At 42.5% G+C, this 1,049,029-nt stretch overlaps 3 protein-coding genes and 1 pseudogene across 5 annotated transcripts; 2 read left to right on the top strand and 2 right to left on the bottom strand.

Moving 5' to 3' along the window:
- Positions 1–6,941: 6,941 nt before the first annotated feature.
- On the bottom strand, positions 6,942–126,185 carry LOC126284852 (phosphatidylserine decarboxylase proenzyme, mitochondrial). The gene is made up of 8 exons (XM_049984084.1): positions 125,862–126,185; positions 112,121–112,233; positions 96,231–96,394; positions 79,767–80,003; positions 72,741–72,870; positions 57,088–57,249; positions 21,851–22,011; positions 6,942–7,314 (listed from the first exon to the last, which is right to left on the bottom strand). Exons 1-8 carry the CDS (start codon positions 125,900–125,902, stop codon positions 7,084–7,086), a joined length of 1,239 nt encoding a protein of 412 aa, XP_049840041.1. The 5' UTR covers positions 125,903–126,185; the 3' UTR covers positions 6,942–7,083.
- Positions 126,186–154,332: 28,147 nt separating this feature from the next.
- Positions 154,333–214,563, bottom strand: LOC126284849 (uncharacterized). Of its 3 annotated transcripts, none has more exons than XM_049984078.1 (5): positions 214,422–214,563; positions 213,783–213,982; positions 173,660–173,767; positions 173,442–173,583; positions 154,333–155,491 (listed from the first exon to the last, which is right to left on the bottom strand). In XM_049984078.1, exons 2-5 carry the CDS (start codon positions 213,932–213,934, stop codon positions 155,270–155,272), a joined length of 624 nt encoding a protein of 207 aa, XP_049840035.1. In that variant the 5' UTR covers positions 213,935–213,982; positions 214,422–214,563; the 3' UTR covers positions 154,333–155,269. The 3 variants fall into 3 exon arrangements, with proteins under 3 accessions (XP_049840035.1, XP_049840033.1, XP_049840034.1); XM_049984076.1 differs by having other exon boundaries at positions 155,025–155,491; positions 214,136–214,559; XM_049984077.1 differs by lacking the exon at positions 154,333–155,491 and adding an exon at positions 155,529–156,915 and having other exon boundaries at positions 214,136–214,556.
- A 110,777-nt stretch (positions 214,564–325,340) lies between these two features.
- On the top strand, positions 325,341–988,714 carry LOC126285146 (uncharacterized). The gene is made up of 9 exons (XM_049984462.1): positions 325,341–325,465; positions 748,419–748,594; positions 770,310–770,457; positions 850,747–850,997; positions 887,026–887,444; positions 925,730–926,099; positions 936,943–937,206; positions 962,281–962,487; positions 982,339–988,714. The coding sequence occupies exons 1-9, from the start codon at positions 325,348–325,350 to the stop codon at positions 982,753–982,755; spliced, it is 2,370 nt and encodes a 789-aa protein (XP_049840419.1). The 5' UTR covers positions 325,341–325,347; the 3' UTR covers positions 982,756–988,714.
- LOC126285468 (5S ribosomal RNA) lies at positions 350,533–350,650 on the top strand (annotated as a pseudogene).
- Positions 988,715–1,049,029: the final 60,315 nt, after the last annotated feature.

Genomic DNA, 1,049,029 nt, shown 5'->3' with positions numbered 1-1,049,029 from the left:
TAAATTAGTCAAACCACATCCTGAATCTCTACAAGAGATTGGATTGTGCAACTTATGCTTTACACATTGTCTGATCTTATAGAAATATGGAAACCATTAAATCAACTTAATATGATTACTTTTATGCCATTATGGGATATGGAATCATATTTTGGGGAAATAAGTCACTTGCTACGAAAGTGCTATGTGCACAGAAATCAGCCATAATTCTTATCAGTGGAATCCACCCTAGAGCCACAAGCAGAAATCTTTTTTAAGGAACTTAATCTTCACGCCCACTGCACAATATATATTCTCGTTGATGTGTTTCATAAAAAGTATTACAGTTGTGATACTAGAAGAAAAGATGTGGCTGTAAGATTTTTAGTGCCCAGTCTTCACAAATTAACAATTTAGAAGAGTTCTCCTTAAAACAAATTCAAGGCAACTCCTATTGCAAGGGTAATTTTATACTTTAGAAGAGTTGCTGAGCCACAGTGAATAGTACACATGTACCTGTAACTTTCAGATACACTCCCAGATCTTTATTTGTGATATTGTCTATTTATCACTGTAAATGTACATATTTTCCTATAAAATATTTTCTCTAATATTTAACTGCAAAATTTATTTTTCTGTGATAGAACCAAAGCTGTAGATATTTAAATATGGGTAATAATACCAACAAATTTGTAAAACTGGTAAGTTTTATATCAGGTGATATATTTACAACATGGATCACCAGAACACACAATAAATAAATAAATAAATCAAACATCAAAAACACGTCTGGTAAGTAAGCTCTTACTGTAACCATGAATAGATAATAACTGGTTTTTCAAAATTGGGTCTTCTTTGACAGTCTAATCAATTTTGCACTGCAAATAATATACAGTCATCAGTAAATAGTACTCATAACTTTTGTAGGCACCTATTCAAGTAACTAGAAATGTTTCCAAAACCAGTCTTTCCTTCTGCAGTGAAGTAAATTCTGTTCTGAAATTTCCTAGTTAATTAAAGCTGTGCACCACACCCACAAGGACAGATCGAATCAAAAGAACTTCAGCTGTCTAAATTTCCTGTTGCTATTGTATTTGAGCAACCTGTTTCAGTGCTACATTATACTGCCTTCAGGCAAGTGGTGGTGATTGAAGGAATCACTGTATTAAGAAGAAATATACAGATACCAGTCCCTGAATGCTAGCCCCTATTTTGACTGGAGCAGAAGAGGGATTCTTCCCACACGTCAGTCAGGGGAGTCTGAAGACTGCATAATACAGTGCTGACACAGGTTGATCAAATGAAACTGGAAATTTAGGCTACTGAAGGTGTTTTGATTCAACATTTTATGTTGAACAGCTGAGGTCATGCAATTATCTGTATAAAGATGGACTTATAGAAACCCATAGGAACCTTCTCTTTTGTCAGCCACGCTCTTATTGGTGAATGTCTAAGCTGTAGCCAATTTTTTGTGCAATATCCTTTCTTTCAGTAGTATTAGACCAGCAAGGTACACTGGAGAACTTTTGCGAAGTTTGGAAAGCAGTAGAGAGATATTGGTGGAAGTGAAGCCATGAGGGTGGATCATGGATTGTGCCTGCATAGCTGTCAGTACGATCATAGCCCGTGTTTGGCAAAGTTCTTAGTTTTAGTCCCGAAGTGAGAGACAGTTTTGAACTGCCACAAAGTTGCAATTAGTAATGTTGTTAACAGTATTAAATTACATTTATTCTTAGGTAACAATAATTAATTACAGTTTGAAAATAGTTTTTATTCTTCAGTAAATGCTAAGAATTATATACAGGCTTCACTAACATCCACTGAATATATATTTTTGGGAAGAAATTGAGACACAGCTTCAAACTCTGGCAGTCCACTCAGGAAAATGAAATGTTCAACAAATTACACAGGAGTAAAGTTCTTTCCTTGGCATCTCATATTTTCTAAATAGAAATAAGATCTGGAAATTAACACATGCTTATGGTGTGGGAAGGTTGGCACTGGTTCAGATTTGAAGTACCAGAAATACTATTGCACACTTTTGCTCTTTCAACTTTTTCTAGCGAATCATATATTTCATAATTTTTTTTGAGAGGACCTGGGATATCATTAACTCTTTTACTGATATTTCAGTTCAAAAGCTTTCAACCTTTCAGCTTTTTTCAGTGCATCACTTACCAGATTTTTAAAGCACTTTATATTGTGGAGTAAACACCCATGTGTCAAAGTTAACACTGTTGACAACAGGAGTGTCAGTCACAGATAAAACTTTAGGGCACTAAGAGTAAAACAGAGCAAGAACAGAGTTGGTGAATCCCCAGTGCTGGTTGATTATTATGGATGGCATATACTGGTATGTCATGCAGTGAAGATCTACAACAATATTTCCTTAGAAAGCACAGGTGTGAAATGAGGGGTTTCCATCACTTGTTGATCTGAAAATCCTTGTCTTGATTGAACAGGTTGACTGTTAATTGTATTTCCACAGCATCCTTGACCACTGAATCACAACAGGGTGAGACTGTGGCCAGTATCTTAACTTTCCTGTAATCCATGAAATAGCCAGTGGAAGTACAATATTTATCCACTGCAGTCAAGATGATGGCCACCTCCTCATCCTTCTGGGATTCAGTGGTCAAGGAAGCCATGGAAATGCAATTAGCCGACAACTTGCTCAACCGAGATGAGGGTTTCCAGCTCATGGAAACTCCTCATTTCATATCTGTGCTGTCAAAGGAAATAATATTCTAGGGCTTCACTGCCTGGCATTCCAAAATATACCATCTATAACAATCAACTACACAATCATAAGCACTCTGGATTCACTGAGTCTGTGCTTGTTTTGTTTTACTCTTAGAGATACCAACAGTGTTATCTTTGACATAAGCACATTTATTCCACAGTGCAATGTGCTTTAAAATCTTGCAAGCCACAAACCATGAGGAGAATGATGGCATATACTATGCAGACTCACTTCTCCTGAAATAACTTCAAAAAACTCACCTCCACCAAATAGGGAAGCCATCCAAAAGTATTAAGGAGGCATTGAAAAATCCAACTGAGTAACTGATATAACCCATTCAAACACATACTGAGGTATGAATAAAACAGATGGATCTTAATATGGCATCCCCATTGTTGGATATTGATTTCCACCTTCAAGTTTCTTCCATGTCGTCTTTGCTGAAAAGACTTCCTATGAGGAAGTAGTGCGCAAATTCTTTGTTCAGAAAATTTTTGTGTATTGCTCAGCAGCCTTGGCCCCTTACTAAGTAGGCTTATGTATTGTGAAAAGTCCAGTTAGTAAAATTAGAGAAACTTCAGAGTTAACAGCATATATTGAGACCTGTGATTAGCCAGAGTTAGAAACAGCAACCAGGGTCATACCTTCACAATATCCATTTCCTGGATATCAGTTTGAATGGAAGCCTGGAAGAAAATGAATCCCATAACAGGTGGTGTTTGTAAGCATTTGTGCCAAACATCGATCAACTATAAACAAGTTGTTTTTGTGAATACATGGTAGAAAAGCAGTGAATTCGAAATTTTATGCATGATGCTTCATGAAATTATGTTTATCAGTCCTCATAACATGAAGGTGACTATCTGGCACTACAAAAGACTTTATGATTTAGAAGCCAATTTTTAAAAAATCATTAACACACTTTACTCATTTCTGTTTCATCTATGTCATATACTATTTAGTTTGAACCACTAATTAAGATATTAATGTCATAAAAGCAAAGAAATGTAATTCACCCATTCTGAATTTGGTCTTATCCACACCTATTATATAAATAACAGGAAATTTATTGATTTGACCAAAAAAGATGGCTTAGAAACAGCAGGGATCTGCTAATATTGCTATGCATTTTTTTAGCAGTGTATTTAACATAAGGTTTTATAGTGTATTTGGGTATTTATACCTAGGAATACTTTCCTTAGATTATCTTCTCAGTGGCAAAGCATGGATTGTGGCCTCCTCCTGTTCAATCGCCCGTCAGACGATGACAACATTTGGTTTGCAGGGCACTCAACAATGCGGTTATCAGTGCCCATACAAATTCCCAATACTTGTACAGTCCAGTCTTGTTATTTTCCCGAATCACGATGAAACAATGAGGACAACACAAACACCCAGTCCCCGGGCGGACAAAATTCCCAAACCTGCCAGGAATTGAACCTGTGATCCAAAGGCAGCAACGCTAACCACTAGACCATGAGCTATGGAAATCCCATCAGTCCTTTGAGTTTAACTGTCAAACTATCAATTTTCACTTCTGTCACCTCTGGCAATGTTTGTTAACGTTAAATGTTGTGTTTTGCATCGTGGTTTGGAATCATTTTTAAATGGTAGGTCCTATAATGGACTGGATAAATCAATTCAAAGGTCATAGTAGGCCAACAGCATACACCCTATACTAGGACAACGTTTAGGGAAACACTGAGGTGTTCAAACTATCCTTCGGTTGATAACATCTTTATGTTTTTTATCATCACAAATAGTGCAACAGAAATAAACTGAAATTGAAACAACATTTACTGTAACTTATTTACACCATTAAGTTTTTCAAGTGTTTTGTTAGCACTGAAAAATCATCACATATTTACTTTTGTACTGTGAAAGCAACCTTACAGTGTATGATAAGAGTGGACATGTTTATACAGTTCATCTGTGCAATGTTAAACTGATTAAAATATGAGCACAACATTATTAATAATCCTATTACAAGAAGGCAGAATGGCTGGTCATATTCTACCTTCAGGGGGTAAAATTTCCTTCTGCCAATGAAAGAGAGAGAGAGAGAGAGAGAGAGAGAGAGAGAGAGAGAGAGAGAGAAGGGGGAACATGTCTCCTCATCCAAGCCCAGCTCAAGCCATAATCAAACTCCAGTCCAGCAATTCACAGTCCCAGGCCCAATTCCATCCCAAACCTTTTAAGCAGGCTCTCTCTGATGCTGAAGAAATTCTTTCTTCCCAATGGACCAGTCCAACACACACTCATTCAATCGCACTTGCTCTAGTGCTCCCTGGGGATGGGACTAACAGTTCTGAAAGACAGGATCATTTTATCTTACTCGTGTTTATTGGCAGTACTTAAAATTTTGTCTCTGGAAGATAAGTATTGGCTTGCTATTTTCAGTTTCATAATTTTACAGTTTTCTGTAGTGAATTTTCCTTTTGATATACTGTTCAATGATGGAGAAGTTGTCTTTATATACTGGCTGAAAACTTTTACTATACAATTTATCAGTCAATATTGCCTCAGCTGTTGCTGTCACAGTTTTGCGTAAAAGAGGAATGAAGGAAATGGGATACATCTATACAGCAAGTTTTTGTGTGCCTTTTGTTAATGCAATACCATTTGGGCAAACAGAATGTTCATGTGACAACATGAGACAAGGTCTGTCTAAAAAGTATCTGACCTTTGATTTTCCTGCGCAAAATAGAGACAATAGCGTGGCGCCACTGTACACAGTAAAGGAAGAGACCTTTATGCGCATGTGTGAAGTTCGTCCCCATCTTCCAGCACACCAGTCGCTGCCTGTCGGACACTGAATGTGGTGCTACACAACACGTTTGTCGGATTACCGATTCTCTCTAGATGACTGAATGTGTTGAGCAAAGATATTGCATCAAATTTTGTCAAAAGCTTGGTGATTCTCAAAGCGAAACAATTCATAAGATTCAGATACTATAGGTGTAACACAAATTATGGAGTGGTTCAACCAATTCAAAAGTGGCCACACATCAGTGGAGAGTGACCAGCATTCTGGCAGGCCCCAAACTGCTCGGAGTGCAGCTGTTGTTGAGAGGGTGCAAAATTTGGTGATGGCAGATCGTCATTTGACTGTGCGGGAGATTGCCCAAGAGGTTGAATTGACTAAAGATTCTGCACAAACTTTGCATAATGATTTTAACATGCTCCGAGCGGCTGCGAAACTCGTGCCCAAGTTGTTGTCACCAGAACAAAAAAACCTCTATTTTGACACTGCACAGGACCTTCTTGACACCACCAACACTGATCCTGGGTTTCTGAACACCATAACTGGAGAGGAGTCATGAGTGTACAGGTAAGACTCAGAAACAAAAAGAGCATCGTCGCAATGGAAGCATACCGAGTTTCTAAGGCCAAAGATCACCATGAATATGCGTTGGAGGGGCAAACAGTGACAAAGGAATACTATCAAGATGTTCTCCGGTGACCCTGTGATGCAGTTCGGCGCAAAAGACCAGATGTGGACAGTGAAAAACTGGCAACTGCATCATGACAACGGCCCCGCATATTCATCCCACCTGGTCCAAAATTTCTTGGCCAAACATGGAATTATAGGAGTTCACCAACCTCTCTACTCTCCAGACGTGGCTCCTTGAAAATTCTGGCTGTTTCCAAAATTGAAGACGCCACTGAAAGGCTCCCATTTTGATACTAGAGAAGAGATAATGCGGGACATGACAACAGAGCTGAACACCATCCCAAAAGACGACTTCCAGAGGTGTTTCCAGCTGTGAAAGGATCAGTGGGCTAAGTGTGTACAAGCACAAGGGGTATCCTTTGAAGGGGATTAGGGTTCCAATCCTGTTGGGTCTTCGAAATATTTTTTCTGGCCAAAGGTCGGATACTTTATAGACAGCCTCGTATATGGCACTTTTGGCTGGCTACATTAAGAGAAAATATCAGTGTACGAACAATGTTGTCCTTTTCACTTACAAATTTGGTGATAGTTGTGATAAAGGACAAATTAGGGGGTGGACACTTAAGCAATAAGATGACTTCGGCAACACTGGTCAGGGTTGCCAATACATAAAATTACCCAAGTGCACTGCGAAGCAGTTTGTGAGAAAAGAACAGCATGGACCTCCCAACAACCCAGAAAACAGTGGTCCACTTGAAATTTTAAATTCAATGGCTGTTTTCACTGCTAGATATATAGGTAACAATAACTAAAATAACAATCCAGTTTCACTTTTATCATCAATTTATAAACCACATACAAAAATGTTTTCAGTTATATTTCATATACAAAGATATATATATATCTTACAAAAAGGAACTAGAACAGTCACAACAAAATAAATAGCACATATATATATTTTCTGAATTTATGCTAGGCATTCACTGATTGCTTCACCAACAAGTATCCTCTGACCATGTTCCACACGAAAAGTGAAATCTGGTGGTGCCTCAAATAGAACAACAATGGTTGAGCCCATACGAAATTCACCAAAAAGCTCTCCCTTCTCTATGTGGACTGGACCACCACCCTCACCAGACAGGAAGAGGTCTCTTCGCTTTTCGCCGCGACGCCACTTTCTCTCATTTGTTTTAAGGCTCTATCAAAAACAAAAAATATAAATGTAAAACAGACTTTCCTTGTTGGAATGTGATCAAACTGACAATACAGGTGAGCAGTAAGGCAGTGAGCACCACTTAAGCCACAAGTCAATGTTAATAATATTTTCAATTAAAGACACCGCACAGCTCAGTCAAATTATGCATATTACTGGAGAACATGGCTAAGGATGATGGGATAAGCATACACAATAAGCTGTACAAGATGTTAATCACTCATCATTTGTACAGTAAGATGATGTTCTTCCCTAAAAAATTTAGTGACAGGGAGAGAATTTCTGTCTTACATGGAAGTTTGCTGGCAGAGTTTTCTTGAAGCAATGCAGTAGCTTCAAATGCTGACAGCTGTGCTATACTATTACTTTTTTATACAAGTGAATATTTGGCATAGTGAATTGCAAGTATTTGTAAAATGTAATTTAGAAATACACTAACAGAAATAATGAGATGGCCCTTTAAAACTAGTATTGCATTTTGCACTAGAAGTAACTGCATATATAGATATGTATAAATGAACAGTGCTAATATACTTGCTTTTTTTTGTCAGAAACACTATACTAAAGTAATTTTACATCTTAGATTCAGCACGACAAAATAAATTTTACTACAGTACCCAGTCAATTTCTAGAGCCACAGTATAACCTTATAATCTTTCCGCACACTCAGCAGTTTATAAGATAATAGTTTTACAATGCTTAATTTTGCAAGTTTTATCTACCTCTTGTATACAAGTGAGTCATCTATGCTGTTAATGTCAAATATTTCAAGAACTGTTTAAAATATTGTAGTTCTTTTTTCACTCAGATAAACTGTTTGAAAGTTCTCACCAAACAACATACTGTCTCCTGACTTAGTAATATTACATAAATATTTGTATCAACTTACTTTATCTTAAATGGAATTATAGTACTTGGGCTAACAACACTGCTAATCTGAAAGAAACAACTTTGACGGCATTTCACTCCAAGAAATTTGATAGATAGTATCTGAGAAATTAAAGTATTTAAAACTTAGGTTTTGTCTGTACTGAACAGCAAACAGATAGCTGTCTTACACGAATCAACTGTCATGCCTGGCGGATAGATCATTTCGGCTTGATGCAGTCGGATTATACTAACTGCAAATTCAAAACAGTAAAGAAAAGCTTCATTTAAGCCTCATACTTATCTCCCAGATTCAACCAAACTGCCCTTGTCAAAGATTTACTGTCCTACACTCGTAGTCTCTGCTGGAAATATCACTTAGCCACGAAGAAAAATAATCCTGATCCCACTCCTAATGATCCAACTCCCCAAGACACTATCCACATTGAACCCTGCCTGGAACAGTTCTGTCCTCCATCAGAGCGGGACCCACCTCCTCTTCCTCAAAATCACCCTCTCCAAACCTTCCAGGAATTTCTCACTTCCAGCCTTTCCTCTGAATCTTTCTTGAAAAACCTTAATCCTACTCCCAACATCACCACAGCAGAAACCCCGGCTATCCGTGATCTGAAAGCTGACCGATCCATCATCATTCTTCCGGCTGACAAAGATTCCACAACCGTGGTACTTGATCGTCGGAAGTATGTGGCTGAGGGACTGCGTCAGCTTTCAGACAACTCTACATACAAAGTTTGCCAAGGTAACTCCATTCCTGATGTCCAGGCGGAGCTTCAAGGAATCCTCAGAACCTTAGGCCCCCTACAAAACCTTTCACCTGACTCCATCAAACTCCTGACCCCACCGACACCTCGCACTCCTACCTTCTACCTACTTCCTAAAATTCACAAACCCAAACATCCTGGCCGCCCCATTGTAGCTGGTTACCAAGCCCCCACAGAACGTATCTCTGCCTACGTAGATCAACACCTTCAACCCATTACATGCAGTCTCCCATCCTTCATCAAAGACACCAACCACTTTCTCGAACGCCTGGAATCCTTACCCAGTCTGTTACCCCCGGAAACCATCCTTGTAACCATTGATGCCACTTCCCTATACACAAATATTCCGCACGTCCAGGGCCTCGCTGCAATGGAGCACTTCCTTTCACGCTGATCACCTGCCACCCTACCTAAAACCTCTTTCCTCGTCACCTTAGCCAGCTTCATCCTGACCCACATCTTCTTCACTTTTGAAGGCCAGACATATCAACAATTAAAGGGAACAGCCATGGGTACCAGGATGGCCCCCTCATATGCCAACCTATTTATGGGTCACTTAGAGTAAGCCTTCTTGGTTACCCAAGCCTGCTAACCCAAAGTCTGGTACAGATTTATTGACGACATCTTCATGACAGTGAAGAACGACTCCTGAATTTCCTCTCCAACCGCAACTCCTTTGGTTCCATCAGATTCACCTGGTCCTACTCCAAATCCCATGCCACTTTCCTTGACGTTGACCTCCATCTGTTCAATGGCCAGCTTCACACATCCGTCCACATCAAACCCACCAACAAGCAACAGTACCTCCATTATGACAGCTGCTACCCATTCCATATTAAACGGTCCCTTCCCTACAGCCTAGGCCTTCGTGGCAAACGAATCTGCTCCAGTCCTGAATCCCAGAACCATTACACCAACAACCTGAAAACAGCTTTCGCATCCCGCAACTACCCTCCCGACCTGGTACAGAAGCAAATAAGCAGAGCCACTTCCTCATCCCCTCAAACCCAGAACCTCTCACAGAAGAACCCTAAAAGTGCCCCACTTGCGACAGGATACTTCCCGGGACTGGATCAGACTCTGAATGTGGCTCTCCAGCAGGGATACGACTTCCTAAAATCCTGCTCCAAAATGAGATCCATCCTTCATGAAATCCTTCCCACTCCACTAAGAGTGTCTTTCCGCCGTCCACCTAACCTTCGTAACCTTCATCCCTATGAAATCCGCAAACCACCTTCCCTACCCTCCGGCTCCTACCCTTGTAACTGCCCCCGGTGTAAAACCTTTCCTATGCACCCTCCCACCACCACCTACTCCAGTCCTGTAACCCGGAAGGTGTACACGATCAAAGGCAGAGCCACGTGTGAAAGCACCCACGTGATTTACCAACTGACCTGCCTACACTGTAATGCTTTCTATGTGGGAATGACCAGCAACAAACTGTCCATTCGCATGAATGGACACAGGCAGACAGTGTTTGTTGGTAATGAGGATCACCCTGTGGCTAAACATGCCTTGGTGCACGGCCAGCACATCTTGGCACAGTGTTACACCATCCGGGTTATCTGGATACTTCCCACCAACACCAACCTATCCGAACTCCGGAGATGGGAACTTGCCCTTCAGTATATCTTCTCGATATCCGCCAGGCCTCAACCTCCGCTAATTTAAAGTTGCCGCCGCTCATACCTCACCTGTCTTTCAACAACTTCTTTGCCTCTGTACTTCCGCCTCGACTGACATCTCTGCCCGAACTCTTTGCCTTTACAAATGTCTGCTTGTGTCTGTGTATGTGCAGATGGATGTGTGTGTGTCCGCGAGTGTACACCTGTCCTTTTTTCCCCCTAAGGTAAGTCTTTCCGCTCCCAGGATCGGAATGACTCCTTACCCTCTCCCTTAAAACCCACATCCTTTCGTCTTTCCCTCTCCTTCCCTCTTTCCTGAAGAAGCAACCGTCGGTTGCGAAAGCTCGAAATTCTGTGTGTCTGTTTTATTTATTGTGCCTGTCTACCGGCACTTTCCTGCTTGGTAAGTCTTGGAATCTTTGTTTTTAATATATTTTTCCCACGTGGAAGTTTCTTTCTATTTTATTTACATCATACTTATTACACTTAGATACAAGAAGTCTAGGGATTATTGATCAGTTAACCAAGACAACAGTTCTGGTTTTGTTTCTGCCAGAACCTTGAAAGAAAAAAAAAGACTGTTCTAAATTGTGTCAATATGTAACGCGAGATACAACTTCTTTAAATAACAATCTCAAATGCGAAAAAAAGTTAATGTGATTTTAATTTTGAGACATGTATTTACTTTGTAGAAATTACATAAAGAGGTTCTTAACTCCCACTACGGTGGAATGTAGTTGAATTAAATCAGGTGATGCTAAAGGAAGCAGATTAGGAAACAAATGAGACACTTGAAGTAATAGATGAGTTTTGCTATTTAGGCAGCAAAATAAATGATAATGGTTGAAGAAGAGAGGATAGAAAATGTAGACTGGCAATGGTAAGAAAAGCATTTCTGAAGAAGAGAAATCTGTGAACATCGAATATACATTTAAATGTTAGGAAGTCCTTTCTGAAGATATTTGTCTGGAGTGTTGCCATATGTTGCTGTTGTTGTGGTCGTCAGTCCTGAGACTGGTCTGATGCAGCTCTCCATGCTACTCTATCCTGTGCAAGCTTCTTAATCTCCCAGCACCTACTGCAACCTACATCCTTCTGAATCTGCTTAGTGTATTCATCTCTTTGTCTCCCTCTACAATTTTTACGCTCCACACTGCCCTCCGATACTAAATTTGTGATCTCTTGATGCCTCGAACATGTCCAACTAACCGGTCCGTTCTTCTTGTCAAGTTGTGCCACAAACTCCTCTTCTCCCCAATCCTATTCAATATCTCCTCATTAGTTATGTGTACTACCCATCTAATCTTCAGCATCCTTCTGTAGCATCACATTTCAAAAGCTTCTATTCTCTTCTTGTCCAAACTATTTAACGTCCACGTTTCACTTCCATACATGGCTACACTCCATACAAATACTTTCAGAAAAGACTTCCTGACCCTTATATCTATACTTGACATTAACAAGTTTTTCTTCTTCATAAACGCTTTCCTCGCCATTGCCAGTCTACATTTTATATCCTCTCTACTTCGAGCATCATCAGTTATTTTGCCTCCCAAATAGCAAAACTCCTTTACTACTTTAAGTGTCTCATTTCCTAATCTAATACCCTCAACATCACCCGACTTAATTCGACTACATTTCATTGTCCTCGTTTTGCTTTTGTTGATGTTCATCTTATATCCTCCTTTCAAGACACTATCCATTCAGTTCAACTGCTCTTCCAAGTCCTTTGCTGTCTCTGACAGAATTACAATGTCATCGGTGAACCTCAAAGTTTTTATTTCTTCTCCATGGACTTTAATACCTACTCCAAACTTTTCTTTTGTTTCCTTCCCTGCTTGCTCAATATACAGATTGAATAACATCGGGGAGAGGCTACAACCTTGTCTCACTCCCTTCCCAACCACTGCTTCCCTTTCATGCTCCTCGACTCTTATTACTGCCATCTGGTTTCTGTACAAATTGTAAATAGCCTTTCGCTCCCTGTATTTTACTCCTGCCACCTTCAGAATTTGAAAGAGAGTATTCCAGTCAACATTGTCAAAAGCTTTCTCTAACTCTACAAATGCTAGAACCTAGGTTTGCCTTTCCTTAATCTTTTTTCTAGGTCGTAGGGTCAGTGTTTTCTTATGTATTACAACATTTCTATGGAATCCAAACTGATCTTCCCCGAGGTTGGCTTCTACCAGTTTTTCCGTTCATCTGTAAAGAATTCGCGTTAATATTTTGCAGCTGTGACTTATTAAACTGATAGTTCGGTAATTTTCAAATCTGTCAACACCTGCTTTCTTTGGGATTGTAATTATTATATTCTTCTTGAAGTCTAAGAGTATTTCACCTGTCTCAAACATCTTGCTCACCAGATGGTAGAGTTTTGTCAGGACTGGCTCTCCCAAGGCTGTCAGTAGTTCTAATGAAATATTGTCTACTCCTGGGGCCTTGATTCGACTCAGGTCTTTCAGTGCTCTGTCAAACTCTTCACGCAATATCATATCTCCCATGTCATATTCATCTACATCCTCTTCCATGTCCATAATATTGTCCTCAAGTACATTGCCCTTGTATAGACCCTCTATATACTCTTTCGACCTTTCTGCTTTCCCTTCTTTGCTTAGAACTGGGTTTCCATCTGAGCTCTTGATATTCATGCAAGTGGTTCTCTTTTCTCCAAAGCTCTCTTTAATTTTCCTGTAGGTAGTATCTATCTTACCCCTAGTGAGATAAGCCTCCACACCCTTACATTTGTCCTCTAGCCATCCCTGCTTAGCCATTTTGCACTTTCTGTCAATCTCATTTTTGAGATGTTTGTATTCCTTTTTGCCTGCTTCATTTACTGCATTTTTAAATTTTCTCCTTTCATCAATTAAATTCAATATTTCTTCTGTTAATAAAGGATTTCTGTTAGCCCTTGTCTTTTTACCTACTTGATCCTCTGCTGTCTTCACTACTTCATCCCTCAGAGTTACCCATTCTTCTTCTACTGTATTTCTTTCCCCCAATCCTGTCAATTGTTCCCTTGTGCTCTCCCTGAAACACTGTAAACCTCTGATTTAGTCAGTTTATCCAGGTCCCATCTCCTTAAATTCCCACCTTTTTGCAGTTTCTTCAGTTTTAATCTACAGGTCATAACCAATAGATTGTGGTCAGAGTCCACATCTGCCCCTGGAAATGTCTTACAATTTAAAACCTGGTTCCTAAATCTCTGTCTTACAATTATACAATCTATCTGATACCTTCTAGTATCTCCAGGCTTCTTCCATGTATACAACCTTCTTTTATGATTCTTGAACCAAGTTTTAGTTATGATTAAGTTATGCTCTGTGCAAAATTCTACCAGGGAGCTTCCTCTTTCATTTCTTAACCCAATCCATATTCACCTACTACGTTTCCTTCTATCCCTTTTCCTACTATCGAATTCTAATCACCCATGAGTTAAGTTTTCGTCTCCCTTCACTATATATGGAATAAACAGTTTAGATAAAAAGAGAATACAAGCTTTCAAAATATGCTGCTACAGAAGAATGCTGAAGATTAGATGGGTCAATCCCATGACTAATGAGGAAGTACTTAATAGAACTATGGAGACAAGAAATTTGTGGCACAACTTGGCCAAAAGAAGGGATCGGTTGACAGGACACATTCTGAGACATCGAGGGATCACCAATTTAGTATTTGGGGGAAACATAGGGGCTAAAAATTGTTGTCGGAGATCAATAGATGAATAAAGCAATCACATTCAAGAAAACGAAGGTTGCAGTACTTATTCAACCAGTTTTTGGACTGAAGACCACAACAGTCTGGAGTTATCGGTACTTGTGCATACATTTCATCTTTTAATCCACGAGAGAGAAAATTCCTGTGGCATCAAATCAGGCAAACTCCAACATCAAACATATGTGCTCCATTGGCTATCATACTGAACTTTGATCTGGCAGTGTGGGTTGTCAGCAGTCCTCAAAGCACATTTTAGATTTTCACAATTTATAAACATTGCGTCATTGGTAACAGATAATGCTCTGATTGGTGAAATGACACATGATATGGATAAAAAGATTTATGTGCAAAATGCAAAAACACTGCAATAGATTGTTCCAGATCCACTTGCAGCTTCTCTACATTTAACATGTAGATTTCAGAAAAAAAATGCCAGAACATCTACTTCATTTATTCTGATCATTACAGCCATTATTCTATGCATTTTAGTCCATTGTCCTTGCCATAACAATATTTTGCACATTTACAAAACTGTCAGAACACCTTTGTGTTTACAACTCAATTTATTTCAACATTATTCATAAATAGCAGAATAGGTAATTTATTGTGATTTGGGAAAGTTTTCATTTTATTGCCAAGACTGCCTGAGAAAGAGGTTGAGACAGAGAGAGGAAGAGAATCTTAAAATCGCTTATCTGCCTTATGCTGGGCCAATATCTGGAAAGATTGGCAGACTCATAATTAGTGTGAGCAGATAACTTGTTATACAGTCCAATGTAACAATGATGTAAATTTTCACAGAATGATTGGCTGTCATGTGTAATGTACACTGTAATCATATCTACCACATTATGTTATTCTAAAGTAATGTAATAAGCAGTGACTGTTATGGTCTCTGTAGAAAGAAACACTAGAAACTAGTACTACGTAACCTTGATATGAACGGTGTGTGTTTCTCTTTTGCTAATGAAGGCTGTGGCCGAAAGCTTTGTATGTCTTTTAATTGTGCCTGTCTGTAATTTAATGTGTCTCCTTTATGGTAAGTAGCACTCTATCTTTTCCTACATTGTTGATATTCCTAGCTGGAGTTTCCATTGTTTGAATACAGTCTTCCCGATACCAACCGGTTGCAATTACAACTTTCACAACACGCCATGTACGACAAAATGTTACCAACTCTCACAATGCGCCACGTAGGAAAAAATGTTACTGACACCTAGTTTACTAGTCTTTGCATATTTCTTTAAAGGCATACTATCAGCTGCTACCTTATGCGTTGTAAAATGCAGCTCTGATCCTCCTCCTCCCTCATCACAGTAAAGTTAGAACTATTGTGAAATGCAAGTACAATGACTCAAAGAATTAACTGCTACCCTGAAATGAAATGACAATTTTGATTAGTGTCATTTAATTAGTTAAAGATATTCAGCACTATACATTTTTAAAAGACAATAATTCTGGTACATGAATAGTTCCGAAGTATTACGTTTCTGTAAGTCATCACAGTATTAGCTAGCAACACCATTTTCCTAATATTACGTTTTTTTTATTTATTTTCAAAATTAGCAACATTAACTTTTTTGCACACTTAATAATAACCTTGTGTGTGTGTGTGTGTGTGTGTGTGTGTGTGTGTGTGTGTGTGTGTGTGTGTGTGAAGTTATTACATAAATGCAGCACTGATAGTTCTTACTATAAATCTTTAACTGCTTCTCTGTCAACCTTGCTTGAATCATATGATTTCATTTCAAAAACATACACGTGAAGGTATAGTACTTTTAATATGCTCGCTTGACATTTTGTTGTTAACACAACATTGGGTGTCCAATTAGCCTACACTGAACATTTGTTATTAACAAAAGTGTTTACACAGTAAAACTTAGAAGGCTGTGTTGTTAGATGTATGTTTCACAGGATACCTGCACAGTTGGAAGGAAACAGACCTGTATCAAATGCCATAGCACGCACTGGCAATCTAAACATATCAAGTTTAAGTCATCAACTTGCTTGTGACATACATTACCTAATATTAACTGTATATTTAATATTAGTTTTGTTGAAGCACATTATGCTTTAAAATTTTTGAGCCCTGTGAAACTTAAAGATTACTGTTTTGTCGTTCTACTTCTTACTGAATTTAACAACATGACTGTATTGACCTAAATTAATGTTTTAAGTACGATAGCAAAACTTCACACATTTCAATATGTGCTAGAGATACAAACTAAAAGTGAGGGCATGGAAAGTCCTCTTCAGTAAAGAGATTTCTATTACAGAAAATAGTCCTAATTTATTACATTACCTTTACAAAACACCTGCAGTTACGAACTACTGTCACACTTTCAAAAGATACACCATAATTTATAAATTTCTTCCATTCTGACTATTTTGCAGATCATAAGGTGCATAACCAAATTTTTAACGTTCACAAATACTAGTTGATCCTGCCAAAATTGGCAGCATAAAAGATGCAGTGACACTACATGGAGACCAGAAGGTATTATCTACAGGCAATACCTATGTAAAAGAGTGATGACAAGAGTTATGTTGAAATGTGCAACTATGACTAAAATGAATGGTTAATGTAAAGGTAAATGCTGGTATGTAAAATTTGCTAAACTGGATATGAACGAGTGCCTGACATAAAACAGTTCCACCAACCTGTGTATACTATTAGAAATTAGATGAATAGTGTCAACAGTCCCAGACAGTAGCAAATGAGGCACATAAACATTAAGAAAACATTTTGCACATCTGACAGCACCCAAGTATTTTTCAGTATCCATAATTAAATAAAAAGGTAAAGCTTAACTTGAGGCATAGTGCCTTCGCATCGCTCCTGTCACTTGTTAGGATGATATTGTTATAGGCATGAGTCATCGGCAGATACCACCAGCTGACATGGACATGAGTTACAGAGCTGCACGTAGTTGTACTAGTAGGTAGCAGAGGTCAGCAGTTGACAGACAGTGCTAGCAGTCGTAGTCAAAACAATGTTGTTAAGTTATGTTTGATAAATATTTAATGTATTTGTATAATTCTAATAGTTTAATATGTGTAGTAATTAGCAATGTGAGTGTTGTATGAGTGAAGAAGAACAGAAGTAAATGAAAATTGTTTTGTTATTTCACGAAGTACCAGTTAAACTATACAGGGGATTTACTATAATTAAATGTGCAGTCCGTTTATGGTACTAATAAATAGTGAGTAGGACACAAATTAATCGGTAATTTCAAAAGGAGTAATTTTATGTTTGATACTTTTCTAAATTTATTTATTTAGCAGTTGCTATAGAAAGAAATATTTTACTATGATTGGTCATTGAAGTAAAGTGCGGGTTAGCACAGCATAATACTGCAACCTGATTTGCTGTTTGTGATATCAGTCAATCAGAAAAATGAAGGCTTGTGCCAATCTATGCTGGGAACAAAGCCTCTGGTGTGATCTAGGGAAGTCGGGGCTGAGGGTTCGAACTAGTAACATCTCGTTGAAAGCAGCTCCGACGAAATTACTGTAAAATCACAGACAAATGCTAACGACGAGTTCGCGAAGTAGTACAATGTGTATTTAAGTGAACAGTATAGCGAAAGTCGTGTGGAGTTTCGGATGGAATATCAAAATTATTGCTTTTGACTGTTACTTAAAACCGCATGGCATGTTGTGCGATCACTAGAACAGGTATTACGTGTAGAGCAGAGTGCACAATATTTGAGTCAGCATTTTCATAACTAAACGATTCGGTGAACTCTATTAACTTCGGTAACGGGTGTAAATACCATAAACTGGCTACATGTGTGACTGTGGATTGCGTGTGAACTTTACATTGTGTTTCACTTAGTACGGACTTGGCAGTATTAACTGTGATCTTTATCGTAAAAAGACACCTGAAAATTTACATTGCCAATTTAAAACTCTTTATTTCAGTACTAGCCACATCCCGTTTACCAGACAATTCTATGTATGTTGCGACCTGCAAAAGACAATAGTGGTCTAGTATTTTCTACTACAGCTTTTAGCTAGACAAATGAACATTGCTGGACATTGGCAGGGCGGTGAAAAGAAACGTGCTCCACCGCAAACTGTGTGAACCTTTATGAGAAATCTTCCCCATGGAACATTATATCTTGGAAGATGGCGCTAAGGTACCGAGAGAACAGTTAAAATGAACAAACTCTAAAATATTTAAACGTTGAATTAAGCTATAAGTAGCACCATGACATGCAGATTATCTCATTACTATATGTGAGTGTTTCCGTAACACTGCATAAAGTTGCATGAGAAGACATAATGAAGGTGAAAAATACTGAATTTTAAACCATGAACTATGTGGTAAATGCACTTGCAAAAGTGCCCAAAAACACTCTTCAAGAAGGTGCAAACAAAATTATACTTAGGTTACAATGCGGACGCATGCATGCGCACGCACGCGCGCACACACACACACACACACACACACACACACACACACACACAGACTTCTACAGCTACTTTGTGCTGCTTAACATACAATGCAGTTTTGTGTGTGTGTGTGTGTGTGTGTGTGTGTAAGGATCCAACCAAAAGTCACTCAATGTTTCTACATTTTGTCGAGTTGTTACCTTTACTCCTCAATGATTTATCACGTGCTACACTTGCAAGGACATGTTGGCATACTACTGGTATAATTATTCTGCAAGTGTGTTAAATGTCGCAATGCCTAGTAAAACTGTCAGATGGTCAGCAGAACATCAGAATACGACGACACAAGAGAACACTCAGTTTACTTGCTGAGTATGTGAATTTTGGCCAGCTAATGCAATGGAGTAAGCAACAGCATTGGTAGATATATAATTCCTTTCCATGTAGTGCTTTGAGTCGTGATGGTAACAAGCCAGTCTATTATGACTTTTTGAGTAGTAATGAAAGTTGTGGTGAATATCATACAGGAGATAATGTGCACCTGACACAACATTGGTAAGCAGTAACTTTATTTTTATTATCACTGGTGTATGAGAAGCTTGGAGTTTTGATTCCCAATACCCAAAATGCTATCTTTTTCACTGGTTCAAACCAGTTTAACAGGCCCCATAACAAAGGTGCTTACACAGCAAAGATTGCCTTCAATGTACCCTTGTTACAATTATTGAATAATTCCCACGCCCACATCAAAGAATATCTGCTACTGATGAAACTCGCAACACAAACAAATTCTTGAAGTTTGGTTTCAGCTATAAACAGATTTATAGTGTGGAACTATGTAACGATAAATTTTCTTAAGGGAAGTTAAGCAGCCGTGGTAGACAAGTAATTCTCTAAATTATTATGAAAGAGATGCAATCCACTACAGTCTGCCATTTTTTAAACCAATTCACTCACTTTGTTCAATATGCCTGTCACCTGCTGCTTCAAAAATTAAGATGCAGAACATCACAAATTCTACGACTAGTTAAGTGATACATTGAATTCTAGTCTGAGAAAGAACTTGTTAATTTACAGGAGATTAAAAAATGAGATTAAGAGGCTAATAACCTTTTCCTGAAATAACGAAAAGTGTGAGGTGATCCACTTGAGTTCCAAAAGAAATACATAGGAATTCGATTACTCGATAAATAGTACAATTCTCAAGGCTGTCAATTCAACTAAGTACCGGGGTGTTAAAATTACGAACAACTTCACATGCAAAGACCACATAGATAATATTGTGAGGAAGGCGGGCCAAAGGTTGAGTTTCATTGGCAGGGCACTTAGAAGATGCAACAAGTCCACTAAAGAGACAGCTTACACTACACTCGTTCGTCCTCTGTTAGAATATTGCTGCGCGCTGTGGGATCCTTACCAGGTGGGATTGACGGATGACATCGAAAGGGTGCAAAAAAGGGCGTCTCACTTTGTATTATCCCATAATAGGGGAGAGAGTGTGGCAGATATGATATGCGAGTTGGGATAGAAGTCATTAAAGCAAAGACGTTTTTCGTCACGGTGAGATCTATTTACGAAATTTCAGTCACCAACTTTCTCTTCCGAATGTGAAAATATTTTACTGAGCCCAACCTACATAGGTAGGAATGATCATTAAAATAAAATAAGAGAAATCAGAGCTCGAACAGCAAGGTTTAGGTGTTCGTTTTTCCCACGCACTGTTCGGGAGAGGAATGGTAGAGAGATAGTATGATTGTGGTTCGATGAACCCTCTGCTAAGCACTTAAATGTGAATTGCGGAGTAATGATGTAGATGTAGAAAGAGTAGTTGTCAAATCATATGGAACTGTGTGTCATTCTACATAGACAAAAACCATTTTTACTTGAAAAAGGGGAGTAGTGAGTTTCATATGAAATACGCAAGAGAAAATATGTTATTTCCTTAGGCAGACAATCTAACCAAAAGAGAACTAGCAAAAAGATGCTGCCTTCTTTTAATTAAAAGGTTAAATTATTGTTGTCGTGGTCCTCAGTTCTGAGACTGGTTTGATGCAGCTCTCCATGCTACTCTATCATGTGCTAGCTTCTTCCATGTCCCAGTACCTACTGCAACCTACATCCTTCTGAATCTGCTTGGTGTATTCATCTCTTAGTCTCCCCCTACGATTTTTACCCTCCACGCTGCCCTCCAATGCTAAATTGGTGATCTCTTGATGCCTCAGAACGTGTCCTACCAATCGATCCCTTGTTCTAGTCAAGTTGTGCCACAAACTTCTCTTCTCCCCAGTCCTATTCAATATCTCCTTATTAGTTATTATATCATAAATAAAAAGAATGTTTAATCAAAAAATAAAAATAATTAAAAAATACAATCACAGTAAGATGGAAGGAAGACTTTTAATTTATTCAGGCCAGTGTTTCAGAAAATATTGTGCTTAATACGGCAATGACATTGAAGTATTTTTGTCAGTGCAAATCAGTCAGCTAATATGCAGTATAAGCCTCAAATTCTTGAAATCGATGCGAGTTTGGTGTTCGAAAAGGGATTATAGTAACTAACAGTGTGGAAAGTGAATCAGTACAGAAGGGTCATTTGAAGGATTCCCTCTTTTCCCTGTTTCTTCTAACACATTTTTAATTTTCTGATGAAGTTATTTGAAATATGACACAACTTTTATCATTTATTGCTTTTATCCCTATACATTATGAAACAATTAAGGGGAATTTAATACTAACTGTATTGTCAGAACAGTGTACACAACTTTAATAACTGATTTTCCTGTAATTTAGTATAATATGTCTAATTTCTCTAAAAACAGCAGAAATTTCAGTTTAATGGCAGAGAATTCTAGTTTTCAAGAAACTGGCTCTAATTTTGAGTACCATCAAAATGAGAAATATAATACAAACATTATTTTCTAACTTGTGATATGTTTTCCTGGAGACAATCACATAAAATCATGCAAAAATGGAGGAATCTCACTAAGAAAGTCTTAAGTTTTTGTTATCTTCTCCACACAACTATTGAGTTTACTTCAGTATGTTATTAAAATAAGTATGAACACTTTATCTTGCAGTCTTTGCAGCTCATTATTTTCATTTTATGATGCAGTATGACAAGTGACACACACTTACCGGATCACAGTACACTCTGATGCAACCCACATTAGTGGCCCCAACTGCAGTCATAGAGAAGAAACCATGCTTCCACTGTCCTATGTAGACAGCTCGCTCATTTAGTGAGAAGAGCTCTGGAACAACCTGAGCCACTACTGGGTTAACACTCAAGAGTTCTCCTGCAATCAAACACAAGAGGCAATAAAATATTTGCTTTTGAAAGAAAACAAGTAAGAATGGTGTGGTTCCTGCAGTAACATTTTGAAAAGCTGGAGATTAAAAATAAGTGGATCCAACAGATTAGTTATGTTTAAAGAAATCATAATGTAAAAGATTATCAGTATTATAGTTGCGGCAAATTACTGTTGTTAAGACCATAAGTATTTTCTAAAAGGTCAAGGTGGAAAATTCTCAGCTCAGCAGCGAAACATTGTTTTCAGGTCGAAACTGTAATTATTTATTGTCTGATATATTTGTGGCAAATATGTTATACTACTCAAGTGCTAATAGTAAAGTCATATGGTGTGATTCATTGGGAGACCTCAAAGGACAGGTTCAGCTACTCAAGTAGAAAAGATATTTCCTATCCTTTGTACACATTGGCACCTTTCCTCCGTGAAATGTGAGCTTGTGTGTTAAGTGTATCTGATACGTGTAGATGACTGTAACACTGTCGACAGATAATTTACATGTAAATTCTGCAGCTTGTCACAGTATCCAAAAGTTTCAGATATGAAAACTTTTCCACTTTCAATAGAATTTTTGCATATACATCGAAAACATAGAATTTAAGAAAGCTGTCACTGAAACAATGAAACTTGAGTGAAACCAGTTTTACGAAATGCAGCACACTAAACTACTGTTTAGCTACTGGACATATCAAGTTGTGCATATCATTTGCTGCTAGGGACACTAAATGATCTGCCACAAACTACGAGAGTTGGAATTTTAATAGAGGCAACTATTTATTTACAGCTCGTACAAAACAGATGTGTGTTTCAAAGTTTTACTGACCTTCAAAGTAGTCACCAGCATTGTGTATAACACGTTGCCAGCAATGTGGAAGTTGTAGGATGCTCTTAACAGTGCCAGTTGTATTGACAGTATGAGTGGCGTGGTGTACTGCCCAACGAATTTGCAGCAGTTCTGAAGCGAATGCCATGAAGTGTTTCCTTCAGTTTAGAAACTGAGTTGAACTCACGAGGGCTTAAGTTAGGGGAATGTAGTAGCCGGTATAGCACTTAGCAGTCCCAACAGTCAAACAAATCAGTAACAGATTGCACTGTACGTGCTTGAGCGTTGTCCTGCAAAACGATAGTCAGGTCCTGCAGAAAGTGTCATCTCTGTCTCTACGCTTGTCATAGGTTGTGTTCCAAAAATGAACAGCATAGAAACAGAAGTGATGACACTTTCTGGAGGATCTGACCATCATTTTGCAGGAAAATGCTCAAGCACATACCGTTACTGATTTGTCTGACTGATGGGGCTGCTAATTGCTATACCAACTACTGCACTCCCCTGACTTAAGCCCCCTTGAGTTCAACTCCATTTCTAAACTGAAGGAAACACTCACGGCACTCGCTTCAGAACTGCTACAAATTCGTTGGGCAACAGACTGTGCTGATCGAACTGTCAACACAACTGGCATTGCTAAGAGTATCCTGTGACTTCCAAATCGCTGGCAATGGATTATACACAATGCTAGTGACTACTTTGAAGGTCAGTAAAACTTTGAAACATGCATATTTCATGTGTGTTGTAAATAAATAGTTGCCACTACTAAAGGTCCAACCCTTGTACATGGTAAGTACAATTACAGCACCTGCAGAAGTCTTCGAAACTCTCTCCAAGAAGGTACAAAAAAACTATATCTTCAAGTTACAATGTGATATTTATATAAGTGTCTCACTCACTCTCCCACCCCCCCCCCCTCCCCCCTTTCCACTCTTACACACCCCTATATAACTACACTGTGTAATCAGCTGCCACAATGTTGCTGCTCACGACTCCCCCTTCCATTCATCCTAGTGTTCTGACAACTGATATCACTATTTAACCCTCCCTCCTCCTCCAAGCTTAAATTAAACCTTAATTATCAAAGCTTTACTTGCAAATGTAAGACAGCCCTTGTCTTAAGCTATTACACAACGTAAAAACTTTGATCTCAAAAAATAATTGTTTCACCTTAAATATAAGATAATATTGTATTTTTCGAATGACGCATTTGGAGGAAACAACTCACCTTATTCTTAGATAAATATGGTGAATCATTCAATATGTTTTATGTGACTAACATTTCAACAAAACTTAATAAATACTGATGTGTTACTTCATGGCATATCACTTCCCATTTCTGTCAGTGGAATACAAATAATTTAGAGTAAAAGGCACAATACCTGCATTTTGATAGCTATCATCCCTTCTATCATGATGAAGGGGTTACAAAGGCCTTCACAGACAGGCAGCATCAGCGTTAGACTGCAGACAAATCTCCCACACCATACTCCCACTTCTGCCTCCCCCCTCCCAATCCTCCACCAACTGCCAAGAAGCAGCTGTGACGTTCCTTGACTGGAACAGTTTCCCATATCCTTTGCCATGTATCTGACTACATATCACCGTGCCCCAAAGTGAGGAACATTCTACTCACAATCCTTCCCAAAGAAGTACCAGGGGAGACCCAAAAGAAACCGGACTCCGAGGGCGCTGCCACTAGCGTAGATATAGTGCAGGGTTCTCATGCTAGATGGCGTTAGTAGAGACCATCATGATACAACTGTGCAGACGCCGTCAGTGTAGAGTTGAACGTGCGAGTGTGGTATTGTGTTTCTCTGACTGTTGGCGGGTTACCTCTGCGAAGTCATTATGGCAACTTTAAAAGAACAAAGAGTGTGTGTGAAATTTTGTTTCCTGCTTAAAAAAACTGCAACGGAAACACAGCAAATGCTTCAGAAAGCTTTCCAGGACGCTATGAGCCGCACACAGGTTTTCGAGTGGTTTAGGTGCTTTAAACATGGTGAAATGTGTGTTGAAGACCAAGCTCATTCTGGAAGTCCTTCAACATCGCGACAAGAGCAGAACATTGAAAAGGTCCGTCAATAGAGCAATGAGGATCGTCGCCAAACAATCGACCAAATTTCAGCAGAGACAGAAATCAGTTGGAGCTCGTGCCAGCGGATTTTGAGTGAGGATTTGCACACGAGACGTGTTGCTGCTAAATTTGTTCTGTGTCTTCTCACACAGGAGCAAAAAACCATCCACATGAATGTGTGTCAGGACTTGAAAACAGAGATTGCATGTGATCCGAACTTCTTGAACAAAGTCATTACAGGGGATGAAAGTTGGTATTATGGGTATGACCCAGAAACCAATCAAGTGTCAAGCCAGTGGAGGACTTCCAACTCCCCCAGATCAAAAAAAGCTAGGCAAGTGAGGTCAAATGTAAAGACGATGATTATTGTCTTTTTTTATGTTCGTGGAACTGTGCATCTGGAATTGATACCCCCTGGCCAGACTGTTAACCAGCACTTTTATTTGGATGTTTTAAGGCGTCTGCAAGAGGATGTGAGGAGGAAACGCCCGGAACTTTGGCGATCAGGTGACTTGTTTCTGTATCACGACAACACTCCGGCACACACGGCCTTACGAGTGACCCGGTATTTGGCATCTCAGAGGTGGTCTATTGTTCCTCATGCTCTGTATTCGCTGGACCTAGCCCCATGCGACTCTTTCCTATTTCCACAAATGAAAAAAACACTAAAAGGGGAGTGTTATGACGATGTGGAGGCAGTAAAAACAGCTTCGCAAAGGGCACTGGACGATATCAAACTTGAAGAGTTCCAAACATGCTTCCAACAATGGGAAAGGAGACTTGACAAGTGCATCGCATGTAATGGAGAGTATTTTGAAGGTGACTGAAGTAATTTTGTAAAAAGGTTCATCAAATTTTTTATGACAACAAACCGGTTTCTCTTGGGTCCCCTCTCGTATTCTGCTCCACATCTATCTATGCAATATTCTAGTTCACCCTTATATCGTACCTACCCACACACCTTGTCACATGGGCCATACCACTGTGGAGCATCCAGCTGCAGGACCTATATAGTAGACACACACACACACACACACACACACACACACACACACACACAGCATATCCTCCTCATGTCCTATCACAGGCTTATCCTACCTCGTCAGAGCCAGCATTTTATGTGGGTATGACCACCCAAATGAATGGCCACTGCTACAGTAACCAGGTTTATTTCACTGGTTGCTGTGCAGCTTATGACATCTGGATTTCTCCAATAACAGCTTCTTTAAATTATGTATATGGGAGTTTTCCTTAAAACACAATATTCGGTCCCATAATACTCTTCTGGTGTTGCATATCATTCCAAAAGAGTGATGTGTAGTGTTAGCTCTATCTTAGCAATGAATGATACTCCAGAACTATACAAAGACAGAATCATTTAATACACTGAAGAGTGTGACTGTTATGCATTTACTTCTAGGTGGTAAATACCCTGGAGGGATAATGTGTATCTTCACAGTTGAACGACAACTGTGTTTACTACGCAAGTGGCAATATCTACACAGTCCATGAATCATGGCCCCCCAGGAAGGGGAACAACACTGGCCCTGGAGCAGGAGCTAAAGATGACAATAGGGAAAGCAACTAAGGCAAACAAAAGAATTTGAAATGTGTATTCATTCTATGGAATATCCAGGATGGATGTAACAATCTTACGAAGAGGATAGTTTCTACTCAGCATCTCCGTTATATGATGAATAGCAACTATCCTTTTCATAATACTGATTCTATGGTTGTATTTTGAACTGTCAACTCAGTATTTACACCAAGACTGAGAGTTAATCAATTATTGTAATGTTCAATGTAAAGAAATGTTTAACATGAAGAGTTACTGTACTTTAGAGTAAGAATATATGGCACATAATCTGAGAAGTGTCTTATTTATTTATGTAATTGGATATTGTACTAAATTCTTGGCTTGCAGTATTTACTGCTGAATCTGAAGACAAAATCGAGCTTCATCCACGGTCAACCATAAAGATGAGCTTCAATCATATTCAGAATCACTACTCAAGAGAAGAGCCATACTTCTACAAAACTAACAATTAATGTTGGAAACATTATATTTTGGTACCCTAATGAAAGGACACAGAACAATCACTGATGGATGTGAATTAAACTGATGAATAAAAATAATAATAGCCAGAAAATAGAAGATCTGGGAATTTTAGTTGAAGATTTATCCAGAAATTTTACAGTTGGCAAGGACAATTGGGTCAATTCGAGGATATTATGAAAACTGCATGAGTAATTACAAGCACTACAAACGAAGGAATTTGAGTAGTAGTAGTAGTAGTAGTTTCGGAGTGGGGTACAATTTTGCACATAAAGTAATTTAATCATTAATAACTCCTGGTTTAAGAATCATGAAAGAAGGTTGTATGTGGCAGAGACCTGGAGACACAAGAGGGATTCAGACTGAATATACATGGAGAAGAAAAATTTGCGCACTCTGACTTCACAGCATGATTTCTCACATTGTAACTACCTCTGTCACGATATAGCAGGAGTGCTGTGCAGTTGGTGCAGTGGATAGCATTTTGAGTCACAATGCAGGAGGTCGAGGGTTCAATTCTGGGTAGAGGTTTATTTGGTTTCATTTACTAAAAGTAGTCTGCTTGGTACAGTATCTGACAACTGAATCATCATACAGCGACTACAGTGGATCTTCTACAAAACACTTGCAGATATGTCCTACAAACACAGGAATGGAAATACAACTGGCATCATTGGTCAAGCTTTAAAGAAATCTCTTGCATGTCGTGGACGCGAGTTGTTTCGCACCACTGCATCTACTAGATTCCAAACTTTTTTTGGGTGCACCTTCCCACAATGGTCCCACCGATTAACTATTACTGCCAAATTCAGGTCTACCACATTTTGTTAGGGCTTTATGTCACCAGTACGTCTAGCAATGTGCTTTGAAAATAATTTGCATGGGACCATGAGGGAAGGGTACATAGAAAACAGATTTGGAAAACCAGTAGATGAAGTGGTGCGAAACAATTGCTCCCACAATGTGCAAAAGGCTTCTTTAAAAGCTAACCAATGAAAACAATTGTACTTCCAGTACTGTGTTCGTTGTACACGATTGCAAATGTTCTGTAGAAGACCCACTGTAATCACTATATGACGACTAAGATGCCAGGTACCATACCATGCAGACTATTTTTATCAAATAATAAAAGACTAAGCCTTGACCCAGAAGCAAACCCTCAACCCCCTGCATGCTAACCCAACACCCTACCCACAGCACCAAATGTGTAGCAATGGTGTTTCTACAGACAGAAGTAGTTACTGTACATGTGATTACAGTGTTGCCAGATTGCCAACCTCTAATGTCCAATTTTGAAACAGATTTTTTGTAGTGCCAGTATGTCACGAATTGTGCTGCGAAGTCCAAGTGCACGAATTTTTCTTCACCCTGTATAGTGGTAACACATTTCCAGTAGCAGATGTGGAGTCTGATCACAATTTATTGGTTATGAACTGTAAATTAAAGTAATGAAATTGCAAAAAGGTATGAAACTAAGTGGGGAACGGGACCTGGATAGGTTGAAAGAACCAGAGGTTTTTGTGAGTTCCAGAGAGAACACTAGGCAATGGTTGACAAGAATAGGGGAAAGGAATGCAGTAGAAGAATGGGTAGCTTTAAGGGATGAAATAGTGAGGGCAGTAGAGGATCAAACAGGTAAAAAGACATAACACAGGAGAGAATGAATTTCATTGATGAAAGGATAAAATATAAAAATGTAGCAGGCCAAACATAATACAAATATCTAATAAATGAGATTGACAGGGAGTGTAAAACAGCTAAGCAGGAATGGCTCGAAGCCAAGTGTAAGGTTGGTTGGTTTAAAAGAGGGTGAAAGGGACCAAACTATGAGGTCATTGGTCCCTTCTTCTTAATAAAACAATGCCACAAGTGTGAGAATAAAACAGACGAGACATATAACACAAAACAGAGATGAAGGAAAGACCACAAGAATGAAGGAAAGACCACAAGAATGAAGGAAAGACCACAAGAATGAAGGAAAGACCACAAGAATGAAGGAAAGACCACAAGAATGAAGGAAAGACCACAAGAATGAAGGAAAGACCACAAGAATGAAGGAAAGACCACAAGAATGAAGGAAAGACCACAAGAATGAAGGAAAGACCACAAGAATGAAGGAAAGACCACAAGAATGAAGGAAAGACCACAAGAATGAAGGAAAGACCACAAGAATGAAGGAAAGGCAACGAACACTAAAAGGAACAAAAGAACAAGAAAACAGGAGAGAGATGCAAGAAACAGTTACAACAGAGTAAAACAAGAAAGCAGATTACAGTGGCTGGCTGACCACGAAAATAAAAAGGAAAAGCCAGCCGCCCTGCAACACATTAAAACCTCCACCCTAAAAGCACTAGGGTGGAGGACACACAGCGACAAAGAACGTGCGCTAAAACTCAGATCGAATAATAAAACCCACCCTCAAGGATGAAATGTAAAACCAACCCACCCTCAAGGATGAAATGTAAAACCAATCAGCTGATGAGGCATTGTCTGCTAAAATCAATGATAAAGAGTCTGACAACCAAAGATGAAGTTGCAGGGCAGCCAAAGAATGACAGAGCAGAAGAAGAATATGGGTCATTGTCAACCGGGCGGTGCACCGACACTCATGAGGGTCTTCATGGCGCAGGAGGTAGCCATGGGTCACCCAGGCATGGCCAATGTGGAGGCGGCGGAGAACCACGGAGTCCCTGCAAGAAACCCTCATCGAGGACTAACACACATTTGTGGTCCCCTTAAGGGCTTGTAGTTTGTTGTTCATACTGAGATTTTGCCATCCCGTCTCCCAAAGCTGATAAACCTTGCGGCGTAATAACGAACACAAGTCAGTTGCAGGGATGACCATCTCCAGAAGTGGTTTCTGTGTAGCCTGTTTCACCAGCCTGTCAGCAAGTTCATTTCCTGGGATTCCGACGTGACCATCACTCCAGACGAACACCACTGAACGACTGGACCGTTCCAGGGCATAGATGGACTCCTGGATGGACACTACCAAAGGATGATGAGGGTAGCACTGGTCGACAGTTTTCAGTCCTCTCAAGGAGTCAGCACATAAAAGAAAAGACTCCCCAGAGCATGAACGGAGATACTGAAGTGCACGAGAAATAGCCACCAGCTCTGCAGTGAATACACTGCATCCATCGAGTAAGGAATGTTCAATATGGCCGCCATGAACATAGGCAAAGCCAACATGATCATCAGCCATCAAGCATTGGTGTAAACCACTACAGAGCCTCGGAACACATCAAGAATCGAGAGGAAATGACAGCAGAGAGCCGAAGGGTTAATGGAGTTCTTAGAACCCTGTGAAAGGTCCAGACGAAGCTGCAGCCGAGGTGTACACCATGGAGGCATACGTGAATGGACCGCAAGTAGAGGTGGTGAAGGGAAGAACTCCATTTCAGAGAGAAGGGACCGCATGCAAACCGCAATCGTTAGCCATGACCTGGGCTGCCGACGCGGGTGATGGACAGCCGTGGGCAGGAAAAGGAGACGGTAATTCAGATGCTCAGGAGAACTAAGAATGTGTGCTACGTAACTGGCGAGCAGTTGTGCAATGGAGGGAACCCAGCCTCCACCCGTACACTGGTCACCGGACTCATCCTAAAAGCTCCTATCGCCAGTCGAACCCCACAGTGGTGTACAGGGTTGAGTAAAACACTAAGGGCACTGCTGAACCATAAACCACACTCCCACAGTCAATTAGGGACTGGACAAAGGCTCTGTAGAGCTGCAGTAGTGTAGAGTGATCTGCACCCCAATTTGTGTTGCTCAGGCAACGAAGGGCATTGAGGTGCTGCCAGCACTTCTGCTTAAGCTGACGAAGATGAGGAAGCCAAGTCAATCGATCACTGAAAACCAGCCCTAAGAAATGATATGTCTCCACTACAGTGAGTGGATAGTCATGAAGATAAAGTTCTGGATCTGGATGAACAATATGACGACGACAGAAGTGCATAACATACGACTTTAAGGCTGAAAACTGGAAGCCATGGGCTAGACCCCATGGCTGCACCTTGTGAATGGCTTCCTGTATGCGATGCTCAGCAACTCCACTACTGGACCAACAGTACAAAATGCAGAAGTCTTCGGCATACAGAGGAGGTGAGATGGAGGACCCGACACCTGCTGCTAGACCATTAATGGCCACTAAAAATAGGGACACTCAATACAAAGCCCTGTGGGACACCACTCTTCTGGATGAGGATGGAACTATGGGAGTCACCAACTTGGACACGGAAAGTAAGGAGCGATAGGAAGATTTGGATAAAAATCGTGGGCAGGCCCCAGAGACCCCACTCATCCAATGTGGCAAGGATATGATGTCACCAGGTTCTGTTGTATGCTTTACATAAGTAAAAAAAGATGGCAACCAGGTGTTGCCGGCTGGAAAAGTCTGTCCGAATGGCAGACTTGAGGGACACAAGATTACCAGTGGTAGACCGACCCTGGCGGAAGCTGCCCTGACATGGAGCCAGTAGGCCATGTGACTCATGGACCCGATCCAACCCAACCGCTGACATACCATACGTTTCAGCAGCTTACAAAGAACATTTGTAAGGCTGATGGGCCAATAGCTATCCACATCAAGTGGGTTTTTACCGGGTTCAAGCACTGGAATGATGGTGCTCTTCTCCCATTGCGATGGAAAGACGCCATCGCACCAGATCCAGTTGAAGACGATGAGAAGATGTTGCTTATAGTTGGATGAGAGATGTTTAACCATCTGGCTGTGGATCCGATCAGGCCCAGGAGCTGTGTTGGGGCAAAGTGCAAGGGCACTGAGGAGCTCCCACTCTGTAAATGGGGCATTATAGAGTTTACTGTGGCATGTAGTGACTGAGAGGAAGTTCCCTTCTAGCTGCTGTTTGAGAGTGCGAAAGGCTGGAGGGTAATTCTCTGATGCAGAGGCTTGAGCAAATTGCTCAGCAAAGTGCTCAGCAATCGTGTTTGTAGATAACATGCCGTTTATGGTAACACTGGGAACACCTGCTGGGGTTTGGTACTTTTGATCTTTGCCCAGACTTGGGAAACTGGTGTATGGCACCCAATGGTCGAGACATCTCTCTCTCAACACTCCTGCTTCTGTTGTTTGATAAGTTGGCGAATGCGGGCACGGAGCCATTTAAAGGCTATGAGGTGCTCCAGGATAGGATGCTGCTTATGCTGCAGTAAAGCTCTTCAACGCTCCTTAATTGCTTCAGTGACTTCTGGCGACCACCGAGAGACTGCCTTACGCCTCAGTCACCCTAAAGAGTGAGGGATCATGTTTTCTGCCACAGAAACAATTGTTGTTGTCACCTATTCCACCATCACATCGATGGTACCATGTGAGGGAGATTCAACGGTGACAGCAGAGGTGAAAGTTTCCCAGTCCGCCTTATTTAATGCCCATCTGGGCAGGCATCACTGGGCCAGACGCTGGAGCAGTGACAGGAAGATGGGGAAGTGGTCACTACCATACAGGTTGTCATGTGCTCTCCATATGATGGGAGAAGTCCTAGGCTGCAAATTGATAAATCAATGGCCGAGTAACTACCATGAGCCACACTGAAATGTGTGGCAGCCCCTGTATTTAAGGGGCAGAGGTCGAACTGAGACAGTTAAGTTTCGACATCTCTGCCTTGGCCAGTAATCACAGTGCCACCCCACAAGGGGTTATGGGCATTAGAATCTCCCAAAAGTAGGATAGGTTTACGTAGTTGATCAATCAGTAAAGCTAATACATTCAGGGGTACTGCACCATCTGGAGCAAGATATACATTGCAGACAGTTATTTCTTGCGTCATCCTTATTCTGGCAGCCACAGCTTCAAGAGAGGTTTGAAGGGGCACAGGTTCCCTACAGACTGAGTTTAGAACATAAACGCAAACTCCAACTGACACTCGATTACAGTCGCTAAGGTTCCTGTAGTATCCCTTATGGCCACAGAGGGCAGAGGTCTGCACTGCTAAAAACCAGGCAATGCAGATAGCAGGTGTAAAGCTTAACACTTGCCGTAGCTCACACAGGCAGTGAAAAAAAACTGCCCTCGGGTTTCCCTGGCTGGGAGGACTTCACTGGCTTAGTCTCCAGGACTTAGGATGAGTGTGAAGCCCTATGACCAGCTGGTTTTGGGCTTTTCAGCCACTGGAGGGTGTCATCTTTTCCACTAGCAGAAACCTGGGAAGGGAGTGACCCACAGGATCCCTTCCTAGAGAGAAGCCAAAGAAGACTTACACTTCTCCGGCTACGTGGCAGCCCCACCACAACGGACTGACTACCATGCTGGATATCAGGTGCAAAGAAGTCCATCTTCATCATGATGCAGGAAGCGACACTGCACAGTGCATAGTGAAAAAGCACACTCGCCCAAGAGGTGGAGAATGGGTGGGACTGCGTTGCAACTACAAGAAAGTGGTCTATAGATCTCAATGCACAATGGACACAATGCACCATGTAAGGCGCCCTTCCCCAATTGGCTTGCTCTTCAGGAGAATTTTGAAAAATAGAGGCCAACCCTACAGAGGACAATCACATAAAGGCCGAAACGTGTGAAACTCCTTTTAGGCGCCTCTTACGACAGGCAGGAATACCTCAGGCCTATTCTTACCCTGCACCCGCAGGGGGCAAGGGTAAGGATTCAGAAGTATATTTCACTAGGGGACAGACAGATATCGCCTATAGGATAATTAAAGATGCTTCTGAAGAAAAGATACACAGCTGTGCGAATATCAAGAGCTCATATGGAAAACCAGTTCCAAGCAAAGATGGAAAAGATGGAAGGAGCATACAGAGGGTCTATACAAGGTAGATGACCTCAAAGGCAATACTACAGAAATGGAAGAGGATAAAGATGAAATGACATGGGAAATACAATACTGTGAGAATAATTTGACAGAGCACTGAAAGATCTAAGTCAAAACAAGGCTCTAGGAGTAGGCAACATTCCGTCAGAACTATCAACATTTTCGGGAGAGCTAGCCATGAAAAAACTCTTACAGCTGGTGTGCAGGATTTATGAGATAGGCGAAATACTTTCAAGAATATGATAATTCCAATTACAAAGAAAGCAGATACTGACAGGTGTTAATATTACTGAACTATCATTTTAATTAGTCATGGTTGCAAAATACAGGGCTTGAAAATGTTAGTGAAAGAACAAGTAAAAGAGGTGGCAGAGTGAAGACAGTGCATACTTCCGAGAACGGGGAATGTATAAGAATTGCAGTGGGAAGAAGCTCCTGAAGATCAGTGCACAGAAAGAGTGTTGCGTTTGGAATTTCTGACGGGACTGTGCAAAGGATTTTGAGGTTAGACTTACATCACCACCCCCCTTCAAAATCCAAGTGGTTAACATCTTGAATAATAACGACATCGTGGTCCGACAGCATTTCTGTGAAAGTTTTTCACAAATGATTGAAGAAAATGAGAAGCTTGTTCACAACCTCTGGATGAGTGATGAGGCAAATTTTCACCTCAATGCATATGTAAACAAACAGAACTTTAGATATTGGAATGATGAGAACCCTTACCAACTCCATGAAAAACCCCTGCACTCAACCAAGGTAACAGTTTGGTGTGCAATGTCCTCATCGGGACTAGCAGCTCCCCCCCCCCCCCCCCCCCCCCCGAATTACCTGTTTGAGTTTTTTCAGAGTCTCACAGTACCTGTAAGCATTAATTGTGCTCACAGTGGGCACAAAGTTGACCAACAATACCCCTTTCCGATCCCAAAAAACAGTTGACATGTCTTTACCGACAGACAGTGTTTGTTTGAATTTCTGTGGCTTTGGCGAAGAAGGATGCCGCCACTGGCGTGATTATTGCTTGGTCTCAGGTGTTAAGTGGTATGCCCAGGTTTCGTCACCCATGACAACTGAGTCCATAAAGTTTTCCTGTTTGGCTGCAAGGCAGTGAAGAAATGCGCGGGAAGCATCAACTCGTTGCCGCATGTGGTCCTCAGTCTGCACGCGTGGCATCAATCTTGCACACCCCTTCCGGTAGTTAAACGTTACCATTAAAATTCTGTGAGTGGTGCTTTCGGAAACCTTAGGAACCAACATGTAGAGATCATTCAGGATGATCTGCCAATCTTTACGCATGCTTTGCTCAACCTTCAACACCGTCTCCTCAGAAACTGACAGTCTACCACTCCTTTGTTCGTTGTGAATTCAGTCCGACCAGCTGCAAACTCCCTACACCACTTACGAACATTTTTGACATCCATGCACGACTCACCACACACTTCCATCAATTGGTGATGGATTTCAATTGGCACAGTTCCCTTTGCGTTCAAAAACCAAATAACTGTGCGCAATTCGCACTTGGCGGTAACATCCAACGGGAGCTCCATTCTCAATGTCTGCCAAGCCAAGACTGAGTGCCTCAGCTTGGTGTGGGCATGTTTACACACTGTGCGTGAAGCACTCTTCATAACAGTGTGACCAACTGCCACACAAACAGAGTTCTGTACTTATAAAAAAATTGGTGACCTTACTTATGGGATTACCCTCATTCAATTGATGCATTAACTTCCTACCAGACATTACTAGCAGTGCCTAAATTACACTTAGATGTACTATTAGGCTTGGACTGGCTAATTTATAAAAAGATATTACTGGACTTCAACAGATAAAGAGTTGTATGGGAAAGAGATAATATGTTATTTAGTAAACATCTGCAAAATAATCTAATATGTTTTAAGCAAGAATAACAATTAGTGAAGCACATTCATTAAGTACCTTCTACTAAAATTATTTTACTGGATGAAAATGAAGATGCTAGAGAAAAATTATTAGAAAATATAAAATTGAACTCTCAGGAATGAGATATATTGACGAAGGAACAGAAGAGTCAACTAGAAAGTATTCTATTAAAGTAATAAAATTGTATTTTCAGGTATAATTGAGGAATGTGTGTGTGTAGCTTTAAGGCAAACCTTACTGTATACTTATGGATCGTATACCTACAGTAACAGAAAAAACACAAATGATGATTGATATAAAAATTATTTAAGTCGTGGTGTTTACAATAATCCATTATTCATTGTTAACAAGCATGCAGGAGCTGTTTGCTTAGTTCTGGATGCATGGATACTAAATAGACACAGATACTAAACTGTATTGACCTGTCAGTAATGAAGATAAATTGTCAAAGTTTGAGGAAGCCGAATTCTTTGGTTCAATGGACTTAATGATGTGATACAGACAAGTGTTGTTATATAAAGGATCAAGATAATACACAGCTTTCTTACTTGAGGATTAGTCTTACCAGCTGAAAGTATTACTGTTTGGTTTGAACAAATTTCTATCTGCTTTCATTCACATTTCAGACAAATCTTTAGGATATGAGTTTGTGCAGCAATTAATAATTTGTGTAGATGGTTTATTATTAGTTTCTAAGACTTGGAAAAACAATGGTAAGCTACTGAGACAAACTTTAAGCCAATTAGAAGAAAATGGAATAACAATCAAACCTTCCAAGTCATATTTTACATGATAAAAATTAACGTTTTTGAGTCATGTTGTAGGGGTAAATGGAATATAACCTCAACTAGAGAGAAGAAAAGGTATGAAAGATTGTCTGGAACCCAAGAATGTAACACGATTAGGGTTGCTCCTAGGTTTAGCTGGTTCCTAAAGAAGATTTATAATGGGATAGGCCATGGATGATTGTCATTTACTAAACTTACTGAGGCAAAAGATGGGATGGTGGTACAGCTGAAGCCTATAGTTACACCAAGCAATCTCTTTCAGAAGTTGAGATTTTATGTCCTAAAATGAATCACCTATTTAAACTAACCACATGTGTTGTGATGTGTGTTGTATTGTGCATTGTTCCTAAGAGAATGGAACTTGGGAAATGGTGAACATCCAACCATATCCTTTGTCAGTCTGAGTCTTAGTAAGTATGAACTGAGGAAGAACTAAGGATTATGGACACTTTGCCATCCATAAGTGCATTAAAATGGGTTTCCACAGGCATGAATTACTTACATGCGCGTTCCAAACTGCCATTCGTCGAAGTCAACTTACATGTGGAAACACAATACTTACACACTGTCATGCCAACTTAAGCACAGGCTACAAAAGTAAAAAGGTGTTTAACTTTTTCAGCTGCTACGACGCTCAAAAGCCGTTACCGCTGACAGGCAACAATTGGCCACCATTATGCGGCAGATTCAAATATTAAGTTATTTTGCAGATTTCATTCATTATAGTGGCTATTAAATCATTTTAAATCATTATTTACTTTGAATTTGAGGATTTTAGTAATTCTCATTTACAATAGTTCAGATATTTTCAGTGGTATCAGTGAAGGGAGATCATTGAACTCTGGCCTGGACTTCATTTCATGAAATTATTAACTTGTAGGGAGCTTGGCGCTCATCTAAAATAAAATCAAGCATTTATTTGGCCTCCTACGAAGTATTCAGCTTATATTGGCCCTGTCTAAGTAATGGAAATAATTAGTGTTAAAGTCTCAACTTACCTAGTTTAAAGTAAGGGACCAAAATAAATGTCGCCCAGTAATGGTTGGGTGTGAAGAAGAAGAAGAAGAAGAAGAAGAAGAAGAAGAAGAAAAAAAAGGTAGTCATGGATACATATGTGTATTAATTAATTGTGCATGTGCACCAATACAATACAAATTTTTATTTCATGTATACCCGTGATGAAAACGTGTACCAGAGAAGAACCTTGATATACCCTGAGAGGATAGAGGAACATATACAAACAGAAAAGAAAAAAAAGTTAACGACCACTAGGCATCAATTCTTTCTGCATAGGATTGGTATCATCAAGGTACAGGAGAGTAGATGGTACATGGTGCATAGTGGAGTAGGAAATAGTTTGTATTTGTGGAAACAATCGTTAAGCAAGTGATAGCAGTGTGAGTTTAGAGATATTAAACATTTTTTACAAAACATAGGCTGCCACTGTACATCAAAACCAGTAGTAGGTATACTGTAAAGCGGTAGCCAGTGAAAGTGTATACTCTTAAAGCAAGTGAAGCAATTTGAGTGAATTTCTTGTTAATATGGGTAAAGTTGGCTGAGTTATGGAGCCACAACAGAACCAGGATACATATATGCAGGATAATGTTCTGTTATTAAGCGCTATTGATCGTGATATGGAGATGGTAGACGTTAATAGTAAGCATAGGAATGATAATGGTGATAAGCTATTTTCAGGTGAATCACCAAGATCTAGTCAGTACATGGAAGTACCAGAACAGATAGCCGCTACTAGTGCAAGTAGCAGTATCACAATGAATAGATTAACGATGATGCCGGTATGTTCGCCGCTACCCGACCCGTTCGCAGAATCTCTCAGGAAGTTAGAAGAAAGGGACAGGTTACGGGAAGAAGCAACGAAAGCAAGAGACAGAGTCATGGAGTAACGAAACAACCAGCTAGTTAAACAAATAAGGGAACAAGTCGAAGGAAGAGAGAAAGCATTAAAGAGCAAGACAAAGCATTAATAGAGAGCATAAAAGAACAGTCGAAAAAGTACAGTCAGAGATAAATGAAATGAAAAAGGCATACACCGAATTGCCAAACACAGTCAGCTACATGGCACAAGACATGCAAATGTTGCAAATGGCACATACCATTAAAAAAGACGAAGTTGAACAACTTACAAACTGTAAGGAAAAGCTTGAAGTAGTGCAAAAGGAAACTATAGCCCAACATTTAGTTGAACAAGCAAAGAAAGTAGAACAGGAATTCCAAGATTGGCTAACTGAGAAGGACAATCAAATATTGGAACAAATAGAGAATAAAGTAAAGGCTGCTATGCAGAAAGTAACCAATGGCTTAGCTATTTGTAAACAGAGCGCAACCGAAGCATGTCAACTTTCAGTCGAAAAAACTGAAGCGAGTTACAAATCTCCAGTGCCACTGGGGTAATAAGAGATCACAAAATGTATATCTGAACTAGAATGTGCATGTTCACAGGCACAGAAATATGATAACGGAAACACACTGGGCGAAAATACTTATGGCAACACAAACGGCACATATGGGTCATATCAGCCCCTATTGAATTCTAATAGATTAGACATAAATGTATAGGGGATTATGCCAATGCATAATCATATGGGGGTAACTACTACTCCTGTAATTACCACTATTGACAAGAGTCTAATCAAACACCATCAGTTTCGAGTTTACAGCGCAGAAAAGAAATCGGTGCACCCAGTGATATTTATAAATGGGTTTCGGAATATTTTGCGCAGTCCGTGGAACAATTGACAAAAGATTCAGTTTATAATATTGCATATCCAGGGTGACGCTGCCCTGTGGGTGAATAAAATTATCGATAATTGTCAGAGCGTTGTACAATTTGAAAAGGCATTCTTAGACCGATATTGGTCAAAGGCAATAGAGGACCACCTTAGGACTTAAGTCTATAGCCCACAGGTGTATAATTCAAAGCAAGGTACCCTGCGGAAATATTTTGAAATGTACATTAATAAAACGAGGTATTGGAATGAGCCCATATCTGCATAGGATGTGATATGTATTTTAAAACTTCGCATTCCAGGTCACATTCGTGTTAAATTAATCAATGTTGCAGAAGATGATCTGGAAAGATATTTATTGGTATTAGATGAGATAAACCTATCACAAGAGGAATGCCAGACAAATCGTCACTGAGAAAACAGGAACTTTTCGCCGAGAAAACATGGAAACCAGAATTCTAAGCCCAACTTTGGGAACAACAACAACAATAAAGGAGAACAACATAATGAACATAACAGGAGGAATGGTGGTGATCAGATGCCGTATAGCAGAAAACATCGCTATGAAGAACGATACCCATCAGGATATAACAACAACAATAATGGAAGTCAGAATCAAGGAAGTAGGATGAATAAAGGGCAATGGCCTAATCAAAACAGCAGTCCGAATAATCATAAATATCTGGTGCAGTGGATGCACAGTTGAACGCAGCCACCAACTACAGTAAACAGTAATAATTACCACAGTGACAACTGAAATCTGATGCCAAACACAAATGTGATACCACAGCCTTGGCCGGATAGTAATAGCAGTGTGAGGATAGTTGAAATGACGGGCGAAGAAAGCAATAATATTTCGCAAATGTCAAACAAGACCCAACCGCAATAAGCTCCCCATTGTTGGTCAACGGACGGAGCGGGGGCACATCTCAGGACAGTTTCCAAAACGATATCAGCATGCTGAGATACCAAGAAGGCAACACCATGCAACAGGTCTTGTTAACGGAAACGAATAAATGCGATAATAAGGAGAACGAGATAGTGCAATCCTTATTAAAAGCATGAATAAATAACATCTTGATAGATGTACCAGTATATGTAGACACAGGAGCTCAGCTAATGTGCTGAGCTATGATCTTTTCAGAGCTTTAAGTCATAACCGCAAATTGCCTACTTACCTAGTGCAAAACTGTCATGTTACTGGAGCCATTAGTGCACAGACGCAAAACATTCAGTACCAGTTGTGGGTGGAATTATGTCTGGGGAAAGAAACTATAAATAGTGTGTTTTTAGTGGTAAAAAAATTACCTGTGGCCTGCATCCTGGGGTGCGACTTTCTTTGCAAGAGAAAGGCTAAAATTGATCTCTCAATTGGTAAGGTTAGCACGTTGAATGAAAATAGAAGGGTCGTACTGGATTTAGTACACTCAGAAATGATACACGGTAAATATTGCTGAAGTATACAAATTATATGCGGGGGCCTGCAGATATTACAAATACGCAGCAACTTAAAGGGACAAGAAGAATATTACTCAGACACAGTTCAAAATGAGACACTTAGCTGGACAAAAATTATTGACAGCAAAGTGCGAGAATCGAATTATCCAAAAATATCTCAGCAACAACATCTCACTCAGCTGCTAACTAATTACCAAGATGTGTTCTCAGAAAAACTGGGAAATATGAGAGGGTATGTGTACAACAGAGGTTGCCCCCGACAAAACTTACTGTCATGCACCACATTCTGTCCCGTGGACCAAGAAAGAAGCAGTAAATAAAGAAATCCGGAAGACGTTGCAATCGGGAATAATTGAACCATCGATAATAAAGAAAGCAGTAAGTAACATAGCAAATTGCGCTCACCAGATAAAATTATGGTACGACAAGGATGTATGTAAAGCCATAGAATATCAAGTAGATGAATTAGTCTTGGTAAGGAGCCACCCAAAATCTTCGCTAATTGCTAAGAAGGAAAAAAAGTGGCAAAAATTATACACAGGCCCACACAAAATTGTGAAGATACTGCACACTTGCAGATATCTTGTAGCAGATGTAAAAACAGTAAAAATAAAAGGATTATATCCCTACAAAGATTTAAAGAGATTTATTAAATGAAACATTGTACTGTAGCATAAGGAATTTCATGTGTCACATGTCTAGTATATAAGTAATTTTGAAAGATTTTTATTGTAGTTATAAGTAACTATTTAACATTTTGTGGCTATTAAATAATGTATTTATTCATTTTGAAGTAAATACTTTAAAGTCTTGGACATTTGACAAAGTCAGTAATAAGATAATAATCAATATAGTAAACCTGAAGGACGAAGTCTTCACGCGTTGTCTGGCGAAGATGATGGAGATGCATTCCATCGAAACGTTGCTATGAGACGACGACGCTATTCGGCTGATAAACCGTGAAGACTTCATACATGAAATTTGCCGCGAAAGCCTGCACTCACAAAGAGTCCACTAGTAAATTTTTTCATTTGATCATGATTTTTGATTACCTTAGTTATTCCATTTGATAATAGATTTAGTACATGTAAGATTTTGTTGGGTTTATTGTACATATTTAATTGATGGTTATTCTGAGTATTTTAATGTGTCAAGTGAGAATATATGAGAATACAAGGATGTGTGTTGTAAGCAAACACCAGGTGGCATGTATGACGCTGTACTTTGAAACAGAGAGTAAAGTTCAGTTGTCAGATCATGCCATTTGAGTGCATGATGTTGCTCATTCTTGGCTTTTGATCTAAAATTTAACTTCAGTACAGGAGTCGCATTTTCGAAACTTGTTTATGGAGCAAGAACATGCATAGCGGTCCTGATAAAAGTATAAATTAGTATTGAGAAAGTATTCATTGGCTATAGATATGAGAATATTGTGAAGTCAGACCAGTTGGTTGCAAGTCAAGTGTATCCAATGTTTGGAAAAGCCTTGGAATGAGGTGCATAATACACATTAACTTCATTGTAAAAAGATTATGTTTATATAAGTGCATGGACAATCATGTTGCTGTTATCCCAAGATCATATAATACACTGTTATCAAAGTCATATTACAAGCTAAACTGACAAGAATTGTGAAAAGTGTGCTGGTATTAGCAACTGATGTGAGAACTTTGCCGACTGTATTTGTGAGAAACTTGGATAGTGAACCCGCCTGTGTAGTGCAGCATTAGTTGTACAATGTACGAACAATGGTAAAATGTTTATATACGCAGTTGGGTGAAACACAGAAACTGTGACAAGTGTGTGTTTGAACATGTAAATGTGATATTTTTGATTTGGACACTACTCTTGGTGAGCCAACAATCCGATGCTACCAACAGCGTAGTGGGACGTTCCAATAACGACACCTACTGTGGGACTGCATTGCCTAAATAAACTATAAAGCATTAACATTTGCTGTGAACTGATTTCATCAGATATGTGATTGTTTAATTAGACCTTCTATGTACTGCAACCTTCAGCACCACGTTTCATGCACATACGAAGAAAATGACTAGTGACAGAACCTGTGCCTCGACAAAGTAATATTACATATTAAAAACAAAGATTCCAAGACTTACCAAGCGGGAAAGTGCCGGTAGATAGGCACAATGAATAAAACACACAAACACACACATAGAATTTCGAGCTTTCGCAACCGGCGGCTGCTTCGTCAGGAAAGAGGGAAGGAAAAGGAAAGATGAAAGGATGTGGGTTTTAAGGGAGAGGGTAAGGAGTCATTCCAATCCCGGGAGCGGAAAGACTTACCTTAGGGGGAAAACAGGATAGGTATATACTCGCGCACACACACACACACACACACACATATCCCAAACACAGACACACACACACACACACACACACACACAGACAGACAGACACAAGCAGACGTATTTAAAGGCAAAGAGTTTGGGCAGAGATGTCAATCGAGGTGGAAGTGCAGAGGCAAAGATGATGTTGAATAACAGGTGAGGTATGAGTGGCGGCAACTTGAAATTAGCGGAGATTGAGGCCTGGTGGATAACAAGAAGAGAGGATATATTGAAGGGCAAGTTCCCATCTCCGGAGTTCGGATAGGTTGGTGTTGGTGGGAAGTATCCAGATAACTCGGACGGTGTAACACTGTGCCAAGATGTGCTGGCCGTGCACCAAGGCATGTTTAGCCACAGGGTGATCCTCATTACCAACGAACACTGTCTGCCTGTGTCCATTCATGCGAATGGACAGTTTGTTGCTGGTCATTCCCACATAGAAAGCGTCACAGTGTAGGCAGGTCAGTTGGTAAATCACGTGGGTGCTTTTACACGTGGCTCTGCCTTTGATCGTGTACACCTTCCGGGTTACAGGACTGGAGTAGGTGGTGGTGGGAGGGTGCATAGGACAGGTTTTACACCGGGGGCGGTTGCAAGGATAATATTACATATTAATCCATTACATATTAATCCATTTCCTACCCACAGCTTTAACGTCTGATATCAGTCAACTATAACCTATGTACATTTGTTGCACAGACTGTTCGAGACTGCATTCCGTGTGATGCTGAGAATGTGAGTGGACGGTGCATGTCTCCTCAACAATGCTGACGCCCCAGGCTAGCAGAACTATGATGCTCCCAACTTTGATTGCTGACTGCGGATTCCACCTGGGCATTCAAGAGGGACAACATCGGTTTCCAGCTGATGCTTCACCGCTACGGGCACGAGATGTCGCGACGGTGCGAGACGACGCCACCAACGCAGCAGCGCAACGAAGAATTCGTTGTCAACAAGATAATTTAATATTGTGACAGGGTCACGAACTAACACAACACAACAAAGGAAATAAGCACTATTATGTGATATTTATGTGTTTTTTCTCTTTCTCAGTGAAATACTTGTCTTTTATCTATGTCCATGTCATAATATCGAAGGTATAATCAATCTGCATCAATCAATGCACAGGGTATAGTTTGTTAGCTCTGCCAAGGTTTTCTGGGGTTTCCTTGTGGCCCTAGTCTGAATGGAGGAGCTTAATACCAATTTTAGTCCCCAGCTGTTAGAAACAGACTATATCATATTAGAAAGTTATGTAAAAGTCAGGTACAACATACCAAGAAAATCAAGTGAATAGAAGTTCTAATTGAACAATCTTACAGTGACACTTGTGGACTACAAGGCTCAAACATGGGAAAAGTGTGTTCCTTGTAGCCCATGGGGGAGTGTAGTGCCCCTTAGGCAATTTTTACTTGCAGTGCATGTGCAATGAATATAAAAATAGTGAATAACATAAAATAGACAAGACTTAAAAAGGCATTTCTGAAGAACTATATTAGGAATATTTATGAAAGCCTGTAACGTAAATACTTTATCGCCAATGATTAATATTGTAGTGAAAAATATATCGAAATAAAATAATTGTATCTTTGTGTAATTATATATACGATGGACAGAACAAATCTTTTTCTGCTGCTTTTTTTGTTCGTTAGAGATTGTGGGTAGCATTTAATGCTTTCAGATGTTCGTATTGTTCTCTCTTCTAGAGGATGTTAAGGTGTGTATATGAAGTATTACCTAAATTATATGTACAAAAACTAGCTCATGTTATTATTTCAAGTTAACATAAGCACCTCATCTCAATATTTCACTTGCAGAGAAAGATTGATTAGTATTTTTCAGCTGCTATGATGCCCAAAAGCCGTTATTGCTGACGGGCAACAATTGGCCGCCATTACGCGGCAGATTTCATTCATAGCAGTGGCTATTAAATCATTTTAAATCATTATTTACTTTGAATTTGAGGATTTCAGTAATTCGCATTTACAAGAGTTCAGATATTTTCAGCGATATCAGTTAAGGCAGATCAGTGAGCTCTGGCCTGGACTTTATTTCAAAGAATTTATTAACTTGTAGGGAGCCTGGAACTCATCTAAAATAAAATCAAGTATTTATTTGGCCTCCTACAAAGTATTCAGTTTTAATTGTCCCCACCTACGCAATGAAAATAATTAATGTTAACGTCTCATCTTATGTAGTTTAAAGTAAGGGACCAAAATATCACGTATTTGTAATACAGTGACACAGTATCATATAAAGTGGTAAAATAGATTAAAAAATATTGTAACTGGAAGTATGAACCTGCTGAAGTTCACATTACTGCAGAACAGTCAAGACTGTAGAGGTACTTTTTATTTCAATATAATGATCAACATTTTCAGCCAAGTCCTATACTGCATTACTTGGCATGTATCAAACAGATATTTCTACTGCCAACAACTGGTGAGGCATCAAAGAATCAAGTGCACTGATATGAAATTGCATTCATGAACTTTTTACTTTACAAACACATTCATAAGCAGATTATGTTTCCAAACTGGGCTTTGTCAGACAATGTGTGATATCATTAACCGCAAACTGGTTACACTTTCAATATCTATAAGCAAAAAATAAAGCTATTCCAAAGTATCTCTGATAAAATAGTTCATATGGATAAAATTCACTATGAAATATCACTTATTAACTAATTTTGTGTTTTTGAATATTGAGGCAGAATTCACATCAACCAGATGTAGAAGTATGAACCAGAATTTCCCTATAGATGGTGCTAGCTGTCAGTGCAAGGCCCGTGAGACCACGTCTGCAGTGCCATATGCTCCCTGTTTGTTTTAGGGTGCAAAAACAACTGGGGTCATATGCATCAATGTCAAAACTATAGAACACAAAGGCAGAGAGGAGTCCTACTACACGTCAATCCCAATCGATGTAAGCAGAAAACAGCTAAAAACAGGGACATGGAGAAAGGGCTATAGAAACAGGTTCAGAACTAAAAATTAAATGGCCTTCGCCATGTTGCTACGATGGATAAAAAGTAAAACGCTGTCGACAGCCCGCGGGTCATTCACTAAAAGGCCGATAACTCAGAAGTCAAACGCAAGTGGAAACGCAAATGGCCAAAAAATGGGCATTATGTCAAGAAGTGGCAGACATTAAAACTTGGACACTGGACTCGCATTCAGGACGACGACGGTTCAATCCTGCGTCTGGCCATCCTGATTTAGGTTTTCCGTGATTTCCTTAAATCGCTCCATGCAAATGCCAGGAAGGTTCCTTTCAAAGCGCATGGCCGACTTCCTTCCCCGTCCTTCCCTAATTCTATGAGACCGATGACCTCGCTGTCTGGTCTCCTTCCCCAAAAACAACAACATTAAAACTTCAGCGCAATGTGCACAAAGTGGTGTGGGAGCACCACTTAACAAATGGTGATGGGTAAATAGGCAGTGCCCTTATGCAACCTAGTTAAAATGACCTCCTCCCGGCAGGAGGCGGCTTAATAATCTGGAGCCTCTTCTCATGAAGGGAGGACCAATGGCGATCCAAAGTGACACCACCACCTGACAGAGAGCAACACAGATCTCATTGGAGGGAATATAGGAACTAGTGGGCTGAGGTACGAGGACTGCAGCCTTGGCAGCAGCATCAGCAGCCTCGTTTCCTGGCAGACTGATATGGTCAGGAACCCACATAAACATCACATTCACTCCATCAAGAGTGAACAAGTGACAGCTTTCCTGGAACAGTTGCATTACAGGATGGGCGATGTACAGCACAACAGAGCCTTTGAAGGGACCTGAGAGTGTCTGGGCAGAGGACACAATTCAAAAGCCTGTGTTGCCAGATGTACTCCATGACCTCATAAATGGCAAGGAGTTTGGTTGTAAATAGTGAGCAGTGTGCCGGAAGCCGATACTGAAAAATGTTGGTGCCAATGATGAAAGCACACCCACACAGTCAGTCCGAGAGCCATCAGTGAACAGAAAGGTACTATTGCAAAATTCCATGGGAAGGTCGTGGAACTGAAGGCGGTAGAGCGAGGCTGGAGTAGTATACTTCAGTAGCGAATGAAGGCCAATGTGAACATGGGCCACTGCAAGAAGCCAAGGTGGTGAAGGTTTCACACCCATTGGGAAAGTTGCAGGAAGTGTGAAGTTAAGCACCAGAGCAAGTGCCAAACACGGACACTCCAGGAGTTAACTGACAAGAGGGATGCACCCCATACTGGAGATCAAAGGAGTCATCAATGAAGGAAGCATAGGATGGGTGGCCACACATAGCAGACAAATGGCATGCATGCCTGCTGAGGAGAAAGTAGGTGGTAAAACAGTGGTAGTTCAGCAGCTTCAGCATACGGACTGTCAACCGGGCTAGTGCAAGAGGTGCCAGTGGCCAAACGGATGCCACGATGATGGATAGTGTTGAGACATCATAAGAGGGCTGGACGTGCAGACGCATAAGCAAGTCTAATTCCGAACAGACAAGGTACTGGTACAAACGGAGGACGGTGGTTCGATCTGCACCTCAGGAAGTTCCATTGAGGACACCTAGGACATTGAGGGACCGCGTACAGCGGGCTGCCCGGTAAGCAACATGGGAAGACCAAGAGTGTTTCCTATTGAGCATGAGCCCCAGGAATTTTGTAGTTTTCAATGAACAGAAGAGCAACAGGTGCAAGATGTAAAGGTGGTGGGAGAAACCAATTACGCCGTCAGAAATTCATACAAATGGTTTTGTCAGTGGAAAAACAAAAGCCATTGTCAATGCTTCATGAGTAAAGACGATTGAGACGTTGCTGAAGATGCCACTCAATGACACAGGTCCATGGAGAACTGCAATAAATTGCAAAACCATCAACAAAAAGTATCTGGAGATACCTGTTGGACGACAGGCCATTATAGGGTTAATGGCTAATGGCAATAGCAAAGAGGTCAACCCTCAGGATGGAACCCTGAGGAGCACTGTTTTCCTGTATAAAAGTGTCCGACAAGGCAGAACCATCATGCACCTTGGAAACTAGGTCCTTTAAAAGTTCCTCAATGAAACGGAGCAGGAGGAAAAGGAAGCCCTACATGTAGAGAGTATAGAGGATACCAGTTCTCCAGCAGGTGTTGTAGGCCTTCTCCAACACACATCAACAGTCTTGGATTTTTGCATAAAACCATTCTTATGAGATGGTCAACCACACAACGGCGTGCTCAAAATACACACTGACCAGCAGTTAATAAATTGCGAGACTCGAGGCTCCACACCAGTTGGGCATGACTCATACATTCCATCACCTTGCGAACATAGCTGGTAAGAGAGATGGGGCAGTAGCTAGAAGGGTATGGGTATGATGGTAGCTTCACACCATCATCTGGGAAACGTGTCCTCTGACCAGATGCGGGTGTACATATGAAGCATGAAGTGCTTGCCCACAAAGAGAGGTGTTGCAACACCTGAATGTGGGCAGCGACTGGCCCTGGGGCAGAGGATTGGGATGAAGTGAGAGCATGATCCAGCCCCCATAGAGGCATTGTAGCACTCATGATTCTGAGAAGAGTGAGTCTCACCTTCTCATTTCCAATGGAAGAAACCAGGGTGACTGTGGGAAGAGCTTGAAATTTCCACAAAATGGCAGACCAAGGTGCTGGAGATAGCAATAGGGGCCATGATGACATCATCTGCTACAGTCAGGACAGAAATTGGGGAATGGATCTTGGTCCTAGAGAACCCTCGGAGGTTGGCCCACACGACAGAGGAAGGGGTGGAACTGGTAAAAGAACTAGTTAATGAAATCCAGCAAGCTTTTTTTCCTATCCTGAAGAACACAACGGCACTGTGCACACATCCGTTTATAACGAATGTAGTTTTAGGATGATGGTTAGAAACGTGGAGAGCATGTCTGCACGCACAAATTGCATCACGGCAAGCCTCAGTCCACCAAGGGACTGAGACACTGTGTGGTAAAGGGGAAGTGCAAGGAATGGAATGTTTAGCAGCGGTAAGGAAAGTTCGCCAGGAAGGAGTAAAGCTACCAGTCAGCCGTAGTAAGCTGCCATTTTGGTGAGCGTGCAGCTGGGACAGGAGTCAGCAAACGGATAGCTCATGATAAATCATCGCCCGAGTAGGTGTCAGAAAGAACGGACCACTCAAGATGATGGGCAAGCTGGGTAGTGCAGAAGGATAGATCCAAATGGGAATAAGTGTGCGAGGAGTCTGAAAGGAATGTGGATGCTCCTGTGTTAAGGCAGAAGAGGTTAAGTTGATTAATAAGTCAGCCAATAGGGCACCTCTCTGACTAATATAGACATTTAGTTTTTTTCAGTAAATGTAAAATTTTACCATGAGTGAGAAGTGTGGGCTCTGTCGTAGGTTTGTGAGTAGTGGGTTATGGTGTGATATTTGTTCAAACTATTTTCATTCGAGGTGGGGAAGCCAGTGAGCATTTTAGTGGGATCCTCTCCCGGGAATGCAGAATATGTAATATAAATTAGTTGATAGAGAAGCAGAAGCATAAGATCTGTGCCCTTCAGGTGCAGTTACAATACACAAATTAGGAACTAGGTAGGTTGAGGAGGGTGAAGGGTGCTGAGGAATGGGAACTGGCAGTTGGCAAGAAGGCAGCTGGAAGGAGGAGGTATTCAGGCAGATGTACTTTGCGTAAAATGCAATACATTTGACCAACTGTCAGAATTGAGTGGAGAGGAGACTATTGTAGCTGTATGTGCAGGAAACATACAGCACTCCTCAGCAGTTAAGAGGCCTAACTGTTGCAAAGTCTAACAGAAAGAAGGTTTTGTTGCTAGGTATAGGTGTGGGCCAGCGAAGTGTTGGAGAGTGAGTATCAGGTCACCAGCATTATGAAGCTCAGGGGACTGACAGCATAGGGGAGTTATGTAGGACTTTTATGAAGGAGGATCAAATAGTGATAGAGAGTGCAGAAGGGAATAGCCTCGATTGGGACGGGGAATACGATGTAGGTGGTAACCTGGTAAAGATAACTACCCAAACTGGTGGCACTAATGTGCTTTTCGTGCAACTGTTTCAGCGTCATGATTGGCCTCATTTTAATGCGGCTGTTACATGTGTTAACATGAGGTTTGAGAAGCCACTGATGGCAGAGGGCAAGGGTCATATTGCAGTGGTGCCAGTGAGTCTATCAGTAGATCAGGTTTCACTAAGCATGGCATATGCCTGCACCTCAATAGGTATGGGAAGGGGAGGCTGGCAAAGCTTATAGGTGACAATTTAGTGGTTGGTGGTGGGTTCACGCATGGAAAAATTCCTGTAGTAGTTGTTGTTAGAGCTGCACCTTTTTTAGATTGAAGTCAGCTGATAGGTGTACCTGCTGAATTCACAGGATAAAATTAAAACTATATGGTCAGTTGGAAAGAAAGTGCCTGGTCAGTAGCACAAGGTCATTCCTTTCCGACTCCTCGCACACTTATTCCCATTTGGATCTATCCTTCTGTACTACCCAGCTTGCCCATCATCTTGAGTGGTCCGTTCTTTCTGACACCTACTCGGGCAATGATATAAAGTCAGTTCGTAATAAAAATATTTCTGTTGCTTATAAATCAGGTATATGTACAGTAGTAAACAATCATTATCTGAGCACTGCTGATAAATTAAATAAAAATTTAGTTTCTACAGGGAATCATATAACTCTCATGACAAATGCCTTTCCGAGATTGATGTCTCAAATACTTCTCTGTGATATGCACGAGGGGGAGAATGGGTCAATAATTAAATCACTGAAGAGTAAGGACTCTCATGGATTTGACGGAGTGCCTAATAGAATATTAAAGTGCTGTGATGCACATGTTAGCCCTGTATTTAGGCATATTTGTAATTTTTCCTTTAGGAATGATGTACTCAGTGGTAAAGCCACTTTATAGTAAGGGATAATGTGGACAATTTTAGACCTATTTCTACGCCTTAAGTGTTTGCTTAATTTACTGAAAAGGCTGTGTATGTAAGGATAATTGATCATTTTCTTTCATGTAATTTGCTATAAAATGTACAGTTCCTGCTTTGCAACTCATTTAACAACTGAAAATGCAATATTCTCTTTTCTCTGTGAGGTACTGGAAGGGTTAAACAAAAGGTTTAGAACACTAGGCAATTTTTTTTTTAATTTAAGTTATGTGTGTGTTTGTGTTGATCACAAAATATTGCTCCAGAAGATAGACCATTACGGAATACGGGGAGTAGCTCACAATTGGTTCACCTCTTACTTCAATGACAGATAGCAAAAGGTCATGTTTCACATTATTGAGAATGGGGTATGGTCAAATGGAGGGTGCCCCAGGGATCAGTGTTGGAGCCACTCCTGTTCCTTATTTATATAAATGATATGCCCTCTAGTATTACGGTAACTCTAAAATATTTCTTTTTGCTGATGACACTAGCTTGGTAGTAAAGGATGTTGTGTGCAACATTGGCTCGGTTTCAAATAGTGCAGTTCACGACATAAGTTCATGAGTTGTAGAAAATAAACTAACACTAAATCACAGTAAGACTCAGTTTTTACAGTTTCCAACACACAATTCAACAAAACCCAAAGTTTTAATTTCACAAAATGGGCATATGATTAGTGATACTGAACAGCTGCAAATTTCTAGGTGTTCAGATACACGTAAGTTGTTGTGGAAAGCCCATGTTCAAGATCTTGTTCAAAGACTTAATGTTGCCATTTTTACTATTTGAACGATATCTGAAGTAAGTGATCATTTGACAAGAAAATTAGTCTACTTTGCTTATTTTCATTAGCTTATGTCACATGGTATTATATTTTGGATTAACTCTTCCCATTTTCAAAGGATATTTGTGGCTCTGAAATGGGTGTCCGGGCAATAAGAGGTGTAAGTTCGTGAACCTTTCATCAACCCCTGTTCACTGGTCTGGGTATTTTAACATTGGCCTCTTAATACGTATATTCTTTACTGTCATTTCTTGTTAACAATATCAGCTTATTCCCATGAATTAGCAGCTTTCGCTCTTAACACTTGGCAGAATCCAAACTGCAATTGGATCAGACTTCCTTAACTCTTGTGCAGAAAGGTATGCAGTATACTGCTGCATCCATTTTCAATAATCTGCCACCACCACAGGAATTCAAAAATATTCGCAGTAATCCACATGCTTTCAAATCAAAACTTAAGAGTTTCCTCATGGGGCACTCCTCCTATTCTGTTGATGAGTTCCTTGAAAAATTAAGCTGATTCTTATATTATATTGTTGATTGCTTTTATTTGAACTTATGGCTTGACGTTTTTGGTTTCATAAATATTTTACTTTTATCTATTATTACTTTTATGTTGTAATTTAATGTACTGACACGTTCCACAACCTTTGAGATTTCCTCCAAAATTTGGTCCCATGGAACTAGTTTTGTAAATAAATAAATAAATAAGGAAGTTCTGGAAGAACCTCAAAGGGAATAATGTGCATTAAAGTCACGGGATAGCAGAATAGGGTGAGGTAGGAAGTCTGCCCTCATGACATCAAAAGACGGAGGGATATAAAGGGAAAAAAGTCTGGTGAGGGAGGAAAAGGCGAACTGCAACAGCTTGAAGGTGGGTAGTCAGGGAGATGGGTTAAGTATGAACATCATCCCGAATGAGCAGCATGACTCCCACATGAGATGGAATGCTGATGTCAGGCGGAAGGTCAAAATGGACAGGGAAAAAATGTGAAAGCTCAAAACAGTGGTGAGGACGCAATTTTGTTTCCTGAAGTCAGAGTAGAAGGGAATGCTGCGGTTCTATAAACAGCCATAAATACTCTTTGTGAGATCGAATGCCACGAATGTTCCCTTGGAGTAGAGTCATGATGAAGAAAAAATGAAGGGGAGTCACCACAGAGGCTGCTGAGTACCAGCCTGGGAAGACTTGCTGCTACAGGGCACGGAGGCAGGAGGATCCTACTCCATGAGGTCCACAGATGCATCGGCTGTCTTGTGCTGTCAGTCTGTGGAGTACAACGCAGAAAAATGGTTGGTGGTGCGCACCTGCGACACGAAGGCCAGCCGGGTGAAGGTATCATGTGGCGACACCGTCAAAGAGGATATTTCAGTTGGCAAAGGGGAAGACCATTTGCCTTTGTTGGACTTCTTTGAGCCTTTCTGGTTGGCAGAGGATGACTCAGGTGTTGGTTGGCTGGAGGGACGTAGGAAATCTTCATGGAAGTTATACTCCAGTCCTTTCCAGCCTGCTGGTTGTGTAGCTCGTGGCTTTGCCCCTTGAGGTGAGAGTTTGATGGCTTGTTGAAAAGCTGGTCGATGGGATGGCGATGCTACCTTCACACCGGGTGATTTCATGACCTCAGAACTGAAGTTGAGGTCACATGTCTACGTGGCCATGTCCTTCAGGGAGTGAGATGTAGCAAGAGCAGAACTACAAGTGTCAGACGATAGAACACAGAGTTAAGTACTAGTCAATAATTTGCAAGTGACCAGGTAAGGCACTTTCTTCTTTACCTGGATCTCCTGGACAGCCTGCTCACCAAGATACACGGGACAACATGGGACAATCACGAGAGGAGGCAGCATGGTCACCACTGCACTTGATACAGTGGAGGAGGAGGAGGCTGGTGTCGACAAGATGTTCTAGTGTGGTTGAAACTATGACACTGGTAGCAGCACATTGGGTTCTAAATGTATCGTCGGACTGTGATAACTTCATAACCTGCTTTGATCTTTGATGGAAGCACCATTTTATCAAAGGTGAGAAAAAAAAAGAGGCGTGTGGGCACTAAGGAGGAATCTACCTTTTTCATCACCCCATGGATGGCAATGACACCCAGATCAGAGAGACAGGATTAGATTCCAGCCTCAGTTAGACAGTCAAGCAGCCTAGTGTAAATAACACCATGGGAAGAATTCAAAGTGCTATGGGCCTCAACACAAACAGGATAGCTGTGCAGAAGTGAGATGGCTAGCAGTTGTTGTGCTTCAGAATCAGAAGTAGTCACCAGAAGCATAGTGCCATTACGTAAAAAAGTGCAGGATTTCACAAGGCGGGTAATGGCATCAACACCTTTTTGAACAATGAATGGATTTACCATTGCGAAGGACTGACCGTCTTCAGTACAAGAAACCATGAGGAATTGTGGTGCAGCTGGAAGGGTCTTTGAATTGGTAGCCTCAGTCCACTTACGTTTCACAGACGTTGATTGTGAAGATGATTGGCTGACTGCGAGAAAATCCCCCAAGATTGCCAGCATCTCTGAGGAAAACATTACAGCATGCAGCTTATTCTCCAGATTTAGCTCAGTCCAATTATCTATTTGCATCACTGGGACACAGTCTCGCTGAACAACACTTCAGTTCATATGAAAATGAGTGCTGACTGGTTCTCTTCAAAAGAAGATTATTTTATTTTATTTTATTTTATTTTATTTTTTTTGCATGGCATTCACAGCCTGCCAGAAAGATGGGAGAAATGAGACTTGCACCCAGTGGCCAAACTTCCCCAGATGGGGGCTCCCAGCCAACAATGCCACATGATCACTTTTTTTAGTATTAAGCAATTTTTGCTATGTTCTGTGTAAAGAAATGTTAATAAAAATAGTTTCTGTGTTTTAGAGCAATATGTAGCGCACACACCCGAGAATGCCATATTTATTGACACAATTGGATACTGAACCGAATTCTTAGCTTCCGGCATTTACTGCCAAATCTGAATATGAAGACAAGCTTTATCCAAAGTTAAGCATAAAGATGAGCTTAAGTCGTAATTTGAATTACTAACCAAGAGAAAAGCTGACCTCCCACAAAACTAATCATTACCATTGAGAACATTACACTCCGCATTTCAAAGAAAGCTTTGTCCAAAACCAGCAAAGTTTTCAATCTCACCTACAGGTTTTTCAATGACGCAATGCCTCTGCTATGAGTGAGCCTTTATCTTTGCTCCCGAATTTTGCATCTTATTTTGCGTAGATACCATGTTTCATTAGTTAAGATGGCAAGTAACAGTAAACAAAGACAAAAGTGCACAAGAATTTAAAGATTTCTTTAAAAGCTTGTATCACAAAAGAGAGGACTCGGAACCATAAACAGTTAATAAGGAAAACAATTGAATTCTGGAAGTAGTGGAAGATGAAGTGTACAAGGGGAAGAAAGATGTTGATTGCACTCCAGTAAAAACAGTTCAAGATTTAAAAAAACAGAAGGACAATTCCCCGCAAATGGAAATAGACTGGAATTATTCAGCTTCACAAGAAAGTAGATAGGTGATACATTAAAAACTACAGACCTGTAGTGTACAAGTGTTATTTGTTGAGGAAGAAGGAGCGACAAAACATTAACCATTTGTACATAATTGACAAACTTGTAGAACACGGCAATCTGTACAAACTAGCAATATGTTTGGGATCTAGTTATAGATTTTGACAAAGTTTAGACTCCGTTTCAACAATACCTGTGCTAACGGCCATTTGAAAGGAAGGTATCAACTCCACCTATGTTAGAATACTGAATAATTTATATTACTGCCAGAGTTTCTATTGGATTTAAGAAGAATAGTGGAAAATTTAGAATTGTAACAAGTGCTAGACAGTGACATCCCCACTATCTCAGCAGCTCTAGAGGTAGTTTTCACAATTTTAAACTGAAAAAATAAAAGGAATATCTATTAATGGAATAAATCTCAATCACATTTGTTTTGTTGATGACAAATTTTTCAGTTCACATCCAATCAGAGATACTTCAACAAACAATGGAAGAACTTAAATGAGAATGTTTGAAATTAGGCAGAAAAAGCATTATAGTATGACAACAATAAAGAGTAACCATCATGCCAAAAAGAGAATAATACAAATTAGCAATGAATTCATATAAACAGTTGGTAAGTTTTTGTATTTAGGACAGCTGAAGATGACTATACTCAGATAAAAATTACTTGTTATTTAACACTTCAGGCCTAGAAAATTAGCTCCTCAATTCAGAACTCTCAATATCATGCACGGAACAGTTGTCATCATGCTACAATCAAGAGTTAGTTCACTTGCAGTATTAGAGTGGTGCATGGTACATACATGATCATTATCAAGCATACACAGAAGTCTATTTAACAGTCATAACCTCAGCAGTCAAGAATGTGCTCTGTGTATGTTGCAGGCTTGCTCCTTCTGGTCTGTTCTTAACAGAAGCACAGCTGACAACCAATGGTGTACTGCTCAAGCACCATGTGATGAATGTCAAATAATAAGAAATTTTAATGAGAGTGTAGATGGACAGTATAAGAAATAAAAAGGGAAGTAAACTTAATAGTTTTCCAAGCTAAGCTTCCAATATGACTGAAAGAGAATGTTTAAAACCATTGTTAGAGGGTATTACCAATATGACTTACAAAAATTAGACTGGAGCTTTTAAATCAAAAACTCTTCAACATTCGGTGTTTTGCTAGTTGGGATCTGTGGAAGTATTTCTTTAGATCTTATAACACTACTTTGGAGTGTTTTATAGCTGCTGTTGTGGGACTGGCTAACTATGTTACGTGGGTAGCAGTTCTGATGTGCAACTCCTCTATACATTTATTCAGGCCAACAATAAAAGTCATTTTCAAATGAACTGTGATACACATGAACAATAAAAAATTAAAACAAATAATTTCCATGTTGGCTCTGCAGCTCTGCCTTGAGTACAAAATTAAGTTCTTTATTGATATTTTTCTTATCCAAAAATAAAAATTAATATTAAGAATTTTAATTCAGTGTAACACTGAATGAGATCATTGACACAGAAGTCATTAGCACAGTTTGAGGTAAAATTCTAACACTGGCATCCCTTGTGTGATTCACTGACGAAGTGTCCCGGATTTCAATCCGTAAATGTAAAATAAGTTGTGTACATGCACACTACGAACTGGATTAGACTATTTTCATTATACTGTAAAAACTTGTTGGTTATTCTAATGGGGTTATCCATTTGAAATAGGTTTGAAACTACAGTGGACTGGTTTATGACAACAGCATATGTATTTCAGTGCACATGTAATTATTACTTGACAAACTTTATGCTGAAGAAATGCACCACTGAGGAACCATAAAACTAAATAATAAGAAAACAAAATCTTCACATATCACTTACCTTGAAAATGTCTCCTAAAAATGACATCCCAGTCAACAGGCGAATGAAATCGGTGATAGTCTCCAGGTGCTAGGTATACAACATATTGGTACAACACATTATTCTTATTGTGCAGCAACGATTTCTGATACTCCTGATCAGCGGTGCCACCTCCATTATCCTCTGCAAGTGATCAAATTTACTGCAATTTAATATGATGGAAATGTCATTACATAAATAACAGTTGAAATGATTATCCCAACTGTAGGCACAACCACCACATTTTCAAACACAATAACAGTTGAATGGAGGATAAATTCTCTCAGTCTTGGGAAATACAAGTACTGCAGTATTTTTAATTGATTTTAAAAATAGCACTGTGTAAGTGGCAGGTGTAACAGATCATAAAAAATCATATTGCTTATTGATGAGGCGTATTTTCATCCGTATAACATGATTAACAATCAAAATTTTTTTGTGTTAGCTGCGAATTTCACAAAACACCTGTAATACTGCATCCATACAACTGTATAGTGTCCTAAGCAGAAGGTGCAGGTGGCATCTTTATTGTTACTGAAGGTGGCGGTCTGATATTAGCAAGACGTCATGTATAAACACTGTGACATGCTGATAAAACTTTTTGAGGCCTGAACTGGGCTGGGCTGAAATGAGTAGATGGTTTTAACAGGACAGAGTCACTGCCAACAGTTATTGTCATTTACTCTTCATTTTCATCCTCGCTCATCATTTGAGCTTTCTGTGTGGTGACACTGCTTAAACTCCTTGCTCATCTTATTGGATCCCACAAGATATTTGTCCTTCACGGTTGCATAAATCCAAGGTTTATGCACACTACACTCAAACATTTGCACATTTGAAAGAAGCAGTATGTCACAAACTTACAACTATTCCAAAAATGATAACCAACAAAGCTATGGTAAATGAACATGAGAGGCAATAACACTGTATCATCAATAATGGATTCTTCACAAGGACTATTTTAAAACCAAGTACAAAAGGAATTTTATCGCATGAGAGTTTGCAAAAGTAATACACCTCTGCAGATGCCTATTTTAGATAACCATTACTTTTCAAAGTATGGGAGACAGTTACTTACGTACAAATTTTTATCAAAACAAATTTTTATGTTAGCAATCTGTTTCCTAATTAATCTGCTCATTATCTGATCCCTCAGGTTTTCTCGGCATGGCTGGTTAATAGCGAGCTTCTGGGTGTTCTGCTGAGTAGTTGTTTCCATTTTCTGCCCAATATTTCAGTGACTGATACAGCATCTCAAGTTTAAATAATGTTCAGGGTATGGCATTCAATTTATTAAAATCTTTCTGGCAATAACATCCATCAGAGCTGAAAAACACTGAGAGAATTTGTGGTTCACCGAGTATCAGTGTGGCCTCTGCAAAACAAAAGAGCATCAAAGGCTATAGTGGACATCAGGAATCAGACTTGGCTATAAATAGTGGCATGAGACCAACAACAACTCACTGTGTGGTTGGAGTCCAGGCAATGAGTACACATAATAGCATATCTCACAGCACCTGAAGATGGTGGCGGGGTGTATCACCGAAATATTGTGCAGAAAATGGGAACAACTCAGCATAACACCCAAAAGCTCATTATTACTCTTCATTATTCATTATTTCTTTGGGTCATGGATGTATGAAGCTACATCTACATCTGCATCCATAATCTACAAATCACCACGAAGTGCATGGCAGAGGATACATTCAATTGTACTAGTTATTAGTGTTTCTTCCCATTCCATTCACATGTGGAGTGTGAGAAGAATGATTGTTTGACTGACTCTGTGAGTGATGTAATTATTCTAATTTTGCCCTCATGATCCATATGCGAGTTACACAGGGACATTGTAGTATATTCTTAGAGTCATCACTTAAACCCTGTTCTTGAAACTTTGTTAAAAGACTTTCTTGGGATAGTTTCAGTCTACCTTCAAGAGTCTGCCAGTTCAGTTTCTTTAGCATCCCTGTAGCATTCTTCCATGGGTCAAACAAGTCTGTGACCATTTGTGCTGCCCTTCTTGGTATACATTCAGTATCCCCCCTCAGTCCTATTTGGTAAGGGTCCCACACACTTGAGCAATATTCTGGAATGGGTCACACGAGTGATTTATAAGTAATCTCCTTTATAGATTGGTTGCACTTCCCCAAGTCGTCGTCATCGTCATGTGTTCTGCCAAAAGGCAGATTTTTCACATGGTAGTTCTCCAGGCCTGTCCGGTCTTCTGCCATCCTCTTCAGGTCTGCATAATTTACTCTTCCCTTTATGTCATCTATCATCATGTATCTCCTTCCTCTCAGTCTCCTCCTACAAACCAATCCTTCCAAAGCATCTACTAGCAAGCACTCCCTTCTCAATGAATGTCCCAACCGGTTCTTTTTCCTCTCTCTTACAACCTTCAGCAGACATCTTCACTCACTAACACTTTCCAATACTCTTTCATTACTCACTCTTTAAATCCAGTTTATTCTCTCCATTCTCCTCCATATCCATATCTCAAATGCTTCTAACCTTTTTCCACCCTCTCGTCTCAGCGTCCATGTTCCTGCCCCATATATTGCCACAATCCAGACAAAACATTTGCCAAGGCTTTTCCTTAGTCCTTTATCTAATTTGCCACATAAGAGTCTCCTCTTTCTGTTGAATGCCTCCTCTGTGATGGCAATTCAAGTTTTCACCTCCTGGTGACATCTCAAGTCTTCAGTTATTGTGCTTCCAAGATATTTAAATTCACTTACTTGGCTAATGGTAGATTGTCCTATTTTAATATTGGACAGTCTGCATCTTGTACTGATGACCATACTCTTTGTTTTTGCTGAGATTATTTGCATTTACTTGGAAGCAGAAGTAGAAAAGGTGCTGAAGGAGATGAAGAATAGGAAGGCATATGGAATTGATGATTTGCCAACAGAACTGTTGAAGAGTCTGGGAAACAAGGCAAGAAAAGAAATAGTCTACCTCTGTAATGGGATATATGACAAAGGGGAATGGCCTGAGGACTTCATTGCAACAATAATGATACCAATAGAGAAAAAGAGATACACTAAAAATGTGAAGAGCACCAGACCATCAGTCTAATTTCTCATGCAGCTAAAATCTTGCTGAGAGTGTTGAATACAAGGTTATATGGCAAGCTGCATAGAGGGATTGCAGAGGATCAGTTCAGATTTAGAAGAGGAAAAGGAACAGGAGATGCTATTGGCCTGTTAAGATCTATAGGGGAAAGATATATGGAAAAGGGTAGAGAACTCTTTGCTGTTTTTACAGATTTAGAAAAGGCTTTTGAGTTCAGTGGAACAAGCTGATGGATATTTTGAAGAGGAAAGGAGTAAAAACTTCCTGACAGATTAAAACTGTGTGCCCGACCGAGACTCGAACTCGGGACCTTTGCCTTTCGCGGGCAAGTGCTCTACCAACTGAGCTACCGAAGCACGACTCACACCCGGTACTCACAACTTTACTTCTGCCAGTATCCGTCTCCTACCTTCCAAACTTTACAGAAGCTCTTCTGCGAAACATGCAGAACTAGCACTCCTGAAAGAAAGGATACTGTGGAGACATGGCTTATCCACAGCCTGGGGGATGTTTCCAGAATGAAAGCTGTGAGTACCGGGCGTGAGTTGTGCTTCGGTAGCTCAGTTGGTAGAGCACTTGCCCGCGAAAGGCAAAGGTCCCGAGTTCGAGTCTCGGTCGGGCACACAGTTTTAATCTGCCAGGAAGTTTCATATCAGCGCACACTCCGCTGCAGAGTGAAAATCTCATTCAGGAAAGGAGTAGATTGGTAAGAGAGACTGATACGGAATCTATATTTACACCAGAAAGTAAGGATAAGGATTGGAAATAAAATGTCAGAAGGAAGCAACATAGGACGAGGTGTTAGACAAGGTTGTTGCATTTCCCCACTGTTGTTCAATGTATACCCTGAAGAGATTCTTGCGAAAAGCTTAGATGGGAAAAGAGGAATATGTATTGGTGGAAAGAGAATAGAACGTATAAGATTTGCTGATGACATGGTATTAGTGGCAGAAAGTGAGCAGACAGTCAATAACATGCTGAAAGATCTGATCTGAATGTAGCTCTTGTGTGGAATATGGGATCGAAATAAACACCTGCAAGTGAGCCTATATAATAATTCCATTTTATACCTCTATGGAGTGTTACATACGGGTATTTGTATGAGTTGGCCGATTCCAACTGTGGCTCATTGATTTCATAATCTTAAGATACTACTATTGAGTATCAGTCACTGTGTAAACATGTGTCTGTACACAGACTGGGCAATGATCCCAAACGAACTGCACAATGTCAATGAAAGGGTATAAGCCTCCAGTGACCTGTAAGCATTCACATCTGCTAGTCATTCTGTAGAAATATTCATTTCAAGTAGAATCATCCATCCAACATATCTTGCTCCATGAATGTATCTTTCACTTTTCTAACCACATTTCTATGAGACAGAGTCAGTAATAAATTAAATAAATGGCCCCATGATATAATTTATGCAATGTCCAAGAATATTATTGTACAGTTATCTATTGTTGACTACATTTTATATGTATTACAGTCCTCAACTAATTTACAATTCCAAGACATCAAAGACTTGAAAGACATAGAATAAGGAGGGGGAGGGGCGAGGGGTAAAAAATAATTATTCTTCAGACAGAAATTGAGGGATGTAGATTAAATTCACGCGAGAATGGAAAGGTTTACCAGAGTAAACAAAAAACATCTTGCAAAACATAGTTTACAAACACACAGATGTTTAATAAAAGTATTTTGCAAGCAGAAAAAGAATTTGCAAGTACATAGAAAGAAAAAGCTAAGAAAATGGAATGAGAAATTTATTGAAGAGAAGGTCCAAACAACAATGGGCGGTCCAAACAACAATGGGCGCAAAATGGAATATGCCAAATTATACAGTATCTTTTTGAAAACGTCTTCTGAGGATGTGAAAACATAATGAAAATTTGGTATTACTTGGCAAAGTGAACTGGTTACTCTTGTAACCTCACCAGTAGATTGGTGTCACATGCTATAAGTCTACATGTGCACTGAACAAAGTGCCCACTTGGAACAACAACCGACAGCGTGTAAGTATATCTCACTTTGGTTGCTCATGATGTTTCACTGGCAGTGTCCATACCACCACCTTCCATGGCAATGCTGCTATTTCCCACAGCTGTATTATCCACTCTTTCAGTCATAGGTGATAATGCTGACACTCTGTTTGAATCTATGCTGACTGTTTCAGTTTCCATATCTGTCAAAATGTCTCTTTCCCCAGTAGTCATCACACCCTCTATTGGCATTATACACAAGCTCCATAGTCTTCTAATCTCACAACAGCAAAAATAAACTGACAGTGTCGTCTAGTGGCGTATGACTTCTGGTAGGTCCCAAGTTTGATTCCTGGTGACCACTTTAATTTTTTCTCAGGTGGAAAGGTCTGGAAGGAGGTCCTTTCAGCCATGTGATGTTAAATGAAAAGCTGCTTGAATGTAAAAGCAGCAAAAGTGACACGCAAGTCATTGAAACAGTGTTACATTAAAAGTCTTTCCTCAGGCTAGGTGGCACACAATGTTCATTTATTAGCAGCAAAAGCATCAGCTGTTTTATTTTTTTTATTTTTTGGGTAAAAAGGTGGATATATTATGACAAGGGATCTTATTCTTTACAAGAGTCCAGACTAGTTTTATAGGATTTGGGTCTAGATGGTAAGGCAGCACTAGGAAGAGAAATATATTCTTGCAAACTTTTGTCAATGGAATGAACAGGAGGAAGCTGATTCTCCTTAATTAATGCTAAAAGCCCAGCTTTCCTTATCTCTAGGTTTTGTTAATTTTTTTCTGCCCATTTCTACATGACCGTTTGAAGTTTTCCTGTTGTAGTCACATAAAATAAAGAACTCTGCATTCACAGCAATGAAATTTTTTGGTGCTGTTGTTGTTTGACAATATTATTTGTGCACTGCACTCATCCTCCGCAAAGTTTAATGACACTGCAGAGTGTACAAATCAGCAGTTTATCTAAGTAAACCACTGGGTGCTTTAATTCTGATGCTTCATTTTGTTGTGTGCTCATTCTACAAGCATGAAACAATGGAAACTTTAGGTTGTAATAACAACAATATTAGGTAAAGGACAGACTGCTACACACCGTAAAGATGATATGTTGCATTGCAGATAGGCAAAAAGAAGAGATTGTTACACATTATAGCTTTTGGCCAAAGCCTTCTTCAACAAAGAAAACAGACACAAATTTACAAAAGCAAACACACCTCAATTCATGCATGACCACTACCACCAGCAGCTCTGACTAGAGTTTGACTGTCACGTGAATAGCAATATGGAGTGGGGTAGGGACTGGGAGGGATAGCAGTGCACCAGGTGGGGGGAGTGAAGAGTGCTGTCTGGCAGAGTGAATAGACACTAGATTGCAGCCTGACGAGACTGTCAGGTGCAGGACTGGGAGATGGGGTATGGGGGGAAAAATGGGGTGTAGAAAAGCAGTGGAGAAGAAAGGGGATGGAAACTTGGGCGAACAGTGTGGGGACAGTAGGTTACCATATGTTGAAGGCAGGATTTATTTCCGGAGCAGAGAATGTGTTGTAGCAATAACTCCCATCTGTGTAGTTTAGAAAAGCTGGTGCTGGAAGGGAGGATGCAGATGACCGAGGCTGCGAAGCAGCCATTGAAATCAAGCACATTATGATCTGCTGCATGTTGTGTCTCAGGGTGGTCTACTTTGCTCTTGGACACAGAGTGGCGGAGGCCGTTCATCCTGGTGGACAGCTGGTTGGCAGTCATACCAATATAAAAAGCTGTGCAAACGTTGCAGTAGAACTGGTACATGACATGGCCTAGCCAGGACTGGAATAGGCAGGGCTGGATGTGTGCATTGCCCACTCAACCTCTACAACATCCTAGCCTGCCCTAGGCCACTACGAAACCCAATCCTTGCCACAGGTATCATAACCCAGTGGAAGACTCAGATGCAATACCTGGCCAATGCACCAATCCAGGACCTCCTATTCAATCCTGTCACAGCCTTATCTTACTCCATCAAAGGCCGGGCCACCTGTGAAAACAGCCAGGTTTTGTACCAGCTCTGCAAGTGTTGGACAGCTGTTTATATTAGTGTGACTACTAACAATCTGTCCACCAGCAGGAACGGCCACCGCCGAACTGTGGTCATGAGCAAAGTAGACAACGGTGTGTCACAACATGCAGCTGAATGTAACATGCTCGATTTCAATGGATGCTTCACAAACTGGGCCATCTGGATCCTACTTCCACAATATCCCCTACCCACATTGTGTGTCACCATCTGATCTGCAAATGCACCCACCTACCCTTTCCCCTTCCCTGCTCCTCCGTTTTTCCCATGCCTGCCACTCCCACTCCCCCCTCTCCAAACCCATCTCCCAAGGCACTCCTGCAGTCTCACTAGGCCATGATTTCATTCCTGCACACCTGGCCAGACAGTGCTCTTCTCTCCCCCTACCAGGTGCTCTGCTATCTCTCCCCTTCCCTGCCCCACTTCCCTGAATGATATTCATGTGACAGTCCCATTCCGGTTGGAGCTGCTGGTGGTAGCAATTATATGTGCATGAGGTTTGCCTGCTTTTGTTTACACTTGTGCATTATCTTTTCTGGAGAAGGCTTCAGACAAACACTATAATGTGTAACAGTGATTTTGTTATACCTGTCTGCAACTCAATGGGTCTTCTTTTCACAAGTATCTTCTCTTGTCCGCCATTGTTTCTGGCATTGTTTAAAATCAAGTCCGATAGATGGAACAGTTGTTTTTACAGTTTCTTTGCTAGCCTGTGAGTCCAGATTTGCACAGCAAAAGCTGAGAAGTTTTTGAAACGATGGTATTTCCTTGCACTGTTCATAATATTGCAGAACATTTAGTCTAATAACAAATTTGTCTATATCTTAGCTGAAATGTTTACTGTAGCATTTTTCTTATTCTGCTTTCGGGCTGATATCCGAATCCTGCTTCACTCAGTATCATCTCTCTTTGAAATTTAAAATAATCTACTTGTTCAGAGCTTTGATCTGATGTTCAAGGTTTAATACAATAAGTATTACAATTAGAAATGGTGCTTTTTACTGAGGCAATGCAACTCATACAATGGAAATTACCTACATCATATTCACCCAGTGTTTGAGGATAAGAGCACAAGAAACTTTACATAGAATTTCAAACTTCTGCGAAATCTTTACACACTGACAAGGGCTCCCCTCCCTACCCCTGCCCTCACTCCACTTCATAAAATGAAGAAAGGAAAAAAGTTAATCACTACATTTTCATTGTTCATTTCTGCTACAACTTTAAATTCCCTCGTACACAATGCAACCTCAAGATAGTCTGTTTATATCTAATTTAACCCCCCCCCCCCCCCCCCTCCAACAGCCCAATATGATGACAATGCAATTTAAATTTAATCTCTATCATTATCATATCTATTCTATTTTACATTCACATCATCATCATCTGCATTTCATTTCATTTATTTTAATCATGTTTACTATTTTCATTTTTTTCACTGCATTCTTTCTTTAACATTACTGTTATTTTAGGCCTATCATCACATATCAAAAGGGAAACAAGTGTCAACTTTTCTGGACCCACTGCACTAAGGGATGGACAGTGTAAATTACACAGAGGCTCTCAAGGGCACAGAGAGTCAGAGCAGATGATGCAATTGAAGAGCCTGTGTCGCCGGATGTAATGTGTGGCTCGATACAGGGCAAAGAGCTGTGCTGTAAATACTGAGCAATGTCCGGAAGATGATACTGAAAATCGTTGGTGCGAATGACGAAGGCACACCTGACACCACAGTCAGTCTGAGAGCCATCAGTGTACAGAAAAGTACTATCGCGAAGTTCCATGCGAAGGCTGTGAAACTCATGGCGATATAGCAATGTTGGAGTAGTGTCCTTAGGAAGTGCATGAAGGCCAAGGTGGACACGAGCCATCGCATGAAGCCAAGGTGGTGAAGACTTCACATCCATCAGGAAAGTGGCAGGTAGCACGAAGTTAAACTGTCTGAGCAAGAGCCGAAAGTGAACTCAAGGAGGTAACAGAGAAGAGGGATGTGCCCCATACTGGCAATCAAAGGAGTCATTGACAAAGAAGGCATATGATAGGTGCTAGGCATGGCAAACAAGCAGCATGTCCAACTGCATACCAACACTCTATTAGGCTAATGTCAAAGGCACCAGTGGCCATACGGATGCCATAGTGGTGGTCAGTATTCAGATGGCATAAGAAGGATGGATGTCCAGATGCATAAACGAAACCGCCATAACAAATGGAGGACAGTGGTCCAATCCGCTCCCCAGGAAGTACCACTGAGGACACACAGGATATTGAGGGATCATTCACAGTTGGTGGCCAATACGACATGTGGGAGGACCAGGAAAGTTTCCTATCGAGCATAAGCCCCACGAATTTCGTAGTTTCAACAAACGCAAGAGCCACAAGCCTAAGATGTGAAGACTGCAAGATACCAATTGTGCCACCAGAAATTCACACAAACGGTTTTGCCAGTGGAAAGTGAAAGCCATTGTTGATCCTCCATGACAATAGATTCACTGCTGAAGGAGACAAGTCTATGAGAATCATAATATATCACAAAATCCTCAATGAAAAGGGAACCGGAGATGTCCAGTGGGAGACAGGTCATAACAGGTTTAATGGCGATAGCAAAGGGGATGAAGACACTCGGGACAGAACCCTGGGGCAGACCGTTTTTCTGGATAAAGGTGTCCAACAAGACAGAAACCACATGTAACTTGAAACTCGGTCTTTTAAAAATCCCTGAAGGAAACATGGCATGCAGCGTTTGTAAAGAGTATGGAGGATACCAGCCCTCCAGCAGGTGTTGTAGGCTTTCTCCAAACTGAAAAAGACGACCAGAGTCTGGTATTTCCGCAGAAAAACATTCATGCCATGGGTTGACAAACTGAAGAGATGGTCAACTGCAGAACAGCATGCTTGAAATACATACTGTGCAGTGGTTAGCAGATTGCGAGACTTGCGCTATCATACCAGCCAGGCATGAATCATATGTTCCATCATCTTGCAAATGCAGCTGGTGAGTGAAATGGGGTGATAACTAGAAGGAACGTGTTTGTCCTTACTGGGCTTACGTATGGGTATGTTTGTGGCTTCACATCAGCATCTGGGGAATGTGCTCTCTGCCCAGATGTAATTGTATGTATGGAGGAGAAAGTGCTTGCCTGCAAGAGAAAGATTCACATCCAAATGTGAACATCATCTGGCTGTGAAACAGAGGATCGGGGTGAAGTGGGAGCGTGATCTAGCTCCCTCATAATACAGGTGGAATTGTAGCACTCATGATTCTGAGAAGAGAAGGGTAGTTCCGGAGCCACCTCCAATCATTTCTGGTGGAGGAAGGCAGAGTGATAGTGGGTGAAGCTCAAAATCTCTGCAAAATAGTGGCCCAAGGTGTTGGAGATAGCAATAGGGTCCATTATGACTTCTCCTGCTACTGTCAAGCCGGAAATTGGGGAGTGGAACAAGGTCCCACAGAGCCATCAGAGGTTGGCCCACACAATGGAAGAGGGACTGGAACTGTTATAAGAACTGCTAAAGGAAATCCAGGTACCTTTTTGCTATCCCCAAGAATGTGATGACACTGTGCATGCAACTGTTTACAAAGAATGCAGTTTGCCATTGTAGGATGATGGTTAAAACTGCAGAGAGCACGTCTCCACATGCAAACTGCATCATGGCACACCTCAGTCCACCAAGGGACCAAGTCATGGCACAGTAAAGAGGAAGTGCGATCAATGGAAAGTTCTGCGGCAGTAAGGATAATGTTTGTAAAATGTTCTACCTGGTCATCACAACTGGGGAAATGTTGTTCATCAAAGGTCACCAGGGATGAGTAAAGCCTCCAGTAGGCTTTAGAAAGCTGCAATTTGGGTGTGCACATTGGTGGGGTAGGAGTCAGAAAATGGATAGCACATGGGAAATGGTCACTTGAGTACGTGTCAGAGAGAAAGGGCCACTCTAGACAACGGTTAAGCTGGGCAGTACATAAGGAGAGGTCTAAATGGGAATAGGTGTGCATGGAGTCTGAAAGGAACGTGGGTGCTCCCGTATTAAGGCAGATGAGGTTATGTCGATTGAGATGGTCAGCCAAGAAGGCACCTGTCAGGCAGGTTCTGGGGGATATCCCAAAGGAGATGGTGTGCATTAATGTCACCAAGCAGCAAAAAGGGGTCAGGGAGTTGCCCAATAAGCGTTGACTATGAACGTCATCCTGGATGAGCAGCATGACACCCCTATGAGATGGAATGTCATTCTCGGGGATAGGTAAAAGCGCACCGGAAAGAAACGCGAGAGCTCAAAGCATTGTGAGGATGCAGTTTTATTTCCTGGAGGCAGATAACAAGCAGATGCTACGATTCCAAGAGCTGCAAATGTTCCATTGGAGAGAAGCAAGTAGAAAAATAAAGAGATCATCTCGGCAGCTGGCAAGTACCACACTTCGAAAGCTCACTGCTATAGTATGCAGAGGCTGAAGGATCCTGTTTCATGAGATCTAGAAAGGCATCGGCATTCTCATTCTGTCAGTCTGCAAGAGTCCTGAACAGAAAAATGGCTGGCGGTGCACGCCGACAACACGGACGTTGGACAGGCAAGGGTATCACGTGGCAAAACCATCGAAGAGGATCTCAGAGTCGGTGAAAGAGAAGACTGTTTGCTTTTCTTTGGTTTCTTGGAGCCTTTCTGGTTGGCAGAGGAAGCCTCAGGTGTTTGTTAGCTGGAGGGTCATAAGAAGTCTCTGCAGGAGTATTCCAGTCTGCTGTTTGTGTAGTGAGTGTTGCCCCGTGAGATGAAAGTTTGGTGACTTGCTGCACAGCTGGATGAGGAGATGAGGATACTACCATGACACAGGGGATTTTACAACTGCAGTGCTGAATTTGAGGTCACATGTCTGCGTGACTGTGTCCTTCATGTAGTGAGTTGTAGCAAGAACAGTACCGTAAGTGCACGATGGTAGAACACAGGGTTTTCAACTAACCAAAAACTTGTAAGTAACTAGGTAAAGCATTTTTCCTTCACCCGGATCTTCTGGGCTACCCATTCATTGAGATACACAAGGCAATTTCGGGAGGAGTCAACATGGTTGTCATTCCAATTGACATAGCAGGGAGAATGTGGGGGACAGTTGCCCTTGTGAACATCCCTATCACATGTTGCACATTTATCTGGATGTCAATAGGACATTCGAGTGTGGATGTAACAATGACACTGGTAGCAGTGTATCAGGTTCAGAATGTACAGTCGGACTTTGATAACTTCATAGCCTGCTTTGATTTTTGATGAAAGCACCACTCTATTGAAGGTGAGAATAAAAGTATGTGTGGGCTCCAAGGAGGAATCTACCTTTTTCTTCACCTGATGGATGGCAATGACACCCTGATCAGAGAGGAATACTGAACTTTGGCCTTGGTCAGACCATCAATCAGCCTACTGTAAATAACACCAGAGGGAGAATTCAAAATTCTATGGGCCTTGACACGAACATGATAACCGTGGAGAAGCGAGGCAGGAAACAGCAGTTGTGCTTGAGAATTTGAAGTAGTCTCCAAAAGCAAAGTGTCATTCTGTAAACAGGAGCAGGATTTAACGGGGCCGGCAATGGCATCAACACCTTTTTGAATGATAAACAGATTTACCGTATCAAAGGACTGATTGTCTTCAGTACGTGAAAGCACGAGGAACTGTGGCACAGCTGGGAGGATCTTCGAATCATTAGACCTATTCCATATATGTTTAGTGTATGTTGACTGTGAAGATGATTGGCTCATTGAGAGAAAATCTCTCATGATTGCTAGAGTCTCTGATGGCGTGCTCCTTTTCAATTGGGGGCTCCCCTCAGAGGGGGCGCACCCACCTTAGGTGATCGTTCACGCCTCAGGTCACACCTACCCAACACCTGCCAGAAGGACCAACTGTCAATTTGGTGAGGTAGCAGCTCAGGCAATCACCCCTCCCTGGGCCTGACCTATACCAGAGGATACATGTGCACCCTAACCCTACCTGTTGATCCGTGGCTGGGAATTACGCATTACCCAGTCACCCATGTGGGCTAGTCTATAGAAGAGCACAGGGAAGAAGAAGAAAAAGAGGAACCTTTAACACTGGAGAAGGGGAACGAAGAAAGAAAAAGAAGGAATGAAAGACAGTGATGAGATAGTTCTGATATTGGCTACAGAAATTGTTGAACACATTTCCAAGAACATCCCAAACATGTTCCCCAAGGGAGGCAAGAGGATAGTCATGCAACACGGAAGGGAAAAGATACAGCAAAGGCTGGGGCCCTGTGGTAGCCAAGCACTAACATGCCAAAAAGTGAGCCCCCTGGGGGGAAGAGAGCGAGTGGCTGAATGTGTATTTTATTACGCGTATATTTTATTAACTCTCTGACATGAAGTTAATCCAAAAACTCAACTGCCAGTGAGTCTTTTCTACACGCCAATGTGCTGCGCATTCCAACTTCACACAGTGATTCTTTTTCACTCATTAATTTTCTTTCAAAACTTTATAAAATATATGACTATTATACTTCATCCATCTTCTAAGTTCATTGTTGACTATGTAAATATATTAACTATGATAACTATTTCATGTTACAGTTAAATCTACATTGGAAAAAAATAGTGGCTCAGTCATGGGTAAAGCAGGTGTAGACTTTGGTTTATTGGTAGAATACTGGAGATGAGCACCCAGCCTACAAAGGAGATTGTTTACAAATCATTCACACAATCGGTTCTGGAATATTGCTCAACTGCATGGGACCCAAACCAAATAGGACTAACAGGGGCTATTGAAAATATACAGAGGAGGGTAGCACAAATAGTCACAGGTTTGTTTGATCCATCGGAGCATGTCACAAAGATACTGAAGCAACTGAACATAAGACTCGTGAGGAGCGACATAAACTATCCAGAGAAAGTTTATTAACAAAGTTTCAAGAACAGGTTTTAATACTGACTCTAGGAGAGTCAGAGAGATTGTGAGTATAAGATTAGAATAATTACTGCATGCACAGAGGCATTCAATCAATCATTCTTCCCTACAGTCCATACCTAAATTGAATAGGAAGAAACCCTAATAACTGGTACAATGGGACAATGTCCTAAGCCTCATGGTGGTTTGCAGAAAATAGATGTAGATGTAGAAGTACTAGGGTTGCCCAGAAAGTAATGCATGACATTTTTTTTCTTTAAGAATTCTTTATTGAACATAATGAGAATTACACACACAAAATAAAATAAAATAAAAAAATATTTGTCCATGTAATCTCCATCTTCTTCTGGGGCCTTCCACCAGCACAAAACAAAGGCGTGTGTGCCCTGTTGGTACCAATCCTTCACTGTGTGAATCACCTCCTTGTTGGCTCAAAATATCTTCCATGAATGGCATCCTTTAATGGCCGAAACAAGTTAAAGTCTGACGGGGCAAGGTCATGTCTGAAGGGTGGATGGGGTCAGCAGTTCTCACACTTGCGTGGGGCCGAGCGTTATCATGTTGCAGCGAAACATCTCCTTGGTTGCAGTGGCACAGAAGTCACCAGAAGTACATCTTGAGTTTTGTTAATGTGTTGACATAAGCTTCTGAATTAATGGTACAGCCTCTTGGCATCACATAAATGAGAATAACACTTTCACAGTCCCAGAACATGGTGATCACGATCTTAACAGCAGAGGCATTTGCTTTGGATTTTTTCTTCTGTGGGGAGTGGGAATGCCGCCATTCCACTAAATGTCATTTTGTTTTGGGCTCAAAATGGTGAACCCAGGTTCCATCACTTGTCACAATCCAGGACAAGACACCCTCCTCCTCATCTTCAAAATGTTGCAACAAATCAAGACAAATGGTTTTTTCTGTGCAATTTGTGGTCCACTCTTAGACAACATGGGACCCACCTTCCACATGCTTTTGAATATCCAAGAGTGCAGATAATTGCATCCACACTTCCTTTACTGATTGACAAATGCAGTGCCAACTGCCAAGTCACAATGTGTTTGCCCTCACGAATTAAATCATCAGCTCGCAGCAACATGTCAGGTGTCACAGCTGTGGGTGGTCTCCATGATCGCTGCAAATCGTGGAGCTCTGCCAAACTGCCTTTTGATAACCTCACCCTCCATGCCCAGCAACTAACTGCACTTACGTCAACAGCAACTGCTTCATAGACTTTGCACAAGCGTTTTTGAATATTTCCCACAATTTCTTTCTCTGCAGTGAGAAATTCAATGGCGGCATGTTGCTTGTAACGTACATCATTACAGACACCATTTTGAAACTGTCCTGCAGCTACAATGTCTCCCTGAAGAGACAGAAACTTGGCGTGATTACTCAGGAGACTTCAAATAATACATATGTAACATTTTGCATTTGTAGCATTGTTTCTGGCTACGAAAAAAAATGCGGTGCATTACTTTCTGGGCAACCCTTATAGTTGTAGATATCAGAAGGAGGTTTCAGCCCAGTAACAACAATTCAGCGTTCAAGGTCTGGTGCTTTTTATTCTCCTCCTCAGAATCAAACATCACACATAGAAGATCGATATGTTACTATACCTTGACTTACTGGTTTCCATGTATGTGGTCCAAGGAAAGCTTCAAGTGTGTATGTGACACCCTTGACTTGTTCCACTTTGCTAGATGAAACACGTCCTATATTTACCACACTCCCATCTGCAGGAGATACCTGTTGATAGGAAACCATATGGGTATTGGTAGTAATTACTTTCTTCTAACATCGGTGCTTTTTCTTACATGAATAAAAAATCTAATATAAAAAATTTCATATGTAATCAGTTGTACATTTATAAGACATGCACAGCTCGCTAATTGAATGGAATTTTTACCAGGACTAAATATGTTAGCAACCACTCAATTTCTCCATTACAAGCTCCAATTAGAATTGAGGACTCTGTTCTTACTTATATCTGGGTGTAGGCACTGTCACAAGGTACTACATCTGTATTACAAATGGTAGTTGCTTCTGAGCAATTCTGGTCTGGTAACTTCAGCTATTGCCAAATTTGAGAGTTATGGAGTCAGTGTGTGTGTGTGTGTGTGTGTGTGTGTGTGTGTGTGTGTGTGTGTGTGTGTGTTTTGTATTTTACATCTTTACATTGAAAGATTTTTTTGTCATTCTTGGAGTATTTTTTAATATTCATTTTTGCATTTTATATTCAGTTTTGCTTTTAAGCAGCCATTATTCCATATTTCAACAATTTCATACTTACAGACGTACATCAAGCATCCATTTCAGAAATGAACAGAAGGAGATGTTACTGTGGTCTATGTGGATGGCCAACCAAGTAGCCTTTACTACATTTCTTATTTACCGTTTTTCAGATTCAGTTTTTCCATTTTCCCGTTTATGTCTATTTCAGTCTGTCAGCCAAAAGTAGGGCATCAGTAATATAAAATTTACGAACTTTAAGGAAATGAGACTATATAGACATGAAATCACACAATTCAATTTTAATTTACTGAATTAAAAATAAAATAAACAGTAATACAGCATGATTGGCTGGGAGTCAGGCAACAGGGATGTTCAGCAATGTGGTGCAAGTCTTTCGATTGGATAACACTTTGGCAACTTGCACATCCCTAAGCTAACCCAGTAATCCTACTGATGAAAGAGGATCTGCAGTTTAACATTGAATCCAAACCACATTTCATTCCTGGCTTATCTTCACGCAACTGGAAGGTGACAGCTAGGGTAATGCCAGACCTGTTGGTTTCCAAACATGTTTTACCACCACACCATTAAACATGACATTTGGTAGACTATTCTGTCACATTTAGATGTGATATGTAAGACTACCACAGCATGTACATAATTTCTTGTCACCGAGGCTGTGGCATATATTCTGTGGTGCTTGGTAACAATACACATAGGATACCCATAAACTAAGTATTGCTGTCTTTCATGAGTTCCCAGAATACAATAAACACCCGAGCAGCATTTTCTGGGTGAATCTAACAAAGATCAGAGAAAATTTTTTAAGGGCAGTACAATGGAAAAATAAAAAAGGGGAAGTTAGGATGAAATAACAGCAACAAAAGGTCTGGGAAGGTAGCCGTACCATGTAGGAAATTGCATTTGAAAGAAAACAAGGTTAAGATGATTTGATGAAAGAGATAAATAAGTTGTGACATTTCTGTGAAAACTCAAGTTTATATATTTTTGTCATTCTGAACTCATCTTTTTAATATTATACTAAGAGCTTTTGCTCTTCAGAGATACAAGCAGGTAGTTATGTAAAGTTGGGATACAGCATAAAATTCTAGTCCTGTGATTAGTGTAGGGATTTTCTGAGCACAATCAGATACAAACAACACTGAAACCAGCAACACAGGATTGGTGATTAATGAATCCTATCTTATAGCTCAAATTGATTCTCATTAAATAATATGGTGGAGATTAGAATGAAGGAGATGGATCTGGGAATAATTATGTTCTCTCACCTGATTGTGATATTATTAAATCCAATAGCTGGATCGTGTTTATCATACATAACAGGGACAACATGTCCACTGAAACATAAGAAGATGGGACAACTCCATCTGCTCTGATACCACTCACTCATAACATACAAAATACTTTTTTCCTTCTTCCTTACATAACTGATACATATAACAAAAATATGAAATACCATAGAATAGTAAGGCCTCTCACGCCTCCCCCTCTCAGTCTTTCAAGAGCCTAACTCCCATGTATAAAATGGTTTCAAATGTTCAATTAATTCACAAATATATTAATGTGTTTACACATTTGACCTTAAGAATGTAAGTGGGAAAAAGTTTAGAAAAGATCTGAAATTGTACTTGATGTTTGTTTGAAGTCTGTAGGTGCTCTCATCATCAGACAGTGGATGAGTATACACCAAGTAATTTCTAGTAAGAGGTAACTCCTCACACGCTGCAATGTTCCTGGCACAATATCTCCTGAACTATGTATTTAACAATGATATAATTTTCCAGCTACATTTAGTGGTATATATGTGGACACTATCTATAAAATGTGTTGCAAATAGAATTAGTAATAAAGAAGTAATAAATTAAAACAGAATGCCTTATACTGAGTGATAAACTAATTTCCTTTCATTATTTTGTCTGGGTGTGCCAGAAAGAAAAGATTTTCTAAAGGTTTGAACTTGTGTGTAAAATGTTTTTAAAGTCACTAAAACTTAGCTACAAGATGTCCTGAAATTCCTGGACATGCCTTACATTTCCAACGGTGTCCATATGGTAGTCTGTAATGGGGTTGGGGGCAAGACCTACGGGTATGGAATATTTTTAACATTTCGGAGGACGAATGGCGACTTGCAGGTAGCAACAAAACCACTATAGTTCCAACTCTGTTAAAGACCTATGTAGTATCAATTTTTAAATCATTTTCTTGAAAGAAAAGCACCTGACTACCCTGTATTTTTTCCTTTCCCTAAGAGCTACAGGGAGATCATGTCATGCATCTCCCCGCCCCCCTACCCACAGGTATGCGTGTCCTTGCTATATTGTAACAGCTTGTCTGGCTTCAAATGTCTCACATTTTCAGGAAGAAGCAGCGATCTTTAGAAAATGACCTAGCAACTGGGAAAATAGAAATGAATAATTGGTTATTACTGCTGTTTTATATGGCTACAGTTACAGAGCTTACTCATGCATTAATAACACTGAATGACAGATGTGGCAAAGCAGCATTTACATTCCAAGGCAAAGCAAAGTGAAGCTTTATTCTCACTGACCCATTTGAATTTTGGCTACTGAAGAATAAGCAAGTGGAAAGTTAACATTTAATTCACAGTACTTTTGTTATAAGCCACAATGCTGAAACAAAAATGCAAATTCAATTATGCATTGCCATTAAAGTATAACTGTTTCAATGCAAGAAGAAGCGAACTCAAAGCACAATGCCATAATTGGCATCCAGCAACATATGTTTCTGTTGCATACAAAGGTAAGGCTATAAAATAGTTTTCTTTTTCTTTTTATTCTTTTGTGTGTTTGACTTGGACCAACATAATGCTATGGTGATTATTTAAAGAGTTTTAATCTATAACTGCCAATTCTCATAAATTATCTTTATTTTAATACAACAAACTTTTCTCTTGCAGACGCACAAGATTTGGAAGTACACCTGTCTTCTAAGAAATCAAAATTTCATAAAATTCCACTGGTGCTTAAGATATTGAAGATTTTTTTGATCAGCCCACACAATCAGTGTGTTGTGTTAGCGCTACAGAGGTAACATGTACTGCGTGCTGTTTATCAACAAGCATCATACAAATCCACTGACTGCACATAAACTAAATACAAAACTATACTGCAATCCTGATATTAAAAAGAAAGCTTCATGCCCAAGAGGAAAGACCGAAGTGATCATGAACAAAGTTCTTGCGCCACATGCTGTTGCTGTGACAATACATTTTCATTCTAATTTCTTGTTTTGGGGTTGGCACCAACAACAGTAATCATGGTTCCCAGAAAGCATTTCCTATTTTAATATAATATTTTGACCTCAAAGCTGGTGTTATACAGACAAAGGTAGTCAAAATTGAAACTACTCCAAATGAAAGTGCTGAAACAATGTCATTGTATGTTTGAGATACTTTAATAGGGTTAGAAATAGAAAAGGAAAGAGTAGCATTTGGAGCTGACAATACAAACACAAATTTGGTGACATAAGTCTACACAACTGTAAAAATGTATTCACTAAACTAATGTCATATCACAAAACTTTAGTTTGAGTGGGGTGCCCAACTCAAATTCTCAACAATGCCATTCAGCATGGGTTGCATAGTTTAAGTGAAGATTGTTTTCAAGTTGTACAATTACTTTTCTACATACACAGTAAGTAGTAATGAGCTTAAGTATTATTGTGAATTTTTAGAAACTAGTTACAAACAGCTTCTTAGTTACAGTAAAACCATATGGTTATTTCTGTATCCTGCACTTGACAGAATAATTGAAATATACGAGGCTTTAAAATCTTACTTCTAAAGACATTCTTTGAAAACAGTTTGAGTAAGCCTTATTTATAACACTTACATTCATTGATGCCTGTGTTTCATCTTGGTATAGAATAACTTGAAAGTGAACTGACATCCATTGTTCAGATCACTGCAATGTTAGAAAATGTGTGTTCTCTTTCTTAAGAACAGGTTAGGGAATAATTTCAATGTCATTAAAGATGGGGGAGGGGGGAACACATTGATAAGTGCTAGGGAGAAGGGCCTTAATAAAGAACTTGACAATTCTGAGCAGGAGGCTGTTCCGTTGCATGCCAAACGTCTCAACTATTTAGATAAATGGTGTGTCAATTTCAGAACTAAAACATTTTGGATGGTTAATCTTAAATGATCCAGTATTTATAGCTAATGTACAAAAGTGTGTACAGTTCGTGAGTGATAAAGTTGGCGTAACAGTTGATGTTAATTGTTGTGATGAGTTATGTAATGTGAACTAGGTTCTGCAACAGCATAGCTCTGAACTTTGGAAACTGTCCTATAATAATAATTATATATATATATATATATATATATATATATATATATATATATATATATATATTAAAAATATCTCTGCCCTTAACTCTTTGCCTTTAAATATGTCTGCTTGTGTCTGTGTATGTGCGGATGGATATGTGTGTGTGTGTGTGTGCGAGTGTACACCTGTCCTTTTTTTTTCCCCTAAGGGAAGTCTTTCCGCTCCCGGGATTGGAATGACTCCTTACCCTCTCCCTTAAAACCCACACCCTTTCATTTTTCCCTCTCCTTCCTTCCTTCCTGACGAAGCAACTGCCAGTTGCGAAAGCTCGTAATTTTGTGTGTGTGTTTTGTTCATGTGCCTGTCTGCCGGCGCTTTCCCGCTTGGTAAGTCTTGGAATCTTTATTTTTAATATATTTTTCCCATGTGGAAGTTTCTTTCTGTTTTATATATATATATATATATATATATATATATATATATATATATATATATATGAGGATCACCCTGTGGCTAAACATGCCTGTTGATCGTAGAGGCCGTTGTGTTGGCAGCCTGCAATTGAGTTTGGGTGATGGTGCACCAGATTGTTGTACACACACACACACACACACACACACACACACGAGTGCATGCATACTGGGCACTAAGATTGACTGCACTGAGAGATAACAGTGTTATTAGTGTTCGCGAGCATGGGAGGAGGGAGGGAAGGGGGAGGGGTGGTGGGCATGCACGCTCCTGCCTGCATGCATGTTTACTCTACATCTGACAAAGGGCTTTTCCATAGCTTAATCTACTTTTAAATTTACTACTTTGCCTCTCAATGCCTTTTCTACGTGGTGAGTAGCAATCTGCCCTAATTAATTGTTATCCCTTCCCCAACTTTCCATTGTTTGGATACATATGTATTATTAGATATACATAAAATATCAAAAGTCTTTGTAATGTTGTAATTTTTTAAAATTTTCTTACACAGGGTATAATATATGTGTGACAGGTGACAACAAAATAAATATTTCACATATAAACATTTTATTTAAACAAATATTCAAGATTGAAGAATCATGAAAACCAAGTGCCCTTTAAGTCAGAACTGATTATTATGACTTTGACAGTTAAGAGTTTTAGTACAGCAGCTGATACGTCCACTGTGTGTTTTTTTGCTGGTTGGAACTGTGGTAGCTAGCAGTTTTAGTACAGCAGCTGATACGTCCACTGTGTGTTTTTTTGCTGGTTGGAACTGTGGTAGCTAGCAGTGGTGCCCATTTCATGTTTTGGCAGAGAGCATAAACTACTAAATTAATGGAACTTTAAACTAAAACAGGCGCAATACACACTGGGTGGTTTGATTCCAAGAATTCAAAAAATTTGAAAGTTTTATAAAATATGAATGAAACTCACGACAGAGACACAATCTATGCTTAAAACTAATTCAATTGCATTAAAACAACAAAATGGCTATGAGAACTTAAGTAAGAAAAATGCAATGAAATGACATGGCCAGTTAAGGTATGATGGATTTGATTCCTTACAGTTATATAAACATAAAATAGATAAAACTGTGCACTGGTGGTGCTGCTTTATTGGAATTACAGCTCATCAAGGAGGCCACCATTCACCAAATTCATGATTTGTCTATTAAAGTTTTATAACTTAAATAATTACAGACTTTAGCCACGTCCCAGAAACACAATCAAAGGCCTCAGAAAGGTCACAGAAACACAAGATTAATGTTCTGCTAGTTTAAAGAATGATGAAGGTTTTTTTCACTCTCATACTTCATAAAAATGAAGTAAAATGTATCTTCAATGGACTGCTAACAATAGGGCACAAATCAACAACAAGCCAGCATCTCAAACCATATGTTAGATAACTGTAACTGTTTCTACTGCTACATTTTATAATAAAAACTCAAGTTTGAATGCTTAGCTTAACTGTAATGACTATTTTTTCCCTATAGATGCTTACTACTACTGTGGCTACCCAACTACCTGTTAGCTTATTGTTTCCATCTCTTAACATTCAAAGTAGCTTCAATGAGAAGGTAGAACAGTAATAATAATCAGTAAAATGTTCTGCTTTTGCAAAAATACTTACAAGGCAATCAGTGGCAGCAATCGGACGTGCATCATGACGCAGTTCTCGACAGAAGAAATCTGCTAGACTACGATATGCAGATAAGTTGGTAACTGCTGCCTCCTCCAAGTTGCAACCAAATTTCGTAATGTAAGCAGATATGAGTCGAGTCCGGAGTGGTTCAGGTAGTTCCAGATTGCTAAACCAGCCCCAGCTCCGTGACACAAGGCGCAATGGAACAGATCGGTAGCATGTCACCTACAACAACAGTGTTATCGTTGTCAACATTCTTCATAGACTTTCCCATCAAGTTCAACATAAACAGTTCATAACACACAAACACAAGTTACTGAGTCACCATGACTGAGTAAATATAAACTTTACAGGAGCAGCTAAGAGATAAACGATACAATGAACAATTATAGGTAATAAAGACATTACAAATAATAATTTTGTCCTAATATTTTAATAAAAAGAACCAAAACATATCTAAGAGGGTCTTTTTTTCTCCATCTCCTGATCACACAGCATAAATGCCACACAAGTGGCAGGTGATAGTGTGTGCCGTAAAGATCTGTGTATCTCCCGCATGGCACATTCTTTCAGTCTGTACTGAGCTGCAGCGACATAAACACAGCTGTTTCACTTGATTCTCCTGTCAACTGTGAATTGTGAAGCTTTATTCATTTTCTGCTAGCAGAAGCATGTAAGAATGAGCCAAGTGCACGGAGAAAACTTTATCAGGCAATGTTTCCTTCTGGAATTGTTTTCATGTGTGACAAGGTCATTCCTCATGGCACTGGTGCAGCTCAATGGCACCTTGAGAAATTTGAATGGGACATTACCATCACTTGACCTACAGTCCCAACCTAGTTCTGAGTAACTTCCATCTCTTCCATGAACTGAAGAATTTTAATATAGCATGGATGTAGACCAACAAATGTGAATGTGATTTCAGGGCAATAAATGACAGTTTCTGCAACAGTGCAATGTTGAACCCTGATACATCTCATACATTCTGTCGTACCATGTGCAGTTTGGACTACATATTCACAACTGAACTGCTCTGTAAGAAGACTGTGGGAGAGAGAACAGATCATGGAAGTTTATCATTTGCTAACTGCATGTTACTGAAACACAAGAGTTGCTACAGTATACCTGAGAAGCTGCTGTTTGCAACTGTGCTTGGTTTTCAAAAGTTTTGAATTTATCTTGAGAGAAACAGGGTACTGGTGCTCTCTGACCACAAAGCTCTTCGACTTTTGGCATGAGCGCTGTTTCTGCAACAGTTTGACTACACAACCCAAAATATTAAGGGCATCGAGAATACTGTCACTGATGCTTTATCTGGACTGTTGGTCTCAGGAGGAGACACTACTGGGAAGGAATCTGTTGATGAAGATTTACATCTATTGTATACAAAGGAAGTAGATCGGGAAAAGGAAATCCTTGCAGCATGCAAAGATATGCATGGACCACGGAGCAAGGATCCAATGTTGAAATTAGTGAAGATGAAATCCTATATCAAAGGATATGAGAACTCACCCAGATTATACAAAATGCATAGAGAGATTCAATTAAGGAGGCAAAATAAGCAATCAGACCATTCAAAACTGTGTTTCCCTGGCAATCAGAGATTATGTTCTTCTAAGTCATGTTCACTACAGAGAACAGAGGTTTATAGACATACTCAATAAGCACCCATTTATTAATAATTTGTCAAGAAGAGTGCATAGGCAGTTTGCTGCATGTGATAAATGCCAGAGGGTACAACACACAGTACAGTATCTTGTCAAGTGGAAATGGAGAGTTTACTCCTCTTGAAGCACAATCATTGCTCGCTGTGGATATTTTCAGACACCTTCCTACCTTTAGAGATGAAATTAAATACATATTTGTAGCTGTACATGTGTTTTCAAAATTTATAAAATGTACCAGATACAGAGTGTGACCAGAAAAACTATGATTGTCAACTTGGAAAAAGATTACTTTAGAAAAGTGGTATTTACGGAGATGGTGTTGCCAGACAATGGGTCACAGTTCATCCCAAGCTTGTAGGAAGACTGTATGCAATGTAACCACATAAAATACATTAAAATATCAACTGATCACGCAGCCAGCAACCCTACCTAGAGAGATGTATGAGAAATTGGGCACCTGTGCATGACTTATATCACTTCAAAGAACACAAGGGGGGAGAATACATGCAGTTAACAGTTAATTGAAAATTTACTCAACAGTTTAAGAATAGCACATAAAATTCTGAACTACTCACAGTCTTGTGTCTCTGAGATACGACATTAATGTAGTGCTGTTTCAGCAAACTCCAATATTCTTTTATGATTCTCTGATCTGCTATTCTTTATATTGTTGATGTTACGTTTAGTCTAAGATTTCCGTGTCATTTTGTAATAACTTCTTTCTTGATACCGTAATTACTTCCTTCTTGATGCTTCAAGTTACCACAAAATATTCATACTTAATGGTCTCACCTATGTCCTACAATCGTAAACAGCTTACCGTAATGGTTGAGACATGACTTGGTGCTACGTAAAATGATTATTAACCAGGTAAGAGCTTGAATGGGTCTTGTAACATAACAGATGCTAAGGAAGCACACAGGGGTGCTTGTTTTTAAATGTGCTTGCCTGTCCAAATGGGTGGTGATAGCCCAGCTCAAGAAGTGGACTTCAAGCGCAGCTCCAGGCTAAAAGCTATACGGCAAGGCATGAGAGACATGGAACTCATGGTGAATTTCCCTGCTGCCAACATGCCTCAAATCCACACACATGAAACAGAAGGGATGCCATGGCCAGAATGCTCACTTAAATGTGTAAAAATCTTGGATATCTAGTGTCATATGATCCAGTTGTCCTACATGAACTGCAAAGCTATCAAATTGAGCGTGTTGATGAGACAAGCCTACCACCACTTTTGGCAGCTAAATGAATTAAGCCACAATATGCAACTTCCAAAAGTAACATATATTATGAAGTCAGCGCAGTGTAGGAGCATCCGTCACCTGTTTCCTGTCTGAGAATTTTTGTACAATATTCAGTGTTTTTAATAGAAATATTAAATTTATTTAAACTGGCAACCAATAAAGTTCTTGCAAGTATGATGCATATTCTGTAAATTATGAGGGCACTAGGTGAAAAATCGCCTAAAGACAATTCGAATAATTGGCCACTTCATTTTTCCATTTATTTACAAATGTTTCCTTTACGTAAATGAATGTCGCACAAGGTTTCAATATTTATTTCATATATAACAAGGAACCAGTAGACTTGTAATGTAGTTTGTAATCAACAAAGAACTGTAAGAAAGAGGACTGTATGTATGTATAGTTTTAACAAACAAGGCAATGTGACATCAGCAATGCTATATAAGTGATATATGCGTTTTCTGTGGTGTCAGTGATGCTACGTGAAATGCACATGTTCTGTCATGTTTGCGACACTATACAAGCGAGAAATGCCTATTCTGTTGAAACTTCTCTGCTTCACTCACGATTGCGGTGTCAGTGATGAGTTCTGCAACAGGCAGCGGTGAATAGAAATTATATGCAGCGTATCAGCTACGCCAAATGTGAAAGACTTAAAATTTTATGCTCTGTGTTGAACTCTATCTTAACACAAGAACGGCAGAAAGTGTCAAATGACACCATCATACATTTTCTTCGGTGTCATATCCAATTTTTTAAATTAATTCTTGAAATATTTTAATCATACTAATTTTTTCTCTTCTTGATAATCATGAAATTGGCTTTCCAAAATACTTACATTTTCTTGAACATTTTATGTGATATGCCTGAATGGTGGAAACGGTCAACTTGACACTGCTTCTCTTCTGAATATTTGTAAATAATCCAACAATTGAAGCAGCAATAACCATCAATCCACCAGAATTGTTGCTGCTCATTGTTGGACCTTGGAAGACGCACATCCCAATCTGCCACAGTATATTGTATAATTCGCGTAATATTCTTTGTCCACGAAAGACATTTACAGATTTGTCAGCATGGACTTTCTGACGAGGAAATGTTATGTCTCTGGGAGAATCGTGATGCTGAATCAGGAACTGAATTTATTGATGAAGATAAAGATTTTATACCTGAGGCAAGTGAAGATGAAGACATTGTGAATGAAAAGGGATTAGTGGAGGAGGGTCTGATGCTGATCTATGATGACCCTCACCTCATCCATCATAGCAGGTCAAACTGCTTGTCGAAAAGATTGTCACTAGGGATGGAACCTAGTGAGATTTTCAAATTTTCATCTTCTGGAAGGTGGTGAGCTGTGTACATTATAAAGGAGAGAGGAGATCCCACTACTTACGCTTGCTACTGAGTAGATGACTGTCATCAGAACTTTGTGTCCTATTTCTGACGAGACAGTGCTAATAGCTCATTAAGAAATACACAGAATGAAATGCTAAAAAAATTACTTTAATAACAATGATTGGACCACAGCATTTGAGTAATTGAAAAAAAAAAAAAATACTAGCTGATGTATGCTCATGGTGTCATTTGTGCAAAAGATATGTCTGCAGACAATCTGAGTTCAAATTCTTTGGGATCTGCTTTCATTGAGGACATTATGCCAAGGAACATATTTCAGGAGCTTCTCAGATTCTTCCATTTTGATGAAAAATGAGCAACAGCTGAGCACTTGCCAACCAAAAAATTCACTCTTGTACCCAAATTTGGGGAAGGTTCATAGAAAACAATATTCATTATTACAAGCCTAGAGACAATATAACCACAGACAAGCAACTATTACCAAGCGAAACAAGATGCAGATTCACTCAATTCATGCCAAACAAATATGGCTTCAAATTCTGGATTTCTGCTAATGTTTCAATGAAGTATATAAGTAATGCTTTTCCATGCCTCGGACAAGATCACATCCATAGAAACAAGCAGTACGACGCTAAGAGTTTTTTGAAGCTATTTCTAAATTTAGAAAGAAAAGGGGCGACAGACAACTACCCCATGTCTCTACAACTTGCTAAGAAGCTTACAGGAAAGTATATTTTATTAGTTGGTACAATCAACAAGATCTTTAATGAAATATCTGATGAGGTATAAAAGCCAGATGCTGAAATACAGTCTGCCACCATTCTGCACCAAACTGGAAACAGATTGCACCATGATTGCATACAAAAGAAAGAAAAATAAAAATGTCACTCTTCTGAGTACACTGCATGCTAAAGAAGCAATAAGGAAAGAAGAAATCTGCAACCATAACATTCTAAAATGCAATGAAATGTGAGATGGTCATGGTTGATCAAATTACCCATAAATATACTAAAAAAGTTGTACATAGGAGACAGCCAATGCATACCTTCTGCAATATCTCAAACGATGGCAATACATGCATGAGTCACCTACAAAACAGTACCGAACAAAAACATGAAAGGAAGGTGTTTGTACTTCAGCTGGTGAATAAACTCAAGGTAACAAAAGAGGAGGAAGAAGTACATACAAAAGAAGAAGATATGGGACAAAATCACCTAGAAAATAGAAGCAGAGCCAAATTAGACTTTGCAAGATTACAAGACCGTTGCCAACTATGTGAAGTGTCAGAAAGGCATGTACGGAAAATGCAGGCATAAAACACAAACCACCTGAGCTAAATGAATCTAGCAGTTGCCAACTGAGTAAAAAGTACAATAAAGTCCTGTGTATAATATATGGGAGTATAATACAAAACACACATACAAAATGTCTCACCTCAGCAATGTCTATGGGTCATGGGGCAGAGAAGGATCTATAAATAATTGACCAATGAAAGTCAACAGTATAGGAAACTTGTTAGCAAGAGCAATGATAAATCAGTAAGATATTTTTTGTTGAAGTAACTATTGTGTTAAATAATTGTTGCTATAACTCAGAAAAAAGTATGGATTCGCAAACAATAAAATAAAGCACTTGTTTAAGTCAGATATGAAAATATTTTATGCAGGATCAAAATGACCCTTTTCCACTGTTTTAGGAATGTAGGGACTGCACCTTTCTAGTGTTAATTCATCAGTCACAGATGATAGTTGTTCACAGACAGAGAGAACCTTAACTTTCAATTGGTGTTAGACACTCAAGTGAGTTGAAACATTATGTTTTGCAGTGTGTCACAATGTACTGTAATGAACTAAAGCCTGTTTAAATTAACAGCTCAGAAACTGACAGCACTAATGACAAACTAAATAGATATTATTGTACAGTTTGATTTTTAATTTTAAATCACAACAGGATCATGTAATGAACTTTAATTACAGATTTTCATCAAGTTACGGCTCTTTCGAAATCTGAAATTGAGCACCCAAATGTGACGAGTGCTTGGTATGGGAGTTTGCTGTGTTCAGATACAAATCTTCACTGCACTGTTCATGCTGAAACTTTTTTTTAATTTATTTATTTTATTATGAGGCCACAATTTGAAAGTGAATTAAATTTTATTTAATAAAATAAACTTTATTCCATTTCAGTTGTAAATACTTGTCATTTTCAATTACATAACTATCCTACTTTATCGAATTTACTCATGATGGTTTTATCCTTATGATACATGTTGAGTGTCAAGCCACCGAAAACTTTCAGTCCATGCAGTCTTCAGCTAGTGCACAGCTGGTGGGAAAATGTGGGTCTTCTGTGAATTGCACCTTTTAGCACCTCTTTCTGGCTGCAGTATCACTGGCATTTCCCATAGGGCTTCATGTGAGGCATATTTCCAACTGATGCTGTGTTTTGCAATCCTCATCAATTGCTAGGAAACATGGAAAGGATCTGAAGATTTGACAGTAAAGTTGGCCAAAGGGTGATAAATGGACAGATGTGTAATCACCTGTTAGATATGTTCAAGCTAAAATTTCTACTATGTTACACATTTACCCGACATAATATTATTTCAAACACACCTTTTAACACTAATTTTGTGAGCCAAAAGAGACAGGGGCTCCCAACTGGAAGCTCATACAAATAAACTTTGTGATATCTCACTTCAGGAGGATGATGGTTCAAACCTCCGTCCAGACAACCTGATTTAGGTTTTCCATGATTTTCCTAGATAACTTCAGGCAAATGCTGGGATGGTTCCTTTGAGAGGGCATGGCTGATTTCCTTCCCTATCCTTGCCTCACGACAGAGCTTGTGCTCCATCTCTAATGACCTTATTGTTGATGGGATGTTAAACACTAATCTTCTCCTCCTCCTACATCATTTCCTTTGAAACTACTCATTTACTTTTACTGTTGATCTGACAATTTACACATCAGGTAGATGCTACCACATCAATTCTCAATACATCACTCACATATCTGTTTATGACAAATAATTTGGCAGACATTTCTACTACCATATGATTGTACCGGAGACATGAAATGAGAGCAGACAATATTTTTCTGACTCAGCTTAAAAGTGCCAGAGATTCAGGTTTACAGTAGTAAATTGGCACCAAATGAGAAATTAGTGGGAATCGTGCATCATCACTTTTTCCAGTGTCATTTTTGTACAACCTTTTAGTGAAACAATAATACGAAAAAGGTTTCATTACTGGAAAGATCCCTAATAAATATATTGTAATCTGAAACAAAAAACCGGCACCATTCTAATCCTTTCTCCACAAAAGAGGTCTGTTTGAAGAGGAGAATTCAACCATCCAATATCTGCACACTGCAGCTCCCAGGGGCAATGTGGCTTCAGAGTTGACTTTGCGGTGGTTTCATAAAAATAATAATTTGGTTTGTGAGTAAAGAAACAATGTACACACTATTATAGTAGTGATATCTAGTGAGCTGACAAGTGTTGTTACTGTAAGAGCATGGTAGATGGAAATCAAATCCTACTCTGTGACTCATTTGTCATTATTCAGTAACAATCAATTTGAAGGTTAGTTTTGTTGAATGATGATTTTTAATTGTTATTCCTCCTCTGTGACTGGTGTTTCTCTGCCCATAAGGCTAATTTTTTAAATGTAAGTACAATATGTCATACTTCAAATGTATCATGCAGTTCTAAAGGTGAAAACATAAATAGTACGTTGACAGTTGACAGTTAGGCGAACTTCAATTATACATGTACTGCTGCTAGAAATGAGGAACAGTCACAGAGCATCATTTGTTTAATTTCCTAGCTATTGAAAGCACATCAATTAAAAAAAAAAAAAACAGCTGCTCTGGACATGGTATCTATTATGATAGGTGAGTCAGCTGCCAGACAACACTTATTCGTTGAATGCTTGATGTGGGTGACAACATGAATGATTAACTGCTTGAAAAACTTAAAAGTAATGGCAACTTCACTCTTCAGTTGGATGAAGCTGCAGACAACCACAATGATGCACATCTAATTTCTTATGTGCGATTTATCCATAAGAATAAATTTCATAACAATCTTTTTTTCTGCAGAAAAATAACTCTTATAATAAAAATGACAGACCTCTTTGAAATAGTACACTCTTTTATAGAAGAAAACCACATTAACTGAAAATTGTATGGATGCCTGTTATCCATAGAAGGCTGCTTATGCTATTTAAAAAACATGCACTCGCATCGAAAAGCATGAGTGCTGCCCTTCATGAAGTTGTTCTACCAGTGATCAAAGTGGTAAATTTCATTAAAAGTCAGCCACCAAAGTCAAAAGTTCAACAAATGTGCACTGATACGGGGCTGAGCACATTTCCCTAATTTGTTACGGTGAATCGCTTCCATGTGCGAGTATCTTGAAAAGGGTGTATGAACTCAGGAATGAATTTTACTCATACCTTGCTCGAGAGAAACACTTGAATTCCAAAAAGTTCATAGACAGTGGCTGTTTTGACTGGTATAGCTTTGTAACATCTTTGAAATACTCAATTCATTATCCCTTCAAAGCAAAGAGTCCAACAGCCTGCATCTGCCAGACAAAATTCTTCACCCTTCAGAAAGATGCTACTACTATGGAAGAAGAAGTTGGATGGTAAAATATATTACATTTTCCCTGCTCTTAACTCAGTTTCAGAAGATGACATCTTTCCACTGAGTGAAGAATTGAAGTATGTTTGTGGACCATTTAAATGAACTCACTGATTACTTTTTGAAGTACTTTCCAAAAGAAGATGATGCACAAGACTGGATCAAAGATCCTTTCATTACTTAACCATCCAAAATCAACTTTTACTATTGAAGAACAAGAGCAACTGACTGATATTTCTCCAGGCTCCAAATTGAAATCAAAGTTTGTTTCTTCTCATCACTTCGAGTTTTGGAGCTTGGTGAGGTGAAAATAATTGCAAGTATGTAACAAGCCCTACAAGTTTTTACAACTTTTTGTTCTGCAGCAGACAGTCATCAACACGAAATGTAGACCCCAAGGGAATGTGGAGAAAGAGATGAGAGTCGCAATTTACAACTTTGCTGAGACTTGAAGAACTGGCGATGAAGAAGCAAGCTTACCCTTTCCGTGGATTTTGTTGCAAAAATAACATGTAGTAACATTAACAGTTGATTAACATTTTTTAAAACTTTTATTTACCCTACACTTCAAATGTTCCGTGTGAAAGGAGCTGCATACGGTTTATGTTCCGATAAAGGTTTTCAAAAAGTTTGAAAACCACTATTCCAGGACTATGGTGCTTATGTAAGGGCTTGATCATCTAAAAGAAAATTTCTGAACACAAAAAAAAACTGTCAAGTGGTATTTGACTGTATTTATAAGGCACTGAGTTACCACTTTAGATGCCACTTATCTTCTCTGGCATAAAAAGGTAACATTTGAGCAACTATGCGCAACGATACCAGTGCTGAGGAAATTTCTACAAGGTTCAGTAGTAGTCATCACATCCTCTTGGATCAGTGGAGCCACACTGTCAGATTCTCCTCTCATTTCTACCAGGACATAAATCCTGTTCTATTTCATGATATCACAGTCAAAAGTGTGAAGGCTGTTCAATAAATGACACCCATAAAACGTACTTAAAAATCTTTAGTGATCAGCAGGGGGGTTGCTATTGGTGCTGTCGTCACCATCATCATCATCAGTTTGAAGAGTGGTTTGATGTAGTTCTCCGCATTAATCCAGCTTTTGGAAGCCTCTTCACCTCTGCATAATCACCACAACCACATTCATATGAACTTACTTATTGAATTCAAGCTTTGGACTCTACAATTTTTACCCTCTCACACTTATTTCCATTAGCAGACTGACAAATCCTATATGTCTCAAAATGTGTCCAATCAATTGATCCCTTCTTTTAGTCAAGCTCTGCCATAAATTTCTTTTCTTCCCAATTCAATTCATTATCTCCGTTAGTTTTTAAGTCTACACATCTAATCTTCAACATTCTTCTGTAGCACTACATTATAAAGCTGTTTTTCTCTACTTGTTTAAATTCTTTGTCATCCATATAAATCTAGAAAAATACTTTTCGAAATTCTGTTATCACTACCTATCTGAATTTTACATCCTCTCCACTTCTACCATCATCAGTTTTCTTGACACCCAAATAGCAACACTCACCTACTACTAAAAATGTCTCATTTCCTAATTTAATTCTCTTGGCATCACCTGATTTGACTATATTCCATAACCTTCTTTTACTTTTGTTGTGCTTGTCTTCTATGTTCTTTTCAAAACACTATATATTACAATCAAATGCACTTACAAAGACCTTTGCCATCTCTTCACAGAATTAGAATGTTATCGACAAACATCATTGTAATTATTAAAAGAATTTAAAACAGCTATTAGGTCATGTAATAATGGTCATTTGATTTTACTGGAACCTTTTAGTTTTTTCATCGCAGTTTCGGGTCCTGCCAACCTTCACATGATCACTGCAAATATGGTGAATGCAAACCTTTAAAACTGTTGTCAGTTGTGAATAAACATAACATGGAGACACATGATATTCATAGAGAAAAACTTAGAATCTAAATTGTACGTACTTGTAGATGACTTGTAGCATAATTTATTTTGAGCCTTAAGGAAAAATTGTGGAAATTCTTGAGGAACTAGAAATATAACAAGGAGCATCTTCATTTATCACCAAATAGCATAATCAGTGAACAGTAGTGAACAAGTTGCTAGTAGCAGACAGTGGTTTTTCAATATTTTTTTTAAATTTGTTACAACAGAAGGGGGGAACTGGTCTTTCATCTTTTGCTCAAGTATCACAATCCTATAATGTACAAATAATTTCATGTCATAAGAGAAAATAGTATCTTATGACATTTGCACTATTCCTGTTTTTAATAGTTTTAGCTGGTTTTTTAAATGATTATTATTTTTAATTATTCATTGTGTTTGCCTGTGTGTGAGCATGAAAGGTACAATTTTTTAGACATTTTATATAATTTCATGTGTAAAAAAAACCATGTCCTTTAATTATTATAGCTGCAGTCTTGTTATTGCAAACATTGTAGATTGCTCTTTATTTCCTGTATTTTATCCTTCCTGCCTACATAATTAATTGCAGTGGAAAATTCACCAATCCACAATGTTGGTAGTTCAATGGCATACAACAGTCAACAGTGGCAGAGCCAATGGTAAACACAATTTGAAAAATTGTCAAGGGTTATTCACAACAAACTGAATGAACTGTCAAGGGATTTGGCGGTGTGAGCGGGTGGGGGGGGGGGGGGGGGGGGGGGGTGAGAGGCGGCTGAAGCAAACTCTGCCCATTAACTCCCAGGGCATAGGCAGCTGTGGTGGGAGAGTGTGATGGTATATGTTGCAATACAAGGTGGCAGCATGTCCCACATCCTTTCAACTGTGCTGATGAAAGAAGGTCGTTTAGAAACCTTGATTTATGGTAGTAGTGCTAGAGGAAGGACTGCATATGGTGCAGGAATCTTCTATTTATGTGCAGATACAAAACACAAAATAAGCACAGAACCGTCCGCCTGGCACGCTAACAAACCGTCCGCCTGGCACGCTAACAAACCGTCCGCCTGGCACGCTAACAAACCGTCCGCCTGGCACGCTAACAAACCGTCCGCCTGGCATGCTAACAAACCGTCCGCCTGGCACGCTAACAAACCGTCCGCCTGGCACGCTAACAAACCATCCGCCTGGCACGCTAACAAACCGTCCGCCTGGCACGCTAACAAACCGTCCGCCTGGGACAAACTGTGCCTGGGATACTAACAAACTAACTGTCTATGAGTATAATCATTAACACCTTAAATGTGAATGTTTAACTGATATGCTGAAAGTGCTATGGTGACTGTTAAATACAGAAAGATTTTAAAAAGGAGTGGTTACATCACTTTGTAGCCAGTTGGTAGCAAACAATCTTCAATTATCACAGGGCTTTCCTCCATGTGGTGAAGAAGTTAGATATAGCTATCAGGGGCTATGCATCGCAAGACCACATGTTCAAGGAGTGACACAAGTGCAGAAAACAAAAGATTTAAAGGTAAAGGGAAGTATGAACATATAAGTGACAGATCACACTCTGGAATTGGTAGCCTTGTTAAGTACTCTCCAGCAACGAATACTAGCAGTAACATTCCATGCGGCGACCAAGGAATGAAAGAAAAAGGCACTGAGATAAGGCTGTGGTGATACAGAGAAAAATTTCAGCATAAAATTTTTTGTACCTGAAATGTGAAGTTATAATAGGCGAGAAAGATGATGTGTTGGGATGACAACCAAATATCTAGATAACAGCAAAATTAACAAAGGAAACAAGGTTTGCTGAAGAGAGGAACGTTTCAACATTAAAAATGGTTATCGTGTGTGAGTACTGGCTCAGCATGTAATACGAGACATATTAAGTCACCTAAATGGAAGAGTCAGTGAAACATTTCTCTCTCTCTCTCTCTCTCTCTCTCTCTCTCACACACACACACACACACACACACACACACACACACACACCTGATTCACGCTACAGGACAATATACAATGAATTAGGTGAGCTCTGTAATGTGGACTGTCTACAGTTATGTTTCACATTGTGATTAATTTTATCAGTAGTACTACATACTTTTTCACGGTGATAAAACATTCACTCAATATAACTAGCGTAATTGAGTGTGTAATCTTCACACTTTAGCATATGCCTATCCTAGGAGCATGAATAAAAAATGTTAAGCGAGATTTTAGATAAACTGTAATGGTGCAATCAATTAGACGAACTGTCTCACAATATAACAACAATATCAAATCATACGACAACACACAAAACGGACAGTGAAACTCACACAGATAGGTTGAAACAGTTGGGTAGGCTAGAAGATACTATAAAATGATTACAAAATATAACTACGAATGATTTCAAAACTGTAGAAACCAAATCTCAGATACACAAAACAGGGTCGAAGTGTTGGAATTAAATAGAAATCTTATTGAAAGTGAGAGTGATCCAAACACCTTAACTAGTCTGGAAGCTCTAATGTTACTCCAACTGTTGTTCTGATTAAAATACTTCTCATTCATTGTAGCAAGAGAGTGATGTAGTTTTTGAGTGGAATACTTAGCTTTGAACTGCTGAATTCTCCTCTACTAATAATAAAGTCCATTAGAGATGTACATTGCAAATTTGCCTGGATTTCAGACACGATGAAAACTATGTTAAAATAATATTTTCCAACACACTGATGACTCCTTTTAACAGCAGATGCATTTCCCATAAGCATTTACAAAGATGTTCATACATAAACTGTTTTCTAATAACATGACTGACAAAGCATCAACTGCTACAGATTTTGTGTCATTATATTGGCCAAACAGCAACTGACTCCCAGTGCTTTGCATCACTGAATAGATACCCTACTTAACAATGTATGTTTTTTGGCCTATTGTCAAAACAATTACATTTAATGATTTACAACAAACTGTTAGTACAGTTTTAAGGACATGAAATGATGTTTCATTCTGAATACATTTGGAAATATTGTCCTTCTCACTTTTATGTGGAAATTTGGTTATGAAGTTACAACAACAATACCTATAGTAAAATCATGAATTACATCTTCATTTCATATTGGATTTTATTTCTAACATTAACCGAGGTACAGCACAAAATGCCAAAACGCAATTTCACGTTAAATTTCTGTATGAAAATAATGAAGTATCAAAATGACTGAAAATCAGCTGTTTACATCAGAATGACCAAGAGTTGTTAATGAGGAAGTTAATTACAGCTGATCTAATTGGTTTATCATTATTGACATGATACATAAAATGCACAAGTCACATTAAATACATCAGATGACTGATAAATGCTCCCAAAGTCTTTTTAGTTAAGTTGGAATTTACAAATTTTGTTAATTAACTATTGGTTTAATTATGACAGATATTTCTCCTAACATTTCTATGGGGATGTAATAATGCAATCACGAGAACAAAATTTTAAATTTTGCTGAAATTTGACATTATGTTAATTCACAATGTCAGGTTTTTAACTAGTTACAAATTTCTATTAATTACAACAGTTAAATGATCTGAAATAATGTTAATGATGTTGATTTTCTTTATAAATGAACCATACAGTTTAATTTGCTGACACAAATTAAAAAAAACTATACTTTCTAACTTTTGTCCACTATGTATTGTGATCGGGTAATATACAATCTGCTAAACTTTTGGTGGTATCTAAGCATTCATTGCCTACCCTATAACTAGTCCTACTAAAAGACACATATACAGCTATTACTAGAAGAGAAAGCATATGAAAAGTAGACACAACTAGCCACTAGTGGAAATTCTAATTCTGTGGAAGACACTGTTGATCACCAGAACGAATTTCAAAAATTGTGAGAAGAGTTAAATAACACTAAAAAGGAACTTTGGAGTAAAATATCTGCATCCAATACTGAGTTATCTACAGAGGTATTAGAGGAATTGCAATTAGGAAATGGATTAAACTGATCAAAATAATTCCTCAAGTTTAAACCTGAAGGTCATGTACCATACACTCAATAAAATTCTTATGGGTATTTTCCTGATCTATGCCCCAGAAATGAGATGGCTAAGAAAATGGTTTTGTACTGGGGCATTTAGCAGCTGACACAGCAGATAACTTCAAAACTATTAGACTGAAAGCACTACACTGAAGCACCAAATAAACTGGTATAGCCATGCATATTCAAATACAATAATATGTAATCAGGCAGAATATGGCGCTGCAATCGGCAATGCTTATATAAGACAACAAGTGGCTGGTGCAGCGGTTATATCGGTTACTGCTACTACAATGGCAGGTTTCCAAGATTTAAGTGAGTTTGAATGTGGTGTTATAGTCGGTGCATGAGCAATGGGATTTTCCCATATGACTATTTCATGAGTTTACCGGGAGTATCAGTTAAAACATCAAATCTCCACTATCGGTGAGACAGGAAAAAAATCCTACGAGATCAGGACTAGTGACAACTGAAGAGAATCGTTCCAACATGACAGAAGTGCAACCCTTCCACAGATTGCTGCTGATTTCAATGTTGGGCCACCAACAAGTGTCAGCATGTGAACCATTCAACGAAACATCATAGATACTTTTCGGAGTTGAAGGCCCACTTGTGTACTCTTCATGTCTGCACGACACAAAGGTGTTCACCTTGCCTGGGCCCATCAACACCAACATTAGACTGTCGATGACTGGAAACATGTTGCCTGGTCAGATGAGTCTCATTTCAAATTGTATCGAGCGAATGGACATATATGGGTATAGAGACAACCTCATGAATCCATGGATTCTGCATATCAGTAGGGGATGTTCAAGCTGGTGGAGGCTCTGTAATGGTGTTGGGGATGTGCAGTTGGAGTGATATGGGACCCCAGAAAAGTCTAGATACAGGTTACATGTATGTAAGCATCCTGTCTGATCACCTGCATCCAGTCATGTCCATTGTGCATTCTGACAGACTTGGGCATTTCTAGTAGGACAATGTGACACCCCACACACCTACAATTCCTACAGAGCGGCTCCAGGAACACTCTTTTGACTTTAAACACAGTATCACTGTTCAGTCCAAACCTGGTACTGGAAACTCTTTCTGGTACTTCAACATGACTTTCAGCTCCACAGACGATTTATGTGTATGAAAAATTACAAGTTGCACAATGAAAACAAAAGATACAGGTTTAATTCCTGTTGACGACAGGTCATTCGACATGGAGTATAAGCTTAGATTGGAGAAGATTCAGTCAGGTCCTTTTCAAAGTAATCACCATTGTATTTGCCATAAGCAGTTTAGGGAAAGCACAAACTTCTAAATCTAGATGGTCAGATAGGAATTTGAAATACCATCTTCTTGAATATAAGTACAATGTCTTACCATTGTATCACCACACTCAGTCAAATTGCATCATGGCTTCAGTTCAGAAGTAATGTGTGTTTAGAACTCAAAATCTACATTTTTGGCAATGTTTGCTTGATACTACTTGAATAAACTTTACCATTTTTTGCATTTTAATACCCTTTAACACAATGATAGACAGACAAATAATTACTAAAAAAATAATACTGAGTGCAAACTCATTAAGGTTCATTTAAAATATTCACCAACCTCCCAGTCCTTTGCCTCTTCTACAGGTTCCTTCATGTGTTTCTTTTTTATGTAGTTCCACTGAACCACACCAACAGTTGCAAACAGGAGACTTAAAGGAAGAGGCCTCCAAACACGTTTCAGGTATTGCCATCGCTGGTTACCCTTACTGACATCTGCATACTCTATATATATATAAAAAAAACTATTAAAAATGAAAATACTGCCCAGTAACTATTGGTTAAAAGCAATATTTCACATTAACAAAGTTCTCACTCTTTCACATCAATACCCTTGCGTATAAGACACACATTTATCACACGAACTGAAAGCAGAGAAACAAATTCAACACACAAATGAAATCTTAAAAGGCAATCACTTGGTATAATAGAGTCATATCTAATAAAGGGTGTCCCTGGAGAAATATACAATATTTAGGAATATGACACAAATGATCATTCAAACCATAAAAGTCCAGTAAACATAGCCTCTAAAATGCACATCTTAAAAGCTATGTTTCACAGTAATGAAGATAAACAAGTGCTCATAGCTTTTAAGGTATGCATTTTAGAGCCCATGTTTACTAAATTTTCTGTATTGTATTGTATTTTATTTGTATTCATCTCATAAAGTACATTTTACACGTCTATGATCACATTGTACAGGACACACATTGCTTCGAATGATTGTTCCTGTTACATTCCTGAATACTTACCATTCCTCCTGGAACATCCTGTAGAAGAAAATGCAGGAAGAAAGGCTATTTGAGATTACAGTCTTATTGACTGGTCACTGGTGACATAACATTTGCTTAGTTGACGATGAATGAGGAAGAAATCAGCCTTATTGAATAAAACATTCTAGCATTCATTTGAAGTGATTTTGAGAAAACACAAAAATCTAAATCAGGGCAGCCAAATATGTATTTGAATCATGATTCTCCAGAATATACACTACTGGCCATTAAAATTGCTACACCATGAAGCTGACGTGCTACAGATGCGAAATTTAACCGACAGGAAGAAGATGCTGTGATATGCAAATGATAAGCTTTTCAGAGCATTCACACAAGGTTGGCGCCGGTGGCGACACCTACAACGTGCTGACATGAGGAAAGTTTCCAACCGATTTCTCACACACAAAAAGCAGTTGACTGGCGTTTCCTGGTGAAAAGTTGTTGTGATGCCTCGTGTAAGGAGGAGAAATGAGTACCATCATATTTCTCACTTTGATAAAGGTCGGATTGTAGCCTATCGTGATTGCGGTTTATCGTATCATGACACTGCTGCTCGTGTTCATCGTGATCCAATGACTGTTAGCAGAATATGGAATCGGTGGGTTCAGGTGGGTAATACGGAATGCCGTGCTGGATCACAATGGCCTCGTATCACTAGCAGTCGAGATGACAGGCATCTTGTCCACATGGCTGTAACGGATTGTGCAACCACGTCTCAATCCCTGAGTCCACAGATGGGGACGTTTGCAAGACAACAACCATCCGCACGAACAGTTCGATGACGTTTGCAGCAGCATGGACTATCAGCTCGGAGACCATGGCTGTGGTTACCCCTGACGCTGCATCACAGACAGGAGCGACTGTGATGGTGTACTCGACGACAAACCTGGGAGCACGAATGGCAAATCATCATGTTTTCGGATGAATCCAGGTTCTGTTTACAGCATCATGATAGTCGCATCCGTGTTTGGTGACATCGTGGTGAACGCACATTGGAAGCATGTATTCAACATCGAAATACTAGCGTATCAGCCGGCATGATGGTATGGGGTGCCATTGGTTACACGTCTCGGTCACCTCTTGTTCATATTGATGGTACTTTGAACAGTGGACATTACATTTCAGATGTGTTACGACCTGTGGCTCTACCCTTCATCTGATCCCTGTGAAACACTACATTTCAGCAGGATAATGCACAAGTGCATGTTCCAGGTCCTGTATGGGCATCTCTGGATACAGAAGATGTTTGACTGCTGCCCTGGCCAGCACATTCTCCAGATCTCTTACCAATTGAAAATGTCTGGTCAATGGTGGCCGAGCAACTGGCTCGTCACAATATTCCAGTCACTAACCTTGATGAACTGTGGCATTTTGTTGAAGCTGCATGGGCAGCTGTATGTGTACACGCCATCCAAGCTCTGTTTGACTCAATGCCCAGGCGTTATTACGGCCAGAGGTGGCTGTTCTGGGTACTGACTTCTAAGGATCTATGCACCCAAATTGTGTGAAAATGTAATCACGTCATCTCTAGTATAATATATTTATCCAAGGAATACCTGTTTATCATCTGCATTTCTTCTTGGTGTAGCAATTTTAATGGCCAGTAGTGTATTTCCAGTTATTTCAAGTTAACCCTTTTGGCACAGCACCCAAGTTTGACTTGGGCACTAGTTATGCCAGTGGATGAGTGAGATTTGGGTGGCATCTCAACAGTGGTCAAGAGAGCTATGGAAATGGAAACACCTCCGTGCATCACAATGAGACTGCCACGCCAAAAGAACAAAGTGGGTGACTGTTACAACACATTTTCATGTAAACATCAGTCTAGCTTCCAAAGTGACATCACCTCTTACTAAGTTTTCTCTTCTTCCACAGGATGACCACAGCATTTATGAAAAGACTACGTAACATCAACATGGCCTTTTTGTAAAGTTGTTTTTGTAATGCCACTTAGCCTGAAGATTAGGTATTCCCTCGAAACATGTTGCTAAATACATATGTAATATAATAGTTGACAAACTTTGTGACCGGTAGCGGTAATTTAAAAAAAAAAAAAAAAAAAAAAAAAAAAAAAAAAAAAAAAAAAAAAAACGCTTTACATATTTCTTGAGACAGTCACAGTTGATAAATAGTCCAAACACATTGAAGCTCATTAGCATATCTGCTGGTTCACGACATAGTCTTCAGTCATATAAAATCTTCAGAGCTTCAAATGTGAGGTTCACATTTTCCTACCAGAGGGCTTAGAAGAGAAGCCAGATGTTTTTCCAGGTACTATGTTACGGCTCCCATATCGATCATGATGGGGCAAGAAAGAAACCCCTTCCTTATGCAAACCATAAAATTGTGGTGGAACTGGTGCTTCTACGGTTAATCTCTTTTGAAGATGTTCAGGGAACTGACATGATTTGACGAGTGAAGCCATTGCAGCAACATGTTGGTAAGCACCTGAAGATGACAAGCAGCTGTCTCATTGAAATAGTGTGTAGCTTTCACAACATTACCCAATGTGATGCCCATGAAGCAGTTACAATGTTGCGAAGTCTCAAATAGCACAAAACTATTTGTTACAAATCACAAAACTAATACCAATTTGGCTGTATTATTTAACAATTTATTTTTAGCAAATTGTAACATCACCAATTTGTTACTTTTTGATGAATGGCTTGCATCTTGTTGGTGTGGTCTACAGTCTGAAGACTCGTTTGATGCAACTCTCCATGCTACTCTATCCTGTGCAAGCTTCATCATCTCCCAGTACCTAGTGCAACCTATATCCTTCTGGATCTGCTTACTGCACTCATCTCTTTGTCGCCTTCTATTGATGACTTAGAATATGTCCTGTCAAATGATCCCTTCTTATGGTCAAGTTGTGCCACAAATTTCTTTTCTCTCAAATTCTATTCAGTGTTTCTCATTAGTTACATCATCGAACCATCAAATCTTCAGAATTCTTCTGTAACACCATATTTTGAAAGCTTCTATTCCACTTTTCTCTAAACTGTTTATTGTCCATGTTTCACTCCCATACACGGCAACACTCCATACAAATGCCTTCAGAAAAAGCCTTCCTAACACTTAAATTTCTATTTGATGTTAACAAATTTCTCTTCTTCAGAAATGCTTTTCTTCCCACTGTCAGTCTACATTTTATATTCTCTCTACTTCAGCCATCCTCAGTTAATTGATACCCAAAAAGCAAAACTGGTCTACTATTTTAAGTGCCTCGTTTCCCCATCTAAATTCTCTAGCATCTCTGATTTTATTTGACTACATTCTGTTATCCTTGTTTTGCTTTTTTTGATTTTCATTTTATATTTTCCTTTCAACACACTGTCCATTCCATTTAACTGCTCATCCAAGTCCTTTGCTATCTCTGACAGAATTAAAATGTCATTGACAAACCTCAATGTTTTTATTTCTGCTCTGTGAACTTTAATTCCTACTCCAATTTTTTCTTCGATTTCTTTTACTGCTTGTTCAACGAACAGATTGAGTAACATCGGGGATATGCAAAAACCCTGTCTCACTTCCTTCTCAACCATTGCTTCCCTTTCACACCCCTAGACTGTTATAACTGCCGTCTAGTTTCTGTACAGGTTGAAAAAAGCCTTTTTCTCCCTGTGTTTTACCCCTGCTACCTTCAGAATTTCTATGACGGTATTCCACTTAACATCGTCAAAGGCTTTCTCTAATGCTACAAATGTAGGTCTCTCTCTTTAACCTATCTTCTATGAGAAGTTGCATGCATGTATACCTACACCAATATAAGTGTTTCAGAAGTATTGTGAGTGACTCAGTTGAACAAACAGAGAAACATGAATGTTCTCCTACAAATACTAGGTGTGGATCAATGGTTTCATTTGCAAGAGAGCATTAAAGTTTGTGATTTTCACGATACATTACATCATTGATGTATCTATTTGGGGAGGAAGGAGTGTGGAGGAGGAGGGGGGGGAAGAGCCAGCAGGATATCTGGTGGGGAAACATTATGCTAAGTACGAGGCATGCTGAGAAAGTAAGTAATAGTTATTTTATTTTCTTAGGAAAAGTATGTTCAGGAAGAAAAGAAAGGATGACTGAAGAGAGGGGAAAGATGGAGAGGGGTAGAGAGGCGGCAGGGGCGCGGGCAGGGCAGAGGATAAGGGGAGGGAGATAAGGGGGAGAGGGGGGAGAGAAGAAGAAAAAGAAGATGGAGGAGGAGGAGGAGGAGGAGGAGGAGGGGAAAAGAAGAACAAGAAGATGGAGGAGGAGGAGGAGGAGAAGTAAAAGAAGAATACAGGAAACTGTTGGTACACATGTTAACTTTTTTTCCACACATCAGCATCCTGCTGAATGCTTGTGGTGTGATGTGGCACAATGGCACAAGCTCCTTTATGTGCTGCTTGAAGAACTCTCCTACCAGCTCCTTCTTCCAATTCAGAATCTCTTTCTCCACCTCCCTTCAGAGAGGTGAAAAGATAATACCCTGAAGGTGCCAAATCAGGGAACACAGGGGGGAGGGCGTAGTACAAAACATTGCTACCAAATGAGTCCAAGACTGAGTGCCTTAGTGACAGACTGCGGTAGAACTGGTGTTGTCATGCAACAGAACAAGCACTCTCCTCTTGTCAGCTATGCCTTCTTTTTGTTTGAATTGCCCCTTTGGAGGTTTTTTTAGGGTCTCAAATATTGTTGTGCCTTTGTGGTCTCCCTGAGACAGTCCCAGAAATTCGACCAAAATCACACGTTTTCTGTACCAGAACAATGAGGCTGTGTCCAGAATGAGATTTTCACTCTGTAGCAGAGTGTGGGCTGATATGAAGCTTCCTGGCAGATTAAAACTGTGTGCCGGACCGAGACTTGAATTCGGGACCTTTGCCTTTTGTGGGCAAGTGCTCTACCAACTGAGCTACCCAAGCATTTCTCACACCCCATCCTCACAGCTTTACTTCTGCCAGTACCTTGTCTCCTACCTTCCAAACTTTACAGAAGCTCTCCTCGTTTCAATGAGGGTGTGGTTTTTTTGCCTGTAATTGTGGTTTTGGGTTGTTTTGCAGGTGGGGAATTGGTGTGACACCATTATGCTGACTGTCTTTTCGTCATCAGTGTGTAATGAGCCACCCATGTTTCATTTCTAGCCACAACAGAGCTCACAAAATCCTGACCTTCCTATACAAGTTGCTCAAGAAACTCACGGGTACTATTAATCATACTTTTCTTGTGCTGCTCTCTCACCTGTTTTGGGACCTATCTTGCCCACATTTTTCAGTATTCCAACATTTCTGTTAGTGTCTTGTGTATGAGAGTCTGGACGGTTGTGCAAACATTGCAAAAATTTCAACCACTGTCAACGGGCAGTATTCATGAACAGTTTCTTGATTTTTGGCACCCACTTATCAGTCAAAATGGAAGGTCTTCCACTCCTCTGTTGGTCATGAACATTTGTTGTGCCTCCACTAAACTCCCTACACCACTTAAACACACTCATTATGTTTATAACACATTGGACATAAACCATTTCGAGTCACTAAAAACTTTTGTTAACTGCTGTTCCTTTCGTGACTAGGAAGTGGATCACAACATGTGGCTCACACTTAGTGGGTTTTGTTACCAAGATCTTTCACACAGCTCGTCACTACAACATGAATTTACATATTCCTGCTATACTCACTCTGGTCAGGGGATACCCCTCTACCACTCAATGCTGACAACCTTAAAAAATGTAATGGTCACAGTACACTTACTTTCCAAACGTGCCTCATAGGTTACATTAATTGTAGAATCTCTATGTTCAAAGTTAATGTATTTCCCTTTAGAAATACAGCTCAATGCTACCCTTAGGTTTAATGTGCCACTTATGTCTAGCATTTTAATAACAATATCTATAAATTACATGAATGTTTAAATACTATAACAATTTTTATTTTAAATCAGTGCTTAGTATACCATTTCGTCATAGCTTCCCAGAAATTGCAATTCAGAGAAATACATAATTTGAGACGCACTCATTTGAACATTTACACAAGCTAAGCAGTTAATTTAAGAACTATAATAGCAAATAATTCATAATTTTGACTATGTCATAATATTCACAGCATAAAATAAAACTTTGCACTTGGCATTATCAGTATATTTCATTCCGTATTACATCTGTGAACACAGATCTGCACAGTGTGGTTATGCAGGCATATACATGTGGAGAATGCTGGTTTTTACAGTTGTTTCCACCCACATTTGGGAAAGGTCAGTCTTTCTGTTCTCTCTGTTCTTAGTGGCGGAGTGTCTTTCCATTCCTGTACTTCGAGGTTTGTGGATTCTTCATGTGGATCCACAACTGTGCCGGCAGCCTGTGAATGGTGACCTACACAGAGCTGGAATGTTATCAACTGCCCATCTATGTTGGCTAGTCCACAGACAAGCAATAGGAAAGGGCCCTGTGTTAAACATGTATTATAAACTTCTACAATGTCCTGTCATTTTCTAGGCCCTTTATTTTTAGAAGCTACTTGTCAAAGATTATTTGAGAAAGAGGTTCATGAAAGCTCTCTTCCCTCCTTTTTTGGATCCACTTCTGCCAAACATATTTAAACTCTGTCTTATTTCCTAATACTGCATACTTTATTTTTACAAATAGAACTGCTGCACTGTCATCTAAGACTAAAAGGCTGAAAATGGTTAAAAGGATGGTAATGGTTGAAAATGACATCCTTATCCCTTCATGTAATGGACAGTCCAGGACAAATTAATGACAATATTTTGGAAAGGATAGATCATTACTCACAATACAGAGGAGGTAACATCAGACACAACTGAAAGACTCCTATACATTAAGCTTTTGGTCCAAGGGCCTTCTGAAGTATAAAACACACACTTTCACACAAGCACATCTCACACATATGACTAACACAACTGCACCTGATGGGAGAAGCAATCTGGTGGGAGTAAGGAGGAAGCTGGGGTGAGGAGTGCTGCTGGGAGCATGCAGGGATGTTGTAGGGATTGCTAGTGGGATGCTAGGGGTGGGGTGAGAGGAGGAGGGAGGGGGGGGGGGGCTGCGGGTACAGTTGGGAAGGGGAGCAGAAAAGGATGGAAATATGGATGGGGAAAAAAAAGATTAGTGGGCACATTGGTGGGATAGAAGGCTGTGTAGTGTTGGAGTTGGAGCAGGGAAAGGGATAGATAAATGAAGGACAGGGACTACTGGAGGTTACAGGACACATTTCAGGGATAGTTCCCACCTGCACAATTCAGAAAAGCTGGTGTTGGAAGGAAGCAGTCACTGAACTGAAGCACGTTGTGTCAGATAGCATGTTCAGCTACTGGGTGGTCCAGCTGTCTTTTGGCCACAGTTTGTCAGTGGCCATTCATGTGGACAAACAGCTTATTAGTTGTCACATCCATGAAGAAAGTAGCACAGTGCTTGCAGCTTAGTTTCTAGATCACCTGACTGATTTCACACATAGTCCCGCCTTTGATGGGACAAGAGATGCCTGTGACTTGACTGGATTAGGTGGAGAGGATGTATGCGACATGTCTTGCATCTAGGTCTATTGCCAAGTACATGAGCCATGAGGCAAGTGTCTGAGAGAAGGATGAAGTAAGGATGGACAGTGATACTTTGTAGGTTTAGTGGTGGCAGAATACCACTGTGGAAAGGGCATGAAGGTCAGTGGGTTGGATATTTCTCATTTCAGACCAGAGGTAATTGAAACACTCGTGAAGAACTGGATGGTACTGAGTCATGAAGGACTGCTCCTTTGTGGCCAGAAAGTGGGTATGTGGAAGGTGACTGGAGAGAAAAGGCATGGGAGATCTGTTTCTCTATGTGGCTGGGACGGTAACTTTGGATTGTCAATGCATCAGTGACACCTGAGGTGTATTTGGAGAGGAATTGCTCATTACTAAAGATGCAGCAACCCCAGATGGTTACGCTGTATTAGGGAATTCTTGGTATGGAATTGGTAGGAACTGTCAAAGTGGAGGTACTGCTAGTGGTTGGTAGGTTAAATATGGATGGAGGTACTGATCTGGCCATTCTGGATTTGGAGGTCAAGATTGAGGAAGCTAACATGTTGGGTTGAGAATGAGGTGAAGTGATGGGGAGAGAAGGTATTGAGGTTCTGGAGGAATGTGGATAAGGCATGCTCACCATTGACCCAGACCATGAAGATGACATCAATGAATGCGAACCAGGTAAGGTGTTTGGGATTCTGGGTTGTTAAGGATTCCCCTAGATAGTATATGAACTGGATGGCACAATATGTTGCCGTGTGGCTGCCTATTGCTGTACTGTGGAATTTTTGTAGGCAGTGCCTTCAAAGGTGAAGTAGGTGGTGGTGGTGGTTAGGGTTTAACGTCCCGTCGACAACGAGGTCATTAGAGACGTGGCGCAAGCTCGGGTTAGGGAAGGATTGGGAAGGAAATCGTCCATGCCCTTTCAAAGGAACCATCCCGGCATTTGCCTGAAGCGATTTAGGGAAATCACGGAAAACCTAAATCAGGATGGCCGGAGACGGGATTGAACCGTCGTCCTCCCGAATGCGAGTCCAGTGTGCTAACCACTGCGCTACCTCGCTCGGTAGAGGTGAAGTACTTCTGGGTGAGAGTGTAGTTGGTCATGGTGACCGGTACAGAAGTTGTAGGTCTGGAGTCATTCAGGCATTGGGAAAGGTGGTGTTCAATAGCACAATAGCAGAAAGGCAATAGACACTGGTAATGTTATGTAGAGAGAAATGGAATCAATAGTCACAAGCTGGGCGTTGTGTTGTAAAGGAACAGGAACTGTTGAGAGTCCGTGGAGGAAATGGTTGGTGTCTTTTACACAGGATGGTATGTACAAGTAATAGTCTGAAGATGTTGGTCCACAGTACCAGTGTGTCTCTCACGGGGGAGGGGGAGCAGTAATTAGCCAAAATGGGGTGTCCTGGATGGCTGGGTTTATGGACGTTCGGAAGGACATAGAAGGCAGGAGTGTGGCAAGTGGCAAGTGTGAGGGGAGAGATTTATGGGAGAGGTTCTGGGATGGGTTTCAGGATTTGAGAACGGCCTGGAGATCATGGTGGATTTCTGGAAGTGGATGAAACTGACAGCTGGTGGAGTGTCTCCACCAGGTAATCCCTTCTGTTCAAACCCACAGTGGTTGAGCCTTTATTAGCAGGTAGGATTCTAAGGTTGGGACCGGTTTTTAGGTTGATGATTGTGGTTCCTTCTGCAGATGCAAGGTTAGTTACCATGTCAAGGGATTTGGGGAATGGTGGTGAGGAAAGGTTTGAGATTAAGAAATGTGGTGTGTTAACAAGGGGACTGCTTTGGAAGCAGTGGGGATGGATAACAGTTGGGTGGAGGGGTGGTCTGAGTCAGGCAGGGTTCAATACTAGTTTTAGGTGTAGTCCGGTTGGTAAGGTTGGTGGCAGACAAGTGTTTCCACTGTTTAAGACTTCTGGATGAAAAGTTCATGACTGTGTTTTCAGTCTGGGTTCCTTATAGTGGTGGGGGAGTGTTTCTGAGAATGTGGTAAGTGTAGTAGGCCTACAAGACATGGTTTGTTGGCTATGAGGGTATGTGGAGGAGGTTTGGAGGCACTCTTAGAGGTGTTGGATAGTGGTAGTGCAAGGAAGGAGGCCTGTGGTGAACAGGTTGGAGAGTTTTTTTGAGGTGGAATTGTGCACACTGCTCTAGTTCCTGGAGGGTAAGAGTTGCAATGTAAGATATGGGATGCAGGAATTTGAGATTGCACGGCAGGGGAATTTTATAAATGGAGAAGAGGTTTTGTAAGGAAGTGTAGACCTGATTCACATGGTTTTGTACGATTATATTGGTGAGGGCTATGCACTGGCAGAATTTGACCAGATAAAGGTCACTGTGTAAGGAGGGGTGGCAGCAATGGTCAGGCCATTTGTGGGGATTCCATAAGCTGGGGAAAAATGCAGGAACACTAAGTGGGGCATGGTTCTGGCTAAGGATAAAGAAACTTTTCTGTATTGGTGCAAATGGAAGGAGCAAGGGTCATTAATGTAGGATAAAAATGCATAGTAACATGTAATATAAGTAAAAAATATGTAATAAAAACTCATAAAAATGCATGGAAAAACAATACAAAAAAGATGGAAAATGGACGAAGTAGGGGGAAACAGTGAAACCAGAGGGAATTGGGCCAACAGTGAAAGATGAAAATGATTCAGAACTGACGTGATAACACAGAGAGATCAAAGAGAGAAATAAAAAGATGATAGCAGTGGGATGCAGATTGGTGGGCAGATAAGGAGCCAGCAGATGTAAATGAATTAGCTGGGGCCAGTATATGTATGCTGGAATAATGGAAGAGAGAAAGGGGCAGTTAGCAAATTTGAAGTTCAACAAATTCATTTGGCACAGGAAGATCCAGAAAATAACACACCAAAACATGCGAAAGTGATGGAGGAAGTGCACTCAGTTTCAAGGGCTGCACCGATAACACATGCTGTCATATGGCAGCATGTGCTGAGCAGACGAGACTGTTGATAGAGCATATGATGATAGGAAGGCAACAGGTAAATCACAGGAAAGAGGAGAAGGAAAAGAATGGGCACTGAGTTAAGTAATGTGTTAGAGAATAGTAACAAAGGAAAGCAGCACTGTTTTGTAGGATGGAAGAAAAGCTTTTAAACAAATCAAATAATGGCAAGTCAAAGATGGAATAATGACAATTTTATGAAAAAGTTAGTCTAGCTTTAGCAGCCAGAGATGTAGGTCATATGAGTGTGAGTGGGTAAATGTGTATTTTTTACCTTATAGCAAAAAATCTAAAATGTATAGCAGAGTTTCTGACGTGCCTGTCTGTGTGACTCAACATCTCCTTTATATGGTGAGCAGCAATTATCTTTTTGTTAATATTCTCACTATTCCATGGCAGATTTCCCATTGTTTGAAAAGGATACATTGCTACTCATGGTATAGAGAATATGTTGAGTTGCAGACAAGTACACTCAAACAAAGTTTTTGGCCAAAAGGCCTCCTGAAGTACAAAACGCGCGTGCACACACACTCATGCACGCACGCACACACACACACACACACACACACACACACACGACCACTGTCCCTAGGCACTGAGGCCAGACTGCGGACCGCTAATGCACCTGATGGGAGAGCAATAATGTGGTGGCGGTAAGGAGGAAACTGTGGTGGGGAGGAGGAGGGGTAGCAGGATGGGGGCGTCATGCAGCGACATGGTCAGAACAGGGTAGGATTGCTACCTACGATTGGGAGATTTAAGTGTGTGTGGGTTTTTTTTATTTTGTGGGGGGTTGTGGGAGGTTGTGTGTGTGTGTGTGTGTGTGTGTGTGTGTGTGTGTGCGTGTGTGTGTGTGTGTGTGAGAAGAGAGAGAGAGAGAGAGAGAGAGAGAGAGAGAGAGAGAGAGAGAGAGAGAGAAGTAGAAAAGGGGAGAAAGACTAGTTGGTGTGTTGGTGGGCTACAACACTGTGTAGTTCTGGAGTGGGAGCAGGGAACAGGGTAGGAAGGTGAAGGATATGGACTAGCATAGGTCAACGCCTAGGAGTTTATGGGAATGTACTAGCAAGGTTGCTGCAAGTTTCCCCAAGTGAAATTCCCTGATATTTCCCTGATTCACAGACAAGTTTTAGCATTTTTCCCTAACAAATTTTGAGACCTCAAAGGTGAGTATAGGCATACATAAAAAAAATAAGGGACTTCTTTATTTCCAAACATGTGAGCAAAAATCTTAAGTACTAAAATCAACATCTTTTGTTATGAACTGTTTTTAGATAGAGAAAGAAAGCCAAATGGTTTTTATTTCAATAAAACAAAATATTTTTGGTTACAAAATTACGCATTTCCTTGGAGTTACAAAGCAGATTTAAAATATCTTCACTGAGTTCAGAGCTAATTTCAGAAAAAGCAGGCCTCTTGAAAGAAGTGTAAAGGCATTGGCTCTGCTATGTTTGTTATTGTCAGTTATTACCCACTGTGTTACGTCTATTATTTTAGCAGTATTGTTTGTTTGCTAGCTTAGCTGACAGGTAATATCTTCGCCTGCCATGCAGTGGACCCGGGTTCAATTCCCGGCTGGTTGATGAAATGAGACCATAGTGATCAATCTGTGCAACAGATAACTTACGTAAATACTCTGAGAACCAATACTAATGAAGATAGGTAACAACTCACTGCGAAGACGATCGCTGAGCTGCAGACAGGCATGTAGGAAAAACAATTACACTTTGTCACAAAATGAGAGCACACACACTTTCACATAATCACTCAAACGCAACTCATGTACAAATGACCGCCGCCTCCGGCTGCTGCGTCAACAATCTCTGAGAATCAGAACAAACCACTCCTCATGCCCCTCTGCCTCTCAGTGGCAGCTGCTGCACTATCAGCAAGAAGTGGTGGCAGCACTGACTGCAAGCCAAGGGGAATGGTAGGAAGGGGAGAAGCAGTAAGATGAGGGAGTAGGGAAGCAGTGCATGTACTAAGCTGTGTCCAGCCAGTGACGATACATGATATCTCAGTAAACAAACCATTTCATCTACTGAGAAAAACGAAATTTTTCCAGTTTTATTTTCCAAATTTCCCTGATATTTCCCTGATACGTTTAAAGCTCCCTGATATTCCCTGGTTTCCAGAACCTGTGGCAACCCTGTGTAGGATGCATTGCAGGGTGTGTTCCCACCTTCTGAATGCAGAAAAGCCGGTGTTGATAGGAAGCAGTCACTAAAGTGAAACACGTTGTGTTGGGCAGCATGTTCAGCTACTGGGTGGTCTAGCAACTTTCTGGCCGCAGCACTGATATTCCCCTAGTACGTCTTCTCCGCAGTTCTGTATCCTTTCATTTGATATACTTTTGAAGATCTTAAGATCTGTGCTTAGGAGTTTTATACCTCTATAGCTTTCACATGCAGTTCTGACCTCTTTCTTATAAACGGGGATTATTATTCCAACTTTCCAATTATCTGCCATAGCTTCTGTTTTCCATTTATTTGATATTAATGTGTGCAGTTCCTTTATTACGACCTCACCACTGTTTTTTGCCTTGTTCACAGCCTGGGAGACCTCTTGTAGTGTTTACTTTTTTTGCCTCAAAGGCATCATTGTCTATTTCCAAATCCACACTTTCCTCCTGTGCAGCTGTCTTCTCATCTTACAGGCTGGTGCTTAGTGTATCTTTGAAATACTCTGCCTACCTTCCCACTATCTGTTCTTCCTCCATTATCATTTTCCTATCTTTGCTGGAACATGCCATTATTTTTGGCTGGAATCTCCAACACGACATTACTTTCTTATTTACTTGTTGCTTTAACTCCTCTAGTTCTTGAAATTTCTTCTTATTCCCCTCTCTCTTCTTTCTCTTGCACCGTCTGTTAGCTCTTCTCCTTGATTCTCTATATTATTTCACAATTATTTCTGGTTTCTCTCTGTAGTACTTTTGTTCTTGCCCTTCTCTTTTCCTCTGTTGCTGATCTGCAATCTTCATCAAACCATTCTTGGGTTCTTCTGCTCCTTCTTATACCCATTATTTTTTCTGCAGCATCTTAAATGGCTTTTTCAATCCTGCTCCACATTTCATCTACTCCTACTGCACTCTCTTCATTGTTCAACTTTCTGCTTAGTGTTACTCAGTAATTTTTTTTTTTTTTTTTTTTTTACTTAATCAGGGATTTTCAGTTTGACAGTATTCCATTTCATTTCATGTTTTTCCCTGTTCTGTTGTCATTTGTTGGCAGTTTCCCTCTCAACTCTGTAACTCCTTACATCCATAACTGACATGGAGTGGTGTGGAATCACTAAAATATTGTCAATCTGATTGACTACTCCATTGAATGTAGGCTTTCAAATACCCAAATGGATCCTTTTGTTTGGGAAGCAGGTATTTTTAATAATCACATTATTCCTTGCTGCAAATTGGCACAGTAAGCCTCCCGTCTTGTTGTTTTGTGAATATTTCCCAGGAACTCCATATGGGTGTTCATTCCTCCCTATTTTTGCGTTAAAAGCCATTACTAGCATCCAATTGTACAAACAGCTTGTTAGTTGTCATGCCCATGTAGAAAGCAGCACAGTGTTTGCAGCTTAGTTTGTAGATCACATGACTGCTTTCACACATAGTCCTACATTTGATGGGATGGGAGATGCCTGTCACTGGACTGAATTAAGTGGGGAGGATGTTTGGGACAGGTTCTGCATCTAGGTCTACTGCAGGGATATGACCACAAAGCAAGGGGTTGGGAGTAAAAGTGGAGTGGGGATGGACAAGGATACTGCGTACATTTGGTGGGCTGTGGAACACCTTTTTGGGATGGGTGGGAAAGATAGTGGGCTGAATAGTACTTATTTCTGGACCTGGCAAGATGTAGTCAAAAAGCTGTTGCAGTCCCTACAGGTACTGAATCAGGAGGGCAGTGCTCCTTTGTGGCATGATGGTAAGTATATGGGAGGTGGTAAGTGACTGCAGAGATAAGATATGGGAGATCTGTTTCTGTAGAAAGATATCCCAACCCATCCTCACCTCCTCCTTACACCCCCCCACAGATTGCTTCTCCTATAAGGTGCAGTTGTAGTAACATTCTTGACACACTGGCCCAAGATGGTAGTCACATGTGGACACGTTGTGCTTATGTGAATGTAAATGTGTTTCCTACTTCAAAAGCAGGCCTTTTGGCCAAAAGCTTAATGTATACAGCCCAGTCTATCATTTTTGTAATATTGTCATTTTGCCTTCATGTGTTGGTTAGGAATAAAATTATTGGAACCAATTTCAGAACTTGTAACCAATTGCTTCTTCCTTTTTTATTACTAATACAAACTTCGACAATGTAAGATAAATAATCCCACAGTTCAGTCTCTAATTTAAGACTAGACAAACAGAGCCTTCATTTCAACTTTCACTTCCTGTCTATACATTTGAATTTGTAGTATTAAACCATTTCTTCCACACTATCTTATATAAATGACACAAATAAATATGTCCATCTCAGCTGTATTTAAAAAAAAAAAAATCATATTTTAATAAATTATGACATTTCAAAAAACTGAAGAATTATCTGTCAGAAGTACTGACATATAAACTTATTCAAAATCAGTTACAACATGGACTACAGTTTCACATAAAATATTTTATACAATAAAAATATCATTTCCTTTTGGCAATTTCAAAAATATCACTGTAATCATATTACTTTAGAACTTTGATCTCACCTGCTGAATCTGACATTTTATTCCTCACAGATTTATATGAAAATAATGTCCTACTTCTTTCCGTCTTCTCGAATGTTCGCAAACATCGAGTTATGTTGTTTTGTGTAACTCCACTGAAACATAAAAAAGAAACAGTCAAAACATTTTGTCAAAACCATTGACTTTGCTCTGAAGCAATGGTGGCATTAGAAAAATTCCAGACATGAACTTGAACCAGTAAAAGTCAGCCACTATAAACTCACACATATGCCAGACACAAAACATACTAAAGACTTTGCTTTAGGATTATTTTAACCCTTATCCCAAGAGCTTCAATTTTTTGTGTCAAAAAATATCACTGCACGTTATGGGCACAGAACAGACAAGTTGACTTACAGATCTTACAGTGAACACCAGATAAAAGGCAAAGTGATAGAGAAGATTTGTTAGCCTAATACATCAAGAAGCCAGCAACATCAATTTCATTAGCAGGTGCTACCACGGAAGCTCTTGAGGCCTGATATGGCAGTAAGGACAGGAATACAGTGTGATAGGTTGCCTGGACCTTACAACAGCATAGGTTATACAGTACTAGAATTCCCCATTTTATGAGAATCACTTTGGATCATGATATTCCTGTCCGTGGTCTGTTACGAAATTTTGAGACTTCCAACTTTTCAAAATGTCCTGGGGTTAGTTCTTCTGATAGTTACATCTTGTAATAGTCTTTTGAAGTTGGCAACAACTACATTTGAGGCTGATTGATTGACTGACTAATTAATTGAGTAGATAGCTAATGGGACTAAACAGCGAGATCATCAGTCCCGTGATTCCAAAGTTACACATGGAAGAGAGAGGGTCCACTAAAAGTGGATGGATCCAGTCAGAGGAGTGGAACTATAAAATGAGGAAGTTAAAACACACACACAGTAGAAGGTATAAAAGAGTAGCCTAAATCTAAAAACTGGGGAAACAGAGGGATAAAAGAGAGGTCTTTGCAAGAGGGGGAGGTCACAAGTCACAGACCAAGAAAATGTGAAGAGAGGTCCCAACCACAACCACCCTGACCCTGCTCCTGGAGTAAAGTAAACCTTTATATCTGAAAATAAAAACCGCTTTCATGGAGGAACCTGAGGACCAATTCAACCACCCATGAATTGTCTGCTAATATTAAATTTAAGGGATCTGGAAGACTATACTTAGTATAAAGGGCCAAAAGATTGGGACATTCCAACAATATACAGGATACCGTCAGTCTGGCACCACAAGTACACTGTGGGATGGTTCGTTATGCAAGAGGGAAGAATGAGTGAGCCTGGTCTGACCAATGCGTAGACAGCATAAGATGAGATGAGTGGAAGAAAAATCGGCAAACCGCAGTAGACTCCTTGGTTATGCGGAGTTTATTACTGAGAGCAGTAGGGCACCAGACGTCATTCCATTTTTGCACAAAGAGAGATTTGATGTAGTGCAACATATCTGCAGCTGGAATCATGAAATTTAATGAGGGGTAGTATCTGCTTCTCTAGCCAAATGGTCAGCCCGTTCATTCTCTGGAATGCCCACATGACTTGGGATCCAGAGAAAGACAACTGAGCAGATGGCACGGGCAAGGGCAGTGAGAAGGTCTGGATAGCAGAGACCAAAGGATGATGAGAGTAGCATTGGTTGATAGCCTGCAAGCTGCTCAATGAATCGGTACATATTAAAAAACTATGTAGGGAGGTTTGAGAAACAAATTGGAGGGTCCTGTTGATGGCTAGCAGATCTGCTGTGAACACATTACATGATCCCGGCAATATATGGTGTTCTAAGCCAGTAGGAGGTGCGAAAGCATATCCCACCTTACCTATCATCTTAGAATCATCACTGTAGAAGATGGTGGCACCCTGGAACTCTCCAAGGATGGGACGCACAAGACGCTGGAAAACCATAGGGCCACAGGACCTTAGGACTCTGGAATAGGTCGGTGCTAATCCGTGGTCTATGCCCCATCCACGGGGGGGGAGGGGGGTAATCCAGTGTGTGGAGACTGAGATCCTGACAGCAGAAAGCGAGATACATTCCAACCGGCAATCCAACTGGGGGCTGTTATCAGGAGATAGACATCCTTTGTTTGCAAAGGTACATGGGATGGTAAGGGAATCAGTGAATGGTGATTGCGTAAGAAACCAGAAGTTTGTTCCATCGTAATTGTAGAGAGGGAATCCCTGCTACTGTGAGGAGACTGTCAAAGGGACTAGTGTGATAAGGCATCAATACCCACATACACCCCACAATGGTGAACAGGGTCAAGTATATTCAAAGTGGAAGGAGCTGTGAGCCATAAACGTGATTACCATGATCTAGTCTAGACGACCAGAGCACGGTAAAGGTGGAGAAAAGTATCATGGTTTGCACTGCCAAGATGTGTGCGCCAGGAAGTAGAGAGCATTAAGTTGCCACATGCACGTAGTCTTCTCCTCTTCCGATAGTGCTATAGCCCTTGTTGAGCCTTGGTTTCTTCAGTGATCTTCCTCCACATTACTGTAATTTTTCCCAGAGGGCATGCAGCTATACTGTATGGTTAAATGATCATGGTGTCTTCTTGGATAAAATATTCCGATGGTAAAATAGTCCCAAATTCGGATCTCCGGGCGGGGACTACTCAGGATGATGTTATCAGGAGAAACAAAACTGGCGTTCCACGGATTGGAGTGTGGAATATAAGATCTCTTAATCGGGCAGGTGGGATAGAAAATTTAAAAAGGGAAATGGATAAGTTAAAGTTAGATATAGTGGGCATTAGTGAATTTTGGTGGCAGGAGAAACAAGACTTTTGGTCAGGTGAATACAGAATTATAAATACAAAATCAAATAGGGGTAATGCAGAAGTAGGTTGGTTGGTTTGTTTAAAAGAGGGGGGGAAGGGACCAAACTACGAGGTCATTGGTCCCTTGTTCCTCATGCCACAACTGTGAGAATAAAACAGACAAGATATATAACGCAAAACAGAAAGAAGGGAAAAACCACAAGAACGAAGGATGGGCAATGAACACTAAAAGGAACAAAGGAGGACAAGAAAAGAACAGAGAGATGCAACAAATGGAAGAGAGTAAACCAAGAAAGCAGATTACAGTGGCTGGCAGACCATGAGAATGAAAAGGAGAAGCCAGCCACTCGGCAACACATTAAAACCTCCACCCTAAAAGCACAGAGGGGCGAAGGACATGCCTAAAACTAAGATCAAAAGATAACCCCCCCCCCCCCCTCACGATTAAAATGTAAAACTAAATCAGCCGATGACGCATTGTCAGATAAAATGAGTGGCAACAAGTCCGGTAACCCAAGATTTTGTCACACGGCAGTCAAAGTGGAACAGTGCACCAGAATATGGGCCCCTGCCAACGGGGCGCCTTACCGACACTGAGGTGGGTCTTCACGGCACAAGAGGTAACCATGGGTCGTCCAAGCATGGCCAATGTGGAGCCGGCAGAGGACAACTGATTCCCTGCGACAGTCCCTCATGGAAGACTTTCACACATTCATAGTCTCCTTAATGACACACAGTTTGTTGTATGTACAGTTATGCCATACCGTCTTCCAAAGGCGAAAAACCCTACGACATACGTCAGAACGCAGGTCAGGTTCAGAGATGCCCATCTCCAGAAGCAGTTTCCGTGTAGTCTGTTTGGCCAACCTGTCATCAAGTTCACTGCCTGGGATGCCAACGTGTCCCGGGGTCCACACAAACACCACTGAACGACAGGACTGGTCCAGGGCATAGATGGACTCCTGGATGGACGCCTCCAAAGGATGGCGAGGGTAGCACCAGTCAATAGCTTGTAGGCTGCTCAAGGAGTCAGTACATAGAAGAAACGATTCCTCAGGGCATGAACGGGTATATTGAAGTGCACAAGATACGGCCACCAGCTCTGTAATGAATACACGGCTCCCATCTGGCAAGGAATGCCGTTCAATATGTCCTCCATGGACATATGCGAAGCCAAAGTGAGCATCAGCCATAGAATCGTCGGTATAAACCACTTTACGGCCTCAGTACTTGCCAAGAATCAAAAGGTAGTGGCAGTGGAGAGCCGAGGAGTTAACTGAGTCCTTAAGGCCATGTGAAAGGTCCAGGTGAAGCTGCAGCTTAGGTGTACACCATGGAGGTGTTTGTGAATGGACCTGAAGTATAGGTGGTAAAGGGAAGGACTCCAGTTAAGAAAGAGAGGACTGGACATGGGCTGCCAATGCAAGAGATGAAGTGCCGTGGGTGGGAAAAGGAGGCGGTGATTCAGATTCGCAGGAGAACTACAAATGTGTGCTACATAACTGGCCAGCAGTTGTGGATGCCTAATCTGCAATGGAGGCACTCCAGTGTCCACAAGGACACTGGTCACGGAACTCGTCCTAAAAGCTCCTGTCACAGCAGTGTACTGGGTCGAGTAAACACAGTGCTGGGGGCGCCGCTGAACTGTAAACCAGACTCCCATAGTCAAGGCAGGATTGAACAATGGCTCTGTAGAGCTGCAGCAGTGTTGAGTGATCTGCACCCCAGTTGGTGTTGCTTAGACAGCGGAGGGTATTGAGGTGCTGCCAGCACTTCTGCTTAAGCTGAAGAATGTGAGGAAGCCAAGTCAACAGGGCATCGAAAACCAGTCCTAAGAAACGGTATGTCTCCACCACAGTGAGTCGATCATCATTAAGGTAAAGTTCTGGTTCTGGATGAATGGTACAATGCCGAGAAAATTGCATAACACACAACTTTACAGTGGAAAACTGGAAACCATGGCGTAGAGCCCATGACTGCGCCAAGTTGTCTGCATACAGAGAAAGTGAGATGGACGGCCCTACAGTTGCTGCTAGACCATTATTGGCTACTAAAAATAGAGAGACACTCAATACAGAGCCCTGCGGGACCGCATTCTCCTGGATATGGGGGGAGAGGGGGGGGGGGGGGGGAACTACAGGAGGCACCAACATGGTCACGGAAAGTATGAAGCAACAGAAAATTTTGGATAAAAATCAAGAGTGGGCCTCTGAGACCCCACTCATATAATGTGGCAAAGATATGATGTCGCAAGGTCATGTCATATGCTTTTCGTTAATCAAAAAAGACGGCAACCAGGTGTTGGCATCTAGAAAAGACTGTTTGAATGGCAGACTCTAGGGACACAAGATTATCAGTGGTAGAGTGACCCTCTTAGAAGCCATCCTGACATGGAGCCAGCAGGCCACGTGACTCCAGGACCCAACCCAACTGCCGACACACTGTATGTTCCAGCAGCTTACAAAGAATGTTGGTGAGGCTGATGGCCCGATAGCTATCCACATAAAGTTGGTTTTTACTGGGTTTGAGCACCGGTATGATGATGCTCTCCTACCATTGGGATGGAAAGATGCCATCGCACCAGATCTAGTTGAAGATGACGAAGAGATGTCGCTTGTAGTCAGATGAGACATGTTTAATCATCTGACCGTGGATCCGATCTGGTCCAGGAGCTGTGTCGGGACAATGTGCAAGGGCTCTGAGGAGCTTCCACTCTGTAAATGGGATAGGATTCACTGTGGCATGTAGTGAATGAGAGGACGTTCCCTTCTAGCTGTCGTTTGAGCGTGCGAAAGGCTAATTCTCTGGTGCAGAGGCTCGAGCAAATTGCTCATCAAAGTGCTCGGCAATTGCGTTTGTGTTGGTAGATAACACACCATTTATGTTAACACTGGGAACACATGTTGTGGTCTGGTACCCAAAAACACATTTGATCTTTGCCCAGACTAGGGAAGGTGACGTATGGCACCCAATGGTCGAGACATGTCTCTCCCAATACTCCCACTTCCATCGTTTGATAATCTGGCGAACGCGAGCATGGAGCTGTTTAAAGGCTATGAGGTGCTCTAGGGAAGGGTTGTTGTTGTTGTTGTTGGGATGTTTAAGGGGGACTAAACAGCTAAGGTCATCAGTCCCCCATTCCAAAAAACCGGCAAAACAAAATTTACGGAACAGGTAAAACCCCAAGGGGGGAGGAGACGCCCCTCCCCCCAGTCACTGAAAGAACAATGTGTCAGCGAACACTAGAGACAAGAAGAGTACAGACGAACACTGGACAGAAAGAAACGGAAGAAAATAAGAGGGTCGGAGACTGGTTGACTGACCATGGGTACAAAAATTGGGAAAGAGTCAACCATCCGAATACACACATTAAAATCTGCAACCAATGAGACACTCGAGGACAAGATACACAGAAAGGGAAAGGGACAGGTCCCCCCTAAATGGAACCATAAAAAGGACTACCACGGATAAAATTTAAAACGTCGTCAGCCATGGAGGCATCGTCGCATAAAACCAAAGGCAACGTGCCCGGGAGATTAAAAGTCTGCCGGAGGATGCGCAGGTGGGGACACTCCAACAAAATGTGGGCGACCGTCAACCGGAACCCACACTGACACAGGGGGGGATCCTCCTGACGCAAAAGATGTCCGTGCGTCAGGTAGGTATGGCCGATGCGGAGCCGACACAGGATGACAGAGTCCCTGCGAGAAGCCCGCAGGGAGGACTGCCACACATCGGTCGTCTCCTTGACAGCCCGCAGTTTATTCGGAGAAGTCAGGCTACGCCACTCGTCACGCCACATCTGAAGCACCTTACGGCGCAACGCCAGCTGCAAATCACGAGCCGGGAGGCCGATCGCCAAAGTGGGGGCGTCGACCGCCCCTTTGGCCAGCCTGTCAACACGTTCATTCCCCGGGATGCCAACGTGACCTGGCGTCCAAACAAAGACCACCGAACGACCAGAGCGGGTAATGGCAAAAACAGACTCCTGAATAAAGGATACCAGAGGACAAGAGGTATAGCAGCGGTCGATAGCCTGGAGGCTGCTCAGGGAGTCACTGCAGATGACGATGGACGTACCTGAGCAGGAACGCATATGCTCAAGAGCGCGCAATATGGCCACCAGCTCTGCAGTAAAAATACTGCAGCCAGCCGGCAAGGAGCGCTGTTCAACATGGGCAGCGTGGGCAAAAGCGTAGGCAGGACGACCATCCACCAGGGAACCATCAGTGTAGACAGGCTCACAGCCTGAAAACGAGGCGACGAGCGCAAGAAAACGGTGACGGAGGGCCACATGCGGAACCGAGTCCTTGGGTTCCCGTGCCAAGTCCAGGCGGATGGACGGACGGGTCATACACCAGGGAGGCGTGGGTGCACAGGCCCGGAAGGGCGGCAGAAGAGGGAACGACCCCAGTTCCGACAGCAGGGACTGGACACGGACAGCAATGGAAAGCCCAGACCTAGGTCGCCGGTCGGGCAGAGGGAGGACCCTGGCAGGGAAAAGCAGGCGATGATTGGGATGGCCCGGTGAGCAATGCACATGGACAGCATAGTCGGCGAGCAGTCGGTGGCGGCGAATCCGCAGCGGCGAAACCCCGGCCTCCACCAGCAGACTATCCACGGGGCTCGTACGGAAAGCACCAGTTGCAAGCCGAACCCCACAGTGGTGTATGGGGTCCAACAACGTCAACACTGAGGGCGATGCAGACCCATAGGCCAGGCTCCCATAATCAAGCCTGGACTGCACAAGGGCTCTGTACAATCGCAACAGCGTGCTGCGATCTGCACCCCAAGATGCATGGCTCAGGCAGCGGAGGGCGTTGAGGTGCTGCCAGCACTTTTGCTTCAGCTGAGTAATATGAGGAACCCATGTGAGCCGGGCATCAAAGACGAGTCCTAAGAAGCGGCTAGTGTCCACCACTTCAAGTAGGTGACCGTCGAGGTAAAGTTCCGGATGAGGGTGGACCGTCCGACGCCTGCAGAAGTGCATAACTCGAGTCTTGGCCGCAGAGAACTGAAATCCATGAGTCAGAGCCCATGATGCCGCCTTGCGAACGGCTGCTTGCAGCCTGCGTTCGGCGACTCCCGTAGTCGTTGAGCTAAATGAGATGCAGAAGTCGTCGGCATACAAAGAAGGAGACACCGACGACCCCACAGCTGCAGCCAGACCATTAATGGCCACTAGAAATAAGGAAACGCTCAATACCGAGCCCTGCGGGACCCCATTTTCCTGTATATAAGATGAACTAGAGGCGGCACCGACTTGCACCCGGAAAGAGCGGCGCAATAAAAAGTTTTGAAGAAAAGCTGGAAGCTGACCACGAAGACCCCACTCGCGCAACGTAGCAAGGATGTGATGCCTCCATGTTGTGTCATATGCCTTCCGCAGATCAAAAAATACAGCAACGAGATGCTGACGGCGGGAAAAGGCCGTACGGATAGCAGATTCCAGCCGCACCAAATTGTCCGCAGCAGACCGGCCCTGACGGAAGCCACCCTGGGATGGAGCGAGGAGACCGCGCGACTCAAGGACCCAACACAAACGCCGCCCCACCATACGTTCGAGCAATTTGCACAAAACGTTGGTTAGTGTAATGGGGCGATAGCCGTCCACCGCCAGAGGGTCCGCACCGGGCTTCAAGATGGGAACGATAACACCCTCTCGCCATTGCGACGGGAACACGCCCTCGCTCCAAATGCGGTTAAAGATGGTGAGGATGTGTCTCTGGCAGTCCCTGGAGAGATGCTTCAGCATCTGCGCGTGGATGCAGTCCGGTCCTGGCGCTGTATCAGGGCAATTGGCGAGGGCAGCGAGGAATTCCCTCTCGCTGAAAGGAGCATTGTATTTTTCAGAACGACGTGTGTGGAACGATAACGGCGTCCGCTCGGCGCGCTCCTTTAGAGAGCGAAAGGCAGGAGGGTAAGTTGCAGTCGCAGAGCTCGTAGCAAAGTGCGTGGCAAGGTGGTCAGCAATGGTGGCGGCGTCCGTGCAGACAGCGCCGTCCAGGGAGATTCCAGGGACACCCATAGGGGTCTGGTATCCATAAATCCGCCGGATGCGGGACCACACGAGCGACGGGGAGACACGGGAGCCCAAGGATGAAATGTACCTCTCCCAGCATTCCTGCTTACGCCGTGCAATAAGACGACGGGCCAAGGCACGGAGCTTCTTAAAGGCGATGAGGGTCTCCAGAGACGGGTGCCGCTTATGACGCTGGAGAGCCCGCCTACGGTCGCGAATAGCCTCAGCAATCTCCGGCGACCACCAGGGGACAGACTTCCTCCGAGGGAGTCCAGAAGAGCGAGGGATGGCAGTCTCGGCCGCAGAAATAATTGACGAGGTCAAGACACGGACCACCTCGTCAATGTCACCCTGTGGGAGAGAAGTAATGGTGGCAGCGGAAGTAAAAGCCGGCCAGTCAGCCCTGTTGAGGGCCTAGGGAAGGGTGCTGCTTATGACGCTGTAGAGCTCGCTGACGCTCCTTAATTTATTCAGTGACTTCCAGCGACCACCAAGGGACTGTCTTTTGCCGTGGTCACCCTAAAGAGCAAGGGATTGTGTTTTCTGCCACAGAAACGATTGTTGTTGTCACCTGCTCAACCATCACATTGATGTTCCCGTGAGGGGGAGATTCAACAGTGACAGCAGAGGTGAAAGTTCCCCAGTCCACCTCGTTTAAAGCCGATCTGGGCAGTCGTTCATGGGCTTGACGTCGGGGCAGTGATAGGAAGATGGGGAAGTGGACACTACCACACAGGTCATCATACACTACCACACAGGTCGTCAGGTGCTCTCCAGTGGATAGATGGGAGAAGTCCTGGGTTGCAAACTGATAAATCAATGGCCAAGTAATCACTTCAAGCCACACTGAAATGTGTGGCACCCCAATATTTAAGGGGCAGAGGTTCGACATCTCTGCCTCAGCCAGTAAGCACAATGCCATCCCACAAGGAGTTATGAGCGTTTAAATCTCCCAAAAGTAGGAAAGGTTTAGGGAGCTGATCAATCAATGAAGTTAATACATTCAGGGATACTACACCATCTGGAGGAAGATATACATTGCCGTCAGTTATTTCTTGTATCGTCCTTATCCTGACAGCCACAGCTTCAAGAGGGGTTTGAAGGGGCACAGGTTCACTGCAGGCTGAGTTTAGGGCATAAACGCAAACTCCACCTAATACTCAATTACAGTCGGTACAGTTCCTGTAGTATCCCTTATAGATGCTGAGGACAGGGGTCTGCGTTGCCAGGAACTAAGTTTCCTGGAGGGCAATGCAGAAAGCAGGTGTAAGGTTAACAGTTGCCATAGCTCAGGCAAGTGGTGGAAAAAACTGCCACAGTTCCACTGGTCATTGTGAGACTGGGAAGGCATGGAACATTTAATGAGGCAGTTTACACCTCATGTCACCTGCTGCCACCGACTTTCTGCCTGAGCAGTCTATATCCATTTTGTCTGAGAGTCTGGTGAGATTTAAGTCCAAAGCAGACACCAGAATCTCCACCTCATCCACAGATGCAGAGCTCAGAGTTAGCGGTGGTGGTGGTGTGGGTGCCACCGCAATTCCCTTGGTCTTGGGGACATTCTTTTTGGATTTCCCTCACTGTTAATCGGGTGTCCCTGGCTGAGATGACTTCAATGTTTCAGTCTCCGGGACTGAGGATGAGTGTGAAGCCCTGCGACCAGCTGCTTTTGGGCTCTTCTGCCACTTGCGGGTGTTATCTTTCCCATTAGCAGAAACATGGGAAGGGAGTGACACAAGGGACCCCTTTGTAGTGAGAGCAGCCGAAGAAGTTGTATGCTACTCCAGCTTAGAAGTGGGGACAGACATTCCCAATGGTTAGGGGAGTGTTGCTCCTGAACTAGGTGATGCAGGAGCAACAGGGAGGGAATTCCCCCCCCCCCCCCCCCCCCACCATCAGGGGGGCAGGTGTAGTCATCTCAATCTGAGAGGTGACGGGGGGTTGCAGATCCACGTCGATGAAGGCTGCAATAGGTCTACGCACATGATGGACAGGTGAACCATATAAGGTGCCCTTCCCCAATTGGTTCACTCTTTGGGAATATTTTGAAATATGGAGGTCCAACCCTACAGGGGACCATCACATAAAGACCAAAACATGTGAAACTCCTTTTAGTCACCTATTAAAACAGGCAGGAATACCTCAGGCCTATTCTTACCCCCCCGACCCACAGGGGAGGGGATGGGGGGGGACGGGGGGGTGCAAGAGTAGGTTTAATAATGAATAAAAAAAAATAGGAGCATGTCTAAGCTATTGCGGATAGCATAGTGAATGCATTATTGTAAGCAAGATAGACACGAAGCCCATGTCTACCACAGTAGTACAAGTTTATATCCCAACTAGCTCCATAGATGATGAAGAGATTGAAGAAATGTATGATGAGACAAAAGAAATCATTCAGATAGTGAGGGGAGACGAAAATTTAATAGTCATGAGGGACTGGAATTCAATACTATGAAAAGGAAGAGAAGGAAAAGTAGTAGGTGAATGGGGGGACACTTTAGGCTGAGTTTGAAGTTTGTAAGCTTCATTTGCTCTAAAACTGTTTCTTGATTTTAGCCTCTATGTAGCTGATTGAATGCTGCATAGGGAGTGCTGTACAGTTACAGAGGAACCCTGCATTGTGTTTGCTTTCTGTCACATGCCTCATTACAGGACGAAGCCAGCATCCAGTATCATTAGGTTCAATTGACCTGGATTCTTTCTCTCTCTATAGGCTCTTTCCTCCCATTGAATTATCAGTAGATTTTAGACATGGGAGTAGGTTCCAAACAGTTGAAGACAAGCTTGCAAGCTTCATTGAGTCCACCAAGCACTTGCTTAGCAGGGACAGCTTTGTGTCAGACTGCAAATGTCATTTTTACCACTTGTGGTTTAGCACTTCAATTTGAGCCAACAATTTTGCAGAGGGAATTGTTTCTGTCACTGACTTTCGTTTTGGTGTTGGTGCAGTGCTGCTTATATGTCACAGTCCAGTCCAGAGTAATAACCAATTATTCGTGATAGGAGCAGTGCTCCAACAGCATTCAACTCTGTGGAACACAGACCACTCTAGACATATGCCTCTTGTGGTGATAACAGACAGAAGTTACTGTTTTTTTTTAGGATGTGGCTGTGTTTATTTTACATCTACATACTCCACAAGCCACCATATGGTGTGTGGTGGAGGGTACCTTGTACCAGTGCTCGTCATTTCCTTTCCTGTTCCACTCACAAATAGATCAAGAAAAAAATGACTGTACAATACCTAATTTCTCTTTATCACGTCATCAACATCCTTCCTGCGGTCAGTTCTCTAAATTTTCTCAACAAAGTTCCTTGAAAAGAATGTCACTTTCGTACCAGGGATTCGTAAGTGAGTTCCTGAAGCATCTAAACACCATTTTGAGCACAGTATTGTTAAAGATGGTGTAGAGTTTTAATGAGCCATGATTCAACCTCTTCAAATACACTGATCTGGATCACCATAGCATGATTTTCAGTGCAAATGAAGTTTGTGATGTCATTCGGTAATGGTTTGCCATTGGTGAAAATATTAGAAAGTGTTGGGACCAGTATGTTGACTTGAGGTACCTAGACAATTTTTCTGTTCTCACCACCTGCTTCTTTTTTCATTAAATTTCACAAAAATCAAGTGGTTTTTGAATGATCTCTAAAAACTAAGTCTGGTAATCTTTTGCTGATGTGTACAATGCTTACATCGAATGAGAGATGAAATGCATCACTGATGGAGGTGAGGCCTATGAACGCGATGCCCATGATCCTTTGATTTTCAGTGATATCACCGAAGTGGCACTTTCTTTCTGTGCAGAATCTGTAGCCCAACAATGACAATTTGATATAAAGAATCTATGCACAGACAACACAGGTGGCTTCCATAAGAGAACACCATTTATCAGTACATTTAAACACGACAGCGTAAGTCTAAGATTTTGTATGTCACAAAGGCTTTAGAACTACAAACACTATAGGCCTACCATAAGACATGTATAAAATAACCAATTACGTTTTTATACAGCAACATCAGACAAGGGATCACAATAAACTTACTCACACATTAGCTTTCAAAATCAGGTCCGACCAACAAAAATAATATCAACAGATTGGAGGAAATGAGACTACTCACAGAGTGGGAAAATTACCTAATGCCCAATGCCTAGAGAGAATTTGAAAAGTCAGAGATACAGGAAGGACAGACTGCTAATAAAGAGTAGACAAAATTGGAAGGGGTAGAAGAGAAACAACAAAAATACACAGTAGCAATGTAGTGGGCAAAAGAACAGGAAATGTTTATAATATAAAAGATGAAAATTGGAAATATAAGCAAATACAACATGATGGAATAAATAGATGGAGTGAGGAGGGTAAAAGGAAAGAAAGTACCTGTAAACAACAACATGGCATGCCAGTACACTGGTCAGACACAGTTAGATAATAATTCACCCACTTGTACAGTGTGTCACAGAGAAAGTTACAGGAGTATCAAAAATTTACCATGGAACTAGAGACACAGTTCAAATGGGCCTTTACTTCAGAGATACATATGCCACATCAACTGTCTGGCAGTAATTCACAGCATCAGACACCTGAATCTTGGGATTTATAGCCTGGCATTTAGTTCTTTCAATAACACCTCGGTAGACCTGCTGTGCTGTTCTCATTAACCACAATTATGTATATTTATGTGTCTGTGTATATGACATCTTGTTTTGTGTTAAGCTCACAAATCCTACATAGCTGTAAAACGATCCTTGGGGAGTAAGTAACTAGACTAATACAATCAGCACAATGTTTTGTATTCTTAAATTAACCACAAACCTTGATGAAATTTACTTGTTCTTAAAAGAAATCGCTCCTGCCTATTATTCCTCACATACTTGTGGAAGAGGAAGCAAACATAAAGTTTATGTAGCACAATAGATAAATACCTTAGTTTCTTCAAAATCATCCGCAATGTATGCGCCAGCATTCCAGTAATAGAAGTTTGCACGTATTTCTAATGTAGTTGTTCGTCTTCTTATGAAAGGTTACGTACGCACTCAAATAAAACCGCTCTTTTTCTGTGATGTAACAGCACAGAAATAAGAGTCATTTGAATTTCCATAAGATTTTAAATTATAGTGAACTCGGTGCGAAGTGTTCCACTTAACTAATTACTATAATTCGAGTGTGTCTCAACTATGTAAACAAACTTAAAAGATAACATAAAAGTCTACTACTATCGACTCCTGAAGACTTGCTATCGATATTATTGAGAAATACCGACATTCACTTATCGACTTTTCGAACTTGTTATCGATATTCAGTCACCTCCGGCTGGCGGCTACATTTTAGCCGGGGGCACAAACGTAGGGGTTGGCACCCGCAAAAATTTCATCAGACGGGGGCACAAACGTAGGGGTTGGCACCCGCAAAAATTTCATCTTCTAAAATGATATTTACAATTCCTGCAACTGCAAGGAGGTTTTGTGACCTCATTGTTCAACTAGATGCGCTAACGTCTGTGAACTACATCACTTCCCTGGTGTTTCTGTCGGAACAATATTGTCACAAGTAATTAAACGTTACTCCCCCTTATCCCCCCCATATTCACCTTTCATTTCATCAACAACCTACCATCCCGGAGAATATCCTTTTCCAGTTTTAGGTACGACGGACACCTCTCGGTTTATAATTGCCAGTAGCTCTTCCGGTAGGTTCAGAATTTGTGAAGTGCTTAGTGTTTTTCAAGTTGTCTTAACTGGGCTGTCTGTCCACATTTATATTATTGCACGAAGACAGCATTATTTCTTACATTCTCCCATTAACAAAAAAATACATCGTGGTTGATATGTCTTCTTAATATGTGTATAGCTTTTAAATTAGTTAATAATGTCTACTGGCTGATGAACGGGTCGACTGACTGTATTTCGAAACACTAGCATCTTATGGTATAAGAATATAGTGATTGCTGGTGATTTTAATGTGGATGTATTGAAAAGCTCTGTCATTCAATTTTGTTCCTGCTGTGAACTTTGCAACTAGGATGTGTAAATGCTCTGAGACTGCTATTGATAATATCTTTGTAGACAAATCCAGGGAAAAAATTACTATCACAAAAACAATAGTAAATGGGCTATCTGATCATGACATGCACCATCTTGTGATAAATATTGAAACTTGACAGGATAAAAACTTTGTTAAATATGAGTACAGGAGAGTAATAAATTAGTCAAAAATTGAAATTCAGGAAATTGCTCAAAGGCATGAACTGGATAGATGTTTACAATACTTCTGACTCAAATGGAAAATTCAAAGCATTCATTAACAAGGTTACCTTCCCCAATGATAATTGTTTTCCCCTAAAAGTAATTCAAATCACAGAGAAGTAAAAAAAGAAACCGTGGATTACACAAGGAATAAAGATATCATGTGGGACAGAAAGGAGATTGTATCAAGTATCTAGAAACACCTTTGATGGTAAAATTGTAATGCATTACAAAGAATACAGCAAAATATTGAAGCAAGTAATTCATAAATTGAAGCAGTCTTATTATGAGAAAAAGACAATTACATCAGGCAACAAAATAAAAAATGTATGGGATATAGTGAACACAGAGACAGGTGGGGCCAAAAAGGAAGAGCAACAGGTAGCTCTAAAAATAAATGAGACTTTGGTAATAAGTGCTTGTAGTGCTGCAAACATCTTAAATAAGTACTTCATTTCTGTTACTGACAGCTTGTTCTTATCAGGTTGAGTGAACAGTGCGATGGAGTATCTGAGATCAGTCTTTAAAAAGAACTTCAGTAAAATGGAAAAGACACTCAAGTCTCCCCAACAAGTAGAATCCCTCATAAAATCCTTAAAATCTAAGTATTCCAGTGGGTATGATAAGATATCAACGAAGTTAATCAAAGAGCACTCATGCGAGTTGAGTTCTGTCTTAAGTTATTTGTGTAATCAATCTCTTTTCAGTGGAACATTTCCAGACTGTCTAAAATAAGCTGAAGTTAAGCCTCTTTACAAGAAGGGGGATAAAGAGATACCATCAAACTATAGACCAATTTCACTTTTGCCGGCTTACTGAAAATTTTTTGAAAAGGTTATGTTCAAGCATCTCCTGAAGCATCTGGCTGTAAATAACGTGTTGTCCAAGTCACACAATTTGGATTTCTTAAGGTTCCTGATATAGAGTAAGCTGGAAACCTGTTCAAGGAACTTTGTATTCTAACTACTGCTTTTTGGCATGTTTATTCATTAATGAAATTTGTTGCAAGTAATATATCTCTACTTCCAGTCCATAGTTCAATACATAGTATCAATCCTAGGAATAAAAACAATGTACATAAAGACCTAAAATCACATACAATGGTCCAAAAATGGGTCCATTACTCAGGAACACAAATTATCAATAAATTGCCAGCAACCATGAAAATTTTGGTTTCAGATAAAGTGTGGTTTAAACAGAGTTTGAAAGACTTTTTGATAGGCGACTCCTTCTACTGTATAGACGAATATCTTAACAGACTGTTAAGCTAGCTTAAGCAAAAATGTCTGTTAGATTTCAGTATTGCCAGCACTTAGTCACAACAGTCAAGATTAGGTATTTTATGTATAATAAATTTATTAATAGTGCATAACAGTGTTCCATTCTGACAGTGTGTTAATTCTGTAAATATTAGTTGTTCCAGTTTACCACATTGTATGAGGGTAAGTCAATTATTATCCACAATTTAGTTATAGTTTTGTTTATTTTAGTAGTGCTGTCGTTTTATGTTGATGACGCATGCTTTGTTTATTTGTCCTTATATCTTTGCAATTTTCAAGCTGCTAGGTTAGTTTTATTATTGCTGCTGTACTGTTAATCATGGCTGATCCACTGTCTATTTTCACTAAAGAAGAGAAACATTTAGTGATCCCCTTTTTTGTGGTTGGAAGGTGTATCAGGGGCCGAAATTCATCAAAGACTTTCAGTACAGTACAGGATCACTGTTTTGCCACAACGGAGTGTCTACGAATGGATTGAAAAGTCCTGAAATGGTCACACAAGTGTTATGTACGATGGAGCCGGACGACCATTTACTGCCACAAGTGAAGAAACCATTGAGAGTTCACGTGAAATGATTCTCTTAGACAGATGATTAACTACTGTAGAAGTGGCATATCTTCTGCAAATTAGTCACGGTTCTGCCTACGAAATCATTCACAACAGACTTGGATTTCATAAAGTTTGTGCAAAATGGGTCCCAAAACAACTCTCACAGTTACATAAACAAACACGCTTGAACATCTGGATCGCTATGGTAATCAAGGGGACAAATTCTTAGACAGGATCATTATTGGTGACGAAACATGGATCCATCATTACGAGCTGGAGAGTAAATGGCAGCATATGGAATGGAAACATCCAAGTTCACTGTGCAAGAAAAAGTTCAAGACCCAAACTGAAGCTTACGGTTTTTTGGGACACACAAGGTCCAGTACTGGAACATTATGAAGGCACAACAATATACAGTGCACGTTACAGTGCGATGCTTACTGCCTGAAATTCGAAGCTAATGCCAAGGAGTGCTGTCAAAAGGTGTTGTGTTGTTGCACAACAATATCTGTCCGCATACTGCTGTCCACACTGCTGAAACGCTCCTGAAACTCAAATTTGAAGTACGGGATCATCCTCCATATAGTCCCAATCTTGGCCCTTTTGACTATCACTTGTTTGGTGCACTCAAATAGTCTTTAAAAGGCTGTTGATTTTCCTCCGACAAAGCAGTGAAAGAAGTGGTGCATTCCTGGCTCGCAGCTCAACCGAGAACCTTCTTTTATGTGGGCATCAGGAAGCTTTGACTATGATGGACCAAGTGACTTGAAACACAAGGAGACTATGTTGAAAAATGATGTTCTTGTAAGTTTCCTATTTAATTACAATAAAATTTTAAAACTACTGTGCAGATAATAATTGATTTGCCCTCATATTCACCTATTTTGGCAATCTCCTGAAAAGTGATCAAGGTAGTAGTAAGTATTATATTCAAATATTTTACAATTTATGTTATGCTCTCTGATACATTCCACACCCACAAGAATCATCTCATTTTTTGGGTCTCTGGAATGAAAACTTAATGTAATCCGTTGCAGTTATCATAAGGTAATTGCTGTTGTACTATGTTCAAATTTAGCATGTTTTGATTTTATTACTGAGAGAGAGAGAGAGAGAGAGAGAGAGAGAGAGAGAGAGAAACAATGCTGTATTCCACATTCTCAAAAAAGTTTTGGATGAATAACTAAATAAGCTGAATATGTAATCAAAAAAGTGACCCATACAACATTTTTGAGACCAAACACTGTATAAATAGTGGATTATATGCAGGAAATAACCTCAGAGTGTGATGTGGCACCTGTTAAACTAGAAATTAGTTATTTAAAATGTCTACATCAGTGAATATAATCAGAATGTAAAATCTTAGAAGAGTGGTATATCTGCAGGTGATCTTTACATGCCATAGCAGACAGCATTTTCATCTTCAAAACAATCAGGGTAGTGCAGTGGTTACAGTGACGGATACGTATGGGGGGCACACGGGTCGCAAACCCCCAACCCTTGCAGGTCCGCCCCCATTGCCACCCCTACCAGTCAGCCCGCACGCTATTCATTCGTTTCTTTCATCAGTCGACATGAAGGAATCGAGTTAAAACTCACCCTGACATTAATAATAATAATGAGAGTATGGCATTGGTGGCTGGTAGACCCCTCGCGGGGCGGTTTGGCTCCTGCTCCACAAGTTCTTTAACGCCACTATGGCGACTTGCGAGTGAATGAGGATGAAATGTTGATGGAAGACACACAACACCCAGTCATCTCGAGGTAGAGAAAAACACTGACCCCACTGGGAATCGACCCCGGGGCCCCATGCACAGGAAGCGAGAACGCTACTGCGAGGCCACGAGCCGCGGACACCCTGACATTGACTGTCCTACTGACAATGTAATTACCCATTTTGCCAGGAAGAATAGGTGCACAGAATTCACCATTTAAGGAAGAGAACCACAACTGTAACTTTTTTATATCATAACATGGCATTTTCTTGTATATGTGTATAATCAATTTAAATAAAGCTTTCTTAAACTTTACATGTGACTTGATTATTTTTTATTACCGTAAAAGAAAAGGTAGCTCAAGATATCTTTAGCGCCCCCCCCCCTCCCCTCCTTGAGGATTTTCTGTATCCGCCACTGCGTGATTAGCGCACTGGACTTGCATTTGGGAGGATGATGGTCCAAAATTGCATTCACCCATCCTGACTAAGCTTTTCCCTCAATCAGTTAAGGCAAATGCTGAGATGGTTCCTTCAAAAGAGAATGGCCACTTTCCTTCTCCATCATTCACTAATCTGAGCTGGTGCTCTGTCTCTAATGACTTCATTGTCGACAGGGTGTTAAACTAATCTCCTGCCCCTCCTTTCTCGTGTGTGTGTGTGTGTGTGTGTGTGTTTGAGGTTTACGGGCGCTAAACAGCGTGGTCATCAGCGCCCAAACGCATAGAAACAGGAACACAAGCGGCGAAGGGACGAAGACGGACGCCGAACAAGGAGAACGGCTAAAAGACACAGGCCTGACGCAGTTCCAAATGCGCACATACAGAGGCAAAACAAGAGGAGAAGAAACACACTAAAAAAGGAAAGGAAACACAAGGAAAAGAGAACAGATACCGAAGGGAAACAAGGAGGTAATCGTGACTGGCGGACCTCTTACCTAAAACCTGGGTGAGCCAGTCACCCAGCAGCACATTAAAACCTTCTCCCTAAAATCCGAGGCAACAGATTGGACAGGACACAAAACCGTAAGACCTTAACCACAGTCGCTGCGTCGTCTTGCAAAATAGAGGGCAAATCCGGTGGCAAGGAAAACCACCACCCTCTGGTCAGAGAATAAAAGACAGTCAAGTAAAATGTGGCGGACAGTAATCTGGACGCCACAAGCACTGCAGATTGGGGGGTCCTCCCGCCGGAGTAAAAAACCATGCGTGAAGGGACTGTGTCCAATGCGGAGGCGAGTGAGGAGAACCTCATCCCGCCTGTATGACTGGTAGGACGTACGCCATGGCCGCGTAGTGGCCTTTACCAGACGCAGCTTATTGTCAGAAACTGCCAACCACTCCTCTTCCCATTGATGCATAACACGAAAACGCAAAAGGGAGGTTACAGCATGGAGGGGGACGGCACATTCAACAACGTGAGGGAGGGAACATGCATCTTTGGCAGCCACATCCGCCAGTTTGTTTCCCCTAATACCCACGTGCCCCGGCACCCAGCAGAAAGAAACCTCCTTCCCCTGCCGTTGCAGGTGGAGTAGGGCATCATGGATGTTCTGGACGACCGTATCCGCTGGGTACAAGTGTTGCAAGGTCTGAAGGGCACTCAGGGAGTCAGAAAAGATGAGGAACTTAAGACTGGTAACACATCTCATCTGCTCCAATGCCCGCAAGATTGCAAACAATTCGGCATCGAGGATGGTAAACGCCGCAGGAAGCCGTAACTTGACGACTCGATCAGGGAAAACAACAGCACAACCAACAGAGTCCCCCTGTTTAGAGCCATCTGTGAATACAGGTACATGGTCCGGATGCTGGTTTAAAATATCGTAAAATAAGGAGGTAAAAACAAACGCCGGAGTGCAGTTCCTCCGGTTCTCCGACAAGTCTAGAAGGATGCTGGGCCTCTGGAGCAACCAGGGAGGCAGGCGAGTAAAACCTTGTCGTTGGCGGGCCACACGCTCCACACCAAGGGACTCAAGCAAATGCTTGGCACGAATCCCAAATGGTTTTGTTGCCCTGGGACGACTGGAAAAGAGACGTTCCATAGGCGGTCGGGCAACGGTAGGGTACGCAGGGGAGGTAGGACAGGCAAGGAAATGACACACCCGTCGCACCATGAGGAGTTTCCGCCGGATGGCCAGCAGCGGTTCCCCTGCCTCAGCACACAGGCTGGGGATGGGACTGGTACGGAAGGCACCAGTGGCCAGCCTGATACCCTCATGGTGTACTGCATCAAGGATCTTCAGATACGAAGGCCTTGCTGACCTATACACGGTGCAAGCATAGTCAAGACGCGATCGGTCGAAAGCCCTATAAAACTGCAGCAGACGCGCCCGATCTGCTCCCCAGGACCGATGGCTCAGACACTTCAAAATATTCAGTGCCTTCAGGGCCCGCACCTTGAGGTCTTTAAGGTGAGGCAACCACGACAACTTGGAATCAAAAGTGAGGCCCAGGAACCTCACAGTGTCTCTAAAAGGAAGAACGGTGTCCCTCAGACGCAATTCAGGGGAGGTAAAAAGACGCTGAGAACGATTAAAATGAACACACACAGATTTGCCTGCAGAAAAGGTAAAACCCGTCTTTGCAGTCCATGCCTCTAAGCGCTTTATCGTAAGCTGTAACTGCCGACTAGCACTGACAAGACGGGAGGAAGAACAGAAAACAGCAAAATCGTCCACAAACAAGGAGCATTGGGCAGGACTCCGGATAGTGGACGTGATACTGTTAATAGCAACGGCAAAGAGGGTGACACTTAAAACGCTGCCCTGAGGAACACCATTCTCCTGCACGTACAAATCCGATAGCACATTACCAACCCGATACCGAAAGAGGCGGTGAGAAAGAAAGGACCAAATGAAGATGGGGAGACGGCCACGAAAGCCCCACTCATGGAGTTGATTGAGGATAAGGCGGCGCCAAGTAGTGTCATACGCCTTATTAATGTCAAAGAAGACCCCTACACAATGCTGGTTACGTAGAAAGGCCTGCTGGATGGCGGCCTCAAGCAGGGTCAAGTTGTCTATAGTGGAACGACATCTCCGAAAGCCACACTGAGAGGGGCTAAGGAGCTGCCTGGTCTCGAGCAGCCAAACCAGGCGGCGGTTGACCATGCATTCCAACGTCTTCCCAACACAGCTCGTCAAGGCAATACTCCGATAACTACTGGGATGAGTTCGGTCCTTCCCTGGTTTGAGGAGGGGAATCAAAATTGCCTCCCTCCACGAGACAGGGTACGTGCCGGATAACCATATCATATTGAAACAGTTCAGGAGAACTTCCTTGGATGGCAGCAACAGGTGCCGCAGCATGCTGTACCGGATTTGATCATGACCAGGCGCAGTATCATGAGCCACAGACAGCGCAGAATCCAGTTCCCACATTGTGAAGGGGCAGTTATAGGGTTCAGAATTTAGAGACCGGAAGTCCAAGTGACCCCTGTTGATGGCAGTGCGGTAGCGGCACAAATCTGGATCACAGTTAATAGTGGCGGTAGATTCCGTAAAATGCATGGCCAGTGTCTGGGCAATGTCTCTCGGCGCCGTGAGGAGACATCCCTGATGCAGCAATGCCGTGGCAGGTAGCTGGCTGAGTTTCCCGGAAATCCTCCTGATGGCTTCCCATACTTTCGTAGAAGTAGTGGAGCGAGAGATGGAATTCAAGAACGATCGCCATGACCGTCGTTTGCTCTCTTTAATCACTCGCCGCGCTCTGGCCCTTGCCACCCGAAAGGCCGCAAGATTGTCAGCTGAGGGACGGCACTTGAAGCGGCGCAGTGCTGCACGGTGGGCACGGATGGCTGAGTGGCACTCAGTGGTCCACCAAGGGACAGGACGCCTCTTGGGATGACCGGATGACCGTGGGATTGACAATTCAGCAGCATGTGAGATCACGGCTGCAACATGGTCTACCCATTTGTGGACGCTGGCACGGTGTTCCAAAACAGCCAGTTGGCTGAAAAGTGTCCAGTCAGCTCTGCAAAGGTGCCACCGGGGTGGCACTGGTAATGCCACAGCCTCATCCAGGAGGCGAATCCAGAGGAGGAAGTGGTCACTAGAATGGAGGTCAGCTGCAGCCTCCCACAGAGCAGAATCCGCGAGTGCTGGAGAGCAAAAGGAAAGGTCAATAGCCGATGACGATCCGGAAGCAGTACAGAAATGAGTGGGAGCACCAGAGTTGAGGAGACACAGTTCTTCAGACATCATGACGCTTTCCAGAATGCGACCCCTGGGGCAAGTAGTCGGAGAGCCCCATAAGACATTATGAGCGTTGATGTCCCCCAGAAGAAGAAATGGGCGGGGGAGTTGGCTAATAAGGTCCGTGAGAGCCTCAGAGTCTATCGCATCCGGAGGTGGTAAATAAACAGAACAGACTGTTAGCCTCCGACCCACAAGAATGTCAACTGCAACTGCTTGAAGTCGGTGACGAGAGGGAGCTCAGATGAGGGGTGCACGTCACGGACAAAAACCGCAACACCACCCTTTGCCCTTTGCCCCATCAGATCATCTTTTCGATATACGGTATAGCCGCGTAAAGAAGGAGAATCAGTGGCCTGAAAATGTGTCTCTTGGAGACATAAGCACAAGGGGCACTCTCGTATAAGGAGTTGTAATTCGGCCACATGCGTCCTGAACCCATTCAGGTTCCACTGTAATATGGGAGCCAGTGATCAGGGTGGCTGAACTTTCACCCTGCCTCTGTGCTTTGGAGGAGAGACCGTACTGGCCGGAGATTTATTCCTGGGGCGAGAAGATCACCCCCGGTCGACATCAATGTCCATAAGATCCGATGACGACCCACGGGAGATGTCAGACAGTACCATGGCATCATCATCGGACCGACGCTGACTAGTCTCCTCAGGTGGCAGAACCTTCATCTTCTGAGGCTTTGTCTTGGGGGGCTTGGAATGCAGAGCCTTGTCAACAGTTGGAGGTTGACTCGCCTGGGCAGAAGGCGCCATGTGGGGGGAGGCTGGAAGTACCTCAATGTCAGCAACCACGGCCTTGTCCGATGTAGCGGGGAGAGCCGCAGATTGCAAAACAACTGCAGCAGCACAAGTGCACTGGCAAGCGCAGGTTTTAGTGCTAACACTAGCAACCTCCGTTTGTGTAGCAACAGTGGCCAGTTGTACCGGTTTTTTGAGAGCGGAAGCGAAAGATGTTGAAAACACAGGAGGTTGCATGGCCTTAAAGAGCTTCTTGGCCTCACCATAGGGGATGCGCTTAGATGTTTTAATCTCCTGTACCTTCCGTTCTTCGAGATAGATGGGGCAGATCCGGCTCCAGACAGGGTGACTCCCAGAGCAATTCACGCACTTCACAGGCGATGAACAATCGGCTCCGTCATGGGCAGGCTGACCACATTTACCACAAGTGGCTATCCCATTGCACCCCAACGTAGTATGCCCAAAGCGCTGACATTTAAAACAGCGCATTGGGTTGGGGAAATATGGCCGTACGGGCAAACGTAAGAACCCCGCTTTAACATGCTCTGGGAGTCTCGGGCAACTGAATGTGAGAATAAACGAGTCAGATTTGACGAGGTCCCCATTGACTCGTTTCATAATGTGCTGCACGTCAACAAATCCTTCGTCAGCCCACTCAGATTTTAGCACGTCTATGGGGATATCCACCAAGTCCCTACACGTCACAACACCCTTACTATAATTCAGAGTGGAGTGGAGCTCGGTCTCAACAGCGTACTCTCCTAGACAATTTGCTTTCCGAAGGGCAGCGACTTGACGGGAACTAGAAGTTTCAACTAACAGAGTCCCATTGCGCAGTCGCTTTACAGATTTCAGTGTTCCTGCAATTCCCTCAAGACCCTTGTGGATGTAAAAGGGAGAAACCCTCTCAAAGCTACCCTCCTTCCTTTTAATAATCAAAAACACATTCTGATTATCAGCATGTGCTCCGTTACTACATTCTGTTAAATCTCTAGCAACACCAGGCGCTGGAGGACTCGCAGCGCATAGCCGCTTTTTCGATGGGGCGTGTTTTCCTACCAGCGGCCCACCCAAGCCACTGGTAGGGGGAAATGTAGAGGTCGAAGGGTCCATTGCGGTCCCACGAGCAGCTAGGGAACTAAAAGTCCGCTCAGACAGAGCCCCGCGTGCCTGAGTAAGCCTTATACAACTGGGGTGTGGCAGGTGCCCCAGAGGTTGCCCACTTGCGACTGTTCCACCCCAACAGCCATGCATCTTCTAGGCGCGGAGCACACCAAAAGATTGAGGGGTTTTTATAGAGGTTGGCCTTCTTCGCAATCCAGGCGGTCAAGCTAAGATTACCATTCCCCGCAGCACACGACATTCCACCGCCGCGCCGTACGGTGGTCGCTGAAGCATGTCCGGGGGTTACGGTGACAGGACACTGGCGGCGCAGACCAGTCCCCAGCTCAGGACCCCGGGGTCGCCAAGCCCGTACTCAGCAAGTGAATGCTGAGCCCCTGGGGGCCCCTCCTTTCTCATCTTTGACTGCTGTTTCTTGTATAAATGTGGTTGTGCCCCATAATTTATCCCTGTGCAAAGTCTCTTTTCGAATCCACATTTGGATTTTGTCGTCCTCGTATTTAACTGTTGTCACAGCTCTAATGTCTTAACCTGCACTACAACATTAATATGCTCCCATATGATTTCAGTTGATGCCATACTGAAAGCTGTGCAACTACGCAGTATTTGTGGTGTCTTGTTAAAATGGTAGCTCATGGTGCCACTACAGAAAGCCACATATATTGTGTACCTGATGTAAAGAAAAAACAGCAACCAAAATAGTGCCACAACTAGAGTAGCAAAATACAGTGGCACCACAGTACATGTGTGAACACCCAATTTTCAGTGGTACCACTCAAGAGATGCAAGTTTTGTCGTATCACAAAGAGTTAAACATATTTGTATCTGTTTTGTGACGCTACTAGCCTCCCACTACTGCTGAATAGCAACTCTGGACTGCTGCCTGGTGACTGTGCTTTGAAACAGCAGTATTCTGTCATAGTTTTGCACTGGGCATCATGTCATGTCACGTCAAAACATTCTGCAATGCATTTAAAATGATGGCATCCACACTGGCTGTCCCAACACATCGCATCAGGACACCATCAAGGTTTACTCAGAAGAAAGTTTTGATGGCTGATGTCATCTAACTACTGTTGATCAAGTGACCCTCCTCCCCCCTAGCTCATTTTCTCTCAATACAAGACCAAGCATATATATCTATATCTCGTTACGTCCTCACTGATCTCAGTTTATTATTTGCTATAAACTGTTTCATTTTGTAATTTATTTTGTTAAAATTCATAATTTTATAACAAATGACAAAAGATTAATTGAAGCGCTGAAGCAGCACTCTGAATTGTATGATGTGGGCATACTAAATTACTTGCCATCTACTATATTTCAAAACTGAATTTTTATACATATTGGCACCATACTTAAAATTTTATAATGAGATGGAATGTAATATGGCTGCAACTTAATGTGAAGGACGTACTGTGACTGGAATCAGACTGATTAGCAAGTTAAATTTATTTTTATGTTGTAGGCATTTGTAACATTTCATAAAGAAATGGACTGAAACCACTCAGACACTGCAACATTGACAAAATGCTGTTTTGAGAAGTATACATCAAGTAATGTATCAGAGTTGTTTGTTTAAAGATGTTTTTGTGGCAGACTTATTTATTGTTAAGTTGCTCTCTGGATTGTGTGTGAAGCAGTTTTGCAACAATGAGTGGTCAATATTTATGTGGTTTCACTTGCTAACGCCAGTACAAATAAGGCTTTTCTACAATTAAAGCCAAATACAAGATGTAAAAAAAGCCTACAAAATACAAATTTTGAAGAGAACTGTACTGAGGGAGATATGACTATTGAAAAAAAAAATTACAATGAGCTGGCAGCTAAACTAACCTTAAACAAACTAATTTTTCATGGGATGTGGTGGGAGCTCATAATACTGTGTTCCTTTTAGTAATTCTGGGTGCAATTTGACATAATAAATGAAAAAAGCTGGTGCTTTGGCTTTCTAAATCACTTATAAAATTCAGATTCCTCTTCCTCTAGCTTCTTGTATAGACGTGAAATTCTACTTCTCTAATACGTAATGACATTTTTCAGACCAACATTCTTTTTTTAATTGTTTTACATTCTGTCTTCTTCCTCTAATATACAAGCTATCCCTGCAAGCTACAAGCACTTTGGGTCCAATAAATGTCAGTTTTGTAGAAACGTGGACTCCAGCATCCATGAATATAAGCTACTATGTTGTGCATGTGCACTGCAAGTGCAAAAACCTGTTGAGGACAGTCATGCAAGTTGATATCACATAGCTTGAATTAACTTGATGTGTCATGATGTGATGGTCACTGTGAATACACACTGATATGACAGTGCTGTGTCATGATGGTGAATGTGAACTAGCCTTTATCATGTAATCACTGCTGTTGTCCTCCACTCGGGTATGATGACAGAGGTCCGGAAGCGCAGGTTGGTCTTGCAGTTCTGGACGATCTTGCTCACTAGGTCCTGGAAGGGCAGTTTGTGGATGAGCAGCTCCACGCTCTTTTGGCAGCAGTGGATTTCTCACAGGGCAACAGTTCTCGGCCTGTAGCAGTGGGGCTTCCTAACACTGCTGGTGGTGGGTATACTTTTCCTCGCCACCATGGTGATGCATTGTTTGTGCACCACATTTCCGACAGTCAACTTACGAGCCATTTGCTTTGTGCAGACCATGAAGTCAGTGATAAAGCAGCAGTTAGACAGAGTGGCATGGAGGTGGGTATGCTAATTATGTGAGCTGGGGATTCACTACAGAAAACCATGGACAGTGCCATTAATTTGGTTGCACGTGTGAACCCAGCTTTGTAGTATATGTACTCTGCATAGCGTACAACCACAGTCTGAAGCTGTGAATCCACTACATGTGCAGCAGTCCATGGTAGTGTTTGCAGCTAAGCATTGCACAGTCAATATGATGTTTGGTGCACAGCTGCCACGGTTGAACAAGCCACACAGTGAGCTGAAGCAGAACAGTCCTTTGTCCAGTGCGAAAGAACTTTCAGAGTGATCTATGCAGAGCACAATAAGTGTCTTTAAGCCAGCTTCCCACGGGAAGGAATTTCTTACACCTGCAGCCCCACCACCTCTCAGTGAGCCATATTACTTGTGGAAAAACCTAACTTGCACACTGTAACACTAACTCACACGTAAGTTGCAAAATTTAAAACCTGTTCTCCTTTTTTTTGGAAGAAATCACTTTCCCCACTACCACCTAAAAATTTCAGCAGCACCATTAGTTTATATACATGAAAAGTTAGCCTCATGGCAAAATAATGGGTTTAGGCTTCAACTACATATTTAAACACCCTCTAAAATAGAAAAAAGGTTCTGAAACATGTTCTTAAACAGCAATTCCATATAATCACTTACTTGTCATATAGTACCACACAATCGTTTTGAGTGATGAAATGGATTACAAAGGATTGTAATTGAGATTGTGAACTTGCTGAGGTTAATTTTACTGCAGAACAGTCAACATCATAAAGGTATTTTTTATTTCAGTAAAACCTTACTTTCCAAGGTACCTTCAGTCTATTGTACATAAAAAAAAAAAAAAATAGAAATTGTGCTGTTCAGAATGTGACACTTGTGTTGCAGTGACTCCAGCTGCCAAATATTTCAATAGTTCTTGTAATTTAATGCCAGCTGACACAGAATCTTGCATGCGTGTGTTAGACTTCTGTACAGAGCAAGAAATGTGGTTCAAAAAGATTTCAAAATTAATTTTACTTATTCAAAAAGGAATTCTGAATGAAAAGTTGTCCTTGTCAGATAACTCTCTTATTAGGATATTGGGTGCTCCAAAAGAATTTGTGCAACATTTCCATTTCCGCATCCAGAATTTGTGGGTCCATTTCTTCTTCATAAGTGTCACTGTTAGATCTCTCGCTAAAAGCAGCACAGCTTCCGTATGAATAATTTCACTTGTCACCCTATTTAAAGTCATGTAAGTAGCATTTCCCATTGTGGAACATGGAAATGCTAATGTGCATGTAAGAGTAGTGGTGGGGGGATACACGTGTAAGAAGCCAGCCATATTTTTGAAAGGAATGCAGCCGCTTCTTCTCATAATTACTTTGACTGAAGCACCTGGGAGATGTCATAACATATTTTGCCAAGCTCGTATTTGGTGTGTTTTATATGAAAACTATATTATAAATTATGTCCTATGAATATACAGGGTGAGTCACCTAACGTTACCGCTGGATATATTTCGTAAACCACATCAAATATTGACGAACCGATTCCACAGACCAAATGTGAGGAGAGGGGCTAGTGTAATTGTTTAATAGAAACCATACAAAAATGCATGGAAGTATGTTTTTTTTAAAAAAATGGAACCACATTAGTTTTGTTAGCACATCTGAACATATAAACAAATACATAATCAGTGCCGTTTGTTGCATTGTAAAATGTTAATTACATCCGGAGATATTGTAACCTAAAGTTGACGCTTGAAACCTCCGACGTTCAGTTGTGTGTTGTAACAAACACGGGCCATGGTTGGCAAGCAGCATCTGCAGGGACATGTTTATGATGACAACCGTATTTACGAGTGTGGCTGTAGTGTACTGTTGTGGTTTGGTCTAGCTCACACAGTGTCCGCATGTAGCGCTTGTTGCTATTGTTATTCTGCATTCGTCTCCGCGCGCAGACCAACTGTAGTACACCCTGTTACCAGACGTCTGTGATAGTGTAGTGTTGTAGGAACTGTGACCATGGTGTATTCGAACTCTGAAAAGGCGGAGATGATACTCATCTATGGCGAGTGTCGATGAAATGCAGCTGAAGTCTGCAGGGTGTATGCAGAATGGTACCCAGACAGAGAGCATCCAACGTGCCGCACATTGCAAAACATCTACCTCGAACTGTATGCAACAGGTATGGTCGTAGCACGCAAACGGGTCCTTAACAGGCCCGTCACAGGAGAAGCGGGTGCAGTTGGTGTGTTAGCTGCTGTTGCCATGAACCCACACATGAGTACATGGGACATTGCGAGAGCCGGTGGACTGAGTCAAAGTAGTGTCATGCGCATACTGCATCATCACCTCTTCCACCCGTTTCATGTGTCACTACATCAGCAATTACATGGTGATGGCTTTAATCATCGAGTGCAATTCTGTCAATGGACATTAACAGAAAATGCATTGCAGTTCTACCTGTTTACCTATGAAGCAGGTTTCACAAACCATGGGGCAGTGAATCTACGGAACATGCATTACGTGTCCATGGACAATCCTCGCTGGCTCAGACAGGTAGAGCGACAGCGACCGTCGACTGCAAATGTATGGTGCGGAATCATTGGCGACCACCTCATTGGTCCTCACTTCATTGCAGGGGCCCAAACAGCATGATGGTGCACCTGCACATTCCGCAATTAACACTAGGCTGACCCTTGACAGGATGTTGGATGGGCGTTTTATAGGACGTGGAGGACGCATAAATTGGCCAGCCCGTTCTCCTGATCTTACACCTCTTGACTTCTTTCTGTGGGGTAAGTTAAAGGAGAATGTGTACCGTGATGTGTCTACAACCCCAGAGGCTATGAAAAAAAGTATTGTGGCAGCCTGCGGCGACATGACACCAGATGTACTGTGGCATGTACGACATTCATTATGCCAGGGATTGCAATTGTGTGCCGCAAATGATGGCCACCACATTGAACATCTATTGGCCTGACATATTGGGACACACTCTATTCCACTCCATAATTGAAAACGGAAACCACGTGTTCACTTGTTCCTCACCCCTCATGATAATGTGCATGTGCATCGGTGAAAAAGGCTAATAAAAGGTGGTAGCATGTGGACGTAATGTGCTGTTCCAGTCTCTTCACTACCTAAGGTCCATCACCGTTCCCTTTGGATCCCTACGTAATTTGATGCTCTCCGATACACACGAACGAACAACGGAGGAGTGGTACTCAAGTGTCAACTTTAGGTTACAATATCTCCGGATGTAATTAACATTTTACAATGCAACAACCGGCACTGATTACGTATTTGTTTATATGTTCAGATGTGATAACAAAACTAATGGGGTTCCATTTTAAAAAAAAGTAGGTTTGTGTTAAAAAACATACTTCCGTGCATTTTTTTAATGGTTTGTATTAACCAGTTGCACTAGCCCCTCTCCTCACGTTCGGTCTGTGGAATCGATTCATCAGTATTTGATGTGGTTTACGAAATATATCCAGCGGTAATGTTAGGTGACTCACCCTGTAATTCTTTCAAAATACTAGCACATTGGGGATGTCTCAAAATGCAATTTGTTTCAATTGAATGTCAGGTAACATGTTGTTAGTGTTTAAAGTTTTCAAGTGCTGTATGACGTAGGACTTTTACCTGATCACTGTGGTGTAGTGAGTATAGGGCTGGAGTTATGAACTTGTAAACTCTAATTCACATGCTGCCATCAGTAAACATTTTATTATTCACCGTAACATTTCTGGAAGATTCGGGGACTTTTCTTATTAACTTAATACAAATATGTTCTACACATTACACATTATGTACATACAAGAGCACTCTCTCAACAGAGCACTCTCTCAACAGTAAGCTGTCATTGTCAATAATTTTCAAATTAAGTGTAAAAATTAAGTGAATATTCATAAAACATTGATTATCCGGCAGAAACAAACTACCAAGTAGAATAAAAAACACAGAAAAGGCTGATCCATGTGAAAAAGAATTAAAAGGTGACTTAGTCTCACTGTTAGCTACCAATAAATTATAAAAGAAAATTAACTAGCAAGTTATTTTAGCAGACTACTGTTCCAAACAGGGCTAGTTTAATTCTGTTTTGGACAAGGGTACATGTTTAATTTCAAACAAGGAACAATGTGAATTCTTGAACAATAAAACTGAACGTCATGCATTTTCCAAACATGTGAATGAAGCATATTGTATGTTGTTTTCCCTAAAAGGAACACAGTCTGAACTGTCAATGGTAACTTCAATGTATGCAGATAAAACACGCTCCATGATTGACAGTAATAAGACTAGTGAATTTTTATCAGTCAATATTGATACTGGTCTGGTAAGTTTGTCTAAACATGTTGAAAACATAAGTGTTTGGCATAAAAAACTTTACCATCAGAACATTATACATTTGAGAGAATTCTTTTCACATAAAGGAATGGAATTCATTGACAAGTTAGTCACTTGTGAGGAGTGTTTGGCAGGTAAACAAGATTGCTTGCCTTTCCCCATCAGTTCATCAAGAGCTAATGCCCCATCCAGATGTCTGTGGACCTATGGAGGCGTATTCACTTGGAGGAGCAGCATATTTTTTGCTTATGAAAGATGACTACTAAGGTTATTGCAAAGTATTCTTTATGTAACAGAAGAACAAAGTTAAAATTTTGATCAGGAATTTCATTTCAAAAGCTGACAGAGAAACTGGTATGAGTAATAAATTTCTATGGAGTATTAATGGACTGGAGTTGATGAATACTGACTTAGATACATTTTTGAGTGTAAACAGAATAACCCATCAAAGTAGCACTATACAGGGTGTTACAAAAAGGTATGGCCAAACTTTCAGGAAACATTCCTCACACACAAATAAAAAAAAGATGTTATGTGGACATGTGTCCGGAAATGCTTAATTTCCATGTTAGAGCTCATTTTAGTTTCGTCCACCTACGCTCAATGGAGCACTTTATCATGATTTCATACATGATACTCCACCTGTGCTGCTAGAACATGTGCCTTTACAAGTACAACACAACATGTGGTTCATGCACGATGGAGCTCCTGCACATTTCAGTTGAAGTGTTCGTATGCTTCTCAACAACAGATTCAGTGACCGATGGATTGGCAGAGGCGGACCAATTCCATGGCCTCCTTGCTCTCCTGACCTCAACCCTCTTGACTTTCATTTATGGGGGCATTTGAAAGCTCTTGTCTATGGAACCCCGGTACCAAATGTAGAGACTCTTGTGCTCGTATTGTGAATGGCTCTGATACAATACGCTATTCTCCAGGGCTGCATCAGCGCATCAGGGATTCCATGCGTCGAAGGGTGGATGCATGTATCCTCGCTAACGGAGGACATTTTGAACATTTCCTGTAACAAAGTGTTTGAAGCCACGCTGGTACGGTCTGTTGCTGTGTGTTTCCATTCCATGATTACTGTAATTTGAAGAGAAGTAATAAAATAAGCTATAACATGGAAAGTAAGCGTTTCCGGACACGTGTCCACATAACATATTTTCTTTCTTTGTGTGTGAGGAATGTTTCTTGAAAGTTTGGCCATACCTTTTTGTAATACCCTATATACATACCACAGCAAAATGGAGGAACTGAACAAGAAATGCACATCTTGGTCGAAGCTGCTCATTCAACGATTTCAGTTATGCCCAAACATTTATGGGCCTGAATCAGTTAACACAGTGGCTTATGTGCTAAATCAAACTGGTCTATGTTCTGCCTGCTGTTTCCAAAGGCTTTTATGGCAGGGAATTGCCCTTAGAAAATATAAAACTTGTGGTGCTCGTATATCTGTTCTTGTACCCAAAGGAAAAAGATTGAAACTAGACCCCAAAAACAAGATACTTTTTTTATGGGTTATGATAATGATGTGAAAGACTATAAAATATTATAATCTTCCACAAAACAATCGAGGTGCATCAAGGTGTAGTTTTCTTGCGACCAGCAGTATCTGAAATGGAGAAGAAATCTGATGTTCCTGTATCAGAATCAGATACTATGGTATTTGTTGTGATGAAGAGAACATACACAAAATTTCAGAGTCAGAGGGGCAGAAAGAAGAAATGAGGATTGAGGTTTTGGAAGAAAAGAGAAGTCAGCTTAGAGAAGAGCAAGGCATCAATGAAGACAGAAAAAAAGTGAAGTTTCTTTTGATGATGAAGAGAAAAATGCAAATGATGATGATGATGATGATGATGATGATGATGATATGGCATACAGTTTGAGACCCGGGAGTATATTCAACATCCGAATTACTTAGAGAATTATGAGTTGGGCCTGTTGCTAACAACGAATGATGATGACCCTACACCTACACTGAAGTGATGTCTTGTAGTGATGCAGAAAGTTGGAAAGATGCCCCAGCAAGAGAACTGCAAGCCCTGGAAGAAAATTATACTGGGGATTATGTATGTAAGCCAAATAATTGTAATGTTATTGACACAAAGTGGGTGTTTAGGCAAAAAAGAGATGAGAAAGATAATGTTATTTCTTATAAAGCTCGTCTTGTAGCTAAAGACTTCCAACAAAGATTGACTTATTCAAAAATATACAGTCAAGTAGCAAATTTGACTTCAGTGAGACTTTTCTGGTTGTTTGTAATGGTAACATCTTTCCCATACAACAACTGGATGTTTGTAGTGCTCTCTTATATGGAGAGAGAGTTGGAGATTACGTTAAGTTACCTACTGGATGTTGCAATAAAATAAAAGGTAAAGTTTCTAAATTTAGAAAGGTTCTGTATGGTTCAAAGGACTCACTAATTGGAATGTTAAATTCCACACAACATTGACTATATATAAACACAGACACTAGTCATAAAAAATACATACTTGTTTACAGTGATGGTATGCTGGCAGCTTCAACTCCGCAGAGTAAAAATGACAATTTATAGCTATTATTAAGTGTATTAAGAGAGAACTTTAAAATGAAGGATTTGGGTGTGATTGGGAACTATTTGGGAATGAATACATGCCAAAATTTAATTACCCTTCATACCACTATTTGTCAAAGTACCTATCCTGAAAACCTATTGAGAGTTTTTGATGTGTTTGAATATAATCTATTTCATCTTCTACAGATGAAAATTTGGTCACAGTGTGTTGAAAAGAGAAAAAATTGAAAATGAAGAAATGGAGAAAAGATGCAGACAATTAATAGGTTCATTTATGTATACCACGTTAGTTTCCAGACCAGATATTTGTATAGCAATAAATATTATCAGCATGTACCAGTCATCTGGAATCCTGAATTTACAGAATGCTTTAAAAAGTATATTGCTTTATTTATTTATTTAGCAGCTTATGATGTACATCTATGGAGTAAGTCCAAGTACATATTTGCTTTGTCAGTTTTCCAATAAAATACATTACTTTTACTGATTCTAATTATAGCTTTGCTAAGATAACTAATAAATTTTAGCCACAACATTTCTGGAAATTAAAATCACAGTTAAAATTTTTTAGATACTATAAACTGAACATATTTTATGAGGGATACAGAACCTATGTACCTAAATTACAGAACATTTAATTGCAATAATTTATGCTATGGGTCCATCATTTTACATATACAGTATAATACAGTCACATAGCGCATACATATTCTAGATCCCATTTTGTTTACATTTATAAAAAAAATTTAACAGCAATAATACTGTAGAAAAACAAAATCTTTAGATTAAAAAATGCTGTTAAGAAGTTAACACATTTCACTTTTTCTCTATACCTGTGTGTGTGTGTGTGTGTGTGTGTGTGTGTGTCTATATAATTTGACTTACCAAACGAAAGAGCTGGCAGGTCGATAGACACACAAACAAACACAAACATACACACAAAATTCAAGCTTTCGCAACCAACGGTTACTTCATCAGGAAAGAGGGAAGCAGGGGGAAAGACAAAAGGATGTGGGTTTTAAGGGAGAGGGTAAGGAGTCATTCCAATCCCGGAAGTGGAAAGACTTACCTTATGGGGAAAAAAGGACAGGTGTACACTCGCGCACACACACACATAACCATCCACATATACACAGACACAAGCAGACATGTCCGGGTTATCTGGATAATTCCCACCAACACCAACCTATCCGAACTCCGGAGATGGGAACTTGCCCTTCAATATATCCTCTCCACTGTGCCAAGATGTGCTGGCTGTGCACCAAGGCATGTTTAGCCACAGGGTGATCCTCATTACCAACAATCATCCCTATGAAATCCCCAAACCACCTTCCCTACCCTCTGGCTTCTACCCTTGTAACCGCCCCCGGTGTAAAACCCAGCTTCACACATCCGTCCACATCAAACCCACCAACAAGCAACAGTACCTCCATTATGACAGATGCCACCCATTCCATATCAAACGGTCCCTTTCCTACAGCCTAGGCCTTCGTGGCAAACGAATCTGCTCCAGTCCTGAATCCCTGAACCATTACACCAACAACCTGAAAACAGCTTTTGCATCCCGCAACTACCCTCCCGACCTGGTACAGAAGCAAATAACCAGAGCCACTTGCTCATCCCCTCTCAGACCCAGAACCTCTCACAGAAGAACCCCAAAAGTGCCCCACTTGTGACAGGATACTTCCCAGGACTGGATCAGACTCTGAATGTGGCTCTCCAGCAGGGATATGACTTCCTAAAATCCTGCCCCGAAATGAGATCCATCCTTCATGAAATCCTCCCCAATCCACCACGAGAGTTTTTCTGCCGTCCACCTAACCTTCGTAACCTCTTGGTTCATCCCTATGAAATCCCCAAACCACCTTCCCTACCCTCTGGCTCCTACCCTTGTAACCGCCCCCGGTGTAAAACCTGTCCTATGCACCCTCCCACCACCACCTGCTCCAGTCCTGTAACCCGGAAGGTGTACACGATCAAAGGCAGAGCCACATGTGAAAGCACCCACGTGATTTACCAACTGACCTGCCTACACTGTGATGCTTTCTATGTGGGAATGACCAGCAACAAACTGTCCATTTGCATGAATGGACACAGGCAGACAGTGTTTGTTGGTAATGAGGATCACCCTGTGGCTAAACATGCCTTGGTGCATGGCCAGCATATCTTGGCACAGTGTTACACCATCCGGGTTATCTGGATACTTCCCACCAACACCAACCTATCCGAACTCCGGAGATGGGAACGTGCCCTTCAATATATCCTCTCTTCTTGTTATCCACCAGGCCTCAATCTCCGCTAATTTCAAGTTGCCGCCACTCATACCTCACCTGTCATTCAACATCATCTTTGCCTCTGCACTTCCACCTCGATTGACATCTCTGCCCAAACTCTTTGCTTTTAAATACGTCTGCTTGTGTCTGTGTCTGTGTCTGTGTCTGTGTGTGTGTGTGTGTGTGTGTGTGTGTGTGTGTGTGTGTGTGTGTGTGTGTGTGTGTGTGGGTGTGGGTGTGTGTGTGTGTGTGTGTGTGTTTACACCTATCCTTTTTTCCCCCTAAGGTAAGTCTTTCCGCTCCCGGGATTGGAATGACTCCTTACCCTCTCCCTTAAAACCCACATTCTTTCATCTTTCCTTCTCCTTCCCTTTTTCCTGACGAAGCAACCGCCGGTTGCGGAAGCTCAAAATTTTGTGTGTGTGTTTGTGTGTTATTTTATTGTGCCTGTCTACTGGCGCTTTCCTGCTGGGTAAGTCTTGGAACCTTGTTTTTAACATTTTTCCCGTGATGATGTAAATAAAATAGAAAGAAACTTCCACATGGGAAAAATATATTAAAAACAAAGATTCCAAGACTTACCAAGGGGGAAAGCGCCAGCAGATATATATATAGTGTACTATGTCTGTTTGTTTCAGCTAGTTTAGTTTGAAAGAAATTCTCTGATTGAATATAAAGGGGTTTCTAATAGCAGTTGTTTGATTGACTGTTTAAACTTATCCTTCTATTTGGCATTAGTGATGTGTGGTGGTAAAGAGTTGTACAAATTTACTGCTATGTAACCACTGCTTCTCTCATATTGAGTTGTGTTACACTGCGGAATTCTCAATTTCTTGGTCTGGTGTGGTGGTGGTGTACATCTTCATTTTTGTTGAATTTATCTTTATGATCCCAAGCAAGGAACAGAATTTTATATATATATATACAAGCTGTAGAAGGTTAGAATCTTATATTTTTTGAAAAAGAGTCTTGCAACTATCTCTTGTTCTTTTGTTTCCTGTTATTCTAATTGCTCTCTTTTGTAATTTAAATATTTTAATTGCCTCATGCAAGTGACCCCAGATTTCTAGACCATAGTTCATTATAGCATTGAAGTATGAAAAATACAGCATGCGCACATCATCTTCGGTTATTAGTGGCTTAATTTGTCTCAGAGCAAAAACAGCACTGCTAAGTTTATTGCTTATATTGGAAATATGATTTTTCCATCCTAAACAACTGTCCATGGTGATCCCTAGAAATTAAGCACTTTCAACTACTCTTACATCAAGCTCTTGCATATTTGTTAGTTCACTTGTTTTTCTTTTGTTGTTCCTAAATAAGATTGCATTAGTTTTCTCACAACCGAAATTAACCTATTCACTTCAAGCCAGTGGGTGATCATTTCAACTGTTTGATTACTTTTACTTATGGCCTCCTGTAAGCTCAGTCTCACAATTATGCTTGTTGTATTACGTTACAAGGTAAATCATTTACGTATATAAGGTAAAGGAGGGGTCCCAGAATACTACACTGTGGCACCCCATGTTTTATATCTTGTAGTTCTGATAGCTGTTTCCCTTGATTTTGTGACACTTCCACTGCTTGTTTTCTGTTCTGTAGAAATGACTTTATGACATCAAGAGCAGTTCTTCTAATTCCATAGTGGTGTAGCTCCATTATCAATATGTGGTGACTGACAAGATCAAAAGCTTTAAATAAGTCACAAAAACACCAACTGGGATTTGGCCTTGATCTAGGTCTGCAAAGATTATATTAATAAAGTTCAAATGCAGCTGACACTGTAGATCTTTCCTTCTGGAGCCCGAACTGTCTACCATTTATGATACAGTTTTTATCAAAAAATGCCATTAACCTAACAAATATTATTCTTTCTAGGATCTTTGACAAAATGGGAAGGAGGCCAGCTGGTCTGTAATTATCTGGGTGCATGTGATTACCTTTCTTGAATAGTGATAGTACTCTGGCAATCTTCATTCTGTCTGGGAAGATTCCCTTTTTGAGACATGAGTTGACTAAGTGACAGAGGGGTTTAGCAATTTCCCTAGTAGTTAGCTTCAAAATTTTATTTGACAGGCGATTTATGTCTGTGGATGCTTTATTTTTTAATCAAAATATCCACGGGTGTACTGCCGGTCTATAGTGTCCAACGGGCACAATATTTCGGCGATCAAACATGTTGCCATCATCAGGTGAACTGACGGACTGAGCTCCTGTGAACGTGCCGGCACGGAGATCCGTACGCTATGGACACTATAGACTGGCAGTACACCCGTGGATACTTTGATTATCAAATACGCCGGGAGAAACTCAAGAATCACTTTATTTTTTAGTTTCTCTGTTATTTTTCTTATTTTTTGTTCAGCTGCTGGATACAGGTAACATGCGTTACTGGGCGACTTTTGTTTATTCTCAACTAGTTTGGGTTTGCAGAGAATCACTGTTGTTACCCTGTGTAAGTTATTGGCAGATGCTGGTAAAATATTAGTTGAAAGTGTTGCTAATGATTATTGGATCTTCTGTTACAACATTATTGATTTTTAGGCTTAAGCTTTTATTGTTATTTCCTGATGACTTTCCTGTTTCTCTGTTTATTGTCTTCCAACTGCTTCTGACTTTGTTGGGAGCTGTGTAATAACATTTCCATTATATAGTGTTTTTGCAGCTATTAAAGTTTTATTGTAAAACTTTTTATAGGCTCTATAATATTGAACAAAATGAATAGGCCTATCTGGAGCTTTCAAAATTATATGAAGAAGTTTCAACTTTTTACAGGATATTAGTAGACCTTTTGTTAGCCATGGCAGATTTCCTCACTTTTTCTTTATTGGTTCAGTTTTGGTTGGCAAACACCCTTCAATGATTTTTAAATAGATATATAAGATAAGTACATTTTTGGCCACTTTTCATTTTTTTAGTTTTATCTTTAGGTCTGTTATGTTAATAATTAATGGAAAATCTTATATAAAGATGTGAAACAAATACTAACAAACAGATAGAGGGGCTGGCCAGTACTTACCTCAGCTCAGTACAGCCGATAGATACACAAAAAACAAACGAAAATTTAAGTTCCTAGCTTTTGGAATAAATGTTCCTTCATCAGGGAGGAGAAAGGGGAAAGAAAGGGAAGAAAGGAAAGTGGATTTAGTTACTCACAACCCAGGTTATGAAGCAACAGGGAAAGGAAAACAGGGAGGGCAGCAAGGATGGAGGCATGGTTGTCAGAGGGAAGCCAAAGATATTCTACTATAGGTACTGTGCCAGCTTCAAACCAAAGAGGATGCATACAGAAGTAAAGAGGTATATAGTATAAAGATGTAGGATGAAAAGATGCATGAATGGCTAAAGAGGAAAGGGAAAGAGGAGAAGAGTAAATGGGAGTGAGGTTGGTTAACGTAGGTTCAGTCCAGGGGGATGGCGGGATGAAAGGATGTGTTGGAGTGCAAGTTCCCATCTCCGCAGTTCAGAGAGACTGGTGTTGGGTGGGAGAATCCAAATGGCACATACGGTGTAGCAGGTTCCTACGTCCCTAGAATTATGCTGGAGGGCATGCTCCGCTACTGGGTATTGGACATCTCCTAGGCGGGCAGTTTGTCTGTGTCCGTTCATGCACTCAGCCAGTTTAGTTGTTGTCATACCAATGTAAAAGGCCGTGCAGTGCAGGCATGTCAGCTGATAAATGACATGTGTGGTTTCACACGTGGCCCTGCCTTGAATTGTGTATGTTTTACCAGTAGCGGGGCTGGAGTAGGTGGTTGTGGGGGGATGCATGGGGCAGGTTTTGCAGTGGGGTCGGTTACAGGGGTAGGAACTGCTGGGTAGAGAAGGTAGTCTGGGAATATTGTAGGGTTTAACAAGGATGTTATTCTCCCCACACCACCCAGAGTTGCCTTTCGTCGCCCCCCTAACCTCCATACCAACACATCCTTTCATCCTGCCATCCCCCTGGACTGAACCTACGTTAACCAACCTCACTCCCATTTACTCTTCTCCTCTTTCCCTTTCCTCTTTAGCCATTCATGCATCTTTTCATCCTACATCTTTATACTATATACCTCTTTACTTCTGTATGCATCCTCTTTGGTTTGAAGCTGGCACAGTACCTATAGTAGAATATCTTTGGCTTCCCTCTGACAACCATGCCTCCATCCTTGCTGCCCTCCCTGTTTTCCTTTCCCTGTTGCTTCATAACCTGGGTTGTGAGTAACTAAATCCACTTTCCTTTCTTCCCTTTCTTTCCCCTCTCCCCTCCCTGATGAAGGAACATTTATTCTGAAAGCTTGGAACTTAAATTTTCGGTTGTTTTTTGTGTATCTATCGGCTGTACTGAGCTGAGGTAAGTACTGGCCAGCCCCTCTATCTCTTTGTTGGTCTGTTATGTTAGAACTTCTCATATCTCTGCAAGGGATAAAGCTGAGTGAATCTAATTTCCCTACCTCTTTTATTATTACTGTCTGTGAGTTGCGATCTGATAAATTCATGTCTCCTATAAGGCAATTATATCTGCCAGACTGAAAATTTGTAATTATGTAATCAATGGCAGTTTGAGTGTTCATACCTATTCTCGTAGAGTTTTGAATTGTGTTATGTAAACTATACATTGTAAGCAAGCTCTTTAGTTCTATTTCATATATTGATTCAGATAGGGAGGCAATATTCAAGTTTAGGCATAAAATTAACTTGTTCTTCCAAAATTATGATAGCAGCCTATCAAGGTTTTTTATGAACACACTGAAATCACCACTGGGAGCTCTGTATAAAGACATTATTACATAGGTCACATTTTGCAATTCAATTCTTATACCACTACACTTAAAATGTTTTTCAGTTGCATACCTTTCCAATGGAATTGCAGTTACAGGGCAAGAGATGCAATCTTAACAAATATGCAGCTACCACCATTTTTTAAATTCTTTCTGCAAAAGTATTATATTAATTTATAATTGTCTGTTTAAGAGTTTGATTTCTATTGATTGAATGTTTTGATGTGTAATTATTAATGTACTGACTGAGGTATTTACTCCTCCCGTACTTAACTGTCTTAAGCTCACAGTTACATTGCCTGTGTATAAAAAAGGTGAAAGAAACCTTCCAAATAACTACAGACCCATTTCAATAGTACCAATCATAACCAAGTTAGTAGAAAATTGTGTGCATAAGCAGATATACAGGTATTTTGAAACCAACAAAATTTTAAATGAACAACAGTTTGGCTTCAGGTCACACCTATCAACTGTAAAAGCAGTAGAAGCTTTGGTGAGTAATGGTTATGAAGGGTATGAAAAAAGGGTATCAACGTCTGGAACACTTATTGACCTAAGTAAAGCATCTGACTCGGTGTCACATGACATACTCATCAAAAAGTTAAAATACTATGGCATTGAAGATGATACACTCCGTCTATTCAAATCTTATCCAAGCAATAGGTTACAACTTGTATATGCAAATAAGCAGAGGTCAGAAATACTCCCTATAGAAAGAGGAATACCCCAAGGCTCTGTTCTTGGACCTTTTCTGTTGATTGTCTATGTTAATGACTTCTCGAATTATATACCATGTAAGAACATACTATATGCTGACGATATGACATTAATAAGTACAGAAGAGAACTTACAGAGTGTACGGGACAAAAGTAGAGAAATGATGCAAATGGCTAATTACTGGTGTCAGGCTAACCAGCTGTGCATAAATCAAACAAAAACAGAAGAAATAATATTTAATCCCAAAGTAACTAAAAATGAAAACAAAACAGTGAAATTACTTGGACTAATCATAGACCAAAAGCTCTCATGGGATGGACACACCAATTATCTATGTAGTAAACTAGCACGAGTACTTTTCTTATTGTATAAATTAAGAAACAGTGTGAGCAAGCAATTGCTACTCCACTCGTACTACGCTTTTTTTCATTCCCAACTGCAATATGGAATATTGCTTTGGGGTAACTCCCCAGAGGCTGAATGTATTTCCAGATGGCAGAAGAAAGCAATCAGGTGCATGGAAGGGTTAGCACCCAGAGAGTCCTGCAGAAATTATTTTAAATCTCTTGGCATAATGACAGTGCCAATCATGTACATATATAACTGTTTAATATATGCCAGAGAAAATCTGAAAAAATTGAACATGGGATGTTATGTACATACACACAGTACAAGAAAAAGTCACCTGCTGGACTTGCCTTCCACAAGACTTGCTGTAGTCCATAATAACTATAAGTACTTAAGCATAAAATTTTTCAATAAGTTACCATGCTCAGCTCGTACAGTACCACTAAATAAATATAAGAATACATTGCAAACCTGGCCAAAAAAACAATGAATTCTATACAACTGAAGAATTCTTAGAAACTAATCATCAAAATATATGTTTTACCTAAGTTATGAAGGAAATGTTTTGATTATATAAGCTAGTTATTTACTGCGATTCTTTTCTTATGTGTGTATTTAATTATTGTATAAAACATTGTTTTACATAATACTGAAGAAAAGGTCTTTAATTCCTTATCTCCCCTTTCTGTAACTATTTGAATATTGTACTGAAACTAAAACCGTCTGTAAACTTTGATGAAGCCAGTTGTATGAAAAATGCTGAAAGGCTAATAAAAATATTCTATTCTATTCTGTCCTTTTTATGACACCCATCAGAAAAAAATCACTTAAGTGAGCTGGAGTTACTGCATTCCTCTTCTGTAGCTGAACCATTGTTGTCTCTTTTGATGCTGAGCACTTCACTTCTGGTGAGGCTGTAATTTTCCCTCTCGGCACTGGATCTGCTGTCTTATTCCTCTTCTGTTGCTGCTCATCATTAGATGATGATTTTGCTGTCTTCTTTTTCTCCTGCAGAGGATTATTTGATGTTTTTGATGTCAGATTCACTTCTTAAATGGCATTGAATTGGTTTATATTTTTTGTATTGTTTTCCATTTCTTTTGTATCCTCCAATGAAGGATGATTTTGTAGTTTTGATTTAAAGTCTGTTGAATTTTTCTGTGTACTTGAATTGAGAGGGTAATGCTAACAAAGAATTAGCTTTTTATCACAGGACTTTTTCTTCCTTTCTGACACAATATTGGCTATTTGTTTGGCTATCGCCTGTTTCCCCAAAAAGTTAAGATGTAGACCATGCACAGTATGAAATCTTCGACCAATATTGCTAATGTCTATACATCAGTGATTAATATTGAGGGAGGGTGTTAGTGGTACAATGTGAGACCCACGACAAGGATCAGGGTTAATTTAAGGTAAACAACTTCATGCATCATTTACCATTCCCAGACAAATATGTTCTGTTAACAACTATTCTATCATAAGCAACTAACAGCTTCAAATATTCTTGCCAAATTCATACAAATAGTTAAGGTTTTCAATTAAAGGCATTTTCATTATGTATAAAATTACAAATGGTACTACAAGAACAGTTTAACTGTGCAATCCAATGGTGGCCTGATTACAAACAGTTAATTAATTAAATAAACCTGCAGCAGCAGTCTTTCCATGTGACTAGCATCACAACTGTGGGTTAAACCCACAAGGACTTGAATATAAGTTCAACAAATGTTAAATGAAAGACATTAAAATGCATACATCTCCACTACAATAGTACACTCTAGGCCTGCTCCAAGGCAAGAAATTAGACACAGGTACATATAATATTGGTATCCAAAGTCCATTAGCCATCTCACCACTAGAAGGCACACAATCACTGTAAATCATTTTTATTGAAAATATTAGTGAGTGTAAGACAAATGACAACACTTTGGTGTCATATGACACTGTTATTCTGCTCCCGCATAGACAAGATATGGCCAAGGTGGCAAAATGCTACCCATGTGTAAAAACCGAAGCAAACAGTAACACTTCATTGATTAGCCACAAAGCTGTTACACATTAATCAAGTTGAGTACTTAAATAAATTACTGGGCCCCTAAAACATTATTGAAGTGGTATTGACAATTAAATCCACAGTTTTTGTTTTGTTTAAAGAAACCAAGAAACTCAGTGTTCAGTTTGCCAAAAGGCTTTTGTCACATGCAGACAAGGACTTTACAATAATAGAAACACTGAGTTAATTACTTCCCTAAAATCACGAAAGAAAATTCCTGATCCAGTGACATTCCTGCAACAGCGTGATACCAAAATAATGATAATATACTAATGAACTTGAGGCTGGAATGGGAGATCAAGTGCATGTGACCTTCCATCACCTAGGCCTCATGCGATGATGAGGAGGCCACCAAAACAGAAGGAAACACGTCCCTGCCCTGGAACAGCAGGACAACAACGTGTCATCCACTGCTGATAAAAGTCTGTCAACATGTACCAGACAACAACCATCAAACACATTTGATAGAAATTAACATACAAAACAATAATTAAATGTGCAATTAAAGATTATTTTAAAGGAAACCAACCATTAAAACCTCAGTACATGAGTGGACCCTCATAGTCATTGAAGTTAACCTCCCTAACAATACCAGGAAACATTGTACATTGTCATTTAAAAGAATAGTCACATAATAATCAAACAAGATTAAATACGACAAGGTATACCTTAACTGGGGCCTCTTATGGAGTAATAGACACTGTAATTTGGATCCGCACCAAATGGCAGATGGCCAGTTAAAATTTATGCCTATAATCTGAGGGGCTGAAACACATGACAGGCACATGCATACCTTTAGGCAGAGCACACACAATTTTAGGTGCAGGACAAGTCTAATTACTCACCACAGGCAGGCTCATAAGGCACACAATAAACAGAAATTGCAAATAGTAGTATTAAATACTCAATGATAACAAACAATGATACCAGATTAACATTGCAAAATACTAGCTTGGCATTTACAGAAACCTCCAGATTGACACACACAGTCCCAAAAGGGGTCACTGAAAGGCATAAAGGAAGCAGACTCCTGGCCAGTTCACACCGGGGCAGAATTAACAATCTTTAAGTACAGTACTTACTGAAGAGTCTTCTTACATAATTTCAAACAAATGCCGAGCAGACCAATAACTTCAGGTTCCAGGTAGGTACTGGACAACACTGTCCTCCTGCTCATAACAGCTAATCAGTTGTTCAATACATCTTGGTATATTAGCGCACCTTAATTGGCTGATGCACTACATACCCCATTTGTGCATGATGAGAACTGCTCCTTGCCCGCTAAACTGCCTGTTAGCAATTTTCAATGCTGCAGGAAAATGCAGACCCCCCCCCCTCCCCCCACCACAGCCCAACAGTCAAGTCTTTCAACCTGCTACAATCGCTAGTATGCCGAATACTCTGGCACACCCATCCAGTTCCGTGTCCCACACATCACTCAGTACCATACAGCCCCAGAGGGAACTCATCACCAAGCAAAGATGATATGACAAGGGCCAGAGTTGACAGAATGCTCTCACAAGTGGTGCCAGTAGGATCACACACACCCTCACAGAAGCTGCCATGACTCAATCTCTCCCACTCAAACTGGAAGATCCCCCGCAAGACAGAAAGGTACATTAATTAACAATTAACCTGACTAAGGTGCACTGGGAATGTCTTCCCAATGGCTAACTCTTTGACTAGCAAATTAACCAGCCCAAAAACCTTGATGATACAACAACAGTCCACAAAGCAGGAGGTTAACTTACCAACAACAGCAGAACTCTGCACTCACTCCACAACATTTCTAACAAAAATCTTATCTCCCACGTTACCTCCAAAATAGTTGTCTGCCATGTATTTAGCTCTTTGCCTCATGGCAATAAGCCAGTTCAATATACTGCCTAGTTGACCGCCAATTCTCCTTGAGGAGATCTGGAGTGACTGATGTGGGTGAGAGATCACTAATGGTAGACAAGTTGGAGAGGGGAGAACTAAAGGGATACACTAACATAAGAGCGGCAGGAACAGCCTCAGATGTCTTATGCTGGGTGGAATTGAATGCAAAGTTGAGCCAGGAGGTGGTGTCATCCCATTTGCTTGGAGACTTAGTGTGGAACATGATTAAGGCCACCTTAAGATTACGATTGACCCTCTTCGCCTGAGGGTGATATGACGTGGTGGTAATATGCCTAACGGCATTCTGTAAACAGACCTGTCTAAACTGCCTGGAGACAAGGGCTGAAGCATTATTGCTTACAAGCACCTTGGGGGGGGGGGGGGGGAGGGGGAAACCATGAAAAGATGTTGGTTAGGTGATGGATGGTAATGGAGATTGTAAGCCCTCAGCTAGGGAGCAGCCAAACAAACTGAGAGAACACATTGAGAACAACCAAGATGCAATGGTTGAACGTCTTAGTACAGGGAAAGGGAAGGGGTAATATGAAAACAATGAAGAGTTTATCCATGGGTACTGTTCTCACTTGCACTGCAGGAACCCCCTGTGTGAGTCAGTGTTTGGTTTACATCTCTGACAAGACTTGTTCTCATTAATCAAACTGTGAATATCCCTGTACGACGAAGGCCAGGTGAGGTGAGCACATACTTTTGCCAAGGTTTTGCAAAGGCTTAAATGATCACCTGCCAAAGAGTTATGGAAATAATAAAAAATGGAATGAAATAACTCAATATGGAGACAAATTCTAGGCTCACCAAGTCCACTTACTTGTTTACACAAAATCCCATCCTTTAACGAATACTTCAGAACAAACTCTCTGGATAACAATTGCCTCCAAATGGGTCACCACAAAGGATCCTGATCCAGCTTGACCTTAAGATTGTCAACAATCATGTTACTTCGGCTAACACACCACACGCAATATCATGAGGCCCCCAGCTTCACCTTTGGCTCCTAGATCCTCCTATTCAAACTTACAACTAGGCATATCTGCTACCTGGTTGTTGGATTCTTTAATATGGCTGATATATGGACAGCCCATCTTCCAATCCTACCAGTTTTCCTGGACCCAGCCAGAACCCAACTCACTGCCTGATTGACAGTTTCTAAATCAAATTCTCTGTATTCAAGATAAAATTTGAAATTTTCACGGGCAAATATAACAGATAAGGCCGCACACTCAAACATCAGATACCTACGTTGAGGACCCATCTGCCTCTTTGAGGCAAAAGCTAAAGGTTGTCTTTCATCCAGATCCTCCTGTAGAGAAACTGTGGCGACCTGAGCAGTCAAAGCATCAGTCTGTCAAAAGCAGGCACAGCCAATACCAGAGGATTTTGATGGCTGTATTAATAGCCTCAAAAGCACACTGTTGTCTTTCTCCCCATGTGGAGCTCTCTCTTTTCATGTGCAAATTATCACAGGGAGCAGCAGGTTGCGTGAAACTGGGGACAAATTTACTACAATAATTAGGCATTCCTATAAACCTGGACACCTCCTTTTTTACTCCTAGGTGGAGGAAATTTCTTCAGGTCCTTTGTTCATTCATGCTCAATTCTAATAATATCACCTGAAATGAGGTGACCCAAAAATGAGATCTGGTGCCTTGTGAGGCCACAGCTTAACTTTTAACCCAGCAGAATGAAGTTAGACAACATCTGACCAAGGTGAGAAAGGTGTTCCTCAAATGAATGGCAATAGACAACCACATCATTAAGCTAGTTGTAAACATACAGAAACTTCAAATCCCCCAAGACATGATCCAATAAACCAGAAAGAACAGTGGACCAGTTGCGAACCCAAATAGCACTCTATTAAACTCCCACACATTCCAGTTCGAGCAAAAGGCAATGACATGCTTAGATCCTTTGGTCAAGGGAATCTGGTAATAGGCTTGATACAAGTTGAGCATGGTGAAGCAATTAGCCCCAGAAAGCAACTTAAAACAGTTGCGAAGATCAGGCAAGGGGGCTGATTCCAAAATTACCTTGTACCCTGTAATCAACTACCAGCCTACAGTCCTGTCCCTGAGCTTTAGACCAACTGCTATTAATAGTATAAATGAATGCCTGGAATAGCTTCATACAAAATTATGTACTCTGTGCCAATAGTAATTTTTATCTTACTGTTGCTATGATCTAAATAAATAATATGTACAAAAGTGTTAGAATTATCATACGTTATGTCTAAATATCAACTGTGTATTCAATGTAAAAAGTCTTTCTAGTACATTAATGTAATCAATCAAAGTTGTACATGCTATTTCAATGTGGTCTGATGTTGTGTAGTCTACTATGCACATTTGTATTGTGTAGAGTATTGTTCACCCTTTTTATATACATATTTTGACGAAATCCATGCAATGTACATTGTCTCTGGATGAATAAACTACTACTACTATGGTGAAGTGGAACCCTAATTATTCCATCTTTCAATATAGCACTGATTTTCTGCCTCAAAAGTTTCTTTTTAGGCGGCAAAAGATGATAAGGGTCCTGTCGAACTGGAACATCATCAACTAGACAAGTATTACATTAGTGTCCAAAATTAAAGCAACAAATGGAAATTTTGCAACATCATGTTTATTTTGACACAAAACAGCATAAACAGTTGATAGTAAAATAGAAACAATGTAAAGAATACAGAGTGTAAACAGCTGCAACACGAATAACTGTAGACAAAAATTTTGTGTGGTTGTTACAACTTAACGGATTTGCACACATATTCCAACAACTGGTTAATATGCTCAATATGGGGTGTGAACAACTCTGGCAGCAATACAGGTCTAACAATGATGGGGCATGTTGTGAATACTGTCATCAATCACATGTTCAGGCACCCATTCTTCCTGCAGAGCTGCTCACAAGTTTTGGAGAGTGATTGTTGGATCCTGATGTGATGCAACCTGTCTCCCTAGTGCACCCCATACGTGCTCTGTGGGATTCAAATCGGGAGAGCAAGCAGGCCATGCCATGTGTGTAACATTTTCAGTTTCCAAGAAAACATCAACCACTCATGCTCTATGAGGTTGAACATTATCATGCATCAATTCGAAATCTGGGCCCACAGCACCTCACAAGAACCACACTGAGGTCCCAAGGTCTCATCAAGATACCTACAGCAGTTTAATCTTGCTGATTCGCTCATTCAATTTCATAAAGAGGTGAAGAGGTGTTCGAGTGGTCAACATAATATCTGCTCAAACTGTTAGGGATCCTTCTCGATATCAGTCTCTTTCCACAATGGTTGGGTCCCGAAATAGTGTTCCACGTGCCCTCCATATGTGAATCCATCGAGAACCTTTAGCCAGACAAAATCAGGACTTATCTGTGAAAAGAATAATGGCCCACTGTTTGACTGTCCAGTTGGCATATTGACAACTCCACTCTAGATATTCCCTTCTATGAACATGCATTAGAGGTACACATACAAGTCTCTGACACTAAAGGCCATTCTCTCTCTCTCTCTCTCTCTCTCTCTCTCTCTCTCTCTCTCTCTCTCTTTTATTTTTAAATTTTTTTTTTAACCAATGAAGAAACTCAATGCTCAGTTTGGCCAAAGGCTTTCATCATACACCCACAATCACCATACAATAATAGAAACACTGATTAAATTACTTTACCAAAATCACTAAAGCCAAGTCCTAATCCAGCAACACCTCCACCACAGCACGATACCAAAGGAATACCAATAAACTACTCAACCTGAGGCTGGAATGGGAGATCAGCAGAAGCGCCTGTGACATGCTAGCACCTAGGCCTTGTGAGATGATGGGAAAGTCACCAAAGCAGAAGGGAAACTGCCTCAGACTGGCAAAACACCAATGTGTCAACCACTGTCAATACAAGGCTGTCAACATGTACCAGACAACACATTTGATAAAAATTAACGTACAAAGCAATACTTAAATAGGCAATTCAAGATTATTTTCAAGGAAACCAGCCTTTAAAACTTTAATATGGGAGTGGTCCACTCATAAACATTGTAAGTTAATCTTCTTAGCAATAATAAGAAACAATGTATAAAGTCATTTAAAAGAATAAGCACACAATAATCAAACAAGATTAAATAAGTCAGGGTATACATTTATTAAGGCCTCTTAAGGACTAATGGATACTGTAATTTGGATATAAACTAACTGGATTACTGGTTATAATGTAGACCTATAACACGAAGGGCTTCTCATCACGCACCAAAGAGAGGGTGCAAATACAAGAATGCACAAACACATGACTGAGACATGTGGATGTTTAGGCTGATCGCACATCACTTTAGTTATGCCCCTACAAATATCTCGCCACAGGAAGGGCCATATTGTCTACTACAAACAGAAATTTCAATCAGTAGTATCAAATACTCAATGATAACAAACAATGATTCCAAGTACCAGATTAACTTTGCAAAATACTAACCTGGTGCTTACAGAAACCTCCAGATTGACACACACAGCCCCAAAAGGGGTCACTGAAGGAAGCAGATTCCCAGCCATCTCACACAGGGGTAGAATTAACAATCTTTTAAGTACAGTACTTACTTAATGGTCCTCATACATAATTTCAAATAAATGCCAAGGAGGCCAATAGCTTCAGGACGCCAGGTAGGCATTGGATAACGCTGCCCTCCTGCTTGAATCTGCTAACAAGTTGTTCAGTACATCTCATTGTATTTAGCACATCACAACTGACTAAACCACCTTGTATCCAGGTTGCACCTGACAAGAGCCACTCGTTGCTCTCTAAACTGGCCAGTAGCAACAGTCAGGAAAAGCACTTGTGACCATATATTAATACGGTCTGAGAGCAGTGGCACTTCACTTCGCTTTACACTCAGTTATAATGCGATCATTGTCAGTCAAACGATGGCAAACGTGCTGCCTCGGGTGATTTCAAAGCCAGACTGCAATGCGTCTTCATTAAGAGTAGAAAGGGAATTCACAAGGACTGTACACCATCCCAGATCATTTAGATTTTTGAAAGGACATCTTCATTTCACAGAGAGCTATCACACTGGTTACATCAGTCTAACACCAGCTTACGTGCTGCCTCGCCTCAAGGCCTACAAGAAAGACAGGTTGTGGTGTGTACGTCATGAAGAGCCTGAGCTCACTCGCTCACACAACTCAGAAGACAAACTGCGTTTCTACACCTGTTAACTCGTAACTAGGTGTGTACTTAAAAATGAGAATTGCATCTTCTACTGGAATCCGCTAATACGGAGTCTCACTGTTATTAGTCCTACAATGACTGGAAGTCCGTAGGACTACTTATAATTTTGGGTTAGATAGAGCAGCAATCAGTCGTGGAATTCAGTTGCTTTAATATGACATGTACATTCACAATGCAGATCAGATTTCAACCTGTGTCAGGTCATTATCGATGCGTTGTGACTATAAATGGCATATTAAAGCAACTGAATTCCACGACTGATTGGTGCTCTATCTAACCCAATATAACCACAGTCGTTGCGTGCACCCACCCCATGGAGGGCAACCTGATGAAGCTACTTATAATTTGTTACGGCTGTACTAGGATACAACAAAATTAAAATCATGCCAAAATGATTTATCAGTTGCATAAGGCACCACTTCTTGTATGAAATGAGGACTGTTAAGCATACGAGACTAAATGCCATAAACAAGCTGTTATACAGTTTATATCGAGTATTGGTCTTAAATTAAATTTTGTTGTTGTACTGTTGATCAGTAAGACTTCATAATAGCAGAATCAGGAAAAATATGTAATTCTCATTAGTACATACAATACCATCTGCAAGTTAACAGGTGTAGAAACGTATTTTGTCTGCTGAGCTGAGCAAGCGAATGAGTTCAGGCCTACCTTTGTGACATACGCACTGAGGCCTGTCTTTCTCATGGGCCTGGCACTGCCTCAAATGACATCACAGCTGGGGTACAACTAAAAGCATATTCAGTAAGAGCAGAAAGTGAACTCGCGAGGACTGCACACCGCCCTGGGTTGCTTACATTTTGCAGAAGTAACTGTTTGTGTGCCGTCTCTAATGTTAACAAATTTTCCACTTTTGTGGAGAGCAGCAAACTTTGATTATCAGAAGTCAGGGCGAAAGGTCATGTAATGGGAACTTATCATAGAGGTCGCCTCTGAATTGTTCATAGTGCTGTTTATGATAGAGACATTATTATTATTATTATTCTTATTACTACCATTATTATTATTATTACTTCTTTCTTATCTAAGACGTTATGTCTGGTCAAAAGTAGAAAGTGACGCGGACCTTGATCAAGCGTGACAACCTTTTAACTGTACGGTATATATTATATTGCATTTAGGAACTTTTGGGTAATTGAACATGTATCAATAATTACGGATTTATGTAGTTGTATATATAAGTTTGGATGTAGCTGTATTGCATTGATGTACTGGTGGATATTGTGTGGTATGACTCCTGTAGTTGATAGTATAATTGGTATAATGTCAACTTTATCCTGATGCCACATATCCTTGACTTCCTCAGCCAGTTGAATGTATTTTTCAATTTTTTCTCCTGTTTTCTTTTGTATATTTGTTGTATTGGGTATGGATATTTCGATTAGTTGTGTTAATTTCTTCTTTTTATTGGTGATTATGATGTCAGGTTTGTTATGTGGTGTTGTTTTATCTGTTATAATGGTTCTGTTCCAGTATAATTTGTATTCATCATTCTCCAGTACATTTTGTGGTGCATACTTGTATGTGGGAACGTGTTGTTTTATAAGTTTATGTTGGAAGGCAAGCTGTTGATGTATTATTTTTGCTACATTGCCATGTCTTCTGGGGTATTCTGTATTTGCTAGTATTGTACATCTGTTTGTGATGTGATCTACTGTTTCTATTTGTTGTTTGCAAAGTCTGCATTTATCTGTTGTGGTATTGGGATCTTTAATAATATGCTTGCTGTAATATCTGGTGTTTATTGTTTGATTCTGTATTGCAATCATGAATCCTTCCGTCTCACTGTATATATTGCCTTTTCTTAGCCATGTGTTGGATGCGTCTTGATCGATGTGTGGCTGTGTTAGATGATACGGGTGCTTGCCATGCAATGTTTTCTTTTTCCAATTTATTTTCTTCGTATCTGTTGATGTTATGTGATCTAAAGGGTTGTAGAAGTGGTTATGAAAGTGCAGTGGTGTAGCCGATGTATTTATATGAGTGATTGCTTTGTGTATTTTGCTAGTTTCTGCTCGTTCTAGAAAGAATTTTCTTAAATTGTCTACCTGTCCATAATGTAGCTTTTTTATATCGATAAATCCCCTTCCTCCTTCCTTTCTGCTCATTGTGAATCTTTCTGTTGCTGAATGTATGTGATGTATTCTATATTTGTGGCATTGTGATCATGTAAGTGTATTGAGTGCTTCTAGGTCTGTGTTACTCCATTTCAGTACTCCTAATGAGTAGGTCAATATTGGTATAGCATAAGTATTTATAGCTTTTGTTTTGTTTCTTGCTCTCAATTCTGTTTTCAGTATTTTTGTTAGTCTTTGTCTATATTTTGCTTTTAGTTCTTCTTTAATATTTGTATTATCCATTCCTATTTTTTGTCTGTATCCTAGACATTTATAGGCATCTGTTCTTTCCATCGCTTCTATGCAGTCGCTGTGGTTATCCAATATGTAATCTTCTTGTTTAGTGTGTTTTCCCTTCACTATGCTATTTTTCTTACATTTGTCTGTTCCAAAAGCCATATTTATATCATTGCTGAATACTTCTGTTATCTTTAGTAATTGGTTGAGTTGTTGATCTGTTGCTGCCAGTAGTTTTAGATCATCCATGTATAGCAAATGTTTGATTTTGTGTGGGTATGTTCCAGTAATATTGTATCCATAATTTGTATTATTTAGCATGTTGGATACTGGGTTCAGAGCAAGGCAGAACCAGAAAGGACTTAATGAGTCTCCTTGGTATATTCCACGCTTAATCTGTATTGGCTGTGATGTGATATTATTTGAATTTGTTTGGATATTAAGTGTGGTTTTCAAATTTTTCATTACTATGTTTAGGAACTGTATCAATTTAGGATCTACTTTGTATATTTCCAATATTTGTAGTAATCATGAGTGGGGTACACTATCAAAAGCTTTTCGGTAATCAATGTATGCGTAGTGTAGCTTAGCTTGATATGTTACCTCTGCATCTATTATCAGTTGCTCTTTACATCCTCGTGCTCCTTTGCAACAGCCTTTTTGCTCTTCCTTTATAATTTTGTTCTGTGTTGTACGTGTCACTAATTTCTGTGTAATGACTGAAGTTAATATTTTGTATATTGTTGGTAGGCATGTTATGGGGTGGTATTTAGCTGGGTTTGCTGTGTCTGCTTGATCTTTAGGTTTCACATAAGTTATTCCATGTGCAAGTGTATCAGGGAATGTGTATGGGTCTGCAATGTAACTGTTTAATAATTAAGTTAGATGTGAATGTGTTGAGGTGAACTTCTTTAGCCAGAAATTTGCTATTTTCTCTTCTCCAGTGTCTTTCCAATTGTGAGTTGAATTAATTGCTTTGGTGACTTCATGTTGCAAAATTATCACTTCAGGCATTTGTGGTATCATCTTGTATGTATCTGTTTCTGCTTCTATCCACCGTGCATGCCTGTTATGTTGTGCCGGGTTTGACCATATGTTGCTCCAGAAGTGTTCCATGTCTGCTATGTTTGGTGGATTGTCTATTTTAATGTGTGTGTTATCTATTGTCTGGTAAAATTTCTGTTGGTTTGTGTTGAAAGTTTGGTTTTGTTTCCTTCTATTTTCACTTTTTTTGTATCTTCTAAGTCGTTTGGCCAATGCTTGTAATTTCTGCTTCTTTTCATCTAATTGCTCTATCGCTTCTTGTTGTGAAATTTTATCTAACCTTTTTCATTTTTTGTCTGATATTTCTTTTCTTATAAATTGTGTTAGCTGTCCAATGTCTTTTCTCAGTTTTTCTATTCTGATCTGTAGCCTGTGTTGCCATGCTGGTTTTGTGGGTTTCTTCTGTGTGTTGGTTGGTTCTGATCTCTGCCTAGTGTGTATACTTAGTGTAGTGAGTGCTCCTATATAAACCAGTAGTTGTAACTGTTCCATAGTTGTGTTTTCATTTATTTTGTTGTGTATGATTGTGCTGATAGTTTTTATTGTTGTTTCGACTTGTGGGTTATTTGGCGGTCTATGCAAGAATGGTCTAATGTCTGTATTTGTGTCCTTGTATTCTATATATGTCAGCTGAAATTTTTCTTCTATATCTAACATGTGTGTCACTTCGTGTTCTATTTGTACTTGTTCTGGTGGCAGTCTTAAGATTTTGTTTACCTCTGATTGTTTAATTGATGCGTGTTGCTCTTTGTTTGTTTGCTCTGGGATGTGTGAGTCCATTACTGTATTTTCTTATTATTCTGATTTAAAGTCATTTTTGTTATTTATTAAATTACAGTAACTTATGACCTAAAGTTACTATTATTATTATTATTGTTATTATTAGGAGTACTACTATAGCAGTAGTAATATAAAGGCATTTGTAGGAGACTTTAGAAATTAAATTCATATGCAAATTAATTAAATTCATCAATTAATCACCTCCACTCCTGCCGATCCCCGCCCCCGAACACAACCGCCACCACCCCTGGATGACGTCACATATATTCTCAGCTGCACGTGTACCCCAGCCCCTCCTCCCTGTCCCCCTCCCCACTCCCCTACCGACCCTCCACCCAACCAACCCCATTGGTAGGAATTTCAAATTTTGGTGGGAATTTCGAATGTTCGTGGGGAATGTCTTTGTCCCAAGGCTGTGCGTACGTCCCAACCCACCCCCCACCCGGGAACGGGCAGGAAATTAAAATAGGCAGTTCCCTTTCTGGTACTTGAACCCAGGTCCCCCTCGGCGAAAAGCTCAAGTGAGCCCCCCTAACACAATTAAACCAGCAGAGGCACTTGGAATTGATGGGAAATTAAAATAGGCAGTTCCCTTTCCAGGACTCAAACCCTGGTCCTCCTGGGCAGAAAGCCCAAGTGCACCCCTCTAACACAATTAAACCAGCAGTGGCACTTGGAATTGATGGAAAATTACAAATAGCTGTGGCGTTTCTGGTACTCGAACCCTGATTCTACTGGGCGAAAAGACCAAGTTACACCCCCTATCACATGGAAATTGTCCAGATGCGGGAGAGGAAGGTTAGGTTAGTGTACTATATTTATTTTTGGTCGAGAAACTGACAAAAAGATTGATCCTAATTACATAATTAATCACAAAGATTGGGCCTAATTACAGACTCATACACATAGTGCTAAACAATAATGACTTAAAATCATAATACAACTCAAAAACTGACAATTCCATACAACTGATGTTATCCTGCTGGCAAAATATTTTGCAATACCACTCGAAAATACCTACAGACACACTCAAACTCTACCCTACACCTACAAGCCAGCAGGAAAAAGGCTGGGGTGTAAGGTACTATCTTTATTCTTTTTGGCAGGAAATATATTCAACTGATGAGATGCTGATGTTTGACAGAGAGGAGTTTAGAAAGTGTACTACCTGTAAGCATACAGTATTTATCGTTGTTTGTCATCAGACTTTGCTACGGATGCCTTCTCAAAAACCATCCTGTAGCCCAGGTAATTGAAGCCAATACACATTACCACAACTGATGGGAAAAAATGTGTCGCAGTTCTAATTACAGCTTGAAATTGTTGTGGAGAGAGAGAGGATTAAAAAAAAAAAAAAAAAAAAAAAAAAAAAAAAAAAAAAAAAAAAAAAAAAAAAAAGAGAGAGAGAGAGAGAGAGAGAGAGAGAGAGAGAGAAAGAAAAAAAAAAACCAGCAGCACTCGTAATGAACGGGTCATAATGGAGCACATGTACTCGGGAAAATCACTGTCCTAAAATACTGCAGAGGAGGCGGTAGCTGAATGTCCGTGCCGAAAACTGAGGCCCCCTTCCTCCCTCCATTCACCTATGAGGGAGGGGACACATGCTCCTTCAAACCGTCAGCTGCTCCTCCGGAAGCCTCACGGCCAGGGAGGCCACTTTCTGCCCTTTGCTGCCACCCTATGCGGTCGCTCGCCGCACTCGGCTTTCCACCATCTGGTCCAGTCCTAGGCAATACATCTGGAGAATGGTCCAGGTGGCTCACAAAGCATGGCTTTCCACCATCTGGCTGCAGTCTTAAGGTGATGCTCCTATGCCAAGACAGTAGTGCCTATATATAGCGATAGAGCCCCCACACACTACGGTCAGCATGTTCTCCATTGCCTTCTGGTTGACCACAAAAGCAGTTTCCAGTCTCTCGTAAAAAGAGAGCGCTGCCACCCCATAGGGATCACTGAACCTTAGGAGGATAAGACTTTGTCCATATCATGTTTTACACCATAAAAAGACACTTGTTTAGCTCCAATAATATCAGTCAATTAGAAATCCCATTAGCACATTAGAATCCACGTCACATGCAAGTAAAGTTGCAGGTAAGCACTAATTAATCTAGGCACCTTAAAATAAAAATGTGTAATGTATGTAATAAGGTACTTGTGGATGACAAAAGGAAGAAATCTAAAATTGTAGGTATTTATATATTATTAAATTATGTAATTAATTGTATAATATTACAAAATTATTACAGTATTCTTTGATTGTATTTAAGTTTGTGACACTTTGGCATTTCGTTGTAACTTTAGGTCATAAGTTACTGTAGTTTAATAAATAACAAAAATGACTTTAAAGTATTGTTTTTAGGACTTATTGTCAACATATTTATAATTTCTTCAGAATCTGGTTGACTGCCAGGTCACAATGAACACTCATTAGAGCAAGACCAGTAAGTCTGTCACCTCCAATTTTATTTCTGATGTAGGTTTTTAGCCACTTTAGAGTGGAGAAACATCTTTCTGGTGTTGCAGCAGACACTGGGGGTGTGTCTAAGAGGATGAGAAGCTTTTTTTTTATCAAAGGAAAAACTGTTCATTGCACTGATCAATAGCTTCTATTGCAGTGTCAGGCTTTCACTCTACAGTTTTCCGGTGATTGTGCCATATCTCATATTCACCCAGAAATACTGTGCCTGCATTTTCAGCCAGAAACATTTCTGCTATATTTTTAAGACTTTCTTTGTTCTGCAGTCATTACTGGTTTTCTTAATCGAAAGCATCTGAATCCCTTTGATCGTTTCTTCACGTGGTTTAAAACGAGCATTAATTTCTGTAATCACAGGTTCAACAAAAGTGTGAAATATGTTTGATTGGTAATATACTTGGCAGTTTCTCCTGGTACATTGCTGCACTGGGTTTGCCTTCCAGTCATTCCTGGAACAACTGTGTCATTTGGACTCTTTTGTTTTGCCTTCTCGAAAAGGACTGAGAATTGACTTTTGTTCCGAACATTTTGCAAAGTAGTTTTTATTGTATTCGCATAGCTGAAAGTTTTGGTCAAATCCACATTGATCTTCTACATTGCTTTTTTTAGGTTCACTGTATATGAAAAAACTTTTCTTAGTTTATCTAGCAACACAATAAACTGGCTGCTTTATAAGGGGATCTGCAGTTGGTATGCGGGAGAGGCGACATCCTTACTAGCAGCGTCTTGAAGTGTCTCAAGTGTTGTGGATAGTACTGGAAGTATTTCTACAAATATTTCGGCAGCCACATTATTTTCGGTCCACCGCGTCTCAGAAGGGGAGATAAGTGTCGAATGAGAAGAGTTAACTTGTTCCATAATTTTCATCAAAAGGTTGTCCCGAAGTGGAGATTGACGAAAAAAATGTACTACACTTTTTATAGTTCTAATAATGTTCTGTATCATAGGTATCTCGCATGAATGTGCTGAAACTAATTAAGATCATGAGTAATGGAACAACCTTTGTATGGTCCCACTCTCCATTTTTGCTAAATTTATTCAAGATGGCGGATTGAAGATTTCAGCAATAGATATGGCAATGTCGCAATGACATCATGGCAGGAAGTTCAAATTTTGGTGGGAAGATAGGTCAATTGGGCTACCTCCACTAACTTAATGACATCTCCTACCCTTCTCCTCCCCCTCCCTCCCCTCCCCTCCACCAGAAAATGTTGAGTAGTTCCCACTCCAGCAGGATAATGCAGCACACCATGGCTACCTCCACTAACCTAAGACCGAGCGAGGTGGCGTAGTGGTTAGCACACTGGACTCGCATTCAGGAGGACGACGGTTCAATCCCGTCTCCGGCCATCCTGATTTAGGTTTTCCGTGATTTCCCTAAATCGTTTCAGGCAAATGCCGGGATGGTTCCTTTGAAAGGGCACGGCCGATTTCCTTCCCAATCCTTTCCTAACCCGAGCTTGCGCTCCCTCTCTAAAGACCTCGTTGTCGACGGGACGTTAAACACTAACCACCACCACCACTAACCTAAGAAAATGGCGAGAGGAAGGGGCACTTTGCTACCTCCACTAATCTAAGTCATCCAACCGCCACCTCTTTCTAGGAATTGGCGGGAATAGGACTCAGTCTGTGCTGGATAGGATGGACATAAGCCTTTATTTTGCAGTCAGTCTTTATTTAAACAATTAGAGGCAGTGTCCAGAGTCCACCTGACCTAGCACACAGTACTGCCACCATAGGGCACTGTCGTCCCTCCTTTGATGTAATCCAAGATTGCGGTCTGGAGGGGGAAAAACGGCAGGAAAAGGATTCAGCCTGTTCTGGGCTGCTGGAGAGAGGAAGGAGTGCACTTTATTTATTTCGGAACAATTTATTTTGGGGTGAATTTAACAAAGTATATTTATTACACTGAAACAAAACACACACCCTGATGTGCTCGAGATCGCAGCAAATAGTCTACAGACCTGCAAACTACTCGTAAATAATGCAGTACACTGATGTGCAGAGAAGCATAAATTCGTAAATTACTGAAAAAATGCAGCACATAGCATACAGACATGCAAACTACTCCTAGATCACTTAAATAATGCATGTGTAACGTTATGCAAACACGCTTACAATGCTTAAACAGTCAAAAATGATGCAGTGCACAAACACTCAGTACACGTATAAAATGCTGTCAAACTATCATCAACCACAACTATCAGAGGCTCCAACGCGTGCACACGTCGATGCTGCCGTGAGCCACCGCCGGATAGAGGAATATAGGGCACGAGATATTGCTCTCAGGCTGCTGCTGATGGCAAGTGAAAGTTGCATCTACAGTTAGAGTTCTTCGAGTGTTAGTTATACTGACATCACATGTCTATGTAAGTAAGAGGCAAGTCAACCTCTGGGCCGCGCACGAGTGTTTACCATTGCTGACACAAAATCTCTCTACCTGTGGATACTGACGTCGCACGTCGATCTATAGAAATCTGTTCCAATGATTCCTAGAATAACATTGACTGCTTTCTCCCTTGCGATCCTAATGGGACACACTGTCCAATTCTTACCAGTCCCTTCTTGGAATTGGTAAAGTGTCACAGAAATAGTTAACCGTCACTTTTGTTGTAGCTTTCGTGATGTCTCAGCTTGTACGAATAGAAATTCTTGTCCTAAGAAGACCTGTTAACGAAAATATCACAAAATAACACCGATTGCATTCTTCCTGATGGTCCTAACGAGGCATCGCATGTTACCTTTCCCAGAAATCGTAATATCCTGCTTTCAGCATACATCTGAGAAATGGTAAACTTCTTACCGCCTGCAGCCTTCACATGTATCTGCACACTTGCGAAAACACAGTTAATCATTAAAGGTTTCTTGTTACTTGGAGAGAGAGAGAGGGGGGGGGTGAGAGAGGGGGGGGGAGAGGGGAGGTAGGTAGGGGGAGGGGGGGTGAGAGAGAGAGAGAGAGAGAGAGAGAGAGAGAGAGAGAGAGAGAGAGAGAGAGAGAGAGAGAGACACGATGGTCGCATCAAGCCCTTCAAGAAGTAGTGATGTTCCATAAAAGCTTCTCATTGGCTGAACATTCAAATGAAGCTCTCTCATTGGTCGCCTCCGTCTATGTATAAACCAACAACCAACCTCCATTGTCCTCAGTCCACTGCTGTCCATCTTGTTGTGCATTCCATCATCTCTGTGTGTGTACTTGTTCTTTTCTCTCTGCAAGGTGAAGAGAGGTAGCTGCAGCAGCGCTTCAGAGTGTAGTGGCAAGAGGCATAGAGTGCTGGAGACAGGATTACCAAGTGAGTAAATAATTTCTATTTTGAGTGTATATTTCCGTGTGTGTATGTTAAATTCACCTTATTAATTCCGTCTTCTTGTTATAGTACAACTCCAGGATTTTGTCTTCGAGTGTGAGGTGAAACAGGAGGGGGTTGGACCGCAGCACACTCTCGAAGTACAGCCTCCTGTGTTGGGTTTACAGCCAGAATTGTCATGTGAGTATAATTTTCATTGTAATTTGTTTTTTTATAGTAGTGATTCAAAATTTTCTTATTTCATACTACTTTTTTTTTGTTCCCCTAGCTCACTTGATGCAACAAACTGAGCTGGAGGCAGAGCTGGGGGATTAAAACAACTATTTACTGCAGCAGCAATGCTACATGGAACAGTCTCCAGCTGTGGATAACCAACAACACTCATGTAAGTATAGGAAAAAAATCCACAAGTGATCTTTCTGTGTAACTCGACATTCAAAATAAATAAAATTATGTCTCAACCTGTTACAGGAACAGCTCTAGAGGAGTTCGATTTGTTGGACAGGCAGCTGGAGGCTGTTCATCAGCAGCTGCAGGAACAGCCTCCAGCAAATAATGAGATGCCCAAGCAGCATACTAAAAAAAAAAAAAAAAAAGAAAGAAAGAAAGAAAGAAAGAAAGAAAATTATATTTGTACGTGCCTCTAGTAGTAGTGGTAGTGGTATAGGAAGTTTTCTTTTCTGTTACAAATTGCTTTATATATCTTGTTGGTTGTTATTGTTGTAGGCGAGACAGACCAACTGCCAGATTCTGACGTGGAAAGACAAAGGCACTCTGATCTGGCCCTATTAGATGACGATGACTTTTTTGAGTGCGCAATGGTGTCACCTGATCAAGAGTTAATGCCATGGAGCCAGAGCAAAGAAGGTAATTACTCACTCTGCTTATAACCATGTGATCACCAGAAACAGTAAGCAATGTACTTAACTATTATTTCTTTTCTCTCTTCTACAGCAGTCATGTCTCAGCAACCTCAACGCAGTGTGGTGCACATCCTGCTGCAGCCGCCGCCCCAGCATCCCCACTCTGACGTCCGTGGGCCCAGCAACGAACCACCACCCCTCAAGTTACTGGGTTGGGTCTACAATAGCATAGGGACCCATCACCGCAGCCTGACCTGGTAGCACCACAACATTCTCCTCCGTCGTCGTCATCATCATCGTCATCAAATAGTGACAGTTCTGTCTCCCATCCTTTTAGTGAAGGACATCAGGTCAGTGATATCATACCACACTTAGAATACTCAGTGATTGTATATGCTTTTGAGGAGCGAATCTCATTCACGAGGACTGATAACCCAGCAGGAGTGTACCGTGACCCTGTTGGTTTTCTAAGGGCATGCCTTCCTGTCGTGGAAACGGAGTTCCTCAAGGTAGTCAATGCTCCGCTATATCCTGCCATTAAAAGCAGTGCGGTACTTTGCATCTAATTATCGGACCCCCTCACCCTTCCCCCCACCCCCTCAAAGTTGAGTCTGGTGCTGAAAAGACAACTCTTTATTATCTTTGGGGGGGGGGGGGGGGATGGCGTGATAACGCAGAGCACGTCAATCGCCGAGTGGTTTCGTAATTCCACCTTGAGTGCTACATTGCACCAGTTTTCTGAGATGAAATGAGGGGGTCAGCTAAAGCACTCAGCTGAATACTACAGCTGGACATCGATACACATGTCTACGATCTGGTAAATGGAGGGTCAAGCTATATCAAGCTCCCTAAAGTTGTTGTTAAAAGAGAGCATGCATTAATGCAGAAAATAGAAATGATCGGGCTTGTTTTGCATGGTCAATCCTGGCTTGTGAAAGAAAGTACAATCAAAGGGATAATCCTGAGTGTCTGAGTACATACCACGTAGGTGGTAATATTCATGGGTGTTATAACTTTGATGGTATCAATTTCCCCATAAAGATCCAGGACATATCTAAATCTGAGGTGCAGAATACCGCCATATCAGTTCGTGTTTATGGCCTGGAAAAGAGAAGCAAGTTAGATGAGCAAGACAAGCATGTTATCACCAGCCCCCTTTATTCCCCAAAATTTGCTGGTGAGCATGAGCTGCCTGTAAACATGCTGTACTTCTCTGAAGCTGATAATTATCACTATGTTTGGATCAAAGGCATGTCCCAACTCCTTTCCACCCAACTATCATCTGATCATCATGTAAAATATGTTTGCGTAAGGTGCCTCAATTATTTCTCCTCAGAAAAGTTATTAACGGCACATCTAGTAGACTGTGCTCCCAAGGACCTGGTATGTGTTGTTATGCCCTCTGAGGAAAACAAATTCATGAAGTTCAATAATGCACACCACCAGGAGCGATGCCCGTTTATAGTTTACGCCAACTTTGAATGCCTCCTCGCTCCTGGGACCCACTGTGAAGGTGACCCTACAGCCTCACATACCACCTTTACAAAAAACACATACCATATGCGGCATCGTACCAAATTGTATCGTCATATGATTCCAGTCTCGGAAAATCCTGCAGTTTGGCTGCCGACTGAGCTCAAAAAACTTCCCATGGGATGTTGATAAGCTTTACAGCAACAATGTGCCCATGACCAAATTGAAGGAGAATGAAGGTTTGTATAAAAATGCACTTGATTGTCACATCTGCAGACTGCCATTACACAGAAAAGCAGAAACTCCTTGTAGGGACCAGTGTCGTCTTACGGGGAAGTTCCATGGTGTAGCTCACAACACATGCAATTTGAAGTACCAGCTACCAAGATACATATCCTTTTTCTTTTAGAATTTAAGTGGGTATGAACTCACTTTGTAGCTGAGCGCTTGGGTGATTTCAGCTTGGAGAACAATCAAGTCAATGTCCTACCTGAGAGCGTCGATAAATACATCTCATTCTCCAAATGAATGACACCAAGAATTGCGCTCTGCTTCCTTGATATGCTACGTCTTATTCAGGCGCTACTCCAGAAGTCTGTTAAAACTCTACCACAGGAGGATATGTATATCACTCAAGCTGCATTTCCCGATGAGGAAAAGTTTCAACTTGTGACTAGGAAGGGGGTATTCCCATATGAGTATGTGGATAGTACGGCGAAACTCAACTAAACCAGGCTATCCAACATAACTGGATTCTACAGCAACCTTACAGGCGATGCTATAACAGATGCAGAGTACGAGCATGCCATGAATGTCTACCAGGAATTCAATATTTCAACTTTAGGAGAGTACGCACAGCTTTACATGGACACAGACATGCGCTTGCTTGCGGACGTTTTCGAGAAATTCCAGAGTCTATACATGGCCAAATATTCTCTGGATCCTGCCTTTTATTATACGGCACCTGGGTTGTCGTGGGATGTAATGCTCAAGAAAACAAAGTGCAGCATTGAACTATTGACCGATGCTGACATGCTTGTTATCTTTGAGCGAGAGATCCATGGGGGACTTTGCCAACATGTCCATAGGCATGTGAAGGCAAATAGCCCACAGATGAGAACAGGTTCAACGTATCCTTTGAATCGAGTTACATAATGTACCTCAGATTGGAATGTATACCGCAGAGATAGGCTGGACAGTGAAGGGGGAGGCGTGTTCATAGCGATAAGAAGTGCAATAGTATCGAAGGAAATTGACGGAGATCCGAATTGTGAAATGATTTGGGTGAAGGTCATGGTTAAAGCAGGCTCAGACATGGTAATTGGATGTCTCTATAGGCCCCCGGGCTCAGCAGCTGTTGTGACTGAGCACCTGAAGAATAATTTGGAAAATATTTCGAGTAGACTTCCCCACCATGTTATAGTTCCGGGTGGAGATTTTAATTTGCTGAATATAGACTGGGAGACTCAAACCTTCATAACAGGCGGCAGGGAAAAAGAATCCAATGAAATTTTTTAAAGTACATTATCTGAAAACTACCTTGAACAGTTAAACAGAGAACCGACTCGTGGCGATAACATATTAGACCTTCTGGTGACAAATAGACCCGAACTATTTGAATCAATTAATGCAGAACAGGGAATCAGCGATCATAAAGCAGTTATTGCATCGATGATTTCAGCCGTAAATAGAAATATTAAAAAAGGTAGGAAGATTTTTCTGTTTAGCAAAAGTGACAAAAAGCAGATTTCAGAGTACTTGATGGCTCAACACAAAGGTTTTGTCTCAAGTACAGAAAGTGTTGAGGATCAGTGGACAAAGTTCAAAACCATCGTACAATATGCGTTAGATGAGTATGTGCAAAGCAAGATCATAAGAGATGGAATAGAGCCACCGTGGTATAACAACCGAGTTAGAAAACTGCTGCGGAAGCAAAGGGTACTTCACAGCAAACATAAACATAGCCAAAGCCTTGCAGACAAACAAAAATTACGCGAAGCGAAATTTAGTGTGAGGAGGGCTATGCGAGAGGCGTTCAATGAATTCAAAAGTAAAGTTCTATGTACCGACTTGGCAGAAAATCCTAAGAAATTTTGTCCTATGTCAAAGCGGTAGGTGGATCAAAACAAAATTTCCAGACGCTCTGTGACCAAAATGGTACTGAAACAGAGGGTGACAGACTAAAGGCCGAAATTCTAAATGTCTTCTTCCAAAGCTGTTTCACAGAGGAAGACTGCACTGTAGTTCCTTCTCTAGATTGTCGCACAGATGACAAAATGGTAGATATCGAAATAGACGACAGAGGGATAGAGAAACAATTAAAATCGCTCAAAAGAGGAAAGGCTGCTGGACCTGATGGGATACCAGTTCGATTTTACACAGAGTACGCAAAGGAACTTGCCCCCCCTCTAGAAGAGCGAAGCGTTCCAAAGGATTGGAAAAGGGCACAGGTCATCCCCGTTTTCAAGAAGGGATGTCAAACAGATGTGCAGAACTATAGACCTATATATCTAACGTCGATCAGTTGTGGAATTATGGAACACGTATTATGTTCGAGTATAATGACTTTTCTGAAGACTAGAAATCTACTCTGTAGGAATCAGCATGGGTTTCGAAAGAGATGGTCGTGTGAAACCCAGCTCGTGCTATTCGTCCACGAGACTCAGAGGGCCATAGACACGGGTTCACAGGTAGATGCCGTGTTTCTTGACTTCCGCAAGGCGTTTGACACAGTTCCCCACAGTCGTTTAATGAACAAAGTAAGAGCATACGGACTATCAGACCAATTGTGTGATTGGATTGAGGAGTTCCTAGATAACAGAACGCAGCATGTCATTCTCATTGGAGAGAAGTCTTCCGAAGTAAGAGTGATTTCAGGTGTGCCGCACGGGAGTGTCATAGGACCGTTGCTATTCACAATATACATAAATGACCTGGTGGATGATATCGGAAGTTCACTGAGGCTTTTTGCAGATGATGCTGTGGTGTATCGAGAGGTTGCAACAAGGAAAAATTGTATTGAAATGTAGGAAGATCTGCAGTGAATTGACGCATGGTGCAGGGAATGGCAATTGAATCTCAATGTAGACAAGTGTAATGTGCTGCGAATACATAGAAAGATAGATCCCTTATCATTTAGCTACAAAATAGCAGGTCAGCAACTGGAAGCAGTTAATTCCATAAATTATCTGGGAGTACGCATTCGGAGTGATTTAAAATGGAACGATCATATTAAGTTGGTTGTTGGTAAAGCAGATGCCAGACTGAGATTCATTGGAAGAATCCTAAGGAAATGCAATGTGAAAACAAAGGAAGTAGGTTACAGTATGCTTGTTCACCCACTGCTTGAATACTGCTCAACAGTGTGGGATCCGTACCATATAGGGTTGATAGAAGAGATAGACAAGATCCAACGGAGAGCAGCGCGCTTTGTTACAGGATCATTTAGTAATCGCGAAAGCTTTACGGAGATGATAGATAAACTCCAGTGGAAGACTCTGCAGGAGAGACGCTCAGTAGCTCGGTACGGGCTTTTGTTAAAGATTCGAGAACATACCTTCACCGAAGAGTCAAGCAGTATATTGCTCCCTCCTACGTATATCTCGCGAAGAGACCATGAGGATAAAATCAGAGAGATTAGAGCCCACACAGAAGCATACCGACAATCCTTCTTTCCATGAACAATACGAGACTGGAATAGAAGGGAGAACTGATAGAGGTACTCAGGGTTCCCTCTGCCACACACCGTCAGGTGGCTTGCGGAGTATGGATGTAGATGTAGATGGACGTAAATAACTTATACGGGCAAGCCATGCAGCAATCACTGCCAGTTGGTGAGTTTCGATGGGTGCCCAAAGACGAACGCATGGGATTAGGTGGAAAAATCATCTAGGTTATGGCAGCTGATTCTGATGTCGGGTATGTGGTGGAGGCAGAGCTGACATTTTAGTTTGCATGATGCACATGTCAATTTGCTGGTGTGACCAAAGCAATTAGTTCTGCGAGGAGGCTCCACACCAAAACTGATGACAACACTGGGGGTATAAGTGAAGATTCATTATTCATTATCACAATCTCCAGCAGTATCTCAGCTTGGGTATGAAGCTGGCTAGAATCACCCAGGCTATCTCCTTCAAGCAGTCTCCCCAGCTGAAGGAGTATATTGATCTGAATACGAGACAGACAGCTTCTGCGAGTTGTGACTTTGAGAAAGATTTTTATAAATTAATTAATAATTCAATTTTTGGTAAAACAATGGAGATTTTGAGGGAACAATGTAAAATTTTTATTAGAACTGAATGGGATGGGCATTATGGCGTAAGAAAATGGATTGCAAGACCAAATGGAGCCATGTCGACTCCAGTACTGTGATCAGCTATGCTGAGTTTTTCAACTGAGGCTCCATGATGTGTACAGCCTGATCCAGGTGGCCTCACAAGGATACACACATACTTGTGTTGGTCTACCGTGCCTTCAAGAATGACGAAATCACTTGGGGAATAACACAAAACATTCCCCAGACCATATTGCTCCCTCCTCCAGCCTGGACCATTTTGAAGAGTGTTGCAGGCTGTTTTCTTTCGGATGTTTTATGTTGTAAATGGCAATGGCCACCTGGTCATCAGAGAATAAAACATGATTCACCTGAAAGGCTACCGGGTGCCACTCAGTGGGCATCCTGTAGCAGTATTGGCATCCTAAATTCAGCCTTCTCAGCTCACGAACAGCAGTCAGTATCGGTGCATCAACTACACACCTGTTGCAGAGACCCATATGCAACGTTTGCTGCACTGTCTTTGAGAAGAAAATGCTGGTGAAGTATCCTGAACTTTGACCACTTCTTCAAGAAACACATGAGCACGTTGTTCATCCACTGTATTTAAGAACACAATGAATTCAGCATGAATGGTATTTGTTGACTGTCAAAAACAAGTAACCAATTTCCTAACCATTTTGGAACAGGGAGATAAGTTCACAACTAAACTCAAGTACCTGTAATACCAGTCTTGATTGAGGGACAACAAAAGGAAGGCTTTTACAGTCAGAGTTTGGTCCCTATTATTTTATTTATTTATTTACATGTCAATTTCCGTAGGACCAAATTGGGGAATAAATCACCAAGGTTGTGAAACATGTCAGTACACCATATTGCAACATAAAAGTAGTAATGGATAAAAATAAAATGTTTATGAACCCGAAAAAAGTCAATCCATAAGTTTAAGTAAGCGCAATCAACAATACAACAAGAAACAGCTTAATTTTTCAAGGAACTCCTCGACAGAATAAGAGTGGCCCATGGGGAAACACTTCAGTTTTGATTTGAAAGCACATGGATTACTGCTAAGATTTTTTAATTCAAGTGGTAGCTTATTGAAAATGGATGCAGCAGTATACTGCACACCTTTCTGCACAAGAGTTAAGGAAGTCCGATTCAAATGCAGGTTTGATTTCTGTCAAGTATTAACTGAGTGAAAGCTGCTTATTCATGAGAAAAAGCAAATACTGTTTACAAGAAATGACAGTGAGGAATATATATATTGAGAGGCCAATGTCAAAATACCCAGGCTAATGAACAGGGGTCGACAAGAGGTTTGTGAACTTACACCACTTACTGCCCGAACCGCCCTTTTCTGAGCCAAAAGTATCCTTTTAGAATGGGAAGAGTTACCCCAAAATATAATACCATATGACATAAGCGAATGAAAATAAGCAAAGTAGACTAATTTTTGTGTCGAACGATCACTCACTTCAGATTTCATTCGAATAGTAAAAATGGTAGCATTAAATCTTTGAACAAGATCCTGAATGTGGGCTTCCCATGACAGTTTACTATCTATCTGAACGCCTAGAAATCTGAACTGTTCAGTTTCACTAATCATATGCCTATTCTGGGAAATTAAAACTCAGGTTTTGTTGAATTGTGTGTTAGAAACTGTAAAAACTGAGTCTTACTGTGATAGTGTTAGTTTATTTTCTACAAGCCATGAATGTAGCTCATGTACTGCACTATTTGAAACCGAGCCAATGTTGCACACAACATCCTTTACTACCGAGCTAGTGTCATCAGCAAACAGAAATATTTTAGAGTTACCCGTAATACTAGAGGGCATATCATTTACGTAAATAAGGAACAGGAGTGGCCCAAGAACTGATCCGGGGGGCACCTCCCACTTTACCATACCCCACTCAGATCCTACATCACAGTCATTATCAACATTGTGAATAATGACCTTTTGCTGTTTGTTGTTAAAGTAAGACATCAACCAATTGTGAACTACTACCTGTATTCTGTAATCGCCCAACTTCTGGAGCAATATTATGTGATCAACACAATCAAACACCTTAGTTAAATCAAAAAATATGCCTAGCATTCGAAACCCCCTTTTTAAACCCTTCCAGTACCTCTCAGAGAAAAGAGAATACAGCAGTTTCAGTTGTTAAACAACTTCTAAAGCCGAACTGTACATTTGATAGCAAATCGTGTGATATAAAATGATCAATTATCCTTACAAACACAGCCTTTTCAATAACTTAAGTAAACACTTATGGCATAGAAATAGGTCTAAAATTGTCTACATTATTCCTTTCCCCCTTTTTATAAAGTGGCTTTACTACCGAATACTTTAATCGTTCAGGAAACTGACTATTCCTAAAGGAAAAATTACAAATATCGCTAAATACAGGGCTACCATGTGCAGCACAGTACTTTAATATTCTGCTAGGCACTCCCTCATAACCATGAGAGTCCTTAGTCTTCAGTAATTTAATTATTGACCCAATCTCCCCCTTGTCAATATCGCAAAGGAGTATTTCAGACATTAATCTCTGAAAGGCATTTGCCAAGAAAGTTATACAATTCCCTGTAGAGACTAAATTTTTATTTAATTTACCAGCAATGCTCAGAAAATGATTGTTAAATACTGTATATATATCTGACTTATCAGTAACAGAAATATTTTTACTACAAACTGACTTTATATCGCTGATCTTATGCTGCTGGCCAGACACTTCCTTCACAACTTACCACATTGTTTTAATATTATCCTCTGAATTAGCTATTCTATTTGCATACCACAAGCCTTCCTAATAACATTTTTAAGCACCTTACAATACTACACTCCTGGAAATGGAAAAAAGAACACATTGACACCGGTGTGTCAGACCCACCATACTTGCTCCGGACACTGCAAGAGGGCTGTACAAGCAATGATCACACGCACGGCACAGCGGACACACCAGGAACCGCGGTGTTGGCCGTCGAATGGCGCTAGCTGTGCAGCATTTGTGCACCGCCGCCGTCAGTGTCAGCCAGTTTGCCGTGGCATACGGAGCTCCATCGCAGTCTTTAATACTGGTCGCATGCCGCAACAGTGTGGACGTGAACCGTATGTGCAGTTGACGGACTTTGAGCGAGGGCGTATAGTGGGCATGCGGGAGGCCAGGTGGACGTACCGCCGAATTGCTCAACACGTGGGGCGTGAGGTCTCCACAGTACATCGATGTTGTCGCAGTGGTCGGCGGAAGGTGCACGTGCCCGTCTACCTGGGACCGGACTGCAGCGACGCACGGATGCATGCCAAGACCGTAGGATCGTACGCAGTGCCGTAGGGGACCGCACCGCCACTTCCCAGCAAATTAGGGACACTATGGCTCCTGGGGTATCGGCGAGGACCATTCGCAACTGTCTCCATGACGCTGGGCTACGGTCCCGCACACCGTTAGGCCGTCATCTGCTCACGCCCCAACATCGTGCAGCCCACCTCCAGTGGTGTCGTGACAGGCGTGAATGGAGGGACGAATGGAGACGTGTCATCTTCAGCGATGAGAGTCGCTTCTGCCTTGGTGCCAATGATGGTCGTATGCGTGTTTGGCGCCGTGCAGGTGAGCGCCACAATCAGGACTGCATACGACTGAGGCACACAGGGCCAACACTCGGCATCATGGTGTGGGGAGCGATCTTCTACACTGGCCGTACACCTCTGGTGATCGTCGAGGGGACACTGAATAGTGCACGGTACATCCAAACCGTCATCGAACCCATCGTTCTACCATTCCTAGACCGGCAAGGGAACTTGCTGTTCCAACAGGACAATGCACGTCCGCATGTATCCCGTGCCACCCAACGTGCTCTAGAAGGTGTAAGTCAACTACCTTGGCCAGCAAGATCTCCGGATCTGTCCCCCATTGAGCATGTTTGGGACTGGATGAAGCGTCGTCTCACGCGGTCTGCACGTCCAGCAAGAACGCTGGTCCAACTGAGGCGCCAGGTGGAAATGGCATGGCAAGCCGTTCCACAGGACTACATCCAGCATCTCTACGATCGTCTCCATGGGAGAATAGCAGCCTGCATTGCTGCGAATGGTGGATATACACTGTACTAGTGCCGACATTGTGCATGCTCTGTTGCCTGTGTCTATGTGCCTGTGGTTCTGTCAGTGTGATCATGTGATGTATGTGACCCCAGGAATGTGTCAATAAAGTTTCCCCTTCCTGGGACAATGAATTCACGGTGTTCTTATTTCAATTTCCAGGAGTGTATTTGTAATGGGCTACTGTAGCTTGTTGTGACTACTTCTAACATTTTGATATAATTCCCGCTTTACTCTACATGATATAGTTATCCCACTAGTCAGCTATCCAGGCTACCTATTACTGCTAGCACCCCGTTTAGAACATTCTAACAGAAAGCAACTCTTAAAGAGCATGAGAAATGTGCTAATGAAAGTATTATATTTATCATCTATGTATCTATGTTATTGACACTACAAACATCATGGCACTCTTGTTCCTTGACAAGGTTTAAAAAACTTCATATTGCTGTTGGATTAACTTTCCTACATAGTTTGTAATTAAATGTGACATTTGTTTGAGTACAAAAGCCTTTTAGTATTAAAATTTGTGCATCATGGTCTGAAAGGCCATTCACCCTTTTATTAACAGAATGTCCATCTAGTAATGTAGAATGAGTAAAAATATTGTCTATAGCTGTGCTACTGTTCCCCTGCACCCTACGTGGAAAAAACAGTCTGCATCAGATCATATGAATTTAGGAGGTCTACCAACATCCTTTTTCTTGTACCATTGCATACAAAATTTATATTGAAGTCACAACATACAACTAATTTCTGGTACTTCCTACAAAGAGAATGGAAATGGAAATGCCGTGTGGCTAGGACCTCTCGTGGGGTATATTATTCGACTGGTGCAGGTGTGTTGAGTTGAAGCCACTTCGGTAATTTGCGTGTAAATGGGGATGAAATGACGATGCTAAGGACCCCACAACACCCAGTCGCTGAGTTAAGAAAATCTCCAACCCAGCCGGGAATCGAATCTGGGCCGGTAGGCATGACATTCCGTCGCACTGACCACTCAGCTACCATAGACGGACTTACAAAGTGAATGAAGAACCCTCTCCAGCTTGAGCAGAAATACTCTGAAGTCAGAGTTAGGGGACCTATTAACTACAACAATTAGAAGTTTAGTTTCACTAAATTCAACTGCCCCTGCACAACACTCAAATATCTGTTCAGTGCAGTCCTGTAATATGTCTATGGACTCAAATGAAATACTGTGTTTTATGTACATAGCCACTCTCCCACCCCGCAAGGAACTCCTGGAAAAACTCTACTCTAGTACACTACTGGAAATTGAAATAAGAACACCGTGAATTCATTGTCCCAGGAAGGGGAAAGTTTATTGACACATTCCTGGGGTCAGATACATGCACAATGTCGGCACTAGTACAGTGTATATCCACCTTTCGCAGCAATGCAGGCTGATATTCTCCCATGGAGACGATCGTAGAGATGCTGGATGTAGTCCTGTGGAACGGCTTGCCATGCCATTTCCACCTGGCGCCTCAGTTGGACCAGCGTTCGTGCTGGACGTGCAGACCACGTGAGACGACGCTTCATCCAGTCCCAAACATGCTCAATGGGGAACAGATCCAGAGATCTTGCTGGCCAGGGTAGTTGACTTACACCTTCTAGAGCACGTTGGGTGGCACGGGATACATGCGGACGTGCATTGTCCTGTTGGAACAGCAAGTTCCCTTGCCGGTCTAGGAATGGTAGAACGATGGGTTCGATGACGGTTTGGATGTACCGTGCACTATTCAGTGTCCCCTCGACGATCACCAGAGGTGTACGGCCAGTGTAGGAGATCGCACCCCACACCATGATGCCGGGTGTTGGCCCTGTGTGCCTCGGTCGTATGCAGTCCTGATTGTGGCGCTCACCTGCACGGCGCCAAACACACATACGACCATCATTGGCACCAAGGCAGAAGCGACTCTCATCGCTGAAGACGACACGTCTCCATTCGTCCCTCCATTCACGCCTGTCGCGACACCACTGGAGGCGGGCTGCACGATGTTGGGGCGTGAGCGGAAGACGGCCTAACGGTGTGCGGGACCGTAGCCCAGCTTCATGGAGACGGTTGCGAATGGTCCTCACCGATACCCCAGGAGCAACAGTGTCCTTAATTTGCTGGGAATTGGCGGTGCGGTCCCCTACGGCACTGCGTAGAATCCTACGGTCTTGGCGTGCATCCGTGCGTCCCTGCGGTCCGGTCACAGGTTGACGGGCACGTGCACCTTCCGCCGACCACTGGCGACAATATCGATGTACTGCGGAGATCTCAAGCCCCACGTGTTGAGCAATTCGGCAGTACGTCCACCCGGCCTCCCGCATGCCCACTATACGCCCTTGCTCAAAGTCCGTCAACTGCACATACGGTTCACGTCCACACTGTTGCGGCATGCGACCAGTATTAAAGACTGCGATGGAGCTCCGTATGCCACGGCAAACTGGCTGACACTGACGGCGGCGGTGCACAAATGCTGCACAGCTAGCGCCATTCGACGGCCAACACCGCGGTTCCTGGTGTGTCCGCTGTGACGTGCGTGTGATCATTGCTTGTACAGCCCTCTCGCAGTGTCCGGAGCAAGTATGGTTGGTCTGACACACCGGTGTCAATGTGTTCTTTTTTCCATTTCCAGGAGTGTAGTTTGAGTATCAAATGTTTAAGTCCTCACTCTCATTGAGAGGTGCTCATTGGGACAAACTAACACTTAAGTTATGGTTTTTGTGAGTTCACAGTTTTTACAGTCTTGCCAAGTGTATCAGACAGGATACCAAGAGGCCTGCAAGCAGGTTCCGAGGTCCCTTGGCAGTGAAGGTGGCATGCGGCTGGCGGCATTTGATCCAGAGCAGACTACTTCTCTTGGCCAGCTGTGGCATAACTGCCATGATCATTGCATACATGGTCCTAAATACCCGCATGGTGGAGGTATACTTCCTCCTGATTGGCGGCTTGTGACATTGGCAGATGCAGCAAAAGGTTCATGGCAGGAGCAACCTCTCTTGCTCTGTGTTTTGGTCTGGGTTAAGCGAAGGACATCTGTAGGTCACTCTGCAAATGCCAGAGTTGGAATGTCATATAGTTGCAGGGACTGAGCTGGCAACCAATGCAACGGCGGTGTGTTGCCACATGGTGTCGGCACCTGACGGCTTTTGCAACATGTCAGTTGGTAGCCTCTTTGTTCATCTGGGTGGTCAGTTGTTCATCAGTTTCATGTCTATTCCTCCATACAAGTCACCAGCCCTGTCATCTATGGCCCATGTTGCCATGCATGGTATACTCTAACCACTGCAGCATACAAACAGTTTACAAACTTAGCCACTTCAGAAATGCTTCCACCCTTGGCCCAAAGGCCAATGATCACGCTCTCTTGGATATCAGATAAATTGCTCAGTTTCCACATTATGACAATGACTGCACTTATCCACCCCTCCACTCCCTCTTGACACACTTCACATATCCTCCACTGTTAGTGCCACCACCTGTAAGTGGTTATTGCAGGTTGACATTGAACACAGGTGGCATCACATTACTGTGACAGGACCATGTAGTATAGATGTAGCATGACACTGCTAAACATTACTTTGTGTCAGTGAATTATCTGAGTGTCTCAGCATTCAACACTATTTGTTATTGTCAGTGTCATTATTCTCACTGTATATAACTCAGCAACACAAAACAACCTATGGTTTTAAAAATTATGCTTATCTCAGTTATAAATGTGTTTATTGCAAATAAACTTTTTAATGTGTTACCTGACTGTCTTTCATTGGCAACCTCAACTGACACATTAAACATATGCTAAAACAATGTTCACTTATGTTAAAGTTCAATAATATCTATCTTCTGATGTGCTTACTACATGTCCCAGTTGCTGTGTTAATTTTCATTCCTGGCACCGGTAATTCCACCAATCCAAAACATTTAATATGTTGCCAGAATGATTCTGAAATTGAAGACAATAAAGCTGTATTTTCAGTTTGTCCCACAATGATATCAACAGTAGCTTGAATCTCTACAATATCAACTCTGTTCACACAGAGTTCGTTTCTTATGACGAACGCAACTGTATATGTGCATTATCACACAATGAAGGAAACTGTAACAATTGTTGAACCAATAATATCTTATTGATTATGAATGGTTTTGGAATAATATAATTCCACCTTATGGCACACAATAAAGTGTGATAGAACAAAGGTTGCCTTTCACCCCATGTTATCTATGAAACAAAAGTCTTGTGCCCCACTTTATTAAATACGGCACACAGGACCCTTACAGCAACTGCGGACTTGTTCATCTGAACCTACTAAAAGGAAACCTGTAAACAATTGCAGGGAGAGACCAGTGAGAGTGTGTGCCACATGTACTCCAAATAAAGTTGAATGTAAGAATGTTGTACAGCTGAAGGCCATGGGCTGCCAGTGGATGCGGTACCATAGGCAGCGTCCATTGATGTATTGTGTGGGTACCCCGGAATGGTAACGCAGTGGCACTTTGGTGTAGTCATGCAATGGTGTGGAGTTGCAACACGGGCATTCGGCATAGTCACGTGGCAGTGTGGAGATGAGTTGTGAACACCTCGGCAAGATCATGTGACTGTGTGAAAAATGCGATTGGGCACCTTGGCATAGTCTGCAAGTCGGTCTTACGTTGAGTGCATGTGGCCACCTTGTGATGACTGCAGCACGGACAGGCAGTGGCACAGCTGTTGCGCCTCTGTTAATCTGTTCCAAACACACACCGATATGTACATTGCCCTGTAGTAGCTGTAGCACTATCTCGTGGGCAGTACAGACACACAGCAGTGCTGATGTTGCTCAATACGATATGCGAATGCATTGCTATTGTTGCTGCTGCGGCTTCTGTGCTGTCTATAGCTAAAAGCACCTACACTAAGTATCCATTGTTAATGCCATAAAACATATACTGTGATGCTGGATCCCAGAACACATTTAAATAAATGGATGAGCCAAACCAACTGCAAGGCCACTGGGCTATTTTTCAGTCAAGCAATAAGCAATATGCATTGATTGGACAAGAACACAACTTACAATAATTCTGGTTCAACTATATCTAAAGATCAGTAGTAACCTCTGACGGTACATCATTTCATTTGTTAATTAGATTTTAAATGATTAAATATATAACTATTTCACTAAACCATGTCAGTGCTTAAGTTTTATTTGCCAAAATACAGCAGTACACTACTGATCTTTAGATATAGTTGAACCAGAATTATTGTAAGTTGTGTTTTTATCCAATCAATGCATATTGCTTGGACAATGATAGTTGAACCAGAATTATTGTAAGTTGTGTTCTTATCCAATCAATGCATATTGCTTGGACAAGAACACAACTTACAATAATTCTGGTTCAACTATATCTAAAGATCAGTAGTGTACTGCTGTATTTTGGCAAATAAAACTTAAGCACTGACATGATTTAGTGAAATAGTTATATATTTAATCATTTAAAATCTAATTAACAAATGAAATGATGTACCGCCAGAGGTTAATGATATAGTCGAATGCTCTGGTTTAAGTTCATTTTGTAAATTTATTTCAAACAAAAGAACAAGTAACACCTACAAAGAGGTGGCCATACAATTCTAATGGATTTACTGCAAATATTAAAATAAATCAATCAACAGGGCAGAAGAAAGCAAGCAGTGACAAACAAAAGTTCCAAACAATAACTAATTTCATAATTAGTAGCACATACAGCACAGATTCAATAATTTGCAATATTCACAAAACTCATTAAAAGATCATGTAAACTCAGACACTTATCATTTCTTCTACTCAACAATGTAGGAAAAGACAGATTGCTACTTACTGTTCAGAAGACACGCCAAGTTGCAGACAGGCAAAAGCAGAGAGACCGTACACACACACACACACACACACACACACACACACACACACACACACACACACACACGAGACTGCCAACTCCAGTATGTTAGGACGAGATGCTGGTCATGTGTGCGTGTGAATGATATCTCTCTCTCTCTCTCCCTTCTTACTGGTGAAGGCTGTGCTCAGAAGCTTTATGTCAGTGTCTTAAATGTGCCTGTCTGCAACTTGACGTGTCTTATTTATGATAAGTAGCAATCTGTCTTATTTGTAATAAGTAACAATCTGTCTTTTCCTATATTGTTGATATTCCTACTTAGAGTTTTCATCGTTTGACTTAGTAGCTCTACTCACTCGTGTGTTACTATGATGCCCCAATGCAGTCACCTTGAGTCATGCCAGGTCTGTAACACAACTATCCTGAATGAATTAAATGCTTGTGGCTTGGCGACAAGTCTTACCAACCGAGATCATATGGAGAAAAGGCCATGAGACCCCTGTAGTTCTTACTTTAGAGCCTGGTCACATGACCGAACAACCAAGTCAAGATTGCTACTGCCCCTGGGCAATCTTATCAAAACAATACACTTTACATTGATCCATACACATTGTACATACTTAATATAATATTCACAAATCTACACATATTTACATCTTGTTTCATATCTAAATATCTTTGCTTCAGCCTTTCAGTTTATTACTTTTGCATTTGCACTGAGAGGAAGCCACAGAACATAGTCAAATTCCTATTGGTATCTTACTTGCTGTTGCAGCACTACATGACCCAAAATACATTTCTCAATTTATACAAACCCAAATTTTATTCACATACACTATTACATTGCAGTCCCTAATGAATTGTTAATGTGAATAAGATAACTGATAATGTGCCTTTGCAGAATTCTTTGTTTTATCACCACTGAATTAAATATCATAAATAATTTGTCTAATAGTTTAGTTCTGTACATATTGTACAAATAAGCTTGCTCATCATGCAGCATAAATCATGACCTATTTGTCAGTGTGTCGTACATATTAACGTGTCTACAAATGGTTATTACTTGGTTATCAACACTTAAACTTTAATAACTTTTAACCAAGATGCCATACACATGTGGTGATAGTATGATTGATTTCTAGGGGTTCCATCGATTTCAAAGATTTCATATTCTCCTTAGCTCAGATGTAGACATATTTGACTATTTTAATGAATATTCAATGCTTTCAATGTAAGACTGTCACCAGGTCATCTCAGCATTCCCCACCTACTTGCCAGGCTTGCTAGCCTTGGGCTTTTCCCACAGCCCCTCTCTGCCTGTACATGTGTGAGCCCTTGGTTACTTCGCTCATGCAACAGAGCCTTCTGACATTTCTCACACACCTTGCAAGGCCATGAACAGTAACAAACCAGCTCTCTGCTGCTCCTCTCTACACAGTGCTATGCAGACGAGGCAAGCTGTTAGTTTTGTCATGAGGTAACTTCCTGCAGACATGAGAAGTAATTTGAACATCATAGTGTGAATACTACCAGCCATCAAACATTGACTTTCTATGCCTATTTCATTCACCAGTGTCTTATCATATAATATTCTAGCGCAAGTCTTGACAGGGGAAGAAAATTATTACTCAGAACTGTGAAATAACGACAGTTTTTCATGTCATTTCTAAGCCTCTTGTAAACAGCTCTTTAAATTGCTTGCCACACATTTTTTTTCCCCTGCCAATTTAACACACTTCAGAAGTAACACTAGAGGAAGAAAATTATCTGCCCTATCCTTCACCCCCCCCTCCCCCAACTGCCCTTGGTGGGGCACACTGCCACCAAAACTGCAAGTATTTCATAAAAGTGATACCATATACAGAGTGAACATGAACACCTTCAAAAACATTTAAGGTGGTTGTTGTTGTTGTCGTTATGGTCTTCAGTCAAAAGACTGGTTTGATGCAGCTCCCAATGCTACTCTATCCTGCGCAAGCTTCTTAATCTCCCAGTACCTACTGCAATCTACATCTTTCTGAATCTGCTTAATGGATTCATCCCTTGGTCTCCCTCTATGATTTTTACCCTCCACACTTCCCTCCAATACTAAACTGGTGATCCCTTGATGCCTCAGAATGTGTCCTACCAACCGATCACTCCTTCTAGTCAAGTTGTGCCACAATTTCCTCTTTTCCCCAATTATATTCAATACCTCCTCATTAGTTATGTGATCTATCCATCTAATCTTCAGCATTCTTCTGTAGCACCACATTTCGAAAGTTTCTATTCTCTTCTTGTCTAAACTATTTATTGTCCATGTTTTACTTCCATACATGGCTATACTCATACAAATACTTTCAGAAAAGACTTCCTGACACTTAAATCTCTACTCAATGTTAACAAATTTCTCTTCTTCAGAAACACTTTCCTTGCTGTTGCCAGTCTACATTTTATATCCTCTCTACTTTGACCATCATCAGTTATTTTGCTCCCCAAATAGCAAAACACATCTACTACTTAAAGTGTCCCATTTCCTAATCTAATTCCCTCAGCGTCACCTGATCTAATGTGACTACATTCCATTATCCTTGTTTTGTTTTTGTTGATGCTCATCTTATATCCTCCTGTCAAGACACTGTCCATTCTGTTCAACTGCTCTTCCAGGTCCTTTGCTGTCTTTGACGCAATTCCAATGTCATTGGCAAACCTCAACATTTTTATTTCATCTCCATGGATTTTAATTCCTACTCCAAAATTGTCTTTTGTTTCCATCACTGCTTAATCAATATACAGATTGAATAAATAGGGGATAGGTTACAACCCTGTTTCACTCCACCATCTCTAATGACCTCGTTGTCGACGGGACGTTAAACACTAATCTCCTCCTCCCTCCTCCTGTCTCACTCCCTTCCCAACCACTGCTTACCTTTCATGCCCTATCGACTTTTATAGCTGCAACCTGGTTTCTGTACAAATTGTAAATAGCCTTTCAATCCATGTCACCTTCAGAATTTGAGAGTTGAGTATTCCAGTTAACATTGTCAAAAGCTTTCTCTAAGTCTACAAATGCTACAAAAGTAGGTTTGCCTTTCCTTAATCTATCTTCTAAGATAAGTTGTAGGGTCAGTACTGCCTTGTGTGTTCCAACATTTCTATGGAATCCAAACTGATCTGCCCCGAGGTCAGTTTCTACCAGTTTTTCCATTCATATGTACAGAATTTGTGCAGCCGTGACTTACTAAACTGATAGTTTGGTAATTTTCACACCTGTCAACACCTGCTTTCTTTGGGATTGAGATTATTATATTCTTCTTGAAGTCTGAGGGTATTTCCCTGTTCATACATCTTGCTAACCAGATGGTAGAGTTTTGGCATGGTTGGCTGTCCCAAGGCTATCAGTAGTTTTAATGGAATTTTGTCTACTCCCAGGGCCTTGTTTTGACTTAGATCTTTCAGTGCTCTGTGACATTCTTCACACAGTATCACATCTCACATTTCATCTTCATCTACATCCTCTTCCATTTCCATAATATTACCCTCAAGTACATCGGCCTTGTATAGACCCTCTAAATACTCCTTCCACCTCTCTGCTTTCCCTTCTTTGCTTAGAACTGGTTTTCCACATGAGCTCTTGATATTCATACAGGTAATTCTCTTTTCTCGAAAGGTCTCTCTAATTTTCTTGTAGGCTGTATCTATCCTTCATACCCCCTAGTGATACATTCCTCTACATCCTTACATTTGTCCTCTAGACATCCCTGCTTAGCCATTTTGCACTTCCTGTCGATCTCATCTTTGAGACGTTAGTATTCCTTTTTGCGTGCTTCATTTTTATATTTTCTCCTTTCATCAGTTAAATTCAATATCTCTTCTGTTACCCAAGGATTTCTACTAGCCCTCATCTTTTTACCTACTTGACCTGCTGCTGTCTTCACTGTTTCATCTCTCAAAACTACCCATTCTTCTTCTACTGAATTTCTTTACCCCTTTCGTGTCAATCATTCCCTAACGCTCTCTCTAAAATTCTCTATAACCTCTGGTTCCTTCAGTTTATCCATGCCCTATCTCCTTAAAATGACATCTTTTTGCAGTGTCTTCAGTTTTAATCTACAGTTCACAACCAGTAAACTGTGGTGCGAGTCCACATCTGCCCCTGGAAATGTCTTACAATTTAAAACCTGGTTCCTGAATCTCTGTCTCACCATCACATAATCTATCTGAAATCTTCCTGTGTCTACAGGCCTCTTTCACCTATACAACCTTCTTTCATGATTCTTGAACCAAGGGTTACCTATGATTAAGTTATGCTATGTGCAAAATTCTTTCATTCCTTAACCGCAGACCATATTCACCTACTACTTTCCCATCTCTTCCTTTTCCTACTATCGAATTCCAGTCTCCGTCTCCCTTCACTATCTGATTATTTCTTTTATTGCATAATATATATTTCTTCAATTTCTTCGTCATTTGCAGAGCTAGTTGGCATATAAACTTTTACTACTGTGGTATGTGTGGGATTTGTATCTATCTTGGCTACAATAATGCGTTCACTATGCTGTTCATAGTAGCTTACCCACACTCCTGTTGTTTTATTCATTATTAAACCTACTCCTGCATTACCCCTACTTGATTTTGTATTTATAACCCTGTATTCACCTGACCAAAAGTCTTGTTCCTCCTGCCACCGAACTTTCCCATTAAATCTAACTTTAATCTATCCATTTCCCTTTTTAAATTTTCTAACCCACCTGCCCAATTAAGGGATCTGATGTTCCACACTCCAATCCACGTTCCGATCCGTATAACACCAGTTTTCCTTCTCCTGATAACAATGTCCTCCTGAGTAGTCCCCTACCCGGAGATACGAATGGGGGACTATTTTACCTCTGGAATATTTTACCCAAGAGGATGCCATCATCATTTAACCATACAGTGAAACTGCATGCTCTCGGGAAAAATTATGGCTGTAGTTTCCCCTTGCAGCACCAGCACAGCAAGGCTGTTTTTGGTTAATGTTACAAGGCAAGATCAGTCAATTATCCACAACTTATGAAAAGGCTGCTGCCCCTCTTGAGGAACCACACGTTTGTCTGGCCTCTCAACAGGTACTCTCCATTGTGGTTGCACCTATAGTATGGGTATCTGTATTGCTGAGTCCCGCAAGCCTTTCCACCAACGGCAAGGTCCGTGGTTCATGGGTTATGCAAGATATTTTCTGAGTATTTTTGTGTATGGAACCTGTGGCCTCCATTGGCCCATTACAGAGTAACTGCATTTCAGTTCAATACTCAGTCCCAAATACCTTTGTAGCTGTATCTGCACGGTGGTAAAAACAATTTATTTAGTACTGCTCAGTTCTGTCTTAGGTTTGTTTTACTGACAGTTGTAGGTCCATACTTCAAAAGTAGAAATTTACCCAAGACAAGTAAATTTTTGTGCCTGGCCTTTAAGGCCCCACTATCACCCCACCAGTGCCAACATTCCCTGGTCATGTATGGCAACCAAACAAGACTAAAATTACTGACCATTTGGGTTACAAAGGCTGACTTGACAGATTTTGACATAAAGAAAGATTAAATACGTATTCAAATTTCTCTCTTGGAAAGAACATTCAAAAGCATTTTGCTTTTACTCTGGCCTTCACCATCCCAAGAGACAGCCAAATCTCACCCAGTTATGGTTTTAATTGTAATAAAGACAAATCTATAACAAAACTCAATACAATAAGGAAAATAATTGCACTTTATTACAATACTGACTTGCTCCTATTCAGCATGAAAATACCGCAAATTAGAAAAAGCTTAGACACGCAACTGTACAGAACCATTTTCAGAATAATGTAAAGAAAATGTTTACAGTGTTTAAATTTTAAATGTAATGTGTAAATACATCTAGGTTCCTTTACCAAATTAGGGCATCAAGTCTCACTATGTTTCTGCTTCTTTGAGATAAAAAAAGCTTATAATACTTTTTTCCACAAATCAGAAGCTTTCTGCACCTTTTGTTTATCTTTAATTCTCTTGTTCCCTAACTTCATAGCACTCTCCAACATTGGTTGTGCCACACTAAGTCTTTTTTTTTTTTTATTGCTTCTTTTAAGTACTTGTTTGCATCATATAGTAATATGTCAACAGTCAATCTTATCTTCTTCCCAATTTATTGGCACCAGTGCCTATGCACTGTGTTTAATGTTTCCTTTTTCCTTTTCAAACTTCCTCAAAATTACTTGCAACGATTTTTTTTCTTTTCTTGTTCCCTCAGCCACTCTTCTCATCTTCAGAGTGCTGCTTGCATGTGACACAGCTGTTGGTTGGTTGGTTGGTTTGTGGGATTAAAGGGACCAGACTGCTACGGTCATCGGTCCCTTTTTAGAAAATTTCAAACACCCACAAAGAATAAAAGCAAACAATGCAAAATACGACAGACGACACAGGACAAGAAAGACTTAGACAGAGACCAGACAAAACGAATTAAAATCACATAGAGTGTGACAGTGGTTGACCAACCACAGCGACAAAAAAGGAAAAGCCAACCACCGAGAAACACACTAAAAACTCAGTCTAAAATCATAGGCCAAAGGCCAGACTCATAACAAAAAAATGACAAACACTCAGATTAAGTGATAAAAGCCCCCTGCCCAAATAAACCGCAAAACTAAGCCTGCCATGGCAGTGTCATCTGTTAAAAGGGCAGGGAGCATATAAGGCAGCACAAATGTCTGCCTGAGCACAGCTGAAAGTGGACAGGCCAACAAAATGTGGACCACCATCAAAGCCGCCCCACAGCAACAGAGGCGGGTCCTCACCGTGCAGTAAATATCTGTGTTTGAGTTGGGTGTGGCCAATGTGGAGCCGACAAAGGACAACTGAGTCCCTGCGAGTGGCTCGCATGGATGACTGTCACACAGTCGTCGTCTCCTTGATAGCACATAGTTTATTGGGTGTGATCAGATCGAGCCATTCAGCGTCCCAAAGTGCGGAAACTTTGCGGCGTATGACGGCACACAAGTCAGTCTCTGGGAGGCCAATGTCCAGAGTTGGTTCATTGGTGGCCTGTTTGGCCAGGCGGTCAACATGTTCATTGCCTGGTATCCCAACATGGCCTGGGGTCCACACAAAGACCACAGAGCGGCCGCAGTGGGCAAGAGTATGGAGGGACTCCTAAATAGCTATCACCAGATGAGAGCGAGGGAAACACTGGTCAATAGCTTGTAAACTGCTCAGGGAGTCGCTACATATAACAAAGGACTCACCTGAGCAGGAGCAGATATACTCTAGGGCACGAAAGATGGCGACCTGCTCAGTAGTGAAAACACTGCAGCCAGCCGGCAGTTAACGTTGTTCATAATGGTCCCCTACAGTGAGAGCATAACCGACACGACCAGCAACCATCAAACCGTCTGTGTAAACAACGCCAGAGCCCTGATACGTAGCAAGGGTGGAAAGAAAGCGGCAGTGGAAGGCATCCAGAGGGACTGAGTCCTTCAGGACCTGTGCCAATTCGAGCCCAAGGCAAGGGCGGGGCACACACCATGGGGGTGTACACAGAGGGTCCCGGAAAGGAGGTGGAAGACGGAAAACCCCAAGCCCAGAGAGAAGCTATCTGACGCGGACCGCAATCGTACAACCCGACCGGGGTCGATGTTCTGGGAGATGGACGACCGACTGAGGGAACACGAGATGATAATTAGGATGCCTGGGCGAGCTACAAACATGTGCAACATAGGCGGCCAGTAAACGTTGGCGCCGTAACCGTATTGGTGGGACACCTGCCTCCACAAGTATGCTGGTCACAGGGCTGATCCCGAAAGCTTCAGACCCCACTGTGAAGGACTGGGTACAGCACCCGCAACGCAGAAGGGGATACTGAACCATAAGCCAAGCTCCCATAATCCAAACAGGACTGGATTAATGCCTGGTAGAGCCGTAAGACGGTAGATCGGTTGGAGCCCCAGCTGGTGCGGCTCAAGCATCGCAGAGCATTAAGATTCCGCCAACACATCTGTTTAAGCTGCGGAATATGTGGGAGCCAAGTCAACCGGGCATCAAAAACCACACCCAGAAACCAATGTGTCTCCACCACAGCAAGAGGTTTGCCGTCAAGATAAAGCCGCGGCTCAGGGTGAACAGTGCGTCACCGGCAGAAATGCATAAGCAGATCTTGGCAGCCAAAACCTGGAAGCCATGCACTACACCCCAAGATTGCGCCTTGTGGATAGCACCCTGCATCTGATGTTCAGCAGCTGCAATGCCAATGGAGCTATAGTAGAGGCAGAAGTCGTCAGCATACAAGGAAGCTGAGACAGGCATTCCCACTGCCGCAGCGAGCCCGTTAATTGAAATTAAAAACAGGCAGACACTTAAGACAGACCCCTGCGGTACCTCGTTCTCCTGAACTCGGGGGAGGGGACCTTGTTTCCATCTGAGCTTTTGACATTCATACAAGTGGTTCTCTTTTCACTGAAGGTCTCTCTAATTTTCCTGTAGGTAGTATCTATCTTGCCACTAGTGAGATAAGTCTCACATCCTTAAATCTGTCCTCTAGCCATGCCTGCTTAGCCATTTTGCACTTCCTGTCGATCTCATTTTTGAGACGTTTGTATTCCTTTTCGCCTGCTTCATTTACTGCATTTTTATATTTTATCCTTTCATCAATTAAATTCAGTATTTCTTTTGTCACCCAAGGATTTCTACTAGCCCTCGTCTTTTTACCTACTTGATCCTCTGCTGCCTTCACTACTTCATCCCTCAAAGCTACCCATTCTTCTTCTATATTTCTTTCCCCCATTCCTGTCAATTGTTCCCTTATGCTCTCCCTGAAACTATGTACAACCTCTGGTTCTTTCAGTTTATCCAGGTCCCATCTCCTTAAATTCCCACCTTTTTGCAGTTTCTTCAGTTTTAATCTACAGGTCATAACCAATAGATTGTGGTCAGAATCCACATCTGCCCCTGGAAATGTCTTACAATTTAAAATCTGGTTCCTAAAACTCTGTCTTACCATTATATAATCTATCTGAAACCTGTCAGTATCTCCAGGCTTCTTCCATGTATACAACCTTCTTTCATGATTCTTGAACCAAGTGTTAGCTATGATTAAGTTGTGCTCTGTGCAAAATTCTACCAGGCGGCTTCCTCTTTCATTTCTTACTCGCAATCCATATTCACCTACTACGTTTCCTTCTCTCCCTTTTCCTACTGCCAAATTCCAGTCACCCATGACTATTAAAATTTCATCTCCCTTCATTATCTGAATAGTTTCTTTTATTTTATCATACATTTCTTCAATTTCTTCGTCATCTGCAGAGCTAGTTGGCATATAAACTTTTACTACTGTAGTAGGCGTGGGCTTCGTATCGATCTTGGCCACAATAATGCGTTCACTATGCTGTTTGTAGTAGCTTACCCACATTCCTAATTTCCTAATCATTATTAAACCTACTCCTGCATTACCCCTATTTGATTTTGTTTTTATAACCCTGTAGTCACCTGACCAAAAGTCTTGTTCCTCCTGCCACCGAACTTCACTAATTCCCACTATATCTAACTTCAACCTATCCATTTCCCTTTTTAAATTGTCTAACCTACCTGCCCGATTAAGGGATCGGGCATTCCACGCTCCGATCCGTAGAATGCCAGTTTTCTTTCTCCTGATAATGACATCCTCTTGAGTAGTCCCCGCCCGGAGATCCGAATGGGGGACTATTTTACCTCCGGAATATTTTACCCAAGAGAACGCCATCATCATTTAACCATACAGTAAAGCTGCATGCCCTCGGGAAAAAATTACGGCCGTAGTTTCCCCTTGCTTTCAGCCGTTCGCAGTACCAGCACAGCAAGGCCGTTTTGGTTAGTGTTACTAGGCCAGATCAGTCAATCATCCAGACTGTTGCCCTCGCAACTACTGGAAAGGCTGCTGCCCCTCTTCAGGAACCACATGTTTGTCTGGCCTCTCAACAGATACCCCTCCGTTGTGGTTACACCTACGGTACAGCTATCTGTATCGCTTAGGCACGCAAGTCTCCCCACCAACGGCAAGGTCCATGGTTCATGGGGGGTGGGGTGGGGGGGTGGGGGGGGGGGGGGGTGGTAACTCCAGGAGATGAAATTATGCCATCACTGCTACATCCAGGATGATCCATAGACAAATTTAGTTTTGAAGAACTCAGTTTCAGTTTACATAGTTTTCTGTGCTTCAAAGTAGAAGTACTGAAACCTGAAGAAATAGAAAATTTCTAACTTATCTTCAGATTAGTCGAACATCTACTCTTTTTCCAATAACTTCATGTCACTTAGATGACATTCCCCGTAGGGAGATCGAGAATCAATCTCTGGTACATGAGGATGAAAAAGTTATTTCAATCACATTTTCTAATTTTTCATTTCCCCTGCCACATAAGAGATTACTTTACCAGCCACAAACATTTTTTCATATCATGTCAATTGTTTAAGGAAAACTTCACAGACAAAGAGTGAAAAATATGCACTACAATCAACCAATCAAAAAATACTGAATATGATTGACCATTTTCCATCCTTATTTACTTTGTCCTGTGTAACAGTGAGGCTAATTTCACTAGGTATCAGTATTTAATGTCCAGAACTGTCATCAATGGGCTTATGAAAATCCCATTACAGTCAAGAACATGGTTACCAGGAAAGGTTTGAGTTGAATGTCTGGGCATAATTGACAGTAAGAACTCTACTGAGCCTCTCATTCTACCAATTAAATGCTCAATTATTTATAATTTTTGCAAGTATATTTGTCCATAGTGTTCCAAGACTAATCTCCATGTATACCAAAGGAAGACATTCAAACAATGGTATTTGCTGCATTTCACTCTAGGAGTTAGGTAAGATTTAAGTGTTTGGGTGCAGGTGGGGTTGGCATGGTGGTTCACCAACAGTGGCATTTCATATTGCCCCGTTTATCATCAAATGGACTATTGTGGGAGGTTTTATGAAAGACTGCATCTACTGATACCAATGACTACCTTTTAAGAACTGGTCAGAAGAATTTTTGAGGGCATGACAATATCAGTCATTGCTTAATCCATGTCAACTTTAAAGGGATGATGGAAGCAAGAAGTTTGAGTATTTGCTGTAATACACGTGAGCTGAGAAAGAAGGTGATTAGATTTTGATTTTCTTCTTTTTCAACATTGTCGTAGTTCACGATTACTGATCTGTTGCACTATTAAGAATAAAATTTCATTCATGTTCAATGCACATTATCAAAACTTGGAACTTGTTACCTCTTGAATTCATTATTACTGGCTTTGTATCTTACAATACCACATTTGACTATCTTACTACAGTGGTGTTCCTGTGGTACAGCTTTCAGCATAGGCAATGCAATAATCAAAGCTTTATCCAGCAAATATAAAAAATTGTGTGCTTAAAATAAACAGCCAAGGAAGGGACCTTCAAGTTTACCAATGTTTTACTGTTCAGCTGAAACTATTATTTGCAGCTAATTAAATTAGCAGCTGTGCTCTTTAGCAGAACAGGTATTAATTGAGGTATACATAATATAAAAAGTAGAGGACACATGGCGTGGGAGATGGGTGAGAGGCCTGACGAAGGGCTTGGGGGATGGATGGTCAATAGCTGGGAGGGACAGGCAGCAAGTGCATATGATAGGTATGTGGCTACATGCAGGTGGGTTCGTCCAGCACATGGTGATGTGGAGGAGCGAATTGAGAGCGAAAAATAAGAAATAGGGAGAGAGATTGACAAGATGTTTGTGAGGGCAAACTCAGTGAAATTAAGGTCATGGTGTAGGAATGGAAGCAAGTGAGGGGCAAGAGCTAGTGGAATCCAAAGTTTCTCCTTCATCTACTAAAGATGTAACAAGAGGAAGGGTGGTGGGGAAGAGGAGTAAGGTGACTGCATTTTAACACAGAGAATCTTTTTACAAGCAGAAGTTTGTCAGAAAGTCATGTAGGGGGAAAAATAAATAAATAAATAAATAAATAAATAAATAAATAAAGGGACCACACTCATAGATAGCATATAACAGGCCAGTACCACTAACACAATACTGAATGAAACTTCCTGGCAGATTAAAACTGTGTGCCGGACCGAGACTCAAACTCGGGACCTTTCCCTTTTGCGGGCAAGTGTTCTACCACCTAAGCTACCCAAGCATGACTCATGACCTGTCCTCCCAACTTTCCTTCTGCCAGTATCTCATCTCCTACCTTCCTAACTTTACAGAAGCTCTCCTGCGAACCTTGCAGAACTAGAACTCCTGAAAGAAAGGATATTGTGAAAACATGGCATAGCCACAGCCTGGGGGAAGTTTCCAGAATGAGATTTTCACTCTGCAGCAGAGTGTGCGGTGCTCTAGGTCCCGGGTTGGAGTCTCGGTCCGGCACACAGTTTTAATCTGCCAGGAAGTTTCATATGAGCGCACACTCCGTTGCAGAGTGAAAATCTCATTCTGGAGACAATACTGAATGATGGAAAGTCCAGGATGTAAAATAACAACATTATGAAAAGGATCTATTGCTACTAAACATTTATCCTCCGTTCCCTGACTCAACCTTTGCAGTCGCCGTCCTCCAAATATCTATAGCCTTCCCTTCTCTCATTCCAGCACTACATAGCCTTCTATTCCTCAAGCACACCTGCATCTTTTCCCTTTCTCTCCTCTCCCACTCCCTTTTCTGCTCTCTGTTCTGCCAGCACAGCCTCCTGATTCTGGCCCTAGCACCCCTATCCTGTCCGCACCACATTCCTGCACACTCATAGGCAACATGACTTCTTTCCCCACCTCTATCCTACTATCTCACTCAGCCCGCACGCAGTGTGTGTGTGTGTGTGTGTGTGTGTGTGTGTGTGTGTGTGTGTGTGTGTGTGTGTGACCCGTTCCATTGTTTCATTAGCAAGGATTTACTAATTTGACTACAAATACAAAAACTGCATGGCTAGATTGTAAAACACAGCATACACTTAATGCGAGGAAAGGGGGGGCATATAAATACATTTTCTGCTGTATGTCTGACAATTTCACATGGACTTACAATAATTACAAAATACATCACATTTCTCAAAATTTACAGTTTTTCTTAAGGCAATAAATATTGCCATGCACTTAAGGCATCATGTTACATGACAAAGCAGAAACTACTGTCCTGATGGGGGTCACTTGATTCTAGCTACTAGTGATGTCAACAGCCTGTAGTTGGGACACTGCAACAACACGTATTGCCAAGTTTTAACAATGCCATCTGATGAAATGACCACAAGGCTAAGAAACATTTAGTGTCTGAAAAATGTAGTGATGCTGTAGTAAAAATTAAAGTTGTATGTTAAGATGCCACACTTTCAACCTGACGTGAGGTGGGCTGATAAGTTAAACTAAGAGTGAGCTGATATCCATAAAAAGCATATGACAAGTGTAAATATGTACTCTTAAGCCACTACAACAAAAGAAAATGTGAAAATTTGTGTTTTTTGGGTTAATATATGCTGCGCAGTGATTTAAGTAACATGTCCACTTTATTGTCAAGCACTTTAGTTTATACACCTTTATGTTATCTGCATCTCAAATGGAAACAATGGAATATCATAACACATTAAAAAATTATTTGTTTTGGGTGATTTACAAGGTGTCTGCTACATTTTCAACAACATAGAAAAAGCTAACTCAAATATGGCTTTAAGATGATCAAAGTAAAGGATATCCCAAAATATCTACAACATAAATTTAAGAAAATATTTATTATAAGAGACAATGAGGTATAGGAAAGCGGACTATTATATCAGGAGAGTGTGTTGTATATGAACAATTAACAATGAAAAAGGGTTGTTTAAGATCAGTAGCTCAGTTTTATTTAATACTGGCCAAGAGCAAATGTGTAACAGCGTGTCAACAGATTTAAAAAGAATTCAAATTTGTGTACTGATTTTAGTTTGGGTGAAGCATAAGTTCCTCACTTCACACCAGAAATTAATGCAGTGTGTGGTTACTTGGTGACCCTTTCCATTTTCCATTATTTTCTTTCACACCAGCAGATAGTTCAGATTGCTTATATTGTATATGGTGAAGTAGTAACATGTTAACTTTACACAGTCATCCAAGCCCAACTGGTTGAAACTGAAGAGGCCTAGTTTTTTTAAAGCCAAAAAACTTATCAGAAAAATTAACTGAAGATTAGAAGTATGAATTACTGGAAAATGGCCCTTTCCACCACATTTGCACACCCTCCAACCTTCATCTCATTCTACATTCAAGGAGTTTCAAGACTGGTAAACTGAGTATCAGGAAGAGGATATGACAGTAAGAAGCAGGTATTCTGCAAACTCAAAACTGCATTTTAAGGAAAAAAGGGCATATTAAAAAACATTGTCCTCTAGTTTGATGCCCTGGGTACTATGCTAAAAAAACACATTTTTGGCATAAACAACCAACACTGCTTACCAATACAGCCTGAAGATTCTATCAGTTTATTGACATTTCACCAGCAAAGTGAAGCACTGGCAGACAAATCATGTCAACAGTCGGTGATGTAGCAGTTAGCATCGCTGTCCCTAGAACATGCTGTCCAAGTTCGATTCTGGTCAGACCAAAATTTTTCTTAGCTTGGGGACTGGATGTGTGTTGACCTAATCATTTCATCAACACGAGTCACTGAAACGGCATCAAATACAGATACTTACACCTGGTGATCAACACCTCCAAAAGTTGTCTATAGCAATAATGCCATACAGCAAACCATCAGACTCAAAATGAGGGAATGCATTTGTTGGCCAAGCATAGCTTACTGTAGCTATTGTGCACATTGATCCTGCTCTCCAAAACCTTGCGATGAGCTGAGAATTTTCCTCCTCGAGATGTTATCGCCTACAAGATATTTATGATCAATCTTGGGCTGCAACGAGGAGCGATGTGTCTGCCAATTTTTGTATTGATAAAACTGTGTTCGTACTAGATGCTTCAGTACGTTGTTAAAAGATTATTCCGTGTCTATATTTACTCATGGGTAAGGAAGGAAGGAAGGAGCTTTAACTATTAATGTTGTGTGTGTCGCTTCACAGTTTGCACTTTAAGCTTGTCTTGATTCGGCCACTATAGGCCACCCAGCCTGCCAATACAACAGTAGTTGCATGCACAGCCTGCCAGCTGCACTCACTGTTAGAACTAATTACTTTACACATCAGAGTGCAAGGCTCTGCCAGCCATGAGTGTATCATTCATTGCATTGTACCTTACCAACCACATGTATGGGCATCTTGAGGAAGGAAGGAAGGAAGGAAGGAAGGAAGGAAGGAAGGAAGGAAGGCGTTCTTGGGTTTAGAACAACAGAAATATTAGTCACAACAACAAGGGATTTTTTTTTTTTAAAAAAAGAAAAAAAAGCAAGATGCATGCAAGTCTGAAGGGAAGGCTTGGGAAAGAAATTGTTTCTTTCCAAAGGAACGATTCAGGTATTCATCATGAGCAATTCAGAGAAACCATAGAAGACCCAAAGCTTGTTTGCTGCATAGAGATCTGAACCCCACTCTTCCCAAACAGAAGTATATTTTTTTTACCATTGCACCACCTCATTCATCCTACCTTAGTATGCGTTCATATGCTGTGTTCCAGGATGTGTTTACAAGACTGTTGATGGGATTGACACGATTCCTTCTTTGCAGTTAATGGTGTTTTGATGTTTTAATGGAAGTATTGAAAGAAGCATGATGACTGTTTTAAAGGTATAAGTAATATTAGTACAGTATTAGTTATACCTGTGGACATTTTGTCCACAAAACCTTTAGATACCGTTCTTGGATCTTATTTGGAATGTATTATCTTTATTGATTGTGAAACATGGGAACTGGCAGTTTGAAGAGAAGTGAGGGAATACATGACAATTTAGGTAAGAGCTTTTTTTAATTTACAAAAACTTCTTAAGGATTGCAGTGCATACATTAACTCTAATCAGTCTTTTAAACTCAAACAATAAAAATGAACATAATTTTGTAAATACAATAACAATTTTACAATTGGAGTGTAGCACAGGAAATAAAAATACATTAAACAATATTAAATGATAACATATCAAACAATAACAACAGTAAGTGAGTAAAATAAACATTTTTACTACAACCAAAACCTGCTTCCTGGTGATTGTAAACTAACACAAAATTCAATTTTTTTGGCATGACTATTGCACTTTCTATGCTGTACTGAAATGCACAAAAAAAATGATTTCTAACTTTGTGGCTGAGATGGTTTCTCAGGTTTAAACTTCATAAGCTCAAACACAACCTTTACACGGCTAGCCACAATACGACTAGAAGAATGTGTTCGCATTGATAAGGCCGATATGAAGTTGTCTTCCAGTTGGGGAGGTGGCTTCTCACTGCTTTCCAGTTCTAGTACAAATAATGCAGGGCCAAGAGGCTTTTGTAATACGGATGCCAATTCCATTGCCTTACTCCGAGCACATGACATAGCCATACGTAACACTTTCATCCTTTAACAGAAATGTTCAAATGCTTACTAAATTTTGTATGCACTATTAAAGTTGAACCGTGAAGTTTTGCATGTATCATAGAAATTTTAGGCTACAACTATTTAACTGCTGCCAGTGACAACAGCAGTAACAATAATATCTCCACTTACTGACTCATATCCTCTGTCGTGTTTAGAGAGTGCTGCTGGTAAAATAAAAAAGACAACATTAGATGGAAGAGAGATTTATGTGGAAGTTCAGTGAAAGCAAAGACCAAAGAAGATCCAATTTCATTTAACTGCCTTTCTTCTAAGATTGTTATGTTTAGGCCACTATACCAGGGTCTTTAGTGCCTTTTATTCAGAACTTGGAAATAAAAACAAAACACTTATGATTTTAACAAATAATAAATTATTAGAATACAGTTACCTCTAACAGTCACATGAGAGAGAGAGAGAGAGAGAGAGAGAGAGAGAGAGAGAGAGAGAGAGAGAGAGAGAGAGAGAGAGAGAGGCAGGCCGACTTCATATTATAACAACAAAAATAATTTTTGACAATATAATCTACACAAACTTTCGGAGCCTGTGACGGCTCCTTCCAGCAGAAGACTTGGAGGGGAAGGAAGAGGGCTGGAGCAGTCTAGCAAAAGGGGTACAGTTCAGGAAAGTCACCCAGAGCTTGGGGTCTGGGAAGACTTACCAGATAGGTTGAGAAGGGAAGACTGTTTGCTGTGGACTGCACTTAACAAGATTTGAAAACCTGAGAGCTTAAAGGTGGAAGATAGGATAATATGCAAGACAGAGATTACTGCTAATACATAGTGTACCAGATCATAAGAATGTGAAGCAAAATGCATTTGTATGTAACAGAGGTGTGAGGAGAGGATGGTGAAAAAGAGGAGGGCACAAAATAAAAGATGTAAAAAAACTAAAATGGAGTGAAGAAAGAATGAATATAAATTACAGTCAGTTGGGTTGCAAGAACCAAGGACATGTAGCACTGGTTCCACCTGTGGAGTTGTGAGAAACTGGTATCTGGGGGAAGAATCAAGATGGCTTGTATGGTGAAACAGGCACCGAGGTCACAACTGTCACGTCACAGAGCATGCTTTGCAACAGGATATTGTGTGTTGCCGGTACACACCCTCTGCCCACGGTTATTTGTCCTGACGTAACTGGATGGTAGTCATGCTGATGTAAAAGACCGAACAGTCTTTAGATAACAGGACATGCTAGTATATGATACGTCATTCCATAGGTGGCTCTCCTTTTGATAGGATGTTTTGCTAGTTACAGGGCTGGTGTAGGTGATGGTACGCAGTTGAATAGGGCAGGCCTTACAGTGGGATGGTCACAGGGGCAGGAGCCATAAGGTAGGGAGATTGGTGCAAGATGAGCATAGCAGCTTGCGAGGATATTGCAGCAACGGGGAGGGCGATGGAAAGCTACTCTAGGTGTGGCGGGCAAAACCTCAGACAGAATGGATCTCAATTCAGGGTATGGTCTTAAGAGATCATGGCTTTGTTGAAGTAGGTGGTCAGCATATTCAAGACGAGGACAATACTGAGTGACTAGTGGTGTGCTCTGAAGTTTTTTTCTGGAGCGATTCTTCCTAATCTCACAATATCCTTTTGAGACCCTGTGTTCCTTTGCACCCACCTCCCTACACTATTCCTCCTACCCCTGTGATCATTCTCACTACAGGACTTGCCTTATGTACCGTCCTACCACCACCTATACCAGCCCTGTAACTGGCAAAGCAGATACTATCAAACTGAGAGCCACCTGTGAAACAACATTTCATACACCAGCTGTTATTTAAACACTTTTCGGCCTTTTACATTGGCTGAGTACCACACAGTCATCAGTTAGGATGAATGGGCATAGGCAGAGAGTTCATAATGGCAATACACAATATCCTCTACAACAAGTTAGTCATGACCTAAATGTCTGTTTCACCTTAATGTTAATTCCTTCTATCTCAGCATTTCTTCACAGTAGCTACTACATTCTTAATTTCACTTTGGCTTTCCACATCTCATTTTCTGAACTGTGTTTTTCCACCTTCCCTCTCCCACCTTCATTACATACAATGCCCTTAGCTTTTTCACTTATGTCGTGCATGATGTTTTATTAGTAATCTGTCTTGCATATTACCCTGTCTTCCATCTTTAAGCTCTCAGGTTTTCAAACCTAGACCAGAGCAGTCCCCAAACAATGACTGTGCACTAAGTCTCCCCTGACCTGGGATTCTGGGTGACTTCCGAACTGTACCCTTTTTCCTAAACCTCTAGTCCTTTTCCTTCATCCTTCTTCCTTCCCCTCCAAATTTTCTGCTTGAAGGAGCCACTGGCTCTGAAAGCTTGTAAAAGTTAAACATTTTTGTATGCAGGTTCCCTGCTGTCACTTGGTAAGTTTATCTTTCCACTACATTACACTTCATATTATGTTAGCTTTATTACTATCTAAAACACTGGGGAAGTATGTCAACCAGATGTGAGTTATATTTTAATTGTGCTAAAGACAATAAGACAAAATAAGTGACTATGACTTGCACGGAAATCAACCAGATACGAAGAACAAATTTATGCATTCTGATCCCAAAGATCTTTTGGAGTAAATAACTTGTCAACAGCAACGAAATGATCTGTTGTGTCACTCATTCTAAAAAAAGAATTTGAACATTCACTGGAAGGAAACTTTAGGTAATTTTGTACATGTATTCTGCTGTGTCAAGATTGCACTGTGCAAGTTCCACATTATTTCATTAAGATATTACCTTGATATATCCAGGAGGATTATGAACCCAACTACTGCCAGTGCCTGCAATGTGGGAGTCTTTAGGGCAATGTTGCGTATATATTCAGTTGCTGACAATGATAGTAAGCCTGCTGCTATGGAAGATGTATGTGTTCCTTTTTCTAGAGTTTGGTTGAAATATCAAATCAAAGTTCTAAAAGCACTTTAGCAGAAAACCACCCAGATGTGGCTGAAGGGATCAATATCAGATACAGATAACAACCTCAAAATGAGGATGCTTGGGATAGGAAATCCTGGTATTTGACTTACAGTCTATGAGAAACTAGGCCTTAATCCAAATAGTGAAGAAAAACATACTTCCAAAATATAAGACCAGTGTCTTACCACTGTGCCAATTTACCAGATGCCAAAAGCGAATTTACCATGAAATCGGCGAAGAAAGAAAATAATGCAATCCAGCAGCAACAGACTTTTAGAACACCCATCTAAAACCAGACTACATACACTTAAAATGATTATGCAGATTTAGAACTTCTAATGTCTCAATAGTTTGGAACAGTAAGAAGCAGAGGTACACTGAAGGTCTTAAAAGGTGTACAATATATGCCAATTTAGCTAAACTGGCCATAAAAATTTTAAATGAAAATGGTGTTTGTTTGCCTCAGATTACTTTTCATTCTGAAACATATCAACTGTCCATATTTAAAGTGGATGTGAAAGTTTTGCATATCTGTTTTCACAAACCACTGTTATCTATGAATTGATTCAATGAAACTTTACCTATTTCATCCAACCACAGAACCCACTATATTTACTCCTTACTATCCACTTTGTCTTTATTTACAGTTACCTCTTCCTTCCAATTTCATCCCCTGTCAACCCATGCATCATTCATTTTCATTATCTTAGGGTGGCTTTCACAAGATATTTAAAATATCTTATTTGTGGACGAGCTGAAGACAGTCCATCCAGCTGACAGAGTGCCATGCCTGTCACACCATAAAAGTAATTAGATCATTAAAAGCTGGCTAAGACTATTCCAATTACACTATCAAAACTGAGTTAATTGGTGACACACTCTTTGAGATACTTCTATAATCATTTTATGATTCAAGGTGTATTTCCCAACTGTTACACAACAGGAACACCCATATGTAACAGTGGAGACAAGCAAGTGATGATTGTAGACCAATCTCCTTCCTTCCTGTGTACTCAAACATTCGTGAGAAGGTAGCTCGCTACATAGTTTCTGACGAGTTTGGTACCTATAAAGGTCTTTCTACTGAAAAGGCAGTATATACTGTCTAACTCAATTATAACAAAACAAGGAAACTCAATGTGTTAGCATTTTGCATGACTTTGCTAGGTCTGAGTACATCCTAAAACCAAATTCTAGTGAAGCAAATGGTAGGAATGTTACAGCAATTTCTCTAGTACTAATTTGAGAATGATGTTAACAGAAGACGGAGGATCACACTGAAATTATGTAGCAAGAATAACAATTTTGAGTGATAAACATCACAAATTGTGTTCCACAAGGTATGGTTTGCTGTTTCATTTGTTCCTCTTTTTGTCCTACATAAATTATTTACTTGGTGCATTTAAGAATTCTTCAGAAACTTGTTTCTGACAAATACAGTATCAGAAAAATGGCTCAAAAATGTCCATGCCAAATACAGAAGAATGCTGGAACAGTCCTACAACAGGCTCAAGGCAAACAATTTTGAGGTTTACTTTACCATATATTTTACTATGGAAAGGCAAACAAAACGATCTACAGGTACCAGCCATACAAATCAGTGGAGATAAATTTGATGCGGCTCGATGTTGAAGTTCCTTGACACCCCGATGGATAATAAACTGAAGTGGTATCGTATGTACTAGTTAACCAAAGAAGCTTAGTTCTGCTTGTTTTGCAGTTAGAAATTTCTTATTATGTTGACCTGCAATATGTAAGCAGTCCCTCCAGGAACCAAGGGTGTCTTACATTTATGAATCCATACACATAATACTTAATGATATGTTTCATTCTTAAGAGTGAGTTCAGAATGATCTGAAGACTTCATAATCAGAAGACCAGAATTATAAATAATCTGCATATAGACTATTCATCTTCAGAATAGGTTTATTCTGGTGTAACCATCTTTAATAGCTTGCCTGTAGAAATCATGCAGGATATTTAATACTTACAGGCTGTAAAATTACGAGAGAATGCTTCAATCCCCATTCCTAAAAATGTATCAGAACATCTCAACTAAAGGATGTAAATACCATTAATTGTATTAAACAGATCTTGACTGCATATAGACAGCTGACGGAGATTTGTGTAATGTATCTGCTTTGCATTAAATTGGAACAGTAGCCGAGTCGCATGGTGTGAGCAAAGTAAAAGTGGTCTCCAGAAAATATTTGCAATATGAATAGTGCAGGATTGACCTTTCTTAATGGACATATTGGTCTTTATTCACTACAGCCTGTTCTGGGTCATTCTGTTACTAAGTTTCATATTGCAGACTCCACTGGAGGCTTTGCCAAAACATTTAGAGATGAACTCTTGCACCAACAGTTCTATACAGGTTTTCTATGAATTTTAATTCACGTAATCCTTGATGAAGAATATGCACCATTTTATTCAGAGTTCCATTTTCTGCTCCTTTCTCTCTCTCTCTCTCTCTCTCTCTCTCTCTCTCTCTCTCTCTCTCAGGATTGAGCATGAAAGTGTGCAGATGAAGACATGTGACAGCAACCAATTAATACATGGAAACCATAGTATCCAGCATTTTCTACAATGAGCATTTCTGTTCACTAACAGAAAGTTACATTTGTTCCCCCCCTTGCAATTTTTAATTTAGCACAAACAAACATTAGGCATCACAACCCATCAATTTATTACCACAACCAGGTTTTCTGCATTCACATTTGTTGGGTTTGTTAATTAACAAGCAAACTGTTACCTTACAACGTAACTTAGACCTCAAGCTGTACAACAGATCAGTGTCACCATAACCAAGATTTTGGAGAGGGGGCGGGGATATTTAATATGCATTTTCAGCCTATTCATGAACAAGGGCCAATTTCATGTCAAGTGTTACGAATATTTTCCTCGTCCATCTTACATCATTCACCCTATACAAGACATGGGACAGTGACTTCTTTCAAAGCAGCTACTTTTATCATAATATGTATAAAACTTCCTGGCAGATTAAAACTGTGTGCCCGACCGAGACTCGAACTCGGGACCTTTGCCTTTCGCGGGCAAGTGCTCTACCATCTGAGCTACCGAAGCACGACTCACAACCGGTACTCACAGCTTTACTTCTGCCAGTACCTCGTCTCCTACCTTCCAAACTTTACAGAAGCTCTCCTACGGACCGGCAGGAGAGCTTCTGTAAAGTTTGGAAGGTAGGAGACGAGGTACTGGCAGAAGTAAAGCTGTGAGTACCGGGCGTGAGTTGTGCTTCGGTAGCTCAGATGGTAGAGCACTTGCTCACGAAAGGCAAAGGTCCCGAGTTCGAGTCTCGGTCGGGCACACAGTTTTAATCTGCCAGGAAGTTTCATATCAGCGCACACTCCGCTGCAGAGTGAAAATCTCATTCTGATAATATGTATAAGTTGTTCTAGAAGTCCCAAAATTATTGATGAGTAGATTAGTACTAGGCAGAATTCGAACAAGGAGCCTGCGGTGGCTGTTTTGGTTGTTAATGTATAATTTGACATCATTGCTGGAAGCTTCGTGACTATCAGTTTTTTGGAAGAATGAAAATAGTTCCAAATCCATATTATATTTATACTTCTTTGCAGTTAGTTTCAGGGTACGACCACATTATCAAAACACCCTTTGTTCAGATCAGTCAAGCTGGAATGTGGCATCACTATAAGCAGTAATGACAGGTTGCGGCTTGACTGATCTAAACACATGTGAACTGGTTGAGAATGGAACTACAACTGCAAAACTATTTAAAAAGCCTTTTGGGTACATTAAATACTTTTCTACACATGAAAGACGCGTCAAAATAAAAAACTATTACACATAAAACAGTTGACAGAATCTTCCCTCTCAAAAACAATTATGTCAACTATACAAATTCACCATGGTCGTTTACAATACTATGTCAAGTTATTTTATAGCTGAAATAGTAGCAGCAGAAAGGTAGCTGAGGCTGAAAGGGAGGACAAGGGATAAAAGTAATAACTACTGTGCAAAGTTCAACACAAAATAGTTAAATACGAGTATAAAATAACAGCACTTTACATTTCCCTGGCTGACAAACTGTTGAACATACTGCTACTTATCGAAAACATTGACATAGTTTAATGCAAATTGTTCGGTCCAGTTAAAAATGTATCAACACAACACTGTGCATGACATTCGACAAGGTATTACAAGATCAACTGATATAACTATATCAAACAGGTTTACTAACCTCGCGTCCTGCAAACACCTGTGCGTGTGATAATGTCTGGGTTCGCTGACGAAGACAGTTCCTCCCAATTTCTCTACAACTATGTTCCTGATTTCTTCATACTTCTGCAATGAGCCACATTTAACAAGTATTTCCGCTGACATAGTATACATGTCGTCCCTCTTATCCAGAAGTTCATGGACGGATATATTCTTTTCGCCCTGCGGATAAAGTGTCAATTATGACGCCAACCCACACAACTATACAATAATGTTCATTTTATAGGTAATTTAAGCAATGCTCTAAGAACAGGGTCCATTAATAAGCTGGTTTCATACTTAAAAGTAATGCAAAGTTAAAACTACACGACTCACTTGAATCTTAGATTTCACAACCTGCAACAAATAATCAATACGCTTCGAAATACTAGTTTTAACTTCTTCCGCGCTATCCTTAATTGAGTCAGCTCTGAGAAAAAATTCTATAACATCTGGATCAATGAACATGGTCGCATATCCTTCCGATCGCACCACATTAGTATTCGCCAAGTCATAATCTTCTTGTAAGAAGACCGGAGATTTACTCTGACCTTCAATACCAAGTTCCGCACCGGCCTCACCCATTTCCTTCCGGGGTTCGTTTAGCATTGTCAATAATTACCACTTTCAGTTTCTGCGTCTACTGCGACAGCTTTCAAATTTGGCTACGTTGTTTATATCCGATCAAAGAGTTTTGACGTAAAGACTATGCATGTCAGGCATCGAAGGCATGTTAGTCCTAAGGCCGGTTTCACACACGCAACTAATGTGGCGCTTTCTGCAGCGGCATCGTGAGCTACCGTTCAATTAGGACGCCACAAATTCTTTGTAGTTGCACAGCTTTCAGAGCGGCATCAATTGAAATCATTTGGCGCATGAATGTTATAGCGCAGGCTATGGCACTGGAACTTTGACAAAAGTTAAATACAAGGGAGACGAAGCTCAAATGTAAGATCCGAAAAAAGATTTCGCGCACGGATAAGTCAGGGACCAGAAAAAAATTTATAAAAGGAATAATACTCGTAAACGAAGATATTGTCTGACCAGCTAAACAACAGGCGGCGTGTGAATATCATTAACAGCTACGCCCCTCTTCCAGATTTTAGAGTATTATTACATTCGTTGACACAAGCGTTTCGAATAACTAATTTTTAGTTTAACAGACGCAACATTACACTCGGTAGCTATTGCCTGTAGCCTATACAATCCACAATGTAGACAATGCTTGGTCTCACAATTCACGAACTTTATACAACTCGCTTCTTTGGCTATATATATTAAGTTTATTTATTTATTCATCCAAAAATCTTTTAAGATTGTGATGTACGACATTAGTTTGCAAATATCCAACCCCATCCCTCTACATATCCATACACACACACACACACACACACACACACACACACACAGGCGCGCGCGCGCACACACACACACACACGCGATCGCAGTGCTGCATAATTTCAAACGTAGGTTGCTGTTTTTGTAGTTACAGCAGCTGCCAAAGTGCTCCTGCTGACCACGGTTGCACGTTTTTCACAAATAAAATGAAGAGGCACTGAAATCGAATTGGGTACAGCAGCAAATACTCCACGACAACTGAGACAGCTATCACCGTGGTTCGAAATACTGCCGCCACGGAGCAGTGGTGGAAGGAAAGTGCCGCAACAAAGTACAAGCTATTTGAGCTTTTTGTGGCGTGACAAAAATTGATTCTCTTAAGTTGCGCCACCATACACTGGGAATCACACATGCAACTGCAGTATGAGCACACAAAACAATCGCAACACACGGTCTCATTTTTGTTACCGAAAGTGATAGCAGTCCCCCCAAGCGGCTAATAAGCAGCACTTCTGCTTACGTTATCTGATGAAAGCGAATACCGACGTTTATTTGTAACATAATTTTTAGAATATGGTGTGTATGTAGTGCCATAAAAATCGATAATAACTAAAAAATGACGCCACAATTGTCATCATTTAATTTCCTACTGACTCTGGGAGGTACGAAGTGGCACGTTACATGACATTGTATTTACGATTTTCTTGTAAACTGGTCCCACGATTCTGCTACATCCAAGCCAAAAATAGCAAGAATCTTCAGCACATTCACTTTTGAAGCAGAAGTATTTACATTTACAAAAATACTCATGCTCATATTAGAAAGTCGAGGGACGTGTAAGAATGTTCGAATCATTATGCTCTATACAAAATTGTTACATGTCGAAGAAAGTGCCTATCATAATAAACAGAGGCAACAACAGTTACTCGCATATTCCAGAGTATTTCTACATGAATAAGTTGTAGCTCATGTAACCGAACCAGGGCCAGTTGTACTATCTTAGCATAAATGCAGGGTTAGCTAACTGAGGAATAACTGTACTGTGCTGTTTTATTCTCCAGATAATTATTCCTGAAATAGTATTAATGACCATTTAAGTTGGGAACAAGTGAAGAGCACTCTGGATATTTTCGCATATGTCACTGCATATTTACTAAGTTGTTTCCTGCAGAAACAGCATATCAAACATAAATGAAGAACATTCCAGATTGCAAAGGTATACACTCGAGGATAGTTTGAGGATGGAATGTACTGTGAGTTCAAAAATGTAATATCAGCCACGAAAACTGCTGGAGTCTCATTCAGTGAAAATATTACTGCAAAATATTTGACTAAATTGGTAGGGAACTTATATTTACAACAACATAACGATCTATTTTGAAATTAGTTAAATAATCAGGTATTTGTTGTTTGATGCATTAAAGATCCTTCTAGATTTCCGAATAATGTGTGAGAAAATTAATGCAAAAGTTCCCATTCAGAAACAACTTCTCATAGATCGACAGAGCAAGCTAGAACAGATGTACGTGTCTTTTTTGTTAAATAAGTAAGCACATTTATATTATGCCCAGAAAAGGTAGCAGAGGCGCAGACTGGTGATGTCCCAAATGTGAGATGTAAGTTCCAAATTGTTTATAATGAAATACATGATTAATCGATAAAATTGTCAGCAGAAAGGCGCCACATTCATTTCGACTGAGATGAAAAATTTGTACACAAGATAGTATTCCATCAAATGGTAGACAGTGAATTGTAAGTTGGTACATAATACAGAAGCAAATGTGAGAGGCGGTCTGCTTTGTGAAATAATTGGTTTCTTCAGTCTATCCAACAAACTATGACAACACAGACATCATGAAGGCTGATTTGACTGAAAATTATGAGAGTTGTTACTGGCTAGCTAGCTGTTGCATTTATGTCTTAGAATGGTTAACTTATTATGGCAACATTGGGTGTTCTACAGAAAATACCCTTGCTGAATTATTGAACACTGTTTCTGCGTCCACTTTTGCAGATCTTGGACATATGTAAACCATGTTTCTGTGAGGTGTAGATTATTAATTAAATTGAGCATGAATATGAAGAATAAGATGCCAACATTTACAATAAGGAACCATTTTTTATAATAATGGGATAGAAAAGTACCTATGGCACATATCAAACTGGAGGCTGTTGTTATTGTATCTCACCATAATTGTTTGAGGAACAGTAATTATTTGATACATAATCTAGGCTTGTGCAATCATCTCTAATGTGGGAGTTAATGTGAAGTAACTGAAGGAGAGATGGATTTATTATTTTCTTCTTTTTCCTACAGTCATTTCATTGTAGAACTGTCTGTTTTGTTTTCAGAATAAAAATACCTGTTTTCATATGTGAAAGAAAAGCAGAGTTGCAGATGGTGCTGCTTCAAAAGTAGCTTGAAGGAACTGGAGAAGGGAGGAAGAATTGTATTGGTTGAAAAAAGAGCATAAAGCTCAAGATTATTACCTGAAAACAGAAATTAAAACAACTGATTTCAGAATAAAAATGTATTAATCCATACACATTTGTTAATTTATTTTCCCTTAGTTAAATCAGAGAACTGAAATAAGTAAAAAAAAGCATGTCTTGGGCATGTTGTCCAGTCTCATACACAACCTTTTAATAATCCTGCTGACTGTATCCTGCCAAAACTAACGAAGTCTCCAATGGACAGAAGGAAATCAGCAGAGGCAAAATATTTGAGTGTCTGTAGTAGCTGGATTACTGATGGAACAGAGTCATTGCTGAAAGAAAGCAAAGAATGATATGATACAGTTTTTAAGGGAAATCTAAAAACATAACTTGCCAGCCACTTCTTCCACTGTCATAATTATGTAGATTCAATAATTCAAGATTCTTATTAGTTGAACAAGTATGTGTGTCCTTTTAACACAAAGACAACAGGTACTTTATGATAAATATGAACGAGGTTATGTGGATAATACTGATAACTGTGGAATACAACAGCTATCAGCCATAAAATTCTAAAAAAGCAGACTTTCCTGTCAATTCTACTGTGCTAAACTTAGTTTGAGTAAAAACAAATAATTCTGATGTTTAAGGGAATAATACTAGGTGGTGTATAATTTTGTTGGTCTGAAGCATACACTAAAAGATTGTTGTCCCAATGGGAGATATGAGTGAACAATATTTCCTGCTGTAGCTGTTGCTGAGTGAACTCAGGACATTGGTGTATTATCAAATATTTTGTTATATTAAACAACAATATAAAGCCACCAATGTAAGAAAAATGGTACTCCATACAAGTTCAAGATATTTTGATTTAAGTTACGTTCACGTATCTGCAATTTAATGTCATGGAGGACACTTAAAATAACCTGATGTTCAAGGAAGTTAAAATCATAGCATTCCAGGCACTCCTTTTACATGCTACAACTATGCGCTTCAATAACGAGATTCCTGTTTTGCTCTTATAACATACATATGTCCACTCCCAGTTGCTGAAAGTCAGTCCTAAGGGCCCAGATTTGATTCCCAGCTGGGTCGGAGATTTTCTCCATTCAGGGACTGGATGTTGTGTTATCCTAATCACCATCATTTTATCCCCATAGATGCAAAAGTCGCCGAAGTGGCGTTAAATCGAAAGACTTGCACCCAGCGAACTGTCTCCCAGACAGGAGGCCCTAGATACAGATATTTACATTTTATTTAACATACATATACAGAACTATTTTATAATAAATATGAGTGGACTTATATGACTAATACTAATAACTGAGAACCACAACAGCTATGTTCTAGAGTGGGGGAAACATTAACATTAAAAAAAAGATAAATGCTGGCTCTCTTGCTAAACTAACTGTGCTAAACTTATCCTGGGTAAACATAAGTAGTTCAAAGGCTTCAGTGAATAATGCCAGATGGAAACAATGTTGTTGCTCTGAACCATATTTTCAAGCTTCTGACACTGCTATGGCGTTTTCAAAAAGGGGCATTCCCAAAATAATACACAGTGGAACTATATTTTGTGCTACTGAGTGAGTGAAGCTCAGACACTACAGTCTTACCAAAACGTTTTGCAACACGAAAAGTCGATCTTTTGTCTAAAACAGAAATACACTGTTCATACAAGTAGTACACATAAACGGCGTGCTTTTTCGATTTTGTTAAGTCTGTTATGGCATTGTCTGCAAAATGAATCGAAACAGTAATTTCCACTGCTGCAAGAACTGTAACACAGCCAGATAAACAAGACTATTGTTGCATCAAGCGTCATTTCTGTGGGCTTGATTTAGATAAATAACATGACAGTATTGGAATCAAATGCGTATCACTGCAAACAAACAGTATTATTTAAGAAAACAGAGATATAGTCTCGCCTGTCTGCCATATGCCCCAGTTTCTCACATAAAACGGTGAAAAGGCGAGGTACAGCTTCATTTGATAAGGGATATCTGGATATAAGTTCGGAATCAGTGTCGTCTCACTTTCTTCTCCTTCCTCATTCTCATGAACAGTTCAGCCAAAATCTTGTCATCGCTGTCTGTACCTGTCACTATTCCTCCCATCTTGAAAACGTATTCCCAGTTAAGATCAGTAACTGGCCAGATATCGTCAGTTAAGTTTTCTTAAATTTATTCTCGTGTTAGGCATCATTCCGAGTTTGTACAACACGTTTGTCGTGCTATTCCGAGAAGAGAACTTAACCAGCTGCTAACCAGAGATTGTATAACTTAGCTCTCAATGAGATTTACCTATTTTTACATTCACTTCATGAGTATTCATATCTCTTGATTATTTGATAATGGTTGGAACCTAAAGGTATAACCAACATTTCGTTAATTAAACAGAACATAATAAAAACAAAAATTAGTTTATCGCTGGCTTTCTCGCCACTAGTGGCGCTAGTGTCGTTCCAAACCTCAGACAGTAACAATTTTTCCAGCAGTGAGTGCTGTGACTATGTGTGTTAGACAGTGACCTTTACCTAACGCCATAAATGTGAAGTCAGCGACTTATGTTTGATGCCAAAATGTTCCCAACAGCATGTGTTATTCATCGAAATACAAAAGTAAAGCTTTGTAAGAAGCTTACTCCTTTTACCTAGTATACACAAAAACATATGAAAAGTCTGCTGTTAATTTATACAGGTATATGCTTTAGCAAAAATAAATGCTTGTAGTTTAAATATAGACTATACATTGTCTTTTATGTTTAGTATACCCCGTGAGGTTCGTGAAGAACAGAGCAAAGAAAAGTTAGTGGGACAAGGCTTTGTGATTAAGAACAACACAATATTTTCCCACAGCTTCAGTAAACCTCAGTTTGATCGAACTTCAGTATCATGTGTTTGTATCAGATCTTTGTATTTTTTCATCATTTCTCGCATACATGTAGAATTAAGTTACTTCAGATTTTTCATAGATGATGTAATCTTTCAGTATATAATACCTTTTATTTGATAGAATTGGATTTTAAATTTGTTTTCCCTTGCTGCTGGCAGCTGGTGCCACATTAGCTGTTACACACTGTGTAGGCTAAATGTATTCTTTACTTAAATGTTTACATTTGAGATAATTCAGCTAGTGGATTTTGTGATTAGGCCAAAAATGGTTCATTTAGAATTTTCAAGATATTATTTTTTGTACATATTTTTCATGTACGTGATTCAAAGCAGAGATTGGCACTCTGCTTACAATATACAGTATTTCATATTTCATAATATTGTTCAGAGTTTTACCAGACTGGGTAAGAACACTCAATCTGCCAATGAGTTTATAGTCACAAATGTTGAATCCAATAGGTATAAATGCCTAATAAATGAAATGCACTTATCAGATCACAATTCACAGACTATAGTTATAAAAGATGCTAAGAAGGTAGAGACTCACTACTATCGTCCTTACAGAGACATTAGTGTCTCTGACATAGAAAAATTGGAAAACGAAAATTAGCCAGAATTGTACCTTGTTGTATGAGGTAGGAACTGAGTACTGATGAAAGTAAAGCTGTGAATGTGGGTCATGAGTCGTACACAGGTACGAGTTGGTAGAGTACTTGCCCACTAAAGGCAATGGACTCAGGTTTGAGTCCCAGTATGGCATACAGTTTTAATCTGCCATGAATTTCAAATCGGTACACAATCTGCTGCAGAGTGAAAATTCACTATGAAGTGAACAGTGATACTCAGAAAACTTATTGGGACCTCTTGCCCACCCAGATATCATTTCTTGCGGATTATGTATCGCAACAAACATTATGGAACAGTTTATTTTTATGCAAAGAGTGAGAGTGATTACGCTTCCCCTCCTACTCGTGTGCTAGATCATGTGTATCGAAGTAATGTGACAAAACGGATGTTATTGATTTTATTGCAGAGTGGAAACAAAATATGCCATTACAGACATTTGTATCTGGATTTGAATCGAATTTTGATGTTAAAGCGCTCTATTATGACCACACCATATTTGAATCCAACCATGCTTCCCCACCAGTTCTTGAGCTGAAAAATCTCTTTCTTACTACACATGGACCCTGACCATCTGGGTCACACATCAAGATATCCAATCTATCTACAGTGCTGCATGGGATCAATAGGGTATGTACAATGTGAGACCGTATAACAGACTATGTCTCAGTTGGACAGTGTTTGATTAATGTCTGCATTGGGTTTGGCGAAATTAATAATACACATTCAATAACTTATTAATGATGAGATGCAATTATGCAGATATGATTATTCAACAACATTTGTTTCCAATTTGCTCAAGTAACCTCTCACAATCGTTCTGTATCAATGACGTCTTTGAGGGGTGGTAGTAAAAGGGTAAGTCGTGGTAGATTATTTATGCTTTATATTCCTGATAGCAGCAACAGTCGTCTGTCCAGAGAACTTTTCAAGTATTCGAGGTCCTAACATCTATGGATCAAGCATAAAAACCCTTCCAACATTATTTGTGAGCAATATTTAAGTTGAATCTCGAGAAATTACCATGATCTAGATTCAATGTCTCTTCTGTTGCTATGCTTTCCATAGGTCACAAACTCTGTAACTGACCGGTAAAGAGCTCATTGAGGTATAATAAAGGAGTTGCCAAAACATCACCGACTTGAAGCCAACGTCTGCCACGTCACTATGACCAAACATTAGCTTCTGTTGGAAGTATTTTCATAAAGAATGCCATCTTGCATCATTTACATACGTTCTACTCGTTTTGAAAGTAGTCTAAAGTGTGAAGGAACCACATTTCATTGGTAAGTGATCTCATGCAAGCGACATTTTCTTTTACATACATGAATTCTAGTTGTTCTGTTTTTTTTTTTTTTTTTTTTTTTTTACTGCAGTGGTTTTATTTCTGTAGTTTGACTTTAGATTTGCTTAATACAAGTATAAGAGGTCTTTGGTTGAACGCTGTAGCAAGGAAATATTGCAAACTGTCTAGACATGATAGAATATGCTCTCATCTCAGTGTTTTCAGGAGGAGGATATAGATGGAATAACAGTTTCATCATTCTCTATTAACGAAAATATCTGATTATGTATGCAGCTTTTTCACATCACCAACTTCACAGCTTGGTTATTCAAAATGTGTAATAAAAAGAAAGTTACATTAAAGGGCTCAAATACTTTGTGTTACTGGACAAATATGCCTTTTAACACCAGAAAATCATCTGAAAATGCCTTCCTGAGAATGTATTGTTCATGAAAGCACTGTAATATTACTATTTAAAAGCACTATTGCATCGGCAGAACAGAAATTAAGAACAAGGAGCAATTGTAAACAGTAGTCTGCTAATGTTTAAGGCCTACTAACATGGCGGCAACGACTTCGATGCAGTGTACAGCGTAAGTCTATAGCTCCAAAATCCCTTATTAAATGTCCATGAGAGAACACAACTATCACAGTAATGCCTCTTCTTTAATTTAATGCCAAATTATTTCAAGAAAATTTTATCTTGATTCTGATAATATTTTAGACTACTCTAATGTAATCCTTCACTATAACTTTCAGTCAAAATATTCCCAATTCACAAAGATTACTCTGCCTGACAAAAATTTTCAATCTTTGCAACAATTACTTTTCTAAGATGTTATACTTCATGATATTATTTATCTTGAAAAGCACCACAACAAAAGTTAATTAATTCTTTTGAGTTATTTACCAAGCAAAATATACTGCTGGCAAGGTCAATGCAATAACTGTGAAATAAGTTGGCACTCCATAGTCCACAAATCACACTTATTTCTGTGTGCTCTCGTAATTAGCTGCACATTTCACATAATATTGTTACTGAGGACCACTTATATCAAATATTCATGTTTATATGCAGTGTTTGTGACAGAATACCAGCAGAGACTGACCAGTCCTCATAGTGAAAAAGCAGCTAACGAAATGTTCGAAAAATCAACGTATGGTGCCATTGAATTCCAGGAAGACTTGTTAGCTAAAGTATACTAGGGGAGAATGTTGAGCCTTGGAACACTTTTCTCTCTGCTACCACTAGCTAGTACAATAATAGAACATATTTTCTTACTCCATTTCGATTGGATAGCATTAATTTTAAGTGTACTGGACGTTTTTTTGAAATTACAAAAATTACCCTGGAAGAATTAGGTTTTTCGAAATGTGAAATGCTGTTCCAAGGTACAACATGGTCATGTGCCTAGGAACAAATCTGCAAGTGTTACAATCGAGAAAATCTTGCCAGTTCTTTTATAGTCTGTGTCTTACTGAACTACACACCAATAATCAGTATAAAACCAAATAAAGAAGGTTATCGAAAACCAGATAGAAGTTAAATATTCTGGAATAGAAGCTATTGACAATCAACAGAAATTTTCATTTTCAAGACAGGGAACACTGTCAAGATATTAACTCAGTTCATTTGTAAGTATCACGTGTCCTATGGTAGATGGCCTTCATCCATTTCAGTGGACAAGATGGTGGACAACTAATCAAGTATGATTGAACCACCCACACATTATGTAACTAGTTTCAAAAATACACATAATTTTATGTATCATAAAATCCTGTAAGAGAAAAACTAAATATATCTTCCAAATAGCTTTAAAAATTTGTACAGCACTTACATATCTAGAACTGGTAATATCTACAAATTCGACACAAAACGCAATCTCACATCGAGTTACAAAAACAGTACAAAACAGTGGAAACTGCTTATGGTGGTTTCTAGCGTGCATTCTTCTGTATGATTCTAAAATCAGGCACCAGATTGAAACACCAACCAGGAACCATCATGTGTTCTTAGGTACACATACCCAGGTACAACACTCTCCTCCACTTCTCACAGAATTACACAAGCCATAAAAATAGTCACCTCAAACAGTGAAATACTATATGTAAAAATGTTAACTTATTGAGATTGTTGTTAGATCACAACTTTAATTTTAAAATGCACTGCTTAGAGTGAATGAAAGAGCTTAATTCAGGAAATCTGTATTAGACAAATTACTATGAGAAGCGATTTAAAGATGAAGAAACTAATTCATACTGCATACTTCCATTCACATGTGAGTTATGGAATATGTTTTTGTGAAACTCAACTTACAGGGGCAGTATGTATGTACTAGAGAAGAGAGTTATAAGAATTGTTCCTGATGTTAATACCAGAATATTGTGCAGAGATCTATGAAATAGAACTTGGTATTTTGACAACTATTTCACAATATTATTGGTAAAGCTATTAATGTCCTTAGGCATTACCAAAATTTATCTTTTTTCAAAAATTAAAGAAAACATAAATATGACAATAAAAGCACACACAACCTCCGCAAAGACTTCGCCAGAGGAGACATGTATATGGATACAAATGTACTCAACAACTTATCAGAGTGCATGACATGTCATATAGATAATGTGCTGCAGTTTAAGATTGAATTAAGGAGTATTCTGTTGGGCAAACTCTTCTACATCATTGAAGAGTACCCTCACAGAAACTATCAATCTTGATTTTTCATGTTATTGTATATTTACCAATGTAATACAACAGTGTTTGTAATATTAAGTCATTTCATTACAAGGAAATGTACATCTCTGAATTTTTTCCACAACCCAGATATCTGGAATACAACTGGTGTACTGTAATGTATAAAGGAATGGATGCACACTGCACAGGATGCCCTTTTATATCACTCACTCATGCTGATTCCAAGCTAGTGACATTACTCTCTTCCACAGGAAGCTATCTGCATAAGAACCAGCATGGTTTCTGATATGAGTTTACCTCAATAAATTATGCACATTCTTCTGAGATAATTCATCTATGAAATAATGTTGATAACACATGTCTTGATTTTTAAAACTTTTTATTGCATAACACAGTGTGTAACCTCCCCACTATATTTGATTCTGTATGAAATTTAGTCCAGCTTTACCTCCCACTCTATAAGATCTATGTATTTCAAAAACTATGTATTCACAAACAAGTAGGCAGTGGCTAAACTAGATTTCTATTTGCAAACACATACTGAAACTGTTGCATGTGGCAATGCATAATTATAAACAGCAGGACAGAATGAGTAATTACTCTTATGAAATAATATGTGAAGACAACGATTTTATAGTGAAGTATGTATTGAAAAAGACAGAATAAAACTTCATGTGATCTTCACACATAACGTTGAATAATACTATGCATAAATGAATTGAACAAGGACTTAACAAAGGTACCAAGTTAACAGACAATTTCTCTAAAAATCACACAGCGTAATCAGTTAATACGCAAATCCATGACTGAGTGACATGGGGTGGTCATTCTCTCAGGTTTGAATAAGTTAACTAGCTGACAGTAATCATTCCTAGCTGCACAATGCTGTAGTCTTGCCACAAACTCCTTCTCTTCAAAAACAATCACATTATTCAAAATTTATATTCCACTCACCTTTCAATGTAGCCATCATACTCGTGCTCCTTTTTTCATTTAACAGATACAATCACAAGTTCACACAGCATTACTAAATACATCCATCATCTAACACACTTCAACTAAGAATGTATTAGATGTTCAGAGGCAAAGACTGGGCCACAACAAGACCAAAGATTGTTTAATAGTAACATAACTTGCTCTCTCTCTCTGACATGCAGATCGATGACATACAGAAATCAAAATGACGTGACTGCCTTACATATCCTTCACCTTCCCCAGCAGGATTTTGTATATGAGGGTCATTTCAAACAGGAATGGCATGAGGACAAGATTCTAAATATTATGAATAGAAACATAGAAGAGAAAAATAGTCTTACAAGAATATGAGTTAAAGAACCATAAGCAAAAAGAAATCGTAAAATTTAACAATGTGAGAGTCATTAATACAGAAATCACCACTGGAAGGGTACCAATTTTTGAAGGTGACTATGAGAACACTCTGCACTGTGTAATCCCTGACACAGTACTCGTTAAAGTCTGTGCTATAATAAGTGATCTGGATTCACCTTATGAGAAAGTATTTTCGCATAGATATCGACCGCATGTACCTGAATGGTGGCGTATCAGACTTACATCCACTCTGTAATAACAATGATCCGTCAAGTAAGTTCGAAATGCAATCACACATCAGTATGGATCAAAAGCAAACAAGAAGATGCTACCAATATGACAATAATATTGTCGCCAGCCTAATTAGGCATTAACTGAGTTTCTTCCCTGTACAAGTTGGTATATATTCATGCAAAACAAGAAGTTGTAACATTGCATAGCATAGTAGAATTTTAGAACCAGAAAATCTATTGAACTGATAGTTTCACATTCTCTACTGATATGGAAAATCATGAATACATAACACTACAGTATAATGTTTACTACAAAGCTTTACACTGTCTATTAATCTGGTTAAGATCAGACATAGGTTACCCTAGAAATTATACTTTCATGCCACACACAAAATGTCAATTTTGATAAAGATAAAACACTGATAAATGTTGACTTTTATATTAACTTTAACTTTTGCTGGTCAAACCAATTTAGCACACTTCAGAATTCAAATGAATTAAGGGGGGACCCTGAAACTGTTATGATCGCTGTATTTTTTTTAAAAAAAGATTACTGAATTTATTATTCATTAAAAATTTCCAGTATATAAGTTACTACTGTTTTCATCTTATTTATTGCTCATGTAAATGCCTTTAAATCTGTCTCGAAATAATAAACTTCATTACTATATCAATACTAAAGTTATCTTTCTACTTCGTTAGACCTTTGCTATTAATTTACTGGTTCATTAACAAAACATTTCTTTAAACACCATTTTAATATAGCTAGTTCTACAAATAATTATTATTAACACAATTTTTAATTTTCATTTCAGGGCACTTGGATTGCACAACATTTGGAAAGGACCCTGTCTAGGTTAGTTGTGAGGATAATTAAGCCAGTGTAAATATATGTAGGAGTAAAGAAGGAGCTTTGATAGGGGAGAGTAATAAATTACTTGAAATATGAGCAGAAAACTTCCAAGTGTCACTGAACCCAGAAGTATTATGGACCAGAGGTCTTAACACCAGAACCCACACTAGAGGAAGAATTCAAGCCATTAAGATCTTAGACATCAATAAGGCACCTGGAGAAGATCAGATCCAAACAGAGCTTCTCAAATATGGTGGGGAAAGACTATGGAAAGCAATACATAAATTAATACTGAGCACCTGGGAGGTAAAGTATATGGCCCACTATACATTCAAGAAGTTGGGCGCATCTGTACAAATGCGGAATTAAAACAACTTTTTTTGAAGAACCTGTCATTGCTACTACCATTAAAATAAGATGGCGGTTAGGACATGTGGTCAGCATGGAGCATGACAGAACATGTAAGCAGATTTTTGATGGCAAGGCTGGAGGCATACGATAGAAAGGACGTCTCAGTAAGAGATGGGTGGACGGAATTGAAGAAGACTTGAAAAAGGTGGATGTCAGAGGATGCAGGCAGAATGGGATGGTATTGTGATGCAGGCCAATGTCCTTCAAGGGCTGTAGAACCAAGGAGTAAGTTAAATAGTAAGTAATTCGCATGACGAAAGTAGGTAGAAGTGTGTCCTTGTCTCAAGCACACAAATTTTCTGTAACCCATTGCAATAATGTCACTTTGTGGAAAATTATATGGGGTAGACTCAGTGAGACTAAGCACAGTTCTCAGCTGACGACCCCTGAATGCACAAACAATAAAATTTCAGAGTATCTGCTTGAATCAGACTGTACCTCCCATGATAGTTTCAAAGCCATTTTGTAGTATCGAAGAGTTCCTTATGAAAGTCAGTTGCAGCTTGTATCAGTGAAGTATGCCAACATGTGACACAATATTTCAGTATATAATTAGGAGACATATTTCTTCTGCTCTGGCAAGTTTCAATAATTTGTAGCGAATGTTGAATCAGTCACAATTTATTATCCTTACAGTATACAATTACCTAAATTAAGACAGGAATAATAAGATGTTACATAGTAGTATACATGGAATGCACATGTAGTGTAATGGGTCAAAATTGTTCAAATGGCTCTGAGCACTATGGGACTTAACATCTATGGTCACCAGTCCCCTAGAACTGAGAACTACTTAAATCTAACTAACCTAAGGACATCACACAACGCCCAGTCATCACAAGGCAGAGAAAATCCCTGGGAGTAATGGTAACAACAGATATCCATATCTATATAAAAAAAATTAGAAAAGAATAGTATCATGGTTTTACAATAATGAATAACAGGAAATCAGACAAGTAAATCATGTGAAATCATGTACAGTAATAGGCATGATAAAATCTACAGAAAATTTTAAATCTAGCAGAATAAATATGTATGCATAAAATCCATAAAAATACACAAAAGTAAAGGGAGTAAGATACATAAGAGACACATAAGGATTGTGACCACAGGCAAGAAATAAATACATAAAGATAGTAGTGACGCACACAGATAAGGAGAACACAAATATATAATTGGGATAAACATTGTTAGGAAATAACCAAGGTTCACATCGAAGAATACTTTATGCAGTCAGTCAGACATCATTCCATGATTATACCTAATATTGTCAGTAATTAGCATGCTATCTAGTTACATTTCATTCTTTAGTTTGTGCCCCTTTTGATCCTTTTACCTATAATTTTATGAAACTTTCAACAAATATCATTATTTACTGTATTTTTCCTTCTCTCTGTCTTATGTTACGTACATTCCCATAATTTCATATTATTTAACTCCATTGCCCAACTAACGATTTGTCATCTTTGCCCTACCTAACCATTTCTCATCTTTGCCCTACCTAATGATTTCTCACAAATCATTTTATAAACATTTCTTTACTCTTGTAACGTCCCCTTTGGAAAATTATAAATGACTGTGTTTGTAAAGCACTACATTATTTGATTTGCAAACAGCTGAGCAAAACTGAACGTACTCAGACATTTCTCTCTTTACTTATTCTGATCAACACTAAACTGACACACAATATTTTTACCGCAATTCAGTCTGACTTTCAATAATCCCTACAAAAGAATGGCCCTGACTAACAGTAACCTATACCTTTCGTGAATCACCCCATCACAACAATCTTCGTTACTCGAACTACTGCAATACAGCAAGTGCCATTACTGCCAGCTAAATAAAATATTCTAACTACTGAAGGCACTAACTACTGTTAGGCATATAGTTAGCAAATGAAAGATTTTGATAGAGAACAAACAATGTATTTACCTTAATAGTGTTCAAAAGTTATAATATATATGTAAAATTTGTGACATCCAGTTTGGCAAATTTCCTTTTTCTGACGGACATACGTCCAGCTTGCCCAATCATATTAACATCTCAAAACTCTGGCTTCTCTCTCCCCACATCCACCACTGCTGGCGGCTCACCTCCAACTTCACAATGCTACATGCTGTTCACATCCAACTGCCAAACACTATAATAGCAAATATTTCAACAATGCCAACCAGCCACAGATTGCACACAGCACAGTCAGTGATTTTCATGCAGAGCGCTACATGGCGTTACCAACATAAAGACCTAAACAGCCTACTTACATAACCCCCTTGCTCTCCTCAAAAAATTTTACAAATTATTTTGGGCAGTGTCCAATACAGATTTGAAAAACTTTTTTTCATAATTACAATAACAAAGATAGCAAATGCACACATTTATTGATACACATTTGGTCAAAAGCCAAAATTGTCCTCACAGTCCATAAAGACAGTCCTGATCATTCATCACAGTAGTAATTGCAGTTTTTTTTCAAAGTCTGAGTAGTAAAAGAAAATGCACATTAAAGTAATAGATTTCCATGCAGTCTTGAAGAAGTAGTGTTGTCCTTCCAACGGAAAGACAGTGCTGACTCTTGACATGCAGACAGGTAATGAGCCACAACAGAGCAAACCACACGAGTCAGTCGAAGTTTTGAAGAATATTGGTAGGTAGGTCATCACAGAACAGACCAACGGTAGTCCTGGTAGAGATTATGGTACTGGTGGGCCACCAGAGGTGCAAACCCCCTGTAGTCAATGCAATAACTTATACCTAAACATGATAAAGGTCAAGCAGAAAGATTATTACATTAAAGGCAGGAAATGTCTAATATCTATGTCAGAAACAGTAAAGTGATGCGTCACCTTTACTAACTCTACAAAAAAAGTTACCAAATCTTTGAAAAATTATGTATGCAATACCTGTGACGGGAAATGTCCCGTTGTGTTCCTTTTTTTATGAAAGTAGATCATAAAATTATTATTTAATGGATCTGTAGCCAGAAAACTGTTCTATAAGTACATCTATCAACTTTTATTTTATACAATGTTGAAGTGCAGCTAGAAACTAGATATAAAACAAAATGAGCAAATATATACGTAAAGAAAGGCGTGAAACGTCATTCACTAGCCATATGGCATTTCATAAGGCAGCAAAATACCTCTCAACTAGCATCATTTCAGTAGGCATTTCAATAAATATCAGAAATTACGAGCTCTAAAGTTTAATCACATGTTTTCAAGTATGAGCGTGTCGTATTTACGGTGCTTTCTACAAAGGAATGTCAATAGCAAGGTTAATGTCTACTCCTCTTTTTTTGTTGTTTCTCTGAAAGGCACACCTTTTTTTTCAGGTGACTGTCATGTAGCTGGGCGCCTACAGCATATTACGTCATAACTTCCTTACCGAAATATTTACGCCAGCAGTCTCCACTACAGTCACAGGTCGAAAAATTACAGTAGAAATTAAATCTCATGAATATCAGTGTTGTGATACTCACATTCATGAATGGACACATGTTCATAGTTCTTAAAGTACGATTCTTGGTTTCCAGCACCCTTTTTCAAAAACTAGAGTCCCTAACTCCTACTCATTATTCATATACATATAAACACGTAATCACATTCCTCATATAGCATCATAAACATACCTCAACAGCATAATACACATCGTTGTCGCAATAATATCATAATACCTCTTTCAAATCTCAAAAATATCGTAGCTTTCTTCAATAATCTCACAACCTTTTAAAAAAATGTTCTCTGCTCATTTCAGTAATGTCATCTATCTCAAACGTACTTCAAAGATCATGACCCCATACAAAATACATCATTAAAATCTCTCCTAGTATCACGATGGTTCCAAAAATATATGAACAGTTCACAAAGTACAGACAAAACACAATTTCATAAGTGTAAAGTTATCCAACTGTGTAATTGCGTAAACATATGTCACTTATGTTGTAAAAAAAAAAAAATTGTCTCTCTCAGTTAAATGATCAGATAGCTGTGTAATTCTGTGTTAGAAAAATATGGTACCGATATGTAAAGTTGTATAAGCAAATACAACATTAGCTAGGGCTCCTAGCGCCTGCTACATGCTTAGTACACAAAGTAGGCGTGTACCCTATGAGGATAAATGTAATTATACCCCCTGGTGTTACAGGTTACAGCAATGGTTTGAATAGTGTCACTGCAAACCTTCTTTGTATCTTTGTAATTAAAAAATCATTAAAAATAAATGTTTTAAGTACAATATTAATCACTCAAATACGTGTATTGTAGTACTAAACTGTGCATCTTGTTGTAAGATAATCTCTGTCATTACTTAAGGGTAAAATTGTAGCAAGTGTCGTAATTATCGTCGTCTGTAAGCAAAGTTCTCTAAAAGTCAATGTTCTCACCTCATAATAAACAAAAGTGAAATGCTATGCATATAGATAACGTACTTATTACATACATTACTGTGATCAAGAAGGTACTATACTGTAACGTATTGTTTCGCTACGGAAAAGGCTGTCTCATTGTAACTATACCACAAAAGTTACTACTAAAACATGTTTTACTTTCCAGAAGAATTCAGAAAAAACTGTGTAGATATAAAACAGATCCAGCACAAAAGCAATAATATAAATTGTGTCACTCATTAGTACCGTTGTGAAATAATCGTGTAGGTGTCAAGTAAACTAACCACTCTGTCATCTGGTATCTCTCAGAAAGTACTTTAAATTCAGAATGTATTTTCAAGTAAACCAAAGTGTTGCATTAAAATCTCATTAGCAGTACCGGTATATGTTCTAAGTATGTAGGCGTTATAGTCGTTATGTAATGGTGCAATCATGTGTCAAAGCGTACTAGTAATGTGAAGCGAAAGATTTTATGGTGGCAAAGTTAAAAAGCAGATTATCTCTCAATAAACGGTTTTACATATGAAATGTGATGCAATCCTTTACTCCTTCTAGTACGCAGAGTTTCAACTTCAACGCAATTGTCATGCAGTATACGTCGGTAAAGAATACTGGAATTTTTCACATGGTTAGCTTATGTTATTTTTTTCAATTGGGATTAGGAGACCTAACTTCTAAAAATTTACATTGCTGAGAGGGTCCTGCCCTCTTTTAATCCCACCAGTTCTGATGAAATTCAGGTCTGCTGTTAAGATTATATCGACTGTCGTCATGCCGGTAGTTTCTGTATTTCTTTCTTGTCGGTCACATGGTGGAGAATTTATCCCTGAGCCGTAACTGCGAGGTGGACAGTTGCGTCTGAAGTTATTCTGTCTCCCTTGATAATAAAAGTTCTGCTTCCACACTGTCTGTTTCTCTGATTGTCTCTGTTACATTCATTACTGTGGAGAGGTGATCTTTCCCTGTAATTATTACTACTCTGCCAACGGTTGTCATACGGGTGGTGTCTGTTTTGGTCACGATTTGCGTTGTAAGAATAGCCTTGTCGTGTCCAGTTATTATTTCTGTCATCACGGAATTGTAACGGACGTGAACTATAATGATTGTTTTCCTGTTTTCGCATCCTGCGACTGTGTGTGTCAATATGTAGTTCCTGTAAAAGCCCCCGAAAACCTTCGATATCGTCTTTGCAACGTCCTGCCAAAATAATACGTCGTAAATGTTCAAGCAATTTGATTAAGCAAATGCGAATGAGTTCTGAGTGGCTGTATAGGTTTGACAGGTACTGATTCCTGTGCAACATGTCTTCAAAATATTTGACAAGACTGGAAAATTCAGATTGTTCAAGCTTGAGACCAATATGCTGAGAGGAAGGCATGACAAAATTCTCCTTCACTGTGACAATAGTGAATGACCTATCGCATTCTTACAGTTGGTTCATTCTCTAAATAGCCACCCATAAATTCTAATCTGTGCTCTAATGACCAGTTGTAAGTCGAACAATGAGAGAATTGATGAAGCCACACTTGTGGATGAATGTCGTTGCCAGAATTATTAAATATTTTGAATTTATGTGTGGTAATGAACAGCTTATATTCAAAGTTATCATGTCGGCGAGTCGCATATCGGTCAACGTTACGTCATATCGGCGGTTCCAACTCAAAATTTGGAGAACCTCGCCAATTTCTTTCATAATTTCCGAAATGCAATGTGTTATTATTTTGTGGCTTTTCCGTATTTCTAAGTCCCTCTTCCCATGTTGGAGCGCAAGTCTCCTCTGAAATATGCAATTCTTGTATTACTTGTGCCAACTGAACTTGTACTTCCAAGAGTTCTCTTTTGTGTTGCGTATTAATTTTAATTTGGATTTTGTTTAAATGTCTTAATTTGTTCAGACTCTTCTGTGTCAGTTGTGGCTACAGGTCTTGTGTCATTCAGATTATCATCTATCTTCGTAGATAAATTATTCAGCTGATTTGAAAGTTCGACTACGTTCTCTGATAATGAACTGATTTCCTCCATGTGTCCTTCTGAACCAATTTTCAGAGTATATACTGTGTCCATTAAGTTTTCCTGAGTTTTTGCAAGTTGTGTAACCGAATCGGTAGATGTAACTGAGTCAATTTTAGCCTGCAAGGAGTCGTGATTTTCATGAACAATCGTTAGCAGTTCTTTTATGTCTGCTTCGTGATTCTGTAACTCATTTTCATGCCACGGAAAAATAGGTTGAAAATGCTCACAAATTTGTGTTTTTACATCATTAGAGGCTTTTTGACATTTCGATTCGATGTTATGTAACTTAGTAGTTAAATCTTTAAGTGAAGCGTTGAAGTGTTTCTTTAATTTGTTTCTGATTTTGTTCCATTTGTTTTTGATTTTGTTTCATTTGTTGCATTAATTGCAATAATAATGTATTAATGTCTGGAATATGTTCCTCTATGTTTTTCGACAGTGCATTTGCACAGGCAACATTCGCATTTCGAAAAGCAGAAAATGTGTCTTGACTTAACTGAGAAAAGATGAGAATGCAAAACCTGAATCTACGGTATTTGCAAGATTGTGACCTGTCATTCTGGGTTTCTGAGGCGAGCTATTGCTGACCGATCGATCGACAGTACTACACTGTTCACATGCTGTTTCACTGTCTACACCATTATTTATTACCTGGTCCATTCTCCTATGCACAATTACCAAATTACTATGTTGAACAATAGTTAATTCATTACATGGTGGCGCTAACACACTACTCTCGTCTTCCCTCTCATTTCTCAGTTTACTTTAGAGCCTAGTATTACGTTTTTCACAAGCCATAATTGTAACAATATTTCACACGATAACACAGAAAAGCACAATTTGAAGAGAAAAGTAAGAAAACATATTAAAATAGCACTGAAAATAATATCTAATTAATTGTAAGCACAGCTGCGAAATACTTGGTGCAAATCTACATGCATGCCACAACTGTTTTACTGCATAACAATGAAAAACTGCAACTACAAAGGAAATTGTCTCAACAATTACGTGCTAGCAATGAACAGTAGCTACAGTAATTACAAAAACTAAAAAAAATCAGAAGATTCCAGTGAGGTATCCTTGTCTAAGGGACGACATATGCAACGTCTCCTATGGAAAATTATAAATGACTGTGCTGGTAAACTTCTACGTTATATGATTTTTAAACAACTGAGCAAAACTGAACGTACCCAGACATTTCTCTCTTTACTTATTCTGATCAACACTAAACTGACACACAATATTTTTAGCGCAGTTGAATCTGACTTTCAATAATCCCTACAAAAGAATGGCCATGACTAACTGTAACCTATACCTTTCATGAATCACTTACCTCACAAAAATCTTCGTTATTCAAACTACTGCGATACAGCGAGCGCCAATACTGCCAGCTAAATAAAAGATTCTAACTACTGAAGGCACTAACTACTGTAGTTAGCAAATGAAAGATTTTGATAGAGAGCAAACAATGTATTTACCTTAATAGTGTTCAAAAGTCATAATATATATGTAAAATTTGTGGCATCTAGTTTGGCAAATCTCCTTTTTCTGATGGACATATGTCCAGCTCGTCTGATCATATTAACATCACGAAACTCTGGCTTCTCTCTCCCCACATCCACCACCGTTGGCAGCTCACCTCGAACTGCACAAGGCTACGAGCTGTTCACATCCAACTACCCAACACTATAATAGCAAATATTCCTACAATGTCAACCAGCCATAGATTGCACACAGCACAGTCAGTGATTTTCATACAAAGCGCTACGTGGCATTACCAACATGAAAACCTAAACAGCCTACTTACACTCTTTCTTACCTTTTTCACTTTCTTTCCTTTTTACACAGCTTTCATGATTTGTTAAACATCTTTCGTGAGTCCCTTAGACTGTTCAAAGATGTCACTAAACCCATCCAATGATGTAAATAACCATCCATGAGCAGCTCCTGTTAGATGGAGGGGGCCCAACAGCCGAACAGTTCCACTCATTCCACCAGGAAGGAGGTACACAACTGATGCTGTCTGTACTTCAACCATGCCTAGACGGCCAATACCGCGGTTCGATCGCGTCCGAATTGTTACTTTGTGACAGGAAGGGCTGTCAACAAGAAACGTACCCAGGTATCTGGGAGTTAACAAAAGCAATGTTATTCGGACATGGAGGAGATACAGAGAGACAGGAACTGCTGATGACATGCAGTGCTCAGGCCGCCCAAGGGCTACGACTGCAGTGGATGACCGCTACCTACGGATTATGGCTCGAAGGAACCCTGACAGCAACGCCACCATGTTGAATAATGCTTTCTGTGTAGCCACAGGACCTCATTTTACCACACAAACTGTGCCCAGTAGGCTGCTTGATGAGCGACTTCACACTCAATGTCTATGGCGAGGTCTGTCTTTGCAACCACAACACCATGCAGTGTGGTGAAGATGGGCCCAACAACATGCCAAATGCACCGCTCAGGATTGGCATCACGTTCTCTTTACCGATGAGTGTCGCATATGGCTTCAGTCAGACAATCGTCAGAGACGTATTTGGAGGCAACCTAGTGAGGCTGAACGCCATAGACACTCTGTACAGCGAGTGTAGCAAGGTGGAGGTTCCCTGCCGTTTTTGGGTGGCATTATGTGGGGCCGACGTATGCCGCTGGTGATCATGGAAGGTGCCTTCATGACTGTGCAATATGTGAATGCCATCTTCAGACCGATAGTGCTACCATTTCGGCAGCATATTGGCGAGGCATTCGTCTTCATGGACGACAATTCGCGCCCCCATCGTTCACATCTTGTGAATGACTTCCCTCAGGATAACGACGTCTAGAGTGGCCAGCATGTTCTCCAGATATGAACCCTATCGGACATGCCTTGAATTGATTGAAAAGGGCTGTTTATGGGCGACGTGACCCATCAGCGACTCTGAGGGATCTACGTCGAATCTTGTTGAGTAGTGGAGCAGTCTGGGCCAACAGTGCCTTGATGAACTTGTGAATAGTATTCCACGGCAAATACAGGCATACTTCAATGCAAGGGGACGTGCTACTGGGTGTTACAGGTTGCGGTGTGTACAGAAATCTGCACCACCTCCTCTGAAGGTCTCGCTGTATGGTGGCACAACATGCAATGTGTGGTTTTCATGAGGAATAAAAAGAGTGGAAATGATGTTGGTGTTGATCTCTATTCCAGTTTTCTGTACAGGTTCCGGAACTCTCGGACCTGAGGTGATGCAAAACTGTTTTTGATGTGTGTGTTTATAAATGAATCTTATCCAATACCATGGCAAAAAGAATAAATCTGAAAAGCAAGAAAAACATCTTCACTAGTATTCTTTATACTTCCTGCATATTGTCTGCCTATGTCACACCTCGTTAGTGATGAATTTAATCTTCACCTCTAAAATTTAAAATTTCCAGGTCACCTAAACTGATGGATAATATTATGATTCCATCGTTTCACACATGTAAAGTTCATCTGTTAGACAAAGAAAAGGTAGATTAGTTTTACAGAATTCAGTAGAAGATTTATTTTCAGTTGCATGTAGCTATATGTGAATCAGAAAGAATGTCATTCATCAGTATAAACAAGAAAATTGACGCTACCACAAAAACAATTCTCAAAACGTTCAGTAAGACAGCATATGCTGAAAGAGTGTGCCACGGTACAAAGTAGCAGTCAATGCTGAGCCATATCTTAGCCAAACGTTTTTTGTGCACAAATGGCGACAAAAACGTACACTTCTCGAACTATTATAATGTATATCTGCTGCATGTTGTGTTGCTCCAATGAAATAAAAGACAGTGTATGCTTAGAAAAAATATTAAATCATTTGCATGAGATAATTATAAACTCCACAGCAAAGAAATAACTTACCTTCATACACTATTGTTATCCAGTCACATCTTTTCAAAAACTTACCATGTATACCTAGAACCACGAAATACATCGGTATGGCATAAAAATGGACTATAACTGGAAACAGGGTTCCTACACCTCGGCCATCACTCACTCACTATTTCTCTTCATTAATCATCATAGTAACTGCCTCATTATATTACAGTATGCATTATAAACCTCATAACTGTCATCTCATGTATCTCACCAACATAAATCTCATTATCCTATATAACATTAATCACATTAGCTGTCTTTTTCTCAATATACACTTCAAATAACAACTCCCTGCTCTGTTTTCGTCCATTTATTTCCACGTTAACAACACTTCATACCTATAATCGTAAATATTACAGCTCAGTAAACACAGCATCACTAACTCACAACAGATCATGAGAAACGTCTTATATAAAAATACATATCATTCTTCTTTCCAGACAACACAGTTACCATTATAACAGCCTTATATCTCATCAAAAGTGGTAGAAAATGTTACATGTTTCTGTTATCATCACTGTGTATAACCGAAATTACTTCTCAGGTAAGGAACACATTGCTGATAACCTGTATATCCTCTCAGAACTGGTTAAAAGAACAATATCACTCTTCATTTTATTAAAAGTGATTTAGTCTTATACAGAGTCTAGATGAAATTTCGAAGATCGTAACAGTTTGTTTAGAGTACACACCGTGGCAGCAAATCGCTCGAGTTGTTGCGCAATAAATGAAGTTTGTTGCTTGATGACAGTCGCCTGACTCTTCTCAAAAGTTGCCTGCCACGCAATGGGAGTCGCCCTGGCATGCGGAGTATTTGCAAGGTCTATTGCTGACTGCCGTTGTGTGCTCTAATGCATGAAATATTTTGGAAACAGGTGACCTTACTGGGTAAAACTTAAGTATACAGTATTATTCTATATATGGTTTGATATGCGAAACATGATGAAGTCCCTTGCTCTTGTGTATCCGAATCTTTTCGATTTCCACAGCATTGTCATGTAGAATTCTACGAGTTCTGTAAGGGCTCTTACACACAAGACAGAATTTGTGGCTAAGATACTTGCTTTGTTACTAAGATTCTTGCTTTCACAAGATAAAGGGTGAGATTTAACAGACATTTTCTGTCCAACCTGTAGCTTTTTGATGTTTACTTGTCTTTGCTGGGATTTCTTTCTTCTTTTGGCAGCCTTTTTTGATGTTATTTAGAACTATATCTACTTATTCCTTATGTCGTAATTTTTTAGAAGCTAGAAATATTATTAACTCCCTGATACGATCTGTTGGCTGTTGATTTTTGAGTACCGGAAATGGAGGTAACAATGTAGAATCGTGTGATAACTCACAGAGAATCTCTTGGAATGTGTAAATTTGTTTGTTCCAATTCTGGTGTTGACAATGCCAACATATTCTACTGTGTCTGAAAATTATATTGGCATTCTGTCATTTTAATCTCTATCTGCACTGGTTGACAGATTTGTCATTTGCATTGCGAGGTCATCAACTTTTTCTTTAGCTCTGCTTAACTGTTCTTTTTGTTCTTTAGAATTTAGTGTCAAAGTTTCCAGTTGTTCTTTAATTTCTTTTACTGTTGTGTTGAACTGTGTATTCTGTTCTTTTATCTGTGTAACTATCACACTCGGAACTATGTTGTTGACTTTATCTAACAATTCGTCCTTGTCGCTACGCTGGTATGTTTCCAAGGTTTCGTGTTCTGTTTCAAGGTCACCTAATCTAGTTGTAAAACTGCCGATTATTGGTTGAAGGGCATTTTTAATTTCTTTCAGTAGTGATTTACAGTTTTCCTCCTGAGTTTTTTTTCTTCCACCGATTTGCTATTTTTATCTTGTGTTTCTTTAAGCATTGGGTGAACTGATTCTAGAAAATTTGTTGTATTTGCACAGTGCAGCTCTATATTATTCTCCACTGAAGTTGATGGGTGTTGTGTTCGTTCAAAAGACATTGACTTGAAACCTGATTCTGATGTGTCTGATACCAGTTGTTGCAAACTTTCGCCAACCGACTCTTCAAAATTTACGTTTTCTTTAACAATTTTTTGTTCTGATTCATAATTTTACACTAAGTTGGTTAATAATCGTGGATCCACGCAATTTCCTGCAATCTCATGTAAATATTGGTATTTGCTAATTGCTCAAGGTGGTTTATCTCTTTCAGTACCCACTCGTTACTTTGCAACTTACGCCCTTTGTTGTCTTGTACTATGACGAATTTGTAATTTATTTTCTGTTGTACCAAACATGATGGAACACCATTCCTTGTGAAAACAAAATTGCTACAATGATCAAGCAAACAAAAACAAAACTTTACTATTGTGCATGCAAATACCCAAAAATGAAAGAAATCCTCACAGAACCTGTTCTTTTATGGCAACTGCTAATGCAACTAAGTAATCGCTAATCACCACACAACAAAAAATTTTACAAATTAAACACAGAATTTTAAATGAATTGCCAGGAAAATAAGAACAACGTTAGTAAAATTAGAGCAACGATAATTGTGCTTTTGAGAAATCCCACACTATCTATATATTACTAAAAGAAGCAACGAACAATCATGGCAGAAAGGCTGATATACGTAACCTCCCCATTATATTTGTTTCTGTATAAGTTTAGCCCAATGTTACGTCCCACTCCATAAAATTTACGTACTTTGAAAGCTATGTACTCACAAACTGTCATTCAGCATAAACTTGTATGCTAACTTTTGACTAAACAAAACCCAATCTGAACTGAACAGTAACTGATCAGAATGCAGCTAATCAGGCTTAATATCAAGTCAAAGGCATCTTTTTTTGAATATCAGGATACTATAATCTTCGAAGTTTACCTGTCCTTCTTCACTTAATCCTTCTGATACAGTTTCTGTTGTTATCTGTACTTTAAGTGATAGACACTTTCCTTGTCCCATAATCGTTTTGCGTGAAGTCTAACGATCTGCACGTTCTGACACTTCAAACGGTTTTGCAAAATATGAGAAACTGCACTTAATCTAACCACTTCATCGCCGTCTGTGTTTACGATTCAGATAAATCTGGCACAGATTGTTGAACTAGCAGCTTCTGTGCCATAGGACTGTTTTACAGCTTTACACGGACTGTCAAACCTTTGTGGCGGTTTCCTCTTCATCGTCAGCTGAGATGGCTTATTTGGGTTGTCAAACATTGTGGATTAATGCATTGCACACGAGTTTATTATTGTCTGCATTCATAAACTGGTTTTGTCTGAAGTTTAGCGAACAAAATTTAACATTATTATGAAGCTAAGCAGGGTCTTTTTTCATAAGATCTCGTCTACTACTCACTAGATAATTTTATGCTGCTAAAATGAAACATTAATCATTAATACACATGTAGTTTGGAAGCGAACCCTGACGATACAGTTTAGTAACATTATTCCTCTCAGGGTCCTTAGGAATCCTAAAAAAAGACAGATGAGGTGTATACTTCTTGTTGTTGCTGGATTTTATTGCACTACAGACACTCCCCTTTGTAAAAACCATTGTACAAACCAAAATAAACAACTACTATTAGCTTTCACGATCGCGCCGAATTCAACAGTTTTACTTACTGACCACTTGTCGTTGCTGGCGCAGTAGGCAACAAAATCGAGGCAAAGTGTCGCGACAGCCGGCCACGGTGGCCGAGCGGTTCTAGGCGCTTGAGTTTGGAACTGCGCGACTGTTACAGTCGCAGGTTCGAATCGTGCCTCGGGCATCTATATGTGTGATGTCCTTAGGTTAGTTAGGTTTAAGTAGTTCTAAGTTCTAGGGGACTGATGACCTCATATGTTAAGTCCCATAGTGCTCGAAGCCATTTCAACCATTTTTTGTCGCAACTGTTATGTTAGTCTGTGCTTTAACTAAGAATATATCAGACAGTACAGAGGTAAAAACTGTGCCATTACAGGACCAAAGATTGTTTAACAGTAATGTAGCTTGCTCTCTCTCTGACATGCTCATCGATGACATAAAAAATCCAAAATGACATGATCAACTTGCAAATAAACACATATTTGTGTGCAAAGACTGGCCAGTTTGTGACAGGGAGTTAAAGTATAGCTTCTGAATAATATTCTAGAAAATAATTACGCAATAACGTAATTTCTAAAACCAGGTGAACATTATTCCAAAGTCAAAGAAAACGTTAGTCAAAAGACCAAATGTTACAGTAAAACTAACAGTATGGTAGCGACTGCTGGAACAAACTGCTGCAATGAAGGGGAACCATACCTGTTTCGAAAAACTGTTAATGAAGTAGAAAAAAATGCAGTTCAGATGAAATTAATATTGTGTACCGTCCCATACAAATATGACATTCCAAGCAAAAACCACTTTATTTATATGTTAAACAGCCAAATGATGAAAGTAACAGCTAAGCATGATCATGTTACAGTAACTGACATAAACACGTTCCACTCCAGAAAGGATTATACAAGGTATGGAGCGCATATGGTGTCAAAAGGAAAAACAGCCTTGTGTAACAGACTGAAAGCACAACTGGTAAGTGAGACAGAGAAAAATTCATCATAAAAAGCAAAAAACATATTTATAGAAGTGAAAACAGATACTGAACATTTATCTGACAACAATGAGCTTAACTGTGAGATCCCCATAGCAGAAATGATGAAACCAAACTGGAATCCAAAATTTTCTGCAGATGAAGAAACTACATCACTGTAATTTAATCTGCTAGACAAACCCAATGAAGAGTAGCAACGGATAGACAGGCCAAATAAGACAGAGCTGAACGGTAATATATCCTCAACAGAAATAGAGACTGAAAATAAAAACTCAAAAGAAAAGTATAAGGCGCTGGAACAAAGCCCCCAAAAAAACAAAAAAAAGCTGATGAGCAGCGACAAACAGCAGTTGCACAAAAGAAAAACAGAGAAGCCATCTGAAACAGTGCTTACGAGAATGTCAGTAAGAGAAAGGATGGCATCTCAATATTTGGCCAGTGAATTTTTGTGATAAAGTCAATGAAAGAAAAAAATTGGAAGTTAAATATTGGTGGTAAGAAATATGAACATGATAATCAAATAGAGGTCATGAAATTTATCTTTAAGGAAAAAGAAATAAAGCTCAGAATTCTGTATCAAAATATACAATACATGAGCAATAAAGAAATTAGAAGTATTTAGAAGTAAAACATGACTAGACATAATGTGGATAAGTGAACATGGATGAAAAGAGAAATAAATCTGCAGTTTTGCTACAAAAGATTATGTTCTTGCAAAATATTTCTGCAGATCAGAATATAAGGATGCAGGAGTGGCAGTATTTGTTAAAACAGGCGATAATTATGATAGCCGGGTGAGTGATACATACCAAAAATTTATCCAGAAGTAAAGAAAAAGATTTTGAAGTCGCAGGTGGTGCACACAATTAGTTCAGAGTATTCTCTGTGTACCGAAGTAGCAAAAAATGTCCAATCTACTAGAAAAACAAAATGAAAGATTGTGTAATATGTGGAGATTTTAATATTGATATAGTAAAAGAGACACAAAGAGAGCAAAAATTAGAGGAGGTGCTAATAAAGTACAACATGAGGGCAGCTGTAATGAAATCTACAAGAGTAACTTTGGAAACTGAGTCAATTATTGATAATGTTATATATATCACTAATATAGATAGCGATAAATATACAACAAAGGTTCTACAAACAAGACTTTCTGATCATGTAGGACAGCTATGCGAAGTATATGGAAATCTAAACTCATAAACAGAAAAACAGAACACCCTGAATGACTAGAGGTAGGATATTCATTTTTGGCTTTGTGCAGATCTGGATCAGGTAACAGAGGATATAGGTTCTTTGTGCAAGGATTTCACGAAGGAGGATGCCTTGGTTATAGTGGGTGGTCCGGGAAATAGCACTGACAGTGACTCTGAATATTCCATGCAACGAAGCATACAAGTGTGGAATTTGTATCTGTGTTGAGACGCCATGATCGGCCTCATTTGAACTCTTCTGTAAGGAGGGTGAACTTGGAGTTGGAGTGGCTGCTTAGGACGGATATAGGGTCCCATATTGGTTTGATTCCTGTGAATGCTCTCGATAGGTGGGACTACACTAGGCATGGCCTTCACCTCAATAGGAAAGGGAAGGGAGAACTGTCTGGGTTGACTGCAGAAAACTTAAGGGGGGACACTGTCACAACTGGTAAAATACCAGTGGTCACAGGTGTCAGAGGGATGCCTTTTTTAGGATAGGGAAGGGGGATAGAAAACGAGTTTTAAGAGAGATTCGCAGACACACTCAGTTTGAGAAAACAGATGAACAGGAAACAGATTTTAGCATACAGCCTCCATTTAAACAATGTTTAACAGAAAGTAATCAGAAACCGCCAATTCATCTTCACCAAAGCAGTTATAATCCCATTAGTATGCAGTATCAGTTATCTTTATTACACCATAACATTCCAGGACTCAGAAATAAAGTTGATGAACTACTCATTTGTATCAATGAAATGAATTCATCTAACCAAATTGACATAATCTGCCTCTCTGAACATCGAGTGACCACTGGTATAGATATGTTAGACATTTCAGGATTTAAGCCAGCTTCCTACTTCTACAGAGTAGATATGGATGGAGGAGCAGTTGCCACATTTATTAAAAACTGCCATAAATTCAAGAAGATTGACATTAATAAATTCTCTTTAGAGCAGCATCTAGAAGCATGTGCAACAGAAGTAGAGTTCCATAACAGATTCTATATAATAGTAACTATTTACTGAGCACCTGTAGGAAATTATAATCTATTCATAAAACATCTAGAAGTTCTTTTGGGTTATTTAACAGGAAGAAACAAAGAAATTTTGATTGCTGGTGACTTTAATACAGATTTTCTAATGCAATCTTCTAGTAAACATTTACTGCAGTTAGTAATGTAGTCTTTCAATCTAACTCGCACTGTAAAATTTCCAACTAGGATCACTAAATCCTGAAGGACAGCCATTGATAACATTTTTATAGACAAATCAAAGGAACAAACTCATATCACAAAACCTGTAATTCAAGTCATAGATCATGTTTTAGATGTAAATTCTAAGCAGATTGTCAAGACTGCTAAATCTGAGTAGAGGAAAGTAGTCAATCAACCAAAAATTTGAGTGTTTTAGAAAACAGCTCAAAGATATGAACTGGAAAGAAGTTTACAGTGCTCATGACATGAATGAAAAATATAACACATTCATGAACAATGTCAGTACCATGTTTGAAAACTGTTTTCCTCTAAAAGTTACTAAAATTAAACAGAAGTCTATAATAAAACCATGGATCACACAAGGAATAAAGATTTTCTGTAAGACAAAAAGGAAAATATATCTGTCGACCAAGAATAGCTCCAATGCTGATGATTTAGCTAAATACAAGGAATACTGTAAAATATTTAAAAAAGTAATTTAGACATCTAAACAAATGTACAATGAGAAGAAGATAGCAATGTCAGTGAACAAAATAAAAACAATATGGGATATAGTGAAAGAGGAGACTGGTAGAACCAGAAAGGAACAGGGCCAAATAGCACTAAGGGTAGATGACACATTAGTAACCGATGGGCATAGTGTGGCAAATCTATTTAACAAGTACTTTACATCCGTTACTGATAGAATGGGATTATCAGGATCAGTAAATAATACCCCTGAATATCTGAAACTAGCCTTTACAAATAGCTTCAGGTACATGAATATGTCACTCACTTCATCAAAAGAAATAACTTCCATAATAAAATCTTTAAAAACAAAGCATACTAGTGGTTATGATGACATATCAACAAAGTTAATTAAGGCATGTTCTTGTGAGTTTAGTACAATTCTAAGTTACTTGTGTAACCAGTCAATTATAACTGCGACATTCCCTGACTGGGTAAAATATGCAGATGTTAAGCATCTATTAAAGAAAGGGGATAAAGATATATCATCAAACTACAGACCGATTTCCCTTTTGCCAGCATTCTCAAAAATTTAAAAAAAGTAATGTACAGGCAGCTTCTCAACCATCTGACCACAAATAACATATTATCAAGAACACAGTTTGGATTTCTGAAGGGTTATGATATCGAAAAGGCTATTTAAATCTCCAGTGAAAATGTATTTAATTCCTTAAATAACAGGTTACAAGCAGCAGGTATTTTCTGTGATTTGTCAAAGGCATTCGATTGTGTAAACCACAACATCCTTTTAAATAAATTAGAATTCTATGGTGTCATGGGCAGTGCTGAAATATGTTTCAAGTCATACCTCGCTAACAGGAAACAAAGGGTGTCAGTGCAAGGGACTAGAGAATAAAGTCATCAGTCATCAGCAGAATGGGAAGAAATTACATGTGGTGTCCCACAAGGACCCATCTTAGGGCCATTGCTTTTTCTTGTGCACATTGATGATCTCTCATCAGTTACTCTGCCAGAAGCAGAGTTCGCTTTGTTTGCAGATGACAGAAGTATTGCAATAAATAGTATGTTGAGTGTAGTTCTAGAAAGATCTGCTAATGATATTTTCATGGATATTAATAAATGGTTTAAAGCCAGCTCACTGACATTAAACTTCAAAAAGACTCACTATATGTAAGAGGTTTCCACCTACCATATGCATTAAGTGTGAAGACGAACAGATAGAAGAGGTTGACAGTTTTAAATTCCTGGGATTACAACTTGATGATAAATTCCGTTGGGAGGAGCACGCCACAGAACTGGAGAAACGCCTTAACAAATCTGTATTTGCAATTCGAGTGTTAGCAGACATAGGCGACATGAAAATGAAAAAGCTTGAATACTTTGCCTACTTTCATTCCATAATGTCATATGGTATAATATTTGGGGTAACTCTTCAAGTCAAACAAAAGTTTTCAGAGTCCAAAAGCGCGTAATACATATTATTTGTGGAGTAACTTCACTGACGTCCTGCAGAAACCTCTTCAAAGAACTGGGTATACTGACTACTGCCTCTCAGTATATTTACTCCATAATGAAATTTGTCCTAAATAATATATCTCTTTTTCCAACAAACAGCTCAGTTCATACATAAAATACCAGGAACAAAAATAATCTGCATATGAACTTAAGGGGTCCACTGCTCAGGAACATTCATCTTCAATAATTTGACAGCAAACATAAAAAATTTAGTTACAAATAAAGTTGAGTTTAAAAGGAGCGTGAAAGACTTACTAGTGGCCAACTCCTTCAACTCCATTGGCGAATTTTTTAATAGAAACAAATGATGTATTGTATATATTCATAATGTTTGTATTGTAATTTCAGCTTTTTTTTTGTTTTTAAAGGTGACATGTTCCACATCCACGAGGATCTCCTCAACACAGATCTATGGAACGAAAAACTAATCTAATCTAATTCACAGGATGTTTATATTAGCATGTTCTCTAGAAATGATTAGGATTGAAACATGTCGGTCTGTGGGTTCAAGATCAACACCGATATTGTGGCGCAACATCACTTACCAGTAAAATGTGTCTGTAGCTCTAGTTTTCGATGTGCACCTAAGGACCTAAGGGAATGGGTCAGTGTAACTTGAGCAGATGTGCAAGGTGCCTCACAGACATATGTATGAACCACACCATAAAATCAGTGAGTGAAAGAGGGCGCATTTATTGGCATGAGAGAATGTGATGCATCCATCCAGGAAATTGGTGCTTATGTGTGATGAAGTTCTTAGAGCGATAAAATGTAATAATTTAAACCACGAATAAAATTGAAATTAAAATTGTTTCCATCATTTTTCGCTTCTTCCTGTAGTGATACTATCATGTTTGTGTTATTTAATTAGCTCTATAAACCTGTACTTGTGCATGTTATTATTATCTGAGTGAACACAAATGTGTGTCAAAATCGTGTATTATCACTTAAGCATTCCCTTTTAAGTACTGTGTTCTAGTTTACATCATATTTTAACTATGTTCGACGATGCTATACTGATTGTGTGTATATTTTTTGACGTTGCTACTATGGCTTTATTATTTTAGAGCAAATTATAAAACGGGTACCCCTCATGATATTTTAAGTGCATCTTTTTGTATCCATGAAAGTAATAATTTTTTCGTTAGGGCATATTTTATTGTTCTAACAAGGAGAGGGTGGGATCGACTTATTGAAACCATCTATACGCCGTGTGGGTTAAGATCCCAAGTAGCAAACACTGCAGCCATTGACCCCGGTGGGCCCTCATTTATGAGTAACTGACGGAAAAAAAATTAGGATTTACGTGTGACACCCAATAGCATTAAACAAATTGCATAATATTTCCTTTGGGTGGTTCGGTGGAGAGGTTAACAGCTTCACATACAGGGGATTGTATGTTCAAATCTTGTCAGGCACAGTAATTTTTCTTTTTTAATTTTTAAATCTTTATCGAAATGACCTTGATCCTGTTTTATTCCGTTAATCTATTTCAATGTAATTTTTAATTTGCATTCGTTTGTCTTATAATTTTAATCATAAAATCAACTTCTTCATTTGCTCTCGTAATTCTCCCTGTCATTCACTCTCCACTCAACTTCAGGTGCTTTTAATTAATTTTATGCATTAATTTCTATTTAATTTCTTCTGTTTTGTCACCCTGTTTTTTCGTTCACATTGTTGTGTTTATTATTATCTATTTCTCATTTTGCTCGAATTTCATTTAGCTTATAAACCCTTCTTTCACTTAAATCGTCATCTGTGTTATTTGGTCTATAGTGCAATACTTATTTAGGTTGTTTTAAATGTCAGTATGCAGATTACCATGCAAAAAATTGGGAATCTGTTAACGAAAAATACATTTTGCACACCATAGCACAGTCAATATAAATAGACTATTCCGTATTTAGTTTTCTAACTGATAGTTCGGAATTTGCAAATGATTGAAGATTTGACTAATAAATATAATTAAATTATATTCACAGAAATTCTGATTGAAAAACGATTGATGTGAAGAAAAGTACCATTTATATCGTGATTAAAACGATGTGACAAAGGAAGAAATAAAAAATTACATTTAAACCAATTAATTGAGTAGAAATAAGTATCGAAGGAATTTCGATAAAGATATAAGAATTAAAAAAATACTGCACTTGATGAGATTCGAACGCACGACCTGCTGCATATTTTTGTCAGTCTCATTTTGTTCGCTATTGTTGGTTGCATTTGTACGGGGCGGACATACTGTGACACCCTTTCAAGTTCATCATCGATACATTCACACAGTTTTTTAATGCCAAAGGGCAGCTAATCCTCTGACTGAACACGCCGAGGCACCATGCTGGCCCCCACACATTATAAGACGCAACCACATTATGTATACAACTTTTTTAACGCTGTTGACTATTACATAGAACCCTGAATTTTTTTGGCAGTCACTCGCGAACGAGGGCCCACCAAGGTGAATGGCTGCATAGTTCGAGACCTGGGATGTTAACATACATCACGGTATGTTTGGTTTGAAAAAGTCGAGCCCACCATTGGGGACCTCTCCTTGTAATACGTAATGTGTTCAGTAGTAGTACTTCATTTCCCATTTTTACTGCAGATCTGAAAATGGTCATTGGTCACCTAAAACGGTAGTCTAAGGACCATAGGTTCTGTGATCTCTGGCGGAAATAAAAGAAATTCATTCTAAATGTTTTTCAGGTTCCAGTTCAGAATAAAGAGTCTGGTGTACGTGCGATTTTATGGGTAGCCGAAATACTTGCAAAATCCGGCCTACTATTACTGGCAAGGAACTAGTAAAACAACATGCTGTAATTATGGGTAAGGAGATGTGTCAAGATAAAAAAAATTGAAGGTATTTGTGTATCTTCCAGAAAGTGCTCCAAACCTGTTGAAGATTTGGGCAATAATTTGTAGGAGGAACTTCAGGAAAAGGCGTAATTACTTGAATGATAACTAAATTGTGAGGCAGCAGATGCCTGCACGCACAGCGACCATTGAATATTCAAATTAAAAGAAGTCAATCTAAAATATCTGTAATTTGTTGCTGTTCTAGATTTCGACTATGCACATGTAAAGGTTAGTGTTATTTGGCACAAGTTTATTCTTTGACATTTGAGAGTCTCTATGGCTCTTCTGGTAATGCACTGATGATGGCTATGATGCAGACGAAATTTAGACACAAACAGAGTGGACAAAACAAGGGCCTGATGGGTAGAATTAAAACTAAGAATTAAAACTAAACTGACTGAGACAGGCTGCGATAACCCATTATTTTTTTGTTGTCTTGTCAACAAAGATGCTACGAATTTCTTGCACGTAAAGAAGTAATGAACATAGTGATATTCAGTATAAACTACATAAAAAAAGGATGGAACATCGACAGTTTCCATCAGGTACTGATACAGATCATCGAGATGTCCTGTGTTGTTCTGAAGTGAGATGGTTAATTAGAATTGCAACACTGAAAAGTTTTTTTTGAGATTGAGAACGAAATCGACACATTTATGACAGATAATGGCAAATGTGTTCTATAACTTGCTGGTCCTCAATGGTTAATAGACCTTGGTTTTAGAAAGATTTAACTACTAAATTAAATAGGCTAAATATGACACTTCAAGAAAAAAAACAAGTTAATGTTTGGAACGCCCACAGACGTAAATGTATTCCATATGACAAGTAGGCTCTTCATAAAGCATACTGACGAGAGAAAGCTGGACCATTTCCGAAACAGTAAAAAAGCCGTCTAGAAATTTAGAATAAATTTTCATTGGAAATTTATATAATGAAATGCGCTTTATAGCAGCTACAAACTCAGTTCAATGAGAGATTTTGTGACTTCGAGAATGTGTCTGGCGAGCAGAATATGTTTGGAATTCACTTTTTATGTGAGTAATAAATTACGCAGTAATTTACAAATGACTGTGATAGACCAGCAGTCTAATGAAAATCTGTAAAATTATGAAGCTGGTATCAGTACAGACATCATTGGTGATCTTGCAGCTCTAGAAGAATCAAATTATAATGAAATCTAGACCTTTAGCTGCTTACAGACGTTGATAAATTTCAACGAGGACAGTTGAAAAATGTGTGCCTGGTTTCGAGTCCCATTTGGGGCACACATTCTTCAACTGTCCCTGTTCATAGTTATCAACGCCTGTAAACAGCTAAAGGTCTAGATTTCATTATAATTTCATCTATAAATTTATTTCTATGGAATCAATGATCTTGTTAAAGTTTATGAAAGTTTTCCATCTAATACTGAAGAATTAAAATTCAGCAAATTTATACGATATAAATGAAAGTAAACATTCCACAAACAGCCACTCAATTCCAGCCTCAAAAATCAAATTAAATATTGATTCTGCTTGCATGTGTAATTATTTCTACATCCTCATTTAAATTGTTGGTTCTTTCTCATTTCGTCATTTGACTGTTCCTTTTTATTAATAAAATGACTATAAAAATGTAAAAGTAAATATTTGTGTTTTCTGCATTTTAATGTCATTGACATAGTTATAGATTAACGACGTTATTAAGAAATGTGGCGTGCCTTTATTTCATTTTACCACTGTGTGGTCCATGCCTCCTAAAAGGTTTCCGATCACAGGTTTAGAGAGTGAAAGCAGCACCTCTCTCTCTTATGTATGGTACATAAAGAGGCTTAAGCCATAAGGATGGTTTCAAGCACTGATGGGAAATCAAGGAGATTACCGCTGCAGCTGTGATGTTACTTACTGGCATATTCAAGACTAGTTTAATAGCTGCAGTGCTATAATGTGCAAGACAATGAGAAACCACTGTATCATTTTTTCCCAGCAGTTCTTCGATAGAAATGTTGTGATGGCTTTCTTCCGTTAAAATATTTCAATTGCAACTCAGTTCCACACTGAGATCTTCATGTGAGGACTACTTGGGAGGAGCTATCAGACCAATAACGTTATGGTGGCCGTATCAAACGTTAGAACGCTAGGACAAGGATAATAAAATTTCCTACATAACAATGATATGCAGAGTGTCATATCCTGTATCACCAGATCTGTGGTCGATTTTGGTCAGGAGCCAGTACTGACATTCTTGGGCGGCGCCTTGGGTCGTGTTCGAGGGGGCAAAAATAAATGGAGATTTTGTTATTTGGTATTGTTATTGTTGTGGTGTGCGTACTGTAAGATCTTCAGTACACAAACAATAAGATTATTTGACTTGTCACTGTAACAAAGTAGGCGAGTGTCAGCAATATGTCTCGTGGTCTTATCTTGGTGTGTTTATCTTCTGCCATTAGGTCAGTCGATAGAAATGCCACTTGCACGCTTAGAGTAGCAGATTGACGGTGACCGACTTTAAACAGAACTTGATTAATTTTACACACACATTTATTAAAATAATAAAAATCATAAACCTTACTTAACTTGATTCTGGATGCTATTTACAATTGACAATCTTAAGTTCCTTTGGTCTTGGTACGTTAATGTTATTCTCACATATCTCTGATACTTGACAAAGTGTCTATACATTTCTCTTCATAGCTATGTACAGGAATATGATAATCTTATTAGGCACAGACTGAAACTTGACTACAGACCAGTGCAGACTGATGCAAACTGATGCAGACTAATGCAGACTAACTAATCGGAGGTCTGTACACTCGTTATAATACCTCGAGCATCCAGGTATCACTGCGCGAGTGTCATCTGTGAGAAGAAAAGGTTCTACGTTAGCAGCAATCTCACTGGCTGTGTTCCATCTTAATATGCGGATCGGCGGAAGCAGAATTTGGTCCGTCTCTAAGACAGCGCCATCTCGTAGTGCGGAGATGGACGAGAGCTGCGCCAGCGCTGCTGTGCTTAGTGGGGCACACTATATTGGGAAAGTTGTGTACACGCTGACTACATGGAACTATGTACACAATAATTGTACTGTGCATTCATAGTATTTTAGTTCCCTTCAAAGTATTGTCCATTATGTGCATTAATGCACTTGTCCCAGTGCTTGTGCCACTGCTGGAAACGGTTCTGGAACTCTCGAGGCAGGATTCTGTTCAAGGCTGGTAGCGTATTTTCTTTGGTGTCATTTATATCACTGAAGCGCATTCCTTTCAGAGTTTGCTTTATTCCTCCCCCCCCCCCCCCCCCCAAATAAAAGACGTCGGACGGAACCAGATCAGATGGGTAGAGTGGATGGGGCACTGGGGCACTAGCGCCATGTTGTTTTTTACCGTGAGCTGTCGGACCGTCAGAGCTTTGTGGGCTGGGGCATTGTCGTGGTGGAGCAACCAGTTCCCATTTCTCTACGGTTCTAACCCTTTTCGTCGCACACTCTCTCGTGCTCTTCGTAAGACATCACATTAAAATGTTTGTTCATTGGTTGCCATGGAGGAACGAACTCCTTGTGGAAAATCCCGCCGACATAAAAAAAATCAACATTGTTTTCACATTGGATCGCACTTGCAGTGCTTTCTTGGGCCGTGCCGACGTTTGAGTTTTCCCCTCGCACGACACTTGCCTTGACTCTGGATTGTACCTGTAGCGCCAAATCTCATCCGTAGTCAAAATCGTTTAAGAAAATTTGGATCGTTCTGCACTTCACTCTTCAAGTCGTACAAGCATTCACGCGGTTTTCTCTTCGGTCATATGTGAGCAAGGGAATAACAAATTTTGTAGACACCCGTCTCACATACAAATCTTAGGCTAAAAGTCGCTGGACCATGCTCCTTGACACTTTTGTTTTCTCAGAAATTTGATGAAAGGTGCTTCGACGATCTTCATCAATTACAAGTTTGATTGTGGCAATATTTTCGTCCGTTATTTATTCCTGTCGAAGAACGACCGTGGCGTGGAACGTTTTCAGTTGACATGTTGCCAGATTTGAAACAAGAAAACCACTCGTAGACCTGTGATTTCCCCAAATCAACAACATTAAAGGTTTTCGAGGCACCCCAGTAGTTTCGCCTGCAGTTTTCCCTAACAAAAAACAAAATTTCACACAGACTCCTTGCTCCTTCCTGTCTGCCCTGTCATTAAGCGGAGTTTTACTAATTTTCCTGTCAATCGGTTCAGCAGATTTGAAGTTACCGTACCGCGCGATAAAAAAATCGTCATCTAAAGAAAAACGCATTTGAAGTTTTGACTACATATCAATGCAATATTATGGGACGTAGTTCAATCTGCCATTCCGGGTCCATAAACTAGTTCTTGTCCTTCCTCTTTCTCACAGAGGGCGTTCTGCTCGATCTGGGCCATCCTGCGCTGCTCCAGAGCCGCTCGGACGGCCGGTGACAAGCGATTTTCGGCAGCTTGAATACGGTGGTCGTCCGGATGCTTGGCGAAGTGCGTCGAATAGAGTCCCAGGGTGACGTACATCGTACTCACGGTCTTCAGAATTGGTGAATACCCTTCGCTGAAGCAGGTCACTGCCAGGAAAGTCGCCATCTCCACAGTCTTTGGACCGGAATGCAAATGCTTGGGGGCTAACTTCCAAACACATTCGTTCAGACTTTCATTTGAATTTTGTGTGTTTCCTCCCAAGCACCGGTACAATAACTTGTCCTCTGAAACAAAAAAAAAAAAAAAACAAAAAAAACAAAAAAACAAAAAAACTGGTGCGTGAAAAAAGCCGATTTCAGGCAGGTGCATTTTTTTGTTCAACCGTGAATAACAAACATTTCAGTTCCGTATTCGGAAAAACCGTTTCAGGGGTGGATTTTAAACGCTTTTATGGATCCAAAAATGCAATTAAAAAGTTTTTTAACCAAAAGATAGTAAACCTCCCCTTAATAGAGACTTCAATACTAATACCAGTATTATTACCTACGAAAACTGCTCTGTCTTTTACACTTTCACGACTCTACCGTTGAATCGATTGCGATGAAATTTGGTATGGAGATAGGATGAAGCGCACGGGCAACTTTAGAAAGTTGATCTTTTAGGGTATTATTTCCATTTTTAAATAAGATCTACATCAGTGGGATGAAGCGACATTGGCGAATCTTAGTGTTTGTAGATTGTTCTGTGGCACTGCTAATCCAATGTGAATTGAATTGCTACACCATCTGGCATTGCTGGAGAGTTCTGATGGTAAATCCAAGAACCACATTTAAAACTATTGTTATAAGCCTCACAAACGTAAGTCTGATTTAGTGCATAGTTCTAAGAGAGGTCAAGCTGCGAAAGTTGCTCGAATCCAACAAACCTCAGAGCAATCTCAAATCCGCAGGAACTTGGATGCAGAACGTCCGGCATCCTTAAGAGTTACAGAGACAGCCACAAGCCCGTCGCGTTTTATACACTGAGGGTCACACTCTTCTTGAAGGCTTCAATAGAGACATAGCTTTACATGTGGAACGTTGGAGGCTCTTGGTAAGCCTACATTTCAATGACATCTCTTAACTAACCATGTTAATTACAAATTAGACATCTTAGGGGGATGGATAAAAAATGTAGACGCTAAAATTTATTGGAATGGGAGGAAGAAGCGGTTGGTCGGTGCTGCTCCGGTGGAAAAATTTCACCTCCAGTACTACGTGACCCAGAGAAACTCCTACAAACTCTGCACCTCCACGAATGTAATGAATCGAGGATTTTTTTATAATATAACTAGAAAATATAATACATGCTTTCATATTCGACACACAGCAAAATAACGGAAACACGTTCATTATGTAGTTACATACCAGCACTGCATACATTTTTTATACACGCATCTCAACACCAGTATATACACGGGCATCTCGTGAAATTACTAGCTTGCTTACTTACCATCGCCTATCATAACAAAACCACCGATATGCGACTGAATCAGCGGGTAACAGATAGTATTATTATAAAATACGGCTGAGAACCGCATGCCGTGCGGATACTGGATTCGGGCAGCATGCGGCCCGCGGGGCACAGCTTGACGACCACTGCAGTAGACAGGTACACAACCATATTTTTGGGCTATGCAAGCCAAGTATGAAACGTTTCTCTGTTTTTCTTCTGACAGTAGTTGCTAAGCACACCAACGATAGCAGCGAGCTAAATATGTACAATTTCTCTGCCACTGCACTGTTTTGTTATACTAGTGGTGGGGAATAGGCATACATAGAGTCAAACATTCATTCATAAAATATGTTATTCACATCAGGCGTGAACCTCTTTGGTATTGTTACTCAAGAGTAATCTGCCGTTTTAATACAGAGATGTAAAATAGAACCAAGGAATATTCCCTGCACAAGTGACAAACATTGTAGGTATTGTAGGCATATTATGTAGTTCTGATTGAATGATACGATTGTAGGTAATAAGGTAATTTCTACAAACAATTCTGTTGTAGAGTTATTTTTAAAGATTCTCTGGAAATACTATCTTTGACAGATTGCCTGTTGGCTTTTGTCTCGGGTTCTTCGGCCGACGTTTGTTTGATGACTTTCCTGACGTTTCGCCAGCAAGATTGGCTGGCATTGTCAGAGCTTCATCTTTCATTGCTGATGGTAGAGGGCGAAGCTTTGACAATGCCAGCCACTCATGCTGGCGAAACGTCAGGAAGATCATCAAACAAACGTTGGCCGCAGAACCCGAAACAGACGCCAACAGGTCATTAGTTAACAAGTGGCCACGAAAGCCTTAACAGTTTTAAGATACTATGTATCTCACATTAAAAGAGGGATCTTATGATTTACGGATAGTTTCCTGTGTCGTATGCTAAGTCGTAATGATCACATGGCCTGACTGCAGTATTATGTCGATTAAATTTTGATTCACTCTCCTTATTTTGTTCATCTACATCTACATCGTACTCCGCAATCCACCTAACAGTGTGTGGCGGAGGGTACTTTCGGTATTACTATATGATCCCTCCAACCCTGTTCCACTCTCGAATAATGTGTGGGAAGAAATATTGTCCATATGCCTCTGTATTGGCTCCAATTTCTCGAATTTTCCCCTCGTGGTCAATACGCGAGATGTATGTGAGGGAAGTAATATGTTGTTAGAATCCTTGCTGAAATGTGCTGTCCCGAAATTTAAATACTAAATCTCTGCGTGATGCGCAACGCCTCTCTTGTAACGTCTGCCAGTGGAGTTTTTTTAGCATCTCCGTAACGCTCTCTCACCAGCTACACGGTCTCGTGGCGAAACGCGCCGCTCTTCGTTGGATCTTCTCTATCTCCTTTATCAGTTGTATCTGATAGGGATCCCAGAAAGACGAACAATACTCAATAATCGGGCGAACAAGCGCCTTATAAGTCACTTCTTTCGTGGATGAATTACATTTCCATGAGATTCTTCCGATGAGTGTGAGTCTGGTGTGTGCTTTTCCCACTACCTGTGTTATGTGATCATTCCAGTTAAGGTCACTCTGGATAGTTACGCCTGGATATTTTACGGCAGACTCTATCTCCAGCTGTTTGTCATCAACATTGTAGCTGTACAGTAGTGGACTTCTTTTCTTATGTATGCGTTATATGTTACATTTATTTACGTTCAGGGTCAACTGCCAGATTCTGCACCATTCATCAATTCCCTGCTGGCGTTGCTTCTTTGGCATAGGCAACTGCATCATCTGAGAATAGCCTTAAAGAGCATCCGACGCTTTCTACTAGATCATTTATATTCATTATAAACAGTAAAGGTACTATCACATTTCCCTGTGGTACTCCAGATATTACCTTAACATCTGTCAATATAGTTCCGTTAGAAGGGACGTGTTGAGTTCTGTCTGCAAGAAAGTCTAGAATCCAATCCCAAGTCTCCTCCGATACTCCGCATGCTCGTAATTTTTTCTTTAAACGGCAATGCGGGACGGTGTCAAATGCCTTACTGAAATCAAGGACCACGGCATCAACCTGAGCACTATTGTCCTCTGCGCTGTGGATCTCATGGAGGAACAGAGCGAACTGAGTTTCGCAGGATCACTTTTTGCGGAATCCATGTTGATTTTTATAGAGAAGATGTTCATTTTCCAAACCGTCATAACTCTTGAGCATAAAACATGTTCTATAATTCTACAGCAGACTGGCGTCAACGATATAGGTCTATAATTGTGTGGATCTGTCTTACGGGCTTTCTTAAAAGCAGGAATACCCTGCGTTTTTCACAGTCGTCAGGTATCTTTCGTTGCTCAAGCGAGTACTATTAATAAACGAACTACTGCCGCCGCTTGGAAATTTTTGTACTCCCTATAGTTTAAAGTGTGTTAATACTTCTACAACGAAAGGTAACGTCCGTGACTGATAATTCCATATAACTTTTTTTACTTCATGAAATGTTGTTGTTGTTGTAGTCTTCAGTCCTGAGCCTGGTTTGCTGCAGCTCTCCATGCTACTCTATCCTGTGCAAGCTACTTCATCTCCCAGTACGTACTGCAACCTACATCCTTCTGAATCTGTTTAGTGTATTCATCTCTTGGTCTCCCTCTACGATTTTTACCCTCCACGCTGCCCTCCAATACTAAATTGGTGATCCCTTGATACCTCAGAACATGTCCTACCAACCGATTCCTTCTTCTAGTCAAGTTGTGTCACAAACTTCTCCCCAATCCTATTCAATACCTCCTCATTAGTTATATGATCTACACATCTAATCTTCAGCATTCTTCTGTAGCACCACATTTCGAAAGCTTCTATTCTCTTCTTGTCTAAACTAGTTATCGTCCATGTTTCACTTCCATACACGGCTACAATCCATACAAATACTTTCAGAAACGACTTCCTGACACTTAAATCAATACTCGATGTTAGCAAATTTCTCTTCTTCAGAAACGCTTTCCTTGCCATTGCCATTCTACATTTTATATCCTCTCTACTTCGGCTATCATCAGTTATTTTGCTCCCCAAATAGCAAAACTCCTTTCCTACTTTAAGTGTCTCATTTCCTAATCTAATTCCCTCAGCATCACCCGACTTAATTCGACTACATTCCATTATCCTCGTTTTGCTTTTGTTGATGTTCATCTTATACCCTGTCCATTCCATTCAACTACTCTTGCAAGTCCTATGCCGTCTCTGACAGAATTACAATGTCATCGGCGAACCTCAAAGTATTTATTTCTTCTCCATGGATTTTAATGCCTACTCCGAACTTTTTGTTTCCTTTACTGCTTGCTCAATATACAGATTGAATAACATCGGAGAGAGGCTACAACCATGTCTTACTCCCTTCCCAACAACTGCTTCCCTTTCATACCCCTCGACTCTTATAACTGCCGTCTGGTTTCTGTACAAATTGTAAATAGCCTTCCGCTCCCTGTATTTTCCCGCTGCCACCTTCAGAATTTGAAAGAGAGTATTCCAGTCAACATTGTCAAAAGCTTTCTCTAAGTCTACAAATGCTAGAAACATACGTTTACCTTTCCTTAATCTAGCTACTAAAATAAGTCGTAGGGTCAGTATTGCCTCACGTGTTCCAATATTTCTACGGAATCCAAACTAATCTTCCCCGAGATCAGCTTCTACCAGTTTTTCCATTCGTCTGTAGAGAATACACGTCACTATTTTGCATCCGTGACTTATTAAACTGACTATTCGGTAATTTTCACATCTGTCAGCACCTGCTTTCTTTGGGATCGGAATTATTATATTCTTCTTGAAGTCTGATGGTATTTCGTCTGTCTCATACATCTTGCTCACCAGATGGTAGAGTTTTGTCAGGACTGGCTCTCCACAGGCCGTCAGTAGTTATAATGGAATGTTGTCTACTCCCCAAGCCTTGTTTCGACTCAGGTCTTTCAGTGCTTTGTCAAACTCTTCACGCAGTATCGTATCTCCCATTTCATCTTCATCTACATCCTCTTCCATTTCTATAATATTGTCCTCAAGTACATTGCCTTAGTATAGGCCCTCTATATACTCCCTCCACCTCCTTGCCTTCCCTTCTTTGGTTAGAACTGGGTTTCCATCTGAGATCTTGATATTCATACAAGTGGCTCTCTTTTCTCCAAAGGTCTCTTTAATTTTCCTGTAGGCAATATCTATCTTACCCCTAGTGAGATAAGCCTCTACATCCTTACATTTGTCCTCTAGCCGTCCCTGCTTAGCCATTTTTCACTTCCTGTCGATCTCGTTTTTGAGACGTTTGTATCCCTTTTTGCCTGCTTCGTTTACTGCATTTTTATATTTTCTCCTTTCATCAATTAAATTCAGTATTTCTTCTGTTACCCAAGGATTTCTACTAGCCCTCGTCTTATTACCTACTAGGTCCTCTGCTGCCTTCACTACTTCATCTCTCAAAGCTACCCATTCTTCTTCTACTGTATTTCTTTCCCCCATTCCTGTCAATTGTTCCCTTATGCTCTTCCTGAAACTTTGTACAACCTCTGATTCTTTCAGTTTATCCAGGTCCCATCTGCTTAAATTCCCAACTTTTTGCAGTTTCTTCAGTTTTAATCTACAGTTCATAACCAATAGATTGTGATCACATCTGCCCCTGGAAATTTCTTACAATTTAAAACCTGGTTCCTAAATCTCTGTCTTACCATTATATAATCTATCTGAAACCTGTCAGTATCTCCATGCTTCTTCCATGTATACAACCTTCTTTTATGATTCTTGAACCAAGTGTTAGCTATGATTAAATTGTGCTCTGTGCAAAATTCTATCAGGCGGCTTCCTCTATAATTTCTTAGCCCCAGTCCATATTCACCTATTACGTTTCCTTCTCTCCCTTTTCCTACTACCGAATTCCAGTCACCCATGACTATTAAATTTTCGTCACCCTTCACTATCTGAATAATTTCTTTTATTTCATCATACATTTCTTCAACTTCTTCGTCATTTGCAGAGCTAGTTGGCGTATAAACTTGTACTACTGTAGTAGGCGTGGCCTTCGTGTCTATGTTGGCCACAATAATGCGTTCACTATGCTGTTTGTAGTAGCTTACCTGCACTTCTATTTTTTTATTCATTATTAAACCGACTCCTGCATTACCCCTATTTGCTTTTGTATTTATAACCATGTATTCACCTGACCAGAAGTCTTGTTCCTCCTGCCACCGAACTTCACTAATTCCCACTATATGTAACTTCAACCTATCCATTTCCCTTTTTAAATTTTCTAACCTACCTGCCCGATGAAGGGATCTGACATTCCACGCTCCGATCCGTAGAATGCCAGTTTTCTTTCTCCTGATAACGACGTCCTCTTGAGTAGTCCCGAATGGGGTACTATTTTACCTCCGGAATATTTTACCCAAGAGGACGCCGTCATCATTTAATCATGCAGTAAAGCTGCATGCTCTCGGGAAAAATGACGGCCGTAGTTTCCCCTTTGCTTTCAGCCGTTCGCAGTACCAGCACAGCAAGGCTGTTTTGGTTAGTGTTACAAGGCCAGATCAGTCAATCATCCAGACTGTTGCCCGTGCAACTACTGAAAAGGCTGTTGTCCCTCTTCAGGAACCACACGTTTGTCTGGCCTCTAAACAACTACCCCTCCGTTGTGGTTGCACCTACGGTACGGTTATTTGTATCGCTGAGGCACGCAAGCCTCCCCACCAACGGCAAGGTCCATGGTTCTTGGGGGGGGGGGGGACTTAATGTATTATACATTGTAAAATGAATAAATGAGCACGAAAGGATTTTTGGGACATGTACTACAGGATCACACATGTGTTCCGACATAAAGTCAAACGCCGGCACTCCAGACGCGAACTGTAGAGCAGAGATGGCTGTGAGACGACGCCAGACAGTAGTATACTGAGGACACCGCGTCACCAGCGGCCTCTAGGCGAAGAGAACATAAGCGATGTAGACGTCACGCCGCTGCCCATTCGAATACTAGCCGTTCTACGAGCTCTACAGCAGCGGCTTAGGTACTGTATTATTTCGCTGTATCATGAATTGTATATACTGAAGAGACTTCTTATTTGTCTGTCGCCCATTGATCCGACACATCTGTTTTTCCCAAAGTTATGTATTGTAATCATTTCCTTTTGTAATAACTTCATTAATACGATTTGCTTGAATTGTTGTCTAGCGATTCGAGAAAGCAGGTTTCCTAGGCACCCCATATTCGACGAGTAGGTATGACCCAACAACTTGTATAATAGAAATGTCTCAGAGTTAGACGAACTTTGATTTTTGTCACAAAGGGGACCCATCTTTGAATCAAAATTAAACCTATATTTTCTGATCTTTTATTTTATTTTTTCGGCACCTAGTATTTTTTTGTGAGTACTATCACAAAAGTTAAACTGTCAACCCAAAGCTTGGTTAGTGTGGTGCTAATGATTGAACCTTCCTCTTTCATTTGCAGGTGGTTCTGTAGTCCTGCGCTAATTGAGCCAGCAGAGGAGTGTTGCAAAATGGAGGGTGATACGACGAGCGTATAAAACAGCGATGCGTGACTGAATTCCTCACTGCTGAAAAAATTGAGCCGGTTGAAATCCATCGACGCTTCCTAAAGGCGCATGGAGACGATGCAATAGACGTGAGCAATGTGATGAGATGGGTACGGCATTTTCAAGGTGGTGAAAAGAGCGTGCATGACAAGTCGCGGCCAGGTGGGCGGCAGTCATCCCTTGCAATGAAGAGCGTCTTGGTCAACTCATCGGCGGATAACGGCCAGAGAATTGTGTGCAAAGCTGAATGTTGGCTTCAATGCCTTGGCAACAATGTTGGAATATCTTGGTTATCGCAAAGTCTTTGTGGGATGGATGCCACGGGTGCTTACAGAAAAAAAACCTCGTGGAATTGGACCTGCTGGACCAATATGAAGCTGAAGGTGGCAATATTCTGAATAGCATCTGTAATGTATGGGGGTGGGGGGAGGGTGGGGGGGGTGTTAGTTTTTGCTTATTCTAGAATTGAGAACAACTGTGTCAGGTGAAATGATAAGTTTAATGTCGCAATATTCCTCACCACATTACAGATTTTCACACAGTTTTCAACTCGCCAACATAAAAACAGCGCAATGGATAACGCATCTCGCCAACATTCAAAAATGAAATACGTTTATACACAACAACGTTAAATATTAAATCTCTGAAAGAACATTAATCTTAAGCACAATATTATGAAAGTTTAATTGGAAGTTTCTTTATGTTAATCCTAAGCACAATAGTATGAAAGTTTAATTGGACGTTTCTTTACAAAATTGCTCCTACACATACATTATGATGTTGGTCAGTACTACGAAAATCGTCCGATTCCGGTGCAAAGTTCGGTACTATTTAGGATAACAATCAAGTCTACGGTAGATGGTTAGTCAAGTGACAGGATTACCCAGACCGCTCGAGTTTACAGTGGGCGCAAGATGTTGAACCAAGAAAGTTTACGCCTCTGCACGCGGCATTGCCCGCATCTCGTGTTCGTGCGGTAGCGTTCTCGTTTCCCACGCCCGGGTTCCCGGCTTCGATTCCCGGCGCGGTCAGGGATTTTCTCTGATCGGGATGGCTGGGTGTTGTGTGCTGTCCTTAGGTTAGTTAGGTTTAGGTAGTTCTAAGTTATAGGGGCCTGATGTCCATAGATGTTAAGTCCCATAGTGCTCAGAGCCATTTGAACCGTTTTGAACCACGCGGTATTTACCTTAAGCTGCGACTTGCTGCTGTCTGCAAGGCCGCTCTCTCCCACTGAAATTCCTACAAAACTAATCTGGCCTTTGCTGAACTTTCCAGCAGAACTGTCCCTATGTACTCACCCCTAGTCTTATTATGTGGCGATATGCACGCGCATGATTGGAGCAGCGTGCATATTAAAGTGCACTCTCAGTTCTCGCAAGAACAATTAACTAATCTGGCTGGTTCGTTTCTCCACAGTTGGAGCTAAATGTTGCTACAACTAATTTTATCTGGAGTGCAGCCGCTGTGGTCGCAGCGTCCACACCAATTTCTTCTCTGCGTCGTACGGAGCGTTAAGTGCTCCACTCTGCACTTGACGCTAGTTCAGAGAAGACTCCCAACGATAATTTCTCTCTTGTCCTGTCATGGCAGAACTGCCTCCCTCCACTTGGGTTCCTTCAAGTCACGGATTTTTTCGACCAATAGGAGCATTCCTCTTATTTTGTAGAAACACCCTTTACCAATCGCAACGTCCCCTCTACCAAACTGCGTCGAAACTTCAGTAGTTTTCACCTTCCTAGTGAGTTTTCGCCAATCGGACGTTTTGTGCCCGTTGTAGATGCCTAAAGTACATTGACTTTTCTGTGTGTTGCACTCACTGATCGAAAATGCGTCAGTTGCTTTTGTTCGTATCCCGTTGGAATTTCGAAACACAGTTTTCTAAAGCTTCTTCTCTGCTCTTGTACTGATGCCATCGGTACAGACGGCCCTCCAGTTTGAATCACCTGGCCCAGGGTCGCTGTCCTCCTTCCTGCCACCCCCTTAAGTGGTAGCCAGCGTAACTCCTGCAGTGCAGCTTCGCAATTTTCAAAACTAAAAGCGACTCGACTTGCATTCCCTGTTCTACTTTCCACTCAAAGGCATGCATTATATAGGAATTGTGTGTTAATTACTGTTGATTGACTGTCATCCCTTTTTGCATTACATATTGATAGGCCAATTGTTCTCATAACTGTCGATTTACGTTAGATTTCATCTTCAACTTATTGCGATTTGTAAAGGTCTCATGTAAGGAGCGAATCTGACCATTTATTCTGCCACCTTAAACATCGTCACTGAAGATGAGACAGGGTGTCATCACTATGAGTTGTAATCCAAAATACAGTTCATGAATGGCAACATGCGAATTCTCGTCGAAGAGGAAACTCAAGACGCAATCGTTTGCAGGCAAGGTGATGTGCACAGTCTTCTGGGATAGCCAGGGTGTAGTTCTTTTGTATGTTCTGGAGCCTGGAGAAGCTGTCAGTTGAGCACGCTACAAGACAACTCTGGCTAAGCTGAAAGCCCGAATTTCCAGGGTAAGACCAGAGAAGAAGACCAACTTTCACCTGAAACATTATAACGCCAGGCCCCACATGAGTTCTGCGACCACACAACTCATTGAAAATTCGGTCGGACTGTCGTACCACACTCACCGTACAATCCTGATTTAGAGCCTAGAGACTTCCACCTCGCTGCGCTGAGTGGCTGTACGGTTTGAAGAGCCATGTCATGGACTGCGCGGACCCTCCCGCCGGAGGTTCGAGTCCTCCCTCGGGCATGGGTGTGTGTGTTGTTCTTAGCATAAGTTAGTTTAAGTAGTGTGTAGGTCTAGGGACCAATGACCTCAGCAGTTTGGTCCCACAGGAATTCACACACATATGAATATTTGAACTTCCACCTCTTTGGGCCTCTGAAAGATGGACTATGTGGAGATCATTTTCAAGACTCGGATGCTGTTGTCAAAACTGCAAGGAAGTCATTAGCCTCAGATGGTTCCGGTTCTTACAAGAACGGCATGCAGGGTCTGGTACTTCGCTGGCGTAAGTGCATAATGAATGGCGGTGACTATGTGGAAAAATGACAGTCTGTATCTGAAATATTGCTCTATTTAGCTGTGCTGTTGTGATTTGTGTATCTCCTGCAGTTTCCATCAGTAAAAAGAGAAGACATTATTTTAGGAACGACCCTCGTACATTTAATTTTGTCACCGCAAGTGCATTAGCAGTCAGCTGTGGGCAAAGTACATATTAATAGGTGCCTTATGTGTATATGCATAATTATGTTATGTGATCCTTCTATTGGTGTATTTACTATGTTTTAGTAGCAGAGGAAAATTAATTCAGCCTTACAGCAGTGAAAATGCCAGAAACTGTTGCATTGTGCATGTCGTTAAAATTTATTAATTCTTTGCTACTTACTCTATCCGCACCACACTTTGCAGATGCTACTGAATGAATCTGTGAAACTGTATCATTGTGTGACACAGTACCGATGCAAGTACAGAAAGGGCAACAGCCTCAAAGGGTGCGGGGCAAAGTCAGGACATGCGGGGACCAAGCAGCAATCTGTATTGTAATTGTAAACTGTCGAAGCTGCATTGGTAAAGTACCGGAACTTCAAACGCTGATAGAAAGCACAGAAGCTGAAATCGTTATAGGTACAGAAAGCTGGCTGAAGCCAGAGATAAATTCAGCCGAAATTTTTACAAAGGCACAGGCGGTGTTTAGAAAGGATAGATTGCATGCAACCGGTGGTGGTGTGTTTGTCGCTGTTAGCAGTAGTTTATCCAGTAGCGAAGTAGAAGTGGATAGTTCTTGTGAAATATTATGGGTGGAGGTTACACTCAACAACCGAGCTAGGTTCATAATTGGCTCCTTTTACCGACATCCCGACTCAACAGCATTAGTGGCAGAACAACTGAGAGAAAATTTGGAATACATTTCACATCAATTTTCTCAGCATATTATAGTCTTAGGTGGAGATTTCAATTTACCAGACATAGACTGGGACACTCAGATGTTTAGGACGGGTGGTAGGGACAGAGCATGGAGTGACATTATACTGAGTGCACTATCCGAAAATTACATCGAGCAATTAAACAGAGAACCGACTCGTGGAGATAACATCTTGGACCTACTGACAACAAACTTCTCGACTCTGTAAGTGCAGAACAGGGAATCAGTGATCATAAGGCCGTTGCAGCATTCCTGAATATGGAAGTTAATAGGAATATAAAAAAAGAGAGGAAGGTTTATCTGTTTAGCAAGAGTAATAAAAGGCAGATTTCAGACTACCTAACAGATCAAAACGAAAATTTCTGTTCCGACACTGACAATGTTGAGTATTTATGGAAAAAGTTTAAGGCAATTGTAAAATGCGTTTTAGACAGGTACGTGCCGAGTAAAACTGTGAGGGACGGGAAAAACCCACAGTGGTTCAACAACAAAGTTAGGAAACTACTGCGAAAGCAAAGAGAGCTTCACTCCAAGTTTAAACGCAGCCAAAGCCTCTCAGACAAACAGAAGCTAAACGATGTCAAAGTTAGCGTAAGGAGGGCTAAGCGTGAAGCGTTCAGTGAATTGACAGAAAATCCTAGGAAGTTCTGGTCTTACGTTAAATCAGTAAGTGGCTCGAAACAGCATATCCAGACACTCCGGGATGATGATGGCATTGAAACAGAGGATGACACGCGTAAAGCTGAAATACTAAACACCTTTTCGAAAGCTGTTTCACAGAGGAAGACCGCACTGCAGTTCCTTCTCTAAATCCTCACACAAACGAAAAAATGGCTGACATCGAAATAAGTGTCCAAGGAATAGAAAAGCAGCTGGAATCACTCAACAGAGGAAAGTCCACTGGACCTGACGGGATACCAATTCGATTCTACACAGAGTACGCGAAAGAACTTGCCCCCCTTCTAACAGCCGAGTACTGCAAGTCTCTAGAGGAACGGAAGGTTCCAAATGATTGGAAAAGAGCACAGGTAGTCCCAGTCTTCAAGAAGGGTCGTCGAGCAGATGCGCAAAACTATAGACCAATATCTCTGACGCCGATTTGTTGTAGAATTTTAGACCATGTTTTTTGCTCGAGTATCATGTCGTTTTTGGAAACCCAGAATCTACTCTGTAGGAATCAACATGGATTCCGGAAACAGCGATCGTGTGAGACCCAACTCGCTTTATTTGTTCATGAGACGCAGAAAATATTAGATACAGGCTCCCAGGTAGATGCTATTTTCCTAGACTTTCGGAAGGCGTTCGATACAGTTCCGCACTGTCGCCTGATAAACAAAGTAAGAGCCTACGGAATATCAGACCAGCTGTTTGGCTGGATTGAAGAGTTTTTAGCAAACAGAACACAGCATGTTGTTATCAATGGAGAGACGTCTACAGACGTTAAAGTAACCTCTGGCGTGCCACAGGGGAGTGTTATGGAACCATTGCTTTTCACAATATATATAAATGACCTAGTAGATAGTGTCGGAAGTTCAATGCGGCTTTTCGCGCATGATGCTGTAGTATACAGAGAAGTTGCAGCATTAGAAAATTGCAGCGAAATGCAGGAAGATCTGCAGCGGATAGGCACTTGGTGCAGGGAGTGGCCACTGACCCTTAACATAAACAAATGTAATGTATTGCGAATACATAGAAAGAAGGATCCTTTATTGTATGATTATACGATAGCGGAACAAACACTGGTAGCAGTTACTTCTGTAAAATATCTGGCAGTATGCGTGCGGAACGATTTGAAGTGGAACGATCATAAAAATTAATTGTTGGTAAGGCGGGTACCAGGTTGAGATTCATTGAGAGAGTCCTTAGAAAATGTAGTCCATCAACAAAGGAGGTGGCTTACAAAACACTCGTTCGACCTATACTTGAGTATTGCTCATCAGTGTGGGATCTGTACCAGATCGGGTTGACGGAGGAGATAGAGAAGATCCAAAGAAGAGTGGCGCGTTTCGTGACAGGGTTATTTAGTAACCGTGATAGAGTTACGGAGATGTTTAGCAAACTCAAGAGGCGGACTCTGCAAGAGAGGCGCTCTGCATCGCGGTGTAGCTTGCTCGCCATGTTTCGAGAGGGTGCGTTTCTGGATGAGGTATCGAATATTTTGCTTCCCCCTACTTCTACCTCCCGAGGATATCACGAATGTAAAATTAGAGAGATTCGAGCGCGCACGGAGGCTTTCAGACAGTGGTTCTTCTCGCGAACAATACGCGACTGGAACAGAAAAGGGAGGTAATGACAGTGGCAAGTAAAGTGCCCTCCGCCACACACCGTTGGGTGGCTTGCGGAGTATAAATGTAGATGTAGATGTAGATCAGAAGACATTACGCCATTAACACTGAGATACGTCTAAATCTGTCGCAACATGCATGACGTTTAAGTTTACTTCAACATATTTCACAGACAGTATCAACATATGCCGCTGAATGTATCTACACAAGTACAATGAAGCGCCAAAAAAATTGGTATGGGGTTGCGTTTTCGAATACAAAGATAGTTAAACAGGCAGAATACGGCGCTACAGTAGACAACGCCTATATACACACATCAAAAAAAAGTTTTGCATCACACCCATTCCCAAAACTCCTGAAGATAGACGTTGACTGTGGATACTGTACCACAGCCACAGTCCCTTTGACTGTTCACTAAACCCGCCCAAAGATGTAAACAACCATGCATGAGCAGCGCCTATTAGAAGGAGGTGGTCCGACAGCCGATCAGTTCCAGTCATTCCACAAGGAAGGAGGTACACGGCTCGTGTTGTCTGTAGTTCAACCATGCTTAGACGGTCAATACCGCGGTTCGATCGCGTCCGCATTGTTACTTTGTGCCAGTGAGCGCTGCCAACGAGAGAAGTGTCCAGGGGTCTCGGAGTGAACCAAAGCGATGTTGTTCGGACATGGAGGAGATACAGAGAATCAGGAACTGTCGATGACATACATCGCTCAGGCCTCAAAAGGCTACGGCTGCAATAGATGACAGCTACCTACGGATTATGGCTCGGAGGCGTCCTGGAAGCAACACCAACAAGTTGAATAATGGTTTTCGTGCAGCCACAGGACATCCTGTTACGACGCAAACTGTGCGCAATAGGCTGCATGATGCGCAACTTCACTCCCGACGTCCATGGCGAGGTCCATCTTTGCAACCACACCATGCAGCGCGGTACAGATGGGTCCAACAACATGCCAAATAGACCGCTCAGAATTGGCATCACGTTCTTTTCTTTGATGAGTGTAGCATATGCCTTCAACCAGACAATCGTCGGATACGCGTTTGGAGGCAACCCGGTCAGGGTCAACGCCGTAGACACACTGTCCAGCAAGTGTATCACGTTGGAGGTTGCCTGCTGTTTTGGGGTGGCGTTATGTGGGGCCGACGTATGCCGTTGGTGGTCATGGAAGGCTCCGTAACGGTTGTACGATACGTGAATGCCATCCCCCGACCGATAGTGCAACCGTATCAGCAGGATACATATTAGCGAGGCATTCGTCTTCATGGAAGACAATTCGTGCCTCCATCGTACACATCTTGTGAATGACATCCTTCAGGATAACGACATCGCTGGACTAGAGTGGCCAACATGTTCTCCAGACTTGAACCCTATCGAACATGCCTGGGTAGATTGAAAAGAGCTGATTATGGACAACGTGGCCCACCAACCACTTTGAGGGCTCTACGCCGAATCGCCGTTGAGGAGTGGGACAATCTGGACGAACAGTGCCTTGATGAACTTGTGGATAGTATGCCACGGCGAATAGTGGCATGCATCAATGCAAGAGGACGTGCTACTGGGTATTAAAGGTACTGGTGTATACAGCAATCTGGACCACCACCTTTGAAGGTCTCGTTGTATGGTGGCACAACATGCAATGCGTGGTTTTCATGGACAATAAAAAGGGCGGAAATGATGTTTCTGTTGATCTCTATTCCAATTTTCTGTAGAGGTTCCGGAACTCTCCGAACCGAGGTGTGTAAGACAATAAGTGCCTGGCGCAGTTGTTAGGTTGATTACTACTGCTACAACGGCAGCAGATTTAAGTGAGTTTGAGTGTGGTGTTATAGTCGGCGCTCGATGGATGGCACACAACAGCTCCGAGGTAGCGATGAAGTGGGGATTTTCCCGTGCCACCATTTCACGATTGTATCATGAACATAAAGAATCAGGTAAAACATCGTAGCTACGACGTCGCTGCTGTCGGAAAAAGATCTTACCAGAACGGGATCAACGACGACTGAAGACAATCATTGAGCGTGACAGACGTGCAACCCTTCCGAAAATTGCTGTAGATTTCAGTGCTGGGCTATCAACAAGTGTCAGCGTGCGAACCACTCAACGAAATATCATCGATATGGACTTTCTGAGCCGAAGGCCCACCTGTGTACCCTTGATGACTGCACTACCCAAAGCCTTACACCTCTCCTAGGCCCGTCAACACCGACATTGGACTGTTGATGACTGGAAACATGATGTCTGGTCGGACGAGTCTCGTTTCAAATTGTATTGAGAGGATGGTCACCTACGGGTATGGAGACAACTTTATGAATTCATGGATCCTGCATGTCAGCAGGAGCCTGTTCAAGCTGGTGGAAGCGCTGTAATGGTGTGGGGCATGTGCATTTGGAGTGATATGGGGCCCCTGATACGTCTAGATACGACTCTGACAGGTGACACATACGTAAGGATCCTGTCTGATCTCCTGCATCCATTATTGTCCCGTTTGAATTCCGACGGACTTGGGGAATTCCAGCAGGATAATGGGACACTCCACATTTTCAGAATTGCTGCAGAGTGGCTCCAGGAGTTTAAACACTTCCGCTAGCCTCCAAACCGCCATGACATGAACATTATTGAACATATTTGGGATGCCTTGGAACGTGCTGTTCGGAAGAGATCTCCACCCCCTAGTATTGTAACGGATTTATGGACAGCCCTGTAGGATTCATGGCGTCAATTGCCTCCAGCACTACTTCAGACATTATTCGACTCCATGCCACGTCGTGTTGCGGCACTTCTGCGTGTTGTCGGGGGCCCCACGCAATATTAGGCACATGTACCACTTTCTTTAGCTCTTAAGTTTATATAGTTGTATGGCACACAGCTCAAGACATGTGACTTCATAGACACTGAGATATGTGTAAAAATGCAGCATCATGCACGAAACGAAAAACCTCTTTCCTTTACTTCTAAGACACTCTTACCAGTCGAGTAAAGTCAAGGAATCATTGACATCTGACAACCCTCTTGACAGCATTGAACTGCGAAGCGCAAACGGCTACAGGCGAAACCAATAGCCGTTTTTTGGGCCCAATTTACACAGAAAAGGCGCAACGCGGGCGTTTGGTGGGGTCGTGGAGCTGTTTCGCCCCACCTCCATGTTAACAAATGAAGCAGTTCACACAGGAATGGCGTGGCGAGAACGAGTCGCTGTGTCCGCGCCACGTCCGTTTGTCGCCACGAGTACTGAACCGAAGCGAAGCGTGGCGCAGACGTTTCCAAGTGGCGCGCTACTGTTTCTATTACTTTGAAGTCATCGGATGTGCCTAAAAAATTGTTTCACGTAGTTGAAGCAAGGCCACATGCGTCTCAAAAATGTTCAAATGTGTGTGAAACCTTATGGGACTTAACTGCTAAGGTAATCAGTCCCTAACCGTACACACTACTTAAACTAAATTATCCTAAGGACAAACACACACACCCATGCCCGAGGGAGGACTCGAACCTCCGCCAGGACCAGCCGCACAGTCCATGACTGCAGCGTCCGAGACCGCTCGGCTAATCCCGCCCGATACATGCGTCTCTGGAGACAGTTTCTCAGTAAATCGTTTGCTTCTCGCTTAAAAAATTAAAAGCCACTGTTCTGGGATTCGCGCGTGTTCTCCGCTATGCAGTGTTTCTTATAAGATTTTGGAAAAACTGTTTAGTAAAAAAATTGATTTTTCGACGTCTTATAGTCTGACTCCACAGGTTGATTGTGAACCGGTTTTATTTTCGTTATTGCCCATAGTTATTGTGAAATGTAAATAGCAGTGTACATATAGGAATCTTCACACTGAAGAATGTAGTCGCTGGCCATTTTACGTTAGGTGGGTTTTAGATCACAGGTTACTGCATGCAATATGTCGCTAACATATCGAAATTGTTTTTAACGGTGCAAGGGGAGAGGTAACTCTTCCAGTCCTGAGTAAATAAATGATATATTTTAACGTTTGGCCGCGACGAGCTACGACGCACGGCACTCTGCGTTATGGCCGCACGCTGTGTGGATTTATGTTTCGTGCTTCTCTTCGTATGCGGTTTATGAAGTCAGATGCAATCACATTTCAAGTTTATATTGCATTAAAAGTTATTTTATAAACTACAAGTAAACAATCGCGAATCCAGTGGAAGAGTTAGCTATATACTGTATACGTAAACTGTTCTTTTGTACACTAACAATTTCATTCACGAGACATTCAATAACTATTTCCGTTCTCTTATTGTCGAACAGATGGTGTGTTTTACAGCGAGCAATGAACGAGAAACGGAATTTTGCTATTGAATAATTCTGTGTTCTGAATGTTTTATGCTACCTACTTTACACTCACATGTTTGAGCTTTCTTGATGGAGGCAGTTTATATGAGGTAAAAGTCTACTTTGCGTATTTTTGTACACAATTAGTTATGCTATATTTGAAAAAAAAAAACACTATTTTTTTTTATTTTTCTGGACGAACGACGTTAAATCTGTGTCGTTACAACGTTGTGCTGCTGAAACTCACTGGTTTTTCTGTGTAACTTATTGCAGAAATAGAAACCGTATTTGAGAAAGTACAACACAGGTTAAAACACATAATGTTTACTGCAGTACAGATCTGCACAAGAAGCAATGAAAACTATAACACTATTCCTGTTGCAGTTGCACTAAATACACTACTGCCTATTAAAATTGTTACACCACGAAGATGATATCCTACAGACGCGAAATTAACCGAAAAGAAGAAGATGTTGTGATATGCAAATGATTAGCTTTTCAGAGCATTCACACAATGTTGGCGTCATTGGCGACACCTACATCGTCCTGACATGAGGAAAGTTTCCAACTGATTTTTCATAAACAAACAGCAGTTGACCGGCGTTGGCTGGTGAAACGCGGTTCTGATGCCTCTTGTAAGGAGAAACGCGTACCGTCACGTTTCCGACTTTGATAAAGGTCGGATTGTGGCCTAGCGCGATTGCGGTGAAACGTCCCCTTAGAAAAATTATACAAGACTGTGCTTAAACTGAAACACAATATTTTTGGCGCAACGCAATCTGACTTCCAAAAATCCCTACGAAAGAATGGCCCTGACTAACATTAACCTATACGTTTCACAAATCACTTACCTCACAAAAATCTTCGTTACTCGAACTACTGCAATACAGCGAGCGCCACTACTGCCAGCTAAATAAAATATTCAAACTACTGAAGGCACTAACTACTGATAGGCATAGTTAGCAAATGAAAGATTTTAATAGAGAACAAACAATGTATTTACCTTTATAGTCATTTTATATATATCAGTTCATGATACCAATTCTTACAAATTTCAAAACTCCGCCATCTCTCTCCCCACGTCCACCACCGCTGGCGGCTCACCTCCAACTGCGCAACGCTACGCGCTGTTAACATCAGCTGCCGCTGCCCAACACTACAATGGCAGACAACAGTGCAAACTAGCCACAGACTGCGCACAGCACAGCCAGTGATTTTTCATACAGAGCGCTACGTGGCGGCGGCGTTACCAATAAAAAAACCAAAACAGCCTACTTACATAGCCTCCATGCTCCCCACAAATAAATTTACAAATTGTTTTGGGCAGTGGCCAATACAGATTTGAAAATTTTTTTCATAATTACAATAACAAAGAAATGAAATGCACACACTTATCGATACAATGTTGGTCAAAAGCAAAAATTTTCTCACAATCCATAAAGACAGTCCTGATCATTCATCAAAGTAAAATTGCAGTGTTTTTCTCAAAGTCTGAGTAGTAAAAGAAAATGCACACGGAAGTAGTGGATTTCCATGCAGTCTTGAAGAAGTAGTGTTGTCCTTCCAACGGAAAGACAGTGCTGACTCTTGACATGCAGACAGGTAATGGGCCACAACAGAGCAAACCCACAGCAGAGTCAGTCGAAGTTTTGAAGATTATTGGTAGGTATGTCATCACAGAGTAGACCCCTTGTAGTCCTGGTAGCGATTACGGTATTTTTTTGTGGGGAGCATGGGGGCTACGTAAGTAGGATGTTTAGGTTTTTTTATTGGTAACGCCAACGCCCCGTAGCGCTCTGTAAGAAAATCACTGGCTGTGCTGTGTGCAGTCTGTGGCTGGTTTGCATTGTTGTCTGCCATTGTAGTGTCGGGCAGCGGCTTCTGGATGCTAACAGCGTGTAGCGTTGCACAGTTGGAGGCGAGCCGCCAGCAGTGGTGGATGTGAGGAGAGAAATGGCGGAGTTTTGTAATTTGTAAGACTGGATGTCATGAACTACCATATATATTTTGACTATTAAGGTAAATACACTATTTGTTCTCTATTAAAATCTTTCATTTGCTAACTATGCCTATCAGTAGTTAGTGCCTTCAGTAGTTTGAATCTTTTATTTAGCTGGCAGTAGTGGCGCTCGCTGTATTGCAGTAGCTTGAGTAACTAAGATTTTTGTGAGGTAAGTGATTTGTGAAACGTATAGGTTTATGTCAATCAGGGCCATTCTTTCGTAGGGATTTTTGAAAGTCAGATTGCGTTGCGCCAAAAATATATTGTGTGTCAGTTTAAGCACAGTCGTGTATAAGTTTTCTAAGGGGACGTTTCAGCGGTTTATCGTATCGAGACATTGATGCTCGCGTTGGTCGAGATCCAATGACTGTTAGCAGAGTATAGAATCGGTGGGTTCAGGAGGGTAATATGGAACGCCGAGCTGGATCCCAATGGCCTCGTATCACTAGTAGTCGAGATGACAGGCATCTTACCCGAATGGCTGTAACGGATCGTTCAGCTACGTCTCGATCCCTGAGTCAAGAGATGGGGACGTTTGCAAGACAAGAACCATCTGCACGACGTTTGCAGCAGCATAGATTATCAGCTCGGAGACCATGGCTACGGTTACCCTTGACGCTGCATCACAGACAGGAGCGCCTGTGATGGTGTACTCAACGACGAACCTGGGTGCACGAATGGCAATACGTCATTTTTTCGAATGAATCCTGCTGTTTACAGCACCATGATGGTCGCATTCGTGTTTGGCGACATCGCTGTGAACCCACGTTGGAAGCGTGTATTCGTCATCGCCATACTGGCGTATCACCTGGCGTGATGGTATGGGGTGCCATTGGTTACACGTCTCGGTCACCTCTTGTTCGCATTGACGGCACTTTGAAAAGTGGAAGTTACATTCCAGATGTGTTATGACCTGTGGCTCTACCCCTCATTCGATCCCTGCGAAACCCTACATTTCAATAAGATAATGCACGGTCGCATGCTGCTGGTCCTGTACGGACCTTTCTGGATACAGAAAAGGTTCGACTGCTGCCCTGGCCAGCACATTCTCCAGGTCTCTCACCACTTGAAAACGTCTGGTCAATGGTGGCCCAGCAACTGGCTCGTCACAATAGGCCAGTCACTATCCTTGATGAACTGTGGTATTGTGTTGAAGCTGCATGGGCAACTGTACCTGTACACACCATCCAAGCTGTGTTTGACTCAATGCCCAGGTGTATCAAGGCCATTATTACGACCAGAGGTGGTTGTTCTGGGTACTGATTTCTCAGGATCTATGCACGCAAATTGCGTGAAAATGTAATCACATGTCAGTTCCAGTATAATATATTTGTCCAATGAATACCCGTTCATCATCTGCATTTCTTCTTGGTGTAGTAATTTTAATAGCCAGTAGTGTATGTATAGTCAGCATTATATTTTCTATCCTCAATCAATGCGTTTTGCCAGAATGACGCGCAAATCGACTGTTAACTCTGTACTTGCTCACAGAAATTCAGTTTTTCAGTAGGGATACACTGTCGCATGTCAAATAAGGCTTTCTTCTTGGCACCTTTTACTGGCAGAATTTTATCACACAAGAAGGGAAAATTGTAATGTTACCTAGCGGCAGAACTCTTTTCCCAGCACCTCCACGTTTGTGGGACATTATGACTATTCCTTCACCCTAGTGTAGTAGGTAATGTCAGATGGAACTTGTAGCCAGACATTCTGAGTTATTTTGAACGAGTCTCTATTCAATCCTTGATGCAGTGCGCTAACGTTTCTGGAATCCTATGGTTCCAACTCGCACAGAAGGAATTCGTTGTACTTGGCGTCGGCAATGACTGGCATCCGTTTTCTGGGTGAAAGGATATTTTGTTTCTCTTTGTAAGGACAAAATCCCTATCATATGGTAAGAAATGACATGCTATTTAACGATGAATTTCTGATCGATGGCAGTGAACTACAGGGCGACAAGTATTGAACTATATGAAATAAAATCGTCGGAACCTATAAACGTTTGCGTTAGGACGTTCAAACTACACGGGGGGAGGGGGGGCATGATGCGAATTAGTCCGCGCATGCGCAAGCGCCTTGTTATTGTCGGCCATTTGCACATGAAAATGTCACGCTACCGCGTACGTGAGCGTATAACGCGTGTGGAGGCCTGCTATGGCGACCGGTAACAGCCCAACTGCGGCTCAAAGAAAGATTGCGTCCGAGTTCACACTGAAGACAATCGGTCCAAGTTTGCTAACAATTGATTCGGATGTTTGAGAGAACGGGTAGTGTTCGTGACGACAATAATGGTAACATCGGTAGTCCAAAAATCGTGAAATCGCCTGAACCTGAAAACATCGAGAAGACACGCGGTATGTTTCAAACCAGCCCCAGGAAATTGATCAGCCGAACAGCACGACAGGTGAACATCAGGCGGGAGACACTGCGTAATTTTTTTTTTTTTTCAAACAAAATTCAAACCCGTCAGCCAGTAAGCCCCAGGGCCATGGAACAGCGATTGTGCTTCCCCCTGCATTATTGTCACAGAATTGACGAATAGGACGTTCTACCTCTACATCTACATCCATACTCCGCAACCCATCTGACGGTGTGTGTTGCGGAGGGTACCTTGAGTACCTCTATCGGGTCTCCCTTCTATTCCAGTCTCGTATGGTTTCTGGAAAGAAAGATTGTCGGTATGCCTCTGTGTGGGCTCTAATCATCTGATTTTATCTTCATGGTCTCTTCGCGAGATGTAAGTAGGAGAGAGCAATATACTGCTTGACTCCTCGGTGAAGGCATGTTCTCGAAACTTCAACAAAAGCCTGTACCGAGCTACTGAGTGTCCGTCCTGCAGAGTCTTCCACTGGAGTTTATCTATCATCTCCGTAACGCTTTCGCGATTACTAAATGATCCTATAACGAAGAGCGCTGTTCTCCGATGGATCTTCTCTAGCTCTTCTATCAACCCTATCTGGCACGGACCCCACACCGTTGAGCAGTATTCAAGCAGTGGACGAACAAGCGTGCTATAACCTACTTCCTTTGTTTTCGCACTGCATTTCCTTAGGATTTTTCCAAAGAATCTCATTCTGGCATCTGTTTCACCGACGATTAATTTTATGTGGCCATTCCATTTTAAATCACTCCTAATGCCTACTCCCAGATAATTCATGGAATTAACTGTCTCCAGTTGCTGACCTGCTGTATTGTAGCTCAATGATAAAGGATCTTTCTTTCTATGTAAGCCGGCCGCGGTGGTCTCGCGGTTCTAGGCGCGCAGTCCGGAACCGTGTGACTGCTACGGTCGCAGGTTCGAATCCTGCCTCGAGCATGTATGTGTGTGATGTCCTTAGGTTAGTTAGGTTTAAGTAGTTCTAAGTTCTAGGGGACTAATGACCACAGCAGTTGAGTCCCATAGTGTTCAGAGCCATTTGAACCATCTTTCTATGTATTCGCAGCACATTACACTTGTCTACATTGAGATTCTATTGCCATTCCCCGCACCATGCGCCAGTTCTTTGCAGATCCTCCTGCATTTCAGTACAATTTTCCATTGTTACAACTTCTCGATATACTACAGCATCATCCACAAAAAGCCTCAGTGAACTTCCGATGTTATCCACAAGGTCATTTATATATATTGTGAATAGCAACGGTCCTACTACACTCCCCTGCGGCGCACGTAAAATCACTCTTACTTCGGAAGAATTCTCTCCATTGAGAATGACACGCTGCGTTCTGTTATCTAGGAACTCTTCAATCCAATCACACAATTGTTCTGATAGTCCATATGCTCTTATTTTGTTCATTAAACGACTGTGGGGAACTGTATCAAACGCCTTGCGGAAGTCAAGAAACAAGGCATCTACCTGGGAATCCGTGTCTATGGCCCTCTGAGTCTCGTGGACGAATAGCACGAGCTGGGTTTCACACGATCGTCTTTTTCGAAACGCATGCTGGTTTCTACAGAGTAGGTTTCTAGTCTCCAGAAAACATTCTACGAAAAAAAAATAAAAAAATGGCTCTGAGCACTATGGGACTTAACTACTCTGGTCATCAGTCCCCTAGAACAAGTACTCTGAAATCTGCTTTTAGTCACTTTTGCTAAACAGAAAAATCTTCCTACCTTTTAAAATATTTCTATTTACGGCTGAAATAACCGATGCTGTAATCGCTTTATGATCGCTGATTCCCTGTTTTGCTTTAACTGTTTCAAATACTTCGGGTCTGTTAGTCACAAAGAGGTCTGATATGTTACCGCCACGAGTCGGTTCTCTGTTTAACTGCTCAAGGTAGTTTTCAGATAATGCACTTTCAAAAATTTCACTGGATTTTTTGTCCCTGCCACTCGTTATAAACGTTTGAGTCTCCCAGTCTATATCTGGTAAATTAAAATCTCCACCCAAAACTGTAACATCGTCGGGAAATCTACTCGAAATATTTTCCAAATTTTCCTTCAGGTGTTCTGCCACAACAGCTGCTGAGCGGATTTCGGAAAGATGTTCTTTACGCAAGGCTCATCACTAAGTGATAAACCGGCGGTATTTGCTTTCACTCGCTTCCTAGACACTCACTTCTTTGCAGATGGATCACAGCCCACTTAAAAATCCACTCAAATGAATTAGAGCGTGACATAGTCTTGTACCTTAGCTCACTGGCTTGTCAGTTCCTTGTGCTTGGGTCACTTTCCTTAAGATTCCATCAAATGAGAACAAACATGACATATGCCAGATGCTTACTTCTAGGCATTTCACGGCAGTTAACGCTTCCGATGTCAGTGTACAGGATATCTAGCCCTTTTAATGTGCAGTAGATTTAGCTACGTTCAGGTGAACAACTGACTCCACCACAGATCTTCCTGTACACATGCGGACAACTCTGTCACATGTGAACATCCGACATCTAAAACAAAAGACTACAAGTGGCTGTAAACTGCATAGTGTAGGGTACATCACACCAGTGTTACCGATTACTCTTCTATCCCAAGTCAACACGCTCATGGAGAAAAAAAATGCCTACATATACCTATAAATTTCCTAATCCACCCACATGTTTTCAGGAAAAATACGTTGTCTTTTCCGGAGACCTTCTTTTCCGTCACACTTTCGAATGGAGTAGGCCAACAGATACGATCCTAGCAGCAGTCATATGATACTTTTGCTTCAGAGATTAGTCACGTAAAACGAGCAGATGTGTCCTCACAGGATGGATGGACAATGACTATAAAGTGTCGAGCTGCTGTATCGATGTTACAGCTCACCAGTATGTATCATGTAATCATAAATGTTGGGATAGCAGCAGACAATGACCTCAAAGTTACAGTGCAAATTGAGAATGTGCAGTTAGACCTGAAGGTGGGGCTCATTCGAGTAGAGTGGGGGAAGCTGTGCGAGAAAGTGACGTACGTATTGATGGGCAGTTGAGTGCTAAACATTTTGTCTCCGAATTCCCATCTTCGACAGCAGCAGTATCAGTGCAACAGCTACTCAATGTCCTTGATGTTTCCAATCCAAAGTTAACAGCTTTTAGAGACACCACAGGACGTCCACTCCTGGAAATGGAAAAAAGAACACATTGACACCGGTGTGTCAGACCCACCATACTTGCTCCGGACACTGCGAGAGGGCTGTACAAGCAATGATCACATGCACGGCACAGCCGACACACCAGGAACCGCGGTGTTGGCCGTCGAATGGCGCTAGCTGCGCAGCATTTGTGCACCGCCGCCGTCAGTGTCAGCCAGTTTGCCGTGGCATACGGAGCTCCATCGCAGTCTTTAATACTGGTAGCATGCCTCGTCAGCGTGGACGTGAACCGTATGTGCAGTTGACGGACTTTGAGCGAGGGCGTATAGTGGGCATGCGGGAGGCCGGGTGGACGTACCGCCGAATTGCTCAACACGTGGGGCGTGAGGTCTCCACAGTACATCGATGTTGTCGCCAGTGGTCGGCGGAAGGTGCACGTGCCCGTCGACCTGGGACCGGACCGCAGCGACGCACGGATGCACGCCAAGACCGTAGGATCCTACGCAGTGCCGTAGGGGACAGCACCGCCACTTCCCAGCAAATTAGGGACACTGTTGCTCCTGGGGTATCGGCGAGGACCATTCGCAACCGTCTCCATGAAGCTGGGCTACGGTCCCGCACACCGTTAGGCCGTCTTCCGCTCACGCCCCAACATCGTGCAGCCCGCCTCCAGTGGTGTCGCGACAGGCGTGAATGGAGGGACGAATGGAGACGTGTCATCTTCAGCAATGAGAGTCGCTTCTGCCTTGGTGCCAATGATGATCGTATGCGTGTTTGGCGCCGTGCAGGTGAGCGCCATAATCAGGACTGCATACGACCGAGGCACACAGGGCCAACACCCGGCATCATGGTGTGGGGAGCGATCTCCTACACTGGCCTTACACCTCTGGTGATCGTCGAGGGGACACTGAATAGTGCACGGTACATCCAAACCGGCATCGAACCCATTGTTCTACCATTCCTAGACCGGCAAGGGAACTTGCTGTTCCAACAGGACAATGCACGTCCGCATGTATCCCGTGCCACCCAACGTGCTCTAGAAGGTGTAAGTCAACTACCCTGGCCAGCAAGATCTCCGGATCTGTCCCCCATTGAGCATGTTTGGGACTGGATGAAGCGTCGTCTCACGCGGTCTGCACGTCCAGCACGAACGCTGGTCCAACTGAGGCGCCAGGTGGAAATGGCACGGCAAGCCGTTCCACAGGACTACATCCAGCATCTCTACGATCGTCTCCATGGGAGAATAGCAACCTGCATTGCTGCGAAAGGTGGATATACACTGTACTTGTGCCGACATTGTGCATGCTCTGTTGCCTGTGTCTATGTGCCTGTGGTTCTGTCAGTGTGATCATGTGATGTATCTGACCCCAGGAATGTGTCAATAAAGTTTCCCCTTCCTGGGACAATGAATTCACGGTGTTCTTATTTCAATTTCCAGGAGTATATTTCTAAAGCAACGAAGTGTCCTGAACACACATGGATTGCAGAAATTGGTATGCACTGCAACAGAGTGAGAGTAAATATGTGATATTGTTTGCTTAAGGAAGTGGGACTATTGATATAGAGATTTGCTATTCGTTATTTCGGTCACTCACTCATTCTAAGATAACTGCAGGATGGTTTACCTACTCCAGCAGGTGCTGCAGACAATAAATGTGGAATGTAATGCACACAAAAAATTATTATTAGCACAATATTGTCAGGTAGGTTCCAAACGTCAGTGTTTTTTTAAGTACAGTGATCCTAGGCGTCGTCTCCCTCCAACCGTTAACAATTTTTCATTAAAACTACAGCCTCGTGGAGAAGTCTGGGGCCGAATAATGATTCTGGGTTGCCTAGAGGCCACTGGCATAGGCCTCGATTGGCTGCCATATTTTCCAGATCTGAAGACAAGCGACTCTTTTTCGTGGAGCTATTTAAAGACAAGGTGTGCGACAATAGCCCCAGAATTATTACTGAGCTGAAAACAACCATTCAGAAGGTCATCGACAGCATCGATATTCCGACACTTCAGCGGGTCATGCAGAATTACGCTATTCGTCTGCGCCACATCATCGCCAATGATGGCAGATATATCGAACATGCCAATCCAAATATCTGCAGTGACGTTTACATGTTGAATGAAGTGTGTGCACGCAGTTGTTTGTTACTAATTTACGTTTTTATCATATAATTCAATAGTTGTAAAGGCACGAGAAAGGCAATTCTGACGTTGCGGTTAATAATGGAAGCAAGGCTAAAGGAAAATCAGGACACGTTCATAGGATTTGTCGACCTGGAAAAAGCATTCGAAATGTAAAATGGTGCAAGATGTTCGAAATCCTGGGAAAAGTCGTAGGGAGAGACGGATCATATACTACATGTACAACAGCCAAGAGGGAATAATAAGAGTGGACGACCAAGAACGAAGTGCTCGTATTAAAAAGGGTATAAGACAATGATGTAGCCTGTACATGGAGGAAGCATTGATGGAAATAAAAGAAAGGTTCAGGAGTGGAATTAAACTTCATGGTGAAAGGCTATCAATGATACGATTCGCTGATAACATTGCTATCCTGAGTGAAAGTGAAGAAGAATTACATGATCTGCTGAACGGACTGAACAGTCTAATGAGTACAGAGTATGGATTGAGAGTAAATGTAAGAAAGACGACGGTAATAAGAAGTAGTAAAAATGAGAACAGCGAGGAACTTAATATCAGGATTGATTGTCACGAAGTAGATGAAGTGAAGGACTTCTGCTACCTAGGCATTAAAATAACTAATGACGGACGGAGCAAGGAGGACAAAAAATCAAATGTGTGTGAAATCTTATGGGACTTAACTGCTAAGGTCATCAGTCCCTAAGCTTACACGCTACTTAACCTAAATTATCCTAAGGACAAACACACACAACCATGCCCGAGGGAGAACTCGAACCTCCGCATTTCGAGTACAGTATTGTATAGTAGTGAAACATACGAGAACTGGAACAGAAGAGAATCGAAGCATTTGAGACGTTGAATGTTGAAAATTAGGTGGACTGTTAAGGTTACGAATGAGGAGGTTCTGCGCAGAATCGGAGAAGGAAGGAATCTGTGGAAAACACTGATAAGGAGAAGGGACAGGATGATAGGACATCTATTAAAACATGAGGGAATGACTACCATGATATTAAAGGGAGCTTTAGAGGACAAAAACTGTGGAGGAAGACAGAGATTGGAATACAACCAGCAAATAATTGAGAACGTAGGTTTCAAGTGCTACTTTGAGATGAAGAGGTTAGCACAGGAGAGGAATTTGTGGCATGCCACATCAAATGTCAGAAGTCTGATAACCAAAACAAAGGTGTCACCCTGTATTTATGGATGATTAGCTTTCGGAAAAGCTGTCGTAATATTTTGAACACCTCTCAGAAAATCAGCTATGTTTAGGCTTACGTTCGAATGAAAATCGTATAAAAGACAGGAATTATGATCAATTCCAGATCTTTTCTTTTGTCGGAATGCTGTCCTTCATTTTTTCTAACGCAATATGGAAACACTTTTGAGCCTTTCTGTAAACAATGTTGGAATCGTTCGGAACGTACAGTTTTTCTAACGCAATATGGAAACACTTTTTAGCCATTCTGTAAAAAAATGTTGGAATCGTTTGGAACACATGTTCAGTTCTTTCTTTATGTCGAATGTGCCATATTTCTTCCATTTTCTCAACCATAGCCGATGTACGTAATACTTTCTCCGCTGCTCAACATTTACGAGTTACAAAAGATCCAGTGCTTCAATCGGTTGTCTGATAAAGACCATATATTGTGATCCGTTCGTAGCACAACCGTTCTGCATCTCTCTGACTGCCGCACTCCAGTGTGAACTGTTAACGTCCCATCCGCGTCACGTTCATATATATATAGTTGAGAAACCCGGCATTGCCCAGGTTTCTATGAGGCCAAACTAAAAAAATTACTTTGTTTGTAATTAATATCGAAAAAATTTCATTTCCATGTATTTGAGAAAATAGCCGGCCGTTGTGGCCGAACGGTTCTAGGCGCTTCAGTCCGGAACCGCGCTGCTGCTACTGTCGCAGGTTCGAATCCTGTCTCGTGCATGGATGTGTGTGATTTCCTTAGGTTAGTTGGGTTTAAGTAGTTCTAAGTCTAGGGGACTGATGACCTCAGATGTTAAGTCCCATAGTGCAGAGCCAACAAGTGCGAACCATTCAACGAAACGTCATCGATATGGACTTTAGGAGCAGAAGGCCCACTCGTGTATCCTTGATGACTGCACGACGCAAAGCGTTAAGCCTCGCTGGACCCGTCTACACCGACATTGGACTGTTGATCACTGGAAACTTATTGCCTGGTCGGAGGAGTCTCGTTTCAAGTTGTATCGAGCGGATGGACATGTATGGGTATGGAGACAATCTTATAATCCATGGACGCTGCATGTCACCAGGGGACTGTTCAAGTTGGTGGAGACGTAATGGTATGGGACGCGTGCAGTTGGAGTGATATGGGACCCCTGATACGTCTAGATACGACTCTGACAGGTGACATGTACGTAAGCATCCTGTCTGATCACTAGAGACCGGGTTATATGCATCATAAAAACTTTAAAACATTAATGCAAATATGCATGAAGAACGCTTAAAAAATACATGAAAAGTGTCGAAATACGCAAGATCAAATAATAAAAAAAACATGGTAGTTGCTGCGTGCATTATACCCCAAAGTCGAACCTGTGCATATCAGTTTGGCACAAGGGTTCAAAGCCTTGGTTGTTGTTTAAAATGTTTTCAAACTTTTCTTTAAGTTTTTTTTGGGAATATCTCCGGTAACGAGGTCACTCGAATAATTTTATTCATTAACTGAGCAGATTCATTCAACTGCAAACCTTGAGTTTTCAAAAGTTACCTTGCACTGGCAACCTGCCAAAGCCTCTGCACTATCGAGATCGTTTACTACCCCTCTAATGGTCTCGAAATGTTCATTGTAAAACAACACAGCTTCGACCCAATTACTCCAAAGATGTACCACTGGTACAGGAGGTAAAGGCACATTTGGTAGTTTGTCTTTGTAGGTCCTGGCGCGAGCAGGATCCTTTAGAAACACTTTTTTGTATGCGAAATCAGTTTATTTATATTCACAAACGTGGAACGTACTTCTTCAGCATGGCGATGTACTCCATGAGCAAAGCATGTCACATGAAACAAATTGGGATAAAATTTTCGGAGGGCTTTTCCTGCTTTGATCATAGAGAGATCAGCATCTGAAATTAACACAAACACCCTTTCATCGGCAGAATATTCTGGAAATATTTTTTTAATACCCTCATTCACTCGCAGGTTCGAATCCTGCCTCGGGCATGGATGTGTGTGATGTCCTTAGGTTAGTTAGGTTTAAGTAGTTCTAAGTTCTAGGGGACTGATGACCACAGATGTTAAGTCCCATAGTGCTCAGAGCCATTTTTGAACCTCATTCACAAATCTGGCGGCCGTAGAATGATTTACTTTCTCAAATTATTTGCAGGCCACTTAATAGGAAGAAGAAGGTTCTTCTTTTACAGGACTAACAATTAAATTTGCAATGTAACAGCCACAAGTGCCTGTAGTTTCGTCAACTGAATTCAAGATAATGCTGTCCTTGAGTTCATTTCGTATTTCTCCCAGAACATTTACGTAAATTGTCGGTTTGTATTTTTTACCCAATGCTAAAAATGATTCAAATTGCTCTGAGCACTATGGGACTTAACATCTGAGGTCAGCTGGCCGGAGTGGCCGTGAGGTTCTAGGCGCTACAGTCTGGAGCTGGGCGACCGCTACGGTCGCAGGTTCGAATCCTGCCTCGGGCATGGATGTGTGTGATGTCCGTAGGTTAGTTAGGTTTAATTTGATCTAAGTTCTAGGCGACTGATGGCCTCAGAAGTTAAGTCGCATAGTGCTCAGAGACATTTGAACCATAGGCATCTGAGGTCATCAGTCCCCTAGAACTTAGAACTCCTTAAACCTAACTAACCTAAGGACATCACACACTTCCATGCCCGAGGCAGAATTCGAACCTGCGACCGTAGCGGTCGCGCGGTTCCAGACTGAAGCGCCTAGAACCGCTCGGCCACACTGGCTGGCCCGCAGTGCTGATTCATCTGGTATCTTTCGACTTAAGCAATACGTGCACAGGAAGTCTTTGAGGATAGGGTTTGTAAATTTGTGAAGAGGAATATTGCCTACAATGAATGTTTCACATTGATCCACGTTAAACTGACTTTTTTGGTTAGCTTTGGACAAATCTCTGCTACTGCAACATGCTGTTGTCAGAGGTTGTCGTGGTCCTTTCTTTTTTATTCCTGTGATATGAAGACTTGTCTTGACATGCTGGTCTATTTGTATTTTCTTTTTTTTGCACGAAACGTTTTCTCGCGAACTCGACAATATAAAACAATTCAGTCATATGTAAATGTCCCAGGATGGCCAGCTATTCACGAAACGACGCACAACACGTTACACACTACACGTCGTAAACACGTTCAACTGTATACAAGTAAATAGAGCTAAACTGAAACAATGGACGTGCGATTAAAAGCTTACGTAGTTTAATCGTTGCCGACGAGTACGATATGACAGTGGAGGGGATTCATTAGAGGTGTCTGTCTGTTCTTGTTCCTCTTCTGTAATGATTTCGCTAGACAGTGGCCTCTCGGTTAGCGATTGCACGCAGTTCTAGTTCGCAGTCAATCTGTGACACATCAAAACTAGATCGACCTAGAGACCGCCCGTCTACATTTGTAAAGTATTATAAACATAGAGTGAAAATATGCAGCGTCATTAGTTTTTAGTTAAAATATGCAATAACCTGTGAAAAGGAGCCAAATATATATGCAGCATGAAAATGCATTTAATCCGGTTTCTACAGTGATCACAAGCATTGATTCACGTCCATTGTTTATTCCCACGGACTTGGAAAATTCCAACAGGACAACGGCGACACCCTACACGTCCAGAATTTGCTACAGAGTGGCTTCAGGAACACTCTTCCGGTTTTAAACACTTGCGCTGGTCACCAAACTCTCCAGGCATGAACGTTATTGAGCATATCTGGGATGCCTTGGAACGTGCTGTTCAGAAGAGATCTCCATTCCCTCGTATGCTTACGGATTTATGGACAGTCCTACAGGATTCATGGTGACAGTTCCCTCCAGCCCTACTTCAGGCATTAGTCGAGTCCATGACACGTCGTGTTGTGGCACTTCAGCGTTCTCGCGGGGACCCTACACGATATTAGGCTGGTGTTCCAGTTTCTTTGGCCTTTTCAGTGTAATTTATAAAGAATTGATGCAAACTAGCTGAACTATGAAGAAATATAGTCCACCGCCGCGTTTTTCTATTGTATGTGCAGGGTACTCTTAGGAACTACTACACGGATTCTGATACTCTAGGTGCACTGGCGCGAATGGGGGATCGCAGAGTCTTTGATGCAATGCTCGCATTGTTAACGAATTGCGGTGGGGCAGTCCTGTCACGCCTTTCGGCACTGCAGTATGCTAACAACTTGCATATTCGCTGCCTAAATCGTTTAATTTATATGAAAGTAACATTTTCAGTTACCTAATGGTGTTCACAATGAGATTTTCACTCTGCAGCGGAGTGTGCGCTGATATGAAACTTCCTGGCAGATTAAAACTATGTGCCGGACCGAGACTCGAACTCGGGACCTTTGCCCTTCGCGGGCAAGTGCTCTACCAACTGAGCTACCCAAGCACGACTCAGAGCCCGTCCTCACAGCTTTACTTCCGCCAGTACCTCGTCTCTTACCTTCCAAACTTTACAGAAGGTTTGTAGGAGAGCTTCTGTAAAGTTTGGAAGGTAGGAGACGAGGTACCTGCGGAAGTAAAGCTGTGGGACGGGTTGTGAGTCGTGCTTGTGTAGCTCAGTTGGTAGATCACTTGCCTGCGAAAGGCAAAGGACCCGAGTTCGAGTCTCGGTCCGCCACACAGTTTTAATCTGCCAGGAAGTTTGAAGTTTCACCTAATGGTATTTTTTGGATTTAATCATAACTGCACGCAATGCCCCACCGTAGATACTTTTACATCTACATATATACTGCGCTAGCCACCAAGCGGTGTGTGGCGGTGGGCATAATTCGAGCCACATGCCCCCCCCCCCCCCCCCCCCCTCCCCTGCTCCACTAGCGAATCGCGCCAGGGAAAAACGACTGTCTGAACGCCTCAGTACGAGTTCTAATTTCCCTTATCTTTGAATGGTGATCATTGCGTGATTTTAAAGTTGGTGGTAATAATATATGCTCTACATCCTCGGCGAAGATCGGATTTCGGAATTTAGTGAGCTGCCCCTTCCTTTTAGCGCGTCTTCTATCTGCAAGTGTGTCCCACTTCAGACTTTCAATGAGATTTGTAACGCTCTCGCGATAGCTAAATATTCCAGTCACGAATCTTGCCGCTCTTCTTTGGACCTTCTCAATCTCTTGAATCAGGCCCAACGGATAAGGGTCCGGTACAGACAACAATACTCTAAGACTGGACTAACTAACGTTTTGTAAAAAAAAATTCTTTGTTGAAGGACTGCATCGCTTCAGGATTCTACCAATAAACCGCAATCTAGAGTTCGCTTTGCTCGTTACCTGTGTAATCTGATCAGTCCATTTGAGATCATTTCGAATAGTCAGATCCAGATACTTGACGGATGTTACCGCTTCCAAAGACTGGGCATTTATTTTGTACTCTTACATTAATGTGGATTTTCGCCTTGTTATACGCATTAGTTTACACTTGCTAATATTGAGAGAGAACTGCCAGTCAGTATACCACCATTTATTTTCTGCAAATCCTCACTGATTTGTTCACAACTTTCGTGTGATACTACTTTTCTGTAGACTACAGCACCATCGGCAAACAATCTAATGCCGTTGTCAGTACCATTAACCAGATCGTTTATGTAAATCATAAAAAGCAGCGGACCTATTACGCTGCCTTGGGGCACACCTTAAGTCCCGCTTGTTTCTCTTGAAGTCACCCCATTCAGGACTACATACTTAGTGCTGCCCCCTCCGAAGGCGGGGCGGGTCGTTAGTTGTCAGTGAAGAAATGTGGAAAATATGTGTTTAGGAGAGCGTCTAAGCGTGCTTGCCGCTGTTTTTTTTAAATATACGTGCCAATCATTGTTTAGTGAATTGTAACGAATATTTATTAAAATATATTTATTTTCAATCACTTGAATACACACACACACACACACACACACACACACAGCCGGTCGCTGTGGCCGAGCGGTTCTAGGCGCTTCAGTCTGGAACGCGCGACTGCTACGGTCGCAGGTTCGAATCCTGCCTCGGGCATGGATGTGTGTGATGTACTTAGGTTAGTTAGGTTTACGTAGTTCTAAGTTCTAGGGGACTGATGACATGAGATGTTAAGTCCCATAGTGCTCAGAGCCATTTTGAGCCACATACACAAACAGCCCGGGTGTACCCCGGACAGTTGTAAACCCTCCTCCTCATTTCCCCTCCGGGACGCCGCCAAGACACCCTTAAAACTAGGACAAATCCGGGGAAACTCGGACACGTGGCCGCCCCACCCGGCCGTACCTTGAAGGTACCCAGTTGGGAAGCGGTATCAGTTTTCTTCATCATATCTCATCACACGAAACTTGAATACAGCCAGTTCGTTTACTAGTGAGCTGAATCAGTATTCTGCTATACTTGGCACGAAAATCTGGTGCGCACTTGTCTATGTGACAGAGTTTTCATTTGTGGCGTTTCCACTGGTTGGATATATGTGAAATTTCCAGAATGAGATTTTCACTCTGCAGCGGAGTGTGCGCTGATATGAAACTTCCTGGCAGATTAAAACTGTGTGCCGGACCGATACTCGAAATTGGGACCTTTGCCTTTCGCGGGCAAGAGCTCTACCAACTGATCGTCCAAAGCACGACTCTCACACCGTCCTCACAACTTTACTTCTGCCAGTATCTCGTCTCCTACCTTCCAAACTTTACAGAAGCTCTCCTGCGAACCTTGCAGAACTAGCACTCCTGAAAGAAAGGATATTGCGGAGACATGGCTTAGCCACAGCCTGTGAGTACCGGGCGTGAGTCGTTCTTCGGTAGCTCAGATGGTAGAGCACTTGCCCGCGAAAGGCAAAGGTCCCGAGTTCGAGTCTCGGTCGGGCACACAGTTTTAATCTGCCAGGAAGTTTCATATGTGAAATTTGTTTCAGTTTCACTTATTGTATCAAAAACAGTGAAGTACGCTTGCTCAAACAGTCTCACCCTACGCCTCAGTCGCCAGAAATTGGAAGCCTTCGGTCTAATAACATGTTTACTTCAACATCAACTCGCTTAACTTTGAGATAGTACAACACCGTAGCAAGGCAGCAGCAAAAGCTTGGTTGTTAAACATGAGCTAGCTGCGTAGATGGTAGCTGTGTGAACCAAATGCACTGTTGTCGCATAAACAATGCCGGCGATAGACGACTGTTGTGTAGCAGTCTTTCCTTTATTAGGCTACCTGGATGAAATGACATTGTGGCAACAGCGTGTACTTACCGTAGCAGGCTGAAGGAAAGGCTGCTTATCGTAGGCAGAAGACGATAACAAGAGGGGTAGCAAAACTGACACAAAAATGGTTCAAATGGCTCCAAGCGCTATGGGACTTAACATCTGAGGCCATCAGTCTCCTAGACTTACAACAGCTTAAACCTAACTAACCTACGGACATCACACAAATCCATACCCGCGGCAGGATTCAAACCTGCGACCGTAGCAGCAGCGCGGTTCCGGAGTGAAGCGCCTAGAACCGCTCGGCCACAGCAGCTGTCAGAACTGACACACCTGTCCTTGTTAATCCTTAAATCGTCTTTCTTTCTCGTTTTTGTTTTCAGTCAGTTTTTGAGCCCCCTCTCCCCTCCTGTGGCTGCAAACTCGGCGAGGTTTATCTCGCCACCTTTCGTGTGCGAACCTGAACCCGTATACACTGTCGAGTCGGATTAATATGACCGACTGTCAAAAGCCTAACTAACCGCCCTTTGCAGCCCGGATCGCTGCGAGACTAGCAGGAAGGGAGTCGTTAAGGTTCTGGAAGGATTTGGCGCCATACTTATTCCAGTACTGTGGACAGCTGCGCTAGGTTTCGCGTTTGAGGATCCATGGCGCTAACAGCCCAATCTAGATTGTCCCACAGATTCTTAATTGGGTTTAAATCAGGTGTGTTTGCTGGCCATGGGAATACGGTGAACCCATGTTGGTACTCTTCGAACCAGGCACCTACACTGCGATCTGTGTAACACGTTGGTTGTCCTGCTTGTAGATGCCATGGTGTCTAGCAAAATGAAACTGCATGTAGGGATGGATGTGGTCCATAAGGATAGTGAAACCTGGTAGTCAAGGAAGGCAGGATTTTGTTACGATTGTGGACGGGGCCGTAATCAGTTACTATTGGTTCCCTTTTGCAATTACACATATTTCTTTTTACACAGTAGTTCCAGGTTCAGCAATAAATCAAAATATCATATGTTATTAATGAAGGATTAAACAACTGTGTAATTAATAGTGCTTTCAGTGCATTACAATTTACCAAATGAGCATAAAACACAGATACAGCAAATAATGTTTAAAAACAAGCCAGTGCGATCCCAATTAGAATTTTAAGGCAAGTAACCACAGTCACAGCTGAAGGCCTTTAACGCCAAGAACGGAAGTTATAAAAAAATTTAACAACCATACTGTAAAACAGCAATGCAATAGCAAAAGTTAATCTAAAAAGACAGGCAACAGATCACCAAGCGGGTGAGACAAAATGATGATAAACTTGGTAGCACAACAATTTAAATCTGCTGTAACGCCAAGAATGGCAATTACATGAAAATAAAAAAAAACATACAGTAAAACAGCAAATGCAACAGTAAAGGTTAATTCAAAAGGACAAGCAACTGATCACCAAACAGGTGAGACAAAATTGTGGTAAACTTGGTAGCACAATCATTTAAACCTGCTGTAACGCCAAGGATGGCAATTAAATAAAAACATTTAGAAACATACAATAAAACAGGAAATACAATAATAAAACACAAGGGCCAGTCACAGACGATGCACCAGGAATCAACCACTGAGTAGGTCTGCCAAAAAAATAGTTTCGCGAGTGATGAGATATGCAGCCAAGAGTTGCAATCACTTCACAAGATGGTAACTCAGACTAGTGGCAGTCTAAAGAATGACTAATGACAATATTGCTGAGGCTACGTGACGTCCAATAAACCAAACGCAAAGATGTAAAAATACGCCAAAGCCAGAACCGGCGGTCTGGACTCCGCCCACAGAATACTGTGCTTAGAGCGCCCAGAACGAGAAAGGAATCGCTACTACCAGAGTAGAAGAATTGCCAACCAACCTCCAATCAAGAAAGCTGTCAAAACTACACGCCTCACCAGACAGCAGCGGGAAGGCGAGGAAACGTAGACTGCCGTTACATACACTAACTCCCAGGGTAGGTAACTGGGGCGTTAGCGGCCACCAGGCCGAAAAAATGTCGCTGGTCGAACTTAAAAAATAGTAACAAACTGAACGCAATAAATAGTAATTAGAAGCCCAGGAAAGCTAATCAGATGCGCCTTCCCCAAGCACTCCACTCGCTCTCTTTGCCTCGGCAACACTACGAGCAGTAACACGAACCCAAGTCACTGGAGAATGCATTCAACCTAAAGCTTGCAGGATCCGGTTTACGACGAGGTCGTGCACTCTCGTGACCACAGGCCGATCCGGCAGTCCATACACACCGCCAGCGGTCCCGGCCTGTTCTCACACTGCGCGGACCTGGCTCCTCCTGAGTTGCCAACCGAACTGCACACTGACTCTACCTGGAAGAACCACGACGTCTCGCCAAAGATAGTGCCACAGTTAGTACTTATCGATAACCGCCACTGCTGCCAATAGTGGACAGGCAACGCTTGCGAAACGTAGTGGCGCCAGTCGACACGAGAAGAGGGCAAACAAACGCAACCATGTCAGCTAAACGATACGGTCTGGCCTCCAACAGAGGACGGAAACCTACAAACAGCACCAACGCGATCCCCAGCATGGCTCAGATAGAGACGTAGCTGTGTTGATCCATTGTGGCTTGCAGAATGACTAGATCACCCAGAAATGCCACGAATGTCAATAACACTCCTCGTCCGGCCTGGACACTTCCGAAGATTGTTGCAGGGCCATACACCTAAACGGCCATCTGTCCGATTGTGTTCCAAAAGCGATTCATCTGAAAACCTGTCACTACTCAATGGACGTCTAATTGCAGTACTGCTGTGTGAATTTCATCCTTCATCTCCAAGGAACAGCAGTCAGCATGGGTGCATGAACCAGGCGCCCGCTGCAGAGGCCTGTACTCAGCAACATTCGCTGAACGGTAGTTGAGGAGACACTGTTGGTAGCCCCTTGGGTCATCTGGGCTGTCAGTTGCATGTGTATTCGTGCCCATACACATCTCAGCAGCATTCGTTTATTCCTGTTGGTAGTCTCTTGGGCCATCTGGGCTGTCAGTTGCCCAGCGGTTGCACGTCTATTTGTGCCCATACACAGCAGCATTCTTCTACTCCTGTCACCTAGACCTGTGGTGCACCACTAATGGCCTCGGCGCCTGTTTTGCTTAGCGTCTTTTTTGCCATGCACGGTATACTCTAACCACAGCAGCACGCGAACAGCTTACAGACTTAGCTGTTTCGGAATGCTTCCACCCTTGGCCCTGAAGCCAATGATCAAGTCCTTTTGGACGCCAGATAAATCGCTCCGTCTTCACATTACAACGACTACACTATTTTCCCGCGTCCCCTCGACATGCTTCATAAACCTCCATAGCCAGTGCTGCCACCTACCGTTGTGAGTGGTTATTGCATATAGACGTCGAACACAGGCAGAGGTCAGATTAATGTGACTGGAGCGTCTAACTTCGGTGCCAGCGCGACTGAATTTTAAGTACACCCGCTGGGACCACGGGAAATGTCCCATTATCTTCACCGCGGCGTTCCGCTGGAGGGGACAGCAATCAGACGGTCGGCTAGTCAGCGCATGCGCATCACAGCTTCGCATCGCACCGTTGTAGCGTACAACGTCTCCATTCAGAGGGTGACGACTGCGATGCGATGCCACGTTCAGTACACGCCTGTTTAGGATTATCTATTTACATCTATCGATACTTAAATATTCCCTTATTTACACTACTGGCCATTAAAATTGCTACACTACGATGACGTCCTGCAGACGCGAAATTTAACCGCCAGGGAGAAGATGCTGTGATATGCAAATGATTAGCTTTTCAGAGCATTCACACAAGGTTGGCGCCGGTGGCGACACCTATAACGTGCTGACATGAGGAAAGTTTCCAACCGATTTCTCATACACAAACAGCAGTTGACCGGCGTTGCCTGGTGAAACATTGTTGTAATACCTCGTGTAAAGGAGGAGAAAAGCGTACCATCACGTTTCCGACTTTGATAAAGGATTGTAGCCTATCGCGAATGCGGTTTATCGTATCGCGACATTGCTGCTCGCGTTGGTCGAGATCCGATGACTGTTAGCAGAATATGGAATCGGTGTGTTCAGGAGGGTAATACGGAACGCCGTGCTGGATCCCAACGGCCTCGTTCACTAGCAGTCGAGATGACAGGCATCTTATGCGCATGGCTGTAACGGATCGTGCAGCCACGTCTCGATCCCTGAGTCAACAGATGGGGACGTTTGCAAGACAACAACCATCTGCATGAACAGTTCGACGACTTTTTCAGCAGCATGGACTATCAGCTCGGAGACCACGGCTACGGTTACCCTTGACGCTGCATCACAGACAGGAACGCCTGCTATGGTGTTATCAGCGACGAACCTGGGTGCACGAATGGCAAAAGGTCATTGTTTCGGATGAATCCAGGTTCTGTTTACAGAATCATGATTGTAGCATCCGTGTTTGGCGGCATCGCGGTGAACGCACATTGAAAGCGTGTATTCGTCATCGCCATACGGCGTATCACCCGGCGTGATGGTATGGGGTGCCATTGGTTACACGTCTCGGTCACCTCTTGTTCGCATTGACGGCACTTTGAACAGTGGACGTTACATTTCAGATGTGTTACGACCCGTAGCTCTACCCTTCATTCGATCACCGCAAAACCCTACATTTCAGTAGGATAATGCACGAGTGCATGTTCCAGGTCCTGTACGGGCCTTTCTGGATATAGAAAATTTCGACTGCTGTACTGGCCAGCACATTCTCCAGATCTCTCACAATTGAAAACGTCTGGTCAATGGTAGCCGAGCAACTGGCTCGTTACAATACGCCAGTCACTACTGTTGATGAACTGTGGTATCTTGTTGAAGCTGCATGGACAGGTGTGCCTGTACAAGCCATCCAAGCTCTGTTTGACTCAATTCCCATGTGTATCAAGGCCGTTATTACGTCCAGAGGTGGTTGTTCTGTGTACTGATTTCTCAGGACCTATGCACCCACATTGCGTGAAAATGTAATCACATGTCAGTTCTAGTATAATATATATGTTCAATGAATACCCGTTTATCATCTGCATTTCTTATAGGTGCAGCAATTTGAATGGCCAGTAGTGTATTTTCATCTAATCAGTAGTTATGAGCAGTGACGAAATCACAACGAATTCACACAGTGGGTCCCATTATTTCTGAGACCATAGCCCATGAACTTATCGTGCAACATTAGGATACTTCCCAACTTCAAACGTAACGAGGCATTTCAAACAGAATGACTTACCTCATGTGATCCAGCACTGATCCCACAGACGTCGGTCAAGCGAAACTCAAGCCGCGCTTGCACGACATCCTGGAAGGCATGGATCACCTAGACGTAGTGTTTATTAAACCGAAAAAAGCATTTGACTCAAAATCAGTTCAAAGTTTATAACAAAAATACAAAGATATTGAGTATCAAGCAAAATTTGTGATTGGACTGTCGATTTCTTGGTGGAAAACGCAGCATTTTATCCTGGGTGCAGAGTTATCGACAGATTGTAACCTTCCATTTCCTAATCGGCCTACTGGATTGCTATATAACTGACCGTAATCGCATGTACCCAATGAAATTTTGCAGTGAATAAGGCTGTCGTTGCTGAAGGAAAATAACTCCGGTTAGTTGGAAGGAAGTGTACAACAGACTCTCTTGAAGGTAGAATCTATTCTAAATTTAAGCTAAATTTAGATGATAATTTTGAAATGGGTGGAAGATAGTGCAATCGCTCACGAACCAAACAGGCCGGAAAAAGGGTAGCAAGTAATATTAGCTACAAAAATCACTGCTAACACAAAGAAAACACTGATTAGCTAAAAAAAGGACAATTAAACGGTTGCCAGCCCGCTAGGGCAACGAATCTCCAGAATCTTGAGAAAGATAATGGCAAAGAAATTTAAGCGAGTAATCACTGGCGAGGAAACAGAAGGTAGTCACGCCTTTCTACAGCACAACAGTTCACGAGAAAATAAATGAATCAGAAAGCACTGAGTTTGCAGTTACTTATTCTGAAATACTAAATTTTGAAAGTAACGTTAAATGAAATTACTGGTTAAATAAATGACGGGCGTAACTTGAACTTCGTTACGTAAAAAAAGACTTTCAGTAACCTCAGTGTAACGGAATGCAAAATTTAGAAAAAGGCAAGCAATTTACTTTTGATTATTGAAAGATTGAACTAAATTTACTTTAAGCAAATGAGCAACTGATTTTACTTTTAAAATAACAACAGTAAAATATATACCAAGCCAGCAGAAGTCACTCGCTAAGCTAAATACAGAATAAATGAAATTGCTCACACTTAATTTGTGCTGTATCTTTAGTCATTAGTTTCGCTAGTGAAATTTTACTTTACTTTAAGTAGCCTCTGTTATGCTATACAAGAATAAACAGTCACTGAGGCAGAAAATTTAGACTGAAACTAGTCAGTACCAAATACAACAAACTGGCAGCAAGTATTTAATCAATTTTTATATTATTACGACACTCGATGATTACATGGAAAGGAAAGGGACCCTGCTTGGTAATAATGTCTGAGTACAATGACAACGCAGGTGCCCTACAAGTTTTAAACTATTCAAGCTGTTCATACTTAGTGAGAGAAATGCTACTGGGTAAAGCCTCTACATTATTGTGTTTGTCAGTTAAGTCTTACGAAGCTGTAGCTGTGCGGACGACGAAGAATGTAGCCGACGACAATGCGGAACGGCCGTGGCTGTTGTTGCTGCTGGTGCTCGATGAGAAGAACTCCGAGTCATCTCCAGAGCCACGGATAATTATGGGATAGGCAATAGTTGTACTTGTGTTTCTCACACAAAAAAGAGGATTATTTTATTGTTAAGAGTAATTTTGATTTAACACTCATTTGCATTACTTTGTATTAACACAGACCGCAGGTAGCACATATGATACCATCTGAAAAATATATGTGAAAATGAAAATAAAATTTTTTCTCTGTATTTTTTACTTATTTGTTTTCTTATCTCTTGTGAATATCAGTTTCAATAAGATCAGACTTCGGACCAACCTTCAGAACTTTAGAGGATAAGCGAATCTCATTGATATTCTTTAACCTTGAATTTTAATCCCACTCTTGAACCTTTCTTTTATTTCAATCATTGCTTGCCCGATGTATGGGGGCGAAAGACTACATCCCTATCTTACGCATTTTTTTTAATCAGAGCAGTTCCTTCTTGATGATTCAGTTTTATTATTTACTATTGTTTCCTCTTGGCTCTTGGCTCTTGACACTTGATATACACTCCTGGAAATGGAAAAAAGAACACATTGACACCGGTGTGTCAGACCCACCATACTTGCTCCGGACACTGCGAGAGGGCTGTACAAGCAATGATCACACGTACGGCACACCAGGAACCGCGGTGTTGGCCGTCGAATGGCGCTAGCTGCGCAGCATTTGTGCACCGCCGCCGTCAGTGTCAGCCAGTTTGCCGTGCCATACGGAGCTCCATCGCAGTCTTTAACACTGGTAGCATGCCGCGACAGCGTGGACGTGAACCGTATGTGCAGTTGACGGACTTTGAGCGAGGGCGTATAGTGGTCATGCGGGAGGCCGGGTGGACGTACCGCCGAATTGCTCAACACGTGGGGCGTGAGGTCTCCACAGTACATCGTTGTTGTCGCCAGTGGTCGGCGGAAGGTGCACGTGCCCGTCGACCTGGGACCGGACCGCAGCGACGCACGGATGCACGCCAAGACCGTAGGATCCTACGCAGTGCCGTAGGGGACCGCACCGCCACTTCCCAGCAAATTAGGGACACTGTTGCTCCTGGGGTATCGGCGAGGACCATTCGCAACCGTCTCCATGAAGCTGGGCTACGGTCTCGCACACCGTTAGGCCGTCTTCCGCTCACGCCCCAACATCGTGCAGCCCGCCTCCACTGGTGTCGCGACAGGCGTGAATGGAGGGACGAATGGAGACGTGTCGTCTTCAGCGATAAGAGTCGCTTCTGCCTTGATGCCAATGAAGGTCGTATGCGTGTTTGGCGCCGTGCAGGTGAGCGCCACAATCAGGACTGCATACGACCGAGGCACACAGGGCCAACACCCGGCATCATGGTGTGGGGAGCGATCTCCTACACTGGCCGTACACCTCTGGTGATCGTCGAGGGGACACTGAATAGTGCACCGTACATCCAAACCGTCATCGAACCCATCGTTCTACCATTCCTAGACCGGCAAGGGAACTTGCTGTTCCAACAGGACAATGCACGTCCGCATGTATCCCGTGCCACCCAACGTGCTCTAGAAGGTGTAAGTCAACTACCCTGGCAAGCCGTTCCACAGGACTACATCCAGCATCTCTACGATCGTCTCCATGGGAGAATAGCAGCCTGCATTGCTGCAAAGGGGGATATACACTGTACTAGTGCCGACATTGTGCATGCTCTGTTGCCTGTGTCTATGTGCCTGTGGTTCTGTCAGTGTGATCATGTGATGTATCTGACCCCAGGAATGTGTCAATAAAGTTTCCCCTTCCTGGGACAATGAATTCACGGTGTTCTTATTTCAATTTCCAGGAGTGTATTATCCGTCCCTCCCCACAGCTTACCCCTATTTCTCTCAGGATTTCGAATATTTTGCACCATTTTACACAGTCGAACGCTTTCCCCATGTCGATAAATCCTGTGTACGTGTCTTGGTTTTTCTAGAGCCCTGCTTCCATAAGCAACCGTAACGCTAGAATTGCCTCTCTGGCTCCCTTACCTTTCCTAAAGAAAAACTGATTGTCATACAACAGAGCCACAATTTTCTTTTCTATTCTTCTGTCTATTATTGTTGCAGCAGCTTGGATGCATGAGCTGATTATGCCATAGCACTCGCAATTGTCAGCTTGATTTTAGAAATTACGATAGAATATTATCTGTTCCTTCTGCCTTATTTAATCTCAAGTCTTCCTGGACTCTTTTGAATTATGACTCTAATATTGGATCCCCAACGTTTCTCATATCGACTTCCATTTCTCTCTCTATCACGCCATCAGACAGCTTCTTCCCGTCATAGAGGCCTTTGGTGTGCTTTTTCCACCTATCTTCTCTCTCTCCTCAGCTTCTAACAGCGGAATTCCCATTACACTCTTAATGTTACAATTATTACTTTTAATTTCACCAAACGTTGCACAGATTTTTCTGTATGGTGAGTCAGTCCTTCCGACAGTCATTTCTTTTTCGATTTCTTCACATTCTTCATACAGCCACTTCGCCTTAGCTTACCTGCACTTCCTTTTTATTTCATTCCTAAACTTATGTTATTCTCGCTCCCTGTGTTATTGCTGTTATGGTCTTCAGTCCAGAGACTGGTTTGATGCAGCTCTCCATGCTAATCTATCCTGTGCAAGCCTCTTCATCTCCGAGTAACTACTGCAACTTACATCCTTCTGAATCTGCTTACTGTATTCATCTCTTGGTCTCCATCTAGGACTTTTAATCCCCCCCCCCCCTCCCCACGCTTCCCTCCAATATTATATTGGTGATCCCTTGATGTATTAGGATGTGTCCTACCAGCCGATCCCTTCTTATAGAATGGTTATGCCACAATATTTCCTTTCTGCCCAGTTCTATTCAGTATTTCTCACTAATTAGACGATCTACCCATCTAATCTTCAGCATTCTTCTGTAGCACCACATTTCGAAAGCTTCTATTCTCTTCTTAACTAAGTCGTTTATCATCCATATTTCACTTTCATACATAACTACACTCCATGCCACAATCCTTTCAGAGGAGACTTTCAGACGCTTAAATCTACAAGTATACCCGATGTTGAAAATTTCTCTTCTTCACAAATGCTTTTTTTTTGCTATTGCCATTCTACATTTTACGTCTTCTCTACTTCGATCATCATCAGTTATTTTGCTGCCAAAATAGCAATAGTTGTAAGTAAGCTGTTTAGGTTTCTTTATTTGTAACACCACCTCTGTATGAAAATCACTGGCTGTGATGTGTGCAGTCTGTGGCTGGTTGGCATTGTTGTAATACTCGCCATTGTAGTGTTGGGCAGCTGGATGTTAACAGCGCAAAGCGTTGCGCAGTTGGAGGTGAGCCGCCAGCAGTGGTGGACGTGGGGAGAGAGATGGCGGAGTTTTGACTATTATGACTATTAACGTAAATACATTGTTTGTTCTCTACTAAAATCTTTCATTTTCTAACTATCCTTATCAGTAGTTAGTGCCTTCCGTAGTTTGAATCTTTTATTCAGCTGGCAGTAGTGGCGCTCGCTGTATTGCAGTAGTTCGAGTAACGAAGATTTTTGGTGAGGTAAGTGATTTGTGAAAGGTATAGGTTAATGCTAGTCAGGGTCATTCTTTTGTAGGGATTTTTGAAAGTCAGATTGCGTTGCGCAAAAAATATTGTGTGTCATTTTAAGTACAGTTATGTATAATTTTCTAAGGGGACGTTTCATATGTCGACCCTTAGCCGAGGATACCTCACTGGAAACTTCTGATTTTTTTCTTGTAGTTTGTGTAATTAGTGGAGATTTTGTTTATTGCTAGCGCGTGATTGTAGAGAGAATCTCCTTTGTAGTTGTAGTCTTTCATTGTTGTACAGTAAAACAGTTGTGTCATGCATGTAGTTTTGTACGATGTATTTCGCAGCTGCGCTTGCAATTAACTAGACATTATTTTCAGTGCTATGTTAATGTGTTCTGTTATTTTTGCTCTTTAAATTGTGGTTTTCTGTGTTATCGTGTGAAATATTGTGACAATAATGGCGTGTGAAAAACGTAACACTAGGCTCCAAAGTAAACTGAGAAATAATAGTGACGACAAGCGTAGCTTAGTAGCACCACTGTGTAATGAATTAACAGACATTCAATGTAGTAATTTTGTAACTGTGTATGGGGAAATGGAGCGGGCTGCAAATAATGGTGTAGGCAGTGAAACAATTAGTGAACAGGGAAGCATTATCGATCGATCGGTCGGCAACAGCTCGCCTCAGGATTCCGAAATGACAGGACAGAATCTTGCAAATACTGTAGATTCAGGTTTTGCGTCCACACCGTTTTCTCAAATAAATCAATACACATTTTCTGCTTTTCAAAATGCGAATATTGCCGGTTCAAATGCACTGCCGAATAGCACTGAGGAACATGTTTCAGACACCAGTGCACTGTTATTACAGTTAATGCAACAAATGGGACAGAAGCTTCTTAAGTTAGACACAATGGAACAAAATCTTCAAAAGTTAGACACAATGGAACAAAATCAGAGACAAACACAGCAAAAGCTTCAAAAGTTCGACACAATGGAACAACACCAGAGACAAACACAGCAACAGTTAGACACAATTGAACAAAATCTTCGGAAGTTAGACAACACACTTGAACAAACACGTGACGATTTAACTACTGAGTTACATAACATTGAATCGAAATGTCAAAAAATCTGTAATGACGTAAAAACACATATTTGTGAGCATTTTCAACCTATTTTTTCGCGGCATGAAAATGCATTACAGAATCACGAAGCAGCCATAAAAGAACTGCAAACTATTGTTCGTGAAAATCACGACACCTTGCAAGCTAAAATGGATTCAGTTGCATCCACCGATTCGGTTACGCAACTTGCAAGAACTCAGGAAAACTTAAAGGACACAGTGGATTCTATTTCAACACAAATGGACACTCTGAAACTTGGTTCAGAAAAACACACTGAGGAAATGTGTTCACTATCGGAGAAAGTAGCCGAACTTTCGGATCAGTTCACTAATTTATCTACAAAGGTAGATGATGATCTGAATGACACAAGACCTGTAGCCATCGCTGACACAGAAGAGTATGAACAAATTAAGAAATTCAAACAAAATCAGAATCAAATTAATACGCAATACAAAAGAGAGATTCGGGAAGTACAAGATCAGTTGACGCAGGTAATACAAAAATTACATATTTCAGAGGACACTCGCGCTCCAACACGGGAAGAGGAACTTAGAAATACGGAAAAGCCACAGAATAATAACACAGGGCATTTCGGAAATCATGAAAGAAATTGGCAAGGTGCACCGAATTTTGAGATGGAACCGCCGACACGACGTAACAATGACCGATATGCTACTCGCCGACACGATGATTTTGACTATAAGCTGTTCATTACTGCACGTAAAGTCAAAACATTTAAGAATTCTGGCAACAACATTCATCCACAACCGTGGTTCCATCAATTCTCTCATTGTTTTCCTCCCAACTGGTCATTAGAGTACAGATTAGAATTTATGTGTGGCTACTTGGAGAATGAAGCAGCTGTAAGAATGCGATCGGTCATTCACGATTGTCACAGTGAAGGAGAATTTTATCATGCCTTCCTCTCAGCATATTGGTCTCAAGCTACACAAGACCGAGTAAAACATAGCATCATTATGATGAAAATTTCGAGCAATCTGAATTTTCCAGTCTTGTGAAATATTTTGAAGACATGTTTGTACAAGAATCAGCATCTTTCAAACCCATACAGCTCCTCAGAACTCATCCGCATTTGCTTAATCAAATTACCTGAACATTTACGACAGATTATTTTAGCAGGACGATGCAAAGACAACATTGGAGCTTTTCAAGGACTCTTACAATAATTAGAAATTGACACAGACAGTCGCGGGATGCGAAAACAGGAAAACAATCACTGCAGGTCACATCCGTCGCAATTCCGCGATTCAAGAAACAATAACTGGACACGACAAGGCTATTCTCACAACACAAATGGTGACCAAAACAGACACCACCCATATGACAACCACTGGCAGAGTAACAGTTACAGAGAAAGATCGCATTTCCGTAGTAATGAATATTACACAGACAATCATAGAAACAGACAATGTGGCAACCAGAACTATTAATATCACGGGAGACAGAATAATTACAGACGTAAGGGTCAACCGCGCAGTGATAATTCAGAGAGAAATTCTCCACCACTTAACCGACAAGAAAGAAACTACAGGAACTACCGACATGACGACAGACGATATAATCATAACGACAGACCGGAATTTCATCAGAACTGGCGTAATTCAAACAGAGCTGGGCCCTCTCGAGAAGGTGAATTTGTAGAAGTTAGGTCTCCTAATCCCAATGAAGACGTGTGACAACAGAGAGACAGACAATGACTCGCACCGCAGGCAGCCACGTGCGCCCGCTGGCTCCGAGAAAAATAACATAGACACTCACCTTGAGCAAATTTTAGCATTCCTTACCGACGTATACGACCCGATAATTCCGTTGAAGCTCGAGCTTTGCATAGTACGAAGAGTAAAGGCTTGCACCACATTTTACATGTAAAACCGTTTATTGAGAGATAATCTACTTTTTAACTTTGTCTTTGCCATAAAATTATTCACTTCACGTTACTAGTATGCTTTGTCAGACTTAGAAACTGTTAAGATGCAACAATGTTTAAAAATTAACTATCCAGTCTAGAACCTAGGGAACATATTTAGACAGTAATTACAAATGCATTGTTATAGTGAACTGACGACACATTGTTATTGTGTGTGTACATTCTTGCTTGTTAGTTGCACGATTACGTAACGACTATAAGGCTCACATACTTAGAACATATACCGGTACTGCTAATGAGATTTCAATGCAACATTTTGGTTTACTTGAAAATACATTCTGGATTTAAAGTACTTTCTGAGAGATACCAGATGACACAGTGGTTAGTTTATTTGACAGCTACACGATTATATCACGACTCTACTAATGATTGATATAATTTATATTATTGCTTTTGCGGTGTATCTGTTTTATATCTCCACAGTTTTTCTGTATTATTCTGGAAAGTAAAACAATGTTTTAGTAGTAACATTTGTGGTATAGCTACAATGAGACAGCCTTTTCTGTAGCACAACAATACGTACAGTACAGTACTTACTTCATCACGGCAATAAGCGTAATAACTAAGATATCTATAAGCAAAGCATTTCACTTTCGTTTATCATGAGGTAAGTACATTGACTTCTGCAGAACTTAGCTTTCGGAGGACAATAACGACACTTCCACAGAGATTGTCTTACAACAAGACGCACATTTAGCGCTACAGGACACGCATTTGAGTGATTAAGTTTGTACTTAAACCGTTTATTTTTCAACATATTTGAATTAGAAAGAAAGTTTTCCGTGATACATTTCATTCCATTGCTGTAATCTGTAACACCTGGGGATATAATTACATTAATCCTCAGGTGGGTACACGCTTACTTTGTGTACCATGTGTTTGGCAAGCACAAGGAGCCCTAGCTAATATGGTATTTTCCTATACAACTTTACACATCGGTACCATATTTCTCTAACACATAAATTACACAGCTATCTGATAATTTAACTGAGAGACAAACTTTTCTTTTACTACATCAGTGACACATGTTTACACAATTACACAGTTGGATAACTTGACACTTATGAAACTGTATTTTGTCTGTACTTTGTGAACTGTTCATATTTTTTCGGAACCATTGTGATACTATGAGAGCTTTGAATGATGTATTTGGTATGGGATCATGATTTTTAAAGTACGTTTGAGGCAGATGAAACTTTTGACATGAGCAGAGAATTTTTTTTAGGTTTTGAAATTATAGGAGGAAGATACGACGATTTTGAGATTTGGCTGAGGTTTTATGATGTTATGATGACGATGTGTATTACGCTGTTGCGGTATGTTTATGATCAATAAGCTCATGCTATATGAGGAATTTGATTATGCCACGTATTTATTATGATGAAATATTGAAGAAGTGTCTACGAATATGTATATGTGTAATAAAGCAAGGAATAATGAGTAGTGGTTAGGGACTCTGGTTTGTGAAAAAGGTTGTTGTAAACCTAGAATCGTGCTTTAAGAGTTATGAAATGTATGTAAATGCGTGAATGTATTACAATGCCGACGAAAATTTTTTGGACACTGTTATATCAATAGGATTTTGTTTCTACAGATGAATAACGCAAATTCTTGACCTGTGAAATTTTTATATGAGACTGCCACTGTAGCGGAAACTGGTGTCGTGAATATTTCGGTAAGAAAGTTAAGTGACCATGTGCACGTAATGCGTCGTGGGTTCCCAGCTGCGCGACAGCCACCTGGAAACAAGCCATTAGTGTGTGCGTTTCAGAGGCACAAGAAAAAAAAGAGGCCATTATCGTCGCTATTGACATTCCTTTGTAGAAAGCATCGCAAAAACGACACGCTCAATACTTGGAAAGATACTTATTTACATCTGCACACCTGATAATGACAAGCGTCTTTTTGCGAGAGTTGAGAGAATTTGTACTAACTTATGAAATGTCACATGACTATTGAATGATATTTTTATGCTTTGCCTTTCATAGTTGCTTATTTCATTTGATATCTGGTTTCCAGCTGTGTTGCAGCATTGGTTTTATAAAATAAAATTAAATGCATTTGCTAATGTGAACACTTTCTGTCAACAGATCTATTAAATAATCATTTTATGATCCACGTTCTTCGAAAAAGGAGCACTTTGAAAGGAAAGAACAATAAGAAGGAATTAATAACAGTCACTGTATACTTAATTTTCTTTTCAACTACTTGGTAATTTTTTGTAGAATTAGCTTTTGTGGTGCACCACTTTAATGACATAGACATTAAGATGTGAATATACAATTCCCTTATCTGCATTGTTGTCTTTACTGTAATATTTTTTCTGCTTGAGCTTTGTCATGTTTAGATATAAGTTATTGCATTTGCTGCTGCTGTTTGCCAGGCATAGTGCTACTAAATTTCACTTTGTATTACTCTGTTAAGCTAGTTTTACGACTGATTTATTTTTCTTGTTTGCTGCTCATTGCCTTATATTAGTTGTAATATTGCTGCTTGCTTTGACAACTTCCATTTTTTTGATTGCCTTATATTAGTTGTAATATTGCTGCCTGCTTTGATAACTTCCATTTTTTTCATTGCTGTTTGTATCAGCATCGTCCCTTAGTTTAGCATCTGAGCTCAGTAGGTTTAAGTTAGCTTAAGAGGGGGTAGACTATATAAGAAACTAACTATGAGGAATTGGAAGAAATGCATTGAGAAGTTATAAGAAAATGATTTGGCCAAGAAAGTAGTGTACAGTGGAGAAAAACTATTTTTGAAAGAAGATGTGAACAAAATACAGAAAGCATGCTTAGATAGGATATTTTTGGGGGAAAAAATGTTGAGATACGACGAAAGATCTACAGAATGAAGTTTTGGGTTGGACTGCTGTACCAGATGTCACACTGAAAACAAACCCTGTCCTGTATTTTGTGTTAATACGCCATGTGAATTTGTTTTTTTTCCTGTCTTTGTGTGTTTAGCTGATACAAGTTACGTTGTAGAATTTTTCTGATAATATGTTATTTACTTTGTAAACATGTTTAGACATTATTTATCTGTTCTGTTTTGTTGCTCATATGTGAAGTTGATGTTTCAAAAGTTATCCTGATCCTTTATGTATGTACTTATGTCGTTATTTTTGTAACACTGATGTATTTGTTATTTCGATTCTTTTGTAAAGCCTGTATTACTGCAAATGTTATCTGTATTATTATGTTCTTTAATGATGTATTTTGCACCTTTGTTATTGTATTCTTATGTTATAAAATTGTAATTGACACCAGTTCATCAAATTAAGTAACTTGTAAGTTACATTTCACTGCACACATTTCTGTTGGTCGTAGTATATGGACAATATGTGAGGAGTAGGGACTGATTGTATTTACATGTGTGTTACTAATACAGCAAGGGACTGGTTAACATCATTGCTGGTTCTAAGGACAATTAGAAAAAAACTTTGTGATTGCACAAGTGGTGGTTCAAGGACTTGCAATATTCTCTGCAAGACTCTTCGATGGTGATTGTGCACCTGCACAGTCGCAACAGATGGCTGCTAGCCATCTATACAAGGACTACAGTGGGTCTACACCTTTGATGACTCACCAGTAGCATTATTTCTACAAGGACTGCAGTGGGTCTGCACCTCTGGTGGCCAAACAATACCATAATCTCTACCAGGACTACAGTGGGTCTGCACTGTGATGACCTACCTACCAATAGTCTTTAACTTCGACTGACTCTGCTGTGGGTTTGCTCTGTTGTGGCCCATTACCTGTCAGCATGTCAAGAGTCAGCTCTGTCTTTCCGTTGGAAGGACAACACTACTTCTTCAAGACTGCATGGAAATCCACTACTTCTGTGTGCATTTTCTTTTACTGCTCAGACTTTGAGAAAAAAAACCACTGCAATTTTACTGTGATGAATGATCAGGACTGTCTTTATGGACAGTGAGAAAATTTTAGCTTTTGACCAACATTGTATCGATAAGTGTGTGCATTTCATTTCTTTGTAATTATAATTATGAAAATTTTTTCCAATCTGTATTCGCCAGTGCCCAAAACAATTTGTAAAATTTTTTGTGGGGAGTGTGGGGGCTATGTAAGTAGGCTGTTTAGGTTTCTTTATTTGTAACACCACCTCTGTATGAAAATCACTGGCTGTGCTGTGTGCAGTCCATGGCTGGTTGGCATTGTTGTAATACTCGCCATTGTAGTGTTGGGCAGCTGGATGTTAACAGCGCATAGCGTTGCGCAGTTGGAGGTGGGCCGCCAGCAGTGGTGGACGTGGGGAGAGAGATGGCGAAGTTTTGAAATTTGTAAGACTGGATGTCATGAACTGCTATATATGTTATGACTATTAAGGTAAATACATTGTTTGTTCTCTATTAAAGTCTTTCATTTTCTAATTATCCCTATCAGTAGTTAATGCCTTCCATAGTTTGAATCTTTTATTCAGCTGGCAGTAGTGGCGCTCGCTGTATTGCAGTAGTTCGAGTAACGAAGATTTTTGGTGAGGTAAGTGATTTGTGAAAGGTATAGGTTAATGCTAGTCAGGGTCATTCTTTTGTAGAGATTTTTGAAAGTCAGATTGCGTTGCGCTAAAAATATTGTGTGTCAGTTTAAGCACAGTTATGTATAATTGTTCTAAGGGGACGTTTCATAGTCATCTACTACTTTAAGTGTCTCTTTTCCTAATGTTTCCCTCAGTATCACCAGATTGAATTCGACAACACTCCATTTTGCTTTCGTTGTTGCTCATCTTATATCCTCCTTTCAACACAAGTCTATTCCGTTCAACAGCTCTTCCAAGTCCTTTGCTGTCTCTAACAGAATTACAATGTCGTCGGCAAACCTCAAAAGTTTTTATTTCTTTTCCCCGGGCTTCAATTCCTATTCCAGATTTTTCTTTTGTCTCCTTGTCTGCTTGCTCAACACATAGACTGGAAACATCGGGAATAGGCTACAACCCTGTTTCACTCCTTTTATAGCAATAGTCATCTACTACTACCCGATGTTTCCTATCACGCCCCTCGGCTCTTATAACTGCCATCTGGTTTCTCTACAAATTGTAAATAGCCTTTCGCTCCCTGTATTTTACCATTGCCATAATTAGAACTTAAAAGAGTATTTCAGTCAACATTGTCAAAAGATTTCTCTAAGTCTACAAATGCTATAAACGTGGGCTTGCCTTTCCTTAATGTATCTTCTATGAGATGTCGTAGGATCCGAATTGCCTCTCGTATTCCTCCTACATTTCTCTGGAATCCAAACTGATATTCGCCAAGGTCGGCTTCTACCAGCTTTTCCATTCTTCTGTAAAGAATTCATGTTAGTATTTGAAACCATGATTTACTGAACTGATACTTCGTCAATATTCACACCTGTCAGCACCCGCTTTCTTAGGAATTGGAATTATTATATATTTCTTGAAGTTTGAGGCTATTTCGCTTGTATCATATGACGCTCTCCCGAGGCTATCATTAGCTCTAAAAATGTTCAAACGCGTGTCAATTCCTAAGGGAACAAACTGCGGAGGTCAACGGTCCCTAGACTTACACACCACTTAAAGTAACTTATGCTAAGAACAACACACAGACCCATGCCCGAGGGAGAACTCGAACCTCTGGCGGGAGGGGTCGCTCAATTCGTGTTATGGCGTCTCAAACCGCTTGGCTATCATTAGTTCTAACGGAATGTCGTCTACTCCCGATGCCTTATTTCGACTTAGGTATTTCAGTGCTCTGTCAACTTCTTTTGCAGTATCATATCTCCCCTCTCATCATCATCTACGTCCTCTTCTGTTTCCACAATACTGCCTTCAAGTACATCTCCCTCGTATAGACCACCCGTGTATTCTTTTCCACTTATTGCTTAGGACTGGTTGTCCATCTGAGCTCTTGATATTTATGCAGGTGGTTCTCTTTTCTCCAAAGATCAGTCTAATTTTCATGTAGGCGGTATCTATCTTTCTTCTAGTGATGTATGCTTCTAAATTCTTACATTTGTCCTCTAGCCATGCCTGCCTAGCCATTTTGCTCTTCCTGTCAGTTTCATTTTTTAGACGTTTGTGTTCCCTTTAGCCTGCTTCATTTACTGTATTTTGTACTTTCTAATTTCATCAATTAAATTCGATTTCTCTTGTGTTACCCAAGGATTTCTGCTAGTCCTCGTCTTTTTACCTACTTGATCATCAGCTGCCTTCACTATTTCATTTCTCAAAGCTACTCGTTCTTCTTCTGCTGTATTCCTTTCCCTTGTTCTTGTCACTCGTTCCCTAGTGCTCCCTCTAAAACTCTCTACAGCCTCTGATTCTTTCAGTTTATCCAGGCCCCATCTCCTTAAATTCCCACTTTTTTGCAGTTTCCTCAGTTTTAATCTACAGTTCATAACCAATAAATTGTGGTCAGAGTCCACATCTGCCCCTGCAAATGTCATACGATTTAAAACCTGGTCCCTAAATCTCTGTCTTACCATTATACAATCAGTCTGAAACCTTCCTGTATCTCCATGTCTCTTCCACATATACGACCTTCTTTCATGATTCCTAACCAAGTGTTAGGATTAAATTATGCTCTTTACAAAATTCTACTAGGTGGCTCCCCTTTCGTTCCTTTCCCCCATATTCACCTACTATTTTTCCTTCTCTTCCTTTTCCTACTATCGAATTCTAGTCCCCCGTCACATTTAAATTTTCCTCTCCTTTAAGTATCTGCATAATTTCTTATATCTCATCATACATTTTCTCAATGTCCTCCCCATCTGCGTAGCTAGTTGACTTATAATGTTGTTCTACTGTGGTGGGTGTGAGCTTCTCGTCTATCTTGACTACGATGACACGTCCACTATGATGCTGATAGTAGCTGATCTGCGTTCCTGTTTTATTCATGAATGAACTTACTCTTGCATTACCCCTGTTTGATTTTATATTTATAATCCTGTATTCACCTGACCAGAAGTCCTGTTTCTCCTGCCACCGAACTTCGCTAACTCTCACTATATCTGACTTCAACCTATCCATTTCTCTTTCTAAATTTTTTTAATCAGGAGTCTTACATTCGTCACCACGCTTGGTAAAAAAACCAGTATATGAACAACAGATACGCACTCTGTCGGCCGTTGTACTCGTCGCAGCGAATTGCAACTTTAATCATGTAAATACGCAAACCAGCCGATACCGTGTAAGCGCACAAAGTTACGCTGACATCTGACCATGTCTTCTGTGTACTTCACTTATTTTATCATGCAGTATAGTATTTAATTAATGTTAAACCGGAAAAACACAAATGATTTTGTTCGTGTTTTGTTAAACAACGACATCAGTTGATTCTTGTTTCCGACAATCTTTTTCGTATCCCATTCGGCTCGGTCAGTGTACTCCAATAAGTCATGCTACAGGTGCGTTCGGCTCCTTGCTTTTCTTTTAATTGCTACCTCCACGAAAATCCAGTTTCACACCTGTAAGTTGTGGAATGGTATCAGTATTTTTAAGACTTTTTTCCTGCAACAATGGACACTCGCCAGCAACATTTCACCAAAGTATGGCTAGTTCTTTTGCAATTTTTCATTTTTTTACTGAAAGTACATTAAAATGAAATGCTATTATTTATAACTCGCTTACCTGCGTTGGTGTCCTGAACAATGCAAGTGGTGTAGTTACGAAAACGCTATCTGATGAAATGAGTCGCCAAGACAGTCTGAAGCTGTGTAACTGTATTTTTAATTAACTCTGCCAAAGTGATTAGAAACCGTAACCGTACATTAAATAAGCTGTTCTTTGAAATTCTGGTGTGCAGCCTGTGAAGTGCAACATTTCAGGACGGCACAATACGTGACTTGCGGTAACAACACACGAAGTTAACACAATGAAAATGGTACATAAAATTACTAATTAAATTTTGAAAGAATAAATCACCAAGACGTTTCTCTAAGAGTGCCCTGTGAACTTTCTTTTGCAGTCTGACTGACAAAATTCTAGACACTGAATAACACACACGCGAATGGAACACTCCGTTGTGACAAAACGAAACTGTTTGCATATGAAATCTTAACTGAATTTTATGTAAACTGATGTGGTAACGGATTTTTTTCAAATATAAAGCTAAGTGTAAATGATTTCACTGTGTTCTGTCTGTAACTTAAAAGCGGCACTAACACATTTTTGTATGGCGTACCTATGGCAACGGAAACTTGGCACTGCTCGAAGTGATGAACATATTGGTAAATATGCTGCGCAGCAGCGAGTAAGGTAAATAAAGGAAAAGCCTTGCGTAAGCGCAGCGCAAGGATTTGCAACTCTTTTGTGTTCCACAGAGTGCAACACGGCGACACACATTATCAGAAAATATGAAATTCTTTCGCGGAAGGGACGCTGGTGTAATTTGAACTTGCTGAATGGCTGAAAGTAAATGAAATGGTCTTTAAATAACTACATTGCAAAAACTGAAACTCATTGAAAATTAAGATCATCATTGCAAAATTATGTTTTGTAAAAAATATTTCTCTGCGATAAAATTTGTTATTAAATATGGTGAAGGAGTGGTAAAATCTATAACCTCTGAGTGCAAGCAACGTTAACAGAAAACTGTACTTAATCTCGTGTGAACAATGAAACCAAGCCATTTATGAGGATTTCCACTAAAATCTTCCTTTTTTTCAAACACATCACAATTACTCGCAAGCAATCAGGGCAGCAACATCATTACCTCTTAATCTTCATTCATCCAATTTATCATCATCAAGTCATGATTCACAGTTTATCTTTCTCCGTATCTTTATCACAGCGTTCTGCAAGCTATTTCTATTCGCCCAGAAGCATAGCCAACACCCCACTGTCTCACTGGCTTAGCTTAGAATCCTTACTGTGACGACAATACTACTAGCAACCAAAGATGATAGTTGGGCTCAGTACCTCTGTGGCGTAACACATCGAGGATTGAAAACTACTATTTGAAAAATATCCAGCTTACATACAGGGTGATTCAGAAATGCATGTAAATATTTTAAGGGTGTATTTGTGAGGTAAATATAAGACAAAAATGTTCTATAAATGTTTTTCCATAAACGTTTAATTCCAGAGTTATCGTTAAAATACGAAAGTCATGTCCGTATCAAAACGACGTCAGTGCAAGCAGCAGGGTGCCATATTCTGGTACGTAATGCACATACGTATCTCCCAACAGTTGATTCGAAACTGCATGAATAGTGTTTGTGTTTGCAATTGCTGTTTACTCCTACTGTACAGAAGATGGCGCTGATGTTGGTAACGGAAACGTACTTCCTGTCGTTCATTCATCGTCGGAAGCCTACAGGTTTCGTGCACATGATGTACTCAAACAGTGAGTATGCTGATATGCACGTTGTGTATGGTGCAGCAGATGGAAACGCACTTGCAGCAAGACGAAGGTACAGTGAGCTGTTTCCAAGACGACGGTTACCAAGTCATCAGACGTTTGTATCTGTGGACAGACGTATGCGGGAGTATGGCATTCGTCCTGGGCCACATTCAGGTCTACCACTTGAGCATGCAGTGAACGTCGAGGAACATGTTTTGGACCTGATAGACCAAGATCCAGCCATCAGTACGAGACAAATTAGTGCAGCTGTACGACTTCCACAATCTACTGTATGGCGGCTGCTTCGGAGACAACAGTTGCATCCATTTCACCTGCACAAAGTGCACGAATTGACACCTGCAGACTATCCTCGCCGTCAGCAATTCTGCCAGTGGTTACAAGAGCGTCATTTGAATGATCCAATGTTCATTCGGCGGATATTATTCACAGATGAGGCCATGTTTACTCGTGCGGGTGTAATCAATTCGCATAATATGCACCAGTGGGCTGTCGAGAATCCTGGCGCGAGAATTGTGCGTGGATATCAACATCAATTCTCCATAAACATTTGGTGTGGTATTGTGGGGAATGACTTACTCGGACCTCATGTTCTACCTCCAAGGCTGACTGGGCACGCTTACCGCGAATTTTTGGAGGGGGAATTGCCTGGATTGTTACAGGATGTCCCTCTTGCAACACGAGCCACCTTGTGGTTTATGCACGATGGTGCTCCTGCCCATTACAGCCGCAACGTAAGGGCGTACCTCAATGATGCGTATCCACATCGATGGATAGGTTGCGGAGGACCAATTGCTTGGCCAGCCAGATCACCTGACCTGAACCCTTTAGACTTTTATTTATGGGGCCGACTAAAGACATTGGTGTATTCTTCTGCAGTACCGAACAGAGAAGTGCTACAACAAAGACTTGAAGGTGGTTGTGAAATTATTCGTGGAGAGTTGACCGGACTGTGTAATGTGCAGAGATCATTGCGGCGACGAGCACGGGTCTGTCTGCAAGTTCAGGGACAGCATTTTGAACATGCATTGCATTAAGATTTGTGCAAATACAGTACAGTACAGTCTGTAAATTCTTCACGTATTTTCCTTAGTTATTTTGCATTGATTTAATTCAATCAACAGGAACTAAAGTAATACAGTATTCGCGAGGAATTGTTTCAGTTTGTTACGTCACGTTTATTTACCAGTTTGCGTTTTTAGTCCAAATGCACTGTAATTAAACTGTGAACTCTGGGAAGTAAATACTTTACGTTGTATTGAATGTATTATCATGTTTTGTTCATAACTCTGTAATAAGCCAAGTATAGCAAAAATTGTATAGAACATTTTTGTCTTATATTTACCTCACAAATACACCCTTAAAATATTTACATGCATTTTTGAATCACCCTGTATATGAAATGTGACACATCGAATGAAAACAGAGCTTACACTACTTTTCTTGAATACCAAAAATAAGCTAGAAACCTTACACTTTGCCTGTGGTGGTTAAGCAGTGTTCAAGAAATTGTACTTTACCTGTCCGCAAATATCCCTTTCATTCACTGAAGAAGGTTTTTAAAACCAGTGCATCTACCTGTCGATATGACAAATCAGGAAAAGAATTGGTGTTAAAATTAATTACTGGTGCTTACTTCAACTGTGAAGTCGCCACGATTGTAGTGAGTCTGAAAACTGAAGAGCGAGCAGGCTGGCCACCCAGCTGCGTCACAACGTAAACTTACGGTGCCAAGGAGATATAAGGGCCCTGCAACGAACTTCTGACGTCACACTAGGCAGCTTGTCCGCCACGCTTCGCGAGCGCTCGGCTCCATGCAGGGCCCATGGGAAATCAATACTTAATTGAAAAGGCACCCAGTACAGGTCCTAAGTTTGATGTGTGGTCTCGAGAACTGGCAAGCAATTGATCACGCACTCAAGAATCATTAAACTCAATTGAACTCGTCTGAAATAGTTACTCGCTCGCCGCGTAAGACAGCTGCTGGTACTGGTAAGACCTGCAGCGTCACGTGCTATGACGTAGGCGCCACGATCTGTCTTCCTCGTGGGCGTCGGTAAACTTACAGGCTGCTTCACAATCAATACCGACTTTTCCACAGTGTGCATTTTGAATCGGTGGCGCCGTAGTGCGCCGACACCCTCGGGGAGATTTTATTTCCCAATAAATGTGTTAACATTACACGGAATACATAATTTTCAACTAATACACTTGGCGCAAGAAAAGCATACGGGTACCCGAAAGTCCAGTTCCTGCATTGTAAGAGTTGTTTGTTTTTCAGTTTACACAGTATAACTGCGCTTGGCTTCCACGGCATCGCATCACGCGTTAATGGTCGTATTTGAAAATTGTTGGTATCTATTGGTTAGGCCCTACGTACTAAATAAATACACAGCCTGACACAAAAGTGAAGCACCTGGGAGACATGGGGGGATGTCGGTATAACTTCCTACAGGTACACACTATCGTTAGAAATGTTCGAGGGCTGCCGAGAAAGTAATGCACTGTATTTTTTTCTTCAACAATTCTTTGTTCAACATAATGAGAATGATGTTTTACCTACACATCCTATTTTTTCACATAATCTTCATCCCGTTCTATGGCCTTCCTCCACAGCGAAACGGCGGTGCCGATTAAGTCCATCGGCTATTCTACAGTTAGTACTGGATGACAATGCAATAACAACTCGCTTTCGTGTCTAATTTGTAGCGGAAGGTACTTTGTATTTCTGTCTGTCTGTTCGGTACACATTTTGTAATTGATTTCCAACTAACTTCCCAATAAGCTGAAACTTGAAAATTTAAACAGGGCGTGTATGCCCTGTCGGTACCAATCCGTGTCCTGGTGGCGGAGCCAGTGCTTCACTGTGTGAATCATCCCCTCATTGTCCTCAAAATGTTTCACCAATGGTATCCTATAATGGTGAATAATAACATCAGCTCGCTTCAGTATGTCAGGTATGACAGTCATCGATGGTCTCTCCGTCAGCCGCAAATCGCGGAGCTCCGCCGAACCGCCTTCTGACGACTTCACCCTCCGTGCCCAACGACCAACTATACTTCTGTCGACAGCAGATGTTCGGTAGATTTTGCACAAGCGTTTGTGAATATTCCGCACAGTTTCTTTCTCTGCAGTGAGAAATTCAATGGCGGCACGTTGATTCTAACGTACATCAGCTCGAGACGCCATTTTGAAACTGTCCTGCAGCTACGCTGTCTGTCGGAAGCGACGGAAACTTAGCGCGCTCACTCAGGAGACTTCAAATAATATATACATAACGTTTCGCATTCGTAGCAATTTTTTGAAGGTATAGGAAGCTGACCAATGGGTAGGCGAGGCCCACGAGAAAATCAGACCGGGGGCGTGCGTAACGAAGGTAGGCCTGAACTCGCTCTCTCGCTCAGCTCAGGAGACAAAACGCGTTTCTAGACCCTTTAACTCTCTGCTGGGCGTGTACGTACTAACGAGAATTACATCTTCTACTGGAATCTGCTGTTACGAAGTCTTACTGATTAACAGTACTACAACAAATTTTAATTTAAGATCAATACTTGATGTAAATGCTAGAACGGCTTGTTTATAGCATTTAGTTGCTTCTGTTTACAGTCCTCATTTCATACAAGAAGTGGTGCATTACGCAACTAATAATCATTTTGGCATGATTTTAATTTTATTGTACCCCAGTACATCCGTAAAATGTTATAAGTAGGATTATGGACTTCCGATCATTGTAGGAAACAACAATAAGACTCCTTAATAGCGGATTCCAGTAGAAGACGCAAGTCTCGTTTGTACCTACACGCCTAGTTGCGAGTTAACAGGTGTAGAAACGCAGTTTGTCTGTTGAAGCGAGAGAACGAGTGAGCGCAGGCCTACCTTCGTGACATACGCACCACGGCCTGAGGAGGTCACGCAAGAGAGTTGAGTCGAAGCGTACCCAGTTTTAAGCGATACAAAGCACTACTATTTCCGTTTCGTCCTTTATTCGGATGACTTGGCGTTTCCTGAATTTCAGAATATGTCGAAGCTGCGTTATGGACGCTATGTTGTCAGTAGAGGTTACGTCGTGATGACCGTACTGATGATACAAACTACGATGATTACACTGAGATCCCTGCACGCTCTTGCAGCTTGGCGTAATATTTTGTTTACAGCACTTTCAGGTCTATAGATGTACTTCCAGTCGGGTCCAGAATTAACTTCCGTTGTCCAAAGAGACTTATCGTGTTTCATGCTTGCGGCACAGTGTCGGTAGTTCAGTTGTACAACTGTGAGGTTAAATGTACCGATTTCGTTATATTCCTACTGATTTAACATTGCTCAAAATGTTCCAGTGTGTATAGAATTTTATTTTGCTCTGATTTCCATAACCCGGCCGGAGTGGCCGAGCGGTTATAGGTGCTACATTCTGGAACCGAGCGACCACTACGGTCGCAGGTTCGAATCCTGCTTCGGGCATGGATGTGTGTGATGTTCTTAGGTGAATTAGGTTCAAGTTCTAGGGGACTGAAGGCCTCAGAACTTAAGTCCCATAGTGCTCAGAGCCATTTTTTTGATTTCCATATACCCTGTATTATTATACACATTGTTCATCATAGGACAACTTACTGTTTTGTCATTGATCATTGATTTGGTTATTAATAAGCAGGAACTTCAATAACGCGTCTTTATTTACCTTAACCAGTCATTTATAAAGGACGTACGTGTTTTCAACTGCGCACACTTCCTCGTGTATTTATACTCGTGACTGTACCTGATTCGAATACGAACATTGTACTGAATTCTTCGTTGAGCGAAATTATTAGTCAAAACGAAAATGACTGCCACCAGCAGAAGTTGTTCGAAATGATGCTTCTGCAGATTACTTTCGATTAAATATATTTCATGTACTTTGTAGATAAACGTTAGGCTTTCAGTGTGTGGTTGCACATGCTCATAGCATGTGATCTGCCTATAAGGGAGGTGAGATATTTCTCAACCATACGAGGAAAATATCCTATAGAATTATGATCTTAGATACATTCGAATATTCATTCACGTACCAGTTTCTTTTCTGTTGTGAGTGAAAGCATCTCCTAGTTTCGAGAATGCCAAATAAACTGTGGTCGGATAACGTAATTATTGTTGGGTCAAAATTTGGTGTAAAACGAGGTACATTTCGTGGTTATTTTACTGTAGTCACATATTTCCTGTACTTAATTCAGTCCAAAGGAAAGCACTTTCAAGTTTATCCTTTTAAAATTTTTATTCTGTCTTAGAATATTTAAACTTTTTATTTATCAATGCGAGAAATATCTACAGGAAAACGTATTTAGCTAGTTCGTTTCATTGTATATAGTCATTTCAACAACGTTATATGATTTTTCCCTATGTCATTTTTATTTTTCGAAAATATAAGATGTTGCTTGTAAGCAACATTGCCAATTTGAGGTACATGTTTTACCCATACAAAGTAGTATTCCAGTCCTCTTTCTCATCGTAATACATAAATATTTCGTAATTTCTAGCGGAAAACTATAAATTAGTTTCGTTCAGGAACAACTGACAATACATTATATTTGTCACGCCGGTAGCATACCCGAGGGACAAAATTAGCCCCGCCGTTTAGATTCATTTTCAGGCCAGTGCTTTACACTGTCATATCTAATGATCTTGGCAGCTTAAGGATCTCCTGTTTTTTTTCTTCTTCTCAACAGTTTGGCATGGGTCCTCCTATGGTCTACCAACCTTCCGTTTCCCTTTGCAATCAAGCAATTTGTCTCCGTCACCACTGTGTCCATTACTGCAGAGTAGAAGAACTAATTCGAGGACTAAAATGGTGCTTCGCTGATAACAAGAGAAAAATCTATTGTTGTGTCTCAGGAAATGTCTTCTTTTGTATGGATGAAATTTCTTTCCCTGGTTCTTAGTTTTGTCGATATACTAGGAAAAGTATCCAACACTTGACGGTCTCTTCAGAATGAAAAATGACACTTTTTGATACTATTATCTTATCCTAGTACCATATATGATTTCGTAGAGGGTTAGACTGTCTTTAGTTAGGATCATAATCACTGTCATCTGCTAGGATTACAGACTCCTTCTGGGTCACCAACGTACAGATCTGAAGTCTGAGGGAACTTTACTGCATACTGCCATTTTGTTATGCCGCAAGAGGGCCGTGCATCCATTTCTTCCTGCAGAACTGACCTTAGATCGGCAATGGTGCCTACCGGAAACGTGCTTCTTATGACCAATTTTATATACACCAAACTGTACAGTCGTAAGGTATTCAGTATTGTAATGCTGCTTCTGCATCTAAATAAACGCACAGATTGGTGTGTGTCGGAAAATACACAGAGTAAAATAAAATATGTTCACTAACATTTAGCTGTGATTGTTCAGACATCCATATAAAGATAGTAACTCGAATGCTTGTCTCTGACAATTTTAATGCGTTTTTATTACATCGCTTTCTTGTCTGTTTGTTATAAATTTTACAATTGATGTTTAGCTAATTGCCCGATGAGTTAGAGACGTGATAGTTTCAAAATAGCTTAGTACTGGATGCCAATGCAGTTCAACTCGCTTTCGTGTCTAGTTTGTAGCGCAAGGTACTCGTATTTCTGTCTGTCTGTTCGGTACAAATTTTGCAATTGATTTCAAACTATCCTCCCAATAAGCTGAAGACTTGAAAATGTCAACATATCACAGAACTGGATGACAATCTCATGTTAACTCGCTTTCTTGTCTGGTGTGTAGCGGAGGGTACGTTGTGTACCGCTGCTATTTTCCCTTATTCCTGTCGCAGTCGCGAGGATATTACATAAGATCGATTACTCTAACTTTTACTTTCACGGTCTCTTTGCGAGATATAAGTAGGAGAAAGTAATATACTGTTTGACTCAAATGAAGAAAAACTGAAATAAACCTGAAACATACTACATGTCTCTGTTTTAATTTCATCAAAACGTTTGAAAACGATAGAAGAATTTCAGACACAACACTAAAAAGCAGAAAATTGTATTGAAATGAAAAACTTTTTAATATGACACGTTTTTAAAACGGACCGAAAACTATATCATAATTGTTCATAGGAGCATACATATTCTTAAGCCCACACAGTTCGTCCTGAAAATTTGTGGTTGTGAAATTTTAACAGCTATGACAAGTAAAATTTTAAACGATTAATGTGGGATAGATAGTATCAAGGAATATAGAGAGTAATTATCGCTGAGAAAAGTCATACAGCGGTTCATATCATTTGCAGTGCACTAAATTCTTAATGACTTAGATGAACTATTCATGTATCAATTATTTATTGTACGCGCCACGTCTTTCGTTTCAAATTTTAAAGGAATTGTCATAGCTATTAAAAATTCACAAGCACAGATTTTATGGACTATCTGTAGCGGGGAGGGAATCTCTGTGGGGCAAGGAGAAAAATGTTTTATTCTTTTTAGTCTGTTTTAAAAACGTGTTATATTAAAAAGAGTTTTTTGGCTTATTACTTCTTTCTATGAGTACTCACTAGATCATACACAGTAAATATTGCTGGCGTGTCAACGACAAAGAAAGGGTTGGAGAGTCTATTGATTTCTGTAAACTACCTCCGATTTGTATGTTGGATAAGAGCAACATTGCCAAGTAAAGGGGTAAACCCTTTTGAGTCAAAGGTAGGTTGCACTTGTTGCACACCTGCGTGCTCAAGAACACTCCGTTACTAATGTTTCCAAAAATCTAAACTTTTGCATGAAGTACTTAACTGCCGTTTGCTTAATATTTTAAGAGAGACAGAAGTAATGGGATGCCTTAAAACTATTCTCCGTGCGCCATGTCACCGAGCTACAATTGTTCGCGATCGGTTTGAAGAACATTCTGGACTATTGGAGCGAACCACATTGCCCAGCATGAATCCCATCAAACATTTGTGGGACATATTCGAGAGGTCAGTCGGCGCACAAAATCATGCTCTGGCGACAGTTCCGCAGTTATAGATGGCTACAGAGGCGGCATGGCTCGATATTTATCCAGGGGATTTAAACGGCTTGTTGAGTCCATGCCACGTCGAGCTGCTACACTGCGCCGGGAAAACGGAGGTCCGACACGACATACGTTATGTTATCAAAAGTAACGGACACCTCCAAAAACATACGTTTTTCATGTTAGGTGCATAGTGCTGCCACCGTCTGCCAGATACTCCATATCAGTGACTTCAGTAGTCATTAGACATCGTGAGAGAGCAGAATGCAGCGCTCCGCGGAACTCACGAACTTCGGAAATGGTCACGTGATTGCATGTCACTTGTGTCATACGTCAGTACGCGAGATTTCCACAATACTAAACATCCCCCCTGTTTCCGATGTGATAGTGAATGGGCACGTACAGCACAAAAGCGTACAGGCCGACTTCGTCTGTTGACTGACAGAGACCGCTGACAGTTGAAGATGGTCGCAATGTGTAATAGGCAGACGTCTATCCGCACCATCACACAGAAATTCCAAACTGCATCAGGATCCACTGCAAATACTATCACAGTTAGGCGAGAGGTGAGAAAACCTGGATTTCATGGTCGAGCGCCTTCTCATAAGCCGCACATGACGCCGGTAAATGCCAAACGAAGCCACGCTTGGTGTAGGGAGAGTAAACATTGGACGATTGAACAATGGAAAAACATTGTGTACAGTGTCGAACCACGGTACACAACGTGGCGATCGGATGGCAGGGTGTGGGTATGGCGAATGCAGAGTGTGCAGTGCCAACAGTAAAATTCGGAGGCGGTGGTGTTATGGTGTGGTCGTGTTTTTCATAGAGCGGGCTTGCAACCCTTGTTGTTTTGCGTATCACTATCACAGCACAGGCCTACATTGCTTTTTCAAGCAGCTTCCTGCTTCCCACCATTGAAGAGCAGTTCGGGGGTGGCGACTGCATGTTTCAACAGGATCAAACACCTGTTCATAATGCACGGCCTGTGGCGGAGTGGTTACACGACAATAACATCCGTGTAATGGACTGGTCTGCACAGAGTCGTAACATGATCCTGCAGAATACCTTTGGGATATTTTGGAACGCCGACTTCGTGCCAGGCCTCACCGACCGACATCGGTACCTCTTTTCACTACAGAAATCCGTGAAGAAAGGGCTGCCATTCCCCAAGAAACCTTGCAGCACCTTATTGAATATATGCCTGCGAGAGTGGAAGCTGTCATCAAGGCTAAGGTTGGGCCAACATCATATTGAATTCCATCATTACCGATGGAGGGCGCCACGAACTAGTAAGTCATTTTCAGACGGGTGTACGGATACTGTTGATCACATGCTGTATCCCAAGACTTCTCTCACCTCAGTGTGTATTGAAAGGCCCGTGTACCTTACCTGCTAATTAATTTGGTAGTTCCTGTTTTGTGATAGTTCTGATTTTGTATCTTCTTTAGGATCTACATTTTGTTACCTGAAAATGTGACAGTAATGTCATGGAACTAGCGGTGATTAATATCTGACGCGGTTTCCATCATTAAAATGTATCACCACAGTTGTGGTTGCTCCTCATTCTGATCTGGTAGAGTAGAGTATTGTTCAGCTACCAGGTGACTATCGCCTCTCTGCAACGAAGAAATAAAAAAAAAAGTATTAGAGAGAAAAGGGATCATTGGGGAATTTGTGGTACTGTCTCGACTCTTTGCTCATCGGCCAGCTTTACGAGGGAGCGACTTCTTAAGTAATAGAAGTCGCTCCCTTGTAAGTGATAGAACCCAGACCCAGTACGTTGTCCTCGATGGCGAATGTTCATCGGAGGTGAGGGTATCATCTGGAGTGCCCCAGGGAAGTGTAGTGGGTCTGCTGTTGTTTTTTATCTACATAAATAATCTTTTGGATAGGGTGGATAGCAATGTAATGCTGTGGTGTACGGGAAGGTGTCGTCGTTGCGTGACTGTAGGAGGATACAAGACGACTTGGACAGGATCTGTGATTGGTGTAAAGAATGACAGCTGACTCTAAATATGGATTAATGCAGATGAATAGGAAAAAGAATCCCGTAATGTTTGAATACTCCATTAGTAGTGTAGCGCTTGACACAGTCACGTCGATTAAATATTTGGGCGTAACATTGCAGAGCGATATGAAGTGGGACAAGCATGTAATGGCAATTGTGGGGAAGGCGGATAGTCGTCTTCGGTTCATTGGTAGAGTTTTGGGAAGATGTGGTTTACCTGTAAAGGAGACCGCTTATAAAACACTAATACGACCTACTCTTGAGTACTGCTCGAGCGTTTGGGATCCCTATCAGTCGGATTGAGGGAGGACGTAGAACAAATTCAGAGGTGGGCTGCTAGATTTGTTACTGGTAGGTTTGATCATCACGCTAGTGTTACGGAAATGCTCCAGGAACTCGGGTGGGAGTCTCTAGAGAAAATGAGGCGTTCTTTTCATGAATCGCTACTGAGGAAATTTAGGGAACCAGCATTTGAGGCTGACTGCGGTACAATTTTATTGCCGCCAACTTATATAGTTAAGACCACAAAGATAAGGTAACAGAGATTAGGGCTTGTACAGAGGCATATAGGCAGTCATTTTTCCCTCGTTCTGTTTGGGAGTGGAACAGGGAGAGAAGATGCTAGTTGTGGTACGAGGTACCCTCCGCCACGCACCGTATGGTGGATTGCGGAGTATGTTTGTAGATGTAGACGCCGTTTCCGAAATGCTCGTACCGAGCGTGTGGACCACCAGAATCTTCCCTCGTCAAACTCAGATAGGGGGTCATCTTTCCCATATATACAAAACACGCATCCTACACACATGCATCCTACGTGCGTCTCACTAGCAGTCATTACTTGCCAAATAATGCAGCTACCGCCTGGACGGGTTTGTATAGATAGGACGTCGGTGGTCACTGGCTCATAAGTGTGTATTGACGGGGTCATGTTTATTCGATGGTTCTCTTGCAATCATTTGTTCGTCGCGCACCAGAACAAGAAACCATAATTACTATCAAGAGGTGCCTCCAAGACATATATAGTAAATATTTGAAATACTCAAGCAGGTACCCTGAGTTATTTCTATTTACCAACTTTGTGCACTGCTCTGCTAAACTTAGGGACATATTCAGGTTACCTTCCATTCAGAAGGCTGTTGCACGCAGCGACTGCTATTGACTTGTAAATAATAGATTTCAGCTATCACTCGTCCTTTTTAAATTATATTGGCAGATCAAATTTCAGTCATAAACTTGCCATTCTCAATGCACTATCATTTTTGATCAGTGCATGTAATGCCTGTTGGTCGGGTTTCATCCACAGCGTGGAATGATAGTAAGTTGAGAATGGGTAGTTTCTAGTTGAAATCTAGATCTGTCAATATAATTTAAAAAGGGCCACTTATAGCTGAAATATACTATTTAAAAAAATAACATATTAGCTAATCTATGTGCACAATTGAAAGGGAGGGAGCGGTTTGACCGAGGTACCCTGTCGTGCACAGGAAACTGGGTGTGACATGGTGTGAGATCAGCGTGACTATGGATTGCGGAGTATGTATGTAGATGTAGATGTAGATGTAGAGGCCCAGGTGTGACCCCCGCGACGTCAGACGTGACCGGCGCGGCCCGCAGAGGTCGCGGCGCGCAGCTGGGGTCGCGGGGCGCCACTGCCGGCTGGCGGCCGCTCGCGACCCGGACCGGACCAATGGCGCGCCGAGTGTGCGCGCCAGGCCGCAGAGCACGCCGACAGCGCCAGTGCGCCCCTGACCGGCCGGCCGCGACATGCTCTCCGCCGTGTGGCTGGTTGCCGCCCTGCTGGGCGCGCGCTGCGAAGCCTCCCCCATGCAGCACGGCGCCTCGGACGCCGACGTAAGGCGCAGCGGCGGGGGATACGTCGCGGGTGAGTGTCAAGTGCCTAATGCTGCCAGCACGCTGTGGCTTAGAGGACGGTGCGTCGGACTCTGCTGGCGGAGCAGAAGTCGCTTGGAAAAAAAAAAGTTCTTGAACAACGAACTGTGTGTGACATATTCTATATTACATACATGATTTAGAACAAATCTTTTCAAACTTTAGAGTGGAATAGGCTGTTTGAAATTTATAAAGTGTGTCGTTACCGCGATCTTCACTGCTCAGACTGGTGCAGCTCTCCACGCTACTGTATCCTATTTTAAGATCCTCATCTCTGCGCAATTTCTGCAATCGACAACCAGTTTAACTGGCTTACTACAATTTTTACCTCTAAAAATTACCTTTTCTACGAAACTGATAGCTTGTTGATGCCTCAGAATGTGTCCTGCCAACCGGTCCCCTCTTTTGTTCGAGTTCTGCCACAAATTTCTGATATCCCTAATTCTGTTCAGTACCTCCACATTACTTACTCGATCTACCCACCTAATCTTCAGCTATCTTCTATAGCATTAATCTGACGCGTCCTACCAACCGATCTCCTCTTTCATTCTAGTCGTGCCATAAATTTCTGATCTCCCTAATTCTGTTCAGTACTTCCACATTACTTACTCTATATACCCACCCAATCTTCAGCTTTCTTCTATAACAAAAAATTCTCTCGTTGTCTGAATTACTTACTGTTTCATTCCTGTACAAGGCTACACTACAAACAGACACTTTCAGAAAAAACTTCCTAACATGTAGAATGTAAAATTCAATGTGAATATTTTTTCTTCAGAAATCCGTTTCTTGTTATTGCCAGTCAGTATTGAGTGCCTTTAATTCCACTACATTCCGTTAACCTCGTTTTATTTTTGATGATATTCATGTTACTACCTCTTCACAACACAGTATCCAATCTGTTCAAATGGTCTGTCAAATCTTTTGCCGTCTCTAACGGAATTACATTGTCATTTACAGACTTTAAAATTTTTGTTTAATTCCATTTTCTCGTTTTGTTTCACAGCTTGCTCAACGAACAGACTGTATAGCGTTGAGGTTAGGCTTTCCCACTCTGTTCCCAACCACTGCTTCACTTTCATCTCGTTTCACTTTTATGGCCGCAATCTAGTTTCCGCACAAGTTGTGGATAACTTTTCGCTCCTTGTACTTTATATTTCCTACATTCAGAATACCTTCCCCTAAATCTGCAAACGCTGTAAATGTAGGTTTGCGTTTCTTCAAGATATCTTATGGCTCTTAAATTATCCGATATACGATACTGTGTGCGAAAGTGTATTAAAAACGCGCACATAAAACGCACAAGAAATCAGTAGGCAACAATAAATTTGAACTGAGAGTGAGGCAGATAATTACCTACGACTCGTATAGTCACTTGCCGTTATTTCAGAAGATTTCAAAAAAAGCGAACTCACATTTATAGCATTTGTAGATTTAACATTTGTAAGCTTTAGGACAGAATTTGAGAATGTTGCCTGGAATATACAGCTTATGTTTTTGAACTAAATAGGCATAAAAATAAAGAGAGAGGGCAGTTTTCCTCAAACTGCACATAAACTAGATTGGAGTTACAAGAGTCGGAGGACGTGATGTGGAGGCAGTAGCTGAGAAGTGACTGGGACAGGGCTGTAGCCTACCCGACGCGTATTAAATCTGTATGTTAAGTAAACAGTAAAAAAGAGATACCAAGCAGAAGTTGCGACAGAGATAAACGTTCGAGGAGACGATACGAAAATTTTAAGGCTTATCAATGATATTGTAGTTCCGTTACAGACAGGATAGCATAATGTAGATCATTTGAACGGGACGAATTGTATGTTGAAAACAGGTTATAAGATGAATGTCAACAAGATAAAACAAGAATAACGAAATGTAGTTGAATTTACTCAGCAGATGTAAAGAGAATTGCTTTACGAAACGGGACATGGAACGTATAAGACAAATTTTGCTACTGTGACAGCACAATAACTGACGATGACAGAAATGCATAGGGGATGCACGCACAAGAACGAAAAACTTTTCTGAAACAGAGAAATATGTTACTATCGAATATACATTTAAGTGTTAAGAAGACTTTTATAGAAGTTCATGTTTGATGTGTAGCCTTACGTGGAAACGAAAAACGGTCGATCAACAATACGGTCGAGAATTGGATAGAAATTTAGGAACTATAATGCTCCAAATAATGCCGAAGATTTAATGTATAGATTGGATAACAGTTAAAGAGATTTGGAATTGAGCTGAGAATAAAAGAGCTTTATTGCAACTTGACTTAATGAAGTGATAATAGGACACACCCTGAGTCATCAAGGAAAATTAATTGGAATGTGAAGGGAAATATAAGGAGCCAAAATTTTTCAGGGGTGAAGACTTGGTTATAGCAAACGGGGTCATGTTAATGTAGAATACGATAATTTTGTAGGTATGAAAATACTTACACAGGGTTGGCTGTCGTGAAGAGCTGCATCAAACTAGTCTTCGAATTGATAACTGGAACAACAACATCCAACTTCATGCAGCTGTTCTGGTAAAAGATATCTCGCCCGTTGTAGAGGAAGTAGTTAACCTCATACATTTCGTCGACGATCAAAGATATTCAGACAAGGGACAGGCAGCGGGGCGAATATTTTGTTGTATTAACGATGCTCGTAGCTTATATAATTATCTGAATACTGCAAGACACATCGTTAATTGAAATGATATCATACTCTTCCAGTAATGATTTCCATAGATGTAACGTGCATAGTGTTATGACGATTCGTACAGTTTGCAATGAGAATTTTCGCAAAAATAAGCATCTAAAATGTAACATTTTTAAATTCGGTGGCTAATAATGCTACTACGGTGCGTATTCCGTATTGTTATTCGATGTCTGTACCGAAAAGTAAGCGAAAGTATGTGTGTGTGTGTGTGAGAGAGAGAGAGTTTTGTCAGAGAGAGAGAGAGAGAGAGAGAGAGAGAGAGAGAGAGAGAGAGAGAGAAAGAGATTGAATGTTGCTTAAAAAGATGTTGCGCCAGTAGCTCGACACATAAAAAGTAGCACTCACCGGTCTTACAGGAAAACACTAAGTCTCTTGAGTACTGAAACTTGCGAAACACGTTGTTTTCATGATTAGAATCTTTTATGAAACATTGGCGCTATCCCAGTCAATATCACGGGTATTAGAAATGTCATAAACGTCTTTTTTTTGACAGCGCAATAAATGGTAACTTTCTGCGACCGGTAAAAATAAATGTAGCTCGAAAGTTGTTAGGAACTTCTCTTACCCTCATAATATTGTATTTCTTTTGTAGGTAGCAGGTAGCATCGAACTACAAATTTACAAGTCAGCAAGATTAAGTGTTCGGAGTCCAATTCCATAAAAATTATTCCAGATGCATGCACAGGTGTATTACGAGTCACATTATTCCAGACATTTACGTACTTATGTGATACGTTAACTCACAGAGATTGCATAGTAAAAAGACAAGCTTGTTTCCCCGTAATTCAATAATCTGAATATTGTTTTCAGAGTTCGGTAGTAAAGAGTGGATTAAAGGCTCGTACTCTCGCCTTCTGTACGCGAAGCTTCAGCCATGAGAAGTTAGATGCTAGAATCTGGCCCTTAACCTTGGGAGATAAAATACGTATATTAGGAGTTTGAAAAGACTGGGTACCTGATACGCTAACGTTAAAAATGTAAAGGTCGTAAACTTGATTGATCTTCATTGTGCGCTGTTACAGTCACTGCACATACAACTGATACTTCAACCATTCCAAGGAACCAGAAGAATATGTGAAATAAATAACACACAAGAGAGGTTTCTTCTTTTTATGACTGTATTGACTGGCGGGTATAAAACTTTTGAATATCTCATTCCCTTAAACTGGGGGAAGATTGGGCTCTTCATGTTTAATTAACGATACACTGAAGGAAACTGACGAGTTTCAGTAATATTTCAACTGGAATTTCGTCTGACTTTTGGCTGTTATATGACAGAGTTCGAATAGTATACTTTAATTTGAAATTGTAAGGTCCACTGGGTAAAAAAGTTATTCAAGTGGACGTCATTACACGACCGTGCTTAAAGAAAATTTCTCTAGTGGCGTAAATTTGCGCATTATTACTAAAATGTGAAAAGTGTACCTGCCACTCATTTCTTCCTCTTGCTTTAACATTGAGCGCATGTTTACAATTTTTTTGTTTCGCAGCATATAATGATTACTGTTGACACAAAATTTGAGATAATGAACAATTCTGAGGCTTGTGCAGAACTAAAATATCCGAAAATACTCCAATCACATGAAATTCTATGTAGTAAAGATCACAGATGAAGTGTCCAGAATCTTCATACCCGCCCGGGATTAGCCGAGCGGTCTTAGGCGCAGCAGTCATGGACTGTGCGGCTGGTCCCGGCGGAGGTTCGAGGCCTCCCTCGGGCATGGGTGTGTGTGTTTGTCCTTAGGATAATTTAGGTTAAGTAGTGTGTAAGCTTATGAACTGACGACCTTATCAGTTAAATCCCATAAGATTTCACACACATTTGAACATTTTTGAGACTTTTTTTTGAACAATCTTCATAACACGGAAAGGATTCCTGCCACCACTCATTTTGCTTTAGACGTTGAGTCCAGTAGTCTGTTGGTGGATTACTGTGATTAACATTACAGGCTGTTGTTGGAAGCGTGTGTCGATAGTCTGTCGACGTATTTGCATTTTGCCTTGCTTTACCGTTGTTTGCTCCATTAGAATGAAACCGTTCCCTCTATGGTTTCTTTTTCTCTTTCTTTCCCTCTTTCTTTTTAGTTTCGATTTCATTTGCTTTTCGAATTGTGTTCCAGATGCTCCTTCTGTATCTTCTCTCTGTTTAGGGGAGCTTATGTTCTTGGCAAAGGAAACAATTGGTTCTCGCTACAGGTCATCTGTGGACGTCTGTGAAATTTGTCTCTAGAGAGTTCCAGTTTACATTGTGGCTGCATCATTAACCCTAAAAACATCAATGCGAGAGGGTAGGGGATGTGGCGGTGAGGGGGTGCTTTATGCTCACCTTTTGTAAATATTGTAATCTAGTCGTGTCCTTTGCATCTTAATGTTTTGAAAAAATATTTACTTTTAATGAGTTGTTCTACCAAATTCCATAATTGTTTTAATTTTTTATAAACTTAATCCAAAAAAGTTAGTGATTCTGGTAAATGCGACTTATCACAAGTAACGTCACATTCATCAATATCAGATTCTGGACCCTACTACACATCGTTATCTGATAAAATGTTTTGCTAATGAAAGTCAACAATATTAACGAAATCTGTAATTTTTTAATTTTTAGGTGGTGGCCATGAAGTAGCGGCCGTTGGTAGTGTACGGTATTGAAAACGTGGTGGTATTGCTAACACAGTGCTAAAATAGTTTTCCAGATTCTGGGCTATACTTACAAATCAGTCAATATCTATGAAGTATCTTGTCAATAAAAGTAAAATAACAATTAACGAAATCTGTATTTATTTTAAATGTTTTCTGCTGATCGTACAGTATATCCTCATTGAAAGTACACGTTATTGAATATGGGTTAATGTTGTTAGCGTTAAAAATGTCACCCTCGTTCAAATTGGTTCAAATGGCTATGAGCACTATGGGACTTCACATCTGTGGTCATCAGTCCCCTAGAACTTAGAACTACTTAATCGTAACTAACCTAAGGGCGTCATACACTCCCATGCCCGAGGCAGGATTCGAACCGTAGCGGTCACGCGGTTCCGGACTGAATCGCCTAGAACCACACGGCCACACCGGCCAGCTGTCACCCTGGTCTAATAGTCGAAGATAGGAAATTTTCGATGAATATGCGACCATCTGTTGACGTCACATATCTTGAACAGATTTGTTGCCTTTGTCATTGCGGCCATACTTTTGCGAGCGGTTCCAAATAGCACAGCAATAAATACTGATCGCATTCTTGAGGATAAGAGCCTTCAAGTCTTGTAAAGGTAGCGATTCAGTGACTACGTTTTGTGGCTGCTGCGTGAAGGAATGTTAAACACGTGTGTGCTATGATCCCTGCAGCTGAGGTCAGCATTTAGACTTAGATGCGACGAGTCACTCCAACTGCAAGGCCTAGACTTATCACATACTACGAGACTGAAATTATGTTTCTATAATTAGGGAAACGCCGTGTAGAAATATTGATTTGTCAATATACCACAACAAATGGCGCTAAGGTGTAGTACACGATGGTTATTGTTGTGGTCTTTATTCCTGAGACTGGTTTGATGCAGATCTCCATGCTTCTCTATCCCGTGCAAGCCTCTTCATCTCCAAGTAACTACTGCAACCTACATCCTTCTGAATCTGCTTAGTGTATTCATCTCTTGGTCTCCCTCTACGATTTGTACCCTACACGCTGCCCTGCAATACTAAATTGGTGATCCCTTGATGTACACGATGGTATAAAGCTAAAAACTTCTGACACTGTGAACGTGGATGCGTTCTGTAGTGTTATGAACACAGAATAAAGTTTTAACTGGGAAGATCTTTAAATTTATTTATTCATATAGATAATCCGGAGGCAGGGTGGTAGATTTGTAACCAGTAGGTTCAATCAATATGCACGCATCGCGGAGATGTTTCGGTAATCCTTGGAGAGATCACGACGTTCTTTTCTATGAACACTTTAGAGAAAATTTAGACAACCGGCGTTTGAAGCTGACTGCATAACGATTCTACTGCTGTCAACGTACATTTGGCGTAAACAAAAAGAAGACAAGAGAAGTTAGGGATCGTACGGAGGAATACAGATAGTCGTTTTTCCCTCGCTCTGTTTGCGAGTGGAACAGGAAAGGAAAATGACTTGTAGTGGTATAGAGTATTCACCGAAATGACCGTACGATGGCTTACGGAGTATGTATATACGCTCCTGGAAATTGAAATAAGAACACCGTGAATTCATTGTCCCAGGAAGGGGAAACTTTATTGACACATTCCTGGGGTCAGATACATCACATGACCACACTGACAGAACCACAGGCACATAGACACAGGCAACAGAGCATGCACAATGTCGGCACTAGTACACTGTATATCCACCTTTCGCAGCAATGCAGGCTGCTATTCTCCCATGGAGACGATCGTAGAGATGCTGGATGTAGTCCTGTGGAACGGCTTGCCATGCCATTTCCACCTGGCGCCTCAGTTGGACCAGCGTTCGTGCTGGACGTGCAGACCGCGTGAGACGACGCTTCATCCAGTCCCAAACATGCTCAATGGGGGACTGATCCGGAGATCTTGCTGGCCAGGGTAGTTGACTTACACCTTCTAGAGCACGATGGGTGGCACGGGATACATGCGGACGTGCATTGTCCTGTTGGAACAGCAAGTTCCCTTGCCGGTCTAGGAATGGTAGAACGATGGGTTCGATGACGGTTTGGATGTACCGTGCACTATTCAGTGTCCTCTCGACGATCACCAGAGGTGTACGGCCAGTATAGGAGATCGCTCCCCACACCATGATGCCGGGTGTTGGCCCTGTGTGCCTCGGTCGTATGCAGTCCTGATTGTGGCGCTCACCTGCACGGCGCCAAACACGCATACGACCATCATTGGCACCAAGGCAGAAGCGACTCTCATCGCTGAAGACGACACGTCTCCATTCGTCCCTCCATTCACGCCTGTCGCGACGCCACTGGAGGCGGGCTGCACGATGTTGGGGCGTGAGCGGAAGACGGCCTAACGGTGTGCGGGATCGTAGCCCAGCTTCATGGAGACGGTTGCGAATGGTCCTCGCCGATACCCCAGGAGCAACAGTGTCCCTAATTTGCTGGGAATTGGCGGTGCGGTCCCCTACGGCACTGTGTAGGATCCTACGGTCTTGGCGTGCATCCGTGCGTCGCTGCGTTTCGATCCCAAGTCGACGGGCACGTGGACCTTCCGCCGACCACTGGCGACAACATCGATGTACTGTGGGGACCTCACGCCCCACGTGTTGAGCAATTCGGCGGTACGTCCACCCGGCCTCCCGCATGCCCACTATACGCCCTCGCTCAAAGTCCGTCAACTGCACATACGGTTCACGTCCACGCTGTCGCGGCATGTTACCAGTGTTAAAGACTGCGAAGGAGCTCCGTATGCCACGGCAAACTGGCTGACACTGACGGCGGCGGTGCAGAAATGCTGCGCAGCTAGCGCCATTCGACGGCCAACACCGCGGTTCCTGGTGTGTCCGCTGTGCCGTGCGTGTGATCATTGCTTGTACAGCCCTCTCGCAGTTTCCGGAGCAAGTATGGTGGGTCTGACACACCGCTGTCGATGTGTTCTTTTTTCCATTTCCAGGAGTGTAGTTGTAAACGTAGATATTGCTACGCCCCGCCTTCAACAAATAATGTCTTTTCGACTAAGTCATGCAGCTTTCTCTCCAACGCTAAGAAAATATTAATAAACGTAAATTGTCTTTCATACTATATGTTACACTATTTGTTTTGTTTCTTGCCTGGTCTGCTCCTAATAACGGATCTTTTACGTTGCGATAAATTTATTTTATTTTTTGTTAGATGTTTTCGTTAAATAGCTGAATAAATTCTAATTAGGAATAATTTAATTAAGCAGAGTAGGGGTAGACAAAGAGGCGTTCATTGAGCGGATATCGTCGTAAGGTAACGTCATTGCGTTGTTCGGTTGTTAAAACAAGTCGTTTGTGTTCCGTTCTGCTGTTCGGTCGTGCGCGTATCTGAAAGGAATTAATTCGGGGACTAGAATAAACTTTCACATAATAGCTACGATTCGATGTTCCGACAAAAGGGGTTAACGTCAGTGTTAATTTGAATTGTGGGCGACAGAATTAGTTTTGACAGATACGTGAAAACGGGACGTAACGAAAGTTGTTCGCATATCATCTTTGAACGTGACTTTTTATTTAATTAACGGTAGCGGGCTCATTAAAAGCTATTATCTCATGATTAGGATCAATCCCTCTTTCCTCCTAGATAGTGATCATTCATTAACATTTAAGTCATAAGAAAAAGGATTATTAATAAAAGTGATGTTAAATGACAATTACGTGTTATTCCATTAGTGTGGAACCGACGTAATATCTCTGAAATGACATTGATATATAATTTGTCTTAAATACTGAACTGAGATAGGAAGTAAATTGAAATTAGTGAACATTTGATACTGTGACTATAGAAGCAGAAGCGCTTAAGGTTTCTCTTCTCTAAAATGGCAAAATAGGTACGAACGTTAACTCAATATTCGACATTATGTATAGAAAAGACATTAGCATTTAATACTTATTCTGACGACGTGCTGTTAAACAAAGGAACGTTGAGTCTCTGTACGAGTAATAAAATTGAATCTAAAAACATAATTAATAAAGGCGAACTCCGGTTTATCAAACTGTATTGCGTGTCGTCATCGGGTAATAACTGCTCAACCCTGGAGTCTTGTGTGGTGAAATTAGAAGTCGGACTTATAAAACAAACTTAAACATCCATTCAAACTACAGTGGAGTCGGCACAACACGACGTGGGCAGTTATATCCTGAAAACTGAAGGCTAGGCTGAATGTAGGAAGCTAGGAGGAGCAGTTGAGGTAGAACTCTTGGCACTGAAGTGTGAGCTAAAATCACCTTTACTTAACTTTGCGTAAAGATGAGCACATAGGTGCGAAGCCGTACATAAAGTTCCTTAGTTACAAGTAGTGGTTAGCCCACTGTGAAATAGAAACAATGTTGCTACTTCGTCTCCTCGGAATCAAATGGGTAGAATATGCAGCGGCACCCGTAGAGCTGAACAGTGCCGGCTAGAAGGCGCTGTCGTCTGGGTCGGTGTCGTAGTGCCAACCAACGAACTTGCACCTACGCTGTGGCATCGTAGCTATCGATATCACATTTTGTATATCATTTATATTTAAACAAAACAATGAAAAATATATCACTGAAAAATAAAAACTACAATTTTGCAAATACAATACAAACACTGGAATATTTCCACACACCACTAACAGGTAGCACTGATATGCCACGGGAAGTAGTTTCTTCCAATTACAAAATATATTTTTGTGTCATATATATGTATAGAGAGATGGGTGTATAAATGCAGATTTTTGTTGGTGGTTGAGGACAGTATACTGAACAACATTACATCAGTATTTACTTAATTTACAGACTAAATAATTGTGTATTTGGGGTGCGCCATAAATAATGGCGTAAACACAGGTGAAAGTACACGATACTAGAAGCAAAAACGTCTCAGTAGACATAGGGTCGGAAATGCATACTTTAACAGCTACCAGCAATTATTCGTCCTAGATACAGTGAAACAAATCTCTTCTACTGCAAATTCTTTGCTTTCCATGTTTTGGGAAGCGGTAGTCAAAAAATGGCTCTGAGCACAATGGGACTTAACATCTGTGATCATGAGTCCCCAAGAACTTAGAACTACTTAAAGCTAACTAACCGAAGGACATCACATACATCCATGGCCGAGGCAGGATTCGAACCTGCGACCGTAGCAGTCACGTGGTTCCGGACTGGAGCGCCTAGAACCGCTCGACCACAAGGGCGGCAAGCAGTAGTACTGACTAAAATAAGACGAAAATGTCCAGCAAACATGTGCTGTGAATCGCATACCTTAAAAGTTACGAGCGCTTGATCATTAGAAGACTTGTGTTTCAAAGTAGCAAAGATGAACGAGTGCTCATAGCTCTTAAGGAATGCATTTTAGAGCACATGTTTACTGAACTATTTTTATTGTTTTGGTCCGTACAACCAGTTCCCAAAATATGGATAGCTAAACACTTGCAGTAGAAAAGATTTGTTTCGCCGTATCGAAGATGAAAAATTGCTCGTAGCTCTTAAGGTATGCATTTTCGACCCAATGTTTACTGAGACTTTTTTGGTTCTAGTATTGTGTACTTTCAACTAGATGCCGTTTACGCCATTAATTATGATACACCCTGTATGTTTCTACAGGGTGTTTCAGAAATGACCGGTATATTTGAAACGGCAATACAAACTAAACGAGCAGCGATAGAAATACACCGTTTGTTGCAATATGCTTGGGACAACAGTACTTTTTCAGGCGGACAAACTTTCGAAATTACAGTAGTTACAATTTTCAACAACAGATGGCACTGCAAGTGATGTGAAAGATATAGAAGACAACGCAGTCTGTGGGTGCGCCATTCTGTACGTCGTCCTTCTGCTGTAAGCGTGTGCTGTTCACAACGTGCAAGTGTGCTGTGGACAACATGGTTTATTCCTTAGAACAGAGGATTTTTCTGGTGTTGGAATTCCACCGCCTAGAACACAGTGTTGTTGCAACAAGACGAAGTTTTCAACGGAGGTTTAATGTAACCAAAGGACCGAAAAGCGATACAATAAAGGATCTGTTTGAAAAATTTCAACGGACTGGGAACGTGACGGATGAACGTGCTGGAAAGGTAGGACGACCGCGTACGGCAACCACAGAGGGAAACGCGCAGCTAGTGCAGCAGGTGATCCAACAGCGGCCTCGGGTTTCCGTTAGCCGTGTTGCAGCTGCGGTCCAAATGACGCCAACGTCCACGTATCGTCTCATGCGCCAGAGTTTACACCTCTATCCATACAAAATTCAAACGCGGCAACCCCTCAGCGCCGCTACCATTGCTGCACGAGAGACATTCGCTAACGATATAGTGTACAGGATTGATGAGGGCGATATGCATGTGGGCAGCATTTGGTTTTCTGACGAAGCTTATTTTTACCTGGACGGCTTCGTCAATAAACAGAACTGGCGCATATGGGGAACCGAAAAGCCCCATGTTGCAGTCCCATCGTCCCCGCATCCTCAAAAAGTACTGGTCTGGGCCACCATTTCTTCCAAAGGAATCATTGGCCCATTTTTCAGATCCGAAACGATTACTGCATCACGCTATCTGGACAATCTTCGTGAATTTGTGGCGGTACAAACTGCCTAAGACGACACTGCGAACACCTCGTGGTTTATGCAAGATGGTGCCCGGCTACATCGCACGGCCGACGTCTTTAATTTCCTGAATGAATATTTCGATGATCGTGTGATTGCTTTGGGCTATCCGAAACATACAGGAGACGACGTGGATTGGCCTCCCTATTCGCCAGACATGAATCCCTGTGACTTCTTTCTGTGGGGACACTTGAAAGACCAGGTGTACCGCCAGAATCCAGAAACAATTGGACAGCTGAAGCAGTACATCTCATCTGCATGTGAAGCCATTCCGCCAGACACGTTGTCAAAGGTTTCGGGTAATTTCATTCAGCCATATTATTGCTACGCATGGTGGATATGTGGAAAGTATCGTACTATAGAGTTTCCCAGACCGCAGCGCCATCTATTGTTGACAATTGTAACTACTGTAATTTCGAAAGTTTGTCTGCCTGAAAATGTACTATTGTCCCAAGCATATTGCAACAAACGGTGTATTTCTATTGCTGCTCGTTTAGTTTGCATTGCCGTTTCAAATATACCGGTCATTTTTGACTGTAGATTGGTTGCTACCTCCAAGTATATGTGGCAAGACAACTCTTATTGTCAACTTGGCTTGAGGTCAGGTATTAAAGTGTGGACGCAAAATGATCAGTGCATACTGAAGTTATAGTCCACTTAGCGTTGCAGTTACGGCTGTGCAGAAAATCGCAGGCAATAAATCGTGTAACGTGAAAATTTCTGGCACATTAAAACTGTGTGCCGGACCGATACTCGAACTTGGGACCTTTGCCTTTCGCGGGCAAGAGCTATACCAACTGAGCGTCCAAAGCACGACTCACACACCGTCCTCACAACTTTACTTCTGCCAGTATCTCGTCTCCTACCTTCCAAACTTTACAGAAGCTCTCCTACGAATCTTGCAGAACTAGCACTCCTGAAAGAAAGGATATTTCGGAGACATGGCTTAGCCACAGCCTGGGGGATGCTTCCAGAATGAGATTTTCACTCTGCAGCGGAGTGTGCTCTGATATGAAACTTTCTGGCACATTAAAACTGTGTGCCGGACCGATACTCGAACTTGGGACCTTTGCCTTTCGCGGGCAAGGGCTCTACCAACTGATCGTCCAAAGCACGACTCACACACCGTCCTCACAACTTTACTTCTGCCAGTATCTCGTCTCCTACCTTCCAAACTTTACAGAAGCTCTCCTGCGAACCTTGCAGAACTAGCACTCCTGAAAGAAAGGATATTGCGGAGACATGGCTTAGCCACAGCCTGAGGGATGCTTCCAGAATGAGATTTTCACTCTGCAGCGGAGTGTGCGCTGATATGAAACTTCCTGGCAGATTAAAACTGTGTGCCGGACCGAGACTCGAACTGTGGCTAAGCCATGTCTCCGCAATATCCTTTCTTTCAGGAGTGCTAGTTCTGCAAGGTTCTCAGGAGAGCTTCTGTAAAGTCTGGAAGGTAGGAGACGAAATACTGGCACAAGTAAAGCTATGAGGACGGGATGTGAGTCGTGCTTGGGTGTCTCAGTTGGTAGAGCACTTGCCCGCGAAAGGCAAAGGTCCCGAGTTCGAGTCTCGGTCCGGCACACAGTTTTACTCTGCTAGATAGTTTCATACCAGCGCACACTGCTGCAGAGTGAAAAAATCATTCTGGAATCATGTGAGGTGTTTGCGGGAAGACTGTGTGACGCAGAGAAAACACAACTAAACACACTGAAATGGGTACATGTTAAGCTACCAATGATCACAATATCTACACTTAAAGCCTGACACCCTATGTATACATAGTGAGCATTGATAAGACCGACAAACTGCAGGGATGGATTCCTAGCTGGAAACGGAGGAAAAAAGGTCCTATGAACATGTGTCTGGAAATGGAAGGTGTGCGTGCAACGACAACTGGATAGCATCCACGTCACACAACAGACGTTGAAAGTCGTCTCCACGGGGCTTGAAATGTAGTGTGATGTGGTTGGTGTCTGTGACGGTTAGTGTTTTGGTATAGCCGTGCTGCCTCTCGACCGTTTCCATCGACTTGGCCGTACACAAACACCATCTCGGCTAGTTCGCGACACGAATACCGGGCCATTCCAGCACCGACTCAAAGGAAGGCCTCGGCGCTTGTTGGTGACGTCACGTCAGCTAGGCACGGCGAACGCCAGGTCTGTTGCAGGCACATTCATAATGGTGGTGACTCCCTCTCTGACACAGGAAAACTTGAAACCACTGGCGCTAATTGACCAACATACAAATGTTCTGAGAGATTTCTGCAATCAATTAATTATGCAATTCATTACATCTCTTAACAAATAGTATACTCCTGAACTAAAATTTCCACCTGTTTTAAGGATTGACATACAAAAACAACTTCATGATCCAGCAGCAACAGAATTCGTGCTTCTTTACCTTATTTGTAAATCTGAGAAAGTTACGTTTGTACTGGGTTGCTTTTACAAGAAACTGTGAACATATTGGTGCTCTTCTTTAGGTATCTTGGTTGAGTATGGGGTCAGGAGCACTGAATGTTAATGAAATATCTTGCGATTGTACACGTTGAGGGAGGGGGTGGGGGCCAGAAGAAGAGGCAAAAGAGAGATACTTGTTTTATCAAATAAATTTTTTTATCTTATAAAGATTCTCCTTTCAGTTGCAAGAGGGGAATATTTATCTTTTATAATGTACATATTTAAAAAAGTTTAAGCTCAGCAGTATTTTCGATGTATGAAGCTTTTTTGTTTCCTGTTTAGAATTCCTTTCGTTGAAAACGACTGTAATCCAATGACTGGCAACAGTTGCACATTTACACATGTAAAGTAGATCACATTTCCAGTGACGATGTCAAACGAAAATAAATAAATAAATAAAAGAAACGAGTTAATAGTAAGGGGGTTGGGGTAAGTTCCGATGATAAAATGGATCAAGTAAATTTAGTGACTTGAATGCAAAATTTCCGAAGCTTGCAATGAGGCAAAGCATCTTTTCATATTGATCTACGTTTGTTTCGACAGGATTCAGTAATACAGAAGTATGATCTTCATGCGTGGCTTTACGATAGTAAGAAAATCTTTCATCTAAATAAAACTGCAGAATCCAAAACAATACCAAACATTTTGTCCAAAAATAAGAGATTTATAGTGATAAGGAGGCGTTTCTGCCTGCATCAGACCTGGCGTTCGCCGTGCCTAGCTGACCTGACGTCACCAACAAGCGACGAGGCCTTCCTTTGAGTCGGTGTTGGCCATTCTGCTGCTTACAGTACGCTGCGTCAATAACACAGCCTGTGGCACACAAAGACCACGTGGCACATAGTTAGAGGAACTGTCATTCGTCAGCGCCACATACCTTGGCAACGACGCATTCCCGCACACATGTTGATAGCACCTTTTTCCTCCATTCCCAGTCAGGAATCCGTCCTTGCAGTATTTCGACTTTCTTAAGTTCCTCCTGTATACGCCTATAAATTTTAATGCAACCGTGACTCTAAAAAGAGTCTGGCGAGGAAATCGGGACGAAAAATAATCATTTGTTTACACCTAATACAACGAACTCTATGGCAAAGTTCCATCCGTGAATATGGTACTGTGTGCAGCGTTGTATTGACGTAGCTGCAAACATTGGAAGTAAATCAATTTTCTCGTCAGAAATACTCTGCTCCATTTCTAGGTCAAGTGCTAGTAGTCACATAAGCTAAATTAATTCGGGACAGCTTGCAGGTACGAAGTTTGCAGAAATCAATGGTACGACATCTAAGAGAAGGAACTGCATCTCCATTCCTGGCCGTAGTCAAGCAACTAAGAAATTGTGACTTGAAAATGCTGTGACGCGTAGTTCTGTTGGAACGAAATGCTCCTGTAGCACATCACGCTTGTGAGAAGTTCATTTTTTCCAGCGCGATTGAAGAGTGTCATAGCGCCGACATCTTCTTTGTGTGACATCGGCAACATACGTTGCAGCGATGAAATTTGGCAGTGAACGGCATTACATTGTCGGCACTTCCCGAGTACGAAATTTTAAGCACCGATAAATGTTATCGGTAACATTTTGATACAACATCGCGATACATGTAATAGTCTAGATGAGTGAGATGACTTAAAAGTTGAGTTATTTTGTATGAATATGTGAAGATTTGAGCAAACGGTCTTCCAGCAGTGGTAACACTGGTTCCCGTCAGATCATGGAATTTCAGCAGTGTCGGGCTTGGCTAACACTTGGATAGATAACCATCCGGTCTGCCGAGGGTTGTTGGCAAGTGGTGTGCACTCAGCCGTTATGAGGAAAATTGAGGAGCTACTTGATTAGAAGTAGAGGCTCTGCTCACCAAAACTAACAACCGCCAGGAAAACCGTACGCTGACGTCACACCTTTTCATATCCCCATCCAGTGACGCCTGTAGGTGGGGATGACACGGCAGTCGGTACGTACCGTTAGGCTTCCGAGACCTGTTCGGCCGGCGTTTAGTTTTAGTATGTTAACGTTTGTCATATACTGCTTACGAAACACAATGGCTAGCGTTTTGAGAAACGATTGAAAAATTGACATAATGGCCTCGGAGCAAATTTGCAGTCAACGGGTGTAAAGCAGATTTTTTACTGCCCGCCCTAAGCTTTAATTTTTTAAGAAGGAAACTTTCGGTTCAACATAAAAAAAAATCTACATCGAATGTACTGGAACGTACCTGATTGTGTCGGTTACAAGAATAACCTGTCCGACTTATTAGCGAAATTTGCATGCTTCGTAATAGGATAAAACACTATTTTGATAGAATCCACGCTATTCATATCGCCGGCAAGGCAAGTCACATGCTGGCAACATGTATTCTAGAGTATTCTTCCCATTTGAAAGAAGAATTTCCAAACGATAGAGCGCGCGCTCACAACACACACACACACACACACACACACACTCACACACGCACAGGTTATCCTTGTAACCGATACAATCAGGTACGTTCCAGTACATTCGATGTTTGATGGTACTGATGTTAATATAGAATACTTTATTTGAGATTTTCCCATGAAATATTAACAGGCGATTGGCTTCTTTTTGAATTTCTACATGCCAGAAATGTGTATTTATACTATACGTAACTTAAAGGTTATCTCTATCAGTATACAACACAGTAAAAAAATTGTTGAATCGTAACTCTGTATAAATTTTTTGACAGAACATGGTCATCTAACCTCACTGGCACACACTAGTAGCAAAAAGATGGTATGTGTGTCATATATTGTCATATAAATTATTCTTTAAATGATAAAAGTGCATCTGATTATGCAGCATACTGTCGAAACGCATATTAATGAAGTAAATATTGTTATTAAACGTAACTAAAACAGCTAATTGTGTTGTTTATAAAAATAATGTATCGATCATCATCAATAATTTCTTAAGATTTGATTAGATTAAATGTCATTTTTGTTTTTTGGATGCAAGTGGGGAGTTCCTCAAGGATATAGAAAATGTCAGAGAACAAGAATACAAAATACATATTTACTCTATAGATCGCAAGTGTAATGGTCCTCACGAATGTGGCATATGTCAAAAAATCTTCAACATATTTTCAGTTAAAAAGTAATAACAATCTTGGCACAGAACATATAGTTGTATCATACACTGATGTGCATCCGTAATTGTTAGACAATTTTACCCACACGTCGACAAAGGGAGAAACCAGTTTACAACAACTGTTAACATTTATCACACTACTGCACTGAAGATGCACTTAAATCAGATTTTCTGTAATACACACGTTATTTAATATCATTAATAATATACAACATCAGTCGGTTCTGCTAAGAAATTCGACAAAGAAATAGAACTTCGCCAACAGTAAGCTTAAAATGAACCATGTTAGTAGCTAAACTTTTTATGGCTGCTGACGGGTTATTGAAAATGTGTGTTCCAGAATCACAAACTTCTTTCTAGACCAAAATAAGTGATTTTAAATCCTTGTTCTTGTTTCTAGCATTGATTCCACGAATAAACCTGATGGTTTGAAAATATATATGTTATTTAAAACAAATTTCATTAGGGAAGAAATATTTTGGGGAGCAGCTGTTAGTATCCTCATTTCCCTGAATGGTTCTCTGAAGGAAGTTCTTGATTTTCCACCAGAAATAGATAGTATTAAGCCGCTCTAGTATTACTTGAAAAATGTTTAACGAAATAGCGGGTAAAGTTTGCAGGAGTAAAAAGTCAGTAACTTCTTATGCTAGGAAGAAACGGAATTTGCACACATATCTGCTGTTATTTAATAAAAACGGTCAATAGACTCAATCCGTCAAATACTCTGAAACTCACATGGATAAATTCTATACTTTTAAGGAACACATAACGGAAACAATGAATAAATCATGCACATTAACATATTGCAGACTGTCAAAACTAGATACTGCAGGTTGCGCGAGGTGGCCGCGCGGTTTGGGGCGCCATGTCACGGATTGAGCAGCCCCTCCCACCGGAGGTTCGAGACTTCCCTCGGGCATGGGTATATATGTTATTCTTAACATAAGCTAGTATAAGTAGTGTGTAAATCTAGGGAGCGATGACCTCGACAGTTTGATTCCTTAGAAGTTCACACACATTTGAACATTTGAACAGACACTGCAAATAATCTTAAATACTCCTCAGCTTGTTAGAAATTCAACAGTCACAGTCAGTAATGATGCACAAACGTCCGGAGCTGCTACTGTTGTCATGCCAGGAGAAAAGAAGAAAACAAAGTTAATGCGGCAAATTCAATAAACAACTTTTAATCACTTATTCATTTCTGTTGACAAATTGTAATGGTTATTTATTTCCGTGAGCATTACGGCACTCCAACCCCAGCTCTCGATACCAGTAATATCGTACTACTTTTCTGCGAAGTAGCAAACATATTTTTGTGACAATATTCACATTTGGTTTTATTAATGTATAGGTACTCCTATGTATCGATATATTACAGTGATGTGGTTCTTGTGTGTATTCATTTCTGTGAGACTGTCATAATCTTGGACTTACTTGTAACCGTTATGGAGCGAACGCGCGTAGAGCAGTCTTTGTTTCACTTTGCAGAAGTTAAGTTGTTATTTCGCTTTGTAAAAGAATAATCAAGTCTTGTGTTTGGTTTAAGTGGAAATTAAATATATGAAGATTGATATAAAACTGTTTTCTTGATGATGTGGCAATTAAGAAGAAGTATAAGTGAATTTACAAGAAGTTTAATAAAAATTTAGATCGTGCACACCAAGTCAAAAATTATTTCTACCATACCATTGTTCTGATCTGGGATTGTTTGATCATTAAGAATTTCCTGAAAAACGCATTTGTTAGGTCTTCAAATAGTGCTAAAATACAGATCTGGACCTTCTAGCAGTCAAAGTGGAATCACTCTGGAATCATCAAGATGAGCCATAACAACTTCAAAGAAATCTACGTGGGAATCCATTCAAGATAAGCGCCAAAATTAGCGACTTTTTTCCAGTGACTTCATTATTTCCATTCTGACGATACCATCCACAGTCAATAACTTTGTTGTTGCCCGATTAAGCGAACATATGCTGCGTGAGCAACATTATTAATCTGCTTTCGTAATAATGAAGCATCTTGTCCAATAAGTAATTGCTTGAACTTTTGTAGATCCTATTGTTATCAGCCTGTAGAGATAGATACGAACTAGTCAAATTAAAACACTGAATTGAATTTCGATTTATATAATCATCTGTCCTTTGTCGTAGGGCTTTTATTACCTATATCGTAAATATTTTACCCCTATTGTGTATTGAATCGGGGACCTAGAAGCGACGGAGAGGCTTCGTCACCGTCGTAGCCCTCAATGGTTCACGACCCCACAAATGGCAACAGCAGTTCACCCTCCCCCCCCCCCCCCCCCCCCCCCCGCCCCCGCACCGCCACCCAGCCATGCTGTCAGGGTGAGCGGCGAGGTGCTGAGCTCTTGTTCTGCCGAGTGTTGCCTTAGCAGAGCTGGAGAGTTGCTACTGACTAGACCGACTGAGGTACGTCGTCAAAACTCTCCAAATACACCGAATTCTTTAAGTCACACCGGAGACTGAGTATTTCGTCTGAACCTTTCAAGTGATGTACGAGGGTAATGCCTCCTTTTTTTACTGCAGGAGATACACAGATCACAACAGAACAGTTAAACAGAGAGTTTCAGCTACAGAATGTCACTTTTCCGCACAGTCACGACAATTCGTTACGCCTTTTTGCCAACGAAGAACTGTAGCCTGTATGCCGCGCTTGTAAAAGTCGGGACCACCTGAGGCTTTGACAACAGCATCCGAGTCTTCAAAATGTTCGCCGCCTAGTCTATCTTTCAGAGGCCCAAAGAGATGGAAGTCTCTATGCGCCATATAGAGGCTGTACGGTGGATGTGGTAAAACAGTGCAGCCGAATTTTGGAATGCATTGAGTGGTCGCAAAACTGATGAAGAGGTCTGGCGTTATCATGTTGCAGGTGAAAGCCGGTCTTCTTCTCTGACCTTACTCTGGAAATTCGGGCTTTCAGCTCAGTGAGTGTCGTCTTGTAATGTGATGAATTGACAGTTTCTCCACGCTCCAGGACACCCGAAAGAAACACGCCCTGGCTATCCAGGAATACTGTGCACTTCACTTTGCCTACAGATGGCTGTGTCTTGAATTTCATCTTTAACCGAGAACTGGGATGTGGCCATTCCATGAACTGTCTTATGGATTCCGGCTAGTAGTGCTGACACCACGTCTCATCTCCGGTGACGATCCCACTCAAAAAATTGTAAAAAATTGGTCCAGCAGGTCCAATTGATGAGTTTTTTTGTTCTTCTGTAAGCATCCGCGGGACCCATCTCGCACAGACTTCTCGATAACCAAGATGTTGCGACATTATTTCCAAGGCATTCAAGCCGACATTCAGCTTTGCACACAGTTCTCCGGTCGTTATGCGTCGATGAGATGATCAAGACGTTCTTCATTGCGAGGGACTGACAGCTGTGCAGAGTCGACCGGACCATGCCTTGCCATACACACCCTTTTTATCATCACGAAAACGCCGGACCCATCGCCTCACATGGCTCGTGTCTATTGTAACGTCTCCATATACCCTTAGCAAGCGTCGATGGATTTCAGTCGTCGCAAATTCTTCAGTACTGAGGAACTTAGTCACACATCGCTGTTTTAGAAGCGAGTCCATATTAGACTCCAATTTGAAACACTCAGTAGGTCGCGCCAACTACGCAGAACAACAGAACCACCAGCAAATGAAGGAGGAAGGTTCAAACATTAGCACTACACCAACGACATCTGGCGCGGACATCCGAAGTCACCACACAAAAATTGAAGGCATTACTTTCGGACCAACCCTCGTACATATACAGGGTATACACAAAGTCTGGCAACACTTTCAATTATTTATTGCACAAGAACCAAACACTGTACAGATATCATACATACGTCATTTTGAAGAGAAACCCTGAAAGTTTTTTTTTTTTTTTTCATGTATACCGCCACAGCGTAGTTTGGTAATTGGCCGATAGTCAGCGCTAGTCGAAAACATGGCGAGTTCAGGTGCGGAGCCAGATGTCTCATGAAATGGCCTCCCTGATTACCAGATCTCACTCCGTATGACTTTTTTGTGTGGGGACACATTAAAGATCTGGTGTACGCACCGCCTCTACCACGTGATGTAGCAGAGCTCCGGGAAGCGACTCTCACAGTCGGCGATGCCATGCTGGGACGGGTATGGAAACAATTCAGTTACCGCACTCACGTCTGCCGGGTCGCTCATGGTTCGCAAATCGAACATTTGTAAACAGAACTTTCAGAGTTTCTCCTTCCAATGTGTTTAAACAACATTACATAGGAGCCTTGTGTGGAATTTCAAGATGTGTTTCTATTGGCCGTACCGAGCGCTTAGTTACAGTTAGATGATCTCCAAATGTTTTCTTACTATTTCACAGCGCAGTCAGTTCTTTAATTAGATAGTTTCATGTAATTTACATTTTCACTGTGCACGGTGCAAAATACAATGCTTTGTAATACATGTCTAGTGGTTAGGTAAGTTAATAGCAAATATTGTTAGCGTATCTTCATCTACATGATTACTTTGCAGTTCACAATTATGTACCTGCCGCAGCGTTCATCGAATTACCGTGAAGCTATTTCTCTTCCTTTCCACTCTCCAACTGCGCGCAAGAAAACCGAACACTTAACTCTTTCCATTGGAACTCGATAGTTTCTCCAATAAAATATTTTCACACAATGAGGAGAAAATTGGTGATTAGAATTTTATAGGAAGGTCCTTCCGCAACGAAACACAGTTTGTTTTAATCATTGCCATCCCAGTTCGTGTATCATACCCGAGACACTTACTCCCCTATTTTGCGATGATACAAAACGAACTGACCTTCTTTGAACTTCTTGGATATTCTTCTCCTGTCTTATCTAATGCGAAACCCACAATGCATAGCGGTACTCCAGAAGAGGACGTTGAACGCTGTGTAGACTCTCTCTCTCTCTCTCTCTCTCTCTCTCTCTCTCTCTCTCTCTCTCTCTAGCACGCCTGCTGCATCTTCTAAGTGTTCTACCAGTATATCGCAGTCTTTGGTTTGCTTTCCTCCACCTTTGTCGATGTGGTTGTTACAATTTAAGTTTTTCGGAGTGGTTGGTAATATAGTTATTCGTAATGGTTGGTATGACGTATGACGTAAGCCATTGCTGAAACCGGTAGTTGAAGGGAGGGTAGAAGGAAAGAACAGAGGGTTCAGGCCTAGATACACTACTGGCCATTAAAATTGTTACATCAAGAACAAATGCGGATGATAAACGGGTATTCATTGGACAAATGTATTATACTACAACTGACATGTGATTACATTTTCACGCAATTTGGGTGCTTAGATCCTGAGAAATCAGTATCTAGATCAACAACCTCTGGCCGTAATAACGGCCTTGATACGCCTGGGCATTGAGTCAAACAGAGCTTGTATGGCGTGTACAGGTACAGCTGTCTATGCAGCTTCAACACGATGCCACAGTTCATCAGGAGTCTTGACTAGCGTATTGTGACGAGACAGTTGCTCGGCCACCATTGACCAGACGTTTTCAATTGGTGAGAGATATGGAGAATGTGCTGGCCAGAGCAGCAGTCGAACATATTCTGTATCCAGAAAGGCCCGTACTGGATCTGCAACATGCGGTCGTGCATTATCCTGCTCAATTGTAGGGTTTCGCAGGGATCGAACGAAGGGATCGTAACACATCTGAAATGTAACGTCCACTGGTCAAAGTGTCGTCAATGCGAACACGAGGTGACCGAGACGCGTAACCAATGGCACCCCATACCATCACGCCGGGTGATACGACAGTATGGCGATGACGAATACACGCTTCCAGTTATTTCACCACGATGTCGCCAGACACGGATGCGACCATCATGATGCTGTAAACAGAACCTGCATTCATTCGACGAAATGACATTTTGCCATTCGTGCACCCAAGCCCGTCGTTGAGTACACCACCGCAGGTGCTCCTGTCTGTGATGCAGCGTCAAGGGTAACCGCAGCCATGGTCTCCGAGCTGATAGTCTATGCTGCTGCAAACGTCGTCGAACTGTTCGTGCAGATGGTTGTTGTCTTGCAAACGTCCCATCTGTTGACTCAGGGATCGAGACGTGGCTGCACGATCCGTTACAGCCATGCGTGTAAGATTCCTGTCATCTGGACTGCTAGTGATACGAGGCCGTTGGGATCGAACACGGCGTTCCGTATTACCCTCCTGAACCCACAGATTCCATATTCTGCTAACGATCATTGGATCTCGAGCAGCAATGTCGCGATACGATAAACCGCAATCGCGATAGGCTACAATGCGACCTTTATCAAAGTCGGAAACGTGATGGTAAGCATTCCTCCTCCTTACACGAGTCATCACAACAACGTTTCACCAGGCAACGCCGGTCAACTGCTGTTTGTGAAAGAGAAATCGGTTGGAAACTTTTCTCACGTCAGCGCGTTGTAGGTGACGCCACCGGCGCCAACATTGTGTGAATGCTCTGAAAAGCTAATCATTTGCATATCACAGCATCTTCTTCTTGTCAGTTAAATTTCGCGTCTTTAGCACGTCATCTTTGTGGTGTAGCAATTTTAATGGCCAGTAGTGTATTTGAACGTATAAAGCAGGTTGTTCGTGCTGTAGGCTGCAGCAGACACTCCGAAGAGAAGAGCGTAGCTAATGTACGATATCAAGGGAGGACTGTATCAACCCAATGTTAAGACAGACGTCCGAAACAGCAGCAGCAACAACAACAACAGAAGCGAAACAGTTGGCAGTAGAGTACAGGGTGACTATTACAGCCTTGTTCCAGAATGTTAATGGCATCATCATATAGCAAAACTATAGTTAGAAATGCTGTTGCTGTTTACACGTAAATTACTGGAGGAACTAACCACCAGCAGAGGAAGGTTATTAATTTACTACAGTAAAGCTGATCCGCGAAGGTACAAAAGCAACACTGGCCGACTTCATTATTTAGCCAATTAACCACGTACCTCCCGGTTGCTGAATATCAGCTGTCACACGGGAAGCTAATTAGTTTATTAATTACTTGCTGGTTCCAAGTATCGTGTTTACGTTCGCTCTCTATAACGTGAACATCCGATTAACGAAAATCCTAAAATATTGTCTATGATAATATAGCTACTTTAGTAGCATGTAGGTGATTGGAATATATTTATACTTTAACGGTAATCTACACTGAAGGGCCAAAGAAACTGGTATAGGCATGCGTGTTCAAGTACGGAGATATCAAACATGCAGAATACTGCGCTGCGGTCGGTAAAATCTACATAGGACAAGTGTCTGGCGTAGTTGTTAGATCGGTTAATGCTGCTACAATGGAAGGTTATCAAGATTTAAGTGAGTTTGAACGTGCTGTTATAGTCGGGGCACGAGAGATTGGACACAACATCTCTGAGGTAGCGATGAAGTGGGGATTTTCCCGTTCGACAATTTCATGATTGTACCATGGATATCAGGAAACCGGTAAAGCATCAACTCTCCGATATCGCTGCGGCCGGAAAAAGATCCTGAGTTTAAACACTTCCGCTGGCTACCAAACTCCCCAGACATGAATATTATTGAGGATATCTGTGATGCATGGTCAACGGCCTTGTCGCAGTGGTAACACCGGTTCCCGTCAGATCACCGAAGTTAAGCGCTGTCGGGCTGGGCTAGCACTTGGATGGGTGACCATCGAGTCTGCCGGGCGCTGTTGGCAAGCGGGGTGCACTCTGCCCTTACGAGGCAAACTGAGGAGCTACTTGATTGAGAAGTAGCGGCTCCGGTCTCGGAAACTGACCTACGGCCGGGAGAGCGGTGTGCTGGCCACATGCCCCTCCATATCCGCATCCACTGACACCTATGGGCTGAGGATGACACGGAGGCCGGTCGGTACCGTTGGGTCTTCATGGCCTGTTCAGGAGTAATATCTGTGATGCCTTGGAACGTGCTGTTCAGAAGAGACCACCCATCGTACTCTTATGGACAGCTCTGCAGGATTCATGGTGTCAGTTCCCTCCAGCAATACCTTAGACATTAGTCGAGTCCATGCCACATCGTGCTGCTACACTTTTGGGTGCTCATGGGTGCCCTATACGATATTAGGCAGGTGTACTACTGTTTTAACTGTTCAGTTTATAATTACCGTTTAACATACTCGTTATGACGTGTCCTTATCACTTACCAAGCACGAATAGTTTCGACAAGTTTACAGTGCCGATGAACCCTGGCCCTGCCACGTTAGGAGATTCCAGACACAGTGACGACTAGAAATCAGAATAACAGTTAAAGTATGTCAATGAGGACCAAGCAAACGATCTATGGCTTGTACTAAATACTTTTATTATACTAATCACCATACACAGTGGGCTCAAATTGCGTATTTGACGATGACGCCAAATCCTATGTACTTAGGAAGGTCCCGTAAAGGTAATACAAAAAAATCTTAATGAATGTAACTTCAAGAAACGTAAACACATGAAAATGTACTATAACAATTCTTAAACTAGCATAATTTCAAGAGAGAAACAAATACTAATGTAACTTTGAGCACATGGAAAACAACAATCTTTATGCCAAAAATATTACACTGACAGTGTTATAAAAACACGAATTGACTATGCACTGACTACGCTATTGTAGCTGGACAATGTCATCTATCTGCAGAGTGGCTTCCTCGAATTTAATCCCCAAGAACACACACGCAATATGTGGCTGACATGGACACGAGGGAATGAGAAAAACTACGCAGATCAACTCCAATCTAAAGCAGATCTGAAGTGACTGTACTCTAGTGACTCCCACACTTGGTACCTGAGTAACGCGGCACTTACCTTTGTGCAGACTGCGTCGATAAGGGCAGCTATGGTAGGTTGTGGCTTGCGGCGGCGGCAGAAGCGTCGACGCCTTGCACACCTGTAGGCTTCACATTTCTCCTCTGGCTGTGGTGTCACCGCGAGACACCACACTTGCTAGGTGGTAGCCTTTAAATCGGCCGCGGTCCGTTAGTATACGTCGGACCCGCGTGTCGCCACTATCAGTGATTGCAGACCGAGCGCCGCCACACGGCAGGTCTAGAGAGACTTCCTAGCACTCGCCCCAGTTGTACAGCCGACTTTGCTAGAGATGGTTCACTGACTTCTGCGCTCTCGTTTGCCGAGACGATAGTTAGCATAGCCTTCAGTTACGTTATTTGCTACGACCTAGCAAGGCGCCATCATCAGTTACTATTGATATGGTGAACTATGTACCGTCAAAACCGACGTTCGTCATTAATGGATTGAAGTTAAGTATTCCACCAGCTACGTCCGTTTTTCTAAATTCTAATTTCCTTGTCCTGTTCCAGACCTCACGCCAGCCTGTGTGAGCTAAATCGCGTGGCTTTCGGCCTCCTCTAGTAACACGATGTTGGCTTTCCTGCCAACCACAACACTGGCCTTGTTGGATGTAAAGTCGTAAACTGTCCTAAATTTTCTCGTGGCAAAAAACTATGTTTTCCCCTGGATAAATTAACTGGTTGTGTCCAGTCACTGAGGTTGAGTGACATGTACGCCGTTGCCCCCCCCCCCCCCCCTCCCCCAAATGCTCTGCAGCTTCAGGTTCCTGTGCAGACACCTGCTTTTGCTCCAGGCGACGTTGTCTACTATCGCCACTATCGAGGTTCACGGAGTTGGCTCGGAGGGAGCATTCTTCGCTGCCTCGGCAGCTAGTAGCTCGTAATCTCCAATCTGGAGATATTATAAGATTGTTAACCCAAATATGGGTGATATCCTTATGAATATACACAGGTATTGACAACAAGATGTCTCTTCAGAGAGCCACGTCAGAGCGGGATGCGCAGTGTCCAGCACACGGCCTTTCTAGGAACAGCGTAACACGAATTACTCACTCCTAATTACCTAAACCGTTGTAGCCTTCCCCCACCGTACTGTGTCTCCCGCCGGGACTAGTGTCGAATGGTGACAGCTTTTGATGCATCTTCGTCGTTTCTTTGCCCAGTGGGGTTTCAGAAACGAACTGGGGTGTTTGCTAGTCCAACGAGCGTTCACCATTCTTTGATTTAGTAGTAAACTCCGCCCAAAGAGGAGCTGACCAGGTGGACTTCATGTGTTGTTCACGCCCTTATCACGTGATATTTGCATCCTGGCGACTCATGATGTTGTGCTCTTGTAAAGACTGAGGCGGTAGGCTGTCTGGATGTGGATGGGTTTTCTGTCGGGGGATGTGGACAGCAGCTGAGGTGGATCCTGGTCAAGATATGACAAATCTTTATTAGTTCTTTACTAATTCATACAGTTCAGATACTCTTCTGATTGTGCCCCATTCTCTGGCGCGGTTCGGATTTCCCTCATAATGTTCTGGAGTTGTAGCTGCACACGTTGACGTATGGTGAGCGGCGTGTATCTGCTGCTCGGGAGACAGAGCACTGTGCTACCGTCTGAGACACGCGAGGCGAGCTGAGACGGCAAGATGCAGCCGCGCCGCTCTCAGGGGCCGCCACCAGATGTTCTCTAAGGCGGACGGTCGCGTCGTTCCAGTGGCACAACGATGCCAGTGCCCGGAGTCGAGGTCTGGACCGACAGTGAGTTGTAGCGGCGGGCGAATGGGGCGGTGTAGCCTGGCCGGGCAGGACAGACAGCCATGAGGTCCCTCCTCCGCGTTCCGGTGGCAGCAGAGTTCACAGCGAGGATTCCCGACTGACACTCAGCAGGCGCCAGCACTGAATTCGCAGATGGGCTGCGTTTGTGGGCCATGGCGAACCATCTGGAACAGGGCAATGACTGGGGTCCATCGAACCGGAGTGGTTTCTCGAAGGCTGGCCCAGGGCATTGATTGACAACCGGGCCGGTGTAACGGAAGTCTTGCTGCTGTTGACGGGTGCTGATGAAGCATGAACAACAGCCAACTGCGGCCGACCTCCATGCCTTGTGGTCTGATTTCGGCGCTCGTGGTCCGACACCACGGAAGCCAGTTGCGCAGTTCAGTGACTGGCATCTGCTGTCTGGCTTCAGCTTCGTTGCAGTTCTGGGCTCTGACTTCTCCTATAGTTTTTCTCCTGTTACATTCCTTTCTGCATCCTAAGTGTGGCTTCCCGCTGTGTTCCTGAGTGCTTTCTTAAGTCCTTCCCAGAGCAGGTGTGGGTCTCACGCCCTACACGTGTGACTGTCACGTGAATTTTGTTTACGCCTCGCTGATGACACACTTTCTGTGCTCTTATGTTTCCACGTAAATGTAAGTGCTGTGTTCACCTTTGAGAACAAAAATGATTAAGTCATTTAATTCAGTGCAGGTGTGAGTCAGAACACGCGCCCAACAATTACTCATTGTCGAGAGGTTCTCTCTGCCGAAAGTGCCAGGTCTAGTCTGCATGTCATGTACCTAATTGATCTCTCGAGTCGAGGAGTCGCTGGTTTATGGCTTTCCTAAGTTGAGTTCGGTTTCGCTGTGCCCAGGTCAGCAGGTAAGTCTTGCTTACACTTCAGTCCACCGCTAACCAAATGCTGATTGTCATAGATGGCTTCTCCTAATGCCATGTAGGCAGCAGTATGAGTACTGGATACATCTTCTTCACTTTTTTAATCAGTCAATAAAACTGTCACCTGAGATGAGTGCACACACACACACACACACACACACACACACACACACACACACACAGGCGTGCGCGCGCGCGCGACCGCAGAGGTTTTATTAACTAATTTGTTTACGGAAAGTGCAATACAAACAATGAAAAGAAGACCAAATCCATCAAAATTAACAGTGAGAAGTACTCTGCATTCGATTTGATGATGATGTATTAGTAGTAGCGGGTTCTGAAAAGGACATGAAAGTAACATTAAAAATCTTGTTTGACGCCTTGGATAACCACAACCTGAAAGTAACTAGAAACAAGACTAAAATAAAAGAGACAGATGAATGGAACATGCAAGTTATGGGAAACATTAAAATAGGAAATAAAATGGTAATGAAAGTAGATGAATTTTGTTACTTGGGTAGTTCAATAACACATGATAACAGAGTATGATGGATATTAAAATAAAAATTGCAGTGTCTGACCAAGCATTCAGATCTAAGAGAAATTTCTTAACAAAAAGAAAAGAAACAATTAGAATCAACAGACAAGTGGACATGCAGAAGAACCACAAAAACATCGAGATTAAAAGAAAATTTAATGAAGAAATGCTGAAAGGTGTTAAAGAGGAAAGTATTTTGATTAAAACGATGGAAGGCTAAATTAACTAGACACCCATTTCCTGTTTTTGAGTCATCAGCCTTCTGACTGGTTTGATGCGGCCCACAACGAATTCCTTTCCTTTGCCAACGTCTTCACCTCAGATTAGCACTTGCAACCTACGTCCTCAATTATTTGCTAGATTTATTCCTGTCTCTGCCTTCGTTTACAGTTTTTGTCCTCTACAGCTCCTTCTAGTACCATAGAAGTCGTTCCCTGATGTCTTAACACATGTCCTATCATCCTCTCCCTTCTCCTTGTCAGTGTTTTCTACATAATCCTTTCCTCTCCGATTCTGAGCTGAACCTCCCCATTCCTAACCTTATCAGTCCACTTAATAAAAAAAATCGCTCTAAGCAGTATGGGACTTAACATCTGAGATCATCGGTCCCCTACACTCAGAACTACTTAAACCTAACTAACCTAAGGACATCATACACATCCATGTCCGAGGCAGGATTCGAACCTGCGACCGTAGCAGCAGCGCAGTTCCGGACTGAAGCGCCTAGAACCGCTCGGTCACAACGGGCGGCACTTAGTTTTCAACATTCGTCTGTAACACCACATCTCAAATGCTTCGATTCTCTTCTGTTCCGGTTTTTCCGGAGTCCATGTTTCACTACCATACAATGCTGTGCTCCAAACGTATATTCTCAGAAATTTCCTCCTCAAATTAACCGCTATGTTTGATAGTAGTAGACTTCTCTTGGCCAGGAATGCCCTTTTTGCCATTGATATTCTCCTTTTGATGTCCTCTTTGCTCCGTCCGTCATTTGTTATTTTACTGCCTAGGCTGCAAAATTTCTTAACTTCATTTACTTCGTGGCCATCAATCCTCATGTTAAGTTTCTTGCTGTTCTCAATTCTGTTAATTCTCATTACTTTAGTCTTTCTTCTATTTACTCTCAATCCATATTCTGTACTCACTAGACGAGTCCACTCCATTCAGCAGATTATGTAATTCTTCTTCGCTTTCACTCAGAATAACAATGTCATCATCGAATCGTATCATTGATACCTTTTCAGCTTCAATTTTAGTTCCACTCCTGAACCTTTCTTTTATTTCAGTCATTGCTTATTCGATGTACAGATTGAACATTAGGGGCAAAAGTCTACATTCTGTCTTACACATTTCAATCCGAGCATTTCGTTCCTGGTCGAGCAGTCAATTTTCTTTTCCATTCTTCTGTGTCAGCAACTTGGACGGTTGAGCTGTGCGATAATTCTCTCGCTTGTGAGCTCTTGCAGTCATCGGAGTTGTGTGGATGACATTTCTCCGAACATCAGACGGTATGTCGCCAGACTGATACATTCTACACACCAACGTGAACAGTCGTTTTGTTGCCACTTCCCCCAACGATTTTAGATATTCTGATGGAATGTTATCTATCCCTTCTGCCTTATTTGATCTTAAGTCCTCCAAAGCTCTCTTAAATTCTAATTCCTGTACTGTGTCCCCTATCGCTTTTAAATCGATTCCTGTTTCTTCTTCTATTACATCAGACAAACGTTACCCTTCGTAGAGGCTTTCAGTATACTCTTTCCACATATCCGCTCACTCCTCTGCATTTAACAGTGGAATTACCGTCGCACTATGTTACTATACTTGCTTTTAATTTTACCGAAGGTTATTTTGACTTTCGCATATGCTGAATCTGTCCTTCCGACAATCATTTCTTTTTCGATTTTTTCATATTTTTCATGGAGCCATTTCGTCTTAGCTTCCCTCCACTTCCTTTTTATTTCATTCCTCAGCTACTTTGATTTCCGTATTCCTAAATTTCCTTGAGCTTTTTTGTACTTCCTTCTTTCCTGGACACCTGATCCGACATAAAAGTTCAATGAATAAAACTTAGAAAGAAAAAGTCTTGGAAAATATGAAGAGGTAGGCCCGGATCAGACATATTACATATTACAAAGATGGGCTAAAATTTACAGACGCGCGAAATTTGGCACGTACTTCGATGCGAGATGCCTTTAATAGGTTCCACAACGGAACATTGTCTCGAAATTTGGTAGAAAATCCGAAGAAATTCTGGTCGTATGTAAAGTACACAAGCGGCAAGACGCAGTCAATACCTTCGCTGCGCAGTGCCGATGGTACTGTTATCGACGACTGTGCCGCTAAAGCGGAGTTATTGAACGCAGATTTCCGAAATTCCTTCACCAGGGAAGACGAATGGAATATTCCAGAATTTGAAACACGAACATCTGCTAGCATGAGTCTCTTAGAAGTAGATACCTTAGGGGTTGTGAAGCAACTCAAATCGCTTGATACGGGCAAGTCTTCAGGTCCAGATTGTATACCGATTAGGTTCCTTTCAGATTACGCTGATACTATAGCTCCCTACTTAGCACTCATATACAACCGCTCGCTCACCGATAGATCTGTACCTACAGATTGGAAAATTGCGCAGGTCGCACCAGTGTTCAAGAAGGGTAGTAGGAGTAATCCATTTAACTACAGACCTATATCATTGACGTCGGTTTGCAGTAGGGTTTTGGAGCATATACTGTATTCAAACATTATGAATCACCTCGAAGGGAACGATCTATTGACACGTAATCAGCATGGCTTCAGAAAACATCGCTCTTGTGCAACGCAGCTAGCTCTTTATTCGCACGAAGTAATGGCCGCTATCGACAGGGGATCTCAAGTTGATTCCGTATTTCTAGATTTCCGGAAAGCTTTTGACACCGTTCCTCACAAGCGATTTCTAATCAAGCTGCGGAGCTATGGGGTATCGTCTCAGTTGTGCGACTGGATTCGTGATTTCCTGTCAGGAAGGTCGCAGTTCGTAGTAATAGACGGCAAATCATCGAGTAAAACTGAAGTGATCTCAGGCGTTCCCCAGGGAAGCGTCCTGGGACCTCTACTGTTCCTGATCTATATAAATGACCTGGGTGACAATCTGAGCAGTTATCTTAGACTGTTCGCAGATGATGCTGTAATTTACCGTCTAGTAAGGTCATCCGAAGACCAGTATCAGTTGCAAAGCGATTTAGAAAAGATTGCTGTATGGTGTGTCAGGTGGCAGTTGACGCTAAATAACGAAAAGTGTGAGATGATCCACATGAGTTCCAAAAGAAATCCGTTGGAATTCGATTACTCGATAAATAGTACAATTCTCAAGGCTGTCAATTCAACTAAGTACCTGGGTGTTAAAATTACGAAAAACTTCAGTTGGAAAGACCACGTAGATAATATTGTGGGGAAGGCGAGCCAAATGTTGCGTTTCATTGGCAGGACACTTAGAAGATGCAACAAGTCCACTAAAGAGACAGTTTACACTACACTCGTCCGTCCTCTGTTAGAATATTGCTGCGCGGTGTGGGATCCTTACCAGGTGGGATTGACGGAGGACATCGAAAGGGTGCAAAAAAGGGCAGCTCGTTTTGTATTATCACGTTATAGGGGAGAGAGTGTGGCAGATATGATACACGAGTTGGGATGGAAGTCATTACAGCATAGACGTTTTTCGTCGCGGCGAGACCTTTTTACGAAATTTCAGTCACCAACTTTCTCTTCCGAATGCGAAAATATTTTGTTGAGCCCAACCTACATAGGTAGGAATGATCATCAAAATAAAATAAGAGAAATCAGAGCTCGAACAGAAAGGTTTAGGTGTTCGTTTTTCCCGCTCGCTGTTCTGGAGTGGAATGGTAGAGAGATAGTACGATTGTGGTTCGATGAACCCTCTGCCAAGCACTTAAATGTGAATTGCAGAGTAGTCATGCATGTAGATGTGTTATCAGTGGTACGAACTGCAGCAGCTACACTCAAATGATGGCGATGAACGCAGGATTGCTACATCAGCTCCCACCGGAGATTCGAGTTCTCCCTCGAGCGCGTGCGCGCGTTTGTGTGTGTGTGTGTGTGTGTGTGTGTGTGTGTGTGTGTGTGTTGTTCTCATCATAAGTTAGTTTAAGTAGTGTGTAAGTCTAGGGACCGATGACCTCTGCAGTTTGGTCCCTTAGGAATTCACACACATTTGATCATTTAAGCTACATCAGTTCACAAAAATTGTAAGTACCAAGGCGGGGAGGGGAAAAGGGAATGAAATTTCATGGCTTAATATCACATGATATTATTTCAGTGCTCACAAAATCGAGTCAAATGTACAAAGAACTCTTCAGTATGGGCCCACTAAAAAAAAAAACAGCGCCTGATGATGTGGCTGCAACTCAAGAATCCGGTAACGCCTTAATAATGAAACTGGTTAAAGAAAACAGCTGTTTGCTGAGTTATTGCTAAAAAACTCTTTTGAGAGTTCCTGTGTTTTCTTATATATTCTAAATTTTCCAGTATACACTCTTTACATCGAATGATTAGGGAACGTGTTATTGTAGAGGTTTGCTCATCTGACTACAACCGCGAGCCTCTTTGTACTCCGGCGTCTCACTGGCCCTGTCTGAAGCTAACGCTGCAGCCTGTGGCTCGTACCGTCCGCTGGATGTCCGATAAATGAAGTGTCATTAAGCACGCTAGGCGAAGCGCCGTAACTGGCCACACGACAGAGCTACGTCCAGCACCCTAGGGACGCACGGCCACGCGTCGCTTTTATAGCCATCGTCATGCGCAAAACTTTCAACGGGGGCCTTTCGTGATACAGTTCTAAATGCAGCTTGTTCGTAAATTTCTGTTCTAAATTTCTACTGCCTACAAAGGGGACTGAGGACACCATATTTTGAATGCGAACCCATATCCGAAAACCAGGCATTTCTGTTTCACAGCCAACTTGTGACTTAAGGTCGCGCGGAAGGCCTGTGACCATTATATGAATACTGAGCACATTTCTTCACTGCCTTTTTTTTGCCGCTGATAACAACAGCGCATTGTTGTTAAAACTTTATTTATTTATGCGTTTCGGGAATAGTCCGTGATCAGAATATCGGATAATAGAACTGAATACAGAGTATCGTGTAAAATGATTTCAATCTTAACACTAGTATTCAACTGACACCACAGTTCGTCATAAGTTTTTTGTCCGATATTCAGACAATGAGCTACACTCGAAACACGTACACAAATAAAGTTTCAACGTCAAGTACGCTGTTGTTATTAGCGTCCGGAAAGAAGATGTACTCAGTTCTACAACCATTTCAGATCACCATTTTTAATTTTTATTAGGAAAAGAAGGTCAATCATAGACAATGTATTTACTTTGGAACGAGTAATAAATGAAAGAGGAGAATATAACCTACATATCCACATTACACTTATTCATCTAGTTAAAGCATTTGACAATGTGAACAAAAGTAAAATCTCTAATGTAATGGAAATCAATGGGTACCCCAGCAAATTAGTAAGAACCGTAAGCAACCCACACAGAGATTAAAAAAATTATGTAAGAAATACAGACGAAGCAATAACAGAAGAGAATTTTAAGAAATGAAAGAGTATGATAAGTTGCTCAAATTAGCCATTCTTTTTAAATTTTGCATTAATGACACTTTCCTAAACTGGAGGCAACACATAAAGAAAGGCATTGAAAAATGAAAATGCACCATGTTAAATGTTATGGCGATGCTGTCTTGATATTTCAAGAAAAATGAGACCACTTATAGCTTGCACCACCTTTGTAGAGAATACGGCTTACCAAGAAAAAGGTAATGACTTTCTGGGTGATTTTGTGATTTTAGAACGTCATCACTCACTTATCTTGGCTGTCCAATTGACCTAGATAGTAATAAAGGTCTAAATGTAAAATTGTTTTGATTTGAAAATATATGCTGCACCGTTCTTAACGTACTTGAGAATAAGGCCAGACAAGAAAAACATGTTATAAAACTATGATTTTTCCAACACTTCCTCGTGCGTGTCAATGCTGAGTAGCTGCAAAAAGAACATTAGGTAAAATACAAAATGCAGAAATGAAATTTATGAGAACAAAAGGCTACTCAGGAACAGAACACATTAGAAATGAAACAATGCGACAAGAATTAAAATGGATGCAAATTAAAGCAGAATAACCAAATACTCCGAGAACTGGTACGAATTCGTACAAAAAATAAACAGTAAACGACTTCCCAACCTAGTACTGGATTGTAAACCGGCAGGGAGAAGATACACAATGTGATCAAAAGTATCCGGACACCTGGCTGAAAATGACTTGAAAGTTCTTGGCGTCCTCCATCGGTAATGCTCGAATTCAATATCGTGTTGGGTGTTGGTCCACCCTTAGCCTTGATGACAGCTTCCACTTTCGCAGGCATACGTTCTATCAGGTGCTGGAAGGTTTCTAGGGGAATGGCAGTCCTTTCTTCACGGAGTGGTGCACTGAGGAGCAGCATCGATGTCAGCCGGTGAGGCCTGGCACAAAGTCGGCGTACCAAAACATCCCAAAGGTGTCCTATAGATTCAGATCAAGACTCTCTGCAGGCAACTCCATTACAGAGATGCTTCTGTCGTGTAACCATTTCGCCACAGGCCGTGCATTATGAACAGGTTCTCGATCGTGTTGAAAGATGCAATCGGCATCCTCGAATTGCTCTCCGACAGTGGGAAGCAAGAAGGTGCTTAAAACACCAATTTAGGCTTGTTCTGTGATAGTGCCACTCAAAACAAGGGTGCAAGCCCCCTCCATGAAAAACACGAACACTTAATAACACCACCGCCTCCGAATTTTACTGTTGGCACTACACACGCAGACAGATGACGTTCAACGGGCATTCGTCATACCCACACCCTGCCATCGGATCGCCACGTTACGTACCGTGATTCGTCACTTCACATGACGTTTTTCCACTGTTCAATAGTCCAATCTTTACGCTCCTTACACCAAGCGAGGCGTCGTTTGGCATTTCCCGGTTTGATGTGTGGCTCATGAGCAGCCTTTCGACTATCAAATCCAAGTTTTCTCACCTCCTGCCTAACGGTCATCGTACTTGCAGTGGATCCTGATGCGGTTTGAAATTCCTGTGTCGTAGTTTGGATAGAAGTCTACCTATTACACGTGACGACCGTCTTGAACTATTGGCGGTTTCTGTCTGTCAGCAGACGAGGTCGGCCTCTACGCTTTTGTGCTGTACGTGTCCTTTCGCGTTTCCACTTCTCTATCACATTGGAATCAATGGACCAACGGACGTTTAGGAGTATGGAAATCTCGCGTTCAGACGTATGACATAAGTGATACCCAATCACCTGACCACGTTCGAAGTCTGTGAGTACCGCGGAGCGCCTCATTCTGCTCTATTACGATGTCTAATGACAACTGAGGTCGCTGATATGGAGTACCTGGCATTAGGTGGCAGCACAATGCACCTCATATGAGAAACGTATGTTTTTGGTGGTGTCCGGAAAATTTTGATCATATAGTGTATGTTGGAGGACGTAAGAAGATACGGATGGAGAATTTGTGAAGAAGGAACAGGCTCAAACCTAATCCATGAAGTGAATGCAAATGCGATCTCTTGAAACGTATACGCTCTATTTAATGCCCCACTCATTCCACAACCCGACCATAGTACCAAGTCTCTGATCACCTCGTCGATTGCATGACTTTTCACTCCCTTTTTTCTTCCTTCCTTTGCCTAAGGAATAAATTGGTGGCTGACTGACATGTACACCAAACGAAAGAAAGAATAGCCTCCATCGATTGTTACTTAATTGTACGCCCGCTCAGAAAAAGTTCATGATACAGCTCTAAAAATCTTAAAGCATTTCTCAGGAATTAAATGTCGTCGTAGGGAATATAAATAAGACTGAAAGCCGGCCGTTGTGGCCGTGCGGTTCTAGGCACTTCAGTCTGGAACCGCGTGACCGCTATGGTCGCAGGTTCGAATCCTGCCTCGGGCATGGATGTATGTGATGTCCTTAGGTTAATTAGGTTTAAGTAGTTCTAAGTTCTAGGGGTGATGACATCAGAAGTTAAGTCCCATAGTGCTCAGAGCCATTTGAACCATAAGACTGAAAACAAATACGCATAGTTTATATCTTGACTACTCATCCCACTCTAAGCGAATATTTTGTGTGTATACTACACGGTGTAGTCACATTAATGTGAGCACCATCTATTTTTGATGTCAACGTGTATTAACCGCTCTCAGGCAGCAGGTGGAAGCATTGGCAGAGGGAGTTACATAAAACATGTCAAGGGGATACAGAAAGCAGTGCAGTCCGAGCCGTGGTTGGCTCGTGTTATGCTTTGCATTAAACCTTGGTTGCTATTCTGTGATTAGTCTTCCACAGTTAGCACGATTATGCTGTTATCCTCTCTCTCCGCAAGTTGCAGCAGCAGTGTGTATCAATATTCGCACTGTTGTACTGTCTTTGGCCTCGCGCTGATAGTTTCCGGCTGTACCGTGTGTGGGGAGTTGGTCGGTTGGCGTGGAGCAGAGAGGTAGTCTCCGTGGCACGTGTCTGGCCAGGGCCGCTGGCGGCGTCCACGTGCGGTTGGAGTGCGAGGGGCAGTTCCCGTTTTACGAGGTCCGTGGCTCACCGATCCCAGACGCGAAAGTTGAGTCTTTACTTAATCTAACAGCCAGCCCAACTGTTCACATTGTCTCGTTTGAAATTCGTTGTGGGCTGTTGGGACATTCCCGTAAGCAACAACGTCTGTTTTCAAGTTGGTGAAATCCTAGCCGCCCTCCTGTGGTGATTAACTTGATTATTTTTGAACTGAAATGCACCAGCGGAATCTTCTGCCTTGCGGCCGTTAACGTTCCGTTTACCTGCCCTGGCCGTTGACGTAAATTCAGGCAGTGTATTTTCCTTGTTGTGCTGTGGGTGTCCAGCATGGCATGTAGTTTGACAGCTGAATGTGTAATTCTTTGTGAGCGCCGATACCTTCTCTGTTGTTCCATTGAACTCCCTGTTGTGTGCTGGTCGGGTGGAGCCGAAGTTATCGTGTCGCTTGGTCCGTTGACTGTCTGTCGGTTGGATTGTCGTCGGATCGAAAATGGTTGGGCCGACTGCCTGTCTCACCTAAGCGAGGGTTAGTGTTTGAATTCCAGGACGACCCTTGGAAACTCCTGAACGCTGTTTGATGTGCTGCCTGTTCTTATTTGTCCTTGTTGTTTGTTTGTGTATGGCTTCTGGCCGATTTTAAATTAAAGTTGTTTTGCCCTTAAGAGGGGAGATTATTTGGACCTTCAGCCTGATTTAAAGAAATTTCTGCCTTTTAAAATTCAAATTCCTGTTTCGAGCCTTAAGTTCTTGACCTTCAGCAAATTTTAAGTTAAAGTTGTTTTACCCTTGAGGAGTGAGATTCAATGGGCCTCCAGCCTGATTTAGAGAAATGTTTCAAGATGAGGCCTTCTGCCTTTTAAAATTCAAATTCTTGTTTTAGAGTGTTAAGTGATTGGCCTTCAGCCATTTTTAAATTAAAGTTGTTTTACTCTTGAGGCGTGAGACTGAATGGCGCATTTAGCCGGGAATTAAGTTTGAAACGTCCCCTTTGGAAAATTATAAATTACTGTGCTGGTGAACCTCTTACGTTATTTGATTTTCAAACAGCTGATCAAAACTGAACGTGCTCAGACATTTCACTATTTACTTACTCTGATCAACAATAAACTGACACACAATATTTTTAGCGCAACCCAATCTGACTTTCAATAATCCCTACAAAAGAATGGCCTTGACTAACAATAACCTATACCTCTCATGAATCACTTACCTGACAAAAATCTTCGTTACTCGAACTACTGCAATAAAGCGAGCGCCAATACTGTCAGGTAAATAAAAGATTCTAACTACGGAAAGCAGTAACTACTGATAGGCGTAGTCGGCAAATGAAAGATATTGATAGAGAACAAACAATTTATTTACCTTAATAATGTTCAAAAGTTATAATATATATATCAGTGCATGACATACAGTCTTAGAAATTTACCCTCTCTGATGGACACACGTCCAGATCATCCGTTCTGGAAACTCTGCCATCTCTCTCCCCACATCCACCACTGCTGGCGGCTCACCTCCAACTGCGCAACGCTACGCGCTGTTCACGTGCAACTGCCCAACACTACAATAGCAGATATTCCAACAATGCAAACCAGCCACAGACTGCACACAGCACAGTAAGTGGTTTTCATACAGAGCGCTACGTGGCGTTACCAACATAAAAACCTAAACAGCCTACTGACCAGTTCAAAAATTAATGTTTGGCTTGCTCTGTTTTTAATGTTTTCTTTACTCTTGTAATGTTTGTCAAATGAATAAAGTAGTATATTCGAGTGTAACTGACAGCCACTCGTTTTGGTCCCTGTCCTGTCCTGCGGTTATACCAGTGGATCTCACTGACGTTATCATCATACGTAAACGGAGCGACTTCCAAAAGGGTACGATCATTAATTTTTGTGACAAAGGTGAAAGAATTTCCGAAAAGCCTAACTCTGTAAACGGTTCGTGTGGCGCTGTGGCTTAAATACACCTTGCATGGCAAAACGCCGCCATCCAAATGCGGTGCCGAGGCAACTGTGATGCACAGCGGGTCATAGATAAGAGAGTGAACGACAGCTGTGGTGGTGTGTACGTGTGAACAGACGTGCAACTCTGGAGCAGCCGACCGCCCTGATGAACGAACCGTGTCTTCTCAACTAGCGTCCAGCGAACGTTGCTTCATACGGGCCTCAGCACCAGGGGCCTGGTTCAAGCACCCATGTCAATAGGTGTTTATCGGCGACGAAGGCTGGTATTTGCAGCCGGCCGGGGTGGCTGAGCGGTTCTAGGCGCCACAGTGTGGATCCGTGCGACCGCTACGGTCGCAGGTTCGAATCCTGCCTCGGGCATGGATGTGTGTGATGTCTTTAGTTTAGTTAGGTTTACGTAGTTCTAAGTCTAGGGGACTGATGACCTGAGATGTTAAGTCGCATAGTGCTCAGAGCCTTTTGAACCATTTGGAATTTGCACGACAGTACCGCAACTGGGCGTCAGTTGCGTCAGGCGGCCTTTTCAGTTAAATTATGTTTTATGCACTCGAGGTATGAAACGTCTGAAAGCATATACCCAAACTTCCGAAGGGTGCAGGCCGCAGAATGGTGCGTTATGGCCTAGAGAATGTTTTAATGGCATTTCCTGTGTAATCCATCATTCTGGGAGGCGCATTGGATCGACCCAAGTACGCGTCTATCCTTGCGGTCCCTGTCCACCCCTACATGCACTTTGTTTCACCTTAGCACGACAGCATCTACTAACAAGACAAAGCAACGTGTCATACAGCTCGTAGTGTACGTGCGTAGCTCGAAGAAGATGAGTTTGCCGTACACCCCTGACCACCAGATTCCTAGGATTTAAACTCAGTCGAGAACCTGTGGAACCACCTCGATAGGACTGCTCGCTCCACGGATACTCAAGCGAGAAATCTGGAGTCGGCATGACTCGGCATTCCTGTGGGTGCTTTCCAGAACCTCTCTAGCTGTGTTCCTACATGTCTCGCAGCGGTCCGCACCGCTAAAGGTGGTTAACAGGCTTTTGAGAGATGGTCACACTAATTTGACCGGACAGTGTACACGTATGTATATTTCTACGTAACTTTACATCCAAAATTAACTTTAATGCAAATGTAGATGCGAGGCAGACGTTTGATACGAAAAATTAAGTTTGATGTTTATGTAGATGCAAGACAGGCATGGAATATGGTCAATATTTTATTAATATTCCTGTATTATAACTTGATGAAGACTTTTTTTGACATTTTTTCGCCATGGCATGAAACATATTGCACAGTTAATTCATCACTTCATGCGTCCGTTGTTTTGAGAATTGATCGTTTAGACATCATCACCTAACTAGCCTCAGGTTCCGAACAGCCCTGAACCCAAAAATAACTCACAGAACCGCAGGAAAACGCACCCGGGCGGCCTTGCTTCGAGCGGCTCCAAGAAGGGAGCGTCTGTCTGTTTTCATGGTTCCCCACATTCGCAAGCCGCCAAAACGTGAGTCTTAGCAAGCCACGTGATCAACTTCTGTAACTAAAATCACTTGACCTCACTGGCCAGCGATCTTTCTGTCTATTCAGACAGCCAAAGATATCTAGTTTACGCCCTTTGCTAACCGGCAGGATTATGAAAGTTGCTATATAATCACTGTAATTACTGTCAGTAGCAAGAAAGGAGCGGGATAAATATGCTATCAACCTACAGTTATTTCTCTCTTTATTACTCTTATTTTAGTCTATTTAAACAAAGGGGAGGTGCAATATTTCTCGTCTTATGAAACGAGTCTGGCCAAAATCCGGCTGACGTGTTTCCATGCCATCGGACGGTAATGGACCTAAACGCCTACAAATGCGCAATATATATATATATATATATATATATATATATATATATATATATATATAGGGTGGTCCATTGATCGTGACCGGGCCAAATATCTCACGAAATAAGCGTCAAACGAAAAAACTACAAAGAGCGAAACTTGTCTAGCTTGAAGGAGGAAAGCAGATGGCGCAATGGTTGGCCCGCTAGATGGCGCTACCATAGGTCAAACGGATATCAACTTCGTTTTTTTAAATAGGAACCCCCATTTTTATTACATATTCGTGTAGTACGCAAAGAAAAATGAATCTTTTAGTTGGACCACATTTTTCGCTTTGTGATAGATGGCGCTGTAATAGTCACAGGCATATGGCTCAATAGGTAAAAGGCAGGTTTTTTAAATTAAAATACAGAACGTAGGTACGTTTGAACATTTTATTTCGGTTGTTCCAATGTTGTGCATGTACCTTTGTGAACTCATCATTTCTGAGAACGCATGCTGTTACAGAGTGAATACCTGTAAATACCACATTAATGCAATAAATGCTCAAAATTATGTCCGTCAACGTCAATGAATTTCGCAATACGTGTAACGACATTCCTCTCAACAGCGAGTAATTCGCTTTCTGTAATGTTCGTACATGCATTTACAATTCGCTGACGCATGTTGTCAGGCGTTGTCGGTGGATGACGATAGCAAATATCTTTCAACTTTCCCCACAGAAAGAAATCCGGAGACGTCAGATCCGGTGAACGTGCGGACCATGGTATGGTGCTTCGACGACCAATCCACGTGTCATGAAATATGCTATTCAATACCGCTTTAACCGCACACGAGCTTTGTGCCGGACATCCATCATGTTGGAAATACATCGCCATTCCGTCATACAGTGTAACATCTTGTCGTAACATCGGTAGAACATTACGTAGGAAATCAGCATACATTGCACCATTTAGATTGCCGTCGGTAAAATGGGGGCCAATTATCCTTCCTCCCGTAATGCCGCACCATACATTAACCCTCCAAGGTCGCTGATGTTCCATTTGTCGCAGTCATCGTGGATTTTCCGTTGCCCAATAGTACATATTATGCTGGTTTACGTTACCGCTGTTGGTGAATGACGCTTAGTCGCTAAATAGAACGCGTGCAAAAAATCTGTCATCGTCACGTAATTTCTCTTGTGCCCAGTGGCATATCTGTACTCGACGTTCAAAATCTTCGCCATGCAATTACTGTTGCATAGAAATATGGTACGGGTGCAATCGATGTTGATGCAGCATTCTCAACACCGACGTTTCTGAGATTCCCGATTCTCACGCAATATGTCTGCTACTAGTGTGCGGATTAGCTGCAGGAGCAGCTAAAACACCTACTTGGGCATCATCATTCGTTGCAGGTCGTGGTTGACGTTTCACATGTGGCTGAACACTTCCTGTTTCCTTAAACAACGTAACTATCCGGCGAACGGTCCAGGATACCGAGCAGAATACATAGCACACGCCCGTTGGGCATTTTCATCACAATAGCCATACATCAACACGATATCGACCTTTTCCGCAATTGGTAAACGGTCCATTTTAACACGGTTAATGTATCACGAAGCATATACCGTCCGCACTGGCGGAATGTTACGTGATACCACGTACTTATACGTTTGGGTCTATTACAGTGCCATCTACCATAAATCGAAAAAAGTGATCCAACTAAAACATTCATATTTCTTTTCGTACTACACGAAAATCTAATAAATAATGAGGATTCTTATTAAAAAAAATGCAATTTATATCCGTTTGTCATACGGCAGCGCCATCAAGCGGGGCAATTATAGCGCCGTCTGGTTTCCCCTTCAAGCTAGATAAGTTTCGTTCTTTGTTGATGTTTTGTTTGACGCTTATTTCGTGAGATATTTGGCCCAATCACTAGCAATGGACCACCCTGTGTACGAGCTCATTTTGAAAAAATCACGAAATTATCTACACATCTTAAAATACACAGAGATAAGGTGCAATAAATGCTAAATGATGTAATTAAACGGACTGCGCAGATTTCAGCTAAGTGACATTTTCACGTCATATTATTATCTGACCAGCGAAATGACGTTTTTATGCTGATTCAGAGTTAAAAAATGTTACAGTGAACGGAAGTTGGCAGCAGTGAAGCAAGAACAATGATATTCGCGCCATAGCCTGATGCTGAATTTATGCCACGGTATGATGCGTAATACCATGTTCGAGAAGAGGTCGCGGGGGACACAGAACTCAATAAAGGCAGGAAAGTGATTATATTAAAGGTAGAACGCAGTATGAGGTGCGCGTGCGCGCGTACGTGTTTGCAGAGGCACTACAACTGTTGAGAGACCGGCACGGCTGAAGTTGATTTGATTGATCCAGAGTCGTCTGCCGCGAGGGGGAGAGCAGTTTTTATTGCTTTTAATTGGCTTTCAAGTTGACTCAATCTGCCGGTCGATTCAGTCAATTCAGTGGCAGCCGGATAGTTTGCCCTGTGAAGGTCGAAGGTCTGCAGCTCTGAGCAACCTAAACTGACCCTTGTTCCGCACGCGAGGGAAAGAACTTCATTTTCTCCGGGACCTAACAGAGGCGCATTGTAAGACAGTACTTTGATTCTAACTGCTGCCACAGCCCACAGCAAACCTCAGAATATGTTTATTTCACAAATTACGTTGCAAAATTAATTTTGGGGGTTCTTCATTGTGTACCCTCTGTAGGAATAAGTTCTCGACATATCTGTGCTACTGTCACTATTAATTTACACATGCGAACAAGAACACGAAGGTCACTCCAAAAGAAACGTACACACTTTTTTTTTAAATCCATCTTTTATTTTACATGTTTGAAAGTTTTACAGAGTGTAGAGACATCCTTTAGGAACGATATTTTCATTTCTCCACATAATTTCCATCCCTCTCAACTGCCTTACGCCTTCTTGGCACCAGCGCCTGTATACCCGCTCCGTAAAATTTTGGACCAACCTGTTGGAGCCACTGTTTGGCAGTGTGCACAAGGGAATCATCATCTCCAAACCTTGTTACACGAAGAGATGATAGTCACGGGTGTTTCAGTGTTGTCCATTCGAGTTTAGTGATCACTTGCATGGTTTATTTGACTGACATGTGGCCCTGCATTGTCGTGCAACAGCAAAACATCTTACTTTTGCCGATGTGGTCGAACACGACTCAGTTGAGTTTGAAGTTTCTTCAGTGTCGTCAAATATGCATCAGAATTTATGGTGATTCCACTTGGCATGATGTTCACAAGCAAGAGTCCTTCGGAATCGAAAAACACCATAGCCATAACTTTTCCAGCAGAAGGTGTGGTTTTGAATTTTTTTCTTGGGTGAATTTGCATGATGCCACTCCATTGACTGGCTCTTCGTCTCTGGCGAAAAATGATGGACTCGTGTGTCATCACCTGTCACAATTCTTCCAAGAAATTCATCTCCAACATTCTCGTACTGTTCCAAAAGTTCGTTGCATACCGTTTTTGTTGTTTCTTTGTGAGCGACTGTCAACATCCTGGGAATCCTCCTGGCACAAACGTTTTTTAACGCCAACACTTTCAGTATTCTGCAAACACTTCCTTCCCCTATCCCAACGTAGCGTGACAATTCGTTCACTGTGATGCGTCTGTCAGCAGTCACCAATTCGTTAACTCTCTGCACATTGTCTGGAGTGTGCGCAGTACGAGGCCTGCTGCTGCGAGGACAGTCCTCAATATTGCCGTGCCCGCTTGCATCACGTAATCTGCTTGCCCACCGACTAACTGTACTGCGATCGACATCAGCACCTCCATACACCTTTTTCAACCTCTTGTGGATGTTTCGCACTGTTTTGTTTTCACAGCACAGGAATCCTATGACAGCACGTTGCTTCTGACTAACGTCAAGTGTAGCAGCCATCTTGAAGACATGCTGTGACGGCGCCACTCACGGGAATAGGTTGACCTAAGTTTGAAAACATGTGGGAAGGATGTATCTACACACTGCAAAACTTTCACATATGCAGAATGGAAACTGTATTTTTTACAAAAATAGTGTGCAATTCTTTTGGAGTGACCCTCGTACAAATATTTTCTTCGAAATTCTGGCGGCATGTGGACCAAGTGCAATGTCACGTCCACTCGCAGCGAAATGGTACCAACAATTTGACTAAGTTACATGAAAACGTTGTGCCTGTTCTTTCGGACCTGTTCTTTTAGACAAGTCCGGAAGCATAAACACCACGCAACGGCGATGAATCGACAGTCTTCAGCGCAGAACAAGCTACTTCCGACCTCCAGCGAGAATCGAAAATTAGAGAGCATGGTGGACACGGACGAAGATTGCTGATGGGAGGCACTAGGAGGGAATGTGAGTCCGTCGGGGCACGTGTTGAGACAGCCCGCGTATTTCCGATCGACGACGTCCGTTGGGCGGTGTGGTTAACAGAACTGCCTGGTAAGCAATACCCCGGGTTCGAATCCCGCTGATCTCGCAGAAAGTCTTGATGAATCTGATATCACTAGTTCCTTCCCCTTTCCTTTTCTTTCTCCTCTCTCCAGCTTCAACTACAAAATTTGACTAAGGCCGCACAGACGTAGGTAATACTCGGCAAGCTGAAATAAAATCTGCGGAGGGTGAAGAGGTTTTCTGATGATGAGTACGTTCACACAGTGTTATCGAATATCTCCGTGGTCAAGGTGTGGATTCCTGTCATCGAGGAACTGAGCGATTGGTGGGACGTTCCGACCGTTGTTTCCAGAGACTTGGTGGCTTGTTGAAAAATAGTGCGATGTACCTGTATCACTTTGAAGTAGAGTGCAGCATTCAGTGAAATTTACGTGAGCTGAAATAACAATATGTAACTTACTTTGTCAAATATTCTCGTATAATAACACCTGCAGAGGGTCAACGCTCGGTGTTCCCAACGACAGCGACCCACACATTAAGGAAGAACCGCACTTGATGAGCGCTAGTTACTGTGGCATGTGGGTTATCCTCACTCCAAACATGCGAATTGTGCATGTTGAAGACTCTATCACCCCCGAACGTTGCTTCATCGGCAAACAACACAGAGGATGGAATTTAGGATGCATTTGACACTGTTCCAGGTACCACTGCGAAAACTGTGCACCGGGGGATAATCAACTGGATCCTGGTTGTGAACACGCTGTAAGTGAAATGGACGTAACAATTGCTCTCGAAGGACTGTTCTTACATTCGTCTGATTCGTCCTCATGTTAAGTGCAATTGCACGAGCGCTCATTGAAGGATCCCGCTCCACATGCTGCAAGATAGCTTCCTCAAATTGCAGCGTTCTTACCATGCGACGGCGTCCCTGTCCAGGTAATCTGCTAAATGACCCGGTCTCACGCAGACGTTGGTACACAGCAGCAAAGGTCGTATGATGCGGGATGTGGCGATTATGATATTGTTGTTGATAAACCCGCTGTGCAGCTCGTCCATTGATCACTGTACTCACTCCAGGTGTATCGCTCCATTAGCAAACAGAGACAATGGACTATTACACTGGTCGACAGCAGTTGCCTGCAACTGAAGAGCGTAATACGCCCTCTAACAACTGAAGAGCGTAATACGGCCTCCACCAGTTTAAATAATCCTCATAAGAAAAAAAAGACGTTAGGGAAGAATATTTGTTTTGATGTCTCCTACAACCTCCCAGAGTTTATCGGATTAAATGCTTTTCACCCCCACGTCTCATCGTTTGTGATGTCCGGCAGGCCGTCAGGAATTGCGGTGACTTCAGTGTAATTACTGACTTTGAATAAATTAATTGGGCCGTATCTGCTACCTAGGATATTAAATGGCAGGCACTATTACAATTTTCTCGCCAGAGCATTGCAAGAATTTCTGGAAGACGTCCCGCTCCCTACAAGACAACGCATGTGGTTCCAACATGACGGGGCGCCGGCACATTTCAGTCGTCATGTGCTTCGATTTCTGGACCGACGGTTCCCAGAAACGTCGATTGGCAAAGGTGGTTCTGTACTATGGCCTGCCCCATTCCCAGATATGTCCCCTCTGCCTTTTTTGTGCGGGGAGAGATGCGCAACCTTGTTTACGCAACTCCTGTTGCATCAGAAGAGGATCTCGTTGCCCGGATAGTAGCAGCAGCAGGAACAATTCAGGATACTCCTGGGGCTATTGCTCGTGTCAGACAGAACATGATCCGACGGTGTAACCTTTGTTTACGTGTCAATGGAGGCATTTTTGAAAATCTACTGTAATTGAAATTGGGTTGTGTTAATGTGTTGTCTCTTGGTCATAAAAAATGGAAAAGTGTTTGTTGGTTTAATTAATATGCCCTCAGAGAACTCGTCCTCTACCGGTTTAAATACTCCTCATAGGAAAAAATGACGCTAGGGAAAAATATTTGTTTTTATGTCCCTTACAACCTCCCAGAGTTTGTCGGCTTAAATACTTTTCACCCTGTATAGGCAACAAATCACTGGGATAATCAAAAATTATAAAATATATAGGGGGCGAAGTAAAGTGAAGCGACCACATAAAACTACACTGGTGTGCAAAATTTTACGACGAGACTAAATTTCGCATAATGTGTCACGGTCAACTTATTAAAGGTGAACATAGAAAGAACTGTTACACTATTGTACAGAATGTAACTGAAAGAAATACGCAATGAGATGAACAGAAATGACAAATTTATTCAAAGTCAGTAATTACAGTGAAGTCACCGCAATTCCTGACGGTCTGCCGGACATTACGAACTGTGATACATGGTTCTCAACAGAGTGTGTGGTCACCATAGATGGCAATGCATGCTGTGTAATCTGCTACCGCGCTGGCCACAAGCTGCGAAGGAGTTGTGGTATAGCGTTCAATTCTTGCACCAGTGCGACTGTAAACTGCTGGACGGTCATTGGTGAAAATGGGCGTGTTTCAATACATGTTAAGTCTTTCAAAGCTGTTGTAAATTCTGCTTCTAATACTGGATCCCCTATTTATTCGAAATCGACTCCTGTTTCTTTTCTACCAAGTCATCATACAAGTCTTCCACTCATAGGGTCCATCAATATGGTCTTTCCATCTATCCGTTCTCTCCTCTTCATTTAACAGTGGAAATCCCGTTGTACTGTTAATCTTACCATCCTTACTTTTAGTTTTACCGAATGTTGTCTTGATTTTTCTGTGTCACTCCTTCCGACGGTCACTTCTTTTCGATTTCTACACATTTTTCATGCAACCACTTGGCCTTAGCTTCCCTGCATTTCCCACTTATTTCATTCCTAAGCGACGTACATTTCTGTATTCCTGATTTTCCCTGAACATTTTTTAACTTCCTTCGCTCGTCGATTAAGTGCAATATGCCTCCTATTAACCACGGTTTCATCACAGTTACCTTCTTTGTAGCTCTTTTCTTTCAAAACGTCTGTGATGGACGTTTTCAGAGATATACAATCCTCTTCTACACAACCGCCTACTGAGCCATTCCTTGCAGCCGTATCTACAGCCTTACAGAACTTCAATCGTATCTCTTCACTTCTTAGTAGTTTCGTATTACCCTTCTTTGCGCTTTGATTCTTCCTGAGTAGTCTCTTTAATTTTCACCCTATTCTTCATCACCTCTGAATTGTGGTCTGCTCCTGGGTACGCCTATCAATCCAGTATCCTATTTCGGAATTCAGGCATGACCACCATATAATCTGACTGAACTTCTCTCGTATTTCCCGGCCTTTTCCATGTATAGCTCCTCCTCTTGTGATTCTTGAACAGAGTATTCATGATTACTAACGGAAATTTATTACAGAACCCAATTAGGCTCTCTCCTCTCTCATTCCTAGTACCAAGCCCATATTCTCCCGTAATCCTTTCTTCTTTTCCTTCCCCGACAACCACATTCAAATACCCCATGGCTAATAGATTTTATCTCCCTTTACCTACTGAATTAACCGTTCAAAATCCGTATATACTTTCTTCATCTCTTCATCTTCTGTCTGCGACGTCGGTACGTATACCTGTAATTTTGTCGTCGGTATGCTACCTGTCGATTCTGATGGGAACAACCCTATCACAAATCTTTTCACGATAACTCGCTCTCTGTCCTACCTTCCTATTGATAGTGAAACGTACTTCCGTTACATGATTTTCTGATGCTGTTCATACTACTTTACACTCATCTGACTAGAAATACTTGTCTTCTTTTACTTCACTTTACTGAGCCTACTATATCTAGAGCCAGCCTTTGAATTTTCCTTTTCAGGTTTTCTAGCTTACGAACCACGTTCAAACTTCTGACATTCTAAACCCCGATTCGTAGACCATTATCCTATTGTTCGTTATTTGATCTTTCTCTCCTGGTCACCTCCCTCTTTCAGCCCCTTCCGGAATATCCGAATGGGCGACCGGAATATTTTGCCAATGGACAGGTCATTATGATGCTTTTCCAATTACAGGCCACATGTCCTGTGGATACACGTTTTGCGCCTTTAAAGCAGTGGTTTCCATTACCTTCTGAATCCTCAAGCCGTTGATCATTGCTGGTTGTTCCGCCGTAGGGCAGTTTCCCACCCCAAGAGTCAGACAGTGCCCTGGACCACTGTTCGCACCTCCGCACCTTTTCGGCTGAATGAGGGTGACTTCTCATGTCGGAAATCTTCGGCCACCAGTGCTGACGATTTTTATTTAAAATTTAAGCTGTGTCGGGTTTCAGTCAGTAGCTAACGCCGACCTATGGAAACCGACTGTGGCCAGAAAAAAGTAGTCCTACGAGCATCGTGGGACAAGCAGACGTGTGGGGATACTTCGTGATTCATGTTGAAAGCCCACAGTAGGGAAGTTATGCTAAATTAGTTCGACGACGTTTCGGAAGCAGAGCGCTCAAGAAAGCTGTGAAACAAACCGATATTTTCCGGAAATTAGCCGACATTTTGCTGTGACACTAGGCGTAGTATGACGCAAGCGCAGAATAGTACTAGCTTTAATACACATTAAAGAACTAAATCGTAACTACAGGGTGGTCAGAAACAGTCTTAAGAGCTTGTAAGCGTGTTGAGGGATTAGTTGTAACGAGGAAGAAGTATTAACAAAAAAAATGCGATACGTTGCACCTTTCTCGAGTTAATTAGCATTGAAGTTAAGCAATCAGGCCGTTGTGCGTGCGTATTCAAGGGGCCCATCAGAGACGGCGTCGTAAAACGTGTTCTTCGTTTGGTTTCCTCAAACCGAGCAAGGGAGCGATACAAAAATTGGACATGGGACGGTAGTAACCATCGAACCCGAGCCAAAGGCTGAGCAGACCCGTGCGCCATCATCTACGCTATTAGACCGACTGACACTATTGCACCTAGTGGGCCGTTTGCGAGAGTAACGGCCTGATTGGCTTACTTCAACGAAAATTAACTTTTCAGCAGAGCCTATCCTGTAAGACCCTTGCAAGCTTTCCACATTGTTTCTGATGCCAAAGGACCTGAGAAAATGCCCCTGCGACTCTCAGGCAAGACACTTTGTATGAATCACTCTTTCAGGATGTTCGCCATGATTTTTAGTTTGTCATGTGTAGAGGCGAACTATGGTGCCGCAGTGAGTGAAAAGATTTACGAGACGTCAAATTTTGTGCTGTAATTTGGAAAATGTCAAGTTTATTTTTCTGTTTGTGATAACCTATCAGTGAGAAATGGTAGTATTCTAATTCTTTCCTTTTCCATTCTGTTCATAAATCTGGCACAGAGACTAATGAAATAAAATTCTTATAATGTTCATCCAACCACATAATATAACAAGGTAGAGTTGGTTTGCTTTACGGTGTTACGCTAGCTGACGAGGAGCTATTTTTGAGGGGGTCGTTTGGGACGCCAAAGACATACAGCCACCGCCGAATGCAAGTTTGTGATGTGCTTAATGACGAATTTCTTCATGTAACTAGGTGATTAGTTGAATCAAATGACACATGGTGTATCTGCATGAAATATTACTTTAGTACACATCGTTTTCGGATCCAACAAAGTTTCATCTATTCTGCTCAGTGAAACGAGCCGACATGCTATCACGAAGTTTCTCTGGTAAGTGAATAGCAATATAGCTGCGTCTTAACAGGAGTAGGTATGGATTGAGTCATGCTTTCTTCACGTCGATCCAGGGCTGCATTCCAGACGGGGGGGTCGCAGTTTCTTACTTTCTCCTTTGCCTCACCAAAAATAATTTGCTGCACCCTCAATTTCAACATATCATAGTTGGCTAGAATTTAATAACAATAAAACATAAAATGTCATAATATAATGATAATGGTTTTTTTCACAGACCTTAGTGCATTGCTTTTGCGATGGTTGTGGCGGTCCAGCGGGTAGAGCACTAGCTTCTGGCCCTTTAGATCCTGAATTCAACCCTGGATAAGAGTGGTATTTTTCCTCGTTCCAGTCCATCTGGGACTGCCCCAGATCCACTCAGACTGCTCTCATGTGAGTGTTGGTTCAAAATGGTTCAAATGGCTCTGAGCACTATGGGACTCAACTGCTGTGGTCATTAGTCCCCTAGAACTTAGAACTACTTAAACCTAACTAACCTAAGGACATCACACACATCCACGCCCGAGGCAGGATTCGAACCTGCGACCGTAGCAGTCGCACGGCTCCGGACTGCGCGCCTAGAACCGCGAGACCACCGCGGCCGGCTGTGAGTGTTGGGATCTTCCCTGGGGAGAGGGGGGGTTTCGAAAATTTGAGGAAGCTGGTGGTCGAAGGTGGGTGGCAGGGGGAAGGGGAAGGAGGGGTATGGGGGAAGGTGGGAGAGGGGGAAGGGGGAAAGTTGAGGTAAAGGAAGAGTTAGAGGAAGGGACAAGGTGGAGGGGGTAGGGGGGACGTAGGGGCTGTACTCTACCTGCAGTCTAGCCATTAGTTTAGTCATGGGCTTGTGCCACAGACTTAACCTCGACATTGTTTCAACATAGCGTTAAAAATGATAATTTAATGGTATAAATTAAAGTTTGCACTATGCTTCCGAAGAAATGTCAGTAGATTAAGACTATGTGAGAGAGTACATGAGATTAATGCTATTTCTTTCGGTTTTTCTTGTGGTAGAAAGTTGGTGTTTTGTTTATTTCACTTTTTTCTTTAGCGGAGGATCTTCCGTTTTGTCTTATAGTACTAAGCTACCTGATCTAACTATGAACTCAGGAACCGTGTCGGATTTGTTATTGACAGCAGCTATGGCAAGCCTATGAATGTGTGCCTTTACCATGTGGAATGGTAGCACCCCTTCTCTAACTACTGTATTTACGGCGTTGGACTAACTATTGGAGAAGCTTACCTGCTTCCAGTTCACACATGCTGCTAATTAATATTCCTTACTGTGGACCTATCTGCAGCCAAGTGATCTGTCCACAACCTTAGTTATTACCTGGAGCTAAATGCAGTAATCGTAACACCAATTTTACCGATGCGACAGCATGCGCTACCTAAAGGAGTCTTCCGGGTCTCATATCTCGGTTCGTGTCGGTGATAGAAACGAAGAATCCACTGCTTTGGATAGGCCGTGGACTAAGGACCGTGGTATACACAGGACAATGATCGTATTACTGTATCCATAATACTGCACACGGTCAAAGTATGACTATTACACACCTCCCACTGCTTAGGCAAATCGAGAAAATCGGTTGTTTGGTTTTTCGTTTGTTGTGGTATACGATGCGCCGTAAGGGGCTTATGGAGGCACCACTAGTTTTCGGGTGGTTTCATAGAAAACCCCCAAAAAGCGTCTTTATACCTGTATCTCGTGCCGAAACCGAGCTACGGCAAACGATTTAAATTTTCGCGATAAGTTCCTAAGATCCAGATCTCGAACAAAGTTAAAATTTTTCTTGATATATTTATACTTTTCTGAGATACAGAGGCTCGAATTTACCCTCCTTGTAGTTATCCAGAATGTAAGTTCCGATAGGTCGTGAAATGGAAACCACTGGGAAAATCCGGTAAAGCTTTGCGCAGATGCGTTGGGCAGTGTCTCTAGTATGCCCGTCGATCGTGTTGCGTCGCTCTTTTCAGTTTTGAGTGAACAGTGAGCATGTAAAGATGCGTAGGCAATAGCGTCTACCGCCAAGTATGAGCGCCTGGTTAGAGATTTCGCCTGTGTCATGCAGCTCACATAACACAACTGTCGAGCAGTTCCTTCTTCATGCCAATTCTCGGCCGCACACTGCAGGGGCAATGAACTGTTTCCGATGAGGAGTGTTTGATCACCCACAATACAGTCCATAATTGGCTCCCCCTGAGTCTCATTTCTGCTCATGAGAACCGCTGGCTATGAATACAAAATTTTTCCACAGACAGCGAGCTGCAGACCATTGCAGACAACTGGCCAAAAGCTGCTTTCTATGACGAGGATATAGGAAAGTTGACACAATACTACGACAAAACTCGAAGTTGGAGCGGCGACTATGTAGAGAAATGGCTCTGAGCACTATGCGATTAAACTTCTGAGGTCATCAGTCGCCTAGAACTTAGAACTAATTAAACCTAACTAACCTAAGGACATCACACACATCCATGCCCGAGGTAGGATTCGAAACTGCGATCGGAGCGGTCGCTCGGCTCCAGACTGTAGGGCCTAGAAACGCACGGCCACTCCGGCCGGTGACTATGTAGAGAAGTAGGCGGAATGTGTAACTAACTGTTGCAAATAAAACGTTTCTGGTTTTTACTGTGATTTCCATTTCGCGACCGACCGAAACTCTCTGGACAACCCCCGTACGCACGTAAAATACGGTGCGATGCGAGAACGTAATTTACAAAGTGGCGCAGCACGGCTGCTATACAGCGTCTCCGTTATCATGACAGGGGTTCTGGCAACCTCACGCTGGAGTACTGAAGGAAATGCAAAATGTTTATGCACATAAAATCCGGGCTGAGGTATGAAATTACACTACTGGCCATTAAAATTGCTACACCACGAAGATGATGTGCTACAGATGCTAAATTTAACTAACAGGAAGAAGATGCTGTGATATGCAAATTATTAGCTTTTCAGAGCATTCACACAAGGCTGGCGCCGGTGATGACACCTACAACGTGTTGACATGAGGAAAGTTTCCAACCGATTTCTCATACACAAACAGCAGTTGACCGGCGTTGCCTGGTGAAACGTTGTTGTGATGCCTCGTGTAAGGAGGAGAAATGCTTACCATCACGTTTCCGACTTTGATAAAGGTCGGATTGTAGCATATCGCGATTGCAGTTCATCGTATCGCGACATTGCTGCTAGGGTTGGTCGAGATCCAATGACTGTTAGCAGAATATGGAATCTGTGGGTTCAGGAGGGTAATACGGAACGCCGTGGTGGATCCCAACGGCCTTGTATCACTGGCACTCGAGATGACAGGCATCTTATCCGCATGGCTGTAACGGACCGTGCAGCCACGTCTCGATCCCTGAGTCAACAGATGGGGACGTTTGCAAGACAACAACCATCTGCACGAACAATTCGACGACGTTTGCAGCAGAACGGGCTATCAGCTCTGAGACCACGGCTGCGGTTACCCATGACGCTGCATCACAGACAGAAGCGCCTGAGATTGTGTACTCAACGACGAACCTGGGTGCACGAATGGCAAAACGCCATTTTTTGGAAGGATTCAGGTTCTGTTTATAGCATAATGATGGTCGCATCCATGTTTGGCGACATCGCGGTGAACGCACATTGGAAGCGTGTATTCGTCATCGCCATACTGGCGTATCACCCGGCGTGATGTATGGGGTGCCATTGGTTACACGTCTCGGTCACCCCTACATTTCAGCAGGATAATGCAAGACCGCATGTTGCTGGTCCTGTACGGGCCTTTCTGGATACAGAAAATGTTCGACTGCTGCCCTGGGCAGCACATTCTGCAGATCTCTCCCCAACTGAAAACATCTGGTCAATGGTGGCCGAGCAACTGGTTCGTCACAATACGCTAGTCAGTACTCTTGATGAACTGTGATATCGTGTTGAAACTGCATGGGCAGCTCTACCTGTACACGCCATCCAAGCTCTCTTTGACTCAATGCCCAGGCGTATCAAGGCCGTTATTATGGCCAGGGATGGTTGTTCTGGGTACTGATTTCTCAGGATCTATGCACACAAACTGCGTGAAAATGTAATCACATGTCAGTTCTAGTATAATATATCTGTCCAATGAATACCCGTCTATCATCTGCATTTCTTCTTGGTGTAGCAATTTTAATGGCCAGTTGTGTAATTTTGCGCTATTTCAATTTCACGTAAGTAAACAGTCGAAATTTTACTGACCAACACATCTTTTCAGATGAGTTACATGCAATTACATGCCCTGCTACAAAAAAGGGAAACCGAGCTAGGTGGTGCAGTGGTTAGACACTGGACTCGAATTCGGGAGGATGACGGTTTAATCCCGCGTCCGGTCGTCCTGATTTAGGTTTTCCGTGATTTCCCTAAATCGCTCCAGGAAAATGCCGGGATGGTTCCTTTCAAAGGGCACGGCCGACTTCCTTCCCCGTCCTTCCCTAATCCGATGAGACCGATGAATCACTGTCTGGTCTTGTAACAACAACAACTACGTTGTACTATTGTACATATAAGTAAATTTTTTTCCATCTGATTTTTCGATAAGCTAGTGTAATTGATGTTCTGATTTCATTTGCATTTTGTTTCATGCCATTGTGTTAAGAAAACTGTAAACAAGTTTCAATGTGAAGACTAATGTTTATGTCAAATATCAAGTAATATTGTGATAGAATTGAAATGTAACAAATTTTGAGACTGTTGTAAGATGTTTAAAATTGCAACTGTGAGTCTGGTCCATACGTAGGCAATGTGTTAATATATGTAGAATGCAAAACCTCGAGTGAATACCCGGCCTGTAAGGGAGTGGTAAAAGGTAGATGGCAGGCGAGCGCGGGGAAAATTCACACGGGAAATGCACGGCACAACGGGCTCAGCAGTAGTAGTTGGAATTTGGCATTGGTCTGAGCATCACCTTCTGGAGCGAGGAGGCTCTCCTGGAAGACGTAGTTTCGCTGAGCCTCGGGTATGCTGTTCCAACGCCCACACAGCATGGCAAAATTTCATAGGCACTAAATGGAAAATTATTGCGACGCTAAGAAGAAATAAAGTGCCGATACGTCAAGAGCCATAGCTGTGGTTGTATGTGTGCTCTGTGCCTCGCCATCTCGCCATCCGCCAACCGCCGCATCGATACAAGCAGGTTGAAACTTTTAGTACTGTATTCGTATGGACCATAGAGTGAATTGTTCAATAAAAACCTAAATTTTACCAGAACTTTCCCATCATTTAATTATCCTCACAACTAACCTAGACAGGGTCCTTTCCAAATGTTGCGCAATCCGAGTGTCCCGAAATGAAAAATTAAATTTTGTGTTAATAATAATTACTTGCAGACCTAGTTATGTTAAAATGGTGTTTAAAGAACTGTTTTGTTAATGAACCAGTAAATGAATAATGAAGGTCTAACGAAGTTGAAAGATAACTTTAATATTGATATAGTAATGAAGTTCAATTATTTCGTGACAGGTATATAAAGGTATTTAAATGAGAAGTAAATAAGATAAAAAGAGTAGTAACTCATATACTGGATATCTTGAACGCATGATAATTTCAGTAATCAACTTTTTTAATATAGTGATCATAACAGTTTCAGGGTCCCCCCCCCCCCTTTATTCATTTTAATTCTGAAGTGTTCCACATTGGTGTGACCAGTAAAAGTTAAAGTCAATATATAAGTCAAAATTTATCAGTGTTTTATCTTTATCAAAATTGACATTTTGTGTGTGGCTCGAAAGTGCTATTTCTAGGGTAATCTATGCCCGGTTTTAATCAGATCAATAGACAGTACGAAGTTTTATGGTATACATTATAGTGTAGTGTTATGTGTTCATGGTTTTTCCATATCACTACAGAACGTGAAACTATCAGTTCAATAGATTTTCTGGTTCTAAAACTATAGTATATCACGCAGTGTTACTACGTGTTGTTTTGCATGAATATACACCAACTTGTACAGGGAAGAAACTCGCTTAATGCCTAATTAGGCTGGCGACCGTATTATTATCAAATTGGTAGCATCTTCAGTGTTACTTTTGGTCCATCTTGAAGTGTAATTGCATTTTGAACTTACTTGACGGATCATTGTATTTACAGAGTGGGTGTAAGTCTGATTTGCCACCATTCAGGTACACGCGGTCGATATCTATACGAAAATCCTTTTTCATAAGGTGAAGCCCGTTCACTTACCATAGCACAGGCTTTAAGGAGTATTGTGTGCCCTACGCGCTCATTGCCGTCTGCTTCCCCAAACAACCCAACCCCCAACAAAAGGCAAAAGAAGGGAACCAGCGGAGAAATGCTCCTATTGGAGCTAAAAAAAAAAAGGCGAGTACCCGACTGTTTAAGAGACGGTCTCTGAAAAGTGAGGTATCAGCTGCTTCGTTCTACCTTCCTCGGCACCGTTAAAAATTTTCCCAAAAATTTTGGCATGCGAAAATACTCGCGTTTATTATGCTGCATAAGAAGGAGACAGTGGCAGTGGAAAAGAGAGGGAAAATCAATAAATGGTGGACAACATTAGACGGCGGTTATGGAATTGAAAGAGCGGAGGAGACAATGGCAGTGTGGGATGAAGAGAGAGACACAGTGACAGTGAAAAGTAGCTGACAGTGACAGAATAGTGCTAGGAAAAGAGTGAAGGAGACAGTGCCATTGGGAAAGGAATAAAGAGAAGGAGAGAGTGGAAGTGGGTGAGATATAGTGATAATGAGAGACAGAGTCTATGGCAATGACGAGGAGGAAGAGAGAGGCAGTGGAAGTGAGAAGAGACAGCAGCAGTGGGAAGGAATGAGTGAGGTAGTAGTAGTAAGAGAGAGCAAGAGGGAGAGAGACTGTAGCAGTGGGACAGAACCAAGGAAACTGTGGCTGTGAGACTGGAGACAGTCAGACACAAAGAGATAATGACAATGAGTGGGGCTCAATGAATGAGTGAGAATGGGCAAGTGGGAGTGGATGGCTGTGAGCGACTTACAGCGATGTGAGCGAGTTACATTTAGGGGAGCTTGTGGAGCGAGAGGCGAGGTGCGTATTAAAAAGAGCGCAAATGTAGTCGCATGCCAAAGTTTTTGGGAAAACTTTGAAATATGCTGAGGGACGTAGAATGAGGCAGCCGGTGCTCCACATTTCTGTGAGAACCTTTCAAACAGGAGAACTGTTACGTCTGCCACAAACGGCCCCTACCAAGCAGACTACACGCAAGACACTCCTGTGTCCCATATAACATACACAAGCACTTGTAGGCGCAGAGGCTTGTCATTGATAGTGACATCTATAAAAATGATGTCGAGGAGTTGTCCACCTGGTTGAACTCCATTGGGGTGTTGTTCAAGCCGTCTGGATATGGGCTGGACTGGTGGTTGCTGGAGGTGGCTGTTTTTGCGCGACAAACGGACGCTAAATGGCTTTCGCTGCCGCAGTGTGTGCATTGCGCGCACCGGCCCGGCAATCTTCTCTATCAAGTGTTGAATAGCAGGTGGGGCAGGAGGGCAGGCGGAGACGATCCCCACGACGACGTTGCTGGTTGTGTTGTTGCTGCAGTGGCTTCTGGCTCCGGCCGGGATTGTGCGACTCGGCGTCTTGTTGTGGAGGCGGTCTCCGACCGCTGCGACGGTAGGAGCGCGGCATGGAGCCCTGGATTGATGCGACGTCCCTAGCAAGTTCTGTTTATTTTGAAGAATTGTTTTCCTCTTGGTTGCGCCTGCAAGTGCTTGTGTATATTATATGGTACACAGGGGTGTCTTGAGTGTAGTCTTCCTGGCAGGGGTCGTCTGTGGCAGAACATTCGCCTGTTTTGTGCTCCGATAGAGTATTTTGCCGCTGGTCTTTTATACATGAAAGGCATTTCTCACAAACATTACGTTTATATGCTCTAAACGCAGATCTGTTGTCACCCATACTACGATGCACTCGACGTCACGCACCTAGTGACTACTCACCGCATTTGCAACGTACTTGGATTAGTGAGAGAACAATATATTAAACAATTAAACACTGATGCCAACATGAAAATGCTGATAATTAACTTCACTCGCGAAATGGCTTTGCTACCGTCGCAGCACACGCTAATACATGGGCATGACATGACTCCCTCCAGTCCCGGCTAAAAGCCTCCCCCGCTACCGGCCCATTATATTAGACAGCGTTTGCTACTTCTACTGGTTCCTGCCACGGTACACACCGAACTCATAATAGCCCAGTTAACGAACACCTGCGACGGGGAAAAAAATTCGTGTAGGCGCCAATACTTGTACAGCGGTACGAGGGAGTGCCACGAACAAAGTACTAAAAATCCTGACTGTTGGGGTGTTAGCGTGGGTATGAGGGTGGGGGTACAGGGTTTAAAGGTCAATGTTGTTCTTGAAACTCGAAATCCATGGCTTCTAGCAAAAATGATTCCCATCACAAAAGTAAATAAATTAAAATTTCCCAACAAAAAGCCCTTCATTTTTTCTCTAGGACTAATAATTTCCGCGTTGCAAAGGTCGAAAAAATCGCAGATTATTAGATTGGTGATTTAATGATATAAGATTAAAGTCTGTTGTCAAATGACATGGGTTAAGAACAAATATTAATTCTGTGTTCCACATCTAAGTGCAGTAAAACCGTATCAAGGGATGAATTCTATTTTGGGGCTGTGACGAGTTGGAGGGAAGGAAAGGTAGCGGGTGGAGGTAGACACTTGACAGAAGGCAGCCAGTCGGATTACCGAGCGAGGTGGCGCAGTGGTTAGCACACTGGACTCGCATTCGGGAGGACGACGGTTCAATCCCGCGTCTGGCCATCCTGATTTAGGTTTTCCGTGATTTCCCTAAATCACTTCAGGCAAATGCCCTTATGGTTCCTTAGAAACGGCACGGCCGATTTCCTTCCCCATCCTTCCCTAATCCGAGCTTGTGCTCCGTCTCTAATGACCTCGTTGTCGACGGGACGTCAAATCTCCTCCTCCTCAGTCAGATTGTGGTCGTGCACTTCCTTCCTTCGTTGCTCTGCAACACGAAGAGCGAGCAGACGATTCCTCACAGTCTGTACCCACTACGTCACAAGAAGCAACCACACAATACTCCACAAAGTAATACTGATCCTTCTGTATCTCGGCTTATGAATCACTAGAGACACAATGCATGAGGAGCGTTTGTTTTCCACAAAGTTCGTTAATACTACTGAATATAGACATGGGTTACTTGAAATACTAAAGCCTACTTTAAACGACGACATTGGGTTGCGCCAATCGTTGTGTGGCATGAGTTGTACACAAATGGTTTCAAATTTGACTGCAGACATGGCGTAACCAGTATACACTTCAGTTTTGTCGTTTTGTGGGTTCCTGAGTCGTGTCTGAAATGTACGTTTTGGCAGCTGCACGTCGCACGAGTTGTGATGGAGTGAAAGCTTGTTGCTTGGAATCGCTGCATAATAAAACAATAAGAAACGTGTTTTGATTCGCGTCTGGATGAAGAAAAGATATCACCTTGGTTGCTCAACATCCTTGCTGAAATAATTTGTAATGCAAGCCCCAAGAAGTTCTTTTAATTATCTTAGAATGTCACCAGAATTGTTATCATTTCTTCTAAATAGAGTTAATTATGCGATAAGGAATAAAAAATATTGTAATGCATGAAGCACTGTCGCCAGAACTGAAATTACAAATCACATTGTATGCATCACAATAGAGAACACTAGGCATACTATAAGATGCGGTTTTAGTTAGCGATGACGCTTTTTCATTATGCCCAATAATTATTAACAGTAATAATTATTAACATGAACAGCGGTATTTATTCGAAGGACGCTGCATTAAGAAGTTTGCGAACTACTCTCTGTACAGTGGCAATATTTCAAAATTCTAACGTATGTGAATGGGGAGCACTGCTGCGACGTTTTATATAGATGAATATTCAATAAACACTGAAGCTTCTTGACTTCTGTAGCCTTCCCTCCTGTCAACAATATTCCTTAAAAAACAGAGTCGGCCAATTCGAATGATGGGATTTTAGTCTTGTAGACAAGAGCATTTCTACAGCTAGAATTACATTTGCTTGTATTTTTCTTAATTCAGTTGTATATGTGCTTCTAATTCAATAAAATGTGCCCTACAGTTCAGATATTGTCAAACTATCTATGTTATGACCGCACAAGACTGTCTCAACGCCAGCAATATGTTGCTTATTTTTGTAATCAGCATCACTGAAATTCCACAAACACCTATGCAAAGCATAGATATCCAAAAAGGGAACATCATTCTCCGTTCCCCACTCCATATTTCAGTCTGTCTACACTCTACGAACACACATAACCTCAAAACACTTGCATCTAGTGTTACCAAAGTTGGAACACGCTGAAACTGTTTAGTTTCACCGACGAGTTGCGCAAACGCGCGACGCGCATGCGCAGTGGCCTGTAGCGCAGTTGCCTGCAACCTAGAGTCGTCGTGTAAACTAGGCTTAACACAAGAAACGCATATGGACTGAATCTATGGAAATCTCTCTCTACAGTGCTAGAGGGAAAACTGGTTTTTAGTCGTCCTGTAGACTACAGTAGTTGTAGCGTTCTTCCGGGAAAGACGATTTCCCTTTTCATGAAGGCTGCTCGCTCTTCAGTTTACAGACAGACTATACCTCCCCAGCATTTCATGTCCTGTTCTCTTATGCGAGTAAACAAAATGCCTTCACCGAGCTCTGGAAGTTAATTCAGTGCTTATTAGCAGTTGTTACAAGACCTTAGTCAGTAAAATACAATCCTATAAACAGGGGCTGGTAGCTGTTTAATTTGCCGGCCGAAGTGGCCATGCGGTTCTAGGCGCTGCAGTCTGGAACCGCGAGATCGCTACGGTAGCAGGTTCGAATGCTGCCTCGGGAATGGATGTGTGTGACGTCCTTAGGTTAGTTAGGTTTAACTAGTTCTACGTTCTAGGGGACTAATGACCTTAGATGTTGAGTCCCATAGTGCTCAGAGCCATTTGAACCATTTGAACTGTTTAATTTGCAAGTTTGATGCTGTTAGTGAGCTAAGCAGTTCTGGTGGGAAAGGGGTTGGATTGGTAAATGTGGCACCTTGCTGCTGTCTGTCGTTGACAACGTACTGTAAAACCGTGTAACTGTGTTGCAATGAGTAAGTGATCAATTAATGAGTAACCAGAAAATTACTGCACTTTTCTCACCATTGATTGCGTTACTGTTAGATTCCATGAATCTCTTCCATTCAAGATTACCTGGCAGTTTTAGAGTGCCCAGTACTTAGTGGAACCACTTACCACACATCCAAAGTATTTCTTACAAGGAAGAAGTAAATATGTCTGATGGAATGGGACTGATCATGTTCAGAGTCTGGAACAGTAATCTGCTGTAATGCATTGCTTGGTTTATGTTGAATATCTGAAGTTCCATAACATCTAGGTGCCCTACTTTGGTTTCAGAGGGAGCCAGTTCACGCCTTTGGCCCTTTGTAAATGTTGGAAGGGCTGAGGCTGGGGTGATGCATTTGACACCCTTCGTGCTGTGAATAGCCATCTAGAGATTGACAGTGGAGACAATGAAGTCGAATACATATTGACAGAATTTTCCGCTTGGGGGCCAGCTTTTCAGTGTGCAGACAGCAGATAACTACAGCGGTTGAGCCATCTTGCATAACAGCTCGTTTAACAGCTGCAAATAAATACTAACTTACAAACTGAAAATAACTCCACTATATACACACGAGCTGTGTGAAATTATTTTATCTACTCTCTGAAGAAAACTAGACTGGAAACTCTGAGGAGACGTAGTATATATGTATAATTTAAATTGCTACACCAAAAAGAAATGCAGATGATAAACGGGTATTCATTGGACAAATATATTATACTAGAACTGACATGTGATTACATTTTCACGCAGCTTGGGTGCATAGATCCTGAGAAATCAGTACCCAGAACAACCACCTCTGGCCACAATAACGGCCTTGATACGCCTGGGCTTTGAGTCCAGCAGAGCTTGGATGGCGTGTACAGGTACAGCTGCCCATGCAGCTTCAACACAATACCACAGTTCATCAAGAGTAGTGACTGGCGTATTGTGACGAACCAGTTGCTTGGCCACCATTGACCAGATGTTTTCAGTTGGAGAGAGATCTGCAGAATATGCTGACCAGGGCAGCAGTCGAACATTTTCTGCATCTAGAAAAGCCCGTACACGACCTGCAACATGCGATCGTGCATTATCCTGCTGAAATGTAGGGTTTCGCAGGGATCGAATGAAGGGTAGAGCCACGGGTCGTAACTCATCTGATAGGTGACGTTCACTGTTCAAAGTGCCGTCAATGCGAACAAGAGATGACTGATACGTGTAACCAATGGCACCCCATACATCACGCCGGGTGATACGCCAGTATGGCGATGACGAATACACGCTTCCAATGTGCGTTCACCGCGATGTCGCCAAACATGGATGCGACCATCATTATGCTGTAAACAGAACCTGGATCTTTCCGAAAAAATGACGTTTTGCCATTCGTGCACCCAGGTTCGTCGTTGAGTACACAATCGCAGGCGCTCCTGTCTGTGATGCAGCGTCAAGGGTAATCTCAGTCATGGTCTCCGAGCTGATAGTTCATGCTGCTGCAAACGTCGAACTGTTTGTGCAGATGGTTGTTGTCTTGCAAACGTCCTCATCTGTTGACTCAGGGATCGAGACGTGGCTGCACGATTCGTTACAGTCATGCGGATAAGATGCCTGTCATCTCGACAGCTAGTGATACAAAGCCGTTGGGATCCAGCACGGCGTTCCGTATTACCCTCCTGAACCCACCGATTCCATATTCTGCTAACAGTCATTGGATTTTGACGAACTCGTGCAGAAATGTCGCGATACGATAAACCGCAATGGCGATAGGCTACAATCCGAACTTTATCAAAGTCGGATACGTGATGGTACGCATTTCTCCTCCGTACATGTGGCATCTCAACAACGTTTCACCAAGAAACTCTGGTCAACTGCTGTTTGTGTTTGAGAAATCGGTTGGAAACTTTCCTCATGTCAGCACGTTGTACGTGTCGCCACCGGCGCCAACCTTTTGTGAATGCTCTGAAAAGCTAATCATTTGCATATCACCGCATCGTCTTCCTGTCGGTTAAATTTCTCGTCTGTAGCACGTCATCTTCGTGCTGTAGCAATTTTAATTGCCAGTAGTATATATATATATATATATATATATATATATATATATATATATATATATATATATATATATATATATAGGTTAGTTAGGTTTAAGTAGTTCTAAGTTCTAGGGTACTGATGACCTCAGATGTTAAATCCCATAGTGCTCAGACTGTTCATTAATTTCAGTACACCCAATAAAGGACATATAGCTCTCGGTAGATGATGTTTGATACCATGGGTAAGGTTGAGGAAGCAAAGGAATAGAACAGCAGTTGTACACACGTCATGATTTTTTTTGTGGTCATCAAGATACAATAGTAACTGTCAAACAATGTTGTGCACATATGCGTTATGTATCTATCTAATATGTTTGTTTACCTATTTGCCGACCATCGCCGCATTTGGTGCACCTGTGTTGTTCCCTGTAGTGATGTGATGTCCTCAGTGGACGGCAAGCATTGCTGCGATACCTAACATGTGGTTCTTGCATGTCCGGTCCTTCGAGAGATCGAAGTGTACACATCGCTAGTATGGCTCCACGAATGGAGATAACCACAGAAAAACGTGTTGCACTTGTAGCACTTAGCAAAGCAAGTTTATCTATTCGCCAATTTGCAAAACAGTGTAGTGTGTCTATAGGGAGAGTGAAACACAATCTTCACTGCCAGAAGGCGACAGGTAGCAATAAGGACATACCATGACCAGGACGACCTCGTAAAACAACTGAAAGTTAGGTTTAAGTAGTTCTAAGTTGTATGGGACTGATGAACTCAGATGTTAAATTCCATAGTGCTCAGAGCCATTTGAACCAGCCTACAAATGGACGAACAAATATTCTCCTTCTGGCTCCAAAAATCTCGAACTTCGATTCATCGGTGAATAACACCTTCGTCCACTCTTCCGATGTCCAATTACGATGTTTTCTAGCCGATTCAAGTCTATTCTGTTTATTTATGGGCCTTAGAAGGGGTTTCCTTGTTGTGATGCATCCTTTCAAGCCGGCTTCAGTGAGTCTCCCTTTTACTGTTGCAACAGACACTGTATTCATGTTCATTTCTACGAATTCTGCACGAACTTGGGGCGCTGTTTTGATCTATTTCACTTACTGGTAATTCTGATATATTTCGTATTGTAAGGAACATCTCTGGAATATTGTTAAGGATGTGTGGAATCGTATAGATTCACGATACCTACAAGAACTGATTGACCTCATGCCTCGAGTTTGTGACGCAATCATTAAATCCAAAGGAGGATACTTTGATGAAAGTAAAATATAATGATTGTGATTGTATTATATATGTAGAAGTTAATATAATTATATTTTGTGAGTAAAAAACGTTTGATTTGTGTTGTAAATCTCAAGTACCGGGCTGTATTGAAATTAATGAGAGGTGTGTATACAGGGTGTTACAAAAAGGTACGGCCAAACTTTCAGGAAACATTCGTTACACACAAATAAAGAAAAGATGTTATGTGGACATGTGTCCGGAAACGCTTAATTTCCATGTTAGAGCTCATTTTAGTTTCGTCCACCTACGCTCAATGGAGCATTTTATCGTGATTTCATACGTGATACTCTACCTGTTCTGCTAGAACATGTGCCTTTACAAGTACGACACAACATGTGCTTCATGTGCGATGGAGGTCCTGCACATTTCAGTCGAAGTTTTCCTACGCTTCTCAACAACAGATTCGGTGACCGATGGATTGGTAGAGGCGGACCAATTCCTTGGCCTCCACGGTCTCCTGACCTCAACCCTCTTGACTTTCATTTATGGGGGGCATTTGAAAGCTCTTGTCTACGCAACCCCGGTACCAAATGTAGAGACTCTTTGTGCTCGTATTGTGGACGGCTGTGATACAATATGCCATTCTCCAGGGCTGCATCAGCGCATCAGGCATTCCATGCGACGGAGGGTGGATGCATGTATCCTCGCTAACGGAGGACATTTTGAACATTTCCTTTAACAAAGTGTTTGAAGCCACGCTGGTACATCAACATCTACGTTCTGTTGCTGCGTGTTTCCATTCCATGATTAATGTGATTTGAAGAGAAATAATAAAATGAGCTCTAACATGGAAAGTAAGCGTTTCCGGACACATGTCCACATAACATATTTTCTTTCTTTGTGTGTGAGGAATGTTTCCTGAAACTTTGGCCGTACCTTTTTGTAACACCCTGTATACTAAAATGCGAGCATCACTCTAGGTGGGGAACGTCGTCTTTGTTGGAGCAACGCTATAGCTGGCGTACAAAATGACTAAGAAATGACTGAGAATTAACTTCCCCTCTAGCAGTGTAGAACAGTATGGAGCGATTCACATAGATTCTGCCCACACGCCTTTCTTGCGCTAGTATTATTAGAATCTCATATCCGTATTCAGTGTATCGTTAAAGCCCCTCATGCACCACGACAACAGTGATTCATAAGGGCCGGCCACGTTGGTCTCGCGGTTCTAGGCGCTTCAGTCCGGAACCGTGCGACTGCTACGGTCGCAGGTTCGAATCCTGCCTCGGGCATGGATGTGTGTGATGTCCTTAGGTTAGTTAGGTTTAAGTAGTTCTAAGTTCTAGGGGACTAATGACCACAGCAGTTGAGTCCCATAGTGCTCAGAGCCATTTGAACCATTTCATTCATAAGGCCAGATGCCGCAGGGTCGGTATAACTCTGTGGAACACCGTGTAGTTACTTCTTCTGACGTAGTGGGAGAGAGTGTGGAGAATCACCTGCTCGTTCTTCATATTGCAGGTCAGCACTTTCTGGGTGAGGGGGGGGGGGGGGTTTAGCTTAGAGCACTTCCCTCTAATAATGTAATCACTTTCAATAAAATGAAATCCCCATCCCCCTGTGGAACCGCGCCGAGCTCCCTTCACGGTGTACGGTGCTACGTCAACCCAACGACTTTCTAAACCAGGCGAGTTCAGGAGGCGGCTATGCAAGCACGTGCGCTGACGCTTGCTCCCCCCTTGGCTAGAGTGCGCTCGCGGTAAAATGTGGCCGTGAGACGTCATACGTAGCGCAGGGGAAGTGCAAATCGTCCGCTCTTTTCAGAGGAATGACAGTATGTTCAGTTCGTCGCAGTTTTAAAAGCAAGCATGTGTACTTTATGGAGCAGAGCTTAAAGTGGAGAGCACCTCTTTCAAAATTGATTAAAAGCAGCACTATAGCCGGGGTAGGAACTTAAAAGCAAAGGCCAGACACACTTACATAATTTATTATACGTCAATGCAGTATGTCTAGCTACAGTCAGGACGTATGGACATGCATCGTGACAGGCAGTTGTGTGACAAGTTTCATAATAAAATAAATCTTGTAGGCGTCGATGTTTGGACCTGTATATTTTTGCACGAGCAAATTTTTTCCGGAATGAAGGCGACGAAATTGACCCACAGAAAGACACTGTCAGACTCCACTTTAAAAGCTTGTTTACGAAATGCAGTTTTCAGATAGTGATACCACTTGATCATGCATTACTGAGAAGCAAAATAAGTAGCACTGAGTGACATCCAGTGTTCCCATGTCTACTGTGTATAAAATTTCACGAAATATATGTTGACGTCAATTTCCGCTTCGTCCGAAAACGGTATTAATCATAAGGCTGCATCAACAGTAACAAACATAATGTTTCGTACGTAGCTGCCCCTTGTTCTTTGCCTCGTCGCCGGCCGCTGTGCCCGAGCGGTTCTAGGCGCTTCAGTCCGGAACTACGAGGCTCCTACATCCGCAGGTTCGAATCCTGCCTCGGGCATGGATGTGTGTGATGTCCTTAGGTTTGTTAGGTTTAAGTAGTTCTAAGTTCTAGGGGACTGATGACCTCAGATGTTAAGTCCCATAGTGCTTAGAGCCATTTGAACCATCTGAACCAATTTGCCTCGTCAATTAAAACAAATGTAATTTCACTTCATTGTAATTCCTCATCAATGCAACAGTCGTAGAAAATAAATCTGCCATGAAAGTCAGTAATTAACCACCACGAAGTACTAGCAGCGCTAGTATAGGGTCGCGGTTATAGAAGTGGGGTCTAGGCAGCCTTCCCTAATAAAAGAACTGAGTGATGTATTCAACGATGAACTTGAAGGGGTTTCATGTGAAGCCAAATACCTGAACAATAACGGATAAAAGGACTAAGGTTCTTTGAATATTAATCAAAACGTCTTCGGTCCCGGTTCGATTCCTCGCACGCTAAACTTTTGAATAAAAATAGTCAATAACTGCAGCCGAACCCTTCCGGCGTAAGAAGTCACCCTCATTCAGCAAACGACCTTGTCAAACAGGACGGAGGAGTGCGCAGCGGTTCAGGACATTCTCATGCCCTTGGGGTGGGAAAGTTTTCCTAAAAGGCACAAGAATCACCAATGATCAACGGCATGAGAATGCAGAAGATAATGGAAACCATTTCATTAAAGACGCATAGCGGGTATCCTCAGGACATGTGGTCTGTAACTGAAAAAGAGGCAAGATGATATGTCCACTGGCAAAAGATTTCGGTCACCCATTCAGATCTCCGGGAGGGAACTGAAAGAGGGAAATGGCCATGGGAAAAAGATCGAATAACCGTCTACGAATCGGAGCGTAGAATGCCAGAAGCTTTAACGTGGTAGGGAAGCTAGAAAATATGAAAAGAGAAATGCAAAGGCTAGATGTAGTGGAGTAAAGCAGAGAAGACAAGGATTTCTGGTGAGGTGAGAATAGGATAGTTTCAGCAGCTGCAGAAAATGTTATAATGGGAGTAGGTTTCGTTATGAATGCGAAGGTAGGGCAGAGAGTTACTTTCTATGAACAGTTCAGCGATAGGGTTGTTCTGATCAAAATCGACAAGAAACAAACACCGACAACAATATTTCAGGTATACGTGCCGACGTTGCAAGCAGAAGAAAAAGAGACAAATGAAGTATTTGAGGATATTGAACGGTTCATTCAGTAGGTAAAGGGAGATTAAAATCTAATGGTCAATGGGATTGGAATGCAGTTGTAGGGGAAGGAAAAGAAGAAAGGGTTACTGGAGAATATGGGCTTGTTACTAGGAATGAGAGAGGAGAGAGCCTAATTGGGTTCTGCAATAAATTTCAGCTAGTAATAATAATCTGTTCAAGAATCACAAGAGTAGGAGGTATACTTGCTAAAGGCCGTGTGATAGGGGACGTTTTCAGTTAGATTAAATCATGGTCAGGCAGAGATTCCGCAGTCAAATATTGAATTGTAAGGCAAATCCAGTAGCAGGTAAAGACTCAGTTCACAATCTAGGAATGATGAAGAGTAGGCTGAAGTTTAAGAGAGTAGTCAAGAATAATCAATGTACAAAGAAGTTAGATACAGAAATACCGAGGAATGAAGAGATACGCTTGAAGTTCTCTGAGGCTATAGATACAGCAGTAAGGAATAGCTCAGTAGCCAGTTCAATCGGAGAGGAATAGACATCCGTAAAAAGAGCACTCACAGCAGTTGGAAAGAAAAACATAGGTACAAGGAAGGAAACTGTGGAGATACGTTGGGTGACACAAGAAAGACTTCAACTGGTCGACGAAACGAGGAAGTACAAAAATGATCCGGGAAATTCAGGAATACGGACATAAAAGTCGATTAGGAATGAAAGAAGTAGGGAGTGCACAGAAGCTAAGGCGGAATAGGTGCATGAAAAAATGAATAAATGGAATAAGAAATGACTGTCGGAAGAACTGAGTCAGAATCTGGAAAAGATAAAAAAGCAATCAAAAACAAGAGCGTTAATATTAAGAGTGCAATGGGTATTAACGGTCGAATGCAGAGGAGAGAGCAGATAGGTGGAAAGAGTACACTGAAGGCCTCTGTGAGGGGGCGGACTTGTCTGACGACGTCAGAGCAGAAGAATCAGGAGTCATAGGTGATAGGGGATCCAGTATTACAATCAGAGTTTAAAAGACTTAAGATCAGATGAGATAGAAAGGATCGGTAACTTGCGATTGGAATTTCTAAAACCATTGGGGGCGGTGGCAACAACACTGCTATTCGCTTTGTTCTGTAGAATGAATGAGACTGACGAAATGGCAGACTTTCGGAGAAATATCATCCACACAATTTCGAAGATTGAAAGACCCGACAAGTGAGAGAATTATCGCAATCAGCTTAACAGTTCATACATCCAAGTTTCTGAAACGAATAATATACAAAAAATGGAAAAGAAAATTGAGGATATGTTAACTGACGGTCAGTTTGGCTCTAGGAAAGGTAAAGGCACCAGAGAGGCAGTTTTAGCTTTGTAGTTGGCATTGGAAGCAAGACTGAAGAAAAATTACAGTTACATAGGATTTGTCGACATGGAAAAAGCGTTAGCCAATGTAAAATGGTGCGAAACGTTCGAAACACTGAGAAAAATAGGGGTAAGCTATAGGGAGAGACGGGTGATAAAGATGTGTACATCAGCCAAGAGGAAAAAATAAAACTGGGTCATCAAGAAAGAAGTGCTCGGACTGAAAAAGGCGTAAAACAGGGATGTAGTCTTTCGCCCGTACTGTGAAATCTATTCATCGAAGATGCAATGACGGAAATAAAAGAAAGGTTCAAGAGTGGGATTAAAATCCAACGTGAAATGATATCAATAAGATTCACTGATGACATTACTATCTTCAGTGAAAATGAAAAAGAATTACAAGGTGTGTTGAATGAAATGACGGTCTAATGAGTATAGAGTATGGATTGAGAGTAAATCGAAGAAAGACGAAAGTAATGACAAGTATCAGAAATGAGAACAGCCAGAAACTTAACATCAGAACTGGGGATCACGAAGTAGACGAAACTTGAGAGTTCTAGGCAGCAAAATAGCCCATGACGGGCAGAGCAAGGAGGAAACTAAAAGCAAACTTGCACTGGCAAAAAGGAAATTTCTGGCCAAGAGAAGCCTACTAGTATCAAACATTTCGAGGAAGAAATGTCTGAAATGGTTCAAACGGTTCAAATGGCTCTGAGCACTATGGGACTTAACGTCTAAGGTCATCAGTCCCCTAGAACAGAACTACTTAAACCTAACTAACCTAAGGACATCACACACATCTATGACCGAGGCAGGATTCGAACCTGCGACCGTAGCGGTCGCGCGGTTCCAGATTGTAGCGCCTAGAACCACTCGGCCACCCCGGCCGGCTGAAATGTCTGAGAACGTACGTTTGGAGCAAAGCACTGTATAGTAGTGAAGTATGGATTGTGGGAAAAATCGAACAAGAGAGAATGGAAGCGTTTGAGATGTGATGATACAGAAGAATTGAGCCGTGGTAAAAACTGCTATTTTGAAGAGCGCGACGCAGCGCGTAGTGTGAAGCAGTCGCCCTCCGTTTCTGTCGGTGGCGCCGCTGTGGCAATCGCAGCTGTGGTGTCTCCCTCTAGTGGGAAAGGGGAAAGGTTGCCTGTTCACGTGCATTTAAGGCGCGCTATGAGCTCGCCAGTCAGTCAGTCTCTCGTCCGCATATGTTAGGCAGTTAGTGTCTATCTGTCGTTCGGAGTGCTAGTATGTCTGTCGTTCGGATCCACCTTTAAAGCCGGCAAAATGAGAGTCTTTCCACTCCGCCAGTAAGGGAACTCAGCGAGTGGTCGCCAGGTCGGGGCTTAGTTCCTGCATCTGGGTCTGCGCGTTAGGCCGCCAGTCTGCTCGAGTTTGCTCAGCCAATGGTCATTATCGGTTGGATCGATCGGTTGGTCGGTCGCGCACTGAGACATAAGATGACTTGTCCGCCTTGAGCGCCGGGGCATATGAGGTCGCCACGTGAGTCTAATGGGCCGCGACGTATAGCGAGGGGTAGTGGCTTCGCGGTCGACACGAGAGCAACGGGAGTCAACCCACGACATCAGTCTGGCCGGTGCGAGCTGTGACGCCGTGAGACGGGAGATCGGCGCGCCTTCCTGCGTCCGTTGAAGCGGCTGGCAGCGGACGGTTCGGGAGGGCGATTTGGGGGTGCTGCGCCAGTTCTTCCCGAGAAATCGCAGTTCATTAGAAGTTAAGTGATTGGTGATATCTTGTTTGATTTACTCTTGTTAAATTCTATTTGTTTTCTTGGTGAGGTCAGCAGCCGTTTTGCTTTGGGGTCGTTCCACCATTCTTCTCCGTTTGCCCACCCGCGGGAAGGTGGTTGTTTATAAATTGGGGAGTCCGTTTTTCACTAGTGGAGTATGGGCAGGTTAGAGCAGCCTGCGGTTTTGGTTGTTTGATAATCTCCCTATCAATCTAAGGGTACGTTAGTAGCTGCCTCTGTCATGTTTGTCGGATTTGGTGTGTTAACGAATTTATTGCTTGGAGTGTAACTGCCTAATGCCTGAAATACGTTTTTATCTTTGGAAACTTTGCTATCATTGTGTATGATCTTGAGAGGCGGTAGCTGTGTACTGTAGAGCATCTTAACTATTGTTTGGCCAACCTTGTAGAATTTTATATAAGATTGAATTTCATGGGCTTTTATTTAAATTATCATTTTAGTATATAAAGTTCCCGCACTTTCACCGTAAAACTTTTCTTAGAAGTTAAAATGAAGTTGCACCTTCGGTAGCAAGGTTAATATTTTAATTGTTAGTGTTTTGTACCATTTCCATCCCTCCTACGGGGGGTGCATAGTTGTAGTTTGTGTGCGTGTGTAAATTGTTAAAACTCGTAGTTTAAAGTTGTCTGGTGTGTTGCAGATTTGCACCAGTGTAGTTTATCAGAGGCTGTTGTGAGCGGTCGTAACTACGGCCGTGTCAAAAGGGTGTGGCAAGGTTCTCTGCCCGAAAGCTGATACAGTCAAAACTTGTTTCTTTCTGCCTCTGAATAAATTGTAACTTTGATATTTAGAGGGTGCTTTCTGATTATAATTTTAAATAGTAGATGTAGTACTACCAACGTAACTATTTCTCCCCTTACTAACATCTTTTCGATCTTTGGGCCTCCTAAGAGCTTGGTTAGTGATAATTCCCCTGCTTTTGTGTCAGATAAGTTTAAGGCCTGTTGTTTCGGGAATGGCATGAAGCACATAAACCCAACACCGTATTACCCTCAGGGGTCCTTTGCTGAACGTGTGTATCGCAACCTAAAATCAGCTTTAATAATTTACCATCAAGTTAAACCGAGTAAGTGGAACACTAACTTGTCCTGGATTAATTTTGTGTTTAACATTGCGGTTCATGAGGCATTAAAGACTACTCCGGCCTCTCTCTTATTGGCCTATCCTATCAATTCGCCTTTGCCCAATTTATGGCGCATCCAAGACTTACTTCCTAAACGGGTATCCCCCGAGTTCATTAGAAGGAACTGGAATCGGGCTCGTTGCAATATAGTGGCTGCCCATGGTCGTCAAGCCGTGCGGTACCACCGCAATAGGCGTCCCTGTCTGGGAATACCGGGGGATCAAGTCTATATTAGGAATGTTCAGGGTCGAGGAAGGATGGGGGACCGAGTAGGGAAGTTCACACCCCGCTTTGTACGTCCATGCACGGTGCTCCACGTGTTGGGGCCGGTTAAACTGTTAGTCAGACATGATCAGACCCGTAGGGAATATCGAGTCCATTTGAGCCAGGTGAAGTCTGAGTTCGGGCGCCTGTTCTATTTTGAGGGTAGGAGGTTGAGCCGTGGTAAAAATTGCTGTCTTGAAGAGCGCGCCGCAGCGCGTAGTGTGAAGCAGTCACCCTCCGTTTCTGGCGGTGGCGCCACTGTGGCAATCGCAGCTTTGGTGTCTCACTAAAAATAAAATTCCCAGTTGTTAAAAGGTATTTGGTTATGATTTCATCAATTACTCCCTGGTAACTTCTCCAATGGTTACATAGTGTGATTAAATGTGTTAATGTTCTTAATGAATTGCTAGCAAATAAAATAAATTCTTAAGAATATTCTTTGAAAATAAATCACGGTTCAAGAACGTTGAAATTTGGTTGGACTGGTAAGGCAAGGAATCGGGGAGGCAGGGAATACACGGTAAACACTTCAAGGGGGTACAGTATGATAGGTAGCTTTCGGATTTCCCTCCTCTTCTCCTGAATCGTCATAACCCAGCTGGTTCCCCACTGCTAAGACGTGAGCGCAGGTCAGCGCACATGAGCTGATAGGTGAAGAGGGCTGATGTAGTCGCACCAGAAGGGCGCGTGTAGGCTCTGTCTCCACGGAGCGGAGGACGAGGTCGCGCGGGTGTCGCAGCCGGCCCTAGCGCCGCCTCGCCCTGGTGGAGTGCTTGTTCTGAGGTCTCGGTCGGTCCCCGCGGGGCTGCGACTCTGCGGACAAAACACTGGCGCCGCCTCCGGAAGCACTTGCGCCGCCGTGACCGGGGCCCGCATCTCTTATTCACGAGGCTCGTCCCACCATTGTGCGCCCGGACAGCGCCTCGCGCCGCCTCTTGTCCAGCCGGGGAACTTCGCTCTCTACGCCTCACGCCGCTCCCTGCAGACCAGCGAACACCGCCCACAGCCGAGTGGACAGCGAGAGTGCTCTCCGATAATCTTGCGTCTGCCTCCTTCACCCCTACTGCCATTACTTTAGTAGGTACACGAGGCAAGACATAGGGCTTCGGCGCGCACCATGACAGTCTCTCTAAAATAAACACTATTCATTCTGTACAGACGAATGGAAAAACTGGTAGAAGCCGACCTCGGGGAAGGTCAGTTTGGATTCCGTAGAAATATGGGAACGCGTGAGGCAATACTGACCCTACGACGTATCTTAGAAGCTAGAATAAGAAAAGGCAAACCTACGTTTCTAGCATTTATAGACTTGGAGAAAGCTTACGTCAATGTTGACTGGAATAATCTCTTTCAAATTCTGAGTGTGACAGGGGTTAAATACAGGGAGCGAAAGGCTATTTACAATTTATACAGAAACCAGATGGCAGTTATAAGAGTCGAGGGACATGAAAGGGAAGCGATGGTTGGGAAGGGAGTGAGACACGGTTGTAGCCTCTCCCCGATGTTATTCAATCTGTATATTGAGCAAGCACTAAAGGAAACAAAAGAAAAATTCAGAGTAGGTATTAAAATCCATGGAGAAGAAATAAAAACTGTGAGGTGACTACGAAGGCTTTCCCGGTGTAATAATTGATAATATTCTTCTCGGGTATGCAGCCGGATCATAACGTCTTCATGACACAATATTTCCGCGGTCCAACTGGCCGCCATCTTCAGGTGAGAGTGCTGGTGCACGATCTCGCCGGAACTGACTTCCCAGCGCAAGCGGCGGCCCCTATATAGGCCGCAGAAGACCCACAATGCGTGCGCAAGAAGGTGCCGTAACTGCCCTCTAGCGCAGTAGACATACCCCGCCGCCAGTGATGGAAACAGGCGAAATCGAGATATCGCTGTCAAAAATTAAAAAATAAATAAAAATATTTTATTCCGACGATAGAACCACAGACCGTTGTTTTTTAATGTCAGATAACACTGGGTCCCAAGTCTTACTTAAAAGAAAACCCTTGTCTCTATTAATAAGATTGTCAGATAACCGAATCTCTATGGATTCTTTTAAAATACAGTCCCAATAGCGAGATGCAGGGGCAACCATTTGTGTCTCGTCATATAGTATTCTGTGTGCCTCGGTGAGACAGTGTTCCGCCACTGCAGACTTCTCAGGTTGAAGCAGCCTTGTGTGCCGCTGATGCTCAACACATCGCTCCTGAATGGTTCGGATTGTCTGACCAATATAAGCCTTTCCACAGTGGCAAGGGATCTTGTAAACACCGGGCTTTCTCAAACCCAAGTCATCCTTAACAGAGCCAAGGAGCGCTCTAATCTTGGCTGGCGGACGGAAAATACTTTTGATGTGATATCTTTTCAGAATCCTTCCTATCTTCGAGGAAATGCTCCCAGCAAAAGGCAGAAAAGCTACCGATTTGCAGGTATCTTCTGGTGGTTCAGGCGAAGGTCCGAACTGGAAAGCACGACCGACCTGTTTATCTGTATAGCCATTCTGCTTGAACACAATCTTAAGATGGTCCAATTCTTGTGTCAAGCTTTCTCCATCTGAAATGGCATAAGCTCTTCTCGCCAACGTCCGCAGGACCCCCGTACGCTGGAACGATGGATGACAGCTAGAAGCATGTAAGTAACGGTCCGTGTGCGTAGGCTTTCGATAAAAGCTGTGTCCCAGTGTCCCATCATTCTTTCTGTACACCAGAACATTCAGAAACGGAAGCTTTCCATCATTTTCCACCTCAATGGTAAATTTGATGCTAGGATGCAGGGAATTGAAATGATCTAGGAGGCGGTCCAGAGCTTCTCTCCCATGAGGCCACACCATAAACGTATCGTCAACGTACCTCCAAAAACAGGTTAGTTTTAAGGACGCCGTCTTCAGCACCATGTCCTCAAAATCTTCCATAAAAAGATTTAAGACTATTGGTGACAAAGGGCTCCCCATAGCCACTCCGTCAGTCTCTTCAAAATATTTTTCATTGAATAAAAAGTACGTCGACGTTAACACGTGGCGGCAAAGCCTGGTTGTTTCCTCATCCAGTTTCAGCCAATTAATTGCAAGGATTCTTCCAGAGGAACCCGGGTAAAAAGCGACACGACATCAAAGCTCACAAGCAAATCCCAGGGTCTAAGAGACAAGGACTTCAATCTCTGAATAAACACCATAGAATTGGAAATGTGATGTTCGCATTTACCGACGTGAGGGCCAAGAACAGATGCTAAATACTTGGCTAGATTGTAGGTAGGAGCACCCAAATTACTCAACGATCGGACGGAGCGGGGCCCCTTTCTTATGAGTCTAGGGTAGACCGTATAATCTCGGTGGCACGGCAGCACCAGGACGAAGTTTTTTGAGAACGTCGTCAGGTAAAGAACTCTTCTTCAACAGTGAAAGCGTCTTCCGTTTTATCCGTTCAGTTGGGTCGTCCTGCAATGTTCTGTATGCTGAGTCTTCAAGAAAGAGATCCATCTTTCGCAGATAGTCATCACGTGACAGAAGAACAGTTGCGTTGCCTTTGTCCGCTGGTAGAACTATCAGATCTTCGTCTTCTCTAATGGACCGGAATACTCTCTTTCAAATTCTAAAGGTGGCAGGGGTAAAATACAGGGAGCGAAAGGCTATTTACAATTTGTACAGAAACCAGATGGCAGTCATAAGAGTCGAGGGGCATGAAAGGGAAGCAGTGTTGGGAAGGGAGTAACACAGGAGGGTTATAGCCTCTCGCCGATGTTATTCAATCTGTATATCGAGCATGCAGTAAAGGAAACAAAAGAAAAATTGGGAGTAGGTATTAAAATCCATGGAGAAGAAATAAAAACTCTGAGATTTGCTGATGACATTGTCATTCTGTCAGAGACAGCAAGGGACTTGGAAGAGCAGTTGAATGGAATGGACAGTGTCTTGAAAGGATGATATAAGATGAACATCAACAAAAGCAAAACGAGGATAATGGAATGTAGTCAAATTAAATCGGGTGATGCTGAGGGAATTAGATTAGGAAATGAGGCACTTAAAGTAGTAAAGGAGTTTTGCTATTTGGGGAGCAAAATAACTGATGATGGTGGAAGTAGAGGGGATATAAAATGTAGACTGGCAATGGCAAGGAAAGCGTTTCTGAAGAAGAGAAATTTGTTAACATCGAGTATAGATTTAAGTGTCAGGAAGTCATTTCTGAAAGTATTTGTATGGAGTGTAGCCATGTATGGAAGTGAAACATGGACGATAACTAGTTTGGACAAGAAGAGAATAGAAGCTTTCGAAATGTGGTGCTACAGGAGAACGCTGAAGATTAGATGGGTAGATCACGTAACTAATGTGGAAGTATTGAATAGGATTGGGGAGAAGAGTAGTTTGTGGCACAACTTGACAATAAGAAGGGATCGGTTGGTCGGACATGTTCTGAGCCATCAAGGGATCACCAATTTAATATTGGAGGGCAGCGTGGAGGGTAGAAATCGTAGAGGGAGACCAAGAGATGAATACACTAAACAGATTCAAAAGGATTTAGGCTGCAGTACGTACTGGGAGATGAAGAAGCTTGCACAGGATAGAGTAGCACGAAGAGCTGCATCAAACCAGTCTCAGGACTGAAGACCACAACAACAACAACAACAACATTCACATTAACGTGAACAGCTGTCAGAAGCCTGGATAATCACCTTTTGGACCGCCGATCACTGTGAGACGTGCAGGAAGAGAGTCAACGAGTTTTTGGAAGGTACAGACAGGGATGCAGAACTGTGCCAAATCCAGAACAGTGTCCACCTGTCGTAGGTTTCTCGGTTGACGATCCAGGGCGCGCATAGCCCGATCGAGGTGGTTCTCAACTGGGTTCAACCCTTTCGTGGGCAAAATTATTGAGCAGTTTTTGTAATGAATGGAGATAAGATAGTAGTTAACAGTTAACACAATATCAAAGTTGCTCCAACTGTGAAAGTGAGGTCACCAACAATTTGGGAGGTATACTTCCCACTACCCTTCCTTGGAGTTAAATGACAAAAAAAACTTTTTCAATATATGCCATATTTATTTGATAAATTTACTTCTCTTGTTACAGTGATTATTCACAACTACTTGCCATGAAATTTTCTGAAACATGAGTCTATGCAAAGTGGTACTTGACAGTATGTACAAACACATCGAGTGCTCTTTTCTGCAGATTTGGTACTACAACGACGGCACGTCCAGTAGGTTTCTCCTAAAATGGGTTGATGCTGCCCTACAGCCACATGACGAAAATCTTCAGGTACTTTACCCCTTTTTTCCAGAAAGACAGCTTTTTGCCCACACTTTTTTTGGGATGAGAAGCCAGGGATCAATTGTCTGGCTAGATGGATCCTGTATGTGAGCTGATCATGGTGTCCACTTTGTCTTTTACTAATTTTCCACAGGATAAAACTGTTCACTGCAGCAACATCCACCAGTAAATAAAATATTCTGTGCCACCATTTTACAGAACGCCTGCCAATAGCATGCCTTTATCGTAATTGATCATACTTAGCGACACCACCCGTTATTTTGTTGTATTCTACCACAATTTCAGAACAAGAAATCTCTGTACCAGTACCATCCTTGTTTTTCCTTTTCACTGTGGCTGTTTCCCATGGGTCATGAATTGAGGAGAGAAACTGACTGGATGGTTATCCATCCATTTTACTGCAGAAATGGCTTCTTTTGTTTCAGACTGGAATTCTCCTCGTTCCAATTTTTCGTGCTCCTTCATAAATTTGGGTAAATCAATTTACCTTATACTATAGCTTTGAGGAAAAAATCAAAAAATGTCACACAAACAGCACTGAAAGGCTCCTCTACAGAGCAACACTCAGCTGTACAATGCCTCTGCACGAGGGTACAGCAAAAACGGCGGGAACTTCCGATTGGAAGTAGTACCCTATACTGTTCACTAGGTGGTAACACCGTACAGAGGTGGGAACTGTGAATCCCACGGGACTAGGAGCGAGTTCATTGTAGTGCGAAGCATGATTCCCACGGCTCACGAAAGGGTTAAATCCGGGGAGTTTGGTGGTCAGGGGAGTTCCGCAAACTCATTCTGCTGCTCTTCTGGCTGTGTGATGTATTGCATGTTCTGCTGGTAGATGAGCTCGTGCTGATGGAAAAAAAAAAAATTCCACGTAAAAGTGAGCATGGTTCCAAGGATAGATGCATTCTTCCTTTAACCCACTGTTTATTTCACAATAACGAGATCACTCAAGGTATGCCCTCTGGGCTGGACGCTTCGGACGACTGTAGCAGGATGTCTGCTGTGAGACATTTCACGCCGAAGACGTCAACAGCCAACCGTCCGATGGATCAACGTTCCCTGAACGGGTGTTGAAGAGACACTGTTGCTAGCTCCTTGGTTCCTGGGCGGTCAGTTACTCAACATTTGCACGTACCCACTCGTACACACCTCCGTAGCCATCGTTCATCCCTGTCATCTACAGCCCTTGGTGCATCATAGTTGCCCCGGCGCCGCTTGTGAATACCGTCATTTTGCCTTGCACAGTGTGCTTTAACCACCGCCGCTCGTGAGCAGTGTAAAGGCCTAACGGTTTCGATAAATGGTGCTGCGCAAAAATGGTTCAAATGGCTCTAGGCACTAAACAGCTGAAGTCATCAGTCCCATATACTTACAACTACTTAAACCTAACTAACCTAAGGACATCACACGAGTCCGCAGCTCGTGGTCGTTCAGCAGCGTTCTCGCTTCACACGCCCGGGTTCCCGGGTTCGATTCCCAGCGAGGTCAGGGATTTTCGCTGCCTCGTGATGACTGGGTGTTGTGTGATGTCCTTAGGTTAGTTAGGATTAAGTAGTTCTAAGTTCTAGGGGACTGATGACCATAGATGTTAAGTCCCATAGTGCTCAGAGCCATTTGAACCATTTTTTGACATCACACGCATCCATGCCCGTGGCATGGATGCGACCGTAGCAGCAGCGCGGTTCCGGACCGAAGCGTCTAGAACCGCTCGGTAACCGAGGCCGGCAATAGTGCTGCCATCTGCCATCTGTGGGTGATCATTGCACGTTGAAGTCGAACATAGGCGGTGGTCAGGCTAATATGACTGGACCGTGTACACGCTGGGCATTAAAACTACACCAAAAACGGTAGCAAATGAGTGTAGTAGAAAAAAAGTACTCGGGTGCACAAAAATTTGAAAACGCCGCGAGAAATGCATGCTTTTACATAAATGCAGATGGTGACGAAACCTGCTGACTGAGCTGCTGTATTTGACCCCAACGCAACCTGTGGAATGTCCTCAGTACGTTGCAAGTGTCAGTTGGGGTCAGAACAGGGTTTTCTGTAGGTGTAGGTGCATTATGTCGGAGCAAGGTGAATTAGAACGTGGGTACATTTCTGGCGCTCGTGTGGTGGGCGGTTCCATAACCAAGGTTACCAAAGAGTTTCGTGTTTCAAGAGGCGCCGTCCCGAAGATTTACATCGACTACAGGAAAAACGGAAAAACGTCATCAGCTAAGCCACAACGCGGCCGAAAGTGTGTGTTGAGAAATGGTGACGGACGTCATCGATAAGGATTGTGACGAAAAATAAGAAGATGACAGCTGCAAAACCGCTGAACTGAATGTCGCACTCGCAAACCCTGTCTGCACCAAAATAACACGAAGGTTCAAATGGCTCTGAGCACTATGGGACTTAACTTCTGAGATCATCAGTCCCCTAGAACTTAGAACTACTTAAACCTAACTAACCTAAGGACATCACACACATCCATGCCCGAGGCAGGATTCGAACCTGCGACCGTAGCGGTCGCGCGTTTCCAGACTGTAGCGCCTAGAACCAATAACACGAAGGGAACTCCAGAAGCAGGAAGTTGCTGGGCGAGCTGAAATTCCGAAACCAATCACCGGTGACGCAAATGGCTGTAACAGTAAAACATGGTGCCGGGGCTATAAAACCTGGGTTGTGGCAATCAGCGTACGGCATTGTGGAGCGGGAGTCCCCCATTCGGGGAAGTTCGGCCGCCGAGGGCAAGAACTTATTGCATTCGATGCCACATTGGACGACTTGCGTGTCGGAGATGAGCATGAAATAATGATGAGGACGAAACAACACCCAGTCCCTGTGCGATGAAAAATCTCCTGCCCCAGCTGGGATTCGGACCTGGGCCCCTTGGAGTGGCATTCCGCCGCACTGACCATTCAGCTAACGGGGTCGGATAGCTGGGCTGTGAAGCAATGGAAGAAATTAGTGTGGTCGGATGATGTGTTACCAACTTCTGGCCAAGTTTACCAGCAAGAGTGAAACATAGCGAGAATTCTGTAGTGATTTGGTCAGCCATAGCCAATGGCCCCGGTACTGCCGAGGATTATGTGAAGATTTTAGCTGTTCAGATCCATCTCAGAGGACTACGTTTGTTCGTCAGGGTCGATGCTGTGTTTGCTCCTATAAGATAGGGACCGTTTTCAGATTGCTCGCACAGTCTTGGAAGCGTGAACACGTCAGAAACATAACCGCTGCAGAGCAAACGACCAGCTATGCGAACCAGATGTGACTGTTGAGTACTGAACGGCAACCCATGCCATCAATAAGGTTGTTGACCTGTATGACAATAGTTTATCCAGTCTGGCAACGTTCTTTTTCCTCGCATGTCCACAGACGGATGCATCATGATACTGTACGTAGAACTGAGACTCGTCTGTAATGGCAATGTGGTGGCTCTCCTTTGCCAAGTAGTATCATTGGGTACTCCACTCCGCTGCCGACGCGGCTCTCTCTTACCTCATAAAGAGAAGCCGTAGCCATGATAGCGTCCTGAGGGTCCGTGGAGCTCTACACGTCCCTCGCACTACACATTATGCATACCTGGGGCACTACAACATAGCTTATTTTCTGACTCAACGTGACATGCCCGGCCGAGCGAACAATACAGGGTGTCGGAAATTCTCGTTACAGACTTCTAGGATAGCGGTTCCCAATCCTTCAGAGATCCTTACCCCTGACTGCCCCTCCTCCCACATCGCTCCTCCATTATCAACATTAGCGTCTATCTAAAATTTAGATTGAAAAAAAATTTTTGGGCGCTTTCATTTTTAAACTGACGAAAGGTCATATTTATTGTTTGTAAGTGTTTTATGGAACCGAGTACTAATGAGCCGGTTGGCACTGATTGTTTCTAACAACCTGTTTTTATAGAATGGTGAAGCATTCTTCAGTGCAATCTACCTATAACTCCTCCTGGAAGAAGAAAGCTAATGTCCACAATTAGGGCAGACACTTGTTACAAAACGTGCCCCCCCCCCCCCCCCCCTCTCAGAATCTTCTCCCTAGCGACATTTGCTACACCTGCACCCTGTGAATAACGAAGTAATTTACGATCTATTGCTGCAACTAGGTAGGAGAAGGCACTTTCATTAGATACTGAAGCAAACGTGATGCATATGTTGAAACTTCTTTATTTAAATGAGTGTGGCTGTACTGAAATTGCTGAATGATTCAGACCTACAATATCCTAGCGCAACGCAATCTGACTGCTCAAAAAAGATAACCTGACTTCAAATAATTAATTCAAAAGCACCAATCACTTCTTCTTATGCTTCTTTTGTCCCCTAGTGCTCCTTTTTATAAGAATGTAGATCATTAAAGTATTATTTAACAGATATGGGACAGAAAGTGTGTACATTAGCATGTGTATTAAATTTTATTTTATAAAACCAATGCTGCAGCGCAACTAGAAACTAGATACCAAATAAAATAAACAAATATGTACAAGGCAAAGCATGGAAATGTCATTCAATAGCCATACAGCATTTCAGAAGTCAGTAAAAGTTCTCTCAACTCTCGTAGAAAGACACTTGTCATAATCAGGTGTGTAGACACAAAAATATTTCTCATCATTTCATAAACATTTCAGTTAATAGCAGAAAGTACGAGCTCCACAGTGTCATGATATGTTTCCAAGTAATAGCGTGTCGTGTGTGTGATGCGTTAAGCAAAGAAACGTCAATAACAAGGTCAACAACCTCTCTTTTCTACAACTATGCGAGTGGTTGCGAAAGTGCGGGTAGCTTCAAAGCGGCTAAAGCAGCACAATGAAAGTTAAAATTCCACACAACAATAAGTATATTTCAAAGCAGGTGGCGCGCGCCCCAACGCAGCGTTACAAGGTCACATACGCACCTTACCGAAAAATGTACGCCAGCAGTTTGAGCTGCAACGACAGTTAGATACAAATAAAAAATTACACAGGTTGAACATTTACGTTGGAAGTGTATAGAAACGAAATCTCAATTTACTTTAAAAAGCATGATCACATACAAGATTCATTACTCAAATCTCTCGTAGTATTACAGCGGTTCCTAAAGTAAATGTGAAAAGTTTACAAAATGCATACAAGTGCAATTTTATAAGTGTGAAGTAATCTAACTGTGTAATTACGTAAATATGTGTCACTGTCATAATAAAAAAAAATGTTTGTCTCTCTCAGTTAAATGATCAGATAGCTGTGTAATTATGTGTTAGAGAACTATGGTACCGATGTGTAAAGTTGTATAAGCAAATATCATATTGGCTAGGGCTCCTTGAGCTTGCCACAGTCGTGGTACACAAAGTAAGCGTGTACCCCCCAGTGGGTTGATGTAATTATACCCTCAGATGTTACAGATAACAACAACGGAATAAAATGTATCGCCGAAAACATTCTCTGCATCATAGTAGTTCTAAAACATTTCTAAAAATATTCCAAGTACGAAAAATAATCACTCAAATGCGTGTCATGTAGTGCTAAACTGTGCGGCTTGCTGTAAGATAATTTCTGTCATTGGCTAACAGTAAAAATGTGCCAAGTGTCGTAGTTAACGTCGTTCATAAACAAAGTTCTCCAGAAGTCAATGTACTTACCTTGTCATACACAAAAGTAAAAAAGTAATGCCTATAGATGTTATACTTATTACGTACTGTATTGTTGTGTTACGAAAAATACCAACCTCATTGCAGCTATATCACCAGAGTCAATACCAAAATATGTTTTACTTTTCAGAAGATTGCAGAAAAACTGTGCAGACATAAAACAAATACAGCGCAAATATAATAATGAAAACACTGTCACTCATTAGTAGCGTCATAGTATACTCATGTATCCGTCAAACAAACCAAATGCTGTCTAGACTGTAACTTCTCCGAAAGTACTTTAAATAATAAATCTCTTTTAAATACAAAATGCCAAAATGTTGCAGTAAAACCTCATTATCAGTGTATGCACCAAGAATGTGGACTTTATAGCCGTGACGTAATCGTGCAACTAACAAGATAAATGTACACACACTGAGACTGTGTCGCCTGTTCCCTATACTAATGCACTCGTAAAATTACTGTCTTAATTTTACAGGAAAGTCTACGTTAGAAAGCAAATTATCTGTCAAGAAACGGTATTACATGAGAAATGTAGTGTAGTCCTTTACTTTTATTAGTACGCAGAGTTTGAACTTCAACACAATTATCATGTGGTATATGTCGGATTCTGTAAGGTCCATTGTAAATCAGAAAGAATTTGTGACTGAAACGTTTCTTCTTATGTGACAATGAATGGGCTTTAATGAGAACTTTCTGACCAGTGTGTAGTTTCTTTGCATTTGTCTTACCGTGTAATTTTCTCCTTATGTCTGCAGCAGAATTTATATTTTTAATAGCCAAATCAACTATGTCTTTATGTCGAAGTTTGCGTGTATTTGGAAAAGGTACAAGGTATCTAATCGTGTTCGGTGGTTCCTCATTCTTCAGTACAAGAATGGGTGGTAAAGCAGTGGAGTCATGAGGCATTTAGTTCAGCACGTTTTGAAATAAATGTAAGTATGTGTCGCAATACTGATGCTTCCTGTGACAACAAAGTATGCAAAGCTTATTGATTTCTGTCATAATCCGTTCAGACGGGTTACCTTGTGGTGAGTACAATGAAATAAAAACAGGTTTGATTTTACGATTGCGAAGCATGCGTGGCCAAACAGCAGATTTGAATAGTGATTAGTTATCTGAAAAAACTTAAGCAACGTGTCCAACTTCACGTAAGAAATTTTTAACAAAGGCGTTGGATACAGTCCGTCCCCTGGCTTTGCTTAACGGCGTTAAGAAACAAATTTTGAAGTATGTTCAACAGCAACTAGAACGTACAAAAACACATTCGATATTTTGACAAGGGGCCCAGGAGATCAACAGCAGTAAATTCTTTTAATCTAGCAGAGATGATAGTAAACAATGGAGCACAATGTGAGATGGTACATGGTTTAGTTTTTTGATAATGTCTGCAAATAGACCAAACCCTCCGAATTCTCTTTTCCATATTGTTAAAATAACAAGTCGTTCGAAGAATATGACAATATTTTTGTGGACCAAAGTGTGTGTAGCTGAAATGAATGTACCAGATTGACTTATTAACAAAATTGTCAGGAAAATAGAGTACCCATAACTTATCATCAACATTGCAACGTTTGAAGAATATGTTGTTTTTAACCACGTATATAATGACGAATCTGCGTGTGTGTCTTTTCATGCCATTCACTTTTGATATCTTTCCAAATCGGATCTATGTCTTGTTCATAAGCAATGTCCTTAAAAGATGCAGTGATGAAGTTTTCAAAGGCTACTTTTTGAATGTAAAGAATACTGAAATTTTTCTCAATGTTAGCTTCTCTGTTGCTTTTATCAAGGCCAGCCAGTGCACGTGACAGTGCGTCCGCAACAGTGCTTTCCTTGCACGAATGTAGACTATTGTGAATCGGAATTCTTGCAGAAACAATGCCCAACGTTTCAGCCTATCATGATTTTGTTTTGATGACATAAGAAATTGTAATGCACGATGATCACTATAAACTTTTACGTGTTTCCCAGAAAGAAAGAAATGAAATTTGTCAAGTCTCCAAACGTTAGTTAAAGCTTCTAATTCAGTGACGGATTTTTTTTTTTTTTTTTTTTTTTTTGCATATGTAGTTAGCAAATACCGATTTTTGTGCAATATATCTTCGAAATATTTTACTGGGCGAGAAAATTCAGATTGTTCGAAATGTTTCATCATTATGATGCTGCATTTTACTCGATAATGAGTAGCCTCAGACCAATATGCAGAAAGGAAGGCATGATAGAAATCTCCTTCACTGTGACAGTCGCGAATGACCGATCGCATTCTTACTGCTGGTTCATTTTCTAGATAGCCACACATGAATGCCAATCTGTGCTGTAATGATCAATTGGGAGGGAAAAAAATGAGAAAACTGATGAAGCCAAGCTGGTGGATGTATATCATTACCGGAATTTTTGAATGTTTTAAATTTACGCGTTGTGTCGGCGAGTTGCAAATCGGTCATTGTTACGTCGTGTCGGTGGTTTCATCTCAAGATTCGGCACACCTTGCCAATTCCTCTCAAAATTTCCGAAATGCCCTGTGTTATTACTTTGTGGCTTTTCTGTATTTCTAAATTCCTCTTCCCGTGTCGGATCGCGAGTGCCCTCTGAAATATGTAATTCTTATATTACCTGTGCCAACTGATCTTCTACTTCCCGCATTTCTCTTTTGTACTGTCTATTGATTTGATTCTGATTTTGTTTGAATTTCCTAATTTGTTCGTACGCATCTGTGTCAGTAAAGGCTACCGGTCTTGTATCATTCAGATCATCATCTACCTTCGTAGTTAAATTAGTTAGTTGGTCCGAAAGTTTGACTACTCTTTCCGATGTTGTTGTAGTGGTCTTCAGTCCTGAGACTGGTTTGATGCAGCTCTCCATGCTACTCTATCTTGTGCAAGCTTCTTTATCTCCCAGTACCTACTGCCACCTATATCCTTCTGAATCTGCTTAGTGTATTCATCTCTTGGTCTCCCTCTACGATTTTTACCCTCCAATACTAGATTGGTGATCCCTTGATGCCTCAGATCATGTCCTACCAACCGATCCCTTCTTCTGGTCAAGTTGTGCCACAAACTTCTCTTCTCTCCAATCCTATTCAGTACTTCCTCATTAGTTATGTGATCTACCCATCTAATTTTCAGCATTCTCCTGTAGCACCACATTTCGAAAGCTTCTATTCTCTTCTTGTCCAAACTACTTATCGTCCATGTTTCACTTCCATACATGGCTACACTCCATACAAATACTTTCAGAAATGACTTCCTGACACTTAAATCTATACTCGATGTTAACAAATTTCTCTTATTCAGAAACGCTTTCCTTGCCGTTGCCGGTCTACATTTTATATCCTCTCTACTTCGACCATCATCAGTTATTTTGCTCCGCAAATAGCAAAACTCCTTTACTACTTTAAGTGTCTCATTTCCTAATCTAATTCCCTCAGCATCACCCGACTTAATTCGACTACAGTCCAATATCGTCGTTTTGCTTTTGTTGATGTTCATCTTAAACCCTCCTTTCAAGACACTGTCCATTCCGTTCAACTGCTCTTCCAAGTCCTTTGCTGTCTCTGACAGAATTACGATGTCATCGGCGAACCTCAACATTTTTATTTCGTCTCCATGGATTTTAATACCTACTCCGAATTTTTCTTTTTTTCCTTCACTGCTTGCTCAATATACAGATTGAATAACATCGGGGAGAGACTACAAGCCTGTCTCACTCCCTTCCCAACCACTGCTTCCCTTTCATGTCCATCGACTCTTATAACTGCCATCTGGTTTCTGTACAAATTGTAAATAGCTTTTCGCTCCCTGTATTTTACCCCCGCTACCTTCAGAATTTGAAAGAGAGTATTCCAATGAACATTGTCATTAGCCATCTCTAAGTCTACAAATGCTAGAAACGTAGGTTTGCCCTTCCTTAATCTAGCTTCTAAGATACGTCGTAGGGACAGTATTGCCTCACGTGTTCCAACATTTCTACGGAATCCAAACTGATCTTACCCGAGGTCGGCTTCTACTAGTTTTTCCATTCGTCTGTAAAGAATTCACGTTAGTATTTTGCAGCTGTGGCTTATTAGACTGATAGTTCGGTAATTTTCACATCTGTCAACACCTGCTTTATTTGGGATTGGAATTATTACATTCTTCTTGAAGTCTGAGGGTATTTCGCCTGTCTCATACATCTTGCTCACCAGATGGTAGAGTTTTGTCAGGACTGGCTCTTCCAAGGCCGTCAGTAGTTCCAATGGAATGTTGTCTACTCCGGGGGCCTTGTTTCGACTCAGGTCTTTCAGTGCTCTGTCAAACTCTTCACGCAGTATCGTATCTCCCATTTCATCTTCATCTACATCCTCTTCCATTTCCATAATATTGTCCTCAAGTACATCGCCCTTGTATAGACCCTCTATATACTCCTTCCACCTTTCTGCTTTCCCTTCTTTGCTTAGAACTGATTTTCCATCTGAGCTCTTGATGTTCATACAAGTGGTTCTCTTATCTCCAAAGGTCTCTTTAATTTTCCTGTAGGCAGTATCTATCTTACCCCTAGTGAGATAAGCCTCTACATCCTTACATTTGTCCTCTAGCCATCCCTGCTTAGCCATTTTGCACTTCCTGTCGATCTCATTTTTGAGACGTCTGTATTCCTTTTTGCCTGCTTCATTTACTGCATTTTTATATTTTCTCCTTTCATCAATTAAATTTAATATTTATTCTGTTACCCAAGGATTTCTACTAGCCTTCATCTTTTTACCTACTTGATCCTCTGCTGCCTTCACTACTTCATCCCTCAAAGCTACCCCTTCTTTTTCTACTGTATTTCTTTCCCCCATTCCTGTCAATTGCTCCCTTATGCTCTTCCTGAAACTCTGTACAACCTCTGGTTCTTTTAGTTTATCCAGGTCCCATCTCCTTAAATTCCCACCTTTTTGCAGTTTCTTTAGTTTTAATCTGCAGGTCAGGTCAACAGATTGTGGTCAGAGTCCACATCTGCCCCTGGAAATGTCTTACAATTTAAAACCTGGTTCCTAAATCTCTGTCTTACCATTATATAATCTATCTGAATCCTGTCAGTATCTCCAGGCTTCTTCCATGTATACAGCGTTGTTTTATGGTTCTTGAACCAAGTGTTAGCTATGATTAAGTTGTGCTCTGTGCAAAATTGTACCAGGCGGCTTCCTCTTTCATTTCTTTGCCCCACTCCATATTCACCTACTACGTTTCCTTCTCTCCCTTTTCCTACTAGCGAATTCCAGTCACCCATGGCTATTAAATTTTCGTCATCCTTCACTATCTGAATAATTTCTTTTATTTCATCATACATTTCTTCAATTTCTTCGTCATCTGCAGAGCTAGTTGGCATATAAACTTGTACTACTGTAGTAGGTGTGGGCTTCGTATCTATCTTGGCCACAATAATGCGTTCACTATGCTGTTTGTAGTAGCTTACCCGCATTCCTATTTTCCTATTCATTATTAAACGTATTGCTGCATTACCCCTATTTGATTTTGTGTTTTTAACCCTGTAGTCACCCGACCAAAAGTCTTGTTCCTCCTGCCACCGCTCTTCACTAATTCCCACTATATCTAACTTTAACCTATCCATTTCCCTTTTTAAATTTTCTAACCTACCTGCCCGATTAAGGGATCTGACATTCCACGCTCTGATCCATAGAACGCCAGTTTTCTTTCTTCTGATAACATCCTCTTGAGTAGTCCCCGCCCGGAGATCCGAATGGGGGACTAATTTACCCCCGTAATATTTTACCTAAGAGGACGCCATCATAATTTAATCATACAGTAAAGCTGCATGCCCTCGGGAAAGATTACGGCCGTAGTTTCCCCTTGCTTTCAGCCGTTCGCAGTACCAGCACAGCAAGGCCGTTTTGATTAGTGTTACAAGGCCAGATCAATCAATCATTCAGTCTGTTGCACTTGCAACTACTGAAAAGGCTGCTGCCCCTCTTCAGGAACCACACGTTTGTCTGGCCTCTCAACAGATACCCCTCCGTTGTGGTTGCACCTACGGTACGGCTATCTGTATCGCTGAGGCAGTCAAGCCTCCCCACCAACGGCAAGGTCCATGGTTCATGGGGAGAGGCTTTTTCCGATAATGTACTGATTTCCTCAGTGTGTTTTTCTGAACGAAGTTTCAGAGTGACCGTATCGGTGGACGCAACTGAATCAGTTTTAGCCTGCAAGGAGTCGTGATTAGTCTGCAGTTCTCTTGTGGCTGCTTCATGATTGAATAATGTGTTTTCATGTCGCGAACAAATAGGCTAAAATGCTCACAAATTTGCGTTTTTACGTCTTTACAAACTTTTTGACATTTAGATTCGATTTGAAGTAACGCAGCAGTTAAGCCTTCACGTGTTTGTTCAAGCGTTGTGTCTAACTTTTGTAGTTGTTGCTGTGTTCGTTCCTGATTTTGTTCCACTGTGTCTAACTTTTGAAGCTTATCTCCCATTTGTTGCATTAATTGTAATAACAATATATTAGTGTCTGGAACATGTTCCTTTATGCTTTTCGGCAGTGCATTTGCACCGGCAACATTCGCATTTGAGTTCAGATGGTTCAAACGGCTCTGAGCACTATGCGACTTATCATCTGAGGTCATCAGTCGCCTAGAACTTAGAACTAATTAAACCTAACTAACGTAAAGACATCACACACATGAGTGCCGGAGGCAGGATTCGAACCTGCGACCGTAGCGATCGCTCGGCTCCAGACTGTAGCGCCTAGAACCGCATGGCCACTCGGGCCGGCAGAGTGAGTCTTGACTTAATTGAGAAAAGGGTAAGAACGCAAAACCTGGATCTACGGTATTTACAAGATGTTGTTCTGTCATTTCGCATTCCTGGGGCGAGCTATTGCCGACTGATCGGCCGACAATAGTTCCCTGTTCACCAACTGTTTCACTGTCTATACCGTTATTTACTGGCTGGTCCATTTCCATATCCACAATTACTAAGTTATTTTGGACATTTATCACTTCATTATTAGGTGGTGCTAACACGCTGCTCTCGTCATCACTGTCACTTCTTAATTTACTTTGGAGCCTAGTATTCCGCTTTTCACACGCGGTGATTATCACAGAATTTCACAAGATAACAGAGAAAAACACAATTTGAAGAGCAAAAATAAGAAAACATTAAAAATAGCATTGAAATATCTAATTGAAAACGCGACTGCTAAATATTTGGTGCAACTCCAAATGCATGCCACAACTGCTTTGCTCATTACAGTACTGTACAACAATGAAAAACTACAACTACAAAGGAAATTCTCTATATAATTACGCGCTAGCAGTAACAATAATTTCTAATCATGCACTAATTATTCAAACTACCAGCAAAATCAGAAGATTCCAGTGAGGTATCCTCGGCTAAGGGTCAACAGTTGAAACTTCTTTATTTAAATGAGTGTGGCTGTACTTAAATTGCTGAATGACTGAGACCCACAATATCCTGACGCAACGCAATCTGAATGCTCAAAAAAAAAAAAAAAAAAAAAAAAAAAGGACTTCAAATAATTAATTCAAAACTACTAAACTAAAAAGAAATCTCAATAATAGCCTATGCATTTCATTAGGCACTCACCTCACCATAATATTCATAACGGGAACTACTGAAATACAGAGAGCGTCAACACTGCCAGCTAAATAAAAGATTCTGACTACTAAAGCTACAAACTACTAGTAGGCATATGTTAGCAAAGGAAAGATTTTGTTGCAAACCAAATAATGTATTTTTTTTATCTTAATAGTGTGACATCCATTTCAGACATGAATACAAATCGTCACTGACATCTAGTACAAAGGTATGTAATCATGAATAATATTCAGTCTCCATGTCAAACATGTACAGATCATACGCCTACGCTAACACTTCTACCCTCCATCAGTTCTAACTTCTCACATATAACATGCATCACTGCCGGCTGTTCACCTCCAACTGCGCAACAGTACTTCCATCACTGCTGGCGACTAACTTCCAACAATGAGTTAGACCAGCCACAGAGTCTCTTACAAAGAAAGCGCAGTCAAAGATCCAATGCAAAGCGCTACACAGCGCTGCCAACACAGAAGCAGCCCACTTACATGTCTCAACTTTACACTCATAGATAAATGTTACAAACTACGAACTATGTGTGTAGTGGATGGGATAAACGAAAAATGATATTCATACATACGTTTCACAAGCTCTAACCTCCAGACATTGTGTCACGTGTTAATGTTAGTATTCGGAAAAAATGTAATTATTCGCAACGTATATAATTAGAATTACAGTCTTACAAAAACTAATGCTCTTTTAAAAATAAACTTAGTTTTGTGACCGAAACACAACTGAACACTTTCGTTTTAACCCCTCAGAAAATTACGTGTTACGCCTCAGGGGGTACTACCCCCAAGTTGGGAATCATTCTTCTAGGACTTGTAGAGGGATGTCGGTACATTATATTCTGAGCAGCAACCCATGTCCAAAGACAGACAGATTCCGTTCTACGACGGTTTCAATTCAGATGTGTAGCTTGTTCACGTTTGCTGAAGGAAAGACAGAAGTCTCAGAGTTGCTTACCCTGGCATGCTAAAGGGTAGACAGGATGGCGTCTACTAAGTCAGAAGGTCATCTGATAATGTCTGCTTTGCTACGAGAGCTATATAATACCTGTATTTCTCCGATGCTGTAAACATGGTTCGGTACAAGTTTTCGGAATACAGACATGCTCCTTGTGTACGCGAAGCTCGAGGCAACGGAAGAGTTGCTAGTCGACTGAACCACGAACGTGTTTCCCAACGTAGCACGCCATCGCACAAACTTTTTGCCCAAGTTATGCAGCAGATCCGTGGAACAGGTAACATCACCGTGAGGAGGCAGGACTGTGGTGCTACACGGCAACGACACATTCCCAGATTTGAAGATGATGGCATCCCCTTGAAGGGAACCAGTCTACTAATACTCGAACAATTTTGCGTGCAATAAGTGTTGGTCACAGTATCGTCTGGGACGCTCTGCATGAGTAACACTTATATCCGTACCATTTATAAATGGTACACGCTATGGGACATTCTCATTTTCCACAACGTGTTGCCCACTTAAACTAAACCTTTATTTCACCATGGGAAACTGAGATCGTATCTCCTTAACAATTATAGGGGATGCAAAGTATAAATATATTTTATTATTTTGAACATTTAATAATGGAAAGCCGTGCCGAGTGGCCGCGCGGTTTGAAGCGCCATGTCACGGATTGCGCGGCCTCTCCCGCCGGGGGTTCGAGTCATCTGTCGGGCATGGGTGTGTGTGTTGTTCTTCGCATAAGTTAGTTTAAGGTAGTTTAAGTAGTGTGTAAGTCTAGGGGCCGATGACTTCAGCAGTCTGATCTCTAAGGAACTCACACACATTTGAACATTTGAATAATGGAAATTGCTCTTCAAATAAATCTTTCACGTAAAGTGAAAACATCGTGATGTTAAAAATTATTATTCTGAGATCATAGATACACTATGTGATCATTATTTATTTATTTATTTATTTAGCGTATGGCTCATAACATCACAGTAAAAATTACAGAAACAACACGATTTAAAAAGAATCACATATGTATAAACAGAACAATAAATAACAGTTTGTATATAACGACACCACCAATTGTAAATTTACACTCACAGAAGAGCAATTACAAACAAATGTCCATCTTAGATAATATATAGTCGATTGCCTCTTGGGTCGCCGTTAGGAAATCCTGTGGGTCACCATCATATGCCCTTAGTGGGCATTCCTGCACTATGTGTTTGACCGTCTGTCTCTCAGCGCCACAGTCGGAAGCGGTCCCAAGGAAGTTACTCCATCTGTATAAGGGGTCGGCGCATCTCCCACAGTTGGGTCTGATGCGATTAAGAGTTGACCAAACTTTGCGAGGGCAATTAAATCCTTTTGGTTTACTAAAGATGCATGGCATACTGTGGCAGTTTACTGCTGTTCTGCTCTCCCATTCCTCTTTCCATCGGTCATTTATTTTAAAGTTGGTTTGGTGCAGCGCGTGTGCGGTCTTTAGTGGAAGATGCCTAGACCGGAGTCGGTTTCCTTGGAAGTCGTGAGTATCTTCATGGATTTGTAATTGAGGGTTGGTCAAGATTTTTTGAAATTCTCTAACCAGAGCGTTTTCTCGGCGCAGGTTAGGAGGGGCGATGTTACTGAGAACGGGCAGCCACACAGTAGGAGTTGGCCTGATATAATACGCATTGTTCACTAAGTTGGCTATCTACGATATGTGTGTGTTTGCTGTTGAGCCACACTGGGGCACAGTATTCTGCCACTGAATAAACCAAGCGAACTGCGGATGTTCTTAAGGTAGATGGTGTGGAGCCCCTAATGGTGCCACAGAGCTTCTGCAATATGTTGTTGCGTGTTTTAAGTTTAAAGTGTGAAGTTAGTTCGCCTCCACGTGGTGCGCCCTGGGTAACGCCAAATGAACTAACACAACTGGCGTCAGACCGAACGAAGAATTCCTGCCCCACATCACAGTGAAACAGAACGACAGACTATGTGATCAAAAGTATCCGGACACCTGGCTGAAAATGACTTACAAGTTCGTAGCACCCTCTATCGGTAATGCTGGAATTCAATATAGTGTGGGTCCACCCTTAGCCTTGATGACAGCTTCCTCTCTCGCAGGCAGACGTTCAATCAGGTGGTGGCAGATGACGTTCACCGAGCATACCCACACCCAGCCATCGGATCGCCACATTATGTACCGTGATTCGTAACTCCACTCGACGTTTTTCCACTGTTTAATAGTCCTATGTTTACGCTCCTTGCACCAAGGGAGGCGTCGTTTGGCATTTACCGTCGTGCTGTGTGGTATATGAACAGTCGCTCGACCATGAAATCCTCCCGCCTATTTGTCATAGTACTCGCAGTGGATCCTGATGCAGTTTGGAGTTCCTGGTCTGGACAGATGTTTGCCTATTGCACATTACGACCGTCTTCAACAGTCTGCGGTCTCTGTCAGTCAACAGACGAGGTCGGCCTGTACGCTTTTGTGCTGTACGTATCCTTTCACGTTTCCACTTCACTATCACATCGAAAACAGTGGACCTAGGGATGTTTAGGAGTGTAGAAATCTCGCGTACAGACGTATGACACAAGTGACACCCAATCAGCTGACCACGTTAGAAGTCCGTGAGTTCCGCTGAGCGCCCCATTCTGCTCTCTCACGATGTCTAATGACTACTGAGGTCGCTGATATGGAGTACCTGGCAGTAGGTGGCAGCGCAATGCACCAAATGTGGGAGACGTACGTTTTTGGGGGTGTCATGATACTTTCGATCACGTAGTGTATATTTTACTGCAACGAAAATTTATCTCTGGTACGGATATTAAACATTTTTCGTTCTGATTCGAAATAATTTGAAAAGTGTTTTAATTCTGTAATAGTACTTGGTCAGATTCAAGCTTAAGTTAATGCAAGCGTCTGCTAGTGTGGATCTGCGTAAAGAAAAATTTTCAACAATCAGTGATAACCGTGCTGTGTTAGCTGAAAATCGGGCTTCGTAAATAACTTTAAAAATGTAGGTTGTTCAGAATGTAGAGCTCGAGAAATGAAGGGAAACTAAGCTACTTTTGTAGTTAAATGAACATACCACTCGAATTTCGACTGCTACAAAGCACTGGCCACATTTACGTAAATAGTAAGGAGAGGAAAAGGTTCAGAAAGAACAAATTTTTGAAATTCAGCAATGATAATTATTATTTAACTGTGATTCAACTCACATGAACAGGCAGCAAGTCTCTAGCCATCGAATGGCATACAGAACCACAAGCGCAAGACGAGAGCTAATCAACAAGACAAAAAAGATCGAAAGCGATAAGATGAAGCTAACATGGCGTGTTCCCTTTTCATAGTAATTCATGGAATATTTGCAAGTCACTGAGAAATCTAAAATTTCAGTACACTACTTGTGATAAATATTCTTTGTTAGGCGAATATAACTGTAATTACTTTTACCACTAATTAGAGGCGTCATACTGCACATGGTTCCTGCGCCTATGCACCACCACATCCCTCTTTCCACGTCGAGATGAATGTAAGTTTACTAGGGACTGTGTTCTGAATACGTGAAACAGCCGGGATGGGCAGACGAAAACCCTCTCACCAAGCTTGTTCAGGGATTTCATCACCGCTTATACTCGTATATCAACGTGCGGGCGGGTATTCTCGAAGGTCATGTGACTTGGCCGACCTCCTTCCACTCAAGATAACTGGTCCTGCTTAATTGATGTACCTACAAAACGTACTGGGCACGTTCTTGGAAGCTGTACCACTGAATGCCCGTCAGGAAATGTGGGTTCAGCATGACAGTGCACCACCTCACTTCTTATGTGCCGTTCGGAGACATCTCAACAGAAGATATGGTGAAAGATGGACAGGCCGAAGTGGTCCAGCCACGTGGCCGCCGCGGTCACCGGTTGGTTGTTTGGGGGAAGGAGACCAGACAGCGAGGTCATCGGTCTCATTGGATTAGGGAAGGAAGTCAGCCGTGCCCTTTGAAAGGAACCATCTCGGCATTTGCCTGCAGCGATTTAGGGAAATCACGGAAAACCTATATCAGGACGGCCGGACGCAGGATTGAACCGTCGTCCTCCCGAATGCGAGTCCAGTGTCCTACCACTGCGCCACCTCGCTCGGTTCGCGGTCACCGGATTTACCTCCCATGGACTATTTCTTATCGAGTCCTATGCAAAATTTAATTATTTACGAGACTCCTATAGAGGCAGAGGAAGATATGCTGGCACGAGTTGTAACGGCTGCGCTAGAAATTGACAAGACATCAGGTATGATCGAAAGCGTGTACCAGAAGATGCTTCGTACGTACAATGTCTGTAACTACATTGGTGCTCGCCACGTCAGCCGCTGTTGTAATGTATCAGTACTGTTCTATACTTACAGTATGCTGCTTTCTTTTCTGTTTTGGAATAATGTAAACACGTAATGTCTAAATGTTAATACAAACAAATGCGCTTAAGTGAAATTGGATGTTTCGTTATGTTTCTTTCGAATTGTCACCTAATAATTGTACTGTGTCACACATAGTTCAATTCCTCGAGCAGAAGTGGATGAGTTAAACATTTGAATTGAAACCGTCGTAAAACGGAAACGGTACATTTTTGGGCCTAGGTTCCCCTCTACGAGCTCTAGGAGTCTATAACAGAAATTTTCGAATACCCTCACCTCATAGGTGCAAGTCTTGTCGGGCCTAGAGGTCCTGCAAAGTGTTGGGTATGGACCTCCTGAATTCATCGATTCCATATTCGCGTGAGAGTTGTAGGAGGCCATCTACATGTGAATCAATATCAGGGAACGATGAACTGTAGTCTCCATAGGCAAAGACGCTGCTGCTGCAGAATTCTGACATTTACTGGCAGAAATTTCGCCTTCCCAGACAAGACGTAACCATATTTTCTCACAAAAATTCAAATGCCATTTGTGAATGAGAAACCAGCTGGTAAATCTTTCTTTATACAGGGTGATTTTTTCCACCGTGTACAAACTCTACGGACTGATCGATGAGACGGTACGGAACAAAAAAGACCTAATGAACATATTTCGGGCAATGCATGGTTACCATGCTAGAGGTATTAGGTTAAAGCCGTAGACGTGATTCTTATTTTAGTTACTTCAATTATTTCGCGATTAGACAGTGTATCCTTACCACAGCGAACCTTGTGTTACTAGATCTTGCTCGTTACCTTGCCAAGTGCACATATTAGTTACTGTGCAGTCTGAACAGCGCGTCACCTGTACTACGGTTAAAGCAATTATATCTGCCACATCACTGAAAGTTGATTTTGTCACGATCTCTGGAGGTAACGACCACCACTTGCGTGCAGGCAGAATGTGCTTTCATCACTGAAGACCATGGCGCGGCATTCCATCTTCCACGTGATCCTCTGAAGGCACCAGTCAGGCCGTGCACATCACAATTATGTGGCGTAAACTGATAGGTAATTTAGTCAGACATACGCGGATTCATTCCTACGGACTGTACGGATTCGTTAAACATCCGTTCATGCGCATCATGATTTCAAAGTACAGCACAGGAATTCAAAAATTCGATTGTTCATAATTTTGCATCATGACAATCTTGAATTGTTTTGGACCAGTAAGCGGACAAGAATGTGTGGTAAAAATCACCGTACTTGTGACATTCACGTGCAATAGATCTCATTTTTGTCGCATTATCTCCTTCGAGATAACTGCAAATGAATTCCAGTTTGTAGCCAATTGGCCTTGTTAGTAATAAGGAATAGTCAGATTGTTGCAACCATTCCCTTGAGTGAATATCATTGCCAGCATTGCGAAAAATTTTAAATATCCTTATTGTGAGAAAATGTTTATAATCAAAACCATTGTTTTCTTGAACGGATGAGTTTTCTCTCCTACCTTAAGTCGCATTCCCGCCATTGTGTCCTGCAAACACATCACTTTCACGAAGGTAGTGATCAGCATTTCCAAAATTAGTGCGTTCATAGTGATTTCCAAGGTCAGAACGATTGAACCTACTGCTATCGTTATCGCAACCCGTCTTTTCTTCGTTACTGGCCAGCTGTTCCTGTATCTTTCTTACGTTACGTTTATTTTGCTGATTAATCGTCATTTGCCCTTCCTTAAAACGTTGCAGAGACTGAAATTCTTTGGTATCAGTGAACGAAACCGGCTTAGTATCGTCTGAACGTTTATCTTAATCATTGTTCATGGGCATCACTCTCTCTGATAATTCTTCGAATCCTTTTGCAACAGTCGCCAATTGATTTTTTGTCATTGAAACTTCGGTGTTGTCTGTAACTTTAATGACTCGAACTTTTGTGCTAATTCCTCTATTTTCAATTTCTGTTGTGACATCTCAAAACTATCGACAGACTGTAAATCATCAAGTCTGGACTCAAGAACATTAATGTCTGACTTGAGTTCCTCACGTACCTGAATTTTCCACCGTTCTGACATTTCCTCGAATTTACGATTTAAATTGTCATTAATGTCATCCCGAAACAATTTGAAGTTCTCTTCCTATTTGTTACTAGATTAGTTGACCTTCTCATTCATCTCGTCACTACATTTTTTAATCTCACCAAGTTGAGCTAGTGTAAATTGTATGTCATTAATAGGGAACGAGGGGAAGGCAAAATTATTTTCCTTTGTAGAAGTACAATCAATACCTGAATCTCTCATAACAAAATCGGACTGTGCTACGATATTTTGATCGCCTGAATTTCGTGTAGTCCCCTAAAGTTCATCACGCATGATCGGCAAATAATAGTCTATTCTGTGATTATTCACAGTATTGTTTAAACGTTCCTTGACTTCATTAACCGAGAAGAATTATCTGCACCATGTCTCAAATTTTCCTAAACTTCATTTGAAGCTACTTCTATTATCACCGACCTCCATTTGCAGTAGGATTTTTGGAGCATATACTGTACTCGACCAATATGAATCACCTTGAAGAAAATGACCAATACGGATTTAGAAAATATCACTCTTGTGCAACGCAGCTAGTTGTTTATTACCATGAAGTAATGAGTGCTGTCGATAAGGGATCTCAGATCGATTCCATATTCCTAGATTTCCAGAAGGCTTTTGATACTGTTCCTCACAAGCGACTATTAATCAAATTGCGTGCAGAATAGTATCGTCTCAGATGTGTATTTGGATTCGTGATTTCCTCTCCGAGAGTTCACACTTCGTAGTGATAGACGGTAAATCATCGAGTAGAACAGAAGTGATATGTGGCGTTCCGCAAGGTAGTGTCATAGCCCCTCTGCTGTTTCAGATTTACATAAATGATGTAGGTGATAATCTGAGCAGCCCCCTTAGATTGTTTGTAGATGACGCTGTAATTTACCGTCTGGGAAAATCATCAGACGATCAGTTCCAATTACGAAATGATCTAGAGAGAATTTCCGTATGGTGCGAAAAGTGGCAGTTGCACTAAACAAAGAAAAGTGCGAGGCGATCCACATGGGTACTAAAAGAAATCCGATCAGTTTTGTGTATACGATAAATTGCACCAATCTGAGGGCTGTCAATTCGACTGTATACGTAGGAATTACAATTACGAGCAACTTAAATTGGAAAGGCCACATAGATAATATCATGGTGAGGGCGAAACAAAGACTGTGCTTTGTTGGCAGAACACTTAGAAGATGCGACAAACCCACTAAAGAGACAGCCTACATTACACTTGCCCGTCCTCTGCTGGAAAATTGCTGCGCCGTGTGGGATCCTGACGCAGGACATCGAAAAAATACAAAGAATGGCAGCTCGTTTCGTGCTATCGCGCAATAGGGGCGAGAGTGTCACTGATATGATAGACGAGTTGGGGTGGCAGTCACTGAAACAAAGGCGGTTTTCTTTGCGGCGAGATCTATTTACGAAATTTCAATCACCAACTTTCTCTTCCGAATGCGAAAATATTTTATTGACACCCACCTACGTAGGGAGAAATGATCATCATAATAAAATAAGAGAAATCAGAGCTCGAACGGAAAGATATAGGTGTTCATTTTTCCCACGCGCCATTCGAGAGTGGAATGGTAGAGAAGTAGTATGAAAATGGTTCGATGAACCCTCTGCCAGGCACTTAAGTGTGAATTGCAGAGTAACCATGTAGATGTAGATGTAGATCTACATTGCTCCACTTTTCATTGTCGTTGTAGCAATATCGAAAATAGCACAACACTGCAAAACAACTAGCTTAACGCGAAACTCATAACTTCACTGTAAAAAAATAAATACTGAAATGGAAAACGCTGAAATAAAAGTTTTGAACTAATACAAAGCAATGCGCAAGCAACCAAAAATGCTATGCAACAACTAATGACTAACTACTACTGCATAAAATTATGCAAGTGCAGTAGAAAAGACGAAGCGTCTCTAACTGCGAAATAGTCCAACGAAACGAATCCTGGCGGGCAGGTCGACAGGTGAAACGAGATTTTAATTGTTTTGAAAGACGTACGGGAATGTATGAGATTCCGTCTCTGATAATAATGGAATTCTGATTGAAAACAAAAGAAAACACAAATAGGTACCGAAAAATTGGGTAATTTTTTTAAGAGATGTACGGAAATATGTGTGTGACTTTCCGTCTCTGACAATGGTAGTATTTTGATTGAGGACAAATGAAAACCTGAGTTGGAACAGAAAAATTAATTACTTCTTCCACAAATTATAAATAAATCAATTCGTTACCATCTGACTGAGAGGTTTAAAATATCATGTAACGTCTCCTAATAACTGTTCTGCAATGCTCCTGTACACAAAAGGCGCCAGCCGCGGTGGCCGTGCGGTTCTAAGCGCTGCAGTCCGGAACCGCGGGACTGCTACGGTTGCAGGTTCGAATCCTGCCTCGGGCATGGATATGTGTGATGTCCTTAGGTTAGTTAGGTTTAAGTAGTTCTAAGTTCCAGGGGACTGATGACCTAAGATGTTAAGTCCCATAGTGCTTAGAGCCATTTGAACCACAAAAGGCAACGTAGCTCGTATTGCCGCTGCTCTTGCGTGATCAGCAAAATGCTAAAATATTTCAAAAGAGCAAGACTGCGATCCATGCAGAGTGCAATGCACGGACTAATTGCAACAATTACTGTCATACTTTTGTACATAGAAATTGAATGATCGGGAGGGTTCTGGTCAACTAACCTTAAGCGTTGTAAAGCAAATGAAAGAAACCAATAAAAACATTTAATTTACTGTATTCAGTAAATTGATGATTTAAAGTGTGACAAACTTTACACAGACTTTTAATTATTCCACAATGTCTATACTCGATGAACATGTTTCTGGCCACAAAAAAGATACGAATAATGCTCTGAGTGTATTCATACACAAATCTGACAAAATCCTTGCTGTGAGCAAGCAACCAACATCTACGTGCGGCGAAAAGGCAAACTACCAAAAAAATCCTCAATCAATACCAAAGTCCCCACCGCCGCTACCAGCACAAAGACGGCAGACTGCAACCCCTCGTCTCGCCGGCTTCTCTCCACGGTACTCTGCGTCAGATCACTTCTAACTCCCCTCGACAAACTGTTCGCTCGCTACTACTCTCGATAATGATATCTCAGACTCAAGAGTTTGTGTATGCACACCTCAGAACCACAGACGTCCAACTTTCACACTCACTGAACGAAATCGTCGGATGCCTGGCTGCCTGCATCATGAGCACATATACATGTAGCTTCAAAGTTCGTGCACAACCTCCGCACTTTTTCGTTACGCATCACTATTACGTTATGTGAGCTGCATGAAATCAACTGGAGCGCTTGAGCACGAAGAAATCGAATTATAGCACGCACTTCACCCACGGCGGTAGACTTTATCGTTCTAGATACCTTTAGGTGCTCACCGTGTTCTCAGAAGTGCAAAGTGCGACGTGAGCGAGCGACGGGCATACTAGCGACACTGATCGACAAATCTGAGGAAGCTTCATTGGATTTTCACTGTGGTTTTAATTTCTCGACCGATGGAACTTGTAATTTTCTTTACCACTTCACATACCTGCAACATCTATTCGGTATCTATCACGATGGGCAGTGGTAATTATGTTTTTGTTCATCAGTGGTGTAATAAATCATGACTGCAGCATGGAAAGGCTGCAGTGATGTTCCGAGTGGACGAAGCTGTTGCTGGTGCATGAGTAGCATGGAGATATATGTGCCAAAACATGTATTTATTTCTTAAAATTGCTGACATTTTAGGAGCAAGAAGAAAAGCATTGTTATACAAACTGAATAGTTTTCTCATAGCATTCTCAATGAAGGTGAATGTAACACTGTTTTCCTGGTTTTCAATCATAAACTGTGTCCGCCCCCGGGTAGCTGAGTGGTCAGCGTGACAGAATGACGATCCTAAGGGCCCAGATTCCATTCCCGGCTGGATCGGAGATTGTCTCCGCTAATGGATTGGGTTTTGTGTTGTCCTAATCATCATCATTTCACCCCCATCGACGCACAAGTCACCGAAGTGGCGTCAAATCGAAAGACTTGCACCCGGAGAACGGTCTACCCGACGGGAGGCCCTAGTAACATTGTAATATTGTTCTATTAATTTGGTCTGAAAGCGGTGGTGATAGACAATAAAAGCGGGTTAAAAGCTGTGAGCTATCTGAGGAAGTTAACGTTGCATTACTGAGCAACTGTTTCACCAGGTATCCAGTCTAGCCTACCAAATTTCCAACAAGACTAACATTAATTATAATCTTTTAATAGTCATACGAAAACCGGTGATACATATATAAAAATGAGAATTTAAATAAAAAGAAATAAATCAGTTTATATTTGAAAATTTATTTTAACATTGATCATTGAAATTTCAGCATATTAAACTTGAGTCATAACTAAGCTGGTACCTTATTTAGGATTGTGAAAATGTGAGTTTGTAATCTTACGGAACACATCAAATAGGGAGCCAAGATTGGGAGACTGCATACAACACTACATTCATAAAATAACACACGAAGAACATTGAAACATATGCAAGAGGAAGTTAACCACAACCAACCGATTCAATTTTCACCTAAAGAAGTTACGTTCGTAGCTCAATCCTGTCCGTCATGTAATTACCACACACTGGTATACTATATTCATACTAACTCTCTGTGAAATCTTCCCGAAAAGAATAGCTGAGGGTTTCTTTGATGATTACACCACATGCTTCACGTGGTCAACTTGATTTACACAGAGAGTGTACTCCACAATAATCTTGATAATTAAAATAAATTAGATCGAAAAGCAATTTACAAAACAAAAACCTTGAACTGGTCACTATCGTCTTACTATTAACCTGATGGGTCAAACAATTGTATAAGCACGTGGTACTGGTCTTACAAAGTACACCCCACGTGGGTTGAACATAAAGAAAAGTTACTATATTGAAAAATATTGTTAAGACGAGACGTTATAATCTCACGCACATTCGCATTTAAGATTGATGATCTTAGTTAGAGTTACTGATCAACACGTGGTTCCACTTTACTCACAAAGTAGTGACAAAGCAACTACCGGAAGATATTCTGAACTGTACACTCGAATCATACTGCGATGCAATTTAAGATAACATTATATATTTTAGAGCTACGCCTGAAATAAAGGTGATTAAATTTTCAGTTAGGCTGAACTTAAGAAATCCATTGTCCTACGGACTTAGCAGACACGCGCTTAGCCGGAGATCTTACCACTTCAGACGCTCGCCGCGGACAGACTGCCCTGCGCTCCTACCGAGCGTGCTTCCCCAATACAAACGGAAGTGACCAGAGAGGTAGCTTCCTATACCAACATGACAAGGGACGGACAGGACAATACTAAGGATAGAAACCTCTTTGCTTTTAGAAAGCGTAGCTACCTGTTCCGACGTTGGTCCTACTGTTCTCTAGCAGACAGGCTTCCCTGCTACCCTCAAGCATGCAACTAGAAATACATTTGCTCATTCGTCCTCTCACACAGAAGGAAAGGGGGATGACAGTATCTTATCATATACAGTATATAAAAGAAAGCGGATGTAGGTTCCGTATGAGATTGTTTATATGTAAAAGTAACACGTTTCACTGCTCAGTCTCCTCCCAGATAGTCAGACACACCACAGTAAATTTAGAAGAGGAATTTATGCCATAAATGACAACAGATTTCAGAAACTAACATGAAAGGAATCCAACAGATACCTTTCAACATGACGTTTATTTTTATCATAAACTGTATAATATCATTTAAATTTCAGTATATCATTTAATTTCCCCTTTAGTTCGCATATTTAAGTGGTGAGTCAACGATATGTTAATTTATACTTACTAGACGTATATGAGTCGCGAGATTCAAAGAAACTATTTGAATGAAACTGTCGCCATTTGACTGTAATAATTTTTATTTTATTGTGATTGGCCTTGGTCCACTTTCAAGCACAGAAACTTATATGTCGAAAGACATCAGGCTGGTGCGAAATACGTAAAAGTTCTTGTCGAAAAAGTATATCTGGTCATATAGGCCAGATCTCTCAGTAGTAATAGTGAGAACATCTTCAAAACGCCTAAATATATTGCGGACTTCCATTTGTGGACCCCTCTCACAGCTGTTATATGACACTTCCAACCAATAAACAGGTCTGCACCACATTGTTGTGTCTGGGTTGTTGTTCAGATATCGTAGTGTGGCGCATGCCTGTTTATCGGTTGGCAGTTTCACATGACAGCTGTTCTACAGCGTCAAGTAATGACAGTCGGCAATAGATTTAGGCGTTTTAGAGATGTTTTCACTTTTATTAATACGACCAGATATACTTTCACGACGGTCTTGTACGTATTTCATACCAGCCTGAAGCCTTTTGACATATAAATAAGTTTTTGTCCTTGAAAATGGCCTAAAGCCGAAATCTGGTTCGTATAACAATAAAATAAAAATTATTACAGTCAAACGGCGGCAGCATCATTCAAAAAATTTACTTTGACTGTGGCTCCAACCAAAACAAAGATTATCAAAATTAAGAATATTAAGATAACTGACATGTATTCTTTTTACCGTGTTCAATGCACAGACAGTGGTATTCACTATGGACACACGGAGTTATACAGATACAGCTCACTGATAAGAAGATTGGTTGTATTTATACGAACACTGTAATTTCAACTGAAATATTGTTGTGCCCTATATTATTTAATACACTCCTGGAAATTGAAATAAGAACACCGTGAATTCATTGTCCCAGGAAGGGGAAACTTTATTGACACATTCCTGGGGTCAGATACATCACATGATCACACTGACAGAACCACAGGCACATAGACTCAGGCAACAGAGCATGCACAATGTCGGCACCAGTACAGTGTATATCAACCTTTCGCAGCAATGCAGGCTGCTATTCTCCCATGGAGACGATCGTAGAGATGCTGGACGTAGTCCTGTGGAACGGCTTGACATGCCATTTCCACCTGGCGCCTCAGTTGGACCAGCGTTCGTGCTGGACGTGCAGACCGCGTGAGACGACGCTTCATCCAGTCCCAAACATGCTCAATGGGGGACAGATCCGGAGATCTTGCTAGCCTGAGTAGTTGACTTACACCTTCTAGAGCACGTTGGGTGGCACGGGATACATGCGGACGTGCATTGTCCTGTTGGAACAGCAAGTTCCCTTGCCGGTCTAAGAATGATAGAACGATGGGTTCGATGACGGTTTGGATGTACCGTGCACTATTCTGTGTCCCCTCGACTATCACCAGAGGTGTACGGCCAGTGTAGGAGATCGCTCCCCACACCATGATGCCGGGTGTTGGCCCTGTGTGGCTCGGTCGTATGCAGTCCTGATTGTGGCGCTCACCTGCACGGCGCCAAACACGCATACGACCATCATTGGCACCAAGGCAGAAGCGACTCTCATCGCTGAAGACGACACGTCTCCATTCGTCCCTCCATTCACGCCTGTCGCGACACCACTGGAGGCGGGCTGCACGATGTTGGGGCGTGAGCGGAAGACGGCCTAACTGTGTGCGGGACCGTAGCCCAGCTTCATGGAGACGGTTACGAATGGTCCTCGCCGATACCCCAGGAGCAACAGTGTCCCTAATTTGCTGGGAAGTGGCGGTGCGGTCCCCTACGGCACTGCGTAGGATCCTACGGTCTTGGCGTGCATCCGTGCGTCGCTGCGGTCCGGTCCCAGGTCGACGGGCACGTGCACCTTCCGCCGACCGCTGGCGACAACATCGATGTACTGTGGAGACCTCACGTCCCACGTGTTGAGCAATTCGGCGGTACGTCCACCCGGCCTCCCGCATGCTCACTATACGCCCTCGCTCAAAGTCCGTCAACTGCACATACGGTTCACGTCCACGCTGTCGCGGCATGCTACCAGTGTTAAAGACTGCGATGGAGCTCCGTATGCCACGGCAAACTGGCTGACACTGACGGCGGCGGTGCACAAATGCTGCGCAGCTAGCGCCATTCGACGGCCAACACCGCGGTTCCTGGTGTGTCCGCTGTGCCGTGCGTGTGATAATTGCTTGTACAGCCCTCTCGCAGTGTCCGGAGCAAGTATGGTGGGTCTGACGCACCAGTGTCCATGTGTTCTTTTTTCCATTTCCAGGAGTGTATATAAATCAAGTTGAAAAGTGGAAAGTGTTTCAACCTTGTATTACTTTACGAAAGTTAACCAAAATGACTGCCAGATGGAATATGAATGATGGCTCGTTAATGTTGGAGCTTTGTGGTAGTCTCTCTCTCTCTCTCTCTCCACAGCAAAATAATTACTTAATAACACCGAAAGTTTTTCCCGAGTTACTTTCTCTTTTGTACATTGTTGTGCCAAGGGTAGTATTTTGTTTTTTCTATACGACAGAATTAGCGATGCAGTACATTTCGAGAGCACAAGAAGCTAGGAAAGCATTTGAGGTATCAAAAAGATTACGTTTTCTGAACAAAAATTTTAAAAAAGTTAAAAACAGGTAAATGCTTATATGAAGATGGTATCTCTTATTTCGGACATGTCCGAAAGAACAGATGCCATCCGTGAACATGCAGCTCTTTTAGAATGAAATGATAATTAAATCTAGACCCTAAGCTGTCGATAGGCGTTGATATATATCAACGGGTACAGTTGAAAATGTGTGCCCCGACTGGGACTCGAGCCCGGGATCTCCTGCTTACATCGCAGACGCTCTATCCATCTGAGCCACCGATGGTGTTTGTTCTTTTGGACATGTCCGAAAGAACAGATACCATCTTCATATAGTTAAGGCTAACCGGCCGTTGAACTTCTTCTGTGCTGGGTGCACACACATTGCCCGAACTCTTACGGGACTCCGTAACATTGTCTGCCGCGAGTAATGAGTGTAATGGGCAGGGGCACTACGAATGTAGTGTGCGGACAGTAAGTTGGGAATGTGGGTCTCAAGGGGAGCGTGCAAGGGATAAATCCCTGCAGTCGCACTAACGTCTGTGCCCTCGGTGGCTCAGGTAGATAGAGCATTTACCATGTAAGCAGGAGATCCCGGGTTCGAATCCCGTTCGGCACACACATTTTCAACTCGCCCCGTTGATGTATATCAACGCCTGTCGACAGCTTAGGGTCTTAATTTAATTATCATTTCACGATAGATGTTTAGTGAAATGATGTGTCTAAAATTAAGAAATAGTACATTAGAGAAACATTTAATGCGTCTTTGAGTGATGCTCCAGATCATGTACAGCAAACCAAGTAGGTGTAAAAAAAGGTGCCAAATATATTTCGGTTAAGAATCTTTCCAATTCTAGGAACGATAAATCGCATTTTCAATCGGCACCTCATTTACTGTACATAATGTCGAGCATCATTCAAAGGCGCGTCAAAGGTTTCTCCAATTTATGTCATATCTTATTTTTAGACAAATCATTTCACAAATCGTTTTTGCTTTTTCCAATTTTTTGCGTTTCTACTATTTCTCACCCGTGGAGAGAAACAATTATGCGTATTAACAATTTAGTAGGGTCAATAACTGGACATATTAGTTGCTTAATGTGTAGACCGGATATTACACGGGGCATTCAATTAGTCTTGCAACAATTTTTTTCTGAAAGGAGGATAGTTTTGCTTAGGATTCCTATACACCATTATATTCCCTACTCCTTTGTCTGCAAAATACTGTTTTTAATTTCCGTTCAATGCGACCTCTTTATGGGATGTTACGGAGATGGCCTGTATGCACGCATGGTACCACTCCACTGATCGACATCGGAGCCAACGACTTGCTGCATCAGTAACCTCCACAACAGCCACGTGATGGTACTGCAGAACGCATCCTTTATTGGGCCGAACAGATAGAAGTCGGAAGGTTTGAGATCCGGGCTGTAAGGTGGATGAGAAAGTGCAATTCAATGAAGTTTTGTGAGTTCCTCTCGGTTCCCCTGACATGGGTGAGGGCTTGCATTATCGTGGAGAAGGACAAGTTCGCACTTTTGTGACAACGAACACTCTGAAGTCGTTTGTTCAGTTTCCTAAGGGTAGCACGTCATACTTTAGAGATGATCGTTGCGTCATGAGGAAAACAGAATAACTCCTTCAGAGACCCAGGAGACCGCTTCCACAACTTTAACGGCTGCCAGTGCGGCTTTGAACTTTATCTTCGGAGAAGAGGTCGTGTGGGCCCACTCCAAGGATTGCCGTTTTGTTTCCGGTTCGAAGTGATGTACACGTGTGTTATCGCCTGTGACGACGTTTGACAAAAATTTTCATGATCACCCTCGTAACGTGCAAGCAATTCCGCGGAGATGGTTCTTCATTTCTCTTTATGGTCTTCTGATAGGCGGCAAGGAAAACAGCAATCTCATACCTGTGAGTACCACAACAACAGGTGCACAAATGTGTCAGCACTACCGACAGAGACGCCCAGTTCTTGTTGTGTGTTTGTGATCCATCTGTCACCTCGAATGAGAGTGTCCACACGTGCCAACACTGTAAGAGTCACAGCTGTGTGCGGCCGGCCAGTATGGGGGGAGATTTGATAAGTTTGCGCTACCTTGTTACGATGATAACAGACGAGTCGCCCAACGACTCACTGTGCTTTTGTCCACTGTTACATTTTCGCAGACATGCTGCAAGCTCCTATGCATATCTGCGATGCTCTGGTTTTCCGCAATAAGAAACTGAGAGCTCTCCGTTACAGACGCCATTTTGAAGGCTACGTACGGCGTCGCCATTTATTTGAAGTTCAGTAAACTATAGGGGCTGAAGCGGGATGATTCCACGATATTCCACAATTAATTTTTCCAACCGAAATTTGCCGAAAAATGCCTTATTACTTATTGAACAACCCTCGCAATAGTTACTTTGGATATCGTTCATCTGTATTACTGACACAGTGTTCTTTTCGCAATGGTTTAATAGTCTCCTAATTTTATGTTTTCCGTTGTTCCTCGCTTACGTCTACACTCATGTACATGTATTCCGCTTGTAACTAAACGAAATGCGTTTATTTTCTGCAATAAACGTTTCGTTTCTGTTAATTGTAAAATATCTTCAGTGGCCTGTAATACATGTTTGTGTTATATATACAGGGTGGTCCATTGATCGTGAGCGGGCCAAATATCTCACGAAATAAGCGTCAAACGAAAAAACTACAAAGAACGAAACGTTTGTGAACTTATCACTTCTGAGAACGCTAGCTGTTACAATGTAATTACCTGTAAATAGCAAATTGATGCAACAAATGCTCAAAATGTTGTCCGTCAACCTCAATGAACTTGACAATACGTGTAACAACGTTTCTCTCAACAGGGAGTAGTTCGCCTTCCGTAATTTTCGCACATGCATTGACAATGCGCTGACGCATGTTGTCAGGCGTTCTCGGTGGATCACGATAGCAAATATCCTCCAGCTTTCCCCACAGAAAGAAATCCGGAGACGTCAGATCCCGTGAACGTGCGGGCCATGGTACGGTGCTTCGATGACCAATCCACCTGTCATGAAATATGCTATTCAATACCGCTTCAACCGCACGCGAGCTTTGTGCCGGACATCCATCATGTTGGAAGTACATCGCCATTCTGTCATGCAGTGAAACATCTTGCAGTAACATCGTTAGAACATTGCGTAGGAAGTCAGCATACATTGCAGGATTTAGATTGCCATCGATAAAATGGGGGCCAATTATCCTTCCTCCCATAATGCCGCACCATACATTAACCCGCCAAGGTCGCTGATGTTCCACTTGTCGCAGCCATCGTGGATTTTCCGTTGCCCAATAGTGCATATTATGCCAGTTTACGTTACCGCTGTTGGTGAATGACGCTTCGTCGCTAAATAGAACGCGTGCAAAGAGTCTGTCATCGTACCGTAATTTCTCTTGTGCCCAGTGGCAGAACTGTTCACGACGTTCAAAGTCGCCGCCATGCAGTTCCTGGTGCACAGAAATACAGTACGGGTGTAATCGATGTTGATGTAGCATACTCAACACCGAAATTTGTGAGATTCCCGATTCTTGCGCAATTTGTCTGCTACTGATGTGTGGATTAGCCGCGACAGCAGCTGAAACACCTACTTGGGCATCATAATTTGTTGCAGGTCGTGGTTGACGATTCACATGTGGGTGAACAATTCCTGTTTCATTAAATAACGTAACTATCCGGCGATCGGTTCGGACACTTGGATGATGTCGTCCGAGATACCGAGCAGCATACATAGCACACGCCCGTTGGGCATTTTGATCACAGTAGCCGTACATTAACACCATATCGACCTATTCCGCAATTGGTAAACGGCCCATTTTAACACGGGTAATGTATCACGAAGCAAATACCGTCCGCGCTAGTGGAATGTTACGTGATACCACGTACTTGTGAGTATTACAGCGCCATCTGTCACAAAGCGAGAAATGTGGTCCAACTAAAACATTGATATTTCTTTACGTACTACACGAATATGTAATAAAAAATGGGGGTTCCTATTTTTTTAAAAAAAACGCAGTTTATATCCGTTTGACCTATGGCAGCTCATATATCGGGTCAACCATAGCGCCATATGGTCCCCCCTCTTCAATCTAGACGAGTTTTGTTCTTCGTAAATTTTTCGTTTGATGCTTATTTCGTGAGATATTTGGTCCGGTCACTATCAATGGTCCACCCTGTATTTATGACAACTAAGATTTTACTACATTACAGTTCTGACTGTAATTATCTGGTTTATTAAATGAGAAACAACTTTTGCAGCACAAGTTTCGTAAGGATAAATAACCATTTGGCATTACTAACTACTTTGTTATTAATCCATGTGTGTCGTCCTGGAGTCATTTTTAGTTGTTCTACATACTCCAAATGTATTACAAAAAGAGAGAGACGCACACACACTAACACGCATAATAACATGCATACACATAGAAAACAAACGAATACGAAAATACATATAGACACCACAACACTAGGAAAAGACGAATGATATACACACATAACTAGTTGTCAACACTACGCAGTGTAAACATACGAAGTCAACACTGTGAGACCTGTAAGTAAATTGTTTAAATAAATGTGTCCGAAAAAAACACTGAAAGTCGACCATTTGAAGTAATACGATTCCAGGACGCCACAAATGAACCAGTAACATCAGAAGTCGTAAGCAACACCAAACAACAACTTAATCTCACGAAACTTGTGGTGAAAAAGTGTCTTCTCGCCATTGCAACAACATAATAACAAGAACAAGTGTAATTTAGTAACGTCTTTGTAATTACTTTACATCGCAGTTATCAAGTATATATAAAACAAACATGCGTTACAGGCCACTGTAAAGAAGCGAAACGCATGTGGTTCCAAACAAACTGCCTGTCATTGGGCATCTACTGTCCTTTAATCTATGTTGTTCACGAGACACTTTGATATCCCTCTGTCTTTGCTGGAGGGAACACGGCTCGTCTGACAAGGCTAAACTCGCCCATTAGTAAAGTGTGGTATCGATACAGCCGAGCAAACCACGTCGTTGCCTTTGACACACAGGCGTTGGGAAGGGAGCAGACACTATCGAGCTGCAGCAAGGTCCACTTAGCAGCTGTGATGGAATGCCGTTTGGTTTGTTTGGAACGTGAGCCGTCCCACACTCAATCTGTCGGTCGACCCTTGCACGCAGTTGTAATTATCGTCAGCGTCTGATGTCAAGCGTGCAACGTACTTGTTTCACGTGTCGACAAATGCAACGTAATTCTGTCACACATCGTCTAGTGCTGATGAGGATTAACCGTCCATGTGTTTATTGCCTAACGTGCTGTATAGGGCTGGCATCGTACTGTCAAAGAACACAGGCTTCCCGAATTACGTATGCTAGAGCGAAATCCATAATGCCGTTGTACTGCTGAATTTTAGGCTAATTGAAAGATAAATGGTCGTCATTCCACGAGGGTACACGCTGTTTATACAGTTTTGTTATGAGCTTATCGATTTGCTTTCCCTAGGGCTTTTTTTTTGAGTCATCAATATTCTGACTGGTTTTATGCAGCCCACCATGAATTCCTCTCCTCTTTATCTCAGAGTAGCACTTGCAATCTGCATCCTATGTTATTTGCTGGATGTATTCCAATCTCTTTCTTCCTCTACAGTTTTTACCCTCTACCGGAACCTCTAGTACCGTGGACGTTATTACGCGATGTTCTGTCATCCTGTTCCTACTTCTTATCAGTGATTTCTAGATATTTCTTTCCTCTCCTATTCTGCGCAGGACCTTCGCATTTCATACCTTATCACTCCACCTGATCTTCAACATTCATCTGTAGCACCACGTCTCAAATGCTTCCATTCTCTTCTGTTCCGGTTTTGTACGTGTTTCACAACTCTGATGCTAAGTTTTTCGCTGTTCTCATTTCTGCTGCTTCTCATTACTTTCGTCTTTCTTTGATTTACACTCAATCCATATTCTGTACTCATTACATTGTTTATTCCTTTCGACTCATCGTGTACTTCCTCTTCACTTTTACTGAAAATAGCAATGTCATCAGCGAATTGTATCATCAATATCCTATCACCATGCATTTTAATTCTACTCACGAACCTTTCGTTCATTTCCGTCATTGCTTCTTCGATGTATAGATTCAAAAGTACGAGCGAAAGACTACATTCCTTTCTTACACCTTTTTTAATCCGAGAACTTATTTCTTCATGATTCAGTCTTACTGTTTCCTCTTGGCACTTGTACAAATCGTGTATTACCCGTCTTTTCCTACAGCCTACCCCTATTTTTCTCAGGAGTGCTCATAGCTCTTAAGGTATGCATTTTAGACCACATATATACTGGACTTTTTTTCTTGTTTTAATCCATACTACCACTTCCCAAATACAGAAAGCAAAGAGCCTGCAGTAGAAGAGATTTGTTTCACTGTATCGACGAGCTGCCTGAAGATTCAAAACTTTAAATAATTTATGACAAACAAAGAGATGTCCCTTTCTGTATAGAATGTGAGAGGCTTTTAGTTGGGGTGGTTTTGACTACGATATGGGAGCGAAGGTTCGGATAACTGAGAGAAACATGAGGTCAGCTGACACTAATGCACGCACAAATGTTATAGAATTTGCGCTATACATAACTACAAATGATTATCTTTCGTCAGATCAACGGTATTTAATAACTTAAGGAAGTCCACATTTAATTTTAGTGCCGTCGGCATCACTTTTAGTTAGCGTATCTAACCTTTGATCACGGAGTCCTGGGTTCGATTTATCCATTCGGTATGGGTATATGCATTGTCCTTATTTTATCATTATCATTGCACACGTCATATAACAAGACTTGCGCCAAGCTGCCCAACATCATCAGCGAGGTCTCCTGGCCAATAAAACCATACGCACATTTCGTTTAATTTTTGATATGCGATCGCAGGCGCGGGTAAAAACAAGTACATATGTGTAAACAGAAAAAATTACACTCTACATGAAAACATGATACAACATTGATTAAAATCTATTGATACGCCAAAAAACGCTTAAAAAGTTAATAAGGCTAATACCAATAGTCAGTTTATTAAAAAGTGCCATCTGGCTTGTGCATAATCGAACTATTCGGTTTTATGTACGTTGCCAATGTGTCTGTAGGAATCAGCATGGGTTTCGAAAAAGACGGTCGTGTGAAACCGAGCTCGCGCTATTCGTCCACGAGACTCAGAGGGCCTTAGACACGGGTTCACAGGTAGATGCAGTGTTTCTTGACTTCCGCAAGGCGTTTGACACAGTTCCCCATAGTCGTTTAATGAACAAAGTAAGAGCATACGGAATATCAGATCAATTGTGTGATTGGATTGAGGAGTTCATAGATAACAGAACGCAGCATGTCATTCTCAATGGAGAGAAGTCTTCCGAAGTAAGAGTGATTTCAGGTGTGCCGCAGGGGAGTGTCATAGGACTGTTGCTATTCACAATATACATAAATGACCTGGTGGATGACATCGGAAGTTCACTGAGGCTTTTTGCAGATGATGCTGTGGTGTATCGAGAGGTTGCAACAATGGAAAATTGTACTGAAATGCAGGAGGATCTGCAGCGAATTGACGCATGGTGCACGGAATGGCAATTGAATCTCAATGTAGACAAGTGTAATATGCGAATACATAGAAAGATAGGTCCCTTATCATTTAGCTACAAAATAGCAGGTCAGCAACTGGAAGCAGTTAATTCCATAAATTATCTGGGAGTACGCATGAGGAGTGATTTAAAATGGAATGATCATATAAAGTTGATCGTCGGTAAAGCACATGCCAGACTGAGATTCATTGGAAGAATCCTAAGGAAATGCAATCCGACAACAAATGAAGTAGGTTACAGTACGCTTGTTCGCCCACTGCTTGAATACTGCTCAGCAGTGTGGGATCCGCACCAGATAGGGTTGATAGAAGAGATAGAGAAGATCCGACGGAGAGCAGCGCGCTTCGTTACAGGATCATTTAGTAATCGCGAAGGGTTACGTAGATGATAGATAAACTCCAGTGGAAGACTCTGCAGGAGAGACGCCCAGTAGCTCGGTACGGGCTTTTGTTAAAGTTCCGAGAACATACCTTCACCGAAGAGTCAAGCAGTATATTGCTCTCTTCTACGTATATCTCGCGAAGAGACCATGAGGATAAAATCAGAGAGATTAGAGCCCACACAGAAGCATACCGACAATCCTTCTTTTCACGTACCATACGAGACTGGAATAGAAGGGAGAACCGATAGAGGTACTCAGGGTACCCGCCGCCACACACCGTCAGGTGGCTTGTAGAGTATGGATGTAGATGTAGATGTAGATGTAGAAGGCGAAATTTCTCCCCAGGCCCTCGTACTTGGCGGGGACACTATTGTTCTAGGTATCTTCATATGCTCCCTGTGTGCTGAGATCTAAGAAGAAGATCGACGGGCATACTAGAGACACTGCTCAACATACCTCTGCAAAACTGGTTTCCATTTCACGACCTATCATTCCTTACTTTCCGAATAACCCTCATAAATTTTGGTCACTTTTGTGTCATTAACTTTGAATTCGTGAGCTGCTCAGATGATGAAATTTTGCTGCATTTCCTCCATAGTCTACCACATAATTTCGTACACCCCACAGTTTAGTATCATTCTGTGTGATTTCTATTGAGATTTTAGAGACTTTTGGTCAATGGAAATTTTATCGGAATTGTGTGCATCATAAAGAGATCTGTTGTCTATAAATTTGAGTAAATTAGTATCTCATTAAACAGCCACACTATTATGTCTGCACACCTGACATTAGAAAATTGGTTAAGCCATGGTGCTTTAAGTTTGTCATACTTCACACTGCAGGAAAAAAAGTTCAAAATGTAAAATGTAAAAGCAGAAGAGCTCTATGTTAAAACTACAACAGTTCAGCGAATAAGTGACAGAAAATTTATTTGTTGAAGCCTAACTACTCATTTGGTACATTTTGAGGTGAACACTTGTTTCTATTTCTTCTTATTCATCTGATGATAAAATATTTTAAACCGTAATTTATGGTCGCTATTGAGTGTTCACTACTTAAATGTGCTAGTCAGATATGGATTTGGTACTTGCAACTCCAGTGGAATACTCTTCGAATTTAACAAAAAAAAAAAAAAAAAACAAAAACTGTGGGCATCTGTCCTATGTACTGTTTATCGACGTCGTAGCATTTAATATTGTAAATACCCGACTGATGAACCTCATTTTGGTGGTTGGCTAAAGTGTGGCTAAATTTAGTGTGTAAAACATTCTTGGCAACATACCTTATGTTGCTGTTTTGATGTGTTACTTACGAATTTGGGTGTTCTATCCTTGGCAAATTTTACTGGTATCCATTTTACTTTGTTTGGTATGGGTCTAATTCTTCAGTGCTGTAGCCATTGGCTGTCGCAGTTTGTTTCAAAATTATGGTTTTCATTTGCAGCAGGTTCCAAAAGTGACTTAAACAACATACGAACCATAGACGTAAAGGATGCCTTTTTATATTTTTAGAGATGGCATTATTTTGCATTAACAACTGCATCAGTAGTTTTAAACTTTTCTAAGAATGCCGAACTGAATTCTACTGTTTATAGCTGTCAAGTCCAGGAAATTAATTAACTTGTCTTCGTGTTGATAGGATGCATAATGCTTAATATTTGTGCGCCGGTTGGAGTCGTCGTGCGGTTCTAGGCGCTACAGTCTGGAGCCGAGCGACCGCTACGGTCGCAGGTTCGAATACTGCCTCGGGCATGGATGTGTGTGATGTCCTTAGGTTAGTTAGGTTCAATTAGTTCTAATTTCTAGGCGACTGATGACCTCAGAAGTTAAGTCGCATAGTGCTCAGAGCCATTTGAACCATTTTGAATATTTGTGCGAAGTTAACGATTTTATGTTAAGTGCTCCTTCAATATGCCATCACATCATCAAGGTATCTTTTATAATAACTAGTTTTTGCTATTATTTCCGAGTTTTATTTAATAAAAATTGCATTCATTGTAGTCGACGAATATATACGCTCCTCACCCGGTGAGCCAGTCCATCTTTTTGACAATGCGTGTTGTTATTAAAAGAAAAACACTGTAAATTTATCACACCTCAAGAAATGCTATAAATTATGCTAATTCATGGTTATTCATCTTTGTATGTTTCCTTTAAAATATTAGTAATTCTTTTGAGAGGAGTCGGCCGCGGTGGTCTAGCGGTTATAGGCGCGCAGTCCGGAACCCCGCGACTGCTAAGAATGCCGAACTGAATTTACTGTTTATAGCTGTCAAGTCCAGGAAATTAATTAACTTGTCTTCGTGTTGATAGGATGCATAATGCTTAATATTTGTGCGCCGGTTGGAGTCGTCTTGCGGTTCTAGGCGCTACAGTCTGGAGCCGAGCGACCGCTACGGTCGCAGGTTCGAATTCTGCCTCGGGCATGGATATGTGTGATGTTCTAAGGTTAGTTAGGTTTAAGTAGTTCTAAGTTCTAGGGGACTGATGACCAGAGTAGTTAAGTCCCATAGTGCTCAGAGCCATTTGAACCTTGGAACGGCAGCATAAAGTCTCTAACGTCTAATGACACCAACTTTGCATCATCCGGAATGGTTATGTTATAGATTGCACTGACCAGTTCGTATAAACAAATAATATATTGCGCTCTGGACTGGTCTTTATTATTAAAAACTCCAAGTTTTCATTCCTTTTGCAAATTTAACCTTTGTTTCCTTCACGGTTTTCTCAGTGTACGGATTGAATTACAAAGGGAATAGGCTACAACCCTGTCTCACTCTCTTCTTAATTGCTGCTACCCTTTCATATCCTGTGCCTCTTATAAATACAGTCAGATATGTCTGCAGTTAGTAAATAACACTTCGCTTCCGTATTTTATCCCCGTTATCTTCAGTTTCAAAGAGAGTGTTCGAGCTGTTATTGTCGAAAGCTTCCTCTAAACGCAGGTTCGCCTTTCTTTAAGTTATTTTCTAAGATTTTTCGTAGGATTAGTACTGCCTAGCGTGTTTTTACATTTCTCCTAACCCAAATCGGTCTGTCTCTGAAAAGCTAATGTTATTACCGCCAGTATGCATCTGTATTCTCCTCACTAGGATTGTTTTGTATTACGACCAGACAGCCGTTGGAATAATTTCCGCTTAAGGCGACGAAAAGCGCATAACGAAGGAGCGTGGTAGGGTTGCGATGTTGCTAGCGTAAGGTAACCTGGGGGAACAGCAGTCGGAGAATCCACAGGAGCTCCAGCTCGGCCCGGCGTGTTGTTGTCCAGGGCTGGAGCTGGAATTAATTAGTGTCGCGCTGGTTTAATCACAAAGCTGCGCTGTAGCGCTCGCGCACCACTAATTGATTTCCGGGGACGAAGGGGAGAGGGCAGAAAGACAGGGCGGCAAATTTAGGCCGTGCTCCCCCCCCCCCCCCCCCCCTCCTTCCACTCGCCCCCGCACGGCTATTTCTAGACGGCGAAAGGTCGTCCGCTGTATGTAAGGTCCTCTCCTCATCCGTGTGTTCTCTACATCGACCGCTCTGTCCTGGCAGTCAAGATTTCTCCACTCTCTACCCAGTTCATCAATCAGAGCTTACTTTTTTGTGATGAAATAACCAATACGTATATTTCCCTTTCGAATTTTCTGTAGTAGTGCTGGACTACTTTAGACTACAGCGTTAAATGTTTCACTGTTACTGAATGCTATGATACAATCCCTTACTTAATCGTCCACATATTACGAAAAACACAAATGTCTATTCTTTTGTACGAACTGTCTCAGTTTAGACAACGTTAGAAGAAACTTGTAAGAGAAGTTGCATTTTATTTGCAAATAAATAGTACTTATAATGCAAAATTGGTCTCAGTATCAGGGCTACTTCCTTTGTTCCTGAATAACCTACTGAAAAGATTCTGCCCAGGGTTCATTTAAATGACACATCCCGGGAACATTATGTTTCTGTTATCCATTTTCTTCTTTTATTTGGGTGTTCTTGAAATACATTTTATAATCACATAATTACCACTTTTTCTGATGTACATTATGCAACTTGCTTGAGCCATACAAAGGACATAACCGGTCAGAGCGCAGCATGTACCAAACTCTACAGATACTAATCTCGCACTGACGCGCTTGGCACCAAAAATGGTATTTGTGTTACGACACCATCTTACAGTAACTTCCAAAACGGGAAGTAGTCCAAATTAGTATTAACTTGACTACCTTAATGGAAACTGTTTTTCAGATTTAATTTATATATTGTTTGAGTATAATTATTTAAATGAAAATTTATAGTCCCAATGGTGAATATCTAAGGTTGAAGATTTTGACAATATGAAAGAGAGAAGCTTCCTTTTATTTTATAAAACCGATTTCATTATCGATCTGAAATTAGAAAAAAAATATAAATGAAGACAGTAATGATGTTCATATGAAAACAAAAGCATAGCAGTATTATGTTTCATGTGGATTTATTTTTTAGATCATTTAAGTTGACAATCGTAATTACTCATTTTAATGGTAGAGATCGATATTATAAAATATATCGATATAAATAATAAACATGTATTGACAGAAAAATTGTTTTTTGGTGATCATATATGTTCAGGAATGTCAACAGATGAGAAATGCATAATTTAAGTTTATACAGAATTTTTCATATCGGTTGACACTACGAATGTTCCGAGGATCTTAGGTTCATTACTATGTACACATGACTTTTTTTATTAACTTCATCATTTCTGGTGCGCTGTAGAAGGCGGGGAGCTCAGCTCACAAATTTCTTTTGATGCTTTAAAGATGTCGATGTAATGGTTTTACTAAGACAGACGGTCTGAAAGGGCTTATAAAATAATGTGCAACAAGTTTTTGTACCCTTAATAATCACCGAGATAAGATCTTAAACTACAAGTGGACTTATAGTCTTTATTACTTTTGGATTGGCAGTTCTGCCTGATACTGAGTAAGCGATGTAATTATTATGCAGTTGTGGCAAGAAATTATACAGTAAAATATATTTAAACTTGCAGCTTTTCTGTTGTTCTTGTGGCGTGTCGAATGGCGCATCACTAGGGAAATATTCAGTATAAACACGTAATCCTGTCGCAGGAAGTATATTTTAAAAAATGTGCGGAAAGTTTGACGTGATCAGTTGATCTACACATATACTTTTCCGGCACTGAGGCAATTTAACAGGCGTAGTCATAAAAATTTTCTCACCGAGAAAACACAAAGTTACGCAATTAACATTTTGTTTGTAGTTATATGTCCGCAGTCCTGGCACACACATGGACTTTAAACGGTAAATGTGGGCTCTAAGGCGCGTACCCTAAGAGCTATGAGCCCTTCTTCATCTTCGAAAAAATCTCTTCTACTGTCGGTTCTTTGTTTTCCATATTTGGGAAAGCGATAATATAAAACAAGGCAAGAAAAAAAGTCCAGTCAACATGGGTTGTAAAATGTATCTGAAGAGCCGTGAGCACTTGTTCATCTTCGCTACTGTCAAATACATATCTTCTACTGAACAAGAGCTCATAGGTTTTAAAGTCTGCGGTTTAGAGTCCATGCTTACTAGGCAATCTTTTCCTGTTTTGGGGGCATCTACTTCCTCCCAAAGTATGGAAAGCAAAGAGCTTGCAAAAGAAAAGATTTTTTTCACAGTTCGCTCTTGAGAAATCCATTTTAGAGCCCATGTTTACTGACCTTTTTTGCTTCGAATGATCGTTCCTCTGAATACTGGCTTTTTCTCCTGGGGATCGATATGCATACTGACATAAGCTGGGGCTCACACGCCCACCAGATGTGACATGCTATACACAGGGGTCTTACCACATGTCAAAGATACTATAACGTTGCAGATTATTCAGAGTATTTATTACTTGCAGCTAATTAAGGGAACCTACAGTGAGTCTTGCCATGTAGATCAGAGATAGAGAGAGGGACGGATGGATGGATGGAGGGAGGGAGGGAGGGAGGGAGAGAGAGAGAGAGAGAGAGAGAGAGAGAGAGAGAGAGAGAGAGAGAGAGAGAGGAGGTGGGGGGGGGGGAAGTAGATGTTTTTTGCTCGCATCAGTGCTGGTGATGCCGAGTACTAGGGCAATGGACCGGCTTGGCGTGCGATTGATATGTTTTGGACACATCCTATGAATCTGAAGAAATAGTATTCAAATTTTAGTCGATCTTTTTCATACTCCATAGATAGACTTGCACTAATATTGCAACAATACGCTTGAAACCTCAGTTCATTACCTTCAGTACTTTGAGAAATGTGAAATTTTACCTAAAACTCATAATCTCTGGTACTAAAAAAACAGAGCTAAGTAGTGTAATTCATTCACTTATAATCCCATCTGAAACGATAACTAAACAAATCAGTTCATATAAATCGTTTTTCTAGAATTTTCTTTGCTTGCGTTACAAAAAATGAAATGAATTGATCGTGTGGCATTGTTGGCCGGGAGGCACCACACGAGGAATTTCGTACGCCAGGTGGAAGTCGTAATTCAGGTAACGCCACATTCGGCGATTTGCGCGTCGGTGACAATGAGATGATGACAGCACAACACCCAGTGCACGAGTTGAGAAAATCTCCAATCCTGTTGGGAATCGAACGCGGGCCTGCTGCATAGTAGGCAAACACGTTACCACTCAGATAAGCAGGCGGCCTTCTTCTGTTTCAGTAGTGTTGTGGAAAGAATGTAAGATTGTATGGAGGACATATGTAAGGTGTGTAAATTTTATTTAATTGAAAACTATGTAAATTTATGCATGGAAAAATTTTTGTGCAGTCATGAGTCACGTGAGCAGTTGAGGGCAGGAGCTGATCTAATCGTCTGCCCAAATCATCAGCCAATAGGACTGAAGCAGTCCCCGTGCTTACGAGGGTTACTCCGCATCGCACCCCACTCAGATTTAGTGGTATGACAGCCCAGTGGCAAGCCTGGCAAAAACTGAACACAGATGAACCATGAAAACAGGAAGAAAGTGCACTGAACTGTGAAAAAAGAGGCAAAACATAAACACTTATTGGTCCAAGCTCAAGATGTGCAACATCCTGCGAAGGTGAATAGATACGGCGTCGTGGTTGGGTGGTCACGATGTTGGGCTGCATAGCGGGAGATCCGTGTTCAAATCTCCCTCGTGCCAGTTTTTGTTTTCCAAAATTGTGAAGTTTCCATCCAGTCACCAACGCGTCTGTTCCCCATCTGCAGTTGTGGAAATTGTCATACTATACATTGATTCTACACTCCTGGAAATTGAAATAAGAACACCGTGAATTCATTGTCCCAGGAAGGGGAAACTTTATTGACACATTCCTGGGGTCAGATACATCACATGATCACACTGACAGAACCACAGGCACATAGACACAGGCAACAGAGCATGCACAATGTTGGCACTAGTACAGTGTATATCCACCTTTCGCAGCAATGCAGGCTGCTATTCTCCCATGGAGACGATCGTAGAGATGCTGGATGTAGTCCTGTGGAACGGCTTGCCATGCCATTTCCACCTGGCGCCTCAGTTGGACCAGCGTTCGTGCTGGACGTGCAGACCGCGTGAGACGACGCTTCATCCAGTCCCAAACATGCTCAATGGGGGACAGATCCGGAGATCCTGCTGGCCAGGGTAGTTGACTTACACCTTCTAGAGCACGTTGGGTGGCACGGGATATATGGGGACGTGCATTGTCCTGTTGGAACAGCAAGTTCCCTTGCCGGTCTAGGAATGGTAGAACGATGGGTTCGATGACGGTTTGGATGTACCGTGCACTATTCAGTGTCCTCTCGACGATCACCAGAGGTGTACGGCCAGTGTAGGAGATCGCTCCCCACACCATGATGCCAGGTGTTGGCGCTGTGTGCCTCGGTCGTATGCAGTCCTGATTGTGGCGCTCACCTGCACGGCGCCAAACACGCATACGACCATCATTGGCACCAAGGCAGAAGCGACTCTCATCGCTGAAGACGACACGTCTCCATTCGTCCCTCCATTCACGCCTGTCGCGTCACCACTGGAGGCGGGCTGCACGATGTTGGGGCGTGAGCGGAAGACGGCCTAACGGTGTGCGGGACCGTAGCCCAGCTTCATGGAGACGGTTGCGAATGGTCCTCGCCGATACCCCAGGAGCAACAGTGTCCCTAATTTGCTGGGAAGTGGCGGTGCGGTCCCCTACGGCACTGCGTAGGATCCTACGGTCTTGGCGTGCATCCGTGCGTCGCTGCGGTCCGGTCCCAGGTCGACGGGCACGTGCACCTTCCGCCGACAACTGGCGACGACATCGATGTACTGTGGAGACCTCACGCCCCACGTGTTGAGCAATTCGGCGGTACGTCCACCCGGCCTCCCGCATGCCCACTATACGCCCTCGCTCAAAGTCCGTCAACTGCACATACGGTTCACGTCCACGCTGTCGCGGCATGCTGCCAGTGTTAAAGACTGCGATGGAGCTCTGTATGCCACGGCAAACTGGCTGACACTGACGGTGGCGGTGCACAAATGCTGCACAGCTAGCGCCATTCGACGGCCAACACCGCGGTTCCTGGTGTGTCCGCTGTGCCGTGCGTGTGATCATTGCTTGTACAGCCCTCTCGCAGTGTCCGGAGCAAGTATGGTGGGTCTGACACACCGGTGTCAATGTGTTTTTTTTCCATTTCCAGGAGTGTAGAATAAGAGTCATGTGGTAAGAATATATTACCGTGGAAAGTAAATGTGATGAACGGTGAGAGCAGGCGAGATACCACATAGACCACGCCCAGAAATGAACTAAGCTACAACAAAGGGCAAAAATTTTCAGAACGTAACTCAAGAGTTATATACCATGTGGCACTTGCATAGAACAAAACGTCTGGAAGTCACTTTCTTATACCTCGCAGTTGCAAAGGTTCGTTACAGATCGACGCACAAAGATTTGAGCACAGTGAACAGGCACGTCATCGACCTGATGGACAGTTTATAATTTTGTCAAAAAAAAAAAAAAAAAAAATGGGGCAGGAGATTCAAACACGGGTTTCCGTTTCGCAGTCCAACACCGTGATCACGTAACCATGACGGTATGACTATGCAAAGTTGCTCGATGTTGCACATCTTGAGTTTGGATCGTTCGCTGTTTCTATTTTTCTTCTTTTTTCGTAGTTTAGTACTTCTTCTTCTGTTTCCATGATTGATCTATGGTCAGTTTTTGACGGAGTATCCACTGTGCCGTCTTAACATTAAGTCATTTGGGGGGTGGGGGGGGTGGGGGTGGGGGTGGTCGGGGGTTGATTCAATGAGGAGTTTTCCTTGTTAGTGTAGCGCTTTGTTTGCAGTGCTGTGTCTCGAGGAGTGAACTGTCTTACTGTACAGAACCTGTGAAGCCGCGCCACACAAGTTTCGGCTAAGGTGAAAAGGAAATAATTCGTTCTATTGGTTCTTCTATCGTAATTGTGAAGCGACTACAGTTTCATACGCTTTAGCGAAATTGATTTTGTTTGGAAGTCGTTTGTGTGCGAACTTTCTTGTCGTGCAACAACTCCAAGTGCGGTTTCGATAATATTCTCGGAATATTATGACGAGCGCTTTAATTTTTTTTTAAAAAAAAGAAGACCACGGTACAACTGTGGGTCTGTAACTGTTTAGAATGTGGAATTTGTTCGGGTTGGACTGGTAGACGTCTGACTGTTTTCGTGTGAAGACTTGAAGTAAACTTTTTCCGTAATAAATATTAAACTTGTTGTAGAGGCAATAAAGCCTAGTTTATTGACCTTTGAAACTTCTGCACAACTAATTAGAATCCCGAATGCCTGATATTCTCTCACAAGCTTAACAAATGTTACCACCAAGCGTGGCATTTGTTTGGTAGGTATTTATTCGGTGTTTCTTCAACGCTGCTTTTCATCAGCTGAACTAATACCTACGAACACACAGTGGAGGAGACTGATTTGAAGAAACCTAGCGAGCTAGGTAAACTGAAATTCTGCACCGACTTTTAGGTCGAATTGTGATATGATGTACGTGTACAAGCGTGACATACATTAAAAGCACCCTTCACCTGCAGAACTTGCTAATAACAATCACAGAATTATTTAATTATATGACAGTTCTAATAAGTAAATTAATTTTCCTTCTTGTTTAACAGTCACTTAGGAAGTAAAACACATTGTCATTGCAAAACAATACCCAAAATTAATTTGTTGATTGAAACTGTCATATACACTGCCGGAAAGAAAATCTGAACATCAAAAAATGATTAATGTACAGTGATGAAATTTCGGGGATACATTTGTCTAGGTAACGTTTTTAAGCGATTAACATAGTAAGATTACAGGTTAATGTAAGTGCGAGATAAGCCATTGCAAATGTGAAATTCTCGTGCATTAATAACCAATGTATCCGCCATAATGTTGAATGAAAACGTGCAAAAGTACATGAATTATGTTGTATAGGTGTCGGTTGGCTGTCTATGGGATAGAGTTCCATGCCATTGCACTTAATCAGACAATACAGGGACGGGAAATGCTGTTTGTGAATGATGCTGGAGTTGCCGTCCGATGATGTCCCAAGTGTACTCGAATGGAGATAGGTCTGGTGATCGAGCAGGCCAGGCAAAATGTCAAGACTCTGTGTAGAGTAGGCTGGGTTACAACAGCTAACGTTATTCTGTTGGAAAACACCCCCTGAAATACTGTTCATGTATGGCAGCACAAAAGGTCGAATCACCAGATTGGCGTACAAATTTGCAGTCAGGGTGCGTGGGATAACCACTACAGTGGTCCTCTTGGCATTAGAAATAGCACCCCACATTATAAAGGCAGGTGAAGTTCCAGTGCGTTTAGCACGCAGTCAGGTTGGTTGCTGGCGTTCAACTGGCCTCCTCCTAACCAACTCACAGCCATTACTAATACTGAGGCCGAACCAGCTGTCACCAGCAAACACAACTCACCTCCACCCCGCACTACAATGAGCTCTCACTTGACCCCACCAAGACGCGAACAGCGGTGATGCGGAGTCAGTGGAATGCGCCCTATAGGGCGTCTGGCTCGGAGCTGTCCATGAAGTAACTGATTCGCAACAGTTCGTTGTGTGACTTTAGTGCAAACTGCTGTTAAAATGCCGCTGCAGATGCAGTACAATGCGTCAGAGCCATCTGCCGATGATGTTCCCTCTCGGTAATGTCATGTGGCCATTCGGAGCTCCGTATTCTTCCGACCGTACATTCTCGTGAACACCTGCTGCCAGCAATCATATACAGTGGGTACATTCTTACCAAGTCTATCTGCAACAGCAGGAGCGTTCAGCTTCTCGTAACCCTATTTCATGACATTGTTCGAAATCAGTGAGATGTTGATAGTGTCGCCCTAAAGACGATCTTGACTAACATCAACTCACCACGTCTGGTTTCAAAGATATCTCTCACGAACATTGAAATTGGTATTTTAATCAAACCTGATTTGCATCGTCATTAGTGGCACTACTAGCGCCATTTCTAATACGACAGGTGCAAAATTTGAATACACGTCACCTTTCAGTTACAGAAACACGACTACCAATTTCTGTTTATGTCTCACAACTCCTTCTCATGATACAATTTTTTTCTGTCAGCGTAATTAATAATTCTGTGCCTGTTACTGGCAAATGTGTTTGCCTTATTCTAAAGAAATAGCGTATAAGATGCTACATATAATGGACATGTGCATTCGGTATTAGTAAAGCAAATAAAAGTAATCACAATTGGGTAGCTTATGTCAGTGGATAGGGTGAACCAAAATTATTGCCCATGTATGCCACAGCCTGAACCTTACATAGCGTTGTTGTTGTGGTCTTCAGTCCAGAGACTGGTTTGATGCAGCACCTCATGTTACTCTATCCTGTGCAAGCCTCTTCATCTCCGAGTAACTACTGCACCTTACATACTTCTGAATCTGCTTAGTGTATTCATCCCTAGGTCTCCCTCTACGATTTTTACTCTCCATGCTTCCCTGCAGTACTACACTCCTGGAAATGGAAAAAAGAACACATTGACACCGGTGTGTCAGACCCACCATACTTGCTCCGGACACTGCGAGAGGGCTGTACAAGCAATGATCACACGCACGGCACAGTGGACACACCAGGAACCGCGGTGTTGGCCGTCGAATGGCGCTAGCTGCGCAGCATTTGTGCACCGCCGCCGTCAGTGTCAGCCAGTTTGCCGTGGCATACGGAGCTCCATCGCAGTCTTTAACACTGGTAGCATGCCGCGACAGCGTGGACGTGAACCGTATTTGCAGTTGACGGACTTTGAGCGAGGGCGTATAGTGGGCATGCGGGAGGCCGGGTGGACGTACCGCCGAATTGCTCAACACGTGGGGCGTGAGGTCTCCACAGTACATCGATGTTGTAGCCAGTGGTCGGCGGAAGGTGCACGTCCCCGTCGACCTGGGACCGGACCGCAGGGACGCACGGATGCACGCCAAGACCGTAGGATCCTACGCAGTTCCGTAGGGGACCGCACCGCCACTTCCCAGCAAATTAGGGACACTGTTGCTCCTGGGGTATCGGCGAGGACCATTCACAACCGTCTCCATGAAGCTGGGCTACGGTCCCGCACACCGTTTGGCCGTCTTCCGCTCACGCCCCAACATCGTGCAGCCCGCCTCCAGTGGTGTCGCGACAGGCGTGAATGGAAGGACCAATGGATACGTGTCGTCTTCTGCGATGAGAGTCGCTTCTGCCTTGGTGCCAATGATGGTCGTATGCGTGTTTGGCGCCTTGCAGGTGAGCGCCACAATCAGGACTGCGTACGACCGAGGCACACAGGGCCAACACCCGGCATCATGGTGTGGGGAGCGATCTCCTACACTGGCCTTACACCTCTGGTGATCGTCGAGGGGACACAGAATAGTGCACGGTACATCCAAACCGTCATCGAACCCATCGTTCTATCATTCTTAGACCGGCAAGGGAACTTGCTGTTCCAACAGGACAATGCACGTCCGCATGTATCCCGTGCCACCCAACGTGCTCTAGAAGGTGTAAGTCAACTACCCTGGCCAACAAGATCTCCGGATCTGTCCCCCATTGAGCATGTTTGGGACTGGATGAAGCGTCGTCTCACGCGGTCTGCACGTCCAGCACGAACGCTGGTCCAACTGAGGCGCCAGGTGGAAATGGCATGGCAAGCCGTTCCACAGGACTACATCCAGCATCTCTACGATCGTCTCCATGGGAGAATAGCAGCCTGCATTGCTGCGAAAGGTGGATATACACTGTACTAGTGCCGACATTGTGCATGCTCTGTTGCCTGAGTCTATGTGCCTGTGGTTCTGTCAGTGTGATCATGTGATGTATCTGACCCCAGGAATGTGTCAATAAAGTTTCCCCTTCCTGGGACAATGAATTCACGGTGTTCTTATCTCAATTTCCAGGAGTGTATATTGGTGGCCCTTTGATGCCTCAGAACGTGTCCTACCAACCGATTCCTTCTTCTAGTCAAGTTGTACCACAAAATTTTCTCTTCTCGCCAGTTCTGTTCAGTACCTCTTCATTAGTTATGTGATCTACCCATGTAGTCCTCAGCATTCTTCTGTAATACCACATTTCAAAATCTTCTATTCTCTTCTTGTCTAAACTTTTTATCGTCCACGTCTTACTTCCATACATGGCTACACTCCATACAAATACTTTCACAAAGTCTTCCTGTCACTTAAATCTATACTCGATGTTAATAAACGCTTTCCTTGCCGTAGCCAGGCCACATTTTATATCCTCTCTACTTTGACCATCATCAGCTATTTTGCTTCCCAGATAGCGAAACCCATCTACTACTTTAAGTGTCTCATTTCCTAATCTAATCCCCTCAGCAGTTCGACTACATTCCATTATCCTTGTTTTGCTTTGTTGATGTTCGTCATATATTCTCCTTTCAAGACACTGTCGAATGAATTCAACTGCCCTTTCAGGTTCTTTGCGTCTCTGACAGAGTTACAATATCGTCGGCAAACCTCGAAGTTTTCATTTCTTCTCCGTGGATTTTAATTCCTACTCCGAAGTTTTCTTTTGTTTCCTTTTGTGCTTGTTCAATATACGGACTTAATAACATCGGGGATAGGCTACGACTCTGTCTCACTCCCTTCTCAATCACTGCTTCTCTTTCGTGCTCCTCAACCCTTTGAACTGCCATTTGGTTTCTGTGCATATTGTAAATAGCCTTTCGCTCCCTATATTTTACCCCTACCACCATCGGAATTTGGAAGAGAGTATTCCAGTCACCATTGTCAAAAGTTTTCTCTAAATCTACAAATGCTAGAAATGCAGGTATACATTTCCTTAACCTATCTTCGAAGATAAGTCGTGGGGGCAGTACTGCCTCAGGCGTTCGAACATTTCTACGGAATCGAAACTGATCCTTTCCGAGGTCGGCTTCTGCCAGTTTTTCCATTCGTCTGTAAAGAATTCGTGTTAGTATTTTGCAACCGCGACTTATTTAACTGATGATTCGGTAATTTTCGCACCTGTGAACACCTGCTTTCTTTGCGATTGGAATTATTATATTCTTCTTGAAGCCTGAGGCTGTTTCGCCTGTCTTACACATCTTGCTCGCCAAGTGGAAGAGTTTTGTCAGGGCTGGCTCACCCAAGGTTATGAGTAGTTCTAATGGAATGTTGTCTACTCCCGGTGCCTTGTTTCGACTTAGGTCTTTCAGTGCTCAAATTCTTGACACAGTATCATATCTCCCATATCATTTTCATCTTCATCCTTTTCCAGTTCCATAATATTGCCCTTAAGCACGTTGCCCTTCAGTAGACCCTCTTTATACTCCTTCTGCCCTTTTACTTTCCCTTCTTTGCTTAGGACTGGTTTTCCATCTGTGTTCTTGATTATCATACAAGTGGTTCTATTTTCTACAAGGGTTTCTATATCCTCTAGTCATCCGTACTTAGCCAGTTTGCATTTCCTGTCGATCTCATTTTTGAGACGTTTCTGTTCCTTTTCGCTTGCTTCATTTACTGAATTTTCATATTTTCTAGTTTCATCAATTAAATTCAGTATTCTTCTGTTACCTAAGGATTGCCATTGGCCCTAGTCTTTTTACCTACTTAATCCTCTGCTGTCTTCCCGATTTTGTCTCTCAAAGCTACCCAGTCTTCTTCAATTGTATTTGTTTCCCTTATTCTTGTCAGTCGTTCCCTAATGCTCTCTCTGGAACTATCTACAACCTCTGGTTGTTTCAGTTTATTCATATTCCATCTTCTTAAATTTCTACCTTTTTTCAGTTTTGTTCAGTTGTAATCTACAGTTCATAACCAATAGATTGTGGTCAGGGTGCACGTCTGCCCATGGGAAAGTCTTACAACTTGAAACCTGGTTCCTACATCGTTGTCTTAGCATTATATAATGTACTTGAATCTTTCCAGTATATCCAGTCCTCTTCCACATATTCAACCTTCTTTCATGATTCTCAAACCAAGTGTTACCTATGATTAAGTTGTGCTCTGTGGAAAATTCTACCAGGCTGCTTCCTCTTTCAGTCCTTACTTCCAGTCCGTATTAACCTACTACTTTTCCTTCTCTTCCTTACATACTAACAGTGCAAAAATCCCTCTAATAAAATTTCGTCCCGTGCATATTTTCTATAGGAGGCAGACGTCAACATAAGGCAAAATGGCAGCACTGTAAGCACATGTACGACGAGTACCTTGAGTCAGTACTGAGTTGCTTTACTACCCAGTTAGTGCAGTGGGTAGACTTTAATACCCGAGTTCGCGACTTCGATAATGGCTTCGGGTCTGACACCTGCATGAGCCAGATTGGCTAGCCATCATGGTTGCTGCTGTTAGCTGTATGAAGGACGTTACATCGAGGTGACAAAAGTCATGGGATGGCGATCTGCACATATACAGGTAACGGTAACATCAAGTAATAGGGTATAAACACGCAGTCCATTGATGAAACTGCCATTTGTACTTAGGTGATTCACGTGAAAACGTTTCCGATGTGATTATGCAGCACGATGGGAATTAACAGTCTCTGAACGCGGAATGGCAGTTGGAGCTTGATGCACAGAACATTGCCTTTCGGAAAGGCAAGTGATCGGCGGTATCACTTAACGACCGAGAGCAGAAACGTCTGCGTAGAGTTGTCAGTGCTAACAGAAAAGCAATGCTGTGTAAAATGACCACAGAAATCAACGTGAGACGTGCGTTAGGACAAATTTTGCGTTAGTGGTCTATGGCAGCAGACGATCGACCCGAGCGCCTTAGCTAACAGTGCGACGTCACATGCAGCACCTCTCTTGGGCTCGTGGCCATATCGATTGGACACTAGATACTCGGAAAACCGTGGCCTATTCAGATGAGTCCCGATTTCAATTAGTAAGAGCTGATAATAGGGTTCGAGTGTGGTGCAGACCCCACGAAGCCATGGACCCAATGCGTGTGCAAGCTGCTGGTGGCCCCGTAGAGCTGTAGGCTGCGTTTACGTGAAATGAATGGTTCCTCTGATTCAACTGAACTGATCATTAACTGTAAATGGTTATGTTCGGAAACTTTGTACTATTTGCAGCCATTCATGGGCTTCATGTTCCCAAACAAGTATGTCATGTCAGCGGGCAACAATCGTTGGCGCGTTTGGTTTGAAGAACGTTCTGCACAATTCGAACGAATAATTTGGCTGCGCAGATGGCCCGATATGAATCCCATCGAACATTTTACCGTTTCACGGTTATGGACGGCTACGGAGGCAGCAAAAAAATGGCTCTAAGAACTATGGGACTTAACATCTTAGGTCATCAGTCCCCTAGACTTAGAACTACTTAAACTTAACTAATCTAAGGAAATCACACATATCCATGCGCTAGGCAGGATTCGAACCTGCGGAAGTAGTAGTAGCGCGGTTCAGGACTGAAGCGTCTAGAACCGCTTGGCCACAGCGGCCGGCTACGGAGGCGGCGTGACTCAGTATTTCCTTGCAACGACTTGTTGGCTCCATGCCACGTTGAGTTGCTGCACTACACCGCGCAGAGGAGGTCCGACAAGATATTAGAAGATATCCAACGGCTTTTGTCACCTCAGTGTACCTTGTTGTAAGTAAAGAGATTCTGACATTTAGACATTTGGACTGTCGCTGTAATTCCCGTAGCTCTCGTTGTAGTACCGCTTCTTGATTTGACGGGGAGACCTGATAATATGCAGGCATTAGAGATGATATAAAACTGTTTACAGAAATTCCTGTACGAAATTAAGAGAGGTTGATTTTAGTCCGTCATTCTGAAACCATACTCTAAATTGAAAAGGGTGCATAATAAACTACAGTTTTATCACACAGCAGTGTTACTTTTGTCGCGTTTCTGGGTATCTACATACGTCCAAATTCTAGTTACGTAAACGCGATTTTGAACGAAAATACTAAAAGTAGTGACGATTTAAACATAAAATAATTTTACACGTCATATGCGTATGCATGCGTTCAGCGCTTGAGGCACACGTGTGCATCAAAGCAACATATAGGACGTAATTTATCGTCTGAAGGTAAGCACGTACTCACGTGAAACATGGCAAACAGTAGAAATTTACATAAACAATGAAGGAAAAGAAAACTGCTTTCGTAGAAGAAGAAACCAATTAAAAAGGTCTATTGCTCGTCTGAAGGTCAACATCTGTACATTCCGCTTAGTAGAAATTAATAAATTTTTAAGTTCCCACTGTGAAGCTAAATGCACCAGTTCATGTAATTTTCGGTGCACTTGTATCGCGGCATCGGCGTGAACCAACGGGTACCGTAATAGTAGACGGCGACCTCTGTAATCAATACACAGCGGCTCGCCGCTGTTGACTCTGACAGCGGTGGCGATTATTTTTAATCGAAGCACTCCAGGCACAGCTCTTGATAAGGTACTTCGTGGAAAGGCCAGGACCTAGAAGACGAACAACCATGAAGATGGAGCGTATCATTTGTCGTGCATCCACGACCTGTCTGCGATGAAAAACACTTATATCGAGCTCTTCAATCACAGTAGGTTGTATGAAACGTAATTCGTTCATTTTATACCGAAGAACGTAAATGAGGGACGTCAGTACCTCTCGTTCCAAACAGTGTCTGGTAGCAGTGGAACCCCCACCACTATTGATGCTGCCTCTCCTGCTTAGCCGTCTGTGAAGCCGAATTACGGTAATCTCTATCTAATGGTAAGGATGTAATAGCAGCACATAGCACACTCGATTTTTGCCGCTATCTTTGCCTTGCATTAAATAGAGAATATGCACACTAAGACAGAAAAGAGTGAAATGTGGAGCAGAGGTAATTGAGATACTGGAAACATTTCAAATTAGAGCTACATAAGACTCCCTAATCACCTGTGCCTGGAAGACCTGGAAGAACTGTTCAGACCACCTATTCGTAAAGACTTTCATTCCCTGCACACATCATCACACTCTTTCGCTAAGTATTTGTGTTGCGTCTTATTGTACCTATACACGCCATACGAACGATAATATACTAATTAAAAAAGTTTAGCGTCACCTCGGTTCCGAGAGTTCCGGAACCTGCAGAGAAAATTTGAATAGAGATCACTATAAACACCATCTCCGCCCTTTTCGTTGTTCATGAAAACGACACGTTTCTTGTTGTACAACCATACAGCGAGACCTTCAGAGGTGACGATGTAGATTGCTGTGCACACCGGTGCCTCTAATACCCAGTAGCATGCCCTTTTGCATTGATGTATTCCTGTAATCGTCGTGGTATACTATCCACTGCTTCATCAAGGCACTGTTGGTCCAGATTGTCCCACTCCTCAACAGCGATTCGGCGTAGATCCCTCAGAGTGGTTGGTGGGTTACGTCGTCCTTAAAGAGCTATTTTCGATCTATCTCAGGCATGTTCGATAGGGTTCATGTCTGGAGAACGTACTAGCCTCTCTAGTCGAGCGATGTCGTTATCCTGAAGAAAGCTACTCACAAGATGTGCACGATGAGGGCGCGAATTGTAGTCCATGAAGACGAATGCCTCGCCAATATGCTGTCGATATGGTTGCACTATCGGTCGGAGGATGGCATTCATGTATCGCACAGTCGTTACAGCGCCTTTCATTACCACCAGCGGCGTACGTCGGCCCCATATAATGTCACCCGAAAACAGCAAGGAACATCTACCTTGCTGCAAACGCTGGACAATGTGACTAAGGCGTTCAGCCTGACCGGGTTGCCTCCAAACACGTCCCGACGATTGTCTGGTTAAAGGCATATGCGACACACATCGGTGTAGAGAACGTGAAGCCAATCTTGAGCGGTCTATTCAGCATGTTGTTGGGCCCACCTGTACGGCGCTGTATGTTGGTTGCAAAGAAGGACCTCGCCAAGGACGTCGCGAATGAAGTTGCGCATCATGCAGCCTGTTGCGTACAGTTTGAGGCGTAACAGGGCGTCCTGTGGCTGGACGAAAAGCATTATTCAGCATGGTGGCTTTGCTGTTAGGGTTCCTCCGAACCATTATCCGTAGGTAGCGGCCATCCACTGCAGCAGTAGCCTTCGATGGCCTGAGGGAGGCATGTCGTCGACAGTTCCTGTTTCTCTGTATCTCCCCCATGTCCGACCAACATCACTTTGGTTCACTCCGAGACGCTTGGACACTTCCATTGTTGAGAGGCCTTCCTGGCACAAAGTAACAATGCGGACGCGATCGAACCGCGGTATTGACTGTCTAGTCATGGTTGAAGTATAGACAATATGAGCCGTGTGCCTCCTTCCTGGCGGAATGACTGGAACTGATCGACTGTCGGACCCCCTCCGTCTAAAATGCGCTGCTCTTGCATCGTTGTTTACATCTTTGGGCGGGTTTAGTGACATTTCTGAACAGTCTGTTTCTGTGATACAATATCCACAGTCAACGAATCTCTTCAGGAGCTCTGGGAACCGGGGTGATGCAAAACATTTTTTAATGTGTGTATTTTTAGTCCTTGCACTAATTCAGTCCTCTACTTTTCTTCTTGTCACAGAAGCTAGAGTCACGGGGTAGCGTTACAGACTGGTGAAGCGCAAATAGCGGCCAGAGTGGCCGAGCGGTTCAAGGCGCTACAGTCTGCAACCGCGTGACCGCTACGGTCGCAGGTTCGAGTCCTGCCTCGGGCATGGATATGTGTGATGTCCTTAGGTTAGTTAGGTTTAAGTAGTTCTAAGTTCTAGGGGACTGATGACCTGAGGAGTTAAGTCGCATAGTGCTCAGAGCCGTTTTTTTAAGCGCAAATAACAGTGTTCTTCCGCATAACGGCTCGTTTTGGCGCCTTTATTTCCTTTCAGACAGACGTTCCAGCAGTTAATCCCTAATTTCGTCGCTAAATTAGATTTAATCAACTACTGACTTTATTATTCCCAAACTTTATGGGATGTCAGTCCAGCTAGTGGGGAATGCAGAGAGTTTATTAGCGATCTAAGTATGGATCACAGTCTTGCGTAATTGTCTTTGATGGTACATTGTGTTCCTAAGTTTGTTGATAGGCATCGTATCTGAAAAACTTGGCCATTCCTTCTGTGTTTCCGGTTCAATAGTTACGCTAACGCGTTTTAATGTGTTGTGTAGGTTCGCACAGTGGCAAAACCAGCGTAGTAGTTGCACTTTTTCCTCTTTTACGCATGATCTTCACGTCTGCGGTAGGTGTGCCTGATCTATTTCGTAATGATAAACTCTTATTATGGATTTTTGTGGGCCCACAGCCTTAACGTAATTTTTGATTGATGAAGCAAAAACCACCTTAGGCTGTCAACGTCTATTATGCAAGTTGATCTTTATTATACAGTGCATATACGAGCGGCGTTTGAAAAGTCCATGCAAAAATAAAAACTACTAACGTGTGTGGGGTAAACCTTTCTTATTTTTCGTCATAGTCTCCTTTTAGACTTTTACACTTCGTCCAACGCTGTTCTAATTTGTTGATCCGCTCCGAATAATAGGAAAATAGCTGTTAGTTGGTACAATCACCTCCTCGTTTGAATAAATTCTTTGTTCCGCCAGCCATTTCTTCAAATTCGGGAACAAATAGTAGTCCGAGGGAGCCAAGTGTGGAGAATAGGTGGGATGGGGGATGTGAAACGAGTTGGAATCCTGTTTCCATTAATTTTGCGACCACAACTGCTGAGGTGTGTGCCTCTGCATTGTCTTGATGGCAAAGGACGTTTTTGCGGTCCAATCGCCGGCATTTTTCTAGCAGCTTGGTTTTCAAACGGTCCAATAACGATGAATAATATGCACCTGTAATAGTTTTACCCTTTTCCATATGGTTGATGAAGATTATGCCTTACGAATCCCAAAAGACTTTTTTGGTGCAGATTCTCCTATGGTAATCCATTGTTTAGATTTTTCTTTGGTCTCAGGAGTATAGTAATGTATCTACACTCCTGGAAATTGAAATAAGAACACCGTGAATTCATTGTCCCAGGAAGGGGAAACTTGATTGACACATTCCTGGGGTCAGATACATCACATGATCACACTGACAGAACCACAGGCACATAGACACAGGCAACAGAGCATGCACAAGGTCGGCACTAGTACAGTGTATATCCACCTTTCGCAGCAATGCAGGCTGCTATTCTCCCATGGAGACGATCGTAGAGATGCTGGATGTAGTCCTGTGGAACGGCTTGACATGCTATTTCCACCTGGCGCCTCAGTTGGATCAGCGTTCGTGCTGGACGTGCAGACCGCGTGAGACGACGCTTCATCCAGTCCCAAACATGCTCAATGGGGGACAGATCCGGAGATCTTGCTGGCCAGGGTAGTTGACTTACACCTTCTAGAGCACGTTGGATACCATGGGATACATGCGGACGTGCATTGTCCTGTTGGAACAGCAAGTTCCCTTGCCGGTCTAGGAATGGTAGAACGATGGGTTCGATGACGGTTTGGATGTACCGTGCACTATTCAGTGTCCCCTCGACGATCACCAGAGGTGTACGGCCAGTGTAGGAGATCGCTCCCCACACCATGATGCCGGGTGTTGGCCCTGTGTGCCTCGGTCGTATGCAGTCCTGATTGTGGCGCTCACCTGCACGGCGCCAAACACGCATACGACCATCATTGGCACCAAGGCAGAAGCGACTCTCATCGCTGAAGACGACACGTCTCCATTCGTCCCTCCATTCACGCCTGTCGGGACACCACTGGAGGCGGGCTGCACGATGTTGGGGCGTCAGCGGAAGACGGCCAAACGGTGTGCGGGACCGTAGCCCAACTTCATGGAGACGGTTGCGAATGGTCCTCGCCGATACCCCAGGAGCAACCGTGTCCCTAATTTGCTGGGAAGTGGCGGTGCGGTCCCCTACGGAACTGCGTAGGATCCTACGGTCTTGGTGTGCATCCGTGCGTCGCTGCGGTCCGGTCCCAGGTCGACGGGGACGTGCACCTTCCGCCGACCACTGGCGACAACATCGATGTACTGTGGAGACCTCACGCCCCACGTGTTGAGCAATTCGGCGGTACGTCCACCCGGCCTCCCGCATGCCCACTATACGCCCTCGCTCAAAGTCCGTCAACTGCAAATACGGTTCACGTCTACGCTATCGCGGCATGCTACCAGTGTTAAAGACTGCGATGGAGCTCCGTATGCAACGGCAAACTGGCTGACACTGACGCGGGGGTGCACAAATGCTGCGCAGCTAGCGCCATTCGACGGCCAACACCGCGGTTCCTGGTGTGTCCGCTGTGCCGTGCGTGTGATCATTGCTTGTACAGCCCTCTCGCAGTGTCCGGAGCAAGTATGGTGGGTCTGACACACCGGTGTGAATGTGTTCTTTTTTCCATTTCCAGGAGTGTATGTTTCATCCACAGTGACGAAACAACGCTTAAAGTCCTGCGGATTCTTCCTGAACAGCTGCAAACCATCTTTGCAGCACTTAAAACGATTCTGTTTTTGGGAAAGCGTCTTGTAAAGTCATCAGATGATCAAAACGACTTGCAAAATGATTTAGATAAGATATCTGTATGGTGCGAAAACTGGCAATTGACCCTGAATAAAGAAAAGTGTGAAATTATTCACATGAGTACTGAAGGCAATGAGCTAAATTTTGATTACACGATAAGTCACACAAATCTGAAGGCTGTAAATTCAGTGGGTAGAGTGAATCAAAGACTACGATTCATTAGCAGAACACTTAGAAGGTGCAACAGGTCTACTAAAGAGACTGCTTACACCACGTTTGTCCGGCCTATTCTGGAGTACTGCTGTGCGGTGTGGGATCCGTATCGGGTGGGACTGACGGATAACATCGAAAAAGTACAAAGAAGGGCAGCTCGTTCTATATTATCGCGAAATAGGGGCGATAGTGCCACAGACGTGATACGTGAATTGGAGTGGCAATCATTAAAACAAAGGCGTTTTTCGTTGCGACGGGATCTTCTCATGAAATTTCAATCACCAGTTTTCTCCTCCGATTGCGAAAACATTCTGTTGGCAATTCCTACACAGGGACTAATGATCATCAGGATAAAATAAGAGAAATCAGGGCACGCACAGAACAATTTAAGTGGTCGTTTTCCCGCCGTACCGTTCGAGAATGGCACGGTAGAGACAGCTTGAAGGTGGTTCATTGAACCCTCTGCCAGGCACTTTATTGTGAATAGCAGAGTAATCACGTAGATGTAGATGTTCTCCTGTAAATCCTTAAAATCTCCAATGTTGTTCGGTACACAGGAAAAAAAAAAAAAAAAAAAAAAAAAAAAAAAAAAAAAGAAAAAAAAAAAAAAAAGCTTCAGATGGAAAACCGCCATCCACGAAAAGAAATTCATCGCTTAGTTCAAATTTCTGTTCATGTAACCAGACTTCATCATCAGGAATGACGTTCTGATTTATTGCTTCTTTACTACTTACTCTATTCCGAAACACACTTCGCAGGAAGTATCCACATATGCGACTGAATGTATCTCCAAAATTATATCATTGTGTGACACATAGTTGTGGAGATGTGACGACATACGGATTTGGATGCGAGAGAAACTAGCGTTTCCTTAAATAGCTCTCAGTAAAACTTCCTGCTAACTGTAATCGCAGCACACCTTGCATTCACTATTTACGTGTATCACTTAATGTATATGCAAAATTATATCACTGTACGACACATAGTTGAGGAGATGTGACCACATAAACACTGAGATAGGTCAAAAACCAGCTTTTTCTTAAAACTGCAGTGTTACGTGGCTTTATGCTTAATTACAGACTTACTATTTAATCAGTTGATTTGTTTTTACCACGTAACGCCCTCTGTTTATGTCCTTCTTCGTTGCTGAGCGATGTATAACTTTTCGTTCTGCGCCGCAACTCTTCCTTTCCTATGTCTTTACTACTTTTTATCTATATAAATGATGAACTATTGGTTTTGCCGTTTAACAACTTTTTAATAACTATGGATGTTTTACAGGCATCGGGTCGCACCTAATTTGTCACCCACCTAAACGTTTTACATGAACCCTTTAGGACTCGATCGATCTGTTTACAAAGAGAAAGCAGAATATCTCCTTTGACATTGTCCAACAACGACCTAGGAAGCTCGACGTCCTCGCGGCCCAGGCTCTTCCGTGGGTCGCGGTAGCTTGCAGCATTCGTTTTATTCCTTGCCCACTTGCCGCTACGTCGAACTTCCGTAGTGATCGTTGGGCAACGTCTTCCACGTTATCTGCAGCGTAAATAAACTTTCTTCCCACAATATTTCTGAAAACCCAAAAACAAACTTAAAGAACATAATAATTGTTATGTACATAGTTCCGCGTAGTCAGGGCGTACACAACTTTCACACTAGAGCGCGCTCCGCTAAGCACAACAGTGCAGGCGCAGCGCTCGTCCATCTCCGCACTACGAGATGGCGTTGCCATAGAGACGGACCAAATTCTGCTTCCGCCGATCCGCGTATTAATATGTAACGCAGCCAATGAGATTGCTGCTTACGTAGAACCTTTTCTCCTCGCGGATTTCACTCGCGTAGTGATACATGAGTCGCGCGAGGTATTATAACGAGTGTACAGACCTCCGATTAGTCAGTCTGCCTTAGTCTGCATTAGTCTGTAGCAGTCTATAGTCAAGTTTCAGTTTGCGCCTAATAAGATTACCATATTCCTGTACATAGTTATGAAGATAAATGTATAGACACTTTTATCAAGTATCAGAGATATATGTGAGAATAAGATTAACGTACGAATACCAAAGGAACTTCAGATTATCAATTGTAAATAGCATCCAGAACCAAGTCAAGTAATTATTATGCTTGTTATTGTTTTAATAAATGAGTGTGAAAATTAATCAAGTTCTGAAACTTCCTGGCAGATTAAAACTGTGTGCCCGACCGAGACTCGAACTCGGGACCGAGTTCGAGTCTCGGTCGGGCACACAGTTTTAATCTGCCAGGAAGTTTCATATCAGCGCACACTCCGCTGCAGAGTGAAAATCTCATTCTGGAAACATCCCCCAGGCTGTGGCTAAGCCATGTCTCCACAGTATCCTTTCTTTCAGGAGTGCTAGTTCTGCATGTTTCGCAGAAGAGCTTCTGTAAAGTTTGGAAGGTAGGAGACGGATACTGGCAGAAGTAAAGCTGTGAGTACCGGGCGTGAGTCGTGCTTCGGTAGCTCAGTTGGTAGAGCACTTGCTGCGAAAGGCAAAGGTCCCGAGTTCGAGTCTCGGTCGGGCACACAGTTTTAATCTGCCAGGAAGTTTCATATCAGCGCACACTCCGCTGCAGAGTGAAAATCTCATTCTGATTAATCAAGTTCTGTTTAAAGTTCGTCACCATCAATCTGCCACTCTAAGCGTGCAAGCGGCATTTCTATCGTCTGACCTAACGGCAGAAGATAAACACGCCACGATAAGACCAAGAGACATATTGCTGACACTCGCCTACTTCGTTAGAGCGACAAGCGAAATAATCTGATGGTGTGTGTACTGAAGGTCTCACAGTACGTAATAATAACTGTTCTTACAATTATTCGTATAAGTCGTGGTCGATTTAACGAGGGGTGGGGCAGGCCTAAGCCTTGTGACACAACAAAACGGAGCGCAAATTACGCATTTTGTAGTCATCCAGCGTTTCATAATAAGAGTACTTAGCGACTTCCAACAAACATTAACAAAAATTCAAGCCTTCCCTAAACTTTTTCTTGCTTACGTGCTTAAAGCCAAGTGCTTAACACGTTGAGTAATTTATAATCAGACGTCTGAAGCTGTTTTGTACAAAGAATTGTGGGTTCACGACCTGAACGGGGTAGGCGGTGACGTTCGTTGGATTAGAGACGAGTGTGGCTCCGGTTTGGTTTGGTTTCCGCGGCGACGCGCCGTGTCCGGCCACCGGTTGCGGCGCCTCCCCCGCCCCCTGCTTCGTGCCTCCCTCCTCCCCGCCCCCAGACACGCCCATCCACCGCCCGGCGCCTGGCGCCGCGGCCGTATCGACCGGCCCTCGTGGACCAGCGAGCGCTACGCGATCCCACCTGCCGACACGGCTCTCGCTCGTGGCCAGCGCGCCACTGTCTCGCCAGCCACACGCGGAAACATTCGAGAGGACAAGCCGTCTATGAAATCACTTTGACAGACGGCGTCTTGTTGGCGCTAAGTGGAAAATGAAACGAGCTCGTCGATCGAAATTCAATGGTGTGCAAAACTTAAAGAAAAAAAAGAAATTTTGTACGATGTGCGACTGTCAAGTAACGTAGCTCGACGAAACTTGGACCATACAGAGAAAGAACTGTTACAGTATACAGAATGAAAAGTATTTAAACCGTCAAACTCTGGGAGGTTGTAGGGGACATCAAAACAAATATTTTTCCCTAATGTAATTTTTTCCTGTTGTTGTTGTTGTTGTGGTCTTCAGTCCTGAGACTGGTTTGATGCAGCTTTCCATACTACACTACCCTGTACAAGCTTCTTTATCTCCCAGTACCTACTGCGACCTACATCCTTCTGAATCTGCTTAGTGTGTTCATCTCTTGGTCTCCCTCTACGATTTTTACCCTCCACGCTGCCCTACAATACTAAGTTGGTGATCGCTCGATGTCTCAGAACATGTCCTACCAACCGATCCCTTCTTCTAGTAAAGTTATGCTACAAGCTCCTCTTCTCCTCAATTCTATTCAATACCTCCTCATTAGTTATGTGATCTACCCATCTAATCTTCAGCATTTTTCTGTAGCACCGCATTTCGAAAGCTTCTATTCTCTTGTTGTCTAAACTATTTATCGTCCACGTTTCACTTACATACATGGCTACACTCCATACAAATACTTTCAGAAACGACTTCCTGACATTTAATCTATACTCGATGTTAACAAATTTTTCTTCTTCAGAAACGCTTTCCTTGCCGTTGCCAGTCTACATTTTATATCCTCACTACTTCGACCATCGTCAGTTATTTTGCTTCCCAAATAGCAAAACTCCATTACTGTTTTAAGTGTCTTATTTCCTAATCTAATTCCCTCAGCATCACCCGACTTAATTCGACTAAATTCCATTATCCTCGTTTTGATTTTGTTGATGTTCATCTTATACCCCCCTTTTAAGACACTGTCCATTCCGTTCGAACTGCTCTTCCAAGTCCTTTGCTGTCTGTGACAGAATTTCAATGTAATCGGCGAACTTCAAAGTTTTTATTTCTTCTCCGTGGATTTTAGTACCTACTCCGAACTTTTCTTTTGTTTTCTTTATTGCTTGCTCAATATACAGATTGAATAACATCGGGGATAGACAACAACCCTGTCTCACTCCATTCCTAACCACTGCTTCCCTTTCATACCCCTCGACTCTTATAACTGCCACCTGGTTTCTGTACAAATTGTAAATAGCCTTTCGCTCCCTGTATTTTACCCCTGCCGCCTTCAGAATTTGAAAGAGAGTATTCCAATCAACATTGTCAAAAGGTTTCTCTAAGTCTACAAATGGTAGAAACGTAGGTTTGCCTTTCCTTAATCTTTCTTCTAAGATAAGTCGTAGGGTCAGCGTTGCCTCATGTGTTCCAACATTTCTACGGAATCCAAATTGATCTTCCCCGAGGTCGGCTTCTATCAATTTTTCCATTCGTTTGTAAAGAATTCGCGTTAGTATTTTGCAGCTGTGACTTATTAAACTGATAGTTCGGTAATTTTCACACCTGTCAACACCTGATTTCTTTGGGCTTGGAATTATTATATTCTTCTTGAAGTCTGAGGAGTATTTAAACCGGTGGATGCCGTATTGCGCTCTTCATTTGTTAGAGGACATATTACGCTCTTCAGTTGTAGGCTACTGCTGTCGACCAGTGCAGTAGTGCATTGTCTCTGTTTACGAATGTAGCGACACACATGGAGTGAGTACACTGATATGGTTGGTGCGTACTACGTAGCGCACCACAACGGACGAGCTGCACAGCGGGTTTATCAACAACAATATTCTAATCGCCGTATCCCGCATCATACTACATTTGCTGCTGTGTACCGACGTATGCGTGAGTCTGGGTTATTTAGCAGATTACCTGGACAGGGACGCCGTCGCACGGTAAGAACTCTGCAAGTTGAGGAAGCTGCCTTGCAGCATGTGGAGCGGGATCCTTCAGTCAGCACTCGTGCAATTGCACGTAACATGGGGACGAATCAGACGAATGTAAGAACAGTCCTTCGAGAGCAATTCTTACGTTCATTTCACATACAGCGTGTCCACCACCTGGAACCAGTTGATTATCCACGCAGAGAACAGTTTTCGCTGTGGTACCTGGAACAGTGTGAAATGCATCCTACATTTCCATCCTCTGTGTTGTTTACCGATGAAGCAACGTTTGGGGGTGAGAGAATCTTCAACATGCACAATTCGCATGTTTGGAGTGAGCATAACCCACATGCCACAGTTACTAGAGCTCATCATGTGAGGTTCTTTGTTAATGTGTGGGTCGGTGTTGTTCGCAACTGTTTAATTGGGCCGTATCTGCTACCTAGTTGTTGTCTCTTGGTCATAAAAAATGGAAAAGTGTTTATTGGTTTAATTAATTTGCCGCCAGAGAAATCTTCCTCTGCCGGTTTAAATACTCCTCATAGGAAAAAATGACTTCAGGGGAAAATATTTGTTTTGATGTCCCCTACAACCAACCAGAGTTTATCGGTTTAAATACTTTTCACCCTGTAGTACAAAAAGTAACTGAAAAAATAACTGTAAAGTAACTGAAAAAAGGACGTTCGACAACGCAAAATGGTGCACGACGTTCGAGTTCTTGAGAAAAATAGTGTATGCTATAGGGAAATACGGATAATATACGATGTGTACTAGAGCCAAGAGGACACAATAAGACTAGATCAACAGGAAAGAATTGTCGAATTAAAAAAAACGGTGTAATACAGGGGTTTAGACTTTCACCCTTACTTTTGAATCCATCCATCGGAGAAGCAATGGCGGAAATAAAAGTTCAAGAGTTTGATTAGAGCTCAAGGTGAACGGATATCAGTAAGATTCGCTGATGACACTGCTATGGTCAGTAAAAGTGAAGAAGAATTACAGGATGTTCTGAACGGAATGAACGGTGTAATGAGTACAAAATATGGATTCAGACTATTTTCACAAGCTGCGACATTGCCGCGAATAAAACAGGGACCCATATATTCAATAAGTGTCCTTTAATTTACGTCTATGGTCACAATATTTTTTTGTTAACAGATTACCGGTTTCGGTCTGTAATGACCAACGTCAGATCTGCAGCAAAAATGGGAAAAACAAAAACACTCGCACATTTTATATTGTATACATTTATTCATTTGTGCTCTCAAATGCATATGTCAGTAGTACTTTTCATTATGGTCTATTTGTTGTTTTTAAGTTGTAGACGATCTGCGAGTGTTTTTATGTTTTTCCCATTTTTTTGCTGCAGATCTGATGATTGTCATTACAGAACGAAACCAGTAGTCTTTCAAAAAAATGTAACAATAGACGTAGATTAAAGGAAGCTGATTGAGGCTATGTCGAAGAAGAAAGTAATAAGAAGTATTGGAAATTAGAAGAGCGATCAACTTAACATGATAACTGGGGATGTCGAAGTAGAGGAAGTTAAAAACTTCTGTTACGTATGGAGCAAAATAGCAAGGAGGCCATAAAACAGAAGATTAGCGCCAGCTAAGAGCAGTCTACTAGTATCAAACTATCCTAGGAAGTTCTGGTCTTACGTTAAATCAGTAAGTGGCTCGAAACAGCATATCCAGACACTCCGGGATGATGATGGCATTGAAACAAAGGATGACACGCGAAAAACTGAAATACTAAACACCTTTTTCCAAAGCTGTTTCACAGAGGAAGACCGCACTGCAGTTCCTTCTCTAAACCCTCGCACGAACGAAAAAATGGCTGACATCGAAATAAGTGTCCAAGGAATAGAAAAGCAACTGGAATCACTCAACAGAGGAAAGTCCACTGGACCTGACGGGATACCAATTCGTTTCTACATAGAGTACGCGAAAGAAATTGCCCCCCTTCTAACAGCCGTGTACCGCAAGTCTCTAGAGGAACGGAAGGTTCCAAATGATTGGAAAAGAGCACAGGTAGTCCCAGTCTTCAAGAAGGGTCGTCGAGCAGATGCGCAAAACTATAGACCTATATCTCTGACGTCGATCTGTTGTAGAATTTTAGAACATGTTTTTTGCTCGAGTATCATGTCGTTTTTGGAAACCCAGAATCTACTCTGTAGGAATCAACATGGATTCCGGAAACAGCGATCGTGTGAGACCCAACTCGCTTTATTTGTTCATGAGACCCAGAAAATATTAGATACAGACTCCCAGGTAGATGCTATTTTCCTTGACTTCCGGAAGGCGTTCGATACAATTCCGCACTGTCGCCTGATAAACAAAGTAAGAGCCTACGGAATATCAGACCAGCTGTGTGGCTTGATTGAAGAGTTTTTAGCAAACAGAACACAGCATGTTGTTATCAATGGTGAGACGTCTACAGACGTTAAAGTAACCTCTGGCGTGTCACAGGGGAGTTTTATGGGACCATTGCTTTTCCCAATATATATAAATGACCTAGTAGATAGTGTCGGAAGTTCCATGCGGCTTTTCGCGGATGATGCTGTAGTATACAGAGAAGTTGCAGCATTAGAAAATTGTAGCGAAATGCAGGAAGATCTGCAGCGGATAGGCACTTGGTGTAGGGAGTGGCAACTGATCCTTAACATAGACAAATGTAATGTATTGCGAATAAAGGAGAATCGACGCGGTTGACATCTGGCACTACAGAAGAATGTTGAAAATTAGGTGGACTGATAGGGTATGAGGAAAGGAGTATGTGAAAAACATTGACAAGCAGAAGGGAGAGGATGGTAGGACATCTGTTAAGACATCATGGAATAACTTCCATGGTACTAGAGGGAGCTGTATAGGGCAAAAACTGTAGAAGAAGACAGAGGTTGGAATACATCCAGCAAATAACTGACGGTGTAGGTTGCAAGTGCTACTCTGAGAAGAAGAGGTTGGCACAGGAGATGAATTCGTGGCATACATCATCATACCAGTCAGAAGACTGATGATGACTCAAAAATGTGTGAGGCATAGGTAATATTGTAGTATCATTGCCACAGATACTACTAAAACGTCGCGCCAGCACAAGGTTGGCAGCCCGTCGTCTGCTGAGCACAGCGCACACTAGCGGGCTGTGCAGCTCGACGGAACTGGAGTGTGTCTCGTGCACTTCTTACTGTTAGCTGGATTTCAACCTAGGCAGATGCACTTTCATAATCGGCCCTCAGCCAGTTCTGTAATGGTTGCAATGATTCTCTGACGAGCGCCCATCAGGCTTAGTCCCTGAGAATATGTTGTATTAGTTCATGGTATTCCATGTTACGAGATTGTCAGTTCATAGCAGCAGCTGCAGTCTTACAAACTACCGAAGACAAGTAATTTCATTGTACTATGTGTTTCTTGAGTAATAATCCTTCTCTCTAACAGTGTGCCGTACCGCATATTATTGCAACCTGGACTCCTTCAGTTCCTATCAACTCGGCTTCCTACTTATTTGCATTTAGTAACAACGACCTGAAAACACCCACGCGTTTTGTGCCTCTAAACAGTGAGACACAATAAAGATAAGCCATGGAGATCCATCTATCTACCACACTTGTGGGGAGTGAGTGATCTTTGCTCTTTTTCGATAGATGACACCTTATGTTGATTTCTCCAGGGGGCTGGCGGAAGTAGCGTGAATGCAGAGGCGTTCATGAGCTGGTAGAGTTTACTGGCGACAGTGCGGTTTGAGCGGTAATAAGTAGTAGTAATTAATCTGCGAGCAGTGTGAATGCAGTGATCTCGAAAAGACCTCCCAGCCGTGTTTCCCGGTTTGGCATAGGACAGGAGAGGGCAGTGCAGCGTGGAGTGCAGTTGACAGCCGGCAGCAGGCGACTGGGCTCAGTCCTCCGTCAGGAGGCGTGAATTCTTCGAGAGGGTTCGGCAGCCAGAGGCATAGCGGACAGATTCACTACAGTTGTGTGCCTTGTGGGGAGCTGTTGCGAGAACGGCACGGCAGTTGAGCCGGATGTTCGAACTCGCACTCGGTGTCTCTGTGTTTCCTACTACGGTATTCCAACAGCTTACTTCAAGTGCGTCTGTCTCAGAATAGTGAGCATGTGGCTTTACTAAGTTCTTTCAAAAAGCTGTACTCTTCGTTCTAGTTAGGCTACCAGTTTATATCATGCTTGTTTCCAGTCTGTCACATTGTGCACTAAGAGTGCAGCGCAATCTGAACCGTATTTAGAATGAAGTGTAACACCAAGTAATATGTGCTACGGCCCGCCCGGTTAGCCGATCGGTCTAACACACGGCTTTCCCGAGTGGGACGTTGCGCCTGGTCCCCGGCACGAATCCGCACGGCGGACTTGTGGCGAGGTCCGGTGAGCCGGCCAGTCTGTGGATGGTTTTCAGGCGGTTTTCCATCTGCCTCGGCGAAAGCGGACTGGTTCCCCTTATTCCGCCTCAGCTACACTACGACGGCGAATGCTGCGCAAACAAGTTGTCCACTACGCGTACACCACCATTACTCTACCACGCAAACATAGGGGTTACACTGGTCTGGTGTGAGAGACGTTCCCTTGGGGGTAGGGGGGGGGGGGCACTGGGGGCCGATCCCACAAAAACCCCGGGTTCGGTGTGGGCTGACAGAGGGGTGAAGTGGGCTGCGGTAGTCGTCGTGGAGTTGTGGACCACTGTGCCTTCGGCGGGGACGGAGTCTCTCCGTCCTTTCTAGGTCCCCGGTTAACATACAATACATACAATATGTGCTACGCTGCCTTGCACGTAAGAAATGTTGCCATTTATCAGAAGCTGTTAGGTAATTCTGACCCGATTGACGGACGAGTGTTGTCGCGACTAAGTTATTGTGCGGTTAGTCAGTACTTCTTTGTTTCTAGCCTGTAAATTTTCCAAAGCCGCTACAAAATTGTTTTAAGCAAAATTCTTTAGTTTGATGGCTGCATCAGCTGTGGCCGCCGAGTATTAACTCAATGATTGCCTTCAAGTTTCAAATACTTTTCGCTCTTGAAGTTAGGACGTATTATTTTATTGTATGTTTTTGTTAACTTTGACTGTACTTATATACGCAGGTCTCCAAAATTAAAACAACAAACGGAGATTTTTCAAGGTTGTGTTTATTTTGACGCAAAACAGTATTAACAGTTCACAGTAAAGTAGAAAAAAATGGTTCAAGTGGCTCTGAGCACTATGGGAGATAACATCTGAGGTCATCAGTCCCCTAGAACTCAGAAGTACTTAAACCTAACTAACCTAAGCACATCACACATATCCCTACCCGAGACAGGATTCAAACCTGCGATCGTAGCGGTCGCGGAGTTCTAGACTGAAGCGCCTACAACTGCTCGGCCACTGCGGCCGGCAGTAAAGTAGAAAAAATGCAAAGAATACAGAACGTAGACAGGTGCAACATGCATAACGGTAGACAAAAATGTCATTCGTTTTTTTTTCAAATAAACGGATTTGTACACATATTCCGACAACTGATCACTGTCCTCAATATGGCGTGACCACATCTGGCAGCAATATAGGCATGACGATGACGGGACATGCTGTGAATAATGTGAACAATCTCACATTGAGGCAATAACCACCATTCTTCCTGCAGAGCTACTCGCAAGTCTTGGAGAGTGCTTGTTGGATCCTGATGTGACGCAATCTCCCTTGCTAGTGCGTCCCTGGTATGCTCTATGAGATTCCAATCGGGAGAGCGAGCAGGTTACACCATGCGTGTGATATCCTCGGTTTACAAGGAAACATCAACAACCCGTGCTCTATGTGATCTAGCGTTGTCGTCCACCGATTCGAAATGTGGGCCGACAGCACCTCGCAGCAACCGCACATGAGGTCCCAAGATCTAGTAGCGATACCTAATACCACAATTGACCAGACATTTTCAATTGGTGCGAGATCTGGAGAATGTGCTGTCCAGGGCAGCAGTCGAACATTTTCTGTATCCAGGAAGACCCGTACAGGACCTGCCACATACGTTCGTGCAGTATCCTGCTGAAATGTAGGGTATCGCAGGGATCGAACGAAGGGTAGAGCTACGGGTCGTAACACATCTGAAATGTAACGTCGACTGTTCAAAGTGCCGTCAATGCGAACAAGTGGTGACCAAGACGTGTAACCAATGGCACCCTATACCAACACGCCGGGTGATACGCCAGTATGGTGATGACAAATACAAGCTTCCAATGTGCGTTCACCGCGATGTCGCCAAACACGGATGAGACCATCATGATGCTGTAAACAGAACCTGGATTCATCTAAAAAAAAGCCGTTTTGCCATTCAAGCACTCAGGTTCGTCGTTGAGTACACCATCCAAGGCGCTCCTGTCTGTGATGCACCGTCAAGGGTAACCGTAGCGTTGGTCTCCGAGCTGAGAGTCCATGCTGCTACAAATGTCGTCGAGCTGTTCGTGCAGATGGTTGTTGTCTTGCAAACGTTCCCATCTGTTGACTCAGGGATCGAGACGTGGCTGCACGATCCGTCACAGCCATGCGGATAAAATGCCTGTCATCTCGACTGCTAGTTATACGAGGCCTTTGGGATCCAGCACGGCGTTCCGTATTACCCTCCTAAACCTACCGATTCCCTATTCTGCTAACAGTCATTGGATCTCGACCAACGCGTGCAGCAGTGTCGAGATATGATAAACCGCAATCGCGATAGGATACAATCCGACCTTTATCAAAGTCGGAAACGTGATGGTACGCATTTCTCCTCCTTACACGAGGCATCATAACAACGTTTCACCAGGCAACGCCGCTCAACTGCTGTTTGTGTATGAGAAATCGGTTGGAAAGTTCCCTGATGTCAGCACGTTGTACGTGTCGCCACCGGCGCCAACCTTGTGTGAATGCTCTGAAAAGCTAATCATTTGCATATCTCAGAATCTTTTTCCTGTTGGTTAAATTTCGCGTTTGTAGCACGTCATCTTCGTGGTGCAGCAATTTTAATGACCAGTTGTGTATATATTTCAGGTGTTACGAGTAGTTTATTTATTGCACTGTAACAGCCTTGAAATTATATGTGATTATGTGGAGATCGTGACGTATATCCTATTAAACAGAGGTGGTTCGTTGCGACTCTAAATCGTTTCAGGAAAATGCCGGTAAGGCCCCTTTGAAAGGGACGGCCGATTTCCTTTCCCATATTTCCCTAATCTGTACTTGGGCTCCGTCTCTAGTGACCCGTTGTCGACAGCACGTTAAAATACTAATCTGCTGCAACGAGGGCCTTCAGTTTGTTACAACAGAATTTTCGTGGGCGCGACTTCTAGAAATTACTGTTGTAAAATTTGTGTGTTTTTTTAAAGAGCGTCTTTTAAATATTTAAAGCTTATTGTTGTAAAGTTCGTGGATCATCAATGAGTTCTTTTGTCTGAAGGATTTATGTAATTACCTTAAGGCCTTGTAATTGCTTTTGATTGGAATTGGTTTTAATTAAATTCATTTTGACAAAAATCATTATTTCCTATCGTACATGGAGGACGTATTCTAATGTTAAAGAAAAATTGAAAGCTATTTCAACACTGGTTTTCTTGTATAGGCCTATTTAAATAAATTTGTTTACAGTATTATGGTCTTTATTAGATCCCAGCACCTTCACACTCTTCTACCTGGCTCACTATCGTTTCATAAAGGTTACATTCTTCAATTAACGTTTATTCTGTGAACCTCCAAGTCTCTTCTATATAGCAATATATGACTTAATCCGAATGTCACTAATATTCATAACAGTTACAAGTTAGTGTCACAACGTGTTCCCACTTTAACAGCTAAAATAGAGGAGTCACATCCATTCATATGGCGATCTCCTTTGCTGCTAAATAGATCAAGTTTATATGGACAGGCAGGTGACGGCTAGGAACTATGGTAAACCCTGAAAAATCGCACGGTGTAGAGTTTTCTTAAACTTTTCAATTTGAACAAGAGAAACCATGAACATGTGAAACCAATGCGTTCGCGAAAGCAGAGAACAACGAATGAGGCGTTCTGTCGTGACGAGAGATACAAGATTATGGCTAAAGGCAAGCGCTGGCTGTGACTAATCGATTACCGTTTCGCAAATGCTTACGAAAAAAACATGCGGAATATAACACTTGACATATATCGAAAACTTCACATCCACTTGTTGCGCCGGCCGGAGTGGCCGATAGGTTCTAGGCGCTACAGTCTGGAACCACGCGACCGTAACGGTCGCAGGTTTGAATCCTGCCTCGGGCATGGATGTGTGTGATGTCCTTAGGTTAGTTAGGTTTAAGTAGTTCTAAGTTCTAGGGGACTGATGACCTCAGAAGTTAAGTCCCATAGTGCTCAGAGCCATCTTTTCTCCTTAGTATTTGAAAAGTATTTGATCACCGGATGATGGACAGACTCTTCGATGTGCTTACTGCCAAGGGAGCAGATAGATAAACCACTGTACTGGTGTTTCTTGCCGATGAAAACAAAATGGAAGATTAGTCAATGGTCGTACGGGCAAATCCCCCCTTCATCGCTACCTCGGTGATGCTGTGTCCCATCGTTCGTGCGCCGACTAAAAAGCTTATCAGAAATCTGTATAAAGCGCACATCGAAAACTTATCAAAAACGAAATGACAGAAAAAACACCATATCTATCACAATGGTTATAAGGTGCCTGGCCATCTCTGCTAGAGCTGTGCATTGCATGTCGCGGAACGCCACCTCCAGACTTCTCTTAGTGGCTACCACGTCTCTGACCTCATAAAAGTCACAAAGCTTTGCGTCAGTGCCTGACCTCGTTCGCTTCCTGTCCCATCAAAGATGCCGTCAGAAGCAGGAAAGTGAATGATGGTGATAACTATGTCACCAGCGAACCGATTGTTTTTGTATGAGACGGCAGAGAACCGAAACGACAAAGAACACGAATCTGCACCTAGAATTAGAACATAACTATTTTTATATGCAGAAGTCGCTGACATAAAGAGAACTACTGTCGAACACTGCTGTTTATTACCTACTTTTCATATTGAAGATTGAAATTTCCTGCACCTGTGCTTGTTAGTCTATGAAAAACAGTTTGAGAATGTATGCTTGTGTCCAAGTATCAAGATTAATTGAAGGGCTTATTTCAATAGTGGTACAAGTGCATTACCTCTACTTTTCTGTCTATAATACTTCTGGAATTAATGATCCAAACAAACAGAAAGAAAGGTTCATCTCTAGCAAGAAGCCGTATGCTTAAACATTTCTGGTATATCAACTGCAGATTTTTCAGCGCTCATTTAACTTTAGGACTCTGTATCTCAAAATGAACAAAAATAGACTTGTATCGCTATTGAAATAAGCCCTTCAATTCGACACAGAGAAAATGCAGAAGTGAAAGGCTGGAATAGCAATAAATAGCTATCATAATCTCCTCCAAATGCAGAATTATGCCCTCTCAGTAGAAAAAGAATAGTAAGGGAGAGTTATCTCGATTTAAGCTAAGTGGTCAGTGTATTTATTCTGGAGAAAGATTGTGAGTTATGTATTTTTAATGAAATTTTGTTGCTGCGCGGGATTAGCCGAGCGGTGTCGGGCGCTGCAGTCATGGACTGTGCGGCTGGTTCCGGCGGAAGTTCGAGTCCTCCCTCGGGCATGGGTGTGTGTGTTTGTCCTTAGGCTAATTTAGGTTAAGTAGTGTGTAAGCTTAGGGGCTGATGACCTTAGCAGTTAAGTCCCATAAGATTTCACACATTTGAACATTTGAAATTTTGTTGGCTTCATAATCCTACTTCAGTTGCTCGAATTTCGGTCATGCTATTAGAGGGTGTACAGCTTCTGTGGAAAGGCGTCAATGCGGGCAAAGTGGCCATCTCGGCAATGGCTTCTGGTTAGTCTGTGTAGGGCAAAAAATAACAGTAGCAGCCGTAAGAAGGGCTCCGCGGTGTTAATACTTACAGCAATTCCTTATAACAATGACCTAGAAGAGGCAAGTAAAGGAATTGAAAAAAAAAGAAAAACGAAAAAAATCGAAGAGAAGAAAGCCAGTAAAAAGAAGACGAATCTAAGAAATTTCGAATAATTCATGAGAGCTTTATTTATTCTATCGAGCTACTAGCAGACGACAGGTTAAAATAAAATCTGAACCCGCTCCCGTTTAAACAGAACATTTAAACTAATGGTTGTCCTTGCGGTTCTATTATTCTATTTAACGAACAATTTGTTCATGAATTACTGTACTCTGACTTTCGTTCTTCTAATCAAAGCACTTACAGAACTTTTTTTAAATTTCTGCTGAATAAAGTATGGTAATCACCAAATAAAAGGTCTGTCAGTAGCTGTAACGAAGGAGATTGTTAGAAGAATTTATAGTAACCATTAAGAGGGATGTGCCGTCTGCAGTTTTATCGCAATTCTTATGTAGTGGCCAAGTTAATACGAATTTCCAGTCAACTGAACTATTTTAGGTCGTCAGATCACTGTTTAAGAGTTTATTGTTTCCCTCTTCTGCCATCCACATCTTGGCGTTAATTACTTTTCATCTTGCGACTCTTTTGTATTCAGTTATGTGCTCGAATGATATCAACTGTTTCCTGAGCTAAAGTTCGGCGTGGGTTTTTTGGAAAATATTCAGCTGGGAACATTTAACATCAGTGATTATTTTTAATATTTCTTTTTCCCGGTATCATATGACTGGTTCATAGTATTGGGTTACTTCTCACGACAGTTCTTGTAAAAGGTCTTGGTGCTGTTTTTCAGCAAATCCTATTCTACTCCTATATGGTTGTCAGCATCATAAACTCGTTTCGCCCTACGAATTGCTTAGGAAGTAAATTTCAACACGTGTGAGTAAGACTCCTATTTTTTAGTCATTTGGGGTCCATTATACTGCTTTGACGCTCTCATTCGAGCATTCACAGCAGCACTCTTTCCCATATAACTGAGTTAGCTGATGCACACATTAAGTGTAGTAGCTCTTGATTCGAAGATAGGCGGTTCGAAGCCTAGTGCGGAAGCAACGTTCAGTGCCATATACTTCGCCAGCAATGAGGAGAAACGAGAAATGATGCCATATAATTCAAAATTCCCAGTCTCTTCCCCAACATCCAGGGCCACCCCATCCTCTCCCCAGTGCCACATGGAGTGAGAGCACGTGACACTGTTGATGGTGACCCATCTGTCAGGTTGGGACGTAAAACATGTCGGCGCCCTTGGTGCTGTACGAGGAGTATTGGCCAGCATATAGGCCATATTTCACCCTCTCCCTTACACCATCCATGACAAAGCAAATGCAACACTGCACTCAACAAAATCCAGTTGTGGACATGCAGATACCCATCTGACTCTTCATAACAGATTGGATGAAATTGACCGTGTATCACCTTGTAATGTAGACACAGAAGCTGACGAACACTAACACCAGTTTATGCAGACTGAAAAGACGAATGAAATTTTTTTATCAAGGCGGGGATTCGAAACCAGGTCTTCTGCTCACGAGGCAAATGCACTACAGCACAATGGCACAGTGGCTTTGGACAACTGCATGGACTACCCTAGCGTACCTCCCTTCTAAATTCAGATTTCCGTTCATGCCTTAGCCCTCTTAGTATTCCTCCTAAACATGAACAGCGTGCAGGGGCTCTCCAACTATATTCGAATAGCAAGCACTTTAGCATCGAACGAAATGGGGGATCTTGCCTGAAACCCAGGCATAGGTGTTTTAATTTATCAAAACTATATGCTTCTAGAGACCGTTTCAAGTTCGAAACATCTATCATGTTCATATGCAGACCGAAGGAACGAATGAAAATTTATATCAAAGCCGGGATTCGAACCCATGTCTTCTGCTCACTAGGCAGATGCATTAACAAATACGTCACACAGGCACACTGGATTTGCACAGGTACCCTAGCTAGTGAGGTCCATGCACTGATGCAAACCGACTGTGCCAGGGTGGTGTAGTGTTTAGTGCACCTGCCTAATGAGCAAGAGACCCAAGTTCGAATCCCAGCCTTGGTACAAATTTTCATTCGCTGCTTCGGTCTGCATATGCACATGATAGATGTTTCAGACTTGAAAAGGTCTCTGGAACCATATAGTTTCGATCGATTAAAACTGATTTTCATTTTCAAGCCAGGTAAAATTAGTATGACACATAAAGAAACTCATTTCATTTGCAAGTACCCACGTTCCATAGTAAAAGACCTTTTGTTTCAAGATATAAGATGGTGCACGATCGAGGAAATGTGGCGTAACTGTCCACCTGTTATATAAATAGTTGTAAAGGATACAGGATTTTGCACATAATTAAATTCGGTTCCTGAAGAATTAACAATACATTCAAAATATCTTCATCTACATCTACGTCTACATCGATACTCTGCAAATCACATTTAAGTGCCTGGCAGAGGGTTCATCGAACCATCTTCACAATTACCTACTATTCCAATCTCGAATGTTATTGTGGTCTTCAGTCCTGAGACTGGTTTGATGCAGCTCTGTATGCAACTCTATCCTGTGCAAGTTTCTTCATCTCCCAGTACCTACTGCAACCTACGTCCTTCTGTATCTGTTTAGTGTATTCATCTCTTGGTCTCTCTCTACAATTTTTACCCTCCACGCTGTCCTCCAATACTAAATTGGTGATCCCTTGATGCCTCAGAATATGTCCTACCAACCGATCCCTTCTTCTAGTCAAGTTGTGCCACAAATTTCTCTTCTCTTCAATTGTGTTCAGTACCTCCTCATTAGTTATGTGATCTACCCATCTAATATTCAGCATTCTTCTGTAGCACCACATTTCGAAAGCTTCTATTATCTTCTTGTCTAAACTACTGATCGTCCATGTGTCACTTCCATACATGGCTACACTCCATACAAATACTTTCAAAAACGACTTCCTGACATTTAAATCTATACACGATGTTAACAAATTTTTCTTTTTCAGAAACGCTTTGCTTGCCATTGCCAGTCTACATTTTATATCCTCTCTACTTCGACCATCATCAGTTATTTTGCTCCCCAAATAGCAAAACTCCTTTACTACTTTAAGTGCCTCATTAGCTAATCTAATTCCCTCAGCATCACCCGACTTAATTCGACTACATTCCATTATCCTCGTTTTGCTTTTATTGATGTTCATCTTATACCCTCCTTTCAAGACACTGTGCATTCCGTTCAACTGCTCTTCCACGTCCTTTGCTGTCTCTGACAGAATTACAATGTCATCGGCGAACCTCAAAGTTTTTATTTCTTCTCCATGGATTTTAATACCTACTCCGAACTTTTCTTTTGTTTCTTTTATTGCTTGCTCACCAATCTCGTATAGTGCACGGAAAAAAACGAACACCTATATCTTACCGTACGGTCTCTGATTTCCCTTATTTCATCGTGGTAATCGTTTCTTCTTATGTAGGTCGGTGTCAACAAAATATTTTCGGGTTCGGAGGAGAAAGTTTGTGATTGGAATGTCGTGAGAAGATTCCGCCGCAGCGAAGAACGCGTTTGTTTTAATGATGTGCACCCCAGATCCTGCATCGTTTCAGTGACACTCTCTCCCCTGTTTCGCGATAATACAAAACGTGCTGCCTTTCCGTGAACTTTCTCAATGTACTCCGTTAATCCTATTTGGTAAGTATACCACACCGCGCAGCAGTACTCGAAAAGAGGAGGCACAAGCGTATTGCAGGCAGTGTCTTTAGTAGACCTGGTGCATCTCCTAAGCATTCTGCGAATAAATCCTAATCTGCGGTTCGCCTTCCCCACAATATTTTCTGTGTGTTCTTCCCAATTTAAGTTGTTCTTAAGTGTAATGCCTAGGTATTTAGCTGAATTTACGCCCTCTAGATTTGACTGACTGATCGTCTAACCGAAGTATAACGGATTCCTTTTAGCAATCATGTGGATGACCTCACACTTTTCATTATTTTATCTTTCTAAATCGTTTTTCAATTTTTTTGTCTTCTGATGACTTTAATAGAGATAAAAGACAGCATCATCTACAAAAAACTAAGACGGCTGCTCAGATTGTCTCCCGAATCGTTTCTATAGATAAAGAACAGCAAAGAGCCTATAACACTATCTTGGGAACGCCAGAAATCACATCGGTTTTACTCGATGACTATTCGTGAATTATTACGAACTGTGATCTCTCTGACAGGAAATCACGAATCCAGCCACGTAACTGAGACGATATTCCATAAGCATGCAATTTCACTAAAAGCCGCTTGTGTGGTCCAGAAATACGGAATCAATTTGAAATCGCTTGTCAATAGCACTCAACAGTTCATACGATTAACGAGCTAGTTGTGTTTCACAAGAACGATGTTTTCTAACTCCGTGTTAACTGCGTATCGATAGACCGTTTTCTTGGAGGTAATTCATAATGCTCGAACACAATATATGTTCCAAAATCTTGCTGTATGTCGACGTTAACGATATTGGCCTGTAATTTAGTGGATCACTCCTACTTCCTTGCTTGAATGTTGGTGTGACCTGTGGAACTTTCCAGTCTTTGGGTACGGATCTTTCGTCGAGCGAACAGCCGGCCGGTGTGGCCGAGGTGTTCTAGGCGCTATAGTCTAGAACCGCGCGACCGCTACGGTCGCAGATTCGAATCCTGCCTCGGGCATGTATATGTGTGATGTCCTTAGGTTAGTTGGGTTTAAGTAGTTCTAAGTTCTAGGGGACTGATGAGCCCAGAAGTTAAGTCCCATAGAGCTCAGAGCCATTCGAGTGAACGGTTGTATACGATTGTTAAGTATGGAGCTTATGCATCAGCATACTCTGAAAAGAACCTAATTGGTATACAGTCTGGACCATAAGACTTGTTTTTATTAAGTGATTTAAGTTGCTTCACTACTCCGAGGATATTTAGTTCTACGTTACTCATGTTGGCAGCTGTTCTTGACTGGAATATTGGAATATTTACTTCGTCATCTTTTGTGAAGGCATTTTTGAAAGCTATGTTTAGTAACTCATCATTGGCAGCACTGTCTTCGATAGTATCTCCATTGCTATCACGCAGACGAGGTATTGTTTGTGTTTTTCCGGGGGCATACTTTACATATTCTTTGGATTTTCCGCCAGGTTTCGAGGAAAAGTTTCGTTGTGGGGACTACTATAAGCATCACATATTGAATTTAGAGCTTGTGTAAAAGATGGCCAATCTTGAAGATTTTGCATCTGTTTAAATATGGCATGTTTGTTTCGTTGTTTCTTGCACTTAAATGAGTAGAACTGAAAATATATACAAATGCTACAAAAGATGGAACCTCACCTCTAACAACAACAAAAACTGTAGAAAATGGCAGAAACTGCTCATGGCGGTGTCTAGTGCTTATTGATCCACGTGAGTCCAAAATCGGTCACCGCTGTAAAGTACCGACCAAGGAACATTCTTTGTTCCTAGGTACACTACCCTCTACACTATTTTGGCTACTGTACGAGTTACTTTTGAGTGTAGCTTCGTTCGTGATTTTACGTTTGCTACGAAGGTGGACAAGAGATACCAAAGAGACACTTATGATACCCCAGTACAGAAGTATTGTTCATAATTCATACGTTAGTAATTTTCGTCAACATTGCCTCTTCTGTAGTAGCGGAGCCTTTGGTGCCAAGTCTCTATAGTGCTTCGTACATGAACACACCCAGGGAGACGCCATACCATCAGCTCTGGCTGTTATAAGAAGTCTGTGTCTGGCAACCTAACGTAATTCAGCTTGTAAGCGTATTGTCATATCGCTGGCTTGGTTGCGGAGTATCTTTGCCAGTGGCCGCGATTCGCCGAGTCGAGCACGGGACACGGAACTGTCGCGTTGTGCTGTTGGTAGCTCAACACGTATTACTAGCGTAAACAAAGTTGACTCTCTGCGCGGTGGCTGAGGGGAGCAACTGTAAATGGGAAATGCCTTTACGGTCGCTCCCAACAAACACCTTGCCGAGTGTCAACTTTGTTAGCGCGTGTAATAAAAGGCATTATTATGCAAGTAAAAGTGATGCTACAAGTGCTATTACAGTGAAGTGACGAAATATGGAAGTGAATTCATAGAAAAGCGTGTAATGAAGTAATTAGATATGAGCAATGCCGCCGTTAACGTTTTTTGTGTACCAGCTCGTTGTGTGTCGTTCCGTACAATATCAATCATCTGCGCCGTGTTCGGCCTCCCAGAAAGAACTAATGTCAGTCAGCCATATAGCTTATCACAAAAGAGAGGATTCAAGTGCCAGTGTATTGTAGTGGTCGTGAGAATGTCCGTTCGGTCACCGCGTTTCCGCATAGTGAACCAGCAGCCGCGCCGCGACGGTTACGCGCACGCTCGTACAAGTGAGAACTGAGAACTGAAAATTTAATTTTTATGAACAGTGTTATGTTATTACTAGTGACAAGGAAGACTGGTGACAGACCTCTGGCCGGCCGCTGTGGCCGTGCGGTTCTAGGCGCTCAGTCCGGAGCCGCGCGACTGCTACGGTCGCAGGTTCGAATCCTGCCTCGGCCGTGGATGTATGTGATGCCCTTAGGTAAGTTAGGTTTAAGTAGTTCTAAGTTCTGGGGGACTGATGACCACAGATGTTAAGTCCCATAGTGCTCAGAGCCATTTGAACCATTTGAACAGATATCTGTGTATGCGTGACGAGCTTAAGAACTCTCGTTCGATCATTCGGCCTCCTATTATCAACAATCCCCCTCGTTGCGGCGGTTACGCGTACGCTCGTCCAAGTGATGTTCTGGACAGATAATCATCAATATGTTAATTGGCATAAACACATGATTTAGAGTGTAAACTTGTAATTTTCTTATGGTCTCAGAATATACTGGTTCACACCAGACGTAGGACAGTGTTGTATTTAATGCTGAGTGGTTCCCCTAAATCCGCTTCCATATTTAGATACATAATTTCAGGCAAGCCAGCAGCAGTGTGCAGCGGAACAGTACGACCGCCGCGGGATTATCAGGTTCGAGGTGTGGACAGGCCGCTCGGTCAAGAAACCAGATTATGGCATAAGGGACCCCCACAATTACTACCCCTGAACGTGTTACAAGCTGCCTGCTCAAAACTGTGCATATGGGCACAGTTTGGCTATGAAACGTAGAGCCATCTGTGCAGTCGGCTGTTTACTTTGAAATCTGAGGTTTTGAATAACCAGCACAGCAAGCGCTCTGACTTACTGGGAACAGAATTTATCTTTAGTGAAGAAATACTTTGTCCAACCCACAAGTTCCTAGCGTGTCAGTCAGGTTAATTTTGTGTTACAGGCACTAGAAAGTCGATAAAAGACTGCCATTTAGTGGGAGGAGCAGTTAATGATGTTGTTGCTCGCTTGTTGCGACAATGAGGTCAACCGGAGCTACGATGGCAACTCGTAATTACGATCGCAACGAGACCACCAGCGCCTCTACGCCAGGGCTAGGGTAATCTACGACGTTCTGCTCCCGTGCAACGTCATTAGATATCATCTCACTCGCCCACAATTACGTGTTTTGTTTCTTAATTTTGTACCCCCCTCTGATTACTTACAGAGGTTGGACGAAAACATGAAAACATAGTAACATAAGCACATTTAAAATAAAGGTAAATGCTACCCAAGCCTGCATTGCGCTGTTGTAATTGAGCACGAATAGCACCTGTGTAATGTCCTCAATGTACTGCAAATATTTGTCGTGGCCAGAACAGTGTTCTCTGTAGTTGTGAATGCATTATGTCGGAGATAAGTGAATTCGAACGTGGGCAAATTGTTGATGCTCGTATGGCGAGTGCTTCCGTAACCGTGTTCGGTGTTTCAAGAGGAACAGTACCAAAGGTTTATACCGCGTAACCGCATAGACAGAAAGTCGAAAACATCATCCACTAACAAGGAGAGGCCACGACGTTTGGAACGCGGATTTACTGCATAAGGACAACAAAATGTGTAAGCAGTAGCGAGTACTTCTCAAGCGTTATTGAGAAATTCGCAAGATAATTCCGGTCGTCAAATATGTACCTATGCGTGGCCATTTTTGCACTGAAGTTGCAGCCGAGTGGTGAGCGTTCAAGTACTGAAATCACTGTATCGCTGGGTCGAGTCCCGATCGTCACCTTTTTTTATTTTCACCAGAGCCATTTTCATTACTATTTATATTACAATTGATATAATGGGAAAAATACGTGTAATCGGATGAAATTTTATTAAATTTACAATGTTATTTGGCTGTCTACAAATTATTATTATCACAAATAATATAACATCCACTACTATCGACTAGTAGCCTAAAGTGACACTGAAAATGTATGTTTGTCCGTGATTTGAGAAATCCGTTATACCTGGAAGGAGCCCGAAACTGCCTGTTACCTGCAAGTATGGACCGGCACACACGGCTTTCGAAAGATGTACAATTAATCGCCGCTCTCGACATTACAAGTTGCGGGATGGTATTTTTCGTTAAAACATGGAAAACATAACGTTATGAATATTATATTATTTGTGATGATAAAAATTTGTAGACTGCCAAATAACATTGTAAATTTAATAAAACTTCATTCGATTACACGTATTTTTCCCCATTATATCAATTGTAATATAAATAGTAAAGAAAATGACTGTGTTCAAAATAAAAAGCTAACGATCGGGACTCGACCCAGCGATACAGCGATTAGGTGCTTGAACGCTAACCACATTTTTTTGTTTTATTCACCAAAAACAGTAACAAAAATGGCTACAATGAAATGACATAAATAAGGTGACAGATAATCGCAGTCATAAATTACAGCATTAAAACAATTAGTCTATAGCATTAGCACATATTTAGCACCTTCACTGTCACCTTCAACTGGTGGCAGTCCAGCAGCACATTTTATTCTTCTGCAGCCGGTTTCTCATCATCATTTCTCAGACCCAAATTAATCATTCAGTAAATCCTTGATGTGTGTTCCTTCCAGGGTACATTACATGGACAGAAGAGCAATCCCGAACAGCGACAACGCAAAATAAACTCCTGGAAATGGAAAAAAGAACACATTGACACCGGTGTGTCAGACCCACCATACTTGCTCCGGACACTGCGAGAGGGCTGTACAAGCAATGATCACACGCACGGCACAGCGGACACACCAGGAACCGCGGTGTTGGCCGTCGAATGGCGCTAGCTGCGCAGCATTTCTGCACCGCCGCCGTCAGTGTCAGCCAGTTTGCCGTGGCATACGGAGCTCCATCGCAGTCTTTAACACTGGTAGCATGCCGCGACAGCGTGGACGTGAACCGTATGTGCAGTTGACAGACTTTGAGCGAGGGCGTATAGTGGGCATGCGGGAGGCCGGGTGGACGTACCGCCGAATTGCTCAACACGTGGGGCGTGAGGTCTCCACAGTACATCGATGTCGTCGCCAGTTGTCGGCGGAAGGTGCACGTGCCCGTCGACCTGGGACCGGACCGCAGCGACGCACGGATGCACGCCAAGACCGTAGGATCCTACGCAGTGCCGTAGGGGACCGCACCGCCACTTCCCAGCAAATTAGGGACGCTGTTGCTCCTGGGGTATCGGCGAGGACCATTCGCAACCGTCTCAATGAAGCTGGGCTACGGTCCCGCACACCGTTAGGCCGTCTTCCGCTCGCGCCCCAACATCGTGCAGCCCGCCTCCAGTGGTGTCGCGACAGGCGTGAATGGAGGGACGAATGGAGACGTGTCGTCTTCAGCGATAAGAGTCGCTTCTGCCTTGGTGCCAATGATGGTCGTATGCGTGTTTGGCGCCGTGCAGGTGAGCGCCACAATCAGGACTGCATACGACCGAGGCACACAGGGCCAACACCCAGCATCATGGTGTGGGGAGCGATCTCCTACCCTGGCCGTACACCTCTGGTGATCGTCGAGGGGACACTGAATAGTGCACAGTACAACCAAACCGTCATCGAACCCATCGTTCTACCATTCCTATACCGGCAAGGGAACTTGCTGTTCCAACAGGACAATGCACGTCCGCATGTATCCCGTGCCACCCAACGTGCTCTAGAAGGTGTAAGTCAACTACCCTGGCCAGCAAGATCTCCGGATCTGTCCCCCACTGAGCATGTTTGTGACTGGATGAAGCGTCGTCTCACGCGGTCTGCACGTCCAGCACGAACGCTGGTCCAACTGAGGCGCCAGGTGGAAATGGCATGGCAAGCCGTTCCACAGGACTACATCCAGCATCTCTACGATCGTCTCCATGGAGAATAGCAGCCTGCATTGCTGCGAAAGGTGAATATACACTGTACTAGTGCCGACATTGTGCATGCTCTGTTGCCTGTGTCTATGTGCCTGTGGTTCTGTCAGTGTGATCATGTGATGTATCTGACCCCAGGAATGTGTCAATAAAGTTTCCCCTTCCTGGGACAATGAATTCACGGTGTTCTTATTTCAATTTTCAGGAGTGTATTTCACTGCCTTGTTATTTTTGCCAGTTACAGCTTTCTAAAACGCATCTATAGGGAGTTCAAGATCTTCCTTTATATCAGACACCAGATGTTGGTCGCCATATTCTTGTATCTGCTGTACTACTGATTTATTTTTCATGTGTGACTTGCAGGTGAGGTTAGGGTCGGGAACGTGACCCAACCCATTCCCTCTCTACTAGGAATCCAGTTTCTAACCTATACCCATTCGGTTGAAGACAATTCGGAGCATGTTACCATATTTCTTATTGTGATTCTGATATTTAAGTATTTTCTCGAATTCATTTTCCATGTACATCTTGTATTCAGTATGTTCATCGCTCCCAATACTGTGAAAAACATAACTTGTATATTTGCCATTAACCAAATAACTACGTCATTTTTTGCCTGAGGGTCCTTGGTCTGAAGAAAATGTTAGTCTGTACTTTTCCATGTACATCTTGTATTCAGTATGTTCATCGCTCCCAATACTGTGAAAAACATAACTTGTATATTTGCCATTAACCAAATAACTGCGTTATTTTTTGCCTGAGAGTCTCTGGTCTGAAGAAAATGTTAGTCTGTACATTGTTTGCTGAAGTTCTTGTTATTTGAGCAATTTTTTCCCTGGTCCACCTCCAGTTGATAATCCGATCTCCACCTGTGTAACGATGAGGCACACTACCAACGAGGTTGCATTTGCTGCAGAGGTTTGTGTCACTTAAACCGATGGCAAAGAGACGCTCATTAGTGCTGATGAAGTTATTGACTACCTTGTACCACGCTGTTCTCACGTCAGACGACAGAACATCACTAGTGATCTTTTTCCAGACCACATTCCATGCTATTCCAGCATATTTAGTTTCTATGTTATTTTTCCTTTCATGTTTCCGCCTTTCAGCTAAAATCGCCTTTGCTGTAACGTTTTTGGAGTTTAAAAGCTTTTTGCTTAGATAACTTAGTTCAAGATAATGCTCCCTAATCTGTTTCAGCTTAAAACATATTTTTTGTATATTTATTGGCGGCTCTACACTTTCTGGCATGACAATATCGTATAGTTTTGCTGTAATGCACCCTGGATCATTACACATTATGCTCCGCCGCTTCAGTGCAAAAATGACCACGCGCAGGCATATGTTTGACGACCGAAGTTTTCTTGCTATTTTCTCAGTAACGCTTGAGAAGTACTCGCTACTAGTTACACATTTTGTTGTGGTCATGGAGTATTACAAGTGTACGAAGTTTGCAGTAAATCCGCGTTCCAAACGTCGTGGCCTTCCCTTGTAAGTCACAACGCGGACGATGGTGTGTGTCGAATGATCGTGGCGGACGTTCACTGAAGAGGATTGTGATGAAAACTAAGAGGACGACAACTGAAAAGTCACCGCAGAACTGAATGTCGCAACGCAAACTCTGTCAGTGCTAAAGCAACAAGAAAGGAACTTCATAATCAGAGAATTGAAGGGCGAGCGGAAATTCCAGAACCTTTACCTTTAATCCAAATAAATACAGATTCATTAGGATTGAGTTTTCTTTTGTTACGTGTATACAATACAAGTAGAGACGTAGAGTCATAAGCAGATTTACCAAAGTCTTTATTAGCAATTTCAAACATATGGTAGGTACGGTAGGCAATTACATCTCTATAATTAAAACTTTCAAGTCCAGGTACACTAGACACACCACTACCACCTCTCACTATGGCAACAGTGAACCATCCATTTCCATGTGAAAATGTGTCGTTTATATCCAAGCTAAAATTAAGTGAACATCCAAGAAATACACAAGGTCCATCGACGAGGGCGCGGGCTGCAACACTCTTGACTGGAATGCGATTCCCATCATGCCCCGCGGCCATTCGTGCAGTTTCATCGTCCTAGCGCAAACCGTTCAGAAGTTCTGATGAATTTATTTCATATAATTCAATAACTGACACCCTGTAAATGAAGTAGTTAAAGGGCTACTGAACGCTCCTGACGATATTGACAGAAGAAGGAGTCGGAAACTCGAGACTGAATACATATCTGATGCGGCAAGAACTCTGTGAAGCATTTATTCAAAAATTCATCCGTACATTGAGGAAGCTGTGAAGAAAACGAAGGAGAAATTTGTAAAGAGACTAAAAGTTCAGTGAGAAGAAATTAAAACTTTGATGTTTACCTGAGGAGATTGCAATTCTGTAAAAAATGCAAAGCAGATAGATGATCAGTTGACGAGAAAGGATGATGTCTTGAAAAAAGACGAATATGATAAAAAATAAGGGTGGAAAAGGGATGGTGGGCTCGGGTGGAAATTATACACTGCCGGCCATAAAAATTGCTACGCCACGAAGATTACATTCTACAGAACCGAAATTTAACCGACAGGAAGAAGATGCTGTAATGTGCAAATGATTAGCTTTTCAGATCATTTACACAAGGTTGGCGCCGGTGGCGACACCAACAACGTGCTGACACGAGGAAAGTTCCCAACCGATTTGTCATGCACAAACAACAGTTGACCGACGTTGCCTGGTGAAACGTTGTTGTGATGCCTTGTGTAAGGAGGAGAAATGCGAACCATCACGTTTCCGACTTTGATAAAGGTCGGATTGTAGCCTATCGCGATTGCGGATTATCGTATCGCGACATTGCTGCTCACGTTGGTCAGGGTCCAAGGACTGTTAGCAGAATATGGAATCGGTGGGTTCAGGAGAGTAACACGGAACGCCGTGCTGCATCCCAACGACCTCGTATCACTAGCAGTCAAGATGACAGGCATCTTATCCACATGGCTGTAACGGATTGTGCAGCCACGTCTCGATCCCTGAGTCAAGGGTTGGGGACGTTTGCAATACAACAACAATCTGCACGAACAATTCGACGACTTTTGCAGCAGCATGGGCTATCAGCTCGGAGACCACGGCTGCGGTTACCCTTGACGCTGCATCACAGACAGTAGCGCCTGCGATGGTGTACTCAACGACGAACCTGGGTGCACGAGTGGCAAAACGGCTTTTTTTTAGATGAATCCAGGTTCTGTTTACAGCATCATGATGGTCTCATCCGTGTTTGCCGTCATCGCGGTCAACGCACATTGGAAGCGTGTATTCGTCGTCGCCATACTGGCGTATCACCCGGCGTGATGGTATGGGGTGGCAGTGGTTAAACGTCTCGGTCACCTCTTGTTATCATTGACGGCACTTTGAACAGCGGACGTTGCATTTCATATGTGTTACGACCCGTGGCTATACCCTTCATTCGATCCCTGCGAAACCCTACGTTTTTGCAGGATAATGCACGACAGCATGTTGCAGGTCCTGTACGGGCCTTTCTCGATACAGAAAATGTTCGACTGCTGCCGTGGCCAGCACATTCTCCAGATCTCTCAGCAATTGAGAACGTCTGGTCAATGGTGGCCGAGCAACTGGCTTGTCACAATACGCCAGTCACTGCTCTTGCTGAACTGTGGTATCGTGTTGAAGCTGCATGGGCAGCTGAACCTGTACACGCCATCGAAGCACTGTTTGACTCAATGCCCAGGCGTATCAAGGCAGTTATTACGGCCAGAGATGGTTGTTCTGGGTAATGATTTCTCAGGATCTATGCACCCAAAGTGCGTGAAAATGCAATTACATGTCAGTTCTAGTATAATATATTTGTCCAATGAATACCCGTTTATCATCTGCATTTCTTCTTGGTGAAGCAATTTTAATGGCCAGTAGTGTAGAAGCAGACGAAGGTTACGTTACAGTAAGAAGTTTCAATTGGATTTTGGATAGAATAGTTAAGCAGAGATGGAGAAGTTAGTTCAGGATAGTCCAGCATGGAGAACTGCACCGTAGCATCTTTGGGACTGAAGACCACAAAACCAAGAAATGAACTTTGCTTTAAATATTTTATTATTTTATTTGTAGCTTAATGGAGATTAGTTTCTGGAAAGCCCTCGTATTTGTAAATGTTGCGATTCGATTTCATAGCTACGATAACGACATGTATCGCTCCCAGAAGTATTTACATTATTCATCGTCGCCTCGGCAACGCGAAACCCCGACTCTGGCAGGCGACTGGCGAGGCTTCCTCAGCCCCCACCCCACCGCGCAGCCTCTACATTTTTCCCACCGCTCTCCACTCTCCGGCGTGGGCTCTCCAGAGCGCCTGCACTCGCCGCCCGCCGCTGGAACCTCTCCTCTCACCTGCTCTGGGCTGACGTGCGTATCGATTCTCTCGCCGCCGAGCGCGCCTCCCGTACTTCCAAACCCGGCGTGGGCGACGAGCCGCCCACGCACGCTCCGATTACAGGTAGCTGACGGCCGCACATAGGTTACACACTGAACGATGACCTACCACGAGTTTATTTTGGTGTGATTCATATTCACGGATGGACTCTTAGGGCCGATCAAACTATAGACCTATATCTCTAACGTCGATCAGTTGCAGAATTTTGGAACACGTATTATGTCCGAGTATAATGACTTTTCTGGAGACTAGAAATCTACTCTGTAGGAATCAGCATGGGTTTCTTAAAAGACGGTCGTGTGAAACCCAGCTCGCGCTATTCGTCCACGAGACTCACAGGGCCATAGACACGGGTTCACAGGTACATCCCGTGTTTCTTGACTGCCGCAAGGCGTTCGATACAGTTCCCCACAGTCGTTTAATGAACAAAGTAAGAGCATATGGACTATCAGACCAATTGTGTGATTGGATTGAGGAGTTCCTAGATAACAGAACTCAGCATGTCATTCGCAATGGAGAGAAGTCTTCCGAAGTAAGAGTGATTTGAAGTGTGCCGCAGGCTGGTATCTTAGGATCGGTGCTATTCACAATATACATAAATGACCTGGTGGATCACATCGGAAGTTCACTGAGGTTTTTTGCAGATGTTGCCGTGGTGTATCGTGAGCTTGTAACAATGGAAAATTGTACTGAAATGCAGGAGGATCTGCAGCGATTTGGCGCATGGTGCAGGGAATGCCAATTGTATCTGAATGTAGACAAGTGTAATGTGCTGCGAATACATAGAAAGATAGATCCCTTATCATTTAGCTACAAAATAGAATGGAAGCAGAACAACCGAAAGCCGATGTGGCACAAAGGCTTAATGTGAATCGTTCTGATGTTTCTCGAATGTGGTGGCAATTTATAGAGACCGATACAGTTTCACGAAGACGAGGCAGAGCCTACCAAGGTTAGCAACTGGAAGCAGTTAATTCCATAAATTATCTGGGAGTACGCATTAGGAGTGTTTTAAAATGGAATGATCATATAAAGTTGATCGGCGGTAAAGCAGATGCCAGACTGAGATTCATTGGAAGAATCCTAAGGAAATGCAATCCAAAAACAAAGGAAGTAGGTTACAGTACACTTGCTCGCCCACTGCTTGAATATTGCTCACCAGTGTGGGATCCGTATCAGACAGGGTTGATAGAAGAGACAGAGAAGATCCAAAGAAGAGCAGCGCCCTTCTTTACAGGATCATTTAGTAATCGCGAAAGCGTTACGCAGATGATAGATAAGCTCCAGTGGAAGACTCGGCAGGAGAGACGCTCAGTATCTCGGTACGGGCTTTTGTTAAAGTTTCGAGAACATACCTTCACCGAAGAGTCAAGCATTATATTGCTCCCTCTTACGTATATCTCGCGAAGAGACCATGAGGATAAAATCAGAGAGATTAGAGCCGACACAGAAGCATACCGACAATCCTTCTTTCCATGAACAATACGAGTCTGGAATAGAAGGGAGAACCGATAGAGGTACTCAGGGTACCCTCCGCCACACACCGTCAGAAGGTGTAGATCAGGTGTATTTCATCACTATACTGCCAATGAATAATCCATGAGCTGTTTTATTGATGGTTGTATTAATGAAAAAAACCCTGCTGCCTAACATCCAAGGTAGCAAGAAGCGAAGCTCCTATTTGAGAATAATTGTGGCTTTACAAGGTAGCCACAGAAGTGCTAATGGGCGTGATACCTATCTATCTATTTGCGGATCCCGCTCCAGCTACTGTCGGGTCTGAGTGCTGACGTGTCCTCTCCATTTGGCTCTGTCCTCCCACCACTTTTCTTCCTCCACTCGCTGCCAGCTCACACCTCTCCTTTGCACAGATATTCTCACTCCCATTTTCCACCGTGTTCTTGGACGCCCTCTTGGTCTTTTCTCATCCATCTTTAGTTCTTCCACAATTTTGGGGAGTCTCTGCCCATGCACCCTCTTAACATGCCCATACAATCTTAATATCTCTTTTTTTCAATTTCTTCTCTCATACTTCCTCATTTAAGGTCCTTTCTAATGTCTAAATTCCTTACTCTGTCCATTCTTGTTTTTCCCTTAACTGCTCTGAGAAATTTCATTTCCCCTGCTTGTAGTCTGCTCCAGTCCTTTTCTGTCATTGTCCATGTTTTGCCACCGTAGGTGACAATAGGGAAGTAATAATACTTATACATAAGGAGTTTTGTTTTTTTGAAACTTCCTTATTCCAAATCAGGTGTTTTTTTCTTTGGTAGAAATTGCTTCCCTTCTGTAACCTCCTATTCATTTCGTTAGTTGTTCTTCCATCCCTAAATAAGTGAAACTTTCTACCACTTTGAGGGGTTCTCCATTCGAGGTAATATATCCGTTGATCCCTTTCTCTCTTCCAAATAGCATTGCTTCACACTTATCTTTATTTATTTATTTATTTATTATTTTTAATTAATTAATTAATTAATTTTTAAATTTGATTGTGGCGCCATACACAATCATTAACTTGGCCCCATGGAGGTAGGGTCCCCTTCCCTATTCCTCCACTGGGGTAATCCCTGTGTGGCGCGGGGGTGGGCATCCTACACGTCAGTAGGCCGCAGTGATAGGATGGCTGAGTTCAGGCAGGGACCCAATCCCGTGGGGTATAACACGGAACCCATGCCCAGGGTTACGGATGAAGACCTAAATTTCAGCGACGGCGGAGAAGGAAGACTTCGGAATGGCGTAGCTGGCAGATGAGGCAACCCTCCTTTCTGGGGATTAAATGAGAAGAGAACCAGTGCGTTGTGGTGGAGGAGAAACTCCAAAGCCTAAGGGAGACAACCCCTTACTTGCGTTAGTCGTAGCAAGCCAGTAGGAAAGTCTTCATATACTGCTTTCAAAACACAGACGTGATTCCTGAAACAACTAATATACACTGGTATCCGAAATTAAAGCAACAGACGGAAATTTTGCAAAGTTGAGTTTAATTTGCCGCACAACAGTGTCAATAGGTGAAAATAAACTAGAAACAAGGTGAAGAACACTGAACGTAAACAACTGCAACATGCCTAACGGCAGACAAAAATTTTCTTCGCTTTTTTCCAACTTATCGGATTTTCACTCACATTCCGACAACTGGATAATGTGCTCAGCATGGGGTGTTACCACGTCTGGCTGCAATACTGGCCTGACAACGAAGGGGAATTCTGCGAATGATGTCGTCAGTCTCACGTTGAGGCAGTAACGCCCATTATTCCTGCAGAGCTGTTCACAAGTCTTGGAGAGTGGTTGGTGGATGCTGACGTGATGTAACCTGTCTCCCTAGCATATCCCAGACATGTTCTATGTGATTTAAATCGCCAGGGCGAGCAGGCCACGCTATATATGCAGTAATCTTCCGTTTCCAAGAAAAAATAAACCACCCGTGCTCTTTGAGGTCGAGCATTATCGTCCAGCAATACGTAGTCTGGGCCCACAGCACCTCGCAGCAACCGTACATGAGGTCCCAAGATCTGCAGCAGGCCTGACAGCAGGTAAACCCGATTCACCCGTTCAGTTTCGTGGAGAGCCCTTCGTGTGGTTAACATAATCCCTACCCACATCATGCTGGCCGCTGTGGCCGAGCGGTTCTAGGCGCGTCAGTCCGGAATCGCGCTGCTGCTGCGGTCGCAGTTTCGAATCCTGCCTTGGGCATGGATGTGTGTGATGTCCTTAGGTTAGTTAAGTTTAAGTAGTCTGTCTAGGGGACAGATGACCTCAGTCCTATAGTGCTTTGAGCCATTTTTAACCCACATCATTAAGCATTCTCCTCGATATCGGTCCCTTTCCACAACTTCTGGATTCCGAAATACTGTTCTACGTTCCCTCCAGATGCAAATACGTTAAGAATCACTCTCCAGACCAAATCGGGACTCATTTGCGAAAACAACATTGGGCCACTCTTCCACCGTGCAGGTGGAATGTTGACGGCTTGAGTCTAGATGCTCCCTTCTGTGAAGGCGCATTAGAGGTACACATGCAGAAGGTCTCCGACAATAATGGTTACTCTGCCGAGCCCTTCTGTTCACCTTGTGTCACGATACATCACGTCCATTGAATGCTGCGAAGTCAGACGCGAGTTGCCGTGCAGTACTAAGGCGGTACGTCGTGCCCATACGGCCAAATAACGGTCCTATCTTTTTGATATCACACTTGGTCGGCTCCGCCTCGTCTTCGTGAAACTGTATCGGTCTCTATAAATTGCCACCACATTCGAGAAACATCAGAACGATTCACATTAAGCCTTTGTGCCACATCGGCTTGCGGTTGTTCTGCTTCCATTCTTCTTACGGCCCTCCACCGCAGAGTCTGGTAGGCGTTTTCTTCGTACCATACTGCAATGCCTGTGACTGTATATATAGCGACTGAAAATGCTGAGCTATCCGACAAACGCTACCCCTTTTGATAGGTTCCCTGACGTCACTGTTGACGTGGTTGTCCATTGACCGGAATGACATCTTGCGTGCAAAAAACTATTGTACGGATATCTGTTGACATTTTGTATGATTATTCACTGAATTAGATACAAGAAGGGAAACTGGCGGTTTGTTGCTTTAATTTTGGACATCAGTGTAGTCAGCAAAAAATGAAACTACCGCACTATGGGACTTATCATCTGAGGTCATCGCAGTAGCACTGCGTGAAACATTTAGGGAGTTTCATAATTGCCATTACATTATTCTAGAGGATGTCAAGGGAGACGTTATACGTAGGACCGTGCATTCGGAAACACCGGGCTTCCATTTATGGCAGGAACAAATTCCTGAATAAATTCCGGTCACGGCACTAATACTTACATTGCCTTGATCATGTTGAGAGCCACAGCTGACACTATCGTTAATAGGTAATGGGAACCACCTGAGCAGTATTACTACATATTTATTGTTCTACGACCGGTTTGGGTTCGTAGAACATCTTCAGGTTGCCGATATGTGCTAAAGTCATGATATAACTGGTTTGGTACGACAACCGACCATTTATGTCACGAATTCAGCACATCTTGACATCCTGAGGACGTTCTAAGAACGAAACCGGTCATTGCCCAATAAACGTGTAATTGTACTGATGATGTGGTTTTCATTCATCATTAAACGTACATTGTTCCTCTCATTAACACTAAGTATGGTTGTGGTAAGAATGACTTAATATGCTGTACAGTTTGTATGAAATCTTTGATGGTTGTCATAATAAGCGGTTGCTGGAGTTTACTAAATAGATACAACAATATTAGCGCGACAGTTAAAAGCACGTAACAATTTTACATTTCTGAAACGGATTGTTTCCGCAGCACTGATCCTACACAAAACTCTCTCTACTATGTGCCCTCTATAACCTCTAAAAGAGTGTCATAGGAATTGAAAAACGCCATGTAGATATTGCGGATTTATCTATGCTTCATGTTGAGATTATTTGATTCTATATACACCGCAGTAATAAGTGACATCTTCTCATTTTGTCTACATCAGTATTTGAACTCTAAAATGTAAATGTCGTGTGACTAGGGCCTCCCTTCGGGTATACCGTTCGCCGGGTGCAAGTCTTTCGATTTGACGCCACTTCGGCGAATTGCGCGGGAATGAAAGGATGATGATTATGACAACACAACACCCAGTCCCTGAGTGGAGAAAATCTCCGACCCATCCGGGAATCGAACCCGGACCCTGATGATTGACATTCTGTCGTGCTGACCACTCAGATACCGAGGGCGGACATTTGAATTCTGAGAATAACAATAAAAAATATGGCAGAGAGTACATTCTAACGCCAAGCGTAGTTAATAAATGGGGCTCAGAACCTGAGAGGTCATTTTTCACCAACTTTTCATACGGAACATCCCCACATCATTGCCCCACACTATTTCTAAATATTGGCCGTGTATCGTCCGCGAACCATTCGTGAGGCAACTTAGGAATAAACACAACACACCAGTCAAGCGCGCTACCCTACAGCGCCACACTAGATACATCTCCTTGAGTTTAGGGTGAATGGCTCTTCGCCGGAGTGGAATCGAATCACAGCTCATGTGTAAGGGTCAGTGTGGCATTGGAAAACTGGCTAATGTATTCAAACCTAGGTCATATGAAAATAAAGGTGTTGCCACTCATAAGCGAAAACTGAATACTGGTCACTGTCAATTTTAAAAATGTTTCACCAGGTTCCCACAATTAAATGACAGCAATGAATTTAAAAAACTGGCATGTGGTTTAATCCTCATATACGGATGGTTATAATTAAAGTGCAGCTGCTTACGGAGGTGTAGGTTGAGCTGTAATTATCGTAACGAAACATGGTGGGTTAATGCAGAACAGATTTACTCTTGAAAAAAATTAGTTATAATTTTGGCCATCAGGCGCAAATCTGGCGCTGTACAGCATCTTGTTGTAAAGCCTTGAATAAAGAAAGTACCACCAAGTCAATGACAACCGTCATTTTGTACAAAAAGGAGCTTCAGCGACGCTATGAACAGAATTGTTAAATTCTTATTTATGATAAAGTGAACTAGACTATATGTGCATCTGATATCCGATTGCATACAGTAAACAATGAACTACAGTTGTTAATTGTTTCCTGGTTTCTAGTGGAAACATAATGTGAATAATCTTCTCATTTTATTTTCCTCATCAGACGACTAAGACTTCCTCTCACTTAGTTCTGTGGTACGTAATACATGTCCGGGATGTAATTGCATTATATGCGCTGCCCGTTCAATTTGTTTGAGAGAGATATCTCTGAATCGCAGACCATATTGAAACACAAATTCATACTTCTGTTTACATGTTAACGTTTGTAATGTTTCTGTTTGTTTTGCAGGTTATAACTCCTTTCACATTTACGTAACATGATTAACCAAAAAATACAGGAAATCAATTATCTGCCTGGTGCCTGCCTCTTAAAATAAACTTACAGAATTTCTCATGCTTATACTTTTACTGCCACATTTTGTAGTGTCTTCCCTATCTGCTTGGCGTTTATACAGGGTGGCCTAATAAATGTGGCATGGATAATTGAGTTCCAGGATACAAAGAAACACAGCACAGGACAGGAAACACAGTAGTAACCGGACAATAGAAGATGTTGAAAGTGACCACCATTCACCTCTTGGCACGTTTGGAGCCTGGTCAGCAACCTGCTGAAGGCGGATCGAAGCTGGACTACTGGAATTGCTGCAATCTCATCCGAAATGTCCTGCTGTGGTTCGAGAAGACTATGAGAGTTGTTGCGATATACTTTAGACTTGAGGTCTCTCCACAGATCAGGTGACCAGAGTGGCCATCTAGGGCCGCAACCAGACTGATCTCTGCTAACAACTCCGTCAGGCATGAAGATTATGTAAATGTGCTCCGAGGTTCAGCAGTCTGTCTGGGCAGCTGCTGTCCTGTTGGAAATAACTGTAGATCTTTTCCTCCTCCCTTAATGTTGCCACAGATTGTTACAAAATGTTGTCAATGTACTGCTCCGAATTCAGCGCCTGATGAAACAAGATGAGACCAATAATGCGGCATGCAGACACTGCACACCACGCCCCAATATTATGATCAGGTAATGATGTTTCGTAGACGTTATGTAGATTTTCTGCTGCCCAAAACCTGTGATTCTGTGAGTTGACATAACCATTCAGGTTCTTTCAAGCCACTCACAAAACTGGAGGCACTGAGGAACATTTACTGGTTTTAATGCACGACCAACAGATACTCGGTAGACATACAAGTGCAGTTTCAGTCGGTGTATTCGCCCAAATGATCGACGTGATATACCAGTCTCTTGCGACAGGTGTCGGGCTGATTTGCTAGGACTCTGAAGCATTTTCTGATGAACTGGAGACACGTTTTATGGTGTGTGGGCACATTTCGGAATGTTTTTATCTTGTTGAGAACAGAACCTGTCTGACGCCATTTTCGGAGTAAGCGTTGCACGGCACTCTTCCCTCGCTCTCTGCCACCATTAAACTACTCAGCAAACAACTGAGTACACCGTTTCCACGACTTGGTTGTCACGTTACTTTCTAAATGGCTGGCTCTGAGTACCATGGGACTTAACAGCTGTGGTCATCAGTCCCCTAGAACTTAGAACTACTTAAACCTAACTAACCTAAGGACATCACACACATCCATGCCCGAGGCAGTATTCGAACCGTGCGACCGTAGCAGTCGCACGGTTCCGGACTGCGCGCCTAGAACCGCGAGACCACCGCGGCCGGCGTTACTTTCTACAAGGAACATCCACTGCCCACTGTAAGTACCATCGTCCCCTTCGCAATGCTCCATTCTCACTGACACAGTCCGCACCTCGCTCTGAACCAATGCCGATTGGGTTGGATTGCGTACACGTAGTATTCGCTTCACGGTGTATGGTTTCGTGTACATTCGCTTCCAATCGTATCCGCACATCTGGGCCACTTTTGTTTTCCCAAACCTGTATTTCCTTGAAGGAATATAATCTCTTTTGTCAAAAATGTATGTGCAGCTATCTCTTTGACAGTGTGACAAGAAGGATTACTATGAGGGAGTTTCTTGGCTGCTTGGCACACATCTCCCTCTACTACTTCAAGTGACAACTTCGATTCCAAAATTTGTGTTTCTTTGATACGGAAAACTTTTTCTGTCATTTGAATCATGTTTAATGCTGCTTCCGATATACGAGCGTTAGTCAAATGAAAACCTTAAATTTGTAATAACGAATCGAAATTTTGCGCCGTTATCCTGTAAGTTGGTAAGCGTGCTACAAACAGCGGGCCTGTAGGTGGCAGCATAGTGCAGATCCACACATACCGTCGCAGTATCAGTATAAAGATGGCCGCCTCACTTGCGACTTGCACCAGGGAAGAACAGCGTTCTGTTATTCGGTTTTTGCGCAGTGAAGGTGTGAAACCTATTGAAATTCATCGACGAATGAAGGTTAAGTACGGTGATGCATTTTTGCCACAGCAGCAAGTCTACGAATTGAGTAGGAAGTTCGCAAATGGTGTGACTTCAGTGGAAGATGCTCCTCGTCCAGGTCAGGCACAACGAGTTGTGACTGCACAGAACACTGCAGTAGTTGAAGCCGTAGTGAAGGAAAAGCGCCGAGTGACACTGAATGACACTGCAGCATGTTTACAGATTAGTCATGGGTCACCACACAACATTGTGCATGATGTGCTCCAGTTTCACAAAGTGTCTCCAAGATTGGGTGCCACGGCAGCTGCCTCCTGAAATGAGAGAACGACGTGTTGATGCTTGTGAAGAACTTCTTCGGCGCTTTGAACGAGAAGGTGATGGCTTCCTTGCAAGAATCGTTAATGGGGACGAAACCTGGGTTCACTTCCACCAACCGGAAACGAAGAGAGCGAGCAAGGAATGGCGCCATTCCACATTACCAAAATCAAAGAATCAGCACGGAAGGTTATGCTGATTCTCTTTTGAGACGAAAAAGGCGTCATTTTGGAGCATTACTTGCCTGGAGGGACCACTGTCACCAGTGCATCATACACAGATCTCTTAAAAAATCATTTGCGGCCTGCAAGCAAATCAAAAAGACGTGGATTGCTATCAGCAGGTGTCCTTTTGCAACATGACAATGCAAGGCCCCACACTGCCCGTACAACAGTTGCAGCAATCACAGACCTACATTTTGAGTGTCTTCCTCATCCACCATACTCACCAGACGTTGCCCCAAGTGATTTCCATGTGTTTGGACCACTCAAAGACGCAAAGGGAGGAAAAAAGTTCCGTTCTGTTGAAGAGGTACCCCACGTGGTGCATAAGTGGTTGCGCGGACTACCAAAAGAATTTTTTTCTGAAGGAATTAATGCACTTTGTAAACGCTGGAGGACTTGCGTTGAGCGTGGGGGAGATTATGTTGAAAAGTGATACAGCTTTGTACCACGTCTGCACATTACATAATATTTAAAAAATATTTAAGGTTTTCATTTGACTCACCCTTTCTAAAGTATCATCGATCGAGTAATTTTGAGTTCGCTTAATGTACGAGCTCTTACTCATTCTGGCTGTTCACTTACTGAAAGTGGAACGCGTTTTTCTGCTTAACTTGTTTTACAATTCTCCCGGCTAAATAAATGAGAGACTGTTCTTCCAAGGGTGGGTTTTCATCTACATCGTTGTTGCTTAGTGTATCTTCACAAGTACGCCTGTGTTCTACGCGCCGTGGTTGATAGGTGAATGTAGAAAGTGGACTTTTACACCCATTCTACAACGCATCTTCTTGAAATTTTGCCACTTTTTTTCAACAATGGCTTTGTAATTAGGATATTTGTTATTCCCTAGATTCTCCGTAACTGATCGCAAGGCGGTTCATGAATTTTTTTCTCTCTTTTTCATTGTCTTATCAAAATCTTCATTTTTCATCGATATCTTTATTTGAGGACCAACAAAATACCAGCTTTCAGTTTGTCTTGTGTGATGAAGGGAAATTTCTTGGAAAAGTACATGAAGCATGATCCGTCCTGTGGTAGAGCCCTCGCAAAACGGCTTCATCAAGCCCAGTTTTATATGCAGTGGCGGAAGCATGAGTTTTTTTCGTTCTGTAACCGGTTCGTGCAAGTTATTTCTAGCTCCAGGCATAAAACTTCTCCGCTCTGGTCAAACACCCGCATTTCAATGTCTTTGCCTTGCCCGATTGTTCCATTTACATAGAAATCAACACAATTGTGTGATCCCAGCTTATAGTTCTAACAATATTACGATAACTCTGAAGTCACCACAGGTAAGCCGTTTGTCTTCCTCGCACTGGACACTTGTTTATCTTCGTGTTCTCATACGTCTCTTACATTTGCACTGAATAGGCCGCACTAATAAACCCATACACGTCCCCATTATGCAGTAACGTGCTTTTTAGGCTGCTCATTGATGAGTCGAACAAAATGCTCCCCTGAGTGGGGTCATGTTCAATGCCATATCTTATTGCTGTAAACCAGGGACTCGTTCTGTGAGAATAAAGGAACTAGCTACTTCCCTCTATGTATGTACTATGAGTAACGTGTTCCTGGCTGCAGAAGATTCTTACTTTTTAACCAGGAACAAAGTAGTTCTACAGAGTCCTTAGAAAAATTCAAATATTGCAGGAGATCATTAATTTCGCTCTGAGAGAACAGTTGTGGAGGAAAGTCGCCCCGAGGATGGTAGACACCGCTGTCGTCTTCGGTAATTGCATGAACTTCATTTTCATCATCATATCCTGTTAAAACAGCTGTAGAAAGAGGAGCGATCAGACCTTCTTTACGTGCAACTGATCTAATGGCTGAATCAGTGCTTGGATACACAATTTGTTTCTTATTTTTCGAATTGTACCCTGATAATTAACTAAACAGAAGTAACAGATATTAAGGTGATTTTTAGGCTTCCTGCACAGCACTGGAATCGCAAATGACATGTATGTTTTCTTTCCTTTTTTCCACAATCTTAACCTCTCAACACACCTACATCTACATCGAACTCCACAAGCCACCTAATGGTGTGTGGCGGAGGGTACTTTAGGTACCACTATCTGATCCCTCCAATACAGTCCCACTTGCAAATTGTGCGTGTGAAGAATGATTGACGGTAAGACTCTGTATTGGCTCTAATTTCTCGAATTGTCTCCTCGTGGTCAATGCGCGAGATGTATGTGGGGGGGGGGGGGGGGGGGGGGGAAGGGGTGGAAGCTACTATGTTGTCCTACTCCTCCTGAAAAGTGCTGCCCCGAAATTTCAATAGTAAATCTCTCCGTGATACACAACGCCTCTCTTGTAACATCTGCCAGTGGAGTTTGTTTAGCATCTCCGTAACACAATAGCGGCAAACTGTATTGGGCGCCCATCCCTTGTCCTGGTCACCAAGATGAATTTACTATACTCCTCTGGCCATCAAACTCCCTGGATGTGAGCCCAGTCGAGAATCTGTGGGACCACCTCCACCCAACAGTTCGTGTTATGGATCTTCAACCGAGACACATGACACACCTGGCCAATCGCACTGGAGTCGGCATGGCTCAACGCCCCCGTCAGTACTTTCCAGAACCTCACTGAGTCTCGTCCTGCACAGTTCGTGTTGCAAAAGTTCGTTATTCGGGCTTTTCACAGGTGGTGACATGCGACTGGACAGTCTAGCACCTGTCAATACAGTTAAGGTAGGGATTATCCCATAACTTAATAAATTTGTAAAACAATACAAACAAATTCAAAATTATCATTTCACGTTTCATGCAGTTTTAATAATATGACGAACACGAGTTTCATTATTTTTCAATTAACTTAATTCTTTTTCATATACTTGATTTATTTAGAAATTTCTTTATACACTGAAGCGCCAAAGAAACTGTTATCGCCAGGCGTGTTCAAATACAGAGATATGTAAACAGGCAGAATACGGCGCTGCTGTCGACAACGCCTACACAAGACAACAAGTGCCTGGCGCAGTTGTTAGATCGGTTACTGCTGCTACAATGGCAGGTTATCATGAGTCAAGTGAGTTTGAACGTGGTGTTATAGTCGGCGGTGTCCGAGGTAGCAATGAAATGGGGATTTTCAATTACGACCATTTCACGACTGTACCGTGAATATCAGGAATCCGGTGAAACATCAAATCTCCGACATTGCTGCGGCCGAAAAAGATCTTGCAAGAACGGGATCAACGACGACTGAAGAGAATCGTTCAGCGTGACAGAAGTGCAGCCCTTCCGCAAATTGCTGCAGATTTCAATGCTTGCCCAGAAACAAGTCTCAGCGTGCGAACCGTTCAAAGAAACATCGAAGATATTGGCTTTCGGAGCTGAAGGCCCACTCGTGTACCCTTCATGATTGCACTACAGAAAGCTTTACGCTTCGCCTGGATCCATCAACAGCGACGTTGGACTGTCGATGCCTAGAAATATGTTGCCTCGTCGGACGAGTCTCGTTTCAAGTTGTATCGAGCGGATAAGCGTGTATGGGTGTGTAGACAGCCTCATGAATGCATGACTCCTGTATGTCAGCAGAGTACTGTTCAAGCTGATGGAGGCTCTGTAATGGTGTGGGGTGTGTGCAGTTGGAATGATATGGGACCACTGATAACGTCTAGATACATCTCAGACAGGTGACACGTACGTAAGAACCCTCTTTGATACCTGCATCGACCCATGCCCGACGGACTTGCGCAGTTCCAGCAGTACAATGCGACACACCATAGTCCAGAATCGCCACAGAGTGGCTCCAGGAACACTCTTCTGAGTTTAAACACTTCTGCTGGTCACCTGACTTGCCAGACATGAGCATTATTGAGCATATCTGGGAGGCCTTGCAACGTGCAGTCCAGGAGAGACCTCCTCCCCCTCGTACTCTTACGGATTTATGGACAGCCCTTCAGAATTCATGGTGTCAGTTCTCTTCAGCACATTAATTGTCACGTAGTATTGGGGCACGTCTGCGTGCGCGGGGCCCTACACGATATTAGGTAGATGTACCAGTTTCTTTGACTTTTCAGTGTATAATGTTATTTCAGCCTGAACTCAATACTAAAATTTATTAATTAAATTGTTTTAAATAACTTCAAAAATATTATCAGTAGGGTCGAAGTAAGTTATATGTTATTGAAAATACCTCCTTTGGTTTGTAGACAAGATTAAAACTGAAGAAACAGCAAAAAGGTGGGAATTTAAGGAAATGGGACCTGAATAAACTGACTAAACCAGAGGTTGTACTGAGTTTCAGGGAGAGCGTAAGGGAACAAATGGCAGGAATTGGGGAAAGAAATACAGTAGAAGAATGGGGAACTTTGAGGGATGAGGTAGTGAAGGCAGCAGAGGATCAAGTAGGTAAAAAGACGAGGGCTAGTAGAAATCCTTTGGTAACAGAAGATATATTGAATTTAATTGATGAAAGGAGAAAATACATAAATGCAGTAAATGAAGCAGGCAAAAGGGAATACAAACGTCTCAAAAATGAGATCGACAGGAAGTGCCAAATGGCTAAGCAGGGATGCCTAGAGGACAAGTGTAAGGATGTAGAGGCTTATCTCACTAGGGGTAAGATAGATACTGCGTACAGGAAAATTAAAGAGGCCTTTGGAGAAAAGAGAACGACTTGTATGAATATCAAGAGCTCAGATGGAGACCCAGTTCTAAGCAAAGAAGGGAAAGCAGAAAGGCGGAAGGAGTATATAGAGGGTCTATACAAGGGCGATGTACTCGAGGACAATATTATGGAAATGGAAGAGGATGTAGATGAAGATTAAATGGGAGATATGATACTGCGTGAAGAGTTTGACAGAGCACTGAAAGACCTGAGTCGAAACAAAGCTCTGGGAGTAGACAACGTTCCATTAGAACTACTGACAGCCTTAGGAGAGCCAGTCCTGACAAAACTCTACCATCTGGTGAGCAAGATGTATGAGACAGGCGAAATACCCTCAGACTTCAAGAAGAATATAAAAATTCCAATCCCAAAGAAAGCAGGTGTTGACAGATGTGAAAAATACCGATGAATACACTAAGCAGATTCAGAAGGATGTAGGTTGCAGTAGGTACTGGGAGATGAAGGAGCTTGCACAGGATAGAGTAACGTGTAGAGCTGCAAGACATGCATCAAACCAGTCTCAGGACTGAAGACCACAACGACAACAACAACTTAATCCTTCTTAGTAGTTGGAAGTCGTGTGATGACGGAAGGATTGTGATATAGTTGTTAGCATATAAGGCCATGTTGAACAGCTGTAACTTTGTCATTTTATCCGTGGAAGTATATTCATACTTGCATAAATCTCTTTTTGAAGAGAAAGTATAATTGTTTGTGTAAGCATCGTGACAGCCTATAATGTAAAAGCTGAAGACCACGTGGAAACTTGAAATCAACAGGTGAATGCATTTAACCACACCGTGTTATTATCTGAAAATAAAAGGCTGTGTCATACTGCGTAGACTCAAGATGATTCTGTCACCGAGCAATGTTTTCCTCCAGGAGACGTAATAAAATTTTTATGTGCGACATTCTTTTTCTCTTATTTTGGCTGTGATCCACTAGCGTTACCATTGCTGAATAATGAACTTGATCTAAAAAATAGCTAAAGGCATTTCTCAAGTTCTTAAATTTAATAATATTGTTACAACATAAGTAGAAGGAGGCTCGTAACGTTGCATAGATTTCCCGTGACTGCTTCGCAGTATTATCCATTGGTGTTTGAACGATGTGATAGACTCTAACAAGTATATCGCTGGTCTTGTAACCACATATGACGGCGTGAATGTTCATACTCTGTAGGTATACTTTCCAAAATAAACACGAATATTACGTATGGCGTTGACACCTTCGGTTAACTTCAAATTTGGTCGGTGAAGCCCACAGTTTTATTATCTAACCACTTTCGTGATCACACTTCAGTGAGGAAGGCACTTCATTTCGCTTGCACGCTTTCTGTCGTTACTGAGAAAAAGATTTTGGTGTGGTTTTCGAGCTTGAGAGGTACCCTGTCAAAATTAAATCGAACCCCTACCAGTTGATTATAGAGCGTTAGGATATCTGCGAATGTTCATATTCTCAGAGTTTGCACCGAGTTGTTTCCAAAGTTTTCTTCGAACAAACTCCACACTGTCTCTAGAACACTCGAATAATATTGCACTATATAACCTGCCCATGGTAACAGACAACATACTGTTCAACATTTCAAACTTCACAAAAAATAACACCGACTCTCCACAGAAAGTGGCATATAGTGTATTCTGTATTAGCGAGTGAGTAATGGATCGGAGATAAAAATTGATATCTCGGGACTGAAGCACACTGAAAGTATACTTGATTTTTCCGTTGCGTTCTTCTGACTCTCCAACGTCTGCTCCATAATTTCGTCATTTACTGTAGGTGGACAGTTTCCAGTTTTTGTTTTCTTACAAAAGGGGATAAGAGGCATCTACGTAATAAACATCGCACTATTTTAAGTTCACTCAACCACTTACTGTACTTCACATGACTACTGATACGCAACATCCCTACTAATGACAACCTCACTGTTACATCGTGGTTATAAAAAATAGTAGGCACATCCCTCTTGACCCCTACCTGTGCAATCTCTATTCGATTCGTTTGCTGGCAATGTGTTAACACATACGTCAAGTAACATACTTTATGCAAAAGTGTATCTTCACAAGTATTTCCTATTTAGGCACAGCATCACAAAAATTTGTTGATTTATTTAGAAACACCAACGTTAAAATATGGTCCTCCACAAACTACAAATCTGGACACTACTTATCTCACGTAGTAGACACAAATACCCTAATAACAGAACGTTGTGGAGTATAGAAATTACAATGTAACAGCTGCCACGCATTTTACACAGGCAAAACAGGAAGAACTACGCACGTTACAAAAACACACTGATGCTTTTAGTCTTAACCGTTTTGACAAATCGACAATAGCCAACCACTTGTACCTTAACAGACACGGTCTAAATGACCTTCACGACAGCCTAACCGTTCATCACACAGAAAACCATTCTAGAAAATATCTTGATCTGCTAGAAAAATTAGAAATAATGTTAGACAAAGAAAAATCTTCTGAAAACATGTTGAATTAACAAACAGAGTTTAGGATTCAGTTTTTAACTAATTTTAGCAGCTTGTTTTTGCCTACAGAAGCAACCATTCGATAACATACTTCAACATTTGACATATTGAGTGTTTCGTAAATGATATCCTGTACAACTAACAAGGTAATACCTTTGTATCTTCTTTGAAATAGTAACACCCATGTGTTTATAGAAATACAGCATCTTTACATTTGAAATTATTTGACTTGTGTTTACCAATGTGCTGTGTAGAATGGAAAGCGTATGTACGTACATAAACAGGTTTACTGATGCTCTGCTTCAAAACTATGTGTGCGCTGCTGGAAGCAGTATATTATTTTTCGATTTGTCTTAGTATTGTAAACTTTGTGATACACCATTGTAATCTTACTAGGACCAGAATTAACCTAAATCTGAAAAGAATCGATGTAGACTGTCAAAGCAACTGAAGATGAAACCCCAGTGCAGTTTGCACTGAAATAAAATCACGATTGCGACTGATGACGGTTGTTCTTAATTTTGCGAAGAAGTGTTATATTACAAATTATGATATTTACACAAATTCCTTGTTAAAGCTATTAAATTAACTATTTTGATTAACATTATGAGGATATGTAGCCAACTTTGAAAAATATTCCCATCTAACAAATTTCATAAAGTTCACAATGAAATCATTTTATTTCATGCAAATGATATTCATGCAATCCAAACTAGGTCTGTATTGTGTTACAAGTCTTTTTTTTTTAAGCGGCAACTTCTACACATTAGAGTTTAACATTCAGTGGCCATGAGACTGCTTTCGTTATATTGATGACCCCAAATGATTTTGATAGAAACTGCCTAGCTGAACTTATTATATCTTTATCAATATGATTCTGAAGCAAATATTCGTACATATTAAGTCTAACTGACTGAATCAAGATCTCAATTTTACATTTTAAATTTCGCAACTTCAAAACAGAAATCTAAATGTTTCCCAAGGTTTATGTGAAATAGAATCAAGGAAACCCACAGAATTCGGCATAACTGTTAGATAATAATTTACCCCCGTTTTAAACTGAACTTTAACAGTTGAACTAAACATAGCAAGACTGTGCCTAAGTTTACCGCATTTCCACTCACCTGTTAACGCACACGATTTATGGAACTCTAGCCATGGTTTCACGTGGCTCCAATTTTGAAAAAGAAATCGAGACGGCAAGAGGAGGCTGTAGATGGAGCGTTGAAGAAGCTACAGAGTTACTGTGCTGTTCACCGGGGAGGCATACTTGTTACCCTGTGAGGCTCCGCGTGCAAATAAAACTTCCGACACTGGGCGATGGGCTACCTGCTTGAACTTCAGCAGCTTCCGTTACATAGTTCCCGTACATTCTGATGTACCGGAAAAACATTTTCCGAGTGAGTTTAATGCGTCTTCGAGGACGAAAGTTTGGCCATAAGTGTGACCTTGGACTGGCTATTACGCTTAGATAAATAACTTCCTGCTGCGTAAACCGGATGGTGAATAGTATTAAATTAAACAGGGTCTGTCTCTTTGCATGTTCACAATTGTTGTTTTGCTTTAATACACAAACATTTTTCACCAGAGCTGTGGCATGCTTAGTGGGATTTTCCCTTTTATTTATCTCAAATACGTACATACAGATTAATGCTCTTAGGCTACTTCCTTGTAAAGACTGTCAACTCCATTCTTAGTAGGTCCTATGAAATCTCTCATTTTTGTTACTACTTTAGTATAACGGGTTGATTATCTCTATACGCAAAATGTTTCCCACGTTGTGGCCTTGCATATATGGCAAGAGTGTTATTTATTGTACTTCTTCATTATTGTTGCTAATGAACTCTTTCCGTTTTATCATGACTGTCCTGATCACAGTGGATCTTTCTTTTTGTAGTTCGTTTCTCAGATTGTCTGAATAGCTGGTTCGATGATCTGCCCATTACACTGTGAACGACGTTTCTCTGACAATGAATGTGAAAGGTGTTCCTTCCTAACTTTTGGTTGGTATATTCTAAAATGAAATTGGATTTGAGTATCGCGTAAGTTCTTTGCGGAAAAATGCCCATTACACTGCATTTTGGTTATTGTTTTATGGCATAAGAAAAATATTCTACAGATTTAATTGTTGAGAAGTAGTCAAGTATTATCATATGTGACACTCATTTCTGAAATTTACTTCCAGAGAATGATATCGAGATTGTTGGCCATGATTTCAGTGTAAACGAGTGGAGCGTGTTTAAAGATTTCAACAAAAGTTGGATTGAAAGCAGTACTTCTCTGCAAAAGGGGCAAATTTTCTTTAGATTCGATTGCTCATGCAGTTATCTGAAGGAGACACAGGACAACTTTAAACTGCTAATCCCATTTATCTAGTGTGAGAAATACAAATGGTATTTATATGCAGATCTCAAGGTAACTGCAATTCATCTCGGAACGCAGCCCTGTTACACAAAGCAGTGTTGCTTTTTGTGTGACTTGGGTGGCAAAAATAGAAAAGGCCATTATTACGGAAAAACATGGCCTGCTGGGAATGAATTATTCCCTACATAGAAGAGTGCGTTGAATAGAACTCTTGTTAACACAAATTGTTTCTGGTCCAAAACTTTGTAAAAGTTATGAACAAAATTTAACGATTTAACGTTGTTTCATGTACTCGAGAGAAAAGTTCCGGAAGATCAGTGACGCAAAAATAAAAAAAAAAGGAATATTTGAAGGACCGCAGATTAAGGACTTAATATCTGAAGGATAATGATGTGATTTTATTTCCCAGTTTTCTATAAGAGCGTTTTAGGCAACAGTAAGGCAAAGAACCATAGCGATATTACTGTATAATAACTAATGAGATCGTACTCTCCTATGGAATGTATCACTTCGCTTTAAGTACATTTCTTGAATTGTCATTTTGACTGCTTCCCATATAACCCTGGCACCGTTAGTGGCGAACATGGAAAACGGTTTCATCAGGAGATTTTTTCCAAATGGAAAACCGTTATCAAGGCAAATGGTGTACTACAAAGCATTCCTACTACCTATGCATACGCAGTGGCTTTCCTGACAAAAAATCGCAGAAAAACTGGAAGGAAACGTTTTTAGGTATGGTTCTTTACTTTTTCTGATTCTTATCTTACTCATTTCCTTGCCGGCCGTTGTGGCCGAGTGGTTCTAGACGCTTCAGTCCGGAACCACGCTGCTACTACGGTCGCAGGTTCGAATCCTGCCTCAGGCATGGATGTATGTGATGTCCTTAGGTTAGTTAGGTTTAAGTAATTCTAAGTCTAGGGGACTGATGACCTCAGATGTTAAGTCCCATGGTGCTCAGAGACGTTTGAACCATTTGCACCTCATTTCCTTGATTATTTTGTGTACCGACATAGTTTTTGTTGTAAGCATTTAGAAGTCTTGATGAAACAGCGTGTAATATTGCCAGATATACACTGAGATGGAAGAAGTGATGGGATTCCTCTTAATATCGGGGCGGACCCCTTTTGCCCGGCGTAGTGCAGCAACTCAGTGTGGCATGAACTCAACAATTCGCTGGAAGTCAATCACAGAAATATTGAGTCATGCTGCATCTACAGCCGTCCACAATTGCGGAAGTGTTGCCGGTGCAGAATTTTGTGCATGAAGTGACCTCTCAATTATGTTTCATAAATTTTCGATGGGTGGGCAAATCATTCACTCGAACTGTCCAGAATGTTCTTCAAACCAATCAGGAACACCTGTTGCCCAATGACTTGGCTCATTTACACCCTTAAAAATCCCATCGTTGTTCGGGAACATGAAGTCCATGAAAATAACTATTTGCGGTTAATGATCGGTTCAGCTTGACCAGAGGACCCATCCATTCCTTGTAAACACCGCCCACATCAGTACGGAGCCATCATCAGCTTGCACAGTGTCTTGTTGACAACCGGGGTCCACGACTTCACGTGATCTGCGCCACACTCCAACCCTACCATCAGCTCTTGCCATCTGACATTGGGACTCATCTGACCAGGTTTCCCAGTCGAAGGGGTCCAACCGATGTGGTCACGAGCTTGGGAGAAGCACTGCAGGCGATCTCATGCTGTTAGCAAAGGCAGTAGTGCCGGTCGTGTGCAGCCATAGCCCATTGACACCAAATTTCGCAGCACCGTCTTAGTTCGTCGTACGCGCCACATTGGTTTCTGCGGTTATTTTACGCAATGTTGCTAGTTTGTTAACACCGACAACTCTATGCAAAAGTCGCTGCTTTCGGTCGTTAAGTGAAGGCCGTGGGGCACTGCGTTGTCCGTGGTGAGAGGTAATGCTTGAAGTCTCGGCACATTGTTGAGACTCTAGATCTTGGGCCGGCCGCGGTGGTCTAGCGGTTCTAGGCGCTCAGTCCGGAACCCCGCGACTGCGACGGTCGCAGGTTCGAATCCTGCCTTGGGCATGGGTGTGTGTGATGTCTTTAGGTTAGTTAGGTTTAAGTAGTTTTAAGTTCTAGGGGACTAATGACCTGAGATGTTAAGTCCCATAGTGCTCAGAGCCATTTGAACCATCTAGATCTTGGAATAATGAATTCCGAAGCGGGATGTCCCATGCGTCTAGCTGAGACTACCATTCCGCGTTGAAGACCTTCTAATTCCCATCATGAGGCCATAATGACGTCAGAAAACTTTTTACATTAATCACCTGAGTAAAAATGACGGCTCCTCCAATGCACTGCCCTATTATACCCTTTGTGCTTGACGCTACCGTCATCTGTATAAGTACATGACTTTTGTCACCTCAGTGTATGTAAAATATAGGCTACCGTAAACATTTACAACTACCATTATTATAGAAAGCTGAGGCTGGTACAGAAATACTAAAATTGTATTGGATCAAATGGTTCAAATGGTTCTGAGCACTATGGGACTTAACTGCTGTGGTCATCAGTCCCCTAGAACTTAGAACTACTTAAACATAACTAACCTAAGGACATCACACACGTCCGTGCCCGAGGCAGGATTCGAACCTGCAACCGTATCGGTAGCGCGGCTCCGCACTGTAGCGCCTAGAACCGCTCGGCCACTCCGGCCGGCTGTATTGGATCCAACACCGGTTTATCTTCTAGAAACAGTGTATATTATTCTTGTAACTGAAATCGTCAAATGCTTCTGGGTGGAACATGCTGCGACACGAGATTTCTGAATGCTCCTTGCTCGTGCTTGGTGTAAAGTGCCCTGCGGTTTTCTACAGCTGCGCCTTATACTGTATTTCCTACGATTTTCTCCATGAATTCGGTGTCGGTTACACATCTGCGAAGTGAGATAGGTCGTTTTCTCCATGTTATCAAATTTCGAATTCATTGCCAGCACACACGAACCAACACTATTCTTTGCCCTCATGTGTCATAAGCCTGTTTGGTCTTTGTAGCGAACAATGCAGGATGCAGAGGTAGAGTCTCTCACGTATAGGATAACGCTGGACTAGGAATGTCTGTTTCGAAAATATGTAGATGTTTTTTTCGGTCGTATATATTGCTTGGGGCCATCGATTCTATATCGATATAATGAAAAATAAATCGAAGTTTAGAGAACATTGGTGGTCTTACGTAACAGGGTATTGATTTTGTTTAGATATGCCTGAAACTGAAAAAAACCAGGTAAATTCATACAGTTCGAAACCTTTTAATACGAATGAGAAAGATAATTTTAATAAAAATACGGTTTCTAAAGAAATTCCAGTATTTATTTTCTAGGCTTTGAAAAACATTTTGCTCAACTCTTCTTCCCTTCAGTCAGATTTGTGCTTCATTCAAAACTTGTATCGTTAGTGACAGTAGTTTCTGACGGGACAGATGTGCTAACCATTGTCAAACACTTAAACGCGGTTCTTTACAATTTTGAAAATTGTGTTTTACCCTATGTTCTTTCCAAATCTCCAACACTCTCTCGTGTAGCTAATATACATGAGTTTTCACATAAGCTGAAAGTTCATAGAACTCTATTGTCAGGATGAATACCGTCCCAATATTGATGTTCTATTTTAAGATGGCCAGTCCATAACGAAAGGTTATCTTCATTTTTATATGTGTTGTCAGAGTTACGTTCGCTATCTTCGTTTTGCCACAAATCACTCTTCATGAACTTACAATACGGCTTGAGGGCTGGCTGCATGGAATACGTTTAATTGTCACAATATATCATTAGAACACTTTTTCCGGCACACACAGCTCACATACGTGAATTATATACTCTGTTCGCGATAGTGCTTTTATCCGCAACTTCTCGATACGACTATGTCCTTTTGGTTGCTTGCATGGGAAAAATATTGGCTAAACTTTACCATGAATTATTTCCGTTTTACAAATTATACTCAAGGCATTTGCAGAATTATTATTTGTATATCGTTTATCAGTTTTACGAATCGCGCATAAATTTTATATAGCGTGTTGCGGTCACAATCGCTCGCAACTGTACACGATGAGGCGTGCACGAAACGTAGCACAAATCACGTAATAGATAGGGAAGGATACGTAGCATAATGTTTACATTCGTATTAAGCTTGCGATGAACAGAATGTTCCTCATCAACTTCCCTCATCGAGTTACTTGGAACTAAACAGTAAACAACAAAGTGACCACTCAGCCATTGCAACATACTTATCTACATCTGCATCTACGTGATTACTCTGCTATTCACAGTAAAGTGCCTGGCAGAGGGTTCAATGAACCACCTCAAAGCTATCTCTCCCCCGTTCCACTCCCGAACGACAGGCGGGAAAAACGAGCACTTAAAATTTTCTGTTCGAGCCCTGATTTCTTTTATCGTAATGATCATTTCTCCCTAGGTAGGTGGGTGCCAACAGAATGTTTTCGCAATTGGAGGAGAAAACTAGTGATTGAAATTTCATGAGAATATCCCGTCGCAACGAAAAACGCCTTTGTTGTGATAATTGCCACTCCAATTCACGTATCATGTCAGTGACACTATCTCCCCTATTTCGCGATAATACAAAACGAGCTGCCCTTCTTTGTATTCTTTCGATGTCATCCGTCAGTACCACCTGATGCGGATCCCACACCGCACAGCAATATTCCAGAATATGGCAGACAAGCGTGATGTCAGCAGTCTCTTTAGCAGACATGTTGCACCTTCTAAGTGTTCTGCCAATGAATCGCAGTCTTTGGTTGGCTCTACCCACAATATTATCTATATGATCGTTGCAATTTAGGTTATTTGAAATTGTAATCCCTAAATATTTAGTTGAATTTACAGCCTTCAGATATGTGTGACTTATCGCGTAATCGAAATTTAGCTGATTTCTTTTAGTACTCACGTAAATATCTTCACACTTTTCTTTAATTAGAGTCAATTGCCACTTTTCGCACCATACAGACATCTTATCTAAATCATTTTGTAGGTGGTTTTGATCATGTAATGACTTAACAACGCGGTAAATGACAACATCATCTGCAAACGATCTAAGACGGCTACTCAGATTGTCTCCTGTGTCGTTAATATAGATCAGGAAGAGTAGAGGGCCTATAACACTTTCTTGGGGAAGTGAGTGAATATAACGGAATCAGAAGCGAGTGAAAGCAGTACCAAAAATCGTTAGGAATCTATTCTTCTCAATTCTGTGTTCTGCTTCTTTTCGGCTTGACACATGAAGATTTAATCACTGATTTCTTTCAAATATATTGGTTCAAATGGATCTAAGCACTATGGGACTTAATATCTGAGGTCATCCGTCCCCTAGACTTAGAATTACTTAAACCTGACTAACATAAGGACATCACACACATCCATGCCCGAGGCAGGATTCGAACCTGCGATCGAAGCAGCAGCGCGGTTCCCGACTGAGGCGCCTAGAACCGCTCGGCCACAGCGGCCGGCTGTTTTCGTTCAGTTTAAGTTGTTGTTACGAGAGTCTGTGTACTTAAGACCATAAAAGAAATGAGTCAGTAGGTTCGTTCTGTCGACGCATTGAATTAAAAAAATATGAATGGAATATAGAGAACGTTAACAATACATCGTCTCATTTCTATCCGTAGATACCATAGATCGAGTGTTTTAAGACACCATGGTAGGGTGCATATCGTGCATCCCTAGTCTGAGCTCCACTGACGAAAGTTGTGATGTTTTCAGGAACTTCTTCTGAATATTTAGGTATTTACCCGTGGCCTCCTGTGGAGTGTTATGTGGTAATAATGTGCGAGGAGCATTCAGTAAGTAATACAACTTTCCTTCTCTGCCATTTCGTTTGAAAAAATGAGGAATATATATTAGGACATCGCTTCAGCTCCTATATTTCCGATAGGTGGCGGCGCTGCATGTAGCTTTCAAAACGTCGTCTGCAACGGAGGAGCGTTCCGAACAGAGAGTTGTCACTGAGTCTCTTTTGACGGAAAACCAGAGGATCACAGATATTCATAGTTGATTGCAGATGTCTACCAATGTCTGACAGTGAACAAAAGCACGGTGAGTCGTTGGGCGAGGCGTCCGTCTTCATCGTAACATGGTAGCGCAGATCTGTCCGATCTCTCGCGCGCCGACTGGCCGCATACAGCTTTGATTCCTGCAGTGTTGCAACGTGCGGACAGTCCTATTCGAGATGACCGGGGGGATCACAAACACCTCACTGCTCGACTGGGCATCTCTGTTGGTAGTGCTGTCAAACTCGCCCACCAGTTGTGGTACTGAAAGCTGTGTGCTCGATGGGTTCCTCGCCGCTTAACAGAAGATCATAAAGAGCAACGGAGGATCATCTGTGCACAATTGCTTGCGCCTCACGAGGCTGATCATGACAATTTTTTTGTTCACCACCTTCACAGGCGATGAAACAATATTTTATCACTTCCAAAAGGAATCTAAACGGCAGTCCATGGAATGGCGCCACAGCACCTGTCGTGCAGGGAAAAAGTTCAAAGCTACACCCTCAGCTGGTAAAGTCATGGTGACTGATTTATGGCTTCGGAAGGGGTTGTTCTGTTTGATGCCCTCCCTCGTAGTGCAAAGATCAACTCAGAAGTATATTGTGCTACCCTCACGAAATTAAAGAAACGACTTTAGCGTGTCCGTCGTCACAAAAGTGCAAACGAACTTCTCCTTTTAAGTCTGCGCGCCCGAGAGGAGCTCACAAAACTTCATTGGACTCTTGTCCGTCATCCACCTGACAGTCCTGATCTTGCACCTTCCGACTTCCATCCGTTTGGCCCAATGAAGAGTGCACCCGCGAGGCCGTGGATGATAGCGGACGTAATTGATGCTGCAAGAGGTAGGATCCGTCGTTCACCAGTAGAGTGGTACCATGGGGGAGCACAAGCCCTGCCAGTAAGGTGGCGTAACACCACCGCATAGACCGGAGATAATATTGAAAAATAGGATTTTGTAGCCAGAAGAGTATGGAATAATATAGTGTACTGCAATCCTGAATAAAACGAACCTGCTTTCGGAAGAGAAATATGTTGCATCCCTCACTGAACGCCATTTGTAATTATGATTTATTCAGATTCTTACCGTAATTACTTTTTCCTCGACAATAACTTCATAATAGTGAAAAAACTTGTAATATACAAACACTCTAACACGTAAAAAACCGATTTGTGGAAGACTCCTACCTACAGATGTAAATGTGCTGTGATGTGGTTGGCGTCGCTGCAGGAAGAGCTCGGCTAGCTACGTTGTGTCGCTTTTGCAATGCATTCAGTTAACCCATGCACGAGGTGCATTTCGGCCACGTTTTCATCAATAAACCTATCCATTTTGCTCTGAAGCGCTGTTAACGTGCACCTAACACTGCTGGTAAAACAAAGCTGAGACAGAGAAATATGTTGCATTACTTATTGAACTGAATGCAAGCTTGAGAACAAAGCCTGAAATGGACCTTACCGTTGTCGACAGCAGGTACTGACAGTGAACGGAATAAGTCTGTGTCCACACATGTCACACAATGGATACCGTTCACAGTTTCATCGTTGTGCAGATATTTTCAGTGCAACACACATACATGAATAAAAAGGTTAAGAAATCAAAGGACACAGATATGGTGAAAATCATTGGTATATATGCATCGACTGGATGTACCGAAATCACGGGTGCCTTATGCCAAAATACTCAGGAAATGCACATGAGCAAAGTCAGAAATTTTATCTGTGAGATTTAGGTCCACCCAATAGAAAGAACGATTAATTTCAGACGAAAATTCCTCTTATTTTTTTTAAATCAACGGTTTAGTGAAGAATTAGAGATTTCTTTATAGAAAACCAATAAACTTCTGATTCTTTAATGAAGCGAACTACCGTATATAAAAACGCTTTAAATATCTGATTACAATTGAGTGAATGTTTTAAATATTTGCCTGGAAGCATGTAAGCCACAAAAAGTACAGGGAAGATTTAAGATTATGGTTAAAGCGCTCTCATTATGAATCACTGGATGGATGCAAACATGATAATTTGCGGTATATTTTAAGCAAAATTTAGTTTTTGACTTATCTTAATGTTTATGACGTCATATCTACTGAAATGTCTTGTACAACAGTATAATTGTGCGCATACACTTAGTGATATATTTAGTTACTGTCTGGGAAGGCTGTTACGAATAGAATTAGCAGTATAGAAGTAATAAATTAAAGCTTCAGGCACGATGTCTGACTGCAAAAACTGAGTAAATGCGGTAAGCGATAAACGTTTTTCCTTTCATCATTTTGTAGAGACCGTCAGCAACAAAAAATTTCGTAAGTGTTTAAAATATGTATAAACCTTATTGGAAGTCGCGAACTGCTGTCATCCTCAAATACTGTATGAATAAAGTTAGGATATTTGCACGCCGTCAATTACATCAAGACAAATACACAGTTCCCATTTGTAGTACTTGTCTTATAGTGTTAAACTTTTAACATAAGACTGTAGCTCTTAAAGAGTAGATTATGACAGCATTTTAAAATTTTTACGGTCGGTCAATAACTACACGAAATATCGAAAACACAATTTTTGTTCCCCCTATTCTGCAGCTGGTGTCGGGCCCGGGGTTTCGGGAAAACGTTTTAGCGACATGAACTGCGCAATACAATTGAAGGATCAATTTTTCGAAACCCCGTAACTTTCTTCCATTGGGGACGCAGAAGAGTGAAATTTGGCACCAAGGCGCCTTCAAAATTTCTCTGTAATGGTGCAAAAGCGTGCCGCCCTGCGACGTCGCCCACGGGCTCGGCGACGCTTCGCGTAGCTAGGTGTCGACACAAGCGGGGGAAAGAAAATGCCAGATCTCAAACGTTCATGTGACGTGTAAGGTGGGTTAATGATGTCACACTGCCAGCAAATTTAGAACAATTGTGCCCAACGTTAAGTTGTCACGCCCTCTCTTACCTACATTATATCCTTCTGTTGAATCCTCAGCGATGGAGGTCTGCACGGCGACACCCAGCGTTGAAAACTCCCTGTTTTCTAATGGGAGTCCGAGAAAAAGACATCGTACACACGGCCGCTCAGGGTCGACACGGAAAAGCATCAGAGGATGGAATACAAGGCGTCAATGATACCACCCCTTACCTTGGGTGATTGATAGCCGCACATTTCGAGGTCGAAAACGACAGTTCTCAGTGTGATGAGCAACAGGACAACGTTCCTGACAACATTTGACGCTGCTAGACGTTTCAGCCCCTCTATAAGGAGATTGTGGGCTGCATCCCTATCGAACATTAACGCACCCCTCTGAGCTGAGCGCGACCGCAAATTTTTGCTTCGGAGTAGAGGCTGGAATCACCAGGGACCGTTCAAAATCATTCGGTGAACTGTGAACGTGCTCTGAAGCAGCGTCTTCAGCCCTCTTGTTTCGTGCCCGCCTGTGGAGTCACGGAGGGGTGCAACATTCACACATGAGTGAATACAACGGCAACGGATTCCTCTAAGACTCACAGTTCGGCAACAGCCTCGGTGGCAGCCATTTCACAGCCTGCAGGCGTCTGGGACTGCGTCGCAGGTGTTCTCATTAAAGGCGCATTTTTAAAATTCTCAAAATGTGGGCAGGTGGATAGCACTAATCGTAATCAGAACTATCAGTTCGTCTTTCCTGTTTAATTTTTCTTTGTACAGTTTGCCTTTTAGCCATCCCTACAGGTAAAAATCGTAGACTACAAGTCTGGGTACCTAGATCGCCATAAAACGTGCCCATATCTGCTGATACATCTTCCGGAGAAGATTATGGCCGACCGGTGTGGCCGAGCGGTTCTAGGCGCTTCAGTCTGGAACCGCGGAACCGCTACGGTCGCAAGTTTGAATCCTGCCTCCGGCATGGATGTGTGTGATGTAGTTAGATTAGTTAGGTTTAAGTAGTTCTAAGTTCTAGGGGACTGATGACCTCAGAAGTTAGGTCCCATAGTGCTCAGAGCCATTTCAACCTTTTGAAAATTTGTGAATGGTGCTGCCCTCATAAAAAAAGCGTCAAGACGTCCTCGGAAAAGCTGCAGGTGTTTTTGTCAATATAACTGGAAACTGGATTGCAGACAGCGGTGGCATTTATGAAAATCAGCTTTGACATTTATCGTTTGCGTTTGCTTAATATCCTCCGTGAGTATTTGTTTATAACAGCTAGTAATTTGAAATGTTTTATTCGAACTGGTCTAATGCAGGAATTCGTGTGATATTTACAATTCCTCTGGGAACACCCTGTATTTTGTTTTCATAGAAAATGTTATATGATTTTTCCATTCGTTTAAAAATTATCTGAATAGCGTTTTATTTCATGTACACAATGGAATGTCACCCAGCATAACACGCTGAAGTAGAATTAGTATGAATAAACACTGCAGTTTGTGACACGGTATACTGGCCATGGACGGTTTAGGTGTGCATGATTTCTGAGAGGAGGTGTCTTTCTTGCTTGACTGTGGTGTGTGGCTGCTGTCTGTCCCATATCTTTACATTGTGGGGGTTTAATTTTCCACTTAAATGGAACGTAGCCTCGTCGCTGAACACTAAACCTAAACGGAAATTGTTGTCTTCCATCTCCAGGCCCAGACTGAATTCACAAAACTATACGTGTTGTTGTTTACCACCATCTTGAAAGACTTGGAACAAAATTCGATATGTTTTGAAACACGTGAGTTGCCGGAAGAAAACACTTTAAAGACTTATGAGGGCTCGCTAAGTAACATTTGGCACGACTTGTGTAGACTATGTTAAAACTCTGTTGAATGTGCTGTATATCTTGAACAAGTCGCGGGACGAGCTGTGGATTCGCGTTTCACGTACAAGCACGTCTTGAAACTGCCGGTACCACTGTCTACTGCTTTGAGTTGTAGGAGGTGGAGTGCCGTAATCTCTACTAAAATAATGCCATACGTTTCCAGATGAACTGCATCTTTTGCAACAGAGTGGGCAAAGTTCTGTTATTGCCCACTCGTCTCGACGCACATTGGGTAATGAATGGCGAGCTAGCTGCGCCAGACGGACCCTACCAGCGACTACATACACTGGTAACTAAACATCTAGCGCTATCGTGAACTTTAGGTTTCGATGTGTTGTAACGTATTATTTCCTGGTGGCAAGTGTATGTTCGTCCTGTTGCTATTAGGGATGCCCTATATCTGCGAGATATAGACATTGGGTCAGTCTTTCCCTAATCCTCATAAATGGGTTGTGGATGAGACCTAAGAGGCTGCAGCAAGGGCAAGTGATATTCACAGTGTGGCAAGTCTTTCCCCTGAAGGGTCTGACAGGAATCAGAAGAAATTCATGGACGGGAGCAGGAAACGGTCATTAGAAAGGCCTGAATGAAGTTTGTGATGCTGATTGCCTGAGTAGGGTGTCTGTAGCGGACCGTTGTTACGGAACATGTGGAGAAGCGGTTCTTCGGTAGAAGCGGATCGAGTTGCCAACGATGTAGACAGCCAATCTGTTGCCAACACTCTTTATTAACAATCGTACATGAACGTGATGAATGAGCGTGCAGCAGACAGTAGACGGCGGGAGCGCGACGAGCCAGGTGGCAGCCCGGGGTTGGCAGGAGAGCCTAAGAATCCTAGCCAGGTGATGAACAAGGTATTGCCGGTTGGAGAGCGGTGGCGGGCAGCATGTTTCCAGGCTGTCCAGAACTCGCGGCTCGGTCTGGACCATGGAGAAGGCAGCAGATGCTGGCGGCCCCGGGAACAGTCAGATGCCGGTCGCTGCTTTAAGGCCTGGAGACAACAAACGTGGCTGCGTCATAGGTACGGCAATGACTGGCACGGGCTGTGTGTCACAGTAGGACCCAGATAGTCCGATCACGATTGGCTGGACCTGGGAGTGTAAATATTGCACTCTAGCGCTGAGTTTCCAGCAGAGCCGTGTTTTTGCATCTTCTGGGCACCTCTGGAATGGAGACCAATGACCAAAGCGTGGCGTTTGTCATGTGGCAGTCGGTCACACCGCACAAGCTTCCTGACGTCCCAGGTTATTGGCACCAGGAAAGAGGCCAGCGCGGAAGCGGACGATTTCTGCTGAATCGCGGGGACAGACCGTGGCTGCGACCCGACTCAGGTTCTGTGCTGCCCCGCATGCCACTAGAGCTTTAGGCCGCTACAAAATGAAAAATAGTTTTGTGGAAGCTTTTAGAAGTCATCCGACATCCCTCGCTGATGTAGGGCACTCGCACGTCCTCTGGGACGATGATTATAATGTGTATTTCCAAAGAAGAGAGTCAGTGATTCTTAGTGATCAAGAATATTATGTCAAACGTGGAAAGCCTGGAAGAATCCAAAGTGTTTCCCCATATGTGAGCATGAATTCTGGTTCATAAATTTTCATTTTCGTGGGCGGCTGTTATAGAGATGGGAAAACCGACCGGTTAAAACCGATACCGGTGCTTTAGTTCTGAATAACCGGTATTTTTAGGCATTTGTATGATCTCGGCAATAACAGTGTTTTTTTATCTTTCCGAATAACCGAGTAAATACCCGAAATGCCAATAAGCCATTGCAGCAGTGTTACAACTTTTCGTTCTTAAATAAGCTTTTTAAAAAAAAAAATCAATTCGTAAAATTTCCATTGATTTGAAATATTGCGTTATTACAGAAAATGGGGATAAGCGGTCAGTGCTATTTTAATAACCGTGGTGATAGAAAGGAGCAAAAAGCACATGGGATAAGAATTGGTGCAGCATTACCGAGGTAATAGTGTTCATGTTGCCGTGTGTCGTGGCTTAAGGTACGTATGTTAAGTGCAATGCGCAAGACTCGCTCCCAACTGGTCTCTACAGTAGTTTCTAGCTGTCGTCGCCCGAAATCCATTGTATTGCAAAATGGCACCGACCCAAGTCTGGAAATATTTTTATGCAGCAACGTAGCGATGAAGTACAATGCTTCATTTGCTTTAAAAGGTTAAATGGTTTACTGCATTTCTGTAAAATAATAAAAGAGGAAGGAAATTACGGTAACAATTATAAATTAAAAACTTAACAACAATTCATTCATAGAATACAATAAAAATGTAAAGTACTTGGTCTGCTGCCTGCATGCACATGAAATGGCTTTATGTGCCAGTAACACTTGAAGAGAGATAAATTAACGACGAAAACCTCAGTTTTCATTCTTTAGCACTGACTGTTCGCAGTGCTATGATCATTGATTGTAAAATGAGCTTCTAGCAGGGTTTCATAAATTAAAATCAGTAGTAGAATACTGGTAACTTTTCATAGTGTTCAACCAGTTATCATTTTTCTATAAAAGCAACGCAGGACAGACTAAGTTTTCTTTTATTTTCCTGTTGAATTTAATATTTTGATTCTATGTATCTTGAAATAGGGAGAGTTAGAAGTTTTCAATTTTTGTTCTATTTCTACGTGAATTTAAGGAAATAATAGGAATAAAAAAAGCTAAAATCGATGATATCAGAAATCGGTTATTTTGAGCGATTTTTAACAGTCAGCTTAAACTGGCGTGAAAAGAAAAACGATGTAACGGAAAACCGGTTGTTTCAGCGATAGCCGCCATGCCTACCTAGATTGTTCCCTTTTAGTGAGAGTGGAAATGGACGATAGGAAAAGGCATCTTATATCAGATGCTGGAGCTACTGGCGGAAGATTTACTGAACGTACGTACTTGCTAGGTTTTCCTCAAGCAAATAAATTTACTTGCTTTCCTGGAAAATTGTGTGTACTTTTGTTGTGCGTCTTTTGATTATTTCTATAATAATTAGTGAGATCACCCACTAGTTAAATTGTTTTACAGATGTCAACACCTTTGACCCACACTGACACAGATTCAGATTCATTTATTTTACGATGATTCCTGGTCCTCAGAACCAAGGGTATTGAACACAGATAATATGATTTACCCATATCTCTATTGTAGACCTCTCCGACCTGAAGGTCCGATGAGAAATGACGTCACGGATGTTAAAACTTTCTTGCCCTGCAACTTTATCGACTTCAGGTCCTCGTACTAGAGCTACGGTGACCCAGCCATTACCATGATGATTGGCGTAGTTTGCCAGTGCAGAATAAACTAGTTCAGCCAGCAAACGTTTCCGATTAAATCTGGGCAGCAGTACGGTGCATAATTAGTCTTTAACGCCACAAGTTGCCAAGAGTGCCTGGGTTGTGTTTACCTCAAGTTCTTATCTTAATTCATGCGGAAGATATGCCCTTCTGAAGCCGGATATTTCTTTTTGAAACATCTGGTACTTCTCTATCCGATGCAGGAAAGCAGCTTGTCTAGAAAGAGTGCCACATTCATGTGTAGGCTGTTTTAATACACATCTTCAGTAATGTTTATACAATGATTTGTCCACTGAACGGATTTCCGTCATTATTCTGAAGGAAGTGTCGTTGAAGGACATGTCCACTTTACTAAAATACACAACTGGCCATTAAAATTTGCTACACTAAGAAGAAATGAAGATGATAGAGGGGTATTCATTGGACAAATATATTATACTAGAACTGACATGTGATTACATTTTCACGCAATTTGGGTACATAGATCCTGAGAAATCAGTACCCAGAACAACCACCTCTGGTTGCAATAACGGCCTTCATACGCCTGGGCATCGAGTCAAACAGAGCTTGGATGGGTTGTACAGGTACAGCTGGCCATGCAGCTTCAACAAGGTACATCAGTTCATCACGAGTAGTGACTGGCGTATTGTGACGAGCCAGTTGCTCGGCCACCATTGACCGGACGTTTTCAATTGGTGAGAGATCTGGAGAATGTGCTGGCTAGGGCAGCAGTCAAACAATTTTTGTATCCAGAAAGACCCGTGCAAGACTTGCAACATGTTGTCGTGCATTATCCTGCTGAAATGTAGGGTTTCACAGGGATCGAATGAATGGTAGAGCCACGAGTCGTAACACATCTGAAATGTAAAGTCCACTGTTCAAAGAGATGTCAATGCGAACAAGAAGTGAACGAGCCGTGTAACCAAAGGCACCCCATACCATTACGCCGAGTGATAACGCCAGTATGGCGATGACGAATACACTCTTCCAATGTACGTTCACCGCGATGTCGCCAAACAAGGATGCGACCATCATGATGCTGTAAACAGAACCTGGATTCATCCGAAAAAATGACGTTTTCCCATCCGTGCATCCAGGTTCATCGTTGAGTACACCATCGCAGGCGCTCCTGTCTGTGATGCAGCGTCAAGGGTAACCGCAGCCATGGTCTTCGAGCTGATAGTCCATGCTGCTGCAAACGTCGTCGAACTGTTCGTGCAGATGTTTGTTGTCTTGCAAATGTCCTCATCCGCAGACTCAGGGATCGAGACGTGGCTGCACGATCCGTTACAGCTATGCGGTTAAGATGCCCTTCATCTCGACTGCTAGTGATACGAGGCCGTTGGGATCAGCACGGCGTTTCGTATTACCCTCCTGAACGCACCGATTCCATATTCTGCTAACAGTCATTGAATCTCAACCAAGGCGAGCAGCAATGTCGCGATACGATAAACCGCAATCGCGATAGGCTACAATCCGTCCTTTATCAAAGTCGGAAACGTGATGGTACGAACTTCTCCTTACACGAGGCACCACAACAACGTTTCACCAGGCAACGCCGGTCAACTGCTGTTTGTGCATGATAAATCGTTGAAAACTTTTCTCATGTCAGCACGTTTTAGGTGTCGCTAACGGCGCCAACCATGTGTGAATGCTCTGAAAAGTTAGTCATTTGCATATCACAACATCTTCTTCCTGCCGGTTAAATTTCGCGTCTGTAGCAAATCATTTTCGTGGTGTAGGAATTTTAATGGCCAGTAGTGTGTAACTATTTACTTAGCTGATAGTCTCGAAGTAGGTCTCGTTGTCTTCTTGTCAGGATATGACTACGGCCACAGGTCTTTATTGTGTGAAGAACTTGTACTGATTACAGTATTGTGAGTAATGGCATCTATCACTAACTTCGAAATGAAATGTCTTCAGTTTTATCTTTTGTATTTTCAATCTCTTCAGATATAACACTGACAACGTCTAAGATCCATTCGCTCCCTTGAGCCGCTAATTCCAGCTAATCACGTCATCACAGTAAGTGCCTCGGCTCCATTGTACTTTATTTCCCACACAAATCAAGTAGCAAGGACAAAGGCTGTATTTGAGGGAAAGAGGTTTAAATGATCTGAATCGTTGTCGAAGACATTGTTTGGATTAACTGATTCATAATGTTGGAAAATTTAATAAGAATTGAAATATACAGATTTTTATTTTAAAGCTTCAAAATGATCACAATTACTGTAAAATATAAATAAGTATGCATGAAATAATGAATTACTAGTGAAATACAATTTTATACAAACTTTTCTTCTTACAAACGAAACTGCCATTGATATTTGTGTCTTCAGAATGTGTATCAGGCTTGACTGTTTCACAGCATGTAGGCTGCAGTCTAGATGCCCGTACTACAAAAATTTTAAGATAAAAACATATGTTTCCATAGTACCATTCGGACGCCATATTATCGTGGAACGCGCAGAGGTAATTATTTTGTATGTGATTAGTTGGCTGAAATTTTCAATGGACAGTTCATATAGCCTAAATTACGTTAGCGTTCGACCTTTTAACGGCCCCACTCCCTGGCACTAAATGCTCAGTGGTGCTTGTTCAGACCCTTGACACTTCACTTTGGAGAATCGCTAAGGCTGTTGAATGAACAGTTAACGAAATTCCTGCAGTTTGAAGTGAGTTAGATTTCGTGGAAAGTCAGTTTTATTCCATCCAAAGGTAGGACTAATAAAACTGACTATTTCGTGTTACCAGTCGCAGATCCTTGAGCTCCTGAAACTGAGGGATGTCATTTGCAGATAACTTCATTCATTAACGAGATAATGCAGGGAAACATGATGTGTTAAGATTCATAGATTTCTTAGCAGCTCGTGGTGACATTCCAAGTTCACGTGACGGCCATGAGGGACTTAAATTGTGATTAGGACATAAAATAAAGAAATGTGTCAATTATGATATGTCATTTTGATATTGAAATAGTGACTTTGCATCGATAGGAACATAAGATTTTTGTTCCTTTTTTAAGAGCATGTAGCTGCTCACAGTGATGCTAATAAATTGTATTAAATACCCCAACAGTTTTTATGGCTCTACATTTCTGAGTCTCATCCATTAAATCATATTAAACCACTCTCTACAGAATTAAATAATAAATTAGAAATATTGTGTTATACGTTTTTAATGGGAATATGCTCTAAAGTGGATTACTTATAGAAAATGGCCTATTAGAGTCTTGCACAGCTCATATATGAGCCTGCACGGGAGGGCAGCACAGCAGGTTGTGCCCCATTTGACGGCCCCTTCTGACTGCCCCTGAGGTTAGCCTGATACTTGCCCGCAGGCCCAGTGTCGCTGCTATGTGTGACCCAGCCAGCCGCTATCTACGCTACGCCCCGCTCTTGCGGTGCTACAGAGGCCACGCCAGGGCACGCCGGGTCGCATTGACACAGCACGTGGCGCCCTGCCTCCCTCCCCCTCCGCTCCCACCCGCCTCCCACCGCCCTGTCTCCCAACCCCCCCCCCCCCCATTTCCAACATGGCCGCCCGGCTGTCCGGCACCACGTGTCCACACTTGGCAAACACTGCAGGTGGCGCCTTTTGTTCACACTGCAGAGTGCGAGGTTGCGCGATGCACACGCACAATGGGTTTCGACACAGAGCTGTCCACCAAGCGCTTTTCCGTCTTCCATGAAACAGAACAGGTTCATATATCAGTAGCATGATTTATCCTACATATTTATAGAAAACATTGTATGTATGTCGCACATTGTCCACCCAGAAACTTCCGAGACTGATTTTACTATTGGCTCAATAACGACGCCAGCGCAGTAACTATGGTAACAGCCTGAACTACATCTATATCTACATCTACTTCTACATGCATACTCTGTAAGCCACCGTAGTCATTTCCTTTCCTGTTACACTCGCAAATAGAGATAGGGAAATACGACTGTCTATATGCCTCAATTTCTCTTATATTGTCTTCGCGGTCCTTACCCGAAACATAGGTTGGCGACGTTAGAATCCTTATACAGTCAACTTGAAACGCTTGTTCTCTAAATGTTCTCACCACTGTTTCGCAAAAAGAACACCGTCTTTCTACCATGGATTCCCGTTTGAGTTAACGAAATTTCTCTGTATACTCACACGCTGACCGAACCTACTGGCTTTGCAAATTTACGGCTAGATATCTGATAAACCTGACTGTGTCAGTCAGCTCACTACTAACAACTGTAAGATACAGTTCGACCAGTGAATTGTAAGCAGTGTTAAGTAGTGAACGTCTGGCCGAAATATGTTGATGTTGTTGTGCCACAAATTACAGTGGAGCAACATCTGTCAAATGTTCAAAACATTCTCCAGAATGTTTTGAAGAAGACAAAATTTGTGTGCGAAGCTCGTCCAGCATACGTTGAACCTGCGGGGACTTCACTCAAATGCATCTATATGGCGTGATGTTTGTGGTAGTAAGATACAGATAGCATCCCAATGGTATATAGTGGGGTTAAAAGGATGACATAAAAATGTAACTCAGGTATACCTGGAGTAATTTCAACCAAACTTGCTAAATACAGTTATTTGTATAAAAACCCTGTGAGAATAAGGTATCACTTTTACCCCTAAAGGTGGTATTAATGATGGGGAGAGGTGACATATAAAAAATGTTGGAAAAGGAAGTGTTACTACGTGGCTTATTTCGATTACTTTAAAAATATGAAGTGCAATCTGTCTGTTAATCATGTTCTTAAATGCGTCAACAAGGTTAGAAGAATGAACAATGCAGAGAAACAATAATTTTGTCAGGTGATTTGGGGCCAAGGATCATGTCATCATGTCATAGGGCTGAAGCACACACGTACATTTATTGTCCTCTCTGGCGTTTCAAGGTGTAAAACAGCAGCAAGGAATCAGCGACAGCCCGCATCTCGTGGTCGTGCGGTAGCGTTCTCGCTTCCCACGCCCGGGTTCCCGGGTTCGATTCCCGGTTGCTCAGGGATTTTCTCTGCCTCGTGATTGCTGAGTGTTGTGTGATGTCCTTAGGTTAGTTAGGTTTACGTAGTTCTAAGTTCTAGGGGACTGTTGACCATAGATGATAAGTCCCATAGTGCTCAGAGCCATTTGAACTATTTGAACCAATCAGCGACATAGAGTCGTCATGAACAGCCTGAAAAACTCGTAAGCTTGTTGCAGGGTCGGTTGTGCTGGGAAATAATTGTTAAAAAAATAATTAAATATTCTGCCCCACTTCCGAGTGAATGAACACTAAAATTAGTCTGTTAGGTCGTCACATGCGCAAATTCAAGAGGTTCGCCAAATTCAAATAGTGTAAATTGTTATCATAGCGTAGGTGATAGCACACGAGACAGCTATTGTCCCATAGTCGCTTTTTGTGTCATTATCTTATTGGTAGTTAGGGAAACAAAGGAAGAATTCGTTAGACGACACCGACTTTGGCAAGTCAGTACAATTTGTGCATGCAGCGGCCTGATTGGTATATTTAAATGCTAATTAACTCGGATATGATGCAATATATATGGTGTTATAGGTATAAGTGCATATACCTCTATTGATCACTCGGTGAGTGAACAACATTACAGCAGTATTTACTTTATAAAGCGACTAATGGTTCAAATGGCTCTGAGCATTATGGGACTTAACTTCTGAGGTCATCAGTCCCCTAGAACTTAGAACTACTTAAACCTAACAAACCTAAGGACAGCACACCTATCCATGCCCGTGCCAGGATTCGAACCTGCGACCGTATCGGCCGCGCGGTTCCAGACTGTAGCGCCTAGGCCGGCCGCGGTGGTCTCGCGGTACTAGGCGCGCAGTCTGGAACCGTGCGATTGCTACAGTCGCAGGTTCGAATCCTGGCACGGGCATGGATAGGTGTGCTGTCCTTAGGTTTGTTAGGTTTAAGTAGTTCTAAGTTCTAGGGGACTGATGACCTCAGAAGTTGAGTCCCATAGTGCTCAGAGCCATTTTGTAGCGCCTAGAACCGCTCGGCCACCCCTGTCGGCTAAATAGACTAATAATTATAGCTATTACGAGTAGTATTTTTTTTAGGTTGCTTCGTACCTCGAAGTACACCTGCAGAAGTAAACCATTAATGTTTATTTTCGCCTAGGCAGCAGTTCAGGTATTGCAGTGTGGCTACATTGATGTAAAATGAGTAGTCATTAGTGAAAGGCCTACTCCAGTCCAAATATACGATCATGCAGGTAGTAAATTACGTAACATGTTTACGGAAAGGCATTTTTAGACACAAAGAAAAAATAACTAATACATTGAAGTTGGTATATTTTGAGGTACCAATGATCACAATATCTGTACCTATACCAATGTATGTGACATATGCATACAAGGGCAAAGCTGTGGCCGAAACAGTAGTTTATAAATATAGAGAAGTGGGATCAATACAAACTTCACTTTTTCTTCATAATTTAGGCCATAAAAACTAAGGGTATGTGTTATATGCAAGGGACTACAAATAACGGCTTCTTTTCGCATCTAAGAAACGTGAGCTATAGTGCTCATTCCTTAAATCAGAATGTGGTAACAGTATTAGGATTCCGAAATTAATAGTCATGTCAGGTAACAATGTAGGCACTGACTATTACTATGCTCACAGTTTCACATTTCTGCACGACTGGATAAGTACAGTATTTCTCTAGAAAAAGAGTAAAATTTAGTTTTCAACAAAGCGTGGTTGGTATCTTTGAAAGAAATTAACACAGAAAATTCGGAATTCTGTGCATTTATGACGTTAATCTCAAACTCACGGTTCTCAAACGGGAGCTTTCAAATACTATGCTTCACGAAGTGTTACTTGTGTAGTAGCTTGGATATTAACGAGGACGGTGTAATTTATGTAGAGAATCACGAAAATAGCAACAATGACAGAATAAATCTTGATAGTGAAGTTAATAGAAGCATCAGTGGTGATCGTTATTAGAAAGCTGGTAATTTCGCCTAATTTATCTAAATTATAACGTAAAAGTGTAATAAACAATGACCAGTTTTTGTAAATCATTAAATCTTTCTTTGCTGGGTTATTCATTTTCCTTCCATCCTCAACATTAAGGGTGCTGCTGGACACACACACACACACACACACACACACACACACACACACACAGAGAGAGAGAGAGAGAGAGAGAGAGAGAGAGAGAGAGAGAGAGAGAGAGAGAGGAGAAAGAAGGAGATGAACAAAGAGAGATGGGGAGGACGAGGTGAACAAAGAGGGAGGGGGAGATGACAGAGAGAGGGCGAGAGGAAATGGGCTGAGATGGAGGGGCAGTAGCATATGCACAAAGGGAGGGTGGAGGACGAAGTGTTTGGCAAACGCTTTTGCGGGATGACTCAAAATTCCTGGTACAGGTTTCTAGGGGTTGTAGAGGGAATATACTAGATCATGTTGTACAGGATGACTCAAAATTTCTGTTACAGATTTATAGGGATTGTAGAGGAAATATACTACATCAAGTTTCATATAGGAACAGATGTCTGGATATGTCACCCAAAGACGTTTCAGCGAGTCAAGGTTATAGGCGCTGGCGCCTGTAGATGTATGCATACAGAGTGAATCACCTAAAACTTGGGCCGCAAATATTGCGTAAATGGAAAGTGCTGTTGATGTGCGGTTTTCACAGAAAGGAATGGTAATCAAGGGCTCATATTATTAGACAATAAGCAGGCTGTGATAATACTTAGAAAGTGTATTTTTTGTGCAAACATAAACTTTTTTTAAATGGTGGTGTTTGTTGAAGCATTCTAATGCGAGTCATTTACGAGAAACAGTATTTTGAACACCGACTCTTTTTTGTGCCAGTCAACCTTCATAGTTGCTAGGTACGATGTTATGTTTGCTTGCAGTCTGGTTGTGTATTCCTTGAGTGCATTGCGATTTGTTAGTCAGTTAGTGTGTGACAGTAGGTCGTGAGTGGGCGATGGGGTTTACCTATGCAGAAGAAGCTGAAATGCTGATGGCGTATGGAGAAAAAATGGTTCAAATGGCTCTGAGCACTATGGGACTTAACATCTTAGGTCATCAGTCCCCTAGAACTCAGAACTACTTAAATCTAACTAACCTAAGGACATCACACACATTCATGCCCGAGGCAGAATTCGAACCTGCGACCGTAGCAGTCCCGCGGTTCCGGACTGAGCGCCTAGAACCGCACGGCCACCGCGGCCGGCTGGCGTATGGAGAGTGTAGAAATAATGCCGTTCGTTTTTGTGCGGTGTATGCCGCAAGATATGTCAACCTTCTCGGCAATTATTTATCAACATCTTCGACCATTTCCGTGAAAGTCGTTATGTAACACCTAGGCAACGTATCAGATGTAAACAAGTGACGACAGAAGAGGAGGAAATTAATGTTCGTGTTGTTGTTACAATTGATCTGCACGTTACCTCCCGCTCAATCGTACGATTAAATGGCATGAGGCAGGCAAATGTCCTTCACATTCTCCGTCAACTACTTGTTACTGCAGCCTGATTGGACGTCTCCACTGAAACGTTGGCATGTGTGTAGCAGCTGTTCCATACCAGACTTGAAGCGCGTATTGAATACAGACTGTGATGGTTAATTATTTCGTTACTGGTCAGAATCAAAATAACTAGTGTATGCTCTTATGATGTTCTTTATTGTGTGCTTCCACAAGTCTTGTACAAATGTAGCTGTGGGAAGTTTTAAAATACGAACCTCGTAAACGACTTGTCTTGCAACAAACACCACTGACCTTCTAATTTGCCCTACTTTTAGTCTGTTAATGTAGTAAGGCATTGTTCCATTTAAAAAGTGCATATTTGCGCCAAAAATGCACTTCATAAATATAAATACTATCTGTTTATTGGCTAACAGTGCGGACCCCTGACTACCAGTCCATTATGTGAAAACCGCACATTAATAACACTTTCCGTTCCGCAATATTTACGATGCAAGTTTTGGGGTGACTCACCTTGAATGATCATGATAAAAACCCTGCGTGATGATGTTACAAACTTTCAAGGATGGTGCAGACAGATAAGTCTATCGATTTCAGGTAATGGCCCCGTGTTCGGAAACGAGCGAGTCTAAAGTTACAAGCGAAAATCATTCTGACACCCCTGATAGTATCATATCAAGAGGTACTGTTGTTGGTTAAAAGTAGGATACACAACTATCAGGCGTAACAGTATGGCCCAAGAAAAGCACTTGTTCATATTCGCTGGTGTGATGATCGCTTGATACGGGTAAGTCTTCAGGTCCAGATTGTATACCGATTAGGTTCCTTTCAGATTACGCTGATACTATAGCTCCCTACTTAGCACTCATATACAACCGCTCGCTCACCGATAGATCTGTACCTACAGACTGGAAAATTGCGCAGGTCGCACCAGTGTTTAAGAAGGGTAGTAGGAGTAATCCATTTAACTACAGACCTATATCATTGACGTCGGTTTGCAGTGGGGTTTTGGAGCATATACTGTATTCAAACATTATAAATCACCTCGAAGGGAACGATCTATTGAGACGTAATCAGCATGGCTTCAGAAAACATCGCTCTTGTGCAACGCAGCTAGCTCTTTTTTCGCACGAAGCAATGGCCGCTATCGACAGGGGATCTCAAGTTGATTCCGTATTTCTAGATTTCCGGAAAGCTTTTGACACCGTTCCTAAAAAGCGACTTCTAATCAAGCTGCGGCGCTATGGGGTATCGTCTCAGTTGTGCGACTGGATTCGTGATTTCCTGTCAGGAAGGTGGCAGTTCGTAGTAATAGACGGCAAATCATCGAGTAAAACTGAAGTGATATCAGGTGTTCCCCAGGGAAGCGTCCTGGAACCTCTACTGTTCCTGATCTATATAAATGACCTGGGTGACAATCTGAGCAGTTCACTTAGACTGTTCGCAGATGATGCTGTAATTTACCGTCTAGTAAGGTCATCCGAAGACCAGTATCAGTTGCAAAGCGATTTAGAAAAGATTGCTGTATGGTGTGTCCGGTGGCAGTTGACGTTAAATAACGAAAAGTGTGAGGTGATCCACATGAGTTCCAAAAGAAATCCGTTGGAATTCGATTACTCGATAAATAGTACAATTCTCAAGGCTGTCAATTCAACTAAGTACCTGGGTGTTAAAATTACGAACAATTTCAGTTGGAAGGACCACATAGATAATATTGTCGGGAAGGCGAGCCAAAGGTTGCGTTTCATTGGCAGGACACTTAGAAGATGCAACAAGTCCACTAAAGAGACAGCTTACACTACACTCGTTCGTCCTCTGTTAGAATATTGCTGCGCGGTGTGGGATCCTTACCAGGTGGGATTGACGGAAGACATCGAGAGGGTGTAAAAAAGGGCAGCTCGTTTTGTATTATCGCGTTATAGGGGAGAGAGTGTGGCAGATATGATACACGAGTTGGGATGGAAGTCATTACAGTATAGACGTTTTTCGTCACGGCAAGACCTTTTTACGAAATTTCAGTCACCAACTTTCTCGTCCGAATGCGAAAATATTTTGTTGAGCCCAACCTACATAGGTAGGAGTGATCATCAAAATAAAATAAGAGGAATCAGAGCTCGAACAGAAAGGTTTAGGTGTTCGTTTTTCCCGCGCGCTGTTCGGGAGTGGAATGGTAGAGAGATAGTATGATTGTGGTTCGATGAACCCTCTGCCAAGCACTTAAATGTGAATTGCAGAGTAGTCATGTAGATGTAGATGTAGATGATGTTAGTGGGGCGCTCGACTGCTCCCATAACAGCCCCTACAAACCCCCAATTTTTTCACAGTCCCATGTTTTTGCCAGGCCAATCTAGCCAGAGTCACGAATGATGATGATGATGAAATGATGAAGACAACACAAACACCCAGTCCCCGGGCAGAGAAGATCCCCAACCCGGTCGAGAATCGAACCCGGGACCCCATGATCGAGAGGTAGCGACGCTAGTCACTAGACCACGAGCTGCGGACATCTTCGCTAGTGCGAAACACATCTCATCTCCTCAACAAATGCTCGTAGCTCTTAAGGTATGCGTTATAGAGCAAATGTTTGCTGGCCTTTTTTTTCTTGTCTTGATCCATACTACAACCTCTGAAAGTTGCGTACAGTCTCAGTAACAACATTACCGGTACATGTATTCCACTGTCAGAAGTATCAGAACGTTGTTCACTTATAACGTTCGACACATTCGTTTCCAGTACAGGGACCATTACCTCAAACTGATACATTTGTCCTTCTCCATCGTCCTTGCTAGTTTGTAACGTCGTAACGGAATCGCTCCGTGTTTACACACACTCCTGGAAATTGAAATAAGAACACCGTGAATTCATTGTCCCAGGAAGGGGAAACTTTATTGACACATTCCTGGGGTCAGATACATCACATGATCACACTGATAGAACCACAGGCACATAGACACAGGCAACAGAGCATGCACAATGTCGGCACTAGTACAGTGTATATCCACCTTTCTCAGCTATGCAGTCTGCTATTCTCCCATGGAGACGATCGTAGAGATGCTGGATGTAGTCCTGTGGAACGGCTTGCCATGCCATTTCCACCTGGCGCATCAGTTGGACCAGCGTTCGTGCTGGACGTGCAGACCGCGTGAGACGACGCTTCATCCAGTCCCAAACATGCTCAATGGGGGACAGATCCGGAGATCTTGCTGGCCAGGGTAGTTGACTTACACCTTCTAGAGCACGTTGGGTGGCACGGGATACATGCGGACGTGCATTGTCCTGTTGGAACAGCAAGTTCCCTTGCCGGTCTAGGAATGGTAGAACGGTGGGTTCGATGACGGTTTGGATGTACCGTGCACTATTCAGTGTCCCCTCGACGATCACCAGAGGTGTACGGCCAGTGTAGGAGATCGCTCCCCATACCATGATGCCGAGTGTTGGCCCTGTGTGCCTCGGTCGTATGCAGTGCTGATTGTGGCGCTCACCTGCACGGCGCCAAACACGCATACGACCATCATTGGCACCAAGGCAGAAGTGACTGTCATCGCTGAAGACGACACGTCTCCATTCGTCCCTCCATTCACGGCTGTCGCGACACCACTGGAGGCGGGCTGCACGATGTTGGGGCGTGAGCGGAAGACGGCCTAACGGTGTGCGGGACCGTAGCCCAGCTTCATGGAGACGGTTGCGAATGGTCCTCGGCGATACCCCAGGAGCAACAGTGTCCCTAATTTGCTGGGAAGTGGCGGTGCGGTCCCCTACGGCACTGCGTAGGATCCTATGGTCTTAGCGTGCATCCGTGAATCGCTGCGGTCCGGTCCCAGGTCGACGGGCACGTGCAGCTTCCGCCGACAACTGGCGACAACATCGAAGTACTGTGGAGACCTCACGCCCCACGTGTTGAGCAATTCGGCGGTACGTCCACCCCGCCTCCCGCATGCCCACTATACACCCTCGCTCAAAGTCCGTCAACTGCACATACGGTTCACGTCCACGCTGTCGCGGCATGCTACCAGTGTTAAAGACTGCGATGGAGCTCCGTATGCCACGGCAAACTGGCTGACACTGACGGCGGCGGTGCACAAATGCTGCGCAGCTAGCGCCATTCGACGGCCAACACCGCGGTTCCTGGTGTGTCCGCTGTGCCGTGCGTGTGATCATTGCTTGTACAGCCCTCTCGCAGTGTCCGGAGCAAGTATGGTGGGTCTGACACACCGGTGTCAATGTGTTCTTTCTTCCACTTCCAGGAGTGTACATTTAAAGCAGTGATGGGACGGCGAGGCGCGGCGACTCGAGCGCACCGAGAATTTCTCGAGCCTCTAGTGCTCAAGCAATTCTCGAGAAGCTCACGAGAAATGGCTCGGCGGCGTGGGTCAAAAAACGGCTCTGAGCACTATGGGACTTAACATCTGTGGTCATCAGTCCCCTAGAACTTAGAACTACTTAAATCTAACTAACCTAAGGACATCACACACATCCATGCCCGAGGCTGGATTCGAACCTGCGACCGTAGCAGTCACGCGGTTTCGGACTGAGCGCCTAGAACCGCTAGACCACCGCGGAGCGGCGTGTGCCGCTGCGCGCCAGTTGGCTGCGACAACATACGCCGCGCCGCTGTTGTTTTATGAATTGAATGCCGCTAGACAAACACGCTCGCTGCTCGCTGTGTTCGTGAGTAGTATATCTCAGGTTTCATTCGAGGGAAGTTGTTATTCAAATCAATATGGAAACTCGAAAACGAACGTCATGGTGCCGGCAATACTTTACGGAGGATGGAGATAACGTTACTTGCAACATTTGCCGTAAAAATCTCCGTAATGTATCAAAAAATACAACGGACATGATTAGACATCTTAAACTGCACAATTTATCGGCCAATAAAACAGTGACTTCCATGGATACAGAGGCTCATTCTTCAAATAGTGCGAGGCAGACAAAATATCCAGGTACCTATGGTACAAAAGGTGAATTCCGTGCAAAAGTTCGGATACTGTCCGAAGCGGTCCGCCACGCTTAAAAAACATTGATTTTTTAATCGTACTCCGATAACATACAACATACCCCAAAATCAAACCTATACTATCCTAGCTTTTGCACGATACGATATGTAATTTTATTGCACTGCTTGTCGAGCATAACGTATCCCCTCGCAGGAGCACTGATCTAAACCTTACGTTGCTCGTCATAGAGGGAAGTAAACGGAAACAACAGCTAGATGAAGCACCAGTGGCCATGATGACAGACGATTTTCAACCGCTTTCAATCTTCGATGACACTGGTTTTCGACGTTTTGTTTCACAGTTGGACCCACAATACTCGATACCAAAGCGAAAAAAGTTGCGCCTCAGGATTGAGGACGATTACCATAAACAGCAAGAGGCTGTAAACTTGGCCGTGGAAGACTCTACTCGTGTTTCTTTAACGACCGATATTTGGACCTCAGTCAATAGTGAGGCATATATTGCTGTAACTGGTCATTTCATTTACACTAATTGGTGCCTGAAACCTTTAGCTCTCGAGACATTCCTTTTCACAGAAAAGCATACAGCGCTAAATATTAATGAGGCGTTAGGTAACATGATTTCAAAATGGAACATTGAAAACAAAGTTGTAAGCATCACAACTAACAACGCCGGTAACATGACGGCAGCCATACAACTTATTCACAGTGGCACCATAGATATGCAACATGTGCCTAGTTTAGCACACACCATCAATTTAGTTGTGAAAAGTTCTTTGAACAGCAACAGTGAGCTCTGTATAATGCGGGAAAAGGCATTTTAAACAAGTTGCAATGCTAATGAAAAACTCCATGAGATCCAGGATCTAATGAAAAAACCTGTTCATAAATTGATTCAGGAAACCGAAACTCTATGGAAAAGTACGTTTTATATGCTACAACGTCTAGTGGAGCAAAAGGAATGCATTGCAGCCTGTTTATCAACTTTGTATTCAGGTGTAGAGATCCTCACAGCTGACGAGTGGCGAATTTTGAGCGAATGTTTGTGTGTACTGGAGCCATTTGAAGTGGTAACAAGTGAAATCTCAACTGAAAACTATACGTCTCTTTCGAAAGCTATTCCAATAATCAGGCAGCTAATCCTAAACATATGCAACGGGAAGTCGGCTCCACGACAGCGCAAGAGCTACAGCAACATATGCACAACTCATTAATAGACCGGCTAGGATTAATAGAAACAAACAAAGTACATACCGTTGCCTCAGTTCTCGACCCAAGATTCAAAACGTTACCATTTACGAATCCCATTCATTCAAAACATGCCGTTGCAAGCCTAATTGCAGAGTGCATAAACGTGGTAGAGACCGTACGATCTACTCATTCGGCTGCTAACGACACTAGCCACAAGTACCATTTCGAACAAAACGCCAGTAGTTCCTTATGGGCTTCTTTCGATGAAGACGTTTTCAATAAAAGTCTAATGAAAAACAGTTGTGATAGCATAGACCTGGAGGTACAATGACATTTGGAAGAACCGTACGGATAATCCTTTACACTACTGGGAAAAAAAGTGAAAACAGTTACCCGGGTCTAGCTGTCGTGGCAAAAAAAAAAAAAATTCTTGCAATACCTGCAACTTCTGTTCCCAGTGAAAGAATATTTTCGAAAACAGGGCTACTTATAAACAAACAAAGAAGAAGACTAAAAGGTCAATTGGTTATTAAAATCATATTTCTAAAAAAAATCGACGGCAGTGTAGCAATGGGATGTAAAAATGCCTTCTGCTGAACAACTTTTGTTTCCGTTCTTTCTTCAGTAAGTAATCGCATGTACGCAGTTTCTGTATATAAAAGGCTATAGCACTTCTCTTTTACGTCTAAGCATGCATGCATACATGCAGAATGTACAAGGTAATTTATTTTGTAAGAATAAAGCTTCTGTTTTATGCGAATTCTGTGCTTTGTTTTAAACAACAGTTCTATGATTTTTGTCTTATGAGACATATACTAATACTTCAGTACACATTACTAACGGTAGAACAGTTGATATCAATCATAGAATTTCAAAGTTTTCCGAACACGTACGTACGACGAGTACCACCGCTGCGGCTCAGTGCTTCGTCTACTGAAGATTTGCGCAATTTCTCAGAGAGCGCAGCACTGTCAACTTCTCGAGCGTACCCGAGAAATTCTCGAGAAACTGCCTTCGCGTCGCGCGTTTCTGGAGCGCGATCATAGCCCACCCCTAATTTAAAGGCGCCACCGCCTGTTACTTTGACACTCTGTAGTGTCGTTGGATGAGGCTTCCGGATATGGGTTCCTCGAACACTTGATCTACTAAGTACCCTCTACAACCTCTAGAAGTGTGAAACATCCTGCGGTTACAGCTCTCAGTACAGCGCAGGCCGGCCCGTATGCAGTGGCGTGCCTGGTCCTAACTCCGTGCACGACCAAAACCAATCACTTCCAATCTCTTTATGGTAGACCACGTCGCACACTCCCCAGATTTCGGCCTTACTCTTCGTAGATGGTCATCCAGGGTAGTGCAGAACCACAATTCACCGGTGAGCATGATGCGACACCTTTCGTCCAGTCTTTACTTTTCGACCACATCACCACTCCATACGCAGCTGTTTTTTTGTTGTGTTAACGTCTGCCTATACAAGGAACCGTAGATTCTGCTACTAGTCTCTGATAAATGGTGCGTGATAGTGTTGCAGGGAGCCCATTACTTGTTCTCTGATGCAGATGTGAAGGCATTAAGTAATATGGCGATCCTAGCTGCTAGTAGTCCGATATCATCGACCGGAGCTTTGACGGAGAGTATGCCTGCCCACACGTTTCCATGCAGTCGAACATCGAGCCGCTGTCACATCCGAATGCCACAAACGTGGCAAAAAATCAGTGGATCATTCAACCAGATGGTCCAACAGGGACACTTAATGAGACTCCTTGGAAAAACTGTCAGGTGCTGACAACGGTATCGCACAAGGGTACGTGGCATCAGTGATCATGCAACATATGACGTTGTTCATGTTCCTTATCTACCCTAAAAGGCCTTGTAAAACACGAACAACACCACTGTACTCTGATGGCTGTTATACCTGTCACAGAGAATTGCAACTCTAGTCATTTACATACTCACCAATATCTTATACATTAAGCTACATTGACATTAGACCATATTTTTGAGCACATCAATAGTCTTTTTGTCAGCCTGTGTAGTATGGGGTTCTGACCACGGATTATGGGAGGTTACTCTTTCTTATCTACATCTGCATCTACATCTACATACATACTCCGCAATCCACCGTATGGAGCATAGAGAATGGTAATCTATACCACTGCTACTCATTTCCTTTCCTGTTCCACTCTCAAATAGTGCGAGGGAGAAATGACTATCCCTGTGAGCCCTAATTTCTCGTACCTTATCTTCGTGGTCCTTACGTGAAACGTACGTTGGCGGCAATAGAATCGTTCTGCAATCAGTCTCTAATGCCGGTTCTCTAAATTTTCTCAATAGTGCACCTAGAAAAGAACGTCACCTTCCCTCCAATGATTCTCTTTCGAATTCCCGAAGCACCTCTACAATACAGGGTTACACGGAACAACGGGAATGTTTGAGATGAATAGTGGCAGCCATGGGTAGGTGGCAGCACTGCGGGTTAGTGACAGCGAGTAAACAGTCCGTCACTTCAGTAATCATGGGTCAGTGCAGCCGACAACAGCGTGCGTTAACCATAAAAATGTTTTATAAAAGCAATGACAGTTTGGTAGCGGCGCAGAGGAAGTTTCGACGTTTTTATAATTTACGCCATCATGATATCGTTCAGTCGAAACAAGCGAAAAAATGTTAGATTAATAACGTTGAAGAGTCTGGAACTGTCCTCAAAAGAAACCAACAGGGCGACCAAGAAGTGTGCGTTCTCCAGCGAACATTGATGTTGTACGCGAGTCTGTCTTACGGAGACCAGGCGTTCAATTCGTAAGCAAGCAGCAGTGGTTGGAATATCCCGGGAGAGTGTTCTGAGAATTCTTGATCTTAATTTAAAATTTCATCCGCACAAACCACAGATGGTGCGATAAGTGAGAGACAACGATTACCGGTTACGTTCAGTATTCTGTCAACAAATGATAACAAAAACGAACAATGACAATGAATTTCTAAACAAGTTATGGATGTCAGATGAGGCACATTTTCATCTCACAGGTCATGTGAATGAACAGAACTTTCGTTGCTGGGCAAACACAAATCCTAATGACGTTCATGAGCGCCCTTTACACGCTAGTAAAGTTACAGTATGGTGTGGTGTTTCATTACATAGGATTATCGGACCGTATGTTTTCGCAAATGAACAGGAAAACACTATAACTGTCAGGGGTGCGACCTTCCGCCACACACCGTCAGGTGTCTTGCAGAGTATGGATGTAGATGTAGATATAACTGTCAATGCCGATCGTTACTTGGAAATGTTACGAACTTTCGTTACACCTACATTGAACAACTTTTCGCGCCGAGCTGTTCTAGGCGCTTCAGTCCGGAACCGCGCGACTGCTACGATCGCAGGTTCGAATCTTGCCTTCGGCATGGATGTGTGTGATGTCCTTATACTCGTTAGGTTCAAGTAGCTCTAAGTTCTAGGGGACTCATGACCTCAGATGTTAAGTCCCATAGTGCTTAGAGCCATCTGAACCATTTGAACAACTTTTCAAACGTTCAAGAAATCTGGTCTCAACAGAACGGAGCGACATCACACACTCCACGGCAATCAATGGCATATGTGCCGGAATTGTTTGGCAACAGTGTGATCTCACGATTCGGTAACATTCCCTGGCCCCTTAGATCGCCAGATTTATCCATTTGTGATTTATTTCTTGTGGGGCTACCTCAAGAGCAAAGTCTACACGACTCGACCAAGAACCCTGGATGACTTAAGAAAGAGAATTCGGGATGCAGTTCACAGCATCCCAGCTGAGATGTTGCAGCAGCGAATGAGGAATCTCAAGAGCAGATTTCACGAATGTATTCGTACAGAAGGACGTCATATAAAGGACGTAATTTTTAAAAAAATGATAAATGCCATCAATGTTTCGTAAATGGCAAAGTTGTAAGGTTTCAGTTACTATGAATGCAATTTATTTCCTTCATCGCTTTTGGTTTTATTGGATTGTGGAAATGTTCCCGTTTTTCTGTGGCGCCTTGTACTTACGCGTTGTTCGAACATACCAGTAACAAATCTAGCAGCCCGCCTCTAAATTGCTTCGATATCTTCCTTTAATCCGACATGGAGCGGATGCAAAACGCTAGAACACTACTCAACAATGGATTTCACTAGCGTCCTATATACGGTCAGTTTACAGGTAAAGTACACTTTCCTAACACTGTCCCAAGAAGCCGAAGTCGATCATTCGCCTTCCTTACCATAACCCTTAGATGCTCATCTCATTTCGTATTGCTTTGTAACGTTATGGCTAGATATTAAATCGATGTGACCGTGTCGAGTAACACAAGGAATTATAAGGCAAATACAGAGGAAACATCTAAATCGGGACAGCTGGATGGAAACTAGACCCTCAGTTCTCTTGAGTACGAGGACACACTGTTTAAAATATCTCAACGTCATTTGGTTTCACCTTAGTTTTGAAAAGAAGTTATTTAATAATGTAAATACCAGTGCTACAATTTATATATGTATATGTACTACTGGCCATTACAATTGCTACACCACGAAAATGACGTGCTACAGACGCGAAATTTAACCGACAGGAAGAAGATGCTGTGGTATGCAAATGATCAGCTTTGCAGAGCATTCACACAAGGTTGGTGCCGGTGGCGACACCTGCAACGTGCTGACATGAGGAAAGTTTCCAACCGATATCTCATACACATACAGCAGTTGACCGGCGTTGCCTGGTGAAACGTTGTTGTGATGCCTCGTTTAAGGAGGAGAAATCCGTACCATCACGTTTCCGACTTTGATAAAGGTCGGATTGTAGCCTATAGCGATTGCGCTTTACCGTATCGCGACATTGCTGCTCGCGTTGGTCGAGATCCAATGACTGTTAGCGGAATATGGAATCGGTGGGTTCAGGGGAGTAATATGGAACGGCGTGCTGAAACCCATCGGCCTCGTTTCACTAGCAGTCGAGATGACAGGCATCTTATCCTCATGGCTGTAACGGATCGTGCAGCCACGTCTCGATCCCTGAGTCGACAGATGGGGACGTTTGCAAACAACAACCATCTGCACGAACAGTTCGACGACGTTTGCAGCAGCATGGACTATCAGCTCGGAGATCATGGCTGCGGTTACCGTTGACGCTGCATCACAGACAGGAGCGCCTGCGATGGTGTACTCAACGACGAACCTGGGTGCACGAATGGCAAACGTCATTTTTTCGGATGAATCCAGGTTCTGTTTACAGCATCATGATGGTATCATCTGTGTTTGGTGACATCGCGGTGAACGCACATTGGAAGCGTGTATTCGTCATCGCCACACTGGCGTATTACCCGGCGTGATGGTATGGGGTACCATTGATTACACGTCTCGGTTACCTCTTGTTCGCATTGACGGCACTTTGAACAGTGGACGTTACTTTTCAGATGTGTTACGACCCGTGGTTGTAGCCTGCATTCGATCCCTGCGAAACCCTACATTTCTGCAGGATAATGCACAACCGCATGTTGCAGGTCCTGTGCGGGCCTTTCTTGGCTTGGCTTTGACTGCTGCCCTGGCCAGCACATTCTCCAGATCTCTCACCAATTGAAAACGTCTGGTCAATGGTGGCCGACCAACTGGCCCGTCACAATACGCCAGTCACTACTCTTGATGAACTGTGGTATCGTGCTGAAGCTGCATGGACAGCTGTACCCGTACACGCCATCCAACCTCCGTTTGGCTCAATGCCCAGGCGTATCAAGGCAGCTATTACGGCCATAGGTGGTTGTTCTGGGTACTGATTTCTCAGGATCTATGCACGCAAATTGCGTGAAAATGTAATCACATGTCATTTCTAGTATAATATATTTGCCCAGTGAATACCCGTTTATCATCCGCATTTCTACTTGGTGTAGCAATTTAAATGGCCAGTAGTGTAAGTACTGGCTTTATCTGCCATATGGTAAGAAAATACTTGTAACACGACGAAAAGAAAGTAGCATTCAATTTGCTGTAGTTAACGAAGCAAGCAACGACCCTTAACATTTCCTGTGATGTTTGCTTCGTTTGCTAATGCGTTTGCCGAGTTGCGGTTTCCCGGGTCCGATGCGGGAGCGCGGCTGCGATTTCCCCGGCAGCAAAGGCGCCGGCGTTTTTTTCCGCTCCCACTGCGGAGCTGTGGGCGGCCGTGGCAACGCCCACCCACGCGCGGGCTGGCGCGTGGCGTCACCCGGGCGGAGGCTGGCGGCGTTACCATGGCAACGGCCGCCGCCACCGCCGCCGCCGCCGCTGCCGGTGCATCGATCCAGCCCGGCGTGCGTCGCAGGTTGGCCTAGCTGTGCTACGGCAGGGGCAATGGGAGCGAGACTTGCTGACGGCGCTGGTGTAGGCACACGTGCACACACACACACACACACACACACACACACACACATACACACACACCTGCACGCACATATATTCTTTCAAGAAAGATGAACATTAGTCTTCAGCTCCATAAAAAGTTTATTAGACTCACTTTACTGGTTTCATCATTTTCAACTGTCATCCCGAGAGGTTTGAAATAGGCTCAGGTCATAAGCAAGCTAAAGTCAAATAGGGATCGGGAGATAGTTTCCTACAGATAATCAGGTATGTGTGAGAGAGAGAGAGTATGTTGTAAAATAGTTAAGCACAACGTGTTACCGGATCAGTAAGGAGGGTCAAATCACAAAGGAATACATAATATACGCGATGAAAAGCGATCAACAGACCCTTGGATTTGAAGATCATACATCATGCTACATATACAACGAATGTCAACCAACCTACTGACAACATGAAGAGAAATTATTACGCCTTCATGCAAAGTGGGACCGCTAGAGTTTATAGAACCTCAATAAAAGTATGCAGAGTGAGAGCGGTAGTAGCCACTGCACCTTAAAAACCATAGAAAATGTTTAACATAAGTGTATAAACAAACAGTTAAGCTGCTGTTCAAGTATAAAAATATCATTACATGGAAAGGGAGCCAGACAAAATATGTAAAAGGTTCTATTTTATTATCACATGATGGTGGCCCCAACGTCAAATGGAGAACTGTCGATTCGTTGAACTTTTTAATGTCTTGGGGAACAGGCCGGCCGCCAGATGCATGGTTTTATAATGTTCAATGGATAATAGCGTTCCCACTGTGCAGACAATTAACGTTCTTTGAACACCAGCACATTCACTTCATATGCAGGGGTGCTCATGGTTTTCAAGTCATTAGTATATTGGCTGGCATTCGTCACATATAGTTTTATTTATGTTTTGCGATTTGACAGTCTGTTGCTTGCTACACACCGCAGATTTTACGTATTCTTTTGTGATGTGATTCTGTTTATTGATTCTGTAACAAACGTACGCTGTGCTTCTCATGCTTAACTATTTTACATTTGTGTTAAGAAAACTTTTAAACTGTCCCGTTGTTCAATCTGTGTAAGCTGTATTTTATGCCGATTCTTTGTGAGACACTATCATGCGATCTTTATTTGACGTCGGCTTATTTTTGAATTGAGAGTATCTCAAACTTCTGATGATAATCTGACTGCTAAAAACGGTAAAGCGAGCCTAGTAAAATTTTTGTGCATCTGACAACATCGAAGGTGAAGATGTACTTACAGCTCTTAAAGTATGTATTTTAGCGCCCATTTTTACTAGGTGGTTTTGCGTCGAATGATCGTTCCTGTCATATCCCTGGATATTGACCGTTTCTCCTCCTGGGACACGATATGTATGTACTGAAGAGCCAAATAAACTGGTACAGTTGCCTAATATCGTGTGGGGCCCCCACAAGTATGCAGAAGTGCCGCCACACGACGTGGCATGGACTCGACTAATGTCTGAAGTAGTGCTGGAGGTAATTCACACCATTAATTCTGCAGAGCTGTCCATAAACTCGTAAGAGCACGAGGGGGTGGAGATCTCTTCTTAACAGCACGTTGCAAGGCATCCCAGATATGCTCAATAATATTAATGTCTGGCAAGGTTGGTGGCCTGCGGAAGTGCTTACACACAGAAGAGTGTTCCTGGAGCCACTCTGTAGCAATTCTGGACTTGTGAGGTATTGCCTTGTCCTGCTGGAATTGCCCAAGTTCGTCTGAATGCACAATGGAAATGAATGGAAGCAGGTGATCAGACAGGATGTACCTATGTGTCACCTATCAAAGTCGTATCTACACGTATCAGGGGTCCCATATCACTTAAAATGCACACACCCCACACCATTACAGAACAGTCCCCTGATGACATGCAGTGTCTATGGGTTCATGAGGTTGCCTCCATAGCAGTACACGTCCGTCCGCTCGATGCAGGCAACATGTTTCCCGTCATCAACATCGGCGTTGACGGGCCCAGGCGAGGCGTAAAGCTTTGTGTCGTGCAGTCATCAAGGGTACACGAGTGGGCCTTCGGCTCCAAAAACCCATATCGATGATGTGTCATTGAATCGTTTGCGTGCTGACACTTGTTGATGATCCAGAATTAGAATCTGCTGCAATTTTCGGAAAGGCAGAACTTGTATTCACACTGGACGATTCTCTTTAGTCGTCGTTGGTCCCGTTCTTGCATGATCTTTTTCCGACCGTAGCGATGTCGGAGATTTGATGTTTTACTGGATTGCTGATATTTATGGTGCACTGGTGAAAGGCTGTGCCCCAACGCTCGTCTTCCGACTACGGTCAAACTCACTTAAATATTGATGACATGCCATTGTAGCAGCAGTAATCGATTTAGCAACAGTGGCAGACACTTTTTGTCTTATATAGGCGTTGCCGACCGCAGCGCCGTATTCTTCCTGTTTTCTCTGTAAATGAGTACACATACCTATACCAGTTTTTGGCACCTCAGTACACACACACACACACACACACACACACACATACACACACACACACACACACACACACACATATATATATATATATATATATATATATATATATATATATATATATATATACGAGGGTTCGAACTTTAATAGTGGCAATTATTTAACTTATTTACAACTCGTACAAAATAGATACGTGTTTAAAAGTAGTCACCATCATTGTGTGTAATCTGTTGCCAGCGATGTGGGAGCCGTAGGATACTCTTAGCAGTGACAGTTGTGTTGACAGTTCGAGCGGCGCGACCTATTGTCCGACGAATTTGTAGCAGTTCTGAAGCAAATTCCGTGAAGTGTTTCCTTCAGTTTAGAAATCGATTTTAACTCACGAGGGCTTAGGTCGCGGGTGTGGTATACCACTTAGCAGCCCCATCAGTCAAACAAATCAGTAACAGCTTGCACTGTACGTGCTTGAGCATTGTCCTGCAAAATGATAGTTTGATCCTGCAGTAAATTTCATCATTTCTGTCTCTAAGCTGGTCGTAGGTTGGGTCCAAAGATGAGCAGTATAGAGACAGAAGTGCTGACTTAATAGTTCCTATGAAACGGAACTCAGTGAGTCGTTGTTAACGGAGAGAAAAACATCTAATGTATAAGCAACTTCGGGTGTACCCGAGGGCAGAGATATAGGACCATTAATTTTTATAATATGTGTAAATGTCCTGGTGTACAAAGCCGGTAACGCGATGAGGAGTTTCACGGATATACAGAGAAGATGCAACGCATCAGATTTTAGTGAAAAGCTGGAACGTCTGCAGAGGATCGGCGCTTCGTGCAAGGATTGGCAATTGAGCCTAAATACAAACATATGCAACGTATTACGAACACATAGACAGAAAGATCCGTTATTGTATGGTTACACGGTTGCGGAACATTCACTGGCAGCAGTTACATCAGTAAAATATGTAGCAACATGTGTACGGAGCGATTTAAAGTGGAACAACCACATAAAACTAATCGCACTTAACTCAGATGCTCGACTGAAATTGATTGAAAGAATCCCCAGTAAATGTTTTCTACACACAAACGGGGTGGTTTACAAAACACTCGCTCGACCTAAACTTGAATATTGCTCATAAATCTGCGATCTGTACCAGAAAGGATTGATGGAAGAAATAGAGAAGAATATTGAAGTGTGTGATTTCCGTTACACGTTTATTTAGCAAGCGCGAATGCATTATAGAAATACACTGCCGACTCTAGTGGCAGATATGATAAGGAAGTCGTTCTGCATCAAGGAGTGCTCTACTAGACATTTTACAGAGCGTACTTATCTAGATGAGTCATTCGGTAAACTAATTCCTCCTAAGTTTACTTCTCGAAAAGACCACGAAGGTAAAGCTAGAGAGATTCAAGCTTACACGGAGGCAATCGTTTCTTCAGCGCCCCGTTCGGGACTGGAACAGGAAAGGGTGAGCATGGTACAGAAAGTACGTTCCACCAGATACTGTAAGGTGATTTGCAGTCTACGTGTAACGGTTCACCTTCTTTTATTTTTTCGTTGATTGTACTCGGTGTCGACGTACTGGCGTTGTGATACTGGCTGAAAAATGGGGTGTGGAAGTACAACACTGATTACTTTAAATAATGTAGCTGACAGGTGCACAGTTGCGTTTCACAGTAGTTTACTTTCACTGTTCACAACCCCCCAATTATACACAGTTATAACTGGCCAGTGCACTATGGTTTTAACTTTCCATAAGCCTCATTAATAGTTTGCTGGCAAACATCCACATATTACTACAATAGTTTAAAATTGAACATCTACAAGCAGGAAAAACCTAACCACAAAGTTCACATTTCTTGAAGAATAGAAAGGTATATATGGAGCAGACATTGTCATTGTTTTAAGACACGTCGTAATTGTGTAACACTTATTTCACAGTTAAGTTGAACGGACCCTTATACATCCTTCCAATAATAGGAGCTGAAACTACATATTGTTCGAAGTTTCATTTACAGAAATTACTATTAAAACTTAACTCATTCGATTAATTAAATACATCGAACAATTGGTTCTCATTAACAGTTTCTTCTACTACAAGGGTTAAGCCGAATTATTCGTTTGAATCATGAAATTAACATATATCGTCACGGAAACAACACTTTTGACAAAACTGGAAATTACTTTGGAATTAATAGAGCTAACTAGATACTTTAAGATTACTAGTATTTTGTCTTACAGGTCAACAATAAAATTTAAATTACAAAAAAATTACTAATTTCACCCTATAACAAAAATACTAACTAGGAGTAGTCAAAATAAATTGGAAAATCAATTACAAACATAAAACTAAGCACGAAATTAGATCTGGTGTTATATTCTTTAAAACGGAGGACCAGCCGTTCTCTTTTATGAAAATGCAGATTATATTCACTTAAGTTAATGATAGTTAGTCAGACATGAAAACATGAATTTTAAGGAGGCAGATGTCAAAATAAGAGGGGACGTAAAAATACGCCAGCTTGCTTCGTCACATACGGACGTACATGTAAGGTGTAGATCAAGTGCTTTAAAATGAATACGGGTTTCGTTTTACTGGGTCTTTATGTTTTGTTATTGGTTTGTCGTTGCTCAGCTATCAAAACGGGGCATTATGTAGGTACCTAGGAAAGCGTAACAAGGTTGTAAGTAGTATCTACGGCAAGTTACTCGAATCGTGAAGTACTTAGAATCTATACATCTCTAGGCTGTACGTGTGCTGCTGGCCCCCTGAGGAGAAATTTTAAAATAACCCGTAAAAATGGCTCTTCAGAGCAATATTTTCAATTTATCCTGCAATTTACAAATTAATGAATTGAGAGATTTAACAAGTGAAAATAATTTAAATCATGAAGGTGCACAACACGATATGTTAACAGTGCAACAAAAAATTGTACTTTAAAAAATGGGACAAAATTTGAAATTCGAGTTTATGTAAAAATGAGCATTTAAATTTTAAAAATAACATTTTGTAACTATATACAGATGTAATTGGTAGGGGAATGCCAAATAACAAAACGAATGTAGCAAAAAATCATATTTTAAAATACATTTAATTCAAATAGCGATCATGCTCAATATTTTAATAAAAACCGTTCCAGATTGCAATAAATTTTTGTGATTAATTCTGGGTACCGGTTTCAGTCCATGAGACCATCCTCGGATCACGTCATGGTGAAACATACTTATCACACACTAAAGTATGAGATTTAAAATATTCAGCTCACTGTCTCCATTTAGAGGGGTGTCATCGTAACCAAAAAGAACTATGCACATTCTACGTACTAAAACACTACAAGAATAAGCGATATATTCACATATAGTCAGCACGAACTCGGAAAATATCGTCCTTGTGCAGTCCAGCTGTTTCCTTATTTCCACAAAGCAATGAGTGCTATCGACAGGGGAACGCAAGTTGAGTCCATAGTTCTCGATTTACAGAAAGCTTGTGATACCGTGTCACAGAAGCGGGTTATAATCAAATTGTGTACCTATCGAATATTATCATCTTAGTTGCGCGACTCGATTCATGATTTAATGTCACAAAGGTCACAGTTTAGTAATTGATCGGAAGTCATCTACTGGAACCGTAGTTATATCTGAAGTTCTCCAAGGAAGTCTCGAAATTTGGTAGAAAATCCGAAGTAATTCTGGTCGTATGTAAAGAAGACGCAGTCAATACCTTCGCTGCGCAGTGCCGATGGTACTGTTACCGACGACTGTGCCGCTAAAGCGGAGTTATTGAACGCAGTTTTCCGAAATTCCTTCACCAGGGAAGACGAATGGAATATTCCAGAATTTGAACACGAACATCTGCTAGCATGAGTTTCTTAGAAGTAGATACCTTAGGAGTTGCGAAGCAACTCAAATCGCTTGATACGGGCAAGTCTTCAGGTCCAGATTGTATACCGATTAGGATCCTTTCAGATTACGCTGATACTATAGCTCCCTAGTTAGCACTCATACACAACCGCTAGCTCACCGATAGATCTGTACCTACAGATTGGAAAATTCCGCAGGTCGCGCCAGTGTTTAAGAAGGGTAGTAGGAGTAATCCATCTAACTACAGACCTATATCATTGACGTCGGTTTGCAGTAGGGTTTTGGAGCATATACTGTATTCAAACATTATGAATCACCTCGAAGGGAACGATCTATTGAGACGTAATCAGCATGGCTTCAGAAAACATCGCTCTTGTGCAACGCAGCTAGCTCTTTTTTCGCACGAAGCAATGGCCGCTATCGACAGGGGATCTCAAGTTGATTCCGTATTTCTAGATTTCCGGAAAGCTTTTGACACCGTTCCTCAAAAGCGACTTCTCATCAAGCTGCGGACCTATGGGGTATCGTCTCAGTTGTGCGACTGGATTCGTGATTTCCTGTCAGGAAGGTCGCAGTTCGTAGTAATAGACGGCAAATCATCGAGTAAAACTGAAGTGATATCAGGTGTTCCCCAGGGAAGCGTCCTGGGACCTCTGCTGTTCCTGAGCTATATAAATGACCTGGGTGACAATCTGAGTAGTTCTCTTAGGTTGTTCGCAGATGATGCTGTAATTTACCGTCTAGTAAGGTCATTCGAAGACCAGTATCAGTTGCAAAGCGATTTAGAAAATATTGCTGTATGGTGTGGCAGGTGGCAGTTGACGCTAAATAACGAAAAGTGTGAGGTGACCCACATGAGTTCCAAAAGAAATCCGTTGGAATTCGATTAATCGATACTCGATAAATAGTACAATTCTCAAGGCTGTCAATTCAACTAAGTACCTGGGTGTTAAAATTACGAACAATTCCAGTTGGAAGGACCACATAGATAATATTGTGGGGAAGGCGAGCCAAAGGTTGCGCTTCATTGGCAGGACACTTAGAAGATGCAACAAGTCCACTAAAGAGACAGCTTACACTACACTCGTTCGTCCTCTGTTAGAATATTGCTCCGCGGTGTGGGATCCTTACCAGGTGGGATTGACGGAGGACATCGAAAGGGTGCAAAAAAGGGCAGCTCGTTTTGTATTATCACGTAATAGGGGAGAGAGTGTGGCAGATATGATACGCGAGTTGGGATGGAAGTCATTACAGCAAAGACGTTTTTCGTCACGGCGAGACCTTTTTACGAAATTTCAGTCACCAAGTTTCTCTTCCGAATGCGCAAATATTTTGTTGAGCCCAACCTACATAGGTAGGAATGATCACCAAAATAAAATAAGAGAAATCAGAGCTCGAACAGAAAGGTTTAGGTGTTCGTTTTTCCCGCTCGCTGTTCGGGAGTGGAATAGTAGAGAGATAGTATGATTGTGGTTCGATGAACCCTCTGCCAAGCACTTAAATTGAATTGCAGAGTAGTCATGTAGCTGTAGATGTAGAAGTGTTATAGGCCTTGCGCTGTATTTGATTTATATGAACGGTTTAGGAGACCATCTGAGCATGCCTCTCAGATTATCTGTGGGTGATACTGTCATATAACGCCTAGTAAAACCATCAGAAGATCAAAAATAATTGCAAAATGGCTTAGAGAAGATACCTGCATGCTGCAAAAATGGCAACTGGCACTAAACGATAAAGACTGTGAGATCTCCACATGAGTAATAAAGAATTCGTTAAATGTCGGTTACACGATAAATCCGACAAATTTAAAGGATCTCGATACAACTAAATACTAAGAGATTAGAATTACAAAACACTAAAATTGGAGTCATCATACAGAAAATGTTATGGAGAAGGCGAACCAAGGAGTGCGTTTTATTGGTAGGGCACATAGAAGATGCAACAAATCTATTAAGATAGTGCGTGCATTAGCCTTGTCCGTTCTGTTGTGAAGCCTTGCTGGGCGATATGGGATCATTACCACATAGGATTCACGGATGACTCCGAAATGTTCAAAGAAAAGCAGCTCTTTCTGTATTACCACGAAATAGTGGAGATAGTATCGCAGGTATGGTAAGCGAGTTCCTTAGAAACGAAATTCTAGTCACCAACTTTCTCCTCTGAAAATCATCATATTTTTTTACACTCGTGCCTACATAGGGAGAAATGACCATCGTCATAAAATTAAAAAAAAAGTAAATAAAGAACCAGAGCTCACACATAAAAGTTTAGGTATTCATTTTTCCCACTTACCAGTCGAGAGTAGAACGGTTGGGTAGTAGTTTGAAAGAGGATCTATGAATCATCGGGAGAACACTTTAAGTGTGCATTGCAGAGTAATTATGCAGATGTAGAGTAAGCATCCATAAGTATTATAAAAATGGATGTACGTATACAGGTTGGTTAGGAATGGTCTGAAAAGCTTGTAAAGGTATTGCAGGGTACGTTGTGCTGACAAATAATTATTAAGGAAAAAAATCGATACTTTGCTTCGTTCCAAAGTTAATTAGCTTTGAAGTTACCCAGTCAGGACATTGCGTGTGTAAATTCAAGCGGCCCGCGAGATACAACCAGTGTCATTTGTTCCCATGGTGTTGACAATAGCGCACGGGAGAGCCGAGCTTTTGTCTCGGGTTCGAAAGTTACTACCGTCCCATGTCCAATTATTGTATCTCTCACTTGTTCGGTTTCGGCGGGCCACAGTGGCCGAGCGACTCTAGGCGCTTCAGTCTGGAACCGCGCGACTGTTATGGTCGCAGGTTCGAATCCTGCCGCGGGCATACATGTGTGTGATGTCCTTAGGTTGGTTAGGTTTGAGTAGTTCTAAGTTCTAGGGGACTGATGACATCAGATATTAAGTCCCATAGTGCTCAGAGACATTAGAACCATTTTTGTTCGGTTTCAGGAAACCAAACGAAGAACACGTTTGGCGACACCATCTCTGGCTGCCGTTAGAATTTGTGCGCGCAACGGCCTGACAGACTATCTTCAGTGCTAATTAACTCGGAAATGGCACAACGTAACGAATTTTTTTGTTAATAATTTCTTACTGGTTTATTAGATTGTTTCAGATCATTTTGTATATATACGAGAATCCCTCTATTTTATTTCACATCTGCTCCGAAACCACTAGACCTATTCCCGACCTTGATACGCGAATCACTTATTGTCTGGAAGGAATTGCTACGGGGGTAAGAACTACCTACATACTAAATGGATGGGAGGGGGGGGGGGTGGAAAAGGCAGTGTACGTAGCCCACGACGCGCGAATTCCCGTACTTATCAGTATTTGAGAATGAGAGCACTTAGTAACTTGTATCAAACTTTGAACGTAATTTCATAGCTTCACGAAACTTTTTCTCGGTGACGATCCCCACAATGCAATGAAAGGAGAAAAAAGTTTTTCACTTTCTAGGTTTTCGCTATTGATGCATAACACCGCCGCACGAAGCACGACGTTGTAATTTATTATCTCATCACTACTAACTCTACTCGCAACACATTTCGCAGACTGCATTCACTTATGCCGCTGAATAATCAATAACAGTATTTCACTGTACGACACTTAGTTCAGGAGACATAATAAACACAGAGATGCTTAAAAATTGCCACATCATGAATGACGTTTCAATTTATTAATTCTTTCCTCATATCTCTGTTCACTTTTCACAGAAAGAATCTAATATATCACTGCATGTACCTGAAGAATTTGTCATTTTACATCTAGCGAAGGAGATACGATATTATAAACATTGACCTGCGTGAAACTGAAACTGCAAGGCGAAATTTGCTGAGGATACAGGTGAAATATGTGTACAAATATATGTGAAATGTGTTAAATATATGTGAAATATATTTGACATGTGCGTACGCCTGCAAAGTCACGGGTAAAAGAATCGTCCTAAGCCCCTGGCACAATTTCAACAAAATTTTCTCAAAATATTAGTCACGATTCGGAAAGAAATACTCTAGGAACCAGCAGCCTCTGTTTGGGACGACCGTGATAACGTGGAGAGAGAAGGGAGAAGGAGGAGGTGGACAGAGAACGGAAGAAGGGGAAATGAAGAGAGAAGGAGAGAAGAAGGTATGGTTAGAGAAAGGAAAGAGTAGATAAACAGTGAGAGGAGAGGAAGAGGTTGACAGAGAGAGGTGTGGGAAGGGTTGCACAAAGAAAGTGGGAAGAAAGAGATGGCCGGTGAGAGTGACAAGGTGAAGATAGGCTAATACAAGACTGGAATAAATACGTACCTATCAAACACTGCGTACTCAACTAGTTGAAAATATAGAAACAGGTCTATGCGGCAGCGGCTGCATTTACTCTGGGGTGACAAAAGTCAGGGGATACCTCCTAATATAGCGTCGGATCTCCTTTTACCCGGTGTAGTACAGCAACTCCATGTGCCATGGGCTCAACACGTCTTCTGAAGTTCCCCGCTGAAATATTGAGCCATGCTGCCTCTACAGCCGTTCACAACTGCGAAGTTTTACCAATGTAGGATTTTGTGCTTGCGTACGAATTGACCTCTCGATTATGTTTTATAAATGTTCAATGCGGTTCATGTCAGGTGAAATGGATGGCCAAATCATTTGCTCGAATTATCTAGACTGTTCTTAAACAGCCGTGCGCAATGGCCGAGCGGTCTGGGGCGCCATGTCACGGACTGCACGGCCCTTCCAGAAGAAGGTTCGAGCCCTCCCTCGGGCATGGGTGTGTCTGTGTTGTTCTTAGCATAAGGTAGTTTAAGTAGTGTGTAAGACTAGGAACCGATGACCTCAGCAGTTTGATCCCTTAGAAATTCACACACAGTTTGTTCTTAAACCAAACGGGAATAATTGTGGCCCGATGAGATGTCGCTTTGTCATTGATAAAGATCCATCGCTATTGGGGAGCGGGAAGTCCACGAATGGCAACAAATGGTCTCCAAGTAGCTTAACATAACCAATTTCAGTCAGTGATAGGTTCAGCTGGACCAGAGGATCCAACCCATTCCATTATGGATCCACCACTGGTTTGCACAGTGCCTTTTGACAGCTTGGGTCCATAGCAACACTCGAACCCTACCAAAAGCTCTTATCTGCTGAAATTGGGACTCATCTGATCAGACCACAGTACTCAAATTGTTTAGGATCCAACTGAAATGGCCACGGGCACAGAAGTGGTGCTGCTGGCGATGTTGCGGTATTAGTAAAGGTTCTCGCGTCGGTCGTCTGCTACCATAGCCCATTAACACAAAATTTCGCCGCATCGTCTTAACAGATACGTTCATCGTACGTCGCACATTGATTTTCGCAGTTATTTCAGACAGTGTCGCTTGTCTCTTAGCACTGACAACTGTGTGTAAATACCGCTGCTCTTGGTCGTTAAGGGAAGACCTTTGGCTATTGCATTGTCTTTGTTAGGAGGTAATGCCTGAAATTTAGTATTCTCGGCACACTCTTGACACTGTGGATCTCTGAATATTGAATTCCCTAGTGATTTATGAAACGAAATGTCCCATACATCTAGCTGCAACCACTATTCCGCGTTCAAAGTCTGTTAATGCCCGTTGTGCGGCCATAATCACAACGGAAGCGTTTTCATTTGAATCATGTGAATACAAATGACAGCTCCGCCAGTGCATTATCATTTTACGCCTTGAGTACGCGGCACTATCGCTATCTATACAGGGTGGTCCATTGATAGTGACTGGGCCAAATATCTCACGAAATGAGCATCAAACGAAAAAACTACGAAGAACGAAAGTCGTCTAGATTGAGGAGGGGGGACCATATGGCGCTATGGTTGACCCGATAGATGGCGCTGCCATATGTCAAACGGATATCGACTGCGTTTTTTAAAATAGGAACCCCCATTTTTTATTACATATTCGTGTAGTACATAAAGAAATACGAATGTTTTAGTTGGACCACTTTTTTCGCTTTGTGATAGATGGCGCTGTAATAGTCACAAACGTATAAGTATGTGGTATCACGTAACATTCCGCCAGTACGGACGGTATTTGCTTCGTGATACATTACCCGTGTTAAATTGGAGCGTTTACCAATTGCGGAAAAGGTCGATATAGTGTTGATGTATGGCTATTTTGATCAAAATGCCCAACAGGCGTGTGATATGTTTGCTGCTCGGTATCCTGGACGACATCATCCAAGTGTCCGGACTGTTCGCCAGATAATTACGTTATTTGAGGGAACAGTAAGTGTTCAGTCACATGTGAAACGTAATCTACGACCTGCAACAAATGATCATGCCCAAGCAGGTGTTTTAGCTGCTGTCGCGGCTAATCCGCACATCAGTAGCAGACAAATTGAGCGAGAATCGGGAATCTTAAAAACGTCGGTGTTGAGAATGCTACATCAACATCGATTGCACCCGTACCATGTTTCAATTCACCAGGAATTCCATGGCGACGACTTTGAACGTCGTGTACGGTTCTACCACTGGGCACAAGCCAAATTACGGGACGATGACCGATTTTTTGCACACGTTCTGTTTAGCGACTAAGCGTCATTCACCAACAGCGGTAACGTAAACCGGCATATATGCACTATTGGGCAACGGAAAATCCACGATAATTGCGACAAGTGGAACATCAGTGACCTTGGCGGGTTAATGTATGGTGCGGCATTATGGGAGGAAGGATAATTGGCCTCTGTTTTATCGATGGCAATCTAAATGGTGTAATGTATGCTGGTTTCCTACGTAATGTTCTACCGATGTTACTACAAGATGTTTCACTGCATGACAGAATGGCGATGTACTTCCAACATGATGGATGTCCGGCACATAGCTCGCGCGCGGTTGAAGCGGTATTGAATAGCCTACTTCATGACAGGTGGATTGGTCGTCAGAGCACCATACCATGGCCCGCACGTTCACCCTATCTGACGTCCCCGGATTTCTTTCTGTGGGGAAAGTTGAAGGATATTTGCCATTGTGATCCACCGATAACGCCTGACAACATGCGTCAGCGCATTGTCAATGCATGTGCGAACATTATGGAAGGCGAACTACGCGCTGTTGAGATGAATGTCGTTACACGTATTGTAAATGCATTGAGGTTGAAGGACATCATTTTAAGCATTTATTGCATTAATGTGGTATTTACAGGTAATCACTTCGTAACAGCTTGCGTTCTCATAAATGATAAGTTCACAAAGGTACATGTATCACACTGGAACAACCGAAATAAAATGTTCAAACGTACCTACGTTCTGTATTTTTATTTAAAAAAACCAACCTGTTACCAACTGTTCGTCTAAAATTGTGAGCCATATGTTTGTGACTAATACAGCGCTATCTATCGCAAAGCGAAAAAAGTGGCCCAACTAAAACACTCATATTTCTTTACGGACTACACGAATATGTAATAAAAAATGAGGGTTCCTATTTAAAAAAAAACGCAGTTGATATCAGTTTTACCTATGGCAGCGCCGGGCCAAGATGGCGCTATGGTTTCCCCTTCATGCTAGATAAGTTCCGTTCTTATTTCGTGAGATATTTGGCCCGGTCACGATCAGTGGACCACCCTGTATATGTGCATACCGCTGTCCCATGATTTCTGTCAACTCAGTGTAAGATGCAGCAGACACCCGTTTATAAGCAGGAGGCCGAAACGGTTCGCGTGGTTTTTAAGGGATCGCCTCCGTAGCTTGCCCCACTGTGGTACCGCGGCGCGCTCAGACCTTAATGAACGAGTCAGGTGCGCAGAGTTATTTTCTTGTGCGCCGACGGCGACAAGTCTGGGCCCGGCCCAGCGATCCATTTTCCAGTGGAATGGCGATGAGCGCGCTCAGCCGGGCAGTTAATAGGCGCGGGTTTACGGTCCACCGGCGGAGCTCGTAAAGGAGCAGAGGAGCGGGCGGCTTTCTGGTCGCAGCTCCGGCACCGATGCCAAACCAGGTGAGGTACGAGGGCGTACACAGCACAGCCACAAGCCCCCATCTCTGTGTTCCGACGTCAAACGTCGGGCGCGAAGGGCGAGCACCTCCATGGCAGCGTGAATTCCGAAAATATCGGCCGTGCTAAATTCAACACGCGTTTTTAATCACACGACGACCTGAAAGCCATGGATCCAGGCATTCAGGTGGAGGCGCAGGTCACACCCACGACCCAGAGTAAAACCTTTCTACACATATCAAAAAAAGGTTTGCATCACCCCGGTTCCCAGAACTCCTAAAGGTAGACGTTGACTGTGAATATTGTATCACAGACACAGTCTCTTTGACTGTTCAGAGATGTCACTGGACCCGCCCAAAGATGTAAAGAACCACGCATGAGCAGCGCCTGTTAGACGGAGGGGGTCCGACAGTCGATCAGTTCCAGTCATTCCATCAGGAAGGAGGTACACGGCTCGTGTTGTCTGTATTTCAACCATGCCTAGACCGTCAATACCGCGGTTCGATCGCGTCCTCATTGTTACTTTGTGACAGGAAGGGCTCTCGACAAGGGAAGTGTTCAGGCGTCTGGGAGTGAACCAAAGCGATGTTGATCGCACGTGGAGGTGATACAGAGAGACAGGAACTGTCCATGACATGCTTCGCTCAGGCTACTACTACAGTGGACGACCGTTGCTTACGGATTATGGCACGGAGGAACCCTGATAGCAACAACACCATGTTGAATAATGCTTTTTGTGCAGCCACAGGACGGCGTGTTACGATTCAAACTGAGCGCAACAGGCTGCATGATGCGCAACTTCACTCCCGACGTCCATGGCGAGGTCCATCTTTGCAACCACAACATGCGGCGCGGTGAAGATGGGCGCAACAACATGCCGAATGGACCCGGAGTGTCGTATATGCCTTCAACTAGACAATCGTCGGAGACATATTTGGAGGCAACCCGGTCAGACTGAACGCCTTAGACACACTGTCCACAAGGTGGAGGTACCCTGCTGTTTTGGGGTGGCATTATGTGGGGCCGACGTTCACCACTGGTGGTCATGGAGGGCGCCGTAAGGACTGTACGATACGTGAATGCCATCCTCCGATCGATAGTACGACCATATCGCCAGCATTTTGGCGCGGCAATCGTCTTCACGGACGACAATTGGCGCTCCAATCGTACACATCTTGTGAATGACTTCCTTCAGGATTACGACATCGCTCGAATAGAATGGCCAGCACGCTCTCCAGACGTGAACCCTACCGAAAATGCCTGAGATAGTTTGAAAGTGTCTGTTTATGGACGACGTGATCCACCAACCACTCTGAGGGATCTACGCCGGATCGTCGCTGAGGAGTGGGACAATCTGGACCAACAGTGCCTTGACGAACTCCTCTATAGTATGCCACGACGGATACAGTTGTTGGTGCTAAGAGACATGCAACACTGATTTAAATAACCACAGAAATAAGTTTCGGAAGTACGACGGACGTACCCATTAGGACAATGGGCGTTAATGGGCAATGTCAGCAGACGACCAACGCGATTGTACTTGCTAACAGCAAGACATCACCTGCAGCGGCTCTCCTGGAATCGTGATCATATAGGTTGGACCCTAGATGACTGCTAAACCTTGGCTTGGCCAGATGAATTTGTAAGAGGTGGTGGGAGAGTTCCAGTATGGTGCAGACCTCAAGAAGCCTCACAGAGCAAGCTGGTGGTGGTTCCATAAAGGTGTGGGATGCGTTAATGTGGAATGGACTGAGTTCTCTGCCCCTACTCAACCGATCATTGACTAGAAATGGTTGTGTTCTGCTACCTGGAGACCATTTGGAACAATTCATGGTCTTCATGTTCCCAAACAACGATGGAATTTTTATGGATGACAATGCGCCGTGTCAGTGGGCCACAGTTGTTCCCGAATGATGTGAAGAATATTCTGGACATTTCGAGTGAATGATTTGGCCACACAGATCATCCAACATGAATTCCATGACACCTGTTGGAGCGGTCAGTTCGTCCACAAAATTCTGCACTGGCAACACTTCCGCAACTATGGACCGCTACAGAGGCAGCATGCCGTGCGGGATTAGCCGAGCGGTCTCAGGCGCCGCAGTCATGGACTGTGCGGCTGGTCCTGGCGGAGGTTCGAGTCCTCCCATGGGCGTGGGTGTGTGTGTTTGTCCTTAGGATAATTTAGGTTAAGTAGTGTGTAAGCTTAGGGACTGATGACCTTAGCAGTTAAGTCCCATAAGATTTCACACGCATTTGAACATTTTTGAAGAGCATGCTCAGTATTTCTGCAGGTGATACCCAACGACTTGTTGAGTCCATCATGCCACGTCGAGTTGCTGCACTGCACTGGGAGGATTGGGACGATGTTGAGAGGTGACCTATGAATTTTGTCATCTCAGTGTGTTACAGTTTACGTTAAATAAACATAAGACTACGTCAAGAGGTATTACACATAAACAGTGGTACAGAAACCGATCAAAAGAGAGAATTACCAATTGTAACTACGGAATATATGGAGTACATAGGCCATCATAATAAAATAAAAAGAAATATATAAATACAGGAAAATGTAGGAACAGACTGGGAAGTAATGGAAGACCCAGAGGAGAAGAGCGGAAGTATTAAGCTGTGTTAGGTCATTTAAGATTAAATCAGGACATCGGGCTAGATGCTTTCTCAATTCCAGGGCTTCCAACAATTTTAGATTTTGGTCTTGCTAAGTGAGGTACATGGGATCTCAGCTGGTAGCCGTGGCCCTCATTCAGACATGCTTAGCAAACATGGAGTCAGAATTCTGCAGCCTCCAGCTGCGCCTATGTTCAACCAGTCTGGCTGTTACGTCTGTGTCCGACTGACCGATATAAACCTTATCATGCATTTAAGGCGACAACGACACCATTGCCAACATCACCCTGAGTTTGAACGTGTAATACGGCTACGATAAGCTCGATATTCCTATTGCAATGTTGCAGAAAGGCCTGGCAATAATGGAGCCACTATAGTGACCGCTGGCGAAAGAAAACCGGCCTCTGGGCGGCCCCGTGGCACTACAGAGAGGGGAAGACCATCGTGTTCGGCGTTGGCTCTGGCGCATCGTATTGTGTCTGCAGTAGCAATCTGACCAGCATCTGCCATTACAATAACCTAACGAACTGTTACAAATTGGTTTCTTCAAGGGTAGTTCCGAGCCCTACGCTCTTCTGCGTGCATTCCACTGACCTCAAACCACCACCATTTTCGATTTCAGTGGTGTCAAGCGAGAGCTCACTTGAGGGCACGATACAGGTATTTTAGTGTTTTATGATGAAAACTAGTTCCGCCTCGGTGCCAGCGATGGCCGCGGGCTGTTTAGAAGGAGGCGAATTGAGGGTCTGCAACCAACCTGTGTGCGTGCTATACACTGGACGTACACCTGGGATTATAGTCTGGGGTGCAATTTCGTATGATAGCAGGATCATTCTCGTGGTTATTCCAGGCAACCTGACTGAAAATTTGTACGCCAGTCTAGTAGCTCGACCTGTTGAGCAGCCGTTCATGAACAGCACTCCAACAGGATAACGCTCGCCCACATACAGTGTGTCGACATTTTGCTCTGGGCTGCTCGAACTCCAGATCTGCCTCCAATCTGGCAATGTGGGACATCATCGAACCACAACCAGCATTAACCGTCCTGTATTGTCCGACCATGTGCAACAGATGCAAACTGACATCTGGCACCTGTACAACACAACGTATTTGCGTTTCCATACTCTGCATCAAATACTCTCGCGGTTAGACAGGTTATTAATGTACCAGCATTGCACATTTGCAATAGCTTACATTAACCTGTGCTCTTGCAGTGTTACCTTGACAAATAGGTTCCGGAAGTTTCCTTACTCTACATTAATTATTTCTTGGTGTTACGATTTTTCCCCTTTCCTGTATGTTGTAAAAATTAAAAAGCATGAGATCCGATTAAGACAGTATAGCTCTGTCGAAACCGGTCATCCAAGAAAATGCTTTTCTAGCGATCTTTTCTTCTGACGTTTTCTTCATTTATCTTTTTTTTGGTTTCCTATGCAAATTGTCGTGAATTAAGTTAGGCCTATATCCGTTGTCTGAGGCGATAAATTTTGTTGTATCTGGCACTGCATTGAAATTTTCTTTGGAGACAATGTAAAATTGAACGTGAGGATATATGTTTGTATGTTACTGGGTGCTGTGAGCAAGAAAGTATTACAGTACCTGTAATTGTAGTTTTTTAATGAATTTTGGAACAAAGTGTCTGATTATTAATGTCCTGTGAACACTAGCAAAATAGCGTTTTTCATTTACATTCCTATGATATTGACGTCGAACTCTCGTGGAATACGAGAACACGTTCTGAGATCGAAGATAATTTGCTATATTGAACAGAAAGAATTTCACCAAGCAAGAATACATTTCGAAAACATCGATCAAGTTGGGGCTTTTCTCGTGTGTAATCCTGAAAGATATACATTAAAGCACTGAGGAGGATACGATATTTCTTTGCTTCCGAAAGGCATTTGACCTGGTCCTACTTGAAAGTTTAGTAACGAAAATACCGTCACAGCAAAGAAAATTTTTCGAAGGATGGACGTAGTATGCTATTACGAATTCACAGACATTAAGAGATGTATGCGCAACTTCAGGCGTTCTCGAGCAAAGTGTGTTGAAAACGTTGCTGTTCACGTTGCATGTTAGTTACCTGGTAGATAATACTGGCATTAAACTATCGCAATGTCGCCATATGATTAACCGCAATCGCGCTAGGCTACAATCCGATCTTTATCAAAGTCGGAAACGTGAGGCATCACAACAACGTTTCACCAGGCAACGCCGGTCAACTGCTGTTTGTGTATGAGAAATCGGTTGGAAACTTTCCTCATGTCAGCACGTTGTAGGTGTCGCCACCGGCGCGACCTTGTGTGAACGCTCTGCAACGCTAATCATTTACATATCACAGCATCTCATTCCTGTCGGTAAATTTCGCGTCTATAGCACGTCATCTTCGTGGTGTAGCAATTTTAATGGCTAGTAGTGTACGTATTCAAGATGGAGGGAAGCAAATTATTCTTTAAATGATAACAATGAAGTAAATAATATACTGAACTTTAACCCTAATTAACGCCAACGAAAAGTTACATACGCGACAGACGCTTACGTAATACGTCTATTCTGCAGCGCAGTTCGAAGACCAGACAAAGTAATTGATCGCTCGAGAAACAGTGGAGTATTAGCTTCGTTTCTGTTTTTGGCATCGAATACCTGTATACTGATTGTTGGTATCTTTCGCAGAATATCTGCGTTTTTACAATATCGACTAGAAAGAACTGTATGATTACTTAATTAAAGAACGGAGATGCACATACGCACCAGAGGTAGTCTACACCCTTGTTATGAAAATGAAAGAAAATATGTACCTTCTAAAGAAAAATCTAACGGTAAACCGTTGTATTAGCTTTTATTTATATGATTTTCTTGTTGTGATCATTTCGCGGGTTCATGTACACGATTTTCTTCGGAACGCACAATCTCTAAAATTCAATCGTAAACCTCTCGGTGGTTCACACCGCCTCTTTTGTAGCGTCTGCTTCTGGAATTTATTGACCATCTCCGTGATGCACTCTTGCGGACTTAACACGCAACGCGCTCCTCTTTTTGGTTCTTGTGTACCTCTTCTATTAGTGCAACCTGATAAGAGTCGCAGACTCATAAGTAATACTCAATAAAAGGTAGTACAACATGTTTGTAAGCCATCTCTTTCGTGAGTGAATCATATTTCCTTAACATTATTTCTAAGAGTATGGAATCCGCTTTTCTCACGGTTTATGTGGTTATTTCATTTTAGGTCGCTGCTGACAGTTGCTCCCAAGTATCTTACGAGAATTACCGTTTGCAATGATTAGTCACCAATAACTTACTTTAATATATCTGTGTATCAATATCTGTAAACTCATTTAAAGCGACTGCAGGTCAACTAGCTGATGATGATTATTATTTTTGTTTATTTAGTTATTTATTTAATTTATTATTACCCGTGATAGAAAGTATCAAAGAGCTATTGTCCTCCTCCGGAAAGAAAGTTGGCTGGCATTAATTATTATAGTCGGTAAGATTATCTCAGAGTTTTGCAACTGACTCGACATCTTACCTAAATTATTAATTTGAATTTTTGTGGAACCAAGTCTTTGCTAGTTTTACTTTAAGCTCACAGAAAATGAAGAGTATGGTTGCTCATGCGACGTCAGTCTCCGTTGATCTTGTGGCTCTGTCCTCCGCAGCTCCCGAAGTTTACGGTCGCCTGGAGAAAAACTTTCACCACAGGAGAGGAACAGAGGATTTTTCCGGTAGAGCTATGACAGGTCCGTAAAATATTGCTACTATGATCTTGTTGTTAACGTAGATTAGATGCAGATCATCGGTGGAATTCAGCGTTCAGTCATCTAATCGAATAAGCATGTTTCGTACAGAAATCACGTTAACAATAAATGATACCACATATCCACATAAGCTAACGCATGGAAAAGGAAATCAGGTACATACGTACATTTAAATCACTTTAAATGTATTCTGCAAATAAAACAGCTGTTTTCTTGAAACACTTCTTACAATACAGTCTATTTATATTTAGTTAAAATGCTTGAAAATATCATTAATGGCGTTAATAATGTCTCTCCCCTTCATATTCGTAGAACATCCGCGTTAGTCAAAGTCTCGATGAGTATGAGTTCTTGATCCATCGCACACGGTAATACAATAGTCAAAGATTTGTTTCCGTTTTTGGCTGAATACAATTGATCTGTTCATGTAAACATTTGTTCATACAGTAATTTTCCTTTTTCCTTCATACAATGATGCTTTGTTGTAAAGCACTGGATATTCTTCGCCTATAAATGCGCAATAGGTCATGTTTATTCACGTTCAGGACCAACTGCCAGGCACTTCACCAATCATTAATCATCTGCAGGTCATCCTGGAGTTCCGTTACATTTTCTGGCGTTGCTACCTTCTTAAAGACAGCCACATCAACTGCGAACAGCTTCGTGGTGCTTCCGGCGTCATTCAATAGGTCGTTTATACATATTTTAAATAGTGACGGACCTATTACACTTCCTTGGAGTACTCCTGAAATTACTTTACATCTGTTGATATCGTTCCATAAGAGCGACGAGTTGACTCCTGTCTGCAGCGAAGCCTCGTCTCCATTCATAAATGTTGTGCGATAAGCGGTAAGCTCGTATTTATTTCACTAAACCACAGTGCGGAGCTGCGTCGAATGCCTGCGTGAATCCAGCAACACGGTCTCAACCTGGGCACCGATGCCCCATTAACACTTTCACCGCTCAATGTGTGTAGGGTGTACTTTAAGCATCGGGTGATTCTGTCATGTTTTGGGAGTGTTTCACTTACCATAACTTGGGCCCACAGATGCCCGTTACAGTAGACATGACTCACTGTGTTAATTTAACAGTTCTCGGTGACCAGTTGTTGGCCTTTAGTCTGCATCTTCATGATGGGTATGTTACGAACACGCTCATCATCCAAAATGTCAACATGCGTGGTGTGTTCATTGGCTACACGTGTACGTTTCTGTCATGACAAATACTTCGAAACCCTAACGAAACTCAACTGAGTCGCTGAATCACTCGATATTAGAGTTGTAAAACTGCCGTAGGCTACCGTACACCGCTTACAGTAAGCGTAGACTGAGGTAGTTTGAGTAGTAGCTTTGGTCAGTTTAGACAGTACCCATGTTACCTGTACGTTAGATGTGTTGCATACCTATCGGACATTGCCTCATAACGATCTCATTCTTTACGTCTGTGAGCAGTGTCTTACTAGATTCCCCTAAAAAGCGGAAGTGGTGAACCGTCTAAAAACTGAATGAGAACGTGTAAAGGTCTGGATAACCTACGTAAAGGTTTTCTTCTACACACTTTCCTCCTGTCTGGTACTTAAGAATAAACAGTATTTATAGCAAAACTGAAATTTTAAATGTTTTATTCAGGATTACTCGAAAATTGTTGATTTGTAACGTGAAGTAGAACGATGTTGTTGTACAAATAAATAAGATAACACAGTTTTACCATATAGATCTTCAAAATATAATTTCCACAACAAAAAGTAAAGACAAAATAAACATAAAGGAAAATACGAAACAAAAAGATGTCAAACATCATTTCAATACAATGAAGGCTTACACGACCGGATGTTTCAGCTGCCGAGAATTCTTCCGGGTTGTATGGCCGTGGTCCATGGAACTCTTTTATCCCTGACGTTTCGTCCAAGGCTACCTTGGACATCTTCGGAGGTGCTCCTGGTTGTGCTGAGTCTTGCCGACTGAATCATTTCAATATGTCGCTGAACTTAAATGCAACATGTTTGTGATATTCACAAACGACTTTCGCATTTATCAGTAATAAAAGGAAACTCTTGCCTCTGATCACCCGACCGCTGAAAGCAATGCCTCCGTATTTTTTACGTGAAAACAATTAAGGCGTTCTAAATAAAACTAACGTTGAAAATTCCTGGCAGATTAAAACTGTGTGCCGGACCGAGACTCGAACTCCGGACCTTTACCGTTCACGGTTAAGTACTCTAACGCCTTTTCTTTCCTTTTTTTTTTTTTAGTCGTGGATGATCGTTGTATTTGGTCGTTGCACGTGTCACGTGACATCCTTTGAAATTCGTTGTTGATCATTTCGCTCAGTTTTTTATTACAGAAGCCAACCAGCTCTCTGGACGAACACGCTGAGTTACCGTGCCGGCAACGGCTGAGCTACCCAAGCACGACGTTTCGCAGGAGAGCACTTGCCCGCGAAAGGCAAAGGTTCCGAGTTCGATTCTCACTTCGACACACAGTTTTAATCTGCCAGGAAGTTTCATACTAGCGCACATTTCGCTGCAGAGTGAAATTCTCATTCTGAAAACAAACATTATTAAAATTCTACATCTTTATTCTTGATGTGTACACTTTTATTTCTCAATGTACTAAGGCTGACGGTCAAAACATTTCTCCAAACGAGATACAAATTGTTGATACTGTAGCTGTAGAATATTTGACTTTGTTTACGCAGTCACAACCTCACTTTTGCTTGCACCGCTTGATCACTATTATAGCGAAGTCCTTGAAGGAGTTCTTTAAGTTTTGAAAACAAATGACAAACTATGAGGGACTGAACGGAGGCTGATCGATGACAGTGACCACAAGGCGTCGCATTGTTGCAGATGTTGCATCGCCCGTGTGTGGTCTCGCATTATCATTCTGAAGGAGAAGGTGCTCCATGTGTGGACAAATTCTTCGCATTCGAAACGCTATTACAGCACGCAGTTTTTCACGAACCGACGTAATTACGTTACCCACTGCCATGCTACGTGATACAATTCGGAGCCCTCTAGCGGCAAACGGCTGCAAATATGTACGATATAAATAATAAAGACGTCGAATACTAGAAATGTTTATTCTATTTTAAAGAAACCTTAAGGATCTTCAAGTTAAAATTTCGGAAGCAATATCTTTCACTACGCCCTTGTATACCCATTCGAGCAGAATGTTATCTGTAGTTCCTTAGCGCATGTTGGATCTTGTCAACGTCACTAATCTAGTGAGTTCTGGCTATCAGCTTGCGCAAGGCAGTGTTCTACTGTGCTAGACGGTGGTACGACTCTGCATGCAAATGCACTACTGGCCATTGAAATTGCTACACCGCGAAGATGGCGTGCTACAGACGCGAAATCCAACAGACAGGAAGAAGATGCTGTGATATGCAAATGATTAGCTTTCAAGGTTCGCGCCGGTGGCGACACCTACAACGTGCTGACATGAGGAAAGTTTGCAACCGATTTCTCATACGCAAACAGCAGTTGACCGGCGTTGCCTGGTGAAACGTTGCTGTGATGCCTCCTGTAAGGAGGAGAAATGCATACTATCACGTTTCCGTGTTTGATTAAGGTCGGATTATAGCTTATCGCGATTGCTGTTTATCATATCGCGACATTGCTGCTCGCGTTGGTCTAGATCCAATGACTGTTAGCAGAATATGGAATCTTTGAGTTCAGGAGGGTAATACGGAACGCCGTGCTGGATCACGACGACCTCGTATCACTAGCTGTCGAGATGACAGGCATCTTATCCGCATGGATGTAATAGATCGTGCAGCCACGTCTCAATCCCTGAGTCAACAGGTGGGGACGTTTGCAAGACAACAACCATCTGCACGAACAGTTCAAGGACGTTTGCAGCAGCATGGACTATCAGCTCGGAGACCATGGCTGTGGTTACCCCTGACGCTGCATTACAGACAGGAGAGGCTGCAATGGTGTACTCAACGACGAACGTGGGTGCACGAATGGCAAACGTCAATTTTTCGGATGAATCCAGATTCTGTTTACAGCATAATGATGGTCGCATCCGTGTTTTGCGATATCGCTGTGAACGCACATTGGAAGCGTGTATTCGTCATCGCCATACTAGCGTATCAATCGGCGTGATGGTATGGGGTGCCATTGGTTACACGTCTCGGTCATCTCTTGTTCGCATTGACGGCACTTTGAACAGTGGACGTTACATTTCAGATGTGTTACGACCCGTGGCTCTACCCTTCATTCGATCCCTGTGAAACCCTACATTTCAGCAGGATAACGCACGACCGCATGTTACAGGTCCTGTACGGGCCTTTCTGGATAAAGAAAATGTTAGACCGCTGCCCTGGCTAGCACATTCTCCAGATGTCTCACCAATTGAAAAAGTCTGGTCAGTGGTGGCCGAGCAACTGGCTCGTCGCAATACGCCAGTCACTACTCCTGATGGAGTGTGCTATCGTGTTGAAGCTGCATGGACAGCTGCACCTGTACACGCCATCCAACCTCTGTTTGACTCAATGCCCAGGCGTATCAAGGCCGTTATTACGGCCAGGGTTGGTTGTTCTGGGTACTGATTTCTCAGGATCTACGCATCCGGATTGCATGAAAATGTAATCACATCTCAGGTCTAGTATAATATGTTTGTCCAATGAATACCCGTTTATCATCTGCATTTCTTCTTTGTGTAGTAATTTAAATGGCCAGTAGTGTATTTTTGTTATTTACACTCCCCATCGAGCGTCTCCGTCCAAGCTGTAGATTGCCTTCTTCCGCAGTCGCCGGTGACAAGTGCGACAAGGGCGCGCTGAGGGTGCAGGACTCCCCTGTTCAAGTTGGAGAGCTGTCTCCGTCAAGTGGACCCGCGTGAAGCGGAAACAAGGCAAGTTGCCGCCCGTCCGACGACCCCTTTTACTCCGCGTCCCCTCGTAACTCAGCGGCTCGTAAAATTTTTATGCGGTGGCGCCTCCAACCCCCGCGACACGCCGGCGTCCGCTGACAGCGGCGAACCCTTGGGGGTGGCGACCTCCACCACCCCCACCGCGGCCGAGCAACCCCTCCGCGCTTCCTAGGAACATCCCTTTGCGCGCCTACCCTTCCCTTCCCGGAGGACGACACAATTTGCTTTTACGCGGCAGCTCGACACGCTGTGAGAGTAGGAGGGCGGCCTTTATAATAGGTGTAGCCAAGAGCAGGTATATTGCGGGACCCGAGATGCACCCCTGCGGTACTCGTGATCACGCCTAATGGCTCCTGTCAGCGCTTACTTCATCTCGCCGCCCCCGCCTGCCGCCGGGGTAGCCGACGGTTCCTGCGTCACTCCGAAAACGAATTTCAAACTCCGTATGTATCTACGTAGCTGTTCAGGACGTTGAATATGTGAGTGCGATTGTTTCCTCTCTCTGTCGTATCGCACAAAATAGCTGTTGGAAACGGCTATAACTATTTAACGCACAGTGATACATCAATAAGAATGTCACAGAACTTAAAATAATGCTTAAAATTTCGCCCTTTGCACAAGAGCAGCGAATCATACACCAGCGCTTGCGAGGTGAAGTGTAAGTGAAAAAATCCATATCATAGTTGAAAAAGGCGAATCGCATAAAGAAGGCATTCCTTTTTCTGCGTTCCTAGTTTTCTGACTGGTTTGATGCAGCCAGCGAAGTGTTTCTCCCTTGTGGTAGCTCTTCATGACAGAGTAGCATTTTTACCTTACATTCCCAATAACTTTTTGGATGTATTCCCACCTCTACCTTCCCCTACGACTTTTATCCTCTACAGCTCTCCCTTCTACCAAGGAATTTACTCCATGAAGTCTTAAAACATCTCCTATCATCCTGTCCCTTCTTCTTGTCAGTGTTTTCCATACGTTCATTTACTCTCTGATTCTGCGGAGAACCTCTTCGTTCTTATCTTCTAACCCTGCCTAATTTTCAAGTTTCTACTGCAGCACCACGTGCCAAACGCTTCGATTCTCTTCTTTCTAGGTGTCTCACAGTCCATAATTCAGTGTCATACAATGCTATCTCCAAAAGCACTTTTTCGCAAATTTATTCCTTAAGTTAAGTCCCATATTTTATATTGATACGCTTTCTTTTCTCACGTCTTAGAGTCAATAACTGTCCTTCTGTTATCAAAGTGATACAATCACACCTGCAAATTACAATTGCATTCACAAATGCCATCGGCAGCATGAAGAGACAGAATATACTGTCCGAGCCTTGAAAGAAAGGTGCGTGTCATAAATTGAATGAATTTCTAAAATATTGGACTGAGATATAAAGACTGTTAAGTAATAACTTAGCACTGTGTGTTCCCTGTCAAGATACACACTACAACACCAACAGAAACAAAAAAGAAACCACAGAAAAAAATTACCATCGCATTTAAGTCAAGCCCATTGTTACCCAATTGTCAGAAATAAGGAATGATACTCCTTGCGTCAACCAACATTGATTTCTTTATTATTATTTCATTTCTCGAAAGGGGGGCGGGCTGGCAGTAGCTGAGTAACTGCTCTTCAGGCTTACGTTTCTTTTTTTAATGCAGTCGACTTAAAATGAAGAAATTAAATCTTGGAAAACATGTAGATGATGCTTCTAAACATATGATGAATATATTTGTAGGTGAGCGTTCTGAGGTTGAGGCAGGTTGGATCTTACTGCTTCTGCAGATCAGCTATAGGTTGATCAGAAGCGTGATGATCCTCTGCAAATAGGACTGAAAGACATCTACTTTACTTAATTCGTTAACTATTTCCTTTGAAGCAAAGGTGGTGGTTATAAGGTCCCTTCTTAGTTGATGTTTAAGAAAGTTGCAATGTTAATTGCACTTTTAGTGAAAAGACACATATTCAGCAATTTTTCTAACACATTGCACAAGTTTATATCGAAAAAAAGTTATTTGCAGTTGGCTTCAGTGACTAGGCGTCATCTTGCGTTGACAACTATAACGAAAGTAAAAATTGGTCCGGAGTTTTGTTTCTCACATGAATAATGTATTATTTGTTGAATTTTACATACCCAATTTTTGTTTCCACTTCTTATGATTCAATAGACATAAAGTCTGTAACATTTGCACACCAGGTGCAATCACAGTATATCACGTAGTTGTTTATAGCATAGAGTCTCAAGAACTGAAACTCAGCACGGTTGAAATATTAGTGACGAAGTGATGCCCTCTTTGGCGTTAGTTTATAGTATGTACCAATCAAATGATGCTCCAGAAAGATCCAGAACATTCGGTGAATCAATCTGGTGCTGCTTAAACTCCCGCTTTTAATCTTTAACACATATCAAAATTACTCAGTGTTTTTCACATATGAAATTACTTTGTAAATATTATGGAAACAAAAGGTATTAAAGACCGTGACAAAATTAACTAAATGTGTTCCACATGCTTTCAGATGTTATGCTTCGCCATAAATTCAACATAATACTGATTAGAAAAATTAAACAAATCTAACTGGCGTGTCCTACAAGTGATGTTATGCTGATTTCATAAAACAGAACTGAGAGTAAGGTTATATTTTTTATTTTGTTGTAATATCCGCAAGAAGGCTAATTTTCGTAGGTTAACCTAGTAGCGTACAAAAATATCGATGCATAACCGACTAACCTTAAACAATCAAGAGCTTGACCAGGCTGCAAAACATTGTGAAAATGACCTGAGACATGAATGTGACATTGTATATCCGAAAACAGCTACAACCATGGCTAACAATAAGGTGGTATAGTAAGTTTCAGCAATTTGACGAAAGTTAGATAAGATTTTGGTTTGTTACAGGGCTTTCGAGCTAGATTTCGGCCCGAATATACATGAATAGCAAAAAAAACTGGTTCACCTGCTTAATATCATGTAGGGCCCCAGCGAGCACGCAGGAGTGCCTCAACACGACATGGCATGGACTCGACTAATGTCTGAAGTAGTGCTGGAGGGAACTGACGCCATGAATCCTGCAAGGCTGTCCAAGTTGCAAGACATCCCAGATATGCTCAATAATGTTCTTGTCTGGGGAGTTTGGCGGCCAGCAGAATTGTTTAAACTCAGAAGAGTGTTCCTGGAGCCACTCGGTAGCAATTATGGACGTGTGGGGTGTTGCAGGGTCCTGCTGAAACTGGCCAAGTCCGTCGGAATGCACAATGGACATAAATGGAAGCAGATGATCAGACAGGATGCTTACGTACGTGTCACCCGGCAGAGTTGTATCTATACGTATCAGGGTTTCCATATCACTCCAACTGAACACGCTCCACTCTATCACAGAGCTCCGCCAGCTTGAGCAGTCCCCTGCTGACATGCATGGTCCAAGGTTTCATGAGGTTGTCTCCATACCGTGAAACGTCCCCGTAGAAAAATTTATGAATGACTGTGCTAATAAACCTCTTACATCATTTGCTTTTCAAACAGATGAGCAAAACTGAATGTACTCAGATATTACTCTCTTTACTTATTCTGATCAACACCAAACTGACACACAATATTTTTAGCGCAACGTAATCTGACTTTTAATAATTCCTACAAAAGAATGGCCCTGACTAACAATAACCTCTACCTTTCATGAATCACTTACTTTACAAAAATCTTCGTTACTCAAACTACTGCAATACAGCGAGCGCCAATACTGCCAGCTAAATAAAAGATTCTAACTACTGAAGTCACTACCTACTGATAGGCATAGTTAGCAGCAAATGAAAGATTTTCATACAGAACAAACAATGTATTTACTTGAATAGTGTTTAAAAGTCATAAAATATATGACATCCAGTCTTACAAATTTACTGTATCTGATGGACACACGTCCAGATCATTCGCTCTCAAAATTCCGCCATCTCTCTCTCCACATCCACCACTGCTGGCGGCTCACCTCCAGCTGCGCAACGCAACGCGCTGTTAACAGCCAACTGCCCAACACTACAATACCGAATATTACAACAATGCTAACCAGCCACAGATTGCACAGAGCACAGCCAGTGATTTTCATACTGGGCGCTACGTGGCGTTACCAATATAAAATATAAAAACCTAAACAGCCTACTTACAACCGGTACACGTCCATCTGCTCGATACAATTTGAAACGAGTCTCGTCCGACCAGGCAACATGTTTCCAGGTATGAGTAGTCCCATGTCGGTCTTGATGGGTCCAGGAAAGGCGTAAAGCTTTATGTCTTGCAGTCATCGAGGGTACACGAGTACGTTGTTTAGTTGAATGATTCGAACACTTGTTGATGGCCCAGTATTGAAATATGCAGTAATTTGCGGAAGGGTTGCACTTCTGTCACACTGGACGATTCTCTTCAGTTGTCGTTGGTCCTGTTCTTGCAGGATCTTCTCCCGGCTGCAGTGATGTCGGTGAGTTGACGTTTTACCGGATTCGTGATATTCACGGCTCCCCACTTCATCGCTACCTCAGAGATGCTGTGTCCCATAGCGGTTGTGCCGACTGGAACACCAAGTTCAAACTCACTCAAATCTTGATAACCTGTCCTTGCGGCAGCAGTAACGGATCTAAGAACTGCGTCAGACACCTGCTGTCTTGTATAGACATTGCCGGCCGCAGCGCCGTATTCTGCCTCTTTACAAATCTCTGTATTTGAATACGCATGCCCGTACCAGTTTCTTTGGCGCTTCAGTGTATCAATGTGTAGCTACATTGCTCTGCATATGTCAGTTAGAGGTGACGGAAAGTTGTATAAAGAGCATTTTGTAGTGTGCATAGGGGCAGTAGTTTTGTTTCGTGGTTAATCCTGTTAACTATTGTATCAAACGATATATAAAGCTAAGTTCTTTTATAGATTGTGACGATATAAATTATGCAAGATATATAGACGATGTTCTGGCTTTATATAGCGCGCACAGAAACACGCAGTTTCGTTTGATGGTTAATCCTCTTGACTATTGTATCAAGCATGATATGACGACAAAAGTTTTTTAAACATGGGCCGATGTATTTTTAGGGGCATTCAAAAGTTCTTGAAAATACAGGTACAGTTATACCATATTTGTTAATGTCGGCATCGTAATGTTTGGCAAAAGTATCCTATGGAAGACCTAAACTTCGAAAGAAAACCGGCCGGATGCAGCTGGTGTGATGTGCACACCGACAACTACGCTCTTATGCCAGGAAAGATTCGAAGTGGCATCCAAAAGAACCGAGTTTTAATTTTGCGTGCAACTGGTCGCGAGTGTATAGAAATCTCGCTGGGTGTCTCCACGTAAATCCCTCTTTAATCAATGTGGCAGGTATTGCGAGCTGAGTGGTGTGGTCAGTTGTTAGTGAACGTAACTCCACTGTGTTGGCAGTTGTGCGATAGCTGACCTGAAAGAGCAGCGTGTCTATGTAAAGTTTTGTATCTAACTTGGGAAAACCATTGAAAAATTGCTATAAATCTTGAAACAAGATATTGGAGACGACGATATGGCTCTGACACAATCTTTTACCACTATTATAAGCATTTAAAAAACGGGCGTTAACCGATTGATCATGATGAACAGTCCAGTCGGCCTTCAACGGGCATCGCATCAGAAAATCTTCCGGAATTGAGGGACATAATTCTGCATGGTCGTAGACAAGCCGTTCATGATTTATGTAAGGCTCTGGGAAAAGATTTTCATCAGATCGGGCAAAAAATCTCTACAAGTTTAACATTGTCATTATTTTTGCTTCGTTTCAGCATCTTTGCCGTAAGTCCAACTTCGTCAACAGTAACAACCTTAAAAGAAAATGTCTGGAGCAGTTGTTTAAGTTCTGGTGATGTTGCTTGGTTTGTCCTGAAGCAGTCACGGCATGAACTAAGGCACAACCCTTCTTATGTTTATTCTTTGTACAGATTACGTTCACGTGTACCTGCCTTATTCCCAAATCGTTTCAGAGGTCATTGATGTTTTGCCTACGAGCTTACTGAATCGGGTCCCTCACTTTCGGAATATTTTCTTTGGCGATGCCAGTTGACTGCCAGTCGGAATGGTCATCATCAACGCTCGACGTATGCCCTTTTTTTTTAAATGTTATATCAGTCGCAAAAGTCTGACGTGATATTTCACAAAGAGATCGCCGATCCTAATCAGACGATCAATGTTTTTATTTCTATCGGAATGTCCTAAGGCGGACATGAGACGAAGACGTCTGGAGAAGTGGGTACTCCGGCATGATGATGCAGGGCCGCATAGGGCCTAAATTAGTCAGGAATTTTTTGACTAAAAGCAAGATGACAGGTGTTTCTCACCCGCCAGGTTTACCAGACTTCGCTCCGTATGACTTTCTTCCCTAAGACGAAAATCATGTTTGAAAGTCCTTTAGCGGACAATGTTCTTAGTGACTGAGCTATTTAGGCTCGACATACTACTCGTCATCACAGCTTAGAGTTTGATAAACGGGCTAAATACTACAACGACGGTAAGAGAATTGCCCGCAAAAGGCAAAAGGAAGTTATATCTATCTGTAGCCTATATGTCGTACTAGGCTGATGAAATTTGAGATTTTTTTTCTTTCGCGCACACTCACGATATTTGTCGATACATTTTGTAAACCTGTGTTCCAGTTTTTCCTCTGCCAGCGTCGTGGCAATAACATGCTGCTCCCTCACCAGCAGTATCAATCTATTTGTAGTCGTTTCAGTGCAAATATTGATTGAAATTCGAGTTCTGTTTCTCTTCTGTCAATGCCGGACATTTCTTTAATCTTGTGGTCAGTATTAACTGCCACGGAATGCTCTCCTCTAGTGGGATTTGGAATCTTCAGAACCTTTGTACAACATTTTTCGAATATTTTTTTTAACTTAAGAAATTTTAAATTAAGTGACTTCTGACTGGTCTGATGTGCCCCGCCATGAATTCCTCTGCTGTATCATTCTCTCCATCTCAGTCACACTTCCAACTTACTTCCTGAGTTATTTGCTAGGTATAGTACACATTCCAGTCTCAGTCTCCCTCAGCAGTTTTTACCCTCTAGTTTTACCATGAAATTTGTTCCCTGGTGTCTTAATACAAGTTCTGTCATCTTCTCCCTTCTTCCTGTCAGTGTTTTCCGTATGTTCCTCTCCTCGACAATTCTGCAGACAACCTCCCCATTTTGTATCTTATCAATCAACTTAATTTTCAACATTCTTCTGTAGCACCACATCTCAAATATGCTTCGATTGTTTCCACCACTGTCTATTGCTCATTACCATACATTATTATGCTCCAAATGTAAATTCCCAGAATTTTATTCCTCAAATTAAGGCCTAAGATACTAGCACACGTCTCTTCACCAGGAATGCCCTTTGTGCCTGTGCTAATCTGCTTTTTATGTCCTCCTCCTTCACTTATCATAGGTTATTTTGCTTGCAAGTTACCAGAATTCCTTAACTTCGCCGTTTTCGTGATCACCGATTTTTACTATAAGCTTCTCGCTATCCTCACTTCTGCTACTTCTCATTACTTTCGTCTTTCTTCTGTTTACTCTCCAATCATATTCTTCAGTCGTTAGACTGTTTATTCCATTCAACAGATAATGTAATTCTTCAATTTCACTGAGGATAGCAATGTCATCAGGGAATATTATCATTGATATCTCTTCAGGCTGAATTTTAAACCCGTCCTGAACCTTTCTTTTAGTTCCCTCGATGCTTCTTCGCTGTATAGACTGAACAGCAGGACTAACAGAATACATTCCTGTCTTAGTCCTATTTTAATTCAAGCACTTCGCTCTTGGTCTTGCGGCCTTACTCTGTACATATTGTGTACTGCCCGTCTTTCCCTGTAGCTCACTCCTACTTCTCTCAGAATTTCGAAAATCTTGCACCATTTGTCGAACGCTTTTTCCATGTCGACAAATCCTATTAATGTGGTTTGTTTTTCGTCGCTTTTCTTTCTGTCATCAAGCACAATCTTACGACTGCCTTTCTCATACATTTACCTTTTCTAAAGCCAAAGTGATCGTCCTTTAACAGATCGTCAGTTTTCTATTCTTCTATATATGGGACTCAATAAACATAAGATAGGCTGCATCGCAACACGACGGCGTACAGTCCAGCGGCGTCGTTTGTAAGGGTGCCTTGCAATATAAATGTCTCTCGGGCAGAGTTGGCGGAAATGTCAGAAGAAGCCAGGAAGCCGCTACCGTATAACATTTTATGGGCTCTTGGTTAGCTGGCTTTGCTGCCTAGGGACTTCCAAGAGCTAGCTTAATTCTTTCGAGGACCTCCATTAGAATGCTACCCACTGCGAGGCAAGGGTGGATGTTCCAGTGGAGCCTCGCAGTTGCTTTAACCCACCAGTATCTTCGTCCGCGAACGAAAGCGGGGAGAGAATCAGAATCGCTTGAAACGCAATTAACAGAGATGGAAGCGCACGACCAGGAAAAACGTACGAGCGTCCACAAGGACTGTGTTATGCGATGCACAGCGCGGCACTCTCTGGGATTGCGGAGGAGTGAACAAAGCGCCACAAATTTTGTTGGAGGCATAAATAAACAGCAGGCGGAAGAAGCACATCTTTATCTACTTGCAGATTGCTTTCAGACGAAAATCTGTCTGGTGAAATACTACCGTGGCTTCGCCCCGTTTTCATTTCTTATGAAGGTTGTGGCGAACAAGACCAGAAAAGAATGAAAGGGAGTGCGCAACTTTTATGACGGTGAGTACTACACGAACACTGCAGGTTGCGAAATAATTCTATTGAACTCACCGCTCTTCTTATAATTTCGAAATCAATTGCGACAGATCGATCTGTTACAGAGTGATTGCTTCAGATGGAAACTGCTTTGTAAGCTGTAATCTAAAATTCTACGTAATAAGTGTTTTTTATGTAAGTCCACTACAAAAATTATGCATCCCCTTGTATATCGTTCCTTTTAGTTGTATTTACTTTATCAGCTTCCTTCATTTGGCATAATTTTTCATAACTTGGTTTCTATTTTCGAAATTATCCTCAACTTTATCAACATTTATTGGAAGTCGGGACCACCTCTTATTCGCAGTGATGTAAAGGGTTGGATTAATACTTCAAAGCCTGACATGAGAGCAATAGTCTTCGAAATTTTGGCACTTTTTTTTAGAAAATTCCTTTTAAAGAAATTGATGTATTTCCGTCGAAGCAAGAGTTCAAAATACCTCGATTCTGATAATGAGTTCTTCTTAAAAGATGTTGTTTAAATTGAGACGTTCTATCAACAACGACTTAACTGAAATATATTGAGATAGAGATTCTGAGCATCAAACGTGTTAAACCGCTTTTTAACCATTTTAAACTCTTGTACATGGACTAAATTTTAGTCAAATATACATGAAATATTGTGGTATAAGAATATATGACCAGATAGTGTAATATGTAAGAATAACTGACTGATTTGGATTTCTGTTAACTTTTTGAGCAACAAAACGCCTCAACTACTCGTAATTAATTAAAACATTGATATAGATAACGAATAAGGAGGTCTTCCGCAGAATCGGTGAAGAAAGGAACACACAGGAAACACTCACAAGAACAAGGAACAGGATGATAGGGCGCAAAAAGAGATACATCGGTAATTATTGTAATAATTTGCTTTGACGAACTCCAGTTCAGTTTCGTAATCCTCTGATCAAACATAATTGTGTAATATACTTCCGTTAGTCCAAAAAAATTTAGAGACAGGATTGACAAACAGAAGAGAAAATTTAACATGGTTGATTTAATGCTGCATTGCATGTGTTCTACATATTCTAACCCGACCCCCCCCCCCCCCCCCCCCTTGAGTACGCCCATAAAACCATGTGAAACTGACTCAAAAGTCCTGCTTTGCGATACTATTCGACTAGTGAGTCACACTGGCTTGAATGTCGCTTATATCGTCGAAGCGTCGAGTATATATATGTGTGTGTGTGTGTGTGTGGAGCTTACGGGATTTCAGCATTGAGATCATCGGGGCTCTTACACAAACTGAAAGAAACGGATCTGGAGAAAGTTGCTAAAATTGTTGTCGCACAGTGAAGATGAAGCGTGTAAAATGACAAGCATTCACTTACTCCCACCTCAATCGCATGCTCTCGCACAATCACTCATGTTACACGCGTTAAGACAACGAAGGAAGAGTGAAAGATGCGACACATGGGATTAAAGCAGAAGTAAAACCGCGATAGAGCTAACAGACAAGCATAGGGCATTGCGAGTACCGGACCACTTACAAAAAAATTACGTGAGTCTTGTCAACACATTAAATAAAAGAATCCCTATAATTTTAGGAAATAAGTTGAACAAATCACAGAACCTTAACACTCTCACCACATTAGTTTGAACGTCATGTAAAATAGAGGGCAGATCTATTGACAAATCTGTCACTGCCCTCTGGTCGGTTAATAAATATGGCGTACAGTAATCTGCACGGCAAAAGTACCACACATTTGAGAGTCCACTAGCCTGAGAAAGAAGTGATATGTCATAGGACTGTGGCCTATGCGGAGACGAGTAAGGAGGATCTCGTTCACATGGCTGGAAGGAGGTGCGCCACGATCGCGTTGTAGGCTTTACTAGACGAAACTTATTATCTGTCAATTCGAACCACTCATCCTCCCATTGGCGCAAGAACGCGAGGGGATGGCACACTGAAATAACTGACCATCACAACACTCCTCGTCGGCTGCCAGATCCGCCCTTTCGTTCCACGTAATACCCATGTGCCCTGGTACCCAGGAGAAAGACACCTCCTTTCCCAGACGATGTAGTTGGAGGAGAGCGTCCTGGATATTCCGGAATACTTTATCTGCTGAGTACAAGCGTTGTAGAGAGTGAAGGACACTCAGAGAATCGGAATGGACAAGGAATTTAGCATGGGAAGAACGTCTCTCATCTGCTCCAATGTCCGCAAGATCGCATATAATTGCGGGTCAAACACAAGTCTCGAAGCAGTCGGTCCTTGGGGACATCGTAAGGGAAAACAACAGAGTAACCAACGAAGTCCCTCTGCCGTTTCGACCCGTCTGTAAAGACAGCAGTGGAGTTGTGGTATTCATTTAAAATGTCATAAAATAATGCATTAAATACAGAAGAAGGAGTGCAATCTCTCCTGTACTGCACCAACGAAATTCATTCCGGACCTCCGCAGTAACCAGGGAGGCAGACGGTGAAACCCCGGATTTGGCGTTGTACTTGCTCCACTCTGAGTGGCTGTAACACATGCTGCAAACAGATCCCAAATGACCGTTTTAATCTGCCAGGAAGTTTCATATCAGCGCACACTACGCTGTAGAGTGAAAGTTTCATTCTAGAAGCGTTGACCCTCCTTGTGAAGTGATGTACTTTGTAGTTTTGTGGTAGGTTAGTATTAATAACACCAAGCCTCGTCACCTGTGATGATGTTCTCCCTGAAAAGAACTGTCCGCGTTTTGCATTTCAGTGAAGTCGCGGTAGGCGTCCACGAGCAGTTTTTGTCCAGGAGTCCAGGTGTGCGGAACGAAGTCTGCACACAGTTTTCTCTGCTTTAGGACATTCTGGAGAATGCCTTGAATGTTGCTCCAGTGCGATTCATGACATAACAACGTTGACATGCTACAGTTTCACGTCCACTACTGAGAACTGCCTGCTCAAAATTGACAGGTCGAATCCACAATTATTGTTTGCGGTTTTTACTTTAAGCTGCATATGGCAGGAATAAAATCAGTCTCGGAACTTTTCGGACGGACGGAGTGCATTACGATAACATTTCTTTTTATATTAATTTTGACATTATGCTAGTGACTTTAGGCTTTATATGTTTTTAGTCCTTCCTCCTCCTTTCAGCAGAGTCAGCCAGTACATTATAAACACTATCTGCATGCCAACAGAACCAGTGAACTGAGAGGGACTGTCAATGTACTTGGGATGCACTAAATTATTTCTTTAGTTGGTCATCGGCATATCTTATCATCACATGAAACTTAATTCGATTCAAAAGACACATCGGAATTTCCAAGTAGAGTTTGCTTGACACCATGTGAATGACGTCACAAGCCACCAAAATAAAAATAGCAGTTAGGCGGCAGAAGCGGCTGTGTGAGAGTCTTGCCATACTGTTCATGGGTGTAGCAACTAGACGCTTTGACGGCTGCAGATGAGCATGTTTACAATGTGACGCTGTGTTGTTTTTGCCTAGTGTAGGACGGTAAAATAGGTTAACCCGCTTTGTCACTTGTACGGAACAACAACAAAAATATTCGAAGTCTTTTTGTTGTTTGTAAAGCGATTATCATCTCGGCCATAAAATGGGTTCAGGGCCTGCAAACTCTAGAGAACAAACAAGAAGAAGATAAGTATATCCATGAGAGTTCTGGGTTTGCGATTCTATGTTATTAGTGGGGACTCGCATTATTGCCATTTATAGGTATCCTGGGGTAGCAAGGGCAGGTAAAAGCGAGAACCATCGCACAATCAGCTTAACGATTCAGGCATCCAAGCTGCTAACACGGATAATATAGAAAAAAATTGAAAAGAAAATTGAGGATCTGTTAAATGACGACTAGTCTGCTTGAGAATGCAGAGTCTCGCGGCGATAACATTAAGTATTTCGTCGTGCCAACTTTGCACTACTACGAGAAAGAATACACAACACCGGGGAACAACTGGAAACAAATGGACAAGCTCTTATGTGCTAGCATCTGCAACTATTCAGGAGACACACAACTGTGTAGTGGGATTGGGTCGATGCAGCTACGGTTTTCCAACAAAGGTCATCACAGAGCCGAACTACAGAGAGGCAGAAATGAAAGTTAGGCTGCCTATCACAACAACACGTTGTGCACAACAGATCCTAAGAACTCACCGTCATCAACTTCATGGCGGGAGATACGGACACAGATGCAATATCGGCACTTAAGAAGTGACTTAATTTCGCACTTTCGCCGTGAGACTTTCATATGTGTGAGATAATAAGCGGCGTCGAACAGGCAGTTCATCAGCTCCCAAGTGAAACTGCCGATGAAATAGGGCATGAAACGAGCCGTATTCTAACGGAAGCAAAGTTACCAGCACCCATCGTGACTAGGGCTGAGCGCAATGGGCTGCGAGCAATACGCACTGATGAAAGCATTGTAGTCCTCCATGCTGACAAGGGAAGTGCAGCCGTAACGATGGAATACGTGGACTATGATGTGAAGATATGCTCGCTACCTGACGAAGATACTTAACGGAAACTCTCACGTGATCCGACATCGAGAATAACACAAACTAAGGAAGATATCTGAACTTCTCAAGCGTTGTTTGGTGGAAGAGAATGCGGTCAAGAATTTTCTCCCACAGGCACCTAGACTGCTTCTGCTTTGCCACAAGGACGGGACGCCATTTCGCCTCATCGTATTCACCATTGGTTCACTAATATACAAGCTGGCGAAGTACCTGGCCAACCTGCTCGCTCCACATGTGCGGTACTGCGAACATCGTATTAACTCAGCAAATTTTATCAGTCGAATTAGCCGTCTTCGACTTAGTGACATTGTGGTGAGTTTTGATGTGGTGGTGCTGTTTACGAATGTGTCCATCAAAGACTCTTTGGACCTAGCAACCCAGTTCTTTGCAAGCGACAGGGTCGAGATGTTTAGACACGCTTTTAAGTCTTCGTGTTTTTATCGAACGGTCAGGATTACCATCACACGGACGGTTACAATGTATAGCCCGTTAGCCCCAGCTGTTGCAAGCCTCTCAGTGTAGAAATTTGAGGACATAGGTTTAGTCTCGGTGCCATTAAAGGCTGGTTTTCTCTCTCAATACTTTGATGACGGTTTCGTCATTTGGCCCTACAGACGTGAGAAACTTGGCGATTGCTTGGAAAACCTCAACAGAATTAACAGCAACATCCAGTTCACCATGGAGATAGAAAAAAAGCAACGCATTGACCTTCCTCGAGGTCCTGGTTCGTCGCAAACGAAATGGGTGCCTTGGCCCTAACATATATAGAAAATCCACCCACACCGATATTTACTTGCACTCTTTCAGTCATCGTCAACCGGCACAGAAGCGCACTGTTTTACAAACATTGCATCGTGCAAGAATAATTTCAGACGCTTATAACCTGCCCCATGAGCTGAGCCACCTACGCAAGGTCTTCAGGAACTACGTCCATAACGTTCGTCAAATAAATGAAGTGATTTCTAGCAAGAATCACATTAAGATCACAGACGAGGAGCAGGAAAAGGGACTTGCTTTCTTGCCGTTCTGTGGCTCCAAGTCGGACAAGATCGAGATATAAGATCAGATCGATCTTCAAGCCTCAGACAAAATCCGTCAATTACTGAAACTAGTTAAAGACGCAGCAGGTCTCAGAACACCTGGGTTCTACACGATACCGTGCGAGTATGGCCTGTCTTACGCCGGACAAACACTACGCACTGTGGAACAACGCAGGAAGAAACATGAGAGGTTCTACGCTATCCCGAGAAGTCTGCTTTAGATGAGCATTTTCTAGAAAACGGACACAGGATAAAATCTGACGAAATGTCAGTCGTAGCACGCCCTAACGGTGTCTAGGATTGCTTAAGTAAAGAAGGCACTGAAATAAGATGGTTCAAAAATGGTTCAAATGGCTCTGAGCACTATGGGACTTAACATCTGTGGCCATCAGTCCCCTAGAACTTAGAACTACTTAAACCTAACCGACTTAAGGACATCACACACATCCATGCCCGAGGTAGGATTCGAATCTGCGGCCGTAGCAGTCGCGCGGTTCCGGACTGAGCGCCTAGAACCGCTAGACCACCGCGGCCGGCTCTGAAATAAGAATCACATATAACACCCTAAATAGAGGCTAGCCTGCACCTCAGCACGACGTGGGATACAGCGATTGCGTGGTTGAAGCGGACTCATCGAACGCCGAGTCAACGTATGCCCATATAAGGCGATGCCGCGAGCACCCGTTGCGTCACAGCGGGCAGAGAGAACACATGAGGGACTAATAGCAACGGCCAAGAAGTGCTTGGCCTAAGGCTCGTGCAATTTTAATCACTTGACGAGAATGGAAACCTGAGAACTTTTTATTCGACGATTAGTTTGGCTTTCGGAAAGATAAGAGCACAAGAGGGGCAGATCTGAAGTTGCTTAAGAAAAATTAACGTACTTTCATGGGATTTGTTAACAGAAAATACTATTTAAAATGGAGCAAGATGTTCGAAATTCTGATAAAAACGGAAGTAAGCTATAGAGAAAGATGGATAATATACAGTGCGTACAAGAACCAAGAGGCGGTAAAATGTACTGAAGGCCAAGAGCAAAGTGCCCGGATTAAAAAGATATGAGACAAAAATGTAGTGTTCCGCCATATATGTTTAATATAGACATCTGAGAAGCAGTATCGTAAATAAATCGAAGTTTCTAGAGTGGGATTAAAATCAGGGTGAAAAGTATTGATAAAATTCGTTAGTGACATAGCTATGGTCGGTGAAGCTGAAGAAGAATTACAGTCCGTATTTAACGGAATGATCTGTTGAGTATGGAATGTAGATTCAGAGTAAACAGTAGAAAGGCGAAAGTCATGAGGAGCAGCAGAAACGAGATTATCAGTAAATTTAACATCAAAATTTGGAACCACGAGGAAGACGAAGTTAATGGATTCTGGAACCTTGGGAAAAAAAGACGGGCGAGGAAAATGAGACACAAAAAGCAGTACATTCAAAGAGGACATTCCTTGCCAAGAGGCGACTGTTTGCGCCAAACATCGCCCTTAATCGGGGGAAGAAATTTCTGAGAAATACGTTTGGAGTACAGAATTTAATGGCAGTATATCATAGACACAGGGAAAACCGACAATGAAGAGGTTCGAGGTGAATGAAATGCGATGGACAGAAGATCGTTGAAAATTAGGTGGATAAGAGCACAAGAGGGGAGAAAAGCAACTTACTGATAACACTGGCAAGAAGAAGGGACAGGATGATATAACATGTGTTGAGACATCAAGTAACATCTTTCATGGTACTATAGGGAGCTGTAGAGGGTAAAAACTGTAGGTAAAGACATCCAACAAGTAACTGAGGATGTAAGGTGAAAGCTCTACTCAGAGGAGGCTGCCACCAGAGAGAAATGCGGGGACATTGATTAGATCTCACGTTCAGTCACCATAGTAGTAGTAGTAGTAGTAGTAGTTGTAGCAGCACATAATCGCAAGTAGAGTTGTAAGATGTATTTACTCACGAATTATTGACAGTTTTCAGGAATAAATAAATACTGTTATATTTTATATGTGACAAAATCTGTATTTGGTCTTTTAGAACGGAGTGAAATATTCGAGGGGCGTCACCACCACGTGGTAGAAGGAAAAGAAAAGAATAAAGAATGGGTGAAGCAAGCGGGTATATTATGCTGCCCACATAGTGGCGTGTCAAGCACATTATCGCCATATGTAGTTTATTTAGTTGCAATTTAGTACAGAGAGAGAGAGAGAGGGAGAGAGAGGGAGAGAGAGGGAGAAAGAGAGAGAGAGAGAGAGAGAGAGAGAGAGAGAGAGAGAGGACACTAAGACCGTTCGATCAAAAGTTTCTGAATGAGTGTTTCCTCCAGAAACCGTCTCGGCCAACTCAGGGTGTCTTTTACCAGTCGGTACACAATGAAGATAAGGCATTATCTGTGTCATCTGATCTCATTACACCTCCTGCATCATCTGTCATAAGAGTGAACGTAGTAGATTCTTTGATTGTGCATGTCTTATCTAGTGTTTCACTTCTAAATTTTTAAGTAATAACCTCTTTAAAATTTAAGTAATTTCTTATTTGTCACATATCTAATTATGACTTCCTTAAGCATCCTAAACCTCTTTTTACCATTTATTTCAGAGTGTTACTACGACTTTCTTCCTTTAGAAACACACTGCAAAATTTGAGTCAAAATATCTCTAGCTATCGATACTGTTGGAATTATTTCAGTGTTAGTAATCTGCCATTTAAATATTTGAGATCAACAATCATTGGCAAGGAGAGCTTTACTGGTTCAGTTCTTGCTCTATCAGACAGGGATGGAGAAGGTAAACAGCGGTGATTTATCAAAGGAACAATTCTTCACTTCATCTTGAAAGTGTTTAGTGAAACCACAACGAACACAAAGTAGGGCGACATAAGAAAATTTCACAAATCCAATATACGAGTCAAGGGGTCGACCACAGCGTTTCTTTGCCCGAAGACATTAGTTATATTAGTCGTTGGAAAACATTACATTTTTACTAGGGCTGTTCAACTTGATCTTAACAGGCGACTTGGTCTATCTACGTGTGGTGACAGTTCGCCTGTGGCACTCACCACCACTGTATCTCCACACATGGTGATAACGCATATGAACAAGTTATGGGAAAACATTGTCTGTCTACTGTGACTGCTACAATTGTTCTGTACAGACGATGGGATGGTCATGATATGCCTTTAGTGACGATCAGTGTGCTTGTGACAATCACTACCACTGCTGCATCACACCTGATGACAGTGAATGTGAGCAAGTGATGGGTCAACATGGCCATCTCCTGAAATTGCTGCTATCGTCCATAACACCTGTTACAGCATGCGGCTGTGGTCTCCCTTTGGTGATGATAACTCTGTGGCATTCGTCACTACTATGTAAACAAAACATCGTCTGTCCACTGTGACTGATACCCTTGTTCTGAACAGATACTGGGTTAGCCATGACATGCTGTGGTGATGATCAGAGCGCTTATGACAGCTACTACGTTTCCGTAGTTCACTACACTCAGCTAGCGGGTACACGGGTAGCGGAGGCTGTGTGGCGTGGACTGGGCGGTTTTTTAGGTTAGAAGGCCTCGGGAAAGTGCGGGATGGGCTGCAATGTCAAAGGGTGCTTGGCAATTACAGGACGTGCTTGGATCAAGGAACAGTCGGAATTATAGTTGTAAATTGTTGCAGTTGCGCTGGAAAAGTCCCTGAGCTTCAAGCGCTAATAGAAAGCACAGAAGCTGATATCGTTATAGGTACAGAAAGCTGGCTAAAGCCTGAAATAAGTTCTGCAGAAATTTTTACGAAGTCTCAGACGGTGTTCAGGAAAGATAGATTAGGCAGAATTGGTGGTGGAGTCTTTGTGTCTGTCAGTAGTGGTTTATCTTGTAGTGAAGTCGAAATAGATACTCCGTGCGAATTGGTATGGGTGGAGCTTATACTTAACAGCCGAATTAAGGTAATAATTGGCTCCTTCTACCGACCCCCAGACTTAGATGATACAGTTGCGGAACAGTTCAGAGAAAGTTTGAGTCTCGTAACAAATAAATACCCCACTCATACGGTTATAGTTGGTGGGGACTTCAACCTATCCGCGGTATGTTGGCAAAAATACTTGTTCAAAACCGGTGGTAGGCAGAAAACGTCTTCCGAGATTGTCCTAAATGCTTTCTCCGAAAATTATTTCGAGCAGTTAGTCCACGAACCCACGCGAATTGTAAATGGTTACGAAAACACACTTGACCTCTTAGCTACAAACAATCCAGAGCTGATAGAGAGCATCATGACTGATACAGGGATTAGTGATCACAAGGTCATTGTAGCTAGGCTCAGTACCATTTCTTCCAAATCCATCAGAAACAAACGCAAAATAATTTTATTTTAAAAGCGGATAAAGTGCCACTAGAAGCCTTCCTAAAAGACAATTTCCATTCCTTCCGAACTGACTATGCGAATGTAGACGAGATGTGGCTGAAATTCAAAGATATAGTAGTAACAGCAATTGAGATATTCATACCTCATAAATTGGTAAAGAGGCAACGGAAAAAGCATGCGAAGTTCAGAAGAACGCGAAATCCCGAAGATGGGCTAAAATTTACAGACGCGCGAAATTTGGCACGTACTTCGATGCGAGATGCCTTTAATAGGTTCCACAACGAAACATTGTCTCGAAATTTGGTAGAAAATCCGAAGAAATTCTGGTCGTATGTAAAGTACACAAGTGGCAAGACGCAGTCAATACCTTCGCTGCGCAGTGCCGATGGTACTGTTATCGACGACTGTGCCGCTAAAGCGGAGTTATTGAACGCAGTTTTCCGAAATTCCTTCACCAGGGAAGACGAATGGAATATTCCAGAATTTGAAACACGAACATCTGCTAGCATGAGTTTCTTAGAAGTAGATACATTAGGGGTTGCGAAGCAACTCAAATCGCTTGATACGGGCAAGTCTTCAGGTCCAGATTGTATACCGATTAGGTTCCTTTCAGATTACGCTGATACTATAGCTCCCTACTTAGCACTCATATACAACAGCTCGCTCACCGATAGATCTGTACCTACAGATTGGAAAATTGCGCAGGTCGCACCAGTGTTCAAGAAGGGTAGTAGGAGTAATCCATTTAACTACAGACCTATATCATTGACGTCGGTTTGCAGTAGGGTTTTGGAGCATATACTGTATTCAAACATTTTGAATCACCTCGAAGGGAGCGATCTGTTGACACGTAATCAGCATGGCTTCAGAAAACATCGCTCTTGTGCAACGCAGCTAGCTCTTTATTCGCACGAAGTAATGGCCGCTATCGACAGGGGATCTCAAGTTGATTCCGTATTTCTAGATTTCCGGAAAGCTTTTGACACCGTTCCTCATAAGCGACTTCTAATCAAGCTGCGGAGCTATGGGGTATCGTCTCAGTTGTGCGACTGGATTCTTGATTTCCTGTCAGGGAGGTCGCAGTTCGTAGTAATAGACGGCAAATCATCGAGTAAAACTGAAGTGATATCAGGTGTTCCCCATGGAAGCGCCCTGGGACCTCTACTGTTCCTGATCTATATAAATGACCTGGGTGACAATCTGACCAGTTCTCTTAGACTGTTCGCAGATGATGCTGTAATTTACCGTCTAGTAAGGTCATCCGAAGACCAGTATAAGTTGCAAAGCGATTTAGAAAAGATTGCTGTATGGTGTGGCAGGTGGCAGTTGACGCTAAATAACGAAAAGTGTGAGGTGATACACTTGAGTTCCAAAAGAAATCCGTTGGAATTCGATTACTCGATAAATAGTACAATTCTCAAGGCTGTCAATTCAACTAAGTACCTGGGTGTTAAAATTACGAACAACTTCAGTTGGAAGGACCACATAGATAATATTGTCGGGAAGGCGAGCCAAAGGTTGCGTTTCATTGGCAGGACACTTAGTAGATGCAACAAGTCCACTAAAGAGACAGATTACACTACACTCGTTCGCCCTCTGTTAGAATATTGCTGCGCGGTGTGGGATCCTTACCAGGTGGGATTGACGGAGGACATCGAAAGGGTGCAAAAAGGGCAGCTCGTTTTGTATTATCACGTTATAGGGGAGAGAGTGTGGCAGATATGATACACGAGTTGGGATGGAAGTCATTACAAAAAAGACGTTTTTCGTCGCGGCGAGACCTTTTTACGAAATTTCAGTCACCAAGTTTCTCTTCCGAATGCGAACATATTTTGTTGAGCCAAACCTACATAGGTAGGAATGATCATCAAAATAAAATAAGAGAAATCAGAGCTCGAACAGAAAGGTTTAGGTGTTCGTTTTTCCCGCTCGCTGTTCGGGAGTGGAATAGTACAGAGATAGTATGATTGTGGTTCGATGAACCCTCTGCCAAGCACTTAAATGTGAATTGCAGAGTAGTCATGTAGATGTAGATGTAGTTAAGACACTGAATAGGGACAGGTGTTGTGGTGACAGAACCGTTCAGCTGTCATTGCTACATCTGTCGCGAACAGCTGTTATGGTGGCTGTGACCTGTCTTTGAGAATGCCTGTGATACTCGTCACCAGTAAGCCACACCTCGTGACACTTAATATGAACACGTGGAAACACGACCTGCCCACCATGTCCTGCTACAGTTGTCCCGAACAAACGTTGAGGGACCGCGTCCTGCTTGGTGGCCATTGACATTCATCACTATGACGTCTCCACATTGGGTAGGAGGATTGGGACGATATGAACTGTCGGCTGTGTGTGTTACATCTACATCTACATACATACTCCGCAATCCACCATACGGTGCGTGGCGGAGGGTACCTCGTACCACATCTAGCATCTTCTCTCCCTGTTTCACTGCCAAACAGAACGAGGGAAAAATGACTGCCTATATGCCTCTGTACGAGTCCTAATCTCTCTTATCTTATCTTTGTGGTCTTTCCGCGAAATATAAGTTGGCGGCAGTAAAATTGTACTGCAGTCAGCCTCAAATGAGGGTTCTCTAAATTTCCTCAGTAGCGATTCACGAAAAGAACGCCTCCTTTCCTCTGGAGACTCCCACCCAGGTTTCTGAAGCATTTCCGTGACACTCGCGTGATGATCAAACCTACCAGTAACAAGACTAGCAGCCCGCTTCTGAATTGCTTCTATGTCCTCCCTCAATCCGACCTGATAGGGATCCCAAACGCTAGAGCAGTACTCAAGAATAGGTCGTATTAGTGTTTTATAAGCGGTCTCCTTTACATATGAACCACATCTTCCCAAAATTCTACCAATGAACCGAAGACGACTATCCGCCTTTCCCACAACTGCCATTACATGCTTGTCCCACTTAATATCTCTCTCTAATGTTACGCCTAAATATTTAGTCGACGTGACTGTGTCAAGCGCTACACTAGGAATGGAATATCCAAACATTACAGGATTCTTTTTCCTATTCATGTGCATTAATTTACACTTATCTATATTTAGAGTTAGCTGCCATTCTTTACAGCAATGACAAATCCTGTCCAAGTCATCTTGCATCCTCCTACAGTCACTCAACGACGACACCTTCCCGTACACCACAGCATCATCAGCAAACAGCCGCACCTTGCTATCCACCCTATCCAAAAGGTCATTTATGTAGATAGAAAACAACAACGGACCTACCACACTTCCCTGGGGCACCCCAAATGATACCCTGAACAGATGTTGTGGCAGCTGTGACGTGCCTGTAGTGAAATTCACTACCTGTGACATTCATCATCACTGTGTAACCACACTTGGCGACACTAGACAGGACAGTTTGTTGAGGCGACACGACCCGCCTACTGTGACTGCTACACTCGTTCTGAACAGACGCTGGGCTTCCATGACCTGCCCCTCGCGACGGGCCGTGTAGCTATGTCGCCGCCCGCGTCTCCTGACCTCGGCTCATTAGCCGTCGCGGCAGCCATTGTGGTTCCTCTCCAGAGACTCCAGCGTCCGGCAGCGCCCTGCCGTGTCCCGGCCTCGAAATAGACGCCGGTCGATGCCGGCCCACGCGGACGCTGTCAAGGACGCCTCACGTGGCAGATGCGCACAGACCCCACGTTCGGTTTTACTTGCCATCCCACTAACGACTACTTCATCATTATCATTATCTTCCTCATGTCCTCCCTTAACATCTCGTTAGAGTTTCCACTAGTACAAAGTACTCGGCAACAAGTATGCTCTTTGACTACGAGCTCTTTTCATGATGGATGGCATCGCTGAATCAATCAACGACGGTTTACGGTCGCACAGGCCTCTATTCATTTCTCAAATGCTAAAGACAACAACCAACTCCTACTGAGAAATAGAAAATTTTTTGAAGGTTTCGCGCCTTTACTTTGTTCTTCATATTTGTAAATCTCATGATCTGGGGATTTTCACATGCGTGCGCTGATTGGCGAGCGCGGTTGGTCAAACTGTTCATATTCTTTCTTTTTACGCTCATTTTCCTTTTACGGTAAATGTGATTTTAGCCCCTTTAACACCTCACGTTTTATCCCTATATCTTTATTACCACGTCGTCTTTAGATTACGTCCCCTCGGCCCCAGGCTAACAACTGGCTTTAGGTATAGTTTTTAAGAGTTCCTTCTATTGTCATAGGTAGCTTCATATATAAGTTTCTTTACTAGCATAAGCAACCGTGTGCGGTTAGTTTTAGGTTTCATCTCCTATTTAGCTCGTCTCTTCTTCTATCCATTCCATTTTATGATATACGTTGATCTACGGTTGGGAATATATGGGCTATTTAGCCCCGACCCATGTATAAAGTTTCTCGTATTTGTATGCGCATGCGAATTCAAGTAACTTCCCTTGTCTTACGCATGTGCATAGGTAGCGGGTCAGGCTTGTAAGTGAGCGACCGTTTGTTAGATGCAGTTTGTGGTGGGTCATGGCCCATAGAACATAGGCCGGTGTGGGGTGGAGCGTACACCATTAAGTTAAGTAGTGGCTTCGACTTTGTATATATGTACTGTTTGTGTGTTCCTTTTCTTTATCGTTTATAAATGTATAGCTATGGTGTTCTTTTATTCAGTGACAAAGATCTTCTTAGGCACTTGTGTGTGTTCTGAAGAAGGTGTAGTTATCTACACCGAAACCTGGGTTAACACTTAACACTAGGTTCTTTTTTCGCAATCGAGGCGGGTTTTTATTATTTTTTTAAATATATTAACCAACGACTGCTGACTCACTGCGATGTTGAAAGTTCTTAAATTTTTATATTTATATTGTCTTAGCTCTGTGGGACGTTTGAAGACGATATCTAATAAAAGACTAGAACACATACATCAATATTCTGCCCTCTACCGATGACCAAGTAATTATTCCGAAGATAGAGAGTAAGCTGTTGTTTGCAATACTTCGCCTGAGTCAAATACACTCCTGGAAATGGAAAAAAGAACACATTGACACCGGTGTGTCAGACCCACCATACTTGCTCCGGACACTGCGAGAGGGCTGTACAAGCAAAGATCACACGCACGGCACAGCGGACACACCAGGAACCGCGGTGTTGGCCGTCGAATGGCGCTAGCTGCGCAGCATTTGTGCACCGACGCCGTCAGTGTCAGCCAGTTTGCCGCGGCATACGGAGCTCCATCGCAGTCTTTAACACTGGTAGCATGCCGCGACAGCGTGGACGTGAACCGTATGTGCAGTTGACGGACTTTTAGCGAGGGCGTATAGTGGGCATGCGGGAGGCCGGGTGGACGTACCGCCGAATTGCTCAACACGTGGGGCGTGAGGTCTCCACAGTACTTCGATGTTGTTGCCAGTTGTCGGCGGAAGGTGCACGTGCCCGTCGACCTGGGACCGGACCGCAGCGACGCACGGATGCACGCCAAGACCGTAGGATACCACGCAGTGCCGTAGGGGTCCGCACCGCCACTTCCCGGCAAATTAGGGACACTGTTGCTCCTGGGCTATCGGCGAGGACCATTCGGAACCGTCTCCATGAAGCTGGGCTACGGTCCCGCACACCGTTAGGCCGTCTTCCGCTCACGCCCCAATATCGTGCAGCCCGCCTCCAGTTGTGTCGCGACAGGCGTGATTGGAGGGACGAATGGAGACGTGTCGTCTTCAGCGATGAGAGTCGCTTCTGCCTTGGTGCCAATGATGGTCGTATGCGTGTTTGGCGCCGTGCAGATGAGCGCCACAATCAAGACTGCATACGACCGAGGCACACAGGGCCAACACCCGGCATCATGGTGTGGGGAGCGATCTCCTACACTGGCCGTACACCTCTGGTGATCGTCGAGGGGACACTGAATAGTGCACGGTACATCCAAACCGTCATCGTTCTACCATTCCTAGACCGGCAAGGGAACTTGCTGTTCCAACAGGACAATGCACGTCCGCATGTATCCCGTGCAACCCAACGTGCTCTAGAAGGTGTAAGTCAACTACCCTGGCCAGCAAGATCTCCGGATCTGTCCCCCATTGAGCATGTTTGGGACTGGATGAAGCGTCGTCTCTCGCGGTCTGCACGTCCAGCACGAACGCTGGTCCAACTGAGGCGCCAGGTGGAAATGGCATGGCAAGCCGTTCCACAGGACTACATCCAGCATCTCTACGATCGTCTCCATGGGAGAATTGCAGCCTGCATTGCTGCGAAAGGTGGATATACACTGTACTAGTGCCGACATTGTGCATGCTCTGTTGCCTGTGTCTATGTGCCTGTGGTTCTGTCAGTGTGATCATGTGATGTATCTGACCCCAGGAATGTGTCAATAAAGTTTCCCCTTCCTGGGACAATGAATTCACGGTGTTCTTATTTCAATTTCCAGGAGTATATATATATATATATATATATATATATATATATATATATATATATATATACTGAAGAGCCAAAGAAACGTGTACACGTGTCTAATATAGTGTAGGACCGCTCGAACACGCAGAAGTGCCGCAACACGACGTGGCACGCACTCGACTAATGTCTGAAGTACTGCAGTGCTGTCCATAAATCTGTAAGAGGACGAGGGGGTGGAGATCTCTTCTAAACAGCACGTTGCAAGGCAGCCCATATGCTCAGTAATGTTCATGTGTGGGGAGTTTGAGGGCCAGTAGAAGTGTTTAATTCCAGAAGAGTGTTCTTGGATCACCATGCAGCAATTTTGGACGTGTGGGGTGTCGGATTGCCCTGCTGGAATTGCTCAAGTCCGTCGGAATGTACAATGGACATGAATGGATGCAGATGATCAAACAGGATGCTTACTTACGTATCACCTATGAGAGTCGTATCTAGACGTATCAGGGATCCCACACCGCTGTACACGCCCTACACGTTTAAGGAGCCTCCCTCAGCTTGAACAGTCCCCTGATGACATGCACGGTCCATGGATTCATGAGGTTGTCTCCATACCCGTACACGTCCATGCGCTCCATACAATTTGATACGGGACTCATCGGACCAGGCAACATGTTTCTAGGCATCAACAGTCATGTCAACGGGCTGAGGCGAGGCATAAAGCTGTGTGCTGTGCAGTCATCAAAGGTACACGAATCGGCCTTCGGCTCCGAATGCACATATCGATGATGTTTCGTTGAATGGTTCGCACGCTGATGCTTGCTGATGGCCCAGCACTGAAATCTGCAGGAATTTGTGGAAGGGTTGCACTCCTGTCACGTTGAACGATTCTCTTCAGTCGTCGTTTATCCTGTTCTTGGAGGATGTTTTCCCGACTGTAGCGATGTCGGAAATTTGATGTTTTACCAGATTCCTGATATTCGCGGTACGCTCGTGAAATGGTCGTACAGGAAAATAGCCACTTCTTCGCTACCTCGGAGATGATGTGCCCCATCGCTCGTGCACCGACAATAATACCACGTTCAAACTGACATAAATCTCGATAACTTGCCATTGTACCAGCAGTAACTGATCTAACAGCTGTCTTCTTGTCTTATACGGGTGTTTCCGACTGCAGCGCCGTATTATATCTGCTTACATGCCTCTTATTTGACTACGCATGCCCGCATCTCGTGGTCGTGCGGTAGCGTTCTCGCTTCCCACGCCCGGTTCCCGGGTTCGATTCCCGGCGGGGTTAGGGATTTTCTCTCCGTCGTGATGGCTGGGTGTTGTGTGATGTCCTTGGGTTCGTTAGGTTTAAGTAGTTCTAAGTTCTAGGGGACTGATGACCATAGATGTTAAGTCCCATAGTGCTCAGAGCCATTTGAACCATTTTTTTGAATACGCATGCCTATAGCAGTTTCTTTAGCTCTTCAGTGTGTTTGCTATCAATGGAGTTATGGCAACAACAAAAAGAAATAGATAGATTACAGAGGGGAAAGGCTTTATTAGCACCTCGAATTAAATTATTAAATTAAGTTCAAATGAAAATATTTTAAACAGTTTTAGAAACTGGTAAAGAATCAGTAAAAACAATAATTATTTCAAAATTTTAAAGTATAAAATATGTTCACAAAAACATGGCTCCCCGCCCGCTTGAAAGCTCGACATGCCCTACAACGCCTATTTAACGTAAGTTTCTGTGTTGTTTTCTTCATTCTTATACTGTTTAGAGTCATTTCTCTAATCGAAATTCCGTTGTACATTCAAACAGTAATAGAAATCGCGTATGAAATTAATTGGGTCAGTTACAGTGTGGAGGGAGCAGACGGCGAGGCGGTGTTGGGAGCGGCTGCGGAGGGGAAGCCTGAATCGGAAAACAGTTCAGCGATCTAGCAGAGGCAAGAGGTTTATGATTGTCTAGCTCATTTATCAACTGTATTGCAAAAGTGGTTCAAATGGCTCTGAGCACTATGGGACTTAACATCTATGGTCATCAGTCCCCTAGAACTTAGAACTACTTAAACCTAACTAACCTAAGGACATCACACAACACCCAGTCATCACGAGGCAGAAAAAATCCCTGACCGCACCGACTGCAAAAATAAAATTCTGTACTGCTATACGAAATGACGCTAAGTTTTGGAAGGCAACTGGGTGTATGGAAACAGCATCACCGGCTTTTGCGCCCAGAGTAACGCATTCCATCCACCGTCGACATACACAGAGCTGGTGGCGTACATGATTTCAGTCATGCCCTGCAGTCGAACGATCCAGGCGCGTGAATTCCATCCGTAACAGGGTTCCCTATTATCGAAACTTGAACCACCTTCATAGAACTTGGCAGGGAATTGAGCAGAACAATTTTGCCTTGTGTTAGGGCGAGGGAACGGAGCGTCCCGAGCTCGGACACTTAGCGCAGAGCCGGCTAAGGAGGCAGTAGTCATCCCTAGTAGTAAGATATGGGACGGAAACGTTGCATTGTTAGCTCCATTCTAAACTTGGGGCGGGGTAGGATGTTGGGGGGGGGGGGGGTAGGAACTAATGATTGTTGTAATTAATCGTTTATTCAGGCTAACTAAGCTTGATCTGTAGTCGGGAGTGTCGTATTCCCGAAGTGATGAACGTCAATCAATTTGGCCAGTGAATTAAATCAGTTCAAAGCTTGTGCTTGGCTTCTAGTTCTTTGGTGAATCCTACTTTCTCACTGATTACCCCCCAAAGCATCTGCAGCTCGTGGTCTACTGGTTAGGGTATACGTCTCTAGAACACAGGGTTCCAGTTTCTATTTCAGCAGGGTCAGAGATTTTCTTCGTTTGGGTCCTAACCATTTCATTTCATCTGCATCGACGCGCAAGCCACTGAAATGGCGCCAAATAAAAAGACACTTGCGGCCTGCGGCCGAACATCTCAGATCGGATCTCCCGGCCAATAAAGCCACACCATCAATTTGCCTTCTTCATTTTACGTCCAGTCTCGTGGCGACCTGCTACTACTGCCAAGCGTTAATGGAAATTGGAAATTTGTGATAAGATCTTATGGGACCAAACTGCAGAAGTCATTGGCCACTAAGCCTATACACTACTTAATGTAACTTAAACTTACACTATGGACGACACACACACACCCATACCCGAGGAAGGACTTTAACCCCAGACAGCGCGGCTATCCCGCGCGGCAAGTCTCAATGTCTTCAGTTTTCAGGGACTTTTTTTCGGCTAGTCCGTAGCGTCATAGAGTCCGAAACAAAGTGAAGCAGTCTATGAGGAAGTAACTCTGCTCATTGTACGCCACGGGCACAGGAATTAACATTTAACGATCGCTTGATGGGAAAGGTCGCCAAACTGAAGAATCGTAGTACACATTCGTACAAGGCAGATGCAAGCCAAGAGTATATCGAAAACAACAAGAGGTGTCGAATACCATTTGCCATAGCATCGTTCAGATTGATGATGGAGGTATTCTGGGGTGCAGAAAGTTTACACGGGATGAAACAGCGCACGTGATACATCAACCATCATCTCCCAACAAGTGCATCTGTTTATCGGCGTGCACCTGCGCACAGACTATCAATACGTTCACCATGACAATACAGCTTTCCATAGCTTCACAACTTGGTCAGAATGGTATCAGCAGAGCTCTGCGAGCTAAAGTGCTGTGCCAAGTCAGCTTACCTCAGTCGCGCAGAGTACTTCAGTGACACCCATCGATCGACACATGCGCGGCTCAGACCAATCTGCGTGAGTGGTTGGCAGAGGCTGAGGGGTCGTGAATCAAGATGCCTCTCCATCGGTTTCAGTACCTCGAGATGTTCTTAGGTATATATGACTCTCATTCTGTTTGGGAGAAGTCTGACGGCATTTGTACAGCACACCGTACCGGACAAGAGCTATTCTAAATACTAGCGCTGGCGTTGGCATCTATCATGTCACTTCAGTGAGAAATGACAAGAAACAAAATCACACACACGATTTTGTTTAAAAACAACACAGCGTTTTGGAGCGGCAAAAGCTATCTGTTCCTAGTGAGATTTTCACTTTGGAGTGTTGCGTCTTGCTTGGATGTGAGTAATGTTACATTATATACCCGAAATGTATTCGCAGTTGTGAATACGGACAACCATCATCTGTATAACGAAATGACGACAATGAAAACTTGTACCGGATCGGGACTTGAACTCGGATTTCCCGCTTTAGGCGAGCGGGTGCCTTAACCGCTTTGGGTATACGTGCACGACTCACTTCAAACCCAAACTTTCATGTCGTCGTTCAGCCTAGACTCTTACACATTACATAATCCCCGTACGGGGGAGGTCATTTTAATTCATAATCGCTGCTTGCTATCGTCGAATAAGAACGATGTTGCAGTGCCCCTGATTGCTCCATGAATTGCTTCATGCATGTATGCATGCGTGTCCGAAGGAGCATTGCAGCCTACTTCTTAACAACACACGATTTGCAATATCGTAGTATTGCATTGTTATTGTACCTTTACATTCAAATGATATTGTTCTCCTTTTCCCAAAACAAAAATCAGTCGTCAACTGCACAAAACTTTTATAAATTTCACTTTACCGGTTTCAAAAGATTAATCTGTCATCGACAGAAGTTTGATACAGGCTTATACCATAAGTAAGCAGATGTCAAATAAGTATCGGACGAAAAAGACGTCCTACAAAGAATATGTAAAATGTAAAAGTGCATCGGTTGATAATTAGAAAAGTGTAGCGAGTTTATTAAAAACAAATGTATAACGAACGCCAGAAAAAATCACATACTTCCGTTAAATAAAATTGTCATATTACGAAAAACACATAATACGAGTATATCCGATGAACAGCAACTAACAGACTGTCACATCGTAAATAGTACATAATATACATGATATATGCAACGAATAGTACGCACAGATGATACCATTAAGTGGACTGATCACACCTATCTATAAAGGGCAGTCAAATGAAAACCGCCGGCCGCGGTGGTCTCGCGGTTCTAAGCGCGCAGTCCGGAGGCGTGCGACTGCTACGGTCGCAGGTTCGAATCCTGCCTCGGGCATGGATATATGTGATGTCCTTAGGTTAGTTAGGTTTAATTATTTCTAGGGGACTGATGACCACAGCTGTTAAGTCCCATAGTGCTCAGAGCCATTTGAACCAAATGAAAACCCGACACCTGTCACTATGGTACTATCAGACGCATTAAGACATTTATCCCACTGGGAAACGAGACGAGACGATAAATTCCTGTTTCGTAGAACGCGGTCAGTCGCTGCTGGATACCCAATCGCACCCGCATTTGCGCTTCCTCGTTCAACCGAAACCGTCATTCACGCATGTCTTTCTTGACGTTGTCAAAGAAGTGAAAATCACACCGTGAAAGATCCAGGCTGTACGGAGGATATTGCAGTGTTTCCCAACCAAATCGCTGATGCGTTGTCTTCCTCCGTTTGGCAGAATGGGAGTAGGAATTACCGTACAACAGCATCATTCCGTTAAATGTCACTGTTATGGTCAGCTATCAGTCCAAAAACTCCGAAAAGTGTGGATACGACATTAATATACTCGTAGTTCGTTTCGATTATTTTTAAACGTCACATCGTTCACATCCCATCTTCACATGCGCCAACAGCATATTTTACGCGACAGTAAGTTATTTGTGTACCAATTTAGATTAAAAATGCTGAGGTCAAGCCTCTAATTCATGTAGGTCTAATGAATCTGATGCTTAATACACACATCAGAAAATGTTTTGTATCACCTCGGTTCCGAGAGTTCCGGGACCTGTACAGAAAACTGGAATAGAGATCAACGTAAACATCATTTCCGCCCTGTTTATTGCTCGTGAAAACCACACATTGCTTGTTGTACCACCATACAGCGAGACCTTCACAGGTGGTGGTCCAGACTGTGGTACACGCCGGTACCTCTAATACCCAGCAGCACGTCCTCTTGCATTGATGCATGCCTGTATTCGCCATGGCATAGTATCCACAAGTTCATCAAGGCACTGTTGGTCCAGATTGTCCCAGTCCTCAAGGGCGATTAGGCGTGGAACCCTCAGAGTGGTTTTTGGGTCACGTCGTCCATAAACAGCCCCTTTTAAACTATCCCAGGCATGTTCCCTAGGGTTCATGTCTGGAGAAAATGCTGGTTATTCTACTCGAGTGATGTAATAATCCTGAAGGAAGTCATTCACAAGATGTGTACGATGGGAGTGCCAATTGTAGTCCATGAAGACGAATGCCTCACCAATATGCTGTCGATATGGTTGCACTATCGGTCGGAGGATGGTATTCACTTATCGTACAACCGTTACGGAGCCTTCCATGACCACCAACGGCGTACGTCGGCCCCACATAATGCCACCCCAAAAAGGCGGGGAACCTCCACATTGCTGCACTCGCTGGACAGTGTGTCTAAGGCGTTCATCCTGACCCGGTTGTCTCCAAACACGTCTCCGGCGATTCTATGGCATATGCGACACTCATCGGTGAAGAGAACGTGATGCCAATCCTGAGCGATGCACTCGGCATGTTTTTGGGCCCATCTTTACAGCGCTGCATGGTGTGGTGGTTGCAAAGATGGACGTCGATAGTGTTGTTGCACATCATGCAGCGTATTGCGCACAGTTTGAGTCGTAACACGACGTCCTGTGGCTGCATGAAAAGCATTATTCAACGTGGTGGCTGTGCTGTCAGGGTTCCTCCGAGCCATAATCCGTAAGTAGCGGTCATCCACTGCAGTAGTAGCCCTTGGGCATCCCGAGCGAAGCATGTCGTCGACAGTTCCTGTCTCTCTGCATCTCCTCCATGTGAGAACAACATCGCTATCGTTCACTCCGAGACGCTTGGACACGTCCTTTGTTGAGAGCCCTTCCTGGCACAAAGCAATAATGCGGACGTAATCGAACTGCGGTATTGGCCGTCTAGGCATCGTTGAACTACAGACAAAACGAGCCGAGTAAATCCTTCCTGGCAAAATGACTGGGAGTGATCGACTGTCGGACCCCCTCCGTCTAATACGCGCTGCTCATACCAGGTTTTTTACATCTTTGGGCGGGATTAGTGACATCTCTAAACAGTCAAAGCGACTGTGTCTGTGATACAATGTCCGCAGTTAATATCTACCTTCAGGAGTTCTGGGAACCGGGATGATACAAAACTTTTTTTATGTGTGTATTCTGAGGATGGGGATGTAAACCATCTGGCGACAAAAATTACATTATGGAAATATATGGTAATTCATAGAGAAGAACTTCGAAGAACAGATGAATGTTATGAATAGTTTGTATGGAAGTAAAATATGGTCGATAAGCAGATCAGGCAAGAACAGAATTGAAATGTAGTGCTGGAGAAGAGTGCTGTAGATTACATGGGTAGAGCGAATAGCTATGAGGAAGTACTGAATCGAATTAGGTCAAAAAGGAATTTATGGCACATCTTGGGTAAAAGAGGGGATCCGTTGACAGGGCACACCCTGAGACATCAAGGAATTTATTTAACAAATTTTCTGGGAACCGGGATGATACAAGACTTTTTTGTTGTGTGTATTCTGAGGATGAGGGGATGTAAACCATCTGGTGACAAAAATTCCATTATGGAAATATATGGTAATTCATAGAGAAGAACTTCGAAGAACAGATGAATGTTATGAATAGATTGTATGGAAGCAAAATCCGTTGACAGGACACATTCTGAGGCATCAAGGAATTTATTTAAAAAATTTTAAAGAAAAAACTTTTCATGACTAGACTACAATTTTCCAACCACAGTTAAAATACGATACGTAGTTTCGGTTGCTATCTGCCACCATCTTCAGATCGTTCAAAATGTGAAAAAAGCTGTGCGTATGCATTGTAAAGTATCATTAGCTGTAGTCATGCAATAACATGCTTTTGTAGCCGGCCGCTGGTAGCCGAGCGATTCTGGCGCTACACTCTCGAACCGCGCGACCGCTACGGTCGCAGGTTCGAATCCTGCCTCGGGCATGGATGTGCGTGTTGTCCTTAGATTAGTTAGGTTTAAGTAGTTCTAAGTTCTAGGGGACTTATGACCTCAGCAGTTGAGTCTCATAGTGCTCAGAGCCATTTGAACCATGCTTTTGTAAATACCAAGACAGTAACAGGTCTTTGCTTAAAAACATCACTATGAGCAAGTTACATTGTGGACCGTAATCTCTCAGGATGTCAGTAATATAGGAAATTGTCCAGTTGCCTGAGTAAAAGTTGCATCAAAAGCTCATTATTTGCTATAGTATACCAGGTACTATTGTGAGTACAGCATATGCAACAGTTCCAAAAATTGTCAGCTGTTCCGTAGCCTCGCTCTAAAACGAATTTTCCTGCATGGCGTATGAAATAATCATGTTTATACTTTTCTTTAACCTGTGCACATTTTATAAAGATGATTGTTTCATATGCCAGGCGAGATCATTGATCTGTAAGCCAGGCTACGGAACAGCTAACAATTTGTGGAACCGTTGCGTATACTGTTCTCACTGTAATATCTGCTTACTATAACAAATAATGAGCTTCTGATGCAACTTTTACTCATGCAACTGGAAAGTTTTCTAAATTACCGTCATCCTCCAAGATTACGGTCCACAACCTTGCTTACTTACGGTGATGTTTTTAAACTACATAATGTCATTGCATGTTGTTCCGTGACTACAGTTAATTATGCTTTTCAGTGCATATGCATCGATTTTTCACGTTTTGAACGATCTGAAGATGGTTACAGATAGCAACCGAAACTAATTAGCGTGCTTTAATTGTGATGGGAAAATTGAAGTCTGGGCATTAAAAGATTTTTACTTTAAAGTTTTTATTTAATGAACCGCATTAATGTCAGGTTTCATTCAAGGAATTGTCAGTTGGCTAACAGATGAAAGTGAGAGGGGTAGAAAGTGTAGAGGGAGACCAATACAGATGAATACAGAATACAGAACGCAGGTACAAATGGATGCAGTTTTCAGTAGTTGTTCGGAGATAAAGACACTTGCACATAACAAAGGAATAGAATAGCATGGAGAGCCACGTGTAACGTACTTTATTTGTAGATATTAGAGGTATTTATAATGACAAATTTTCTTTACTCTTCGGCATTCGTGTTGTGTTTCATTATATCTTAAAAGTTCTTTCATGTCTTTTAAGAAATATGGACTATTTTACTACCCTCGAAGAACGAAAGCAATACCTCCAGAAGCTGACCTGTAAGTGTAGCTACACAAGGGAAGATTCTTCAAAAGGGACTGTACCTCATTTTTCTGTGCACACATGCTTATAACCATACCAGTAATTGTAAATATGTGTGCAAAACGTCCGAATTATATCTTTTAAACGGTAATCAGGGAAATTTTGAAGAAACTGATGCAGTATCGCTTACACCCCCATCACCAGCCCCTCCTTAAAAAAAAAAAAAAAAACCAGAAGGATAAATTGTCGGTCTGAGGACAACTGGAAACCGTAAAACATGTAGGAGTCACAGTCTGGAGAAACCTGAATGTGACCAGTTGTTGTACAAGCAAGTACGAGGCTGAGATTCGTTGGAAGACTCTTAAGGAACTGTAGTTCATCCACGAAAGATATTGCTTCCGAAATAGTGATTCCGATTCTTAAGTACTGCTTATCGGTTTGGGACCTTTTCCAGCTAAGATTAATAAAAGTCAAACAGAGAATCACTCCCTTCGTTTCGTAGCCGCGCCGAGTGGCCGCTCGGTTTTAGGCGCCACGCCACGGACTGCGTGGCCCCTCCCGCCGCAAGTTCGAGTCCCCCCTCGGGCATGGGTGTGTTGTTCTTAGCATGATTTAGTTTAAGTCGTGTGTAAGTCTACGCGGGAACTACAGTGACAGATGATGCAATAGTGGCGCTTCGCATCACGGCGATGTTTAATGTTAAAATCCTAAGAGCGTGTGTTCCCAGAAAAGTCAAGAAAAAAAATTACGTCATCCAATTTATATATAGCGTAACATGAAAAATCCAGAGAAACTGGAACTCACAAATAGTGTCAGCGAGTGTCATTCAGTCCACACATCATTATCGATTGAGAGAGCAAAGGGACAACATGATTGACGTACTCCAGGTACCCTTTGGCTTGAGATGTAGTTGTAGATGAAGTTCTATAATGACAGAGTATTTCGTGACAATGTGAGCAGGCTCAGAATAGTCTAGTGAGATATTCGTTCTATTGAGTTGGATCAACAGGAAAGTAAAACGCGAAGAATGGCCAATACTCCAGTGGTGATAGGGTGATAGAGCCGCTCCGGTTCGTGCTGACTGCTAATGCCATGCAGCAACGCTGCTCAATCGCTATTAAAGTACTGGTCGTTCTTAGTATTTTACTGGCGCTACTAATTCATTTCGATAAAACAGATATCTCACTAGACGAATTTGGACCCGCTCTATCGAACTGACATATAGCATTCCGCTTTAGAAATCATGTTGTTTGTATGGAAAACAGATAGCGCTTTCCGTCGACACTGTGCATCGCATGAAAGATGTTTTGGCTGACTGCAGCTACACATTGCAAAAACGAAATTGTGAATACCTGGCGAAACAGGAGAGAATTTCTTCTTGATGACGCCCAGTTTATTCGCCAGTGAAATGTCACAAATAATCCCTCACGATTTGGGAAATATTATGGAATTCATACCCATGACACCAGAAGCAAAGATGACCTTTGTTCAAAAATGGTTCAAATGGCTCTGAGCACTATGGGACTTAACATCTGAGGTCATCAGACCCTAGAACTTAGAACCTAAGGACATCACACACATCCATGCCCGAGGCAGGATTCGAACCTGCGACCGTAGTAGCAGCGCGGTTCCAGACTGAAGCGCCTAGAACCGCACGGGCACAACGGCCGGCGATGACCTTTGTTATCCATTATAAAAGTGGTCTATAAGTTATGTTATGTTAACCGGGGACCTAGAAACGACGGAGAGGCTCCGTCCCCGCCGCAGCCGCAGTGGTCCACAACCCCACGACGACTGCCGCAGTCCACTTCACCCCTCCTCCGCCCCACACCGAACCCAGGGTTATTGTGCGGTTCGGCCCCCGGTGGACCCCCCAGGGAACGTCTCACATCAGACGAGTGTAACCCCTATGTTTGCATGGTCGTGTAATGGTGGTGTACGCGTACGTGGAGAACTTGTCTGCGCTGCAATCGCCGACATAGGGTAGCTGAGGCGGAATAAGGGGAACCAGCCCGCATTTGCCGAGGCAGATGGAAAACCGCCTAAAAACCATCCACAGACTGGCCGCCTCACCGGACCTCGACACGAATCTGCCGGGCGGATTCGTGCTGGGGACCGACACTCCTTTCCGCCCGGAAAGCCGTGCGTTAGACCGCACGGCCAACCGGGCGGGCCAGGTCTATAAGTTAGATAGGACTTCAAAATGCAGCAACAAAAATGTTTGAGCCGTTTCCCAACAACATAAAATGTGTGACAGGTGGAAATGATGGCGATGAGGACCCATACCGTCGTACTAGGCAAGGTCCTAGTGGAGGCGGTTCACCATTGCCAGCCTTCAAAAAATGTTCAAATGTGTGTGAAATCTTATGGGACTTAACTCCTAAGGTCATCAGTCCCTAAGCTTACACACTACTTAACCTAAATTATCCTGAGGACAAACACACACGCCTATGCCCGATGGAGCACTCGATCCTCCGCCGGGACCAGCCGCACAGTAGGTGACTGCAGCGCCTGAGATCGCTCGGCCATTACCTTCCTCCGACTGTGATGGGGATGAATAATGATGATGATGACGACGACGACACAACAACACCCAGTCATCTCGAGGCAGGTGAAAATCCCTGACACCACCGGGAATCGAACTCGGGACCCCGTGCTCTGGAAGCGAGAGCGCTACCGCCAGACCACGAGCTGCCGATGACAGGGAGCAAAGCAAATTTTCAATCTGACCTCAAATTATTTCTTCTGGAAATCACCTATTCCATAGAGCAATTTTCATTTAAAGTTTTTGAAGTGTAAGTGCAGGAGTAGTACAGCAAAATAAAGAGTTCGTTTATGTTACAACTATCATATACACACATCCTGTAAACTGACTCTTTTCATCACATCGACAAAAATCGTTCAAATGAGCTGTGGAAAGTTAACTAACTACACTAGATTGTCAATATGTTTGCCGGCCGAGATACTAGTCTCACTTCGTTAATACAAAAGCATGCAATGAAATGACTCATCACCAAAATATTCTACCAGACTAGAGCTGTAAATCCCAAATCGCTGCAGTGGCTTTCACGACGGTAAAAAATATAGGCTCACACGAAGCTTCATTGCATCAGATCATCACGAAAATGTTCACTACAGAATATAGTCGCCGTCCGTTATTACCCATCGGGCCTTCAACACAGTTCCCATTTAGGTAATGGTCGTCGAAGGGTTTCGTGAGTTCCGCTGTGAGAAGAAAAGCCGCAATAATAAGTACCTGCTAGGAAACAGGCAGCCATGACTACGCACTGTCATTATCGCAAATTAATCTTAACGATTACTGTTCGCGGACGGTGGAAAGACATTTCCGGAGCTGAGTCAACAGTGAGCAATACGTTGTACACAACGCGAAGCGAAAGAGCCAGATCTATTTCCAGGAACTGATCATACCAGATAAGGACAAGACAAAATGGACTGTATGTTCTGTTAATAGTGACCACGCAACACTCGTTTCGCTGCTCCTACTACAGGGCGGGCAAATAAAAATGGCCCAGAGTTCAAGGGTACAACAAAACACAGCAGAGGAAAGTAAATAACAGTACTAACCTGATTATAGCAGACCATTCATGTTTTAGGAGGAATGGTGAATATTCTGGGAGATGGTGGTATTGAGTAATTTGGAGAAAAGAAAACAGTCCACACAACAAGTGACCAATTGTTATTGGTTTCTTGGATAGAACTGTTAGAATCTCTTGGCGCTTTTGGGCCCTGGTCTACAACTTGCTGACGGCGGATCGAAGCTAGACTGCTGGAATGCTGCAGTTTCATCTGAAAAGTTATGCTGCAGTTCTTGAAAACTATGAAGGTTGTTGCGATACACCTTAGACTTGAGGGCTCCCCACACAAAGTAATCTCACACTGACAGATCAGGTGACCTGGGCGGCCAGCTAGGGCCGGGACCAGACTGACCCCTGATAACAACTCTGTCAGGCGTGAAGATATTGTAAGTGTGCTCCAAGATTCGGCCCGCTGTATGGGCAGCTCCTCTTCCTGTTGCGCGTCAAAGAGTGTGATTATATGCACTCATTCACGGCGAATCGTATCCACTCGTCCAGGCCATTTTTATGTTCCCCACCCTGTACATGGTATGTTACAGGAAGAATGGTGAATATTCTGAGATGTGGTGGTATGGAGTGATTTGGAGAAAAAAACCTGTTCATACAACAAGTGTCCAGTTGTTATTGGTTACTAGGATACAACTGTTAGAATGTAACCCAATACAAAAGTTGATAAGCCAGGGACCACCTCCAACTTCAATGCTCTTTCGAATAGTCCTAGCTACACCACGTGTAACTCTTCTGAGATAGTATTGGCGTTCCTTTGTAACGATCAGTCCGTCTCTTGTGCTTACGTTTTCTTTGAAAACTTCGTCTTGCAACCATCCTAAGAGGATGCGTATACTAACCTTCTCCCTCGATCCATCCCCGGACATTATCCATCAAGGGTTATGCCTCTGGGATTCTGCTGCGGTATGTGTATCGGGTGCTTCACAGTGTGAGAACGAAACGGCGTGGCAACTGGAAACTAACCCCAAAGTTGAAGCACGCAGGGTAGTACGATTCTTCTGGGCAAGATGTCTAACTTTTACTCAGATTCACGAGTAATTCTGGTTGTCTATGTACAAAATGCAACATACCGTTAAGCCGTAGTGCAATGGTGTCAGTCATTTGACCTGGGCGGCACAGACGTGAGTGATGATGATCGGTAAGGAAGTCCATCGACATCAACCACATACGACAAGTCAGGCAATCTTGCAAGAACATCCGGGGCAATGACATTTCCCAATGACGTGGACGTTCACGCAGCAGTTTCGAATGACTGTGGTCAAAGAACGGATTTCTATCGTCGAGCTTTTTGACATATCACAGTAATGTGCAACTTATTTTTTGATTTTACCTCGTACTAGACAGGCAACGGACTTGCCGCAGTGGATACATCGATTCCCGTGAGATCACCGAAATTAAGCGAGGTCGGGCGTGGTAGGCACTTGGATGGGTGACCATCCAGGCCACCATGCGCTGTTGCCATTTTTTGGGGTGCACTCAGCCTCGTGATGCCAGTTGAGGAGCTACTCGACCGCATAGTAGCGTCTTCGGTCAAGAATACCATCATTAGCCGGCCGATGTGGCCGAGCGGTTCCAGAGCTTCAGTCTGGAACCGCGCGACCGCTACGATCACAGGTTCGAATCCTGCCTCGGGCATGGATGTGTGTGATGTCCTTAGTTAGGTTTAAGTAGTTCTAAATTCTAGGGGACTGACGACCTCAGATCTTAAGTCCCATAGTGCTCAGAGCCATTTTGAATACCATCATTACGACAGGGAGAGCGGTGTGCTGACCCCACGCCCCTCCTATCCGCATCCTAGCCGGCCGCGGTGGTCTAGCGGTTCTAGGGGCGCAGTCCGAAACCGCGCGACTGCTACGGTCGCAGGTTCGAATCCTGCCTCGGGCATGGATGTGTGTGATGTCCTTAGGTTAGTTAGGTTTAATTAGTTCTAAGTTCTAGGCGACTGATGACCTGAGAAGTTTAGTCGCATAGTGGTCAGAGCCATTTGAACCATTTTATCCGCATCCTCCTCTGAGGATGACACGGTGGTCGGATGATCCGATGGGCCACTTGTGGCCTGTAGACGGAGTGGTGGTTTACCTCGTACTAGACAGCGGATGGCAAAAAGTGACTGAGCCCACATTTTAACAACGAATTAAACAAACATGGCGGCGCATCTATCACGTAAAAATTCATAGTTAAATTGCCTGACGTATCCTAGTTTCGCACTCACTCACACACACACACACACACACACACACACACACACACACACACACACACACACACACACACGCACACTCGCACACTATCCGTAGTGGAGCAGCAGAATTCCTTCAAGTAGATGGAAAGAGCTTCCTGCTGATGCAATATTTTCAAGTCAGCGAATTTGGTAGCGTGAGTACACTCGCTGGCGACTTACTGAAACGTTTTGTGACACTGAGTCGAGCCGTGTCTTTATCTCAACAATCATGCCACATGGCGTGTTCAAACCTCTTATTCTCTCTAATGCTCTCTGGAGATTATACCCACCGTATATCTGACAAAAGTGAGTCGAATAGTTGCGCCATTTTTGGAATTTTTATAGCACTGGAATCATGCAGTGAGTACCTCTGCCATTTTCTCCAATTTTAAGTGTTATTATTCCAAGGAAGTTTGATTCCTCCTTCCGGCAGATTTTCTCAGTATGCTGGACAGGTTATTAATTTTATTCGCGTATTTGTTTCCCCTAACAGTATTAGGGTCTTCCTGTAAATCTGAGCAAACTATTGCTCGTAAGTACTCTTTATGAATTACATTGCACTGAAAGTAGGAATTGAAGTACTAATTCTCCTTCATTCGTTGCTGGTTACTTTTAAAATTTCCTCTTTGCCTTCCGATCAGTGGCTGTCATTATCTACATATTTCTCATCGACCCTATCTCTTTAAGGTCTTCGTCGGTGTTTCCTTTCCTGCTTATTACCGGAGAACGCAATCGTCGTCTGGTGTGTTACTCACTGCTCCCCTGCATACGTCTGAGGGCATTTCTCTTACGGCATTCTATTTCAGGTCTACGTCAGATGATTTTTGTGTTTCTCATTCATCTACAGTGCTATCTTGAGAGAACTAATCCACAGAACTCGTTTTATTTTCAATATTATTCAATCAGTTTTAAAATCTTTTACACGTCCCAAGCCCTTTCTTGGAATCCATCCTTAAAACGCTCTCCATTCTGGTTAATTTGTCTGTCTTCAGAATGGTTAGTTTTTACCTGAAAAAAGAATTGGTTTTAGTGTAGTTATTTAGTTTATGCGTCCACGGATCATTTATATTATATTTGGTCTGTCAGATTAATACGAAGAGATAAATATTATCAAAATTTCGACGTTTTCCTAACTGGTCTCTTCCGTAGTACATGTGCGAGATTAAAATAATCTCTATCACATTATTACTTTTACATTAATAATACTTGTAATAATAATTAATAATTCCGTGTAACTCAAGAGCCTGCTGCGACGTTTCAATTAGATGCCTTTTCGGTGACTTGCAGGTCACTAACTTATCCCAGGAATCCTATTGGCTAAAGGGAACCTACAGTTTAACGAGGAGTATGAAACTCGTGTCGTTGCTTTTTGATATTCACTCACTGAGAGATGAAGTCTAAGTTAAAATCCAACTTAAAATTCCGAAGTCTCTTCAGTGTTCCATACCACGAGGATTTGGTTTTCAGCTGCTCGCTTTACCACTAGCCCACCAGGCCTAACAATTCAATGATTATAACAATAAACAGATTATTGAAGTTCCTTCTGATATAGTCAGAAATTATTTCTCATGACACAGCATTTACATTAAATAAACGTAATGAGCTATAATGATATCCACAAAATAGTAAATGAAGAACGAATAAATTGAGAGCAGAGAGAGGAATAGGATGGGGTAGAGAGGAGGGAGAAAAACGAGAGAGAGAGGGAGAGAGAGAGGGAGAGGGAGAGGGAGAGAGACAGAGAAAAGGTAGAGAAATTGAAAAGTTGTCAGAAGAAACAAAAATTAAGGTGAGAGAACTGCTGATGGTGGGACAGAATCATCGGTACTGCACTTCCAGCATACCGGATCTTTCTACATTATGAGGAACTAAACGTAATCCACGTTAGCATTGTGGGTAACAGTTGATAGGTTCCCATAATGAATCTTTCAATTTGCAGCAGAATGTGCCTCAGGAGATTTAGTAGACAGTTTTATTTGGGGGCTTGTTTACAAATCCGTTAATCCTTGTTGCTTCGAGTTATAAATCATTATAGATGGTATGCCATATCGTAATGATGATGTAACTCAGAGTGATTCCTTACAGATGAACAAACTGGAATGTTTGACAAGTGTTGGTACAAGTTTAACAATTCTGGGTCAGGTCCCAAGTCAAGTGAATAATGTAACACGTCTCTGACAGCGATACAGGTCCAGACTGCACCTTAATGGCACGGGAATCTTACCAGGTGTAAATAAACAATCTTGATGAAACTTATAATCCAATAATGCAATAATGCTATAAAAACTTTAATTACATTTCGACTTAATACGAAATACGTTTTTTATATATCGTTATTTTTAAGAAGTTCCCTCTGAACCTCATATGCTATTTTACTTTTTAGGATGTGTTTTGAGTCATAAAAGCAAATTTGGCAAAAACGAAAAAATAGTTATTGCATTGCTTTGACCTCTCTATATATCCACCAAGTTTCATCAAGATCATTTATTTATATCTGGAAATGTTTTCTTGTCAGAGGCGAAAACCTTTTTCTTTACATGAAGTACAATGAAGCGCCAAAGAAACTGGTGTAGGCAAGCGTATTCAAATACAGAGATATGTACAGAGGCAGAGTACGCCACTGCTGTCGGCAACGCCTATGTATGACAACAAGTCTCTGGCACAGTTGTGAGATCGGTTACTGCGGCTACAATCACAGGTTATCAAGCTTTGAGTGAGTTTGAAAGTGGTGTTACAGTAGGCGCACGAGCAATGGGACACAGTATCTCCGAGCTAGTGATGAAGTGGGAATTTCCCGGAAAACCATTTCACGAGAGTGTACCCTGAATATCAGGAATCCGATAAAACATAAAATCTCCGACGTCGCTGCGGCCAGGAAAAGTTCCTGCAAGAACGGCACCAACAACGACTTAAGAGAATCGTTCAACGTGACAGAAGTGAAACCCTTTCGCAACTTGTTACAGATTTCAATGCTGGGCCATCAACAAGTGTCAGCGTGACAAACATTCAACAAAAAATCATCGATATGGGCTTTCGGAACCGGAGGCCCACTCGTGTACCGATGCCGAGTGCACGACACAAAGCCTTACGCCTCGCGTGGGCGCGTCAACATCGACATTGGACTGTTGATGAATGGAAACATGTTGCCTGGTCAGGCGAGACTCGTTTCAAATAGTATCGAGCAGATGGACGAGTACGGGTATGGAAACAACGTCATGAATCCATGGACTCTGCATGTCAGCAGGGAACTGTTGAAGCTGGTGGACTCTCGGTAAAGGTGTGGTGCGTGTGGAGTTGGAGTGGAATGGGACTCCTGATATATCTTGATACGACTCTGCCAGGTGATACGTAAGTAAACATCCTGTCTGATCACCTACATTCATTCATGTCCATTGTGCATTCCGACGGACTTAGGCAATTCCAGCAAGATAATACGACATTTCACACGTCCGGAATTGCTACGCAGTGGCTCCAGGAACACTATTCTGAGTTTAAACACTTCTGCTGGCCACCAAATTCCGCAGACATGAACACTGTTGAGCAGTCTGGGATACCTTGCAACGTGCTGTTCAGAAGAGATTCCCACTCCTCGTACTCTTACGGATTTATGGACAACCCTGCAGGATTCATGGTGTCAGTTTCCTCCAGCAATACTTCAGACATTAGTCGAGTAAACGCCACGTCGTGCTGCGGCTCTTCTGATTGCTCGATGTTAGACAGGCATATCAATAACTTTGGCTCTTCAGTATAAAGATGTAGGAGAAAAGTGTATAAAGATATAGAGAAAGGCTAGGTAGAAGGGCTTCAGGTGGGCTTAGCAAAAATGATTCACTCCTACTGTGTAACAACACAATTTTTAATGCTTCAGCCTTTCGGACTGTAATTGATCGTCTCCATCACAATACGTTCTCAGTTCTTTGTTTCTTGAAGCTCTCCTTGCGGTGGCTTTAATTCAGACCCACTATGAAGATGGCTACAGAATTATCAAGCAAAATATGGAAAGGAGAAATATTTCTGGCCCTTATGCACGCCAGAAAGAAGATGGACGATTTTTCTTAATTATATACTTGTGGTGTCGGTTCTTTTGGTCATATGCTAAAGAAAACACACAATTTTGATGCAGAAGCCAGTATGAATTAAGTTATAAAGGAATTATAGACGTCGTGAAGGAGATAAGTCAAGTAATACTTATTCTTTAAGCAAACAAATCGTTTTTACTCGTATAAAGAAGTACAAAAGGTTTTGCTCCAGATGTTAATGTGTCAAATAATACAAAACAAAATGAACTGTAATTTCGTCAAATATGTAACAAACCCGTGTTTTGGATGCAGTTTAAGGTAAAAATAATAATATTTATCTTCCGCCTCTCATTGAATGTTTGCGTTGTTGACAAGTTTAAACATTTGCATCATCTACTTTTTAAAGCGTGTAAACAGATGCAAAGAGTTTCACAGCCACTGACTGCACACAGCACAGCCAGTGCGCTATGTGGCGTTACCAATGAGAAAACCTAAACGGCCTACTTACATAGCCCCCATGCTCCCCACAAAAAATGTTACAAATTGTTTTGGGCACTGGCCAATACAGATTTGAAAAAAATTTTCATAATTACAGTAAGAAACATATCAAATGCACACGCTTATTAATACAATGTTGGTCAAAAGCTAAAATTTTCTCACAGTCCATAAAGACAGTCCTGATCATTCATCACAGTAAAATTGCAGTGTTTTTTTTTCTCAAAGTCTGAGCAGTAAAAGAAAATGCACACGGAAGTAGTGGATTTCCATGCAGTCTTGAAGTAGTGTTGTCCTTCCAACGGAAAGACATTGCTGACTTGACATGCAGACAGGTAATGGTCCACAACAGAGCAAACCCACAGGAGAGTCAGTCGACGTTTTGAAGAATATTGGTAGGTAGGTCATCACAGAGCAGACCACTGTAGTCTTGTTAGAGATTACGGTATTGGTGGGCCATCAGAGGTGCAGACCTACTGCAGTCCTTGTAGAAATAATGGTGTTGGTGAGTCATCAAAGGTGTAGACCCACTGTAGTCCTTGTAGAGATGGCTAGCAGCCATCCGTTGCGACTGTGCAGGTGCACAGTCACCATCGAAGAGCTTTTCGGAGAATATAGCAAGTACATGAACCACCACTGCTGTCGGCTCACCTCCAACTGCGCAACGCTGCGCGCTGTTAACAACCATCTGCGCAACATGACAATGGCAGACAACAATTCAAACTAGCCACAGACTGCGCACAGCACAGCCAGTGGTTTTTCATACAGAGCGCTATGTGGCGTTACCAATGAGAAACCTAAACAGCCTACTTACAATGGGCATATGGTTAGCAAAGGAAAGAATTTGTTGCAGAGCAAACAATGTATTTAGCAAATTTTACCTTAATAATGTGACATCCAGTTCAAAAAAATATATAATCATCTGTGACATCCAGTTCAAAAAATTATATAATCTTCAACAATTTTACGTCTCCATGACGGACTTACGTCCAGACCGTCCGCTCGCGCTAACACTTCAGACCTCTAACCTCCATCACTGCTAACTGTTAGCATCCAACCTTCATCGCTGCTGGTTATTCACCTCCAACTGCGAATCCGACCAGCCACAGAGTGTCTTACAAAGGGCGCACAGCGCTATCAGAGTTATTAATGCAGTCTATCGCTCTGCCAACATACATACATATAAACAGACTACTTACAAACCAATCTGTCTGCATGCTATACACAACGCAGTCGTGGTCTTTGGTGCGGTTTCGTAAAATCAGGTGCACCCTCGTGTTTATCCCACGCACCTTGAATGCAAATTTGTACGTCAATCTGTGATTTGATATGTTCTGCGGCCATTCATGAACAGCATTCAAAAAATGGTTCAAATGGCTCTGAGCCCTATGGGACTTAACAACTGAGGTCATCAGTCCCCTAGAACTTAGAAGTACTTACACCTAACTAACCTAAGGACATCACACACATACATGCCCGAGGCAGGATTAGAACCTGCGACCGTAGCGGTCGCGCGGTTCCAGACTGAAGCGACTAGAACCGCTCGGCCATTCCGGCCGTCGAACAGCATTCCAGGGGGTGTTTTCCAACAGGATAATACTAGTCCACATTCTGCTGTTGTAACGCAACATGCTCTATAGAATGCCGGCATAAGTGGCCGAGCGGTTCTAGGCGCTTCAGTCTGGAGCCGCGCTACTTCTACGGTCGCAGGTTCGAATCCTGGATCGGGCATGGATGTGCGTGATGTCCTTAGGTTAGTTAGGTTTAAGTAGTTGTAAGTTCTAGGGAACTAATGACCGAAGATTTTAAGTCCCATAGTGCTCAGAGCCATTTAAAAATGCTCTACAGAATGTCGGCATGTTCCCTTGGCCTGCTCGGTCACCATATCTCTGTCCATCTGGGCACATGGGACATCATCGGACGACAACTACTGCATCATCCAGAAACAGCATTAACCGTCCCTGTATTGACAGACCAAGTGAAACAGGCATCCCAAAAACTGACATCCGGGACCTGTACAATACAAAGCATTCACGTTGGTAAGCTTGCATTGAATATTCTGGCTGTTACATTGGTTACTAATGTAGCAGCATTTCACATTTGTAATGACTTATCTCTTGCTTATTTTAAGCTCCGTTCTTGCAATGTCAACATTTACCTAGATGAATGTATTCCCAAAATTTTATTACTGTATATTAACTATCTTTTGGTGTTGCGATTTTTTCCGTCGATGTATTCCTTGGAAATGGAGACTAAACTTCCGATATGCGCTGGACATAACAGAAATCATAAACTTACAGTGACTGTAGTTTATTGTCTCTAAGCACCGTAACGATTGGTCCATAGAAGAAAATGTCGATTAACATTGCTATTTTGTTTTGTTTCTGTTTGAACATTGGCCTCCTGTATAATCTTAAATCTCAGAATACGCAGATACACCATCACAAACTTACAACATTCTATAATATTAACTCTAAAGCTACTAGTGCTTACTGGTTATATGGGTAGGCAAAACTAGAATTACTCTCACTGTTAATTCGATCGTTTCCAACTATTGTGAAATGAACAATTAATAATCCTTAAGTCGAGTTAATTAAGTTTCGTATGCACGAGGGTGTGATGAAAAGTAATTCCTCCTATTTTTTATTTCGAAACTATAAAAATTTGTAATAAAACAATTGATATTAACATTCTATTTCTGTATTTTTATGTCTTCATATTTCTCAACTTAGTAACTCTGACGACGAACCCATTCCTCCCAGTGAGAGACCAGTTTGTTGATACCTAACTATAGAATCTTTGACTTTGTTGACGAAGCCACAACTTCACTTATGCTTGCACCGCTTTATCACGATCAGTTTCAAAGTTTTAGAAGTTTTTTTTCAGTTTTCGAAACAGACGAATATCGGGCTGGGCCATGTCGATGACACTGAAACCAAGGCGTCGGACTGCTGCCGAAGTCGCAACGTTCGTATGTGGCCTGCCATTAACGGCCGGTGAACCTCAGGACTGACATCCATTGACATCATGGTAAGAAAAGGATCCAGCCGTCTATGTGCGATGATGGAGTTCTCGTTAGCATTTTGGGGACACTTGAAGTCCACACAGGTATAACAACATAATACTCTTTACTCATTTGTGCGAATTAAATTTACATAATTTACCCCCAGAATTACGTTAACTGAGGTCTGATGATCGACCCATACTTAAAGCGACTTTGATTCATTTATGTGAATCAGCAGTGCTAAGTGACATGGTGACCCTCCCCCTCTCCTACCCACCGTCTTTTCTTGCCGTAACTACAGACCTACAGTCATAAATATTCCGTTGTAGTGAGAAATCCGAATGACCTCTAATGCTTTTATTTCGATTTTAATCCTTGCATCGATTTAGAATCATCCGGGAATGCCTTTGCCATTAAATGCCCAGGAAGAGCAACAAATCCTTAATGCCACAAAAATGCACCTCACTTCGCAGAATAGCTGTAGTCTATTTAATACACTAAAACATCTATGTTGCTTTTTTCTTTGCCTGTAGAAACAATGAAGCTAACATCTTCGAAAATCTTTGCAGTTCACATACGCTAACATGTGACGTATTCGGTGTGGCAAATATAAACCATGTATAAGTCCTTAGTGCGGTGCCTTCGCACACGCAATTTCGGAAGCTAACAGATTAACAACTCATGTTGATTCACTGCTTCGCTGTTCGTCATCCCTAGAGGTGAATGTGGCGAGTTTCCTTGCTCTGCTGACGTCGACTAAGCTCACACGGTTTTAAACATGAGTCGTTAATGAGGCAGGCACGCACTGCTGTCATTAGCAACCAGAGTGTAATTGCCGCATTAATTAATCCTGTGTGTATTTGCATGTCCCCTCTCTCTCTTTGTGTGTGTGTGTGTGTGTGTGTGTGTGTAATTAAGGGTTATTTGGAAAGAAGCAGAGATATAGAGATAGACAGGCAGAGAGCAAGAGAGAGACACAGTGAGAGAGGAAGGGGTGGGAGAGAATGAGCAAATTTTGCTGACAGTTTGGGTACTATGAAGTTTATAACCGATGTGAAAGGAAAGAAAACCACCAATAAGACTATTTACACTTGAGTACAGTACGATAATATCCCCCGATATGCTGCTATTATAAGCAATTGAGCTGATAAGTAACTTTACAATCCAATTACATACGGATCCTCCATGGTGTACAAAGTAAGTCACGACACTGTTGCGGAAGCATCGGGAAAACCACGTCAAGTTTCGCGATGTTTTACTGAAGTTCAAAACTTAGTGCGGACTTCAGTGTGTGATAATTTCAATAGTTTCCACGACCAAACTCTGTCTCGAAATCTAGCAGAAAATCGATATAGGTTCTAGTCGTAAGTAAAGTACATCAAGCGGAAGACACAGTCAATACCTTCAGTGCGTGGAGGAAATGATAATGATATTGATTATAGTGCCACTAAAGCAGAGTTACTAACCACGGTTTTCCGAAATTCCTTCACTAAAGAAGACGAAGCAAATATTCCAGAATTCGAAACAAGAGTTACTTGGAAGTAGATGTTCGCGGTGTAGCCAAGGAGATGAAGTCACTTAAGAAAGGCAAGGATTGTACACCTGTTAGGCTGATACAATAGTCCCATACTTCGCAAGCATGTACAACCACTCGCTCTTCGAAAGATCCGTACCTACAATCTGCAGAGTTGGACAGATCACATAAATACCCAAAAAAGGCACTATGAGCAATCCACTGAATTACAGACTCATATAACTGACGTCGATTTGCGGCAGGATTTTGGAACGGTATGAGTAACCTTAAAGAAAACGATCTATTGATAAAGAGCCAACACGGATTCAGAAATTATTGTTCTTCTGAAACACGTTGTTGTTGTTGTGGTCTTCAGTCCTGAGACTGGTTTGATGCAGCTCTCCATGCTACCCTATCCTGTGCAAGCTTCTTCATCTCCCAGTACCTACTGCAACCTACATCCTTCTGAATCTGCTTAGTGTATTCATCTCTTGGTCTCCCTCTACGATTTTTACCCTCCATGCTGCCCTCCAATGCAAAATTGGTGATCCCTTGATGCCTCAGAGCATGTCTTACCAACCGATCCCTTCTTCTGGTCAAGTTGTGCCACAAACTTCTCTTCTCCCCAATCCTATTCAACACTTCCTCATTAGTTAGGTGATCCACCCATCTAATCTTCAGCATTCTTCTGCAGCTCCACATTTCGAAAGCTTCTATTCTCTTCTTGTCCAAACTATTTGTCGTCCATGTTTCACTTCCATACATGGCTACACTCCATACAAATACTTTCAGAAACGGCTTCCTGACACTTAAATCTATGCTCGATGTTAACAAATTTCTCTTCTTCAGAAACGCTTTCCTTGCCATTGCCAGTCTACATTTTATATCCTCTCTACTTCGACCATCATCAGTTATTTTGCTCCCCAAATAGCAAAACTCCTTTACTACTTTAAGTGTCTCATTTCCTAATTTAATTCCCTCAGCATCACTCGACTTAATTCGACTACATCCCATTATCCGCGTTTTGCTTTTGTTGACGTTCATCTTATACCCTCCTTTCAAGACACTGTCCATTCCGTTCTTCTGAAACACAACTTGCTCTTTATTCTTATGGAAATGAACATTTGGCAGCATTGGCCGGGAGGCCCCTTACGGGGCAGGTCCGGCCGCCTTGGTGCAGGTCTTATTACATTCGACACCACATTGGGCGACCTGCGTGCCGGATGGGGATGAAATGATGAAGACAACACAACACCCAGTCCCTGAGATGAGAAAATCCCCGATCCAGCCGGGAATCGAACCCGGGCCGCTTGTGAGGGCAGTCCGTCACGTTGACCATTGAGCTATCGGGGCGGATTCTTTACTCTTACGAAATAGTCAGTGCTGTCGTCAGATTATTGTAGCGAGTTCCAACAGATTGCGCGCCTACGGAGTGTCGTCTCAGTTGCACGACGTGATTCGCGACTTCCTGCTCGAATTGTCACAGTTCGTAGCAACTGACGGAGAGTCTTCGAGCAAAATAGAAGGGATACCTGGCGTTCTCCAAGGCGGTTTACAGGCACTCTGCTGTTACTGATTCACATAAACGATCTAGGAGACAATCTGAACAGCTCTCTTAGACTCTTTGCAGGTGTTGTCATTTAACAGCTTGTAAAGTCATCAGATGATCGAAGCCAATTGCAAAATGATTTACACAAGGTATCTGTATGGTGCGAAAAGTCGCAGTTGACTCTACGTAATGAAAAAGTATGAAGTCAGCCACATTAGTTCTAAAAGGAATCCACTAAATTACTGTTGCATGATAAATCAGACAAATCTAAAGGCAGTCAATTCAACTAAATACCTTAGGATAACAACTGAAATTGGAACAATCACATACATAATCATGTGGGAAAGGCAAACAAAATATTGCGTGTTATAGGCAGAACAGAAGATGCAACAGGCCTACTATAGAGACTGCCTACACTATGCTTGTCCGTCTTCTTTTGGAGCATTGCTGTGAGTTATGGGATCCTTATCAGATAGGATTGGCGGAGGAGAAGTTTCAAAAAGAAGGCAGCTCATTTTGCGCCGTCGTAAAACAGCGGAGAGAGTGCAAGCATTCGATACGCCAGTTGTGGCGGCAGTCATTAAAACATAGGCGTTTCTAGTTGCGGGAGGAACTTCTCATTAAATTTCAACCACAATCTTTCCCCTCCGATGAGAAAATATTCTCTTGGCGCCCACTTGCTTAGGCTAAATTATCGTTGTAATCAAATAAGAGAAATCAGACCTCGCACGTAAAGACTGCGTTCGTTTTCCCGCGCGCTGTTCAGTAGTGGAACGGTAGAGAAATAGCTTGTAGTTGGTTCGATTAACCCTCTATCTGGCATTTGGTTGTGAACTGTAGAGTAGTCATGGTGATGTAGATGTATTACACTGACGGAAAGAGGAAGTGTGACAACGTCAGTTCCTTGCCCGAAAGTTGCCAAGCGGATACTTTGGTTCAAATGGCTCTGAGCACTATGAGACTTAACATCTATGGTCATCAGTCCCCTAGAACTTAGAACTACTTAAACCTAACTAACCTAAGGACATCACACAACACCCAGTCATCACGAGGCAGAGAAAATCCCAAGCGGATACTCCTGTATTTCCATGCCTGTGGGATACGGTGATTGATACTTCATCCTGGTGAGAAATTAATTTTCGTACATTCCGCACAGAAAAGAACTGTTTCTACAAAAGAGGGACAATGGTGTGAACACAAGTTTAGTGTTAACTGTACCTCACGTTACTGGAACTTTTCAGGTGAGGATCGTAATACTGCACGCTCAGAAGACCTGCGCGTGCAGCTTGTCACCATATTTCCGACTTGGGACAAAATACCAATCATTAGCCTGAGGCACACGGGGTAATTATACCGGTGAATTGTACATACATTTAGCTGTAATGGCCTAACTGCACAACAAGTGGTGGACTCAGCAGGGCAGAGCGACGAGAAGACTAGGCACGCGTTGTTGCGGGCAGAGTGTCACCACGAACCATCGGAAGCACATTACGAGGACTTGGGTTGAAATCCCGAGGAGCCCTGCGTCGTTTAGCGCTTGCATGGCGGTATTGCAGCGGGCATAAGTACAGGTATTCGTACTAGTGACTGAGGGCGGTGTACTAAACAACATTACATCAGTACTTTTTTTCATTTTCAATAATTGGAGGTAGTAGGAGTAGTATGTTTTTAGGTTTGTTAGTATCTCCAACTCCAGATATAGACTCAGATCACAATATACACTCCTGCAAATTGAAATAAGAACACCGTGAATGCATTGTCTCAGGAAGGGGAAACTTTATTGACACAATCCTGGGGTCAGATACATCACATAATCACACTGACAGAACCACAGGCACATAGACACAGGCAACAGAGCATGCACAATGTCGGCACTAGTACAGTGTATATCCACCTTTCGCAGCAATACAGGCTGCTATTCTCCCATGGAGAAGATCGTAGAGATGCTGGATGTAGTCCTGTGGAACGGCTTGCCATGCCATTTCCACCTGGCGCCTCAGTTGGACCAGCGTTCGTGCTGGACGTGCAGACCGCGTGAGACGAAGCTTCATCCAGTCCCAAACATGCTCAATGGGGGACAGATCCGGAGATCTTGCTGGCCAGGATAGTTGACTTACACCTTCTAGAGCACGTTGGGTGGCACGGGATACATGCGGACGTAAATTGTCCTGTTGGAACAGCAAGTTCCCTTGCCGGTCTAGGAATGGTAGAACGATGGGTTCGATGACGGTTTGGATGTACCGTGCACTATTCAGTGTCCCCTCGACGATCACCAGAGGTGTACGGCCAGTGTAGGAGATCGCTCCCACACCATGATGCCGGGTGTTGGCCCTGTGTGCCTCGGTCGTATGCAGTCCTCATTGTGGCGCTCACCTGCACGGCGCCAAACACGCATACGACCATCATTGGCACCAAGGCAGAAGCGACTCTCATCGCTGAAGACGACACGTCTCCATTCGTCCCTCCATTCGCGCCTGTCGCGACACCACTGGAGGCGGGCTGCACGATGTTGGGGCGTGAGTGGAAGACGGCCTAACGGTGTGCGGGACCGTAGCCCAGCTTCATGGAGACGGTTGCGAATGGTCCTCGCCGATACCCCAGGAGCAACAGTGTCCCTAATTTGCTGGGAAGTGGCGGTGCGGTCCCCTACGGCACTGCGTAGGATCCTACGGTCTTGGCGTGCATCCGTGCGTCGCTGCGGTCCGGTCCCAGGTCGACGGGCACGTGCACCTTCCGCCGACCACTGGCGACAACATCGATGTACTGTGGAGACCTCACGCCCCACGTGTTGAGCAATTCGGCGGTACGTCCACCCGGCCTCCCGCATGCCTACTATACGCCCTCGCTCAAAGTCCGTCAACTGCACATACGGTTCACGTCCACGCTGTCGCGGCATGCTACCAGTGTTAAAGACTGCGATGGAGCTCCGTATGCCACGGCAAACTGGCTGACACTGACGGCGGCGGTGCACAAATGCTGCGCAGCTAGCGCCAGTCGACGGCCAACACCGCGGTTCCTGGTGTGTCCGCTGTGCCGTACGTGTGATCATTGCTTGTACAGCTCTCTCGCAGTGTCCCTAGCAAGTATGGTGGGTCTGACACACCGGTGTCAATGTGTTCTTTTTTCTATTTCCAGGAGTGTAGTAGTGACGAAGAGTAGGCTGAAGTTCAAGACAATAGTCAGGAGGAATCAGTACGCAAAGAAGTGGGATACGGAAGTTCTAAGGAATGACGAGATACGTTTGAAGTTCTCTAACGCTATAGATACAGCAATAAGGAATAGCGCAGAAGGGATGGACATCTCTAAAAAGGGACATCACAGAAGTTGGGAAGGAAAACATAGGTACAATGAAGGTAGCTGCGGAGAAACCAATGGTAACAGAAGAAATACTTCAGTTGATTGATGAAAGGAGGAAGTACAAACATGTCCCGGGAAAATCAGGAATACAGAAATACAAATCGCTGAGGAATGAAATAAATAGGAAGTGCAGGGAATCTAAGACGAAATGGCTGTAGGAAAATGTGAAGACATCGAAAAAGATATGATTGTCGGAAGGACAGACTCAGCATACAGGAAAGTCATAACAACCTTTGGTGACATTAGAAAAAGCAACGGTGGTAACATTAAGAGTGCAAAGGGAATTCCACTGTTAAATGCAGAGGAGAGAGCAGATAGGTGAAAAGAATACATTGAAAGCCTCTATGAGGGTGAAGATTTGTCTGATGTGATATAAAAGAAACAGGAGTCGATTTAGAAGAGATTGGGGATCCAGTATTAGAATCGGAATTTAAAGGAGCTTTGGAGGACTTGCGGTCAAATAAGGCAGAAGGGATAGATAACATTCCATCAGAATTTCTAAAATCATTAGGGGAAGTGGCAACAAAACGACTATTCACATTGGTGTGTAGAATATATGAGTCTGGCGACATACCATCTGACTTTCTGAAAAGCATCATCCACACAATTCCGAAGACGGCAAGAGCTGACAAGTGCGAGAATTATCGCACAATCAGCTTAATAGCTCATGCATCGAAGCTGCTTACAAGAATAATATACAGAAGAATGGAAAAGAAAATTGAGAATGCGCTAGGTGACGATCAGTTTGGCTTTAGGAAAAGTAAAGGCACGAGAGAGGCAATTCTGACGTTACGGCTAATAATGGAAGCAAGGCTAAAGAAAAATCAAGACACGTTCATAGGATTTGTCGACCTGGAAAAAGCGTTCGACAATATAAAATGGTGCAAGATGTTCGAGATTCTGAAAAAAGTAGGGGTAAGCTATAGGTAGAAACGGGTCATATACAATATGTACAACAACCAAGAGGGAATAATAAGAGTGGACGATCAAGAACGAAGTGCTCGTATTAAGAAGGGTGTAAGACAAGGCTGTAGCCTTTCGCCCCTACTCTTCAATCTGTACATCGAGGAAACAATGATGCAAATAAAAGAAAGGTTCAGTAGTGGAATTAAAATACAAGATGAGTGGATACGATTCGCTGATGACATTGCTATCCTGAGTGAAAGTGAAGAAGAATTAAATGATCTGTTGAACGGAATGAACAGTCTAATGAGTACACAGTATGGTTTGAGAGTAAATCGGAGAAAGACGAAGGTAATGAGAAGTAGTAGAAATGAGAACAGCAGGAAATTAACATCAGGGTTGATGGTCACAAAGTCAATGAAGTTAAGGAATTCTGATACCTAGGCGGTAAAATAACCAATGACGGACGGAGCAAGGAGGACCTCAAAAGCAGACTCGCTATGGCAAAAAAGGCATTTCTGGCCAAAAGAAGTCTACTAATATCAAATACCGGCCTGAATTTGAGGAAGAAATTTCTGAGGATGTACATCTGGAGTACAGCATTGTATGGTAGTGAAACATGGACTGTGGGAAAGCCGGAACAGAAGAGAATCGAAGCGTTTGAGATGTGGTGCTATAGACGAATGCTGAAAATTATGTGGACTGATAAGGTAAGGAATGAGGAGTCTCTACGCAGAGTCGGAGAGGAAAGGAATATGTGGAAAACACTGATAAGGAGAAGGGACAGGATGATAAGACATCTGCTAAGACATGAGGGAATGACTTCCATGGTACTAGAGGGAGCTGTAGAGGGCAAAAACTATAGAGGAAGACAGAGATTGGAATACGTCAAGCAAATAATTGAGGACGTAGGTTGCAAGTGCTACTCTGAGATGAAGAGGTTAGCACAGGAAAGGAATTCGTGGCGGGCCACATCAAACCAGTCAGTAGACTGATGACCAAAAAAAGAAAAAAAAAAGTATCTCCAAGTATGTGTGGCAAAAACAAGGCATTAAAGCTTATTTCCCTGTGAAACAGGTCAGGTGTTGAAGTATGTACACGTGGACGCAAAGTGGTTAATCTATACTGACAGGCATAATCCACTTAGTTGTGTAGTTGCGGTCACACAGAAAACATCAGGTTCTATAGTTTTTCAACGTATTTGTGGGAAGACTACTCGATGTGGAAAAAAAACAACCAACACAATAACAAAATAGGACGAATATTGAGGAAACACGGGGTAGGAATTGTCTTTCGCCCACCCAATAAAACACGAGCATTATTAGGAAGTATCAAAGACAATCTCAATTTGCGGAAGGCCGGCATATAAGAGATTTCGTGTCAGTGTGGGAAGACTTACATTGGACAGACAGTGCGTACCATCGAAGATCGTTGCCGAGAACATCGAAGGCACTCTCGACTTAGGTACCCCAATAAGTCGGCGGTCGCAGAGCACTGTTTGTCCGAAAATCACGAAATGGACTACCAACATACCAAGGTCTTGGCGCAGGCATCTAAATACTGGGACAGCGTTGTTAGAGAGGGTATCGAAATTCGTACCAGGGACGGACTCATCAACCGAAATTGCGGCTATAACCTCAGCAAGGCATGGGAACCAACATTGAGTCTAATTGAAAAGACGCTCAGCAAAGAAAACGAACGGGCGACCAGGGCGGCCGAAGCAATTACACTGACGACACCACAGACGCCGACGCCAGCGTTTCAGCGACAGCCGACGCGCGGGCGCGGACCGCGGACAGAACGCCTCGCAGGGGGAGGGGATTTAAGAGGCCGCCCTCCCTCAGGAGCTCAGTTCGCGAGCGCACCCGACGATGGCGACAAGTCTGATCTCCGAAATATTGTGACCGTTGGACACTATGGACCGGCAGTACACCCTTGGACTGTTCGAGCAGAAAATGTGCCGGGAGAAACTGAAGAATCACAACCAACACAATGATTATATACACTGAATAGCCAAACAAACTGATACAGGCATGCGTATTCAAATAAAGAGATATGTAAACAGGCAGTATACGGCGCTGCGGTCGGCAACGCCTGTGTAAGACGACAAGTGTCTGCCGCAGTTGTTAAACCGGTTACTGTTCCTACAATGGTAGGTTTAAGTGAGTTTGAACGTGGCATTATAGTCGGCGCACGAGCGATGGGACACAGCATCTCCTGGGTAGCAGTGAGGTGGGGATTTTCCCGTACGATCATTTCACTAGTGTGCCGTGAATATCAGGAATCCGGTAAAACATCAAATCTCCGACATCGCTGCGGCCGGAAAAAGATCCTGCAAAAACGGGACCGACGATGACTGAAGAGAATCTTTCAGCATCACAGAAGTGCAACCCTTCCGCAAATTCCTGCATACTTAAATGCTGGGCGATTAATAAGTGTCAGTGTGCAAACTATTCAATCGAATATCATCGATATTGGCTTTCGGAGCCGAAGGCCTACTCGTATACCCTTGATGATTGCACGATACAAAGCTTTATGTCTCGCCTGGGTTCGTCAATACTGACACTCGACTGTTGACGACTGCCAACATCATCCACTGTCGGACGAGTCTCGTTTCAAATTGTATAATGCGGATGGACGTGTAGAGGTTGGAGACAACCCCTGAATCCATAGACCATGAATGTCAGCACGGGACTGTTTAAGCTTATGGAGGCTCTGTAATGGTGTGGGGCGTGTGCAGATGGAATGATATGGGACCCCTGATAAGACTAGATACGACTCTGACAGGCGACACATTCGTAACTATCTTGTCTGATCACCTGCATCCATCCAAGTCAATTGTGCATTACAAAGTACTTGGGCAATTCCAGCAGCATAATGTGACATCCCACATGTCCAGAATTACTACAGAATGGCTCCAGGAATGCTCTCCTGACTTTAAACACTTTCGCTGGCCACAAAACTCCCCAGACAAGAACATTATTGAGCATATTTGGGATGTCTTGCAATGTGCTGTTCAGAACGGGTCTCCAGCCCGTCATACAATTACGGATATATGGACAGCTCTGCAGGCTTCATGGAGTCAGTTCCCTCGAGCACTACTTCAGACATTAGTCGAGTGTATGCCACATCGCGTTGCGGCATTTCTGCGTGCTCGGGGGTTCCTACACTATACTGCGCAGGTGTATCAGTTTCTTTGGCTATTTAATGTATATATATAGTGTCTATTCTTTCGGAACCCACACTAGGCAACCTAGGCTTGCACTGTATAGTCACAGTCAACCTGAATGGGGAGTCGCATTCTGCGATGTTCTGTGAGGAGTACCTTTCTGTTTATGTCAATGCGTCCATAGACGTCTTGGTGACAGATCTGGAGACCCTCACCCATAGGCGTCCACAAGCGTAGATACGAGGTTACACTTACCGCATTCTGGACTGTAGATACAGCCTTTTCATTGACTGCAGAATTCTCACGAACTTCTAGCAACGATAACTGTTTTATTTAACTTTAGGTTACAGAACCGTTCTCTCCATCTCTCTCGAACTCCGTTCGGTGCAAACCAGCGCCATATGCAGTCCGACTAATTCTGCAGTCTCGTTGACATGGCTGCTCGACAATACGATAAACTTCAAACGAGAGCTGCATTTCTTAGCTGCTAAAGATCAAATGTAGCAGCCTATTTAAGGGAGATTTTGGGAAATTTTTCACCTTCATCTGGTCAACGTACCATGGGCCTAGGCAATACGTTACATGACGAACCCGCAATAAACATAGTATTAGAATCACATTTTTTTCAGCTTTAACTACATCAGTTAAAACTAAAAAATAGAAGTAACGAAAATAATGAAATAAACCCATTAATGTTATCAGATGTGAAGTTCCGTATACAAACCAAGTGTTGTAAACGCCATCAAAATTGAATAAGTCTATTATAAATTTCATTCACTGTTTCTCCTCTTCGAATATGAATTTGCCATTTATTTAGTTATTTTTTTATATCCGCCAGGACTTTGCTCTATGATTCTGACTTTTATACTGCGGCAATTTTTTTATTTTCAGTTTACGCCTTACATTATCGGAATTTTAATAAAATTTTTGCGAATATTCGGTAGTTCTGTTTCATAACTCGTTCGATATTCTCGATGTGGTCGAATGAGGATCAAAATTCAGATCGTTGGATCAAAATGGTGGCATCGATATTCATATTAGTAATACAATAATAAGTATACAGGGTGAGTCACCGAAAACGTGCATCGCAGATATTGCGGAAACAGAAAGTGCTACTGATGTGCGGTTTTCACAGAATGGATTGGTAGTCAGAGCCTCGGTTTGTTAGCCAATGAACAGATTGTAATAATAGTTAGGAACTGTATTTTTGTGCAAACCTTCAATTTTTAAAATGGAAGAACGGCTATTGACATTAACAAGCTACAAGCAGGGCTGTGTAAATTAGAATGTCAGTGGTGTTTGTTGCAGGATTCTAGGGCGAGTCATTTAAGAGATATCATATTGTGTACAGTTCCCACACCGATACTTACTTGTGCCATTCAACCTGCACAGTTGCTAGGTGGGGTGTTGTTACGTTTGCTTAAGTGTACTTGTGTGTTTCTTGAGTGCAATGCGAGTTGCTAGTCAATTAGTGTGTGGCAGTCCAAGCAGTAGGTCGTGAATGGACGATGGGATTTACCAATGCAAAAAAGTCTACACACTCAGAGTTTATGGAGAGTGTCGGAGGAATGCAGTTCGTTATTGTGCGTTGTATTTGCCAAGATATCGCAACTCACGTCAACAATCTCGGCACTTATTTATGATCTTCAACCAGTTACATGAAAGTAGTAGTTTAAAACCTAGACAACTTAGCAGAAGGAAACAAGTGGCGACAGAAAAGGGGGAAATGAATGTTCTTGTTGCTGTTCCAGTTCATTCGCGCGTCAGCTCCCGTGAAATCGCACGAGGAAGTGGCAGGAGTCAGGCAAGTGTCCTTCACATTCTCCATCGACGTAGGTTCCATCAATATCACACCTTCCTCCATCAAGAGCTGCATGGAAACGATTATGAGAATCTTGTTAACTTCTGAACATGGGTGTTAAGAAAGGGTACTCCAAATGTTTTGTGATGAAGGCACATTTACTAGTCGTGGCCAGGTAAACTGCCGAATCACGAGCTATAGGTCTGTTGGCAATCCCCGGTGGCTTCGTCAGATGGAACGTCAGTGTCCATGGAATGTCAACGTGTTGTGTGGGATAGTGAACCATCAGTTCATAGGCCTGTTTTCTCATAGACTGAACACTGAACGCGCACAAGCACGCTACTGGCCATTAAAATTGCTACAACACGAAGATGACGTGCTACAGACGCGAAATTTAGCCGACAGGGAGAAAATGCTCCGATATGCAAATGATTATCTTTTCAGAGCATTCACGCAAGGTCTGCGCCGGTGGCGACATCTGCAGCATGCTGACATGAGGAAATTTTCCAACCGATTTCTCATACACAAACAGTAATTGACCGGCGTTGCCTGGTGAAACGTTGTTGTGATGCCTCGTTTAAGGAGGACAAATCCGTACCATCACGTTTCCGACTTTGGTGAAGGTCCGATTGTAGCCTATCGCGATTGCGCTTTATCGTATCGCGACATTGCTACTCGCGTTGGTCGAGATTCAATGACTGTTAGCGGAATATGGAATCGGTGGGTTCAGGAGGGTGCTGAAACCCATCGGCCTCGTATTACTAGCAGTCGAGATGACAGGCATCTTATCCGCATGGCTGTAACGGATCGTGCAGCTACGTCTCGATCCCTGAGTCAACAGATGGGGACGTTTTCAAGACAACAACCATCTGCACGAACAGTTCGACGATGTTTGCAGCAGCATGGACTATCGGCTCGGGGACCTTGGCTGCGGTTACCCTTGACGCTGCATCACAGACAGGAGCGCCTGCGATGGTGTACGCGACGACGAACCTGGGTGCACGAATGGCAAAACGTCATTTTTTCGGATGAATCCAGGTTCTGTTTACAGCATCATGATGGTCACATCTGTGTTTGGCGATATCGCGGTGAACGCACGTTGGAAGTGTGTATTCGTCATCGCCATACTGGCGTATCACCCGGCGTGATGGTATGGTGTGCCATTGGGTACACGTCTCGGTGACCTGTTGTACTCATTGACGCCACTTTGAACAGTGGACGTTACATTTCAGATGTGTTACGACCCTTCATTCGATTCTTGCGAAATCCTACATTTCAGCAGGATAATGCACGATTGCAAGTTGCAGGTCCTGAATGAGCCTTTCTGGTTATAGAAAATTTTCGACTGCTGCCCTGGCCAGCACATTCTCCATATCTCTCACCATTTGAAAACGTCTGGTTGATGGTGGCCAAGCAACTGGCTCGTCACAATACGCCAGTCACTACTCTTCATGAACTGTGGTATCGTGCTGAAGGTGCATGGGCAGGTGTACCTGTACACGCCATCCAAGCTCTGTTTGACTCAATGCCCAGGCGTATCAAGGCCGTTAGTACGACCAGAGGTGGTTGTTTTGTGTACTGATTTCTCAGGATCTATTCACCAAATTGCGTGAAAACGTAATCACATGTCAGTTCTGTTATAATATATTTGACCAATGAATACTCGTTTATCATCTGCATTTTTTCTTGGTGTAGCAATTTTAATGGCCAGTAGTGTATCACAGCCTCTCGACCGATCATCTTCACGAATGCTAGAAGACGTTCCTTTGCAAACTAGGAGGAACCTGTGGTACCAACATAATGGCTGTCCAGCTCGTAGTGCACTACAGCACGTGTTCAAGAATTGTTTCCAAATCGTTGGACTGGATGCAGTGCGACTGTTCATTGACCTACCCATTGCCCGAATATGACGCCTGTAGACTTTTTTCCTTGGGGAAAGCTGAAAGCCGCTGCCTACAAGGACATACCAATTACACACGATGTTATGTAACGACGTATTACTGCATCCTGCTCGGACATCTCCTCTGAAATGCTAGTTCGCGTGCAGCAGTCATTCCATACCATATTGGAATCGTGTATTGCCGCTGCCGGTGATTCTTTTAAACACAACCTGTGATGGTCAGTTGTCTCGTTATTGGTCCGAATCCATATAACTAGTGTTTGCACTTGTGTTGTTCCTTACTACGTGCTACCACAGGCGTTGTACAAGTGTCGGTGTGGGAACTTTTCAAAATAAGGTGTCTCGTAAACGATTCGCAATAGAATCCAGCAACCAAAACCACTGACATTCTGATGAACCCTACCTCTAGTATGTCAATGTCAGTAGGCATTGATCCATTTAAAAATTGTGTGTTTGCTCGAAAATACGCTTCCTAAACGTTACTACTATCTGTTTATTGGCTCTGTCTACCAAGCCATTCTGTAAAAAAAAAAAAAAAAAAAAAAAGGTTCAAATGGCTCTGAGCACTATGGGACTCAACTGCTGTGGTCATTAGTCCCCAAGAACTTAGAACTACTTAAACCTAACTAACCTAAGGACATCACACGCATCCAGGCCCGAGGCAGGATTCGAACCTGCGACCGTAGAAGTCGCACGGTTCCGGACTGCGCGCCTAGAACCGCGAGATCAACGCGGCCGGCCATGCTGTGAAAACCGCACATCGGTAACACTTTCCATTTCCACAATATTTGCGGTAAAGTTTTGGGTGATTCACCTTGTACACTATTCAAGTATGCGAACCTTAAGTTGTCAAAGGAACCTGCCTTAAAATACTAGCCGGATAACAACCACACCTCAGAAGTGATGAAAGTTTTGCGTAGTTATTGCCAAATTTATCTATTGGTGTTCGATACGTTTTGAAACAGGCCATCTCAGTTATATCAAATTAGGCGCTTCTAGAATTTGGACCCCCCTTGAAAATATTTCTGTAAACACCAATTCCAATACCTCTCCAGCAACAACGATCATGGTGTGGGGAGGTACTGGGTATGGCAACATGATTGATTCGGTTCTTTTCGAAGGACGACTGAATCCTTCCAATACGTAGCAAAAATGCTAAAGCCGGCCGCGGTGGTCTCGCGGTTCTAGGCGCGGAGTCTGGAACCGCGCGACTGCTACGGTCGCAGGTTCGAATCCTGCCTCGGGCATGGGTGTGTGTAATGTTATTAGGTTAGTTAGGTTTAAGCAGTTCTACGTTCTAGGGGACTAATGACCACAGCAGTTGAGTCCCATAGTGCTCAGAGCCATTTGAACCATTTTTGAAAAATGCTAAAGCCAATTGCGACACCGTTCATGATCAGGATATTAACTTTCACATTCCAGCAGGATAATGGAAGACTCCACGCTGCTGTTCACGACATAAAACCTTGAGAAATGGACTGACCTTGACAGGTCTACCCAGTCCCCGGACTTGTCAGCCATAGACTATGTCTGGGAAGCGATTACACCAGCAATAGAGACGGTATCTATTTCAGGCAGAGCAAGAACTTCCGCAAGGTCAAGTGTGATAGCTGTTTGCTCTATAGCGAATACAAACGGGTATACGTGCCAGTGGGTGGGCGGAGCGGGGGAATAGTTAGGGGGGGGGGCGGAGACGTCACAACTCTTACTAACGTTGATGATGGATATCAGCTGTGAGCAGAATGAAATTTTAGTTTAAATACCTGTTATGCGATGTATATCACCGCATAGTTTGTTAAATATGGGAGTGGAACTCCATCGTATTAATATTCCTTCCGTCTATTGCCTTGATGTTTCTACCTTACAGTTCTCAAGACAATCTTCGAGCGAGCTATTTGTTCAGGCATAGAACAGGAAAAATACATCATCGTTGAGAACTGTGAATGTTTTGCACTTACGCCAAATCCAGTCGGAATTTTTATTAGCGATGTATTTACTGTTTAATGTAATCTAATACGTAATTACATTAATAATTGTGTGTACTTTTCAAATAAGAATAAAAAAAATTGTCGTGGAAAAAGGAAAGTATGAATTTAAGCAGCAACCTTAAATCTTACGAAAATACAGGACTAAATAAAACCATGCTGGCAAGAGAATGGGTGGCAGCTGTCTAGTGTTAAGCCATAAAGCATGATGAATGTCCGCTACGTATACTAAATGTAAGGGCGCCTGTACAGAACATCATAAACCATGTTATTCTACGTTCATATATTAGCTACACGTTTAACTGACAGGAAAAACGACGCCCCTGTATCGTCCAATGAATCCTAATAGTACTGCCCGGGAGTAAACCTAAACTCGCTGCCATAAAAATCATTTGTTTTTATTCCGCATGAAGCCTGAATGGCCGTGAGAGATTCAGCAGTAATACCACAGAGCCATCTAGTGACACTAATGCGCACTACTTCGTGCATGCGGTAATTCTGCTCCTGGGATGAGACAAGCTGTCAAGTACAAATCTACCGCTCTTTGACCACGGAATAGAATTTCCGGTACCAAAGTATTTGTAATTTAATGCAATCTAACAAGGAACTTAATTAGGGACACCATACGTATTGTGTGAACAGAGCTTGTAGTAGTCTGCGGCTCGTGGTCTTGCGGTAGCGTTCCCGCTTCCCGCTCAGGTGCTCCCGGGTTTGATTCCGGGTGGAGTCAGGGATTTTCTCTGCCTCTGTGGTGTGTCTTTCAGAATCATTGACTCGCAAGTCGCCAAAGTGACGTCAGCTAAGAAGGACTTGCAATTTCGGCTGCCGAATACCCCACATGTGGTCTCACGGCCAACAATGCCTTACGATCATTTCATTTTTGAGCTTGTAGTACGCAAACAGCTCTTTTCACTACGTGGTTCTTTGTATCATCGACTTGCTCAGACACAAGCAGCGATTGTGCGCAACTCTGGTCTATCTCCTTCACTCTTTTTTTTATCAACCCAACCTCATGCAATGCACGTCGTCCTCCGCCCGTAGTGTCTCATCCATGAAATGTCTTTCCCGCATTAAGCTCTACTCGCTTGCAGCATCACACCGAGCATATATTTGGATATTTTTGGTAAGGTCTTATGGGACCAAACTGCTGAGGTTATGGGTCCCTAAGCCTACACACTACTTAATCTAACTTAAACTAAGTCATGCTATGGACAACATACAACACACACACACATACACACACACCCATGCCCGAGGGACAACTCGAACCTCCGACGGGGAGAGCCGCAGGGACAGTGACAAGGCGCCTCAGTCCGCGTGGCTATCCCGAGCGGCTCGCATCGAACAGAAGCATAATGTACGTATCTCTGACTTCATTAATAAGTTTTTATTTCTGCAGTTTCACCACTCTTCCCTGTCCCATCAACGAAAATAACGTAATCTGAAGCGTGAGCCTCCTAAAGGAACCACCAATACCGACCACAGTCTCATCCTGTAATTTGTCAGTTCCGTAAATTTCAGAATAATCGAAGCAAAGGGGAAAATCGAAAGAGAAAAGGTGAGAAACCGCGGCAGACGACTGTCGAGACTTGATTCTCAAACTGGAACTATACTATTTACAACGGAAGATAGTGTGATGATTGCATTGTCAGTTCACGCTCTCGGATACAGTTCCAAACCATAAAAAATGTCCGTTGTAGGCCAGTGCAAGAACAACCACAAGTAAAAGCTCCAGAACAGCACAAATAACCGATATTCACTGCGTTTGTGAAGTCTGCAGTACAATAACCTACAGTGCTTGACAGACAATGCAGAACCTGTAGTTTCTTGGCAAAGTAAACATATCAAAAAAAGTTTTGCTTCACCTCGGTTACGAGAGTTCCGGAACTGTAATGAATATTGGAATAGAGATCAACATACACATCATTTCCGCCCTTCTCATTGTTCATGAAAACCACACACTGCATGTTGTACTATCATACAGCGAGACCTTCAGAAGTGGTGGTCCAGATTGCTGTATACACCTGTACTTCTGATACCCAGTAGCACGTCCTCTTGCATTGATGCATGCCAGTACTCGTCGTGGCATACTACCCTCAATTTCATCAAGACACTGTTGGTCCAGATTGTTCCACTCCTCAACGGCGATTTGACGTGGCTCACGTCGTCCATAAAGAGCCCTTTTCAATCTATCCCCGGCATGTTCGTTTGGGTTCATTTCTGGTGAACATGCTGTCGACTCTAGTCGAGCGATGTCGTTATCCTGAGGGAAGTCATTCACAAGATGCGCACTATGGGAGCGCGAATTATCATCCATGAAGACCAATGCCTCGCCAGTATACTGCCGATATGGTTGCACTATCGGTCGTATGATGGCATTCACGTATCGTACAGCCGTTAAGGCGCCTTCCACCAGCGGTGTGCGTCGGCCCCACACAATGCCGCCCCAAAACAGAAGGGAACATCTGCCTTGCTGCACTCGCTGGACAGTGTGTCTAAGGCGTTCAGCCTGACCGGATTGCCTTCAGACACGTCTCATCGGTGAAGGGAACGTGGTGCCAATCCACAACGGTCCATTTAGCATGTTCCTGGGCTCATATGTACTGCGCTCCATGGTGTCGTGCTTGCAAAGATGGACCTCGCCATGGACGTCGGGAGAGAAGTTGCGCATCATGCAGCCTATTGCGCACAGTTTGAGTCGTAACACGACGTCCTGTGGCTGCATGACAAGCATTATTCAAGATGGTGGCGTTGCTGTCAGGTTTTCTCAGAGTCATAATTCGTAGGTAGCGGTCATGCACTGCAGTACTAGCCCTTCGTTGGCCTGACCGAGGCATTTCGTCGACAGCTCCTGTCGCTCTGTATCACCTTCACGTCCGAACAACTTCGCTTTAGTTCGAGACGCGTGGACACTTCCCTCGTTGAGAGCCCTTCCTGGTACCAAGTGACAATACGGACGCGATCGAACCGCGGTATTGACCGTCTACGAATGGTTGAACTACAGACAACACGAGCAGTGTACCTCCATCCTGGCGGAATGACTGGAACTGATCGGCTGTCGCACCCCTTCCGTCTAATAGGCTCTGCTCATGCATGGTTGTTTACATCTTTGAGTGGGTTTAGTGAAATTTCTGAACAGTTAAAGGGTCTGTATCTGTGATACAATATCCGCAGTCAACGTCTGTCTTCAGGAGTTCTGGGAACCGGGATGATACAAACCTTTTTATGATGTGTGTATGTATGCGTACCTGAGAGCGATTGGTACGAATGCCCGACGGCAAATAAAGAATGCGCCGTGCACGGTCGGGCCAACTTATTGTAGAGACAGTAATGTAGAGACTGGTCCATGCAGATCTCATTAGTGTGGGGGTGTAACGTGCTGGTTGACAGTAAGGTTTGTCGGAGGTATACTAGAAGACATAGAGGTACAGACTTTTGCTCCATTGACGACAATGCTCATTTGCATCAAACTGCTCAGCCGCTTACGGGTGAAGATAACCGCCGCTCGAACTGTTCAGTAACATCTCGGAATCTGAATGTATTACAGTGCGTGGGAAATCGTTACAGTCTACCATCCGCATTTTCTAAACCAGTCTAGCTTGTGGAACACACACGCTGCCAAATTCGTATTTTAAAAAGGTTGAATAAGAAATAAATCACATTATTGGAAATCATCATAAAATGAAAGATGTGTATTGTTTTATAACGTCATTCATTATATGTTTTCTGAATGGATAATGATCGGAGACAACAAATATAATTGACAAAAATAGAATTAGACGATAACATTAGGAGTTCTTTAAGAAATAAAAGTTTCATGTAGACAGTTGATTTACGAAAGCAATCTACACTCCTGGAAATTGAAATAAGAACACTGTGAATTCATTGTCCCAGGAAGGGGAAACTTTATTGACACATTCCTGGGGTCAGATACATCACATTATCACACCGACAGAACCACAGGCACATAGACACAGGCAACAGAGCATGCACAATGTCGGCACTAGTACAGTGTATATCCACCTTTCGCAGCAATGCAGGCTGCTATTCTCCCATGGAGACGATCGTAGAGATGCTGGATGTAGTCCTGTGGAACGGCTTGTCATGCCATTTCCACCTGGCGCCTCAGTTGGACCAGCGTTCGTGCTGGACGTGCAGACCGCGTGAGATGACGCTTCATCCAGTCCCAAACATGCTCAATGGGGGACAGATCCGGAGATCTTGCTGGCCAGGGTAGTTGACGTACACCTTCTAGAGCACGTTGGGTGGCGCGGGATACATGCGGACGTGCATTGTCTTGTTGGAACAGCAAGTTCCCTTGCCGGTCTAGGAATGGTAGAACGATGGGTTCGATGACGGTTTGGATGTACCGTGCACTATTCAGTGTCCCCTCGACGATCACCAGAGGTGTACGGCCAGTGTAGGAGATCGCTCCCCACACCATGATGCCGGGTGTTGGCCCTGTGTGCCGCGGTCGTATGCAGTCCTGATTGTGGCGCTCAACTACACGGCGCCAAACACGCATACGACCATCATTGGCACCAAGGCAGAAGCGACTCTCATCGCTGAAGACGACACGTCTCCATTCGTCCCTTCATTCACGCCTGTCGCGACACCACTGGAGACGGGCTGCACGATGTTCGGGCGTGAGCGGAAGACGGCCTAACGGTGTGCGGGACCGTAGCCCAGCTTCATGGAGACGGTTGCGAATGGTCCTAGCCGATACCCCAGGAGCAACAGTGTCCCTAATTTGCTGGGAAGTGGCGGTGCGGTCCCCTACGGCACTGCATAGGATCCTACGGTCTTGGCGTGCATCCGTGCGTCGCTGCGATCCGGTCCCAGGTCGACGGGCACGTGCACCTTCCGCCGACCACTGGCGACAACATCGATGTACTGTGGAGACCTCACGCCCCACGTGTTGAGCAATTCGGCGGTACGTCCACCCGGCCTCCCGCATGCCCACTATACGCCCTCGCTCAAAGTCCGTCAACTGCACATACCGTTCACGTCCACGCTGTCGCGGCATGCTACCAGTGTTAAAGACTGCGATGGAGCTCCGTATGCCACGGCAAACTGGCTGACACTGACGGCGGCGGTGCACAAATGGTGCGCAGCTAGCGCCATTCGACGGCCAACACCGCGGTTCCTGGTGTGTCCGCTGTGCCGTGCGTGTGATCATTGCTTGTACAGCCCTCTCGCAGTGTCCGGAGCAAGTATGGTGGATCTGACACACCGGTGTCAATGTGTTCTTTTTTCCATTTCCAGGTGTGTATTAAAAGCCTGTAGCATGTAAGATAGAGTACTGAGACACGTGGAAATTATAAATAAAGAAGGAGCACGTCAAACTGTCTTGATAGGAACTTAAATTGCAAAACTGTGGGAGTGTAGATAGTTAGCAGGGAATGGAGTAGTAAATGAAAGAACAACCGTGATGGCCACTAACCGAAAAGGTGCTCTCAGTAATCTGCGCTCGAATGCAGTTTTACTCCGTAATTGCGAGATACGCGAAACAGCGTCTCGATGAATTTATGTCAAGACAGTTTGACGTGCTCCTTCAGTTTACAATTTTTTTTATCTGGCGGTTAATAAGATTATGAAAGGACGTTCGTCATTTTTTTATTAGCTGCTTTTGACTCGTCGTTTGACATAAAGATGTTAGATGCCTCGCGGTGTTACAAACTGATTAACTTTAACAGGATTAAAACAGCACAATAAGTCTCCCCGTTTTAGTTGCAGACAGACATATTTTGACAACTGTTGTATTGCTCGTAATGTAGTAGTAAGCAGTATACACTGAAGCGCCAAAGAAACTGGTATAGGCATGCGTATTCAAGTACAGATACATGTAAAGAGGCAGAATACGGCGCTGCGGTTGGCAACGCCTATACAGGGTGTTACAAAAAGGTACGGCCAAACTTTCAGGGAACATTCCTCACACACAAATAAAGAAAAGATGGTATGTGGACATGTGTCCGGAAACGCTTAATTTCCATGTTAGAGGTCATTTTAGTTTCGTCAATATGTTCTGCTCAATGGAGCACGTTATCATGATTTCAAACGGGATACTCTACCTGTGCTGCTAGAACATGTGCCTTTACAAGTACGACACAACATGTGGTTCATGCACGATGGAGCTCCTGCACATTTCAGTCGAAGTGTTCGTACGCTTCTCAACAACAGACTCGGTGACCGATGGATTGGTAGAGGCGGACCAATTCCATGGCCTCCACGCTCTCCTGACCTAAACCCTCTTGACTTTCATTTATGGGGCATTTGAAAGCTCTTGTCTACGCAAACCCGGTACCAAATGTAGAGACTCTTCGTGCTCGCATTGTGGACGGCTGTGATACAATACGCCATTCTCCAGGGCTGCATCAGCGCATCAGGGATTCCATGCGACGGAGGGTGGATGCATGTATCCTCGCTAACGGAGGACATTTTGAATATTTCCTGTAACAAAGTGTTTGAAGTAACGCTGGTACGTTCTGTTGCTGTGTGTTTCCATCCCATGATTAATGTGATTTGAAGAGAAGTAATAAAATGAGCTGTAACATGGAAAGTAAGCGCCTCTGGACACATGTCCACATAACATATTTTCTTTCTTTGTGTGTGAGGAATGTTTCCTGAAAGTTTGGCAGTACCTTTTTGTAACACCCTTTATATGACAGCAAGTGTATGGTGCAGTTGTTAGATCGCTCACTGCTGCTACAGTGGCAAGTTATCAAAATGTGAGTTTGAACGTGGTGTTACATTCAGCTGCATTTATAGTGCCCACGATTAGTAGCACATGTCATTTAAAAACGGAGACGTTAGTCTGCTCTGTATATTTCCATACATTAATCAGCCATGGATTCGGTCTCTTTGAGTACTCAACTTATTTTGAGACAGTAAAAGCACATCACGAGAATTATGTGTGGTGTTAGTTCTTGCGTATCTTGCAGAGCTTCTGCAAACTGAAAACTGTTTCACAGTCGGCAAGACTTAGCTCAACCAGGAGCACCTCCGAAGATGTCCAACGTAGGTTTGGACAAAACGTCAGGGGTAGAAGAGTTCCATGGACCAAGGCCATACAACCCAGAAGAATTCTCGGCAGATTAAGTTCTATCACCCGAAAAGGAAAAAAATCAAGTTACAAACAAGGTCGGTGACAGTGGTGGTCCTCTTCTACACATTGACCCTTCAAAATGGTTCAAATGGCTCTGAGCACTATGGGACTCAACTGCTGTGGTTATCAGTCCCCTAGAACTGAGAACTACTTAAACCTAACTAACCTAAGGACATCACACACATCCATGTCCGAGGCAGGATTCGAACCTGCGACCGTAGCAGTCACACGGTTCCGCGAGACATTGACCCTTCAATGCGGGGCATTTTCTCAACAGTATTGTAGTGGTGGAAATTTTAAAGACCATTACAGCATTTATGAAACTGAACTAGACTGCAACATTTGCGTATTAAATAAAATGAAGCGATGTATCTTAAACTACACTTCAGCGCGGCATTTGCATTCTAAATAAAAATGATTAGGAGTTAAAGTTGGAGGCTCCTGTAGAGGCATCCAAATGTAGTGCGACGTGGGGATTTCAATGCGTACCAGCATGGCTGATACGTAACTGCAAACAAAAAAAAAAAAATAATTACGTAACTTTAAGTTTTCGAGGTGATAAAACCTTATGACGGCCCCTCGGAATTAACATTATTCCTTAAATGCTGTAATCTCCATTAAAGTTTAGTAATTTCTATGTAGCTTAGGTAAAATATACACTCTTGTCTCCTATCCAAGTCACAGAGCTCACTCTTTACGTGATCTACGGAATGTTTCATGTAATGTATTGAAACGTAAGATGATGATGACGTAGATACTCTCCTTGGACACTTACAGTAAACCATCGGTCTCTATTAATGCGAGGGTTAGACCCTTCATAACATAAAACCAAAAGCGCTCTATGCAGCAGAATGTGTTGGTACACTTAAAGTAGGAGAAATAAAAAAAATGTCGAAATGCGAGTGTCTCGACGTTTTTTACCTGTTATAGACATCGACACTTAACATACGGACAGGCTGAGAATAAATGATAAAAAGAATTTTTTTGGAGTGATGTGATTACTGATTTTTAATTTTCGGATTTCGTTGCTTTATTTGTCTTGAGAAACCTTGCTACTAGCAAAATTTCGTGGTTCTAGGACAAAGGGAAGTACCATATAGGTTTTGAAGAGTGAGTTTGCGAGTATCAAAATATGTGCCATAAATGGTCGTACCTTATGACTGCATTCACTTGGACGCTTGACTTTTTTTTTTTTACACCGAAAAGGGGTGGCAGACCTCAGTAAGTGATATAAAATTCAAGTTGATACCTCTATCCGTTTCCGAGAAAGAGCGGACTTAACAGTCGGACAGACAGACAGATAGATCTGTTTCCCTTTCCTTCATGCACAATGGCAGTTTTCCTTCTCGAAGTGTGACAATTGTGTGTTTAAGTGTGTTTGGAAAGTGTAGATGTCTGTAATGGGTGTCTGTGTAGTGTAGTGCATGTTCATGTTGGATGATGATGAGACGAGGTGCCGGCACCTATTCTATCTACTCTTCCCCAACAGTAGCTAGGGGGTGTCTGAGCTTAACGTCCTCAGCCAACGGGGGAACCAATACTAACACTACCGTCAGGTATCGTGGAGTTTGGAATTTAATTCAGGACGTTGTTGACCAGCGTCTTTACGCCACTGCTCATCCTCCCTTTTGCCGCAATAACAAAAGAAAAAGCAGCCAACCGCACGCGGCCGCAACAGGCAGTTATCCATACAAGTAAAGGCCACGCCCGACGTTGCTCAACTTCGGTGATTTAACGAGAACAGGTGTATACACGAGACAAACCCGTTGGCAAACACTTAGAGATGGTGAACGTAGCAGAAAAAGACATTGAAAACCGAGGAATATTCAGAGCCAAAATAAAAAAATCTTCAATGGATTTCATGAAAAAGAGAAGAAACGTGGAAAAATTTTCATTCAAGAACAGAAACTACAGCAACGCGAGAGAATGAAAAAGTGCTGGAAAGATAAGAGAAGAACATCATTCGAAGGAACAACACTTCCGAGACGTCTACACTGACGAGGAGAACACAACGAGTGCCAAAACCCGATCTCCCAAAAGTTCGTTCTGTGCAAGACAGGACAAATAAGCGAAAACGTCTCAACTTATCCGTAGATATTCGACCGTTTTTGAACAAATGGTTCAAAGGGCTCTGAGCACTATGGGGTTTAACATCTTAGGTCATCAGTCCCCTAGAACTTAGAACTAGTTAAACCTAACTAACCTAAGGACATCACACACATCCATGCCCGAGGCAGGATTCGAACCTGCGACCGTAGCAGTCGCGCGGTTCCGGACTGCGCGCCTAGAACCGCGACACCACCGCGGCCGGCTTTTGAACAAATTACGGTGAAAATTTACCAGGTATTTTCGATGCATTTTATGTGCACGTAACGCGCCATTGAGATAGACGAAAAGATGGCTGAGTGCTTAGCGTAGCATCTCCTTAATTTTGGATCCAGTGTTCAAAACCTGATTATTACTTTATGTTCGTTTTTCATTTATATACTGCATTCTGTAGACCATTACTAATCGAATGTTTTCCAGTGAACGTCGTTATAACTGTCTTTATTCGTCTATTTCTTGTGTATCAGATAAATGAAAATAAAAAATGCGACAATTATTAACAATTGTTTCGAGCAAATTCCTTTGGTGTATCTTAATTGATAATCAGTTACAAGCCCCAGTTTTCTATAAAATGGTTCGTTGTGCTAGGTTTCCCGAGAAATTATTGCCAACGCGTGCAATCTTCAACAGTGATAACGACATTTCTTTCTCGAGTGAGATTCATACGAAGAAACGTAATTGGGTGAAACCTGCCTTCGCGCTATGCTCATGGTGTTCGAAATTTCTTTGTTTGGAATGTTTCCACGATCGGTATCATGCAACGGATGCACCAAACCTTCCTGAAGAATGAACATATGAATAAGATGAAAGAATAAATAGAAGAATTGATATGAGAATGAAACATTAGAATACCAAAATTTAAAAATATTGTAACCTCTCAACATACCACACACACACACACACACACACACACACACACACACACACACTTATATTGTATAATAATTATGTTACACTTATTATGAAATCCAGCTGCAATTTCTTAGTTAATATAAGACCCTTGTAACCCTAATTTAGCCCGCCCGGCTGGCCGCACGGGAAGGCGTGCCGGTCCTCCTTTTAAGGAGGTTTCCCATCTACCTCCGTCTCAGATACACTGTGTCGGCGACTGCTGCACAAACACCGTTTCCACGTACGCGTACACCATAATTAATCTAGCACGCAAACATTTGGGGTTACTCTCGTCTGATATGGGACACGTTATCGGGGGAAGGGGGGGGTGGAGGGGGTCTACTGGGGTCCGAACCGAATAATAACCCTGAGTTCGGTGTGGACGCCGGCCGGTGTGGCCGAGCGGTTCTAGGCGCTTCAGTCTGGAACAGCGAGACCGCTACGGTCGCAGGTTCGAATCCTGCCTCGGGCATGGATGTGTGTGATGTCCTTAGGTTAGTTAGGTTTAAGTAGTTCTAAGTTCTAGGGGACTGATGACCTCAGTTAAGTCTCATAGTGCTCAGAGCCATTTGAACCATTTGAACGTGTTCGCTTATTTTGACACCTCTTCCACTGCGCGAATTTCCAAGGGAACCGGGTGATGGCACTGACCGTGTTCTCCTCGTGCCACTCTACGAAGCCATCGGCTGGCCCCGTAGCAGCATCGAGCTGGCGGCGGCGTCTGTTGCCGGCGCTGCATTATTAAGCAGCTGGCTGGCTAATCGGCTTAATGGACAGGCGGAAGGGCGGCCAGCGTCTAGCGGCTACCGGCGCCGCAGCGACGACACCCCCCTCCTTCTGGCTAATGCACACGCCGTGACACAACTGGAGAACCGCCAAGTGGGCACGCCGCATGTAAACATGCAATTTTCCTCAGGCGCCGAACAGTGCGCCGAGGGGCGGTGCAAACGTTATCGGGCGAGTCGAAATGCGGTCCACTTGCACACGGATAGCTGGCGCCTTACGCTTACTTCCGAGAAACAGAATGGGACGGATACGGAACAGTTACGAAGGCTATAAGAGAGTGTTCCAGCAGTGGAAGACAGTATCTTTTACGGTAGATACTAAATGCTGATATTCGTAGGTGTGCCTCGTTCTGGATCAAATAACTTCGTCACATGCTCTCTCACTCCTTCTCTCTCTTTCTCTCTCTCTCTCTCTCTCTCTCTCTCTCTCTCTCTCACACACACACACACTCACACACAACACACACACACACACACACACACACACACACACACACACACACATGCACATTTTTTTAGTTTTTTTCTTCAATGGACAACATTGTTCCATAAGAAAATTAAAAGTATTTCAAATTTCTCGGTTTTACCTTAGTTACTCCTACTACTTATTTGTATGTGCAATCTATCTTCTGTCTACACACTATCTTTTTCTGTAGAAATAATCGATTCTATGTATACTATCGATTCTTGTATAGGTCAACATTATATCAGCCATTTAAGTGAATGAACTTCATAAGATTTTGTACACGATGTATTATATTTCAGGCTATAATGGAAAGAAGGAAATTAATTTGACAGTACCCTGTACGTACAGTTAAAAGTACTGTTCTTTTAAAAATATTTGAAATTACGGAAAAATCTGGCGTATTTAAAATTCATATTATTAATTGCACAATCTAACACTAATTATTAAATTTATTTCTGGATTCATTTATAAAATAATGTTATAACTTGGTGATGATTCTTTTTGTCAAGAAAGGTTGTAAACATTTTGGAATGCTGTGAGTACCGCAGAATATTAGGGGTAGTGAGTATGCCTCTGATGGAGACAGACGTATTTTTTTCATGATCGGCACTAACAATGTAATTTGGAATATTAAGTGGAAATTGTAAAGGCGGTGTGATATCTAAAAATTTGACAAAGAGTAAAATTTAAAAAATGTACAGGAAAATCATCAGTTACTTAGTCTTCAGGAACCCGCAACGAATCAAAACTTCAGCTGCAAGATTGTACCCCTAGATGCAAGAACTGGAGCCAACAACAAGAGAAAACGAATATAAGTAAAAAGTTTTTCATTTGTGTATCTTAAGCCTCAAGAAGTTTTCAAAACTTGTGCAGAGATATAGAATTTTAATAATGATATGTGGGAGGGTAAGATTTCAACATATATAAATTAAAATCGCCTGCCGCAGTTTCGGGACAATGTCAGAAACTTCTATAGGGATCTTGACACAGTTTTCACTGTATGGATTGAAGGAAAATTGGAACAGAAGAGAATCGAAGCATTTGAGATATGATGCTATGGACGAATGCTGAAAATTAGGTGGACTGATAAGGTAAGGGATCAGCATGTTTTGCGCAGAATCGGAGAGGAAAGGAGTATGTCGGAAACACTGGCAACGAGAAGGGACAGGATGGTAGGACCTCCGTTAAGACATTAGGGAATGACATCTATGGTACTAACGGGAGCTGTGAACCGCGGAGGGAGACAGAGACTGGAATACATCCAGCAAATAATTGAGGGCGGAGGTTGGAAGTGCTACTCTGAGATGAAGAGGTTGGCACAGGAGAGGAATTCGTGGCGGGCCGCGTCATATCAGCCAGAAGTGTGATGACTCAAAAGAAAAAGAATAAGCGTGATTCGACTGTCACTAAGATCCATTTTTCCCCACCCGCACTACGTCTGTACCAGGGACGGTAACCAGGCAGGCGACAGCCACGTAATCGACTTAAACTGGCTGTCACACCATTGGATGACTGTTAAGCAAATAGAATCGTAATGTGGAAACTACAAGTGAGGACTGGCCACGACTTACACGGTATTTTTGGACCAAGGTATTCCTTAAGTCTGCCATAATTAACAAGTGTCTCCAATCATTCTTTTGTAGATAGCGGTGTTGTCACACATGTTTAGGATGTCATTCCGCTTAGAGTACTTAATCTTTCGTAAATGGTTCAGAAACATTGCCTTATAAAATGCGTTTCGCCAATGGAAGCAACTAAAATAATTTGAGATACCAAAATGGGAAGCGTGGAGGCAAAAACTTTCAGATATATAAGCCAATGAAAATATTAATAGACAGGGTGATTCAGTTGTCTTTGCCGATGTCGTTTTATGCAAAGCCACATGAGAGAATAATGTTATTGGCCAGCACATTGGCCAAGCACATTGTCAAAATGTTGCACAATAACTGGTAAAGTATACGAAGAAATCTTAGACCTGCTGTTCAAATTTTACTCATGAAACTACTTATGTACAGTAATGTAGCGAATCACATATTAATTTTTTCACTGGATTACCTGTATATAAAAGAAAGCTATTACTTCCAATTTTGATATCTTCTGTCAATTTAGTTATTCCTGATAATGAAATACACTTCATAAGACAACGTTTATGAACCATTTACGAAACATAAACTACTATAAACACCGACATTCTAAACCTGTATCAATACAACGTTAATTGCACAAAGAAATACTACAGACATTTGGATATGTATGGCACAAGTAACATATACCTTGGTCCAAAACTACCGAGTGACCCATGGCCAGTCACTTGCACTTTTTACAGTATGATTCCGTTTGCTAAGTCTCCCAAAACTCTGAGAGCGAAGTTATATCAAATACGTGGTTGTAGTCGGTATAGATTCCGATCCTCAGACTGCCATTGTACCAGTTGCATAAAACAGATCAGTAGGAGCTGCTGAATTGCCCTTATATCCACTACTTGAAACAATTAGGTTATCAGGTGAGATATCATTCACAATAGACATATGGTTCTAAACAGTCATGGTGGTTTCTGTTTGTCTTATATCGTGTCTCCCTACCACTTTCACGCAATGACGCTCTGAGCGTGTTTTTTATGGAATTGACTAGTTTGAACCTGGGACCTGTTGCTGGTAAGGAGACGCCAGACCACACATGACATGTAGAATTCAGAAGAGTTCAGTGAAACTAGCGATGATATAACCAAATACTAAATGATCTCAGCGTCAGCTCCACTGCACTCCCTGTAAAAGAATCTTAATACTAACTAAATTTAGTGGATAGGGTTCAAGGTTTTCCTATTTTTAGTTAGCTGGTAAAATAACGTCGAAAAAGCAGTTAAGTTTACCATTGGAAATTTTATTCTATTCACAAAACATCGTTTATAAATTGCACTATTGATAAAAGGAAATGTTTTAATACAGGATGGTAAAAACCAACTGCGTTCAACAAAAATGTGAACGAATATTCCCTGAGTGGGTTTCCAAGTTCTACAATGGATCGAAGGATGACCTATGCCATATCACATCTATAATCTAGGTTTAAATTAAGTTTCACAAAAGAGCAAACTATCAAAATGGTCTACAGTGACCCTCAATTATCTTTAATTACTTATCTAACTTGTCATAAATTACAGTGGCTGATGTGGCTTCTCAATAACTATATAACAGAGAAATCATCGCGTTTCAGCTTTTTACTTCAAGTGGCAAATGTGAACACCATGAGCTTTAATTTACGATCGACACTAGCATTACGCAAAAAGGGGGTGTAACAGATGAGACTTCTGCAGTTCTGAGTGAAGCCTTATGCGCTCAAAAATGAGGCATCGCGTGCGTTCATTACCTTGTCGCTGTTTAGGCAGCGTCAGTGCAGCGGCGGGCAGCACAGCTCCGCTCACCTCGCCATCTCGGAAGCAACTCTCTCCTAACTTCTCCTTACTCCAATTTACAGAAGTTGGTTTAAAAAAACTATCTAGCTGTGTTTTCATCTGACCAATCAGGGTCTCAATGTTAACCTTAAGCTCCGCCTACAAAATTTCTGTCTATCCAATGAGAAACGTTATTCTTTTCGTGGTGGGGCAATGTTTTTAAAGCTTGCAACGTAACAGAGACGCGAAAAAGTTTCACGCTAAAACCTGCAGCTGGAGTGGTCCTTTTAGCGTTATCGTAAGATCTATACTGTTCTTTTGGAGGGCTCTATCTTTTAACATGGGCTGGGGGGTGGTCCTAATGTAACAGAGACGCGAAAAAGTCTCACGCTAAAACTTGCGGGTCATAGTGGCCCTTTTTGCGTTATCGTAAGATCTATACTGTTTTTCTGGAGGGCTCTAGCTTTTAACACGGGCTGGGGGGTGGTCCTTGACGTAACAGAGACGTGAAAAAGTCTTACTCTAAACTGTGCGGGTGGTAGTCTTAGAGGTAGGCTGGCGACGTGGGTGTCAAGTCCGTCCCTTATCGTAGATCCTTCTAGCTTAACACGGTTCTGCTCTCGGCTTCTGTTCTCGTTTCTCCCCTCGGAACTGCGTCAGTCTCACGGTGGGAAGGTACGACATGCATTTAGGCATTCTTGTGTTAGTCTGTAGTATTCCATTTGCTCACTCGTTACTCGTATTACTTTGGTTAATTTAATGTCACGATTTATTCGGAGCTATGTGACATACTACTCGATTTGCTTATTATGTCAGGGTTTTCATGGAAGGTGTTGGATTTGCCTGACACCTTACATGGTAACGCATTTTATTTAGATATCTGTTACAACTGTAATTTGTGTGTGATACAGTATGATATTTTGCTGTCTCAAGTCTTTACTTGAGGTTTACATAGCGTTTACATAGAGCAAGGTGCCATGGGGCTACCATAATAGTGAGACAGTCATTCTCGCTGCCCTCTAATATGGTGTGTGATCACCTCGGACGGTCAGTACAGTTGCACACCTGGGTGGCATAGACAGTATGAGGTTATCAATCAGCTCTTGAAGGATATTTGGCCATTCTTCTAAGAGTGTAATATCCAGCTCTGCAACCGTTGTGGTAGGTGCTGGTCTGGCTGCAATTAGTCTGCCAAGTGCAGCCCAGATATGCTCAATCGGGTTTAAGTCCAGTAAACAATCTGGCCACTCCATGCGTTCAGTTTCCTCAGCTTCGAGCATGTTTTCGACCAGTGCAGCTCTGTGGGGATGAGCGTTATCGTCCACCTGAAGGAACCCATCTCCTGTGGCATCAACGTGAGGCCCAACAAAAGGTCGAAGGATCTCGCCTCTATACGTCCGAGCAGTCAAAGCGCCATTCTAAACGACATAGAGGTCCGCACGTCCGTCAATACTGACTCCTGACACCATGATATGGTGACGTTTCCTGCACATAAGCAGGATTGTTCCGAGTTCCACGTCCTCTCCAGATGAGGGAACGACGATTGTCCATCTGAACATAAAATCTGAACTCATCTGTGAACAGCACCCGGTGCCATTCGTTACGACTCCAACGGTGTCGTTGCTTTAATGGAACACACGCCATAGGCCTCCGTGCGTAGAGGCCACATTCCTGAAGGCGATTAGGAACTGTTTGTGTTGATATTGCATTTCCTTTAGCTGCCCGGAGGATGCGTTGCAGTTGAGTTGAATTGAACCTCCTGTCTCGACGGGCTGTTAACCAGAGATAACGGTCATCTCTTGCTGATGTTACCCGTGGAACAATTTGGCCTTGCCTTGTTTTAACGATTCCTATTGTCTGAAATCTCGTCCAGGTCCTGGAAATTACACTTCAGGACACTCCAATAGCTGGATCCACCTCCCTCTGTGTCTCTTCCGCTTACAGTCGTCCTATGGCTCTCCATGCCATAGCTTGGCGTGTGTCACGTTTTTGGTGCATTGCACTACATGCTCACTACCCTATCTGAATTGTATAATTCATTTGGTAGAGTAAACACAAGTCAACACCAACCCCTTCTGCAGCAACTTTCCGGTTTTACCACTGTCTCGGCGACCGTAATGTTTTTGACTCCACTCCGTAGAACCAACAGAAAGACGTCGAACCATTTTAGTTCATGCTGCCGATGACAATACTTCAGAATCTACATATCTCAACTGATCCCCTAACTGTTTTGACCAGTGTATATTTCGTGCAAAATGGCTTAGCCGTGGTGAATTAGGGGCCCCACTCGGCTGTGAAAGCTGTGCCGTTGTCATCTATAAGAAACAGTGAAACGAAAAAGAGACAGCCTCGCGGAGTGGCCGCTCGGTTTAAGGCGTCATGTCACGGATTGCGCGGCCCCTCCCGCCGGAGATTCGAGTCCTCCCTCGGGCATGGGTGTATTTGTTGTCCTTAGCATTAGTTAGCTTAAGTAGTGTGTAAGTCTAGGGACCGATGGCCTTAGAAGTTTGGCCCCTTAGGAATTCATACACATTTGAACGTTCTGAAGAAGATACAGATGGAAAAAAAGTAAACAAACTGTTTCGTTCAAAGGCAATTGACATAACAGTTAATACACTAATCCCACTATGAGACAACACAGTCCAATGCCTTCTTGGAAAAATGTTTGCGGTTGCGCAAGGAATCCTGATTGTACCCATGGGTGGACCTCTTCCTCCGAAGCAAACTGACGGCCACGAATGTTTTTACTCAGGGCACCAAAAATATGGAATTGCCTGCACGGGGAGAGATCGAGACTGTATGAAGGATATGTAAGGGGCTCCCAGCAAAACTTCTACAGCGTAGTTAAAACAGCATCATTCTGTTGCCGGATAGTGACCGTGTCAGAATTAGATTAGAACAAATAAGCCCTCGGTCACAAATATTAAGTCAAAATTGACCAGGTTTCGACGCTACTATGAGCGTCGTCTTCAGAATTAAACTAACTGTTCTAAAACATATTAGGTATATAATACTTTAATTTTATTAAAGTTTGTACTGACTGGAAAAATGCAGTACTTGCAAGTCACATTTAAAAAAAAAATCTAAGCCGGAAAGGCGACGTCATGAATAGTTGTAAATGAGATGGCGAGCCGCTAAGGACTGCTCGTACTGTGAACAAGGGTTGCAACAAGTCTTGCGACTGCATCTTTCAGCATTATCGAGCACCTGTTTATAACACACGGCCTGTGGCAGTGCGGTTACACGACAACATCCCTGTAATGGATTGGCCTGCACAGTGTCCTGACCTGAATCCTATAAAACACCATTGTGATGTTTTGGGAAGCCGAATTCGTGCCAGGCCTCACCGATCGACATCAATACCTCTCCTCAGTGCAGCACTCCATGAAAAATGGGGTGCCATTCCCCAAGAAACCTTCCAGCACCTGACTGAACGTATGCCTACGAGAATGGAAGCTGTCATTAAGGCTAAGGGTGGGCCAACACCATATTGAATTCCAGCATTACTTATGGAGGGTGCCACGAACTTATAAGTCATTTTCAACCAGGTGTTCCGATACTTTGGACCACATAGTGTATAATCTGCAATCCAAATTACAGTGTGTGGTGGAGAGCGCTTCTGGTACCAGTATACTTTCCACCTTCCCTATTCCATTCGCGAATGGTGTCTGGAGAAAGAAATTGGTAAAGCGCCGTATGACATCTGAATCCTTCATTTCCTTCGTTGTGATTGTTTCGCGAGAGGTATGTTGTTGAAAGTAATACACTGCCGCTAAAAATGCATCACCATCACGGACAAGGTCATTTTGTTGGCTAGTGACGTGCCAGGTAGTTAATCATTGTAGGAGATTACACGGAGTTCATACCAAATGAAAGACACTTTTGACTGTGAGGGGTGCCAGAGCAGTCCAGTCAGTACATCATGTACTTCTCTCTGGCGCTAATGCAGGTGTTTATTGTCGCATGCAAATGATCATACAGGTGCCGAATGGCATCCTGCGATAGATTTTTGCAATTCGGCACTGGCTCTCCCAGTCCCTGAAGAACAAGTAAGTTGCCACTTCATCATGTACCACACGTCTTCAATTGGCGAGAGATACGGTCACCAGGGCAAATTCAGTACATCACAAAGATCACATTGCGTTGCATGTGGACGTGCACTACACTGCTGGAATAACACAATAAGTCGGGCATGCAGCCTCGCAAATATTACGTCTTCAACTGATATTTCTGGTGCGTATCGTCTGGCCATCCTTAGAGTGTGGCGCAAGACAGACACCAAGGCGTCTTGTTTGCTCCACCGCGGCGGTACTGCGCATGCGGGTCACAGTTGCTGGTCGGCAACAAAGAGGTGCACTTACACACGTGCCACTTCCACTTAAAAAGCGTTCAGACATTCGATTTACTTAACAATGTACACTGTTGGCCATTAAAATTGCTGCACCAAGAAGAAATGCAAATGATATTGTACAAATATATTGTACTAGAACTGACAGGTGATTACATTTTCACGCAATTTGGGTGGTGCATAGATCCTGAGAAATCAGTAACCTGAACAACCACCTCTGGCCGTAATAACGGCCTTGATAAGCCTGGGCATTGAGTCAAACAGAGCTTGGATGGAGCGTACAGGTACAGCTGCCCATGCAGCTTCAACACGATACCACAGTTCATCAAGAATAGTGACTGGCGTATTGTGACGAGCCAGTTGCTGGGCCACCATTGACCAGACGTTTTCAATTGGTGACAGATCTGGAGAATGTGCTGGCCAGGGCAGCAGTCGAACATTTTCTGTATCCAGAAAGGCCCGTACAGGCTGTGCAACGTGCGGTCGTGCATTATCCTGCTCAAATGTAGGGTTTCTCGTGGATCGAATGAAGGGTAGAACCACGGATCGTAAGACATCTGAAATGTAACGTACACTGTTCAAAGTGCCGTCAATGTGAACAAGAGGTAACCGAGACGTGTAGCCAATTGCATCCCATACCACCACGCCGGTTGATACGCCAGTATGGCGATGACGAATACACACTTCCAATGTTCGTTCGCTGCCATGTCGCCAAACACAGATGCGACCGTCATAATGCTGTAAATAGAACCTGGATTCGTCCGAAAAAATGTCGTTTTGCCATTCGTGCACCCATGTTCGTCGTTGAGTACACGATCGCAGGCGCTGCTGTCTGTGATGCAGCGACAAGGGCAACCGCAGCCATAGTCTCCGATCTGATAGTCCATGCTGCTGCAAACGTCGTCGAATTTTTCGTGCAGATGGTTGTTGTCTTGCAAACGACCCCATCTATTGATTCGGGGATGGAAACGTGGCTGCACGATCCGTTACAGCCATTCGGATAAGATGCCTGTCATCTCGACTGCTAGTGGTGCGAGGCCGTTGGCATCCAGCACGGCGTTCCGTATTACCCTCCTGAACCCACCGATTCCATATTCTGCTAACAGTCATCGGATCTCGACCAACGCGAGCAGCAATGTCGCGATACGATAAACCGCATTCGCGATAGGCTACAATCCTACCTTTATCAAAGTCGGAAACGTGATGGTACGCATTTCTCCTCCTTAAACGAGGCAACACAACAACGTTTCACCCGACAACTCTGGTCAACTGCTGTTTGTGTATGAGAAATCGGTTGGAAGCTTTCCTCATGTCAGCAGATTGTGGGTGTCGTCACCTGCACCAACCTTGTGTGAATGCTCTGAAAAGCTGATCATTTGCAAAACACAGGATCTTCTTCTTGTCGGTTAAATTTCGCGTCTGTAGCACTTCATCTTCGTGGAGTAGCACCTTTAATGGCCAATAGCGTATATTTGGCGGCGGTAACATCGTGACGGCCTCTCTGCAATGTAATTACGCCATGAGCCGGATTTCAGGCCTTATCCAACCTTAACCACTATCCTTGAGATATGACCTGATGTGTGAGCAAACATCTAAGGCTGGTGAACCCACCTCTGACGGAAGCCCCCAGAGCGCACCATCAGAGATGCTGGCAATGCGCCAATCGCACTCCCGGTCTACGTTTCGTAAACGGACTGAGGCTAACGATTCAAAGACTCTCCCAGCTGCACCTTGGTTTCTTATTGTCTCACATACTAAAGAATGTCAGCACTTTGATGCAGTTAATTCGTTTATTATTCAGAAAGGTGTTGCTCCAATTGCAGTCCCTGTGAAATCCTGTTCTTGATTATGTAATGGAACTTCACTTCTCGAGACCAATTGTGATTTTCAAGCTGAAAAACTGCTTACAGCTTCGCTCCCCCACGAATCCTGTTCATTTCGAGGTCCATCGAATGCTGAATTTTTCCCGGATTGTTATTTACACTCAGCTGCTCTGACCGAGGGAGAAAGCCAAACTTATCTTCCTGATAAAGGGCGTCACTGCAGTCCATCGGATAATGAAAAAGTTTGTCAACCTTAGTGCCTACATGCACTCTTTTTTTTCTCACATTTGATCGAGTAGTGATTCCATTGAAGGTCAAAGCAGGCTACGAAGTCATCATGGTCCGACTGTACAGTCCAAATCCAATATTTTGCTACCAGTGCCAACTTTACAACATCACTCACATGTCCCGTTCTTATTGATAGGGATGTTCATGGCGGCGATTACCCGCCTCATTCTTCCCACTCTATCAACTGTAACGGCGACCATGCCGCCTCATCCTGTGACTGTGTATCTCAATAAGTGGGCCGTACAGGATATTCGGCGCACGGAGTGGCCGCGTGGTTTGAGGCGCCATGTCACGAATTGCACAGCCCCTCCCGCCGGAGGTTCGAGTCCTCACTCGGCTGTACGGGTGTGTGTGTTGTTCTTAGCATAAGTCAGTAGTCAGTAGTATGTCAGTCTAGGGACCTCTGCAGTTTGGTTTCGTAGGTACACACACACACGCACATACACACACACACACAGGCGATGCAGGTTAAGGAAAAAGACGCTTGCAAGATGTTGGCTTGTCAATCCATTTTACCATCTGGCACTTTTAGTGTTGTTCTTGCTGCGCTTCGATCCACGAAGGGCATGGCCACGCAGACTCGTGACCTCCGCTTCGCACTGCGTTTGTAAAATTGCCTATTATCATGGTAACATCCCGTCTTCTTCTCCTACAGCTGCGCAACAAGCCACCAAATCTTCGCCTCCGGCAGCAAAATCATCTCCTACACAACTGGTAGGCCAGTAAGGACAAAGGGAATACTTGTGCAAACACCTTATACCTCCCTCCAACCAACAACAGTCTGAGTCTTCGTGTGGCAATTGTAAAGGCTCTAAGAAATCGAATGAAGGCAAACGGTGTTCTTCGTTTTAAAATCAGAGATCCACTTCAATGGTGTTACTGCGTCGTACCCTCATCCGGCCGACCTCCATTTAGCTGGTGAGCACTGCCTACCATTTTTCTGACCTGGAATCCACTGGCAAACCTAGGGAGAGTGCCAACCGCAAGCTGTCGTATTTTGCATTTTCCTTCTTCACTTCACATATCTCTTTGTAACGTCTCCAAGCCTCCATTACTTGCTGTCACTAGGGCAGACTTCCTCCAGCTAACTGGTCAACTCCCTCACCCCTTTTTCCTGCTCAGTGACTTTCACGTGCACCATCCCCTTTGTGGATCTTCAAGAACCTGCTCGAGAGGTGCGTTCTTGGTTGATCTTCTCAATCAACTCAGCCTTATCTAACAATGGACCAACCACGTTTCCTTCAGACGTCACTTACACCTACTCCCATTTGGACCTCTCGTTGTGCAATGCCCAGCTCTCCCCTCATCTCGAGTGGTCCATTCTTTCTGACATCTACTCGAGCAACCAATTCCCTTGTGCTCCTGCCTCACCTGTGTGCAAACCCAATTGGCAGCTTTCTCAGACTGACTGGAGGCTTTACTCCTACCTGTGGCCAACTTCGAACAACATTTCCCCAGTTGTGACAAGCAGGAAGGCTACCTTACGATCGTTATCCTTGCAGCTGCAGAACGTTCCATACCTCGCACTACATCTTTACCATGCTGGGTCCTGGTCCCCTGGTGGACTCAGTCGTACCACTACGAGATTTGCGCGATATGTTTTCTGCGCGTTTTTAACCATCATCCTACAATGGCGAACTATCTTTGTTACCAACAGTTGTGTGCACAGAGTCGTCCCATTCTTTGGGATAACAAAAAGGCTAGCTGGATTTCATTAACTCCTTCTTCCACCATGTGGGGCAATATCTGTCAGTTCTCTGGGAGCAAGGCCCATTCCCCAATTTCCAACCTGACCACAGCAGATGTTGTCGCTGTGGACCTTATTGCTATTCCGACACCTTAGGCCGCTATTATGCGGAGATTTCGAGCTCCACCGATTATCATCCTGCCCTCTTCCCTCAGAAACGTGTGGAGGAGTTTCAGGCGACACTCTTCTCCTCTCAGAATCCTGAACGCTACAATGCAACATAGTGCCTCAAGGCTCTATCCTGAGTGGCGTCCTCGTTGCTTTAGTCATTAATTCTATTACGGCCTGTCTCCTGCGAGGCAACTCTGGCTTCATTTTCGTCGAAGACTTTGCGATTTACTACCGTTCTACATGGACCTTTCTCCTTGTGGGGCGTCTTCAGCGATGTCTCGATCGTCTTTACTCGTGGAGCATGGACAATGGCTTTCGCTTTTCCACTGACGAAACTGCTTGTGTGAGTTTCGGTCGGCGCAACGAGTTTCTTCCATCGTCTTTATGTATTGGACCTGTTGCTCTTCCCTTCGCTGAAAGTACGAAATTTCTAGGGATAAAGCTTGACAGAAAACTTCCTTGGCCCTACCAAGTGTATTATCTGGCCATATGCCGTACCTGGTCCCTCAATGTCCTATGTGTCCTAAGGGGTACTTCCTGGGCAGCTTGTCGGATCACACTCCTCCGCTTGTACCAATCCCTTGTCCGTTCTAAACTAGAGTATGGGTGTTTTGTTTATTTACCTGCACGTTCGTACATCTTACGCCGTCTTAATACACTCCACGATCATGGAATACATTTGGCCACTGGTACCTTTTACACTTGCCTGGTTGAGAGTCTCAATGCAGAAGCTGCTGAACTACCACTGTCATACCAGTATGATGTTATTCTCAGTGGTTACACATGCCTTTTGTCTGCCATGTCCAGCCACCCATCCTACACCTTCTTTTTTGAGGACTCACTTGGCCACCAGGATGGGGCGCGTCTTTCATCTCTGTTACCTCTCAGAACTCATTTTTGACTATTACTATGGGAGCTTAACTTCATGCTACCTGCCATGTTCCAAATGGGTGTGAATCCTTCACTGCCTTTGCTTTGTGCGGCTGCCCCTGTTCATCTTGGACTTCATTCGCTTCTCAAGGAAGCTATTCTGGATTCAATCTATCAGTGTAAGTTTCTCGACCTTTGCATTTAATGTAGAGATAGCGCCGTTGTGCACACTGATGGCTCACACTGTGTGTTTCTTTGTCATTGGCTCTGACCATTTTCTGTACTGGTTTCCAGAACACTGCTCAATATTTACAGCAGAGCTCTTCGACCCACATCAGGCCACCCAGCACATCTAGTGAGACACGATTTTTAATTATATCACATGCTAGAATTCTGTCAGTGCCCTTCAGAACCTATGTGTGCTGTACACAGTCCATCAATTAGTGCAACAGGTCCAAGAAAGCTTCCACTTTTTGCTGTTGAGGCATTGTCATGTTCGTGTGGGTTCCCAGCCACGTCGGTCTGAAGGGAAATGATACTGCTGATGTTGCTCACAAGGCTGCAGTCCTACCTCGGCCTGATAGCCCTTCCATTCCTTTGGATGATCTCCATGTTGCCGTCTGTTGGCAACTGGCGTCACTTTGGCATCACCACTTATCTACTCTTTACGAGGGCAAGCTCCGGGCAGTTAAACCTCTCTTAGCATCTTGACCTATCTCCTCTCAACCCTCTCGCCGAGAGGAGATCATTGTAGCTGGGCTGTGTATTGGGTATTGTCTTCTTAGCTGTCGCCATTAGTTAAGTGTTGATACCCCACCACTTTGTGTTCATTGTCTTCAGACTTTGACGATTCTCCATTTCCTGACCGATTGGCCTGTTTTTATCCCCTTACGTTCTACTTTATGTTTGCCGTCTGAGTTATTGGCATTTTAGCGAACGACGCGTGGGCTGTCACCCGCATTTTATTTCTTACCCGACGTAGCAATATGGACATTTAATCTTTGGTTTGGAACCTCCACTCTCTCTACAGGGTATTTTGTGGACATTTGTCCAAGTGGAATTCGCTGTTTTTTGCTCTCTTCACTTCCGTCGATTGGACTTAAGGTGCAGTAACTTTAAACTTATTTTTTCTTATTAGTGTTCTAAGTTTATGACATGGGCGCTTCTGACCTTAGTTGTTTCTGCGTCCTAAAACAAAACAAAAAAATATCGTTACCTGAACTTGCCACTATTTTGCAGTAAGAATGGTGTAATAATCTCTTTAAAACTGTACATATCCTGCATCTATCCATTACGAGACGAAAGGAAGCTGTTTTGAATGCCAGCCAGCTTTCTACACCGTAATAGACATGGCTGTGTGTCGTGAATTTGGTGTTTTCGTATTTTTGTCTCACCTCTGTATATTCGTCTGAAAACCACACAATGACTCCTCTATAAAAACAGTTCAAAATGTCTGTACAGCATACCCGTAAATCGTCGTAAAACTTGACGGAGAGAAAGTAGATGATGGGAAAAAGGAGTAGGAAGAACGAGAAAGAGTGGAATTCGTGCCAAATACACAGAGCTGTTTTATAGATGAAGTGTAAGCTTTGCCCCAGATGGTATTTCGTCAGCGGCCTTGCTTCGCATCTATGTCATTCAGCTGGTTGATGGCATCTCTCTCTCTCTCTCTCTCTCTCTCTCTCTCTCTCTCTCTCTCCCTCGCCCCACCCTTTCCTTCTCTCCTTTCCTCCCTCCCTCTCTCTCTGTCTCTGTCTGTCTCTCTATGTCTCTATCTCTCTGCGTCTCTTTCTCTCTCTCTCTCTCTATCTCTCTTTCGGCGGCAGCCTTCGGTAAAATAACCTCTCCCGTAACATCACCGCCGCGGGCAGATGCGGCCCTGCTTCTGGGATCGACCAGCGCCTCGTTATCGGAGATCGATACCGGCCGCGGTCGACGCCACCGAGCCTTCCGACCGGAAGCCGGCGCGTATTTCCGCCGTCTTCCCTCTTCCTCGCGGCTAAGCCATGGAGTGGGAAATGCGTGTTTGGCTTGGCCACGGTGTTCGATAGCGCAGGCGGGATAATCGCGGCGCGCGACAAGCCGCTATCGACTGTCGCTCGTCGCCTCCGCGAGCTGATGAGGTCGCGTGCCGAGAGAGCCGGAACGACAAATTAAAATCTTACGTTTCCCATTTCGTCATTAATAACATGGTCTAGCGTTGGTTACAGCACTGTAAGACAAAATTATATATATATATATATATATATATATATATATATATATATATATATATATAAGATGCTAAATTTATCTACAGTATACGAAAAATTTAGTGCAATAATTATTAAGAGAGCGATACAAAAAAGATAAATTAGACGCATATCAATGCACAGAAACCTATTTTGCCTTACATGACAGAAACATGCATGTGTGGAAGGTCCACTATGATGCACTATAAGATAAAGAAAGAAATTAAGAAACTGGAGTCAAGTCCAGGCATTCCGTACAGTTTTGGCTTACAGATGGCAGGTATGATGTCCCATGACGTCTGCAAGAGAATCAGCAATCTATAGTAACTTTTTTCACAGCTTTTTTTATATTGCAGTTTTCAGTATAAATAACGATTTCGGTTACATATGATGGGATTTAAGATCTATGAGAGTTACATATGATGGGATTTAAGATCTATGAGAGTTTATGTTTCACTACAAATCGTCATTATTAAACTGCTCTGTCACCCTATGAAATTTGAACTCTGCAGATCTGGAGATGGCTATATATTGTCAAAACTGATATTTGTAACCATAATGTTATTTGCAATCGCAGACTGTTAAAAGTCTGCTTTAAAAGTTACAAAAAATATTAAAATTAAATACATTTCAGTGAAAGAATGGGTAGTTGTACGCTGGACATATTAATTCATTTTGATCTTACTTTTCAAGAAAGGTATTATTGAAATCATGATTGTATGCAGCAAATAAGAGAAATGGCAAACAACGTTTTACTGGCTCTTAAAGGAGATGAATGATAAATGCCATAAAGAGTATGGTAAAATAAGAAGTTTGTATTGATATGCTAAGTATTTTGTTGCAATTCTGATTTGAAAGGAAAGGATTTGTAAAAACGTCTAGTAATTCTGCTTTCCAAGCAGATAAATTCAGTGTCTGGTGGGTTACCAAAAGTATATCCGGAATTAATTTAATTAATAGTTTCGCTCAAATATGTAAGTACCTATACTTAATTTATTCTAACAATTTTCTGGAAACTGTGCTACAAAGTTTCAGTGCGTTTAAAGAACACCACCACGACCTGCTGTCACATATATTTGTCAAGCTATCGTCAAGTCACGGCTTGACCTCATGTAGTGCTAGTCCATAATATGAAGATGCTCGTTTGAGCGACACTGTTTTTTTTAATGAAAAAACAGGAATTACAGCAGCATTTCGTGGTAACATTATGTCTTCCTACAATCCGATGGCTCGAAAAAATTTTAATTTTCACAATAATTGCATGCGCAAATTAATTTATTTAAATTTAAACTTAACATGGTACTAACTTCAAAGATAATTTAACACTATAAAAATTTCTCTGTAGTTAAATTTTCACGCCATCGCTGTTGGTGAAGCTTTTCTAGGAGCAATTATCAACTTTCCGAGGGGAGACGGAAACGATCTTTGGAAACGAAGCAATTCTCATAAACACATTTATTATCTTGGATGGATTCCGAGATACAACATTTCCGTATACAATGTTTATTACTCTTCCACCCTGATGTCCAAAACTTTAGGACGAGAGTAATTTCCTAGTAACATATCGATGAAACATGGTCCATACACAGAAAGAACTGCTGCAGTGTAGTGCAGAAATTTGACTGAAAGAAATACGTACTGAGACGAAAAGAAATGACACTTTAACTCAAAATTACAATAAAGAAACTGCAATTTATGACATTGAAAAAAAAAGCGGGACCTGGTTCATAATAGACGGCAATGCATGCTCTGCAAAGTTATCTGATATTGGCCGCATGGTTGGTAACGCGTTCTTGGCGTAAGGCGTCCCATTCCTACACCAGCGCGGTTCACAATTGCTGGATGCTCGATGGTGCATGCGGACGTGTTGCTATACGTCTCGTTAGCGCATCTCACACCTGCCTTTATATATATATATATATATATATATATATATATATATAGAGAGAGAGAGAGAGAGAGAGAGAGAGAGAGAGAGAGAGAGAGAGAGGAAATTTGCCTAATATGAGACACACTTTTGTAAACCCATTTGAAAGACATAAAAGTAAGTGCAATTGTATTTTTTATGGTGGTAATAAGATGTTACATTATTTAATTTTATCACACAATTATGGTATTTGCAATAATAAACAATCTTTCAGAGTAGTTATTAAATCTTCACAAACAAGGCATTTCATAGAAATGAGATCAGGGATTCCTAATATGGCACAGTAATAATATTTTCACTTAATTATTTTATTACATAATAATGACTTATGAATACACAATTTTTACATGTTCATTCATTTCTGCTATCCTTCACTCATTTCACACTACTTATGTTTGTATTTACGACATCCGGGGCAAACAAAATTGTCTTCTGTGACACCGCAATCTTCATGAGTCCAGCGATAACATTTCGTGCACTGTGCCCATTTCTCCCCGTGTTTGCCTTTAGAAAAGCGCCCACAGATAGTCTGGGTCATCGTCATCATTGCTGTCTGAATCCCCACTGTCATCAAGACGGACATCGGATGCCGAGTCACTAGACGATTCTTCTGCTTTAGGTCTACGATTGGAAGATTTTCCATTCTTCTCCCCAAATAACTTTCTCGCTGCTTTCTTAGCTTCAGCCTCTGATTTCTTCTGTTTAGATTCTTGCAATTGCTTCACAAAAGGCGTTGAAGTTAGTAACGCAGCAGAGCACGAACGCGATGTTTGACCTATTTGACTAACTCCAGGTGGTTTTGCGACGTGTGGGAGAGGTCTGGTGTCTGCCGGGCTGACAGCTTGACCATCACCATCAGTAGTTTCATTTTCGTTTTTGGCATATCTTTCTTGAAGAGCGTTAGTGTGGCGATGAATTGAAAATTCATGTTCCCTAAAGATGTTTCTGTTGCAAGGGATGAGACGTGTTTTTCTGAAGGCTTTAACAGATGCTTCCATTTTTGCTGCTCGGTTGTAAGCTGCCCCAAATAACTTGGCCATTAATAATGGGGTGATAACACGACCTGGGTTACTTGCCAACCACGTTTCTATGTCTTGCGCAAGGTAGGTTTTCAAAGGCCCCATAAATCGGACGTCAAGTGGCTGCATTTTATGCGTTGAGTGAGGTGGCAAACATACAGTATGAACATTATTTTCATGTGCTTTATCTAACACATCGAGATTCTTTGTGTGGGAATAATGCCCATCAAGAATCAAAATGACAGGGTCATTTGAAGATGGCTCTACATGACTCACAAAATGATCAAACCACAGAGTAAAAATGTGACTTTGTATCCAGCCACTTGGATGACAAGCTGATATTGATCCTGCAGGTGCACCGTCCATCAAGTTCCAGAAAACATTACAATTTGTGATCGTGAGACTAGTTAGAGTAATCCCTGTTTATGATAATTTAATCGAATTAAAATAAACTCAGTTGCCAAAATTTTACTACAATAAATGATGAAATATTGTTATCTCATGATAGAATTGCGTAAATTTCATATAAAAATTCGTGACAGAACGAGTTCCCCTAATATACGATAGGTATTGTAATATGCGACACTATCGCATATTTGGATCCCCATTCTATAGCATATCAGGAATTTCGCCATCTTACACAAAGAATCACGCACTTGCTAACAACGTTCGTTGGAAAATGAAACTAATTGTCAATAATAGTACGTAATACCATTACAAATAACAACAATAAAAGAGGGCAGTAATATCCACTCACCTTTAAGCTGAAATATTGTCTCAACACCGATGTCGCAAAAACTCCAAACATAAGAAATTTTGTATCAACCTCTACGTACTGTGTCAGACTGAACTATGGCGTCCTACTCGCTGTGTCGTCGTCTGGCACGCAATAGACGTGTTTACGAAACTCTACACCAGAGTGCAACCTCTAACACGAGCACAGTTGGGTTGTCTCATATTAGGAAACTACCATATAGTAGGCACCTTTCCTCTATACACAAGGCGATTTAGCTGCCCCTACCTACAGGTTTTAAGCAGTCCACAGCGCTCAGCGCTTTCAAATATCATACGCAAGATTTTTATATTCACTCGCTCACCACGCTTCAACTATTAGTCCTACGGAAAAGATGATTAGGATATTTTGGAAGTAAATCTAATTTAGTTATATTTTGTGCTGGGATATGTTTTTGCCAGAGGCCCAAGTTTTCGAATTATTCAAGAAAAACGTACAAAAACGATCTTCAAAAGAGTTTTTCTTGAATAATTCGAAAACCATGTCCCAGCGAAAACGTGTGCCAGTACAAAATTTAACTACATTAAATTTCCTGCAAAAAGGTCGTATTCATTTTTACTGTACAGCCTAGTAGTTCACGCATAGCAAAGAACATGAAACCTTCATGTGCGGCTTTTGAAGGTGTTGTCGGTTGCATATAACCCGCAGATATTAGCAGCTACATCACCCTCTATTCATATACATATATGTACATACTGCCATATATGCATATACATAGTTACCATATAAACAGGGATATGTATGTATAAACACAACAATATTCACTGACAACCAACGGTCAGAGTATTGGTAACTAATAATAATCATGCCCTACAGTTGTGTACATCGTGGCTGGGCATCGTCTGTTATAATTCCGAGCTCGCGGAATTGCTCTCCTGTGTACACTGATATGGTCCTCTTGTAGCCAACAACAGACTCAAGCGACCAGATTTAAATGAAATGGGCAGCGGAGGAGACACTGAGTGTAGATGACAGCGAATTTGTGGGGCCCAGTACAAAGACAGACCATGGCGCATGCGTCACAGCACGTGACACTACAGGTCTAATGATATGCAGCGACCATATCCAGTAGGAAGCGAGTTACTATCTGAGACAACTTTAAAACTATGTAGCTGCGTGTGTAAATTCAATCACGTTCTCGATAACAAATGACGAAGTTAAGAACTTGGTTGGTGCCTTGTCAATGACGTAGTGATTCCCCGTCTGGCCTGACGTAGCCGAACGTTCGGGTAGTGTGTCGGACGAGGCGACTGTGACGCCACAAGTCACAAGTTCCCGTGGGTCCCGTAAATACGGAGACGACTTTAAAGGGCTCGTTGGTGAGTTTAAAGCGGATAAACAGACAGTAAAAGGACCTCAATTCTGATCTCTAGTGTCTATCCACTCTCCATCCCTCTACGGAATAGCTGATTACAGATGTGGGTGTAAAAAGTTGCATATGTCTGACTCAGATATGAAATGTATGTTCGGTATACTTGGCTGGGAGAAACCTTTCGTTGATTTCGGCGCTTGGTGTAAGTCTTTTTATTTGACGTCCCTCGGCGACTTTTGTGTCGATGACGAATGATGACAACAGTACAACATAAATCCCTGTTTTGTAAATAAAACCGCCTTTTCCCGCTGCCACTTTATTTTTCCCAGGCATCATCAGTGGGATCTATAACGATGCAGTTTTGGTATTTTCAGATTACCAAACAGTTCACGTCACGATAGGTTATATATCTGTACGAATATTTTCGTTCCTTCAGGTTTTTTCACGGGAGAGACTTTCAAGTATTTAAAAGAATAAGCTTTTACACACACATTCAGTCATTAGTATCTGTTAATGGAGTTTGTAGGGGATGGTAGAAAGTAGCGTGGAAATGTTAAAAGAAAATACACCGCACAGAACTAGTTTTACTACAAAAAGTAACGGCGGTTGAGATGTGACGACTATAGAGAGGAACATACGAGGGCGTGACAACCCTCCGAAGAAAGTAGAGAATGCAGAGAAAGTACTGGAATTGAAGTGACTGGCGTATGAGAGACGGAACGTACGTCCACCATAGATTTTCCCCCGACAGAACGAGGAAGATGGGCTGTGGTGTGGGAAGATTTTCGAGGATCTAATATTACGGGAGCTGAGCACGTTCCTTGCAAGCTAATGGAACAAAATCGGTTGTCTTTCCAGGCACGTAACACCTCTCGACATGTGCGAATATTACCTCCGCCCTTTCGAGAGAAAATTCGCTAGAAAATAGAAAGAGCAAGGTAGTCCGGAACGTTGAGAGCATAACGAGGCAGTAAACGAGGAGGGCGACGTTGTTTTAAGCGCTAATTGCTATAAAAGGAACTGAAAGTGCCATCACACTGCGGCAGATCCTGTTTCACGGCTAAGAGGATAAGCTACGGGAGATAGATGGCGTGAGTGGAAACAGCCGAAGAGTTGCGCCAGCGCGGGTGATGCAGGCGCTGCCACTGCAACACTTAGGGGGCACGTGAAAACGATACGGTGTGACTGAGTCATCTTATCGCTCAACTCTGCGCAGAAAGCCCTAGAGTACTTTGTGGCACGTGGAAAAGTAAACTGCAATCAAGCAACAACTCCACTAGCAGGAAAATATATTCACACGAATCGTTTTGAATAATCAGAAAACTATCCCGATAACAGCCTACAGAAAAGTCCAGAAAAAAGCCGACACTTGTCTTGTCGGAACATTATCAGACTGGGTCACTGGGTCAGTAGCTTTTCACTCACTAAGGTGGAAAAAAAACTTGATAATCTTAGATCAGGGTAGTAAACGATTACCAAATAAGCAGGGGTTACAAATGCAACGTTACAGAACTATGGTCATAAAATGAGAGTCAATCAGGGACGAACGCACGTGTACTTGCAAGTTGTAACTAACCTTGCGGTATTTTCCGACAAAGCTGCAGAAATTGTTTTGCTCTGTGGTTGTTGTGTAACGGTGTTGGGAGAAAGAATTTCGAACTTCTGCTCTGATCGAGGAACAAAAGTTTAAATTTTAAATTATGTTGTGCCTGTCGCCATTGTCTTAGCTTACACCTATTGCACTCCTTTTATAAAAAATTCATTCGGTAGTTTGTACATTAGTAAAAATTAAGCAATGTTACTTTGATAATTTATTACGTCCAAGACTGTTTAAAAATTACAGTGGTCACATTACCAGTTTCATCCCTTGACTGGCATCTTCATAAGTGATTAACCCGTTAGCAACTTAGTCCCCATAGAAAAAAATTACAGTAAAGCATTCTGAACACCATGGCGATGCAATATACTATTCATTGATATATTTTATAAGACTTGATGATGTTCAGAATGCTTAACTGGGATTGTTATATACATTGTCTAATCTTTTAGCAGATTAATCACATCTGAAGATGACAATGAAGAGCTGAAACGGTGAGCTGATCACTGTAGTTTTTAAAAGATCTTAGACGCAATAAATTATTACGTAAACCTTTAAAAGGTCATATGCTTCCGTTTGGCAATGTGTCAATTTATTAAAAAAATTTTGCTTTTAGATTTAGTAGTTAGTAAAATCACGCCCTAGAATACCACATGTTAACTGTCTTACTGCAGTGCTTTATCAGTACTAGAGCTCACTGACTTTACAAATTAATGAGATTACAATAGCTTTAGTGTGGTTCACTTAGTACTAAAGATGTACTTACCAAACACAGCAAAAGGATCGCATTTAACGTAACCTGCCATAGATAGCAGTTTCAAGTTTTCCCAGCTTCCACTACGCAGCTGAAACTATAATCTTCCGTAAATTAGCATAACAGAGAATTAGATCCGGACACGTCTTCGCTGGTTGTCGGGGCTCAGTTCGAAGCGGTTCTCATGCTGAACACAGTTCTACTCCAGACAATGAGATTCCAGGTCGAAGATGTGCCTGGGGACGCACCGGCCAGTGGTGAGATACCAATCTGTCACCCGCCATACGGCCTGACAATCTGAAGTGATGACCGGGGTGCCATTTCTTTTCATAGCAGGACTTCTATGGCTATCTTCCGCGACACCCTCACAGCATAGCTGTACGTCGACGATACTCTACGTCCCGTATCGTTGCCCTTCATGTCAAGCCATCCTGGGCTTACATTTCAGCAATGTAATGACCACTAACTCAAGGAGAGAATTTCTACTTTTTCCCTTTGTGTTAACCAAACGCTACTTTAGTCAGCAAGGTCGCCGGACTCTCACCAACGGAGGATACGTGGAGCATTGTTGGCAGGCCACTTCAACTAGGTACGGATTTTGACGATGTGACACACCAATTGGACAGAATTTGGCACGATATTCCTCAGGAGTACATCCAACAACTACATCAACCAAATCCAAACCGAATAACTGTTTGCACAAGGGCCAGAGGTGTAACAACGCGTTATTGACCTTCTCAGATGTGTGAAGCCTTTCTCTTCAATAAATCGTCCAATTTTTCTGAAAATTTAATTATTTGTTTATGTCTACATGTACATCACATCTACGGGCTTTCGAACCACTTGGATAATTCCTTCCTGGTGCGTCCTCGTCTTTTCTTTTTTTAGTTACCTTTGAGTATATGTAAAACTTTACTTTACGAGGTGGAATCCAAAATTTTTAGTACTGGTGCTGCCATCTGGAAAGTAGTAGTAGTAGATCTTTGCAACTCTGATGAGTCAATGTGTAGAGTGGCATTCATCTGGGAGGCCATGTTGCGTCTCCAAGATTATTTCCGTAATACTCTGTGTTTGGTGTGGACGATTTTACGACGGATCCGCAAACAGAACAGCTCGAGTGTATCAAATTCTGTGCGAATCTCGGAAAATATGTTCCAGAGACCCTTGTAGTGTTTCAACAGGTGTTTGGAGGACAGAAAAGGAGCCGTAAGCCTGTGTTTGAGTGGCATGCTCGGTTCAGGGCCGGCCGTATAGACGTCGAAGATGATGCTCACACTGGAAGGCCAGTTAGCCGCACAATGCCGGACTTTGTTGCCAAACTTCAACAACTGGTTAGTGCGGATCCACGTCGAACCATTCAAGATCTTGCAGATGAAATGGGTATTGGTTATGGGACATGTCAACGAATGTTGACTGATGAATTGAGCATGCATTGTGTGGCCACAAAATTTGTGCCAAGGATCTTGACTGCCGATCAGAAGGCACAGCATGTAGAAGTGTGCACGGATTCGTCAGACGGCGATTGACTATCCAACCTTCTTGTCACTGGTTATCACTGGCGACGATAGCTGAATTTACGATTATGACTCAGAGACAAAGCAACAATCGTCCCAGTGGAAGATCCCGGGCTCTCCAAGAAATAAGAAAGCGAGACAGGTGAAGAGCAAAGTGAAGAGCATGATCATCGTTTTATTTGGTACCAAGGGAGTTGTGCACAGAGAATTCGTCCCATCCAACCAAACAGTGAATTCCGCGTACTACTCTGACGTTTTGCGACAGCTCCATGAAAACGTGCAGTGACGACGGCCAGAACATTGGCGCCAAGGGAAATGGCTGCTGCATAATCTGTATATTGAGCAAGCACTAAAGGAAACAAAAGAAAAGTTCGGAGTAGGCATTAAAATCAATGGAGAAGAAATAAAAACTTGAGGTTCGCTAACGACATTGTAATTCTGTCGGAGACAGCAAAGGACTTGGATGAGCAGTTGAACGGAATGGACAGTGTCTTGAAAGGAGGGTATAAGATAAATATCAACAGAAGCAAAACGAGGATAATGGAATGTAGTAGAATTAAATCGGGTGATGCTGAGGGAATAAGATCAGGAAATGAGACACTTAAAGTAGTAAAGGAGTTTTGCTGTTTGGGGAGCAAAATAACTGATGATGGTCGAAGTAGAGAGGATATAAAATGTAGACTGGCAATGGCAAGGAAAGCGTTTCTGAAGAAGAGAAATTTGTTAACATCGAGTATAGATTTAAGAGTCAGGAAGTCGTTTCTGAGAGTATTTGTATGGAGTGTAGCCATGTATGGACGTAAAGCATGGACGATAAGACAAGAAGAGAATGGAAGCTTTCGAAATGTGGTGCTACAGAAGAATGCTGAAGATTAGATGGGTAGATCACCTAACTAATGAGGAGTATTGAATAGAATTGGGGAGAATTGGAGTTTACGGCACAACTTAACTAGACGAAGGGATTGGTTGGTAGGACATGTTCTGAGCTATCAAGGGATCACCAATTTAGTATTGGAGGGCAGAGTGGAGGGTAAAAATCGTAAGAGGGAGACCAAGAGATGAATACACTAATCAGATTCAGAAGGATGTAGGCTGCAGTAGGTACTGGGAGATGAAGAAGCTTGCACAGAACAGAGTAGCATGGAGAGTTGCATCAAACCAGTCTTAGGACTGAAGACCACAACAACAACAATGACGACAACGCGCCCTGACATACGTACTTGCTCAGCAGGGCCTTTTTGCCAGAAAACAACATGGCGGTTGTACCCCACCCACCGTACTCGCCAGATTTGGCACCTTGCGACTTCTCGCTATTCCCAAAACTGAAACTCAAGTTCAAAGGCGGTCAGTTCGACACTCTAGAGAAGGTTAAAGAAGCATCTCTGGCGGCGATAAACACCTTCAAAGAACAGGACTTCCAGAAAACGTTTGGCTAGTGGCAGAAGCGCTGGGACCGGTGTGTACGTGCTTATGGGAACTACTTCGAGGGTGAATGTGACCATTAGTCTAAAGGTAAGGTTTTCAATAGATGGCAGCACCAGTCCCGAAAATTTTGGATAGCACCTCGTATTCCACGTCCCACTGACCTTACTATCACGCCGTTTCTCTCCACTCAGATCCATTTACGCATGTTTACTTCTGCTGTTGGTTTCTAAATGAATATCGGTGTCGGGACGTTTGGCTCCTCGTTTTTGTCATTTGTTCAGTTTTTATCATTTCTTCAAGTCTGGTTCCTTCTGTCCACTTTGGCTGCAGTCGCTACTTGTATGGCCTCGTTTGCTAGGATGGGTATTACCTGTCAAGTCAGAGTCAGCTGAAAGCAACAGTTTGTTTGCCGTTACAAACAAAGTTATATTTAAAGGTGAATATTACGTTTATAATCGACTGAATGGTGCAAATTAGTCTAATCATATATTCGTTTTATCGATATGTATTAACAAGGACAGAATAATTGATACTCAAAATGCGACTGAGCAGTGCTGCTGCATGGCGGTAGCGGTCAGCACGGACCAGGACGCGACTGTCGCCGTTCTGCAGTATTACTTATTGTCCGTCTTTTACTGTCCCTGCTAGTGAATACCATTTTACTATCGCTGTTAATTTACGCCATAAAACCAGCATCGCCCCTACTAATCTGGGAGCAGTCTATCGAATGGGTATGTTTATTAAAAAAAAAAAAAAAGGTTCCGGTACTGTTACCATCTGAGAAGAGGGAGGCTGATACTGGTAAAAAAAAAAGTGCAATCGTACCACATCTCAGAATCTGTGGTTCCGGTTTTTTTCGTCAGTGATATTGGTATGGGGTACCAGTGCGTCCCGCCACAAATCAAGCGCCATATACGAGGGTTGGAACTTTAATAATGGCAACTATTTATTTACAGCTCGTACAAAATAGATACGTGTTTCAAAGTTTTACTGACCTTCAAAGTAGTCATCAGAATTCTGTATAACCCGTTGCCAGGGGTGTGGAAGTCGTAGGATACCCTTAACAATGCCAGTTGTATTGACACTTAGAGAGGCGCGGTCTATTGCCCAACGAATCTGTAGCAATTCTAAAGCGAATGCTGTGAAGTGTTTCCCTCAGTTTAGCAATCGAATTGAACTTACGAGGGCTTAAGTAAGGGGAGTGCAGTAGGTGGTATAGCACTTAGCAGCCCTACCAGTCAAACAAATCAGTAACAGCTTGCACTGTACGTGCTTGAGCATTGTCCTACAAAATGATGGTCAGGTCCTGCAGAAAGTGTCATCACTTCTGTCTCTAAGCTGGTCGTAGGTTGTGTTCCAAAAATGAACAGCATACAGACGGAGGTGATGACACTTTCTGCAGGACCTGACCATCATTTTGCAGGACAATGCTCAAGCACGTACAGTGCAAGCTGTTACTGATTTGTTTGACCGATGGGGCTGCTAAGTGCTATACCACCTACTGCACTCCTCTGACTTAAGGCCTCGTGAGTTCAACTCGATTTCTGAACTGAAGGAAACACTTCACGACTTTCGCTTCAGAACTGCTACAAATTCGTCGGGCAATAGACCGCGCCGCCCGAACTCTCAACACAACTGGCTATGCTAAGTGTATCTTACGACTTCCACATCGCTGACAACAGTTATACACAATGATAGTGACTACTTTGAAGGTCAGTAAAACTTTGAAACAAGTTTCTGTTTTGTACGGGCTGTAAATAAATGGTTGCCACTATTTAAGCTTCAACCCTCGTATATTGTGATCAGAAACACTCTGAAAAACGTATAAGGGGGTTTAATGTAGGCTGTGCTGAGAAATAAGTGTTAACAAAAAAGTTCGACACGTCGCGTCGTTTACGAGTGAATTAACACTGAAGTTAGCCAGTCAGGCCGTTGCATCCACAAATTCAAGCGGCCAGAGTAAGACAGTGTTGCTGCACGTGTTCTTCGTTTGGTTTCCGAAAACCGTGGAAGAGAGCCATACAAACGTTGGACATGGGACGGTACTGAGGATCGAACATGAGCCAAAGGCTGAGCACTCACATGTGATATCATCTATGCTATGAGAACACTAATTGTATCTGATGGGGCTCTTGAATTTGACTGGCTAACTTCAATGCTAATTAACTCGGCAACGGCAACGGCGAGTATTTCTCAGTACAACTGTCCTGCAAAACCCTTACAAGCTTTTCAGCTGCGTGACCACTGAGAAACGGGTGCAAATCCCGATATTTTTACTATTGCTACCTTAGTATTTGTTGGCTGTTTTTCTCTGAGTCGAAAAATCTTCCCATAGACACGCCACAAACTTTACGACGTGATATTTTCTGCATACTCGTAGCTGTACCACTAAGTGTGTAAGTAGGCTGTTTAGGTTTTTATATTGGTAACGCCACCGGCACGTAGCGCTCTGTATGAAAATCACTGGCTGTGCTGTATGCAGTCTGTGGCTGGGTGGTATTGTTGGAATTTGCTATTGTAGTGTTGGGCAGTTGGCTGTTAACAGCGCGTAGCGTTGCGCAGTTGGAGGCGAGCCACCAGCAGTGGTAGATCTGGGGAGTGAGATGGCGGAGTTTTGAGAGCGGATGATCTGGACGTGTGTCCATCATATACACTCCTGGAAATTGAAATAAGAACACCGTGAATTCATTGTCCCAGGAAGGGGAAACTTTATTGACACATTCCTGGGGTCAGATACATCACATGATCACACTGACAGAACCACAGGCACATAGACACAGGCATCAGAGCATGCACAATGTCGGCACTAGTACAGTGTATATCCACCTTTCGCAGCAATGCAGGCTGCTATTCTCCCATGGAGACGATCGTAGAGATGCTGGATGTAGTCCTGTGGAACGTCTTGCCATGCCATTTCCACCTGGCGCCTCAGTTGGACCAGCGTTCGTGCTGGACGTGCAGACCGCGTGAGACGACGCTTCATCCAGTCCCAAACATGCTCAGTGGGGGACAGATCCGGAGATCTTGCTGGCCAGGGTAGTTGACTTACACCTTCTAGAGCACGTTGGGTGGCACGGAATACATGCGGACGTGCATTGTCCTGTTGGAACAGCAAGTTCCCTTGCCGGTCTAGGAATGGTAGAACGATGGGTTCGATGACGGTTTGGATGTACCGTGCACTATTCAGTGTCCCCTCGACGATCATCAAAGGTGTACGGCCAGTGTAGGAGATCGCTCCCCACACCATGATGCCGGGTGTTGTCCCTGTGTTCCTCGGTCGTATGCAGTCCTTATTGTGGCGCTCACCTGCACGGCGCCAAACACGCATACGACCATCATTGGCACCAAGGCAGAAGCGACTCTCATCGCTGAAGACGACACATCTCCATTCGTCCCTCCATTCACGCCTGTCGCGACACCACTGGAGGCGGGCTGCACGATGTTGGGGCGTGAGCGGAAGACGGCCTAACGGTGTGCGGGACCGTAGCCCAGCTTCATGGAGACGGTTGCAAATGGTCCTCGCCGATACCCCAGGAGCAACAGTGTCCCTAATTTGCTGGGAAGTGGCGGTGCGGTCCCCTACGGCACTGCGTAGGATCCTACGGTCTTGGCTTGCATCCGTGCGTCGCTGCGGTCCGGTCCCAGGTCGACGGGCACGTGCACCTTCCGCCGACCACTGGCGACAACATCGATGTACTGTGGAGACCTCACGCCCCACGTGTTGAGCAATTCGGCGGTACGTCCACCCGGCCTCCCGCATGCCCACTATACGCCCTCGCTCAAAGTCTGTCAACTGCATATACGGTTCACGTCCACGCTGTCGCGGCATGCTACCAGTGTTAAAGACTGAGATGGAGCTCCGTATGCCACGGCAAACTGGCTGACACTGACGGCGACGGTGCACAAATGCTGCGCAGCTAGCGCCATTCGACGGCCAACACCGATGTTCCTGGTGTGTCCGCTGTGCCGTGCGTGTGATCATTGCTTGTACAGCCCTCTCGCAGTGTCCGGAGCAAGTATGGTGGGTCCGACACACCGGTGTCAATATGTTCTTTTTTTCCATTTCCAGGAGTGTATATATATATATATATATCTCGAACTACTGCAATACAGCGAGCGCCACTACTGCTAGCTAAATAAAAGATTCAAACTACTGAAGGCACTAACTACTGATAGGCATAGTTAGCCTGACTCTGCTGTGGGTTTGCTGTGTTGTGGCCCATTACCTGTCTGCATGTCAAGAGTCAGCACTGTCTTTCCGTTGGAAGGACAACACTACTTCTTCGACACTGCATGGAAATCCACTGCTTCTGTGTGCATTTTCTTTTACTGCTCAGACTTTGAGAAAAAAAACACTGTAATTTTACTGTGATGAATGATCAGGACTGTCTTTATGGACTGTGAGAAAATTTTAGCTTTTGACCAACATTGTATTAATAAGTGTGTGCATTTGATATGTTTCTTACTGTATTTATGAAAAATTTTTACAAATCTGTATTGGCCAGTGCCCAAAATAATTTGTAACATTTTTTGTGGGGAGCATGGGGGCTGTGTAGGTAGGCTGTTTAGGTTTTCTCATTGGTAACGCCACATAGCGCTCTATATGAAAAATCACTGGCTCTGCTGTGCGCAGTCTGTGGCTATTTTGCATTGTTGTCTGTCATTGTAGTGTTGGGCAGCTGGATGTTAACAGCGCGTAGCGTTGCGCAGTGGAGGTGAGCCGCCAGCAGTGGTGGATGTGGGGAGAGACATGGCGGAGTTTTGAAATTTGTAAGACTGGATGTCATGAACTACTATATATATTATCACTTTTGAACACTATTGAGGTAAATACATTGTTTGTTCTCTATCAAAATCTTTCATTTGCTAACTATGCCTATCAGTTGTTAGTGCCTTCAGTAGTTTGAATCTTTTATTTAGCTGGCAATAGTATTGCAGTAGTTTGAGTAACGAAGATTTTTGTGAGGTAAGTGATTCATGAAAGGTATAGGTTAATGTTAGTCAGGGCCATTCTTTTGTAGGGATTATTGAAAGTCAGATTGAGTTGCGCTAAAAATATTGTGTGTCAGTTTAAGCACAGTCATTTATAATTTTTCTAAGGGGACGTTTCAAGTGGAACTCCCGACAGTATAGAGTAACTATTTTACGTCCACGTATTCACACTCCAGTACCTGAATTGCTGTCCAGGGGAAAATAAGCATTAATGGCTTGTTCTTCCCACATACACTTGGGGGTACTAACCAACCTAAAGACAAATGACTTGTAATAGATATAATTATTAGTCTGCAAATGATGTAAATTAGAAATGTCTGCTGTTATAACCCATCACACACTGTGGGTGTCTGCGTGTGTGTGTGTGTGTGTGTGTGTGTGTGTGTGTGTGTGTGTGTGTGTGTGTGTGTTTGCGCGGGGGGGGGGGCGGAGGGAGGGGGGGGCGGGAGTGTTTCTTTTTCGGTTACTGTTCTGTATAAGTAAGAACGGCGTAACTCCGTTGCCGGTAGAAAACGTTCAGAAAAACAGTGCGATTCTCAGAGCTAACCATCGAGATGATCACTGTTTTTTACTGTTCTAAACTGCCTGTCACCTCTTGAAATGCTATTTCTAAAGAACGTTGTTCATGTTTGACGTGATGCGTCGGGTGCTTAATTACGCCGCAGATCGATCGCGTTTTACGACGACTCTGTTGGAAATGAATGCAGAACGGCAGTAAAGTGAGATAGCATCGAGCTATCCTTTGTAAGTAGATTTCATTCTGTACGTACTGTCATAAAAGAGAAAAGGCCAATAACAATGATCACAAGAGGTGGCAACTGCTTACAGATCTTTCTTATGTTGATCAGAGTCCATTTCCACGATATTTACATAGCAATGGACGTAAAAGTGCAAAGTACTGTCAGTTATGCGACCTCCAGTTGGACAGGTTTGCCAGCTATTTCTACGAATGTCAGTATTTATTTTAACTTTCATTCCATAACAAATCCACGTGAGTCATAAACGACACATCTGAGATTCACATTTTACATAAACATATTACTATTGCAATTCTCTTCTTAAGTTCCGGTTTATTACTAAAGACCTTTTTTTTTACGTCGACTGTTAACGGAAACATGACGTTTGTTGGTACCTCCTATATACGGTGTAGACTAACATACATTTCCCACCTTTCCTGTGACCGAGCGAGGTGGCGCAGCGGTTAGCACATTGGACTCGCATTCGGGAGGACAACGGTTCAATCCCGCGTCCTGCCATCCTGATTTAGGTTTTCCGTGATTTCCCTAAATCGCTCCAGGCAAATGCCGGGATGGTTCCTTTGAAAGGGCACGTCCGGCTTCCTTCCCCGTCCTTCCCTAATCCGATGAGACCGATGACCTCGCAGTTTGGTCTCTTCCCCCAAACACCCCAACCCACCTTTCCTGTCTTTCAAATTGCCTGTGTAGCACAAACATATTATGTGCGTGGCCCATATGTGTTGTTTTTTGATTATGCTAATACAGATAAAGAGAATTTCAATTTTTGCAGACATCAAGTGTTTATAAGTATCTGAAATTACGATTTGTAAATAAAAAGCCACTGATACGGGCAGACCTGTAAGTAACTGGTCCTGTGCTTGTGGTAGAGCTGTGAAAACTACTTTACACGCTCTCTCGTAAAAACTAATCTTCTGCAATTTTTTCTACGAAATTTTAGCAAATTTTATAACCTTGTAAGTAGGTTTAATAAATCGAAACACAGCGAAACCAATTGTGGAGTGTGATTTGATAAAAGATCTACATAGATTAAACGTTTAGCACAGCGATTAAGAAAAGAACTTAAGAATCTCGATGCTTTAGCATGTGCTAGAATAACTGCGATATTCCTGACACATAAGTAAGGTTCCTTGAGAGGTATTCAGACGTCAGCCACTATCGGTCATTGAAATAAATGCAGTGGCTACAAGTGAATGCGGAATTCCTGCTTTACGCAAACAGTCGCCTTGACCACTTTGGCTGTCTGAACGCGCTACCCATCCAACACCAATTTTCAAGTGGTTGCACACAGTACATTATCGTCTTAATTCCATTATCCTGACTGTGCTCGCAACTTCACCTAATTAATAAAAGAGCTCCGACATAGTGTGCATCTGCATTGAAGGTATCGTTATTCGCTGACAGGTGCGTATATATTATTGTATGTGTGGTATATAATAATATAATTGCGGTCATGTCCGAATGAACAGATACCACACATGTAATAGTACAAAGTGTGCACCCCCCCCCCCCCACCCAAAAAAAAAACAGCCACAAACTTTAGGGACAGATTCCTTATACAGAATAAAGAAAAAGATTGTCTAGTAAATATGGGCTCTAAAATGCATACCTTCGATAATACGGAACAGATCTTTTGTGCTGCTATGTCTTTACTTTCCATGCCTCATAACAAGGACATTTTGACCAAAACAAGAAAAAAATGTCTAGTAAACGTGGGGTTGTAAAATGCATACTTTAAGAGATGTGAAGACTTGTTCATCTTCGTTAGTGTGAAACATATCCCTTCTACCGAATAAGTGCTCACAACTCTTAAGGTTTTCATTTTAAAGCCCATGGTTGCTGACGTCTCTATCTTCTGATAGTATAGATCACTATCAGCTCCCAAAACATGAAAAGCAAAGAGCTTGCAGTGGAAGAGATGTGTTTCATAGTATCGAAGATGAACAAGTGTTCATATTTCTTGAGGCATCCGCTATAGAGTCCTTGTTTACTAGACTTTTTCTTGTTTTTGTGTAAGGAAGTCCTTGAAGTCTGTCGGTATTTCATTTTTGAACATCCTGTGTGTGCACCTGATGGCGAATTCTGTCTTCAGTGCAGTTGAAAGCTAAGTCCGCTCCCTTGCGGAAATCAGGCAAGGTGGGAGCGATGAGGACAATAGGCTGTGGACGGTACATGTGTAGTGTGCGACAACTGAGAATCTGTGTTGGGTCGGAGGCATGCTCGGATAGCCGGAGCGGTTAGGGCGATCATTTGCGTAAAGCGGGAAAAACAGTTTGAGTCCCGATCTCGCATAAATGTTCTCTTGTCGCAATTCGGTTTATTTCGATGCCCAGTTTGGGCTGAGATCTGAGTGTCTCTTACGTCATGTATACATACAGGGACTGTATCAAAAATGCTATGTTATTTCGGACAGGGCTTTTCAAGACACCAAACGCTGGAGCATTATAGCTGGTTACCAATGGTAGAGCATACGTTTGCTTAAAGAGGGTTCAGTTAATTGTTAGTTATATGTTTCATAGATAATATGAACGATTCTTTTATCTAAATGATGTGAACGAGATGGGTTACAGGATTCAGTGTTAACATTAATGAACACATTATTTTTTATTCCTATTCTTGCAAATACACTTACAGAGTACAGGTGTCTACAGGCTGTAACCAAAAGGTATGGCCAAAGTTACAGGAAACATTTCCCACATACAGTGGAAGAAAAAATGTTATATGGACATTGGTCCGGAAAAGCGATATTTACATGATAGAGCTCAGTTTCTACAACTCCTCAACACAGAAAGAAACAACATATCAGCACAGTATGAAACAATTTCCTAAATAAAATGTTCATAATGACCCCCGACCCCCTCCAACAAACATATTGAATCCCTGATGCGCTGATGTATCCCTGGAAAATTTCGTTCGGTTTCACAGTATTCCACAATACCGGCATGAAGATTAGCTCCATCTTGTACCAGGGTTCCTCACACAAGAGCTATCAGATTCCCTCACAAATAGGCCTGATACCCGATTTAGGTCTGGAGAGCGTGGAGGCCAAGGAATTGGTCCACCTCTGCCTATCTGTTTCTCACGAAATGTATTATTTTGAAGACCGTAAGCTTCTGAACATGAAAATAGGAGGAGTTCCTTCGTGCATGGAGCACATGTTTTGTTGCGCTTGTGAAGGCACATTTAGCAGAACGGATAATATATTTCCTAAAAAAGCATGGCAAGTTTCTCCGTAAATACTAAATAGCAGTGGCTTTGTTATTAAGAAGTATGATGCAATGGGATTTTCACTGAGCAGCGGAGTGTGCGCTGATATGAAACTTCCTGGCAGATTAAAACTGTATTTTAATCTGCCAGGAAGTTTCATATCAGTGCACACTCTGCTGCAGAGTGAAAATCCAATTCTGGAAACATCTCCCAGGCCGTGGCTAAGCCATGTCTCCGCAATATCCTTTCTTTCAGGAGTGCTAGTTCTTCAAGTTTCGCAGGAGAGCTTCTGTTAAGTTTGGGAGGTAGGAGACGAGGTACTGGCAGAAGTAAAGCTGTGAGGACGGGGTGTGGGTAGCTCAGTTGAGAGCACTTGCCCGCGAAAGGCAAACGTTCCAAGTTCGAGACTCGGTCCGGCACACAGTTTTAATCTACCAGGAAGTTTCAGTATGATGCAATGTCCCTTGCGTCGTACTTCTTAATAAGACAGGCACTGCTAGTTAGTATTTGTTCGCCAATGCTAGGCCTTAGACTCTCAATAAGTATTTCCTTCCTGGATGGGAATATACGTAATGCGAGTTCAGATTGTGATATATGGATGATGACATACGGGAGTTTGAGTCCGGCCGTAAGCCGTGCACGGATAGCCGAAGCGTAACCGAGCGAGGTGGCGCAGTGGTTAGCACACTGGACTCGCATTCGGGAGGACGACGGTTCAATCCCGTCTCCGGCCATCCTGATTTAGGTTTTCCGTCATTTCCCTAAATCGTTTCAGGCAAACGCCGGGATGGATCATTTGAAAGGGCACGGCCGATTTCCTTCCCAATCCTTCCCTAACCCGAGCTTGCGCTCCGTCTCTAATGACCTCGTTGTCGTCGGGACGTTAAACACTAACCACCACCACCACCGAAGCGTAATGCAGGAAATTTGCTTTCGAGCTATTGTCCCGTAAAAATTTTCATTGCCGTCATTCTAATATACAGCCGAAGATGGCTCATATTCAAAACTGCGAATACTTTCCCTGTATTTCTCTGTGGAACCTGTGTGGAAGAGCATGAGACCCTAACAACCAGTCATTAGCACTGCGGGCCTGAAGGTTGACAGGAAATCTTTATTGACCTACACTGTACGATTTGATTTCATGTAATGCTGACACGTTCTGTTTCTCTGGATTTCCCATATTTGTGTGATTATGAAGAGAAACAGAAAATAAGCACCAACATGGAAACAAAGTGCGTGTGGACTCATTGCACATTTTCTGCAATATCCACTTGCTGACCCCTGAGATACAGCGATTCCGTTTCGAAGGGTGGTGAACTAATGGCACAAGTGCACTGTTGAACACGGGCGAGCTGTGTAGGCGACAACTGTGTGGAAAAAGTGCACACTATGGGGAGAGAGGGAGAGTTTTAGTTTTAGCGAATCAAAATTTACGAAGTAAATAACTAATTTTTATTAATCCGTAACAATTTTCCATGTAACAGTGAGAACACGGATTTTCTTGAATTACAGCGCCAACTACCAAGAATAAAAACAAATGTTTAAGACAAAATGTATGTAGTTTTTTATGTAGAATCTGATTCTGCAATAAAAAATTGAAATTTTAAAGTTGCCTCCAGCCCCACCCCCAGGGGGCTGGGGTGCGGGCTTATTTTAGCAGCAGCAGATGTACCCCTCGAAAATAATCAATTTTGGATTCTACACATTTTTTCGTGTGAAGCTTATTTTTCCTGTTATTCTGGTTTGTCAACTTAAAATGTATTCCCTGTGTAACACTGATTGTATCTGCAAAATTATCTCATTGTACGACGCATAGTTCAGGAGATATGACGTCATGAAAACTGATATACGTGAGAAACTAGGTTTGCTTAAAACAAAGAGCAAATCACGCGGACTATAGGCATCCCGTGTTTCTGGCTTTTTTTCATTAGACTACGTGTGAATGATCCGAAACTAACAAAACCAACAAATTTAGGGCTTTGAGTCTTCTACAGTAAAGGTTTCATATTCTTCACGTTACATATTTAAAACATTAGCTGATTTGTAAAGTTCTGAGATGTTTGAAGCTGTTGTACACATATGAGTTTAATTCTTGAAAGAATCGGTAACGGGGGAGACGATTACTATTATGGTTCTATTTCGATGTTCGCTTTGCGACACACGAAATGTACCACACCTCCACGAATCTGGCGATGCGACTAGCGTCTGTCTGCTCCACAGGTCTCTGCAAAATTTTAAAGGACTGAACCAGCAGTGAGAGCCTGCGACGAACGTTCGAATGAGTATAACAAGCGCGTGGGAGGGACGAGGAAATTCTCTCGAGTTGGTTAATACTATTTCCCGTCTGGACAGAAGCGCCTGCCGGTTTCGCTCGCTCTCCATTCTCTCACCTGCTCCTTTCCATCCCTTTAATTCTTTCTTTTGTTTGCTCTAAGCCCTCTCGCTGCCCATTCTATCTCGTCCCTTTATTCCGGCAGACAATTCATCCTTCTGGCTCTGAGAGTAATTTACACTGTCTTTGCTGCCCCATCCCACCTCTTATCACATTATCATCTTCCCATTATTGCCTGAGAAATTCTACCTAACTGGAGCAAGCACGTACGGACCCCGCTCACGAACAAATACGTACCAATCCGGCCTGTCCTCACCAATTGTTTTTTGATGGTCATTTCTTTTCCTACGAGACAGAATTGGCAGTAGTCATAAAAACGTAGTAAGTTAGAAAAGCAGGCATACTAGACAGCCAATCACTTGCCATAAATGATGATTTTCAAATAATCTTTACCATGGTGTCGACGGATAAAAATCTGTCTTTATCAGAAGGACAAACAAACTTCACATTAGCAATCAATCAGCAAAGCCGTCTCCATATGAAGTGTATCGGTAACGATCTGCATGTCCATATATACAAATTAAGGCCCCTAGAAATAAGGGCTTGTCACATGGGTAAAACCAATGTAGCTACTAACACGGTCTGTTGTTTTAAGAAATTGGTTTTACTGACAATCCCTTGCCTGTGGAGGCTTAATTTTTACATATGACATACAGACGGTTGCCGATAAATGTCATGTGGAGATAGCTTTACTGACTGATTGCTAATGTGAAGTTTATATCTGTCGAAAACATGGTAAAGGTTATTTGAAAACCGATTTGTTGGCTGTGTGTTATACCCGCTGTTCTGTAGCCACTGTGGCAAGGCCGTTGCCGTAGAGGGATACGTAGAGGGTAAAAACTATATAGGCAGACATAGACTGAAATGCATCCAAAAAAATTGAGGATATAGTTTGCAAGTGCTACTATGAGCTGAAGAGGTTGCCACTGGAGAGTAATCAATCACACTCCATATAAAGTTCAGCTCTATGCCAGAGTCGCAGCAATGGGCGAGTGCTGGTGTGTCAGTCTCTCTGTTGTACATGACCAGATATTTTCAGCTGTGAAGAGACCTGGAGAACGATTTGGCCATGGTAACTTTGTAACGTCCTCTGAATCATGGCAGGTCAGGACACCACTGTCTAGTGTTATCTACATGAAAAGTAATGTCGTGGAGAACTCAAGGATACTGCAGATCCACCGGCCTTAGTCAGTCAGAAGTGCTATGGCTGCTGTCCAAACTACGTGCTATGTGAAGCATGTGTAGTCGTGTTGCGTGCTGAATGGGAGCCGATATCATGACTGCTGGTTCTGAGCCTATATCACGATAAGGAATGCAATCTAGTGATGTTAATTCTACATCAAGTCTCTGCACAGTCATACATCCATCGTGGTGATGTACACTTCTGGCCATTAAAATTGTTACACCACGAAGATGACGTGCTACAGACGCGAAATTTATCCGACAGGAAGAAGATGCTGTAATATGCAAATGAGTAGCATTTCAGAACATTCACGCGAGGTGGGCGCCGGTGGCGACACCTACAACGTGCTGATATGAGGAAAGTTTCCAACCGATTTCTCATAACAAACAGCAGTTGACCGGCGTTGCCTGGTGAAACATTGTTGTGATGCCTCGTATAAGGAAGAGAAATGCGTACCATAACGTTTCCGAATTTGATAATGGTCGGATTGTACCCAGTCGCTATTGCGGTTTATAATATCGCGACATTGCTGCTAGCGTTGGTCGAGATCCAATGACTGTTAGCAGAATATGAAATCGGTGGGTTCAGGAGGGTAATACGGAACGCCGTGCTGGATCCGAACGGCCTCGCATCACTAGCAGTCTAGTTGACAGGCATCTTATCCGCATGGCTGTAATGGATCGTGCAGTCATGTCTCGATACCCGAGTCAACAGATGGGGACATTTGCAAGACAACAACCAACTGCTCGAACAATTCGACGATGTTTGTAGCAGTATGGACTATCAGGTCAGAGACCGTGGCTGCGATTTCCTTTGATGCTGCATCACAGACAGGAGCGCCTGCGATGGTGTACGCAACGACGAACCTGGGTGCACGATGGCAAAACACATTTTTTCGGATGAATCCAGGTTCTGTTTACAGCATCATGATGGTCGCATCCGTGTTTTGCGACATCGCGGTGAACGCACATTGGAAGCGTGTATTCGTCATCGCCATACTGGCGTATCACCCTGCGTGAGGGTATGGGGTGTCGTTGGTTACACGTCTCGGTCACCTCTTGTTTGCATTGACGGCACTTTGAACAGTGTACGTTACATTTCAGATGTGTTACGACCCGTGGCTCTACCCTTCATTCGATCCCTGCGAAACCCTACATTTCAGCAAGATAATGCACTACCGCATGTTGCAGGTCCTGTACGGGCCTTTCTGGATATAAAAAATGTTCGACTGCTGCCCTGGCCAGCACATTCTCCAAATCTCTCACCAACTGAAAACGTCTGGTCAATGGTGGTCGAGCAACTGGCTAGTCACAATACGCCAGTCACTACTCTTGATGAACTGTGGTATCGCGTTGAAGCTGCATGGGCAGCTGTACCTGTACACGCCATCCAAGGTCTGTTTGACTCAATGCTAAGGCCGTTATTACGGCCAGAGGTGGTTGTTCTGGGTACTGATTTCTCAGGAGCTATGCACCCAAATTGCGTGAAAATGAAGTCACATGTCAGTTCTAGTATTATATATTTGTCCAATGAATATCCGTTTATCATCTGCATTTCTTCTTGGTATAGCAATTGTAATGGCCAGTAGTGTAATTGAGGATGTAGTTTGCAAGTGCTACTATGAGCTTAAGAGGTTTGCACTGGAGAGTAATCCATCGCAGCCCAGAGTTCAAATCAAATGGCTCTGAGCACTATGGGACGTAACGTCTGAGGTCATCAGTCCCCTAGACTGAGAACTACTTAAACCTAACTAACCTAAGGACAGCACACACATTCATGCCCGAAGTCGGATTCGAACCTACGACCGTAGCAGCAGCGCGGTTCCGGACTGACGTCCCTAGAACCGCTTGGCCACAACGGCTGCCTATGCCAGAGTGACAGTGATGGGCGAATGCTGGTGTGCCAGTCCCTCTGTTGCACAGGATCAGATATTTTAAGTTGTGAAGAGATCCGGAGAACGATCTGGCAACGGCAACTTTGGAACGTCATCTGAATCATGGCAGGTTGGGACACCACTGTCTAGCGTTATCTAGATGAAGAGTAACATCGTGGAGAACTGGAGGATATGGAATAGCCATCAGTGTTATGCTGCTTTCCAAACTACATGCTATGTGAAGATGTGTGGTGGTGTTACATGCTGAATGGGAGCTGATACCATGACTGCAGGTTCTGAGCATGTATCACGATAAGGAATGTAATCTAGTGATGTTAATTCTACATGAAGTCTCTGCACAAACATACATCCATCGTGGTGTTGTATATAGAACAAGCTATCTGGTTTCATTGATACAAAATTGTACTAACGGTCAAATGTAAACGTACCCAAGAGAATACGAAGTTTATTATAAATTATAGCATTTCGGGAACTATCTGACACATATCCATGACATGAATATTTACTGATTTCAGTCAGTATGTAAACACTGATGACGATTTTCTGTCCTATACTCGAAGTACGTTTTGAATACCGGTATGTCACTGGCCTGCATATACTTGCAGTCACAAAGGATGTTGCACGCTGTCGCTACGAGATCGCGGGCCGTGTTACTTTGGGAAGAGTGTACGTACCTTGAGTAAACCACTCTATGCACGAGCGGTCTATAGTGGGTGTCTATAAGTCTTCAGCTGAACGCTGTACGCAGTTCGCTCTGGGATCCGTAACTAACAGAAGTTTGCGGGACATAAAAAGAAGTCAAGGCGAACCATTTCTAGTTGTAGCTGTGCATTATGCACATTACAGATCGCTCTCTACATGAAACCACATGAGCGCACTGTTATGCCGTATGCCCTTTAGGCTTTACTGGAAATGACATGCAAATTACATGCATCACACACGGTTGGCAGTTCCCGCGCACTTTATATGCATGTAGTGTTGCACGCACGGTGTAGTACGAATTTCAGATGTGCTTCTGGTTAGTAACTGTGACAATAATATAACATTTCGTATCGAATTTCATCCCATCCCATACGTCTTTCGTGAGGCGTCGTAACCAGTCTGTGTGTAACAAAGAGGACGACATAAAGATAGTTATTCCAGTTGGTTTTCAGCGGTTTGAAAGGATATGGCTCGATGGCTCTGGGGAGGTCAGACAAGAAATTTAAAATTCTATCGTTGAGTTTTCAGTCAGCCATATGATTTCTCTGCCCCGTATTGCTACTTTCGCATACGGAAAAAAGTTGTATGGTTATTCGGAGTAGTGTCTTACAATTACAACACACAGCTGGAATCAGCCTTCTCACAGAAATACTTGCGTGTAAATATTTGTGGAGATGTGAGTCACACAGATTCATACATAGGTGAAGGATGTGAAAGACTTGGGGGCGATAGTAGGATAATGGGAAAACGCAAATAGTTTGCATAAGAGAGTGCTTACGCCGCGCGGGATTAGCCGAGCGGTCTCAGGCGCTGCAGTCTTGGACTGTGCGGCTGGTCCCGGCGGAGGTTCGAGCCCTCCCTCGAGCATGGTTGTGTGTGTTTGTCCTTAGGCTAATTTAGGTTAAGTAGTGTGTAAGCTTAGGGGCTGATGACCTTAGCAGTTATGTCCCATAAGATTTCACACACATTTGAACATATTTTAGTGCGCTTACAAAACACGCGTGCAAGCCATCCTAGAATATTAATCAAGTGAGTGGAACCCGTACCAAGCAGGACAAATAGGGCATCGTTACAGTGGAGAGCAGCAGGGACACATGTTTGTTTATATCTGGGGAGGACATCACGGAGATGCTGAGAAACGTGAATCCGCAGATGATTGAAGGTAGACGCAAAGTAATCCACAAAAGCCTACTGCCAAAGTTTCAAGGACCACTATTATTTGCAGCATCTAGGAATATACTTAAGTTTCCTACGTATTGCTCTCGTAGGGATGTTGACGACTAAGTTACACTAACTGAACCGTTGATTTGAAGAAAGCAATGAATACAAAACCTCCTTCTGTGGGAAAATACGAAAAACATCGTTCTGTTCCTATTCTTAATTTTATCTTAACCAAACTTGTATATGAAAGTCTGTACATTAACCTCCTACCTCAGTGCTTTGGGAAGATGAACTGGATTGTCCTTAATGAAACATTATAACATAAAAAATCGAGGATTTGTTCCCTTCTTAAAAACTGATTATTGCAGCGAGAAAGTGTTGTTCACCAAACCGTCAATAACTTCAGATGCACTTAAATCACCTTTAGGTAAGAAGTATTCTAGTTGTTGTCAAACTAACACGCTTGTTACAACATCAGAAATAGTTATGTTAGCACAAAACTCCCCCGCCCCCCCATGAACCATGGGCCTTGCCGTGGTGGGGAGGCTTGCGTGCCTCTGCGATACAGATAGCCGTACCGTAGGTATAACCACAACGGAGGGGTATCTGTTGAGAGGCCAGACAAACGTGTGGTTCCTAAAGAGGGGCAGCAGCCTTTTCAGTAGTTGCAAGGGCAACAGTCTGGATGATTGACTGACCTGGCCTTGTAACAATAACCAAAACGGCCTTGCTGTGCTGGTACTGCGAACGGCTGAAAGCAAGGGGAACTACGGCCGTAATCTTTCCCGAGGGCATGCAGCTTAACTGTATGATTAAATGATGATGGCGTCCTCTTGGGTAAAATATTCCGGAGGTAAAATAGTCCCACATTCGGATCTCCGGGCGGGGACTACCCAAGAGGATGTCGTTATCAGGAGAATGAAAACTGGCGTTCTACGGATCGGAGCGTGGAATGTCATATCCCTTAATCGGGCAGGTAGGTTAGAAAATTTAAAAAGGGAAATTGACAGGTTAAAGTTAGATATAGTGGGAATTAGTGAAGTTCGGTGGCAGGAGGAACAAGACCTCTGGTCAGGTGACTACGGGTTATGAACACAAAATCAAATAGGGGTAATGCAGGAGTAGGTTTAATAATGAATAGGAAAATAGGAATGCGGGTAAGCTACTACAAACAGCATAGTGAACGCATTATTGTGGCCAAGATAGATACGAAGCCCACACCTACTACAGTAGTACAAGTTTATATGCCAACTAGCTCTGCAGATGACAAAGAAATTGAAGAAATGTATGATGAAATAAAAGAAATTATTCAGATAATAAAGGGAGATGAAAATTTAATAGTCGTGGGTGACTGGAATTCGAGTGTAGGAAAAGGGAGAGAAGAAAACGTAGTAGGTGGATATGGATTGGGGCTAAGAAATGAAAGAGCAAGCCGCCTGGTAGAATTTTGCACAGAGCATAACTTAATCATAGCTAACATTTGGTTTAAGAATCATGAAAGAAGGTTGTATACATGGAAGAACCCTGGAGATACTAAAAGGTATCAGATAGATTATATAATGGTAAGACAGAGATTTAGAAACCAGGTTTTAAATTGTAAGACATTTCCTGGGGCAGATGTGGATCTGACCACAATCTATTGGTTATGAACTGTAGATGGATAGCTTTGAGGGATGAAGTAGTGAAGGCAGCAGAGGATCAAGTAGGTAAAAAGACGAGGGCTAGTAGAAATCCTTGGGTAACAGAAGAAATATTGAATTTAATTGATGAAAGGAGAAGATATAAAATTGCAATAAATGAAGCAGGCAAAAAGGAATACAAACGATTCAAAAATGAGATTGACAGGAAGTGCAAAATGGCTAAGCAGGGATGGCTAGAGGACAAATGTAAGGATGTAGAGGCTTGCCTCACTAGGGGTAAGATAGATACTGCCTACAGGAAAATTAAAGAGACCTTTGGAGAAAAGAGAGTCACTTGTATGAACATCAAGAGCTCAGATGGAAACCCAGTTCTAAGCAAAGAAGGGAAAGCAGAAAGGTGGAAGGAGTATATGGAGGGTCTATACAAGGGCGAAGTACTTGAGGACAATATTATGGAAATGGAAGAGGATGTAGATGAAGATGACTTGGGAGATACGATACTGCGTGAAGAGTTTGACAGAACACTGAAAGACCTGAGTTGAAACAAGGCCCCCAGAGTAGACAACATTCCATTGGAACTACTAACAGCCTCAGGAGAGCCAGTCCTGACAAAACTCTACCGTCTGGTGAGCAAGATGTATGAGACAGGCGAAATACCCTCAGACTTCAAAAAGAATATAATAATTCCAGTCCCAAAGAAAGCAGGTGTTGACAGATGTGAAAATTATGGAACAATCAGTTTAATAAGCCACAGCTGCAAAATACTAACACGAATTCTTTACAGACGAATGGAAAAACTAGTAGAAGCTGACCTCGGGGAAGATCAGTTTGGATTCCGTAGAAATACTGGAACACGTGAGGCAATACTGACTTTACGACTTATCTTAGAAGATAGATTAAGAAAAGGCAAACCTACGTTTCTAGCATTTGTAGACTTAGAGAAAGCTTTTGACAATGTTGACTGGAATACTCTCTTTCAAATTCTAAAGGTGGCAGGGGTAAAATTCAGGGAGCGAAAGGCTATTTACAATTTGTACAGAAACCAGATGGCACTTATAAGAGTCGAGGGACATGAAAGGGAAGCAGTGGTTGGGAAGGGAGTAAGACAGGGTTGTAGCCTCTCCCCGATGTTATTCAATCTGTATATTGAGCAAGCAGTAAAGGAAACAAAAGAAAAATTCGGAGTAGGTATAAAAATCCATGGAGAAAAAATAAAAACTTTGAGGTTTGCCGATGACATTGTCATTCTGTCAGAGACAGCTAGGGACTTGGAAGAGCAGTTGAATGGAATGGAGAGTGTCTTGAAAGGAGGATACGAGATGAACATCAACAAAAGCAAAACGAGGATAATGGAATCGCGGTCCTCTGGTTTGGAGCCGAGTGGAAGGCTTAAACCAGAGGCTCAGACGATTCTGCGGAGAGCTGGGGTGCAAATTTCTCGACCTCCGCTATCGGGTGGAGAAATGTAGGGTCCCCCTGAATAGGTCAGGCGTGCACTACACGCCGGAAGCGGCTACGAGGGTAGCGGAGTACGTGTGGAGTGCACATGGGGTTTTTTTAGGTTAGAGAATTCCCTCCCTAGGCCCGACAAGACGCCTCCTGAGACGCGGCAAGGCAGGAGTAGGCAAAATGCAACAAGGAATAACAATATTAATGTGCTAATAGTAAACTGCAGAAGCGTCTATAGAAAGGTCCCAGAACTGCTCTCATTAATAAACGGTCACAACGCCCATATAGTACTAGGAACAGAAAGTTGGCTGAAACCAGACGTAAACAGTAATGAAATCCTAAACTCTGATTGGAATGTATACCGCAGAGATAGGCTGGACAGTGAAGGGGGAGGCGTGTTTATAGCGATAAGAAGTGCAATAGTATCGAAGGAAATTGACGGAGATTCGAATTGTGAAATGATTTGGGTGAAGGTCACGGTTAAAGCAGGCTCAGACATGGTAATTGGATGTCTCTATAGGCCCCCGGGCTCAGCAGCTGTTGTGGCTCAGCACCTGAAGAATAATTTGGAAAATATTTCGAGTAGATTTCCCCACCATGTTATAGTTCTGGGTGGAGATTGTAATTTGCCGGATATAGACTGGGAGACTCAAACGTTCATAACGGGTGGCAGGGACAAAGAATCCAGTGAAATATTTTTAAGTGCTTTATCTGAAAACTACCTTGAGCAGTTAAACAGAAAACCGACTCGTGGCGATAATATATTAGACCTTCTGGTGACAAACAGACCCGAACTATTTGAATCAGTTAATGCAGAACAGGGAATCAGCGATCATAAAGCAGTTACTGCGTCGATGATTTCAGCCGTAAATAGAAATATTAAAAAAGGTAGGAAGATTTTTCTGTTTAGCAAAAGTGACAAAAAGCAGATTTCAGAGTACCTGACGGCTCAACACAAAAGTTTTGTCTCAAGTGCAGATAGTGTTGAGGATCAGTGGACAAAGTTCAAAACCATGGTACAATATGCGTTAGATGAGTATGTGCCAAGCAAGATCGTAAGAGATGGAAAAGAGCCACCGTGGTACAACAACCGAGTTAGAAAACTGCTGCGGAAGCAAAGGGAACTTCACAGCAAACATAAACATAGCCAAAGCCTTGCAGACAAACAAAAATTACGCGAAGCGAAATGTAGTGTGAGGAGGGCTATGCGAGAGGCTTTCAATGAATTCGAAAGTAACGTTCTATGTACTGACTTGGCAGAAAATCCTAAGAAATTTTGGTCCTATGTCAAAGCGGTAGGTGGATCAAAACAAAATGTCCAGACACTCTGTGACCAAAATGGTACTGAGACAGAGGATGACAGACTAAAGGCCGAATTACTAAATGTCTTCTTCCAAAGCTGTTTCACAGAGGAAGACTGCACTGTGCTTCCTTCTCTAGATTGTCGCACAGTTGACAAAATGGTAGATATCGAAGTAGACGACAGAGGGATAGAGAAACAATTAAAATCGCTCAAAAGAGGAAAGGCCGCTGGTCCTGATGGGATACCAGTTCGATTTTACACAGAGTACGCGAAGGAACTTGCCCCCCTTCTTGCAGCGGTGTACCGTAGGTCTCTAGAAGAGCGAAGCGTTCCAAAGGATTGGAAAAGGGCACAGGTCATCCCCGTTCTCAAGAAGGGACGTCGAACAGATGTGCAGAACTATAGACCTATATCTCTAACGTCGATCAGTTGTAGAATTTTGGAACACGTATTATGTTCGAGTATAATGTCTTTTCTGGAGACTAGAAATCTACTCTGTAGGAATCAGCATGGGTTTCGAAAAAGACGATCGTGTGAAACCCAGCTTGCGCTATTCGTCCACGAGACTCAGAGGGCCTTAGACACGGGTTCACAGGTAGATGCCGTGTTTCTTGACTTCCGCAAGGCGTTTGACACAGTTCCCCATAGTCGTTTAATGAACAAAGTAAGAGCATACGGACTATCAGATCAATTGTGTGATTGGATTGAGGAGTTCCTAGATAACAGAACGCAGCACGTCATTCTCAATGGAGAGAAGTCTTCCGAAGTAAGAGTGATTTCAGGTGTGCCGCAGGGGAGTGTCATAGGACCGTTGCTATTCACAATATACATAAATAACCTGGTGGATGACATCGGAAGTTCACTGAGGCTTTTTGCAGATGATGCTGTGGTGTATCGAGAGGCTGCAACAATGGAAAATTGTACTGAAATGCAGGAGGATCTGCAGCGAATTGACGCATGGTGCACGGAATGGCAATTGAATCTCAATGTAGCGAAGTGTAATGTGATGCGAATACATAGAAAGATAGGTCCCTTATCATTTAGCTACAAAATAGCAGGTCAGCAACTGGAAGCAGTTAATTCCATAAATTATCTGGGAGTACGCATTAGGAGTGATTTAAAATGGAATGATCATATAAAGTTGATCGTCGGTAAAGCAGATGCCAGACTGAGATTCATTGGAAGAATCCTAAGGAAATGCAATCCGACAACAAAGGAAGTAGGTTACAGTACGCTTGTTCGCCCAATGCTTGAATACTGCTCAGCAGTGTGGGATCCGCACCAGGTAGGGTTGATAGAAGAGATAGAGAAGATCCAACGGAGAGCAGCGCGCTTCGTTACAGGATCATTTAGTAATTGCGAAAGCGTTACGGAGATGATAGATAAACTCCAGTGGAAGACTCTGCAGGAGAGACGCTCAGTAGCTCGGTACGGGCTTTTGTTGAAGTTTCGAGAACATACCTTCACCGAAGAGTCAAGCAGTATATTGCTCCCTCCTACGTATATCTCGCGAAGAGACCATGAGGATAAAATCAGAGAGATTAGAGCCCACACAGAAGCATACCGACAATCCTTCTTTCCACGTACAATACGAGACTGGAATAGAAGGGAGAACCGATAGAGGTACTCAGGGTACCCTCCGCCACACACCGTCAGGTGGCTTGCGGTGTACGGATGTAGATGTAGATGTAGATGTAGTCGAATTAAGTCGGGTGATGCTGAGGGAATTAGATTAGGAAATGAGGCACTTAAAGTAGTAAAGGGGTTTTGCTATTTGGGGAGCAAAATAACTGATGATGGTCGAAATAGAGAGGATATAAAATGTAGGCTGGCAATGGCAAGGAAACCGTTTCTGCAGAAGAGAAATTTGTTAACATCGAGTATAGATGTAAGTGTCAGGAAGTCTTTTCTAAAAGTATTTGTATGGAGTGTAGCCTTGTATGGAAGTGAAACATGGACGATAAATAGTTTGGACAAGAAGAGAATAGAAGCTTTCGAAATGTGGTGCTACAGAAGAATGCTGAAGATTAGATGGGTAGATCACATAACTAATGAGGAAGTATTGAACAAGATTGGGGAGAAGAGAAGTTTGTGGCACAACTTGACAAGAAGAAGGGACCGGTTGGTAGGACATGTGCTGAGGCATCAAGGGATCACCAATTTAGTATTGGAGGGCAGCGTGGAGGATAAAAGTAGTAGAGGGAGACCAAGAGATGAATACACCAAGCAGATTCAGAAGGATGTAGGTTGCGGTAGGTACTGGGAGATGAAGAAGCTTGCACAGGATTGAGTAGCATGGAGAGCTGCATCAAACCAGTTTCAGGACTGAATACCACAACAACAACAGCACAAAACTTTCAGAGTAGAACATATACAGGAATGTCTATACTGTTCACAGGTTTTGAGAGCGTTATCTACGCAATTTATGCTGACAATCATTACCGCTCCTCATTTTTATCGTCCTCTGTAGTAGCTGTTGGTGGTGTAATCAACAGCTCCACATCAAGTGGTCCGTACTCATATGGAATGCATGTAACTATCTTGCATACATCCTTAATCTTCGTGTCCTATGGAATGTATGTAACTATCTTGGGTACATTCTTAATCTTCGTGTCTGTAGTGGAATTTTTCGGCGGTACGCCGTTTCTGTTGGAATGTGGGGCACTCTCGTTCTTTTGCAGCGAGAAAGTGTTGTTCACCAAACCGTCAATAACTTCAGATGCAGTTAAATCACCTTTAGGTAGGAAGTATTCTAGTTGTTGTCGAACTAACACGCTTTTAAACCGTCTAGAATAGTTACTATGTAACTGTTACTGTTTACCGTTATTGAAGTGTATCTAAGCTCAGATGTCGGATATTAGACACAGAAGAAAACTCTGATGCAGTGCAAACATGAGGTTTTAAGCAACTGAACAACACATACGAACACCAGCTATTACAGCAACCACAACGTTGAAGATGGACGAACGCTAAACTCGGATATGTTCCCTTCTTCAAATTGACAAATATTTCCATTAAGACGGCAGATGAGTGGTTTTCGTTCCCTCTTCATAGCTCACTGTGTATTTATATACTGATGCACGCTGGATGACAAAAATCAGAAATCGATTTTTCGGTGCTTTCTCCCTTCTTCAAACTACCGATTCACAGTGCCCGCAGTGGTGTTTAAGCAAAATTTCTTTCCGCGCTCCATACTTGAATGCGACGGGAAAAAGCCCTAATGATTGGTACCATCCAAAGTATCGTCTGTTAAGCAATGATTCGGAGAGCAGAATACTCTCTGCTATGAACTTCACAGTAACTCCGAGTATAGTGATGTAGTTGTAGATAAAGATGCCTCATCAGCGAAGTTATTGTTGCTAGGGAAACGAGCGGTTTGGGACAGCGAGGGCGATGATCATGGTTGCTGTACCTACCAGTCTTTGTTCCATATTGCCAAGCGTCGTGGCACCGAGCAGAACACAATCCTCTCCTTTCCAGTCTCTGTAGGAAGAGGAGAAATGCGGACAAATTAAGGTAAATTCTCCGCTCCTGTTTGAATTTTCCTTTGTTTATACACTAAATGGCTTAAATGTGCTCACAGAGTAGCACTCATGAATACTGTAACTCTCATCTGCTTCAGTGTTCTCTAGTTTATCCAGTTTTTACCTGTCACTACACTTTTTTCTTGAAATAAAGCGGTTGTGTTTAGACGTTTTCCAAAGCGCTTTCATTAGAACTGTGTTGGGATAGATTGCCAGTTGGCAGTCTGTTATTAACAGGCTCATACAATAATGTTTGCTAAACATTTCAAAGATGTTCATAACGTCTGCTTCATCTGTGGTAAAGTGAAATTTACTTCGAAGGAGTGTTAATTACGCGTTCTATTTTTAAAAAGCCATATTTCTTGTATTGTGGGTAAAAAATGGTTAAAAACTAAGCCAAACTCCGCTCAAACAGGCCACGAATGCCAAACAGTACCGACCGGCCGCCGTGTCATTCTCAGCTCACAGGCGTCACTGGATGCGGCTATGGAGGGGCATTTGGTCAGCACACCGCTCTTTTGGCCGTCTGTCAGTTTACGAGTCCGGAGCCGCTACTTCAGAAGCAAGTAACTGCTCAGTTTGCCTCACAAGGGCTGAGTGCACCCTGCGCGCCAACAGCGTTCGGCAGACGGGATGATCACCCATCCAATTACTAGCCCAGCCCGACAGCGCTTAACGTCGGTGATCTGACGGAAACCGGTGTTACCACAGCGGCAAGGCCATTATATTACGGAAGTGGGCACCACACCTATATTGCATAATATGTTCAAACCTAACGCCCAGATGAATGGGAAAGAGCATAGTATGTCTCTCTGACTGCCGATGATTCGATGGGAGTTCATCAACCAGAGCAGTAATTGTTATTTCTATAATGTTTCCTTATAAAAAGAGGGCCACCACGAAGGAAAAAAGTCGGAGATATTTACCAATATATTTCTAAACGGATAAAACGGACAGTCATTCACCCAGTCTCTCTCGAAGGTTGCCTAAATGGCTTCCAGAGGCAACAAAAGTTGATTTTGAATCTTGCACATAATTCCACAAGTTGCTGCGTGTTCTTGTATGAAAACAGTGATTCACGAAATGTAGAATGAATTTCTTTTATTACCGCCAAAGTTCACAGAACTTTTGGTTCTTAGGCTACCAGTTTCGGTCAGCAAAGACGATCTTCAGATTTACGAGTATTTTATAACATGTCCCAATGAAGTTACAGTGGCATCGTCACAAAATGTACACACAATCAGCTTACCATCGTTGTTGTACATATTTAAAATATGATGAAAACTAGCGATAGTCCTGGCAGAGTCACACTTTCTCTGTCGCTACTGTTCATAACGGGGGATGTCATTGCTGACCTAAACGGGCGATCTAAGGACCAAACATTTTGTGAACATTGGCGAAAATAAAAGAAATTCATTCCACGTAATTATTTATAGCATTTAAGAACTAAAACTGCTGCCATAATCTACTCATTAAGTGGTTTAACACAATACGCCAAGTATTACAGTTAATAACTGCGTAGATGTCTTGAGACTACGTAACTCATGGGGCACAAATTACCCAGAATATATTCATCCGGTATTTGACAATGAGAGGACTTACCAAGTTCCAACGAGGTTTGCACATGATTTCAAACCTGTTAGAATATTTTTTTCGCTAACGCTTCCTACAAAATAATGGAAAGAAAAAAGTTTATTACTAAGTACATTTCGCTGTTCGAACAAGAACTTCAGCATCAAGCATGAAGTTTTCATTTATCACTTCCTTACTACTAACTGTATTCACAGCACATACATCACACATACCGTTGAATGTACCTGCAAAATTGTGTAATTCTACAAAACATCGGGAGATATGACGTCATGAACGTTGAGACGCGTAAAAAACTAGCTTTTATACACGCGAGTTCGATTTTTCAAACAATTGGGAGCGGTGGTTTATTGGCACATCCTAATATACACTCTGCAACTCACCCTGTACCTTACGATACAGAACTCCCTTTTCCTGAACTTCCAGTAAAAGTTTCTGTGAACTTTAATGAATCTTACACTGAAACCGACCGGTGTGGCCGAGCGGTTCTAGGCGCTTCAGTCTGGAACCGCGCGACCGCTACGGTCGCAGGTTCGAATCCTGCCTCGGGAATGGATGTGTGTGATGTCTTTAGGTTAGTTAGGTTTAAGTAGTTCTACGTTCTAGGGGACTGATGACCGCAGATGTTAAGTCCCTTAGCGCTCAGAGCCATTTGAACCAAACATTCAGTATGGGAGATTCAGACGTTACCATGATGGGCACGTATGAACAGCTGCAGCGTAAAATGTCACTAAATATGTCCTTTTTGTAATTACAGCTCACTTTCTTTCCTCCAAATTGTGACGATGTGAGGGATGAACTCACACGGTGAGCGTTATTAAAGGGGTGTTTTACTTATGCAGCAAGACTCAAAGAGGAAATGGGGTGCAGATGTTTTTTGTGGTTATTGGTGAATACTGAAAAGTGGCACTGCAATACAGGGCTAGTGCCAATCCAAAAATACTCTTAAGGTATCTTATATTTTTTCGTTTTCTCTTGTAAGGTAAACACGCCCGCCCGGTTAGCCGTGCGGTCTAACGCACTGCTTTCCGGGCGGGAAGCCGTGTCGGTCCCCGCCACGAATCCGCCCGGCAGATTAGTGTCGAGGTCCGTTGCGCTTAACAGTATGAGGATGGTTTTTAAGGAGGTTTTCCATCTGCCTCGGCTAATACGGGCTGGTTCCCCTTATTCCACCTCAGCTACACTATGTCGGCGATTGCTGCGCAAACACTTTATGCACGTACGCGTACACCATAACTGCTGTAGCACGCAAACATTGGGTTTAAACTCGTCTGGTGTGAGACGTTCCCAGGGGGGAATCCATGGGGACCGAACCGCACAGTAACCCTAGGTTCAGTGTGGAGCGGCGGTGGGGTGAGTGGACTGCTGTACAGTCTGCCGTGGGTTGGTACCACTGCGGACTCTGGCGGGGACGAAGCCTCTCCGTCGTTTCTACATCTTCAGTTCCATAAAATGCAAGATAAACGCACTAAATATCATTATATCAATAAATTAAAGCAATTAACGTAAAGGAACTCTTCACCATATCATTCAACGATACAGTTGTTCCATAATAATATGATATTGAAGATCTCAACGAGCTGGATACGCAAATCTTTTTCTCTTTTGCTCCTGATCCATTCCACACGTGCTGTTGATTCTTTCTGCAACGGGCTCTCGATGCGTGAAAGTGAGTACCCATTTAACAACTATGTTGATGTGCCCTTTTATGCAGTAAGTATATGGATATTTGTTTTAGAACTTCAAAACGCATTCTCCTCGCTGCAATATAATATTTATTTGCGCTCTATAAATAGTGGATTTATTCTGGAAAATACAGTTTTCAGTTCATTTGTAAATTCGAAACAGTTCACACCATAATTTGTACGTGAATAAAATGTTATTACAACTCCTCTCAATTACCAAACTTTGCTTTACCTCTCATCTGGCCTTAGTTTAGAGTGTGCACGTCCTCTATGCTTATAAAAAACACAAAAACAAATCATCTCAAAGTCAATTTCAATTCATCAAGATAAATTTTCGGAAGGTTTTCCATCTGCCTCGGCGAATGCGGCCTGGTTCCCCTTATTCCACCCCAATTACACTATGTCGGCGATTGCTAAGGCAATCAGGGAAAGCTAATATTCGTGTCCATACTGGGAGGCCTCTCGATTCATAAGCGACGTCTTTCTTGCCAAAGCATGCATATGTCTTCCTGCGAGAAGGCACACGGTTGATGGTTGCGTAGGTATCAAATACGTTCAGTTACAGACTATAATCCGACTAAAATTATTTAACATCTGAAGTAAAAGACTAGCTGCTACGGTGTCGCCACGTCGGCTGCCGATACCTCTCGGTTAAAGGCGACACGCAATCGCGGCGTGTCACTTCACAAATGCTCTTAATGTGAAAGTGTTGGAAATGGCCGCCGAGAGGTGACGGAGATGAGAGACGCTCTGTCGTCATTTGATTTTAAATGACTAATGACTAAAATGCGACAGGCGAATCGTTTTGTAGCTCTGAATTTAAACTCATGTCCCAAGCTAACCACAACATCGTGATGTGCAATGTATACGAGAAAACGGCGGTCTACAATCTGCGGTAGAACTAAACTCACGATCGTTTTGCTCACAGCGATTAAACCTAATCCCTACGAGCAAATTCAAGACAGAATAATTTCGGTTTCAGCGTTAAAAGCAAACTATAATTTCTCGCTGTCACTGACCACTGGCTACACGAGTCACTGCCTTACCAACCGAAGAGCAGTTCTCACTGGCACTTGGTTGCAGATTATAAGCAACACAGGCATATTACAAATGAAAAAAAAAAAATACAGCTAGGAGGAAAAATAAGAGCAAATAAAAAAGTCAGTACCATGACGAAAATGATGCGGCAAAGTATTAGAATTAAAAAAAAATACATTTAAACCAATTAACTGAAAAAATAATAATCAAACTCTTTTGATTCGATTTTGAAAAAGAAGTGGAATTTCGCTTTTAACGAGATTCGAACCTACGACCTTTTTCAGATGATGCTTACATCTACATCTACATCTGCATCCATACTCCGCAAGCCACCTGACGGTGTGTGGCGGAGGGTACCCTGAGTACCTCTATCGGTTCTCTCTTCTATTCCAGTCTCGTATTGTACGTAGAAAGAAGGATTGTCGGTATGCTTCTGTGTGGGCTCTAATCTCTCTGATTTTATCCTCATGGTCTCTTCGCGAGATATACGTAGGAGGGAGCAATATACTGCTTGACTCTTCGGTGAAGGTATGTTCTCGAAACTTTAACAAAAGCCCGTACCGAGCTACTGAGCGTCTCTCCTGCAGAGTCTTCCATTGGAGTTTATCTATCATCTCCGTAACGCTTTCGCAATTACTAAATGATCCTGTAACGAAGCGCGCTGCTCTCCGTTGGATCTTCTCTATCTCTTCTATCAACCCTACCTGCTGCGGATCTCACACTGCTGAGCAGTATTCAAGCATTGGGCGAACAAGCGTACTGTAACCTACTTCCTTTGTTGTCGGATTGCATTTCCTTAGGATTCTTCCAATGAATCTTAGTCTGGCATCTGCTTTACCGACGATCAACTTTATATGATCATTCCATTTTAAATCACTCCTAATGAGTACTCCCAGATAATTTATGGAATTAACTGCTTCCAGTTGCTGACCTGCTATTTTGTAGCTAAATGATAAGGGACCTATCTTTCTATGTATTCGCATCACATTACACTTGTCTAAATTGAGATTCAATTGCCATTCCGTGCACCATGCGTCAATTCGCTGCAGATCCTCCTGCATTTCAGTACAATTTTCCATTGTTGCAACCTCTCGATACACCACAGCATCATCTGCAAAAAGCCTCAGTGAACTTCCGATGTCATCCACCAGGTCATTTATGTATATTGTGAATAGCAACGGTCCTATGACACTCCCGTGCGGCACACCTGAAATCACTCTTACTTCGGAAGACTTCTCTCCATTGAGAATGACATGCTGCGTTCTGTTATCTAGGAACTCCTCAATCCAATCACACAATTGATATGATAGTCCGTATGCTCTTACTTTGTTCATTAAACGACTGTGGGGAACTGTGTCAAACGCCTTGCGGAAGTCAAGAAACACGGCATCTACCTGTGAACCCGTGTCTAAGGCCCTCTGAGTCTCGTGGACGAATAGCGCGATCTGGGTTTCACACGACCGTCTTTTTCGAAACCCATGCTGATTCCTACAGAGTAGATTTCTAGTCTCCAGAAAGGACATTATACTCGAACATAATACGTGTTCCAAAATTCTACAACTGATCGACGTTAGAGATATAGGTCTATAGTTCTGCACATCTGTTCGACGTCCCTTCTTGAAAACGGGGATGACCTGTGCCCTTTTCCAATCCTTTGGAACGCTTCGCTCTTCTAGAGACCTACGGTACACCGCTGCAAGAAGGGGGGCAAGTTCCTTCGCGTACTCTGTGTAAAATCGAACTGGTATTCCATCAGGACCAGCGGCCTTTCCTCTTTTGAGCGATTTTAATTGTTTCTCTATCCCTCTGTCGTCTACTTCGATATCTACCATTTTGTCAACTGTGCGACAATCTAGAGAAGGAAGCACAGTGCAGTCTTCCTCTGTGAAACAGCTTTGGAAGAAGACATTTAGTAATTCGGCCTTTACTCTGTCATCCTCTGTTTCAGTACCATTTTGGTCACAGAGTGTCTGGACATTTTGTTTTGATCCACCTACCGCTTTGACATAGGACCAAAATTTCTTAGGATTTTCTGCCAAGTCAGTACATAGAACTTTACTTTCGAATTCATTGAAAGCCTCTCGCATAGCCCTCCTCGCACTGCATTTCGCTTCGCGTAATTTTTGTTTGTCTGCAAGGCTTTGGCTATGTTTATGTGTGCTGTGAAGTTCCCTTTGCTTCCGCAGCAGTTTTCTAACTCGGTTGTTATACCACGGTGGCTCTTTCCCATCTCTTACGATCTTGCTTGGCACATACTCATCTAACGCATATTGTACCATGGTTTTGAACTTTGTCCACTGATCCTCAACACTGTCTGTACTTGAGACAAAACTTTTGTGTTGAGCCACCAAGTACTCTGAAATCTGCTTTTTGTCACTTTTGCTAAACAGAAAAATCTTCCTACCTTTTTTAATATTTCTATTTACGGCTGAAATCATCGATGCAGTAACCGCTTTATGATCGCTGATTCCCTGTTCTGCATTAACTGATTCAAATAGTTCGGGTCTGTTTGTCACCAGAAGGTCTAATATGTTATCGCCACGAGTCGGTTTTCTGTTTAACTGCTCAAGGTAGTTTTCAGATAGAGCACTTAAAAATATTTCACTGGATTCTTTATCCCTACCACCCGTTATGAACGTTTGAGTCTCCCAGTCTATATCCGGCAAATTAAAATCTCCACCCAGAACTATAACATGGTGGGGAAATCTACTCGAAACATTTTCCAAATTATTCTTCAGGTGCTGAGCCACAACAGCTGCTGAGCCCGGGGGCCTATAGAGACAGCCAATTACCATGTCTGAGCCTGCTTTAACCGTGACCTTCACCCAAATCATTTCACAATTCGAATCTCCGTCAATTTCCTTCGATACTGTTGCACTTCTTATCGCTATAAACACGCCTCCCCCTTCACTGTCCAGCCTATCTCTGCGGTATACATTCCAATCCGAGTTTAGGATTTCATTACTGTTTACGTCTGGTTTCAGCCAACTTTCTGTTCCTAGTACTATATGGGCGTTGTGACCGTTTATTAATGAGAGCAGTTCTGGGACCTTTCTATAGACGCTCCTGCAGTTTACTATAAGCACATTAATATTGTTATTCCTTGTTGCATTTTGCCTACTCCTGCCTTGCCGCGTCTCAGGAGGCGTCTTGTCGGGCCTAGGGAGGGAATTCTCTAACCTAAAAAAACCCCATGTGCACTCCACACGTACTCCGCTACCCTCGTAGCCGCTTCCGGCGTGTAGTGCACGCCTGACCTATTCAGGGGGACCCTACATTTCTCCACCCGATAGCGGAGGTCGAGAAATTTGCACCCCAGCTCTCCGCAGAATCGTCTGAGCCTCTGGTTTAAGCCTTCCACTCGGCTCCAAACCAGAGGACCGCGATCGGTTCTGGGAACGATACTACAAATAGTTAGCTCTGATTCGACCCCGCGAGCGAGGCTTTCCGCCTTCACCAACTCTGCCAACCGCCTGTACGAACTGAGGATGACCTTTGAACCCAGACGGCAGGAGTCATTGGTGCCGACATGAGCAACAATTTGCAGTCGGGTGCACCCAGTGCTCTCTATCGCCGCCGGTAGGGCCTCCTCCACATCTCGGATGAGACCCCCGGCAAGCAGACAGAGTGAACACTGGCCTTCTTCCCCGACCTTTCCGCTATTTCCCTAAGGGGCTCCATCACCCCTAATAAACCCCTCCCCCCGTGTGCCTGCTCGGACCTTGCTGAAGGAGCAGCCACATGTCCACTCACAGGCAGAGCGGGCGATGCCACACGGCCAGTCTCCACATTGACCCTCCGCCTCGTGCGCCGCAAACGCCGCTGAACCCGCCACTCCCCTTGGGGAGAGGGTGGCCCAACCGCGCCCGGTACCCGCGAAGATGTCTCGACAGCAGGGACAGTGGGTGAAGCATGTAACACCTGGGGTGTACCTTGCGACGCACCAGACTCCCCACTGCCGCTACACTCCGAGGCAGCAGCCTGAAGACGGCTGACCGCGGCCATCAACGCGCTCAGCTGTTCGCGAAGAGTGGCCAGCTCCTCCTGCGTCCGTACACAGCAGCCACACATCCTACCCATCCTAAGAAATCAATTTACTATAGAGTGTTAATAAACTTTTAAATAGACTGCTAATTCACTAAAGGCGGTTGATTATTGACTAAACTGTGATTGCTAACCACTTCTTGTAGAAAACAAGGAAAATAGCACTACCTGTCTCTGGACTGTATTCAAAACAAACACTAGCACTACTAGCACTATGGCTGACTAAAGGGACTCTCTGACTGTATTCAAAACAAACACGAGATCTATGGAACACTTAATAGCACTCGACTATTAAAGCTTCCTAAAAGCAAAAACACGCAGAGGAAGAAGTGACAAGTAAGAAAAATACAGTTAATACTTAAATTAAGGTAGCTCGCTGCACAGCAGACGTGAAGCAGACAGCGGTTAGGGCGACACGCTAACCATTGAGCTATGCCACGGTACTCTACTTGGAAATATATATAAGTGAGCTGACCCATACGAAACGACGAATTGCAGCCTTCAAACATTATGTTTCACTCAATGTCATGTAAAGCTTATCTGATATAAGACGCTCTCTGTAATTATGGTAACTATATGAAGGTGCCAGACTCACGATTCGGGATCCAAACACATCAAGAAAGAAGGCCGGATAAGGAGCTCTCAAACTGACCAATTGTTGTTGCAGTTTGTCAACGGTGAACGGTTCGGGATTGATGTTGAGTGCTCTGATTGGAGGGAAGTAGCTTCAACGTGTAAAGCATCAACTATCGAGTAATTTTAATCGGACTATAATTGCTCTACTACAGTGAAGGAACGATGCATTTCTGGGAACTATTGGACAGCGATTATTCTTATGTCTTACCGTGACAAATTGAAAGCAAACAGGGGTGTGGGCCACTGTAGTCGCACATGGAAAGAAACATATAACGTCTGATGTTCGAAGACGTTTGGGCTCAACACCGTAGTAAGTGGCTCCAAATATGGAGGGCTTATTTCAATAGTGGTACGTACAAGTCCATTCCTCCACTTTTCTGTCTATAATGCTTCTGACATTAATGCTCCAAACAGGTAGAAATAAAGGGTCATCTCTAGCAAGAAGCCATATGTTTGAATATTTCTTGTATCTCAACTGAAGATTTTTCAGCGCTCATTTAACTTTAGGACTCTGTATCTCAGAATGAACAAAAATGTACTTGTAACACTTGAAATAAGCCCTTCATATAATGGCTCATAAACTTTATTTAGCGTGCAGTGGAACGCAGCAAAGACGAGACTTTTGACATTTAGAAATGAGAGTTAGACCTTTGATTGTGTACGGCGAAAATCATTCAAGACTCACAAAGCCGCCTCCCTGATACTGAAGAAGTTTTTTGAATGATTCAGTAATTGTGTGTCTCGTGTATCTGTTCTTGAAACCGAACTGTTAACGGTTTACATTGTCAGGATAGGTGGTGTCCATTGTCCTGTTGAGGAGAATTATTACCCCGAGTGGAAGCGAAAATAAATTGGAAGTGGCAGAACGGAAATTGAATCTCGCCCGTCCCGGATAAATGAAGAACGACTTGGCGGCAGCTGCAAGGTAGGCTATCACAATCAGGTAATCGATGACGCAACAAAAAGTGGGGGCAACAAGCAAGACAGAGCTGTTGAGGGGAATATTGATGGGGCCTCTCAAAGCCCGAACGAGCTACATCACTGGATTCTTTAGTTCTCTTTGTCAACCTTTGTCGTATGAATGTACATATTACACATCGATATACTTAAAAAACATTGTAGCTGTCGGCTACACATAGTATGCGAAGGAATTTGCCCCCTTCTTGCAGCGGTGTACCGTTGGTCTATAGAAGAGCGTAGTGTTCCAAAGGATTGGTCATCCCAGTTTTCAAGAAGGGACGTCGAACAGATGTGCAGAACTATAGACTTATATCTCTGACGTCGATCAGTTGTAGAATTTTGGAACACGTATTATGTTCGAGTATAATGACTTTTCTGGAGACTAGAAATCTATTCTGTAGGAATCAGCAAGGGTTTCGAAATAGACTATCGTGTGAAACCCAGCTCGCGCTATTCGTCCACGAGACTCAGAGGGCCATAGACACGGGTTCCCAGGTAGGTGCCTTGTTTCTTGACTTCCGCAAGGCGTTCGATACAGTTCTCCACAGTCGTTTAATGAACAAAGTAAGAGGATATGGACTATCAGACCAATTGTGTGATTGGATTGAAGAGTTCCTACATAACATAATGCAGCATGTCATTCTCAATGGAGAGAAGTCTTCCGAAGTAAGAGTGGTTTCAGGTGTGCCGCAGGGGAGTGTCGTACGACCGTTTCTATTCACAATATACATAAATGACCTTGTGGATGACATCGGAAGTTCACTGAGGCTTTTTGCGGATGATGCTGTTGTATATCGAGAGGTTATAACAATGAAAAATTATACTGAAATGCAGCAGGATCTGCAGCGAATTGACGCATGGTGCAGGGAATGGCAATTGAATCTCAATGTAGACAAATGTAATGTGCTGGGAATACATAGAAAGAAAGATCCCATATCATTTAGCTACAGTATAGCAAGTCATCAACTGGAAGCAGTTAATTCCATAAATTATCTGGGAGTACGCATTAGGAGTGATTTAAAATGGAATGATCAAATAAAGTTGATCGTCGGTAAAGCAGATGCCAGACTAAGATTCATTGGAAGAATCCTAAGGAAATGCAATCCGACAACAAAGGAAGTAGGTTACAGTACGCTTGTTCGCCCACTGCTTGAATACTGCTCAGCAGTGTGGGTTCCGCACCAGATAGGGTTGATAGAAGAGATAGAGAAGATCCAACGGAGAGCAGCGCGCTTCGTTACAGGATCATTTAGAAATCGCGAAAGCGTTACGGAGATAATAGATAAACTCCAGTGGAAGACTCTGCAGGAGAGACGCTCAGTAGCTCGGTACGGGCTTTTGTTGAAGTTTCGAGAACATACCTTAACCGAAGACTCAAGCAGTATATTGCTCCTTCCTATGTATATCTCGCGAAGAGACCATGAGGATATCCGGCCGGAGTGGCTGTGCGGTTCTAGGCACTACAGTCTGGAGCCGAGCGAATGCTCCGGTCGCATGTTCGAATCCTGCCTCGGGCATGGATGGGTGTGATGTCCTTAGGTTAGTTAGGTTTAATTAGTTCTGAGTTCTAGGCGACTGATGACCTCAGAAGTTAAGTAGCATAGTGCTCAGAGCCATTTGAACCGTGAGGATAAAATCAGAGAGATTAGAACCCACACAGAGGCATATCGACAATCTTTTCTTTCCACGAACAATACGAGACTGAAATAGAAGGTAGAACCGATAAAGGTACTCAAAGTACCCTCCGCCACTCACCGTCAGGTGGCTTGTGGAGTATGGATGTAGATTTAGATGTAGGTCTGAAGGTCGCCCAAGTTTTGCAATTTGCAGTTCGAAGTGTAGTTTAAAGCAACTCCTCACACCAGTGGGTTCTGTGGAACTCTCCGTTTCTGCAGAGCTACTTCAACCTACATCCATTTGAACCTGCTTACCATAGCCAATCTCTGTTCTTTCCCTATTATTGCTGTATTTTTCTCTCCCCAACCTACCGCCTCCACCGATTACCAAATAACTATTCCTTGCTGTACCAGAGCGTGTCACATCAACATACCACGTCTTCTAGTCAGGTTGTAAGATGTCGTGGTCTCCTTACCTTCATTGGTTACATATTCCGCCCTCACAGTCATATTCCGCACATCAAGACGCTTCATTCGAACCCAAACTCTATAAGATAAAGTCAATGTTGTGTGAATGCATGTAACCGATTTGTCAGCAGCGAGCGGCGCAGACCGCACGGTATTGTGCGCTACAGCTATTGCGAGCCCCATATTTCCTCCACAACAGTACACTTCACTGCATTTCACACGCGACAGCCTCGACCGTACCTAGCAACATTCTAAAGGATAATTATTCAAGTTGAGTAGGCGCGCCTCTCAGCCATTCTGCCAAATCAACAACAATCTTAAACTTTGTATAGAAATTTCATTAGCGAATCCTATCCTTAAGAGGTAACTTCACATTACGAAAAGAATCCGGAAATAACTTGTTCAGTTCATAACTAAAAGTGCCATTGTGATTTCTCAGAATTTTTGCAAAATAAATAGTAACTTTCGTTAGTTTCATGTTTTTCTTACACTAACTAGGACTGCTCCAGTACCAAGTATCCCAGTAGTTACGAAATTTTGTGAATTTTTGTCCCATTTCCTTACAGCGGACGACTCCAGAAGATATTTATTGCTCAACGTTTTTCAGGCTTTTCTCTTTAAAACGTTAGGAGCGTCTGTCTCACTTCTATAGTAGTGTGGGGGTGGAAATTGCATCTTGCAGGAGCGACTGGGTAAAGGGTACATCTCAGATTAATCCGTTGCGCAGAGTAACAGATCAACCCCATACCTCAGAAGGTACTACTGCAAAGTACATCTCTCCATGATGATATTAAGTATCTCGTGATTAGTCTCTCGATCTACCCAAGTAATTCTAAGTATATTTTTTTCAGCACCATATTTCATAAACCTCTATTCTCTCCTTGTCGATGCTGCTCATTTTCAACGTGTCCGATGCTACTACTTGATTCAACGAGTCAGAAAAGAAGTCCCTGAGAGGTGTCCCCTCCAGCCACAAAACCAATAAGAAACTTCCTGGCGCATTAAAACTGTGTGCTGGACCGAGATCCGAACTCGGGACCTTTGCCTTTCGCGGACAAGTGCTCTACCAGCTGAGCTACCCGAGCACGACTAACGACCCGTCCTCACAGCTTCAATTCTGACCAGTACCTCGTCTCCTACCTTCGAAAAGTCCAGAGTTCGGGTCTCGGTCCGGCACACTGTTTTAATCTGCAGGAAGTTTCATATCAGCGCACACTCCGATGCAGAGTGAAAATCTCATTCCACAAAACCCATAGGTTTAGATTTGTGAAAACTTAAGACAGAACTTACAATGAGAACTCATTTTTTACAAAACACTGTCTTGACATTCAGGTTCTTAAAACACAATTTCTTATAGTCAAAACAATACAATCACAAGATTTTATGTAAGCAACAGGTGCTAGCGGTTGTCCCTGTAGCAGTGTCCGTTTGCTCCCTAGTTCTGCTAGATACATACCGGCACAAATCGGTCGTCTTCGTTAATACGACGTCATGTTTTCAACCGCTGCCAGCTGCAACGTTCAAACAGTTACATTATGGTTGCCTGGTGAAGCGGTACCTTTGTGTGTACAATTGTATTCCTTGGGTTTAGGAAAACTCATCTTGAATTTCCTGGAAACTTAAATTTTCTAACTGAATTATTTCACTAACCAATACGTTATTTCTTACACACTACTTGCTCCACTTCCCTACTCCTCCCATTACGCTGGTCGCCGATTGTCACTTTCACTGGTGGTGGCACAGCGGTAAATAACAGTTACGTTGCGATTTAACACGCTTGAATTATTTTAAATCTCTGGTGACAACTTGGTTCAGTGAGTCAGAAAAACAAATCCCTGGGAGGTGCCGCAACGCCGTTGCAGCGCGTTCCTGCCGAAATTGCGGATGCGTGCAATCCAATGCCTCGGTGAGTTGGAAAACTAATATGTAGCTGGTTACTGCATCATGTTTATCTTCATTTCATCCTGTAATGCCTTAAATTTTTCTGTGTTGAATATTCAATGAGTACAAGGTTACTTTTATATGGATGACTTTGGATTACTTTTGCGACGGTGTTATCTTGGTTTTGTAATGAGTAATGAGGTTAGAATTATCGCCACAATATTATAAGTTGTGTACATGTTCGTAACGGTGAATGTATCGGTTGTTACGATTTGTCACAATCTCACTTGTCAGAAATGTAATTCCTTTTCTTCATGCTTCGTTTACAAGTACTTGTAGTTGGTCGACGCAATCTTGTTTTTGTGGTTTTATGCAAAGTAACTGTTGGAGCGGAAGTCACTCCTTGATTAAATTTAAAGCCTGTGTGCGATGGCTGGAACTTGACAATAATATCAAGCATTATCTCTTTGCAAACTAGGTAGTTTTCGGAAATTGAAGAAGGCAAGGCAACGTGTGTTGCTGAATAGCTGGGTGATGCTGTGATGCGTATCACTGAATTGCTATTATTCTTACATACGAGAACTATTGGAGCTCTGTTAGATGATTTTTGAGATAATTGACGAATTTCTGCACTCTGAATTGACGGCTACCCTCATGGTAAACTGCTCCACAACACAGCTGATCGCGTCAAGAGAGAAGCTAACACAGTGTGTGACAGCCTGTTGCTTTCACAAAGGTATTCACTTATGTAGTACATATTATTTTACGGTATGCAGAAACTTATCTTTCCTGTTGCTTTATATTATACTGAAAATGTGTGCTGCTTGATTATTTATTGATGTTTTCGAGTCAGCGTTAGCAAATCATTTCTTGGCTAATACATTTTATTCAGTTTTTCGCTAGCAGGGCATGCTCATCACTACCTACGAGAGTAGTTGAACCTATTTCAAATACACACACAACTTTCACCAAGTCTTAAGGGTCTTACACTTATAAAAATTTCTTTTATGATTCATAAACCAAGTCTTCCAAATTCTAACGAGTGGTTCGTCTTTTCATTTCTTTCTCGCCAATCGGTCTTTCAGATTGTATTTCTTTCTCTAGCTTTACGCTCTTTGGAATTCCAGTCCTTCATTACTACTAGATTTTCACCTTTCTTATGGTACTGGGTAACATCATTTACCTCATCTGGAATTTTAAATTGCTCATCATCCTTGGAGATGGTAGGCACGTGTACTTTTAATAAATGAAAATCACCAGTTTGCTTTTGTTCTACAATATTACTTTTATTGTAAACCGGTTTTCGGCTTACAAGGCCATCTTCAGACATTTACTGATTATTATCACCAAAGAAGTTAAATGTTATCAGACAATATTGGAAGAGAAGCAACACATCTAGACTGATTTAAAAACATACAGTAAGTAACATATTTGCAATGAAAAAACAAAAACTGAACTGTACATGAATAGCAATGGAGTAGACAGGAAAACCTTTAGCACAAAATCAGAATAGCATGCCTACATAACAGTTTCTATTAATAAACAAAACTAATAAAAAGAAATAAAATTATTACTAGACAAGGCTTTACCAGGAGGTATGAAACACGGGGAGTGATACACAACAAATTAAAAGAAGAGACAGTTATCAATGCAAACACAGAATACATAAGGAAATTAAGCAATAACAATAAGATAAACAGAAATAAATAAATGCAGGAAAATGGAGGAGTTTGAGGGAACCTACAGTCTAAGAGTGTGGTGGTACTGCATTTTAACATTAACATTATAATCAAAGCAGTGGCTGTGTAACAGTTTTCATTAAATAAATGAGCAAAGTAAAATATGAACAGTATTTGAGACAACTACAAGGGGTGTTAAACATGGACAATAATACAAGTACCAGTTAAAAGAAGGCCTTAACTATTGAAACTACCGTCTATGTGGAATACAAAGACAGCTTCAACAAAACAAAACAACTTAATGAATACAGGAAAATGGGAATATGTAGGAAGAGAGTGTGTTGTTGTTGTTGTCTTCAGTCCTGAGACTGGTTTGATGCAGCTCTCCATGCTACTCTATCCTGTGCAAGCTGCTTCATCTCCCAGTACCTACTGCAACCTACATCCTTCTGAATCTGCTTAGTGTACTCATCTCTCGGTCTCCCTCTACGATTTTTACCCTCCACACTGCCCTCCAATGCTAAATTTGTGATCCCTTGATGCCTCAAAACATGTCCTACCAACATATCCCTTCTTCTAGTCAAGTTGTGCCACAAACTTCTCTTCTCCCCAATCCCATTCAATACCTCCTCATTAGTTACGTGATCTATCCACCTTATCTTCAGTATTCTTCTGTAGCACCACATTTCGAAAGCTTCTATTCTCTTCTTGTCCAAACTAGTTATCGTCCATGTTTCACTTCCATACATGGCTACACTCCAAACAAATACTTTCAGAAACGACTTCCTGATACATAAATCTATACTCGATGTTAACAAATTTCTCTTCTTCAGAAACGCTTTCCTTGCCATTGCCAGTCTACGTTTTATATCCTCTCTACTTCGACCATCATCAGTTATTTTACTTCCTAAATAGCAAAACTCCTTTACTACTTTAAGTGTCTCATTTCCTAATCTAATTCCCTCAGCATCACCCGATTTAATTTGACTACATTCCATTATCCTCGTTTTGCTTTTGTTAATGTTCATCTTATATCCTCCTTTCAAGACACTGTCCATTCCGTTCAACTGCTCTTCCAAGTCCTTTGCCGTGTCTGACAGAATTACAATGTCATCGGCGAACCTCAAAGTTTTTACTTCGTCTCCATGAATTTTAATACCTACTCCAAATTTTTCTTTTGTTTCCTTTACTGCTTGCTCAATATACAGATTGAATAACATCGGGGAGAGGCTACAACCCTGTCTCACTCCTTTCCCAACCACTGCTTCCCTTTCATGCCCCTCGACTCTTATGACTGCCATCTGGTTTCTGTACAAATTGTAAATAGCATTTCGCTCCCTGTATTTTACCCCTGCCACCTTTAGAATTTGAAAAAGAGTATTCCAGTAGACATTGTCAAAAGCTTTCTCTAAGTCTACAAATGCTAGAAACGTAGGTTTGCCTTTTCTTAATCTTTCTTCTAAGATAAGTCGTAAGGTCAGTATTGCCTCACGTGTTCCAACATTTCGACGGAATCCAAACTGATCCTCCCCGAGGTCCGCATCTACCAGTTAATCATACAGTAAAGCTGCATGTCCTCGGGAAAAATTACGGTTGTAGTTTCCCCTTGCTTTCAGCCGTTCGCAGTACCAGCACAGCAAGGCCGTTTTGGTTAATGTTGCAAGGCCAGATCAGTCAATCATCCAGACTGTTGCCCCTGCAACTACTGAAAAGGCTGCTGCCCCTCATCAGGAACCACACGTTTGTCTGGCCTCTCAACAGGTACCTCTCCGTTGTGGTTGCACCTACGGTACGGCCATCTGTATCGCTGAGGCACGCAAGCCTTCCCACCAACAGCAAGGTCCATGGTTCATGGGGGGGGGGGGGAAGAGAGTGTGTGGGAAGTAATGAACGACAAAAGATGGTTATATGAAGTTTAGGGGGGGGATGAGTTGAGTTGTGTCTGGTCATTTAGGATGAGATCTGGACTGTGAGCAAGATGTTTGTTAATTTCCAGGGCTTCCAGCAGGTTGAGTTTACAGCCTTTGTTTGCTAAGTGAAGTACATGGGACACTGGCTGGTAGTTGTCACCCTCACTCAGTACACGCTCAGCAAATGCAGAGTCTGAATTCTGCAACCTCCAGCTGCGTTCATGTTCAGCCAGCCTAGTTGATATGTCTCTGCCTGACTGACCCATGTAAAATTTGTCACAATCAGAAAAGGTAATTTTGTATACCCCACTGATGGCTAATAGCTGGATCTTGTCTTTGATATTAAAAACACACTGTGCCGTCGTGTTCCTGACATAGGATAGCCTATACTTGCAGGATTTCAGAGCTTTTGGCTACAATCTGTGATACCTGACCTAGAAATGGTAGTGTACACCATTTCTTGCAGACAGTGGATGGGGAAGCAGGTGGGGCATAGAGGAGGGGTATAATTTTTCGTTTTTGTTTCCTGTGCAAGATGTGGTCAACAAGAACTGGATTGTAGCCATTGGCTGTGGCAATAAATTTTATTGTATCCAACTCTGCTTTAAAATCATCTCTGGACATGTGGATGGATATGAAACGGTGTACCATTGAGTGGAAAGCTGCATGTTTGTGAGCTATGGGGTGTTGTGAGTAAGGAGGTATTACTGTGTCTGTAGTTGTTTTTCTGTAAATTTTGAAACAATGTGTGTGTGTGTGTACTGATGTCAATGGTGAGATCTAATAAGTTTATGGATTTGTTGCCAATCTCCATAGTGAACTGGATATTTTTATGTTGACTGTTTAGGTTTTTCAAGAATGTGTTGAGTTGTCTTGTAGTGCCAGTCCACATACACTTTTACCACTGTTGTGGGTCTTAGCCTGTTATCTACCTTAGTTATTATAATATTTTCACACGGTAGTTTCTGTTTTATTCTTCGATGAGCGTAGTTCTGCAATCACCCGAACAGAATGCCTGTTTTTCCAGCCTTCGTATTTCAGTTATTCCTATCGCTACTTCAGCCTATCAAATTCTGTAACCTACCTAGCCTCCTTCCATATACCACACGCTGACCCGTAAAGGGTTCAAATGGCTCTGAGCACTATGGGACTTAACATCTGTGGTCATCAGTCCCCTAGAACTTAGAACTACTTAAACCTAACTAACCTAAGGACATCACACACATCCATGCCCGAGGCAGGATTCGAACCTGCGACCTTAGCAGTCGCGCCATTCCGGACTGCGCGCCTAGAACCTCTAGACCACCGCGGCCGGCGCTGATCCATAAAAAATCATATTTATTTTCCATGATGAATACAGCCTCCTGTGTAGTCCCAGAGCGGAGGTCTGATGGGGAACTGTGCTACTTCTGGAATATTTTGCTCGAGAGGATAGCACCATTTTTAAGCTAAATGCGCTCGGGAAAACTAATGTCTGTAGCTTTCTTTTGCTTTTAGCTGTTCGCAGAACCATTAAAGGAATCTTGAGTAATGCTACAAGGTTACAGCACTGATCAAGCTGTTGCCTCTGCGACTGGTGGATAAGCTCTTGCCGCTTAGTCTAGTCTAACCACATATATAATTCCTATGCGGTTTAACCTAGTTTAGGTAATTAAAACGTAGCTAGTCACGGAGATCGAGCGTGGGCTGTAATTGTCGTATGAGAGAAAAACTTCGTAGATACGCTAATGCGTTAATGCAGAATCGATTTACGATGGAAAAACAGTTAGTTCCAACTGTGGAAAACAGATGCAAATCCGGCGCTGTACGCTGTTTGTGTGGCGGTATGACATTCACGCTGTCATTTGTCAACCATACCGTGAGTTGGTAGTACGGTTGTCGTGAAGAGATACCGTGCGCTCTTGGTGAAACTGTTTTGTGTGAACAGCAGCTATTACAATGGATCATTGAGAGACTATCGTTGACTGAAAGGTCTGAGGAGAGGCACCATGTCCAAAAAGACATTTATGAAATTGGAGAACACGGGTCGGCTTGGTGGGGCACCTGGAAGATGAACGCGTTCTTTTCCGGTGGACGTCATAGACGAGGCTGCTGTCGTTATAACAGATTATGCAGCATGTGTCTCTGACGCAATGTCAGGAGAATTGTCCATCAAAGGTCAACAGCACGGAAAGTGTTGCGGCCGATTTTTCACTGTTAGTACATCTACATGGATACTCTGTAAATAACACTTTAGTGGATGGTAGAGGGTTCATGGAACAATCTTCACAGTAATTCTCTATTATTCCAATCTCGAAGAGCTCGCGAGAAAAAAAAAACAACTATATGTTTCCTTGCGAGCTCTAATTTCCCTTATTTTATTATGATGATCATTTCTCCCTATGTAAGTCTATGTCAACAAAATATTTTCTCATTAGGAGGAGAAAATTGGTGATTAAAAATGCGGGAGAAGATCCCGCCTCCACGAAAATCTCCTTGGCTTAATGATGTCCACCACAAATCCTGTAATATGTCAGCGACACTCTCTCCCTGTTTCTCGATAGTACAGAACGTTTTCCTCTTCCTTGAAATTTTCTCGATATATTCCTTTAATCCTATCTGGCAAGAACCCCACACAGCGCATTAGTACTCCAAAAAATCATGGGCAAACGTGTTGTAAGCAGTCTGTTTAGTAGACATGTTGCATCTTGTAAGTGTTCTGACAATAAAACGCAATCTGTGGTTCGCCTTCCCAACAACATTTTCTGTTTATTCTTTCCAATTGAAGTTTTTCTTAATTATAATTTCTAATATGTAGTTGAATTAGATTTGATTGATTTATCGCGTTCCTGAATTTTAACGGATTCCTTTTAGCACTCATGTCGATGACTACACACTTTTCATTAATCAGGGTCAATTGCCCATTTCGCACCATACAGATATCTTTTCTAAATCGTTTCGAAATTTGTTTTGATCTTCTGAAAACATATGATGATAAACGACAGCATCTCCTGCAAATAACATAAGACGGCTCCTCAGATTGTCTCTTAAATCTTTTACATAAATAAGAAACAGCAGACAGCCAATGACACTACCTTGTGGAACGCGAGTATTTTTTTACGTAGTAGTCGATGACTTTCTGACAGTTACTACGAACTGTTAGCCATCTGACTGGAAATCACGAATCCAGTCGCATAACTGAACGCTATTCTATAAGCACGCAATTTGACTATAAGCCGCTTGTGAGATCCAGTGTCAAAAGCCTTCTGGAAATCTAGAAGTACGGAATCAATTTGAAATCCCTTGTCAATAGCACTCAGCACTGATAAAAAGCTAGCTGTGTTTCACAAATCCCGGTTTTCTAAATCTCTGTTGACTGAGTGTCACTAGGCCGTTCCCTTTGATGTGATTCGTGATGTTCAAACACAATATATGATCCAAAATTCTGCTGCATATCGCAGTTTACGATATGGGCCTGTAATTTAGTGGGTTACTCCTGCTGCTTATCTTAAATATAGGTGTGACCTCTGCAACTTTACAGTCTTTGGGTGCGGATTTTTCGAGAGATGGAGCTATTCCATCAGCATACTTTGAAAAGAACCGAATTGGTATACAGTCTGGGCCGGAAGACTTGCTTTTATTAAGTGATTTACGTTGCTTCACTTCTCCGAGGATATCTACTTCTAAGTTATTCATGTTGGCAGCTAGTCTTGATTCGTATGCTGGAATATTTACTTCGTCTTCTTAGATGAAGGAATTTCGGAAGGCTGTGTTTAGCAACTCTGTTTTAGCAGCACTGTCATCAATACTATTTCCACTGCTATCGCGCAGAGAAGGCATGGATTGTGTCTTGACGGTAGCATGCTCGTACTTTATATAACGCCAGATTCTCAATGGATTTTCTGCCAGGTTTCGAGACAAAGATTCGTTGTGGAAACTGTTATAAGCATCTCACATTCAAGTGGGCACTAAATTTCGTGCTCCTGTAAAGGACCGCCAATCTTGGAGATTTTGTGTTCGTTTAAATTATATATGCCTTTTTTGCTGTATCCGCAACAGTGTTCAGATAGTCTGTGTACGATGGGAGATTAGCTCTGTAGTTTGTTAATTTATTTCGTATAAATCTCTCATCTGTTGTCGATACTATTTCTTTGAAGTCTAGCTGTATTTCAGTCTACACTTATATTGTTAATTTGGAAGAAATGGAGACTGTCTCTCAGGAAGGCGTCAAGTGAATTTTCTGCTTTTTCGAATACGTACATTTTTTGTTTACTTTTGGAAGATTTGGGGGTTACAATATTCAATCGCGCTAAGACAGCCCCATTTTCTCTAATCCCTATATCCGTTTCGAAGCTCATTATTAGCTCAGGATTATTTGTTGCGAAGAGGTCAAGTGTGTCTCCACAACCGTTTACTATTCGAGTGGGCTCATGAACTAACTAATCGAAATAATTTTCAGAGAATATGTTTATCATAATTCCTGGGATGTTTTGTACGTACAACAGGATTTAAATATGTATTTTCGCGACCATATCGAGAGTAAATTAGTAATTACCAACCATAATTGTATGAGTCGGGTACGGGTTTGAAATTAGACTCAAGTTTCCTTCTCAACCTTTCAGCCATTGTATCATCTGAGTTGGGAGGTCGGTAAAAGGATCCCATTATTATTTTATTCCTGTTGTCAAGAATGAACTGTACCCATACTGACTCACAGGTATTATCTACTTCAATTTCGCAACAAGATAAACCACTTGTAAGAGCAACAAACATGTCACCGCCAGCCGTGTTTAGCTTGTCTTTTCGGAACACCGTTATGTCCTTCCCAAAAATTTCGACTGGACTTATTTCCGGCTTTAGCCAGCTCGCAGAGCCTATAACGATTTAAGCATCAGTGCTCTCTATTAGCGATTGGAGTTCTGGTACTTTTCGAACACAGCTATGACAATTTACAGATGTTATACCGAAGGGTCCTGGCTCCTGTGTTCGACCTGTATCCTCTGAAAGTGAATCCATTTTTGTTTTTATCCTAGGCCCTCTGAGCTACAACAACCGCACAAGATCCAGACGATGCAGCAACTAAACTTAATGATCCGCAGCAACTTTCTGAATTTGCTCTTCCGTTTCTGACACAGATCAAAGCTGATGGCATGTGGCCGGGCAACAGTCTCTGGAGTCAAGAGGCACATTTTACACTACAGATTGCAGTGAATACACATAACTGCCGATTTTGGGGTATTATTAAGTGCATATTGTGCACAAAGAGACCCTGCAGTCACCATATGTGACTTGTGGTGTGGATTCACTAGCACATTTAATCCGAGTCCGTCCTCTTTGAAGAGAAGTCACCGAGAGGGTTTGTCAAGTTTATGGTGACGTCTGCACGTTATCGAAACCGCCTCGTGCAACAAATGATTCCTGCCCTCGAAGAGCGCGACTGTGTGGAAACCACTGTTTTCATGCAAGATGGAGCAGGACATCATGTTGCTCGGCCAGTGACAGGTCTGGTTCATGTAGCCTTCCACGAACGTGCTGTCTCCAAAGGTTTTGCAGATACAAGGCGTGCAAAATAACCTATCTGAATCCATGTGATTTTTGACAATGGGGATATCTAAAAGAACACTTTGTAGAGACACGTTCGGTCGTTACTGATCTGAACGTCAATATATGGCAACACGTTCCTTCAATATGCAGAAACACGTTGCTCATATTCCATCTGAGCTGCTGCGAGCAAATGTTGATCACGTCGTTTAACGGATGCAGCATGTCGTGGACTCTTCCGTGCTCGTACTGAACAAATTGTGTAATAAATGGTAAATAATAAAAATCAACATTTTTTTAATTACTTGTTTGACCTTTTCCGCCCAAGTCCCGTTCCTAATCCATTATACCAGGTGTGTTGAAAAAAAAAAAAAAAAAAAAAAAACGAACCTTTGAAATAGCGCGCCAACCAGCAGAGAGAGCGCGCTGCAGCTACTGAGCGCACCTAGCGGCAAGTTTAGACAACAAACTGCTATTTGTCTCGTGTCGCTCGGGCAATTAGCAAGCGAACGACAGCCGCTGAAGTATGCACGTGTACAGCCTGCTCGTCAGATTAGTGCAATGAAAGAGCTCGAAGAACAACGTGTGTGTGTGAAATTCTGCTACCAACTTGCAAAACTTTCCCAGAGACATTTCAAACGCTTAGCCAAGCATATGGGAAGGAGTGTATGAGTCGCAAGAGGTGCTACGAGTAGTATAAACGTTTTCAGCAGGGGAGAATGTCGGTCGTAGACGATTTCATATCTGGACGCCCTTCCACATCAACAGATGGTGGCCATGTGGATAGCGTTCGTGGTGTGATTTTCGGAAATCTCCACTTAACTGCTCGGGAAGTTGCTAAGAAGGTGAGCATCAGCGTAGGATCATGCCAATAAATTTTGAGTGAAAAATTTGAGATGCCTCGTGTCAGTGCAGAATTCGTACGGCATTTCTTGACTGAAGATCAGAAACAGACCCGTGTTTAAATGTGCGAAGAACTGTTTGCCGCTGTTAATGACAGTGAGAACTTTCTTAAGAATATCATAACGGCTACGATGCTGAAACCGTCAAAGGGTCGCCTCGTCCAAAAGAGAACGCATGAGTCGGTCAAAGATCAAGGCGATGTTGGTTGTGTTTTTTGACTACAAAGACATTATCCATCATGAATTTGTGCCTTGTGGTCAGATGGTAAACAAGGAATTCCAGGGCGCATGTGCAGAAAGAGGCTGGAGTTGTGGGAAAACTAGAGTTGGATGTTGCATCGTGACAATGCGCCACTCACGTGTCACTGCTTGTCTGCAACTACCTAGCAAAACACTACAATCCCGTTGTACCCCATCCACCGTATTCTCCGGAAATAGCACCAGCGGACTTTTTCATGTTTCTCAAACTGAAAAACACGTTGAAAGGACGTCGTTTCCAAACCATAGAGTAGATAGAGGACAATGCGACGGGAAACCTTTGGGGCATCTCACAAAATGTGTTCCAAGAGGCGTTCCAAAACTGGAAGTAACGATGGGAACGGCGTGTTGCCTGTAGAGGGGGGCAGTGCTTAAGATGTTGTACATCAAGCAATAAAGCTGATGCAGCAAAAGTTCGGTATCTTTTTGAACACACCTCCCATATGGAAACATTCGTGTACTTCTTTCTTGCATTCACAGCGCCAGATTTGCACCTGGCACCGAAAATTAGAACTAATTTTTTCCAGCATAAATAGATTCCGTATTAACGTGCCAGAATATCTACCAATTGTCGTTGCCATACTATAATTAGAGCCCACCATGGACGTCTGTGAATAGCTGCACTTTAATTCTAGCCGCTCGGTATCATTGAGACACACTAGACTTCCCACTTCGGTAAGTTCGATAGTTCGTTGGAAGAAATAATCACTCACCTTACAATTTTAGTGTTGTGACACGACGATTAATGTTACACCTACGGCACTCCCCAATCGTGGAGCACGCTCCATTATCTAAGTGATCTAAGATGGATGTTCTTAGGAGAGGGATAGTTCTTCCACTTATTCGACACAATAAATAAATAAATAAATAAATAAAAATCGCTGTATCAGTATTATTCGACAAAGCGAATCATAGACCTGACTAGAGCGGTCACCAACTTGATTACGTGACTAGATTAAGCAACAATCCAATTCGAAGCAGAGCGTGTTGTTACTTTACAGCACGGAAAGCGATTGCAGAAAATGTATTCGCCAGCAGCAACGGGGTCTTGCTCTGAACGTCACCAAATTTATCCGCGAAGAGAAATTTTAGCAGCAGGCCTTGGAGAAAGAAGCAGCGAAATGTGGACAACCTGCATTTGAATACTGTGGGTAACTTTGTTATGTGGCAGCATTTACTGTAATATTATGGAAACGGTAAAACGATGTACCTACTTTACGAAAATTCATGGCTTTTGTCGCAGAGAACTGGAACTGAAAGCCAGGAAGGAAACTCCGAGACGAATTGTTCTATCTATGGGACCTGGTTTCAAACAGATCTAGAACAAATGTATGCTACCTAGACGACATAGGTTCAAAAAGGTACCTACAGTATGTTTCTTCTGAAAAGTTGAAGTATCTGAATAGAAATGGCTATTGGTCTATAATGACGAAACGCGGATTGATGTAAATTTGTCGCTGCATAAATTTGGTCAAACTGGTAGTGTGCGAAGCGTTTGTCAAGCAGAAGTGTCAGTCAACGTTTGATTGGTGAGCTGTGAAGGCCACTGGCGCTTAGACGCGTAGCGGGGGACAGTACTAACTTGTGTATGAGTTAATTATTTCGGACATTGTCATACAAGGAGAAAGCGATAAAATATAAATTTCTTAAAATAAAATAAAAATCAATTTTTGTAGTTATCTAGATTACGTGCATTAAAATATGACGACTATTTTCAGTTGATTAACTCAACCAGTTTTTGATCGAGAGCAAGCAAAGAACAGAAAATTGCCTGAAGTTTACGAACTAGATACAAGTAATAACATACCTATGATGGTAAAATATATGACATAAAATAGCCTGTTGAAAACACTGGGTCGTCTGTGGAGCTGATATGTATTTGTGAGACCAGAAGTGACCGTCAGATTTGTTTATGTATTTATTTAATCGTATAGCTAGGGCCCGCCGTCGCGCAGACCGTTCACCGAGTACCGGTCTCTCAATTTGACGCCACTTCGGCGACCTGCAATCGATGAGGATGATAGGATGATGATGAGGACATCACAACACCCAATCCCTGGGCGGAGAAAATTCCCTGATCCAGCCGGAAATCGAACCCGGGCCCAGAGGATTGACGATCCGTCACGCTGACCATTCTGCGACCGGGGGCGGGCACCGTCAGATAAATGTGGACTATAAATAAATTAAGAAAATTACGACCAAAAGGTAATGTGTAAAACATACCATGTCCATATGAGTAATACATTCAATAAAAATTACTCAATAAACCCACAAGATAAGTTCACAAACAATGTTAGTAAGATTGCAGTCAATTATAAAATAAATATACTGAACACATAAACATTTCTCAGTTTCGATAAGTTACTCGATGTAACGATGTTGTATATAGCCTACATTTTGTAATCGACTGCAGTCTAATTAATAGTCGTTTGTATTTATCTGGTTATACCTAGCTGGTTTATTCCGTTTCTTATTGAAAGTGTTACCTATATGCACATCGTATGTTTACACATAATCTCTTTGATGTAATTTTCTTAATTTATATATATTCCACTGTTATCTGACGGTCATTTGCATTCTTTTAAATAGTCCCCAGATTTATAGACAAGCCACCAGCTCGTCGTCTCGCGGTAGCGTTCTTACTTCCCGAGCACGGGGTCCCGGGTTCGATTCCCGGCGGGGTCGCGGATTTTCACCTGCCTCGGGATGACTCCGTGATGTTGTGTCGTCTTCGTCATCATCATTCATCCCCATTCCGGTCGGAGGAAGGCAATGGCAGACCACCTCCACTAGGACCTTGCCTAGTACGGCGGTGCGGGTCTTCCGTATCGTTCCCCTACCCTCTGTCAAGGAGTGTGGGAATTCGTCATCCTTATAGACGACACAGGGTCGTAATACGCAATGTGCTGACATATACAGGTTTTTTCCGTAAGAGCGTGCAGAAATGTAACAGGACATAGATAATGGACCACTAAATATTTACAGGGTCGTAATAAGCAATGTGCTGACATATACAGGTTTTTTCCGTAAGAGCGTGCAGAAATGTAACAGGACATAAATAATGCACCACTGAATATTTTGAGGTAGGGATCCTGGGGTTGATGCAGGCCTGTGTGGGCGAGCGGGTCTAGGCGCTTCAGTCTGGAACCGCTCAACCGCTACGGTCGCAGGTTAGAATCCTGGCTCAGGCATAGATGTGTGTGACGTCCTTAGGTTAGTTAGGTTTAAGTAGTTCTACGTTCTAGGGGACTGACGACCTCAGATGTTAAGTCGAGTAGTGCTCAGAGCCATTTGAACCTGGGGTCGGAGAAGCCAGCTTAAGGAAAAATGCAAGGAAACTTGTTTTCCACATTGTCTAGCATTATTGTTTCAAGCTTATTTACAAGTAACATGCATACATGCATACACGCGCTGCGCTGTTTATTTAAGTCTACATTCTTTATTTCCTGCAAGACAACAAGGAAACGAGCTTGGGCTGGCATTGTTGGCTATCATCTCATTGGGCCATATCTTCTGCCTGGCCGTCTGATTGGCTACCTGTACCTGAGATTCGTGCAGAGAGTTTACCTGAGTTGTTGGAGAGCGTACCTTCGCTGTTCGTGAGAGGATGTGGATACAACATGACGGAGCACCGTCTTACTTCAGTGTTGATGTCCACAACCATCTCTATGCTGTATTCCTTGGCAACTGCACTGGAAGGTCCTGTTCCATCACCTCCGAGAGCACTTGACGTGAATACTTTTCATTATTTCTTATGGTGATATATAAAGTCACTTGCGTATGAGACTCCAGTGGATACGGAGATGGATTTAGTTGCTAAATTGTAGCATAATGTGATGTGATTCGAAACATACCTTGGATATTTGGCATGGGATGTCAGAATCTTGTCCGCCGATGTCACGCTTGAAAGGAGGTTCATGGCTGACAGTTTCAGCACATTTTGTGAGATACACTACAGTGATGGTGTTTGCAGTTAACTGTAACTAATTTAAATAAAAGAAGTACACAGTAATGTGATTTTATTCCTATTATCTCCTTAAGCTGGTCTCTACAATCCCAGATTCCCTACCTCAAATTGTTCAGTGGAGCATCCTCTATGGCTGTTAATTTTTTTTACTCTCTTGCGGAAGCGCCTTGTATTTTACCACCAGTGTACGTTATTACTTTTATCTTCTCCTTCTATAAGTTAGATACATATTTAGTAAAGCCAATTTTCTGTTCTTTGATTGTCCTCAGATCTGTAGATGGCTAGTCGTCACACTTTAATATTTTATAACGTTCTCGATCTTCATAATTATAGTATATTAAACTGAAATATACGCTATTAGTACGTCAATTAGCAGTTTCTCGAGAGTAAACTTGGCTCTGCTGCCACTCCGGATATTTCAGATCGCTTTCTGAAGTAATAACACCGCTACTTTCATTGATGGCGCCTTTGAAGCGAATAATAACAGAGACTTTGAGACTCACAGCATATCTCACAGTATAGGAGAAATAGCAACTGTGCTGAACCCACACTCGCTTGCGACGGGCGAAACGCGCGCCGTGAAACCGGACCAATGACATGAATGGCATTCGTTCTCGCTGCTCTCAATGGCCAGGTGACAGACACCGCTTTTGCCGTTGCCCGTGGTTTCTGTGTCGTCAGCCTCGCCTGACTCGCTTTGGTTGCGCCGTCTGACGGGCTTCTAAACTCGGGCTTCAGCGACTCAACTTCGAAAATTACTCGTGCGGTTACCGTGGGATCGGACTGTTGCGACTGTGCTTTCAACTTTGACCGCTTTGTCCAGGCCAGAGAATGTGTCGTGCCTTGCATACAGAGCTGCAACATGCTACCTCCGCGGTCGCCCGCTGTATGAACTTCCAATTATGAACAAGGTGATAAGTTGTTATTTGATACGCCACGTGTTTCGCGTAAAGCAGCCACGTCCAACACTAGGTGGACGGCTAAGTTGTACGGGGTGTTCAAAAAGTCTCTCGGCAGTGCCGTATGATAGTTACACTCGCGTGCCGTGTGATTGTTCGCCTGACTGGGTTACTTCCCTTCAAGTGGATATTCTGTACCCATTCATAGGAGAAATTGTGTTAAGTGAAAAACTAAACGGTTATTTTCAACAAGATGATGCAACCGGGTATTCAGCTCGCGTTTCAATGTCACTGCTTGCTTATGTTTTTGGTGGTCACATAATTTCACAGGGACTTTGACCTCCACAGTCCCCAGACCTAACACCACCTGACTTTTTCTTCTGGGGTGCAGTGAAAGCAACTGTCTGTGAAAGCCGTCCAAAATCCGTCGATGAACTGAAAACTGCAATATTCACTTTCACTGCCTCTATTACAGAAGAAATGTTACAGCTTGTGTTTGGAATCATGATTAGACGAATTGAATTGTGTATTTAACAACAGGGGAGATATTTTCAACATTTAATGTGAACATCTGTAAGTAAAAATGAATATTCAATAAATTAATAACTTGTATTTCACTGAGTTGCATTTCGGTATTGTCACTGCGGCATACGGCACGCGCGACTAACAATCATATGGCACTGCGGATAGATTTTTTGAACACCCCTTTTGAACACCGCGTATTAAAAAAAAAAAAGGGAAGGGGAACGAGTAGGTGCGGGCAGGGCATAAAGGATACAAGTACAGATAAATTTTTATTAGTGACTGAGGATAAGGTACTGAACGACAACACATCAATATATTTACTTCATTTGCAGACTAATAATTATAGGTTTTAGCAACAGTATGTTTTTAGGTTGGTTAGTACATCCAAGTATATGTGGCAATAACAATCCATTAATGCTGATTTTCCCCTGGGCAGCAGATCAGCTGCTGAGGTGTGGACTCTTGGATGCAAAACAGTTAGACTATACTGACATGTAATCCACTTAGTGGTGCAGTTACGATCATGCAGAAAACATCAGGTCACAATTTTTGTGACTTGTTCATGAGAAGACTATTTGATACAGAGAAAAAAAAGCAGCACACTAATGTATGTTAATATTAAGGTTGTTGTTGTTGTTGTCTTCAGTCCTGAGACTGGTTTGATGCAGCTCTCCATGCTACTCTATCCTGTGCAAGTTTCTTCATCTCCCAGTACCTAATGCAACCTACATCCTTCTGAATCTGCTTAGTGTATTCATCTCTTGGTCTCCCTCTACGATTTTTACCTTCCACGCTGCCCTCCAATGTAAAATTGGTGATCCCTTGATGCCTCAGGACATGTCAAACCAACCGATCCCTTCTTCTAGTCAAGTTGTGCCGCAAACTTCTCTTCTCCCCAGTCCTATTCAATACCTCCTCATTAGTTATGTGATCTACCCACCTAATCTTCAACATTCTTCTGTAGCACCACATTTCGAAAGCTTCTATTCTCTTCTTGTCCAAACTATTTATTGTCCATGTTTTACTTCCTTACATGGCTACACTCCATACAAATACTTTCAGAAACGTCTTCTTGACACTTAAATCTATACTCGATGTTAACCAATTTCTTTTCTTCAGAAACGCTTTCTTTGCCATTGCCAGTCTACATTTTATAGTCTCTCTACTTCGACCATCATCAGTTATTTTGCTCCCCAAATACAAAAACTCCTTTACTACTTTAAGTGCCTCATTTCCTGATGTAATTCCCTCAGCATCACTAGACTTAATTCGACTACATTCCATTATCCTAATTTTGCTTTTGTTGATGTTCGTCTTATATCCTTCTTCCAAGACATTGTCCATTCCGTTCAACTGCTCTTCCAAGTCCTTTGCTGTTTCTGACAGAATTACAATGTCATCGGTGAACCTCAGTGATTTATTTCTTATCCGTGGACTTCAATACCTACTCCGAATTTTTCTTTTGTTTCCTTTACTGCTTGCTCAATATACAGATTGAATAACATCGGGGAGAGGCTACACGCCTATCTCACTCCTTTCCCAACCGCTCCTTCCCTTTCATGCCCCTCGACTCTTATGACTGCCATCTGGTTTCTGTACAAATTGTAAATAGCCTTTCGCTCCCTGTATTTTACTCCTGCCACCTTTAGAATTTGAAAGAGAGTATTCCAGAGTATTCCAATATTAAGGTAACACATATAAAAATATATGCACTTACACCTGTGACAACCTGTACAGACAGTTCATCTAAAAATTTTCGTGACTGGGTTTGGGAGTTCCAAAGTAATTAGCATAAATGGCCGTGTCTCTCGATTGTGTTGATACAGAAGCATAAAGTTTCTTACATCGCCAGGGCTGTTGACCTTAGTATTTGATATTAATTTCAACTTGAGACATCTATCCATTCTCGAGGAAAAGGGATTTTAAGAGGAGGCCAGAAAGAAGGACAATAAACGGCAGAAATATATTATATGATATATAACTAATTTCCTATTTTTTCCTTTACTTGCAATGTGAAGCCTTGCTTCTTGTCAAATTTCGTGGTTCTAAGTTAAAGGGAAGTAACCTGCAGATTTTGATGAGTGAGTTTGTATCAGAAAAAATAGCAGAAATGGTCGTGTCTTTTGGCTGAAAAGCTTCAATATGGAGAGTCAGATAGGTGGGCACAAAGTGATCCTATAAGGGTTCCGTTTTTACCGACTGAGGCACGGAAGGCTGAAAAGCAATTTATAACGTACCGTGTGAGAAGACGGGTGCTGTGCGTCACGGAGAGTCTACAAAAATTTGAGTGACAACATTAGATATGTTTCAAAGACCATTACTCCCTCTGATATAGAGGGTGGGCAGATTACAACTGTCTTGTAAAATATTTCATGCGCCTCAAGACAGGCGAACCAACTTACACCATGCGCCCAGGTACTGAACAAAATTACATCAATGGGCTGAGTTGTTTGGGGGAGGAGACCAAACAGCGAGGTCATCGGATTGGGGAAGGACGGGTAAAGAAGTCGGCTGCACCCTTTCAAAGGAACCATCCCTGCATTTGCCAGGGGCGATTTAGGGAAATCACTGAAAACCTAAATCAGGATCGCCGGACGCGGGATTGAACCGTAGTCCTCCCGAATGCGAGTCCAGTATGCTAACCACTGTGCCGCCTCGCTCGATCCACATCAGTGTTTACTTCATTTCCAGACTAATAATTATAACTATTGGCAACAGTATGTTTTTAGATTGGTTAGTACATAAGCATGTGTGACAAGAATAATCCATTAATACTCGTTTTCCCCTGGACAGCGGATCAGGTGCTTAAGTGTGGAGTATTGGATACAAAACAGTTAGACTATACTGACATGTAATCCATTTAGTAGTGCAGTTACAAACCATGCAGGAAAGATCAGGTCATAATTTTGGTTACTTGTTTATGAGAAACTGAGTTGCCTATCTTAATGTACGTGGGATATTTTAAAGCGCAATTTTATCAGGAGCAGTCAAAAGAAAAGAAGGCTGACGGAAAATATTAAATAAACTATTTAATATTTCAAAATATATTTATTCCACGGTGAGACAAAATGGTCAGTGCCTTCATGAAAAAAAGTTCGTGTTTGCCTACAGAAACATGATTGTACGCATGTGTGAACCATTTGTTCGAAAGAAAATCGTCGGCTAAGAATGTCTTTCTTCAGGGCTCCAAAAATATGGGAATCCAATGGGGAGCGATCGGGGCTATATGGAGCATATGTAAGGGATTCCTAGCGAATCTTCAGCAGCGTAGTGGAAAAAATCTTGGCAACATACGGGTCCATCCATGTACATGGAGCCCTGAAGGGAGATATTCGCGATCAACGATTTGCCTCGGACGAAACGGTGAACACCTGGGTACAATCACTGTTCTGTAGGCTACCGCAAACATTTTCCCATCAAGGCATTGTCTTCTCGCATAGTGGGATAAATGTATTAACAGTTGTGGTGATTCCTTTGAAACAATAATCAGTTTATTTACGTTTTTTCCACCTGTCTCATGGCCGGTAGTGTAACATACCGTATATTGTACTAATAAAGTAAAGTCATTGCACTGTTAAAAAGGCACGAAGTCATGCACCGATCCAGTATACGCTAAAACGGCGGATTTGTCTCTTCAATGGAGCCATGCTTTTGTCACCGTCGTCTTGATGAAATAGTGCTCCGACTGCAATAACCTCAGTGTCGCCGAGCTCTGCTGACAAATTAAAACTTCCTTTCGGCGCTGCGTCATCCCATAAAATGCTTCTAAGTGAGTTGTTCTCGGCAGGGAGCACGTGATTTCGCAACTAGTGGTTGCCGCCCGCCTGTTGAGTGGCACTAATAGAAGTCGGCCCAGGGGGGCAGACAATGGCGCCTTTGTCGCTCCCGCGGCGACGTCGCAATTTACTTTGAGACTTGGCGGTACACAGGCCTTCGCGCCTCCGCTTGACGTTACGGGGAGTAGGAGCAGAGGCCGCTGTTACTGTAGCCTTAACAAAGCGTTTGCCCACTCTCTGCTCTCCATTTCCCCTGTCTCTTCTCTGAAGTCTTCAAGGGTCACGGGGCAATTATCGTCTTTTACAGGTTTGTGTTTGGACTCCTAAGGACAAGTTTGTTCTACAAGCTGCAAGTGTCAGAAGTCGATTGCGCTCGAGAAATATTGCTAGAATCTCTCACTCCCATCGTTATCATTTGGTCACAAGGCCTTGACGAGTTGTTCGCCCATTTTTGGGAGGAATCAATTTCATATTAACTATCCACATCGTAGTCATTGTAATTTTTCCTCCTATCTATGTAATTATGTAGTTATGTAGTTCTCAATTCGTTCGAGCAATCAGTCATTCATAATAGGAAACACAGTCATATCTCAGCCACTCAAAATGATTCAGAAATTGTACTTGTTAGAATGAAATAAGGCGATGATTCTTCTTCTCTGCAGGCTCGTGCTTTGCGGCAGTCTGCTAATATGTACAAATAAAATGCCTCGTATTTTTGGGAGGGTGGTATAATCAGTCGGGAAATCTCAGATCAAGTGGATATTTGGCTTTGATGAAGATTAACCTTCCGAAGAAGTAATGGAGCTCTTGGATTATTAAATGCAGGTTCGTATCCAGTCTTTCGGAAGCTCCCTTCTGATTAACAACTACGCAATACATCGATGAATATAATTAATTCTCAAATGTCAAATAATATAAATTGTTACACACCTTTTGTATGAAGGAGCAATATATATATATATCCCTTTTAATCGTACAATTTCGTATCAGTTATCTTTTGTCATAAATCTCAATATTCAGATTACAATTCTTCAAACAATGCTCTGGCTAATCGGCACGAAGACAATCTCGGAAGCTTTTTTTCTAACAACCACCAGAGAGAGTACTACAAAGAATAATTATGTGCTCATGGCATACCTATTGTATGAAACTACTTTGCCCATGGATTCTGCGAGTATGAAGATAGAAAATTAGGGTAGAATTGTATCAGAATAATTCATCGAATATAAATAGATATTACATCATCATATAAAGGAGACCGCTTGTAGACCACTAGTACGACCCATGCCTGACTATTGCACGAGTGTTTTGGGATCCCCACTATATCGAATAAAGGGAAGATATCGAAGGAATTTAGAGCTCTTCTGCTGGATATATTACAGGTGGGTTCCATAAGCAAACAAGTATTACGGAGATGCTTCGTAAGCTCAAATAGGAATCTCTGGAAAGAAGACGAAAGGACGACGGTCTTTTCGCGAAACACTATCGAGAAAATTTAGAGAACTGACATTTGCAGCTAACTGCAATTTCGCATAAGCACCGTGAACACAAGATAAGAGAAATCAGGATTCGTACGGGGGCGTGATGTCAGTCGTTTTTCCCCCGCTCCATTATCCATTATAGCTTGCGGAGTGTGCACACTGAAGAGTCAAAAAAACTAGTGTAGGCAAGCGCATTAAAATACAGAGATATGTAAACAGGCAGAATACGGCGCTGCGGGCGGGAACGCCTATATAAGGCAAGTATCTGGAGCAATTGTCAGATCGGTCACTGCTGCTACAATGACAGGTTATCAAGATTTAAGAGAGTATGAACGTGGTGTTACAGTCGACGAGGCCGGCCGGTGTGTCCGAGCGGTTCTAGGCGCTTCAGTCTGGAACCACGCGACCGCTACGGTCGCAGGTTCGAATCCTGCCTCGGGTAGGGATGTATGTGATGTCCTTACGTTAGTTAGCTTTAAGTAGTTCTAAGTTATAGGGGACTGATGACCCCAGATGTTAATTCCCGTAGTGCTCAGAGCCATTTGAACCATTTTGAACAGTCGGCGCACGAGCGCATCTCCGAGGTAGCGACAAAGTGGGGATTTTCCCAAACGACCATTTCACGAGTGTACCATGAATATCAGGAATTCGATAAAATATCAAATCTCCGACATCGCTGTGGCCTAAAGAACGGGACCAACGACTACTGAAGAGTATCATTCAACGTGACAGAAGTGCAAACCCTCCACAAATTGCTGCAGATTTCAGTGCTGGACCATCAACAAGTGCCAGCGTGCGAACCATTCAACGAAATATCATCGATATGGGCTTTCGGAGCCGAAGGCCCACTCGTGTACCCTTGATGACTGCACGAAACAAAACTTTACGCCTCACCTGGGTCCGTCAACACCGACAGTGGACTGTTGCTGATTGGAATCTTGTTGCCTTTTCGGACGAGTCTCGTTTCAAATTGTATCGAGCAGATTGACGGGTACGGGTATGGACACAACAGCATAAACCCCTGGACCCTGCATGTCAGCAGGGGACTGTTAAAGCTGATGGAGGTTCTGGAATTGTGTGGGACGTGTGCAGTCTAAGTGATATAAGACGCCTGATACGTCTAGATATGACTCTGACAGGTGACACGTACGTAAACATCCCGTCTGATCACCTGCAACCGTTCATGTCCATTGTGCATCCCGACGGACTTTGGCAATTCCAGCAGGACAATGTGACACCCCACACGTCCAGAACTGCTACAGAGTGGCTCCAGGAACAATCTTCTGAGTTTTAACACTTCCGCTGGCCACCAAACTCCTCAGAAATGAACATTACTGAGTATATCTGGGATGCCTTGCTACGTGCTGTTCAGGAAAGGTCTCCATCCCTCGCACTCTTACGGATTTATGGACAGCCTTGCAGGATTCACGGTGTCAGTTCCCTGCAGCACTACTTCAGACATCAGTCGAGTCCATGCCACTTTGCGCTGCGACACTTATGCGTTCTCGCCTGGGCCCTACACGATATTAGGCAGGCATACCAGTTTCTTTGGCTCTTCATCACAAAGATGTAGAAAAAATGTGTATAAAGAAGTAGGAAAAGGCTAGCTAGTAGGGCTCCGGATGGGCGTAACAGAAATGATTCACTCCTACTGTGCAACAACAAAATTTTTAATGCGTCAGTCATTCGGACTGTAATTGATCGTCTCCAGCGCAATACGTTCTCAATTCTTTGTTTCTTGAAGCTCTCCCGGCGGTGGCTTTAATTCAGACACAGACCCACCACGAAGATAGCTGTAGAATTATCAAGAAAAATATGGCAAGAAGAAATATTTCTGTCCCATATGTACGCCAGAAAGATGATGGACGACCTTTCTTAGTTATATACTTGTGGTGTCGGTTCTTTTGAAGATATTCTAAAGAACAGACACAATTTTGATAAGAAGCCACTATGAATTAAGAAACAAAGGAATTATAGACATTCTCTGCGAATGGGCAACGGGGAAAGTAAAAAATTAGTGCTGCGCCAGGTCTCCTCCTTACTTGGCAGATACGCAGACCACTGCGCCCTCAGTTGCCACCGCAACTGCATGGGCTACCTTAGCACGTCTCCCGTCAGACCCAAATTCTCGGCCTATCCACACAATACGAAAGTAGTGCCTCTTGCTCATTGCCCTCATCACTTGGAGCATTGCTCCGATTCCTGTAAGAGTCCGAGCCTGGTGTGCATTGGCCGTCATCACATTAATTATATGTATGTGGTGCCTGTTCTTTCGAAAATCGGCTGAATGCTGCAAGTAATGAGGATCATGGGCAAGAGTCACTACATTCGTGGTATGTGGATAGTTTGAGGATTTGGGTCTGAGGGGAGGGGGGCGTGCTAGGTCAGTCCATGTAGTCGTGATATCACTGTGTCTGGATGCCGCCGTGATCAACGCATCTGCCTAGTTAAGCAGTAGACCGAGGTTTGAATCCCGTTCTAGTAGAAATTTTCAACCTTCCCCACTGATTTAAATCAATTCACACTTGCAGCCAATGTCTATACTTCCTTTGTGTTTTAGTTATTAATTATATTTAAAGGGATATTGCTGCACATGAAATTCTTAATTTAAAAGTCGAAGCTAGTGGTTTTAGGTTGACAGTTGAACGTTACGAGTCGATTGGATGGGGCTGTGATCCAGTGATCGACTTCTTGAAACGGTTTTTATAGTGTGAACTTCCGTTATAGCAATCCTCAGATTTAAAGACAGCGAGAAACATTCACTCACTGTTTTTTGGATATGTCTTCTCAGCACTTCATGTTTTATCTTAAGTGTCAAGCATACGCTTTACGGACAATATTTCTGTTGAAATTCAAAGATCATCTAATAAGCAACAATGGCATTGATTTTATTATCAGTTGGGAAAATAAGCGAACATTTCATACTACGTTCGGGTAATAAAGCAATGTCGGTGTAGGCAAAAAACAACGTTACAACATCTGTGGAGAACGTTGTGAGTGAAGGTTTTCATGAATCAGAAGTGGAAGTAAACGAGGTACTCGACAAGGTTAAGAGAGATAGTAATTTGCATTTTCAGTTGATTAGAAAATGATCAAGATCATGATAACTGACAGTGGGAGTCACTACCACTTACTCATATACTATCAGAATATGAGGAAGCTGATAATTCGTTCAATTGTTCAGAAAAACAACGGCTATTCACAATAAATACAGCATAGAATTCATCGAAGCTCACAATGAGCCAGAATCAGACATATCAAGTCGATAGTGCTGAAGTCTCTGTTGTTTTTAGTTTTTCTGTATGAGGTGAACGTTTACAATAACTGAAGCGGACCGCAAAAGATCCTTTTGAGATGTCGTTGTTGATAATATCATGGATGGACAAACTAACCAACAAATCAGTGCTTGAAGAACTCAGGGCAGAGAAGAGGTTGTCCATCTCATGTTTCCAGCGAACACTCCAGTTTTTTGGTGATAGGGAGATAACTTGGGAAATATGATCATTCAAGGCGAAGTCGAAGGGAAAAGATTGCAGCATAAATCACCGAGATGATGGATGGACCAAATAAAGGATAAGACAAACCAAACATGGAGCCAGCTACTTCGAGATGGAGAAGACCGGGCACTATGGAGACAGACCGTTAAATGATTCATGCGATGGGTCACCAACTTTCAAGAATAAAAAACGGAATGTAATCAGGATGCTACAGGTTGAAAGTTATTATATTTTGGAATTGAATGATATAGTTTTCGCGTTCGGATATTAAATGGAAACTGTCTGGAAGTTGACCGTCCGTATCTCGTTAAGTACTTATGTAGTAGAGATCCAGCACTCTATTTGCAATTCTTTTCCAACGGTTACGGAAGACGTCGAAAATGGTACCACAATACTCCACCGAGGAGGACAAGGAACTGTACTGACTCCCGACTTGGGAAGCAGTGCTTTCTCGGGTGGATGAGGTACTTCGATCACCATCACAGTGTTAGCAAACCGGCGCTAAAACGTTGTATGGTCGATTAACACATTCCTGCTTGTATACTTTCCTAGGAAGAAGGTGATTTTCCGGTACTAAGTGCTCGGTTGTTGGAACAGATTCATGCAGAACATTAATACTTCTCACGCTGCAGTTGTGAAGAGCCGACACATACTCGCAGCGAATTTGAAGGTCGAATAGTCGATTATTTGTCGATAGGCTCACGTCTGCTACCTCTCCGCTTGATTGTACCAGTGTTCACTACTTTAGTTAGAGACAGCGTCATGACGTTATTGTAAGGCAGTCAACTTTGTATGTGGGTCTAACAAATTTATCCTGTTTCGTAGCCAGATCGCTCCCACGACCTGGTATTAGATAATCAGTTCTACACCTACATCCATACTCTGCAAATCATTGAGAAATGTATGACAGAGCACACTTCCCATTGTAACACGAATTAGGGTTTCTTTACGTGACATTCACCAACGGAGCGTGGGGAGAATGATTGTTTAAATGCCTCTGTGGGCCATGTAATTAGTCAAATCTTCTATCTGCGGTCTCGACAGGAGTGGTACATAGTTGGCAGTTGCACATTACCCGATCAAAGGTATCGGGACACCTCTTAGTGAACAATAGCACGGAGTAAGTCCACCCTTGGCCTAAATGATGGCTTGAACTGCGCTGGGGAACATGATGTGTCTAAATATCCGTGGAGGGATGCAGCCCGTTCTTCCTAAAGAGCCGAAGCCAAGGAAGGTAGTGCTTTTGGACGCTGGGGCCTGGAGAGAATTCGCGGTTCTAACTCATTTCTACGACGTTCCTTTGGGTTGAGGTCGGGACTCTAGGCAGACTAGTCGATTTCAGGAGTGTTCCTGCCTCACAAATACTGCTTTATGACAAGGTACAATGTCATGCCGATAACAAAGAGTCATCATCTTTGAACTGTTGCTCTGCTGTACGCAGTACACAGAGCTATGAAACGTGTTCATATCGTACCACATATAGCCTTTCCTGAATAGAATTAAGCGATCACATCTTAACTGGGAAAAACACTCCCATATCGTGACACCACGTCCACTGTACTTCACTGTTGGCACTACACATGATGGCAGTAAATATCTCCAGGCAATCAGCTGACCCAAACACTTCCATCGGATAGCCACAAAGCACAGCGTGATTCATCACTCCAAATCATTCGTTCCCAGTCATCCATTGCCCTGTGGCATAGCTCTTTACACCACCTCAAGTGACGCTTACCACTGACTGCAGAAAGATGTGGCTTACGAGGAGTTGCTCGTCCACCTTACCCCATTATTTTTAAGTCTCTAAGCACTCTTACTGCATTATCAGGACTGCTGACAGCACTTACGAGTGATCGCTTCCGTGGATTCTGTGCTACTTTTTTACAACCATCATCCGCAGTGCTTGATAGTCCTTGACTGTCATTACATGAGATCTTCCTGGTTTGGCTGTGGTTATTGCTTCAGGTCTGGAAGATAGGAGACGAGGCACTGGTAGAAGTAAAGTTGTGAGGACGGGGATTGAGTCTTCCTTGGGTAGCTCAGTTGGTAGATCACTTGCCCGCGAAAGGCAAAGGTCCCGAGTTCGAGTCTCGGTCCGGCACACAGTTTTAATCTGCTAGGAAGTTTCATTACAGGGATGTTATTGTCTTGTGACTACTCCGCCACAGGCCGTGCATTGTGAACATGTGTCCGATCGTGTTGAAAGATGCAATCGCCATCTCCAAATTGCTCTTCAACAGTGGGAAGCAAGAAGGTGCTTAAAACATCAATGTAGGCCTCTGCTGTGATAGCGTCACACAAAACAACAAGGGGTCCAAGCCCACTCCATGAGAAACACGACCACACCATAACACCACCGCCTCCGAATTTTACTGTTGACACTACACACACTGGCAGATGACGTTCACCGGGCATTCGCCATACCCACACCCTGCCATTGGATCTCCACATTGTGTAGCGTGTTGCGTCACTCCACACTACGTTTTTTCCACTGTTAAGTCGTCCAATGATTACGCTCCTTACACCAAGCGAGGTGTCGTTTGGCATTTACCGGCTTGATGTTTGGCTTACGAGCAGCCGCTCGACCATGAAATCCAAGATTTCTCACCTACATCTACATCTACATCTACATCCGTACTCCGCAAGCCACCTGACGGTGTGTGGCGGAGGGTACCCTGAGTACCTCTATCGGTTCTCCCTTCTATTCCAGTCTCGTATTGTACGTGGAATGAAGGACTGTCGGTATGCTTCTGTGTGGGCTCTAATCTCTCTGATTTTATCCTCATGGTCTCTTCGCGAGATATACGTAGGAGGGAGCAATATACTGCTTGACTCTTCGGTGAAGGTATGTTCTCGAAACTTCAACAAAAGCCCGTACCGAGCTACTGAGCGTCTCTCCTGCAGAGTCTTCCACTGGAGTTTATCTATCATCTCCGTAACGCTTTCGCAATTACTAAATGATCCTGCAACGAAGCGCGCTGCTCTCCGTTGGATCTTCTCTATCTCTTCTATCAACCCCACCTGGTGCGGATCCCACACTGCTGAGCAGTATTCAAGCATTGGGCGAACAAGCGTACTGTAACCTACTTCCTTTGTTGTCGGATTGCATTTCCTTAGGATTCTTATAATGAATCTCAGTCTGGCATCTGCTTTACCGACGATCAACTTTATATGATCATTCCATTTTAAATCACTCCTAATGCGTACTCCCAGATAATTTATGGAATTAACTGCTTCCAGTTGCTGACCTGCTATTTTGTAGCTAAATGATAAGGGACCTATCTTTCTATGTATTCGCATCACATTACACTTGTCTACATTGAGATTCAATTGCCATTCCGTGCACCATGCGTCAATTCGCTGCAGATCCTCCTGCATTTCAGTACAATTTTCCATTGTTGCAACCTCTCGATACACCACAGCATCATCTGCAAAAAGCCTCAGTGAACTTCCGATGTCATCCACCAGGTCATTTATGTATATTGTGAATAGCAACGGTCCTATGACACTCCCCTGCGGCACACCTGAAATCACTCTTACTTCGGAAGACTTCTCTCCATTGAGAATGACGTGCTGCGTTCTGTTATCTAGGAACTCCTCAATCCAATCACACAATTGATCTGATAGTCCGTATGCTCTTACTTTGTTCATTAAACGACTATGGGGAACTGTGTCAAACGCCTTGCGGAAGTCAAGAAACACGGCATCTACCTGTGAAGCCGTGTCTAAGGCCCTCTGAGTCTCGTGGACGAATAGCGCGAGCTGGGTTTCACACGATCGTCTTTTTCGAAACCCATGCTGATTCCTACAGAGTAGATTTCTAGTCTCCAGAAAAGACATTATACTCGAACATAATTCGTGTTCCAAAATTCTACAACTGATCGACGTTAGAGATATAGGTCTATAGTTCTGCACATCTGTTCGACGTCCCTTCTTGAGAACGGGGATGACCTGTGCCCTTTTCCAATCCTTTGGAACGCTTCGCTCTTCTAGAGACCTACGGTACACCGCTGCAAGAAGGGGGGCAAGTTCCTTCGCGTACTCTGTGTAAAATCGAACTGGTATCCCATCAGGACCAGCGGCCTTTCCTCTTTTGAGCGATTTTAATTGTTTCTCTATCCCTCTGTCGTCTACTTCGATATCTACCATTTTGTCAACTGTGCGACAATCTAGAGAAGGAAGCACAGTGCAGTCTTCCTCTGTGAAACAGCTTTGGAAGAAGACATTTAGTAATTCGGCCTTTAGTCTGTCATCCTCTGTTTCAGTACCATTTTGGTCACAGAGTGTCTGGACATTTTGTTTTGATCCACCTACCGCTTTGACATAGGACCAAAATTTCTTAGGATTTTCTGCCAAGTCAGTACATAGAACGTTACTTTCGAATTCATTGAAAGCCTCTCGCATAGCCCTCCTCACACTACATTTCGCTTCGCGTAATTTTTGTTTGTCTGCAAGGCTTTGGCTATGTTTATGTTTGCTGTGAAGTTCCCTTTGCTTCCGCAGCAGTTTTCTAACTCGGTTGTTGTACCACGGTGGCTCTTTTCCATCTCTTACGATCTTGCTTGGCACATACTCATCTAACGCATATTGTACCATGGTTTTAAACTTTGTCCACTGATCCTCAACACTATCTGCACTTGAGACAAAACTTTTGTGTTGAGCCGTCAGGTACTCTGTAATCTGCTTTTTGTCACTTTTGCTAAACAGAAAAATCTTCCTACCTTTTTTAATATTTCTATTTACGGCTGAAATCATCGACGCAGTAACCGCTTTATGATCGCTGATTCCCTGTTCTGCATTAACTGATTCAAATAGTTCGGGTCTCCCGCCTAACTGTCATAGAACTTGCAGTGGATCCTGATGCAGTTTGGAATTCCTGTGTGATGGTCTGGATAGATGTCTGCCTATTACATATTACTCGTACGACCGTCCTCAACTGTCGGCGTTCTCTGTTAGTCAACAGGCGAGGTCGATTTGTACGCTTTTGTACTGCACGCCTCCCTTCATGTTTCTACGTCACTATCACATCGGAAACGGTGGACCTAGGGATGTTTGGAAGTGTGGAAATCTCGCGTACAGAAGCATGACACAAGTGACATCCAATCACCTGACCTCGTTCGAAGTCCGTGAGTTCCGCGAAGCGACCTGTTCTGCTCTCTAACGATGTCTAATGACTACTGAGGTCGCTGATATGGAGTACCTGGCAGTAGGTGGCAGCACAATGCACCTAATATGAAAAACATACATTTTTGTGGGTGTCCGAATACTTTTGATCACATAGTGTATATATGACGCGGCTCGTACCAACAAGGAGAAGAATGAAAAGAAATTTTAAAAAATCCTCTCTCCGCAAATCAGATTCTTCTTGAAAACATCGGATAAAATCATCACAGATGTTTTGTCCTAATACTTAATTTAATTATCAGTTTCTTTAATACAATGGTTACACGGAGGAGCATAATGGGTACACAAGAGATGAATCACATTTTCGGTCTGTCGCTGACTCCTGTACATCCGATGTGTCAGTTGCTGTTCGTAATCGCTTTTCGCCCTTTTCTTCATTTGCCTTTAGACTCTGCCTTAGCTCTTGCTTTCATTCGGCACTGCACTTTTTAGGCTTTTCGGATTCCTTTCGACACGAGCTTTCCTCTGACTTGCATTTCCTATAAAACGAAAATATTTACGAGCGATATGAGACGATATCTTTCGTTATTTTGTCATTTTCAATTTAATGTAGCTATTCACATATATTACGACGAATATTATTATTGTGTCATTGTGGGTCGTAATAATACTCCGCAAGCTCTTCATAATGACGCTGTGGGTAAAAGCGTTCCGATGCTGTACCAGTTTATAGCACTGCACAAGTCTAATTCGTAACAATGACACCCATATAATGGGATCACAGGCAAAACAAATACTTTGTGACAGACACGTACAGACATGATCCATCCTTTGTGGGCTCAAGCACTGTTTATGCATTTCTAAATAGGAAGGTATTGTGTCATATAAAGAAGTTTATGCAACTAGCAAATAGACTTTCTTTCTTCAAAAACTTCCGATTCAGTCGAGGCTTGCTTTTCCAAGTTAGTTACATGTTGAGTGGGTCATTTGAACTATTCTTTTATAGAAATGCTGTTGTTTAGTCAGCTAACAGGGTATGTACACACGATTAATGTTGACATAAATGAGCACATTGTTATTTTCAGTCTTACTCATGCAGCTATACTTGTTTTAATGGCTACCAATTTTTAATTAGAAATTAATCGATGGAATAGAAGGAGTTGTCCGGGACAAACAATTTTAAATTAACTGTAAACTTGCATTGCTGCCTGTCAGACATTTTATGTGGTTAGGAAAAAGATGAAAATATTTTATTGCTGCTTATTGAACTTATTTCACAGCCACTGACAGCTTTAACAATGGAAACTAAATGTCATTTTTTCCCTCAAATGTTGCATTTACGGACATCACTGTTTATCTCAAATTGTGGCCTATTATTTTTGACGAATTTAGTTAATGGATATCTATATTGTGACGCCACAGTTAAAATATCTAACTTTTTGAAGAAGTACCTCCATGACGTCTGTGGGCGAACACCACATATTATTCTTACTGCTTGCTTTTATGCAATCAATACTTTCTTTCTAAGTGATACGATACCCCACAGAATTATTCCGTCGATATTACTGAGTGGAAATATGCAAAAATGTTTGTTTCCAAGATTAGGAATTACATGAAGAACAAAAGTAGCTGAACTTAACTGTTTGAGAAGCTTAGTGACATGCTTTTTGCAGATCAAGTTTTCATCAACATGTACACCCCAAAAATTTGGAGCATTCTATTGAACTTACTGCCAGCTGCTCATGTGCTAAATCGATTCTTGGTATGACACTATTTATTGTACAGCAGTGAATGTAGTATGTTTTCTTTCAAAATTTATGGAAAGTCGATTTTCAGAGAACAACCTAAACAGCTTTGGTATATATCATTTACCAATCCTTTTGTTGCTTTACCGGTAGTTGGATTTGTTATAATACTGGTTTCATCTGCAAAAAGTACCAGTTCCATTTGTTGAATGTTTAGAGGAAGGTTAATCACAAGTAGAAGGCATAGGAGTGGGCCAAAAATTGAGCCCTGTGGGACTCCCTTTGTGACTTCTTTTCCTACTCACTAACATTTTACTTCTACCCTTCCGTCACTGTTTGAGTAATTCAGCATAACCTTTTGCATTCTGTTTGTGAAGTATGGATCAAACCAGTTGTGTGTAAAGCCATCAGTTCCATAAACCTTGAGTTTTTCTAAGAGAGTAACATGATCTACACAATCAAATGCCTTGAGAAGATTACAAAAAATACCATCTGTCGATATTTTATTATTTGAAGCCCGTATTATTTGAAGAGTGGAGGCAAAAGTAGAATTCTCAGTTGAGCAACCCTTCTGGAATCCGAAGTATGATATGCTGCGTAAATTGTTTCTACTTAAGTATGCGACTACTCTTTTCGAATATTTTTGAAAAATGTATCAGCAGAGAAGTTGAACGTTAGCGGTTTAAGGCTGTCTTGTCATCTTTCTTATGAAATGGTTTAACATCTGCATACTTTAATCTGCCTGTAAAAATTCCCTGTGCCAGTGATGCGTTGTATGAATCAATTTGGAACAACTTTCCAAAATTCTGGTTCGAATGTCGTGATGCTCACATGAGATTTTTTTACTTTCGTAACTGTATTGATGCGAGAAAAGGATAACAGTGCTGGTTGTAGTTGCTTGAAGTATTTGCAGAAGACATTTTTAATATATTCTCTTGCTTCGTCAGCTGAACGATTAACTCCCATATTTGCTGCTACATTTAGAAACTGATTGTTAGCAATAGTTGCAACTGGTGAATTACCGGTTATAGCATTGTCATGTAATTTAATTGGTATGGTATTTTGTACACTACCTGACTGTGTCTTTATGAGAATGTCCCATACAGTTTTAATCTTATTATCTGCATATTAGATTATATTAGATTAGTACTTGTTCCATAGATCATGAATACGACATTTCGTAATGATGTGGAACGTGTCAGATTAATAAAAGATGTCCATACTGAATATTACATTACACAAAATATTACATGACACTTAATATTTACATGCCACTTAATAATTTGATTTGTGGGGGGTGGAAAAATTACTCAGTTACTGTATCCAAAAATTCATCTAAGGAGTGGAAGGAGTTGCCATTCAGAAATTATTTTAATTTCGTTTTAAATGCTATATGGCTATCTGTCAAACTTTTAATGCTATTAGGTAAGTGACGAAAGACTTTTGTGGCAGCATAATTTACCCCCTTCTGAGCCGAAGTTAGATTGAACCTTGAGTAGAGAAGATCATCCTTTCTCCTAGTGTTGTAGCCATGTACACTGCTCTTACTTCTGAATTCGTTCGGATTGTTAATAACAAATTTCACTGGAAATTGAAATAAGAACACCGTGAATTCATTGTCCCAGGAAGGGGAAACTTCATTGACACATTCCTGGGGTCAGATACATCACATGATCACACTGACAGAACCACAGGCACATAGACACAGGCAACAGAGCATGCACAATGTCGGCACTAGTACAGTGTATATCCACCTTTCGCAGCAATGCAGGCTGCTATTCTCCCATGGAGACGATCGTAGAGATGCTGGATGTAGTCCTGTGGAACGGCTTGCCATGCCATTTCCACCTGGCGCCTCAGTTGGACCAGCGTTCGTGCTGGACGTGCAGACCGCGTGAGACGACGTTTCATCCAGTCCCAAAGATGCTGAATGGGGGACAGATCCGGAGATCTTGCTGGCCAGGGTAGTTGACTTACACCTTCTAGAGCACGTTGGGTGGCACGGGATACATGCGGACGTGCATTGTCCTGTTGGAACAGCAAGTTCCCTTGCCGGTCTAGGAATGGTAGAACGATGGGTTCGATGACGGTTTGGATGTACCGTGCACTATTCAGTGTCTCCCCGACGATCCTGCGGTCCGGTCCCAGGTCGACGGGCACGTGCACCTTCCGCCGACCACTGGCGACAACATCGATGTACTGTGGAGACCTCACGCCCCACGTGTTGAGCAATTCGGCGGTACGTCCACCCGGCCTCCCGCATGCCCACTATACGCCCTCGCTCAAAGTCCGTCAACTGCACATACGGTTCACGTCCACGCTGTCGCGGCATGCTACCAGTGTTAAAGACTGCGATGGAGCTCCGTATGCCACGGAAAACTGGCTGAACTGACGGCGGCGGTGCACAAATGCTGCGCAGCTAGCGCCATTCGACGGCCAACACCGCGGTTCCTGGTGTGTCCGCTGTGCCGTGCGTGTGATCATTGCTTGTACAGCCCTCTCGCAGTGTCCGGAGCAAGTATGGTGGGTCTGACACACCGATGTCAATGTGTTCTTTTTTCCATTTCCAGGAGTGTATATAGTGTGAGGCTACAGTGAATATCCCTAGCTCTTTATATTTAAATAAGTGTCTGCAGGATGATCTTGGATGAGCTCCAGCAATTATTCTGATTAGACGCTTTTGTGCAATGAACACTCTTACTCAATTATGAGTTACCCCAGAATAGGATGCCAATCGAAAGTAGGGAATGAAAATAGGCGTGGTAAGCTAATTTACTGAGATGTATATCGAAAAAATTTGCAATGATCCTAATAGCATAAGTAGCTGAACTCAAACGTTTTACCAGTTTTACAGTGTGTTTTTTCCAGTTCAACCCCTCATCAATTCATACACCTAGAAATTTGGGATATTCTACTTTAGCTACCGATTTCTGATCGAAGTCTATATTTATTAACGGTGTCATTTCATTTACTGTGTGGAACTGTATATACTGTGTATTGTGAAGGTTTAATGAGAGCCCATTTGCAGAGAATCTCTTAATGATTTTCTGAAAAACATCGTTTAAAATTTCATCAGTTAATTCTTGTCTGTTGGGTGTGATAGCTATGCTTTGTAGCAAGACTTTGAATTTCACCGCGCTACACTCATTCCCTTAGATTTAAATTACACCGTCGCAGCTGTACGAGCGCTCGTCGGCAGAGAAAATATACAAGAAAATGAAGGTACTAAAATTGAAACTCTTTTTGTTTTTCTACCCGCTTTTTCTTGGAGAGCGGAAGCTTAACGTACTTATTAGCTAGTCGTGGTGGGATTAAGACGAAAAAACTCATTGACGTGCAGACGTATTGTGGAAGTTGATATGAAATTCGGAGGATGGAAGTAGCAACGTAAAATAAATTGCATTCAATACCAAGATGGTTTTGATCTGTATAAATTAGTGATTCCTGGACGATTGCAAAATTTGGGAGCAGCTACAACTTTTCACGCAGAAATGAAACAGGAAATTTGTGGAGAACAAGACGTGGACGCCGCACGAGAGAAGACATGTTAACATGGTAAAGAATGAACTCTTATCTACGCCATTTCCCCCTGTTAATCACGTTTTGTTATTTTCTGTTCTCTTTCAAATAATTTTTGTAGTGGAAATTGGTTTGAGTTTTGCTCAGAGACGCCACAAGGACCACCCGAACAATAGCTTTTCCGGATCACGAAGTCCGCTAAGTTTTCTGTTATACGAAATCCGACTTGCATTTCATTCATTCCCTTTTTCACTGTCATTAACGATTTAAAAAACCCCTTTTTATTCACGATTTCTTCCCACATTTTCAACGTTTTCTTTTCTTCTCTTTTTCTTTTTTATTAACCACTACAGCTTGTATCATCGGCAAAAGGTACCAGATTTGCATCTTCGTGAATGTAGAATGGCATGCCATGCATACTTCTGGATATTTAATGACTTTCCTTAAAATACTACTAGGTTGATGTACCTACGCTGTCGTCCGTCAGAGTTCGTACCACGGAGTAGATGTCGCCAGATCTCGAAAACGCGTTGACATACTCGTCTTTGGGAAGCGGCCGTGCCGCTGTGCGCTGACAGCCGCCTGCCACGCGTGTTGCAGAGTGGGAGTGGGAGCAGTGGGCGCTGCCGCCCACCACGTTCAACGCCACCGAGTCGGCCGCCTACCGAGGCCCGGGCCCGCGCGTCGGCGCCTCGCTGTGGAGGGACCGCGCGGGACGCTCCTGGTGGCTGTTCGGCGGCCGGCAGAGGGCGGCGCACGCCGGCGACGTCCTCAAGGTAAGCACGCCAGCGGTGGCCAGCGCCGCAACCATTACAGCAAACTTAACAGCTCGTGACGGAAGCCTAAGAGTGCACGTGTACTGAAGCACAGAGGTTAAAGGAGGTCAACCTGGCTTTGCGTAAGCTTCACGAAATCCGTTCAGCCTGCTCCATCGGATAACGGCTTCCTCTGTCTGTCCAACGTGGGTAGCCAGGTATACAGCGCGTTTCCGTGAAAGCGTGCATCTACACCTACACCTACATGATTACTCTGCAATTCACATTTAAGTGCTTGGCAGAGGGTTCATCGAACCACAATCATACTATCTCTCTGCCATTCCACTCCCGAACAGCGCGCGGGAAAAACGAACACCTAAACCTTTCTGTACGAGCTCCGATTTCTCTTATTTTATTTTGATGATCGTTCCTACCTGTGTAGGTTGGCTCAACAAACTATTTTCGCATTCGGAAGAGAAACTTGGTGACTGAAATTTCGTAAATAAATCTCGCCACGACGAAAAACGTCTTTGCTTTAATGACTTCCATTCCAACTCGCGTATGATATCTGCCACACTCTCTCCCCTAATACGTGATAGTACAAAACGAGCTGCCCTTTTTTGCACCCTTTAGATGTCCTTCGTCAATCCCACCTGATACGGATCCCACACCGCGCAGCAATATTCTAACAGAGGACGGACGATTGTAGTGTAAGCTATCTCTTTAGTGGACTTGTTGCATATTCTATGTGTCCTGCCAATGAAGCGCAACCTTTGGCTCGCCTTCCCCACAATATTATCTATGTGGTCTTTCCAACTGAAGTTGTTCGTAACTTTAACACCCAGGTACTTAGTTGAATTGACAGCCTTGAGAATTGTACTATTTATCGAGTAATCGAATTCCAACGGATTTCTTTTGGAACTCATGTGGATCACCTCACACTTTTCGTTATTTAGCGTCGACTGCCACCTGCCACACCATACAGCAATCTTTTCTAAATCGCTTTGCAACTGATTCTGGTCTTCGAATGACCTTACTACATGGTAAATTACAGTATCATCTGCGAACAACCTAAGAGTACTGCTCAGATTGTCACCCAGGTCATTTATATAGATCAGGAACAGCAAAGGTCCCAGGACGCTTCCCTGGGGTACACCTGATATCACTTCAATTTTACTCGATGATTTGCAAAAATTTAATAGGACATAGAGAATGTTCCACTGAATGATTTGAGGTAGGGTAACTGGTTTCGGAGCCCGCCCGGTTGGCCACGTGGTCTAACGCACGGCTTTCCGGCCGGAAGAAGCGCCCGGTCCCCAGCACGAATCCGCCCGGCAGATTCGTGTCGAGGTCCAGTGAACCAGCCAGTCTGTGGATGGTTTTTATGCTGTTTTCCATCTGCCTCGGCGAATGCGGGCTGGTTCCCCTTATTCCGCCTCAGTTACACTGTGTCGGCGATTGGTGCGCAAACAAGTTCTCCACGCACGCGTGCACCACCATTACTCTACCACGCAAACATAGGGGTTACACTCTTCTGGTGTGAGAAGACGTTCCCTGCGAGGTCCACCGGGGGCCGAACCGCAAGATAACCCTGGGTTCGGTGTAGGGTGACAGAGAGGTGAAGTGGACTGCGGTAGTTGTCGTGGGGTTGTGGACCGCTGCGGCTGCGGCGGGGACGGAGCCTCTCCGTCGTTTCTAGGTCCCCGGTTAACATACAATACAATACAATACAACTGGTTCGGAGAAGCCCGCTTAAGGATATAATAGGAATAAAATCATATTAGTGTGTACTTTTTTTATTTACATTAGTTACAGTTACCATCAATGAGACAATGAACGCACAGTACAGTACAAAATATGCTAAAACTGACGGCCATCGACCTCAATGCAATCAAGAAATAGCCGAACAACATTCTGATGCACTCCGACAAATATCCCTGCTGTGCTTCACATCAGAGGCAGCTACAATTCTTGCGAATAATTCCAGCCAGCCGCTGTGGCCGAGCGGTTCTAGGCACTTCAGTCCGGAACCGAGCTGCTGCTACGGTCGCAGGTTCGAATCCTGCCTCGGGCATGGATGTGTGTGATGTCCTTAGGTTAGTTAGGTTTTAGTGGTTCTAAGTCTAGGGGACTGATGACCTCAGATGTTAAGTCCGACAGTACTTAGGGCCATTTGAACCATTTGAAGTAATTCCATTTTCTTATCCACTGAGGTCTCATACAAAAGTGGCTTTAGATATCCCAATAGGAAATAATCAAGGGGATTCAGATCTGGTGACCTAACAGGCCATGGAATAAGACCTCCCCTTCCAATGTAGTGACCAGGAAATACAGCACTGAGATGGTTGCGGACATACACACTGAAGTGAGGCGGTCGACTGTCAAGTTGTACCCACTCCCTTTCATGAACCGCCGAGGATACGTTCTCCAACAATTCAGGTAGAACTCTTTGCAAGAGACTGAAGCACAGGTAGCCATTCAGACGGTCAGGTAGAAGATATGGTCCAATAAGATTGTCGCCGGCCCAGATATGCACAGCAAAACGTACTTGATGGTATGACTCTACTATAGCATGAAAGTTTCCTCATCTCACACATGGCTATTCTTGCTGTTCGAAATAGTATCAGGATCATATGAGGCCCCATCAGCAAACATCATGATCTGGAGGAAATCCATTGTTGGTTCAACCACTCGCACTGTGTGACCCTTGGTGCAAAGTCAGTCCCAGCATTGCATCGACTCGTTGTGGGTGATATGTATGTAATTGTTGTTCGTGGAGTACTTGCCCCATGATAGTACGTGAAGTGCCCTTTTCACGTGCTATACGACGAGTACTTGCAGTGGGATCCGCTACAACACGTTCCACCACCTCCTCGTCAAAATCGAGTGTGCGAGTTGTCCTCATGTTGCCAGGTCCCTCGTTCCTTCTTACCATTGAACCAGTCTCGCGCATTCGTCTATCGACAGAAATAAACATTCATCGTGACGGATGATGCCTTTCAGCAGCGAGAGTATTGCAACGTACTTCCCCATACACAATGTGCATGTCAATGAGTTCTGCGAAACTGTACCGGCACTGCTCCATCGTATTGTGCTGTACAACTCTGAATAGCACTGAGTGATGAATGTGTCTGTCGTTGATTCATAGCACCTTCCGTCATGGGGCAATGTAAGTACCATACAACAGAGCTATTTTATGTACACGTAAAGTAAACTTCCTTGTAATCAGGCTCCTCCTCCTTGTTTCCTTGTAGGAAATAAAGAATTTATATGCAAATGAACAGCGTAGTACGTGTAAACTTGTACGGATGTTAGTTGTAAATAAACTGGAAAACAGTAATGCTAGACAAAGCGGTAGACAAATTTACTTCCATATCTCTTTAAGCTGGCTTCTCCGACTCTTTTTCCCTACGCCAAATTGTTCAGTGGAGCAGTCTCAACGTCACCTCACATTTTTGCACGCTCTTACGGAAACACTCTGTATGTTTGCACAGGTAGTTTCCGTGCAGCACATTTATTGTAACGGTGGGAGCATCAGAACGTACAGACCAAACTTAAAGGAAAATAAGCAGGAATTAAGAGTTGGGGAATGTAGATGTCAGTCAGGATATAGAGCTCAATTCCAGCAGGGGAGAAGTTGTCTGTTTTTGATCAGCTTCAAATAAATCGGTAGGTGTCCCGCAATGCAAATAGTGTAAAAATTTACTAAACACTCATTCGTGAACGTGGAGTATGTTAGGAAATGTTTGTAAATTTGACCAGCAGATTCCTCGCTCTACTTAGTGGCTGAAAAATGTGGTAGGAACTTTAGGAAATTCAGCAGTAAATGGAATTTAGGGCAAAAATTGATTGAAATGGGGAAAAATATGGCTCAGTGGATATTAAAAACCACATTCTGGTGGCATGCACCGTAGTGCGAAGAAAGCTTAGTATGAAAGAGAAGCTTCATCTCTGAGACATGTACTTTTTAGATTACCATAATACAGAAAACCAACTTCTTGTTTGCTAAAATGCATTTGGGGAATTAAGAAACAAGTATTTTGGCCACTTCGAATGAATTCAGCGAAACCACAATATACATCCTATAAAAAGTAATTAAAATTGGTATAAGTGGAGTGCCATCTAGCGGGCCAACCATAGCGCCATCTGGTTTCCCCCTTCAAGCTAGAGAAGTTTCGTTCTTTGTAGTTTTTTCGTTTGACGCTTATTTCGTGAGAAATTTGGCCCTTCGGATGTTTGCTTTTTAAGTGCTGTCTCATTCATTTACATTCATGGGATTCACTACACACTTTAAGTAATGACCAACGCAATGTGGTGGCTTAAATCATTTTAACCCTTGTAAGTATTCATGTTATTTTGCACGTCTTTATAAATAACTGTTAATGTTTCCTGTATACATCTACATCTACGTGACTACTCTGCAATTCACATTTAAGTGCTTGGCAGAGGGATCATCGAACCACGATCATACTATCTCTCTACCATTCCACTCCCGAACAGCGCGCGGGAAAAGCGAACACCTAAGCCTTTCTGTTCGAGCTCTGAATTCTCTTATTTTATTTTGATGATCATTCCTACCTGTGTAGGTTGGGCTCAACAAAATATTTTCGCATTCGGAAGAGAAAGGTTCTGGCTGAAATTTCGTAAATAGATCTCACCGCGACGAAAAACGCCTTTGCTTTAATGACTTCCATTCCAACTCACGTATCATATCTGCCACACTCTCTACCCTATTACGTTATAATACAAAACGAGCTGCCCTTTTTTGCGCCCTTTCACTGTCCTCCGTCAATCCCACCTGGTAAGGATCCTACACCGCGCAGCAATATTCTAACAGAGGACGAACGATTGTAGTGTAAGCTGTCTCTTTAGTGGACTTGTTGCATCTTCTAAGTGTCCTGCCAATGAAACGCAACCTTTGGCTCGCCTTCCCGACAATATTATCTATGTGGTCTTTCCAACTGAAGTTGCTCGTAATTTTAATACCCAGGTACTTAGTGAATTGTACTATTTATCGAGTAATCGAATTCCAACGGATTTCTTTTGGAACTCATGTGGATCACCTCACACTTTTCGTTATTTAGCGTCAACTGCCACCTGCCTCACCATACAGCAATCTTTTCTAAATCGCTTTGCAACTGATACTGGTCTTCAGATGACCTTACTAGACGGTAAATTACAGCATCATCTGCGAACAGTCTAAGAGAACTGCTCAGATTGTCACCCAGGTCATTTATATAGATCACGAACAGTAGAGGTCCCAGGACGCTTCCCTGGGGAACACCTGATATCACTTCAGTTTTACTCGATGATTTGCCATCTGTTACTACGAACTGCGACCTCCTTGACAGGAAATCAAGAATCCAGTCGCACAACTGAGACGATACCCCATAGGCCTGCAGCTTGATTAGAAGTCGCTTGTGAGGAACGGTGTCAAAAGCTTTCTGGAAATCCAGAAATACTGAGTCAACCTGAGATCCCCTGACGATAGCGGCCATTACTTCGTGCGAATAAAGAGCTAGCTGCGTTGCACAAGAACGATGTTTTCTGAAATCATACTGATTACGTATCAATAGATCGTTCCCTTCGAGGTGATTCATAATGTTTGAATACAGTATATGGTCCAAAACCCTACTGCAAACCGACGTCAATGATATAGTCTGTAGTTCGATGGATTACTCCTACTACCCTTCTTAAACACTGGTGCGACCGGCGCAATTTTCCAATCTGTAGGTACAGATCTATCGGTGAGCGAGCGGTTGTATAAGACTGCTAAGTAACGAGCTATTGTATCAGCGTAATCTGAAAGGAACCTAATCGGTATACAATCTGGACCTGAAGACGTGCCCGTATCAAGCGATTTGAGTTGCTTCGCAACCCCTACGCTATCTACTTCTAAGAAACTCATACTAGCAGTTGCTCATGTTTAAAATTCTGGAATATTCCATTTGTCTTCCCTGGTGAAGGAATTTCTGAATACTGCGTTCAATAACTCCGCTTTAGCGACGCAGTCGTCGGTAACAGTACCATCGGCACTGCTCAGCGAAGGTATTGACTGTGTCTTGCCGCTTGTGTACTTTACATACGACCAGAATTTCTTAGGATTTTCTGCCAAATTTCGAGACAATGTTTGGTTGTGGAACCTATTAAAGGCATCTCGAATTGAAGTCCGTGTCAAATTTCGCGCGTCTGTAAATTTTAGCCAATCTTCGGGATTTCGCGCTCTTCTGAACTTCGCATGCTTTTTCCGTTGCCTCTGCAATAGCGTTCGGACCTGTTTTGTGTACCATGGGGAATCAGTTCCATCTCTTACCAATTTATGAGGCATGAAAATCTCAATTGCTGTTGGTACTATATCTTTAAATTTGAGACACATCTCGTCTACATTTGCATAGTCAGTTCGGAAGGAGTGGAGATTGTCTTTTAGGAAGGCTTCTAGTGACACTTTATCCGCTTTTTTAAATAAAATTATTTTGCGTTTGTTTCTGATGGATTTGGAGGAAACGGTATTGAGCCTAGCTACAACGACCTTGTGATCACTAATCCCTGTATCAGCCATGATGCCCTCTATTAGCTCTGAATTGTTTGTGGCTAAGAGGTCAAGTGTGTTTTCGCAACCATTTACAATTCGTGTGGGTTCGTGGACTAACTGCTCGAAATAACTTTCGAGAAAGCATTTAGGACAATCTCGGAAGATGTTTTCTGCCTTCCGCCGGTTTTGAAGAAGTATTTTTGCCAACATATCGAAGGAAGGTTGAAGTCCCCACCAACTATAACCGTATGAGTGGGGAATTTATTTGTTATGAGACTCAAATTTTCTCTGAACTGTTCAGCAACTATATAATCGGAGTCTGGGGGTCGGTAGAAGGAGCCAGTTATTAACTTAGTTCGGCTGTTAAGTATAACCTCCACCCATACCAATTCGCACGGAGTATCTACTTCGACTTCACTACAAGATAAACCACTACTGACAGACACAAACACTCCACCACCAATTCTGCCTAATCTATCTTTCCTGAACACCATCTGAGACTTCATAAAATTTCTGCAGAACTTATTTCAGGCTTTAGCCAGCTTTCTGTACCTATAACGATTTCAGCTTATGTGCTTTCTATTAGCGCTTGTAGCTCAGGGACTTTCCCAGCACAACTACAACAATTTACAACTACAATTCCGTCTGTTCCTTGACCCAAACACGTCCTGTATTTGCGATGCACCCTTTGAGGTTGCAGCCCACCCCGTACTTTCCCGAGGCCTTCTAACCTAAAAAACCGCACAGTCCACGCCACACAGCCTCCGCTACTCGTGTAGCCGCCAGCTGAGTGTAGTTAACTCCTGACCCATTCAGCGGAACCCGAAACCCCACCACCCTATGGCGCAAGTCAAGGAATCTGCAGCCAACACGGTCGCAAAACCGTCTGAGCCTCTGATTCAGACCCTCCACCCGGCTCTGCAGCAAAGGTCCGCAGTCGGTTCTGTCAACGATGCTACAGATGGTGAGCTCTGCCTTCATCTCGTAAGCAAGACCGACAGCCTTCACCAAATCAGATAGCCGCTGGAATCCAGAGAGAATTTCCTCAGATACTAAGCGACACACGTCATTAGTGCCGACATGTGCCGCCACCTGCAGCTGGCTGCACCATGTGCTCTTCATGGCATCCGGAAGGACCCTTTCGACATCAGGAATGACTCCACCCGGAATGCACACGGAGTGCACACTGGATTTCTTCCCCTCCTTAGCCGCCATATCCCTAAGGGGCCCCATTACGCGCCTAACGTGGAGCTCCCAACTACCAATAAGCCCTCCCTCTGTGATTGCCCGGACCTTGAAGGCTGAGAATCATCCTCTGAAACAGGGCAGGCAGCTGTATCTGGTTCGGCCAAAGACAGTGCCTGAAACCTGTTTGTCAGACGCACCGGGGAGGCTTTCTGATCAGCCTCCGGGGACGTATTTCGCTGCCTGCCGCGCCTTGGAACGACCTCCCAATCAACCACAGGCGAGGGCTCAGCCCCACTGCGGGCAGCAACCGGGGCAACCACAGCGGCAGACCGATCTGGGGACAGACGGGACGGCTTCCCACAGTGGTGCCCATTGGCAACAGCCTCAAGCTGCGCGACCGAAGTCAGCGCCGCTTGCAGCTGTGAGCGAAGGGATGCCAACTCAGCCCTCATCCGAACACAGCAATCACAGTCCCTGTACATTCTAATCGATGTTCAACAACAGTTACTGAAACACGAGTCCGTGCCTAGATAACGCAAGGGAAACACGCAAAGAATGTATGAACTAACCTGTACAAATGCCTAACGACTGCGCTACAGTCTGCCTGAATTTACGATTACAGCAACTAAAACTCGAAATTACACCTCCTATACGAAACTCACACACAATTTAAGTAAGAATCTACGAAGTAATTACTAAAGCGCGATGCTACAACTCTCAAGTACTATAATACGCACGAAATTTATGAATTAAACAATGCAAGTACCCAAAAACACGCGAAGAAATTAAGAATTAAACTATGTAACAAATAACTAAGGTAGGGGTATACGACTTGCTGCTGGCAGCTGCCTATCCAATAGCGGCAGGGAGCACATAATTATTTGTATCTTTGGATAGCATCTGTAAAGATGGGCCAAAACCAAAACTGATAGAGTTTGGGCTTAAAATAAAAAGAACAGACACCATTTTGATACTGCAGCTACTATGAACAGAACGGAATTAAAGACATTAGCTGCTAGTGGGCGTTGATTTATATTGATGGAAAACTCGAACCCAGATATGATGGTTACTATGTAGACTTACTGACCGCTACGCCATTGAGACACAGTGGTCACCGCAACCACAAGGACCACGACGTTACACCACCCTGAGACCCACATTATCTGGCAGGAGGTGTGCTAGACTAGTCTGCGCGGTTGTGGTGATCACTGTGTCTGGATGGCCAGTGGCCAGCGCATCAGCCTGGTTAACAGGCAATCCGGATTCGAATAGTGATCTGCATAAATTTTCAACTGGGCCCACTGATATAAATCAGAGCCCACTGCCATATCTTTAATTTCTTCGTGTCTTAATATACAGTCTCGCCCAAGCCAAATTTTTATTTGCGGCTCCCCGCAACAAGGGGCTGGAGATCGCTCGAACAGGCATCCTAAAAATAGTCTTCAGCCCACTTGTTAGAGTATCAGCTCTGGTTACTGAAGAATGCCTCCTAAAATATCGTAAGAGATAGGAATAAAAACTTTTCAAAAAATTAAGTCAGTGTCTAATACGATAAAATGTGCATCTATTGGACTCTGAAAGTTCGCTAATTAAACAGGCCCTTCTACAACCCCAAAACAAACATCACTTGGCAAGTACTCGAGTGGATAGCCTGACATTGTTAGAATTTTCTAATTCCACTAAACTAGTGGCCGGTAAGTTCAAAGTAAATATGCTCGGTATAAAAGTGGAATTTCCTAATACTCCACTTGCCAAGCAGTATTTTATGCAGGCAGCGCACAAAAACTGACACGCAAAGTGAGAGGCATTAGCTTGCAAGTCACTTCGTTCAAATATAAAAAAAGGTCACTGTAAACAACTCAGTTTGTAAAGAATTACAAAACGTTAGCGTTATCTTTTCCACAATACGTTAAGCAATAACTGTTGTATCTGCTATGCAAGGCCGCCGTTTATAACATTCTGAATGACAGTTTTGCGCATACTAGTATAGACCGACTACTCAAGCTCGGCAGGATCATCGCTCGGATAGTTTGGCATTGAATGACTGCACTGCTCCAAAATCATTTGAATTTCGTCCATGGGCGCGGACACCTCAGGGAATTCTCTAGTTTCTCGCAGCAAGCCATCTGCTTGAAGATAAGAAAGGCCGCTCGCGTCCCACAAAAAGTTAAATAATTCCACCCATTGGGAATGTGCGTTAATGCCAGATTTTTCTCTAATAGAGGAAAGTGCCTGGGATATGATGAAGTTACGCCAAACAAACGCTATAATTTTTTTAGGTGAACTGTTGTCATCTTCCGCCTCCAACAGTGTCGATACAAAACCTCTGTACACTATTACAAGCATGAAAATTGGTACAGTGTTATAATATTACATAATGAACAATGTGCTGACATTTATAATTTATGAAAAAGCCGAAAGGATTTATAATTTACAACGTTTTTCTACTTTTGTTTCACAAATCCAAACTTTTGTTGCTAATGTAGGAATACTGAAAATAATTAAAGAAGGCTCTCACGAGGATTATCGCTTACTCAAATATACATACTACTAAGAGTTTAGATTTTGTAGTTTGGAGAAATTCTAAATTAGGGGAAAAACTCGATTTTCAAGTAAATTAAAATTTATACTGTCTTCAAACTCAGGATACTTTACTTTTATATGTTTCAGATCAGATTATACAATTGTTAGATAGCTGTTAATGAACAATAATTTTAGAGGCTAGATATTGCACATTATAACTGCAATGCCTTCTGCATTCTGATGCAAGCTTCGGCAGGCGAAAGGGCAGAGAGGTACTCGTTATCTCTCAACACATGCATGTAAGATGAATCGTAGTATTATTAGCGCTTTACATGTTGTCTTGTTTTCCCCCATACATTATCCATCTTTATCACACAGTGCATTAACAATACAGTTAGCATTAACTTTTGCAGACCAAACCCAAAGGATGAAAAATGGTATCAGTTAAAACCCTGCTAACTTGCTGTATTTACCGTTACTGACACCCAGCTGTATCAGCGACATCAGATGTGCGACAGCTGACAGCACTGGTGCCAGGTTTCAGCTGTGAAGAAGAAACAGCTGCAGGCGAAAATGATGACTGTCCATAGGCCTGCGACAACTGTGAGGCGTTGCCGTAGAAACGTATACAAATATCAAAATAACATTATGTGAGTGTTTGAAATAGACACACGAAGCACCCGTACCAAGGTACCAAGAACAATACTACTCTCAGGGTCTTCTTCAGACCGCTCCATTACAACTCATTCTTCCCATAGGAATTCTACAAGAAATCTATATTGAAATTTACTGAAACTATTACACAGTCTTCCCACCTTGGCCAGGAGCTCAACTATGAGTCTAAATTTCGTATAAATATTTGGAAGTTTCTCAGTGGTGACTTCTACACTGTTACAAATTTAAGTAATGCATTCGATCTTCTAATTTACTTCTAAACTAATGGTACACTATTTTTCAATTTCAGTTAAAGATTGCATATCTGGCAACTCATTGTTTTCTTATATTGAATCTGCATGAAGATGGTACCAGTGTATCACTTACACTTAACTTCTCAATCGCTGTGGTCGGATGATGAATAAGCTGCCAAAGATATGTCTGCCCAGAAGTGTCTAACGCTTGTAAACTTACGGTAAAAGTGGTTAATCCTCCTTTCTTTCAACCACCTATATTATCGTGAGACAAACTATACTTACTTTTTTTTTAAAAGAAAAAGGACTTCTAATTATTTTACCCTGTTTTTTTTCCAGTGTTGTTTGCAATCGACTTCAACACAAACACTGTGCTCTCTGATTCCAGTTGCCACAAGTATATTACCTTACTAGCTGATGTCATCTCCTTACGCTTCTTGGAAGAAGCTAAGCTAGTCTGCTTTTCTCACTTCTATTCCCGTTCAGGCTATGGTTAATGTATATCCATTTCCCAATTGTACTGACTGTAGAAATGACATTTTTCTGGCGCAAACAAGAACCTTATCGACTTTTCTTCCATGTGACTGAGAAGTGTGTTAATTCATGAGCATTTATGGCTCTGCAAAACCTTCAGAAAAAATCCACGTCTTACGTGCTACTAATTGTTTCTTATCCGAGTTCCCATTGCCTCTTTCCCCTTTCAAGCTATGTAATTAAAAGCACACCACTTACTCCACGAGCCGGGAAAATGACCTCCCCCCCTCTCCCTGTTCCAAGATTCAGGTAATTGTTGCAGATTTGGGCATAAATTACTGAAAATAAATCTGTCAACTTACGTTACCCATTATGAACTTTGAAACAGCGATTGTGGTCAAAACATAGGATGTTTTGTATTAATTACTTCATAATGCTTTTAAAGGACTGTTCTTCTGTATGGTAGCGTTCATGGTTACTGTGGCACAGTTTTAGATGGTTGGTGTTTACAGATCGTTCACATTTAGTACCATGAGCAGCTCGTCGTTTGGATCGTGGAGGTTGTGATATAATAGGAAATATATGGTGTACCTCATTTTGCGAAAATAAATAGAGAATTACTTTGTTGTTCTCTTACTTACATGTTGTGTTATTTCTGAAGTCGTAAGAATACCAGTTTACAACGACTCATTGCACACCAGCGTGGAAAACACAACACTTAGATACACTTGAGTTAACAATTTAAGTACAGAAAGTGAGCTTGTATGACTTGTATCCAATATATCAAAGAACATGTTGTGGCGATCAGTGGTGGAAAATTTTTTTGTACCATCTCGCGAATATCATCCTTTGCCATATTGGAAAGTGTCATGTCCTGGAACATGTCACTCTTAGAGCTTAAGTAATTGTACACAAGTTGCTGGTTTTAAGAAAAGCAGGAAATATGAAGAAGTAGACTGAGAAAAATGTGGCGTGATCAAATACAAACTAGCCATAGACAATGGCGGCACTATACAAAATGCCGCAACGTGGAATTCCGGGCAGATGGGCGTCGGAATGGCATTTGAACAGACTGCGGGATACGATTGACGGTATTTATTTGTAATATTGCTGAAAACATGCATGTTACATTGACGCTATAGCAAAGTAAAGAACAACCAACTCGCGGTATACTCCACAGATACAGTTCAACGTAAAGGAAACGTTTGACAAAGATAATTACACACAATAGATCATCGATCGGAGGCGAAGTCCTTACAAGCTTAACAAAATGGTTCAAATGGCTCTGAGCACTATGCGACTTAACATCTGAGATCGTCAGTCTCCTAGAACTTAGAACTACTTAAACCTAACTAACCTAAGGACATCACACACGTCCATGCCTGAGGCAGGACTCGAACCTGCTACCGTAGCGGTCACGCGGATCCAGACTGGAGCGCCTAGAACCGCACGGCCACACCGGCCGGCCATGCTTAACACTTGACAAATAATAATAATAGTAGTAAGTTGTTAAGCCAAGTGTATCTAAGTGATGCGTTATCCACGCTAGTGTGTAATGGGAGTTATAACGCGTCAGGTATTGCACAAGGTAACACCAAACACATACCGAGTTAGCGGCAACGCCTTCATTATACGAAGTTTTAGCGTCTTGCAGGGTGAACTTTTTGTGGTATCTGCATAGTGGTACTGCCTACAAGTACGTACATAAATTGATTGGTCACCTTGAACCCCTCGTTTGTCAAATTTTCCAGAAAGTGCAGTGAAGTAAAATGAAAATTCAGTACAAAAATAAAATTATAACAACGAATAGCATTTACAGCTCATTATTTCTGTAAGAACTCTTCAAGGAATCCACACTGAAATGTTCACAAACCATTATATATTTTTTCTGACTAGTAATCAACAACAAGCCTAGATTTCTCATAAATAGCCCAAAGTTTTCCAGAGGTGATATCAACATTTTTACAATGATAACTTGGGTATTCTTCAGCAGCAGCTCACAAGTATATGCTTATGACCCACATTAAAACTGGTTACTTAATTTTTCTCTATTTATGCTATAGTTTTCCATGTTTGGCAACTCCTTTTCTTATATAGGCTCAACATGACGATGATACCAGTTTATAATCACTTGTATTTAACTTCTTTATCCCTGTGGTTACATGGTGTTGAGTCTGACGCAGGATAACTGTCTGTCCAGAACTGTCCAGACCTAAGCAAACGAGAAGCTGTGCTGCCTTGTCTTTCAATCACTCTTATTCTCATGAAACAAAGTAACCTTACTATTTCTGAAAACTCTTAGGTATTTTACTTGTTTGTTCTGTTCTTGATTCTTTCTGTGCAGCTTTTATCTAACATAAAAACTGTGTTCCTCTGACTTCTGTAATGGCAAGGGTTTTGCTTTACGTGCTGGTGGCATCTCCTAACACTTCTTGTAACAAGCTATGCTTTTTCTGCTCTGACGTCTTCTGTTCACTTCCGGGTTTCTTTTTCTTCTATGGCTCTTCAGATGATTGTGAAGCTAGGAGTTTTCAAAAATTCTTCGCCAGTTATCACGAAGTAGCTTTGAGTCTTCAATTTCGTATAGCCCTTTTCTGAAGACCTTCCATGACTGTTTCTCGATCCTTCCCGTCCTCTTTGTCACTCTGGGTTGGCATCTAAGAATCTGATTGAGTTGGTGACCGTCAGTCACAAATATTTAAATCGGTCAGCTCCCAACAGAATGTAAATCCGATTTATGCTTTATATTTCTACTCATTTTTTCATGATTTGTTTGCCCATTATCACTGTCGTTTCACTTTCCATGTGTGTCTCCATTAACCAGTCCCCGTTCCTTTCGTTGAAGTTTAGCGACTTGAATTTTTCTAAGATGTTTATTGTTAGACTTACTTCCAACTTCTTCCTAAGATGGATAGTTTTATAATCACAGGATTCTTTCCTTAGCCTTTGAGAAACCAACCCCACATACTACAAGACACCACCGGTTACAGTTAGTATATCCTCATTTCCGAATTGCAGCAACACTACACGTATGATGCTGTAATGCAGTCAACAGGAAGATTATCGACGATTTATGTACATTACTAATAGCCGCGTTAATTCATTGCCCTTTATGACCCAGGAAAAAGGCTCTCTTCTATGTGTCGTCTCTTAGCTCTCTCAATCTATCTAATTCACAGTACACCAATTTCTAAGTTTATCTGATGGGAAATTATCTCTCTCTCCTGTTTCACGGTTTTCTCATCTTGCCTGCTAACTGTATAGCTCCACGGAAGGTTGGTCAAGTACTTTGATTGCCTCGTTACTTTTGTCACCGCAGTTAAAGGCCAATGCACAATGGCAGGCTGCAATACCCTGTTTTATAGTAACAGAAGGACAATTACATACTTCACATGCTTAAACTGGAGTTCACAAAGAGCTATTCAAGACTTAAAGAAATAAAGAACAGTACTTTTATTCTGAAAAGGTGAAAAGTGAAGTTACGACGTTGCTAGTGGCAGTCATGAGAGAACACAAGGAAATAAATACTACAAAGATATTCATTTCACATATTTCACCTGGAGAAAATTCAAGATTAATGAAAAACGAGTACTAAAACATTCTTAACAACAATATTTAACTGACACTCTGCAACCTTGTCAGCAAACACATAATTAACATACAATAAAATAATAATGCTTCATTGATCTGTGTAGCTTCTTTGTGAAGAAAATATCAAAAATTAATTTGAGATAATTTAGAATGTATAGAGACAGTGCAGTGAAATGGGATGAAAATAGGAATTTCTGGTAAGACGAGATAGAATAATATTGAGAGCAGCAGGAAGTGATTCAACGGCTGTAGGATTGATCGTGGAAAGAAAAGTAGGGCAGGGGGTGTGTTACTGTGATCTGTTCAGTGACAGAGTTGTTCTCATTAGAATATACAGGAAACCAGAGACAGCAAAAACATTTCATTTTTACATACCAGAACAGAAGATGAAAAGACTTAGAAAGTATGTGAGCCGTTTGCGTACGTCACTGTTGCAGTACAGTAGTTGATGGAAAAGGAAATGAGCGTTTGGCGTCATTGGCCGGGAGGCCCCTTACGGGGCAGGTCCGGCCGCCTTGGTGCAGGTCTTATTACATTCGACGCCACATCGGGCGACCTGCGTGCCGGATGGGGATGAAATGATGATGAAAACACAACACCCAGTCCTTGACCGGAGAAAATCCCCAATCCAACCGGGAATCGAACCCGGGCCCGTTGGGCGGCTTGTTCATTACTGATAGTTCTCATGACTTTGCGAACTTCATGTTTCATTGAGACGAAGCAGCTCCATTAAATCTTGATAACGTTAACGTTTTACCTGTGAATTAGTTGGTTTAAAGTTGTTATAACATCTCATTTGTGAAGTACTGAAAAGTTGCGATAACTCCATAAATATTGCTTTGCGAGAAAAAATGGTACATAGCTTTTCTATTCCTTCCACGAGTGTCTTTATGTTGATTAATGTTCTATATGAATCGAAAAAAGTTCGGTATACGTCATATTGCTCATTTATTACTTCAATTGTTCTATACCAAATATATCAAACTCTTTTTGTGCATTTAAAAGAAGTTTTAACATCTGTTAATGTAGTATTTCCCGGCGTATAGTGCTAATACAAATCTTTCGGATTTCCAGTCTCTCTCCCCCCGTCCCGCAAGCCTTCACCCCTCCCCCTATTCACCTGGACTTCCAAGTAATCTATTATAGGAATGGAAGGCACCATGGCAACTGTGGTCTACATGGACATCAATGAGTACCATCTGCATCCACTGATGCTTGATGTCTACTATGACAGCGATAACATCTTGCTCAAAACCAGAATCATACTTCAGTGGTATGTTAAGCATGAGTGTAAACTCACTTTGATACTTCGGCGGGACGGGTTTGAAATTTTCTTTCGTCCGTCGTACGGTGCACTTTTCGCCGTGCGGTTCTAGGCGCTTCAGTCCGGAACCACGAGACTGCCTCGATCGCAGGTTCGAATCCTGCCTCGGGCATGGATGTGTGTGATGTCCTTAGGTTAGTTAGGTTTAAGTAGTTCTTAGTTCTAGGGGACTGATGACCTCAGATGTTAAGTCCCATAGGGCTCAGAGCCATTTGAACCATTTTGTGCACTGTTCAACTGCAAAAATCCACACGTTGCAAAGTCCGCGTAAACTCTAGTAGCCTGCTGTCCTGCAGTTATCTCATAATACATATCCGCTGGTAATGGTGGTGCTTCTCTCATTAGAAACTGTTCAAAATTTGAAAGCAAGTCTTTTTTTTATTTTCCCAAGCACACATTTTAACCGGCCATCAAGTCCACACTTAATTAAATACAACTCTCAGTTCTCAGTTTATACAACAAATTCACAGGCAAAGAAGCCAGAAATACAATTACGTCCGACCAGATTGACTACACGATATCACAGTCACAGTTCCACTACTAATAATGAGTTTCACATTCGGTTCTTTTCCGTGGTTCTCTTTAAGATAAACTGCTCGCCAAAATACTCTAATTATGAATACGGAACATGCCACGCAGAATTTTTACAAAGGTCCAAAGTTCACACGCTCGTAACATTCCAACAAAGCAATTGCAAAACTTTCACCTTTTATCAAACTATTCATAATTGCAACGGCTTTCCTTACAACTAGTTTTAAACGCGTGGAAGACAATAATTCTTCATCTTACACCTAATGAGAAACAGCACATTTAACATGTCCTTCGAATACCGAAGCTGACGAGCGACTCCTGTTCAGACTTCCTCTCTCCTGGTATACCTAACTAGCTATGCGCGGGAAGTACTTCTTTCAGATTGGCTGATCAGTTTGACGGACCAATCAAAATGATTATTCGAGATCACTGTCGCAGCAAAACTCGCCTAAGCCAGTCACTATTCAGAAAAGTATTTTAGTCTTCCACAAACGAAATCAAAATTAATCTTGAAAATAATTTCGAAAATGATTACTTAGCAAACAGCTATTCTGGTTGCCTTCTTATAAAAGCAATCACACCTAGACATACGTCATCAGCAATGTTAGTGAAACACAACTTTCCCACCTTATACTTACATAATGTTGTACATAAAATAATATTGAATTTTAATGTATGTCACACATACACACGCTCACTCATTCTCATTTATTCACACAACCTAATGAACAGATAATAATTTTTTTCTGAATTTTATACCACTAAATTGCAAAATAATTGTTTTTGTTGTTGTTGTTGTTGTTGTTGTTGTTGTTGTGGTCTTCAGTCCTGAGACTGGTTTGACGCAGCTCTCCATGCTACTCTATCTTGTGCAAGCTTCTTCATCTCACAGTACCTTCTGCAACCTACATCCTTCTGAATCTGATTAGTGTAGTCATCTCTTGCCCTCCCTTTACGATTTTTACCCTCCACGCTGCCCTCCAATACTAAATTGGTGTTCCCTTGATACCTCAGAACATGTCCTACCAACCGATCCCTTCTTCTGGTCAAGTTGTGCCACAAACTTCCCTTCTCCCCAATCCTGTTCAATACTTCATCATTAGTTATGTGATCTACCCATCTAAACTTCAGCATTCTTCTGTATCACCACATTTCGAAAGCTTCTATTCTCTTCTTGTCCAAACTATTTATCGTCCATGTTTCACTTCCATACATGGCTACACTCCATACAAATACTTTCAGAAATGACTTCCTGACACTTAAATCTATACTCGATGTTAGCAAATTACTCTTCTTCAGAAACGCTTTCCTTGCCGTTGCCAGTCTACATTTTATATCCTCTCTACTTCGACCATCGTCAATTATTTTGCTCCCCAAATAGCAAAACTCCTTTACTACTTTAAGTGTCTCATTTCCTAATCTAATTCCCTCAGCATCACCCGACTGAATTCGACTACGTTCCATTATCCTCGTTTTGCTTTTGTCGATGTTCATCTTATATCCTCCTTTCAAGACACTATCCATTCGGTTCAACTGCTCTTCCAAGTCCTTTGCTGTCTCTGGCAGAATTACGATGTCATCGGCGAACCTCAACTTTTTGATTTCTTCTCCATGGATTTTAATACCTACTCCGAATTTTTGTTTTGTTTCCTTCACTGCTTGCTCAATATACAGATTGAATAACATCTGGGAGAGACTAAAACCCTGTCTCACTCCCTTCCCAACCACTGCTTCCCTTTCATGTCCCTCGACTCTTATAACTGCTGTATGGTTTCTGTACAAATTGTAAATAGCCTTTCGCTCCATGTATTTTACCCCTGCTACCTTCAGAATTTGAAAGAGAGTATTCCAGTCAACATTGTCAAAAGCTTTCTCTAAGTCTACAAATGCTAGAAACGTAGGTTTGCCCTTCCTTAATCTAGCTTCTAAGATAAGTCGTAGGGTCAGTATTGCCTCACGTGTTCCAACATTTGTACGGAATCCAAACTGATTTTCCCCGAGGTCGGCTTCTACTAGTTTTTCCATTCGTCTGTAAGGAATTCGCATTAGTATTTTGCAGCTGTGACTTATTAAACTGGTAGTTCGGTAATTTTCACATCTGTCAACACCTGCTTTCTTTGGGATTGGAATTATTACATTCTTCTTCAAGCCTGAGGGTATTTCGCCTGTCTCATTCATCTTGATCACCAGATGGTAGAGTTTTGTCAGGACTGGCTCTCCCAAGGCCGTCAGTAGTTCCAATGGAATGTTGTCTACTCCGGGGGCCTTGTTTCGACACAGGTCTTTCAGAGCTCTCTCAAACTCTTCACGCAGTGTCGTATCTCCCATTTCATCTTCATCTACATCCTCTTCCATTTCCATAATATTGTCCTCAAGTACATCGCCCTTGGATAGACCCTCTATATACTCCTTCCATCTTTCTGCTTTCCCTTCTTTGCATAGAACTGGGTTTCCATCTGAGCTTTTGATATTCATGCAAGTGGTTCTCTTTTCTCTGAAGGTCTCTTTAATTTTCCTGTAGATAGTATCTATCTTGCCCCTAGTGAGATAAGCCTCTACATCCTTACATCTGTCCTCTAGCCATCCCTGCTTAGCCATTTTGCACTTCCTGTCGATCTCATTTTTGAGTCGTTTGTATTCCTTTTTGCCTCTTCATTTACGGCATTTTTATATTTTCTCCTTTCATCAATTAAATCCAATATTTCTTCTGTTACCCAAGGATTTCTACTAGCCCTCGTCTTTTTACCTACTTGATCCTCTGCTGCCTTCACTACTTCATCCCTCAAAGCTACAAATTGTTCTTCCACCGTATTCCTTTCCCCCATTCCTGTCAATTGCTCCCTTATGCTGTCTCTGAAACTCTGTACAAGCTCTGGTTCTTTTAGTTTATCCACGTCCCATCTCCTTAAATTCCCACCTTTTTGCAGTTTCTTTAGTTTTAATCTACAGGTCATAACCAATAGATTGTGCTCAGAGTCCACATCTGCTCCTGGAAATGTCTTACAATTTAAAACCTGGTTCCTAAATCTCTGTCTTACCATTATATAATCTATCTGAAACCTGTCAGTATCTCCAAGCTTCTTCCATGTATACAGCTTTCTTTTATGATTCTTGAACCAAGTGTTAGCTATGATTAAGTTGTGCTCTGTGCAAAATTCTACCAGGCGGCTTCCTCTTTCATTTCTTTGCCCCAGTCCATATTCACCTACTACGTTTCCTTCTCTCCCTTTTCCTACTACCGAATTCCAGTCACCCATGACTATTAAATTTTCGCCACCCTTCACTATCTGAATAATTTCTTTTATTTGGTCATACATTTTTTCAATTTCTTCGTCATCTGCAGAGCTAGTTGGCATATAAACTTGTACTACTGTAGTAGGTGTGGGCTTCGTATCTATCTTGGCCAAAATAATGCGTTTAATATGCTGTTTGTAGTAGCTTACCCGCATTCCTATTTTCCTATTGATTATTAAACCTACTCCTGCATTACCCCTATTTGATTTTGTGTTCATAACCCTGTAGTCACCTGACCAGAGGTCTTGTTCCTCCTGCCACCGAACTTCACTAATTCCCACTATATCTAACTTTAACCTATCCATTTCCCTTTTTAAATTTTCTAACATACCTGCCCGATTAAGGGATCTGACATTCCACGTTCCGATTCGTAAAACGCCAGTTTTTTTTCTCCTGATAACGACATCCTTAGTTAAGGTTTTGAAGATAAAAATCTCAGTTAAATCATTCTACACCATGAGAACTCTAGTAATGATGTCAAATGGTGCTAAAGTCAGACAGTTATTATTCCCAACAGAGTTTGGGGTCTTTTAGGTAATTTTCTGAATCTCCGAAACTATTATATGTACTTCTTTGAAATTCTGTGGATACTTTCTTCTGAATAACAAAAACTAGTATACCAAATTTGAAAATAATCTGTCCATATTTAATTTTTATTTAGATTCGTAGGAGGTATGAATATACAGTCGCTCGAAGTGTCACAGGAGCCGTTCTCACCTGCCTAGCAGCGACAGCTTTTCTCATAAGACATGGCTAAGACACACCTTTGCAGCTTCGTAAGCTCCAATATAGCGGGCTATGTTGCACTGAATGTTATCGCGTAATAACGTGCGACGCCACAAATTGTTCAAATGGCTCTGAGCACTATGGCACTTAACAGCTGAGGTCATCAGTCCCCTAGTACTTAGAACTGCTTAAACCTAACTAACCTAAGGACATCACACACATCCTTGCCCCAGGCAGGATTCGAACCTGCCACCACAGCTGTCGCGCTGTTCCAGACTGTAGCGCCTAGAACCGCTCGGCCACTCCTGCCGGCTGCGACGCCACAGATACCTACTAACCTCACCTAATCCAAAACCAGTAGGACACAACTGAAATGGTGTCTGGTTTCAGTTGCATGCCCACAGACCAGAAGCCCGTAATTGACGAGAATTTCTTGATCTGTGCGCAGGTATCTCGTGGCACATCTTCCAAAGTCTTGTCGAACACACGGCACTTAGAATCACTGTTGTATTGCATTCACGCGCACACCAACACGATATCAAGCAAGTGTCCTAATGTTTTGGTTCATGGCTGTGGGCAACTGCCATTTCTGTACTTTAATCCTGGCTCACGGGGACCACTAAATGGCGTCCCGCGCTGTTGCAGGTCTACTCTGACCTGTGGCGGTACGACGTGGCGGAGACGCGCCGCTGGTCGCGGGTCTTCCCCAGCGACGACGGCCGAGCCAAGGCCAGCGGCATCGTGATGCTGCGCGCCTGGCTGCAGTCCGCATTCGCCGCCGGCAACAGATCAGGTGAGTCTGCGCACACCAGTAGCGCCACGTATGCCTAACACGTGATGTTGTGGGGTCGTTGTAACAGCCAGACATTTCACGAGGCCTTTGCAGGGTGGATGTTTATGTTTCAGGCACAGGCACCGAAAGTCCTTTCTGCTAATCTTGTATCTCCTACGTCTCAGCCCCTTGCGCAGAAGACATCGCCCAGTCGTTTGTCCTTTGGTGGCACTCACATATACTGCAATGAGGATCGCTGTAAATGATTAGCCTAATAGGCTGCTTGGCTATTGGCAGTGACTTCGAACTTCTCGACGAGACCAAGATTCATTTTACTTTTCATGAATACTGTTGTTGTTGTTGTCGTGCTCTTCAGTCCTGAGACTGGTTTGATACATCTCTCCGTGCTACTCTATGCTGTGCTATCTTCTTCATCTCCCACTACCTGCTGCATCCTACATACTTCTGAGTCTGCTTAGTGTATTCATCTCTTGGTATCCCACTACGATTTTTACCCTCCACGCTGCCCTCCAATACTAAATCGGTGATCGCTTCATGTCTCAGAACATGTCCTACCAATCGATCCCTTCTTCTAATCAAGTTGTGCCACAAGCTCCTCTTCTCCCCAATCCTATTCAATACCTCCTCATTACTTATGTGCTCTACCCATATAATCTTCAGCATTCTTCTGTAGCACCACATTTCGAAAGCTTCTATTCTCTTCTTGTCCAAACTATTTATCGTCCACGTTTCACTTCAATACATAGCTACACGCTATACAAACACTCTCAGAAACGACTTCCTGACACTTAAATCTATACTAGATGTTAACAAATTTCTCTTCTCCAGAAACGCTTTCCTTGCCATTGCCAGTCTACATTTTATATCCTCTCTACTTCGACCATCATCAGTTATTTTGCTCCCCAAATAGCAAAACTCCTTTACTGCTTTAAGTGTCTCATTTCCTAATCTAATTCCCTCAGCATCACCCGACTTATCGACTACATTCCATTTGCTTTTGTTAACCTTCATCTTATACCCTCCTTTCATGACACTGTCCATTCCGTTCAACTACTCTTCCAAGTCCTTTTCTGTCTCAGAATTACAATGTCATCGGCGAACCTCAAAGTTTTTATTTCTTCTCCATGGATTTTAATACCTGCTCCGAATTTTTCTTTTGTTTCCTTTACTGCTTGCTCAATATACAGATTGAATAACATCGGGGAGAGACTAAAACTCTGTCTCACTCCATTCCCAACCACTGCTTCCCCTTGAAGCTCCTACACTCTTATAACTGCCATCTGTACAAATTGTAAATAGCCTTTCGCTCCCTGTATTTTACCCCCGCCACCTTTAGAATTTGAAAGAGAGTATTCCAGTCAACATTGTCAAAAGCTTTCTCTAAGTCTACAAATACTAGAAACGTAGGTTTGACTTTTCCTTAATCTTACTTCTAAGGTGAGTCGTAAGGTGTGTATTGCCTCACGTGTTCCAATATTTCTACGGAATCCATACTGATCTTCCACGAGGTGCGCTTTTACCAGTTTTTCCATTCGTCTGTAAGGAATTCGCGTTTGTATTTTGGAGCTGTGACTTACTACACTGATAGTTTGGCAAACTTTCACGTCTGTCAACACCTGCTTTCTTTGGGATTGGAATTATTATATTCTTCTTGAAGTCTGAGGGTATTTCGCCTGTCTCTCCCAAGGATGACAGTAGTTCTAATGCAATGTTGTCTTCTCCCGGGGCCTTGTTTCGACTTAGAATTTTCTCTGTCAAACTCTGCTCAGTCAAACTCTTCACGCAGTATCGTACCTCCTATTTCATCTTCATCTACATCCTCTTCCATTTCCATAATATGAAATATGTATCTCCCGTATTTACAATCGTTGAATAATAATTGAACTAAAATGTAATTAAAATACATACTTTAAAACACATGAACCCAATATGTACACCTATATAGGGTGTACCAGAAACGCCTGCAAGTAGGCCACCCCTCGGCGGAAAACGTGATTCTGAAGCCCTATGGACAGTGTGCGGACCGTCTCGCATTGTTGTTTGTTACTTTGCTATCGTGAATGATTGCCACGATCGCCAGTGGAGGAGCTGGAACTAGTTGCTACGTAAAAAGGCCTTGTCTCGTACGAATGTGTTGCTCAATTTCTTCAGTGGGTAACGATTTCCTAGATACCTTTCAAAAAATGGTTCAAATGGCCCTAAGCACTATGGGACTTAACATCTGAGGTCATCAGTCCCGTAGACTTAGAACTACTTACATATAACTATCCTAAGAACATCACACACATCCATGCCCGAGGCAGGATTCGAACCTGTGACCATAGCAGCAGCGCGGTTCCCGACTGAAGCGCCTATAACCGCTCCGCTACAGCGCCCGGCACATGGATTTCCATTTGCAGTTTGTTTTTCTTCTGGAAACCTCTAAAATCCTCAGTGTTGTATACAGGAGAAAAATAGACTGCACAGGAAAACAACGTCTGAAACTATCGTCAACCAAAATGACACAGCATCCACCTTCTCCACTGGCAATCGTGGCACTCCGTCACGATCACTGAATAATAAACAACATTGCCACACTTTCCGCACACGGTCCATCAGTGTACTAAGACACGTTTGCTGCCAAAGGGCTAACGCAGTGGTTGGCGCTAGCGCGTATAAAATCGACTCTCTGTAGCGTATTTGGATGATGTTTGGACACGGACTCCGATCCTCAGTTAACTCCTCAGGATACCCTACAACCCCTTGTAGTTTGTCGCAACAATTCTGGGACACTTTGTAAATGTTCACTACTTCATGTCAGGCCGTTCTGAAGTCTGTTCTGGAATGAAAGCCAATTGGAAGCCAGAAAAGCGAATACATCAATATAAGGAAATATTCTTGACGGCCAATGGGGAACGAGAAGCCTATTTCTCAGGTATTTCATTTTTTTTGACCACGCACCGAGTGTGTGATCACGACACAGATAAATTCATGCACTATTATACAAATTATCTGACTGAAATGATTGTCTGCCAATAAACCTGCGTCATGCTTCAGATTTGGCAGGTAACGGTAGGGGCCAAACAGCCAGAAATATTACAAAGTCTAGTCAAGCTCGTCAGTACATAACGATACTGGACGCCACAGGCCCAAGAGACTGAGTTCTACTACAAACTCTGTCCAAGGTGCACGTTTCATTCTCTGTCCCTCAAGAAAAATTGTGATAATCGAGTTCTGATCTATTTTAGATCAGAGAATTTTAGCCAATCAACAGGCGAGACGGGTGAGGTCAGAGGGAGTCTTAATTGAGAATATTTGGGAGGGAATGTCCAGTTCCAGCATTTGCCTTAAAACCAAGGGAAATCTCCAGAAAACCTCGGTTGGACGTAAAGGGGCGGCAACTATTTTTAATTTAATTGTGGGACAGTATACCCCAAAGACAAACATGAAAGCCAAATATCTGTGTAAGTCTAACTGTTTATGTCTAAAGTAAGGTCGTGACTTCTTCGATATACGCAGTGTACCTGCGTTGCTGCCAGTCACAGACAATACGAGCGACGACTGCTGCTGCCACAAGTCTACACGAGTCAAACATTTTAAGTAGCGATAACTGTATGCTACATATGCTGTATGTGATTATGGTGAGTAATGGTCGTAATGAATAAAGAATACTCAATGAGTATGGGAAAAGATTTCTGCCACCCTCGACATTTCATCTGGACACCTGACAAACATCGTCACATGCAACATCCAAGATATTCTGCCAAACATATGGTTTTCTTGAAACTTGCTGGCAGATTAAAACTGTGTGCCCGACCGAGACTCGAACTCGGCACCTTTGCCTTTCGCGGGCAAGTGCTCTACCATCAGGAGTGCTAGTTGTGCAAGGTTCGCAGGAGAGCTTCTGTAAAGTTTGGAAGGTAGGAGACGAGATATTGGCAGAAGTAAAGCTGTGAGTACCGGGCGTGAGTCGTGCTTCGGTAGCTCAGACGGCGCCAGCACGGTAGCTCAGCGTGCTCGGTTAAAGGGTTAGCTACCCTCTGTAATAAAAAACTGAGTGAACGGATCAACAAAAGAACCTTCACGGCTGTCATCGGACGTCCGCCACCAACAGATTCGTCGACCAATATAGAGCAAAATGAGATTAAAAAATAATTTTTTAAAAGTGGCTAGGATACAAAAAAAGATGGTAGAGCACTTGCGTGCGAAAGGCAAAGGTCCCGAGTTTGAGTCTTGGTCGGGCACACAGTTTTAATCTGCCAGGAAGTTTCATATCAGCGCACACTCCGCTGCAGAGTGAAAATCTCATTCAATATGGTTTTCTTTTTCTCCACATTTTCCGGTTTTGAAGTCGCAGGGGTATCTTATCCGTTATGTTACTGTCACAAATTTCACAGAGCTCTTATTTAAATGTAATGGAACCAAACTGACAGAGAACCCAAGAAAAACTATAAAAAAATTTGAAAAATTGTCATATAAGAGAAGCCCTTATGGAGACAACCTCATGAATCCATGGACCTGCATGTCAGTAAGGAACTGTTCAAGCTCGTGGAGGCTCTGTAATTGTGTGGGGCGCGTGCAGTTGGAGTGATATGGGACCCCTGATACGTATTGATACGACTGTGACAGGTGTCACGTCCGTAATCATCGTGTCTGACCACCTTCATCCATTCATGTTCACTGTGCATTCCGGTGGGCTTGGACAATTCCAGCAGGGCAATACGACACCCATTACGTCCAGAATTGCTACAGAGTGGCTCCAGGAACACTCTGGTCCGCTGGTCACGAAACTCCCCAGACACGACCATTATTGAGCATATTGTAGTGTAACGACTAGGACTATAGCGCCTTTGTACGCATCGTTAGAGGTGACGCACTGTTAACTCTCTGGATTTGTAACGAGTTGGTTTCAAATCAATGCCTGCCCATCCGAATTTAAGCATTCGCGATTTCGTAAATGTCGTAAGAGGAATTCTTGCATTGTTCTTGACTGCCATATCCGTGTTTAATTGGGCTAACGTTACGTCTCTAGCAACTTCCGTCGGAACAGATTTGATTTCCAGATTCATAGCCGTTTATTTGTTTTCCACTTTAGTGAGCGAAGCTTTTTTTGCCAGTAATTGCTACGTTTCAGTGGTCTTACGGCACGTAAGAAACTGTAAAACATACTTCACGTGACTGATGTCTTCCAATATCCAGCCTTGATCCTCTCTAACACTATTAGGATCTCATTTCGAGGTTAAAAGTAAAATCATATGGCATTATTAACTGGTAGTTCCATATGGATACGTTCTACCGCCTAACTACAAAGATTTCTCTTCTTGATACCTTTTCTTTATGAAGTGCGGGAGTTTTATCTTAAGTACTTCTTTTGTGTGTAGGAAATTATATGGCCGTATGGAGTTTTAGTGTTGCGTTCTTGTTCTTGATCACGGTGAGAGAGAGAAGAGAAAGGAGGAAATTCGGTGCCGACACACAATTTGGATAGACAGTTATGCAGTTTTAACTGTCTTCTCGAAAAAAAGAAGTTATGTAATGGATTTTTCTGTCTGTTTGTACGTACATGTCCAGTTTTGGGAGACATCGCTACACAACTAAATCCTGGCTCATACTGTTGTAACACGCCGCTAGAGGAGAAAAAAATTAAATTCATTGTGAAAGTGCATTATCGTGCGGCCGGTTGTTTTCGGATGCTGAAAAAATGTTGTAACTGTGCGAGGCCTATATGGACGACTAAAAAACTCATTTGCATTGGCCTGACGCAGCTCTAACATTTTCACGGCTGCCGAAAACTGTTGAACGGTATTCCGTTTTATCAATGGGCTGTGCCATTTTTTGTCTTCTCTAGTAGTGTGCTATGGTACTTTGTGAAGGAGCTGGGGAATTTCAGTGCATACCAGGACTGCCGACATATACGCGAAAGCACAAGAAAAGAATAATTATCCAGCTTCATTTTTGTTTTTGAGGTGATAACACTTCGTGACTGCCTCTCGTACAGTTCTCTCCTCTAGTCGTTCCAAATGGGCCGCTAAGGAGAAGCATGAGACAGTACGTGGGTACGTATAAGTTAATGTAAATTTACTGTTTGAGAGATAATTGAAACAAATTTTGTGCTCGTTGCCATTTTGTTATTTCAATTTCCTTTGTCATACGATTTGATCGGGATGTTGCGGTGTACTTTTAGAACACATTACATCACATGACAAACATTTTCTCATTGGTTACTTTACTTATTACTTTCCAATTGTGGTAGGTAACTTATAGTAATTAGATATTAAAATCTGTGTACCAGCTCTAGTCTAAGAACTCGTCTACAAGTTTTTTAAAAACTAATATGTCTGAGAAGCAGCAATTAAATAGTATTGCACTTGATAAATTATCACAGGAAGATGTGTTATAGTATGTACAAAGTCCATAGCAAATTACACATTTTTATCTGTAATTATTCAGAAAGAAAAGTTCCTTAAACACTGACAAATTGTTCGTTTTGGTCTTCATTAGCTCTTTTCTTCTTGTCTGGTCCATCTGGCGTCCCCTTCTGGTGATATCCTTCACTGACATTTCCGAACTATCAATATGCACATCTTCAGTCTTCTTCAGCTGGTTTTCAGTGAAGCGACCTTCATCAAAACCTGGTCTTGTAAGGGTCAGGGTCCTGAATCTTCCATTGTTGTCATCGTTGAACACTAGACAAGCATCATATGCGAAAATTTTAATAACAGTATATGAACAAAGTAATGTCTTCGGACATCACATCTAAACGGTGTTATTAGTCTTCTCTGATGGCAGGAAATAATAAAATATGGCAAAGAAGGACAGAGTCGTGTAGAAAAGGGGTGCGACACTGTACATTGACTGGAACAAGATAGATTTTGCACTATTTGCAACACGAAATTGAAAACTGGAGGCAATACTTCTAACATGCTACAGAAATATCTGGTGGCAAAAAGTTTTCTACATTTTAGACCGATTTTACATAAATCTTCTCTTAAAACCCCGATCTGTGAAATGGATCGCCACAGACTTCGCGAGACATTTCACAGAGTCTGATGATCGGAGACCTTACACAAGCACCCAGTTCTCCATAGGGAGCAAGTACGAGTATTGATCATGAAAATTTCTTACAGCAACAGAAGTGAAATCTGGGGTTCAAATACCAAAGAACGAGCTGTTGTACCTGGATTAGAACGTCAAATCTCTCCAGTTGCTAATAGCTCCAACACTGCTCGGTGGCAGTGAAATGAACGCTGGAAATGGATGGCATTCATATTGTTACGATGGAGTACTGGCCAAAGAACGAAGCTAATCTTGCTCCGATAGTATCATGCGCGAATGACGTGTGCGCGTTGTGTTCGCTTAGCTAAGGCATGTTTGTGCCTTATTTTGGATCCCTTATTGGAATGAAGAGACAATTTCTAACTGCTGTCGGCTTTGGACAGTGACGCAGTTAACATGCAACAGACAACGTAAACGACATAGTGTTTATGATGTCCTTTGACTGGCGAAATTCTTATGAAAACGTAAATAGCACAGTTTTGGTTAAGGGCATTTACTACATGGAGAGAAAATGGTTCAAGTAACAGGTACTATAGCCACCCACATATTAATAAACGAAACATACACTGAAGCGACAAAGAAACTGGTATAGGCAAGCGTATTCAAATATGTAAACAGCCAGTTTACGGCGCTGAAGTAGGTAACGCATATATAAGAAGTGTTGGGGCAGTTGCTAGATCGGTTATTGCTGCTACAATGGCAGGTTATCAAGATTTAAGTGAATTTGAACATGGTGTTATAGCCGGCACACGATGATGGGACACAGCATCTCAGAGGTAGCCATGAAGTTGGGATTTTCCCGTAAGACCATTTCACGAGTGCACTGTGAATATCAGGCATCCGGTAAAACATCAGAATTCGACATCGCTACTGCCGAAAAAAAGTCCTGCAAGAACGGAACCAACGTCAACTGAAGAGAATCGTTCAACGTGACAGAAGTGCAACCCTTCCGCAAATTGCAGCAGATTTCAGTGCTGGGGCATCAACAGATGTCAGCGTGCGAACCATTCAACAATACATTATCGCTATGGTCTTTCGAAGCCGAAGACCTATTCGTATGCCCTTGAGGGCTACACGACACAAAGCTTTACGCCTCACCAGGCCTGGCCTGTCAACACCGAAGTTCACTGTTGATGACTGCAAACATGTTGCCTGGTCGGACGAGTCTCGTTTCAAATTGTATGGATCAGACGGGCGTGTATGGGTACGGAGACAACCTCATGAATCCATGAACCTGCATGTCAGTAAGGAACTGTTCAAGCTCGTGGAGGCTCTGTAATTGTGTGGGGCGCGTGCAGTTGGAGTGATATGGGACCCCTGATACGTATTCATACGACTGTGACATCGTGTCTGACCACCTTCATCCATTCATGTTCACTGTGCATTCCGGTGGGCTTGGACAATTCCAGCAGGGCAATACGACACCCATTACGTCCATAATTGCTGCAGAGTGGCTCCAGGAACACTCTGGTCCGCTGGTCACGAAACTCCCCAGACACGACCATTATTGAGCATATTGTAGTGTAACGACCTAAGTTTTGTGTAAATGATTTTCTTTTGACATATGACCATGTGCAGACTTCGTCACCAGCGTCAGTTACAAAACACTTCAAAATTATTTAAACTCTTTTTAAAGTTGTCTCTGAATGGTTCTTGAACGAAACTGTAATTAAAAATCATCCTTTGAGTTGTTTGTGCAGAATTACGTCACTCAGTCCAATTGGTTCAGATGGTTCAAATGGCTCTGAGCACTATGGGACTCAACTGCTGTGGTCATCAGTCCCCTAGAACTTAGAACTACTTAAACCTAACTAACCTAAGGACATCACACACATCCATGCCCGAGGCAGGATTCGAACCTGCGACCGTAGCAGTCGCACGGTTCCGGACTGCCAATTGGTTTGCGCAAACTTTTTTAAATTTAGATGTCTTTTGTTTCTTCTCAGAAATTATATTAATGCAAGTTATCTGCTTTTATGAATATTTAAGCCACATGGAATAAACTTTTAAGACTCGAACTCGCGATGAATGTTGTTAAAAATTAATAACCTTCTCAATTAAATCAGTAATCCTTCTTCCTTAATATAATTCTTCATAAATAAATTCTCGGAACCCGTATTTAAACTTTTGTAGTATACACTAGTTTATTATCTTCATATATACTACATATAGACGTGAACCTGAGCCTTGACAAGATAGGACTGAACATTTACAACATGATTAAACTTTCTATAACGTCATTGTTGTAGAAACATTACAAATTCTTATTTTTCAGTTTTTAGAAGCACGACGCAACAACTCGGTTTCAGGATCTTCTGTTGCTCTTTGGCTGTCGACCCGCGACGTATAGTGGCCAGCAATTTTCTCTCTGGTCCCGGCAGTGAAGATGCTGTCTCCGTTTGTTGGGACGCCCTCTCCGTACATGAAACATAAAAATAAATACAAAACTTTAGATAATTCACAAACATTACAAATATTACAAAATACATAAACAAAACCTAAATGAAACTTATATTCACCTGCAAACTGGGCTGACACTAGTGGATGGGTGACGCTTCAATTTCGCGTCCCACTACAGTTTCGGGGGTGCCTTGCAACACGCTGTTTAGAAATCTCCACTCCCTCGTATTATTAGGGATTTATGGACAGTCCTGCAGAAGTCACGGTGTCGGTTCCCTCCAGCGCTACTTTAGGCATTAGTAGCGTCCATACCACGTCGTGTTGCGGCGTTTCTACGTGCTCGCGGGGCCCCACATGTTGTTAGGCAGTTGTGTTGGTTTCTTTGGCTCTTTAGTGCATCGTGGAAAGGAACGTAGTCGAGTATCGCAAAAAGAGTTCTACATCTGTAATGGAGATCACAAAACATAGTACTGACTAAAGAAAAATATTTATTGTAAGTGAAGCGAACCCAATTTCGGAAAGTACACTTTAGTTACGAGGGTTTGTCAGTAAATGAGTCGCAAAAGCCAGAATATGGCATATCGTTTTAAATTTCGCGTCTCTAAATTGTCTATCAAGTGGCGTCACACGTCGCGTGGAAGGTTGCTTTTACACATGGCTCCGTGGCCAATGTTTGATGATATGCAGTTAGACGAAGATGGCAGGTGAACCAAGAGTGTGTATCCGACTAGAACAACGAGATCTTTGTGAGCCGAGGAACTGTCCGTAGAGCACGTCAATAGAGGAATCCGGCCAGTATATGGTTAGAACTGCATTTTATGGAAATTTATGTTCAATTGGGTACAGCAGTTCAGCAAAGAACAAGGAAATGTTGCAAACAACGAGCGTCCTGGCCGCCCTGGTTATCCAGTGACGGCACATTGTTTCCACAAAAAAATTGTTCAAATGGCTCTGAGCGCTATGGGACTTAACATCTATGGTCATCAGTCACCTAGAACTTAGAACTACTTAAACCTAACTAACCTAAGGACAGCACACAACACCCAGTCATCACGCATTGTTTTCACGTCTAGCGGTATTTCGCTATCACCAAGAGACATCAGTCTTGCAGGTTGCACCAAATTTAGAAACCAAATAGACTTGTGTCCCGAGAGGTCGCTCGTTAGATGCGAATGCTGCCACACGAATTCTATACTACACACTTTTAACGCGCTGTCGAACGATGGGATAATTGTTTAAGTTTATAGGGGAAAGAAAGTAAATTTCAAGTCGGTACACGCGGCTCCGAAGTCTCTATCAAAGTGTGCGAACTAATGACTCACCCTTGAAAATAGGTCAAGTGGAGACCGAGATACGAAATGGGAATATGCCTATGAACCAGGAGTAAATCGAAATGGTTGTGGCAACAACACCTCTACAGCAATAGAAAGTAAAGAGAAAAACTAATATAAGGAAACGAAGTTGCTCATAGTATCGAAAAATATATAATTAAAGTTAAGCATTCAAACCGCTATGAAAAAAAACACCACTGGTCAGAATGACGTTGAAGTGCAACGGAATAGTATCGGAGAAGGGGGAAAACGTATGACATAAGAATAATAAATAGTTACTAAGTGTAGCAATAGAGGGCGCTGTAAGCATCATAATTTAATGGTGAATGTAACTCCATCTTCTGTCTGGAGTATGGGACTACGGCTAGTCAATATCCAATAAAACAATGCCAATCGCCGTTATTTAGGTTTTATTTTTAGGCTACTAGTTTCTACGATACACTACGTCATCTTCAGGCCTGCTTCCATCGAGTAACCTTCGTGTTACAAAATACAGCAACACTTTTAACTGGTCTCGTAACGATTATTATGAGCACGCGTGCTGAGAGTTGTCCAAGAACACGCATGGCCGTAATAATCGTTACGAGACCAGTTAAAAGTGTTGCTGTATTTTGTAACACGAAGGTTACTCGATGGAAGCACGCCTGAAGATGACGTACTGTGTCGTCAAAGCTGGTAACCTAAAAATAAAACCTAAATAACGGCGATTGGTATTGTTTCCTTGGATAATTTCATAGTGGTCGTCTATAAATGACAAATGAATCATATAACAATACCTAAGGTGTACGTTTGACGTTAAACGAACTGTACTATTCAGTGTGCATAGGCGTACACGTATGATACTGTTACTTGTTTAAGCCCACCCACCACGGCATGGTAATATCACATCGGATGGGAAAAATCGGTTTTTAATTGTCCTGAGGCCAAAAGCCACATAAAAAGTATAAAACATGTTCAATATTCTGTCCACCGTTTTCTGCAACAAGTTGAAATCGAGAAACACCATATTCCACAACTCATCGAAGTGTTTTCGGAGTCACGTTCAGAATGTGTTGCGCAATGCGCACCTCCAGTGCAGCTATGTTTGCAATCGGAACGCTGAACACAACATCTTTCAGATAGCCCCACACCCAGAAGTCACACTGATTAAGATAAGATGATCGAGACGGCCAGGCTGTAGGGAAATGGCGGCTGATAATTCTAGCATTACCGAAATAGCGCTGCAGCAGCTGCTTAACTGGATTTGCAATATACGGAGGCGCGCTATCTTGCATAAAAATGATCCCATCCACACATCCACGATGTTGGGGACCTGGAATGACGTGGTTTCGCAAAAGACGCTCGTAGAGCTTACCAGTGACGGTACATGTAACAGGACCGGAAGCACCTGTCTCTTAGAAAAAATATGACCCTATGGTAAATGATGCCGTAAACCCGCACCAAGCAGTGACCTCTTCAGGATGAAGTGGTGCTTGCCGATCTGCGTGTGGATCTTCCATTGCCCATATTTGACAATCCTGTGTATTGACATATCCTGTGAGATGGGAAGTGTGCTTCGTCTGTCCACAAAATCTTCCACGGCCAATATTGTCCACTTCCACGCGAGCAAGAAATTCTAGAGCAAAGGTCTCTCTTGCTGGCAGGTCAACGGAAGCAACTCTTGCACATGGGTAATTTTGAATGGATATCAAAGAAGGATGTTCCGTAGGATTTTACCCACCGTGCTCACGCGTATGATCAATGTTCGAGCAATTCTTTGTGCACTACACGTTTGCCCATCATCCCTCGTCTCCTCTTGCATTGCTGTGGCCACTGCTTCCACTGACGTCGATTAAATTTGTGTCCTCCTTCTACCAGGTTGCACACCAAAAGAACACGTCTTTTCGAATCTCCGAATTATTTTCTTCAGACCCACGGCAGTCATCGGACCAAAACGTTTTTTTCAAACCCTTCAGTGTCCACAACTTCTGCAGAGCGACGTGTGCACTGTCATCATTCTTGTAATACAGCTTTACAAACAGAGTTCAATCCTGCGTTGAGACAGTCATGGAGAACGTCGCACACCCGAAAGGAGGAAAGGCCATGTGCCCGGCGTGTTTGTACCAACTTCAGTGGGTAGTGCACATGATGGGTGTTTTCATTTACGTATTTTGACGTATACAGAGCCATCTATTGATCAATTTTCACACTATTTTTGTCTTCTACTATACGTTTTCCCTCTTCTCCGATAGTATTCCGTTGCAATTTGACGTCAGTCTGACCAGCAGTGTTAATTCTACAGCGTTTTGAAAGTTTAACTTTAATTGTAATCACCCCGTATTTCAGTCATGTAGCTCAATTGGAGATTTCGATACTTGAGTTCAGTTACAAAGTGAATCTTACAACATATTTCTCACATATCCCATTACTAATTGTTACATTCCATGAAAGCAGGTTGGTGAGGGCAGGGTAAATTATCATAGTCGGCTTAATATTCAACTACAAAAAATTCAAATGCATCTATGCAGGACAGCTCAGAACCATCTTGCACAAACGCTCTTAAGCAAATAGGTATTACAGTTGTAGGATATGCACTACTTACCAATGGCAGATGAGTGTTTTCCCATAGTACCACATGCAAAAAATCAAGCCTAACTGTGAAGCTTGCACTATATGACGAACATAGCAACATCTGGGAACTACAGAGTTGACTCTTCTTTCGTGATGTATCATGCGAATAACTACGTAATTTCAAGTAATCGGTACTATATACAGAGACAGCGATCAGTATTTCCAGTGTTGTTTTATAAGAAGTTAGAAAACAGTGTTTCACAACCTAATCAGTAAATAACGCTTATGAAGTGCAACGTATGTAAATAAATGTGACTGATGTATATGCCCTTTGCATAAATATGACCTTACTCCATTCCTGCACAAATCTGTTTTTATTTGATTTAAATTTCGTACTAGCAACTGCGCGCCGTATATCACCCGAACTGCCTATTGATCAGCAGAACCCGCTGTCTTCATTAAGTTGCAAATACGTAGCTGGACCTGTAAAGAAAGAATAGAGAACATTGGTTAAATGCTTTATTGAATGATCTAATATTGTAGACTCTTGACTTTCGTTTTCTACAAAACAACACGCATTGATAAGCAATTTGTTGAAATGTAAGAAGAAACAACACAAAACATTATCTGCATGTTATCTACCAACTGGCCTCAACAAAATTACTGTGCATGAGGCCAATGCTCTTTTATCACGATTTAGTCTTCTGCAGTTTATTAAAAATAAAATCTATTATGAATTACTCTCACTGTTGCTATTTTTAAATAAAACCGTAAGAAAATACCGCATATGAATCCGCAGTCAATATGTCTTTATCTTAGGCGAAAGTCACGCTACGTACCTACACATTTCAATACTTAAATATAAAAGCCAATAATTACGTGTCACTCAGAGCTAACTGATTCACAGAAAACCTGCCACTTAAGTAATTTTCTTTACTTACGATATACATATAATTCATAATGATGCAGCTTCTTCTTAGACTGCGAATAAACGTCAACCATTTCAATCGAAAGAATTAATTACACTGAGTCAACAATGCAGTTTTTCTCGACAAAATTTCGCCCAGATTTTTTTTTCGCTATAAAATCATCATCATCACCATTTAAGACTGATTATGCCTTTCAGCGTCAGTCTGGAGCATAGCCCCCTTATAAAAAATAAAATCTTTAATTTATTTGCTGCTTCACATTTTTCTTTCTATTTAATCTAAACTACTTCGTTAAATACCCATCACCATTACTGATAATATTTTATTCACTAACTATTTTCATTTAGATATAAAATGGTATCATCACTGTCTAATATGCCAGTGGTGACACTCCGTCTCGTTTTTCTTATCCGCTGCGATAGCAGCGTTCCATATGGTAAGCAAGTCAGAATTCTGAGTACGATATCAGATCATCGCGAATCCTACGATTTATATTGATTTGTAACATAGTTTTTACAACGGGGAGTGTCTATCGTGCCATAAAAATCGACATAACTAAAAAACTGTCTGAAACTGTCGATTACCGGACTATTTCTTCACAGTTCTCTTCTACGAATACTTGTTGAAGAACGTCATTCTCCTTTAATAACAAAAAATTGCCAGTAAACACCGGAAGAGCTGACCTTTTACAGAAAAACGTCATAGATCTACCCAACAACGCCAAGTTTTGTTCCTACACTCCGAGCCAAATCTGTGAATGTGGAACGTAGCAAACCGGTATGAAAGGTAATGACGACATTATTTTACGCACTAAATAAGTCACCGCACATGTAGGTGAAGGTAAAACTGCACGAAAGTTATAATAAAACGTCGAATAGCAATAAAACTGTTCTTCATCAGGGAAGAAACCAATCCCACAATTATTGCTACATATGAGCCACAACGGCAACAATCTTCAACAGATTCGGGTTGAAGCAAAAGTAATTAAGTTTACAAAAATATCCGTGTATCAGAAAGTCGAATGAAGTCTAAGAATGGGCGAGTCATTAGTCCATAATTTTTTTACGTAGTGCCTGTCGCAGTAAGAACAGACAACAACAGAAATATATGCTTGTTGGGCATGAAATATGTATTTATATTTTCTTGTTGTCAGCGAAGCAAGCTGTAATTATTGACAAATTCATAGGTATTTCTTCATGAACAAGTTGTAGCTTATTTCATTACATCAATAAAATTCAGCTGTTTTTAGATTCATTTCACGGTAAGTCGTGTCCTTTGGTAATTAAGTAATGCATGGGACGCAAAAATATAACTGGTATTTCGTTACTTAATCATAAAAAAATTATAAATTCGTTATCCTTCGACACATGTGACTATCTGCTTTCTCACCGCTTATAAACGCTAGTGTCGTTCCAGGTGTCAAACGATAAAAGCTTTTACACCAGAGAGTGTCGTGACTGTATTTATTAGACTGTTGTATCATCAAGTCAGCGTAATGATAAAATAGTGTATCTCTGAACCTGTTTCTGTCTCTCTAGCAATCAACAACAAATCAATAATGTACTTGTATTGAAATTACTTTGTTTGAAAACTTTTAAAAGTATCTTCTCTTTAAATTAATTTCTATAACTCTAAATAGCAGTCGCGAAATAATTTTTTATTTTGGTGTACCGGGAGTTTATTTTAATTTTGCCAGTACATGAGAAGTTGACGGTAGTGTACGAGTGCCAGCAATTTTCCATTCCCCAATAGACCGATTTAAAATTAAAAACAGCACAAACAAAAATCCTGAAGTTACACGATTCAAACAAAATTTAAACCTTTTCAGGCGTTATCTAATATAACAGTCACTCGCCTCTTCACTTTTATAATTAATAGTGTAACTGTGATGTGCTTGCATAAATGGTTCCAATGTTCCTCTATTTATAGTAATAGGAAAGGTCTTGGCAATTTACATGCGATTAACACTGCACGCTCCAATGTGTAACTTTGTTCCGAAATTCCCCAGCGCCTGTTTATCCAAGGACGTTGCCAAGCGAGTCACTATCGCTCAATGCAACTGTAAAGCCATTCAACACGTCAATGGCGGAACAAACTATCCTCTTAGAGTGCACAAACATCCAGATTCTCTCAGAGTGCGCTAACAAAGTGTACAAAATTACAACAACATCCAATCACCTCTGAGTTGCTGAAGAGGAACCTAACTAGAAAATACGGAACAATCCACCTCAGTATTTGACCATAAATCCAGTCACATACCAAAACTTAACATTTGGTCTCAGCACAGTCCTCATTGAGAAATATTTCAATCATCCAACAAATTAATGAAAACCACTTTTTGCCATTACATTGTCAGATCTCCATAATTAGTCATTCAATGGTGCGTGATGCGAATCACTAAACGCTATTTCACTGGTGTAAACTCGTGGAGTTACAGCAGTCAGTTATCTCGAGCCAGCAAATGCTCAGATCTTTAATTGCTCAGACAATCAGACAGTTGCTAGCTCCACTGCCTCACACAGACTATCCCCGCTACAGCTCATTGTGACTGTCAGCACGTCACTTACACTGAGAAAGCCCCAGTATGAAACTGTTCCGATCGATTTCTCCTGATAACTTTCTCGGACAACTAACTCTGGATCACTCGTCTGGACATCTGCTCTTTACAACTGCACATTAGGTCTGTTCAACTATTTTCGAACGATTTACCCAAACATACAGCGATATCATCTGTTTTAACGACTAAGTCAGTATTTCAGACGACCGTCGACTCTTCTCGCGGCGGCTGCTACTATTGTGGAATCTTTGGACCTCGAATGCTACTGCCGTCCACCACCAATGTAATTACGATTTTTACCGCTCGAAGTTTGTGCTTTTATAAAATTTCAAATCGGTCTGTTGGGGAATGGAAAATTAATGGCACTCGTACGCTAACGTATTCTGCACTGGTACTCTACAACATATTGAATATAGACACATATAAGAAACATTACAATAAATGACGATGAATATTCAACCAATATCTTCGTCGGTTTCTGCTGCTGTACCAATAAGTTAAGAGGAAAAAACTACCGCCTCAATAATGAAATTGTGAACCATCACAAACTCCCCAACCCTATAAAACGGAACAGACATCAGTAAAGAAACAGTACAGAAGGGATTCCATTTTCAGCACTCCCGTCTCCCTTATAAATATATTTGAAACAAGATTTCGAGATAACGTGCTTTCATTGTCAAAGCCGCATGGCCAATTCATTCCAAAATAGAGCCGTTTCACGAATTTTTTCTTGTTTCCCTTACCCCTAACAAAAGCACTGTGTAACTGTGAAGATTAACAGTTGAGAAGAAAATTCAGTGTTGATAGAACGACAGAAATGTTATGGTGCCGCGCGGTATAAGGGCGCCTTGTCACGGTCCACGCAGTTTCTCCTCGTCGGAGGTTCGAGTCCTCCCTCGGGCATGGTTGTGTGTGTTGTCCTCAATGTAAGTTAGTTTGAGTTAGATTAAGTAGTGCGTAAGCTTAGGGACCGATCACCTTAGCAGTCTGGTCCCATAAGACCTTACGACAAATTTCCAAAAAATGTGATGGGGAACAGCAGAATCTGAGACTGTCATTTTTTTATAGATATATGCTGGAAAGAAAGCAATGGAAAAAAAGTTTGCATCAGATATCAAGAACGAAAATGAACAGCCCTTAGCACCTGCAGCCAAATACAAATAAAACAATTTCTTCGTGACTCACTTCTTCAGTGTAATATTACGCATTTCGATGGTTCACGCCATCATGTTCAATCATATCATGTATAGTTAAGATCACATACAACAAACAGAATTTAGACCAGGTTATTGTTTGTACTTTACATGTAAGTTCGTGTTAGTTTCACACATTTATGTTTTTCCTGTAGTAATGCTGGTCGAAGTAGAGAGGATATAAAATGTAGACAGGCAATGGCAAGGAAAGCATTTCTGAAGAAGAGAAATTTGTTAACATCGAGTATAGATTTAAGTGTCAGGTAGTCGTTTCTGAAAGTATTTGTATGGAGTGTAGCCATGTATGGAAGTGAGACGTGGACGATAAATAGTTTGGACAAGAAGAGAATAGAAGCTTTTGAAATGTGGTGCTACAGATGAATGCTGAAGATTAAATGGGTAGATCGCATAACTAATGAGGAGGTATTGAATAGGATTGGGGAGAAGAGGAGTTTGTGGCACAACTTGACTAGAAGAAGGGATCGGTTGGTAGGACATGTTCTGAGGCATCAAGGGATCACCAATTTAGTATTGGAGGGCAGCGTGAAGGGTAAAAATCGTAGAAGGAGACCAAGAGATGAATACACTAAACAGATTCAGAAGGATGTAGGCTGCAGTACGTATTGGGAGATGAAGAAGCTTGCACAGGATTGAGTAGCATGGAGAGCTGCATCAAACCAGTCTCAGGACTGAAGACCACAGCAACAACATGCTGTTTGTGAAATGGAATCTTTTTTATCGCCCGAAAAAAGCGAAAAATGACCTGTTTCTTACTTGCCCAGCAGTTGTCAAAATGGTCTGTACTGTGCGTGGGCACCTGCAGAATTTTCTCCACGAGGGAGTAAAATTCTGCATTTGCCTTTTTTTTTGTATCTGGTTCGGTAAGTTTGAAAAAATTTAGTGCTCCAAGAATTGCACAAGATTTATTGTAACTCAAACGACTGATCGTCGACCGGTTAGTATTTCTACGACAGACTACTTTGACACCCAAGCGATAACGTATTCAAGTGTTAAGCAAAGTACATCTTCTTACGTTATTAATATGAATGTGCCACCTTTATGACTCAACGATCTAAAATTTCATCCTCTCATTATTCAGTCCAGTTTACCAAGGGATCTATGAAACAAAGCTACAAATTATTTAAAAAATGTTTACAGAGCCACAGTGCCGTATGAAATGAAAATTAAAATCTGAAACAGTAAGGGTGAAACAGATTTAGAAAATCCCGTTGCATACAACAAAAATAGCCAACATCAATCAAAGGGGGCATGGTCAAGAAATAAAACTAGACAGTGTCCTCTTAGACAAATTATAGATTCAGGTATATCTTCTGAAGAAGGCTCAATTATTTGGCCTGAAACGTATGTAAAGGTTGGTTTCATTACCGCAGTCGAGGCTGATAATTTCTTATATATTAGATTATCACGATTGCTGACTGGGCTGCGATGTTGAAAGTACAAACATTTTTGTGTCTTGGTGGCCTGTAACTGACGGGCTGAACGTGATAAATCTTGCAAAACCACATCAAATTGAACAGCCTAGGACTCAACATGTTAATCCTCGTCTCTCCGCTTTGTCACGCTGTGGAGCAGTCAGGCCAACTGGACGGCAGAATTCGTAGTTTGTCTGCAAGTGGTGCCATGTTACAAGCCGTTGAGTTGAGAAGGAGCCGTTCCTGGAGAGGATGTCTTTCCGAATTTGTTATTTCACACTCATTTTTTTCTCTTCTAGTGCCTAAAAATGGGTTCACTGGTTTGATTGAAATATTTGGACTCTTAAATTAAGTACAGTCGGCTTTGATCGTCGGTCTACTGCAATAGCTCAGCCGTGTGCAGATGAATTGGGGTCTACAATCCATCACGAGTCTTCTCTGTAAACAGACAAACGGTAAACTATTAGCGAGATTTCGTTTAGCAACAAAGGGAGGAGCGTTAATGGAGAAGTTGAGGACGGATGATGGGCACGTGTGACTGCTGACACGTTTATATTGTGCACATCAAGATTCTGGACCGGTCCCTTGTTGCTCCTCGGTAAGGACTGTACAAGCAAGAGGCAAAGAAAAGATTGAGGACACTGCTTCCGCACTATCCTGTGAAGGTTCATATCCATCGTGACTGCAGAATAGCGCTAAGGAATCGGCATGATTTCTCGTGTATGTCATTAAAACAAAAAAATCTCCGAAGACAGGTTGTCTTTGCTAAAGTCACAGTAACAGTGATTTCCAAATGTTCTTCTCTTCCACCGGGCTGAATACACAAGAACATTTCAAAATCATCATAAAATGCGAAATCTTAAACTCACGCCTTCAAAAAATTTTCTAGTTTATATTGGGTATTGTGTAAGGTCCTTGACAAATGGCGTTTCCGACACTTTCTTTCGTAATTCAACCAATATTTTTTGAATAATTGAAGAATTTGAAGAATTGTTTCTAGGCTACATTCTCGGCGCTACTTCTTGATCTATAGAATTTTGTATATAACATCGGTACACGAGTACCCTTAATGGTACCTTTTTGGATCTTTTAGAAAAGAAATTTCTACAGTTTGTTTAATTTCTGTCTATGTTATTATGAGTGTTAATTCTCACGATAAGGAAAGGGCTAATGCACAATCAGTTTTCATGGCATTTTTCCTGTCTCCTTTTTTCTTCCCAAATACATTTCAAATTCAAATGGCTCCAAGAACCATGGGACGTAACGTCGGCGATTATGCCCCTAGACTTAGAACTACTTAAACCTAACTGACCTACGGACATCACACACAACCATGCCCGAGGCGGGATTAGAACCTGTGGCCATAGCAGCAGGGCGGTTCCACATTTCATATACGATGATAATTATTGAGCTATATGGGATAAAATCGTCGTAAGTGCTGCACAGATAGCGTTAGGACGTTCAAACTGCACGGTTGGCCGCGGTGCACGGTGGGAATTAGTATGCGCATGCATGGTTTGATTCAGAGACGAAGCCCGCTTTCATGTGGATGGGTTCCTAAATAAGCAAACTTGGTCCATTTTGGGGACCAAGAATTCGTATTTCGGTTTTAGAAGTCTCTTCACCCTCAACGGGTGACTGTGTGGTGTTCAGTGTCCAGTCACGGAATAATTGGTGCGATATTCCTTGATGGCACGGTGACTACCGAACGGTGCGTGAAGGTTTTAGAAGATGATTTCGTCCCCATTATCCAAAGTGACCTTGGTTTCCACAGGATGTGGTTCATGTAAGATGGAGCTCGACGCCGACGAAGCAGAAGAGTGTTTGTGTCCTGGAGGGTATAACGTCCCAACTCCTCCACCAAATTATAACATCCCAGGACTTTCTGCACCAAATTATAACATCCCAGGTCCTCCACCAAATTATAACATTTCAGCTCCTCAACACCAAATTAAAACGTTCCATTAGGAGATGTCTGCTTCGCGCAAAAGGTCTTGAGTTCATATTGACGACAACAAGTAATTCTTCATTACAGACGTTTATTTACAAACAGAACTGACAGACTTCACAGACTCAACAACTGACTCTCAGAGCTAACCGCACTGCATATCCGAACTGAACTGGCAACTGACAACTCCTAGGTGTATTAATATCTTTCCAAACAATGAGAGTCTTTGACAATGTTTTGTTTACAATACGATAGCAATTCACGACTTAAAACTAAATTAGACATTACAGAATTTTAGTACAGATTAAAGTAAGTAAAAGGATCAGTACATATAAATTCTTACAAGCATAATTTCCAGATAGATTTTATAACATTTTTCTACCAGCTTCTGGATAACCTTCACCAGATTTGTACCGATGTTTCCAGAAATATCTTGACATTTGATTATGGATATTTCTTGAGTGATTTAGAACAACTATTTATATGTAAAATGATTTAAGTCGTGTTTCCAAACGTAAATAAATCTTTTTAGCAATATTTCTTGATACAAATCGTCTTTCGAAATTAGGTTATGAAACAGTTTTCACAAGTTTTCGTATTTTTGCGATCATAATATAGAATTTCTCCATAGAAAGTTCCAGAAGTGTGCATTAAACGTTCATTTTCAGACTTTCTCTTTAGCTGGTGAGTTTTTAAAAGTATCTTGTCCATATTATACGAAATAATTTAGCTCAAAACTGATAATTTATACAATTAATGAGAGCTACAGCAAACAGTGAGTCTTTCTTTTACAAAATGAAATATAATTACAAAATTGAATGAAAATAGGTTACTAACACTAATATATATTTACATTAAATCTATTTTTGTTCTTTCCGTGCAAAATGTCCTAATATTGACACAGTACAATATTTAAACATCACCAAAGTTTCCCTTTACATTTTGCATATCTGTATCGACATCCCCTAAAAGTCTACAGTATCGAATACTTCAATATGTCCCAATATGTCCTGTAATGTTACACAACCCCCCCATCAGCACTTCCACGTGAAACACGGAAGGGTTGATGTCCTTACATTACAAAACAGAAAAGTTTTACACATATCTTTGGTGTCTTCTTTCTTGAAGACCGGTGATCTTCTTCCTTAAAGGTCGGTATACCTCAATGCCACACACTGTATTTCAGTCTCATCTTCACAGTCCGTATGGTTTCCATATACACTGCAGGCTATCACAGGCTGCAATAGCACAGTCCGCTATGCATATACAGCATACAGTGGTCAAACCCAGTTAAACATTAGCAAAAGCATTTAATAGTCGGTGGACCGGTTTTTAAGGACACAGAAATTTGAATTCTCTAAAGTATAATTACTCAAGAAAATTTACTCTAAATAATTTCTTAAAGCTAAGAGAGGATAGACTGACAGATGGAGAAAATTGATTATACAGGATCACAGAATATGTGTAAGATGCAATGCCAGAATACGAAAATGAAATATGACAATTGCATAGCTAGGGGACCTAGTGATCGCCAAACACTTAGCACACAAAGAATGTATACTCCCCTGAGTAATCAGATAAATACAACATAACAAAGTATACAAAAATATCCTGGTAAGATTACATATAAAAGTCTATAAACATCTGTTATCTAAAATACTTTTTTACATTTTTTTTTACAATTTCAGTTCGGTCACGTTTCGTAGGCCAAACAGTCTGCCAGAATTTGGGTAGACTAGACGGTAGGCATTCGGATGAGGATTGTCCTGAATCTTGAAAGGTCCAATGTATATGTCAAAAAACTTTTTTAATTCACCACTGATGGCTTTAGACTTCTCTTGTGTTTTAACAAGGACCAAGTCTTCAATTTTAAATTGAGTAGGCTTCAATCTTTTGTCATGTCTACATTTCCTCTTATCACCTTGAGATTTCATGGTCTTTCTCACTATTTCCTCTCTCTCTTGAGTACTTAATAGTTTGCAGACTGGAAAATCAATGAAATCACTAATTGGATGTGGTGGTTTGCTATTATACTGTATTTCATAAGGCGAAAACCCTGTTGAGGAATGCTGTAGGCTGTTCTCAACATCTTCGAATTTCTCAACATAGTCAATCCAACTAGCATGATCAGTATTGCAGTAGGTTCTAATGAATCGCCCAATTTCCCTCATGTATCTCCCCGAAGGGTTTCTTGACGGATGATAAGCTGAAATAAGAATGTGACTTATATTTTCATCTTCAACAAAACCTTTCCATACTCCAGAAGTAAATTGGGTCCCATTGTCTGATAAGATTTTCTGAGGTTTTCCAACCGTGCCAAAATAGTCTCCTCTGATTTTTGAAATAATGCTCTTACTGTTTGCCTTGCGAAGAGGGTATAACTTAATGAATTTTGAAAAAACATCAACCATAACAAAAATGTAGAAATAGCCTCCTCTGGTCTTCGGTAATGGTACATATAAGTCGACAGTGACTAACTCGTGTTGTTCTTTTGGTAAGATGTTTTGCATCAATCCTCGACAAGTTTGGTTGGATACTTTTACTCTTTGGCACCTGTCACAACCCGTCAAAATTTTTCTAACCCTCCTGGCTATGTTGTTAAAGTACACATTTTCTTGGATTTTCTGGATACACTTTTGGATCCCACAATGACCAAAACTTTCATGAATGTACTTGATGAGTACATTGATGTACTGTTCAGACCAACATAATTTCCATACATCGCTATCTACACTGTTTCTCTTGAATAGAATCCCCTTGTAGATTTTGTAATAATCTCCCACTTTTTCATGTCCCTTTTTCCCTAAATAACTTTTGACCAGTTTACAGTTCTCATCGTGGTTCTGATTCCGTCGGATGTCATTACAAATGTCTCTGATTTCTTGTTCATTGTCCACCCCTCTTAAATACATAATTTTGAATTCTTTTTCACATTCCCCACTGTCATCTTCAAAGTCACCCCCCACAGGTAGTCTAGATAAAGCATCAGCAACTACATTATCGGGTCCTCTAAGATATTTTATTGAGTAATTAAATTCTTGTAACAAGAGTGCCCACCTGGTAATCCTTCCATGATGCAACCTACATTCTTGAATATAAATTAATGCCTTATGGTCTGTGTAGACAACTACCTGGTTTCCCAATAAATAGTTTCTGAATTTAGAAAATGCCCAGTAAATGGCCAAAAGCTCTTTCTCGGTAACAGTGTATTGCCTCTCATGTTTTTTCAAGGTTCGACTAGCAAAAGCAATAGACCTGTGTTCTATTTTCCCATTTATATTTACTTCTTGGAAAAGGTAAGCACCTAGGCCATAATCAATACTATCTGCCATTATGCAAAAAGGTAAACTTAAATCAGGACGGTACAAAATTTGACTGTTACATAACTGTGTTTTTATTTCTTCAAAAGCAGCTTCACATTCCTGATCCCAAACCCACATTTCGTTTTTCTTCAGCAGTCTGTTAAGACTTGTAGCATTTAGAGCTTGGGTACTAATGAACTTTCTGTAGTAACCGCACATCCCGAAAAATGACTTTAGTTGTTTCTTGGTTTTTGGAATTGGGAATTTTGCAATTGCCTCGAGTTTTTCAGGATCTGGCAAAATACCTTCCTCAGAAATACTGTGCCCCAGAAACTTCAATTTTTTCATACCAAACTTACATTTAGATAATTTAAGTGACATTCCCCCTTCCCTTAATCTATTGCAAACCTCCCTCAAAGTATTAACATGTTCTTCCCAAGTTTCTCCAGTGATCAAAATGTCATCTACATACACAGTTAATTTTGATAAAAGATCTTTTCCCAGAACAAAGTCAAGTGCTCTAATGAATTCGGCTACTGAGACATTCAGCCCAAATGGTACCACACAATACTGGTAACATCTTCCCCCATACAAAAAGGCAGTATACTTTCTGGAATCATTTCCTAATTCTACTTGGTGAAATCCTGATGTGAGATCTAAACTGGTCATGTATTTCATTCTTTCAAATTTATGAAGTAATTCGTCTATATTCTCGGGATGATCGGTCTCTCTTTCCAGATACTTATTTAGGTGTCTTGAATCTAGTACAAGCCTGACACTGCCATCACGTTTTGCAACCACTACCAAAGGATTATTGTATTGGCTCTTACTTCTCTCAATGATGCCCCACTCTTCCATCTTTTGAAGTTCCTTTTCTACATCTTTTCTCTTTGCAATGGGTACACTATAAGGTTTTATAAAGAATGGCTCATGTGGTTTTAATCTGAGTTTACACTGATAATTCTTTACTCTGCCAGGTCTATCATCAAAAACATCACAGTAATTCCAAAATAATCTTTCTAACTCTACCTTCTGTTCTTGGTTCAAATTATCTGATTCCCGTAATTTTTCTTGAACTATATCCCCATATTCTCCATCATCATAATCCTTAGTAATTTCCTCTACACAATAACCACTGTCTTTAGAAAATGTAACGTCCCTAATTTCAATTCCCTTATCAGCACAGTTTTGAACCGACATGTCAGTACTGGAACATACTCTTGTCTTAGGATCAATAAAGGTAAACAAACTCTTTTCCCAATCAAATGCTGCATTAGCTTTTAATATCCAGTCCATACCCAACAGTACATTCTCATTTAGGTCACTTATTACAAGACATCCTTGAGTAAACTGTACACCATTTATACTGAAGGACAACAACACCTGTCTATTAACAATTTTGCTCAGTTTACCGGTAATGCCTCTAATTTTTATTCCAACAACTGGTAATTCAACAAAGTCAGGATCATGCTTAATTATATCTCTTAATTTGCTTGAAATGGCACTAATTGGACTCCCTGTGTCAATCAAACAATACCCTTCCCAACCTGATGCTTTAATTTTTATGTATGGACTACCAATAGTGGTGTTTTCCCTTTCTTCCTGTTCTTCATACAAAAGATCTTCTGCTATCTCATCATACCTCTGTTCCATATTTAGGTTTTCTTTATTAGGCAATACTTTCTTCAAGCTTCTAGGTCTACTGGAATGTCTGGATTACTATTTACCTCACACACATCCTGACTAGTACCCCATTTGATGATTTCATTAGGCTTAAAAGAAGAAACTAGTTCATAAATTTCCCTTAATTTGATCTTAACATCATTGTCATCACTGTAATCTTTAAATTTGTCCCAAACAGATTTCAAAATAATCTCAGATGCATCAGCACAATCAACCCCCCTGTCTCCTGATGTATTACTAAGCTGAACTGGCACAATCAGATTCTCATGTGGAATGTAGTTAGAGTTCCTGGCACAACTATTCTTAACACTATTGCTTATAACATCCTCCTTAACTTCAACATAAACTATTCCATCCAATTCACCATCAAAATCTTCTAGTACATAATCACCATTAGCCTAAACATCAACATTATCATCATCATTGCCTGAGCTTATACTACAAACACTACTAGTATCACCAACATAATGGTCTCTGTCTGTTCGTACAACGTTTTCGGCGGTTTCTTTATCCATTTTCCCTCTTTCTGAACCGGCCCGTAGATCCTTCTCATTAATTTCCTCTCTTGTTTTTCCATCTTCTTGATTTTAGCTCTTCTCTTGATGAGTGTTGTTTCTCAGGCGTAGAAGGGCTCTGGAAAATTACTGTACAACAGTGTCTTAATTTGGCACTGATGGAAACATTTCTTTTCCATGATGGTTCCATGTAAATCTGTATGCTTTTGGTAGTTTTGTGATCCTTTCTTGATTGAATGTCGAGAGCCAGTCTTGTTACCAGTGGGTATCTGTCTGTGGAGGTTGTGTCCACGCAATGTGTTTTTTCGTGTGAGATTTGTAATCCTGTTTTGACTGAGGTTTCGTATAGTGTCTGTAGAGTTTCTTTCGCTTCTTTTCTGTTATTTCCTATGCTGGCTACATCATCAGCAAAGGCCAAAAATTTGCTGTTGACGGTTCTATACTTGTGTCTCCCCATCTTTAACCCACTGACTGCTTTGTACCATGTCCTCATTTTGTTCTCGAAAACTGAGTTCAGTATAATGGGTGACAGTCCATCTACCTTTCTCACTCCTGTCATGATTTCGAATGGATCCCAGATCCCTTCCAGGAACTTCACTTTGGATGTTGTATTTGTTGGATTAGCTTTCTGATCTTGTTGTCTATCTCCATTTCTTCCAGTGTGTTGAAGATTGTGAATTCCTATCTGTGGATCTATCTGAGGCTCCAGCCGATTTAACAGGGCTTTGATAGAATTTTGTATGTCGCAGCTGGTAGTGAAAATCCTCTGTTGTTATTAGGATCTGTTTTGTCTCCTTTCTTGTGGACGGGGTGTATTAAAGTTGACTTCCATTCTTCTGGTACCGTTCCTGTTTTTCAGATGTTGTACATGATTCTGTATTTTGGGTGTAATGTTTTCGTGGCCTAACTTCCAGGTTTCCGAATTCAATCTGTCTTCTCCAGCTGCTCTGATATTTTTCAATGATTTTATAATTTTCACAATCTCCTCATGTGTTATGAATTTGGAATCCAGTGTAGGTTCTGTCTTCTCAAACTGTAGTCTTTGTATCTGTTTCTCGCATTTAGACGTGCGTCGAAGTATTGCGCCAATATGTCACAGACTTTTTTTGGGTTTGTCTCCAAGTATTCAATCTTGTCCTTTGAAGTATAAGCTCGCTAGTTGATAGCCTGTCATATTTTCTCTGAATGTTCTGTAAAAATTTCTTAGGTTGTTTCTGTTGAACTCCTCTTCTGCCTCATTCAACCTGTTGTTTTCGCAACCTCTTTTTTCTCTCCGGATTATTTTCGAAGTGGTCTTCGATGTCCTGTTGGATTATTCCCATTTTTTGGATGTTCTATGATTGTTAAACTTTTTCCAGGCTTTTATTCTGTCTCCTATGGCTCTGTCGCATGTCATGTTTCACTAAACCTGTTTCATTTTACTCTGTGGTTGCCGAAATTCGAAAAATCCTTTCTTTGTGCTCACATTCGTAAAGTTTTTGGCGTTTTTTCCTTGATGTAGCTATCTGGTCTATCTGAAATTCTCCTAGAGCTTTGTTGGGAGACTTACAAGTTCGTAGTTCCTTGTATCGTTTCCCAAAGTTCGTTGATGTGATTTTGAGGTTGCAATTCCTGTAAAAGTTTATCTCTTTCTCCATATTTGTTTGTCCTCTTGTGGACTGTGCGTTTTTCTGTAGTGTCTTTGAATTTTCTTTCCCTGAGTAATTGGACATCAAAATCACCTGGAAAAATTTTTACGTGCTTCATGGAGATTTTGTTGGTGATTTCTTCCAGATCTTCCCATAAATCTGTGGGTTTTTCTTGTAGTAGTTATTTGTGGGGGCATGTCCAGTGTATGTCATTGTTGATAGATATTATGATAAATGTGATATCCTGTTGTTTCGTTCATAAAGCAGGGTACTATGAAAACTCCGACTGATAATTGAATTTGGTTGTTATCTGACACTGTTAAATACGGAGACGATACATCTGTTATAACAAAATGTATGGATTAAAGATCCTAGCTCAAGACAAAAAAAAAAAAAAAACTTTACTGATAGCTAGTTTTAGTTCATTGACGAACTTTCTTCAGATCTAAAGTACGAAAAATTGCATGTAAGTGGTGAATAATAAGAATATGTATTTAATAATCCAACTTGCATTATACGATAGATACCAGTATGAAATTATTATTTGTTCAATGTGTATCAGCCACCAGGTATTACACATCGTCATAATTTGTTGAGCTGGATCGCTCTTATTAAACTGAAGTATCCTCTGGGCATACACGCTGGAAAATATATTAGATTGTGAGAAAAATGATATACAAAGTATATTTGGTAACTGATATCAAACTATTGTCTTAACTAAAGTAAAAGATTGCTATTCGTTACATACATTTTTTACATCATTGGCCATTTATCACATATAGATGACTGATGGCTGACACACACTGAACAAAATAATTATTTCATATTGGTATCTGTTGTATAATGAAAGTTCGATTATTGAATGCATCTTCTTGTTGTTCACCTCTTATATGCAATTTTCTATGTTGAGAAATGTGTGTGAAATCTTATGGGACTTAACTGCTAAGGTCATCAGTCCCTAAGCTTACACACTAATTAACCTAAATTATCCTAAGGACAAACACACACACCCATGCCCGAGGGACGACACGAACCTCCGCCGGGACCAGCCGCACGTCCATGACTGCAGTGCCTAAGACCGTTCGGCTAATCCCGCGCGGCCGCAATTTTCAATGTTGTAGATCTGAAGATGGTGGGTCAATGAACTGAAACTAGTTATCAAATGAAGATTTTATGCTATGTTTACCTAGGTGTTTTAATTCATACATGATAAATAAAACATTTTTGCCTCAGTCAATTTTTTACTTCAGCACTGTATGGAGAACTAGGAAGGGGGGGGGGGGGAGGGGCGGCAAGAGGTGGGTGGCACTTGACCCCATCTGGTTTTTATTCATTACAGAATTCTCTCAAATTTCTAACAATAAAACTGCCTTCGACGCTACTAAAGTACAGATTAACACTGCCTAACGTGACAATAATGATGATGACTTTTAATATATTCATAGTGCTAAACCTAGTGGTTAGACAGGGATCATAATATCAGTTGTATTTTTCGTTTTATGCAATGGCGTTATCATTCGAGCATGGGAAGTAGTAGTGAAATATATTGAATGTGTTTTTAATCGTCGACGACTGAATACTGACATGTTAAGAGGACGACCTGGACAAATTGTTCAAAGTATACAGAATTTCCAAAAGATGTATTTGTAAACTCCAATTGAGCTATACTTAAGTTCATAGTTTTCTGATTGTAAGACTTCCACCGATCGAAAACGAACGTCGACGATATAATATTGGAATAGTATAATGTTGGTATTCGTATAATCTTCGAATTTTAGCAAAGCGCTGCAGATAATTTGGACAAGTGACACACTGTCTTGGAGGCTAGCTGACAGAGCAATAATGTTGTTTCATTTTCAATATTTTATACGACAGAGTGACACGGGCATTTGCCGAAGGTGTAAAAGATTTAGACTATCCAGTCGTTTTCTTGAGACTGTCAATACATCCAAAGAACAAACAAAAATAATTATGTAATCGATCAGACTTACTTTCCAGGTAACTATCTACGTCGCGGGTGGGCAACCGGTGATCCGCAGGCCAATTTCAGCCCGCGATTGGTTTCAATCAGACCCGCGGAAAAGATCTGGATGACCATAAAATAAGTGTTTTTTAAGGCATAAATTGTCTCCGTGACGCATCAGAAAACGCCTACCGTTAATACCCCGTAACATAGCGATTAGTACTCGCTATGCCAAAAACATAACATCACGGACGCTATAGTTTTCACTTTATGTGCTAGAGTTCTGTCGCGTCACGTCATGAGGCGACTCGCGAGCTAAATAGGATCCAACCACGCTATTATTGCACTTGGTCGTTATCGGAAACACACGCTGGCGCTACAGTAAACAGATACAGTGTTGACTAAGGAAAACGCGTCGTCAGTGTTTCTAGGTCAGCTGTGCAGCCGATTACGCGCTGATTCACAATAAGCAGACTGAGTCACCATCATTCCTAGTGGCAATAATGTTGTGGTCGACTAGTAACTATGTGAATCAGGCCCGCGGGTCACTAAAGGGTACCCATGTATTATCTACGTAATACTGAAAAAGAATTAAATCGTATCTAAGAGCACTCTGCAAGCGGTTTCCGTTGCATTGTCAACAATGCTGAAGGAATTAGCACGTAGAACTCGAGGTAGACTCTTTGTGTTATGTTACATGTCTGTTTTCATTAAAGAAATACCTGTTTCAACAGATTTTACGGTTACAATAATTAGAGTATTGTAAGATGATTTTTCGAACGATTTTTAAAAAGTTGTTGTCTTCAGCGTTGTTCCAATCCAACGGAAGGTGCTTGCAGTACGTGCCTTCATGTATAGTGTTCTTTTTTTGTATTACATAGATATTTACTTGGCAGATTTTACAGATATAATGAATTTTTGCTTCGTCTTTTTATCTGCTCACAACTGACTGGTTGAAACCCTTTTCGGCATAGTGGAATACTCGCGTGCTTGTGTAGTAAATAAATAAGAAATAAAAGATCGGCGAAGATACGCTTGTGTCTTTCTCTGTAATGTGCGGTACAATACACAGAACAGAATATAGATAACACAAAATTTCCTAAAGGATGGGCGTTCCAGCAAGTGAGATATGGAACTGAAAAGCATACTGAATCGCAGATCGAAGAAGCAGAAATGAGTTTGACAGAAATCCGTGAATCTATTTTATTAAATACAAGACAAATGAATGAAATTTATATGAATGGAGGAAAATGGTGCATCGAAACATATAGTATAAGACTGCTCAGCGATAAATATATTGATGAAGAGACGCAAGGCCAAATCCACGAAACTATAGATATTGAAAATGATTGTAATGAAATGATAGTAAAATTCAGAACTATTTGTCACTGTCACCTTCTAATGTGCCACTGAAACTATATACCAGATATTCGCATTTAATATTACATTTTGCCTTAGACGTTACAAGCTTTGGCGACATTTCTGCGGCAGTGCGGACGTTCTGCCAGTAAGTTACGAAGAATCGATTCGCTATCAGCGGCTATCTAGCCTGTGACGGCATGACGAATGGACGAGTCCGGTCGTTCGGCAAATGTTATCAGGGTGCCAGTTGGAGACACATGGAATTCGGCACGGATCGGCTATCCCAGATATGAAAAGTAAGATCCAAAGTCGGATTACAGACATTTGTCAGGCGAGAAACCAAAGGAAATAAAATATCTCCATCTGCCACGAAAAACACGGCCCGGAAACGAGGGCCCACGATTAATGGTTTCAGAGACAACGAAAAAAGGTTTACCTAAAATTAGATTAGCGATGGGATTCGGGAAGAGAAAGAAAATGATTTTTAGATATCTGACGTTTATGCAATAGCCTCACTGGATGGAAGTCCCTGATTTGCATAGTACCTAGTTAGAATTTATCAGTATCGCAAAGCATGAAGCTAAATGATAATATTATGACATGACGAGACAAACAGTATCAGAAGCTGACGAGAATAGAAGTAACAAAGGGAAAATTAAAAGTTTACACAAACAGTACGTTTCTGGTACTCACTGTAGAGAGTACCTTCAAACCTACTCATGGTTACTATACGAATATTGTTACTAAGAATGAGGTACTCATACCTGGTTAGCCTTTCGGCGTTCCGCCCCCCACTCTGATATGACATTCTCGTCACAGGAAAATTCAGTATACAACCTTGTTATTGAGCATTGGCTAGGTATCTCTGGTGAAACTACAAGAAAATAGTACTGAATTAAGATAAAGAAATCCAGCACAGAACGTCATCGCTGCTCAGAAACCAATCCCTACAATGTTAGTTGAGCCTTTCACATAAATTAATCAAGGGGACCAAGTTACCAGAAGTGCTCAATTTTTGTAAACGAATTTATAGCCGCAGCACCACGTGCGTCGTAAATATTGCGGAATTCATATGCTTCGAGGGCAGCTGCAGTGTCCGTGATACAGATTTAAATACAACATGCTTTAAAAAAACGTACAAATCAAATGCCCATGATGTATACTCAGTACAAGGTGTACTCGTTTACGAGCTTCAACAAGAGAGAAGACAAGCAGAAGAATACTACGTGTGACCTTCGATATACGAGGTGCATTCAAGTTCTAAGGCCTCCGATTTTTTTTTTCTAATTAACTACTCATCCGAAATCGATGAAACTGGCGTTACGTCTCGACGTAATCGCCCTGCAGACGTACATATTTTTCACAACGCTGACGCCATGATTCCATGGCAGCGGTGAAGGCTTCTTTAGGAGTCTGTTTTGACCACTGGAAAATCGCTGAGGCAATAGCAACACGGCTGGTGCATGTGCGGCCACGGAGAGTGTCTTTCATTGTTGGAAAAAGCCAAAAGTCACTAGGAGCCAGGTCAGGTGAGTAGGGAGCATGAGGAATCACTTCAAAGTTGTTATCATGAAGAAACAGTTGCGTAACGTTAGCTCGAAGTGCGGGTGTGTTGCCTTGGTGAAACAGCACACGCGCAGCCCTTCCCTGACGTTTTTGTTGCAGTGCAGGAAGGAGTTTGTTCTTCAAAACATTTTCGTAGGATGCACCTGTTACCGTAGTGTCCTTTGGAACGCAACGGGTAAGGATTACGCTCTCGCTGTTCCAGAACACGGACACCATCGTTTTTTCAGCACTGGCGGATACCCGAAATTTTTTTGGTGGCGGTGAATCTGTGTGCTTCCATTGAGCTGATTGGCGCTTTGTTTCTGGATTGAAAAATGTCATCCACGTCTCATCCATTGTCACAACCGACGAAAAGAAAGTCCCATTCATGCTGTCGTTGCGCGTCAACATTGCTTGGCAACATGCCACACGGGCAGCCATGTGGTCGTCCGTCAGCATTCGTGGCACCCACCTGGGAGACACTTTTCGCATTTTCAGGTCGTCATGCAGGATTGTGTGCACAGAACCCACAGAAATGCCAACTCTGGAGGCGATCTGTTCAACAGTCATTCGGCGATCCCCCAAAACAATTCTCTCCACTTTCTCGATCATGTCGTCAGACCGGCTTGTGCGAGCCCGATGTTGTTTCGGTTTGTTGTCACACGATGTTCTGCCTTCATTAAACTGTCACACCCACGAACGCACTTTCGACACATCCATAACTCCATCACCACATGTCTCCTTCAACTGTCGATGAATTTCAATTGGTTTCACACCACGAAAATTCAGAAAACGAATAATTGCACGCTGTTCAAGTAAGGAAAACGTCGCCATTTTAAATATTTAAAACTGTTCTCATTCCCGCCGCTGGCGGTAAAATTCCATCTGCCGTACGGTGCTGCCATTTCTGGGACGTATTGACAATGAACGCGGCCTCATTTTAAAACAATGCCCATGTTTCTATCTCTTTCCAGTCCGGAGAAAAAAAGTCGGAGGCCTTAGAACTTGAATGCACCTCGTATGAATTTAGTCAGTGCTTCTGTTCTTAGGTCTCAGGACATTTTAAAAGAAACAGAAGTTTCATGACATTAGTATCGATCAGTAATCGCAGAACGCATGAAAATATTAACCTGGTATGCAGTTACTATCAATGCTACTTTCACGTTTGCTTAGAGCTCTAGAAATCAGAAGTTTTTGTTTTCGTTACATAAACAAAAATCTTCAGAGTCTCCAAAATAAAAGCTAAGGTAGGTCGGCGATTCGTCAAAAGCAACAATCGTGCTGCAGGTCTAAAACATGTCTCATATTTATTATTAGCTTGCAGAGAATGCGTGTCGTAAATTAGTAGAGCAGGCAATCAGCTCCGCAGCCAATCGCTGCATCGAGTATATAAATCTCGACAAACCAGTGACAGCGAAACGTGGTCTTACGGAATGGAACGATATCAACCTTGAGAAAACGAAGGTGCTCTGCCATGCTTGTACATGCTGGGATAACGTAATAAACGAGGCGGTAGACATTTGCATGTGTAGTAACTGATTTAACACAGACAGATGTTTATGACATAAGTCGTCCCTGGCGACGTGGAATTGAGCTTGAGAGTCTTCAAAGTAATACAATCATAAATTGTAACTCTTCAGGTGATAGGTGATGTTGGGGATCGTGCCTGTTTCGCTTCTTCTCCTCAGTGGTGTACCAGATGGTGGGAGTGGGGCTTATTACGACAACGCTGATTTCACGCATCACCCGCATGACGCCGCACCATTCACAGAAGCAGAAATTCCAAGCGGCGTCATCGAGGTACGCTTGAACGCCACTATTAAGAAAACGGGCTTCGCTCCTGACAGGACATCGTTTCCTGGCGAAGAAAAGGGTTATGATCCTCGAAAGCTCAAGTTTTATCCTTAACAGTACCAAGGCATTCACCATAAGGTGCATTACCAAAGGGGGCGGGGGCCACTTTAAGTTCACCCTAAACAAATTAAAGAAAAACAAAATTCACTAATTGTTTTTGAATTATATTAATAACACACATTTTAAAGAGGTACCGATGTGTAAGTGGGGTCCAGAACTCGAAAATACCTTTTAGCACACTTTTAGCAATGGCAACGCACTTTCATTAATGTGTAATACGCCACTACCAACTTCATGACCACCACAAAAAAATTAAAAAATGCAAATTTCGTTAGTCGTTGTTAGCTTTTACTCTCAGCACACCTTTTAAAGAAAAAGCCCCGAGCCTGGAAATATGGAATACGGCGCTGACTGGGGAAGTGACATCTGCTGCTGAGACTTAAATTTTGGTATGAAGTTTAACTTAAAATTTTAAAACACACTCCTGAAAATTGAAATAAGAACAGCGTGAATTCATTGTCCCAGGAAGGGGAAACTTTATTGACACATTCCTGGGGTCAGATACATCACATGGTCACACTGACAGAACCACAGGCACATAGACACAGGCAACAGAGCATGCACAATGTCGGCACTAGTACAGTGTATATCCACCTTTCGCAGCAATGCAGGCTGCTATTCTCCCATGGAGAAGATCGTAGAGATGCTGGATGTAGTCCTGTGGAACGGCTTGCCATGCCATTTCCACCTGGCGCCTCAGTTGGACCAGCGTTCGTGCTGGACGTGCAGACCGCATGAGACGACGCTTCATCCAGTCCCAAACATGCTCAATGGGGGACAGATCCGGAGATCTTGCTGGCCAGGGTAGTTGACTTACACCTTCTAGAGCACGTTGGGTGGCACGGGATACATGCGGACGTGCATTGTCCTGTTGGAACAGCAAGTTCCCTTGCCGGTCTAGGAATGGTAGAACGATGGGTTCGATGACGGTTTGGATGTACCGTGCACTATTCAGTGTCCCCTCGACGATCACCAGAGGTGTACGGCCAGTGTAGGAGATCGCTCCCCACACCATGATGCCGGGTGTTGGCCCTGTGTGCCTCGGTCGTATGCAGTCCTGATTGTGGCGCTCACCTGCACGGCGCCAAACACGCATACGACCATCATTGGCACCAAGGCAGAAGCGACTCTCATCGCTGAAGACGACACGTCTCCATTCGTCCCTCCATTCACGCCTGTCGCGACACCACTGGAGGCGGGCTGCACGATGTTGGGGCGTGAGCGGAAGACGGCCTAACGGTGTGCGGTACCGTAGCCCAGCTTCATGGAGACGGTTGCGAATGGTCCTCGCCGATACCCCAGGAGCAACAGTGTCCCTAATTTGCTGGGAAGTGGGGGTGCGGTCCCCTACGGCACTGCGTAGGATCCTACGGTCTTGGCGTGCATCCGTGCGTCGCTGCGGTCCGGTCCCAGGTCGACGGTCACGTGCACCTTCCGCCGACCACTGGCGACAACATCGATGTACTGTGGAGATCTCACGCCCCACGTGCTGAGCAATTCGGCGGTACGTTCACCCGGCCTCCCGCATGCCCACTATACGCCCTCGCTCAAAGTCCGTCAACTGCACATACGGTTCACGTCCACGCTGTCGCGGCATGCTACCAGTGTTAAAGACTGCGATGGAGCTCCGTACGCCACGGCAAACTGGCTGACACTGACGGCGGCGGTGCACAAATGCTGCGCAGCTAGCGCCATTCGACGGCCAACACCGCGGTTCCTGGTGTGTCCGCTGTGCCGTGCGTGTGATCATTGCTTGTACAGCCTTCTCGCAGAGTCCGGAGCAAGTATGGTGGGTCTGACACACCGGTGTCAATGTGTTCTTTTTTCCATTTCCAGGAGCGTTTGTATGAAATCTGGCAGACGAATTAATTAAAACCAATGATGGTTTTCTTCAAAATTTTAATGTATGAAATTTTTATTTTATTTATTTATTTTGGGGGGGGGGGGGGGGACCTCTTCATCTCAAGAGTAGCACTTGCATCTCACGTCCTCAATTATTTGCTGTATGCATTACAATCGCTGTCTTTCTCTACAGCTTTTGCCCTGTATCATGGAAGTCATTCCCTTGTGTTTTAACGGATGTCCTATCATTCTGTTCCTTCTCTTATCAGTGTCTTCCACATATTCCTTTCCTCTCCGAATCTGCGCAGAACCCCCTCATTCCCTACGTTATCAGCCCACCTAATTTTCAACATTAGTTGTAGCAACACATCTCAAATGCTTCGATTCTCTTCTGTTCCAGTTTTCCCCCACAGTCCATGTTTCTGTACCATACAATGCTGTACTCCAGGCGTACTTTATTAGAAACATCTTCGTCAAGTTAAGGCCTATGTTTGATACTAGTAGACTTCTCTTGGCCAGGAACGCCCTGTTTGCCATCGCTAGTCTGCTTTTGATGTCCTGCTTGCTCCGTCCGTCATTGCTTATTTTACTGCCTAGGTAGCAGGATTCCTTAATTTCATCTACTTCGATACCGCAAGACTAATTTTAAGTTTCTCGCTGTTATCATTTCAGCTGAATCTTATTACTTTCGTCTTACTTCGATTTACTCTCAGTCCATACTGCGTACTCATTAGATTGTTCATTCCGTTCAGCAGATCATGTAATTCTTCACTTTCTCTCAGGATAGCAGTGTCATCGGGGAATTGTATCATTAATATCCCTTCACCATGAATTTTGATTCCACTCCTGAACCTTTCTTTTATTTCCATCTTTGATGTACATATTGGACATTAGGGGGGAAAGACTACAACATCCCCGTCTTACAACGTTTTTAATCCGAGCACTTCGGTCTTGGTCGTCCACTCTTGTTACTCCCTCTTGGTTCTTGTACATATTGCATATTACCCTTCTCTCCTTATAGCTTACCCCTATTTTTCTCAGAATTTCGAACTTCTTGCACGATTTTACATTTTCGAACGCTTTTTCCAGGAATACGAATCCTATGAACGTGTCTTGATTTTTATTTAGTCTTGCTTCCATTATCAAGCTCAAAGACACAATTGCCTTTGTCGTGCCATTACGTTTTCTAAACCCAAACTGATCGTCATCTAGTACATCCTCAATTTTCTTTTCCATTCTTCTGTATATTATTCTTCTCAGCAACTTGGATGCATGATCTGTTAAGCTGATACTGAGATAATTCTCACACTTGTCAGCTCTTGCAGTCTTCGGAAACGCGTGGATGATATTTTTCCGAAAGTCAGATGGTATGTCGCCAGACTCATACATTTTACGTGAATAGTCGTTTTGTTGCCACTTGCCCAATGATTTTGGAAATTCTGATCTGATCTTAAGTCCCCCAAAATTCTAATACTGGGCCCCCTATCTCTTCTAAATCGAATGTTCAAATGTGTGTGAAACCTTATGGGTGTTGACTGCTAAGGTCATCAGTCCCTAAGCTTACATGCTACTTAACCTAAATTATCGTAAGGACAAACACATACACCCAAGCCCGAGGGAGGACTCGAACCTCCGCCGGGACCAGCCTCTTCCAAATCGACTCCTGTTTCTCTTCTATCACATCATACAAATCTTCCCCCTAACAGAGACCTTCAGTGTATTCTTTCCACCTATCCGCTCTCTCCTCAGCATTTAGGAGAGAAATTCCCGTTGCACTCTTAATGTTGCCATACTTGATTTTAACGTCATCGAAGGTTGTTTTGACTTTCCTGTACGCTCAGGCTGTCCTTCCAACAGTTATTTCTTTTTAGATTTGTTCGTATTTTTCATGCAGCCATTTCGTCATAGCTTACCTGAAATTCCTATTTATTTCATTCCTCAGTCACTTGTACTTCGCCGGCCGGAATGGCCGTGCGATTCCAGGCGCTACAGTCTGGAGCCGAGCGACCGCTACGGCCGCAAGTTCGAATCCTGCCTCGTGCATGGATGTGTGTGATGTCCTTAGGTTAGTTAGGTTTAATTAGTTCTAAGTTCTAGGCGACTGATGACCTCAGAAGTTAAGTCACATAGTGCTCAGAGCCATTTGAACCAACTTGTACTTCTGTATTCCTGAGTTTCTCGGAACATTTTTGTGCTTCCTCCTTTCATCGATCAAATGAAGTATTTCTTCTGTTACCCATGGTTTCATCCCAGTTACCTTCTTTGTCTCCATGTTTTTCTTCCCAACTTCTGTTATCGCCCTTTTTAGGGAAGTCCATTCCTCTTCAACTGTACTGCCAGCTGAGGTATTCCTTATTGCTGTATCTATAGCCGTAGAGAACTTCAAGCGTATCTCGTTATTACTTAGTACTTCCGTATCCTCCTTCTTTGCGTATTGATTCTTCCTGGCTGATGTCTTAAACTTCAGCCTACTCTTCGTCACTACTATGTTGTGATCTGAGTCTATATCTGCTCCTGATTACGCCTTACAACTCAGTATCTGATTTCGGAATCTCTGTCTGAGCAAGATGTCATCTAACTGAAATCTTCCCGTATACTGCGGCCTTTTCCAAGTATACCTTCTCCTCTTATGATTCGTGAATAGAGTATTCGTTATTACTAGCTGAAACTTGTTACAGAACTCAATTAGTCTTTCTCCTTTCTCATTCCTTGCCCCTGTAACTTCTCCTGTAACTTTTTTTTCTACTCCTTCCCCTACAACTGCTTTCCAGTCTGCCATGACTATTATATTTTCGTCTCCCTTTACGTACTGTATTACCCTTTCAATATATTCATATACTTTTTTTTATCTCGTCATCTTCATCATGCGACGTGGGCATATACACCTGAACTACCGTTGGCATTGTTGGTTTGTTGTCGATTCTGGTAAGAGCAACCCTATCACTAAACTGTTCACAGTACCACACTCTCTCCACTACCTTCCTATTCATGACGAATCCTACTCGAGTTATACCATTTCCTGCTGCTGTTGATATTATCCTCTACTCACCTGACCAGAAATCCTTGTCTTGTTTCCATTTCACTCTACTGACCCCTACTATATGTCGATTGAGCCTTTACATTTTCCTTTTCAGATTTTCTAGTTTCCCTACTGCGTTCAAGCTTCTGACATTCCACATTCCGATTCGTAGAATGTTATCCTTTAGTTGATTGTTCAGTCGTTTTCTCATGGTCAGCTCCCCGTTGGCAGTTCCCTCCCGGAGATCCGAATGGGGCTCTATTCCGGAATCTTTTGACAATGGAGAGACCATCATGACACTTTGCAATTAGAGGCCACATGTTCTGTTGATACACTGCGGTGGTTTCCTTTGCCTTCTGCAGCCTCATTCCGTTGATTACTGCTGATTCTTCTGCCTTTAGGAGTAGTTTCCCACCCATAGGACAAGGGAGTGCCCTGAACCTTTGTCCGCTCTTCCGTCCTTTTTGACAAGGTCGATGGTAGAACGAGGGTGATTTGTTATGCCGGAAGTCTTCGGCCGCCATTGCTGATTATTAATTAAATTTTAAGCAGTGGCGGGATTCGAACCCGAGATCGAATACGTTTTGATCACTAATCAAAGACTCTACCCCTACATCACAGGTGTATGAAGTAACTGTCTACATTACAATATTATCAAAAGGTGGGCAAATATGTTCCCCCTCCCCCTCCTGGTAATGAGGGTTAGTTCCGATCTGACTCAGTCTGAACACAGAAAATATTTTATACTTGCAAGGAAAGTGTTGTGTAAAGGCACTACATAGACAAATTGTGCTAAATCCAAAATAACAGCCAAAAGAATATAAATGGCCTATTTCCAAACTCATTTCCCGCTTTTGGCTAAAGCACACAAACGGATAAAGAAGAGACAGTAAAAAATGTATTAAGTATTTAGTATAGTTGCGTAAGCTTTCATGGACTTTACACAACAAAGTACACCAGTAGACGCAGCGGAAGGTCACTGAAACTTTTGCCGAAAGGCCCCATGTATCTCGTATACTGCCACTTATTTAACAATCTGAGGCAGCAACATTGGTGAAAAACTTCGACTTTAAAAGTGTTTTATTATTTGTGTCGTAAATATTGAAAGCAACTATCGGAAACAGGAAGAAATAAATTATAAAAACAGTTTCTTTGACCAAATAGTGGGTCCGCAGATCGTGGGCGTGCGGTAGCGTTCTCGCTTCCCACGCCCGGCTTCCCGGGTTCGATTCCCGGCGGGGTGATGACTAGGTGTTGTGCTCTGTCCTTAGGTTAGTTAGGTTTAAGTAGTTCTAAGTTCTAGTACTCAGAGCCATTTGAACCCATTTGATCAAATAGTGGCATCCTACCGTTGCAGAGGGTTATTACAAAGGAAAAAATATACAGAATGAACATTGACAGGAAAATTCATTACCGAGCTCTGAAACGTTGGGAATTGAGAAATATGGCTCAAATGGCTCTGAGCAGTATGGGACTTAATATCTTAGGTCATCAGCCCTTAGAACTTAGAACTACGTAAACCTAACTACGTAAACCCATCCATCACGAGGCAGAGAAAATCCCTGACCCCGCCGGGAATCGAACCCGGGAAACCCGGGCGTGGGAAGCGAGAACGCTACCGCACGACCACGAGATGTGGGCGGGAGTTGAGAGGCCTTGTAATGTCACATAGGCCAAAAGTTGGAGAACTGCGAATGTTCCTTTCGTAACGCTGCTGCTGGTGTTTATTTATTAATTCGTTTCAGACTAATATACTTATAACTGTGGTTGATTTTTACTTTTAATTGGTTGTATAACTATATTTATGGCTGGAATACATGTCGGTGGTCTGTCGAGGTGTGTACCTGAGGTACGACTGAGCTCCAGCACATATCACTATGCGTACACGAACGATTTTGCCTCATTTCTCTGTTCAGTGAATGAGCGGTGGTGGTGAAAGTACGTATGTCAGTTCGACCATGTACTCATCACACGCGAATTATGATACATGAACGAGTACATACTATAGCAAGTGTATTCAAGCGTGTTCTTAATTTATTTACTCAGGTCGTTAGGGAAGGCTGCATAGCAAACAGAAGGTGAGCATTTCAACAATTTATGTGAAACGTTGCTAAAGGTGGCTGATCCCACTGACATGGTATGCATGTGTGTTTCATAACTTAGAAACTAAGCATTTGCGGGCTCATGTCTACACGAACTTGGCTACTTTGTTATGCATGAGACTAAGGTCACTAGCTAATGCCCACTAGTTTCGATCCATCCTTTGTGATGTGCTCACGTAAGACGGTTCTCTTACCAAAGAACGTTTTGATGAGGAAGTAACGTTTTAAAAGGGAAAGAGAAGGACCATCAGAAGAATGAGGGATTTAACTGATGAATGACAAGAAAAAAAAAGAGGAATGTAAGTAGAAAAATGGAGAGACAGAAAAGACAAGAGTAGATGATGTGAGAAGTAGCCTAGACAACTGTGTACTTTCGCTTATAAATAGATAGACTGATGGACACGATCGAAGATGAACGCCCCAGTACTCAAGAAAATATCTTTCTTAACGACGGACAAATAAGTTCTGCGGCAATAGAAGTGTTAGTGCGAGCTGTATTCAAACTTCCCACCGAGTCTTGCGCAGTTAAAAAGTCGTTAATGAAGCCGCTGCTGGGAGTTGGTTCATTTCCTTGGCGCAGCAGTTCTGGAAGGAAACTTTGCTCATTACAGATGGTGATGCGGGACTCGCCTTATGGTCTTGTAATCAACCTTCATCTTTGTCACGGATATTTTGCCTTTTGTTTTCGCCACGGACCTGCGTCTGCTTTCGTGCATTTGTCAGTTCATTACGACAGCCACAGTGTAAGACGACGTTGTCTTGTTTCTGTTTTCTATGGAATAACTGCAATAATGTAAACTCCTGGAATTTCTCATCTCAAGCTTTCCGCACAACAGAAACGTGCCCAAGAATTATGCAGGTCACATAAAATTAGAATAAGTGCAACGACGGATTCATGCTTTGGTGGTGTGCTAAGGTCTGCGCAAAAAGAGAAACGAGTCTGACACCACCCTATCCTGACACTGACCCAAGCATGAGATTTCATTTCGTAATGCCAGGATGAAAAGAATCCCATAGTTTCTGCTTAATCAAATTGGCACGATGAATGGTACACACAGAATTATACTCTACTGGCCATTTAAATTGCTACACCACGAAGATGATGTGCTACAGACGCGAAATTTAACCGACAGGAAGAAGATGCATTGATATGCGAATGATTAGCTTTTCAGAGCATTCACACAAGGTTGGCGCCGGTGGTGACACCTACAACGTGCTGACATGAGGAAAGTTTCCAACCGATTTCTCGTACACAAACAGCAGTTAACCGGCGTTGCCTGGTGAAACGTTGTTGTGATACCTCGTTTAAGGAGCAGAAATGCGTACCATCGCGTTTCCGACTTTGATAAAGGTCAGATTGTAGCCTATCGCGATAGCGGTTTACCGTATCGCGACATTGCTGCTCGCGTTGGTCGAAATCCAATGACTGTTAGCAGAATATGGAATCGGTGGGTTCAGGAGGGTAATACGGAACGCCGTGCTTGATCCCAACGGCCTCGTATCACTAACAGTCGAGATGACATGCATCTTATCCGCATGGCTGTAACAGATCGCGCAGCCACGTCTTGATCCCTGAGTCAACAGATGGGGACATTTGCAAGACAACAACCATCTGCTCGAACAATTCGTCGATGTTTGTAGCAGCTTGGACTATCAGCTCGGAGACCATGGCTGCGGTTACCCTTGACGTTGCATTACAGACAGGAGCGCCTGCGATGGTCTACTCAACGACGAACCTGTGTGCACGAATGGCAAAACGTCATTTTTTCGGATGAATCCAGGTTCTGTTTACAGCATCATGATGGTCGCATCCGTGTTTGGTGACATCGCGATGAACGCACATTGGGAGCGTGTATTCATCATCGCCATACTTGTTCGCATTGACGGTACTTTGAACAGTGGACATTACATTTCAGATGTGGTACTACCCGTGGCTCTACCCTTCATACGATCCATGCGAAACCCTACATTTCTGCAGGATAATGCACAACCGCATGTTGCATGTCCTGTACGGGCCTTTCTGGATACAGTAAATGTTCGACTCCTGCCCTGGACGGCACATTCTCCAGATCTCTCACCAATTGAACACGTCTGGTCAATGGTGGCCGAGCAACTGGCTCGGCACAATACGCCAGTCACTACTCTTGATGAACTGTGGTATCGTGTTGAAGCTGCATGGGCAGCTGTATCTGTACACGCCATCAAAGCTCTGTTTGACTCAATACCCAAACTTATCAAGGTCGGGCAGAAGTGGTTGTTCTGGGTACTGATTTCTCAGGATCTATGCACCCAAACTGGTGTAGCAATTTTAATGACCAATAGTATAGGAAGAGCTTACAACACTGCACAGATATGATTAGTACTCAAATCCAAATGAAACATATACACGATGCAGTCACATTAATATGACCACCACCTTTGTTCGACGTCAACATGCAATAACCACTCACAGATGGCAGGTGGCAGCACTAGCAGTGAAGGGTATAAAAACAAACTGCCAGGAGAATACGGACAACAGTAAGGTGGTTGTCGTAATGCGGAAACGGAACGATTTACTTGATGTCCAAAAGGTTACGAGCATTGGTTTTCCGGCCAAAGATGGAAGAACTTCCGAAACGGCTAAATCTGTAAACTGCTCAAGGGCCGCCGTAGTTAAAGTACACCACGCATTTCAAAATGGTGCTATCCAAAACCGGTGCCGATGGAACTGTGGTGCACCACAGGCTATAGACGACAGGGGCGAACGACTGCTATGAAGATGTGCACCAGCAAATAGACGTGCAACTGTTGAACAGCTGACTGTCCTGATAAACCAAGAAACTGCTAACAGTGTTTTCTCAAGAGCCGTTCAGCGAATGTGACCTCTGTTCATCGACGACCAAGGCTGGAATTTGCACGCCAGTTTCGCGCTGAGTGGCTGCAGGTGGCCTTTTCAGATGCATCACATTTTATACACATCCAGACAGATGGCCGTTCACGTGAACAGCGCGAAACATCTGAAAGCACACGCCCTACAAAACTCGTCGGAGGATTGTTCCTTGCTGCAGCTCGCCTTGGTGCCGTGTGTAGGTTTCTGTCAGACCGTACCGTTTAGTTGTCATGGTTGTGTTGTTTGTCTTCTTCTCGTGTTCACTGGCGCCACTCGGTTTCGTAAGCGTTGCCTGTCCGCTAGTGGCAGCAGCGGCGCTTGTCCATTGTAATTCTGATGCCCTACCTTTGGGGCGGCTCCGCGCTTTCTCTGTGTGGTGTGAGTGAGGAGTTCGGTTGGGGACGCAGGAGCACCGAGGTTCCAGGCAGAGCGTCAACACGCCGGACTGCTGACAGCGTGTATGGTTTAAATGGTTCAAATGGCTCTGAGCACTATGGGACTTAACATCTGTGGTCATCAGTCCCTTAGAACTTCTTAAACCCAACTAACCTAAGGACATCACACACATCCACGCCCGAGGCAGGATTCGAACCAGCGTGTATGGACTGTCGGATCGAAGGGCAGTGGTCACGACGGTGCACGACCTCGTCGAAACCGGATCCTGCATGTTTAAGTTGAGTGCATTGCAATTCGTGTAGAGAAAGTTGCACCATTGTGATATCTCGCGATTCTTCAGTGACTTGGTTTCGTGTTGGTGCTCGTAGTGTCGCCGAGGCGAAAAGCAGCGAGTGGAGTACTTGGGGAAGGCGGGTCTGATTAGCCTTCCTGAGCTTCTAATTATTATTTACTATTTTCAGATTCTTACATTGTTAGGTTCAACCAGCCGTATTTTTCTGTCTTGTGGTCTCTAACGGCCCAGTTACCTGCCCTGGTAGTTAGTGTATGTAACGACAGTGCATATTTCCTCGCCTTGCCTCCGCTGTTTGGTGAGGCATGTAAGTTTGACAGCTTCTTGATTGTAGGTTGGGTGGCGTTCTTCTACCTCAGTGGTAGTCATTCCTTCTTGTTCCGGGCGTTCTAATCACAGTATGCTGCAGGCGGAGCCCAGACAGCCGGTTCCGGCTTTGGTGTAATTTTACATCTTGCATTTGTTTTGTTGGATGTCAAGTAGCCTCACCAAGATTATCATTAGTCTCTCGTTAGACTGCCACCAGGCCGAGTTCCCATCTTGTGATCTGAATGCAACTCTTGGCTGCCTTCCTCTTCACTCGCGAAAGTGTTTTTGGTGTGACCTACTCAGAGGTCGATTCCTGGAGCACCGTTTGTCAGTGCCCATTGTGTTTTATTTTCTTATTGTATTATTAAGTTACCATCATTTGTCTCACCTGTTTGGTGATGTGTTGTTTGTTTTTTTAAATTAACTTTTACTATGCCATTCATCGTTTGACAGTAAATTTGTTTAATTTTTTTATAATTGCCATTCTGGCGTTAAAGGCCTTCAGACGTGATTGTGGTTACTTGCCTTAAAATTCTGATTGCGACCGCTTTGGGCTGTTTGCAAAAATTATTTGCTGACTGCGTCTTATGGAAGTTTTCTAATATTTTTGATAATGGCCGTTTTGCGCGTTAAAGGCCTTCAACCGTGATTGTGGTCACTCGCTTTAAAAATCTTGTTGCGACCACATTGGCTTGTTTTCCGAAATTATTTGCTGTCTGTATTTTATGTATGTTTGTTCAGTTTTTATAATTTCCATTCTGGCGTTAAAGGCCTTCAGCCGTGATTGTGTTTGCGTGCCTTAAAATTCTGATTGCGGCCTCATTGGCTTGTTTTCGAAAATTATTTATTAAAATAAATGACCGAAATCGCAAACCAAAGCAATAGTAATTGATTCGGGCCCCGTTCACAATCGTAACCCAATCCTGCCTTCCTCAATAATCAGGTTTCAAGGATATATCTGAGTGATATTGTTGTTCTGGAAGGCACACTGGATAAACAGAAGTATGTTTCTGTCCTTGGGGAGTATGTCCACTCCTACATGCAATTTGTTGTTCCTCGGGATGATGGCTTCTACGAGTAGGACAACACAATGTGCCACACAGTTTGCAGAATACGCGAGTGGTTTCAAGAGCACAGGTGGGAGTTTATCGTATTTTCCTGGCCACTATATTCCCCGGATATAAAACCAATCAAGAATCTGTGGGAACACCTCGATCGGATTGTTCGCACCACGGATTCTCAACAGGGAAACCAAGCACAGCTGCCCACGGCGCTGGAGTCGGCATGGCTCCACATCTCTATCGGTACCTTCCAGAACCTCTGATTCTCTTCATGCACGTCTCGCAGAGGTCCGCGGTGCATAAGGTAACAATTCAGGCTTTTGACGGGTGGACACATTAATGTAACTGGACAGTGAATATTATGTTCTTTAGAGCAGGTAAAAATAAAGCATAGCGACTGAACAGTTTTGAGGCACTGAAATGAGTCATAGGGAGAGCCTACTTACGGAACTGGAATGCAAGAAAAAATCCAGCACACGCAAGTAATTCGCTAATGAAAATCACAGGCAAATAAGAGCTTTAGATAATGAATCGAACACTAGAAAGATCTCGTCAACTATTGGTACAACAGCAATAGAACATTTGGTGTTGCCAGAGGGGCAGCAAAGATATTTCCGTAGTTGAGTGACGATCGTACATTTTTGCTACTATAATTAAATAAAATCGACGTGGTGTACTTGCTGAGAATGTAACTGTAACTGGTGACATTATTTTGTATTATAACTCGACTAATAGCTAGAAGAATGCTGGAGGGAATCCTGCAGGGCTGTCCATGAATCCGTAAGAGTACGACGGGGAATGGAGATCTCTTCTGAACAGCACGTTGAGAAGCATCCAAGATATGCGGAACCGTGCGACTGCTACGGTCGCAGGTTCGAATCCTGCCTCGGGCATGGATGTGTGTTATGTCCTTAGGTTAGTTAGGTTTAAGTAGTTCTAAGTTCTAGGGGACTAATGACCACAGCAGTTGAGTCCCATAGTGCTCAGAGCCATTTTTGATTGAGTCTAATTGGGAAATAGTTTGTCTTGCAGCAAGACAAGGACCCGAAACATACGTCTCACTTGTGTCAGAACTATGTTAAGTCTCTAGAGGTTCGTAAAATATTGAAAAACATGGACTGGCCGACCCAATCCCCTGATTGTAACCCAATCGATCTGCTATACGATGAATTCGACAGGAGGATCCGAAATCATGAGTGGGTCACCATTGTGGGAGGTCCTGCAGCAAGAATGGAGATTAATTCCAACTGAAACCTTGGCAAAACTGACGCAGTGCATGCCGATAGTGTGCAGTGATGAAAGAAAAGGGTGGCTATTTTGAGAAATCGAAAATTTAATTGTTGCATCCTCCTGTGAATTATTTGAGCTTAATAAACATTTGGGAAATAACAAAATGCATTTTATACTGTATTTGATTTCCATTGTCTATAATTACTAGGTGTTTCCAAACTTATGGAGGGTAGTGTATACCAGAAAGGTGAAACAGTCTGTAAAATATTCCCCAGAGCCTGGAAACCTAACACAGCACAGTAGTTTTTCCAGGACGCTACTGTGATAGGTATAGTCACTCAGCAGACGGTTCATACATTTAAGAGCATAAACATGATGGCCACGTACTTCATAGCTTGTTGGTCTACCTTCAGACCCCCTGTACAGCAGTTATTCTGTGCGACGTGGGCAGCCGTTCCCCTGGATGATGGCGTATCCGGACACGATCACCGACCAAGAGCAACAAGAACGGTGATTCATTCGACCAGGAGACACGTTTCCACTGAACCTCGGTCCAATCTCGATTATCCCACTCCCAGTGCAGTCTTAAGTGACACTCTCATTGGATCAACATGGTAATATGTAGGTTGTCGTCCGTAGTGCAGCCCTGTGTTGAGCAGTGTGCTCTGAACGTTGCGCTTGAAACACTCGTACCCTTATCAGATTGTACTCCACTGTCAAGTCTGCCACAGATCGCCGCCTATCCTCTTTCACAGGCTGGACAAACAACCGATTTCCGCGTCCTGTGATGAGGCGTGGACGCCCAACACCTTGCAATCTACTTGTGGTTTCACTATACTTCAACCATTTTCCATAGATGCTCACGACAGTAGCACACGAGCAGTCAACCAGCCTCGCCATTTCCAAAATGCTCACTTCTAGGCGCCAGGCCGTAAGGACGATCCATGTGTGGAATGTATCGTCGCTAGAATGATCCTACATTAGTATATGATACGTGCATATACTCCCCACCGCCGTAGCTTAGTAAGCAGCGTACACGACTACCATGCAGGGGATCCATTTTCGATTCCCGGTACCACCAAGGATTTTTCCTCGATGGGACGACTGGTACAAAGTGCACAGCCTCGTGATGCCAAATGGAGCTACCTTCTCGAGTAGTGGCAGCTCTACGGTCTGGAGAGTCTGTAAAACGGCTGGGAGAGCGGTGTGCTGACCACATGCCTTCTATATTGCGTCCGCGTGACGCTACAGGATGACACGGCGGCCAGCAGACTTTCCTTGGGCGTTCAGGGCTGATTTTTTTTAATGTGATTGAGGTCTTACGGTCGTGTGCGGTCTATGATTCTAGTGCGAAAAGTAAACGTAATTTTATCTTTATTATAGCACGTTTAGTGCAGGCTGGGTCCGCCCCCAGTAGCTGCCACTACTCGAGAAGGTAGCTCCATTTGGCATCACGAGGCTGTGCACTTTGTACCAGTCGTCCCATCGAGGAAAAATCCTTGGTGGTACCGGGAATCGAAAATGGATCCCCTGCATGGTAGTCGTGTACGCTGCTTACTAAGCTACGGCGGTGGGGAGTATATGCACGTATCATATACTAATGTAGGATCATTCTAGCGACGATACATTCCACACATGGATCGTCCTTACGGCCTGGCGCCTAGAAGTGAGCATTTTGGAAATGGCGAGGCTGGTTGACTGCTCGTGTGCTACTGTCGTGAGCATCTATGGAAAATGGTTGAAGTATAGTGAAACCACAAGTAGATTGCAAGGTGTTGGGCGTCCACGCCTCATCACAGGACGCGGAAATCGGTTGTTTGTCCAGCCTGTGAAAGAGGATAGGCGGCGATCTGTGGCAGACTTGACAGTGGAGTACAATCTGATAAGGGTACGAGTGTTTCAAGCGCAACGTTCAGAGCACACTGCTCAACACAGGGCTGCACTACGGACGACAACCTACATATTACCATGTTGATCCAATGAGAGTGTCACTTAAGACTGCACTGGGAGTGGGATAATCGAGATTGGACCGAGGTTCAGTGGAAACGTGTCTCCTGGTCGAATGAATCACCGTTCTTGTTGCTCTTGGTCGGTGATCGTGTCCGGATACGCCATCATCCAGGGGAACGGCTGCCCACGTCGCACAGAATAACTGCTGTACAGGGGGTCTGAAGGTAGACCAACAAGCTATGAAGTACGTGGCCATCATGTTTATGCTCTTAAATGTATGAACCGTCTGCTGAGTGACTATACCTATCACAGTAGCGTCCTGGAAAAACTACTGTGCTGTGTTAGGTTTCCAGGCTCTGGGGAATATTTTACAGACTGTTTCACCTTTCTGGTATACACTACCCTCCATAAGTTTGGAAACACCTAGTAATTATAGACAATGGAAATCAAATACAGTATAAAATGCATTTTGTTATTTCCCAAATGTTTATTAAGCTCAAATAATTCACAGGAGGATGCAACAATTAAATTTTCGATTTCTCAAAATAGCCACCCTTTTCTTTCATCACTGCACACTATCGGCATGCACTGCGTCAGTTTTGCCAAGGTTTCAGTTGGAATTAATCTCCATTCTTGCTGCAGGACCTCCCACAATGGTGACCCACTCATGATTTCGGATCCTCCTGTCGAATTCATCGTATAGCAGATCGATTGGGTTACAATCAGGGGATTGGGTCGGCCAGTCCATGTTTTTCAATATTTTACGAACCTCTAGAGACTTAACATAGTTCTGACACAAGTGAGACGTATGTTTCGGGTCCTTGTCTTGCTGCAAGACAAACTATTTCCCAATTAGACTCAATCAAAAATGGCTCTGAGCACTATGGGACTCAACTGCTGTGGTCATTAGTCCCCTAGAACTTAGAACTACTTAAACCTAACTAACCTAAGGACATAACACACATCCATGCCCGAGGCAGGATTCGAACCTGCGACCGTAGCAGTCGCACGGTTCCGGACTGCGCGCCTAGAACCTCGAGACCACCGCGGCCGGCTCAGACGCAATCCAGATGTCTTAGCATGTCGCTGGAGCATGGCATGATAATCCTTTTGGTTCAGTTTTCCATCTATTTTCACCAAATCTCCTACTTTATTCCCTCCATAGGATCCCCATACCATCACAGAAACACCTTCATGCTTTACAGTTGGAATCACGCACTGAGGATTCAAGCGTTCATGGGGTAAACGGCGTACACATTGACGGCGTTTATTTCCAAATTCTTTGATCTTGGATCATCATTGAATAAGACTCTTTCCCAATCCCCCGCTGTCCAATGTTGGTGTGTCTTTGCCCACTGAAGCCTTTTCTTCTTGTTAACAGGGCGCAACAGTGGTTTCCTTGTTGCTACATGACCTCGGAGGTTGTTGTCTGCCAGGCGTCGTCTCACTGTTGACTCACTCACCGATGTATCCCTCGTTGCGTTTAGTTCAGCAGTCAATTCACGGACAGTTTTTAATCTTTTACGTTTACTAGTCACTACCAAATACTTTTCCTGGCGTTGTGATGTTTTCCTGGGTGCTCCTGAGCGAGGATGATCTCTATAGGAGCCTGTTTCTAGATGCCGGTGTATGGTTTTGACAACTCCGCTGATGGAAATCATCAATTTCTTTGCTATTTGTCGGACACTATTGCCTTCTTGGTGCAAAGTGATTATCATTATCCGTGATTCATAAGAAATCTGGCACTTTGGGTTCATTTTCAATTACTTTAGCGGCGTGTTATACCTTTATGCAAACGCAGCTACAAGTGAACAGAAATGTAAACATCGTACCTCTACCATGCGGGCTACTTACGTCACCTGGCGTGTTTAGCGGAACTGCTTGGACAGGTAACGTCGGTTTAAGTAAAATGAAGCAATACTAGTATGTTCCAATATGTACAATAATTAAGTGTACAATACTGTGCTTGTGATTATTAACTGTTATTTGAGCTTGCTATTCTGTATCCTCACCAACAGCTCACACAGATCACTTCCATCTTGCTCCGTTGTAATTGTAGCATTGTGTTTCCAAACTCATGGAGGGCAGTGTATCCCTGATGGTGAACGTCGGTTCTTATCTACAAAAACTGCCGTCATTATCATAATTTGTATTTCATTATTGCTATTAATTATTTGGACATAAAAATCTGGAAAAATTCCCCTATGCTTCATGGATATTACGCTATCTCCAGAACACACTTAAAATTAATATTCTGTTTTTAATTCTTAATTGTGCTGTGGGAAGTCGATTTTGCCCACCCGCCAATATTATTGCAAAGTAATTTGCTGTGTTCATGCCACGAGATGGTGGACGGAGTCAGTTATGTGGTGGACTCGAGCACTGGCAAGGCTAAGGCTTGTAGAGGCACGAACAGGAGTGGGAAATCGCTTGGACCGGTTGTAAAGAGCAATATCTCCCAGAAGGAACCGCCATATTCAAGGTCAGTACCTGTGGCGCTTCGTCAGCAGTCAGCGCACTAAGGGGAGGGATGTGACGTCGGGTGACGCTCGCAGCTTCGGCTGTGCTTTGAGGTGGCCAGGGTCAGCTGGAGCTTTTGGAATACGGGACGTCTCCCGGATGCAAGGTCTGCGGATGATGCCCCCCAGAAGCAAATGCTGAGGCCATCTCAGCGCTTACTGTGCACTGTCAATAGTCAGCACAGGATGTTTGGGGCTGTGGGTGTGGCCGAAGCTGGTCGCTTGGGCTGTGCTTGGGTGAAGTTATGTCGAGCTATTTGAATGAGGGACAATTCTCAGAAGAAAGAGCTTAGGTATATGTCGGTATCTGTGGCTCCTCGTTGGCAATCAGCGCGAGGTGTGGACCGACGCTAGTGGCTTGAGCTGTGCTTGGAGATGGGTGGCGTAGGCAGTTCATGGAGTGGCGTGGAAGAAGACCTGAATGGAGCCTAGCCTGTCGGCCTCAAGGAGCTGATGAGTGGGATGGTTACCACATGAAGCACTGGTCAGCATGGGTGGGGTTGGAGTATGGACAATAACGTGGTGGAACAGTTGCTGTCTTTCATGGATGGGCACAGTATTGCAGTGGAGGCGAGAGGACAATTTTGGCAGACCACAAAGAGCGCAACCTGAACACTTTTGCCATTAATGGTGCCCTCCTGGCGCTCTTGAGTTTCAGACGGTGCACCTTAATACGTTCGAAAGTGCATTTAGTGTAGCCACTTGTAAATAACTTTCTGAACAGAAGACTGTGAACTCTGAGTAATCGATAGCTTGTATTTATGTTACGCGAGCCGTGAAGTAGTGCGTGGTTTTCGACAGGATGTCCACCTTCCGCAAGACAATAAACCACACCTTCACTCCAGAAAAGTCAGGGAACACACCGCTGATAGCTGGCTCCTGCTGGCCCCCGTTAGGCCTCCTAACTTCAGTTCTGTAGAGCACATTTGAGATGCCTTCGTGGGAAATTAGGAGCGCTGGGCTCAGCTCCGACCAATCACCGTAAGCAGTGTGCGGCGTATCGGTAGTCATGGCCAGGATGACCACACAACACTTCATTTGTTTCGTAGAATCTATGGCAACATCCTCCTCTATTGGTCTCCCTCTACGATTTTTACCCTCCACGATGCCCTCCAATACTAAATTGGTGATCCCTTGATGCCTCAAAACATGTCCTACCAATCGATCCCTTCTTCTAGTCAAGTTGTGCCACAGATTTCTGTTCTCCCCAATTCTATTCAATACCTCCTCATTAGTTATGTGATCTACCCATCTAATCTTCAGCATTCTTTTGTAACACCACACTTGGAAAGCTTCTACTCTCTTCGTGTCCAAACTATTAATCGTCCAGGTTTCACTTCCATACATGGCCACGCTCCATACAAATACTTTCAGAAACGACTTCCTGATACTTAAATCTATACTCGATGTTAACAAATTTCTCTTCTACAGAAACGCTTTCCTTGCCATTGCCAGTCTACATTTTATATTCTCTCTACTTCGACCATCATCAGTTATTTTGCCCCCGAAATAGCAAAACTCCTTTACTACTTAGTGTCTCATTTCCTAATCTAATTCCCTCAGCATCAGCCGACTTAATTCTACTGCATTCCATTATCCTTGTTTTGCTTTTGTTGATGTTTATCTTATATCCTCCTTTCAAGACACTATCCATTCCGTTCAACTGCTCTTCCAAGTCCTTTGCTGTCTCTGACAGAATTACAATGTCATCGGCAAACCTCAAAGTTTTTATTTCTTCTTCATGGATATTAATACCTACTCCGTATTTTTCTTTTGTTTCCTTTACTGCTTGTCAATATACAGATTGGATAACATTGCGGAGGGGCTACAACCCTGTCTCACTCCCTTCCCAACCACTGCTTCCTTTTCATGCCCTTCGACTCTTGTAACTGCCATTTGGTTTCCGTCAAAATTGTAAATAGCCTTTCGCTCCCTGTATTTTACCCCTGCCACCTTTAGAATTTGAAAGAGAGTGTTCCAGTCAACATTGTCAAACGCTTTCTCTAAGTATACAAATGCTAGGAACGTAGGTTTGACTTTTTTAAATCTTTCTTCTAAGGTAATTCGTAAGGTCAGTATTGCCTCATGTGTTCTAATATTTCTACGGAATCCATACTGATGTTCCCCGAGGTCCGCTTCTACCAGTTTTTCCATTCGTCTGTAAAGAATCTATGGCAACATATATCGTCACTCAAAAGAGCGAAAGGAGCTGCTGCCAGATAATGTATCGCTAATTCAGTCGATGTTGTTGTTGCTGCTGCTGCTGCTGGAACTAGTTTTCTGAAGCTCTCCACAGCTGTCCACGCTGTGTAAGTCTCCACATCTCTTTATATCTACGGCTACCTACATTCAACCTACGTTGCTACGTGCTTGCTCACTGTAGATTTTTTCAGTGGTCCTATTGTTTTTAACATTATGGCGCGGCACCACACTAAGAAAACTTTTATTTTAACTGACTCCAGTACCGGAAGCCTACAGTAGTCGACCTTTGGTTTCACTCTACAAATTTTAAACAGCACGCTTCTGCCTATTACCAAACTGATGATCCTCAGGATTTGTCTTATCAACCGGTCCTGATCCCTACTTTCAAGTTGTGCCATAAACCTCTGCTCCCCCGGATTCGATGGGATCTTCATTATTTCCCTGTCATTCCTATATAATATCCAACTTTCTTCTGTAGAAGCGCATTTCAAACGCATCTGTTCTTTTCTTGTCAGCACTGTTCGTCGTCCACTTTTCACAACCAAGAGGTCGCCTCTTCATTAAGCCTTGCAGTGGAGATGCACGTCCTCAAGAAATAGAATCGCTGCAGTTCCCCCTTGCTTTCATCCGTTCGCAGTACCAAAACAGTCACATATGTAATCGAAATGGGGAAAGCTTCTTCTTTTCATAGACAGAGCGAGGTTAATGGGAGTTAGCTTATTAACAAACTCCTCCTCTTCCAAAGAACATTTTATTAAAGGTATTTATATTTTTACGTATATCGGTTTACAAGTCACTCAGATGATTTATAGAAAATAAGGTAGCGTGAAAACAGTCTAAAAATGGCAAGGAATTACAGGTAATTACTAGTGAACTGAGGTGCTGCAGAGAATATTCCAACCGGGAGAAATGCCTGCTGTCACTAAGAAGTCGCACAAGGTTCGTGAGTCCACAGGTCGAACCAGAAAACTACAGGAAACTGAGAAAGGGGAAGTCTTCCCACCAAGGAAATAATTTACACAAACAACGACTGACTTGTAAGCTGAAAAGATTGAAAGGAACAACATTCCTCTTATTTACGTGCTCGCGTATCGATAATCTGCTGACATGTGTTCACGCTAATAATTATAACGTAAGGTGATGTACTAAGCTTTAATCTAAACAAATCATTATTATATTTAAATATTTTATCCAAGCCAGCTATGGAACGTTCAGATTGGGAGTTACAGTACTTAAGATTAATGCCTCCGAATTTTCAATCTGCCGTCCACCGAGCCACCTCTATACCACTTTCAGCAGAAAAGTTTAATGAGATTAATTTACTTGATAGCAGTCAATAATGAATATACGCCTAACATAGTGGACGATATCCTAAAAAAGGAAACTGCAAGAACTACCACGCTGAACACCTCACGCACTGAAATTAAGCCCAAAGAAACGTTTTTCTATTTCTTTCGTAGGACCCATTTCCAATCAGATTCAGCGCACGCTTCGCAACAAATACAACTGCAATGTTTCCTTCTTTACTAATAATAATCTAAAGAGAAACCTCATTCATAATTTTAAATCCATTCGCTCCCCTACAGAAAGTTCTGGCGTTTCTAAGATCATCTGCAATACCTGCTCCTCCTATTATATAGGGCAAACTGGACGTGCTTTCACCATCAGATATAAAGAACATCTTTTGAGAAAGAACGGCACCAGTCCCCTCAATTCATCCTTTGCCGATCATCTCTTAATTACTGGACACGTGCTTAAAGCCATAGGTGATAACAGTATTCTGCATACCGAAAAGGAGGGGCGTAGGTTAGATGTCTCACAGGAATTGGAGATTTTCAAACATCTCTCTCGTCATAATGGCCTCATTCTCAACGAACAGCTGCAACTGCGAAATAAAAACTTTTTCGACTGTATAAAGCCATTGCTTGATCTTTGATTCAGATTTCCTCATGCAGTTTAACGAAATGTTGTTTTCCTGTTACATCTTTGCTGTTTTCTTGCATGTCATAACTAACGGTTTTTTAACGCTACAAAATGTATCTCTGTTTAATGCAGATAAATGTATAACGTCATCCTATTATCTTTAGTGCTTACGTCATGCCTGAATCAGCTGCATCACAATTTCATGTTTCTAATTTTGAATATACAGTATCCTAATTGTTTCTGCGTCTACTAGATGGCGATCATACCAACACTATGTTTACTTGCCCACACTTTCTAACGTGGGCACGTCAGTCTTGTTGCAGCCCTTGTTCACTAAAGCACGAGCAGCCCTTAGCTGCTCGCCATCTTACTTACAACTATTCATGAAGTCGCCTTTCTGGCTTACATCTTTTTTAATGTGTGACTTGTAAGTACTGCATCTTTTTCCAGTCAGTACAAACTTTAATTTTATTAATGTATTATATACCTAATATGTTAGAACAGTTAGTCTAATTCTGAAGACGACGCTCATTGTAGCGTCGAAACCTGGTCAATTTTGACTTAATGTTTGTGACCGAGGGCTTATTTGTTCTAATATAATTTTGACACGGTCACTGAACCATAGCACTTATGCTCAAAGTATTATGTCCTTTAAGTTTTGCAAACAAATAAAAATCCTATGGGACCATGTCGGGACTATGGTGGATGATCTATTATAGTCAACACAAGGCATCGGATTGTTGAAGATGTCGTAGTGCTCGTGTTTGGCCTGGAATTGTCGTGCTGAAGGAGAGGTTTCCCCATGTTTGACGAAGTCTTCGAATTCGAAATTCAGTTATCGCACGGTGTTTCTCACGCACCAACATAGTTATGTTACACGCTACAATTATCAGCACTATAGCGACAGAGGCCTTCAGATATGTAGACATGAAGAAAAAAGGTGTAGAATATTAAAAACGTTTTTTTATTGAAAAAGCTTTAAGAATTTTCACATAAAAATTTCGGAGGCATTACTTTCCATCACACCCTCGTATCTGGGGGTGGACAGGAGGGTGAAGATGCTATGTTACTCCCTCCAGAACTTAATCCTGGATTCGTGCTTGTTCGAGGGGGAAAGAGAGAGGACAGTGTATTTCCCTTTGGAGATAGCTGATGTTAGTGCCAGTCACTCTATAGTTGTTTTGTTCTCTCTGTGTACTGTGCATGCACCCCTAAGCTAGCATGCTTTACATTATCGCGGGGGACAGATCTGATAACTCTCCGTAAACCTCGGCTCATAGAAAACAGTGCGAGATTAGCTGCGGGGTGCAAACTCCGTAATCTGCGGGCAGACCGCGCCTCAGGTGGGCAAAGGTCAGAGGTTGAGCCGTCGGAGGGGTGGCGGGAGGGGCTGAATTATTTATGCGGCCGCAATTGTCCGGCGCGCCATAGCGTGACGGCGGCGCGTTTTCTCGGAATACAGGCAGGCTGCAACCTCTCATCTGTTGCACTATTTAACGCCGACACCCCTCCGCTCGGCGCAGGCTGAATATAGCAGCCAGGTGGACGCGGGCGAAAACAGTGATGGCCTTGGGCGATGTTAAAGGGGACGTAGGCCAATAGTGCAAAACCATAAAAGCAGGCGAATCGGAAATAATTGCTACAAAATGCTTTATTGTTTTATTGGTTTCGTTCTTTGTTCAATATGGCTATCCTAGGTCTACCCTTTCTCCAACACAGATGTGCTTAAGTGGTTGGGGGTAAAAGTGTACTCCCAAACCGGATATTTTTGTGATTTTACGGTTATATCTCGTAAAGAACCCACAACATTGAAAACACGAATGCATTAAAAGCGGAGGCCATTGAATTCAGCGTTAAATGAGATCATCCATTCCCATACTAGTGGTAATGAAATATGGACAAATTTTACATATTATGAACAATTTTCGTTTTTTTTCTGAGTTCTGGTAATGTTATCCAAACTAATCCATCTATTAATAAATTGGTCCACAGACTGTACAGATATCAAAAGCGAGTTTTTTGTGTCACCCATTTACGTACAGCTCCATCTTGCATTTGGACCATTTGTCATCATCACTGAAGACTATTTAAGCTTCAATTCTTCCATAAGTGTTACTTACACTATATTAAACATAGTAGTGTAGCAATCCATTGTGCTTAGTAAATATAGTAATACAATGAAATATTAAAGTTGTGGAATATGTAGGATTACGAATATATGTAGCAGGGTGTCTTGGCAGGGAGTTAGCACAGGAAGGGCGCAGAACGTGGTGCTCTTGGGAATTGTTTTATTGATCTGTTGGAAGATATTATTACAAAAGGAATACTATAATTGCACATTGAATGACATGGACTTACTAAGACAGATACTATTTTGAGAAGACTGGGACTTACGTAAAATGCGACTATACTGACGTAAAAGTGGTAGTTGCCAATAAAGCAGCTGCGTACAGCTATGTGGCTTTCCGAAACATCTCATTATTCTTGACTTTTTGATTGTTGTAATTTTTATGATAATATGAACGGTAACAGAGTGTTGAGTGTTGTTATAGTTAATGTTATTGTTAATGTCTCTGAGCTGTGGTTACCCTTCCCAGGAAGTTGTTTGTATGTATAAAAAGATAATATTAAAAGATATTTTATATGGAACAAGATGGGATCCGTTCAGCTGGCATGAAAATGGAGACATAATAAGAAACACACGTCTTGAAATAAATTAGTGATGATTATAGTTCATAATAACAAAAATTATAGTTTAAGGTATGAAAATGAAAATGGGAAAAATAGGGAGGTATACAAATATCACAAACGTCGACGTTTGATTGTCGTTGGGTCACGTAGCTCCTCAGATTTTGCAATTTTCGCTTCGGAGTCCCTCGCCCCATCGCTATGTTCCTCAAAGTCTGTAATTGTCGTTGACCCATATATGCAGTCCAGGTCTTTGTCAATATCTGATTCGTCAATTTCATCTGCTTGGATGTAATTAGTGCAGTTGGCACAAATCAATGAGCACTTAATCTCAGTCTTCCAACACCCACAACCATCTGCACACCCCTTGTTGCATCTGCAGAAAATTATGGAGAAAAGAGACTGTGGAGCTGGTTCCTTGAAGGTAGAAAAGGTGTCAAGATCAAACTTCGAAGCCTCCCATCTCCAGAGGATGGATTCATCTGTTGTTCTAACCACATTTACACATGCAGATAAGTTCTCAAGCAATCTTAGTAGGGTACATCAGATGCTCATGGCAGGAGTGGTAGGCTGAATTTGGATTTCACGAGAACTTTCTAAAATGGGGCCGAATCGAAATTTATCTAAAGTATCTGCTGCCCGACCTGCGCAATAGGTTGATAAAAGTCGTAGGGTAGCTTCGGCAGTAGCTTCAGCTTGAGTGTCATGTTCCAAGAAAGGAATGGTTTCTTTTAGGAGACATCTATTTTCGGCAAATAGTTTGACCACCTTCTTCTTGTCCCCTTGAAGTGTGTTGAAGTTGAGTAACGTCCACTCATGTCGTGGATAAATATGACTGGCCTTTAATTTTGTCTGCCAGTTTGAAGCGGTTGAGACCAAATACTTTTGATGGGGTCCTCCCTTTTCCAGATCTTGAGAAATGTGTCTTTGCTGATGGTGTGGCTAGCCCATTGAGCATGATGAGAAGATCTATATCCTCGCCAATTACTACAACCTTATCATGCTCCTGTGATACTTCAAAGGCCGTGGCAATAATCACGTTTTCATTAACTTGCTTTACTGAGAAGCCTTCAACTTCATGCTTCTCAGTAAGCGAGCTAGTAAGACGCGCTTCATTTTTGTAGTTGGAAAGGAATTCCTCCTGTCATGGTCACCACCATTAACTCTGTAAAGATGACCTGAGAAGTAGTGTGTCTCTTATTTCGGTGGAGGCGCTCAGCTTATTTGATGCTCTTGGTGTGTAGGTCTTCTGGGTAGCCAAAAAACGTGTCTACTTGTTTGGTTACGATAGCTGGTATGTTTCATCACACTTCCACACAACCTGGTGAAGAAGAAATACACCATCGATGACAAACTGTACTCCTTCTAGCCTTACGTTATGCCGTAATGTGAAGAAATTGTAGAACACTGACTTGGAAGTCTTCATCATTCCAGCTACATCGAGAAGAGAGAGAGGGGATAAGGTGCCATCGTACCTTGGAAGAATTCTTTAAGCTTTTCTCCGGGTCTCTTGAGTGCTATCCAGTGGAATATGGTTTCAGGGGTCACTGATACATCTCCTCCATCAGTGGTTACCTTAGATTTGAATCCTTGTACACTCATTACTTTTATTCGGATAAACTTGATGTTATCAAACATTTGACAAATCAGGGTGAGGATTGAGAAATTACCAATTTCAAAGATTCTGTGACACTCTGAGTCATCCCAGACGATTCCTGTGCCGATAGTCATAATAAAATAAGTAGCAGGAAAAGGGTAATGGGATTGAAACCATTCAACAAACTTTTGAATCCTGCAGTATCGCGCCACACTCTAGAATCTCTCGCATCAACATGTTCTTGCGAGATAGTGAGTGGTAGTCTTCAAACATTTTCAACCTACTGGGTCACTGTAGTAACATCTGGCATGGTCAGAATCCATCTACTCAGAGTACTGTCTGGAACGCTACGACCATGACTGAGCCTTTCGGTACTATCCAACGAGCGCATTAGGGTGTACTCAACTGTCATGTTAGTCCATAACCCTTTCCAAAATTTATCACGCCTTCTGAGAGCAAACCACCCATCGAGTTACTTTTCAAGGCCCAGCATTGTTTAAGTGGCTTCAAGCACTATGGGACTCAACATCTGCGGTCATCAGTCCCCTAGCCTTATAACTACTTGATCCTAACTAACATGAGGGCATCACCCACATCCATGATCAAGGCAGGATTCGAACCTGTGACCGTAGCAGGTACGCGGTTCCGGACTGAAGTGCCTAGGACCGCTCGGTCACAACGGCCGGATCCCCATCATGTCTTGTAAATAGAACTGCAGAGCTTTTGCATACGGAAAATGGCTACAGGCATGAAAATAGGTCAGCATTTTCTTAACAGTGGTGAAATGCGGTTCCCAGTCGCCACTCTTCTCAGCCTAGATGAATAGCTTCATCATAGTGATCATGTCGAAATAGAGAATCTATAACTTGAGAGAGGTGCCATTTAGCTCCAGCTCCTCAAGTTTCTGAGCAAACATCTGTTTCAAAACATCCTGGCAGATTAAAACTGTCTGCACACCGTTTTAATCTGCCAGGAAGTTTCATGTCAGCGCACACTCTGCTGCAGAGTGAAAATTTCACTCTGGAGACATCCCCCAGGCTGTGGCTAAGCCGTGTGTCTGCATTATCCTTTATTCCAGGAGTCTAGTTCTGCAAGGTCTTCAGGAGAGCTTATGTGAAGTTTGGAAGGCAGGAAACGAGGTGCGGGCGGAATTGAAGCTGTGAAGACGGGTCGTGATTGGGTAGCTCAGATGGTAGAGCACTTGCCCGCGAAAGGCAACGGTCCCGAGTACGAGTCTAGGTCCGGCACAAGGTTATAGTCTGCCAGACTGTTATTGCACAGAATTCTTCAACTGTGCCGGGTTTTGGAACAGTACATAACCCAGCAATTACTGTACCACACGAACAGACAGAATTGTCGGCGTTTCCCATTATAATAGTTTCAAAACCATGGGTGATATCATCAGCTGGATCAATACTGACAGCTTCATTGTCAAGCACTGATTGAGAAGAAGAATTTTGAGGGTTAGAGCTCTGAGGGTGGTTCATACAAGACACCTCACACATTTTGACCCCGTCGTAGGAATGGCAGAAATCAAGTTCACTTGCTATTTTTATTAGCTCCCTTGGACGGTATTTCCCGGACAGGAGGGATCCAACCCTAACTTGGAGGGATGAGTGAAAAGATGAGGGTCTGATGGGAGATATTACAGCATGAACAGTAGAAATTTCTTTGGTTCTGTCTTTTTGCCACTGGTCTCGTCTGCCTCTCTTTATGAATGAATCAAACAACACCTGTAGCGCTTTTGGAATACTCTCTTCACAGTTTTCTAGAAAGCGTTGGGGACTGGGTGACTGTCAGGGAGATACACTTTTGAACAGATATCTTCCCGGATTATATCAGCCGCTGATCTCACAACTCGGACGCGTTGTTCCTTCTCATTCACATGTTTGCATTTATGCCATTGCTGGGACAAGATTTTGTATCCAGTAATGCGGAGTCAGAGCACTGTCTCTTGGTGTTGACCAACTGACATGATGATGTGACGTGAATAATGGCCGTGCAACTTTTATTTCAAGGATTTCATACTTACTTTTAGGTCAGGCATATCTTTCAAGACCTCTTTCAAAGGAAACTGGTTCTCACCTTCCATGCCATCCATGTAGTTGCAAACATATTGTACAGAAATACTGAAGTCTTTATCCTAGGGTATAACATTGATATTTGTTGGACGTACAGGTAAGAAAAATTTTGTCACGCAATGATGCATGATGATGTCTCCCCTCATCGATAATCACATCATTCCCCAATTAGTGTGTAGCAGAAGGATACCGACGAACTTGAAGGGGTTATAGAGATTGACGTACCGTACAATTACGGCGTAGAAACGTGTGTCAAACATAATTTGACGGTGCTACAGAGCGTAGAAATGTTATTATTGTCAACGTTCAGGAACAAAAAAGAAGCATAAAAAACACAGCACATTATATGTCTAATACGGTGTAGGAAATTCATTGTCATTCAAAACAGCTTCCAGTCATATCGGAATGGATAAATACATGTCGTGTATGGTTTTCAATGGAATCTTATACCATTATTCCTCCAAAATAGTGGCATCTTCACGTAGCGATGATGGAGGTGGAGAGCGATCACTCACGTTATCCGCAGCGGTAATGTGAACATGGAGCCCATGGAATATCGCTGTATGACGATCCAAATGATCAGCTAGTACCAACCGTCTATCAATCACGGAATGTAAACTGGTGTTCGGTTTTGGATTTTCAGCTTGTCCACCAATTCCGGGCTTGTGGAGCTCTTTTCGTGCTGTTTCGGTGCTGGCAGGGTTCGCAAGTGCGACATTCAGTTCTGCAGTGAGACATTTTTGTTCGCGTTGTGATTGAGTGGATGATGTTCCTCCGCTTCGAGATGGTGCTCCTTGAAACAGCAAACACTTCGTTTACCTTGATTACGGAACACCCACCATATGAGTGCCATGAATTTGCGCACGTTCGTTTTCACTTACCTGCTATATAGTAATGCACTCACAACCACAAAGAACTTTATTCTGACCACAACTGACACTCTAACCGCAGTGAGGACGTTGCACAGTTGACATTCGTGGTGAAATGTAACAGCCGAGCCTACAGGCTTGCTTAGCATCTTTGTTTATATGTAAGGATTCATTTCTCGTAGTGTTTCCATATTTTCGTCGAACCCCTGTAAACAAATTGAGATGGCACTCCAACCAGCCACTACACTACAAGTTCCAGAAGCAGAGCAAGATGAAGCAAGGAAGGTGCCGTATTTGCCCTATGCTGGCTGTATTTCTGCCAGAATTACCAGGATCCTCCATAAACACAATATGAAGTGTGTTTTCTGTCCATCCAGCAACATCGGGGGACTGGTGGCAAATGTTAAGGACGACCTAGGTTTTCAGAAACCAGAGATTTATAATATATCTTGCCAATGTGGCATGTCCTACATTGGCCAGACGACAAGAACAGTCGACACCAGATGCTAGGAACATCTGAGGCACACCCGATTTAGGCAGGCAACAAAATCAGCTATTGGTGAACACTGTCTAGAACTTGGTCATGCCATGAATTATGAAGAAGCCACGTTTCTATCACAGACGCCCAGATTTTGGGACAGTTTTACAAGGGAGTCAATAGAGATAAAAATGACCGATAATCTAATGGACCGTGACACGGGGTACCAGCTAAGTAGAGCCTGGGGTCCTGTTCCGGAATTGCTGCAGAAGCAAATAGAAGAACTGAAGACGTTAAGACGGAGAACGATCCCTATATAGGCGCACCAGACCGAAGATGGAACGCCCAGGATCGGGTCTGATGTGCGCGGACTGCAGAGGGAACATCTAGAACCCCAGCGAACCGTAAATGGAACGGCAACGCTCCAGAAGATCACAGTGATCGGGAGAGGACCACCGGGGGAGTGCCTCGTACCATAGACGGGATTCAAAAAGCACCAAACAGAAGACGGAACATCCAGGAGCGTGTCTGGAGGGCGCGGACAGTAAAGAGAACTCCCAGGACTGCAGCGGACGGAAAAGGGAACGGCAATGCTCTAGAAGATCGCAGCGATCGGGCGCGGACCGCAGAGGGAGGACCTGGTGAAGGAGGAATGCCACAAGCATAAATACTGGACCAGGTCCACTCGAGGAGCAGTCTCAGGTCGCACCTGATGAAGTTTACGAGCTACGCTCCCGAAATATCGTGCAAGTACGACGCTAATATCCGGCAGAACACCCGACAACCCAAGATGTCCCCTGTAAACTTCTTAGAAAAAAAAAAAGAAAAGATTTATCCATAAGGGAAGCTGAAAACGAAATGAAACTTTACAGGTTGAAAGGCAATGTGTCATTGTTGTAGTTATTACAAAATCGAGACAAATAACAATGCGCACACTGTGACGACGATGCATAATGCTCCTTGCCTTCCTTGATACTAGGAGCAAGACGGAGTCGACGTCCAAGCTGATGCCACACATGTTCTATCGGGGACTGATCTAGGGGTCTTGCTGGCCAGTGGGAGTATCTCAACACCACATAGTTTCATAGAGGCACGTATCACGTGTAGATGGGCATTGTCCTCTTGAAAAATGGCATCGAAAATCTGTTGCATGAAAGATGACTCATGAACTGCAAGATTTCCGTAAAGTACCTTTTTGCTGTTAGAGTTCTCTCAGCCACTACCAGGCGTGACCTGAAGGCATACCCGAAGGCTCCCTACACCATGAACACAGGAGTAACACCGCTCTGCCTCTACGAAAGATTGGGAGTGTGGAACTCCTTCCTAGGTCACCACCATGCTCGCCGTACACTGTCCGGAATACTGCAGAACCTCGATTCGTCTCTGAACATAACACGACACCATTCGTCAGCAGTCAATACTAGACTGGAATTAGTACCATTTGAGACACATCCCTTTGTGTGGTGTGGTGTTAACGGTGGCCTACTGATGGGACTGTAGTTCACAAGTCCAGCAGTTGCTAGTCTGCGACAAAAGATCCAGGTAGACACAGAAAGGGTCAGGGTGCCATTATTTGCTCCACCATGGCAGACGCAGATGTAAAATGTCTTAGGTTTTTGTGTTTTGTGCACAATACGGCGATGCTCTGTTATGATGGTCAAACGTGGTTGAACGGGCGCTTGAATTTTCTGGTCATGAAATGCATATCTACCAAATGTGATTAAGAAATTTGTGAATAAAACATTATATTTCAAATATACCGCTTCTTCTAGAGTGACAATCTCAATTTTCCTAGAGATTTCCTGGTGGATAGAATATCTCATCACCTTTCGGGTGTGTATCCGGGAAAAGCATTAATACTTCCAATGTTACCGTACAACCATGTTCAAGGCGAGACAGTAAATGAATTAACACCCGTTGACACAAATACTGAAAAGTATTTTCTCAGATCACCAATGAAGCTAATTGTGGTCGGTAATTAGTCAGTTAGGGAAATAATGGAAACGTTAGTGATATTACATTGCGACAAAAGCGCACCAGGCTGCTACAAACGATTATTGGTAATGCAAGCCTACACTGGTTACAGGGACAATAAAGTGTACTCGCCAAAGGATAGATTTGATCTCAGACGATGTGTATAATTTGCATCTAAAGATAACAGCTATTCCCCGTCCTACTTCCTAGCTATGGTCTGATGGTATGACTTGCGGAACATGCTGCGATGAACCCTCTGCCAGGCACTCAAGTGCTATGTAGATGCAGATGTAGACATCGCCATCAAAACTCCACCTCAAGACAAGCAGCAAAATTTAATCACCTCGTAGTTCTGCTGTAAGAAGAAACGCCTCTCAAATGGTCGATTTTAAATTTAAGAAATAAGAGTATGGACAACGGACAATTTCTGTTCTAGGAAAGGATTTCAACTATGCTCCTAGATCGAAAATCTTGCCAGAACACATTTTATCGGAGGAATTGAAGAAGGTGCCAGAACACTATCGGTGACACTGCTGAGGATATTGTCCATAGTATATCATTGTGTGAAGGGTTTTATTTCAGCCCCCGACTGGCCTTGAAGATACGGTTAAATAGCCAAAATGCCGGAAGAAGAAATGTTGCTATCCGGAATTCAAGCTCGAAATATGAAGGAAGGTCAAATTTCATTAACCGTCTACTATCGTGACTGTTGCAGCCGATAGAGGAGACTTAGTGCACAAGTTCAATATTAGTTAACAACTGATACAACCGATAAGCAAGCATACCTTCCACAGCAACATACTGGGTATGGGGTACAGAAGCTTTAGACTCCACACGTGACCCTCTGATCAACACAGGCCAGAAAGTTTACGGATTAATATCGACGTAAGAACGCCTGCGTTAACTGCTCGAACCATTGAAATGTGTCGCCTGGAATGAAAAATAACTTGCCAATGACAAGTTAGAATGCCTTGAAATCCGCAACGGACGATGCATCTCGACTGGCACCAGTGTATTCTTCAGACTGGTGAATGAGGTATCGTCATATGGGCATCTTTACGCGGAATGAAATGGGCTCCCGGACACGTCCGCCGTCCTTACCAGACAAAGATAAAGGAAACTACTGTCTGACCAACTGCACTCTCTTACCATAACATCCCAACGACATGTACCTTTAAGACAATGGGCCACATCAGGATCATGAAGAGGATTTAGTGCCCCTCCCCCTCCCTCTCCGTCTTAAGTGAACTCAATCCTACCGAACACATGTGGATACAAACTGACGAATAAACATTATTACAGTAATACTGTCTTGGTCCAACGCGTTACAGCGGCGATTGTGCATGACATGGGTTTGACAAGTCATTGGTACGTTTCTACAGGTATGAGGCACGGGATGTCTATGCACGGGTCACACAATTCCCATATATTACAAGCTGGTGGGTTCTGGGAGCGGAACTTGCACCCGATAGCGTCCCAGATGTGTTCCTTGGGTTCATATCTGCCAAATTTTTATGACCTAGACGTCGACGTGAGTTCACTATCACGCTCCTCCAGCACTGTAGTACGATTCTGGCCTTGTGACACGGACAGTTAACCTGTTTGAAGACGCCATCACCATCAGGTAAGACGCGAAGCATGAAGGGATGGAGGTGGTCTGCAGTAATCTCCAGGTAATCTACAGCTGCCATCTTGCCAATACCATCACGGGTCCTATCGAAGCCACGGTGAACGTTCCCCAATCAATAGTGCTGCTCTCAGTTGCCTGTGTCCATAGTGTATCATGTTTCGAGGACCCGTTCGTACGTCTGATTACGACCATGGACCTAGAGTAACAAGAAAATGTGATTCATCTGATCACACGATGGATTTCACTGATCGGTCGAAGGTCGATGCTCTCGATGGACACTGCAGTCGTAACTGATGACGTCGTCAGGTCAATGTGGGAATACGCGTACATTATCTGCTGCGCAGCGCCACTTTCAACGGTGTGCGCTGAATTCTGTGCTCCGAGACATTCGTGTTTGCCCCACGATCGTACTCTGTTGTTGGATCTGCCAGAGGACACTTTAAAGAGCGGATGAGTCTGTGATCTCCATGTTCTGCTACGGGGCGCACTTGTCTAACACCTTGTCACGTACTCTTGGTTTCAGCATCCTTCCAACTATTCCCATAAATGCTCACGATGGTAACCGACCAGCTTTACAATTTTCGGTTCATCGTTCCCAAGAGACAGGACATAGAAATCTTACCTTTGTGAAAATCTCTTAGGTTTGTGGATTTCCTCATTTGTGCCCCACATCGCCGCTAGAATAGTTCTCCACTCCTCTCTGCTCCTCTTACACACATTCTTTACCGCATCTCGTTCTCGCAACGCCACCTGGTGGCATTTAACCTCGGAATGGGGCGTGGTCATTATCTTTCGGCTCACAAACGTATTTTTATTACAGTCCAGCAGAATGTTTATCTGATTTCCATTTTTTTTGCATTACGAATGAATTTGTGTAGAACACTGCAGTGATGACACTGTTGTTGATATTTGTCCGAGAGGGATTGTTCAGGTTGTAATGGATATACACAATGTGATCAAACGTATCCGGACACCTGTCTGAAAATGACTTACAAGTTCCTGGCGCCCTCCATAGGTAATTCTGGAATGCAATATGGTGTTGTGCCACCCTTAACCTTGATGACAGCTTCCACTCTCGCAGGCATACGTGCAATCAAATGCTGGACGGTTTCTTGGGGAATGGCGCCCATTCTTACCGGAGTGCTGCACTGAGGAGAGGTATCGATGGCGGTCGGTGAGGCCTGGCACGAAGTCGGCGTTCCGAAACATCCCAAAGGTGTTCTGTAGTATTCAGGTCAGGATTTTGTGCAAGCCAGTCCATTACATGGATGTTATTGTCGTGTACCCACTCCGCCACAGGCCGTGCATTATGAACAGGTGCTCGATCGTGTTGAAAGATGCAATCGACATCTCCGAATTGCTCTTCAACAGTGAGAAGCAAGAAGCAGCCTGTGCTGTGATAGTGCCACACAAAACATCGTAGGATGCAAGCCCCCTCCATGGAAAAAACGACCACACCGTAACACCACCGCCTCCGAATTTTACTGTTGCCACCACACACGCTAGCAGACGACGTTCAAAACGGTTCATATGGCTCTGAGCACTATGGGACTTAACATCTGAGGTCAACAGTCCCCTAGAACTTAGAACTATTTAAGCCTAACTAACCTAAGGACATCCCACACATCTATCCCGAGGCAGGATTCGAACCTGCGACCGTAGCGGTCGCGCAGATCCGGACTGAAGCGCCTAGAACCACCCGTCCACAGTGGCCGGCTAGATGATGTTCAGCAGGAATTAACCATACCCACACCTTGCCATCGTATTGCCACTTTGTGTACCGTGCTTTGTCACTCCACACAAGGTTTTTCCACTATTCAGTCGTCCAATGTTGACGCTCCTTAAACCAAGCAAGGCGTCGTTGGGCATTTACCGGCGTGATGTGTGGCCTATGAGCAGCCGCTCGACCATAAAATCCAGGTTTTTCACCTCCTGCCTAATTGTCACAATACTTGCAGTTGATCCTATACAGCTTGGAATTCCTGTATGATGGTCTGGATAGATGTCTGCTTATTACACACTACGACCCTCTTCAACTGTCGGCGGTCTCTGTCAGTCAACAGACGAGGTCGGCCTGTACGCTTTTGTGCTGTCCGTCTCCACGTTTCTACTTCACTATCAGGTCGGAAACAGTGGACCTAGGGATGTTTAGGAGTGTGAAAATCTCGCGTACAGACATAAGACCAAAGTGACATCCAATCACATGACCATGTTGGAAGTCCATGAGTTCCGCGGAGCGCCCCATTCTGCTCTCTGACTATGTCTAATGACTACTGTGGTCGCTGACATGGAGTAACGGCAGTAGGTGGCAGCACAATGCACCTAATATGAAAAACGTATGTTTTTGGGGTGTTGGAATACTTTTGATCAAATAGTGTAAGTGAAGATGTTTTTATATTTAGCACATACATTCGTATGTTGCTTGTTTTTTCTTTGGGTCGAACAGTCTTCCCACAAACACGCAACAAACTTTACCACCTGACGTTTTCTGCATGGTAATGACTGCAGCAATAAGTGGACTACTGCTGTTAGTATAGACTAGCCGTTTGTGCCTACGCGTTCACACTTACTGCTGACCTCCTGCTCATCGTCAAACAAATATTGATAGTTTGGTCTTGCCGTACATACCTGGTGGTACTAACCAACGTAATAGCATATAACTTGAAATAGCTATAATTATTGGTCCGCAAATGACTTTAATACTGATGTAACGTTGTTCAGTACAACGACCTCAGTCACCAATATAAAAATCAGTATTTATACCAGTTTCACCCTATATTACACTGTCGATATGGAGAATAAAACTCCCCGCACATAGAAAACATTTTTTATATTTGTGGACGTTTTGTTGCAATAAAATTTTGACAGACTGCAGGGAGCGAGCTGCACATTTGTCACTGACATGTCGACAGCGCTATAAACGGCGCTCTCCAGCAGCGGACCCGTAAAGTTGGGCATTATCTACCGCGAGCCACAGCGCCTGCTGGTGTCCTTCATTTTACTGCCACTTTCGCCGGTTGTCTGTCGTTAATTTGACAGGAAGCGGCAATTACAGCTCCAATAAACCAGTATAGGTGCTATTTCAAGCTACGTACCTAGTAGTTACTTACGTAACGGCTTCTAAACATTGATACTTATCAGTGTTAAACCAACCCTTGGTTCGGTTTCTTTGGGAGACTCAAATGACGTCTACAATTTTATAAAGTGTGTTTAAAACATTCGGTTGAAAAGGTCTTTGACCACAGCAGTCAGTTCGCGCTTGTTAGTAGCATTTAGGATGTAAAAAGTAATTGTTTACGACGTACCACAGTGGTGGAGGGGTAGGATACTTATGATCTATCAAGCTGGAAGAACAACCTCAAATTGGCCAACAAAAGCCACCTAAACTGCAGTGCATTGGCGTCGCACATGATTTTCAATACCTCCTCGCTCTCTTGTGCCTCCAGCTTAATCGGCTTTTTCTATAACATTATAACTTAAAATTTTCCTATGAGTAATGAAAGTAAAATGACTTCTGTAAGCATTATGCAACAATAATTACGTTTGCAGTTCAACCTATGTTTAACCGTCACAAGGGCAGTAGTTTTATAGTTGTTGCTGTTGTGGTCTTCAGTCCTGAGACTGGTTTGGTGCAACTCTCCATGCTACTCTACCCTGTGCAAGCTTCTTCATCTCCCAGTACCTACTGCAACCTACATCCTTCTGAATCTGCTTAGTGTATTCATCTCTTGGTCTACCTCTAGGAATTTTACCCTCCACGCTACCCTCCAATACTAAATTGGTGATCCCTTGATGCCTCAGAACGTGTCCTACCAAGCGATCCCTTCTTCTAGTCAAGTTGTGCCACAAACTCCTCTTCTCCCCGATTCTATTCAATACCTCCTCATTAGTTATATGGTCTACCCATCTAATCTTCAGGATTATTTTGTAGCACCACATTTCGAAAGCTTCTATTTTCTTCTTGCCCAAACTATTTACCGTCCATGTTTCACTTCCATACATGGCCACACTCCATACAAATACTTTCTGAAACGACCTCCTGACACTTAAATGTATACTCGGTGTTAACAAATTTCTCTTCTTCAGAAATGCTTTCTTTGCCATTGCCAGTCTACATTTTATATCGTCTCTACTTCGACCATCTTCAGTTATTTTGCTCCCCAAATAGCAAAACTCCTTTACTACTTCAAGTGTTTCATTTCCTAATCTAATTCCCTCAGCATCACCCGACTTAATTCGACTACATTCCATTATCCTCGTTCTGCTTTTGTTGATGTTCATCTTATATCCTCCTTTCCAGACCCTGTCCATTCCGTTCAACTGCTCTTTGAAGTCCTTTGCTGTCTCTGACAAAATTGCTATGTCATCGGCGAACCTAAAATTTTGTATTTCTTCTCCATGGATTGTAATACCTACTCCGAATTTTTCTTTTATTTCCTTCACTGCATGCTCAATATACAGATTGAATACGATCGGGGAGAGGCTACAACCCTGTCTTACTCCCTTCCAAACCACTGCTTCCCTTTCATGCCCCTCGACTCTTTATAGTATTCCGACATCTCAAACGCTTCGATTCACAGTCCATTTTATGATTCACTAGCATAAAATGATGTGCTTCGAATGTCCGTGCGCAGAAATTTTTTCCTTGGATACTAGCAGACTTCTCCTGCCAGAAATTCCCTCTTTGCCTGTGCTAGTCGGCTTTTTAGGCCAACCTTGCTTCGATCGTGTTGGGTTGTGTTGCTTCTATGGTAGTAAAATTCCTTCAGGTTATCTGCTTCGTGGTCCACAATTTTTGATGTTAAGGCTATAGCTAATGCCACTTCAGTAATTTCTTTTTATTTTCATTTTTCTATAGTTTACTTTCAGTCCATATTCTGTACTCACTAACCTGTTCATTTCAAGCAACGGATCCCATATATCTTCGTTACATTCACTGAGTATGCCAATGCCATCAGTGAATCTTATCATTGATAACCTTCCATCTTGAATTTTAATCTCACTCTTGAAGCTTTCTTGTATTTTTGTCATAGCTCATTCAACGTATAGATTGAACAATGGGGACGAAATACTGTATCCCTCTCTTACACCCCATTTAATTTATGCACTTCCTTCTTGTTCTTCCCCCTTTATTGTATCCTCTTGGTTCTTGTATGTGTTAACTGATGTGAAGCCACCATACAACTGTTATTCTTGCAATACTGAAGATATTCAGCTCATTTGTCTATCGTGTGATTATTGCCACAACGTACTTCCGGACAACGTTATCCCTATTTTCAAGTCCTAAAAGCAAGGTAATCAGATAAAATAGTCCTTATATAGACAGGCATATAAGGATTAGAGACGTCCTTATCTTAAAAAAAAAATTATGCCATTCATCCTCGTCACAACTAAAAAACAAGCAACACACACGGATCGTCCATTCAGACCATAAAATATAAAACATCACAAGCATCCACCGTTCACGAGGTACAGTTGCAAACTGAAAGCCGCTGCCATAACCTACCAATGATGATATTTACTTAAAGCCTAATGCTCAGCACCAACCATACTTCCGTCTGTCCTGAAGTCTTCGAGAAATACCTGTGTAGTCTCAGCCCACTGCACTTAAGACTACCTCTTTACTGCAATCTGATCGGAAATAGCATGCGAAAATCCTACGTCACTGGGTAATATACTTTGGTGGCTGCTTCTGAAGTAGGATATCGCTAAAGCGTGTCCAGAAAAGCCCTTCAGACATTTCATCCTCTCATTTAAGACACCGACGCATTCCCCTTTCAAGGCACACTAAATCTCTACCTCCTCTAAATTTGATAGCAAGCATCCTTTTTCTTCAACTTGTACACTTTCAAGCTTTCCGTTATGTCCCTCAAGGAATGCTGCTCATTCTGAAGATCCTTTGCTACAGCTGACCACCAGTTCTCTCTATCATTATGCTCTTTAAATCTAGCTTTAAAATTCTACCTAAAGCTTACCACTACTTTTTTTAGAATTTCGACCATCGTGGACCATTTTAGACTGTCGAACGTATCTTGATTTTTCTTCAGCTTTGGTTCCATTATCAATCGCACTTGAGAACTGCCTGTCTTGTGCCTTACGTTTCCAAAAGCCAAACTAATGCGAATTTAACCGCTCGTCAATTTTCTTTTCCATTTTTATGTACATTATTTTTGTCAGCTGCTTGTTTGCATGAGCTGTTGAGTGACAGTGCGATAGTTCTATCACTTTGTTTCCCTTTCTTTTTCCCGGAATTGCTTGGATGATACAGATATTTTTACGAAGGGCTGATAGCATGACTCCAGATTTATAAATTATGTACACAAATAGTCGCTTAGTTGCTACTTCCCCTAATAATTTCAAAAATTCCTAAGAATGTTATCCATCCCTTCTGACTTGCTGCATCTCAGGTCTTCCAAAGCGCTATTAAATTCTGACTCTTATACTGGAACCGTACGTCTTCGACATCGACTTTCATTTCTTCCTGAGTCATGTCATCAGAGAGGTCCTCCCCTCATAGAGGTCTTCATTGTACTCTTTCCATCTATCCTCTCTCTCTCTTCTGCAATTAACTGTGGAATTCGCATTTCCCTCCTAATATTGTCGTCCCTGCTTTTAATTTCACCGAAGGTTATTTTGACTTCTCTATTCCCTGAACCAGTCCTTTCGACAACCATTGTTTCTTAGATTTCTTCACATCTTTCCTCTAGTCATTTCGTCTTTGCTTCCCTGTAATTGCTACTTATTTCACTCCCAAGTGACTTGTTTTTCTATATTCCTGAATTTTTATGAACATTTTTGTATTTCCTTTTTGGTGTATCGATTGAAGTACTTCTTCCGTTACCCACGATTTCTTCACAGTTATATCTTTTGCACTTTCTGTGGTTGCCCTTTTTAGAGCTGTCCATTCCTTTTGAACTGAACTGCCTGCCGAGCTCTCATTATCGCAGTATCTATAACCTCAGAAAACTTCAAGTGTATCTCTTCATTTCCTTGTAGTTCCATAACCCAATTCTTTGCCTTAGAATTTTCATTTTCAGATTTTCTATCTTCTCCGCGAAACCTTCCCGTCTCCTCTATATCTCTTTTCTTACGCAACCTTCGCTTCTACAATAACCTATGAAAGCTTCCCGTAGGATTTCTGTCTCTTGCTTAATAATAACGAACGAACTCTTCCCTTTGAAATTTATTCTCTTTCTCAATCTTCGCATACAAATTTAATTGCTGTTTATTAAAAGTGATTTTATGATTGTTTCGACGGAACATAGAATGTGTCGTCGTCGTGTCCCTCAGTCGTTATCTGCAATAACCCAAAACTGTTTCTTACCTTTTTTGCTCTTACTGGATCGCCATCTGACAGCTACATCGAACTTGCGACATGAATATACTTACTCTGTTTTACTAAACTTTATTAGCTGCTGGTGGGCTGTCATAATAAGGGGCTGTATTTATTACCAAAGCTGACGTTATTCTTTAATAGCAAAGCTGACGTTATTCTTTAATTAATTTGACTGACGTTACGTAATTCAGAGTTAACCTTTTTCTTGACAACAATAAAATTTTGCCAAGTTTTACGTTGATGGTTTTTGGGATGGATTATAATCAGTAATGCAATATTGCTGGCAAAAATTAATTGTATTCTGAACGAAATGATTTTACAAACGTTTCAATGGGACTTACTTTTTACAATAATCTTTTAACTAACATTGCGCAAACGTACCTTCAGTAGTCTTGAGTTTCTCAAAAAAATAATTCCATAATATATTCTATGATAATAGTTAGCTGATGTTTCTGGACATCCGTTTATAATCTCTTGTAAATCATAGCTAGTGGCTGGCAGGCACACACCTCCTCTCAACCTCTCGCTTCAGACCTGCTACCGACTCGCTTCACTTCTCGCTTACTAGTGACTTCCTACGAACGCTAAAGTGCGGTCTCTCCTGCCAACAATGCTTTCTGGTGCCGACACTCCCTGCTACCACAATTATTTTCAACATGACAATGTTGACTGGAATACTCTTTTTCAAATTCTAAAGGTGGCAGGGGTAAAATACAGGGAGCGAAAGGCTATTTACAATTTGTACAGAAACCAGATGGCCGTCATAAATGTCGAGGGGCATGAAAGGGAAGCAGTGGTTGGGAAAGGAGTGAGACAGGGTTGTAGCCTCTCCCCGATGTTATTCAATCTGTATATTGAGCAAGCAGTAAAGGAAACAAAAGAAAAATTTGGAGTAGGTATTAAAATTCATGGAGACGAAGTAAAAACTTTGAGGTTCGCCGATGACATTGTAATTCTGTCAGAGACGGCAAAGGACTTGGAAGAGCAGTTGAACGGAATGGACAGTGTCTTGAAAGGAGGATATAAGATGAACATCAACAAAAGCAAAACGAGGATAATGGAATGTAGTCAAATTGAATGGGGTGATGGTGAGGGAATTAGATTAGGAAATGAGACACTTAAAGTAGTAAAGGAGTTTTGCTATTTGGGGTGCAAAATAACTGATGATGGTCGAAGTAGAGAGGATATAAAATGTAGACTGGCAATGGCAAGGAAGGCGTTTCTGAAGAAGAGAAATTTGTTAACATCGAATATAGATTTATGTATCAGGAAGTCGTTTCTGAAAGTGTTTGTTTGGAGTGTAGCCATGTATGGAAGTGAAACATGGACGATAACTAGTTTGGACAAGAAGAGAATAGAAGCTTTCAAAATGTGGTGCTACAGAAGAATACTGAAGATAAGGTGGATAGATCACGTAACTAATGAGGAGGTGTTGAATAGGATTGGGGAGAAGAGAAGTATGTGGCACAACTTGACTAGAAGAAGGGATAGGTTGGTAGGACATGTTTTGAGGCATCAAGGGATCACAAATTTAGCGTTGGGGGCAGCGTGGTGGGTAAAAATCGTAGAGGGAGACCGAGAGATGAGTACACTAAGCAGATTCAGAAGGATGTAGGTTGCAGTAGGTACTGGGAGATGAAGCAGCTTGCACAGGATAGAGTAGCATGGAGAGCTGCATCAAACCAGTCTCAGGACTGAAGACAACAACAACAACATGACAAATATTAATCATTCCTACTTAATCCTATTAATAAAATATAAACATCTTTCATAAATTGTGGTTTGACAATAGACAATAGAAATATACACGTCTTACATCCGCCAACTTCAGATTCCTGACATTTGACACCGCGACTCGGAGAACGTTACTCTTTTGTTGGTTATTCAATCTTTTTCTCCGCTAAACCGGCCGGCATTCTTCGAGTAATATGTAGCTAGTGGCGAACAGGCACACCGCTCTGTCTCTACACACAACTTCACTGCACAAAGGTTGACTCAAGAGTGTTCTGTCGACAATGCTGCGCGCTTCTCGCCCCGCTCCCTATGTATCAATGCGCGGGCTCTCCCACCAACAAAGAGCTTGGTGCGGATACTTCACTGTCACCATCGATATGCAAAGAACTTAAATCAATTTTACAAAACATTTTTCTTAACATGTAGACTTTCACGGCCGGAAATATCATGTCCATTATAATTATCCGGGCTGTTATGCCATGGTCGGTTGATGAATTCTGTGTCAATTCCCAACGTTTCGTCTCCGATTGCGGGAGACATCTTCAAGGGGGTCTGTAGCTCGATGGAAGGTCCAACAAACCCACTGGCTCGCTACTGACTGCTGCTAAATTCCGTGTCCGCGCGCTCCCGCGCCGCGGCTTGACGTCACGTGTTTTGAAAACGTCAGTGCAATTGGCCGCTGTCTGTCGCCGTCGATCGCCGTTGCCTTCACCCAGTAGTGGACGGGTGGTACACATCTTCTTTAACACCGGCATCCATATACCGTTTAATTTCACGCCCTCCTCCTTTCGGTTGAAATTATTAGGGTGTTTAGCGATTTCGATTGCCTCCCTGTAGAGCCTTTCGTAATATCCGCTTGTGGCCGCTAGTACTTGCGTCTCCTCGAAACGAATATTGTGGTTCCCTGGCTGGAAAGCATGCTCCGCAACAGCAGATCGTTCAGTTCATCCTTTTCTACAATTTCCCTTGTGCTCTTCCAAACGTTTAAAAAAAGTTCTTTTGGTGGTATCCACATAAACATCTCCACAGCTGCATGGGATCCTATACACCCCAGCTTTTTCCAATGGTTTGCGAGCGTCCTTGACAGGCTTAAGGTATTCCTGTATCTTCCTGGTGGGCTTGTAAATTACGGTAATATTCTGCTTTGTCAAAAGCCTCCCTATTCTTTCCCTTACATTTTTAACAAACGGCAGGAAAACCTTAGATTTTGCAGTAGCCTGGACGTCAGTATGATTTCTGCGTGGCTGTCTCAACGCACGTTTTATTTCGGCGGACGAATATCCGTTCATCATTAGTGCAGTGTGGAGATGTTCCATCTCAGCGTCGAGCAACTCAGGTTCAGAAATATTTCTAGCTCTGTCCGCTAACGTCTTGATAACACTCCGCTTCTGCTGTGGGTGGTGGTTCGAATCCCGGTGCAAATAACGGTCCGTGTGCATGGGTTTGCAGTATACTGAGTGGCCCAAACTACCATTTTCGTTTCTAAAAACAAGCACATCGAGGAAATGTAATTTGCCGTCTACCTCCTCCTCCATTGTAAACTGAATTCTCGAGTTTATACTGTTCATATGTTCGTGGAACCGGCTTAGTTCCTCCCTACCATGTCTCCACAGCACAAACGCGTCATCCACGTATCGGAACCATACATTTGGTTTTTTGCTGGCAGTACCTAAGGCCTGTTCTTCGAATTTCTCCATAAAGAAGTTTGCAGTTACGGGACTTAGGGAGCTTCCTATAGCCACGCCATCCGTTTGCTCATAAAACTGTTCATTCCACTTGAAGTATGTGGTCGTCAAACAACACTTAAACAGTTCTGAAATATCGGCAGGAAAAAATCGAGCCAGCTGTTGCAATACATCATTAACTGGAACCATGGTAAACAGCGATACCACATCGAAGCTGACCAATGCGTCCTCCGACTGGACCGCTACGCCATTCAATCTGCTGATGAAATGTGTCGAATTCTTTATATAAGAGCCCGAACGGCCCACATGTGGTTTTAACAGCGAAGTCAAAAACTTCGCTAACGAGTAGTTAGGCGAACCAATGGCACTTAGTATCGGTCTTAACGGCACATTTTCTTTATGAATTTTTGGCAAGCCATAAAGCCTCGGTGGTAGCGCAACCGAATTGCAGAGACCTTTCTGTACACTCTCTTCAATGGAGGACTTTTTTTTATTAACCGCGACACAGTTCTGAGAACGTTGTTAGTGGGGACCTTATTCAGCTTCCTATATACTTGCGGATCCAGTAGATCCGTAATTTTCTCTGATAGTCGGACACATCCTTAACCACCGTTTCGCTTTCTTTGTCAGCTGGGAGAATCAAAATACTGTCGTCGTCATTCATGAGTTTTAAAGCTCTTCTCTCACCCACAGTTATATTACTCTTCGGCGGTTTTGCATTGGCTAATATTCTCACTGTTTCTATACGGATTTCTTCAGCTGTAACAGAATCTACACTGCGAATTCCTGCTTGTACACTGGCTATAATTTCTTCCGTGGACACAAAACAGCAAAATTTCCTCCCTTGGCAAGCACAGATGTCTCATCGTCAGATAACGAACGTTTGGACAAATTGATAACGGTCCGGGAAACGTCTAAAAGCCGAACAGTCTGATTAGGTATCAAATTATCAAACTTCTTCTTCTGTCTACTAGACGTTGTCAACATATGCTTCCCCATGGTATCATGCAGTATGTTCTTTACATATTTCTTAGCTTATAAATATTTTGCATGGCCTGTTTGGTTCCCTATTGACATATTTCATACTCCGTAGACTTTATAATGGTCCTGTGTATTAAGGTGGCACCGCAGTGTAGCAGAGCTGAGTCCGTACCTGAGGCACGACGCTAGCCGCGGCTGAAACTGGTACGTGTGTGTGTGTGTGTGTGGGTGCAGGCATCGTGCTGTGCGGCAGAAGTGAGGCGCGCCGGCCGGAGGACCGCTCGCTGGCGGTGTACGGCGCGCGCAGCGGCCGCAGCGACACCGTCTGGCAGATGGAGCTGAAGGACGGCCTGTGGACGGCCTACGTCTGCTGCTGCGACTCCACCGACCGCAGCGACGAGGGGCACCCGCGCCGGCACCGCGGCCAGGACCCCAGGGAGTTCCCGCGCGCCGCCCTGCTCCACGACGATGACAACAACACTCAGGTGTGGCCGCACGCGGAATTAGCCAGCCCGTCTCCTTACTGTGCCTCGTCGTACTGCCTCTTGTTACTTAAAAAAAAAAAAAAAACTCACAACAACTGATAAAGAGTCAATAACAAACAATTGGAATGGATTGCAAAGTCTGTGTATGCGTCAATTCAGCATACTTATACCGAGGCTGTGTACACTTACGGCCGTGCCACGTCCATTTGTGCACGGCATGTGAATTTTTATCATGTACTTACGCAGCCCCCCGCCCCCCCTCCCTCCCTTGAGCCATGGACCTTGTCGTTGTTGGGAGGCTTGCGTGCCTCAGAGATACAGATGGCCGTACCGTAGGTGCAACCACAACGGAGGGGTATCTGTTGAGAGGCCAGACAAACGTGTGGTTCCTGAAGAGGGGCAGCAGCCTTTTCAGTAGTTGCAGTCTGGATGATTGCCTGATCTGGCCTTGTAACACTAACCAAAACGGCCTTGCTGTGCTGGTACTGCGAACGGCTGAAAGCAAGAGGAAACTACGGCCGTAATTTTTCCCGAGGGCATGCAGCTTTACTGTATGGTTAAATGATGATGGCGTCCTCTTGGGTAAAACATTCCGGAGGTAAAATAGCTCCCCATTCGGATTTCCGGGCGGGGGCTACTCAAGAGGACATCGTTATCAGGAAAAAGAGAACTTGCGTTCTACGGATCGGAGCGTGGAATGTCAGATCGGGCAGGTAGGTTAGAAAATTTAAAAAGGGAAATGGATAGGTAAAAGTTAGATATAGTGGGAATTAGTGAAGTTCGGTGGCAGGAGGAACAAGACTTTTGGTCAGGTGAATACAGGGTTATAAATACAACATCAAATAGGGTAATGCAGGAGTAGGTTTAATAATGAATAAAAAAATAGAAGCCGGCCGTGGTGGTCGAGCGGTTCTAGGCGCTACAGTTTGGAATCGCGCAACCGCTACGGTCGCGGGTTCGAATCCTGCCTCGGGCATGGATGTGGGTGATGTCCTTAGGTTAGTTAGGTTGAAGTAGTTCTAAGTTCTAGGGGACTGATGACCTCAGAAGTTAAGTCCCATAGTGGTCAGAGCCATTTGAACCAAAAAAATAGGAGTGCGGGTAAGCTACTACAAACAGCATAGTGAACGCATTATTGTAGTCAAGATAGACACGAAGCCCATGCCTACTACAGTAATACAAGTTTATATGCCAACTAGCTCTGCAGATGATTTAGAAATTGATGAAATGTACGATGAGATAAAAGAAATTATTCAGGTAGTGAAGGGAGACGAAAATTTAATAGTCATCGGTGACTGGAATTCGGCAGTAGGAAAATGGAGAGAAGGAAACGTAGTAGGTGAATAGGGATTGGGCTAAGAAATGAAAGAGATAGCCGCCTGGTAGAATTTTGCACAGAGCACAACTTAATCATAGCTAACACTTGGTTCAAGAATCATAAAAGAAGGTTGTATACATGTAAGAAGCCTGGAGATACTGACACTTTTCGATAGATTATATAATGGTGAGACAGAGGTATAGGAACCAGGTTTTAAATTGTAAGACATTTCCAGGTGCAGATGTGGACTCTGACCACAATCTATTGGTTATGAACTGCAGATTAAAACTGAAGAAACTGCAACATGTTGGGAATTTAAGGAGATGTGACCTGGATAAACTGACTAAACCAGAGGTTGTACAGAGTTTCAGGGAGAGCATAAGGGAACAATTGACAAGAATGGGGGAAAGAAATACAGTAGAATAAGAATGGGTAGCTTTGAGAGATGAAGTAGTGAAGGCAGCAGAGGATCTAGTAGGTAAAAAGACGAGGGCTAGTAGAAATCCTTGGGTAACAAAAGAAATATTGAATTTAATTGATGAAAGGAGAAAATATGAAAATGCAGTAAATGAAGCATGCAAAAAGGAATACAAACGTCTCAAAAATGAGATCGACAGGAAGTTCAAAATGGCTAAGCAGGAATGGCTAGAGGACTAATGTAAGGATGTAGAGGCGCATATCACTAGGGGTAAGATAGATACTGCCTACAGGAAAAGTAAAGAGACCTTTGGAGAAAAGAGAACCACTTGTGTGAATATCAAGAGGTCAGGTGGAAACCCAGTTCTAAGCAAAGAAGGGAAGCAGAAAGGTGGAATGAGTATATAGAGGGTCTATACAGGGCGATGTACTTGAGGACAATATTATGGGAGTGGTAGAGGATGTAGATGGAGATGAAATGGGAAATAAGATACTGCGTGAAGAGTTCGACAGAGCACTGAAAGGCATGTGTCGAAACAAGGCCCCGGGAGTAGACAACATTCCATTAGAACTACTGACGGCCTTGGGACAGCCAGTCCTGACAAAACTCTACCATGTGGTGAGCAAGATGTATGACACAGGCGAAATACCCTCAGACTTCAAGAAGAATATAATAATTACAATCGCAAAGGAAGCAGGCGTTGACAGATGTGAAAATTACAGAACTATCAGTTTAATAAGTCACAGCTGCAAAATACTAAAGCGAACTCTTTACAGACGAATGGAAAAACAGGTAGAAGCCGACCTCGGGGAAGATCAGTTTGAATTCCGTAGAAATGTTGGAACACGTGAGGCAATACTGACCCTACAACTTATCTTAGAAGAAAGATTTAGGAAAGGCAAACCTACGTTTCTAGCATTTGTAGACTTAGAGAAAGCTTTTGACAATATTGACTGGAATACTCTCTTCCAAGGCTGAAGGTGGCATCGGTAAAATACAGGGAGCGAAAGGCTATTTATAATTTGTACAGAAACCAGATGGCAGTAATAAGAGTCGAGGGGCATGAAAGGGAAGCAGTGGTTGGGAAAGGAGTGAGACAGGGTTGTAGCCTCTCCCCGATGTTATTCAATCTGTATATTGAGCAAGCAGTAAAGGAAACAAAAGAAAAATTTGGAGTAGGTATTAAAATTAATGGAGACGAAGTAAAAACTTTGAGGTTCGCCGATGACATTGTAATTCTGTCAGAGACGGCAAAGGACTTAGAAGAGTAGTTGAACGGAATGGACAGTGTCTTGAAAGGAGGGTTTAAGATGAACATCAACAAAAGCAAAACGACTATAATGAAATGTAGTCGAATTAAGTCGGGTGATGCTGAGGGAATTAGATTAGGAAATGAGACAATTAACGTAGTAAAGGAGTTTTGCTATTTGGGGAGCAAAATAACTGATGATAACGGCAAGGAAAGCGTTTCTGAAAAAGAGAAATTTGTTAACATCGAGTATTGATTTAAGTATCAGGAAGTTGTTTATGAAAGTATTTGTATGTAGTGTAGCCATGTATGGAAGTGAAACATGGACGATAAATAGTTTAGAGAAGAAGCGAATAGAATCTTTCTAAATGTGGTGCTACAGAAGAATGCTGAAGATTAGATGGGTAGATCACATAACTAATTAGGAGGTATTGAATAGAATTGGGGAGAAGAAGAGTTTGTGGCACAACTTGACTAGAGGAAGGGATCGCTTGGTAGGACATGTTCTGAGGCATCAAGGGATCACCAATTTAGTACTAGAGCGCAGCGTGGAGGTTAAAAATCGTAGAGGGAGACCAAGAGATGAATACACTAAGTAGATTCAGAAGGATGTAGGTTGCAGTGGGTACTGGGAGATGAAGGGGCTTGCACAGGGTAGAGTAACAAGGAGAGTTGCATCAAACCGGTCTCAGGACTGTAGACCACAACAAAAATAACATTCCGAGGCTGTGTACGCTGATGCCGTGCCACGTGTATCAGTACACGACATGTGAATTTTTATCATGTACTTACGCAGATGATGTTTCCACGTCAAATCGTGGACTTGACAGGCGCAGATCCAAGGGCAAGTGGGGAAGAGGCGGTGGGGGGCATGTGAGATCCTGAATATTACCCGAGGAAACATAGTAGAAGTCTTTGCACAAGATGTAACTAAATTCCCTTTAGAGACTTTCAAGACTTATATTGACGTACAAGGCAGTTAACTTTTAACTCTTTCGGGACTGAGAGCGTTTCCCCAAAGCGGAGCAATTCGGTGGCGCTGTGCGGGTTCCATATCCCTTAGGTTTCTTTCGTCGCTTATAAAATCTACAGTTTTTCACTTATCGGTGTATATTTTTTTTTGCAAATGAACATTAAAACACGCTCTTTACTGGCATACTCCATATCGCGCACTTTTTAACTAGGCGGTGGTGTTAAAATAGAAGAAATGAAAGATTTGATTTTTTGTTACTATTTTTTAGTTGAGAGGTGAAGCATTGAATTAGACATATTAAAAATAGTTGTATCTTATTCTTTAAAGTTTTAGCTTTAAGACGACATATAAAATACAATTTTATCTCTTATGGGTCGTTTGTGGGAAGGAAAATAAAACGTCCATTTTGAGGGATGAAAATTTTAATTTATGTCAATAAACTACAAAACGTCATAAAATTTGCTTAAAACAAACTTTACAACTTTGGCATATCGATTTTTCGATAGGCAACCATATTTCACAAGTCCTTTCGGTACTTTGCTACTTTGTGATACTTGTTCAAGCATTCAGGCACGCGACGAGAAGGGTTGGACGGACAAGTTTCCCAAAAAAAAAAGGGTGACCGTTTGCGTCCTCCTGGCTTTGAGCGATCACTACAAACGACACAGTCACCCTGTTTTCCGGTGTCTATTCTTGTGATAGCGTGCTACAGGCCGTCCAGCCTGTGTAGGTCACCATGCTGAGAGCGTGGCATCTTCCTCGATGGGTTGGTTGAGCTCTGACGCCGCTCACAAGCTCCTTGACGAGACTCTTCCGAAACTACAAATGAGTGTTTGGTGTCTCTCCTCTTTTCTTTGCTATGAAGACATCCCCACCTGAAATTAGCCAGAACAATTACCCTTTTGTCAGGATGCGCCCCGTCCCGTGTCGACAATCCAAGCCAGTCCATAGATACTGCGCTGGGTGTGTGACGCGAAAATCGGGCCAAGTATACGGGCCTCGCATCCCGAAAGTGTTAACACGGGAACTAATGTCTCGAAACGTACCGCTTTTCCGCAGAACGTAGAATACCACAACACACGTCCCTCTCTAACAACTGCTACTTGTTGTCTGGTTCTGGTTCCAATGAAGGCTACTGGAGGCAACACAGAAATGGTACCGATGTACGATGTTCCGGCATGCATAATCAGTAATCCCCGGTCCAGCAGCATCCACTGCAGTCGTAACCCACGCCAGTGTGTCCACTTACGGTACCACAGGGGTCTCGTAGATCAAGGATTTCATCTGGTCCCACAGGTAGCAGAGTAGCGGGTTCAAGTTGGGAGGACATGCAGGCCAATCAATCAGGCCAACCCGACGCAAATCGTTGGTCCAGGTGATCTCGGAATACACATGAAAAATGAGGTTATGTGTTATCATGCTGGAACTTCCTGTTTTGACGCACATGCAGCTGAACACCTTCCAGGAGCTCATGTAGCAGGTCGTCAAGTAATCTCAAGTAGGTGGCGCCCGTGAGATGTGGAAGAAGAAGGTCCATGCAGGAACCCTGCCCAAATGTCCCCCAAATCCACTGTGGCGCACAACATACAGGTTTTTATCAAACCACACATGAATGTTGTGGGAACTGAGAACACATTCCCTGGTGAACTTGCATTCATCCGGGAGAAGTCGGGTTGGTCCACGCAACGGCGCAAGAATCATCTGGGGAAGTGGACTCGTGATGCAAAATCCTGTGGCTCCATTACCTGTACCTTCTGAGGGTAGTTTTAGCGTAGCTGCTGCTCATGCAGAACACGCCGGACTGTTAAGTGATCCACATTCAGTCTACCAGCTCTGTTTCTGGTACTGGTCGCCGCATTCTCTTGCACTGCGTGGCGTATAGCCTCTTCGAAATCTGGTGGGCAGCGCCGCCGCCGCGGTGCACCTCAGTTGGCCCTGGTGCTGGCGAAAGTACACCATAGCAAAGAGGGAGTGCGGAATTCTCTGGCGAAATGGAAAACGCTCCGTTTACAGCTGGCGAGCAGCCCTCTCACTGCATCGAGCTTCGCCATACACTAACATCACGTTGACGTATTCGACAAATGAACAGTAACACATAAAAGTGAAGTCTACGTACAACTTGTACTGATATTACTGTAGTGAATAATTACTACAGTCTAGGAATTAAAAGTATGCACGAAGACCACAAACCACGACAGCAGGTACAAACTGAAACGCCTGAGCTAGGAGGACAGAGCAGATTAGGTTGTGCAAAGGGGCCAAAATGACTTCCTGTCAGTTGCACTAAACATACAAACTTTATTTATCAATACACAATATTACAACAAGGATGAAAAACACTTAAAACTTAAATCGACCTTCCTTGATTAACTCTAGATCGGCTGTAGACAACACTCAAAATCCGAGACACAAGGCCTAAGCAAGAAATTGAAATACAAGATTCTTTTGGAAGTTTCACCCAAAAATATTTGCTAAATCTTCAATCTAAACAGGGTGAAGGCCTTAGCAGTTTAATTTTAATGGAACTTGGCTGGAGGCCGCATATTAAGCAATAAGATTTACAATCAAAAGGCAGAAGGCCTTATCTTAAAACACTTCATGCCAAAGGGCAAGACAAAAACATTAATTTAAGAGATATTAAAACTCGGCTGAAGGCCGCACACCAGCAAATAATTTAACGGCTTAAGCCCTAGAAAGGAGAGATTCAATTTTAAAAGGCAGAAGGCTGTATCTGAAAAAATTTTCATACAAAATTCGGATGAAGGCCCCTATACAAAAATAACAATCTAATGCCTAAAGGGCAAGACAGAAACATTAATTCAGGATATATAAAAACCGGCTGAATGTTGCACACCAACCAAATAACTAAAACTCTAACAGGGAAGTTACTATGTAACACACACGGAATGGCACTCAGAAATTTCCGAGGGTCGGCCTGGAATTGTAACACTAACGCCCGTTCAGGCGAGACAGGCAGCCTGACCAATAATCTCTAAATCGGAAGGCAATCCAACCGACAGACAGCTGACGAACCAACCAACTACCTGATTTCGGTCGCCACACCAGATACGCTATAACCAAAATGCCAGCCAGGCGAAGAGACCAGTAACACTCGTCTTAAAACATTGGTTTGTTAATAAGCCAAGGCACAATAACTACTGACACCATGAACATCATAATGGCTGTGGAACTACACGCCGTGGCGGACAGCATCAACACGGTACGAAAACACCCACTCGCTTCTCTGTCGCAGCCGACCAACTGGCTACTGCAGTACGCAGACAGCATTTAAAGCATTGCTCAGTCGAACTGACACAGGGCACACAGGGTTGCACGAAACGCTGCCACAAGAAACTCGAACACTCGTAAAACGAATCACTGATGAAGAATTACAACAACTCACAGGCGGACACACACAAAACCAAAGGACGGTCGGTGACGAAACACACGTCGTCTGACCAGACGACAGACCAACAACCACCCAGGGTCGTTGGCATTCAAATTATGTGTGTCCGCAACGGTCGGGCGAGTCTTGCCTATCCGGAGCTCACTGCAGCTCCAACCCGACTCAACCCGATGTCCGTCGGAAACTGGGAGACACGGCGATCCGGGCATACAGGCTCGGACCCAATCATGCAGAGGTAACTCTCGCCCATTGGCCACGGCGTCTCCGCGCAAGAAGGAACTGAGCCACATCCAGCAATATGACCCTGTGACAAGGCTCAGAAACGGTCAAAAGACCAAACGGACGTCGCCGAAAGAGGCAACCAACTGGACGACCGACCAACGGTCGATCCCGCTGCCATCTCCGTCCGTCGGACAGCTCATCCTGTGTCGCAAGCGATCGGCGAATACTGGCTGTCCGCGCCTCCCTAGCGTTCCGTCCCCGACTGCTGCTACGTCCAGACTGTTCTTCTGCCACGTTCCAACTCCAACCGCTCCAGGTCCGATCTTCCCCCACGACACACGACGACGGGGAAGTAATAGCCGTCCAGCAAAGATAATACGGCAGGGCTAATATCGAGACGTGCTGCTGCTGCCACTTACGGGCAGGCAAGACAGCAATTCAGTGACTCCAGTAATTGAAATTAAAATGAAGAGGTGGCCGTACGGTAAAAACAAGATGTTAAAGAATAAATGGCAGAACATGAACCACGCACGGCTCACAAACCTCTCTGGGCAGGTCACAAACTCAATAAATGTCATGCAAACAAACCTGTAGCGGACATAGGACATCAGCTGATCGGTGAGTGACGTGCGTAATACCCTAGTCAGTGGCGCCTGTAAATGCGGGAGATTTCAACGTGTGTATTTTGTGTGTGTGTGTGTGTGTGTGTGTGTGTGTGTGTGTGTGTGTGTAATGGTAAAAAGGTACGTTTCCAGGGATGAGTTTCTAAGCTAAACGCATCAGTCTTGGTCCTCACTACAAGTCCTCAACATTTCTAAAAAGAATGTAGTTATTCCCTGTATTTATGAACATATCAATTTCTGTACGCCTCAGCTCAATTTCATGGAATAAAATAGCATGAAAACTAACAGTCTGGATAATGGTAAGGAAACCAAGAATTAGAAGCTATGTTTAAAACAAAATACTTTTCAATTGCTTGCTTGAATGGGAGTCTCCTCAGGCTGATGGGCCTTCAGCTTCAGAGCATGATCCTACCTGCTGTCAACAAAAACCACGCACGGTTTCTTAAGTCCACATGTGGAACCAGCGAACTACAGTAAATTTATTTACGTAAGGCAGAAAGGGAAACAGTCTTCACCATAATAAAGCATGATCATATCCGGTTTTACTTTAGGCGTCCTTGCCAATCCAAATTTCATAGAGACTGCTACCGATGTTTACCGTTTTCCTCCCATTTGTCGTCATCAAAAAATACGTCCGTTTTTCTGTTTTATTTTTAGAAGTTACAGTTCCCGCGTTACAGGATACCTACCTGTCACCAACACACGAAGATTGTGCGATCCCCACCTTGAGGTATCCCAGTACACTAGCATTTCTTTCGGAGTTTTCTCCCTTAGAAAGTTGCTTTTACTACGTCTATGGATCAGTTCCTCCAGGTTTGTCTGGGTGTTCGTGCGCCACGTAATTGCGATTCCTTGACGACCTGCTGTATGGGCTCCTGGAAGGTGTTCAGCTGCATGTGCGTCAAAACAGGTAGTTCCAGCTTGATGACGCACCACCTCTTTTTTCATGTGTGTTGCGAGATCACCTGTACCAACGATTTCCGTCATGGTGGCCTGATTGTTTGGCCTGCATGTTTTCTCAGATTGAACCCTCTACTCTGCTACCTGTGGGACCAGATGAAATCCTTGATCTACGATACCCCTGTGGTACCGTAGGTCGACACACTGGCACGGGTTACAACTGTAGTGGACAAGGAGCAGCTGTTAGAGAGAGACGTGTGTTGTGCTATTCTACGTGCAACGTGAAAGCTGTACGTTTCGAGCCATTACTTCCCATGTTAAAGTTAACTATCTTGGTCCTCAATAAAAGTCTTGAAACTTTTTCCATCAAAATTGTCCCCCTAGGATGCTCGGTTTCCATACGCCTAAGAGCCTCCCCTCCTACCCTAAACTGTGAACTGTTCTGCGTCTGCCCCTGCCCAAAAGAACTCTCTGGATACGCTGGCGATGCCAGGAAGTCAAGCTCCCACTGCAGTAAGACTCTGGGACATAGTACAATGCACAACCTCGTCGGTACCGTAAGGGAGCAGTATTCGAGGATAAAAATAAGCCGGCCGCGGTGAACGAGCGGTTCTAGGCGCTTCAGTCCGGAACCGCGCGACTGCTACGATCCAGGTTCGAATCCTGCATCGGGCATGGATGTGTGTGACGTCCTTAGGTTAGTTAGGTTGAAGTAGTTCTAAGTTCTAGGGGACTGATGACCTCAGTTGTTAAGTCCCATAGTGCTCAGAGCCATTTGAACCATTTGATAAAAATAAATCAATAACAGCCCGATTTCCCTTGCGTAGGCGGAAATAACTTAAATAAACAAGATTCCCCACATTTACACGCTCGCATAGCCATACCATTTACACGCTCGCATAGCCATACCTGTAAGTTAAAATCGTAGCTTTTCTTAATTGTAGAAATATATGACATACACAACATTAAAGTGTTTAGTAAAGCATGTTAAACAATGATACTAATAATAAGACTTAGACGTCGTAATATTTCTAAATCTCTTTATTTAGGGCTATAAATATTAACATTTTCCAGAACCCTCTCATAGCATCACCGGAATTCACTAAGGACGGTGCTCTGAGACCAGGGTTGCCACGTGTTTGGCGATTTCTGACGTACCTCGTAGCAACAAGGTGCTCACTGGATTTGGCTTATAATTAACAGTATTTCTTTGCACTCAAAGGAAAGAATTTCATACGCTTGACTGGGAATGTGTCCACATTTTGTTCGTTTAACGTAAATTATTTCTCCGTGCATCGACATTAGTATCTGAATTAATGGTATGGACAAGATAATTTATATTACATAGCTCACACTGTGTGTAAAAGTTTCTGAATTGTTCACTCTTGACGACGTTTATACAGCAGTTGGTTCATTATTCACTAAAGCATTATGTTATTGAAAATATAAAACGATGCTATTCGAAAATCTCAAGGACTGCGTTTGTCAAACTAAGGGAATGAATAACAAGAAATTAAATGAGATTATGCCTAGAACTGAATGTGATAGACTTCCATACCACGTTCAGTTGTCGCATAATCTCACTTAATTTCTTGTCTTGTTATTCATTCACTTAGTTTCACAAACACATTCCTTGAGATATTCATGGACTGCGACAGACAGATATTCTCAGGGGTGCCTCACACAGGGAGCATCCCAGATGCCCCTGAAAGCTGCAACAAGAATCGCTCCTCGGCTTATGGCAAGATCAACGTGTTATTTTTTTTCAAGGCCATTGACTTTATTTATGACAGTACAGAGTTAAAGCACCAACAACATTCATATTCCCACACACACCGTCACCTTTACACCTACATAAATCGCCACTAACTTATCAACCGCCGGCCGTGGTGGTCTCGCGGTTCTACGCGCACAGTCCGACTGCTACGGTCGCAGGTTCGAATCCTGCCTCGGGCATGGATGTGTGTGTTGACTTTAGGTTAGTTAGGTTTAAGTAGTTATAAGTTCTAGGGGACTAATGACCACAGCAGTTGAGTCCCATAGTGCGCAGAGCCATTTGAACTTATCAACCTAAAGATGATTGTAAGTGGAAGCAACAAGAGACATACTAGCACTAAGGTAAGATATACCAATATCCCTATCAGACACCTCACTAATCTGAAGAATACAACAACTAATAACGTCACGTGCATAGAAACTCTCCAGACTATCAATGCTTACGACAGAACCACAACGAACAATAGCCAAGGTAATCCAACTGCAGCCATGTGAAACAGCTTCATTATTCGCATCTACATCTACATATACATGATTACTCTGCAATTCACATTTAAGTGCTTGGCAGAGGGTTCATGGAACCACAATCATACTATCTCCCTACCATTCCCCTCCCGAACAGCGCGCGGGGAAAACGAACACATAAACCTTTCTGTTCGAGCTCTGATTTCTCTTATTTTATTTCGATGATCATTCCTACCTATGTAGGTTGGGCTCAACGAAATATTTTCGCATTCGGAAGAGAAAGTTGGTGACTGAAATTTCGTAAATAGATCTCGCCGCGACGAAAAACGTCTTTGCTTTAATGACATCCATCCGAACTCGCGTATCATATCTGCCATACTCTCACCCCTGTTACGCGATAATACAAAACGAGCTGCCATTTTTTGCACCCTTTCGATGTCCTCGGTCAATCCCACCTGGTAAGGATCCCGCACCGCGCAGCAATATTCTAACAGCGGGCGAAAGAGTGTAGTGTAAGCTGTCTCATTAGTGGACTTGTTGCATCTTCTAAGTGTCCTGCCAATGAAACGCAACCTTTGGCTCGCCTTCCCCACAATATTATCTATGTGGTCTTTCCAACTGAAGTTGTTCGTAATTTTTACACCCAGGTACTTAATTGCATTGACAGCCTTGAGAATTGTACTATTTATCGAGTAATCGAATTCCAACGGATTTCTTTTGGAACTCATGTTGATTACCTCACACTTTTCGTTATTTAGCGTCAACTGCCACCTGCCACACCATACAGCAATATTTTCTAAATCGCTTTGCAACTGATACTGGTCTTTGGATGACCTTACTATACGGTAAATTACAGCATCATCTGCGAACAACCTAAGAGAACTGCTTAGATTGTCACCCAGGTCACTTATATAGATCAGGAACAGCAGAGGTCCCAGGGCGCTTCCCTGGGGAACACCTGATATCACTTCAGTTTTACTCGATGATTTGCCGTCTACTGCAAAAGCAAAAGTAAAGTTCACTACTACTCCTACAAAAACAGAAGGACCATCGAAAACATTTTGGGCCCATGCGGCTTAACAACTGTTTTTTTTTTTATAATGTCTACTCCTTCATCAACAGTAGTGCGTGGTATCCGACCGGTCTTTAACGCCACATGTCGTGACTTGTTCAGTGCAGTTGCCTCTGCAGTAGACCGATCCCCTTGAAACTGCGTCACGTAATGTAAGTAACCCTCGTTAATTAAATAGGCACGAAATTTTCTGCCTCACTATAATCTCACTGTCGAGCTGAATCGTACCACTAACCAAGTTAATAAACATACTGCCCCTAATAGCTATAGTTATTAATCTGCAAAAGAATCACATATTGATGTAAAGTTGTTCAGTGCACTGCGTAAATAGAAATCTCTGTACTAACACTTTTCACTCCCTGTATAATGTACACATTTCCAAGCTTTGTTCACTAAACTCCGGCTCATTGCGTGACCACGGGCTGCGTCCTAAGACTACCAACAATAAAAAATAAAAAATAAAAAAACCCAAAAAAGTTGTTATATTAACGTATGTTGTTAAATTAACTTAATTATGTCATGTATTGGAAAATTTGACTCGTTCCACATCATTACGAAATATCGTATTCTTGATCCATGGAACTAGTATTAATCTAATCTAATCTAATCGGCTGCTCTCACTGGTGGTCTCCATCAAGATAACTGCTTGTCGCTAGTGACTGCAGATATATAAAGCTACAAAAGCTTTAAAATTGGGTTTCTCCTTCTTCCCCTACCAGTCATTCTGTTCTTTAGTAGATAACTGGTGTTAGTATTTCGCAACCATTACTCAATATTTCACAGCCACTATTAAACAAGGAGATTTATAGCTTCAAGACTTTCGTATCTGCTACAGCTTCGGCGAATAGCGCCTCGTGATGGCTCCTTAACCTCCCTGCCAGCAGGGAGCGGGTAATTTGGGTTTATGGAGCACCTGCAGATCGCGTGCTATGCGGTCGGAATCCGACACGTGATCGCCGTATATCATCGGGCCGGGCGGATCCTCGCGTGCCACAGAAATTGCCTCGTCGCTATCCCAGCTCTCACTCCCCGCACCTCAAGTTCTTGCCGAGGCTATCGACAGCACTTGTGATGCTTCCCTCACGGTTCCGTTTCCAGCTGCGTGTACGGTGTTAACTAGATAGCCGTAATACGGTGGCTACTTCGTAATTATCTCTTCCCAGCATGGATATCACAGGTTAGTGATATTTCCCACTCTCCGTGTGGTATGCAGGGCGCATCTAGTCAACATACACTGTTTAACCAGAACATTATGGCCAGCGATCTACTGTCGATAGGCGACAGCAGCGTCACCTGGAGAGGAATGACTGCTAGTGAGACACACGCATATACAGGGTGTTACAAAAAGGTACGGCCAAACTTTCAGGAAACATTTCTCACACACAAAGAAAGAAAATATGTTATGTGGACATGTGTCCGGAAACGCTTACTTTCCATGTTAAAGCTCATTTTATTACTTCTCTTCAAATCACATTAATCATGTAATGGAAACACACAGCAACAGAAAGTACCAGCGTGACTTCAAACACTTTGTTACAGGGAATGTTCAAAATGTCCTGTTAGCGAGGATACATGCATCCACCCTCCGTCCCATGGAATCCCTGATGCGCTGATGCAGCCCTGGAGAATGGCGTAATGTATCACAGCCGTCCACAATGCGAGCACGAAGAGTCTCTACATTTGTTACCGGGGTTGCGTAGACAAGAGCTTTCAAATGCCCCCATAAATGAAAGTTAAGAGGGTTGAGGTCAGGAGAGCGTGGAGTCCATGGAATTGGTCCGCCTCTACCAATCCATCAGTCACCGAATCTGTTGTTGAGAAGCGTACGAACACTTCGACTGAAATGTGCAGGAGGTCCATCGTGCACGAACCACATGTTGTGTCGTATTTGCAAAAGGCACATATTCTAGCAGCACAGGTAGAGTATCCCGTATGAAATCATGATAACGTGCTCCATTGAGCGTGGGTGGAAGAACATGTGGCCCAATCAAGACATCAACAACTATGCTTGCTCAAACGTTCACAGAAAATCAGTGTTGATGACGTGATTGCACAATTGCGTGTGGATTCTCGTCAGCCCACACATGTTGATTCTGGAAATTTACAATTTGATCACGTTGGAACGAAGCCTCATCGGTAAAGAGAGCATTTGCACTGAAATGAGGATTGACACATAGTTGGATGAACAATTCGTAGAAGTGTACCCGTGGAGGCCAATCAGCTGCTGATAGTGTCTGCACACGCTGTACATGGTACGGAAACAACTGGTTCTCCCGTAGCGCTCTCCATACAGTGACGTGGTCAACGTTACCTTGTACAGCAGCAACTTCTCTGACGCTGACATTAGGGTTATCGTCAACTACACGAAGAATTGCATCGTCCATTGCAGGTGTCCTCGTCGTTCTAGGTCTTCCCCAGTCGAGAGTCATAAGCTGGAATGTTCCGTGCTCCCTAAGACGCCGATCAATTGCTTCGAACGTCTTCCTGTCGGGACACCTTTGTTCTGGAAATATGTCTCGATACAAACGTACCGCGCCACGGCTATTGCCCCGTGTTAATCCATACATCAAATGGGCATCTGCCAACTCCGCATTTGTAAACATTGCACTGACTGCAAAACCACGTTCGTGATGAACACTAACCTGTTGATGCTACGTACTGATGTGCTTGATGCTAGTACTGTAGAGCAGTGAGTCGCATGTCAACACAAGCACCGAAGTCAACATTACCTTCGTTCAATTGGGCCAACTGGCGGTGAATCGAGGAAGTACAGTACATACTGACGAAACTAAAATGAGCTCTAACATCGAAATTAAGCGTTTCCGGACACATGTCCACATAACGTCTTTTCTTTATTTGTGTGTGAGGAATGTTTCCTGAAAGTTTGGTGGTACATTTTTGTAACGTCCTGTATTGTTTGTGCTATCAGTGAGCGTGTTGTCCATGTGTAGAATGGGGAAGGCGCGCGATCAATCCGAGTTTGACGGAAAGCAGGTCGTGAAGGCTCGGAGGCTCGGCACGTTCATTTCTGAAACTGCACAACTTGTCGGGTGTTGGAGGAGCGCTGCGATGTGTGTCTTCAACACGTGGTGAGACTAAAGTGAAACCCCGTCAGACGTCGTGGTGATGGGCAGCCACCCCTCATTACAGGTGTCCCTCGTTGTAGGCTGACCAGATTGGTAAAACAGGACAGGCAGCGAACTGTGGCAGGACCAGCATCAGACTTTAATGAAGGGCAGAGTAGAAGTGCGTCTGAACAGACAGTACACCGAACATTCCTAACGATGGACCTCCGCAGCTGATGACTCATGCAGGTGCCAATGCTACCATCACCACATCGGCAACTACGACTGAAATGGGCACGTGACATCAGCCCTGTACTATGGCGCAGTGTCAGAGCATTGTCTAGTCTCATAAATTCATCATGGCAATGGCGCGAATCCGGCGTCATCCGGGGAAGAGCTCCTTGACACCTGTACAGCGCGAAGGAGACAAGCTAGCGGCGACCCCATTGTACTATGGGGAACATTCACCTGGGCATCCATGGGCCCAATGGAGCTCGTCCAAGGCACCATGACGACACAGGAGCATTGTACACTAGTTGCAGACCACGTAATCCCTTCGTGACGATCATCTTTCCCGACGACGGTGGCGTACTTCAACAAGATAATGTACCATGTCGCAAGACCAGGAGGGCGATGGAATGGTTCGAGGAACCCAGTGGCTAGTTGCAGCTGATGTGCTGGCCCCCTAACTCATCAGATCTGAACGGTATCGAACACATCTCAGACGTGATTAAACGTGACATCAGAGCTCGTCGGCCCCATACCCGTAATTTACGGGAATTAGGTGACTTGTGTGTTCAGACGTGGTGACAACTCCCTCCAGCGATCTACCAAGGCCCCATTGCCTCCATGCCACGAAGCGTCGCCGGTGCTATCCGTGCCAGAGGTGAACATACCAGCTATTAGGTAGGAGGTCATAATGTTCTGGATGATCAGTGAACCTGATCCGTACTTCAAATGACTAATACTCCATTCCACAGTCGTTAATAATGTCACTACGTACAGCGCTGTTTGTGAATACTCTTTCTCCATGAAGGAGGCGTGTAAATGGATTGAATTTTCTGTGAATGCTACGGGAGCTACTAAAGTTATATGTAGAGTTCGCTGTTTCAGAGTTATAGGGGTCACTAAAAACAGAACACGGGCTATAATTACTTTGTCGTACAGCCGCTTATGTTGGAGTCATAATGCTCAGCAACGTGTTTAGGGAATCAAGCTCCCATCGTCTGGCTGTCCGTGTTAACCCTACATAAACATGCACTGAAAAAGCACCCAAAGTCACAGAATAAAAACAATATTATTTGGACATGAATTCTTCGTCTTGCTTTTGAAACAGTAACACCTGATTCTCTCTTCCGCTTATCCATTTCAGCTGGTCATCCAGCAAAGCGTTCCATTTCTATAGCGGTAAACACAAGTGACAACAGATGAAAGTCCGATCAGCTGCCTCTCCGAGCACAGGCTAGCATTAAACATGTATACGGCTCCAGCAGACTCCACTGAGCCATCAGCTGTTCCGTACCATTACAAATGTATGACAAGGTACATGAATACCAATGGTTATCTATCGAAAACTGCTCACATATGTCATAACGTTAAACTTAAAAAAGATCCAAAAAATCACAGAAGAAATTTTTATCACCTTCCTCCGTTCGTAAATTAAGTAAATTTTCGAACCAACCTCGCAGAGTTCCTGTTTTTAGTACGTCAAGCTTTCTTGCTTTCTTCTCTATTTGCATCACCTCTAATACCTCTTCTATGCCATTTAGGGGGCGACCAGCCAGACGGTGCAGTCACATTAATTGGACCACCTCTATGTTCGAAGTCAAGCTGTAGTGACCATTCACTGTGGGGGGTATAAAGCGTGACCCAGCGGGAAATGCGACGTGCCACGAAGCCGGCAGTACACGTGATTGGTTCGCAGAGCACCAGGATGAGATTGCCGTGCTCCCCTGGCCACAAATCACGTCGAAACGCAATCGAGAATTTGTGGTACCACCCCGAAGGGCTGTTCGCATCATGAATCTCCAAGCGAGAAGCCTAGGGCAGCTGGCGTGGCTCCACATTGAGTCGGCACCTTCCAAAATTTCACTGGCTCTTCTTGCACGTCTCGCAGCGGTACGTAATGCAAAAGGTGGTTATTCTGGCTGTGGACAGGTAGTCACATTAATGTTACTGGACATTGTAATTGTTTTCGAACACTGGTCTACTGTAAATGCCGTCTAAAAGCGTTTATGTTCGCAGCTCGTGGTCGCGCGGTAGCGTTTTCGCTTCCCGCGCCCGGGTTCCTGGGTTCGATTCACGGCAGGATCAGGGATTTTCTCTGCCTCGTGATGACTGGGTGTTGTGTGATGTCCTTAGGTTAGTTAGGTTTAAGTAGTTCTAAGTTCTAGGGAACTGATGACCATAGATATTAAGTCCCATAGTGCTCAGAGCCATACTGGTATAGCCAAAAGCTTTTATACTCGCCCTATATCTTGTCGAAAAGTAAGACGAGGACTTCTCGTGCGTATAACTTTGTTTTTATTGTGTGACTTTGTGTGCTTGTATACATATGGCTAGCACAGACATGCAAACATTAGTGGTTTTACGCTAAAGTGATTATAACGAGTGTCTTCACAACGTTATCTACGGTCCTTAAGATGGACAACACCAGAACGGAACGCTGGGTTCAATGGGGAACAAATTTGTCGTTTTCTTTCGGGAGGAAACAGGATTAGAGTTTCATGTTGCGTCGACGTCGAGGTTACTGAAGACGGAAGACAACCTAGATATGAAGGATTAGGGTGGCATAAGGTGGTGAAGGAAATTGCCTGAAGTGCCGTGCTTAACTCGCAGGACAGGACAGATAGAATAAGTTGTGGAAAGGGGCCAAAATAAGGGGCTGTCAGTTACACTCGAATATACAACTTTATTATTTGATCAAACATTACTAGAGCCCAATTTTTTTTAAAATAGAGGGCTTTAATCTTTGGGACATAATTACCGGCTGAAAGCCACTTTAATTTAGAAACGGCTGAAGGCAAATAACTTAAACGCAGGCATAATCAGAAATTTAAAAGGCAAGCCTTATCTTGCCCGCATCTCGTGGTCGTGCGGTAGCGTGCTCGCTTTCCACGCCCGGGTTCCCGGGTTCTATTCCCGGCGGGGTGAGGGATTTTCTCTGCCTCGTGATGGCTGGGTGTTGTGTGATGTCCTAAGGTTAGTTAGGTTTAAGTAGTTCTAAGTTCTAGAGGACTGATGACCATAGATCTTAAGTCCCATAGTGTTTAGAGCCATTTGAACCATTTGAAAACAGTTCTTTAGTTAGGCTGAAGTAAACAAGTTAAATTCAAATCGGCTGAAGGCCGAACACTTAAAACTCCAAAACATTTTTTTAAAATACCAAAGTCCTTACGTGAAGCAGTTCTTTATTTTAGGTTGAAGGCCTTAAGAAAAAGCAGCTGAAACTAAAACCGGCTGAAGGCCGAAGACTTAAAAATTCAATAGGTTGAAGTAAATAACTTAAATTCAAATCGGCTGGTACCAACAACAAGAAAAAAATAAAAAAATAAAGCAGTCCACACAAGGGCTGGCCTGTAATTCAAACACTAAACCCTCGATTGGGTGACACAGGCAGTCGGGCCAACAATTCACGATCCGACGACATCCCAACCGACCGAAAGTCAGTGGACCCACCGACAAGATAACTTCCACTTCACCCGACCAGAGCACAACAGGAAGTTCAACGTAACAACGTAGAAGATATTGGCGCCCACAACCAATCACCCACGGAGTTGTCAAACCACACTGCTGGACAGCAGCAACACGATGAGGAAACTACACTACCAGAAATTTACGTCAACGCCCAGGACAGGTAACAGGAACGTTAACGGCCACAAGGCAGAAGATTCCGCTGGTGCACTTTAATTCAAATGATCAAATACAGTGAAACTCCACCGGAAGGTGGCAAGAATTTTCCAACTTGAAAACCATGTTGTTGCTTGCGGGAATATCCCAACAACCGACAACGAACTCCAAACGACACAATGTGAACAGTCTTGACTTGCTGGTAGATGAAATCAAAACTCAACTTTCGTGTCCAGGGCCGGTGAGCCACGGACCTCGTAGCAGTAGGAACAGCGCCACACTCTCCGACACTGTGTAGAGACCGCCAGCGGGCCCCGGCCAAACTACGCCCCACCGAGCATTCCTCACTGCTCCACGCCAACCGACCGACTGCTCAGAGCCAGTACGCCGACAACATTTAAAATAATTTGTCAGCCAAAATCACACAAACTACTCACAGTTTCACGAACACTTGCACGAAGAACTAGACAATGCTAACGGCAGTGACTGTACAATAACACGGACGAATCACGCGTCAGCACACAGAGCCAACTCATAAGCAATCGCCGGCCAAATACACGTCGTCCGGCAAGACGACAGACCGACGACCAACCAAAGTCGTGCCCACTCTAATCATGTGTGTGGGCAACCGTCGGGCGAGTCATGGTGGTCCGGACCTCACTGCTGCCCCTCCGCGACTGAACTTGTGCCGCGTGCCAACTCAAACACTGCCAGGTCCGAACTAACTGCTGGCACCTTCCAACTGACTGGTCGACTCACGACGACCGGGAAGTAACAGCAGCCCAGCGAAGATAATACGGCAGGCTTATATCGATAAGCGCTGCTGTTGCCACTCACGGGCAGGCAAAGCAGCAACTCAGTGACACAAGTAATTGAAGGTAACATAACGAGGTGGTAGTACGGCAAAAACGGAATGTTAAGTAAGAGATGGTAGGAACACGAGCCACACACGGCTTTCAAACGAACTAAGCCATTAACCAATTTAGAGAAACAATGGATGGTGCGATGCCGAATATAATTATCAACTCGTCCAGTTTGCTAGGAACTGAGCCAGATTGTTTGGTCTTGTAGAAGGAACGGTCCTAAGGTTCACATGAAGTGACCAACGGAAACCACGAGAAACAAAATCATTATGACTGGACCCGAATTTTGGCGCCGGCCCACACCAATACGAATCTTTTGGTCACATAGGTTGGTCAATTAGGTCACTAATCAGAGCGATATCCCTGGAGCAAAATATCGAAACAAGATATCTAACTTCACAACCTTTTTGAATTAACAGTCACATCAAATTATTCGGCGCTACTGAAATTTCTCCCACACTTTCAAAATATGTATGCGACTTATTTCTGTATTACAATTTTTGAGACAGTACAACCTCTCGCCCGCCACACCCCAAGCACAGGGCGCAATAGGAGCAGTCCATCTTACTGCTCCCATGTTTTTTTCTTGATATCTTCCGAAGTTAAAGGGCGAATTCCAGTCAACATAGTCATACATTGTGGAATACCACAAATATAGGTTTGGCTTCTATCAACCTAGGAAAAATCGCAGGTGAATATCTGTGTTGTTACCGGAACAGGCGTATGTAGGGGTCGCACGTAATTCTAATTACATTCCATTATGCAGTGATGTCCTTTTATGCAGGTGTGAAACTACCGTGACATAATCTCCCATTGGATTTTAATGAATGAAAATACGTAAAATATCTTAACTTACTGACTTCTACAGCCTCTGCGTTAGAAGCAATTCTTATGATATAATTAGAACATCTTAAATGTCTAATCACTTCCACTGAATTTTTTCCCCATCTGATCAGATCTACTGAATGTTTTATTTTTCTGTTGTAATCTTCATCAACTTGTATATAAAGGACTCAACAGCGACTATCCTAATTAAACTTTGTTGTCGTTCGACTAAATGGTGGAACTGTTTTCCGGAAGCTGTATCGTACAATCACTTACGCAGAATACGCTCAAAATCCAACAAAACACTTAAACACAAATGTGCGGTGGCTGCTGCTGGGCGGTGGTACTGTTTGATCATAAAACTTAAAACCTTGTGTTCTGCCTTGTCATGGGAGAACCCTCGTCAGAGAGGTCCACCGCATGAGCGTCTAGGGAAGTGATTCCAATGGTGCTTTCCTGTTGCCTTCCACTGATGATGATGTAATGATAATGAGGGCTACATAACACCCAGTTGCTGAGCGGAGAAAAGCTCTGACCCAGCCGGGAATCGAACCCGGGCCCCTTGGCGTAACAGGCAGCCGCGCTGACCTCTCAGCTATCATGGCGAACGTGATCGTAAAGATTGGTAGTAAATAATCCCCTCCCACTACTTGTCCCATATCCCCCACGTTCTGACAGGTAACTGTAGGGGAGCAAGTGCACGGTGCAGTGGAATGTGCCTTGTCAGTCCTCTGATACTGTAGCGACGCAGGAATTACCCCTCGCGTGGTTTACCTCACTTCGTCAATTGTAACGCCTACCCGTGGCGTAGATTGCTGCCATGATACTGCTACATGTAATAAAGAAAGTACCGACCACGCTGAGTATTTTCTGCCACTTAACTTTTAATTTATTTATGTCTCTCCAGTCTATTCGCGATACTAAAAGATAACGTGAACCACCGATCGTTATCGGTCTGTATGCTGGCAGTGCGAACTGTGGGTGGCAAGAGAGGAGGAACAAAGCTGTCGATTGTTGCGAAACAGCTTGTACACATTCCTTCTACCTACAACCAAAATTTGCTGTATCCTGCACAATTGTTTTCCAAACAACATTATTGAAAGTGGGTTATATCTTATGTAAGGATTACTAATCAGTTTCGGTTCTACACGCACATTTCGCAAGGAGGTACTGGTATTAATTGTGTATTGTTGCAAGATGGAATCCCAGCACGACATAGTCTAGCTTATCCTAGTGTTGCAAAATTTGCTTAGTTCGGAGCACGTATTACTCACTTTTACGGGCTGCATTAACAAACTGCATTAAGTCAATCGATTCCATGACAGAAATTATCTGTAGAAAGTTATTAGTAGCTTTTAAAGAGCCGCTTGGTTAGCTAGCAGTATAAAAGGTGCCGTGACACAGCGAATGGACAGTTGGAATTTAGAGGAGAACCTAAATGCCTACACTCATTAAGTTATGATAGCCACCTCGGTTCGACCACACTGCTATCATTTGTTGGAATTGATTATCGACAGTGATTTGGAATTCTTTAACGAACGCTTTAGCGCAGGTGTTTGAAAAATTAGTTAATTTTGAAATAACCAATTTAAGAACTAATGGAGTATTTTCGGTACATTGTCACCACATCCAGTGAACTTGCCGATGTTTATAAGGCGTCATTACAGCATTCCGCATACATGAGAAAATTAACTGATAATGAATACGGCTTTTAACTAAATCGGCATAATCATTAACAGAAAGTACTCTGAAATAACCGGCCGCAGTCGTGGAGCTGTTCTAGGAGCTACAGTTTGGAACCGTGCGACCGCTACGGTCGCAGGTTCGAATACTGCCTCGGGCATGGATGTGTGTGATCTCCTTAGGTTAGTTAGGTTTAAGAAGTTCTAAGTTCTAGGGGACTGATGACCTGAGATGTTAAGTCCTATAGTGCTCAGAGCCACTCTGAAATAATGAACATATCTTGACCATGCTTTAATAACAACACAATCAAAAATCATTTTTGTTCATTACGTATGTATAAAACACATAACTCGAAATTAATTTAGATAAAGAAGCATTACACGACGAAACCAAGTGAGAGTCTGACCGTAGCGGACTCACTTAGTCAAATGAATATTTGTACACCACACATTAATACGTGGTATTACTTCGTAGAGAAAGTGAAAGCCGAAAAAGTCTTGCGAGATATTCGTCACTGCCTGATGTTAAGCTCTTTAATTTAGGCATGATGAGACGGAAAAAGTAATCGCTGTGACGGCTGAGATGAAACATTCACGTAAAATACTGCAGCTGTTTGAGGCGATTGCGTGCAATAGAAGGAGCGAGGGGATCCTGGAAGAGTGGCGCATCGGAAAAGGACATGTTGGCTGGTCACAAAGATTACCATTTGGATCAGTGGACTGCTTACCGAGGGCCCATGGGAAGAATTTAGTTTATTGCAACTGTTAGAGACGAATCTTGTGGCTTTTATATCTGCCGGTTCCGAAAGTGTTAGCCAGGTGTACGAAATATTTAGTGAGGTGCGGCAGGCACTGCTCAACAGACGCGCTTGGTGTCTGAATCCTGAGAGTCGACTGGGGAGCCAGTACTGCTATGACACATCTGTCTGTTGCATAAAGGATGTTTGCCTGTTCACTGTGATTCGAAATGTGTGATTAGATTTATAAACTTTCACTTATTTATTTATATACACGCATCAAATAAGTTTTCCATCACCTCGATTCCGAGAGTTTCGGAATCTGTACAGAAAATTGGAATAGATATCAACATAAACATCATTTCTGTCCTTTTTATTGCTCATGACAACCACACATTGCAAATTGTACCACCATACAGCGAGACCTTCAGAGGTGGTGGTCCAGACTGCTGTAGACACCGGTACCTCTGGTGCCCAGTAGCGCGTCCTCTTGCATTGATGCATGCCTGTATTCGTCGTGGCATAATATCGGCAAATTCATCAAGGCACTGTTGGTCCAGATTGTCCCCTTCCTCAACGGCGATTCGGAGTAGATCCCTCAGAGTGGTTGGTGGGTCACGTTGCCCAGTTGTCCATAAACAGCCCTTTTCAATCGATCCCAAGCATGTTTGATATGGTTCATGTCTGGAGAACATGCTGGCCACTCTAGTCGAGCAACGTCGTTATCCTGAAGGAAGTCATTTACAAGATGTGCACGATGGGGGCGCGAATTTTCGTCCTTGAAGACGAATGCCTCGCTTATATACTGCTGATATGGTTGCACTATCGGTCGCTGTATGGCATTCACATATCGAACAGCCGGTTGTTGGGCCCGTCTGTACCGCGCTGCATGGTGTCGTGGTTGCAAAGATGGACCTCGCCATAGACTTGGGAGTGCAGTTGCTCATCATGCAGCCTATTGCGCACAGTTTGAGTCGTAACATGACGTCGTGTGGCTGCACGAGAAGCATTATTCAACATGGAGGCTTTGCTGTCAGGGTTCCTCCGGTCATTCTCTGCCGTAGTAGCCCTTGGGCGGCCTGAGCTAGACATGTCATCGACAGTTCCTGTTTCTCTTTATCTTCTCCATGTTCGAACAACATCGGTTTGGTTCTCTCCCAGACGCCTGGACACCTCGCTTGTCGGGAGCCCATCCTGGCACAAAGTAACAATACGGACGCGTTCCAACCGTGGTATTAAACCGTCTAGGCATGGTTGAGCTACTGACGACACAAGCCGTGTACTTACTTCCTGGTGGAATGACTGGAACTGATCGGCTGTCGGACCCTCTCCGTCTAATAGGCGCCGCTCATGCATGGTTGGGCGCGTTTAGTGACATCTCTGAACAGTAAAAGGGACTGTGTCTTTGATACAATATCCACAGTCATCGCGTACCTTCAGGTGTTCTGAGAACCTGGGTGACGCTAATCTTTTTTTGATATGTGTATTTCATTCACCATGCTGTTTCTTACATCTAACAACACTTTCTTTGTTAGTCAGTATTAATGTACACTGCCTGAAAAACTACAGACACCCAGAATACACGGTAGGATGTCAATGCAATTTCGTACATGTACACACCGTCGGCGGATACATAAATGATTAGAGTTGCAATTTCTTTTGACAGTGTTGTTACCAGGCATGGTGGCGTGTATAGGAGAGGATGAACAGCCTCAGACGTTGGCAGATCTGTGCGATGGATACGGGGATGCTAACTACTCGTCTGAGACTGCGTTATCAGCACCTGGCAGAGTTTGAAAGGGGTCTCATTGTGAGTCTTCATTTGGTAGGTTGGCCGAATCGTGCAACATCCAGATTTGTGATGCATTCGGATGTGCCAGTGGCCCGATGTTGGACCGTATGGTTGGTAAGGACAGGCATACTCATTGTCAAGGTTCCAGTCCATCACATCTGACTACCACATGGGCGAATCACTGTACTGGGCATCAGTCACGTCGCAACCCCTCCACTTCTGAGCCTGCCACTTGAGAACAGTTAATAGACTCTCTGCTACCTTCTGTGTCATCCAAAGCGTTTGGTTGGAGAACAGTAGCAGCCAGACTATGGAATTACGGTCGCATGCATACGCTGTCGTTAACATCACCACACAAACGGCTGCGTCTGGAGTGATGCCTGGAGTGGGAAGCATGTACTGACACTGAGTGGCTTTGCTTTATGTTCAGCGATGAAACGCGGTTCAACGCTACCCCAGATGACAGTCATTAGAGACTATGGCGCAAATGTGGGAAGAAGTGCCATTCTTACAAAGTTTTCGAGAGGCACAGTGTGGTTGCTCCTGGTCCCATGTTGTATGAAGCTATCAGGTGTAACGTCAGGTCATGCTGGCAGTGAAGATGGGAACTCTGACGCCACAATGCTGCGTCACGGTCATCCTGCACTGCCAAGTGTAGCCTCCTGTGTGACAGTGTCCTGTGGCAGGCAAGATCACCAGATCTATCGCCGTTAGACCAGTTCAGAGTGGCTCTAAGCACTATGGGACTTAACATCTGAGGTCATCAGTCCCCTAGACTTAGAATTACTTAAACCTGATTAACCTAAAGACATCACACACATCCATGCCCGAGGCAGGATTCGAACCTGCGACCGTAACAGCAGCGCGATTCCCGACTGAAGCGACTAGAACCGCTCGGCCACAGCGACCGGCTAGACTAGTTCGAATGTCAACTCTGTGTCAGCACCGGTATCCGGGATGTGAAGGAACAGTTACAACAGTAGTGAGCCATCTCATTTCAGTGGAGGATACAACAGCTTTATGACACCCTTAGCAATCGGTTCAGTGCTTGCATCCGGGCAAGAGGAAGTGCGACGACGTCCTCATAAGAGGTCTCAGGCTTCCAAGTTCTTAGTGCATTTGGAAGATCACATACCCTCTGAATATGTGAAATTTCATTTCGGCTCCTTCTCCCCTTCTGGGGATTCACATCTTTTATCAGGCAGTGTATATAGTACCTGGAAATTTGTGGTAAGTTTCTGTGGGACAATACTGCTGAGGTCATCGGTCCCTAGGCTTACTCACTACTTAATCTAACTTAAACTAACGTACGCTAAAAATAACACACACACACACATGGCCAAGGGAGGACTCGAACCTCCGACGGGGGTATAGTACGTGAGCTTGCCATAATAACAACAGTTCCAATAATAATAATAAATATAATAATAATCAGAATAATAATAATAGTAGTAGTAGTAATAGATGCAGTCATGAATATATATTTTTGTAGTAATGTCAGTTATATTAGCACTTTATTCTCGTTAAATTTATGTCTAATGGGAACACCGATATGCTAACAAAATGGTAGCAGTACATAAGGAATCAAACCTAGAGGAATAAAATGTTCGGGGGTAAAGATAACAAATGGGATGAAAAGAAAAAAAAAAACTGAAATTGATACGGAAGACGAAAGCTGGAATATCGTTGGAAATATGGCAGAAATATTGGTTCACTGTTGGGCAGAAGAAAGACAGCCACGAGTGAAGACATGCTGGTGATAATGGGTAAAGATTTAGTCTACTCTGGAATGTAGCGTGGCTCTGGGTTTGCCGCAGGTTACTGTCTGTCTCTCTCTATTATTATTATTATTTTCGGGACGGAAAGCGTTTCCCCATAGCGGAGCAATTCGGCGGCGCTGCGCGGGTTCTATATCCCTTAGGTTTCTTTCGTCGCTTATCAAATCTACAGTTTTTGACTTATCGGTTTAATTTTAAAAAAAATGAAGGTTAAAACACACTCTTTACTGGCATACTATTTTCATTATTCCAGATAGCGCACTTTTTGACTTGGCGGTGGTGTTAAAATAAAAAGAAAATGAAAAATTTGATTTTTTCACTTTTTTTAGTTGAGATGTGATGCAATGAATTACACATATTAAAATTCGTTGTATCTTATTTTTTAAAGTCTCAGTTTTAAAACACCATATAAAATACAATTTCATCTCTTGTGGGACGTCGGTGGGAAGAAAACTAAAAAAGTCAATTTTGAGGGATGAAAAATTTGATTTATGTCAATAAACTACAAAATTTGCTTAAAACAAACTTAACAACTTTGCCAGGAGTTGCGCGAGCTCCCTAGCAACAGCGCGACCAATTAGCAGAGCGCCGAGGGGAAGACTGCGGGGAGAGGGGTTTAGCACGTGCCGATCACCCGCGCTCCACGTGTAGTTCACATTTTTCCCAACAGAATGCGCCCCGTCCCGTGTCGATACTCCAAGCCAGTCCCTAGATACAGCGCTGGGTGTGTGACGCGACCTCGTGTCCCGTAGCGACAGCCGCGTCGGGCCACGTATACGGGTTTCGCGTCCGGAAAGGGTTAGTATTAAATTTAGTTACAGCCAAAATACTGGACATGTTAAATCTTGCAATCTATGTGTAACCTAACGGAAGTTACTACCCTGGTGGCCTGTCTATCAAGTCATTACCAACGCTAAACGGCGCTGTAAGAGAACTTTTGAATTTTACAGCTGACGCCTACTTAAATAGAGAGTGACACTGGCTCAATCGTCAGCTGACGTTGTGAAACACGTTGTGGGCTTTTACTTCCACACGGAGCATTGTTCGTTCTGACCACTTGTCTGCTCAGCTATTCAATGATGATGTCTTTGATGATTGGCCAGTGCTGAAAACACTTTGTTACGTAAAATACCTGTAACTCAAAACGGTGGCCTCTCTGTGAAAATAATATAATGTCAAATGGCTCTGAGCACTATGGGACTTAACATCTGAGGTCATCAGTAGCCTAGAACTTAGAAGTAATTAAACCAAACTAACATAAGGACATCACATATATCCATGCCCGAGGCAGGATTCGAACGTGCGACCGTAGCAGTCACTCGGTTCCAGACTCAAGCGCCTAGAACCGTTTGGCCACAATGGCCGACAATATAATGACCGTGACCGTAACGACTACATAGAGCTAGCAGTTGCTAAGTACTATGTGTTTGAATAATGGAATAATTACGAAGTACGTCGAACCAGTGAACATGAGACATGTAATGTGCTCTGTCTCTTGACTGGTGTTCTGAACCTGGGTTGACGCTCATGTCATTTCCCTGCGCGATGTGTCAGACAAGTGCAACCCTTTAAACAAAATGGTATTATCTCCTACACTTATTGTACATCCATAGATTTGGCTTGTATCGAATGTCTATATATTGTAGGATATAAGTTTTCAGACATTTATGTTCGCTTTCGCCTGAGTTCTTTTTGTTCTATTATTATTTCGACATTTTTTTGTTTGCCACTCTGACGTGATATGAGGATAAGAGGACCTCTCCTGCGATTTTTATTTGTTATGATGTTTACGTAAAGCTTTAGTTGTTTTGTGATAGATCTGTCACCAGTTAATAGGTCCAGGTGTTCTCCTAGATGATTTGAATATTCTGGTGAAGCTTATGTTCGAAGTTTTCAGTATTCAGAAAAAAGAGTTGCCGCCGGTTTACCTTGATTTTCAACATTTGCGTCGATGTGGCCCCCATCCTTTTTTGTAGTAGAAGTTGAGGATCTGCAGCGCTGTGTTCTTGCTTGAAAGAAACAAAAAAATCGGACGTGGTCAGTGATGATGAAGATCGTATACCAATGATGGCCGTGAGTCCCCCCACGTGGGGAAGTAGGACCGCCGAGATCCAAGTCTCTTTGGTTGACACCTCATTGGGTAACTAGCGTGTCACTTCTGATGAATGGATGAGACAGACAACACAAAACCTAGTCCACAAGCGGAGAAAACCTCCGAGACGGCTGGGAATCGATCCGGGGCCCTCTGAATGGCAGTCAGACGCACTGATCACTCAGCTAAGGGGGCGGACAATGTCATGTGACACCACGGCCTTGTGTAAGATTTTAATGTGGATGCCATTTGGGTAACTTGCAAGTTCTCCAGCCGACGACACCCGGTTTTTCGTAGAAGGTCACTCATCCAAGTACTAACCGGGCCTAACGTTGACAACTTCAGTGATTGGGCGGGAACCCGTGTTACCAACGGGGGGAGGTCGTTGGCCAGGACATGGACAGTGCACGGTGTGATCCTGTCTTTTGAATTGAATAACATATCCTATCCTCGTTGTTTTCGTTCCTGTTGGACTACTTCGATTTTGAGAACTTTTAACATTGCAGCGCGTCAGCAATCGTGAATAATTTAATCATTGTAAAGAATCCGCCTCGATTGCAAATAGAAACCGGATGTTGACCTAGGTTTCGGCGCCGATAACCACGCCTTTTTCGGAACCCACTAAAACTACTCGCATAAAATGTAAAATAAACGGCACCTGTGTACCATGTCAATAGCTGTACTTACAAGGGAACCTCCCCATCGCACCCCCTTCAGATTTAGTTATAAGTTGGCACAGTGGACAGGCCTTGAAAAACTGGACACACATCAATCGAGATAACAAGAAGAAGTTGTGTGGAACTATGAAAAAAACAAGCAAAATATACAAACTGAGTAGTCCATGCGCAAGATAGGCAACATCAAGGAGCGTCTGAGTTGAGGCGCACCGTGGTCCCGTCGTTAGCGTGAGCAACTGCGGAACATGAGTTCCTGGGTTCAAGTCTTCCTTCGAGGGAAAAGTTTATTTTTTTATTTTCAGACAATTATCAAAGTTCAAGCTCTCACACATAATCAACTTCGCTCTCCAAAATTCCAGGACATGTTCAGATTTGCTTGGACATATGCAGGATTTGACGGACTACACACGGAAAAATTTGAAAACGTTAAAAACATGTTTTCACAGAACACAGAGAAAACTGTGCGAGTGTGAAACTGATGCATTCATTTTTTGCAGTTTATGTGACGAACTCTTAGGTTTTCATCGCTTTTTTGGGAGCGAGTATCACATCCATGAGAAAACGTAAATCAGGCAAGGTAGAAGAATCTTTTTACCCATTCGCCAAGTGTACAAGTTAGGTGGGTCGACAACATATTCCTATGACGTGACTCACATGCCGTCACCAGTGTAGCATAGAATATATCAGACGTGTTTTCCTGTGGAGGAATCGGTTGTCCTATGACCTTGCGATCAAATGTTTTCGGTTCCCATTCGAGAGGCACGTCACGTCCTTTCGTCTACCAATCGCACGGTTTTGCGGTGCGGTCGCAAAACACAGACAATAAACTAATTACAGTGAACAGAGACGTCAATGAACGAATGACAGATCATAACTTAGCGAAAATAAAGAAAGTAAACTTTTCACTCGAGGGGAGACTTGAACTAAGGACCTCTCCTTCCGCAGCTGCTCACGCTAACCACGGGACCACGACACTCCTGAGCCCAGGTTGTCCTTGATGTTGCTCATCTTGCACATGGACTACTCAGTTTGTATATTTTGTTTATTTTTTTCATAGTTCCACATAACTTCCTGTTTTTTCCATTGATGTGTGTTCAATATTACAAGGCCTATCCACTGTGCCAACTTATTACTAAATCTGAGGGGGGAGGGGTGCGATGGGGAGGTTCCCTTGTTAGCTCAAACGTAGGAAGCGTGCTTCCTCATCCCAGCCAACGTTCGGTGGGCCGCGGGCTCTCAGGTGGAGCCGGCAGCTATACTGTGAGAATGTCTTTTGCCCTTTTGGGCGTTCTGTATTAATGTTGGACCATGCCTCTTTAGGCAGTTTTTATTTTTAGTGTGTTATGAAGAACGCGTGGATATCCGCGCCGAAACCTGTGTCAACATCCGGTTTCTATTTGCAATCTAGGAGGATTCTTTATAATCATTACTTCGATTTTCTTTGTGTCTGCATGCGTTTGATAACAGGTTTTAAATCTACTTATGCATGACAATGTATTTTGAACATCAATACCTGTGTATGTCATAGGGCAATTTTTGTTGTGCTATACGTTAAGGTTTCTTTTGGTTCCACTGAGACGTAGAGTACTACTAATATAATCCTGTCTTCATTATCTCTGCATAAGTGGCCTAGTAATGTGCTGCTAAGTGTTTCTATGACACAGGGAGTAACGGGAAAGCAATGAGATGCGATAAGTTTTGTATGCCACAGAAAAAGTTTTTATAATTGAAAGAAGTTCTTATTAGCAAAATTTCACTTCGAGTTCCGGCGATTACACTGCGACTATCGTGCTTCCATCTGCATGCACGATGGCTGGGCGGTGCGCATCACCACTCTAGCTGGATTATGTCATCGATCAGTTAACGGCGAGCAAGTCTGACAGTTCTGACAGCTGCTAACCGACTGTTCACGCTGTTATCGACTATTCTCCACGGGTATTCTGACCTTATAACTTATGATACCCAATGCCTTATTCCTTCTCGTATAGCTGTTACTGATGACTTGTTTAAAAAGATTTTTATACAGATAACCATCCAGTATTACTGTGCCAGAAATTTCAAATTTTACGACTGTGTTTCTTATGTGCAAGGGTTTGGTTAAGCTGTACAATACACATGAGCTCCACTGTGTTAGCGCCTGGAACCCTCCACTAATCTGCTAACGGATGCAAAGGTGATACTTTCGTTTGCACCGTTAGAAAGTAATTTAAGAAAAGCAAAGCACAGCGTCCAAGTCTTCCTTGTAGTAATTACAATCATTAGTTTCGTTGTTTCACACGCGAGTGCTATGTTCCTTCTTTAGGCGAGTTTACTGTTTAATTTTCCGCCTGCTGTAAAGTCTAGGTTTATTTCAGCAAAATATAAGAGGAGTTGGTAGAGGGGCAGAGTCAGTGCCAGTTTAAAGTATTTGGGACTGAATTTTCCGTCACAGCATTTGCATTGCGTCCAACAGAAGCCTCCCGACAACATTAGTCAAAAACGCTGTGTGGGACCTATTCTTAATTCTGGGAGTATGTGTACCAGACAAAAATTTGAAACCCTAGTGTTTGTGAATGTGTGTTAGTTTGTTTATTGATATAGTGTTCGGCATGGGCAGTGTATGAGGAGTTGTTTTAACTATCATCTTGGAAAAATAATGTTAGGAAACGCTTTGTTCATTTACAATCTTGGCAAGTTGCATTGTCCAGCAAGATGGCGCAGTGGTTCACACTGAACTCACATTCGTGAGGACGACGGTTCCAATCCGTGTCCGACCATCTCAATTTAGGTATTTCGTGGTTTCTGCAAATCGCACCAGACAAATGCAAAGACGGTTCCTTTGAAAGGGTATAGATGTCGACCCTAATCTTTCTTCCTTCCTGCAAGTGGAGTATGGTGCAATTTCTGCGTTTGGTGGGGAACAGCGCAGCAACAATCTACGTTGGTTTGGTGGAAGAGTACGGCAACAATTCAGTTCCATGTATTACTGTGGTTAAGAGTGCGGTCAGACAAGTATGTCTGATGGGGAACGAAGTGGCAGACAGTCTTTCTGCGAAGAACCGGGAGTCGTAAGAGAAGTGGAGACAATGAAGCTCAGACAGTGGCGTAGCACAGTAGAGGCGAAAGTAGAAAAAGTGAGAAGGAGTCACGTGGCAGTCATCAACGTTAATAAAATGTAAACACAGACTATGCCTTCCACATAAACGTACTTCGATAATACCACAGTTGTCCAGTCACATCACAAATGTGACAAAGCTACGAGGACTATTCTCAAAACAATGAGCGTTCCTTTCTATGGACATTGTCATCCAAGATACTGCAAAAAAGCTTATTTTTCAACATATTTTGATATCTATGCATTTATTAAGCAGACTCTGTTGAAATTTAAACATCTACGGTAGCCTCCACAAGCTCACCTACGCCTCCTGTGTACCCAGTTGCCGCAAAGTTGCTGAACCAGTCAATAACGTCCTCGTTCGGTTTGTTTCCATCTCCTTAGTGCTTTCCGCTGAAAAAAATCCTTCGATTGGGGAAAGAGAAGGAAATCGCTCTGGGATTAAAGGCTTATGTTGAAAAACTTCCCTCCAGCCGCGATGGCCGAGCGGTCGCAGGTTCGAATCCTGCCTCGGGCATGGATGTGTGTGATGTCCTTATGTTAGTTAGGTTTAAGTAGTTCTAAGTTCTAGGGGACTGATGACCTCAGATGTTAAGTCCCATAGCGTTCAGAACTATTTGAACCATTTTGAAAAATTTCCCATTTAAAAAGCCGAAGCAAATCCTTCTCATCGTAGTCGAATGTGGACGAGCGTTATCATGAAGAGGCACAACAGCCCTTGACAACAACTCACGGCGTTTATTTTCAACGGGGTGGCGTGCTCAGTGATGGCCTGATAGTAGACAGCTGAATTTAAAGCCCTCATGTAGGGATAATGACGGTGATGCCCTTTTGTTTTCAAAGCACAGGCACCAAGCATTTTAGTGCTCGGAATTTGATTTCTTTTTTTCGGATTTGTTGGAGATCGTGCTGCGACGGATTTTTTTACGTGCGTACGATGCGATGCACCAATTGCGACGTATTATACGTTGCTGCTGCAGGAGTGCAATTTCTTTTGTAATTTTTGTTCACCTCCCTCTTTACATCAGTAGATCTTCGCAAGTAAACTCCTGACTGCAGCTACTTACGAGATCACAGGAAAGCAGTGTTGAGGAAACTGTAACCTCATAGCTGCACGCCGGAGGCCGCTATAAGTAAAATTTGCTGAAAATTGTCTATGTACTTTAAAGAAATGATTCGGAAAGGGGACGTCACTCGTACTTTAAACATGAAGTTCAAATTTAAACCTTCAATAGATCTTTATTGCCGTTAAGCAATATCTTCAGCTCACATTTACGAAAATTACTAAAGTTTCTGCTCACAGGTATCCCCATACCTAAAACAGCCAGAACTTTTACCTTGCCAAATTCCAAAACCAATTACTTGTAACACAGTCAATGATCGGCCAATTACTTCTGCACACGATACTCAGTGGTTGTCTTTAATAAAAGTTTATGCTCGCCATAAAATACTCAGTAAGAATATACTCAGTGCCGCCACGCTATATAATTCAAAGTTCACTCGCGATTTTCGTCGGAACGAATTATCACAACACTCTAAAGTTTTCATAAACAGTTTCTGGTCACTACCAGATACCATTAACACTGGACCATAACGCAGAAGTCATCCCAAGACTTAATCTTACACATCATGCGAAAAGTCACATCCAGCATTACCGCCTCCAATCAAAGCTAGCTCGCGACTCTCACTCTCCCACACTCAAAACTATATCTCCTCTCTAGGCGGCCAACCATCTCGCTTCTCATTGGCTGTCAGCACTTACGACCAATGAGAACTCACTTCTAGGGCGCGTCTCGCGCCAAAATCTAGCACCAACCACTTCCCTAGGCTCATTGGCGTCATCAAATTAAGTAACACAAAATTCTCTAATTAAATAAACAAAACAAAGTGAACTATAAGCTTTACTCAACATCTGGAAATTTATTATATAGTATTTTTTACATTTCTAGTCCACGAAAGGCTCAGAGTCCTTCTCCAAAAACATATTTCAGAACAATGGTGTTTCTTGGGATTCACTTTTTTCTGTCCACGACTTACGTGCTTACTATGGTAAAGATGAGTGTTTCAGCTATTTTTGTTTTGAGAATGAGATTTTCACTCTGCAGCGGAGTGTGCGCTGATATGAAACTTCCTGGCAGATTAAAACTGTGTGCCGGACCGAGACTCGAGCTGGCGACCTTTGCCTTTTGTGGAAAAGTGCTCTACCATCTGAGCTATACGAGCACAAGTTCGAGTCTCTGTCCGACACACAGTTTTAATCTGCCAGGAAGTTTCATATCAGGGCACACTCCGCTGCAGAGTGAAAATCTCATTCTGAAAATATCCCCCAGGCTGTGGCTAAGCCATGTCTTCGCTTTATTCTTTCATCCAGGAGTGTTAGTTCTGCAAGCTTCGCATGAGAGCTTCTGTCGAGTTTTGAAGCTGTGAGGACGGCTCGTGAGTCGTGCTTGGGTACCTCAGATGGTAGAGCACTTGCCCACAAAATGCCGAGTTCAAGTCTCGGTCCGGCACACAGTTTTAATCTGCCAGGAAGTTTCATTTTTGTTTCGGTTAGTTGAGACTTTTTCCTTTCCCTTGACAACGTCCTTAATTTATTTGTAGAACTTTTTACATGTTCTCACCTTCTTTTTTGCTATTGAAGATCCTAAATATCTATGTTTGTCGACTTCCTCATTTATTTCTCCGTTTATCCTCACATCAGTTTTCAAAATATGGTTCAAATGGCTCTGAGCACTATGGGACTTAACATGTGAGGTCATCAGTACCCTAGAACTTAGAACTACTTAAACCTAACTAACCTAAGGACAGCACACACACATCCATGCCCGAGACAGGATTCGAAACTGCGAGAGTAGCAGTCGCGCGGTTCCGGACTGAAGTGCCTAGAACCCCTCAGCCACCACGGCCAGCATCAGTTTTCACTTCTGTAGTAAAAACTATTGTTTCTTTAAATTTAGCCTAAGACCAACTTCTTCAGTTTCCTTTCGTATTTTTCCATCATACTGCTATTGCTTTCTCGACTGTCTGCTACAAGTGATTTGTGACCAGTAAGTCCTGTTAGAAGACTCCTCCTTTAATTACAGTTTCCGTATCTGTTAAACGTGAAACGGGATTTCAATTTAGTAGTGGTATTCGGTGTGTTGTTGCGACAGGACAATGCACTGCCCGGAACTAGAGGCACGAACGCTTCTGCTGTGGAGGAGCACACGGGCCCTTGGATAGAGCAGCAGAGGCCGTCGCTGGCCCCGAGGAACCGCGACGAGCGCCCTGCCGGCGCGGTGGAGGGGGCGGGGGCGGGGGAGGGGGCGGGGGACAAGGAGGCCGCGGAGTGGCGGGCGCGCCCCGGCCAGCGGCCCCCGGGCAGCGTGCAGCCCGCGCCGCTGCTGCCGCCCTCGGACCGCAGCCGCTCGCCGCCCCCGCCGCCCCCACCCAGGAAGAAGCAGGCCACGACGCCGACCCCGCCGCACACCGTCGCCGACTCCAGGGTGGCGGCTGATGGCGGTCACGGCGCCTCCACCACCACAGCGACCAGTGCCGCGACTGGCGCCAGGACGACGCCACCGCCCGCCACGTGAGTTGATCAGCATTTTCACAGGTAACTAAAGTGACGTCGCAACATCGTGCAGTGGCACCTTGAGATGGGGTGCGTGCAAGTAACTTGGTCCGTACCTGCGCAGGCGGCGTGGCAGGGAACGGACAACCGCAGGGGCGGGCGCGGCACTCCGGAAGGTGAGATAATACACTACTGGCCATTAAAATTGCTACGCCACGAAGATGACGTGCTACAGACGCGAAATTTAACCGACAGGAAGAAAATGCTGTGATATGCAAATATTTCGCTTTTCAGAGCATTCATACAAGGTTGGCAACGGTGGCGACACCTAAGACGTGCTGAAATGAGGGAAGTTTCCAAACCGATTTCTCATACACTAACAGCAGTTGACCGGCGTCTCCTGGTGAAACGTTGTTGTGAGGCCTCTTGTAAGGAGAAGAAATGAGTACCATCACGTTTCCGACTTTGATAAAGGTCGGATTGTAGCGACATACCGGTGAACGCACATTGGAAGCGTGTATTCGTCATCGCCATACTGGCGTATCAGCCGGCGTCATGGTATGAGGTGCGACTGGTTACATATCTCGGTCACCTCTTCTTCCTATTGACGGCACTTTGAACAGTGGACGTTACATTTCAGATGTGTTACGACCCGTGGCTCTACCCTCCATTCGATCCCAGTGAAACCCTACACTTCAGCAGGATAATGCACGACCGCATGTTGCAGGTCCTGTACGGGCCTTTCTGGATACAGAAAATGTTCGACTGTTGCCCTGGCCAGCGCATTCCCCAGATCTCTCACCAATTGAAAAAGTCTGGTCAATGGTGGCCGAGCAACTGGCTCGTCACAATAAGCCAGTCACTACTCTTGATGAACTGTGGTATCGTGTTGAAGCTGAATGGGCAGCTGTACCTGTACACGCCATCCAAGCTCTGTTTGACTCAATGCCTAGGCGTATCAAGGCCGTTATTACGGCCATAGGTGGTTGTTCTGGGTACTGATTTCTCAGGATCTATGCACCCAAACTGCGTGAAAATGTAATCACTTATCAATCTTAGTATAATATATTTGTCCAATGAATACCCGTTTATCATCTGCAGTTCTTCTTGCTGCAGCAATTTTAATGGCTAGTAGTGTACGTCTCAGAATAGAAAAGTGATTCGCAGCAAGTTGTTGATTAAAGAGCTGCGACAGCAACAGCCAACAAGAGAAAAGGCTTGGGAATGACAATTACGGCTTCTCACATTCAGTATCTGATCAAATGTATAGGAACATCCCTGAGTAATAGGAAATGTACCACTAGAAGTCACAACTGGTTGACCCCCAGATATAAAAGGAGGCGTTGAGTATTGTGTCGTCAGTTCTCTAAGGCACAAACCCGTCAGTAGTCCCACTTCCCGTCCAAAATATCGCAAAGGTTTCTTTCCCCATGACACTTTTTCCTCAGCCCTTAAAACTACTACCGTTCAATCGTTTTCTGTCAGCTATCTTCCGATGAGACCGTATTGGTGAGTGATGGTACCTGGACGTGCAGAAAACACCGCAGACCCGCATCCTGTGAGTCCTGCATTTGAATACTAACCACACTTTAGAGACAACAGTAGAAGTTTATGTGATGCTAGTGCGTGCATGGAAGGGCTCTACTATCTATCAAAAAGAATGTGTCTTTAGTACAGAAGCGATAAGAGCAGAATGATTCAGTGACACGAATTCGTTGGCTTCGAACGTGAACTAGTCACTCCATTTCCGGGACAGATCTTCCAGGTATATTTCAGCCCTTCTAAAGCTGCCAGAGCCGACTGTTGATGATGTCATTGCTAAGTGGAAACGCTAAGTAACAACCAAAGCTAAACCAAGACCAGACAGGCCTCATGCACTGGATAGGAGTCATCGAATACTGCTGGGGTGATTATAAAAAATCGCCCGAAATCAGCGGAAGGAATCACTCATGAGCTCCAAACTGCTGCCACCAGTCCAGCTTGCACAACTTTTATGCTTATGTAAAGAAAAAGGATGGGGCATAATAGTCGAGAAGCTCCTCATAAGGGGTACGTTTGTGTTATCAATGGTAAGTGACGCTTCACATGCTGTATAGAGCGACGCCATTGCAAGTAGTCGTCTGGAAATGAGTTATCTGAAGTGATCAGTTATACTATACCCTGTGGCAATCCGGTAGCAGGTTTCGGTTTCAAGAATTCCTGGAAACCTCACCTGTCATGTAAGCCTATAGCACCAACAGTGAAGTACAGAGAAGGATATGTTACAGTAGGGTGTTTTGGAGTGTCGTCCTCTTATTTCGCTTAAGAAAAAGCTGAATGTCGAGGGATATGAACACATTTTACAGTACTATGTACTCCGTGCTGTAGATAAATAATTCGTGACAATGATTGGTTGTATCAGCACGACAGTGCACCCAGTCATAATACAGCATCTATGAGACAATGGTTTGAGGACAATAAGATTCCTGCAATAGAATAGCCTGCTCGAAGTCCCGATGGAACACCTTTGCAAAGTGTTAGAATGTTGATACCGCTCCATCTCTGCGTTCAGCATCACTACTTACTCTTGTTTCTTCTGTTGAGGAAAATACGCTGCTGTTCCTCCACAGACATTCAGGGACCTCTCTGAAAGTATCCCAGCAGAGTTATAGCCGTCATTAAGGCTGAGTGTGGACACTCCCAAAATTAATATCCACTAATTTGTGCCCAAATATTTTTCATCAAATAGCGTAACAGTTATGATCCGTTTTAGTCACCTGTTTGTTTCATTGTCTGAATTTTTAATAATTTGTAACAAAAATGTGCAGTTAATAGCGAAAGTGTGCACGAAAGTCAAAAGGCTATTACAGTACCACAAGATATACTCAGTATTCGAAATTGACTGAAAACGTACAGAAGAATTCAGATCTGCATTGCGTAGCCGTTTATGCCATGGCGATATAGGTCATGCAGGTAAATGTTAACCAACATTACCCGTTTCCGTGTCTAACTGTCCATACTTTGTTATTCTGATGCAGGTACACTCGTAGACAGTACCAAGCTACAGCTGGCGAGTCTGTGAACGATCATTCTAACAGGTTGTTACAGTTCAACCGATAATCTGATAAGGCAGTAACCTATGATTAGACTTCTGATTAAGAAAATCAACTGAGATGGAGGCTTTTAACAGACGAAATGCGCGGCTCATCAGGCGACAACAAACTACGGCGGCCTCGGGTTTGGAATACAGGGGTGGACTCGTCCAGCACTAGGAAAGACAATGCGTTTCTGCACAGAGGCCAAGGTACATTGCGCAAATTGTAGAATTCACAAAGGACGCCACAAATTCTACCTAATGGCACAGTATTCAGTATAGTGTGAAATGCGTGATTATTTAGTCAGGCCCCACTCTAGGCCTCACTGAACCAAGTGATTCATCGATGTCGTTAAGTTTTTAAGTATGTCCCCATGATACTCGTCACTGAAGTGTAATAGTTTAGTTAGGTCCACACATCTACATCTACATGACTACTCTGCAATTCACATTTAAGTGCTTGGCAGAGGGTTCATCGAACCACAATCATACTATCTCTCTACTATTCCACTCCCGAACAGCGAGCGGGAAAAACGAACACCTAAACCTTTCTGTTCGAGCTCTGATTTCTCTTATTTTATTTTGATGATCATTCCTACCTATGTAGGTTGGGCTCAACAAAATATTTTCGCACCCTGCAACAAAATCTTCCTTCTCCAGACCATAAGGTCGACTCACCCCTCTTTCGTTATATGGCTTCCAGATAAGATGATTTTTTGGATTTCCCTTGCGATTGGTGAAGACCATTTTTAGTGCGACCAAGTGGTGGTTCTATGTTTGGTCATAGTCTGTGAAATTGCCAGCGACTGATTGTTCTTGCTCTGTGTCTAGTGCAATTTGGCGGTTGTTCCCGTTACATTTGCGCCATTTACAACCAGCGCAATGGCACTTACGACCGCCGCTTCTGCTACGGGTGGAAAGCAGCCGCAAGAAAAGAATTCTCTGCTGTTACAAACTAACGGCTTGACATGCCAGGCGCTCGCGCTCTTCGGGGAAGGCCTGCAGTTCTGACAGCCGCAAGGAAATGCAGGAGCGAGGTGCCTCCCTAGTGGGTCTAATGCTAGCGGAGATTCTGCCTGCTGTGATAAGCTTGCAGTTTCCCAACGCACACAGCCAGTCTGAATAGTACGAAGTCAATCTCGACTTCTCACTCATGTCCTGATGTGGCGTCAGCTGAGATCGAAAATCACGCGTTTTCCGAAGGCGAATAGTGCTCACGTTGGCGAGGCCAAAGTAGCCAATGCTTGCAACCCCACACAGAGAAAGAGCATCTACGTCCACATCTACATCAACATCTTCGTCACTACTCTGCAGTTCACACTTAAGAGACTGGCAGAGGCTTCTTCGGACCACCTTCAAGCTATTTCTCTACCCTTCCACTCTCTAACAGCGCGTGGGAAAAAATGAGCACTTAAATGTTTCTGTACGACTTCTGGTTTCTCTTATTTTATAACGATGATAATTTGTCCCTATGTACGCTTACGGTAATAACATTTTTTCCCATTCGGAGGAGAAAATTGTTAATTGAAATGTCACGAAAAAATATCTCACAAACGGAAAATCCGTTTGATTTAATGATTGCCACCCCAACTCGCGTATCATATCCGCGACATTTTCTCCCATAATTTGCGATAATACAAAACGAGTCACACTCCTTTGAACTTTTCTGCTTTTCTGACGTCCTCCGTCAATTCTATCTGCTAAGGCTCCCATACCGTACAGCCGTCCAAGCGTAGCCTAGACAGCCCATTTAGTAGATCTGTTGCACCTTGTAAGTGTTCTGCCAATAACAATCAATTTTTGGTTTGCCTTATATGTGTGATCGTTTCAATTTCAGTTGTTCGTAATTGTGGTTCTTGTACTTGAACTGACAGGCTTTAAGTTTGAGTGATTTTTCGTTTAACCGAACTTTAACGGAGTTCTTCTCGTACTCCCGTGGATGACCTCACACTTTTCCTTACTGGAAGATAAACACTTTTCGCACCATACACATACCGGTCTAAATAATTTTGCAATTGATTTCAATCTTATGATGTCTCTACTAGACGTAAGATGACAGGATCATCTGCAAACAAGCTAAGAGATGTGCTCAGATGGTCTCCTAAACCTTTTAAATAGATTAGCAACCGCAGAGGCCCTGTAACATTCCCTTGGGAATGCCGCATACCACTTTTATTTTACAACATGATTTTCCGTCGGTTACTACGTAATGTGACCTTTACAACAGGAAATCAATGATCCAGTCGCAGAAAAACGATACCCCATAGGCAGGCAATTTAATTAGAAGCCTCTTGTCAGGAACGGTGCCAGAAGCTTTCTGGTAATCTAGAAATATGGAACCAATTTCAGATCCGCTGTTGATAGCACTGATTACTACGGCCGAATAATGAACTAGTTGTGTTTCACAACCTGTGCTGGCTATGTGTCAACAGACCGTTATCTTCGAGGTAATTCATAATTAAATCATTCATATTGTGAATCCAGACAGTCAGTGCCTGACTAAAGAAGTGAAACACACCGAACGGTAGGAAGTGGGGGAGTGAGACACTCTGCGGAGAATCTGACCATTTGAAGAAGCATGTATCCTCCGTGTATGTGGATGGAGGGAGGTGGGAGGGAGAGGCGTGAGGAGAGGTGAGAGGGCTTCAGCTTTCAGCAGTTTGAGATTGTAGATCGAGGAGAACGCACGTTCAACTACCACCTCCTCTGCAGTCTTTTAGGACGACGATTTTCCCCAGTACATGTGTTGCATTATGACCCATTCATTACGAATGCTGGTTTTCTTTCTTTTTTTTTTCACGACGTTTCCGAAGTGTAATTAGAAATGTGAGACTTTTTCCCATCAGTTGCGATAGCGTGTATTGGTTTCGATTACTGGGCTGTGTGGTGGCTTTTGAGTAGGTGGCTGTGGCGAACTCTAACGTCAAAGAACGACAGATACTGTATTCTTACAGATAGACTTTCTGTTCAACACCTGCATGTTGTCAGTGGAACATATTTCCCAGCAAAAAGAATAAAGATAGTACCTTACACCACTACCTTTTTCCCGTCAGCTTATAGGTGTAGGACAAAGTTTGAGTGTATCTGTCGAGTGGTCCTGCGAAGTTTTTTCCCAGCATGATAACACCAGTTTTATGGCATCGTTAGTTTTTGAGTTGTATTGCGATTTTGTGCTGTCCTTGTGTAGCGCTATGCATATGGTTGTGTAATCATCCCCGATCTTCATGATTAAGTACATAATCAGGACAGATCTTTGCATCTGTTTCCCGACCAAAATAAATAAAGTACACTAACCTAACCTTCCTCTCCTGCATCTAGACAATTTCCATGTGTTGGGGGGTGCACTTGGGTTTTCTGTCCAGAAGGACCAGTGTTCGAGTCCCAAAAGGACTCCACTATTTTTTTATTTCCTGATACTTCCAAGCGCCTCTGGTGATATAATTGTGTTAGGGGTTTGCAATTGGGCTTTCCATCCAGGAGGACCAGGGTTCGCGTCTCTTAAAGGGTACCATCAATTATAATTTCCTACCAATTGCCAGGTGTCGTTGGAGTCGTGGACTGTGCGGCCGGTCCCGGCGGAGGTTCGAGTCCTCCCTCGGGCATGGGTGTGTGTTTTTGTCCTTAGGATAATTTAGTTAAGTAGTGTGTAAGCTTAGGGACTGACGACCTTAGCAGTTAAGTCCCACAAGATTTCACACACATTTGAACATTTTTTTGAATTGCCAGTTGTGGGGTGGAGTGGGGCAGCAGCACAGCACTGGGACGGAAAAATTACCAAGAAAATTCAAAATTCCCGCGAAATTGTCAAGGCCTCCTAGGGCAGTGTGTGATTCCTATATTGGAAGAGTGCAGGGGTGTGGAAACCACTGTTCTTGTGCAAGATGGTTGGTGAATAATGAAATCAGTGATACGCCTTTGTCATTTGTTTGACTTTTCTGCTTATGTCCGTTCCTAATCCATTACATGTGGAAACATGTCTATACATCTTTCTTGCACTAACACCACCAGATTTGCACTTGGTGGTTAAAACTGAAACTAATTTGTATTAAAGTATTAGAATGTATAGGAAATTGGTACTGACAGAAATAAGTCTGTGAAGCTTGCTCATGAGTTGCAGTCTGTAAGAGCATCGACCACAAAAGACGATGTTCTGGGTTTGAATAGCAGTTTTAGTGCTTTTCTCTAATCTGCCGGTACGTTGCAAAATACTGCACACCTGGCTGAAGAGTTAAATATTCATTCTGGGAACTACCCTCTAGTCTGTGACAAAACCGCTTCTTCGAAATATCTTTCCCCAAGAAGTGCTAGTCCCACAAGACTTTTATGGGACCTTGCAACTAATGCTTTTACTTTAAGTAGTTAGAAACGTGTGTGCTACGGTATCAATGTGAAAGTAAGTACTTTTAATTCCGATTACCATGTGTGATCTAAAATCGCCTCTGCTACCCTACATTTGAATACGAACACAATTTCGCAAATTATTTTTTATGTATGTGATATCAATTATCTGAACTTCATCTGACCGCTTGGAAATGAGTGAAAAGAATGATTGTCGATAATACTCAGAATCACTTACTTGTGCAACAATCAGACACAATATCCAAATGTTGCGTGACATAAACTGTGCCTTATTATGAAACGCAGCCACTGAATTTACACGAAAATTTTTAAATTACTCATTCTCAACGTTATCTTTCTCAGCATTGTCATACACCATACTGAATATTTTTAACAGACACTTTCTAAAGTTGGTTGAATTTATTCTTTTGAATTCGAAATGAAATATTTTTAAGTTAATCTTGGTGGGGGGGACTAACAAAATACTAAACATGACTAATAACGCTCTTTGGATACAAACACGTAGATATTGTTTAACGCAATGAAATAATTACACTACAATGATTAATAAACTAACAAAATAAGCTCAATGCAAATTAGCCTTTTTTTCAAATGATCTGTCTGTCTATGCAGTCACGTCAAATCATCCTCTATCCTCAGTTACACATCATGAAACAGCTCAAATAAAAATCACTCTGCGACATCCACCATCGAAGCTCCTCACTCTGCTATGACATAACACTCTTTTTCTCCCTCCCTGGCCCGAGCTCTACTAAATAATACTCGTATTATAATTTCTGGTAGCCAAAGAATACATATCTCTCTTATGTTCGACATGCAAAGATTGTCAAAATGATAAATATTCCGAATAAACTGTCAAATATACCAAGCAGACTGACATTTATCATGACATATATATTTTTCGTAACCACTTCTCCTAATATGTAAACCTTTCAAATTGTTAACTTTGGAAAGTAAAAGAGGTATTTGAAAGGGAAAATCTGCGAGGGCCTGTGAGACGTGCTTAGATATGTCGGTAAGAGCGTCTCGGTAAGAGTGTCGTCCACAAAAGTAAAGCTGCTGGGCTCGATTCTGGGCCTGACACACAGTTTCAGTCTACCAGAGAGCTTCAGTTAACAAATAGTTAAAATAATGTTTATAGAGTTGTGCCTGAAGTTCAAGTTCGTGGATGTGGAATGGATGTCATCGGGCAGCAGAACCACCATTATTCGTTCACCTGCTATGGGGCATAACGATGGCAGTCCTACAGGGTGTTCTTAATCTGCCTCCTGTCTAAGTGGCTTGAAGAAGCAACTTCCCTCAGTCACTGCAAGCGCAGACGGTCAAATGCTTTTCTACATATCCGAAACCTATTTCATAATTTTAGACTCAGTGAACAACTCTTCATGGTATTCACGTAGAGTTATTACAAACGGCAGATTTGGGAACATCAGAGCTTATCACGAGTATTTGATGAAGTTATTGAGCGACTTTCAAAATTTGAAATGCTACCATAAGCTATACAAAGAGATTTAATATCGCTTTAAAGGCTCAGCACAATAAGTCGAGTAAAAAGGCTAGAAAGCATGTATGTATCATTAGGCGGTGTAATTCGTTGCACGCAAATTGCCCAGACTCGATTCATCCATTATTGGAGAATAAGACTACTTAGAGACTTCTGGCAAACTTTACACATAAAATCAAACCTTTTCGAAACTTTTTCTCGCTAACGCACCTCCACAAAATAATGGAAGGAAAGAAAGTTTATTGCTTACTAAGTTTTAGATGTCCATGCAGTAAAACTTCAGCTTCAGGTTCAAATGTTCAAATGTGTGTGAATTCCTATGGGACCAAACTGCTGAGGTCATCGGTCCCTAGACTTACACACTACTTAAAATAACGAACGCTGCCAACACACACCCCCATGCCCGAGGCAGGACTCGAACCTCCGGCGGGAGAGCCGCGCGATTCGTGGCATGGCGCCTCTAACCGCGCGGCCACTCCGAGCTGCTTCACTTTCATGAAAAACATTTTAATCTACTACATCTGTGTTACTAATTCGCAACGCATTTTACAGACTTTATGCGCACATACCACTGAATGTACCTGCAAAATTATATCATTCTACGACACGTACGGCCGAGTGCACCAACTTCTATCGAAAGTTAACCATGGTAAAGTCGGCATTTAGTCCTTTTCAACCCAAAAATATGGTTTAACGACCTCGATCAAAGTTGGACCAGCGAGCACACTGCGGTTAAATTTGAACGTGGCTCACGCTCCGTTTTCTCGAGATCAGCACGGCTTTATAAGCGTGCAGTATTAAGACGGCGGAGCGTTTCGACATACTGAGAAAGACTCAAGGCATCGAATACCGTATCCTACACTTAAGGTGAACCCAGAAAGTTTATTAATTTGTGGCGCGGGATTAGCTGAGCGGTGTGAGGCGCTGCAGTCACGGATTGTGCGGCTGGTCTCGGAGGAGGTTCGAGTCCTCCCTCGGGCATGGGTGTGTGTGTCTGTCCTTAGGATAATTTAGGTTAAGTAGTGTGTAAGCTTAGGGACTGATGAATTAGCAGTTAAGTCCCATAAGATCCAGTGACGCCCATTGGCTGAAGATGACACTGCTGCCGGTCGGGACCGTTGGTGCTTCATGACCTGTTCGGAAGGAGTTTAGATTAGTTTTAGTTTTAGAAGTAAGGTAGAAGTCCTTCAAAGTGAAGTGTAAAATACGAAAATATAGAAAGGTATTAAATTATACGTTTTGTGACTACACACACACACATTCTCGTCAGATCGCATACTGCGATATCTAACAGTATTGACCAACCATCGTGTCATCCTTAGCCGACAGATGTCTCTGGATGTTCACATGTAGGGGCTTGTTGTCAGCACACAGGTCTCCCAGCCTTTGTGAATTTTTGTCAAGTAGCTCCTCAATTGGCCTCACAAGGGCTGAGTTCACCCCGCTTGCCAACACCGCTTGACAGACCCAGACGGTCACCCATCTAATAGCTAGCTAAGCCCGACAGCTCTTAACTTCAATGATCTGACGGAACCAGTGGTACCATTATGGCAAGCCCGTCGGCAGTTTTTGACTATACAGTCCCGAATAACAATCTCTGGCAGAAGATCGGTAAACAAGAATTTTTGTTTGCAACGAAAACTGGATTTTTGTGTGATTCATATAGTTACATGCAGATGGTATCTGTTCGTTCTGGCATGTCCGAAAGAACCGATACCATCTTTATATATATATAGTTAAGGCTCACCGGCCATTTGACCATCTTCTTCTGTGCGGATGCACAAACAGTGCCCGATCTCTTACGGGAATTGGCAGTAAAGCCGCGAGTAATGAATATAATGGGCAGGTGCACTATGAATATAGTGCTGAACAATAAGTTGGGAATGTGGGTCTCACTGGAGGCGTGCGAGAGATAAGTCCCTGCAGTCGCACTATCATCTGTGTCCTCGTTGGCTCAGCTACGCCGGTACGGTAGCTCAGCGTATTCAGTCAGAGAGCTGGTTGGCCTCTGAAGTAAAAAAAAACTGAGTGAGGATCAACAAACGAACTTTAACGGATGTTACGTGACGTTGTGATGTCCGCAACTGCCAAACTCAATGAAAAAAAAATGGATAGAGCGTCTGCCATGTAAGCAGGAGGTCCCTGGTTCGAGTCCCGGTCGGGGCACACATTTTCAACTGTCCCCGTTGACTTACATGAACACGTGTATGCGGCTATGGGTATTCATTTCATTGTAATTTCATTTATATGGCAGTAAGAAAGCACGCATTTTCCATAAAAACACCGATTACATGTATAAATTTTGATATATTTTATATTTGAACGACGTAGGTAATCCACCTGAAATGAATACACGACTCTGTACATTTTAAGTCGGAACTAGCGCTTCCGCTTCATCACTGTGTCACACAGTAACCCGTGACAGTGTTTTTATATGACGCATTTTTGTAACTGTTGTATGATACAGTAAACCTCTGGAAATGGGATGGGCTCCACTGTATTCATTTATTTAATTATTTCGTTACGTACAACCTTTCCCTTATCCTCATTATGATGGTATAAATTATAAATGAGTGTTTGTTTTGATTGTGGGTTCATCTGCAGAACAGCTGTAGGTCAGAGGTGCTTACTTTACTTAGGTTTTGTTGCCAACCTTACTCTTGTACGGAACTGATAAAGATGCACTTGCGGCAATAGAGTCTTCGAGGGTTGGTAGAGTACCCCTCCGACTCCCACTTAAGGAGGAGCAGAGTGACTGTTAAAGGCGTTCTGCCATTTTTCACCATTCGGTTTATGGTCTGGCTAGAGGGTGGAACAAAGCTGGGATGGGCTCCATGATGCAGCCTGAAAAAGTTGAAGAGGATGTTAAGATTATTAATCCGTTGTTTATCACCAAAATTATAGTTATTGTAATGTGGCGACCAACGTTTATAGTAGTTTTACAAATAAATTCAGTGGTTCGAAGTTTGGTAGTTTGTCGAGAACGTAGAGCACAACAGAATCCAGTAACACAAAGTCAATCTTGAGGTGTCTTCTACACGTTTGGTTAAATTTGGATTCTGTCATCTATTATCATACCTTTAGTGACGAACGTAAATAAGTTTGCCAAATATTAACTATGTGGTCGCTACTGTACAACAAAAGGTAGTGGAAATTATAGTACGATTTCTGGTTAGTTATTTGCGTGTGAATTGTATGACGTGTGGAAGTCTTTGATTTTATTTTTTATTTTTGGTCTGCTACCCATTGTCTCCACACTACCACGTAAGCAGTTCTACAATGAGACGTGACCATCTGCGTCTTAAATCAGGTTCAGATAGGAAATGCTTGTGAAGTTTAATTTTCTAATGACACCGAGAACCATCCAAAGGGGTGAGATCATCAGCGCGGAAAAAGGCAATAAATAAAGTTCTGCTTTTAAAGATTCATGGCTTGCATGTCACAATAAATTGATTATTCAGTTGAGAATCTTTGGTTTCGTATTCCAATAATTTCAGTCTCAAAAATCACTCCTGATAGGACCCCTGATAGTTATACCAATTGGTGAATTATAATGTCAGAAAGATAGATCGTGTCTGACTGTACGGCAAATATCCGCTAACTTCCTTGGTTGCTTGTGCCCTCTCAAGCGTTGTCCGTTGTGCACATGTTAATTGTTTGTATTTCACTTAACAATCAACTAATTACTTTGGGCCGACCCCTATTTACGAAATTCCAAGCATTAGTTCAAGGAAGGCAGGAAAAGCAAAAGTTCACACTGGAAAGTAAAAAAAAAAAAAAAAAAAATTGGTTCAAATAGCTCTGAGCACTATTGGACTTAACATCTGAGGTCATCAGTCCTTAGAACTTAGAATTACTTAAACCCAACTAACCTACGGACATCACACACAGCCATGCCCGAGGCAGGATTCGAACCTGCGACCGTAGCGGTCGCGCGGTTCCAGACTGAAGCGCCTAGAACCACTCAGCCACACCGGCCGGCTTGAGAGGATTAGAAATGATGATACTCACAAGGGCTCTCTAGAAGACTTATGTTTATAGGAGAAAATTTGCAAATTCATTTCCCTGTTAATATCTTCGCATCTCTTCGGCACGTTCCACTGCAATACAATGAGTCAAATGCACCTGTTGGCTGACGATGGTTTGCTGAGCGGCGTTTAACGCTGGCGTACCGCAGATTTTTTTAAAAAATGATTTACTTCCATCGTTACCATGGAACTGTGATTATCTTGCTTTTAGACGAGGTTGGCGCACTAGTACAGTAATGTAGGAAATACGACATCATAAATAAAGAGATGCATGAAAAACTAGCTTTTCGTAAAACGGAGGGTAAATTATCCAGACTGTACTAATCCAGTGTTTGAAGTTCTTCATACGTGGGAGAGCTACTTTTTTAAAGAATCAGGAATGAGGAGTGTGATTACCAATAATTTATAAAGTACTAACTGACGTGCATACTACTAGTGAACAACGTTTTTCAAAATCGAAATTGTGATTTGTTCCTTAAACCCCATTCTAAATTTTCTATCAAGCAAATTATCAGGCAATCGCTTATTTTCAGCTGGTCCGCAGAGTCGCGTTGCTTCTTATTGACGGAATCAATTTACATGTCAGTCACTTGTCTGGAACCGCATTACTGCACGTGACGTGGTATTTAATTTGTTTCTGAATGGGTGCTGTCAGCCAGCGGGCACGACGTCCTGAGAAAAAGCATTACTGCAGTTGGGGACCTACCCTGCTCGCATGGCACAAACTAGTTCCGTGTTTTCAGGTTGACTACTGTATAAACAGTACAGCTGTGGGTTAAAATATCCCCTCCATACTTCCGCCAAACCGAATTTGTGGCCGGCCGGAGTGGTCGTGCGGTTCTAGGCGCTACATTCTGGAACCAAGCGACCGCTACGGCCGCAGGTTCAAATCCTGCCTCGGTCATGGATGTGTATGATGTCCTTAGGTTAGTTAGGTTTAAGTAGTTCTAAGTTCTAGTCGACTGATGACCTCAGAAGTTAAGTCGCATAGTGCTCAGAGCCAGCCGAATTTGTGTTCTGTTCAGCTGTTGAAAATGGCTTCGCAATTATTATATACCCAAGTTCCGCAAGCGACTCAGTTGCTCTTGGAGGAAAGGTAATACGGTATGTAGTCGTTACTGTTCCACCCAGACAAATTTTGAGTAGAAAATGGCTGAGATTTCCTTTTCTTTTGCTTTCTTCGTACCAATATTAATTTTTCCGGTTTGAATCATTACCTTTGTTTAAGGTAATTGTTTGTTTCGCCAATATCTGTATAGCCCTCATTCCACAAGGTGCTAAAATTTCAACTTAATTTAATGTGGTATACGTCTGTAATCTAATGACCTACAAAATTGCTTTCAGATTTATGAGTCTCTCTCTTTCTAACTTCATATCTACACAAAAAAAATCGCAAAATGGGAAGGAGTCGAGTGGCATAAACGAAAGTTGATAGGGGTGTTTCTGCATCCGAAAGATGATTTATGTTCAGATAAGAGGATGTGAATCAGGTTTGCTTTAATGACACGCTGTAACGGTCGTGAGGGTTAGCTACCTTTGAGATAGGACTACCTTCAGGAATACCTTCAAAGGTTACAACGGTGCCATTATAAACACCTCACTGAGTTTGAAAGAGATTGTGTGATAGAACTACGAGAAACTGGAGGTCCTTCTGCGATATTCTAGAGAGACTTGGCAGGAATGTAGCCACTGCGCGTGATTGTTGGAAGCAGTAGTCTCGATAATGTACACGGTATTTCCAAAAGAATGATCTGACTTCAAATCTCCATTTTTATTGACAAAAAGTTACTACAAACATGGGATGAATTCCAAAACCCTGAAAAAATCTTAAAGTTGTAGCCATGCTTTCACAAATGCTGTTTATGTCCACCACCAGTAGCACAGACAACATCTTTTACGTTTTTACTATGATCAGTTTTCAGTGAAAACATTTCATTTCAGCGGTAGCGTGCGTAAATGGGGACTCCAGAGCCCTCATGATATTATTGAGCACGAAAGAGTCTCGCCTAAAGTGAACGTTTTTTCTGCCATTTCTTGTTAAAAGTTGTGCGGTGCCTTCTTTTTTTGAGGAAAACACAGTGACTGTCTTCAAACGCTGCGGAATTGGCTTTACCAACAGCTTCAGGGAGCCTGCGGTGACTTTCCATCAGGATAGCGCTCCACCACAATTGCACAACAACGTACGTCAGTTTCTCAATGAATCACTCCTCACGCTGGATAGGGCACACAGGACCACAAGACACTGCCCTGCATTCTTGGCTTCTAAGGTCGCCAGATGTGACCTCATGAAAATATTCATGTGAAGACATCTGAGGAAAGAGCGGTCAGCTGCCCCTCATCTCCTGACATAGAAGAGAATAACAGCCGCCATACTTCTTGTAAAAGCGAATATGATGAATTTAGCTATCTTCTAAATGTTTGTGCTGTTCCTGGTGGACACACAAAGCATTTTGTATTTCGCAATTTTTCCCATGTTTGGACTACTTTTCTATCACCAAATACGGAGTTTTGAGATCAAGTAATCCGTTTTTAAACACCTTGTACAGTCGCAAGACCAGGCTCCGGACGGCCACTTGGCGCTACCGACAGGAGCACCATCATAGATGACGATGGCTCTGGCGCATCATACTGCATCTGCAATGTGAGCAGTAGTTGGCACCACTGACACAACAAGCTGTATTTAATCAGCTACTTAAAGGACAGTTCTGAGCCAGATTGCCCACAGCATGAGTTCCACCGACCCCAAACAACCACAATTTGCGACTTCAAACGAAAGCCCATTAAAGGGCGGGGTGGAGGTCTGTAGTGTTTACTGGCGACAGGTAATTCTACCTCGGTGCCAGCGATGACGGGTGCTGGTAAGGAGGCCAGTTCCTCAACTGGCCTGAACCCAGCCTGTTTCTTCCGTGCTAGACGCACTGGATCTACACTTGGTGTTATAGTCTGGAGTGCAATTTAGTATGACAGCTGGACCCTCTCGTACTTATCCCACTCACCCTGACTGCAAAATTACACGTCGGTCTGGTGATTCGATATGTCGTGCTGCCATTCATGAACAGCTTTGCAGGATGTGTTTTCCAACCGGATAACGCTCGTCCACATGCCGCTGTAGTAACCCCACATACTCTACAGAGTATCGACATGTTGGTTTGGCCCGCTTCCGTCTCCAATCGAGCACATATGACACAGCATCGGGCGACCTCTCCAGCAACATCCACAAACAGCACTAACCGAATGTATTTGCAAAATTTCATTAGTCTACTGTTTTGACCGACCAAGTGCAACAGGCATGGACCTCCATCCCGCAAACTGACATCCGGCACCTGTACAACACAATGCATGCATGTTAGCATGCTTGCACTAAACAGTCTGGCGGTTATACCGGTTATCAGCATTTCACATTTGCAAAGTCTTACATTAACCTGTGATCTTGCAATGTTAATCACTTAAATGTGTTGCCCAGAAAATGTATTCGCTAAATTTCATTAGTCTACATTAATTATTTCTTGGTGTTGCGATTTTTTTCGTCGGCGTATTTCAACTGAACAGTCGCTGTTTATTTGTTGTTTCTCTAGTACTGAAACTTCACATTATAATCATTTTGTAAGCTTTGTTGTCAATCTTGCATCTGATGAGAATGTGAACTCGTTACTCATGGGTTGGAATGATTATCTTGGAATATTTTTTTGTATATTTCTAACAGTCGGCCGGAGTGGCTGAGCTGTTCTAGGCGCTTCAGTCTGGAATCGAGCGACCGCTACGTTCGCAGATTCGAATCCTGCCTCGGGCATGGATGTGTGGGATGTCCTTAGGTTAGTTAGGTTTAAGTAGTTCTACGTTCTAGGGAACTGATGACCTCCGATGTTAAGTCCCATAGGGCTCAGAGCCATTTGAACCATATTTGTAACAATCTTTGTCTGAATGTTCTTCAATAACTGTAACATTCCAGAACGAAATTTTAGCTGTGCAGCGGAGTGTGCGCTGATATGATACTTTCTGGTAGATTAAAACTATGTACTGGAGCAAGACTCGAACTTGAGGCTATTGCCTTTCGCAGGTAAGTGCTCTATCAACTGAGTTACCGAAGCACCCCTCCTCACAACTTCACTTCCGCGAGTACCTCGTCTCGTACCTTCCAAACTTTACGGAAGCTCTCCTGCGAACATTGGAGAAATAACTCTCCTGAAGAAAGGATATGGAGGATGGATGGTTAACCACAGACTGGGGGATGTTTTCAGAATGAAATTTTCATCCTGCAGCTGAGTATGCACTGATACGAAACATCCTGGCAGATTAAAACTGTGTGCCGAACCGAGACTCGAACTCAGGAGCTTTACCTTTCGCGGCCAAGCAAAACAACTTAATTGTACCTATGCGTGATTTTCAAGCTTTTTGCAGCACTTTATGATAACTCCAGGATATGCTATGTGATCTTGCATAACTCATTCATTTCCACTAATATATTTTCGTTTCCCAAGCTCCAAATTTTAGCATGTTTTATCAAACTATGTGAAGCCAGGTGAGAGTGCAGAGGCAGCTGGGGCCGCCTTGTGGCCATAATCTGGCTTCTCCGAACATTCTTTGACCTAATATGCAATAGCGACACAACCAAACCAGCACGTGGTTGAAGGCTCTCCAAAACTCGTACCCCTGATAAGATGGGACCCGAAGGGATTGGCGAGACATGAGAAGGGTGCTAAACATCAATAGAACTACATCCACGGCAGCCCATCTCAGATCTGAGTGATTCTGAATATCAGAACCCAGGATCAACGCGATCAACTCGTACGCTGATCTTCGTCAACAGTCCCCAAATTCCGTAGCCAAGGGTGTCATAATGAAACATAGCAGTCACGCAGTGTTACATGTAAAACAAATATGCTGCACAACACAGTTAAAGGACCACTTTTTCGACACTCCGTAACTGTCTCCTGTTGCGACACTGACATTTGGCTCAAAGGTGCCTTCAACCTTCTTCTGTAGCAGTGGTACCCTCGGTCTCGGCGATGCTTCGAAGAGCAAACTCTCGATACATGCGTAAAAATGGTCAGAGCTCAACAGTTGTAAGGTGAATTTCTGCTGTCGGACTGGAGCCACATTTCACTACTATTTTGCCCAATTCCACCGTGGACGTGTCACAAATGGAAAGGTCACCCCTTTCCCTTACCAACCATTCACCCTTTCTCTTGACATCTCTGCTGTGGAGGTCAGGACAGCGACGCACAAGAATGAAACTACGCGGTTTTCTTATGGGAGAACGAAGAGAACATATCAGACACACCGGCGCTCAGAATCTATAGGAAAAGGTATCGAATGAAAAACAGCCCACAGTTGCACTAAATTTTATTTATTTTAAACCTTGACCATGGTTTCTACTATAACAATAAAGCCTTCTTCAGAAGTCCAAAAAGTGATCAAAATAACATCAAGACCAGTGATACAACCTACAAATAAACTTGAAATTACGTAAGTGATAACATATTACTTACATACACCCTAATAAATGAAAAATATCTTAGCCCAGCGGCTGCGTCAAGACCAATAAAATAACTTCAACATACATAAGCCTGTTTCGAACATAAGTAAAATTACATTTGGCACCGTATGTCCTCCGCCACTACCTCTGTTATACTGGTCGCACGGTCGTCAAACAGGCTGCGCGCCGCGCACGAAAGGAGGCGCTCACCACAGTGACTACGTCGCATCGTTTATCAGGCAACTAGTCAATACGTACGACAATAAATTAACAACAAGCCTTCATGTGCAAATGAAGGACCATATACTTATTAATACGAATGTCCAACAGATGAATTACTGTTACATACGATCATTAGAGTGGTAGAACATTATCAATTTCGTAGAACAAAGTTTGTCGTATCACAATTTCATGCATGATTCAGAAACGAGACTACCATATGCAAATATAACTTCAGCTTACATTATACGTCTAATAGCTCACGGAGCTAATTTTTCCAGCCGACCGTAGTCGTACAAAGCCACACTACCAATGATTGATATTAGCTCTACGACTAGCATCCTAGTTCAAAAATGGCTCTGAGCACTATAGGACTCAACTTCTGAGGTCATCAGTCCCCTAGAACTTACAACTACTTAAACGTAACTAATCTAAGGACATCACACACATCCATGCCCGAGGCAGGATTCGAACCTGCGACCGTAGCAGCAGCGCGGTTCCGGACTGAAGCGCCTAGAACCGCTCGGGCACAACGGCCGGCAATAAAATGGTATTGGTCCCTCTAAGACCCTCCCCCGTCATCATTCAGTTTGGAACACGCTCGTTGCCACCCTTACATCTTTGTTGTGCACTTTAAAAATGGCCATGCGCAGAGACAGCCATTCACTGTTTCACAGGTGCTGGTGTGACAGGCACCCTTTTCGAGAGCCGTTAGATTTCGCATGTGGCCAGCAGGCGCTACTTGAACGACATAGCCCCGCACCTGCGGTGTGGAAATGGATGTCTGTCACATCGGTGCAGGTGGCACCGAGGGTGTTGCCAAACCGGAGGGTCTTAGACGGCCCGTTGGCTGTTTTGTTCACACACGTATTAGCTCGATGCATAAATTCAAATCGTTTTTGTTAATCACGTTGGTATTCTGATTGCTCTGGGTTTATTTATTGATGGTAATTTTTTATTTATGGTTCACTGTTGTTATTTGAGTTTAAATATTGTTATTTTATCATTTAGAGATAGTGAGGGGAGCTCTGGACGCTAGAAAATGGAGTGACAATTCGAGAAATCGCAACATTTCCGACACATTCCTCTGTTACGGGTGCAGCGGGGGGTGACATTATCGGAGGCAGCCATAAACATTTTTACCGTGCACGGGGATAATAACATTGGATAGAGCGGGTGAGAAGATGGTTTCCTCGTTTTAAGGAGGATAGTTTTGATATTAATGTCTTTCCACGTTCAAGAACATTTCGGGGTTTGATGAAGATCGTTTGAAAGCTTTAATTCACAATGATCCACGTATGTGTACTACAGAACTGGTAACTTTGATGAACTATGATCATTCCACCATCGAGCGACATTTTTATGCAATGTGGAAGGTTCAAAAATCGAGTGAGTGGGTACCGCATGCTTTAACCCAAAATCACAAAAACCAGCCGCTTGTCATATGTGCATCTCTACTTGCTCTCGTGAACTGGCTGCTGAACAACACCGAACATTCCTATCCTGTATCTTTATTGCTGACGAGAAATGGTCTCTTTAACGTAAGGAAAAGGACGCAATGGATGACCAGAAACAAAAAAGGAACTTCCTGTACAAAGAGCTGCGCGCACCCGCAAAAGATAACGTTATGCATCTGCTGGAACAGAGACGGTGTGGTATACATCGAACTGCTTCTCCGAGGTGTAACCGTGACTGCTGACATTTATTTTCAACAACTGAGAAATCTTGCAGATGCAGCCCAACACCAACGACCAGGAAGATTTTATGAAGTGATGCTAGTCATCCATAAAGTCCGCCTGCATTCTGCTAAATTGGCAAGCACTATACAGTAGCTGGGTTGGGAAGTCATTACGGATCCCCATTATTCACCTGGTCTTGCGCCCTCGTATTTTCACCTTTTCCTCTCTCTATCGAACAACCCTTAAGGAACTTCATTTCCGTATGAAATTGCGCTCCGAATATGGGCCGACTTATTCGCCTCAAAAACACGAGACTTCAACAGCCGTGGAATCGAAAAGTTACCCCAGCATTGACAAACTGTTGTAAATAGTGAAGGACAATACACACATAAAAAAGTTTGCATCTCCCTGGTTCCCGAAACTCCTGCAGATAGACGTTGGCTGTGGATATTGTACCACAGACACAGCCGCTTTGACTGTTCAGAGATGTCACTAAACCCACCAAAACATGTAAGCAACCATGCATGAGCAGCGCCTATTAGATGGAAGGGGTCCGGCAGTTGATCAGTTCCAGTAATTCCACCAGGAAGGAGGTACACGGCTCATGTTTTATGTAGTTCAGCCATACCTAGGGAGTCAATACCGCGGTTCGATCATGTCCCCATTGTTACACTGAGCCAGGAAGGCCTCTCAACAAGTCGTCTCGGAGTGAACCAAAGCGATGTTAGGACATGGAGTAGATACAGAGAGACAGGAACTGTCGATGACATGCCTCACTCAGGCCGCCCAAGGGCTGCTACCGCAGTGGATGACCGCTACCTATGGATCATGGCTCGGAGGAACCCTGACAGCAACGCCACCATGTTGATCAACGCTTTTCGTGCAGCCACAGGACGTCTTTTTACGACTCAAACTGTGCGCAATAGGCAGCATGATACGCAACTTCACTCCCGACGTCCATGGCGAGGTCCATATTTGCACCGCGATACCATTCAGCGCGGTACAGATGGGCTCAAAAACATGCCGAATGGACCGCTCAGGATTGGCATCACGTTCTCTTTATCGTTGTGTTGGATATGCCTTCAACCAGACAATCGTCGGAGACGTGTTTGGACGCAAGCCAGTCAGTCTGAACACCTTAGACACAGCGTCCAGCGAATGCAGCATGGTGGAAGTTCCCTGCTGTATTGGGGTGGCATTATGTGGGGACGACTTACGCCGCTGGTGGTCATGGATGGCGCCGTAACGGCTGTACGATACGTAATACCATGCTCCGATCGATAGTGCAACCATATTGGCAGAATATTGGCGTTGCATTCATGGACTTCAAGTCGCGCCCCCATCGTGCACATCTTGTGAATGACTTCCTTCACGATAGCGACATTGCTCGACTAGAGTGGCCAGGATGTACTCCACACATGAACCCTAGAGCACATGCCTAGGATAGACTGAAAAGGGCTGTTTAGGAAGACGTGACCTACCAACCACTCTGAAGGATCTACGCCGAATCGCTATCGAGGAGTTGGACAATCTGGACCAACAATACCTTGATGAACTTGTAAATAGTATGTCACAAGAATACAGGCATGCACCATTGCAAGAGAACGTGCTACTGAGAATTAGAGGTACCGGTGTGGACAGCGATCTGGACCACCACCTCTGAAGGTATCGCTGTGTGGTGGTACAACGTGAATGTGTGGTTTTCATGAGCAATAAAATGGTCAGAAATGATGTTTATTTGGATATCTATTCCAATTTTTCTGCAGGGTCCGGAACTACCGGAGCTGAGGTGATGCAAAACTTTTTTTGATGTGTGTATTATTGATGACTAATGTCTCCGTTATCTGTATGTGTTGCGTTTATTACACTTGTTGGAAAGACGCTACGAACTTACGAACCAACCCAATATAAATGACGCACCATGTATCATCTCGCCACAGGAGGGTGTGAAACAAGAGGATAGAAAAAGCACGAACACTCTTTGCTGCTTCTGTTCACGTTCAAGTTAAGTCCAGTGGTTCTGAATGGCCCTAGCGGTTCCAACCTGAACTCTAGAGCAAAATATACTGTCACGTTACATTTCAAACGGGTGCCATCTCGTTCATTGGTGCTGCAGGCATACTATGTCTTCCAAGGAGAATTGAATCGTCCGGGGGATCTCAGCAGTGTCAAAGGTTCTCGAGAACGGTCCTGCTCCTCATCCCACTGCGAACAGTATTATTCGAACGGAAAAAGTGTGGGAATCTACGGCCCATAGGGAGGGGTGGTTTTATTGACGTCACTTATGCTACGCCGTGAGGTCTAATTCTGTTGATTTTGGAAACTGATAAGTCTGAAACGATTTCCTCGGGCACCTATAAGGGAACTCCTTACGCACAATCATTGTGCTAGCTGGACTGTTGGTAGCAATTTGGAAGTCACTAGGGATGCCTTCCGCTCATTTCACGTCTTTTACAAGTATTGTCCGCAATGATCGACGGTGCACATGAGATCTGCCTGGTCTTAGTTTCATTGTGGCTGTTCCTTCGCAATTGCATTTGACAGTCACATCACCAACAGCCGTCTTGCTCATCTTTAGAAGGGTTGAAACGTTCTGGAAGGATTTTGTTACTCAAATGACATCCAATGACTAGCACTGAGCACTCCTGACCGCGCCCATTCTTCTGATACTGCCTCTACACTGGCAACACTGTACTCCCTGCGTCTGCATATACTGGTGGTCGTCTCTCGTGGCATCTGTTAGTCACTTCCGTATTGCATAGTGTGGCTGGATGATGTTTTGTGCTCTTGTGAATTGTTGTTATTTATTAGGTTGGGAACGGAAGCAGCGACTCGCAAAGTTTTCATTTTGGTGGCTGCTTACAGCGTTTGCACCACCAGATTCACGGATGGTCGACCACTGGGCAGCGTTGGATGCCAGCCGAGGTAATTTCTCGTGTTGCTCGGCGCTAAGCGAGATCAATGGCCGTGTGCGTGCCATTGGGATTTGGGGAGGGCTTTATAAGGCTTCGGAGCAGCTTTGGTAGCCTCTCAAGTGATAAAAGCGTGCCCACCCGCCGGGGACCACCTGCCGCTCTGATGGCCAGGAGGGCAAATGGGGCAAATGGGTCGAGGCACCTACACTGCCATGCGTCCCTGGAGAGGGTAGTCCCGGAAGCTTAGCAGAACTGTTTGTTACTCTCGCGGAATACGTTCCAGGTCAACGGGCTCCCGTACGTGTCGTCTAATTGAGCTGCTTGTAGGGATGCGTCACCCATTACCCGCGTTCATGAGCAACACAACTTCGGGAAGACGAAAATCGAATTTCGGAAACAGATTTTGGCTGTTGCATTTATATTTTAGTCTCAAAACGATTTTGCAAATCGGACAAAAATTGGTTTTCCTTTGGTGAGATACTTTTATCTTAAGGATTATTAATTAATAGTTTTGTCACCAGACAGGACTTTTTAAATTTTTTAAATTATTTTCCACAGCGTTTCAATGCTACAACTTCAATTTTCAAGTACTGTATGGATATAACGGGCATTACATCTGCTTCAGTTTTTCGCCTAGCATTAATATAACGACACGGTTGTTAGATTCAACAAAATGAAAAATACGTCAGATGGAATTAACGACAGAATGCTAGAGACATGAGAGAAATAAAGTTTAATTATGTTTTACCCGTATTTGGCGGCATAACATTCGTGTTCGGCGTTGATGAAAAACTTCCCCTTTTGCACTTACATTTTGAAATTACTTAACATTCTTATGACCGTACTGCATTAATCAAGTCCTACATATTTAACCCGTGTTACAGTGATGTGATGGTGTGCTGGATTTACGCAAACAAAAATTTTGGCTTCACATTTGTATTTATTCAGCACGAAACTAACCATGCTTATTCACATAAAGAGTATCTTAATACTTTATTATTTCTGTTGCTAAGTATGAAATTTGTATTCCAGAATGAGATTTTCACTGTGCAGCGCAGTGTGCGCTGATATGAAACTTCCTGGCAGATTAAAACTGTGTGCCAGACCGAGACTCGAACTCGGGCACACAGTTTTAATCTGCCAGGAAGTTTCAAATCTGTACTCCTTGATATAAATGAGGCCTACCGCTGTGGCCGAGAGGTTCTAGGCGCTTCAATTCGGAACCGCGGTGCTGCTACGGTTGATGGTTCGAATCCTGCCTCGGGCATGGATGTGTGTGATGTCCTTAGGTTAGTTAGGTTTAAGTAGTTCTAAGTTCTCGGGGACTGACGAGGGACTGATGTCCTCAGATGTTAAGTCCCATAGTGCTCAGAGCCATTTCAATCATTTGGACACATGGAGCACTCTCTCCTTCAGCATGGCAGTGCTAGACCATACACAAACGCTGCGACATGTTCAACAAACAGTCGCCTTGGGTTCACTGTCATCGGTCATCCACCATACCGTCTTGACTTAGTCCAATCCGACGGACATGTGCTTCCAAAACTTAAACAAGTTCGACGATTTCACTTTCGCAGCGATTAAGTGGTGCAAGCAGAGATGTGTTGTGGCACCGTCAACAGAGTCATACAAACGGGACAGTTGTTAGGAGAAATGTCTTCGTCGCCAGGGTGACTATGTTGAGGAATAAATATGTAGACATGAAGAATAACGATGTGAATGTTAATAAAGTTAGTTGTATTTAAATAGCTTTAAGAGTTTTCACATAAATAATTCAGAGACAAGACATTTCAGAACTCCCTCGTATAGTGGGCAAAGCTACTATCGGAACAAAGATATCAAGCACTCCGCACAGTGTGAACACATCTGTAAAACTGAAAAATCGTGTAACATAGAATCACACCATTGCTGTGCTAGAAACCAACGCTCTCACCGAAATCCTGAATACCGAAGCTTAGAAACACCCACCTCTGTAATTATAAAGACGCTAGCTAACGTATGAACTTAGCTCGCAGAAAGTTAGTTTCTGCAGGCGCCGACCACGTGAAGAACCAGGGTAATTGCGAACGTTAAAGGCTCCAGCTTCAGAGTAAGAGTGCTTTGTTCCTCACCCATATGGGAGAATTCAAAACCTAACCGCCAAACGCCTGATTCGTCGGCAGGGCTCTACCTTCAAAGTAGAGGACGAAGGTACACTTCACTGTGAGACCAAAGGTGCAAGTTCCCCAGTGGATGAAATCACAGAAAGGCTATTTTGGGCACACTAGTTACGTAAAACTCACATAGGGATAAATTATATGAAAGACTTTTTCTAACAGATTGCTTTCAACCTTCGTAATTCTTTTGATAAACAGACAGTACAATTTTTGTACACATTTTAGTGAACTCAGAAGTACAAGACTGTTCAAGAAGACATAATTAAAATACTTATCCCTATCATTGAACAAGTACGTAATTTTTATGCCACCCTCCTTGATTCTGTAAAAGTCTTCAGCGTCATAAATGAAATGATCGTATGGCATTATTGGCAGAGATGTCCCAGTCCAGTTCGGCCGCCAAGTGCAAGTCTTGTTTCAGTCGGCACTACATTGGGCGACTTGCGGCCGATGATAACACGCAGTCCCCGAACGGAGAGAATCTCCAACCCGGCCGGGAATCGAACCCAGGCCCAGTGCTTGGGAGGCAAGCACGTTACCACCCAGCTAAGCAGGCGGACAGAGTCATTACTAATGGAACATTATTGTAATCCAAATTTTCCAGATTCAGTAGCTAGAAAGTCCAAATGTGGAGTAAAATTCGTCTTTCTTTGCAGAGAATTACATGTTTCGTCACTATCTACTCATTGTGTAGAAGGGGAGCTTACAAGTTAGAAAAACGGATTGTTACCAGCAAGTCCATTATAAAAATTCATCTAATTTATCAGCGATTAATACTGTAAAATGGGATGCAAAGAAACCGTTTTCAACTTTTAAGGAAAAAACTGGCAATTCTAAGAAGAAATTTGAAAATCAAAATTACGGGAGGCTATAGATCTTGTACCTCAGATTAAATTTATAATTCGATTTGGGACCTAGCTCATTCTTTTCTAACATAAAAAATAAAAACTTCGTATTTCCATTAACCGCACAGAGAGGGGTGAATAGAAACAGCACTTATAATCTTATTATGTTTTGCTATTTGTTAGCTTTTGGGAGGAACAAAGACATGTTAGAATCTGTTTAGGATCTACGAGAATAAGGAATAAAAGTCATCTAATTCATAAAAGTTTTAATCAATACAAAAACTGTGCAATGTGTGCAAGAAGAGACTCGGAAATTTTGTCGGAATGTTCAATAAAGGGTTGACGAGATGACTCATAAATTAAAAAAAAAAAACGTATTTGAGAACTGCCTGAAATCAGGAAAGTTTACGAAAGCGCTGTACAAAGAATTTTCAAAATCTGTCATTCTTCCGTATGTGGGATCATAAAAATTTCTTTACATTATTGATTCGTGTGGTGGGCAGACTGATTCGACACTTTACGATCGAACGATTCTAGATCTGGTTTTTCCTGGTATCGCTTCTATGCCTTCTAAAACACCAGTGCGCTGCCAACGCAGTTGCTTTCATTAAATGCGCTTGGTGCTCAACGAATTTGTTCCGGTTGCTTCTGCGACAAATACCATTCGGAATTCCGTTCTCGCACAGCAAGCGATACAAGCGACACCGAAAAAGACGATTCTGTAATCTATTCTGCAAAAAACGGAGACACATTTGACTATAGGTAGCTGTATGACTGACTTATTTATGAAATCACTAAGGCGAAAATTGCTGTTTTTTTAAGAATTTTGCATTTCTTATACTATTTAATAATACTCTATACCACGAAATTAAAAAGAAAAAGGTGCCGAGGCAGGGTTGAGCACGTACCGGCAACGAAGTAGCCATGAACCTTATTGGTTCCTGCATTACGCTCGCACGGTCGAGACATACTCAACGTCACAGATATAGGAGGTACACATAAATCACAAACATCGATTTTCTCGGAAATTAGGGACTGCCACATGGAAAGCCAGTGGCCATGTGCTCAGAAAGTTTCCCTCTACAACACACCTAATACTCCTCAAAATTCGTGGTTAACAGCTATAGTGGTCTCCTTGTCAGTTCGGCACTCAGTTTTAACCTACCTGAAAGTTTCAAACTCGCACAAACTTTGCTGGAGTGGAAAACTCATTCTGAATACGTCAGTTACAGTACCTAAGGTAATGAATTTCCGATGCGAGTTTAGACTTTTCTGCCCTAGTTAAATGTCTTTGTTGTGCTGCGTTAACGTTGAATACGGACGTTGGTGGAGAAAGCGCTCGAAACAAATCTCTCTCTGCTTGCGCAATGGTGGCGTTCGTGAGGCCCAGAGAGGAGAGTAATAGTTGTGATAATATGTATAACGGGCAGCGGAGAAGCCGAGGGTGAATTTTCTGCGGCCAGTGGCAACGGCGAATTGTGCCGGAACAGAGTGGTGGAAATGAGACGCCGCGGCTGCATTTCCCAGGAGCGCTGCTGCGGTCCTTTCAGAGGAAAATTACAGTCCGCCAGGGACGCAAGCACGCGTTCCAGGCAATCCATTCAGAAAGAAGTCCGCTAATTTGAGGCGCCGTCGCAGGTGGTGGTAATCAGCCGCTCCGAGCTCACAGTAGCAACGGTCACAGTGGAGTTCAGGAGCACTGTCTTTCTGAAAGCCTCTAACTGAGGAAGGCACCAGACAGTCGCCGGATGGTCATTACTTGCTGATCCCAAACTACGCTCCTACGTGTTTGGAATTTTAACGTTTAATCTGTTGCAGGACTACTGAAGTACGTTGCTTTTCATGGTGTAGCATTCGATAAGCTCCATGATCTGCATTAACACTGAATTCTTAAGTACATGTTTTACAGTAATCAGCAATTTCTGTCTGATATTTTTCTGTACACGCAGAAAAATCTGTTTCCCTGGAATTAAATTCGGAGATAGATGGTTACTTTATACATAACATGAAACTCGACCTTTAGTTATGTAAAGTTTCCATAATTGACAAAAATGAATGTATTGGCAGCTGTGTTTGCAGTGTAATTCGATGATGGTGCGGGGATGTTTGAGAAGGATAAATCTATCAATATGGTGGAACGGACCCTGGTCTGGAAACGAAAGTGTAAAAAGGTGTAAGCGACAATCGTCGTGATACCTCTTCTACTGCAAGCTACTTTGTTTCTGGAGGATATAGTGTGGACCAAAACGAGAAAAAAAATATCCAGTAAGCATGGACTATAAAGTGCATACCTTAAGAACTATGAGCGTTCGTTCATCTTTGTTACTGTGAAACACAGTACCTGTTAAAGCATGCTCTTCAGAGTCCATGCTTACTCGACATTTTTTCTTGTTTTAGTCCACACACCTCAAAATATGGAAAGGAAAGTGCTTGCGGCATAAGAGATTTGTTTCACTGTATTGAAGATGAAGAAGTGCTCATAGCTCTTAAGATATGCATTTTAGAGTCCATTTTTACTAGACCTTTTCGTTTCGAATGAGCGTTCCTGCCATAACTCTGTATGACGTGTTTATGAGTTACAAAGTAGGAAAAAAAGCATATACAGACTGACAGCTACTGAAATACATAGGAAAATCGTAAATTATTTACAATCCACGGCGTGCACACACTTGATTCAACCTGTAAACGCTACAGATATTCAGATTTAGGTTCTGACATGTTCGATATATCTGCCATCATTGGCGATGATGTGCCGCAGACAAATAGCGAAATTCTGCGCGAACCACTGAAGTGTCGGAACATCGACGCTGTTGATGACCTCCGGAATGGATGTTTTCAGTTCAGTAATTCTTTTGGCTTTATTTCTACACGCCCTGCCTTTAATCTATCCCCACAAAAATGAATCACATGTGTTCAGATCTGGAGAAAATGGCTTCCAATCAAGGCCCATGCCAGTAGGCTTTGGGTACTCCAGAGCCAGAATGCGGTCCCCAAAGCGCTCCTCCAGGACATCAAGCACTCTCCTGCTTCGGTGGGTCGAGCTCTGTCTTGTATGAGTCACATCTTGCCGAAATCAGGGTCACTTTGAATAGTGGGGATGAAATAATCTTCCAAAACCTTCATGTACCATTCGGAAGTCACCGTGTCACCAAGGAATATCAGACCAATTATTCCATAACTGGACATTGCTCACCACACAGTAACCCGTTGAAGGTGAAGATATGTCTCGATCGCGAAATGTGGATTCTCAGTCTCCCAAATGGGCCAACTTTGCTTATTGATGAACTCATTCAAATTAAAGAAGGCTTCGTCGCTAAACCAAACCATACTAAAACTCATCATGCCCTGCAGTCAATGTCCTAACGTAAACCGTTCAGAAGTTATTAGGATTCTATTTCATAAACTTCAATAATTGTCAGCCTGTATGTACTAAGCGCTGTGCCGCTAAAGGAACACCAAAATGTAGATTTAAACGTTCGAAGTAATGCGCTTCCTCCATAGATGTAGATATGTTGTAATAAGCATACTAGATTAGAAATCTATTCGTAATTCGTAATAGGCCAAATCACGATCTAGATCTAACATTGAAATAGGTCAGTGTGCTGGCGCCAGCACACCATGCGGCATAGGGGTCAAGAGAATATTGATAGAGGCCAATGACAAGACTCGCCAGAAACGCGCCGCCAACGCCCTCTTAGCCGCCAGTATTTAGGATCGCCGCCATGGACTGGAGGGCTAGTTTAGCCAGTTAGTTCGAGCCTGTACGCTGTGCAGTTCCATTGTGTCACCGCGACAGAACTGCAGACTTAGCCGTTACCAGGCAGCACATATCTTCCTTATAGTGAACATAGCGGACTTCTACTTCAACAGCATTGAGGCTACGTGGACTATACAGAAGAGATATTGTACCACATCACATGCAAAATTAATGTTAGGTAGCTCTTTGTTTATGAATCCAGTTATTAATTGCGTGCTTTTTTTGTTATAGAACTAGGGTACCCGCCACCAACCAACATCATCTCCTTGCTTCCCATGGTACAGCTCCACAGAGGCAACGAGACGACATAAAAGCAGCTAAAGGGAATACGCTAGTCGATACAATAATCAGCATCTGAAGATCTGGTTACAGACTTCGAGACGTACTGTCCAGCTATTTTTCTAATTCTTTTCTCTGGTTAAGTGTCGTGTTTATTTATCGCAGTAACATATCGATATTGTTGCAACTAGGTTGTAGTGGTTGATAAATTCTGTTGCATTAACCGCGACAAATTAAAAATTCTGTGCCAGATTGGTATTGGTGTATGTGTGGCCAGTTTTCTGTCTGTTGCACTACGACAACGTACTGCATATCGACGTTAATGATATGGGCCTGTAATTTAGTCGATTACTCCTACTACCTTTCTTGAATATTGGTGTGATCTGTGCAACTTTTCCGTCTTTGGGTACGGATCTTTCGTAGAGCGAACAGGTGTATGTGATTATTAAGTACGGAGCAATTGCATCAGCATACTCTGAAAGAAATCTAATTGGCATAGTCTGGACCAGAAGACTTGCTTTTATTAAGTAATTTAAGTTACTTCACTACTCCGAGGATATCTACTTCTACGTTACTCATGTTGTCAGCTGTTCTTGATTGGAATTCTGGAATATATACTTCGTTTTCTTTTGCGAAGGCCACTGGCTCATATAATTCAGTGTATTTTCCACCAGAAATTGAAGAAGTCTTACGCAGCTGTGAATTCTACGATGATGTAGTCGCTTAGTCGTATTGCGAGTATACTCCCTTCAGTCGATCGGCTTCGAGGCTGGACACCATCCGCTGTTGGGAACCACCACCCGAGTCTGAACTCACTCGAATATAGGTCTCGAATGTGCCTCCCGAGCTCTTCCCCTAAAGGTAGCGGCGTATGTATAGTTCAAAGGCTACTTCTGCTTTCACTTTCGCGATAGTTCTAGTTACATGGAGATGGACTGAAATACAGATTCGAGTGTAACAGTGTTCTTTTGCATTTCACTTCCTACTGTCGAACACTAGTGCTGGCTTCAATTGCACACCGAAGAAAGAAATAGTGACTCCCAGGAGTCATCACGCTAATTCCGTGTAACACTGTCTCTAGTTTTGATGACGGCTAGAGAGGAAGTCCACAAGTTTCTCAAGTATGCCATATGCATCAAAGCCAGTCTTGATGATTAGATCTTGTAGACCTGCCAGATTGTCGGAATGTTGATTGCTAGATTTGTTCCACTGTTCCAAATACTCGCCAACATTTTTATTATATTAACGTGGAGGAATGTAGCGCACCAGTCAAGGTGCGTTAGGGTGCTTCAGTAGACAAAAACGCTGGCGTTCAGCCATGTGAACGAATATTGCCTAGACGGGAGTGTTCACACAACGCTTATGATGAAGACAGTTGTTGAAATTTTAGATACTTTTATTAAGGAGATTGGTAATAATATATTTATTTTCAGACACAAGATGCCTTTGTATCACGGTAATTGCAATAAAATTTTGAAAATTACTTCTATTCAGGAAGAATGCAATAATAATTAGACAGTTATGGATTACAAAGCTCTCAGGTTCGTTACAAGGATGTTTAAAGAGTTGTTGCTGTGAGACAAATGGAACTCTAAGGCGGAATTAGATAATTGAGGAAGGGAGCTGTAGCTCATAAGGAAATATCGCTGTTGCTATTTCGATCACAAGTGTCTTCCTTTCCATCTTGCCAACATGTGCCCATCAGGAAGATATTTTTACATTGTCGAGAGGTTCTTTCCTTGGACGTGGCCATTCACTCGATTAGCTGGCTCATATTCTTCTTGTGCGCAATCAAATTATTGTTCACCATTATTGTGATATATTTTTGCACCGCCCACAATTCTCAGATGTTCAGTCACAAAGAAAGAACTCACACAGACTTTATTGTAGGTCGAATTCCTTCACTGGGCAAACTACAGACTGCCTGTTAAGAATAAATATCATGTGTACCACCTCCTCCTCTTTCACCTCGTCTGCTAACGTTCCCATACACCTTTCTGGAAGAGAGCACACGAAAACGCTAAAAAGCATTCACAGCAATAGGCAAACGGCATATCGTCTCAGTGACGTCTCACATCTTCTAGGGACATCCAATTGTTCCTTCCGCGTCTTTATCTGATAACCTGTCCCTTCTCTTCGAAAGCGCAGAACAACATTGTGATATATACACTCCTGGAAATTGAAATAAGAACACCGTGAATTCATTGTCCCAGGAAGGGGAAACTTTATTGACACATTCCTGGGGTCCGATACATCACATGATCACACTAACAGAACCACAGGCACATAGACACAGGCAACAGAGCATGCACATTGTCGGCACTAGTACAGTGTATATCCACCTTTCGCAGCAATGCAGGCTGCTATTCTCCCATGGAGACGATCGTAGAGATGCTGGATGTAGTCCTGTGGAACGGCTTGCCATGCCATTTCCACCTGGCGCCTCAGTTGGACGAGCGTTCGTGCTGGACGTGCAGACCGCCTGAGACGACGCTTCATCCAGTCCCAAACATGCTCAATGGGGGACAGATCCGGAGATCTTGCTGGCCAGGTTAGTTGACTTACACCTTCTAGAGCACGTTGGGTGGCACGGGATACATGCGAACGTGCATTGTCCTGTTGGAACAGCAAGTTCCCTTGCCGGTCTCGGAATGGTAGAACGATGGGTTCGATGACGGTTTCGATGTACCGTGCACTATTCAGTGTCCCCTCGACGATCACCAGAGGTGTACGGCCAGTGTAGGAGATCGCTCCCCACACCATGATGCCGGGTGTTGGCCCTGTGTGCCTCGGTCGTATGCAGTCCTGAATGTGGCGCTCATCTGCACGGTGCCAAACACGCATACGACTATCATTGGCACCAAGGCAGAAGCGACTCTCATCGCTGAAGACGACACGTCTCCATTCGTCCCTCCATTCACGCCTGTCGCGACACCACTGGATGCGGGCTGCACGATGTTGGGGCGTGAGCGGAAGACGGCCTAACGGTGTGCGGGACCGTAGCCCAGCTTCATGGAGACGGTTGCGAATGGTCCTCGCCGATACCCCAGGAGCAACAGTGTCCCTAATTTGCTGGGAAGTGGCGGTGCGGTCCCCTACGGCACTGCGTAGGATCCTACGGTCTTGGCGTGCATCCGTGCGTCGCTGCGGTCCGGTCCCAGGTCGACAGGCACGTGCACCTTCCGCCGACCACTGGCGACAACATCGATGTACTGTGAAGACCTCACGCCCCACGTGTTGAGCAATTCGGCGGTACATCCACCCGGCCTCCCGCATGCCCACTATACGCCTCGCTCAAAGTCCGTCAACTGCACATACGGTTCACGTCCACGCTGTCGCGGCATGCTACCAGTGTTAAAGACTGCGATGGAGCTCCGTATGCCACGGCAAACTGGCTGACACTGACGGCGGCGGTGCACAAATGCTGCGCAGCTAGCGGCATTCGACGGCGAACACCGCGGTTCCTGGTGTGTCCGCTGTGCCGTGCGTGTGATCATTGCTTGTACAGCCCTCTCGCAGTGTCCGGAGCAAGTATGGTGGGTCTGAGACACCGGTGTCAATGTGTTCTTTTTTCCATTTCCAGGAGTGTATGTCCCAGAGACGGGGAGGTTCCACTACGGTCGGTCGGTACCTGCCTGCGCCCCTTAGAGGGGGCTTGTGACTGTGGATTTTGCGGCCAGACCTCTATCATCAAGTTCATTACAAGAAATAGAATAAAGGGCTACACTTTGCCATCGGGAATGTTGAAGCAAATACCCTGGTTTACGTTAACGGTAACCGGAATTAGTGCCCAGCATTTCTGGCATTGAAAACACCCCACAAATATTACATAAGCGTCTCCGACATGAATTACACCCTCCACGCATTGTGTGTTGAACACCTCGTGCCGGCCGCGGTGGTCTCGCGGTTAAGGCGCTCAGTCCGGAACCGCGCGATTGCTACGGTCGCAGGTTCGAATCCTGCCTCGGGCATGGATGTCTGTGATTTCCTTAGGTTAGTTAGGTTTAAGTAGTTCTAAGTTCTAGGGGACTGATGACCAAAGATGTTAAGTCCCATAGTGCTCAGAGCCATTTGAACCACTTGAACACCTCGTTGGCCGTGGGCGCACTCAACGCCTTGCGTCATCTGGAAAGAGGGTAACAGCAACTAGTCGGACCACACTACCCGCCTCGCCTCCACTCACATAATGAACAATTTCTGTAATTTTTGGCCTTTTGAATAATGCCCTTTTGCAAGGTAATGTCAACTGCACGAAGTCCACTTCGTAATGTTCACAAAGCAGTCGTGATGGACCTGCGTTCACTGGCAGGAGAAAGCCTTGACTTGCATGAAATCGATTGTTTTGTACTGTATTCTTCCATTGAAACCAATTTATTTGCCAGGATCACTGTTGTAGTGAATCGAGAAATCGTTGTGAACTGAAAATTTCTAATGACTACCATCTTGTTTGATGAGCTAGGTGGGCCGCTGACAGCAGTATTCTCGATCTCTCTATTCTAATTCACCCTTCAAATAAGCGGCGTCGGTGATTTGCAGAACCTCTGGGGTGATGCGTAGACACCACTACCACAGTTGGCTCTGCCATACTTAGACGATGTTTCATGATATCCTGTGTATGTTGAGTCTGCATTAGGCTTCTCTAATGCTGCCATGTGATGAACGGGTGCCCTGTGCACACTTCAGGCCGCTCTCTGGCACGCGCACCTAGTGTAGGACCGGCCGGTGTGACCGAGCGGTTCTAGGCGCTTCAGTCTGGAAACGCGCGACCGCTACGGTCGCAGGTTCGAATACTGCCTTGGGCATGGATGTGTGTAATGTCGTTAGGTTATTTAGGTTTCGGTAGTTCTAAGTTACATGGGACTGATGACCTCAGTAGTTAAGTTCCATTGTGCTCAGAGCCATTTGGACCTAGTGTAGGCCACCCGCCAAGCAGTGGTATTACATGTATTCTAGGCGAGCCACATGGCCACCAGTATATCCTGTGCAGGATACGGCGGCCGATTCGCAGTGACCAGTTTTCGCTCAAATCGCTGGGTGGGTTCATTCGTTAGCTTGGAAGGGGAGGCCAATAAGTGTTTTCCCACCTTTCGACCGGTCACCAATGATAGAATCGAGGCGCGCACCCTGCAATCTTTCTTAAACGATGTTACAGAAACTATTAGGTAAAAAGTTTCATTTTTGTTTTAATTGTAGCATTATATGTCAGGTTCATAATGATGTGCCCATCATTTCTTTAATGGTCATAGTTATTGTGATATTTCCATGAAAGTAGGACACTGCGCGCAATTCGGAAAAGTGTGCAGTGAAAAATCGAGGTCGCTCTGATTCTGCATTTGCTGCATATTACAAAGGATGTTGTTGCGTATGGAATTCAGCAAACATATTAGATTTTTCTTTAGACTTGAGTAGAGGTATCTATTTGTCATCAATCTGGAGAAAACTGATGTGATGTAGCACAGTCATTACCGACCGTGCCGCACCAGTGGTATAGCCAGAGTGAAATATCCACAACATTCTTCATATTTCATAACCGGTTTCAGATGTCGAGATGACGTCTCGGTAATTGATAACACTCAAAGAGGAGAGTGTTTTAACATATTGTTATTATGTAAAACTTTATTATCTACCATGTTATGCCAATAACTACGGACTTTTTCGGTGAAATAATGTAATTTTTAAGGGACATCGATAGCTGGCGAAAAGAGAAATGCTATGGGTTTTGGAACAACATAAGTAAAGACATGGCATGATTATTTTAAACAGAGCATGTTTTTTTTCATAAACTTCTGACCTTACTATTCCTCACTTAATAAACTTAATAAACCAGGGTTTCATAATTCTCGAGCAATTGCGTCCACACAGTATGTTAATGCAGTGCAACAGTGTAAACTCCATTGTGTTTTTGCAAAAGAAACTAATTTTGACTTGCCAACCACAGAAATGTGTAGATTTTACTCAAATCGTCACTCATTACGCTTCTCTGAAAGTTACAAATGGTTAAAAAACCAGACGAAAATAAATCGCTGCATTTTCGGGGGAATTCTTTTTAGGTGCTAACTAACGCAGAGATGACAGTAATCTTGTTGAATGGTCACCATACAAGTGCTTATGTGGAGGGAGCCCAATTAATATTTACAGAAGAGCTGTGAGGGTAGGCTACAGTTTAGAACGGCCTTTTCCCCTTCAGCGCTCGGCATTTCCCCTACAGCGATCTGAGCGACCCCCCACCACTGCCACTTTCCCCACTTTTCCCCAGCTGACTGTGCACCTAGCGGCCATGGCATTTTGCTCGCGCTATATCTGTGCATGCTCGAACGGTTCAGTACAGTCGTATAGACTAAGGCCCAGCAGCCTTACTGCCACACATCAGCTGTTTGCCCTCCCCTGCATGCCTTTGACCATGGGCTTCCCGCTGGAATATTACACGACAATCATCTGTGAACAGCACTGGTGTTGTACGACAGCCATCTGGTAGTAGAATGGGTGAAACTACGAAAATTTGCAGACACATTATCCGTGTGCCAGAGTACAGAGCAGTTTCAAACTGCCGTCAATCCGCACATGCGTACTAGGCAGCGATAACTCGCGCATGCGCAGAAGGGGCTACCGCAGTGCTTTCTGCTTGCTATTTGCTTATTGTTAGATGGCTAGTGGCTAATTTCAGATTTTCGTCTCGTGGATTTTCCACATATTTCAGTAAATAGGTTTTCATAAATGTAGAAAAAACTTTTTTTGCCAGCCAGTAATAGTTTCTTTCTGAGAAGAATGCATACAACGTTACACAGTGATTTTCGATTTGTATGACAATGCCTTAGCTTACGTAAGTTCATGTTTGATTTGATTACATCCCTTGCTTTATTTTAGCATGCCAGAAAGGAGAGAAACTGGCAATGATAGGAGAGAAAGTCCGTGGAGTTTGGCCCAGTGCGATAGATGACGACTGCAAAACACTGAGTAACACATATATATACATATTCCAAACTCGGAAAGGTAACACAAGTACTCCTTTAAGTATTGGTCCTTTAAAGTGTTGCAAATTCTGTGGCTAAAAGCCAGCTCGTAAGAAATACCCCAGTCACCAGGAAACGTAATGTTACAACCAGTTTGCATTATAACAGGGTATTTACGGGTATTTTGTTAGTGATCTAGGCTGGTATGATTTCGAAGCGTATAAACATATGACTTAATTCCTACTTTAGAGAATATGAGGCAGCCCTCCCTCATGACTGTGTCACGCTTGCTAGCCCCATCTTCTGTCATACACAGCAGTTTCTCGAAACAAGCGATGTCCATCCTCACGAAGTTCCGAAATTGTTGCGGATCTTCTGACATTAGTTCTTTCTTAAGTAGTGAATATAATCCCCTGCCTTCATCCCTTCTTTCCAGCCAGGGTCAAACTCCACAACATATGACTTATCGTTTTCATCGTCGTTCTGCCCAAATCCGAAGATCTACTGTCACTGCCATGGCAATAGCTCAAAAAACAAGTAGGTCCCCGATGTGCAAAATGCTGGATAAATGTAAATTTAGATATACGTGTACCCGTGTAACCAAGTGTCGTAAGATGAAAGTAACCGTTGAGTCTGTAATTCGGAACAGTGGTAGCCTACATAAGAGAACAACAATTACTTAATAAATAATGATAAAAAAATTTCTTATTAAACAGGAACCTTGAGCTCACATAAATAATTTGAACATAGGAAGTTCCAATACGTCATACGGTCCCCCTTGTGTTTCGCGCGGTAGAACTAATGACTTTACAAGAGACCAGACTGTCCTATTTGCGTTTCGCGCTCTATTACCGTCTGCTGCGCATGTGCGCCGGATATATCAAGCGTGGATTGTGTAATGGGTCTGCGTGAACCAGTCTGTAGTCACAGATATGGGCGCTTGGAACTCTGGAGGACAGGTGTGTGGTTTACGCGTATCGTGTAATGGGCACTCGAATTGGAAAAGCGTGCTTCAGATGCTTAGATGTTTCTCCGCACACACAGTGAGGTCTTGGCGTTGCAGGCCCAGCAGCGTGTCCAGAGGCGCTACCACGGCGACATCTTCCAGCGCGGCCACCCCTACGCGGCTGAGCACGGCTGCCACCACACCCGCGGACTGCGAGTTCTCTGACGAGGACGAGCCGCCGCCGTGCGCGCACCACCCGCGCCCCGAGGCGGTTCCCGCCCCACTGCCGCGGCCCCCGCAGCCCCAGCAGCAGCAGCAGGCCTTCTGCCCCGACTTCGACAGCCAGGAGCGCTCCGGGGCGCCGGGCGCGCAGCCCATCGCGTGGTGCGACACCCGCCGCGAGCTGTTGGCAGCCCTGGATCTGCGCGGCTCTCCGCTGCGCCTCTGGCAGTTCGACCTCAGGACTTCGCACTGGACGCAGCACCAGGTACAACCCGCCGCTCACTGACTCTCTCCTACGCCTAGATTTCACCTGATTGCAACAAGTCCACTAAAGAGACAGCTTACACTACACTCGTTCGTTCTCTGCTAGAATATTGCTGCGCGGTATGGGATCCTTACCACGTGGGATTGACGGAGGACATCGAAAGGGTGCAAAAAAGGGCAGCTCGTTTTGTATTATCACGTTATAGGGGAGAGAGTGTGGCAGATATGATACACGAGTTGGGATGGAAGTCATTACAGCATAGACGTTTTTCGTCACGGCGAGACCTTTTTACGAAATTTCAGTCACCAACTTTCTCTTCCGAATGCGAAAATATTTTGTTGAGCCCAACCTACATAGGTAGGAATGATCATCAAAATAAAATAAGAGAAATCAGAGCTCGAACAGAAAGGTTTAGGTGTTCGTTTTTCCCGCTCGCTGTTCGGGAGTGGAATAGTAGAGAGATAGTATGATTGTGGTTCGATGAACCCTCTGCCAAGCACTTAAATGTGAATTGCAGAGTAGTCATGTAGATGTAGATGTAGATTCCTAATCTAGGTTATTTAATCTCCTGGCTAAGTAACAAAGTAGTCTAGTGATCTCGGGCAGTCTTGGTTTTTTTTCTGACACTTATCACATCTCTCAATGCTGGTATTGTTCCTTAACGTAAAAAAAAGGTATGAACAGCACTGCCTTTTGGAGTGCACATTAACTGTTTAATGCATAGGGTAGCTAACCAGCTACAGACTTCATTTCTTCGACGTATCCTGTACTGAGCAACATTCTGTAGAAATTCGTTATTTTAGTAAATGTATACACACTACTGCAGCTGCTAAGCTGCTAGCAGTTCTCCATACCGATCGTAAATGGCAAGATGAACTGAACCAGTTCGACAATCAGCTGTGTGGATGCACTGCCGCTCGTGTGTTTTGGCGGAAAGTAGAGAAGCTTTTTTGGTGTTTATGTACTGATTTGTGGGTTTGAAAATTACTTTTTTATTTTCAAAACGTAAGTAGATATAGTGTAGACAGTTAATTCGAGTGTCTTTGCGATAGATTTGAAATTAGGTCTGTTCTTGTGTTTGTAGCGATTCTTAACAATAACGCTTTGTTAATTTAATTTTTAAAAAATTTAAATTTTTTTCGTAATTTAGGCACTGTAAACTAAACGTGGTAATTTTTACAGCTTGAAATAAAAATGATGCAATATCGGTTAAACTGTCGGTCCCTCTCCAGCCGATTGGTTAAGTCAGTTGAAAGTTCGGATGAAGGCAGTTGCATATCATCTTCTATAGCTCCATGCGCATCTAAATGTGGTCGTACCCAAACCAACCTTGGAGCTGATGAGAGCATTACTTACTTATACCTTTTTTTCCATAAAGCCAAAGTGAGGAGCTCCTCAATGATCATATAAAGTTGATCATCGGTAAAGGAGATGCCAGACTGAGATTCATTGGAAGAATCCTAAGGAAATGCAATTCGAAAACAAAGGAAGTGGGTTACAGTACGCTTGTTCGCCCACTGCTTGAATACTGCTCAGCAGTGTGGGATCCGTGCTAGATATGGTTGATAGAAGAGATAAAGAAGATCCAACGGAGAGCAGCGCGCTTCGTTACAGGATCATTTGGTAATCGCGAAAGCGTTACGGAGATGATAAGACAAACTCCAGTGGAAGACTCTGTAGGAGACATGCTCAGTAGTTGGGTACGGGCTTTTGTTGAAGTTTCGAGAACATACCTTCACCGAGGAGTCAAGCAGTATATTGCTCCCTCCTACGTATATCTCGCGAAAAGACCATGCGAATAAAATCATTAATTCAGAGAGATTAGAGCCCACACAGAGGCATACCGACAATCCTTCTTTCCACGAACAATACGAGACTGGAATAGAAGGGAGAACCGATAGAGGTACTCAAGGTACCACCGCCACACACCGTGAGGTGGCTTGCGGATTATGGATGTAGATGTAGATGTAGATGAAAATGTAGATGTAGAAGGATGGACAGCATGTCATAAAACAGGACTACGGAATACCAATCTGTTTTTAAATTAAGTTTTCACAAGGGCGTGCTACAGTTTTCAATAAAATTAGGGAAGGAATTTATAACAGCTGGTAGGTCGCGGAATAATAGTAGATTGAAGTTACTGGAACTGGAATAAAAAGATTCCAGAAACATCAAGCGATTATTCAGCGATCTACCAGACGTTTTAAATTCATTTAATTACGTAATAAAAATTACAGGAAAAGAAAGAAATGGAGCAATGCTAGGTACTTTCCACTGTCCGTAAGTGAAACGATCCTTATGGAAGAGGAATAAATTTAAAAAATCTTAAACACATTTTCATTTAAGAGGTAATAACAAACTCTTCACAAAATATGTAAATGTATTGTACAGTGAGAGGAAAACCGTAATTTTTGGGCTATTGTAGCCATGCATCATCAAACAGAAAATCTGTTTGCAACACTTTATAAATCCATCGCACTAATCCATTGAAGATGTGGAAAGGTAAGATCGTACACGACACTCGGATTATTTTCTATAGTTAATAATATATGTACAAGTGACACTACTAAAAAATCCGTTAGTGGAGTAGAACGTTGCACTTAACGTCTGTATTATCAGTAGGTACACTTTCATGGGTACTGGAAAGGTGTTGGAAGTTGTATTGATAATTAATGGACACATTTTTGGTCTAAAATACGTTATCTTTATGAAGATAAATACTAGAGTGTGCTGAAAAGTAACGCTGCCGAATTTTTTATGTGAGAATTATGCAAGGGCCATGAAAAATGAGATCCGTATCGAAAATAATTACAAGCTAAGCAATACTCGGCACACCACTGCCCATGAAAGTCGTAACACACATGTACTACTACCAATTCCCGTACACACATAAATTCAAGTAACATCACAGAAAACACATGGTGTATGACCTTGAATATAAAGAGTTTGTGGAGAAATAACTAATCGAAGTTGGCTTCACGAAATGAAAGGCTCCTTATAAAACACATCGATACAATACATTACAATACAGTAGGTTAGCAACGAATCAAAGCTGCTGGTACAGGTTTAACAAATGAAAGTTCGCCATATTATTCAAAATAGTCGAGTTGCATATATGGAATTATAGCACCTCATCAACGAAACCTGCCTCAGTAACCTGTAGCCAAGAGTTTAAGGGCCGACCGGCGGTAACTTCCTGTCCGTTTCGTCGCACCACACCCAGAGACGATTACGGCCGAATATCATACCTCTTCACGGTCTACCACATTCCATACCATATGGAGACATCAGCACTGGGTACGATCCGTCCGTCGTGTAACACACTGTTTCAGCACTCTCGCGCCCTCAACAGCAGGCCGCGAATTGTTTGACAAATCTACAGTTTGAATAACATGGGGTATAAGCATCAATCCTGTCTTATTCACTTCACAACTGCTGCATCAGTTTCATTAACTTCAACTCCTATAACTGCGATCTGGTTTTTATACAAATCTAGATAGCTTTTCGCTCCCTGCAGATTATCACTGATTACATCCTTTCAAGTGGCGTCTTACAATAACGTCTTATTTGTTCAATAGTTGTTTTTGTATTTTACCGCGAATTTTAATTAACTATTAAGACATTGGCGTTCACGTCGTCAAAAATAACTTTGAGAATCTACTGGAGATCCTATGGTGAAATATCACCTTGGGCGCCAGCAGAAATTCAAGCGGGAATTGGGCAAGATGCTCGAATGTACATTTCTGGTATAACTGATTGAGTCTGAGAACATGCCGTGCGCCAAGAAATAAATTTTAAAGGAATATTATATCTTAAACGTTTTATGGTTATCAATTCAAATTTTTTTGAGGTGTATACTTTAAAGGAAGTACTTTTCATTCGTGTGTGAGAAGTACATCCTTTAATATTAGTAACACGAATATGAATGTAGAAACCTTTAGAAACAGCCATCAAATCGGTCTTAAGAACCAGCTATTAACAACCTATGACCCTCCCAAAATGGTTTTCGTTTTCTTGTTCTGGTACGTTGTTGTTGTGTGGACAAGGCAACTGTACTACAGAACTCAATAACCCCAAGGCTCAATGTCACGTAGTGTCGCATCCTATATACACTGAGGTGACAAAAGTCGTGAATACTTCCAAATATCAGGTCATACTTTTTTATGCCCTGCGAAGTACAGGTACTCGACGTGATAGGACTCAACAAGTCATTGGAAGTCTTCTAAACAACTATTGAGCCATGATGCCGCTACAGCCATCGATAACTGCGAGAATGTTGCCGGAGCAGCATTTTGCGCACGGACTGACCTCTCGATTATGTCCTTAAACGTTCGATGGAATTCATCCCGGGCTTTCTGGGGGGGGGGGGGGGGGGGGGGGGGGGGCAAATCGTTCGCTCCAATTGTCCAGAATGTTCTTCAAATCTATCGCGAACAATTGTGGTCCCATAAAAATTCCAACGTTGTCGGGAACATGAAGTCCGTGAATGGCTGCTAATGGTCTCCAAGTAGACGAACATACCCATTTCCAGTCAATGATTTACTCAGTTGACCCAGTCCATTCCATGTAAATACAGCTCGCGCCTTTGTGAAGGCACTACCAGTATTCACAGTGCCTTTTTGAATGCTCAAGCGAATGGGCTGTAGTTGTGGGATCTGGGGACCAGTGTTAGGCAAGTGTAATGAAGCTATTTTTATACTCTGCTGTCTATTGGTGGTATCCTTTTCTGTAGCTGTACAAAGAAGGAACAGACGAACCGTCTGGTTACTCTATCTCGGCAATGTTCTATAAAGATGCATATCTCTCAAGATTGCAAAACAATGCCAACCCACTGCTCTCGGCAGGAAACGTGACAACCAAACAATCGGGTTACGATACGACATTTATGCATGCATGCATGCATATTGTATTTATCTGCTGTCAACGGGCAAGCGACTATAAATTAAAATCATACCCCTGAACAGAAATGTACGGAGTGGATGTACGAGACACATGCTTGACGACATATGGAAATTTGGGTCTGGTCAGGGGCGTGTTCGCATAGCTTAATGGTGAGGCGACTGCTTACGATAAGAGGGAAATCCGAGTTCGAGACCCGATTCAGCACAAACTTTAGTTGTCGTTATTCTGTTATACACCTGATGGTTGTCCACACTCTCAGGTTGGTTGGTTGGCTGGTTGGTTGCTAGATTCTGGGGAAGGGCCCAAACAGCTAGGTCATCGGTCTCATAGAGTTAGGGAAAGCTGGGGAAAGGAAGTCGGGAAGCTCTTTCGAAGGAACCATCTCGGAATTACCTGAAACTATTTACGAAACTCATTGAAAACTTACATCAGGATGGCCGGACGCGGGTTTTAACCGCGTCCTACCGAATGACCATATTCTTAACTGCGAGTACACTTCACGTATAAACAATGTAGTGTTTATAAAAGCCACCATGATACCCGTAGCAAGCAGCGGAGTAGAATAAGAGAGACAATCACTTCTAGAAATACATGTGAAACATGTACTTTAAAATAACGCGAAACATGTACACTTGAAAAAATGATTGAAATTACGTAACTGACAGCAGCCTGCAACACAACTCTTAGAATGGGAATGGTATGAGAACATGCATTTTACCTCATCACTTACGCGCTTTGCCCTGCACTGAACTTTTCTAACTGTGAGTATGTTAACTGTCAATAAGTTTAAACCAAACCAAAGGTGCATAAATGTACATAACACAAAAATTGAATCTGATGGAACACTACTGATTTGAACTTGGCCCTGGAAATAAAACAAAACTTGATCAATTTGAAAATAATGATCCCTGTGGTTAATGAATTCTATCACTGAAGTAATAAAATTTCTTACCTTTACTTGCGCAATGGTAACACTCTTCGCACTGCTCTCTGTTAGTACTTTAGATTGCATACTTAGCCAAGAGCTGTTGTGCAAGGCTGTTGCTTAGCGTACATTTTAATGAAATCGAATATGACTGAGACAATAACTTGTTGAGAAAAATAGTTAAAAACAATATGGATCTGGGAAGTAGTGTGGATTTGTGGTAGGTAAGAATATGGCACTAGCCTTAAAACATGCATTTTGACTATTTGAAAATGAATAATGCTCACAATTAACACACAATAAACGATTATACATTTTTCAAAAATTTAAACATGCCTGAAGCAGCAACTGTAGAAAATCTTCACGGTAAATGATAACAGCCAAACAGTTGCAGGATAAAAATTTATTGAAATCATTGACCACGGTTTGGGTATATCTAAATATACCTTCATCAGCAGCAAAAATACACTAAAATCACATCCTGCAGTGGAGATGCATAAAACAAGTGTCAATCATGTATGTTGTACAGACAGAGGTGATATTTTAATTTTAAGTACTGAAGACGCGCTTTGGCACGGTCGTTTTATGTATCTCCACTGCAGGATATGATTTTAGTGTATCTTTGCTTCTGATGAAGGTACATTTAGCTATACCGAAACCGTGGTCAAGGATTTCAATAAATTTTTATCCTGCAATTGTTTGGCTGTTATCATATACCATGATGATTATACATTAATAATTATCTTCACAAAATCATTGGATGCGAGTGCTATACATTGTCTCAATCATCACTTATGAATACACACATTGCATTGGTAACAAAACAACTTTCTTCACCTTAATTATTTCCAGTATGTTATCCCGCAAATAAAACTCAGTGCCCATGTGTGTGTGTGTGTGTGTCTGTCTGTGTGTGTGTGTGTGTGTGTGTGTGTGTGTGTGTGAAATCTTACGTGATATAAGTGCTAAGGTCATCAGTCCCTAAGCTTACGCACTTCTTAATCTAAATTATCCTAAGGACAAACACACACACCCATGCCTGAGGGAGCACTCAAACCTCCGCCGGGTCCAACCGCACAGATCGTGACTGCAACGCCTTAGACCGTTCTGCTAATCACTGCCCGTACCGAATAAGTATTTATCCAGCACGCATCAGATACAACATGTTGAAACGTCCCCTTTGGAAATTATTCAAAGACTGTGCTGATAAACCTCTTACGTTATTTGATTTTCAAACAGCTGAGCAAAGCTGAACATACTCACTCATTTCTCTCACTTATTCTGATCGACACTAAACTGACACACAATATTTTCAGCGCCACGCAGTTTGACTTATAATAATCCCTACAAAAGAATGGCCCTGACAAACAATAACCTATACCTTTCATGCATCACTTACCTCACAAAAATCTTCGTTACTCGAACTGCTGCAATACAGCTGCCAGCTAAATATAAGATTCTAACTACGGAAGGTACTAAATACCGATAGGCATAGTCAGCAAATGAAGGATTTTAATAGAGAACAAACAATTTATTTACCTTAATAATGTTCAAAAGTCATAATATATATATATTAGTTCATGACATCCAGTCTTACGAATTTACTTTTTCTGGCGGACACACGTCCAGATCTTCCGCTCTCAAAATTCTGTCATCTCTCTCCCCACATCCACCACTGCTGCCAGTTCACCTCCAACTTCGCAACGCTACACTCTTTTCACATCCAACTAACTGCCCAACAATACAGTAGCAAATATTCCAACAACAGAAACCAGCCACAGACTGCACACAGCACAGTCAGTGATTTTCATACAGAGCGCTACGTGGCGTTACCAACATAAAAACCTAAACAGCCTACGTACAGTGTCTTAACAATTGAGAGGATTCCATACAACTCGCTATCTAAAGTTGCTCTAACACATTATCCATAAGACCTTGAACCAGCGATCGCTGTCGAGCAGCGATACTACCACACAATCGATACTACATACGACCATCTCTCGTTCAATACAAAGCATTCTTACAAAATTTTAGCCTGTGTATATACCTTTCACATGAGAATTTTGAAATTAATAAAACATTTAGTACAGATTCCAAGAGGGGGCAAAGGTCAACACCCCACCTCTCTGTGGTGTGCGTACTGTAAGACCTTCAGTACACACATCATCAGATTATTTGACCTGGCACTCTAACGAAGTAGGCGAGTGTCAGGCATATGTCTCGTGGTATTATCGTGGCGTGTTTATCTTCTGCCATTAGGTCAGACGATAGAAATGCCAGTTGCACGCTTGAAGTAGCAGATTGACGGTGACCAACTTTAAACAGAACTTGATTAATTTTCACACACATTTATTAAAATAGTAACAATCATAAAAATTACTTAACTTGGTTCTGGATGCTATTTACAATTGACAATCTGAAGTTCCTTTGGGTATTGGTATGTTAATCTTATTCTCACCTGTATCTCTGATATCTATCTATCTATCTACATCCGTACTCCGCAAGCCACCTCACGGTGTGTGGCGGAGGGTACCCTGAGTACCTCTATCGGTTCTCCCTTCTATTCCAGTCTCGTATTGTACGTGGAAAGAAGGATTGTCGGCATGCTTCTGTGTGGGCTCTAATCTCTCTGATTTTATCCTCATGGTCTCTTCGCGAGATATACGTAGGAGGGAGCAATATACTGCTTGACTCTTCGGTGAAGGTATGTTCTCGAAACTTTAACAAAAGCCCGTACCGAGCTACTGAGCGTCTCTCCTGCAGAGTCTTCCACTGGAGTTTATCTATCATCTCCGTAACGCTTTCGCAATTACTAAATGATCCTGTAACGAAGCGCGCTGCTCTCCGTTGGATCTTCTCTATCTCTTCTATCAACCCTACCTGGTGCGGATCCCACACTGCTGAGCAGTATTCAAGCATTGGGCGAACAAGTGTACTGTAACCTACTTCCTTTGTTGTCGGATTGCATTTCCTTAGGATTCTTCCAATGAATCTCAGTCTGGCATCTGCTTTACCGACGATCAACTTTATATGATCATTCCATTTTAAATCACTCCTAATGCGTACTCCCAGATAATTTATGGAATTAACTGCTTCCAGTTGCTGACCTGCTATTTTGTAGCTAAATGATAAGGGACCTATCTTTCTATGTATTCGCATCACATTACACTTGTCTACATTGAGATTCAATTGCCATTCCGTGCACCATGCGTCAATTCGCTGCAGATCCTCCTGCATTTCAGTACAATTTTCCATTGTTGCAACCTCTCGATACACCACAGCATCATCTGCAAAAAGCCTCAGTGAACTTCCGATGTCATCCACCAGGTCATTTATGTATATTGTGAACAGCAACGGTCCTATGACACTCCCCTGCGGCACACCTGAAATCACTCTTACTTCGGAAGACTTCTCTCCATTGAGAATGACGTGCTGCGTTCTGTTATCTAGGAACTCCTCAATCCAATCACACAATTGATCTGATAGTCCGTATGCTCTTACTTTGTTCATTAAACGACTGTGGGGAACTGTGTCAAACGCCTTGCGGAAGTCAAGAAACACGGCATCCACTTGTGAACCCGTGTCTAAGGCCCTCTGAGTCTCGTGGACGAATAGCGCGAGCTGGGTTTCACACGATCGTCTTTTTCGAAACCCATGCTGATTCCTACAGAGTAGATTTCTAGTCTCCAGAAAAGACATTATACTCGAATATAATACGTGTTCCAAAATTCTACAACTGATCGACGTTAGAGATATAGGTCTATAGTTCTGCACATCTGTTCGACGTCCCTTCTTGAGAACGGGGATGACCTGTGCCCTTTTCCAATCCTTTGGAACGCTTCGCTCTTCTAGAGACCTACGGTACACCGCTGCAAGAAGGGGGGCAAGTTCCTTCGCGTACTCTGTGTAAAATCGAACTGGTATCCCATCAGGACCAGCGGCCTTTCCTCTTTTGAGCGATTTTAATTGTTTCTCTATCCCTCTGTCGTCTACTTCGATATCTACCATTTTGTCAACTGTGCGACAATCTAGAGAAGGAAGCACAGTGCAGTCTTCCTCTGTGAAACAGCTTTGGAAGAAGACATTTAGTAATTCGGCCTTTAGTCTGTCATCCTCTGTTTCAGTACCATTTTGGTCACAGAGTGTCTGGACATTTTGTTTTGATCCACCTACCGCTTTGACATAGGACCAAAATTTCTTAGGATTTTCTGCGAAGTCAGTACATAGAACTTTACTTTCGAATTCATTGAAAGCCTCTCGCATAGCCCTCCTCACACTACATTTCGCTTCGCGTAATTTTTGTTTGTCTGCAAGGCTTTGGCTATGTTTATGTTTGCTGTGAAGGGTCTATACATTTATCTTCATGCCTATGTACAGGAATATGGTAATCTGATTCGGTGCAGACTCAAACTTGACTATAGACTGGTACAGAACTCGTTCAGACTCGTACAGACTAATGCAGACCGATACAGACTGGTACAGACAAATGCAGACTGACTAATCAGAGGTCTGTACACTCGTTCTAATACCTCGCGCGTTCATGTATCGATGCGCGAGTGTGATCCGCGAGGAGAAAAGGTTCTACTTGAGCACCAATCTCATTGGCTGCGTTGAATATTAATACGCGGATCGGCGGTAGCAGAATTTGGTCCGTCTCTATGGCAGCGCCATCTCGTAGTGCGGAGACGGACGAGCGCTGCCCCTGCACTGTTATGCTTAGCAGGGCGCGCTCTAGTGGGAAAGTCGTGTACGCGCTGACTACGCGGAACTGTGTACACAACACACTCCACCTATCATTCCGGAAGAATAAGATATCAATTTAAAAAACCATCATCACCCCGAAGTTTTCGAAACATCCGTCAGTGTGCTGTGTTTGCGACTGGGGATTCCCCAGGTGGGGACCCTGGGCTGGGGACTTCCCCAGGGCGGTAGTGCAGGTCGGGGAGCTCTAGGCTCGGGACTTCCCCCGGGGTGGTAGCTGACAGGTGTGGTGCAGGCTGGCGGGCCGTGTTGCAGGTGCTGGTGGAGAACGGCTCGCTGTGGCCGGGCTGCGCGGACGGCAGCGCGCGGCACGCCTCCAGCGGGGACGCGGTGTACGTGGTGTGCGCGCCGTACGGCTCCTCCTTCCCGACGTCGACTCGCCTCGTCTACCAGCTGTGGGGGGCGACGGGCGCGGGGCCCGGCGCCATACGCGCCCTGGGGCAGCTGCAGCTCGACGCCGCCTTCGAGGAGCCGGCCGGCGCCGACATCTGGATGGACGAGACGCGCACCGTGCTACAGGTCACTGCAGTACCCACGCATGCCCGTGTCTGGCATATCCCTACCAGAAATGGGCGATATTTAATGTTGTTGTTGTTGTTGTGGTCTTCAGTCCTGAGACTTGTTTGATGCATCTCTTCATGCTACTCTATGCTGTGCAAGATTCTTCATCTCCCAGTACTTACTGCAACCTACATCCTTCTGAATCTGCTTAGTGTATTCATCTCCTGGTCTCCCTCTACGATTGTTACCCTCCACACTGCCCTCCAGTACTAATTTGGTGATCCCTTGATGCCTCAGAACATGTCCTACCAACCGATCCCTTCTTCTGGTCAAGTTGTGCCACAAATTTCTCTTCTCCCCAATTCTATTCAGTACCTCCTCATTAGTTATATGAGCTACTCACCTAATCTTCAGCATTCTTCTGTAACACCACATTTCAAAAGCTTATATCCTATTCTTTTCCAAACTATTCACTTCCATACATGGCTACACTCCATAGCAATAATTTCAGAAACGACTTCCTGGCACTCAATTCTATACTTGATGTTAACAAATTTCTCTTCTTCAGAAACGCTTTCCTTACCATTGCCAGTCTACATTTTATATCATCTCTACTTCGAACATCATCAGTTATTTTGCTTCTCAAATAGCAAAACTCCTTTACTATTTTAAGGGGGGGGGGGGGTGGGGTAGGATGTCAAACGGGCCAACTCCGGGAAGGAGAGGCAGCACAGGACATTTTAATTTGCACTGTCTATACTTTTACAAATAAATTCACAAAACTTTGTTAGCATCACCAGGAAGGATTGAGGATTCACACTCATAGCAGTGGAAGTCAAAAAGCACGAAAAAATAAAAATTTTTAAATGAGAAATTTCATGATTTTTTTTCACTTACTGTTGGCTGCATTTGTTGCTGTAGGTACACTTTTCTTCGTAAGTGGGAGAGATTCTACGATGAATTTTGCACAGCTTACAAACCATACTTACAGCTATATCAAACTCTAGAATTTATTTAATCTATGGAAAAATGAATGGGCTGTTACGTTTGAAACTTGGTGTTTAGAGAAAACTCGAATTTTATAGTTAATTAACTCAATTTTTGCCACAGTTTTTAACAGATTTGGGAAATTCTAGTGTGTCATACACCTGTAAGTATGGTTTGTATTCATTAAAGAATCTCTCTTACTTATGAAGAAAAGTCTACCAACAGCAAAAAAAGCAGCCCATACCAAGTGAAAAATGATGAAATTTCACAACTAAAAAATTTTTGTTTTGTTGTGCTTTTGAACTTCTTCTGCTATGAGTGTGAATCCTGAATCCTACCTGGTCATGCTAACAAAGTTGTATGAATTTTTTTTTGTAAAAGTATATACAGTGTACATTAAAATCACCTGTGGTGCCTCTCCTGCTCCAAGTCGGCCCGTTTCACGTCCTACCCCCCTTAAGTGTCTCATTTCCTAATCTAATTCCCTCAGCAGCACCCGACTTAATTCGAATACATTCCATTATTCTCGTTTTGCTTTTGTTGATGTTCATCTTCTTATACCCTCCTTTCGAGGCACTGCCCATTCCGTTCAACTACTCTTCCAAGTCCTTTGCTGTCTCTGACAGAATTACAATGTCATCGGCGAACCTCAAAGTTTTTATTTCTTCTCCATGGATTTTAATACCTACTCCAAATTTTTCTTTTGTTTCCTTTACTGCTTGCTCAATATACAGATTGAATAACATCGGAGAGAGGCTACAACCCTATCTCACTCCCTTCTCAACCACTGCTTCCCTTTCATGCCCTTCGACTCTTATAACTGCCATCTGGTTTCTGTTCAAATTGTCAATAGCCTTTCGCCCCCTGTATTTTACCCCTGCCACCTCTAGAATTTGAAAGAGAGTATTCCAGTCAACATTGTCAAAAGCTTTCTCTAAGTGTACAAGTGCTAGAATCGTAATTTTGCCTTTCCTTAACCTTTCTTCTAAGATAAGTCGTAAGGTCAGTATTGCTTCACGTGTTCCAGTATTTCTACGGAATCCAAACTGCTCTTCCCCGAGGTCGGCTTCTACCAGTTTTCCATTCGTCTGTAAGGAATTCGCGTTAGTATTTTGCAGCTGTGACCTATTAAACTGATGGCTCGGTAGTTTTCACATCTGTCAACACCTGCTATCTTTGGATGTAGCTGTTCAATAATACTGTTACTGAGGCGTACCTAGTGAGCAGAGAGCGGTAAGGAAATGTCAAATGTTCTAAGCCTCAGTTTTCCGCAAAACTCGTTTTCAGTGTTGTTGTCTTCTCGGTACTCTGTCATATGACCATAGACTTGTATCAAGTGCAAAACTGCAGAGACAATGTTTCAGACATACGTAACTACAAGAATGATAAATATTTTAATACCTAGAATCTCACTTTAGTGTAACAGTTGGAAGTAACATTTTCAAGTCTGCACTGATTTCACAGTAATAGTGATTCACAAAGAGGTGACAAAACTCATGGTATAGCACTATACACATATGTAGGTGGCGGTAGTATCGCGTACACAAGATATAAAAAGGCAATGCATTGGCAGAGGTGTCATCTGTACTCAGGTGATTCATGTGAAAAGGTTTCCGCCGTGATTATGACCGTTCGATGGGAATCAACAGACTCTGAACGGGGAATGGTAGTTGGAGCTAGACGCTTGGGAAATTCCATTTCGAAAATCGTTAGGAATTCAATATTCCGTGGTTCACAGTGTCAAGCGTATGCCAAGAATGGAAAATTTCAGGCATTACCTTTCACCACGGGCACCACAGTGGCCGACGGTTTTCATTTAACGACGGAGATCGGCTGCGTATGCGTAGTTGCCAGTGCTAACAGACAAATAACACTGTTTGAAATAACCGCATAAATTAATGTAGGACGTTCGATGAACGTATCCGTTAGGACTGTACGGCATAATTGGCGTTAATAGGCTACTGGAACAAACGATCGACGTGAGTGCCTTTGCTAAAACGGCACAACATTGCCCGCAGCGCCTCTCCTGGGCCCATGACCATATCCGTTAGACCCTAGACTACTGGAAAACTGTGGCCTGGTCAGAAGAGTCCCAATTTCAGTTGGTAAGAGATGATAGTAGGTTTCGAGTGTGGCACAGGTCCCACGAAGCCATTGACCCAAGTTGTCAACAAGGCACTGTGCAAGCTGCTGGCGGCTCCGTAATGGTGTGGCCTGTGGGCCAACTAACATGGACGTTGACTGAAAATGGTTATGTTCTACTTAAAGACCACTTGCAGCCATTCATGGACTTTGTGTTCCCAAACAACGATGGAATTTTTATGGAAGACAATGCCTCATGTCGAGGTAAATTCTTTTATGTACGATATTACACAAAAAAGATGCGCCATGAGGAATTACCCGAACGGGCTCAAAACTGGTAGATACGATGTGCAGACATACAAATGTGTAGACTTTCAAAAATATTTTATGGTTTTTAAAGGAAAAAAACTTCACATACTGAACAGGGCAATAATGTGTTGTTCGACCTCTGGCCGCTATGCAAGCACTTACTCGGCTTGAATAGATTGCTAGAGTTGTTGGATGTTCTCCTGGGGGATATCGTGACAAATTCTGTCCTACTGGCGCGTTAGATCAACAATATCCGAACATGGTTGGTGGGACCTGCCCATAATGCTCCAAATGTTCACAGTTGGGAAGAGATTCATTCGACGACGCTGCTGGCTAAGGCAGGGTTTGCAGGCGCATAGATAAGAAGTAGAAACTCTCACCGTGTGCGGTGTTATCTTGCTGAAATGCTAGCCCAGGATGGCTTGCTTTCCACAAAAAACAACAAAATGGTGTGTAGAGTACCGTTGATCTACCGCTTTGCTCGAAGGGTGCCACGGATGACAAAAATGAGTGCACCAGACCATCATTCCTAGTTGGTGGTCCGTATAGCGGCGACAGTCTGGTTGGTATCCCACCACTGTCCAGGGCCTCTCCAGAGACGTCTTCCCAGGTCTTCGTGAGTCAGTCCGAAGAGGAACTCTTCTGCTAAAGTCAATGAGATTCCAGCTCGAAGAAGTGTCTGGACACAAAAATACGCATTTTGTTGTAGTTGTAAAGACGGATTTAAAATACCTTCAATAATTACAAAGCAACTACGGGCAATATGGTCGCACGAATGTATACTTTAATAGCAATAGAAGATATAAAATATTTAAAGAGAACAATAATAATAATAAGTGAAGTGCTTAGTACATCGTGTTAACATAAAGTCCAAGAAATTTGATTAGTCCGAAAATTTGAGGACAACTTACATCATGTGTGCAGTTTCAGAACTATAATAGCAACATCATAATTTACATAACGTAAAGTCAGAGTATTGCAGTCACCTTTATCACAATTATACTTAGTACTACTAGTGGGAACCTATGTCTGCAGATATGTGACTGTGTAATTGTGGGGAATGCTGTATGTTTCAGTAGTTTCATTCCACGTTCGAGAAGTAAGTCTTCGTGGCATTTTTTTTTCTTTCTCTTACTCAGTTTCTTGTGGCTCGTCGGTTTTACCTTGGATTAACAAACCATGTCGCGTTTGTTGTTGATAGCTGGCACGATGAGACTGGCAATGTCTATCTTTACCAGGGTTGAAAGGTTCGAAGCGCATCTACGTGATCTAGTCTTTACATAAGCAACTGAAAACTATTATGTGGTAAATTCTTACAATCTTAATTTTCCTTCAGTGTCAGCCACACTTCCGATAATAGTCATTTCTTTGTGGTGACTAGTTTTAGACAATCGAGTCCATTTGAAAATCATGATCTACGAAGGATTTTATGGTGTTAACAAATAAAAGATGACAATTTACCTCCAAGAGCGTGCGTACAAGTCCAGCGTTACATACAGTATCGCAAACTGTTTTGTATTAACGTTTTACATCTATCCACTTCCTCTGTTTACGTACCTTAGAGCCGGCCGCAGTGGCCGAGCGGTTCTAGGCGCTAGAGTCTGGAACCGCGCGACCGCTATGGTCGCTGGCTCAAATCCTGCCTCGGGCATGGATGTGTATGACGTCCTTAGGTTAGCTAGGTTTTGTATTAACGTTTTACATCTATCCACTACCTCTGTTTACGTACCTTAGAGCCGGCCGCAGTGGCCGAGCGGTTCTAGGCGCTACAGTCTGGAACCGCGTGACCGCTATGGTCCCTGGCTCAAATCCTGCCTCGGGCATGGATGTGTGTGACGTCCTTAGGTTAGCTAGGTTTAAGTAGTTCTACGTTCTAGGGGACTGATGACCTCAGAAATTAAGTCCCATATTGCTCAGAGCCATTTGAACAATTTATCGTACCTTAGACGTTAGTAATTATTTCCAATAGAATGCAGCAAACTGAAGCGCTGTGCTAACCTAGTCACACGTCAGTTTGATGCATTCGACTGGAAAGAATTCATGTTGTATGCTAGTATGAGGTTTATAATGATGTTGGGTTGGTTTGGGGGAAGAGACCAAACAGTGTGGTCATCGGTCTCATCGGATTAGAGGAGGACGGGAAAGGAAGTCGGCCGTGCCCTTTCAAAGGAACCATCCCGGCACTTGCCTGAAGCGATCTAGGAAAATCACGGAAAACCTAAATCAGGATGGCCGGATTTAACCGTCGTCCTCCCGAATGCGAGTCCAGTGTGCTATAATGATGTATCTAATGGTTAATGTTGAGGAGTAACGCATGTTTGGTTACTCACATATACATTAGTGGGAGCTGTATGATTACACCTACCTCTAAACTGTGTAAAAACCTATATTGCACAGATGATAAGAAATAAGGGTTTGTAATACTATATGTAACGTTCGACTTGTATGTACACACATGGAGATAATTTGTAATTTTGCCTTGTTTACACTATAAAATCTTTTGTGGGCTATGGTCTGAAAATGGATGCAGTTGTCAAAAAATAGTCACCACAAAGAAATGAATATTATCTCCACTGTGACGGAAACTGATGGAAAATATTTTAATAACCGAGGTTGCTGGTCCTATAGTTCATCTCTAAGTGAGAACTCTGTACATACGTTTGGTAGTGCGGCAACACAATAAGAAATAACAAATAACATTTGTTACGAGTTTGTTAAAAAATGGTAGTTAACTTTGGTACAATTTTATGTATGCCCTAAACCTAACACAATGAAATCTAATAACTCTGATGTATTTTGGTAGTCTAGAAGTTTGTCAATATAACTGAATGTAATATTTAATTAGCAGGGCACTGTACTGAGTGAGCTGCAACGAGTGACCTAGACTCACTGAACTAAACTGTCTGCTAGTTCCGAACTGTCTGAGTGTCCGCAGCATGTGGTGTTTTGGTCGCTCTTGGTTGAAAAATTTCTGTGCCCGCCGATACAAGTCACAAGAAATATAGTCTACGGATGGCAGCTTTCGATATTGGCTGCGAATGGACCTGAGACACGCCATGCGAGTGGCTGTCTCTGTGTGCTGCTGGCCTCTAACGGCGTTTGTTGTGTACCTCTTGCTAGGTAAACGACATAAACTACCGAAAAAAATTAGCGCAGCCTTTCAGAGGTTTCCAATTCACTCAATATTTATTGAGATTTATTGTTGCAGCGGTGTATATGGAGTATATGAAATGATTACGTTTACAGATCAATAGCACCAGCGGTTCTGAGGTACCAGGTAAAAACCCATGCTGAAACACCTATATTAGTACGCGGTCTAGCCTACAAAGGTAGCAATGCAGGCGCTAACTCTGTCATCCAGTCAGTGGTACACGTGACGGATACTGTCATCTGATACGTTATGCTACACCTGTCCGACCTATTCACGTAGTTATGCGAGAGATGTTGGGTGACATGTCGCATGTGTCGCTTCTCGTCTCGCCATATACCACACGTGCTTCATTGGAGCCATGTGCGGAGGCAGTGCTGGCCAGGGAAGTTGACGGGCGTCTTGCGGAGCACATAGAGTTTCACGGGCAGTGTGTGCGCGAGCATATCTGTAGAAAGAACACATCACCTTCCTGTCGCAAGAATGGCAAAAGAAACAAAAGAACGAGTCTAAGAACATTCTTCACGTACCGAGTGCTAGTTAGCATACCCTCCAGAAACACCGTAAGGAAAGGGCAGACGCCAGTGTGTCTCGGACGAATGCAATGTACGAGGCAGTGCTAATCAGGTCTACCTCATGCTAGCAAACAACCACCGCTTGGTTGCAAGCAGAATTTGCTTTCATCACTGAAGACTACGGCGCGTGAGTCCATCTTCCAAGTACACTACTGGCCATTAAACCTGCTACACCATGAAGATGACGTGCTGCAAACGCGAAATTTAACCGACAGGAAGAAGATGCTGTGGTATGCAAATGATTAGCTTTTCAGAGCATTCACACAAGGTTGGCACCGGTGGTGACACCTACAACGTGCTGACATGAGGACAGTTTCCAACCGATTTCTCAGACACAAACAGCAGTTGACCGGCGTTTCCTGGTGAAACGTTGTTGTGATGCCTCGTGTAAGGAGGAGAAATGCGTACCATCAAGTTTCCGACTTTGATAAAGGTCGAACTGTAGCCTATCGCGATTGCGGTTTGTCGTATCGCGAGACTGCTGCTCGCGATGGTCGAGATCCAATGACTGTTAGCAGAATATGGAATCGGTGGGTTCACGAGGGTAATATGGGACGCCATTCTGGGTCCCAACGGCTTCATATCACTAGCACTCGAGATGACAGGCACCTTATCCGCATGGCTGTAACGAATCGTGCAGTCACGTCTCGATCCCTGAGTCAACATTTGGGGACGTTTGCAAGACAACCATCTGCACGAACAGTTCGACGACCATTGCAGGAGAACGAACTATCAGCTCGTGGACCGTGGATGCGGTTATCCTTGACGCTGCATGACAGACAAGAGCGCCTGCGATGGTGTACTCAACGACGAACCTGGGTGCACGAATGGCAAAACGTCATTTTTTCGGATGAATACAGGTTCTGTTTACAGCATCGTGATGGTCGCATCCGTGTTTGGCGACATCGCGGTGAACGCACATTGGAAGCGTGTATTCGTAATCGCCATACTGGCGTATCACCTGGCGTGATGGTATGGGGTGCCATTGGGTACACGTCTCGGTCACCTCTTGTTCGCAAAGACGACGCTTTGAACAGTGGGCGTTAAATTTCAGATATGTTACGATCCTTGGCTCTACTCTTCATTCGATCCCTGAAAACTCAACATTTCAGCAGGATAATGCACGACCGTAGGTTGCAGGTCCTGTACGGGCCTTCCTGGATACAGAAAATGTTCGACTGCTGCCCTGGATACCACATTCTCCAGATCTCTCACCAACTGGAAAGGTCTGGTCAATGGTGGCCGAGCAACTGGCTCGTCACAATACGCCAGTCACTACTCTTGATGAACAGTGGTATCTTGTACACCCCATACAAGCTCTGTTTGACTCAATGCCCAGGCGTATCAAGGCCGTTATTACGGCCAGAGGTGGTTGTTCTGGGTACTGATTTCTCAGGATCTATGCCACCAAATTGCGTGAAAATGTAAACACATGTCAGTTCAAGTATAATATATTTGTCAAATGAATACCCGTTTATCATCTGCATTTCTTCTTGGTGTAGCAATTTTAATGGCCAGTAGTGTAATACTCCGACAGCCCCAGTGGAGCACTGCTTTTTGATGGTGTGGCTGGAGTGGCAGATGGGCTAGAGTTGTGCGTGCCCGTAGTCCCACTACTAATAGACGGTTCGAAACAGTTCGGTTGACAAGTCTGGGCTGAAATGTCTTGTTATCTGAGCTATGATATCGCCCACTTACAATATACTCGTAGCATTCCTGGCGGGCGTCTGTGCTGCGTGGAAGCCCAGAACCTCGTGTACGAGTGGGAGAATGTTGACGTGAACACTGATACTAGCATCACTGCCAACGGTCGCAGCACTTCCGACTTGTGTGGAAATTCTCCGAAAGGGCCATTCCGCCACTCGGAAAGTGACAGTGTGACCCCTTTCAAGCTCATTCAGTTGATTGTAGGGAGCACGAGTGCATCTCCATGCCATGGTCGGGTGTTTGCTTCAGACGGCACCAGACTGAGCCTTCTGGCTGTGGGCATTCCTTATTGAAGAGTAGACGCAGGTGGCGCTCTGGTGCTTATGCCACTAGCCTATCTGTTGGCGGACGACATTGAAACCGTTATAAGTACTTCTAATATATTCCCGGTGGCATACGTTGTCATCGGATTCAAAATCGACGTCGTCTTTTGAGGTATACTGTCTTTCCGAGGGCTAAGTAATTTACGAGACAGCGAACGCAACGGAAAATCGCAGGCACTTTAGAAGAACAGAAAGGAGAGATAACTGAAGAATCTGAATGTTGCTATCATTCATAGTGACAGTTTGCAACCAAAGAACAGTTATGCACAAATCATGTAATCGGTAAACTGGCTCCATATTCCCACAGCCATCGTTCCGCTGTCCCCGATATTTTAACTGTACTGTCCCACTCGCCTAGTATAGTTCATTGAATAGAATACTGGTCACATATGGCACACACACACACACACACACACACACACACACACACACTGCATTCGTAACATGTGGTGAATGTCACTGCATAAAATAAAAATAAATCGACTAAATATTAACATGTAGGCTTCTAATGCATTCCACCGCTCTGGCACTGGCATTCATGAAATCATTCCACATGCCCTTACAGCATCGTAGATCTCACTCCTCTCTTGTATGTCTCAAAAATTGTTTCAGTGTGCCACATTTTCAACTCGGCTGTTCCACAATGCCCAGTTTATAGAGTGAGCCAGCACCGGCTGCATCCAGTGTCGATTTGATCCACAATTTCGTGTCAAGTTCGACATCCACGGTATTGAATCATACCCGTGCTTGGTAATTTCTAATGTGTCGGCAGTCGGCACACTTTGGTATTGCTTGTAGCTAGCTGTCCAGCGTAAAGCAGAGGCGGGTGTCTCCAACGAAGCCTATTTCTTCGTAAGACGGGTATGTAGTGATGAATGGATAGTTCCTTACTTTCTTGGATATTGTGATGGTTGCTAATCAGTCTCAGTTCCCTCAAATCTGTGGTAGGTAGCGAGGGAAGGCGGAAGACATGAGTTGGTTTGGTTGTGTCAGTAATTATGCACATCATGTTTCTGAGCGGTGCATCAATGAAGCTGGTACGACAGCTATTACACCACACTGAAGCACAATACTCTGAGGTCGAGGAGACAGGTGCAAGAGTCTCCACTGAAGCCACCCCAGGTTGTGCCACAGAGCCTCTAAATGATGTTGTTGCGAGATTTTATCTCAATTGTTGTATTTTATGGATTTTTCTTACAAAACGGACAGCGATCAAATGTGATGCTAAGATACTTGGGGTACTTGTACTGACGGAGAATATAGCCATCAAATTGCACCTTGAGCTCTGTGTTAGTTTGTTTGTTGCCTGGGTGAACAGCACAAACCTCGCTCCTACTGGTACTGGGCTTCCCTCAGTCCCCATTTTCTGAAATATGAGTTAAGGGCCGCTAAGTCCTCTGTTAGTATTCCCTCTGACTGACTGACCAAGCTCTTTGATTGACAAGCCAGAGCCATACTGTCTGCATAGCAGAATTTGCTTGAAGATGTTTTTTGGAAGGTCATAAATATAAAAGCTGAACAGAAGAGGAGCGGCAATTGTGCCCTTTGGCAGACCATTATTGAGCTTCCTTTGAGTAGGGTACTGATAGGCTCAAAGTGACTGTGAATAAGATAACATCTGAGTTTTTCCTCAGAGAGCATTCGGGACGTGGGTTAAGCGATGGTGCAAATACATATTTTGATAAAGACTGTGGTAAATGCCAACTCTGTCTAGAAGACGTAACTCCAACCACTTGCTTTGCTTGCACTGTGTTGGCGAGTAAACAAGTTTAACTAGGAACCAGGAAAAACCGTTTCATTTTTTGGCCAACTTCGCGTATTATTTTCAATATCCGCTATTATTTCTACCAATTTAGGAGTTACTTTTTGCCGATTTACATGTTATTTTTCAAACATTTTCTTTAGGCTTGTCGTATTTCGTAGTTAGCCAGTGTTGGATCGAAAACTGTAGTTGATCGATTCGTTGTATTTATTGACATCAAACTTCAGCGTACTTATAATTATTGACATCAAATATCCGAGTACTTATAATTATTGAAAAATAAATCTGTAAGAATGAATTAAAGAACAAATAATTTTGCAACCAACGCTGGAATTTTCGTAAAGAAAGCATTGTCGTAACCTGCAAGTCCTCTTTCGAGACACTGTGCACCCAAACCTCTACACTTCACAATAATACGAAAACTGCTGTTCCGATTCTACAGGGTGCCCATAATTAAATCTCAGATTTCAAAACGGTTTAGAAGTAGAACCACTGCTCAGACTGACGTCAAATTTGAACACCACATTACTGAGGATGGGGAAAAATTAAAAATTAACGAAGATTTTGTCAACAGATGGCGCCGTCAGTGTCTTAATTATGGGTTAGCTACAAATGACAGATGAATTGCAAAGTAACTGCTGTGGCTTGAGTTGCACATGACACCATCCGTGCAGATCAATGTGCATGGATGCACAAGTTTGGTAGTCAGAAGTTGTAGCACTGTTAGTTACGTAAGCCCACGCACCACCGATGGGAAAAATCGGATTTTAGTAGTCCTGAGGCTAAAACCGCTAAAAACATAATTAGAAAGTGACATCTATTTGTAATTGTCCTGGGGTCAAAAGCTGCATAAAAATCAAAATGACATCTGTTTCTATCGTGAAACTGGTGCAAGACATGTTCAATATGACGTCCACCGTTCTCTGTCACGAATTGAAATCGAGAAACCGCATGTCGCGCAAGAGATCGTAGTGTCTCGGGGGTCACGTTGAGAATGCGTTGTACAATGCGTGCCTTCAATCCAGCAACATTTGAAGTTGGAACACTGAACACACCATCTTTCAGATAATCCCACATCGAAAAGTGGGATTAAGATCAGGTGATCTGGACGGCCAACCTGCAGCGAAATAATGGCTGATAATTGTAACGCTTCCGAAATGCCACTGCATCAGTCGCCTCACTGGCTGTGCGATGTGCTGAGGAGGGCCATCTTGCACAAAAATGATCTAAACTACACCTCTGTAGTGTTGAATGGTTGGACTGCCGTTGGTGCGCGGAACACTGTCAGAGAGTTTACCGAATTACGGTAAAGGTAACAGTATCAACAATGACTTATCTCCTCGGAGAAAAATACGGTCCTACGATAAACGATTCCGTCAACCCGCACCGCACAGTCACCTTTGCCGAATGAACTGGTACTGCCCATATTCTGCAATTCTGTCCTTGGAGATGGAAATGGGTTTCGTCTGTCCACAGTGTGTTCCATACCCATTCATTGTTGACTACAATGGGAGCAAAAAATTTCAGAGCGAGCTTTTGTCTTGCTGGAAGGTCAACAGGAAGTAATACTTGAACAAGAGTGATTTTGTGTGGATAACCGTGCGGGATGCTTCGTAGGTTTTTCTGCACAGTGCTCTCAGGCGGGCCCAGCGTTCGGATAATTCCCTGTGCACTGCTTGTTGGCACAGCCCCGCTATACCCCTCCTACACTGCTTTAGCCAGATCTTCGTCAGACGTCGGATCAGCTGCTCTCCTCCCTCTGCCACGCTGCCCTTCAAAAGAACCTGTCTTTTCGCATTTTATAACAATTTTCGTCAGACCCTTAGCAGACATCGGAGCAATGACTTATTTTCAAAGCCTTGAGTCTCCGGAACATCTGCAGGGCTACTAACGCATAGTCACCATTCTTGTGAAAGAGCTCCACTAGCAGCGCACGATCGTCATGTTGGGCGAGCGGGGCGCAGAATGAGAAACAGCAGCAGTGTGCGGTGGGTCTGCTGGAGTACATGTTCAAATGTGTGTGAAATCTTATGGGACTTAAGTGCTAAGGTCATCAGTCCCTAAGCTTACACACTACTTAACCTAAATTATCCTAAAGACAAACTCACACACCCATGCCCGAGGAAGGGCTCGAACCTCCGCCGGGACCAGTCGCACAGTCCTTGACTGCAGCGCCTGAGACCGCGCGGCTGGAGTACATGTTATGACGCTTACAACGACACCTACTGTTCTAATTTTCATTACTTTTTTGTTGTAATGCGTTTCCTTCTTCGTCAATCATATGATGATCAAAGTTGACTTCATTTTGAACAGTGGTTCTCTTTCTACAGACTTCGAAGCTGAAACGTTAATTATTTATATCCTGTACATCTGAACGTGAAAGGCAAACTGCGTTCAGCACGACATCAAATACTTGGCAATGTTCATACTTTCTGATGACATGGAAAGCTTCTTTTTTCACCAAGTTCTGAAGTATCTTGTATAGGTCCAGAATATCTACGCTGCAGAGAATTGCCATTGCAGGTATTCCTATCAGGCTCTCTACGTGCTTCATTAACTAGTATCTGTCAATGACATTCAGAATATGTGACGTCACACAGGCGTGTCTCTGGGGGTACAACATAGCGTTGACAATGTTTATTCCAATATTTACTCAATAGTATTGGATGAGATGAAATCTATCTTGATAACCCGATGAAAGAGCATAGCCTGGGATCTGACTCGTTGACAATAGTAAACCGAACACATGCCAGGATGGTTTACTTATTTACAAAGCAAAAAAGCCGTATTTATATTTGTGTACTACGAGAATATGAAACGTAATTAAAGATCTCACCGAAATGCGTCGTCTCTGTTACGATTTGTTGTGCAGAAGGATCGGAGAATTTGAAGTCAGCAGGTAAAACTATTACCGGCTAAAGACACATCGAGGCATCAGTTCATTACACGTGAAATGGGCAGACATTCGAAGATTATATGCCTAACTCACTTGCCAGCCGTTGTGGCCGAGCGGTTCTAGGCGCTTCAGTCTGGAACCGCGCGGCTGCTACGGTCCCAGGTTCGAATCCTGCGTCGAGCATGGATGTGTGTGATGTCCTTAGGTTAGTTAGATTTAAGGAGTTCTAAGTTCTAGGGGACCGATGACCTCAGATGTTAAGTCCCATAGTGCTCAGAGCCATTTGACCCTAACTCACTTGATGGAAAAAAAGATCCAATTTCAGTATTATACAACCATGAGTGTCCAATAATAGTAAACTGATATCCTTTCACAACATTTTTACACAGGAACGGGGAACATGACACTTCCAAAATTAGCAAACTGTTTCCTTTATATCCTCAGTTTTACGTGGAAACGGAAAAAAGCCAATATTGATGATACGCTCATGAAAAAAAATCGCAACACCAAGAAGGAGTTTTCAATATAAACGAAAGTCGGTAGGCGTGTTTCTGCATCTCAAAGATGATGTCTGTTCAAATTTTGTGCCAGTCGCTTTCGACCGGAGGTAGTAGCGCTGCTATACGGATGCAAATCACGTTTGCTTTAAATACACGTTGCAATGACCGTGAGTGTTAGTTACCTTGAAGAGTGGACGTGGTGAGTTGATTTCACCTAAGAATGCTTTTAAAGTGACAAAGACGCCATTCTAAACACCTCATTGATTTCGAACGACGTCGTGAAATAGGGCTATGAGAACTTGAATCCTCCATCTCCTACACTGCAGAAATACTTGTCAAGAATGTGGCCCCTGTACATGATTGCTGGCAACTGTGACCTCAGGAATGTTCGGTCGCAAGAAGACCAGGCCCCGGACGGCCACGAAGAGGGAAGACCATCGTGTCCACCGTATGGCTCTGGCGCATCATATTGAATGTACAGCAACAATATGATTAGCAGTAGGCACCACAGGGAAAGAACGAATTGTTACAAATCGGCTACTTGAAGGACAGCTCCCAGATAGGCGCCCTGTAGCGTGCATTCCACTGACCTCAAAGCACCACCATTTACGACTTCAGTGCTATCAGGCGAGAGCTAATTGGAGGGCACTGGAGCTCTGTTGTGTTTTCTGATGGAAGTTGGTTCAGCCTCGGTGCTGCTTATGGTCAATGGCTGGTTAGAAGGTGTGGCCAGTTGAGGACCTGCAACCAATCTATGTGCTAGACGCACTGAACCTACACGTGGAGTTTATGATCTGGGTTACAATTTCGTATGACAGCAGGAGCACTGCCGTTGCTATCCCACGCACACTGACTGCAAATTTCTACGTGAATCTGGTGATTCACTGTATTGTGCTGTCATTTAAGAACAGCTTCCCACGGGTGTTTTCCAGAGGGGATAACGCACGCCCACATACCACTGTTGTAACTAACATGCTCTGCAGAATGTCGACATACTGCCTTGGCCTGCTCGATCATCAGATCTGTCTCCAATCGAGCACATATGGGGCATCATTGAAGGACAATTCGAGCTTCATTCACAAACAGCATTAAACGTTTCCGTAGTGACCGACCAAGTGCAACAGACGTGAAATTCAAAATGGTTCAAATGGTTCTGAGCACTATGGGACTTAACTTCTGAGGTCATCAGTCCCCTAGAACTTAGAACTACTTAAACCTAACTAACCTAAGGACATCACACACATCCATGCCCGACGCAGGATTCGTACCTGCGACCGTAGCGGTCGCGCGGTTCCAGACTGAAGCGCCTAGAACCGCTCGGCCACACCGGCCGGCGTGAAATTCCATCCCAAAAACTGATTTCCGGCACCTGTAAAACACAATGCATGCACGTTTGCAAGCTTGCATTCAACGCCCTGGCGGTTCACCAGTTATTAATGTCACATTTGCAATGGGCCAACTTGCGCTTACATTAACCTGCGATCATGCAGTGTTAATCACTTAAATGTGTCACGTAGATAAATGTATTTCCATAATTTCATTACTCTACATTAATCATCATTTGGTGTTGCAGTTCTCTTCCGAGTGTATATTTGGCGAGATGAAGTGTATGGTGACAGTCTGATCTCAAGCGTAGCTTAAAGTCTGAGTGACTGATAGTAAGAATCCGAGCAGATATCTTATTGATTTATCCGTATTTGGCGGATTTTGTATTTAGACTTGCGTACAACGAAAATAGTGTAATTCATGCACCACATTAAAGGTCTCAGCAGAATTCGTTGTCCTTGTTACGATTTGTTCTGCGAAAGGTTCGGAAAATTTGGCGGCAGCAGGTGAAACTGTCATCAGTTTACGTCACATGCAGGCGTCAGTTCTTTACACATGAAATGAACACTCATTTGTAGATTATATGCTTACCTCAGCCTTGAGAAAAAAAGTCGACATCCAGTTTCGATATTATATAACCATTAGTAAGCTGTTGTCTTCAGATTCACGACGTTTTTGCACAGGAATGTGGAAAATGACAATTCCTACATTAGCCCTTTCGCTGCTGTGGACATATATATACATCCTACTGTAGCGTTCCCCCGTGCTGTAGAAGTATATACGCATGCTGCTTTGGTTTTCCTACAGTGCTACCGACAATATACCGACCTCCCGTTGTCGACGGCTAATTACTTCTGTATCTCGGTGAATAAAAACAATTCAAATATTTATCATACAACATAGGACACTCACTACGTTCCATCATTTTCAAAATGTCTCATTTCGATACATTAAATTGTTTGTGACATATGACGGTTGTTATGACCATGTAATTCGTGAACAGTCACATCGTGCGCGTCCGTCCATCGGATATTAAACCCAATAACTCGAGAACGAATTTTATATAATTTCAATATATTACGTACGTTTAATTTACTGCACTGTATGAACTAAAATAAACCATACGCAAAGTTTACGTAATGCGTTTTTATCTCTGCAAAATGATGAAAGTTTCGCGCAATGTTTTATTTAATATGATGCAGTGCACTAAGTATGACGGACGGCGAAAAGAAATTCAGTTCTTTGTCGAGTAAAGGTATGAAACTTAGGACGAATAGAAATCAATGTTTTTCACCTATCAGTTTTCAAAAAATCAGATGAAAAGTATTTCATGTCTACTGGAACGTCGCCTCTTACACCCAAACCTCCAGATGTCAGACAATCAAAAAGGTACCAGACGTTGTATGTCGATAGAGGATACACTATAACTCGACCTAGTTCGTGCTACGTACTGTCGTCCACTAGAACCGGCGTTAACATTAATTGAAAGTAATACCAGAACTACAGAGCAAATCAAAAGCATAACTGTGACAAACTACAGTGTGTTGCTTCCGTGCGCAATTTGGTAGAGCGTTATGTTTTCATATCAATAGCCCCAGTTTCAAACCCTAATAGCGGTAAGTATTTTTACTATATTATGCGTGAAAGTGTTATGTGGGAAAACTTGTTTATGACATGTGAAAGGGCTGTTTGAGGTTTACACAAATGTTCTCTTGGCAGTCTACTTCCGCTCGTTTCTTTGAAACAGTAAACCTGTAGAGTATATCTGTAGTTCCACAGAACGAGCCCATGACGAAACGTGCCGCTCTTCGTTGGATCTTCTCTATCTCCTCTATCAGTCCTACCTGATAGGGAACCCAGATTGAAGAAAAATACTCAAGAATTGGGCGAACAAGTGGCTCACAAGCCACTTCCTTCGTGGATGAGTTACATTTCTTTAAGGTTCTTCCGATGAATCTGAGTCTTGTGTCTGCTTTTCCCAATATCTGTTTTATATGGTCATTCCACTTAAGGTCGCTCTGGGTACCTATGCCTAGATATTTTACGGGAGACGCTGTCTCCAGCTGTTTGTCATCAATAGTGTAATTGCACAGTAGTGGATTTCTTTTCCTATGTATGCGCAATATGTTACATTTATTTACTTTCAAGGTCAACTGCCAGAGTCTGCACAATTCATTAATTCTCTGCAGGTCGTTCTGCAAATTCTTACTATATTCTTGCGTTGCTACTTTGGTATAAACAACTGCATCATCAGCGTATAGCCTTAAAGAGCCTACTAGATCATTTATATATACAGGTTGTTTCAAAAATGACAGGTATATTTGAAACGGCAATAAAAACTAAACGAGCAGCGATAGAAATACACCGTTTGTTGCAATATGCTTGGGGCAACAGTACATTTTCAGGCGGACAAACTTTCGAAATTACAGTAGTTGCAATTTTCAACAACAGATGGCGCTGCAAGTGATGTGAAAGATATAGAAGACAACGCAGTCTGTGGGTGCGCCATTCTGTACGTCGTCTTTCTGCTGTAAGCGTGTGCTGTTCACAACGTGCACGTGTGCTGTGGACAACATGGTTTATTCCTTAGAACAGAGGATTTTTCTGGTGTTGGAATTCCACCGCCTAGAACACAGTGTTGTTGCAACAAGACGAAGTTTTCAACGGAGGTTTAATGTAACCAAAGGACCGAAAAGCGATACAATAAAGGATCTGTTTGAAAAATTTGAACGGACTGGGAACGTGACGGATGAACGTGCTGGAAAGGTAGGGCGACCGCGTACGGCAACCACAGAGGGAAACGCACAGCTAGTGCAGCAGGTGATCCAACAATGGCCTCGGGTTTCCGTTCGCCGTGTTGCAGCTGCGGTCCAAATGACGCCAACGTCCACGTATCGTCTCATGCGCCAGAGTTTACACCTCTATCCATACAAAATTCAAACGCGGCAATCCCTCAGCGCCGCTACCATTGCTGCACGAGAGACATTCGCTAACGATATAGAGCACAGGATTGATGACGGCGATATGCATGTGGGCAGCATTTGGTTTACTGACGAAGCTTATTTTTACCTGGACGGCTTCGTCAATAAACATAACTGGCGCATATGGGGAACCGAAAAGCCCCATGTTGCAGTCCCATCGTCCCTGCCTCCTCAAAAAGTACTGGTCTGGGCCGCCATTTCTTCCAAAGGAATCATTGGCCCATTTTTGAGATCGGAAACGATTACTGCATCACGTTATCTGGACATTATTCGTGAATTTGTGGCTGTACAAACTGCCTTAGACTACACTGCGAACACCTCGTGGTTTATGCAAGATGGTGCCCGGCCACATCGCACGGCCGACGTCTTTAATTTCCTGAATGAATATTTCGATGATCGTGTGATTGCTTTGGGCTATCCGAAACATACAGGAGGCGGCGTGGATTGGGCTCCCTATTCGGCAGACATAAACCCCTGTGACTTCTTTCTGTGGGGACACTTGAAAGACCAGGTGTACCGCCAGAATCCAGAAACAATTGAACAGCTGAAGCAGTACACCTCATCTGCATGTGAAGCCATTCCGCCAGACACGTTGTCAAAGGTTTCGGGTAATTTCATTCAGAGACTATGCCATATTATTGCTACACATGGTGGATATGTGGAAAATATCGTACTATAGAGTTTCCCAGACCGCAGCGCCATCTGTTGTTGACAATTGTATCTACTGTAATTTCGAAAGTTTGTCTGCCTGAAAATGTACTGTTGTCCCAAGCATATTGCAACAAACGGTGTATTTCTATCGCTGCTCGTTTAGTTTGTATTGCCGTTTCAAATATACCGGTCATTTTTGAAACACCCTGTATATTGTGAACAGCAACGGTACTATCACACTTCCCTGTAGTACTCCGGATATTACCTTCACATCTGTCGATTTAGTTCCGTTAAGAACGGTTGCATCACGCGTGCGGAAGTAATACTAATAATAACAGTTGATAAGAAACAAAATAATAAAAAATGGTTCAAATGGCTCTGGGCACTATGGGACTTAACATCTGTGGTCATCGGTCCCCTAGAACTTAGAACTACTTAAACCTAACTAGCCTAAGGACATCACACACATCCTTACCCGAGGTAGGATTCGAACCTGCGACCGTAGCGGTCGCGCGGTTCCGGACTGAAGCACCTGGAACCTCTCGGCCACATCGGCCGGCCAAAATAATAATATCAATAATAAGTACATAACGTTCAACTAAAGAAGCGAGCCGGCTGGAGTGGCCGAGCTGTTCTAGGCGCTACAGTCTGGAACCGCGTGACCGCTACGGTCGCAGGTTCGAATCCTACCTCGGGCATGGATGTGTGTGATGTCCTTAGGTTAGTTAGGTTTAAGTAGTTCTAAGTTCTAGGGGACTGATGACCTCAGCAGTTAAGTCCCATAGTGCTCAGAGCCATTTGAACCATTTTTAAAGAAGCGAACGCAGACTGCCAAAGAAGATTGCTACAAATTCCGAAAAGTCCTTTTACATGTCAGGAAAATGTTATCTCATATAACAATTTCACGCGTAAGCAGTTAAAAAAATTGTCATCATTAAAATTTGAAGGCTCTGTCTCTTCACCCACACGGGGTCAACAATACAGTCACTCACAGATAAGCTTTCCCTATGCTCCGTAGCCCTGGTGATGCTTTTAATTAGTGTTTACGCATGTTCTATTGGACGACAGCATACAGTGTGGGTTTTGGTTGATACTTTATAATGCTTAGTATCGATCTGAGGGTCTGACATCTGGAGGTTTGGGTGTTACCACATGGACCAGCATTCGGCGAGCAGCACAGCCATAACAGAAGCCGTCCTCAGCGCGGAATGCAGAGAGCACCTCTGTAGCAGCGATAGGGTTAATAATCTGCTGCCTACATGTTCATGATATTTTTATATGGTAATGGAAAGGATGCCAATATTCATAAAATTAAATAAAAAACGATAATTTCGCATTATTTTGCAGTTAACGCAAGGTGTGTCGTGGGGCGATCATTCTGTTTTTAAAATAATTGAAAAGCCATGATCGCTTCAATCGTTCATTAGATGGCCGGTTTCAGCACTCTGAAGGTGCCATCATCAGATCTGTGAAGGTATAACACAACAGGTTTGAGGAGGGCTCACATGAGTTAACTATATACATTAGAATTATTACTGAACCACATACCTGAAACGTGGATTAACATTTATAAAACCATATGGACATCATGGCATATGAGGCAGACCATCTGATAAAATCATTGTCACAACCAATAAAAAATAATAAAAAACTGCTGTCATGGTCGTTCTTTCCATGAAATATAAAACTGTAATCACCAGCTGAAACTACCACTACTCGCCTAACACCGATTGGCATCATCATTGCCTTATTCCGCGCAGGCTTACCTGCTGTGATTATAGCGGTTCACAACCGGCCACCAGATAGCGCTGTCCAAGCAGCGCACACACAGTCCCACTGTATAACCACTCATTACTACTAAAACACAACTTGACTATAACTGTTTGTCACATACCCATGCAAAGCCCACATTTGCACATACTACAATCACTATAAAGTACGTCAATTACAAAGTAAAAGCATCTGAGGCACAGATCCGGCCGGTGTGGCCGTGAGGTTCTAGGCGCTTCAGTCTGGAACCGCGTGACCGCCACGGTCGCAGGTTCGAATCCTGTCTCGGGCATGGGTGTGTGTGATGTCCTTAGGTTAGTTAGGTTTAAGTAGTTCTAAGTTCTAGGGGACTGATGACCACAGATGTTAAGTCCCATAGTGCTCAGAGCCATTTGAACCATTTTTATGGCACAGACATTATCCATTAGCGCCTTACAAAACTACATATTATAATTTACCTTTATTCATATCTGGACGTCAAGAATATGCACACAGAAAGCTGTTCATAACACGGCTTAGATATAATGTGACGAGCGATTAAAATCTGTATGCTGGGCTTTACCTGTCTAGGCACTATAGTCTTAGGTATTGTAAGCGCTAAAAAGAATATATTCAGTTCAAAAAATGGTTCAAATGGCTCTGAGCACTATAGGACTGAACTACTGAGATCACCAGTCCCGTAGAACTTAGAACTACGTAAACGTAACTAACCTAAGGACATCACACACATCCATGTCCGAGGCAGGATTCGAACCTGCGACCGTAGCGGTCGGCGGTTCCAGACTGTAGCGCCTAGAACCGCTTGGCCACTTCGGCCGGCCATATATTCAGTTGCTATAAAGTCTCTCACCATCTATACATTCGTTATGAGCAAGGTACGAAGCAACTACGAAAACCTGCATAGGGACATGCAATTAAGGAATGCCAGGTCAGAAGCAAACCGAAGGGCACAAGAACAGGGGGGAAAATGACATGTGGAAGAAGATGCACAGTGACTCCACGTATGCTCCCATCGGCATGGGACTCGTCTCGTCCGTAGGCCTCACCGAATGGGGAATAATGACAAACTGTATTACTATGATACCAAAACCTGAACGCTTGTGGTTTTGGCACCTTCAAAGTGCCGAAACCGGTCATCTACTAAACTATTGAAGCGATCGTGGCTTTTCAATTAATTTAAATTTCGCATTATGTCTGTAAAAACCGCCGATTTCGGGTTGTTTGTCGTGTTAGCGTTTACACTAAATTTTCAGATCTCCGCTTACTACTAATTTGCGTTTGTTGCAGCACAGGCCTCGAAGCATCAAGCGCGTGGGTGTGGTTTGTCTCTGCGCTGCAGCAGGAATCTCAAAACTGGACTATAGCTCTAGCCGCGGAAGTCGAACACGCGCTAGAACAAATGGAAGTGGCCAGCCCATAGAGGGCTCCGCGTCCGCGGCGGCCCTTCCGCGTAGCGAGGGCGCCACCGCTACGCCACGTGCAGACCGTGGCCAATAGCCGCTCCCTCCGGTTTCGTACATAGGGACCTGCTCTGCCCTAGTCCAGCTCCCCCTCGCGGATGACGAACTTCGCCGTGACATCTACCCTTCTTCCAACTACACTCCTGGAAATTGAAATAAGAACACCGTGAATTCATTGTCCCAGGAAGGGGAAACTTTATTGGCATATTCCTGGGGTCAGATACATCACATGATCACACTGACAGAACCACAGGCACATAGACACGGGCAACAGAGCATGCACAATGTCGGCACTAGTACAGTGTATATCCACCTTTCGCAGCAATGCAGGCTGCTATTCTCCCATGGAGACGATCGTAGAGATGCTGGATGTAGTCCTGTGGAACGGCTTGCCACGCCATTTCCACCTGGCGCCTCAGTTGGACCAGCGTTCGTGCTGGACGTGCAGACCGCGTGAGACGACGCTTCATCCAGTCCCAAACATGCTCAATTGGGGGACAGATCCAGAGATCTTGCTGGCCAGGGTAGTTGACTTACACCTTCTAGAGCACATTGGGTGTCACGGGATAGATGCGGACGTGCATTGTCCTGTTGGAACAGCAAGTTCCCTTGCCGGTCTAGGAATGGTAGGACGATGGGTTCGATGACGGTTTGGATGTACCGTGCACTATTCAGTGTCCCCTCGACGATCACCAGAGGTGCACGGCCAGTGTAGGAGATCGCTCCCCACACCGTGATGCCGGGTGTTGGCCCTGTGTGCCTCGGTAGTATGCAGTACTGATTGTGGCGCTCACCTGCACGGAGCCAAACACGAATACGACCATCACTGGCACCAAGGCAGAAGCGACTCTCATCGCTGAAGACGACACGTCTCCATTCGCCCTCCATTCACGCCTGTCGCGGCACCATTGGAGGCGGGCTGCACGATGTTGAGGCGTGAGCGGAAGACGGCGTAACGGTGTGCGGGACCGTAGCCCAGCTTCATGGAGACGGTTGCGAATGGTCCTCGCCGATACCCCAGGAGCAACAGTGTCCCTAATTTGCTGGGAAGTGGCGGTGCGGTCCCCTACGGCACTGCGTAGGATCCTACGGTCTTGGCGTGCATCCGTGCGTCGCTGCGGTCCGGTCCCAGGTCGACGGGCACGTGCACCTTCCACCGACCACTGGCGACAACATCGATGTACTGTGGAGACCTCACGCCCCACGTGTTGAGCAATTCGGCGGTACGTCCACCCGGCCTCCCGCATGCCCACTATACGCCCTCGCTCAAAGTCCGTCAACTGCACATACGGTTCACGTCCACGCTGTCGCGGCATGCTACCAGTGTTAAAGACTGCGATGGAGCTCCGTATGCCACGGCAAACTGGCTGACACTGACGGCGGCGGTGCACAAATGCTGCGTAGCTAGCGCCATTCGACGGCCAACACTGGGGTTCCTGGTGTGTCCGCTGTGCCGTGCGTGTGATCATTGATTGTACAGCCCTCTCGCAGTGTCTGGAGCAAGTATGGTGGGTCTGACACACCGGTGTCAATGTGTTCTTTTTCCATTTCCAGGAGTGTATAACCTAACCTTGTTGCCACCCCCCCTCCCCAGGGCCCCCTTTTTCCTCTCCTCTCCTTCTCCCTGAGCGGATTTTCCTCCTTCCCCACCCCCCGAGACCGTGCACCCCATACTTGCCTCTTTCCTTCCCGCATGCCTCCCTACCTGGCCCTCTTCAGCGCGCGCCCCGCTCATCTGCCCCCTCTCTTCCCCTCCCGCCCATCTTCCGGTCTCCCTCATCGCCTTGCGCCTGGTAGATCCTCCGTTTTGGTCATTGTCAGTGTGCCACATCAATGCTGTGTTTAGTATTGTTTCTCCTGTGTGTCAAGAGGTGTGATTTTAATTGTGTACTGCCTTGAGGTTCGCCGTCAGTGTCTGTTATGTGCTACGCCATCCATCGATACCTTTTATGCTCCAGTCATACTGTGCCTTCTGTTCTCTTAATTGTCGCAATGGGTGGCTTTTTGAGTGTGCTACTTTTAAACAGTTTTTTATCTCCATTTTACAGTCACCCCGTTTTTTGTCTATTGCCTTCCATGATGTTACCCCTTTTTTATATCTATGTTCATCGTATTCTCTCCTTCGTTATTTTTAAATGTCTTCTATTGTTTGTTCTATGTCTGTCGGCTGAAGATCAGCGCATATGCTGCTGCCAGCCCTTTATTGAAATACAATAAAGAAAAAAAAAACCTAGTCCAGTCAGCCTGGTACTCGCTCTGGATTGCGTCTCTATCTCGGCGGTACTGCGTTCTGGTCGTTGCTCGTTGTTGACATTTGCCTGGCCCTGGGTCCGAGTGGATTTACTGTTCGTGTTTGGTGTTGTGATTTCTACAAGCCTCCGTTGTTTATCTCTTCCTTGTTGTGTCGGTCATAGTCGGTCGTTGTCGGTTGTCGTCGGTCTGTCGTCCGACTCGTCCTCGTGTTTACCCGGTGGGGCGTGCTCCTCCGTCGGCGGCTTCCCAGCCTGGCGGCTCCGATCCCGCAGCCCAAGGCGTTCCCGTGGTTGGTTTTGGCTACTACAGTAACGTGCCCTCAACGTCTGCTCCCGTGCTGATGGCGGGCGGGTGTGTTGCAGGCTGGGGAGATCGGCGGCTCGCGGACGCTGCTGCTGGTGGCGTACAAGGACACGGTGCACCTGTGGCTGAGGGAGCGCGCCGGCGGCTTCTGGCCCGTCGAGCTCAAGTGGCAGGGCGCAGCCTACAAGTGGTTCCGCTCCTTCAGCTCACCGCTCTACCACTTCAGCATCATGGGACACCCCTGGGTCATGCCCAACCCCAGGGATGTGAGTAAACCAGCCGCCATGTGGCGCGGATCTGCTCTTTTTTCCCTTCCTTTATTGTTCTTTTTACACCTGACACAGGTAGGCCAGCAGCGGCATACTACACTGCTCTTCAGCCACAGGTAATACTAATTATTATTATTATTATTACTCTCGAATCAGAAACATACAAATTTACGGTAGCCATACACATCAATAAATATGTACAAATATATACACAAATTGTATTTATATTACATGTGCCCAGTACTTTGCAACTTCCAAGGCGCTTGGAGCGGCTTGCAGGAGATCAATCTTCGTGCAGGATGTAGGGCACAAAAGGCACTGGAGCATGTGGCTTGTGGTTTGTTCTTGTCCACAATCACAGGACGTATCTTTTGTTATGAAGCCACATCTCTTCAGGTTGTCTCTGGATAGTCCAACTCCTGATCGTAATCTGTTTAAAGATTTCCACACCAGCCAGTTCTCGTTGTGTCCAGTTGGTAGTTCTTCAGCTTCTGGCGTGTGCAGGTGAGGCGTCGACTTCTTCCATAACTCCAGCCTTGCCTTCTCTGGTGACATGGTGAGCTTCTCGGATGTTCTGAGGCAGCTCTCTCGCGATCTCAGCCGTTGCTGTGGTGGATTATGTCCTTGTAGTGGATAGGCACTGTCCTGTTCCACTTTCAGTCTCTCCTTGTTGGCAGCCACTGTTCTGCGTATCCATGGTGGCGCTATTCCAGCCAGGCAGTAGAGCTTATCTGTTGGGGTAGGTCTTAAGCAACCTGTGATCAACCTGCAGGTTTCATTGAGAGCAATGTCTACTTGTCTCTCATGAGATGACCTGTATGACTGGAGAAGCATATTCAGTAGTAGAAAAGCACAGCGAATAGTTTGTGGATGTGATCCTCACTGTGTCCCCGCTAGTTTGCGAATTAGGTTGTTTCGAGCGGAGATTTTGATTTTCCTGTTCTTAATGATACTAATGACACAAAAAATACAATAGCAGAAATGACATTGTGGATATACAAAAGTAGATATACAAAATTAAAACACACAGAGCCGTTCACGGTTGCAGCGTCCAAAATAAAAACGTTCAGAAGCATGGACATGTACAGAGACGACAGAGATGTAACACGCAAACGTTGGAACACAAACGATGAAACACTGGAACACTGGAACACAAACACGACGGCACACACAAACACTAGGCGATGATCTCTGGCGCGCGAGAGTTCACTAGATGTGTACGAGTTTGGGGACCTGCCAATCAGGGGGTACAGGTGGAGGAGAAGGGAGAGGGGAGGGTGTAGATGCCAGTGGTAGAAGAGATGAGAGGGGGAGGAAAGAAGGTAGGGAGTAGGGGAAGCGTACGGGGAGGAGGGAGGGAAGGAGGAAGGGAGGAGGAAGAGAAGGTGCGCTTGGCAAAACGACACAGGGTGCAGTAGAGTAGGTTCAAAGTTGGTAGGAAGGGTATATTGAGGGGATTTGGTGGAAGCCATCTTGGGCGAGCATAAGGAGAATGGAGAGATGGAGAGCAGGTGGTATGTGGGAAAGTAGGTGCGGCAGCAGGTGGAGGTGGGAGAGGATGGGAGAGACAAGCGGGTGAGGGGGATCAAGTTTGTGGGAGGTGTAAAGGTTCCATATCTAATCGAGGAATACGAGGAGGTGCGGGAACGGAATAAGGTCATATAGGATCCGCTTGAGGGAGGGGAAACAGATGTGATAGGCGAGGTGGAGCGCATGGCATCCTAAGATTTGAAGGGATTTGTAAAAGGTAGGAGGGGTGGAGATCCAGGCTGGATGAGCGTAGCAAAGGATAGGGCGGATAAGGGATTTAAAAGTGTGGAGGATGGTGGAGGCGTCTAGACCCCATGTGCGGCCAGAAAGGAGCTTGAGGAGACAGAGTTGGGACTGTGCCTTGGCTTAGATTATCCGGAAATGGCCGGGGGGGGGGGGGGGGTCCCAGCAGGAGAGGCGACGGTCAAGGGTGACGTCAAGGTACTTAAGGGTGGGGGTGAGGGCGATAGGCCAGCCGAAGTGGCCGAGCGGTTCTAGGCGCTACAGTCTGGAACCGCGCGACCGCTACGGTTGCAGGTTCGAATCCTGCCTCAGGCATAGATGTGTGTGATGTCCTTAGGTTAGTTAGGTTTAAGTAGTTCTAAGTTCTAGGGGACTGATGACCACAGCAGTTAAGTCCCATAGTGCTCAGCCATTTGAACCGTTTGAGGGCGATAGGACGGCCATAAATGGTGAGATAGAAGTCGAGGATACGGAAGGAAGGGGTCGTTTTGCCTACAATGATCGCCTGGGTCTTGGGAATCTGGTCCACTGGTTTGTCATGTGTTCCTCGGAGACCCTGAGGAACTCTCGGGAACAGGATGGTCTGAACCGGGTCCGCACACGCAACGGAAGTGTCGAGACAGCTAGTCGCACACTGCAACTGCAATGAAGTTGCACGTGTGAACGCCTAATGGCGCGACTTAAGAAACGCTACTTCTGTCACGCCACAAAAAGCTCAAGTTGGTTGTACTTTGTTATGCTACTTTCCTTGCAGCACTGCACCCTGGTGGCTGTATTTCGAAACACGAGCATTGTTTCGCCGTTATCGTGGAGTGATTTCTGCAGTACTCCATTCAACTTCAGTGTGTTCTCATTTTAGTACCGAAAAAATCAAAACTGTGGTCGACAGATACAGTAACGCAGCTTCGGGAACTTAAAAAACCTACGTTTAATTTTCTGTCGCAGTTTGTGTGTCTGTGGGTGGGTGTGGGGTGTGTGTATGTGTGTGTACGTGCAGTAACTGCAAACTAATAATGCAGGTCTATCCCAAAATCTTGAAAGATTTTTGGATGAATAAATAAATAAACGTAATATGTGACGAAAAAGCGAACACTATAAATTTCGTGACCGAGCGCGGTAGCGCAGTGGACTCTTATTCTTGAGGGCGACGGTTCAAACCCGCGTTCGGCCACCCTGATTTAGGTTTTCTGAGATTGCCCTAAATCGCTTCAGGAAAATGCTGGGATACTTCATTTGAAAGGGCACGGCCGACTTCCTTCTCCGTTCTTCCCTGATCTCGTGGGACAGATGACCTAGATGCTCCGTCCCCTCGTCTCAAATATACCAACAGGCATTCTGCAGGTGCCTATGAATATCTACGATGCTGTCATTTTGCACCGAAAGAAACTCCTCGGCAGCTCTGTGCTTGGAACGCACCACCGTTAGAAACGCCGTCTTCGAGGCTACGTGTAGCACCGGAACTTCATGAAACTATATGGGCTGAAGCAAGAATACTCCACGGTGTCCCACAACAAACACCGCATTATTTCAACCGACACTGGCCGAGGGAAAAAGTGTTGCATTAGTTACTGAACGCTCCTCTTACATACCCGCCAACGGTGTGTGCGTGTACGAAATTACCTTGCTATCCGGCCGTGTCTTCTATGTGATTCACTTTTTTGCTGATGCTGGTACATTGGATAGGCCGTCCTGGATGCCTCTCCTTGAATATTTGCCGGTAATGTTAGATAATCAGAACGTATCAGTGATTCATTAATTTGCAAATCGTCCAATACATGAGTTCCTGGAGACTCGGAATCCTTTTCCCTTTCGATAAAGCAGCTTCCATTTGTATCGATTCATTTTCTGCCACGCCTTCATCTGCGCTTTTATCTGCGGGCTATAGCGAGGGATACAAATGTCATCTAATATATCAGCACTGGAAGTACATTATGTTACGCTTCAAAATTTAGAATATGATTTTGAAAAACTTTTATCGGAGTTTTTGATTACAGCAAAAAAGAGCGACATCCGTGGAAGATTTTCTTGTAGGAGGTATCATCTATAGATTCGTGCAAGATGCCTACCATTTCAAAAATATCTCAAATTTTAATGCGATGATTTACTGTAACGATAGCACTAGTTGCTTACATTATTTGTCCAGAGGAATGCCCCAGATACGGCCACCCGGCTACGGTTACTTCTATTTATCCGTTGACACGAGTAAACAGCCTTTTAGAGCAGAATGGGCACACTTTTTCACAGTTTAAATTAGTATCTGCGCCGTAATGCCCATTTTTAAACAAAATGATTTACGATTGTCCGATCAGCGTCAGCAATCAACGATTACAAATAGTATGTATAGCGTTGATATTGTAACTTGGTCCAACGAAAAACCGCAGGCTAATTCGTCTCAAGGTTGACGCTTATCAACAGTTAGGCCGCTTAACCAAATTTCCCCCTATTTCGCAGAAACATTCCAGATTTATGAGACTATCGTCATACCGCTCGAGCACTTTGTCCACCACTTGCGTACGCCTCATTCAGTTGATCACCGCCGCTAATAACGAAACCGGTTTTGCATCAAAGTAAATTAGATGTGGTCCGTTCGCGCTGAGAGTGTGGCCGTTGTAGTTACGGAATGGTACCCACCGGCACTGTTTCTGACATGAATACCAGGACCAACCGCAAATAACCTTCTGAGTTACGTAACTGCTGCCGTGATTGCAACGAGGGAATTTTGCGGCACGCGAGAAAGCTTTTCTGGGATACGTCGCGGGGTGGAACACTCAAGAACCAATCGAGAGTGAGAGATTCTTATCCCGAGATAAGGAATCAAGTAACATGTACGTACCTTACTTATGTAATTAAGTTTGTCCTTTTGTTTACTGAATCGTAATTTTCATGAGGAGGAATGACGCATCTAAAAAGGTCAAGTGGAGATAAGAGTTCAGGTAAATAATGAAGACAATTCGATGTAAGAAAAATGGAAAAATTACAGTACTGGCCATTAAAATTGCTACACCGCTACACCGTTAGGCCGTCTTCCGCTCACGCCCCAACATCGTGCAGCCCGCCTCCAATGGTGCCGCGACAGACGTGAATGGAGGGACGAATGGAGACGTGTCGTCTTCAGCGATGAGAGTCGCTTCTGCCTTGGTGCCAATGATGGTCGTATGCGTGTTTGGCTCCGTGCAGGTGAGCGCCACAATCAGGACTGCATACGACCGAGGCACACAGGGCCAACACCCGGCATCATGGTGTGGGGAGCGATCTCCTACACTGGCCGTACACCTCTGGTGATCGTCGAGGGGACACTGAATAGTGCTCGGTACATCCAAACCGTCATCGAACCCATCGTTCTACCATTCCTAGACCGGCAAGGGAACTTGCTGTTCCAACAGGACAATGCACGTCCGCATGTATCCCGTGCCACCCAACGTGCTCTAGAAGGTGTAAGTCTACTACCCTGGCCAGCAAGATCTCCTTATCTGTCCCCCATTGAGCATGTTTGGGACTGGATGAAGCGTCGTCTCACGCGGTCTGCACGTCCAGCAGGAACGTTGGTCCAACTGAGGTGCCAGGTGGAAATGGCATGGCAAGCCGTTCCGCAGGACTACATCCAGCATCTCTACGATCGTCTCCATGGGAGAATAGCAGCCTGCATTGCTGCGAAAGGTGGATATACACTGTACAAGTGCCGACATTGTGCATGCTCTGTTGCCTGTGTCTATGTGCCTGTGGTTCTGTCAGTGTGATCATGTGATGTATCTGACCCCAGGAATGTGTCAATAAAGTTTCCCCTTTCTGGGACAATGAATTCACGGTGTTCTTATTTCAATTTCCAGGAGTGTATATTATGCTAGAACTGACATGTGATTACATTTTCATGCAATTTGGGTGCATAGATATTGATAAATCAGACCCAGAACAACCACCTCTGGCCGTAATAACGGCCTTAACACGCTTTGGCATTGAGTTAAACAGAGCTTGGATGGCGTGTACAGGTACAGCTGCCCATGCAGCTTCAACACGATACCGCAGTTCATCAAGAGTAGTGACTGGCGTATTGTGATGAGCCAGTTGCTCGGCCACCATTTACCAGACGTTTTCAATTGGTGAGAGATCTGAAGAATGTGCTGGCCAGGGCAGCAGTCGAACATTTTCTGTATCCAGAAAGGACCTGCAACATGCGGTCATGCATTATCCAGCTGAAATGTAGGGTTTCGCAGGGATCGAATGAAGGGTAGAGCTACGGATCGTAACACATCTGAAATGTAACGTCCACTGTTCAAAGCTCCGTCAATGCGAACAAGAGGTGACCGAGACGTGTAACCAATGGCACCCCATACCATCACCCCGGGTGATACGCCAGTATAGCGATGACGAATACACGCTTTCAATGTGAGTTGACAGCGATGCCACCAGACACGGATGCGACCATCATGATACTGTAAACAGAACCTGTATTCATCCGAAAAAAATGACGTTTTGCCATTCTTGCACCCAGCTTCGTCGTTGAGTACACCATCGCAGGCGCTCCTGTCTATGATGCAGTGTCAAGGGTAACCGAGCCACGGTCTCCGAGCTGCTAGTCCATGCTGCTGCAAACGTCGTCGATCTGTTCGTGCAGATGGTTGTTGTCTTGCAGACGTTCCCATCTGTTGACTCAGGGATCGAGACGTGGCTGCAGGATCCGTTACAGCCATGCGTATAAGATGCCTGTCATCTCGACGTTCCTTATTACCCTGCTAAACCCACCGATTCCATATTCTACTAACAGTCATTGGATCTCGACTAACGCGAGCAGCAATGTCGCGATACGATAAACCGCAATCGCGATAGGCTACAATCCGACCTCTATCAAAGTCGGAAACGTGATGATACGCATTTCTCCTCCTTACACGAGGCATCACAACAACGTTTCACCAGGCAACGCCGGTCAACTGCTGTTTGTGTCTGAGAAAACGGTTGTACACTTTCCTCATGTCAGCAAGTTGTAGGTGTCGCCACCGGCGCCAACCTTGTGTGAATGCTCTGAAAAGCTAATCGTTTACATATCACAGATCTTTTTCCTGTCGCGCGTCTGTAGCACGTCATCTTCGTGGTGTTGCAATTTTAATGGCTAGTAGTGTAAATGCAGATGCAGGCCAAGTGTGCAATTTTCCGTGCTGTATTTAACTGCGGACGGTAGTTTTGCGTTGTCCTGAATGCGTCTCTCGCGTCAATTGTCGTCGGAATAGCGTTGTGTGTTGTGAATGCATTATGTCGGAGGTCAGAGCATTCGAAAGTGGAAAATTGCTGGTGCTCGTGTGGTGGGTACTGCCGTAACCACGGTGGCCGAAATGTCTGGTGTTTCAAGAGGCACCGTATCGAAGATGTACACCGAATACAGGGAAAGTGGAAAAGCGTCACAAGGCTGACGAAAGTGCGTGCCAAGTGGTTGTGACGGACCGTCACTGAACAGTGTTGTGACGAAGAATAAGAGGATGACAGGTGCAGAAAGTGAATATCGCTGTCGCTGACCCTGTCACCGTCAAACTAACACCAAGGGACCTGCATAACCAGTGATGTGCAGCGCCAGCTGGAATTCCGTAACCATTAATCAGTGGTGCAAAACGTGATTTCGAAGCCATAAAACCTGAACAATGAAGCAGTGGAGGAATGTCATTTGTGGGATGAGTGTTGTTGCACGCTGATTCCAACTTCTGGCCTAGTTTACTTAACTACAGTGAAACGGTGATGATTTGGTCAGCCATATCGTGGTATTCCTTGGGCCTCATTGTTTCTCTGCAAGGTCACATTACTGCCAATGATTATGTGACCGTTTACGGGTGATGAGGTCCATCCCATGACACAACGTTTCTTCCCCAATGATGATGCTATGATCGTAGATGATTGGGCCCCTCTTCACACAGCTCGCGTCGTCCAGGATTGCTTTTGTGAACACGAGGATGAACTGTCGCATTTTCCGTGGCCACCATAGTCACCAGGTCGCAATGTTATTGAGCCTTCGGAGAGAAGGGAGTTTGATCGCTACCCACCTTCATCATCGATACCTCAACTTGCCAACATATTGCTGGAACAATGGTACGAGATTCCAATGAAACATCTGAACTTGCAAATTACTAGACGACTGGGAGCTGTTTTGAATATCAACGGTTTTCCTACACAGCATTATGCATGACGATGTGCTGTGTTTTTGGTGTTTCCATATTCTTGTCCCCCGCCTGTACTAATCAAACTTTCCTAATATAAAAAAGCAGTGAATTCACTTATTTGGCGTGCGTCCCCATATTTTTAAAATTAGGAAACCTTTCATATAAGCACAATGTTGGATAATCTGTAACCGTATTATTGGTTTCAACCACTGTGGTAAATCTTCAGATCTACACTATGTTATCAAAAGAATCCGGACACACCCACAAACATATGTATCCCATATTAGAGGCATTGAGCTGCCACCTACTGGCAGATACTCAGTATCAGCGACTTCAGCAGTCATTAGACATCGTGAGAGAGTAGAATGGGGCGCTCCATGGTACTCTCAGACTTCGAAAGTGGTCAGGTGTATGGGTGTCACTTGTGACATACGTGTGTACGCGAGATTTCCACACTCCCAAACATCCCTATGTCCTCTGTTTCCGATGTGATAGTGCAGTGGAAGCGTGAAGGGACACGAACAGCACAAAAGCGTTCAGGTCGAACTCGTGTGTTGACTGACAGAGACCGTCGACAGTTGAAGAGGGTCGGCAATGTGTAATAGCAGACATCTATCCAGACCATCACACAGGAGTTCCAAACTGCATCAGGATCCACTGCAGGTACTGTGACAGTTAGGCAGCAGGTGAGAAATCTTGGATTTCTTGGTCGAGCGGCTACTCGTAAGACACACATCACGCCGGTAAATGCCAAACACGCCCCGCTTGGTGTAAGCAGCGTAAACATTGTACGATTGAACAGTGGAAAAACGTTGTGTGGAGTGATGCATCACGGTACACAATGTGGCGATCTGATGGCAGGGTGGGAGTGTAACGAATGCCCGCTGAACGTCATGTGCCAGCGTGTGTAGTGCCAACAGTAAAATTCGGAGGCGGTGGTGTTATGGTGTGGTCCTGTTTTTCATGGATGGGGCTTGCACCCCTTGTTGTTCTCCGTGGCACTATCACAGCACAGGCCTCTATTGATGTTTTAAGCACCTTCTTGTTTTCCACTGTTGAAGAGCAATTAAGGGATGGCGATTGGATCTTTTAACACGATCAAGGACCTGTTCATAGTGCACGGCCTGTAGCGGAGTGGTTACAAGACAGTAACATCCCTGTAATGTACTGGCCTGTACGGAGTCCTGACCTGAATGCTATAGAAAGCCTTTGGGATGTTTTGGAACGCTGATTTCGAGCCAGACCTCACCGACCGACACCCATACCTCTCCTCAGTGCAGCACTTCATGAAGAATGGGCTACCATTCCCCAAGAAACCTTCCAGCGCCTGATTCAACGTATGCCTGCGAGTGTAGAAGCTGTCATCAAGGCTGAGGGTGGGCAACACACACTGAATTCCAGCATTACCAATGGAGGGCGCCACGAACTTGTAAGTAATTTTCAGCCAGGTGTCCGGATACTTTTGATCACATAGTGTATGATAAAAAAGGTAAATGCAACAGCAATAAATATAGTCCGTCAAACGTCATCTAAATAAAAGTTACAAGAACTTCTCCATGCCGAGACTTTTTCAGGCTACTTATGATACTCTCATGAATGTGTTACCATTCCCATTAAGTTTCTCTGCATTCGTTTAATGCTCTCGTTTGGTATCCACCAGATAAGAATATGATATACTTCAGTTCGTCCTATTGTATCATAAAAATATATATTTTGTTAAAGGTCTGTAGTTTCTCGGGATCTGACAGTGCTCTGCCGCTTCTTTCAGCTCAAGTACACGCGTGAGCGTTTCACTTCGTACCCCCCGTCCTCTGATAGCGCCAGATGTTTATAAGACACGGATGATTGCAGACAAGAGTCATCAATCCTGCAGATTGGAGTACAATACATTTCATTTTATTCAGTTTAGGAAAGCTAACACTGCTTGGTTTACTACAAATTATTTTCAAAATTGTTCTGAATACTACTGCAGTATGCTTCGCTGTATATTAACGAGTCGTCTGCGAAAAGTTCGGGACTGCAATTTAAATAGCCACCAATTATTGCAAAACTATTAAATTAGTACAAGACGTAGAGAGCATTGAAGCGAGTATTTTTCAGTGGAACCATACTCTTGTTGATGTCTGCTCATCATGTACTCGTGAGAGAGGGGAGTCTTATACAAAATGCGAATTCTCTCCTCCCCCGTCCCCCTCTCTCTCCAAAAGCTAAACACTGGTTACAGTATGGATATGGAGTACTGCTTGTTTTTGGCTGCGCTAGAAAACTCATGGCATATCCTGTATAAGCGAGGTCTTCCTATGATTCTTCAGTGATATGACGACGTTCATGGGGTGGACAAAAATATAAAAATAAAAATAAACTTTCCGGAACAGCCCATGAAGGCCCAACGATACCGACCGGACACCGTGTCATTCTCAACCCATAGGCGGATGCGGATATATAGGTTCACGTGGTCAGCACACCGCTCTCCCGGTCGTTATCAGTTTCCGAGACCGGAGCCGCTACTTCTCAGTCAAGGAGCTCCTCAGTTTGCCTCACAAGAGCTGAGAACACCCCGATTGCCAACAGCGCTCGGCAGGCCGGATGGTCACCCCTCCAACTGCTAGCACAGCCCGACAGGGCTTAACTTCGGTTTATGCATAATGCGCTATAGCAAAACCGTTGGCATTCAAAACAGCACCCAGTCTTCTCAGATGGATAAATACAGGTCCAATATGATTTCCAAAGGACTCTTATACTACTACTCCTGCAAAATATTGACAATTTCTAGTAGCGGTGATGGATGTGGATAGCGATCACACATCCTTCTCTCCAAACTAGACCAAAAGGCTCAATAATATTGAGATCTAGAGGCTACGGTGGCTGTCAGAGATGCAAAAATTCATCCTCGTGCTCACAAAACCAGTCCTGGACGATGCTAGCTCTGTGAACTGGGGTTCTGTCTTCTTGGAACATAGCGTCACCATTGCGGAACAATCAGTGTACCACGGAAATGGTGACATAATTCTTGGCAGTAATGCGACTGGCAGAGTAACCATGGGGCCCATGGAATATCATAATATGTTGAAATTACCACCAAATCACCATCATGGTCCAGTCTTGGAACGTAACTCTGCCAAAAGTTGGAAAAAGTTGGAAACAGTGTGCAACAAGACTCATACGACGGAACGATATTCCTGCATTGTCTAGATTTTATGGTTTTGGCACCACGTTTTACAGTTGCGGACCTTTACACCACTGATGAGTAGTTTTGGGATTCCAGCTCGAAACTGGTGGCATGATTCTGAGAGAAGAAATCTCCCGTCTTACCTCCTAAAGGAACATCATGAGCAGTTCGCCTGAATCACAATATATATAAATGACCTTGTAGATAGTGTCGGAAGTTCCATGCGGCTTTTCGCGGATGATGCTGTAGTATACAGAGAAGTTGCAGCATTAGAAAATTGTAGCGAAATGCAGGAAGATCTGCAGTGGATAGGATCTTGGTGCAGGGAGTGGCAACTGACCCTTAACATAGACAAATGTCATGTATTGCGAATACATAGAAAGAAGGATCATTTATTGTATGATTATATCATAGCGGAACAAACACTGGTAGCAGTTACTTCTGTAAAACATCTGGGAGTATGCGTGCGGAACGATTTGAAGTGGAATGATCATATGAAATTAATTGTTGGTAAGGCGTGTACAAGGTTGAGATTCATTGGGAGAGTCCTTAGAAAATGTAGTCCATCAACAAAGGAGGTGGCTTACAAAACACTCGTTCGACCTATACTTGAGTATTGCTCATCAGTGTGGGATCCGTACCAGATCGGGTTGACGGAGGAGATAGAGAAGATCCAAAGAAGAGCGGCGCGTTTCGTCACAGGGTTATTTGGTAACCGTGATAGCGATACGGAGATGTTTAGCAAACTCAAGTGGCAAACTCTGCAAGAGAGGCGCTCTGCATCGCGGTGTAGCTTGCTCGCCAGGTTTCGAGAGAGTGCGTTTCTTGATGAGGTATCGAATATATTGCTTTCCCCTACTTATACCTCCCGAGGAGATCACGAATGTAAATTTAGAGAGATTAGAGCGCGCACGGATGCTTTCAGACAGTCTTTCTTCCCGCGAACCATACGAGACTGGAACAGGAAAGAGAGGTAATGACAGTGGCACGTAAAGTGCCCTCCGCCACACACCGTGGGGTGGCTTGCGGAGTATAAATGTAGATGTAGATGAAAGATTTATACTTCAACAATACTACGCAGCAAATAACGTATAAAAACTATATATATATATATATATATATATATATATATATATATATATATATATATATATACGACAATTGAACATTATTATAAAAGTATCAATAAAACAATAAAAGAATAGGGCACTACCGACTCCGTTACCTCAACAACTCGTTCTATAAATGCTTTATTTATCAGATATCAGCCGTATTTGGAACGTCTATGTTTATCAGTATAAAATCTGCGTAATGTTATGTCATCATAACCATTACTCTACCTAATATTAAACAGAATAGACGTAGCTGATGCTAGAAATATTGATGTCAGAAGCGGTGTGTCTTTGACACTAATGGATTTACACATAATAGCACCTGGATTGGAAATTTATGGTCCAACTATAAAGGGTATTTCTTCCATCTCCATAGCTGCAATGCTCATAAAATTTCGATACTATAACTACTTAAACCTAACTAACCTAAGGACATCACAGACATCCATGCCCGAGGCAGAATTCGAACCTTCGACCGTAGCGGTCGCCCGGTTCCCGACTTAAGAGCCTAAAACCGCCCGGCCACACAGGCCGGCCCTGCACAACATCCGTCCCCAATTCCCTCAAGGACGACCCCTCATTCTGCTGCTTAACTTAATCACAACAGTGGTTTATCATTTATTTGTGGTCAAAGGAGACCCGCCATGGCTTGCTGAAACCGCATTCACTATGGAAGACACTGAACACTAGTACTGCTACACCGCAGGTGTGTTCATCTGCAATCAGTTGCACCAATCAAATAGAAAAAATACCATTTTTTGCGATGTTATAGAGAGAAAAAGAACTAGGACGTTTTGAAACTTCGTGAGGTGCAACGAAGGCCGGCCGCTACGGTCGCAGGTTCGAATCCTGCCTCGGGCATGGATGTGGGTGATGTCCTTAGGTTAGTTACGTTTAAGTAGTTCTAAGTTCTAGGGGTCTGATGACCTCATAAGTCCCATAGTGCTCAGAGCCATTTGAACCATTTGCAACAAAATACAATATGGAGTCATAGAATTATGAATTCAGCAAGCTATCTGACATGACTGCACAACAATTTATCAAACAGGGGAAAGGAGTGGTGATGGGGTTGGAGAAGGCTCATCTTGCTGCAGTCCCAGGCTGTGAACCGTCAGTTGTTCCAGACTGTTTGAGATTTCTCACATTAAGGTCGTCGACTCTTTGCCCTGGTTGTACCTCACCTGTAAGACATAAAACTTTCAAAACACGTTTTATTAAACTTTAAGTACAGCAATTAATTTTAATAAATAAAAAGCATGACATAATGCAATAAATCCATTAACTTGATTAGCTGCAAAGTTTTATAAGCAGATTCATAGAAGGCTAAGTAGAATGAGAGTTTGGCGCTCAGTGTGACATTTTAATAGCTATTTCTTTTAATATTCAACAGCAATGTCTCTAGTTTTCTGATACAAATAAGGACAATTTTAAAATATTGTCCACTCTTGCATAATGTTCTGTGTGCACCGTTGCATCTCCATGTGGTCCAGTCCAAGTTGCGGCCAAATGGTATGCATAAGGGATACTCAAATAAAAAAGAGACAGATAGAAAAAATTAAGTGAAGTGTTTATTATCTCAGAATTAATCTGTAATATTACAGTTATCGCACTGCGAGAGAAGACGGTTAATGCCTTAAGGAAATGTGCTTGTGATTGCCTACGGAAACACGTTTCTACTCAGAGGTGCACCTCTTCATTCAGAGGAGATCGACGGCCCCGAATGTCTTCGTTCAAGGCTCCAAAAGCTTGGAAATTGCATGGGGAGAGATCGGGACTGTGTGCAGGATATGGAAGGACCTCCCTACAAAACTTCTGCAGCATACTCGAAAAGCCTTATCATCATGGCCCACAGTGGGATAAATGTATTAACAGTTATGGTCATTACCTTTGAAAAAGTAAACAGTTTGCTCACCTTTATTTTCACGTGTCTCGTTTCAGTTTGACCGCCCCTTATACGAGTATGTACATATGTACATTGCACAGCTCTTTCGAAACCCGTAATGTCTCCCATGAAACGCAAAAGTTTGAAATTTGGCTCAAAGGTGCCTATAACTTTGGTCTGTAATGGTGCAAAATCGTGGCACCCTGCAACATCCTCTTCTGGCCCGGCGATGCTTCAGACAGAAAGGTGTCGTCACCTGCGAAGAAAGGCCACAACTCTTAAGTTCACCTGAGATGTAAGGTGGCTTAATGATGTCACATATGCACCACATTTCATCACAGTTCTACCCAATGCCGCTGTGGACATGTCACACCCTCTCTTACGTACATTTCACTCACGTCTGTGCGATGGAGGTCAGAGCCACGACACTCAAGTTGAAATTACGCGACCTTCCTACGGGTGTCTGACGAAAACATCTGTGATACATTTGTAGAAAGCCAACCACTGATGGATTTCTAGGTGGCTGCAGGGACGCAACCTCTGCAAAGTGATATCCATGGCACATTTTGCTTCTTGTAGTAGATATTATGTATTACATTCTTGCGATATGCCTACTATTTCAAAAATATCACGAATTGTAATGCTACCGTTTACTGTAACGATACCACCCTTTAGCTGAGTGGCACTACACTGCTGTTTTGGGCCTACTTGAAGGCATATGGAATCTGAGGAGTGTCAGAGGGGTTGCCTGCTGCAGGCTCCTGGGACTTCGCCGCAGCTGATCCGTGTGCAGGTATGTTTTTACCATGCTCGACACTGGTGCGAGGGTACACTAAGAGTGTTTCCCTTTTATTAGCCCCCCCCCCCCCAAGTGATCTCGTCACCTCATCACAGGGGCGATACAGGACGTCACACAAGCACATTTTGGTGCTTCAGATCACATTCAGATTACGTCAAATGGATTTTAGAAGTCCCTACAGTTTCCAGCTTCTGCATCAGAGCAAAAGATGTAGTCGCTCTACACTCCAAAGGTGTGCGATTACATGCAGTGGAGTTGCAGGCCCACGGTGTCAATAGAAAAAATTTTAATCGTCCAGAGGTAGGGGGGGGGGGCAATATCAAAGATTACCAAGGACATCTTCTGTTGCTCACTCCAATGCAAACTGTCGTTTTCGAACACGAAATGCGTATTTTATAATAAAAGAGTCATGGTTGCTAAAATGTTATTGTAATGACGCGTTTCGCCTTTCTGCATCTACATGATTACTCTGCAATTCACATTTAAGTGCTTGGCAGAGGGTTCATCGAACCACAATCATACTATCGCTCTACCATTCCACTCCCGAACAGCGCGAGGGAAAAACGAACACCTAAACCTTTCTGTCCGAGCTCTGATTTCTCTTATTTGATTTTAATGATCATTCCTATCTATGTAGGTTGGGCTCAACAAAATATTTTCACATTCGAAAGAGAAAGTTGGTAACTGAAATTTCGTAAATAGATCTCGTCGCGACGAAAAACGTCTTTGCTTTAATGACTTCCATCCCAATTCGTGTATCATATCTGCCACACTCTCTCCCCTATTACGTGATAATACAAAACGAGCTGCCCTTTTCAGCACCCTTTCGATGTCCTCCGTCAGTCCCATCTGGTAAGGATCCCACACCCCGCAGCAATATTCTGACAGAGGACGAACGAGTGTAGTGTAATCTGTCTCTTTAGTGGACTTGTTGCATCTTCTAAGTGTCCTGCCAATGAAACGCAACCTTTGGCTCGCCTTCCCCACAATATTTTCTATGTGGTCTTTCCAACTGAATTGTTCTCAATTTTAACACCCAGGTACTTAGTTGAATAGACAACCTTGCAAATTGTACTATTTATCGAGTAATCGAATTCCAACGGATTTCTTTTGGAACTCATGTGGATCACCTCACACTTTTCGTTAATTAGCGTCAACTGCCACCTGCCACACCATACAGCAATCTTTTCTAAATCGCTTTGCAACTGATACTGGTCTTCGGATGACCTTACTAGCGGTAAATTACAGCATCATCTTGACCTAGACATATATTCGTATTCCACAGCATAATAGTTTTACGAATGTCTCTCAGTGCATAATAATCTGGTGACACTTTACAATGGCGAAATGCATCATTGAAGCAGCATTTTCGCAACCAATATTATTGTACCACACGGCCAGGTGGAGTGGGAGACGTACTGTACGAAATGTGTGGTAGTCAATCAGGAGTGATTTTATGACGCGTGAAATGTGAGTAAGGAGGAGTGTGATGACCTTACTATCATTTGACACTTTCACGGTGGCGTTGGGCAGAAATATGGTGAAATCTAGTGCCAATGTAACAACATTAAACCATCTCAAACGAGACATGAACTTCTGAGATGTGGCCTATTTTTGATATGTCTCGACACATTGCTGTTCGAAGCGTCGGCGAACCCGAGGGTGACGTCTACATCTACTACATGTACATCTACATGCATACTCCGAAGTCCAGCATACGGTGCTTGGCGGAGGGTACCACAACTAGCATGTTCTCTCCCTGTTCCTCTCCCAAACAGAACGAGGGAAAAATGACTGCCTATATGCCTCTGTACGAGCCCTAATCTCTCTTCTTTGTGGTCTTTCCGCGAAATATAAGTTGGGAGCAGTAAAACTGTACTGCAGTCAGCCTCGGATGCTGGTTCTCTAAATTTCTTCAGTAGCGATTCACGAAAAGAACGCCTCCTTTCCTCCAGAGACTCCCACCCGAGTTCCTGAAGCATTTCCGTAACACTCGCGTGACCGCGTGGTGATCAAACCTACCAGTAACAAATCTAGCAGCGCGCCTCTGAATTGCTTCTATGTCCTCCCTCAATCCGACTTGATAGGGATCCCAAACGCTCGAGCAGTACGCAAGAGTAGGTCGTATTAGCGTTTTATAAGCGGTCTCCGTTACAGATGAACCACATCTTCCCAAAACTCTACCAATGAATCGAAGACGACTATCTGCGTTCCCCACAACTACCATTACATGCTTGTCCCACTTCGTATCGTTCTGCAATTTTACGCTCAAATATTTAATCGACGTGACTGTGTCAAGCGCTACACTACTAATGGAGTATTCAGACATTACAGGATTCTTTTTCCTATTCATCTGCATTAAATTACATTTATCTATATTTAGAGTTAGCTGCCATACTTTACAACAATCACAAATCCTGTCCAAGTCATCTTGTATCCTCCTACAGTCACTCAATGACGACATCTTCCCGTACATCACAGCATCGTCAGCAAACAGCCGCACATTGCTATCCACCCTATCCGAAAGATCATTTATGTAGATAGAAAACAACAGCGGACCTACCACACTTCCCTGGGGCACTCTAGATGATACCCTCACCTCCGATGAACACTCACCATCGAGAACAACTACTGGGTTCAATTACTTAGGAAGTCTTCGAGCCACTCACATATTTGGGAACCAATCCCATATGCTCGTACCTTAGGAGTCTGCAGTGGGACACCCAGTCAAACGCTTTCCGGAAGTCAAGGAATGTGGCATCCGTCTGATACCCTTCATCCATGGTTCGCAAGAGATCATGTGAAAAATGGGCGTGTTGCGTTTCGCAGGAACGATGCTTTCTAAAGGCGTGCTGATGCAGGGACAGCAACTTCTCTATCTCAAGGAAGTTCATTATATTCGAACTCAGAATATGTTCGAGAATCCTGCAACAAACCGATGTTAAGGATATTGATCTGTAATTTTGAGGATCCGTCCTTCTACCCTCCTTATACAGGGCGTTACAAAAAGGTACGGCCAAACTTTCAGGAAACATTCCTCACACACAAAGAAAGAAAATATGTCATGTGGACATGTGTCAGGAAATGTTTACTTTCCATGTTAGAGCTCATTTTATTATTCTCTTCAAATTAATCATGGAATGGAAACACACAGCAACAGAACGTACCAGCGTGACTTCAAACACTTTGTTATAGGAAATGTTCAAAATGTCCTCCGTTAGCGAGGATACACGCCCTCCGTCGCATGGAATCTCTGATGCGTTTATGCAGCCCTGGAGAATGGCGTATTGTATCACAGCCGTCCACAATGCGAGCACCAAGAGTCTCTACATTTGGTACCTGGATTGCGTAGACAAGAGCTTTCAAAAGCCCCCGTAAATGAAAGTCAAGAGGGTTGAGGTCAGGAGGGCGTGGAGGCCATGGAATTGGTCCGCCTCTACAAATCCATCGGTCATCGAATCCATTGTTGAGAAGCGTACGAACACTTCGACTGAAATGTGCAGGAGCTCCATCGTGCAAGAACCACATGTTGTGTCGTACTTGTAAAGGCACATGTTCTAGCAGCATAGGAAGAGTATCCCGTATGAAATGCCCGCATCTCGTGGTCGTGCGGTAGCGTTCTCGTTTCCCACGACTGGGTTCCCGGGTTCGATTCCCAGCGGGGTCAGGGATTTTCTCTGCCTCGTGATGGCTGGGTGTTGTGTGATGTCCTCAGGTTAGTTAGCTTTAAGTAGTTCTAAGTTCTAGGGGACTGATGACCATAGCTGTTAAGTCCCATAGTGCTCAGAGCCATTTGAACCGTATGAAATCATGATAAATTGCTCCATTGAGCGTAGGTGGAAGAACATGGGGCCCAATCAAGACATCACCAACAATGAGTGCCCAAAGAAAATCTGTGTTGATGACGTGATTGCACAATTGCGTGCGGATTCTCGTCAGCCCACACATGTTGCTTGTGAAAATTTACAATTTGATCACGTTTTACAGTACATACTGACGAAACTAAAATGAGCTCTAACATGGAAATTTAGCGTCTTCGGACACATGTCAACATAACATCTTTTCTTTGGCACTACCTTTTCGTAACACCCTGTATACACGCGTCAACTGCGCTTTTTTCCAGTCGCTCGGGACCTAACGTTGGGCAAGAGATTCGCGATAAATGCAAGCTAAGTAAGGAGCCAATGAAGTAGAGTACTCTCTGTAAAACCGAGTTGGAATCCCATCAGGACCTGGCGATTTATTTATTTTCAACCCATTCAGCTGCCTCACAACCCCCGGGATGTCTATCACTATGTCCTCCATACGGGAATCTGTATGCCACGCTTTTGCACCGTTACATAGAAAGCTCGTAGACACCTTTAAGCAAAATTTCAGATTTTCGTGTAGCTTTGGAGACAATTACTTGGTTTCGAGAAAGTTACCCTTAACCCTTTCAGACCCGAAATTTTTCTGGAAGAATAAAAATTTTGCTTTGTGTGGTAGTGGTCTTAGGTGATTTTTTAATGATTTTAGGAGCAAGATTTATACAAAAATATGTACCCGTTTCCAAAACGTACTTTGTTCACTTGACTTCACTTTAAGGACTAAAATAACTAATTATGAAATATTCTCTATTGTAATAAATAGTAAAATCATTATTTAATAATTTCCATGCAAAATAACAACAACAATATTCCATTATACACTGGAATATAGCGAACAGTGTATTCTGGTGGTCACCAGTTGCTGCGCATTGCTACACTGACTTGCTGATATTTTTATAGTGATGTTCAACGGTTGGCAGCAGTTGCGCGTGATGAAAGGGTTGAACATTTACGAGTGTGTAGCTCAGGTTCTCCTAGGGAAGAAATCCTTTTGTTGCAGCTAACATACTGTAAAAGTTAATGTACACAATTGTAGCCAGAGGGTCTGTAAGGGTTAATTTATGCTGCGCAGTGTAGATGCAGGTGTGGTGACGCACTTCTCTGCAGTTGCAGGCGCAGGACTATTGGCCAGTGGAGCGGGGCCGCTTCGTGGTGCGCATCGTGGACCCTAGCGACGGCAACGCGTCTCCGCACGGCGAGGGCGAGGGGCACGTGGCACCTCCCCCCGCACTGCCACCGCCGCCGTCCCTGCACGTGTCGCCCCCCCTGGCGCAGCCGCCGACGCAGCCCTCCAACGGCGTCAAGGCCATCGTCTTCTTCGGCCTCTCGCTGTCCATCTTCTCGGTCTTCGGCGCCGCCGTCTTCGTGCGCCGCTGCGTCACGTGTCCGCCGGCGCGCCGCGACGCCGACTCGAAAGGCGTGGGCGGGCTGGCCGGCGTCGGATTGGGCGGCGGCTCCTCCAATCAGGCGCCGGTCGTGCGCTACAGCGCCATCCCCGACGACCTCGGCTACCCTGCCGCCTAGCGGCCGCTCCCCGAACTCCGTGCGCCCCCCACGAAGCTGCGCGTCTGACGGGGCTGGTGTTTGGCGCTGCCTGTCCGTCAGGATGCTAACTTCTTGCTTGAGCCGTGACTGTTCCACGAACAAATTTCTCTGCGGCCGAGTAAGAACAGTGAATTTATTTCCGACTTTTGTCTTCTAAAAACTTCACGTATTGGTTTCTGTTGCTACTCAAAATATACTAATTTGTGTACTAAATATTTCTTCCTGTGATAACACAAAAAGCGCTCTTTGTTTTCTCAATCCAGTTCCGAAGTTGGAACGAAACGTGTAGTTGCGTACATTTCTATACTGTGTGTTCACTTTTTCTTGGGCGCTAATAGGAGTCTATGGGTCTCGGAAAAACTAAGTTTCGCTCTCCAGAACGACTCCCACGGGAAGTGGAGGCAATTATTTTTCACTGCCCTTTACACATTTCTGCCACTGCGCCCCTATTTTGTAGTCCTTACTGAGCACACCCACGAAAGAAACGAACATAACCTTTACTTTCCGAGAAGGACTCCTCTCCGTCATAGGGTTCACTGTAAACAACAGGGCACAGCATTCAAATGACGGCAACAATGTTATTTCAGAGAATAATCTTTTATTGCTTAACTTAGCAAGGACTGAGATGAAACATTAGCAGCCCAACGTCTTCCGAACTAAGCCGATAAAAAGAATATAAAAATACCTGATTGAAATATCTACAAATTCCGAATAAGGGCCTGAGCGCACAAGTAAAAATGAACTGAATGTAGATATGTCTGTGTGAAACTACTAATGCCATATCTATCGACACCTTTAAATGCTGTGATTTGCGATATTCAGCAACACTGTTTGCGTTTACGGTATTTTTTGTTGTAGTCTTCCCATTTTAAACACGAAAAGGACAATGCTTGTTCACCATGTCCAATAAAGATATGTTTGTTGTTGTTTATATTACTGAACTGTTTAGAGACTAACTAAAAAAGATTAACTGCTTCAGAGTTTTCACCTATTTCTTGCAGTTAAATATTCAAACAAACTGAATCAAATACGAAGTTGTAATTCATGGACATAGCTTTTATATCATAATCTTGTCACCTATGGTAAAACTAATATATATGTGTGTGGTAGGAGCTGGTATGGTTTATTATCCATACATATCATAACCTACAAATTGCTATCATGGTTCACATATAAACAAAATTTTTTGTAGTTTTATGTCTACTTATTTGTGTTTACGTAAACGATAACGCAATTCAATCTTCAAAACCCCTATTTGACCAGAAGAAATGTAATACCTGTCGAGTTTTGGTAAATGTTAACTGCCATCGTTTTGTGTGTGTATGTGTGGTACAATATCTGCATCCTAAACGCAATGATTCTGAAATCGATCTTAAATTGTTTATTGACTTCTTAGCAATTTTAAACTCCAGTTGTGAGCTCTTAAGCTATAAATCACTTAACAGAGAAATGTTTTAAGATGTTCATCGCTAATACACACTGGAAATATGAAAATACTGATAGATTCTACTGCAAATTTACATAAGCAAATAGCTGTTTGCTTTCTGGAATAGAGCAATGCAAATAGAGCATTTGACTGGATAAGATCTGACAACATAATGAGTTCTTCGATTTTGCAGTTTCTGTGTTGTTCACAAATACGATAGAAGGGCTCCTTCATGCATATCCAAAGGAACAGGCACTGCAGTGACTGCAACCGTTATGAAATACTTGACATGTATTTGCAGTTAGGAATATTGACAACTTTCAGCTGCATAACAGAATGACGAAAGTGAAAATTTGAGCCATATAGAGACACAAATCCGGATTTCCCACCTATTGTTAAGTGGGGAATAATGATGCACACCTCAGTCTGGCACAAAGTTTCGTCATTTTCATTCTCTTCTACAGCAAATAGTTGTCAATATTCTCAATTGCGAATACATTTCATGTATCATGCTTGTTTGCTTGAGATGTGGAAAAGTATTATTAAGACTACGTACTCTAATACATACTGCAAAACAGATTAAATACTGATATGCGAAAATGCATAAATGTAGCTCTGTTTATTCTTCTCCATGGTGTTTCTCTTCCATCCACTTCATTCTTCTACCAAACATTTCTGTACTTCAAATCCTCATCATTATCTGAACAAGTTTAGTACATTTTACTTTCCTACTGCAAGCCAGGTGATACTTTCGATTGTAATAAATGTTAAATAAGCTTAAAAGTAAATGAAGAAAGATTGAAAGCTATGATTCCTGTCCAGAAAATCTACTATAAATATTTGGTCCAAACAATTATTTGTTACTTTCTAAATGTTCCCTACAATCTTCCAGACATCAACATTCAGGTCTGTGTGACATATATATGGTAGCAACTGAAAATGTCATAAGAGGAGTACATCATTTGTATGTGCAGGGCAACATTTCACCCTAAGCACTTCATTCCATTAATTGCAAAATGCTAACATAGAAAAATGTGAAGACAGCACTAAGTAACTGGATCTTTGTCAATCAATGCACAGAATGTCAGTACTGACATCACACAGTTATAACATAACTCAAGTTTAGTTTAAAATGGATAAATTGTTGATGTACAAGCAGACTAGTGTAGTTTCAAAGCATCAGAAAGTACATTGTATATTTTTAATTTGTCTATGATGTTTAAAGTTTGGTTCTAAAAGGCTCAGTTTCATGCTGTTGTGAGAGACAGGAGTCCACTCCAGAATTTCAGTAGCTTCTAGACAGCAGCAAATACAGCAGCAAATACAAGATGCAATACCTTGTACTGCTTTAGTAACATCAGTATAGAAAATATGATGATGACAGTAATACTACAAATGTACATAAAGCTACCTATTGAAATTCTGTAAATGCAGCATAAATGACTTCCTGTTAAATAATGATAAAGTTTGCCATTACACATTAGAACCATAATCTCTATGAATGTAAGCATGGAAACAGACTTTGGCCCAATTATCGAAAGTTTCACCTAGCTCTTGTTCCAGTTCTCTAACATGAACTTGCAATTGCAGTGTTGAGAGCCAAAAGTAAAGACATTACAACTATTCAGAAATTTCTGTGTACATATGTACTGTGCAACACACAGAAATGTAAAATGTAAAAATTTTCTTATATCCTGCTGGAGGAGTAAGGCTACTTTTTAAAGAAAAGAGACACTTGCTATAAAACTGTGTATTTACTATTATGTGTACAGTTACTATGTTTTGTTTTTCATGAAGTTACAGTGTTAAATATTCATATTCTGCACACACATTTAGTGACATTTAGATGTGACTAGTTAATATTCTGGAAATGTAATAGACAGTACACACTCAGTTCATACACTACAAATTCTACAATTATTTGTTAGAATGTTTTACAAAGTGCAGACTGTTTTGGTAATGATGTAACACTGGTATGGCAATAGATGCTCTGTTACTTCCCTCTTCTTTAATGTAAAAGTATGATTACATTTATGTATTTCATGTTGTATAAACGAAACACTTGTTCTGGCATGTGGCAGATTCAGTACCATTTGACTGCTTGGAAATATATAGTTAAGTGTAAAAGATTTACATCTAAAGCTGCATTTAGAACTTGAAATTTTGCACTAAGGCCAATATTTTAACAATGTTTGTAATAAAAATCTGAAGCCAAGATAAAAGTATTATTTATCAGCATTTAGATGAAAGTGAATCAACAGAGACCAGAAAACTGGAAACAAAGGTCTTTATTCAAATTACTGGAAGAGTGTGAATAAAGAGTTTCAGCTGGCTTTTGTGTGATGTTTTAGTGTAATTAGTTGATAACAATCTAAATCTGTGAATATGTGGGAAAGACCTCATTAACAGTAAAAAATACTGCTAGAATAAAGAACTGACATTTATTTAATCTTTTGAAATACAGTAAGTAGTTGTAACTAAAATATCTTGCCTTAAACAGTGGCATACTTTTGAATTCACTGTAGGTGGCGAAAGCATGCCTTAGATTAATGAGTTTCTTCTCTCTCTCCTTCCAGAGAAGCTCAGGAAGTAATTCATTGCATATATTACAAAATGAAATATTTTATGTGAAATATTTCTCAAGCCTTTGCAGAATGCAACTTTCAGGGTAATAACTAGTCTCACTGAAGTGTAAGAATTGTTATTTGGCATCTTTCCTTGCCACATATGCGGTTTCTTAAAATTTTGACAATGGATATGTTTAAAACTTATATTTACATTTGAGCCATTGGGCCAGTATTCAATGGAGTTCAATATTTACCTGTTAAATACGTTAATAATATTATGAAACATGTACACTTCTGCTGAAGAGCTGTTGCTTTACCAAAGAAATCAGTCCATAAGTAGATGTGTGTTAGTCATAGTTTCCTGTCTTTCAAATAAGAACTGCTCTTATAAATATTTTGCTTTGATAACTGTGTCATTTTTCTCATTTTATAGTCTAGATTTATATTGTCCCAGAGCACAAGGATTATCGAAGTTGTTGTTCGAATTAGTTTTTTTTTTCAGTCCCTCGGTACTAATGCTGATATGTAGAAGTATCTTATTACATGTGTGTCACTTGTTATAAGCAAACTATTGTATTAATTGATCTTTATCTGCTGTTCTTCTCACAGTGCATGAGCAGTGGTGTAACACGAAGTCCTTAATATAGCCAATGAAGAAAATTTTAATGTCATACATAATATCCTCATGAATATATATATATTTTCTTTACCACAAAAGCAAGAACACTAACTCAAGTATCACACATATAATTTCAATATTATTTTGAGAAACAAAAGTGCAATACAAAAATTTACTGTAAAAAATTGAGACACTTAGATATATGGTCATCTAGATAACGTTCATTCTTTTAATAGAGTGCTGCATAAGTTTATGAATGGACAGAGTTTTTACCATAGAGAATGTGTAATTCACCATATTGTAAAGATAATACATGTTTGGCTTCCCCTTGTAAATGAATGTGATATGTGTTGGGTTTTGTCCCTCCAGTGAGCACCAACTAATGTATAATTTGTGTTTATATGTTTATGGGAATACACAGTACAGGGTTGTAGCTTTAATTACTGAAATGGCAAAATGTCATGCACAAATGAGTCATATGTTTTGTTTTTCATAGATGTTGTAGGTAAAGTTAAAGGCAAACTGTAATCCTCTTTTCTAGATGATTAATACTGGCTCAGCTTTACTTCCATTTATGAATGCCACATTCTATCATGCTTGCCAGTTTCTGAGAAGATACTATGTGAGAAATATGTGACATTTGAATTCAATTGGTTACTTAATACTCTGTGCCATAATTATCAATAAAAAACCAGTAAACTTGAATGCTTATGGTACTGGATACAGACGTAAGTAATAGGAATTTTTTTCTTGACCTTCTAAATTTGACAATCAGGTATCCAAATTACAAAGTGTATGCAAGTGAATATAAACTTTCTTTGCAAGTCACATTACTAATATTGTTTACTTTAAAAATGAAATTAAAATAAACTAAGTGTAATAACAATTTGGACAGAGATATGTATTTTCAGAGTAATATATTGCCAAGTGCAAAACATACTTCCCCAAACTTCTGTGTCTGAAAATAATATAAACTTCATTAAAATAAGAATTTATTTCTTACAATGACAACCCTGTTCTGCAGAAAATGTCTGTATCGCCATTAGAGTGTATCAGCATGAGCTTGTTGAAGCTAAATGGCAAACCAGTTCCTTATTAAAATTTGAAGAGAAAATTGTGTATTTTTTCAAATAAGAGCATTAAATTCTTTGAAAAGCTTTGATTTCAGATCATACTACAGTTTACTACTATGTCAGAAAAAATGTACTCTTAATTTAAAAGACAGTTAAAGGAGATGTGTTCACTTACCTGTAACATACATTTTGTATGTGTATTGATGTGAGTTATACACAATAAAATCTATTGAAGTATGATTTTTTTATTTTACACTCTGATTTCAATTTATTTAATAATTTTCTGAGAGCTTGAGAAATTTGCTCATTTACAATCTTGTTTCTCCAAGTCTAGAAAAATGTCCTTTAATTAGAGACTATAGAAATAAAGATAAGTTGCGTTAATCTCCTACATAACTTCAACCAAAACAATAGCTAATAAAGAGAGACTTAAACTTACTATATAACACTGGCACATAAACTTTTACTTTCCTATGTACACATAATTAAAAAATTAAAAAATCTTCTCAGGTTGACAGCCGAGTCAGTGTTTCAGCAAGTTTCTTACTTGCCATCTTTAGGCAAAGTGTCGGGTTCACGTCTCGTCCAGATCCTTATAGCCGCTGGTGAGGGGGCTTCTCTGCATCCTCGGCAGGAGTCGGGCCAATCAGGCGCGAGCATAATCGGCGCATGGTAGTGGTGGTGGTGGTGGTGGGGGGGGGGGGGTGGGGGGATCATCCAGGGTGCCGTGTCCCGGCGTTTCGTCTCGGTGCGACCTGTTTATTCCGTCCACCGCCACAGATCTGCCTCCATCGGTGCGCTCTCGCGCTCTCGTCTCATTCTTGATAATGTTGTGTTCCACGTGGTGCTGAGTTGGAAACCACTAACCCGATTGACCAGGTTATCACTAACCTGTATCTCCACTTCCTCTTTAATAATAGAGTCCCAGAAAACTTTTGCTCTACATGGTCTCTTGGCTTCTTCAAATGAAAACGTGTGTTCTTAACTGAGGCGGTGCTCTGTTACTGCAGATATTTCTTTTTGTCTGACACGGATGCTTCTCACATGTTCAGAGATGCAATGTGTTGTGCAGAGCTGTGTCTGTCTGATAAAGTGTTTCACACATTCACAGGAAATACTGTAGACACCCAGTGTTCTTAGACCAAAGTTGTCCTTCATTGAATTCTGTGTGAAAGAAAACACACACAGACCTGTACTTCAGTGCCAACAGCTGCCATCACCCAGTACAACTGAAATCCGTGCTCACTACTCTTGTCCACAGGGCTCATGACATTTGCGACAAGGACAATTTATCTTCTGAGATTCAGCATCTGAAGAAAACCTTCCAGAAGAATGGATACACCGAAACACAGATTAGACACACTCTCAAGATGAGCAAGAAGAAGAAAGACAAGATCCTTCAGGAAGAAGACAACAACAAGTGTCTGTTTCTCCCGTACTCCTGAACCTGACACTTTGCCTGAAGATGACAGGTAAAGAACTTGCTGAAATGTTGCTGGAGAACAACACATTGATTCGGCTGTTTAACCGAGAAATTTTTTTGATTGAGATTCACCTAGAAAGCCTGCATTCTCATCGAATTAAACAATCCTGCCATTTACACGGATGTTGTAGAAGTATTATGGAATCCCTTTCTGGCTCAGAAATCATTTCACTACAAATTTAGTGCATGTTTAATGTATTTAAAATATGCTATAAAGGCATTTGTATGTTCCTTATGATATCTGACATTATTAGTATCTGGCTTACAAATACAATGAAGTTTCCACACTTTTTAAAATTTCTGGTAATTCCAGCTTGTCATTAATATATACATATTGTTTAAAATTGCTCTTAACTGCTGAAAACAATTACCAACAAAGCTAAGCTATTCATAATATAATGACAAACAAACCTTTTTAGTATTTATAATATATATGTCATGTTTCTTTAAGAATTAATGTATAAATAAAAGACAGAATTAAGTTAATTCTAATAAATAAGCTAATAAAGAGTTGCCTATACTTAGTTTATAACACTGGTACATAAACTTTTACTTTTCTTTACAGACAGAATGAAAAAATCCTTAAATGTCAGCTTACATTTTTAGGGTATGATAGCCTACAAAAAATAAAGGTAACATTTTTATTCTCTTTTCTAATTAAGGAAACTGAATTATAAGTAACATAAAATATGATGCAAAATTTATGCAGTAGTGTATACGCTTATTAATCTGGCAGCTGAAGTTATCACATTGAATGATTTGGCGTCACTTCAGAGATACTGAATATTTCAGACAAGTTTGGAGGAATTTGGTCGTACTCACCAGTGGTCAAAAATTTCGAATTGTGCAATGTGAACAAGTGTTTTAGTGCCTGTGAGCTGTCACGTACTAACTGACTACAGCTATTAAAAATCAGCCCTTTAAAGTGTTATCAGAATTAATGCTGAACTGTAGCAATATTACAGTAGTGCTGTGTAGCGTTTTGGGAATTTTTCTCAACCAAGTATCTCTCAATACAGAGTGGAACTGATACATAAGAATGTTACACTTATGATACAACTAAAGCTTGATATAATTATTTGGATTGACAAGGTAAGAATAGAAATAAGATTGTAGAAGAATATAAAGTTGGGTCTTCATCACTCTATGAAATAAAAAAAAAATAAAGGTCAGCTTCAAAATTTTGTCTCACAGACAGTTGCAGTAAGAGGCATTGAATCATAAAAAGCTTTGAAAAGCTCAAGCTAGATCAGTTGATGAAATTTGGTGCAACTGGTTCTCTGCCAAATGGTCTGAGGGAAACTTTACCTACTGTTACAGAAAAAGGTAAACAGTGCATGATTTGGGTTATCAGAAACTGAATTAGTGTTTTTTTATAGTTGGCTATCTGATTCAAAACTCATAATTGAATTCGGAACCCTGACGTATGTGGGAAGCTGTGATTAGCATATCAAAATGCATCTGAAGAAAACAAAGAAAGTTTTTGCAATTTCATTAAACACGCTAACTTAACTGCTAATCAAATCTACACTACCAATAAAACGATCATACTTTAGCCAGGTAAAGATGGACGCTAACTTAACTGCTAACCAAATCTACACTACCAATAAAACGATCATACTTTAGCCAGGTAAAGATGGAAAGTGTGCTTAAGTTCTTTCTTTTTTTTTAAGAAAAGAGCAAGGATGGGTTGATGTTTTACTGTGTTTTAATTTTTCAGATGACCACATGTAGACTCCTTATATTATCAGCAAATACAACAAGGCAGGATGTTTTAAATTTTCCTGTGATTTATGAAGCTGGATGACTTCAGAATTGTTTAAGGTCTGGTTTTCGATAATTTCGTATCTCCTGTATGAGAAAATTTTAAAAAATGGGTTTGCATGAACAGAGCAGGGTTGTAATGGCGCTAGACAACTGTACAATATACCATTTAGCATGTAAACTGATCTTAGGGAACATATTCCGAACTTAACTTTTAGCAAACATTACTTTTCTGATTCAGCCAACCAAGAGATTAGTTAAAAAATATCTAAGTATTTTTATAGCTCTGTCCTTCAAGAACTTATCAGCTCAGCCTCTTCAGTGATGGATTTAAAAAAATTAAACTGAAAGATGCAATTTTTGGAACCATTTTTGCATAGATTGAAGTTAAGGCTGCCACTCTTTGGAAATCTTTGGTAAACTCTGGCCAAAAGCCTAAAAAAGAAACAGACTCCACTACCCCAATAGAAAATGATTTTGTTCTGAAGTTGTTAGATGTTATTCCAAATGAAATAAGAAATTTTCCTTGAGATGAAGTTTTGGACTAGATAGACATTGGAATTAAGAAATTTGTAGTTGAATAAGTATGAGATGAACTGATAGTAGAAAGTGTGATAGGGCCAGAACAAGAACTTCAACCACCAGGTATCGAATCTAATGTAGAAGAAGAGGCTGACACAACAAACTCAAGATGTCCACCTACATGGAATAAAGCAGCTGCCACTGTTGTTACATTTATGATTTTTGCTGAACTCAGTAAACTGTACAACTCTACAGAAATTGGAAATTTGCATACTAAAGGTAACTGTTTCTTGAAGAAAAAATCAGACACAAAAAAGGACATCAGGTCTCGTTTGCAGTGAATGAAATTTATAAATGCTGCATATAGTTTAGCATGAAATATAGTGAGTAGTGTATTACAGTCTAATACTGCGCTATCCTGAACTTAAACATAAAATTTTATAGTTACTTTACAGGATGTATGCAATAAAAGTTTTTTCGTTTGATCTCTAAAATGTTCTTTTACAAAGTGTTATACAGTTTTGTCACTTTAACAGAAGCAGAGAACTTACAATAAACGAAGTCCGATCACCCATTGTTTGCTCACATATCACACTACATACACTGCAATTACTGGACGACGCTCAGTAAATTTGGCATTTTAGGAAGTCCAGCATCATCAAAGTCCCAAAGGTACTGGATTAGTGGGTTTATACTGTAGACAGGCATATTCACAAATTATTTATTGAAAGAGTGATCCAGTAGCACAAAACAATTACAAGAAACTATGTGTAATTTAGGCTTTCCATGTGAATTACCAATGCTTTAAAGCAACACTATTTTTGATGGCATCTGTAAGCTAATTATGGATGAAAAAGTAATGTACAAAGAGAAGTAAAAATTAATATTGTTACAGGTTATATATTAATATTAAAAAAATGTAACAGCTGGAGCTAGTTGTCATAGAAGATATAACTATGGTTCTCATAATGCAGTAAGTAACCACCAATATGAAAATATCAAATATGTCATTATATGACACAGCTAGTAGCAACAAATGAAACTCTGGCATTATCATTCTATTACAGCAATGTATTAATAAAGCTTTTGAATTTTAAGATATGACAGAATTCTGAAATGACATAGAATCAAAATTTCAAAGGAAGCTACATAAAAATATGTATGAAACACAACTACTCACAAATAAAACTGTGTAATGTAGGTCTCTTAAAATTATATTGATTAAATATATGACGTTCTCCAACAAGATATGCATCAAATTAGATGAAAATGAATGTGACCTATGCTATCCTTATTAAATGAAACCTCTAAACTGTTGTTTCACATAGTTTTTTTAAAGAAAAACCTCATTTATAAAAATGACTGTGTCATTAAATATTGTAATGCAAAAAACATATATAATACTGATGTTCCTATAAAAATTTCGTTAGGTATCTTTCCACATGCTAATTTTCCTTTACATTACACCACAAAGGTTATAAGGTATACATTTATATCCATTTAAGTAGTCGTTCAATAAATCTAATGGTCGCCTTAGTTTGCTTCTGCTAATATTCAAATATTATAGCATTATAAATGATAATCTAAAGGAACCTGAATATAAGGACAGAGTTGAACTATTCTTATATTTTCTTTTAAATATGATTGCATATGTACCTATTAAACACAAAGAAATTTTGTATCAATGGAGAGTGGTATAAAAATACAGTGTTATATTAAATATGCTGTTCACTACTGCACTTTCATAGCATCTCTGTAAACTTAACAAATAGGTCTTGTAGTGATTTCATTGAACTTATCAGAAGATCTAAATGGGCTACCAAATAGAAAATGTGTAATGAATATACCTTTGTGATATTTAATACTACAATAAGAAGACTGTGTCTGTAAACTAACAAAACAAGAAATTCACTACAATCACAACTTTGAGGAATGAACTATGTTATTAGTCTTTCTCTGTCTATTTGACTGACTTTTTTTGGCAAACCTAATATCAGAGCAAGTTTAAAAACTAACAACATTTTATAGTAAGTGTTGGATATCCACAAATGAGAAAATTTCTATGACCATATTTCTTATACCATGTATTGCAGCTACCATGATACAGAAGACAAACAGAAAGAAATAAAAACACATTGAATAACAGCTTCATAAAACATAACCCACATTCCATATCTTACATCCTACAATGATGATCTTATTCATTTGGTATCATACAAATCAGTTGCAAAATATACTTAATCCAGGCATATCAGAAAAGTAGGATATATTTTGAAATTAAAAAATGAATAGAAAGGGCAACATTGCATTTAATAAGGAAATGTTTTGGTCTCACAGAAGTTATTGAAAGTTTCAGTACTCTGATGGTAACTGAATTCCATGTCAATTTAATCAAGAATATATACGTAGTGCTTCTTTTGTGTTTGACAGAACTAACATCATAAATTAGTGTTTGAATGTGTCTACATCTTATGTTTTGGTGTAACAGTAGCATGAGTAGCAAAGAGGTAATGAAATAGTATAAGAGCTTTGACATTCAGGTCAGCGATCATTGGTTTGAACAGCTTAAGAACATTTTATTGTTCTTTCTATATGCACCTAAATTGTATGCCAGTGCTACAGACTGAAGGCAGAATGGAGAGTGGAAATGATGTGTCCTGTCAGTGTTTTCCTATGCAATGTTTTAACTTAATATGATGGTGGACAGTTCTTGTCAGGATTAAAATACAAAATAAAACTTATCTGATTCTTTTGCCAGACATTAGTGTGAGGAAAAATAATGACTGTGTGACTGTCACACCAAAAAACCATAATACAAAAATACTGAGAGCCTGCTGTGTTAATGTTACAATGGACTACTTTTTTTGTCATCTGTCTTCTGACTGGTTTGATGCAGCCCATGACGAATTCCTCCGCTGTGATAACCTCTTCATCTCAGAGAGTAGCACTTGCAACCTATGGCCTCAATTATTTTGTGGATGTGTTCCATTCTCTGTCTTGGTCTACAGTCTTTTCCCTCTACAGATCCCTCTAGTATCATGTCTTAACAGATGTCCTAACATCCTGTCCCTTCTCCTTATCAGTAATTTCCACATATTCCTTTCCTCTGCGATTCTGCACAGAACCTCCTCATTCCTTACCTCATCAGTCCCTCTAATTTTCAACATTCGTCTGTAGCAGCACCACATCTCAAATGCTTCGATTCTCTTCTGTTCCAGTTTTCCTACAGTCCGTGTTTGACTACCATATAATGCTGTGATCCAAACGTACATTCTCAGAAATTTCTTCCTCAAATGAAGGCCTGTGTTTGATAGACTTCTCTTGACCAGGAATGCCCTTTTTGCCAGTGCTAGTCAGATTTTGATGTCCTCCTTGCTCCGTCCATCATTTGTCATTTTGTTGCCAGGGTAGTAGAATATCTTAACTTCATTTTTTTGTGACCATCAATCCTGATGTTAACTTTCTCGCTGTTCCCATTTCTACTACTTCTCATTACCTTCGTCTTTCTTCTATTTACTCTCAATCCATACTGTGTACTCATTAGACTGTTCATTCCATATAGCAGATCATGTAATTCTTCCTCACTTTCACTCAGGATAGCAATCTCATCAGTGAATGTTGTCGTTAATATCCTTTCACCTTTAATGTTAATTTCACTCCTAAACCTTTTTTTTATTTCCATCATTGCTTCCTCGATGTACATACTGAACAACAGGGGCGAAAGGCTACATCCTTACCTTACATTCTTTTTAATACAAGCGCTTCGTCCTCGGTCGTCCTCTTACTATTCCCTGTTGGCTGTTGTGCATATTGTATATGACCCATCTCTCTCTATAGCTAATTCCTACTTTTTCAGAATTTCGAACATCTTGCACCATTTTACATTGACGAATGCTTTTTCCAGGTCGAGAAATCCTATGAACGTGTCTTGATTTTTCTTTAGTCTTGCTTCCATTGTTAACCGCAACATCAAAATTTCCTCCCTCTTGCCTTTACCTTTCACAAAGCCAAATTGATCGTCATCTAGCGCATCCTCGATTTTCTCTATATTATTCTTTTAAGCAACTTGGAAGCATAAGCTGTTAAGTTGACTGTGGATACTTCTTGCACTTGTCAGCTCTTGCCATCTCCGGAACTGCGTGGATGATGCTTTTCTGAAAGTCAGATGGTATGTCGCCAGACTCGTAAATTCTACACACCAACGTGATAAGTCGTTTTGTTGCCACTTCCCATGACGTTTTTTTTAGAACTTTCGATGAAATGTTATCTAACCCTTCTGCCTTATGTGATCGTAAGTCCTCCAAAGCTCTTTTAAATTCTGATTCTAACGCTGGATCCCCTATTTCTTCTAAATAGACTCTGGTTTCTTCTTCTATCACATCAGACAAATCTTCCTCTGGATAGAAGCCTTCAATGTATTCTTTCCACCTATCTGCTGTCTCCTCTGCATTTAACAGTGAAATTCCTGTTACACTCTTAATGTTACTACCCTTGCTTTTAATGTCACCGAAGATTGTTTTGACTTTCCTGTACGCTGTCCTTCTGACAATCATTTCTTTATCGATGTCGTCACATTTTTTCTGCAGCAGTTTCGTCTTAGCATCAATGCACTTTTTGTTTCTTTCTTTCTCAGGGACCTGTATTTCTGTATTCATGAGTTTCCCGGAACATTTTTGTACTTACTCCTTTCATCCATCAACTGAAGTATTTCTTCTGTTACCCACGGTTTCTGTGCAGTTACCTTCTTTGCACCAACGGTTTCCTTCCCAACTCCTGTAATGGCCTTTTATAGAAATGTCCATTCCTCTTCAACTGTACTGCCTACTGAGCTACTACTTATTGCTGTATCTACAGGCTTAGAGAACTTCAACCGTATCCAGCCATTCCTTAGTACTTCTGTATGCCAATTCTTTGTGTATTGTTGCTTTCTGACTAATGTCTTAAACTTCAGCCTACTCTTTGTCACTATTACATTGTGATCTGAGTCTATGTCTGCTCGTGGGTACGTCTTACAATCCAGCATTTGATTTCGGAATCTCTGTCTGATCATGATGCAATTCAACGGAAATCTTCTTATACCACCTGGCCTTTACAAAAATATACCTCCTCCTCTTGTCATTCTTGGACAGAGTATTCGCTATTACTGGCTGAAACTTGTTACAGAACTCAATTAGTCTTTCTCCTCTCTCATTCCTTGTCCCAAGCCCCTATTCTCCTGTAGAATTTTCCTCTACTCCTCTATCATGACACTTCTTCAGTTACAGGCCACATGTTTTGTGGATACATGTTATATGTCCTTAATGCAGTGGTTTCCAGGGCCTTCTGCATCCTTATGCCATTGATCTTTGCTGATTCTTCCTCCTAATACACAATTACTAAGATTTGTTGTCACAACTTATATGATAAATTGTACTAGCTTGTAAGGCAGTGAGAGTCATTACATCTTAATTTCTTTCAATAATCATCCGGTTGTGCATGATACAAACTCACTGTTACTTACTGTTTGATTTTACCATCTGTTGTTGAGTCTGGGTTTGATTCATACCTGTGGTTGTCTGTCTCCTTTGTTAATAGTCTTGTAGGTTATGTCCTGAAGCTACCTCCCACTGCTTGCAATAGCTAGTGACAACAGGGTATACTGTTCCAATTATGGCGCACTTCATTACTCAGATTAACTAACATAATGCACGGAGGATAATGCTCCCTGACACTACCATCAGCCACCACAATCAGTATGGGGAGGGGGGGGGGGGAATTTGCTTTTGCCCAGAAACTATTTTGATTCTTTATCATTCTGAACTTAATTTTCTTAGTTATTTAATTATCTACCTGAATCAAATATAGTTAGTTACTGGAATCTACATCGACTGGGAATGACTGACTGTTTCCTTCACTGAGAGCAACATAGGTATCTACACTCCTGGAAATTGAAATAAGAACACGGTGAATTCATTGTCCCAGGAAGGGGAAACTTTATTGACACATTCCTGGGGTCAGATACATCACATGATCACACTGACAGAACCACAGGCACATAGACACAGGCAACAAAGCATGCACAATGTCGGCACTAGTACAGTGTATATCCACCTTTCGCAGCAATGCAGGCTGCTATTCTCCCATGGAGACGATCGTAGAGATGCTGGATGTAGTCCTGTGAAACGACTTGCCATGCCATTTCCACCTGGCGCCTCAGTTGGACCTGCGTTCGTGCTGGACGTGCAGACCGCGTGAGACGACGCTTCATCCAGTCCCAAACATGCTCAATGGGGGACAGATCCGGAGATCTTACTGGCCAGGTTTGTTGACTTACACCTTCTAGAGCACGTTGGGTGGCACGGGATACATGCGGACGTGCATTGTCCTGTTGGAACAGCAAGTTCCCTTGCCGGTCTAGGAATGGTAGAACGATGGGTTCGATGACGGTTTGGATGTACCGTGCATTATTCAGTGTCCCCTCGACGATCACCAGAGGTGTACGGCCAGTGCAGGAGATCGCTCCCCACACCATGATGCCGGGTGTTGGCCCTGTGTGCCTTGGTCGTATGCAGTCCTGATTGTGGCGCTCACCTGCACGGCGCCAAACACGCATAAGACCATCATTGGCACCAAGGCAGAAGCGACTCTCATCGCTGAAGACGACACGTCTCCATTCGTCCCTCCATTCACGCCTTTCGCGACACCACTGGAGGCGGGCTGCACGATGTTGGGGCGTGAGCGGAAGACGGCCTAACGGTGTGCGGGACGGTAGCCCAGCTTCATGGAGACTGTTGCGAATGGTCCTCGCCGATACCCCAGGAGCAACAGTGTCCCTAATTTGCTGGGAAGTGCCGGTGCGGTCCCCTACGGCACTGCGTAGGATCCTACGGTTTTGGCATGCATCCGTGCGTCGCTGGGGTCCGGTCCCAGGTCGACGGGCACGTGTACCTTCCGCCGACAACTGGCGACAACGTCGATGTACTGTGGAGACCTCACGCTCCACGTGTTGAGCAATTCGGCGGTACGTCCACCCGGCCTCCCGAATGCCCACTATACGCCCTCGCTCAAAGTCCGTCAGCTGCACATACGGTTCACGTCCACGCTGTCGCGGCATGCTACCAGTGTTGAAGACTGCTATGGAGCTCCGTATGCCACGGCAAACTGGCTTACACTGACGGCGGCGGTGCACAAATGCTGCGGAGCTAGCGCCATTCGACGGCCAACACCGCGATTCCTGGTGTGTCCTCTGTGCCGTGCGTGTGATCATTGCTTATACAGCCCTCTCACAGTGTCCGGAGCAAGTATGGTGGGTCTGACACACCAGTGTCAATGTGTTCTTTTTTCCATTTCCAGGAGTGTATATGAAGATAGTATCTGTTCTTTCGGACATGTCCAAAAGAATGGATACCATCTTCATTTAGACAAGGCTTACCAGCAGTAGATTGACTGCTGTGAGTAATGAGTATAGTGGGTAGTGTGTGGACAGTCAGTTGGAAGTGTGGGTCTCATCAGGAGCGTGCCAGAGATAAATCCCTGCAGTAACAGTATGCTATGTGTCCTCGGTGGGTCAGACAGATAGAGCGTCTGCCATGTAAGCACGAGGTCCCACGTTCGAGTCTCGGTTGATATTTATCAATGCCTGTAGGCAGATAAGTGACTGGATTTCATTGTAATTTCCCATAGGTATCTTGGTATACAGAATTAATTTTTCAAATTGACAGTCATTTTATCCCCTTCACATCCGAACTTTCACATCTTCAAAGTTATATATAAATATTCTCAGTTGGGATTAATCTTGGTCTCCAATGGCTAATATAAGATCGTCACATTATTTGGTAGCAGGTATCTTTCATATATTGGAAGTAATCTCGTCTCACAATCCATATTTTCGTCGGCATTCAAGATACTCTTTATATCAACTACTACAACATAAATATCACTACCAGTAGGAAGGCTAACTATCAGACAGTATGATTGAAGATGGCATCAGTCAATGGAAAATTGCACTTTATTACATTAGCAAGAAACTGAATGAAATTTAAAAAAGGTAATCACTTCAGAGAAAGTATTCTAATCTAAATTGGCTTCATGATAAGTCTCGTGATTTATGTTAAATTCAACCAATTGAAATTGTCAAAACTGAGCTACCTGTGGATGTTGTTATTGGAAAATTTACTGCACCAGTTTAACAAATTTAACCGAAACAAGCATTACACAATTCTATCTCAAGTGAATTACCACCATGAAATTGAAATTAAACTAACATTCAAGTGCTCAAAATTCAAGCATAGTTCACCCCATAATAATGATTGTATAGCCAAACCATTGTTACTGTGATATTCGCGGAACTAATATAGAACTCTGAACCTGTGTACAGTGCACAGAGTGTACGTAGTCACAGGTGGCAGACCACCACCCACCACACAGAAAATATGAAAAATAATTATCATTTATGACAAAAATACACTCAGTGGGCTGCTATTTTTCTTAGAAATGATTAAACATTTGCAAGGGACACACACTAATAATTACTGACAACTGAGAATTGTCTTGACGCAAAACACATGGTTTCAAACCAAGTCCAAACGAAACGATCCATAATTCGCAAAAAGATACCAGAAAATTATCTCAAGTCCATCAATAACTGTTCTAGCAAATACTCTTACATAACTACAGTGATATTTCACAGTAGTCTTTGTTACAAACACGGGTGCAAACTGTTATTCATCACAGAGTCACAAAGAATGCACACGAAATGTTAAAAAGGGTCACATGAACCTATGTTGATTATCCTTCTAACATGTATGACAATTATTAGCCTTGTGTAAAGTTTTGAAATTTTATAGCTTGCTTCTTTGTATCTTCAGCATGAAGTGTACTCCACACTATCACACAAAGAAAAGATCATCAAAATAAAATAAAGTTTATCAACTTGTACATAAAACTGTATCTTTTTATCCACCCTCTTAACGATTTATTTCCAAACACAAAGGTACCACGCTGAGAGTAATCGTCACACTCTAACGTAATTACCCTGTGACAGTCATCTATAGTGTCAAAAACACGTAAATTACCACGTATTCAAACATTTCACTGTCTATGCCTACTTTAACAAATATGTTCTGTGCGTGGTCGAAGATAATTTAGCATATTATGAACTAGTTTTCTTGTCGTACCAGAACAGCGGACGTGGAGACATCTGCACAAGGGTCTCAAAAATGGCACACCTTGGGGCCAACGTCTTCCAGTTTAAACTACTGTTGGGGGGGGGGGGGAAGGCAGCAGAAGTATTTCATTGGTTCAGCTACCTGACGCCTTCTAAGTAAAGACACATTGTGAAACCCTCTGCAAGCTCTTTGCTCAATCATGTTCACAAATCTCTCTTTGCGAAACTACCATACTCCAATAATATCTGGCTAGTCCTGTCTGTTCTACTAGCCAAACAACTACACTTTCATTCATTCTTTTTCATGAGAAGGTAAAGGAAGAGCTCAGGAAATGTGACTAGTAAAACAAAACACAGATGAAATGCGTTTTCAGATCTAAATGGCGTTTTGTGAGCAAATTATTTCGCATAGTTTGTCCCTGTGCTACCAAAACTCCGATCATCAATTTAACAATCCTTTGTATTAGCAGCCTGAAGGGCTTAATTGGAAATTATGAATAGTATCACTTCAATAATTAAATGTAACTAGGATTGGTTGTTGTGTGAACTATCACTAATTACTGTGCATCACATCACAGTAACATGTACTAAACAGAAAATCCAAAATATTTACACAACACATTCCCTATAACTCTCTTGTAGAGAATATGAGAAAAAATATTAATAGCTAAACACCTGTAATTGCAACAAAGTTTCATAGTACACATAATTACTATTGTAGTTTTCATACAGCTAAGTAAGGTTTTGTCACATGAAATGCAGCAGTCAGCCTGAAAGAAAAACTAATGTATGCATGTTAATACAAAGATCAGTTATATTTTAAAATCACACAAGCAAAACTACATGGTACAGCACTCGGTGGGTACAATGTCAACTATGTAACAGTGATATTGTAGCAGAACAGAATCTGTAATTTCAGACATGAGCTGGCAGATGCAATGGACATTGAGACAGATAAACAAACAATCCAAGTCAGAGAAAACACACATGTGGAAAATCTTTAACAACTACTTCTTTATTTGAACACTTCTAATATAGTGGCAATAATGGCGTATGCATACTATTATTAGGGCAGAGAATATACTCAAGCCAAGGACAAAATAATTTATTCTGAGCTACAAAACTATTTTCTCCGAAAGAAATTATATCCTGAAGCCATAAGTGTTGGAAGCTACTAAGTGATCAACATACAACATATCAAAGCTGCAGTACTCCATCACATGTTATCATCGCGGCTGTGATGAAACTGAAGCTAACAGGTTTTATTGCATGTGGAAACAAACATATGCTTGCTCTTGATGCATTATTATGCTGATCTTTGTGGCTTCTCCCCACTATTAACACAGCTGATTATGTTCACGATACAATACAACCAGCATTTGATGGCATATCCACTAGTTCTAGCGTCAAATATTCGTTTGTCTTTGCTCATAAGTCTTTGCCTCATTTGGAAAAAATCGTAAATTTAAGACCACACAACTACACTAGCCAATTTACTGACTGTTCACAAAACTTTCACACAGAAATTTCATGTTTGCCTCCACATTTTCATGACACACAATTTGATTGTTTCTAACTATCATATAAAAAGATATTTTGGCGATATTTTGGATATTCAACGCTTTTTAATTTATAAATAGAATGAAGCTAACAGTCTGTTACCTTTTATTGTTAAAAAAGTAGGAGAATCATTATGACTGAAATATTTATCGTTTACATATTTTACATAGCTATCAAAGCAACCAGAGATGGGACTACTGTCTAGCCTAGGACCCACTTCTGCATAGCAATATCGACTTTATACAATGCTGAGTTGACAAATAGAGTATTACCAGTTGTTTGATGTAGGAAAAACGTTCATATCAAATTTGAAGAGTCCAACATTAGGAACTCCTTTTCTTTCACTTTGACATAGATCAGTAAATGCTCTGAAAAGGCCCAAAGATGAACAATATTTGACATATTTGGTGAATTTTACTTCTCCTTACCTTCACCATGAAAGTGCATCTCAATGAGGCCCCTTATCATCAAAGAGAAGAAGACAAAAATAGAAGGGGTTGATCCATTGGAGGAGCTGCAAAGCATGTTTCTGGCAAAAAGTCTATCTAATATCCAACACTATGTGATGATTAATACTGTCATGGTTGAGGAATCAAACCCTTCCTCTCGTTTTTCCTCATTGTTTAAGCCTTTGGACTATTTCCACCAAGTAAGAAAAATATTTTTTTTAAAAATAGCTCTGAGCACTATGGGACTCAACATCTGTGGTTATCAGTCCTCTAGAACTTAGCACTGCTTAAACCTAACTAAACTAAGGACATCACACACATCCATGCCCGAGGCAGGATCCGCACCTGCGACCGTAGCGGCCACGTGGTTCCAGACTGAAGCGCCTAGAACCGCACGGCCACACCGGCCGGCAAAAATATTTCAAAGTTCGTTCAAATCCGATTTGCTTTCCTCAGTTGTAATAATAATTTACTTTTTCACTGGCCTGATTATTGTTTGTATTTGGGTCAAATGCACATCATGTCTCAGCATTATGTAACGATTTATGGGAACAATGCTGCAATCATGCAGTAACTAATTTAAGTGGTTCACCTGGAAATGATGGGTGATCCACGAGGGAGAGATATGGATATATGGCTTCTATGGAGTGTAGCTCTTCTGCGCTCATAGAAAATTCAACTAACTGAGCCTGAGGGAGCCATACCACCCTCCACATGATTTTCGCGTTCTGTAGTTAACAATGAAGGAGAACAACAAGATGGCAACCTTCACTATCGAATCCCTGTCTGCCCCCTCTCTGTTATTCTGGGTTGCGTCATTATTTGATGTGTAATATTTGTCTCGACAATGCTGAAGGTCCTTTTTTGTTTCTCACGTTTTCAATTCTATCCACAATAGTAAAAACCTGCTGAGCTTGTAAATGTCTTCACAAGACGCACAAGAATTCGGTAACATAAATGTCGCTATCTAGTTAGAATTTGAAAAACTTTTCATTAAAATAAAAGTGTTGAAACATTTGTCGTTACTTTAAGGTTGCTAATGAGTTCGTTTATTGCTAATGGTGTCTGCTTCATAAACTGCGTTATTTGCAGCTTTCTTTTCATTACTGAGACGTGTTTTTACGTTTTTGCAATGTGCATAGACAATGTGAAAAAAATTAGTACACCGGGAAAGACAATGTCGATTTTGACCCATGACAGCGTACGCCACCAGGGAGAAAGTAAATGTATTGATAGTGATTCGTCCATCAACAGAAAGCGTAGTGTTATAAGCTAATAGAGAGTCGTCTAATTCGGTAAGACGACGGTTCAATCCCGCGTCCGGCCATCCTGATTTAGGTTTTCGTGATTTCCCTAAATCGCTCCAGCCAAATGCCGGGATGGTTTCTTTGAAAGGGCACGGCCGTCTTCTTTCCCATCCTTCCCTAATCCTATGAGACCGATAACCTCGCTGTTTGGTCTCTTCCCCCAAACAACCAACCAGAGTCGTCTATTTCTATCTTCTAATAGGGAATACTCACAGTCAGAAGACTCAGTGTGGTTCAAACGTGTGAAGTAAACTTGCAACCGTGCCACAGAGTCACACTCGCAATTTCTACAGCCAACTGAGCGATTTTGAAAGGGTTCACATTATGACCTTCCCAGTGGGGCGATGGTTTTTCGGAGAACTGCCACATAAGTTGGACATGCTGCATCAGTTGTGCAGCGATAGTTGTATCAGTGGTCACTTGAACATTTTCACACCCGTAGACAAGGTTCTGGACATCCCTGCAGCACAGACTCCCGCCAGGATCGTCGTACATGTTGTAAGAGCAGTTGTGGCAGGTCATACAGCTACAACAGCACAGACAAGAGGTCCTGTGAGCGCAGATGTGTCAACACGAAGTATTACAAACCAGATATTAGCAGGGGAACTAAGGCACATACACACCTCTAGCCCATCTTCCAGTCACGCCACAGAATCGATGTGCATGGCTCAGCTGTTGCTGTCAGAGGATCACTTGGAAGATGCAGTGGTTCACAGTGGTCTGCAGCTATGGAAGTCGATTGCCCCTGCACACATAAGTGATGTTTATTTGCACACACGACGTAGACTTGTTAAGTGTTCCCTTGTTGAGAGCATTCATCCAAGACACATTGCGTCCATCCAAGGCCTTATGGTCTGGGATGCGATAAGCTATGGCTCTAGTTTACGTTCGATGCTTCTTGAGGGGACGCTAACCAGCGCTTTCTGATTGTAGACTGCTGTTACACTCATTCTTTTACCACTCTTTCAACAGGAAGGTGATGTGTTGTTTCAACGCTCACGCACTGCTTGCGAAACTCAACATGCTCTGCAAGACGTGCAACAGTTCCCCTTGCCAGCACTATCTCTGGAAGTATCTGCAATTGAGAACGCGTTGGATATGATTGGACAAGAAGTAACTTGTGTGACTGGTCAACCAACAATTTTTCCAGAAGTACAAGAAGAGCCCAAGTGTGGTATGACGTATCCAAGGACAGTGTTCGCCATCTATGTAGTCAACTGGATGCCAGAGTCAGCGCATGCATTGCCGCAAATGGAGGCTACACCATGTGCTAGTATTGGTGTTCCAGCCTGGGTCGATACCTTATACCTCAGAGCAGCTTGTTCTATTGATCTGTAAGTGTAATCATTCCATGTACTCCATATGCACTGTTGCAACAATAAATGTTGCGTGAATTGGAAAACTAAAAGCATGGACTAATATTTTTCCAGCACTGTAAGACAGAACATACGGAAATGCTGTTATTCCACCGTCTTTCCAAGCCGACTACACAACCTGCAGCCAGATGAGCCAGCAGACTGCCTTCCAGATGATGCTGGCAGGCCCAGAAACATTCCGAGTCACCATAGTGGAATACTCTGCCCCAACACTATGCTAAATATGTTTGTTTACCACACGCCAGACCCTGATGGTATCTGCCTGAGCTCCATACATGACTGCTAGTGCTGACGTTTCATAATGATGCTGTGTGGAGCCACTAAAGCCACTCCAGCCATGTACATTGCCTGACCATTGTCAAGGAACAATTGCCACTTGCTTATACATAGCTGTCAATTGCTATGGAACAACTGGCAATTGCTACAGAACGGCCAACCAAAAATAATAACAAAATATGTAGAGGGGGGACGTGTTAACTACAGCAAAGCCTGTGCATTTAAGTTCAAACAGTATGGCCGCTGCTGTTGTTGTGGAATCCATTAATGCAGTGTTCTGTGTGGTATGGCAACATGTCTGCAAAACAGCATTTGAGTGCTTACAGCCTTGGATGAGCAGTTTTATGGCTTGAAACTGGTCAAAATAGCATTACCGTGGTCACAGTAATGGATGTGCCCAAAAGTATCATCTCGCGATTAGAAAAGGCCGCTAAAGATGGAAATGCAGGGCAAAAGCATGCCAATGGTCTTAGACGAACCATTACATCGCAAGCGGATGTGTATGTAGCCCCGCAAAAAGGAAGAGATATCTCACTCTGAGGCATATAACTGCTGACCTTGCGACTGCTACTGATACACAATTTGTGACGATTAAATTAAGCTGGTTTTTATCTCAGAAGCTTGTTAAGATGGATGCCACTTTAACCAGGCTATCGTCGAGAAAGAGTTCGTTGGTGTAAGGAGAATTTTGGTTCTAGTCAACAACACTGAGGAGATGTTCTGCGATGAATCCCGTTTCACGGTGACAAGTGATTCTGGCTACCAGTTATTCTGCAGAGATAGGGGAACACGTTACACATCACAGATCGTTCATGGACATCATTGGTATGGCCTACGCATTATGGTATGCACAATAGGCGAACACCGCTGCATATCGTTGTGTAAGGTACTGTTATAGCACAATGGTATTTCCAGAAGGTTATTCTCGATCACGTCCATTTGTTGAGGGGTGCGGTAGGTCACACTGGAAATTCAAGATATTGATGTTATGGAATGACATGCATACTTTATGACCTACAACTGGACTAAGCCACAACAACGTGTTGCCAGCAACAGCTTGTTTATTTATAAATGCTGTACTATAAATATGTGTATATTAGTAAGTGTGAAAAACTTCAAGCAAATGCCATCAAATGGACAATACAGTTTTAGAATTAGTAATTGAAAAATTGAACTTTGGATAGTCAACTTCAGTGGTTCTGTTACAACATAGAGTAAACAAGCACATATGAACTAAAACAGAGAGAAAACATTTTATTAGCAAAAATAACACACCAATAAAGTAACGTGAATGGACATTGAGTTATGAGCTCAGAACCGACAATGATCCGTTTTTAAAAATACACAGTAAAACAAATGGGCAACAATAAAATTTAAAACAAAGTCCGCAGCTGACCTCAACGACAAGTAATATATTTAACACTGTTTGCCCAAGTCAATGTAAATAATACTACTAAATTACAATCTGCGCTGGCACCCAATAAACAGGAATAAGTGTAACATGAACAGAAAGAAAGATTATAAACGTACATGGCTTGATTTCAAATTCCACCAAAGGGTGTGTTAATATAATTTGATTCAAAACGTCCACACAGCTTCAACTAAGACAGAAGAATTCAACTTGCTTTTGTGCTGAGTAAGCATTATATGAAACACTCGTTAATATTAGTAAATGATCAAGAGAGCACAAAGGCAATGAAATAAATAAGCTTGAAGTAATGGCAAGTTTATCAGTAGAACTACCAGTAAATGCTTCTTAACAACACTAGAGTAGAACGAAGGCTAAAATACGCAATATTCTGTCCATGCAAACTAAGTTGACACTCGCTGCACTGGCTGATTGGAGTGATGGTAAAGGCATTTCACATGTGCGGTTGTTCACATCAGTCACCACACCGAGTGTCAACATAGCTTGTGCGGACAGTAAGAACTGCCAAGTGCAGGAGATAGTTCCATTTAGCTTCACACAGATTCTATGCACTAAGTCGCTCACCAAACATGTCCATATGGCTGACAGTCGCCCCTGCCTGTAATTTATGCAGATACGACACAGCAAAGGAAGCAGAAAGGCCTTCTTCCAGGAGATTAGAGTGTCGCATTTCTCAGGCATGTAACTGACACAGGAGACCTTTGCTGAAAGTGCAACTTAATTCCGGCTGCTTCTTGTAGCCTCCATGTTCCACATAAGAGCCTGAAGGTGGCGCTGAATGGCCATGCTCCTGTTATCAGTGAGCAACAACGGAGGTCGAAGTGACCCGAAGCAGCGTTAGGTCGAGGCGGGAGACCTCATCTGTGCCCCCTGCTGAGACGCTAAGCAGGGGGTTCTTAACCTGCAGCGAAAGAGGCTGAACCATGCTTTCGATTACATATCGAAAGCGCACACGGCTCAATGAATGAACCAAAGTCACAGATAGCTGCTACTCAGGAAACAGTTGAATCTTTACACAGTCCAGTCACTTTAATGTGACCGCTTCCTGCGTTCGACGTCAATACGCAACAATCACCCACAGACGACAGGTGGCAGCACTAGAATTAGAGAGTATTAGCCTACAAAGCGTGTCAGCGGATGTGGGAAGGAGTGCAGTCGTTATCGTAACGCAGAAATGGAGCGATTTATCTGATGTCCATAAGGACCAAGGGTGGAATCATTTACAAACGGCTAAGTTGGTAAACTGTTCGCGTGCTGCCATGGTTAAAGTATACCGTCCATGACAAAATGGTGGTATCAAAAACTGGCTACGAGACAACTGTGGTGCACAGTGGTGAACGATTCCTGCTAATATCTGTATGGGTGAATAGTCTGATGAGGAACGGACCACACACATGAACCAAGGAACTAACAGTGTTTTCTCAAGAACCGTTTGCGATCGTCGCTACTTATGGACCTTCGAGGCAGGCGCCTGCTACCTGCATCCATGCTGACTGCTATTCAGTGGCGAAGAAGGCTAGAATTTGGACGACAACACCGTAGTTGACGTCAGCTGAATGGCGACAGCTGACCTTTTAAGAAGAATCACGTTTTATGCTCCACAGGACAGATGGCTTTTGGTGTGTACGGCCCTTCAATAATAATCAGAAGGTTTTTGGTTGGACGAGGGAGCGTGGTGGTCTGGGGAATGTTTTTGTGACATTTTCTGAGTGATCTCGTTATTCAGAAAGATACAGTGGATCAACATAAGTCTGCCTCTATCAATGCGTATTACGTCAGCCTGTACATAAAATCAATTTTTTTCCTCAGCTTGATAGCATCTACTGACAGGGCAATGCAAAGTGTCACACAGCTCCGAGAGTACGTGTGTGGTTCGAAGAGCACCAGGACGGGATTACCCCACTCCTCTGGCCACCAAACTCCTCTGTTTATGGGACCACCTCGATCGAGCTATTCGCGCCATGAATTCTCAACCAAGAAATCTATTGCAATTGGCTTTGACACTGTAGTTGGTACGGCTAACATCCCCTTCGGTACCTTTAAGAACGTTACTGACTTTCCTCCTACTCGTCCACGATGCAAAAGGTTTCTGACGAATAGTTACGTGTATGTGATGGAACCTGAGTTACATCAGATAGCTTAAATGAGAGCAGATACTACAGACTGAAATAGGCAGTTCGATGCATTGAAAATCAGAGCCTCGTTCAGTACCTGGATGCTACAAACGCTAGCCTAGGTGATGGTTTGTCAGGCATGCCAGGAGAGGATGTATTAGCTGAAAGTTACACAGATGTGTTATTGGACAGAATGAGCAATTGTTGCAGATGGCCAATCTACGTTTAACAGGGATTGTAAACACGAGTATTTCAAAAAGTAAGAACAGGTTTCATTTGTTTATAACAGGCAAAATACGAAAAATGGGAACACATTGCATGTGTCACTGGATAGAAGATAGTTTTATGTTCTCACAGAGACTATACCATGCACACAACATGAGCACCATGCGTTTCTAGAGAAACATCGAAACGTTATTCCATTTCATTCCACACACGAATCGGCAAGTCCCTGTTTTCTGAAGCGAGAGCTTTAACAGTTCGATTGCCGGCCGCGGTGGTCTAGCGGTTCTAGGCGCGCAGTCCGGAACCGCGCGACTGCTACGGTCGCAGGTTCGAATCCTGCCTCAGGCATGGATGTGTGTGATGTCCTTAGGTTAGTTAGGTTTAAGTAGTTCTAAGTTCTAGGTGACTGCTGACCACAGATGTTCAGTCGCATAGTGCTCAGAGGGATTTGAACAGTTCGATTTCTCAACTCTTGTAGAGCAGCTTCTATAGGTTGGACAAAGACTCTGTCTTTTATGTACCCTCACAGAAATAACGTAATGTGTGATGACTGGTGACGTGGGAGGCCAAAAGTTACGAAAAAGATCTTGTCCCCCTCTTCCAATCTAACGTTGTGAGATGGTGTTTGTAAGATATCACAACATCTCAAGATGAAAGTGAAACGGGGCGCCATCATGCATAAATATGAAATCTTTGGCATATCCGTGACGTTTAGAAAAAAATCCGTTTTGCAGCATGTGTGCGTATGAGATTCCTACCACAGTTTACTCCGCAAAAGTGAAAGCTCCATAAAATTTGTGAACAGAAACGGCACAAAACTCATTCAGTTTCAGTGACTCTCCATCACGTTCAACCACGTCGCCAGGATTTTGTGACCACCAAGTTCTGACGTGATGGTAGTTTACTTTACACTATAGATGAATCGTCAATTCGCCGGAAAAGATCAGTCGTTCGGAAAAAAGTGTCCTCTGCCACATCCTGGAGAACTGAAATGGAGAATTCTTACCTTCTGTTATGGTCGCCGGGACGCAGTTGGTGCTACATCTTATAAGGCTCCATATGCAGGCCTCATTTCAGAAGACGCCCCACCGTTGTTTGAGGAGATTGCAGTTCGCGGCCGGCCCGTCTTGTGGACTTGCGAAGACTCCGTGTGCACGCATCTCGGATACGCTCGACATTTTCGTCAGACCTGCGCTGCCGACCGGCCCACTTCCCTTTGCATATGCAACCAACTTCCAATCATTTTGTATGTCAGTCATAAAGCTCGTTGCGCAGAGGCTGCTTCTTGCTGAACGAAGGCGGAATGCACTTTGCTCTTGAACCATGGGCTGACTTATCGCAAATTCCTCCTAAAATTATTTGTCCTGCGGTACAGTCGCCATGTTGCTACAAATAAGTAGCAGCGCAGCTGTATCAAAACTTTAGACATCCCTGTATTCAGTGACATGCGCAATGTGTTTCTATTTTTTATAGATTGTCTGTAATTAAGGAACTGAAGTCTGTTCTTTCTTTTTGAATCACCTGGTACGTATGTAATGGTCAGATATGTGCAGTAATGAGATGTTTCGTGCAACGGTGTTGAAGAAGTACTCGTAATAGCCATAGGCACTATAGCAAGCAATTAAATGGTGTGTCACAGAAGGGCAAATACATCGAAAGTTCCGTGCTGTAATTTTACCCTTCCACACGTCACCATTAAATTCCTCTTAGTCTCCTGAGTATTTTCAAAAGCTTCGAGAGGTGTAACATATATAAAAGAAAAACTTTTTACTTATCGTCATTATATCGTTGTTGTTGGCTCCAAGTCTTGCGTCTAGGGTACGTTCTTGAGGCTGTAATTTTTATAACGTTGCGGGTTCTTGTTGAACTGAATAACTGACGAAAATGTGCCTGTTGCTATGAATCTCTTTTATTTTATCCCAATTTTTTATATAACACCGAATTTACATTTCCACTTCAGAACATGAATCCACATTGTCGTTGACAAGATTCGAAATTCGTTTACTTCCATAGGAGGCGTGTCCACTAATACTTACACTCTGCGGTACCGGCAATATTCCAAAGAGTTTACTAAGCAATAGAATTTACAAACTGTCTTGACCAAAGAAGAATCTTCGCTAAAATATATCATTATTTTGTTCAAAAAGTGGTTCAAATTGCTCTGAGCACTATGGGATTTAAAAAAATCAGAAATAAATTTAATCATTAGCGTTAATAATATGAATTTTAAATGTGCCAGAAATTACGTAATTTCAAATATTTTTGGAAGAAGAGTAATTTTAACTGTACGCACAGAATACAAACAAGTTAATTCCTTTTTACATATTTATTCCGAAAGATAACTCATCGTATAGAAAGTCATATGAAGTTCATTCAGTTAGACAGCTGATATAATGTTCACCTATACAAGAATCGATAGTATAAATTAGAGGAGGGTGACCCATTACAGTGCGTAAGACAAGGAAACTCAGTTTTAATATTTTGAAGACGATTTGAACTATTACAACCGTCTTCACAGGAGAGAAACAGTGTGCATGTATAGATCAAAAAAACATTTTCGTGAAATGTGACCAACCATATGTAGAGCACACTGAACTGTCATAAGAGTGTGTCTGAACGCATTACATATAAACATGCTTTACTTTGGGACAGTTCAGTGCCATATAAAGGTTAACGGACAGTGTGCAGACACACTCCTATGGCACATACGTATACTCTACATATAGTTGGTCACGATGATGCTGAAGTCCCATACCCCGAGGAACGTAGGGGAAGATGCAGGAGACCCACACCGCCGTACTAGGCAAGGTCCTAGTGGAGGTGGTTTCCAATGCCTTCCTCCCACCGTAATGGGAATGAATGATGATGATCGAGACCACACAACAACACCCAGTCATCTCGAGGCAGGTAAAATCACTGTCTCCGCGGGAAATGAACCCGGGACCTCATGCGCGGGAAGCAAGTGTAATGTTGTTGCATTAATTTATTCTGGTAGACAATAAAAGCGGTTTAAAAGCTGTGAGCTGTCTGGGGAAGCTAACCTTGCATTACTGAGCAACTGTTTCGCCAGGTATTCAGTCTAGCTTACCAAATTCCCAACCAGACTAACATTAATTATAATCTTTTAATAGTCATACGACAATCGGTGATATATATATATATATATATATATATATATATATATATATATATATATATATATATAAGAGAATTTAAGTAAAAAGAAATAAATCAGTTTATATTTGGAAATTTATTTTAACATTGATCATTGAAATTTCAGCATATTAAACTTGAATCATAACTAAACTGGTGCCTTATTTAGGATTGTGAAAATGTGAGTTTGTAATCTTACGGAACACATCAAATATGGAGCCAAGATTGGGAGACTGCATAAAACACTGCATTCATAAAATAACACAAGAAGAACGTTGAAACAAATGCAAGAGGAAATTAACCACAACCAACCGATTCAATTTTCACCTAAAGAAGTTACGTTCGTAGCGCAATCATGTCCGTCATGTAATTACCACACACTGGTATACTAAATTCATACTAACTCTCTGTGAAATCTTCCCGAAAAGAATAGCTGAGGGCTACTTTGATGATTACCCCACATGCTTCACGTGGTCAACTTGGTTTACACAAAGAGTGTAACTCTAGAATAATTTTGATAATTAAAATAAATTAGATCGAAAAGCAATTTACACAAGAAAAACTTCGAACTGGTTACTATCGTCTTACTACTAACCTGATGGGTCAAACAATTGTATAAGCACGTGGTACTGGTCTCATAAAGTACACCCCACGTGGGTTGAACATAGAGAAAAGTTGCTACATTGAAAAATATTGTCAAGACGAGACGTTATAATCTCACGCACATTCGCATGTAAGATTGATGATCTTAGTTAGAGTTACTGATCAACACGTGGTTCCACTTTACTCACAAAGTAGTGACAAAGCAACTACTGGAAGATATTCTGAACTTCACACTCGAAATACACTGCGTTGCAATTTAAGATAATATTAGATATTTTAGATCTAAACCTGAAATAAAGGTGATTAAATTTTCAGTTAGGCTGAACTTAAGAAATCCATTGTCCTGCGGACTTAGCAGACACGCGCTTAGCCAGAGATCTTACCATTTCAGACTGACCTGGGCTCCTACCAAGAGCGCTTCCGTATACAAAACGGAAGTGACCAGAGAGGCAGCTTCCTATACCAACATGACAAGGGACGGACAGGACCATACTAAGGATAGAAACCTCTTTGCTTTTAGAAAGCGTAGCTACCTGTTCCGACGTTGGTCCTACTGTTCTCTAGCAGACAGGCTTGTCTGCTACCATCAAGCATGCAAATAGAAATACATTTGCTCATTCATCCTCACACACAGAAGGGAAGGGGGATGACAGTTTCTTATCACATACAGTATATAAGAGAAAGCGGATGTAGGTTCTGTACGAGGCTGTGTGACATGAATTACATATAAACTGTGTTTTAAACTGTAGTAGTGTGACCGATAGTTCTTGTTAATGTGTAAAAGTAACACGTTTCACTGCTCAGTCTCCTCCCAGATAGTCAGAAACACCACAGTAAATTTAGAAGAGGAATTTATGCCGTAAATGACAAAAGATTTAAGAAATTAACATGAAAGGAATCCAACAGAGACCTTTCACAAGAACGCTAACTTAAGACCACGAGCTGGTCATAACTCACTAAAATAAATTTTTGATACATTTATGTATCCCGCTTTTCTCCTGTGAAGATGTTCGTAATAACTGAAACCCCTAGAGAATAAACATACAATTGTATTCTTTTTTCAAAACATTTAACATCCATAGACAGTTACGTAGGAAAAGTTTTATCAGGTTCAGTAACTATGAGTCAACAAATAATGACAATAAGAATAGGGTCCTTCTGCAGGAAGCAGAGCAAAGGAACTTGGACGCATTTTTACGGCGATTGAAACCCAATGTGTCGAGGACAGCACGAGTGGAGTTTCCAAGGGATTTAGCTAGAACTAGAGGCACAGCAATGGCTTTAGAAGAAATACATGCGACAATTCGAGTATGCGATACGAGGAGTATTTATAACAGTGACATTAAGTGTTACCGATGTGGGTCGTCGGCGTGATTATCGTTATTCACAGTGTAGGAAATGTGGGAAAGATGGACATCGTGTACAGGACTGTAGACAAAATAAAGGTAAATGTAGGGGGGGGGGGGGAGGGTGCTGGAAATAACCAGCTGTTAAAAACTATGGGAGCCACAGCTCCACCAGACAGTGCTTCTACTAAAACACAAGTGTTATGTTGGAGAGAGATGTGCACGTATCTGCGGTATTTTTGTGCCTAGTGGGAATGAGGTAGTTAAACATTCCATGGTATAGCTTATGTGCAGTTGGGGCGAGGCCTACGACAAACACAGGCCGCGGCGCGTACGTCAAGAAGGCCTGAACTCGCTCGCTGAGTTCAGCAGACAAAATGCGTTGCTGAACCTGTTAACTCACAGCTGGGCGTGTACATACTAACGAGAATTAGATCTCCTACTGGAATCTGCTACTATGGAGTCTTACTGATTAACAGTACTACAATTTAATTTAAGATCAGCACTCGGTATAAATGGTATAACGGCTTGCTTATAGCATTTAGTCTCTTCTGCTTAACAGTCCTCATTTCACACCAGAAGTGCTGCCTTATGCTACTAATAATCATTTTGGCATGATTTCAGTTTCATTGTTCTCCAGTATTGCTGTGACAAAGTAGAAGTATGCTTAAGGACTTCCGATAATCGTAGGACTAAAGCCAGAAAGCCCGACCAGCTAGCCGCGCGGTCTAACGCGCTGCTTCCAGAGCGGGGAAGGTGTGCCGGTCCCCGGTATGAATCCACCCAGCAGATTAGTGTCGAGGTCTGGTGTGATGGACACCCTGTGGATGGTTTTTAAGGCGGTTTTCCATCTACCTCTGCGAAGGCGGGCTGGTTCCCCCTCGGCGATTGTTGCACAAACACCGTTTCCACTAACGCGTACACCGTAATTACTCTACCACGCAAGCCGGCCGCTGTGACCGAGCGGTTCTAGGCGCTTCAGTCCGGAAGCGAGCTGCTGGTACGGTCGCAGGTTCGACTCCTACCTCGGGCATGGATGTGTGGGATGTTCTTAGGTTAGTTAGATGTAAGTAGTTTTAAGTCTAGGGGACTGGTGACGTCAGATGTTAAGTCCCATAGTGCTTACAGCAATTTGAGCCATCTGCGACGCAAACACTTGCGTTTATACTCGTCTGGTATGCGACGTTCGCGGGGGGAGGGGAGGTGCTCGGGAGAGGGAGGGGGGAGGAGGAGGTCCACTGGGGGCCGAACCACACAATAACCCTGCGTTCCGTGTGGGGCGGCGATGGGGTGGGTGGAAAGCTGTGGCCAGTTGTGGTGTCGTGAAACACTGAGGGCTACGGCGGCACGAAGCTTCTCCGTCGTTTCTGTATCCCTAGTTTAATGTGATACAATACAATAAAAGTAAGACTCGATAATGGCGAATTCCATTGGAAGATGCAATTCTCGTTTGTACGTAAATACCTAGTTACACTAGTTAACAGGTATAGAAACGTAGTTTGTGTTTTGAGTAGAGCTAGGGAGCTGAGGCCTCCCTTCGTGACGTACGCGCCGCGGTCCGTCTTTCTCGTAGGCCTCGAGCAAGGGGTAATGACGTAGAGGCTGGTGCATATTCTTATAAGAAAGGTAGGATGTGGGAAGAAAGAAAAAGGATGGGTAGGAAACTGGTGACTTTTAGCCACACAAGGCACTATGGTAATGCAAAAGCCAAAGTACAAAGTTTGTGCTGGACCGGGACTCCAACTCAGATTCTGTAGGACGGCTGCCTTAACCGCCTCGGCCACCCGGACACCCTGCCCGTCCGATAAAATTTCCAACTTACCGCACACTGCAATGCAGCGCCCCTCGTCCATTAATCGCCTATTAGCAAATTATTCATTTCCGTAAGATTTCCGACGATATTAGTGCATCCGCACTGAAACGAACGTGAAGGAGTCGTCGTGCTCTTGCAGCAAAGTATACAGCTGGAATCACCTACAATTTGTACCAAAAATAATGTGGAAATGGAAAGTGCTATTCATGTACAGTTTCCAAAGGATGGATTGGTAGTCAGGGGCTAGTATTGTTAGCCAATAAGTAGACTGTAATAATAATTACAAAGTGTATTTTTACATCTACATCTACATTTATACTCCGCAAGCTACCCAACGGTGTGTGGCGGAGGGCACTTTACGTGCCACTGACATTACCTCCCTTTCCTGTTCCAGTCGCGTACGGTTCGCTGAAGAACGACTGCCGGAAAGCCTCCGTGCGCGCTCGAATCTCTCTAATTTTACATTCGTGATCTCCTCGGGAGGTATAAGTAGGGGGAAGCAATATATTTGATAGCTCATCCAGAAACGCACCCTCTCGAAACCTGGACAGAAGCTACACCGCGATGTAGAGCGCTTCTCTTGCAGAGTCTGCCACTTGAGTTTGCTAAACATCTCCGTAACGCTATCACGCTTATCAAATAACCCTGTGACGAAACGCGCCGCTCTTCTTTGGATCTTCTCTATCTCCTCCGTCAACCCGATCTGGTACGGATCCCACACCGATGAGCAATACTCAAGTATAGGTCGAACGAGTGTTTTGTGAGCCACCTCCTTTGTTGATGGACTACATTTTCTAAAGACTCTCCCAATGAATGTTAACCTGGCACCCGCCTTATCAACAATTAATTTTATATGATGATTCCACTTCAAATCGTTCCGTACGCATACTCACAGATATTTTACAGAAGTAACTGCTACCAGTGTTTGTTTCGCTATTATATAATCATACAGTAAAGGATCCTTGTTTCTATGTATTCCCAATACATTACATTTTTGTGCGAATATACACTTTTTTTTAAAAAAAATGGGACAATATCTGTTGACATTAACAGACTAAAAGTAGCGTAAATTATAATGTCAATGGTGCTTGTTCCAGGATTCTAAAGCGAGTCGTTTACGAGATATCGTATTTTGGAAAGTTCCCACAGCACACTTGTTCAACAGCTGTGGTAGCACACACTAATAGAACAATACAAGTGCATACGCTAGTTATGCGAATTCTGTCCAGTAACGGGACAATTGACCATCACTGGTTGTCTTCAAAATGATCTGCATACATCCTTGCATTTCAGCAGATATGTCCGAGTAGGCTGCAGTAACACGTCGTTACACGCCATCGGGTGTAGTTCGAGCCATGGCGCTCCGTGCGAGGGGACGCTTTCATTCGGCTAGAAGATGTGCGCGTGAATTTCGAGAGGTCGAGTACAGAAAGTAGCAGCGAGAGGGACGGGGGACGTCTGCAGACGGCGGTCGCCACGAGGAGTTTGGAGTGCGGCGGGCCCAGTTGGGGAGTGGAGACCGGACCGTAGTCTGTCAGCTGCTGCTGCCGCCGCTGCCGCCTTGGTTGGCTTCGACTGTCTTTCGCTGAGGTGGTCCGTGGAACTGTGAAGTGGTGGCCTGTCTGTTGACTCCACTGCTTACGCTGCCTGGTGGGACCAATTCCGGCGATTGAAAACGGTGAGCCTTGCTGCGCTTCGCACAAATCTGAGTGCAACAAATGTTTGTGAAGTGCCGAGTTGGACAACTCGAATCGAGCTTAATGCTTGGAAATGTGTACGCTGGTTAAAGGTGTCACAATTTTAGTAGCGTCCAGCATGAGTTTGTAGTCTAGCTTGGTCAGCTGAATTACATGGGATAATGTGTTAAGATTCACCACTGTAAACACTCCATTGCTGTGTCTTGCTATAAGTACATACATTGTGCAGACTGCGTTAACTTGGTGCATTTAGTTTTAATTCTTGTCAGATAAAGTAAATTCTCATGTGCGACGTGTCCTGTTAAGCAGTATTGGTCCTTCGTAATGTTGTAAACTTAGTCTGTTTTAACGCACTACTCCTCGGCTCCTGTAATTGGCCGCCTTTCCCTCCACGTTGTTGGGCAAGTAATTCAAGTTTCTTGTGGTGGTAAAGAATGGCCTGGACCGATCAGTTCGTGGAGGAAGGAAACTTCCCAGCGCAGTAACCATATTTGTAAGATAGCTGTGCCAAAGTAGGTCGTTGGTGCCTTAGCCTTGGATTATGGACTAAGTTATATAGATAAGAGTTGCGTTAAAGTTTTTATGTTTAAAGGTTCCGCTTAAAGGGCGTCGCTTAATTTGCTTGCCACTTGGCAACTGAGCTATATTTAAGTGTGTTGCTAGAATTACTTTCTTACATTCTGTGCAAGTGCACGAACTTCATTTAATTAAATTTTAATCTCTGTAAATTATTACTAGCCAGTTACAGAATGCTGGCTTTACGATTTAAACCTGTTGCGTGTCTTAAAAAATTTGTTTCCGAAGTTTAGTGACTAACGGTCTTGTGTTGGTAATATTCGTCGGCCAGTGTGGCCGAGCGATTCTAGGCACTACAGTCTGGAACCGCGCGACCGCTAGGTCGCAGGTTCGAATCCTGCCTCGGGCATGGATGTGTGTGATGTCCTTAGGTTAGTTACGTTTAAGGTTTTAAGTTCTAGGGGACTGATAACCTCAGAAGTTAAGTTCCATAGTGCTCAGTCATTTGGTATTCTTGACGTTAAAAATTTAATTGGTATTTTTTAACGTCGGTATTCGTTAGCCTTGAGTTTTGGCATGAATTTAGGAATTTAGGGAGTTGCTAGTAGTCAAAGATGATGATTGCCTTAATAATTCCTCAATATGCAAGGCAAACATCTTACTTAAAATACCATTATTCTGAATTTTCTTGGGATTCGTTAAAGCTACCTATCACATTCCGTTTTGTAATGTTTTTTTTAATGAGATCATTAGTTTAAATGTATCGAACACTGTTCAAGCTGAGTGAGTTCAGAAAAAGTCGCCTTAATATTTCGTTACCACAAATACAAGCAATTAGTTAAGGTTGCTATATCGCATTGAACTTGCCTGTTGTTAAATACATTTTCTGTTGCCATTTTAAACTGTGAATGGTCTTGCTGCAGTTTTACCATTGGGTTCCCCTCCACACCTCAGCTCTTGTGCTGAGCCTTACCTTTCCCCTAGTGAAACCCTTTTCATGGTTGATGTGTTCTTGTAGAGAGCGGTTTTCAGCCCCCCCCCCCCCTCCCCATGCACAAAAATAAAAAAAAAAGACTTCAAATCCGAGAAACTGTCTGCCGAAGGTACAGATCCTCCGCACCAAATCCAACGATAGGGGAATCAATTCGCGAAGACATGCTGTATTATTTCGTGCACTATGGGATGGACAGCCATAATGTTGATACTGAAGGATCTTCCAAGTCTGCAGATGTACAGCTTCTAACATCTGCGGAAGATGGTCTCTTAGGGGACAGCGATACTTGTCCGCATTCAGTGTTCTGTCTATGAAAAACGGGCCTGTGGGTTGGTGGTTCACCATTCCGCACGACACTTTTGCACTCCATGGATACTTATGTACCACCTTACGAAGCCAACTGTGATTGTTAACAGACCAATAATGCATGTTTCCGTGGTTTAACTGGCCATAATTCATGAATGTGGCTTCATCACTAAACAAGATACATCACAGATCTGGAGTGTCCTGTCTTAATGCCCTTGTACAGAAGTTAATACGATTCTCGTAATCGTTTTCATGCAGCTCTTAAGAGGGAGATACGTGATAGCGGTGGAATTTGTGTCAATGGGGAATGCGTAGGACACCTACCAGACTCAGGTCACTTCCTCACACGACTGCGCGGGAGCTGAGGTGCGGATAAACTGCAAAAGCATTTGTTTCATTCTGTTAAGTTGTCTAGGTGTCACACTACTACCATTTTAACTTAACTGGTTGAAGAGGCTGATAAATAACTGCTGAGATGATTGACGTCTATTGGGATATCTTGCCGCTTACACAGTAAAACAATGAACTGAATTCCATCTACTCTCTCCATACACCAAGAGCACATCGGATTTTTCTGCAATGGCAAATCCCATCATCCATTCACGACCAACTCCTTGAACTATCACAAACTGACAATGAAGTCGCAATGCACTCGAGGAACACACAAGCTCACTGTAAGCAAACATATCAACACCGTTCCTTGCAACTACGCCTTTTGAATGGCACAAACCGATGTCGGTGTGGAAACTTTTCAAAAGACGACATCTTGTAAACGACCCACTCTGGAATCCTACAACAAACACCACTGGCATTCTAATTTGCCCCGCTTTTAGTCTGTTAATGTCAAGAGGCGTTGTTCAGTTTTAAAAAAGTGTTTGCACAAAAAATACTTTCTAAATATTATTAATTGTTTTATTGGCCTTCAATGTGTGTGTGTGTGTGTGTGTGTGTGTGTGTGTGTGTGTGTGTAAATGGTGTCTGTTCTGTCAGACATATCTGTCCAAGATAATGTACCACAGTCAGCCAATAATGAAATTTTCCGTAGACTTGGAAATATGGTGAGATATGCCATAGGAATGTACCTTCTTCGGAAGGCATCGAAGACATACCAAATTAGAAGTTCTTTGTAAATCTAGAAACTTGGGGTCAACCATGTTGACATTGAGTATATCGCGTTTGAAAAAGGCGAGTTCGGTTTTGAAAAATCGATGTTTTGGAACCCATGATTAGCACGGAGAAGTTCAATTTGTTGGAGGTTTGTTGTAATAAACGAATTATAAGTATGTTGTAAAGCTCTGCTGTACAAAGGTGTGAGCGATGCAGGACGGTACTACTTTGGATCAATTCTATTATGTTATTGTTGATGGGAGAGATGTTTGTTGGTTTCCAGTAATGTTCATTGGTTATAACATCAAATACGTTGCTATCTTATAACTAATACAGTCTGCCGTCTCTTTTTCTAAGTAAAATAATAATGGCAAAAATAAGCTCCTCTGTCATATCGATAACGGTCGATCGTGAGTCTGAAATACAGGCAAAGTGTAAAATGCAGACTTCTTCCAAAACATAGGGCATGAAAGTCGATGTATTAAGAGGTGTTGCCATAGAGAGCTTCCGTTTAATGAAGACATTCCAGTGAAAAAACAATACTGATTGGATCCATGCAGTCCACTTTCGTACTCTACAGTTCTACACTGTCCAATTATATTCATGTGACCACTTATCAAGAGCCTGAAAACCACCTTTTGCAGCGCGGACCGCTGAGAGACGTGGACGAAGAGAGAGTGAGGTTCTGGAAGGTACCGACAGGGATGTGGAGCCACACCGGCACCATCGCCACGGCCAGCTATTCTAGGTTTCTCCTTTGAGGGTTCATGGCTCGAACAGCCCGACCGAGGTGGTCCCACAGATTCTCAGTTGGGTTTAAATCATGGAAGTTTGGTACTCAGAGTAGTACGGCAAAGTCATCCTGGTGCTCTCCTAACCATGTATGACCACTGCTAGCTATGTGACATGTTGCATTGCCCTGCTGGTGGATGCCACTGTGCCTGGGGAAAAGAACCTGAATTTAGGGCTGGAAATGGACCCCAAGGTTAGACACATACTTGTGTTGATTCATTGTGCCTTCCAGAACGAAGAGATCATCCAGGGAATGCCCTGCGGCCTGGACCATTCCGATAATTTTTGCAGGGTGTTTGCTTTCAGAAGTTTCACGCCATACACTCCAATAATCATATGTCCGATGAATCATAAAATGTGATTCATCTGAAAAGGCCACCTGTCGCCACTCAGTGGGCTTCCAGTTGCTGAATTAGCGTGGAAATTCCACCTGTCGCTGTTGACGAACTACGTCAGCATGGGTGCGTGTACCAGGCGTCTGCTACAGAGACGCATTCACAGCAACGTTCGCTGAACGGTCGTTGGGGATTCACTGCTGGTAGTACCTTCGTTCATATGGGCGGTCGGCAGCTCCACAGTTGCATGACTATTCGCTAGTACACGTCTCTGCAGTCGTCGCTCAACCTTGTCGACTGTGGACTGTGGTGCATCGAAGTTTCCTCAGCACCGGTTTTGGATAGTGGCATTTTGGCATCCACAGTATTATTTAACCACGACGACATGTGAACAGTTTACAAATTTAGCCATTTCGCCTCTCAGAGAGCTCACCGCTATTTGATGGTCATATAATTAGCTACCACGAGGTTCCAGCCTCTTCAGCGTTCCCCTTTCCACGCTGCATGTCTATCCTCCTGCTATTCTCTTCCACTTTCTTGGGGACCGAGTCGTATACCTTATTTGGGAAAACGAAGTTCTTGGTAATACTGTATGGATTCGTCCTGTCCACCCATCTTTCATTCCCTGTATTTCCTTTTCTTACCCTTCCTCCGCTTTGGTGACTGAGGTCTCTCTTTTTACTTTTCTTCTTCTTCCCCCTGTGTGTTCCCGAAGGCTGGTCTAAGAGTTTGACGCGTCAGAGGCGACTGGTTGTTGTTGTTGTTGTTTTCAGTCCTGAGACTGGTTTGATGCAGCTCTCCATGCCACTCTATCCCGTGCAAGCTTCATCATCTCCCAGTACCTACTGCCACCTACCTTATGAATCTGCTTAGTGTACTCATCTCTTGGTCTCCCAATACGACTTTTACCCTCCACGCTGCCCTCCAGTACTAAACTGGTGATCCCTTGATGCCTCAGAACATGTCCTACCAACCGATCCCTTCTTCTCTTTAAGTTGTGCCACAAACTTTTCTTCTCCCCAATCCTATTCAATACTTCCTCATTAGTTATGTGATCTACCCATCTAATCTTCAGCATTCTTCTGTAGCACCACATTTCGAAAGCTTCTATTTTCTTCTTGTCCAAACTATTTATCGTCCATGTTTCACTTCCATTCATGGCTACACTCCATACAAATACTTTCAGAAAAGACTTCCTGACACTTAAATCTATACTCGATGTTAACAAATTTCTCTTCTTCAGAAACGCTTTCCTTGCCATTGCTAGTCTACATTTTATATACTGTCTACTTCTAACATCATAAGTTATTTTGCTCCACAAATAGCAAAACTCCTTTACTACTTTAAGTGTCTCATTTCCTAATCTAATTCCCGCACCATCACTTAATTTGACTACATTCCATTATCCTCGTTTTGCTTTTGTTGATGTTCATCTTATACTCTCCTTTCAAGACACTGTCCATTCCGTTCAACTGCTCTTCCAAGTCCTTTGCCGTCTCTGACAGAATTACAATGTCATCGGCGAACCTCAAAGTTTTTACTTCGTCTCCATGAATTTTAATACCTACTCCAAATTTTTCTTTTGTTTCCTTTACTGCTTGCTCAATATACAGATTGAATAACATCGGGGAGAGGCTACAACCCTGTCTTACTCTCATCCCAACCACTGCTTCCCTTTCATGCCCCTCAACTCTTATGACTGTCATCTGGTTTCTGTACAAATTGTCAATAGCCTTTCGCTCCCTGTATTTTACTCCTGCCAGCTTTAGAATTTGAAAGAGAGTATTCCAGTCAACATTGTCAAAAGCTTTCTCTAATTCTACAAATGCTAGAAACGTAGGTTTGCCTTTCCTTAATCTTTCTTCTAAGATAGGTCGTAAGGTCACTATTGCCTCACGTGTTCCAGTATTTCTACGGAATCCAAACTGATCTTCCCCGAGGTCGGCTTCTACTAGTTTTTCCATTCGTCTTTGAAGAATTCGCGTTAGTATTTTGCAGCTGTGACTTATTAAATTGATAGTTCTGTAATTTTCACATCTCTCAACACCTGCTTTTTTTGGGGTTGGAATTATTATATTCTTCTTGAAGGCTGAGGGAATTTCGCCTGTCTCATACATCTTGCTAACCAGATGGTAGAGTTTTGTCAGGACTGGCTCTCCCAAGGCCGTCAGTAGTTCCAATGGAATGTTGTCTACTCCGGGGGCCCTGTTTCTACTCAGGTCTCTCAGTGCTCTGTCAAACTCTTTACGCAGTATCGTATCTCCCATCTCATCCACATCCTCTTCCATTTCCATAATATTGTCCTCAAGTACATCGCCCTTGTATAGACCCTCTATATACTCCTTCCACCTTTCTGCTTTCTCTTCTTTGCTTAGAACTAGGTTTCCATCTGAGCTCTTGATGTTCATACAAGTCTCTTTAATTTTCCTGTAGGCAGTATCTATCTCACCCCCTAGTGAGATAAGCCTCTACATCCTTGCATTTGTCCTCTAGCCATCCCTGCTTAGCCATTTTGCACTTCCTGTCAATCTCATTTTTTGTATTCCTTTTTGCCTGCTTCATTTACTGCATTTTTATATTTTCTCCTTTCATCAATTAAATTTAATATTTCTTCTGTTACCCAAGGATTTCTACTAGCCCTCGTCTTTTTACCTACTAGATCCTCCGCTGCCTTCACTACTTCCTCTCTCAAAGCTACCCATTCTTCTTCTACTGTATTTCTTTCCCCTATTTCTGTCAATTGTTCCCTTACGCTCTTCCTGAAACTCTGTACAACCTCTGGTTCTTTCAGTTTATCCAGGTCCCATCTCCTTAATTTCCCACATTTTTGCAGTTTCTTCAGTTTTAATCTACAGGTCATAACCAATAGATTGTGGTCAGTCCACATCTGCCCCTGGAAATGTCTTACAACTTAAAACCTGGTTCCTAAATCTGTCTTACCATTATATAATCTATCTGATACCTTTTAGTATCTCCAGGGTTCTTCCATGTATACAACCTTCTTTCATTATTCTTAAACCAAGTGTTAGCTATGATTAAATTGTGCTCTGTGCAAAATTCTACTAGGCGGCTTCCTCTTTCATTTCTTAGCCCCAATCCATATCCACATACTACGTTTCCTTCTCTCCCTTTTCCTACTACCGAATTCCAGTCACCCATGACTGTCAATTTTCGTCACCCTTCACTATCTTATTAATTTCTTTCATTTCATCATACATTTCTTCAATTTCTTCGTCATCTGCAGAGCTAGTTGGCATATAAACTTGTATTACTGTAGTAGGAGTGGGCTTCGTATCTATCTTGGCTACAATAATGCGTTCACTATGCTTTTTGTAGTAGCTTACCCGCATTCCTATTTTCCTATTCATTATTAAACCTACTCCTGCATTACCCCTATTTGATTTTGTGTTTATAACCCTGTAGTCAACTGACCAGAAGTTTTGTTCCTCTTTCCACCGAACTTCACTAATTCCCACTATATGTAACTTTAACCTATCCATTTCCCTTTTTTAATTTTCTAACCTACGTGCCCGATTGAGTGATCTGACATTCCACGCTCCGATCCGTAGAACGCCAGTTTTCTTTCTCCTGATAACGACTGGGTAAGGCGTAATTCCCAGCCCTGGGTCGGCAAGCACGGCTCGTATATGCCACCTGGTAAAGGCCAGGCCCAGGGAGAAGAGATTGCCTGAGCTGGTACCTTTTTCTTTGCTGATTGGTCGCTCTGTCTAGAGTCGAGGAAGTGTGCTCTGAGGCGATGTGAGCCTCCACCGAGGTGGGCCCCCAGCAGGAAGGAGCGCACCACCACAGCCACTGGCAATTGTGGGTGATTTTTCCGCAATGAGATCCTCGTCTCAAAAACGTAAATGGGTTGGCATGAAAGAATTAACACCTCTGCTGGCTGCACCCCTGTACCTCGTGGTATAACGTACAGCAGAGGGTCACAATTTTACAACAGTTAATCCATTTGTTATTCAGAAGAGTTTGGTGCCATTGCTAGTCCTGCAAAGTCCCGCTCTCGGATGGGTAATGGGACCTTGCTTTTGGAGACGGATAGTACTTTTCAAGTGCAGAAAATACTGAAGAACTGTCCTCGGCTATCCTGTAAAAGTAGAGGCCCAGTGCACTCTGAATTCCTCCTGTGGTGTCGTATACACGATGATTCTTGATGGCCTGACCGAGGCCGAAATAACTATGTCACTGACCAGGGAGTGACTGCAGTTCACTGTCATGAAAAGGGTTACTAATGCCAACAAGAACCCTGTTTCCTCACATTTGACCATGTGATACTTCTATGAAAAATTTAAGCTGGCTACAAAGCTATTACTGTCAGACCTTAGATCCCGAATCCCACGTGCTGCTATAAATCTAAGCACTACAACACCACGACTGGATCTTGTGAAAATGCAGCCCTTCCCCTCACTGTATCAACTGCAAAGGTGACATGCTGCTTCCTCCTGCGATTGTCCAATCTACCTCATTGAGAGCTGTTCAGGAGATCCCACTGACATCGCTCAGAAAATGTTGGCTAGCTGCAAACCTTGCACACCATCCTCTGGGAATTACAGTGCAGTTCACGCTGTAACCCAACTATGAAGGACATGGCTATGCAAACTTGCAACATACAATTTAGGGCCACGGTTGTAAAATCGTCGAGGTCCAAGGTCACACCCTTATATTTACCTGCTAAAGGTGGACAACATACCAACGAAATTTCGCCTGCACCAGTAAAATGGAATTCCTCACAAACAGAAGCACAGGAATCCAAGAAGTACTCCAATGATGACGTTCTGCACACATATAGCCAGCCAACGTCCGGCTCTGCGCCTGACAGACGTCAGGGCTTTAAGCAGTCAAACAACGCCAAAGGATCTTCCCCTTCTCCACCTCGGTGGTGTTCTTCAATGGTTTCACCAATTGATAGTCTCACTCGGGTGACCTCCGTTTCAGTGGGATACATTGCCAACAACGAATGCGCTCGTAAACTGAAGGCAATACTGACACTTCTGTTGAACTAATGGACTAAGATACTCCAGCCCCTGAACTTGGTCCTTGTGCACATTCGAATGCCTGGCACTTGGATTCACTGCAGTGCACCAGATCCAATAGGACTGAATTACAGATACTCTTGCCATCAAACTGTCCAATTGATTTCTGCCTCTAGGAAACAAAATTGCGTCCTCACGATAGGTTTCACCTCTGACATTTCACGTCAGTCCATTTTGATATACCCCATGAGGTGGGGAGTCATGTTGCTCATTCGAGACGAAGTCTATAGTCACAACATTTCCTTGCGCACCCGGCTTCAAGCTGCTGCTGTCTGCCTTTCCCTTTCTGGTTTTACTTCTCTCATTCCAACGTCTGTTCACCCTCGTCTTCTGCTGCCACTGGGGCAGACATCTTGCAACTTATTGCTCAAGTTCCACTTTCCTTTTTGGTGCTCGGTGACGTCAATGTCCTCCATTACATTTGTGGCTCTCCACGCCCCTATTCGAAAGGCTCTCTCCTTGTAGATAAATTCAACCAGCTCAGTCTCATCTGTTTTAACACAGATAACCCACATATCTTTCTGATTGCATGCAATCGTTTTCCCACTTGGACCTTTCGATATGTTCTGATCAGCTTGCTCTTCATCTTGAATGGTCCGTTCTCTCTATCTATCTATCTATCTATCTATCTATCTATCTCTCTCTCTCTCTCTCTGTCTCTGTCTCTGTCTCTCTCTCTCTCTCTCTCTCTCTCTCTCTCTCTCTCTCACACACACACACACACACACACACACACACACACACTCGAGTGACCATTTTCCCTGCGTCATTCGTTTGCTTAAGCCTATCCCATCTGTGCTTCCAACCATCTGCTGCTTTCCACAGCTGACTGGCAGCTCTAATCCTCATTAGCCACTTTCGATGAACATTTCCCCTAGATTTCTGACAACATAGAAACCTTACAAACACTATCCTTACTACCCCGGAATGTTCCATACCGCGCACCTGTTCCTCAGCGCGAGTGCCCCGTCCCATGCTGGACTGAGACGTGCCGTGACGCAATCCGTGCGCGGAGACGAGCTCTCAGCGTTTTTAAAAGCTATCCCACGATGGTGAACTGTATCAGTTATGAACAGCTACGTGCGCAGTGTCACCGCATTTTCAGAGATAGGAAAAAACTAGTTGGCTTTCTTTTCAAAGCTCTTTAACAGTTTTATTCCTTCTGTTGTTTGGGGGCAAGCTCCGTTGGCTTTCAGGAGTTGTGGTTCATTCCATAGTTCCTGGTCTGACAATAGCGAACAACGTCATTGTAGACCCACTTCGTATCTACGACACCTTGGGCCGATATTTTTCAGACATTTCGAGTTGCACCCACTACCATCCTGTTGTACTCACTCTGAGAACGGCGGCGGAGGCAAGGACTATAGCTTTCTCCTCACAGCTCCACGAATGTTACAATACTGCTTTTACTATGAGGGAGTTTAAACATGCACTCTCTTCGTCCTGGACATCCACATCTGATGTTGCAACACTTATCTCCTGAGGAACTAGCTTTCTCTTCCATGCATATAACCACAATTGGACAGCTCGCACATTCTCCTGACGCTGGTGAAAGGCCAGTGTCATTCGCATACCTAAGCCTGGTAAGGATAAATACCTTCCTTCCCCGCTGCCGCCTTTTCCCTCGCCAGTAGCGTCAGCAAGGTGATCCAATGTATGGTTAATGGCCGGCTGGTGATGTTGCTCGAGCCTCAGAATCCCCTTACTAACGCTAAATGTGGATTTTGTAGGCAGCGCTCTGCAGTTGATCGTCTCGTTACGTTTTAGACTCATATTATGAAAATTTTTTAGCGGGAAGTGCCAAACTGGGGCCGTATTTATTGGTTAAGAGAAGGCATATGGGACCTGCTGGAGGACGGGTATCCTTTGTATTATATGCGAGTGGGTCTTCCAGGGTCGCGTGCCCCTTTTTGTACAGGAATTTTTAAAATACAGTGTGTTTAAGGAATGTGTTGAATCGACTCTGTCGGACACTTTTGTACTCAGCGTCATCTTATTTGGCACACCCATTAACCCTATTATGGATTGTCTCCCGCCAAGCTCTCATTTGGTTGATGATTTTGCCATCTATTGCAGCTGTCAGCGAACCTACTTGAGCGGCGTCTTCGGCGGTGTCTAGATCATCTTTACTTGTGGATTATCATCAATGGCTTCAGCTTTTCCACTGACAAGACTGTCTGTATGAACTTCTGGCGGTGCCGGGAGTTTCTTTCCCTGTCCCTACGTCTCATCCCCTTCGCTCTTCAGTTCACTGACACAGCGAAATTCTTGGGACTCATGCTTGACAGGAAACTCCGTTGGTCTTCCAAGTGTTTTACCTGGCAGCTCATTGTACTCGCTCCGTCAATGTTCTGCGTGTTTTATGAGCTACCTCGTGGGGAGAGGATCGGACTACCCTCCTCCGTTGGAAACTGGATTATGAAAGTGTCGTATATTCATCTGCACGTCTGTCTTACGTCATTTTAACACTATTCACCATTGTGGGATGCGTTTAGCCACTAGTGCCTTCTGTACTAGTCCTGTTGAGTGTCTTCATGCTGAGGCTGCTGATTTAACGCTGTCCTACCGGCAGCATGTTCTCATCAGCACGGGAGCCGTCTGTCTTCTATGCACGGTGAGCCGTGCGGGGCTCGTCTTCATGCAGTTTATCGCTTGTCAACTTGTCTTTAAGGTACTGCCTCCTCCTCCTTATTCGATTTACTGGCGTCACTAAGTTGATCGTTTGCTTGCCCGTGAGTAGCAGCAGCAGCAGCGCTTATCGGTAAGTGCACTGTCGTACTCTCTCTGGAGCGACCGCTAGTATTTGGAGGTCGTCGTCTGTCGGGAGTTGAATCGGGACGGAGCGTCAGTGAGGTGGGGACAGCCAGTACTCGCAGACCGCTGGCGCTGGCGACACACATGCACTGTCCGACGAAAGGAGACAGGAGCGGGAACGACCGTTGGTTGGTCGGTCGTTCGCTCGGTCGTCCCATCGGGCTAAGTGTGTTTGGTCTTTTGACCGTTTCTGGGGCTCGTCAGTTGGTCATCTTGCCGGACGTGGGTCGGTTACTTCCTCATGCAGAGATGTCGTCGCCAATGGGCAAAAGTTACCTCTGCATGGGTGGGTCCGAGCCAGTGTGCCCGGGCTGCCATGTCTGAGTTCCGAACGGACATCTAGTTGAGTCGGGTTGGAGCTGCAGTGAGCACAGGACAGTCAAGACTCGCACGACTGATGCCGACACTCATGACTTGAGTGGGGACGACGTCTGATCGGACAACGTGTATCTGGTAGCCGACCGCTTATGGAAACACAGTGTGTGTGTGTGTGTGTGTGTGTGTGTGTGTGTGTGAGAGAGAGAGAGAGAGAGTGAGAGACTTGTCATTTCTTCTTGTTGTTCCACGGTGAATGGTTTTAGGATTGTCTGAATTCATGGGCAAGTTAGCAGATGAATGCTTTCTGCACACTGGAGTAGCCAGTCGGTCGGTTGCGACAGAGCAGCGAGAAAGTCTCCGTGGCGTGAGGTGCTGGGCCGTTCCCGCAAGGGGAATTCATTAGGTTAATTCTTTAGCCGTCTCTATGTCGTGCTGCCACCCGACTATTTAGTGTTACGCGTGGGTGCCTGTCTCACCTAAACTGTTGTTAGTTCCCCCCCCCCCCCCCCGGGGGGGGGGGCGACCCTTGGAACACTTCTGAGCACCACTGCTTGTTGTTTGTGATTGTCATTTTATTTGTTCGCAGGTACTGTGCCAGACCTTCACCTGTTTATTAACTTTGTCTGTTCTATGTTTAGTATATGGCCTTGAGCCGAACTTCATAACAACTTTTAGATTAGGCCTTCAGCCATGTTTCACTTAAAACTTTTGTTGCTCAGCGTTTAAGCATTTAGGCCGCGTTTGTTTCCGAATCTGTGGCTTTAATATGTAAATCCTTATCTGTAAGTTTTCTCTTTAATTATCTTGAATTCTTGAAACGACCTTCAGCCGTGTTCTGTAAATGTTTATCTTAAGGTTGTTTTCAATTATTCTTGAGCAATTGTTGGGCCTCCAGCCGACAAGATACTTCAAGTTTTCTTAAGATGTTTTTCTGTTGTACTGTGTGAAGACTTGCCTTTAAAGTCTTTTATGTAAAGAAACTTTTTTTAATTGGGCTTCCAGCCGAAGAATTAACTTGAATTTTCCTTAATATGGCCTCTAGCCGGAATTTGTAAATGCTTGGCCTTCAGAGAATTTCCTTAGCTGATACGAAATATTATTTCGGCCTTTAGCCGAGAAGATATTTTAATTTTAGTTAAGTGAGGCCTTCAGCCGTTACTGTAAATCCTGGTGTTTTAAAAGCAATCATTTAAACTTATTCTGGGGAAGTTACTTTGGCCCTCAGCCGTGAATTGATCTTTGTTGTTTTGAATAGAAAACTGTGGATTGGTTTGAGGAATAATGTTTTGTGTGTTCTTGTATAACTAACAGTTTTGACCTTGGCCCCTTTCCACAACCCGATCCACTCTGTCCTGCGAAACCGAATTTCATACGGTACCCGTCCTATGATCCCTTTTTTTGGGATTCCCTTGACCGCCAGCATAGGCTGCGCACATTTTCTTCGTTGCCTCCCGGAGATCGATGTCCTTTGCTGCTTCGACAGCTTTCCTTTACGCTCCCTGCCACGTTCCCCAAGGGTATGAGCTCTTCAACACTGGCTTTGTGCTGAGGTTCTTGTTCATTTCGGATTCCATTAATTTCCAAGTACACGATTCCTGGCCTGGAGTATTGTAGCGACTTTCTGGCACTTCAAACTTGGGAACAGTGTCTTCGTCTATGCTGACGATGCCAAGACCGACTATGGTGGAGTGTGCGTTAGTACTTGGTGATGGTCCTTTTCAGTATTGGCTTCGTGGCCAGTGCTAGATTTTTTACCGCAGAGTTCTACGCCCTTTATCAGGCAATTCAGTAAATCTGACGACTCGGGCTTCCAAGTTGTCACCGGCTCTGACTCTCGGCGCTGTTCACAGCGTTCGCGCGCTGTACTCAGCCCGCCCTATAGTGCGACGGGTTCAAGAATGCCTCCACTCTCTTACTGTGCGGGGAGTCCACTTGGTGTTGCTGCCAGTTCCTGGTCGCGTCGGCGCGCCAGGGAACGAGGCTGTGGATGCTGCTTCGAGGGCTGTAGCTCTCCTCCCTCTGCCTGCTAGTCATTCTGTTCCCTCGGAAGATCTTCATGTCGCTGTCTGTCTGCATGTAGTACCTCTTTGCAGTGCAAAACGGTCTTCTCTCTAGGAGGACAAACTCAGGGACATTAAACCTATCCTAACAGCATGGTCGACTTCCTCTCGACCGTCTCGTCGCGAGGTTATTTTGGCCCAGCTGCGTATAGGACACTGTCGTTTCAGCCACCGCCATTTATTAAGTGGCGACCCTGCCCCACTCTGTGCCTACTGCTCTCAACCCTTGACGATGTGCCACTTTCTGTCCCGGTGGCCTTTTATCAACTCTTTACTTTTACGCCTGTGTTTGCCGCCTACTTTGTCAGATGTTTTAGTGGATGGCACGCGCTCTGTCGATAACGTCTTACTCTTCATTCGCTATAGCGTTGTGGTGAAGCGAATTTGATCCTCAGGCAGGGACCTCCGCCATCTCAACATTTGTTTTGGGATATTTGCCCTAGGGACGTCCTTCTCTTCATTTAAAGTTGCTTGACTGGGTTTTTGCCTTTTTCATCTCAGGTTTTTGTTTAGTACTTGAACCCTAAAACACCAACTAAAAACAAAAAAACTTAACCATTCTGGAAATGCTTAAGCTCTTGGTCCAAAAACCAATAATAATAATGCTCTTTTGGACATTATAAAAAATGGTTCAAATGGCTCTGAGCACAATGGGACGTAACATCTGTGGTCATCAGTCCCCTAGAACTTAGAACTACTTAAACCTAACTAACCTAAAGACATCACACACATCCATGCCCGAGGCAGGATTCGAACCTGCGACCGTAGCAGTCGCGCGGTTCCGGACTGAGCGCCTTAACCGCGAGACCACCGCGGCCGGCGGACATTATATAAATCACTCCGTTCTCGCATTACATTGAGTGCATTATTTTTCACATCTGGCCTGGACGTGTGACTGGACCGTGTGTAAGTGCGGGAGTAGGGTCTCGTTAGGCGAGTGAGAGGGGCTGTACCCGTACCCCTCTCACCTTCCTCCAGCTAATCTGAAGTTCCACAGGCATTTAACAATAACCAGCGAGTCCCCTAGGCTAGAGACTTTTCAAGTCCTCCCTTGCCTCAATCCTCCCTTCCCGCTCCTACCTCCTCTTACCGCCAACCTATCGTTCTTTTCCGACAGTTGACGTTTCTAATTTTCATGAGCAGATGAGAGGGAACGCAAATGCCAACCAGAACTTTACTTTATTTACATAGAAAAGAGACATGAATTGCTTTATAATGTACAAATAACACATCAAAATAAAACTGTCGTTCTAGATCCCACTGAAGATGCCTTAAAGGCGTAACGCGTTTAGGAGATATAAAATACAGTGCAGCAAGAAAAGGCGGATTTCATTTACAAAACAGATATCCATGCATTTCTCTTTCCCGCTTCAAAGTTAAGATTTCATATTTCAAAAATTTAATCAATAATAAAATTACTTAAATCAACAGCATTGCACTTAAAGTTGATTTTCTGTTTACAGCTATCTTTCTGCTGGGGAAAGGAAAACTAAATCAGTGTGGTGGAAGGAAAAGCTCGATTTAGTCGCTTTTCAAATGAAAAGGCAACACGATACGAGTTTTCATCTCAGAATAAAAACGAAAAGAATTAGTGATCCGGTTTGTCCACAGAAAGAAAAAAGAATTGAATGTGAAACAGTGAATATTAACATTAAATTGGAAAGTTAAGCAGTCGGCACACAGACCGTGTGTTGACCTCTGAGCGTGCTGAGTTTCTGACGTCATAGCGTGGAAAAAGTGCGTCAGGGAGCCTTTCCGATTGTGCAGAGCAATATCTAGCATGACGTCAAAAATATTCTGAACGTGCGTTTGAACGTAGACCACTGAAATGGAAGAAAGCCACCTACGTCATACGATTCCATCTCTCTTCAGTACAGAGTCAAGAGACTCCATATTGGCTTTCAGTTGAACCTCATGTGAATATATACTGTTTGTAAACGTCAGCAGATTGATCTCTCGAAAACCCGACATTAATAAAATAAGAGGAAACTTTATACTGTTGCTTAAGTAATTGCTGATAACCCATCTACGATGAAAGCTTTCAGCATTTGGCAAGATGAAAAGTATGACCATTAATCATTTAGGACTGGTGTAGCGTCCTAAGTACAGACGTGAAATTGTAAGAAATCAGCTAATATGTTGCTGGTTCGAGTCTCAGTGGCTCCAAACTTATTTTAATTTTTTTATTTTTCTTATTAACTGTCGAATTTTTTAATCGGTTCTGATACTTTCTTTTTAATTTCATAAAAGTATACTTATGATATTCGATGTTGTATTATTAGAAGTGAGCTCTTTCTGAGGAGTGAGGTTTTTCGATTGGTTTTATCTGACATTTTACTTCTTGCAGTGAGACATTTTGCACTTTCTTATTTCAAGTTTTGTATTTCACATATTGTAGAGATTATGGTACCGAATGTGACCATTGACCCTCAAGAACGATGTTAGAGTTCATTGAAAAGTGAGAAAGATAATATAATTTTTTACATTATGTGGAGAACGATTGTAAATTTGTATCGCACTGTTTCTAATGAAACCTCTATAAGTCGGTGTCGTTATTGGCTGGGCACGATAATTTCTTTTTTACCTCATTACCATGTTTACGGATATTGAAGTTTTTATTTGTATATTCTGCAGACAGAACAAAATGACTATTATATGGACAAGGGAGGAACTGTGCGTTGTAAGAAAGCTAACGCATACGCCCGTCCACTTCGTAGTGTTTTATTTGCTGCCAAATACAGCGGACAACGGCCGCTGCAGCACTCTGCAATAGCATATACAGGGTGTTTCAAAAATGACCGGTATATTTGAAACGGCGATAAAAACTAAACGAGCAGCGATAGAAATACACCGTTTGTTGCAATATGCTTGGGACAACAGTACATTTTCAGGCGGACAAGCTTTCGAAATTACAGTAGTTACAATTTTCAACAACAGATGGCGCTGTAAGTGATGTGAAAGATATAGAAGACAACGCAGTCTGTGGGTGCGCCATTCTGTACGTCGTCTTTCTGCTGTAAGCGTGTGCTGTTCACAACGTGCAAGTGTGCTGTGGACAACATGGTTTATTCCTTAGAACAGAGGATTTTTCTGGTGTTGGAATTCCACCGCCTAGAACACAGTGTTGTTGCAGCAAGACGAAGTTTTCAACGGAGGTTTAATGTAACCAAAGGACCGAAAAGCGATACAATAAAGGATCTGTTTGAAAAATTTGAACGGACTGGGAACGTGACGGATGAACGTGCTGGAAAGGTAGGGCGACCGCATACAGCAACCACAGAGGGCAACGCGCAGCTAGTGCAGCAGGTGGTCCAACAGCGGCCTCGGGTTTCCGTTCGCCGTGTTGCAGCTGCGGTCCAAATGACGCCAACGTCCACGTATCGTCTCATGCGCCAGAGTTTACACCTGTATCCATAAAAAATTCAAACGCGACAACCCCTCAGCGCCGCTACCATTGCTGCAAGAGACATTCGCTAACGATATAGTGCACAGGATTGATGACGGCGATATGCATGTGGGCAGCATTTGGTTTACTGACGAAGCTTGTTTTTACCTGGATGGCTTCGTCCATAAACAGAACTGGCGCATATCGGGAACCGAAAAGCTCCATGTTGCAGTCCCATCGTCCCTGCATCCTCAAAAAGTACTGGTCTGGGCCGCCATTTCTTCCAAAGGAATCATTGGCCCATTTTTGAGATCGGAAACGATTTCTGCATCACGCTATCTGGACATTCTTCGTGAATTTGTGGCGGTACAAACTGCCTTAGACAACATTGCGAACACCTCGTGGTTTATGCAAGATGGTGCCCGGCCACATCGCACGGCCGACGTCTTTAATTTCCTGAATGAATATTTCGATGTTCGTGTGATTGCTTTGGGCTATCCGAAACATACAGGAGGCGGCGTGGATTGGCCTCCCTATTCGTCAGACATGAACCCCTGTGACTTCTTTCTGTGGGGACACTTGACAGACCAGGTGTACCGCCAGAATCCAGAAACAATTGAACAGCTGAAGCAGTACATCTCATCTGCATGTGAAGCCATTCCGCCAGACACGTTGTCAAAAAAGGTTTCGGGTAATTTCATTCAGAGACTATGCCATATTATTGCTACACATGGTGGATATGTGGAAAATATCGTACTATAGTGTTTCCCAGACCGCAGCGCCATCTATTGTTGACAATTGTAAATACTGTAATTTCGAAAGTTTGTCTGCCTGAAAATGTACTGTTGTCCCAAGCATATTGCAACAAACGGTGTATTTCTATCGCTGCTCGTTTAGTTTGTATTGCCGTTTCAAATATACCGGTCATTTTTGAAATACCCTGTACCACGTTGAAGCATACGAGCCGTATGCACAATTCGCATTGTTTCTGAGCGTTCAGCAGCAGCATGTTGAACTCTGCACTCTAAACGTTGACGTTCGAAAGCACGGTCCTTACGGCGATGCTTTGTCCCCCACGAGTAGCTGAATGGTCTGCGTGACGGATTGTCAATCCTCTGGGCCCGGGTTCGATTCCCGGATGGTTGAGGGAATTTTATCCGCCCAGGGACTGGGTGTTGTGCTGTCCTCATCATCCTATCTTCCTCATCTACTGCAGGTCGCAAAAGTGGCGTCAAATTGAAAGACTGGCACCCGGCGAACGGTCTGCCCGACGGGGGGCCCAAGCCTTTACATTAAATTAAAAAAATGCCGATGGCTTAGCATTGCACCAATACTCCATTCGCTGAATCGAGGCAGTACGGGTAAACGCCACGCGCTAAACTGCCCAGCAGAAGCGTAGCGCATGTCCTGATCACTCGGAAACGAGGAACAAAAACGAGAGTAAAATCTGTCATTATGCACACTATTATGTACCCATTATTTTCTGCTCCCTGTGATACAACCGCTGTAATTGTATTTGGTGAAAAAAGGTCGCAAATAAAGCTACTCACCAATAATTTTATGGAGGGAGCCTTTTTTTTCCCAGCTCTGTCAGAGCAACTACCCGTCCGATGATCAGATGAGCTGCTGCTGCTACTACTATTGACGCTAATAACTAAACTCTGTTCGTTAGCGTCTACCGTATTATCCATGTCTCATATTGATTTTTCAGTTTTTTGATCGTGCTGAACACATTTGACACACATCCGGCGTTACTTCAGCGGCTGATTCGACCAGAAGTACTTTCACTTCATCCAATCTGGAGGTTTTGTCCCTTGCTGCGACACGTTCAGTGGCGTTCAGTTCACAGTAGTAAGGTGGCGTTCTTAAACTGTTTTCTTTACTGAACTTGCCATAGTTACAACATCATACGCATTATAAGCTGATTTGTTTTTCTCGACGATAGCCAGTAACCATCGCTTCAACCTATCATTTTTTGGATGAAAGCCTGTCAATAATCTGTTTACTGGAGCCTGTGTTAGGAATTTTTCCAGTTTGCGGGATTGGTGTAGTGCATTATCAGAAACGTACAGTAACACAATGACCCTCAAGGTGAGGATGAATTTCTGGAAACCAAGGTTCCAAAGACATGGCGTTCTCTTCTTCGTGATACCCGCAGGTTTTTGTCGATTCGAAAGTCGACTCGTCCACAAAAGCTCCCAATACGCATAATTACTAGTTGTTTTACTTCCACAGATGGCGCTATGTTTCGTGCAGACAATCCAAACGGAAGGACCTCCTTAAGTGATAATACTGAATCATCTATTCAGATTGTATTCCACTTGTGGCCTGTATTTAGCCAGGTGTCGTCCAAGTAATAAATTTTCCTACTTACCTTGGGTGATGTCTTTATTATCTTTAAATAACACCGTCTCCATAGAATGATCTTTTCGTTGTCGACCTGCGCGCTTTTACGTCCACGATGAATGCACCTAAAATTTATCTTCAGTAGAGAGTTAAATGTTCTACTTAAGTCCTGTAGAGCAGGATCTGGAACGGAAGCAAGGACTTCATCAATGGTAGGGAGCAACTAGCGAAAAGAAAATCTGGTGCACTTTCAACAACATTTTGATTGTTTTTGCAAGCCCTGTCTTTCTTTGGTGATTTCAGAGTGAGATTAGTTTTACGTTCGTGAGCACTCCACGTGTGGAAAAACCATTAGGCCCACTGGATTGTGCAATTTTAGCAACATTGCGGTTCTAGGCGCTCAGTCCGGAACCGTGCGACTGCTACGGTCGCAGGTTCGAATCCTGCCTCGGGCATGGATGTGTGTGATGTCCTTAGGTTAGTTAGGTTTAAGTAGTTCTAAGTTCTAGGGGACTGATGACCAGAGATATTAAGTCCCATAGTACTCATAGCCATTCGAGCCATTTTAGCAACAATTTGTGATGAGATTGCACGCATTCACGAGGGTCCACAGATCAGCATGCTTTTAGAAAGCATCTGTCGTGCGAAGCTCAGCTTGCTCTTTTCTCACATGACACACTGCGAACTACCGATGTAGGCCAACAGGCAGTATCCATATTTCTAGGTTTCCGGAAAGCATTTTACACGGTGCCCCACTGCAGGCTGTTGACGAAGGTACGAGCATATAGAATAAGTTGACAGACCTGTGAGTGGCTCGAAGACTGCTTAAATAATAGAAACTAGTATGTTGTCCTCGACGGCGAGAGTTCGTCAGAGGCAGGAGTATCGTCAGATGTGACCCGGGGAAGAGTGATAGGACCGCTGTTGTGCGCTATATACAAAAAGTGATTTGGTGAACAGAGTGGGCAGCAATCTGTGGTTGTTTGCTGGTGATGCTGTGGTGTACGGCAAGGTGTCGAGGCTTGAGCGACTGTAGGAAGATACGACTTAGAAATAATTTCCACTTGGTGTGGTGAATGTATAATGTGGAAACATGTAAGCTACTGCGGATGAGTAGGAAGACCAAAAATGCAACGTTCGGTTACAATATTACAAATGTTCTGTTTGACACAATCGTTTAAATGTCTGGGCGTAACGTTGCAAAGCGAAATGAAATGGAACATACATGTGAGAGCTGTGGTAGGGAAGGCGAACGGTCGACTTCGGTTTATTGGGAGAACTGGGGAAAGACAGGTTCATCTGTCAAAGAGACCACATATAGGACGCTGAGTACTTCTAGAGTGTTTGGAAACCACAACGGATCGGACTTAAGATATCCAAGCGATTCGCTATATTTGTTACCGGTAGGTTTGAACAACACGTGTTACGGAGATGCTACGGGAACTCGTTTGGGAATTCCTCGAAGAAAGGCAACGTTTTTGTTAGAGAAACACCATTGAGAAAATTTAGAGAACCGGCATTTGAAGCTGACTGCCGAACGATTCTACTGCCGCCATCATTCATTCCGCATAATGACCACGAAGATAAGATTCGAGAAATTAGGACCCATAAAGAGGCATATAGATAGTCGCTTTTCCTTTGCTCTATTTGCGAGTGGAACAGGAATGAAAATGACTAGTGGTACAGAGTATCCTCCTCCACACACCGTATGGTGGCTTGCGTAGTATCTGTGTAAATTTTCTCCGAACTGCTTAATCTTGATCATTTCACTTGTTTCTTAGTTGCACTGAGAATGCCATCATACACAGTTTCGCCCAGACGTTTAACAGTAGAACGAAAGACAATAGCCTGTGCTGAAATAATCGCTCACTTGTGTCTGCTCTGACAACAGCTGCTAATGTGAACTCACAAGCACGTGATTCACTTTGCTTACTCTGCTTTCTCGTTTCCGTGAATGAACAATAGGAATATTTTGGAGCTGTTCAAATATTTGCGCCTGTATTAGCACTCTTCTTCCAGGATTCGGGGAGAAGCGCCACCCGAGGTCAGACCCATCTGGTGGATTAACGACAAGGGCCGACGACCTTTCCACTGAACAATTAGGTACCACCATTAACATGTGCATTCTCAGGGCAGCTATAACGTTCGAAAATTACCCGACTGGATTTTTTCAGAAACAATAAAAGCATTGAAATTAGTCTTGGTTCATAGAACCTCCCATATACAACACACGGTGGATACATTCATTTTCTTTCTGCATTTCCTAATAGCCTCCGCATACATTTGAAGGTCTTTAGGTTGTTGTCCAATAATATCTTCATCCAACTTTGTGAGAATAGTCATTTTGCTCTGTCACACTAAATCTTTTCGCATGAACGGCAGCTCTCCTTCTTCGTTCAGTAGCTTGTTTGTTTTTTTCCACCATTTAGCTTCTTCACCTTGCTCATCCTGATGGACCAGTTACTTTTTAAGACGCACTGAAGATGACACATGCAGTGAGAGCAAATGCTAGCAAAGGCTATGCCAACAAGCACATAGGTCTTTCCGAAACACCGTTGTACAGCAAGTGTGACCAGCGACTTCAACAATCGCCGTCCAACTGAAATCGAGAGTGAACCAAAAGCGACGCTAACAATGCTGATGCTTTACCTTTCACGTTATTAAATGATATGCAATTCTTTTCCTTTTGGGCCAGCTACACTGACAATACAAGTTCCGATGATATTTGTTTTGTGGGACGCTCAACTGCGCGCTCATCAGCGCCCGTACGAAGTACCAATTTTTACAAGGTCCAATTTTTTCACAATGCAGTCTAACCACCGTCACGGATGATGATGATGATGATGATATGATTTATGATTTATGATTTATGATATATGATTTATGATATATGATTTATGATATATGATTTATGATATATGATTTATGATATATGATATGATATATGATATATGATATGATATATGATATGATATATGATATGATATATGATATGATATATGATATGATATATTATATGATATGATATATGATATATGATATATGATATGATATATGATATATGATATATGATATATGATTATGATATATGATTATGATATATGATATATGATTATGATTATGATTATGATATATGATATATGATATATGATTATGATTATGATTATGATTATGATTATGATATATGATTATGATTATGATTTATGATTTATGATTTATGATTTATGATTATGATTATGATTATGATTATGATTATGATTATGATTATGATTATGATTATGATTATGATTATGATTATGATTATGATTATGATTATGATTATGATTATGATTATGATTATGACGCCAACACAAACACCCAGTCCCCAGGCAGAGAACATCCACAACCGGTCAGGAATCGAACCCGGGACCCCCACTCGATGCACAGGGCTGCTTTCTCTGTGCATTATTTCAACCCTTGTATACAGGTAAGTATATCTTTACCCGCAAATGATTTCCAGACTCAGCTTTGATTATTTTGACATAGTCAGTAGATTACTAATTTTTTGCAAACTTTCCGCTATTCCATAAAACAAATTGCCCAACCAATTGCGCCCTCTATTGTCGCCAGGTAGTTGACGTAACTAAGCGACGATTATTTTCCATGTGTCGTTTTAAAGTAAGCAAGAAGTCCCGAGGTGACTCAGTTCTCAACAATACGTGATACTTCCTGCAGCCATCTAAACCGTTGCTTAGCATTAGTTTCAGACGAGACGATTGGTGGACAACTGAATGTGTCCATTCCCAGTGAACGAATACTTAAGAAAACCGCTAAGTACAGGAAGAGCACGAACCAATCAGAAGGTAAGTCTTCAACAAACACCTGGATTGTGTCAATCTGTAACAAATCGTTTGCAGCCTTATGCCGACACACAACGTAAATTCCAGTTACTCAGACTGTTTATCACTTATTGGAGAAGCTGATTTGTGTAAAGCTTGTAACTGCATGAAAACTGGAATATTACAAATTATACATTCTCGTGTGAAGTCCCCTTGCCAAGTGTATTTCTGCATTCGCTAGAACAGATAATATTCGCGATGTCGGGTGTATCACCACGGTGTCCTGAGACGATCATTCTACATCCAAACCTTATAAGAAATAATATATTGTTACAAGAGTTTCTAATTTATTTCTAGAAGGATTTAACGCATAAAGGTGTGACCTTCTCAGAAAACTAATTTACCGTTAAAACCTTAGCATATTAACAGAATGAAATGCGATCTGAAACATTTGTTTCTGATGAACCGTAATGAAGGAACGTGGGTCAGCGTATCGTTTTTGTGCCAGTGTGGTTCGTACCCTCCGGCTCAGTATAATGAGCCGACATACTTTGGCTTCTCGCCTTCCTAGTGTGAATCAACTTGTGCCGCTGGTAATAGAGCTGTTAATATTTATATTCTTCTCACTAGCGACTTTGGCACTCAGATTGACATTGTAGCCGTCACTGATAATGTGCTCAATTTCGCTGACACTTAATTTGTTAATTTCCAAGAATGATTGCCTATCGAATTCGATGGGTGCAAACGGTACATATCAAACGTGCGATCGCAAGTCGATCATGCGACCTCGTTGGTGGGCATTGTGATCGTCATTTTTATCTGTCTTCCGTCGTTCTCTTACTTGCTCTAAATTACACACCTCCGCGAATTATTTGTGACTTGCTAGGGAAACCCAGACAATTTATGTTAGTGAGTGAGACGTCTGATTTTCTTGACGTTTCTTCGGCGGATTCTCTCACATGGAAGAACCTAATTCCATGTTTATCCGGGGTAGAAAATTGTTAGACTTTTTGTCGCAAATATGGAGTGCTACCGGACGAGGAAAGAAGAAACTGTGTAGACGGGTGGTGCGAAGTGTGTAAAACTTCGAAAGAACAGTTTCGATGCTGAAATACCGTTACAATTTCATTGCCGACAGTGCGAAAAACGAACGAGTATCAGGAGGAACACATGGTTCGACTCTTCCAAATTATCCATCCAAACCACCATGACTCGATGACACCGACGACGAGGAAGGTAAGTCGTCTTCTTTGCAATTACAACTATTTTTATAACGCTCTTGTTTTGTCGTTGCTGTGGTGACCAATGTAAACATACTCATAACACGTGCCACCAGAGTCGCATGATCTATTTCCGATCGCACGTTCGATATGTGTCATTTAGACCCAGCGACTTCGATAGGCAATCATTCTTGGAAATTGCCCTTAATTTACAGCAGTATGTATCACATTTTTATATGAATCTCACGAGTTCTATAACTCATCGTCTGGTATATAAGGTAGTTCCGTTGACAGTGTTCATTAAGGGTTCACACAGGAGTGATATATCGTTTGCCGTCGATTCTGTCATCTAACCCTCCATAGATGAACAGTTTACCAAGCAATTTAAACCTGGATTTCAAATGCCACTGTCATTAAGTTCTCTTGTGGAAAATTAACTGCCACTTTTAGCATATTTTTTATCTGTGAAGGATTTACAGAACCATCATTGATTAGTTTCACATAACGAAAAACTATACTTGAAATATGTACTTTATTAGTTTTTCAACTTTCACTATTCATTTTTCAGACTTTTTCCTTTCTTTCTTTCTTTAGAGTACCAAGGAGCCACTGAAGGGTATGTGTCGGTGAAGGATCTGGTTGGGGATCGGGTTTCGGCTTGAAAGTATCCATAAAATGAATTGGGAAGAGGGTACTCGGTTACACATAAAGGAAAACCTTTGAAGTATACATGACCTAAATTGCCGGATAAATATTAAATAACTTGGCCATATTTCAGTTGCACAACGGATAGCAGGAGGACGTCAAAATGGAATTTTGCGAGGGTATACATAAGAATGTGCTTTGGTAAAAATGTCACGTTTATTAAAGAACTGAACAAACTAATAAGGTAAAAAACTAGTAAATGGGTGATGATTGCTTTTCTTTATAACTCTCCTCTGAGTTACAAAATTTAATTTACAACTGCATCTTGGAGACCCCAGCACAATTTATCATTAATTAATAATTATGGAAGGGTCAGAGGAATTTTTACACGGTGACATTCACGCACATATAATAGGTATTTGACAAATATAAGAATAAAGAAACTTCACCACTACGCACTTAGTTGGCAAACGGTTGTTCCCTTAGCTTGAGTGCACGAAGCAAGCGAGCAAGAATTCATGGATAAGAGTAAGCTGTTAATAGTAGCAGCATAGAATAAATTATGCAACTAATTTGGAAGTTTTACCCCGAGAATCAATAACTGTGGCATGTAACGATTCTCAAAATCCGCAAACACGTGGTCGTCACAAACAAAAATTCTGCAAAAAATGAGTGGTAAAATTCAGAAAGCCAATAGAATTGGACAGGATATATTATTGGGAGTTACAGTCTCCGAACGTAAGGCTCTCGGATCTGTACTTAACAGGTGATGAGACAACAAAGACATATGGAAAGTAGACTCCGAACTGAAACCGAAATAGCGACGTTTCAGAAATCTATTCAATTATACTGTACTCGTGAGATCACCAACGAACTAAATCAGACTGAACAGAGAAGATGCATCACGAGTCCATATGTTTGAACAGAGGTAGAGCAGAACAATGACTTGGTTGTGTGGTCCAGTGCAACTGGTTATAATGTTCCGAAATTAACCAGAAAAATTCGGTATATAGCTCAACGAGCAATGAGCGATCAGAGGAAGACTGGAGGTGAAAACCACAAAAATAAGATAATGAATGAACTATGAATATACACGCTCACTAACACGTAGTGTTGCCGGTCTCGGGTCTCCCGGAAGACTGCCGAGCAAACTCTTTTTGGTACCCACGCGTTCCGTTCCTCCCGAAGTTCCCAGTGAGCTCCCTATTGGATGGTGCCAACCTGTACAAGCGCTTCGTTCAAGGCCAACAGAAACCTCTTTGCGACCTGGTACGTGCTTTATAGCGTTGGCTATTCTGCCACAGTAGCAGACTGCTTTTACTTTATCTTGTACACTCATTCATGCTTTTCATTCATCAGAAGAGAGGAGGAAAGGATGTATATACGGACACATTGCACATAGAGGTATTGAATATGCGTGCTGGGCTCCGATAATTTCCAAAAGAGAACTCAAACTTAACCTATTCATTTATCATCCACAATATACAAGCCCAATGCAATCTGGCTGCTATATAATATGACTTCCAATAATTAACACAAAAGAACGACTCTGAATTGCAAGAAATGCTAACAATAATACAAAAGCAAAAAATAAGAAATTAAAGAAATATGAAACTACCTCCCACTCTGTTAATTGCCTAAACTCATTCCCATCACGAATCCCGGTAGTGCAAACCCCATTCGTTTTCATAAGTCACTTACCTCACAGAAAATCTTCATAACATTAATTACATGAATTACAGCAAGTAGCAACAACGGCCAGTTAAATAAAAAGATTCTAACTACTATAGACTTACTACTAGCGGGCAACTGGTTAGCAAAAGGAAAGATTTTGTTGAAGAGCAGACAATGTATTTAGGAACTATTCATGTGACATCCAGTTCCAAAAATTACATAGTTGTCAATAGTGCCAATGTCCAAACATTATCAATCATACATCCATCCTCATACGTTCTCTTGCGTATTGCCAGCCGCTGTGGCTGAGCGGTTCTAGGGGTTTCAGTCTGCAACCGTGCGACCTGTACGCTCGCAGGTTCGAACGTTGCTTCGGGCATGGATGTGTGTGATGTCCTTAGGTTAGTTAGGTTTAACTAGTTCTAAGTTTTAGGGGACTGATGACTTCAGATGTTAAGTCCCACAGTGCTCAGAGCCATTTCAACCATTTGAACCTTGCGTATTTTCTTATAAACACATCATTTCATCTCACTTTACATAGCATATCCTACCAACTCAGTCTCCACTAAGAATATTACGTCCATACACTTCTCTGTACACTCGCTAACTTGCTATTCCGTCCAACTACTCTTGATAGGTCGCAGAGCGTTGTCAATAAAAATAATACACCTTGCGGCCACTATAGACAAACACAGTTGCTCAGTTTCTTTTTGTGTAGTTTACAGTTTGCGCCCAAAATTGAGGTGACAGAGGTAGGTAGATTGTCAAATGTTAAACAAAATGATGCAGAGGCTCATGAGGAGTCTAATTACGCCGCTGCTTCCAAAACGCGAGAGAGGTCGTATTTCGATACTGGGGACATGTATTTACGCGCGATATAATGAACCGCTTTCTAAACATTCATGGTGGTGTCTGATTGTTCTATATCGTGTCTCCCTACCACTTTCGCGCAACGACGCTCTGAGCGTGTTTTTTAGGGAATTGACTAGTTTGAGCCTGGGACCTGTTGCTGGTAAGGAGAGGCAAGACCACACATGATGTGTAGAATTCTGATGAGTTCAGCGAGACTAGCGATGATATAACCAAATACTTCATGATTTCAGCGTCAGCTCCACTGCACTCCCTGTAAAAGAATCTTAATACTAACTAAATTTAGTGGAAGGGGTTCAAGGCTTTCCTATTTTTAGTTAGCTGGTAAAATGTCAAAAACCAGTGAAGTTTACCATTGGAAATTTTATTCTACTCACAAAACATTGTTTATAAATTGCACTATTGATAAAAGGAAGTGTTTTAATACAGGATGGTAAAAACCAACTGCGTTCAACAAAAATGTGAACGAATATTCCCTGAATGGGTTTCAAAGTTCTACAATGGATTGAAGGATGACCTATGCCATATCACATCTATAATCTAGGTTTAAATTAAGTTTCACAAAAGAGAGAACTATCAAAATGGTCTGCAGTGACCCTCAATTATCTTTAATTACATATGTAACTTGTCGTAAAGTACAGTGGCTGATGTGGCTTCTCAATAACTATATAACAGAAAAATCATCGCGATTTAGATTTTTACTTCAAGTGGCAAATGTGAACACCATGAGCTTTAATTTACGATCGACATTAGTATTACGCAAAAAAGGGGTGTAACAGATGAGACTTCTGCATTTCTGAGTGAAGCCTTATGCGCTCAAAACGCGGCATCGCGTGCGTTCATTACCTTGTCGGTGTTTAGGCAGCGTCAGGGCAGCGGCGGGCAGCACAGCTCCGCTCACCTCGCCATCTCGGAAGCAACTCTTCTCCTAACTTCTCCTTATTACCATTTACCGAAGTTGGTTTAAAAAAAAAAACTATCTTTGGCTGTGTTTTCATCTGACCAATCAGGGTCTCAATGTTAACCTTAAGCTCCGCCTACAAAAATTCTGTCTATCCAATGAGAAACGTTATGCTTTTCGTTGTGGGGTAATGTTTTTAAAGTTCGCAACGTAACAGAGACGCGAAAAAGTCTCACGCTAAAACTTGCGGGTCTCCGTCAACCAAATTTTCAAGTCAAGGAACATTTGGAACTCCTGTACCTCCACGTACAATGGCTACAGTAAACCATCCGTTTCCATGTCCAAATGAATCATTAATATCTAAACTAAAATTCAGACTACAACCACAAAAAACACATGTTCCATCAACCAAGGCTTGAGCAGCGACAGACTTGACTGGTATAAGATTCCAACCACAAAAAACACATGGTCCATCAACCAAGGCTTGAGCAGCGACAGACTTGACTGGTATACGATTCTTCTTATCACCAGCTGTTGTAGCAAATTCGATATTTTCAATTGTTTTGTAGACTGTGTATTTGGAACGGCGACGGTATGTTCTGTACGGCATCTTGGCAGCGTTCAATGCAGTTGCCTCTGCGGGAGCAGCAGCGCGAATGAGCCGCTACGCGGTGATCGCTCGCTTTTATAGAAGTCCGATAACGCGTGACCAAATGTTCCTGGACTTGAAAGTTTTGTTGACAGAGACATTATTTCATTTCGTACTTACCATATGCCCGAATTAGTAAATAAAGATTTTGGTCCCTAGTGGTTAGCTGGCGACGTGGGTGTCCAGTCCGTCCCTTATCGTAGGACATCCTAGCTTAACACGGTTCTGCTCGCAGCTTCTGTTCTCGTTTCTCCCCTCGGAACTGCGTCTGTCTCACGCTGGGAAGGTATGACATGCATTTAGGCATTCTTGTGTTAGTCTGTATTCCATTTGCTCACTCGTTACACGTATTACTTTGGTTAATGTAATGTCACGATTTATATGGAGCTATGTGACATACTACTGGATTTGCTTATCACGTCAGGGTTTTCATGGAAGGTGTTGGATTTGCCTGACACCTTACAGCTTAAATAATGTCCTCACCAGACAAACTGGAATGACCAGTTCT

Source organism: Schistocerca gregaria, chromosome 8 (assembly GCF_023897955.1).
Source record: "Schistocerca gregaria isolate iqSchGreg1 chromosome 8, iqSchGreg1.2, whole genome shotgun sequence".
NCBI lineage: Eukaryota > Metazoa > Arthropoda > Insecta > Orthoptera > Acrididae > Schistocerca > Schistocerca gregaria.
This window is presented reverse-complemented; position numbering and strand designations above follow the sequence as displayed.

What these genes read in the sequence shown, in the direction of transcription:
- LOC126285146 (XM_049984462.1), top strand. Translation starts at nt 325,348, where the DNA reads ATGCTCTCCGCCGTGTGGCTGGTTGCCGCCCTGCTGGGCGCGCGCTGC. An exon ending in ACGCCGGCGACGTCCTCAAG is followed by an intron (nt 748,595 to 770,309) that starts GTAAGCACGCCA and finishes GCGCTGTTGCAG; the next exon opens with GTCTACTCTGACCTGTGGCG. An exon ending in CGCCGCCGGCAACAGATCAG is followed by an intron (nt 770,458 to 850,746) that starts GTGAGTCTGCGC and finishes GTGTGGGTGCAG; the next exon opens with GCATCGTGCTGTGCGGCAGA.
- LOC126284849 (XM_049984076.1), bottom strand. Translation starts at nt 214,408, where the DNA reads ATGCTAAACGAACCCCGGAAGGAAATGGGTGAGGCCGGTGCGGAACTT. An exon ending in AGGTGTTTGCAGGACGCGAG is followed by an intron (nt 173,768 to 213,782) that starts GTTAGTAAACCT and finishes AACCCAACACAG; the next exon opens with GAGGCTGTACTTCGAGAGTG. An exon ending in GTGGACTGAGGACAATGGAG is followed by an intron (nt 155,492 to 173,441) that starts GTTGGTTGTTGG and finishes AATCCTCTGCAG; the next exon opens with GAGAAAAAGAAGACAGCAAA.
- LOC126284852 (XM_049984084.1), bottom strand. Translation starts at nt 125,902, where the DNA reads ATGCTGGCGCATACATTGCGGATGATTTTGAAGAAACTAAG. An exon ending in TAAAATGTCAGATTCAGCAG is followed by an intron (nt 96,395 to 112,120) that starts GTGAGATCAAAG and finishes ATATATATATAG; the next exon opens with AGTATGCAGATGTCAGTAAG. An exon ending in TTGCTGCCACTGATTGCCTT is followed by an intron (nt 72,871 to 79,766) that starts GTAAGTATTTTT and finishes TCCTATCAACAG; the next exon opens with GTATCTCCTGCAGATGGGAG.